The 895,421-nt window shown below is 38.7% G+C and overlaps 400 protein-coding genes, 6 non-coding genes and 1 pseudogene across 407 annotated transcripts, besides 2 other annotated features; 194 read left to right on the top strand and 213 right to left on the bottom strand. All coding sequences in view use genetic code 12, as the record gives it.

The window, feature by feature from the left end:
* Nucleotides 1-7,074: 7,074 nt before the first annotated feature.
* On the bottom strand, nt 7,075-8,856 carry MNN23 (Mnn23p; the record flags this gene model as incomplete). Its single annotated transcript, XM_036811310.1, has 1 exon — nt 7,075-8,856. The coding sequence occupies one exon, from the start codon at nt 8,854-8,856 to the stop codon at nt 7,075-7,077; it is 1,782 nt and encodes a 593-aa protein (XP_036667761.1).
* Nucleotides 8,857-9,093: 237 nt separating this feature from the next.
* Nucleotides 9,094-9,465, top strand: CPAR2_404010 (U2-type spliceosomal complex subunit; the record flags this gene model as incomplete). Its single annotated transcript, XM_036811309.1, has 1 exon — nt 9,094-9,465. One exon carries the CDS (start codon nt 9,094-9,096, stop codon nt 9,463-9,465), a length of 372 nt encoding a protein of 123 aa, XP_036667760.1.
* Nucleotides 9,466-9,987: 522 nt separating this feature from the next.
* CPAR2_404000 (uncharacterized protein) lies at nt 9,988-10,842 on the top strand (the record flags this gene model as incomplete). Its single annotated transcript, XM_036811308.1, has 1 exon — nt 9,988-10,842. The coding sequence occupies one exon, from the start codon at nt 9,988-9,990 to the stop codon at nt 10,840-10,842; it is 855 nt and encodes a 284-aa protein (XP_036667759.1).
* Nucleotides 10,843-11,263: 421 nt separating this feature from the next.
* On the bottom strand, nt 11,264-13,153 carry CPAR2_403990 (uncharacterized protein; the record flags this gene model as incomplete). The annotated part of the gene is made up of 1 exon (XM_036811307.1): nt 11,264-13,153. One exon carries the CDS (start codon nt 13,151-13,153, stop codon nt 11,264-11,266), a length of 1,890 nt encoding a protein of 629 aa, XP_036667758.1.
* Nucleotides 13,154-13,547: 394 nt separating this feature from the next.
* Nucleotides 13,548-13,998, bottom strand: NTF2 (Ran GTPase-binding protein; the record flags this gene model as incomplete). Its single annotated transcript, XM_036811306.1, has 2 exons — nt 13,548-13,915; nt 13,992-13,998. 2 exons carry the CDS (start codon nt 13,996-13,998, stop codon nt 13,548-13,550), a joined length of 375 nt encoding a protein of 124 aa, XP_036667757.1.
* Nucleotides 13,999-14,386: 388 nt separating this feature from the next.
* CPAR2_403970 (transcription factor TFIIE subunit) lies at nt 14,387-15,229 on the bottom strand (the record flags this gene model as incomplete). The annotated part of the gene is made up of 1 exon (XM_036811305.1): nt 14,387-15,229. One exon carries the CDS (start codon nt 15,227-15,229, stop codon nt 14,387-14,389), a length of 843 nt encoding a protein of 280 aa, XP_036667756.1.
* Nucleotides 15,230-15,811: 582 nt separating this feature from the next.
* On the bottom strand, nt 15,812-18,340 carry CPAR2_403960 (uncharacterized protein; the record flags this gene model as incomplete). The annotated part of the gene is made up of 1 exon (XM_036811304.1): nt 15,812-18,340. The coding sequence occupies one exon, from the start codon at nt 18,338-18,340 to the stop codon at nt 15,812-15,814; it is 2,529 nt and encodes an 842-aa protein (XP_036667755.1).
* Nucleotides 18,341-20,197: 1,857 nt separating this feature from the next.
* Nucleotides 20,198-21,514, bottom strand: CPAR2_403950 (uncharacterized protein; the record flags this gene model as incomplete). The annotated part of the gene is made up of 1 exon (XM_036811303.1): nt 20,198-21,514. The coding sequence occupies one exon, from the start codon at nt 21,512-21,514 to the stop codon at nt 20,198-20,200; it is 1,317 nt and encodes a 438-aa protein (XP_036667754.1).
* A 1,028-nt stretch (nt 21,515-22,542) lies between these two features.
* Nucleotides 22,543-23,148, bottom strand: CPAR2_403940 (uncharacterized protein; the record flags this gene model as incomplete). Its single annotated transcript, XM_036811302.1, has 1 exon — nt 22,543-23,148. The coding sequence occupies one exon, from the start codon at nt 23,146-23,148 to the stop codon at nt 22,543-22,545; it is 606 nt and encodes a 201-aa protein (XP_036667753.1).
* Nucleotides 23,149-23,203: 55 nt separating this feature from the next.
* On the top strand, nt 23,204-23,872 carry CPAR2_403930 (GNAT family N-acetyltransferase; the record flags this gene model as incomplete). The annotated part of the gene is made up of 1 exon (XM_036811301.1): nt 23,204-23,872. One exon carries the CDS (start codon nt 23,204-23,206, stop codon nt 23,870-23,872), a length of 669 nt encoding a protein of 222 aa, XP_036667752.1.
* Nucleotides 23,873-24,807: 935 nt separating this feature from the next.
* HRQ2 (Hrq2p) lies at nt 24,808-26,097 on the top strand (the record flags this gene model as incomplete). Its single annotated transcript, XM_036811299.1, has 1 exon — nt 24,808-26,097. The coding sequence occupies one exon, from the start codon at nt 24,808-24,810 to the stop codon at nt 26,095-26,097; it is 1,290 nt and encodes a 429-aa protein (XP_036667751.1).
* An 80-nt stretch (nt 26,098-26,177) lies between these two features.
* CPAR2_403910 (uncharacterized protein) lies at nt 26,178-28,589 on the bottom strand (the record flags this gene model as incomplete). Its single annotated transcript, XM_036811298.1, has 1 exon — nt 26,178-28,589. One exon carries the CDS (start codon nt 28,587-28,589, stop codon nt 26,178-26,180), a length of 2,412 nt encoding a protein of 803 aa, XP_036667750.1.
* A 2,435-nt stretch (nt 28,590-31,024) lies between these two features.
* PTP2 (tyrosine protein phosphatase) lies at nt 31,025-33,628 on the top strand (the record flags this gene model as incomplete). Its single annotated transcript, XM_036811297.1, has 1 exon — nt 31,025-33,628. The coding sequence occupies one exon, from the start codon at nt 31,025-31,027 to the stop codon at nt 33,626-33,628; it is 2,604 nt and encodes an 867-aa protein (XP_036667749.1).
* A 1,891-nt stretch (nt 33,629-35,519) lies between these two features.
* CPAR2_403890 (uncharacterized protein) lies at nt 35,520-37,094 on the top strand (the record flags this gene model as incomplete). The annotated part of the gene is made up of 1 exon (XM_036811296.1): nt 35,520-37,094. One exon carries the CDS (start codon nt 35,520-35,522, stop codon nt 37,092-37,094), a length of 1,575 nt encoding a protein of 524 aa, XP_036667748.1.
* Nucleotides 37,095-37,335: 241 nt separating this feature from the next.
* On the bottom strand, nt 37,336-37,698 carry CPAR2_403880 (uncharacterized protein; the record flags this gene model as incomplete). Its single annotated transcript, XM_036811295.1, has 1 exon — nt 37,336-37,698. One exon carries the CDS (start codon nt 37,696-37,698, stop codon nt 37,336-37,338), a length of 363 nt encoding a protein of 120 aa, XP_036667747.1.
* A 398-nt stretch (nt 37,699-38,096) lies between these two features.
* On the bottom strand, nt 38,097-38,396 carry CPAR2_403870 (uncharacterized protein; the record flags this gene model as incomplete). The annotated part of the gene is made up of 1 exon (XM_036811294.1): nt 38,097-38,396. The coding sequence occupies one exon, from the start codon at nt 38,394-38,396 to the stop codon at nt 38,097-38,099; it is 300 nt and encodes a 99-aa protein (XP_036667746.1).
* An 823-nt stretch (nt 38,397-39,219) lies between these two features.
* Nucleotides 39,220-39,639, top strand: CPAR2_403860 (uncharacterized protein; the record flags this gene model as incomplete). Its single annotated transcript, XM_036811293.1, has 1 exon — nt 39,220-39,639. One exon carries the CDS (start codon nt 39,220-39,222, stop codon nt 39,637-39,639), a length of 420 nt encoding a protein of 139 aa, XP_036667745.1.
* Nucleotides 39,640-40,033: 394 nt separating this feature from the next.
* Nucleotides 40,034-42,262, top strand: CPAR2_403850 (uncharacterized protein; the record flags this gene model as incomplete). The annotated part of the gene is made up of 1 exon (XM_036811292.1): nt 40,034-42,262. The coding sequence occupies one exon, from the start codon at nt 40,034-40,036 to the stop codon at nt 42,260-42,262; it is 2,229 nt and encodes a 742-aa protein (XP_036667744.1).
* Nucleotides 42,263-42,983: 721 nt separating this feature from the next.
* Nucleotides 42,984-43,077, top strand: a tRNA (tRNA-Ser).
* Nucleotides 43,078-43,191: 114 nt separating this feature from the next.
* CPAR2_403840 (aminophospholipid-translocating P4-type ATPase) lies at nt 43,192-48,453 on the bottom strand (the record flags this gene model as incomplete). Its single annotated transcript, XM_036811291.1, has 1 exon — nt 43,192-48,453. The coding sequence occupies one exon, from the start codon at nt 48,451-48,453 to the stop codon at nt 43,192-43,194; it is 5,262 nt and encodes a 1,753-aa protein (XP_036667743.1).
* A 718-nt stretch (nt 48,454-49,171) lies between these two features.
* Nucleotides 49,172-50,140, bottom strand: RBT7 (Rbt7p; the record flags this gene model as incomplete). Its single annotated transcript, XM_036811290.1, has 1 exon — nt 49,172-50,140. The coding sequence occupies one exon, from the start codon at nt 50,138-50,140 to the stop codon at nt 49,172-49,174; it is 969 nt and encodes a 322-aa protein (XP_036667742.1).
* An 882-nt stretch (nt 50,141-51,022) lies between these two features.
* Nucleotides 51,023-52,744, bottom strand: CPAR2_403820 (uncharacterized protein; the record flags this gene model as incomplete). Its single annotated transcript, XM_036811288.1, has 1 exon — nt 51,023-52,744. One exon carries the CDS (start codon nt 52,742-52,744, stop codon nt 51,023-51,025), a length of 1,722 nt encoding a protein of 573 aa, XP_036667741.1.
* A 1,988-nt stretch (nt 52,745-54,732) lies between these two features.
* Nucleotides 54,733-58,851, top strand: CPAR2_403810 (tRNA (guanosine(18)-2'-O)-methyltransferase; the record flags this gene model as incomplete). The annotated part of the gene is made up of 1 exon (XM_036811287.1): nt 54,733-58,851. The coding sequence occupies one exon, from the start codon at nt 54,733-54,735 to the stop codon at nt 58,849-58,851; it is 4,119 nt and encodes a 1,372-aa protein (XP_036667740.1).
* A 57-nt stretch (nt 58,852-58,908) lies between these two features.
* Nucleotides 58,909-59,811, bottom strand: RRP42 (exosome non-catalytic core subunit; the record flags this gene model as incomplete). The annotated part of the gene is made up of 1 exon (XM_036811286.1): nt 58,909-59,811. The coding sequence occupies one exon, from the start codon at nt 59,809-59,811 to the stop codon at nt 58,909-58,911; it is 903 nt and encodes a 300-aa protein (XP_036667739.1).
* Nucleotides 59,812-60,389: 578 nt separating this feature from the next.
* Nucleotides 60,390-61,778, top strand: CPAR2_403790 (FG-nucleoporin; the record flags this gene model as incomplete). The annotated part of the gene is made up of 1 exon (XM_036811285.1): nt 60,390-61,778. One exon carries the CDS (start codon nt 60,390-60,392, stop codon nt 61,776-61,778), a length of 1,389 nt encoding a protein of 462 aa, XP_036667738.1.
* A 73-nt stretch (nt 61,779-61,851) lies between these two features.
* On the bottom strand, nt 61,852-63,351 carry CPAR2_403780 (uncharacterized protein; the record flags this gene model as incomplete). The annotated part of the gene is made up of 1 exon (XM_036811284.1): nt 61,852-63,351. The coding sequence occupies one exon, from the start codon at nt 63,349-63,351 to the stop codon at nt 61,852-61,854; it is 1,500 nt and encodes a 499-aa protein (XP_036667737.1).
* A 178-nt stretch (nt 63,352-63,529) lies between these two features.
* On the top strand, nt 63,530-64,498 carry CPAR2_403770 (uncharacterized protein; the record flags this gene model as incomplete). Its single annotated transcript, XM_036811283.1, has 1 exon — nt 63,530-64,498. One exon carries the CDS (start codon nt 63,530-63,532, stop codon nt 64,496-64,498), a length of 969 nt encoding a protein of 322 aa, XP_036667736.1.
* A 216-nt stretch (nt 64,499-64,714) lies between these two features.
* Nucleotides 64,715-66,952, top strand: NUP84 (Nup84p; the record flags this gene model as incomplete). The annotated part of the gene is made up of 1 exon (XM_036811282.1): nt 64,715-66,952. The coding sequence occupies one exon, from the start codon at nt 64,715-64,717 to the stop codon at nt 66,950-66,952; it is 2,238 nt and encodes a 745-aa protein (XP_036667735.1).
* A 23-nt stretch (nt 66,953-66,975) lies between these two features.
* RPN6 (proteasome regulatory particle lid subunit) lies at nt 66,976-68,256 on the bottom strand (the record flags this gene model as incomplete). Its single annotated transcript, XM_036811281.1, has 1 exon — nt 66,976-68,256. One exon carries the CDS (start codon nt 68,254-68,256, stop codon nt 66,976-66,978), a length of 1,281 nt encoding a protein of 426 aa, XP_036667734.1.
* A 233-nt stretch (nt 68,257-68,489) lies between these two features.
* CPAR2_403740 (putative RNA methyltransferase) lies at nt 68,490-69,830 on the top strand (the record flags this gene model as incomplete). The annotated part of the gene is made up of 1 exon (XM_036811280.1): nt 68,490-69,830. One exon carries the CDS (start codon nt 68,490-68,492, stop codon nt 69,828-69,830), a length of 1,341 nt encoding a protein of 446 aa, XP_036667733.1.
* A 99-nt stretch (nt 69,831-69,929) lies between these two features.
* Nucleotides 69,930-70,334, bottom strand: CPAR2_403730 (uncharacterized protein; the record flags this gene model as incomplete). Its single annotated transcript, XM_036811279.1, has 1 exon — nt 69,930-70,334. One exon carries the CDS (start codon nt 70,332-70,334, stop codon nt 69,930-69,932), a length of 405 nt encoding a protein of 134 aa, XP_036667732.1.
* A 126-nt stretch (nt 70,335-70,460) lies between these two features.
* Nucleotides 70,461-71,648, top strand: CPAR2_403720 (uncharacterized protein; the record flags this gene model as incomplete). Its single annotated transcript, XM_036811277.1, has 1 exon — nt 70,461-71,648. The coding sequence occupies one exon, from the start codon at nt 70,461-70,463 to the stop codon at nt 71,646-71,648; it is 1,188 nt and encodes a 395-aa protein (XP_036667731.1).
* Nucleotides 71,649-73,690: 2,042 nt separating this feature from the next.
* Nucleotides 73,691-75,415, top strand: CPAR2_403710 (uncharacterized protein; the record flags this gene model as incomplete). The annotated part of the gene is made up of 1 exon (XM_036811276.1): nt 73,691-75,415. One exon carries the CDS (start codon nt 73,691-73,693, stop codon nt 75,413-75,415), a length of 1,725 nt encoding a protein of 574 aa, XP_036667730.1.
* A 128-nt stretch (nt 75,416-75,543) lies between these two features.
* On the bottom strand, nt 75,544-76,854 carry CPAR2_403700 (tRNA (guanine) methyltransferase; the record flags this gene model as incomplete). Its single annotated transcript, XM_036811275.1, has 1 exon — nt 75,544-76,854. One exon carries the CDS (start codon nt 76,852-76,854, stop codon nt 75,544-75,546), a length of 1,311 nt encoding a protein of 436 aa, XP_036667729.1.
* Nucleotides 76,855-77,000: 146 nt separating this feature from the next.
* On the top strand, nt 77,001-78,047 carry CPAR2_403690 (exosome non-catalytic core subunit; the record flags this gene model as incomplete). The annotated part of the gene is made up of 1 exon (XM_036811274.1): nt 77,001-78,047. One exon carries the CDS (start codon nt 77,001-77,003, stop codon nt 78,045-78,047), a length of 1,047 nt encoding a protein of 348 aa, XP_036667728.1.
* Nucleotides 78,048-78,207: 160 nt separating this feature from the next.
* Nucleotides 78,208-78,945, bottom strand: CPAR2_403680 (p24 family protein; the record flags this gene model as incomplete). Its single annotated transcript, XM_036811273.1, has 1 exon — nt 78,208-78,945. The coding sequence occupies one exon, from the start codon at nt 78,943-78,945 to the stop codon at nt 78,208-78,210; it is 738 nt and encodes a 245-aa protein (XP_036667727.1).
* Nucleotides 78,946-79,973: 1,028 nt separating this feature from the next.
* Nucleotides 79,974-81,695, bottom strand: CPAR2_403670 (uncharacterized protein; the record flags this gene model as incomplete). Its single annotated transcript, XM_036811272.1, has 1 exon — nt 79,974-81,695. The coding sequence occupies one exon, from the start codon at nt 81,693-81,695 to the stop codon at nt 79,974-79,976; it is 1,722 nt and encodes a 573-aa protein (XP_036667726.1).
* Nucleotides 81,696-83,110: 1,415 nt separating this feature from the next.
* CPAR2_403660 (uncharacterized protein) lies at nt 83,111-84,145 on the top strand (the record flags this gene model as incomplete). Its single annotated transcript, XM_036811271.1, has 1 exon — nt 83,111-84,145. One exon carries the CDS (start codon nt 83,111-83,113, stop codon nt 84,143-84,145), a length of 1,035 nt encoding a protein of 344 aa, XP_036667725.1.
* Nucleotides 84,146-84,538: 393 nt separating this feature from the next.
* Nucleotides 84,539-85,972, top strand: CPAR2_403650 (uncharacterized protein; the record flags this gene model as incomplete). Its single annotated transcript, XM_036811270.1, has 1 exon — nt 84,539-85,972. The coding sequence occupies one exon, from the start codon at nt 84,539-84,541 to the stop codon at nt 85,970-85,972; it is 1,434 nt and encodes a 477-aa protein (XP_036667724.1).
* Nucleotides 85,973-86,000: 28 nt separating this feature from the next.
* Nucleotides 86,001-87,767, bottom strand: CPAR2_403640 (uncharacterized protein; the record flags this gene model as incomplete). Its single annotated transcript, XM_036811269.1, has 1 exon — nt 86,001-87,767. One exon carries the CDS (start codon nt 87,765-87,767, stop codon nt 86,001-86,003), a length of 1,767 nt encoding a protein of 588 aa, XP_036667723.1.
* Nucleotides 87,768-88,473: 706 nt separating this feature from the next.
* CPAR2_403630 (uncharacterized protein) lies at nt 88,474-88,899 on the top strand (the record flags this gene model as incomplete). The annotated part of the gene is made up of 1 exon (XM_036811268.1): nt 88,474-88,899. One exon carries the CDS (start codon nt 88,474-88,476, stop codon nt 88,897-88,899), a length of 426 nt encoding a protein of 141 aa, XP_036667722.1.
* A 53-nt stretch (nt 88,900-88,952) lies between these two features.
* Nucleotides 88,953-90,884, top strand: CPAR2_403620 (uncharacterized protein; the record flags this gene model as incomplete). Its single annotated transcript, XM_036811266.1, has 1 exon — nt 88,953-90,884. One exon carries the CDS (start codon nt 88,953-88,955, stop codon nt 90,882-90,884), a length of 1,932 nt encoding a protein of 643 aa, XP_036667721.1.
* Nucleotides 90,875-93,427, bottom strand: SPO75 (Spo75p; the record flags this gene model as incomplete). The annotated part of the gene is made up of 1 exon (XM_036811265.1): nt 90,875-93,427. The coding sequence occupies one exon, from the start codon at nt 93,425-93,427 to the stop codon at nt 90,875-90,877; it is 2,553 nt and encodes an 850-aa protein (XP_036667720.1).
* A 156-nt stretch (nt 93,428-93,583) lies between these two features.
* CPAR2_t_cp_Asp(GUC)_79 lies at nt 93,584-93,655 on the top strand. The gene has a single exon. It is a non-coding gene; the product is annotated as a tRNA-Asp (tRNA).
* Nucleotides 93,656-94,554: 899 nt separating this feature from the next.
* On the top strand, nt 94,555-94,625 carry CPAR2_t_cp_Gly(GCC)_80. Its single transcript has one exon. It is a non-coding gene; the product is annotated as a tRNA-Gly (tRNA).
* Nucleotides 94,626-99,626: 5,001 nt separating this feature from the next.
* CDR3 (Cdr3p) lies at nt 99,627-104,189 on the top strand (the record flags this gene model as incomplete). The annotated part of the gene is made up of 1 exon (XM_036811264.1): nt 99,627-104,189. One exon carries the CDS (start codon nt 99,627-99,629, stop codon nt 104,187-104,189), a length of 4,563 nt encoding a protein of 1,520 aa, XP_036667719.1.
* Nucleotides 104,190-104,407: 218 nt separating this feature from the next.
* CPAR2_403590 (glycosyltransferase family 15 protein) lies at nt 104,408-105,844 on the bottom strand (the record flags this gene model as incomplete). The annotated part of the gene is made up of 1 exon (XM_036811263.1): nt 104,408-105,844. One exon carries the CDS (start codon nt 105,842-105,844, stop codon nt 104,408-104,410), a length of 1,437 nt encoding a protein of 478 aa, XP_036667718.1.
* A 1,229-nt stretch (nt 105,845-107,073) lies between these two features.
* Nucleotides 107,074-107,164, top strand: a tRNA (tRNA-Gln).
* A 642-nt stretch (nt 107,165-107,806) lies between these two features.
* Nucleotides 107,807-109,168, top strand: CPAR2_403580 (uncharacterized protein; the record flags this gene model as incomplete). Its single annotated transcript, XM_036811262.1, has 1 exon — nt 107,807-109,168. The coding sequence occupies one exon, from the start codon at nt 107,807-107,809 to the stop codon at nt 109,166-109,168; it is 1,362 nt and encodes a 453-aa protein (XP_036667717.1).
* A 703-nt stretch (nt 109,169-109,871) lies between these two features.
* On the top strand, nt 109,872-112,424 carry OSH3 (oxysterol-binding protein related protein; the record flags this gene model as incomplete). Its single annotated transcript, XM_036811261.1, has 1 exon — nt 109,872-112,424. One exon carries the CDS (start codon nt 109,872-109,874, stop codon nt 112,422-112,424), a length of 2,553 nt encoding a protein of 850 aa, XP_036667716.1.
* Nucleotides 112,425-112,967: 543 nt separating this feature from the next.
* Nucleotides 112,968-113,936, top strand: CPAR2_403560 (uncharacterized protein; the record flags this gene model as incomplete). Its single annotated transcript, XM_036811260.1, has 1 exon — nt 112,968-113,936. One exon carries the CDS (start codon nt 112,968-112,970, stop codon nt 113,934-113,936), a length of 969 nt encoding a protein of 322 aa, XP_036667715.1.
* A 77-nt stretch (nt 113,937-114,013) lies between these two features.
* On the bottom strand, nt 114,014-115,690 carry ECM38 (Ecm38p; the record flags this gene model as incomplete). Its single annotated transcript, XM_036811259.1, has 1 exon — nt 114,014-115,690. One exon carries the CDS (start codon nt 115,688-115,690, stop codon nt 114,014-114,016), a length of 1,677 nt encoding a protein of 558 aa, XP_036667714.1.
* A 768-nt stretch (nt 115,691-116,458) lies between these two features.
* Nucleotides 116,459-119,443, top strand: RAD2 (ssDNA endodeoxyribonuclease; the record flags this gene model as incomplete). Its single annotated transcript, XM_036811258.1, has 1 exon — nt 116,459-119,443. One exon carries the CDS (start codon nt 116,459-116,461, stop codon nt 119,441-119,443), a length of 2,985 nt encoding a protein of 994 aa, XP_036667713.1.
* Nucleotides 119,444-119,601: 158 nt separating this feature from the next.
* Nucleotides 119,602-121,905, top strand: CPAR2_403530 (uncharacterized protein; the record flags this gene model as incomplete). Its single annotated transcript, XM_036811257.1, has 1 exon — nt 119,602-121,905. One exon carries the CDS (start codon nt 119,602-119,604, stop codon nt 121,903-121,905), a length of 2,304 nt encoding a protein of 767 aa, XP_036667712.1.
* Nucleotides 121,906-123,604: 1,699 nt separating this feature from the next.
* Nucleotides 123,605-127,309, top strand: CPAR2_403520 (uncharacterized protein; the record flags this gene model as incomplete). Its single annotated transcript, XM_036811255.1, has 1 exon — nt 123,605-127,309. One exon carries the CDS (start codon nt 123,605-123,607, stop codon nt 127,307-127,309), a length of 3,705 nt encoding a protein of 1,234 aa, XP_036667711.1.
* Nucleotides 127,310-131,478: 4,169 nt separating this feature from the next.
* Nucleotides 131,479-133,917, top strand: CPAR2_403510 (uncharacterized protein; the record flags this gene model as incomplete). Its single annotated transcript, XM_036811254.1, has 1 exon — nt 131,479-133,917. One exon carries the CDS (start codon nt 131,479-131,481, stop codon nt 133,915-133,917), a length of 2,439 nt encoding a protein of 812 aa, XP_036667710.1.
* Nucleotides 133,918-134,436: 519 nt separating this feature from the next.
* CPAR2_403500 (uncharacterized protein) lies at nt 134,437-136,206 on the top strand (the record flags this gene model as incomplete). The annotated part of the gene is made up of 1 exon (XM_036811253.1): nt 134,437-136,206. The coding sequence occupies one exon, from the start codon at nt 134,437-134,439 to the stop codon at nt 136,204-136,206; it is 1,770 nt and encodes a 589-aa protein (XP_036667709.1).
* Nucleotides 136,207-136,376: 170 nt separating this feature from the next.
* Nucleotides 136,377-138,311, top strand: JAB1 (COP9 signalosome catalytic subunit; the record flags this gene model as incomplete). Its single annotated transcript, XM_036811252.1, has 1 exon — nt 136,377-138,311. One exon carries the CDS (start codon nt 136,377-136,379, stop codon nt 138,309-138,311), a length of 1,935 nt encoding a protein of 644 aa, XP_036667708.1.
* A 457-nt stretch (nt 138,312-138,768) lies between these two features.
* On the top strand, nt 138,769-141,162 carry DOT4 (ubiquitin-specific protease; the record flags this gene model as incomplete). The annotated part of the gene is made up of 1 exon (XM_036811251.1): nt 138,769-141,162. One exon carries the CDS (start codon nt 138,769-138,771, stop codon nt 141,160-141,162), a length of 2,394 nt encoding a protein of 797 aa, XP_036667707.1.
* Nucleotides 141,163-142,988: 1,826 nt separating this feature from the next.
* On the top strand, nt 142,989-143,345 carry MOH1 (Moh1p; the record flags this gene model as incomplete). Its single annotated transcript, XM_036811250.1, has 1 exon — nt 142,989-143,345. The coding sequence occupies one exon, from the start codon at nt 142,989-142,991 to the stop codon at nt 143,343-143,345; it is 357 nt and encodes a 118-aa protein (XP_036667706.1).
* Nucleotides 143,346-143,542: 197 nt separating this feature from the next.
* Nucleotides 143,543-144,466, bottom strand: CPAR2_403460 (mitochondrial 54S ribosomal protein uL22m; the record flags this gene model as incomplete). Its single annotated transcript, XM_036811249.1, has 1 exon — nt 143,543-144,466. The coding sequence occupies one exon, from the start codon at nt 144,464-144,466 to the stop codon at nt 143,543-143,545; it is 924 nt and encodes a 307-aa protein (XP_036667705.1).
* A 339-nt stretch (nt 144,467-144,805) lies between these two features.
* On the bottom strand, nt 144,806-145,324 carry CPAR2_403450 (uncharacterized protein; the record flags this gene model as incomplete). The annotated part of the gene is made up of 2 exons (XM_036811248.1): nt 144,806-144,997; nt 145,271-145,324. The coding sequence occupies 2 exons, from the start codon at nt 145,322-145,324 to the stop codon at nt 144,806-144,808; spliced, it is 246 nt and encodes an 81-aa protein (XP_036667704.1).
* A 200-nt stretch (nt 145,325-145,524) lies between these two features.
* Nucleotides 145,525-146,229, bottom strand: CSH3 (Csh3p; the record flags this gene model as incomplete). Its single annotated transcript, XM_036811247.1, has 1 exon — nt 145,525-146,229. The coding sequence occupies one exon, from the start codon at nt 146,227-146,229 to the stop codon at nt 145,525-145,527; it is 705 nt and encodes a 234-aa protein (XP_036667703.1).
* Nucleotides 146,230-146,411: 182 nt separating this feature from the next.
* On the top strand, nt 146,412-147,491 carry DAO2 (Dao2p; the record flags this gene model as incomplete). The annotated part of the gene is made up of 1 exon (XM_036811246.1): nt 146,412-147,491. The coding sequence occupies one exon, from the start codon at nt 146,412-146,414 to the stop codon at nt 147,489-147,491; it is 1,080 nt and encodes a 359-aa protein (XP_036667702.1).
* On the bottom strand, nt 147,481-148,989 carry CPAR2_403420 (S10 family peptidase; the record flags this gene model as incomplete). The annotated part of the gene is made up of 1 exon (XM_036811244.1): nt 147,481-148,989. The coding sequence occupies one exon, from the start codon at nt 148,987-148,989 to the stop codon at nt 147,481-147,483; it is 1,509 nt and encodes a 502-aa protein (XP_036667701.1).
* Nucleotides 148,990-149,254: 265 nt separating this feature from the next.
* CPAR2_403410 (S10 family peptidase) lies at nt 149,255-150,637 on the bottom strand (the record flags this gene model as incomplete). Its single annotated transcript, XM_036811243.1, has 1 exon — nt 149,255-150,637. One exon carries the CDS (start codon nt 150,635-150,637, stop codon nt 149,255-149,257), a length of 1,383 nt encoding a protein of 460 aa, XP_036667700.1.
* A 412-nt stretch (nt 150,638-151,049) lies between these two features.
* Nucleotides 151,050-151,940, bottom strand: RPF1 (rRNA-binding ribosome biosynthesis protein; the record flags this gene model as incomplete). Its single annotated transcript, XM_036811242.1, has 1 exon — nt 151,050-151,940. One exon carries the CDS (start codon nt 151,938-151,940, stop codon nt 151,050-151,052), a length of 891 nt encoding a protein of 296 aa, XP_036667699.1.
* A 174-nt stretch (nt 151,941-152,114) lies between these two features.
* CPAR2_403390 (hydroxyacyl-thioester dehydratase) lies at nt 152,115-153,002 on the top strand (the record flags this gene model as incomplete). The annotated part of the gene is made up of 1 exon (XM_036811241.1): nt 152,115-153,002. The coding sequence occupies one exon, from the start codon at nt 152,115-152,117 to the stop codon at nt 153,000-153,002; it is 888 nt and encodes a 295-aa protein (XP_036667698.1).
* Nucleotides 153,003-153,027: 25 nt separating this feature from the next.
* Nucleotides 153,028-154,398, bottom strand: CPAR2_403380 (uncharacterized protein; the record flags this gene model as incomplete). Its single annotated transcript, XM_036811240.1, has 1 exon — nt 153,028-154,398. The coding sequence occupies one exon, from the start codon at nt 154,396-154,398 to the stop codon at nt 153,028-153,030; it is 1,371 nt and encodes a 456-aa protein (XP_036667697.1).
* Nucleotides 154,399-154,930: 532 nt separating this feature from the next.
* Nucleotides 154,931-157,105, bottom strand: VTC4 (Vtc4p; the record flags this gene model as incomplete). Its single annotated transcript, XM_036811239.1, has 1 exon — nt 154,931-157,105. One exon carries the CDS (start codon nt 157,103-157,105, stop codon nt 154,931-154,933), a length of 2,175 nt encoding a protein of 724 aa, XP_036667696.1.
* A 768-nt stretch (nt 157,106-157,873) lies between these two features.
* On the bottom strand, nt 157,874-158,347 carry CPAR2_403360 (uncharacterized protein; the record flags this gene model as incomplete). Its single annotated transcript, XM_036811238.1, has 1 exon — nt 157,874-158,347. One exon carries the CDS (start codon nt 158,345-158,347, stop codon nt 157,874-157,876), a length of 474 nt encoding a protein of 157 aa, XP_036667695.1.
* A 1,542-nt stretch (nt 158,348-159,889) lies between these two features.
* Nucleotides 159,890-163,624, top strand: MSN5 (karyopherin; the record flags this gene model as incomplete). The annotated part of the gene is made up of 1 exon (XM_036811237.1): nt 159,890-163,624. One exon carries the CDS (start codon nt 159,890-159,892, stop codon nt 163,622-163,624), a length of 3,735 nt encoding a protein of 1,244 aa, XP_036667694.1.
* Nucleotides 163,625-163,793: 169 nt separating this feature from the next.
* CPAR2_403340 (uncharacterized protein) lies at nt 163,794-164,756 on the bottom strand (the record flags this gene model as incomplete). The annotated part of the gene is made up of 1 exon (XM_036811236.1): nt 163,794-164,756. The coding sequence occupies one exon, from the start codon at nt 164,754-164,756 to the stop codon at nt 163,794-163,796; it is 963 nt and encodes a 320-aa protein (XP_036667693.1).
* Nucleotides 164,757-164,895: 139 nt separating this feature from the next.
* On the bottom strand, nt 164,896-167,307 carry CPAR2_403330 (uncharacterized protein; the record flags this gene model as incomplete). The annotated part of the gene is made up of 1 exon (XM_036811235.1): nt 164,896-167,307. The coding sequence occupies one exon, from the start codon at nt 167,305-167,307 to the stop codon at nt 164,896-164,898; it is 2,412 nt and encodes an 803-aa protein (XP_036667692.1).
* A 306-nt stretch (nt 167,308-167,613) lies between these two features.
* On the bottom strand, nt 167,614-169,805 carry CPAR2_403320 (uncharacterized protein; the record flags this gene model as incomplete). The annotated part of the gene is made up of 2 exons (XM_036811233.1): nt 167,614-167,794; nt 167,875-169,805. The coding sequence occupies 2 exons, from the start codon at nt 169,803-169,805 to the stop codon at nt 167,614-167,616; spliced, it is 2,112 nt and encodes a 703-aa protein (XP_036667691.1).
* Nucleotides 169,806-170,045: 240 nt separating this feature from the next.
* On the bottom strand, nt 170,046-171,713 carry CPAR2_403310 (putative hydrolase; the record flags this gene model as incomplete). The annotated part of the gene is made up of 1 exon (XM_036811232.1): nt 170,046-171,713. The coding sequence occupies one exon, from the start codon at nt 171,711-171,713 to the stop codon at nt 170,046-170,048; it is 1,668 nt and encodes a 555-aa protein (XP_036667690.1).
* A 326-nt stretch (nt 171,714-172,039) lies between these two features.
* TIM13 (protein translocase subunit) lies at nt 172,040-172,351 on the top strand (the record flags this gene model as incomplete). The annotated part of the gene is made up of 1 exon (XM_036811231.1): nt 172,040-172,351. The coding sequence occupies one exon, from the start codon at nt 172,040-172,042 to the stop codon at nt 172,349-172,351; it is 312 nt and encodes a 103-aa protein (XP_036667689.1).
* A 216-nt stretch (nt 172,352-172,567) lies between these two features.
* Nucleotides 172,568-173,302, top strand: CPAR2_403290 (proteasome core particle subunit beta 6; the record flags this gene model as incomplete). Its single annotated transcript, XM_036811230.1, has 1 exon — nt 172,568-173,302. One exon carries the CDS (start codon nt 172,568-172,570, stop codon nt 173,300-173,302), a length of 735 nt encoding a protein of 244 aa, XP_036667688.1.
* An 81-nt stretch (nt 173,303-173,383) lies between these two features.
* Nucleotides 173,384-174,022, bottom strand: CPAR2_403280 (uncharacterized protein; the record flags this gene model as incomplete). The annotated part of the gene is made up of 1 exon (XM_036811229.1): nt 173,384-174,022. The coding sequence occupies one exon, from the start codon at nt 174,020-174,022 to the stop codon at nt 173,384-173,386; it is 639 nt and encodes a 212-aa protein (XP_036667687.1).
* Nucleotides 174,023-174,229: 207 nt separating this feature from the next.
* On the bottom strand, nt 174,230-175,144 carry CPAR2_403270 (uncharacterized protein; the record flags this gene model as incomplete). The annotated part of the gene is made up of 1 exon (XM_036811228.1): nt 174,230-175,144. The coding sequence occupies one exon, from the start codon at nt 175,142-175,144 to the stop codon at nt 174,230-174,232; it is 915 nt and encodes a 304-aa protein (XP_036667686.1).
* Nucleotides 175,145-175,672: 528 nt separating this feature from the next.
* Nucleotides 175,673-176,986, top strand: PGA38 (Pga38p; the record flags this gene model as incomplete). The annotated part of the gene is made up of 1 exon (XM_036811227.1): nt 175,673-176,986. One exon carries the CDS (start codon nt 175,673-175,675, stop codon nt 176,984-176,986), a length of 1,314 nt encoding a protein of 437 aa, XP_036667685.1.
* Nucleotides 176,987-177,067: 81 nt separating this feature from the next.
* On the bottom strand, nt 177,068-181,072 carry CPAR2_403250 (cleavage/polyadenylation factor CFT1; the record flags this gene model as incomplete). Its single annotated transcript, XM_036811226.1, has 1 exon — nt 177,068-181,072. The coding sequence occupies one exon, from the start codon at nt 181,070-181,072 to the stop codon at nt 177,068-177,070; it is 4,005 nt and encodes a 1,334-aa protein (XP_036667684.1).
* Nucleotides 181,073-181,178: 106 nt separating this feature from the next.
* CPAR2_403240 (mannose-ethanolamine phosphotransferase) lies at nt 181,179-181,928 on the top strand (the record flags this gene model as incomplete). Its single annotated transcript, XM_036811225.1, has 1 exon — nt 181,179-181,928. The coding sequence occupies one exon, from the start codon at nt 181,179-181,181 to the stop codon at nt 181,926-181,928; it is 750 nt and encodes a 249-aa protein (XP_036667683.1).
* Nucleotides 181,929-184,469: 2,541 nt separating this feature from the next.
* CPAR2_403220 (sodium:solute symporter family protein) lies at nt 184,470-186,638 on the bottom strand (the record flags this gene model as incomplete). The annotated part of the gene is made up of 1 exon (XM_036811224.1): nt 184,470-186,638. One exon carries the CDS (start codon nt 186,636-186,638, stop codon nt 184,470-184,472), a length of 2,169 nt encoding a protein of 722 aa, XP_036667682.1.
* Nucleotides 186,639-188,502: 1,864 nt separating this feature from the next.
* AHP1 (thioredoxin peroxidase) lies at nt 188,503-189,027 on the top strand (the record flags this gene model as incomplete). The annotated part of the gene is made up of 1 exon (XM_036811222.1): nt 188,503-189,027. One exon carries the CDS (start codon nt 188,503-188,505, stop codon nt 189,025-189,027), a length of 525 nt encoding a protein of 174 aa, XP_036667681.1.
* Nucleotides 189,028-189,231: 204 nt separating this feature from the next.
* CPAR2_403200 (uncharacterized protein) lies at nt 189,232-191,085 on the top strand (the record flags this gene model as incomplete). The annotated part of the gene is made up of 1 exon (XM_036811221.1): nt 189,232-191,085. One exon carries the CDS (start codon nt 189,232-189,234, stop codon nt 191,083-191,085), a length of 1,854 nt encoding a protein of 617 aa, XP_036667680.1.
* Nucleotides 191,086-191,387: 302 nt separating this feature from the next.
* CPAR2_403190 (uncharacterized protein) lies at nt 191,388-193,571 on the bottom strand (the record flags this gene model as incomplete). Its single annotated transcript, XM_036811220.1, has 1 exon — nt 191,388-193,571. The coding sequence occupies one exon, from the start codon at nt 193,569-193,571 to the stop codon at nt 191,388-191,390; it is 2,184 nt and encodes a 727-aa protein (XP_036667679.1).
* A 1,539-nt stretch (nt 193,572-195,110) lies between these two features.
* On the bottom strand, nt 195,111-195,884 carry PGA62 (Pga62p; the record flags this gene model as incomplete). Its single annotated transcript, XM_036811219.1, has 1 exon — nt 195,111-195,884. One exon carries the CDS (start codon nt 195,882-195,884, stop codon nt 195,111-195,113), a length of 774 nt encoding a protein of 257 aa, XP_036667678.1.
* A 3,312-nt stretch (nt 195,885-199,196) lies between these two features.
* VPH1 (H(+)-transporting V0 sector ATPase subunit a) lies at nt 199,197-201,662 on the bottom strand (the record flags this gene model as incomplete). The annotated part of the gene is made up of 1 exon (XM_036811218.1): nt 199,197-201,662. One exon carries the CDS (start codon nt 201,660-201,662, stop codon nt 199,197-199,199), a length of 2,466 nt encoding a protein of 821 aa, XP_036667677.1.
* Nucleotides 201,663-201,979: 317 nt separating this feature from the next.
* Nucleotides 201,980-202,519, bottom strand: CPAR2_403160 (uncharacterized protein; the record flags this gene model as incomplete). Its single annotated transcript, XM_036811217.1, has 1 exon — nt 201,980-202,519. The coding sequence occupies one exon, from the start codon at nt 202,517-202,519 to the stop codon at nt 201,980-201,982; it is 540 nt and encodes a 179-aa protein (XP_036667676.1).
* A 1,546-nt stretch (nt 202,520-204,065) lies between these two features.
* CPAR2_403150 (uncharacterized protein) lies at nt 204,066-204,761 on the top strand (the record flags this gene model as incomplete). The annotated part of the gene is made up of 1 exon (XM_036811216.1): nt 204,066-204,761. The coding sequence occupies one exon, from the start codon at nt 204,066-204,068 to the stop codon at nt 204,759-204,761; it is 696 nt and encodes a 231-aa protein (XP_036667675.1).
* A 267-nt stretch (nt 204,762-205,028) lies between these two features.
* Nucleotides 205,029-209,009, top strand: CPAR2_403140 (Elongator subunit; the record flags this gene model as incomplete). Its single annotated transcript, XM_036811215.1, has 1 exon — nt 205,029-209,009. One exon carries the CDS (start codon nt 205,029-205,031, stop codon nt 209,007-209,009), a length of 3,981 nt encoding a protein of 1,326 aa, XP_036667674.1.
* Nucleotides 209,010-209,029: 20 nt separating this feature from the next.
* Nucleotides 209,030-209,719, bottom strand: RAD59 (Rad59p; the record flags this gene model as incomplete). The annotated part of the gene is made up of 1 exon (XM_036811214.1): nt 209,030-209,719. The coding sequence occupies one exon, from the start codon at nt 209,717-209,719 to the stop codon at nt 209,030-209,032; it is 690 nt and encodes a 229-aa protein (XP_036667673.1).
* Nucleotides 209,720-209,987: 268 nt separating this feature from the next.
* USO1 (Uso1p) lies at nt 209,988-214,625 on the top strand (the record flags this gene model as incomplete). Its single annotated transcript, XM_036811213.1, has 1 exon — nt 209,988-214,625. One exon carries the CDS (start codon nt 209,988-209,990, stop codon nt 214,623-214,625), a length of 4,638 nt encoding a protein of 1,545 aa, XP_036667672.1.
* Nucleotides 214,626-214,904: 279 nt separating this feature from the next.
* Nucleotides 214,905-217,184, top strand: ABZ1 (4-amino-4-deoxychorismate synthase; the record flags this gene model as incomplete). The annotated part of the gene is made up of 1 exon (XM_036811210.1): nt 214,905-217,184. One exon carries the CDS (start codon nt 214,905-214,907, stop codon nt 217,182-217,184), a length of 2,280 nt encoding a protein of 759 aa, XP_036667671.1.
* A 207-nt stretch (nt 217,185-217,391) lies between these two features.
* On the top strand, nt 217,392-219,830 carry CPAR2_403100 (uncharacterized protein; the record flags this gene model as incomplete). The annotated part of the gene is made up of 1 exon (XM_036811209.1): nt 217,392-219,830. One exon carries the CDS (start codon nt 217,392-217,394, stop codon nt 219,828-219,830), a length of 2,439 nt encoding a protein of 812 aa, XP_036667670.1.
* A 110-nt stretch (nt 219,831-219,940) lies between these two features.
* CPAR2_403090 (uncharacterized protein) lies at nt 219,941-221,212 on the bottom strand (the record flags this gene model as incomplete). The annotated part of the gene is made up of 1 exon (XM_036811208.1): nt 219,941-221,212. One exon carries the CDS (start codon nt 221,210-221,212, stop codon nt 219,941-219,943), a length of 1,272 nt encoding a protein of 423 aa, XP_036667669.1.
* A 2,108-nt stretch (nt 221,213-223,320) lies between these two features.
* Nucleotides 223,321-225,570, top strand: CSR1 (Csr1p; the record flags this gene model as incomplete). The annotated part of the gene is made up of 1 exon (XM_036811207.1): nt 223,321-225,570. One exon carries the CDS (start codon nt 223,321-223,323, stop codon nt 225,568-225,570), a length of 2,250 nt encoding a protein of 749 aa, XP_036667668.1.
* A 234-nt stretch (nt 225,571-225,804) lies between these two features.
* IMG2 (mitochondrial 54S ribosomal protein mL49) lies at nt 225,805-226,173 on the top strand (the record flags this gene model as incomplete). Its single annotated transcript, XM_036811206.1, has 1 exon — nt 225,805-226,173. One exon carries the CDS (start codon nt 225,805-225,807, stop codon nt 226,171-226,173), a length of 369 nt encoding a protein of 122 aa, XP_036667667.1.
* A 124-nt stretch (nt 226,174-226,297) lies between these two features.
* Nucleotides 226,298-230,635, bottom strand: SSK2 (mitogen-activated protein kinase kinase kinase; the record flags this gene model as incomplete). The annotated part of the gene is made up of 1 exon (XM_036811205.1): nt 226,298-230,635. One exon carries the CDS (start codon nt 230,633-230,635, stop codon nt 226,298-226,300), a length of 4,338 nt encoding a protein of 1,445 aa, XP_036667666.1.
* Nucleotides 230,636-230,894: 259 nt separating this feature from the next.
* On the top strand, nt 230,895-231,119 carry CPAR2_403050 (ubiquitin-like protein; the record flags this gene model as incomplete). The annotated part of the gene is made up of 1 exon (XM_036811204.1): nt 230,895-231,119. The coding sequence occupies one exon, from the start codon at nt 230,895-230,897 to the stop codon at nt 231,117-231,119; it is 225 nt and encodes a 74-aa protein (XP_036667665.1).
* Nucleotides 231,120-231,244: 125 nt separating this feature from the next.
* Nucleotides 231,245-232,387, bottom strand: PPG1 (putative serine/threonine-protein kinase; the record flags this gene model as incomplete). Its single annotated transcript, XM_036811203.1, has 1 exon — nt 231,245-232,387. One exon carries the CDS (start codon nt 232,385-232,387, stop codon nt 231,245-231,247), a length of 1,143 nt encoding a protein of 380 aa, XP_036667664.1.
* Nucleotides 232,388-232,591: 204 nt separating this feature from the next.
* ARG8 (acetylornithine transaminase) lies at nt 232,592-233,959 on the bottom strand (the record flags this gene model as incomplete). The annotated part of the gene is made up of 1 exon (XM_036811202.1): nt 232,592-233,959. The coding sequence occupies one exon, from the start codon at nt 233,957-233,959 to the stop codon at nt 232,592-232,594; it is 1,368 nt and encodes a 455-aa protein (XP_036667663.1).
* Nucleotides 233,960-234,158: 199 nt separating this feature from the next.
* Nucleotides 234,159-236,093, bottom strand: CPAR2_403020 (Zn(2+) transporter; the record flags this gene model as incomplete). The annotated part of the gene is made up of 1 exon (XM_036811201.1): nt 234,159-236,093. The coding sequence occupies one exon, from the start codon at nt 236,091-236,093 to the stop codon at nt 234,159-234,161; it is 1,935 nt and encodes a 644-aa protein (XP_036667662.1).
* A 137-nt stretch (nt 236,094-236,230) lies between these two features.
* SRB8 (Srb8p) lies at nt 236,231-241,093 on the bottom strand (the record flags this gene model as incomplete). Its single annotated transcript, XM_036811199.1, has 1 exon — nt 236,231-241,093. The coding sequence occupies one exon, from the start codon at nt 241,091-241,093 to the stop codon at nt 236,231-236,233; it is 4,863 nt and encodes a 1,620-aa protein (XP_036667661.1).
* Nucleotides 241,094-242,196: 1,103 nt separating this feature from the next.
* On the top strand, nt 242,197-243,669 carry CPAR2_403000 (uncharacterized protein; the record flags this gene model as incomplete). The annotated part of the gene is made up of 1 exon (XM_036811198.1): nt 242,197-243,669. One exon carries the CDS (start codon nt 242,197-242,199, stop codon nt 243,667-243,669), a length of 1,473 nt encoding a protein of 490 aa, XP_036667660.1.
* Nucleotides 243,670-243,830: 161 nt separating this feature from the next.
* Nucleotides 243,831-247,697, bottom strand: MYO5 (myosin 5; the record flags this gene model as incomplete). Its single annotated transcript, XM_036811197.1, has 1 exon — nt 243,831-247,697. The coding sequence occupies one exon, from the start codon at nt 247,695-247,697 to the stop codon at nt 243,831-243,833; it is 3,867 nt and encodes a 1,288-aa protein (XP_036667659.1).
* Nucleotides 247,698-247,994: 297 nt separating this feature from the next.
* Nucleotides 247,995-249,536, bottom strand: CPAR2_402980 (uncharacterized protein; the record flags this gene model as incomplete). The annotated part of the gene is made up of 1 exon (XM_036811196.1): nt 247,995-249,536. One exon carries the CDS (start codon nt 249,534-249,536, stop codon nt 247,995-247,997), a length of 1,542 nt encoding a protein of 513 aa, XP_036667658.1.
* A 93-nt stretch (nt 249,537-249,629) lies between these two features.
* On the bottom strand, nt 249,630-250,817 carry CPAR2_402970 (uncharacterized protein; the record flags this gene model as incomplete). Its single annotated transcript, XM_036811195.1, has 1 exon — nt 249,630-250,817. The coding sequence occupies one exon, from the start codon at nt 250,815-250,817 to the stop codon at nt 249,630-249,632; it is 1,188 nt and encodes a 395-aa protein (XP_036667657.1).
* A 159-nt stretch (nt 250,818-250,976) lies between these two features.
* CPAR2_402960 (uncharacterized protein) lies at nt 250,977-252,629 on the bottom strand (the record flags this gene model as incomplete). Its single annotated transcript, XM_036811194.1, has 1 exon — nt 250,977-252,629. The coding sequence occupies one exon, from the start codon at nt 252,627-252,629 to the stop codon at nt 250,977-250,979; it is 1,653 nt and encodes a 550-aa protein (XP_036667656.1).
* A 302-nt stretch (nt 252,630-252,931) lies between these two features.
* PDB1 (pyruvate dehydrogenase (acetyl-transferring) subunit E1 beta) lies at nt 252,932-254,098 on the bottom strand (the record flags this gene model as incomplete). Its single annotated transcript, XM_036811193.1, has 1 exon — nt 252,932-254,098. The coding sequence occupies one exon, from the start codon at nt 254,096-254,098 to the stop codon at nt 252,932-252,934; it is 1,167 nt and encodes a 388-aa protein (XP_036667655.1).
* Nucleotides 254,099-254,696: 598 nt separating this feature from the next.
* CPAR2_402940 (uncharacterized protein) lies at nt 254,697-256,316 on the bottom strand (the record flags this gene model as incomplete). Its single annotated transcript, XM_036811192.1, has 1 exon — nt 254,697-256,316. One exon carries the CDS (start codon nt 256,314-256,316, stop codon nt 254,697-254,699), a length of 1,620 nt encoding a protein of 539 aa, XP_036667654.1.
* Nucleotides 256,317-257,259: 943 nt separating this feature from the next.
* Nucleotides 257,260-260,100, bottom strand: AXL2 (Axl2p; the record flags this gene model as incomplete). The annotated part of the gene is made up of 1 exon (XM_036811191.1): nt 257,260-260,100. The coding sequence occupies one exon, from the start codon at nt 260,098-260,100 to the stop codon at nt 257,260-257,262; it is 2,841 nt and encodes a 946-aa protein (XP_036667653.1).
* A 1,235-nt stretch (nt 260,101-261,335) lies between these two features.
* Nucleotides 261,336-262,295, bottom strand: CPAR2_402920 (CFEM domain-containing protein; the record flags this gene model as incomplete). The annotated part of the gene is made up of 1 exon (XM_036811190.1): nt 261,336-262,295. The coding sequence occupies one exon, from the start codon at nt 262,293-262,295 to the stop codon at nt 261,336-261,338; it is 960 nt and encodes a 319-aa protein (XP_036667652.1).
* A 908-nt stretch (nt 262,296-263,203) lies between these two features.
* On the bottom strand, nt 263,204-263,902 carry CPAR2_402910 (CFEM domain-containing protein; the record flags this gene model as incomplete). The annotated part of the gene is made up of 1 exon (XM_036811188.1): nt 263,204-263,902. The coding sequence occupies one exon, from the start codon at nt 263,900-263,902 to the stop codon at nt 263,204-263,206; it is 699 nt and encodes a 232-aa protein (XP_036667651.1).
* A 2,597-nt stretch (nt 263,903-266,499) lies between these two features.
* CPAR2_402900 (CFEM domain-containing protein) lies at nt 266,500-267,210 on the bottom strand (the record flags this gene model as incomplete). The annotated part of the gene is made up of 1 exon (XM_036811187.1): nt 266,500-267,210. One exon carries the CDS (start codon nt 267,208-267,210, stop codon nt 266,500-266,502), a length of 711 nt encoding a protein of 236 aa, XP_036667650.1.
* A 739-nt stretch (nt 267,211-267,949) lies between these two features.
* Nucleotides 267,950-268,606, bottom strand: CPAR2_402890 (CFEM domain-containing protein; the record flags this gene model as incomplete). The annotated part of the gene is made up of 1 exon (XM_036811186.1): nt 267,950-268,606. The coding sequence occupies one exon, from the start codon at nt 268,604-268,606 to the stop codon at nt 267,950-267,952; it is 657 nt and encodes a 218-aa protein (XP_036667649.1).
* A 1,636-nt stretch (nt 268,607-270,242) lies between these two features.
* Nucleotides 270,243-272,240, top strand: FRP1 (Frp1p; the record flags this gene model as incomplete). Its single annotated transcript, XM_036811185.1, has 1 exon — nt 270,243-272,240. One exon carries the CDS (start codon nt 270,243-270,245, stop codon nt 272,238-272,240), a length of 1,998 nt encoding a protein of 665 aa, XP_036667648.1.
* A 149-nt stretch (nt 272,241-272,389) lies between these two features.
* Nucleotides 272,390-273,898, bottom strand: MEP2 (ammonium permease; the record flags this gene model as incomplete). Its single annotated transcript, XM_036811184.1, has 1 exon — nt 272,390-273,898. One exon carries the CDS (start codon nt 273,896-273,898, stop codon nt 272,390-272,392), a length of 1,509 nt encoding a protein of 502 aa, XP_036667647.1.
* A 1,975-nt stretch (nt 273,899-275,873) lies between these two features.
* On the top strand, nt 275,874-278,843 carry CPAR2_402860 (uncharacterized protein; the record flags this gene model as incomplete). Its single annotated transcript, XM_036811183.1, has 1 exon — nt 275,874-278,843. The coding sequence occupies one exon, from the start codon at nt 275,874-275,876 to the stop codon at nt 278,841-278,843; it is 2,970 nt and encodes a 989-aa protein (XP_036667646.1).
* A 153-nt stretch (nt 278,844-278,996) lies between these two features.
* CPAR2_402850 (uncharacterized protein) lies at nt 278,997-279,578 on the bottom strand (the record flags this gene model as incomplete). Its single annotated transcript, XM_036811182.1, has 1 exon — nt 278,997-279,578. The coding sequence occupies one exon, from the start codon at nt 279,576-279,578 to the stop codon at nt 278,997-278,999; it is 582 nt and encodes a 193-aa protein (XP_036667645.1).
* Nucleotides 279,579-280,554: 976 nt separating this feature from the next.
* MNR2 (putative Mg(2+) transporter) lies at nt 280,555-283,482 on the bottom strand (the record flags this gene model as incomplete). Its single annotated transcript, XM_036811181.1, has 1 exon — nt 280,555-283,482. One exon carries the CDS (start codon nt 283,480-283,482, stop codon nt 280,555-280,557), a length of 2,928 nt encoding a protein of 975 aa, XP_036667644.1.
* A 1,093-nt stretch (nt 283,483-284,575) lies between these two features.
* Nucleotides 284,576-285,157, bottom strand: CPAR2_402830 (chromatin-binding transcription coactivator; the record flags this gene model as incomplete). Its single annotated transcript, XM_036811180.1, has 1 exon — nt 284,576-285,157. The coding sequence occupies one exon, from the start codon at nt 285,155-285,157 to the stop codon at nt 284,576-284,578; it is 582 nt and encodes a 193-aa protein (XP_036667643.1).
* Nucleotides 285,158-285,305: 148 nt separating this feature from the next.
* Nucleotides 285,306-286,301, bottom strand: CPAR2_402820 (D-arabinose 1-dehydrogenase (NAD(P)(+)); the record flags this gene model as incomplete). Its single annotated transcript, XM_036811179.1, has 1 exon — nt 285,306-286,301. One exon carries the CDS (start codon nt 286,299-286,301, stop codon nt 285,306-285,308), a length of 996 nt encoding a protein of 331 aa, XP_036667642.1.
* Nucleotides 286,302-286,509: 208 nt separating this feature from the next.
* Nucleotides 286,510-288,786, bottom strand: HOF1 (formin-binding protein; the record flags this gene model as incomplete). Its single annotated transcript, XM_036811177.1, has 1 exon — nt 286,510-288,786. The coding sequence occupies one exon, from the start codon at nt 288,784-288,786 to the stop codon at nt 286,510-286,512; it is 2,277 nt and encodes a 758-aa protein (XP_036667641.1).
* Nucleotides 288,787-289,580: 794 nt separating this feature from the next.
* Nucleotides 289,581-290,963, top strand: RCH1 (Rch1p; the record flags this gene model as incomplete). Its single annotated transcript, XM_036811176.1, has 1 exon — nt 289,581-290,963. The coding sequence occupies one exon, from the start codon at nt 289,581-289,583 to the stop codon at nt 290,961-290,963; it is 1,383 nt and encodes a 460-aa protein (XP_036667640.1).
* An 80-nt stretch (nt 290,964-291,043) lies between these two features.
* Nucleotides 291,044-292,555, bottom strand: PEP7 (Pep7p; the record flags this gene model as incomplete). The annotated part of the gene is made up of 1 exon (XM_036811175.1): nt 291,044-292,555. One exon carries the CDS (start codon nt 292,553-292,555, stop codon nt 291,044-291,046), a length of 1,512 nt encoding a protein of 503 aa, XP_036667639.1.
* A 145-nt stretch (nt 292,556-292,700) lies between these two features.
* Nucleotides 292,701-293,894, bottom strand: PTC7 (type 2C protein phosphatase; the record flags this gene model as incomplete). The annotated part of the gene is made up of 1 exon (XM_036811174.1): nt 292,701-293,894. One exon carries the CDS (start codon nt 293,892-293,894, stop codon nt 292,701-292,703), a length of 1,194 nt encoding a protein of 397 aa, XP_036667638.1.
* An 842-nt stretch (nt 293,895-294,736) lies between these two features.
* On the top strand, nt 294,737-295,021 carry CPAR2_402770 (F1F0 ATP synthase subunit e; the record flags this gene model as incomplete). Its single annotated transcript, XM_036811173.1, has 1 exon — nt 294,737-295,021. One exon carries the CDS (start codon nt 294,737-294,739, stop codon nt 295,019-295,021), a length of 285 nt encoding a protein of 94 aa, XP_036667637.1.
* A 293-nt stretch (nt 295,022-295,314) lies between these two features.
* Nucleotides 295,315-296,353, top strand: CPAR2_402760 (ubiquitin-protein ligase peroxin 10; the record flags this gene model as incomplete). Its single annotated transcript, XM_036811172.1, has 2 exons — nt 295,315-295,360; nt 295,422-296,353. The coding sequence occupies 2 exons, from the start codon at nt 295,315-295,317 to the stop codon at nt 296,351-296,353; spliced, it is 978 nt and encodes a 325-aa protein (XP_036667636.1).
* A 154-nt stretch (nt 296,354-296,507) lies between these two features.
* Nucleotides 296,508-297,530, top strand: MNN10 (alpha-1,6-mannosyltransferase; the record flags this gene model as incomplete). Its single annotated transcript, XM_036811171.1, has 1 exon — nt 296,508-297,530. One exon carries the CDS (start codon nt 296,508-296,510, stop codon nt 297,528-297,530), a length of 1,023 nt encoding a protein of 340 aa, XP_036667635.1.
* A 256-nt stretch (nt 297,531-297,786) lies between these two features.
* Nucleotides 297,787-301,857, top strand: SWI1 (Swi1p; the record flags this gene model as incomplete). The annotated part of the gene is made up of 1 exon (XM_036811170.1): nt 297,787-301,857. The coding sequence occupies one exon, from the start codon at nt 297,787-297,789 to the stop codon at nt 301,855-301,857; it is 4,071 nt and encodes a 1,356-aa protein (XP_036667634.1).
* A 996-nt stretch (nt 301,858-302,853) lies between these two features.
* On the top strand, nt 302,854-304,248 carry CPAR2_402730 (uncharacterized protein; the record flags this gene model as incomplete). The annotated part of the gene is made up of 1 exon (XM_036811169.1): nt 302,854-304,248. The coding sequence occupies one exon, from the start codon at nt 302,854-302,856 to the stop codon at nt 304,246-304,248; it is 1,395 nt and encodes a 464-aa protein (XP_036667633.1).
* Nucleotides 304,249-304,327: 79 nt separating this feature from the next.
* Nucleotides 304,328-306,874, bottom strand: HIS4 (trifunctional histidinol dehydrogenase/phosphoribosyl-AMP cyclohydrolase/phosphoribosyl-ATP diphosphatase; the record flags this gene model as incomplete). Its single annotated transcript, XM_036811168.1, has 1 exon — nt 304,328-306,874. The coding sequence occupies one exon, from the start codon at nt 306,872-306,874 to the stop codon at nt 304,328-304,330; it is 2,547 nt and encodes an 848-aa protein (XP_036667632.1).
* Nucleotides 306,875-307,085: 211 nt separating this feature from the next.
* PEX5 (Pex5p) lies at nt 307,086-308,921 on the bottom strand (the record flags this gene model as incomplete). Its single annotated transcript, XM_036811166.1, has 1 exon — nt 307,086-308,921. One exon carries the CDS (start codon nt 308,919-308,921, stop codon nt 307,086-307,088), a length of 1,836 nt encoding a protein of 611 aa, XP_036667631.1.
* Nucleotides 308,922-312,358: 3,437 nt separating this feature from the next.
* On the bottom strand, nt 312,359-313,654 carry CAR2 (ornithine-oxo-acid transaminase; the record flags this gene model as incomplete). The annotated part of the gene is made up of 1 exon (XM_036811165.1): nt 312,359-313,654. One exon carries the CDS (start codon nt 313,652-313,654, stop codon nt 312,359-312,361), a length of 1,296 nt encoding a protein of 431 aa, XP_036667630.1.
* A 648-nt stretch (nt 313,655-314,302) lies between these two features.
* Nucleotides 314,303-314,773, top strand: CPAR2_402690 (uncharacterized protein; the record flags this gene model as incomplete). Its single annotated transcript, XM_036811164.1, has 1 exon — nt 314,303-314,773. One exon carries the CDS (start codon nt 314,303-314,305, stop codon nt 314,771-314,773), a length of 471 nt encoding a protein of 156 aa, XP_036667629.1.
* Nucleotides 314,774-317,140: 2,367 nt separating this feature from the next.
* Nucleotides 317,141-318,385, bottom strand: CPAR2_402670 (cleavage polyadenylation factor subunit; the record flags this gene model as incomplete). Its single annotated transcript, XM_036811163.1, has 1 exon — nt 317,141-318,385. The coding sequence occupies one exon, from the start codon at nt 318,383-318,385 to the stop codon at nt 317,141-317,143; it is 1,245 nt and encodes a 414-aa protein (XP_036667628.1).
* A 152-nt stretch (nt 318,386-318,537) lies between these two features.
* On the top strand, nt 318,538-321,819 carry CPAR2_402660 (uncharacterized protein; the record flags this gene model as incomplete). The annotated part of the gene is made up of 1 exon (XM_036811162.1): nt 318,538-321,819. One exon carries the CDS (start codon nt 318,538-318,540, stop codon nt 321,817-321,819), a length of 3,282 nt encoding a protein of 1,093 aa, XP_036667627.1.
* Nucleotides 321,820-321,912: 93 nt separating this feature from the next.
* Nucleotides 321,913-323,031, bottom strand: CPAR2_402650 (uncharacterized protein; the record flags this gene model as incomplete). The annotated part of the gene is made up of 1 exon (XM_036811161.1): nt 321,913-323,031. One exon carries the CDS (start codon nt 323,029-323,031, stop codon nt 321,913-321,915), a length of 1,119 nt encoding a protein of 372 aa, XP_036667626.1.
* A 424-nt stretch (nt 323,032-323,455) lies between these two features.
* On the bottom strand, nt 323,456-323,980 carry CPAR2_402640 (peroxiredoxin family protein; the record flags this gene model as incomplete). The annotated part of the gene is made up of 1 exon (XM_036811160.1): nt 323,456-323,980. The coding sequence occupies one exon, from the start codon at nt 323,978-323,980 to the stop codon at nt 323,456-323,458; it is 525 nt and encodes a 174-aa protein (XP_036667625.1).
* A 674-nt stretch (nt 323,981-324,654) lies between these two features.
* TOA2 (transcription initiation factor IIA subunit gamma) lies at nt 324,655-325,044 on the top strand (the record flags this gene model as incomplete). Its single annotated transcript, XM_036811159.1, has 1 exon — nt 324,655-325,044. The coding sequence occupies one exon, from the start codon at nt 324,655-324,657 to the stop codon at nt 325,042-325,044; it is 390 nt and encodes a 129-aa protein (XP_036667624.1).
* A 158-nt stretch (nt 325,045-325,202) lies between these two features.
* HRT2 (putative methyltransferase) lies at nt 325,203-326,585 on the bottom strand (the record flags this gene model as incomplete). Its single annotated transcript, XM_036811158.1, has 1 exon — nt 325,203-326,585. The coding sequence occupies one exon, from the start codon at nt 326,583-326,585 to the stop codon at nt 325,203-325,205; it is 1,383 nt and encodes a 460-aa protein (XP_036667623.1).
* Nucleotides 326,586-328,058: 1,473 nt separating this feature from the next.
* Nucleotides 328,059-328,340, bottom strand: NHP6A (high-mobility group nucleosome-binding protein; the record flags this gene model as incomplete). The annotated part of the gene is made up of 1 exon (XM_036811157.1): nt 328,059-328,340. One exon carries the CDS (start codon nt 328,338-328,340, stop codon nt 328,059-328,061), a length of 282 nt encoding a protein of 93 aa, XP_036667622.1.
* Nucleotides 328,341-330,430: 2,090 nt separating this feature from the next.
* Nucleotides 330,431-330,934, bottom strand: CPAR2_402600 (ribonuclease P/MRP protein subunit; the record flags this gene model as incomplete). The annotated part of the gene is made up of 1 exon (XM_036811155.1): nt 330,431-330,934. One exon carries the CDS (start codon nt 330,932-330,934, stop codon nt 330,431-330,433), a length of 504 nt encoding a protein of 167 aa, XP_036667621.1.
* A 171-nt stretch (nt 330,935-331,105) lies between these two features.
* CPAR2_402590 (uncharacterized protein) lies at nt 331,106-331,636 on the top strand (the record flags this gene model as incomplete). The annotated part of the gene is made up of 1 exon (XM_036811154.1): nt 331,106-331,636. The coding sequence occupies one exon, from the start codon at nt 331,106-331,108 to the stop codon at nt 331,634-331,636; it is 531 nt and encodes a 176-aa protein (XP_036667620.1).
* Nucleotides 331,637-332,054: 418 nt separating this feature from the next.
* On the top strand, nt 332,055-333,986 carry CPAR2_402580 (uncharacterized protein; the record flags this gene model as incomplete). The annotated part of the gene is made up of 1 exon (XM_036811153.1): nt 332,055-333,986. The coding sequence occupies one exon, from the start codon at nt 332,055-332,057 to the stop codon at nt 333,984-333,986; it is 1,932 nt and encodes a 643-aa protein (XP_036667619.1).
* Nucleotides 333,987-334,100: 114 nt separating this feature from the next.
* Nucleotides 334,101-335,057, top strand: CPAR2_402570 (uncharacterized protein; the record flags this gene model as incomplete). Its single annotated transcript, XM_036811152.1, has 1 exon — nt 334,101-335,057. One exon carries the CDS (start codon nt 334,101-334,103, stop codon nt 335,055-335,057), a length of 957 nt encoding a protein of 318 aa, XP_036667618.1.
* Nucleotides 335,058-335,235: 178 nt separating this feature from the next.
* CPAR2_402560 (ubiquitin-ubiquitin ligase) lies at nt 335,236-338,115 on the top strand (the record flags this gene model as incomplete). The annotated part of the gene is made up of 1 exon (XM_036811151.1): nt 335,236-338,115. One exon carries the CDS (start codon nt 335,236-335,238, stop codon nt 338,113-338,115), a length of 2,880 nt encoding a protein of 959 aa, XP_036667617.1.
* Nucleotides 338,116-338,224: 109 nt separating this feature from the next.
* Nucleotides 338,225-338,851, bottom strand: RLP24 (ATPase-activating ribosome biosynthesis protein; the record flags this gene model as incomplete). The annotated part of the gene is made up of 1 exon (XM_036811150.1): nt 338,225-338,851. One exon carries the CDS (start codon nt 338,849-338,851, stop codon nt 338,225-338,227), a length of 627 nt encoding a protein of 208 aa, XP_036667616.1.
* A 346-nt stretch (nt 338,852-339,197) lies between these two features.
* On the top strand, nt 339,198-339,677 carry PAM18 (Pam18p; the record flags this gene model as incomplete). The annotated part of the gene is made up of 1 exon (XM_036811149.1): nt 339,198-339,677. One exon carries the CDS (start codon nt 339,198-339,200, stop codon nt 339,675-339,677), a length of 480 nt encoding a protein of 159 aa, XP_036667615.1.
* A 514-nt stretch (nt 339,678-340,191) lies between these two features.
* CPAR2_402530 (uncharacterized protein) lies at nt 340,192-342,189 on the top strand (the record flags this gene model as incomplete). The annotated part of the gene is made up of 1 exon (XM_036811148.1): nt 340,192-342,189. The coding sequence occupies one exon, from the start codon at nt 340,192-340,194 to the stop codon at nt 342,187-342,189; it is 1,998 nt and encodes a 665-aa protein (XP_036667614.1).
* Nucleotides 342,190-342,404: 215 nt separating this feature from the next.
* On the bottom strand, nt 342,405-342,857 carry CPAR2_402520 (phosphatase; the record flags this gene model as incomplete). Its single annotated transcript, XM_036811147.1, has 1 exon — nt 342,405-342,857. One exon carries the CDS (start codon nt 342,855-342,857, stop codon nt 342,405-342,407), a length of 453 nt encoding a protein of 150 aa, XP_036667613.1.
* A 477-nt stretch (nt 342,858-343,334) lies between these two features.
* Nucleotides 343,335-344,837, top strand: PCT1 (choline-phosphate cytidylyltransferase; the record flags this gene model as incomplete). Its single annotated transcript, XM_036811146.1, has 1 exon — nt 343,335-344,837. The coding sequence occupies one exon, from the start codon at nt 343,335-343,337 to the stop codon at nt 344,835-344,837; it is 1,503 nt and encodes a 500-aa protein (XP_036667612.1).
* Nucleotides 344,838-345,025: 188 nt separating this feature from the next.
* On the top strand, nt 345,026-346,315 carry CPAR2_402500 (ERMES complex subunit; the record flags this gene model as incomplete). Its single annotated transcript, XM_036811144.1, has 1 exon — nt 345,026-346,315. The coding sequence occupies one exon, from the start codon at nt 345,026-345,028 to the stop codon at nt 346,313-346,315; it is 1,290 nt and encodes a 429-aa protein (XP_036667611.1).
* A 72-nt stretch (nt 346,316-346,387) lies between these two features.
* On the bottom strand, nt 346,388-350,311 carry CPAR2_402490 (uncharacterized protein; the record flags this gene model as incomplete). Its single annotated transcript, XM_036811143.1, has 1 exon — nt 346,388-350,311. The coding sequence occupies one exon, from the start codon at nt 350,309-350,311 to the stop codon at nt 346,388-346,390; it is 3,924 nt and encodes a 1,307-aa protein (XP_036667610.1).
* A 1,365-nt stretch (nt 350,312-351,676) lies between these two features.
* NMD5 (Nmd5p) lies at nt 351,677-354,841 on the top strand (the record flags this gene model as incomplete). Its single annotated transcript, XM_036811142.1, has 1 exon — nt 351,677-354,841. The coding sequence occupies one exon, from the start codon at nt 351,677-351,679 to the stop codon at nt 354,839-354,841; it is 3,165 nt and encodes a 1,054-aa protein (XP_036667609.1).
* An 869-nt stretch (nt 354,842-355,710) lies between these two features.
* On the top strand, nt 355,711-356,934 carry CPAR2_402470 (uncharacterized protein; the record flags this gene model as incomplete). Its single annotated transcript, XM_036811141.1, has 1 exon — nt 355,711-356,934. One exon carries the CDS (start codon nt 355,711-355,713, stop codon nt 356,932-356,934), a length of 1,224 nt encoding a protein of 407 aa, XP_036667608.1.
* A 120-nt stretch (nt 356,935-357,054) lies between these two features.
* Nucleotides 357,055-359,034, bottom strand: CPAR2_402460 (uncharacterized protein; the record flags this gene model as incomplete). Its single annotated transcript, XM_036811140.1, has 1 exon — nt 357,055-359,034. The coding sequence occupies one exon, from the start codon at nt 359,032-359,034 to the stop codon at nt 357,055-357,057; it is 1,980 nt and encodes a 659-aa protein (XP_036667607.1).
* Nucleotides 359,035-359,721: 687 nt separating this feature from the next.
* Nucleotides 359,722-360,231, top strand: SPC2 (signal peptidase complex subunit; the record flags this gene model as incomplete). The annotated part of the gene is made up of 1 exon (XM_036811139.1): nt 359,722-360,231. One exon carries the CDS (start codon nt 359,722-359,724, stop codon nt 360,229-360,231), a length of 510 nt encoding a protein of 169 aa, XP_036667606.1.
* Nucleotides 360,232-360,326: 95 nt separating this feature from the next.
* On the bottom strand, nt 360,327-361,489 carry CPAR2_402440 (uncharacterized protein; the record flags this gene model as incomplete). The annotated part of the gene is made up of 2 exons (XM_036811138.1): nt 360,327-361,254; nt 361,386-361,489. 2 exons carry the CDS (start codon nt 361,487-361,489, stop codon nt 360,327-360,329), a joined length of 1,032 nt encoding a protein of 343 aa, XP_036667605.1.
* Nucleotides 361,490-361,692: 203 nt separating this feature from the next.
* CPAR2_402430 (uncharacterized protein) lies at nt 361,693-363,318 on the bottom strand (the record flags this gene model as incomplete). Its single annotated transcript, XM_036811137.1, has 1 exon — nt 361,693-363,318. The coding sequence occupies one exon, from the start codon at nt 363,316-363,318 to the stop codon at nt 361,693-361,695; it is 1,626 nt and encodes a 541-aa protein (XP_036667604.1).
* A 163-nt stretch (nt 363,319-363,481) lies between these two features.
* MUC1 (Muc1p) lies at nt 363,482-366,394 on the bottom strand (the record flags this gene model as incomplete). The annotated part of the gene is made up of 1 exon (XM_036811136.1): nt 363,482-366,394. One exon carries the CDS (start codon nt 366,392-366,394, stop codon nt 363,482-363,484), a length of 2,913 nt encoding a protein of 970 aa, XP_036667603.1.
* Nucleotides 366,395-366,483: 89 nt separating this feature from the next.
* On the bottom strand, nt 366,484-367,872 carry CPAR2_402410 (nucleoside transmembrane transporter; the record flags this gene model as incomplete). The annotated part of the gene is made up of 1 exon (XM_036811135.1): nt 366,484-367,872. The coding sequence occupies one exon, from the start codon at nt 367,870-367,872 to the stop codon at nt 366,484-366,486; it is 1,389 nt and encodes a 462-aa protein (XP_036667602.1).
* Nucleotides 367,873-368,177: 305 nt separating this feature from the next.
* Nucleotides 368,178-370,331, bottom strand: TOK1 (Tok1p; the record flags this gene model as incomplete). The annotated part of the gene is made up of 1 exon (XM_036811133.1): nt 368,178-370,331. The coding sequence occupies one exon, from the start codon at nt 370,329-370,331 to the stop codon at nt 368,178-368,180; it is 2,154 nt and encodes a 717-aa protein (XP_036667601.1).
* A 501-nt stretch (nt 370,332-370,832) lies between these two features.
* Nucleotides 370,833-371,579, bottom strand: CPAR2_402390 (mitochondrial 37S ribosomal protein uS17m; the record flags this gene model as incomplete). Its single annotated transcript, XM_036811132.1, has 1 exon — nt 370,833-371,579. One exon carries the CDS (start codon nt 371,577-371,579, stop codon nt 370,833-370,835), a length of 747 nt encoding a protein of 248 aa, XP_036667600.1.
* A 209-nt stretch (nt 371,580-371,788) lies between these two features.
* On the bottom strand, nt 371,789-372,973 carry HIS5 (histidinol-phosphate transaminase; the record flags this gene model as incomplete). Its single annotated transcript, XM_036811131.1, has 1 exon — nt 371,789-372,973. One exon carries the CDS (start codon nt 372,971-372,973, stop codon nt 371,789-371,791), a length of 1,185 nt encoding a protein of 394 aa, XP_036667599.1.
* A 197-nt stretch (nt 372,974-373,170) lies between these two features.
* On the bottom strand, nt 373,171-373,914 carry CPAR2_402370 (uncharacterized protein; the record flags this gene model as incomplete). Its single annotated transcript, XM_036811130.1, has 1 exon — nt 373,171-373,914. One exon carries the CDS (start codon nt 373,912-373,914, stop codon nt 373,171-373,173), a length of 744 nt encoding a protein of 247 aa, XP_036667598.1.
* A 713-nt stretch (nt 373,915-374,627) lies between these two features.
* SEC72 (Sec63 complex subunit) lies at nt 374,628-375,230 on the top strand (the record flags this gene model as incomplete). The annotated part of the gene is made up of 1 exon (XM_036811129.1): nt 374,628-375,230. One exon carries the CDS (start codon nt 374,628-374,630, stop codon nt 375,228-375,230), a length of 603 nt encoding a protein of 200 aa, XP_036667597.1.
* Nucleotides 375,231-375,585: 355 nt separating this feature from the next.
* CPAR2_402350 (translocase) lies at nt 375,586-378,879 on the top strand (the record flags this gene model as incomplete). The annotated part of the gene is made up of 1 exon (XM_036811128.1): nt 375,586-378,879. One exon carries the CDS (start codon nt 375,586-375,588, stop codon nt 378,877-378,879), a length of 3,294 nt encoding a protein of 1,097 aa, XP_036667596.1.
* A 152-nt stretch (nt 378,880-379,031) lies between these two features.
* Nucleotides 379,032-380,231, bottom strand: CPAR2_402340 (Golgi transport complex subunit; the record flags this gene model as incomplete). The annotated part of the gene is made up of 1 exon (XM_036811127.1): nt 379,032-380,231. One exon carries the CDS (start codon nt 380,229-380,231, stop codon nt 379,032-379,034), a length of 1,200 nt encoding a protein of 399 aa, XP_036667595.1.
* Nucleotides 380,232-380,446: 215 nt separating this feature from the next.
* Nucleotides 380,447-381,493, top strand: CPAR2_402330 (H(+)-transporting V0 sector ATPase subunit d; the record flags this gene model as incomplete). Its single annotated transcript, XM_036811126.1, has 1 exon — nt 380,447-381,493. One exon carries the CDS (start codon nt 380,447-380,449, stop codon nt 381,491-381,493), a length of 1,047 nt encoding a protein of 348 aa, XP_036667594.1.
* Nucleotides 381,494-381,513: 20 nt separating this feature from the next.
* CPAR2_402320 (uncharacterized protein) lies at nt 381,514-382,788 on the bottom strand (the record flags this gene model as incomplete). The annotated part of the gene is made up of 1 exon (XM_036811125.1): nt 381,514-382,788. One exon carries the CDS (start codon nt 382,786-382,788, stop codon nt 381,514-381,516), a length of 1,275 nt encoding a protein of 424 aa, XP_036667593.1.
* Nucleotides 382,789-384,455: 1,667 nt separating this feature from the next.
* CNH1 (Cnh1p) lies at nt 384,456-387,413 on the top strand (the record flags this gene model as incomplete). Its single annotated transcript, XM_036811124.1, has 1 exon — nt 384,456-387,413. One exon carries the CDS (start codon nt 384,456-384,458, stop codon nt 387,411-387,413), a length of 2,958 nt encoding a protein of 985 aa, XP_036667592.1.
* Nucleotides 387,414-387,609: 196 nt separating this feature from the next.
* Nucleotides 387,610-388,629, top strand: CPAR2_402300 (uncharacterized protein; the record flags this gene model as incomplete). Its single annotated transcript, XM_036811122.1, has 1 exon — nt 387,610-388,629. The coding sequence occupies one exon, from the start codon at nt 387,610-387,612 to the stop codon at nt 388,627-388,629; it is 1,020 nt and encodes a 339-aa protein (XP_036667591.1).
* A 218-nt stretch (nt 388,630-388,847) lies between these two features.
* CPAR2_402290 (gamma-glutamylcyclotransferase) lies at nt 388,848-389,597 on the top strand (the record flags this gene model as incomplete). Its single annotated transcript, XM_036811121.1, has 1 exon — nt 388,848-389,597. The coding sequence occupies one exon, from the start codon at nt 388,848-388,850 to the stop codon at nt 389,595-389,597; it is 750 nt and encodes a 249-aa protein (XP_036667590.1).
* A 101-nt stretch (nt 389,598-389,698) lies between these two features.
* Nucleotides 389,699-392,182, bottom strand: CPAR2_402280 (putative zinc metalloprotease; the record flags this gene model as incomplete). Its single annotated transcript, XM_036811120.1, has 1 exon — nt 389,699-392,182. The coding sequence occupies one exon, from the start codon at nt 392,180-392,182 to the stop codon at nt 389,699-389,701; it is 2,484 nt and encodes an 827-aa protein (XP_036667589.1).
* Nucleotides 392,183-392,648: 466 nt separating this feature from the next.
* On the bottom strand, nt 392,649-393,914 carry CPAR2_402270 (uncharacterized protein; the record flags this gene model as incomplete). The annotated part of the gene is made up of 1 exon (XM_036811119.1): nt 392,649-393,914. The coding sequence occupies one exon, from the start codon at nt 393,912-393,914 to the stop codon at nt 392,649-392,651; it is 1,266 nt and encodes a 421-aa protein (XP_036667588.1).
* An 818-nt stretch (nt 393,915-394,732) lies between these two features.
* Nucleotides 394,733-396,176, top strand: PHR3 (1,3-beta-glucanosyltransferase; the record flags this gene model as incomplete). Its single annotated transcript, XM_036811118.1, has 2 exons — nt 394,733-394,775; nt 394,879-396,176. 2 exons carry the CDS (start codon nt 394,733-394,735, stop codon nt 396,174-396,176), a joined length of 1,341 nt encoding a protein of 446 aa, XP_036667587.1.
* Nucleotides 396,177-396,295: 119 nt separating this feature from the next.
* Nucleotides 396,296-397,645, bottom strand: CPAR2_402250 (uncharacterized protein; the record flags this gene model as incomplete). Its single annotated transcript, XM_036811117.1, has 1 exon — nt 396,296-397,645. One exon carries the CDS (start codon nt 397,643-397,645, stop codon nt 396,296-396,298), a length of 1,350 nt encoding a protein of 449 aa, XP_036667586.1.
* Nucleotides 397,646-398,046: 401 nt separating this feature from the next.
* On the bottom strand, nt 398,047-398,775 carry EXM2 (Exm2p; the record flags this gene model as incomplete). The annotated part of the gene is made up of 1 exon (XM_036811116.1): nt 398,047-398,775. One exon carries the CDS (start codon nt 398,773-398,775, stop codon nt 398,047-398,049), a length of 729 nt encoding a protein of 242 aa, XP_036667585.1.
* Nucleotides 398,776-398,920: 145 nt separating this feature from the next.
* On the bottom strand, nt 398,921-400,377 carry STE24 (zinc metalloprotease; the record flags this gene model as incomplete). The annotated part of the gene is made up of 2 exons (XM_036811115.1): nt 398,921-400,300; nt 400,360-400,377. The coding sequence occupies 2 exons, from the start codon at nt 400,375-400,377 to the stop codon at nt 398,921-398,923; spliced, it is 1,398 nt and encodes a 465-aa protein (XP_036667584.1).
* Nucleotides 400,378-400,613: 236 nt separating this feature from the next.
* ATP2 (F1F0 ATP synthase subunit beta) lies at nt 400,614-402,560 on the bottom strand (the record flags this gene model as incomplete). Its single annotated transcript, XM_036811114.1, has 2 exons — nt 400,614-402,009; nt 402,451-402,560. The coding sequence occupies 2 exons, from the start codon at nt 402,558-402,560 to the stop codon at nt 400,614-400,616; spliced, it is 1,506 nt and encodes a 501-aa protein (XP_036667583.1).
* Nucleotides 402,561-403,018: 458 nt separating this feature from the next.
* CPAR2_402210 (histone demethylase) lies at nt 403,019-405,352 on the bottom strand (the record flags this gene model as incomplete). The annotated part of the gene is made up of 1 exon (XM_036811113.1): nt 403,019-405,352. One exon carries the CDS (start codon nt 405,350-405,352, stop codon nt 403,019-403,021), a length of 2,334 nt encoding a protein of 777 aa, XP_036667582.1.
* A 675-nt stretch (nt 405,353-406,027) lies between these two features.
* On the top strand, nt 406,028-406,846 carry PRO3 (pyrroline-5-carboxylate reductase; the record flags this gene model as incomplete). Its single annotated transcript, XM_036811111.1, has 1 exon — nt 406,028-406,846. The coding sequence occupies one exon, from the start codon at nt 406,028-406,030 to the stop codon at nt 406,844-406,846; it is 819 nt and encodes a 272-aa protein (XP_036667581.1).
* A 52-nt stretch (nt 406,847-406,898) lies between these two features.
* Nucleotides 406,899-407,297, bottom strand: CPAR2_402190 (uncharacterized protein; the record flags this gene model as incomplete). The annotated part of the gene is made up of 1 exon (XM_036811110.1): nt 406,899-407,297. The coding sequence occupies one exon, from the start codon at nt 407,295-407,297 to the stop codon at nt 406,899-406,901; it is 399 nt and encodes a 132-aa protein (XP_036667580.1).
* A 244-nt stretch (nt 407,298-407,541) lies between these two features.
* On the top strand, nt 407,542-409,131 carry SUB2 (ATP-dependent RNA helicase; the record flags this gene model as incomplete). Its single annotated transcript, XM_036811109.1, has 2 exons — nt 407,542-407,767; nt 408,053-409,131. 2 exons carry the CDS (start codon nt 407,542-407,544, stop codon nt 409,129-409,131), a joined length of 1,305 nt encoding a protein of 434 aa, XP_036667579.1.
* A 54-nt stretch (nt 409,132-409,185) lies between these two features.
* Nucleotides 409,186-410,220, bottom strand: CPAR2_402170 (uncharacterized protein; the record flags this gene model as incomplete). The annotated part of the gene is made up of 1 exon (XM_036811108.1): nt 409,186-410,220. One exon carries the CDS (start codon nt 410,218-410,220, stop codon nt 409,186-409,188), a length of 1,035 nt encoding a protein of 344 aa, XP_036667578.1.
* Nucleotides 410,221-410,963: 743 nt separating this feature from the next.
* On the top strand, nt 410,964-412,286 carry MET15 (bifunctional cysteine synthase/O-acetylhomoserine aminocarboxypropyltransferase; the record flags this gene model as incomplete). Its single annotated transcript, XM_036811107.1, has 1 exon — nt 410,964-412,286. The coding sequence occupies one exon, from the start codon at nt 410,964-410,966 to the stop codon at nt 412,284-412,286; it is 1,323 nt and encodes a 440-aa protein (XP_036667577.1).
* A 32-nt stretch (nt 412,287-412,318) lies between these two features.
* Nucleotides 412,319-413,254, bottom strand: CPAR2_402150 (uncharacterized protein; the record flags this gene model as incomplete). Its single annotated transcript, XM_036811106.1, has 1 exon — nt 412,319-413,254. The coding sequence occupies one exon, from the start codon at nt 413,252-413,254 to the stop codon at nt 412,319-412,321; it is 936 nt and encodes a 311-aa protein (XP_036667576.1).
* Nucleotides 413,255-413,355: 101 nt separating this feature from the next.
* OPT7 (Opt7p) lies at nt 413,356-415,635 on the bottom strand (the record flags this gene model as incomplete). Its single annotated transcript, XM_036811105.1, has 1 exon — nt 413,356-415,635. One exon carries the CDS (start codon nt 415,633-415,635, stop codon nt 413,356-413,358), a length of 2,280 nt encoding a protein of 759 aa, XP_036667575.1.
* Nucleotides 415,636-416,419: 784 nt separating this feature from the next.
* On the bottom strand, nt 416,420-417,406 carry CPAR2_402130 (uncharacterized protein; the record flags this gene model as incomplete). The annotated part of the gene is made up of 1 exon (XM_036811104.1): nt 416,420-417,406. One exon carries the CDS (start codon nt 417,404-417,406, stop codon nt 416,420-416,422), a length of 987 nt encoding a protein of 328 aa, XP_036667574.1.
* Nucleotides 417,407-417,617: 211 nt separating this feature from the next.
* On the bottom strand, nt 417,618-420,314 carry CPAR2_402120 (uncharacterized protein; the record flags this gene model as incomplete). The annotated part of the gene is made up of 1 exon (XM_036811103.1): nt 417,618-420,314. One exon carries the CDS (start codon nt 420,312-420,314, stop codon nt 417,618-417,620), a length of 2,697 nt encoding a protein of 898 aa, XP_036667573.1.
* A 3,141-nt stretch (nt 420,315-423,455) lies between these two features.
* SOH1 (Soh1p) lies at nt 423,456-424,091 on the bottom strand (the record flags this gene model as incomplete). Its single annotated transcript, XM_036811102.1, has 1 exon — nt 423,456-424,091. One exon carries the CDS (start codon nt 424,089-424,091, stop codon nt 423,456-423,458), a length of 636 nt encoding a protein of 211 aa, XP_036667572.1.
* A 191-nt stretch (nt 424,092-424,282) lies between these two features.
* DUO1 (Duo1p) lies at nt 424,283-424,915 on the top strand (the record flags this gene model as incomplete). The annotated part of the gene is made up of 1 exon (XM_036811099.1): nt 424,283-424,915. The coding sequence occupies one exon, from the start codon at nt 424,283-424,285 to the stop codon at nt 424,913-424,915; it is 633 nt and encodes a 210-aa protein (XP_036667571.1).
* Nucleotides 424,916-425,075: 160 nt separating this feature from the next.
* PYC2 (pyruvate carboxylase 2) lies at nt 425,076-428,615 on the bottom strand (the record flags this gene model as incomplete). The annotated part of the gene is made up of 1 exon (XM_036811098.1): nt 425,076-428,615. One exon carries the CDS (start codon nt 428,613-428,615, stop codon nt 425,076-425,078), a length of 3,540 nt encoding a protein of 1,179 aa, XP_036667570.1.
* Nucleotides 428,616-430,810: 2,195 nt separating this feature from the next.
* CPAR2_402080 (uncharacterized protein) lies at nt 430,811-431,056 on the top strand (the record flags this gene model as incomplete). The annotated part of the gene is made up of 1 exon (XM_036811097.1): nt 430,811-431,056. The coding sequence occupies one exon, from the start codon at nt 430,811-430,813 to the stop codon at nt 431,054-431,056; it is 246 nt and encodes an 81-aa protein (XP_036667569.1).
* A 1,397-nt stretch (nt 431,057-432,453) lies between these two features.
* MET4 (Met4p) lies at nt 432,454-434,004 on the top strand (the record flags this gene model as incomplete). The annotated part of the gene is made up of 1 exon (XM_036811096.1): nt 432,454-434,004. One exon carries the CDS (start codon nt 432,454-432,456, stop codon nt 434,002-434,004), a length of 1,551 nt encoding a protein of 516 aa, XP_036667568.1.
* Nucleotides 434,005-436,848: 2,844 nt separating this feature from the next.
* Nucleotides 436,849-439,782, top strand: CPAR2_402060 (uncharacterized protein; the record flags this gene model as incomplete). Its single annotated transcript, XM_036811095.1, has 1 exon — nt 436,849-439,782. The coding sequence occupies one exon, from the start codon at nt 436,849-436,851 to the stop codon at nt 439,780-439,782; it is 2,934 nt and encodes a 977-aa protein (XP_036667567.1).
* A 2,281-nt stretch (nt 439,783-442,063) lies between these two features.
* On the top strand, nt 442,064-443,629 carry CPAR2_402050 (uncharacterized protein; the record flags this gene model as incomplete). Its single annotated transcript, XM_036811094.1, has 1 exon — nt 442,064-443,629. The coding sequence occupies one exon, from the start codon at nt 442,064-442,066 to the stop codon at nt 443,627-443,629; it is 1,566 nt and encodes a 521-aa protein (XP_036667566.1).
* A 1,537-nt stretch (nt 443,630-445,166) lies between these two features.
* CPAR2_402040 (uncharacterized protein) lies at nt 445,167-446,714 on the top strand (the record flags this gene model as incomplete). Its single annotated transcript, XM_036811093.1, has 1 exon — nt 445,167-446,714. The coding sequence occupies one exon, from the start codon at nt 445,167-445,169 to the stop codon at nt 446,712-446,714; it is 1,548 nt and encodes a 515-aa protein (XP_036667565.1).
* A 255-nt stretch (nt 446,715-446,969) lies between these two features.
* CPAR2_402030 (uncharacterized protein) lies at nt 446,970-447,506 on the top strand (the record flags this gene model as incomplete). The annotated part of the gene is made up of 1 exon (XM_036811092.1): nt 446,970-447,506. The coding sequence occupies one exon, from the start codon at nt 446,970-446,972 to the stop codon at nt 447,504-447,506; it is 537 nt and encodes a 178-aa protein (XP_036667564.1).
* Nucleotides 447,507-449,849: 2,343 nt separating this feature from the next.
* CPAR2_402020 (uncharacterized protein) lies at nt 449,850-450,566 on the top strand (the record flags this gene model as incomplete). The annotated part of the gene is made up of 1 exon (XM_036811091.1): nt 449,850-450,566. One exon carries the CDS (start codon nt 449,850-449,852, stop codon nt 450,564-450,566), a length of 717 nt encoding a protein of 238 aa, XP_036667563.1.
* A 248-nt stretch (nt 450,567-450,814) lies between these two features.
* On the bottom strand, nt 450,815-451,636 carry CPAR2_402010 (uncharacterized protein; the record flags this gene model as incomplete). The annotated part of the gene is made up of 1 exon (XM_036811090.1): nt 450,815-451,636. One exon carries the CDS (start codon nt 451,634-451,636, stop codon nt 450,815-450,817), a length of 822 nt encoding a protein of 273 aa, XP_036667562.1.
* Nucleotides 451,637-453,737: 2,101 nt separating this feature from the next.
* On the bottom strand, nt 453,738-454,595 carry CPAR2_402000 (uncharacterized protein; the record flags this gene model as incomplete). The annotated part of the gene is made up of 1 exon (XM_036811088.1): nt 453,738-454,595. One exon carries the CDS (start codon nt 454,593-454,595, stop codon nt 453,738-453,740), a length of 858 nt encoding a protein of 285 aa, XP_036667561.1.
* A 3,094-nt stretch (nt 454,596-457,689) lies between these two features.
* Nucleotides 457,690-458,838, bottom strand: CPAR2_401990 (uncharacterized protein; the record flags this gene model as incomplete). The annotated part of the gene is made up of 1 exon (XM_036811087.1): nt 457,690-458,838. The coding sequence occupies one exon, from the start codon at nt 458,836-458,838 to the stop codon at nt 457,690-457,692; it is 1,149 nt and encodes a 382-aa protein (XP_036667560.1).
* A 467-nt stretch (nt 458,839-459,305) lies between these two features.
* On the bottom strand, nt 459,306-460,997 carry CPAR2_401980 (calnexin; the record flags this gene model as incomplete). Its single annotated transcript, XM_036811086.1, has 1 exon — nt 459,306-460,997. The coding sequence occupies one exon, from the start codon at nt 460,995-460,997 to the stop codon at nt 459,306-459,308; it is 1,692 nt and encodes a 563-aa protein (XP_036667559.1).
* Nucleotides 460,998-461,266: 269 nt separating this feature from the next.
* On the top strand, nt 461,267-463,140 carry CPAR2_401970 (Zn(II)2Cys6 transcription factor; the record flags this gene model as incomplete). Its single annotated transcript, XM_036811085.1, has 2 exons — nt 461,267-461,316; nt 461,379-463,140. The coding sequence occupies 2 exons, from the start codon at nt 461,267-461,269 to the stop codon at nt 463,138-463,140; spliced, it is 1,812 nt and encodes a 603-aa protein (XP_036667558.1).
* A 205-nt stretch (nt 463,141-463,345) lies between these two features.
* On the top strand, nt 463,346-464,315 carry EFB1 (translation elongation factor 1 subunit beta; the record flags this gene model as incomplete). Its single annotated transcript, XM_036811084.1, has 2 exons — nt 463,346-463,428; nt 463,748-464,315. 2 exons carry the CDS (start codon nt 463,346-463,348, stop codon nt 464,313-464,315), a joined length of 651 nt encoding a protein of 216 aa, XP_036667557.1.
* A 111-nt stretch (nt 464,316-464,426) lies between these two features.
* On the bottom strand, nt 464,427-465,185 carry CPAR2_401950 (protein-lysine N-methyltransferase; the record flags this gene model as incomplete). The annotated part of the gene is made up of 1 exon (XM_036811083.1): nt 464,427-465,185. The coding sequence occupies one exon, from the start codon at nt 465,183-465,185 to the stop codon at nt 464,427-464,429; it is 759 nt and encodes a 252-aa protein (XP_036667556.1).
* Nucleotides 465,186-465,446: 261 nt separating this feature from the next.
* Nucleotides 465,447-469,340, top strand: CPAR2_401940 (transcription factor TFIIIC subunit; the record flags this gene model as incomplete). The annotated part of the gene is made up of 1 exon (XM_036811082.1): nt 465,447-469,340. One exon carries the CDS (start codon nt 465,447-465,449, stop codon nt 469,338-469,340), a length of 3,894 nt encoding a protein of 1,297 aa, XP_036667555.1.
* Nucleotides 469,341-469,692: 352 nt separating this feature from the next.
* Nucleotides 469,693-472,596, top strand: AGO1 (Ago1p; the record flags this gene model as incomplete). The annotated part of the gene is made up of 1 exon (XM_036811081.1): nt 469,693-472,596. One exon carries the CDS (start codon nt 469,693-469,695, stop codon nt 472,594-472,596), a length of 2,904 nt encoding a protein of 967 aa, XP_036667554.1.
* Nucleotides 472,597-472,737: 141 nt separating this feature from the next.
* On the bottom strand, nt 472,738-474,081 carry CPAR2_401920 (uncharacterized protein; the record flags this gene model as incomplete). Its single annotated transcript, XM_036811080.1, has 1 exon — nt 472,738-474,081. One exon carries the CDS (start codon nt 474,079-474,081, stop codon nt 472,738-472,740), a length of 1,344 nt encoding a protein of 447 aa, XP_036667553.1.
* Nucleotides 474,082-474,301: 220 nt separating this feature from the next.
* On the top strand, nt 474,302-476,365 carry CPAR2_401910 (apyrase; the record flags this gene model as incomplete). The annotated part of the gene is made up of 1 exon (XM_036811079.1): nt 474,302-476,365. The coding sequence occupies one exon, from the start codon at nt 474,302-474,304 to the stop codon at nt 476,363-476,365; it is 2,064 nt and encodes a 687-aa protein (XP_036667552.1).
* A 173-nt stretch (nt 476,366-476,538) lies between these two features.
* On the top strand, nt 476,539-477,189 carry CPAR2_401900 (uncharacterized protein; the record flags this gene model as incomplete). Its single annotated transcript, XM_036811077.1, has 1 exon — nt 476,539-477,189. One exon carries the CDS (start codon nt 476,539-476,541, stop codon nt 477,187-477,189), a length of 651 nt encoding a protein of 216 aa, XP_036667551.1.
* A 258-nt stretch (nt 477,190-477,447) lies between these two features.
* CPAR2_401890 (RNA-binding GTPase) lies at nt 477,448-479,010 on the top strand (the record flags this gene model as incomplete). Its single annotated transcript, XM_036811076.1, has 1 exon — nt 477,448-479,010. The coding sequence occupies one exon, from the start codon at nt 477,448-477,450 to the stop codon at nt 479,008-479,010; it is 1,563 nt and encodes a 520-aa protein (XP_036667550.1).
* A 28-nt stretch (nt 479,011-479,038) lies between these two features.
* Nucleotides 479,039-479,245, bottom strand: CPAR2_401885 (uncharacterized protein; the record flags this gene model as incomplete). Its single annotated transcript, XM_036811075.1, has 1 exon — nt 479,039-479,245. One exon carries the CDS (start codon nt 479,243-479,245, stop codon nt 479,039-479,041), a length of 207 nt encoding a protein of 68 aa, XP_036667549.1.
* A 130-nt stretch (nt 479,246-479,375) lies between these two features.
* On the top strand, nt 479,376-482,522 carry MPH1 (3'-5' DNA helicase; the record flags this gene model as incomplete). The annotated part of the gene is made up of 1 exon (XM_036811074.1): nt 479,376-482,522. One exon carries the CDS (start codon nt 479,376-479,378, stop codon nt 482,520-482,522), a length of 3,147 nt encoding a protein of 1,048 aa, XP_036667548.1.
* A 1,137-nt stretch (nt 482,523-483,659) lies between these two features.
* CPAR2_401870 (translation machinery-associated protein 20) lies at nt 483,660-484,256 on the top strand (the record flags this gene model as incomplete). The annotated part of the gene is made up of 1 exon (XM_036811073.1): nt 483,660-484,256. One exon carries the CDS (start codon nt 483,660-483,662, stop codon nt 484,254-484,256), a length of 597 nt encoding a protein of 198 aa, XP_036667547.1.
* Nucleotides 484,257-484,362: 106 nt separating this feature from the next.
* Nucleotides 484,363-486,024, bottom strand: CPAR2_401860 (uncharacterized protein; the record flags this gene model as incomplete). The annotated part of the gene is made up of 1 exon (XM_036811072.1): nt 484,363-486,024. The coding sequence occupies one exon, from the start codon at nt 486,022-486,024 to the stop codon at nt 484,363-484,365; it is 1,662 nt and encodes a 553-aa protein (XP_036667546.1).
* Nucleotides 486,025-486,132: 108 nt separating this feature from the next.
* CPAR2_401850 (uncharacterized protein) lies at nt 486,133-488,102 on the bottom strand (the record flags this gene model as incomplete). The annotated part of the gene is made up of 2 exons (XM_036811071.1): nt 486,133-487,429; nt 487,498-488,102. 2 exons carry the CDS (start codon nt 488,100-488,102, stop codon nt 486,133-486,135), a joined length of 1,902 nt encoding a protein of 633 aa, XP_036667545.1.
* A 3,266-nt stretch (nt 488,103-491,368) lies between these two features.
* CPAR2_401840 (helix-turn-helix domain-containing protein) lies at nt 491,369-491,989 on the top strand (the record flags this gene model as incomplete). The annotated part of the gene is made up of 1 exon (XM_036811070.1): nt 491,369-491,989. The coding sequence occupies one exon, from the start codon at nt 491,369-491,371 to the stop codon at nt 491,987-491,989; it is 621 nt and encodes a 206-aa protein (XP_036667544.1).
* A 1,857-nt stretch (nt 491,990-493,846) lies between these two features.
* Nucleotides 493,847-498,343, top strand: CPAR2_401830 (serine/threonine protein kinase; the record flags this gene model as incomplete). Its single annotated transcript, XM_036811069.1, has 1 exon — nt 493,847-498,343. The coding sequence occupies one exon, from the start codon at nt 493,847-493,849 to the stop codon at nt 498,341-498,343; it is 4,497 nt and encodes a 1,498-aa protein (XP_036667543.1).
* Nucleotides 498,344-498,623: 280 nt separating this feature from the next.
* On the top strand, nt 498,624-499,607 carry FGR10 (Fgr10p; the record flags this gene model as incomplete). Its single annotated transcript, XM_036811068.1, has 1 exon — nt 498,624-499,607. The coding sequence occupies one exon, from the start codon at nt 498,624-498,626 to the stop codon at nt 499,605-499,607; it is 984 nt and encodes a 327-aa protein (XP_036667542.1).
* A 142-nt stretch (nt 499,608-499,749) lies between these two features.
* RPL24A (60S ribosomal protein eL24) lies at nt 499,750-500,217 on the bottom strand (the record flags this gene model as incomplete). Its single annotated transcript, XM_036811066.1, has 1 exon — nt 499,750-500,217. One exon carries the CDS (start codon nt 500,215-500,217, stop codon nt 499,750-499,752), a length of 468 nt encoding a protein of 155 aa, XP_036667541.1.
* A 629-nt stretch (nt 500,218-500,846) lies between these two features.
* On the top strand, nt 500,847-501,339 carry RPL30 (60S ribosomal protein eL30; the record flags this gene model as incomplete). Its single annotated transcript, XM_036811065.1, has 2 exons — nt 500,847-500,849; nt 501,022-501,339. 2 exons carry the CDS (start codon nt 500,847-500,849, stop codon nt 501,337-501,339), a joined length of 321 nt encoding a protein of 106 aa, XP_036667540.1.
* A 109-nt stretch (nt 501,340-501,448) lies between these two features.
* SPC34 (Spc34p) lies at nt 501,449-502,135 on the bottom strand (the record flags this gene model as incomplete). The annotated part of the gene is made up of 1 exon (XM_036811064.1): nt 501,449-502,135. One exon carries the CDS (start codon nt 502,133-502,135, stop codon nt 501,449-501,451), a length of 687 nt encoding a protein of 228 aa, XP_036667539.1.
* Nucleotides 502,136-502,323: 188 nt separating this feature from the next.
* CPAR2_401780 (chromatin DNA-binding HSP70/DnaK family ATPase) lies at nt 502,324-503,445 on the top strand (the record flags this gene model as incomplete). Its single annotated transcript, XM_036811063.1, has 1 exon — nt 502,324-503,445. One exon carries the CDS (start codon nt 502,324-502,326, stop codon nt 503,443-503,445), a length of 1,122 nt encoding a protein of 373 aa, XP_036667538.1.
* A 138-nt stretch (nt 503,446-503,583) lies between these two features.
* CPAR2_401770 (U2-type spliceosomal complex subunit) lies at nt 503,584-504,423 on the bottom strand (the record flags this gene model as incomplete). The annotated part of the gene is made up of 1 exon (XM_036811062.1): nt 503,584-504,423. One exon carries the CDS (start codon nt 504,421-504,423, stop codon nt 503,584-503,586), a length of 840 nt encoding a protein of 279 aa, XP_036667537.1.
* A 306-nt stretch (nt 504,424-504,729) lies between these two features.
* Nucleotides 504,730-505,029, bottom strand: CPAR2_401760 (uncharacterized protein; the record flags this gene model as incomplete). Its single annotated transcript, XM_036811061.1, has 1 exon — nt 504,730-505,029. The coding sequence occupies one exon, from the start codon at nt 505,027-505,029 to the stop codon at nt 504,730-504,732; it is 300 nt and encodes a 99-aa protein (XP_036667536.1).
* Nucleotides 505,030-505,594: 565 nt separating this feature from the next.
* Nucleotides 505,595-507,724, bottom strand: CPAR2_401750 (uncharacterized protein; the record flags this gene model as incomplete). The annotated part of the gene is made up of 1 exon (XM_036811060.1): nt 505,595-507,724. The coding sequence occupies one exon, from the start codon at nt 507,722-507,724 to the stop codon at nt 505,595-505,597; it is 2,130 nt and encodes a 709-aa protein (XP_036667535.1).
* A 1,039-nt stretch (nt 507,725-508,763) lies between these two features.
* Nucleotides 508,764-510,899, bottom strand: FRE10 (Fre10p; the record flags this gene model as incomplete). The annotated part of the gene is made up of 1 exon (XM_036811059.1): nt 508,764-510,899. One exon carries the CDS (start codon nt 510,897-510,899, stop codon nt 508,764-508,766), a length of 2,136 nt encoding a protein of 711 aa, XP_036667534.1.
* Nucleotides 510,900-513,916: 3,017 nt separating this feature from the next.
* Nucleotides 513,917-514,693, bottom strand: COX11 (Cox11p; the record flags this gene model as incomplete). Its single annotated transcript, XM_036811058.1, has 1 exon — nt 513,917-514,693. The coding sequence occupies one exon, from the start codon at nt 514,691-514,693 to the stop codon at nt 513,917-513,919; it is 777 nt and encodes a 258-aa protein (XP_036667533.1).
* A 224-nt stretch (nt 514,694-514,917) lies between these two features.
* Nucleotides 514,918-515,259, top strand: CPAR2_401720 (uncharacterized protein; the record flags this gene model as incomplete). Its single annotated transcript, XM_036811057.1, has 1 exon — nt 514,918-515,259. One exon carries the CDS (start codon nt 514,918-514,920, stop codon nt 515,257-515,259), a length of 342 nt encoding a protein of 113 aa, XP_036667532.1.
* A 10-nt stretch (nt 515,260-515,269) lies between these two features.
* SEC15 (Rab GTPase-binding exocyst subunit) lies at nt 515,270-518,053 on the bottom strand (the record flags this gene model as incomplete). Its single annotated transcript, XM_036811055.1, has 1 exon — nt 515,270-518,053. The coding sequence occupies one exon, from the start codon at nt 518,051-518,053 to the stop codon at nt 515,270-515,272; it is 2,784 nt and encodes a 927-aa protein (XP_036667531.1).
* A 302-nt stretch (nt 518,054-518,355) lies between these two features.
* CPAR2_401700 (uncharacterized protein) lies at nt 518,356-519,189 on the top strand (the record flags this gene model as incomplete). Its single annotated transcript, XM_036811054.1, has 1 exon — nt 518,356-519,189. The coding sequence occupies one exon, from the start codon at nt 518,356-518,358 to the stop codon at nt 519,187-519,189; it is 834 nt and encodes a 277-aa protein (XP_036667530.1).
* A 9-nt stretch (nt 519,190-519,198) lies between these two features.
* On the bottom strand, nt 519,199-519,840 carry CPAR2_401690 (ureidoglycolate hydrolase; the record flags this gene model as incomplete). Its single annotated transcript, XM_036811053.1, has 1 exon — nt 519,199-519,840. The coding sequence occupies one exon, from the start codon at nt 519,838-519,840 to the stop codon at nt 519,199-519,201; it is 642 nt and encodes a 213-aa protein (XP_036667529.1).
* A 310-nt stretch (nt 519,841-520,150) lies between these two features.
* FZO1 (mitofusin) lies at nt 520,151-522,781 on the top strand (the record flags this gene model as incomplete). Its single annotated transcript, XM_036811052.1, has 1 exon — nt 520,151-522,781. The coding sequence occupies one exon, from the start codon at nt 520,151-520,153 to the stop codon at nt 522,779-522,781; it is 2,631 nt and encodes an 876-aa protein (XP_036667528.1).
* A 357-nt stretch (nt 522,782-523,138) lies between these two features.
* Nucleotides 523,139-523,993, top strand: CPAR2_401670 (transcription initiation factor IIA large subunit; the record flags this gene model as incomplete). Its single annotated transcript, XM_036811051.1, has 1 exon — nt 523,139-523,993. One exon carries the CDS (start codon nt 523,139-523,141, stop codon nt 523,991-523,993), a length of 855 nt encoding a protein of 284 aa, XP_036667527.1.
* Nucleotides 523,994-524,110: 117 nt separating this feature from the next.
* Nucleotides 524,111-527,470, bottom strand: BEM3 (Bem3p; the record flags this gene model as incomplete). The annotated part of the gene is made up of 1 exon (XM_036811050.1): nt 524,111-527,470. The coding sequence occupies one exon, from the start codon at nt 527,468-527,470 to the stop codon at nt 524,111-524,113; it is 3,360 nt and encodes a 1,119-aa protein (XP_036667526.1).
* A 667-nt stretch (nt 527,471-528,137) lies between these two features.
* On the bottom strand, nt 528,138-530,315 carry HOS3 (histone deacetylase; the record flags this gene model as incomplete). Its single annotated transcript, XM_036811049.1, has 1 exon — nt 528,138-530,315. One exon carries the CDS (start codon nt 530,313-530,315, stop codon nt 528,138-528,140), a length of 2,178 nt encoding a protein of 725 aa, XP_036667525.1.
* Nucleotides 530,316-530,787: 472 nt separating this feature from the next.
* Nucleotides 530,788-532,029, bottom strand: LAB5 (putative lipoate synthase; the record flags this gene model as incomplete). The annotated part of the gene is made up of 1 exon (XM_036811048.1): nt 530,788-532,029. The coding sequence occupies one exon, from the start codon at nt 532,027-532,029 to the stop codon at nt 530,788-530,790; it is 1,242 nt and encodes a 413-aa protein (XP_036667524.1).
* A 317-nt stretch (nt 532,030-532,346) lies between these two features.
* IDI1 (isopentenyl-diphosphate delta-isomerase) lies at nt 532,347-533,231 on the bottom strand (the record flags this gene model as incomplete). The annotated part of the gene is made up of 1 exon (XM_036811047.1): nt 532,347-533,231. The coding sequence occupies one exon, from the start codon at nt 533,229-533,231 to the stop codon at nt 532,347-532,349; it is 885 nt and encodes a 294-aa protein (XP_036667523.1).
* Nucleotides 533,232-534,074: 843 nt separating this feature from the next.
* BFR1 (Bfr1p) lies at nt 534,075-535,460 on the top strand (the record flags this gene model as incomplete). Its single annotated transcript, XM_036811046.1, has 1 exon — nt 534,075-535,460. One exon carries the CDS (start codon nt 534,075-534,077, stop codon nt 535,458-535,460), a length of 1,386 nt encoding a protein of 461 aa, XP_036667522.1.
* A 245-nt stretch (nt 535,461-535,705) lies between these two features.
* On the top strand, nt 535,706-536,917 carry CPAR2_401610 (putative methyltransferase; the record flags this gene model as incomplete). The annotated part of the gene is made up of 1 exon (XM_036811044.1): nt 535,706-536,917. One exon carries the CDS (start codon nt 535,706-535,708, stop codon nt 536,915-536,917), a length of 1,212 nt encoding a protein of 403 aa, XP_036667521.1.
* A 1,482-nt stretch (nt 536,918-538,399) lies between these two features.
* Nucleotides 538,400-539,459, top strand: BGL2 (glucan 1,3-beta-glucosidase; the record flags this gene model as incomplete). The annotated part of the gene is made up of 2 exons (XM_036811043.1): nt 538,400-538,462; nt 538,596-539,459. 2 exons carry the CDS (start codon nt 538,400-538,402, stop codon nt 539,457-539,459), a joined length of 927 nt encoding a protein of 308 aa, XP_036667520.1.
* A 271-nt stretch (nt 539,460-539,730) lies between these two features.
* On the top strand, nt 539,731-540,426 carry CPAR2_401590 (uncharacterized protein; the record flags this gene model as incomplete). The annotated part of the gene is made up of 1 exon (XM_036811042.1): nt 539,731-540,426. The coding sequence occupies one exon, from the start codon at nt 539,731-539,733 to the stop codon at nt 540,424-540,426; it is 696 nt and encodes a 231-aa protein (XP_036667519.1).
* Nucleotides 540,427-541,633: 1,207 nt separating this feature from the next.
* Nucleotides 541,634-543,031, top strand: CPAR2_401580 (uncharacterized protein; the record flags this gene model as incomplete). The annotated part of the gene is made up of 1 exon (XM_036811041.1): nt 541,634-543,031. One exon carries the CDS (start codon nt 541,634-541,636, stop codon nt 543,029-543,031), a length of 1,398 nt encoding a protein of 465 aa, XP_036667518.1.
* A 128-nt stretch (nt 543,032-543,159) lies between these two features.
* On the bottom strand, nt 543,160-545,904 carry CPAR2_401570 (uncharacterized protein; the record flags this gene model as incomplete). Its single annotated transcript, XM_036811040.1, has 1 exon — nt 543,160-545,904. One exon carries the CDS (start codon nt 545,902-545,904, stop codon nt 543,160-543,162), a length of 2,745 nt encoding a protein of 914 aa, XP_036667517.1.
* A 710-nt stretch (nt 545,905-546,614) lies between these two features.
* Nucleotides 546,615-547,745, bottom strand: PGA54 (Pga54p; the record flags this gene model as incomplete). The annotated part of the gene is made up of 1 exon (XM_036811039.1): nt 546,615-547,745. The coding sequence occupies one exon, from the start codon at nt 547,743-547,745 to the stop codon at nt 546,615-546,617; it is 1,131 nt and encodes a 376-aa protein (XP_036667516.1).
* Nucleotides 547,746-552,148: 4,403 nt separating this feature from the next.
* Nucleotides 552,149-553,891, top strand: CPAR2_401550 (M20 family metallopeptidase; the record flags this gene model as incomplete). The annotated part of the gene is made up of 1 exon (XM_036811038.1): nt 552,149-553,891. One exon carries the CDS (start codon nt 552,149-552,151, stop codon nt 553,889-553,891), a length of 1,743 nt encoding a protein of 580 aa, XP_036667515.1.
* Nucleotides 553,892-554,419: 528 nt separating this feature from the next.
* On the top strand, nt 554,420-556,165 carry CPAR2_401540 (Gly-Xaa carboxypeptidase; the record flags this gene model as incomplete). The annotated part of the gene is made up of 1 exon (XM_036811037.1): nt 554,420-556,165. One exon carries the CDS (start codon nt 554,420-554,422, stop codon nt 556,163-556,165), a length of 1,746 nt encoding a protein of 581 aa, XP_036667514.1.
* Nucleotides 556,166-556,335: 170 nt separating this feature from the next.
* On the bottom strand, nt 556,336-556,554 carry CPAR2_401530 (DNA-directed RNA polymerase core subunit; the record flags this gene model as incomplete). The annotated part of the gene is made up of 1 exon (XM_036811036.1): nt 556,336-556,554. The coding sequence occupies one exon, from the start codon at nt 556,552-556,554 to the stop codon at nt 556,336-556,338; it is 219 nt and encodes a 72-aa protein (XP_036667513.1).
* A 410-nt stretch (nt 556,555-556,964) lies between these two features.
* NAN1 (Nan1p) lies at nt 556,965-559,511 on the top strand (the record flags this gene model as incomplete). Its single annotated transcript, XM_036811035.1, has 1 exon — nt 556,965-559,511. The coding sequence occupies one exon, from the start codon at nt 556,965-556,967 to the stop codon at nt 559,509-559,511; it is 2,547 nt and encodes an 848-aa protein (XP_036667512.1).
* Nucleotides 559,512-559,561: 50 nt separating this feature from the next.
* CPAR2_401510 (dynamin-related GTPase) lies at nt 559,562-562,252 on the bottom strand (the record flags this gene model as incomplete). The annotated part of the gene is made up of 1 exon (XM_036811033.1): nt 559,562-562,252. One exon carries the CDS (start codon nt 562,250-562,252, stop codon nt 559,562-559,564), a length of 2,691 nt encoding a protein of 896 aa, XP_036667511.1.
* Nucleotides 562,253-562,511: 259 nt separating this feature from the next.
* Nucleotides 562,512-562,584, bottom strand: CPAR2_t_cp_Thr(UGU)_67. Its single transcript has one exon. It is a non-coding gene; the product is annotated as a tRNA-Thr (tRNA).
* Nucleotides 562,585-566,106: 3,522 nt separating this feature from the next.
* On the top strand, nt 566,107-567,138 carry CPAR2_401500 (uncharacterized protein; the record flags this gene model as incomplete). Its single annotated transcript, XM_036811032.1, has 1 exon — nt 566,107-567,138. One exon carries the CDS (start codon nt 566,107-566,109, stop codon nt 567,136-567,138), a length of 1,032 nt encoding a protein of 343 aa, XP_036667510.1.
* A 276-nt stretch (nt 567,139-567,414) lies between these two features.
* Nucleotides 567,415-568,128, bottom strand: CPAR2_401490 (glutathione S-transferase family protein; the record flags this gene model as incomplete). The annotated part of the gene is made up of 1 exon (XM_036811031.1): nt 567,415-568,128. The coding sequence occupies one exon, from the start codon at nt 568,126-568,128 to the stop codon at nt 567,415-567,417; it is 714 nt and encodes a 237-aa protein (XP_036667509.1).
* Nucleotides 568,129-569,887: 1,759 nt separating this feature from the next.
* CPAR2_401480 (Zn(II)2Cys6 transcription factor) lies at nt 569,888-573,007 on the top strand (the record flags this gene model as incomplete). The annotated part of the gene is made up of 1 exon (XM_036811030.1): nt 569,888-573,007. One exon carries the CDS (start codon nt 569,888-569,890, stop codon nt 573,005-573,007), a length of 3,120 nt encoding a protein of 1,039 aa, XP_036667508.1.
* A 122-nt stretch (nt 573,008-573,129) lies between these two features.
* Nucleotides 573,130-577,218, bottom strand: ADR1 (DNA-binding transcription factor; the record flags this gene model as incomplete). The annotated part of the gene is made up of 1 exon (XM_036811029.1): nt 573,130-577,218. One exon carries the CDS (start codon nt 577,216-577,218, stop codon nt 573,130-573,132), a length of 4,089 nt encoding a protein of 1,362 aa, XP_036667507.1.
* A 4,589-nt stretch (nt 577,219-581,807) lies between these two features.
* On the top strand, nt 581,808-582,521 carry CPAR2_401460 (glutathione S-transferase family protein; the record flags this gene model as incomplete). The annotated part of the gene is made up of 1 exon (XM_036811028.1): nt 581,808-582,521. One exon carries the CDS (start codon nt 581,808-581,810, stop codon nt 582,519-582,521), a length of 714 nt encoding a protein of 237 aa, XP_036667506.1.
* A 118-nt stretch (nt 582,522-582,639) lies between these two features.
* On the bottom strand, nt 582,640-584,565 carry HGT17 (Hgt17p; the record flags this gene model as incomplete). The annotated part of the gene is made up of 1 exon (XM_036811027.1): nt 582,640-584,565. One exon carries the CDS (start codon nt 584,563-584,565, stop codon nt 582,640-582,642), a length of 1,926 nt encoding a protein of 641 aa, XP_036667505.1.
* A 2,618-nt stretch (nt 584,566-587,183) lies between these two features.
* Nucleotides 587,184-592,916, bottom strand: MLP1 (Mlp1p; the record flags this gene model as incomplete). Its single annotated transcript, XM_036811026.1, has 1 exon — nt 587,184-592,916. The coding sequence occupies one exon, from the start codon at nt 592,914-592,916 to the stop codon at nt 587,184-587,186; it is 5,733 nt and encodes a 1,910-aa protein (XP_036667504.1).
* A 591-nt stretch (nt 592,917-593,507) lies between these two features.
* On the top strand, nt 593,508-593,666 carry RPL40B (Rpl40bp; the record flags this gene model as incomplete). The annotated part of the gene is made up of 1 exon (XM_036811025.1): nt 593,508-593,666. The coding sequence occupies one exon, from the start codon at nt 593,508-593,510 to the stop codon at nt 593,664-593,666; it is 159 nt and encodes a 52-aa protein (XP_036667503.1).
* Nucleotides 593,667-594,206: 540 nt separating this feature from the next.
* ARH2 (NADPH-adrenodoxin reductase) lies at nt 594,207-595,697 on the top strand (the record flags this gene model as incomplete). Its single annotated transcript, XM_036811024.1, has 1 exon — nt 594,207-595,697. The coding sequence occupies one exon, from the start codon at nt 594,207-594,209 to the stop codon at nt 595,695-595,697; it is 1,491 nt and encodes a 496-aa protein (XP_036667502.1).
* A 5-nt stretch (nt 595,698-595,702) lies between these two features.
* Nucleotides 595,703-596,725, bottom strand: CPAR2_401410 (putative lipase; the record flags this gene model as incomplete). Its single annotated transcript, XM_036811022.1, has 1 exon — nt 595,703-596,725. The coding sequence occupies one exon, from the start codon at nt 596,723-596,725 to the stop codon at nt 595,703-595,705; it is 1,023 nt and encodes a 340-aa protein (XP_036667501.1).
* Nucleotides 596,726-596,836: 111 nt separating this feature from the next.
* CPAR2_401400 (uncharacterized protein) lies at nt 596,837-597,520 on the bottom strand (the record flags this gene model as incomplete). The annotated part of the gene is made up of 1 exon (XM_036811021.1): nt 596,837-597,520. The coding sequence occupies one exon, from the start codon at nt 597,518-597,520 to the stop codon at nt 596,837-596,839; it is 684 nt and encodes a 227-aa protein (XP_036667500.1).
* A 170-nt stretch (nt 597,521-597,690) lies between these two features.
* On the bottom strand, nt 597,691-597,948 carry CPAR2_401390 (uncharacterized protein; the record flags this gene model as incomplete). The annotated part of the gene is made up of 1 exon (XM_036811020.1): nt 597,691-597,948. One exon carries the CDS (start codon nt 597,946-597,948, stop codon nt 597,691-597,693), a length of 258 nt encoding a protein of 85 aa, XP_036667499.1.
* A 254-nt stretch (nt 597,949-598,202) lies between these two features.
* On the top strand, nt 598,203-599,660 carry ASK1 (Ask1p; the record flags this gene model as incomplete). The annotated part of the gene is made up of 1 exon (XM_036811019.1): nt 598,203-599,660. One exon carries the CDS (start codon nt 598,203-598,205, stop codon nt 599,658-599,660), a length of 1,458 nt encoding a protein of 485 aa, XP_036667498.1.
* A 488-nt stretch (nt 599,661-600,148) lies between these two features.
* On the top strand, nt 600,149-600,382 carry CRD2 (Crd2p; the record flags this gene model as incomplete). Its single annotated transcript, XM_036811018.1, has 1 exon — nt 600,149-600,382. The coding sequence occupies one exon, from the start codon at nt 600,149-600,151 to the stop codon at nt 600,380-600,382; it is 234 nt and encodes a 77-aa protein (XP_036667497.1).
* Nucleotides 600,383-600,848: 466 nt separating this feature from the next.
* CPAR2_t_cp_Asp(GUC)_82 lies at nt 600,849-600,920 on the top strand. The gene has a single exon. It is a non-coding gene; the product is annotated as a tRNA-Asp (tRNA).
* Nucleotides 600,921-603,582: 2,662 nt separating this feature from the next.
* On the top strand, nt 603,583-604,869 carry AGP2 (Agp2p; the record flags this gene model as incomplete). Its single annotated transcript, XM_036811017.1, has 1 exon — nt 603,583-604,869. The coding sequence occupies one exon, from the start codon at nt 603,583-603,585 to the stop codon at nt 604,867-604,869; it is 1,287 nt and encodes a 428-aa protein (XP_036667496.1).
* A 106-nt stretch (nt 604,870-604,975) lies between these two features.
* DAG7 (Dag7p) lies at nt 604,976-605,644 on the bottom strand (the record flags this gene model as incomplete). The annotated part of the gene is made up of 1 exon (XM_036811016.1): nt 604,976-605,644. One exon carries the CDS (start codon nt 605,642-605,644, stop codon nt 604,976-604,978), a length of 669 nt encoding a protein of 222 aa, XP_036667495.1.
* A 1,532-nt stretch (nt 605,645-607,176) lies between these two features.
* On the bottom strand, nt 607,177-611,331 carry CPAR2_401340 (uncharacterized protein; the record flags this gene model as incomplete). Its single annotated transcript, XM_036811015.1, has 1 exon — nt 607,177-611,331. The coding sequence occupies one exon, from the start codon at nt 611,329-611,331 to the stop codon at nt 607,177-607,179; it is 4,155 nt and encodes a 1,384-aa protein (XP_036667494.1).
* A 1,500-nt stretch (nt 611,332-612,831) lies between these two features.
* CPAR2_401330 (uncharacterized protein) lies at nt 612,832-613,068 on the top strand (the record flags this gene model as incomplete). Its single annotated transcript, XM_036811014.1, has 1 exon — nt 612,832-613,068. The coding sequence occupies one exon, from the start codon at nt 612,832-612,834 to the stop codon at nt 613,066-613,068; it is 237 nt and encodes a 78-aa protein (XP_036667493.1).
* Nucleotides 613,069-613,217: 149 nt separating this feature from the next.
* Nucleotides 613,218-617,345, bottom strand: RGA2 (Rga2p; the record flags this gene model as incomplete). The annotated part of the gene is made up of 1 exon (XM_036811013.1): nt 613,218-617,345. The coding sequence occupies one exon, from the start codon at nt 617,343-617,345 to the stop codon at nt 613,218-613,220; it is 4,128 nt and encodes a 1,375-aa protein (XP_036667492.1).
* Nucleotides 617,346-618,917: 1,572 nt separating this feature from the next.
* HSX11 (Hsx11p) lies at nt 618,918-620,594 on the bottom strand (the record flags this gene model as incomplete). The annotated part of the gene is made up of 1 exon (XM_036811011.1): nt 618,918-620,594. The coding sequence occupies one exon, from the start codon at nt 620,592-620,594 to the stop codon at nt 618,918-618,920; it is 1,677 nt and encodes a 558-aa protein (XP_036667491.1).
* A 1,405-nt stretch (nt 620,595-621,999) lies between these two features.
* On the top strand, nt 622,000-623,910 carry CAT2 (carnitine O-acetyltransferase; the record flags this gene model as incomplete). The annotated part of the gene is made up of 1 exon (XM_036811010.1): nt 622,000-623,910. The coding sequence occupies one exon, from the start codon at nt 622,000-622,002 to the stop codon at nt 623,908-623,910; it is 1,911 nt and encodes a 636-aa protein (XP_036667490.1).
* A 2,689-nt stretch (nt 623,911-626,599) lies between these two features.
* On the top strand, nt 626,600-630,073 carry RFX2 (Rfx2p; the record flags this gene model as incomplete). Its single annotated transcript, XM_036811009.1, has 1 exon — nt 626,600-630,073. The coding sequence occupies one exon, from the start codon at nt 626,600-626,602 to the stop codon at nt 630,071-630,073; it is 3,474 nt and encodes a 1,157-aa protein (XP_036667489.1).
* Nucleotides 630,074-630,287: 214 nt separating this feature from the next.
* Nucleotides 630,288-631,262, top strand: CPAR2_401280 (ribose phosphate diphosphokinase subunit; the record flags this gene model as incomplete). Its single annotated transcript, XM_036811008.1, has 1 exon — nt 630,288-631,262. One exon carries the CDS (start codon nt 630,288-630,290, stop codon nt 631,260-631,262), a length of 975 nt encoding a protein of 324 aa, XP_036667488.1.
* A 47-nt stretch (nt 631,263-631,309) lies between these two features.
* CPAR2_401270 (autophagy protein) lies at nt 631,310-634,774 on the bottom strand (the record flags this gene model as incomplete). The annotated part of the gene is made up of 1 exon (XM_036811007.1): nt 631,310-634,774. The coding sequence occupies one exon, from the start codon at nt 634,772-634,774 to the stop codon at nt 631,310-631,312; it is 3,465 nt and encodes a 1,154-aa protein (XP_036667487.1).
* A 714-nt stretch (nt 634,775-635,488) lies between these two features.
* CPAR2_401260 (DNA damage-responsive RNA polymerase-degradation factor) lies at nt 635,489-637,582 on the bottom strand (the record flags this gene model as incomplete). Its single annotated transcript, XM_036811006.1, has 1 exon — nt 635,489-637,582. One exon carries the CDS (start codon nt 637,580-637,582, stop codon nt 635,489-635,491), a length of 2,094 nt encoding a protein of 697 aa, XP_036667486.1.
* A 411-nt stretch (nt 637,583-637,993) lies between these two features.
* Nucleotides 637,994-640,099, bottom strand: CPAR2_401250 (putative tubulin tyrosine ligase; the record flags this gene model as incomplete). Its single annotated transcript, XM_036811005.1, has 1 exon — nt 637,994-640,099. The coding sequence occupies one exon, from the start codon at nt 640,097-640,099 to the stop codon at nt 637,994-637,996; it is 2,106 nt and encodes a 701-aa protein (XP_036667485.1).
* A 159-nt stretch (nt 640,100-640,258) lies between these two features.
* TIM12 (Tim12p) lies at nt 640,259-640,582 on the top strand (the record flags this gene model as incomplete). Its single annotated transcript, XM_036811004.1, has 1 exon — nt 640,259-640,582. The coding sequence occupies one exon, from the start codon at nt 640,259-640,261 to the stop codon at nt 640,580-640,582; it is 324 nt and encodes a 107-aa protein (XP_036667484.1).
* A 90-nt stretch (nt 640,583-640,672) lies between these two features.
* Nucleotides 640,673-641,752, bottom strand: FBA1 (fructose-bisphosphate aldolase; the record flags this gene model as incomplete). The annotated part of the gene is made up of 1 exon (XM_036811003.1): nt 640,673-641,752. One exon carries the CDS (start codon nt 641,750-641,752, stop codon nt 640,673-640,675), a length of 1,080 nt encoding a protein of 359 aa, XP_036667483.1.
* A 1,150-nt stretch (nt 641,753-642,902) lies between these two features.
* Nucleotides 642,903-643,436, top strand: CPAR2_401220 (peptide alpha-N-acetyltransferase; the record flags this gene model as incomplete). Its single annotated transcript, XM_036811002.1, has 1 exon — nt 642,903-643,436. The coding sequence occupies one exon, from the start codon at nt 642,903-642,905 to the stop codon at nt 643,434-643,436; it is 534 nt and encodes a 177-aa protein (XP_036667482.1).
* Nucleotides 643,437-643,810: 374 nt separating this feature from the next.
* POL30 (proliferating cell nuclear antigen) lies at nt 643,811-644,590 on the top strand (the record flags this gene model as incomplete). Its single annotated transcript, XM_036811000.1, has 1 exon — nt 643,811-644,590. One exon carries the CDS (start codon nt 643,811-643,813, stop codon nt 644,588-644,590), a length of 780 nt encoding a protein of 259 aa, XP_036667481.1.
* Nucleotides 644,591-644,689: 99 nt separating this feature from the next.
* CPAR2_401200 (uncharacterized protein) lies at nt 644,690-645,682 on the bottom strand (the record flags this gene model as incomplete). Its single annotated transcript, XM_036810999.1, has 1 exon — nt 644,690-645,682. One exon carries the CDS (start codon nt 645,680-645,682, stop codon nt 644,690-644,692), a length of 993 nt encoding a protein of 330 aa, XP_036667480.1.
* A 345-nt stretch (nt 645,683-646,027) lies between these two features.
* CPAR2_401190 (uncharacterized protein) lies at nt 646,028-646,636 on the bottom strand (the record flags this gene model as incomplete). The annotated part of the gene is made up of 1 exon (XM_036810998.1): nt 646,028-646,636. One exon carries the CDS (start codon nt 646,634-646,636, stop codon nt 646,028-646,030), a length of 609 nt encoding a protein of 202 aa, XP_036667479.1.
* Nucleotides 646,637-651,355: 4,719 nt separating this feature from the next.
* ZCF21 (Zcf21p) lies at nt 651,356-653,650 on the top strand (the record flags this gene model as incomplete). Its single annotated transcript, XM_036810997.1, has 1 exon — nt 651,356-653,650. One exon carries the CDS (start codon nt 651,356-651,358, stop codon nt 653,648-653,650), a length of 2,295 nt encoding a protein of 764 aa, XP_036667478.1.
* A 394-nt stretch (nt 653,651-654,044) lies between these two features.
* On the bottom strand, nt 654,045-654,740 carry CPAR2_401170 (uncharacterized protein; the record flags this gene model as incomplete). Its single annotated transcript, XM_036810996.1, has 1 exon — nt 654,045-654,740. The coding sequence occupies one exon, from the start codon at nt 654,738-654,740 to the stop codon at nt 654,045-654,047; it is 696 nt and encodes a 231-aa protein (XP_036667477.1).
* Nucleotides 654,741-654,943: 203 nt separating this feature from the next.
* On the bottom strand, nt 654,944-658,138 carry CPAR2_401160 (uncharacterized protein; the record flags this gene model as incomplete). The annotated part of the gene is made up of 1 exon (XM_036810995.1): nt 654,944-658,138. One exon carries the CDS (start codon nt 658,136-658,138, stop codon nt 654,944-654,946), a length of 3,195 nt encoding a protein of 1,064 aa, XP_036667476.1.
* Nucleotides 658,139-659,484: 1,346 nt separating this feature from the next.
* Nucleotides 659,485-661,737, bottom strand: MLH1 (mismatch repair ATPase; the record flags this gene model as incomplete). Its single annotated transcript, XM_036810994.1, has 1 exon — nt 659,485-661,737. One exon carries the CDS (start codon nt 661,735-661,737, stop codon nt 659,485-659,487), a length of 2,253 nt encoding a protein of 750 aa, XP_036667475.1.
* Nucleotides 661,738-662,007: 270 nt separating this feature from the next.
* Nucleotides 662,008-663,159, top strand: CPAR2_401140 (Smc5-Smc6 complex subunit; the record flags this gene model as incomplete). The annotated part of the gene is made up of 1 exon (XM_036810993.1): nt 662,008-663,159. The coding sequence occupies one exon, from the start codon at nt 662,008-662,010 to the stop codon at nt 663,157-663,159; it is 1,152 nt and encodes a 383-aa protein (XP_036667474.1).
* Nucleotides 663,160-663,191: 32 nt separating this feature from the next.
* Nucleotides 663,192-664,508, bottom strand: CPAR2_401130 (putative N(6)-L-threonylcarbamoyladenine synthase; the record flags this gene model as incomplete). The annotated part of the gene is made up of 1 exon (XM_036810992.1): nt 663,192-664,508. One exon carries the CDS (start codon nt 664,506-664,508, stop codon nt 663,192-663,194), a length of 1,317 nt encoding a protein of 438 aa, XP_036667473.1.
* A 618-nt stretch (nt 664,509-665,126) lies between these two features.
* Nucleotides 665,127-666,212, top strand: CPAR2_401120 (uncharacterized protein; the record flags this gene model as incomplete). The annotated part of the gene is made up of 1 exon (XM_036810991.1): nt 665,127-666,212. The coding sequence occupies one exon, from the start codon at nt 665,127-665,129 to the stop codon at nt 666,210-666,212; it is 1,086 nt and encodes a 361-aa protein (XP_036667472.1).
* A 171-nt stretch (nt 666,213-666,383) lies between these two features.
* On the top strand, nt 666,384-667,379 carry SPS20 (Sps20p; the record flags this gene model as incomplete). Its single annotated transcript, XM_036810988.1, has 1 exon — nt 666,384-667,379. One exon carries the CDS (start codon nt 666,384-666,386, stop codon nt 667,377-667,379), a length of 996 nt encoding a protein of 331 aa, XP_036667471.1.
* Nucleotides 667,380-667,540: 161 nt separating this feature from the next.
* On the top strand, nt 667,541-669,892 carry CPAR2_401100 (uncharacterized protein; the record flags this gene model as incomplete). Its single annotated transcript, XM_036810987.1, has 1 exon — nt 667,541-669,892. The coding sequence occupies one exon, from the start codon at nt 667,541-667,543 to the stop codon at nt 669,890-669,892; it is 2,352 nt and encodes a 783-aa protein (XP_036667470.1).
* Nucleotides 669,893-670,013: 121 nt separating this feature from the next.
* CPAR2_401090 (bifunctional triglyceride lipase/lysophosphatidylethanolamine acyltransferase) lies at nt 670,014-671,798 on the top strand (the record flags this gene model as incomplete). The annotated part of the gene is made up of 1 exon (XM_036810986.1): nt 670,014-671,798. The coding sequence occupies one exon, from the start codon at nt 670,014-670,016 to the stop codon at nt 671,796-671,798; it is 1,785 nt and encodes a 594-aa protein (XP_036667469.1).
* Nucleotides 671,795-672,583, bottom strand: CPAR2_401080 (Elongator subunit; the record flags this gene model as incomplete). Its single annotated transcript, XM_036810985.1, has 1 exon — nt 671,795-672,583. One exon carries the CDS (start codon nt 672,581-672,583, stop codon nt 671,795-671,797), a length of 789 nt encoding a protein of 262 aa, XP_036667468.1.
* A 217-nt stretch (nt 672,584-672,800) lies between these two features.
* CPAR2_401070 (ubiquitin-ubiquitin ligase) lies at nt 672,801-675,251 on the top strand (the record flags this gene model as incomplete). The annotated part of the gene is made up of 1 exon (XM_036810984.1): nt 672,801-675,251. The coding sequence occupies one exon, from the start codon at nt 672,801-672,803 to the stop codon at nt 675,249-675,251; it is 2,451 nt and encodes an 816-aa protein (XP_036667467.1).
* Nucleotides 675,252-675,415: 164 nt separating this feature from the next.
* CPA1 (carbamoyl-phosphate synthase (glutamine-hydrolyzing)) lies at nt 675,416-676,672 on the top strand (the record flags this gene model as incomplete). Its single annotated transcript, XM_036810983.1, has 1 exon — nt 675,416-676,672. One exon carries the CDS (start codon nt 675,416-675,418, stop codon nt 676,670-676,672), a length of 1,257 nt encoding a protein of 418 aa, XP_036667466.1.
* Nucleotides 676,673-676,726: 54 nt separating this feature from the next.
* Nucleotides 676,727-678,385, bottom strand: PWP1 (rRNA-processing protein; the record flags this gene model as incomplete). Its single annotated transcript, XM_036810982.1, has 1 exon — nt 676,727-678,385. The coding sequence occupies one exon, from the start codon at nt 678,383-678,385 to the stop codon at nt 676,727-676,729; it is 1,659 nt and encodes a 552-aa protein (XP_036667465.1).
* A 173-nt stretch (nt 678,386-678,558) lies between these two features.
* Nucleotides 678,559-679,857, bottom strand: NMT1 (glycylpeptide N-tetradecanoyltransferase; the record flags this gene model as incomplete). Its single annotated transcript, XM_036810981.1, has 1 exon — nt 678,559-679,857. One exon carries the CDS (start codon nt 679,855-679,857, stop codon nt 678,559-678,561), a length of 1,299 nt encoding a protein of 432 aa, XP_036667464.1.
* A 253-nt stretch (nt 679,858-680,110) lies between these two features.
* On the top strand, nt 680,111-681,031 carry CPAR2_401030 (uncharacterized protein; the record flags this gene model as incomplete). Its single annotated transcript, XM_036810980.1, has 1 exon — nt 680,111-681,031. One exon carries the CDS (start codon nt 680,111-680,113, stop codon nt 681,029-681,031), a length of 921 nt encoding a protein of 306 aa, XP_036667463.1.
* Nucleotides 681,032-681,263: 232 nt separating this feature from the next.
* Nucleotides 681,264-682,370, top strand: CPAR2_401020 (SCF ubiquitin ligase complex subunit; the record flags this gene model as incomplete). Its single annotated transcript, XM_036810979.1, has 1 exon — nt 681,264-682,370. One exon carries the CDS (start codon nt 681,264-681,266, stop codon nt 682,368-682,370), a length of 1,107 nt encoding a protein of 368 aa, XP_036667462.1.
* A 157-nt stretch (nt 682,371-682,527) lies between these two features.
* Nucleotides 682,528-684,894, top strand: NIP1 (translation initiation factor eIF3 subunit c; the record flags this gene model as incomplete). The annotated part of the gene is made up of 1 exon (XM_036810977.1): nt 682,528-684,894. One exon carries the CDS (start codon nt 682,528-682,530, stop codon nt 684,892-684,894), a length of 2,367 nt encoding a protein of 788 aa, XP_036667461.1.
* A 162-nt stretch (nt 684,895-685,056) lies between these two features.
* Nucleotides 685,057-686,145, top strand: CPAR2_401000 (uncharacterized protein; the record flags this gene model as incomplete). Its single annotated transcript, XM_036810976.1, has 1 exon — nt 685,057-686,145. One exon carries the CDS (start codon nt 685,057-685,059, stop codon nt 686,143-686,145), a length of 1,089 nt encoding a protein of 362 aa, XP_036667460.1.
* A 21-nt stretch (nt 686,146-686,166) lies between these two features.
* CPAR2_400990 (oxidoreductase) lies at nt 686,167-686,970 on the bottom strand (the record flags this gene model as incomplete). The annotated part of the gene is made up of 1 exon (XM_036810975.1): nt 686,167-686,970. One exon carries the CDS (start codon nt 686,968-686,970, stop codon nt 686,167-686,169), a length of 804 nt encoding a protein of 267 aa, XP_036667459.1.
* A 293-nt stretch (nt 686,971-687,263) lies between these two features.
* Nucleotides 687,264-687,782, bottom strand: RPL20B (60S ribosomal protein eL20; the record flags this gene model as incomplete). The annotated part of the gene is made up of 1 exon (XM_036810974.1): nt 687,264-687,782. The coding sequence occupies one exon, from the start codon at nt 687,780-687,782 to the stop codon at nt 687,264-687,266; it is 519 nt and encodes a 172-aa protein (XP_036667458.1).
* A 539-nt stretch (nt 687,783-688,321) lies between these two features.
* ERG251 (Erg251p) lies at nt 688,322-689,227 on the bottom strand (the record flags this gene model as incomplete). The annotated part of the gene is made up of 1 exon (XM_036810973.1): nt 688,322-689,227. One exon carries the CDS (start codon nt 689,225-689,227, stop codon nt 688,322-688,324), a length of 906 nt encoding a protein of 301 aa, XP_036667457.1.
* Nucleotides 689,228-689,715: 488 nt separating this feature from the next.
* Nucleotides 689,716-690,378, bottom strand: CPAR2_400960 (uncharacterized protein; the record flags this gene model as incomplete). Its single annotated transcript, XM_036810972.1, has 1 exon — nt 689,716-690,378. The coding sequence occupies one exon, from the start codon at nt 690,376-690,378 to the stop codon at nt 689,716-689,718; it is 663 nt and encodes a 220-aa protein (XP_036667456.1).
* Nucleotides 690,379-690,531: 153 nt separating this feature from the next.
* Nucleotides 690,532-694,521, bottom strand: CPAR2_400950 (uncharacterized protein; the record flags this gene model as incomplete). Its single annotated transcript, XM_036810971.1, has 1 exon — nt 690,532-694,521. One exon carries the CDS (start codon nt 694,519-694,521, stop codon nt 690,532-690,534), a length of 3,990 nt encoding a protein of 1,329 aa, XP_036667455.1.
* Nucleotides 694,522-694,879: 358 nt separating this feature from the next.
* On the bottom strand, nt 694,880-696,586 carry BEM1 (phosphatidylinositol-3-phosphate-binding protein; the record flags this gene model as incomplete). Its single annotated transcript, XM_036810970.1, has 1 exon — nt 694,880-696,586. The coding sequence occupies one exon, from the start codon at nt 696,584-696,586 to the stop codon at nt 694,880-694,882; it is 1,707 nt and encodes a 568-aa protein (XP_036667454.1).
* A 1,205-nt stretch (nt 696,587-697,791) lies between these two features.
* On the bottom strand, nt 697,792-698,860 carry HAP3 (Hap3p; the record flags this gene model as incomplete). The annotated part of the gene is made up of 3 exons (XM_036810969.1): nt 697,792-698,391; nt 698,445-698,683; nt 698,764-698,860. The coding sequence occupies 3 exons, from the start codon at nt 698,858-698,860 to the stop codon at nt 697,792-697,794; spliced, it is 936 nt and encodes a 311-aa protein (XP_036667453.1).
* A 266-nt stretch (nt 698,861-699,126) lies between these two features.
* ZCF27 (Zcf27p) lies at nt 699,127-702,627 on the bottom strand (the record flags this gene model as incomplete). The annotated part of the gene is made up of 1 exon (XM_036810968.1): nt 699,127-702,627. One exon carries the CDS (start codon nt 702,625-702,627, stop codon nt 699,127-699,129), a length of 3,501 nt encoding a protein of 1,166 aa, XP_036667452.1.
* A 1,005-nt stretch (nt 702,628-703,632) lies between these two features.
* Nucleotides 703,633-704,523, bottom strand: ILV6 (acetolactate synthase regulatory subunit; the record flags this gene model as incomplete). Its single annotated transcript, XM_036810966.1, has 1 exon — nt 703,633-704,523. The coding sequence occupies one exon, from the start codon at nt 704,521-704,523 to the stop codon at nt 703,633-703,635; it is 891 nt and encodes a 296-aa protein (XP_036667451.1).
* A 662-nt stretch (nt 704,524-705,185) lies between these two features.
* PGA53 (Pga53p) lies at nt 705,186-705,563 on the bottom strand (the record flags this gene model as incomplete). Its single annotated transcript, XM_036810965.1, has 1 exon — nt 705,186-705,563. The coding sequence occupies one exon, from the start codon at nt 705,561-705,563 to the stop codon at nt 705,186-705,188; it is 378 nt and encodes a 125-aa protein (XP_036667450.1).
* A 1,087-nt stretch (nt 705,564-706,650) lies between these two features.
* CPAR2_400890 (uncharacterized protein) lies at nt 706,651-707,751 on the bottom strand (the record flags this gene model as incomplete). The annotated part of the gene is made up of 1 exon (XM_036810964.1): nt 706,651-707,751. One exon carries the CDS (start codon nt 707,749-707,751, stop codon nt 706,651-706,653), a length of 1,101 nt encoding a protein of 366 aa, XP_036667449.1.
* A 671-nt stretch (nt 707,752-708,422) lies between these two features.
* CPAR2_400880 (uncharacterized protein) lies at nt 708,423-709,535 on the bottom strand (the record flags this gene model as incomplete). The annotated part of the gene is made up of 1 exon (XM_036810963.1): nt 708,423-709,535. One exon carries the CDS (start codon nt 709,533-709,535, stop codon nt 708,423-708,425), a length of 1,113 nt encoding a protein of 370 aa, XP_036667448.1.
* A 298-nt stretch (nt 709,536-709,833) lies between these two features.
* Nucleotides 709,834-711,105, bottom strand: CPAR2_400870 (uncharacterized protein; the record flags this gene model as incomplete). Its single annotated transcript, XM_036810962.1, has 1 exon — nt 709,834-711,105. The coding sequence occupies one exon, from the start codon at nt 711,103-711,105 to the stop codon at nt 709,834-709,836; it is 1,272 nt and encodes a 423-aa protein (XP_036667447.1).
* Nucleotides 711,106-712,979: 1,874 nt separating this feature from the next.
* CRH11 (transglycosylase) lies at nt 712,980-714,452 on the top strand (the record flags this gene model as incomplete). The annotated part of the gene is made up of 1 exon (XM_036810961.1): nt 712,980-714,452. The coding sequence occupies one exon, from the start codon at nt 712,980-712,982 to the stop codon at nt 714,450-714,452; it is 1,473 nt and encodes a 490-aa protein (XP_036667446.1).
* A 618-nt stretch (nt 714,453-715,070) lies between these two features.
* CPAR2_t_cp_Asn(GUU)_83 lies at nt 715,071-715,144 on the top strand. The gene has a single exon. It is a non-coding gene; the product is annotated as a tRNA-Asn (tRNA).
* A 144-nt stretch (nt 715,145-715,288) lies between these two features.
* On the bottom strand, nt 715,289-717,163 carry ABP1 (Abp1p; the record flags this gene model as incomplete). The annotated part of the gene is made up of 1 exon (XM_036810960.1): nt 715,289-717,163. One exon carries the CDS (start codon nt 717,161-717,163, stop codon nt 715,289-715,291), a length of 1,875 nt encoding a protein of 624 aa, XP_036667445.1.
* A 374-nt stretch (nt 717,164-717,537) lies between these two features.
* Nucleotides 717,538-717,861, bottom strand: CPAR2_400840 (uncharacterized protein; the record flags this gene model as incomplete). The annotated part of the gene is made up of 1 exon (XM_036810959.1): nt 717,538-717,861. The coding sequence occupies one exon, from the start codon at nt 717,859-717,861 to the stop codon at nt 717,538-717,540; it is 324 nt and encodes a 107-aa protein (XP_036667444.1).
* Nucleotides 717,862-718,069: 208 nt separating this feature from the next.
* Nucleotides 718,070-723,586, top strand: CPAR2_400830 (putative ubiquitin-protein ligase; the record flags this gene model as incomplete). The annotated part of the gene is made up of 1 exon (XM_036810958.1): nt 718,070-723,586. The coding sequence occupies one exon, from the start codon at nt 718,070-718,072 to the stop codon at nt 723,584-723,586; it is 5,517 nt and encodes a 1,838-aa protein (XP_036667443.1).
* Nucleotides 723,587-723,599: 13 nt separating this feature from the next.
* UBR1 (E3 ubiquitin-protein ligase) lies at nt 723,600-728,843 on the bottom strand (the record flags this gene model as incomplete). Its single annotated transcript, XM_036810957.1, has 1 exon — nt 723,600-728,843. The coding sequence occupies one exon, from the start codon at nt 728,841-728,843 to the stop codon at nt 723,600-723,602; it is 5,244 nt and encodes a 1,747-aa protein (XP_036667442.1).
* A 409-nt stretch (nt 728,844-729,252) lies between these two features.
* On the top strand, nt 729,253-730,497 carry TYS1 (tyrosine--tRNA ligase; the record flags this gene model as incomplete). Its single annotated transcript, XM_036810955.1, has 1 exon — nt 729,253-730,497. One exon carries the CDS (start codon nt 729,253-729,255, stop codon nt 730,495-730,497), a length of 1,245 nt encoding a protein of 414 aa, XP_036667441.1.
* Nucleotides 730,498-730,994: 497 nt separating this feature from the next.
* On the top strand, nt 730,995-731,351 carry QCR9 (ubiquinol--cytochrome-c reductase subunit 9; the record flags this gene model as incomplete). Its single annotated transcript, XM_036810954.1, has 2 exons — nt 730,995-731,006; nt 731,157-731,351. 2 exons carry the CDS (start codon nt 730,995-730,997, stop codon nt 731,349-731,351), a joined length of 207 nt encoding a protein of 68 aa, XP_036667440.1.
* A 589-nt stretch (nt 731,352-731,940) lies between these two features.
* CPAR2_400790 (uncharacterized protein) lies at nt 731,941-733,707 on the bottom strand (the record flags this gene model as incomplete). The annotated part of the gene is made up of 1 exon (XM_036810953.1): nt 731,941-733,707. One exon carries the CDS (start codon nt 733,705-733,707, stop codon nt 731,941-731,943), a length of 1,767 nt encoding a protein of 588 aa, XP_036667439.1.
* A 1,813-nt stretch (nt 733,708-735,520) lies between these two features.
* On the top strand, nt 735,521-737,275 carry CPAR2_400770 (alpha-glucosidase; the record flags this gene model as incomplete). The annotated part of the gene is made up of 1 exon (XM_036810952.1): nt 735,521-737,275. One exon carries the CDS (start codon nt 735,521-735,523, stop codon nt 737,273-737,275), a length of 1,755 nt encoding a protein of 584 aa, XP_036667438.1.
* A 253-nt stretch (nt 737,276-737,528) lies between these two features.
* CPAR2_400760 (guanine nucleotide exchange factor) lies at nt 737,529-738,281 on the top strand (the record flags this gene model as incomplete). Its single annotated transcript, XM_036810951.1, has 1 exon — nt 737,529-738,281. The coding sequence occupies one exon, from the start codon at nt 737,529-737,531 to the stop codon at nt 738,279-738,281; it is 753 nt and encodes a 250-aa protein (XP_036667437.1).
* Nucleotides 738,282-738,505: 224 nt separating this feature from the next.
* Nucleotides 738,506-739,792, top strand: ZUO1 (zuotin; the record flags this gene model as incomplete). The annotated part of the gene is made up of 1 exon (XM_036810950.1): nt 738,506-739,792. The coding sequence occupies one exon, from the start codon at nt 738,506-738,508 to the stop codon at nt 739,790-739,792; it is 1,287 nt and encodes a 428-aa protein (XP_036667436.1).
* Nucleotides 739,793-739,877: 85 nt separating this feature from the next.
* On the bottom strand, nt 739,878-740,525 carry CPAR2_400740 (uncharacterized protein; the record flags this gene model as incomplete). Its single annotated transcript, XM_036810949.1, has 1 exon — nt 739,878-740,525. One exon carries the CDS (start codon nt 740,523-740,525, stop codon nt 739,878-739,880), a length of 648 nt encoding a protein of 215 aa, XP_036667435.1.
* Nucleotides 740,526-740,949: 424 nt separating this feature from the next.
* Nucleotides 740,950-741,507, top strand: ARL1 (Arf family GTPase; the record flags this gene model as incomplete). The annotated part of the gene is made up of 1 exon (XM_036810948.1): nt 740,950-741,507. The coding sequence occupies one exon, from the start codon at nt 740,950-740,952 to the stop codon at nt 741,505-741,507; it is 558 nt and encodes a 185-aa protein (XP_036667434.1).
* Nucleotides 741,508-741,574: 67 nt separating this feature from the next.
* Nucleotides 741,575-742,897, bottom strand: TYR1 (prephenate dehydrogenase (NADP(+)); the record flags this gene model as incomplete). The annotated part of the gene is made up of 1 exon (XM_036810947.1): nt 741,575-742,897. The coding sequence occupies one exon, from the start codon at nt 742,895-742,897 to the stop codon at nt 741,575-741,577; it is 1,323 nt and encodes a 440-aa protein (XP_036667433.1).
* A 107-nt stretch (nt 742,898-743,004) lies between these two features.
* Nucleotides 743,005-744,270, top strand: ERG8 (phosphomevalonate kinase; the record flags this gene model as incomplete). The annotated part of the gene is made up of 1 exon (XM_036810946.1): nt 743,005-744,270. One exon carries the CDS (start codon nt 743,005-743,007, stop codon nt 744,268-744,270), a length of 1,266 nt encoding a protein of 421 aa, XP_036667432.1.
* Nucleotides 744,271-744,685: 415 nt separating this feature from the next.
* On the top strand, nt 744,686-745,774 carry HGH1 (Hgh1p; the record flags this gene model as incomplete). The annotated part of the gene is made up of 1 exon (XM_036810944.1): nt 744,686-745,774. One exon carries the CDS (start codon nt 744,686-744,688, stop codon nt 745,772-745,774), a length of 1,089 nt encoding a protein of 362 aa, XP_036667431.1.
* A 39-nt stretch (nt 745,775-745,813) lies between these two features.
* TFG1 (transcription factor IIF subunit) lies at nt 745,814-747,631 on the bottom strand (the record flags this gene model as incomplete). The annotated part of the gene is made up of 1 exon (XM_036810943.1): nt 745,814-747,631. One exon carries the CDS (start codon nt 747,629-747,631, stop codon nt 745,814-745,816), a length of 1,818 nt encoding a protein of 605 aa, XP_036667430.1.
* A 549-nt stretch (nt 747,632-748,180) lies between these two features.
* On the top strand, nt 748,181-749,560 carry PHO114 (Pho114p; the record flags this gene model as incomplete). Its single annotated transcript, XM_036810942.1, has 1 exon — nt 748,181-749,560. One exon carries the CDS (start codon nt 748,181-748,183, stop codon nt 749,558-749,560), a length of 1,380 nt encoding a protein of 459 aa, XP_036667429.1.
* Nucleotides 749,561-749,656: 96 nt separating this feature from the next.
* On the bottom strand, nt 749,657-750,175 carry CPAR2_400670 (uncharacterized protein; the record flags this gene model as incomplete). Its single annotated transcript, XM_036810941.1, has 1 exon — nt 749,657-750,175. One exon carries the CDS (start codon nt 750,173-750,175, stop codon nt 749,657-749,659), a length of 519 nt encoding a protein of 172 aa, XP_036667428.1.
* A 109-nt stretch (nt 750,176-750,284) lies between these two features.
* CPAR2_400660 (glycosylphosphatidylinositol-alpha 1,4 mannosyltransferase I) lies at nt 750,285-751,478 on the top strand (the record flags this gene model as incomplete). Its single annotated transcript, XM_036810940.1, has 1 exon — nt 750,285-751,478. One exon carries the CDS (start codon nt 750,285-750,287, stop codon nt 751,476-751,478), a length of 1,194 nt encoding a protein of 397 aa, XP_036667427.1.
* Nucleotides 751,479-751,639: 161 nt separating this feature from the next.
* Nucleotides 751,640-752,365, top strand: CPAR2_400650 (exosome non-catalytic core subunit; the record flags this gene model as incomplete). The annotated part of the gene is made up of 1 exon (XM_036810939.1): nt 751,640-752,365. One exon carries the CDS (start codon nt 751,640-751,642, stop codon nt 752,363-752,365), a length of 726 nt encoding a protein of 241 aa, XP_036667426.1.
* Nucleotides 752,366-752,390: 25 nt separating this feature from the next.
* On the bottom strand, nt 752,391-754,163 carry CPAR2_400640 (uncharacterized protein; the record flags this gene model as incomplete). The annotated part of the gene is made up of 1 exon (XM_036810938.1): nt 752,391-754,163. One exon carries the CDS (start codon nt 754,161-754,163, stop codon nt 752,391-752,393), a length of 1,773 nt encoding a protein of 590 aa, XP_036667425.1.
* A 206-nt stretch (nt 754,164-754,369) lies between these two features.
* Nucleotides 754,370-755,122, bottom strand: CPAR2_400630 (uncharacterized protein; the record flags this gene model as incomplete). Its single annotated transcript, XM_036810937.1, has 1 exon — nt 754,370-755,122. The coding sequence occupies one exon, from the start codon at nt 755,120-755,122 to the stop codon at nt 754,370-754,372; it is 753 nt and encodes a 250-aa protein (XP_036667424.1).
* A 1,086-nt stretch (nt 755,123-756,208) lies between these two features.
* Nucleotides 756,209-757,168, top strand: ERV29 (Erv29p; the record flags this gene model as incomplete). The annotated part of the gene is made up of 1 exon (XM_036810936.1): nt 756,209-757,168. The coding sequence occupies one exon, from the start codon at nt 756,209-756,211 to the stop codon at nt 757,166-757,168; it is 960 nt and encodes a 319-aa protein (XP_036667423.1).
* Nucleotides 757,169-757,367: 199 nt separating this feature from the next.
* On the top strand, nt 757,368-758,192 carry CYT2 (cytochrome c1 heme lyase; the record flags this gene model as incomplete). The annotated part of the gene is made up of 1 exon (XM_036810935.1): nt 757,368-758,192. One exon carries the CDS (start codon nt 757,368-757,370, stop codon nt 758,190-758,192), a length of 825 nt encoding a protein of 274 aa, XP_036667422.1.
* Nucleotides 758,193-758,302: 110 nt separating this feature from the next.
* On the bottom strand, nt 758,303-758,578 carry TIM10 (protein transporter; the record flags this gene model as incomplete). The annotated part of the gene is made up of 1 exon (XM_036810933.1): nt 758,303-758,578. One exon carries the CDS (start codon nt 758,576-758,578, stop codon nt 758,303-758,305), a length of 276 nt encoding a protein of 91 aa, XP_036667421.1.
* A 2,571-nt stretch (nt 758,579-761,149) lies between these two features.
* On the bottom strand, nt 761,150-764,716 carry CPAR2_400590 (uncharacterized protein; the record flags this gene model as incomplete). Its single annotated transcript, XM_036810932.1, has 1 exon — nt 761,150-764,716. The coding sequence occupies one exon, from the start codon at nt 764,714-764,716 to the stop codon at nt 761,150-761,152; it is 3,567 nt and encodes a 1,188-aa protein (XP_036667420.1).
* Nucleotides 764,717-765,453: 737 nt separating this feature from the next.
* Nucleotides 765,454-767,232, top strand: CPAR2_400580 (uncharacterized protein; the record flags this gene model as incomplete). The annotated part of the gene is made up of 1 exon (XM_036810931.1): nt 765,454-767,232. One exon carries the CDS (start codon nt 765,454-765,456, stop codon nt 767,230-767,232), a length of 1,779 nt encoding a protein of 592 aa, XP_036667419.1.
* A 1,409-nt stretch (nt 767,233-768,641) lies between these two features.
* Nucleotides 768,642-770,084, top strand: CPAR2_400570 (Nem1-Spo7 phosphatase catalytic subunit; the record flags this gene model as incomplete). The annotated part of the gene is made up of 1 exon (XM_036810930.1): nt 768,642-770,084. The coding sequence occupies one exon, from the start codon at nt 768,642-768,644 to the stop codon at nt 770,082-770,084; it is 1,443 nt and encodes a 480-aa protein (XP_036667418.1).
* Nucleotides 770,085-770,212: 128 nt separating this feature from the next.
* CPAR2_400560 (uncharacterized protein) lies at nt 770,213-770,929 on the bottom strand (the record flags this gene model as incomplete). The annotated part of the gene is made up of 1 exon (XM_036810929.1): nt 770,213-770,929. The coding sequence occupies one exon, from the start codon at nt 770,927-770,929 to the stop codon at nt 770,213-770,215; it is 717 nt and encodes a 238-aa protein (XP_036667417.1).
* Nucleotides 770,930-771,552: 623 nt separating this feature from the next.
* On the top strand, nt 771,553-772,221 carry CPAR2_400550 (clathrin light chain; the record flags this gene model as incomplete). The annotated part of the gene is made up of 1 exon (XM_036810928.1): nt 771,553-772,221. The coding sequence occupies one exon, from the start codon at nt 771,553-771,555 to the stop codon at nt 772,219-772,221; it is 669 nt and encodes a 222-aa protein (XP_036667416.1).
* Nucleotides 772,222-772,302: 81 nt separating this feature from the next.
* On the bottom strand, nt 772,303-773,820 carry CPAR2_400540 (uncharacterized protein; the record flags this gene model as incomplete). The annotated part of the gene is made up of 1 exon (XM_036810927.1): nt 772,303-773,820. One exon carries the CDS (start codon nt 773,818-773,820, stop codon nt 772,303-772,305), a length of 1,518 nt encoding a protein of 505 aa, XP_036667415.1.
* Nucleotides 773,821-774,354: 534 nt separating this feature from the next.
* CPAR2_400530 (uncharacterized protein) lies at nt 774,355-775,581 on the top strand (the record flags this gene model as incomplete). The annotated part of the gene is made up of 1 exon (XM_036810926.1): nt 774,355-775,581. The coding sequence occupies one exon, from the start codon at nt 774,355-774,357 to the stop codon at nt 775,579-775,581; it is 1,227 nt and encodes a 408-aa protein (XP_036667414.1).
* A 32-nt stretch (nt 775,582-775,613) lies between these two features.
* On the bottom strand, nt 775,614-776,492 carry CPAR2_400520 (F-actin-capping protein subunit beta; the record flags this gene model as incomplete). The annotated part of the gene is made up of 1 exon (XM_036810925.1): nt 775,614-776,492. One exon carries the CDS (start codon nt 776,490-776,492, stop codon nt 775,614-775,616), a length of 879 nt encoding a protein of 292 aa, XP_036667413.1.
* A 360-nt stretch (nt 776,493-776,852) lies between these two features.
* On the bottom strand, nt 776,853-778,622 carry PHO89 (Pho89p; the record flags this gene model as incomplete). Its single annotated transcript, XM_036810924.1, has 1 exon — nt 776,853-778,622. The coding sequence occupies one exon, from the start codon at nt 778,620-778,622 to the stop codon at nt 776,853-776,855; it is 1,770 nt and encodes a 589-aa protein (XP_036667412.1).
* A 3,943-nt stretch (nt 778,623-782,565) lies between these two features.
* CPAR2_400500 (uncharacterized protein) lies at nt 782,566-783,420 on the top strand (the record flags this gene model as incomplete). The annotated part of the gene is made up of 1 exon (XM_036810922.1): nt 782,566-783,420. The coding sequence occupies one exon, from the start codon at nt 782,566-782,568 to the stop codon at nt 783,418-783,420; it is 855 nt and encodes a 284-aa protein (XP_036667411.1).
* A 141-nt stretch (nt 783,421-783,561) lies between these two features.
* DPM3 (Dpm3p) lies at nt 783,562-783,840 on the bottom strand (the record flags this gene model as incomplete). The annotated part of the gene is made up of 1 exon (XM_036810921.1): nt 783,562-783,840. One exon carries the CDS (start codon nt 783,838-783,840, stop codon nt 783,562-783,564), a length of 279 nt encoding a protein of 92 aa, XP_036667410.1.
* A 166-nt stretch (nt 783,841-784,006) lies between these two features.
* On the bottom strand, nt 784,007-785,764 carry CPAR2_400480 (transcription factor TFIIIC subunit; the record flags this gene model as incomplete). Its single annotated transcript, XM_036810920.1, has 1 exon — nt 784,007-785,764. One exon carries the CDS (start codon nt 785,762-785,764, stop codon nt 784,007-784,009), a length of 1,758 nt encoding a protein of 585 aa, XP_036667409.1.
* A 943-nt stretch (nt 785,765-786,707) lies between these two features.
* On the top strand, nt 786,708-787,706 carry MDH1-1 (malate dehydrogenase; the record flags this gene model as incomplete). Its single annotated transcript, XM_036810919.1, has 1 exon — nt 786,708-787,706. The coding sequence occupies one exon, from the start codon at nt 786,708-786,710 to the stop codon at nt 787,704-787,706; it is 999 nt and encodes a 332-aa protein (XP_036667408.1).
* Nucleotides 787,707-787,860: 154 nt separating this feature from the next.
* On the bottom strand, nt 787,861-788,859 carry CPAR2_400460 (L-serine/L-threonine ammonia-lyase; the record flags this gene model as incomplete). The annotated part of the gene is made up of 1 exon (XM_036810918.1): nt 787,861-788,859. The coding sequence occupies one exon, from the start codon at nt 788,857-788,859 to the stop codon at nt 787,861-787,863; it is 999 nt and encodes a 332-aa protein (XP_036667407.1).
* A 165-nt stretch (nt 788,860-789,024) lies between these two features.
* Nucleotides 789,025-790,251, bottom strand: CPAR2_400450 (uncharacterized protein; the record flags this gene model as incomplete). Its single annotated transcript, XM_036810917.1, has 1 exon — nt 789,025-790,251. One exon carries the CDS (start codon nt 790,249-790,251, stop codon nt 789,025-789,027), a length of 1,227 nt encoding a protein of 408 aa, XP_036667406.1.
* A 534-nt stretch (nt 790,252-790,785) lies between these two features.
* On the top strand, nt 790,786-792,303 carry CPAR2_400440 (uncharacterized protein; the record flags this gene model as incomplete). Its single annotated transcript, XM_036810916.1, has 1 exon — nt 790,786-792,303. One exon carries the CDS (start codon nt 790,786-790,788, stop codon nt 792,301-792,303), a length of 1,518 nt encoding a protein of 505 aa, XP_036667405.1.
* An 81-nt stretch (nt 792,304-792,384) lies between these two features.
* Nucleotides 792,385-793,053, bottom strand: CPAR2_400430 (clathrin light chain; the record flags this gene model as incomplete). The annotated part of the gene is made up of 1 exon (XM_036810915.1): nt 792,385-793,053. One exon carries the CDS (start codon nt 793,051-793,053, stop codon nt 792,385-792,387), a length of 669 nt encoding a protein of 222 aa, XP_036667404.1.
* Nucleotides 793,054-793,676: 623 nt separating this feature from the next.
* Nucleotides 793,677-794,393, top strand: CPAR2_400420 (uncharacterized protein; the record flags this gene model as incomplete). The annotated part of the gene is made up of 1 exon (XM_036810914.1): nt 793,677-794,393. One exon carries the CDS (start codon nt 793,677-793,679, stop codon nt 794,391-794,393), a length of 717 nt encoding a protein of 238 aa, XP_036667403.1.
* A 3,376-nt stretch (nt 794,394-797,769) lies between these two features.
* On the top strand, nt 797,770-800,025 carry CAS5 (Cas5p; the record flags this gene model as incomplete). Its single annotated transcript, XM_036810913.1, has 1 exon — nt 797,770-800,025. One exon carries the CDS (start codon nt 797,770-797,772, stop codon nt 800,023-800,025), a length of 2,256 nt encoding a protein of 751 aa, XP_036667402.1.
* A 225-nt stretch (nt 800,026-800,250) lies between these two features.
* On the bottom strand, nt 800,251-801,459 carry AAT22 (Aat22p; the record flags this gene model as incomplete). Its single annotated transcript, XM_036810911.1, has 1 exon — nt 800,251-801,459. The coding sequence occupies one exon, from the start codon at nt 801,457-801,459 to the stop codon at nt 800,251-800,253; it is 1,209 nt and encodes a 402-aa protein (XP_036667401.1).
* Nucleotides 801,460-801,857: 398 nt separating this feature from the next.
* On the bottom strand, nt 801,858-803,483 carry CPAR2_400390 (uncharacterized protein; the record flags this gene model as incomplete). Its single annotated transcript, XM_036810910.1, has 1 exon — nt 801,858-803,483. The coding sequence occupies one exon, from the start codon at nt 803,481-803,483 to the stop codon at nt 801,858-801,860; it is 1,626 nt and encodes a 541-aa protein (XP_036667400.1).
* A 126-nt stretch (nt 803,484-803,609) lies between these two features.
* On the bottom strand, nt 803,610-805,988 carry CPAR2_400380 (Elongator subunit; the record flags this gene model as incomplete). Its single annotated transcript, XM_036810909.1, has 1 exon — nt 803,610-805,988. The coding sequence occupies one exon, from the start codon at nt 805,986-805,988 to the stop codon at nt 803,610-803,612; it is 2,379 nt and encodes a 792-aa protein (XP_036667399.1).
* A 299-nt stretch (nt 805,989-806,287) lies between these two features.
* CPAR2_400370 lies at nt 806,288-806,722 on the top strand (annotated as a pseudogene; the record flags this gene model as incomplete). Its single annotated transcript has 1 exon — nt 806,288-806,722. A coding segment is annotated over one exon (435 nt).
* Nucleotides 806,723-806,788: 66 nt separating this feature from the next.
* CPAR2_400360 (uncharacterized protein) lies at nt 806,789-807,202 on the top strand (the record flags this gene model as incomplete). The annotated part of the gene is made up of 1 exon (XM_036810908.1): nt 806,789-807,202. One exon carries the CDS (start codon nt 806,789-806,791, stop codon nt 807,200-807,202), a length of 414 nt encoding a protein of 137 aa, XP_036667398.1.
* A 327-nt stretch (nt 807,203-807,529) lies between these two features.
* On the top strand, nt 807,530-808,299 carry MED20 (Med20p; the record flags this gene model as incomplete). The annotated part of the gene is made up of 2 exons (XM_036810907.1): nt 807,530-807,540; nt 807,603-808,299. 2 exons carry the CDS (start codon nt 807,530-807,532, stop codon nt 808,297-808,299), a joined length of 708 nt encoding a protein of 235 aa, XP_036667397.1.
* Nucleotides 808,300-808,562: 263 nt separating this feature from the next.
* HCA4 (RNA-dependent ATPase) lies at nt 808,563-810,839 on the top strand (the record flags this gene model as incomplete). The annotated part of the gene is made up of 1 exon (XM_036810906.1): nt 808,563-810,839. The coding sequence occupies one exon, from the start codon at nt 808,563-808,565 to the stop codon at nt 810,837-810,839; it is 2,277 nt and encodes a 758-aa protein (XP_036667396.1).
* Nucleotides 810,836-813,258, bottom strand: CPAR2_400330 (MutS family protein; the record flags this gene model as incomplete). Its single annotated transcript, XM_036810905.1, has 2 exons — nt 810,836-812,782; nt 813,163-813,258. 2 exons carry the CDS (start codon nt 813,256-813,258, stop codon nt 810,836-810,838), a joined length of 2,043 nt encoding a protein of 680 aa, XP_036667395.1.
* Nucleotides 813,259-813,371: 113 nt separating this feature from the next.
* On the bottom strand, nt 813,372-814,592 carry RPC53 (DNA-directed RNA polymerase III subunit; the record flags this gene model as incomplete). Its single annotated transcript, XM_036810904.1, has 1 exon — nt 813,372-814,592. The coding sequence occupies one exon, from the start codon at nt 814,590-814,592 to the stop codon at nt 813,372-813,374; it is 1,221 nt and encodes a 406-aa protein (XP_036667394.1).
* Nucleotides 814,593-814,710: 118 nt separating this feature from the next.
* SAS10 (rRNA-processing protein) lies at nt 814,711-816,339 on the top strand (the record flags this gene model as incomplete). The annotated part of the gene is made up of 1 exon (XM_036810903.1): nt 814,711-816,339. One exon carries the CDS (start codon nt 814,711-814,713, stop codon nt 816,337-816,339), a length of 1,629 nt encoding a protein of 542 aa, XP_036667393.1.
* Nucleotides 816,340-816,349: 10 nt separating this feature from the next.
* Nucleotides 816,350-817,951, bottom strand: CPAR2_400300 (chaperonin-containing T-complex subunit; the record flags this gene model as incomplete). The annotated part of the gene is made up of 1 exon (XM_036810902.1): nt 816,350-817,951. One exon carries the CDS (start codon nt 817,949-817,951, stop codon nt 816,350-816,352), a length of 1,602 nt encoding a protein of 533 aa, XP_036667392.1.
* Nucleotides 817,952-818,060: 109 nt separating this feature from the next.
* On the top strand, nt 818,061-819,086 carry CPAR2_400290 (cell proliferation protein; the record flags this gene model as incomplete). The annotated part of the gene is made up of 1 exon (XM_036810900.1): nt 818,061-819,086. The coding sequence occupies one exon, from the start codon at nt 818,061-818,063 to the stop codon at nt 819,084-819,086; it is 1,026 nt and encodes a 341-aa protein (XP_036667391.1).
* Nucleotides 819,087-819,400: 314 nt separating this feature from the next.
* Nucleotides 819,401-820,369, top strand: CGR1 (Cgr1p; the record flags this gene model as incomplete). Its single annotated transcript, XM_036810899.1, has 1 exon — nt 819,401-820,369. The coding sequence occupies one exon, from the start codon at nt 819,401-819,403 to the stop codon at nt 820,367-820,369; it is 969 nt and encodes a 322-aa protein (XP_036667390.1).
* Nucleotides 820,370-820,384: 15 nt separating this feature from the next.
* Nucleotides 820,385-820,798, bottom strand: HIT1 (Hit1p; the record flags this gene model as incomplete). The annotated part of the gene is made up of 1 exon (XM_036810898.1): nt 820,385-820,798. One exon carries the CDS (start codon nt 820,796-820,798, stop codon nt 820,385-820,387), a length of 414 nt encoding a protein of 137 aa, XP_036667389.1.
* A 66-nt stretch (nt 820,799-820,864) lies between these two features.
* On the bottom strand, nt 820,865-821,803 carry CPAR2_400260 (uncharacterized protein; the record flags this gene model as incomplete). Its single annotated transcript, XM_036810897.1, has 1 exon — nt 820,865-821,803. One exon carries the CDS (start codon nt 821,801-821,803, stop codon nt 820,865-820,867), a length of 939 nt encoding a protein of 312 aa, XP_036667388.1.
* A 973-nt stretch (nt 821,804-822,776) lies between these two features.
* On the bottom strand, nt 822,777-823,562 carry CPAR2_400250 (uncharacterized protein; the record flags this gene model as incomplete). Its single annotated transcript, XM_036810896.1, has 1 exon — nt 822,777-823,562. The coding sequence occupies one exon, from the start codon at nt 823,560-823,562 to the stop codon at nt 822,777-822,779; it is 786 nt and encodes a 261-aa protein (XP_036667387.1).
* Nucleotides 823,563-828,497: 4,935 nt separating this feature from the next.
* Nucleotides 828,498-829,550, top strand: CPAR2_400240 (uncharacterized protein; the record flags this gene model as incomplete). The annotated part of the gene is made up of 1 exon (XM_036810895.1): nt 828,498-829,550. The coding sequence occupies one exon, from the start codon at nt 828,498-828,500 to the stop codon at nt 829,548-829,550; it is 1,053 nt and encodes a 350-aa protein (XP_036667386.1).
* A 499-nt stretch (nt 829,551-830,049) lies between these two features.
* CPAR2_400230 (uncharacterized protein) lies at nt 830,050-831,423 on the top strand (the record flags this gene model as incomplete). Its single annotated transcript, XM_036810894.1, has 1 exon — nt 830,050-831,423. The coding sequence occupies one exon, from the start codon at nt 830,050-830,052 to the stop codon at nt 831,421-831,423; it is 1,374 nt and encodes a 457-aa protein (XP_036667385.1).
* A 129-nt stretch (nt 831,424-831,552) lies between these two features.
* On the top strand, nt 831,553-832,965 carry CPAR2_400220 (beclin 1; the record flags this gene model as incomplete). The annotated part of the gene is made up of 1 exon (XM_036810893.1): nt 831,553-832,965. One exon carries the CDS (start codon nt 831,553-831,555, stop codon nt 832,963-832,965), a length of 1,413 nt encoding a protein of 470 aa, XP_036667384.1.
* Nucleotides 832,966-833,270: 305 nt separating this feature from the next.
* Nucleotides 833,271-834,467, top strand: UME7 (DNA-binding transcriptional regulator; the record flags this gene model as incomplete). Its single annotated transcript, XM_036810892.1, has 1 exon — nt 833,271-834,467. The coding sequence occupies one exon, from the start codon at nt 833,271-833,273 to the stop codon at nt 834,465-834,467; it is 1,197 nt and encodes a 398-aa protein (XP_036667383.1).
* A 185-nt stretch (nt 834,468-834,652) lies between these two features.
* EMP70 (Emp70p) lies at nt 834,653-836,548 on the top strand (the record flags this gene model as incomplete). The annotated part of the gene is made up of 1 exon (XM_036810891.1): nt 834,653-836,548. One exon carries the CDS (start codon nt 834,653-834,655, stop codon nt 836,546-836,548), a length of 1,896 nt encoding a protein of 631 aa, XP_036667382.1.
* Nucleotides 836,549-836,627: 79 nt separating this feature from the next.
* RGT1 (Rgt1p) lies at nt 836,628-839,171 on the bottom strand (the record flags this gene model as incomplete). The annotated part of the gene is made up of 1 exon (XM_036810889.1): nt 836,628-839,171. The coding sequence occupies one exon, from the start codon at nt 839,169-839,171 to the stop codon at nt 836,628-836,630; it is 2,544 nt and encodes an 847-aa protein (XP_036667381.1).
* A 660-nt stretch (nt 839,172-839,831) lies between these two features.
* On the bottom strand, nt 839,832-842,186 carry ARG83 (Arg83p; the record flags this gene model as incomplete). The annotated part of the gene is made up of 1 exon (XM_036810888.1): nt 839,832-842,186. The coding sequence occupies one exon, from the start codon at nt 842,184-842,186 to the stop codon at nt 839,832-839,834; it is 2,355 nt and encodes a 784-aa protein (XP_036667380.1).
* Nucleotides 842,187-842,301: 115 nt separating this feature from the next.
* CPAR2_400170 (uncharacterized protein) lies at nt 842,302-843,585 on the top strand (the record flags this gene model as incomplete). The annotated part of the gene is made up of 1 exon (XM_036810887.1): nt 842,302-843,585. One exon carries the CDS (start codon nt 842,302-842,304, stop codon nt 843,583-843,585), a length of 1,284 nt encoding a protein of 427 aa, XP_036667379.1.
* Nucleotides 843,586-843,644: 59 nt separating this feature from the next.
* Nucleotides 843,645-845,033, bottom strand: CPAR2_400160 (uncharacterized protein; the record flags this gene model as incomplete). Its single annotated transcript, XM_036810886.1, has 1 exon — nt 843,645-845,033. One exon carries the CDS (start codon nt 845,031-845,033, stop codon nt 843,645-843,647), a length of 1,389 nt encoding a protein of 462 aa, XP_036667378.1.
* Nucleotides 845,034-846,495: 1,462 nt separating this feature from the next.
* Nucleotides 846,496-847,668, top strand: SEN2 (tRNA splicing endonuclease subunit; the record flags this gene model as incomplete). Its single annotated transcript, XM_036810885.1, has 1 exon — nt 846,496-847,668. One exon carries the CDS (start codon nt 846,496-846,498, stop codon nt 847,666-847,668), a length of 1,173 nt encoding a protein of 390 aa, XP_036667377.1.
* Nucleotides 847,669-848,306: 638 nt separating this feature from the next.
* Nucleotides 848,307-848,981, top strand: HFL2 (negative cofactor 2 transcription regulator complex subunit; the record flags this gene model as incomplete). Its single annotated transcript, XM_036810884.1, has 1 exon — nt 848,307-848,981. One exon carries the CDS (start codon nt 848,307-848,309, stop codon nt 848,979-848,981), a length of 675 nt encoding a protein of 224 aa, XP_036667376.1.
* Nucleotides 848,982-849,738: 757 nt separating this feature from the next.
* On the top strand, nt 849,739-851,994 carry CPAR2_400130 (putative phosphotransferase; the record flags this gene model as incomplete). The annotated part of the gene is made up of 1 exon (XM_036810883.1): nt 849,739-851,994. The coding sequence occupies one exon, from the start codon at nt 849,739-849,741 to the stop codon at nt 851,992-851,994; it is 2,256 nt and encodes a 751-aa protein (XP_036667375.1).
* Nucleotides 851,995-854,244: 2,250 nt separating this feature from the next.
* On the top strand, nt 854,245-856,776 carry SUL2 (sulfate permease; the record flags this gene model as incomplete). Its single annotated transcript, XM_036810882.1, has 1 exon — nt 854,245-856,776. One exon carries the CDS (start codon nt 854,245-854,247, stop codon nt 856,774-856,776), a length of 2,532 nt encoding a protein of 843 aa, XP_036667374.1.
* Nucleotides 856,777-857,087: 311 nt separating this feature from the next.
* Nucleotides 857,088-858,566, top strand: CPAR2_400110 (uncharacterized protein; the record flags this gene model as incomplete). The annotated part of the gene is made up of 1 exon (XM_036810881.1): nt 857,088-858,566. One exon carries the CDS (start codon nt 857,088-857,090, stop codon nt 858,564-858,566), a length of 1,479 nt encoding a protein of 492 aa, XP_036667373.1.
* An 858-nt stretch (nt 858,567-859,424) lies between these two features.
* Nucleotides 859,425-861,002, top strand: CPAR2_400100 (uncharacterized protein; the record flags this gene model as incomplete). Its single annotated transcript, XM_036810880.1, has 1 exon — nt 859,425-861,002. The coding sequence occupies one exon, from the start codon at nt 859,425-859,427 to the stop codon at nt 861,000-861,002; it is 1,578 nt and encodes a 525-aa protein (XP_036667372.1).
* A 137-nt stretch (nt 861,003-861,139) lies between these two features.
* CPAR2_400095 (uncharacterized protein) lies at nt 861,140-861,439 on the bottom strand (the record flags this gene model as incomplete). Its single annotated transcript, XM_036810877.1, has 1 exon — nt 861,140-861,439. One exon carries the CDS (start codon nt 861,437-861,439, stop codon nt 861,140-861,142), a length of 300 nt encoding a protein of 99 aa, XP_036667371.1.
* A 205-nt stretch (nt 861,440-861,644) lies between these two features.
* CPAR2_400090 (uncharacterized protein) lies at nt 861,645-862,745 on the top strand (the record flags this gene model as incomplete). The annotated part of the gene is made up of 1 exon (XM_036810876.1): nt 861,645-862,745. The coding sequence occupies one exon, from the start codon at nt 861,645-861,647 to the stop codon at nt 862,743-862,745; it is 1,101 nt and encodes a 366-aa protein (XP_036667370.1).
* A 103-nt stretch (nt 862,746-862,848) lies between these two features.
* CPAR2_400080 (uncharacterized protein) lies at nt 862,849-864,471 on the top strand (the record flags this gene model as incomplete). Its single annotated transcript, XM_036810875.1, has 1 exon — nt 862,849-864,471. One exon carries the CDS (start codon nt 862,849-862,851, stop codon nt 864,469-864,471), a length of 1,623 nt encoding a protein of 540 aa, XP_036667369.1.
* Nucleotides 864,472-864,510: 39 nt separating this feature from the next.
* On the bottom strand, nt 864,511-865,257 carry GRX3 (monothiol glutaredoxin; the record flags this gene model as incomplete). The annotated part of the gene is made up of 1 exon (XM_036810874.1): nt 864,511-865,257. The coding sequence occupies one exon, from the start codon at nt 865,255-865,257 to the stop codon at nt 864,511-864,513; it is 747 nt and encodes a 248-aa protein (XP_036667368.1).
* Nucleotides 865,258-866,021: 764 nt separating this feature from the next.
* On the top strand, nt 866,022-868,922 carry RAT1 (ssRNA exonuclease; the record flags this gene model as incomplete). The annotated part of the gene is made up of 1 exon (XM_036810873.1): nt 866,022-868,922. One exon carries the CDS (start codon nt 866,022-866,024, stop codon nt 868,920-868,922), a length of 2,901 nt encoding a protein of 966 aa, XP_036667367.1.
* Nucleotides 868,923-868,949: 27 nt separating this feature from the next.
* On the bottom strand, nt 868,950-870,101 carry CPAR2_400050 (uncharacterized protein; the record flags this gene model as incomplete). Its single annotated transcript, XM_036810872.1, has 1 exon — nt 868,950-870,101. One exon carries the CDS (start codon nt 870,099-870,101, stop codon nt 868,950-868,952), a length of 1,152 nt encoding a protein of 383 aa, XP_036667366.1.
* Nucleotides 870,102-870,763: 662 nt separating this feature from the next.
* Nucleotides 870,764-885,304, top strand: MDN1 (AAA family ATPase midasin; the record flags this gene model as incomplete). Its single annotated transcript, XM_036810871.1, has 1 exon — nt 870,764-885,304. The coding sequence occupies one exon, from the start codon at nt 870,764-870,766 to the stop codon at nt 885,302-885,304; it is 14,541 nt and encodes a 4,846-aa protein (XP_036667365.1).
* A 115-nt stretch (nt 885,305-885,419) lies between these two features.
* On the bottom strand, nt 885,420-886,496 carry PTC8 (Ptc8p; the record flags this gene model as incomplete). The annotated part of the gene is made up of 1 exon (XM_036810870.1): nt 885,420-886,496. The coding sequence occupies one exon, from the start codon at nt 886,494-886,496 to the stop codon at nt 885,420-885,422; it is 1,077 nt and encodes a 358-aa protein (XP_036667364.1).
* Nucleotides 886,497-887,555: 1,059 nt separating this feature from the next.
* ARO1 (Aro1p) lies at nt 887,556-892,229 on the bottom strand (the record flags this gene model as incomplete). The annotated part of the gene is made up of 1 exon (XM_036810869.1): nt 887,556-892,229. One exon carries the CDS (start codon nt 892,227-892,229, stop codon nt 887,556-887,558), a length of 4,674 nt encoding a protein of 1,557 aa, XP_036667363.1.
* A 78-nt stretch (nt 892,230-892,307) lies between these two features.
* On the bottom strand, nt 892,308-893,873 carry CPAR2_400010 (tRNA adenylyltransferase; the record flags this gene model as incomplete). Its single annotated transcript, XM_036810868.1, has 1 exon — nt 892,308-893,873. One exon carries the CDS (start codon nt 893,871-893,873, stop codon nt 892,308-892,310), a length of 1,566 nt encoding a protein of 521 aa, XP_036667362.1.
* Nucleotides 893,874-894,004: 131 nt separating this feature from the next.
* CPAR2_t_cp_Gly(UCC)_66 lies at nt 894,005-894,075 on the bottom strand. Its single transcript has one exon. It is a non-coding gene; the product is annotated as a tRNA-Gly (tRNA).
* Between the last annotated feature and the right edge of the window lie 1,346 nt (nt 894,076-895,421).

Below are 895,421 nucleotides of genomic sequence, written 5' to 3'. Positions count from 1 at the left end.
CTATAACTTTGCTTAGAACAGCTTGAGACGGCGCTGGAAACGCCCATAGTAACTATGAGCCACGTTGATAGCAGCCACAAGTAGGGAAAGGGCCCTGGATGTCTGTAGCATAAGTTGTGCTCTGAAATGAAACGTATAGCTGCAAAAAAGATATTTCGATCAGGTGCAATATTTTTTGGTGAGAGTGGTTTGTATAGTGCACCACTTTTAGGGGGAAGAAAGAATGTGTGTGCACTTTGTTTTTGTGCATAACAAATTCCCACACAAGATTGCAGTAATTGAACACAACCTCCTCTTCAAAGGATAACTTGGGAATGTGCTATCTTCCAATATAGGACTTCACAATCATTATATAAACTACTGTAATCACTAGAGGATGGTGAATACTACGTCTGATGCCATTCAAGGTTAAGTTTCGAGACACGGGTTCAGTAACACTGATTTGTGTCAGTTTTAGACACCAAGTAGTGATCCATCATTCAATTGAGTCTCTAGATAGTAATTAACCAGTCAAGCTGGAGTATCATCAAACGAATGAAGAGGATGGAGGTTACAGTTGACAAAAATCAATGACAATGGTGGCTACATTAGTCGCAGAACGACGTGTAACAGAGGTACACCAATTGATTGTGCAGTCAGTATTCAGTGTATGAGTCTGGTTTGATTATGCAAGTCTTATCAACAAAGACTACAAGAGGCACATCGGAATTCATTCGACACGTTGATCGAGATACGATACAAGAAGGTGTTAATTGCAACCATACACCACCGTTATCTAAATCAGGGATAACGCAACCTAGCAAAGCTAGCAAAGCTGCCTACATACCGAACCTTCTTCAATAAGTCTTGCTATTGTTCGAGTAGTGAGAGTTGTGGTTGCTCTAGTGCCATCGATTGAAACGAAATCGAACCTTAACAATTTGTGAAGTTGTTGAAGTTGCAAGAGGCGGCTATTCAGACATGATGGATACTGATACTGATATCTTGGCCTACATCCAAAGTACACATTGCCCAATTTTGAAATGAACCGAGCGCGTCCTTGGACTAGAATGAGCGGTGTGTGTGTGGAATACACTCTCTCGAATGGTTGACATTATTGACACAATAGAGATGATGGACTACATGCGAGCTCACTCAGGGAGCAGGTGATTGCTAGCCCTGATACTGGGTGTCTTGTACCAGAACAAACACAGTTTCTGGAATCCACGATTGGAGGCTGGCACGTCCATCGGATTGGCTAAAGCATGATTCCACGACACTCAACTTGAAGGACTAATCTTGTCCTGAACTTGCTGCAAGGGTCGCTGGATATGGTCGCAGCCAAACTTCTGTCAATGCAAGATCCTGGCAATAAGATAGCATATTTTAGTCAGATTAGTGGATGAAGGAAACCATATGAGACCCAATCATGAGCATTGTGGTGATTGCCATCCAGTTGGACCCCCAACCCTGTCTATTCATGGAGCAGCCCAAAAGCATTGAAGAGTCATGCAGTCACATTCAGTGAATGGCGTTATAAAGAAGAGAGGGAGATCATCTCATTGGAACAGAAGCAGACCAATCGTGGAATGTTTTTCAACAAGGAAACTGGCGAGCCCAATATGTTTAAGGATGCTATGTGATACACACCTGTCGCTTGTTGATGAAGAACAATAATTGATCAGAAACCTGAGGTAAGCGAATGTGAGGTGCTGTTTGGGAATATCCTCGACTGGTAATGACTTTACAACTACAATATGGGACATGTTATGTCAGGTCAGTTGTGCATCAATGATTTTTGCACACAAACCAATCTGTAGAACTCAATGTGAGGGCAATCAAAAGACTCGCGCAACCCAGATAAAGTTAAGAGGCACTCTAAAGCCTATTGGAAGCAGACAACCATGGAAAGAACGAAACTAGCGTAGGCAAAGTGGCTGCACGTGGATGCAAGAGAAGAGTAATAGCCAACGACGATCGAACTATTTGCGCACCCCGGTTCCAAGAGAATCGTAGCTAATGGCGCCCCTGCAAAATAAGCATCGATCTATACGAAGGAGCCTACACTAACATACGAAACAGAAAACTCGCTCCCACATTAAAAACAAAGTAACCATTTGATCTGGTTACATAATTAATATACAAGTTGCTCACTCCAGGGACTTCAGACGTTTAATTTCAAAACTAATTCGCCTCTGAAACATCTCTATATCCTATATATTGTACGGGCACTGCTAACGGATCCTCAGCACCGCAAGCACACACACACCAGTATAAGCTGCGTTCAACTAGCAATATAAATTGCCTCCTTGCACCATTAAAAGTTGCACCCGTACCGCGATCCAAACGCCCTTACCGCACCTTTACCGCTAAAAGAACGCACCCCCACATCAACTATTCTGCCCGCGTACACAAATGATCTTGCATCATCTAACCAAACCTGCACCCTTGCATCATCAGAGTTGTATCCACACCAAGGATATATACATTCTCATGTCCATTTTTCACCATAACAACATAGATTTGCGTATCAATAACGTAAATGTTGCTGCATTCAAATATCGACTAACAAACCGGGCTAAATACTTCTGGCCCATAGAACCGTAGCTCAAAACAACGTGCTGTGGCCTAGAGGAAAGGGCCAAGGGCGGAATTCTCAGGATTCGAACCGATTTCGCTTCAATTTGAGTCAGTTCAGTAGTAAAAGATTTCGGTTCAAAGACATACAATTGGACTTGCAGCATGAAAAAATTCGTAGTACTAAAGCGTAACGAATAGTGTTTCCTTGAAAAATTAACAATTCTTATGTGGCATGGCAAACCGAAATATTAGAGGTAGTAAAGGATTAAAATTGTAGCATTTAAGACGACCGATTCCAAAGAGCAGCTCCTTTAGTAGCTCTGTAAAGTCAAGTGCTTTACATTGTTCGAAATTTGTGGGAGTATTGCGTTGAAGACTCGGCCGTAGTCATTCAGTGGGTCCAGAAGTGCCCTAGCTAATGATTTTCTTTAGTATCAGGTCCCTATAAGAGGGCATCCGAGTACGCTAAGTACGCTAATGAATACGCTCTTGATAGACTTACAAGAGATATGGACACCAGTTCATATTGTTCTCCTCCACCGGGAAGAAAGGAATATCTGCGGATAAAGATACTCGCAACTTGCGGACTTGTGCTATACAATGAAAGTAAGAAAACTAAATCCCTCGATAATAATTCAACGAAATAAACATGGTTGGCTTTAATGGAATAAAACCGCCCGTTTGTTCATATTTGAAAATTTATATACCAATATTTGATCAAATCACATTCAAGCACTATTGTTGAACTGGTTTGTTGGCAAGCAACAATATGGCGGTTGGATTGAAAAGTTTGGACATTGACCTCAATGCCAAAACCCAACTTCAGGACGGATAAGTTTCAGTGATCGAACACAAACTTTCCAAAATGATTGTCACAAAAAATGGAATCGCAGACAGTATTATTACGTTCATATTTCTCTTTCTACAGATAAGTAACCAAGGGTTTTCTGGTGTTTGCAAAACAGCAGAAGAAGCATCTGGTACTGACTTCTGTGAAAACTCAATATTCAACATTTGCCGCTTTAGTGTATCTTAAAGTTCACACGTCGAGTTTTTCAAATAACATGTTCAGCTGCTTTAGATATAATACCAACTTTGCGTTTTCGTGAACGTGTGAAAAGCAAAACTAATCACACCCTTTTTCTTGGATATTTCGTTACAAATCGTAGCGATCAAGTGCAAGCGCATAGCTAGCTCTCTTTTGTCTGTTTCAGATAAACTGCTTGAAAATGTTGCATCTTAATTATCGTTACTTGCTGCAAAGATTCGGCATGTTCTGAAAATGGTTTTTGATGAGCTTGTAAAATGATTCTTTGGTTTTCAAAAAAAGTTGTCTTCTTGAATTGTTAGAAGTCCAATTCTACGGCACGGACTCGAAATCTTGTGTTATCGGCCAGCACTCTATTGATGCCAGATATACTCTGAATTTGCAGCTCCAGGCCCCGAGATTCTTCTCGCAACACTGAATAGTTAGTCCTCTGAAACGTTCTTGCGAGTTTTTTGACTAGGTAGCTTGATGCTTTGTCCTATTGTTTGGTTGCACCCGCAGTAGATACATGCATCCGTTTGGCATTGATGAGAAGGTGCTAAACTGTTGTGTGGATCCAACCTGACGTTGATGCGTGGTTGTATATTTGTTGCCGTAAGCGTACATAAGTGTTGGCGTATGGGTGCAAGAAAATTGGTTTGCGGATGCGAAAAGACCCCAATTGTTTGCGGTAGGGATGCAAAACACTTTGTAAAATAATTAGGGGTAGGGTGTTACTTGTATTGGTGCACGGTCACAATTCCTACTGGTAAATAGATGCACTCTGTGCGATGTTGAGTAAAAACAAAAGTACTATAAGAAGTTGCAGAGCTGTTACAAACGAAACAAAGTTGAGTTTTAGTGAAACGGCACGTGAGTATCATCAAGTTGATGAACCGTTAAAGTTGCAGGCGTTTTTCATTCATCGAGTTGTTAGTTTTGACCAACAGTAGTGTCATCAAGCATTAGAGGGACCTCTTTGCTCGGCATGTGTTCTACAATTCTAGCAAATGATTGGAGGGGTTCTTATATTCACCCACCTTTTCTCCGAGTTGGGCTCTATGTTTTGGGCAGCGAGCCGTGTTCCCCATTTCTGAAAGTCTCATAGTGCTAATAAACATTGAATTCAGCCTTCTCTGACAGTGCTAACAAATTATTGCGTCAGCGTTATCAATTGATCACACACTCTGTATTGAATGCTTGTTATTGAGGTGATCACCCCTCATTCAAGCTTATAGCGTTGTCCACTTTGAAGGAGTACTATGCGCTACAATTGTATTGGCATGTCTTCAGCCTCCCGGTATGTGTTGCGTTTATCAAGCATCGACTACAAAGCACTAGCACACCAGCTTGCTCGAAAATGAATTTTCATACCAAGCAATTCGAGTCCACGGAGTCAATAACACCAGCAGTCCTTGACATAGCAGTTTTGACAGACCCTTTCAGCCAACGGTCGAGTCGAGCATTCATCTTTGACTATGATACTTGTTCACTGAACGAAGACAATACAGCGGCTCCTCTATACTTAGGTTTTCGCCAATGAAGATGTAACAGCTGTATGATTCTCCCCTAATTGAATTGGTATTTTGGAACTCAGCAAACCCTTGATCCACATCCATATGCAGCAACATGTATGTGGTAATGGATCTGTCTGGGCTGAATATTTGCGCATTCTTTCTCCAGGAGGTTTGTAAAATAAATACGTCTTCTTTTATTGTAACACCCCTTTGATGTCGTTCAGGATTTAGTCTCAACTCGCAATTTTCATTGCGTTGACATTGGGAAAGTTTTGATTTTATTTGTGGCGATCGGAGTAGAATAGACTGACGAAGAGCCGCCGAGACACACTTAAGTGAGGACTCCCCAGAAGGCATTCCGCTGTGCCACCTTTGTTAGCGGTGTTGGACTTCTTCAACTCAAATCAAGATTTCAATGGTGCACCGTTGCAACCTACCCCTCCAAGTTCTTCCCAATCAATGAGCTAATGGCACTCCAATATATCCTTTGCATCACTCTCGGAAAGGTCTCGTGTACCCGACATCTTAGTACACCCGACATCTTTGTACGCATTGTAACTGAGTACGCTGATGTATCTCTGTTATACGTCACTTTGCCACTAATGTAGCTACCGTAGCCATTGATCCTTGTCTGTTACGAAATCTATCCTCTTCATTCATTTCATGATACTCCAGCTTGATTGATTGATTGCTATCTAGAGACTCAATTGGATGATAGATCACTACTTGGTGTCTAAAACTGACACAAATCAGTGTTACTGAACCCGTGTCTCCAAACTTAACCTTGAATGGCATCAGACGTAGTATTCACTATCCTCTAGTGATTACAGTAATTTCTATTATGATTGTGATGTCCCGTATTGGAAGATAGCACATTCAAAGTTACCCTTTGAAGAGGAGGTTGTGTTTAATTATTGCAATCTTGTGTGGGAACTTGTTTATGCACAAAAACAAAGTGCACACACATTCTTTCTTCCCCTAAAAGTGATGCACTATACAAACCACTCTCACCAAAAAAATTGCACCTAATCGAAACCTGATCGAAACATCTTTTGTGCAGCTATACGTTTCACTTCCAAGCACAGGTTATGCTACAGCTTAAGCTACAGACATCTAGGGTCCCTTTCTTACTTGTGACTGTTATCAGCGAAGTTCAGAGTTACTATAGGTGTCTCCACCACCTGTGTAGATTGTTCTGGGCAAAGCTATAGTGCATTTTAGTGCGCATTACCGAAGTCTCATAAAATCGGAATTTTGACAGGAAAGCGGAAAGTGACCACAGTTCAGCACTAGTGCAGTAGAATTACTGCTCCTGGATATCTACTGCTCCTGCACCCTTTAAATCCAAAAAGAAAACGAAAATTTTTCGATGCCCCAGGACGGCAAAGCACCGTCAAAAATTTTTAGGTGTACGGAGTTAATTTGTAGTTAATATAGTGTAGACACGTGCGTTAACATCGAGAACCTAGATTCAAGCTCGAACTGAAGTGTGGGAGCTTCCCAAATCAGGCGGAAGCTGAATCTGGTAGTTTGGATACCATATGATGTGTTAATGGAGTCCTAACAAAGTTGGTGCCGCAAAGTCTTTTCTGGGTCTTGCGCTTAAATGTTTGGTGCTCGTGCACAATATATGCGGTGCTTAGAAGCACCGCTGAAGAGACCGTTCGGGGAGTCTGTATGGGATCCTCTCAGCATATTCGTAATTTTTGATTGGACGAGCAACTTTCCGTGTGAACTTTCCGTGTGAACGTCGTCTTATAGTTGTACCACTCATTATATTTCGCCATGAATGTTTAGTGACACTCTGAATTGAGTTGTTCCAATTCGCCAAACTTTACTACATTTATAGCTCTACTGTACAAAATTTTCAATAGTAGAACCTCACTAATTTTATTTGAAGCTATACACCTACATATTCAATAGGTCAAGCTTACTGAATTCTCCTCCATCACACTTCAAAAGAGGTTTCGTCTATACATGAGGCAGTAACCATTTAACTTGATTATTGACGAAATCACACAATTCACTTGGGTTCACATCTTTGAAGTGTTCGAATTTTAACTTTTTGATACAAAGTGCATCTTGAATATGAAGCCACTGCTCGTATTCGAAATCGGTCTCGACAGATTTTTCCTTTGGCGAGCTCAAAACTGTTTTGTCATACTTCATACCATTGTAAAGCCTGTATTTCAATCTTTTCTCCACGGAATCGTAAATGTCATCTCGTTGCATGTAGAGCACTGGATCTAATTTGGGGTGATTGCAATGAATTGCAAATATTGGTATATTATTGTAACTGTCAAACTCCTTTTTCGTTAGAGCATCCAAATGTTTGATTTGATCAGGAACGCTGGTGCTTTGACCACTTTTGGCAAAAGTATTGACCACTAGCTCGTTGAACAAATCATAGTCATTCAAGGGATTTTTTTGAGCCATTGCTACTCCATTAAACTTGTTATTGTTGTCAAAATATCCTGGAGATAAAATAAAAGATTTAACCAGGTAATGGGGTTCATTGCACACGATGGCCGCTGTCACAAAAGTGTCCTTGTCACCTTCTCCCTGTTCACCCAATGAGAACAATTTGTAAAATATATCGGGACCATAAATGTTATAGTACAAGGACAACAAAATTGTCTTCCCATGTGTGGCCTTATTGATAACGAGCTGGCCAGATTCAGTTGACAAGTCCGGAACAGCACCTTCTAAATCATGGTAAGGTACGGCATCTTGTGGCCCAACAGCAAGTGCTCCTTTCAGATTCACCGGCTCAAATAGTGGGAACCGATCGTATCTAGCTCTTTTATTTTCGTTTACTTTTAATCCTGCAATATCGTAGTACTTTGGGTATATAGTTCTTTTCCAGTAGTCGGGCCAAGTTATCATACCAAATTTTTTGTAAAGGGGACTGTCGAAAACAAGATCAGGATTAGACACAATGATGTTATCAGAATCGAGCAAAAGTATATGTTGGAAAGATGATATAGCCAAAGCAATTGATTTGAATTGGTACGCGTATAGACTTCTGCCATTCAAAGCCGACTCTCCAATAGTATCGGGCACAATTACGCATCTAGCTCCAAGTTCTGGTAACAAATTATCGCAAAAATCCCGTTCTTTCGTGTAATCCAGTTTCTTTGGCATTATGACTTCAACAGGTAACTTCGTTCCGGTCTCTCGTAAAGCAATAATGGCCAAGTACGTAAGCCAGGAAAACTTTGCACCACCAATAAACACCACTCCCGTTGTTCCCTTGTTGTATGTGGTATCTGCAATATCGCTTGGTAATTGCAGCACAACTCGAGTGTGCCTTTTCTTGAGCTCTGAAACAACCTCATCCAGCATTGTTGCACGTGAGAGCAAAGCTTCTTTAGTCTTTGGCCCGTCTAAATGCTTAGACTTATCCGTGTATTCTATGAGTTTACCGAATTTGTCTTCGAGATTCATTTTGTTCTCATCAAAGATGGTGAAAATCTGTTTCCAAAACTTGTGAGCATTGCTTAACGATGTCTTTGTTGTATGTTGACCATCGGCGTTTTCGGTTCCAAGATCTGCCTCTGGCTTCGTGGGTGGCTGTAGATCATTAATTGATTGCTTCAGAGAGGCTATTGAAAAGGACTCATCTTCATTTGCAATCCAATTATAGTTTCTTAGTGATTCAAGTAAAGAATACGACACAAATCCGAGGATGAATAAGATGATCAACACCTTTACTCTGTGTCTTGATATTTTTTGTAAGATCTTGCTTCTCATTGTGTCCGCAAAGTTGAAAAGATCACTGACACGTCTCTCTTTCCCTCTCAGGTGTGTTTTTGTTCAAGAGATCTCTTTATTTTTTATTTTTTTTCTTAATTTTTTTTCTTTCCTGCTTTTAAGAGCTTTTATCATTTGTGTACTACTGAGTTTTTTTGTTTTTTTTAGTCCAGAAACGAAAGCATATGTAAAAAGGTTTGAAAGACGTTATGTTATGAGACGACACGTGATTCAAAAATGAGTTCAAACAAAGGTTCAGGTCGCTCAGGTCATATTGAGAAAAATGTGATCGGGAAAAGAGGTTCAAGCCAATTTTATGCCACAAGACAGCAACAAAAACAAGATGAATTAGTGAAGGAGAGACTAAGACGACGTGAAGACTCTATGAGGAATGCCAGATCAAGTATAGCCAAACACGATGAGTTGAGGAAAGTGCTGGTGGCCTGCGCTGAACTAGAAGAGGAGCTAGAGTCGAAAGGAACGAGTGAAGACGAAATTAAACGAGCGGTCATGGCACTCAGGACCAAGCTTACAAATGAAAAAGAAGATGAGCATGATGATAGGCAAAACAAAGTTTACAGCTATCAACCAAGATTTGCGTCCAAGTAGTATTAGGCTGAGGTCGATGAGTAGTGTCAATAGTCTGATTAAAAATAAATGAATCCATTTCATTTCTTCCTTTCTCTTGTAACCCACCTCGGACCACTGAGTTGTGCATGACGTCAGCTTTTACAAATGAGATGTAAGCATAGCCTCTTGTAATTAACAAGAAGAAGAAAGAGAAGGAACCGTTAAAAATCCTTGTCTCCAACAAAGTGTGTAGCTGCTTATATTGTCGTTAACCTTTTCAAAGCAGCCTTGAAAAAAAAAAAAAATTACTCTGTCCTATACCCGGGAGTGTTGTGATAAATGTAGGAAAATGCCACAGTAATCACCGTACGTCCGGTACAGACACGCGACCATTTTATATTTCAATAACATAACACCGGGTGTATTAAAGTTGATTTGGAAAACATATTGCAAAGGAATCCGGAACACAAACAATTTTAACTTTTGTTTTTTTTTTTTTTTAGTGGGAGGATTATGATGCTTTCGATGATCATCTCAAAACAACGACTTATTCAAACAACTATGGCAACAACATTCGCCTTAGGTTCCGATGCTTATGGCAAAGCTCGTACGTCAGTAAATGCCCTCATAAGTCACCAAAGATCTGAAGGCCGACCAACTGCAGCAATTTATCTTACAATCAATGTTAATATCAAGTTGGCCAAATCTAAAGACTACAGACCTCGAGTAATTCCCCTTTCACACAAGCTCGATAAGATATCTAACAAAACCGTCTTATTCATTTCAAAAGATCCAGCAAGCCACTATAGAGATATATTGACAGCTAAAGACTCTCCTACTGAAGACGCATTTAAGGAAATTATATCTTTGAAGAAACTCAAACTGAAGTCGAAATCACCAAAGACGTTGATAAAATTGTACAAGGAGAACGATATAATAGTAGCGGACAATAGGGTCCACAAATTTCTACCAGATGTGTTGGGAACCACTTTCTACGCAAGGAAAAAGAAAGTTCCCTTTATGCTTCAAATGGCAAAGCCTGACCCATCGGCCAAACTAAGAAGAACTCAACAAAATAAACTCAAAGATGATAGATGTGATGCGGAATATGTTTATAAACAGCTCAAGTCTATTGTGGGAAATACTTCATTTGTGCCCACGATCAACGTTGGTGATGTGATCTCACTCAAGATTGGGTATGCAAATTGGGTCGTCGACGATTTGATTGAAAACATCAATGATATTGTGAAGTACCTAACAAATGAAGAAAATAGAGCCGCTATTGGGGCAGCAATAAATTTGGAAAACTTGGTGAGTGTGAATGTCCGAGGAGAGGGTAGTATAAGTCTACCCGTCTCGGAGAGATCTAAGGAAACAGGTCAGAAAGAAGATGACGACAGTGATTTTGATTTTTGAAAAAGCCAGGAGGAAAACTGAGTAATCGCATACTTCTATAGCATATATAGTTAATGTAACTAGAGTTTATAGGAATTTGACACATTTCTTTGTTTTGTATATGGGTCCTAGTTCAGAGCCTCGCACCGATTTGTACGATGATATGAATAGACTAGGTCAACGCGTAGTGCGCTAAATTAATCAGGGCGTGATATAAGTTTATTTTCTTTTATATTTCCGTTAAGTGTTCAATATAGAAATGCAAGAGTAGATGACGCAATTTTCTTCTACACTCAACAGGTTTTATAAGTACCAACAGTTGTATTAGACAAGTTAAACTAAAGGTATTTAGAAAATGGATGGGCATACCCAAGCGTATCAGACAGGAAGTCTAGTCAAAGTGTTGTCGAGAAAGCTTTTCTGACCTTGAAACATTTCCTTCTCAAGTATCATTGTCTAAGGCATCATCTTTCAAATTCAAATCAACCACTGTGTTTGGAGTTTCAAGCAGCGGAGAGCTCCTTTCTTCTCGTTTCAACTTGATATCGGTGACTTCAGAATCCAGCAACTCATCAACAACTGGTATATTGGAATCCACTGTTGTTGCCTCCTCAGATTCATGAATCGATTCGATGTCAATATCATCTGAAGCAATCTTTGCGTCCGTAGAGATTTTTCCATCATCCTTTTCACTCTCCTCCCCCTTCTCCTCCTCCTCCTCCTCCTCCTCCTCCTCATGATTGCTCTTGGTAAACGCAAATGACCATAATTTCCCCTTTTCTAAAACTCTATTACTCTCTGAAACAACATTTGCTTTGGCAACGGCTTGAGGTAATCTCTTACCCTTGGGACCACGAACCCTCCTTGTTGGTTTTGCATCGCTACGTGACTCGTCTCTTGGTGCCTCTTTTGGCTCTCTTGACATAGGACGAAGTGCCGGGTTAAACATGCCTGGAAGTGGAATACCACTAGATTCAAACATTTTTCGATGGACAGGCGTGTGTTTAGGAGTGCCATCACCTTCATTTGTTGGTCCCGCCTCAGGAGATTTAGATGATGATGATCCCTGATTGGAAGCAGAGTTGAATAGTTGCTGTTGAAAGGCTTCGATTTTACTCGACAACTTCTTGGGCTTTGGTGGTGGGGCTTTCGGTGGTACTTTGGAGTCTGTCAGTTTCTTAGTTGGCCTGGTTGGAATCTTTGGAATTGAGGGTTTACCTTGTAACTGTTCAGCGTTAGTTTCAACAGTGGCTTTCCTTGACGAGGTTTCCTCCTTATCTTGATCAGCACTTTCCACATTAGACTGGGTTTTGGAAATCTCATTGCTTGACACATTTTGTGGTTCTTTTTCGGCCACATCTAAAGATGGTTCTTTAGCCGCTTTTGCATCCTCATCGTTGATTGAAGATGAGCGCCGTGGGACTGATTTACGAACTGGTCGAGCTGGTATCACCGGAATGTGGGTCTTTTCTGTTACAAGCTTATTTTCGGAACCTTGTTCGTTTTCCTCAATGGGATCCACATGTGGTTCTTCTTCTTTATTCATTGGCAACTTTTCTTGTTCCACCCTTTCAGCATGGTCGTCTTCATCCCCTTTTGATGCGTATATAGTTTCATCTCCGCTTTCAGTGGCAACAGCTTGCTCTTCTTTTGATCCGTCATCAGCATCCTTTTCCCGTGAATGGTCGGTTGACATTCTTGGCAACCCTTCTTCCAGAACATCCTGCGTCAAGGCAGCAACGTGATCAGAATGGTTCGATGCCTCATCACTAGAGTCATGACTTTCTTGTAAAACGGTCTCCATATCATCATTAAAGCTAGAAGTGTCCTCATCCATTCCGTTTTCTTCATCTATATCTTCCTTAAAGGAAGCCTTAGTATTTGAATTACCTGGTGTCTTATCCCCATCCGTGGTATCCTGGTCATTCGTTTGATAATTCATCTGAGAATCTTCCACTTCCGAAGCATGTGGTGGCCTTTCAATGGAATTCGAATCATGCAAGCTACTGCTCGTTCCCAGCACGTCGTTAGATTGCGGAGGTGGTACTGCGTGTTCTTCAGCTCCAGTAGCACTATACGCGTCCAAAAGTTCCAATTCTGGTTCCTCACTCTTTCCCTTGTCATCATCTTTCAAAGACGGGGTTGACGCATTACCGTCTTGCTCCGAACTCTTGCCGGAAGAATTGGAAACTAGTGACGTGGAGGACTTGGCACGGTTCTTTGATTTAGGTCGTGGAGGAATGACGGGAATGCTTTGTGAACTAGCGCTTGACGATGTCTTGTGGCTCTCATCCGATGTAGCACTCTCTTGTACAAGATTGCTTTCACTCATAGCTATTTGCCTGTGAGTACTCACGCAATTACTCAGTGTTCAAAATATAGTTGGAATTCGCACTATTTTGAATTTTGTTTTGCCTGAAACCGGCGAATCAATCAACGAGGAGGAAACGAGAGAATATAGAGCAAACCCACTTTTTCGAAACTAGCAGTTGTAGAGAGAGGGGTGGAGGTAGGGGGAACACCCAATATAGCCACTGGTATCAAAAGAATCATTTTCCAATCGTACAAACTTGACAGCTTTTACACAATTTTGAATCGTAACCACAAGACGTGTATTCCGTATCACACTACACATGAAGCCGACACCAACTAATCTCTTATAGTGACACCTGGACACGCCTAATTAGATTCCAGCTCTACCCATTGCTTCAAACTGTGTATAAAATCTAGGAGTAGTTCAATCTAAAGATATCGTTAAACACATAATACGATCCTCCATCAGGAATCAAATGGAAAACCTGTGAATAACGTTGCGCATTTTGTTCTTCATCAATTAAAAGCTCACCAGTGACCATGACTAAAATGTCACCATTAGGAGATGCAGGCTGAGCATCCAAAGTTGAAACTCTGTGGGAAACTTTTTGAAATGGCAATGAGGACAACTTCTCAACGATATCTCTAGCACCTTGTAATTGGGAGGTTTCAAAAGTCAACATGGATTCTGGTCTGTACAAGTTTCCCAATTGAGTTCTATCACTATCGAATTGGTTGTAGTAGAAATTGCAAAATTCGGTTGCTACTGCATTGAAATCGGCTATATGGGTGAAAGGTTAGTATAATGGATCAATCATTATCAGGAATTTTTTCTGAGCAAAGGAGAAATGACATACTAGACATTTTGTGATTCACTTGATATAGAAAGGTTTTAACGTGGATGGCTTTCAAACGTATTGCTGGCACCATTCAAAGAAAAATGAAAAAAACTTTGAAATCAGAAATTCATTCAAGAAACTATTTTAGCATTATGCACACGACCAGATCAGATGAAAAGATGAGGCTAATGACAAGCCATGGTAATAGTATTCAAGAAGAAATCTAGTGGCTGATGAATGCTATAAAATGTGATCGTGATTACAACTGCGCCATTATATACTCCCTCTATATAAGATTCCGTACTCAAGTTCCCAACAACAACAACAACAACAACAACAACAACAACAACAACAACAACAACAAGCTAGATGGTTTCCGTGCCGTCCCCCTTTCCCCCTCGGGTTATTCCCACCTATACCAATTGACTATAATCCTTCAAGATTCCCTTCATATGTGTATTGGTAATCTTTCCCCTACGAGCTTTCTTTTGCTTCTTTTCCTGTTGTTGTGGGATCTTGTTGACCAAACTTGGATCGGCTCCAGTTGGTTTCAATCCTTGATCAATCAATGACTGGTACAAAACATCAGGTTCAGGCAATTTGACATCAACCCACATCTTTTTGAATTCGTCACTGATAGCTCCTACTTTACCACCCGCATTGGCCCAAACGAGTCGTGGTGCATTTTCCTTCTTGTTCCTTAAAACAAGAATCTTATCCTCTGCTTCCAAGTCATCTATAGCTCTAATACACCCAGCCCATCCATCCTTCAACTCTTTCACAGATATACCTTTGAATGTTGTTTGTTTCCTTAAGAATTCCAACAAATCATCAGCAGTCTTTATATTGTGTAACGAGACATACTCCAAAGTTCTATTATTCTCATCATACTTGACTCTATCAATCTCCTTTAGTAAAGGTAGTAGAGTGTGCTCAACATCAAAAGATAGAGTTTGTTGAAGTTTGCCGATACTGACTGGTTGATCTTGCTCCTTGATGTATTCAACAGCCAAGTGTAATTGTGTAGATAAATGAGATCCACTAATACCGGCTCGCTCTGGTTTATGTCTCTTGTATACTTCAATGGCCGGATCTGTTGGATTAGGCCGTTTCGACGAGGTGTTTGATGAATTGGATGAAGTTGTAGGCAATGGTGAGGTAGGTTTCGAAATGACAGCTTTTCGAGCAACAGCTACCGAAGGTCCACTCTTAAGTTTATTCTTGAATGCTGATAGTTGTGCAGATAGATCGGACATGATTTTATACAATAAACTGAAAAGATAAATCCAATGAGCCGATAAAGAAAAGGAAAGGAAAAGGATAAAAGCCTTAGTATGAGATTATATTTTTCTTTTGGTTGATATCGAGGGTAGTGTATAACTGATCAAATGTAGATGGAGCACTTTTTTGTGTAACCCATTAAGTCTTATAAAAAATTTTCAGTTCAAGATTGACATTCCCCTTTGCTTCTTCTTCTTCTTCTTCTTCTTTCTTATACAACGGGTTTTTCAAATCGTTCGTTTCAATCGCCTACATCAGTCATTAGCGTTAACATTTAGAGCTCAATGCAGATTGGACGGATGTATTTGATCTATCTAGATCAATCCAATTTCTCCTCTAGGGGGGAAAACCCAGCTTTAAAACCATTGCGATTGGAGGTCGCCGCTAGTGAAAAACTAGGTCAGGCTGATCCATGAAATCGTGATGACCTGAAGTCTGGGACATTTTGCATTTTGTTCAGTAGAGTAAAAGAAGTTTTCCCTCTTTCATAAAAAAACATTCATATTTAAAACAGCTACGAGGTGGAAATATATATATATATATATATATATATGCGATTAAGCCAAGTAATTTTCACCAATCCTGCCTCTTCTTAACCTTTCTCTTCTTAGGAACTCCTCGTGTGGTGACAACAACTCATTACGAATGATTTTGTCGGCTAATTTACACCCTTCACTGGTATTCAAATCTATTCGTTTGGCCCACAATAAATTCTTGTACATTCCCGAGTTGGAAAGATCGATAACCAAGTCCTGCTTGTATGCCGCTGGATTGTGTTCATCATCAAACGACTCCAGCTCAGAGTCAAAATCCAGGTCACTTTCGTCACCAAAAGTGGTGTCAGCACCATAGTAGCCATATGCAACCAAATCAACAGATCTTTTCACGAGCAACTTTTTCAAAAACTTTTCAATCAAGTCACGATTCAACCAAATCATGGATGAAAGATTGATATAGCGTAGGTTGCCAGCAACATCTTCTTCTTCAATCGGGCATGGAATTTGCTGGATTCTGTTATAAGAGCTAACCTGTTTTCCATGAATCCTGGTGATGGCTAGCAAAACTTCCCTCTCATCAATCTTTCTTAAATACGCATTGTTAATAGACTTCAAATTCAAATCTGATAGATAAACCTTCCGGTCTCCCTTCTTAACATAAGATATATCAGCCAATGTTGGTGGAAGTGGTGGTAACAAGCTATTGTATTTACGGATAGGCTTGGAAAAAGTTGTCACCGAGTAAATAGACGATGCTGTTGATGTGTTTGTTTGACTTGATTTGAACAAATTTCTGGAAAATTTATTGTCTGGATAATGGTGACTGTGTAGGAATGGACCACCCACGGAGGAAAATGACGCGTCATCAGACTCATCATTCTTTATAAGATTATCAATCTTATGAATCAAATCCTTTGGGTAATTGCTCATCAAATCAAAAGTTTGAAATTTGCACATTGATGATCTCAGAACTTCGTAATCAGTGGATAAAGACAATCCGCCCATATTCAAACTACAGACATTAGGGCACAAATTGATCAAATGCAACACATACCCAATGGGGACATCTTTTGACGTTGAGTAATTGAGTAAGAATTTATTGATCAATGGATGAGGATTCGATAATGATGAATGGCTACCACTATTACGATTATTCAAATTCAAAGTCTCCAATTTTGGTGCTTTTCTTGTATTAATAGTGCCACTAAAAGATCTGCTTCTTTTCCTAGTTTTGAAATACTTGAAGGGCTTGGTGAATCGTTTGGCAGACGATGATGACTTTTGAGAAGAGCTTGACTTGTTTGATGTCGTCAGAAATTGGGAGTTGGAGGCAATTTTGGTCAAATGACCACTGGGGTAAGGATGAACAGTGTATAGTGGATTGCTCTTGAACTTCCAGTCACGCCAACCGGCCAAGGCCTTCTTTTTGAAAAGTTGCGACAAATCTCGGTCTCGGATATTAACTGCTGTATTTTCACCTTCCTCATTATTTGGATCTGCCACCTCTTCCTCTTGGTCATCATTCTCTTCTGCATCTTCATCGTATCCCGGTTTAATGCATGATAAGTCAATTGTTTTCACATATTGCCCCACGCTTGAATTCAACCGAAGATACGACACAAATTGAGCAAACCGATAAGTTGAAGTGAAAGTCAAGTTTTCATAAAAGTATGGTTTGGCCATGAGATAGAACAATTTGCAGGTGTGGAGACAATTGGCATAATCAGATTTGCAATCAACAAGGTAAAAAATGTAGTCTAATATCTCTTCGGGCATTTGTTTGATGTTGGTGATCGATGGTTGAGATTTCTTTTTGATAGCAGAAGATATAATGGTACTTGATCTTGAAACATTGACAGTGTTGGTGTTGCTATTGCCAGTGGTATTGGTAGTGGTGTCAGTAGTGTTATTGCCGGACGACTGAGCTTGATTGGAAAGCAAGTTGCTATTGCTCAATCTTAATGAAATACTACGACCAACGTCATTAAGTAGCGACTTGTACTTCATTTTAAAAGTAGTTGGTGTGGAAGCATCTTTGTTGTTCCGATGAGTTACACCACGATGATTTGAAGTGATTGATGTGGTTGAAGACGATGTGGAAGATGCCGATGGTGGTGGAAAATATTGGAAACCTGAATTGCTAGTCAACGCAACTGCATTTTCTATAGATACTTCCGATGGTGGGTCATTGTCGTTAGCACCTGCATCAGACAGTAGCAAGTTTGAAGAGGGGGTGCTTGAACTTGAAGGAGGTGCTGTTGCATTTTGTGCAATTGTTGTTGTTGGTGATGATGATGATGTTGTTGTTGTTGTTGTCGTCGTCGTTGCGCTATTGGCAGCTCTACCCCTATTCGGTGCTCTAGTGGTATAATTCCCACTAGTTGATCGTGATTGCCATCTTTGTTGATGGTAGGTGAAAATTGGGGTTGATCTACCTCCACTTCTGAAAAACGATTGTAAAAAATTTAAATCACTTTGAGACAAGGGAATTAGTGTATGAGTGCGATAGTCATACCTGGCATTTGGATTAAGTAAGGACCTATACGGAGGTAGATGATTGTGAAAATCAATTGCTTCAGTTTCAAGCATACACCTGTTGTTGTTGTTGTTGTTGTTGTTGTATCTCTCCTTTTAAATCAATGAAAAAAAAAAATAGCAAATTGAAAGTTAACCAAAATAAGTGATAATAGGGGATAAGTGGGTAGGTGGGTGGGATTGAATGGTGAATACTAACAAGCAGAAGAAGAAAAAAAAAAAAAAGGGGAAGTGGGGGGGTGGGGGAAATTAGCTGAGTGTAAGTATATATATGTACAACAATACAGTCAATATGAGGTGGTATGAGTAGTGGGGGAGTATATGTGAATACGATGTGGAACAAGGAGGTGTGTGTTGGTGTGTGTGTTAGTGTGTGTGTGTAATTTAGCGTGGTAAATGTTGTTTGTTATTATATCGTGTGCGATGATAATGGATAAGGATCACAGTAGATATATATATATACTATATACTATATACCACTTACTATATACTACTTACTATATACTACTATGTGTGTCTATGTGTGTCTATGTGTGTGGCTTAGTAGTTTTATAGTGATATTATTGTGTAATCTATGTTGTATGTTGTATGTGTTATAGTTTTGTATACTTGCTGTCTTATTTTCTTTAGTGTCTCACTATTATTATTATTATTAGTATTATCAACACCTTTTTTTATTTATTTATATTTGTATCTTCTTACCCATCCCCTATTTTTGTTGATTTAATAGATATGTCATATGAAGTAAAAAGCTATTTACACATACATATATGTATATGTATATGTATATATATATATGTATGTGTATGTGTGTATGTGTGTATGTGTATGTATAAAGAGAGAGGGTATCTATTATAATCTAGTCTAATATATACATCATGCATGTAATTAATCAATTTTCTATTTTGAACTGCCCAATTAGGAAACACATGCGAATATTTTTGTTTCTAATTTCGCTTTTTCCGTTTCTACTCCAAAAAAGTATATGACACTATTCAGAAAACATAGGATTTACATTTATCCACTCTTTGGAGATACCATTTTGAGCTTACTATTTCTATAAAACTATAATCGACTTCTGTTTCTCACTTGCTCTTTGCTTGTCTCAAACTACTACCCCATTCTTCTGTGTTCTTTTTTGTCTTTGTCTTCTTTTTTGCTTGAAACTCTTGCCAATATATATATATATGTTGATATATACTTTCGCCTGCCTTCTTCCCCCCTATAGATCAAAGTATATGTAGCACACAAGACACAAATATGGAATTACAAGTATTCTACACCCGAACTCTACATTCCACCACCACTACTTCTGTCTTTACTAAACTAGACTATTTTCCCCACCCACTCTCTCGAAAAGAACAACGCTAATCACACTTAGGGAACTTAAACAACAATAACAACAACAACAACAACAACAAAAGAAAAAAATTTAAAGTTTTTAAATAAACAAAGAACAATATAAAAATACAAGTTAGGGTAAAAAAGTGGGGCTTTTAAAGTGAAATGTGGCGGATGAGGGGGGAAGGGGAGGGGGGAGGGGGAGGGGAAAAAGAGGATGGAAGAAGTGAAACAAACAACAACCCAAAATACACGAATGATTGGAAATTTCGGGTTTTAGTTTCAAACTTCCATTCTGGAAGACAATAATAATAATAATAATAATAATAATAATGATAATTTGTTAAAGAAGATGTAAAGAGGGATTTGTAGTGATGCGTTGGGTTTATCTTGAAGGTTTACGTCCGAAAAAGTTTTGCACAGGAGCCATTCCCACTACCGTCTGTCAAACACAGAGTGTACCAACTCAAGACGCAAACTACGAGAAGATTAGCCACAGTGTTTGACCTTGACTTTTTGTCCTTTGATAAAATCCGCACTTCTTTAAAGTATGTTATCAATATTTGCAGTCTATACATCTTCCACTAGAAGCAACCCATTGGGGTAAATTAAATCAATGTTTTGAATCTCTTCATCTCTTTTCAACGACAAGTCTATTCGAGGAGGTAGTGGCGACGCTAGCTTAAACTTGTACTCCATATGGAATTGTTCAAACTTGTTTGTTGCTTCCAGCTCACCTAAATTGGAAGTCAGATCAGACAAGTTTTCTCTAACAAGTTCAACAAATGTGAATATATCTTCAACTTTGAAATGTTTTGGGAAATAAGCAGTTAGTCTTGATGAGTCGGGGAATTTCAACACAACCCTTGCATAATTTTTCGTCTCTTCTTTTGGGGGTGGGTGAGTCACATTTTTGTACAACGGTGCCTTGTATTTCAAATATTCCATTGCCAATTGCTTCTTTTTCTTTTCATTCTTTTTCATCATATCTTGTTGCATCGATGCCATATAATTATATTCTTGTTGTTTGCGCAAAACTTCAGTCATGTATTTATCCTGCAATTCTAGTCGTATCAATTTCAACTCAGGTTCATATTTGGCAATCTTCTTCACAAACTTGTCGCGTATGACTGAATTGGCATCTTCCAACGGATTGATTTTTCCACCTTGAAGTTTGGCAATTAGTGAAATCTTGGCTGGCTCCTTTCTTGGTCCCTCTGGGGTCATTTTCGTAATTCTGGTTAGACACAATACCCCCAAAAAGGGGAATTTTGTTACGTTCAAACTGTTTGCTAGTTGATACGCTTCAGGGTTCTTCAAATCACCGCCCCATATAATGATATCTTGGTCGAATAGCCGTATAAACTCCCGATTCATTATAATGTCATTGAAAATGAATGATGCGCTTTCATTTTGAGGGTTGGTCAAGTACACGAAAAGTATCTTCCCTCGTTGTGTGGCCATGTACAATGCCTGTGTATAGCTTCCTTGGAAAAATGGTGGTAGTTGATTCAAGTTTTGAGTAATCAGTGGTTGAATATTGTCCTCCAAATCTCTAACAAACTTGTTTACTTTGTCGATAGGATCAATCGTTTCATTAGGCAATGGTGATGTGTTCAAGTCTTTGAAATAGACAAAGTTGATCATGGTGGAAAGTAATCGAAATATTAGCAAAAGTAAAATGATCAATGGTTTAGCAATGATAACACTGATGAACGTTGACACTTTTTTCATTGATTCACGAAAAGTGGCTCCTGGCGTAGTAGGTGTCTGGTCTTGCTCGTATGCGCCAGGCATCGCATTGCTGACACTTGAAGGGTCGTTTGAGTTTGTTCTCTGGTACCCTTGCAGTCTAAATGTAGATTGGAACCAGTTGCCGAGTGCCATAATGAATATACAATGAAGTCTCTTTTCTTTCAAATTGACAGAACGCACTCTCTTGTGTAGGACAATCCTTGGTTGGAACTCTGAAGTAAGATGTGTGTTTGTTAAATGTGGTGAAATTGTGCTCCACTACAGCACTTTGTATACAGTGTATTCTCTCTCGCACTTTAATTTTCTACTCAATCATTTATACAGCTCCTCATTGATAGGCACACTTTGTTGTTTCTTATGGCACTCCCCATTAGCTGTCACAAGGGCAGACCAACCGAGCCCCCACATCGTTAAACTACAGAGTTCGCAATCTCATTTAGAGGGTAGAGGACACAACGGTAGTCTATAGCTTACCGATTATGTGATGAACATCTACACACGATTTAATTACTGCTACATCCATGTACATCCATGTTTATGAAGAGGCAAAACGTGCTATGGATGCCATTGACTATGGTGCTCGCCAGTTGCACCAGTAATCTGGCAAAGATATTACTGATACAGCTGGAGTCAATGGAGAATCATTGCAAGGTTATAATCCTAAGTCAGACTTTTCTTCAACGATAAAATGGTTCAGCCTGCTAGCTATTCAACACTTTTATCACATCCTAATCCCAGCGTTAACTTTCGGGTCCAATTTAATTTGATTATTGCACTTCACAGTTCTCATTAATCTGTCTCTTAGCATTCAATGGCTCCACTGCTCTTCCATCGGAATGGAAATGCCGTAAGGTGTGGTCTGAGATAAAGAGTGAAATACCTCCATTTGGGTTTGCTTTTCATGCCGCATGTTTTGACAGTGATTGCAGCAAGACCAAAATGTGCAGAGCACTCCTGGAATAGACTGGGTCAGTCAAGTTGGTCCCCAAAAGCACGCCACCACATCGCGATGCAGGTTAAAGCTTTGTATACGGTTTATCCAACAGTTCGTTAGCTTCTCTCACCACCAGTGTAGAATCATCCAATTAGCTCCTTTGCAATGTGGAAGTCCAATACGTTGTCTCCACGCACATGCCCACAAACAAACTCTTGCAGGCGTATCAGCTTCCACCGTTTAAATCCAAAGTGCCTATCAATTCCATTAGTTCCATCTCCTCTTCCCATGCTCTAGCCTCCGCTTCCTCCAATTCCAAACTGCTCCTCTTATTTTCATTCATTATTTCCCATTCGTCATCGATTAATCGATTTATGTCTTCATTATCCATGAACTCACGTGCTTGTTCATCGTACTCTCGTTCCACATCCTCTTTGTATTGCTTGTCGGTGACCTTTTCCCGTTGCAACAGTAGCTTTTCATACCGGTGTTGACTCCTTACTTGGCGTATCTTGTTGTGTTTGTTTCTGGAGTTTATGACAGAGCCCCTTTGCGATAGCTCCTTATCGGTGATATGATGAAACTTTAGACTCTGGGTTTTATGGCGTGTTGGTGATGACGTTGGTGATGATGAAAGTGGGTTGAGTCTGGCTTTATTTCGACTCTTTTGTGTTTCACCCACTTGTTCAATAATACTGGACAAAGGTGATGAGAAGAGTTCCATCAGAGTATTTGTATCGTCGTCATTGTTCGGGTTCATTGTAACACCCTGTACTTCGTGATCAGATAAGGTGTGGCTGGGCAATTGCTTCTTAATGTGTAGGATTTTCATTGCGCGTCGCGTTAAAAAAGATTCACGAAAGATTTTCAGAACAGCTTTATAATACATGGAAGTAAGCTTTGAGATAAATGGGAAAGCTTTCAATGAGTATTCCGAGCAAGATGACAAGTTGAATGAGACAATTGCTGCTGATGTGATACTGAACTTCATGCAAGGTGCATTCGAACTTCCGAGATGTGATGCAACCATCTTGCAAAGCAAAAGTTTACCAAAATCTTTATTGAAAACGGCTGTTGACATTATTGATGAAACGATAGGTGAGCTCTATGCTGAACATAATGGCAGTAATTGGAAAAGAGAAAAGATCAAAGAGCTAAGCGAACCCGGATTGACATATGTTTTTTTAACACACTTGAAATCAAGCAAGACAGTGGCATTCATATGTTTCAAGTTATGTCTCGATACTGAAAATGAATTAGTACTTTATTTGTACGAAATACATGTGACTAGAGGATTTCAGGGCCAGGGAATCGGACAATACTTGATAAACCAATTCCACAAACTCTTCACCGACTTGGTACATTCATCTAATAGACTTTACAACCAGCTATCAGGGACAGCATTGACAGTATTCTCAGACAACAGGAGAGCATTGTCTTGGTATGAGACTATGGGGTACCAGTTAACAGAAGATTCTCCAGTTGACAAAGTATTGAGAAGCGGAAAAGTGATTAAACCAGATTATTATCTACTAAAACGTAGAACAGCTTCCTAAATGTAATCTCGTCTGTGCTTCTGTGCCAATATGACTTGGAACAAGTTGTTGATCCAAGTCGAAGAGTTGAATTAGTCCAAGTGTATATACTAACAATCGTCTAACTCGTCAAATTTTCTGTACTCTCCGGTTGCATTTGACATCCTTAACCACTCACAGAGCGTGCTAGACATCTCCTTTCCCTCCTTTCACAAAAGTGTCCTTTCTAATTTACTCTCATGCCATGCACAATCTTTGTGTAATATGCAAAGTTAACTCCTCTAAGGAATGTGCTTTCTGATTACGCTCCTCTTCTATAAAAATGTACTCTCTCAATCGACGTAAATCTCATATACTCTATTACAAGGGGCGCTTGCTTCGTGTGGTCTCTTTTCTTTCACGATTTTTCAATTGTGTGGGTCGAGCTGGTTCTCGAGAGGAAATGCAGTCGCGGAAAGTTGTACTCACCTCGTCGGGCCGATAAGATGCAATCTTTCGTTCAACGCGGCTTTTCCCAAGCGGTAGCGGAGGATCTGTTTTTGGGAAAATCGAGGGAAATTCTTAGCACAATTGGAGTAAAATAATAAATCACACACAAAAAGCAAAGAGCTGAACAGAAAAAAGTAGGAAAAAGATAACGAAATAGGAGACTTGAGCGGGATTTACATCCCGAAGTAGTATATAAAAATTCACCGAGTATTTTTCTTTTTCACCTACCAAGAAATCGGAGTTCAAAAGCATTGTTTTGCATTGCTTCGTAGTACATCAACACAAATACAGATTTATATATATATATATATTTATATCAGATCATAAACCTCCAGCCCGCTGAGTTATATTATTCTTTTTGACACGTCCCCTCGTTCCAGAAAACTGCTATTTATTTATAAACCTCAATTCTACAATTATTGAAAATTTAGAGAGGATACACTTAAACAAACAAGTCAACGAATTGAATGGACGCATCACCAATTGACGAGTTATCATCAAACAAGTTTAGCATTCCAATATTGGATTGTGATGTCGCATTGGACTCACCTTCATTTTGGTTACCAGTAGTGACCATAATCACCGTCTTGTATATACTCATTACTAAGAAATTCTCCACCAAATCCAAATTCCAAAACAATGATGATAACATTATCACCACCACCAGTGGTTCATCAATTTCTCGCGGCAAATCGAAATTTTATGACTCATTTGACCCAAACTACAAAATCCACCCCGTTGAACCAACATTCAAATGGGATTCAGTCGATGCATTGAAATCGTACCCTTTTAAAAATGCCGCTTATAAATTAACAATGTCAATTGCATCATTACAGCCACAGGATTGGTTACTAATTGAACCAACTTATTTGAATCGATTAGAAAATAAATGGAAGATTTTAAACAATTGTCACCCGGATTACCCCAAAGATAAAGACACTAGAAAATCGACATTGTTTATGACTGATGAAGCATACGATGCTGTTGTTGAATTCTACGAAATGGTTGTCAACTACATGTGTAATAAGTACCCAATGTATTTTCAACGTGATGAGCCACTGGGGAACTTTAACAATTTAATCACGAATAGGTCGTATCCTCTAAAAGGTTCAGGCATTAGTGGTATTCAATTACAAGAATACCTTGCTGAGAATATCGAAGAAGATTTTATTATTTTACAACTCGATCCAAAACAAGCTCAACTCAATCCCGAAGACCCCACCCTGAATGAGTACTTTTTCAAAGCGGGTATTTTTGCATTTGCAGCCGGGTTCAACCCCTTGGATCGGTTTAATAAACCATTGACGTTTATTCACGAACGTATACCAGGCTACACGACAAAATTGCGTCCATCAATGAATAAATTTTTCAATCGAATTCAACCGCATCAATTTGTAACTAGGTCCAATTGGTCACTACAAACACATCACAGGTTTTACGTTGATGATAGCAACAAGGGCCACAATTTGCCAGCTGATTATATTCAACAACCATTGGCGTTTGAGGAGTTGGATTTTGAAAATCAAGTTCATTATCGTAGTGAACGCCAAGTATTGACGAAATTGCCCCAATCAAAGGCAATTGTATTCACCATTAGAACTTATTTGTTACCGTTGGCTAAAGTGAAGTCGGATGGAGTTGAAGTTAGAGAACGTTTGATTGGTGCTATAAAGGGTTTACCTGAAGATATTTCAAGATACAAAAGAGCTGAAGAGTGGGGGCCACCAATTATAAAGTATTTAGAAGCGAAAGATTAAACAAAAGGGCTGTTTACGTATATATCGTTATAGTCATATTTAAAAGTAGATTCATCAACCAAATCCAATGTCCCCAATAATCAATACTTTACTATTTCTTCCTTAACATCTTGCCAAATTTCAATATTCTTTTTCGCCCATCCAATCAATACTTGATTATAATATAGTAAAATCTCATAAATCATTTTCAATTGATGAATTTGAAACTGCTTCAAATTCTTGTCAACTTCATCATATATAAATGACAAATCAGCAAGCATGATATCCTGACACTTTTCCAACACCGATATCTTGTCAGTCAATTCGTGAATCTTTGTACGTCTAGTTTGTTGAGGGTTTTGGTCAATTATTTCACTCACATATCGACTTAATTTCTTAAATTTAAAACTTGGTAGTTTGAATAATCCACTGGATATAGCAGCATCAGCAGCTGAATTACTTGCATTGTTCGACTCTTGAGTTAATGAAGTTCCATTAGGGGCGGATTTGTGAGTTTTAGAATTGGCTGTTGCATCATTTTTTAAATCAAACTTTGACTCAACATTATTGTTGTTACTATGTTGATGTCTAATCGAATGTTCAACCATGCCTGCCTCCAGTTCAATCTTCAACAATTGATTCAACTCTTTCCTCTTGTGCTTGATATCATCATCCAACATTTGCTTTTGCGTTAGCTTGCGAGTCTGATATTTGGTCACATAGTGTAATATTTGTGTATATTGTACTGCCTCTCCCAATGGTTCCGAAAATTGTGTTTCTAATTCACCAACCAATGAGTTTATTGCAATGTACGAACGATCAAAACATTGGCCAATCCTATCAAACATAAAGTTCAACTCATCATCATTGTCATTAGACTTGTAAGCACCAACTTTAGAATCACCTACAGGGGTAGTAACTGTTGCAGAAGTACCGCCGGCGCCGGCGCCGACGCCGCCACCATAACCACTGCCACTGCCACTGCCACTACCACTACCACTACCACTACCACTACCACCACCACTACCATTACCGCCACCTCCTGCGCCATCGCCACTTTGTCGTCTCTCCGTTTCTTCTTCTTCACTTTGCAGCAGCATCAGCAGAAACGTTTCCGAAAACATCAAGGAAAACGAATTAAACATACTACCCAATTCGGCATAATCATTTGAAAGACCCATAAAGTTTGTGGTAATTCTCTTGTTCACTTCATCCAATCCAGAAGTGTCAACAATATATTCACTTTGTTTCTTCTTTTGTAAAGCTTCAGTGGTGGAAGATGCCGTATCTAGTGTTGGGTTTATTCCAGTTGCTTCTGCAGCAATAGCGTTAGCACTATTACTAATACTGTTGCCAATCAATTTGTTTGTCTTTTTGGTTATTCGCTTACCGTTATCCTTGAAAAAGCTCATTGTACTTTTACTTGATGATGGATTTGGTAGATTGGCATAAATTGCATCAGTTTTCAACCCATTTTCTGGGTTCAGTAAATATATTGATTTTGGTAATTGACTATGGATCAAGGCGATTTCATCTGACCAATTGGCATTGGGATCAAGAAACTTGTGGAAAAATTCAAGTTGTCGAATTTGTTTTATTTCAAGACAATTATTGAGGAAATTGGAAAGTAATCGTTTGCGATGTTCAATCAATTTGTTCTTGGCCAAGTGGGTGGAGTTGATGTATGCATATGATGATGAAGGACTTGTTAAGTTATTTGTTGTTGATACAGTGGTGTGGTTATTGTTGACATTTACCTTGGTAGGAGTGGCACTCGAAGGAGCACTTGAAACTACACCACCATTACCCATTGATCTTTCTTGCGTAGTGGATCCAGTTATCCCATTATTTGATCCAAATCCTATACTTCCCTGTCCAACAAATCCATTAAATAATGAAAAATCAAAATAGTTTTTGGGAGGTATGGGTGGTATAATAACCAAGGGGAAAATTTTTGTCAAAACATCACGTAAGCTTTCAAAATCACTGTATCTCCTTCTTGTTAAAACTTCATCGTTACGATTATCCACGTTTACAAGTTTGATGGTGTAGACAATGTATTTTTTCAGGGAATTGGTCATACCTTCATTTGAATTGCCGGCTTCAGTGATTTGTATCTTTACACTAACCTTGGGTTTGAGCAATTTAGTGACTCTGCTTTCAAAATTCATATTGACAGTATTGAATGATTCAGAGTTATTGTTTAATCTATCCAGTTTGGATGATTTGTATAGTAGCATTGACTCATCCACGTCGTCCAGAGGACTGGCCCCTTCGTTCTGTGTTTGTTCCTTGTGGCTATTGTTCAAATGCAAGTGACTAAAGCTGCTTAGTCCTTGATGATGCAGAAATGGATTGTTGTCTTCGTCTCCTTCAAATGATGTTTGTGATTGATTCGTTTGATCGTGTGACAAATTGCTGTCTTCGACATTGGTAGTTTCAGGCTTAGCATTGTCTGGTGAAGATGCTGTTGGTTGATCGTGTGATTGTGATGGTTTTGGGGACTGTGACATGATTGTCTAGATACCCCTTCGTTATCAGTTTTAAACACGCACCCACAAACAAACAAACAAATAAATAAACAATTAAACTCCACGCAATCAGGAAAAAAAAAAAAAAAGGGGGGGGATGTTGACAAAAATACGTGTATGTGTGTATAACCTGGTACCCCCTTTGCTAGCGAAGGAATGACACACATAAAAATTAAAAAAGGGAGAAAACAAAAAAAAGTATAAAAATACTTCTCTTTATGTGCAGGAAATTCTTAACTGATAAGCAATCAATGGGACGGACTTATACACCCGAACACGTGATTGTATATACACACCAGTGATCTTTTGTGGGGGGGTGGGAGGTAACATTGATGTAGCTGAGAACACCACTTTGGAACATAGAAGAATAAGATAAGATTGTACAAATCAAAGTACGAGTTTGCTGAGAAGAAAACAATCTCAACCTCCTTTAGACCAAAGAGAAGAAAAAAAAATAAAAAAAATAAAAAAAAACAATTTCGTAGAAACTATTCCTCCGTTGATGAAAAAAGTCGAATATACACCTCGGCTAAAATTATACAAGGAATGGTGTTGGTGTTGGTGTTGGTGTTGCCGATGAGATGAAAAAGGGCGGCTTGTAATATTGCAAATGCAACAAAACCAAGTAGTAAGTTGAGTTTGTTCTATATTTAGAAACTTTGTCTCATTTATTAAAGCCTTGTTATATTTGGATGTGTATGATGTTTTGCATAATGCATGGATATATATATATTTCTGTAGGTGGGTATGGTAGTGAAAGGGAGTTAAAGAACAAGTTTAGGAGTTAAAAAAAAAAAAAAAAAAAAAAAGGAGTAGAAGGGTGTGCAGGGGGTGTGGGAATGTATGGGAGTGTATTTGTTCTTCATCATGTGATAACCTTTTTGTTGAAGGAGTGAAAGATACGAGTGATTGAATGAGGATATTCTTTTGATGATGTCTAAAGTGACAGAGTTATGTCAAAATGTAAAGCATGTGGGTGTTTTTTGTGTAATCAATCTTAATCTATTGGGTATCTTTCTGATGCTTAAGTATAGAGGATACACTTCGTGGGGGGGGAGGGGGCGTGAAGTTTATCTATCTATAATATACACCAATGTGTGTGTGTAACCTAGAGATAGAGTAAATGTAAAGTTGGTCTGGTAGTCATAATGTGACAATAGATTTGTGTTTTATTTGAATCTAGAACATCTAAAGTGTGTTTGTGTGTTTGTACTTTTGTTAGTTTTTGTGTAATCAAACGACGTCATTTTTATGGTTTTTGATGAATTACTTTTGTATTTCTTCTATTGTTTACACACACACACCCCTCCCCCTCCCCCCATACATACATACATACATACATACATACATACATACATACATTAGATATTATGTAAAAGCTTATTTAACTTGGGACAAACCAAAAAGGCTAAAAGTTTATACAAGGGAGAGAGTAAAGTAAAGAGAGGGGAAGAATACATAGCATCATACTAGTCATTAACAACACACAACAATTACCGGGTAATTCAGAATCAGGATGAGGGGGGGGGAATGCACGTATATATACAATAAAGCTGGTGACGTAAGTGCATATATATATATATATATATATATATATATATTTATTTACATGATATATAGATTGAGTGTATACAATTTTTATCGTACGTGTCCATATTTGTTTCCTTTTTTTTTTTTTCAATTGTATTAGAATTGTACTATTTGAATTTTGTTCTAGACTTACAGAAAGAAACAACAACAAAAAAAAAACTAGATCTAAGTAATTTCTTATTATTATTAAAATAATTTTAGACACAGCATCGTATAGTAATTTTTATTGTAAACTAATTATAAAAATTACAACTTGGTTATTGGTTATTGGTTATTGGGTATTGGTTATTTGCCATTGGCCATTGGCTATTGGTGTTAACATAACTTAACTTGTTACTGACTACTTTGTATCTATAGCAGCATGTGACATTTGGTTGAAATTTCTAAGGAGAGTGTGTTGTACGTGTAAAAGGGTGTCAACCATCAATTATGTCATGCATTTTGTTTTTCTTTTTTCTTTTTTCTTTTTTCTTTTTTCTTTTTTTTCTAAAACAAACAAACGACAGTTTTGTTGTTGTGTATTAAGTAGTGACAACAGTACTGTACACAATATATGATACATAATATATATATATAATACATAATATGTAACACACACACACAACACACACACACAACACACACACACAACACACACATTGACATTGACATACTATAAACTGTTTTTTATTTTATTTTATTTTATTTTGTTATTCTTTCAGGAAGCAAAAACATACTTTTTATCTGCCATTTTGCCAATTTGCCAATTTGCCAATCTATTTCTTTCATCATCATCATCATCATCAAAAGCACTTTGCCAACACACATTACAACGTAACTATTCCAAGATGGCAACAACAGCTCCAGCAGTATCTAGTCCGAATGGATTAGACCACACTACATCACATACAAGTAACACTGGAAATTGCAACAGTGGATCGACTGGTTGTGGAATAACGTCTCAATCACCTTCGGCACTTGCTTCAACAACATCAACATCAGCAGCACCAGCAGCACCAGCAGCACCAGCAGCACCAGCAGCACCAGCATCATCATCATCATCATCATCATCAACAACACCAACACCAACAACACCAAACACCAAATATCATCAACAGCAACAGCAACTGCAACAGCAACAACCAACTCACGGTGTACAACAACAGCTACTGCAACTGCAACTGCAACAACCACCACTTCACCTAGAATCTACACCAAGATCTTCTCATTCGAATACTCCCCCATCTTTACCATCAATACCTTCTGCATCACAGTCACAGCAACAACCACAACTGAACAATTCTAACCCAAACACGCCACGCCATTTGCATATACACCCACACCAATCTCAATCACTTCCGTTACATTACAACCAATACACTCCTAATAATAATAATAATAACAACAACAACAACAACAACAATAGCAGTTCCAAAATTGGCAATTTTTTACTGCCAAATAGTCCACACCATTCATTTTCCAGAAATGGATTCAACAGTACATCAAACACCACCACCACCACCAGTACAAGCACCATTTCAACTCCTAGATCAGGCTCACTACTGGGCCCATCTACTCCTTCATTCAAATTGAATTCACCTTCGCCAACTACATCCACGTTTGCCACTAGTTTCCCGTCGACAATATCTCAACAATCAGCTGCAAGTTTACATCCTCAAGATTACGATTTTATCTTTGATGTACGTCCATTTAATTTGTATTCAAAGAGCAGAATAGCCAAGTCCACTAATCTATGTCTACCTACAACATTATTAAAACGTAATTCAATGAGCTTGGCTGACTTGATCAATATGGTTGATTTATCTAACGAATTAAAGAATACTTTTATAACTCATTTACAAAAGGAGAACCCCGATGAGTTCAAGCTTTCTATTTTGGTTTATGATCAATGTTCATCAAATGAGGCAATCACTTTCCCCTTGTATCAAACGATTTCCAAATTTGAAAAATATCATGATAGATTCAACATTTATTATCTCAATGGGGGATTTTCAGGTGCATTGATTCAAAATAATGGAGTTATTGAAACTTGTCCACTCAATGGCAGCAGTAGCAATGGTGGTGGTACTAATGATTCCAATTTTAATGGGCATCGTAAAACTAAAAGTTTATCAGGATTCACTTTGCCATCAGCCACTAATTTCAAGACAAAATTTGTACAATCTATAAAAAAAAATAATGATTACGATGTAAAGAAAGGTGGTGATTCCAACAAGGAGTTTTTCAGTGATTTGCCCAATAACGGGAATGGATCAACTGTGGAACCACCGGCAAACACTGCCACTGCGACTGCGACTGATCCTTCATACAAGTATAAATTAAGAGATATTCCTTCTGACTTGACACTTCCCAAATGGTTACAATTTATGAATCAAGACTCAAATGACGCAAAATTGCAATATATGATTACCAAATTCAACAAGATTGAAGAAATTGAAAAGAGTCGATTGAATAAAATGGCTTCAAATTTTAAATCACCATACACTGCCAATATTCAGGGCCAAGATAAGATTTTCTCACCCTGTTGTCCTGATTGTTCAACCATTGATTTCCAATTACCTCAGGGTATTGAGTTTGGGTACAAGAATAGATTTAACAATGTATGGCCATATGAACATTCACGAGTCAAATTGGGACAAGCTAAGAAGGAGACAGCGGAGAGAAAAGGTGAGAAGAAGGAGAAGGAGGAGGAGGAGAAAGAGGTTATGAAGACAGAGAAGGAGCAAGGAAGACCAGATGATGTGGATGCACAAGCAAATATTCACAGTTATGTTCAATCCCTTCACCACCACCACCATCGTCACCACCCAAGCCTTCACTACCAACAAGATGACTATTTTAATGGAAATTATATCAACACCAGCACATTAATATGCAATGATACCACATACATTGCAACTCAAAATCCATTATCATCAACAATTGATGATTTCTGGTCAACTATTCAACAAGAGGATATACAAATCATAATCAATTTAGAGACAAAACCAATTGAATATTTCAACCACCCCAAAATCAAATCAATTGAAGTTATCGATACGCCATATCCTGATTTCAAGTTGCGATTAATCAATAACCACATTTATCACTTCCATTACTTGAAATGGCCAGATTTCGGAATCCCACAGTCGTTCAAATCCATTTTGGAAATGATCCAATACAAGAATCAACTAGTTAAAGAGAGGCATTTGAATAACAACTTGTTGGTCCATTGTACTGCTGGTTGTGGAAGAACTGGGGTGTATATAACAATCGATTCATTGATTCAAGCTTGGAAAAACCTGAAACAAAGAGTCATGGATCTGGATATTGATTTGGTTTATAAATTGGTTCAACATCAACGGAGACAACGGGTGGGGATGGTGCAAAATTTAGATCAATTTATCATAATTTATGAGATCTTTATTGAATATTTAATTCATAATAAGTAAGTAGAGTTAGAGATACAAAAAAAAAAAAGAATAGATAGAGCATTATAGTTGATTTAGAGATCTATGTATATTCCGTATTGGGGGGTACGTTTCTTCTTCTTTGGTTAAGCTTTTCGATGGATATGATTTAGTTGTTGAAGAGAATCACAGAAGGAGAAGTTTGATCAATACGATTTTTGCGTCTTAGTGGGATTCCATTTCGGTTAAGGGGTATCTGAGGAGTATGTTGATGATATGATTTCGCGGGGTTGAGGTAGGGTTGGGTAAAGTGGATAGGACCCCGACTTCTGGACAAACAAAAGTAAAAAAAAATAAAAAAAAAACCTTAATTTAAGTCATGAAATATATCTATTTACTACCGATCCGAAGAACTCTTGTGTTAAACACCGTAATAAAAGTCTTGGAAGTTGGCTTTTTTTTTTGTATGAGACATGATAGCTGAACCTTGTTTTCGGTGCAGCGGGGCGGGATGGAAGGTTTCGTAGACCGAATTAGGTAAGAAATCACGGTCTCTCTAAGTATTATCTAATTATCTAACTGTTGCATTCAGTTTTTTGTAGCTCTCTCTCTCTTCCCTCGGTAATTATTGTTCAGCCGCATTCATGAAGCAAGAGCCCAAATATCTCTGGAGAGAACTATTTGTGAATGAAAAGGATCCCAAGAAACCGGTGAGTCGACACGTACAGGAGAGAGCTGTTTGCGCAATCTTTAGTAAAAGCATCTCCACTGAAATAGTTCGAACAAGCCCCTCGATTACGCGATACAGAATCAGCTTCAAGCTACAAAGTTGCAAAAGAAAAGTTTTGCGAGGCCTGCTATCTGTACAGTTTTGTGTCAGCTGGGAGCCCAGAGTCAAATTAAAATCAAAAAAAAACCTTTATCAAAACCGTTGGAATTAACGAGGACAGTTTCAAAATCAGCTGATTTTCCCTACTGTTGAGTGCCAGTAGATATAATAGCAGTTTTCGATTTTGCGACGTTTGGTTTATCACACCACAACTAGCAAGAACTGTTTATAATAAGCGTGGTGGGAAAGGGAAGAGAAAAGAAAAAAAAAAATTAAAACAAAATAAAATAAAAAAAATCTCACACTCAAGTTTATTTTCTTGATTTTGTTCAACAAACCAGATTAGCGAAGTTGTAATTGAACGATACAACATCCACCAACAGCCCAGCTTTCTTTTTCATAATTATTTTTTTTTTTCAGTCGGTCATGGAGGTTTGATATTCTTTTTGTGCTGGTTACAGTTGTTATTTGAGGGGGAATGACTACTGCAGAGATGAGCATTGCCAGTTTAATCGAACAGAAAGCAGCTCGTGATGTAACAATCTGCACTATTCTGTGGCCAACATTGATTAAGGATTTACGGAGATTTTCTTTAGTTTGTTTTGTTTTTCACAATAAAGAGAGTGTCAGTTGGCAACGGTACAAAGCTACCTGGGGGACATAACTTGATGTTTTAAAATAACCATCGCAAACAACAATGACTCCGACGATGCAAATGAAGTTGCATCAACATTTTAGCGGGATTAAAAAACAACCCACAGATAAAGCTGATGCAAAGAGAGAAAGAGAGAGAGAGAGAGAGAAAAGAGGGGGAGGGGGGGGGGGGATGAATGAAAATAAAAGGAAAATTTCTTGGAATTGCACGGCGTGGCCGAAATGGTTGCAAGCAAAGCGTTTAGATTCGCTGATTAACCCCACGTAATTTTTCAAAATAACAAGATAAACATAATGTAAAATAGTGAATCATTCGCTCAAAAAGTGGGGGGGGGGGAAATATACAGGGTGGTGTTTTGTTATTTGACATCCGATAGAGACTATTTATATGTCTGCAATCTGCTCATGTAATTGCATAACTCTTTTCAATTTATCATCGAAACATCAACAATGTCATCATCACCAGACAACGCAAAACAAGAGACTGCTCACGTCTCAGAATGTTCATCGGATCAAGAACTGCACTCAGAGAATGATATCTTTAATGAGAAACCCGAGTTGACCCTTCCTGTTATCAAACACTATTTCGCAACAAGACTCACTACTCTATTTGATTTGCCTGTCTATCACTCAGAACACAGATGGTATGAGCTTCTTAATCCTGTCCCAGGTTTGAAAGAGATGACTTTGAGAGATTGGAACTATTACGGATTGGGATGGTTTGGTTGGGTTTTGGATGCTATGGATTTCTTTTGTGTTTCCGTTGCGTTGCCTGAAATTGCCCTCACTTTGAACTCAAGTGTTGCTGATATTACTTGGGGTGTTACTTTGGTTTTGATGCTTAGAGCTGTTGGTGCTATTTTGTTTGGTATTGCTTCTGACAAGTTTGGTAGAAAGAAATGTTATATTGCCATTTGTATTATGTTCACATTTGTTGAAACTGGTACTGGGTTTGTGCAAACATATCAACAATTCCTTGGAGTTCGTGCTATTTTCGGAATATTGATGGGTAGTATGTTGCCCGTGTGTATGGTGACTGCAATGGAAAGTCAGCCATTACGTGCAAGAAGTATTTTGTCAGGATTGTTTTCACCAGGTTATTGTGTTGGATACATTATGGCATTGGTTTGGTACAAGGTCTTTGCCCCAACTTATAAGGTGGGAGAAGGATGGAGAAGTTTGTTTTGGTTCAGTGGTGGTTTGAGTGTTCTTTTGATTGTATGGAGATTGTTGGTTCCAGAGTCATATGAATTTTTGGAAATGCAGGAAAAGAAGAGAAAGATTAAACAACAAAACAAAAAGACTGGTCTTCAAAAATACTTCAACACAACTATTGTTACAACTTTAAAAACTGAATGGTTGTTGTTCAGTTACCTTTGTATTGCTTATGCTGGTTGGAATTTCATGGCTCATGGAACGCAGGATTTGTACGTTACAATGTTGTCAAATCAATTTGGTGTCAGTATCAGTCAGAGAACTATGATTGTAGCCATATCCAATTTTGGTGGGCTTGTTGGTGGTGCATGTGTTGGAAATATTTCCGAAATTTTTGGAAGAAGATTATCAGCCATTATTGCAACAATTTGCTGTGGAGCTTTTGTTTATCCGTCTTTCTACAACGCTGACAAAAACTGGGGCGCTTATGTTGTGTTGATTGGATTCACAATGGCTTCTTGGGGTGTGTCATCAGCTTACGCTTTGGAGTTGGTAAACAAAGCACACAGAACTTTGTTGATTGGATTGGCATACCAAATTGGTAATTTGATCAGTGCCGGTAGTGCTACTATTCAAGCCCAGCTTGGTGAGAAATACCCCATTCCAGGTGCTGCTCCTGGTGTTTTCGATTATGGAAAAGTCATGTGTATTTTCTGTGGAGCCGTCTTTGCAGTAATGGTTGTCATTTTGGCGTTGGGACCAGAGAAGTTTCATAGAAATTTGAAAATGGTTGCAGCTGATTATGGTGCAGACCCAGATATTGAAGAAGACTTGGATTTGGACAAGCCAGATAATGAAAGGAGAAAGTAAAATGTGTTATATGATAGATTTTAGAATAATTTCAATACAACATGTCCAAGTACCGATTTATTTGAGCTAAGATGTATTATCTATTCGATAAAAAACCTTTGTAATATATAGATCACTAGTAAGCTATTGAAGCAAACCACATTGTGGTCACGTTTTTGGATCTACGTGTATCGTAAAGTCTGGCTGTTTTTCATTTAATATCACTTTGTTAAATTCAAATCGAGCTCCGCTACTTAAGATCCTATATATAAGCAAAAAATGTATCTGCTATGTGATAAATTTCAGACAACCAAGTTGGTACCACGACCTTGCCACCACCCGAATCACTTCTTGTGCTCAACACAGTTGCTGTATCATTACCACTTGAACTTGATATTACAGCGGACGTGCTTTTTGGTTCTTGCCATCTTGTTCTCGAAGCAGGTGGTTCGCCACCAATAAATGTCTTTGCAATGTTCTCTCCAGCCATATCAGCCGGTTGATAGATCTTCTCTTGTAGTGAATTGAAAGCTGCAGCCTGTCCAAAAAAGGGAGCAACAATGGCAAAGGAGGTGGTGGATGCGATAAGCAAAGCAATGAAGTTGATTAGTGTGAATTGCCTCATGAGTATTCAAAGTTGAGTTGGTTTGGTCTTTTTGCAAAAGTTCATTGTGGAAAACATCAAGTCAATTTATATATAAACACGTGGCTTGCCATGGGGGAAACCTATGGTGGCAAAAAGTTTTGATTGTTAGCCGTGTGACACAACCTTCGGTGTTTGTTATTGTTTACTTTTAAAATCATGACTAACTTTCCTAACTCCGTGTAAACATGGGTGCGAAAACATTTAGGCCCTGCTGCATCGAAACGTTTCCTTTGAAAAATACGAACGGAATTTTCGTCTGAATTAGGAAATGGGCACGGCGTATGGTATTTTAATACTCTCTGCTTAATACAGTAGTTCCAAAAACTTCATCTACGAGATTCTCTTCTGTCAATAGGTATACTCTTTATTCAAAGAAACTATAAGATTAGAAAAATTATCCAATAATCAAGTACGAACACATTATTAGATGGTGCAACTCCTTTGGAGGTGGAAGAAGACAATGGCTCAATCAGTGTGGTTGAACTATGCACGGTGTTGGCAGTAGTTGAGCTCGAATTTTTGCTCAATGGAGTCACATTTGAGTATGGATCGAATCTTGATGATTCAGCGGCAGGCTCAATCGGGTAACCTCCTTCCTTTCCTTCGTTCAAGACCAATTGGTGGGAAACTTCAACCAACAAACTTAAAGTCGCAAATGATAAAGTAATAAATCTCATTTCGATAGTGTTGAGAGAGCTAGTAAAACATATAGAATGATACATTGCAAAGTGTTATATACGCACCATATTCGATAGCTAGATTGTTTCTTCGTGAAGTTTTTACCGTAAGTCATACCAAATTGGTCTTCATTATCCCAAATCGGGATTTGCGATTGTACTATAGTCCTGTTTTTGAATTATAGGGACAGTAGTCACGACACGGCTTTAGCATGCTACAATCTCAGACGCGGAATTATAGTCCCAAAAACGGAAAGACTGAAAGAAAAAAAATAAAAAAGTAGGACTTCACACCGATGAAAACACCGACGTCCTCTAGCCAAACTATGCTGAACTTCGTAACCATTACGTGGGAACTTTAAAATGATTCTGCTGTTCTCACATCGGTATTTCATAGCGGAAATTGAAAGATAATGAACGGTGTTTGGCAATCAAAACGATTCCATTAAACGCGTTTTCAAGTTGTACTGCATAATAAGGAACTTCTAGCAAACACTAACTCCTAAAAGCAGCTTCAATTTCTCAAAATGAGCTCCCGGTCAGGTTTCTTGGTGCTCTGTGGTTATTGGTAATCCTCTTTGCAATATATTGTCGTTTTCGAATGACTCGTAGTTGCAACTCGCTCTTGTAACTTCATTCTAATGTGAAATCTCCTCCCCCCTTTCAAGAAACTAAACAAGACAAAGAAAGGCAAAAGAAAAAAATAATTTTCTTTCGCAATTTTGACATCGTTTCTGACGTAACAATTTCTTTTGATTCACCTTGAACCCTTACCTGGACCTGCGCTTGAGTACAGCTTTACCCCATAACTTATACTACTGAGATGTCAGAATCAATTTCTTTAAACGAGATGTCAGGATCACCCCAGCCACAAGATATCCCAGAGCAACAACCTAAATATCAGCCACATAACAATACTATTACAACCGAACCCAAAGCCACGGATGAAAAGGATCCATTCAAACTACAGCTGGAGTGGCCATCAGGTACAGTGAATCCAGAAAACTTGAATCGTCAAAAAACCAATGCATCATCGTCGTCGTCAACCTCGTCCTCCAGTTCTGGGTCGGATTTCTCGGGGCATAGTGGTTATCAGCGAGAGCACAATGAGTGTACTGAATTTTGTATCGAACTCTTCACATGTTTTGGGGTGGTTGACTGTTGCCCTAAAAACGGAGAAGGATGTGTCACATCGGTTGCCACTTGGCTAGGAAATCTTGTATTTTCTTGTTGCAAATGCTAAATTATGGATACGTATTTGAGACTCCGTGAAATGTTGTGTTGGAGGTAAGACTCTTTGTGGAGCTTGCTGTGTGGTGGTTTATAGACTTGGGTAAATACATTTCTTTCACTTTCAAAACATGTTGTTGTAGGCTTGAACTGAATTCCATTGACGGTAGAGCGGATGTGGACGACGAACGATTGTGGTATAGTAATTCGATATCAATTGTGACTGTGCTGATGCAAAGATCTTGCCTCCATATCTGGTGGCTAGTATGACAATATGGATGGTGTATTGAATGTGTTGCAAAGAAGAAAAAAGTAAGGAGTGGTAGGAAAAAATTGAGATTGAGTGTCTAACAAATCTTGCAACCACTCTTCACTTTCAACATTAAAGGTCGCAGAAACTATATCTAATGCAGGACAAGAAGGGCATCTCATCCAAAAGGTCAGTCACCGCACCTAACATACCGAAGAGGAACCGTACCCCATGTCAGAACGAGGAAGGTGCACCCAATTTGGTCAAAGTTAATCCTTATAAAATTGCACGAGCAACCTCCTTCAATGTTTTCATGGAGTATGGGGCACCTGCTGATAGCGATGGTCAAGATGTGGATCCAGTGGCTGAACAACCACCAATTGATGATGCACCAAAAGCTTCCTTGTCCAATATTCAAGAAAAAATAAAGGAACCACACAAGGGAGATTTGGTGGATAAAATCTACAAAGCTCCTATCAGTGAAGTACAAACCCACAGAAATATGACCTTTTTTCAAGGAGCGACCTCGGCTAAAAGTTTCTTGGCAGATCCCGTGAAGCAAAAGTCCAGACTGAAAGATAATGATTTCATTGCACCAAAAGGATTCGAAAAGGAAGACGAGAGTTTGGCTTCAAATCAATTGCTAACTACGGAAGTGGCGTTATCACCCAAAGCTTCTGGAAACACAAATCCGGAGATAAGCAACGACGTCCATCTGTTGTTACCAAGGAAGAGCAAAACTCTGCCCGTGAAAATAGGTGCAGAGCCCAAATTGGAAAAAAGGAAAATGGCATTAAATCAGGGGGCTCTCAACCTTGATATTGATAAGTCAAGTGGATCTTTGAATACAAACTTTATCGACAACACTGGCTCTGATTTTGTACCCAACTTCCATATTGACGAAAAAGAAAGGAATCAGGAAAGGCGTGATGCCACTGTTATTTATACCAAAAAGCCTGATATGGAGCATAAAGAGGAGCAATCCCACTGTCAGGGGATGATTGGAGATCACTCAAGTGTCAATTCTCCAGTGTCAGATAGTACTAATAGAACTCGCACTGGTGTGAAATCGAAATATGGCAGTGATTTGATGAGTTTCAACCTTTCGGGGCAAAACAACATTGAAAGTGAAGAGCCATTGAGCAAGAGAGTGTCCGGTTCAATGGACTATGATGGGGAGAAACCAACCAACGTAAAGAGTGACAATCCACCAACTTCTGTGAGTAGAAAATCCAAAGACCACTCACCCTCTCACCGGAAGGTGGCAACAATTACTTCATTATCTGTATTTGGTGGTGTCATTTTAGCGGGACTCCTAATTGCTATCTTCATTTTATCGCGTGGTACTCGCGATTCTGTCAACTCTTATTTCCGTAATGGTCGAAATATACCTCATTTGAGAGAGTTGGTCAGCAGTTATTTGCTGCAAGAGGAATCTTTTGGAGCATTGACCAACTCAGTTGATGGGTTAAGCTACGATACTAAAAACGACAATGAGGTAACCGATTTAATGAAAGGAGTCTCGAATGTTATGTTTCATGGGATTGCTTACTCACCGAACAAAGCAATGGAGCCACAATGTCAATTTAGTAAACGGGACGCCATGCTTGATTTGGCAAAGATATCAACGATCACGACACGTATAAGAACATATGGTATGCAATGTGACCAAGCTGAGTTGATACTAGAGGCGATCGATCACATGAACCTAAACATGACAGTGGCAATGGGGGTGTGGATTGGTAAGAACGATACCCTAAACAAGCAACAAATGGACATGATGAAAAAAGTTGTTGCAAAGCATCTGGATCCTGCCAGAGTGGTAAATTCTATATTCATTGGAAACGAGGTGCTATTCAGAGGAGACAAAACAAAAAAGGAGTTGATTGAGTACATTCAGGATGCCAAAAGGTTCCTACAAGTTATGAAAATTGACGATATTCCTGTAGGTACATCAGAGGTGGGATCTTTGATTGACCTGGAGTTGTTGAGAAATTGTGACGTTGTTGGAGCAAATATACAACCCTTTTTCGGGGGTGTTTCTGTTGAAGATGCTACTCATTGGATGTTACGCTTTCTTGATCTTCAGATTTTGCCTCATAATGAAAATATAGGTACCCCTATTGTTATCACAGAAATTGGGTGGCCAAGTGGAGGCGGTCGTTATCGCTACGCACAAGCTGGAATGTCGAGTTTAAAGATATTTCTCAGTACTTTTTTATGCACAATGAGGGAATTACCAATCGAGTACTACTTTTTTGAGGCATACGATGAGCCATGGAAGGAGATTTTTTGGACTGGCAATCAAAAATGGGAGACACAGTGGGGGATATTCAATGCTGACCGACTGAATAAATTTGCTCTTCAAAACATAGGTTGTATTTGAATCGGAGAAAGTTTTTTATATAGTGAATGATTTTCTCCTATTGTGTTGAGAGACAGCTTCAGTTGCATGTAATTTATTATACTTCTCAACTAACTCTTTCTAGGGTGGTAAGAATTGAAGTAGATTTCAATTGTCGTTTAGGGGACGTGTACAAGTGCACAATTCTCTCATTTGGGTGCAAAATTTTAGTCTCTCTCCTCGGTACAAACACAAACCGCACACGCATAATTTACAAAGTATCAAACCACCTAAGATTATCAAGGTTATCAACCATTTTCCAAAAGATGTTGATAAAATCCCTCATAAGAGGATTTTCAAATTTCCTTACACCACATTTACAAGATAGTAAAGCTTTTGACAGAATCTTAATCATTCGCGTTTGGTCTAAAAGAGTCATATATATATACTGAAGATTATTACTTCATATTTTTTTCTTTAAGATAAATCTTCTCGAGAACCATGTTATTTTTTTTTTTTCAAATTGCTTGCAAAATCTTGGCAATGTTGAGACCAGACTGTTCGAAAGTTCAAGAAGTCAGCTTTGTCATTGTGAGTCCTTTGGATTTAGGCTTCTACAACATGATTGTGTTTTTGGATAATAATTTACGACAGCTATTAGACGTTTTCTTTGACAAGAACAATGGCACAAAGGTAAAATAGTTTGAGTTAGAGACTTTTACTGGAGCAAACATGCTTAACAAAAGAGCTCTCTAGCTCAGTTGGCAACTTGTCCGAGTGGTTAAGGAGAAAGACTTGAATAATTTCAAGGTATCTTTTGGGCTCTGCCCGCGTAGGTTCGAGTCCTGCAGTTGTCGATATTTTTTTCTTTTTGTTTTCTGTGATTTTCTAGTTACCAACACGTTCATACAGTTTACTCCAATCACAGAAAAGTCTACATATACTTAAAATCATAAGGGCGTTTATTGTTTTTAATCCTGCTGTCTACCTTCTTCCTCATCACGCAAATTTTTCAACCGATTGTCAATGATTGCATTAACATCTTCATCCAGATCCATCAGAGACTTCCTCTTCTTGATTCTAAGAGCCTTGGGAAGTGACCAACTTCTTTCCTTTCGAGTTTTGACCTTTACTCTCTTCCCACTGGGTAAAATCTCATAACCATCAGCATCAACAACATCGTGTGGTTGTAGGTCATTGGCATAGACACCAACACCATCGCCACTAGCAGGAAGTTCGTGATCCATTGGATTGGTACCTGCTCTCTTCCTATTGAGTGCAGACTGGCTGTAAATTTCATCTTCTTCATTATCTGCTAATTCAATGTTTTTGTCTGGTTTCAAATCAATATGGATGCCAATTTTGCTCAAAAGTTTGAAAATATGGGTCTTTGTAGTTGATGGATCACGAGGAAACATCCAGCCCTGAAATAACTCCTTGTATGCAGACTGTTCAAACAATTTTCTCCATTTCATATCTTTCTCGTATACTTGGAAGATTTGGTCATCACTTGGACTAAACATAAACTTAAACACTTTGATCAAAATGTCAAAGAATAAAGGCACAGTCACCAAAAGTAGTAATGCTGCCCACCAACTTTGATCCAAACCCCAAGTCGTTAGTCCATAGGACACAAAGAATATGGTGGATTCTTTCAGTCGGTAAAGAAACATAATCAATACATTCCACACAGCCAACCCACCGACTGAAATTATAAATGACGCAAATGCAAGCCATTGTCTATTTTGCATTTCCATCAAGGTACACTTGGCATTGATAATGATTACCAAGACTGAAAATACCAAGGATCCCAAAGCAAATGTAGTGTTATCTCTCAACCCAGTGAAACCCCAAATGTACAATGCCAAAAACTCGACCCCGACACTCTGAAGTGTTGCCAAAATCATCCAAGAAAGAAATACTCGAAGATTGAATGCTTGATACAAGCGTCCTTTGGAATAAAGCTCGGGTACAGCAATCAAAGTAGCTGGTTTCAAGTCTTTATCAAACATTCCAATACAAAGAACTGGCAACGAAGTGAACAAGGTATTGAACATGGACAACGACCAACTCTCGTACATGGATGATCCTGAGAACAAAGTGTTTCTTTGATAAATGCATTGAGTCAAGTAGAATAAAAGCTCTTTGTAAAATGTGCACAACACAAACTTGGATGTCCTCACATAATTGTAGCGCCCATTCACCAACAAAAGTTTAAGCAAGAAGCGGAATTGCGCAATTGCATAGTCTGCAGATCTTGCTGCTTGTAAACCTTCTCTTCCAGTAATTCCAACACCAATGTCTGCGCTTTGAATCATTGCAATGTCATTTGCACCATCTCCTATAGCCAAAGTCACTGCCCTTTTCCTCAATGATCGAACAGAGCTAACCATGTTTGCCTTTTGACTTGGCGAGGCTCTGCAACACACAGTCGAATCGACCTCAACACAAAGCTCAAAGAATCGAGACAGCAATCGAGTGTCGTTTTCAATTTCCGTCAAAGTTCCACCATCTATGACAAGGACACTATGAGCAATTTTCCCACCTTGTATATCTTTCAAAAATGATGTGATTTTATCCGCAACTGCTTGTTTTCCCTCATCAATAGACAATATGGTTACAGAGGAGTAATCCTTTATAAGTCGACATGAATAACCAATGTTGATTGCGGTTTCTCTCTTGTCTCCTGTAAGCATCCACATTTTTATCCCAGCTCTACGGAGTTTGACTATCGCCTCACTAACTCCATCCTGAAGTTTATCTTCGATGGCAGTTGCGCCCAACAATTCAAGGTTCATCTCAATTTTACCTCCTACGTCTTCAACCAATTGAGCACGATCTTTCAACGAGGTTTTAGCATCAGCATATTCAGTGTGCCACTCGTTAAACTCCCTTTCGGTCAACCACTTGAACGAATAAAGCAACGTACGCAACCCCTCAATTGAAAACTCCTCGATATGCTCCAAAGTTTTCTCAATTACAAATTCGTCATTGAGCACAAGTTTATCGCTTGGGATTGATTGTAAGTGGAATCCTCCTGTATTCGTTTGTTGTTCGTTGGGGGAGACATCTTCATCTTCCAAACTATACTTTTTAGCTTGTTGTAGATGCAACGACTTCCTAGCCTGGTTGGCAATACTTGCTAGTTCCTCTTCCTCTTCCTCATCTAGCCCCATCAATGCATTGTCAATAGTATTCATCCGTGGTTCACCCAAATTTAAGCTTTGTCTTAAGGAAAACCCAGATTTTCTTGACTCCAAATCTTGTGAAAACCTCGATTGCAACACCACATCTGCTTCCTGCATTTTACGCTCTGTCGATTGTATAGATATATCCCTAGCCTTCTCTTGTGCAAGTTTTGAGTTCCTCAAGTGCTCTAAAATAACATTATCGGCCCCTTTACAAATAAGGGCAAGCCTGCCATCAGGAAACTTCACAACTACTGACATCCTCTTTCGAGCAGATGAAAACTCAATCACATCCAAAACTTGATACTCTTCTACCACTGGATCATTATCAAAACCTTCAGGGTAAGTCCTAATTTTTAATTTGTCGGATTGACGATCAAATATAACGTATCCCAAATCTCTCGCTGCTTGGACCAACGCAATTTCATCCGGAGATGTAGATTGATAAGTAATTGATGCATCATCGTCTATATCAGATATTTCCTCCAACGAAGAGCACGAGTCACTGATTTTGAATTTCTTTTGCGCTTGCTTGATTGGGGAACAAGTATTGCACAATGCAAGTGACAATAGAAAAAATTTAGCCCTGCGTGAAAATAGTGTTTGTGGATACGTTTGCAAATGTCTAATTAATTGCAATGTGTTTAAGGTATCTTGAACTTTATGCGGCTGCGCTGTGGAAACCCATGTTTTCGCACTTAAGCCTGACTGCCTTATATCGATACTTTCGCGCACAATTGAAGTGGTGCTAAATCTGTTGTTTGCGTTGTTGGCACCAGCACAATTTTGGCCTTGCTGGCTTGGCAGTTTGGGAATATGCATGCTTTGTCTTTGCACCAAACTGACCACATCTTGGTCACCTGGATTCTCCCGCTCACTGACCATAAGGTCTAAATCATGTAACCAACTCACACCACAAACACTAAGCTTTCTGAATATCATTTTGTTATCAGTGAGAGTACCTGTTTTGTCACTAAAGATGTATGACACTTGTCCCAATTCTTCCAAAATGGTGGCAGTCTTGGCATCAGCTGGAGTATTCGTTTTTGGGTCGTACATATCAATATCAAATTGCAAAAAACACAATTGCATCACCTTGATAATCTCCATGGTAACATAAAGCGATAATGGGATCAACGTATTGTACATAATGATAAATCCCATCAATGTGGCGGCCACACCAGCATCTTCTTCGTAAAGATACCAAGCCTTGCTTTTGTTTTGATTATACTTGAGACGTTGTGCCATTGTTGAGAATGCAGACAACATCACCACAACCAAAACCATGAAAATGACGATATAGTTGATGTTCTTTTGCAACTTTGGCGCTTTGGTCCTTGGGTTTTTTATATTGTTCATTCTAATTTTTGTCTCTTCTCCAGTGAATACAACAATTCCTAGAACTGATTCTGTGTTTCTCAATATACTTCCACGATAAACAACATTTTCAGGACCCAAGGGATACACTTGTTCATTCATGTAAAATGACGCCTCAAAGTTGTATAAATCAATGTTGGGATCTTCAGTAGTGATCAATGTGTATAGATTTTTCAACCCAGGAGCAGTCCGGGCTCTTTTGGATATTTCCGGATGTGGGAATTTCGACTTCATATTCGTTTCACCATCCAACGCCATAGTTTCAACAAAAGCTTCTTGTAAATCGTCTCCGCTTGTTGCAATCAATATTACATCAGCTGGAAACCACTCGTTTTCGCTAATTTTAACAATATCTCCAACTTTGACATTTTTCCACTTTGTAGACATTTCTTTCAAATTGTACCTTCGCATGGCGTCAGCATTGGTAAACAGTAAGTTTTCAGAAGAAGAGAGCGAATCTTCCAAATCAGATAGGGAAGAGTTTGCTGACAAACTAGGCAAGCCAGCAGCTGAATTAGAGACACGTCCTGGGACCACTGATATTGTTTCAGTCAAAATGGTGTTGATGGAATGGGTATCGAAATTGCTCAACTCTTCGTCTTCTCTAATCACAGTAGTGAGCTTACTATTTTCCTCCTTGTCATGACCATGTCTCTTCCAATCGTCAAACCCTTCTCTTGCCATTGAAATGGACATGAAAATACACAATGGTATAATCGTGGTATATTGTCCCGTAGTTGACCAACCAGGGATCATTTGCATTATAGCAACCACCATGAAATAACAGTTTGCAATTTTGGAAAATTGTGCTCGTAACTGTTTTGGGAGAAAAGAATAAACAGTGTACTTTGACGAGGTGATGAGATTGTTGATATAAGGATCATTAGTCCTTTCATCGATGTATGATTTTGATTTGGGGCAGTAATATTCATCTTGGTAGTAATCATTAACCCCATTTGGATTCACGGAAAGGGGAATTATTCTTCCACATTCTGTTGATTGCGAAACTTTAACACCCAAAAGTTTATTCTTTAATTTGTTTAGTCGTCTCCAAAACCTATTTTGTGAAGTATTGTGCAACCGCTGTCGCTTTGACAAAAACGATGATGAACTGATACTTGATCGTTTGCTATCTATGGTCAAGTGGGTGGTTGATTTAGTTAAATGAGATTCCAACACATTATAAGGCTCGTATTTATTGGCAAAGGAAGATGATGACTCATATACTGGTAATGGGTCTGGTGATTCATCTACATTAATTTGAGGCGGTGCTGTATGTAGACGAGTTGATATTGGTTGAAGTTCAATGTTGTCTAATGGTTTGGTTGCAGTAGTTGTTTGATCAATATTGTCTGGTAATGATTTCTCTTGATGCAAGTTGAACGCCTTGTTGAACAACTGTGATCTCAAAGACAAGCCACGTTTTCGTCTAGTGTGTGATGGATTAGGCACAGAAAGAGTGTTGTTGTTGTTGTTGTTGTTGTTGTTGTTGTTGTTGCCGCTGTTGTCAACAGAGTTAGCTTCTTGAACGGAAGCGTGGGTTGCCACATTATCCATGTCATCTTTCGGTTGCTGTGGTGAGTTAGGTTGTGATGAAGGCATATAACTGTCATTAGTGTTTTCCCCTCCATCATTGTGTTCCTTAGAGCTTGAGCTTTCCTCAATCATTTGTGATGAAAATCAAAATTTGTGAACACGTTCAAGAACAACAACAGTAGGGATTAAGAAAAAGACATGTAATAAAAGTAAATGCGACAATGATAGCGAGCGTGCACAAGGTTTCTCTTGTATCGTAGTATCAGGTGATAGATGGTGGTATTGTTGATTAAAAAAAATGATATTTGTGTGTTTTTGGTTGATTATATGTTATGGTGTACAATTTTTTTTTTTTTAATTATTTAAGGAGAAAAATGAGATCCTTTTTTTGTTTAGAAAACAATACAATAGTAATACACCATCAATGTATTATGTTTGTAGAATACAAGGCACAACAACAGAGCAAAAGTATTTACAAAAGAAGATCTATCACTTCTTGAAGTGCACACTTCAGTCCTCAAAACTTAAATGAAATAAAAGGCCCAAGTTGTGGTTGTAGTAGTTGTCTAAGCCACTCATCTTTTTTAACCTTTTAACCTTTTTTTTTTGTGGCTAGAAAAGAGATAAGGGGAATCACGTGGCAACCAATCAAAGGATTGCAAAGCCATCCATCACACAGCTGTGCTCCTTGTAAGGAAATATATACAGTAAGAGGGTCTGTATACGTTGTAAACTACTTTTTATTCTGCAACTTTTGTATAAACAGCTATACAACTAAACAAAGTGTTATACCATCTTAAACGAAAGAACTAAACTAAAACAAAAAGACTTTTTTCGATTTTCACCAAGACTACTTGGGAAGGTACCAAACATCTTCCTTACAGGTACTATTTGCCAAGGAATCAATTGGTTTATATGTTCCTGTCAAGACGCTTCCTTGCAAATTATGATAATACCAAATTTCACTGATGGACTCATTCAAGCAACCAACATAGACAGATGCACCATGTGCCTTTTGCAAAGCAGCTTCAATATCACCCAACTTGTATTGCCTTGTCACAGTTGGATATATTCCCGCACTTGCTAAGAACTGGAAAGTGTCAAGTTGTGACCATATCTCAACTGTCTTTTCAAAAAAATTGACTGCATTTTCGAACTCTTGATAGTCACCAACAAAACAAGATGGCAGTAATGTGTTCATACAAGTACCATGTTTGTTATACTCGTGTTCCCACAATGCTATACTAGCCTGATCTTCAACGTTTGACTTGAGAGTATTGATCCAATATTTTTGCATTATTTTCAACAACTCTGGTTTGTCAAACTTTTCACCAATGAGATAAGTAAGATTGTCCTTGGCATTGTCAACTTCCCAATCAGGTTGACAGTACTGATTGTACGATCCATTACAAAGATCATTCCATAACCCATGAATGGTGAAGGTTGACTTGATGTCGTCATCAAATGTTTCAATCTTGCTTCTGATCTCAGCATCAAGCACTTCTTGAGTTGAACCGTTGACTGCAACATCCAACAAAGTGGTGTTGAAATCCCAAAATTGGGTTTGTAACAATATACCATAATCCTCGAAGCAACATTGGCTGTCAGATGAAATGACCGAAGTGTTGTGACAAGACCAGGAATCAGGAGTGTTTTCAATAAAGCTGGAACAATCCTGAACTGGGTAGTTATTACCATCAGATGAAGAGTCACCAGAAATTCTTTGACCGTGGAAGAATTTACCAAAGTACGGTGCCGAGTAAGGTGTAGCAGCAACAACTTGTAACCCAAAAGCTAAAGCAATTGGAACAGCCAACATTGCGGTGGAGATATATTTTGATGATGTAAAGCTAGATGGAGTTGAAAGTCATGGTGAAGAAAATTCATGGTGAATTTCATGCTCTTCTTATACCTCAATTTTTTTGATGCCGTTCTAACAAATTACAGACCGGAAAGGTAATTACGACAATAACAATGAAAGCTTTATTGTTCTTTGGAACAATACGATTTGCCACATGGGCCTTGATTAATTTGAAATTGAAATTGCATTTACATCAAAATTGAGTTTCAAATTTATGACACAATAATTTGGGGCCAATCAATTTAAGGACGAATATTTTCATTTCATTCAGATGACTACAGTCTTGTTTGTCAAGAGCGATTTACCTAAAATTTTTCCTTGGGTGAAGTAACCAAGCATTGTCTACGATGTTGAAGAGCACGTCCTTCTGCAATAAATTCTATTAATCTACAATGAACTTCACTTGAAACTAATTTTGGTCTGTAGATTTGCAGTTGACCACGTGCGCATGTGCACTATAAATATGCGACAAACCTTGATTTTATTTCATCATGTGACAATATTTGTGAATTCAGACTCATTGCGACCCATATAAGTGAGAATTAAGAGTTCCTACTTGAAGAACTTTTTGTTATGACACTAAGCATATGAAGCATGGGCAGCTGAAGTTGCGCTTGAAGTCTCGGTGAAATTTCCTCACTCGGCCATTTCCGATCTGTTTTACATAGAGTACAAAAAAGTGTAACTCTGATGGCCCCGCATCTGCATCTGGAAGTAAAAGCGGAGTTTACCACATTAAACTTGATGTATATAAACGATTGCCATACGCATTTGAGCTATCACATCAATGTCACATCACCCTATTTAAAAAATACAATACATATACCCTCCAATTTCTCTTTAGGCTAACCAGAACCAAAATCTTTGTAAGAAATTCTTTGGAACACGAGGCTCATAATTTTGTTCCTCTTCTTCAACCAAGTCCAAGTTCGTTACCAAGTCAATTTCTTCAATAGGAACCAACCATCTCTTGGTTCCATTCTTCCAATAATCATAAATACGATGGGCAGCGTATAACCCGATAACAATGGGTAAAGTAACATAAGCAGCAACAAAATCAGCACCATTGAAATCAAAAAACACGGCATATCCATTGGTGATTGTGATTATAGACATCATAAAGATGACGTAGTAGGCACCATAAGGTAACAATTTCGATTTGTATGGAACTCTACCACTAAGACCATGGAAAGCAATGGCTTTCCTCCAACGGAGATAAGTGAACCCTAAAGCTAACCAAGCCAAGAATCCAGAAATGGTGGAAATGTTTGTAAGCCAGTTAAAGACATTTGCTGAGGAGGAGGAAACATTCAAGTATGCCAAAAATCCAAAAATTGATGAGATGGCAACAGCATAGTAGGGAACACCAAATCTGTTAACAGTTGTGAATATTTTTGGTGCTTTACCTCTTTGAGCCATGGAAAAGATTGCTCTTGATGCCGAGTACAAGAACGAGTTACCAGCTGATGCGGCTGATGTTAAAATAACAGCATTAATAACATGGTTAAGCCCCTTTATACCAGCATTTTTTATGGCAACAGTGAATGCACTGCCGGATGCATCAGAAGCACCACCAAACAATTGCTTATCGTTGGAGCTAACGATGACACTTATACTCAAAGTACCCAAAGCATAGAAAAAGATTAAACGCCAAATAAAACGACGAGATGCTTTAGCACCATTGTATCTTGGAGCAACAGTTTCTCCCATGGTGGTAGATACTAATTCTGGTGATGTAATGTATGAGAAACCTGACTTGATGATAGCAGTCCACAAACCTAAGAATCTTCCTGTAGAGCCTCCAGTAAGATGCTCTTTGAATGGTGAATGTTTCCAGTACCTGAACCCCAATCTGTCATGGTTCGGTCCTCCACCAAAGAACAACACAATACTCAAGATAATCAACCCCACCAAGGCAATAATTTTTATCGAAGCAAACCAAAACTCAGCTTCACCAAAGAATTTAACCGAGGTCATATTCATAATTATGATTAATGCCAACAAGATGGTAATCCACACCGCTGTACTCACGGATTTGGTCCAATATTCAATAACAACTGCAGCTGCAGTGACTTCAGCCCCCACCAATACACTAAAAGCATACCAGTAGTTCCAACCAAATGCAAATCCAAAAGATGGAGATAAACAATCGTTAATGAATGCCAACGGACCATTTCCTGGTACCGGTAAAAAAATTGTCATTTCGGCCAACATTTGCATGACAAAGTAAACCACCGAGGACATGATAACATAAGAAAGAAAAAGTGAAGCTGGTCCACAAGTGACTAAAGCTGTACTTGATCCAACAAATAATCCAGTACCAATAGCACCACCAATAGCAATCAATTGTGCATGCCTTGATTTTAAACCTCTTTCTAGTGTTTCTGGTTGAAATGTATGGGCACTTGCTTCGGAATTTGTACGTGATAAAACTTTACCGGTTTTTTCATCAACTTCAACAATTTGCGAATTGGATATGGCTATATTTAATGATGCTGACGATCCACGATAGATCTGTTTCCGGGTAACGCCAATTTTTTCCAAATTATCCTTGAGACCCATTATTAATTACTGTGTCGATGTTTGGAATTGGAGTATTATCAGTGAAGGACAATGTGGAAGGGAAATGTTAGTGCATTATATATGACAAAGAATTTGATTGTGAAATGGTTTCTGTTTCCGTTACTAGTCAGCTAATAGATAAAACAAGAGTAACAAAGATGTTTATGTGGTATCTGTAATACAAAACATCTCGTTTTGTCCCCTTCCTCCTCCTCTCCCTCTCTTTATTGAACAAAAAGAAAACATGTAATAGAGACACAAAATTGGTTATCAATAATTGAAAAAATTGTGTAGATATATGTTATCTATCTCTCTTTAAAATTCCAAAACTTATCGAATACTTTACCAGAGTGATAATAAAAGCGACCTTCAGGAAGAGTCATCAAACATAAACACGCCTCAGTGGTTGATCCGATGACTGAAGAGGAAAACTAATCCGGGTGTAAACAAGCGAGTTGAAAATACTTGATATTTTAAGCAGAGATACAGATACTGCTCGAGCTTTCTTTTTTACTCCCCACATTTGAGCACTACTGGAACGGATATGTAAAGTAAGGTAAAGGCATCTTGTGCTATGTTATGAAGAGGATCACTTCCAATGTTACAATGATCATATTCAAATTGAAAAAAGAAACAACACTAACCAAACGTTTTTTTTTTTTAGTAGCTATCTCAACTATTTCTATTTCACTATGTAGACAATGATCTTAAGAAACCTTAAACGCCTCTGAATGGCAAGCTCTTCAAAGGTATTAGTGAACCTGAGATGAGTTTAATGCTTATTTAAAGATGTTAAGCAGCAGTGTATATATCTACCTATCCAGGTATAGCCCTTAACAAGAGGCTTTGGCTTTAGCATATCACAGTTCAACATAAGCTTCCACGAAAGAAATTAAAGTATAAAGTTTTCCCTATATTAAATGAAGTGTACGGCGTTTTTAGCAAAAAACTCCGAAAAATTGTCAATTGCTACACAAAAGTAGAAGTATTAGAGAAATTACGCCCCACTTACCGAATGAAGTAATACAAAAATTGAAAACGTATCATAATCTCGCTATAACAAACTCCAATTTCTTTTCTTTTCTTTTCTGTTTTCTTTTTTTTTTTTTTTTTTTTTCTCTAAAAGAGAGAAAGATCGCTTAACTTTACTTTAAACACTAGGGTGGTAATTAAAGCGAATTGATTGAGACCTCCTTTATTAAGGGGAGGAAAGGAAAAAAGAAGCGGGGGTTGCTCACAACTCAAAGATGATCTACAGATCCACTAGTTCTTTCATTTTGAAATCTCGTATTTATTGCACTATCGTAAACATCGTGACCTTTGTTCCCTCTTGCATTATTTGCAGTTTGCGAAATGCTAAAACGCCGTTCATGCAATCACAATGGCGAAATCGTCGTCATTTACTTACACATAAGGGAACCGCACACACCAGCAATCGTCCCTCCCCCACAATTTGGGATACATTTGAGTTAAGCAGTGGCTGGAACTATTTTGTTTATTGCGTCATTGAGTCCAGCTTAGGGTAGTTCTTTCAAAATTACATTTTTTTATTCATCAACACCGTCGTGTAGCGCAATTTACAATCATTAAAATTTATCAAATCTCATCCTGTTAGATTTGCTGCATCTGTTCTGTGATCCTACATCGAGGGCCACATTCGCTTTAAGTAAAAGGGTTTCGATAAAGACATAATGATGTCCAGCACAAAGCAGCTGCGAATGTTTTAACAGCAATCTTAACTCACCAACAAAGCAATTCTCAGAGAATTCGTTTTTAGTGACAATGTGGTGAATCATCACCTTGTATTCAAACAAACTTATGTCTAGATCATTCGGTAGCGCAGGATTTTCCTTCGATGCGCATCACGTTTTATTTTATTTTTTTCTTATTCTCTAATAGAGAGTCTTGATTTTTACAACCAACTTTTTAGCAACAACATTCGCTATATAACCTAGTATCAACGGATACTAATTCCTCTACTATAAGTCATGAGTTCTGCATCTTTGATCAGCAAATACATTGGTCAAGATAAACAATTGGAAATTATCGACAATCTTTCTACGAACTTAACTAACAATGACGACGATGTGGATATTTTGGTGGAACTCTTGCACGAAGTGGAGATTAACGACAAGAGTCTTGCAGTTCTATCAGAGTACTGTCACCAACATTTACTTGATAGAGAATACATTGACTCCATGTCCAAGTTAATCAATGCATTGCCCAAATTGGAGGATCAAATACTTGATCAAGCTACGCATTTTACTCAACTATACATCCACAAACACAAATCTGATTTTGGATTGACTTATTATCAGTCTTTCAACTTAAAGGGTGATATAAAAGAGGACCGTGATATTTCCGAAGTGGACTTAAATGTTTTATTTGCTTTATTGAGCAAGATATTTCAAAAACAAACTCATGAATCAATTCTCCTCATAGATCATTTACTTTTGTTATTGTTGGGAATTGATGAGAAACCGGTATCAAATGAGGCACTGAATTTGTTGAGATGGCGAATCAAGTTGTTGCTGAATGATCCAAATCAGTTTGACTTGATTTGGAAAGTCATACTCACATTAGAGTCGTCAGAGTCATCATACCAGCAATCATCAGCACTCACGCTTTGGTTGAGGTATCTCAATAGTAGCAATGACTTACAGAACAATACCGATTACCAAAGTTTCTTGCAAACAAACAAGTACTGGGCTGTTCTTCAATCGGGCTTAACAAGTACTATTCATGAACATAGGAAATTTTCTGCATCCATTCTACAGTTGTCAATCAAATCCATCAATAGTGATTTCAACAATGATTTTATCAAATGGGAAAAGAGTCAAACTGGGGCTTATTTGAATGAATGGGCAAGATACGTCACTCTTTATGAAATTTTGGCGATTGACACATCACTCCATCAAGCTGAAGCAGGATTCATCGACATTACCGGATTGATATCCCCCAATTCGTTGATCAAACCATCATGGGGCTGGTGTTTATTATCAACTGGGTTTACTGCAACCATTGACTCAGTTAGAAAGCTCATCATTAGATTGTTATTGTCGATACCTTTGCAAAATTTGTACCTCATCAAAGACGCATTACCTATCTTGGAGAAATCTTTTTTGACTAACTTGATGGTTGCCGCTAATATGAATGTGAAGGTAATTAACGGGAAAGTCCAGTGCCCTTTTGCTTACCAATTGAAAGATTTGATCACCAACATGGTGAAAAACTTGAAGGACGAAAGAGATATGCAAGCTGTTGCTGCATCTATCTTACGTGTTTGTGCCGATTTCAAACACAACTTTTCTCCTACAAGAATTTTGATAATGAATGGATTGGTCGAAGGGTTGCGAGAGAAGAAAGTCTTGCAATACGGGGTTCATGATTTGCCATTATTGGAACTCTTTGAAATAAAATCAGAGGGTGCATTACTCGAAACATATAGTCAAACATTAAATTTGCGTTTGTTGCTTAATTTCAAGCCAGACTTGCACAAATTTCTACAATTATTGAACAAGTTCATTAAATTCAATGGATTTACATTGTTGCGTGAAAACTTGAGTCTTTTTGAGAATTACATTGCGGATGATGAGGGATTGGAGGAGTTTCTTGAACGTAGTGACACTGTTGATTTGAAAGTGTCATTACTCAATATCTCAAGTCAGACATTTTATTTGTCAAAAACAGAACCGTTGTTATTGGCCAAGTTGTTAGAATCCGGCTTTAGAAAAGCTACACTAAAGTCGATTGCTGAGGAGCTACAGGAATTGGTAAATCTGGACGATATTGCTGTTGTGGAGTGCCTCTCTAATGCCGACTATACAGAGTTTGATTTTGCAATACCACCACACGACAAGATCCTTCAATTGTGGTCTCAAATTGAGAAAGACTTGCAATCAAAAGATTTAACAACCCTAAGCAATGTTTACTTCAAGATGAAACTTTTTAATAACGTCTTTTTAAATTCCAATTTTCAATTTGAAGATCCAAAGGTTCTAGTTAATCTCAAGAATAACTTGCTAACAAATACCGATGAAATGACTAAAATGGATAAATTTTTTTACAAGATCAAGGACAGGATTGATGGAGAATACTACACTACATTACAAACCAGCTTTCAAAAAAATTCCACATTTTTCCCAGCTGCTTTCAACACGTTTGATTCTAGCTCTTCCAGTTATAGCGGAAACTATGCCATGGTAAAGTTGATTCAACACCATCTTGAAACATCATCAGAGGTGCACCAAGATATTGAAATTGTTGGTTTCCTTTCTCAATTATGGTTCGGAGTAGTTGAATCGGGTAGATTGCATCTAAGCCAAAGGGATTTGCAGCTTTCCATAATAAAAACATTATTGCATCCACAAATCATTTACCATCACGAATCTGCATCACAGTTGAGGTTATTGTGCTTATCAGTATTGGAACATTCGAGGACAAGACGTAGTTTATTACCAGCACTCACTCAAGCTTTAGTAAATGCTCAGCTATCCAACCAAGAGCAATTTGAAAAACTAGAATGGTTGCCCGAAGTTTTGGTCAGTGGGTTCTTGGTTTATCAAGCAAAGACGTCGTATTTCAAGGTGGTTGAGGTTTTGGCGGATATATACGACAAGCAGGTGTCATTAAATACGCCATCCAACATCTACCAAGACGCATATGGACCGGAAGAAGTGAGTTCAAGGGTTAACCTCATGGCCATATTCAATTCGATTCAATCCACTGATTTTGCGCAAAGTATCTACAATTACATTGTTAAAAATGAAGATAAGTATTCCCTTTTCAATCCACTTCGTACTACTGATAGTTTTGAGGAATGGAATCGTTTACAACTTTACACGATTTTGAACTCACTTGTTGACAAGATTGAGATTGATTTTGATCTTGTTCTTCAGCGTATATCAACCGAGCCAAGTCCATTAGTGAGAATGTATATTGAATGGATTCTTGCGTACAATTTGCTTCATAATGAAGAATGGACGAAGAGAATTTTTGATGAGTTGACAACCAACATGAGTAATTTGAAACCAGCAGTTGCAACATCTTATTTACGAATTTTGTTTCTCATGATTTGCAAATTTGATTCAACTAAAGAAGGTGAAGTCTTGACGAAATTTATCAACATTGTTGTCCCAGGAGCAACTTCACTGAAGAAATTGATTCGTCATTTTTCACTATCTTTAGTCCTTTCCATTCAAAATGAAATCTCCAAGAAAGATTTACCAATAGATGCTAACGTCAAGAGCATAATTGCCAATTTGCACCACTCAGCCACAACTTCAGACTCATTTGGTCAATTCAGGAGTGGTGATGCATTGCTTTGGGATATTGTCAATGACTTGACTTTGGTGGCATTGGCTGGAGGAATTGTACTACGTTTAACCGACCGAGATGATATTGATTTCATAACTGAAGCACAATTTAAGGAGAATTTATCACAATCACAAATTGCTCATTTGAGGCATCCAGTTGGCCATGACGAGAAGGATATTTGGACTGCACAACAACTCATGAAAAAGAAACCAATAATTTCCCCTATCGAGTCCGTAACTCAATCACAGCCCTTACAAACAAAAAGTGGTGCATGGAATGCAATAATGGATGTGGATAACAACACCAGTGTTAGCAAGGAGCTCATGCGGAGTGATCTAATTGTGGTTGCATCGCTTGTCGATAAACCTCCAAATTTGGGTGGTATTTGCCGATTAAGTGATGTATTGGGAGCTGGATTATTAACAATTCATGACATGTCAATAAGCAAGCATCCACAATTCAAAAACGTTGCAGTTACTGCTGATCAATGGATGCCAATGATTGAAGTTATACCAGAAAATATTAGAGACTATTTATTAGAGAAAAAGAAGGAAGGGTATACTTTGATTGGGCTCGAACAAACTGATCAGTCAGTGGAGTTAAACAATGATTTGAAGTTTCCTCAAAAGTCATTGATCTTGTTAGGTAGAGAAAGAGAAGGTATACCAGGGGATTTATTAGCCGAACTTGATTTTTGTGTGGAGATCAAACAAGTTGGTATTGTTAGATCAATGAATATTCAAACAGCAACAGCAATAATTGTTCATGCGTATTCCTCGCAACACTGTTAAAGGTGAGGAAAGAGCGTAAATACGTTTATTTTTATCCAAATAGAACATAGAACTTTATTAGAATATAGTCACTTCACCCTGATCACTCTCTTGCTGAACCAATGTATCCAAAGCTTTGATGATGGCTGGACAATATTGATTACATAAGGTAACACATTGTATCAATACCGATTTATTCAATCCTTTAAAATTGGAGTTGTTTGAATTTATAGCAAAATTTCCATTGGTTATAGGAGTAATGACTTTGTTATTGTAAAAACTGACAACAACACCATTTTCCAAAACTTGTTCTTCTTCAACTGATGGATCAAAAATCAAATTTTTACCAACGACACCAATAGCAATAAAAATGGGTGGTTTGAACACACTTCCTATACCCTTATCCATCATTATTTCTTCAATTGTCCTTGAATTATCCCAATCATCGGAAAATGTAGGATATTCAGCCACTTGTAAATCATTGGGGTCACTAACTAATAATGGCAATCTTGTAGTTTTCAAAGCCAAATAAGTTGCCAAACTTATTAAACTTAATGGACTAGACAGGTGACTAATAATTACGCAATCGATGAACAATTTGAATGCATACCGTGATGTTAACTGTAAAACCAAATGAGGGAAATTCTGATATAATAAGTTGATCAATTGAAATTTCAAATTGGATATGTAGTTGGAATCGTCTCGATATCCAGAGATGTCAACATCAACATCAATTAGATTGGATAAAGAGTCACAGTTGGATACATCTGGGTCGATAGGTACCACTTTGGCCTTGATGCTAATTATACATTCACTTCCTTCCAGTAACCTAATTCTTGATGATCCATTGGATCCAGGTAAAAACGATGTTGTTGCTTCTAGAGGTCTGTATTGGTGAACTGAACGAGAGTCTGGTCTTATTACTGAAGACAGACTTAATGAATCGTATAGATATTGTTTTTCAGCAGGAGATAGTAGCATGATGATGAAGGGTGTGTAGTAGTAGGTGTGTTTAGGCGTCTCTTCTCATTTGCGGCTTTCTATCCTTTTTTTTTTGTTCCTCTTTCAGTTCCATCGCATTGGAAATTTTTCATGTCGGTAATTGCTGCGAAAAAAGGAGTACGAATGTTTGTAGCATCATACCTGTCATACTACTTTGTCACTATTTGCCATTTAATGTAAAAGAAGATGAAGACATATTGTGGTTCTGTAGTATGCAATAATACACTTGAGCCATTGATAACAAGTAAAGAAATATAGGGAGGCAGGCATCTCTTTCTTCTGAGGATACAAGAGGGTCACTGAACTGTATCGAAAGTCAAAGGTAGAGATCAATCGAACCTAATTTCACCAACACAACCAAAGACTTACTACTTAAGGGAAACATTTGGTGGTAACAACTAAACCGTGAAATATGGCTGACAACATCGCTACCAAATTGCACTTTTCTTTTTTTTTTTCTTTGCTCTTTGTAAAAACAACATCGAGAGAAAGTAGAGATACTACTGCTCTAGTCTCAACCTAACGAAACCCAAGATACCGTCAACTCTATTTATCTTATGTCAACCCTTTTCAATCGTCAACCACAGACTCAATTTCTTTACCCTGGAAATGGGAGTCAGTTATCCTATCAGCAACAGCAGCATCAGCAGCAGCAACCACAACCACAACCACAACAACCACCACAACAACAACCACCACAACAACAACAGCTTCAACAACAACAGCTTCAACAACAATCGTCCAACCAACCTCAGCTTTTTCAACAACAACAACAAGAACAACCCGCGTGGCTACAGTCTCAACACAATCACAAAAAGAGAATTATTCCTAACCACTTAGTACCTCACAAAAAGCTGAATTTCCAAATAAGCGCACCAGGTACCTCCAAAAACAAAAGCAATAATGAATCCCAATCATCAATGCTAGTATCCAACGACCAATTCAATGTAGTTTCGTTTGGAAACAACAGAAGAAACACTATAACAAATGGTAATATGCTAGACAGGGCAAACACAAGCTTAAGTGCGTTATTCGAATCAGTTGGAGGAGATTTAAGTCGATTCGACGATTCTATGAATGAAAGTTTTAAAAACGATGATGGTGTGGTTGAAAGTTTGGATGCGCCTACAGATGCGCCACCTTTAAAGTCTGTTTATGACTTGGATGAGGATACATTTGGGGTAAATAAACCCACTAAAAAACAGTCAGATCTCATCAGTAAAGATCCAAAAGAGTTTAACAACTTGTTCAAACGTTTTGAAGCAAGAGATGGTAAAGCTGAGAGGGAAAAAAGGGAAGACAAGACAAAGAGTGTAGTTGATGTGTCTGAAAATGCAATTATTGTGTTTGGATACCCAGAAAATACTTCAGTACAAATCATTCAATATTTCAAACAATTTGGTACGATTCTTGAAAATTTCACCGATCTTTCTTCAGGAAATGAAGCGTGGAACCTATTGAGCAATCTTGAGAAGAAGAAGAAAAATGTCAGTATCTATACCGGCACCAACTGGATAAAAATTACCTACGACAATCATAATTCAGCATTGAATGCATTACAAGAGAATGGTTGTATATTCAATGGCAACTTGCTTGGTGTTGTCCCATATCACAAAAGTGTCATTGACAAATTGGAGAAGAAGAAGGTGTTTGTGAATGAAGATATTGGAAACGGTAACTTATCAATGCCATTAAAATCAGTATTTGAGCAGGAAAAGAAATCAAGTGGGATTGAGAATCAAGTAATCACCCCTCCATCTTCATCTTCTCCATCAGGAGCAAACAAATCAACTTATGTGAACTCACTAAACCCTAAAGAAGAATCTCATTATTTTGTATCCTCAAAAGATAAGAAAGATGAGAGTAAAAACGACGAGCAAAAGAAACCAAAATTGAGTGTATTAAAGACTTTATCAAACTATATATTTGGATTTCATGATTTATAGACAAGTTAATAGATTGCAATATATCTTAAGAGCCACTGACTGGACTGTGCTTTTTGCATTTTTTTTTTTGACCTCACCTCCAGCCTTGTCTCCTACTAGAATCAGCAGGTCGAGAAGGAGATGGACTGCGATAGAATACGGAGCTTCTATTTGGTGATGGCGATCGATGAAATGAAGGCGAGCTATGTAAACTTGAATGACCAATACTGTCTCTTCTCGGATGACTTAAATCGGGTTTGCCAGGTGATAGTCTTTGTGGACTCAATCGATGATTTAATGTACTTCTGTTGGGACTTGGCGACCTATTGTAACTGGCGTTGTTAGAGTATCGTGAGGGACTAGGACTTTGCATGCGACCGAAAGATGAGTGTTGTTGTCCTTGAAAAAGTGTCGAAGAAGCATATTCAGGAACCCTTCGAAAAGCAAATGGTGGAAGCGCCTGCATCTCTGTGTGATCGTAAATACTCGATTGACGACTGGACAATCGACTTATTGGCCGGCTATGGGATTTGCTTCCGTGTCTGTAAAATTCCTCTTGATACGTTATAGGTTTTGCCTGCTTTTCATCACCCTCCACAAATTCTTTCACCTCCTTTCCCTTTGAATCATGCGTCGTAAACACTTTCAGTTTTGTGAATGTATATGGTTGGTGATTCACTAATACTGACGAGTATAATGGTCCCAATGTAGCATCCACCATTGCATCCTTTTTCAATATATTTGTCTTCGGCTTGACAAACTTGTTATTAAACTCACTAAATGTCTCTTGGTAAATAATCTGTTTGTCTTGAATTAACCCTAAGAAGCAATCGATCAACTTGTAATTGGAAACTGAAACGACAAGTATCAATCCGATGATACTCAATGATGAAAATTGTAAGGTGAAATTGCCGATAATAAAGCTATTAATTGGGTTCAAACCAACGTACAAGTACAATGAAAACTTGGAAGGTTGCCATACTCGTAATTGCCAAGATTCACCATCCTCTATCGCGTTTGTATCATCCACTGTATCCTCTTCTTCATTCTCATTCTCAGGGTCTTTTGAGAAGAGCTCAACAATATAGTATAACAACAAGTACAAATATGATTCTCGATTAGCAGGATGGACAGTCGATTTATATTTTGGTTTCGTCTTGTGATATAAAAGTTGATAATCTTTCTTGCTAGTGAATATCAAAAACATATTCAATAAGGATACAAATACAATGATGCTTTGAAAAACATTGAATATCCACATTATGGTGTTTGTAGTTGAGGTACTAATCTCATAGTCATGCAATTGTCGTCCAGAATTAATTAATGACTTCGTATTTTCATATTGGTAGTAGTTTGAATCGAATAGTATATTTTTTGATCGTTTGTTTATTGAGTTGTAATACGACAATATTGATTGTATAACAAATGACAATGAACATATACCAATACCAGTGGGTAATCCGATTGACACTGCATATTCATCCCAATCAATTGATAATCGCAATTCATTTAAATATAAATAAAAGTCAAATGGGAAGGACTGCAACTTGGATATTAGAGACTGTCTTCGAATCAATCTTTTTGTTGATGACATCTGCGGCGGTGACCCTTCTGCGAAGCCAGTTTGTATTGTATGTTGTAGGAAGATGTTATGATGATGAAAATGTGTTTTTGTTTTTAAACTCCACAAAATGTGAAAACAAAACGAAAACGCGGTTTAAGCCTTTTCCACAAACACAGTGCCTGCATAGTTTAGGCTTCAACAAATAACCATGACTGATGATAATTATTTGAACACACAACAACAAAAGAATATGAAACTACATGCCAATATAGAGAAGCTTATGAGGGAGAACAATGTTGAAGATTTGGCATTTTTGAGTCCTTTGAATGAAGATAATAAGCCACAACAAACTCTCCCTCCAAGTCTTACCAGGCACAAGAATGAATTTCAATCAAAGTTGGAGTCGATAAACAAGGTCAAACTACCGAGTAAAGTAGAATTAAAGCTGAAGAGATTGAACGCAGATTCTAATCGATTGAACTCTCTGTTACCAAAGGAGGCCAGTCCGAGAAAACAGTTGGTCATTGAAGAAGAGAATAAAAAGCTAAAGATGGAGGTTGACAATTTAAACAGGATGATTGATTCATTGAAAAAATCCATTACAGCAAAGGATCAAGAGAGAAAAGAATTGAGTGAAGAGTTCAAGGATAAAGAGAGACGAATGTTTAAAGATCACGATTCCAACTTAGCTAGATTGAAGAGGGAGTACGATCACAGGATTCAAAACCTACAGCTCAAGATTGACGAGAAGAGTGAAAAAGAAGTCCAGCTATCGCATAGATTGGATCGTATTAAAGAAGAAAGTTTAGTTAAGGACTCAATTATCCAAAAGTTGAACGAAGAGGTTGTGAAAAAGGAAAACGACTACAAGAAATTGATGGATAACGGAAGGTATACAAAGGAAAGTCTCGGAGAAGATTCACGAGGCAGAAAATTTGATGACGACGAAGAGGAGTTGTACCAAGAGCAAAATGATGAAAGCTGTGATCAAGATACATATTTGGATGTGAAGGCAAGATTAGAAGCGAAGCACAAACGCAATGAAGCTATTGTCAATCACGTTTTGATCAAGAATGAAAGTGACGGATTGGACGATGACGCAAACTCCATATCTGGTAAAGCACGATCCACACGATTCTCTCCTATGGAAACAATGCCAGGTTCTGAAAGTTTGTAACATGTGTGTGGGAAGGATCCATAGCTCCTTGTTTGTGATGGACCCACGTTTGTTAAGTCAGGGTGTATAGAGAATCATTCATATTACATGTAGAGTATTATCACAAATAATGGAAATTGCAATGCAGTAGAGCGAAGAAGACAAAAAAAAAAGCACACACACACACCAACACAATACCAAAAGTACACATCACTTCAGCTCTAATTGCCTCACACGATGGCTCCTCGATCACAAGATCCGATGCTTTCAGACGGCTCAGTCAGTATTTACGGGCAATTTGCGAAAGTTTTGGAGCATCAACTACCTAAATTGAGGTCCCATGAGGACAATTCATTCGACGATTCAATTCTTCAAGATCGTGTACACCAACTTTTTGAGATTGTCCAACAGTTTAGCGCTATAGCATCAGAAAAGGCATTTAAAGTAAAAGAAGAGGAAGTGTACAATGGAGTTTCCTCACCCGAAGAGTTCGAGAATTGGGAGCTTGAAATGAAGTTATGGAGATTAGTGGAAAAGTTGTACATCACACGTTTGATTCCTAATGAGCTGGAGCAAGAGCAAAAGCTTGAAGAGTTGACAAGCATATTGCGTTGGTTACAAGACAACACTCCAGATGTATTGATCCCTGATAGCGAGGATAATTTGAATCCTCGAAACAAGTGGTCATACACTAGGATCGCTGTTAGCACTGCACAGTATAAACCATTAGTTGGAAAAGATATCGATCTTGATTTAGTAGAAAACCTTGATGTTGATGCACTATTGAGAACTGATCAAAGAATTGAGCCAGCTGATGAAGAGAAGGACGCAGAGATTTTTGAGGTTATTTACAAGTTTGTTCTTTTAGGACATATTAAAAGTGCAATAGATTATGCTAAAGATACTGGTAATTTTGCAATGGCACTCATTCTTACAGGAGGGTTGGATGACAGTGATGACATGAGCGATACCTTACAGCAGAGTAAGATGGTTAAGTCAACTTGGATCAAACTTGTTTACAAGTTGTCTCAGAACCCACGATTAAGTCAATTCGAGAGGTTGATCTACACGTACTTGAGTGGAGGCGATATTAGTGGCAATTTGGAAATTGCATCGGCCTCTTATGATGAGTACATGAATGTTTTGATTAATCAGCTCCTCGTGTATCAATATTTAAAAAATGAGAAGCACAAATCAGTTGATAATATTCACATACCGCCTCCACAAGCAAAATCTACAAAGGATGTCTTGACAATTGTATCCTCAGCCGCTGGAACGAATGCACAAAAGGAGAGCACACACCTTATCAGAAACATATCAGCCTCTGTGATGATCAATGAAGTTGAATCATTGATCAAAAATGTGAACAAAAACACCGATAACAATGTCCTTAGGATTTTGACACACTTGGGAATATTTCTTGCATTAGTGAAGCCATACCAAAACCCAAAAGATTTAGGCAATGCAATCACCGAATATGTGTCAAGATTGTTTGATTCGAACCAAGCCGACTTGGCGCCCCTATATTTGTCACTTATTCCTGATGAAGAAGACGCCAAAAAGGCATACTACTCGATACTTACTGCCATCACTGATAAAGAAGAACGCGCTAGACAGCTACATGTTGCCAAAAAAGTTGCTTCCCTACACGTTGATGACGATACTGTGATTGTAGCAGATGATGCTCCGAAGGAAAAACTTGAAAACGTGTTGAAAAGTATTGTTGAACGGGAGATTGAGGAGACAGCACCTTATTACAAGCAAAGCAATGGTGCAATTGTGATTTTCGATGAAGACCTAGATGATTCGATCAGCAAAGAAGATTCGAGACTATGCAATGCAGTCGATTTGTTCTATGAGAATCGCATGTTCGAGGATGCTATAGAATCAACCATTACTATCATAAGGCGATTTCTCATGATGGGTAAATTGGCAAGTTTGAAAAGATTCTCCAAAGACAAAAATTTCAAAAATCTTGTTTCGGATTACAACGTTCAGAAAATGGGTGCAGAAAATGATGAAATCAGTGAAGATACAAAGCTTGAGTTGATACATTATGAAAATTTTGTTGAAGGGTTGAGATTGTTGAGTCAGTGGAGAAGTTTCCATGCTGGCCTGAGCACTTATGATGGATCAACAGTGGAGGCGTCACTCAATAAAACCACTAAGCTCATGACAAACTTGGTTTCGAGTTGGCTTAAAGATTTCCTGGATCCCATGTTGATGGAGTTTAGAACTTTATACGTGCCTTACTTGATTATTGAGTTGATCACAATCTATGAAAACGCTAGAATGAAGGATTGGAAGTATATTAGGTTGGCTTTCAACTTGATTGAGGAAGTTGCTAACGATGGTGTCAATGATTATCTAAAATGCTTTGAAACTAGTGGGAGGTTGCAAGAGTTTTTGGCCAAAGTAGGTCAATTGTCGGCTATTGCCACAGAGCAAGGAAAGCAGGGTTTATACTGTTTATAGGACTACGATTAAGTTATACTAATCTAATTTAATGCAGTTGCCTTCTCATACAACAAGTCCACGACACCCGACAAGTTTTTCACCAAATCTAACGACGCTTCATATGCTCCATCTTTCTTTGGCTCGTCGTAAATAATAAGCCATCCATTACCTTGATCCAAAACTCCATAGAAAACCTTATCCAAAATCATTTGACTCAACTTACCTTCAACTTGCTTGACATTTAATCCAATCACTTTGGCAATATGCTCCAACTCAACACACTCGTATGACTCTATAATTTTCAACAAGTTGACTTGTAACAATTGGTCATACAAAGAATTGAAATGGTTCTTGATAATGTCGTCAGATTTCAATTCTGTTGAGTATTGAATCAAACTGTTTTCAAATTCTTTTAATGATCTGTTGGAGTACGCCACGGCAATTGACTTCATTGCGTCTATGTCCTTTGATTGATATTGAGCCATGTTTTTGTTCTTTAATATGTTATTGACATCGTCAATCAAATTCAACATAATTTTTGACAACAACATATACTTTAAAACCTTAACGGCTGTTTTGGAGTTTTCATCCAGTTGTTGAGAATTGAACCCTTCAAAACTTTCATAGAAATAGGAAAATGCAGTTTTGTAATCCTTGTCTTCCATGTTTAGTATCCCGCTTTGACAATCTAATTCTGCTTGTAACAAAGTCGGGCAGTAAATCGAGTTTGCTGACGTTCTGGCACTGGTTAATGCGGCTTTAGACTTTGCAATATTTCGCAATGCATGGTAGATTTTGCTTTCTAACAATTGGACTTCAACCAACGAGGACTTGTCATCCAACTTTTTGTACTCTCTCAACAACTCATTTATATACTTTAATGCCTCATGGTATTGATGTTTTTGATACAAAAGGTCACTAAGCTTCAATTGCAAACTTTGCCTTAAAAATGATAGTTTCGATTCCATTGCCCAATCAATTGATTGTCTTGTGGCTTCGATCTGAACATCCAATGCATCCGTCAAGTTGTCGAAGTACTCGATCAAAGTCCTAACAATCTTTGCTGTCTTTGACTTGGCGAAATTGCCTAATAACTGCCTGGAGTCTGTTATCACTTGCAATAGTTTTTGAGGTTGATCCAAAGTTCTGTAAATCTTTCCCAATTCTAATATGGCATTCTCTTGAAGTTGCAACACTTTGGCAGACGTGGAAGTTTCTTGTTTTGAATCCTCTAGAATCTTTTTATACTTGGTTTCAGCCACATCAAACTGCTTTTTGTTAACAGCCTCTCTTGCTTCCTCTAGTAATGCTTTATCTGACATCTTGAGTGAATGTTATGCGTGCTTCTGAGATATTGGGTGTGCGTGGTGTTAGCGTGTAGTAGTGGTGTCTTTGTTTTTTCAATTTGCCATCAATTGTTTGAAGTTTTCCACCAAATGAAAAGTTGAAAAGAAAAAATACAATCTACTGTACATACGCCAAATACACACGACCTTTGAAAAATCACCAGAGAGTGAAACTAAGACAAAGAAGCAAAGAGGTCAAATTGGTGAACATGTACACGGTAATCTCCAGGTTTGTCACGTCGTCGCAGAAGCTGCCGCTACTACGCTGCAGTGTGCTCAAGCCTTCAACACTTTTACTGTTTCGTTCATACTCGTCTGATCCATTCCGTGTCAAACAATCTCAACCAAAGAAAGATGCAAAGCCCACTTCCAAGTTTGGCAAATTGGTCAAGTACGTGCAATCCGAGTATTTTCAGGATAAGACTATGCCGAAGATCTATCTCAGTGCTATAATTGTGGCATTCATTCCATTGTATTTTTACATGCGGGATCGTTATTACGAAGACAAACAACTCAAAATCATACGTGAAAAATACGCCAACGATCCCAAGTCCTTAAGTGAGTATGAATACTTAGCTTTAAAGTCGTTAAGCCAGACTGATAAGTTAAGACCATTGGAGCAGAAAAAGTACAAGATCTACCAGCTCATGCGGAAAGAATTTAGACGCAAGAACTTCTTGTCAGGGGAGATGTTTAACCCTAGTCCCGAAGAGTTAGACGACTGGTATCTGAAACAAGCAAGGTTCAGTAGCAAGAAGAAGAAAGCACCTATTTTGCAAGATGTGCTGGAAGAATACAAGGTAAACTCTGACAATTCGTCCATTGCAGCACCTGAAGATACCACCGACTTTTATGACGCCAAGGCAAAAGAATATGACGATGCTGTGAAGTGGGAAGAGCGTGGAATCTTTATGGGTATAAGAAGAAGATGGTTGATGTCGCATGTCAAAGGCGACGTATTGGAAGTTTCTTGTGGAACTGGTAGAAACATCCCATATTTATCTTCGTATATTGAAAAAGTCAGGTCAATTACGTTTCTCGATTCATCAAAGAACATGGTTGAAGTGACAAAGGAAAAATTCGAAAAAGCTTTCCCCAACTTTAAAAAGGTTGCGTTTACACAAGGGAAGGCTGAGGACTTATTGAAAATGGCACCTGACGATAATTCTTTGAAATACGACACCGTTGTAGAGGCTTTTGGTTTGTGCTGCCACGAGGATCCAGTGCAAGTGTTACGAAACATGGCAAAATTGCTTAAACCAGGAGGAAGGATAATTTTGCTTGAACATGGAAGATCAAAATGGGATTTCATCAATAATCATTTAGATTTCAGATCTGAAAAGAGAATGAAGAAATGGAAATGTAGATGGAATTTGGATATCGGCGAGCTAGTTGATGAGGCTAATCTAGACATTACTTTGGAGAAAAGAGCACATTTGAGCACAACTTGGATGTTGGTGTTGAAACGACCAGAAGACCCCATCACTTTGGATGAGAAGCCATTCTTGGATAAGTTGTTTGGAAGAGAATCCAAATCATTTAGAAAGTGATTTTGTATATACGACTTGTAGATAGATGCATCATGGTACAAAATACCTCTATCGTGAAGCATGTGGATGACAGCGTTGTTGTTGAATTGCCTCTGCCCATCAAAGCATTATTCCTCCTTCCTTTTCATCTTCGACAATCTTTGGTTCTGCCTTTTGAGTACTTTTGTCGGTGTTATTTATCTCATCAAGCAATTTTTGCTCCTCCTTCGACTTATCTTCACTACTCATCAACCCTCTCTCTACTAACTCCAGATTAATGCTTTCCACTCGACTGATTTGCTCAAGCAAACTCATCTTGTTTTCTTCGATTGTCTCTGCATATAGTTTGCCATCCTCAGGTGATGTTGCTTCAGCATTTAGCTCGTCAAACAATTCATTGTTTGTCTCAACCAATTTGAGAATGAAATGCCGTTGTTGCTCCTTCTTGGACTCCAATTCAAATTGCAGAACATCTTTAATGGCCTTGCGAAACTGTTCAAGAGTTAAAGTGGGAGGCTCTGACATGATCAATTGTACATGATTGTAGAGACAAAACTTTACAATGTTGGAAGACGTGCAACAATTTTTTGCGACATGAAAATCTTTGGTATCCCATAATGCATCTTGAAACGAGCCGAGTATAACTCCACTATGATCCGACTTATACGAGGGCACCTACTGAGAACTAGACTATACACCACTGCGAATGGAACTGCAGAGACGGTGCTTCCTCAGCTTCACCCGTTGCTAATTCAACGGGCAGCATTTTTGCAGAATGAACATAAAGAATTGGCCAAGAAGTTGGATTCGTACGACCCAGAGCTTCAAATTCAATTTGATAGAATCACCCAAATCATGGACAAATACGAGAAATTCACTTCCCTCAGTGGTGAAATTGCAGAGCTTTTGAAGATAAGAGATCACGAGTTGGTTGAGGAGGCGAAGGCAGAAATGCAATCCTTAGTGCCGCAGTTGCAAGAGTTGTGCAATGAATTGAAGAATAAATTGTTGCCACCAGTAAAGTATGCGGAATGTAAAACAATGATAGAGCTAAGACCTGGAGTTGGTGGTAACGAGGCTAGCTTATTTACAGAAGATTTACTACAAATGTATGTCAATTTCGCCATATTCAAGAATTGGAAGTACAAGATTATATCGACAGGGAAGACCTCAAGCGGCTTTATCAATGAAGCCATCTTGTGTATAGATGAGCCGGGATCATATGACATTCTACGTCACGAAAGTGGTGTACATAGAGTACAAAGAGTACCAGAGACCGAGGCCAAAGGAAGAATCCATACCTCAACAGCAGCTGTGGTTATTCTCCCTAAATTATCTGATGGGAATGAGCAAAGTTTACGTAATGATGAACTCCAATTCAAACCAGGTGAAGTGAGAATTGATACAATGAGAGCTAGTGGAAAAGGTGGTCAGCATGTCAACACCACTGATTCTGCAGTGCGATTGGTTCACATTCCAACAGGCATAATCGTCACCCAACAAGATGAACGATCGCAACCACAGAACAAGGCAAAAGCGTTTGCTATATTGCGTAGTCGTTTGGCAGAACGTGATCGTATAGAAGAGTTGGAAAAGCAAAAGAATCTTCGAACTTCGCAAGTTAAAACTACCGATAGGAGCGACAAGATACGGACTTATAATTATCCACAGAATAGAATCACCGATCACAGATGTGGCTACAGCTTACACGATATTGAGGGATGTATGAAGGGAGAGAAGTTGCAGGATATTATAGATAAGGTGAAGGAAGTGGAGTATAAGGAAAGAATGGACGAAATGGTGAGTTCTCAGTCGAATGGCGATGCAAGTGAGGGGTGAGGATAGATGAGAGTCGCTATGTAAATGAGATGCGGCTGATTCTGTGTAAATAGAGATAAATAATGTAATTGCATAATTTTTGCAAGTATTGACTCTGATCTGGACTCTGATCTGGACTCTGATCTGGACTCTGATCTGGACTCTGATCTGGACTCTGATCTGGACTCTGATTTGGACTCTGATTTGGACTCAATTTTGTTTCAAAATGTCATCTTTTGAAATAATTCCGTTTTCAGATTGTGTAGATTGATCACATCGCGAGCTTACACCAAGTCGAAATTATCAAACATTTTTAATATCAAGGGGGGGAATCTTTGTGGTGGTACTAATTTCTTTCTGTAAAGCGATTGGCCCTATCACAACCTCGGATTACTCAACATAAACTTTCAACAAAAAGTTCTAGTATTAAACTTTGCAAACTAGTTTTGCCATGCGGCGATTCATCAATTATATTTTCTGAAAATAGCACAGCTTATTATAATTTCAATTGAAAAGGGTTGTCCCTCAACCACCAAGCCTTCTATTTGATGATCATGAAGAGGACAGTCAAGGGGAAGGCAAAAAGCTCAAGTTGACCACAGGGCTCTTCTACGAGCTAAGGTTATGATGGCCATATGAAATGAATTCAAGAACGATTTGAGAAAAATTCAACTCTTGTATGGATGTTTGGTAGGGCATGGTATGCAGTGAAAAATTCCTCTGGGAATGGGGAATATGTGAAGCTTCGGGCCAAGGTTTCACCATGAAAAAATGTTATTCGAAATTCAAGGAATGAAATGCCAAGAAGTGAAGTATAAGTTTCCAATCTTGTTTACTTTCTATTCACTGAGCTCAAACTTTATCAAAGTTTGAGAGTAAACGGGGAGATTATATTTCCGATTCCAGAAAAATAGAAGGATATTATCTATACAGTGGTTTCAGTTATAATTGCTCCTCATATAGAGATCAATTAGAGGATAGTTAAATTTTGTGGGGGAGCATTCTCAAAATGTAAGATTGGAGCTATTGAATCTGCATTGGGCTTCCACACAGTTGGTTTTTACCGCGAAGCTTGAGGTGTGGGTCGATTTCTGTCAGAAAGCATTGTATTTCCCTTGTTTGGCAGATCTTAACTACTGTGGAAAAGAAATCGAAGTTTACTGGAATGCTAAGCGTGGTGCTGACAAATTTCTGCGTAGTCCCGTGATAGCGACACCTTTATGGATGTTTTAAGAGGGGTCTTTCTACAAAAAAAAGAGCACGGCGATGATCATTTTACGCTGGGCTTTTGCGCAAAAGCTGATTATTACGTCATATATGATTTGACGAAAGCTAATTAAAGGATCGACACTTTTTAAAAAATCTCGTCACTTGTCGTATATCATGAGGCTTATTGAACAATTTAGCCACTTTCGGGAATACATTGTGGTCCTGCACTTCAATTTCCTTCAACATTAAACTTAGATTCGTTGATTACGACAAAAAATGCAACTACGAGTGACTATACTAAGATAAAGTTATGAGGGGTTATTGCAGTCCTTTATCTTGCGTTTCATGCAAACAAGTGTTACCAGCCGAAAGACTCGCTTACCATTACTCTGCCAAACCATATCAGGCGGATGCACATTTGAAAAGCTTATTGAATCTCTTCAAAACATGCCCTTGTTGGGATCATACCCGTTGAACAATTGTATCGATACGGACTTATTTTTTCAATTGTAATTGAAAATTCAAAGAAAAGCGGTTAGCAAAGGAGGCTCTATGTTCCAGACCATTGATTCATCAATGCTGCACGAAATACGAGATGCAGATAGTAGACTGTATGTTGCAATCAGCATTATCGTTCCCTTATTTCACTTATACTGGTTGGTGAAAGAAAAGTTTATAAATGCACGAATAAACTTTTCTCGGGAATGGAAACTATTAACGAGTAGCTTTCAGGGCTAAGGGATGAGGGTGTGGCCCTAAACACAGTGGCGGTATAAAATTGTGTCGATTTACTCACTTGAAATGCTTCTCCGTTTCGTTTTGAAATATTTCATGTTCCACATTTGATAGCTATTATGAGTCACAACGATAACGAAAAAAGTGTTGGAATAAACCGCAAGCAGACAGACTATAGCTCAAGCGGATCAGACAATTTAATAGCCACGGATTCAAAATGTGTCGAGATTGATAATGAAGGCAAGGGGTTTTCCCCTTCAAACTCTGAATCTGGGGATAGCGTCCACACTTTAAGGCCAGAGACATTAGAACGAGGCTTAAAATCAAGACATGCACAATTGATTGCTATAGGTGGTGCTATTGGCACAGGTTTATTTGTTGGTTCAGGTGCTGTGTTGGTCGCTTGTGGACCAGCTTCACTTTTTATCTCGTACTTGCTTATGTCTTCAGTGGTTTATTTCGTCATGCAAATGTTAGCCGAGATGACCATTCTATTGCCTTTACCAGGAAATGGTCCATTGGCTTTCATTAATGATTTCTTGTCCCCATCATTTGGTTTTGCTTTAGGATGGAATTATTGGTATGCTTTTAGTATATTGGTGGGGGCTGAAGTCACTGCAGCTGCTGTGGTTGTTGAATACTGGACAAAATCAGTCAACACGGCGATTTGGATAACAGTCTTATTGGCTATCATAATAATGATGAATATGACATCTGTGCGATTCTTTGGTGAGTCCGAATTTTGGTTTGCGTCAATCAAGTTGATTGCATTAACTTGTTTGATTATTACGAGTATTGTGTTGTTCTTTGGTGGTGGTCCCAATCATGACAGACTAGGTTTCAGGTACTGGAAACAGTCAGCGTTCAATGAACATCTTACTGGAGGCTCTACAGGAAGATTCTTAGGTTTGTGGACAGCCATAATTAAGTCGGGATTTTCATACATTACATCACCAGAAGTTGTTTCAACCACCATGGGAGAAACTATTGCCCCACGTGTCAACGGAGCCAAGGCCGCAAGACGTTTCATTTGGCGGTTAATATTCTTCTATGCTTTGGGGTCATTGAGTATCAGCGTTATTGTCAGTTCGAGAGATCCACATTTATTTGGAGGTGCAGAAGACACTTCAGGTAGTCCTTTCACTATTGCAATGCAAAATGCAGGAATCACAGGGTTAAATCATGTTATCAATGCAGTCATTTTGACATCTGCTGAGTCTGCAGGTAACTCCTTTTTGTATGCAGCATCCAGAGCATTGTTTTCCATGGCCCAACGGGGCAATGCACCAAAGATTTTCGCTAAAGTGAATAGATTTGGTATCCCTGTGTACAGTGTTGCTGTGTCGTCTATGTTTGGGCTCTTATCATATTTAAACGTCTCATCTGCCTCAGCAACAGTTTTTGCTTGGCTTTCAAACATTTCCACCATCTCTGGTTTCATTGCTTGGGTGACAATTGGAGCTGCTTATCTTAGATGGAGAAAAGCGGTTGAATATCATGGAATTCTCGATAGAGTTCCTTACAAATCACATTTTCAACCGTATGGAGCTTACTATGCTATTGGTATGTTGTCGATCATTACACTTACAAATGGATATGCGGTGTTTTTTGACTTTAATGGGGCAGATTTTGTGGCTGCGTATATCACATTACCATTTGTGGCAGTTTTGTATTTTGGGCACAGGGCATATGATTACTACAAAAATGGTCACACGAAGTGGTTGGTTGAGATTAAGGATATCGATTTGTTGACGAACTTGGACTCAGTTGAAGACGATGAGCAACACTATGAAATCCGTGTGCCAAAAAATATTATTCAAAAATTTTGGTACTGGTTGGCTTAATTGTATTATGGTTTCTGTATATGGTATGTGTATTGGAAGTTTTATGCGATTTAACCCTTTGCATGTAAAGATTGTAGTGATGTTGAGAAAAATGCTTCGCTTTGTTGTCTATTTGCAAATTACTCTATCTACTTTCTAAAAGCCACTTCCTCGGGTAATTCAAAAGAAACGCAAAACATTGGCTTCGTTGGACTCACCATTCGTACTTGATGAAACTCCATCTTTGTTATATCCAAGTCATAATCAATCAACTTGCAAATCTTATTCCATAGTCTTCTACTTAACTCTTTCAATGTCGGGTCTTCGCCACTTTCAAATTTCTCAAAGCAGTGAACGTGAATCCATGGTAGTTTAAACCCGGGCTCATTGCGAATTTGTGGGAATTTCGAATAGAGGCCAACATAAGCATCAAGAAAAGTCAAAGCTGAGTCAGGTAAGTTCATGACAAAATGGTGGTAAAATTTGGGCACGGGTATATCCTCAGTGGTAATCAATTTATTATTTTTGGACCTTTTCACAGTCGTGTTTTTCAATGGACCCTTATTTGCCAAGTTTTCTAGCAATTCTGCTGCCCTTTCAATAAACTCACGTCCATCCAAGTTCCATGGTTTGACAAACGTGTCAACTTTGTTCAACGCTATGTTTTCTCGAAGGTATTTATAACTCTCTGGGTTTAAATCATTAGCGAGAACAATTGTTTCCTTTCTACCACTAGGCAATGCAAATGGACCTACACCGGCCATGACATCACCAACAACCTCGTGTTTTCCGAACTTATTGACTAGTCTTTCGTGCTCAGTACTAAGACGCGAGTTCCAATACACCTTACTAAAATCAAACTTGAAACGACACCCACTTTCATTTTGCTCTACCACAAAATTATCCTCTCCAGCAAGAAGCTCCAACGGGAATGTTCTAAATTTATTGGCAATTGTGTCCTTTTTATCAACAACTGTTTTTATTGATGGGTTCTTGTCCATAATGACTTGACCTATTAGTTTACCATATGGTTTGAACTCATCCCTCAAATTCAAATGGGCAAGATGTCCCGCTTGACTGTACCCGCTTGGAATCTCCTCAACTAAATGTTCGGGCAAAATTGCTTGCAAAATCTCTTCGCTCTTCCAAAATGAATAATCGAGCTCGAGGAGGTAAGGTCTTAAATCAAGATTAAACTCTTTTACTTTCTCTTGTGTCTTTTCCGCTAAGTCCAGTACTTTCTCCACCCCCTCTCTCAATAACACTGCTTTCGAATCATCGAAATCGACGATATGCTTGATATTGCGCACATAAAAGATATCAGGTTGACAAGCTTTAACAAATTGTCCTAAATATTTTGGTTGGGGAAAATAAGCTGCTTGAAGCGGTATCGTTTTACGGAAAAACGAACGATCCAATTCCTTCATTTCCCGATTGACCGGGGGTTTATACGAGGACATGACTAATGATTGTCTTTGTGATTTCGATAGATGAGATAGTAGCTTCAAGTTCATTTGAAATGGAAAGTTGGAGCATCAAATAAAAAAGAAAAATTCCTGCGCAAATCTACTACCAACATCTCATCGTAAAGAAGCATTAAAACAAGATGGACACTACAGGCATCATAAGCATAACCAAACCAATTCCACGTGTTGAGTATGAGGATGAAGGGTCTGATGACGACATAGAAGTGGATGAGGCATCACAACAAGATCCAAGACACCAAGAGGTTCGAGCAAATGCTATAGTCACCCCAGGAGAATTGATCACAAGTGACCCAGTTTGGATGAAGGGCCATGGTACATACTTTATTAATGACAAAACTTATTCCTCAGTTGTAGGTAACATATCACGAGTCAATCGTCTTTTGAGTGTCAACGCAATTCGTGGGAAGTATGTACCAGAAACTGGTGATCATGTCGTTGGACGTATAACAGAAGTGGCTAATAAGAGATGGAAAGTGGACATTGGAACCAAGCAGGATGCCATATTAATGTTGGGAAGTGTCAATCTACCAGGGGGTATCTTGCGTCGTAAATCAGAGAGTGATGAGTTGCAAATGCGATCTTTTTTAAAAGAGGGAGACTTGCTAAATTGTGAGGTGCAAACGATATTCAACAACGGTATTGCATCCTTGCATACGAGATCACTCAAGTATGGGAAGTTGAGAAATGGCATATTCCTAAAGATCCCAAGCTCCTTAGTTGTAAAGTCAAAAAATCATAGTTATGATTTACCAGGAAACGTTTCGGTGATATTGGGAGTAAATGGCTACATATGGCTATACAAGACTAAAGCAAAATTGGCTCCATCAACCGTGAATTCTAATGGATTAAAAGTGCAGCTGGGGACTAAAGATTACACGCCAGGACAAGGTTCCATTTCTATTACAAGATTAGAGGAAGAAAGTTCGTGGGAAATATACAGTGACAAGAATGAAGAAATTAACCAACTGACGAGGAATAACATTGCTAGATATTGCAATGTGATTAAAGCTTTGGCGTTTGGTGAGTTGGGTATAACTGAACAAAGAATTATAATGGGGTATGAAGCAAGTTTGGCGTACGCAAATGTTGGCAGTTTGATTGATAGAGAGTCTATGGAACAATTGTGTAGAGAGGTGTTGACAAGTGAGGAAATGAGAGGTCAATAGAGGGAAAGTGTAGCTTTAGTTCATTGATGGGATAAATGCGGGTTTCAATTTATTGTCTATAGATGAATTGAATGATTTGAAAATTAATGCAAATTACGGAAAATGTACAAATGTATGCTTTTGGGGAAGACTGTGTGTGTATGTGTGTGTGTAATAGGTATCACTTGACGACCCTTCTAAGGTAAAGTATGTAGTACAATAGCTGTATTGCACCGCACACACCTATCGTGGCACACAACACAATACTAATAAACGTATATCCACTAAAGATTTCTTCATTAGTGTCTCTCAATTTGAATTCATGGTTTAGAAGCTCCTTTAAAACATCATCGGAGTTGTGCAACTTTGCAACGATGTTGTCAAGATCAAGGGCAACCATATTCATCTTGTTATCAAATTCACCCTCATTAAGGTCTTTGTCAAGGTAAGCAAAGAATTGCTTGTACACTTGGTAATCAGTAGTCTTAATGTCATCCTTTATATTAACATTGATTTCAAATTCATATGTTCGCGGTTTGAAACTCCATGACAAATCATTGAACGTATTGTAAAAGCAAATATGTACAAGTTTGGATGGAGGCAAATCGCGATCTTTCAACTCTAATGGAATGTCACCTTCATCAGTGACGCCCTGTGGATTGATTATAAGTTCAATAGGGCTAGCAAACCTCTCCAAGTTTGGTTGGTCTCGCAATTTGTTGCCTACACTATCCAAAATCAACAAATTCAAATCTTGTGACTGCAACTTTTCAATTGACTTTATCGTGAGGAATAGCACGTCGTTAGCACCTAGTTCGTATGAAAGACATTGTTGAAGATTGTCCAAAGAAGGTCGTTGGTTATTTTTCAGCGGTGGTACTAGCAAACCTATTGCGTGTGAAAATGGTAGTAGAAGCATCAATAGGATACAAATTCGTAGGCACCTAAGTGTCCTGTACATTGTTGGTATACGTTATAAACGAGTGACTTTTATTCAAAAGAATATATGTTTCGAGAGTCTAGACCACTTAGATAGCTCGCTGGGAAAGTGGCGGTGTTCTCTTGTGATAGTGTAATTTTGGTGGCGTGTATTGTGTGTTTGTTTGGTATTGCTAGCTATCCAGTCAAAAACACTACGTCAGTTTTTCTCTGTATACTCTGTAGACGACGATTATTGAATGGTTTAGTTCAAATACCGTGAAATTCTGAATCTCTCTCTCAATACGAAGTTTTTTTTTTTTTTTTTTTCAACGCCAAAAATAATAAAATTTAATTTTACATGACTCTCCTGCATATAAGCACTTCTCGAAGTCTCTTATGGGATAAAGGGTGCAGATACAACGAGTTCGTATTCCAGTTGACTGGTATCTCAAAGACTTATGAATTATTAGTGTTACGGAAGCTATGAGATGTGGCAGTAGTAGTGGATATGGGCTCAAGAATCAGACGGAAGCGTATTCAATGGCCATCTCTAGGAGTATGGACGTGTTTTTGAAGAACATTATTGTAAATGAAACAAAGGCTACATGAAAACAAGTTTAATATGCCAAGAAAACTTCTTTACAACATTCTCGTGATACTGTGGCTCCGACATGCGTACGTGATAACCTGTATTGTGTGGTGTTTTGCGCACTTTGCTTCCATCTTAGTGTCTACTGAGTACACCATTGCAAAATATTTTAATCAATGACGCGTCAAAACATTTTGTTTTTATGTCACAAGACTACTAACCATATTCAGAGGTTTCAGAACAATAAACACATTGACATTGGGTCTACACCAAATTTGGTAAAGTTAACAGCGTAGAATGTGTATGTCTAAATTAACTTCCATTTTGATGACACACTGACGGGTTCACCCTCATAAAGAAGCAGAAGCGCAAGGTCAAGCTCACTGTGATTGTGTCTACACACAATTACCCATAAAGAGCCTGCCCCTCCTCATTCTTTAGGCTAACCAGAACCAAAATCTTTGTAAGAAGTTCTTGGGCACTCGCGGTTCATAGCTTTGCTCTTCTTCTTCAATCAAATCCAAGTTGGTTATCAAATCAATATTCTCAATTGGAATCAACCAAAGCTTGTTCTTTTTGTAGAACCGTTCATAGAACCAGTGTCCGAAATACAATACAACCACTATAGGAAGGGTTATATAAGCAGCAACAAAATCAGCACCATTGAAATCAAAAAACACGGCATATCCATTGGTGATTGTAATTATTGACATCATAAATATAACGTAGTATGCACCATAAGGTTCCAAGTACGATCTATATGGAACACGATCTGAAAGACCATGGAACTTGATTGCTTTTCTCCATCGGAGATAAGCAAACCCAATTGCTAGCCATCCAATAAATCCTGAAATTGTTGAAATATTTGAGAGCCAGCTAAAGACATTGGCTGAAGCAGATGACACATTCAAGTATGACAAAAATCCAAACAATGAAGAAGCAGCAACACTGTAAATTGGTATACCAAAGCGATTAACTCTAGCAAAGAACCGAGGAGCATTGCCAACTTGACCCATGGAAAACAATGCTCTGGATGCCGAGTACAAGAATGAGTTGCCTGCCGATTCGGCTGAAATCAAAATGGCTACATTTATAACATGATTTAGCCCCTTTATACCAGCATTTTGAATGGCTATTGTGAATGGACTTCCCGATGAATCCGAAGCACCACCAAACAACTTTTTATCATTTGAACTAACAATAACACCAATGCTTAATGACCCTAAAACGTAAAAAAATATCAAACGGTATATGAATCGACGAGCGGCCTTGGCGCCATTTGCTCTGGGTGCTACAGTTTCTCCCATTGTGGTTGAAACAACTTCTGGTGATGTAATATATGAAAACCCCGACTTGATTATGGCTGTCCACAAACTTAGAAACCTACCCGTTGACCCACCGGTTAGATGCTCTTTGAATGGTGAATGTTTCCAGTACCTGAACCCCAATCTGTCATGGTTTGGTCCTCCACCAAAGAACAACACAATACTCAAAATAATCAACCCAAGCAACGCAATCAATTTCAAAGACGCAAACCAAAACTCAGCTTCACCAAAGAACTTGACCGATGTCATATTCATGAAAATAATTAGTGCTAATAAGATGGTGATCCACACGGCCGTGCTTACTGACTTTGTCCAGTATTCAACAACCACAGCAGCTGCAGTGACTTCAGCCCCCACCAACACACTAAAAGCATACCAATAATTCCATCCTAAAGCAAAACCAAATGATGGGGACAAGAAATCATTAATGAAAGCCAATGGACCATTTCCTGGCAATGGCAAGAAAATCGTCATTTCCGCCAACATTTGCAAAACGAAGTAAACTACTGTTGACATTATCACATAGGAAAGGAAAAGTGAAGCTGGTCCGCAAGTGACCAACACAGCACCTGAACCAACAAACAACCCGGTACCAACAGCACCACCTATGGCAATTAATTGCGCATGTCTTGATTTTAAGCCTCTCTCTAGAGTTGCTGGTTTGGCATGTGACTCACCATTATCAGAAGATATCTCATCCACTACCTGACCTGATTTTTCATCAACTTCCACTATTCTTGATGTGCTGATAACCAAGCCTAGGGATGAGATTGGCTCACGTAAAATCTTTCTCCGTGTGATATTGATACCGCCTAGGCTGTCTTTGAGTCCCATAATGTTATTCGGAGATCAACCAAATAAGCGTAATTAAGTGGAGCAATTGGTTTGATATATATAGAGCAAGACCGACGATCTATGACGCATATTGCTTCTTATGCTGTGTTCTTGACCAATTTGCTGATTGCACGTGTGCATGAGCTGCTTAGCACTTAGTTAGCTGAAGATCGTTCTCTTTGGAATTTCAAATTGCCGCTTGATTGTACAACTTTACCCGATCGAACCTTACAACAGCTCATGAGAGAAAACATTCAAAGCATTCGACGTTTGCCAAATTTCTCGGCACATGCTTGCCTTCTAGGTAATGACAGTTGGTACCTGGCGAAACAATGCATACACCACTATGTTTGTAGAAAACATCAAAATGGTTCCATACACCTAGATTGCAATTAATGTAAGCCCTTCCCCGCAAGAAAAATTCACGTCTCCGCATTATCAATATCCTCAATGTGCTTTCTGAGTCAGAGCCTCGAATGATTCATTAGTTTTGCCGTAACTATTTAGATCGTGCAGCAAGCAAGCATACTCTGAAGGGTGGGGTCAAAGAAGTCGATTCTTTAACATTTCATATACGCTTCTTGGTCTCTCAATAGTAAAACACCTGATTTTGAAGTGTAATTGACTTGAATTGCAAAGAAGGACCGATTTCCCACAAGAACTTCAAGGCAGTTTTATTTTCAAGGTGTTGTACTATATTATTCCCAGCCTTTGTGTTATATTTGGTCGATTTCGGACTTTCATGAAAGCCATTTTTTACATGGCTCAACTTAGTAGAGAACTGGGGCTTCGCTTTACCCTCCATCGCTTATCCTAACCTTCTACGTCGTTCCTTCGGTGCCTTTGAATTTCAGAGACTAATCTTTTAGCTCGTTCAGTGGTCTAATTTTCGCGCTCTAAAGAGTGTTTACTTTCCCAAAAGGGAAATAAAAGCGGATTTTGAAATTAGATATGAGAAGCTTTTTCCGAAGTAAAACACAACGGTTTTTCAGCTCGCTATCTTTCACTGAGGAAATAAACAGATTCACTCCACTTCCTTGTTTTCTCTTTAGACTTAAGTAAGATTAGCGTGTAGTAATGCAGAGTGCGGTCACAAGTTGAATAAATTGTTTCCCTTGAGTAGTACTTATTATTATAAACCCCAGGAGCGCATCGCACAAAATATGAGTACAGAAAAACGCAAAAAAATAATAACTTATCACCGAGAACTAGGCCCAGGAGGCTGGATGCATTTTTCAACTTGATGCTGATTCTATTATCGTATGATTTCGACCTGAAACTTCGATGCAACCTTGGAAGCAGCGCTGAATCAATCTTGTGCTCATCTAATTGGTTTGATTTTTTTATGCCAACTAAAAAAGGTGGCACAAAAGCCGACATAGTCAAAAGTGAAAGTCTAAATTGAAAATTTTAACATGTCTTCCTGTCTTCCAAACCGTAGTCTTCTCCTGATCGAGAAAATGGCTGGGAATCCTTTAACCACGGTTGATATATCTAAACCAGATAAAGTTACAGTAGCTAAGGAGTTGTTAGATGCTTTGGTATCCCAGGGTTTTGTTTTCATAGACGGTCATGACTTTCAAGCTGATGAAGTTAACAAAATATTCGACTTGTCCAAAGAATTTTTCAAATTGCCCTTAGAGTACAAGCAAAAATTCCCTTTTGATAGCTCTAATTCTGGGTATATTCAATTCAATAGAGAAAACCTTGACCCGTCGCAAAAGAAAGATTTCAAAGAAGGGTTAAACTTTAGTGGTATTGATTTTACATCAGGAGAGCCTTCTGGGCCAGTTCCAGAATGGTTCATTGAGGATACTTCACGTCACGAGTTTGTGAAGAAGACGATCTTGAAGTTGAATCAATTGGCACTCGATCTACTCGTCGTCTTAGCTAGAGCTCTTGACATCCAAGATAATGATGAGTGTCCAGGTATCGAATGGTTCACCTCTAGATACAAGCCTACTTCCAAGTCAGGTTCAACTCTTCGGTTTTTGCACTATCCAGCCCAAAACTCCGATGATGAGCTGAGTGAGGTTCGTGCTGGTGCACATACCGATTATGGCTCCATGACGCTTTTATTTCAAAAAGAGCACCAAGAAGGACTTGAGATTTACAGTCCACTTAGCAAGAAATGGGAAAAGGTGCCTTTTATTACTAGTAGCAAACCCGGTATGGCACCTCCAATAATTGTAAACATTGGCGATTTGTTGAGTTATTGGACGGCTGGATTGTTGAAAAGCACAATTCACAGAGTTAGATTCAGCAATGCTCAAGCAGAAGATAGATACTCAATTGTTTTCTTCAGTCATCCAAGTGATGAAACATTGTTAGAACCCGTGCCTAGTGAATTGTTGAGGGATCGCACTGGTAGAGGAGTAGCCAAAGACACTGAGTACATCACTGCTTTACAACACTTACAAAAGAAGATAGCGAATACTTATGGCTATTGAGTTGAATGTGTAGTGGTTTACTTATTTGAATAGAAGAGTTTCGACACCTTTTTATGTTTGCATAATGCAAAAAATGTGTGAACCTATGAAGGTTTGGTTTGATGCGATGAAGAAAACTTTAAAGAGTATAATATGCTCTTCGTCCCTAATGTGGAAATTCATGTTTTTTGTTATAGAACTTTCAGTCTTTTTGGTCATTTGCGTCGTAGGAAGTAATATAACTTTTCAACCTAATCAGATCCAATTAGAGCTACAAAATCGGCCCATATAATTTTTTTTCGCGATTTTGTGTATTCTGCTTATCTGTGTGTTACAGATAAGAGAATGGGCATTTCAAGTCAACATTACTCTTCACTCCCACTAGTTCACCTTAGAGGAACGCTACATTTCATTATGACCATCTCACTACCACAAACTCCAAACATGTTGTTGCCACAAAAAACATCAGATCCAGAACAAGTGGTTGATCTCATAACGGAAGAAGAAAAACGAAAATATAGAGCCGGTATAATTTTGTTGATAATATCAATCGGAGCATGGATTGTTGGATTGGAGTTGGTTAATGGTGTTCTAAAAAGTAACGAATACAGAAAACCAATCTTCTTTGCTGTTATCACGGGCTCTTGCTTCTCGTTGAATCTAGTGTACGATGTGTTCAAGTTATTCAAAGGCAAACTGTCAAAAGTGCATGAGCTTGAGCCATTGTTGAATACAGACAAATGTAACGACCATGAAAACACGACCCTATCGCTGAAAGAGGTACTTCTCATTTCCATTCAAATTGCCACGATCTACTTATTTTACAATATCTTTGCGATGGAGGCATTAAGATTTACCTCGGCATCGAACCAAACTGTCATTGGTTCCTTGACGTCTATGTTCACCTTACTCATTGGAGTTATCATTGGAACAGAAAGGTTTTCAAACATAAAGGTCATATGTGTTGTTGTAAGCTGCTGTGGTGTATTCTTGGTCAATTTGAGTTCAGTGGGTGATTCCAACGGTGATCACAAGTACACACCAAAAAACCCAAAGCTTGGAAACGTATTGGCTTTAGGTGGAGCTTTGTTTTATGCGTTCTACTTGTTGATAACGAAGTTTAAATGTGGTGGCTCCAAGACAACGAACGAAAGAAGGTTATTTGGTTTCGTGGGGGTGATCATCCTTGTGATGGGGGCTCCAATATTGTACATTGTGGACGCACTTGGGTGGGAAAAGTTTGAGTTTCCACCCAACAACACCATATTGGTAATAGTTGTTGCTAACGGTATCCTCACGGTTGTATCAGACTATACGTCAATTTTGGCTATGTTGTTGACAAGCCCATTGGTTGTATCCTTGACGCTAACGAGCTCCATACCAATTACAATTCTAATTGACTGTGTTGTGTTGATGTACTCAAATGAACCTATCAATACTAGCTCTGTCTACTTCTTGGGGATATCGTGTATTTTCGTTGCAGTACTTCTCATAAATGTCAATGTTGCTTCTGAAAATACATTGATTGAAGAGGTGATTGAGAACAATTTAGCGTCGGCTATTCAAAATGACGAGCTCATGTCTCCAATTTTATCCCCACTTCTTGGTGGCTCCGTATCTCATCAGCATGTGAAATCACCATTACAAATGATATTCAGCCCTGAGATGACAGATTACGATTATACTATTCCAACAGTAGTAACAGCATTCAATCTAAATGCGAATGACGAAAGTCCACCTACTAGGAATTTGAACCATCATCCATCATTCTACACCTCGGAAACAAATGCACCAACTCTACTCGTATCTGGGGGTAAAAATCACAACTACGATATTCACCTTGAATAAATTGAGCAATGTCTATTCATATATGTATTCAATCTCTATTAAGGCTTGTGTGTAATTTGTGTTCTCTCATAAACAATGATGAGATAACACCAATGATGAGAACAATCAATGCAAAGTAATATGCTCCTCTACAACCTTCATCGTAAGAAGATCTGATTGCTTCCCTAACGTACTTTGGTGCCTCGTGAACATAGTTGGTATCGTCCAAAGCTCTTGCAATAATCTTTTTAGCTTCTTCTAGATCCTTTACTAAATCCCAAATTTTCTTTCTCAAGCTCAGTCCAAGCACCGTTTGAAAAATGGCTGAAGCTGCTGAAACACCCAAGGTGGACCCTGTTGACCTAAATGTGTATTGGATCGAAGTTGTGCAAGCTTGATACTTCATTGGAGTTGCCGCGATCAAAGCAAGAAGTGTAATTGTCAAAATGCAGGAGTACCCCATACCTTGTGGAAGCATCATCAAAAACTGTTGCCAAGTCGGGGTATGCGTATCAAGACGAGTGACCCTGTATGCACCATAAATGGCTAAAATTCCAGCGGCAACTGCTAAGTTGTAATAACGTCCGGTACGTTTCATGTACAACCCAGCACCAACTGAACCCATTGAAATACCAATAAAATTGGGCACCAAACGTAAACCATTTTCGCTTGCTGTTAAGTAAAGGACGGACGTATAGTATACTGGAACATAAAACATAATCGCAAAAATCCCCATTGTGTAAAACCAATTGGTTAAAGACGAAGCCAACACAGTTCTATTTCCAAGCAACTCGATTGGAATAATCGGCTCCTCACTGACATATGCCTCCACATACAAAAAGGCGAGTATCAAGGCAAAACTTGCTACCGATAACGAGATAAACAAATTGGACGTGAATGCAATGTCTCTTCCTCCCATTGATGTTGCCGTTAAAAACAACATCAATGCACTAATCAAGCAAAAACTTCCCAAAAAATCAACTCTTTTCAATTTTTGCTTAATATCTTGTCCATGGGCACCTAAACCTGGTGAGCCAGCAGGAAGATTTAAATTCCAATAGATGGCAATGCCAACAATAGCAGCGAGTGGTACTTGCAAGATGAATACATATTTCCACCCCAATGTGTCAGCCACAATACCCCCAACGAATCCACCAGATGCCGCTCCTAACCCATAGCATATGTTTGCCAACCCTTGGTATAATCCGCGATCTCTCAATGGGATGAGATCCGACATGGTTATCGTACCCACTGCAGTGAGACCTGAACCACCCCATCCAGTTATGAACCTACCAATTACCAACCACCACAATGAATCAGTGACGCAGATTGTGCATCCAATACCAAACATAAGTGAGCATCCAATCAAAATAAATCTACGTCCAAAGATATCCGACAATTTTCCAAAAATTGGCTGGAATGCGGACGATGATAGTAAGTATGAGGTTGCAATCCAAGATATATTTTTCACTGCTTTCAATTCAGACGCGATGACGGCAAGTAATGTTGTTACCACTGTAGCATCCAACGCCGCTAAAAACGAAGCCATAAATAAACTTGAAACCACTGTGATCAATTGCTTCTTCGGTAAAGCGTAACCACCATTAGGCTCGTCAATTTCATATGATTCAGGAGTTTCACTTTCAGTAGCCCCATAGCTATGAGATTTCAAAACAGAATTGTTGAACAAACTCCCATCCTCTGCAGCTAATTCGGACGCAATAATACCAGCGGAATCTGCAGAAGCGTCGTGAATTATATTGGGATAAAGATGGTGGTTGTGTTGTCCGTTTCTAGTATTTGCTTCAGTCGACATTATCGTACATCAAATGAGGGAGAGAGGGAGAGGAAGGGAGAGGAAGTAAAAGGAGTGACAAGCAAAAACTGAAAAATTTTTGACAAAAAGTTGGAGTGTGGCTTTTCTCTTTGGTTATCTCTCTCTATATTGCGCGATTAATTTGAAGAAAATTTAAACATTTTTTGTTGTATGATGTGCGGAATTGAATTTACCTATTTAAAAGCGGGGCGATAGGGAATAACAGTTTTGTATTGTCTCTCTGATTTTCCGCGAATGAGAGATATCAACAAGTGATTGAATTATCAATTCCAAATGGGGTTAAGCGCTGAGTATCACAAAGAGCGTGAATAAAAAGGAAGATAATAGAATGCCGTAATAATGACGCCAAACGTATGAAGCTCTATTCTCGGTCCGAAATTGGTTTTCAAATCTAGTATAAATTCTATAGAAGACGTCAAAAATATTTAAAGTTTGTGGAGCGGGGGTGACTATTTAGTAGTTGGTGATTCGTCAGTAAGGACACATTCAACTTCAATGCTGCGTTGTAGAACTGTTCCATGCTTGCTTTTCGTCAAAGAAAGCTTTGGCCACATCTTATAATACTTTCCGTATGTCAGTTTGTACAACAATAGTGGTGGTTGATGTAAATTAATTTTTTCAATTGCGTGTATCTCCTAAAACGCGTACCACCACACTTTTTTCTTACTTACAATAAGGCACCAGAATGTCGCTCATAACATGCTCAAGTGGCAGCATCCCTAAGGTAGAAGCATCATTGCTTCCGATGCATCTTCAATATAGTGGTCCAGCAAGTACAGCAAACTATTTCACCCCTTCGAAAACAATTGAAAAACAAAACGATGGTTCTGAGGTAAAAACTGCCTACTTTAGAGGTTGCAGGTTGGTTGCAAAAGAGGTTGATTTGAAAGGGAGTAATGTGGAAGGGTTTATAATAAACAAGAATGAAGTTTTGCAGAGAGAGGTCAATGAGGAGGACGGCACTGAGCAGATCAAGTCTGTCAAAAACTACGCTGCGACTGCATCATTTGACAAGTTGGCATTGTATGGGCATGACTCGGAGATTGAGCTGACCAACCAGTGGTCCCTTATTCCTGAGTATATAGAGATAAGCAATATAATACATAATTGATTTTTTTTTTTTATATATCTTGTTTCTCGCAACTTCTCTCAGTAAAAAGAGCAATGAATGAACTTTTTATAAGCGATGGTGAGAGTGATAAAGAACCTCCATTGAAAAAGGCAAAGGCGATTGAGAGTGGTGTTAAGTCAGATGTGGATTCTGTTTCCGATTCTGATTTTGATTCTGACTTCGAAGATATACCATTGCAACCACTAACTCAGGCATTGCCTACTCAAGATGCAGCAAGTGAATTCAACATTGCAATACAATCAGTAGATGACGAACAGAGGAGAAGACTAAACCAGCAGATTGAAGACAAGCAACGAAGAACCAGTTTGCACTACCTAAGCATTATTGCTTATACATTGCATGCATGGCAGAGAAACAAACTCCTTTCAGATAGAAAAGTCTTGAAGGCGCTAAAGAAACTATTGCCCGAACTGTTTATTAAACAATACAAAAAGTTTAAAAAGAATCCCACTGATGAGCAGTTAGTCTATATCATTAAGTACTTGACGAAATGGATTAGAAAGAACTTTAAGCATGATTCAAACGGGCTTCGAGTGCTTGGATACTTGCCAAAGAAAATCAAGCTGCAAGGAGACTACTTTGCCAGCAATGCAAAGCAGATATCCACTGTGAAAGACTTTTTACTGACAATACGGAGGTTCCAACATAACAGAGACGTGGGGGCGCAAGTATTCACTGCGTTGCTTCGTAGTTTGGGTTTGGAGGCAAGACAAGTCTTTTCATTGCCGGTTTTGAGTACCAAAAAGCCGACAAAGTTGCAACCAAAGTTGAACAAAAAAACTCTTGACATAAACAAGGATAATGATCTATTATATCCATATTTTTGGACAGAATTGGTTAATCCTATAAATGCGTCGGAAATATTTGTCATTGAAACACAATGTTTTCTTGAAGAGGAGAAGCAATTGACGAGGTTGAAAAGGCACCTGTCCAGCGTCAAGAAATCCTACACGAATGTGTATTACCCAGTGCAAAATCAGTTGTGTCAAATGTCAATGCATTATGTGCTAAGCTTCACCAATTCTAATCTCGTTTTTGATGTCAGTTCAAGGTACATGAGTGATGTTTCATATAGATGGTTCAACAGGCTTGATTTGAGGACTGAAGCGGGTAGAGCTGCTTTATTGCTTAGCTCGGTTATTCGAATTTTGAATTTAGGCAAACAGTATAACGCTGAAGACAATGCGGAATTGGACAGTCTAAGGACTATTGCCATGCACAACTACACCATCCCCAAGACACTTTCAGCAATGAAGAGAAGCCCTAATTTTACAACTAAGTCTACGTTGAGATACAATGAGATTATCGGTCCCGGCCCTCATGCGCCGCCAATTGCAAAAGTAGTCAATGGTGAAAAACGTCACGTGTATTTCAAAAACTGTCTCATTGTTGGAAAATCTGAACAGCAATGGAAATTCTGTGGGAGATCAATACGGCCAGAGGAGATTGATAGACCCATAAAGACAATTAAAGCTAATCCTAGAACTATCCATCGAAAAAGAATATTCAACTTGAATGGCTTGAATGATCCCGAGTTGAATAAGGTACCATTGTATTCGTTCTCCCAGACATGCTCCTACATAAAGCCCAGTGTTGTGAATAATGTCTTGCCGAGAAACAAGTATGGAAATATCGAAATTTTCAGGCCCAATATGGTTCCTGATGGCTGTGTATGGCTCAAGATGCAAGATATTGAGGTTGCGCTTGTCAACCGTCAAATACAATGTGTTCCTGTGGTTGTCGGGTTTGTTTTCAAGAGCGGTTCAGCTTATCCTGTCAAAAATGGAGTAATTGTGTTGACGCAGGATGAAGTTGCTGCGAAAAAGATTTGGCTTACTTATAAGATAAAAGAGCAGCAAAGAGCTGAAAAAGATAAACTAATACGTTCCTTGTATGTATGGAGATTAATTTTAAACAAGCTTAGAGTCAAACAGAACTTGAACCAAAGGTATGGTCACTTGTAATCCGGTGGTGCATCGGTAATGACAACTTTGAGACTGAAAAGTTTACCCAATGATGCGTATGCACCTTCGGTTTGCCCTACTAGTGTCGCCATTTTTGCTTGTATTTGCGCAAGTTGCAATTGACTAAACCCATTGGGGTCTCGTGGTAGCCATATTTTGGGAGGTTCATATTTAAAAGCAGGGTGCAAGAACAATGTATCATGATTTACTTCAACTTTTGTGCTCGTGGCTGACGTTTCACATTTCTTATCATCCTTGTATATTTTATCTGATAATATGGGCAAGTTGGAAAAATATGGGACATAACGGTTATAAATCAATGAGTTTGCAAAAATTGTGAAAAACAATACCCAAGTCATTACAAACCCTTGGTACTTCATGGGACAATACCCTCGTGAATCTTTCAGGACAAAAAGCACTCCAATTAGGCAACATTCAAGACAATAAATTCCAACATACAAGTGTAACAATGCGCTGGGGTAAAGTCTCCCCATAGTTTCTGATCGGTTTATGTGACTAAATACATATTTTAAAGCATACTTGTAGTACAATATTGACAAGTTGAGGAAAAAAATGATGAATATCGAAATGAGGGGGGATATGATTGAATATGAGATGCCAATGCTTGCATAAATTGAATATACTGCAAATGTGGTGCCCCATTTGATTTCAGGAAGGGTAGTGATTCTATTAAATTTTTGTCGTGGTGTCAAATCTACCACTTTATACCAAGTGTTGGTCAAAAGAAGCTGTTTTATTCTGAGAAAACTATTACCACAGAGGGCAAAAGCACGGAGGCAAATGTATTGGAAAAAAAACGTTGCCGATTTGGGCAAGTTCGTTGCCAACAAGACCGGTATTGAAGTAGGTTGGTCAATGATTTGTCGGCAAATAACGGTAACACTGGACAGAATGGTCACGACAAGAAATTGCTGAACAAACAAGAATGCGAAATACCAACGTTGCAAATCCATTTCAACTTCGCTTCCTGTTGCTTTCCCCTTGAAGTATGATAAAAAGCGGAATAATGTCATGACAGTTTCGGTTAATATGGTGAGTAATATTGACGGGAGAAACCCAGAAATTGTTTCCCGTGCTTCTTCTGGTAATTGATAGATCCAGTTGAGAAACGGCATAAGTTTGGTGAGTAACGGTATTTGTGAAACCAATCCAATTAATGACACAGGAACCACATATAAGACTACAACAGTGACAAGGATCAATGTGACCAAGTATTTTTCAAACTTGCAAGCAATACCGTCAGTACGTGATATGTTTCCCCATATGACATCGTCAGGATGAACTTCGATCAATGTTCTGTCCAAACATCCTTGACTTTGTGACAAAAGTGTTTGATGAGCAATGCATGCTCCCTTTTGATCTTCAAACTCAATAAACACCTTGTTGTGTTTTGTCAAGCCGTTGCTTAATAGCTTTTGATTTTCGTCATCAATTATAACTTGACATTTTGTCAATGTTTCCAATGACCATGTCAACATAGATACCCGATTTTGTAAAGCGAAAATCCTTATCCAGCCAGGAAGCTTCAACTTGATATGACGGTCAATTAGTGGGATTCTAATCAACTTGCAATAGATTGGCGGGTAGAATTTGATGTCTGTTTGCAGCAAGAACTTGTCAGCATCAGTATTCAGTTTAAGCCAAGTTTTACGATAATACTTTGTCAATGTCAATATTTGCGTCATTTCCAAATACATTAATGCATCGCGTGCTTTCCCCACTTGATTTCCAATTGTTTCGAAATCGTATACGTGCCAGATGTTCCTAATTCCACCAGGAACCAGCTGAAACAAGTCTTTGAGTACAGCTTCATCTTGCAAATAATCAGGGACATTGAAAATTAGCAAGGTTCTTGCCATGATTGAATTTTTGTGTGATTCAGACAACAAATAGGATTGTCGAATTGTGACAAAACTTTGAAATTCGTAAATGATCATCCAATGGAACAACCCTATAGTGATTAGCCCCATTACAAAATGAGCATTCAATCTGGTGACATTTGATTTTGAGATATTTGAGAGACTCAATTTGTCCAATCCAGATGCAGTATATTTTGTATCACCACTAGTGAAGTTGATGGGGATCAAGATAATCATATTCAATGAGCCAATAAAAAGGAAAAATAAGGACAAGACGGAAATAAACCTGATGAAGAAATAGGCATCCAATCCCAATGATAAATATGTGTTTATACTACTTTTCAATGTTGGTACAACCCATTTCAAAAATCCTCTTGGTAACACTTCCATTCTTTCATTAATAGGAACGCAAAAACATCGTGGTTGGTAGAGGGAGTTAAACACTGATCGTAATAGACAAAATAGCGTTAGCTGAATGGTGCAGAAGCATATAGATGTAAATAACGTCTTCATAAACACTGAGAAATCAATACCGGATGTTGAATGAGCTGATCCTGTTTGAGTTGTATTGAGAAAATTGGCAAATTGCTTGGAGTTGAAAAACTCCATATATGTTTGAGTTAGTGTCTTGTAATCATTCTGCTGGATATCTATCGACAGCATTCCTTGTGTGGTGTTGTGTTTTATGTTATGTGTTTTCCGTGATATTCTTTGCAACCACAGGTAAAAAGTATGCGCGAAATCACGTGCGCAAGCATTTTTCTAAGAGGTGGTTATTTTCATTTGTAAAGTTGACATGCTCCACACGCTCATTCTTTATCCCAGATAGTTTAGTGGCTAGAATTACCGTTTGTCGCATGGTAGACCAGGGTTCAATTCCCTATCTGGGAGCAGTGCTTAGTCTTTTTTTTGGAGCCTTTGTGGTGGTGTGATCGAGGGGAAGAATTGGATGAATGCTTACGATACTTCTAGAGGCACATGTAGAGGCAACAATTAAATCATAAGCATAGACAGTGAGCTGATATCTAAGGTTGTAAGGGTATTATTAATACCACAAATAGGATAAAATTGTTGTGTAAAAAAACAAACAATAAGTTTGAAGTTGGTGAAAAAATTTTATATACTCGAAGCAAGTGGTAGCGGTTCATCAAAGAATAGGGTAAACAAGAAAAGGAGGAGGCTGGGAATAAGAACAAACAACAATTGATGCCCATGTGGCAGCCCATGAGTTACAAACAATGAGCTATTGAGAGATTGAAGCTTGGAACATTTATTTTTGGGGAGGGGGTTCGCAAAAGTTGTCTTTAATCTGTCACTAATGGACAGGTGATGAGTGATACTCGGTAGGAACGTGCATATGAGTTGAGATGAGCAATTTGTATGGCCTACTGCAATAGTTGAAGTGGACGTGGGTCACCGGTAACAAGCGAATATCCATGGGAGAGCTTTCATTGGCATATGTGGGTCACTAAATGTTCTGTGTTGGCAATGATTCATGACAAATATACTCAAAAAATGCATCTCTATTCCACGCTGGAATTTACTGTGCCCTCTTAGTCGTCAGGCAGAAAGGGGTGTTGAAGTCGTGCTATAGTCAACACGAACTAGCAATCATTCACCACTGGGGACTGCAAATCAATTGTCTGTAAGTTAATTTGGGTCCTGGTCTCTGACTTACGCATGTTCAATGGTCCACATCATAGCAAACAAGCTATAAAGTTAAGGGAGTCGTTTTAAAGTGGCTTTATGCACAGTGTGGATTGCGTAAAAAGGGGCTTTTCAACAAAAAGGCGCAAATGGTTTAGTGGTAAAATCCAACGTTGCCATCGTTGGGCCCCCGGTTCGATTCCGGGTTTGCGCAATTATTTTTTTGAACTTTTTCTTATCATCTTCATTTTCTTCTTTTTGTCCATTGGGTGGGACGTTAGATATGTGCATTGAGCTAGTCTACTGCTTTGATAACAATAATGCCTAAGAGTTACGCAATTTAACAAGTGTTTTCTCTTTTTTTTTTTGGGTCTTAAAATTTTGTGCCAATATGGATGCAAAAAAAATAATGTAAACTTCAAATCGTTAAGGACACCATTGTCAGCAGATCTCTTTCACTTTGACCCAGAAGTTGCCCAGTGTTACATCGGCTACGCTTGAAACTAAAAGCAAATAGGGTTTTAATATTGTCGTTGCCAGAGTTGCAAAAGCCATTGAAGAGTACTTTTTTTACTCTTGTTTCTCTTTTCAAGAGATGTAGAGGAGTGGAGTGCATACGCATATGCGGTTAGATGGTGGTGTAAGTGTATGGGACGTATGTTTTGTGTGCAAATTGGTACACAAATGGTGTGCATATACAGCACACAATGCATCTATTTTCCAGAGGGGAGAATGGAAAGGTGGGGCAAAGAAATTTCATGAGAAAGATTTCACGAGTCAGTAGGGGTTGCATTTTTTGGTTTTCCATCCCTTGTCGGTGCAAGCAGACATCAAATGGAGTGCTCAATTGCAGGAAACTATTCAAGCAGCATTTAGCATAGATCAATTAATGAATTGCTTGTTTTAACTTCAATTACGAAACGACGCATCCACCAGTAGAGGCTCGTTGTACAAATCCGACGTTGGTTTAGCCCCTTTAAAGACGATGCAGATTCACGAGATGCTAGTACATCGTTTTGCAGAGATGAACACGAGAAGCCCCCCCACTTTTACCCTCCTATTACCTATACTTCATTGAGATTTTGTGCTCTGCAAATATAACTCATTCGTGTTTGATCTACGCCTTCTTTATCCTGCATTGACACGGCTGTGTCTCGAGTGAAGAGAGGGGGGGGGGGGACATATTCCGGACGTGGTGTATCCATATTTAGTGGTTTGTGCTACCAAAACTGATTGGAGCCTTTTTCATCAGTGATCGAAAAATACAATAGTGAATTTGGCTCGTAACACAAATTGTAGATCTTTTGATAACTCTAAATTAGGATAATTCTCTTGTGACTAGATAATAATTAGGATTGTCGGTCCAAAATATCATTTGCATTTTGTACTACAGTATGTTGATGGTCGATCATACATAGAGTGATTAAGTATAGTGATTTAGTTTAATGCGATGCAATAGAGTACGATTAACTTATAGTTCAAAATTTTTTCAACCAATTTATTTCCTAATTAGGCACAAATGTCCTAATTAGGAAATCATAAGGAACAAAACCTTAGAATGAAGAAAATAGAAGAGAATGGTTAGAAAGGAGAAGTTGATTGGCAGAATATAGTGTAATGGGAACATATGCTCTCTCAGCTTGATTGAGGATTGAATGATCAAGAGAAGTATCATAACCTTCATGAACTAATGACTCTTAATCAAAGCTTTTCTAGTTTAAGTAATTGATAAACCAAACAATGTTGTTTTACTAGCAAGGTGGTACATAACCGTTGCTATACCCCACAATTTTGATACTTTGTAGCGCAATCCCAATGATAATGAAAGTAGACGAAAAGAGAGTATTTAGATACACAGCCACCATACCACAGTGTACAAGTTTACACAAATGATGATGTAACTCGATTAAACAATGTCTTGCACCCCCTCTTCTTTCCCCCCCCCTGAGAATTTTACCTCTTGGTTACTCTATAACAATGTTCGGACAATAGAGGGCAAAACAATCAACCGGATTGTTTGTTTAATGGAAAGGGAGTAAACATTCTATTGAAAAGTGATGTAATTACCTCAAACGTACGACTGACGACATTTCCCATGGGGGGATGTTCTTTTATTGAAGACGGAGATCCTTTCGTCGGGTGTTTTTCGTTATTACCGACTCCCGAAGTTTTTTTTTTTTTTTCCTCACGGCATTGCCCCTCTTCCCCCGCGCAGAAAACAAAACAGAAAAAAAAAAAAGCAAAAAAAAAGAAAACAGAAAACCTTAATTTTTTTAAAAATCGTTTAAAGTTGTCCCACTATGAGTTTATCCCCGACTATCTCCAATGTTTACCAGCGAGGGAAAAGACGATTAAGGTTTTGACCTTCTTGCTTGACTTTCAATTCATAACCATTTGAAAGAAAGAAAATGAGGAAAGAAATCTTCCCCGCTAAAAATAGAACGGAGGTCACTGATGGATCAGAAATAAAAAAAAAAAAAAGTCATGAAATATTTTCAATTTCTTCTTTTCTTTCTGATAGATGAAATTTCTATTTCGAAAAAGATTTGCGAAATTGAGGGGCAAATCGGAAGGTTGAAAAGAGTTTATATTGAGAGTTGGGCGTATTAATTTCTGGAGAATAAGAGATGGAAAGGGGAAGAAGAGAGTTTATCCCATGTTGCAAAATCACAATGGACTTCTACGTATTGAGTATTGAGTGGGGGAGAGGAGGGCTGTGAAGAGACGTCGTCGGATGGCGAGGGACAAATTTTATTGTATCCTATTTTTGTTTGATACACAAAAATACAATCATCAAAAAAAACGTTTGACTTCCAAAATAAAAAAAAATTAATGCAATAGATTTTGTGTATTGAAATTTCATACAAACGATTCCAGACAAGACTCGACCTGACTTGACACGACATTAGAGATTGCAAAAGATGCTTTTTATAGTCATTACGGGGACGTAATGTTCCTTTTTAATGGAGCCGTAGCAATAAGCCTCTTTAATCAAGCCGTAGCAATAAGCCTCTTAAATCAAGCACCTCAGCGTGCTACTTACCAGACTGATGGAGGCTTATGTGTTTCTATTTTTTTGTAGCGTATTTGACAGATTTTAAGCCTTTCTATATGTATGTATGTAGCATGTTCAATCTGTAAGACAAAGGATTATAAACAGTTGAAAATGGCTTACACGGTAATTTTTATTTCTTGGCAATGGCTTATGAGCTTTCCGAGGGTCTATTATCACCATCATCAAAGTCAAAGCCTTCCAATAGACACATGTTGCGTAGTCACGAAGAAAAAGGAAGTTCAACAGAATGGGAAAGGTGTTTAACGAAAGAGGAAGAATGGTTTGAAGTATTTTGCAAAGTTTAATTGCGAGTACGAAGCTAGGATGGAAAAGCCACGTTTTTGAGAAAAGAGTGGTTAGTAGTGAACAGGTGATTGGTACCAACGCAAGTGGTATCCATTTTTCACTGAATTTTTGTGACTAGGGATGGACTTGAACTTGATCATGCTACGTAAATAGATCAAAGTATGTTGTAAAAGACCAGGTATGGGAAGTGGAATGATTTCATGAGAGTTAGTAGATCTCTCAAGTGCAGCCTGAAAAGGGTGAAACCAAAGTTTTTTGTCCTAGTGTAATTGGTTTCGATTAAAGTTTGATTCAGTAATTAGATAACAACGTCTTGAAAATATACCATTATCGAATGAGCTAACGCACTATTTGTCGTATAAAACACTTTACACATTTTTGTACCATATATATATATATATAAATATATATATTTTATATTTATTTATTATGTAATAATGTACCCTGTCCTAAACTCAATATTATTAACTTGTAAACACAAACAAAAAATCCTGTATATGAGCACAGTGTGTGAATGAGGAAGTGGGGGTGAAAACTAAAAAATAAACTACAATTGCCTTGTCTTTCTATTTTTTTTAAGTTTGTGATGTAATGTGTTTTGTGTTTTGTGTTTTGTGTATATATTACATATATACATATATATATACATATATATACAAATATAATGAAATTACTTAATTAAGTAATAAATCCATGTAGCATATAAACTATAAACATTAAAGAACATACATATAACCATAGTATACTGTATATGAATACTGACCAACCGAAAAGATATGATATGATTATAATTATTAAAAAGTAAGGATGTTTTGTTGTATGTTGGTATGTGAGTGTGTGAGTGTGCGTGTCTAGAAGTAGGCTTTTGCTTTACACATAGTTTTACGAGAAATAAGATATTAAGCCATTCCTTCTCTGTATATGAAGATGTGTATGTAATAAAAGATGGGCTTCATGTGTTGTATTTGTGTCTTATTTATTATTTTTAAGACACTTGGAAATAAAACGACACACAAAAAAAAAGGGAAAAGGTGAATTAAAAATATATTCTTTTGATTTTCTTTTTGATTTTGAGTTGATTTTTTTCTGTTCAAACCCATAAGGAAATAATAATAACAATAACAATAACAATAGTACTATACATATGTACTATATACATATGCATATTGTGTTATTTACCTTACATAGTAATCTTTATAGTAGTAGTAGTAATAACAACAATTGATCATCGTCATTATCATTTGTATATACATAAATATATATATATAAGAAAAGTAGTTCACTTTAATATGAGTGACCCAAAATCAACATACAAACCATATATATATATCTTCAACAGACACATTTGATCATTATCACATACGACACCCACCCTACTTCACCATCTTCATCTCAATACGTCAGAAGAACAGTTGTATATCTACGCAATAGAAAGCCATAGACACAGTATCACGATTCTATTGCTATATCTTCTTTTTTTTTTTTTTTTTTGACAGAGACAGGTGCATACAAATAACTAACACCATTTGCCACTGATTTCATACTATATCAACTAAACTGTCAAACAAACGCTCATCTACCTCACCATACCTCAGTTAGGGTTCATTCGTTCCTTTTTTTCTTTCTATTTTAACCCCCAATCAGATCTGACGATTTTAGTTTGGCATATCATTAAATATAGTATCCCCATATTATTATCATAATACCACTGTGCTCGCCACTCCGCTCAGAAATAACTTTGCAACCAAAATCGCACCATTTTCAAAAATAACAGACAATATATATATATATATATATATACAGATTACCACGACAGACTAATTCATTCCGCTTCACCAAGAATATTGCTACATTATGCCACAACAAACTAGTCAGCCGTACCATGGCTACTACACTGGAAAGAAACCAGAAGGACAACCTTATTATGGATACTATTCTGGTTTCAACAAATCTGCATCTGCACAAATTCATCATTTAGCTAAAACTATAACAACCCAACAACAGTCATTCTTTGATGAAAGCTTTAGACAACCACACAATGCCACCACTACAGCAACAACTCCTCATGGGGTAAACCCCTTTCTAGACAAGACTGACCCAACTTTGGATCCAAATTCTCCTAGTTTTAGTTCCAAAAGATATGTCCAAAATATGTGGAGATTGTATCAAAGTGATTCTGATTACTACAAACCAGGAAAATTGGGTGTTGCTTATAAAAATTTACGTGTTTATGGCGATGCTGTCAATTCAGATTATCAAACTACTGTATCTAATGGATTTATCAAGTATGCCAAAAATGTCATTAACAAATTTACCAACAAAAAGGAAGAACACACTTTTGACATTTTGAAACCAATGGAGGGCTTAATCAAGCCAGGAGAAGTTACAGTTGTACTAGGAAGACCTGGTGCGGGTTGTACAACATTCCTCAAGACTATTGCTTGTCATACTGATGGATTTAATGTTGCCGATGGATCCATTATTTCATATGATGGAATCACTCCCGAAGAAATTAATCAAAATCTCCGAGGTGAAGTGGTTTATTGTGCTGAAACCGAAACTCATTTCCCTTACTTGACTGTTGGTCAAACTTTGGAATTTGCCGCATTAATGAAGACGCCAAGAAATAGACCATTGGATGTCTCTCGTGAACAATATGCAAAACATCTTGTTGATGTGGTTATGGCAACTTATGGGTTGTCGCATACAAAGAATACTAAAATTGGAAATGATTTCGTACGAGGGGTTTCTGGAGGTGAACGTAAAAGAGTTTCCATTGCTGAAGTTTCATTGGTGCAGGCATCAATTCAGTGCTGGGACAATTCTACTCGTGGGTTGGATGCAGCCACTGCTCTTGAATTTATAAGTTCATTAAAGACATCTGCCTCCATTTTAAATGATACCCCATTAATTGCCATTTATCAATGTTCTCAAGATGCATATGATTTATTTGATAAAGTCATTGTCATGTATGAAGGTTATCAAATCTTTTTCGGATCAAGTCAACGTGCAGCAGCATATTTCCAAAAGATGGGATTTGTTTGTGAAGAAAGACAAACGACGCCTGATTTTCTTACTTCTATTACCAACCCAGCTGAACGTATAGTGAAGCCAGGATTTGAAAAGATTGTTCCTCGCACACCAAAGGAGTTTTACCGTTATTGGAGAAGATCCCCTGAAAGACAAGCTTTATTAGAGGAGATTGATGAATACTTAGACAATTGCGAGAATTATGATCAAAAACAAGAGATTTTCGAAGCCATGCAAGCCAAAAAATCCAAAAACACAAACAAAAAATCACCATATACTGTGTCTTTACCTATGCAAGTGCGATACATTATAAAGCGGAATTTTGATCGAATGAAGGGTGCTCCAAGTTTCCCAATTTTGACAATATTTGGTAATGTTGCCATGAGTTTGATATTGGCGTCGGTTTTCTACAATTTGCAACCTAATACTGAATCGTTTTATTATCGTACTGCTGTAATGTACTATGCCTTGTTGTTTAATTCGTACTCATCAGTTTTGGAAATTTATACCGTTTATGAGACGAGGCCCATTGTTCAAAAACATCGTGAATATGCATTGTATCCACCATTGGCAGATGCAATAGGCTCAATATTGGCTGATTTCCCGTTGAAGGTTATTAGTAGTTGCTGTTTTAATTTGGCGCTTTATTTTATGGTTCATTTCAAACGTGAACCTGGTGCATTTTTCTTTTACTTGTTGATCAATTTCCTTGCCACCTTGATGATGTCTCATTTGTTTAGAACAATTGGTGCTTTTACAAAGACATTGGCTGAGGCAATGACACCATCATCGTTGTTGTTGTACGCCATGAGTACTTTCACTGGGTTTGCCATTCCTGTGACTTATATGCTTGGTTGGTGCAAATGGATCCACTATATTAACCCATTGTCATATGCGTATGAAGCACTTATTGCTAATGAATTCCATGGTCGTACATTTGAATGTTCACGATTTGTGCCGCTGGGATTTGGATACCCACAAAGTGGAAATTCTGTTGTTTGTGCAACACTCGCCGCACTCCCCGGTTCCAATTTCGTTGATGGTGATTTGTACATTAAAACCGCATTCACATATGAATGGAAGCACGCTTGGAGAAACTTTGGTATATTGTTGGCATTTGTAATTTTTTTGTTTTTTACCACATTGTTTTTCGTCCAATACAGTCAAGCAGCTAAATCAAAAGGAGAGATTTTGGTTTTCAAAAGAAGACATGCCAAGAATATGAAGGCGTATGAAGAGGACGAAGAAGCTTATATGGATGACCAAAAGGCATTGGAATTTAGTGGGTCTACTGAATTGAGCTACGAAACCGACTCGTATGAATATGTTGATCGTAAATTGTTGCAAACTTCAAATGTTTTCCATTGGCGTGATTTAACCTACAAGTTGCATATCAAAGGTGAAGAAAGAACTATTTTGAACGGAGTTGACGGATGGGTCAAGCCCGGTGAAGTGACTGCATTGATGGGAGCATCAGGTGCTGGTAAAACCACCTTATTGAATGCCTTGAGTGAACGTTTGACTGTTGGTGTCATTACCTCTGGTTCTCGTATGGTTAACGGATGTCAATTGGACAATGCATTTCAAAGATCCATTGGTTACGTTCAACAACAGGATTTACATTTGGAAACATCTACCGTACGTGAAGCATTGAGATTCAGTGCCTACTTGAGGCAATCGCGTAAAGTGTCCAAAGCAGAAAAGAATGAGTATGTCGAGAAGATTATCGAATTGATGGAAATGGAACCGTATGCTGAAGCCGTTGTTGGTGTTCAAGGTGAAGGGTTAAACGTTGAACAAAGGAAACGTTTAACCATTGCCGTTGAGCTAGTTGCTAGACCCAAGTTGTTGTTGTTTTTGGATGAGCCTACATCAGGGTTGGATTCACAAACTGCTTGGTCAATTTGTAAATTGATTAGAAAATTGGCCAACCATGGTCAAGCCATTTTGTGTACAATCCATCAACCATCATCGATCTTGTTGGAAGAATTTGATCGCTTATTGTTTCTTCGCAGTGGTGGTGAAACTGTTTACTTTGGAGAATTTGGTTACCAATGTGAAACCTTGATCAATTACTTTGAGCGCCATGGTGCTCCCAAGTGTCCTGCTGATGCAAACCCTGCTGAATGGATGTTGCATGTAATTGGTGCTGCTCCTGGATCCAATGCCAATAAGGATTACTATCAAGTGTGGAAGAATTCACCTGAGTATCGTGCTGTTCAAGAAGAATTAAATGAATTGGAACAAATGGGTACTGGTGTAGTTGGATATGGAAGTGCACCCAGTGGTACTACTACTCCATCAACCAAGAAATTGTGGAGTGATGAAAAAGAAGCAAAGAGGACATATGCAGCTCCACTTTGGACCCAGTACTTTTATGTCTTGAAGAGATTGTTTCAACAATATTGGCGTACACCATCGTATATTTACTCCAAATTTGCCATGGCTATCTTGTGTTCAATGTTTAATGGTTTCACTTTTTTCAAGTCGAAAAACTCGATGCAAGGTTTGCAGAATCAAATGTTGTCAATTTTCATGTTGTTTGTTGTTATGACAACGTTGGCGCAACAATACGTCCCCATGTTTGTTATGCAACGTGATTTGTACGAAGCAAGAGAGCATCCATCACGCACATTTTCCTGGTTTGCATTTATTGCTGCTCAGATCACTTCAGAAATTCCCTATCAAGTCGCCGCAGCTGCAATCTCATACTTTGTGTGGTACTACCCTGTTGGTATGTATCGTAATGCTGGTGATGCAGTTGAACAACGTGGAGCTTTGATGTGGATTGCCATGACGTTGATGTTTGTCTACAGTTCCACATTGGCTCAATTGTGTATTTCATTCAATCAATTGGCCGACAATGCAGCAAATATCATTTCGTTCCTAATTACTGTTAGCATGACATTTTGTGGTGTTATTGCCACCAAGGATTTCATGCCTCGTTTTTGGATCTTCCTTTATCGTTGCAATCCATTCACGTATCTTATATCAGCAATGTTGTCCATCGGAGTTGGAAATTCACGAATTAGATGTTCTTCACGTGAGTATTTACATTTCCCACCAGAACAACCGGGTGTACAAAAATGTAAGGACTATATGGGAGCTTATATTTCCATTGCTGGTGGTTATTTGACCAATCCAGAAGCCACTGATAGTTGTGAATTTTGCCCCATGGATAAGACAAATCAGTATTTGTCAAGCATTGATATTTCAATCCACAATTTTGGTCGTGATGTGGGGATTTTTATTGCTTTTATTGCATTCAATATGGTTGCTACTGTGTTTTTATACTGGTTGGTTAGAGTGCCCAAGGGAAATCGGGAAAAGAATAATAGTTGGTTCTCGAAATTTGCCATTTACAATGGATACAATGATCAAGCATGAAAACAAAATCAATAATACATTAACGATTGGATTTATAATCTCGTTCGTATATATATGTAATTTATACCCCCTTTTTAGAGGTCAATTTGTAGTGGAAAGCTCTACGTCAAATATGACTACGATTTCTGCGAATTGCTTTGATATACACGTAAAAGAAAGCAAACCTTCAAAACGCTATAAACTCTGGTACCTTCTCAATCGTTCTTCTTCAACTCTCTTTAACCAGTAAACTTCTCCCAATTCTTTTGTCTCTTGTAATTGTTCACCTTATAATACTTTGTCGTACAAGAATAACCCCTCCAAGTGAAATCATCATTTGGATTACAATCACAATTTCTATCGGATCTAACTTGTGGATCAACAGGACAATTATTGAATGGAACATGAAAATATCCTATATCTTCAAAAAAATGAATCTTTTCTCTAGGTAAAAACAATGCTGCGGCAATTGAGTGTACTGGTGCATCACCCCATCGTTCATAAAAAAACCCACCGGCTTTGTCCAAATATTCAAAATATTGCTTGTATGCTTCACTTCTCCAGAAATCCAAACTGGCGATTTCAAAGTTAGACCAGAAATGACAGCCATTGTAGGTCTGGCCGCCATCGTCACTCAACCAATCCATCATATTGTTTTGGGCCAAGTATTTTGGGTTCTTGTCAATAAATTCCTTGGTGGTTTTCCATAATGTGGGGATGGTTTCCTTATATTCGGGTAATGAAATGGTAAAACTATATTGTTTATCATTATCCTTCATCCATTTAAAAACATCATAATCAATATCACAAAATAACTTTACATCAGGATCAACACGCCAGTAGTATTCATAATCTTTCAAGATATCTTGTCTCCAAAAGAAACCCGACTCAAAACGACACATGTGTCTATAAGATTCAGAATGACCATAAATAATTTTCCGATCTTTCATATCTTCTCTAACCAATGCCGCTTTCTCCTGATCGATCCATTCCGGGTAAGACCAATGTTCAGCAGGGATCAAACCAAATTTAGCTTCACCACTAACGGCTTTGGAAATGGTGGTTTTAAACTCTTCACTGAATTCAACTTCATTGAGAAAAACCCAATCGTAATGGAACTTGTTATTGAATCGTTGTTCAATGATTTTAATTGATTCCAAAAATCCATTCAAGTCTTGATTACGTGCCAACCCAACAAATGCAGCCTTGACTTTATCATTGGATGAGTAAGTGGCTGGGTCAATGTTTTTTTGCGGGATGTATTGGGGTGTTTTCTTATCACTGCCAAGGAATGCTTTGGCCAAGGGACCCATATTCTTGGGTGTGTATGGCAAGTTCGCAATTTCACCTGATGATTGAGTTCCTGCATTTGCTGCACCGGCTGCTTCTCCTTGAGCCGGTGGTGGTTTCTGTTCAGGAGGTTGTTGAGCTGCCGGTTTTTGAAGCTGCTGTTGCTGTTGTTGAGTCGGAGGAATCGCCGCTTGTGGTTGCTGTTGTTGCTGTTGTTGCTGCTGCTGTTGTTGAATTTGAGAAGCACCACCAGCATGCTGTTTGAATTGTTGAACTTGTGGTGGTTCATATGAAGAACCTTTTGTAAGAAGGTACCCACATCCAATTAAGACCAAGGCAAACACCACAAACCTGATCAATCTAGCATTCGACCGTGTTATCACCATCTTTTAAAGTTGCAATAGTGTCTCTTTGTTGGAAAACACGCGTTGAGTTTCACTTTGAACTTTTTGTTGAAAATTTAAAAATAGAGGGAAAAAAAAAAAATTTTGTTGTCAAAAAGAAATCACAGGCGATCGCGTACTAAAGATGTAAGACACTGCCTCTAGGCGCTACCTTTATGCAAGACGTTTGATTGTGCAGCCTATCAAAGGAGGTGTTGTTAATTATCTTCAAGTACATGGTGGCAGTGTCTATATGTGAAACAGTTAGAGCTCCCCACTACCAAGGAGGACAAGACATCACTTCAAGATGTGTTATTTTTGGGGTGGAACAGAGGAACAACAGATGTAAATAAATACCGCCACCAAAGAAAGCATTCATTTGTCGTAATTTGACTCGGAAACTATGGGTTGGGTCAAGGTCTACTTGGAAATATGGCTTGATTATTTAAGCGAAAAATATTAGTCGTATCCATTACGCATTTGGTCCTGCTATGAATACTTATTTTTGGTTTTTGCAACCAACTCAACTTGAGGACAGGTTACATAAATAACTTTTCTCTTCATAACAAACTCTAACACACCACAGACCCAGATTCCAGAATGAGCTACCAAAGTAGTTTACATGAAATAGACTCGAAATTGAGAGTTGAATTTACTCTAGACGAATCCCCAAGAACTGTAAGCTTGATTACTCAGTGAGATTAAAGCAAAGTGTGCTCAACTCAATTTGATGCGCTTTTTGTGATGCTTGATAGGGTCTCATCTTGTTTGAAAATACTACTGCCACCACTATTACACCTTTCTCACCCACTCAATCTCTTAATCAACTTGATTGTCGATTCCTCTTTTCACTACAATGATGATGTTTGAAAAGGTCCCTCGCTTATTGCTCCCACTGCCTTCTGATCTACTGACTATTGATACCAAAAGCTATCAAATCCCAACACAAAGCCAAAGGAAACCGTTCGAAAATTGAGGAGCACATTGTAACGAATGTAATGTCATTTTCGGCAAGAGTCATATGACTATATTCAGGACGCTATGTATTAGGTTAACGATTTCAAGTCATGTTTTATACCCAAGTGAGTGAGTGTAAGGTGACAAATAATTATCTAAAGAAAGTGATGATGCTATTGTTAGCGCAGTGGAAGCTTTTAGGTTGTGTTTTATTAATAAAACAATTAGATTATTTGGGTATACAACAAGTCAAAAATCACCTAATGTGGTGCAGTGGTCCTATAGTGTAGCTTGGTTATCACTTTCGGTTTTGATTAAAATATTTCAAATTTCCGAACAACATCAGTTCGAATCTGGTTAGGACCTTTAATTTTTTGTTTTTTGCGTCGTTTCAGAGCTATATTTTTAAAGATTGTTGATACCATAAAGTGGTGACTATGAAGCGATCAGAATCTATGATCCAGAGTGTCATCACCCACTAATATGTCTAAACTAATCTCTGCCTCTCCAACGGCTGACTTGATCACAAATTAGTCGGAAAACAGGTTTGTCTAGATTTTGTTGCGAAAAAAGAACAAAAAATTACAAACCGAATTTGACTAGAATCATATACAATGCATTCCAGTTTTACCAATCAAAAAGGTCGCGCAGAGCACTTCACTATCTACGACAGTTTTGACAACGTCTTCATCCGCTTGGTCCTTTTTGTGGCAGTAATCCATGTCATTTTCTGAAAGCGATTACTAATGCATTGCTGAGTTGTAAGCTACAAAACATCATTTCATACATTAAAGCAACTCTTACACAGCAGTAGCCGCTTTTATAACCTATTCTATTCTTCCTCTCCCCTACTGGCCTACCCGTTTCACACCTGTTTTGTAACTCTTATTAGAAATGAAGTTTTGTTCTGGAACATATTATTTTTCCCACGGTTGATAAAGAAGAAGACGAAAAAATAATTAGTGTGACGTTATCATCCCCACTTTCTGTCCTTTTATCACCAAACCAATGGAAGAGCTAGACAACTTAGAGACTAGGTACAACGATACAATCACAATCAAAGACTACCCGACATCATTCAACCTACTAGATAACGATTCGTCCCCCGATATACGAAATTTACGATACAAGACAAACACTGACCATTTGAATTGTCCAATTTGCCAACAACCCTTTATAACTCCACTAACAACGATATGCGGACACACGTTTTGCAAAGAGTGTATATTGGAGTTTGTGAAATCACTTAAAAACGGGTCTAACAGTTCCAGAGGTGGTCATTGTCCCCTAGATAGGACTCCGATTGACCCAGCCAACATCAATGACTTATTCCCCACACCATTGATTGTGACCAATCTTGTTGATGATTTGAAAGTGTACTGTTTAAACAGTGAACGCGGTTGTGACTGGTCGGGGAGTAGGTGGGAAGTTGATCATCACGTTACGGAAGTTTGCCTTTACACGGGAGTGAAATGTGGCGGGAAACGTGATAACAACAAGGAATGTGAGTTGATTGTTGAGAGAAGGTTTATGAAAGATGTTGAAACGAATGAATGCGTGCATAAGCTATTCAAGTGTGAGTTTTGTGATACAGAATTGACAAAGATCGACGAAGAGGAGCATCTTGAACATGAATGTTTGTACAATTACAAAATGTGTGAGTTATGTGGCAACGACTCAATCTCACAAAAGAACATGACCAAACATCAAGAGAATTGTATAAAAATGGGCAAAGTCAAGTGTCCAGCACATGAAATTGGATGCAGATGGGTCGGTTCAAATGAGACTTCTTTGGAAATACATCTTCAAAATGGAAACTGCCAATTGAATCAGTTCTTGCCCTTTTACAATGCCATGAATGACAGGATGACTACTTTGGAACTGGAAAATCTGTTTCTTCAGCGACAATTGAACAAGATATTGGATTCAATCATTCAAGGAAAAATCACAAACTTGGGATACAATGAAGGATTAGAGGAGATCAACAAGTACTCTGGTGAAGAAGATCAAGATAAATTGATCTACCTCAATTTCGAATTGGATCGTCTCAAGTTTGAAATAAATGAGAAATTGATTCCATTTATAAATAGGTCAAAGATTAGTGATCAAGAAAACATGATCAAGAATCTAGTTAATGACAATTTCATGATGCGGGAAGATATGAATTTACAAAGAATGATGATCAATAGTTTGAGAAAGCAGCTACAGTTTATGCTCTTCTCCAGGAATAGGGGTGTTGGAGGAGTTGGAGGAGTAGGAGGAATAGGAAGCACTATGCCTAATACAATGCATGGTGATGATTTCGGTTCTGATATGTATGAACTTGAGTCTAGAAACAGTTCTGAAGAAAGATTCAATTTGAAATTGTAAAATGATTGATAAAAACAGGATATAGGAATACAAATAAATTAAGAGATTTTGTTAACAATATTGATGGTCCGACGGAATTAAAAAAAAATGAGCACTGTGGGTAGCGTGTGTGTAGTAGCATGTGAACAATCTATTATTTTTTTCGCTCGTGATAATTTTTAACTACGGACTGCTGATTAGCACGAGGTTGATCTGCAGCATATTCTACCTATAAGTAACTAGTCCTGAGCATATCGATCCATTGAACCTTTTCGAATGATCTTCAGTTTGAGAAAGACGTCATCTTGAAGATCTTCTCTCTCCCCACACCAATGCTATCTTTGTCTTTTACCCCATTGTGCATTAAATCCGACGCTCAACAAATAAATTTGGTTCTCCTATTGGAGAAGTTTTTTGTGATTGAGTGGAATATGTATTCCAATTTAGGTTAAAAGCTTTCATTACTTTTATATATAAAACCATCAAATATCTCTTACAATCTCATTCTGTTTTGATGATTGCTAGGTACTAAAAGTACAACGGTAACCACACTTTATAGCTCGCCAACATTTTCAACTTTTTCGATTCCTGCATAACACTAAAACCAACGAAAGAGCACAGACTTCGCTGACTTCACGTTTCTCAGCATCAGCATTAGATAGTACCAGAGTCAATATCTATCACCCACCACCCACCACTCCACTAGCTCCTTCTCAGCCACAAAATGCCAGCATCTTCAGAATCGGCAATGGAGACTTTGGAGATCCACTCCAAAGATTTCTTAATCAAGTGGATCAATGCACCACAAGACTCCACCATTGATTGGCAAGTGAAACCTTTGAAAAAATCCATCAATTTTGCATTTTATCAAAAAAGAGATGACACTACTTCATCTCAGTCGTCGCTTGATGCATCGGATAGGAGCGCTGCTTTGAGTGAATTAGCTCCACCTCCACCACCACAACAACTGAGAACAAGAACCGGGTCAACTGCATCTGTCAACCAATTTAAGAAATCAAATGATGTTTACAAGTCTAAATCAAGAACATCCACATTGTCATCAATCGGACAATCTGACCTATCTTTGATCAAAAACTACAACAAATTGATTGCTAATGAATTGGTACACGGAAAGTTTCACACTGCAACTGGGGGCATGTTTGCTTTTGTATTTGACAATTCTTTTTCCAAAACGATTGCCAAATCAGTTGAGTTTTCTGCCAACGTTATAGCCACTGACATATCACAAGAGGAAAAGATTGAGCACAACGACCAGCAAGTGTTTGACAATAATGCAGACAATTCTCTTGCTGGGGAAGTTTTACAAAGTATCATGTTGAAAAAACGGAGAAAGAAGTTGCAAGGATTTGTTAAGCGTTATTTTGTGTTGAATTTGAAAAGAGGCTCCTTATCTTATTTCAAAGTGGATGATACCAAATTAAGAGGTCAAATGCCGGTAAAAGAGGCAATTATTTCGGCAAATCCATCCAATAGACAGTTCATTATCGATTCAGGAATGGAAGTTTGGCATTTGAAGGCAATCAATCAAGCTGATTTCAATGCATGGGTGAACGCCTTCAATGCAATCAAGAGGCAAGAGAGTCCAAACGCAGCTGCCTCTAAATCACCATCGCCTTTCAGATCATCTACAGAATTGAACAATATTTTACACAAGCTAGACCAGTTGAGACTTGAAAACCCATCACCATTGGTGGGAGAGATTCACCAGGATATTTTGAACTTAATCAACAAACGAGGTGGAGACCTAGATGGTCAAAGTACCCACGACATGCAGTCAATTTACACGTCAGAATACCATGATGCAGAGGAGGAATTTGACAATGATGGAGTCAACTTTCTCGACAATGAAGGATATGCACCACAACAAGAAGATGAAGAGATGGAGGTTGAAGAAAATTCATCCGAGGAGGATGAAGATGAAGAAGAAGATGACGAGCAATTTACTGACAGAAGACCACCTCAACAATCTGAAGCAGCAGGTGCAGCAGCCTTTGATGACCAAACTCAATTTGACACTGAACAGAAACAAGAATTGCCACAACCAACAGTGGCTGGTGATGATGGTTTATACCCGTTGCCTCATGACGCAGTTTCCCGTGATTTTGACATACCGATTTGCAAGCACTCACCACCTTCATTGCTTAGTTTTGTTCGAAAGAATGTTGGTAAAGATTTGTCGACAATTGCCATGCCTGTAACCTACAACGAGCCCACAACCGTACTTCAAAAATTTGCCGAAATGCTCGAATATCCGCAAATTGTATCTAATGCAGTTGAATCCGATTTCCAAGGCGATAACGGTGAAAAGATTTTGAGAATTGCCGCATTTGCATTGAGCTCTCTTTCCTCACAAAGAGCCAAAGAAAGAAATAAACGGAAACCGTTCACCCCATTATTGGGTGAGACTTATGAATTGGTACGAGAAGATCTCGGTTTCCGATTGATTTCGGAAAAAGTCAGTCATAGGCCTCCTGTTTTTGCCTTTCATGTCGACACTGAAAATTGGACAATGGATTTCGCCTTGTCGCCATCGCAAAAATTTTGGGGTAAACAATCTGAAGTCACAACCAAAGGTATGGTTGTATTAACTGATAAGTTGAGCGGTGAAGAGTTTACTTGGACCCAACCCACAACAATGATTAAGAACATTATTGCTGGAGAAACTTATGCCGAGCCAAACGGATCAATCACAATCAAGTCATCAAAGGGGTATAAAGCTGTTGCTGAGTTTGCAAAGGGTGGAATGTGGAGCGGTAGATCAGAAGGGGTCGAAATCAAGGTGTTTGACAAATCAAAGAAGGAATTGCCATACACTGTCTCTGGTAATTGGACGGAAAAATTCATTCTCAAGACCAAATCAACTGAAAAAAGCATCTGGCACGCTGGCGAATTATTGCCTAATTATCAGAAAAAATATGGATTTACTACATTTGCTGGTACGTTGAACAAAATAACCGAAATGGAGCAGGGATTCATCCCACCAACTGATTCAAGATTCAGACCTGACTTGCAAGCGTATGAACAAGGTGATGCTGATCGGGCCGAAGAGTTGAAGAATAAACTTGAACAAGATCAGCGTGTGAGAAGAAAAGAAATGGAAGAAAGTGGTACTGAACATGTACCTCAGTTTTTCCAATTTGTTGGTGGAAGCAATGAACCTGTTGATGAAGGTAAGTGGGAATTCATCACTGGTGAGAATAGTTATTGGAATAGAAGAAAAAATCAAGATTGGCAAGGGTTGGTCAAATTGTGGTGAGCTTTTTTGTGGCATAGTTAGAGATTTTAGATATAACAGAAGTACTTAGATTTTGAAAAATAAAAAATCATTTCAACTGTCTATATGTGTACGATTCAAGTCATATATCTCTCTCGATAAAGCAACCAGAGGGTGCACAGATAGAGGGTGATTGGACAATGGACAAACGCTTACGACTCAGTCCTATTCGACTATTTAATAGTTGTGTACTTGCAAACCAGTCCCATAATTGAATTCACTTCTCGGTATACATATCAGTTGTAATTGCGCCAATGTTAAATCCGACGGTGAGGCTGACTATTTTGTTTTGTACAGTTATGTTTTATATACAGGACAATACAAAAAGAACAATACGAATGGTTTTGAGGTTTTTTTTTTTTAGATCATCTTCAAGGGATATGCTGACATACACGAGGCACAGTCAATACAAGATCATTCCTCTTTCTTTTTATCCTTGTACCACGTAACTGATATAAAAGACAACTAATCACCCCATCAATTGTTCAATCAATCAATCGGTCAACCTGTCACTAACCTCACACCATGGGTAAACCAGAAGCTCCACCTGAATATACACATAGACCAAACAATGAACTAAGCTACGATCAGCCCCCGCCGCTAGTAGGAGATGAACCTGTGTATTTTGAAAGCGCTGCTCCTCGAGGCTGGTCAGTCACCATAAATAACCGGTTTTGGACAGATGGTTTTAGAATTTTCGTTAGTAAAGATTCAGCAGAGAAATTTAAAGCTTTTAAGAATAATCCCAATGAACATATCAAGGATTTACAACGTCAAGGAATTGGAATACCTTTGTTTAAAGCCATTGATCCTTTAAACCCAGTGACGACAAAATTTTTGACGTTCAGGAGGTATGTCCCCAATCAAATCGGGAGATTCGATATCGACAAAGATTTTTACATTTACTGTCAAGTGAAGAAGAAGTACCATATAGGATACAATAGTTATGTTTTTGACTTCACACCTGATCCTAACTCTCCCAAGGCCAATTTTCAAATTGTCATGTTTGCTCATTCAACATTACCAATTTGCGATTATGTATACAAAGGTGAAGTGCATCGATGGATTGACGAAAGTTTCCGAAGGAAATTTAGGGCATATTTTCAGGTGAAATATGGATTCAAACATTCTGTTCTACGACCAGGACAACCTTCATTGGTTGACAGTTGGGATGGACGCACCGACAAGTTGGATAAAAATAAACCAAATCCGTATTTGAAGTCTCTCTTCAAGATGAAACTAAGTCCAAAGGCAAGATTACCGAAACCCGAATACTATGGTGAACGTTGCACAGCTATCTTGGGTGAAGCCGAAACTTATTTCAAATTGGGATATGGCGAGGTAAGAATAGATGATTTGTATAATCCTGATCCTAATGTTGACTATGAAAGCGTGCTTTCGATGCACGACGATGCATTGGTACTTGTTTGTGTAGCCACTGTGCTAAAGAGACAAAAGGATATCGAAGAGGATGCACGAAAAAGGTCACAATAGTCGAGAATCTAGTACTTCATTTGAAGTTTTAGAATAAAGTATGCTAGATATTATAACGTTTTATGGTTTCACGATTTTTACACAAATGGAACTACGGCTCCATCTCCTCTCATATCACTGCCACCAGCATATATCAATTGTCCATCTTTTGATTCGCTCTTGATGATCTGTCCTCTACCAACTGTTTGTCGAGAGTATCCACTCAATACATCAAGAGTGTGTCCCAAACTTCGCAACTGGTTTATGACATCCTCTCCAACGCCTTCTTCAATCTTGACAACGGTGATTGGTGTTCTAACTGGACCATCGGCCCCTCTTCCTCTATCCTTCAAATGATCATGGTCAGAGTCCAAGGAAAATCTCGGGGAGTCGAGCAGCTGTTGAGGTGTCATTCCAAATACAATCATGTTTAAAACGTGTTGTACGTGACAAACTGGTTGAGCAAAACCTCCCATATTACCAAATGCAGCATACAATGAGTCGTCACTGTTTGTAATCATACCGGGTATAATTGTATGGTATGGTCTTTTCCCACCTTCCAAACAGTTAGACAATCCGGGAGTCAAGTTAAAGTTACAACCTCTGTTTTGCAAACAAAATCCAAACTTTTCAACCAAAATACCCGAGCCAAACCCTTCATAAACAGAATTGATAAATGAGCACGCATCTCCATTAGAATCAGTGACTGAGAAATAAACAGTGTCTGATTTGTATTTTGGATCAGGTACACCATGGGTCATGGTTTCACCATCAATTATTCTTGATGGATCAAACAATTTTGCTCTTGTTTTCAAATATTCATGATGCAATAAATCCTTTATTGGAATATCTTTAAACGTTGGATCAGTAACGTATTCATCAGAATCGTGGAATCCCAATTTACAAGCTTCAATCAATACGTGTAAGTACTCAGCTGAGTTATGCTTCAACTCATACAAGTTAATCTTTCCTTCATTGTGTAATTCCTGAATCAAGCCAAGGGCTAATAAAGCAACCAATCCGTGACCATTTGGTGGTATCTCCCACACCGAATGGTCTTGAAAACTCAACTTGATTGGCTCCACAATTGTTGAAGTGTGGCTCTTCAAATCATCCAATGTGAGCTTGTGGCTTCTCTTTGATGTGGTTTCAACAATTGCCTCAGCAATAGGCCCTTCATAAAATGCCTTTTCACCCCCTTCGGCAATCAATTCAAGACATCTAGCAAATGGCAAGTTCTTGACAAACTCTCCCTCGTTGGGTCCTCTTCCACCTTCAAGGACAAATGGGTTCTCAGCCACATTCTGATTCTGGCTCTTTAATTTAGGGACTGAATTTCTCCAACTAAGAGCTGCAAGCTCGGATACAGGGAATCCATCCCGGGCCAAAGTAATTGCCGGTTGCAAAATATCCTTAAATGTAACTTTTCCAGAACCCCATCTACTGTAGGCTTGATACCAGCCGCTGATTGCACCAGGAACTGTCACGGAAAACACTGAAGTGTAAGGGATTCTTGACATTGGTTTCCCATGATTATGCTCATCCCATACATCTTGTGGGGTAACATTTTTGGCTGCTCTACCACAACCATTCAATCCAAACACTTTACCCTTGCTATGAAACAATGCAAATGAGTCGCCGCCGATACCAGTTGATCCTGGTTCTGTAACACACAATGCAGCAGAAACCGCAATTGCAGCATCAACACAATTCCCACCCATACCGAGTATCTTTAAACCTGCCGAGTTTGCCAATGGTTGCGTCGATGCAACCATCCCCTTATGGGAATACACTGTTGATCTCCTTGAAGGAAATTTCATAAACTCTTTAGACATCGATGACAATTTGATTGATCAATTGACGATGGTGCTCAAAACAGAAGTGAGTCCATTTGGGGCCACTTTTATACTTTGTTGGCCAGCCCAAGATTTTTTTTTCAAGTGGAGCCTTTCCTTTCCCGTTCCCAATTGGGAAATAAACGCAGATGGGACAGATCCATTTTTCGGATCTTATGTTTTATTGTTTTGTATGGGCGAAAAAAGTATATGTCTCGATCCGAGGTCACTTTTTTTGTAATTTCGGAAATGTGGGGGAGAGACAAGTACGGCGTTACACTTCGTACATGATGATTCACTAACAACCGAATGTCGATTCTCTGTGGTAATGGATGGGATCACGAAGAGACGTAATCTTATTTGTCAAAACTTGATGGGGAGATTTGCAAATGCTCAGTTTTTTCGTTACTTTAATTGTCGTTAAAGATGTAATCGTTGCATCTAACGAAGGTACTCGGCAAAAATACAGTTTCTTGATGCGTTGATGGTCCCTAATTGAGTGGCTTATAGTGTAAGTTAGAGCATTGTGAAGGTCAGAGGCCCGAGGTTAGCAACAGTCACCATCAACATCATCATCGGATAAAGACTTGAAGTCGTCAACAAAAATTGTCGCCTTTTTTTGTGACACTTTTTCAAAAGTTTATTTCAATCATTGCGCAACACTTTTCACCAAGAACACACTCACGCATCAGCAGCACCAATACCAATATGGGTGTTCAATCATTATGGGACATAGTGGGACCTCTGGCGAGACCTGTAAGATTAGAAGCCTTATCACGGAAGAAGTTAGCGGTTGACGCGTCGATATGGATATATCAATTCTTAAAAGCAGTACGTGACAAGGAAGGCAATGCTTTGCCACAATCTCATATTGTCGGTTTTTTCAGACGAATATGTAAACTACTATATTTTGGAATCCAACCGATATTCGTATTTGATGGAGGTGTGCCTGTTTTAAAGAGACAAACTATAAATGAGAGAAAGAATCGAAGACAGCAAAACTCCGAATCAACTCGCCAAGCTGCTCAAAAATTGTTAGCAATCCAACTACAACGACAAGCAGAAGAATCGGTTGGTAAACGACAAGGTGAGAAAGCTCCAGCAGCAGCTATTGACGATGACGATGTGATATATTTCGACGATCTACCGATGAACAAGGTGGTAGTGGAGGACGAAAAACCACCAAAGCAACCTAAATCCATCAAGTTCAGAAAAGTTGATGAATATCATCTTCCAGATTTGAATGAGTTTAGGGTGTCCAGATATGATCAGAGGATTATGCCCGATGACGATATTAACGACAAAGCATGGGATGATTTTGATCATGTGGATGGAATTAACATAAATGAAGTTGACCCCAAATCCAAAGAATTCGCCAATTTGCCCATCGCCACGCAGTATATGATATTGAATCACCTACGGCTAAAGTCCAGGTTGAGAATGGGCTATAGGAAGGAGCAGTTGCAAGAGTTGTTCCCCAATCTGATGGACTTTTCCAAATTTCAGATCCAACAAGTTCAAAAGCGAAATTTTTATACACAGAAGCTTATGAATGTGACTGGAATGAATGACGAGGATACTATCGACAGAAGAGTTGCCGGTGAGAGGAATAAGAAGTACGCCTTGGTTAAAAACGAAGATGGCTGGACGTTGTCCCTTGATGGAGGCGGAACATCAGCGGAGAACCCAATACAATTGGATAAGGATGGACCTGAGCCCATAGATCAACGCCTCAACAACAAAGATAATGACCAGAGCGATGATAGTGATCTGGACTTTGAAGATGTAATGTTGATGGAAGAGAAAGAAATAGAAGAAGATAGAATGACACAGGAGGCGTTGATCAAATCAATTTATGAACAGTATGAGAAACCAGAACCAAAAAGCTCTATTGAGGATCATAAAGCTGACTCTTATGAGGAGCAACTAAAGAAGGAAGTCGAAGAAAGCAAACAAGACTATTTCAATTTGAAGGAGAGGGAGGCAAAAGAAGTGGTAAAGCAGCATACGAATGAAAACGGTTTCGACTTGCAGTCTTCCGTGTTGTTTTCAGACACGACGAATGCTGCGAAACCCTTTTTGAGCGTACCACAAAACAAGCGACAAAAGGTATCCACTTCAAACAACGATTTGCAGAGCTCCCTCTTGTTCGACTCGCAGAACCACATGACCGGCAAGATTAATTTAAAAGCAGACAACAATGACAACCATCCTATGGGTAATGAAGTGGAAAAGGATGAGGGCCTCACTGTAAATACCGAATCCATAAAAGCTTCATTGAAGGCGGATGACAAGAGACTGAGGCTTGACGAATCGCTCCTCAGTGATGATAGCGACTTTCCAGAGGAAGCAGAGGAAGAAAATGTAGTGTCGTTGAAAAGGTTAGACTCTTTCACCGAGGGACAAAGAAGATTGCCCGACTGGTTCCAAAACGAAGTCACTAAAACATTAAACCCACATAATGAAAAGTTTGTTCCCAGTACAGGTTTTGAAAACGAAAACCATGATGAAGATGAGGAGGCAGGTTTGATTCCTTGGTACGAAGCGAAAGAGATTTTTGAAAAGAACGAAGAGAGTGATTCAAACGGTGAGGTCATAGAGATTTCTTCAAATCACGAAAATTATGTTACACTTGAAAGCAAAATCGAGAAAGAGGAGCCCAGCCGCGAACAAGAGCAAAGACGACCAGCTGTAATAGACTATAATTTTGAAGAAGAAGATGAAGATATATTGGTACAGCAATTGCAAAACGAAGAAGTAGATCATGAAAACTTAAAGAGCCAAATCAAGATGACACACGCTATACCAATTTCATCAAGGGACACGAGAATCACCGAAGAACAATTATTACAAGAAAAGCTTCATAAAGCCAAGAGGGACTCTGACGAGGTGACGGAAAACATGATTGGTGATGTGCAAGAGTTGTTAAAGAGGTTTGGAATCCCATACATTACTGCCCCTATGGAAGCAGAAGCACAATGCGCTGAACTTTACAAAATAGGGTTGGTTGATGGCATCATTACCGATGATAGTGATTGTTTCCTTTTTGGTGGTGACAGAATATACAAAAACATGTTTAGCCAGAAACAATTTGTGGAGTGTTATTTGAAAAACGATATTGAAGATAAGATTGGGTTGAGTCGAGAAAATCTAATTGAGTTGGCGATTTTGTTGGGGAGTGATTACACGGAAGGGATTAAAGGGATTGGTCCTGTTTTAGCCGTGGAAATACTCGCCGAATTTGGCAGCCTTCAAGGATTTAAAAAGTGGTTTGATGAGAAAACAAAAACCACCAAGTTGGATCAAGGGGTACTAACACCATTACAGAAAAATCTCACCAATCGTATAAAAAATGGAAAGCTATTTCTTCCAGACAATTTCCCAGACAAAGTAATTTTCGAAGCATATCAACATCCTGAAGTAGATTCCGATAAAAGTGAGTTTAAATGGGGGATACCGAACTTGGATCAGATTAGGTCTTTCTTAATGTTCAATGTCAACTGGTCCCAAGAAAGGGTTGACGAGGTGATGGTGCCATTGATTAGAGATTTGAACAAGAAGAGAGCCGAAGGTACACAATCAACTATTGGTGAATTCTTTTCCCAAGAGTACGTACAGACACGAAAGGAATTGAATACGGGGAAGAGATTAAAAGCGGCCGCAAGTAAGTTGAGTAAAAGAAAAAAGAAGTAATAGATGTATTGGTTCCTTTAGTATCCTCGATTTTTTACACCTCTCGTAGGTATTATTATTGTATGGTAGCATTTCCCAAGTGTGCTGAAATTTTGCAAAAACAAAATGTAAAAAGATCTGCCGACCAACATCTTACCTACCACATTAATCGTGCTTAAATGAATGATTCATTGTCAAAGATTACTTCTATGATAGAGTCGGCAAAGGACTTGTCGATTGAAGCGGCAATGTCGGCATCGGCTCGCCTTATCGATTCGACGAATGCCCCACGTCCACAAGAAATCTCTTCACTACTCAACTCAAGATCGAATAGAGATATTCTGAATGGTATGAAATGCGTCATTGGATTAATTGCCAAAGGAGAAGATGGATTGCCATACTTTGCTGACGTAGTGAAGAACGTCACTAATGACAATGCCAAGGTCAAACAATTGGTGTTCATTTACTTGACCAAGTATGCGGATGCGCAAGCAGATACTGCATTGCTTGCAATCAACTCGATACAAAAATCGCTTAATGATAAAACTCCGTCAAACAGAGCTAATGCGATAAGATCGTTAGCGGGAATTAAAATTAGTTCTATTGTGCCAATACTTGCATTGAGCTTAAAACGAACTGCGACAGATCCATCTCCACAAGTTCGGGCTGCTAGTGCTATGGCCATAGGGAAAGTTTATGCAATATCTGGCAAATCAAAAAAGCAGATGTATGAAATTTTGGGAACATTGTTGGCCGATAGTGATGTCATTGTTGTGTCAGCTGCTATCAAGTCGTATTTCAAAATTTTTCCAAATATACGCGGCGAAACGAAGAATTGGAAATTTATTCATGGGAACTTTAGGAGGATCTGTTCATTGTTGTCGAAGTTTGACGAATGGGCCCAAGTTTATGCCATTGATATTTTGACGTTGTATTGCCGAAAATTCATTGCAAAACCATCCGAGAACAAAATTGACCCAGACTTGAGCTTGCTTGTACAATCGTTAGAGCCTTTGATATCTTCGGTTTCAGATATGGTTATCCTCACTGTCGTGAGAGGCATTTACCTTTTAGCACCTTGGCACTTGACCAATATGGATATAATTCTTACTCGCATATCGACATCCACTAATGACACAACAACTAGAGTGTACTCATTGCAAACAATTGAGTACGTTTGTCAAGACTTAGCACATATCTTTGCACACAGATTCCGACTGTTTTACGTATCTCCTGATGACCCTCCCGGGATAGCGATTTTAAAACTCAACATTCTTGGCTCCATCTCGAACGACACAAATTTCAAGTATATTTTTGAAGAGCTCAAATACTATGCGTTGCATTCAAAGAGCAGAATAGTGAAAAGGGGATCAATAAAAGCCATGGCAAAATGTTCACAGATTTCACCAGAGTGGAGCGAAAGAATTTTACAATGGTGTTTGACGAATATCAAGGTCTTGGGGGGTGAGTCTCTTTCGGAAATCTTAACCGTTGTTCGCTTTATAATCCAGCAAAAGTGTGCTGCATCTGGCGACAAAGAAAAGCATGAAATTATGAATGTACTTCACAAATTGGCTTTCTATTTGATTGATGACGGACAAAATTTGGAAAATAATGCGAAGGCGTCTATTATATGGACAATTGGAGAGTATACAGGTCTTGCTGAAAACTCCATTGGACCTGATGCGTTGAGGATGTCCTTGAAATCATTTGCCACGCAAGCAGCATGTGTTAGATATCAATTATTGGTATTGGCATGTAAAATAGTTGTCTATAATATGAACAGATTACTAAGCGAGCATGGTGACTCTAATGAGGACAAGCAAACGGTGAACTTAAAATTACAAGAAACAATCGAATTCAGAATGTTCCAATATGTTTTACATTTGGCCAAGTATGATCCTTCGTACGATACGAGGGATCGAGCTAGAATGTTTAGTGTATTGTTGAATTCAGGTATTGACAGGGCACCATTGGCGTCCTTGATTCTACAAGTTCCCAAACCAACTCCATTGGTCAATGATAGGGCCATTGGCTTTGATGAAGAATTCAAAGCTTTGAAGTTGTATTTCCAGGTTACTGAATGGTCAACAGACATTTCTCAGTTACCCTCATCTTCTATCAGAAAGGAAGCTCCAATACAGTACAATAAATTGTCGAACGCATCGAGTGTTTTTTCTGAGCGATCAAAGTCGCCAAGTCCTGTTAACACACAGTCATTCTCCTCCAACCAGTTCAGCAAAGGCGGTGTGAGTCAATCGGAGCAAATAGCAAAGACATATCAGCTACAAAGCTTGGATGAATTTTTTGGAAGTGATGAAGAATCGAGTGAAGAGGAAGAAGAAGTGAGCGAAGCGGAGGAGGAGGATTTTGATGGTGATGATGATGATGATGATGATGATGATGATGATAATGAAGGCGATGCATGCGAAAGTGATGAAAGTGAAGAGGAGTCAAGCGAGAATGATTCAATTCAGTCATAAGAGTCTGACAACGACAGTTTGAGTTGAGATGACCACAGAGATTACTGTGGAATTTGAAAACACGCATTGCCCTTTAATGGCCAATCAATATTTTCGAATGTCTGGAGAAGTTGTAAATAGCATTTACAAGAAGACTAAACTGGCTTGCCTTTTTTTCTTTTGTATTACATTCTTTGATAAGGGGACGCCTCATCTTCCTTAGATTTCACTATTCAAGCTTAATTGTGCAAAATTCGTAAATAGATCCTTTTGTGGAAATGAAAGTTGAGGCAACTATAGGAGAGATTCCCCTTGATACAATACTCTTTCGTATTGTCCTTCCATGAAGACAGCCACTATATGATTCCCCGCGACGATTTAAGGGGCAAGAGGTAGGGATTTAGATGAAATTGAAAACAACAATGTTGCAGTTCCAGCAAGTGCGGATGCAAATTAGTTAGTACACAATCGGGCTTACAAGTTACATGCTCCCCGCATTAATTGTAGCACAAAAACATGTTATCTACGAGTGGTCTCAGAAATAAATACGAAAGCAGGACAGGACACAAAACTTATCATCTATTGTTGCAGCTCATCAAAAGTAGGGGGATTTGTTACCATCTTGTGAAATAAAACGTATCTCTCCCGAAAACAACACCGCATCCATCCCGAGCCTTCTTGATTTCATCGATTGCTGGTCAACAAGGACTACTTTTCGCCTCTTCAACTTTATGTAGAACGTAGACTAAGGCTGTTAGGCTCACACTCGGAAGTTGGGACCAGTTTAATGTATCTGATATAGCAAAGGAGATGATAGTTCAATGCGTTCTTAACAAACGTACAATACTCTTTTAAAATCCTTGTAATTTTTCTGATATTTGTATTCCCACCTCGTTAATTCTTGCAACTCTTCAGTTCAAATGAGGCGTTAAATCATTGCTTTTGGGATTGTACTATCAAGAGCAATGGCTAATGATGCCACTGCCCTCCCAGAATGCTTAAGACTCGACAAGAAGAACGAGAAACCTGGTACCAACGTCTCCAAACAAAAGCGCTTTACACAGAACACAGCACATTGGGCGGATTGAACCAATTTCTTTTCCCATCCATGGTTATCCTTTTCTTTGTTAACGTTGCTTTTACAAAATTTTAGATAAGGACCCTTTTTCGTAAATTTTGGATGATGAAATTTTTCTTACAGCTTAAGCCGTTACGCAACAATACCAAGAAAAAGTAGAAAAAAGTTTAATCCCTTGAGCCAAATTCACCAAACAATTCCAATCTGACTTTACTACCAAACAACTATGATACAAACGTATCTACACTACCACAAGTTACAAGGACTGGTTTTAGTAAACGTTCTGAAAAGGGGTCACTGTTTTCAAATAGTCTTTTCTAGATTCGCCTCGAGTTAAAATGACTACTACGCCGGAGCAGGGGCTACGGCTTATTGAGGGTATCCTTGCGGACACATGTTGACCTTGATTACGATGAATTTTATATACTGCATGACTTCAATCTACAACAGGCTACTTTAGCCTGGTTACAGGATCAGCATCGTTCCCCTGATAATTTATCATGGCACAGACGGGGTGGGAAGCAACATCGAGGTGAATATGATGCTTGTATTACAACCTCATGAGGATATTTAAAACACTTAGAATCTCAGCATAAGTTATACCATGGAGTGATATCATATATCAATTGCTCGCCATTAACTATGAGGCTACACATTTTTCAGTTATTGGCATTCATTGTTTCAATATGTTCCGCGGACGTGTTCTTTCCCGGTTCGTTCAAGGACAACACTTTACCATTGTTGCCCCCCGTATGCACCGAGGACAAGCTATATTGCGAAACGACGTACAACCCCACATACTTTATGACCACTTTCAATGCAGCATTTGTTGTATCCGAGTCGAAGAGAAATATTGACAGTTCATTCAGCATTGTAATCAACTACCAAGCTGATAAGTATGACCAATTGTACAACAATTTTTTACAGAACATCGGCCAAATTCACCTCACAGGCACTGGAACAGCTGATCCCATTCTTTATAGTTATGGAATACCGAATACAATCACGAATCCATTCCGTTGGTCAGCAAGGATCCAAGTTACCACACAAGTGAAGAATGGGAAATGTTGCACCAGAGATGGAATGAGACTTTGGTACACTTTCCGGCCATATGGAACTGGGTATGCTGCTTTATATCAAGTTTTTGGCACACAGCAGATTTATTACACCACAAATGCTTGGAATGGAGCAGTTCAGCAGTATGACCCAATGACTCTTTTCAATCAGCAATTGTTGTTTCAAAAGAGGGAGGAAGAGAAATGTGATGCAAATGAGTTAGCACACTTGAATAAAAGAGACTACCTGTCACAAGTTAGCTTATTGAATAGTTGCACAACTAAACATTATGGTATTAAGCAATTCTGTTGGGATTGTGGTTGTCCACCACCGCCACCGCCACCAAGTTCACCACCACCACCAAGCTCACCACCACCAAGTTCACCACCACCACCACCAAGCTCACCACCGCCAAGTTCGGAACCACCTAGCTCGGAACCACCTAGCTCGGAACCACCTAGTTCGGAACCACCTAGCTCGGAACCACCAAGTTCAGAACCACCTAGTTCTTCAGAGCCACCTAGTTCTTCAGAACCACCAAGTTCAGAGCCACCAAGTTCAGAACCACCTAGCTCGGAACCACCTTCATCATCGGAACCACCTAGTTCGGAACCACCAAGTTCAGAGCCACCTAGCTCAGAGCCACCTAGTTCTTCAGAGCCACCTAGCTCAGAGCCACCAAGTTCGGAACCACCTTCATCATCGGAACCACCAAGTTCAGAGCCACCTAGCTCAGAGCCACCTAGCTCAGAGCCACCTAGTTCTTCAGAGCCACCCAGCTCGGAGCCACCTAGTTCCAACCCACCCAGCTCGGAGCCACCTAGTTCCAACCCACCCAGCTCGGAGCCACCTAGTTCCAACCCACCCAGCTCAGAGCCACCGAGCTCAGAGCCACCTTCATCATCGGAACCACCTAGTTCTTCAGAGCCACCCAGCTCGGAGCCACCTAGTTCCAACCCACCCAGCTTGAACCCTAGTTCCAACCCACCAAGTTCCAACCCACCGAGCTCGAACCCTAGTTCCAACCCACCAAGTTCCAACCCACCGAGCTCGAACCCTAGTTCCAACCCACCAAGTTCCAATCCACCGAGCTCGAACCCTAGTTCCAACCCGCCAAGTTCCAATCCACCGAGCTCGAACCCTAGTTCCAACCCACCAAGTTCCAATCCACCGAGCTCGAACCCTAGTTCCAACCCACCGAGCTCGAACCCTAGTTCCAACCCACCAAGTTCCAATCCACCGAGCTCGAACCCTAGTTCCAACCCACCGAGCTCGAACCCTAGTTCCAACCCACCAAGTTCCAACCCACCGAGTTCCAATTTTCCCAGTTCCGGAGGTAGTTCGGGGCCTCTATCTTCCACAACGTCACCTAGTTCAATTGTGCAATCAAGCTCTGTGAATCTTAGTTCGTCATTGTCTGAAACTACATCCAAATCCTCCATCGCATCGTTGGAATCCACCGAATCTTCTGGCCAAGAATCATCGAATGTTATTTCCACCACAATTGTAACAATCACTACTTGCTTACATGGAAGTTGTTCTACTAATACAGAGACTACTGGCTTGACGGTTATAACTGAAGGTACTACTACGTACACTACTTATTGCCCATTAACAGAAGCAACAGCTACCTCTACCGCGGGTGGAGGTCGTGGGAGCGGATCAGGTAATGGATCAGGTAATGGATCAGGTAATGGATCAGGTAATGGATCAGGTAATGGATCAGGTAATGGATCAGGTAACGGATCAGGTAATGGATCAGGTAACGGATCAGGTAATGGATCAGGTAATGGCAATGGGCAACCTTCTGTTACAACGATTACAATTACAACTTGCTCGAATGGTGGATGCTCCACAATATTGGAAACCACGGGAGTGACAGTGATCACAAGAGGAACAAATGTGTACACAACTTATTGTCCTCTAACAAGTCAAACACTGGATTCGTCCCCAACTAAGGGACCGATTAACGGATCAGGAAGTGGATCAGGAAGTGGACCAGGAAGTGGACCAGGAAGTGGATCAGGAAGTGGATCAGGAAGTGGATCAGGAAGTGGATCAGGAAGTGGATCAGGAAGTGGATCACAATCATCTTCCCTAACAATCGTTACCGTTACTACTTGCTTGAATGGGGACTGTTCTATTGTTGTTGAAACTACTGGAGTCACGGTTGTGACTGAGGGAACAACTACTTACACTACATATTGCCCATTACCGGCGGAAATGACACTTTCATCTACGTCAATTGGGCCAAGTTCCGAATCTGGTAATGGCAATAAACCAGGAAATGAGGGAGCGGGTCCAGCAAATCAAGGTTTGCATCCAGCAAGTGGAGAACAAGGATCGGGTTCAGGAAGTCCAGAAGGACAAGGACTGAGTCCAGGAAGTCCAGGAAGTCCAGAAGGACAAGGGTCGGGTTCAGGAAGTCCAGAAGGACAAGGACTGAGTCCAGGAAGTCCAGAAGGACAAGGACTGAGTCCAGGAAGTCCAGAAGGACAAGGACTGAGTCCAGGAAGTCCAGAAGGACAAGGACTGAGTCCAGGAAGTCCAGAAGGACAAGGACTGAGTCCAGGAAGTCCAGAAGGACAAGGACTGAGTCCAGGAAGTCCAGAAGGACAAGGACTGAGTCCAGGAAGTCCAGAAGGACAAGGACTGAGTCCAGGAAGTCCAGAAGGACAAGGACTGAGTCCAGGAAGTCCAGAAGGACAAGGACTGAGTCCAGGAAGTCCAGAAGGACAAGGACTGAGTCCAGGAAGTCCAGAAGGACAAGGACTGAGTCCAGGAAGTCCAGAAGGACAAGGACTGAGTCCAGGAAGTCCAGAAGGACAAGGACTGAGTCCAGAAGGACAAGGAGGACAAGGACTGAGTCCAGGAAGTCCAGAAGGACAAGGACTGAGTCCAGGAAGTCCAGAAGGACAAGGACTGAGTCCAGGAAGTCCAGAAGGACAAGGACTGAGTCCAGAAGGACAAGGAGGACAAGGACTGAGTCCAGGAAGTCCAGAAGGACAAGGATCGGGTTCAGGAAGTCCAGAAGGACAAGGACTGAGTCCAGGAAGTCAGATGTCAATTGTTCAAGAGTCGAGTCAAGGTTCAATTGTGGTGTCACCTACAGTACTACATTCAGTTGAGGGTCTCATCCCATCTTTAGAAACTGTCTCGATTATGCAATCAAGTGAGTCATCACTGTCAGAATCAAATCCGGCTGAGATTTCAGCCTTTGCTGCCGTCGGTGCTACCATAGGCTATTCCATCGGAGCTATCTCTTTGGCGTTTGCCGTTATTTTACTCTAGTGTTTCGATCAAGACAACAACGGTATTTATGTTTTTTCGGTTTTCAAATGCTTTCAGATATTACATTAGTTTCGGTATTCGGATGATTCAAATTTCCCGTTTCATAAATTGTTTATGGTTTTTAAATTCATATATTCGTGCTTCATTATCCGTCTGAGTTATTTTGCTTTTTATCAATCCTATATTACTTCTGTTTATGTGATCTCTTATTGTAGCTACTGGAAGTGAGGTGGTTAGTAAACTGTGTAACTTTTCTCGTGAGCAGTCGCAGTAGAGGAAATAATTTTACTAGAAAGCCAAAAGGAAAGCAGGAGTCTCCATGTTATGAACACAACATTGCTCCAGCTTCTAACAAGCCTAATATTTGCAACAAACGCCCACAATCAAAGCCCCTAAAACGCGAAAAGTTTCAAACGAGGCTAGCTTGGAACTTTGAGTCATCATGCATCTTGAAAATAGATAACAAGTTTCGCTGGCACATGAAATGGAAGAGAGAACACAATCATAACCATCTTTCGCAACTTTCGCGTTGCGTGTAGGAAGGGATCGACCAAACCATGCAATAATACTCACACTAAGCCTCGTGCCGATAAACGTAGTATCCTTTGGTTTAGCAACAATCCAAATAATATCGAGAGGAATTCATAACCTTCTCACCCATCATCTGATTCTCCCTCAACCCCAGTATAGGAATTTTTCATGGTTATATATAGCTTGATCACGCTTTGAAAAAGCGAAAACGCGAGAATTGACCAAGAAGATGGTGCCATTGTGGTCACATGGGTTAGATACCCACTACTTTTCATAAATTGTCAATGTTTGGCAGTTACGAGCACTGACGAGAATGCGTGTGCGCGCGCGGAAATTAGCGGTGTTTATGCATGGCGAGAGATTTCTTCATAACCATTCTCAAGAAGAGAAAAATTACCAAACTAGGAAGAGGAGGCAAACTTAGGATGTGAAAATGATGGAGTCTATTTTAGGAACTGGTTTGTTACATAGATGGTTAGGAGAAGGAAAGGGAGCTTCAAAATGCCTTCACTTGAAGAAATTCCAGAGAGTTGTAAAATATTATACAGCAACTGTTTTCGAATTTTCAGCTACAAAACCGAACCTTCGAGAACCCAATTTTAGAGTGCGTTGTGAGAGTATATGTTTTTATTTTCGGTTTTTTCAACTGCAAGGAAGGGTTTTCAATTTAGGGTATGGTGGAACTTTCAAATCGCCGCTCTTTGAAGTTCTCTTGGGCTTTGTATGATATTTGAAAATATAAAAAAAAACGTTTTTTGTTTAAAAAAAATCTTCTTACCGCATTCGTCTAATTTTTTTTAAATTTGGCTAAAGGCGGAAAAAAGCTTCTACAGATCACATTTTTGTGTAAAATTACCCTGCGTTAGGTATGTTTATGGGGGGAAATTCTCAACAGAAGTTTAAAATTTGTTTCACATGACAATGTTCTTTGTTCAAGAATGGTGGAGTTGTTCCCTATTTTGAAGAGAGCTTATATTGGTAATGAATACGACAGAATTGGTGAACTTACAATATACAATAGGCATGATGTTTTTTTGAAATGCCTCCTGAATGTTATCCATGGGTTGTGAATAGCTCTTTTTTCTCCAGCCACTCCACTGGCACGTTTTCTCGTTAATGAATTTGTATGATAGGACTACCCTCTGCCATTAGTGAAGAGAGACCCTGCATAGGAAGATTCCTCGGTTCAATTTCAATGTTTTTAGGTACAGGATTAATACCATAACATAAACTAAATTGAAGCGCACAAGCGGTTAATATTTACCCTGCTGCATCGGGCTTAAGGGCAACAGTTAGGACAGGGTGCGCGAACCTGAAATTCGTCAAAAATAGGCGAGCAACAACATACTTACACAAAAATGACGGGGGTGTTGACGCGAGAATCTATTGAGAAAAATATAGGAAGGGAAAGGAAATGAAAGTTGCTAGAAATTTCAGAAGAGTTCAGTTTCGATTGAGAATGTGCACGCCTAAGAGCTTGGTGTCCTCCAAGGAATTTATGTATTGCTATTTGTTGTGAGTAATGCCATTCGAATTACGTACTTGGTGTCGTATTTTTTTCTGTCAAGCTTTGTCTTTTTTTTTTTTCTGTTCGCGCGACAATGCTGAACCCTTTCTCGAAAAGAAAATGGTTATGAGCATATATCAACTTCTCTTAGTCATTGCATTAACCCTCTAGCCACAACCCTTAACTGTCTACTACTCACGACAAACTGCATTTGCTTGTTTACGCGTTTGAAATGTATGCAAGAAGGAAAAACCGCGCACGTTAACTTCTTTGTTCCCCATCGTTCGACCGAGGCTTACAGAGCGAGGGATGAAGAAAGCCATTGAGAAGATTCCAATAGGTTATACCAGATGCAAGAAACTGCCTTGAGTTAGTAAGCTTCTAATACCTGTAGAGTGTATTAAAATTGGCTCTGTTTGTATATTATTATGGTCGGAGGTTTTCTTGGGGAGAACCGTTTTGTGTGGTGGAAATTTGTTATCACAAGCAAAATTCAACTTCTCGTCTAAAAATTGAAAATAGAAAAAAAAACGTTTCTTTATTTCGGTTAATACTTTCCGAAACACAAACAACTTCTGAAAGAACACAAGTAAACAAATATACACACTAGCCCAAAATAAAGAAAAAGACCAACCATTACCTATTGTTCATCCATTTGCTCTTTCTGAAAACAATTAGACGAGAGAAACAAGGTTAAAAGAGGAGTAGAACAAGTTTACAATAAAACTACAAGCCGCCTTTTATCAACACCTCTTTGTAGGGCGCGTTTTTGCAACAAGTTTGCACCTTGCGACGATGAGATGATGATATGCACTACAGAGTAAAGTAGGGTTTAATCCTTAATCTTTTAGGCCAAGGTGAAAACTCAAATTTGATTAGCTCGCGTATATGTGCACGTCTAATTTTCTTCGCAAACCCTCAGTGGGATATCAAACATGCATACATGGGATGTTTAACAACTCTTTTCGGAATGATGATCTCACCAATTTCAGGGCAATCACCACCACCTTGTTTCATAAGGAAATGATACACAGTATGAGGTTTTCACTATACAATTTCGTCTTCTATTAGTTATAGAAGCAACGTTCAATTTTGTGTCACTGCTCACACTCTTCAGAACGAAAAAAAAAAAAAAAAAATAAAATTACATTCAAAATTTCAACAAATAAGTATCATAGTCTAAATTCCCCCCTCCCACTACTAGAATTTTCACCAATTGAGTTATTCAATTGCTCCATAAACAAAACAACAAACAGAAAACAATTACAAATCAGTATCGCGAACAAAAACAAACAAACAAACAAACAAAACAAGCCAACGAGCATAAACAAAAGGCAAAACACAATATTAAAGACGATACACAATACTCGGCACACACACAAAGAGACCCTGCATTAGTGGAGCCGAAAGTTTTTAAGACCATGCGTTAAATCCTACAGCTCGTGCAGCACCCATTAGATTTTCCTCTGATGGATATCTATGGTTCTGCGTAAGGGCTGCCACACGTAGCTCCAATCTGCACCGACTGACATACTCAAAGGTTGTCAGCGATGGAGCCTCTCTCAACAAACTAGTCCAACAAAACAATAACACTGGAATAAGCTCGAACCAGATCACTGGCTTCTTGAATATGCCCTAGAAACAGCAACCATTGAGACGATATTTTATTCTTTTAACTTTCGTCGGAATGTCAAACGTCCATGGAGGATGTGTAACCTTTCCTATTTTGAAAATTGCCTATTTGGTATCCTAAAGGGCCTATTCCAGAGATGTGGAAATTCTGGAATCGATCATGCCATTCATTTGAATTTGTGTTTGTTTACTTGAAGACGCTCGATGGGTTATATTTATTAAACTCAAAGAAATTCAGAACTTTTAACAATATTAACCGCAATTTACGAAGGTGAAAAACGCCCTTTTTTGGATTTCATGGCACTTTATTGTTTCTTCGTTGTAGGGTTATTGTATCTATTACCTCGAATTATGAACATTTATTATCAAAAAGGCGGCACTGCTATCGTATTCACACTCAGCCGATGAAGAATATATAAAGGGATGAAGAATTCACCAATTTTTTTCAAATTAGAATAGTTTCTCAATATCATCAAAAAGGCAGATTTCCAAACTACCAATGAAGTTATCCACAGCCAGCTTAGTGTCACTCGCTGCCCTCGTGGGCTCTTCCGAAGCCACATGGGCTTTATTCGAAGATTTGTTCAAAGATTGTGCTCCAAAACACGTGAAGCCAATCTGTAAAATTAAGGACATCTTTTGTGATACCGATGACTCAAACGAATCATCAGTTAGTGCCCGTGATGGTGGATCTGTCAACTTCAAAGCCGCTTTCGTTGTTTCTGGTGCTGAGAGAAATGATGATGGTACTTACAACGTTGTTGCTAATTACGAAGCTGATCAATCTGATCAATTGCATCAGTACTTTGGTGGAGACATTGACCTGTTGTCACTTACTGGTACCGGTTGTGATGATGTTCATCTTTATGGAAAAAGTGCTTCCGATTCCGTTGAAAACGCTTTCAAATGGTCTACTAAATTCCAATGTAAACCAAAAATCAAGAATGGGAAATGTTGTCTTCCAGATGGGTTCTCAGTCGGTTATGATTTCTCAGAATCTGGATCATCTTGGGATGCTTTGAAGTCAGTCTTTGGCCTGAAATCATGTCTGTATGGCATAAATACCCAATGGAGCTTTGTTAAATCTTTTGATCCATATGCTTTGCTCAATAAGGAATTGTCATTGTTTAAGAGAGATGAAGTTGTTGAAGGTGTTGACGGTTCCACTACCTTTGACAAGAGAACTTTAGGATTCTTGCTCGATTTGTTAGGGAAATGTACCACTAAGAAGAAAATTATTAAGCAGTTCTGTTGGGATTGTGAGTGTCCATCTACATCTAGTAGCTCAACTGTGCCACCAAGCACTTCGTCGACTCCACCAACTGAATCATCAACTCCACCAACTGAGTCCTCAACTCCACCAACTGAATCATCAACTCCACCAACTGAGTCCTCAACTCCGCCAACTGAATCATCAACTCCACCAACCGAGTCCTCAACTCCACCAACTGAGTCCTCAACTCCACCAACTGAATCATCAACTCCACCAACCGAGTCCTCAACTCCACCAACTGAATCATCAACTCCACCAACTGAGTCCTCAACTCCACCAACTGAATCATCAACTCCACCAACCGAGTCCTCAACTCCACCAACTGAGTCCTCAACTCCACCAACTGAGTCCTCAACTCCACCAACTGAATCATCAACTCCACCAACCGAGTCCTCAACTCCACCAACTGAGTCCTCAACTCCACCAACTGAGTCCTCAACTCCACCAACTGAATCATCAACCACACCAACTGAATCTTCTGGTAAGCCATCTGAATCATCAACCACACCAACTGAATCTTCTGGTAAGCCATCTGAATCATCAACCACACCAACTGAATCTTCTGTTAAGCCATCTGAATCATCAACCACACCAACTGAATCTTCTGGTAAGCCATCTGAATCATCAACCACACCAACTGAATCTTCTGTTAAGCCATCAGAATCTTCAGGCAAAACAACTACTGAATCATCAACTGAATCTTCTGGTAAGCCATCTGAATCATCAACTGAATCTTCTGGTAAGCCATCTGAATCATCAACTCCTTCGGGACCAACAGATACTGTCACCACACACTCAACAACTGTTGTCACAATCACTTCTTGTTCTGAAGACAAATGTGAGACTTCAACTGCCACCACTGGAGTCACTGTTATCACCGAAGGTACTACAATCTATACCACCTACTGTCCATTGACTGAAGAAGAAACCACTTCAACTGTACCAACTTCAAAGCAGACGCCAATTCCAGAAACTACCTCAACTACTGCAGAAACCACTGTGCCAACTAAAGGTGGTGAATCAGAAACCGAAAATGTTCCAAGTACTTTGACTACTACTACTGCTGCTCCTTCTTCGTCTGCACCAACTGGTGAAGGTGAAGCTTCGAAATCAGAAGGTGAGTCACAAACCACTGCTGCTCCTCCAGCTAGTGAAGGTGAAGCTCCAAAATCAGAAGGTGAATCCCAAACTACTGTTGCTCCAACCGGTGAAGCTCCAAAATCTGAAGGTGAATCTCAAACTACTGCTGCTCCAACCGGTGAAGCTCCAAAGTCTGAAGGTGAATCTCAAACTACTGCTGCTCCAACCGGTGAAGCTCCAAAGTCTGAAGGTGAATCTCAAACTATTGCTGCTCCTTCTTCAGCAGCACCAGAAGGTGAAGCTCCAAAGCCTGAAGGTGAATCTCAAACTACTGCTGCTCCAACCGGTGAAGCTCCAAAGTCTGAAGGTGAATCTCAAACTACTGCTGCTCCAACCGGTGAAGCTCCAAAGTCTGAAGGTGAATCTCAAACTGTTGCTGCTGAATCATCATCTGTCCCAGAAGTTTCCCAAGTTCCTTCCGAAAGTGCCAATGAAACTACTGCTGCTGTATCAACATATGAAGGTGCTGGTGCTAGAAACTCGGTAGGATTACTTTTGGTGGGTGCTGCTGCCTTGTTGCTTTAAGCATGACTATACACTGACCTTGTTACTTTTCCCCTTTTACAAATGATACCCTTTTCGAACAAAAAAGAATACCACCATCTAGACGATGGAGTTGCTACTTAGTCAACTACATTTTATCTTAAAATAATCTTACTTCTTCGGTTAATAGCTTAGTTACATTTTCGGTTAATAGCTTGAATTTACATTCGGTTTAATTTCTTGGTTTTTGTTGTTTGGTTTAAAATACTGCTATAATCAGTCACTTTGGTTTCTTTATTCTTATCATGAGTTGGTCCAATCTTCTATGATGAACTTGTACTATCAATCTTCTATTGGTGAGAAATTTCTCTGCAATCAAATTTTCTAAATTATTTGCAACCAAATTCGTTCTCACAAATTGTTTAGTACATCGACACCAAATTGAAGCCATCCTTTAGTCAAAGCTTCTTTGAAATACATTTAAAAAGGTGAAGTGGGTCTGTTGAACCTCTACTATCAATTGAATTGCTTAATATTCAACTAGAAAGCAACAGCCACTAAATGAGTTTTGAATGCTCAAACCCCTCAATCGAATCTAGAGAGTCAACAACAACTGATAGAGTAGAATCAATCCCGGTTTTAGAAGATAGCTTATCCCTTAAAGAAAACAGAAACTCGATGTACTCAGCAAAATGGGGTAGCAAGTCGGGCTCATCATCAACAACAGCATCTTCTTCTTCGTCATCTTCATCATCACCAGTAAGTGTTAAATCCAACTCCAAGGTTAGAAAAGTGACTGTTTCGGCTAAGCCATTGGAAACTCAAAGAAGCTTTATCAGGGGACGTCCTTCTGCATGCGTGTTTGTGGCCAGCTTACGATCCAATATGTTGGATGATGAGCTATGTGTTTCAGTTAATAATCATTTCAAACAATGGGGTCAATTATCTACAGTCAAGGTCTTGAGAGATACCAGTAACCGTCCATATGCATTTGTTCAGTATTTGAATGAGAAGGATTCCAAACTTGCAATACAAAAGGGCCACAATTCAATTTTAGATGGCCGCAGTATTAGATGCGAAGCTGCAAAAGTGAATAGAACAATATTCATTACTTCACCGCTCAGTTTGTCAGTTGTTGCTGTTGAAACTAAGTTATCAAAGTTTGGGGAGATTGAAGAATTGATACCAAGTAATACAGCAGGCCAATGCTATAAAGATGCACCAAATCTTCGTGGCTACAAAAACTGGTATTGCAAATATGTTTATCGCGATGACGCAATAAAAGCTTATGCTAATCTTACCGAAGAAGGTGCTTATGAAGTAGAATGGGCACAAAACGTCGATAAGTCAAAGACGGTTAGCTTCAAAGAAGATACTGGGCTTAGCACAAAAGTTGTCAACAAACCTAGGTTCGACAAGTTTTCCATTTTTATTGGCCAATTAAGTGCCAAAATTACCGAGGCTGAACTTAGAGAAAGATTTCAACGACATGGCGCAATTACAAGCCTTCACCTTATCAAGAAACGAGAGAATGTTTTCGCATTCATCACTTTCAAAGATGAATCAAGTGCTGCTAGCTCTGTGGAAGTAGAGAATCATGCAATGCTTAGTGGTAAAACCATGCATGTTCAGTATAGGGAGGTGCAAAGTTCATGGAGAGATCCACGTGGCGCTCGTGTTCCGCTTGCACCACCTCCACTCCATGTGGGTAAAAGAGAGTCTAATCAACCTCGGGAAAATTTCTACGCTTCTTCCTCGAAACCCAAATTCAATGGCCGTGCTTCAAATGTTCACAATAGGGGGCAAACTAATTCCAAAATTGCAAGAGCTAGGAGTTGGAAGAATAATGAGGAACCACCGGTGAAAACTTCGTTTCGTCCATGGCAAGCATCCCAATTAGAGTTGAAGAGCGATAAAGGTGGAAATGTTGGGGAGCCCGCAACGCAGATGACACAGAGGACCGAGGTTCCCGCAAAAAAATTGGAGAAGAAAGAAGACTTGGAAAACACTGTTCCCAACAAGCCCAAAGAGAACATGTCCGTTCCAAACTATCCTGCACCTCCGAATTCCGCCTTCCCCTTATTTTATTATGTCCCCGCCGAAAATGTCAGCTATACACCTGGTGCCCTGCAAAATTCTTATTATAATGTTTACCCACCATATTATCACCTGGTACGTCCTCATTCACAATTTGAAAGAGGCACTATTAATGGTAGTGATGGCAGTTCCAGCGACTTTGCCCCTACTGTTCATCGTCCTCCTTCCTATGGAATGCCCAATTTTATCTATTACCCCAGTGAAGGGGATATCAAGGATAAACGGGTTCAGTAAGGTTGCAAGATGTGATTAATTGGCTATATAGAGGTTGTAGTGAGAGATGTATTCTATCTACTTTTTTTGTGATTTGCACTTGCCGCAAAGGACTTTTGGGAAAAAATCAAAAATACATAAAAAAAAGGAACAACTCCCTTTTGCTCAACATCGTATACCACTTCTCCATCATGAGTGTTTTCTCTGAATTGGCAGAGTGTTTGGAGTGTGACTTACTGAAAGAGTCGAAACCGACAATTTCTGAATCACAAAAAGAGTTATCGAGGAGAGTCGCCACTCCACAATCGTCAGCTCCACGAGGTGAAGGGCACAACAGCAGCAGTAGCCATGATAAGCTCGTCACCAGTCAAATTTTTGATTTAACAGCCATTGATCCTAAGATCAGTCAACTGAAACCATGGAAAACTGATGCGAAGTACTTTAATAAATGCATGATCGGCTCCTTGGCGTTGATGAAGATGACAACGCATGCTCAAAGTGGAGGTTCAATTGAAATTATGGGTATGTTGGTTGGCAAAATTGTCAATCGAACCATTGTTGTGATGGACACTTATCGATTACCAGTTGAAGGAACCGAAACTCGTGTGAATGCCCAAGGTGAAGCTTATGAGTATATGGTGCAATACTTAGAATTGAATCAAAAGATTAGCAGTGATAATAAACGAAGACAAGAAAACATTGTGGGGTGGTATCATTCGCATCCTGGTTATGGATGTTGGTTGAGTGGGATTGATGTGAGTACACAGGAGTTGAATCAAAATTTCCAGGATCCGTATTTGGCCATTGTTGTTGATCCTGTAAAAACTTTGAAACTGGGGAAAGTTGATATTGGAGCATTTAGAACGTTACCTGCTGGGGTTACTGAGGGAGGAGGAGGAGGAGGTAATGGTGGTACCAATGATGGTGCAACGAAGAGGGCCGCTTTACTGAATTTGCCGAAATCGAAACGACAAGAGTTTGGCAGTCATTCCGGTCGATATTACTCCTTAGATGTGGAAATCTTTGAGAATGAATATGATGGGGAGATGTTGAGGTTGATGAGGAAGAAGCAGGATTCGCTTGATTATGAAGGATGGATGAAGAAGTTGTCGGTTGACAAGACGGATTCAGTCAAGGCAGTTTATGAAGATGCTGGTCTTTCATCATTGCTGTATTTGGATAACTTTGAATTTGTGGAGGATAAAGAAACTAGTCAATTGAGAGAGATTATCAAGAAATTGGAGAGTTTGAAATTTGCACCGGGAGAGAATTCAACAAGTTTACTATTGAAGAAGATTATTGGTGCAAGCAACTCCGAGGTTGCAGCTCCTCGATCAAGAGGTGTTTCGAGAAGAAGACAAGTAGAATTTGAGGAAGAAGATGTGTTTGATGAAAGTGATTTGGAAAGAGTTGATACAGGAGAAGATAAATTAGAAGGAGAAACCGAGGAGGGCGAAGATTGGGATGACGATGAGGATGACGAATCAGGTAATGAGCATGACATTGGCGAGCAAGGTGTGAGTGAAGCAATACAAGAGAAGGAGAAAAGAGCAAAAGCGAAAACTACCGCCACCAAGAAGATTTGCGATGACGCCAGTTTGGAGCAATCTTCTTCCTCCTCAACACCACCATCATCATCTGCTGTTGCTGTAAATACACTGCCTTCTCGAATCAAAAGATCCATACGCAAGCAACTTCGTTCAAGAAAGGATGATTTGAGTGATTTGTTGTACGACCCAGCTTTGGCTGAAGGATCTCCTCACAAGCTGAAACGTAAACAAAGGTCACTTGTTCGACATCCTCACTCTGATGACTATCTTCGACAAATTGAGTTTTTAGAATTGCAAAGAAGACAACAGCGATGGGCATGCGAGAGGGCACCAGGAGGAGGGGGAGGCGTTGTTGGTGTCGTTGGTGTAGGTGGTGTTAGTGCTGTAGGTGGTGGCGGTTATGGAGGTCCTGAATATGCCAGATATTCTATGTCGACATCAATGACCATGAACATGCGAGAAAAGAATAAATTGGTTATTGAAGCATCGAGGGCAGTGGCGGCCAAGAATATTTGTGATTTGATAACTATGGAAGCTGAAGAGAAGATTAAGAATGGGGGTCGCTCTAATGAGTAAATGTGTAGTATGGGTAATTTGTAATGATTTGTCGAGGGCTCTTTTCTTTGTTTGTTGAAACGCGTAATAAAAGAAGCACCATCTCTTTTTCTTTGTGCTAACTTTTCACGTAGTAAAAGGTACAGGCGCAGAGAAGAAGAATGAGAAGCAGAAAAAAAGAAAAAAAAAAAAAAAAAAAGATTCATTTTCCATCACAAGAGAAGAACATACCAAACAAAATCATCATTCCAATACAACAGCAACCAGTCAAATTGACGATAAGAAAACATCTACACACAGTAATAACACATTCTGTATATCAACACGCACCAGCGGAATTATACTGTAACTGTACCCATCATTCATCGCATATTAAAAGTACCTCATTTCTTTCATTTTGGTGTGCGTGTGTGTTAACTTTAGTTTTACATTTTTTTTTTTTGCAATTTTTGGTTTAGGCTAGTAATATCAACTTCATATGTCAAACCAAAGAACAACTACTTCCACCACTATCACCACCGCCACAACAACATCACCTTTATCGAAAAGTAAATCTAGTACTCAATCCACTAATCCCGTATTGAGCAGGTACTTGACCACACCGATCACATTCACTCCAGCAAAACATCAAGAGAATTACTCATCAACATCACAACACTTACCTGCTTCGTACATAATCTTGTCTAAAAATACCGCGAGAGCCAGTGATAGTAAAGAAATGAAGCAAAATGGCAGTATCAATGGTTCTGCAGTATTACAAAGTGCCAGAAACAGTGGGAAAGGTGTAAATAGTGGAGTCAAGAGACCTAAATCATTAGCTGAGGCGGTTGCATCATATAGTGGGAACAAATATGATGGACCAAGGGAGAGGAAAAGAAAGAGGAAATTGGCAGAGATGGAGAATAGAGAGAAGGAGAAGGAGGAGAAGCGGATGGAGAGGTTGAAGGTTGAAACTGATGACAGTGATGATGAAGGACAAGAATATGGAGTGGATGAGGTGGAGTATGACGATGGGGACCTCTATCCCTCCGACCAACCGCAAGTCAAGAAATCAAAGGGATTGTGGGGATCACTCAAATCACTTTTTGGTGGTGTTTCCAATGGTGAGGAAGAAGAAGATGTTGGTGAGGTGTTTGTTGAAGGAGAGGGAGAAGTAGAACAGGAAAGGGAGAGCAACTCGAAAAAGTTTAATTTTTTGCAAAGAGAAGGAGGCTATGAAGAAGGTGGATCGCCGTTATCATCATCATCATCAGCTGATGAGATTTATGATGAAAATTCTCCATTCACTGGATTCAGCGAGCCAGAAAAGAGCGAAACTGGAGAGGAAGAAGAAGGAGAAGAGGGGGAGGAGGAAGAAGAGGAAGATCCGGACTTTGAAGATGTTGAAGTGACTGAAGTCGGTGATAGCACTGACGAGAGTGATGAGGAGGGAGATGTAAGTTATAACGAGAATGAGATTGAAGCAAGTCATTCTTCTACCGAGAGCACACCATCATTGGAGAGCGATGCAGGCGATGGTGAGTATGTGGATGAAGATAAAGATGTGGACAAATTGAGACACGATTTGAAAATTGATCAACTTGTTAATGGGCAAGGGAGAGTGCATACAATTACAAGGCGAGTTGAAAAGAGAGAGGAGAAGCCAAAAGAGCTAGTCAATGGTCAAGATGGTGTGAATTTCGTCAAGTCTAGTTCAACTCCACCTACATCACCAGAAGATAGTGACGAACAAAAGAGTAGTAAATTTCAAAACCAATACTATGCATTTAATGAATTACCATCTGATTGTGGATCCAATGGATCAACAAGAATTTACAAAAACTGGCGTGAGTTAACCAATGCCAAACCACCAGTGGGATTATTAAACCATGGAGTTACATGTTATATGAATTCAGCCATACAAACATTGATTCATATTCCTGCTTTCCAACATTATCTAAATGATATCAATCAAGGTAAAGTTGCCAATTTGAAACCGCGATCAATCAGTCACATATTGGCTGATCTATCTAGGAGAATGTGGAATCCAAACAAACCCACCGCCAAATATATCAATCCCAAACGAATAATTCAACGATTAGATGATATCAATTGTATGATGAGTGAGTGGCAACAAGAGGATAGTCATGAGTACTATATGAGTTTAATGTCCCGATTACAAGAGGATAGTGTACCAAAAGGACATAAATTGAATGAATCGATAATTTATGATATTTTTGGGGGATTACTACATCAAAGGATTGATTGTCAACAATGTCACAATATTTCTTCTACAAGACAAGAGTTTTATGATTTATCGTTGGGATTAAACAAGAAGAAGTATCAAAATAGTTGTCGATTTACAATTGAAAAATCAATTAATGAATTTTTCAGTAATGAAGTTATTCGAAAAAATGATCAAGATTCCAAACTGGGGTATTTTTGTGATAAATGCCAGGCTTTCACCCAAGCCAACAAGATTTCATCCATTTTAACGGCACCGGAAACATTGACTATTCATTTAAAAAGATTTAAATTTGATGGGAACTCACTGAGTAAAGTGAAGCAGGGAATAAGTTACTCAAAATACCTTGATTTGACTAAATACATGGATAGGGAAACAACTGAACATAGTAGTGGTTGTGGTGATGATGGTACTACTCCAGTTAAATATCAATTGATTGCTGTGATTGTTCATGAAGGTAGATCAATCTCAAGTGGTCATTACATTTGTCATGTGTTACAACCTGACGGAGTGAGTTGGAGTACTTATGATGACGAATATATCAATCGTATTGATGAGAGAAAGGCATTACTGGATGCAAATGCCTATGTGTTGGTGTATACGAAGCTAACTCCGAAAGAAAAAAAAAAAAAACAAGGGATAGAATAGAGTAGGATAGAGGGTGAAGATGAGAGGTAGGGTAATAATAGATATAAAAAGACTACATTAATTGTAGAAAAGAATGTATTGCCTTCTAGGGGTAAAATAAAAGCTCTATGACTTAGATTGTTGGATTCAAGAGTCGTTTCCAATAGCAATTTAACATTTTGTGTATATTTCTGTCTCTTTTGTAGATAAGATAAGAAGATTATTTTTACTGTCTGAGATTGTAATGAAATGTATTGTATTGTATTTGTGTCTGACATTCTTTGATGTCGTACTATTGCACATTGCGACACTTGAGCTAGGCAAATCACACCGTATTAGTATCATGCTATAAACCCTCGGAGTTGATTACCAAAATGGAAAGTGTCGGAGTATGACGGAATATTAACAGAACATATAAATTACAATTGAGACACACACTTACTCACATTACGTTTACGTGACCCTTAGGTTCAATCAATGCACACAAAGTTTTAAAAACGGAGGAGAAAAGTTTTAGGTTGGGAGGGAATAGAAACCCAACCGGTTTTCCGTCATGGTAGATATTCTACTAGTGTTGGTGCTTAGGAATATGCGTGAGTGTGAGTTAGTGTGAGTTAGTGTGAGTTAGTGTGAGTCAGTGTGAGTGTGAGTGAGTGCGTGGCGACTATATATCCAAGCCTTTAGACCGAAGACCGAGAAGAATCTTTGATCAAGAGCAAATAGGAGTATGTGACCATATATATATATATGAATAGGGTTTTTGATTGTGTAAGTTCTTATGTGTGTCTGTGTCTGAGCTTGTCTGTCTGTGCGTGATTTTTAATTTTTAGTGTATTTAAAGAATTATACAACGTTGTATGATATTCTTTTTCTAAAGAACAGTGGAGTAGTAAGTAATAGTAGCAGTAGTGGTACAAACAGACAGACAGACAAACAAGACAGACAAACAGACAAACAAGACAGACAAACAGACAAACAAGACAGACAAACAGACAAACAGACAGACATTCTGTTTACCTCTTCATTCATGAATATTATTAGGTTACAAATGTAGCTCTTCATTCTTTTTGCTTGTTTGTGTTTATTTCATCTCTAACCTCATTTAATTAATGGCGTCATTCTCAATACAAAACTTGAATAATATGGGGAGGAAGGGGGGAAGGGGGAGAGAACAGCACAAATCAAATACCATAGACGAAAGATAACAAGAAATAAGAAGAAGAGGAGGAGGAGGAGGAGGAGGAATTAGTATTTTCTATCTACAACTGATATAGATTATATTAGGTTACAACAACAACTAATACAGCAGTAGTACTACAGTTTGATGAGTCTATACCCTTTTGATTCTGTTGTAGTAATAGGTTGGGCATTCTTTGTGTCTGCATTACACTTACACTATTTTTATTAGGGTTACAATAAATATACTACAGTAGAGTATACTACAGTATAGTATAGTACAAGTCATACATACACTACACTCTGTTTTATAATTTTAAGGAAATATACAAATACTCTTCCATAAAAAACCACACTTTTTCCTTCCTTTTTTTACATATTATCACCACCACTACTCAGCTTTACTCAAGACAATATTAGTATTCAAATATAGTTGGAAGACTTTGGCTAGGAGGTAGAGAGCAGTTACTACCACACTGGCACACAACAGCAAAACACTCTCAGTGGTTTGCTCTTTATCATCATCATCCACTTCTGCCCACACCCACACCCACACATACACATACTCCCCCAACACACACAGAAAGCAACTCGTACCTTCTCGCTTCCACCCCCTACCCCTTCCACCCCTACCCACTGGTTACGTTATTATTTTCAGTTCTACACACGCGATGGGATTAAAGTATACCAACTACTTTGACAATTCCCAATACACTTGCCCCGATACCCACATTTTTACCTGTAAAGGATGCTCAAGTCACCTTTGTCTTTCCAATTTGGTGTTGTCTGATAATTTTAATGGTTCCAGTGGTCCGGCATTGTTGGTTGAACAGTTGATTAATGTTGACATTAGTCCCATAACTGAAGATACATCAATGCGCACTGGGTTGTACAAGATTAACAAGGTTAAATGCCAACAATGTAAAAAGACTGTTGGCTGGAGATATAAGAAGAGTTATAGTTATAGTGAAAGCTACAAGGAAGGCAAGTTTGTTATTGAAAAGAGTTATATAAATATGTCTAAATGAAGAAACATAATAGGAAAAAGGGGCTCTTTATGTAGGGAACCATTAGGTTTACTCTTTTGCAACATTTATCTAATCGCATTACTGATCTCTTCTCCGCTACACAACCCGGTCTACATCCTCCATAGAACATTCCCACAATTAAGCTATTCCAAAAGTGTGCTTTATATTTAATCTATTTACAATACTTTTCATTCACTTCACCACTTGTACCATGGTCTCACTTTAATATTCAATGGTTCATTATTCAAATACATTTTTGGTTTACTCTTTGCCTCAGCTTGTTGCTTTTCCCACGCCAATCGTTGTTTAGTTTGACCTGTTTTCAAAACACATTTCAAATGAATATACCGATGATGGATAACACCATGTCTTCCTCTTCCTTTAATATCCAATCTTTTCCTCCATTCACCATCACTACCTGTCCATAACCGGGCAATATACATTGAATCTTCATCATACCCCAATTCTTGCAGTGTAGCCAAACCTCTCTTTAGCAACTTTTCCAATTCAGTAGCCATCTTTTTTGGGTTGAAATGTAATTGATTAATGGCAGTTTTTAAATCGTACCCACGTACAAAACGATTCACCACCGTTGCTTTTTTCATTGATGATTTTATCCGATATGACGAAAGATAGATCGATGGTTCAAGAATTTCAATTTCTTGGGGAGTTAAATGAAACTTGTACGATTTGCCCTCATGAGTAACAATTTGATCATTTTTGAAAAATCCGTGATCAGATACTGATTGATTAAATAATTGAATTTTTAAAGGATGAACTAAATCTTCCAATTTAGGCTGTTGTTTGTGCTTCTTTTGTTGTGATTGTTGTTGTTGTTTATAATACTCAATCAATTGTTCATCGTTTTGGGGAGTTATTGAGCTGATATCAACCTCACCATCTTCGTTTCTAGCTATTTCACTAGCTGTTTTTTTACCTGCATCTTGTTCCTTTGCCTTGTCCATCTCTTCAATAGGATTAGTGGTTAATTTACCAAATGGAGATGATGAAGAACTGTTGAAACGAAGTTGGGCCACGCTGAGTAATGATACAGTGGCTCTTGTTCGGGGTATGCTTAGCCTCAAGAGAGGTGTCCTCGTTAGTACTGACCACCTGTTCATTGTGCAGAAAGGGACTGATACAAGGTTCAGGTCTAGGATTCTGAAAATTTTTATGCAAACAATTTTTTTTTTTTTCATTTCATTGGATTTTGTCGTTGATGGTTGAAAGAAGACAATTTATTGTGACCACATAGCTTAAATAGAACGTACTTTTTAAAGAGTAAGAGCATATGATATGTGACTACGATTATTCTCCTCCATTTAACAATAACCACAGACTTTTATATAAATAAACATGAAGATATACCTGATCACTTAATCAAAAAGTACAAAGTTCACCCATTCATCCTGTCTTTACAACACCATCTTACTTCCCCTCTCTCCAAAACCTACTTCAGGTTAATCATCATACCCCTTTAAACCTGATTCTCTAGGCCTATTAGGTAATGGATAAACCATAGGAATAGGTTCGTGATCAGAATATAAATACTTCCTTCTCAATGGCGTAGCTAATAATAGCACCGGAGCAGCAGCACCTAATGAAACAGCTAGGAAAAGTGCTGGGTTAACGTGTGCATGATATCTGAGCCACTAAAAAGTTGATGAAGTTAGTATTGTTCAGAACGTGTGGAGGGAAGTCGCTGTGAAGGGGAGGGGGGATGCTCTTGACTGATGCAAACGTCAACAGAACACGACTGAATTGTTGCATGTTAGGTCTCATTGATCCTAAATTGACTCACGAAGTTTCGACTTTGCTGGATCTAACCGACCAAAGTTGATACTTGCATATCTTTTCCAGGTCCCATCACACTATTCTCTCTCTTTCTCCCCACGCATTGGCAATATCAATCACTTATCACATACTCTTACTGGTTGTTTAAAATATACTGGTTTATCACCCCAGACTTTTTCTGACATTCTTGTGTTGTAAAGGAAAAGGCTTCTTGTTGATCTAAATAGAGTGATTAGAATGCGTAATGAAATTTTTGGTGGGCCCCATTGGTTGGCTCAAAATAATTAGAAATGTGGTGGCATCGCACGACCCTGTAAAAATGCATACATTGTACAATTCATATACGAATAACTACACTACACACAATCAAAAGTACTTCTCACCCCTAAGATTTCCTCTTCTTTACAGTATTTGATTTCTTCTTCTTTCCCTTAGTGTCAATTGCAGTTCTATCACTTTCGGCAATAATCTCAACATTAGCATCATCACTTCCACCCTCATTAGTGGAAGCAATAATGTCCTCCTCCTGCTTGGCTTGACGTTCAGCAGCCAACGCAGCTTCCCTAGCTTCAGTCTCATAAAACTCCTTTTTCAATTCTTCATCATACCATTGAGCATAATATAAACCACCTTGCAATACCAAAACACCAACAAGAACTAAAATAATCATAACTTGAGAAGCAGCAATTACATTAATCCCAGTCTTGGAATCAACTTCACCCCATTCACCAGTGATGGCAGCATTAATCCCAGTTCGTAAATTGGTCAAGTAAATGACAATAGCAATCATAAATAATGCTAATGATCCATATTCGAAATATTTTGCCTCTTCGTCTGGCTTATAAAGCTTGATGAAATGACCGACAAGACCAATAAACCCCACGGCATGCAAAACATAATGGACGTACATTGGTGCTTGGGCCCATGTTTGGTAATGAACTAATGATTTGGCAAATGCATTGGGGTCAGTGGCACGCCATAATGTGTTCAAGTCATAGGGCCAGTTGGCATAGATTGCTCCGAGACCAAATGAGGTGGATGCAATGATTAAAACGGTACCAATTGGCACAATATCTTTATATTTCATCATCTTTCAAGGGATAGATTGAGTTGTACCTCTTGATCAATAGTCTCTTCACTCTTCTCTGCGCCTTTTTTTTTTTTCCTGTCTTTGTTTCGCCGCATCATATTTATTCAGGAGAGAATCATTGTGCGGTTTAGATCACCCGATTTATTTTGCAACAACTCAACTCCTTTTCACCACAGTAACAAATGCCATTACAGATTGTAGTCGTTGGAGCAGGAATCCTAGGTCTCACAACTGCTCTCACATTGAGTGAAAAAGTGACGGATGAGCACGAGATTTACGTTGTTGCTGAATATGGACCCCACGATCCAAAGTTGAACACAACAATGTCAAATTCCCATGAGTACACATCGCCTTGGGCCGGTGCGCATTTTCGTCCATTCCCCAGTGCCAATGATCAAGATAAGAAAGAAATGAAAATGACGAGAGACACATTGCAGTATTTTGCCGAAGTGGCTGCAAGAGATCCCGAAAGCTCGATTCGATTTGTTGATGGATTGGAGTATTTGCAAGACGCCAATGATTTGTACAAGAAAGTGGGGTACGGATATAGTGATGGAATGAATAATTTCACCAGAAATAATGATTTAGAAGGATTTGTTGGATTCAAGTACGATACATGGGTCGTCAACACAATTGTATATTTGGGGTATATCTACCGCAAGTTGCTATTCCAACAAAATGTCAAGTTTATTCACAAGAAATTGGACAACTTAAAACAGGTTATTGGGATGTTTAAATCTCCAATTATTATCAACTGCACAGGCACTGGACTACAATACGATGGTGGTTATGACCCACAATGCTACCCCATTCGAGGTCAAACTTTACTCATTAAGCCACCGAGGTCATTCAAGTTGGACAAGACAGTAACTCACCAATTGCGAGATGGATCATGGATCTTTATCATTCCAAGACCATTGCATGGAGGGGTTATACTTGGAGGAACCAAACAAAAAAACGACTCATACACTGGCGTTCGAGAAGAGGATACAAGACATTTGATTCAATTGGGCAATAAGTATTTCCCTGATTTGAAAAAGACTAATGTTATCACTGGAGAATCGTATTTCGATGTTGAAAGGGTCAATGTTGGATTGAGGCCAGCAAGAGTGGGTGGATTGAATACATCAATTGAATATCATGAGGGTCACCCAGTAATTAACAACTATGGTGCTGGTGGAATGGGTTACGAATTGAGTTATGGAGCTAGTTTACAAGTATATCAAAACTTGGTTTCTGTATTAAACAAGTCTAAACTATAATATGTTTGTCAAGTTTGAACGCATAATCACCTTGGATCCAACGATTAACCATATCTAATGCATTTTGTGGCTGGTCTAATGGAACCATATGACCGGAATCAAACACTCTCAAGTATGTAAAATGTTTATAATTCTTAACTTCACCAGCTTTGTGTCCTTCCCTTGTAATCCAAGGTTCAAACTTAGTAGCATTGAATCGTTTATGATCAGAATATGGTAATTTATTAACCCATGCCAAGTTTCCCAACCAGTCACAAACCAAATCCTTATCACCAGCATATATCAACACCGGAACGTTCTTTTCCAACAATTCAGCAATATATTGTTGATATGGCATATTATGGTCAGTTAAAAACGAGACTCCCACTTCATTATTACAAGCAGTGAAATTCTTATCCACACCCAATCCTTGTTGAACTTTTGGTTCGTTGAAGTAGTCGGTGATGTAATTGAGTTGTGGATAGCATAATGGATTAGAGGAATCACACGTTTGTCTTGAATCATATGGGTTCAAATCACCACTATCGGGTTTATTGGGGGTGGCCAAGATTGAAATAAAGCAAGTGACGGGATTGGGATACTGATAACAAAGCAAACCAAATGGTACGAACCGTTGGTAATACGTATCATATGACTCACATTCTTCATCAGTATAAATCTTGCCAATACCTCCGGCACCACATCCCATATTAGCAACTTGTCCAGCTTGTACAACTGCATCTGTTATACCGTTTCCAATAAGCACCGATTTCAACGGCAAGCCAGCTTCAACAACGCTTGACGCAAACTTGGGAATATAATGACCGGCATAAGACTCTCCAGCAATATGAAAATCCAAATGAGCATATTGAGGGTATTTTTCCCGGAAAAGGGCCACAAAATTGGTGAAATCCACAGCAGCTTGTTCGGTAGTGAATGGAATGTCACCACCAGTACTGAATCCAACTTGAGCCGGTTGGTCCAAAAACACAATAGACGCATTTGAATTCCATGAGTAGGGGTTGAATTCTGGTACCACTGTGGCATTGATCAATGATGGTCCCAATTCCATAGCAAGTCCAATATTTGACGAACAGCCAGGTCCACCCAGCAACCATAAAATCAAAGGATCTTTTGCGGGGTCATTTCTACTTTCAAAAAACCAATAAAAGAACTTTTTACCTGCTTCCTCAATTGTGAAATACCCTGAATATTGCTTGACTGCATCAAACCCCAACAATTCTGGAGTCGAAGCACCGGACGTCAAGTCGTAAGTTAAATCAGTCCTTGGTGGAGCAAAATTCAACTTGTATTGAGAATACATGGATAAGAGCTTATCTTTGCCAAATTTTGCTACATTTTTAGCCCACTCCTGCTGCAAGGCATTGGTTTGTTGAAATGTCCAACTATCAATGTTAACATCACCAAAGGGGAATGAGTCTTTAGCATTGGGGATTTCGAATGGGACTTGTGCTGCTGATGCAATAGCAAGCAGCGCCGCCAAGTAAGTGAGCTTCATTATTTTGAGTGGTAGTTTTACTGGCGTTGTTTGGTTGATACTTGGTACGAAAGAAAGTAACCACACCTTTATTCGTTTCGGCTTATTTGCGCTTCCTAAATCCGAAAAACGGCGGAGAAAAGATTGGGAACGTTTTTCCCACTTAATGGTACGGCGCGAAAAAAATATGTTTAAAGCCGCCAGTGCAAAGGGAATGTAATAAACGAAGGCGAAGTAACTTGAGCCTTTCTATACAAAAAGAAACACGAAATAAGCTATGACACATTTACACAGAGCCTTTGTTAAACCCATAATCACCTCGGGTCCAACGGTTGACCAAATCCAACGCATTTTGTGGTTGGTCAAAGGGCACCATATGGCCAGCATCATACACTCTCACGAATGTCAATTTGTCAAAGTTCTTTACCTCTCCAGCTACAATACCCTTGTTGCTTGTCACCCAAGGACGCAATTGTTGCTTTTCAAATTGTTTATAGTTTAACTTGTTGCAAACATCTAACAAACCAACCCATCCACAAACATAGTCCTTGTCACCAGCGTAGATGAGAACTGGGATATCTTGCTCTAACAAGTCTTGAAGAAATTGCTGAGATGGGCGCATATTGTCTCCATAAACTTCAAATGGCCATGTAACTGAATCTTTGCACATCTCAAACTCTATCTCCAAGGGTACTCCTAGCGTCCTTTTCACTTCATCAAGATTCAAATATTGATCTATCGGTTGAGACTCAAGGTAGCAATCAGAAGTATTGGCAACGCATTCCTTTCTGATGTCATAAGGGTTAAGCCCAAGCTCGTTGAATGGAGCACCCACTTCATTGCCCAATTTTCTAGCGTAAACACACGAAAAGAGTTCCCCATATTTGTAACACACTTCATCAAACCGTTTAAATTCTTGATACTTGTCCAACATCCCTTGGCATACCAGTTCATTCAAAAGCCTCTCGTGTCCACCACCTCCACATGCCATGGGCCTGTAAGCACCAATTTGTGTTAAGGGATCAATAATCCCATTTCCAATAAGCACAGAACTGACATTGAATGTAATGGTGAGTTGATTTTTCTTGAACTGGTGCATCAAGTTGGGAATGTAATGGCCAGAGTACGACTCACCAGCAATATGGAATGGAACTTTTCTAAACTGAGGGAACCGATCAAAAAAGAATTCAATAAAGATGTAAATCGGTTGAGTTGCTGTATCGGTATTGAGAGCGGGCAAACCACCATATGAATACCCCGTGTAGCCAGGCTGATCTAGAAAGATTATGGACGCGTTGGAATTCCACGACCATGGGTTGCGTACCGGTTCTAACTTTGCGTTTATTGAACTTGGACCTAATTCAAAAAATAATCCATAACTTGAAGAGCAGCCGGGTCCACCGGTAAGCCAAAGAATTAATGGGTCTGTAGCTGGATTGTTTCTGCTCTCAAAGAACCAATAAAACAAGCTTTGTTGTGTCAAATCACATTTGAAGTATCCTGCGTATTGACCTACTGATGGCGATTCTAATCCCAAGGAAGCAATCGATCTAGTGAAAAGAGTATAAGATGGATATTGCTTGACAGTGTGTGCTGTATTCGTGTCAAACGCGGTCTGGGATGACACTACAAGAGCAGCAAATGCAGTGAGGAGTATAGTGAATCTCATGATGGTGCTTTTGTCGACAAAGTTTGTGCCGCGCAATTTTGAGAAGTGACGCAAAAAGTCATTGCACTCAATACTTGTCCAACGAAATAGCCCGAAAGCAAACGACTAAAATTACTATGTGAAAGCAATAGAAAAGAAGTATAACTCACATTTCAATCAAGACTACAAGATAGAGAAGGAAGTGCACCGACGCTTTATGTTATTGAATGTATCAAATTAGATCTAGATTTACAAAATGTGTGCTATGCAAAAGGTTGAATAAATGTACAGATACGACACAAAGCTGAGAAGTGAATAAGCTATCAAACATTAATGTCCCTCTCAACATTTCCCGTGGTAGTTGCGCTATCTTGGATAATGGATGCCTCTAATCCAAGACGTGTCACCTCACAACTTTGAACATAGTAACACTCTATAAATAAAACTTTCTCTTGTCTCTCTCCATATCAGGTCTAAATTCCCACACAACATCACCCTTGACACCCTTTTGCATCCTTCTCAACTTAAGGGTAAACTGTGGTCCCAACTCCTGTAGTCCTACTTTTTCTTCATTCCTAAACACGTATCGATGTCTTCTCAAGAATATGTAGTCACGTTGGTTATGCAATGTTATAACTTGCCTTCCTTGTAATTCGGGTTTATGGGGAAAAACAGATTGAAATAAACGGCCAACAGTTTTACCCAATCGAGTGTTGAAATTGTTAAGTACTAATTCTGGTATATGATCCGTGGCCACACCATGACCTTTTATTCTCTTGCCGTCAATTATTGAACTTATAGAGAAATAAAATGTCGGTCCTTCGGGTAAGTTGACCAATGTTAATCCCGTAACTTTTTTTTTGTCTTCATTTATAATTGCCAACAATGTGTATTCTCTATTGGAGCAAAACTTGGCCATATCTTGAATATTAAAGTCTTTTTTACGTTTGACAAATGTGGTATTGGGGAGGAAATCCATCAACATGTCAGCAAACTCATAAGCTGGTTTCTTGGCACCAATATTTGTCGTGAGAAGGATTTTGGGATCCTTGGATAAATTGGTGAAATATTCACTAAACTCATCTTCATCGCCTTCAATTTTTGCCAGGAGAGTTTCATCGTAAACTCGTTTGGAATCGATTGTAGCAGGAATATTTTCGGCAATTCTTTGTTCTCGTAACTCAGGATTATTACGTTCTTCATCGGCTCGTTCTGCTCGTAATTTATGGCGGTCTTTGACTTTTTGTCTCTTGATGTCGGCATATACTTGCTGTCTTCTTTGTTTGTTTTTTATCCGTTTCAAGGCTTCACTGGTGCTACTCATGATGGAAGGGGGTACACAAGGCAGTTTGATTCATAAATTAGAGAGATGAGATGCAGAAAAATCATCACCGCCAATCGCACAAAGATTTCCCATGTGAGTGATTGGTAGCGTAGGATAAAGTTTTCTGATCAAATCTCCGAAGCACACACATTCATTTAGTTGTTACAATTAGCAATGATCACGAGGGAGTGTATAGCACAATGGGGTCGTCTCATCAAGCCCAAAACCTTTGTCATAAAGGACACTTACTCCATTGGTCCTATTACCAACTTGACCAACTTACTTGAAGGTATTTTCAAAATCACACAACCACTGGATCAATCGGCAACGGAGAACTCAACAGCACAAAAGAGCTGGTTTCGAGGGTTTCATTTCATTTTCAACTGTCAAACGAATCAGCATTTGGGAAGTGATGGATACGATAACTACCAAGCACCGGTGATTGATAATCATCAACTATACATGAGACGATTATGGGCCAAAGGAGCCATTCAATTTGTTCAACCACCAGAATTGAATACTGCTATGAAATGCACTGAGCAGGTCAAAACGGTTAAACCATTCAATGAAGATGTTTTTGTTGATATTGAGCGTAAATACACTACTTCAGAAGGACGTGAGCTACTAGTTGAGAATAGGACATTGCTGTATACAAACAGATTATATGCGCCAAACAATTTTCCCAAATTGACTCATCATGAACCGCTAGTCACATTCAAACTATCACCCATTGACTTGATGAAGTATAGCATGCTCACTTATAACCTACATCGTATCCATTTTGACGCTAGATACGCCCATTCAATTGAAAATTTGCCTACATTGCTCGTTCATGGTCCATTTCAAGTGACATTGATATTGTATTACTTTAGTCTACAACATCCCGATCTTGTTGCTCATTACTTCAAGTATCGCACGTTTGAACCGTTTTTTGTCAATGAAGAAGCTGCAATACTGATTATCGCCAAAGGTGCAAATGAATTTGAATTGACATTGTTTCATCCTGTGGACAAAACTGTATATCTACAAGGTACCGTAAAATGCAAAAAGCCTGAAACATAGGCGTGGTGGTTGTGTTGATTCTCATTTATACATCTAGTGTAGCTCTTACTTTACCAATACAATAATCAAGATACTCCTTCTTGTACCCTTCATGATTCAATTGCACATCACCCAGCAATTCACTAATAATCTCTTCGTTACCACCAACAATCACCATTCCATAAGGCATACTCGATAAATCGGGCATAGGTTCAACCAAGGTTGCATCAAATATCAAACTGGTTATATTATTGGCAACTTGACGTCCCATGTACATTGCCCATCCAGCAGATTTAATAATGGGGAAATTTACCAAATCACCAACAACAAAGAAATTTTCCTGTGTGAGATGAGTGTTTGGGTTAGTCAACTGTAAATAGTCATTGGTGTTAACTTGTCCATTGACGATATAATCTTGGAGTTGTGGTGATAAAAATAATGTATTATTGTGCTTGGAACAACAATGGAAATTCAAGTCCGATTCAATAACTTTTTGTGACGTTGTGAGTAAATTGTTGTTATCGTCCAATACTTTTTCAATTCGGGTGTTTAGATATATATTGACCCCTGATCGTTCAATTGAATCTTGCACCATTGTTTTGAACTCCAAACTTAATGGTTCAGGTGGGAAATGTTCATGAGGATGGATTAAATTGACTGTCTTATCAGGGTATGCTGTTTTGATATCTCCGGCAATTTCAGTGCCCACTGCACCAGCACCAATAATGGAGATGATGTTTGCTTGTTCAATCTGACTCTTGGCTCGTCCAACTTCATCCAAAAATTGTTGTTGGGTGTTTGCCAATGGTGTAGTTGGCCAATTACGGTCTCTTCCACTTGCCATAATCACATAATCAAATTCAATCTTGCCTGTTTCAGTAGTTGAGTTGTTCAACGTATATTCCGCTGATTGTAAATCCAATGACGTTATACGTCCATGAATGAAATTCAATTGCAATTGATTTTCATAAGCATCACCTGCTTGTGTAAACCATGATGAATCGTAATGCTGTTTACTAACATCATCAGATATGATACTATTGAATCTGATATGGTCCAATTTGTTGAATGGAATATATTGTGTTTGAGCAAACTGGGTACTAACAATAGATCGCGATATACCCAAAATATTTAATAGTCCGTCTTTAGGCTCTACCAAAGTTATGCTAATTTTGTTACCGTCTTTGGGGATACGCGATGACAAATTGATTTGTAAAGCACGCAAGGCTGCGATTCCTGCGTATGCACCACCAACAATCAAGATATTTGTCGATATGGGTATTGGAGTATGGCTGCGTTGAGGTAAATTTGTCATTGGTGATGATAATTTCGAATACAGCTTTGCTGCTGTGTGAGCTATATTTTTGACCGCCGAGCTGATAGTTGGCATTTCTGGTTTATTCTCTTGTTCAGTCATGATCAATGGGATCTTACAAAAGTCGTGATACTTGGTGGTTCTTAAATACTTTGAAAAGTAGCGAAAATTTTTTTTTATCTATTTCATCAATTTTATCAGATCTCAACCAAAAAGAGAAGAGAGAAAAAAATGAAAAAAAAAAATAAAATCGCTATTGCGGTATGGGCGCCGAGAAACACCAAATCATTGACGAAAACGGATTGCGGTCCGATTTTCACTGGCTTGTATGCAGTACGTACCCATACAGTCATCCCAATGGGGTAGCATTTGCGATCGTGGAGAAAGAGATTCACCATCCCCCTTACAAAATATCGGTAAAACGCAAAGAGAAATAATGTCAATGCCGAAAAGAAACAAGGCATCACGATACACCCATAAACCGATATCTCCATATTGGTGGTTCTTGTACCTTTTTTTCGGTACCGAATCGAAAATATACAACTGTTCTTTTAGTACACAGACACACAGACATACAGACACACACACTCTCTCTCTCTTTCTCACTATACTATGTTCATCCCCCCCCCCTTTTTTACTCTGTAAACTTAAACACAAACGAAATGAATGTTGCCAAAAACAAGAATAAACAAATCATGTTGGGTCCAAACTTGTCACCATACTGAACTGGTTTCTTTTCTCTAATCATCAACACACGCCAAATATATCTATAAGTAGCGTATCCCAACGTAAACAACGCCGTGATGAAAAAACCAATACTGGCAGTCAATGCGCTATTGGTTCCATAGTTCAACAATGCAGTCGCTGTGAATCCCATCAACATACCAATACTTATCCAACTAAGAAATGTACGTTCATTAGCGAAATACACCTTAGGTTCAATTCTAACTGGCACGCAAATTGTCTTTCCTGGCGGTAACTTGTCCTTAAACGTGGCATTTAAATCGTAATTTGTCCCTGGTTTGACGGTAAATGTACGATCATCGTTGAAATAGTACAAGAATTTACCATAAAGGCGATAAAGAAAGTTCTTGACTGGCGAGTTGGTACGACGGGAGGTATAATTATTGGGCAACAAAAGTGGCGTTTGTTCATCCAAATCTTCTTCCAATGGATTAACATCGTTTGAAAAATGTACCCCTGTATACGAAGAGCCAGTCAACTCTTCTTCATCTAAATCGTTACCACTGGTGCTTGAGCCTAATCTTTGTTGTTGTGATTGACCTTGGTGACGTTGAATACCATATTCTTGCACAATTTTTGGTTTCCTAATATCAACATCCATTTGAGTATACCAAAATGGTAAAAGATCAACCATTTCAGTCAATAAGGTGGCCCCACCATGGATGAATTTAGAAAATTTAGGGACAGCTTCAACCAAATGAGAATTGACCAAATCTCTAACCCAAGCTGGTGGTTCTTGGCCCATTTGTGTTTGTAATTTCACTTCCAAAACTGCATATTGAAATCTACAAACATCCTTTTCGGGCAATTGTGGGAATGGGTAATCAACCCCAATATCCATTCTTCTCCAATTGCCATGGGTACGGTCATACCCATCAAAATCATCTTCTCTAACCATTGTCAACTCAGTATCCAAGGAAATTCTAACTCTGGCATCGCCTGGTAATTGAAATGCCGTTCTATTGTAAAAAGATCTCATCACGGGACGCATCTTGTCCTTGAGAACCCTATATTGAACTTCTTGAGCCAATCGTTCCAAATTTTCAATTTCTTGAGGACTTTTTTTACCTTCCTTTCTCATCTTGTCAAAGATTTCACTAGCTTTCAATTCACCTGACAAGTAAGCATTCACCTTCTTTTCCTTCAATGCGAATCTTGCTTTAACTGATTTTTCACCAGTCCAATCTTCTCTATGAGTTTTCCTTTCAACAAAAATTTGATCTGACTTCATGCCACCATACCATCTCAATCTTATAGCTTCTGCACCCTCATCTTTCCTCAATCTGCCATAGTATAGATCCATATCTTCATTATCAAAATAAATGGAAGTGATTGCTGAATCTTCTGGTTCAAATTCTTTATCAGCATTGAACACCAACACAGGTAAATGTTTCAAAATAATCAATTTCAATTCAGTAATGTTATCAGGATGGACCCAATATTTTGTTGTTTGACGAACAAAATTTTGTTGAGAACCACCGGCAGAAGAATCCCCCTTGATTGGGTTACCTCTAGTTCTAACCAAGTCATACAATTTTGACAATTTAACAATCAAATTATCATAATTATCCTTGTAAAATGGTTTGGAGTTTAATCTAGCTTGGAAAACTGGTTTCAAGTGGTAGCCAGTAGTTTTGTCATGTTTTTTAATAATCTTTTGGAACCCAGTATAATTTAATCGAGAAAACTTGGCCAAATCATGAACATCGGCAATAATGTCAGACAATTCCTCTTCTAAATCCTCAAAATCTTGTTCTTGCGGTGGCGATGTAACCAATGGATCATTATTTTGATAACGATGTAAAGTGGTGACTACTTCATGAACATATTTCTCTGCTTCTTTGATTCTTCTATTGACCTCGGTGTTTTTAACCTTGGTGAAGGAATATACTTTATCCAACTCTGTTTCCAACTGGTTAAGAAAATCCTCTTCCAATTCATTATTCCAATGGTAATCGTTATCCTTTAACCCTTTTTTCAACTGGTGTTTTAAGTCATCATAAGAAATGTAATAAAAGGAGTAATTTTTGATCAATGCCTTTCTTAAATGTTCACCAAACTTCATCTTGAACTAGATTGAGTGGGAGGTGGTGTGGTGCGCAAATATTGATACAGTGGAAGGTTGTCCAATCTTGAAGACAAGTTGTGAAAAATGCACTCTGGTTTGAAATATCGTTTAGAAGAAGCTAAGAAATGGGAAGAATTGAGAATCGATGAATTGAAATTGGATGAGTACAAGTTTCGACTAATATTATCATCAATGATGGATGGTTAATATTATTAATAATATTGTTATTATTATTGTGTTTCAATTAACGCTACCATATTAACTAATTTCAATTTTAATATTAAGATTCTTAAAAAAATACACTAATCATCTTGGACCAATTAAGATATCAAGCCGAGAAGCGATACCGAAACCTCGTACTGGCTCTGCTTTTTTGATATGTTGGCTCATTGACTTCACCGCCATTAGTCTTGTCTTAAAGGGTCATGGGTCAAACATAGAGATGATGTTTGTAGCAATTTGTTTTTGTTTTTTTTTAAGGCAGGGGGGGAGGAGGAGGGAGGGCACGTGGGCGTGTCTAATTTTGAAATCGATTGTCGTATTTTATAATTTTGTGTCATTGTTACATATTTAACAAAAAAAAAAAAAGCTACACAAAAAAAAAAAAAATAAAAAAAAAAAAAAGAAAGAACAACGTTGCAGCACGTGCGCTCTCAAGAGCCGTACGATTAGGGACTGCTACTCTAACAAAACAGTTTATCTTGATATCTTTACCAAAAGCCATTACCAATTAATTTCCTCTCAATCACAATCTTGTCAACTTGGCTAACATTCGTGTGCCAACTTCTCAACTTCATCTTTCAATGCCTCATTAAATTCAATAAACGAGTCTTGTGTTCTTCTAAACACACCAAACAACTGTAGTATATACACTAATAAGCCACCAAACAGTTCCAGTTGAATAAATAAAGTACGAGTTCCTCCTTCCAATGATTCAATAGCGAACTTGTGTATACCATAAAAGATCCAATCAGAAACCAAAGCACCTTTCCAAACTAGGCTCAGATCTGTCTTGTTGAGTATTGTTGGATATATGGTACTGGTGTGGTTCATTCCCTTTAATTTTAAGTCGATTTGTAACTCATCACCTTCATTCAATTGTGGGTCAGACGTGTTTGTATATTTGTGGAAACTCACCATAAATGGGTTCCAACTGGGGTACGATTGGTAGTCAAAGAACTTTTGTTTAACTAGCTCTGGTGGTGCTTGAATGATTATGTTTGTCTGTACTGATGGCATAGTTGGGACACCAACTGGAAGGAGCTTGTGATGCTTTCCCTTTCTTAGTTTAGGTTATTCTATTCTTAGTTTGAGGCATTTTGTTTTTTGTTGTTTTTTTTTTTTTGTGAGAATCGGAGTTACTGAAACGAGATTTTATATCGGAGTTATAACAAAGACAAACTAAAAGAAAGAAAAGCCACATGATTGCCTCAAACAGATCTACCCCCGTCTTATGCGATATCGATTACAATGCTCAAAGACAGTTAACTTCCTAGTCTTTATTCAACTAAACGATGGTGATATAGCGAGAAAGTTGAAAATTGAATAGAGTACAACATTTTGAGTAAACTTTTGAGCAAATATCTAACCAGATACGTTTGAAGTTAGTTAATGATAATAACAGATATGTTTGTAAGAACAACACATACCTAGGAGTACAATGATGGTTTTATTATGGGTTGGACATGAAGCTCAAGAAAAGTCTATTATTTTGACAAAATTCTGTGTATGGGGGTGGAATAAAGCGGTGTCGACCTAAAGTGTATAATGTAGCCCTCTGAGTTATATATATAGTAATATAAATAGTAATTTATACATATATCAATATTAGTATTAAATATCATAATATTTAGTGCGATTTATCGACCATTGACCATTGACCAATTAACCTAGACCCTTCCTCTTCCTCGCTGTTCCATCTTTCATCAAGCAGTTGAGATTTTGCTTTACTCCTTCTTGTGTTATATGCTGTGTGTTATATGCTGTGTGCTATATGTTGTGTGCTATATGTTTTGTTGTGTACTATACTATACTATTCTATACTATACTATACTATATTGTACTATACTGTACTGTACTGTACAATACTGTGTTATATACAGGATGTGTAATGTATGTACCAAAAGTTTTTTTTTTTTGCGTGATTAAAATTTTCTCTCTCTCTCTCACTCTCTCTCACTCTCTCTCACACACACTCTCTCTCTCGCTGGACTGAGCGAGAAAAAGACAAAAACTAAACACACACACGCACACACACACACACCTAACACACTAACACACACATAGAGAGAGAGAGAGAGAGAGAGAGAGAGAAAAAGAAAACAGAAGATCCAACAGAGGGAGGGAGAGAACACAGACATATTGATATATACAACATTAACACTCTATTTTTTGACAACATTGTTTGCCTCGACATAGAACATCCAAGGTCAAACTGAGTATCTCACTACACATCAATCCTCAATATACTGTTTGACTCAATTGGTATTTAAAAGTTTTGTATTGACCTCACCAGAAGGCTAGGCTTATCTTAACAGTTCAGTCAGTTTTTCAATTTTTCATTCAGACACACACAACACACACACAACACACACATCTACAACACACACACACACACACACATTGGCTTCGCTTTTTTGAAAACATAGCAAGTGTTCAACAACATCAGCAGTTTACTACTACTACTACTACTACTACTACTACTACTACTACTACTACTACTACTACTACTACTACCATCATCATCATCACTGTAATACAACTTTTACACTCCTAATGACAATGGATACTAATGGAGTTCAACAAATTGTGTCTGCATTGGAAGTTGTATACAATCCAAAATCAACAAACGATGAAAGGAGACAAGCGCAATCTTTCCTAGAAACAATCAAATCCAACGATGAATCACCATTTTGGGGGTATCAACTAGCTCTTCCTGAAAACAATGGATCAAATTACATAGTTCGATACTTTGGACTTACGTTGTTGCAAGTATCCATAAGATATAAATTCCACACATTTGATTCAACTAAAATATCAGCATTAAAAAATTGGGTCATTGAATTGGCAAACAAGATACTTGATAACGATCCCCATTATGTAAAGGAGAAGATTGCTTTTCTTTGGGTTGCATTGGCAAAGAGAATATGGGGTAGCTATTTGATAAAATCTAGGGATCAGCTGAGCAAAGAGGATGATGAACTTGATGAAGATGCGAAAGATGCAGGTGCTGACAAACCGGCGGTAACGCCACAAGAAGCTGAAGATGGGTGGGTATCGATGGACTCCAACTTGTGGACCCTTTGGAATAATAACATCACTTGTCGTGAATTGTCATTAACCATCATAAGAACCCTTTTTGAAGATATCTATCTTCTTGATGATGCAATTGCTTCCAAAAATAGTGTTGTACTAAATCAATTGTCGGTACTAATAACAACTCCAGACAAGGTGCTTGAAACTATTTATGAAAAAAATTCAAAATTTACTATATGCAAAGCTTCAACTGAAGGGTGGTTTGTTACTTGGTCACGATTCTTACTTGAAGTTGTTGCCAATAACGAATACCACAATGAAATATACCAAAAGTATGTCACAAAGATTCTTTCTACATTCAAAACATGTTTACATTGGATTCATCCTAGAGTGTTGAGAGAAGAAAATACATTGAATACATTGATAAACTTGTTGACCATACCTGATGTCAAGATCAAGACATTGGCAGTTGATTGTTTACATATTATATTCACCCGAACATATGCTCAAGATGAAGAATTTGACTTTTTCATTGGATCCATATTCACTACTGAAGGTATCAACAAGTTGGACGAATTTTATCAATCGTTGCAATTAGACCCTGATGATATTGATGAACAAGTTTATGCATTGTTGAAAAAAACAGTTGAAATGATTGTGTCTCTAAGCGAATACTTAAATATTTCATCCAAGCACAAAGTCGATTGGGAAAAGAGTGATGTTGATGGATACCTAAGATTAGTATTAAAGACTACTGACCATCCTAGTCTAATCATTAGTGGTTTGTCATTGCAAATGTGGGTGACCATATTACGTTTTGACGAGCTTAGTGCTAAGCGTCAGATTGTTGACATTATGATGCAGTTGTTGGATATTGCTGCAAATAGAACAATCAATTTCCTTTGGGATGATGAACACGTTTCAAAGAAATTTTTCGATATTGATTTTGATTCAACTCCCGATGCAACAAGCTTTCTTCAAAACTATCGCAAGTTTAATGAAGATATCATTAGAATAACCGTTTGCAAAAAACCCGAAGAGGGACTTGTTTGGCTTGAAAATAGATTGGAGGATTTTTTCAGCTCCGAATTGGGTAGTCAATGTATCAATAATTACAACTTGGGTGAAAAATCAAAAACATTCAACTATGGATCATCACAATTTAGCATTATTGAGAATAGTATTAGAGGTATATCTCGATGGAGAATATGGTACAATGGAGAGGATTACACGGCAATAGATGATCGATTGAATAAACTTGTGATTCAGTTGGGTGAAAGGCTATTAGCGATGAATTTAGCATCGCCATTGATTATTAGAAAGCAAGTGCAAACTTTGGTTCAATTTGCTCCGTTGTTAAAGGGAGTCGATAGCCCATTGATGTTTCAAATTCTTGAAAAAATACTCACCACTGCCACATTTCCATATCCACCCAATATCACTGATGAAGATAAGGAATTAATTCGTGATTTGCGTGCAAGTTGTGGTACTGAATTGAATAGATTAGCATATATCATGCCCGAAGCGTTGAAAAACATCTTTAATGATTTGGAGAGTGTTGTGGCAAACATTTTGTCTTCAGATAAAGTTAGTGCCCATGAAAATGTCGCATTCAAGTCATTTCTATTGGTTATTGCTTCACGATCATCAATTGATGACAAGGATGATTTATTCGCCAAAATTGTCGATCCTGATTTGGCCGCTTGGTCAGCACCAGAAACTGAAAAGGGGTTGATGGATTTGCATTGGTTTATGGAAAGAATTGGTATTGTTGAAATTGCATCTTATTTCCAAAAGAGGGGTATTACAACTTCAACTAATCTACTAGAAGCCAGAATGGATGATGAAGGTAAAGAGTTGAAGCAAAAATTAAAAGATCATTGGAGTTCAATTTTCCCCATACGAGCAACGAGAATTTTCATCCAGTATAGTATTGAAAAATTGAGTCATGAACTGCCTGAGTATTTAAACTTGCTTAAATTATGGAAACCACGCGTACAACCAATTGTACCGCATATCCTACAATTGTTGACGCAAATTCAAGCGTATCATAACCCTGCAAACTGGGTAGACTTACCTGCTGAAGTCCAAAGTTTTGTCAAGTATAGTTGCACTGAACGATTTTGGCAACAGGGCGTTTCAATCCAATCAAAGGAGACATTTATAGAGGAGAATGTCAAAGCTGCATTGACATTGAGAGATTTTGCTGATTCAGTGGGTCATTTGATTAGATACACTAGAGAATATGCATTCCTAACCGTTGGGTCATTGGCACAATTGGAAGATACACTTTATGAAATACCCCAGATTGCGACAATGATTTGGAAGGCGGTTGCTGGTGACACTGTAGGAATCACATTACATTCTTGGAAACACATGATTAATAGTTGTCTTCGAGTCGTTATTAAATTTTGTCCAGTCAAATTTGTTGAAGTGTTTATGAGTGAATTGTTACCCAAGGCATTGGGTGATATTGATGCATTACTCGTTAGCAAATGGGATAAAGTATACAGTGACGGATTACAATTACAAGGGAATGAGGATGACGAGACATTGTCAGAGGAAATGATGGAAGAACATATGTTGAGACAATTGACAGCCACGGTGGTGAGAATGTTGATGGATATTGTGGGACAATACAATTCCAAAGCTTTAACCGATACACAATTTGCTGCTCGAAAATTGGTGATTGAGAATAAGCAAGTCTTGGCACCATTTTTAACAATTTGTTGTCATATAATTGCATTCAAGGACACCAAATGTTCATTCAATACCATCTTGGTTATTAGAAACATTCTTAGTGACATCACTTCGAGAGACGATGAAGTTGACAAATTTCTTTGTGAGAATCTTATAAAATCATTGGTGCATGTTTTGCTTGATGACTATTTTATAGAAACTCACAGCGAAGCCGCATTAGTTCTCACTACATTGTACTGTCAATTACGATCCAAGAATGACTATGCTGCTCGAGTATTGATGCAAAAGTTACCAAATATCAAACCGCACCACATTTCCAATTTTGAGAATTTATTGGTTAGTTCAAAATCGCTTAGACATCAACGAAGTGCACTTTTGGAATTGATCAAGATATCTAAAGATAATGGATCATATGGAGAAGAAGAAGATGACATGACAAAGAGGAAAAAAGAATTGGATCAAGTTGCTAAACGAAAGAAAATCGGTGCTGATGAAGTTGATGTGATGAATAATCCCTATACTGAGAATGGGGCATTGGGCAACTTATTCGGGGAGGAGTGAAAATCTTTCTTTCTCCCTCCCCCCACCCCCCATTCCCACCCTCAAAATGGAAAGCAAAAACTTTAGAGAGTAGAATATGTTTATCTATTTATATATAAGTTTCAAGTGTATAAGTGTATGTGTATTTTTAAAAAAAATGTTTCTTTTAGGAAAACCTCATTGTACCTCATTAATTCTGCTTGAATAGCTTGGTGATCTCTTCACTGCTAAACATTTTATTATTAGCCACCATTTGTTGATTTTCAATCAAGATCTCAGCGGGACCAGTAACTTTAAAATAAATTGGGTTTCTTCTAATCAACCGACCATTGATTTTAACATACACCCAATGCCACATTTTACTAAACTGTCTCTTTATAGGTTCCCAATAGGAACCAATAGGGTCCAATACACGTCTTGGATTCAACTGATTCCAAAACCCACTTATGCTAGCTTGTGCTTGCTTGATTGGGTTCACTATCCAACGGGGCCAATCGAAATGGGGGAGATCCAATTTATGCAATTCATAAGTACCTGGAGTCAACACCTGTGGTTTCAAATGGGGCATGGCACCGGTGTTGATTGCGATTAGAGCATTGGGGTTAATTAATATTTCATTGTTTGGTTCAATTTGTAAATTGAAAATTGTCGAACTTGCATCATCAAGCACAATGTGTCCTTTGCCTGATATCTTTACCGAATTGTAATCACCACTTGCAGAAAATGATGACAGTTTGCCACTAAACTCCACATCCGATCCCGTCCACCCTATTATTCGCCTACTATCAAACACCGTCCATTGTTTTGCAGCATCCAACACGCGATAATGGCTTTGTTCATGAATGAGCAAGTTTGACGCTTCAGTCGCCTTCAATTGTTGGTAGGGTACTCCGTAAAGTAACGCAGTCTCTTTTTCAATAGTATTTAGTTCGACATTTGCTGCCAAGATTGAGCTTTGGGAGATGTAGATGGATGATGATTGGGGGAGGGTGATTGAAAGTATGGTTGATGGGTGACCAATGGCGTGGAAATGTGGACGAGCTGCGAATGGACCTGCACCTGTGACTTGTGGGGGGTCAAGTGAAATGGACGGGGGTACAGTGTAATTTCTTATGAGGAACCTGCTTGAGGTGACGATGGGAAGTCTTTTCATGGGTGGAATTCACAAGAGATACAGTTATAGAGGAGAAGTCTTGTGATTTTCGGATTTAAGAGAAGATTAAACAAAAAACAAAAAACAAAAAAAAAAGAATAACTTTTATTCACAATTACATTTACTATACATTATCCACTCAAGGCAATGAGAATTGATTGACAAATTCATCAGCATCATTGATACCCTTCAACAAAGAATCATCACACAACGATTTATCAACGGCATTAACAACTTTAATAAACCCAACAAATGTTTTCCACCAAGCTACAGCATCTTTCAAATCAGTCTTCATTTGATCAGCAGTGGTTGAATTAACGCCATAAACATTGATATTGTACGATGGATTTGCAACCTGGAATATGTGGTCAGCAATGTAATTAGTTGCAAATGTAGCGGCTTCATTTGTAGTAGTTGATGCAGTCTTTTGATGCTTCAATGCCACTTCAAAATAAATCTCAGCTACAATTCCCATCAATGTATTATTTACATTTTTGAAAAATGGCAATTGATTAATCAATTGCAACCATTGGTCTTTATTTTCATAGGCCAGTTTGATATTGTTTTGTTCTTGTCTAACCACCAAATCAGTCAAGACACATTCAATTGTATGTAGTAATGTTGTATTGATGAATTCGACATGCGATCTGAAATTTAACAAGTTTCTCGAAACTGGACCTTGGTAGTTGATGGGAGATGAATTGAACTTCTTTAATGACATTACCCTTGAAATGAGATTGATTGTAGTGACTTCACTTGCGTTTAATTCATAAGTTGAATTCACAACTTTATATTGGTTTGCCACCCCAGGAAACTCCTTGTTAACCTCATTGAGTTTCAAAGTTTGTGATTTCAAAAGTAACAAAATAATTACAAGATGTTCCAATTCCTCTTTCTTGATTTTCGCCGTCTCACGAGTGAAAATTTCAAGTATTTGACCAATTGAACTCAATTGACTCTTTTCATCAACAATTCCATACAAAAATAATGTTCTTAAAACCACAGTTGATACCAAATCACCCTTAAACTTGAGCTCTTCCTTCATATTGTACTCACCAGTCAATGATTGTGCAAAGAATGTCCTCAAATCAAATGTCTCGAGCTTTTTGTTAATAAACAAGTGGCCAATACGCTTACTAACAGTAGGCATCATTCTACTATTCAACTCGATCTCATCTCTAAACCAAAACTTAACCTTGATCTTCTTAACTTGGTAGTATCTTGCCAACAATTGAGTTATCAAATTATATTGCTGATCAAGGTTATCAAGATAAAATTTCGAAGTGAGTAATTTTTTAAAACTAGCACTGTTCCCTAACTCCAAAGGTGGCCGAACAACAAATTGACCACCCGTGACTGAGTTTAACAATTTAAGAGGCATCAATCCAATCGATTGGTAAAAATAAAACTCTGGGGGCAATCTTTGTGATATAATGTCATGCAAGTTGGCCGGTATTTTAGCAACTATCTTTGTAGTCGAGGGAGTAGTTGGCTTGTTGTTGTTGTTGTTACTTTCGTTTGGAGTTCCCGCAGATGACGTTGACGCGGAGGCAAGATCATCCTCAATGATGAAATCGGCATCTCGTTCCAAATTGAATTTGGCCATTTCAACATTGTACAATTCTGTATAACCTTGTTTATTAATGATTGGCACATACTTGATTGCCGTTTGTCCCTTCATGTACAAATCAGTTAATTTTGGATCATTGAGACTCAAGATATACCCGTACAAGTTTGAGTTATTGCCACTAAATTGCATATACTGATACACAATATCCAATCCAATTTTGAAATTGTTCAATTGTGGATAATTGGGCACTGGTTTAGGGGTTGGTGGGAAAATGGGGAATGTATTAGGTTGGAATGTACACCCAACCATCAAACTCAAATCTTGAAATTGACGCTCATTTAATCCAAATTCTTGCAACATTCTAAACTTGTCAACAAATCTAAATTCTCTAGTTGGGAACTCCATTGCCAAGATAAACTTGTCAATCTTGGTGAGTAATAAATCAGTAGATCCATATATTGCATCAACAAGATTTTCTTGATACAAGTAGGATAATTGAAACGAAGCATTATAAGGGGTAACCAAGTAATCAATCCCCAATTCAATAAAAATTTTGATCAAATCATTAATCATGGGCTCCAAGGGTAAATTTTCTGAATACAATCGGAAATTTTCATACAGGTACTGCGTATGCGCTGGGGAGTTTAACTTATTCCAAATGTAATCCACATGTTGTTCCTGCGGTGACAATTCATTCTGTCTATAAGTGACAATTTGTGATTGAATAGGTAATCCCGAAATGACAAACAAGGGCTTAATGTTGAATTCTTGAAAAACTTGTAAATCAGTGTAGATGTAATCTGCTAATGAGCTGGGCACTCCTCCAATTGCTGCTAGAAATTGTTCCTTCTTGAAAGTGTAGATACGACTGAGATAGTATTCGGCATCGATACCAAGTACAGAATTGGACAATATATCGAGGGAGCTGGTATAAGTCAACTTTCTTTCAAAGAGAAAGGATTCGAGTGATTTGATTGGCATTGAGTGAGTAAGTGACTTGCGCGAGAGGGATTGAAGTCAAATAGTGGCAAAAAAAGTAACGAGCAGGTAAATGATTAGCTTGTTGAATGCGATTCTTGGTAAACTAGATCCGGTCTGTCAGTCAAAAGTATCGTCTGTCGCAAACTCGTGTGCACAACACGTAGACTCTTTTCGAGATCATTTTTGTCTTCTGCCAAAAATTCCAACAACAGAGCTACCATTCAAGTTATAAAACCCTACAACTCTAAAACTCTAAGATCCTATATACTTTCTATATCTAAATCTCTATACCCACCCAACAAGATTTTACACATTTGGACTCAACATATCCGCCTTCACCAAACTGTGTATATCCTGGATGGAAGCGTTGATGAATTGTCTCACTTCCAAAGCCAACCAAATCTTCATCATACTCAAACTATTTTCATCCCTCAAAATCTCCCTTCCTTCCTTCAGTACTCCAAGTTTTCTCAAAACAGGCAATGAGCTAAAAAAGTAAAACAAATAAGTTAGTAAAAGATGTCCATTTCTTCAGTGGGAAACCCAAATAAAAGAGCGTATACGAACCTTTGGAAAAGATCCAATTTCGGATCCAATTGTCTTCCAATCCCTTCCAACAACAAAATTGCCACAACCACCGACACGAAATCACCTTCCATACGAACATGATGATTACGAACCATACTCAATACTTGATCGAGCAAATCACCAATACTAACTGTACCGAGTGTGAATGTACGCAGTTTCATCCTATCAACCAACTTCTCCACTTTTAATGCAAATATCTCCTTATTGATTGCTGTTTCGGGAGTCCTTGATCGCTCAATCATCAATTCACCAGCTTTGTAACCGTCAAACTCAGAAAGAGCTTTAAACAAGTCAATAAAGTTGACTCTATCGGTATGGTTCAATTCAGTAACCAAACCGACATCCAAAAAGCAAATCTCGGCATGATATCCATGCTCATAAAGCAGAGCCAACTTTTCACACCACGCAGTTTGATTGTTACCCAATTTCATCAACTCTTCGGTGATCTTGTTTGTTTCTTGTTCATTCGAAGTCTTGACAATCTTGTACTCCTTTTCATGTTTAAAATGCTCATTTTTATAAAACCTAACCATCATGTTTCCCGGATGTAAATCAGCATGAACAAAATTATCTAAAATCAACATTTTCAAAAATGCATCCAATCCTTTATCACTAATTTCCTTGGACAAATTCTTGCCAAAATTGTCAGTCAATGATAATAATTTGCTCAAAGGGATGGCATAAATGTACTCTTCCACCAACACATCTCTAGTGGTGAAACTTAAATATGGTTTGGGGAAATGGATATCCAATCTGCTTTTGAAATTTTCTCTAAATTTGGCCAAATTTAATGCTTCAATTCTCAAATCCAATTGTAACCTCATCAAAATTGAAAATTGCTCAACTTCATCAGGTAACGACAACCATTCCATTGTTGGTATAATGTTGATAAAGTCAGCAAAAAACTTCATAATTTTCAAATCTCGATTGATATTGATTTCCACTTTGGGATGTAACACTTTAATTGCCACGCGTTCATTTGAATCCAAGTTTTCAGTAACAATCAAATTTTCAAAAAATTGTGGTTCATGGGCCTTGTCTTTGTGTTTGAGTCTTTGTTGAATCTCAGCTTCTTGCTTGGCTGCTTGATTCAATGCCTTTTTCGAAAGTTTTGCGATATATACTTGAGCAATGGCACCAACACCAACTGGCTTTTCATCAAATTCATCAAAAATTTGGTTAAATGGCAACCCGCCAAAACTCTTTTCAAGAATCTTTTTTGTTTGATGGAAACTATGGGCCTTTGCGTGACTGTGCAATGTTGCTAATTCATCACACATTTCTTGTGGGAAGATATCAGTTCTACTGGCTGCCCATTGACCCAATTTGATAAATGATGCACCAGCTTGCTCAGCAGACCAACGGAGATAGCGATACCAAAGCGTGGCACCAGTTCGAACTAAAACACCATCCGCATTTCGATGTTTCCTTCCAAACCAGCATATAGGGCTAGACAATAACACCGGCAAAAACAAACAAGATAATTCTATAAATCGGGAAAATGTAACAATTGGATCAATGAGGTAATCCTGTAAGAAGAACATTGTTTTGTATAAAGTTCTCACAAGTATCGACGGATGTTGGGTTTTGCTTTTTCTATATGCGTCGTATTGGTCGTATTCTTCCTTTTGCGATGCTTGATATAATCCACTTTCATACGTATCAGCTGTGCTTATCGGTGTTAATTCATGAATTGAGGTGTCCATAGCATGCACATCATTATGAACTTGCGAATTGTAGCCAAGTGATAGAAGCGAGACACCCGCACCTAACCCGATGAAAACCTTGGTGCCATATCTTGTAGGTGGAGTACGAACCGTTTGGTGAAGTTGTCGCCTTAGTGGAATTTGTCTTATGACCGATTTAAAAGCGGTGATCCTCGCCTGATGTTTCAAAATCTCAAAAATCATCATGTGCTTCTTTTTCGTATCATACACGAGGAATTGCAATTGATCAGAGGTGGTGTCTTGTAAACAGTGGATAGATATAGATCTTTGTTTTTGTTGTTGCTAAAGGTTTTGATTGATTGCTGCTTTATTTTTGTCGGGTGAAATTCTCGCACAAAATCCGAGGAAGAATAAGGAAGAGACGTCCAACTTACTATTGGCAGGGTTGAGATGTAAACTCTTCTATTAATTACAAATATCAATCTAAGTCTTCAAAGATTTGGCTCCCCTTTCCTCCTGCAAGTGATTCCTCAATATCGAAACCCAAACTCCAATGGTGGCTGCTCCTTTAGGGTTGGTTTTAGGACCTCTCCGACTAACAATGCCATCATGAGAATTCCAAACATCAAGAAACACCGGTATTTTGATCCAATTCAACTCATTCAAAGAGTCCATGATGTATCTCTTTTCTTCATCCAACTTTAATTCCGACTCCTTTGTGAACAAAGAAATTTTCGAGTTGTCTTGAAGGCGCAGCGATTGCGTCTGCATAATTTCATCATTGGCTTTAAAGTTAATTTCAACCAGTTTAACTGATGTCCGGCTATCGGGATAGATCGATTGCAAGCTAGTGTCCTTTTCAACTCCATTGGTTATAGTTTCGTTGCTATCCTCCCCGTCTTCTGAATCTTCATTGTTTGCATCACCTTCTGGAATCACTGACCCTGAGCTCTTGCTTCTATGTAAAAAGTGTTCTTCTGCATAAAGCATTCCTTCCATTGCATTTTCAGTAATGTGTGAAGTATCGCCTTTAAAGCTTTCATGCTGAGCAACTTGCTTACGCTTTTCACGTTGTTTTTGACTAGCTTCCGCATCTTGAGGATCCATAGGTTTATCTTTGTACACGTAATTTATAACTCTTGACCAATGCTCCTTGATATTAGGAAGTCTATGAATCCTCACTTTGACAAAACTGTATACAGACACCATTGTGCTTGTTGTCAATATAAACGGGATCCACAAGGGCACAATCAACATGACTAAAGCAACAATCACCAACACACGTGCATATTTATTCTTTCGAACAAATGGTGTCTCCTCTTGTAAATTGCCAGGAAACAATTTGGAATCATCATGAGCCAATTTATGTGACCTTGCCAAGTCAACAATTTTGGGTCTAACTAGTTTACCAGCAATTTTCGTCTCTGGGAGGTTCTTCAAGTACTTTATTTTCACCAAGTCAAATTCATCAAATGGAGAATACAGGGTTATAAAGGATGTGAAAAATGCCACCGTTCTATCATTTCGAACATTTGCCAACAACGTATGTTTTTGAAATTTAGCCAATCCTTGATAAAATTTTTGCTTGTGATCAGCCATCTTGACCAAGATTTTCTCATTATCAGCTAAAAAGAGCTGACCACCTGATTTACCAAACAAAAAGGGACCAACTATATTGGCAACATTATCAAATATATTGTCCCGGAAAAATTCAACTCCCATATGCGGTGTAGCGAATGTGGAAAAGAATACTGGTTCAACTTGTTCAAAAAACTCCAACTCATTCAAAAGTCCAATGACATAACGTGCCAATAATCCACCCAATGAGTATCCAATAAAACTAATTTTGGTAACTGTTAAACCATTCTTTTCACGTAATGATTCAATTTCGTAAAAGATTTCTGTAATGATTTTTCGTGAATTGAGATCTAAGCCATCGTATGTTTTCCAAAATCTAAAACTTGCTGGTTTAAGTGTGGTTATTTCATCAGTTGTAGTGCTAGGTAATGATTCTTTTATATATCGTTCAATGGTGCGCATGTGATTTGGACTGCCCCATAAGCCATGAATTAAAACAAACAAATGAGTTGATTTCCCATCTTTGTGAGGTTTGGAAGTAGTTGTTGATACAGGTGTAGCTTCAGATGACATTTGTTAATGAAATGAATCTAAGTTGGGATGGTATTTAGGATCGGATAAATTGCAACCCTTACTTTAGGGTTTACCCAGTTTATTATTTTTGACCAATATTTCATTAGTTGTTATGTTTGTATTGTTATTTTAAAAATAGCAAAAAAAAGATAAGAGACGTGGTTCACGTGACTTACTTCCTCGGGTATAAAACATCAGCGCACCAAAGGAAAAGGCAATTGAAAAGAGAGAGAGAGAAACAAATTTTTCAAAAGTAAACGCTGAGATAACACATCGCATAATCAACCACCCCTAGACACAAACTAAAGTTCACATTTTATCATATCATGCCATTTTGGAGCTCTGCACCATCACTGGCTCCTGCTAAAGCCACAGCTGCTCAACCTGTTATTTCGTCGGATAGCCAAAAGATTAAACAAGATATACAAAACCAAATCAGTCAGGAATTGGCAATTGCCAATGCCACTGAGTTGGTAAGAACGATAACGGAAAACTGTTTTGACAAATGTGTTGATACTCCACAAGCTCTGTTTGATAGTGTACAAGAGACTTGTATTGCTCAATGTAGGGAAAAGTACATGAGATCTTGGAATACCATCTCGAGGGCGTATATTGCTAGGATTCAAAATCAGTCGTGAAAGCTCAATAGATAACGATCCTCTATAATGAGCAAGATGTAAATAGACAATTTATGAAACTAGGTGCTTTGGTTGTGTCTTTACGTAAGTAGGCTTCGCTTTAATCATGTACAAGGTAGCGCACCGCTCCATTAACGACTTTTTTTGTAGTGGCAAACGATTTCAAAACTTCACAGAACCCAGTATCATTGTATTACATCTCAACTATATTGTACAATGTCAGCACAAACCACAGTTGCATCTGAATACTCGGCAGAGATTCATTCTGTTCCAATTGAACACAGATTCAACCCATATTCAGACAATGGAGGAACGGTATTGGGAATTGCTGGTGAAGATTTTGCTGTTTTAGCAGGTGATACTAGACAGGTTGAAGGATATTCCATACAATCAAGATACGAACCCAAGATTCACAATGTTGGAGATAACATATTAATGACCGCCAATGGGTTTGCTGCTGACGGAGTTGCCTTGCTTGATAAATTTAAACAAGCGTTTACATGGTACAAGTTTGATAATGGTAATAGAAAATTGGAAATAAGTAGTGCCGCTAGGTACATTCAACATCTTTTGTACGGGAAAAGGTTTTTCCCATACTACGTGAGTACATTGATTGCTGGATTGGATGAAGAAGGTAAAGGAGCAGTGTATTCATATGATCCAGTTGGAAGTTATGAAAGAGAACAATGTAGAGCCGGAGGTGCTGCTGCTAGTTTAATTATGCCGTTTTTGGATAATCAAGTCAATTTTAAAAATCAATTTGTACCAGGTACCGATGGAAAGGAAAAGAAACCATTGAAATACTTGTCATTGGAGGAAGTTATACAATTAGTACGAGATGCATTCAACTCTGCTGGTGAAAGACACATTTATGTTGGTGATGGATTGGAAATTTTGATTGTAACGAAGGATGGTGTCAGAACCGAATACTTCCCATTGAAGAGGGATTAAAAGCAGGAGTCACATAGAGCCTTTTTACTATGTATTCACATTTCAAAAAGAAAAATATACACCCCTTCCTCTTCTCCCTTTCTATACAGGCAATTCAAATTTCTTTCCCTTCATGACTTTGGTGTAGTAAATGTAAAAGAAATCTGAATAAACTGCCGTTTGTAAAATACCAGCAAGCACAGAAATATAATCAAAATGACCCTCAGCAAAATATCTATAAATCCAATTTGGTATATATAAAGCACGATAAATTCCCAATGCGAAAATATAATGAGTAGTGATGTTCTCCGCTTCTCCAGTTCTTTGCAATATAAACAATTGAGGTAAAATGGCAACTGCTTCCAACCATAAACTAAAACTCCAAATCACTTCACCAAAAGTATACTTGTGAGTGAATATCAAACTTGCCAAGGCTGCACCACCAATTAAATACCGAATGGGAAAAGTATCAACATGGTTTTGTATACTCTTTTGGTACTTGTAAACCATAACATACACCGTGTATATGGAACTGGCAATAAACACAATTTTGAACAATGTGTTATAAAAAGAATAGTATTTAGTGAATAAATCAAGGTATCTAGTGACAAAAACAATGACATATAACACTTGTGTCTTTAAGGAAAGACCATTGATTGACCGGTTTGATTCAATGGCGTATAATAGTATGAATCGACTTGCAAGATGTGAAAGATCTCCAAAGAATCTAAAGATGTTCATGGTTGGATGTGGTGCGATGATGATCAGATAAGTTCACTACCGGTTGAATGCTGTTGGCTTTATTCTATTCTGTTTTTGGCTTTTTTTTTCAACACGTCAATTTCAAAAACGAAAAGAAAGAGTGCAGTCCTATATGCAGGAATAAAACGTGAATAACCATTAGAGAAGCAAAAGGAATAAAAGACGTCCAACATACTCAGTGTTTTGTCACAATTCTATATGCTCTATATCATCATCAGATTCATATCCATCATCTAATGGATTGTCATTAGTGATTTGATCTTGATTCACTGGCTCTATAGACCGCCACATGAAACCATCCGCATCTATTGATTCAATAAATGCCACTATCTTGTCACCATCAAACTTTTCATTTGTTTGATATGCTAACTGCTCTGTATTGAGAGATTTGAATTTACCGTTTCTGATGTAGACCATACTTGGGAAATGACTAACGCCAAATTGGGGCAACAATTCCGAACTGTTTGAATCATCGCCGTGGTAAACGTAAAAATCAATGTCTTTATGCAGATGTGCAATTCTTTGAATGTAATGAGCAGGAAAATGACAGTCTTTCCAATCAACCAAATGACTCATCAAGAAAATCACCACTTTATCTTTATCTCCTCCTTCCAATAAATCCTGCAAATCATTAACGTATTTCACTTTAGATTGGAAATTGTCGTAGTTGGGTTTAACCGTAGTCTTTAAGTCAATGTAATCAATCAATGAGTGCAAATCCCGCCCCCCTTCATATTCCAACATCTGTTTTGATGGATAATGTAGTAATTTCAAAGTGGGATAGTGTTGTATTGTGAAAAGTTTGCCTAGTTTCTTATTGACTCTAGCATTTGTTTTCAAGATCTGGAACTTGGTGGTTTCACTATCACTATTGTACAAGGTACATAAATTCTCAAACACTGGATTGAAAAGTTGGCAATATTTGCATGAATCGGAATAAAAGTAAATCAAAGAATAGGTGGCTCTTTCCAACGTGGGTTGTATTTCAGAATCATCAAATTCCTTCATGTATGTTGATGGGTCACATTGTGAATAGACTTTTGTAGTGCATGTGAACAACCACAATAGTAGTAGTAGTGGTGTTGCTGGAAAATACTTCATCTTGTAATCTCGATATGCTTTGTAATATCTGACCAGCTGTAACCAAATTTGAGAACAATACCCGCCTCGTAAAACGTCAATCTTCTAAAGCCGAGACAAGTGGATGCTGCAATGGAAGCTTCGTTTCAGTAAGACAACTAAAATTAGGCGTTGAGATGAATGAAGGAAACGATGATAAATGAGCCTCACGTGATTCCCGATTCGGATCAACCAGCCAGAACAAAAATAATGACCAAGACAGGTTTTGTGTCACTACGCTTTGGAACTACCAGCCATCTTTCCATTTTTCCTGTTTTTACACTGCATCATGTATCCAACAGCTACCCCAATGTACATGAGTAACCCAATTAGGCATAACCAGCCAGGGTAGCCACTTAGATAATATGCCAATTCAAAATTGGCTTGTTCAGTTGCTTATCCTGACGATTATTATAAATAGTTGGCATTGTCTTTGAAGTACTACAAAAGGATTGACCCATATTCTCACCAACCAAACAATTTTACACCAAACTCACTACGAGAAAACAAATGAGAGGTGCGTTTACAATAAGTGCATTTGTTGCTGCTGCTACTGCTGCTGCCTCTGATGCTATAACTATAAGATCAACAACTATTTCATCAACTTGTTCGTCATCATCAACTTCATCAGACGTGCCTGTCTTACCTTCTTCAGCACTTTCGGGAGGTTATTATGGAAATAGCTCAATCCCAGTGACAAGTGCTTCTGAAACTACCAGCAAGACCAAAAAGATATCATACCAATACGAAACCGCATATGCTACCAATGCCGTTGATATCACACGTACAGTTTGCGATTCAAATGGACAATGTTATGTCACTACTGATGTAGGAAAATTGACGACATACACTACCACTATTGATGGTATCTTGACGGTTATAACTACTGGTGTCCCTGTTGAGCCAACTGAAGCTAGTGCGACAGAACAGTCAACTCCTGAAACTTCATCATTCTACCAATCTAATGCTGGCAAAGGAGCTACTGAAACACACTCTGAGGCTAGAGAAACTTCCACCACCGAATCTCCTCAAAGTATATCCAAAGAGACAACAGCTCCAAAGGAATCGAAAGTATCTGAAGAATCAACCACATCAAAGGAGTCGACTACTTCAATTGCCTCTTCAAACGGAAGTGATGAAGCTAAAAGCTTAGCCACCACCACCACTGCAGCCCCACTTCAACCTCAAACACAATACTTGACCACCTTGGTCACCATAACTTCTTGCTCTGAAAACAAATGTTCAGAAGTTCCAAAGACTACTGGTGTGAAAATTATTAGTGAATTGGACACGGTATACACCACCTATTGTCCATTGACAGAAGTTTCTGAGCCATCAACAACAACTACCGCATCACATTCTGAAGCACCACATTCTGAAGCACCACATTCTGAAGTACCACATTCTGAAGCACCACATTCTGAAGCACCACATTCTGAAGCACCACATTCTGAAGCACCACATTCTGAAGTACCACATTCTGAAGTACCACATTCTGAAGCACCAAAATCATCAACTGAGATACCTCAAGAATCAACCGAAGCACCAGCCACATCCACTGAAGTTGCCAAACCAGAAACCAGCGCCACTTCAACCAAATCCAAATCACAAGCAACTGTTAATGTAATTACAGACAATATTGTTACCGAGACCCCAAGTGTGGAACAACAACAAGCAACGTCCCAAGAGACTGTTGCTAACGAGTCCACCTCAACCACAAGCGAATCGCCTAGTATAAATACTTATGAAGGTGCCGCTATGTCGGTATCTGGTGCTACGGGATTCATCACAGTAGCTATCTCAGTATTGATGTTGATGATATAGTAAAAGTTAGAGTGTATAATACAATTGTAATAATAAAGATATTTCTAATGGATGTTAACTCCTTATTTAAGTGGTCTGTATTCAAAAATCCTCCAACGAATACTCAAGCTCAATCAAATCTTTCCATATGTCATGAGCCAGACCTTTGATGTTTATCTTTGTAGCAATATTCCGTTGTCTATCAAGATTTAATTTAGCAAACTCCCGAATCAAATTATAGTCTAAAATAGGCTTAGCATTGGTATCACTATCTCTAATCTGTATAGCACCACCAAATCGATTCAACCTTGGATTCAATCCACAATGATGAAACTCCTTATCGGAAATTTGTTGCTGAACAATATACATTCGTCTATAAGTTGATTCATTGACAGGGAATACGTTGAAAAATGCACCGTCTATGGTTGACCCAATTGTCTGATAATCGCCCGCTTCATCTTTGGGTACCGACCGCAAACAAGTCGTTTGCGAATTAGTTTCAAATGACGCCTTGTTGACCAAGATTGTACCATTAATTGATTTGGGATCATCAGGGTCAAATTGTATCAAATGTAAGCCATTATTTATATCTGCCACCAAAATGAAAATTTCCTCATCCTTGACGATGAAATCAGCACATTCAACATGTAGATGTTGTCGATCCTTACCAAGCATAACCATTCTGAATGGGTCAGCTTCAAATCCAACAAGCCAAATGCTTTTCAAAGCATCACCCAAGAGAAAAATATTCCCAAAGCTCTTTGCCTCTGAAACATAAACCGGTGTGTCTAAAAAGGCAACAGGAACAACACCATCATCCTCCAAATCCCTAACAATCACTTTTTGACCTTGACCAACTAAGAATCTTCCACTTAGATCACAAATACTAGTCACTGCTCCTTTTGTATCTTCCTGGAAAATCTCCTTGAACTTGTGGTTAGTTTCTGGTTTACCAGGTTCTGGAATAATATCAATAATGTCATAGATTTTGAATGATCCATTGGCCGCAAGATCTTCCATTCTCAATTTGCTTGTTCCAATAACAATGTATTCTCGCTTGGTCTTAAACTTTTTTAGCGATGACCCGACGTCAAGAACCATCGATTTTATTGACATACCAACTTCATTATCCAGTAACTCTACTGTATCAATGACTTTCCAATTATAAGGAGATACCAATTTGATAGACCCTTTGAATGAGGTCGCAGGAGGTTTATCTTTGAGAGCACCAGCAATTGGCTTACCTTCTTCATCAACGCAGTCGTACGGAATTTCTTTGAAAGTAGATATAACCACAGTGTCTGATTGTTCATGATAGGCGACAGATTTGATCAGTTCGCCTATATGTACCTTTCTAATCGGCAAATTAAACTCATAACTATAGTCCCATGACAACTCGCATATACGAGCATTTTGATTATTGTCGAGAAATATAAGTCCATTCTTGATTTTAGAATCAGAAAATGCCGATACAGATACTGCTGGTATTTTGGAAAATTGGTATATCCGAGGAATGGAATGACAAGACTTGATTATGAGAAACGGAATTACACCCGTGACGAAAATTGTCGTGTAACCATTTAAATTTGGAAAATACACCAATCTTCTTTCAACCATTGTTCCTAAATTGAATGCATTTTCAGGTGCACCTGTGATTTTCAAATCTTTTTCCTTCTTGAAAAAATAGTTTTCACCATCATAAAATAACTTGTACATCCACACTTCACCACCAATCGTCAATATTGTGAGATACTCCTCCTTGTGGTACTTGTCTCCCAATTCGTTCAAAATCACCTGCTTGATGAATGGATCTGGTGGTGATTGCTCTATATCAAAGAAATTTAACAGCAAAATATCACTAAATTTGCCAACAGTATCCAATTGGAAACATTTCTCATTGTGATGTCTGTTAAATGCCACAATTCTGTTGTCACCAGTGACCAAAACAAAAATCTTTTGCTTTGTAGTTTTGGGTGGTTCCACATTGATTGGTGTTGCAGGTTGGATCGAGCTGTGACGCCTCTTTCTTGAGTTTGTCAAAAGATCTATATTTTTCAGCACTGCATTCAACAAATGCGAGCTTGTGATGTATCCTGTGGTGATAATGGTGTCCTCTAAAAGTTTCGGAATCTTCACTTTTGAGTAAGATTCATTGTACGTATTGATGGAGAATATCATGACGTCACCACTGGCGAGAAAAATCATCAACAATTCGTCACGCAAAGTGCTACTCAATATCTCATCCTCCTTGATCTCTTCAGTAAGTGATAACTTTTTCTTGAACTTGGTGTCGAATAGAATGATTTGTTTTGGAGTAATTTGAAGGATGTATTTCCCATTGTTCAACTCATGAACATTTATAGTCAACTCATTGTTGACAAAATCTTTGGACTTCATCCTTTTGTACGATCTTTCGATTTGAAAAATCTCTGACTTTTCATTCTTGTCATCAGACGTAATGAGATATTTTTGATTCAAATTCCACATACGGTTGACTTGGGAGAATGTTAAGGAAGATGATATTTGTGGTTGAATAGTGGGTACAATAACATTGAGAGCTGATTGATCATTGCTTCCAGAGTTACTGATGATTGACACTTCATTGTAGTTTGGATTTGGTAAATTCGATTTAAATTTTTCTTTCGAGCACAATCCTAAGGTGAAGGATGAGACGGGACCATTGTTGATAAGCAGATCATGCAATTTAAATTCAATGTGAGACTTTCTCATAACCTTTTGCTCTTCCCCTTCTTCATCTTCATTGTAAAGATCTTCCTCATCTGAATCTTCCTCCTTTTTGTCGAGTACCTGCTTTTCAACAACTTTTGCCGAGCTCGAATACTTTATCTCTACCAACGGGCTATCACCATTCATGTTGGCAAAGAATAGCAAATTGTTATCCAATGTCGCAACCTCTCCTGAATATGTCAACTTTATTGCATCGTACGCCTTCTGTTCTACTGCTTCAAGATGGATTCGCTTGATGGACTTCCCATCAAGTTCAAAGTTTAAAAAGTAAAATTCACCAGTGGCTAGTATAAGCAAAACTCGATGATCTTCGGGAATGGGTACAATTGAACAATCTTCCAATTTTAAATTCAATTCACTTTCATCTTGATAGCTTTTCACTGAGGCCGTTATCAATGATGTGAAAGCATTGACCGCGATTCGCTTTGCAATACCTCCATTATCCACATGAATTATTTCATTACATCCAAGCAAGAGACATCCGTTTAGTGGTTTAGATAACGGAATGATTCTATCTATGTCGTAAGGTAAATTGTCAATGGTGAATACCGGCAAGGTTGATTTCGATTGAATGTCTAAAGTCATCACTTGAAATTGAACGTTATCTTTATTTTTGATCAAGTTTCCTGCCCATGAGTTCGACTTTGATGACAATATAGCAATTGTAGTCTCTTGATAGTGGTGAAGAAATTGCAAATCAAGAACAGAGTCAACAGAAGATTCAAGAGTGCCTGCATCTATGATGAAGCTCGAGTCGTAGAATGGTTGGTTATCGTTAGAAGCACCGTTCAGCTTATCGACTCCAGCTACATTTTCGGCCACACCTTTTTCGTCGTCAGTGTCGTCGTCATCATCATCATCATCATCATCATCATCGTGATCATTGACACCCTCAAACGGCAAAAAACACAAAAGGTTCTTATATCGAAGACATGATACCGAACTGTAAGTTGGTTCCACTATCAAGTCTGAGATTGCCAACTTCTCGAATGTTGAATGTTGAATGCAGTTCTCATAATAATGCAACGAAACAGTTGATATACTATGCAATTGATGGTTCCATTTGATTATTGAAAATTTTGCATACTTTGTAGAAACAATAATATAGTCTAGCTGAGGATTCTCAGATGTACGTAACGGTTTCAATCCTGTTACAGTTCCTTGAAGTTTAAACTGCTCAACGAGTTTCAATTGATACTGAGGTTTTGTAGGTGTCGACAGTTTCAAAAGTATAGTTTCAAATATTTGTAATAAAGAGCTCTTTGCCACCACCAAGTGTTTTTTAGTAGGGGATATGAAGTTGCACCCAATACAGCAACCGATTCGGGAGGGGTCTAGAAACTCCTGGTACGCATCCATTCCAATTGAACGATATGGAACTCTTTGGTTGAATTGGATTGCACTAAATTTTTTTTCTTTACTCCAACAAAAAAACATCTCTCGGTAACCACAAACCATCGACAAGATGAAAAGAGTGGGACAACAAAGTCAAAAAACGAGACCCACAACTGTTAAGAAAACGGTATCATTTATTCAAGATGCATCAGGGGAACCAGTAAGTGGTGGTGATCTCAAACAAACATCAGCAAAGATGGTGTCTCAGGTACCCCAATTGAAGAGTAATCTTGTGGCCCTTCCGCTTCACAATTTACTAATACTAAGTGGATTGTTTCATTATGGAATAACAGAGAATGTGGAATCTGTTATGCTCAAAGGATTTATCACGAGTTTACCAATTCAAGTGGCGTACATGTACATATTAGCAAAGAATACATCTCGAAAGTCGAAACTGACAAACATTCCACTATTAGTAACTTCTAGTATGCTAGTTAGTTTGATATTGGCTGTTCCATTGTATGCAGCTGTAGTCTTGTTGGGGGCTCCTGTCTACAATTACACTTTCAAGACAGCTTGCTTGGCATTGCACTTATCACAATTGGTTTTCAATCCGTTGCTAGTCCTATACTCATTAGATTTTAAACAGTTCAAATTACTATTTCATCAAGACCGTTTGTACTTTACCATCTTTGGGCATCCTATTTTATCACAAATTTTGTTGACACTAGGTGGATGTTGGTTGGGGGTGATACCTATACCGTTGGATTGGGATCGACCATGGCAGCAATGGCCAATTACATTGTTGGTGGGTGCGTATATTGGGGGTATATTGGGAAGCGTGCTATCATTGTTGGTCAACGCATGGTTCAGAAAGTAGACAGTGCTTGATGTATTGGAACTTGCGAAGAGAAGAATTTGCATGGCTATTGAAATTAATGCTACACACTGGAAAGTAAGTATTTAGAAAATGCAATGAATCAATCGAATATACTATCGGCAACGCTTTTTCAAGCTTAGACACTTGTTGTAGAGTCAAGTTTCGAGGCTTTGATTATTGAAGTAGCAAATGATATTGGGAAACAACATTTACGTTACCATCGACTTTATCATATTCTAGAACGATATCATCATGCTCAACACTTGGATATGCATCCCTGGCAATAACTCCCAAAAGCAAATCTGGAGTTAACAAGAAACTAATATCAGTTCTGTCTGCTGGCAATGAAATCAATATTTAGGTGATAACATTTCGTTGGTACTCGAACTTTAGGGTCCAGTTATTGAGTTCGACCTACTTTAATTACACTGAGTAAATAACATTTGGCAAAATTATATCAAAATCAGGTTTGACAAAAGTTCCCGCTATGGGCACCTTTTCTTGATCTTTAACCACGCCCTCCCCCCCCCCTTTTTTCCAAAAGTGATGAATAAGAATTCCACATTCCATACCTCAGTAAATATCAGAATTCGCACTTTGTTTTCGGAGAAGTTCATAAATGAGAATTTGGAAAATTTCCGAATCTCGTCCCAAAGAAAATTGCAAAAATGTATTTGCCGAATCAGTCGAAGAATTTTGGTGACTAACAACATAGCGCCCATAATTTAGCGCGAGTATTTTGAACTTGTTAGTGTTTGACTTGGTCGTAGACCCTTAAATCCATTATTGTGATGAGGGCAAATTCTATCACATTAGAAACGTCATGAACGAAAAGGTCATCATCGCCCAATTCTTGTCAAACCCTGTTAAATAGTTTTTTCACGTGCTTCTTTATGGTCCTTGCCAACCGCCTTGATATTTCTTGGGTGAACATATCACGATCGACATTGAGAAATTGCGAACCCATCCTCACAAATTCGGTGAACAGCTTAATTTCATCCTGTAGCAAATGCTCAAAAGTTATTCTGTATGCCAAATGGTGTTTTATTGCTTTGGTTGATACTGGTTTTTTAATATTCCTTTTGGTTTATCTTCTTTTGAAATCGTCACACAGTTGGCGCAAATTCATGTTAATTCCTGTGATACCTAAATTCTGCTTCTTTTTGACATTGAGAGTCGAATAGTGACCGAACTTGATAATATGGGTAAATGTAAAGCTGGCGGTAAAGTTTTGCTTTCGCAATTGCAGCGAAATTAGAATGCAAAGGAGCCAAATCCAACACGTCATGTTGATTAGGCTGGTTGAGGATAAATCTTGGCATATTAGCAGGCAAGTTGCAAAAATTGAGCATTCATGGCTGGAAAATAAGAGCTCTTTATCAACAAAAGCTCTTGCGAAGACCAAGCAATTTCATCTTTCGTAACTTTAACGACGAATGAAAGTTGAGATTGGCTTCCTTCAGCAGTGAATAGTCACGCGCCAATTCAAAAACAACAACATGCAAATTTTCGACATGCTCAAAAACGTTGACAAAGTCTTCAATTCGAAGATGAAGATTCGTGATTCCGAAGTCTTCAATCAATGCATGATTGTAGGGGCTTCTATGCGGGTAAAGAAATGCTTTTAATCTTTAGGTTTTCAAATACAACAGAAATCGGTCGAGAAACTTAAAACAAAACTCACACCAACAATGCTGAACAATTTCCCATATTTTGATATATTGAAAATGTCTAGCTTCGAATTGTGCAATTTTTTCATCCTTGTGCATTCTCGAAAGGTAATTTTCGAGAGTGTTGGTTGAAATAATGGTGTACTTGTTACTTTTTAGGTTATTGATTGTTTTAGGGTACTGAAATGTGAGCAAGATGTTGTCGGTTGCGCACAAAAGTGTTTCTTTGAACCGGGGTGATCGGTATACGAATATGTTACTGTATAATTTTTACTTTGTTATTGTGCACAAGCAAGAATGTAATGGCGCTAGGGGCAACATTGATATTGATTAAACTGGTTGAAAATGTCCTCCAACGCATGAGAAGGCAAATTAACTAGGGGCACTATCAGAAATGGATGATGAACCCATGAACCATTCTGATCTATATAAAGAGTCACGGACAATTATGCTTGAAGGATTTGAAAAAAAGCGAACCTCCTAGTTTCCCTATTCATACACCCGGGGCAGAAACATTGATAAGATAAGAAAAACATAAAAGTGGTGGAGCTAAGTAAATTCTTCATTTCGACAGGAAATAGGCTAGTTGTATGGTAGACCGTGTTAAGCAACACTGTCTTTGTTGAGCGGAGAAGACGGTTTTGGTTGCAAAATTCCAACCCACTGGTTTTTTTGTGTGATTTTTGGTTTGATTGATGCAACAAATTTCGCAAAGGTCAGCCACTGTTCCGATCAAGCGTGTTTCACTGTTCAGCATAATTTCTTAGAATACTGTAGACGTGTACACTAGAAACGATGTCGCAATAAAGAGATATAGCAAGACAAACGTTTACAATACATAACGCAATGTTCTCCATATGGTTCATAAACTTCATTTCTTTTCGTCAGATAATTGATAATCTATACGTGAGTCGTTGGCAACTGATGATTCAAACACCTCCGGAGCCCCAGCACTATTTTCTTGAGACAACTGAGCAATAATCTGGGATTGCACCGCATGCAAATCCTCGGGGTGAGAATCCTGCCATTCATACAACTTGTGAGATTGACCAGTGCAATCCCAGTAAATTCCTCTCGCCATGTGAAATAGTGTTGCTCTGCCCTCCCAAATTGGATAAATGCCAACTTGGAATACTGTGTAAAACGTCCAAATAAAGAATACGCAAACCCATCCAGTAAAAAACTTTTTGGAGAAAATGTACTTGCTTCCATACAATGGCATTGGGAAAAGAATTACCAAACAAATGGTAACAACCACACACACAATGGCGGTAGTTTTGAATGCCTTGTGTAATTGCATTTGATCTTGGGAATACTTTGCACGCCTGCTCTCGGCCAAGTTGCTAGCAATAACAGATATATCGGACATGACGGGATTTAACTTTTCGTTATCACGATGTCTTTTACCTGTGGCTTCCATCAACTCCTCAGTTTCATCCACCTTTGTAATTCTTGTTTCCAACAACTTCCAGTCAAAATTTTGAGGTTTGAAAATGAAGGTGAATAACGGAATTGTAATCAATGGGAAGAGCAAGGATACAACATTACCAGTCAACATGGCATCATCTTGAAACAAGTTATCGTACGTAATGCTTCCAAATTTAGTCTTGCAAACTACTAACCAAGACATGATTGCCAAACTCATTGCAATTGGGGGTGAAAATGTAATAGCTTGCCAGTTTTGCTTTGATGACAATATAGTCATCACAGAACCCATTACTGCTCCTCCAGAAAGAATACCCATTAATTCATACAAGAAACCCAAAGATACGTTACCATAGTAAAGTCCAATTGAAATTGCCGCCATAAAGTAAGCAAATACACCACAACTGATATGGGAGATGAATATCAATTTTTTACCTGTCGCAGTAGGATGGATATAGGTTCGGTATATGTCATATGTGACAATGGTTGAAACAGAAATCAATTCAGATGACATAGCACTGGTACAAGCCATGTAGGTTACAATCAAACTCAAAACAGCACCACTTTTACCCAATAAAGCTGAAGCAGTATTTGGCAACACCAAACCAGCAGCAACCTCTTCAGGAGTCATGGGTCTTTTTAATGGCCATTGTTCTGTACGCTCAAGAGCCAATCCGGCCAATCCCATGGTCAATGAACAAAATGCTGGTATTGGAAGCCATGCCAATGATCCCAAAATATATCCCTTGTAAGCCGACGCAGGGTTAGCTGCAAAAGCTTTATTATAGTATCCATTATCTAAAAACACATTTCCAAAAGCACTCGCAATTGTTATGACGAAAAAGATTCCACCTGATCGTGAATGAATTGTCAAATACGAACCTTCATGATTACCTTCCACTGGATATAGCTCTCCTGCTCTGGTAACCAAGTCCCAAACTACTCCTGGTGATCCCAACACCGGGCTTGTCGCCCACGTGACGAACCCAAAGACAAGAATAATAATAAGCAAGACAACGGTATGAGCATAGTCTGTCAAAATAGTAGCTTTGATACCACCAAATACTGAGTAAACAGTTGGCGAGAGACCAATCAATAAACACGAGGCCACTGGATGCATTCCAGTCAAGTCACGAACAGTAGCTGCACCACCAGTGATTAACATGATTGTGACCATGAAATTAGTTGCTAGACCCCAAATGATATAAACAGTGTGTGCAGGTGCACCATATCTTGCTCTGATAATCTCCATATATGTTCTAGCCAGAGGAGCCCTTTCTTTAGCCTTGATTGCCAATGTAGCGAATAATGTAATCTGAGCAGTGGCACCAAACGCGTATCCACACGAGCCAAAAACCCCATTCTTGTACACCTGTGTGCTTGATGTTAGCAAAGTAGCAGCCCAAGTCCATGATGAAACTACAGCGGCACTGATTAACCCCGACTTAACAGATCTCCCAGCAGTTGCAAACTCTTCCGCAGTGATGATTTCTTTATTATATCGTTTAAGTAAATAAGTGGTGAGCATCATTCCCACGGCAAACACACCACCCAAACCAACAAGGACGGCATATCCGGCACTTTGTGGCAATGGAATAAAATCAGTATCAGCCATGGCTAGTGGAAAAAAATTGAACACCAAATGGCGCTAGGGTGGTTATAATGTAAACTTCACACAGGTTGATGGTTCTGAACGCCTTTCAGGTGAATGGAGAGGAACCACAAGAGTTTATATTTGGACTCATCTCTTCAAAAATCACTTATGTACTTTGAATACCGCAGAATTCAAGAACGATGGGTCTCCACATTTGAAATAACTGTCTCTCTATTTGACATTGGAGAGTGGAACTGGGGTTCCGAATCATCGTGGCCCGCATGCCTCCTTAATCACCAACAGATACGAGATAGTACATCAAAATGTAACATAACGGTTATTCTCTAGTCATATTTGTGGTGGTTCAGAATAATAGCTTAGTCGAGAACAATAAAGTTTGCAAGCTTAAACAAAGAAAAAGAGAAAGCTTAAAAACATGGAGTTTTGAAACGAATCAAATAACCTTCGGAGATGCAGATAACATATATAATCTGAATACGGCTATACGCAAAAGGCGATCAGTTTTAGTGTCACTGGATAAGGCAAGTGGATTTTACGGAAAGCGTCGCTCTTTTTAGTTCAATCTTTTGTGGGGCTGGTGCATAAAATTATGATTAGCTATTTAGATACCAAATAAGGTTCTTGAACTCAAAATGGTGAAGCTCAGAGTTGGTTACATTCAGGCGCTCGAGAATCATTAATGCGATACCGAGTAAGATCATCGGCCAGTGGGTAAATGTTGCCAAATTCGGTACAATTGCTTATAGATAGATTGGATATGGGTGGTGAAATGAAACTCAAAAGGAATCTTCAAAGTACATTAATTGTATGCGGGGGATGCCATATACCGAAACTTTCACCACCAAGCGCAAGTCCAACAGGTTCCCTTTCGAGACGTGAAGCAACTTTCTATGCCCAGAGAATATTGTGACAAAGAGGATCAAAAGCTCAAGGTGGTGATAAACTATATTGTTTCTGCTGCCCTGGGTATATTATAATACGGAATATTTTGTACTTGGTTAATCTTCTTTCCGACTGGATTACGGATGCGAGGTGAAAAGGAAAAGGAGAAAGAGAAATGGGTGGTCTAGGTCTTAGACAAGACTGTTATTCATCCATTACGTTAAACAAGGCATAGTCTAAGAATCATGATACAAATTGTAGTTGCCGGCTGATTCTGATAATGAGTAATGGGGGTGCGTTATTGTATATCTAATAGAGTTGTTTGCATTCAAAGAATCAGGTGTGATAGACAGTAATTAAAACTGATATCTGCAGCTACGGTAGTAAATGAACTTGCTTTCATGGGTTACTAAATAAGCTTGAATAATAGAGAACGACAAACATACCCTTGTCGTGAAAGCTTCGCCATATTTGACCTGGTATCGTTCTAGATCACGTGCCTATATACCACCGAAGTCACGTGAAACGGAAAAGTAGTTAAACAATGATTACATCCGAATTATCAAAATCAGTACCTTATATCCTGAACAATTCGATGTAGATGCTTATAGCAAGTTCTAGTGCATTCACCTGCTGACTAAATTACTATGCTCTGTGTAACTAGTAAGATTATGTAACTAGACATGTCTTTACTCAAGAAGTGTATGATGTAATCGGGGAAAGCAATTTACGCAGGACCTGTTTTTGTGTAAATTTGCATTTTCATTACAAATACCAAAGGAGAGAGGCTAGAATCACATAAGGAGACTTACAAAGCAATTGTAACTATAAGAAAATCTGGACTCACCAACTTCCATTTGATTTCTTCAAGATATAAATACCCATTCACCTCCTCTGTTGTCATTGGTTTTCAATTGACATTTCTTTTTCATTCTTAATTCATATAAACCTACACATACACACAAATACTGTATAATCAACTATGGCTGGCCAAAAATTCCCTACTGATGTTAAACCAAAATACGTCCCATACGACAACGAACACTCGGATGTTTTGAAAGCTGGAGCTCCAAAACCACTTGACTTGGCAGAGGAGTTCAAAGATGGGACTGTTGTCATCACTGCTATCCCTGGAGCTTTCACCCCAACATGTTCCCTCAAACACATTCCTGATTACATTAAAAACGCCGATAAATTGAAGAGTAAGGGGGTCAAGAGAGTTATTGTATTATCCGTCAATGATCCATTTGTGTTGTCTGCATTTGGTAAAGCAGTTGGTTACAAGAATGAAGATAACTATGTTGTGTTCGCCACTGACCCGGAAGGTAAGATATCCAGCCAATTGGGTGAAGACTATGTCTTGGATTTGAGCAATGCTGGTTTGGGCAAGAGATTACAAAGATATGCTGTTATCGTCAAGGATGGTGAAGTCGTTTACTTGGCCAACGAAGACGATGGTGATTTCACTGATATTTCCAGTGTTGATACTTTGCTTAAAAAGTTGTAGATGTGCTGATAGGTAGATAGTTGAGTAATAAAATTAAAGCATAAATGTCGATTGGTATATTTTAGATAGGCTATGAAGATCCAGTAAATTGCTCTTCATCTGAATTTAAAAAAAAAAAAAAAATTATACTTTTCGCGTTCCACAAAGCGCAAATTCCACATCCTTGTTTACACTTTGTCATAAGATCTTTGCAATCAACAACCAATGTCATCCTCGTTCTCTAGATTGCCAAGATATATTGGTGACACCGATGACGAACATTCCATACACTTGAAACATATGATTGGGAAATCCAATCCACTAAGATCACCTAGAAAAGCAATTAACCTTGGTAGGTATCAAAATTCGGACAGCACGACAGAAACTGATGAACAACTACATCGTCGGGATGGAATTACAAGGCCTCAAGTTGAAGAAGAAATATCAATGACATTGAATGGCGTGCAAGAGGATGTTGACGAAAAGGAGTTGAATGAATCATATTTAAAGTTCATCAACAATCAATACGACAATGATTACGTTGAGGAGGACGACGATGACTATGTGTTAAGCGATGACGAGACATATAATGAGACTTCAGATGATGAAGAAAGTGAGGAGTGGAAATATCTGGACTACAAACGAGGGCTTTCTAATGGAACAAGTCATATACATGTGATTGAATCACCAAGGTTGAAAAAGTCAATTGATTATAAAGAACAACAAGATACGAGCAGTCTAGATAAAGAGATTTCATCTATACGTAAATCTACAACAATGCGCTCGAAGACCTGTCTTGGGTTTACAATCGCATATGTGACAGTTTTATTCGTGATTTTGATTATGATGCTAAATAATAAACCACTGGCTGTAGCTGGCCCCGAAGTGGATGTTGCTGCAATAAACACAAGGGTAGATCATCTTGACCTATCCTTGCTGCAACTTCAACGCCAAACAGAATCCACATTGGACCGCATAAATTCAAATATTGAAGATTTGATCAAGTCTCTGCCAACTGCAGATACTGAAAAATTGATATATCTAAAGCATGGACAAGTGCAATTATCTCCTCAGTTTCATCAGTTTTTGAATCTGTTTCTTGATTCGTACAGTCAATCCTACATTAATGATAAGCTAAAGGCAATTAAACAAGAAAAGAAGCTAGACAATGTTGACGAATTAAAGGAATACGTTGATCAAACCATTTCACAATCAATTGACTCAGTCGCTCAAAAAGTAGAGGCAAATGTCGATAAGATCCTCGATGGATTAAATATTGTAAACGATACAATCACAACAGATCCGAGACAAAAGAGTCGTTCTACTAGTGACAAAGTTTGGATCAATTCCATGCTTGATTTTGTTTCAAAAGGATCAAAACTTGTCAATTATGCTGACTATAATCAAGGCTCACGTATACTTGGATTTTTAACATCAGATTTGGATAAACACAACTTGTTGCAAAAGATGTGGTATGGATGGATCATATTTGCCAAGGGGCTTCAAGATCATAACAATGCAATCCATGTACTTTTAGAGGACGACATTTCATGGCAAGGTGGCTACGAAATCGGGATACGTCTAAGTACATCAGTAATTCCCACCGATATCTTGATTCAATTGGAAAATGATGATGCAAAAAGTCCAGTGCACGTCTCCATTGGTTTCAAGCCATACACAAGATCCGGGTTTGATAAATTAAAGTTTCCTAAAGTTGAAGATTCCGTTGGTCATAATACGAAAGCCTGTAAATTCAAATACATTAAATCAAGTCAAATACAACCGGGTATCAATCATATCAAGTTGCCCGTCCGATTTGTCAACTACCAAATTCATGGAAAGGATATCTATTTCAAGTTTTCTCGAAATGTGAGAATAGGTAATATCAAGGTGTATGGAATAAGTGATATAAATGCTGTACAATTACAAAACAAGTTTAAATTGTTGGTTGATGAATTTAATGTTGAAGATAGTGTGGGTGTGACCGAGTCAGAGCAAGTGAGTGAAAGTAAAGATGCAAGTGGTGCTGATAGAGAGGAGATGAAAGTATATGATATAAATGATGATATATATTTGTAGAGTTAGTTGAATCGATACATGTAACAATATGTTTCAAACACAAAATCAAGCAATATTTAAGCAAGATCCTTGACCAAGATTATAACCGAAATTGTTTATTCTCAAGTAAAATATATAAAATAATGTAACCGAATGTATCCCAAATGAACAATATATATAATCAATTGCAAAAACAATTGTTCTAGCTCAAACCTTCTCCACCACTAAAAGCATAAAGTGAAGACCGAAGAGCATCCAAGCAGAATTGAAAATCAAGCAAAATAAAACCCTTTTTTTAATTTTATCTTTTTTTTTTAATAACACTAGACCAATAAAGCACCTATGGCTAAAGCTCCAGCAACGAATGATAATTCATTATATGAACCGGCGTTTGCTACTGTTGCAACTTCCTGGTTCACATCTCTAGCTTCAACAGCATCTGATTCGGAAATTGGCAAAATTGTAAAAATTCCAGATTCACTAGAAGGCGTTTCAAACGTGTCCCAAGTAGTAGTGTCATCAGATGGATATGGAGTCAAGGTAATACCCGTTGGAATACCGGTGAGGTCAGTTGAGTCTGTAGGATGTTCATCTGTAAGGTGTGTCGATGGAATCTTTGTATCAGAGGATGGAACTTCTGGATCAGATGATGGGTCAGGGAGGGAAACACTAGGGATTTCCGGTGGATCAAGAGTGATTGTAGTCTCATCTGGTGGGAGTGGAATTGTCTCGGTTGGACTCCAAACTGTGGGATCATTTGGTGGAACAAGAGTAATTGTTGTTTCCGGCAAGGGACAATAAGTGGTGTAAGTAGTATCATATTCAGTAACAGTTGTAACACCTGTAGTGATTTCAACAGGAGTACATTCGTAGTCTGAACAAGAAGTGATGGTTATTGTGGTTGTTTGGATCTCAGTTTCAGTCGTCTCTTCCGGTGGTTGTGATGGAACTGATGAAGGCGGTGGTGGAGGAGGATGCTCAGTTGTGGTGGTGGTCGTTATTGGACACCACGTGGTGTAGGTTGTCCAATCGTCGGTAACTGTGGTTATACCAGTGGTAACTTCAGCAGTGGTACATTCGCCATAATCACACCATGTCACAGTGACAACGGTGGTTTCCGGAATTGTTATTGTGTCCGTGGTAGGTAATGGACACCAAGTGGTGTATGTCGTTTCAATTTCCGTAATTGTAGTTACACCAGTGGTAACAGGGACTGTTGTACATACGTCGTTCTCACATTTTGTCACAGTAACGATTGTTGTTTCTGGTATAGTCACTGTTTCAGTTGGCAATGGACACCAAGTGACATAAGTTGTTTCAACCTCTGTGATTGTAGTGACACCAGTAGTGACTGGCTTGGTGGTACATTGGTCGTACTCACACTCAGTTATTGTCACAATTGTGGTCTCTGGAATAGTAACAGTTTCTGTGGGAATTGGGCACCATGTCGTGTATGTAGTTTCAGTTTCAGTGACGGTGGTCACACCCGTTGTCACCGGCTTAGTAGTACATCCATGGTGGTCACATTCAGTGATAGTGATACAGGTTGTTTCAATTGTGGTTGAAGGAACCGTAATTGTCTCTGTTTCAATAGGGCACCAAGTGGTATATGTAGTATCAGTTTTTGTGATTGTTGTGACACCAGTAGTGATGGTAGTTGGATGGCACTTGTCTTGGTGACAAGTAGTAGTTGTTATTTCTGTGGTTGTGACAGTAGTGGTTGATTCATCTGGTGGGGGGGAGTGTGAATGTGAAGGCCACGAGTGTGATGGCCATGAGTGTGATGGCCATGAGTGTGATGGCCACGAGTGTGATGGCCATGAGTGTGATGGCCACGAGTGTGATGGCCATGAGTGTGATGGCCACGAGTGTGATGGCCATGAGTGTGATGGCCACGAGTGTGAAGGCCATGAGTGAGAGGGCCACGAGTGAGAGGGCCATGAGTGAGTTGGATGAGAATCATCAGTTGTTGGGCTATCTGTAGGTGGCTCTGAACCAGGTGGAGCAACTGAATCACTGAAGGAAACCGTTGGGATAGATGCAGTCAATGTTGGTAACGAAAATGTTGGAGATGAACTAAAAGAAATCGACGTTGGCGATGGTAAAGAAATTGGTGGAACAGAATCGCTTGAAATGGGTGACGGTAATGAAATTGGTGGAACAGAATCACTTGAAATGGGTGACGGTAATGAGATTGGTGGAACAGAATCACTTGAAATGGGTGAAGGTAATGAGATTGGTGGAACAGAATCGCTTGAAATGGGTGATGGCAATGAGACTGGTGGAATTGTGTCAGTTGAAATTGGTGAAGGAAACGAAACTGGTGGTACAGTGTCACTTGAGATAGGTGATGGCAATGAAACTGGTGGTACTGAACTAGTTGTTGTTCCTGGGGGTAAATCAACTGAAAGGGATGGAGCACCAGACGTTGTATCACGGCGTCTAATGGCAAAAGTGGAACCAATCACGATCCAAGTGGAAAAAGCGAGAATATTTGATAACTGCATTGCTTTGAATAGGAATTACTGGGAACGTTATTGAAGTAGGGGGAAACTTTGGATCCATTTCAACATCATGATTAGTGAACTTCTAAAGGTATTTATATTGATTCTCAAATTGTATGACCTTCGGATTCTTGACCATTTACACCCATATGCAAAACCCTGAAGCTTAGTGCCACAATCAATAAACCCCGACTCCATAAAACACTAGATTATAGTGACCACGCGGCCATGGCAAGGGAAGGAAGGGTAGTGTTAGTGTTGTTGTAAGCAACTATAGCAACGTAAAAACAGATGATCACAACACTGGCCAAGAAACCCAAGCCTCAAACGTATTCCTATATCCACCTAAACTCCATTAAAGAGGAACAAAAGAAAAGAAAAGAAAAAAAATGGCGATCTGTTTATTGTTGACGTATTTCTAATTTTAAAAATAGTCCTCATTTCTTCCTTTGTTTGTTTGTTTACCCAACAGAGATAAATTTACAAATACAAAATCTATATATGATCTGCGTTTTTTATCAAAACGCGGAGAAAAAAACACCATAACAACGTATATACCATTACCGAGTACTTTGTGCAGGCTCTAGAACCCTTAACTAAATATAGCCTTACCCAAAACTAAAACAAACACGAATTGATGATCCGTTAAATCCATTTGTTCCGCTTCTCCCTCAACTCAAACGATGTTCCGAAATAAACTAAACAACAACAATAGACAATGCAGGGAGCATTGAAAAGAATCTAGAACGTTTTCAGTTGCAAAACCAATGCTATGTCAGAACACTAAGTTTCAAGATGAACCTCATTGATAGCGTTGGAAGAAGCGTGGCGCCGGATTCGATCCAGTTGCATCAAACGGAAAAATAAAGGGTTCTAAAACAATATCACACAAAGTCTAAGTCACAAAATAATTTGACCAAAAAAGGTTAAAATCCCTTTCCTCTTGCACCCTACACAAAAATGGAAGGAAGTATCGAGCAACGTGGTAGACATAGTTTATGGAAATTCCTTGAAAGTTTCCTTTCTATAACCTACATTTGCATCATACAAGTTTCAAAACCGATACATCTTTCTCAAACCCACAAATACTACAAAAACTACTTCTTCAAACTGTAAAACCGAAAAATAGAAAACTTTTTGTTGTAAAATTAATTAACAGAAACTTATACAGAAAATACTATATATGCACTATAAAAAAAAGGGTAAGTTATTATTGTCCAGTGTGTTAAAACCAAAAGAATCACTAATTATAAAATAGTTAGAAGCTCTAAATCTTTTCTGAAACGTAGACAAACACAGCTTTACTCTTTCCTCAATCGTAGCATGATTAAATTCCTCAGTAAAGAGTTGTCATACGAATTCACTCAGACCTAGCAACCTCTTTAAATCACTCTCCAGTTGTAGAAAGCTTTAAATTGTCCAATTATACCGAAATAAATAAAAAAAGAAGCACATGTTGTAGCAATTTAAATGAAAATGCTCAATGCAATTGTGTAAATAAGGATAAAAAAATAGTAGTGTAGACCCTCTAATCTAATCAACTTAGATCAAAGCAGCACCCAAAGCCAATAATCCTACAACGACTGGAACAGACTTGGCGGCACCGGCAGCTTCAGAAATTTCTGAAACAGTTGGAGCTGGTGATTCTTCAGCTGGGGTGGTTGATTGTCCGGCAACGGTGGTTTGAGTGGTTGGTTGTTCACCGGTTGGTTGAGCAGTTGGTTGTTCGGTGGTTGGTTGTTCAGTTGGCTTTTCACCAGTTGGTTGTTCAGTTGGCTTTTCACCAGTTGGTTGTTCAGTTGGCTTTTCACCAGTTGGTTGTTCAGTTGGCTTTTCACCAGTTGGTTGTTCAGTTGGCTTTTCACCGGTTGGTTGCTCAGTTGGCTTTTCACCAGTTGGTTTTTCTGGCAATGGGCAGTAAGTAGTGTAAGTAGTTTCAACATCTGTAACAGTGGTTACACCAGTAGTGACTGGCACTTCAGTACACTTGTCCTCTTCACATGAAGTAATAGTAACGACAGTGGTTGAGATTTCGGTTTCAGTTTCAGTTGGCTTTTCACCAGTTGGGTGTTCGGTTGGCTTTTCGGTGGTTGGCAATGGGCACCAGGTTGTGTAAGTGGTCTCAACTTCAGTGACAGTGGTGACACCAGTAGTAACTGGAACTTCAGTACATTTGTCTTCTTCACATGAAGTGATGGTGATGACAGTGGTTGAAATTTCAGTTTCAGTTGAAGTTGGTGGTGCGGTGGAATTGGAGTAGCCAGCCAAAGCGGTACCAGCAGCAGCAGATAAAACAGCGAGTTTGGAGTATTGCATTGTTAATTTAATTAGTAAGTGGTCTAAGCGAATGTAGAAGATTAGTTTTGATATAGAGAAGAAAGGGAAGAAAAGTAATGAAGATTTTGCAAAAGTTGTGGAAAGATACTAACCTATTTATAATCTTTGTTTGAGTCCGTCACTCCTCCATGTGAAATTAAGAAAAAACTGATACTTGCAGATTTTTGTTGTTTTTTCTTTTTGCAATCCGAAAGGACTAAAATTAACCCAAAATAGAGGTTCATTTCAGATTTTGTAATACTTTTTTTAAAGGCTAAGAACAATGCTGGTTAATGTAAGTTACTCATACAATTTTAGTTGCGGTACGATTTTGTGCTCTGGATGCTTTTAGTTATTGTTTACTAAACAAAGAGAGGGAAAGCATGTTTTGAGCACCTCTTGATGGATATATTATGGGAGTGGACAACGCATTTTTCCTAGTCATTGAAGTCAGGCTCAAGTTCTACAATGTGGGTCGTGGGATGCTAATGCTTGTAGGGCAATGATTTCAAGAAAAAGAAATGAGAATACCAAATAGTATCCCATCTATTAATAGCATCACAACTCAGTGATTAATTCCATTGCAGCCTGTTCAGATTTTGTGTAGGTTGCTGCAACTTTTCTTAAAGGGAATACTATCACCTTGCACAAGAAGTACAAACTAAAAGTAAATAAACAAACAAATAAACAAAAGAAACAAAAGAAACAAATCGTAGTACTAAATATAGAACAGTATCAAATCTCAGATTAATGCCTTTAGTTTCTGTATAGTTTGAAATACTCATGCACAACTAAAAGTTCTATTCTGAGAGGATGTGATGCAGCGTGTTAGCTCAGCCGTAGGTACGCCATCGCTCCGCTAGCCACTAATGCCCCTCGTGCCAATACCTGAGGAGACACGAAACTGAATCCAGAGAGAATTGCTGTATTTACCACAATGTAAACCAAAGCTCAGCTTTATGCACCGGCGCGTATATAGAGTAGTGCAATTGCAAGAATTTTTGATCATATGTTATGTTACGTTACCACTTTCCCTTTTTCTCTATGTGCAGTATCCTCCAGGATAAAGTCCTTTTTCTATCGCGTACATCCTTTTTCCCTCCCCCTCCCCTTCCCCCCCACGGTCACTGCCAGTGCAGCTTCGCCGCATGACTTGATAGTCATTATGCAGTAAAACATTGCAAGGAAAGCAGAGAGTGAGAAAGTAGTATTAAATCTCACCAAGTCCAGTGGCTGACGTTTCCGAGGGCGGCGAGTACCCGCTTTGGTTACTTTATCTGTTCACCACCTTCCGTTCATGGTTTATAGGCGTCTTCACAATGGTAGATTACGAATCGATTGCTATTCTTATTGTAGTTTTCCGGGAGAACTATATGGCAACATTAGACTTTCATTCTATCATCATTAGATGAAGAGATATAATAGAACAAAACATTTTTTTTGTCACTATGTACACTACCCGGATTTAATAAAAGGGGAGGGGGGAGTGAGAATTTAAATTGGACACAAAGCTGCAAAAAGAGAAGGTAGTGTCGCATATACCAATTTCATCATCGGAGTAGGGAGAGACGTACGTTTCTTAAGATCTGAGTCAACAAAAAGATCAGCAAGCATTGCAAGCTTCCAAACATACTTCACCCTTTGGTAAATACTGGCTCTCGTGAGCAGATGGTGAGTGAGCCTCTTCTTCGCCTACCAATGGCTTAAGTTCTACGCCCGCTTTTTTCGATTGACCCTGGGGAAAGAGAGATTTTGTGGTGACAAAGCCTCTGCAACATGATCGAAGGCAACAAAACAAAGATTTTGTGTTTTTGCGTTGCTACAGTGACAACGAAAGGGAGACTAGATACAGGTCGCTTTTGTGTGATTACTGAGCAACTTTGGCCACTGCTGATAATCCGGCAATAGTTGATTTAGGGGAGCCTCTCTTTGTTAAGTAGTCTCATCTAAGAAGCTGTTTGTGTATGTGTGTGTGTGAAAACATGTTCACAATAGTATGAGCTATTCCCCTATTTGGATTTCCAAAACAATTCGTCCCTAAATTGTGCTCCTATTGGATAAGAAAAAGAAAATACCGAAGTTACTCGAAAACGTCTGTACGATTTCCATATCCGTCCACACGATTTCCTAATTGGTAAGAAGTATGAGATGGGGGTTGTTTACGTCGACAAACATACATTCCTTACAAGGATTAAAAACTAAAAAAATTGGATTGCTGCAAGAATCTCAAAGATTTGCATTTTTAAGCACCCATGCATAAAGCCCACGTTGCTTAACTATAATGACTTTCCAGCAAATTCCAAGAAATTCCACGCCAGATTTTGCCAATCGCCATCTTTTGACAATAAATTCTGATCAAGGTCAATGTATGAAGTAAACTCTTTATCGTTTTCGTATGTGCTTACTAAGCCTACCTGTATCAGTCGGAATTATCATACACCCCTCATGGGGTGCAAAATTATACACTCAGTGGTTAATTTCGCGCTACTCCTGAAGCTAGAATGATATACGTTAAAACTCTCAACACAACACCCATAAATGTTTCACTTCCTTCTACCCCTGCCGTGAAGCCGAAATACAAATTACAAGTCGCTAAATTATAGGAGGTTTGACTGTACCTTCTGGATGTAGGAAGTTCATGTTCCCTATTTGCTGGTTTGTGACCTTTACAGCCAAGAAATACTTCCATTCTATTGTTCTCATTAGATTTCGCTACGTTCCGCTGAGAAGAAAGCATAATCATATTCCAATTTTTACCCAACAAATCAACCCACTCACTACTTTACAACCAAAAATAAAGGGTAGTGCAAGGGTGGCGCAAATCTTTTGTAGTTTATCAAACGTTTGCTGCAACTATGTAATAGTTTGTATATTCATTTTTGTGTAATTGTAACCAAATGCCAAGCGAAATTCCGACCCGACAATAGCAGATATTATCGCCAAGTCAAAAGTCATACAAGTCAAAAGTCAGGAGCTTGATTCTTTGCTTACTGAAACGGAAAGAATCATGTCATGTATTTCGTCATAAATTCCATTACCATGTTGTGAAAGATAGTTACCTTTTTTGGAACCTGACTTGTTTTTCTTTTATGTTGGCAAAACAGGCGAAGGGTCTGCGCTTTCGCAAATGGGTAAAGAGCAGACCAAATATATTTGGAAAAAACAGTTAAGGGGGCAGATCGGTTGCACGTGAGACAGATCTCAAAACTGTCAGACTTACCTCAGTATCTCTACACACCACTACAATGACAATACCCCCATACGGAAACCAAAGGTTTATTCGATGTGTTCGAAAACTATGTATAAGCTTCGTTAAAACACACTGTCCAACAAACCTTTGAAACTGAAAGGTTCATAAGGCATACCACCACCTTCAAAGTATTTAGACATACTTTCAACCCAATGCAATCTCAACGAATGCAACATGGCTGAAGTACCTTCCATGACAACCAAGATACACACGGTCAATGTAAACCACATGGCAAACAAGAATACAACGGCAACCACACCAAACACTCCAGTTGGACCAAATGCTTTGCTAATGGTCATGGACCACAACACTGTAGATAATTGTGCATGAGCCAAGGATAACGCCCACAATCTCAAGTAGGAAGCAGTATGTGACACACAGTTAAGACAGAATTCAATAGTGTGAATCACTTGATGAATCATTATATCCCCAAATGAATGCTCTTCATGGTCTTCACCATCTCCTTCTTCATCGTCGTTTTCATTGTTGTTGTATGTAGAACCATTTGAACCGCCAACTTCCTCATCATCATTGGGCAAGGCCGAGTATTGCGCGTGTTGCTTCGCTTCTTTATCCAATTGTCTCTTTAACCACAATGGTTTCACGAAAAGTAACCAAGGTACACAAATCAATGCAATAACAACCAACCAAATTTGAATTGTGGCTTGTCCTGGGTAAAAAGGTTCCTCGACGTTTCCTGGTGATAAAAACATCGAAATCAACATGTTCAAGATCCCCGGTGGTTGATACTTTGATTCTGCCCAATTAACTGTCCATTTGTATACAATTACCAACGATAAATATCCAAAGATTCCCTGCATGAACAACAATCCGGGGATAAAGTTACCAACAATGTCAACGATTGAATCAAAGTAAATGTAGTTGGCAATTGAGAAAAAGTATGAGTAAGTCATATGAGCATATCCCATCAATATCGACAACTTCATCTTGTACGAGTTAGAAAACAACAACGCATTCTCTGTACCATGCCATGCCGGATCCATACCAAAGATGTAGGTCCCCACTTCCTTGGCAATCAACGTATCGCCAACTTTAAAATGTTCAGGCCATTCCCAGCCACTCTTGAAGAAATCCATTGATCTTGAAAACACGTCATTGTAGATGAATCCAGTGTACATGGAGAAAATACCCATAAGTAACAAAATGTAACGACCAGTGTATGCCATATCAAAAATTTCATCCTTTTTAACGCCACTCAATTTCTTTTCATTCAACACTAAAAATGCCGCCGCTAAAAACATAATGAACCCATGTCCCAAATCACCAAACATAATAGCAAACATGAATGGGAATGTAATAATCGTAGGTAATCCTGGGTTAATTTCCTTGTATCGAGGAGTGCCATATGCGTCACAAATGGCTTGGAATGCATAGGTGAACTTGTTTGTACGCACATACGTCGGTGGTGTTCTATTTGTGCTCAAAACATTGACAATCGTAGGAATAGATTGTGTTTGGTCAAATTCCTTCACCACTTGGGTAAGTTCAGGTATCGAATCCGTCGGTGTCCATCCTTCACCAAGAAGCAATTTCCTAGCCCCGTCGTAGTCACATCGATTCATGGTCTTGTACACTTGCTTTTCTCTAGCAATAATCTCCCACCATTTACCGAGATCTTGACTAATGGCAATGAGTTCAGAGGTTAATGCATTTTCGGATTCGCTTAAAACAGTACCTAGGTCTTCAAGCTTTGATTTCACTTCAGACAATTGCTTGGATCTTGCTTCTTCACTTTTGTCAACATCATAAACTTCAGCATCCAACGACTCGCAAACTTTCACAATTCTATCGTGGACGAGTGATCCATAGGAGAAAATGATAAACGTATTCTTGGCCACATAGGCATTGTGCTTGACATCGTAAATCTCTTCTTGCAACTCTTCACTGTGGTAATACAAATTACCTCTCAAGATCCTCCACAAAATTTGTTGCAAGATCCCAACTTTGTCACGATTAATAACACCAGAGATGAATTGTGATGCTGATGCTGTAGCGGACGACAACAATAAACGCAGCTCGTCAAATTCTGGAAGTAAGGAACGTTCAATTGCACTACCATGTCCACCAAGCTGGTAATGAAAAAACTTGTCCACTGCCAATATAGTAAACTTGAACTGCTTCAAGTAATTTTGATTCTTGTACAATGTCTCAACAGAATCTCTTAATTGAACAACCCGATCCTCTAACAACTGACCGCTTTCGACTAAATCGTCTATATCTGATTGTTGCGGTATAACAAATTCATAAGGGTACAACTTGATTGGGATATCTCTGTAATCCAACTCTTGTTTGAATAATCGATACTGTCTCTCGGTATTGTCCAACTTCCTCAACTCATTGACAAACGATCGTTGAAATTCATTCACTTTCGAATTCAAATCTCTAAATTGGATGATATCCAATTGACCAATCTTGTAGATGGTTTCTCTAGCGACTTCAGTTGGAACATAGATCTGAACAAGCGACATGTCCGCTGAACGGAACACGGCTTCCTCCTTGTCTGACATTTTTCCTAAAGATAGATGCGTAAGAAGATGTTGCAGCGAATGATGGATTAAAGCCTAATCTTGAATGTGATTTCGTGAAGAGGCCCCAAACCAACATTCGTTTGCTCTCATTTCGCGCTGAAAACTTAATGTTTTTATGCAATTTCTAATTGACTCGTTAAAACAATTGGGCATTACACACGACCTGGAATATGCTCTACTATAGGGAGGTAACCTAAGACGCCGGCTAATGACTACATGAGAGATGCAATCTCAGGTTCTGTAGCTTCTCTATCAAACTAGTTAACAAAATATATCATTCTATAACATGCTATAAATTACTCCTTTCCAAGCTCTTCTTCAAGTTCCTTTTTGTTCACTTTGTGAGGTGGCAATTTTACAATGTTAGGATCGGCTTCCTCAGCTTCTTCGATAAGTGATTCCTTGGTGTCTTTGAATCCATGTTCAGCATTCCATTTAGTTACTTTCTCTTCCTCTGCTTTCAACTTGTCATCATTATAAGTTTCCTGTTCTATTTCATCGGCTTCTGGGTTTGGACTAGTCTCCTGTTTCAATTCAGTTCCGTCAACTTTGTGAGCTGGCAATTTGACTATATTTGGATCTGCATCTTCTGCTTCTTGAAGCAAGGATTCCTTTGGGTCTTTAAAGCCATGTTCAATATTCCACTCACTAACTTCTCTCTCTTCCTCTTGAAATTTTTCATCAACAGCTGGTGATTGTTCTTCTTGCTCACCAGCAAAGGCTTCTTCGGGATCCTTCTTCGATTCTGCTTTATTGACCTTATGAGGAGGGAGTTGGGCAATTGAAGGATCAACTTCTTCAGCTTCTTCGATTAAGGACTCTTCGTGTTTGCTCATTGTTGGTTAAATGATTGGTTGAGTTTGAAATCAGTTCTACCAACACAATTGTAGACTTTAGTCGCGATATTTATAGCAAGAAACAAAACTATCGATATTCTATTGGGTTCCAGAAAGATGAATGGACTGATATGCGCAATTTGTTGCACAAAATCGGTTAGTTCTGCGGCTATTTCGGAGATTCCTAGGTGTGAAGATTTGCGCGGAGATTTTAGGACCAGTACGTAAGACTAGTCCAAATAGAAGGGTGTCGACACCACGTGGGGCATTATATTGAAGTGGTAGTAGTATAAAGTCTCTTGTGGTGGCCTCCGCTTCTAAAAATGTTATGGATTTTTGATGTAGATTGAAAATCTCTCAAGTCAGTATTGTTGTGTATGCGGAAGCGCGTTGTCTAAAGGTGGACTTCATGCGACTCATAAATATACATCATGCGAGTCCAAACGACTGTGGCTCCGATAACGTGACTACCCACAGGCTCTGGGTGTTTATAAATTTAATTCAAGTTTTCATTTTGATTCTCAGGCCCACGTAAAAGACGTAGCCCTAGTCGTGTTCGTAGAGTAAAATGATTTCCTAGCTTGAATCAAACATACAGCATCCGCCTTAAAAGATTTTTGGATGTAGGTTTTCGATCACTTACAAACTATTCTGCAACGCATTGCAAAAGTGTAGAGAAATTGCTGAAATGAATTTTGCTTTAAATTTCTCATTTGATATTGCTTTTCTTATCTAGACCTGATTGGTGCAGATCCACGATTTATTTGTAGTAGCTTCCAGTGAGTTTTTTACGAAACTTTTGCGCCAAAAAAATAATCACCGTAAAATCGATGGCCGGAGTTAGTCAGGATAATACATTTTCAACATTCAACACTATTCACTTCATTAACAATGCTGGACCAATTGTAGTGACAACATATGACGTTATCGCACATATAAGATCCCTTTCGTTTCGTTTCTTGCACAAAGCGCACTGGTAAAAGAGCGAGTTTGGTAGCGCCAAGGATGTTGTTTACAGTTTGGAAACAATAGAGGAACTTCAACTTCAATGATGTCATGAGGTCGTGTGTCGTGTAAATCAACGGAGGATACCCAACGATTATGCATAATACCTTGCCAAATAAGCACCTTACTGAAAAAAGTAGTGACTTTCATTCTGTCATCAGCGCATCTTTATTATCTTTAGAAGTGTAATTGATGATATGATGAATGTAAAGTGAATTAAAATAGTTATAATAATATGACACAGTCATCCACTGTTATTCCGCATCTCCTCTTATTTCCTTCTTGTTTTAATTTTGCAATCAAAAAATATATTTCTTACGCAAAAACCAGAGAAAAATAGACCCATTTATTTTTACATTAGTAATAAGAAGAAGAAGTATCTTACGTATCACACTCAAAACAAAACACATATATGTGAATAATGGAGTCAAAATAAAAGCCTGTGCTGGATCGTCTTCTTTCATTTTTAAATGCATCACATTTTCTCTTCCCCAACTCATTCGCCTGATACCAATTAGTTACTTTTCTTCACTCATTAACCATGTTTTCCAACTTCAAGACAGCATTTACATCAACTCCCAAACCAGAAAGAGCACCCCGAGGTACCCAGATCAGAGGAGACTACAAACGACTAATTCCTTGCGTTCAAAATGACATAAATGTAACCACTGCTCAGCTCGCTCAGTTTGAGAATAAGTCATTACTACGAAAAATTATCAACTTGATGAAAAAGAATCATAAAGAACAAATCGAACATCTAAAGAAAGAATGTGGTGGAACACCCAAATACGACGCCAGACTATTCGACTTACTTAAAACACAACTATTTGAATTGGGAAACTTATTGGACATTTTCAAAAACAATTTTATCCACTCACTCTATGATAATCATTTACTCGACTACAAATTGCAAAAGCTAGAGTCAAGTTCTGCTTCAAAGCTTAGTTCAGTATCTTCGGGGTCTTCCGTCTCATTACTTTCAATGAATGAAGTCGATGGTGATGCGATTGATGACGCACCAGACTATTTATTAGATCCGATATCTTTTGAGATTTTGACTGACCCGGTAGTCACGCCAAGTGGGATCACTTATGAAAAGGAGGAAATATTGAATCATATAAACAACAAAGGCAAGTACGATCCTATCAGTAAACAACCATTGAGCAAGGATCAGTTGTATCCGAACTTGATTATAAAGGACACGGTTGAAGCATATAAAATAGAGCACAGTAAATAGAATATTTTGCATCTTACAATACTACAAAGTTACAAACCTTAAGAACTCTTACGTTCCCCTGATGACGATAGGCTGAATAGTTTTTCCGATCGGTCTTTTTAATCTTGCAGTCAGTGGTCCTGCATGCAATCGGCGTAATTCTTTTTTTTTTTTTTTCTTTTTCTTTTCGGCAGATGAGATGAAGGAAATTGGATCAACTTAAAGTGGTACTTAAAATCACAACAGGAATCAATATACATTCACATTGAATCGATATAGCTACCCAAAATGAGGAACTTGGTTGTGCTAAATAGAGGACACATTAGTCCTGAATCGCAAACGTACCCAGATTTGCATATTATAGACAGCGTTTACGACACAGTGTCCGATGCAATAACATTTGTACTATCCTCAGAGGAAAGTCAAATCATTGAAGTACAACAATTTCACAAGAATGGGAGCGTGTCGGTACTAGCAAGCTTCCCAGTTAATGCGCAATTGTTAAATACTGTACATTTTGTCGACTCAGCACAATTGGTGTTTGTCTTCAGCAATGGTGACATCATCACCGCAAGTTACGATCCTCAACAAACAAACGACTATGACCACACTATCATTGAAATAGTTGGTACCATTGATGTTGGATTGAAAGCTGCACAATGGTCCCACGATGAGGAAACGTTGGCCATGGTGACCAACGAAAACAAATTGCTCTTGCTTTCAAGAGTGTTTGAGCCAATTTCAGAAAAATTATTGGATTCCAATGACGTTAAAATCTCCGACTCCAAACATGTTTCAGTTGGGTGGGGAAAGAAAGAAACACAGTTCAAAGGTAAAGGCTTCAAAGCATTAGAAAGAGAAAAGGAAGCTTTAAAACATGCTGGATTGGATGAAAACGCAACCCAGTTGCGTGATCCAACAGTGAATGAAGTCGAAAGAGGTACAATTTCGGACTTTGATGATGATACTGTGAGGATTAGTTGGAGAGGCGACTCCGAATATTTTGCAGTAAACACCAGAGAGCCAGTCTTGGTTGAAGACACTAGCGAGATGTATGATCGAAGGGTTATAAGAGTGTTCAATAGGGAAGGTGAACTCGATAGTGTCAATGAAGCAGTTGACGGATTGGAACAAAATCTTAGTTGGAAACCGCAGGGTGCGTTGATCGCGTCAACCCAGAGGCACATTGATGATGAAGATGGAGAAGAGGTGCTCGACTTGGTTTTTTACGAAAGAAATGGGCTTAGACATGGGCAATTCAATCTCCGAGTTGATCCTCGTGAAGAAGTTGTACAGAATATTACTTGGAGTTCTGATAGTGAAATATTATTAATTCAATACAAGGATAGAGTACAGCTTTGGACCACCAAGAACTACCATTGGTATATGAAGCAGGAGCTTTTTGCCGCTAACATTTTATTCACAAAATTCCACCCTGAAAAACCATCAAACTTTATGATTGGAATGATAAGTGGCTTACAAATAGTTGATCTCACTTACAAGATAGTTACGGGCCCCACGTGGTTCGGCAATGATTTGGGTATGACTTTGGTTACGGATGGCTCAACAGCTAAAGTAACTCCCTTGTCGGTTGCCAATGTCCCACCACCAATGAGTTTGCGTGAGTTGGACGTTCCGGAAAACATTAATGACCTTGCAGTTAGTAGATCGAATGAAAAATATGCAGCTTTGTGCAGCAACAATTACATCTATCTCAGTGAGTTGAGTATTGCTGAAATGAGACAAGGAAAACACCCGAAAGTGTTGAGTAAAATTGCTGCAGATGTCTACATCAACGAATCCAATGAAGTAGCAAAACAAATTGCTTTCATTAGGGATGATTTTGTCGCGGTTGCAATTGACGCACCAACATATTCGCGTGTGGTATTGATGGAAGTGGATGATATAAAGAACCCCAAGCTCAATGATTCAGTCGATGTCACGCCCAAATTAGTGTTGATGAAATCGAGAGCAGACTTCAACGCTGTGATTATCGAAACTGTTGATAGCAGACTCATACAATTTGATTCCACACAAGACCTCAAAGAAATTTGCAAGCTCCCACAATTGTGTCGTGAATTTGAAGTAAATTATAAAGAAGAAAGTGATGAGTTCGAGTGTTTTGGCTTATCACGAAATGGGAAACTATTCCGTAATGAAACTCCAATCGTCAGTGGTGTTACCTCATTATTGATAACTGAATCACATTTGCTATTCACAACAGTTCTTTCCAAATTGTGTTTTGTTCATTTGAACTCTACTCATGAAAATTACGAGGTATTTCAAAACTTATCAAACGAGAATATAGTTGATGAAAGAGTAAGGCAGATTGAAAGGGGATCATTTTTAGTCAATGCAATGCCTACCAAATACTCAGTTGTTTTGGAAGCTCCAAGAGGGAACCTTGAAACTATATGCCCAAGAATTATGGTGCTTTCAGCCATTCGTAAATTCATCACAGCAAAAGATTTTTACAATGCATTTCTAGCGTGTCGTACGCATAGGATTGATTTGGATATATTGCACGATTATGACCCTCCTTTGTTCTTCAACAATGTTGAACTTTTCATTAATCAAATTCAAAAAGTTGAGTATTTGGATCTTTTCGTGTCTTGTTTGCATGAAGAAGATGTGACCAAGAGCAAGTATAGAGAAACATTAATTGATGCTGGTATTAAGGAGTCAGAAATCAAGCAAAATGGAGAAACTTTGCAACCAGCTTTCCGCAAAAAATTTGCCAGCAAAAAGGAGGAAGTATTTAAAAATTTCCATGAATCAAAGGTCAATAGAATCTGCGAGGCTGTTTTGTCAGTCTTGCTCAAGCCAGAGTACTTTGTTAATTATATGCAAACCGTGTTGACAGCTTACGCGTGTGAAAAGCCACCCAACTTGACTGAGGCATTGAAGTTGATTGGTAGTTTGGGAGATGAACAACAAAAGGAAACAGCAATCACACATTTGTGCTTTTTGCAGGATGTCAATAAGCTTTATGATACGTGTTTGGGTTTGTATGACGTCAAATTGACGTTATTGATTGCACAACAATCCCAAATGGATCCAAAGGAATATTTGCCATTTTTGCAAAACTTACATGTGCAACCGGAGTTGCGTAGAAAATTTTTGATTGATGATCATTTAAAGCATTATGATTTAGCACTACATTGGCTACACGAACTGGGAGAAAGTGCTTTTGCAGAATTTGATGATTATGTTGTGAAGCACGACTTGTATAAACTTGGGTTGAAAATTTACGAGTACAACAAAGAAAGAAGCAATAATATTATGAATTTATTCGCTGAATATTTGCAAAAAGCCATTAACTTTAGCGAGGCTGGTTTGGCATTCGAATATTTGGGAAAATTGGAACAAGCGTTGGAGAATTACATTTTGGCCAAAAAGTGGAAATCAGCCTTGTCAATCGTCGAAAAGCCCGAGTTCAAAGGCAAATTCGAAACAACTGCCAACAACCTCGTAAATACGTTGACAGCTGACCACAAGTACAGCGACGCTGCCGAAATTGAATACCATTTCTTGGGAAATGTCGCGGAAGCAATCAAGTTATATTGCAAACAATATTGGTTTGATCAGGCAATCCTCGTTGCCGAAAAGGAGTCACAACCCGATCTCATTGAATCTGTTGTTGACGTTCAGATCAATGAAGGTTTCGGTACCATTGCAGAATTGTTAGCAGATTGTAAAGGGCAAATGAACTCACAATTGAGACGATTAAGGGAGTTGCGTACCAAAAAGGAAGAAGACCCCTACTCCTTTTACGGCACTCCTGACGACTTAGACACACCAGATAACGTTTCCGTTGCTGCTTCTGAAACATCCACAGCACCTTCATTCTTCACTCGTTATACAGGTAAAACGGCCGGAACTGCAAAGACTGGAGCGTCACGTAGAACCTCCAAAAATAAGAAGCGTGAAGAACGTAAAAAGGCCAAAGGAAGGAAAGGAACCATTTACGAAGAAGAATATTTGATACGATCAGTCGGTCGTTTGTTGGAAAGATTGGATCAAACGCAACCTGACGCACTCAAGTTGATTGATGGATTAATAAGACGTCAAATGAAGGAGAAAGCGTATCAGATCCAAAAGAATTGGTGTGAGTTGATTGATTTCATTTCAGAAAATATTGATGAGATTCACAGCATGAGTGAAAAGGATCGTGAGAGAATTGATGATAATGGGGAAGTCTACTTGATGGAAGAAATTCCGAAACCTAAAGTTAACAAGTTCCCCAAATTCAGCATATTAGATTACTAGATATCAGTTGGATGTGCACATCAATTGATGCCGAATTCTTCGCTAATTTTCTTCAGCTCATAGCGAAAGTACAAATCACGTAGACTAATAATTGCATTCTTCATTCCATCAGTTATAGCCTCTTTCTTGCACTTGGAATAGCACACATACTTATGAGGAACATTGGTAGCAGTACCCTCACCTATGCCTCTAGTCCAAGTTCCATCTTGTAAGGTCAAGCGAATCACGCAAATACACTTCGCCGTGTATCGTGTACCATTATCCTCACTGGAGGCATCTGACTCCACTCGCGAAGTCTCAGAAGTTGAAACAGAAGTGTTAGATGTGTTTCCTACTGTTCCACCATTCTTAGAGTCGCCTGTACCTTGGTGCTTGGCCACATTCATTTCCAGTATAGCGCATTCCTCAATCAAAGTTGACCATCCGTTGAAACCGAATACTTCATTCGCCAACGCGTATAGCGTATGACCAGCAAAATTGTTAAAATTCCAATTCAACCCACCAATATTCTTTGAGTCTCTAGAATATTGTAACTGCTCAAGTTTGATTTGCAACGAGCTAATTTTCTTCAACGCCGAGTCTCTATAATCTTCGCCTGACTCTTCCGTTACTTGGTCTTCCAAATCACCTATTCTTGGGAAGTAGCTGACTGTTGATGGCAAATTACGCGTCTCTTCATCTATATCGTACTTTGAATTGTCAAACGGCATATATACATTTCCATATAGAATGAGGGTCGCGGTGGGGAATCCTCAGTGTTATGATAAAGTTGTAGATCTTTTGGAAGAATAACGTGTCTCGTTTCGTAATGTAATTTTACTTTTTTTTTTTTCATCACCAACTATAAAGCTCTCCCCTCTGATATACATCAACAAAAACTGCATGGAATACATAAACAACATTCTAGGGAGTCAATCACAGACTCAACTCGTGGAGGAAGCAATCCCTACACTATGCAACCGGTTACAACATGCAACAATGATCTCAGATCGAAGATCCGCTGTTTTAGGGTTGAAAAGCTTCAGTAGACAATACCGAGAAACTGTTGTTGAGTACGGGTTGAAGCCATTGATATCGACGCTAAAGAAGGATTATGACAATGCTAATATAGTGAAGTCTATTTTAGAAACGTTCCTCATTTTGTTTATTCGAGGCGGCACCAACGAAGATTTAACTCGAGGATGGATATCACAACAACTGAGGTTGCAAAACGGAAAGTATCCATCACCATTGTTAATGGAAGACGTGACTTTGGATCAGATGTCATTGTGGATTGCTGATGCCCTTTTACAGGACGAAGAAGCATTGAAACTATTGGTTGGTGAGTTGGCTGAGACTGACTACCATTTGAGACTATACACCATACAGCTTTTGGAATCATTAGTGGCCAGTCGAGGGTCGAGAATAAAGGAGGCGTTGTTGAATATACCGACTGCAATATCAGTCATTTGCAATTTGCTAGCAGATATACACGAACCAGTGCGCAATGAAGCCATCTTGTTGTTGATGGCAGTAGTTAACAACAATTTCAATATTCAAAAATTAGTTGCATTTGAAAATACTTTCGAAACTTTGTTCAATATTATCGATGAGGAAGGAGGGATCCGCGGCTCGATCCTTGTTCAAGATTGTTTAACTTTGATTACGAATCTTTTGCAATTTAATGCATCGAATCAAAAATTCTTTTTGGAAACTCAGTGTGTTCCGAGACTAGCGAGGCTATTGGGAGAACCTGTTGATGAAACAGAAGAACTGAACAACGTTGATGAGAAAGGTGTCCCTATTACTCCGTCTTCTATCGTGTGGACCGAACAAAGATTACAGAACATGGTGATTGCATTGGAAATATGCCGATTATTGGTTTCAGATGATAATGAATTGGTTGTTCAGAATCAGGATAACTTGTACCAAAATGGTATTCACTACATTCTCTTGAAGTTAGTGTTCTCCCCCCTAACTGAAACGCAAATTCGTTCAGTTGCATTGTTAGCCACTGCTGATGCCATCAGTGGGAACCTGACAATACAATTTGAAATTTCGAAAATCGATGTTCCTTATGTTGATCCTTCTTTGCCGTCACACCTTCAAGCATATGATAAACCTATTCTGGTACCATTAGGCTGGCTCAATTGGTGCTTATCTCTCAATTCAGTGCATTTGTTTGATATCCGCCTCGGTGCTGCATATTGTTTACAGGCATATTTCAAGCACAACCAAGAGTCAAAAATGGCATTCTTGAATGATCAAATATCAGCATATTCTAATGAAGATTTCTATCGCAATTTGAAGGAAGATTTACCACAATTGAATGGCAGTACTGTTGCCACACCGTTTGGAGACGTTTTCAAAGTGTTGATGGATTACGACTCCGAGTTGAAATTGAACCCGTACAAGGTATGGTTTGCAGCAGTCATCTTGATGTATGCATTTGAAGACGAGCCAGAAAACAAGGATATTGCCAGGGCATTGAAAACAGGAGACGCCGACGCAGGAGAAGAGGTTATGACTTCTGTGCAAGCAATTTCAGGCTTGCTTATTACAACGCTAAACCATATGGATCAAAGAATTGCTATAGGGTATTTGATGCTTCTCACTATTTGGCTTTACGAAGATTTCAACGCAGTGAATGATTTTTTGAAAGATGAATCGATTGTGAAATCGTTATTGAACTCATTATCTCATAACTCGTCTGGTGAGAGTCTGCTCGTCCATGGTATGACCGCTATCTTGCTTGGTGTGCTATATGAATTTTCCTCCAAAGAGTCACCTGTCTCAAGAAAGGATCTACATGCGTTACTAGTTAAGAGTTTAGGGAAGGATAATTACTCATTAAAAGTGAAACAATTGCTTGCCGACCCAGTGTTTAAATTCTTCGATGAGACGCTGAATTTCACTTCAATACAAGATGAGAGTGGCTTACCTGATGTTTATTTCGACTCAATCTATGTCAACTTGGTGAAGGAAAATTCATTTCGAATAAAGAGAGCTTTGTTTCATGATCCTGAGGGTGAGCCAAGACGGAGAATCTCTTACGAAGATATCGAGGAACTTGATTTAAGAATATCCGAACTTAAGAAGGAAATGCATGAAGAGAAGCAGAAAAATTTAGAGAATGAGTCAACAATGAGATCGAAAATAAAAGAATTGGAGACATTGAAAGATGTTTTGCAACATCGATTGACAACTAGTGAAACAGAACTTGATAAATTAAAAGAGGAGCACAAGGCAGCAGAGGAAAGTATTGCAGTTTCCCTGAGAGACCTTAAGGAAGTTACAGAACTCAAAATCAAACATGAAACCTCATCTGCGAAGTTTGAGAAAGAATTGGATACGCATATAAAGAAATTAGAGACACTCGAAACGGAAAAGAAGCAATTAGAATCTCAATTGAATCAAGCGGAGCTGACTAAGGTAAAACTTGAAGCTGGTGTCAACACGATGACAAAAGATCTCTTTCAACTAAAGAAACAGAATAGCGAAGCTGAGGCGAAGATTAAGAAACTTGAAAAAGATTTAAAGAATATGCAAAACGAGTCTGATAAGGCAAAACGTGCCAATGAGAACCAAATCAACAAGCTCAGCGAGGATATTAACAATATAAAACAGCGACTTGTTAATGAACAGAATGAACTCAGAAAGACAACTAACACCATAGAATCTTTAAACAAAAACCTCAATTTGAAGGAATCAGAGGTGCTAAAAGCTAAACAGGAGATTATTAGCTTGAACTCTAATGTGGAAGAGCTTTCTCGTGAAAAAGGTCAACTAGCTAACTCCCTTGACGAAAAGCAATTGGAGATTAAAGGCTTGCTATCAAGAATTGATGAACTCAACACAGAGCAAGTTACTTTGAAAACTGAAGTTGAAAAGTTGACGAACAAACTTCAGACAGCTCGCGAGAAGTTGATTCAACTAGAATCTGACAGTGATGAAAAAGTTCGCAAACTAGAGAATCTCTTGGAGGAGTATTCGTCTCAGGTGAACAAATTGCAAGATGAGTTAAATAGTCTTAAGGAGAAGGCAGCTAGAGTTCCCGAATTGGAAAAAAGGAACAAAGATTTAGAGGATGAACTTTCGAGTCTTAAAATGGATTTAGATGCCAAAGAGAAGACGTTGACCGAACTTGACAAGATTAAGGAAGCAAACCGCAAGCTATCCAAAGAGAGTGAGGACGCCAAACTTGAACATGAACGAGTTCATGCTGAATTGTTGGAAAAACTAAAGGCTTGCACCGAAGAGATAGAGGCTGGAAAATTGAAACTCATTGCTGGTGAAAATGCAGGTGCCCATGTTAAAAAGCTTTCTTCTGAGATTGAAACTTTGAAGGCCAAGTTGAAGGACCTTGAAGCGGATTTGTCTAAAAAGTCGTCAGAACTTGAAACTGGAAATGCTGCCCAGGAGAAAAATTTAGAGCTTGAGAAGGATCTTGAAAAGCTTCGAAAGGAGCTAAGGGATTTGAAGGAAAATAAATCTGAGTGCGATGAATTAAGCAAAGAAATTGAGAGTCTCAAAGGTCAAGTTGAGAAGGGAAAAGCATTGGAAGTAAAGAATAATGATCTTAAAGACAAGATAGAAGTGCTCACTCGGGATCTTGAGTTGAACCAATCGAAAGCAGAGCAAGACTCTCATCTAAAAGATGTGCTAAAAAAACTTGAAAAAGAACTTGATGAAAAGCTGAAGAGACTTTCTCACGAGAATGATTTGAAGAAGGAGAATGAACGTCTCAAGGAGGACCTCAATCAAAGTCGAAAGCATACAGAAAGTAGTCTGGCGCTACAAAGTGAGAACAAGGACCTCAAAATAGAACTCGAAAGAATCAGAAGGGAACACAAGGAATTACTTGAGGTACAAAAGAAAAATGAGTCCCTTCAAGAGGAGCTCAATGGATTTAAGAAACAGGCTTCAGAGACCGAAAGACTCAAGAAGCAAGTTGAGAAGCTCAACGCAGAATTAGATGATGTAAAGAAGCACAAGGGTGAGGTTAACAAGTTGCAAAAGGAGAATTCGAAACTCTCATTGGAAGTTGAAGAGAGCAGAAAACAAAGCATTGTCATTTCTGACCTTGAGAAACGAAAAGACGCACTTCAAACTGAGCTCAAGGAGGCCAAAGAAGGTCAAAAGAATGTACAAAGTTTTCAGAGTAAAATTAAAGATCTCCAGGTCAAGCTTGCGGAGAATGAACAGCAAGTTCGTGATTGTGCCATTGTGAAAACCGAATTAGAAACTCTTAAACAGGAAAAAGAGACTCATTTGTTGGAATTGGATGAGTTGAAGAAGCAATACCACGACTTGAAACAACTGGTAAAATTGGACAAGGAAAAGTTCAAGGAATCCACTGAACAGGCAAAAAAAGCCGATCAAATGAGAAACAAGTCCGAGGATGAAGTAAAAAAAATCGAAGAGAAGTTGAAGAATCTTCAAAATAAGTATGCCTCATATGTGCCGAAATCTGACTTAGATGATTTAATGCTATTGATGTCCGACTTGGATGATAAGAACAAGGCGTACAAGTCACGTTTGAAGGAATTGGGTGAAGCTGTTGCCAGTGATGGATCCAGTGACGACGATGATGATGGGGATGACGATGATGATGATGACGATGATGATGATGAATAGTAGATTGTAAATATCACATTTATACTCTTTTTTTACAACAGCGGAATCAACAATAGCCAACAATTGGTCTTGGCGTATATGCACTATGGTTTAAACCCTAATTTGCCACAAAAGCGCTAGTTCTAGGCACTTTCAAAAATATGTCGCGGATCACTTTTCCCAATTTCGTACTAAAATTTTCTAAAAAACCCATCTCTATAAACCTTCTATCCATTGAAAAGTTGACGCATTGAAAAATAGGTTTGTTTTGCATTCTTACGATTCACTTTCCCTTTTTCAATGATTCTACTCATAGACTCATATGACTCATTTACAAATAACTTAGCACATTTGATCAAATACACGACAAAACAAGAGGTTGTTATTATTCACAATGATGCATTTCAACCACAGGAATACGAGTCCTTTTACACTCAAATCAAGCAATATTTTCTGTATATAGTAATTGGACCTGGTCCTGGTCACCCGGCCAATGCAGAAGATGTTGGAATAATCAGTTGGTTACTACACAGAATTGTCGAGGATGAAATTAGTATCCCCATTTTGGGTATATGTTTGGGGTTCCAAAGTATTTGTCATGAATTTGGAAATAAAGTGGACAGATTGGACCACGTCAAACACGGACAAATTTATGATATGTACCCGATTGGGGAATCCGAGTTATTTTCTGGAGTAAGCAAGTTTCCTAGTGTGAGATATCACTCGTTATTTGTGGATATGACGACACTAAATGAAGAAATTAAGCCTTTGGGTTACTGCTTAGAGCACGGCGAGGCAGGAATGAATGATGTCAGAATATTGATGGCGATGAAGCATAGAATACACCCTTTCTATGGTGTGCAATACCACCCAGAATCCATTTGCTCTGAAGGTGGGAAGCAGTTGATTGTCAATTTTTCCAAAATTGCGGATGAGGTTAATACACAGTACAGAAAAGAGTTGAACAATTCACGAATGAGTGGCTTTAAGGGGCTCAACGATCATGAAATACATGAGGTTAGTCTAGTTAATAAATGCACCCCCATCAATCAATTCGATAGTATTAGTTTTGAGAAGATTGATTTGGCAAAGAAAATAACTGCTGTTGATGTTTGTGACTATTTTTATCAAAAGGATGGTGAGCCCAATTTTGTCTTGATGAATTCTGCATCTGTCCCTGGTGAATGGTCAATAATTGGATTCCCAATTCCTGGAGAAAGTGATATCATTACGCACTCAATTGATAACATGAATGAAATCAAGTTATCAAAATATAAATCTGACAGGAGGGAAATTGTCAAGGTTGACGGACAAGATGGTGCATGGAAATACGTTGCGAATGCAATGCACAAACACTACGTTCCTAGGAATGAAATCAAACTGAAAATACGAAACTACCATCTGAGAGAAGTTCCATTCTTTGCTGGATATATGGGTCTAATTTCTTATGAGGAAGGACAACATTTGGTATTCGATAAGTTCAAACCAATTTGTGATGGAACTCCAGATGTTAAACTTGTATATATTCAAAGGTCTGTGATTTTTGACCACATAACTAAGGAGTGGTTTATTATATCGGTAAATGATGTGTCAAATTGGGCGGCTACGATGGCCGCCGAGTTGAAAAACGTTACACCCATAAACATCAATAGTATTCCTACAAGTGTCAAGCATTTAGCTTTAGATGAGGACATAGGACTTATCCAAATGGAATTACCATCGCAAGAAATTTACGAAAAACAATTTGCGAAGTGTCAGGAGTTTTTGCATTCGGGACACTCCTACGAATTGTGTTTGACAACCCAACTGAAAATACATCTCCCCTCGTATGTCAATGCATGGGATATATACAAGGTGCTCACGCTTCGCAAAAACCCGTCTCCATTTTCTTGCTTTATGGACTTTGACGATTGTTGCTTGCTTTCATCCTCTCCAGAGAGGTTTCTTTCGTGGAAAGATAGTGGCGATGACAAGGTTGTGGAGCTAAGACCAATTAAGGGAACCGTGAGAAATACCTCTGACGTTGATATTACCAAAGCCACTGAAATTCTCAAAACACCCAAAGAAATGGGAGAGAATTTGATGATTGTGGATTTGATAAGACATGATTTATACCGGTTCACTGACGAGGTCAATGTGTCACAATTGATGGCAGTAGAGGAATACAAAACTGTATACCAATTGGTCAGTGTCATACAAGGTAACCTTGACAAAGGTAGAGGGTTTCATGGTATTGACATCCTACATCGATCCCTACCTCCTGGGTCGATGACTGGTGCACCAAAAAAGAGATCTGTTCAGTTGTTGCAAGATATTGAAAGTATGCAAACAGCATCCTTCAGTGGTGGTAGAAGAGGTATTTACAGTGGTGTTGTGGGATACTGGTCAATAACTGATGATTCTGATTGGAGTGTCATAATCAGATCTGTCTTTCATTACAAGCGCGATTACGAAAATACAAACATTACAAATCTTTGGCGAATAGGTGCTGGAGGTGCTATTACAGTATTAAGTGAAGCAGATGCAGAATGGGAGGAAATGAATTTGAAGTTGACCAGTGCGTTGCTGGCTTTTAAATGAGTAGACCTTTGTATATAGATCTTTGATTTGCAAATCCTGCACATAATTCGTTTGCAATTTTTTTGACTTTTTTTTTTCTCTTTCGTCGAAGTGAATAAAAGACGTAAAGAAAGAAAAGTCTTACATTGAAAAGCTTCGAGTGAAATACCAATTTGCGTACATCATCAATCAAACATTTGATCGTACTAAGGGCACTGTGTATCAACTATGTCATTTTTTGGATTTGATCCGACAAAGCCTCCGCAGAGTGGGAGAGGCGAAGAAGTGTATGATTTTGAAAACACGTACGATGGGTTGGGAGAAATAGAAGAAGATGATGCATTGAACACTGAAACTTTTGGAACAAATGTTGCAGAAATAAGAAAAGATTTTGATTTTGGCAATGAGAGCTCAGGTAATAAATCAGCGCCAGCTCCGACACAAAAGAGAAGCTATGCTCAAGCCGCTCAAGCTGCACCCGTTAATGATGATGAGTTCATGCAAGAACTATGGGGTACATCAAATGCTCCAACCAAGGCAGAGAATGACTTTCAAAACCAGGGATCTTCCGCTTCTCAACCAGAGAAGAAGATATTGTCATTGGAAGAAATTGAAGCTCAATTGACTGCCATTGATCAATCCCAGCCTCAACAACCAAGACCGCCACATCAGGGCTTCATGCAGCAACCGGGACTGTTTCCGCCTCATGGTTATGGCATTCCAGGTATGATGCCTCCACCAGATCAATTTAACGGTTATATGTTCGGTGGGTATATGCCACCTCAATATGGTTTTCCTGGAGGGGCACCGCCTCAACAGTTGCCACCATTACAAGGACTTCCACCACATATACAGCAACAGTACCAGCAACAACAACAACAGCAGCAGCAACAACAACAACAACAACAACAACAACAACAGCAACAGCTTCCTCAAGGTTTGCAAAATCAACCCCAGCCTGCAGTTAGTGTGAATGTACAGGAACAACCACAAGCGCAAGCAGCTACAAGGGATGTTGCTTCACAACAAGCTCATCAAAAGCCTCAGAAGGTAGACTTATCTCAGTTTCCTGTACTAGGTAAGGAAGCGTTGCAACAGCACCACCACCATGCTCATCAACAGCAAACTTCTTTGCATCAGCAACAGCAACAACAGTATCAGCAACAGCAGCAATCTGAAATGAAACATCAAAGACAATACAACCAACAGGCAACCCATCAGCAATTGCAGGATTTTACTCCAGAGCAGCAAGCTAAAGCGGCAAAGAGACTAGAAAAGGTGTCGAGAATTATGAAATATTCTGGTATCATGAACCCAAGGGATAAGGATTTTGTTACGAGATTCCAATTATCTCATATAGTCACTGAAGACCCGTACAATGAGGATTTTTACGCCCAAGTCTACAAGGTTATCCATCCTAAAATTGTCAATGGTGCTCCTCAGCCAGCTGTTGGACAACAAAATAACTCAATTGCTCAAGCCTATTTGGATCACAGTGGACACAGATTGGGCGGACGTTACAAGAGGGCAGATGTTGCATTACAAAGAATGCAGCAGCAGGTGCAGAAAGCTGTTCACGTTGCAAAGGGAAGACCAAAGTTTAATCAGTATGCAAAAGAAGGTGCTTTGGGTAAGATTTCATTTGCTAGTGGAAAGAAGCCAAGACAACAATTGGAAATCATTAGTAAAGCAGCTGAGAGAGAAAAAAATGAGGGTGCAATTGATGATTCTAAGAAAGAAGATATAAAGAGATACTCACGTAAGGACATTTTTGCAATCTTGGAAAACATCATTTCAGAATTGATGAATGTGGAAAGCGAGTCTAGAGTTTCATCAAGTGTTGATACAACGAAATTGTGGGAATCCATGAAAGTTTTAGAACAAGCATCCAGCTCAGGTGATGATGAAGCTGAAGTGAATCCATTTATTCAATGTTTGAATTACAACAAGATGTTGAAAGTCTTGGTTCGTCTTTTTAAATTTTTGAATCGTGAGCAAATATTGACCATCACCACTTTGATCATGTCTAATTTGGAAAACTTATCGGTTATCAAGAATGGATCTTATACAACATATCCAGATAAGAAAGTGCCCGAAAGAATTTTGAAACTTGTTGATGCTTGCTCAATGACATTTTCCAAAATTTTAATCAATGCCGTGCTGGAATTCAAGTTTAATGAAATCATTGGATTGTTGGTGATTTTAATTGAGCACAACAATGTATCATTTGTGTCCACCACCAAGATTGGTCTCACAATTCTCACCACCTTGTTGTCGCGGGCAGAGTTGATCATTGGCGAGGGCCAAATATCAGCTACTGATTTGTCAGAATGGACATCATGTTATGATGAGTTATTCACTGCGTTAGAGTCAAGAATTGCTGCCATTTTCCCACCTCATCCAGTTGATGTTGATGATGGATCATCTAAAGAAAACTACATTTGGCAGTTTTTGGCCACATTGTCCTTGGGTGGTAAATTGAGTCATCAAAGAATTATAGTTGATGAGGTTAGAGATGAAATTTTCGGGGTCATGAATAGGGCCAAGGCTATTGACAATCAAGATTTGGCCAATTTATACAAAAAGCAAAACTTGTTGAACAATTTGAATATGTTCCTTGTTGTTATGGGATTAGTTGCTGATGAAAATGACATCAAGGAAATTTAAAGTTAAAAAGACATTTTGATTACAAAAGTATACGTAGTTCGATGTGTATCAAAATTACTAAACGAAATAAAGATGTAAGTGTACAAAGGACGAATTGAGCAGCAAAACTTCTAGTCGTAGTCTTTGTTGACACTATTAGTTGATGAGCCGACAGTTGATGCACCCGAGACTTTTCTTTCGTCATAATACAAACTCATAATTGACTCTTCAGTTGAGAGCATAGAACCGGCATCATCATTACCTTGGTCATCTTTGAATGTTACTTTTGGGCTTTTCCTGGTCACATTCTTTATGACGGATTTATTCCATTTGAAGGCAGGTAATAGTTCTCCCTCATTGTATTCTAATTGAGATAATTTGTTACGCAACATTGTATTTTCAGTACGTTGTTGCTTCAATTGCAGTTGCAAGTGCTTCATTGCCCTTTGTTGTTGCTTCATCTCATACTTGTGCTTTTCTTGTAGTAGCATGATTTCCAATTGGTATAAATCGGCATTCTTGGAGTCCCTTTGGTTCTCTACAAGTCCAGCTTGTAGGGGTTGTGGGGGTGATGCCGCATCCAATGTTTGTGGAAGTGGTTGTGGTTGCAGTTGTGGTGTCTGCAGCTTTCTCTGTGGCTTAGTTGGCGAATCAAAGTTGTCTTGAACAAAATGTAGACTGCTATGTTTAGATTTTCTGTGTGTTCTCTTGTAAATCTGAATGTTTGTTTCAGTTAAAGAAACAGTATCGAATGGATCCTTGGATGGTGAATTCTGACAAGAAGTGGAGGTACTAAATACACCATCAAAAGTCAAATCATCAGCGTCAGTGTCAGTAGAATAGTTATTGAAACACGCGTCCTCTTTTTCCTCGTCAGCTTGTGGTTCTATGTCACAGCCATCTTGGTGATCCCCCAAGCTAAGACTCTCTAAAATACCACAAGCGGAATCAAGACGAATGGAGTTTTGAATATAAACTGGTTTTCTCGGAGTATACATTTCAACAATCGATTCGTTTTCAAAATCAATTATAGTGGACAATACTTTAGCTCTTTGTTCGGAATGCGTTCGTAAACTTTGTTGCTGTGGTGGTTGTGATGTTTCAGGGGTTGCAATCATTTGTCGAATTGGTGTCATGAGGTCTTTGTTTTGAAACTCGTCATCTTTGGGAGTTAAGACAGTAAATGGCTCTGGCCAAGGTGCATATTGTTTGTTCAATTCGAGGGCTAAATCTAGCTTCGGTGGTCGAGTAAGTTGATGCTCGGTCTGTTCAAGAGATTTCTTGGATTGCGAAGGTGTGGATGTCAACTTCTGTAGTAGGTCTCTAGCGCTTCGCGATTTCTTTAGGGATGTAATTGGCTCTCTAGTTACCAATGTGTCTTTGCTTTTCCTCCTGAATAACATTTTTCAGTTGTGGGCGGGCTTCTCTGGAGGTGCAGTGATGAGGGAAAAAGATGGTTTCACTTAGATGTGTATCGGTGATTAAACTGTGGAATTGATAGTGTCGATATGATCCGACAAAAAAAACGAGTACTGTTTCCCTTTCCAGAAATGTTTGAGTATATAAATGTACAAATTGCGGCAAAGTTGAAAAGCAACCAAGGAACGAACAAGGGCTTTATGCCTTCGTACTTTTGATACACTCTTTGTAAAAACTCTTTTGATCTCTTTATTGTGTGTATTTTTGTGTATTCATTTTCCTCTGTCCTTTTTTGCATTTATTCTTTCCCAATTGGGCAATGGCATTAAACTTTATTATTTGACTTTAAGCAATCATACATTTAAAATACCCATTTTAGTACATTACTAAACCCATTTCTTACAAAGCACAAAATCAAGTCCATTTATTGTAACATGTAATTTGTTGAGCTCTTCTATTGTTGTGATGATGATCAACTCATAACTCATAACTCTTGTGGCTGATACGGACAGGAGTGTGTGTGTGTGAGACGCACATAAGCCCTTGAGGGTAAGATGTTGCTCTTCGTTTTACGAATATTTCCTATAAGCTAATCAAGGTGAGCTGGTAGGCACAGATTATAGTTTCGCACGCTCCCTGGAATACGAAGCTTATAAGCATTCTTCTGCGTTACGAGATAGTAAACTAAGAACGCGGAATCAATTACACAAATCACCACAAAGTCGTAAAACTAAATTGAAACAATAGAAAGATTCAAAACAAAGACAATGATAGAATAACCTAGTGAAACCCTCGAAAATGAGGAACTAAGAACATTTCTTCACCTATTAGCGCCACGATGAATTAAGAAAAAAAAAAAGTGCAGCAAAGTGTAAACAACGCAGCAACGCAGCAACGCGGGTTAAACTATACCAGCCTGAAGAGGCTTTGTCTCTAACACATATAATTTTGCAAATCCTTTTCGGGATCCGGCGGTGCCATACGTTTGCTCAATGATCATCATCTCACTTGTCTGTACTTTGTGAAACTATTTGCATCATATCCGCCTTATTAATGCTAGCTTGAGGCAACTCGGACTCGTTGCTACCTACTACATCTCGTGATGCTGATTTACACTGATAAAGTAATCCGATCATTTTTCCAATCACAAGCGATAGTTTCAAACTTTTTGAGGGTTCTCAATGGTACGTCGAGGGGGGAATGTTTGTATGGGCGTGTAATGAGGAATTATTTTTGATTTTGTGTGTTTGTTTACAATTTGTCTCGATTTTGATATCTTTCACCACAGATGACAATGTCAAACAAATAGATAAAGCGGGGGGAATGGAGGAGCATTGCCCTCTCTATTTCCCGTTGCCTCGTATAGAGTACTTGTTTTACGAATGTTGATTTGATATTAAAGAAAAGCGTAGAATTAGCAAGTACTTATTCATAAGAAAGTTGAACCGTATATAGATCAGCGTTCAAAAGCATCAACGCCAAGTCTATCATTTGTCTATTTACTGAAAAGATCTCTCCATAACATCGATCGTGCTTGAATAAATCTGATTACTTTATCAAAATACTAGTTTGCATTATTTATGTGCCAATTTTTAGACTTGAGGAAGTCCATTGCAAAGAAACATGGAGAGATTTGTTGCTTAATCATTGTAAATTAGAACATTTCGTATTTGTCAAAAGACTTGCAAACTTGTAATATGGCTATCACATTAGTACAACAAGTACTACGATATCGATATATTTTTGTAATGGTTTTGTATGTGTCGTGGATATAAAAAATGACAAAGACCTTGTTCGCAACAAATGTCACGTGCACATCACTCATCAATGGAAAAGAGATGCTTCTCCCCTCTCTTTGAAGATGAGAGTGTCGTAACCACCAAGGTGATTGCAAACTTTTGTTTTTATCTGACTGAATTAATACTCAAATACATTATTATAACAAAATCATTAATCAATAGGCTAGAACACATTATTACAAGAGAAACCAAGGTACCCCTTTTTTTTTCAGGAAGATCGTTTGGAAATTTTATCACACAGTCTTTTGACAAACTGTTCCCACGACGAACACCTAATTAAGTTGGTTTATGATATGACGACACCCTCGCCGCAATTGAATAGTTGGAAAAATGCATCCAGTGAACCACTGCTGGTAAAAGCTGTGGGCTCAATAACTAACACATTGCCAACAAGCCTACCAGAATTGAGCATGCTGCTGGTTCCTCATACAACTATTTCGCCCTCGACACTGGATAATAGGATAATGGAAATGTTGGAAAGCGGGCAAAGATCAGAATCACCAATACTCACACACGGTTATGTTCATGGTCATATACACAAACACAAGAATCATACTCATATACATGGCCATATACACAATCATGACCACGACCATCACTTCAGGGAAGCACAAAATTCTGTAACACCCAACTTTGCATCATCAACAGTACTGAACAGCATGGTCCCATCTCTTCTGGACAGCTTTTGTCCCGAATTTAATGATGTGGCTACTTGTAAAGATGTATTTTGTGATGACTTAGACGACTGCTTTTATTTCAACTGTGATGACAGCAAGTTCATCAATAATGGGGGTTGTTGTGAGGAGCTAAGTGTAGATGACACAACCTGCTGCACTGACAATAACTGCATACCTCCCATGAAAACTCAAAATCGTTGTGGAGATGCTAGCTGCGTGCCTATTCTCAAGAGTCAAAAAAGCTACGAAACGCCATGTTGTGAGCAACTTCACAAAGGAGAATCACCAAAAGGTAGTCGCGTAGTATGTTGCGAGGATCCAAAGTGCAGCGAATACAAGTTTTGTCATCTGACGCCAAATGAAGGCAGAGATTGTCACCGGTCAAGTTGTCATCATTCACAAGGTACACTTCCAGAATCAGAAAAGAATAATCTTTGTGATCTACAGATCTCTAAACGTCCACTTTTTGAAGATTTGATTAGCAATGTTCATCAGAATTTGACTGCACAAGAGGATCTCATCAATCAATTACAAGCAAAACCTCCAACTAAAAAGGCAAAAAGGAGTCCACTGAGCGATTTTGAGATTCATTTTCCTCATGAGTGTCACCCTGAAGATGCTAATGAGTCAAGCAAGCATCATCACATTCATCAGTCTTGTTTTCACACGACAATTCCAAATGATCCTAATGAATCCAACTCAGTATACAATGACGAGAAACTCATGTCTGATTTTGACTTCATTATTAAATTCAACAATTTTCACGATATGATGTCAAAAAAGGCCACACTCACGGAACCATCGAAACCAGATGATGCAACTTCGATTTTGCAGTATCCATGTCAATGGGAGCATTGTATCAAAAAATTAAATAATGATAATTTTATGAATCATATAGTTGGTGATCATATCAAACAAGAACATGATTTGGAAAAAGCTACCTCATACCAATGTGAGTGGAACAATTGTAATTACACTGATGAAAATCTCGATGCATTGCTCCAACATTTGGAATCGCATAAACAATCTAGTGACAATGAGCCAGCAATCACAATCAACTCCCCCAACGTATTAACCCCAATGTCTACCGCCAGTGTCAACATGAATGAGAAATCACCATCCGCTACCAAGTCACCCACGACTATCAAACGAGAGCTAAACATTACTTCCATGTCAATCCGTCCCAAAGAAAAGAAAAAGAGAAAAGGTTCTACTACATTAACATGTTGTGCACAAGGACCTGAATTCAAATGTCAATGGGAAGTTGGAGTAGATAAAAATGGCAAACCTATTCCATGTAATGCCACCCACGAATCTCAATGTGACTTACAACACCATATAATCAATACTCACATTGGTTCAGGCAAGTCGAAATATAGTTGCAATTGGATAGGATGTGAGAGACATAATGGTAAAATTTTCAATCAGCGGCAAAAGCTTTACCGTCATATACACGTACACACCAACTACAAACCTTGTAAATGCTCAATATGCGGTGCTTCGTTTGCGGTCCAGTCGATGCTTGACCAGCATTTACGAGTGCACTCTGGTGAAAAACCATTCCAATGTTCGACCTGTGGCAAAAGATTTGCCACTAGTAGCTCATTATCGATACATAATCGGGTGCATACCGGTGAGAAACCTCTCAAGTGTAAGTGGCCCGGTTGCAACAAGAGTTTTAGTGAAAGTTCAAATTTAACCAAACATATGAAAATTCACGAAAGAGAATTTGCTTGTGAGATATGTGGAAGCTCTTTTCTTAAAAAAGTTGACCTTGACCAACATCTTAAGTCACATGAACAAAAGGAAGAGAATATTGATGTAAATGTAGGTGTTCTGAGAAGCAGGGTAGAAGCTGTTAAGTAAGGTAGCATAGAGACATTTCTTTTATAGTTTATGTACGAGGGCCAGACTTGCAATCTTCACGTTCAAATGTGAGTAGGAGGTGTACCTCTGCAACTTTACTGTATGATTTGCAGCTTTTCTGATGGCAGGTCGTGCAGAACCCAAAAATCTCTAACAAAATTTTTTTTTTTTTTTCATTTTTCACTGAAATGCTTTGCAATATATCCACCAAGGATCCTCTTAAAGCTGACACCAATGAGACCAACATCTACCCTTTTATCACTCCGTGTTAAGCTTCCCAAACCAGAACTCACCCGCTACACATTTCAAGACTTGAGTTCAATATCGTATTGCGATTTACCCAATAACGGATTTGGTAAAAAGAACTACTACATTGCTAAAACCAAATTCCATCATTGGCCGGTATACAAGAAAGTCCAAAATACAAGAATAACTACCGAGATCAAACGTGTTCAAGGCGATTTACACCAATTGAAACAAGACTTGCTACAAATTTATCCTCAATTTGAGATTAGTATGAATCAAAGTGCAGGAATTGTGAACATAAAAGGAGATGTAACTGAGGAAGTTACAAAGCTTTTTGAGAAAGAAATAGGTGTATAATGAAGCTACGGATACAACTGTAAATAGCGTTTAGTAATGAATAATGAATGATAAAGCAAGTGCACATCATATATATGTGTGTGATGAATTCTCTACATTCTTTCTCAACAACACATATACCCACTCACTGACTTGCGCCAGAGTTTCCATTCTCAGACGAAGGTGTGCTATATTCTGACCCACTGCCACCAAATGCAATCTGTCTAATTGAAACCATCCATGGATCATTCAACAACTCAGCAGCGCTGGGTCTTTTCGCAGGGTCATGGACAAGGCATCGTGATATAAACCGTCTTCCTTCTTCACTCAATTGATCTGGTGATGGTAATGGTGGTTTGTGACCAGCGGCAATATGATACATTATAGCCCATTCATTGTCTAGATTTGCCCATGGTCTACGCCCGGTTGCCATTTCCAACACACAGCATCCTAGTGACCAGATATCAACAACGCCACTACGATCGGTGGAGGAGCCTGTAATCACTTCAGGCGACATGTACATCGGGGTACCAGTCATGGAATTTAAACTCTGATTGTCAGTACCTGTAACTGGACGAATTGATTTTGTAGAGACTCTTGTTCTGCCACTGTTTGCGATAACTTTAGCGGCACCAAAATCAACAAACTTGATAACTCCGTTGTGATCGAGTAAAATGTTTTCTGGCTTGATATCTCTATGGACAACTCCCGACTGGTGCAAGTATGCTACACCTTCCAACATTTGCAAGGTATAAACTTGAATAACCATTTCGTCCTCAATACGACCATGGGTTAAAAGACCAGCAAGTGAACCACCTTCGCAAAATTCCATGAAAATGTAAACTTTATCACGATGCACTTCCACTCCAAAATACTGCACCACATTTGGATGATTCAACATTTCCAATACCGTCATTTCTTCTTTGATTTGCGGAACGATGCTCTTAATGGACTGACTATCGTGAAATCTAATCTCCTTCACCGCCATTACACCCCCGGTATCCAAATTAACTGCCGCAAAAACTTGACCAAAAGTACCTCCCCCGATGTATTTTCCTTTTTGCCATCTAATAGAAACACTGGAGAATGAAGATGCCAACAATGTGACAAACTGATACTCCAGGTCACTCTTGTCGATCACCTTACCCACCGACTGGTATTCATTCAGAAGTTCAGATCTATACTGTTCAATCTCGGCAATTTGTTGCATCACTTCTTCATGGTACATTTCGTACGCGTAATCATCATTTTGCGAATTGGCAATATTCTGTCTCTGCGAAGTCCACTTCAAAAGCTTGTTTTTCTCAGCTTCACTGGATCTTGCTCCCATAATATCGAAATGTGAAATGAGCAAGGACATACATCTCGCAACTTTAACCTTCAATTTACTGAATTGTTCGTCATTTAAAAACAATATGTTGAACCCGCGGGTCATATCCATCGCAAATTCCAATGCCAAAACACACCACCTAAACGTTTTCCTATCAGTGGGGACACAATCATCACAAATGAAACTAACCCAGTCAATTGCCAATTGTATCAATTTCATAATGACTGCAGACTTTCGAGACAAGTCCAAATTTCTAGCTGCGTTTTTTCCATAATCACGAGCGAAAACAAAGTAGTTGTTGACAACAGTTTGATAATCACCGGTGGTATTCAATTGTCTAAACTTGTTCAGGACAGTCTTTACTGAGTCCAAAACCGATAAACTCATACGGAAAAATGCCTTGTTTGTTTTCGTCAACTCATAATGAACTTTTGCAAGGGAGCATCGCTGTTCAATCGGTTTTATACCACCACCCACAACCAAAACGTCACTAACAAGATCCAAAAACCTGTCTCGAACCAAATGTAATTCAAAGTAGGGAATTTTAGAAATGAGTGCCAACTGACCATTTTTAAGTTCTGTTGTGGGGACAGACTCAACACTGACATTGAATACGGTACCTTCCCAAACTATTGGTTTCATCGGACAAAGAGCCAAAACATACCCAAGTTTCAGGGGATCTTCAACTTTCTCGTTTGTTATGTTCCACGAACTTTGAAGTAAATTCAGTAGCTCCGTAAAATTGGACTTCTTTGTACTAGGATCCAAGCCAACATATGACCCATTGATTATTTTCATTATCTCCAGCTCATTGCCCGCTAGATCCGAGCTCGCGAAAAAGTATGTTCCCTGCGACTCTATAGTGTTGGTATACACCAAGAAGTGATCTGTTGCCCGCAACACATCGAGCAATATTTTTGTATTATTTTGATGAGGTTGATCAGGTAGTTCAAATACCAATGAGTTTGTGAATGATCTGGAAATATCCCCAGTAAATCTCGCCAACTTACGACGTATTTGCCCGAAGTTACTCAAAGTCGAGCTATACCATCGGATTAAATCCTGTGAGGATTCCGTATGAGGAGGCGACCTTATGGAATGGTTAAAATATGCTAATAGGCGATGATTCAATCGCAGGGTCAACAACGCAATCTCTTCAGAGACAACAACACCGCCTCCATCAATGTAGTTTCCTAACGATTGTAAGAAAAGCCATACTTCTTCCAACTCTTCCGGCTCCTTAAAAGTTCTAAAACTGTTTTGTGATCTTGAGCTATCCAACAATTTCTTGTTAAACAACACTAAGAAATAACGGATGCATCTGAGAATAACTGCATCGAAATCGGTGACTTCACCATCGAATAAATCACTTAAAAGCCAAATTTTATGTGGGTCTGGTTCTTTATACTGTTGGACACCCAGCTTTACCTCTAATGCAATTGTAATATAGGATTGAAAGTCATCCAACATTTGGTCAATCATCATTAACGTTGGGTTTTGTAACTTCATCGCGTAACCCAATCTGACATTTATAATCTCTTTGATCAACTTCATGGGAATAATACAAATTTGAATCAAATCGTGAAGATAATCAGGAAGCTTCATTATCTCAAACATGTTCCCCAAACGAATATAAGTATCCTTGGACTTTATCATCCATGGTGATAATGGTTTAAATATACGCTTTTTGAATATGGTATGCACGTCTTTTTCTTTCATCAATCTCTCTGCTAGTGACTTGTTATCTTCGTCGAAAATCTCCTTAACAATCTTGCTATTCGACAAGGAAGAGCTTCTGCTGGGAACTTCGACGGGTGATTTTGTAATATCTAATTCGTCATTACCGATCCATACTCTTAAGGATTGCGTCTCCCTTTTAATAGCATCAGTTATAGATAGCCAAGCGGTTAAGGCGTCAATTCTATTTTGAAACTCTTCACTACGACATGCCGGCTTGTCATTGCGCATCTCTTCCAAAGTCCTCCAAAGGCCGCACGCCTCATCATACCGGTCCAAAATGGTCTCGACTTGTTCTCTGATAGGGTTCCTTGTGGAGCCATCGTAGTTCACCTCAAACTGCATGATATCTTCAATCAACTGCTCAACCAATGTTCGCCTATATGCCACAATCTTTCTCTGATCATCCTCAGTTCTATTAAAAATTTTGGCTCTGATTCCGAACCATATATTCTCTTTGAATGTAGAATGTACATAGCTCTCAAGTGGATTGTCTGGATTATTTGTATTTATGATCTTTGTCTTTTCTGACCGCACAACATCACCTGTCAATACAGACGTCAACATCGACTGCCAGTCTAGCCTTTCAACCACGGCAGGATCATCAGTAGTATCCGTCCTGAGGTTTGAAATTTTTTGAAGATTGAGGCTGGAGTTTTTCATCAATGACACGGCCATACTATAATCAATTTGGTACTTATCATCGTCAATTGCCGCCAACAATGTCGCATTGTCCCCATTGTTTGATGCAGAGTCATATCCCTCGTCGTCATCTTCATCATCCATCGAGTCCTTGCTTTCATCATCAGCTCCTGTAATACCTTTGGTATAATAATCATCGGCAAATTGATTTTTTAGCTTTCGCAAATACGTCTTTTCTTGTGCTAAGTACTGTGACGACATAGGCTGCAGTTGTGTTTTGGTTAATGAACTTGACCTTGTTCTCACTACTGAGGTACTAGGGGACCTGCTAACAGCAGCCGGACTATGAGCGGTTATAGCATGAGGCGTTTTGGTATTATTAGGAGACGTGGTACTTGGAAAATGTACCTTGTTACCCGAGTTAGCCACTGACCTTGTTGCTGCCTGGTTATACCCAGAGCTTAATGACCTTTTAACGTGCAGCTCCTTAGTTATAGTAGGCATACTTCCGTTCACTGTTTGCGAACGAATCAACGATGGTGGTCTTTTGATAGGTTGCGTTGTCGCTGACGACGCTTTGCTATTGAGCTGTGATTTACCATTGACGGCATCTTGATGATCTGCATACGCCTTATCAATTCCAAGATCCCCAAGGTTTATCAGTTGGGCGTCTAGATGTTGGGATTGAGATTCAACTTGGTGATGGTGAACAGTGTCGAGTGCGTGGTGTTGAGACTCTTCACTTGACAGATCGGGTATGTTGCTGTCCGACATAGTTTTGCCAATGGAGTATTCCTGGGAATCTGTGAGAGTCCTAGTTGGTAATGTGTTACTAAAAACAGTGAGTAAATTAGTGAAACCTTTTTGGTACCCTTTTCTTGAAGAACTCTGTCAAGTTTCAAGTTCTAATCTTTTTTTTTTTTTCTTTGCTTCCAATTTTACTGTTCGTATTTCAATGAAAGCATAATTCAACCAAACTCATATCTCAACGAATTCTGTCTTTGTATTTTGAGATTTTATTACCCCCAGCTCTATGATGATTGAAATCCAAGCAAATGACAGACTCGGTAAAAAAATAAGGGTCAAGTGTTTACCAACAGATACCATTGGCGACTTGAAAAAAGTACTTGGAGCACAGATCGGAACTCCATATGAAAAGATAATTTTGAGGAAAGGACATCAAATATACAAAGATCATATTACATTAGATGATTACGAAGTTCATGATGGGTTTAATTTTGAATTGTACTATGGGTAAAACCATTCTAGGCTCATTACACTATTAATTTCAATTCTATATATAATACAAATTAGTCGTTGAATAAAACATAAATGATAGGCAAGGTCCCATAGTTGACGTATACCAGTAGCTTGAAACTAGCTTTATAAAAAATAATCAACGTGTTGCCGTTTGGGACGTTTTTGAAAGTATGCAGCGAAAAAGTCAGTGTCGGCATTTTCTCTATCCGACAAATTGATCCCATTCACGCCTCTTCCATTTAAGGTATCTTCATCATTCTCAGTCGATGCCTCAAAAACATTAAAGAATTGTCCTGGCAATACACCTTGTTTGGCTTGTATAGTGGATTTAAATGAAGGGTGCTTTGTTGAATTACTGACATCAACTGTTTCTTTATCATCAGTGATTTTGGTCCCATAATTTGTATGTAGGATCTCCAATACACTTGCTTTGTTACCACATCGGTAACAATAATTTGGTGCAGACCACACCGTCAAACATTTTCCTTTCCAGTAGCTAGTATACCCCTCGTTGCACAACTGGTGTGCCCTAATCATTTGGGACAACTGATTATCGTTGCAAAACTTGTCCATTATATCGCTTCCAAAGAGGTAGCCAGCGCCTCTCGGACTCAATTTGAAGTCGGTAATCTCAACATCGGGATCGGACCAAACCAAATCAGCCATTATACCATCATGGGGAATCTCGCGAAATCTATCTATCGCTCTAATTTGGTCCAACTGTTGACAGCTCGGCGATAAACCCCCATGACACGCAAATATTGTCCCATCAATTGTAGCCCCTAGTGGCAAATAGTCAAACAAGTCAGTGATGTATGACCACACGTCGGCAGATCCATTATACTTGTTTAGTACCTCGGTGTAAAAGCCATAATTTGTAGTTATTGTTCTAGACTCATGATTACCTCTTATTAGGCTTACTCTGTTGGGGTATCGAAGTGTCAACACCAATAGTAATGAAATAGTCTCTACCGAATAGTATCCACGATCGACATAATCTCCCAAGAAAAGATAATTAGTGTTGGGAGGTGACCCACTGATTTTGAAAATTTCCAACATATCATGATACTGACCATGTATGTCCCCAACAACAGAAATGGGAGATTGTAGTGATAAAATATTGGGGGCAGCCAATAGCTGTGTTTTGAGCATATGACATAGTTGTTGAATGGTTTCAGATGGCAAGATCTTTGGTGGTTTGTGATCTAATAGTTGCTCTAGACAAAAGTCTAGATCGGAGACGAGTATTTTGAAAGGTATCGTCATATATCATTCAGGTGCAGGAGATGTATAGCCTGTGTGTGTGTGTGTGTGTGTGTATCTCCTCGCGGTATGGAAAACTTTTGATAAAGTTTGATAAAATTAATTTATTATTTTGGGTTTTTTATATACAGGAAACCACATGGGGACCCCATCCAACATAGTCGTATCTTTCATATTCACATCAGGTTCGGGAAATTACTTAAATTTTTACTGCTCTATACAATGTTCTAAAATAGCAAGACCATCGTCTATAGCTTCATCTGGTATGTTGAGTGCGGGGACAAACCTGATGGTATTCATTCCAGCAGTAATTATCAACAAACCATTTTCTCTACACTTTTCTACAATCTTATTGATATCAATATTTTCAGCAAACTGTAATCCCAACAATAACCCCTTTCCTTTAACTTTTAGCACTTTGTCTGGATTGGTCTCGGCAATCTGATTCAACTTCGCGACAAACTTTGCCGACTTTTCATTGATATTGACCAAAAATGGCTCCTTTGTGATCTCATCTACAACGAATGATCCGATTCGAGCTCCAAGTGGATTTCCTCCATAAGTTGTTCCATGATCCCCAACAGAAAGAACATTTTCAACCTTTTCTGTAATCATAGTGGCACCAATGGGGAATCCGTTCCCTAAAGCTTTTGCCATGGTCACGATATCTGGATGCGTTTCATTAGGTAAATACGAATGAGCCCATAACTTACCTGATCTACCCAATCCACATTGAATCTCGTCATAAATTAGTAAAACGTCATGATCATTACACAATTTTCTCAATTCGACCAAGAAAGTTTCATCCATTGAGTTAACCCCTCCTTCTCCTTGTATTGGTTCGATAATAACACCACAGGTTTTCTCCGATGACATTGAGTTTTTAACACTTTCGATATTATTTGGTTCTGCAACATGTATTCCTGGTATCAAAGGCACAAAAGGCGATTGATATTTGGGATTGGGAGTTACTGACAAAGCACCCATTGATCTACCATGAAATGAATTAGCAAAGGTGATAAACTCAGTTTTAGAATCTCCACCTTTCACCTTACCATACTTCCTAGCAAACTTCAAGGCTGCTTCATTGGCTTCGGTTCCAGAGTTACACAAAAATACCCTTGAAGCGTCGTTCAATCCGTTATGTTCCTTTGTCTTGTGAATTAATTTACTTGCCAACTCACCTGCGGGTAAGTTATAATATAAATTGGAGCAGTGTATAAGCTTTTCCGATTGGTCCTTCAATATCTCTGTGATGCCTTCGTTTGAATGGCCTAGACAAGTCACTGCGATTCCAGCAGTAAAATCGATATACTTTCGGTTCTCCAAGTCATAAATATAAGAGCCTTTACCATGCGTTAGAACTAGATTTGGCCGAGCATAGGTAGTTACCGTGTACGGCTTAGAAACCTTGTTTATGAATTGGCCAGTGTGTGACTCTTCACTTGCGTCGGAAACTTCATGAAATGTTGGCTTTGTCTTTTTTGTTGTTGAATACTTGTAAGCTGTAGATCTCAACCCCGTTTGACGTGCAATCTTTGCGAATGATCTATTTGAAGCAAAAAATCTCAACATATCGATATACTAAGATATAGATGTAGAAGAAAGCTCTGTTGAATTTCTAGCTTTTGTTGAAAAAAAAGATTATTGAAGAAAAATGTTAACTTTATAAAAAAAGAGATTGTGCTTCATCGCGCTTAGTGAGTCAGAACTCATTACCGTATTGGTAAAAAAGTACAAGCTCCTATATTTTGTGCTTCATATACAAGCTTTGTCAAAATCTATTAATATCAATGGTGACTTCCAATGTGTTTACTCTCCCACAGTCTTCCAATAACTGCATTTCGTTACGAATGATCCTATTAACTTCAAACCTCATTCTAACTTCTTCGTCAGAATCAGCCCCCTTCATGTTGATCGAAACCCCAATGACATACAATTGGTAGTTGAATTTTGTAATGAATAACTTGTCTATTGAAAACCCTTCTTTGAAACAGTCCAATGATAGCACGCCTTGCTTTATTTTAGACTTTAACACAGTATATTCGTAGTTTGAGTGCGGAAATGAACAAAGCAAAATTCCTCCCAACAACTTGACTAGAATCCACCCATTGTAAAACAACAAACAAGCTACTAGAATTGTAGCACATTTATTGATGTCATAAGCCAATTCCTTAACAAACGTCTCTGGAATCAATGGAAGAACGATAAGAAATGACGCATAAGTTACAGTGATCATATGCGTAGGGTAATTTCTCCAAGTCTCCAAAATTCTCAAAAATCTCTGGCGCAATGTGAAGGCTGGTGCATGGACAAAGATCGTGGTATCATGGTTCTTTGTATGCGTACTTTCCCCACTGGTCATCATTTCATTGATTCGATCATAGGCAAGAATGAAATGAGAAGACACCAATGACACTGCTAACGATATTATCAACACCATTTCATAAGGCAACAAATTTGTGGATGCATTTCCATGCCCATCATGAACTCGATGAGACAAGTGTTCGTGATCCAGGTGGTCATCATCAGACATCAACGACAAGATGAATTCTTCAAAGAAATGGCTGAACAAGTCAAAACTGAGCATCAAGAGGGAGGCACTCAATGCAAACCCAACTAACACCTCAATACGCTCCAACCCAAAGGGGTACGCTATTGAAGAGCTATTCCAAACTTCGAAATTGGACATAATATCAACCAATACAATAAACAAGGACCCTAATGAATCATAAAATACTAAATGAGCTAATGTTGCAAGCGATCCAAAGCCATATCTAAACCCAATGACGAAAATGACTATTGATAAACTAAAGTGACCCAAAGCCCACACGAGCTTCGACTTTTGTTGCTTTGTTACAGAGGAAAGTGCTTCTTTATAGTTTGGGACTGGATACAGATCGGGAATTGCTTTCAACTGCTGTTCATTGGCACTCATTGGAGGTGGTTCTTGAAATAAGTTCATTGACACTGAAGAGTGTTTGTATTTGTGACCTTTTCTATGGGCTGGTTTCACTTGCAATGATTGACTTGGTCCATTGTTGCTTAGCATAACCTCCTGAGGTTGAAAATTGAAAGGGTTCAGTTTCTTGGGTGAGGTGGATCTTCTTACCGGTGATTTCGACCTGTAATGTCTATTGTTTCTAACAGGAGAAGTTGACCTCGTTGGTGAAGGCGGGTGAGTGTTTAGCGTATAATTTGATTGAGATTGGAAACCTCGATCCTGAAAGCTAGGACTATAGTTTGAATTCAAACCGAAGGAAAAAGAGTCTCTTGATCTTGGTGAGTTCTCAAAAGGGAGCAAGTTCCCATCCTCTGAAATAGAGTTTCCCGAGTCCAAAAGAAATGCTGATAGCGGTCTTGATTTAGATTGTTGTTGGCTGGGATAAGATAGTCTTGGTGATTTGCTTAACGACGAATTGGAATACCGTCTTGGCGACGGACTCATTTGAGTATTGCCAAATTGAAACGTATGGTCTTGCGGACTATCATTTATCGAGTCAGTTGAAAAGTTTGCACTAGCCAAAAAGCTCAAATCCTTTGCTTTGTCCTGATGGTTATCTTGTCGCACACCATCGTTCGTTTGCGTTTCTATACTCAGTTCTGACTGGTTTGATTCAATTATCGTGGGAATTTCTTGAGGATGTGCGTATATATCCTCCTCTGAGGCTACACTATATACTTCTTCGACTTCATGTTTGCGACTCATTTTCCTGGAAAGTGGTGTCATAGAAAGGCTGTGGGTTTGGCTTTTTTCAAAACAAAATCTACGCGACAACCCTGTCAACTTTATGAAACTCACGTTCTTTAATTATTACACAAAAGACTATAGCCAAGTGTTTTCTACTATGGTGGGTTTTCCCTTGCAACGTACCCATCAAACAACAGCAAATTGACACACCCATCATTTAGAGAGTGACTAGTATCCTCTAGCAATTCGTAAGTTCTGATTCTGAAAGGATGAACACAAGTCCTGGAATGACTGCCCTCTCGTCTGTTATTCTTTTCGTTACTCAATATGTTTCCCATAAATGAAGGAATGTTCAAAGAATCAGTTTTGGGAACTTCAAGCTTAAAGTTGCTACCATTAATATAGTTTGCATCTCCACCGAATGCCAATTCATCACTACTAAGCATTATTGCACATTTGACTAAACTGTCGTCGAGTGTATTTTTGAAAGGGTTCTCGTCATCGAATTGAGGAATGGCGAACAAGTGTTGCACTTGTGAGGTAGTGGCTATCAGCTCTATCACATTTGCTTCCTTATGCCTTGCTTCCTCGGGGCTTGGCTGCTGTTCCTGCAAGCCATTCGAAATCGGCAACATCTCCCCAGCCAATGTCGTAATTTCATCGTTCACAGAAGTTTTCATAACCAACAAAAGATCATGGAAGAGTACTCTCAACTTCAGGTTCTGACGCTCTAAATACTTTGAATCCACAATCAGAATTAGCCGTTTGACCATATTTTCTGCAAGCTCATCGCCAAGATTCTTGGCAATGAAAGCACATAGAGTCAGCATGTGTATGATCAAAAGCTTTAAAATTATTGACAACAAAGTGTCTAACGAGTCGTGTCGCTCTTCGATAATAATTCTGTTAATCGTAGTATTCACCCTGCTGAGAAATTCTGTAAATTTAGTGATAAATGGGTTTGGCGATGATACAGCATTGACTGTGCTGGACAAAAAGGTATCGAGAAACCCAACGGCAATGGAGTTTATAGCGGCGCCATTCATAGTCAAAGTGACTGTTGTGGTGTCATCAAGTGGTTGAGTGAATACTTTGTTTTCTAGAATTTCCAAGATAATCAACTTGTGTTGCCACGGAACCCAACAAAATAAACTTCCGAAAAGCAAATTTTTAGACGAGCCTTCTGACCTCGTCCGGTTCAAATAAGTTTCAATGAAAACTTCCCACCTTGCTGTAGCGGATGATTTGTCTTCGACATTCAAGGAGAAGGACAAAATTGATAATAAAGCTTGGTAAAATGGTTTATTGAATTCGTTTATCTCATCGATGCTTTGCTCAAACTTGGAAAGACTTCCAACGTAGTCCTCTTTCGATTTGTTTAAACAAAGGTTCAACAAGTCGAAGCAATCATCTCGGCTCGTGTTCACAAGGAGTTCACTCAAGATGTGACGCCCTTCGGTAACGAGACTGTGACTCAAAAAGTGCTTGACTTCTTCTTTATTGTCAAGAAGACAGCTGTGCAAGTTTCTAGCAGTTAAACCCTGCAAAATTAAACAAGTGTACTGTTTCTTGTTCTTTTCTTTGAAAAAGTAAACGCTGATTCGATAAAGCTGATATTTAGCAGCACTTAGAGCCATGTTGTTTGGAAAATCCGGCTCCAACAACATCTGCAATAGTAGCAGTTGTAATTGCTCCTTGCCATTATTGGTCAACAATGATACAACTCCTTTGAGTGAAATAATATCGTATATAACCAATTTCTTGATCATTAAAATTTTCAAATTTGTTTGACATGCTGAATGTAAAACATCACTCACAGCGGAGCTAATAGTCTTCTCAACTACATCGACAGCAATGCCAGCAGCAAAATGTCTCCAAAGTCTTACAATTGCGGTCTCTTCAGACTCCGAAATGCAATCAACTTTCAGATACCAATAGCTCAAGTGATTGTCGATGTTGGTATTTCCTGCTATCGCTTTCAACCCGTTTACTTCAGACTCGCTTTTCAAAAGTACACTATTCAGCACCCTCAATGCCGCTAAATCGTTTTTGAAATCATCAGAACTATAATTGTCTGTAAGTTTTGGTGTATGATCTAGTGCCAAATCAACAGACTGTATTTGCATTGGTGTTTCCAAGTTATCTTTTCTATAAGTTGGAATACCAAAATTTTCTGGATCAGAAACTGCATCTCCCCATTTTCTTTTCCTAGAAGAGGTTCCGTCTTTTTCAGTAATTGAGTCGACAAAGCTCCAGACTTGATGGAAATTGTAAGCAACAGATTCTCGTTGACTCAAATCTTTGTAATTCTGCATGATTAACCGAAATATGTTTGCAATGGTAGATTTATTCGATGTATCAACGAATTGCTTCAAAAGTTTGAAATGCCTCATGATTAGCTTGGATATAAAATAAAGCCCATCTAGGTATAAAATGGCCATTCGGCTTTCATTCCTGAGAATAGTCGGAACAATAATTTTGAAAAATACCGGCAAATTGTCGGAAATAGAATAAAATTTGTATAAATCAGCTAAAATGTCTTGTGTAAATACAACTAGTTTTGGTGAATTAACAAGCCTTGTTTTAAACTCGTCCGTAAACCAGTTGACAAGCAAGAACTTCAATCCAATCTGAATAGAGCTCCATTGTTTTTCAAAGTGATCAGACGGGATAATCCCTTTATTTGTAAACAACGTTTCCAAAATTTCTGATTGAAGTTGTTTTTTCATTTTTTCGAAAGTGCCTTTGAAATCTAAACCTTCGGTATTCCATTTACGCAAGATACTATCACATTGCTTGTTGTTCAATACAGGTAAGTTCGTCAAGCATTGAAGATGATTTTGGGTGCTTTCATTGGGGCCCTTTTGAGACTTGCTGTCGTCTGTTGTCGTGTAAAAAACTCCAGAAGCAATTAATTTTCTCAAATAAGAGCCAATTGTGATCAATTTTAACTGGTAGAGCTCATTAATCATTATATAGAGCTTGCGATTATCAACCAATTCTGAGTCGGATTCTAATGATGCAAATATGCATTCCAAAATCTCGTTTTCGAACTCCATCTTGACTGATTTTTCAGCTTGAGAAAACACTGATTTTCTCAAAAAATTGCATACAATTGATAAATTCTCATTTTGAAAAGCACTATGCCGCCAAGGGGACACACTCCAAAAGAAGATTGTATGTAAATTCTGTTTCCACTTGTCATTACTTTGATTACCCATTTGGGGTAGGATTTTTTGAGCAAGCTTTTCATTGAATCTGAGATGGTCCAATTGCTCTAAGATATTGGGCGATTTGCTGGACGATTGTTGCCCACAGTACTTTCTATCGTCCCGGAAATTCTTAGCATCCCCGTTAATGGATTTGCCAGCTACTTGTGATTCACTTGAAAAGTTCATATCAGTCTCCACTTGGTTCGAGTTGATTATCAAACTCTCGTTTCTGTAATTGATTAACTCGAGTTGGTCAGCCAATTTTTTCAGCTCGTTCAGTTGAACATTTCCCATCTCCTGCGATACTATAGATACTAATGCATCACCGGTTAGTACCCAATTACCGGGTATAACAAAATTGTTTGTGTTGCGTTTGAAAAGGTAAATCACCAAATCATGCAATGACCTTGTCAAATTGTTTCGCAAATGCTCTGGTAGAAACCATTTCGGATATCGCGAAAGCTTGGTCGTATAAAAGTAGTTAAGCAACAACAGCTCGCTCAACTCTTTTGCCAAATAGTCACAACCAATGATGTCATTCCAGAATGTCTTTACCCACACCAATGCAGCAAAACGCTGCCCATAGTCAATGGTAAATCCTAAATCTTCCTGAATTGAAACATCGTAGTCTTCCGTGTCTTCCATTTGTCGAATACTCAACAAGTGACTAACTGTATCTGAGTCAATGGGAAATCCATCTCCGAGTGGTTTTAAGATCAACGAAAGAAAATATTGCTTGTCCAATAAAGTTTCGGCATACAAGGACAGAATAAATTCTCGAAGATAACCCAATTTTTTAATGTAGTATTCTTTAGCTACAGCACCATCAATATGCCCTATATCCTGTGACATTTTCTCCATATAGCCAACAATCTGTTGAGTCCATTCTTGTAACCAGTGCAATTCAAACTTCTCCGGCAGATTGGAATCCAAAATCTTAGATTGATGCTTTCGCCTTAATGTCAAGAGCTCGCTGAACAAAACACATTTTGTAAACCACAAAGCTCTATTTATTGGAGTAGCCCTAGTGCATAATGCATCAATGAGAAGCTTGCTTCGAATACCATGTGGAATCTTTTCTCCAATTTTCTTTAAAGGTATGTTTGGGTTGCTTAGATCATTGAGCCAACTTTCTCGTTTGGTTGCAGTGAGGGTGACCTTTTGAGGTATCTTGAAATGGCCAGCATTGTGTCGTATTTTGTTTATATTCTCATTTCTGGATGTATAGGCATTAGCGAGATATCGAGACAACTCACTGACGACGTTTAAACAGTTTTCATTTGACTGAAATAACGTCGCCAGGACTAAGTTTCTGCCGGAATAGTATTCGTTGCCAACTTGAGGAGCCTCAAAGTATCCTTTACTTAAATACGTACGATCGTCGGACTCATTCGACTTCACCTCCTCTTTTCGAACTTGAGTATGGTCCTTCCATGGTATAAAGTCAGGGTATGTAAGTTCATTGGCTTCAGCCATTACTTCCTCGGTTTGTTTCATGGGTGGAATATCGTCTTTTGACAAATCTTCAAAAGCGTATACTGGTAAGCCTGGCCGATCCATCACATATTTCATAGCCACCAACTCATCCTTGACTGATGACTTTGTGAGCAGTGACTTCTTATGTGACGATAGTAGCTTATTCCTGCTTTTGATTTTACTCGCCATTGTTGTTTGAAGTCCTTGGTGAGAAAGTGATCTCGTGGAAACTGTCCTTGGATCAACTTCGAGCCATTCAAAAAATTGCGTGCAGGAATTGTCACCACTTGTTTGATATTGTACCACGCACGCCACGGAGTGAAGACACATACTTATGGAATCTTCCTAGTCCTTCCTAGTTAGCTTAGAGACAATAAATAGGACGGCGACCTTTACTGCCAAGTGTTTGCTGTTAAAACTTTCGGTCAAAACATATAGATTGAAATCAAGCTCTTTCTAACACCTCAATTGTGCCGTGACCAAAATAAAAATAGAGTCACCAAGTACAACAACGTAGCCAATGTATTAAATGAGAGAACTATTGAAGAATTTGCCTACTTTCAATCAATCAGTTTACTCGGTACATCCACCTCTGTCGAGATTACAAAATTTAAAGGACTTTTACTAATTATAACAAAATTGATGTCAGAATCAACTTTAAAACTGCAACATTTTACCCTACCTCAAAGTGTGCCATCCACCAGGCGTTAGAAATAGAAATGGGGTGATCCATGCCTTTAGTTTGACCTGAATAGACTCTTCGGTAAATGTTAGTGCCATCTGGTACTAGTCAACAAGTTAAACGTGATGCAGCACTGCTGACCTTATGAAATTTACGAGCTCCAATGAGTTGAGGTGGCAGTTGCGCCTACATGGGGATATTCCTTTTTGAGGTTACAAATCACTCCCGTTTCAAAATCACTCTGTATGCTACGGTCGTTCCTACATAGCACATCCTCCTGAGGGGATTATAAACGCTATCAATTGCCAAAATTTCTTGTAAGATTTCTGCTAGTTACAAAGCCAAATGTTGGAAACAAATCCTTTCCACATCTCAAGCAGTTCTTAAATCTTTATTCCCTCTCTCACTTTCTGAATTTTCCTTGAACTGAAGAGATTCACGTAGGCATGATAAATCCCCCCTCCCCTATCCAAATTAAACCAAATAAACTCTTCAAACACTGAATCGATGTCCCGGGCAAAAATGTAGACTTCAAGTATTTCATAGTATCCGGTGAAAACCTTTCGTTGATTTTATTTTCTTGACAATGAAAATATTTGCTTCATGTACGACGATGCAAGATAAATCTTCTCCCATATGAACTTAAATCTCTTTAAAAATAACCTCTGCCGTATTTAATTAAATACTCTGATATCTTTTCATCTCCTTAGACCCAATCGAAGTTCTACCACCATTTCTGAAAAACAGCAAAATGTCGTTGAATGAAAATACTGATATGATAATCACAAAATCCAAGTGTGAGTGTGTAGATAACGAAGAGGAAAAAGATGCATCATCCAATTTCGACACGGAGTCTGTAGTCAAAACAGAACGAAATCAAGTCTTTGAGATAAAAAAAGATGGCCCCAACTTTCGTGGAGTTGGCACGTATGGTGCAGCAATTTTAATTGCGAAATCGCAATTGGGATTAGGAGTACTTGGTTTGCCCAGTACTTTCAACTCCTTGGGTTTCCTACCAGGTGCCCTTTCACTAGTTTGCTTATGTTTGTTGAGCACATACACCGGCCTTGTCATTGGGAAATTTCGAAACAAGCATCCTCATATCTATTGCATTGATGACGCTGCTTACATGTTATTTGGTCCTATTGCACGTGAGATTATGGGTTGGGGTTTCTGGCTCTTTTACACGCTTTGCTATGGTTCAGCATTGCTCACGATCTCCATCGCTTTTAATTCATTAACAGGGCATCCCATGTGCACTGTTATTTGGGTGGTTATCGGTGCAATAGTATCCTTTATTCTTGGTGCTTCAATCAGAACAATGAGGGTATTATCGTTTATGGGATACTTTGCCATGTCAAGTATTCTTCTCGCAGTGTGGACCGTAGCAATAGCATGTCTTACTCAAAAAGTTCCTGCAGCAGCACCTCTTGAACAGCCAACAAATAAATTAATAAGAGTTGCAGCCACGGGAGTTCGTTTTAGTACAATAGCATCTGCTATTGCAATTCAGTTCTTTTCATTATGTGGAACAGCATCCTTCTTCTCAATACAAGCAGAAATGAGGGATCCAAGGCAATATGGTAAATCACTTCTCATGGGACAAGCATTGGTGATGTTCAATTACATCGTTCTTGCCATTATGATTTATGCCAAAGTTGGTCAATACGTAGCATCTCCTGCACTAGGCTCTGCTGGTGACCTATTCAAAAAGATTGCTTATGGTATAGCACTCCCTGGTTTGTTCTGGTCTTCATTCTTCACTGCCCACCTTGCAGCAAAATACTCCCTCATCCGAATCTTGAGAGGTACCAAACATTTACAAAGCAACACCAAAATTCATTGGATTACCTGGCTCGGGATGATTACCATTGTCAGCGCTGTTGGGTTTGTAATCGCTGGGGCAATTCCATTTTTCAACAATTTGGTAGCTTTAACTGGTGCACTAGTCGGCACGTCTTTCACGCTTTTCATCCCTGCTTGTTTAACATTGTATGAAATAGGGCATCACAAACATCACGAGCGTGATCTGACTCTCACATGGATTAAACACTCATGGAGTGAATTACATAATCACAAATTCACTGCCACCTTGTCAATATTCTGCATCGCAGTAGCGATCTTTATTTGCGTTGGTGGTCTCTATGGTGCCATATCCTCCACAGTCGAAGCTTACGCGAATGGAACCGTTGATCGCGCATTTTCTTGTGCCAACAATGCTTAAAGACATTGATACTCGCCGATACCAATCCAAAGAAAACACTATACGAAACAAATAGAAAGAGGGGGGGGCGCGGGTGAGGAGAGTTTGTCCTCTCTCTACACTACGAAACATTCAAATCTATCATTTGATTATGTCACAAAATATACAAATACCCTATAGACTCACCAGTCATCATCGTCATCCTCTTCTACATCACTGTCATCTCTTGTTGCACCTTGTCTCTTCCTCAATGCATCAGCAAGAGAGCCCGCTAAACTCGTCTCTTCAGTCTTTTTCGCCTTCAAAGCATCAGCTAATCCATTTCCCAAACTTCCACTCAGCGCAGTTGTAGCTTGGGTGGTGTTTGTATTGGAGCTGGCAGTACTCACAGGATTCGAAGGAGCAGACGAGTTCGAGTAAATGTTGTTTGCATTTGGAGAACATTCTTGTAAATAGTCAATTGGTGACCATCCTTCCTGTGATTCATCCATAGTCTTGACTAAGCCCCATTTTCCATTGACCTGGGTGACGTAGTAGATAGTGTCCTTGGTCAATGCGACCGAACCAGGCACAGAACCGTCGTAATCAAACATGGCTTTGTAAGTAGGGAATTTTGGTTTTGATAAAGCCGGTGGTGGTGGCGGTGGTGGCACCGATTGAGAAGCTGTCTTTTTAGGTGGTGGTGATGTTGCCTTTTTTGTTGGTGGAGGAGGAGCAACCTTTTTTGCAGGTCTAGCTGGAGCAGGAGCTTTCCTTGGAGACGTGGGCTGAGCAGGTTGTGGTCTGTTATTTTGCTGTTTCTGACCTAAAGCAGCTTGCGCAGCTGCAACCTGTAAAGAAGGGCCGTCGTGTGATTGGTTCCTTGAATGAGTTGGGGCAGCAGGAGGTATTGAATGGACAGGGCGAGATGCTGGTTGATGTGGTGTAGGAGCTTGATAGCGCGATTGTGCTTGCTCTGGTTGAGAATATGATGGTTGTGCTGGTCTGGTAGTTGCTGCTGCTGGCCTGGACGAATAACTTGAAGTGCCATTTCTGGTGCCTCTGTTATAGTATTGACTGTAATCGACCTTCCCGGAAGTACCTCTTGGTCGTTTTGGGTTCTTGCTATTTGCTGGAAGACCTTGATTGACAGTAATAGTTCCAGACTTATAAACATCACTTCTTGGAGAAATTTGAGGTCCAGAACCAACTACAGACTTGACTGTATGGTACTTTCCTGGTTTCTTTTGGTACTGTATCGTGGGTCCAATTATAATTGACAATCCGGGATTTAATTTTTTCAAGTGGGTAATAAACTCTGTTTTGAGATCCAAGTTAATAAAGATATCGGGAACCATGGTTGTAGGTGTGTGCAAGCACACGGCAACCCAATTATCTTGATTTGTCGATAACCCAACACTCTTGATGGAATTGATTGGAATGACAAATTCCTTTTGCAATTGCAACCTTTTCTCCACCAATGCCTCCGCCACAACATATAAGCTTGTCTTGCTCAATATGAAAATACGAGGTAACCTCTTTGAAGACCTTCCGAATTTTGACAACAAAATTTCACCCTTGCCGGAAAATACAACATGATCCTTGATACCTGCTTGATTAACAACAAACCTTCCGTATCCACTTTTGTCGTTACATCCCAAGTAATCTCCCATAAACGCACGTGATCCGAGCATTGATAATCTTCTTCTCTCTTTTCTTCCTTGTAATAAACTATTACCATAGTCTCGTAACTGCTCATATTGGTTTCCATGTGTTTTCATTCGCCAAGCATTTTGAATAATCTTAGCTGCATCTTCTTTACGCTTAACGTATCTTCTCCAAGCTCTTTGGATACGGGCGGCCATATTATGCCAGTACTTGTCCCTCATATCTTCCAAAGCAAACAACGTCTCCGGTGTTTTGATGAATACTTTGGTTGTACCTAACTGATACTCCGTTTGAGGAATATGGCATGCACGTAAAATCTCTTTGACAGCCGTAAGGTCATCACCTTGCCAGATATAATCTCCAGCGTAGCCTGTGGCGGGCGATAACAAGTAAAACCTCTGCACAAATCTTTGGAAAGTGGAACGATATGCAAATCCGGCTCTTCTGATACGAACATTCTCCTTGAGACCCAAGTATTTAATTTGATGCAACACTTGTTGGTTGTCGTAATCACGTGGTTTTTTGGTTTGGTTCGGTTTAATAGTTCTAATGTATGATGGTGTACATTGTGACAAAGTGTCAACCAAAGCATTTGCACTAGTTTTGATTTTGTCAGAGGCAGTTGGTGGCCTCTTTTTTGTATCAATTAAGGCATTTAGTAACTCTGGTGGAAACAACGTTTGATTAACAAATGGATTGGAAGATGTCCCCAACAACTCCAAAAGGTCACGCAATATTCCATCTTTATTTTTATCAGTCATCCCCGCAACATCGTATGTCACATCACCAGCATAATGTTTGATGATAAACTTGCCTCGTCTGTCCTCGAAATGGCGATTGTTTGCGCCAACCATACTTAATCTTTGAGCAAACACCTGATCGGCTGCATCAGAATCTGCGTGTGCCGTTTTAATTGAATCATTCAAAGCTGCAAACAACCCTGGTTGTGGTCTTGTTGCTTCAATCAAATCACAAACAACCTTGTTGTTGAAATAGTCAATAGGAGTCCACTTGATTTGTTCTTGAACATACTCATCTTGCTCTGCTTTCAATGTCAACTGAATGAAAATTTGCTGCAATTTCTCATTCACATAATTGATACAAACTTGTTCAAACGAATTATGCTCAAAAATCTCAAACCCATAGATATCAAGAATACCAATCGATTTGTTTGACTGATTTTGTTTTCCACCCAACGATAAATTTACTCTTTCGACAATCCAATCAAACAAGTTGTTGTAAATACCTTTCGCCAATGCGTCACGTACTGCAGTTGCTTGTACAATGTTTAATGGGACGTGATAAGTTGAACCTCTCTTCATACCATGTGATGTCTCTATAGTTCTCTCAATGATGGCTTTCTTTAAAATATCAGGATTGGCATCCAAAAGATAGGCAACAAAATTGGTTACACTGTCGTCACGTATTGCTGCATTGCCGCTTTCATCCTCTATGAACGAAATGTTACCAATCCATAATATCAGGGCCAACATTCTAAATATATTGTCTTGCTCGTCTTGACTCAAACCAATGACATTCATCGCATTCAACGTATCTTTAAAGTCCTTTCCATCATCAATACCGTCTACGGTAATACATTTGGCAGCGGAAGTGTAGACATAGGTCTCCGGTCCTTGTATGCCAAACTGTTGTTGGTACTGTGGGGGACAATGTTTGGTAAATTGATAGAAAATGTGGAAATTCCTCTCATTAGAGATCTGAGATACAACTCTCTGCTTTTCCAAAAGATAGTTTGTAATATGTGCTGCTACTGGTTGATAACTTCCTTCGCTGAATTTGATCTCGAGGTACTTACCGTGTCTACTGGAGTTGTTATTTCTCAAAGTTTTAGCACATCCAAACGATTCTAAAAGTGGATTTGTAGCCAAAACCATATCCTTAATTTTGGTAATCTCGGCATTTCCAGTATCAACAGAGACATTGGCAATGTACTGCATGATCTGCTTCGCAGCTTCTGTTTTACCTGCTCCCGATTCTCCTGAAATAATGACACATTGATTTTCCCCATACGATTTCAAATGGTAATACATAGACTCAGCAATGGCAAAAACATGTGGTGGAACCTCCAATCTGTTTCTCCCCTTGTACTTGTTCAATGTTTCCAGGGTATAAATTCCAAGATCACGGAATGGATTGACGGAAATCAACACGTGCCCAATATAAGTGTATATAGTATCATTCATAAATCTCTTGTGTAAGTTATCATTTATAGCTTCATCAGTAATCTTTGACAAAAGTGTCAAATCAGACACTCCTACTTCTTTCTTTTTGGTGACGTCGAACTCTGCTTTCTTGATTCCTCCTCCACTCAGTCCATTTGATTTAGCTGGTGCCTGCTGTTGTTTAGCCTTTGAACGGCCACCCCTTTTCACGATCGCCATGATTGCAACTTGTGTAGTATGGACTTTATGATGTAATTGATTGCTACAAAAAAAAAATGACAAAAAAATAACGCTCAAGTGAAAAGGTTCGGAAGTTGTTGATTTTTTGGCTTTTCCTCAAACACAAAAACTCTTTTTTTTGCGTTGATTCTCTGCGCTACTGCCGAGATAAAAGAAAACAGTGATGACCTGACCTCTCTTTGTTCACTAAAACCGATTACCAGGCCATGAGAAACAATGCAAACACGATTCTCTATTGAAATATAAGCTTACGCAAAAAGCTATACACTTTCATCCTTAGTGTGACCACAATCTAACCATTTTGTCTTTTCCACCCGATGCAACTCGTTTACCATCCAAACTCCAATCAACAGCGTACACTTCGTCGGCATGTCCAGGAAGATCAACACTCAATTTCTTGGTCCTGATATCCCAAACTTTTAGAGTTGTATCTTTGGAACAGCTCACCAATAACCTATTATCCGCAGACCATGCGGTTTGATACACTGGTGCAACATGGCCGCGCAATGTGGTAACAAACGTACCTCTAATACCATCCCATAATTTTATTGAATTGTCAAAAGAGCTGGAAACAACATATCTTCCGTCAGGTGAGAAGCTGACATGGTTGACTAGTTTTTGATGTCCCGTCATTCTGCATATTGGTTTCGATGACTTAAGTGGTTCCCAAAAATACATTGTGAAATCATCACTTGCAGTGACTAATCTCTCACTTATTACACCATTCAATTTGGCAACTTTCTCGTATTGTTCCTTAGCTCTTTTTCTTAATTCTTCGGGTGAGTATTTAGAAGACTTGGTTGTTGAGTGGTCGTATCCCCCTTTTCTCAAAACATAATCTGTCGATAATGATAGGTGATTGACCCAATGAGCATGACTCTTTAACGTTTGAATGCATTTACCACCAGCGGCAACATCCCAAGCTTTTATGGTCTTATCATGTGAAGCACTATACACAATATTAGACCCGGACCACTTGACACATGATACTGAATTTGTATGTCCACTCATTGTAAGTTCACAAGTTCGTGAAGTGGTGTTCCATATTTTAACTGATCCATCTTTAGAACTTGATGCCAAACGAGGTTGTGCATCGGGAGCAACAAGATGTAAAGGTTCCCAGCTCAAGGAGCTGACCCACTTGGAATGACCAGTCAATGGTTTCCCAATGGCTTTACCGGTGCTTGCTTCCCATAGCCTTATTGTGTTATCCATCGATCCCGTAGCAATCGTGGTACCATCTGGCGAGTATGCAACACAAAGCACCCAATTAGAATGTCCCAGAAGGGTATGCATTGGAGTTGACGTATTGCAATCCCATATCCGTGCTGTTGAATCTCCTGCACCTGTGCACATGCGTCCCGAATCATTTGGAGCAAAAGTACAGCACAAAATAGTTGATCCATGACCTGCTATAGCAGCATTTGATCTCGTCACTGGTTTGACCTTAAAAACGGCTCTTGGGGTGTACACCAAAGTAAGAAAATCCTCAGTTGTTTTTATACCAGGCTTCAACACTGATTCGTACAAGTTGTTTCTAATATCAATCAATTTGTTTCCATCGTCTTCATGTAGTAACGAGAATGTATACGGCACAGGATCATCACTCTCACCTCTTAAGTTATTGAGTAGCTCCTCCAACTGCTTTTCTGTAATGCCACCAGGAACTCGTATTGATCCCCCAGTTGATTCTCCAGTATCGGATGCTTGAAATTTGATCAACACATTAGGTACATCGTCAGGTACGAGATTTACTTCTCTTATTTGTTGAGCTTCTCTTTTCTGCTTTTTTGATGGTGGCGGTATAACTGTAGCCATTTTGAGTTGATGTTAATAATGCAAAATGGTATAGTCTATCGGTGTAGATATACTTTTCTTGTGCATTTTTTTTTTTGGAAGATGAGATGCTCTTCAACCAGATGCAATATCATTCTTTGAGCTGGTAGCGCTGGCGCATGAAATTGCAATCTCTTCCTCTGACTCTTCAATTATCTCACTGGCTATAGCTTCAGTATCATTAGAGCTGCTAGTATTCCCTAGGTCATTACTGGTAACGTGAATTACAGATGCATCGATGTTCGGCGACGATGTGATAACTGGACAACTTTCAATTACGGTTTCAGATAAGTCTCGAACTTTATACTCGCCAGTGAATTCATCTTCTTGATCATAGTAAAATTCGTCGTCAATATCAAAATAAATAGGACTAAAGCTTTCTGATTTTGCTTCTACTTTCACCACGTTGATCAACTTAAGCATTGCTTGATTAATCGTAATTTGACGTGTATTATCAATAGGGTAATTTCTGAAAAAATGTGGTGTCTTATGATACCAATCGAGATAGAACAAAAACTTTGTGGTACATGATTTGTGAGCTACACTTGGTGACAATACGACTCTTCCCTTTTCGCGATAGGATAATTGCGATGCATCAGTATTGTTCGGTATTTTGTATGGACGATACTTTGTTTCGAGATAACCTAGCAAATACACTGATGCATTTGAGCTAGTGCAAATGTTGTTTAGATTTCGGAATAGTAAATTGACATGGCTTTCATATTTGGACACGGGACTCACCTTGAGGAGGTCCGACGAAGTGGGTATTTTGGAAATAGAATCCTTAACACCTTTGAGCTTGTTATTGATCAAAGTGGCATTGTTCTCGACATGATTTTTGAGGATGGTTTCTTCGTAAGACATGGATAACTCAAGCTTGTATAGCTCTAGTAGACTGTGAAACTCATTTATAACAATTAATGAGTTTCTATCAAAGTTTGCTTTTGATATCACTGAGTACAATTTGGCAAAAGTATCACAAGTATAATGCCTGATATTGGACTTGAACTCGAGTTTGAAATGTGGGTGGCTTTTGAGTAGATGGAATGGGAACTTGTTGAGTGTATCAATTAAAACAACTTGCTTGCCGTGGGCTAAATTTGATATGATCAAGGAGGTGATCACAATGTACATGCCATGGCAGCTGGGCGACGACTGTAAGTCAAAAACCCGACCTCTTACAACTAATGAGTTGAGCTGAATGTCATCCAACGTTGGAATCGAAGTTGTAAGCACGTCTTGTGGTGTTTGCAGTCGTTCCATATCTTCTGTCAAAATGAAGAAGTGGGATCTTGTTTCTTTGTTGACTGACGCGTTTTCATAGTGCTGCAAAAAAGAAAACACAAGAGATCTACACCAAAGGCAACATACTGTTCTAAAATGCTATAGTCTGTACTATATAGGCATATACACAGTTCATTATTACTCCTTCTTCACCCTCCATGCACTATTGGGCAAGCTTTGTAAATAAGTTGCCTTCTTTTTGACCCAGAGTAAAATAACAATACCCAATGTGATACACAATGCGTTTGTATAAAGATATCCATCCCGAATCATAACCAATTCACCTTTGGCATGTTTGCATTGCTCCCTCTCTTCTTCTGACTTAATCATGATATGTCGACCTGGCCCTAAATTACATTTGGCCAAGGTGATCTTGTCAATCATGAAATAAATGAAAATTCGTGGCCAGGTGCCACCATAATTGGATAGTGTATTTAGCGTTGTCATATAAGTACCACCAATGGCAGGATCGGCAATCTTGGTATGGAAAGCACAAAGGGAAACAAATTGAATCGTTGACATAAATGATCCAAGTAGATGTTGTAATATAATCATCAAAAAATACGTCATTGACACCTGACCATTCAGGGGGAAAAAGTACACAATCAATTGTGCTAATGATGCAGCAACTAACCTCCCAATAAACCCCCATAGCCATGGTCTTAAAGGTGCCTTACCAGTTGACCACCTTCCTGCATAATACCCAAAAATCATTTCAAATGGGAAATCAATAAGCACAGTAATTGATAAATCCTCCTTTGAAAGACCCTTTTCTAGCAACTTCAAATTTGTTCCTGCTTCATTTGCTTGAAAACCTAGTTTTGCCAACAACAATATGACAACAAATGTTTGCACATTGGGTAGTTTAAGCACCTCGTACATTGACTCAAACACTTGACGTAATTGATGCCATTTATTTGTATTGTGAACCCCCTTTTCCCTCGCCATTCGATCTTTATTTATATCCACCAAATGCGGTGGATCTTCAGGAACTAGCAATATGAGCCCGGTGATGATCAAATACATCCATCCCCAAAAAGTCAAATACTGACCTAATGTAAACAATCCTTGACTTTGCGGTATTTTCCGTAAATACCTATTGGCAAAGTCGGGTGAGCTCAATGCTAAAAAGATGGTGAAACTTGAAAAATATCCACAATTTATCCCAATTGTCTGTGCTGTTGACGCATATGATAAACTCTCTGGCGATAAACAAGTTAGCGCCCATCCATCAACAGCAATATCTTGAGTAGCACAGCATAACACCAAGATAAAGAAATAAAAAGTTATTGTGTTTAAATGTTGTTTTGGTGAATCAACTAATGAATCAATAATATGTCCCAAGTACATTAAAATGAATGCTGAAATCGTTTGAATCGGTACAATCCACGATTTTCTTCTACCAAATTTCCTCGAATACATTGAATCAACAAAAGGTGACCATAACAATTTCAAAGAGTATGGATACGCTGCTAATGAAAAAATCCCCACTTCGGAATAAGTCAATTTACTCTTCAAAATAAACGGTATTGATCCAAAAGCTAGTCCAACTGGAACACCTTGTAGCAAGTATAACAAGACGAGTATCGCAAAAGCTTTCCTATCACGAGGAGCCAATGATTGTGATTGTTGTGGAGCTTTCTTTGATGTCGCTAGTGGTTTCAATTTGAGATCTTGGTTGGTTACTGGTAATAATCCATCATTCTCTTCGTCAAATGCAGCATGGCGGTAGTTGAGGGTATTATCTAGGGAGCCATCAATTTCCAAGGGATAGCTCAGTTTTGTAGACATGTTAAAGCAGTGATATCATAAATGATTAACTGGCGGAATGGATTCAAATGAAACGTTACGTTGGACGTTTTGTCATGGAGAAAAAAAGAGAAAAATGGTTCAAGATAGTGCCTGAAATTTTCAAAGGAGCGAATCCAGCCACATTGAATGCCACACAAAGTCCCCCCACCCACCTCTTAGTTTCAAATACTCTACAATACAATCTTGCCACGTCAACGTTCACCATTACAGTCTTGACCCCTAAATTATACACATTTTAGATTGTTACCGTGTAATATGTACTATTTTCTTTTCTTTTGCCTTTACAAGCCCAAGACTTTTCTTGAAGCTCTCAAGATAGTTTCTGTATCTGGGAATGCAAAATCTTCCAATTCCTTGGCATATGGAGTTGGAACTTCACAACCAGTGACTCTTTCAACTGGAGCATCCAAGTAATCAAAACCTTCACTTTCCATGATTTGAGCACAAATTTCTGATCCAACACCAAAAGCAGGGAACCCATTTTCAACAGTGACCAAATGGTTAGTCTTTTTCAATGATTCGATAATAGTTGGAACATCCAATGGTTTGATTGATCTCAAGTTAATGACTTCGGCATTGATATCATAATCCTCTTTTAACTTTTCGGCAGCTTCCAAAGCAAACTTAACTGCTCTCGAATGACCAACAATGGTGATGTCGGTACCTTCTTTTTCAACCTTGGCTTTACCAATTGGCAATACAAAGTCTGAAGAGAGTACTTCTTCACTGACTGGGAATGATTCACCATATGCAATTTCATTTTCCAAAAACACAACTGGGTTTGGATCTCTAATTGAAGCCTTGATCAAACCTTTGTAATCTTCAGCAGAATATGGTGACAAGACTTTCAAACCTGGAATGGAACCATACCAAGCAGCGTAATCTTGTGAATGTTGAGCAGCAACACCGGCAGCAGCACCATTTGGACCTCTAAATGTAATGTTACAAGGTTGAATACCACCACTCATGTAATAGGTCTTGGCGGCAGAGTTGATAATTTGATCAATGGCTTGCATGGCGAAATTGAAGGTCATAAATTCCAAAACTGGCTTTAATCCATGGAATGCGGCACCAACCGCCAACCCGGTGAATCCCATTTCAGTGATTGGAGTATCAATGACTCTTCTTTCACCGAATCTATCTAACAAACCTTTACTCACTTTGTAAGCACCGTTATATTGACCAACCTCTTCTCCCATTAAGAACACATCATCATCACGGTCCAATTCTTCTGCTAAACCAGAGTTTAAGGCGTCCCTCACTGTCATTTCTTGCTGGCCAGATTTGGAGTTGTTGCAACGAGCTGAAGTGAGTATGTTTGAAGTGTTGTTGAATTGCATTCTCATTGCTTGCGCTTGACCCAATTTGTGAATTGGTGTTTTGTTGTATTTGACAGCTTGTGCTGCTAATTGAGCAGTCTTTGCGACTGATGATGTTATTGGAGCCATCTCTTTAGTGAAGGGTTTTATTTGGAATAGGTAATTGGGTTCAAAGATTGGAGAGATATCAAGTAAAACTTATTCAATATTGGTTTTCGTTTTTATTTGAAGAGAAGATTTCGGAGAAAAAATTCTGGTTGTTGTGTCTGTCTAATAAGCAAAGACACACAAAAGAAAAATGCAACAAGAGATATTTACTGGCCAATTGATCTCATCTTCTGCAACTTCGATTGAGCTATCTTCACTTTCGAAAAGGGACGCTAACCTTCCTACATCAACACTGGTACAAGCTATTCACCATGTTTATGTCCCATCGTTTTCAAAACTAACAACAAGAGTGTAAAACGAAAAGCAATAACTATGGGCGTCATTTGTCCGGAGTGTTTTTATATACAGTCCCGAACTATTTTGTACCCGATGAGAGAAAAATGGAGATTAAAGTCCGAGATCTGAATTCAAATCTAAACTGCCCACCACCCACTACGCTAATGACCTGTTACCAAGAAGCCTCTGCTCAGCAGAGCTCTTGCTCTGTTATGAGATATAAATAATCGATTATGTATATTGATTCGCATGTACTATTAAAAAATTCCCTCTACTCTATAGCTTAGGTTTCGTGCTTTGGCAAGGTCTCTACATACTGAGCAGTATCATAAGCTCTCCTTCTACCAGCAATATAGGTCATCATTTCCGAGTAAGTCTGTGGTACAACTGAGCAGAACCCACCATCAGATTCCAACTCACCACCAATCTTTTGACTTTCTCTTGGAACGAAAAATGAGTAAATAAACGTTCCTGCTTCCTTCTTTTTATTCGAATTCAAATGTTGAATAAATGTATCAACTTGAACTTGGACAATTGTTCCTGGTTCCGATAAGAATGCATCAGGATTAGAACTAATTTTATTCATTGGTGGTAATTGGAACGTAAATGGTGCATTTTCTTGCGCAATCTCTTTAGTTTCATTTGAATCGTGTAAATGTTCAGTATATGACACTGATGAGTACATTGTCAAAACTGACCCCACTGGCACGGGACTCTTGAAATTTGTCGAATCCAAACTGACAAATCTGGGGCCTGCTAATGAAAAACTAGCTGCTGTACAATAAGCCAATTCAAATGACTGACGCAACAAGTAACCGCCAAAAATCATGTATGAATGGCGATTACGGTATTGTGGTTGCATAAATAAAGTTGATGTTTGTCTTGTATCCTTCATGAATGATAATGCATTGGCAGAATTGACTTTATCGACATTTTCACTCGATTGTGTAGCTCTCCACATGTTATAAATGACTTTTGATTCTTCGGCAGTTGGTTCAATAATGTGCATTTTTTTAGCTTCCAACTTCTTTTTGGCATTGTGACTTTCTGCTCGTCTATAATCAACCCAATCTTGTTCAGTTATGGGTAACAATCGATTAATGGGGAATGATTTATGCGTGATTGGATTACGCGCAACAAATGTGAAATTGGCGGTTAAAAACACATTGGAATCAGGCAAGGTATCAATCTTGATATCTTCCTCCTTAATATCAGTTTCAAATGCATAACCCTTGACTGTGATTTCCATACTTGATCTCCCTGTCCAAGTAACGGACCCAGCCAATACAAAATTGAACTTGCTAATTTCATCAACTTTTTTAACCATATAAATACGATCAACACTAGCGGTGACATTCACTGGTTCAGCAGGGGAACAATGCCTATAAGCAATTCTTCCAGCCAATGCATCTAAATCTTGAAACAATTGACCAGCACGCAACCTACCAAATGCATTAATGTAGGCATCACATAACCATTGATCATCTTTGAATGGTAAAAGCAAGTACGAAAAGGAATCAGCTCTAGTCTTTTCACCGACTTTTGCAGTCACGGGGTTATTATAGACAAATGAGTCAATACGTTTACCTTCTGCTTGTAATTTCTCCTTCTCCCTCAATGCTTCAAGCCAAGTAGCCTTTTTGGGGTTAATTTGCTTATCTCTCAATTCAGCCAAGATCGTAGCAGCAGCGTCAGCAGCCTCAGAAGGTTCTTGTGATCCAGCTTCAGCATCACTTGCTTGCTTGGGTTTGTGAAATTTCGCATCATTGGCCTTACTACTGCCAGGAACAGTAGTTGCTTGTGAGTTGTATCTAAAATGTAGATGATGAGTTGGAACTGAGAGGGATGACACAGTTGGTGCGTGTTTGATAAAATGTTGAGGGATGCGTACAGATCTGATCATGATTCAATGGCTATGTTGTGGTGTGATGAAAAAAAAGAAAAGTATATTCCTGCAGTAGGATGTAGGCTGGGATTTATATTGTAATCTGCTACAGTCTGCCGGATGTTTGATGATATTCTCTTATGCGTTGTAGCCGAAGGGTAGTGTAAATTGGCTCAAAATCGAACAAACGGTTTACAATTCTATATTTTTGTTTTACGAGCTGACCCGGATGTGTCAGGAAACACGCTTTTTCACTTACTTCGAACCCCGAGAAAAAAAGGAGGGGTAGAAGGTTCTACTGTGAAATACTATATCAACCAACAAAAAAAAAAAATGAATGCAACATCCAACAAACTTACGCTCATCTTGTCCAAAACTGTTGACCGTTGTAGTCGAGACCCCGGGGGATACGCGTCCAAATAACTTGCTTAAATCAAGACAGTCTCAAGATACAAACTCGCATGGAGGTCTTCCGGTATTGTTGAACGTTTCCTCCCCCTCTTCCACCAGTCTTCCTCGCTTATCTTTACCCAACAAAAAGAGAAGGATTTAGCATTTGGTTGTAAAAAAGAGAAAAGGAAAAACTTCAACATATTTTAACAAGAAACACAGCCTCATCTTCAAGCACCAATACTGGCCCCCTCTTTCTTCGATTTCGCAACTACAGAGTAGCGACGTGTTTGTTATTTGCTTTTCATATAAGATTATCGTATTAACAAGGACACTTTAATAAAAAGGACTAATTTACATACTATCAAATTTGAACTGAAAAAAACATAGGAATGCATATTGGGTATAGTAATATTACAGCAACAACAAAAAACAAACAAATTCAAACTAAAAACTCCATAGGAAAAATCAATCAAAAACTTAACGCTCCCACCAAAAACAAAATCAATCAAAGAACCAACCTAACGCGGTATCAAACAACACATTTCTTTCCTCTTTTTTTTTTTATCATCTAATCACTATCATCGTGATGCAAAGTGGCAGATTCTTCACGATGAGTATAGTCGGGCTCATAAGAAGAATCCCTTAAACTTGCCTTTCGAGTAAAATCAACTAAAGTAGCAGCTCCATTCTCACGACCGTCACTTCCAGCACCGGCACCAGTTCTACTACCACGACCTCCTCCACTGAGCAACGAGCCAGAACTTGTTCTCGAGCACAAGTTTTTCACTGGTGATAAGCTGTCAGCAGGACGTAGTTTGCCATCGTAAATGAACTTTTCCGATGAGAGTGAATCAAGAGTGAGTACCGAATGATGAGGGTTTTGAGTCATGTTGTTGTTCGAAGTTGTTGGAAGCAAGTGTCTTTGACGAATAGGTGATGATGAAGGTGATGATGCCGATAAATGATTATTGCTGTAATTAGTATTGTTGTTCATTTGTTTATCATGAAGAAGAAAATTGTCTGATTGTGGTGATTCCAAATCGGGATTGCTGAACTCAAACAAAAATGTAGGTGATTGGTTTTGAGGTAATGGCGGTTGTGGTGATGGTGAAGGTGATGATACTGCTGCCTCATCAGATCCCGATGATGCTTGATCAAATTTGTGCAACAAGTTGCTAATTGATCCAGTAGTATCTTCTCTATTTGACAAATCGCGAGAATTCTCTTCAGGTACGATATCCAACTGCGATGAAGAATGAGGTAATCGGTTCGGCATTCGTTCGGGTGATGATGTAGGCGCCAATGTGTTATACTCCACAATGTTTCCATCCGAATCTAAGCGATGAATATTTTGTGAGGAAGTATCACGTTGGAGTAATGCATTCAAAGAATTGTTGCTCATAAACGCATTATTTGCCGATGAAAGCTCTGAATCACGTTGAGTATAGTCGTCAACTAATCGTACCGAAAACAATTGCTCAGTGTTTACTGTTGACAACGAAGCATCACTATTTCTGGTTAGGTTTGCTGGTGTGACAACTGCTTTGTCATCGGAATCGGTATTTGCTCGCCAACTCTTCAGTATTGGTTGTTCATGGGTGTCGTAAAAAGACTCATTAGTGTCAACATGGGTCAAAGATGACGATGACGAGTTGGCTGAAATACCCTCTAATTTCATTAAATTGACTTGTGATTCATTCTTTGGATCAATTGGGAAAGTAGAAGCTCCGGTAGCAGTGGCTGCTGCTGCGACACCACCTGCAACACCACCTGCTGCAGCTGCACCCTTGATACCACCACCAGTACCACCACCTGGAACTTGTGTTGTATTTGAGGAAACGGTTCCCTTTTCATCATCTGATTCTTGCTTGCTTTTTCTTCTCTTGTAACAACAGCAAAAGATGATTAATGCAGCTACTAAAAGGACAAACACTGGGATACCTACACCAAGTCCAATAGCCAAATCTCGGTTCTTGTGTGAGTTGTGTGATGATGCTCCAGATGTAGATGTGGCATTACTTGCGTCATTAGTGGCTGAAGCCGTTGCAGGTGCTGTACCTGACGATGAAGACGAGGTGGCTGTTGAACTTGAGCTTGATGAGCTAGAGGTGACATGTTTATTAACTCCCTTGATGTTGAAACTTTTTTCTTCATCTTCAGAGTCTAATTGCCCTTTGATTGTGACCTTTTGCTTATCAAAATTTTTGGGCGTCATTCCATTTAAGGTCTTGTTGTTTTCGTGGTATGAAATCCAATCTGCATCACCATAATCGACATTGATTTCTGTCTCATTGACATTTGTAAATATCGAATTCATGATTTGATACAGAAACCATTCACCTTTGGTTGCATTAACATCATCCAATGAATCAATGGTAAATATAGATCCAATGGCGGCAAAGGAGTATGGCAAGTCCACCGTATTTCCATAAGTATCCCTCACTGTGATCGAGAAATTATCAAACGTTGAAGTGTTGGGAAAAATTCCAGTAATGGTGTAATCTTCATCATTAAATGATAAGTATCCCGGCAAATTCTCAGCATCAACTTCGGAAATGTTTTCCTTGGAGATTGATTCACCATCGAGATAAACGCGTGACATTACAGGCACCAATTCATCGACATCTTGTCCAAAAGTCCCATTAATCTTGATTGTACTATTCAAGTCAGTTTCTAGTTGATGTCCACCAACAACAATTTTGAAAATACTGGAAGCGCCAGCATAGCCATAGTAATCACTAGCAATAAAACTGAAACCATATTCAAATGATGGTGCATTCTCAGAAGTGACATGTGGAACCGTACCGGAAAATGTCAATTCCTCACCGTCAAATGATATCCAATTGGGCAATGAACTGCGATCGGCTGATCTTCCATAGTAGGCAATGATTGAACGCTCACTCGATGAAAATTCTTTAAATGTATCTTTGCTGAATTTCAAGTTGATCTTATCGCCTGGCTTGACAACTAAACCATCATTTCCATTGGTATGACCATATTGGGCCAATTGTTGAAATACACTAGTGTCTGAGTTTACATGTATACCTGTATCATTAGATACAATCATGGTGTAGTTGTTGGATAAAGTGGACTGATCACTTTGATCAGTACCAACAATTGTGATATCAAATTCCCCAACATCTGACTCACTAGGTATTCCAGTAAACGTTCTTGAGTCAGAGTCAAATGATAGCCAGTCAGGTAAATTTGAAACTTCATAAGTGATGTCTCCATAGTTGTTTGATTTATAAGTTGTATTGGCCATAGTGAAGCTATACTCCCGATCAACTCTTCCTACATTTGGAAGTTGTTCATTAAATGGGAATCCCATATAAATGGATGCTGATACATGGTGTATAACCAGTAGAAGTAATAGTAGTAGTAGTCTTAGTAGTGTAAATTGTAGCATTGTTGTGACTTTACTTCTTTGACTGTTTTCATGTGGCGTAGACTATTGAACAAATGAGTTAACTTTTGGTTCTGGTGACTGAGTGTAACGGAAAGGAGCGACTGTGATGCAGTATTGCAGATTGAGGGAAGAGTGTCCGTGGGGTTAAAAAAGGTATCTGTGTGGTAAGGTGAAAGAAGATGGGTGGTGATGATGAAATTGGCTGTTCTTTTTTTTCCTTTTTCCACTTAATTTTTCCTGAATGAATGAATGAATAAGAGTTGGTTTTAGTTTGATGTTACTTTGTGATATGTTAATTTTCCCAATAGAGTGTAATTTGAATACTAATGGTGTTGTGTTTGGATATTAATTTGAATTTGGCGTACCTAAGGTATTTTTTTATTCTTGGTTGATTGTAATCTCTTAACCCCTTTTTGTTGTTGTCGTTGTTGTTGTTGTTTATTGTTTTACTTGATTTTTCGCGTTTTTGTTTGAAAATGAAACGTGTTTTTTTTTTTTTTTTTATTTTAACATCCAAACATACATACTAAAATAGTTATTAATGCAAAAGGGGTTGTTTATGTTTTTGTTTTTGTTTTTTTTTTGATGAAACTGATGCGACACAAACCAATTGTGAGATCTCGAATTTAACCGTATTGGGGATATATGCATACACAGACCCATCTCATTCATGCTTTAGATAATACATTACAGCGAAAGGCGTTATACACTCCCTTGTTGCATAAATGAGCAGCAAGTATATAATACGCGTGTATACTAACAGTATTGCACCAAGCTCATATTCTTCACATCGTTTTACCTCCTTTAGGAGAAAAACTTGAATGTCGTGAGAATTTTGTTGTTGCAAAAAAAAAATACAGAATAAAAAACGACAACTTGACTAGCAATACACAATTTACGAGATACACCACAAAAACACATCCAACACATTCTAAACCCATACACTTCTATCAACCTCTCTTTTATAAAAGGGCCTGGAATGCATTCATCGTCAAAAGATCCCCAGGGTCTCCATTTTCAAGTTTATAGAACTGTTTCATGTTTGCACTTCCATTGACATTTCTTTTGCTGAGACATTGTACTTCATTTTACAAATGAAAAGACTCAAATACGAAACTTGACGAAAAGGACGATATTGACATTATTTAGTGGATTATATAGTATAAAGCAAGTTTTTTTTTAACCGAAACTTACCAACTAAGGAACCAAATTAAAGGGGTATAACAAAAATTGCTCTAAATCAAAGCAGCTAAAGCAGCAATAATACCTCCCATAGCAACACCTTGAGCAACTGCTCCATTTTCCAACTGGGCTTCAATTGAAGCGGCTTCTGCATCTGCATCAATGCTGTTGTCACCAGCATCAATTGATGTAGAATACTTTTCTTCACTTGTTTTCTCACTCTCTGTTCCTTGCTCATCTTCTTCTTCCGTTGGAGCATTTGTGGTTTTACCTTCTTCTTTTGCGGTAGCTGACTCCTTAGCGCCATCGGTCTCCTCCTCTTTTGCGCCAACTTCCTCTTCACTGTCTTCTTCACTGCCTTCTTCACTGCCTTCTTCACCGCCTTTTTCACCACCTTCTTCTTCACCGACTTGTTCCTCGCCAGCTTCCTCTTCACTTTCACTTTCACTTTCACTTTCACCTTCAACTTCCCCTTCTCCTTCTCCTTCTCCTTCTCCCTCTTCGCCACCTTGAGTCTCCTCTTCAGGTGCACTGGTTTCAGTCGGTTGGCCAACACCAGCATCAACTGACGAACCTTCTTGGGCATTTGTAGTAGCAGCGACACCCTCCTCTTCAGCAGTAGAAGTAGGTGTAGTTTCCGCTTCAACAACTACAGCAGCAGCAGCAGCCAAAGCTTGTGCAACAGAATCTGGAATAAACCAATAAGGATCCCAAACACCAGCACTTGAACAAATTGAAGTTGCCAAATACTCAACACTACCAATTGCTTCGCCTTGACAATTATCAGCTACGCATTGACCAATAGCACCACCAAATTGTGGCATGACACATAAACAACCAGTATCCCAATATGGACATGGAGTAGAGCCGGTGCTTTCAAACATACAAGCTTTGGCACATTCTGGTAATTGATCATAGATTCTGTCAGCAAATCCATTGATTGATGCTGTTCTTGGAACACTTGGGAAAGTGGCATAGGGATTTTCAGCCTCGGCAGTAGTAATAGCGTCCATTTTGTTTGTGGTATGTATTCAAAGTTTCAACTAAAAGCGATTGACTGTGTGAATTTGAATGAAGAAATTATAGTCGTTGGAATACAGTTTGGAATGAAAAGAAGGGCAAAGTTTTCTCTATTTATTCTCTTTATTGCAAAACCTCATCCGAATAGGGGGATTGTCTTTCCTTATTGAAGATTGTTTACATATACCTCCTTCTAAGAATTTCTTGATAGTACAATTATAATATTCTGAAATGGTCTTGGATCTTTTGATTTCGTCTAGTCAGTCGTTTGCCCTCACCCAATTGCCAAATCCAATTTGAAGCGTTTTCTTTGGTCTGTGGTGATAAAATAATAATAATTTGGAGACTGATTGATTCCCGAATTCACGGACCTCTGTACAAAGTTACGGATGCGCTTTCATTGGCCATTGCGGTTCATGTACATTGATGCAAATTTTAATTCAGTTAGAACACGGATCTGCTCTCCAGCACGTTTGTGTATTCAAGATCTTATCAGATTCATCAATGCAATCCAATGTAGTTGGAGGTAAGTAGTTGCCGAGAAAAATAATAAGTTATTTTTCCAGATTTTAATGTATTAAAAAATATACAACCAAAATCAATGTGAGTGGGTTGACCGAATGTCAAGTCAAGGTTAAATGTGTTGCTGAATGGAAAATAAAGAGCCTGCTCCACGCATTACTCAGTATCAACCTCTTCATATATGTCAGTTGACTGAATTTTTTGAACCCCACGATGGAGAAGAACAACCAGTTTCAATATCTACGGCTTCTCTTGGAGTACACATTAGCGATAAACCATTTTTATTAAGGGAGCAATAGTAAGTAAAATTAAACATCTATTTAGAAGTAAAAACAAAAAAGCAGAGACTCCCAAACAACTCTAAAAGTCTTTAAAAGACTTAGATTAAAGCAGCCAAAGCAGCAATGACACCACCCATGGCAACACCTGGGATGACACCACCGTTGACGGTAGAAACAGTAGCTTCACCTTCACCTTCACCTTCACCCTCTGCTGGGGCGGATGATGAAGATTGTTCTTCAGCACTTGATGGCTTTTCTTCTTGAGAAGATTCAGCAGGAGCAGAAGATTCAGCAGGAGCCGATGATGATTCAGCTGGAGCAGAAGTTTCAGCTGGAGCTGATGATGATTCTTCAGCAGCAGAAGTTTCTTGAGCAGTGGTTTCTGGAGCAGAAGTTTCAGCTGGAGCTGATGAAGATTGTTCTTCTTCAGTTGAAGCTGGGGTAGTTTCAGCAGCTTCGGCGGCAGCAGCAGTACTCAAAGCAGTGGTAACTGAAGCTGGTGGCATCCAGTATGGTTCCCAAACACCAGCGGAAGAACAAAGGGAAGTGGCCAATGACTCGAATTGGACAACATTTTGACCTTGACAGTTTTCAGCAACACAGTTACCAATGGCACCAGCAAATTGTGGCATGATACACAAACATCCGGTATCCCAGTATGGACATGGGGTTGAACCAGTGGATTCCTTCAAACATTCTTGAGCACATTGTGGGACAAGATCATAGATTCTGTCAGCGAAACCATTGATTGAAGCAGTCTTTGCGACACTTGGGTAAGTAGACCAGTTGTTATCCATTTTTTGTAGTAGTTAATTAGCGAGTGAAATGTAATAAAATATTATCTTTCAAGTGATGAAGAAGAAAGAGAAATAAATTTGGTTTGAGGAAGGGGGAATTGTCTTGCGTATTTATACATTTTTTGGCGTAAAGTTTAAAATACCCCAAAACCACCCGATTGAGTGTTTAGATTGAGCACAAAATATTAAGTTTAGACTTCATGTAAACAAAGAGAGCCATATGCCTGTGCATCAATTTCGTGTAGTAGTGGTTCTGGACTCTTGAAGCCAAGGATTAAGATAATATCCGAAGCTGGAAATTGTGTGCTTTACATCAGCAGATTGAACCGCAAATTTGTGTAACAGAACCGGGTCTTTTTTCTTTTTATTTTTCTACCTGGTTTTCCTAGTTTTACTATGTTGGTTTCCCCCGTTATACAATAAGAAATTAACAAGGTAGGGTGGTTAAAATCTATTTATGGAATTCAACACTAAATTAGGAAATTGAATGTACAAAATAGGCAAGTCAAAACAAGAAAGCAATGGAGTCGTCGGCCCTGTCTTTAAAAAAAAAGCTTTGATGAGCGGGCAAACGTACTGAAAGCTTGGCATTGCTCGGATCAGATAAACTAGAACCGAAGAAGTAAAAAAACACAAACGCCATTTGGGGGGTGAGAGGAAATGTGTGACAAGAAATTTCCTCTGTAGATCGAAGGCTCCTTCAAACTTTGTTATACGTTGCTGCTGCTCCCGAAAATGCAACAAAAGTAAAAGGCAAACACCAAGGTGATTGGGTAAATGAAAAAAGAGAGTGAGGGTTAGCCATGGGGTGGTAAGAGCCCAGAATGTCACTAAAGCAAAACGAGAATAATGTGATCAACAATTGACACTAAGATAGACTATACAATTAGTTCCGATATGTCCCCCCATTGAACACAAACACAACAAAGAATTAAAGTTTTTTTTTGTGTAGAAAAACTGTTCTAGAATAGCACAAAAAAATCCTATAGAAAGTTTGAATACAAACGATTCAGCAAAATGCTGATGAAGAGGGATGAAAACCTTCCTCGGTAAAGACCAACACACTTGCACTGTCTAGATGGATTGGGATTAGACTTGTTGTGGGGTAGAAAAAGTTGGTTAAACGTGATTTTTAAATGACGCATTCTCTCACCAATCAATGTAGTCCATTCGCTTGCACTTTCTACTCCATCATTACGCTCACAGAAACACCAAAATAAAACTAAAAACAAAGTACTGTGATATTGGTGCAACGCAATTCCATTCTTTTTTGTCCTTTTTTTTTTTTTTTGCTTACTTATTGTGTGCTCATATTTTTGCAGCTGCGACAAAAAAAACCTTTGGGCGGCAATCTGCGGCAACTTTGCGACTTGGCAGAATTCAAGAAGCAAAAAAAATAAAAGGGTTGTTTTGTGTTTTTTAGACTATATTTTCTTGGTGGTAGATTGGGAATTTTTTCTTTTAGTTCAACCAATGAGAAGAGCTGAACTAAAACTTTTAAAGGTGATTCTATAATCGAGAGCATATTGGTGAAACTGTAAAAACTAGAACTCTTCTTTTAAGTCAGTTTGCGTTTTTAGATAAACAGCCCTCGTCGTCAAAATTGTCAATAGGCGCTGATCCTTGTACCTATATTCAGTTTTACAGCTGAAATGTACGAGGCTGGCTATTATGTTGGAGTACCATTTTATCTATTCAATCTCTTTGTTTTTCAAGGACAATAGAAGAATGCCGTAAAAGTTATTGTTTCTTTTTAGTAAGTGGTTAATAATTATTTTTTGGTATTCGCCTTTGTTCCAATCCCACTCTCGGCTTTATCGTAAAATGAACAGAAGAAAAAGTATTGTAGTGTTTGTGTATTTTTAATTTTGTGTTCTGTTGATCAAATAGATAAAATGAGAGACAAAGCAAACTAAACAGGAAGTGCAACCAAAGATGAATTGGAAACCCAGAACATTTTGTTAATACAATGACCAAGCAAAACGTATGAATCATTGTACGACTGGGAACGTTTACCTCTCCGCGTGTCTTTGTTAACATTTGTTTGCTCGCCAAGAGCGGTTCTGAATTTTAAAGGTAAGCAGCGCTTCTATTTTGTAAAGTTTGGTCTGCATCAAATTGGGTTTTGTTTACAAAGCATACAAAACAGGCACGAAAAGTGTTTGTCAGTTTCCTGGTGTCAAGTACAGTGGACTAAACCTAGACCTAAAGGGTACCTTTCTTTTTAATGGAACCACTCCTGTATTTTATGAGAGATCCGAATCGGTCGCTTAATAAACGCGTGTAAAACCCACGAGTAGAATGAAAGCAACTTTTCTTTTGAGTTTGTAACTGATCACATTCTATCCGTGACAACTCCGATAATGGCCTGACAAGAATCAGTTAACGCGTGATGTCACCAGTCAGATGAAGAAAATTCGCCACAAAATGTATCGCCATGGAGCGACAAATCCGAGGAATCTAACAACCCTCGAGAATGCTCTGCTTTGAGTACCCTACTACTAACAAAAATTGATTATACAGTTAAGCAGTGACGAGTTGACTGATTCACGTACATTTAAATATACGAAACTACAACGTAGTTGCTATAAGTTTTTTTACATGAGGAAGCTGACCAAAACCCCGAAAATGACACTTCCCAAACTACCAGCTTGTAAAACAGCAAGGTTTGAAGTGGATCCAGTGGAAGTTGTGCTACTTTCATTGGCAGTCGAGCTTGCTTCCGTGCTAGAAGCCGACTCTGCTGATTCACTGGTAGCTGAAGTCTCTTCATCAGAATCAGTAGCTGATGCACTACTGCTATCACTAGTCTCTGAAACACTCTCGCTGTTATCAGTTTCCGAAACAACATTGGTGTCGGAACTTCCTGGAGCAGTAACCCATTGCATTGCCGTCTTTCCTGAAATGGTAGTAACTTCTTTGGCTCCTGAAGCAGCAGAAGACATCATATCAGAAATTGATGCTGGCATCATCCAGGTGTTGGCACCAACAGTTGAACACAATGAAGTAGCCAAAAATCTAGCACTTTGGACATCTTCACCTTTACAGTTCTTAGCAATACATTGACCGACCAATCCTGCCCATTGTGGCATGACACAGAAACAACCGGTATCCCAATATGGACATGGGGTATTCTTGGTGCTAAATTTGACACACTCTTTAGCACAATCGGGTAACAAATCAACGATTGGATCAGCAAATCCATTGATTGAGGCAGTTTTGGGGATCTTTGGGTAAGTAGCGTAGTTATCGGCGGCTTGTACAAATGATACTAAGGCAGCAACGAGTAAAGTGTAGATGTATAACATGATGGATTGAATGAAGTGGCTTTGGAAAGGTGAAGGCTCAAAGATGGATTGAAATTAAAAAAAGCCTTTATTCGAGATTAATATTTTGTCAAGAAAAGTACATCTTCTTATATATGAATTGTATTACTTTAGAAACCGTACACTTTTTGTGTTTTACTGATTCTATTGTATGTTTTACCGAAGCTTTCTTTGATTAAGTAATATGAGTTTAGACTAAGTTTTAATTTTTATATTTTTTGTATTTTTTTCTTGTATTTTAGTTTCATTGAATTAGCGCATTAAATCCGACCTATGGAATATACTCTCTACAGCTAGAAGGAGCACATAGAAGCAATATGATCAACAGGAGTGTTTCCTGATCACGTCATTTGAGTTAGAGGAATAGTGAATTAACTTCTCTCCCCTATAGCTGGCTGAATGCACTACGCAAAAAGTGTGTGGTGTGCCTACCGTAGTTATACAACACTGACTTTCAGTCATCAACTTTTACTACTAAACCTTAGTTGTTTGAAGGTTAAAGCTTTTCTTTTGAAAATATTACTAAACCACTACAAAGTATGTATGATATTTTTGTGTAAAAGTAGGATTACATCAAACCTGTACAAACCATATTCCTCCCTTTGGCGTTTGATTTATTTCTCTTTGTACGTCAATGCATGATACTTACAATTGACTTATTGGGTCTCTTTCTTTCCCGGTGATAATGCTTACAGGCAATTAGAAATTTATACGAGTTATACTATACAAGGAAACTAGCCAATAGACAAATGATGGCGCCTCCTAACCCACTGGCTCCTAAAACTGCCATGTTTGATGTAGACTCTGTAAAACTAGCTGCCGAAGAGGCAACTGAAGAGACAATGCTTGATGAATTATTATTAGTATTATTCACAGAAGACTCAAAACCAGATTCAGCAACCCCACTAGACTCGGTGATAATATTTGTATCTGAACTTCCCGATGCTACAACCCATGACCTGGCTGTCTTGTCAGATATAGTAGTAATCTCTGCTGCTCCCTCTGCTGCAGTTGACAACATTGTGGAAATAGACGCAGGCATCCACCAGGTATTAGCTCCCACGGTTGAGCACAATGAAGTTGTCCAGTACCTAGCGCTTTGAACATCGGAACCAGTACAATTTTTGGCAATACATTGTCCAACTAAACCTGACCATTGTGGCATAACACAAAGACAACCAGTATCCCAGTTTGGACAAGGCGTGTTGCCAGTACTATACTTAACACACTCTTTAGCACAATCGGGTAAAACATCAATAATTGGGTCAGCAAACCCATTGTAAGAAGCCGTTTTTGGAACTTGCGGGTAAGTTGCGTAGTTGTCACCTTTCACAAGGGATGATATTGAAACAACAAGTATGATAAATTTAAAAAACATGACTGCGGGTGTGGTGTTGATCAGAATTGGTGAATATCAAAGTTGCAAAAAAAATTAATGCAAAAATCTTTTTAATGAGCTTGTTCCTACGCAGAAAATTGGTTCAAGCGACATGTATTTATCTGGGACCCGTCCACGTCTATAGAGGCAAGGGCTTTGAGGACAAGCCTTCTTCATTACACCTCAAAAAGTGATGGCTTCCAAAGAAATGAGTTGGTGGGTGGCTTACAGTCTTGAATGCTTGGTGGTAGAGTTTGGCTGCAATTGGCCGGATCGACGACGATGCGGTCCCAATATAATCAAAAAAATAATAAGCACAATGCGCAAAAAGCTTTGTCAACTGTTCACAGACAAAGAATGGCATGACATTGCACTTCAACTTTCGGGTAAACTTTCAAACAGTGCAATTGTTTGATCTCTTTGTGTTATTTTGATCAAATTGATAAAAGTTCTGTCGGTCCTGTATATAAAAAACAACATTGCAGTTTTGTGCAATCCCGACTCCTCTACAATATAGTATAATAAGCTATGCATATAGAGTTACAAAAAAGGCTATTTTGTAACTTTTGGTTTAATATTCAAAAGAACACTTGGCACATCTCAAAACGTATTCATGTATGAACGATATTTCCGCCAATCAAGTGAGTTCACCACTTATACACAATCCCTCGCGCCTTTTCCACTCCAGCTGCAAGAACTAAATTACTTCAACAATGGTGTAACATTTCTGCCAAATGCTTTTTTGACGCCTAATGGGGAAAGCTCCTTACTACAGTTGAGTTTCTTCTCAATCACAAATACAACATTTTATCCTCACTTTTCTCAGAACAATGAGATCCTCTCTTAACTTATCAACTACCGATATCTACCATTGAGCGTCACTGCAGATGGGCCAAATTTTCAGACCCTCGGTGAATCTTGTAAATAAAAGATAGCATTACTAATGAAAGAAGTGCCACCGCTGACCTGACCTAGCCCGCGCATTTACCGATCTTTTAGATTATGTGCGTTATTTTACCACAATAAGCCTTCTTTCGTCAAGAAAATTCAGGAATCACCTCTCTTTTATTTTTTACTTTTTATTACTGTTTTTAGTCATTACATAAGACTTTGCTGGGGAGTTCTTGGAAGGGGGTAAAGTTTTAGATTTACAGATTGCACGAGAGAGATTGGCTAGATTGAGAACAAATTGTTTTGGACAGGGCCAACTGTAGGCCAGGAAAAAAAATTTGTTCCAGTTTAACCTTAATCTAATCAATCAGTTACTACCAAAGGGAAATAAAAGGATCCAGTAGGAAACCTCACATCCTTCTCCATAAGGTCATTTGTATTTTTAGCCTCTTCTTTTTTTTATTGTTCATTTTTTTTGAAAAAAATTTCGCAATTTGTTTTGTTACTCATTTTTCCTTTTTGAAAGAGTTTAAATAAATATGATATAATCTTTCCATTATTTTTTGTAGATTGTTATGGAGATGTGAAGAGGGCTGAATAGACTAGTTGCCTAACTGCCATACGCTATTCATACCATCGACTAAAGGATCAACAAAGGCTCTTAATTTTGATATTTGCTATATTGTAATCACAGAAGCATTAAGAAAACATATATATCTTCAATCAATACTAGCCATATATCACCATGGCAGTCCCATTTGATCAGCAATTCTTTGTTGAAAGAGAAAGAAACGACAAATACGAATGGCTTATATTTATTCTCACACTCATCATACTAGGCATACATGGACTACTATTCCATTGGATTCCTCGCTATTTCCGGTTGAAAAGACAAAGTGCTGGACTTACACACCACAAATACTTTGCGTTTGTCAAACAGTGGGAGAGCTTCACATCTTGTAAACACTTCACATTATTCAAACATCGATTCTACTATCAACCAAGTTTAGTCTTGTTTTGTGTTGTTTTTGTGGGCGTCAATGTTGGTCTATGCTTTGCCGAAATTAGGGATCTTGATTATCAAGGTTTCTTGTACGCCATTTCCAAGAGGATATCCCGTATTGGTATTGGTAACTTGCCCATCTTGTTGTTTTCAGTCATGAAGCATGATGTACTTACCCAACTCTCAGGATTCCAATTTGATAGGTTGGAGTTTTTACATAAATGGTTAAGTAGATGGATGTGGGCCATGATTACGGTACACTTGTCATTAGCTTGTTACTACTGGTTAACCAACAATTTCTTGATTATGATTATTATTCCACCACAAATATTTGGATTCATGGCATATGGAAGTTTGTTTTTGTTGACTTGGACAAGTATGAAGTTTATTCGTCAATGGTGTTATGAGTTCTGGTTGGTTCAACATAGAGTGTTTGCATTCATTATGTTGTTTATGTCATTTATTCACAATAGTGGTAACCGTGCCGCAGTCTTGGTTTCCGTCCATGGATTGGTCATTGATCGTGTCTTAAGTAAAGTCTTGGCTCATATTCATAAACACTATTCACCAACCAAATGCAGAAGTACATTTAGAATTTTGGATTCGGGAACAGTTGAAGTGACTGTACCGGTTAGAGAAGAAGGATATGTTGCTAATAAATGGTATAATAAAGTCCTTGGATATAAAGATTGGAAAGCAGGTCAACACGTGTATTTGAATGTACCCAAAATCAAATGGCTTGAGTATCATCCATTTACCATTGCCAGTTTGGCTTCATCAAATGAAATGAAGTTGTTGATCAGAGTGCAAAAGGGATTCACTAGGAAGTTAATGAGACATTTGGCAGATATTGATCATGACGAACATGAAGATGATTTGGTTAGCATCAAAACCATGTTCCATGGCCCATATGGTGCAGTTCACCAACCATTCATATCATTTGATCACTGTGTATTCTTTGGTGCTGGTTCAGGTGCTGCATTCACATTCCCCGTTTGTTTGGATCTTCTTCAACAAATTCAAGCCAAGGATGAAATGCAAGACTTTTTATTCCGTCCAGTTGCACCAAAAATTAGATTTGTTTGGGCAATAAAGCATTTGAAAAACATTATTTGGTTTAAACACATTTTCGATCAATTGACAATATACTCTGCTAGTAACAAGTTGATTATTGATATTTATGTTACTCAAGAAAATGGTGCTGGTCAAAGTGGTGGTGGTAGTAGCGGAAGCAGTTGCAACTCCATTGAAGAATGTCAAATTGAAAGCGAACCAAAGTTAGAGCAATCATCAACGAGCGATGCAGGATCATTTGAATTAACTTCAATTGGACTGAATCTGAAGTTGCTAAACAAAAATCAAATCTATGGTGAAGACAACAAGAATCAATACGTTGACAAGGACCAAACGGTTATAACTACATCCACTACATTAACAAATGCAGGAGAAAGTTCACACAGTCAAAACAAACGAAAATCAGATACGGTTGAAGTCGAATATGACCTTACGACCAAGAGTTCAATATACAACGTCTACTATGGACGTCCTGATATTGGAGCCATAATACAATCACATACGCATGAACTTTCACATCAAATGACAAACAGTAGTTCATACAAGTCGTTGGCGGTTGCTTCTTGTGGTCCACCATACTTCACCAACTTGATCAAAGAACAGTGTCAAGTGGCTAGACGGAAAAACGGATCTCCAGATGTTTATTGTTATACGGAATCGTTTTAATAGAAAGGCATTTAGGAAATGGGTATATATGTTTGGGAATCTGGGTATTGTAGATACGTAGTTCTATAATAGCACAAGTAATGCGTTGAAGTCTTGTTAATCCAGCTTATTACATTTTCTTTCTTATCATTACACACCTATTTAATCCATTACTTTTTTGATTCACCACTTTGTGAATTATCAGTATCATCTTGCACTTGTGCAACACCATCAATTTGTTCGGGAGTTTGAACACCTGGTTCATTCTGTTGAGCTGTTGTTGCCGTCCTCAACTTATCTCTAATGGCATCGGTTGATCTAATTGGCTCCAATACGTATGGACTGTTTTCTGGATCTTGATCATCATCGTAGTAAGCATATTCACCAATCTGAGCCAAATCAGTACCTAACATCTCTTCGTCTTCGTGTAATCTGATTCTTAAAAATGGCACTCTGTCCATCGCCAACAACAAGATTGACGTAACAACAAATGACCATGCAGCAACTGAAACTGACCCTGCCAATTGATATCCCAATTGCTTCCAATGATGGTTCATCCAGCCGCCATCAATCTCAGTACCATCAATCATGGCCACGTAATCAGCAGCAAACAACCCAGTCATGAAATTTCCAACAAAGCCACCTACTCCATGCAATGCCCAAACATCCATACCATCATCAATTCCCAAGTATTGTTTTAAATCAACAGCAAAGTTGCAAATAATACCAGGGACAATACCAAAAATGATTGATGTGTAAACTGGTACGTAACCAGCAGCAGGGGTAATACCAACCAAACCAGCAATAGCACCGGTACACAATCCAACAGTCGACCATTTACCACCAGTTCTGAAATAATCAACAAACATCCAAGTCAAGCCACCACAAGCAGCAGCAATGTTTGTATTAACACAGGCATACCATGATCTCATCTTGGCATTACCAGTAGAGCCACCATTAAAACCAAACCATCCAAACCAAAGGAAAACAGTTCCCAACACAATTGAAGAAACCGAATGTGGTTTATATTTGGGAACTTTTCCTTGAGTCAATGGATCATGCCTCTTACCCAACCAAAGCGAATAAGCCAATGCAGCGAACCCAGAATTTTCATGAACTGGCCCACCACCAGCAAAATCCAAGGCACCCAAATTGAATAACCATCCATTACCACCCCATGTCCAGTACGCAATAGGTGCATAAACCACAGTTAACCAAATAAACAAAAACACCATCATCGGTCCCAACCTAGCTCTTTCACAACCAGCACCCACCATCAAAATCGCAGTAACAGCAGCAAACATACCTTGATATAAACAAAACAAAATATCAGGCACAGTGGTAACAACACCTGGCGCACCCAAGACATTTCTTAAGCAAAAATTTTGCAATGTTCCCAAAAATTCGGATCCATTGTGAGCAAAGACTAATGAGTATCCCCAAAAAAACCATTGGAAAGCAGTGACACAAGCTGCCATCAATGCAGCCCACATTAATGAAAGAGCATGTTTTTTTCTCGATAAACCTGAATATAGTAAGCCAACACCAGGTATCATAATCCAAACAAGTACTGACGCAGTACCAATCCATGCCATATCGGCAGAATCGAATTGAGTATTTAAATCGACTTTGAAGACATCTCCTCCAGTTCCTTCACCTGTAAGTCCCGAGTCTGCCATTGTGTTTTAGAAAATACTTTGTTTGAAGGAAGTTTTCTAGCTAATATCATTACAGAAGAGACAAAGAAAGGAAATTTGCATGATATTTATATTCAGCCTATCCTGTACCGTCAATTTACGGGTGATAGAGATAAGAAACGACAAAAAACGATAAAGAAAAAACAATTTCTTCTATTGTCTTTGAAAATTATAAGCCGTATTACAGATTAGTCAAAGATGTGCGTGAATCACATGAAAAATAGCCCACTCCCCAACTTTACTCACTTCATTGTTTCCATTTTTTTCCTTGGCATTGGCGTGATTCTACGTGGGTATTCAAAGAGAGGATAGATTGCTATCCTTATCTGCAATAAGAGTGTTCAATGGTGTGATCCAAACATACACCTAACCACTGTTGCAAAAAAAGAAAAAAATGCTACCACATGAGATCAACTAATTGTCTTTTTTTTTCTTGACTAAAATTCCACAAGATCGTCCAATCAAATTGCACGATTAGAAGAAACTTAATTAAAAAAGAAAAAAACATCTTTAAAGATAAGCAATATGCAGGACAACTTTTTTTCAGTTTTTGCAACTCTCATATGAAAGAAACCCAATTACGAGTATACGAATCTAGATTTTGATGTATCGTAAATGCAATGGGCCAAAGGGACAAGAAACATTCTCTTGAAAAATCATGACTGTGATTAGTGGTGATGCACGATCAATGACAAGTAAACGATGCCAATCCTGGGCAAGCTTGGAGTCAGACGAATCGCAACAGCACCCACCGCAAATAGAATGAGTCCCTCGGATTGATTCGAAAAAAATAGTCTATGTCAGTGCCACGATCTAATTTGTCTTGTGTTATGCAGATGTGCATATGGTTATTTCCAACTTTATTGCACGTATTCATTATCTTTAGCTGCATTTTATGCATCGGTTGAAACAGAATTACCCTTCAGACATTTGCAAAGCCTCGTGTATAGATCATTGTAGAAACATGCAAGTGGTCAAAAATGAAAATGGATGGCGTTAATACAACAATGTGATAGGAATTCCTCATTGTCCTTTCGAAAAATGCTCGTCTATCAGTTACCATTGTGCAATTCTCTTCTTTCTCCTACAACCCGGGGAGAAGATCTTGACAATAACAGTTCCTCTGTTGTAGTTCCGTTTACTTGTGACGGTGTTATCGCCGGATATAAACGGGAAACTGCATTATTAACTGGAATCTCCTCATTTTGTAAGTAAATTACATGCATAAGTACCTAGAATTACCTTGTGTGAAGGAGACTATCAACACCATTGCAAGGGAAATTAACAAAATGATGTCTGTGGATCATGAAGGTACCGGAACCGGCCACTATAAAACATATCCGGATTTGAATATCTGAAAGTTAACGTGCACGTGATTTACTCTATTTATCATCAATGACGATACATCGTGAACATGTAATAACTATATAATTACAGAGTCCTCTGCTATGATTTTGTTCAGATAACCCCTGTTTAAGAGGCTGTAAGGGGGATGGCGGAATGTTTATTCAACACTTTACAAGTTTGGGAGCGGTGATCGATAGAAAGGTTAGCTACACTGTGATCAAGACATCCGCCCTTCATCCAAATGAGCTAGCTCAGCTCCATTAGCCTTAGTGCCATGATATTCGGTATTGCTACTCCATTGGAGGAAGTTTTCCCAGGTTATCCGGTAAATATAAGTATGACTTTTAGAACCGAAAAAAAAAAATTAGACCCGTGGCGTGCTAAAAAAAACAATTGATTTGTGCACGACCTTGGTGAACCATCCAACCACGAAAACAAAATGAACTTATTTTCATCAACAATACTGAGTGGGGAGGGAGAATCCATTAAAGATAGATTAATCGCCACATTACGTAAAGTCTCCACTGGTTGTTATTCATCAATAGCACATTGAGATTCCTTTTTTTTCTAGATCCTTCATTTGATTAACCTACAATCTAAATATCTCAAGATGGAGGAGGATTCTTACAACTTCGCAACCACTATATTAACATCAAAATCACCCGAACAAGCTGCTGCAATTTTACCTAGCATTATAACTGGATCCACTGGATTAAACAAGGATTTGTCGTCATGGTTCAACAACTACAATTCAGCAATTGGTGCCCATAATGCCAACTTGAGACAATTACTTGAAGAGGCTAAAAAGATTGCTGGTCGAAGCAGCGTTGGATTCAACAATTTCCCTCGCAATTGGAACTGCTTGGTGAACGCAGTACAAATGGAGTTAAAAGACAATGAAATCTTGCAAGAGAACTTGAAACAAGATGTAATTATTCCATTGAAGAACTTGGTTGAAAATGATGTCCGTATTTCGGAGTTAACCATTAATGGACAAGAATTGACTGAACTTAGTCAACATTTGACTAAAGAAGGCGAGTATCAGTGGAACTTTAAAGCCCCTCAAGCATTTCAAAACTTGGAAGCATTTAAAAAGATTGAAATTCAATTAATGTTTAATGTCATTTTGAATTACTTCCAGCTCAACAATGCGAGATTAAATAAGGAAGTGAAGAATAACGAAAATTCAACAAATTACTTGTTGGGAAGTTTCAAGTTGGACAACGAAATGAAAAGTCAATTGGACTATATGCAGAATACACAATTTCAATTGCCTCAACAAATTGCTAATCAGAATCGCTCAGGGACTACTGGATCGAATTCAGCTGCTGGATCAAGCACAACTCCGGCAAAGGAAAGAAGAAGAAGCTCATTTGGTCGTCTTGATAAACATGCAGGTGCCCATGATGAAACTTCGCCCAAAAAGTCATCCAAATTGAAATCGAGGGTTGGATCTATTTTTGGCAGAAAAAAGAAGAAGGATCAGCATCATACACAACTTGAATCTACTATTGCTGAAGATGCATCCATTTCCACTGATGCATCAACCTCACGATCAGCACCATTGTCGAGGAACAACACCTCAAGATCTTTCCTTGGTAGAGAGCAAAGATATGAGTCGCCTGCCACAGATCAACGCCGTCCATCCCATGCTAGTCAAACTCTTTATCAACATGAGCAACAACTGCAAACTCCATTCCCTCCTTTGACGCCAAACAAGCCGTCACTGAATCAGCAACCTCAAGTAGCTCAGCAACCACAGCAACCTCAACAACAATTGCAATCTCAACAACAACCGCCGCAGCCTCAACAACAACCGCAACCTCAACAACAACCGCAACCTCAACAACAACCGCAACCTCAACAACAACCGCAACCTCAACAACCTCAACAGCAACAGGCATTTGGATCCGGAATCGCCCCCCAACAATTTCCTTCCCGACAACAACAACAACGGTCAAGCTTCTCCACGCAGCCTCTTGCAGCCCCAAGACAAGGCTCCTTTGCATCGCTGCAACAACTTGGTAGTTACAAGGATGCAGCATTACCAGCCACTCCAACAAAGGACAGAGCTCCCACTGGGCCCTTTAACCAACAAACCGATTCTCCAAATGTTGTTAAATATGGCACTGACGAGGATGATGATGATGATGACAGTGAGGACAACGTGAATGCAGGTAGAAGATCCTCATTACTTGAAAGGCATCATTTAGACAGCACTGAACAAGGCGAAAAAGGTGCTGGTGCTTTTACTACCCCACAACAACTGCAACCTTCTCATGTTGCTGGTGGATTACTTGACCCCAATGCGAGAGCAAGACAAAACAGTGATGGCAAGTATTCTTTCGAAGCTGGTGATGATAACAAGCCAATTTTGGCGTCTCCAAGAAGTGAGCAGAATGGATTTAGTGATGGTGACAGGATTTCTGAAAGTATTGCATCAGCGCGGGGAGACAGAGGTGTTGAAAACAGAGATTTTGATGCAATTTCTTCTAGAGATGATGAATCTTCGAGATTTGTCGGGGAGTTTGGTGGTGGCGCAACAGCAACCTCACCAACAGCTGACAATTTTGTTCCACATGGATATGCTTCATCCAACACTACTTCTTCATTTAGTGGATTTGGAGGTGCTGCTCCACCAAAACCCCCACCATCAAGAAAAGTGGTGCATCATGACACAGCAGGTTCGGTGAGAGATTCTCACATGTTTCATAATTTGCCAGCTGCAACCACAAATAGTTCTATACGAGATTCATTTGTTCAACCACCAAGACCTTCATCAACAAGTTCACATGTGAATAATCCGTTTGCGGCGTTAAAGAGACAAGACACTGGTACATTGTTGAATAACGATTTCAAGCATTTCAATTTATCAGATGCCACTATTGGATTGAACACGTCAATTGCTGAAATTGTCAATGCAACTTTCAAAGATGGACAATTGAAGTCATCGCAAGTTATTGGCGAAGTTGCTTTTAACTATAATGGACATCCAAATGAGGAGTCAATTGTTGTTAGTATTCCCCACGATTATGATAGATTGATTGTCAACAAGACGTTTATTGAAGAATTGGGCGATCATGATTATAAGCTTGATCCTGCTTTGATCAGTTCAAAGACATTGGGTGGATTAAAGTACTTGGCCAACGACAATCACGTGCCTTTACTCGTTCAACAGATTTGGAAATTTGAGCCTCATCAATCAAGTTTGATGATTAGTATCAGGTCAAACGTAAACGAGACTCTTGAGATTGAAAATTTGATTGTTTCAGCCGCTTTGAATACCGATGTTGTAGCCACTTCAGCATCATCTAAACCACAAGGTGCATTCAATAAAGATAAGAACAGAATTACTTGGAGATATAATCATCCAGTCGTGTTGAAGCCTCATGGTGAAGAGAAATTGATTGCTAGGTTTATGACCAAAGGACAAGGGTCTGAACATGAACTGGGCGTGCAATTAAAGTTTACTATTGGTAACCCAACAGCTGTCAAGTACTGTTCAATTTATAACACTCAAGGGGAAGAGATTCCTTCATTTAGAAACCTTGTCAGTGGACATTATGCTAGTCATTTTTGAATAGTTATGGAGAGTATCGCTTCCTATTCATATCGTCGTCAAGAGACAGGTTCATCTTTCATAGCCTTTTAATTGTATAATATATGTATAAGTTTTTCCTTTTTTTTTGGTTTTATTTCATTAAAAACCACTACATAGTAATATCACAAAGCTTTAATCACCTTTGGATCTTTCTTCACCTTTGTTCAACCCGTCATAAGCAGTTTGTAATCCATTCAATTGTTTCTTTAAAGCATTGATATCCTTCTGTTTCAATTCAATCAAATGTTTCACTTTGACAATTTCCTCACTATCATCACTCTTACCTGTTTTCGATCCATCATCTCTCTCAGCAATCAATTCCCTATACAATTTCTCCTTCAATACCAATTTCTTGACAATAGAAGCGACAGTATAAATACCCATCAACAAATACAAAATTGCTCCCGACAAGTACAAGTTCCGTTGACTATAAAATTTGCTTGCCAATTTATCGTAATTGACAAACCCTTGCAACACATCGTTCTCTTGCACTCTACGATATTTCTCCAATCGTTGAATACAATCATAAAATTGTAATGACATCAAAGTGATGCTAAACATGAGGAAAATTCGAAAATTTTGAGCAGTGGTAATTTTGGTGTACAAGGTTACAATTTGAGATCGAACCATTAGTGGGAGTGGGAGTACGAAAAGTAGCAATGTAATCATTTGGAAAATCATGGTACCAAATACCAACAGCATTTGAAGACTCATTGTGGGTAACGCAAGTTGATGTTATATCGATTGGCTTTTTTCAAAAGTAAATTGAGTTAAATCAAAGTGTATCAATTTTAGAAACTTAGTGTTAGTTATAAGCGTGAACAAACTTGCTTATCTTTCGTCAATTGAATATTTATGGGTTGCTTGTACTGTATTGCTTTGCTGTTTTTGAATCCAATACTTTTTTTTTTTTTTCAAATAAATTGCCACTGCGCGAGGGTTATCCCCGTTGCAAAATATGAAATTTCAAAAGAGTGGCTGAGTTAGGTAAATTTGAGAAAGAAGGACGCAAATGTGTTTGGGAGACTAATAAGTACTTTCGCAGAGCCCGATATATTAGGGCAACTACGCCCTTCAACCTTTGTGTTTTATGAAGTAATTTATGACTTGAATGGGGGAGGAAGTGAACGAACTGTCAGACTATCTAAGACAGGCAAACGTCATCTAAGTCATGAAGACGGAATCATTGAAGAGCTTGGTGGGTTGATCAACATCCAATTATGGCTTAGTACTGACTCCACCTTAGAATTTGAGGATAGATAGAAAAGTAAGTCATCCTCCTTGGTATAAATGTTGGTTCTGGGTTTGACGTGGGGCATTTCACAACCGGATTGGCATTCACAGTCCATTAATGAATAGTGCAACTAATAATTTGAATATGCGAGACATTCAACGTCCCAAAAAATGGAGCCATATCAGAAGTATGAGTCCTTCAAAAAATCAACGTCAGCATGTCATCTATGATAGAACTGTTAGGATCGGGTAATAATGTACCAAACAAAACGCTATGTACCCTTGATCATCTGTTTTGTTGGAAAAAATTTGGTGGTGGTTAACTTACGCACATGAATCGATATTTTGTTGCACTACAATATATACATTTACGAAACTGCGTTATAGATCAAGTTCTTTGATACATGTATACTGCTATTCTCTATTCTCCCACCTAATTGTATTTCTCCACTGCTCTCTATAACCCAGTAACTCTTTTGGCATAGTTATAAGCGACAACACTAAACAACACCATGCCTCCAATTATACACCAAAACCAAGCCAATCCGTCATAATCTTGTCCAGGAACAAGACAGTTCATACCCCAAAGGCCAGTAACCACATTAATAGGAAGTACAATCGTACCCAATATCGTCACCTTACCCAAAATGTCATTAGTGTCATTGTTGACTTTTGTCATATCGATATTAATCTGAGCAAGATAATTGGAATGGAAACGAGCAAGCAATTTCTCATAGTGGTTCAACGCTCCTATCATGGTGACAATATGGTCCTGAATGTCACCCAAATACATGGCAATTTCCAGTTGATGACGATCAATTGAGCTATTGTCGAGGTCATTGAACCTTTTGCTGAACCCCTTGATGACATCAGCTTTTGAGCTTAGGAGACGAAGGACTGACATGACACGTTTACGGCATTCTCCAATACGACGCAACATATCACCTTTACGTCTCCAACCTAGAATACGTGATGATCCGGTATCGGAAGTAGATGAAGAAGATGAGCTTGATTTGGATTTTGTTTTAGTGTTGGAAGACCGTAAGAATCCAGTATTGTTGGCATCAACGGTAGACTTGGATCGTTTGCGCCAAACAAATACATTTTCATGTGGTTCTTGTAATAATTTGTGATGACGACGAGAATGACTGCGTTGGTGTTCATGTGTTGAAACTTCATCTTCAGAGTCAGAATCGTCAGAATCTTCATGCTCACCCGAATGCATACGCAATATGGCATCTTCGATTGAATTGACTTCAGTTTCAATAGTTTCAATCATGGGAGCAAATGAATCGGTTATGTCATCAATCAATGCATAACAAATCCAATCTGAAGACACGGTCAAGTAATCCTTCAACATCCTGGCTCTTCTTCTCACATTTATAGGATGGGGAGTAGCTGAGAAATGGAATGTGATGACAGCGTGTTTGAACACAATGATGTACATGTTCAAAGGCAGCAATTCACCTTCTCTAACTTTCTTGTTGCGTGATCTAACCGAGGTGGATATGGGTTTTTCATGAATTGAAGGTGGTTTCTTTTTCTTCTTCAAGAAGGATCCAAACAAACGAGTCATTTTTGAAACCAATCCATTCTTTTGATGCTGACCATACAAGCTTGAGCCATCGGAGCTATTCTCATACATTTCTTGCAACTTGTTGTATCTCTTTTCTTGTTCCTTGGCTTTTTGTTTACGGCGTTCATAAACCACATCAAAGGAGGTGAAACATATAAAGTAATAGTTTTTAAACAACTCAACTTTTTCTCTAGCTTCACCAAGGAATATATCCTCCGTAGTCAAAGGATGAATACCAAAAGTTCTTGAAATCACCTTCATTTCTTCTTCGGTTGGGTCTAAAATGTCAAGCCAATAAGGTTCTACACTCGTTGAATCGCCACTGGAAGCAGGGATTGGACTCTCATTGCCCAATCTTGTCGATTTAGTTGTAGGTTGCAAGTTATTGTTACTTGAGGATAAGGAATCCTGTTGCTTGTGAGTAGCATGTTGAGTTGAAGTAGACTCACTCACTGGTGTTTTTTCCCATGGTCTAAAAAGCTCAACTAATCTATCATGAATAGAGACTTCCGGATCATCACTTAGCAATCCACATATTGTTGGTGCGTGTATAGTTTCAGGTAAATCTTCTCTAAAGTATGTGAATCGACACAATTCTCCCTTCTTTTGTCCACGCAATGTTCTTTGGGTTTGCGACAGCATCTGTCTCTTGTTCAAAATGGTTGGGATCTGGTCCTTTGATTTCTCCCACGGTTGTGTCGGTGTTGGTCGAATTCTAAAAGAATCATTGAGTGAGTCCAATGATTCAATCTCATTAACTTTGTAGTTGTCCACAAGTGGTGTGTTCTCATCAACTGCTGCCTCGTCTAGTGCCTCTTCAGGTAAAGCTACTGGTGGTTGTGGTCTAGGTGGAGAGTATTTATTAATCTGTGAAGATCTCCTTTTACCATCATGAACCACATCTTTCCCAAAATTTACTGATTGAATAACTTGATCAATCTCTCGCTCGTGATCTTTTTCCTTTTCCATTTCTTCCAACTCTTCAACAACGTATTCTTCCATAACTTGTAAATTGGGCCATTCGTCTCTCTTTTCGTCCTCTCGGTCATAATCGTAATAACACACGTCGTCCAACGAAGTAGAATCACTTGAGTGATCTGATGATGGATTGGATTCACCGAACTCCATCGAATTCACTGAAAATGCGTCATCACCATCCACGTTGTAGTCGATATTGGCGTAATGACCAGGTGAGCCTGGGCTTAAATTGGCGTCGTCCCTTCCAAAGGGGTTATTCCAAGACTGAGACCTTGCAAGTTGTCTTTGTTCGTGGGCAAACTGATCCATATCAACAGCAATGGCAGTTGGTGATTGAGCCTCTTGCTCTTCATCTATAGCTCCACCACCACCACCTGATGATGACGAGCTTCTCAATAACAGCTGCAAGTTTCTATTGGTTAGTGGTAAAGTAGGTGCAGTTGAGTAATGGGTAGGTCCTCTGGGGGTAAATCGGTTGCTGTCACTGTTGCTATTGCTGTTGGCGTTGTTGTTATCATCGTTGCCATTACCACTTCTCTTGCCCGTGGTGCTGCTTCTCTTGAAAACGTTTCCATTTGTTGATCTGCGTCTAGACCTTGCAGGTGAAGAGTGTAAATGAGCCAAATCGTTGTGTACTCTGTGGTCAATATAAGAACCAGAGTTTATTAATCTTTCTAATGAACTGGTACTTTTGTTTTTATTGCGGTCTCCAGTGTTGTGGTTGGTAGTTCCTCTATGTTTTGCTGAAGCTGTGTGATCATTTAAGCCCAGTTCAGTTCTAATGGAAGGTGTATCACCAACCTCTATCATTGAACGATCTGGTGTATCCATATTCAATATTTTATTAGTTGTGCTATTAGTACTGAGTAGTAGTGATATTATTGTTTGCGTGTATTAGACATGCACTTCAAAGGTAAATAACACTGTCTTGATTTTCAGCAAGTAGTCATAATCTGTCTTTCAAGAACAGTATGTATAAGATAAAAAATTTTTGCAGAATATGTGTATTTACTCTGTTGTGAAATGTTTTCTTGATATTCCTCACTCTTTTATGGTCCCTTTAGTATTTTATTTTTTTGTGTTATCTATCAAATACAGTGAAAAGTTTAAAAATTTTCATCACCAATAGCAATCAAAAAGAGGAGGAGTATTACAAAAGACATGTCATGTTGAGATTAACAACTACTCAATAAAGATGCCTATTAGTGAAAACATCAACATCTACTATACTAATTATACAACTGTCCCTTGCTAGTACTTGTATCGTATTTTCCCGAGATCTTTGCTTCTCTCAAATTAACAAGGATCTATGTGTACCATTGCTGTATTATTACCCTTTTACTGCTTTAATGTTCTCTCTGTGTTCTTAAGGTCACACGATGCTTAATTTTGGCACAAATAAAGCTCCATCGCCTTTTAAACACTTGTACGTTCTGAAATTCTCCTTTCAATTTGGCTCTAAGCGACAAAAGCGAAAAAAAAAAATCTCCTCATTACAAAAGAAGGAGCTTTGATTACTATCCCACAACACAATATCTCTCCAGTCGACTCTACAAAAACCATTTATGGCATTTTAGCTCTTTTCTAAAACGCGACTTTGCCTTAAAGTGACACGAGCGAGTACTCGGAATAATCCATCCTCGACGTGTTGTATTACTTTTGCTTGTCCTTGAAGAAGAGCGGCGCAATTGTTCTTTCTTTGTGGCAAATGCTGAAAATTTTGTGACTTGGTCACGTGTAGAAGGCTTACGTCATCGAGGAATATGAAGCCTCTTTTCGAGTCATAGCAGAGGCATAAAGGATGCTAAAGGAATAGACTCGTCCTATCTACATTGACTCAATAACATTGAATCTGTTCAAGTACTACTTATTTGCCAACGTATATCTATACACCACCTAGAAAAAAATACGACAGATACGAATATTAATCATCTGCCTCACTGACTTCTTCTTCTTCTTCTTCACGATCATCCTTTTTTTCGCCTTCATCATCACCCGCAACGAAATCACCATCAGCATTATCATTGTCATCGACTTCGACTGCGATCGCGACTGAATCACCCGCGTCTTTCTCTTCACCACTAATTGCGGCTACTCTACGTTGTTCCAATTTCTCTTTCCCCTTCTCGTCAGCATCATTGCCCTTCTCCTTCCTTACGTCCTTCTTCTCCTTTTTCACTGGTTCGGACTCCTCTCTACCACTCTTTTCGATTTTAGCCTTTTTCGACGCGGCTCCTCCATTCAACCCATCCAAAGCATGTTGAATCCTATTATGAGCATCAATCAACTTGTAATACGTGTCTTCAGTCAATGATATCCCCTTTTTACCAGGTTTCTGATCGCCATTTGCATCAGTATAGAACTCTCTAATGTCAACTAGATTAACATTGTTGAATTTACGCACAGTAACTCGCTTTTTGGCGTCTAGGTTTATGATTGTTTCTGGCGGGTTATCTTGTTGTTGCGTGGACTTGGCTGAGCCGCCATATGATCTCTTGTATGCCATTAGTTGTGTTTTTTGGTAGGGAAGAAAAAGAGGTGGCTATAACGCGTTTCGCGGATCACTGCAAAAAAATTGAAATATTACCAAAAGAATGATACCTCTTTTACTCTTATAATGGCATATTACTCTATTAAATTGCGTCACTTCAATCCTACAGGTGACCGCTTGGCCACGATTCATTGAAATGGTCACCCAAGTCAGATTGGAACTGCTTAATCAATTGCGTATCAGTATCACTCAACCCACCATTCCTTTTCAACAACTCAAATGCATCAATAGCAACATTCAATTCATGTAAGTTTGAAACCCCTAAAACAACACTTGATCTACGCTTGATCATCCACTCATAAATGGAATACTTTGTAGCCAATTCTGCCAATTCAACTCTATGTTGTAATTGCAATTGCTGTGCCAATTCATCAACCCGTTGTTTCAATGCTGTTGATGCTGGATGAAATGAGTGCGTTGGTTGTGATCGTAATAAAGACATTGACAAGATCAGTCCGTTCATGATTTTATTGACTCCAGCATCAGTTTGCAATTTGGGGGCAATGTCAAAAAGGCTATTATTCTGAATACATCCATGACAATACGACATGACTGCATCCAAGGGCGCCCCATTATTGACTTGTTTCCATTTAACAGCAACTGCATAAAGAAATTGGATTGGGTATCCAGAAACTCCGATGTTCTTAACAATACCTTCATTCTTCAAACTTTGCAACTCATGCAATGCCTCAATCACTTCATCAATAGTAACAAATTCAATATCATGCATATATACTAAATCCAAATAGGTAGCTTGCAATCGTGTCAATGATCTCATTACCGATGCACGTACCAGTTTACGTGAATAATCAAATTCATCAAGTTTGATACGACCAGCTTTGGTACATATATAGTATGATTCACGAGGTACGTTCAATTTTGATAAAGCTTGACCCAATATCTCTTCTGAAGGGCCATAGTATGGTGATGTGTCAATGGCATTGTAACCTAACTTGAATGCATGTTGTAAGATATCCTCCACTGGAAGAGATTCCGGGTTGGAGTGGTATTGATAGTTGAATACTGCTCCACCGATTATAAATGGAGGTAGCCCATCTAGTGAATGAGAATGAGTAGGTGAGGGTAAAGGAGAGCTCATGAAGGGGCTCGTGGGAGTGTACGTCAATTGAGTGGTAAGCGCAGGTCTATTCTCCGAAAGCGAATTCTCACCGTTTTTCACTTTCTTTGGTACAACGCTTTTGTGCACAATTCTCTCACTGCAAAGTTGCAACAAGGTGGAAATCTACATTATTGGACGCTTATAATACAATATAATTACAAAACACGTATACACGTTACCATCGCCATCAATGTTCAATGATATAGTTACCTGGGACCAACCCAATCTTCCCATTATATTCATCACAATTTGGACCCAATTCACAAACATACCAACTATCTTCTTGTTTATGAATGATGTACATTTGCCATCCCTTGCGGAAATACAACTCGCCATCTTCTTGTGGCTTGAAAGAATATCTTGCTGTTGCTTTACTTACGTATGTCTTGTGATTAACAGGAGTGATTTTAGGCTGTAGCATAAATGGAGTATGTGGTTTGGTGTTGGTTTTGGGAGATTTGGGCAAACCACGGTACTTATATTGGTCGTAAGCTGATGATGACGATGATGATTGTTGTTGTTGCGGTTGTTGTGGTGGTGGATGAGTTTGATACTTTGGTTTTTCAACAACATCAATCATTGACTTTGGACGTGAAAAATTTATCGAATCGTATCGTTGAGCAACTTCATCATGATCATCAATATAGTCTGATTTGGGCCTTGGCTTAACTGGACTTGAACCATTACTTCTAACTGACCTTCTAAATTGATTAACATCTCCATCTCCGCCTGAGTTTAAATCTTCTAGAGCCTTGGCAATGAAGTCAATTGAAAAATCTTTCATTATTGGCACTTTGCCCTGCAGTTTTGGTGCTTCATTCAATTGTGGATGATGATGACGCTTATTAAATTCATTAGTGGCTCTTCGTGTAATTTGTTCCTGCATCTCTTGTAATTGTTTCTCTTTTCTCCTTGGTGATGCCCAGTTTCGTTCAGAACTATAGTTTGATGATCCTTGACTATTGGCCAAAGGGTCATTTTTAACTGAAAACAAGTCATTTTCTGGGTTGGAGCTAATTGTTGAATGTGTCTTGTGAGATAACAAATCCACTGGTGGTTTCCTCAGAGGTGTTTGATGTTGCTGGTGTTGTTGTTGTTGCTGGTGTTTGTATGGTGATAAATTAGATGGAGATGTATTTGTCGTCGTTGGTGGGGCAAGTGACTTATGGGGTGAGTTGTTGAATAAGTTAGCTTTTGATGTCGGTGTCATTTCAACATGTCCATTAGATATCGGTGGAAGGTCCTTGGCAGGAGTCGTGGTGAATAATTTTGCCCTCGGGGTTGGTGTCATATTGTGATGACCATTGGATATTGGAGGTAGTTCTTTGGAATTATCATTGTATAGCTTACTTTTCGGAGTTGGCGTCATTTCATGGGGGTGAGCTGTCCGAGTATCCTTAACAGGCGAGTACTGTGGTGTAGACGATTCACGACCATAGTACTGATCAGCATGAGACGATGGTATGGTCCCCGCAGTCTTGTTTGACGAAGACGAGTAAGTGGAATACGTTCGCGATAGTATTTCATTGTGATCAGGATTATGTAAGTTCAGTATTTTGTAGCCAATGGTGGGCTCGTCACATCCAGTCATGTAATCAACAAATGGTGGATCATCATACACTCTGTTGCCTGTACCATAATTATTACTAAATTCTTGTATATCCGTTTGTGGCTGCACCAAAGCAAATGTTGATCTTGCCAAATCCACCGACTGATCTAGGTCAACACACAAGGTAGCTATGTTATTACAATATGTGAAACAATTGATTTTCATAACCTGGATTCGTTCAATCTCTAATTTGTAAAAATCGTTTATGGAGATTGTCCAATCCTTTTGGTAAATGTCATTGATATCTTTGTAGACTTGTATGGAGTATTGATAATGTTTAACTGTTTGATTTATTGAGGATGTCAATTTATGGTACTTGCTCTCATTCTTTTCCAATTCTTTGCCCCAAGTTGTTTGGAGCGACAACTTGAGAGACTTGTAGGCTCTGCACTCTTCTTGATACTTGTCTTTATAGTGATGCAAGTCTTTCAATGCTGAAGCTCGCCTTAGTATTACTTTGTTCATGTGATGTTTCAACTTGTCCACTTTCTTGACATACAAGCTGTGAAATTTTTCCAACTTGTCCAAATTGGATTCCATTAAAGACTTTATGAATTTGGTATTACAATCAATCATAAACTGATTTTCGATATGCAACTTGTCGAGTGATTTTTTCATTGAGCCTGTTTCATGGGTACCCAATGGGAATTTTGACGATAGTTTTTCCAATCGTCTAGTGTAATCTCTTTCAATATTGACTTTTTCATGGTAAAATTGTATGAGTTCATCAAGGGTTGATAACGCATCTTTTATTCTTGTTGTTATTATGTCAAAGCTTGCCTCCGGGGAAGACCCCCAAAAGTTGTTGACAAAATCTGGGTAATCAGGGGGGGTGGTTGTGTCTTGTAACCTCATTAAGGAAGCAAAACTATTGTATGAGCTTCAGTAGGTGTTGCCTTTGGATCAGCTAAATGTCTTGAAGTACAAACTGATAAAGTGTTCAATTACGTTTAAAGACCAAATCAACTTTCATCACTCTCATGTGTTTGGTTTCGTACTTTATTGTACATATATAATGCAATATAATCGCTTTTGTTTATAATTCTTCCAAATTAGGAAAGTGTCATTTCACCAGAAAAGTGTCGTAAACATATATTTATAGACATCTATTTTTATGACACTTCACGTGATGCACTAAAATCGGATAATGCCGTGTGTGATGTTTTTTTTTTGTTAATTGCGCTTGAGCTAGAAGAAACGAAAAAAAAATGAATCACCGGTCCGATATGAATCATATCAAATGAAGGCTTCTAAGCCAACTTTTGCTACTGAACAACATAGAAGTGCACATTGGAGGTTACTACAACTTATCGTGATCCATGTGTACTTATCCGATACTCTAAGAAATATCTTTTTACGTGGTGTAACTTACCATCAACGAGCCGAATATATCCATACTCTTCTGCCCCAGATTAAAAACAATTTGATTAACCGAGCTTAACTTTTTTTTGATGTTCTTGTCTTTTTTCTTCAATGCAATATCCCATCTATAAAACTGATTGAAAAATACTTAAACTACCTCAAATATTCTATTGACATCCTATCTTTTGTATACCATATCACACCTTTGAATAGTACCATCACGATCACAAACATAACTTCTCCTCCCCTATTTGTGTTATAGTATTATCCACGTTTTTTTTTCCACTATGACATCAGAAATACTACAAAGGATAAAACAGCATAAAGCATACATATGGCTGAAAAAAGTATTTGATTTTCTACTAGGTCAGTGGTTCTTTATACTTCTAGGCGTATTTGTTGCCCTCGCCCACTCATATCCTGAATTTGCCAAGGAAGGTGGTACTGTGAAAGGAGAGTATTCCATCGGGTATGGAGCAGTTGCTGTTATTTTCCTCATTAGTGGATTATCCATGTCAACAAAACAACTTATTGTTAATGCTATGAATTGGCGAGCTCATTTCACCGTGTTATCGATGTCTTTTTTAATAACTAGTGCCATTATTTATGGATTAGTTTGCGCCATCAAAGCATCACATGACGGACAAATTGATGATTGGCTACTTGTTGGGTTAATTGTTACTCATGCGTGTCCAACTACTGTTTCATCGAATGTTGTCATGACAAAACAAGCTGATGGCAATGATATTCTAACTTTGTGTGAAGTGTTTATTGGTAATATCTTGGGAGCCTTCATAACTCCAGCATTGATTCAAATGTACTTGACAGGTTCGTGGGATTTTGGTAATCCAAGTCATCAAACTGAAGGAACCAGCTCAGTAGGGGACCTTTACAGAAATACAATGAAACAATTGGGATTGAGTGTATTTGTCCCCTTGTTTGTGGGACAAGTTGTACAAAATGTGTTCCCCAAGCAAACAAAATGGGCATTGACCACTTTTAAATTGAGTAAAGTTGGATCATTTATGTTGTTGTTGATTATGTTTCATTCATTTTCCACTGCGTTTGCACAACATGCCTTCACTAGTGTCTCCCATGCATCAATTATATTTTTGGTGTTTTTCAATATTGGCATATACTTGTTTTTTACCGTTATTGCATTTGTTTATTCACGACCTTTTTTCGTGAAACGTTGGTTATGGGAGTTTCCCAATGAAAATTCATCAAGAGCTTATCGTTGGACATATAAAGTGTTTAATCCATTTTACTACAATAAAAGGGATACTGTGGCAGTAATGTTGTGTGGTCCGGCAAAGACTGCCGCATTGGGCGTTTCATTAGTATCGTCACAATATGGAGCTCATAACCCCAAATTGGGAATCTTGTTGGTACCATTGGTCTTGTATCAAGCAGAACAAGTTATGACGGCGAATTTTCTCGTGACATTGATGAAGAAATGGATTCATTATGATGATGATAAAAAGAAAGCGTCTGATAAAGAGAGTGAATTGAGTCATCGAGATACCGATGAAGAAGATAGGGAAGAAGTTGAACAAGAACGTAGATTAGAGCAAGAAGATGATGAAAGGGAGGGACTTGAACATGCTATTAGTCGACACAATGACGAAGACACGGTTTCTTATTCTACCGATTCGAATGTAAAGAGGTAACATAGAATTTTTTGATAGATTTGAATACAAAATATAAAGTCGTGATTTTGCATAAGTACTTACTGCTTCTCAATACCCTTTTAAAACCCAAATTCGCCCAACTCCTCTTCCAATTGGTTTATCGTGTCGGATATCTCCTCTTTGTTGATAATCAATGCATCCAACTCATCGAATTTTCGATCTTTGGTAAACTGTTGAATTTGGTTCTCAACCAAGAATTTTTGTTCATTCAAAACCATCAACTGTTCTCTCAATTCACGAATTTGTTTCTTGGTTAATCGGGGAGCCACTGCTGTCTCTTCCTTTTTTGGTTTCAATTGTTGTGGTTTGTTCTTATCACTAATGGCTTTAAACTCCACCAAATTATCGTGAAGAAAAGTACCCATCCCTTGATAAATGTTCAACAAGATCCTGTTATACTGAAGATACTCCTCACGTACTAACAACGTCTCATTTTCCTTGTAAAAGAACTTTTTCTTGAAATAGAGAATCAGATTCTCCAAATCCTTTAAACTCATAGTCAACTTGTGGCCTGTTTTAGCCTCATCTTCTGTACTTGTTCCTTGTTCGAACGCAGGCATGATTTTCTCAACATACTGTTTTTGGGCAAGCATACCTTCATATAGGGCAAAAATCTCTTCATAGTGGAAGTCATTAGAGTCATATTCTCGTTTCCAGTCATGTAATAGTGAGTTTTTACAATTGACACAACATCTGAATCGTAGATCATCATCACGAAGATCAAACTCGTCTCTAAATTTAGCTGAGTAGTTTAAGTTGGGTAGCTTCTCAACAAAAACTGATAATGGAACAAACATGGAACAGTTACGTCGTACGCCGTTGGAATCGTCGCACACGATTTCCCCACAAAGACGACAATGATGTTTTCTAATGAGAAAGTTAAACTTGGTGAAGCAAATGGTACAATTGGTCACATTATTATCCATGGCCCAATTGGCTCCAGTGATGCTCTTTTCATCATCATCAACCATTTGAAACAACGACAAAATCGACCTCTTTTCAACACTTTTCTTTTCCACCATCAAATTAGCCAACTTGATGAAATTACGCTGCACTTTGGTCCGATGCAATTTGTTCAAATCCAATTGCTCTTGTCGTTTGTTGACAAACTCCATTGTTCGATCTCGGAAGTTCACTTCAGTCACTCTACCTCCTTCAAAACACGTTTCACAACATCGACACCAAATTCCATCTTTTGAAGACTCATACTGTGGTAACCTTTCATCCCCAACAGGGTTTCTTAGTTTGACACGATAATGAGTATGATCATTGCAAAATAAATCTCCACATTTGCGACAATTGACAATGCCATTCTTAACGTTCAATCTCTTGCCACATAACTTGCAAGTTAGTTGTGATTGCAGTTGTGACTGTTTCCAATGTGAGCGAGTAATACCATTTCTACTAGGCGATCCAGGGCTGGTATCTCTTTTCGTAATGTCACCTATACTGAAACCCTTGTCTGATACAGAAATCTTGTTTATTTTTTTGGTTGGTGTGACAGGATTACTCTTTGACGGCAGTTTGGTCCTATCGCCCAAGGGCAGTTTGGGGTCTGATTGCCTGAACATGAGGTTGACATATGTTTGATTGAAATTTGGTCTACAATTATGAAGTGCCTTTCAAGAAGACATTCTTAAGACGAGAGATTTGTGTCAAATATTTTTATTTAGTGACGCAGTTTTCATTGCCATGACATCGGCTTTTTTCCAAAATCTATACAACTTTTACAAGCACAACGGTTATATCATCTTCTTTACCGCCCAGGTACTTTTGACCAGTCAATCTAGACAACTCTTGAGCAAAAGCGCTGGGGAAATTGGCATCCTTACTAACTTTAACCACTTCACTGACAAACTTCTTTGCAACCTCATCCAATCTAGCATTCTGCTTGTCTTCCAAATGGTCCTTCAAAAAGATTTCAATATCTTTAGGTACAACATTATCGGTAACTCCATCAGTAGCAAACATGACAACATCTCCCTTTTGCAAATTCCATGTGTATTCATCGGCCAATTTAGGTTCATCAATAATGTATCTCCTTCCCTCCATGGCTGCTTTTTTCAATATATGTTGAGGGATCTTGGCCAATTGAAATGGTGTATTGAAATTATGGGTTTGGAAATTTGTCTCCTTGACAAGCTTGTACTCTCTGAACAATCCACACCATGAATCGCCTAGATTTGCAACATGCAATTTTAAATCGGGAGTAAACACTCCCAAGCATGCAGTAGTACCACCAATCTCTACCTTTTCAGACTCCAAAACTTCTTTAAATGCATTGTCCAAAAGTGACTTTGGAGTCGTTGTTGCATCCCCAGTATTCTCAAACCCTTTCCTCATACTTGAACATAGTTCCCTAGATATGGCAGACGAGTCATAACCTGCTTCAGACCATCCTCCAACTCCGTCTGCTACTCCAACTGCAATCGATCCGTCCTGAACTTGTGCAGAAACAAACAAATTATCTTCACCAGTTGGCGAGTCCAAAGCCGGACTTGACTTGGACTTTTTGAACATATTTGAGCTTGGTTTTCTATCTTTGGGTTGGTATGCTACGGCAACATTGTAGTTGGAAAATGTAGTTAACGCACTATCGTAATTTAGCGAAGCGGTACTAGTTGTGGCTGGTGGTGTTGACGTTGAGTGCGCATTTGATGTGGTTGATGATGAGGAAGTTGAATATGATTTGCTGCTACTATGCGAGTTCCATGAAGACCCACTGTTGCCGCTGCTGCTGCTGCTACTTGATGAGAAGCTTGTGAATGAAAACGATCGTGTTGATTGGATGGTTGATGATTTTAGTATACTACGACCAATTGGCAAAGAGCTTTTCGATATCAATGAAACCAACATGGCTAAAATAGCTAATATGAAACAATACTTGAAGACTCTAGTTGGCAATATCATGTACTCATAGGTTTGTAAACAAAACCTATAATGTTGTGATTGGCTCCAAAATGAATTCTCTTTTGCTTTTTGGAGCGAAAGAAAAATGAGTGTAGTAGTATGATCGGATATATAAAATTTTATACTGTGCACGTGATAGATTTGAAGCATGATAGTACATTTTTGCAACCACGAGGATTATGGAGCTCTCGCAAACAAGCTTCAAAGTAATCTCATTTGAACGTAGACGTGTAAGCTGTCTCGATGTATCGAGCTGAAATAGATTGTAAATTTGTGGACGATCGAAAACAAAGTTACTACAACTGTACAGATAAAACATCTTGAAAACCACAAATTGTAACAGATTTCTTGCAAAAATTATTACACTTCCACCAGTTGTCATATTCCTTCAGAAATGGCACGATACAGTTAAGTACTGCTCGAAGATTACAGGAAAAATACAACAATCTACAAGGAACCTCTATGCACTGATGTAGGGCTGCATTCGTTGATATTTGATTCCCTCAACAATGGAAAATAAAATACACCTGAGTTACAGTTTAAACTATTCTGTAATGAAGCAGTACAAATCACGCAAAAGGATTTGAAGTAGACACACTAGAAATCAAGGATACAGGGTAAGACAACAGCAGTTTACCCACGGTGGATACATTGACTATTTCACCGCAAAAATCAATAACATCACGTGATCTCTCAATGGACCAATGATATTACATACACACTACAAAAAGAAGGTAGCGCAAAAGTACCCCGAGTCGACCCAAAATGAAAAAGAAGAAAAACTTTTTCAGTTGCAAAGAGAGATATATACAACGACTATTTTCCACAGTTCAACATTAACCATGTCTACTACATTCAATGTGTTGAGATACTCCGCTTTGGGAGCTGGTCTTTTCTACGGTGCTTACCACAGATACTCATTGGAATCATCGTTTGCCAAACAACAAGCTGCTAAACAATGGAAACACGAAGAAAAATTAATTGCTCAAGCCAAAGCTGAATATCAAAAATTGACCAACCCACAAGTAGTAAAACCAGCCACTTCTGCCCCAGGATCGATCAATTGGGAGGATCCAAACTTGGATTTGGGTCAAGCTTTGGAATCATTGATTGCAACTTTGGATTAGATATGATAAGAAGTTATAGAGAATAATGAGGGTGCGAGAAGAGCCTTTGGTTTTTGGGGCTTGGCTTGATAGAGAGAGAGAGAGATTGAACTATCCTGTGTATACTAGTTAAAACAGTTTAATGGAAAAATAAGCATATATTTTGGTAAACGCCTTGTAAAGTGTGTGTATGGTGATCTTGTCTCATTAACAATTTGGATGTGGAGAAAAAAGTTTGACAAAGCGAGTAAACTTTTTGCCTCTTTCAACCACGGTCTAAATATATGATACAACAACAACAAGGGTAGAAAGCCATGAGTAATAGTAGACAGTTACCCTTTGCTGATGCAGCTACCATAGGTATGTATATGATGAGAGAGAGAGAGTGCAAAACTATTGTTGATATACTAACGCAGAGCAGTTAGGGCACATCAAAAGGATGCCTATTTTGAGTCTTCATATAGAAGTCAACTTCAAGATTTGATCCAAATGATCAAGGGTCAAAGGTTTATTAATGCCCATCCAGAAGAGATCACAGTATTTGCCAAAGCCATTTACTTGGCACTCACGACACTAATTGGAGCTAGAACATTAGGTGAGGAATATGTGGATTTGATATATGTGAATCGATCAGGAAAGAAGTTGCCCCGATTTCTACCGAGACTAGGTTTCATAGTGGCATACGCATTGATTCCATACATTGTCAACAAAACAATCAAGTATGTTCAATTAAAGAAGGAAAAGAATCTCGAAGACGGTAAAAAGGCAGACTCGTGGTTAATGAAATTTTTATCGAGCTATACTGATGTCTTGGACACATTATTGAATCTCCATATTGCCATTTTTTATTTCAAAGGTGAATTTTATTCATTATCAAAGAGACTATTTGGTCTTCGTTATGCATTTGGCCATCACAAAGAGCCAGAAAAGATGCAACGTGGCAATTATTCGCTTCTTGGTGCTTTAATGGTTATACAAATTGCTGTCAAATCGCTCATAAATTTGAAAGAGTACAGTGATGAGTATATCAACAAGGAGGATACCAGCAAAGAGAAATCAGTCGCGACTGATGAAAGTGACGCAAAAATCACTAGTATCACCCAGTTGAGTCAATTGAGTAACAACTTTGATTCCAAGTATTTGATCGATTTAAATGATGAATCGCAATTGCCATACTTACAAAATGAATCACGAAATTGTATGTTGTGCTTATCGCCTATGGTAACTCCATCGGCTGCAAATTGTGGTCATTTGTATTGTTGGGATTGCATAGTTGACTGGATAAGGGAGAATCCGGAATGTCCGTTATGTAGACAACAGTGTTTAGAACAACACTTGTTACCTTTGAAGTAGTTGAGATATAGATATGTTTGTACTCATCACTTCATGAATAACTTTGAATGCTTTTGTTTAAAGCACGTCGAAGAGACGAAAAAATAAAAAGAAAAAAAACTAAAATTGAGTAAACAACTTAAAGGCTGATCCAACTTGAACGGAGTGACAGATAATGAGTGGGAGTTACTCATTGCCATACTCGAATCACGCTGATGAGTCGCATCAGTATTCGAAAACATTCAAACCAAATCAGAAAACTTCATTACAAGAGTCAATACTCCAGCAAATTACAAAACATAAACGCATTGTTCTTTTAGTTATTACATTCATATGTCTATCCTTGTTTACAAATGTCCCATATTTACCCCACTTGAAACCTTCATCGCCAAAGGTTGTGATCATATTGGCAGCCAATGAAGGTGGCGGTGTGCTCAAATGGAAGTCACCACAAGAATGGTCTATTGAGAGATCATCAATAGCGAATAAAAAGTATTATGCCAAAAAACACGGATATGGGTTAACAATAAAAGACATGACTATAAAGAAGAGATATTCACATGAGTGGAGAGAAAGTTGGGAGAAAGTGGATCTTTTAAAACAAACAATGAGACAATTTCCTCAAACAGAATGGTTTTGGTGGTTGGATCTACATACCTATATCATGGAACCACAAATTTCATTAGAGCAACATTTTTTGAACAACTTGGAAAATGCCACTTATAGATCATTACAAACATTTAATCCATTGGGATTACCTACGGACATTCCTTACGTTGATTACTCACAACCAATAGATATGATTGTGACTCAAGATTGTGGTGGATTCAACTTGGGTTCATTTTTGCTTCGTCGTTCACAATGGTCAGAGATGTTGTTAGACATTTGGTGGGATCCAGCAATGTATGAGCAAATGCATATGCAATGGGAACATAAAGAACAAGATGCTCTAGAGACATTGTATTCAACTCAACCGTGGATAAGAGAAAGAACCGCGTTTTTACCCTTAAGAAAAATTAATGCATTTCCTCCGGGTGCTTGTGCCGATAAGGCGGACGACCCACAATATTTCTTTAAGGAGCATGATTTTGTTGTTAACATGGCTGGTTGTGAATGGGGACGTGATTGCTGGGGAGAAATGGAACATTATAAGGCATTATCGAAGAAGCTACATAAGAAATGGTGGAAATTCTGGTAGCATATATGATTAGGTGAGTGGATACATAGAGTAAGTGCAAATGGGACAGAGTGAGTAGTTTTTTATCATCATTGTATGACTTGTGATAGAATGTACAGTTGGTAATTGCAGTTGGGTAGCGTTGAACCTGGTGAAAAAAAAAAAACGTAAAAAAATATGACAAACCGAAAAAAACTACTTGTGCAAAGGTGTAAACACAAGAGGTTTTTACTCTGCCTTTAAAGTCATTACTTCCCCCCACTATAATTACCTCACCATGGCTGACCCAAATTGGCTCAGTGATCCAAGCTTTATGGATAATTTGGGTGATGATTTTTTGAATTCCATTTTTGATCAAAATCAGGGTCAAACATCTAGCCTGAGTCAACAACCACAACCAGCAGCATCACTGTCAGCACGACAACCACCACAACAACCACCACCACAACCGCAGCAAGCACAACTGTTTCAACAAGCACAACCACCACAATCTCAGCAAGTGCAACTGCTTCAACAGCAAGCACAACTGCTTCAACAGCAAGCACAGCTGTTTCAACAGCAAGCACAACTGCCTCAATCCATGCAGTTCCCACCATCAGCTCTGCAACCCCAGCTGCAGTCGAATACTCCACAAATGCGTACAGGAAGTATTCAGCAGCAAACACTTCCTCAACAGTTTTCTGGCCAGCAACAGATTCCACCGCAGGTGCAAGGCTCTCAGGATCTAAGTGCAATGTATATGCGTCAACCTTCGCAACAAATCAATGCCAATAAACAGGAGATGCTTTTGAAAATGAAACAGCAGATTCATAGACAGAAAATGCAAGCACAAGCACAAGCACAGGCACAAGCACAGGCACAAGCACAAGCACAGAACCAAACTCCAAGCCAAAATCAACAATTTCAACCTCAACTACAATCTGACTTATCGAGACATGTATCCCCTCATGGCTCTCAAGTGCCAACACCAGGACCCAATCAAGTAACTCCTACAATGAGTAATATGGGCAACGCTGCCAATGTGCAAGCTTTCCAACAACATTCACAACAGCCAACGCCGCACATACCTCAACAGAATGTACCACCACAAGCACAACAATTCCCCACGGCACAAAATCAAGCTTTCCAACAACAACCGACACCTCTTCAACAGCAGGCGATACCGCCTCAGCAACAGCAAATTCCACAACAACAACAACAACAACAACAACAACAACAACAACAACAACAACAGCAGCAGCAGCAGCGACAACGCATGCAGCAAAAGGCTTCGATAAGTACCCAAATCAGCGCGGAAACATTTCAAGCACTTTTGTTTGATTTCATGAATCGTCGTGGAACGCCCATAAAGCAGCCCATAATAATCAACAACAAACGAGTAAGCTTATTTATGTTCTTCTTGTTGTGTTCAAAATTGGGTGGTCATCAGCAATTGAAGAGATTCATCAATATCGATTTTCAACAACAACAACGTAATCCGTGGGCATTAATTGGAATGAAGATGGGACTCTATGCTGGAGCAAATTTGCAAGAGCCAGGGGTTAAGGAAAACTTAGACCGAGAAGTTTGTACATGTTATACAAATAACATTTTACCATATGAAGAGTACTATTCTACCCCAGCTGGTCAAAGAGATCTCCTGCAAAGAAAGGCACAATTTCAGAGTCAAATTATTCAAAAGTATCAGCAACAAATACAACAACAACAGCAACAGTTTAATCATCAGCTGCCACAGCTCCAGCAACAGTTCCCACAAGGTTTCTCACCTAATGTTGGTGGTGGTGGTGCTACGCCAATGATGGGAGCAAGCAACCAACAAAGTCCAAAGGTGAGTAATGCCCCTACTCCTCAACAACGGAAAATGTCGAGGGCTAGTAATTTGTCCAACCACAATTCTCCACAAGTGGGCAATTCACCTTATGTTCAGAATCAACAATTTAGACAACAACAACAACAACAACAACAACAACAGCAGCCACCATCGCAACCGCAATCACAAGGTCAGCAAACACCGCTGCAATTCACTTCACAACATAATACACCTCAAGTGCGGTCGCAACCAACCCCACAATTTCCTCAACAACAGGTCCCTCCGCAATTTCAACAACAGCAACAGCAGCAATTTCCTCAACAATTTTCACCACCACCACAACAAACTCAGGGTACGCCGCAGATGCCGCATCAGCTTTCAATGCAGCAGCAACAACAACAACAACAACAGCAACAACAACAGCAACAACAACAACGTCAACAACAGCAACAAAGACAGAAACAGCTTCAACAACAGCGTCAACAAGAGCAAAGGCAACAACAGCTCCAGCTTCAGCAGCAGCAACAACAACAACAACAGCAACCAGTACCACTTGTAGGGGGACAACAACTGTTTGAGCAAAAGTCGAGGCAGCCTCTGTTTCAGCAACAACAGCAACAGCCTCAGCCTCAGCCGCAACTTTCAAGTAGACAGCCTTCACAAGCTGGTACTACACCTCATATCAAGAAGGAAGTCACTAAAGAGGAGGCAAACGTTTTACGAAACTATGTTCCTTTTAAAAGAATTCTTGATACTCATGGGAACCATCATATGAAAGAGCTTTCAATGCTATCGGGTGAAATCGAGGCGACTAAACCAATATATTTGTTTGCTCCGGAGTTGGGTACTATCAACCTACAAGCGTTGTGTATGGCTATCAAGAGTGATCAAGGAATCCAGAGTTCTGAGGTTGTGAATGCATTGAATACCTTGCTAGTGACCACCTCCGACTCCAATTATACATTTTCAATCAACGATTGTATTGAGTTATTGGATTCGTTGTGCAAGTTAGGGGCAGAAGTTTTGCACAAGGTGATTCACGGAAAACCTTCGGAAAAAGATGTGGTTGAAGAGGATGTTACCAAATTGAATCCTCATACTACAATTGATGACATTTTCAGCAAGTATGTTAGTGGCAAGGGTGAAGATATCCTGTACGTTGTAAATTCATTAACTGGCGAATTGATTTGTGAAGATGAAGAAGATGAGGACCAGATCAATAATTTGTTTGACTTGGTCAATGAAGATGAGACTGGTACGCCGCAATCATTGTCTCCACCACCACCTTCCTTGCAAGTGGATGGCGAGCCACGGGAGTTTTACATTGATGATTATTCAACAGCTTTACAAAATTTCAAACTGGAGAATAGAAACCATTTTAGTAAATTGCAAACGAAAAGTGCAACTAATGATCAGGTGTTTTTGATCGACGAGTTGATTACGATTACAATGATTTTGAGGAACATTTCGTTTTCAGAGTTCAATAAGGAGGTGTTGGCGAATAATGGATTATTCAAGGACTTGTTGTTTTCAATAGTCAAGAATATTGCCATGCATAGAGACAAGTTTATGTTTAGCAGGAAAAGGTTGTGTTTACTCAAGGATTGTCTTTTGATGTTGGATAATATTGCCTACTTTGTACATTTACGATCCCTAGAGGAAGCTTTTCTTTCATTTGTTTTGATTACCAGTTTTGGACCCGAGATCAAAGAAGTGTGGACAATTCCAAGATGCAATCTTGATACTCATTCCTATTTTTCATTTGCAATTGATGCATTTACCAAATTATTGGTTCGAGAGCCTTTTAATAGATCTTTATTACAAGCGGTATTGACGGGAAGTTTAAATTTGGGAATGACTACAAGCTACGTCAATAGTTTTGTTGTTTCACAACACGATCAAGAGCATACTAGAAAATTGATTAATTTGTATTTGGGTGAAAGCGCCAAAGACTTGAAAAATGGTGTGTTGTTAACAAGAGCGTTTCAACTGTTGATGAGCATTGTCCCTTATGATGCCAACAGTTTTGAATTTTCAAAATTTGTATTTCTTCGAGCACCAACGATTTCGCAAATGTTTTTTGGAGCAAAATTGATTATTGATATGGCACCTATTAATGACTTGCATACATTTTCAGACAAGATTTCATTATATTGGATTTTGTATAATCGAGAATTGATTTTAGGGAATTTTGTTCGAATTGTTGTTGCATTGGCTTCAGAAACTGGCAAATTCCCCAAAGAATCACCCGAACATACAATTTTATCATCATGTTTGACTAAAGCGTTGATTGTGGTCAATTCGTTAGTGGAGAATGCCGTGGTGGCCAAGAACATTGAGTATTCGGGTGAGACTGATTACAAGAATGCTGATTTGATGAATCAATTGACTGATTGTTATGCATTTCCGAGAATCATACCTGATATTAATTTGACTTTGGATACGTTCCTAGCACCAACAATTGATAACGATTTAGGTAAAGAAATTGTGAGGTTGTTGAGGTATTTGAAAGATTTAAAAGCCTGCGAGGGAATATAAGGAGAGAGGAGTTTGAAGTGTGAGAGAAAAGGTTTTGTTGATCTTTGAAGTTTTTGTAGATTATTTGTATTAATTTAGATAATGTAATTGTAATATCGACTATGATGTCGTAGAGAATAAAGCTTTGCAGTGGTGCGGTTGATGAAAATTGAGGAATCTCGTCTCCAAATATGTAAGCGCAATTACGCAACTGAATCTTACTAATTAATACAGTTCCATTGGGCAATCTTTTGACAAAGGAGTGTGGAGAAGAAGTATTGCAATATATGTGGTTAGATAACGATTGACAATCTTTTGGAGTGCATTGGGGTACACATCAAAACCTTTTATCTCGTTTCTGTCTTTTTGTTAGTGAATTGCGCAGTTGCGTCTTTTCCAGTATAAGGGGGAAAAGATAAGCAAGTCAAAGAATTTAATCCAACAAACGAAGTTGCAAATAGACTAGAACATTTTGATAGGGAATAATGGGGAAGAGGGGGGGATAGAATTGATTAGGAATAGGAGCTATTTGCCGAGAGAGCTTTTTGTTGCACCTTTCTATGGGGTATGTCTTTCCCAACATTTGTACCGTATGATTATGTAATAAGAAGTACTTCATTTTCGGAGTTTCCCACATAGATCTGGCCGTATTGGCTTATTCCATAAGTATCTCGCCTCTTTCGCGATTGAGTCATCAATCCATTGTTGAAGGTGTATAGTGCTTTCTTTTCCAGAGACAAAGCAAAGAGGAGAAGGGATGGTTGAACGTATCTTTGTGAAACTTTAAAGTTGCAAAAGATAGAATAGTTCTGATTGTGTTTTACAGATATGCACATTTTAATTATACTTTGCAAGATTTATGCAATGTTTTACCATTTGAGGAATCCCTATCCAGGAGCACCTATCTGTCCTAAATCTAATGGTATCTCCACTTTTCTGCAGATTTCTCTATCTATAAATATCATCTCGAGTAACCCATCCAACTTGAAACAATCTTAACTCACATCAAATACAACCATGACACCTGCTCAAGTAGCTTTGAGGCTAGACAATACTATACCTCAACTATCTCCAGAGGCAACAGTAACAACACCAACAGAAACCAAAATTGATACGCCACCATTATTAGCTGGTAAACATACTTTACCTGCAAGTTGGTGGTTTAACGAAAACATTTTCAACTTGGAGAAGCGGGCCATTTTCCACAACTCATGGTTATTTTGCACTCATAAATCAAGATTTACCAAACTGGGAGACTATTACTCATTTCAAGTTGCCGGTATTAAATTCTTTATCATTAAATCAAGAGATGGCGACTTGAATGCGTTCCACAATGTTTGCCGTCATCGTGCGTTCCCCGTGGTGCAAAAACAATCAGGCACAAGCGCAGTCTTGACTTGCAAATATCACGGCTGGAGTTACAATTCCAATGGGAAATTATCCAACGCACCACAATTTGACAATGTTGAAGGGTTTGAAAAGAGTGAAAATTCCTTGTATGCAATCCCAATCCATGTTACTCCACAAGGTTTGGTTTTTGTTAATTTCAACCAAGATGCAGTCAAGTTTGATGATTGGTTTGGTGGATTGACTATTGAATTGAATGAGTTTGATTTCGACGATTATGAGTATCATATGAGTTATGAATTACATGGTGATTTCAATTGGAAGACGTTGATGGATGGGTACCAGGAATGTTATCACTGTCCCGTTGCACATCCAGGATTGAATTCGGCATTCAAGATGGAGACTTATAAGGTAGTTCCCAAGAATAGATACTGCCGCCATTATGCCACCTTGATTAGAGAAGAGCCAAAGGCGGAGAAAAAGGAGCGAGTACATGAAGGCTCGTCTTGGTTTGGGTTTGGTAAAAAGAAATCACAAGAGGATACTGTTACCACTGCCGAACCAGAAAAGACAACCACTGGTAACAAGGGTGGTGAGTTTGATGGATTATGGGTGTACTTGTTTCCCAACAATGGCGTCAATTGTTACTCTCCTGCATGGTACTCTATTCGAGTTTTGCCATTAAGTGCCACCAAAACAACATTGCAATATGACATTTACACCAAAAAGGGAATTGATGAAGCCACAAAAGCAGAATTTGTTGACTTTTTGCAACAAGTTGAAATTGAAGACTTTAACTTGTGTCAATTGACCCAACAGAATTTGAATGAGGGCATATATAGTTCAGGATATTTGCATCCACAAAAGGAGAATGGAGTATTGTATTATCAAACTTTGGTGCGTGATGCTATAAAGAACCATCTTGACTTGGAGAAGGCCAATGGTGGGAAGCACATTGATCCTGCTGCTATTCCTGGACCGGAAAAGAATAAAGAACTCGAAGAATTGGAAGGGATTTGTCAGTCGCTTGATTGTGGGAGCCAAGATGTTGGGTTGAATTGGTGAATACATTTACTAATAAATTATGCCTTTTGATTAATCTACATATGAAATAGTTGTTTACTAAAAAATGATGACTTGTTCCTCAAAGTAGACCCAACTTTTCCATTCTCACTTCAACAGCTCTACGATGCGCTTCCAACCCTTCAACAGCAGCCAATGTCATTACTGCTTTACCAATACTTTTCAATCCTTGTTCAGTTACATCTTGAGAAGTAATGAATTTTTGAAACGTTGCAGTGTTGACTCCGGAATATTGTCTGGCGTATCCATAAGTTGGCAAAGTATGATTTGTACCACTTGAATAATCACCACATGATTCAGGTGACAACGCCCCCACAAATACCGACCCTGCATTTTCAATAGAATCAGGCACATATGAGGCTGCATTGTTGATTTGTAAAATCAAATGTTCTGGTGCATACTGATTGGATAATTCAAATGCATCTTGATATGACTTTGTGAGCAAAATGTATGAATGAGCTAAACATTTACCAACAATTTCTTTTCTTGGTAATGCCAAAGCTTGTTTCGTGACTGCTTGTTGAAACTCCTTCAATTTAGTCGTTGATAAACCAACTCCAATCAAGATGACTTGAGAATCAACACCGTGTTCGGCTTGCGACAATAAATCACTAGCTACAAAATCAGCATCTGCATCTTCATCAGCAATAACAAGCACTTCGCTTGGTCCTGCAGGCATATCAATTGAACACAACGCTTGTGTGTCATTTTGTACATACATCTTGGCGGCAGTGACAAACTGATTACCAGGGCCCAAAATTTTGTCACATTTGATTACTGATTCGGTACCGTACGCCAACGCCGTTATTGCTTGTGCACCACCAGCCATAACAATACATGACGCGCCCAACTTGTGAGCAACATATACAACTTCAGGTGTCAATTGACCAGTGCTTCTTGAAGGTGGTGAGGCAATGACGATATTCTTACAGCCAGCCACTTTTGCTGGCACACCCAACATCATAGCTGTTGAGGGCAAAACGGCAGTTCCACCAGGTACATAGAGCCCGACATTTTCAATTGGCTTGGCAAATCGTGAACAATAAACACCCGGTGCTGTTTCAACAGTCATTACTTTCTCCTTGGGTAATTGAGCAGCATGGAACTTTTCAATATTGGTCATTGACAAATCGATTGCATCCTTCATTTCCAGCGAGATGTTCATGAGCGATTCTGGGAACGGAGCTGAAAGAACCGGCGTGTCTAATGTAACACCATCGAATTTGGCAGTCAATTCCAATAATGCCTTGTCTCCATTGGTTTTAACATTTTCAATAATTGGTAGTACTAATTTCATAATTTCAGATGTCTTTTGTGCTGGTCTTGTCATGGCTTTGGTAATAGCAGGAGATGTTAAATCACTAGCATCAATGACTTCCAATTGGAAATCGGCATCTTGTGATGCATTTTGTGTTGGCGCATTTGGGGGGCTATTGTCCTGTTTCTTTTCCAAATATGCTGGTTTAGCATCTCCTTTGCGTCTTGTCACTTTAAACGACTTGACATCAAGGTTCTTTTCAACATCACTCAATTTAACTCCGTTCTTGGTACACCAACACATGACAAAGTATAATAAATCAGCCGCTTCCCAAGCAACTTCATTCTTGTTGCCCTTGGCATCAATCAATTCATCCAATTCTTCCTTCAACTTCGCAACAAGCAAGGACTCATCATTAAACAATCTCTTGGTGTATGATCCTTCGGGAGCATTTTCAAATCGATCTTGTAAAGTTGCATCCAATTTTGATAATCCGTGGCCACTCGATTGCAAATCGTCACCAAAACAAGTATACTTGCTGGTTTTGTGGCAAAATCCATATCCTTTACGATTTTCCACCACAAATTTAACAACATCAGAATCACAATCTTTTGAAACTTGGAGAAGTTTTTGAGTAGCGCCACTGGTTTTACCTTTGTACCACAATTCATGAGTTCTTTTCCTTGATTGGTATACTCCAACTTTTTCATCAATAGCGGCAAAAATTGATTCTTTGGAAGAGTACACAATTCCTAATGCAGTATATTGTGGAGCTGGAGAAGTGATTAATGTAGTGAATAATCCATCTTGTCTATCAGTAACTAAAGTATTGACAAACGTGAACGAAATTGAAATTTTGCCATTTTCTTGTTTCTTTGTGGTTAGATTTTCTGATGGTAAAATGACAGTATATCCTAATTTGGCCAATTGGTCAACTTCATCTTGCGATGCATCACTTTTAGTCATATCATAATACACATCTCTATTTTCATCATTGTTGTATTTTGCTAAATCATTCAATTTTTCACAAACAATTAGTGACAGATTAGATTGTAATACAGGACTAGCAAATCTTTCATCCGGTAATCCAGCGTTGACAACAGACTCGTACTGTGTTTCATCAGACAAGAATATCTTTTCAACTCCCAAGTTCAACAATTCTGTAATTTGATCCACAGAAACATTCTTTTCAACTTGAACAAATATTGACAATTGTGATTGAAATTGTTGTATCCAATGCTTACTCAAATTGAGTGAGTCATATGGAAACAAAACATGGCCCGCGATGCTCAAGTCGTCCAACTTTGGATCCTCCGGAGATGAGAGTAGTGGTAATATAGGGAATGTCATTGGTGGTAGGAGTTTTATCTCTCCAGACTTTTTTTGCAATGCATTTTTTTTTTCAAAAGGTCCAGAAATGACTAATCACCAAAATTGGTAGCATTGAAGGGGTCCATTTTGAATTTATCAAAACCCAAAGAAGATCTCTACACAGCTTTCTCTTTCTTTCCCAATTCTCATTATCATTACTATATATATAAATGCTAATAGCACGGTGCTATTAAAAGTTGAATTCACCTCTGAACTGATTCAAATCCATATTAGGTTTCACCAACTCGACCAAATCTCTTCTTTCCATCGATATAAATGCCCTCTTTAATGTTTCAGTCAATGCAGTAGATTGATTATGATTCAATGAGGATGAGCCAGAATCGACACCTTCAACTTGATGCATAGACAATCCAGACAAAAGATGTTCAGCAGCTTCCTTGTAACAACCAATATTTATACAAGAAACGCCCAAGTTATATCTTGCTCGTACAAATGTGGGTTTCAATTGCAAGGCTTTGAAATATGCATCAACAGCTTCTTCTGATCTATTGGAGTTGGCCAAGGATGCGCCCAATCTATTCCACAAGATTGGATCATCAGGTCTGATTGTTAGTGCAGCTTTAAAACAATCAATTGTCTTGTCGAAATCTTCATTGGCATAAAATAATACCCCCAATCCCATTTGCACATCGGAATCCATACTAGCCCCATCAGGTGATAATTGTGCTGCTTTCAAAAATAAATCAGTGACTCTTTTGTTCAATGAGAAACGATCTTCATCAGTTAGTTCAGGATTTTCTCTTCTTGCTTGCTCAGCTACTTGAGGATACTTTGTGGAAATCCATCTTTCCAATGTAGCAAAAGCAGCATTGTCATACCCTTCGTTAATGTACGAAATTGCCAAATTCATTAAAGCTTCCGAATTTTCTGGGTGCAATTCAAGACATTTTTCCAATGCAGTTATACCAGCAATCTCCTTTTCATTTTGAGTTTGTACTTCACCCAATTTCAACCACGCATCAACATGATTTTGATCTTTCTGGATGGCAGCTTCAAATGCCAATGCCGCTTCAGACAATTTAGCTCCATTTTCCATCAATTGGATACCAATTTGGTATGGATCTTGATCAGCTGGTAAGTCAAAGAATTGATTATTTTTAGCATCTTCAAACTTGTAATCACCAAAATGAGCCCTCGTGGTAGCGTATTTGGCAAAATCTCTTTCCCAAAGATTCATATCTGGAGGATAAGTTTCACCTTGAGTACTTTTGAAATCTTCATATTGTCGTTCAATGAAATCGTTTTCAAATGATTCCGAGTTGAGACTATCCCACACTTCTTGGAACGTGGCCTGGTATTTGTCATCAATGACTATATCGTCTTTATCATCAGCAACTTTAGCTTCCTCTTTAGCTTGTTCTGAAAGCTCTTCAATTTTTTTAAACTGATCGTCCCAATCAACTTGTTGTTCAGTGTCCTGCTTCTGTTCTTGATTTTGTCTCTGCATTTGAGGCTGTTGTTGTTGCTGATAAGTAGACATTCCCATGCTGCTACCCATCATCGGACGATACGACATCATTGGTGCACCACCATACCTTGAAAATGGTTGGTTATGCTGTTGATTTTGATGTTGTTGCAATGTTTGTGGTTGTTGTGGAGCAGTTTGAAACTCATTGGCCCACTGGGTATTAACAGGAGCAGCATTTTTAATCATTGGCGAAGCAACTTGTGGCACTGGTGAGTTAGACTGTTGTTTAAAATCCTGTGACCAGTTATTTGGCTGTTGTTGCTGAGGAGATGGATGCATAGTGTTTAACTCATGTCTCATTTGTTGATATTGAAATGACGATCCTTGAGGTGCCGCATTATTCATGAACTGATCCAAATTTTGTCTATCTCTAGCATTAATCAAGTTGTCTCTTTTGAAACCTTGGTTTTGGATGACTCCACCAAGTGGTTGAGAAGCTTGTTGTTGTAAAGACCTATCTTGTTGGGTATGTTTGTTTAATTGTGAAACAACGTTGTTGTTAACAGCACATTCTGATCCTCCACCGACGAATGACATTGTAAGTAACTTAGGGTTAGGCTAATGTAGTAGAAAACTGAATGCTATCTTTTGTTATCCTTATGGAAAAGGGTGGTATGGTTCTTGATTAAATGAATTAGTAATAGTACCCACAGAGATCACAACTTGAATGATTTTTAGAGAATTTTTTTTGCCCTCTCACCCTCTACCCCACCATTGAAAAAAAAAAGGAGTCATGGGTTATATGCAGTACTGAAACTTCCTCGGTTCATAAAAGTTCACATGCTAAATGAATCAAAAAACACATACAATAGTCTACAAAGTTAGTGTGGTATCAGCAAGGATGCAGTTTTTCCAAGGGGGACTACAGGCCAGCCAGCAGTCTAGTCGTTTTGTGGTTCATTGAAGAATGAGATGAGTTGTTTTTACCGTGAAGAACCGAACTTGCAAAAGTGGAAAATTAAATTCCGACGCGGAATTTTCCATTGTCAGTTGATTATTTTTTCTCCTTCATGTAACTCCGCTCTGTGTCGCATAATCGCATTGTCGCAACGACTGTCCTCATAAAAAAAGCGACATTACGGTTGATGATTCTTTGAGGCTACGTTGTGTGTAACTTGGGAAAGGTGCAAAGAATTACAAAACAAGTACAATGAAAGTCAACTTTGCCGTATAACTGTTGAAATATCTGTATGGAAGCACATTACCAGCTCTATTACTACGTCGGCTAATAGAATGTATCTAAATTCATATCGAGAGGTATAGTGCTGTACTGTACACCTACAAAAACTTGCCGTGAAATATAGTGACCAAGAAGGTGCTCTATCGTGTGGTTTAAGCCACAATGTTATGTAGCCCCATTTCAAACAAGTATATCGAACGAAATCACGACAACGAGGCTTATGGAGAAAAAATTGTAATTTCTTGAGATCTAATTGATAACAATAGATCTAGTTACATATACAGAACTGGTAATAATTGAAATTGCACATCACAATACCAAATACCCCCTTCTTTTTAAGGAGACCATTATTCAATGAAACGTATTGTCGTACGGCATTACATCATGACGTTGTATGGTTACATCCAAGCAATGGGAACTTTTCATGACAATGGAAACTCACCACCACATGTGATGACAGGGCCAATTCTACGTAATTGTTTGAATTGGTCAACTTCCTCATGTATAGAATCGATGTAGAGTGCAAAGACTTGAAATACATCAAAGCATTTTTCTATACTACATTTCAACATGTTGACCAATTTTCAAACTGGTGTCACTAAATTCTTAGTCGTTCTTTTCTGCGTCACCACCGTAGTTTCACAACAACACTCTAAGATCGATTATGACGGTATCACCAATTTTGATTGTTGAAACTTGGCAATAGGTGGAGATGGTAACAAAGATCCTGATGTTTGAGCAAATGAAAAAGACAAATGTTCGCATTCATCTCACACAACCATAGGATGAAGAATGATCAAGGAAATGACATTGATTTAAATGATGATTAGATTAACAATGTCAACCAATAGACATTTAAGGAAACATTGATCAGACTGTTATTGGTGGGTTTAGAGTACCAGGAAGAAAAGATGGTGGTGGTAGTAGTAGTGGTGGTGGTGGCGGTTGTGGAAAAAAAGGTTGTAATAAACGTGGTGGTGGATATGGCGCTAGTGACACAACCGGCGAGGATGCTACTATTACAAAAAGAGATAAGGACTTTGACATTCTGAGCAGCGACTTGGAGGAAGGCATTGTGTTCAGTCTCCTTTTAGGTTGGTTTTAAATGTCGTAGTTGGTTTTTAGTTGAAAAAAAGTCCGATTTTTCTAGAATTTCGTCCAGTGAGATATTGTACTATCTTGTCTTTATACAACACCTCTTGGAGACTCACCGAGCTGCTCACCTCATTTTCCCAATTTTTTTTCCTACAGAGTTGAGTGTAAACAAAGATGCATAAATACACTAATGTACTCTTTTAGTTTGAATTAAACTTTTTCAGTTTTGAATGTTGCAAAAGTTGCGAAACACAAACAAAAATGGGTGAAAAAGAGAATGAAAATTTTTTTTTTTTTTTTCTTTTTTTCATTTCCAATTACATTTCCAGTTAATCTTCAAAATTGCTTTAATGCAATCAAGTCGTGACTAAATGGTATGTTGATAGCATCCGAGCAGTTATTGCTCTTTCAAACATTCTCCTCCAAGTTTCGTCTACAAAAATATGATGTCTTTTAATTCTTACATATCATGAGGGGGTACTGCCTCCGATGATATACAAAAACTAAAAACGATTTGCATGTCAGTCTGATTTTTATAGCACAATTTGCGGAGAATATTGAGTATTGTTTGGAGTATTATTTGAAAAGTTTACTAACAGTTTTGATTAGATTTGGAGAGTATTGAGGTAACGTAGTTCTGGAGTTAAGTTGGTTTCGAAAGACCATCGTGACTAGTGCAAATGCCATGTCTTTAGTAATTTTTAGTATTGTTGAAACACTGATTGTTAAGCGTTGGGAATACTCGAGGAACCATCATCTGAAGCAGATTACAATGGGTCCCGTCTCTTTTTGATGAGATGAATTTCAAGCAAGGTCTTTGGGCCTACAGCTCACGTTCTCGAAAGAGAAGGTGTATTTTACTTCTCAAGTTAGGAAAAGTTTGTTTAGGCAAACGTTGGTGTTGTTCAACTTCTTTTCTCTCTGTGTTTCCTCTACGAAAGCAAAATTTCATTAATGACCGGTTTATACCTGTTGGTAGAAACCCCTGTTTGGTAACCCATTCATCTATTAAAACCGTGAAGACACACGCACAGCTTCAACTCTTAAACCATTGACAATTAATATGGTATATATACCTTTACTATGTTGCTCTTTCTTTACGACGATTTTTTTGGCACTAATTGGACTCACCAATAATATGCTAATCACATTGGAACATTTGAGTCAAATAAGCTTACAGTGTATTCACCTTAACTGGTATTGAGTGTATTATTGACATTCATTATGACAGGAAGAGTCGTGTCTAACTTACAAAGAAAAGTTGGCTACAATTATTTGAGATGCTCTCTCTCTCTCTCAGTTTAGAAAATTTTCTTTTCTTGTATGTTTCTTCCTTTTCACATCGACAGTCAGTAATAATACCAAAGAGTATGTCATATCACATTCTAACCAACTAGCTTTCTTCTTTGGAGCTATAGCAACATTGGCTTGTTGTTTATGATGACAACAAGTTAAACCTAGCTCATCCGGAGCATTGAAACAATGTTTTCATGCGGTGTAGAAAAACATACCCTATCCAACCATAATTATCTGAATGATGACAAGCCAATATAAAAAGCCAAAGGGAATAACACTTGAATTCAATCCAATATACTAACTTTCGATTCAAGCTTTTTTAGAATTTTATAGACTTTTAATACAGTTTTGAAGTTTTGACTTTTTTTTTTTTTTCATTATCTTGCACCTACTTACTCTCCCTCTACTTGCTCAATTCTTGCAATGCTTTTCTTATGGAGTCAACACCCTTTAACAAATCCTCTTCACTTATAACCAATGGTGGCGCTAATCTAATGATATTGTCATGGGTTGGTTTAGCCAATACTCCATGATCCTTCATCAACAAACATAAATCCCAAGCTGTTTTACCATTAGTCTTGGATTCATCAATGACTATAGCTGATAACAATCCTTTACCTCTTACTTCGCTAATGATACCATTACTTTCTTGTTGAAGTTTTGTCAATTCTGATTTCAACAAGTCTCCCAATTTTTGTGATCTCTCCACTAGATTCTCATCTTTAACCACTTGTAAAGCAGCAATTGCTACTCTACAAGCCAATGGGTTACCACCATATGTAGATCCATGAGATCCTGGTTCCAAAGTCAACATAATTTCCTTTGATGATAATACTGCTGATACTGGTACTACACCACCAGAAATTGCCTTTCCCAACAAGATAATATCAGGTTTAACCCCCTCAGAATGTTCATAGCACAACATTTTACCAGTTCTGGCAATACCGGTTTGAATCTCATCACAAATCAACAACACATTATATTTTTTACACAATTGTTGAACACGTGGTAAATAATCAGCTGGTGGTACAACAATTCCCGCTTCACCTTGAATTGGTTCCAATAATATGGCAGCTATCTTGTCACCAGCATTAGCAAATGCTTTTTCAACGTCTTCAATTACACCAAATCTCAACAATGTTCCCTTTGGTTCACCAGGAATTTGGGGACCAACATTGGGTAAAGCAGGACCGAAATTAGTAGTTGCATCTGGATCAGTAGACATGGAAATAACTCCCAATGTTCGACCATGGAAATTGTTTGTCGCTGACAAGATTATAGCTTCATTTTCAGGAATACCCTTTTTAACATATCCCCATCTCCTAGCCAATTTCAATCCAGTTTCCACAGCTTCAGCACCAGTATTCATTGGCAACACCATTTCATAATTAAAATATTCAGTAACGTATTTGGCATAAACACCAAATACGTCAGATGAAAATGCTCTTGAACATAAAGTCAATTTCGATGCTTGATCAACTAAAGCTTCCACGATTTTAGGATGGCAATGACCTTGATTTACTGCAGAATAAGCAGAAAGGAAATCCAAGTATTCATTTCCCTCTGGGTCCCAAACATGAGCACCAGATGCTTTAGAAAAGACTACTGGTAATGGATGGTAATTGTGAGCTGAATATTGAGATTCATAGTCTTGTGTTTGTTTTGATGAAATTTTGAAGTCTGGAGTGGAGGAAGACATTGCTTGTGAATTGCTTGTGAATTGGTTGTGGATTGCTTTTTACCTAAAAAAGATTGAAGCTTGTTCTTGTTAGTGGTGAGAATAGAAGGTGGGGGGGTATTTATACAAAGAAATTTATCCCGCGCAAGGCAATCGGTTGATTTGATTGATGATCAAAGAGAGTGTAATGTTACTCCGTATGATACTTTTTTTTTGTGATATTTGGCGCCTGTATTCTTGAACACCGGTAATGGTAATTGATGCCGAGGACAACTTTGAAGTAGAGAGACTATAGGATTCCGCTTAGAGTATGCAACAGCGAGTTAGTAGACGGGTACACTACCCCAATCTACATATTTTCTATTTATTCCCAATTAGGAAACTCATACAGAGGAAGTAAAAAAAAATCTTTTTTTTTTTTTGTTCTTTTCCAAAGGGGGGGGAGCGAGAGAGAGAGAGAGAAACGAAGTTCAAAAAAAAACCACCGAATCACAGATACGAACGGACAGACAGACAAACAGACAGACAGATAGACAGACAGACAGACAACCAGTCAGTCAGACACAATATACCACCATCAGGTTAACAAGTTTTAAACTACGTCGTCATTACATCATAACATTCGTCATTAGTCAAATCGATATTACAACTTACAACACTGCCGTTTTAATGAGTGCGTTCAAGAGACAAGCATTACACGAGTCCAACGGTAGCGGCACCACTGCCTCCTCCACCGACAGTGCTATTGGTACTACTAAACCATACGCGGCGGACTCTCCCCTCCCATCAGTAGCAATGAGAATTAGAAAAGCAGTAAGTGAAGGATACAATCAAGGACAAGCTAGTAATTTCCTGGGCAACTATCAACGCGTTCCCTTGCCAACTACTTTAAATAACCAACCACCAAGTTTATCATCATCGGAATCAACTAGAACTGTATCGAATTTGGAAGAATGGGATAGTTATTACAAGATTAATAATGCACCTATTCAGACTATTGATGAGTACGACAATAGCAGTAGTAGTTTCAATAACCCGTTGAAGAGGAAATTTGATGGTGGTAATGGCAACATTGCAGAACTGGAAATTGCTCAGTTTCAAGCTAGGTACGGTGAATTGAAGTTTAATGAGAAGTTTTGAAAAAGTGAAAAAGAGGAGCTATGCTTTGGGGAATGCTGCTTTATTCTTATGAACAAGTAAGCTGCTTCAATAGATGTATTTAGTTCTACTGTAGCTGATCCATTCATGACCATGTTTAATGAGTAGGTGAAGCCTTATTTATATGTTTGCTTCGTTTGATTTGTTTGATTTGTAATTATAAGTTGATATCGAATCCAAATTTTGTAGACTGAAGGAGTGTTTGAGAGACGGAGGGATGTTGGGGCTTGTTTAAAAAACTTTTACTGAGAAAAAAGTGACAGTAGCAAGAGAGCTTTATAAAAGCACAAACCAATGTGTGCGGTTAAGTTGGAGTTATGAAAGGATATTGATAACATCCGTTATTCATTAGACTGAGGTGTGGTTTATGTAAAAAGTAGAGAAGACATCCTTGACATTACAACATCACATCCAATTTCCCAAATTCCTTTGCTCTATTAATCCCTTCTTTTGTCTAATCAGGAACCACGGCCGGTCAAGGCCGAAATTGTCATCAATATTCAAGGATTAACATGTCCTTGAATAACAACAGAAGACCGTCGTGAAAAGTTGTGGTATAATCATCATCAACGACAAAAAGAAGAATGTCTTAGAAACAAAGTATGAATAAAAGGGACATGTCTTTCTCCATCACTCAATATCAAAACACTAGGTAAATCATGGCTTCTTAGCATTTTAGGACAAACTTCTATAATCATTGAGTAATGGGGTGATTAATTGGAAGTTGATGCTCATAATGCTCATAATTATAGACAATCCATGGACATGCACAATAATCAGACATAGTTGAAAAGACTTTCTTCAAGATATAAATCAGACATATGCTTGTCTACTTTGTCTTTTGAATTTGATTCATCCTTTTAAAGTACAGTCACTGTCCACGGCTTCAAACCCCTCACTCCCTCCCCGCCAAAAAAACTAACCAATGATTATAACAAAGTTCAGCTAAGATGCCATGTTAATGTCTTGATTTTTTTTTCCATATGCCATATGCCATAATCAACAAACAACCATATAACCAAAGCTAGTTTCAAAAAAGTTAGTCAAAATTTGAATTCCGTCATTTCAAGTGTCTCATTTTTTTTTTTTCATTTGGAATCAGAAATGCATGAATGGTAATTAATAAAAATAGTTGTCATCAACGGGAAACCCGAGATTCTGACTCGTCATCTAGATAAAGATCATCACTTCAACAAAAAAGAAAAAATAAAGCACAGATGTTCTCACACATACTCTTGACAGGACATATACATGTTGATATCGACAATGTATGATCTAAACTGATAAAATTGTTAGTAAAAGTGCACAAGTAAAACTATCTTTTCTTCGCTTTCCCTCAATATATCATTTAAATCAGTAACGATGGGTTTCTGAGGCCCACCATAAAAATGCGTTGTCACTCATTCCATAAATCAGTGCCCAGTGCAATAATTCCTCATCTTGAAAGTAAAAACAAAGGAGATTAGTCACATACTGTTTTCTATATTCAAAACGGTTAGTATAAAAGCTCGGTCATTGGACATCCCTCTTTCTTCCATTATAAGCAATTGTTTGCGTCTCTCTTTTTATCAATCAGTTAGCGTAAAGGTGCAAAAACTTTATCAATCATAAGATATCAGCCAGTAATTCCAGCTTTTGTTTTCGTTAAATCATCATATATTTCAAGGACAACAATGCTCATATGTCATGGATAAAGGCGAGACAAATAAAATCGTGAAATCTCTTGTAGCACATACAAATTTAAATTCTGAATCAATTGTTAGTAATTGCAAATCCACAATATTTTTCCTTCTCCTTCCTATTTGCCAGTTCTTGTAATTGAGATTATCAGTAAACTTGAATAACGTTGTGATCATTCCAAATTATATCTTTAGTCACATACTCTAGTTTGAATTTTTTTGATTATTTTTGGTCATCCTATAAATCCCAAAAACAAGAGTAGCTAAACATCACGAAGAAAGTAGTCAAAGGACAGTGTTGCACTGCCAATGATGAAACATACTTGTTGTTGTTGATTGCAATTGGATATATTACATTGATATTTATCTATGTATAAACTCCAAAAGAAGAATTAGAAGAAGTGTAAAAGGTGAAAAATTTTTCCAATGCCTTTTGAAGAGGAAGAGGAAGAGAAAGGAAGAGAAAGAGGTCGTGTTGAAAAGTCAAATTGCATTTGGTAGCACAAACTGGTATAAATCATAGGATCTATTCATATACCATCAACTACAAGATAATTCCTTCGTATGAGGCTGTTATCAAGCACAGGGTAAATTTTTTCTGTTGAGATACAAAAGTATAGCCATAATCATTAACAGCTTCACATTACGGGCTACACGTATAATTTTGCAACTATAATACTTTTTGTTTCTTTATTCCATTTTCATCAGCCACCTCTTCCAACGATCGTTTACTTGGATCCGTCATACCAATTTCACCTTCTTTTGATTCAACAAACTCTTGCAATTCCTTCTCCAATGTTTCTGCATGAATCAACGAATCAATGTATACATCATCTTTACCACAATTGGGACAATGAAAATCGTTTTCAATCAAGACATTTTCAATCTCATCTTGATTATGATATACATTGGACAATTTTTGCGCTTTGGTTAAATCAGGACAACACGGAGTAGTATATATTGGCGCTTTGAGTACTTTCTTGTTTGTTGACAATGCATCAAGAAATTGTGGCTTGTTATACTTTTCAACAAGACCGAGTAATCGAGACTCATACTCCTGTTTTGACTTCATGGCTGCATTTTGCAACTTTGTTTGATAATTCATCCAAGTTTTAGAATCAGCCATAGCAATGGCATACTCACCTTCATCAGTAATTAATATAGCATTCCCATCATTATCAATAACATCACCATTTTCATTGGTAGTGAATGACCCAGAATTCTTTTCAACCTCTTCTTTTGATATCGTTTTCAAATATGACTTCGGTATACCTGTAGTTCTCATGATTTTTTTTCCTTCGAAATTAGGATCATTATTAGTAGGACAGTTCTTTATCCAATGATCCTTCTTACCACATCGGTAACAGATGTATCCGGGTGGTGGCATATCTTCCTTATTGGTAGCAGACGTTGTCGCTGTTGGTTTGTAGTAAACCATCTTGTGCTGTGCCAATTCATCTTGGGTTTGCGCCCATACATTTGATTGATTTTCAAACATCAATTTGATCTTGTCCTCTTCAGACGCATCCTCGCCTAGTTGGGGTAATGTCGATGGCATAGTGTGATTGGCAATGGACGATGCATTGGCATTAGTGGTGTTGATGACTTTTCGATTCAATCGTGGTTTCCCACTAACATATCTTGATGCATTATTGAACTTGCCCATCTTGGATGTTGCTGGTGATCGCTTAGCTAAAACATAGCTTGAACGTGGTATAACATCGTTATCCAACTCATATTCCAAATCTGGTTGCTCTGAATGGTATAATCTTAAATTGAAATCCTGACCAGTACCTAAATGGTTTTGACTAATGATATCTCGTTTTAAATCAAACACGCTAATTGCAGTACCATCAAAGTGTATTACACTCTTGTTCTTCTGATGTAGGAACTTGTAATAAATGACTGAAGACATCTCCTCTGGTGAAAACCGTTGTTTGGAGTCAAATCTCAATTGAGTAATAATTTTTCTCTCTTTCTTTTTGAAAAATATAAAGAAACATCATCAACTGGTAAAATCATCAAAAGAACATCACTACTGGTGAGCATCCCCCCCCCCCCCCAAATATGAATGTGTCCTATTCATTGTCTAACGTGGTTGGGTATTCCAATCAACTACCTACTCTAGATGTGAAATTACCATTGAAATATGCAGAGGTACCCTTCACCACAGACAACCACGATGATGAATTTCTTTCCAAACTTGCTGCAACTGGACAATTCCTCAAATTCGAATCCACATCGCTTATCCCACTAGTATCATGCTCAATATTGAATGATTTATCAACTATTATGCTCACCCCCATTGAGCGTAAAGCAAACAGTTTGGGATTGAAACTTCAGAATATCAAAATCAACTTACCTCATACAGTCTTGTCTACCAATTGTTTTGATGTAAACCACGATAATGACAACATATACATCAACTTGATTGATTCCAGTTACTTGTTCATATCTTTAAAGATACCAACAGAGATGTTTGTGTCCGGCAAAACATTGTCGTTGTTTGACTTTGAAGAATGGGGACATATATCTGTCCCATACTCATTTGAAATGAGATCAAATCCATATTTTGTAAAATCCATCGATGAATTGAATATGCTCGTGTCATTGAAGGATGGTGGCTTTCTCCATTTTCAAAAACAAACTGCTTTGTCAGATGTTGATATTTACACTTTTAACGAACCAGTTTCGTTTCTTGGTGGGTTATTCAGTGCCAAAAGGGGAAAATTAGACATGAATGGAGTTTCAGCAAACACTGTGCTTGATTTGGTTAGATTTGATGATCATTTGATTACCCTAACCGCAAGTAGACATTTGAAAATGTGGAGCTTGTCCAAACATCAATACATTTCATCTACACCATTGTACGAAAATCTGGAAGAGGAAACTTGGTTGAACACAGTACCATCAAAATACATGCAGTTGCTTAATGTTGATGGGGACTGGTACATCACGCTGCACAGCTCAACAAACAGCGCCACCGAAAATAATCAATTTGCATTTCAAACTTGGCAAGTTCATCAACTGTCATTGATCAAAGTTCCCAAATTCGAGTTTGAACCAAAAGTGCCCAACATTTTGTTATCATCATCGGATATATTCTACCACGAATCAACTTTCCAAAATAAGACATGGATTATTCAAGATTTTGAAACTCAGCACACAGGTGGCCAATTGAAAATTCACATTTTGTGGAAATCTAATACATCATCTATTCTTGTCACCTACACTATCGATGTCGATAATGGAGCAATAATATCAATTGAGTCATCCCTGCCAACAGAGCACAATGAAGAAGAAGAAATTGCCGTTCTTTTTGACTCGGAATATTACCGTCGCAAGATTTTTGATTCCGGTGAATTCAACAACTTGATCGTTGCTACTTCCATATCATGTTTACGCCGCCATTTCGAATCGCAACAAGAGCACATTGATGGGGATTTACGTACATCGGCGAAAGAATTGATAGAGTTTCATTCTACTGCTGATTCTGCTAAACATAATTGGTTCAAACTTTACTCCTTATGCCAGGATTTCAGCAAGAAAAGTCAAGAGGCATTGGCATTGATATCTTTTAATGAAAAATTGATCACAATACAAACAAATGGATACGGACTATATGGATCGTCGCATTATTTTGAATCCTTGTCTCATAAGAACCTTCAAAGCCCTGAAGGTAAATTGATGCAATTATTCAACAAGTTCCGTATCACTTTGTCCCCAAATACATATCACAAGTTGAGCGAGTCTATTGTATCTCGTCAACGTCAATTTGATGATGCCACTGCAGTTGATGAGTTTTTCCAAATGCATCTTGCTGAGAAATTACCACCATTGGAGATCCAATCAGTATTGTCTGATTTGGCAAGTATACCCAATGCATTACAAATTATTGAATCGTTGGTTGCTGATACAGAATATCAATTGATTGAGGTGGTTGATCAAGTGGGTGATTTGGGTCAGTTTTTCAAATTGTCAACCTTTGCCGCATTCAAGGACATAATGCAACAACATACTATACTTTTGACAGATTTGTTGATTTTACTCTTTGTTTGTGAGGTTAATGATGAAATTTTGAACTTGCTTAATCAAGTTATGCGTGGATTGCAACAGTATGACCTCACTGAGTTAATATTTGAGACCTGTTTTGAGTCTGGCTCTGGTAAATCTCCACTTGAGTCTCGCGGGTTGGCAAATACTGATTATTCATTGTTTTGGTCTGCTATAGTCAACGAAGATACCACTTTGAAACAACTTATTGATAACTTGCGAGTCAGTGAGGCATATGATTATTTCCACAATGACGTATTAACCAAGAGGGATTTTATTGTCAACTCCGTCATTGAGTTGATCAATCATCAACAAGGACCATACTTGAACAAGTTTTTTGTAACCCAATTGAATCAAAACGACGTTAATGAATTGTTTCTTGTTGGCATAATCCATTTGATCAATCATGATGCATCTCTCTTTTTTGACACATTTGTTCAGTTTGAAAAATTTGAGAACCTTGATGTTGCCAATTTGAAATTATTGAAACAAGATGAAAACTTGCGTCATTTTTTGAGTTGTTTCTACACTTTGCCCACACGAGGTGAATATTACCATGGATTGTCCGAATTGGCCATGTCACAAGTTGCACTGGGGAAATTAGGCGATGTGACAAGAACACAATTGACTGAAGTGGCTTTGAAATTTGATAAATTGGCAATTGCAAACGCTAAAGACGAACCATCAAAGGTTGAATCGTTGTATTTGAATGTGTTTGATTTAGCATTATCGATATCAGATTATGATTCTGTTGGACAAGCATTGCAACATGTAACTTCCACCACCCAAATAAAGACTTTGCTAACTCGCTTTATCGAGAAATTGATTTCGGAACTGAAGATCAAATTGATCTTCCCACCAAATGACAGCAAAGTCTACCGAGCCCATTTCAAGTTGATTGATTCGATCTTGCTTCAACTAGCTAATTCAACGCCATTATTACCCTCATTGAAAATATATCAGATTTTATCATCGTGGAGATTATTTGGCTGTTGCATGACAAAGCAGCAGCTAGGTGATCAACGTGGCTCCTGTGAGGCATTGTATCTGTACATTCAACGCTATAAAAATGAAATCACCACCATCGATAAGGCAAGTAAATTCCAAGTCTTGCAAATGTATTTACTCATTTTAAATGAGTTGAAATCATTTGATGAAGTTGATGATCAATGGTTTTTCAATAGATTGGCGGAACTGGAGTCTTCAACTTCACAGATTGTGACTGCCAATAGAATCCAAATTGAGTATTTGGAATGGATGAAGAATTTAGAAACAGATTTATCTACAATAGAGTAAGAAGCCCTTGTTGAGATATATGTATATGTATTACAATTGTATAAGCTTTCATAATAGATTACATTGCGTTTAAAGTTGTGCCCATTTTTCTTCTTATCCAATATTTGCCTTCATGTTACCGGCACCTTTGGGATTTTCATCTTTCCAATCGTCCCACCGCCTCTTTTCCAACTGTGCTTCATCATCTTCATCACTTTCGTAATCAGATTCTTTATTTACATCTTTAACTTCTTCCTTCATCATTTTCCCATTAGCTAATTCATAATCCAAATATTCCTCAACCGTCATTGAGGGTAATACTTGGCCAGTTCCAAAAACACGATTACGCAATTGCGATTTGGTTGTTATAGTAAATGGTTGAAGGACTTTACCTTGTTTAGAAATCAAGTCAGAAATTTGTTTAGTTGGACGTGGCTCAATTTTCGTGGTGAATCCAGTCACATCTGGTGTCAGATCTGTCAGATCGGTGGGGTAATTGGCTATTCTGCCATCGTTTTTATCTGCATGGGCATTGTGCGAGTCTATCGTTCCTGGAGGAGGTCTATTTGAAAGTACTTCTGACTCCATTGTTATTAATCCAATTGAATCAAATGCTTTTAAAATGTGAAATTTCAATTGATCAATATAAATTGCCTTTAATGTTTCATCTTCAAACCTTTCATTCAAATCATGCTTCAAGTCGGTCAATACCGCCAACTGATGATGCAATTGCTGCTCCTTTTTGTAATTATCAATCTTTTCTTGTCTTTTCACTTGTGGTGACATGATGATCTCCTCACCTTTATCAATAAGTTTCAACCTTTGTGCTTGATCATGATCCAAAATGCCATAATTCTGTAAATTGGTTAAAAATTCAATAGCATACAGTTTGGCTATCTTTAAATAATCCAGCTTGAAATCGAGGGATATTTTGCCCTGCTTTAGTTGAAGTTTAGAATACAACTGAGCCAAATAAAACCATAGGTTCAAGTAAGGAATATATGACGTTGTGAGTTCCAGTAGTCGTTCATTATCACTAAATAATGCAAGAGACTGGACAATCTGTAAAATTAATTCAAATTCAGTAATGAGATCTTGTAGACGTTGCTGATACTCAAGCGAATCTTGCCGAGCTGTGGCGGTACTATTGTTGTCCAAATCTTCATATCTTCCTCGCGCAAGTTGAAACCTTTCGGAAACAGTCAACTGGTTTGGATCTTTAGTGTCACTCATTTGCTGACGAGGAAAGATGAGGAGGATGGTGCTATTGCGTGTATATGTATATGTGGTGCCGTTGTAGTTAAATACTGTACTGAGTGGGGGGGGGGCTATCACTGTAATTATAAATTTTCAAAAGGAGCTTTCCATGATCGTCTTTTCTAAACAGAAAAATTAAGGTCGTGTGTACAATTACAATAATGACGTAAATTCTCGACTGATTTTGCAACTAAGCCTTTACTACTTTATCACAATGCCACAACGATACATTGCTCCGACCGTTGGTGGTACCAGCTGAGAAATGCCAGTTTTGCGGAATTATTTTACAGTATCAGTTTGCCCATCAGAGTGTTAAAAAATGAGATCCGTTTACTACTGCCACAACTACTCTAAATGACAACCGTGCTTATATCGATATCCTTATTAACCTGATAGCTCTTTACAACTTATCAAGTAATGTTTCAGCACTTGACTTTTCAGTAAAATCACCACCATCTTCATTAGCCAAGTAAAAAATCTCACCATCTTTTACAATAGCAGCATACCTTTGTAATCTCTTACCCAAACCAGCACTACTCAAATCTAAGACATAGTCTTCACCCAATTGACTTGAAATTTGACCCTCTGGATCAGTGGCAAACACAACAAAGTTTTCTTCATTTTTGTAGCCAACTGCCTTACCAAAAGCCGACATCACGAACGGGTCATTCACGGCTAAGACAATCACTCTCTTGACTCCCTTTTTCTTTAATTTGTCAACATTTTTAATGTATTCAGGGATATGTTTGAGGGAACAAGTTGGGGTGAAAGCACCGGGAATTGCTGTAATAACGACAGTTCCGTCTTTCAATTCCGCTGCCAAATCAAGTGGTTTTGGGTCACCAGCTTTCAAAATTTCCGAGTGTTGATTATCATAGGGGACGTATTTTGCCTTAACATCAGTGGGGAATTGTTGGCCTGCCATGTTAAAATGTTGGAGCTTGTGCTTGCTAAAGGGAAAAACAGAGAAAAAGTGTGTAATACAATTTTAAAGAAGAAGGGAAGGACAAAGCTTTATTTATACTTATCGGAGTTCAAACCTCCACAAACCGTAAAACAATAAGAGTTATAAAAATATTCAAGGAGGAGAAGGTGTTGAATGATTGTGAGTGGTTGTGGTGTTTTTTTTCGGCGTCAAAATTAAGAAGTTTAGTTCGGACATGAATAAGATTTTGTGTCACGCTTTACTTAATCACCGCAAACCTTTCACCCTCTTCTAAAGAATGAACAATCTGATTTGTCCACGTGTGTGGCTCAACAATACAAAAATTGTGGAGGTATGTTTGGTTTTCGAATCGTTGTCTTGGGTAATGTATTTTACTTAGCTAGTTATAATTGTCGATACACTTGGCATTTTTGAAGATGAATCGATGTTGGAATTCAGTTGTCCTCCATCTACCCATTTCAGCGTCGTGTCGTGTCGTGTCGTGTCTATAAATTTTACGACAACGAAGAAAGCAAAGAAAAAAAATGACAGAAGCCTTACGCCACACACACACACACACACCCCGCTCAATACTCATCATCAACAACATCATCACCATCTTTCAATAAGTCAAATCCACCACCCAAGCTGCTCAGAACATACAATCTAAAAAGATGAGCACACCAGCATACTACGAGCTATATAGAAGATCAACCATAGGAGTAACCCTAGCCGATGCTCTTGACACATTAATCTCGGATGAGAAGATTCAACCACAATTGGCTAATCGAATCTTGAACAATTTCGATCGAATAATTGCTGAGAATTTGAAGAATGAACTGAATATAGCTAAGCTGAAGTTGACATTCAAGGGGGATTTGGATACTTATCGATTTTGTGATGATGTGTGGACGTTTATTATCAAGAATGTGTTGGTCAAGATGACGGATTTGAGTGGGTCTGCTTCCGGCTCTAGTGGCGGTGGCAGTGATGGGGATTTGGAACTTCACGTTGATAAGTTCAAAATTGTTGCTTGTAATGCGAGAAAAGCTGGTGAGCCATAGATGAAAGAGAGAGAGTGTGTGAATGTATCAAGGCAAATTGCATAGACTTTGGTTGGAGTTACGCGCATTTGGATGTATTGAATGAAGTGTGTACACAAATGAAACGACTTTCACTTTAAATTGTGTAAACAAAATTGCTCTATTGAAGCTCTATAACTCTACTTGTTGAATGAGATAACTGCCCATTTACCTGAACTTGACCAAAACTCACCAACTTCATTACCAGCGTCTTTGTACACCTTGATCAACTTTTCATTGACCCCATCAGGTAACCCAACAACAACGTCAGCTTTACAAGTACGCAACGACAAAATTGGTAACCCACTAGTTGCCAACTGTTGAATTGCCGTTTTGAAAGAAGTGGTCTTGGGCCATTGTAAATCACCAGTCAATTTCCTATAGTTTAAATCACCTTTGAATACGATCAATTGCGATTGAGACAAGTCACTGTACAAGTCTTTAAACTGAGGAATTGACCAGTAGTTGTAATCCAATGTCCAAAATGGATGGTGTTGAATAACGAGTTTATTGGCATTATGATATGACTCAATCTTGGATGCAACAAGATTGATTGCTTGTGAGTCCTTTTCATGAATTTCGGTAAAAAAATTTGCATCTTTCAACTGATCAATCAAGTCATGGAAATCCTTAGGCATGGTATCACTAACAAACCAGGGGATTTCTTTACAATGTAAATGCACTTTTTGAGTTAATCCCAGATCCAAGAGGAATAAACTAAGCATCAAATCAGCAAACAATTCAAATCCGGAATTGTCCAACACGATATCAATTCGTGAAACCCCATTTGGCTCATTCAACCCAGATTCTTGCCAAGCGGTTGATAAGTCATTGACAAGAATCTTTTCTTCATTCTTTTTGCGTACTTCTGCCCCTTGCACTGATTTGATGTCTTCTAAAGTAACATTACCCGCCAATAATGATAAATCGGTGGCATTCCCCCAAAGTGAAATATCGATAAATTCAGTGAAAAGCAATTGCAATGCTTCATTATCAGCTTTGCCCTTGTCCAATTCTTTACTCAATAGTTGATACCTTTTACACAATTCCAATACCCCCAATTCCGATTGTTTAAATGTCTTTGTTTTCAATCTGGCAAAAATATCATACGTGTGCCAAAATGGATCTTGACTCAATATAAAAAAATTGTGGATATATTGGTATAAATAACATTCCAAATACAACCATGGACCGGTTTTCCAAGTTACTTTTCTGACTTGGTTTAAAGAATCAAGAGATGTATTGAAATGTTGTAACCATTGGTTATGATTAATCTCTTCCTCAGTAAAAGGACGTACAGTTGCGTCATTTTTGAAATCATTCAATACTTGTTTCAATTGATCAACAATGATTGTTCCTGATGTAGTTAGTTGCTCTTTGTCGTTATTGCCATCGTCGATTGTTTGTTGAACATCGTCAATTCCTTGTTCAAGAATTGTTGGCCAACGCTTGTGCACAGTGGGATAAGCAAATGACTTTTTGTCGTCGTTATAATAAGGTGGAGGTAATGATTGAGAGGTCATGATGTGGTTTGAGGACCTATTCGACTGATGCTAGAAAGAAGAAGAAGAAGAAGAAGAAGAAGAAGGAGTTGTTGTTGTTGGGGGAAACGATGAAAATTCATTGTTGGCTTTCCCAGGGCGAGAAACTGACGTAATTTTGCAGCAGCACACGTTGACAACTTGTAACACCCACCAACCAGTAATGAAACGTAATGCAGTTGACTCTGAGAGACAGGCTGGTCAATTGATATGCAAAAGAAAGGGCGAGACTCTTGCGTGGGGCAATAAGGCGCGTAGTGGGGTTGGGGCAAGAGGACTACATCAACAGCCTCATAACGGTAAAGAATATCTCTTCAGACTCTACATGTAAAGGTAAACATATTGCTTGACTCTGTCTTGAAGAGATTTGTGATTTGTAATGGGGTGCATGATAGATTCTGAGCAACTCAATTATAGCGGCTCCACCAATGCCAAACTCAAACCTCTGCATGACACACAAAGCTTAGCCACCTTTCAATGACCAAAACTCAACAAAATACACAACTTAAACTACAATGACAATGCAATTACAAAACAAAAAAAATTATAACATTTGATAAAACATTAATACAAAGTAAATTTGACAAAAGCTGTAAAAACTGTCAGAAAACTAAAATAATAAAAAGATAGTAACAATAGTAATAATATAAAAAGTAGAAGATGAAAAAGCTCAGATAAAAAAAATGGGAAGCAGTATTAGCAACAACAGTATGATTTAAAAACAAAAAAAAAAAACAATTGAGTAAGAAAAAAACAAGACAAATCAGCAACAACAACAGATGGATGATATATGAATGGTGGGTAGATCTCAAGATTGTGGATGAAAAGTAGGTCTGCAACAAAAACAATGATAGGACAAAAAAACAAAACAATTAAGGATAAGGTTGGTGAAGGCTACCAGAAGTAGTAGTGGTAGTAGTGGTAGTAGCAGTAGCATATATCATCAACACCCCCTAGTGATTAACAACGTGTAGATACACCAAGCTCTAAAACAGTGGCAACAGCAGTTAGCAACAGCAACAGATCAACAAAGCAACATCTACTGCATCCAGTACTCTTTTTGAAATGAGTAATCATAATATTCATTTGGATTTTGTTGTTGTTGTTGTTGTTGCCCAGGTTGTGGTTGTTGACCAGCTGGGTTTGGGCTTTGTTGTTGAGCATATTGATTAGGGTTTTGTTGATATTGTGCACCACCAGCAATTGGTTGTTGTTGTTGTTGTTGTCCTGGTTGTTGTTGATGTTGAGGTGGAATAGATGCGGGGTTTTGGTATTGGTATTGGTAAGGGTACTGATACTGCGGTGGCACCGGTTGGAATGGTTGACCTTGAGGTTGGAATTGAGGTGGCAATTGTTGAGGTACTGGTTGTGGTTGGGGAACAGGTTGTGGAATTGATTGGTGTTGTTGGTGTTGTTGATGTTGTTGTAATTTTTGATTTTGTGTCTTATTTTTTTCTAATTGGAGTTTTTTTTTGCATACTCGGCTTTTTCTTTTTCATACCTCTTTTTATCAGCTTCAGCCTTGTTTTCGTATGGAACCTTGTCTTCAGCGCTTAAGGCCTTCCATTTGTCACCAAGAGCTTTACCAACTTGTCCGAATGAAATACCTGGGTTTTCAGCTCTAACAATATCTCTGTTTTCGTTAGCAAAAAACATATAAGCAGATAAGGATCTCTTTGGAGCATCTGGATCCTTCTTCTTTCTGGAAACTTTTCTCTTTTCACCTGGAGCTGACATTATTAAAAAAACCTATTGAAGTGAAAACTAGTTAGTATAATGAAAACCTCTTAAGAAAAAAAAAAAAAGAAAACAAAAAAGGTGAAGGGAAAAAGAAAGTGACAGTAAGAAAAGTACTCCAACTTTATAAAGTAGAGCGATACCTTGCTTTAAAGTCACAACAAACAAACCAAAACCAAAACCACAACAAACAACAACAACAACAAACTGAATTTGAAATTTGTAAACAACGCGAAATCTGGCCAAAAATTGTTTTTTTTTTATTTTTTTTTTTAAAAAAATAGAATAAAAAAACAGAAAAAAAAATGCGCGTATTTGTGTGCTTGTAATGTATTGATGTTTGGATCAATCTCCCGCTGTGCGAAAAGTGGTAGTGTAACCTGTACCAATAACAAAAGTAGCAAAAGTGGTAGTGTAATTTGTACCAAAAAAAGAATAGCACCTCCAAAATTTGTAGGTCAATTTCAAAATTCCCAACTTTTTTTTTTTTTTTTTTTTTTTTTGGGAGTGGTCGACAAAATTCTGAGAAATTCCGTCCCCCCCCCACCCAGTGGCAAAATTACAACAACACTCTCAAACGGAGTCCAATTGACCTCTGAATCTCTCTCAATTGAATCGTGTAGAGAATTCGTCTCTATCAATTGTCTCTGATTCTGATTTTTTTTTTGCAACCATCTTCATCCTAACGACAGTACTAAAGTGGTGCTGGTATTTGGTGTTGTAAAAACCATCAACGTGGGGAGGTGGCAGGTCTTTTGCTTTCATTTTCTTCAATTGACCATGTTGTCACACTTTTGTAGTTCTGGGTTGTTGTTGTTGTTGTTGTTGTTCAATGGATGAATGTTATCTCTTGATACGAGGTAACTCACTTTTTTTTTTGTTTGTGTCCTCTATGTGTGTGTGTATACATACTTAGTACTTAGTGTATATTTAATATGTATGGGATATACTATGGTAGTAGTAAAAAAACACAGTGGTAGGTAAAAAATTTGTATGAGAAAAATAGGTTTGGTACAATTTTTTATATATATAAGAGAAAATAGTAGAGAGTAAGTAAAAATATAGTATGATGATGATAATAATAATAATAACGATGTATTAGTAAGTAGTGTACTCGTGTACAAAATATATATATATATACATATATATATATATATGTATATGTATATGTTGTTATTAACAATATAATAATTTCATTGTGTAGTAGTGTACTATTTACCAAAATATCAACATATTACCATATTCAGTATATACCACATATACACGCACACATTAACACAACTAACACTGACACTACGCACTACACTCTACACACTACACACTAACATACACTAACACACACACAAGCACATATGCACACGCACCAAAAAAAAAAAAAAATTAAGAGGACAAGAGAGGGGAAAAGAGTTGGCACACCAGACACATACCCAATACTCATATACACATATACTCATATACACACAAACACACAAACACACAAACACACGGACACACGATTATCCTTCACCTACAAAGTGCAATGTGATATCTCGTTAGGAGCTGGTCATTACTTATGGTGAACTTTATACAATTGGTGACATCTCTATATGTTTCTAGAAACTTTTAGTTTGAACCGTATACAATAAATCGTAACTAGCGTGTGATAATTTTTTTTTTTTTTTTTGCAACAAAACCAGCACATAAAACACATAAAACCCAACCAGCCACACTGATTCCATAGAAGAAGCTGGAATAGAAAAATACTTCTTACAACTTTTCGCACATCTCACACCTCTAACATACAACGAGATGTCTATTAACACAGAAGCAAAAAGGATATTAAACAAGACATTTGCCACTTGTCTTTGAGAGTCATAAGTCACGTGATTTGCACGTGAATATGTAATTTTGCAATTCTAAAGCTTAGCTCCAAGGCTACTCAGTTCATTGACACAACGCATTGTCAAAAAATGTGCAATGCTTAAAAGGTTGACTTGCTCTCCACGACCTTCTAAAAGTGTTGTCTCATTTTCCTCGACTCGAATTTGAATCTCTTCTTTGGCTCTGAAATTCCACCATAACCACTCAAGGAAGGGACCACCTCCTTTGATTTATTCTCTTTGCAACCACACTCTTGCTTCGACTGAACTAACCATACGCTTTTTGTACTCAGTCTCATAATCCGTTAAACTATTTCTCTCATCATCATCATCTTCTTCTTCTTCTTCTATCCCCATTCTTAGATCTTCATTATCAATTCCTGCTGGTGCCAACACTTTTTTTTCAAATTCATCCAACACTTGTACACTCCCAGTTATGATATCCACTTTGTAACCTAGCTGTTGAAAATGCATTGCTAATTTTAATGTCTTTTCAATAGTTTTACCCATCCCTTTGACAGTTATATATTTAACTCTCTTGTATTGATCATTTTGAAATTTACGTTGTGTTCCTTGCAGTTTGGTAAATTTTGCCAATTGTTTATTGATTCGTTTGACAGCGGATATGAATGGTGTTGATGATTTAACGTGAAATGTTGAATTGAATTGGGTTTCGGTTAGAGGTTTTGTTTGTGGACTGTGTTTGATATGTTTTCCATTTATTCGCTTTACCATGGCGCTGTTAGAGGGAGAGAATGTGGATGTAAGTGTTCAAGAATGTATTCGATAATAGCGTTGGAGTGTGGTGGTGATGAGGAGAGTTGGGGGGGGGGGGGGGGTCTAAAAAATCTTCTCGTCCACTGCTTGATTGGGAAGTATGCGGCTGCCAGGAAAACGCGTAAACTCATGTTTTCTAAAAACCAAAACAATCAGCACATTCCATTGCCATTGTCATTGCCAACAACTACTGGTAACGTCACTATCCATTATCACTGCACTGTACCAATGAGTCGAAAAAGACAACTCGAAGAAGATTCTCGACCTCTTGCTTCCCCTTCCTCATCACCAAACTATCATTTCACCCCCCTTTCATCTCAATTTAACTCATCACCATCAAAATCACCCTGTTATTCCCATGGCAGTACACTGCCGCCATCACTGTCCTCATCGCAGCTGTACCCTACTGCAATGTCCTCACCAATTGCTAAACGAGTACAATTGAGCAGAATTCATTCCGAAGTACACCAAAAGACGATACGAATGATGATGGATGCACTGATGCAACTACAGCGACAAGAACAACAACAGCAGCATCAAATCCAAAATAGCAAAGACTCATTTCTTGATGAAGTGATGGAAAACGGTATCAATGGTGACGATGGAACCGACAATTTGAATGAAAAGAAGTGCACATATTTCCAACATCCATTCTGGTAAAATCTGTGATATAGAGCATTCTGCAATATGAGATAGGCTTCCCAAGCAATGAGATGAATTATCTAGTTCTAAAATATAAAGATGTATGGTTGCTGCCACTTTGAGTGGCATTAAGAATGTTTAGAAAATGAAGGGTTTCTGGTGTCATGAAGCACATTTCTTAATACAGAAGAAGCGTGATAATCACGTGTGCGAGCAGATACATATAGTCTCCGAATAAGACAACTACCGTGTAACAATTAAATGCTCCACTACTTTATATGTCCAACTTATCACTTCTAGCAAATATTTCCGTCACTGGATGTAAAAATTTACCTTTTGTGCATCTGCACAGCCGTAGTTCTTCGCCAACCATTTGAAAATTTCAAGTTTTATATTTCACAACTAGCTGAGACGCGAGTTCTGCCGCCACCTTACAATGCTCAGTGTCATCACGAGAAGCATACGACCTCGCGTGTATAGGCTTCCACCCGCACTCTACCTCCAGCGGCAATTTCGTACTACTCACCCGGTAAAGATTCACCAAATACTTGAACAATTTGTCGATGAACTTAAAGATGACAATGAGAACGACAATAAAAGAAAACAAAGTAACAACAGCAACAACGACAAGGAGTCCGCTTTTGACCGATTCAAATCTTTCATCACCAAATGCCTCGAAACTATCGGGATAACCATTTCATCAGTTGGGGTCTTGGGATTGGCTGGATTCTTGTACCATCGATTTTATAATGATCATGTATTATCGAAAATGAATCAAGCTTTCGAAAAAGGTGACCCTTCTGCTCAGATAAAGATGCACACAAGAACACACGATGATAGTAATGACCATTTCATTAATGCTCATTGGGTTGAACGACCACAACAGAAATTACTTGACGAAATCGTTGCCGGCAAGATCATTGGTCGTTATTTTCTCATTATTGGGGAAAAGGGCACTGGTAAAACGTCATTGATTATGGAAGCAATGAAGAAAGTTGATGGGTACAATGTAACCATCTTTGATGCACATGCGGATCCAGAGATTTTCCGTATTCGATTGGGGAAAGCATTGAATTTTACCTTTAATGAAGATTACATTGGTTCATTATTTTCAATAAGAGGACCAAGAGACACTACAGCTCTTTTAGATATTGAGCGAGCGTTTGGTAAATTAGAAGAATTGGCGATTCAACGAGTAGGCAAGATTAGACGACCATTAATCATGATTATCAATAATGCTCATTTGATAAAGGAGAATGAAGAAGGGGTTAAATTGTTGGAATTGTTGCAGCAAAAAGCCGAATCTCTTAGTGGCCTGGGGTTGCTCACAATGATATTCAATAGTGACGATTATTGGGTTTATGAAAAATTAAAACAATTGGGCACCCGGTTGGAGCTAATCAATGTACGTGATTTTAATCGATATGAGACTGTTAATGCACTTAAATTCATTCGTCACCGGTATTTTCCACTGGACAAAGTCTTGAAAGATGACATGTGTAATGCAGTGTACGATTTAATCGGTGGCCGACCACAACATATCACTCAAGTGGCTCGTCATAATGACATTATAAAAGCATGTCATGAGATTATTGATCGTGAGAAAACGTGGTTTCTCAATCAATGTGGATTGCTAGGCCTGGATATGGATGATGATGTAATGGAAAGTGGGAAATTTTCCAGCAGTGCCATGCTACTTATGAGAGAATTTGTCGAAATGGACCGCAGTAGGATGAATACATTGATTACAAGTGAGAAATCTCGAGATTTCACCGAACACCACCTACCGGAATTACCACTTTGGCGAGCGCGCCAAATTATGACACGTGCTGACTACATTCAACGATACGATAATTTAAACATCTTTACAATCGACTCAGAGTCTCGAGTTAGGGCAGACTCCGTACCCATGATGAGAGCATTTCACGAAATTGCATCTCAGCCGCATTTCGATGAATTATTAGCCGACACTATGGATCGAGTTGGTGATATTGAATCGTTGGGAAGAACGAGGGAAATTGTATTGAAAGATTTGAGTTTGGGTAGTAGGTATATTTTGCAACGAAATAATGGTGATGAAGTGTGCATGACTATGATCAAATCCCCCAAAGAGGCCGATTTACACGGAGACTTTGACGAGTTCAATGAAGAAGCAGAGCACAAAACTAGTGTTGAAATGGGCAATATGGAAGATCACGATGGAGAACATGTTGATGAAGATGACTTGTATTTGGAAGAAATTAATCGCAAAGATTCACGGAAATGGTGGAAAAAGAGGATGCAAAAATTTGATCAATTGTATTTGCCTGAAAAGTATCGACATGGTCATGAAGATGACTTGGATTTGAATCGAGTTGATGAGAAATGAGAGAGTTACTTTGTATGTAGAATCACAGTGTATTGAGTAAAATGCAAATGAATGTCATGAAAATGAAACGAAAAATCCCCATTGCGTCTGATCAATAAATCAACGGCCAAACGAATGACTAGAAAGACAAACCCACTATATATATCAACGAAAGATGCTTTACAACATATCATTCACAGATATGACAATTTTCTATTCGATTGTGATGGAGTCGTATGGTTGGGCGAAACATTAATCCCTGGAGCTGCTGACTTCATTCAATTACTAGTTGACAACAATAAAAAGTTTGCATTCGTTACGAATAACTCTTCCAATTCACGTAATACGTATTTACGAAAATTTGCCAAATTAGGTATTCCCAACATCACGAAAGATATGCTATACCCTACTTGTTACTCGGCGGCATTGGAAGTACGAGATCAGTTGAAGATTCCAATAGGGTCCAAAATATGGATTTTGGGAGACCATGGGATCGAAGAGGAGTTGCAAGAGATGGGGTATGTCACATTAGGGTGTAACGATCCCAAATTGAATTATTTGGACATAGATAGCTCTATTTTGGAAGTTGACCCAGAAGTTAAGGCCATAGTCGTTGGATCCACCAAGGAGTTCAATTACATGAGAATTTCTCTGACTTTACAATACTTGCTACACAACAACAAGAGTATTCCTTTTGTTGGATGCAACATTGATCGTACTTATCCCGGACCCCATGGGTTGATTTTGCCTGCTGGTGGTAGTGTGGTTAATTACATGGCATATACAGCTGATCGAGATTTTATCAATGTAGGTAAACCAAGTACTCAATTCTTGAACATAATACTAGAAGATAAACAGTTTGATAGAGGCAGAACTTTGATGATTGGGGATACTTTATACACCGATATCAAGTTTGGTAATGATGGAAATTTGGGTGAAGGACGTGGTAGTTTATTGGTGCTTTCTGGTGGTACTAAGTCAAATGATTTACAAAACTTGATTGATAGCGCAAGTGGCAGTGGTCAAGAGGATTTAGTACCGCTGTATTTCGTTGAATCTATAGGTCATTTAGCTCAGTTGATGAAATCATAGAATTAGAAATAGAGTGGAGTTTAGGTAAAACCTGGTAGTGCGCGCGTAGTTTCTTCCGGGCCTACCTCCCTACCCTACCTTTTAGTACAAAATCAGATCTTTCTATTTGCCATCATTTGATTCCTCGCAACAGTGTGCACCACAGCTACGTCTACATCATCATTATTTTCCGTAACTGATGTTCAATTTCACTGGAGAGACCAAAAGACGCAATGTCAATTTGGGTGAAAAGAAACGAACAGGATTAGGATTCGGCACCAATGCATTCTTGGAACAGTCACGAAAGGATAGAGAAGAACGAGAACAACAACGACTTCGAGAGAGATCGGCGATCACGTTACAGAATTCAATCAGAAGTTACTCGAAATTGAAGCATGAAGTTGAGAAATTATGTCAAGATTGGCTTGATGAAGATATAAAGGAGGATGGGGATAACTTCTGGACCTTTGTGTCTCAGTTTGCAATATTAGTACGATGGTTTACCCAAAAAGGAGAGAAGGGACAGAGCACATTAACAACAGTGGTATCGAAGCTACTACAACAGCTAGAAGAAACACAGTTAGAGCCCCTGAGCGAAAACGAAGCTGCCTTGTTCTACCTTGGTCAATTTCTATCCGGTCGACTTTCACTTCAAAAGATACAGAGAGAACTCAAATGGAAGATGTTTCAAGTCATCAAGGTATTGTTTGAAAAGTATCACTTTGCATCTGCGCTCTTGTTGTCAGAATTATGCCCCTACATACAATCGGAACGACAAGAACCAGAGACAACCACTGCCGCTGTCAATCTTGCATACGGGGTAGCCGATGCACTACTCAATAAAAACCGCTTTGCATTTGAGCCTTTTCTCCTTCAAATTCTTGCACTTGACATTTATTCGGGACCAAATCCATACTATTTGAATGTATTGCGAGAGTTCACCATCAAGAAGCAGCACCAGATGGATCTGTATCTAAAAGGAAATGAATCAGTTAAGGATAGGCTTTTATACATGGTGGTGAATTTCTTGCAAATCCATGGAGACGGCGAGTTTGCGATTCAAGATTTACGATTGATTCATAGTTTGTTAAAGTACAACCAAGCCATGGTTTTGGATAACTACCCTGACGACAGTGAATCGCAAGACATGAGAGATAAAGGTATGAGTGCAATTGTATTACCACCAGCTAAAATGAAAATATTGAAACAAATGTATACTCCCAATTTCCTTCAAAACGTGCTTAAATTTGTACAAGAGAATCACACGGTGTCATTTGAGATACTTTCGAAGCTCATTGCGTTGCAACCCTCATGGAAACAACTTGTCTTGACTCAGATATGTGTTGAGCCAAGGCAAATATTGAAAACTTGTGCCCATTTTCTTAAACGCGCCGAAGTACTTTCAGGAGCTTCGTTTGAAGGATACGAAGAGGCATTTCGTTCGGGTGATTTTTTTGACAGCTTGTTGTTTTTTGAAGAGGTTTATTCTTACTGGCTTATAATTTCAAATGATACTGAATTATTTGCACAAACGGGGATAAATGAGGAGATTGTGGCTGGTTTTTGCAATTTTTTGAAACCATTATGCAGTTGTTTTGCAATGAAGCCCGATTTGGGTACCAAATACCTTCGTCAAAAGACTTTTTCCTTAGTTGATCAATTGTATTTGAAGAATCTACGATTAAAATTTCTCCCTCCTGATTTCTGGCTAACTACTCAGCGCAGTTATAATTTTGACAAGTTACTCAGCTATGTGGTTGAGGATTACATGGGAGATCTCAACGATGAAAATGTTGACAATAGAGAAAGGGAAGCATTTTTACAGAGTATGCCTAATGCGTACCGAGAGATGCTCACATTGTTGAAACATGTCCCTTACTTTATCCCGTTCAATGACCGAGTCAAGATATTTCAAGAGTTGATTGAAATTGATAGACAAAATAGCTCACCGTATTGGGGTTTTATGGAACCGAGGGTCAAAGCCGAAATTAGACGTCAAAATTTATTACAAGATGCATTTGAGGCATTCAGCAAAATGGGAAATCTGTTCAAGAATCGAATCCAAGTGGAGTTTTTCAATGAGTATGGACCGGAAGCAGGGATAGATGGGGGTGGAATCACCAAGGAATTTTTGACCAGTGTTGTTAAAGAAGGGTTTGATCCAGTTCAGGGGTTATTCAAAGAAACTCGTGATAATCAAATTTACCCAAATGAAGAGATATGCCTCAAGATGAAGCTTGGACACGACGTTTATGACGCAAGAGGCAAATTAGAATACATTCAATTTATGGGAATGTGTGTGGGCAAATGCTTGTACGAGAATGTCTTGATTGATGTGTCATTTGCGCCTTTTTTCATCAACAAATGGTGTATGGATGGATTCAAGAACACCATCAATGATTTGAGTTATTTTGATGCCGAATTGTTTAAAAACTTGATTAAGCTAAGCCACATGACTGACGTGGAGCTACGCAATTTGGATTTGAGTTTTGCCGTTGATGAAAAAGTAGACGGCGCAACTCATAGTTTTGAATTGATACCCGATGGGAAATCCATTTCTGTAGCAAAGCCAAATATTCAATTTTATCTTCACAAATTTGCCGATTTCAAATTAAACCAATCATTATTGCCACAATCGAAAGCTTTCCTATCGGGGCTATTTTCAATCATACCACGTAAATGGTTTATGATGTTTGATTATTATGAATTGCAAATGTTGATATCTGGTGGTAAGAAGGATGTTGATGTGACTGACTGGCAAAATAACGTTGAATATGGAGGATATTTACCTCAGGATATAAGCGTACGGTATTTTTGGGAGATTGTTTATGAAATGACACCAGAAGAGAAATCGAAATTGATCAAATTTGTCACTTCAGTTAGTCGAGCTCCCTTGCTTGGATTTGCTGTGTTGAATCCTAAATTCGGTATTCGTAATTCTGGAAGAGATGTGACCAGATTGCCTACAGCTTCAACGTGTGTCAATTTGTTAAAACTACCTGATTATCAGAATAAAGAAATTATGAGGGAGAAGTTGCTTTATGCTATAAATACTGAGTCTGGATTCGATTTATCATAAAGTGGGGACAGAATAGGACAAGACGAATGGATGATGCACTTGATACCGATATACACATTATAGAAGTAAACTTGAAACAAAATTTCAAAGTGGTATAATACCACTGTTATTATCTTCTTGTCTTTCTCTTGTTCTTCAACAATACTTTCTGTTTAACCTTTTCAGTTTCTTCTTCACCTTCACCTTCACTTTCACTTTCACTTTCCATTTCTTCATCTTCGCTAACCATCTCTTCATCCTCCTCAACATCTTCTTCTTCTTCTTCCTCTTCCATTGCGTTCTCTTTAGATGCCCGTTTCTCAGCCTTTCTTCTTAATTCAACTTCTCTCAATCTCAACAATTCTGGATTCTCTTCCACTAATTTCTTATCAGAAGCAAAATCTCTTTCCTTATTGTCCTTCATTCTATTCTTATAGAATGCACGTTCTCTCTTTTGTCTAATCTCTTCTATTCTACTCATACCTTTCAATGTAGTAGCCACAAGATCTCTGTTATATCTAACTGGAACGTTTCTTCTGGCAGCAAAAGTTAAAGTAGAATCAACCACCAATTCCTTACCAGCAGCCTTTCTGAAAGCTTTGGTCCATCTCAATTTACGTGGATTACGACGTTGTTTGAAAGCTTTGTGACATTTGGAACGACAGAATCTGAATTCTTTGGCATCGTTACGCACAAATGTTATTCCATGAAGTGGGTATACTGGTGATGAGCAAAAATGACACTGATAAACTCTCATTGTTCAAATATATATATGTGTAGTGTTTTCTTGGGTTATATTTTGTATATGTAATTAGCAGTGAGTTAGTAGATGAACGTCACCTGTCGAATAGTCTATTACTTCCAATGATAAGGATTGTAAATACAGTTTCTTTAATGATGAGATGAGCTCAATATGCAAAAAAAAAAAAATAATTTGGCTGTGATGATAATTTTGTCTCGGCGTTTGTGTTCATAGAAAGATTTTTGAAAGATAAATTTTCATCTACCCGCCACCAACAACTACTAAAGTAGATCAGACCAAAACAAGAACGGTTAAGCTTTTCCTATTTACACATTAACATATTATACTGCATACTTTTATAATGGCACCTTTACAAGCACCTATACTTCCAATACCTGGTGAGACTGATCACCAACAACAACATCAAGTACAACAACAACCGTACTACACAGGTCAACTTCAAAAGAAACAAGCTACAGAAGGGTCGGTAGAATGGTACTTTGACCAAGGTGTCAACTGGATGGGTGATCATCCTTGGATAACAGGATTCGGTGCATTAACAGTTGCCTATTTTGCTGCTGGATTAGTCAAGTCAAACAAGCCAGGTATCAATGGTAAGGCATTCCATCGAGGCGGGTTCGGTACCAAAATGACACCGAAGGAAGCATTGTTAATTTTGAACTTGAAAGAAACTAATTTAAGTAAATTGAAATTGAAGGAACAACATAGAAGATTAATGATGGCAAATCACCCCGATAAAGGTGGATCGTCGTATTTGGCTACTAAAGTTAATGAAGCCAAAGAGTGCTTGGAGAAGAGAGGTGGAATGAAAGCGAAATAATGTAGGTGTGGAAAAGGGGTGTGTGGGATTTTAGAATTGATGATAGATTACCAAAACGTACAACAACGACTAATGATATACATAAATATATATACCCTGTGAATAGCTACAAACAATAAAGGAAGTACCCCTATAGAACCATGGGGAAAAGTTATCCCTAATTCCATCTCGTTGGTGTACACCTAGTCTCTGTTGTGTATCTCAACTCAGCCAATAACGCCGAGATTTCCACAAAGCGCCGACTTCAATGACGAAAAATTAAAAATAGAAGAACAAGAGAACAAAAAATTGTTCAACACCCAGTTGCACGTACAACCCAGAGAGCATACAAATAACATTATTGAAAATAAGCCAGATCTCAACAATTGCGATTGATCTACACCTTGATATCCACATATAATCTCAATCTCATATAACGAGCCACTCAAACAATTCATTCACACAACTAACCATTGCATCAACGGCTTAAGCGCAATTTTAATCATAGCCGAGCCTCTTATATTATACACTCCAGATGACCACTTATGAGAAGATTGTCAAGGGGGCGACCAAGGTTAAAGTGGCTGCCCCAAAGCCTAAGTATATTGAGCCGATATTGATGGCTACTTCAATGGACCACTCAATTATATCTGCTGACAATTTCAATACGATTATGAGGACGTTACAACAGAGACTACGTGATAGTTCATGGTCAGTGGTCTACAAATCGTTGATTGTTATTCATCTTATGATTAGAGAAGGAGACAAAGATGTCGCATTGAGATATTTGGCTAACCAGGGCCATTCAATGTTGAATTTGTCTCTGAGTAATATTGCTAGCAACAATAGTGGTAATTACAATGCTGATGTTCGATTAATCATGAAGTATTCCAAGTACTTACATACCAGAGTCAAACAATTTGATGCCACAGGAATTGATTATGTACGAGATGAACGTTCGAATAATAGCACTACGCAAGAAGGTGGGAGATTACGATCATTGTCCACCGAAAAGGGGTTATTGAGAGAAACTGAAAGTGTTCAGAAGCAAATTGATTCATTACTCAAGAATAGTTTTATGGAAAATGATATAAACAACGACATAGTTTTGACTGCTTTTAGATTATTGGTGAATGATTTATTGGCATTATTTCAGGAACTCAATGAAGGCGTGATCAACATTTTGGAGCATTACTTTGAAATGTCGAAATATGATGCTGAAAGATCATTAAAAGTTTACAAGAAATTTGTTGACCAGACAAAATACGTTATCGATTATTTACGAGTGGCCAAGCATCTTGAATATGCTACTAAGTTACATGTGCCTACTATCAAACATGCACCAACGGCGTTAACTAGCTCATTGGAGGAGTACTTGGATGATCCAAATTTTGAAGCTAATCGACGTCAATATTTAGCAGAAAAGGGAAATAAGCAGAATGCCGATAGTCCGAAGAAACCAATTTTTGGTAACAGAGATGAAACGAAGACAACCCCTCAGCAGACTCAACAACAACAACAACAACAACAACAACAACAAAAAGAGCTTTCCCAGCAACAGCTTCCACAACAGACTTTGAGTAACGGTGGTGCCAGTGGGGTTGATAGACATGCTTCCTTGGTGGTTCAACAAACTTATAACCCATGGAATAATATTGCTATACCAGTTTATGCTCAAGCATACACACAACAATCTCAAGTTGATCCATATCAACTTCAACAACAGCAGCAACAAGAACAAGCTCAACAGCAGCAGCAAGCACAATTACAGGCTCAACAGCAACAACAAGCACAACAATTACAGGCTCAGCAGCAACAACAAGCACAATTACAGATTCAACAGCAACAACAAGCACAATTACAGGCTCAACAGCAGCAAGAACAAGCGCAACAGCAAGCGCAACAACAACAGTTGCAACAACAACAACAACAATTGCAACAACAGCAACAACACACCTTTGGTCACCAATCCAGATTATCGTTACCTCCAATTATTCAAGGACAACCCTATCAGTCACCAATGCATACTTCATATACGGGTACTGGATTCGGGGGATACGGTAGTCAAACGACATTACAGCCTCAACTAACGAATCCTATGCAACAACCATTGCAACCCCAAAGTACCAATCCATTCTTGCAGCAACAGCAACAACCACAATATACCTCAACGCAGTTTCAACAACAAACACCTTTGCCATTACAACATCAAAATACAAACCCATTTTTGCAAAAAGCCCAGCAAGTGCAAACTGCTCCAGCTATGCAGCAACATCAACAGCCCCAATTTACTCTGCAGTTTACTCAACCACAGATGCAATTACAGTCTCAATCGAGTCCAGGATTGCAACGGTCAAACACAAATCCATTTGCACGAATTGTCACTGGTCAACAAAATACACAACCTCAAGGAGGTTCTTTTTTCGGGCAACAGCAGCCGCAGCAACAACAATCTATCCCACCATTGCAACATCAATCTACAAATCCATTTGCTCGTCGTACTTTTGACCCAAATGTTGACAGCTTAATCTAGAGGTGATATCTACAAGATGAAAGGATTTTTGAGAGCTAAGGAAATGAGCTTGCTGAAAGATTTTATAGAACTATACCTGTATACTTTATAAAACACATATATATTGATAAACGGGTATCGCGATGAGCGATTTCGTCTCTCTGTAGAATTGGCTGGACTCATCACTTTGAATACACATGGCTCACCGGCACCAAGTTCAATGCAAAAACAACATCTTATAGTCCCATTTCCCATAATTCAGCATTATAATCTTCAGTAACACTAGAATCTTTACCATACTCTCCTTGCCATCTATTAAATCCACCTTTCAAAACGTACACATGAACATCATTTTCCAAATACAGCTTCACTTTTGAATCAACAATATCATCAATTGATCGTAAAAATTTCAAAGTTGCTGAAGGACCTCTTGATTGCGATAACATACAATGGAATACAACGTCATGTATTTTGTTGTTGTAAATTCTGTTATAAATTTCTGGTAATGAAGTATAGAAATCACCAGCTGGAAAATGCCAACTGCCCTTGATATGCCCTCCTACGTAATCAGATTCTCGAACGTCTATTATTGCTAAGGAGCCATGAGGTGAGGCACTTTTTGTTAGCCAAGAATGTAGCGTAGGTGGTTTTATAAATTTCAAGTCTGAAATCGAATGTATACGTGACATTTGGTTGTTTAGACTGAGTTAGTTAAATGCCGTATGTATGTGAATGCTCTGGTTTTTAGAATGATGATGTAATTTGTTCAGTTATGACCGGAGTTATTTTTCGGATCCCATGGCCGAGTGAAAGAGAAAGAGAACAAACTAGGTCCCAGTAACTCATGGAAGGCGAAGTAGTTTAGGTCGGGGAAAAGAAAAACCAGAGCTAGAGAATTAAAACTACTTCGCCCGAAAGAGGTGTGACCCCGGGTCCATTGTCATGAAAGTGAAAAACGAAATAATTACTCAATGTATAAATGACTTTGCGTTTTAATAATGTTTGCTGTTGTGTTGGGTTGTTTAGTTTTTCCATTCTAAACGCTCATAAAAATATCCTTCCTCCTGAAAAATTGTAATTCTTGTACATTTTTAGTGCACCTAATCAGTTGATCTTCTTTTCATTAAAGATTTAGTTTATTGCAATTGGTTCATTGCTCATTCATAATGGTTAGATTAACTAGAAAACGAGCCATTGAAAATGAGTTGAATGGTTCTCCACTAACCAAGACTCTCTCAATGGAATCAATATCATCATTATTTAAACGCAAAAGAAAGAGAGGTGAAGACGATACTGACACAACTAAATCAACTTCAGATAGTGAGAATGCTACTGATGTGGAAGACGAGAGCAACGAAGATACTTTGAGTAATCCTCCTCATCACAAACGAAGAAAGATTAAAACAAAGGAAGAAGAGGAATTCGAGGCACGTGAAAGGGAATTAGACGAGCAACTTCCATCTGAACTTCGGAAATATAGACCAAGAGGTTATGGCTTCAATCTACCACCAGAAGGTAGACCAATCAGAGTATATGCTGACGGTGTGTTTGACTTATTTCATTTAGGTCATATGAAGCAATTGGAGCAGGCCAAAAAGGCATTTGATAATGTTGAGTTAGTGTGCGGAATTCCGTCTGATGTCGAAACCCATAAACGTAAAGGTCTCACGGTGTTAACAGATAAACAACGATGTGAAACGTTGAAGCAGTGTAAATGGGTTGACGAAGTCATCCCCAATGCCCCATGGTGTGTAACCCCTCAGTTTTTAAAAGAGCACAAGATTGATTATGTTGCCCATGATGATTTACCATATGCTAGTACTGATAGTGATGACATTTACAAGCCCATCAAGGAGGCGGGAATGTTTTTAACTACGCAGAGAACTGAAGGTATTTCAACTTCAGACATTATAACGAAAATTATTCGTGATTATGATAAATACTTGATGAGAAATTTTGCTAGAGGTGCCACTAGAGAAGACTTGAACGTCAGTTGGCTCAAGAAAAACGAGCTTGAGTTTAAGAAGCATATCAATGATTTTAGAACCTACTGGATGAGAAACAAGACAAACATCAACAATGTTAGCAGAGATTTGTATTTTGAAATTAGAGAATTTATGCGTGGTCGTAAGTTCAATGTGAAGCAGTATTTGGAAACGCACCAAAATGGAGCAAAGCAGAGGAGACTTAAAAATGGTTCTTTTGATAGTAGAACATTAACAACCGATGAAGAAGAAGACTCACCAACAAAAGGGAGTCCCTTGTCTGATTTTGCGTCAAAATACATTGGAAATGCCAACAAGGAGTTAAACAAAACGGGAAAAGCATTTTTCTCTTGGATACAGGGGGACAATGATGAGGAGGATGATGATGTTTTTGATGAGGATGCTGATGAGATTGAAGAGGAGGAGATCAAACCGATTGTGGTTAAGCCCGTGAGGAGAGCTAGACGCAGAAGCAGTAGTACTGGTAGCTCTGCTAGCGTGACCAGTACTCCTGTGAAACCAAAGTCAAGTACAGCAAAGGCCCCACTGACTACCCCCAAGAAGGCAGTATCAGCAACTCCAAAGCCTGAGGTAAGTTCCAAATCGAAATCTTCAAGTACCCCAAAAACTGCGCTGGCTACACCAAAGAAGAAAGCTTCAAAAGGGAAATCTTCATCTGAATGAGGCAGACTTGCTCTTTCATGTACTTATGTATATCTTTTGCATATTTTAATAGTTGTAAATTTTCACTAGTGTTGTATTATAAAAAAGAGTTTGGGAAATCAATTATCTTCGATTTACACAGTTGATGAAAAAAAAATTATAAGGTGAGGGATATCACGAGATTGACCAGATTCACGTACGAACCAAGGATGCCTTCAAGCCTTTCAACAGTAGAACTACCGGCTTCGCGACTGGAAATATCCAAAGAGGACACCCAAATACAACTTTTGCAACAATTACAGGAACAATTGAAAGCACAACAAGAGATTTTGAGCCATCAGCATGAAGCTTACATCCTAGAACAATCAAAGCATCAATACCAGCATGCACAACCGGAAAGCCTACACAATCTACCACTTCATCAGCAAACCACTCATTGGAGTTTCACACAGGGTTTGATTGTTGGTCAATTGAGTGTCATATTTATTGTCGTTATATTTATCAAGTTTTTCGTATTTGCTGATTCATCGACCACACCATCGAAAACCATTATTCGAGATGCATCTGGTGTAATTGTCAAACGAGATAAGAAACAGGCCAACAACAAACGTAATTCTTACCTCAACCCGGAAGAAGCTGATGCATCAGCTGAAGATGAACGATTATTGAGTAATCGAGCTAAAGTCTCAGCCATTTTGGAAAAAACATACTATGACGTTCACAATCACGCTCCCGAATCACTCGATTGGTTCAATGTTCTTATAGCTCAAACCATATCACATTTCAGAACTGAGGCTTTATTAGCTGATAATATATACCATTCATTGAAAGATTTTCTCGACCAGAGTGCATTACCAGATTTTATGGACAAGATTAGCTTGACTGAAATCGATATTGGCGACGATTTTCCAATTTTTTCAAATTGTCGTATAAAACAAAGCAACGAAGATACGGGGAGATTAGAAGCCAAAATTGATGTTGATTTGTCCGACACATTGACTTTGGGCATTGAGACTAGATTGCTATTGAATCATCCACGACCATTAACTGCAGTTTTACCAGTGGCGTTAACTGTGTCTTTGGTGAGGTTTTCCGGATGTTTGACTGTTTCATTAATCAATACAAACGATCAGGAGTTTGTTGATCTGAAGTACATCAACAACAACAACACCAGCAGCAACAACAAGCCTGAACTGAATGGCTCTCAACAACATCAAAGAAATAACGATAGTGACAATGACAACGGTAATGGAACAGCTTTGATGTTTTCATTCTCCCCTGATTATCGATTAGAATTTGTCGTTAAATCGTTAATTGGCTCAAGAGCCAAATTACAAGATGTACCCAAAATTTCCACTCTAGTTGAAAATAGATTGCGCACTTGGTTTATTGAACGATGCGTTGAACCTAGGTTTCAAGTTGTTCGCTTGCCTTCAATGTGGCCCAGAACCAAAAATACAAGAGAACCAATAAAGGTGAAGGAAGGTGATGAAATGTAATTAAACACATTATATTCTATAAACATGTATGTAAGTGTATAAAGTATTCTACCAATGACAAATTATGCGTAACTAAATGACCATTAGGAGTAGTGCAACAACGCTAGGAACCAAGTGGTTAGACCCGTCGACATACTGGTTGAGCACCGGTGGCAGTGGATCAGTATAAGATGCTGAAGTTGAAGTTGAACTAATCATTGATGTGTTAAACGTTTGAGCAACTGCTGCTGGCGGAAACGATGACAATGACGATGATGATAATGATAATGATGAAGTCGATGAAGATGATGATGACATGGATAATGCTGATGATAAGGATGATGGTGATGGCATTGATATTGTTTCAGTAGCGTCGTAGACCAGTTCGTATTCAGCAGTTTGGGAGCTTTCAATTGACTCACCAGATTGACTTGATTTATCGGTTGATTGAGTTTGCTCAGTAGATGAAATTAAAGTACTAACGATTTGAATAGTCATCGTTGTACCAGATGATGTACTGGTTGGAATAGTTTCATCACGTATAATCGTTGACAATGAAATCGTTGAAGTGTTTGTAAGATCAGTTTCACTAAACTCTGTGTTGCTAGTTGTAACATCATCAGTCTCATTAGCCACAGCCAACTCTTGGTTCGTAGATGCTGAAGAATGGGTTAAGTTGTCTGTACTCCATGAATCAACAGTTGCGCTGGATGTAGGCTCATCAGTTGATTGGGAAATTGATGGTTCCTCGATAAAACTCAAGCTAGTCTCAGTAACTGCAGTTGCATATGACTTCTTAATACCCGCACTTGTTTCAGCAACCATTACATTAGATACCAATGATCTTGCAACACTTGATGAGGAAATTGTAGACAGCAGCAACATGCTCGATTCTTGGCTGGTTGTATATGATACCGTGGTAGCTGGTGAAGATGAAACATACGTTGCTATTGTGTTTTTGGTGGCAGATGTCAAACTCTCCAAACTATTGCTTGATCCGAGTGAAACGTCCTCTTCAGTGTTTGTAGCCAAAGGAACCACGGATGATGAATCAGTTGTTACAAATGACTGCTGTTCTAAAGTTACACTGGAGTAGGAATTCTTCTCTGATGAGAAATGGGATGTTTCCACAACAAAGTTAATTGTACTTGAATTCAAGTAAGTTGAGTATGAGGATGCAACTGATGACGTTTCAATGGACAATGAAGTTGTTTGACTTCCAGATGCAATATCTGTTGAATCATTTTTTGAATTTGCATACAACGTGGTTGAACTTTCAATATTCGTTGACAAATTTGATATTTCAATGGTCTCGATGAAGGGCGTAATGGCAGCCACAGTTGTATATGTAGTACTTTTGACGGGATTGGTGTATGTGTGAATGGGTGATGATTCATCGATACGTTCGCTTGATGATACTTCAGCTGATTCGCTTGACGATGTTTCAACGGCTTTGCTTGATGTGGTTTCATTGGTTTCGCTTAAAAACGCTTCAACGGATTCGCTTGATGTAGTCTCGACAGATTCGCCTAATGTAGCTTCAGCTGAGGGTGCACTCAAGTTGAAATTTGAGGTCGACTCATATACTTCAGATAAGTTGGAAATAACCGTGGTTGAATCGGTAGGCACATAGGTGACATCGCTAGTTTCGCCCAGGTTAATTATCGAATATGAAGTACTGTTTTCCAAGCTTGTAGTCAATACCGTATTTGATTCAGTTGTACTTGATCCCGATAAGGAATGCAGCCCAACAGCAATTGACTCCATTGATGATTCAAAATTGGAAAGACTTGCGGTCTCTTCTAATGGGTATAATACTTCATCTGTTGATTCTGTTTCCGATATAATGTGAATCGATTCTTGTAGCAACTCTGGGCTGGATAATGTAGACGAGAATTCCAAAGTAAATTCGACCGACGCTTCAGAATTGCTTGAAACTGTTTCAGAGGTGGTATATGCACTTGCGGTTGTAGTCTCTAAAGTGTTACCAGCCAGCTGTGAGGGCACGAGCGAAAATTCAACAACAAGCTCGCTTTCCGTCAGGGAGATTTCTGAAGCAGAAGTTTCCAATGAAAAGGATTCGGTGATTGCAACGGCTGCTATTGATGTACTCAGGTTTGAACCCAATACATAAGTTTCAATTAAGGTTTCAAACAAGGACTCTACCGAGGATTCACTGACCCACACGTTGTCACTTGTTTCCTGCGATTCAAATACCGACTCACTGTAAGATTGGAAAAGTTGCTCTGTAAGCGAGACCAAGGATGATTCCTCCTCTGTGTCAGATGTGTATGACGAGCCAGCATTGGAGTGTGTGCTGTGGTTAGTACCGCTCTCTGTACTGAAGTCGCTCGTGAGCTCATATAGTATTTCAGTTTGCGCCTCCGATAAGGGTTCAAATGTTGATTCAGATGCTGTTGCAGTTGTAGATTCAAGCGCTGCTTCAGTTGTAGGTTTGAATGCCACCTCAGTAGTTGCTACTTCAGATGATGGCTCAGATGATGGCTCAGATGATGATTCGGCTGATGATTCGGCTGTCCACTCTGATGCTACTTCAGTTGATGACTCAGATGATGACTCAGTTGATGATTCGGCTGTTGATTCGGCTGTCCACTCTGATGCTACTTCAGATGATGGCTCAGATGATGGCTCAGATGATGATTCGGCTGATGATTCGGCTGTCCACTCTGATGCTACTTCAGATGATGGCTCAGATGATGGCTCAGATGATGATTCGGCTGATGATTCGGCTGTCCACTCTGATGCTACTTCAGATGATGGCTCAGATGATGGCTCAGATGATGACTCGGTTGTAGATTCGGTAGGTAATGAAACAGAAGGTGCTTCTGCTGATAGCTCAAGGGACTCAGAGCCGTATTGTTCCAACGTTTCGGATTCACTGGCTATTCCAGATTCTAACGAAAAAGGTGTTTCAACAGAAGGTTCCATAATTGAGGTGGTAACCAAATTCACTGCCGACTCCGCTGAAATCTCGACAATAGTTTCCGCCATTGATACTGATTCGGAGGTTTCAGTTGCCAATGACAAAGATGAAGTTGTAGATTTGGCCAGGAAACAGTAAGGAATTTTCCAGCAAAAGTTTGAAACACCGCGTCTCTTAGTGTAGTCAAGACCCCCGAAATCAGCTTGATTGCCAGCAACTCCAGCTTCTGCATGTGTTTCCAAGATACCGGGATTTACAAAATATTGGAAAACAGAATGAATATCATCGGATTGTGAGGTCAGTGGTGTTACTGTTTGGTAGGTAAACCCGAAATCATCTGGCAAACAAAAATAACTACCATGCAATGAGGGAGTCACAAAAATAGTTGCTTGCATATCGAATGGATCGGCATACGCATACTCTGCGTCCAATCCATACAATCGCAATGAGGTCGCATAGCCATTGTTTGAAAACCCCAAATCAACAACAATTCCCCAGGATCCATACATTGCAGTTAATTTTTTGGAATCAGACACTGACTTGATGCGGAATGTAACTTTCCAGAGGGAATCCGTTTCCGGCACCACACTCAGTACATCTAACTCCATATCTGGAGATTGCATTCCGCTAGACTCTCCTTCAGTTTGGTCACGAAAATTCCAGCCAAAAAGCCAGCCAGGTTCGTTGTTTGTGGTTGTTGTTGTTGGGAGTGGTGCCTGTACGGTGCTGGTAGTTTTTGATATCTCCACAGTCGAAGATTGTGAAACGGTAACGGCAAATGATGAGGTAGTACCAATTTCTGAGGACGCCGTGCTAATCGCAACTGTGTCTTTAAGGTTTCCATTTCCAACAACGACTGGTACACTTGGGAACTCTATGATCTCATAAGGTACATTTTGAAACAAGCAGCTGACTTGTTGTTCATTTGCATCCTCAATTGCGAATATAATGCCCTCTGTAAAATCATAATAATTTTCTTGATTATTTGAGGAGGAGCTGAGTAAGGTCGCAGTCACGTGAACACAAAGTGAAATATAAATGACAATTAAAATTGAAGAATAGTGACTAATCATAGTATAGTGAGTTAGGAGCGATGATGAGTATCGTAAGTAGTTGTTAAATTACTGGAAAGCTTTCTTGTACGTGGTTGAAAGCCTGGCTTTATATATACTGCACATTCGTTTGTGATTAACGACATGCTAAACTAGCTTTGAGAGTTCGTTATGGGGTTTCATCCGGAATAGCTCCGAAAGCGTAATAGTTCTACCAAGAATAATTATTATCGGAAGATAAGATGGTGTTGGGATCGTAGAATTGTTATTAATTCCCCGGTTCAATGGCTACAGAAACACATTTTTATTTTTTTGCAACTTCAGGAAACCAAGAAAATATAACATTTGCAAAATAACGCCTTTTAATACCGAAGTGTATTATTTGAGGAGAAATAATTTTCGGGGAATAGAGTATACAGTAACGAGCTCAATGAGGACTCAAAATGAAAGAGATCTTTTCATTTAGGCCGACCTCATCACATTATTCACTATTGAGTACATGAACACCCTGGCTTCACTAAAAGTGCTATAATGTAGTCGGGGCTAAACAATCATCAATGAAGCTCAATTTGTTGTTTCATCTTTTAACATTTTTATTTGTTTGATTTTCAAATAAACTAACTTTCCCCCCCAAAAGTTAGCAGCGATGGCTTGTTGACCTTGCATTAGTTTCTCTCTGTTTTGTCCCCTTAAGGCCCTATCACTTTCCGAACCCTTCCGCAGAGATGAGGTTGCTCAGTGCTGTAATGTAAATAACTACAAGGGTCACTTTATCTATTATTATCTTGCCGTTGCTCATCGGAATAGTTTTGCTTGAATATCTAAAGTCTAATGTTGCAAAAATAAGCTTTTGTGGCGAGCCAACATGTACAATGTTGTAATATTCCCATTAGTGAAGTCAAGCATAATAAAGAGCAAAAGCGGATGGTTAATGGAGAATGCAATGTGAATTTTCGGGAAGTCTATTCTTTAAAGCAATGCCTTTTAGATTTGAGAGCTATTTCCTTGCCAAGGGGGATGGCACAACTCCGAGCTGAGCAGAACCATGGAGTTGTCTAATCTTTATATTTCATGAAATGATATTCTTTGAGAAAGATGATTCGCTTGATGAGTTACACTCTTGTCACTTATTTAGCAATCTAGTATAGATAACGCACCCCCAATCATTGGCCCAACAACTCACTTCAAAAAAGTACAAACCAGACCCTTACCTTTGACTGGACTCGAGGATAAATAGGGGGGAAAACAACACAATCTCATCACATGGGTCACATGACTTTTAGAAGAAAAAAAAAATAAAACAGATAAAAATTTTGTTAAAATTTTTCGATTACACAAGCTGATAAAAAACAGTCAACAGACCCTCTCCAAGGTATAATGACTACAATGATCAATTCAAGTTTGATTCTCGAATGCTTTGCTGGCACATTACTCACTGATGTTCAGGCGAGAAATAATGCAGAGGGAAAGCTTCGAGAGTTGTCTACACAGCCTGGATTTCTCGGGTGTTGTTTGGATATACTAGCTCAATCGGATACACCAGTTCACATTAAAAAAGCTGCAGCTGTGTATTTCAAAAACATAGTCATCAAGTTTTGGAAGATAAAAGATGAATCAAATAAATTTCGCATAGATAACGACGAGAGACCTGTGATAAAGGATCGCTTAATACCAGTGATTCTTGTTTGTGATTACCATACTAGACAACAATTGATCCCAGTTTTGAGATTATTGATATCGTTGGAGTTTGATAATTGGGACCTGCTATTACAACAAACAGGAGAACTATTGACACAACTGCTGAGCTCAGAAGACCATTTATATACGGCAATATTGTGTTTTATGGAAATAGCCAGAAAGTTCAAATGGACTGATAATCAAGTGAAACAAGCAAAGATGTACACCCTCATTGATCAGGTATTTCCTTATTTGTTGACAGTGGGAGATTCGATGGTAAAGAGTGTTGCAGATGGAGAAGAGATTACCGAACTCAAGGCAGAGATTTTGAAAATGGTTCTCAAATCGTACAAGTTTGTTACGTACTACGATTTTCCTGAACCATTACGCACCAGAGACCAAGTTTTCGCGTGGGGCGAGTTCCACGCTTCAGTAATCAGCATGAATCCTCCAAGCTATGTAACCAACTCAAATTTGACTGAACAAGAGAAATCTTTTTTACAGATATCCAAGTGTTACAAGTGGGCCATTGCAAACATTTTGCGATTATTCATACGATATGCATCTTCAAACAACTTAACCAGGAAGGTGTCTTACAAAGAATTTCATGAGTTATTCATCAGTGAGTTTATCCCTCACTTTATACGACAGTTTTTAACAATGATTGAGGAGTACTGCCAAGGGAAGCGGTGGTTAGGTGTGACTGCTCTTTATCAAATCCTCGAGTTTTTGAGCCACTGTATTATTGAACAACCTACCTGGACATTGATAAAACCGTACTTTGAAACATTAATCACACATTTAGTATACCCGGTCATTGTGCCATCAGACCAAACTTTGGAAATTTACGAAGAAGACCCTCAAGAATATATCAACTTGTGTTTTGATATAACAGGGGATTATGATAATGCCGAGTCTGCAGCACTAGGATTTATCGCTACTGCCTTGCACAAGCGCAGAAAAACATGCTTGAAACCAATCATTAATTTAATACAAACTGAATTGACCCAATTGCAACAACAATCTCCTGAGGAAACCTTGGATGCGGCAAGAAAGAAGGAAGGATTATTGAGGATTTTGGGAAACATTTCAGGTTATTTGCCCAAGGATGAATCCATTGAACCGATGTTATCGTCATTGGTTATCCCCAATTTAAATTCAAAGCATGATTTTCTCAAAGCAAGAGCGATTGAAGTGTGCTCGCAATTTTCAGATGTCACATTCACCAACCCTCAAACTTTGTCGTCCTTGGTTCATGGTATTTTGCAAAACTTTAATGCCCCTGACGTATCATTGCCAGTTCAATTCAATAGTGCATTAGCAATACAAGCATTTATACCCGTTGAGGAATTTAAGCAGATGTTATCAACAATTGTATTGCCCACGATGTCGAAACTTTTGGAAATGTCAAATGAAATCGATAATGATGCTATTTCAGTAGTGATGCAAGAATGTGTTGAAAATTTTTCTGAACAGTTGCAACCATTTGGAGTTGATTTGATGACCAAGTTGGTATCCCAGTTTATGCGACTTGCGGTTGAGATCAACGATGCATCGCAAGTCGAAGTCGATGATTTGGATACCAACTACGACGATCAAGGAGACAAATCTATGGCGGCTGTCGGATTTATCAATACCATGATTACTGTCCTCTTGTCATTTGAAAACTCTCAAGAGATTTGTGTCAAGTTGGAGGAAATATTTTCTCCAGTTATTGTGTTTGTGTTTTCAAATCAAATGGATGAATTTTATGCTGAGGTTGGTGAATTGATGGATAACTCAATATTTTTGTTGAGATCAATTACACCTCGCATGTGGACCAATTTTGATTTGTTATACAAGAGCTTTGAAAATGGCACAGCTTTGTTGTACGTGGAGGAATTAATGCCCTGTTTGCAAAATTTTTTAATTTTTGGTAAACAAGAGTTGAAAAGGAATGAAACGTTGTCCCAGGCAATGTTTTCTATATGGTGTTTGATCATATCTGATGGATCTGAGCTAAGTGTTGCCGACTTGAATCTTGCTTTCGAGTTTGCTCAAACTTTCGTGTTGAGTTTGGAGGAAAAAGCATTCGCATTCAACTCCAAGTTTGTTTGCTTTGATCTCGAGAATTTTGATAAATTGGCGAATAGGAAGTTGACTAGTGCTTTTGCCGTCAATTCATTCAATGTTATTGTTGCATCGATGATATACAACTGTCAAGGAGTTATCATGTTGCTTCAACAATCGAACCAATTTGTCGAGTTCTTCAGCAAGTGGTTTGAAATGATCCCTCAACTATCAAGGGTTTTTGATTTGAAGTTGACATTATTGGGATTGATGAGTTTGTCCAAAGTTGACTCTTTACCACAGGAGATTGTCGAGCAAATTTCCCACAAGTATGTTGCAGTGTTGAAAGCATTATCAACTGCCATACCTGAATTGGACAAGAAGAGAAAAGACATTGATGGATTGAATGATAATCAAGGATTCCCTTCATCGACTAGTTTCGGCAATGATGGCGACGATGAATGGGAAGAAGACCTAGATGACATCGAAGCCAATGAGGCAGGTCACGAAGATCATCATGACACGAAACATGTTGGTGTTGGTGATGGCGAAGAAGATTTGGATGAAGACGCGATCCGTAGATACACTGAATTTCTTGAGGCAGAGAATGCAGAATTGGCCCACCTGGGATTTTTTGATTCCAGTAATGAGGATATATTTGAAGATCCTTTAGCAACAACGCCGTTGGATGAAGTTAACGTATTTGAAATTTTCAATGTGTATTTACATGACCTTCAACAAAATGATGCCAATCATTTTCAGAAATTATTTGGCAACTTGAGCGAAGAAGATCAAAAGTTGATTGTTGACTTGATTAACATGTGAAAGGGATATGATCATAATTGGATTATCTCAATTTCTTTGTGAAAGAGTAAACTAGATCAGTTCAATATATTTACGTACTTGACGTAGACGTAAATAGAATTTTGAGTAGAATAAATTATTTTATAGAGCATTGATTTCATAAACTCCAAAAATAGAACAGAGTATAGTCTTAAGTGGCTCATATAGCACGGCTATATCTTGACGTAATTGGTCCCTCAGATACAATCAATGCGAGGAGGAAAACGCAGCTTCCTAATTGCACGCATAAGGTGCACACGTGTATTGAAGGAAATAACACAAAAAATAAGGCTCATAACTGAGGTTTCAATTTTTTGAATCAAACGAAAACCGACACACCTTGCTTTGAGGTAAATTCAAAGCTGCCACCAAAAAGTAGTATCTCGTCCAAGATAAACAGAGCATAGACATGGTAAGGTTTGCGAAGGGAATGGGGTTTAGAGATGTGTGCGGATCCCTCATATAAAACTGTGTAAATTTAGACGCCATAACCTCATGTTTTGTGTAACCAACCCACGAGGGTAATGAACAAAACTTAAAACTCAAAACTTTCCATAAAATTAGAAAACAATTCGTATTTAGCCGCCCATGCCACTAAAACAATATACGCACGTTTTCAATATTCTTTGATTTGCACCCGTTACTATATGAAAGCTCACACAAAGATGAAACTAAAATGGAAAGAGAGGGAAAACGTGCACCACAATGGAAAGGGGTATAAATAGAAACACGCATGCCCACATTGAGTAGAATAGAAAGAGAAGGTGACTTTTCACTTTCATGAGCGCATCAGTTCCAGCATACCTTTAACATCAAAGCATACATCTTCGAACAACACACACGAGCGAGCCATGAGACTAATTGCTTCCAAGCTAATATTTCAATGTATCATTACTACCACGTTTTCACTTAATATTCTTCTCACATCAATTGATGACTGGACTTCAAAAGATGTACGATTTCTACAATCACATCTACAACAACATGGTCATAATGTTGTCTTGATTGCTCCTTTATACCAACAGAACATGAATTTGCCGCTTCCTAGTAAATTTACACCTGGTATAAAAGATATTAAAGATGGTGGTGAATATGGACATTTGTTGCCAGTACACCAAAAGTACTATACAAAATTGAGCAATGACAATCAAAAACGAGCAAAGCAAGTAGTGTTTGAGGATGACGTCTTGAAAGAAGAAGTAGCCAAAGAGGAAGCAGATCTCGTGCTCAACAATCAATACGGACAGGATCCAAGTAATCACAATGCATGGTATATTAACTGTGATGCAGTGAATGCCTTGAATATTGCCATGAATTTACTCATTCCAAAGCACTACCCAGAATTTGATATAGATTTGGTCATTATTGGACCCAATGAAGGACTTCACCATCAACAAGTCATCACATCTATGATAAATCAAGTGAATGCCGAGAAAGTTGATGCCATTGCTGTCTCGACTCAAGACTACCATCAAGTTTACTATCAAGACGAAAAGTATTTCAGAACAGCTTTTGGCGATGTTGATTTCCAATTGTCGAATCTGAATGTATATACTAAAAATGTCAAGATGATTGACAGGCACGTGGTTTCATTAGTGAATAAATTTACTCAGCTTGGTTCTAGTAACAATGCTAAACTTGATGGATCTGTTTCCACAATTGGATTACATTTCCAGTTCCCCAGTATGAATTTCCGTCATGCATTTTGTCAAACTAGTCCCACTACAGACTTGGATTACCAGGTGATGATTCTGGATAAGAAATCTCCAAAAATACACGAGTCTGAAGTTGATATTCCTGTAATTGATTTCGAAATGGAACTCAACGGGCAAATTGTTGAAGTCATTGAAGATGTGGAAAGTTCAAGGGATCACGCAAGCTTTAAATTTAAGAACGATGATGTAGACAAGGTTCTCAGCAGAAATAAGAAACAACGTGACGCAACAGGAAATCATCATATTGTTCTTGATGAAACGCTGAAAAGCATTGATTATGTATTGCTGAATTGTAATGTTGCTGTTACCACAATTGGTTTCATTGATTCCAATAAGTTGAAGAAACTACTTTTGAATTGAAGAAAGCTGATTTATACCTTGTACCTTTACTTCCTTTATACCGTTTTACCTAAATACTATTTATAATCTTTTATAGATTAAGCTGTTTTCTTTAATTTCATTGAATAGAATACAGCTTTTTCACGATGACATCAAGATCAACTTTTTCTTCTTCTTCTTCTGCTTGCCTTTGCCAATACCACTACTACTTGTTGCTTCGCTTCTGCCATTATTCTCGTTATTCTCTTCGCGAGCTTTTCGAATCAATTCGTCGGCATCCCAATCATCCCACTCATCTTCAATAGCAACTTCAGGGAAATTGTTAATAACGTTTTGTGACTTTTTGATTTTTGTGCCCCAAACAGTGGTAGTATATGTACCATCTTCCTCATTGACTACAGCATCCTCGTTTTCACCGTCATTGTTGGCATCATTTTCACTTTCAGTTGATAGTGGGTTATCCGACAAAGGTGGCATAACACCTCCATTAACAGATAAACCTGCAAGTCGATTACCAAGATCAAAACTTGAAAATGACCCTCCACCATTTGCTAGATCCTCACTTGTTAATCCGTTCTCTTCCATATAAAACTGTCTCAATCTGAATTCCTCTTCCGACTCAGCACGTCTTCGATTTCTCTCCTCTCTAAGGAACCTCTTGTTTGAATTCTTTGATCGTTTGAGTAAATCATTTTTGTACGCCTCCCAGATTGGTTGTGAAACATACTCATTATGATTCCAATCACATTCAAGGAATCCAATCTGTGAGCCGATGGGCAAATGACTGAGGTACTTGTATTTAGTCATTGATGTCTCCTGAGTCAACTCTTCATAACGAATGTTTTCAATTTTGGCAACGATACTAGTAGGCAAGCTCTCATAGTTGGAATAGGTCGATTTCAAAATCTTCATATCTAATGGCGAAAGTACATATGTACATCCGGCATTGAATCCGGTTTCATAGTAATAGAACGTTTGATGTGATGGAGGTGAAGATGACGCATTATCATGTTGATGACTATGCTTATGCTCCTTGTCTAAAGTGGCAGCCAACTTAGACGTCCAATCAGCCACTTCTTGGTCTATGTGAGACAAAGCTTGCTGAACTAAAGCCAGATCATCACCATACAATTCTTTCTCTTCTTCGTAGTTGGCCACAATTTGAGCCTTTTCTATCTCGTACAACGATGTCATGTAATTAAAATCACCTTTGAAAATTCTCAGGTACGACGCCAACTCTGTCTGATTGATATCAGGGAAATCAGTCACATGGTTCGACACAGCGATTGCTTTCGGCAAAGACAAAATCTTGTGCAGATCTCTCATCATCAAGGTTAAGACAGCCTCCTCACGAACTTTAGGCACTTCGATTTGCTCATAGATATTCTGAAGAATCACCGGCTTCAACTCCTGCTTGCGAATAACGGAAAAACACAAGGGGCATTCGCGATATTTTTCCACAATTGCTGCAGATTCTCGTTTCTTAGCCTTCGGAACTTCTTGCTCCAACAAGGACAAGACACATTTCAAACAAAGAATATGACCACACGAGACTATCATACGAGGGGCAACTATATCATCAGTTAGACAAATTGGGCAGCTAGCTTTTGGAGCAATGATTGATATGATGTTGGCCACATCAACTGGAACATTTGGATCCAACTGTTGAACTTTGTAATCCAGCCTTGAATCAACCACAAATTTAAAATTGACATTAATGTACTTCATACCTGATAATTGTACCTTAATGGGATGATTTTTCTTGTTGCCGCTGGACCTCCGCCTGGCACGATCCCGTTGATGATTCATAGCATATTCTTCGGTATCACGGTACGATTGAAAATCTAACAAATGATTGATGGAGATTTGATTCTTGCGGCTATTTCCATTCACTTTTCGACCTTGGGTCAATTGTGATTCCAATGGAGTTAATTCATTATCGTTTCTGTGGTCATACTTTCTGAATTTGTTACGATTGTTTTGTACTCGTTTGCCGTTAGTCCTCTTGTTGAAGCCGAGTGATTGCTGTTGTTGTTGAGGGGTCGGAGTTCTGGAACCAGATCCAGTAAATTTGTTCTTAGTATCGGTCATTTGATTATCAGATGGAGGTAAGCTTGTCATCAGCGGACAAACTTATGCATGCTGGGTGGGTGAAGTATATAGTCTACCACCGAATCAAGTGTTTGTTTGGAAGCAAAAGTGGATAAAAGTTTGCTTATCACACCTTTTCTCTATATGCAACCGGTATAGCAAAAATGCAGTCGTCAAAGTAGCTAAAAAATTTTCTGTCAACTATGCTGTAGATGTGTGTCTTTCAAACGGATGTGCTCGTATCCCCTATATGTTTTTCTCACAAATGGGAATTGTGTGAGAAAACAAGGAGAATAAACTGGTGTAAAGAAAAGAAGAGCAAAGTAGGGCAAAATGCCGATGGGTAGTTTGTTGTTTGTTGTTGGCTGCTGATGATTGAGAAGAGAGCTACCAGTTAGTACACGTGATACAGTAACACGTGCTTATACACATACTTTTTACAAAGTTCATCATAAAGTGCTTACAATTTACACCAATGTATTATGTACGCTATTACTTACTCATTGGCAATAAACCCGATTGTATGCGTTATACGTACACACTATTTATTCTTTCTTTACCAAAAGTGTGGAACACCAAAGTAGAGAGTTACACGTGTACTATTGTGCTTGTATAGTCAGAGAGAAAAAAAATATGTACCATTACAAGACCCACTACTTCACTTGAATATCTTTTCAGTCAGAGACTGTTCCAACATCACCCGTTTCCGCTTTCAGCATGTCTCAACTAAAGAAAACGAATCTTAATTCAGTCAAAGATTTACAAAAGACGACTGACGAAAACTTGAACTCAGTATTACAACAATTGGGGTATGAGGAATCATTCGCTATAACTGATCTCAAACTAGGACTTGGTTTATCAACAGTTGTTGTTGCTGGTTTATTGTTTCTTGCTGATAAAAAATACAAATTCAAACAAATCTACTCTATAACGGTGGCAGCTTGTGTTATTTACGGATTTCTTAATGTAATTTTATTCTTGATCAATTTGAAATACAAGAATGTCAAATACATTGGTGTGGACTCCAAGGGAAATAAAATAACAATTGCCTCAGATATCAAAAAATACGAACCTAATTACAATGTCACCATTACCTTCAAAGACACGGTTGTCACTGGATCAATACCGTTTAATAAGTTTTTCGATGTTATTGGATACTTTAATAGAGACGAATTCACCACATTACTCAGTGATGAAATATCCAGAGCGGGAAAGAAGAATGAATAAACTCCTTAGCTTTAGTCTATCATATACATATATATATATATATATAGCTAACGAATGTCCTAACTTTCTCAACGTCCATGGTCTTTTTCTATCCCTTAAATAATGTCCTTGACCTTGTCATCAATTTCACTCACCCATCTACAGAAATCTTGTACAAACAACGGAGCAGTTCTTATTCCTGGAAGGAAATTAGCATACATTGGTGCTGCCAAACAGCCCATGTAACCTCTATCAACTTTTTTGGTGATTGTTTGAGCTAATTCAACGTGATCAACAACTGGTGCGATAAACTGCTTTGTAGGTTTTACATCTTTAAACAATTCAGTATTCATTTGTCCAGTTGTCACCAACAACAATCTTATCTTGGGGAACTGTTTCAATTCCTGTTGTAACGATTCATGCAACATGATTTGTGATGCTTTTGTTGCTGAGTAAATTGATAAATTCTTTGGTGCAAATGTCCCTAATATGGAAGATACGGTAACAATTGACAATTTACCATTTCCATTGTAGGACAAGTGATTAGAAAGTACTTTTTGCAAAATATAAACTTGCAGGATGGTGTTGATATTAAACATTGCCTTGACTTTTTCGAAATTCAAATTTACCAAAGAGCGATGGTCTCTGACTCCAGCATTGTTGACAAGAACACTAATGTACTGCCTCTTTTCATTCAAATCATGAATCAATCTATTCAACTTATCCCTGAGTTCACACTCATCTCCTAAATCACAAGCAATATAATGAAGTTTTGTTTCCTCGGCTAATTTCAATGGAACTGGATTTTGATCAAGTACATACACCATGACATCTCGCATCAACAACGACTTCACAATCTCCAAACCTAGTCCACTCGAGCCGCCAGTAATCAAAGCAATATCATTTGGTCCCAAACTTTTCCATTGTGTCTTTGGTGGATAGTTGTAACCTTCAATGAAAAGCAATATGAAACTGACAATCACCAAAATAATGAATATGGCCAAAAGAATATAGGGTAGCGGAGTCCACCAAAGCGAGAAAAAACTATCCATGGTTGTTAGTACATGTGGTTTTCTCCTGGAGTTGTGTGTACGTGTGTACGTGTGTGTGTGTGTGTGTGTGTGTGTGTGTGTGTGTGCTGTCTTTAGCGTTGTTAGTTTAGTGTTATAACATACGATATGAAGAAAAGAATGAATGTGAAAACTTCGATAATGAGAAGAATTATTTCTGCCCAATTACGACCTTCATTTGGTTGATTGTTGAACATTGCAAAACACATAATTTTGAATAACGACTATGATGTGATGTAGCAAGATATGATATAGCAATTAGAGTTGTTTGAGCAGAAAGGAGATGTAAGTGACTTGAAGGAAAAGAACGGGCAATGTAAGCTTTTATTTTTTGCAATCATTACAAGATATATACAAACATACCAAAATACACACATAGACCACATCATCACATTCTAGACCAAACTTCACCCTACTTGCTTTGTTGTTTTTGCGTATCAAAATCATATCCTCGAGCAATACCCAATCTTCCTTCAGTTACCAAAGCACCTTCCTCTTCGACGTCTGATCCATCGTCGTTTGCATAATCACTTCCTAAACCAGTCCATTGCCTATTCTGCAAATGCATTGCTGAAGTGCTGACGGTATTGCGGATGGCGACGCTGTTAGAAAACCTTTCCACCAACCTCTTTTCATTATTAGCTTTGGTCTCTTGTTCGCCCTCGTTTTTTATACTCAAGTGATTGATTTGTCGAAGAGGTCGGGACATACTCACATAGGTACCAGTAACTGGATCAAACTCAGGCTCCTCATCAGAACTGGCCTCATCCTTATCATCACCATCATCCTCCCTGGGCGCATCTTCTTCATCGTGTTTGTAATCTTCAATGACGCTCTTGTAATCAGTGATCCATTTCCCAGTCCATGTCAACTCATCACTTAGACCAAGCAATAGCTCATACGGAGTGACAATGGGTTTGAAAAATTCATTCACTTGATCAATGATGATACCTTGATGATCGCACCCCAACACACACCAAAGATCAATACTTTCGAAATTAGCCAATTTGGCAACGTTTGGTTTGCCGACAACAAATATGTAATGCTTCTTGCCAGCTTTCTTGATTTTGTCCTTTATCGTGTTGATTAATTGCTTTGTATTTGATAATGATAGCGTATTGACAAGAATACCTATAGTACCTGCACTTCGAGCAACATGAACGAATTTGTATCGCCTCATCAAGTTGGGATATGGACCTTGTGAAATGGTACTTGTGTCGGGTTCATATGTTGTGACGGATGCAAAATTTGTCGTTAATTGTAATAATCTTGGAGCTTCGGGAACTGTAACATGAAATAATTCGCATTCTGATATATTCTCCACAGGGAACGTCCGGTTAAATTTGGAAACCTTGTTATCATACGTGGGTAGGTATCCAATTATCTCTGATTTCCAACTTGGTACAATCAAATCAGCAACAATCACATCTTTGTACCCTGACAACTTGTCCTTCAACTGATATAGAATATAGGTGAATGGGGCATTAGCCATCAAGACAACCTTGTCCCCAGTACTGTACCTGTTTTTGAATTGTCTTGCCATCTCATCAACATCAACTTCGGGCTTGCCCAAGACATATTTTGAGTTCAATTTGGCCACTTCGTTTAAACATGCATCTCCAAAGTGAATCACTAAGTCACTGTGCACGTGTTCAGCAGCTATTTCATCAACACAGCAAGCAGAGTACGAGGTGTCAGCAAGGATCCAAAGCTTTTGCTTTGGGTTGGATGCATCGATTTCGAGCTTTTCTTGCAAGTAATGGACGATAGTAGCAGAATCACATATTAGTTCATCGGGAAACTGTAGTGTAATACGTTTATACCTAGGCTCATCGCCATCAATTTCTGACAACTTTTCAGCAAGTATATCTAATGAATAATAATCTCGTATTTTATTAAGTACCTCATTTTGGTCTTGCGGACTTTTCAAATGGAGATGCCTTCGCTCTTTGTGCGTTGATTGAACCTTGTCATATGAGAATGTCGACTCATCTTGATATGTTGAAAGGGCCGGTGCCACAGGTTCTTCTGAGTGCATATGCGGGGAAGGGGGGAGACGTTACAGTGGATTATCAAGCGATGATGACTTAACCTCGTGAGATGATGATTGCAAAAGCAGAAAAAAAGAAAAAATTCCGAAAAGCCCAGATACCATCTATTGAATTATTCAAATGTACCTAAATTTGATTTAAACTACCCTTCTATAAACTACCAGCCCATTCAGCAGGCATTGGTCTATATACATACACTTCACCAGCAGTCAAATTCTTTAAAATATATTCTCCATCCATCACTCTTCTAATATTATTCACATTCTGTTCAACAACCCTCAACTTTGTTCCATCATTTTCAACAACAACACTAGTATGATCAGGAGCTCCGACTGTTTGTGTAGTACCTGTAACTGAATTGAAGAAGGTACACGATTTGAATTGTAAAATATCACCACGCCTAATTTCATCCAATTGCGGCAAACCATTAATAAATTCAACCCCAGCACCTGAATTTTTAATTTGCAAAATTGGATATCCGTGAATATAGTATTGTGATACAAAGGCATGTTTTCCGCATCCCTTTTCGAGAGCAAATTTGGCCAAATCCCAACACTCTCCACTACCAACTTGTTGACCTTTATGGTGCTCACTCCATGATGCTACATATTCTCCAAATCGTTCATGGTTGGCCACAAGATCATGCTTGGGTGGTATAGTTGATATAGGAGAAGGAACAAATCGATGAATGGTTACTGCAACAGATGCAACATCACTCGCATTCCACACAAATTTGTAAGAAACGATGGACATGTCTTTCAAACGAGCGGTAATGATTCTATTCCAGACCTGTGACCCTCCAGATGTAGAGTACAGATAACTCGTTTGGTAATTGAGACCTTTTAAAGATTTGGGAAGATTGAGGCCATTTGTATTTGCATACCATTGTGTTTCCAATTCCAAATCCAAACTTGGCGGTCCTTGCTTCTCCGCCGTAGGGGTGGGCGCGGCAGCTCTTTTATAGTTCCGAGGTTTAGGTGCAGGAGGAGGTGTAGGAGACCTGGCATGGCCAGCAAAAGAGTTCAATACGGCTGCTGTGCTGCCTGAGTGGGGAGCAGATGGCATAGTCACTGGTTTGGGCTTTACTTCTGGCTTTGGTTTCACTTCTGGCTTTGGTTTCACCTCTGGTTTGGGCTTAACATGTGGTGGACTCACTTTCTTTGCCGGTTTAGGCTTGAAAGTTGGTGGTTCTGTCATTATCTCTTCTTGTTCCGAATTCGATTTGGTAACATTCATTTTTCTGAACATGTTTTCTAATTCACTTTGCACCCCTTGGTTGGAGGAATCAGAAGCTTTGAAGCCCAGATTTTCAGCTGACAAACTCTTTGGCTTTTTAACAGGATTTGGTGGTGGTTTCTTCTTGTGTATAGCTTCTTCAGCTTCACCAACGGAGGTAGTGATTGAAGTTGCCGAGCTTGTTCCTTGAGGCGGTCTCTGCGGCATTGGAGGAGCTTCCTCCACTGAACTTGTTACCGAGGTAGTAGACGGCATCTTATGCAGCGGTCTTACGGGCATAGATGGAGCGTCCTCATCCAAATCATTTTCCTCTTGCTCAACACTCTCAATATCGTTCACTCTCAGTGGTGACCCGTGACTCTTCTTTCTATTGTCTTCCAGTTTATGGCGAGGAATTTGAGGTGGTGGTGGGAATGCATTCAAGTCAAATGTTTTCTTGGTGGAAGTATCACTTGCAACACTGTTTGCGCTACTTCGACTAGGTAATGGAGGTGGCTGTAGGCCGGTAGCGCCAGCATCAGAAGAAGCTCGAGAAGGGGTTGGTGGTGCCAATCCTCCTTGATACAGTGATGTACTTCGTTTTGGTGATGGCTTCGAATATGATCCCCTTTTGTGTGAAGACCCTGTTATATCCGGAGATTGTACTTTTCTGGTAGGAGGAGGCGCGAATGAAGTAGGGTCGGGTAACGGTCTTTTTGGTTTTTGCGCTTGTGCCAGGTTGGCGTCTTGTTGGTTAGCTGGGGGAACCAAATCATGGCCGATTGGTTGTTGGGTTTGCGGATTATAACTTGAGACTGGTTGTGATGTAACTGCTATTGCAGAGGCTCGACTAGGCAAGCTGGGTGGTGGCACTTGAGCCTGTTCCGGAGCCACTTGAGTCGCGGATGCTTGCGCTTGCAGTCCAAGAGTCGCAGAAGTTTGTCCGTATTGCTGAATTTGGTTATACTGGTCGTAAGCAGGGGGTGGCGCCTCCCCATACTCTTGCGTTTGTATCACTTGATGTTGTTCCTGAGCTCCCGTCACAGGTTGTTGGTAGGCAGGTTGCGAAGGCAACGCATATGCTTGTTGAGGTTGTTGTTGGGGATTTGAAACACTCTGATTGTTGGCTTGTGCGAATGGTGTTGGCTGTCCCTGCTGTGTAGTCAATGCATTCTGGCTATACGACTGAGCTGCAGGGATAGATTGAGCCGGTCGGGGAGGAGGTGGTGGTTGATTAGCTTGTTGGACAGGCTGAGCTGGTGGTTGCTCTACAGGTTGAGAAGTCTGCGAATACTGTGGTGGACCCTGATATTCAGCCTGCTGAGTAGGTTGCTGATACTGCTGAGTAGGTTGCTGATACTGCTGAGTAGGTTGCTGATACTGCTGAGTAGGTTGCTGATACTGCTGAGTAGGTTGCTGATACTGCTGAGGTTGCTGATACTGCTGAGGTTGCTGATACTGCTGAGGTTGCTGATACTGCTGAGGTTGCTGAGCACCCGATTGTGAAGTTGTTTGAGCGCTTTGTGGAGTGGTATATTTCCTCTCGGATGGACTATAAGCACCAACGTTTCTCCTTGGTGGCGGCTGATACGATTGAAGTGTTTCCTTGCTCGGTAATGGTTTGAAGGTATACGGCTCATGAACACTTTCAGTGTTGTTGGTGGTGGATGTTGATGATTTTGTTGACTTTCCATCACCATCACTAGCTGGCTCAACGTATTCTTTTCCTTGTCTTTTAGCTTCATTCTTTTTATAAGTTTTGTACCCTGCTTTCCCCAAGGCTTTGGATCCTCGTCCAATCCCCTTAACGGTGGCAAGTCCAACTGCTTTGAATTCACTACTCGACATTCTGTGTGGCTGGTTGCGTCAGCAAAAGAAATGATGATTTACAGCCTCGTTGTATATTTTTTTCGGTGTACGTAATTGACTTTGTTCTCTTATCCCACCATCAATACAATCAAATAACTAAAAACGCTACCAACAGCTAAACCAACACTTAGGAACACAGTAGTAAATCCACCAGCAGCTTCTTTCTCATCGTCTGAGTCACATAGTTTACCAACGATCATAAACGCAGAAGTACATAGTTGTCCATTGGAAATCCCAAATAATGTTTGTAATAAAATGTACCAGAAATCAGATTTGATGAAAGGTTGAGATATTCCTGGGTGAATGTTGCAAGTCATGAAAAGTGGGATAAATGCCAATCTCGCTAGCGAGTATATAAACATTGTCCTTGGTGTAGTTATCAACATGTGCAATTTAGGATACCCGCACATTAATCTTCCCATTAAATCGCCCAAGTTCCACATTAAGTACACAAATGGAATATAAATCTGTTTGCTGAATAGCCTGTATTCCAGATTCGTATTTGTGGACTCGACAACAGAGGCAAAGACAGGAAACACTAAAGTGATACCAAATGTGAAAAATATGGTCATCACAACAAGGTTCAATTTGCTCCATAATTGTGAAAATGGGATAAACAGCTTTTGTGAGGGTACATCTTCAACCACGTCAATGTCTGGTTCCTGTTGCAATGCTGTTCCTTCTCCCATTTCCATCAAATCGTTCAATTTTTGATAAGCCGATTGAGGTTTATGATGTTCAATCAAGTACAACAATCCAATTGAAATTACGCAAATTAAGCTGGCAGTAATGTAGTAAACAAATACACCGAAGTCCTTGTCAACTTTCTCTTCCTTGGATGATTTCTCTCCCACCAACAAGATGGATACGATCAATGCACAAGACGGTAAAACACCCGCCACGGCTTGCCCCACCATTACAGCATTAGCGTATATTTCTCCCATTACATTGACAATTGCCATAGTACCATTTTGGGCCAAGCACGTAGCAGTAGCTGACGTCAACACCATAACCATAATCAATATAAAAAATAATGTATCATTCATATCGAGAAATAATTGAACAACACATGTTATCGCCATAAACGTAAAGATAACTATAGTCATGTTGAAACCGACATGCACTCTCCTTTTGTAGTCAGCACCAGTTTGTTTCTGAGAAAGATAATAGTTGTATAAAGTTGATGTGATGGTTGACACAGACATCATCGTCGAGCTGTAAACTTTTGACAATTTTGGCGATCCAATGAATCGGAGTCCATAGTATGCTGATGCCGAAAGAAAGCAGTTCCATGGCCATAAAATGGCGATTCCAATAACGACAAATGTAAAGTACTTTAATTGCGATAACTTTAATTTAAACACCCCATCAATTTTCAAAACTACTGGCTCGTGGTGCTCTGTCTGTTCTATAGGGGCATGAATATCATCATCACTATCAGATCGTCTGTAGTTCATTGCGAAGTTGATTGGCTAGACGGTAATGCTCTAATGCATCTACTGGTGCGTTGCAAGATACGAGATTTACTTATCATCAAAACATGTCATCAAGACGCGGTTAAAAAAAAAAAAGAAAATTCGAAAACGAGTGATAACAGTAAACTGCACCACAAAAGTGAAGCCAGAGTAGTAGCTTTAAAAAAGCAAATTATAGTCACAAGATCTCAAGATTCTCAACATTAAACAGCAGTATACACCTCGAGAAGAAAAAAAAAAAAACAAACTGGAACTGAAGTCCACGCAGTTTCATGCATTCCACTCTTTTACTTTTCAAACTGCACTTTCCTGTCAGATGCGGCAGGTGGTTCAATCTCTACTCCTTCATCCTGATTGTTCATCATTTTTAAATCATCAATTTCCTCGTCAATCAATCGAGCAACGGTTTCTTCAATTTTATTGTACACTTTCAATACCATGAAATTGGGCTCTTTTAACGGTAGTCGAAGTGGACTGTAATCACCCAACCAAAACCCATCGTATTTACTCGTTTCCTCAACTTCTTTCGGCGTTTCATCGAGTTCTAAAATTTCGAAAAATTCGTGCCATTGCTTGAGAGAGTATTTCTTCATGGGATTGGTCACACAGTCTGAAATCAAAGGTTTAAGTTTCTCCAAATATTTCAAAACTTCCAAATGTCTTCGTGCTCGATTGGAGATCTTGCGTTGTACTTTACGCAATTTAAATGATTGAGTTGTTTCTTGAGTTTTCATCAGAGCATTAGCCGCACCAGTAGTGGATTCACTGCCGTCTAAATCCAGAATTTCATGTTCTATCTCATCTTCGACTTTCCAACTGTTGGCCTCAGCATCATCACCATACTCACGTAGTGTCAAATCAAGATCATTTCGCAACTCCTCGGCCAATATTGTCGAGTTGACAGTGACGTCATCACCGCATTCTTCTTTGATTTCTCTCTTGATTGCCTTCTTTTCCTCGTATGCGTTATCAGGCAGAAACATCCATTTACTAAACCATTCACTCAATTGATTTGAAGTGTCATATAACTCATCTCCAACATTGGACACCAAGATCGTCATCAATGGTACTGCGGATATTGCCCATGAAATAAAGAAAACGCGTCCAAGACTTGTCTTGGGAGCATAATCACCATACCCAATGGTCAATAAACAAAGGAAACAAAAATAAATTGAGTGGAAATAGGACCATCCTTCTATAAAGTGGAAAATCATGCCACCAAGTAGCCAAAACCCAAGAAACACCAACACGGTCATTAATAATCCAATATTGGTCCGTACGGTTTTAACTTGATTACGAATGCGTCTTATTTTATGGAATGCCTCCTCTGGAGTAATTGCTTTATTCATAGTCATGAGTTTGTCAACGTATCTTCTTCGTTGAATTTCAGTATCGTTCCAGAATACCGCTGGAGCAGCGGATGAGAGAATAACCGATCGTAAAGTGGCAACAATCAAACCCATGATGAGTACACCAACCAAAGAAAAGATAAGCACCACCACTTTTGCACCCGATGTTTTGGGGATTATATCTCCCAATCCAATAGTCAAAATAGATACCGTGCAATAATATAATGCTGACCCATAAGAAATCTCTTTAATCAAATGGGTCAAGGCAACAGCACCTGCAACACTCCAAGCACTAAACATGATGGTGTAAACCATTAAGGTTCTTTGCTTCTGGTCCAAGTTAAAAGTAGGAGGGTACTTATTTAACCTGTACCCAGCGAAATTGATCAATAAAATCAGCATACATAAGAAATAGTAAGCGGCAGTGAAGCAAGCAAAATAAAATCCTTCAGAACGTTGAATATTGATGAAATCATCCAATGCTTGATAATTGGTAATCAAAATCCCGGCAACAAGAAACATACATGCACAAAACCATGAAAAAATAGAAATACATTGAGTTATCAAATACTTGACAGATCGGGAGAAATTCATCAATAAGGAAATGTTTCCAACCAATCCCAAAGCTAATGATAATGCATTCAACACAACTACTTTGTGTGGGTCGGGGTGGTAATACCCTGTCTTGACATCAACTCGCCAGTGTTCAATTAAAGCGATAATAGAAATCATATTGGACAAAGGACCAAGACAGGCGGCAATAAGGGGGAAATATGACGAAATCAAAAACCACATTACGAAATGAGGCTCTCCAGGTCGCACGTACAAATTAAGTATTGATTCTAAAGGTATATCTAATGAATGCTTTATTGCAATTGGTGTCACTTTCCTTCTGGGTTCAGCGAAGCTGTCTTCATTCGGTCGTGGTGTTTGATACCGGTTAATCAATATAGGCGATAGTATATCTTGATAACGTTGAATACTTTCAATGGCACGTTTGTCATTTAAAGGTTGTGGTCGTAGTGATGAGGATGCTCTTTTGAATGCATCCTTGAAGCTGGATGTACTACTGGACTTTGACCCGTCAAACATGGATAGCGGAAGAAAGTGTGTATGATTAAGCTATATCTGAGTAACAGTGTCTAATTGTAACATACTCTTAAGTGTTGCCTGTTGCTTGTGTGTACGTATTGTGTGTTTGTGTGGTGGTACTCAATGACGTTGTGGTAAGGTTTACTTTGAGATTTGAAAGGAGTCCCTGACCAAGTTTAGTAAATCCACGACAGCCCTAATAGTGTAGACGACAAGTTCGACACGGTATAAAAGAGACTTGGACGTGTAATCAAGTGTTTGCTTTTGAAAGATGTGTTTTAGTTGGTGTTTTTTTTTTTGGTAGGACGTATATACGAGAGATGCCATGATTAACTCCGGTTATATCCATAAAGCAAAAAGAGAAACAAACTTGTGACAAAAACCCAGTTCACGACGGCCACGGAACGTTAATAGAGCTTCAAAGAGCTACACCTTACACCTTACCCAATAAAGCACCACCTGATCTATTCAATAGCTTTAAACTATGTACAAAAACACCCATTATATTGCAAATGGCAATTCATTTTTCTCATGCATAAAGTACTTTCTCAACACATTCTTTTGAACACTCCTTTGTATCTCATCAATTGGTCTATTTTGAAATTTATCACTCAAAATCTTCACTTTCAACTCGGAATACTTTGAATCATTCATAACTTTGTCCAAAATATCATTCATATGATACACTCTCTTTTCAATTTCAGAAGTATATACAGGCTCATTCAACTCTAGATCAATTATGGGGTCCGTTGATGGCCATGATTTGATATTATATTTAGCCTTTATGGAATTGACTTCATTGATTAGGTTTTGATAATTGGCTTCAGTTTCTTCATCGCCACTGGTGATTTGATAACTTAACTGATCCAACCTTTTAAGATCCTCAAGTTGAGTAACTATACTCTTGAATTTTTCTTTATTTTCGATAAACTTTTTGGCTTCTAATTCATCTTCTTGTTTGATTCTTTGTTTGGCTAGATCCTCATATTGAGCAAATTGTTGACCCTTATTGATTTTGATTTCAGCAATGGCAAATGCTTTACGTTTGGATATTTTAGGGATGGCTTCAATACGAACAACATCACCTTCTTTACTAATGTTTCCTTCGTCATGAACTAAAAAATCTTTTCTTCGAATCACCTCCTTGTCTATTCTTCTATCGTACACTTTCCCCTGCACCCTGACTTTTACGGTCTTGTTCATTCGGCCTTGGGATACGACTAGCCCCACAAAGTTCTGTCTAGCCATAGTATGGAAATCGTACTGTTTTGTGGTGGTGGTTTTTGTATTGATGATATTTTAATGACAAGTTTTAACAAAGTGAAAAATTTATTTTTTGGTGCTGTTGCACACGACTTGAAGAAGCACAATCCAATACATTTTGCAATCATATGTGAATACACAATACACATAGTAAATGTTTAGTATACTTCAGTATTCTATATACCCACCTTCTATTAACTATTTATTTCATTCAACACCTTCTCAAATTTCAAGAGTAGCTCCTTATTTTCTTCTTCAGTTCCTATAGAAATTCGAAGAGCTCCTTTACAATTCAATTCAGTACCACGAAATCTCACCACTACGGCATTATCAATAGCCAAAGTATTGTACAATTTCAACGCCACTTCGTTCGACGGTTCACCATCCTTGTTCAATATCTCCAACAATATGAAATTAGCATCAAGACCGCCAATGTTTCTTCCAACATGTTTCAAATCAAGCAAACTCTTCAACAATCGTTGTCTTTGCCTGATGATACTGTCAACATACTTGTGCATAACGGCCAACCCAGTAGGAGATGTAGCTTTTAATGCAATATCTGAAGTAAGCGAAGAAATATTGTACGGGTACTTTATCGAGTTCAAAATCTTTGACAATTCAGTGTTGCAAAATGTAATTCCCAATCTAATACCAGCTAATCCAAATGATTTGCTCAATGTTTGCAACACAACCAAATTGGGGAATTGATTGACTAAAGTAGATACAGACTCACTGAATTTACCATTCGATGCAGTGAAATCAATATACGCTTCATCAACCACCACCAATCCGTTCCATGACTCAATGGTCCTTTTCAACAACCCGACAATCTCATCAACATTGATAAGTTTCCCCGTTGGATTGCCTGGTGACGTCAAGTAGATGAGTTTGATATTTGCATCAGACTCCAATTTGGCAACTATTCCTTCAACATCAATTTGAAAATCAGGAATAGTCAATGGTACTTTGACAGTTTCAACATCATTCACAATAGCACAAATAGCGTACATGCCATAAGTAGGAGGACATGTTAATAATTTCTCTTTGCCAGGAGCACAACAGCACCTCAACAACATATCAATACTTTCGTCAGACCCTACACCAAGACAAAGATTTTGTGGAGTTAATTGTGATGTGCTGTGTTTATTTGGTGATGCATTTCGAAAATCAACAATCTGTTGTTTCAATTCCAATTGATGTGGGTCGGGGTATCTATTAAGCTCTAATGACTCTTCGGCAGTAGTTATTTCTGAAAGTGCAGGACCGTGGGTATTTTCATTTGCATCCAACAAAATACCTGTTTTGAAGTCATCTCTAGCACAGCGATAAGGTTCTAATGTGAGAATATTTGGGCGTACCACATCCTTAAGATCAAACATGTCGAAGTGGTCTCTACTCAGTAAAATAGTGGGCTAGATTGGAATGTAATAAAATCGGACAAGTGAAAGCGGCTAATTCAGTATGAGTCAAATCTGATAATTTTCACTGTTTTCATTTTTTGAGGAAAGAAATTAGAGTGCAATTGGTAGCATTTTGGAGTCATAACCATTAGTGTCTCCTATAAATTACATCTACCTTAAATTACTATAGTTTCATCCGTTATTTGTGAATTGTCATAGGAAACTGGCCTTCTTACAGCTGTGGTAAAAAAGCTGTCGTTGTAGAAAATATCGAAACCAAAATTCTGTGGCTCGTGATTCGTGGTGGATATCTCTTGATTTTTTACATAAGCTTGGTCTTTGAAAGAGTCAATGGTCTTCATAGGTTCATCGACAGGCGGGGAGAAGATATCAATAAGTTTTGCCTCGGTAGCTTTATCAACTGGATCTCTCAAATGGATTTGCTTCTCATTGGTGGTGTAAAACATGGATGTATGATGATGATGTCTTGAAAAACATCTTTTCCAGGATGAAGCTGACGGATCATTGTTAGCAGAAGCAACATTGATTCCCGTTATGGTGTTGTACTTTCTTGTTTTGAGATTGGTGGATTTAGATATTTTTGATTGAAACTTGTGGAGGAACTTTGTAAACCTTGAAAATTTCGATGGTAATGTATGATTCTCAGGTTTATTTTCAACAGTTTTCTGCAAGGGGTAGAATGAAGAAGGCCCGGGTTCATTAATTCGTGCTTTGACATTATTCAAACGGCTGTCCTTGGTTTCTTGACACTTTTTGATATCAGCATAACTTTGTAAACTCTCAAGTGAATTAATTGAAAATGTTGTCTCATTGATTTCAGACTTTGTTGAGCCAAAAACTGGATAGGAGTAGAACCTGTTGTTATTCCTTTCAATAGCATGTGAAGATGGTGAGTTCATTATTGTTGAATTATGGGTGGCTTTCCCCTAGGTAATAACAGAAGAAAGCAAATAGGGTTGGAAGTAGAGGGAAACTAAAAATGATTGCAAAAAAAAAGGGAAAACTTGGAACAGTTTTTGATATGAATTAAAAAGCACCATTACTACTGATGATCGCTGCACCTACAATTCTATGACAACCCATTCATTGGGTGACACTGACGCCTAAAGGTTATTACATCCATCTGGTTTATTATATTATGCAGATCGTAATCCTGTTCTGGTATTTCTCAAAATGCAAAGACCCAAACGTCTAGTTGTTTTATTGATAAGAATCAATAAAGCTTTTAAAGTCCTTTTCGGCGTAATTAAAATCCGTAATGCTGCTAATATTGTGTTATAGAACGCCCTGTTAGATCGATTCAGAAGATTTCGGGGACCACTGATATTTTTATTTCACCGAGTATTTCTTCTCAACACAGGAAAGCAACAGTACAGTAGATCAAATTACCATAAAAGCAATCACACTGCTTTTTCTCTACTGTTCAGGTACTCAATAGTAGCATATAGTGTAGAATGATTCGTTTTTTGCAACTAGTGATTATGTGAATTTATAGGTGGGTCGTGTACAAAAGGTGAGAAATTGAAACGGTTTTTTTCTTTTTTCAATCAACAGACAAGGTGTTCATAGATCAAGCACTTAATCATACACTTAACATAGTTCATTAATAGCAATGGAGGGTGTTTCATATGACTCCAAGAGTAAGAAACTAGCACTCGACCCCGAAGTAGCTTCCACGATACCTGCATTGAAGTTGGAGATAGATCAACTTAATGTTATAACGCAAGAACTAATAAATCAGGGTAGTGATGTGCCACCAGTTCCCACTCCGGAGAATTTCAATAAGGACTTATCCAAGATGGTCAAGAAATTGTATGATGGTGGTGTTCAGGCATTTAAGATGGGTAAATTTGAAGATAGTGTACGTCAATTTTCAATTGGTATCGAAATGATTCAAAGAAGACCTAAATTAGAAAGCTTTGCTGGTACAATACAAGAGTTATCAAAATTTCTCATGAGTAGATGCGATGCTTATTTGAAAACTAAGCAGTACTTACAAGCTTACAACGATGTTGATTTACTTTTGAATATGCAAATGAATGCTCCTGACAATTTCTTGAGAAGAGGAGTTGCTAATTTCTTTTTGGGTAATTATGAACTAGCTAGAGCTGACTATCAACGAGGATTGGCATTTGATGAGAATCATCCTAGGTTGCAGCACGAGTTGACTATTTGTTTGGATAAAATATTGGAGGAGAATGGTGATTACTTGTAAAAGCGTGTATGGCTTGCTTGAAGAAATAGAAATTACGGATAATAGATGAGAGGTTCTGGTGAGCAATGTAAGAAACCTTGTAGGGTGGTGTTGAATACCCTCTGTTCATATTTTTAGACAATGAATTGGTCTATCGTTCCTTACATAACGCGTTGATTGATGAAAAACAAAACAAAAATGCAAAAAGAGGCATCCGATTAAAGGGCAGTTCAAAAGATTACGCTACTCCATCATTTCGATCGCAGATACATAAGTATATACATCCAACATTTATTTGCAATCAGTATACTGATTCAACCACTAGGGGAATCAGATACAAGTTTTATGCCATCTACAGCTGCTCAAGGTTTATAAAATGGAGTATTTATCAACCAATCCAGCAAAAAGACAGAGACTTGATTCGCTCAAGTCTACTAGTTATACACACCCCAAGTTGGAGTTATCGAACGGATCCGGCTCAAATTTGTTGCTACAGAATGGTCACGACAGTACTGCAAATAACGATGCCCACAAACTCGAATTTATAGAGATATCATCAGACGATGATGAAGAGTTATTTGTTGTTTCTGAAAAAGATTCCTCCATCAAACCTAATCAAAATTTTAAGCTGAAGGATAATATAAACTTTGATGGCGACGACAGTGATGATGAAATCATTATTCTATCGGAGAAGAGAGTGGCGAGTGATACTCCTCAACCTAGAAATGGAGCTGTGGCGACCCACGACAATCGCGATCATAGTATCAAAATGGATCCGGGTGTTAAACCAGGTGGACCGGAACCCATAATACAACACAATAACCAAGGTAATGCTGCCAACAACTCTTTCCACAACAATCAACAATCAACCACTACTAATCCACATCGCCAACTTCAACCGGTGTCAAGCAACTCCGACAATCATCAACAGGTTCCTTCGCTTTTTCAGTCACCTATGGGTGCATTCAGTTCACAACAACATACTCAAATGACCCCGGCCAACATCCACAACAATCAACCCCCTACTTCAATTCCCCCATATACTGGATATATGAGAATGCCTGGCTCATTCAATCAACCAGCACCCGTACCACATGTAACTGATGATCTAGTACAAGTCACTCGCGACGACTTGAAACAAAGAGAAACTGAGAAATTAAAAGAGTTTGGTAAATTGGAACAAATCAAAAGGACAATAACAGGGCAAATCCAACGTCATCAACAAGAATTTGAAGTGTCGAATCTGAGAATGTTGAATATGAAGTCACAGTTAAGTCAAGCCAGTAGAATGGGGAATCACAGTCTCGTGGAACGAGTGAGATTGGCGATGACGAAGATCCAACGGGCAATGAACACTGCGCGTAATAATATAAACGCCTTTCAACGTTCCCTCGAACCTGTTGAGGGAAGTTTGCAAACGGTAAGACAAAGTTTGGCGGAAATCACCAACAAATTGCGAACTGCGAGTCATCAAGTAAATGCCGCTTTTAACCCTTACGAAGCCGAGATTTTCAGAGATTCGCGAACTCAGGGAACTGTTTCGGGTGGACCCGATGTTGATGTTCAAACTTTACTTGACAACATTGTGTCTGAAGAAAAATTGGAAGAAGGGTTGGAGCCCACGCCTCCAGAAATGACAATCAAGCTAATGAAGCATCAAAGTATGGGATTGGCATGGTTAAAGCGTATGGAAGAGTCCAAAACTAAAGGTGGCATTTTAGCTGACGATATGGGGTTGGGAAAAACGGTGCAAGCCTTGGCTCTCATACTCGCAAACAAGTCACCGAATGCTGATAGGAAAACGACGTTGATTGTAGCTCCAGTTTCATTACTTCGACAATGGGCCGCTGAAGCCGAGTCCAAAATACAACCTTCGTGCAGTTTAAAAGTGGGGATTTATCATGGGGAAAATCGGAAAATGATGTCTACATTCTTGGCATTAAAGAAATACGACGTTGTCTTGGTATCGTATGGACTCATTGCTTCTGAATGGAAGAAGCATTATGGTAAAGAGCTTTTGGAGCATACTGACGAAGGCAGAGGATTTTTACCAAAACACGGCACTGGTGGAACTAGTTATGATTCACCATTTTTCTCTTCAAATGCATTATTTCATCGTGTCATTTTGGATGAGGCACAAAATATAAAGAACAAATTTGCAATTGCATCAAAAGCAGTCATGTATTTGAAAGCGGAGTATAGACTTTGCTTGACTGGTACCCCAATGCAAAACAAGATTGAAGAATTGTACCCCATTATTCGTTTTTTGAAACTTCGGCCATATTATATTGAAGACAAGTTTAGAGCACTTGTGATTCCATTGAAATCTAAATCTGATGAATTTGATGATGTTGACCGATCGCACTCAATGAGGAAATTGCGAGCCATGTTGAGTTCAGTATTGCTTAGAAGGACAAAGACTTCCAAGATTGATGGAGAGCCGATATTGAACTTGCCTGAAAAACATGTCGTTTCCGATTATGTTGAATTGGAAGGTGATGAGATGAAGTATTACAAGGGTGTTGAGTTGGGTATTCAACAAGAAGCAGAGGAAATGTTCAAGCTGAAAGATAACGGGTGCGTGTTTACTCTTTTATTGAGGTTGCGACAAGCTTGTTGTCATCAATACCTTGTTGAAATTGGGCATATCAAAGCGGATCACAAGGAACAACTCGAAGAAGTTAACTTGAAACTTGATTGGAGAAAACAATTACGAAACATACAATCTTTGAATGAAGATACAATTGCCCGAATCAAAGAAATTGCGGCATCTTCATCGAGTAGCGAATTTACATGTTCGTTTTGTTATGATGTGGAAGAGTTAAACAACTTTGCGGTATTGGGAGATTGTGGACATTTGGTTTGTTTAGCTTGTCTCGATACATTTTTTGATGAACGTGCTGTTGAAGCTAGTGAGTCAATGGGTCGTGTTGCTACATGTATCGATTGTAATGCCACCGTGAAGCATACCAATACTTTTGAATACACCATGTTTGAAAGACTACACATTGGGCATGAAAGTTTACCCAATATTGAAGAGTTTTACAGAGGTCGTCAAAAAAATCATAATTTGTCAAATGTTGCAATAATTCGGGAATTAACCACTAGAGACCAAGGGTTTGAACCATCTGCCAAGATTGAAAAGGCAATTGAGCTAATAAGAGAGATTCGGGAATCGACTCCGGGGCAAAAAATCATTATTTTTTCGCAATTTGTAACATTGTTTGATTTAATGAAGTTGGTTTTAGATTATCAAAAAATTCCATTTTTACGATACGATGGATCAATGTCAATTGAGAATAAAAACACCGTCATCAAGCAATTTTATCAAAATCAAGCTGATGTCTTGCTCATTTCATTACGTTCCGGAAACGTTGGGTTAACTTTAACTTGTGCCAATCATGTCATATTAATGGATCCATTTTGGAATCCATTTGTTGAAGATCAAGCTATGGATCGAGCTCATCGTATTGGACAAGAACGTGAAGTGCATGTGCATCGGATCCTTGTGGCCAATACGGTTGAGAGTCGTATTATTGAATTGCAGGAAGAAAAGAGGCGATTGATTGGCGATGCATTGAATGAATCTGAATTGAAGTCGATTTCGAGGTTGGGAAGAAGAGAACTCGGATTCTTGTTTGGTTTGAATGGGTTGACTGAGAGAGGGTGAGTTAAAAGAGAATGAGAAAGAGCAGAAGGGTGAAGTTGGTTTTGTTTTTGTCTTTTTTTTTTTTTTGGTTCTTGGTTTTTGATGTTTATTTTTTATAGATTTCTATATATATTTTTGCAATTAAATTGTGCTCTGGTCATCTCTGGTCATCATTATTTATATTTTTTGATTTTGCTCAGGTTACGTATCCAATCCAGTTCCAGGATCAAATCATGTTTATAACATAGTTCTGATAATAAAATTGGCTCAAACTCAAATTGATACGTTGATAATGATTTGCACAAGTAAATCAATTGCAAAATCAACCCATCGATAGAGTTTCGCAATTCCAAATCTGATTCAATTGAATTGGTGGGTGTGGAAACAGCAGTAGTAGCAGTAGTAGTTTTACTGATGAATGGCATGCATGTAACAAACTCGTGACACAAATTAGTAGCTAGTGCCGTTACAAACTGATTAAGCAACAACTTATCAACTTCATTCTTGAATATGGTATAATATACATGAATCGATGAGTAAATATGTTCACGATAAACTTCAACAAATCGTTTCATATAAGTGAGTTTATTAAACTTGAGAATTGGTTGTAAACTAGCAACTTCATTAACGATAAATTTAAACCTTGAATTCAAATAGATTCGATGTAAAGATGCATCATCAATTGTTTCCAATTTACTCAAAATTTGGAAAATCTTGAGAATGTGATTTTGTTTTAAATTGGTATTGAGTAATTTCAATAACCCCTTCAACATAACTTGTAATTCAATTTCAATTTGTTCAGATGTGGTTTTGAATATTTGTAATTTGGGGAATCGAATGATTAGTGATTTGATAAAGATGGAAATTTCCAAACTTTCTTGATAATTGCCTTGCAAGATACAAAGTCGGCATAAAGTGGGGAGCTCTAATATGTCCAATACAGTGTCGATATTGGACAAGATTGAATCTTGAAACAACTTGTTTGGAGTTGAAGGATGGTACTTGGACTCATCGATGGTGATGCTCTTCTTCAATGCCGATACCGTCTTTTGATAATCATTGGTTAAATTAGCATTGATTTCATTTAAATCGTGATTTACATCAATGATTAAATCCTTATGGGAGTCAGTTAATGAACTTAGCTGTTTGTTGATTTGATGTTGCTGTAGATCCAATTCAGCTATTTCTTGAGTAACGGTTTTTGAATTGGTGGCTGTTGTGGTAAATTGTTCAGTTGATAATAATTCATCATTGATTAGTAAATCCTCGAGATACTTTTGTGAGGATTGGTAAAGTTTAGGGTCTGTGGTTAGTGCATTGCGGCTAGTTTCGTCTAGGTCATCTTTTAGCGAATCTAGTAGTATCAGTGACATCTGGGTTGTACAACCGTTGTGCTTTGATAGTTTCTTCTCAGGATGGGGGGGGGAATTGACGTGGTGGGTGTTGTTGATTTTTCCATATTTTGATTAAAAGTGCACGACAAATTTGGTGAGCACAATCATCAACAGCAATATTTACGAAATTGACTCCCCAACTACGATAATTCTTTCAAGTCAATCATTGATAAAGCTACACATCAGTCACAGATATGGAAGGTATATTCTTCAACATTGACTATGGCTATGTTGAAGCCGTTGTTAGAGGCTACAGAAGTGGTCTTCTCACTGCCAACCAATATGTCAATTTAACTCAATGTGACAATTTAGAGGACCTCAAACTACAACTATCATCAACTGATTATGGCAATTTTTTGGCCAATTACTCAGGTCCATTAACCACCTCAGTAATTCAGGAGAATTTAAACAAAAAGATTTATCAACAATATCAATACATTAGAAGTCAATCTAGTGGGAAATTGACAAGATTTATGGAATATATTCAGTATGCGTACATGATTGATAATGTTATATTGATGATTACTGGTACATTACACGAAAGGGATAAATCCGATATTTTGAAAAAATGTAACCCCTTGGGATGGTTTGATACGTTGCCTACATTGAGTATCGCTACTGATATTGAAAGCTTGTATTCTACAGTATTGATTGATACTCCCTTGGCGCCATTTTTCAAAAACTGTGTCTCGGCTGATGATTTGGATGATTTAAACATTGAAATCATTCGAAACAAATTGTACAAGAATTATTTAGAAGCATTCATGAGTTTTGTGCAACGTGAATTTGATGGACCTGATAAAGAAATCATGACGAGATTGTTGACTTTGGAAGCTGACAAACGAGTGATTAATATTGCATTAAACTCGATAAACAATTCGCAACTTTCTATTGAGGATAAATTGAGTTTGTTTCCACAATTGGGTCAATTGTATCCTACTTATCACATTGAACTAGCTCAAACTGATGATTATGAGCAATTGAAATTGATTGTGGAAAATATTGGTGATTTTAAGGAGCTTTTCAGTGAAAGTGCCGATGGTAATAGAAGTATTGGTGATGGATTTTATTTGTTGGAGTTGCAATATTGTCGAAATGCATTTACACAACAATTCACTTTAAGTACAGTGTATGCTTGGTTGAAATCAAAGGAGCAAGAAGTGAGGAATATTACTTGGATTGCTGAATGTATTGCTCAGAATCAAAAGAGTAGAATTGAAAATTATATTGCCGTATATTGAAAGTATAGCTTTCCTTTTTGTTATAAAAATAGTGGCACATTTGTTGTTTTTGTTTTTCTCTTGGGTGCGGTTTGTTGACGACTTTTCTTGGTTCCATTGGTTGTTTTAGTAGATATTGGATCGCCAGTACGTTTAAATGAGTTGATTAATGGTTCATGAGCGAGTCTAGGAATATTTGTTAAGGGCATTTCATGGTATTGTTGTTCTTGCTGGTGTGGTTGCGTATACCTCATTGTTGTGTGCTCAATTTCATCTTGTAAAATCCAATCAATCAAATGTTGATCATGATCCAATTCAGTCATATTTATCGTCAATAATGTTCCTGGATACCCACTTTGTTGATAATTTTTACAAATCAATTGTATTGAAAAACACCCATCAGCATCCTTGATAAATTTGCATTTAGAGCTTAATCGTACCGCTTTGAAAATTTTGTAAAAGTCGCTAAATTTAAATTGCGATATAATGTGTTGATACGATTTATTTATCGGCAACTTTTCCATTATTGATTTTTCATTAGGGAATATTAGTTTTGACATTCCAATAGATCCACTACTGATGAAATTTAGCACTTCATCAGCACAATATATAAATAATATTTCCGTATCAATTTGATACAAGTCTTGTAATAAATTTGTCAATACATCACTCTTGAGCATAATTTCCAAAATGACATTTTCATAATTGATTCTGGAGTTGCCAAGTTGTTCATTTTCAATCAATTCATCTTGGTCAATATAAAACGTGTAAAATTCCAATTGTTCTGAAATTAGGGTGTCATCAAACTCAATCACCAAAGGGTGTCCATCCCCCTGGTAAATAATAGTACATGATATCAATTTTTCCGACTTCATGGTGTTTAGCACTGATGTGAAACAATTGGCAATTAAGTTGATATCAATGCCTAGCCGTAGCTCCAACTCCTCCTCTGCATCAACATCACCATCAGCATGACCACCATTAGCTTTCGGTTCACATGTTAGTTCATATTGGTTAAATAATGCTGGGTCAATAGTTACATGAACATTGATTGTATAGTTGTAAGTTGAATATATGGTGATACCACTAGATCGTATAGTAACAATAGCTTGACTGTTGATGGCAATTAAACTTTGAAACACGTCTGAAAGATGAGCAATTTGATTTGTTGAAGCTGTGAAATGCACCTCTGGTTTAGGTTTCCAAGCGTTTGCTCGACGTGGCGATAGACTGTTTTCAGTATATTGTGACGGAATATAAACATCATCATCATCATCATCTCCATTGTCCTGGGATGAGTCGACGAAGAGAGACATTTGTGAGGATAACGTGCTGTATATGTATCTAGAGTATAGAATCGGTGTCTAATCACAGTTACCAAAAGAGTAACAAATCTGAGCTACCATGTGATTTATCAAATAAATTCATATTCTAGTTGAACGAAGAATAGAACGGTTGAAGGATGTAAATATATATACCAGTAGGAGCATCTCCACTGCTTACAGCTCTTGGAGAAAAAACCACGAAGTATGATGTTTCCAAGTTGTAAAATTATATTTTTGTCTCTTAGATATACTATAATAATATCTTTTTTATAGAATACCTTGCAAAAAAAAAAAAAAGAAAAATTTAGAGACAACTTCAGTGAGTACTGTAAAATGACACCATCAATCTAAAGGTCTTTGTAGTATGCGAGAATCAACTCTCTTATAGATTGAAAATATTTGTAAACTGTGTAACCAATTTTAGTTGCAATAAATAGAATAGCATTCTAATATATATTAGGGATAAGATCACGTGACATCATTTAGAGAAAGTGCTACCATCTATGTTCACTACAATTGCCAAGCATTTTCAGTAACAAGAACAATAGGTTGTTTTGAGTAAGACAATATGATGGGTTTTAAGAAGCATTCTCATTGGTTCAATCATTGAAACTGTATTAGAAGACAATGCTCTCAACACAGTTATTCAAGCGGCGTTTGATCAAACCAGTAGAAGGGAATGAGCTACAATTACTACAATATTAAACTAGACTAGTTGTTGTTATTGTATTCTCTTTTTTCTTGTTTTCTTGTTTTCCTGTTTTCCTGTTTTCTTGTTTTCTTGTGTTTTTGACAGTCTTTTGATAGAAATTAAAAAGCAGTAGCAGTACTTGTCATAGTAGTCAGTAATAGTAGTAGTAGTAGTAGTCAATGCCAAGAGTGGGTGTAGGTGACACACACATAGAAATAGACAAGGGCTCACAACACAACACAACAAAACAAAGAGAATTTTCTTGTCAACCACCCCATCATTTCCGCCATTAGTAGTTAGTAGTAGTAGCAAGTAAATAAATAATTAAGTAATATTTTATCTACGTATATAAGAGATCGGCTATCCTCTCCCCTTGCATATGTGAAGTACGGCTGATTGTTGTGTGTGTGTGTGTGCGTGTGTGTGGGAGGGGGAGCGTATAGCTTTTGGTCTTCTAGAAGAAGCCTAGCAAATCTGCTTCTATCGATCTATCTTACTCATCTCTTATCATGCGTGCAAGAAATGTAGCAGCCAACTGAGAAAAATATCAACCACAACAAAAACCAAAAAAAAAAAAACCAAAAAAAGCCAAAGAACCATACAATAACAACAGTAGATTCACATAGCATAGCTTAGCATAGCATAGCTTAGTTTAGCATAGCATAACAAAAAAACATCAACCTTGAAAAAAGATTAGATTAATATCCACTGAGCTTACACACAGACACACAGACACACAGACACAGGGAGATAGGGAGATAGAGAGATATTTCCTTCACTTTTAATTTATTGCATCTATCTCATATTATTATTATTATTATTATTATTATTCCTTTCCTTTCCTCCTTTCTTCCGTCTTGAATGATAAGAAAATAACAACAACCATCGTAAATCATCACACACACACACACACACACACACACACACACACACACACTATAGTTGCAAATAATAATAGTACTACACTATGGTATGGAGTCAACTAGAAGTTACCAGACCTCATATAGCGTATGCTTGTGTTGGTATATTTAGTACCTTATTCTCACTAGTATCATTGTTTGTCAAGGAACGTTTGTACATTGGTGAAGCAACTGTTGCCACTATTGCTGGTCTTATATTGGGCCCACATTGTCTAAATTGGTTTGCACCAACTACTTGGGGAAACTCAGATTTGATTACTTTGGAAATATGTCGAATAGTCTTGTGTATCCAAATTGTTGCTGTTTCTGTTGAATTGCCGAGGAAATACATGAAGAAACATTGGTTGTCAGTTGCCATTCTCCTACTACCAGTTATGACTATTGGTTGGTTAGTTGTTGGTCTTTTCATATGGGCATTGATTCCTCATTTCACTTTTAATGATGGATTATTGGTTAGTGCGTGTGTCACTGCAACCGATCCAGTGTTGGCTGCTGCCGTTGTTGGTAAAGGTAAGTTTGCTGAAAGAGTACCGGGCCATTTGCGTAACTTGTTATCAGCAGAATCTGGTTGTAATGATGGAATGGCTTTCCCGTTTATTTATCTTTCATTAAACTTGATTATACATTCAGGTAAAGGTGGAGAAATTGTCAAAGATTGGATCCTATTGACCATATTGTGGGAATGTATATTTGGATGTGTTTTGGGAATTGTTATTGGCTATGTTTTAAGAAAACTTGTTGAATTTGCTGAAACTAAAAACTTGATTGATCGTGAATCATTTTTAGCAATTTTTGTATTTATTGCTTTCAATTCAGCAGGTATTGGATCCATGTTGGGTGTCGATGATTTATTGGTTTCCTTTGCTGCTGGTACAACTTTTGGTTGGAATGGGGCATTTGCTAAAAAGACTGAAGAATCACATGTTTCCACTGTAATTGATTTACTTTTAAACTTGTCATTTTTTGTTTATTTTGGTGCTATTATCCCATGGCCCATGTTTAATGATGGATCTATTGGATTGGATGTTTGGAGATTGATTGTTTTGGCATTTGTGATTATTTTCTTGAGAAGATTGCCAGCAGTTGTGTGTTTGAAACCATTTACACCTGATATCAAGACGTGGAGAGAAGCATTCTTTTGTGGCCATTTTGGTCCTATTGGTGTCGGTGCCATTTTTGCCAGTATATTGGCTAGATCTGATCTCGAAGGACATTTTACTGAAGAAGAAACACCCTTGCATGAAGTGCCAGGTAAAGGATTTCCTCACGATCAGTTGCTTGTAGCAATTTGGCCCTTGGTTTGTTTTATTGTCATCACATCCATCATTGTTCATGGATCTTCGGTGGCGGTTTTGACATTGGGTAAAAGATTGAATAGAATGGCAATCACCATGTCGTTTACCGCAACCAATGGTGAAACCAGTACTGGTGGTGGTGGTGGATCAAACTGGATGCAAAGATTACAAAAGCTCGACAGAGCAAACACTTCGTTTTCATTGCATAGGGTTGATACAATGGCACCAGATGAAAAGGAAGAACAACCAGATGAACAAGAACAAACTCAATTGCCAGAAACCAGTGGTGTCAAGGTACGTCCAGCAGGTGGCGCTAAAAGGAGGAAAAAGAAGAGAAGAAGTCAAAAGCCAGGTCTTATACAGAAAACCTTGTCAAGGGTTACTAGTGGTGATGATGAGAAAACACACCAACCAAGACACAGACCACACCAAGAGGTTCTACAATTGGGTGGTGGTTCACAACAACAGCAACAGCAGCAAAATTCTCCAACAAAGAGCACTATATCTACTTCGTCAGAACCTGAAGTAACTGCAGAAGTTAAAAATTCATCATCATCAACCGAAGGCGAACACTTGCTAGATCCTAATGAAAAGACGTCGGGTAAACTGCAATATGGTCAACGTAGTAGACCAGAAGTACCGGTGCCAACATCAGCATATCAAGAAGGTGATAACATCATCATTGAAGATCAATTTGGCGAGATTATGGATAATCTTACATTGGGAAAACGAGGAGAAGCAGTTGAAAAGAGGAGGAAATCGCAAAGCAGTAATGCACCAGTTTCGTCCCCTGGTGTTGCTTCTGTAGCAGCAGCAGCAGCAGCTGACGATGCTCAACATGAAGGAGATGACGAAGGAGCAGAAGGAGATGACGAAAGTATACACTCAATGGGATCTCTCGAAAGACAGCTTTCCCAATACTCAAATGGATCCACCATCAAGAGTGGACCATCAGATTCAGATACCACACAGGACACCACTGGAGGTAAAAAATCGCCATTGCATAAACGGATATCACGTTCAGCTTCTCGTCGTTCGTACTATAGAAAAGATGATCCCCATAGGAGGAAGGTGTATGCACATCGTATTGATAATATTATAACCATTGAAAATGAGGATGGTGATATCATAAGAAGGTACAAGGTTAACCGTCATGTTTCAAATCCACCAAACCCAACACCAAATAGATCTAGATCATCGACATTGGTTGGTAAGATGAAGTCACTTGTGGGAATGAAACCAAACACCACTGCCACTGCCACCGCCACCACCACAACCAATACATCTCACACAGGTGCTTCAACAAACCAAACTCCAACCAATCCCGATGAAGTATCACAAGTACACGTCACTGATTTAGAAAAGGGTACTCATCACAATATTCTCATACCAGAAGCTGTACGTGATCCTCATCCTGATAGTGCCAAATTGGACAAGATTGAAGATAAAATTGCCACCATTTTGGAAACTAAGCATCAAACTGGCCATCATTCAGCCATTAGAAAAGCATCCCCACCACCACCACCACCTAATCGTTTGGGTGACGATGCTGTTGATGAATACGATGATGAAGATAGCACCGCTGATGAAGAAGAAGAAGAAGATGAGGATGAGTCCGATGATGAGGAAACAGAGGTTGAAAAACAAAGAAGGCTACAGGCTTTGGGCAAGTTGCCAAATAGGAACCGTGATCAAAATGACGAGGAATAGGGATAATAGCGAATGGGGCATTTTCGAGAGTAGTAGTTTTAATATTTGTGTATCTGAGTGTATATACCATTGCATAATTTTTTGTATACTTGAAACCCGAGGTAAGTAGAGGTGAGTAGAAAAGAGAAAAAAAAAAATATGTGGGGGAAGCTATTGACCATCAACCCCCATTTGTTCATTCAACTTTGCATCAACCATGCCACCAGTTCCAAGCAATTCATTGACAAGCTCCTCTATTGCTACCACCCCGTTTAACTCAAACAAGCTTGTGGAAAACAACTACAAACTAGCACTAAAGCAATTTATCAATAAGAATTTCATTGGCTCATTCAAGCTAATTCATGATGTCTACTACACTTCATTCAACGAGTACAAACAAGGGACAATTTCCGAAGACTTGTTGATCAAAATCATCAATTTGTACCTTGTTGTCGTTGGAGTATGTTTGAAAAACCGCCATCTCGATCAAGCACTGGCCAATGCCGCCAGAAACTCATTTACTAGTAATGAAATTATCAACCAAATCAAGTCTATATGGCTTGAATTGGATATCCCCTTGGAGATCAAGTACAATATGCAACTCGTGTACATTTCCAACCCAAAAGACTTGATCAACGATGAAGATTCCTATTTGCGCAACTTGAAGAAATGGTACATAAACATTGACACCAATGATAAATTTGGATCGAAATTGCTTGACTTGGTCAAATTTGAAATCCTACCTCACTTCAACCAATACGATGAAAGTGAAAGATTAATTGGTGACGATGAATCCGAGTTGGCAAAATTGCACAAGATCAAAAATGAAAAGGACGAGTATTTGAAAAAAGTGAAACAAGATCAAATTCAAGCCGAGAAAGTAGCCAAGGAAGCTCAAGAGAAACAAGAAGCTGAAGCTAGGCAAAAGCGCAAAGAACTGAATTTGAAATATAGTTCCATTAAGGAGATTGTCAACAATTACAAGCAGGAAGATAGTAGAGCGGCAGCATCGGTAAAAGATTTGAATCGTCGTCATCAACAATCACAATCGCAAAACTTGCAGGAGAAATTGGCTTATGTTTTGAGAATCACAAAGAATTACCTTGCTCGAAACTCATTGGTGTTGGTTGTGTTGATTGTTTTGATTTTGGGGTCAAGTCGATACTTGAGAAATGCAAATGTTAGAGAAAAGATTGTCGATACGGTTAAGATGGCGTTTAAGTTCACTTACGTATAAAAAGGATGACCAATGAGTGGATAACTATAGTTTGTAAGAATGTACGCTTATTTCAATGTATAGCGTAATGTGTACTTTATCTTCATATCGGCGTACAAATTTATAACGCCGATGACAATGATAATGATGTGGATTCCTTAGATATATATATATATTTTTTTTTTTTTTTTTTCACAACCACAATTTACATCCACCTAAAACAACAACGAACCTTCACAATGACAAAGTCACAGCCTGAGAAAGGGATGTGGGTAATAGGATACGGCTCACTAATATTCAAACCACCCCCACATGTCTCACACCGAATCACAGGTTATATCCAAGGTTACATTCGTCGTTTTTGGCAAAGTTCAATCGACCACCGAGGAACACCATCGTCGCCAGGACGAGTAGTGACACTCATATCATTGGATGAGTTACGAAATGATCGGTTTTTCCATAATGATTTACACACTTATGAGGTTCATAATGGGGACAATGACACTGCTGATACTGGTGCTGATGTTGATGTGGATCATCATCTGATTGATCAATTACAACCCCAAGATTTAAAAGTTTACGGATGTGCTTATTATATCGCTCCGCAACATGTTGATGAAGTAAAGCAGTATTTGGATATTCGTGAACAAAATGGCTACGAGTTGAAATCCGTCAAATTTTACATCAAAGAAGTACAAGCAGAACAGGATAACGTCGTTGATTTGATATCAAGTACCCATATACCTGCATCAGATCTACATTGGGATGAGTTTGGCGCATACATTGAAAGTCTGATATATATAGGTGGATTAGATTTGAAGAGTTTTATTGGACCGGAACTGATTCATGATACGGCCAAGATTATCAAAACTAATGTGGGCCCTAGTGGTAAAAACAGTGAATACTTGATCAAATTGACTCATGCTGTTCGTGAGTTGAATTGTCGAGATTATTACTTAGAGGACCTTCTCAAGCTAATAGAAGAATAAAAGAGAACTGAACTAAAAGTTTTCCAAAAAAATACATTTCTCTCTCTCTCTCTCTCTCTCTCTCTCTCTCTCTATGCATTCTGAACTATGTAGTCCTATTATCATCCAAGAGTTAAGAAATCTTCAGCTGCTTGAGCAATCATTTGCGCCAACCGATCAATTTGATCTTGAGCTCCACTAAAATTATGATCAATAATCTCAGACCGTATATTGGGAAACGTATTCCATTCAAATCCATCATCACCAGATTCCTCCGGTGCCGAAAAGGGAACACCAAATAATGCGTTGACGTACCCCGATCTCTTGGGCTGTGGATCACGCCCAATAAACTCTTCATTGAATTTAACCATATTGTCATTCCATGCCCATCGTTCCATTGCCAAAATTGGCGGCTCCGCACCTCCACTTGCGGTAATCACCGATTTCCAATCATTATGCCAGCCAGTATATTTGAGACTAACTCGTTTCAATGAATCCACCGCCTGCTCTAAATTTTTATAATGCAATACCGGCTTCACATTCATATCTTTGAACACAGAGCTAGCAAATCGTTTTAAATAATGCATCGACTCTTGCAACAGCTTGGATAAATCAAGGAAATTGTATGGTATAAACGGACTTTCAGAAAAGTCAATAATCACTCTCGATAAAAGTTCAACCAATTGTACATGTTTGGACATTGATTTGTCAATATCCCAATTTTCAAAATTCTCAAATGTATCATAACAAGATCCCTTGGGGTATACCTTGCCTTTAAATTTCACTTCCATGGAGGGGATATTAACCAAATTGATGAATGGCACATAATTTTTTTCCTCCAAGAAATCATTCCCAATTGATCTTTTCCGCTTTGAATAGAGTTTGAGTAAAGTCTCGCCACCTTCATCAACTTTCACTTTATCTAAAGCACGTTTTAGGCTTTCTTGCAAAAACGGATGCGCTTTAATTTGAAGTTCATCACCACTTACCAAATCGCTCATATCAATGTACAAATACCCTTCTTTTCTCAATGCCTCTTTTCTATTTTCAATCCATTCTGTAGCACCAGCCAAATTGTACTCAGTAGCATCGAATGACACAAAGTATATCGATCTTGAAGGAACCCATTGATATTTTCTTTGCAATGAAGTAAGGATCTTGACGAGTTCGAGAAACCCAACTGTTCCCGTATTGCTTCCCATTGTTCCATAACATGCAGAATCTCGTACCGAACCAACAATTATCCCCTTTTCGGCCTGTTCTCTACCTTCAATTGAGCCAACAACATTCCAAAATGGATGTACGGGACGATTGGTGTTGGAGATCTTCAATTGCAACACTGGTGATGAGCCATCACCACTAATGAAATCATCAAAAGTGTACCCATTTTGCAATTTCTTCATCAATGTTTCTCCATCTCTCCATGAGATCGGTATTGTTGGCACTCTAGGCGTGGTCTCCGACTTGTCCCATGAAAGTCTAGTAACAAACCCCCCTTCTGATGACCAGCCAGGAGTGAGAATATCGCCAGATGACATTCTTGTCAACCCGACATTTTCTCTTTGTATAACATCGTCAACTTCAGTATCATCAGCTAGTTTAAACTTTGATGTAATGAAGACAACTGCTTTTGCTCCATGTTTTTCAGCAAAATGAACTTTATTCCCCTCCGGTACGTTGCCCCCATATTTCATTAGTAATATTTTACCTTTTGTGTCTATCCCCTTCTCTTCTAGCTGTTTGAGATCTTCGGACCGGCCGTAATTCACATAAACGTACTCACCTTCAACAACATCGATTGTGTTCAATGCATTTGGATTGTATGCGAGAAATTGCATCTCTTTGCTGTGTTTTTCATTCAATTTGGCCTCAAATGAACCATCAGCTAGTTTAAGAAAGGTGCCATCAACATTTGGGTAATTCGTAAACGATTGAAACTCATTGAGGTAAACATTATGTAGTCCATTGTTCTTCATATACGTCTCAATATACCTTGCAAATGCCAAGTCACCTTTGGAGCCCGTGATATGTGGCATTGATGAGAAATATTCAAGGTTTTCCTTCATTGATTTGGGGTCGATAAATTGCCGGGCGGAATCAGCTAGCTTGTCCACATCATAAAATTTGCCTCTTGCAAAAGCCCCTACATTAGCCCCAGTGATTGAAGTGTTTGAAGTATACTTGGTTATTCCAAATATCAATAGCATCATTATGAAAACGTACAAAAGTCTCTTAACCACTAAAGGATTACCGACTTTTAAAATCAGTCTCTCATACTGCATGTGTAAAAACTTGTATCCTTCATATATCGGATCGATCATCCTGCTAACGGGACTTATTAGACGTGTGTTGACATTATTAGCGAATTTTTTAGAAAATGCTTGAGCTCGATCAAATAACCCGCTGGGCTCGTCTAGCGGCGCATCCTCAATTTCAAATTGTTCTATTGGTACTGATGTAGAAGACGACTCGTGAGGGTAGTCATATTCATTACTCTCATATCTTTGTCCATTGCTAGATTCAACATATTCTGGTGGATTCAAGGGAAGATTATCGTTGTGTAAGGCTTCATCAGTGGCGAGTCGTTGGTATTCATATTGACGCATAATTAGGGTTAAACTTGTCTTGTTTTGACAAGGATAGTTGTTTGATTAGTGAAAGGGAGTGTAATAAAAAAAGATCAAAAGGAACGAGTAATAAGTTGTATACCAGTCTGACAAGATGAGTTAGTTTATTCTCTTTGGGTAGATGATGATGATGGTTTCTTCTTTTTCAAAAATATTCTTCGTGTGACTTTCGGGTATCTCACTCTGTCGTAAGACCGAGAAAAAAAAAAATCAACAGCTAGTCATATGCAGTACAGATAAAAATAGCACTCTACTTGCAGTCTAAGCCTTCAACACCAATATGATTCAGTAAGAAGAGGAAGGTAAACAAAGTTGATGAAACCACTAGTTTTGCCGTTTTTATATAATGGATTATTACTATACATCAGCTCATACAAAATCAATATAAACCTAAATCACACTTGTATTCATATTCTAAACTTTCTTCCCTCCTTTTCCTTTTGTTTTACAACTTTGCTGAATAATTCTTTCCATCAACAACACTATAAACTTCAGATTCGAATTTGGCAATATATGGAACAACATATTCATCCATGTATGGCAAGACTTGTACGGCAAAAAACCCTCCAATATTATTTTTAAAATCGATCCAATATGCCAAATTGGCTAATCCACCCCAATACAATGTTCCTTTGGGTCTTCCACTTGGTAAATTGTTTGAATTGTATGCATTACCAGAAAGTGTCCATCCATCTTGCTTCTTATCTGGTGCATCATCATCAATGAAATTTTGAGCTAATCCGATAAATTCCAATTCAACATCTTCAGGTAAATGGTTCTGTATTGCATACTCTACTGTTTTTTGAGACAAGATTCTGGTGTTGCCATCAGGACTGTATCCGTAGTTCAACCAAACTCGAATAAATTTCAAATAATCACCAACAGATCCAAAACAGCCTTGACCTCCTAAATCCAAATTAGGGTCTAATGGCATACCAAACTTTTCCTGTAATTTCAAAGTTCCGTCTTGTTTTCTATAATGGACTCTATTCATGTTATCGTAATTCATTTTATGGAATGTGCATGATTTCATACCGACTGGGTCAAACACCTCCTTTCTCAAAAACTCACCTAATTTCTGTCCACTAATCTTTTCAATAACAAAACCCAACCAGTCAATACTGTGACCGTACATCCATTGACTTCCTGGCTCGAAAACTAAAGGTGTTTTTTTCAAGAAAAACTCCAAGGTTGGGTTCGAAGCATCCAATTTGGGGTTTGCTTTAGTGATTAACGCAAAATAATCAGGATGAATAAAACCATATGAAAATCCAGCAGTGTGTATCATCAAATGTCTTGCCGTTACTTGAGTCTTTGGTGGTTGTAAAGGTCTCTTCAACTCACCCGTTTTTTTATCAACAATTCCTGGTTCAAGTACCCCCACAGTTGATATTTCAGGAAAATACTTGGACACTGGCGCATCCAAATCCAACTGGCCTCTTTCGTATAAGATCAAAGCTGCCATTACTGTCATTGACTTGGTACATGAAAACAAGGCATATACATGATCATTAGTTGATGGTTCGTTGGTGTTGAGATTTGTGACTCCTTTGGTGTTGAGGTATACAGTTTTGTCCTTCTGGGTTACTCCGATAGTACATGCTGGTGCCACAAGAGGTGGCTCCCCATCTTTCTTGTAAGTAGTTATTTCAGTAAGTAACCCATCAAGGGGTCCTTTCAATTTGTTAAGATCACTGTTGGAAAAAGCCATATCCCTCCTATGTGTGTAGTATAGCAAACTAAGCGAGTGATGTGATATAAGGATGGATCTTTAATTATATAAATATATGTAGCTATACGTTTTTGTGGGTTAACCGGAATTATATGTGTTCTCTGTTGTTGGATATAGAATTTAGAGTATCCGGAGTTAAATAAATCATATGCACCCCTCGACGATTTTCTTCCCCCACATTTGGTTCTGTTTTAGCGGGTTTAATAATATATTCTGTTAACCAGTGTTGTTAGAATGATTGCGCTACCAGTAGGTTCTGTCAATGTAACCGGAATGAGTCTTGGACCCTTACGCAAACTCATGTATTCCGAAGTAATAGTGTTTTTAATTCACTTGGGTCTCTTGTATTACACTTCTTTTCAGTTAGATGAGTAAAGGTATTTTTTTTGTGTACATTGCCACTCTTTCTTCGTTTTTTTTTTGCAACTTTATCTTCATATCAAAATAACCCACAAGCTTCCCCCAACTTTATTCAACCACATTTGAGAGCAAAGACCATTACTTTCTCTCCACCGTATCATCAAAATGAAGCAGATATCACCATTAAAGCTCATCACATCACTTCTAGGCAGTTTACATCTCGCTTGGGCTAATGTACATCCAATTACAATACATGGACACTACTTTGTCAATAGTGTCACCAAAGAGCCAGTACGTGTCAAAAAACAAACTGTAGAGGCGATTAGTGGAGTATATACTAACAAGCTATTTTAGTTCTATATAAAGGGAATAGACTACCAACCAGGAGGATCATCGGCAGTTTCAAGTGTCAAGGATCCATTATCAGATCCAATCCAATGTGCAAGGGATATCATATTATTCCAAGAATTAGGCATCAACGTATGTACCTTCTAACAGACAGTGCCCAATGCCCAATACCATATGATGATACTAACCTCTAACCCCTTTTCATAGACAATCCGTATATACTCAGTTAATCCAGATTTGGATCATGACAAATGTATGACAATGTTGGCATCAGCAGGAATATATTTGGTTCTAGACGTCAACTCCCCCTTGAGCAACCATCATTTGAATCGTTACGAACCTTGGACTAGTTACAATTTGTTTTATTTTGAAAATGTATTCAAAATAGTTCAGCAATTTTCTTTCTACAACAACACTTTGGGATTCCTTGCCGGGAATGAAGTTATAAATGACCCCATATCAGCATCAGTGTCAGCACCGTATATCAAAGCAATCATTAGGGATATTAAACATTATGTTAGCATCAATTCACCTCGACCTATACCAGTTGGATATTCAGCAGCTGATGATTTGAATTATCGAATCCCCTTGGCTAAATACCTTGAATGTGCTGATAACAATTTGATGGAAAGCGTCGATTTTTATGGTGTCAATTCGTACCAATGGTGTGGTGATCAAACTTTTTACAGTAGTGGATACAACATCTTGGTTAATGATTACAAGGGCTATAGCAAGCCGGTGTTTTTCTCCGAGTATGGTTGTAATGAAGTGTTACCGAGAAACTTTGACGAAGTTCCTATATTGTATACAAATGACATGATTGATGTCTTCAATGGTGGATTAGTTTATGAATTCACCCAAGAGGCAAACAACTATGGCTTGGTGGAGATTTTACCCAATGGCGATGTCAAGTTGTTGCGAGATTTCTTGCAGTTAAAACATAAGTTTGAGTCAATACCAGAGTTGGATTATAATTTCATTGTTGAAGCAATGAAAGAAAATGCAAAGGAGATTCAAATGCGAATTAAGCAATCTCAATCAACAGTACCAAAATGTGAAGTACTGTACCAAAATTTGGACATATCAAGGGGAGTTCCTGATACAATTGTTGATATTATGATTGACACTGGTGTTAATGTTGAACGAGGTAAATTTGTGCATTTGAACAAGAGTGAAATGCAGACAAAAAACATCTTTTACCAACCAAATGGCGAGGTGTTCAATACAGTCTATGAAATTGATGTTGTGGTTGATTTTGAGATTGATGATGAAAATAGCAATGACAAGCAACGGCTGCACAAAAGTGGTACGTATAATCCGCAAGATGTGAATGATGATCCACCCAATGGAAAGGAAAAAGAATCGCTACAATCAATTGACCCTAATCCAGAGACTCATAAAGAGTCCCCCCTGAGCGAACCAGACCAAGACGACACAAATGAACACGATGAAGAAAAACCAAATGTCATTGTTGAGACTTTCCACAAGGTTACAGATTCAGTCAAAAATTTCTGGGCTAGCATATTCACTTGAAAAAAGGTACGTGGCACCATTTCTCAAAAGCATAGTCGAATAGGTATTAACCATAGCTCACAGGGTCTCAACGGATCAGAGTTGCGTTGCTGCAAATCGTCCCATTTTGTTTCATTGCTTTAGTTGTATTTTGAAATAGTGTATAGATCAACCGAATCATGCAGTTCAATTTTCAATCTGTTGTCTTGCAATCCCAATGGCTTCAAAAAAATCTCCCACTCTTGAGGTGTCAAAGTCTCAATCAACTTATCCAGTTGTTGCTTTTTGAATCCACATTTCTTGCAAGTATTTACTTTCACTGGCGTCTTTTTCAATACAAGCACCAAGTTAGACATAAATGAAACATACTTCATAAAAGTATCAAAGTTATTAGTTGGCGGTTCAATCCATGAGTCAACATCTTCGTGTAAATCGTCGTGCTTGAGGTAATTAAACAAGTCAAAATTCTTCAACACAAGGGTTTTTAAGTTTGCAAAATTGCCTTCACCTGAGCATAAAAGTCGAAAAAATGGATTAAACTTTGTGAAATTAAACTCCCCGTTGATATAAAATACACTGGATTGAAGATCGAGAATCAACGTGTTTAGCTTGTTGTTTAATTTGACCAAATCAATCAATGAAAGTTGCATTGAGCTCGTGAGACCTTGTAGTTCCAACACAGATACATCTTTAAACAAAGGACTTGGTGATTTCACCTTTTTGATGGAATACGAACATGATTGAAAAATGACTTTTTCAACTTTAATGTCAACATTTATTGGCTGATCAATAATGAAATCAATCAAATGCAACTCCTTGATTGTATCAAAATATTCACAAAATAGTGACAAGTGAATGTCTTTTAACGGGATCGACCACCCTGATTGTGGTCTAAGAACCAACGCGTCCAAGCTCCTTTTCCTCTTGGTCACCTTCCGTTTAAACAAACTAGTGGATGTTTTCTGCTTTACCTCCAATGGGAAAGCAAATTCCGGTGCAATCTCAGTAAATTGCAAGGACTTTAATCCATAAGCATGGGTGAATAAATTGCCCAAGGTTGAAATAAACTCAGTGTAGCTCAACGTGTCCATCGTTCGAGTGTTTGACTCTACTGCATAACTTCCAGCAATATTGATACTCTGATTCGATGATTTTTTAACCTGTGGATTGATAAATGTGGCACTTTCGAGATAATTGATCTTGTTGCTCACTTCTCCCGTTAAATGTTGATTGGCAAACTTGAAAAATTCAAGCGATGTCTTGAATTCAACTTTTCGGTAGATAAAGTATTTGCAAATGATGTGGTAAAAAGATTGACAGACTCGAGCCACTGGTAACAAGGACTGTCCATCGTTGTATATCGATCGAAATATTCGTAGTTGAATCTCCAACGGTAATGAGTGTAAATGTAATAGTGGATAATTGCTTGGCTCTTTTCTTTTAGGAAATCTATTGTTCAGCTTGCGGCCTATTAGCTGGTACTTTTTCATTGTGCTGAGTCTATTTCGAGGTGATTCAATGTCTCAAAGAGCATGAATAATCTCGATGAAAGGAAAAGTGAAAGTGAGCTTGGGGAGGAAAAGGAAATATGTATTCAAAATTTCGGCAAGGCTTTAGACGATCTAAATTATCACAAAATCTTTATCGCTGGCGGGTGAAATCCCGGTGCGAATTGGTGATCACTTGGGCTTCCCCCAAAAATTCCTCCTCACCTGGTTTGAGAGTTTCAGTTTCAAATTTCATCTCACAGAGATTACCACGTCACGCATATGACCAAGTATGAGTAAGCACAACAAGGTAGATCTAATACGAGCTGAATGTAGAATATGCGGCTTAGTAACTAATAAAGAATTACAGCGCTTGTATGTTCCACTATACACATTCCACTATTCTATTTCTGCTTACTTTTCATCTCCTCATAAGCTCGTCTCAATTGAACGTACCCCAAATGAATCTTACCGACGAAATGATCAGCCAACCGCCTGTCATTATCCAATCGTGACAAATAAGCACCACATCCATCACACACCTGCAATTTTTGCTGTGACGTTTGACCAACATTTTCAATAACGTTACGTGCTTGCTTACTGGCAAGCTCCCTTTCCTTGGATTTCTGATTCAATTGTATTGACAAGTCAATGATTTTCAAAGTTTGATCCTCATCTTGGCTTTGATTCAACTTGATTAGATAATTCAACTCTTGAATCATTAACCCAATTTCTATATCCAACTCATCCAAGTCTCTAGTAACCTGGGCAATTTTCTCTTTTTCCTCTGGTGTATGCTCCAACCGTTTCTGTGCCACTGATATGGTTCTATCAAGATCTCGTATATATCTTTGTAAAATATTGAAATATTCAGCCTCCATATCAGGAAATCTTTGGCCGAGTTTCCTAGTCTTATATTCGTATTCTAATTTGTGTTTTTGAAGATGTAGGTTGGGACATTTTCCCAAGTCAGATTTGGTGCCTACAAATAGGTCATGTGGACAAATACCAACGACAAATGCTTTACACACTTGTGGTGATGTCATATCAGGATCACGATAATGTCGTACCGACAGCAGTTGCGAATGTCTTCCCATTAGCTGTTCTATCTGTCTTCGTTGTTCTTCTGCCATTGCGTAGATACTGGCGTAGATGTTGAAGCTGTTGTGCAAAAAGGCCTTTCTACTCTAAGATGTTTTTATTTTTTCAATTGTGTTGCAATACATTTCTCTTATACCACAGTGGGAAAACTATCAACAAGAGGAGGATTTACACAGTCTAATCTTGTTTTTCGGGCTTTTCTTCAACCACACCAACTTCTTCAAATCCCTCAGGTTTGAGATCGCCTGTTCCAATCTTTGTTTTGGACACATATCCCAATGCAGTCAATCTTTCAGGTAAAATTGGGTGTGAATAATGAAATGACGAGTACAACCAATCAGCATTCATACTTGACAAGTTCTTGTTAGATAACTTGATCAATGATCTACTCAATTCCTCAGAATACCCACAATCATATGCATACTTGTCAGCATCATATTCATGCTTTCTTGAAACCAAATTCTGAACAAAAGTCAACACACACTCTAAAGGTTGCAAGATATCACCAAAAAGCATAAGACCAATTAAAATAGGTTGCTGGTTGTAAAAACCAAACGAGGTGTACAACGATTTGTTGTTTACAAATGCCGAAAACAAGGAAAATATTATGAAAAAGTGAGCCTGTTGCATAGCAATCATTTTAGGAATGTGATTCAATCTCCAATGACCAATTTCATGAGCCAACACGGCAACAGTCTCATCAGTGGTATTGTGCTCGATCAAAGTGTCAAACAAGACGATTTGCTTACTCCATGGTAAACCAGTGAAATATGCATTGGAATGAGACGAACGTTTTGATCCATCAATAACTTGCAACTTTTGTAATGGGAACTTTTGTGAAGAGGCCAAAGCTTCGATAGCTGTTTTCAACTCGCCATCTTCCAAAGGAGTAAACTTGTTGAATAATGGCATAATCAAAGTTGGAACAATTGTCATTGCAACCAAGTTTACAAACAAAAAGAATCCCATCAAGTAGAAAATGAATGAATTACCAAAATGATCAATAATTTTCAAAACACCGGCAATGACTGGAGATCCCAAAACAAGAGTAAGACCAATTCCCTTCAATTTGTCAGAAATCCACAATCCAATTGTTTGCTTGTTAAAACCGTATTTTTCTTCCAACACAAAGTTACTATAGTAACTCAATGGCAAGCCAACAATGGTACTAATCACCAGGAAACTAAATACAAAAATGATTGATTGAGTAATTGAGCCACCCATAAATTTGGGCAAAAGGAAACCAATCGCATTCATTATTGATCCACTCTTATTCCAAAGTCTAGGTAAAAAATCAAAGCGTAAGATGGCCAAGTTTTGCAACAAACCAAATGTGGATGAAAAAATGGAAAATTTTGCCTTTGAACGGGAATATTTCTGGGACTTATCAAACGTTGCTTGGTCCACTTCAGCCTTGATGGACGCTGGTGGTGATTTGTTCTTTAAAACTTTGTATTGTCTATAATCAAGATAAGTTTCAAATACATATTGACCTATTGTGAATCCAGCAATGATCAATTTCCAATTGATTTTGGGGTTGTCCAAAAATGACAACGACTTGGTAAGGATGTTAGTAGACGATCCATGTGAAAAATGTAAGAGGGTCTATAACATACATCGACAATCGAAACCATAATTAAGGAGTTTTATGGTCAGAATGTGTTGTCAGATTGATTTTTTTCTCACATCCAACTTTTCGCACAAACAATAATAGAGTGGTGCCGTACACTTCCCACGCCTTTCTTCTATAATTCTTTCAAACATTTTATTCCACTCTCTTCTTCAACCAAAACAAAGTCTAAAAACCTTAGTAGATACGAATATGTATATATATACGAGTTATATTTTTTTTTTATACCTACCGATGCACTTATTTAGCTTCAGCAGCCATCTTTTCAGCCTTGGCGACAGCGTCTTCGATACCACCAACCATATAGAAAGCATTTTCTGGCAAGTTATCGTACTTACCTTCCAAGACTTCCTTGAATGACTTGACAGTTTCAGACAATCTAACCAATTTACCTGGAATACCAGTGAAAACTTCAGCGACAGCAAATGGTTGAGACAAGAATCTTTGAATCTTACGAGCTCTTTCGACAGTCAATTTATCTTGTTCGGACAATTCATCCATACCCAAGATAGCAATGATATCTTGCAAGGACTTGTAAGCTTGTAAAGTTTGTTGAACACCAGTGGCAACGTCGTAATGTTCTTGACCAACAACGGCAGCATCCAACAATCTGGATTTGGAATCCAATGGATCGACAGCTGGGTAAATACCCAACTCCGAAATACCTCTAGACAACACAGTGGTGGCATCCAAGTGAGCGAAAGTGGTAGCTGGAGCAGGATCGGTTAAATCATCAGCTGGCACGTAAACGGCTTGGACTGAAGTAACTGAACCCTTTTTGGTAGTGGTAATACGTTCTTGCAAAAGACCCATATCGGTGGCCAAGGTTGGTTGATAACCGACAGCGGATGGAATACGACCCAACAAAGCAGACACTTCTGAACCAGCTTGGGTGAATCTGAAAATGTTGTCAATAAACAACAAGACATCTTGACCTTCTTCATCTCTAAAGTATTCAGCAATGGTCAAACCAGTCAAAGCAACTCTAGCTCTAGCTCCAGGTGGTTCGTTCATTTGACCGAAAACCAAAGCGACCTTGGAGTCACCTTCCAAGTTGATAACACCAGTTTCCTTCATTTCACGGTACAAATCGTTACCTTCTCTGGTTCTTTCACCAACACCAGTGAAAACCGAGAAACCACCATGTGCCTTGGCAATGTTGTTGATCAATTCTTGGATAAACACGGTTTTACCGACACCGGCACCACCGAACAAACCAATCTTACCACCTCTAGCGTATGGAGCCAACAAGTCGACAACCTTAATACCGGTTTCCAAAACTTCAGCAGCAGTGGATTGTTCAATGAATGAAGGTGGTTCAGCGTGGATTGGGTTTCTCTTCTTACATTCAATTGGACCTCTTTCATCAATTGGGTCACCAGTAACATTGATGATTCTACCCAAAGTACCTCTACCAACTGGGACAGAAATTGGGGCACCAGTGTCAGTGACAGAAGTACCTCTAACTAAACCTTCAGTACCATCCATAGCAATTGCTCTGACGGTGTTTTCACCCAAATGTTGGGCAACTTCCAAGACCAAGTCTTGTTTACCGTTTTTCAAGGTCAAAGCGTTCAAAATAGCTGGCAAGTTTCCTTCTTCGAATTGTACATCAACGACGGCACCAATGACAGCTCTAGAATAAAATATGTTAGTATTGATGATCAAATGTATCAACAAATCAAATCTGTTATTGTTGTTGTTGTTGTTGATAGGGTGGAAATTTTTCAAAGGACGTGCACCACCGCCCAAAAAAATTTCCGCAAAACATTGTCCAATGAGGCAACGAATCAGAAAAGATTTCGACAATGGCAATTCCAATGTAGTGCACACGTTACGAGCTAGTGGTGAAATGGTGCAATGAAGTGCCCATTGACAATTGGCATTAGTACTGTCAATTCCACCATCTCCCAACACACACACGTCTTGAACATGATCTTGACATAAAAGTGCACACCGTTTGGCCAACGACCTAAACAGTCAAGACCTGTTGTATATGTCACACACCATACTCAATTGATCCCGTTGTCTCGCGTATAATTGATTCGATGATTATTAAATGAATTTGAAAACATACCTGACTTTACCATCAGCAGCTTTGGCAGCGGTGGCCAAAGATCTGGTGGATGATCTGGCTGCTTGCACAGCAGTACGTGAAGTAGCATTAAATAATCTTGGCAACACCATCGTTATAGTTTTAAAACAACTTTGGCTATTTGATGGTTAATGCTGTATTCAAATATATGTTACTAAAGAGTGAAAAAGTGGAAGAAAGAAGAGACAAAAAATGTTGAATGCTTTAAACTTCGTTCGTTGATAATTTTTTTTTTTTTTTCGGTGCACTACACGCACTACCCTGAGAGCACACACATACATACAACAACAACTTTCAATTATTATTGGGCAGTTGGCACAAAGTACGCTACCATTATTAAGACACCAATGAAAAAAAAAAATGAGACAAAGACGCACCCGAGAAATTGACCAATAAGAGTGTTAGGTTCACACCTGGGAGTTATTTTTTATAACCGGGGGGAGACGCAGCTACCAATTGTACTGGATTTCTCTTTTTTGCAGCAGTACTTACTCAACAACAAAGGCTAAAGAATAAATCGTTTATTGAATTATACAACTTACGAAAATTACTACGACCTCACTTTTGCCTTTGCTTCATCAATAATCTGTCTTAACCGCTGTGGATAACTTTGATATATTAGTTTTGTGCCACTTGGAATTTCGTCCAAGTCCAAAGTGCATTTCAAACATAGTCTATTCAATTCTGGACCCTTCTTGCTCTTATGCTTGGTTTTTCCCATTCTTTTAACTTTTTTAGTTGGTTCTGCTGTGATTTCCTTCTTTTGATACTGTTGCTCCTCTAATGACAATAATCTCTTTGATTTGCGTCTTTTGGAACTGGATTCATCTTCGGGCTCACATGATCGTTTCTTTGCTTGTAAAATCAATTGGTCAAACTCATCCATTTCACATGAAGGCTCTGAAAGTGCTTGTAGTTGTTGCGAACTGTTTGACTCGGAAATGATGCTTGCATCCGCCTCTGAAGCATCCTTGACAACTACTTCCTGTGGAGAGATTTCAGGGGTTGGAAGCTGATGATTGTGCACTTCTAACTTCCCTTGCTTAATTTTGTCTCCATCAGGCTTACCTCCATACTCATCAACAGTATCACACACTTCACAATATTGATATCCCAAATGCGTTTTGCAATTGAAGCATAGATCCTCTTCTTCATCTTCAACTTCACCCTTTTGCTCAAGATCAAATTGACGTTTCTTGTACGCCTTTGGTCTATACTCTATCTTCACATGCGTAAGCTTTGCATCACTTAAAAAAGTCTCCTGTTGATTTAGAAATCTCTCAAGTACATCGATGCTTCTTTCAGCCAACTCCAGGTTCCCACTCTTTGGATGATGATTGAAATCTTTCAAAATGTTCTCCACTAGTTCATAGTAGTTGAAGACATCTTCCTTCTTGATTGGTCTATAATCAATTATTGATCGTTCTCCAAACTCCAACCAATCGTCCATTGCAAAATTGACAGCTTCATTGAAATTGAACCCACTATTGAAACCGGCATGGTAAACTTTGGGGTAGGTTATTACAAACTCCCTAGGTCCTTGGTCAGCGTAGACACATGGAATACCATTCCGTACCAATTCAGCTGGATTTATCAATGAAACCAACTGATGTAGTAAATCAGGTTGCTTTTTAAACAAATCCGGGGCAGATTGTCTCATCAATTGTTCAAATCGATTTGCATGCAATGAGGGTATCCCATACCACTTTTTCGTGGCACCAAAGTGACAGTAGTTGGCAGATAATGTATAATGATCCTCAACGTGCCAACAGAAAGTGGAAAGAAGAGAACCAATGTAAATCCAAGGCACAGTCATACCCGAAATCGACGTATTAATATAGTTTAGTAGTGAGCCTTTGGCAAATGGCAATTTAGTGAGATTATAAGGATGGTTGATGTAAAACCGATTTTCAGCATTTGCTAGATCAAGTCCCGGAGTGTTGATCATGGGGAACCCACTTATCTCCCCCGGTTTCAAGTTATGTATGTCGGCACCATACATTACCTCCAAATCGGACTTTTCAATATCCACAAATGACCAAAATTTCTCTTCTAGCTCATCCAAAGTTGGCTTCTTGCCATTGCAATAATCTTGCGCAAACTTTTCATCAAACTCTTTGCACATTTGATAAAACTCGGGTATACTATACTTGATTTCCGGGTGTTCTTCAAATCCATAGTCTCCAGTTCCAATAAGGCATTTGTCGCAATACCAATTTGTTGCGGGGATTTGAGTCAAAGGTGGACTTAGACATTTCATGTGGAATGCATGGTCACAGTTGTCACAAAGTAGAGTCTCTTGTGGGCTATCATTGTCACCACATATCAAACAGTTTTCAGACTCACTATCTGAGTCACTGTCGGGAAAATCAGTAAATGTGTTGCATTTTAAAAAATTTGCATAGTACTTGATGGTTGCATTGTATTCCATCTCGATAGCCCGTGATTTCAAATCAACTCCAAAAGATTGGTTAACTTCTTGCCATTTGGATTTATCCATTTCCTGGAAACCTCCCAATTTTTCCACCAAAACATATAAATCGTAATAGTATACTTTATGCCCATCAACCTTGAAACTTAGCTTTAATAACCGTTTTCTTCTCATATTCAAAAACCTATTGATGCTCTCTCTAAAGAATTTTCTTGACCTTGTTGTAATTCCCAAGTCACTAATGACTTGCTGTCTCACGTGAAACTTGAAAGAGTGGGAAATTTGAAAACTAGGTTTCCAACTCTCTGGAGGAACTATCTTGACAATACCATACTTTCTACCCAATTCCGATATGGGCCCACTAGATAAATACCCAATGGGATCCATAAACTCAGTCTCAGTGGGACGCAAAACCGGGCACGGAGTCAACAAGTTTTTATCAAATTTTGACATATTGAATCAAATAAATCTTCACAAAATGGGTATCAGTGAAATTGCACAGTCTAAGCGACCATAAATCTGCAGCTAACAAAGTAACGTGTGGTACAAAAAATTGTATGCTCTGAAAACACACCACTCGTTCTAATCAGTGTCTGATTTTTGCAACGTTTCTCTGGAAATATCTTTTCCTTCTCTCTGTTTTTTTTTGCTCACTATTGATTTTTAATTTTTTTTTTTTCAAACTTTCCTTGCTTTTGTTAAAAGCACAAGGGGCGAGGGAGGGGAGGATTTGATGATGAGTGAGATTAAAAAAGGTTTTTAGTTAGCGAGTTGTAGCTACGAAGCCTCGTTTGATTAGCAAGACTTCTGCCTAAGACTATGGCTCCAACTTGCTTGTGTTTTGCAATTGTAGTGTTATCGCTAGAAGAATCGACTGATTATTTTGTCTTTTTGTACGTAGAGTCCCCAAAACAGAAAGATCAAGCGAAAGGCGACGAGAGCGGGATATCAAAAAAAAAAGAGGAAAGGCTTTCTTTGTGTAATTCTTCACATATCCCACCGCCCGCTCCTGCTATGTGTCGAAATTTTTCAGCTTTTCAATGATGAGAGTAAAGGAAGTTCCTTTCTCTACGACAACGAACTTTCAACTACAAACTCTTTACTGATACACAACCTCAAGCCTCCACCATGAAAGACTATACAATTACTGTTTTAGGATGTGGTGTTATGGGTTCTGCCATCACCTCGGCAATCTTGAAATCAAAGTTTGAACCTTACCCCAAGAAAATGTTTCTCTGTACTGCAGAACCAGAAACATTAGCAAAGCAATTTGGTGATGAGCCAATTGTTCAATTATCATCCTGCGTCGAAGATAATCGCAAGGCTGTAAAGGAGGCTGACGTCATCATTTTGGGACTCAAGCCTTTTATGTACGAGGAGGTGTATGAGCAAGTCAAAGATTCACTCACTGGTGACCAGCTTATAATTTCATTGATGGCCGGTGTCACTATAAAGGAATTGTCCATCTTTTCCAAATACGTAGCCAAGGTAATGACAAACACTCCAGCCAGGTATGGATGTGGAACTGCTGCTATTTCGTTTGCTCCAGCGGTAACAAAAGAACAGCAAGACCTTGTCAATAAATTGATTGAGCCTATTGGATTGACCGTTACTATCCCGGAGAAGAATATGGATATTGCTACTTCGTTGATTGGGTCCGGTCCAGCATTTTGCTTATTAATGATGGAATCAATGATTGATGGAGCAGTGAGAATGGGTATGTCATATGATGTGGCAAGACTTTCTGCTGCCAAAGTGATGGAAGGAACAGCAAAGATGTTGATTGAGACTGGAGATCACCCGGCTGCATTAAAGAGTAAAGTGTGTACTCCAGGAGGAACAACCATTGGTGGGCTATTGAAGATGGAGGATGGTGCATTGAGAAGCACCATTGCGAGAGGTATCGAAGAAGCTGCAAACATTTCAGCATCTTTTGCAAAAAAGTAAAAGAGTAGGTGGTAGTGCACAATGTTTTGTTACATCTATATACAATTTACTCTCATTTGAGATCTTTATTTTGGAACATGTAAGCACCAGTTAAAGTTGCCAACTCCTCTTGGGTCAATCCAGTTTCTTTCGAGTCTAGGAAATTTTTCAACTTGGCACCATGCTCCCTTACTTCCTTATCAGCCAATAATTTCATCATTTGTGAAATGGATGGTTTCCCCGTGGATAAGAGACCCTTTTTACTTAATAACTCTTTGAACTCAACCGTCAATTGCATCAACTCAGGGTTTTCTGACATTATTTTCTTCACTTTGTTGAATGCTTGCTCTTGTTGCTCAGGTGAGGGAGCTTTGTCGAAAAAGAACTTTGGAGTGGTGTAGGTAAATGCCCTCCTATTAACGTTGCTCACTACATGAGAATGTGGTCTAATTCTGATGCCTGCTCTAAACATTTTGTTGTCCCTTGTGTGTGATATATCTGTTCAAAGTATGTTCAACAGTATGAAATTGCCACACTTGGAATCAAACACAGTGCGATGGGTGTGTGTTCCATATTCTGGACCTACTTGCACGACCTTGTGAAAAATTTCAACAACAACGACAAAACCCAGCACCAGAATTGACACGCATTTTTAAAAACAGTTGTTTGATATCAACTTTATCACTAACTCACACACCTCAATACATCTCATAAACATGTCTCACGAAGGTCAAGAAGAATTGTTAGACTATTCTGACTCTGAAGAAATTGCAGTTCCAACTACTACCCAAGCTGGTGGCGAAGGCGAAGCCACCAATGACAAAGAAGCTGATAAAAAAGGTTCTTATGTTGGTATTCACGCCACTGGTTTCAGAGACTTTTTATTGAAGCCAGAGTTGTTGAGAGCTATTGGAGATTGTGGTTTTGAACACCCGTCAGAAGGTTTGTAATTGAGAATTTATTATAAGTTTTGAAGCGACAAATATTTCTTTTGATGTTGACTTCGGTTGAGGAAAAACATTCATGCATATGTTTGATCATTGAAGCGGATTAAATTGTCTCCGTCGACATGGTGATTGCTTAATGCAATCTTTTTACTTGGAACAGCATACGTCTGTTGTTCGCCCTAGGTTATGTCATTAACCTGGATTGGCCCTTGGTCCATCTCAAGAAATTTATGTCCTTCAATTACTTCCCCAGAACAATCAACTAACATTAAAATTCAAGTTCAACAAGTTTGTATTCCTCAATCCATTTTGGGTACCGATGTCTTGTGCCAAGCTAAATCCGGTTTAGGTAAGACTGCAGTTTTTGTTTTGTCAACTTTGCAACAATTGGACCCAGTTCCAGGTGAAATTTCTACCTTGGTCATTTGTCACACAAGAGAATTGGCCTATCAAATCAAGAATGAGTATGCAAGATTCTCCAAATACATGCCAGATGTCAAGACTGAAGTATTTTACGGAGGTACACCAATCAAGAGAGATATTGAAAAATTGAAAAACAAGGATACTTGTCCACACATTGTTGTTGCCACTCCAGGTAGATTGCACGCTTTGGTCCAAGACAAGGCTATCAGATTGAATAATGTCAAGTCATTCGTCATTGATGAGTGTGACAAGGTCTTGGAAGCCATTGATATGAGAAGAGATGTTCAAGATATCTTCCGTGCTACACCACATCAAAAACAAGTTATGATGTTTTCAGCCACCTTGTCTCAAGATATCCGTCCAGTGTGTAAAAAATTTATGCAAAATCCATTGGAGATTTATGTTGATGATGAAGCCAAATTGACATTGCATGGTTTGCAACAATACTACATCAAGTTAGAAGAAAAGGAGAAAAACAGAAAATTGTCAGATTTGTTGGATTCATTGGAATTCAACCAAGTTATTATTTTTGTCAAGTCCACTCAAAGAGCTAACGAATTGAATAAATTGTTGTGTGCATGCAATTTCCCTTCAATTGCAGTTCATTCTGGTATCCCACAAGAGGAAAGAATTGAAAGATACAGATCATTTAAGGAGTTCAACAAGAGAATCTGTGTTTCAACCGATGTTTTCGGTAGAGGTATTGATATTGAAAGAATCAATTTGGCAATCAACTACGATTTGCCAAATGAAGCCGATCAGTATTTGCACAGAGTTGGTAGAGCTGGTAGGTTCGGTACCAAAGGTTTGGGTATCTCATTTGTTTCTTCAAAAGAGGATGAAGAAGTTTTGGAAAAGATCCAAAGTAGATTTGATGTCAAGATTACTGAATTCCCAGAAGAAGGTGTTGATCCATCAACCTACATGAACACATAAATCATATGTACCTTTCTGTATTGCCTTTTGTATTACATTTTTAAAATTTGAAGTTTAAAAGTTTAAATTTTTCATTACTCTCCCACTGAAGGCATCTCTACATATGTGATCAATTTTCATGTATACGTATTGTAGATCTTCTTTTGGAATCAAAAACCATTCGACATGTACATTGTAATTATTTTGTAACGGCACTTTGTCTTTTTCCTTGTTCTTTATCAATGCTTCATCGGCAATACACCCACTGCAATACACATCACCCCTACCATATTTCTTTCTTAATAGTTGATGGATCGTAGTTTCAACAACACCCACATTCTCTTTACAATAGAATCCATCCTTTTTAAATTGCGTCAATTTCATCCACTTATCATCATCATCATCATATTTGCTCACACACAAGAATTTTTGCCACCAATGTAAATGAGGTTCAACAAGATGTTTATTTTGTGGACCAAGATTAACAAGTTTATGTTTGCATTTGTTTTCCCATTGTTTGATACGAACGTTTGGTGATTGAGTAGTCATGCCAATCTTGACCAATATATAAGGTGACCTTCGACTTTTGAATTTGATCCACTTGTCTTTCTTTCTGGGCGATGTGTTTGGGATATTTTTAACTTTGAAAGTCCAGCCTTTTGGTGGGTCAAGGAAATTTTGCATCGTGTAGATATAGATGTAACCCTCACCTACGGCTTTATCAAAGTAGGTCTTACTATCAGCAAAAGTGTCATAATTAATGGTTTGTGGACGGTTTGGTTGAGGTGTATGCCCTTTGGGTGCCGTAGGCGTTCTGGTCTTTATGTGCTTGTGTCTGTTTGATCTTGGGGTTTCGAATTGACCAGGGATGGTGAACAGGTCACGGGTGAAGTTGGATTCACCCGCTCTTTTTGGTGGCCTAGTTTCCTTCACCGTCTTCCTGCCGCTTGGTTCCAACGCTTGTTGTATTTTATGGTTATCGTGTTTTGATAATGTGCTGGCTTGAGATATATGATACGAACAAAATCCATGATCAACCTTGACAGTTCGTTTACAACGCTCTCCCTTTTGAGTGGTACCACTACACTGATACACTTGTTTTCCGGGCATGGGGATGTGGTAGTGAGTGGCGACAGTGGCAAATTATAATTTTGCAATTGTGATTTATAGAAAACCTCTTGTACTGTTTACTGTATATTCTTTTGTTACTGAAAATGCCTAATTGGGACAGCTCGTACAACAATAGATGACGTTACACAAAACTGAGATAACGGTCCGAGATGAAGTCAGAACACATTCTTGCACTGTTCTTTGATATCGAATGTTGCAAACCATTCAAGCACTTGATATAGATTGGGTTAAGAGGATTGCCAAGACAACTTGGGGAGAGTAATTCATAATGTATCACTAAAATCCAAGAGAAACTTCTTTTAGATGGTTATCAGTTGAATCATCTACCTCGACTAATCCAATCTCGACATAGAATTCCCTTGTCGAAAAATAACTCTTTCTTTTATCACATACGCTTTAAAGCTTAATGGCAATAACTTTTCTATTTTCATTGAATCTAGTTTGGTGATCATTATTATCAACCGGTACTGTTTTTCAGTCTTGTCACGTGCAATGAGACCAACTACTAAAATCTCTTCATCTTTTTTGTGTACGATTCTTTTTTACACATTGAACCACAGTTTTTTTACACAACAAATTAACCCATTCAGATACATACTGGTATATATATATATATATATATATATAATAACCCACCGAAATTACCCAATTGTAAAAAGAACCAAAAACACTTTTTTATACCTAACAAGTTACACTCGACAAACACACACTCCTTTCCCCCCATGCCATCTCATTTTGATACACTTCAATTACACGCTGGTCAACCAGTTGATCAACCATACAATGCTAGAGCACCACCAATCTATGCCACCAGTTCATACGTTTTCAACGATTCCAAACATGGTGCTCAATTGTTCGGATTGGAAACTCCTGGTTACATCTACTCGAGAATTATGAACCCCACAAACGATGTTTTCGAACAAAGAATTGCTGCTCTTGAAGGAGGTATTGGTGCATTGGCCACTTCATCAGGACAAGCTGCTCAATTGTTGGCTATTGCTGGTTTGGCTCATTCTGGTGACAATATTGTCAGTACATCATACTTGTATGGAGGTACTTACAACCAATTCAAAGTTGCATTCAAGAGATTTGGCATTGAAACAAGATTTGTCAATGGTGATAAAGTTGATGATTTTGCTAAATTGATTGACGACAAGACCAAAGCCGTTTACTTGGAAAGTATCGGGAACCCAAAATACAATGTTCCTGATTTTGAAAAGATTGTTAAATTGGCTCATGACAAGGGTATTCCTGTTGTTGTTGACAATACTTTTGGTGCTGGTGGGTTTTTGGTGAATCCAATTAAGCACGGTGCTGATATTGTTGTTCATTCAGCTACCAAGTGGATAGGTGGACATGGTACAACCATTGCCGGTGTTGTTGTCGACTCGGGTAAATTCCCGTGGACAAAGTATCCTCAAAAATTCCCACAATTTTCCCAACCTTCTGAGGGTTACCATGGATTGATTTTAAATGATGCTTTGAAAGAAGGTGCATATATTGGACACTTGAGAATCGAATTGTTGCGTGATTTGGGTCCAGCTTTAAATCCTTTTGGGTCATTCTTGCTTTTACAAGGTTTAGAGACGTTGAGTTTAAGAGTTGAAAGACAAAGTGAGAATGCATTGAAATTAGCTAAATGGTTGGAACTGAACCCACATGTTGATTCAGTATCCTATGTTGGTTTGCCATCTCATGAATCTCACGAATTGGCTAAAAAGTACTTTAACAATAATGCTAAATTCTTTGGAGGTGCCTTATCATTCACCGTGAAGGAAATTGAATCCAACTCATCAGATCCATTCCAAGAAGCTTCACCAAGAGTTGTTGACAATTTGAAAATCGCTTCCAACTTGGCAAATGTTGGAGATTCCAAGACATTGGTAATTGCACCATATTTTACTACTCATCAACAGTTGGACGAAGAGGAGAAAAAGGCATCTGGTGTATCCAAAGGGTTGATCAGGGTATCCATTGGTACAGAGTTTATAGACGATATCATTGATGATTTCGACCAAGCTTTTAAGAAGGTGTATGGTAATTAAATAGTTGGATAAAGTAATATATATGAAGTAAGCTATCTTCTTTTGTAGCAACATTGACACACGAGAGCTATACCACATGCAACAATAAGGATATTCACCGTAATCCAATTTTCCTTTTGAATCACAACTGTACCCATTTCGTACTGTTTCACCAACAATCCAATATGAGTCCATGTGACATAGGTGAAAACATATACCAAGTTTAAACAAATACCACAAGTTGTCAATGTTCCTAAGCGTACACGACGAAGGAAACTTGACAGTATCCCCAAAAATGCATACAAGATCAAGTCAAGCACACTAATGACAAATAATAATGTAGGTAAACATATCCCAGCAATAGCAAGCCACTTGACTAGTTTTCCATACGCATTGTAAAGTTGAAGTACACAGGGAAATGTTGTTGTTGCTCTGTATGAACATGCTTGATTGATGGCATTGTAATACAATTTTACGAATTGGTTTTCAATTTCATCATCACTGGAAGTTATGCTACGTAGTTGGAACCCAACATCCTGTAGTAAACACACAATCAAATTTAGCCCATCACTGTAGTAACATCCCACTTTTTTCCCCATTTGGTCCTGTCGACAATATCCAAATGGATTCAATTGGTATGCGTTTCCGTTATACAATGTGTCCAATTGTTGTAAGATGGAATCACTGGTGGTGGTGGTGGATAGATTGACAACGGAGCTTAAATCATTGGACAAGTAAGTGGCAAACTTGAGTGATTGTTGAATCAACTCTAAAGTGTTTTTGGCAAATTCAGAATCAGCTTTAATCTTGATCTCAATCATGTTTGGTCCATTTGGATGTAGCGGAGTACATGAAGTAAAAAGTAGTAACACCACCAATGCCAAACATGCATCGAAAAATGTTCCGCAGATTCTCCAAAGCAATCCCAATGAACGGTCTCTCTTGTAACGTGTGTACTCTAGCTTACTTTGATAATCTCCTTCGTGCATTTTGTTTCTTTTTTGATAATGCGAAGAGGAGGAACAGAATTTGGTTGCAAAAATCAAAACAAGTGATAAATCAACACTATTAAATCCAATTACCTATGTATCTAAGATGACGCTTTGGCTAACGCAAAGCACCTTTCGACACTTTGTTCGTTATTGCCCCACCAATTGGGCATTGTTATCGTTTTTCCTGATGCAAATATAATGAAAATCAACAAAATGGCCAAGTTGTAACCTGTGTCAATGGCGGCTGCCAACAAGTAATTGTACTTTTTCCACAAATTATGCTTGTACCTGTATGCATAAAACATTGTAATAGTACCACCAACAAATTGCGAAAATGGCCCCGTAGAAATGTTTCCGTAAAATGATGACATTGTGGAAAAAAACACCGTGGTGTTCCACAAATTGAACTTTAGCTTTGATTTGGGAAACAATTTGTAGAGTGCATAGATAGCCACAGGTGCCAATGCACCAACTAAGAACCCATAAGGTAGTACTTGGTAATTCTTGAATAACCTAGTAGGACCGAGAACAACGTACTGAATAGCATTGGTGTTGTATGATACAATTTGTTGACCAGTCCATTGATGAAGTGTATCAACCTTGGTTCCATTTAGAAAATCCTTCTTTGACGACAAAACCCATCTCAATGCTGCATAATTGATAGGAACACCAATCAATTCACCAAATATTTGTGAGAAAAACACTGCTTTTGGCGGCAAGTGCATATAATGTCCAATTTTTTGATCTTGCAAAATGTATTGGGCTCGGTACCATGCATCTCCAGCAATAGCACCATAAACAGTTGCTCCAGCAGGATGTCTCAGACTTTTGCTTTGAATCATATACCCGTACAACAACTCATTGAAAGTACCAATGGCAAGTTGAAAATTGGATAATGCGTACAACCAAGCAAGCGGGGTAACGATAATCAGACCGAAAGCCAATCCAACAATCAAACACCACCAGGGCATAAATAAACTGTTTGTGGCGAGAATCACCAATAATGTGACAAAAGAAGCGACGAATAAGACGACGTACCAATACAAGGGAACTTCCTTGTAAGCACTTTGAAGTTTATTCAACCGATCAGTGTATTGTAAACTCAATGACCCCTTTTCCCTTCTACAAGCAACCAATTTTTTAAATGATGTAGATAAGCTCTTGTAGCCAAATACAACGACCCATGTGAATCCAGAAACATAAGCAGCGTAATCGAAAAACATGTTCCATGCCCTTTGAGCACCCAAGTGCACATGACCCAATTCTTCATACCTAGTGACATTTAATTGCAAATCAGGAGTCAATAATTCTGTCGTGGGATATTTTGTTCCATTGGCCAAAAATAAACTATTTGACATTAATCCAAACTTGTAATTTGACAAGCTACCCCATTTCACCAGAGGAATCAAGATCCAAGCACTAAGGATGAATGCGAGAAACTGAATCACTTGCACCCAATAAGGATACAACATAATTGATGAAGTGATATTAGACCAATCTAGGGTAATATTCATGAATCCCATCCCACCTAAACCGGATCCAATGAAATTTGCTGTATAATTCTCTGGTGCCACCCAGCACAAAAATGCCAACGATGAAGTCATGGGCCAAATATATTCAGGAAAGAAATGCCAAATACAAACCCCAATCAATACAAAGAAGAAAACCCTCATTTGTTTGGACCCTTGTTTGGAATCACTGTCAGATTTGCTTTGTGTTTGGAACAAGGTTGTTTGCACCAATGCCTGTGGCCATATGAATTGTGGATCATAAAGTAGGAAATTCCTAGCAATGGCAGCATAAGAGTAACCAACATAAACAATTGTCCACATGAAAAAAATTGCCACTGCTGCATTGACAGTCTCTCCATAATAGATCTCAGCCAATGCCAAACAATTGATGCCCTGAGACCCAGTGGCTCCCGAACTTGCAGTTATGGTAATCATGGCAGTTTCTTTAATGGACCATGGTCCTGGGTTCAAACCAAACCGAAATCGACCAAAACCAACTTTTTTATCAGGTAACACTTTAGCTAGCCATTTCCCAACCCAATGACTAGCAAGTTGAACAAAAAAGATGGAGTACGCTGCTGATGTCGTTCTAAATGAATTCATGGTGTCTATGAATGCACCAGGGACAATGAATATAATCGACAATATAAAGTATCTGAATGTCAATACTGGTATGGTCGGATCATCCTCCAATGGCACAATCTCACGAACAACTTTGGGTAGTTCAGCCACATCCGGCTCTAGTAATGACTCCCTGCTGGTTGCTGATTCAACATCAATTTCTGACGATGAATTTTTAGCTTGGTCGTAGGTATGATCTACCTCCGATACTTTTTGTGTGATTTCAAGATCCAGATCTTTACTCATGATTATACTTTCCTTGGCGAAAAGTACCAACCATCTGATCACCTTAGCAAATGAGTGTGGACAAATTCCATTTATATAGCATCAACTAGGGATGATTAAATGATTTGTAATCTCCGTACTATACAAATTGAAACCCCTAATTTTACCACTCCCAGGTCCTAAACGCCGTTTTTTGCGTGATGGATTGCTTCCTCATCTCACGTGAATCACCCTTTTCAAGAAACAATAGAGTGATTTCCCAAACCACAATCATTATCAAAATTGGGTCTCGTAATTAAATGTGTCTAAGAGATACTTTGTGTTCGAATTGACATCTAACAGAAATTGGTGCCATTCGTAACAATAATATGTCACAAAAATAATATATGGTATAGCCACAGTTTTCCATAAACGCAAAATGCCTTGTATTGTTAGCCATATATGCCAAACAATAGTGAGGAAGGGCACGGTTACGCTTTATGCGCAGACTGAATTCATGGAGCCACAGTCGCTGATTCCGCTAAATCGGTCGCTTTCGCATCCTATGCTTCTACTGTTCGCTTCAATAGGTCTGCTCGAGCTTGCCTTGACTCGGGAGACCAATTGCCGGGATGAGCTTCACGGCTTAACACTCGTTGAAGAGTCATATCACCTGATTATGAAGCTGAGCATCGTCTACTCATCTTGTATCCCCATCTGGCCCACCCTCCTCCCTTTTCAAACTCGGAATCAATTAGTATCATTAATCTTTCTATGTAAATAAACAATTACCGCTTCTTTTTTGCATATGCCATCACTCTCCAGTTTACTTGATCCATCTCGGCAACACATAAACCACAATGACTCCAAAATATCCAAACACCAAACCAGACAACTTTTCGACAATAGAATGGAAATACACATTTGTCATCAACAACATGAACCACCATAATGCAACTAACCCCACCAACAGCAACTGAACTATACCATACACCAATTGCCATATGTGAGATTCCAAATACCTCCTATCACGTAAACTTTGTTTGATTGAGTAAAGAGCACCTCTCACATCGGTCCAGTTAAACCATGCAGCAGTTTCGAAATACAAATAAATCGACGAATGAATCATTAAAAATACATGCCCACTAGGATCGTATCCGCCCAACCACGATCCTTTGAATTTCCGACAATGGTACGATGATACATCTTTGCTTTTCCAAACCAACGTTTCTAAATCTTGTAAAAACAGTTGCCCCAACGCATGGTTGGCTATAGTCAGTGGTGGAGTTGTTTGTGTTGTTGGGTGTGGCTCCAAGACACATACACCACCTGTAAGGACAAAGATCTTATCCATTATTGGTAACCCGAAACACCATTGGGTGAATAAGATCCACCAGAATGTAGCTATTGCGTATCTCACTACTGCTTTGATTAAAAACTCAATTTTCTGTTGCTGTTGAATCGACGTGGTATCGTTCTTGTTGCTGTATAACTTAGGCATGACAATGACAGCGTAAAACACAATGATGATCAAAGTTGTCCATCCCCAACCACGCTTCACAAACACCGTATTGAAAAAATTATGCTTATTATTGTAGTAGTTGTAAACTTCCTCCTGTGGCGAAGTATAATGAATTAATCGCGAAAGTAAGAAGTTGAATATGAATGATGATAAGAATATAAATTCATTTAAAGTGAGGTGGAAACGTTGGCGGAGTATGTGGCGTAATTGATTTATTTTGATGGTTACTTGTTGTTCATGTTTATCATATATGGACGCTGATGGAACCAGTGAAGAGGCCAGCGCTGACATGATCCTTTGATAAAACAGTTTAGATCGGATTAACTTTGTTTGGTGAAATTTTCATCTCCATTTGCCACGCATTCATTTAAAAAAGCAAAAAAAAAGAATGAGTTTTAGCCGAGGAAAGGTAGCGCTTGTGCCAACCTTTTGCAACCGATGAATAGAGAATCTCCATTACTATATTTCAGATTTCTTCTCTATCACAATTATAAATTCCAATCTATACATCTACTTTACTAGCAGCAAACTTGATAATAGGACCCATAAATTTACTCTTTGGATAAATCGATCCCATCAAAGGCACAACACTACATCCAATAGCTACTTTAGCATCTTCAGTAGTGGGGCCAAAATCAATAAATGATACATTTTCGCGTAATCCCATCTTGATAACTTCTTGCATCATGACAAAATATGCCTTGTATTTCTTGCTAATTTCATGGTTTAAACCTTGTATATCTGAAGTCATGGTTTCACCCAACCGGAAAATAACACACGAGGCAATAATTTCATCATCAACTTTAAGGAAAAGTAATGATCGATATTTCTTTTCGTTCGAGTAGTTGCCCAAATTGTAAATAAATTCCCAGTCAGGGTGGAGCAATTGTGATGATTGTCCATTCAGTTGACGATTATTGGCAATGTGGTTATTCATGACAATAATTTCCTGACAATTTTCAAAATTGAAAGTGTTTGACTCAATAACTTGTCCCTTGGCTTGTTTGAATGCATTATCTTGATTTCTGTACTTAATCGCTTTGAAATATTCAGTACTGGTTTGATTGTGGAATGGACGCAAGTCAATGATATGACTACTAGGTAAATTAATTTTAACCCAACCAGAATAATCAACACCAGCTTCGAATGTAGCATCCTTATAGATAGGATCCAATAATACAGTACATTTTTCGTTGGTCTTGTTCCATTCTGAGATGGCATAAAGTACACTGGCACTTCTAGCAATGGGCTTCTTCGTGGATGAACAATAAAAAGTAGATCTCTTAAATGGCCAATGGAATCCCAATAAACCAAACTTAATACACAAGATGGGGAATCTTGAATTCTTACCGAACCACTTGTTCATCTTTTTACCAATCCAACCAGGGATACGTTCACTCAAATCAAACTCTTCAACAATTGTCAACAATACAAGTGCTTGAGTATTCATCAACTCTTGGTAAAATTCTTCCGTATTGTTTTCCAATGCTTGTAATTCCAATGCTGCCTTGTCCTTCTTATTCTTTTTAGCCAATTTTTTCAATTGATTTTTACTCAATGGTTTGAATTGCTCTTCCAAATCGTGAATTGAATCATCACTGCTAAAAAGCGTGGGAGCATTCATGAACAATAATGAGTCTTGATCTAATTCATCAAATGCTCGATACATTTTCCTCTTGTCACCCTTTTCATCAGTCATGTGGGTTAATTTAGTCGAGTCAGTGTCTCGAGTCTTGTTTTGGAATAGTCCGATATTGTGACTTTTTTCATTTTGCTTTTCATTCGATGTTGATTGGCGTTGAGAGTGTGGAGTTTGTTGTTGCTCCTGTTGTTGTAATGTCTTTTCACTCTTGTTGAAAACACGCAACACTTTACACTTCATACCTGGTAAATCAGCATGCACATAGTTTTCCATAAGCGAGATAACGTAATCACCCGAAATACCAGCATTGTATTTTTTATTCAAGTCAATCAACTTACTCCATCCGTGTTTTTGGTGTGGTGTTAATCCACATAAGTCATACTCTTCAACTTCATAGTGAGTAGTCATGGTCCTTAACCTAAAATATCTAGTGCATAAAAATTCCAAAATCATAAGTCCCAACCCACATCCAAACAAAATGGGTACACTAACTGGAACTTCATTAAGATTTTCCATTGGCTTGTAATCAAACTTGACACTGGCAATTGCAGTACATGCAATGTACAATAACCCAAGGAAACAAATCAACAAGTCATATGCAAAAATCAACCTTCCAATTAAAGGACTCAATCTATTCTTGTCATTAACCAACAATGTTATTGTCTCCCCCATTATACTCTGACCAATGACAAATGCACTACTAAGAATAAACAAATTGTGCATTCTTTTGGCAAACCGATCGTATGAAACATTGATCAAGTCAATATTGATTTGAATAATGGAAATGCTAATCAATATTTGAATAAAATTGATGCATGCAAATAGCAAGTAAACTGATGAAATGCTAGTAGACCACCAAATACCCAACAATGCACAATTGAATAATAAGCTAAACAAACTGATAACCAAATAGGCAATTCTTTGACTACTAGTTAAATGTAAATTCTGAACAACAGTTTGATTGAGATCCAATGGATTTGATATTTTGCCCAGTGATAATCGTACAACATTTAAAATGCACATAACAAGAAGGAAAAGCCAAACTGCCTTTTTCAAAATCTTGTCAATAAACCAATACAAATTCTTGGACCAACGACGATTGAGTTTGATGATGTTTGGATGTTGTTCATAAACAACAATAACAAAAATGAATGCATCACAACACAAGCATGAGATGGGGATGAAATTGGCCAAATGATACCCCTTTGTGAGTTTGGTGTATAGTATAATGTCTGTCAAGTTTAATATGAAGGAATATAGTACAATAGCTAAAGGATGTACAACCCACCGTAGTTTGGGCTTCGAAAGGTTCATGCGTAGCCTTTTGCTAGTGGTAGTAGTCGTATTGTGGTCAATTGAAGTGGGTTCGTTATGGTTGTCATCGTTATTAGCGTCATTGCTGTCCTCCTTGTTCTCCTTCTTGTTGTTATTCTCTTTCTTATTGTTGTTTTCCTTCTTGTTCTTGCTATTACCTTCATTCTTTGCGGGAGCAGGTGTAACAATGGTAGCTTCTTCATCTTCAGCCGTTTGTGGTAGCTTCATCTTCTTTTGAGCCATTTTTTCAACTGTAGACTGGTAGCTGTCAAAAAAAAATGGGTGATAGTGGGTAGAGTGAGTTGTTGTAGTTAGTTTGTGGTTGGTTTGTAAAGGTCAATCAGTAAAGTATGTTACTATAGTTTCATCCACTGCTGGGGTTCAAAAGAAATGTAAGATGTATATTTAAGACTTCGTTAGTTCTTTAGGTTGTCTTTCTTTATAGTTGCTGTAAAATTCAAGGCCAAGGGTGCAACCAAAAAAAAAAAAAAGAAAAGAAATTTAATAATGATGGATGATGTAACCCCCCTTTTGTAACAAGTGACAGTAAAATTTATCCGAGGAATATTATATAATGTTTAATATTGTATATGTGTGTGAGTAGATCTATATGTCGAGATCTGGTAAGTAGGAGTAATGAAGTATGGTAATGCTGTCGTATAATAGTATACCCCAAAAAGAAAGAAAGTAGTATTCAGTACTAAAGACAAGTCTTGAGGGAATGAGTTTACTTTTATACAAAACTACAGTAAGAGGTACGAAAAGAGTTAGAGATCGATCGTTTATTGTTCTAAAAAAAAAAACTGATCAAAGGGGGTTTCACAGTACGTGTTGTAGCAGTTAGTAGTAACAGTAGTAGTTGTGTTTAATGTATAATGTGTTATTAATGTATGACCTTTAGCTCATTACTAATATACACAAATAGGAGAATGACAGTGTATGTTGTATACGTTTCTGTGTAAGTAGTAGTATATACCACAAAACAGTAAAACTGTAAAAAGCACACGACTAATATACAACCCACATACATAGCCACTCATACTCATACCCATACTCTCATAACCATAATACCCACTCACTTTCTATAGTACCTTTCTTTGTTGTTAAGCTAGTAGCATTATATAGTAAAGAATTATGCTACAGTTGTAGATGAAAATACAAAACAGAAGGTATAAAGAAACATCCGCAATCGGGTTTGTTTTTTTCCTCCACATGAACCTATAAATAAACCATGAAAACAAGAGCCTCTCCCTCTTCAGCCTCAAAACGATTTATCTTACCCTGCTCATAGTGGGATATTTTGACGATGAAGGCGCAGTGTTTACTTTACTTTGTAGCATTTCGAGCAACAAAGCAAGCGTTACTCTAAGTCTTGAACTCCTTGCATGCGATCGTTTACGCAGACGTTTTCGAGTCGTATTCACTACAAACATGGCGCGTTTTTGGTGGTACGATTCACTCCCGACCACACACAATAGGTGAGCTGCAATTCTTACCTAGAGCAACGGCAGGTCCGGGAAAAATCCACTTCATGTTTGCTTTACATATCACCCAAACTTTGATTCTGAAAACAGCAACTGGATTACTCTTTCTTTGAACTGAAGCAATTCTTTTTGTTTACGTTAACTGCAGTTGCACTCACTGTGCTGGTTGAAACCCACCTTTTTCTTGTTTACATAATCTGCTAAATATACACTATTTTAATCCCACCCCCTGTGAACTAAGCACATTGCGTTATTCGTAACTCCTTACGATATGAAAAGACAGCTGCATAACCATAATTTTTCCTCATGCAAGATCGGGTGGAAGAAGGTACTTCTGTGTATATGTATTACAGGTTCAGAGTTTATATCCGACTTTGCCTCTAAAAGTTTAAAAATAGCGCAGAAGCACAAAATCATCATGATGCAACATGAACAAAGAAGAAAAAATTTTAATGTATGTTACACGAGTTTTTACACACTTATGAACCGATTAACAATTTGCTTTTAAACACTGAAGTACACGCGCTTGATACAATAACCAGAAACAATAAGCTTATTTCGAAATCACGTTAGAAAGCTGTTTAGCATCCAGTACAATTATTTGTGTTACTTCGAAAAAGAAAACTCAACCAAAAAAAAGGTTACAGCCAGCATCGTATTCTCGTGTTATTATCGTACCTCTGGGTATGTCGGTTACTTACTACTACATAAAGAATGACACAAGAGAGGTTCTTTCAATTTGAGAAACTCCGCGGGTTTACATTACGATCTCCAATCCCGCAACCTGGTTGAATAGAAACAGCCAGAACAAAAGCAAAAGTACCATCAGATTTACAACAATCTTACTCAGCCAAGCCTTCCAAAAACACATCAGATTTTTGACACAACGCCTTAAACTTTCCTATTCTCCTACTAGAGATCTCATGTTAAAAATAAACTTGCGTTATTTTTAGAATGATATTAGTAAGAAAGTGATTCGGAATTAAAGCCGCCAAAGAAAAAAATAAAAAAAGAAAAAATCCGAAAACAATAGCGGATAACTTTTTCAAATTCGGACTTAATATTGACTCTCCGTTTTCAACTTTGTAGCGTTTAGTAACGGATACAGTGTTGATGTGATTACTACTATACGGCCCCAACTATAATTAAGAATGCCCTTCTTACACTTGTGAGCATATTTTTGAAGCTAAGTCATTGTCGTCTAAATTCCAAACACCGAAAAAACTAGCTCGGTCTTAAAAAAAAAAAAAGAATATGAAGTATTTCACGATATTTGATGCAAGAGAATGTGAGTAGACATACTTACAAAAGCCAATTGCATTTATAGGTAGTTTTGCTGGTGCAGGGACAAATTAAACCTCTCTCAAGGCTTGAGCCAATAATGAGGTATCGACATCTGTTGGTACCAATTTGCACTCATTTCCAACTGTCATTCTCTTGTAGCCCAATTTACGGTTAGCTTGCATTACTCAGGTAATTGTATTAATCAATAGTAAAGAAATGCCAGTGTATACATACTGCGCCATTGGGGTGTAACTAGCAGTCGTGTATAGCCAATGTCCGAATCACCATTTTTCATCCTCGTCATCTTTCTGGTTAGTCTTTGCTTTTTAAGATATACAAATATGTCTTTTTACTTCATTCCTCTCTATTCAACCATTGACAATTGAAAGCCTATCATCCTGCATTACTTAATGAACCTAAAATGTTTTGTTTACCGCTCTGGTATGATCACCCCCAATGAATGCAAGCTGAAGCTGACCTACCACAAAAAGTGTCCATGGTTAAGCACGTTGAGCTTTAAAACTAACAAGCTCTAATCATCAAACATTCCCGGCCCCTAACGCCAACATGTCCTGCCCACTTTTATGGATAGCTCATCAAGCCCCAAACTACAAATCTAATCGTTGATCTTGATATCTCCGTCTCCATCTTTCACATCTGCATCACCATTTTGCTCCGTATCCTCTTTCTCCTCTTGAATAGTCTCAACAGTTCCCTCGGACGCATTTCGCTTGCTGTTTCCCCCAGCCTCATTCACTTCATTCAGTTGTTTATTTACAATAGCACCCTCGACGTCATTCCCGCTATTAGCAGCGCTCTTCTCCTTCTCTTGCTCTTCACCCACTTCACCACCATCTCCATTCTCTTGCCATCGTTTCACCATATCATTCATCAACACATTCATGATTTCAGGATTGGCTATATCTCGTCTAAATTGTTCCAGTTGTAACAATGACAAGATGTGTAAACAATTAGGGTAAACCAAGTATCGCAGATACTGGGGGTCTTTCCAGTACTGCAAGTATTTTAAGTAATTAACAAAACACGGATCTTGGAGGTAATTGTTTTGAGCAAGGTAGCTCAAGTAAGGGATGTTGCTTAACGATTGAACAAATTCAAGTTCAATTTCCCATCGCGTCGGAAGTGAATTGATCAAATTAGTGTATTCTTGCTGTTCTTTCGAAGGCAGTCGACCGTCATGAGCGGATGGCAGTTGGGCTTGTTGTTGGTTAGTTATTGCCATTTCAGCCATTTTATTATTGATTGTGTTTTGTCAGGTTTTGATAAAGCTTTGGTTGATTCTTTAGCTTTTCCAGTTTGTCGTAAATTGAAAGTTTTCTGCACGCGCACGACTCTGTACTACAATCTACCACAAAACCAAAATCAAAACAACGCGAAAGAAGTTATACAATCATTACCCAAATCGCCAGTGAGACAGTACCCATGTCAAACAATACGCCCAAGCCAAGCACATCTTCTACCCAGCAGCAATTACTGCAGCTACACCGCGCCACCAATCAAAACCAATTTCGCCAGACCAATGATCCGCTCACACCACGAGAATCAGCCCTCACGAAAGAACTCAAACAGCTACGATCAATAAACTCCAAACTCACATCAGTTGTTGCAGCAATTGATTCAGTGAAAACAAACATGGTTGAATTCAATAATGGAACCACCAATGCGTTGATCATGATGAACAAATGGAGTGATATCATTTCGCAAGCAAGTTTTACTCATGAGATGTTAAACAATACCGACTGGCATCCACAAGATGATGATGAAAATGATGACGACGAAGAGGATGACGACAGAAGAGATGACGGGTTTGAAAGTCAAGATACATTGAGTTTTCAGGCACTGGATAAGAATGACGATGCTGAGCTCGAGTTGTTGCAACGCAAATTGATGAATTATGAACTGGAAAACATGGTATTGAAGAAAAGATTGGAGAAGGAAGTTATGGCCAAACAGGAGAAGCGGAGTACGGCTGAAGAGCAAGCTAATAAGAGAAGGCGCGAGTTGGGATTACCTGGAGGTACCACTCCGAATGCAAAACGAAGACCGATGCGATAAACAAAATGAATGGAAGGAATCTCCGCCATTCGTTGATCGAAGATCGCAAATAAAATAGTCTCTATACCTTTTACGTTTCTACTCTTTCACTCACGTTATCTATATTGCATTACTAATCACGATAAATAATTACACTCCGCCACTCCTTTCGTCTTCTTCTCTAGGCTTTCAAGATACTTGTAATCAAATCATTAGCATCGACGGAATCACCTTCTCTCACCAATAAATCATCCACAACACCACTAACCGGAGCACTAATAACCATCTCCATCTTCATAGCAGACAAGACGGCAATGGGATCACCCTTCTTGACTTCTTGATGCTTGTGGGTTCTAACTTCAATAACAACACCAGCCATTGGCGCACCAACATCATTAGGAGCAGATGCTTTAGGTCTAGTTTTGGTCTCCACTGACACCGTATTATCTTCAACTGAAACCGATCTCATTTCACCATTCAATTCGAAAAACACTTCACGAGTACCAGTCTTTTCGGAAATTTCACCCACGGCCAACAATTTAATAATCAAAGTTTTACCCTTTTCAATATCAACGACAATTTCTTCACCAATATTTGCTGGCTTGAGGAAAAACCTCGTTGGCAATACACTTAAATCGCCGTATTTTTCAACTTGTTTCCTAAAAGCTTCAAAAACTTTTGGATACATTACATATGAAGCAACGTCCGTTTCATCAATTTGGGAACCGTACCTTGAAGTCAATTCTTTTCTAATGGCGGCAAAATCAACTGGTTTCAAGTACAATCCGGGACGCTTGTCCAATTTTTGACGCTTGTTGCCCAAGATGTTTGTACGCAAAGGTTCAGGGAACCCACCATAGGGTTTGCCCATGAGTCCTTCCATGAAATCGAGAACCGAGTCTGGGAAATCCAATTCAGAAGCAAGACGATTGACATCTTCTTCAGTTAATGAGTTGCTCACCATAAACTGCGCTAAATCTCCCACTACTTTTGATGTTGGCGTGACCTTAACTAAATCGCCAAGAATCTTATTGGCAATTTTGTAAGTTTCTTTGGTTTGTAACCACTTTTCACCCAATCCCAATTGTTGAGCTTGGAATAATAAATTGGTCAATTGGCCACCAGGAATTTCGTGTGAGTAAACCTCTGGATCTGGCCCTTTCAAATCAGCTTCAAAACAGGAATAGAGCAATCTCATTTGGGCCCAGTAAGTATCCAACTCCCTAACCAATGATTCAGATAATCCGGTATTAATAGATCCCTCAAATGATGCCAAGATGGCACTGATTGATGGTTGTGATGTTAATCCTGACATTGAGTTTGAGGCTGCATCAACAACATCAGCACCTGCTTTAGCACATTCCGTCATTGAAGCAACACCTGTACCAGCGGAGTCATGTGTGTGTACATGGATTGGCAATTCAGGGTAACGCTTTCTGATTTCTCCCACCAAGAGTCTTGCTGCTGCTGGTTTCAAAGTACCAGCCATATCTTTAATACCCAAGAAATGAGTACCCATCTTGACAATTTCGTCAACGACTGACAAATAATACTCCAAATTGTATTTCTTCCCAGGTTTCAACATGTCACCAGAGTAACATACAGTAGCCTCAACTACACCACCAGCTTTCTTAACTGCATCAATACCCACCTTCAATTGCTCCAAGTCATTCAATGCATCAAAAACTCTAAAGATATCAACTCCATTTTCTTTAGCCTCTTTTACAAATTGGTCAATTGCGTTATCTGGTAATGAGGAGTAAGCAACACCATTAGCACCCCTCAACAACATTTGGAATGGGATATTTGGCACCAAAGCTCTCAATTTTCTTAATCTATCCCATGGATCCTCATAAAGGAATCTCATACAAACGTCAAAAGTAGCACCACCCCAGCATTCGAGTGAGAAAGCTCCATTTAAAGCGAAAGCTGTTGTTGGTGCAATATTTAACAAGTCAATAGTTCTTACTCTAGTAGCCAACAACGATTGATGAGCATCTCTCCAAGTTGTATCAGTAAGCAAAGTTCCATTGAACTCTCTAACCTTTTTGGCAAATGCATCAGGTCCTTCTTCCAACAAAACTTGTCTCCATCCACGTGGTGGTGGGGTATGGCCAACTTCAATTGGAATTCCGGTTTTTGGATCATGCAATACCGGAATCAATGCTTCGTCGGTCAATTTAGGATAGCCAATTTGCCCCTTGATTGATGATCCGTTGACATAAAGATCAGCCAAATACGACAACAATTTAGTGGCTCTATTTTGTGAGCTAACCATTTGAAACAATGATGGTGTATCATCAATAAAAGTTGTCCAGCAATCACCCTTGATAAAAGTGTCATTAGTTAAAAGTGCCAAAAGGAATGGGATGTTTGTTTTGACTCCTCTAATTCTAAATTCAATCAAAGCACGCAACATTTTTCTACGAGCAATTTCAAATGTAGAACCAGAACATGAACATTTGACCAACATGGAATCATAATGAGGGGAAATGACTGAACCGGCAAATCCATTACCACCATCTAATCTGACACCATTACCACCAGCTGATTTATACACCTCGATTTTACCAGTATCAGGCTGAAAATTTTTGGCTGGATCTTCTGTGGTTATTCTACATTGAATCGCAAAGCCTCTAGTGGTGATTTTGTCTTGCAATAATCCCAATTGTTGTAATGAGGCACCAGCAGCTATTTGGATCTGAGCGGCAACGATATCAACCCCAGTGATTTCTTCGGTGATGGTGTGTTCAACTTGAATTCTGGGATTAATTTCAATAAAATAATGCCTGTTTTGCTCATCAACCAAAAACTCAGCAGTACCGGCGTTTCTGTAGTTGGCGCTCTTGGCCAAAGTGACTGCATCGGTCAAAATGGCATCTCTAACTTCTTTAGGCAAGTTTTTAGCAGGAGCAATTTCAACAACTTTTTGATGTCTTCTTTGCACTGAACAATCTCTTTCAAACAAGTGTATGACATTACCGTAGTTATCAGCCAACAACTGAACTTCAATATGTTTTGGCTTGTCTAAAAACCTCTCAATAAAACAGGTGCCATTGCCAAATGCAGTCTTTGCCTCAGAGGTGGCTCTTTTGAAAGCATCTTCAATATCATCACCTTCACGAACCACCCTCATACCTCTTCCACCACCACCAAATGCCGCCTTTATTATAACAGGGTAACCATATTTTTCAACAAACTTCTTTGCATCAGTAACATCATCAATTGGACCAGGTGTACCTGGAACAACGGGAACATCGTTTTCAATTGCCAATGTTCTGGCACTAACTTTGTCACCAACGGCATCAATTGTTTTGTAACTTGGACCTACCCACAAGATTCCATTTTCTTCAACTTTTCTAGCAAACTCACTATTTTCAGAAAGAAATCCGTATCCTGGGTGAATCATGTTAACATTGTGTTGTTTGGCAATGTCGATAATCTCATCAATTTGTAAATAAGCTCCAACAGGAGAGTATTGTCCCTTTTTACCAATAACATACGATTCATCTGCTTTCAATCTATGCATTGATAACCTATCCTCGTGTGAGTAAATAGCAACGGTTTGCATTGACAATTCGTGAGCAGTTCTAAAGATTCTAATGGGGATTTCACCTCTATTGGCGACCAAGATTTTATTCATTGGTCCCAACACTGACGAGGCTCTTCTCATTTGATTGATTTTACCATCCTGCGTAGCAGTTGGTTGAAGGGTTGTCATAGCTAATCGGTAATTACTTGTCGAAATGTGATGAGCAATTGAAAATTGATAATTGAATTAGAATTGATGAAATTTGATGATGATTTTATAACTTAACTTTTTCTTTTTTGGAGAGATAGCCAGAAATTAAAATTACAAAAGGAAAACAATTACGATATAATAATCCTGCATATAAGATGGTGATGTAACTGATTCAACAGTTGCAATAATTCCGCTGGATTAATACAAAAACCTATTGTTTTTTTTTTATATAGTCTTGTGGATACATCTTGGAGCATGAAGACTACTGTCATAATCTTCTGTAAAGGCGACTTTGCTCCAGTGTGTTTTCGTCCACAAAGTTGACAGCAAAATACTCCGAAGTGTAACAAAAAGGAACAAACAATAGCGGTGCTTGATCAAGAAAAAAAACAATTGACAATAGTTTCGGCCCATATATGTGAGAAAGGGCGACAAATATCCAGAATATTCATTGATGTAGGTACAAAATTGAAGAAATGGGCCATGAGTCATGTAGCACAATGGTAATGTCCATGCGCATATGATTGGAGGATAAAGTAGAGCATATTTTTGTAGTATCAATTAACCGAGGCATAATTTACAACCTGGCTTATTAACGAAACGGGATTTTTTTTCGAAAGTGTAGATGGCGGGGCATGGCAAAGAATGGGAGGGATCTTCACCTTGAATTCCAATTCCTAACGTATTTAGGGCTTGCAGATGCACGGAAGAGTGGAACGCTAAGCGCGATTTCGCTCGTTGTGGGTGTGAAAGATCACAGTATGGCTTTGAGTTTCTTTGTTCTGCGACGACGTGGCCGTGAATAACCGAAGTGGTTTCCCCTATTACACCGACTCTGTCTTCCCCACTTTCATAGGACATTTGGTTAGAGTCAAAATGCCACCTCTGTTGATGGTGAACTTTAACTTTATTGTGCGCGAAAAGCACATTTTCGGACATTAAAATCCGAAAAGAAGAAGAAAAGGCGAAATTTTTTTTCTTTTCACTTTGTTGAACGGAGTTCAATGCCCGAAAGAAAAATGAAGAAGTTTGAATTGTACAATGGTATATCAATGGTGACAGACTGTATGTGTAGGAACAGTTGACCTTTTGAAGTGTTTCGAGCTTGCCACAGTGATTGAAGTCAACACTTTAGCTATTACGATTAGGAATGCCTCATTTTTGAGATTATTTGCAATCAAATAAGATGAAAAAAGCAGGGTTGGCAATTAACGAGTACAACTTAAATGGGCGATCGTCTGGTCTGATTTCTTAAATTGCTTTCACTCTATAGTAGATAGCAACGAGGCTCCAACCCTAAGCGCCTGGTTTCCAAAGTCCCAACTAGGCTGTGTGTATTTGAGACATGGCTTAATGAAGATAGAAGAGAAGAGAAGAGAAGAAAGAAAAGAATATTCTTGATACGCTACCAAAGTAGTTTCTGATTGGTTGATGATAACAATGTTTAGTGAGTGTTTGTGCTTGTGTAATTTTGTTTAGAACAATAAGTGAAAGAGAGAGCAAAAATAATAACACAAGCAAGTTTAAAATTTTCCAATTTCGTTCCTTGTTCTTTTCCATTTGTCCTTATATTTTAGTGTGTAGATCAATGGATACTCTGAGTGGTGGTGGTGATTACCTATTGTTTTAAAAAAAACGTTTATAGTGGTGGTGGTCTTCACTGCCACCATATTAACACATTTGATAGGTACATCATTGACCCATGTTATTTAACCAACTGCATAAAAAAAAAAACTACCCCTCCTTTTTTTTTCTTGCGATTAGTCATCACTGTGAAATACCACGGGCATAAGCAGGAGATGAAAAGGGACATTGAAATTGTGGAGAAGAAGAAAAAGGATTGCATATGCAAACTGATTAGCAAAACAGGTGATGCTGATGTCGATGCAATTGAATTGTAAGCGTGACTTTCTTCATTAAAAAATCGGGTTGGTTTAGTATAATCTCTATATTGAAGTATTTTTATGGTATGATTTACAGTTGGCTTTGTGATGCAGAAGTTGCATTTTGTGTAATAGAAGAGAATTAAAGAATTAAAAAATTTCATCACTCTAATCCGAGGGCTTTATTATTTTCATCTTTTCCCCAATTATATATAAAGGATATCAAAGAACCCCTTTCTTTCTTTCCACTCATTTGAATCTACATCTATATTTACATCTATATTCACAATAATGATTTTCAGAAGAGCATTTTCACAAGTCTCAAGAGGAGCTTTCGCCAAAACCTCATCCACCAGATCTACCATGAAACAAATTCCCAATGTTGGAACCAAAACTACTGAAAAAGTTGCACAACAACAACAACCAGAAAAAACCGGTTCGTTTAGATCTTTCGCTGAGTACAGGCTTAGGGTGAGCAACCAATCTCCATTGGCAGTCAGATCCAAAGATTTTAATGCTAACTTGAGACTTCACTAAGGAAAAGGCTTTTAGGTTTCTACGAATTTGTTACGATACCCCTACCTTGTTTGTTCAGTTCTTTATTGGAACTTAGACTAGTTCCATCTGTTTATTTAACTTGTTTCTTTTTTTGATTTTGCTTTTTTTTTTTCAGTTTATAGGTTTCTATATAGTTGAGATTCAATTAATGTCGATGTGATTTACGAGTTATTAGGAATTGGTGTAGGAGTTGATATTTTTGTTTTCGTGGTTCGTGTTTTGACGTAAATTTGTTGTACATAGTTTCTGTTGCGCATATCATAAAGACATGTTTACATGTCGAGGAGAATGTCACTCCCAAAACACACTGCCTCGTTGACGGTATAGTACTTCAAGCAATGAAAGTGGCCACTGTAGTTCTAAAGTAGTTTTAAAGTCAGTGTTAAATACACGTGGTGCAGATTTACGAGGGTTCGGAAATTTACCCTAATCGGGAAACAACCGAGACGGAGAAAGATGAATGATATGCGCTGAAAATATTCAGTATCAACACTTAGTGCACCACTAAGAGGCATCACCGTAGAGAGAGACGAGTTGCCTTTGTCGGCATACAGAGAACAGCCGGTGCTCGTTTGAGTTACTCGTTCATTCCTCCCCTTCTTCTCCCCTTGAGTTAATGTTTTTTTTTTTCGCTTTGCATCGTTTTTAAGAAATGTGTGGCGCGCAATTACAATGCAAGGGAGTGGATACCGCTTTGGGAGTGAACGAGTGCATCAAAAGTAGATTATCTATAGCATCGCCACTTTAACTGATTGCACAGACAGCGTCAACCAACAGTATTTGACACAAGATTTCTCTTATTTGCCATACAAATGATGTGAAATGGATCTGATTCAATGGTTTTCTAATATTTTTTATTTTTTCCAGCAACAACTATTCTTCTTATTTAGCAATTTTTACTAGTAATCACGTGCAATTACCTGCTTTTTGCTTTCTTTATTTTATATATAACACAATGCACACACAAACATTATAACGTTTTTCAATTTTATCAAATTTGCAGTCAAAAACAGAGAGAACAAAAACTGTCTCTCAATATCAAAGAAAAAACTGTGGATTACCAAAACTGCTTTTAATTAACCAAACAAACAAAACAAAATAGATCAAAAAGGTTCACAAGCTATTGTTTCAAAGATTGGTGCTGAAAAATTTAACCGTTGCTCTTGGTATAAAAGTACTGGAGGATCTTCTGTTGCTATTAACACCACCACTGTTTTTTTTTCCACAGTTGTTGTATAGCAAAGCATAAAGTCTTGGTTTCAGTGCTTACGTAAATGTACTGAGAAACAAAAAAAGTCACTGTGAAAGCCACACATACATCATACATAGATACACCCTGAAGAAATTTCAATAACATAGCCACAATAGACACACATATGAGTGAGGAACTTACGTCGTCGGCGTTGCTAGAGCAACTCGTGTATATTGACAACTACATCAACGGGACACAACCAAATACCGATAGCTCAACTGCTACGCCAAATATTGATGTTGATGGACAACTAAGTCTAGATTTGGCTGCATTTGCTGATGATTCATTTATATTCCCTGATGAAGACAAGCCAAAGCCATTGTACGATCACGAAGATGATGGGGAAGACGATGGCGAAGAAGAAGATGTCGATGAGATTGGCCAAGCTGAAGGTGTCCGACGCAGAATAGGTGACAAGAAACGCAACAAGGATGCAAATTTTGCTAGTTCGGGAAACAATGATGGATTGAATGGATGGAATATACACGAGTTTAACAGCTCCAATTTGGTGCCTACTATCAAACAAGAACCCGAAGTAGGGAGCTCGCATCTGTATTTCAGAAATCTTAATGGTGAGGATGACGATGGCCATGAGGATAGGTTGAACGAGTTCAATTTGTTGCTGAGCCATGCCAACAATGGTGATACAGGTCTACCTCATGGATTGATGGATGCTTTCCACAACAGTAGCAATAAAAACATCACAAACGGCAAAAACAATGATGTACATGGTCATGATTTGGATACTCAACATCAGCATCATCATCATCGCCATGTGCAACCACACAAGTTGTTAAGTTTGAATGAATTGCCCAAGTTCCCGGTGCCACCTGGCGCAAAAAATTCATTGGTTAGTGCTGGCTTATCACTGAATCAAATTGATTTGTTGAGTGCATTGATTGCCCAGCATCAGACTAACTTGGGTAAAACGATTTCACAACAACAACACCGAGGATCGGCAGGGGAACCCAATGATGATGGTGATTTGGGCGTAGAAACAATAAATAGTTTTATGGTGAAACAGCAACAACAACAACAACAACAACAACAACAGGCACCAGTATCATCAACATCAACGTCATCGAACTTGCCATTAAACATGGCTCCAATTACTCCAAACGCAGCAGCATCACTATCACCAGCAGATGTTCCAACACGCCAACTAAACGCTTCATTTCAACTTCCCTCACAAGGGAACCCACATGCATCCTTATCATCATCAACAGCAACAGCAGCAGCAGCACAAACCAATTCAGGTTTACAACTACTAACAAGATCACGTAATCCAAGCGTCACATCGTTCATTGATCCTAGCTTACAACAACAACAATCGCAACTGCAACGAAATGGATCAGTGAGTGGAGCATACGTAGCAGCTGCACCATCATCAGTAACTACAGCCAGTTCCAATATGAGTCTGCCTGACGCAGCAGAACTCGACAAGAAACGTCGCAACACTGCCGCTAGTGCACGATTCAGAATCAAAAAGAAGATGAAGGAACAACAAATGGAAAACAAGATTTCCTCATTACAAGACATGATATCATCATTGGAGAATAAATTGAGTCATTTGGAAATGGAGAATAAATTGTTGCGTAATTTGATTATTGAAAAGGGCAGTCAAAAGAGTGATGATGAGTTGAAGTTGTTGAAGGAGAAGGCCAAACAAAGGTAGTATAATTACCAGTGATGATGAAGGGAGCTAGTGTTGTATCGAAAAGTGCAGAAAAAATTTATCATACTATATTAGTGTAGGAATACGAATAACGAAGCTCTTTTTCTTTTTCTATCTAGTGAAAGTGAAAGAGATTATGTGGTTCAGCTGCTGAGAGGGGTAGATCTAACGGGTCTTGTATATGCTTGAAAATGAAGGGGGGGGGGTGTTATTAAAAAAGGTTGAAAATGTTTGCAGTCTGAGCAGATTATAAATAAGCACGGGTGTTGGTACCAGGTACAATCGATTGTGAATTGCATTTATCTTTAACACAAAGTAGGCACGTTTGAATAATGTGTCTACGGCGATGAGCTCTGAGTACATAGTGTTGTTTGTGTGTGTGTGTGTGTGTGTGTGTGTGTGTGTGTGTGTGTGTGTGTGTGTATCAGTTACCCTTTAGTTTACAAAAGTTTACTTATTTAGCCTTGTCTATTTTTTAGTGAATAAACACACAATGCAACTAAAGGCGACTTTAAAACGCACAAATTAGGCTTCTTTCAGAATTTTAAGGTGTTGTGCATTAAAATTATAACTTTTTTTTTTAAAAAAAAGAATGTCGTAACTAAGAATGCGTGGTTAGATAAAGAATATCTATTATTTTTTACCTGCGGCATAGTAAATATGGATTGAAAAAAAAATGCCCATGGATCTAGCATCCCCCAGCCTTTAATGGCGGTATAGGATTGGAAACCACTATTCAATAGAGGTAAGGTCTTACTTCTTGGATTCAGTGGCAAAGAAGAATGTCTTGGTCTTCTTTTCCGTCGTTGTTGTTTTTTATTGTTTTTTATTGGTTTTTTTTACATTTTTTTTGTTTATTTTTTTTTTCTTGTTCGCCAAAATGTGCTGAATAACACAGAATGAGATTGAAAAGACATTCCATGATAAATAGTAAAGGAATTAACAGGGGTTCTAACAAGAAAAACCTTTGGACTTAAATAGTTTGTGACTGTAAATTATACTTGTATAGACCCCTAGTAGAATACTTTCTATTACGGTTTTCCATCGAATTTCAATAACTATTACAATGAGTTTGGATTATATACTTTTTGTGTTTAAAACAAAATGTCGTTCACTTCTTTTTAAAAACACAAAAGCAAACAAGAGAGTGGTGAGTGGACAGAAGATAGTTTGAACCTTTGGGATCTACAAAGACTAATGAGATATACACTTACACTCTTTAGCTAACACCAGACTATACGTGGAGAGCTACAAGGCACACACTTAGGCGGTAAAAAACCTACGGTTTACATGCCATTAAGCAGCTAACAAATTAGCAGTAAGTAGTGCCATTACAACAAAGTGTAAATGATGACGAGATTCGTTTAGTAGGACTATGAGTACAAGTGTGCTAGGCATGAAGACCATGGCAACATCGCATGAAATGCGTAAACATCTTGAAGAAAATTTTCGTGTGTATTCTTATTGCAAAGGTTTTATGTTGTCGCTGTCATCGTCTGCAGCACAGAGTATTGACATTAAGCAATCAAAATCAAACAGACAAGTGCTTACAGTACAAGGCTCTACAACTGTTGTCACTTGTGGGCTTCAATTTCTCAAACACACCTTGGCAAAAATAACTCCTCATGGATAAAAAATTTTCACAATTGCAACCCGACAAGCTGAAATTGGATACTGATACTCTCATTCAAGCATCGCGTCTTTAGTTCTGGTCTGGTCCCCTGTGTCTATTATAAATCCCTAGCCAAAGCCTGTATTCTGTTCTTGTTTTTAAAGACCATGGAATTCCTTTTCGATTAATTTTTTATTTCCGACGAGAATAAAAGCACAAAAACAAAAGAACAAAATGAATGTCCTTTTTTTTTCCTTCTCTTTGGTTTTTTTTCTTTTATTTATTATTTTTATTGCCCGCTGCACGACTTGTATGCGACTTACTTGAGAACCCCCCCTCGCTCCATGACCCCCTGTTCCAACTTGCACCTCTTTTTCTAAAACCCTCAACTACGCCACCACAGTATCACACGAAGGACATAACTTAGACATCTATCATTTTTTAATAATGATAAAGTTATTCTAGTAACCCCTATCCTCTCTTTGTTTTTTCTAAATGACACATATAACTTCTCTTTTGTGTGTTGTCCCCTTTTGTTGTGACTTTTTTTTTTTAATTTTTTTTTTTTTTATTTAAAATCTAATTCGTGCGCATAGTTAAAAGGCGATTGGGTTGGAACAGGGGAGGTTTTGTTGGTACGGCACCCTCTCTACTTGCTAAGCAAAACGGTCATCACCATCTTTCTAAGATCTCAGAGGTACCTTTTCAGCCATATGGATTAGCCGCAGTTTACCTACCTCATTGTTAGGCCTGTTTTTTGTTTTAATTTTATTCTCTGCATATGTGATGAACAAAGTGGAATCTCCTTCACTCTTACGAGTTGTATTTAGTGTATACTTCTTCTTGCTATAGCTTTGCGACAACAAAGCTCGAAAGTTTAACCAACACGTCAACAATCGAGACAACGTTGTTCATAACACATCATACTCCTCTAACTTATTCTTAATATAAAGATTACACTTAAACCTAAAAAGATATCAGTTGAATAAAAGATATTAAAATACAAAACTAAAATTAAAAAAAAAAAAAAAAGGGAAGGAGAGCGACAAAACATGAAACAAACAGAGCAGAAAAAAATCAAAACATCAACAACAATTAACCCCCTCCATTTATCTACCTCGTTCAATCGCATCAAAGTATACTGAAACTTATTGCACCCAACTATAATATAAACCAAACTACATCACCACGAATATTACACAACCGCCAATAGTTTCATTCAGACACCAACAATGGTTTCAACTAGGAGATCTGGTGGAGCGGTGGAAAATATTGAACTAAGTTTCAATGGTAAAGATTTGAAAAAAGTCATACCCATAGCAGAGCAAAGAAGACTTCAAGAAGAGGAGGAAGGCAGTCCGACAGATGGACTGCTGCTGGGAAGCGAGAAGTCAGATGACGAAGAGTCAGAAGTGGAGTCAGATAGTGACAGTGAAGTCGATGACGAAGATGTCGATGACGACGAAGCGGTTAAACGAAAGACACGTACCACAAGAAGAAGAGCTACGAATGCTCCTACTAAAGCTAAACCAACCACTCGTGGGGCAAGCGTAGCAAAGCGCAAAGCCGCGAAAACCACAGTTTCAAAAGTCAAAGCAAGTACCAAGGTCGCTTCATCAAAAAAGACAAAGGCAAAGGCAAAGGCAACCACTAAGGCAACTCGTACTACTACCAAGACTAATGCAACATCTAAAAAGGATATTGAGCCATCTGCTAAGAAAGCCATTGGAACAACTAAGAAGGAGGGCACTCCAGGTCCAAAGAAACAAGAAAGAGGCAGCTCCGACGAAAGTATACCACTTCTTGCTAAGAAGGAAACAAGAGGCAGACCTAGAAAGTATCCCCTTGGACCCAATGGAAGATCAATTGTACCTCCTCCTCTACTCAAAGACGGCGAAGTCAAGAAAAAACGTGGACGTCCACGGAAACTGCTAGCGGTAGAGAAGAGGAAGTTGGAAGGCACTGAAGACACGGTCTTGTATACAACAAAGAAATTCAAATCTGGTGATAACATTCACGAGGTTGATTCTGTCTCACCGGAAAGTGCCGAGTCTGAATCCGGGGCACCACGACAAAGAATTCCTTCGATGCAAGGAGCCTCGATCCAACCAATATCTGCTGTGGTACCACCACACCACACCAACACGTCACCAAACATCCATAAACACAATATCAATCATTTATTGTCTAGTGATTTGCCACCTGCGCAGGGGTATTCTCAATCCGGTTATGGATCAAGAACGCCAACCATTCCATCTTCGGCACCATATCCACAACAAGGGGCGCCACCACCAAGACCACTACAACCATCCTCATCGTCGTACAGCAGTGGATATAGCCCCCAATATCAACCATATCCTCATCAGCCACCACCATATCTCCAACAACTGCCACCGTACCCTTATCAACAATACTCACAGTCGTTGCACCCTCCATATCCGTTGGGCAATGGCCCAGTAATGCTGAATCAACCACCACCTCAAATTCAGGGACAATCGTTTAACCAACAAGCACCACCACCACCACCGCCACCACCACAACAACAACGTTTACCACCAAGTCGACTGCAACCATTACCACCAGGACCACCATCCCAAGAACCACGTGGTCGTATCCCAATCACTTCAATTATATCTCAAAAAATTGACACAAAGGACCTTCCGTCATTATTGTATGATGCAGATACTACTCGGGACGACGGGGATGAAGACGGCGAAGGGTTAGATTATGAGGAAGGTCACGATGACAACGATTCCAAGCACACTAAACGTAGGTACCATGTCGATCGTGAAAACATTAAAATCAACAAGAGAATCATGTCTCAAGACACTGAAGAAGTGATCAAAATGTTTAAGAAATTTGACGATGAAGTATTGAGTAACCCTGAAGCCAGAAAACGATTGTTAATGTTGGGATTCGAAACGAGAAAGAGGTACATCACCACTTTCAAACACTATATTCGGTTTTGTTGTAGGAAAAAGATTGACAATTTTTTCGTCACTGGTGAATTAATGAAGGAATTTTATGAAGAACAATTTGCCTTGAGTTCATCGAGTAAACCTGTTATTCGGTTAAGAAAAATGGATCCAGCCTTCTCCAAGCTACAAGAAATTAATTATTTGGTGTACAATTTGCCTAGCAAAGAAATCCCTAATCGTCATGTTGCTTTGGAATACCTAGTGTATAAAGAATTGGGTAAAGAGCCCGGTGATGACCTTACTTTGGATTATGAAATAGGTGGGTACGGAGGCATTTTAATGAAGGGTAGACGTAAAAAAAGACTTCGCAAAAGGGATCAGCAAGATGATTATACTATTGCCATTTATGCGCCGGATAGAGGAAGAAGACCAAATCATGGTACTGATATTGGCAACCAAACTCTTTTGGTCCATCCATCATTGCCTCCATTACCTTCCATAGTTCGGGAAAATCAAGAGCAATTGCAAAGACAGCGAGAATGGGATCAACAAAGCCAACGGTTACAAGAACTGCATCAACAAGGCTCATATCAACGGCATAGTCCTAGCCTTGCTTCAACTCAACCCGTAGAGCCACCGCATGCTTCTTCCGACTCTACATCACCATCAATACCCCTTTACCCCAAGAAAATCACCAAGAAGAACATCGATGAAATTAGACGTTCATTTGCTCAGTTATGCACCGACATCAATACCTCATTACAAAAGGCAGTTGAAGTAGAACCGGCATTTGTTTCTGAATTGAGTGCTAAAGTCAATGCCCTGCTCGATAAATTTGACTTGGAATTGAATGGACCACGCCCACCACGACCACCACCGCCACAAACTACATCATCTGGTGTGCCCATTTACGATTTGAAACCAAACACATACACTGTTTATGAGATTCTTGATGAATGGCACAATGGCACGCCACAGGCCCCAAGTATTGCTCAAAGGTTGGATCAATATGGCGAAGAGTGGATTCGTGATGAGTTTGAGTACAATACGTTTGTTGAACGTCGTAGCGTTGTTGAATTTGTTGAACGATTGAGCAAAGAGACTAAAGTTGATATTTGGGTTATTGCTAATGATTGTGATCGGTATATTCGTGACAAATCAATCTTGGATGAATTCATCAGTGAAATTGAATTGGATGTGGAGGACTTGTTCAAAAGGATTTTGAGGTATAGACAAAGGAGGGGATAAAGTGCAGTGGCGATATGTTTCTGTTGTTATTTTACTTTGTACTGAAAATTGTAATTTTATATTGTGTATAATGTTTGTATTATACTTGTTAATGCTTTTTAAGTTTTTATGGTTACACTTTGAAGTGGAGCGGTTAATTCCAAAAACAGGAGTTCTGATGAACCGTTCTGGTGAATATCAGTAGCTTGCTCAGGCTGAAATCTTTGGCTTCTTCAATTGAAACAGTGATGCCATTGTGTAATGTTATCAAAGAGGTGTTTAATTTTTGTGTACAGTGAATCTCCTCGCAAGTTTTGAGATACAAAAGTGGCCCCTCATGGAGTATTACAATTGAAGATTGAAATGGTGTTCCATTCTACATCTGCTTTTTTTTCTTAAGCCGTCCTTTGGTTTCTAATGCGAAGGACTGTGTAAATTTTGGCACCTGATTCAAATTGCTGAGTGTTATACTTCGTGCAAGGGGTAAATTTTTTTGACAAAGTCTAGTACGTATAATGCTACGGTGACTTTTCTTAATCCTCTGGGAGGTAAGTAATAAACTTTCTACCCCGCAACTCAAAATTAATCTGCGTCGGAAGTAGACTATACCATTGGAAATTGTTGATGAGTACCATACTTGTACTTGTGAACTCAAATGAGTAGCATGTGGGTTCTTAATGCAATAGCGTCGCCATTTTCGCAAATCGAATTTAACCTTTCCGTGAATTCCCGCGTATTATAGGTTCAAGAAAATATCGCTCGAGTTAGTATTTTTGGAAATGGTTGTGAGACGGCTGATACTGGTTTCGGACAAACTATATCAATGTACATTCTAGATTTTATCGGTGTATTTGAGGGGAAGATATAGTTTGTTTACTGAGTGGCCAGGGACAATCAACTTATTTGCAGTCAACAATTAGGGTAGAGTTTGATATCGCTTAAGCTCGACCTTCACTCTACTTTGCAGATTGTTGTCACACCTTCAAACATCTCATTTCGTATTCAACAACGCTCAACTTCAGAACTATAACAAGATTGTTCTTCTTGCGGAGAGTATAGGATACTTCAATAGCCAAGCAAACCGGGTGTCAAGTTTGTCAAACAGATGTGTAAACAGTTGCGAAGTTTAATTATCGTACAAAGGCTAACAAAATTTCTCGCCAAAATTGATACCAAATTAGACAATTGATCAATCTTACAACCCAGCTTATTTAGTCAATGATGATTTTGGTAAGCTTAAACTGGGGTATTAAACTTTCCTTGGAGAAGCGGGGAAAGTGGTAATGAAAGATTATTGGAAATAGCATCAACCAACTAAAACGTAATTGGGATGGCCATCAGTGAGCTAATGGTGGCCCGCTGAAACCAATATCAACAATTTTTCATTGTATATTGAAGGGTCAATGGTTGTAATACAATCGTACGACAACTAATAGTGTCAAGATAATAAGAATAGAAATATTGTCTGATGGTGAGAGTTTTTTCCACCCCGGTGACCGTAATATTTCTTTCATACCCAAGTGCAAGGGCATATCCACTCTTGCAATTTTCGGAGTTTTCTAATATTATCTTTAATGCAGATTATTTTGCCTTCCTGCAAGGGCAAAATTGAGTTTTTAGATGCAAGGCATTTCGAAGTGACAAGAAAAAAATAGGTTGAAACTTTAAAACTACTTCTCTTGAATGAATATCACACATCATTATTATTATTACAAAGAAGGGAAGATATATACACTAAAGGACGAAAATGGACCCGAGAAGGCTGGTAATGCTAACGAGATGAATTGGTTTATGGGCAGTTAACTGGGTGGTGCTTATGGATCAAGGTCGTTCAACGATAATCTGATACCTTATCGCAACTGAAACTGTCACATTTGTTGCTTGATGAGTGAAGTTTCCTAATCGGACTACTGCCATAAGTGGGAGAAATAAAATAAAAATGGCACCAGTGAAGGTTTCATGTATTATAAATGTGGCCGCCTTCAACATTAAGGTTACCAAAAGCCCTACGGCAAGAAATATGCTCACCTGACTAATGTCTTTGATACCAATTTGCCGAATATTATGACTCCCCATCACCTTCCCCACTTTCATCATTAAAACTTTATTGACAATTGGGACTCCAATCAAACATGTTACCAAGAAAAACCCATTCACAATTGATGGTACCCTCATGTCTGCTCCTCGAGTTGTGCAACATAAAAAAAAACCTCAATGAAAATTGCAATGTATATAAAGGAAGCTACATTTGTCTTTGGATAAAGAAAATCGAACCAAATTATACCCACCAAGTTAGTTGAGCATGACACAATCTATCCATTCAGTTGCTTCTGAAATTGTTTACGAGCACAACAAACACATTGTTCACCCACCTACGTTCACTTGTTGTGCCATTAAAAAGTACTTTAGAACTAGGTTCAGCTCTTTATGGGTTGGAAAAGCCGAGTTGAGTCAGTATTCATGGTGCGAAATTCTTAACCCATTTCAAGCATTGACTGAGTTGAACTTGCATCATTGGAATTTTTTTTTGTTGGGTTTTTGGGGCTGGACATGGGATGCGTTTGATTTTTTTGTCACTAGTCTTAATGTCACCAACATTGCTACTGATTTGAATGTGTCAACCAAGGATGTTACATGGGGTATTACGTTGGTGTTGATGTTTCGTACCGTTGGTGCAGTGATTTTTGGGTCTATTGGAGATACATTTGGTAGGAAATGGCCATACATTATCAATATGCTTTTGCTTATGGCAATTCAAGTTGGAACTGGGTTTGTCACCACTTATCAACAATTTCTTGGTGTCAGGGCATTATTTGGTATTGCTATGGGAGGTATTTATGGAAATTGTGCAGCAGAGGCCCTTAGTGATGCTCCAAAAAGAGCAAGGGGTGTCTTGTCGGGAATCTTCCAAGAAGGTTACGCTTTTGGATATTTGCTAGCAGTGTGCTTCCAAAGAGCTTTTGATAATACCACACGAACTTGGCAAAATATGTTTTTCTTTTCGGCTGGTGTACCAGTAATCTTTATCATTTGGAGGTTCATCAATCCAGAGACAGACAACTATCAACGCCAGAAAGCAAGATTTGAACAGGGAGCTATTCAAAAGCATTCAAAAGTTGCTGAATTTACAAGTGAAGCGAAAAGAGCCATGAAAGCTTACTGGTTGATTATCATCTACATGGTGTTTATGATGTCTGGGTTCAACTTTTCTTCTCATGGTTCTCAAGATTTGTACCCAACAATGTTGATCGAGGAATACAACTTTGGACATGATAGGTCTACCGTGGTTAATGTTTGTGCCAACTTGGGTGCTATTGTTGGTGGTATCATCATCTCCCACGCTTCTACGTTTATTGGAAGACGTGCTGCAATCTTGATTGGTAATGTCACCGCAGCAGCTTTTATTTATCCCTGGGCATTCAAACCAATGTGGATTACCGCCTTTTTTATGCAATTCGGTATTCAAGGCTCATGGTCGGTTGTTCCCATCCATTTGAACGAGTTGGCTCCGCCTCAATTCAAATCTGTTGTTGTTGGTACCTCTTACCAATTGGGTAACTTAGTTAGTTCTGCTAGTGCAACCATTGAAGCCACAATGAATGAGACGTTGCATGATTATGGTAAAACTATGGCCATTTTTTTGGGTGCCATTTTGGCTTATTTGATGCCCGTCGTGTTTTTCGGTCCGGAGAATAGAGGTGCTGATTTGGGCGTCGAAAGAGATGATGAGATGAGTATCTACGATGTTGAAGGCATGGATGATGAAAAGAAGGATTCTACATCGAATGTGGAACTTGAATATTCGGAACAAGCACAGTACAAGGACGATAAAGACAAAAAAGAGACAAAGGAAACGACAGAAGTTTAGACTAGTCGAAATGAGATGTGACCAAATTATTGATATATGTGAAACTCTTTAGGTGTAAAAATATGAGTTATGGAGTTTTTGTAAACTGTCTGCGGGGTTTTTACTTTGTTGTATCTCTCTCAGCAGCATTCTCTGGTCGTACCAAACATGTGGACGACCATGTAAGAACCTAACCTGTGCGATGGAACAACACCAACAACTCTTGTAAAGTGATATTTCAATACAACACATCAGCTGATAAGCACACCTGTGGTTCTCTATTACGTCAGTTGTGTCCGAGGAGTTGTTCGAGTCTTGCACTATGTAATAATTATAATTGTGGGGAAGGGTGGGGTGGGGTGAGGCTTTAAATTACTTCACGCAATTGCTAAAAGAAAATTTTTTTCCTTCCCTCCTACGGCGTTTTGTGTTTGTTAACTACAACGACTAATTTATTTCTACATCGTAAATCAATTCAGGGTGAGCATTCTGATGAAATAGGGGCTAAGCAAACACTTACTGGGGTATAACAACTGTTCTTGTGATGACCGCTTGTACTTGCTCTCTTCGAGTGGTTGTCGTACTCCTTGTCCGAATATGAGAAGCATCTGCATAAATTTGACTGATAAATATAGCACAAAATTAGTCCGCGGCTAAAATTGATTGTCTGAGTTTATGACAAAGTTCCTTTTCTTCAATCGCGCGATAAAGGTGTTTGGAAAAGAGACTATCTGTCAAAAGTGTCAAAGATATATTATCACTGGAAGGAAAAAGACTCGGGACTCTTTTATTCCGCTGTTTTAAAAGACTATGTTGACTGCCAAGGCGTCTTCAACTCAACGCATTTAAACCAAGAACAGGCTTTAACATTCAATGTACGTTTCATGCAAGTTACACTTTCCTTCCTAAAAAAAAAAATGCCGCAGTTTTATGAACTGAAGAGCAACTGTACTGAACAGTGCGCTAATTGCGACATATCTGTAAAACAAATGTTCGTGGAAGAAGTTTCTGTGTAATTCTCCAATTAGTCTATTTCAAACGTTTTCTATAGTAATGTGGTTTACCTATATCCACGCTTAAACATATAACCTATTCATAACTTGTATGCATCTTGTTGCCTGTTTTTCTTCAACCCCACCATTTTAGTCGCTACAAATTGTTCTTGTTAGCAAGACACACGACTCTCTCGTCAAAACAATAACAAAAACACCACCCCGTGGTTATTACTAATCTTATTGTTTATCCAATCTTATTGTTCTGTTATCCCCCAACAAAATCAAATGAGCTTTTGTACGTTATCTACTATTACTCCGACAATTAGCTCCGTTAATGCCAAACTGTCGCCTGCAAATATTGACTGATATATAATGTGAACTTTCCCATCCATCAAAATTTAAAACTTTATTTTAGGTTTGCCAAGACCTGAAAGCACATCTTACGATTTTCACTATTGATTTAGTTCCCCTTATTTGAGAGCTCCTTCATTTTAAACTGTCAACAAAACAGGTACAAGATTGCCAAGACAAAATTAATTTAGCCGCTCAAGACTTTAAAAAATATGACAGAATCAATACACTCCGTAGTGTCAGAAACCGTCCATGATCATAACAAACATATCATACGTCCACCCAAGTTCACTAGCAGAGCCATCAAGAATTATCTCAAAACAAGATTCACTTCGTTATGGGTTGGGTGGGATGAGTTGAGAAAGTATAGTTGGTATGAATTTCTTAATCCCTTCCAGCCATTAGTTGAAATGAATCTTCACCAATGGAACTTTTTCTTTATAGGATTTTGGGCGTGGACTTGGGATGCTTTCGATTATTTTATCACGAGTTTGAATGTCTCGAATATTGCTAAAGATTTAGACGTCAAGACAAAAGATGTTACATGGGGTATTACATTGGTGTTGATGTTGAGAACAGTTGGTGCTTTGATTTTTGGTGCCATCGGTGACAGTTTTGGAAGAAAATGGCCTTATATTATCAACTTGGTTTTGCTAATGGCTCTCCAGATTGGCTGCGGTTTTGTTCAAACGTTTAAACAATTTCTTGCAGTGAGGGCATTGTTTGGTATTGCCATGGGTGGTATATTCGGTATCTGTGCTGCTGATGCTCTTGAGGATGCACCTAAAAAGGCTAGAGGTGTCTTGTCTGGTATCTTTCAGGAAGGTTATGCATTCGGGTACTTGTTAGCAGTGTGCTTCCAAAGGGCATTCGATGAAACTTCTGACACTTGGAGAAATATGTTTTACTTTTCAGCTGGTGTTCCAGTGATTTTTATTGCATGGAGATTGATTAACCCAGAGACCAATACCTACCAACGTCAACAAGAGCGTATGAAAAAGGAAGCCGCTACAAAGCAGTCAAAACATGCACAGCTTGTTGAATTCGGCAGTCAAGCAAAGAAAGCATTGAAAACTTATTGGCTAATTATTATATACTTGGTGTTGATGATGGCCGGTTTCAACTTCTCTTCTCACGGGTCACAAGATTTGTACCCAACAATGTTGACTGAAACGTATCATTTTGGCCATGACAAATCCACGGTTGTCAATGTCTGTGCCAATTTAGGAGCTATTGCAGGAGGTATCGTTATTGCACATCTTTCCACTTTTATTGGAAGACGTACTGCTATTCTTATTGGAAATGTTTTTGCTGGTGCATTTATTTATCCATGGGCATTCAAGCCAATGTGGGTGACAGCGTTCTTTATGCAATTCGGTATTCAAGGATCTTGGGGAGTTGTTCCTATCCACTTGTCGGAATTGTCTCCACCTCAATTTAAAACTTTTGTCACTGGTGTTGCATATCAATTGGGTAACTTGGTTAGTTCTGCAAGCTCTACCATAGAGGCAACCATTAATGATACCTTACATGACTATGGGAAAACAATGGCTATCTTTATTGGTGCCGTTATAGCCTATTTGATGGCGATCGTCTTGATTGGACCTGAGAATAGAGGCGCAGACTTGAGTATTGCCAGGGATGATGAAATGAGTGTATACAATCTTGACGACGAGGATGACAAAGATGATGCTGTCTCCAAGATCGATGATAAGGAAGGTGTGTTCTGTGAGAAGCCGATTGTTGATCACAAGGAGTGATATGCACTCTTGTGTTAACACCTTGTTTGCTTTTAGAGTTGTTTACACCGTAAATCCTGGTACGGTAAATGTTCGTATTGCGTAAATACATTTTCAATATGATTTGTCATTACGATCGTAGTTTAACTTATTCGGTGTTGTCCAATGCGGAAATATCTGCGGCTGGTAAATTTTTACTTTTCCCAACCGCAACATATCGAAATTCCTCCCCTTGATTCCACTTTCGAGTATGATCCTGTCTTTGCAACCTATAAAATGACCTCCATTTTGTCGTCAATTGTCGGAATAATAATTTCTCTTTTGATCATTAATGGGATACAATTTCTGTTGTGGCTATCACAGAAATCGAAGCAAAACCAACAAAAACCTGGTAATAGGATATCAGAAACAGTTAACCACAATCAAAGATCAACAGTAAGATCCTCGCGACCACGACATGAAGCTGCCGAAAACTTTTGCACTGCCGATCAATCTAACTCCCAGAATGAGACTTTTGCTGACTTTCGAGCCCGGTTGCTTTCTGCCCGAGATGTCACTGGGCCACAATCTGAAGTATCAGTTGGCTCCTTTACGCAAAAGAAAGATGGAAAGCAACTCAGGATGAAATTCAGAGAAGTAAAGGAAAGAGCTAAAAATAGGATCCAAACGGTGACTGACAAGTATTCTACGAAGGTCCGAAAGGCAGGAAGACGAAGCCTGTCTGTCAGTACAAACTCAACCGTGGAAGATGATTCTTCGAAGACACCACACTATGATGATGACGATCCACCACCACCGTATTCATTGCATTGATTTGAGCTTTCTTTTGGATACCCTTGATCTTAAAGAGTGATGGACTAAACTTTTAGACAACCTACACTACAGTTAGTTAGTTGTTTCGAATTGACGGCCTTAGATGCAGCATGTGGACTTCCCATGTCGCTGATATTCCTGTGCCAACAATTGTATTTTCATTTATATGAAAGATGCAGCAAAAAATAAAGAGGAAACTCCAGAGATTCCCCCTTGACAAAATAGCTTCTACTCACAACAAGAACTACAATAGTCTAAGGAGATATGACAAAAAGGGATATGGCTGGCTTAGTTAAAACCATTGTGGTCTTTTTGTTTCTTTCAATATATAGCTGCTGCCTTAAGATACGCAGCATAGAAACCTCCACGAATGGGACGAGTGCAGAGGTTATGGCGCAACCAAATAGTGTCATTGAAATAGCCTCAGAAACAGGTAATACTAATGGAACTGTAGTAAGCAGATCTACTGAGACAGCTGTGGTGTCCCAGAATATTTTGAGGACCAAGTAACCCAATGCTGTATAACCTTTGCGTCCTCCTGTTGCCGTTATCCAGCATCCAGAAGCATGCTTAGGGAGAGGTGATGATTATCTATCGCTAAGTTACTACGAATTAATAAGAGAATCAAGCAGCCTGTTTCTTAGGCTGCAACAATAGCCTTTTTTGAAGATTATATATCGGGAAGCTGAATGTGATATATAACGAAGACCAAATATTGTTGCATGTGAACGATGAAAATGTCGTTAATAGATTGATACTATACTTACACCTCAATTCACTTATCAAACTTTTATCGTGCTTTTGAATCAACATTAAGCTCACTCTGAATTTAGGAGTGTGTACAGAATCTCTAGGTGTCGTATATTTGAGCGTGGTGAGTTTAAGTGTGTATTGCAACACTATTAACCTAACGAAATTAATGTTATTAAATGCACTCATGAACCCTTAAATATTTGATTCAAATGTAATTGGGGAAAAATCTACTTCTGTACGTCGTGCTAATTTTTTTTGCGACACTTTTCCATTTGAACAAGCCAAACTTTCTCCCATTGTTACAACAATAGTAAATATTGAAGGCGTTGTGATTACCAACGTAACTGCTTGTAAAAATCTATTAGAGACTCTCAACTTATCAAAAAGCTTTTGTACCACTTGTCATAACCTCAACTGTTTATTGCAGGAAAATAGGAAGACGAAATTTCCGTGCAGGAGTTGGATCTTCGAAGTCAGCGATCATTAGAGCATAGGGGAAGCATTTTCCTTGCTGAACATTGGTGTTCTTTCTTTTCAATCATCGTTTAAAAAGCTCACAACATTGATGGTGATTTCTTAGCCCGATCATACTTTGATAGATTCGACAACAACGCACCTTCTGTGAGCAACTGCAAAGAGATCGACTGTTTGGTGAGCAGAGGCTTGCTGTATTTTAGCAAATCGAGGAGGTAATACGCCAACGAAGAGACTATGACGAAACGAGAGGGGAGGTGGAGCAAAAGCTACAAACATCTGGGGAAGAGTATAGGGATTTCAATTCGTCTTTGTTTTCTACGTATGGGCTTGCAAACACTTCAAGACAAAGAAGCAGTATAAATCGAAGAGTCGAGCGGAATACGATGCGCTATGATCTTCGTTCCCTAAACGCAATGCTTGAATTAGAAACAAGCTTGTTAATAAGCGAGTTGAATAATGTCTCAACACCAACGGCGTCGTTATCACGATGGGTGTCACTTGGATCTGGATCTGCTGACTATGGTTTGTTCGGTATTTTCAACGACTGGTTGACTATTTTGGTCCCAAGGGGTGCAGACCGGAATGTAGAGTATCTACCACAACACACTTCGACGCCAGAAGACCATGGAAGCTTTCATTTTTTACCAAATTTGCCTCCTAATTACTATAGCTTGATTTAAGGTCTCCAATGTATCAAACGGGGTGTAGTATCACTAGTTGCTACGACTTGTGAGAAAGGACGGTTTTAACTCTTTGTGTTTATCGTACCCGTGTACGGCTATGTTCTGATTGGCTGTGCCATTAATTGCTAAAATGGATATTTTCTCACTGGCATTTACATTAATTCGTTACTGTGACCTCTTTCTTGGCTTTAATCTGCGAGGCAAAGCAACGCTTTCCTTGATTAGATTGATGCGGTGCATATTTTGTGTTAAGGGGCGAACATCTAAATTGAGAACCTACTTTCCTAAATTACGCCCTGGTAAAGCTTTCGAATGCATGAAACTAGGAATTGTGTTTAGTTTATATATATATATGTGTGTAACACCGCCCTTTTCTTACCAAAATTCCCAGTATTACTCTATACCAAAAGTTTAAAGTGAAAACGTTCAAATGGAGTTTTTGTTTCTTGCAGCTGGTGTAGGTATTGCTATAGCAACTCATGAGAACAGGTACTTAAGAGCTCATACTACAAACGATGAATATAGCAATCTGAACAGAAATTTCAGCTTGTCTCGCAGGTGTAATTATTGTCTTGGTTCTTATTGTCATTGTTCACCAATTGCAAGCAGTCTGTCATCGGCGCCAACAATGAGACCTTCATATCCCCGACAACTGAATAGAACGGCCAGTGCATTCAAATCTACTAGAACCGTAACCAAGAAGTCACCGAAAAGTGTTCCAAAACCAAAAATTGTCTCTGAAAAAGTACCAAAAGTTGTTCCTTGTTCAAATGTGAAAACAAAAGCTGCCTCAGCAGGACCTTCCGGTAATACAACCAAAACAGACAAATCGACAAAAAAATTAACTTTACCAAGAAGGCTGATTTCATTGTCAAGATTTTTTAAAAGAAACAGAAATACGGATGTTGTTGCGCAACCAGGGAAGCTGAAACACTACTCGGTCACTTTAAGCGGTAGTCAGATTAATGAGAAAGCAATTTTAAAACGGAAAGTATCACCAACAAGAAAATCGGAAGAGGTCCCCTTGTGTCCACCTACTTTTCACGAGAGTATGGTGCAACTGAATGGGAATGGTGAAGTAGAGACGTTACCAGAATACTCAACGGAACCTCCTCCGATATACAGATGTCAAACCCAAGATGACTAAGTGTATTGCAACAGTTCTATTTGATATATGCCCTAAGTAGATAAGCCCTGTTTGACAACCAACTCTTCAACCACCTCTAGTGAGATTTCTTTTTCTCGAGTTAAATGCTAGTCCTCAGAAAGAAACAAGCACTATACAAAGCAGAGCACAACTTTCCCAAAAAAACTAACAGAAAAGAAAAGTTAGAAAACGTATCCAACAAAAATCAATTCGTATGCAAATTAAAAACGAAAGAAAGCAAAGGTTGTCTAGAAGACTAAACCACCAGCAGCAAAGGCAATGGCAGCCAAGCCAGCGCCACCAATAGCAGCGGCAGAAGCTTCGTATGAGCTTACTTCTGGCTCTTGTGTGCCAGCAGAAGCTGCAACACTGGTAGATTCGGCAGTTTCAGTTGGTGCTTTTGACTTGACGTTTTCAACAGTAACTTCACCAGCTTCAGAAACGGTAACCTTGGTTTCTTCACAAACAGTTTCACACACGGTCAAAGTCAAGGTGGTTGGTTCTGGACAGTAAGTGGTAAACACAGTAACGGTCTTGTTTGCGTATGAAACATCAGTGGACTCTGGAGCTTCTTCAGTTGAGCTTGGCTTTTCTTCTTCTTCAACATCGCCAAACTTAGCACTAACGGTTAATGGGATTGAGCCTTCACCACCAGCTTTGACAACAGCAAAGACAGATTCAGAGTATCTGTATGGGTCGTTGATGTTCTTGGCAGCAGCAAGAGCATCTGAGCCTGGGAAGGTTACTGAACCATCCTCAGCAATGTCAACTGGCAATGGTTGTTCAGCAACAGTCAATGACAAAACATCGCCAGTGAAAGCAAGGTATTGTTTAGCTGGTGGTTGTGAGTTCAATTCAATGTAAACAACTCTGGCTTCATCATTGTATTGTAAATTTTGAGCATCAGAACCCAAGAAGAAGTAGTTGATACCAGCACCTTCGTGAGTTGAGCTCAAACCTTGTCCGTCAATTTCCTTGTTGTCCGAGGAAGCAAATAATTGGACTGGTCTAACAGCAGCCAAGGCACCTGATGATAAAGTCAAAAGTGAAACAGGAATAAAAAATCTCATTGTAAAATGTGGTAGTAAATCAAGCGAGTGGTGTATATCAAGTTAATTATAAAAGAAGATGCGAAGAGAAGAAAACAGGAATATGAACTGCAAATGGAATAGAAAACTAGAGGGGTATTTATAATGAGGGCCTTATGACATAGCTGACATTGTCACACGCTTTTTATAATAAGAGCTCTTGCATACATCAACAGAGGAATCAACAAAACAAAGTCAACCATCAAGGTAACATGTCTTCGTGCTTGCACGGCAACATCTATCTGCAACTCATCAAACTCTAAAAATAGGAAAACATCGAGCGTAGAACAAACAAACAAACAAACAAAAAAACAAACTAACTAACTAACTAACAGACAAACCAACAGATACACAAAGTAACAAACAAATAGACAATAAATCAAACAAATAAAACAAACAAACAACCGAAGTGACCAATCATTCATGCAACAACAACAGCAACAAAACAAGTTTAAAGTGTTACAAAATTATTTTCGGCTGCATCACTTGGTCGAGGGTAAAATTGTAAAATCAAAGCCGAGGTGAATACGAATAAATGCATAAGAGTGATAATAGACAGAGGCTTTCATAGTAGCATATGCTTGGGAGCGAGAATAAATGAAAGCTTTGGCACCAGAATGACAGGTTAAGCCTCAAATGACGTGCCAAGTCTCGTTGGTTTTGTAGTTTCCCCCCTGATTCGATATTCGATCTTGCAGTTATTGTTCCGAGTATTGTTTGTGTTCTTTCACGACAACTTTGTCGCTCTTTTGTTCCTTTTTAGTTAGGTTTGTGATATTAATTGTTTGCTAAATTTAGAATCAATGTAAACATAATTAGAATAACACTGTCACAAAAAAGTTAGGTACCCTGAACGGTAATAAAAGTGTCCGTTTAAGGAAATAATGTATGGAGAAAAAGAAAAGAAGGTAGATAAGAATGTTTCTCACGAGTGATGTTGTGATACCTCTCAGACATTGCGCTTTTTATCTTTGCGTCGAGAGATGCTCGGTTCCCCTCTCTTGTGTTGTGTGATTGCAATTTCTGCATTCTTCTGGAGACACCCGAAATCAATGACCTCATACAAATCCACGTCTTTAATTATTACACAAGGCAAGCATATGGGTGAGGAAGCAGTTTCGGGAGTGTTACTGTATCTTTGAAACCCCTCACACTTTTGGGCCTTGTTCCGCTTCAGTATTTTACAGTTGGCACATTTAACGATTATATACAGTTACATAATGACATAAAGACGTAGTGTCCTACTATCGAAAAAAAACTTAGGGAATAGGAAGAACATTGAAAAATGGATACCAAGACTCCCATAGTAATGAGTTGTGACGATATCTCATCGTCGACATATTAAAGCTATCAGTAAGCTACACTTGTCGAGAGGGTTGCATAAAATATTGAGCTATGTAACTTGCTATCTTTCACAAATTACCGTTTGCTAGCTCAAAATTTGTTTCCAAATTAGGACAAAAAAATTCTGCATTTACAATGACAATTCGTAGAAAAGTGTACAGGTCATAAAGAGAACAAAACTGTATTCAGGGTAATTTCGAAATCATGGAAATTCGGTATCTAATTCAAGATATTTAAACATGGGAAAATTGTGTATTCAGCCCACTTCTAAACACTTCGATTAGCTCAAAGCGAGCAACCTCTTCAGATATATATTTCTCTATCAAAAGATATACTCATTTTCTGTCGATAACTTGTGAACACCAAGCTATGAGAGAAGTGAACGTACCGAGAAACACCCACTATAAACAAAAAATATGAAGTTATTGGTCTAAGCAAAAAAAGCTTAACTTGACAACAACTTGTACAGAACGACTCTGATGCAATTCATTTTATTACAGAATAAGGACTAAAATTAGACTATTTTGAAAGCTAATATAAAAAAGCACAGCTATTGATGATACTGTGATGCACGAAATGGTCTGTCCTTGAATGGGAACAAACAGTATAGGAAGCAGAAAAGAACTGCCTTATACTAAAACAAACTTAAAATAAACAGAAAGTATGGAAAACATGTCCAACAAAAATCAAATGTGTATTCAAATTAAAAAAAAAATGGGATAAGCCAATGGTTGGTTGATTAGAAGACTAAACCAGCAGCGGCAAAAGCGATGGCAGCCAAACCAGCACCACCGACAGCAGCGGCAGAACCTTCGTAGGAAGTAACTTCTGGCTCTTTAGTAACAGCTGGGGCAGCAACACTTTGGGACTCTTCCACAGTTGGGGCTTCAGTGGTTTCAGCTGGGGCTTCAGTAGTTTCAACAGGAGCTTCTGACTTGACATTTTCAACAGTAACTTCACCAGCTTCAGAAACGGTAACCTTGGTTTCTTCACAAACAGTTTCACACACGGTCAAAGTCAAGGTGGTTGGTTCTGGACAGTAAGTGGTAAACACAGTAACGGTCTTGTTTGCGTATGAAACATCAGTGGACTCTGGAGCTTCTTCAGTTGAGCTTGGCTTTTCTTCTTCTTCAACATCGCCAAACTTAGCACTAACGGTTAATGGGATTGAGCCTTCACCACCAGCTTTGACAACAGCAAAGACAGATTCAGAGTATCTGTATGGGTCGTTGATGTTCTTGGCAGCAGCAAGAGCATCTGAGCCTGGGAAGGTTACTGAACCATCCTCAGCAATGTCAACTGGCAATGGTTGTTCAGCAACAGTCAATGACAAAACATCGCCAGTGAAAGCAAGGTATTGTTTAGCTGGTGGTTGTGAGTTCAATTCAATGTAAACAACTCTGGCTTCATCATTGTATTGTAAAGTTTGACCAGCACCCAAGAAGAAGTAGTTGATACCAGCACCTTCGTGAGTTGAGTACAAACCTTTTCCGTTAACTTCTTCGTTGTCTGAAGTAGCAAAGAATTGGACTGGTCTAATGGCAGCCAAGGCACCTGATGATAAAGTCAAAAGTGAAGCAGGAATAAAAAATCTCATTGTAAAATGTAGTAGTAAATCAAGCGAGTGGTAAGTTTCTAGTTGATAATAGAAAGTTGAAGTAAAGAAAGAAAAAAAAAAGAAAGAGAACAGAAGTTGCAAAAGCTATGGGAAATGTAGAGTGGTATTTATAATGAAAAGTAAGGTAGAACCTGTATAAATATGTGTCACACGTTTTTTTAGAATGCAAATTCTTGCATACCGTGACAATGGAATGAACAAAATAATATCAGCTACGAAAACTGCATATTCTTGTCCCAATATGGCAAACCCACTATTTGTCATTCATCAAGTCCTTAAAATAGCAAAGCATCAAAAGCAAAACAAAACAAACAAACAAACAAACAAACAAACTTAACTAGTATAGACCAAGTATAAAATTAGCGAAGAAAGTCTTGGTACGGTATCTCAATTGGGGTTAAAATAATAAAATACATGCCAAGAGAAATACGAGCATATGCATAGTCTCGTTTTTTTTTTTTTTTTTTTTTTAGTTCGCTCTTTTTGGCGTTGTGGTACCTAGTTCAAGCCCCCGATTGTCATTTTGATAGACACATTTCAAAATATGATGCATGACCACTTAAAAAGCTGTATAATGACGAATCTCATGACTTTCGCTCGGTCCCCACAAGACAAAATACATGGGGGAATAAAGCAAGTCAAGTATTACATTCATTTCAGACAATACACGAAACCATAAAGTTGCCTTCTCTCGTTCAGTCAAATATTATACTTTCAGTTATGTTACCATGTAGTGTATGTTTACTTTAGCCAAGCATCGTCAGAAATCAAACCCAAATTCTACACAGCCCCCATCCCCCTCCCCAATTATTTTATAATCCAGGTGAATAGAGAGGCGGTGTAGCAGGTCTTACAGGAACATCCAAGACGCGAGTTGTTTTGGTGAAGTCATAATAATAATAATCTTGTGAATGTGACTGTATTTGTTCAGAAAAGCAAGTAAGTAATAGTTCTCAAACCATTTTACACTTTTTCTATTACATTTTTTTTTCTTGGCTCTATGTTAGTCACCAGCGAATTAGACTTATTGAAAGAAAGAACAGATGGTTATGCGGTAGACAGAAAAATTTGGTAATAATGGTTGAGGTAAAACTAACCTGTCCAAGTTCGTATGTGTCTACCCCGGTTTGACAAAAATGGAGATCATCTGCACCATGTGTTAAATACTACTGTACGATAAATTAGGAGCAAGGGAAAAAAAAAAAAGGAGGTAGAAATGTCTACAATAATGTGCACATATTTGGCAATTTAATCTTTACATCAGACCACTTTGCGTATGGCCAATGACCAGCAATCAAATTTTATCCGTAATCACATATATGTTCGCTTTTCCTCACATACAAGCACACGCATAATGACGTCCTTGATGTCATGTTTCTCTGTAAAAAGGGGCGAATAGGGTGGGCACATCCTAACCATCACACCAAACAAATACAATGTACAAAATATCACATTACAGTCGTGAAGGCAAACTGTCAATTGTAAAGTTTTGATTTTGTTTTACCTTATTCGTGCATTTTCGTAGTAGGATACTTCATTACCATTTATGGTATTATGCTTTGTATTTGTTTACATTGTTTCTAAGTTTAGCAAAAGCCAATGCAGAAAATTTAAAAAGAACATATTAGCGAATTAGTTGGCATTGTGCATTGTAGTGAATTATTGTATCAATTTCAAGCCATGACAATTACGAATCGATAAAGCAATAGAATAGAGGCATTTCACAAACACATGGGTTTTTTATTGTCTACAAAACTACATATGGGTATCCTCATAGCAGCAAGCTCCTCCATCGCTTTTAGCCGAGAAAGAATTCTTGATATATTTAGTGATGTCCCATATTATGGTTTTTAACAACAAAGCCAGCTTTGTTTACATGCTCTACATTTTGTGCACATTAAGATACAACAATTGTACACTACTCAAAACGACTTCATTCTACATTCAAATTGCGTAAACCTTTTCTCTCTTTTACCCCCAAAGTTTTTTATTGCCCCCTTTTTTTGGATTTTTTTTTTTTCCTTTGGTCGTTTGCGGTTTTGTTACACGTTTGTTTCCAAACTAAAGCCGCTTGATTGTGAATGAAATCCCGTCGGACAATAAGTTGGATTGGGTAACTGAATGTCTCAGCTTTCTCGAAGGTAGCCTTCAACGCTTGAATTGGGCCTGATTGTTACGTCTTTAATGACCTACATATTTCACGATCGCTGATCATGTCGTAAAAATGGTAGAGCTTTTGTTTCATCCCAAAAGTTGATTCTGACCACGGACTGATACAATTCTTGTGTCCGGATGTAGCGCTTCGCCCCCCCCATATACCCAAATCGTTCAGCGCAAAAAAGATTTGTGTTGCAGCTGGCTATAGGAATAAAGGTCCCGTGAGAAGTAGATGAAAGTGACTCGTACTAGAAATGAGAAGATAATTATGATATTCCAATTATTAAAGTTAGAGTTTACAATTTTATTTTCGTGTTTGCAAGACAGTCTGTACACGGCCGTGTTTTCTGTGTCAACTGCGCATACCTGGCCTGTGAGTGAGCCAAGTAGGTGCTGTTACCAAATAAAAAAAAGCTTCTCGTGCTTTGCTTTTCCTGCACTTGTTTCATTAGGGTTTCACTATGTATTGATTTTGTGCCTGCTTCATAATAAAATAAAACACGGTATTTGATGATAAACAAATATTATACAGACAATACACGCTCGGCTAGCAAAGCTGAGCTTGGGTGTAATTCAATGCTGGTTATGTCAAACAAAATTCGTGGATATGCTGATATGAGGGAACAGTGCTTAGCGCGTGCTTGATGTTTATATTTTAGCCTCGTGTCCTGGTTGGTATGTACTTTTTTTTAGATTTTTACAATCAACTGCACCACCAACTCTTGAACAAGCTTCTTCAAAAAGGTCTAGGTCTATTGAAGCATACGCGGATAGAGGGATGCGCTTCTACGGAGAAATGATATCAGCGCTACAAATGTACTCGTAACACTCCTCTATCCGCAGAGAGCTTCAATCTACTACCAACCTTTTTGCAAATTGTAATCCAAAACGTCTTTTTATTCAAAACAATTTAAATCTAAAACAATCTTGTTCGTTCAATTTCGTAAGTAGCAACTACTGGTCGATGGTCAGAAAAGTGGAACCCTTTCAAAAAGTTGCTCAAGATACCGAACTGTTTCAAGATAATAGAATAATACTCATGGTGATCTAATTTGTAGTAATTGTTCATTGTCAAAGCTTCTTTGGCTGCTTCATCTTCATTGTAAGGGGCATCTTTGATCACATGTTGTTTGGTAAAATAAGGGGACCAAATGTAATCGATAATCGAGTAAGGTTCATTAGTCACGTCAAAGCCAGTAAATGTAGTCTCGTGTCCATAGGAAAAACGCTTGTCAATCAAAATTCTACTATCTTTAAATCCAGCAGCAGTCAAGATTCCATAAGGTTCATCTCTTGGTTCAGTATTGAAATCGCCACAAAGGAAGGATGGATACCCATTATAATTCTTCATTTTATCAACAATTAACTGCGACGACCGGCGTCTGGCAATGTGTCCTCGATGATCATAATGCGTATTGAAAACGTTAAACTTGATCAATGGGTTAAGCTTACTTTGGAAAGTCACCATGGTAACTATCCTTTCCAAAGCCGCATCCCACCCTTTACTTGGTCTATCTGGAGTTGGACTTAACCAGAATGTTGTGTTTTCCAATACAAAAAAGTCCCTGTGTTTAAAAAGAATAGGAGCAAACTCACCTGCTTCAACGCCATCGGTTCTCCCAACACCATAATACGTCCATTCATCATCATCATTGGCATTCAATCCATTCAAAATATCGTGTAATTGGTTGACGAGTACCTCTTGTAAACAAATCACATTGGCGTGTCCAATAGCAGTATTGAACTCCATGGAGTTGATGCTTTGAACTCGACGCTTAGTCCATAATTTTTCATGCGGGTCACGATAATTGATATTGTCATATCTAATGTTGTTTGTGTATAATCTCAACGTTAACGACGGACCGAGCAACGACGTTGATGCAACTTTCGTTTCAAATTGAAAGAATCTGTACATGAAAAAGCAAATGAATAGCGTAGGTATAATAAAGTAGCTGAACTTTTTAACTGGTCTTGTTTTGAAAAAGCTTTTCGATTTGAGGTTAGGGTTGGGCTCCACGTGGGGATTACCGGTGGTTCCGGTCAATGGTGTTGTTTCGTCAGCCATTTGTAGAAACTGTTTCAAGTACTAAGTGGGTGAGGATAATAGTGCAAATGCAGAAACTAGCACATTCGATAAAGGTGTTGAATTTCGGAACTTTCACCTCAATTAAACAAAGCCTACATTATAAATGATAGAGAAGAATGTTTATAATGCAACAGCCACAGCAAGAGAGAATCGAAAAAAAAAAAAAAGTCGGGGAGAAATTTGGGCTCTGAACACGACCTTTAAATGGAATTGACGTCATTTGATGAAGATTCTCAATCGTGAACTTTTTTAAGACAGTAGAGGTGGTTAGAGGTAATAAGTATGCTGTTCATCACTGCGGTGTAGTTATTGAATATATCTAACATAGAACTACGGCTTTAAGCCGCCATTGATTCTTTTGAGGTTACGTTTTTGCTGCAGAATGATGCAAAAAAGAAGTCACATCCAAAGTAATATTTGAGCTATTTAAAAGCATTTACAATACATCATCGTTGTCTCAAAGCCAGACCGCTATCTCTTTCGGTTTCCGCCACTGCATTTGAGTTAATCACTACAATATCATCTCCATCATCCGACCTTGTTTTAGCCTCCTCCACATTGATATCTACAGTTTGGCTAGATAAAACAAATACCAAAACACTGGCCACACCACCGACAACCAGTATCACAAACAACACGAGAAAGCAATAGATCACAGTCCTAATAGGGTATCTCACCACAGTACTAACTGGATTAAGCAAAAGCTCAAAAATAAAATCTGAAAAGTCCAAGTATTCCTTTCTCGTCAACAACTTGATGAAGATGGCAAATTGACGCAAGGTGGACATGGAATCATCATTCAAAATGTCATCAAAATTTGGAGGTGGAGCTACGGGCTCATTTGGTGCTTTTTGTGGATTGTTCACCTTGTGTTCATACTCCAACTTTTGCTTAACCACAAATGTTTTATTGCCAACTAGTTCAGCTTCAGGAATGGAGTTTCCTACATAGATGTTATCGAATAAAACTTCACCATCCATGTTCCATAATTCAAACCCAAGACCACCAACTGGCTTATCCAATTTGTATGGGTTCTCCAGTTCATAATAGTCCGGGTTGACAATTTCTCGTGGATGCCAAACACCTTGAAAGTTTGGGTTTTCAATCTCTGGCGCAAACCATGGACCTTTGTAATCAAGATTAGCAATCATTGGCGGGGTCCATTTACCACAACCCGTTTCACATTTGGGGTTGACAATCATTGGTGGTTGCCAATTTTGTGGTGCATCATCAGGCTTCACAGCATTTGGGTCGGGGATATAACGAGGTGCAGATTCATCCCACTCGTCTGGCATTACTGCATCAGGGTCAGGTATAACGGGGTGCGCATGCAATTTCTCATAATCCTCAGGTGGTTCCACATTTGGATCAGGAATGTGTTTGCGATCATCCCAGTCGTCTGGTTTTCGGTCGTTTGGATCTTCAACAATTTTTGGAGGGTTCATTGTTGGTGAAAATAGATCCAAGTCGGTAACGAGGTTCCCCAGTTCCACAACTTTGCCATTGATGCGAACCTCTAAATCACTATTTGGTCTGATAATCAATGTATATAAATTGCTCAAGTCGTTAATTCTGGCCAATGGTGGAGAGCGTAGTTGTTTCTCTTCAACTTCGCCATTAGGTAATTGCTTTCGCAAGATCACGTAAACTTTGTTTTCACTACCACATTTGTCAGGGCCAAACATTATCAGATAGGGGGTTTCCGAGTTTAGAAATTGATAGTTGGTTGACTCATCAAGAAGTTTGATATAAGCTCCACCACAATCCAACCCCTTTTGCAATTTCACCTCGTATTGAATTACCAAATCTTTGTCGATGTTGTTGATGGGATGTGGTAGTTTGTAGGCGATTGAATAATGTGATGCCCTTGACTTCATAACCAATCCCAAATCATTTTCAAATCCTGGATAGAGGCGCGGCTGCTCAATCGCCCATTCCCCTTTATACTGAACAATTTCATCCCTCCCTTCGTCATACTTTTTTGCCCTAGATACCTTCCATGGTGATTCTGCAAGCGATGGATAGTCAAATTGTTCAAAAATGGACTCTAAACTCAATTGCGACCTGTCAAAAGGACGATACTCATGTGCAGTAACTGAGCATAACAAAAGACTGACAACAGCACCAATGTGTCTCATACGCTTCGTAGTTGCTCTTCTTTAGGGTCAGCTCAAGATCTAACAAATAAGTAGTGAGCAGCTAGGGTCGAGATTAAAAGTCGTGCGGACAATTACAATTTGCGGGTTTAAACTTTTTAAGTGCGGGTGGCTCTTTTTCCGTAATTGGGGTTAGTTGTATCTTATTATTTTCAGACACTGATAATAATATGAGGGCCTTCGTGATGGGGACCAAAACGAGGGTGAAAAACTAAAACTACAGCTAACCCCAGGATAGTAGTTACAAGTGTATGGGAAAGATTACAAGAGTGAGAACGGGCTGTTGGACCTGCAAAAAACGGTATGTCAGAATATGCAAAGCTTCCATGTGTTTAGCCGCCTTACTAACTCTCATTTTACAAGGCACAGAAAATGCGATGAAGCTAAACCAATCTGCAACAACTGCAAAAAGACAGGTCGCAAATGCGAAGGGTATGGGCTACGACTTTCATTTGACTTCTTTCAACAAGGAGGGGTCAAGAAAAAGAAGAAGAATGCATTGGATCAAGTGGAGAATGAGGAGTCAAAACAAAGTGGGGTGAAGTTCGAGAATGAAGGGTCCTCGTCACTGCCTATGAACGATCCCGCGTACACCACACTGTCTCTGCATGTTCTTGAACGAGGGACCACGCCAGATCAAACCCCATTGACGCCAATGATCACAACTACGTCGTCTAGTACGAACTTGAATCATTTTAGTAGTGCCCTATTTGAAGACCTCCAGTCACTATTGTCCACCTCGAATGAGAATACAAATATGAACATGCCATTACCAGATAATCAAATCTCACCGCCTTTGAATGACTTTGCCAATTTTGATTTTCAAATCATCGATTTCATAGACAAGTCACAAATATTTGATGCAAACCATAAGTTATTGTTGAACAATGTTGACTCTCGTGGGGATACTGGTAATTCCTTGGCAGCACCGCCTGACCCTACTACATTATTTGCCATGAGCCACCAAGAGGAAAATATGATGTTGAAACATTTTTTCAAAAAATTGTTACCCTTGTTGGATGGGCACCCCAAATCTCCTTGGCCAGATTTAGCATTACAATATTGCGATTTTGACACAGCAAGAAGCTGCTTCATATCATTGGCATGTATCCATATGTATGAAAGTAGAGCAGGTGGTACTGAATTATATCAAAAGGGCGTTGCTCATATCAACAACACTATGGACCATTTGATTCACTATATTCGGGAGAATTCGAGCAAGATGAACAAAGAGCAGGAAGTAAATGACGCTTCTGTTGATGTAAACAAAAAGCATATGAGCTACTTTGTCATCCTAGTTCTCATGAATGTGCACTTGTTATTTGCTGTTCTTGAAAAGGGCAAGAGCTCAATAGCGAGAGAGTTTTTCAAAATATTTGCCACCATATGCAAAGATCCTGTATTTTATAACCAGATATTGAAAACAAGCGACAAGAGGCGGTCTTTGGCAGTTGTGTTAAGCTGGTACGACACAATTGGAGCGATTGTCACCCCCGACTGTCGTGAACCATATTGTTTGCCTCAATGGTATGGCCGAGCTATTGACGGCATATCCACATCAAAGATGATGGGCTGTCCTGGTGAGATTTTTGTCGCCATAGGTGAAGTTGCTCGTTTGAGAAATAAAAAGTATAATGGGTTGTTGGAAGATGAAGATAGGACTAATGTGTATCAGCGGATACGATACTCTTTGGTCAGTTACCGAGACTATGTTCTTGCGTACGATAAGGATAGTACAGAATCATTTGCCAATCGGTTAAAGTGCGCCTTATGTTGGTCTCTAGCAGTTTGGATTACTTTGAACAAAGTCGTTGAACCAGAGTACTATATGGACACAAACCTGAAATTGGCCGCCGAGTTTATTCACACTTACGACCAGATGGATTCAAAGTCATCATTGGTGACCCAAATGGTGTGGCCAGTTTATGCTGTTGGTTGTGAATGCAAAAATGATTGGGAAAGATCTTGCTTAACACGATTTATGGATAATCTATATGAAAATACAAAAATGGGAACAACTGCGTCGTTAAAAGAGATTGTCTTGAACGTATGGGAAAGAAACATAACGCAAGAAGAGTATCTAATTGAGTGGTTGGGTAGAGGAGTAGATTATTTACCGTTGTAGTAGTAATTACACTCATTTGTTATGACAGCATGTTTGTGCGTGTAAATTGAAGTGCCAACGTGGTAGCAATGAGAAGAAGAAAAATTTTTCAATTGTATAGAGAGGGAGGGCTCAGAAAATTTTCTTCTCTTCAGTCATCACTTGAAAAACAGTTCCTTTTCGGTTCAAAGTCAATTCAATTCTATTCACACATCACAACGTCAATATGTCATACACTGATTTCAAAACCCTTGAAACTATCAAATCATTGAATGATTTCTTGAAAGACAAGTCATACGTTGACAACGGGTATGTGCCAATTGCTTGTTTAGAATTTTTTTTTTTAGATCCCTTTCCAACATTGAGCGTTCCATTGCTCAATTTGGGTCCTCCAATCAATCAATTAGGCTTGTATTCCCAAACCTGAAACTTTGTTTCGAATTACTATGATGATCATAATCTTTGGTCCGTGTTTATGAGGTGGCCTCAAGACCCACCGCATGAGTGACAAAGAAGATTTAAATCTTTTATCTGACAGTTTTTATTTACCATGTGTGGAATATTAAGAGACTATAATGGAGAGGAATTTTTTTTGCTTAAACAACGTATACTAACTTTTTTGCTTTAGTGCTGAAGCCACCCAAGCTGATGTCTCTGTTTACAAGGCTTTCCAAAAAGAATACCCACACTTTACCAGATGGTTCAACCATATTGCTTCATTTACTGAAGAATTTGACTCATTGCCAGCTGGTAAAGCCCCAGCTGCTTCCTCTTCATCAGCTGGCGCTGCTGCTGCTGAAGAAGATGATGATGATGTGGATTTGTTTGGTTCAGATGATGATGAAGTTGATGAAGAAGCTGAAAAATTGAAACAACAAAGATTGGCTGAATACGCCGCCAAGAAGGCCGCTAAAGGTCCAAAACCAGCTGCTAAGTCCATTGTCACTTTGGATGTTAAGCCATGGGATGATGAAACCGATTTGGACGAATTGTTGACCAACGTCAAAAACATTCAAATGGATGGTTTGACTTGGGGTGCTCACCAATGGATTCCAGTTGGTTTCGGTATCAAGAAATTGCAAATTAACTTGGTTGTTGAAGATGCTTTGGTTTCATTAGATGACTTGCAAGCTGCCGTTGAAGAAGATGAGGACCACGTTCAATCTACTGATATTGCTGCTATGCAAAAATTGTAAGTATCTCAAATAGACAAATTTAGGATTACTTTTATTTTTGGTAATATTCTAATGACTAGGTAACGTTTACAATATCAAATGTAAGCTCTCTAACTGTTTCTAAATTTCTATTTAATCTTCATTCGTAAATTTCCAGTGACTGCATTCGAAAGTGGCATAACACCTGAATTCATTGCTCAACCCATTCTTGTGCTCTGGGTAAAAGTTGGTGATTTTGGTGCCAGGGTAATGGTTGGTGACAACGTCGTGCATCCTTTCACCAGTTGAGGAAATCAACTTGAACTTTATATCTCCAGACTCTGTTCTCCCCAGTCGTTCGTTTTCCTTTACTAACAAATTTTTTGCTGCTTGTGCACTTTTTGTTTGACAATTGGCTTCTAAAAATGGTGGATCAATGAGAAGTCGATGACATTTGTGTCTCAAAAGATCTGGAATATCATTGGGCTTGTTGTAGTCGTACAGGAAAAAACGGTCACTTCCTGCCAAAACTTTGAATCTAGAATCATACTCCAACAAATAAATATGCTTTGTGGGTATTTCGTCTTTGGGAAATTGTTTTATTGCAGCATATACAGATGGAGCAGAAGCAACAACAATTACAGTATCTTCATCAGCTCCCTCTAATAAAGCCTTGCCTAGCGTCCTCGCAGTATCGTCCGCATACCAAAACTGCGATAACTGCCAGTCCTCTTTGAAATCATCAATTTTCACCTCAACCGGTTTTGCTTGCTGTTCATCGAATTTATTTTCCGAGGCTTTGTATAATGATTCAAATTTTTCAATACGCTGTTTTTCCTCCTGTTGAAATTCTTGTAAGGCAGCTAAGGCGTGTGCCGACAAAGTTATTGGCTCGTCATCAAACTCAGTCATCCTTTTCGATTCCACGAAGCTCGTTGTCAATAAAGTTGCAAAAAATGTAAAAGTTAATGAATGCAACTGAATGCACCCAACAGCAGAGAGAGAAACAGAAGAAAAAAACAAAAAACTTTAAAAGTGAGAGCTAGCTTAGGTCAGGAGTTACGTAATTCAAAAGGTATTGTAAACAAAAGACAGAGACATAGTAGTTCTTCAATCATCGTGGCATCAACTACAAGGGAATCCAGTCATATTAATCAAGCAGTTTAAACAGATATGCTGTTTCCTTATACCCCATACGAGACAGTTGCATTCGTAGCAGAAAAGTTGTCCTTTTCAGGGTTCCGGGGATTGCTCTTATCTGAGCTATGGCAGGTGATTCAACAAGAGTTCAAGCAAACAGAAGAGTTGGATAAGTTTCAAAAAGATATTATCTGGAAGTGGTTATTCTTTGATTATAGAGATGAGAATGAAAATGCAGAGGTTAAATTCTATGTGACGTACGATAAAGAACCCATTACAATTGAGTCAAATTATCAATCATTCATTTCGAAACAAAAGAGATCGCAGGAATTGAGGGTTCTCCCCACCGAAGAGACCCAATGCTACTACTTGACAGGAGTGTCGAATAACAAAAAATTTATCCTCACACTTGGTGCCTTCCCATACCAATTGCTACAAGAGATAGCTAGACATGGAGCGAAAGGAACTTGGGCTAGTGACTTACCCCTGACTACAGGGCAAGACAAGCGGTCGATGACCGGGAGATTAAACAAGCTCGAAGAAGCGGGCTTAATAGTTAAGGAGCACAGGTTCTATGAGGAAAAGAGAATACATAGCACGTGGGCGGTTCATTACAAGTTTGGCGATACCTCAAAAGTTAAAAAAGGTGATGACGAAGAGAATGGATTTGATCATACCCCAGTAAGGATGAGAAAGTTCATCATGAATGCATTGAAGCAAGCTCAAAATAACATAAGAACATTCCGTGATATGAAAGTGGAGTTGAAAATGAATAGAAATTCACAAGCTGCTAGGTTGTTTGGTTCAGTGATTGAAAACTTGTGCGAAAATGGATACATTGAGAGAATTGATGTTCAGGATCAAACTCATCCATCCAGAAAACTTTATGCATTAAGGTTTGTAAAAGACTTGCCAAGTCTGAGTTTGGAAGATGGGTACGATACTTGGGATTTGAGTTTAAGAACAGGACAAGATCCCGAAACTCGATTCGAAGAACATGAAGAAGATTGCGACGATGACGATTATTTTATTGCTACTTTTAACGATATCTTTCCACTCACTGCTCAGGTATACGAAGCGATCAAAAACTCAGGAAGTGATGGAATTATAGCGAAACAGATTGTGACATCGATCCTGGGCGATGTAAAGCATCGTCAAATCACAAGGCTATTAGAAAACAATACTGACTATTTATACAAGGATGGAGGGTTAGAGCCACTATTGAGTTACTGTCCCGAGCATAGCAATACTGCAATTGTAAAACAAAGCGAATCTGATGGGAGATTGAAATACTATCGATATTACACCATTGACAATTTCAAGGCAAAATTGACAAAGGCGCATAAAAAGAAGAGGCCAGAGAGGAAACTACTAAGCACATCCCTCGCTAGTTTGGAAAAGCAGCATTATGTAAAGATTGAAAAGACGCCAAGCGGACCTTTGCTTTCTGTACCTGACTTTATCCATGGCAAGAAAGTATCACATGAGGAGGCATCGCTGTATCATATAAAGGCCCCGATGGAAACTAGACTGGAAGGCGAGGGTGCAAAAAAACGTAAAGTTGAAGGAACTGACAAAATTGATCTAACAGCACCAAGGAAGCGGAGACTACGTCAAAGAGGAAAACTTAAGTCGCTCGATACTCCGGACGTGGACTCGTACGATAAAGAGGATGCACCAATGGAAGTTGAAGAGGATCAGGATTTCATTCTTGGAGATACAAATGACGCTGATGCAAAAGACGTGGAGGTTGAGAAGCCAGTTGCCAAGGTGAAGCTTGAAAATGCCCCTAAAGATGATGAGACATTGCTTGATGATAGTGGCAAAAAGGGTGTCCTGAAGTTTTCAAGACAAAGTCTAGCCCCAGCTTCAGAATCTTCAAACCGACTGTACACCCCCCAAATTAATCAAAGACCGAAGAATACACGATTTAGAAAGGAGGAGCAAAAATCAAAGATTGACGATGCAGATGTGAAGGGTGCTTATAGACGAGATCAGTTTGTTCAGTTGATAATCGAATTGGGAGGAGCAACTTTCACCAGTGCAAAGCTTGGCAGAATGCTTGATGAAAAAATTCAACTGGAGAAACCCACAGATATCAAAACTATTGCTCGTGATTTGAACAAACTTGCTACTACGGGTGTGATAGAAGTACAAGTGATCCCAGTGGTTCAAAGTGGAAGGGAAATAAATCGTAGGTTGATTATTTTGAATGACCCAAAGCATCGACCCCTGGATGAATTTGTCGAGCAAATCAAGTCAAAAAGCAAAGAGCCCATCAAAAACACATCAGAAAGGGGTCCAATTCCGCGTCGACTTGTTGAAACTGACTACACCCTTATTAATTCTAGAGAGGCTTTGAAGAGAAGAACGACCCGGTTAACATCCTTGCATAGTAAAGACAAGACAAAGATGAGTCGCCGTCGACCTGCACCAAAGGTCAAACTGGAGTTTGATAGCATTTTGGACTTTAGTGCCAACGTCAATGCAGCTGAAGCATTTAGTGGAAAGTTTGAAGACCAATTGGGTACATTTGAACTAGACAAATCCGTTCTACAAACAAGAGGCATTAAAAAGAGGAGTTCTCGAGACAAAAGAGAGCAGAAACTCAATCGTCAACGTAAAGGACACAGAATCCAAACTCAATTTGACACGAGTGATACTACCACACTTTTCCGAGCAATTTGCATATGCAAAGCGTTTAACAAATCGTTTATTGATTACGACTTAGTGGCATCGATGTTCAAGGACTGTGATGCAAGATCGTTGAAGAGAACGTGGGTGCATGTTAGAAAACAAGTGGGTGGTCTTGATGCAGTGAATAAAGGTGTGGAAGAGTTTGAACGAGTGGTGATGAAAGGTGTAGAAGAACTGTATGTCGTAGTTGAAGATTTGGAGAACATTGACCTTCCATTTTACCTTAATCTATGGGCGGGCTTTGACACCTCCAAGATTGAAATCACCGACAAATTTCCTTTATACTCCACGTTGGTTGAAAACATGGCAAATTATAGCAAGAAGATTACTGCTGAAACACACAGTGAACTATTTGAACAGATTGATTCTGACTCAATGAAACAGAAAGAGGAAGCACTTGCTAATGCTCCTTTTTTTTACAATGTTCCACAGGATTTGGTATCAGACCCATTGGAACCTGTGAAAACTGCGATGAAAGGAGTGTATAGATCTTCGAATACGAAGAAAACAAAGCAAATCAAAGAGATCTTGTCTCGATTCAAACCAGAGGATATTGAGGCAGCCTTTGCCGCCATGGAAGACGAGAAAGAGATTGTTCGCGTTGATGAAGACACGAACCAATACAAATTAACTGAAAAGGTGTATACAGGCCTCACCTCAAAGCTTTCTATTTCCTTTTTTAAGCAAGCAGATTTATTTGGGGAAAATGTCAAAGAAGCAACGAATTCACAACGAGGAATACTTTTATCTCAAGGTATCGAGGATGGGGATATGGCTGAGTTATTGAACTTGATATCCCTAAACGGAATTTCGCTTGGCCATATTGATAAAAATTATACTTTTGAGGGATATGAGTCAAGGTCGATGGACAAAGATGCCTTGACTTGCGAATTGATTGTTTTCAAAGGACCCAATAACGTTCCGATTAATCAGGGTATTTCAAAAGTCCGCGTTCCAGTTGGCAAACCATGTTCCTACATATGGGTCGATGTTGAAGGTCAAATTGATGTGAAACTTTGGACTCATATTATCATTTCATTGTTGTATGTAATCCACTATCGACCCGGTATACAGGCTCTGTTGTTGTACGAGAAATTTTGCAATTTGTTGAGCAGACGTGAATTTGAGGTTGTGATAAGATGGCTTATCGATTCAAAGTGCATCGAAATAGGAGACTATTCTGGAATCTGGTCCAACCAAAACTGGTTGTCACTTTTTGGTTACGATTAAAATACACAGCTTATTCTGGTTAGCGAAGGTCTTTACTAATACTATTCGTAGAGATATTGTGATTCCATATGTACCGATTAGGATCACTTAGCACAACATCACTCTGCTTCTTGTGCTTAACAAAGTGTCAAGTAGATATCTGTAAAAGTACACGACTTTTAGGCATTTGGTAGCAAGCCACCTTTATCATTCCAAAATACGAACCCCCTCAATCGCACCCCCTGAATTCTTTTAGCACACTCTTTTATTGATTCACAATTATTTTTCTAAAATAGGTCTGTCGGACACGTCACCACTGTTCAGAGTGGCTCTAGTGTTTGCTCCAAATCTCCAAAAAACAATTGAGTTATATATGAGTGGTGGACGAGAAAGAGGTAGGGGTTGTGCAGGAGGTCGCGGCAGAGGCGGCGCAGCTCAGAGGATAACTCGGGATGAGAGAGGTAACAGGGGTCGTAGATGTGGTAGAGGTAGTAGTGGAGGTCGAGGCAGGGCTGGAGGACATAGTTTGTACAAGATTAGTGATGTTAAGGTTGACTTTCAGGATGTGGCTTCGAATGAAAGTGCATTAAACGCGATACAGAGTTACAAGAAGAAATTTGCTACTGAGATTGGCAATGATTCCTACAAGATTCAATTGAGACATGATTATGGAAACCTTGGAGTAAGAACAGACGTTGGGACGAACTATTTCAAGTACCAAGTGGCAGGTTTGAAGTTGTACATGTACTTTGTAGAGATCCAAGAGGAAAAAGAGGGTAAAGGTACTAAAGAAGGCAAGCCAAAAAGCAAGGGTCCAACACTTAAAATTAAAGATGCCGTAGACAACTACTTATTCAACCTCGAACCATTCAAGAGCAAGAGGTCTGATATTTATTATCGCGATTTCAGCTCGATGTATTCCAAAGTGCCCTTACCGGTGGAGGATGTTGTTGTTTACCCATTTGCAGAAAAGTCGGTTTCAATCAAAGTTCAGTATGTCAAAAAGCTCAAGTTTGACGACATGATCAAGTATTCAACAATGCAGACATATACGAAAACTTTTCAGGAAGTGACTGAGTATACTAATGCCTTGATTGCAGTGATTGGGTCAAAAGTTTTGGAGAACAAGAGCGTTGTCAGCTTGGGATCAAACAAGTTTTTCTTTTTTGACAAGAGTATACCAATAGAAGACTTTCAACAAGGATTAATTATCACTTTGGGAACATTTGTTTCGGTGAGGTGCTCATTCAACAACATCAAGCTCAACTTAAATCCCACTCCAGCAATATTTTACAAAGCATTCAAGCCTGATGGTCAACCAATGAATGTAATTGACTTGGTAAAGGATTACCTAAGCACAAGTCAAACGCCAACAGAGTCAGATTTCAAGAAAGTTCAATTCTTTTTGAAAGGGGTCAAAATTCAAAGAAACTATCTCAAGAGGGGTTCTGCAAAAGCTGTACAAGGGTTGAATTTCAAAGATAATGCGAACACCCACAAGTTCGAGGACTCCAATGGAAAGGTGGTAACTGTGGATAGCTATTTTGCAGATAGGTGGGGGGTCAAATTGAAGTATCCCACTCTACCTTTACTTAAAATTGGCCCATTTGCCTATTTACCTATGGAGGTCGCGTTCATCATTCCTCATCAGCAATACAAAGGGGATGTCTGGGATACCCGAACCATCATTAGATTGACTGCAATGAGACCGATGGATAAGGCCAAGTTTATTACTCAGCAAAAAACCTCAACTTTTGGTGACATTGATTTCGGTAAGATTGACACAAACTTCACCAAAATTCCCTCTAGAGTCTTGCCAGCACCAGTGATCGAGTACAAGAACAAAAAAATTAATTATAAAGAGGAAGCGTTTAATGGATGGACGGAAAAAACAAAGGGTAATTGGAATCTTAAAAGTGCTCAGTTTGTTGAAACCCCCAATACTAAGAGCATCTACACTTTTGGCGTTGTGATTTTAGAGAATCAATATTCAGAAAGGAAAAAGGATGATTTAGGGGAGGCTTGCTCCATCTTTTTTAGAGAGTTGAATAGGCTAGGCATTAAGAATGCTGGCGATAGGTTCAAAAAGTATTCTGTTGCCTTGGAATCATCAAATGTAAGAGATGAACAGTTGCTTGAAGGAACGCTTACTGATATTTTGCAAACTGCTAAATTGACAAACAAATGTGATTATGTTATTATTGTATTGCCAAATAAAGATACAAAGTACTACCGTGCCGTGAAGAGAGCGGCAGACTTGAAAGTTGGTTTGAACAATAGTTGTGTCATTTTAGACACATTCACTAAGAAGAAATTTGACAAGTTTGACATGGCTTTGTTTGCACAGTTGGCAATGAAGATCAATTTGAAATTGGGTGGGTCTAACCATCGTTTATCTGTGGCCAGCAGTGCTGGTTTATTTGACAATAGAAAGGTTCCCGTTTTTATTCTTGGAGCAGATGTGACTCATCCCACGGGCCAGCAAAATGAAGACTCGGTCTCTATTGCTTCTGTCGTTGGTAGTGAAGATGGTATTTTCAACAAATTTCCGGGTTCAATACGAGTTCAGGCTGGTGGTCGTGAAGTAATTGCTGATGTGAAATCGATGGTGTTTGAAAGATTGGAGAATTTCCATAAGAAGGTCAAAGCATTTCCTTCCAAAGTTTTATTCTACCGTGATGGCGTGTCTGAAAGTCAGTACTATACCATATTGAAAGAGGAATTGCCCAAGATAAAGGCAGCTTTTGTAGAGTATGGAATACAGAATAATATGCCCAACTACACCCCCAAGATCACATTTATGATTGTTGTTAAAAGACATCACACTAGATTCATTCCTCTTGAACAGAATGTTGTTGACTCTCTGACAAAGAGAAAGACAGCTGTCACGTCTAATGATAATGTGATTCCCGGAACCATTGTTGATCGTGATATTACTTCTATTTCATTCTTTGATTTTTACATTCAATCACAACAAGCGTTACAAGGAACCGGTATTCCAGCGCACTATTACGTGTTACACGATGAAAACAGCTACACCTCAGACGACATTCAAAGAATAACGTACAATCTTTGTCATACCTTTGGAAGAGCTACCAAAAGTGTAAAGGTAGTACTCGCGGCTTATTATGCGGATCTTTTGTGTAAACGTGCAAGACACTATGTTGGATCAGCAACAAAAGAGATGACCACCGGACCGGGACTTCTTGATGACTTCAAAAAAAGGTTAGGCAATAACGTCGCGGTAGGAGTTAGGAACACCATGTTTTATATTTAGTTCAGTTGTGTCTGAATTTATGCTAATTTTGTTATAGTATATCTTCTATTTAATGTTTAAAATATTACAAAACGAATATCAAAACTATATAAAAGATTTACAATAACCTTGATTATGTATAACTTTGTTGGTGTCACAATCTCAGTAGTATTCACCACGGCCTGAATAGTCTTGCTCAAATTTGCTTTTTGTATGGTTTGGAGAATAAGCTTCGACATGAGACACTGGTATCTTGGAGCCTATTGGCCACTTTGCATCACTATTGATTGCAGACCAATGAACAATTTCATCAAAATGCAAGGTATTATTCTCCAGTGAGATTTTCAAATTCAATTTGATAAGCTGGTCAAAAAGGTACGACAAATCATTCAACACAATTCCACTTTTCCCGTTAAAGGCTGATTTGTTTATGTCCAAGGTCGATATCGAGTTCAAGTTCAGTAGTATATTCTCTTGCTTTCTTTGCGACACTCTATCTCTAAAATGTTTCAAAGTGACTTTTTTATTCAAGAAGGATGAAGTCGGTAGATCCTTTTTGCTCTGTAGGGACAACAAGCTGAATTGAATCAACCCAAGGGCATTGCCATACCTATGATCGTGATAGCTTTGTACAGCCAAATAAAATCCGGCGTATGCACTAACATACCTTCTGACAACCTGTAGATATGTATCCCAATCCGTATAATCAAGGTTTATTACCCCTGAGTCTGTTTTTATGCTATTTTTCACGGAAATATTGAGTTCCTCGAGAATACGTTGAACCATGTCGAGCTCATTCATGCAATATATTGCAACTTTAGCCAAAGTCATGCTATTTCCCGCACTGGTGTTTTCTTGTTGATTGAATGTATATCTGCTTATCCATAAAAATTTGGACAAGACGGACATTTGCATTGATATGTCTGTTAACTTTAAAATGAACGAATAAATGGTTGGATTAATGAATAGCACATCCTCCTTAGATTGTATCAAATTCCTTCCCATTTGCCCTGCTAATAACATCATCGACACCGATTTCTTATATAAACTCATGATCTGTTTCCAATTCTCATTGTAATCTTCTGGCTTTGCAGGTAGGTCCAACTCCAAATTAATAGTCTCATTGGATAGCTCTGATGCCACTCTATTGTAGATCAAAGCCGCGGATATTAAAGTCATCGATAACTCATTACCCAATGACCATTTATCAACGACAGCTTTCTTTGATTTTACTTTAAATATTTTCAGTTTGATGTCGCCTTTGCTGACATTAGACCATGGAATATTAGTGCTAACAAACGTGCTGCGTAAATCTGTGGTGTCAGATAGATCAATAATTGCATCAAGGTATTGCTCAAGATTCACCACATACCGAATTGATTCATTATAATTGGATAGACTTGGTCTTTGCAAGGCCGAGCGCAACGTTAATACATTTTGAGGTATTGCTGAAGTGGGGTCGGTCAATTGCACGGGAGTGGGCGGCGTGTTTGGAAGAACTATCATGTTCAATCCCTATTACGTTAACGGAAAGGATATTAGTTGCTTGATTCTGGAAGGTAATGTATAACTCAATAAGTCCCTTCTTTCTATGTGGAGTGTTTCATTGTAATTTGGCATTTTCACACCACGCCGCGAAATCATTGTCGTCCACAAGGCAAGCCAGCCCTAACAATAAATTCAGAGCCAAGTTAATACAAAGCTGTACACAACACTCATTGGCACCATGCTGAACAATGTCGAGGATGAAAATTATGGTATTGTGATTGACTCAGGATCATCTGGATCTAGAGTTCAAATTTATAAATGGGCTAACCCAAAGACGCAGTCAAAGTCGAAAGATCCAATGGTGCTTCAATCACCTCCCAAAATTTCACTACGTAAAGATTGGACGAAAAAGATAACACCAGGGATATCCACTTACAAATCTAAGAGCCAAATTAAACAAATATGGCCTAAGCATTATTCAGAGTTGATGAAATTTGCCGAGGGCATCATACCAAATGAAAAGCACTCCGAGACTCCAGTATTTGTTCTAAGTACTGCAGGGATGAGATTATTGCCAAAGAAGACCAGAAAGAACATTCTAGCAGAGACATGCTCAGGCATTCAGAAAAATACAAATTTCTACGTACCTGATTGTGAAAACTTTGTCCAAACCATCGATGGTTCTACGGAGGGCATTTATGGATGGTTGGGATTGAACTACTTGATGGGTCAGTTTAATCATTACGACCCCAAACTGGACTTTCATGAATCCATCGGCTTTATGGATATGGGCGGAGCTTCTACGCAAATTGCTTTCGTTCCATCTTCTAAGGATCAAATTGAAAAGCACAACAACGATCTTTCCAAGGTGACGCTACGAAACATCAATGGTCAAACTCAGAAGTGGAGTGTTTTTGTTGAAACGTGGCTTGGATTTGGTGCAAACGAAGCAAGGAGAAGATTTATTGAACTGATGATCAACTTATCGATGGTTAATGAGAAACAAAATAACAACATTAATGATCCTTGCTTGCCAAAAGGTGCCACTTTAGACTACAGTCTAAATGGTAAATCATACAAGATATCTGGTGTGGGAAACTACGAGATGTGCATCAAATCGATCTACCCATTGTTGATGAAATCCATACCTTGTGAAGATGATCCTTGTTTGTTTAATGGAATACATGGGCCCAAAATGGATTTCGAAAGGGACAAATTTATTGGAATATCAGAATATTGGTATACAGCCAATGACATTTTCCATAGCGGTGGTGAATACGATTACAAAGCGTTCAATATCAAAGTAAAGGAGTTTTGTGAAAACAATTGGGATACAATATTGCTGAATGCAGCTAAAGGGGAGTATTCAAATCTCGACCCGGATAAATTTTTGAAAGATGCATGTTTCAAAGCAAGCTGGGTCATGAACGTGCTTCATGAAGGATTTGAACTTCCTCGTATTGGTTTTGAAACCAGTTCGGATGATCAAAACAACAAGCAAACAGATGACGTCACAGGAAAACACGTACCATTCAAATCAGCAGACTCTGTAGGCGGAGAAGAGCTATCGTGGACATTGGGAAAGATGTTGTTGTTTGCTTCCTCTCAAATAGAACCGTCCAATCAAAAAGGCAGTTTGGAAATTGGCATTTACCCGAGTGAAATATCGGGGAAGCAATTTGTTCCCGGTGGAGCCCTTGGCAAAGACCATATTTCGGATTATGACAGCGATGACGAAAATGATTCCCCATTGGGCATGGCATTTTACTCACTTGTTGTATTTTGTCTCCTTGGGTATATATTGTACACTTTTACCCCAACTCACTTTTTGAACTGGAAAGGAAAAATACGGAGGTTCAGAGTTCCAGTACTAGCTAGGAAGAGTCTTACGCATATCGCCTCCAAGATCCCTGGGTTCGACAGTTTAATTAACAAATTTGCACTATACGATCGTATCGATCAAAATATTTCCTTAGAGGAAGGCGTTGGGCCCAATGTTGTCAATTCGCCACCTTCGTTACAAGAAACTGATCCCACTTCTGGGGCGTCTGTTCTACGCACCAGACTGGCTATTGGCTTAGATGGAGAATTTGATCATTCATCGATCCAGAAGTACAGTTCTAAGGGCCCCCTTTCCCACACAAACAAGTATAATCCAAAGATAAATGATTTTTTGAGTAGACCATTTGTTGTTCCAAAAAAGAGCTCATTCTATCAATCTTCAGAGAGAAATAGCAGAGAGTCGTTATCAAGGAGCTTGAGTAATTTATCTTCCCATAGATCTAAACCATCCATAGACTAAATAGAGCAAAGATTAGTGAGCTTCGTATTCTAGAGAAAAATTGGTGTAATATTTTTACTCCAATTCCTATTTTTTTTTTTTGGTATTCTTGCATTCGGTTTCTTTTGCCACAAGAATACCAGAGTCTTTGTCCTTTTGAACTTCTTTGCTGTTGGTCTTAGTAATACCTTGAAATGAAAGCGATCGTCATATCATTGTTGTGTGCTTTGTCCGGAGTCTCTCTATCTGCCATTGTGCCTTTCAGAGACTCGGTTGAGGTTGTATTCACTCCTGATGACATCAAAAAAGGAACCGACTACGTCTTGTGGAAGGTGCCAACAGTTAAGAACAATTTTAAAACCACGGTGAAGCAGAAATTGCTAAATAGGTTATTGTCGAAAGATCTTCAAGAGTTGAAATTAAATTCTCCCTTCCCTGAGGATGGCTTGCCTGAATTCAAGGATCAAAGACAATCTGTGGGAGCAACCAAGGAGATACATGCGCCGTCAAACATTCCATTGCAAAACATACAACTAGAAGTGCTGAAACCCAAAGGATTAGTGAATTCAGTTTTGAAAGGACCTTCAACCACCGAGAAAACTCTTGGGAAAGTTAGATATGTTGATGAGGATAAAGGCGTTTCTCAACAAGCGGTGGGAAGTATTGTTGACCCTGAAACAAAGGATGCTACTATTCAGAAGATGCAGAAGGATCTAGATGAACATGTGGGATATCTGAAACCAAAAAACATCAAGAATCGAAAACACAATTTTGACACTGGGATGAAGTATCGATCAGAAGAAGGTGAAGAGGAAGCGGAAGTGGATACCGACTGTGCCCCTTAAATAAGATATTGGAAGCTCTCAGGGGCACAATTGATCACGTAGGTGGATCACGAATTGGTTTTATACAGCTTCATTATCCATCATTTAATTTTCTTATTATTGCAAAAATTGCTTCTCTTCAATTTGTCTTTGTGTCATTCATTCTGTGTATTTTCTTTTCCTACAAAAACAATTTTCTTTAGGGCATCTCTTCATCTATCTTTCATTTCATCAAACTACTTTTACCACTACATCGTAAGTGACTTCACAACAACAACAATGAGAGTCAAGAAGCCGACATCGAAGAGGGTGACCACTCGTATGAGAGAGGGTATAAAGAAAAAAGCAGCTGCTAAAAGGAGAAAGGACAAAAAAATAGCCAAGAAGGATGTCACATGGAAATCAAGACACAGAAAAGACCCAGGGATCCCTGCTAGTTTCCCCTACAAGGATCAAATTATATCTGAATTAGAGGATTCCAGACGGTTGGAAAGAGAACGAAGAGAAGAACTCAAATTGCAAAAGCAAAAGGAGAGAGAAGAGGCGTTAGCCAGAGGTGAGGAGGTTGGTGATGACGAAATGGAGGATGAGGAATTGGAAGACGAAGATGACGGAGCAAATGGGTTGGCAGCTTTACTAGAGTCTGCTCAATCTGCTGCAAAAGAGTACAACGGTGAAGCGGATAACGATGACAATGACATGATTGACTCTGATGAGGATGTGGAGATCGAGTTGAGTGAAGTTGAAGATGATGAAGAGGATGTGGCAGGTTTGGAAAAGTCTCGTAAATCGTACGACAAGATATTCAAGACTGTTGTCGAAGCATCAGATGTAGTTCTATATGTCCTTGATGCCAGGGATCCTGAATCCACTAGATCAAAGAGGGTTGAACAGGCGGTTTTGCAAAATCCAGGAAAGAGGCTTATTTTGCTTTTGAATAAAGTGGATTTGGTACCAACTGAAGCATTGAACCAATGGCTTGACTTTTTGAACTCGTCGTTTCCAACTTTGCCTATCAAGGCTAGTCCCGGTGCTACAAATGCTACGTCTTTCAACAAGAAACTAACTGGCGCTATCACAGCAGACTCATTGATGAAAGCGTTGAAAAGCTATGCCAATAAGTCGAATTTAAAAAGATCAATTATCGTCGGTGTTATTGGTTACCCTAATGTTGGTAAGTCCTCGATTATCAATGCCCTCACAAAGAGACACAACAACAACTCCAAAGCTTGTCCGGTAGGAAATCAAGCGGGTGTAACAACATCAATGAGAGAAGTCAAGATTGATAATAAGTTGAAAATTTTAGACTCTCCTGGGATCGTTTTCCCTGACGAAATAATAAACACCAAAAAGCAATCCAAACAACACCAGATGGCCAAATTGGCATTGTTATCGGCAATTCCACCTAAGCTGATTACTGACCCAGTTGTTGCTGTAAAATTGCTTTTGAAGAAATTTTCACAAAATCCTGAAATGGCAGAAGGATTGAAGAAGTATTATGATTTACCACCATTACCATCCAACGATTTGGAGGAATTTGTCAAACATTTTTTGATCCACATTGCTCGAACAAAGGGGAGATTGGGTAGAGGAGGTGTGCCTAACTTGGACTCGGCAGCCATGGCTGTTCTCAATGATTGGAGAGATGGTAGGATAATTGGATGGACTTTACCTAAAGCATCAAAACAAGCTGCAGCTGAGGCTGAAGTGAATTTAGAGGGACCAAAGAGTGCATTACGTGGGGAAAAAGAGCCACCAAAGATTGAACAAACCACAGTTGTTACATCATGGGCAAAGGAATTCGATTTAGATGGATTATTGGGAAACTTTGGTTCTGAGTAAGGTGTGTATTTGTATGTACTTGATGCATCTAACTTTTGTATAACTTTGTCTTTATATCCTGGTTGAGCTTAGGTACCGTGTTCAAGTTGGACAATATGCTTAGATTTTGAACAACAAGTTCGTTGTGGTTGCGTAATAAATCAGTGACTGGTTTTTGTAAGTTTTCGATACTCTTGTTTAGTACGGAATATGGATCATGAGGCGTGCTTGTCTCTTGGGGCTCTTCTGTCGGCATCATCATTCAAGGCATCCATCAAGAAGCAAAAGTGCCCAAAAATGAATTCGTGTCGCGCATCTCAAACAATCAACTCATACGCGTTTCAACTAAATTTGTTTACACCAATACCAAGAATATCTAATTCGAGATGGAAATTGAAGATATTGACGACGACTGGGAGTTCTCAGATGATGACAACGATCCCGTAATTCAAGATGCCATAAATGGAGGACAATTGGTGGGAAAGCAGCCCAAAATAAGATTGCAACGACTGCAGCGACTGCAACGATTGCAACCACAGAATAAATCAGTTTGCACTAAGCCATTAGGACAGCCCGCCAAACCAGGAGGTGGAGAAGACACGTCCACTTCCAAAACCTCAACCACTAAACGAAAGGTGCAACACGTATTGTCCACGGTTGCACCAAAAATTATCATCCCTACTCACCATGAAATGGATTTTGGAAATTTACAAACCTACATCTATCCCACGAACTTTGAAGTTCGTGATTATCAGTACAATATTGTTCGAAAAGCGTTTTATGACAATTTGCTAGTGGCGTTGCCCACGGGATTGGGTAAAACGTTCATTGCTTCTACAGTTATGTTAAACTTTCTACGATGGTTCCCCAGTTCCAAGATTATATTTATGGCTCCAACAAAGCCTTTAGTGGCGCAACAAATCAAGGCTTGCTGCTCCATTACAGGTATATCAAGCTCTAAAGTGGCCATTTTGTTGGAAAAGACGAAAAAGAATAGGGAGGAGATTTGGAATTCTCGTCAAGTGTTTTTCACTACGCCTCAAGTAGTCGAAAACGATTTGGCATCTGGCGTAGTGAACCCAAAATCAATTGTGCTATTGGTTATTGATGAAGCGCATAGGGCTAGGGGAAACTATTCTTATAATAATGTGGTCAATTTTCTTCGAAGGTTTAACGATTCGTTTAGAACTTTGGCATTGACTGCTACACCGGCTGCAGATGTGGACGGTGTTCAAGATGTTATCGATAACTTAAAGATCTCCAAGGTTGAAGTGAGAACGGAGCAGAGCATAGACATAATCAAGTACATGAAGAGGAAAAAGATTTGTCGGCGAACCTTGGATACGTCAATGGAAATTCGGAATTGTGTTGCGTTGTTGTCGAAAGCAATTGCTCCAATATTGAAAACGGCTAATGAAAAAGGTTTAATTGATGAAACTGAACCAACACGAATCAATGCTTTCAAATGCATGGAAGCGTCAAGAAGACTAATCGCGAATCATTCAATCCCTGAAGGTCTCAAATGGGCCAATTATTTTATTTTGCAGCTACTAGGAACAGTGGGGCAATGCTATCGAAGGTTGAACATATATGGGGTTAATTCATTTTACAGTTATTTCATGAACAAGTATCAAGAGTTTGATACGAAATGGAATAAGAAAAAGTCGAAGAACAAGTTGAATGCTGATTTTTATTACAGTGAGCCGATTAAGGAGTTGATAGAGAGCCAAGAGAATGCAATTTCGAGTCAAGCGTTTAGCCATCCCAAAATAGAAGCATTGATGGAAGAACTTGAGGATTTCTTTCAAGAGAAGTGTGATGATGACAGTTCTCGGGTGATTATTTTCACTGAATTTCGTGAGTCGGCGTTGGAAATTGTTAAAAGCATTGAAAAAGAAGGCAAGCAATTCAAGCCACACATTTTCATAGGACAGGCAAAAGAGAAGGAAAAATTTGACGTTGAAAATTTTGGGCAAAAGAAGGGTGCTAAGAAGAAATCAAAAAAGGATGTTAATGACGAGAGAGATTCTTTGCGTACAAGCTCTGAGAATGCACAGATTAGTGGAATGAACCAAAAATTACAAAAGGAAATTATCAAAAAATTTAAGAATGGAGAATACAATATTCTTGTGGCCACTTCGATTGGGGAAGAAGGTTTGGACATTGGTGAGGTTGATTTGATTGTTTGTTATGACTCCACTTCATCTCCGATTAAAAATATCCAACGTATGGGTAGAACAGGTCGTAAACGTGATGGCAAAGTTCTTTTGTTGTTTTCAAGTAATGAGGAGTCTAAATTTGACAAAGCTATGGCTGGTTATGAGTATATTCAGGATCACATTATGAAGGGTGATTTAATAACATTGTGCCCTCAAAATAGAATAATACCCGAACAATATACTCCTCAAGTTGTTGAGACATTTATTGAAATTCCACAGGAGAATTTAGAGATCAAGCAGGAAGATGACGAGGACGAAATCATCAAAATTGCAACACAGTATATGTTGGGGGATACACCGAAAAAGAAGAACAACCCCCGGAAGAAGCAACAAAAACATCAAAAGAAGTTCTTCATGCCTGATAATGTTGAAACTGGGTTCAAGAATGTTTCGGAGATGCTTAAGGAAACGAGCAACAAGACGAGTGTTTCCACCACAGCTCCTCGTCGTCGTGTCAAGACTGCATTAGATTTTCTCGAGTCTAGTGATGATGATGACTTGGAGATAACTATGATAAAAACGCCAGAGAAGGACCATTCAACAGTCAATAGCGAACAGAACCTTGAGAATAACCACATAGAGCTCACCGATGATGACAAAGAGATTACCTTGGAACGAAGCTTAGAAACTGACGATAACCCGACCACGATTGAGAGTAATGTTGTCACTTCGAATGATGTGTCAAAGTCCAAACATGACGACCAGATTCATCATACGCCTTCAACAAGCTTCAATTCCGAGACCGACGGTGCTTTCAAACTGTTGAGTAGAGAACCTCATACGGTTGAGGGTATTGATATTCTTGATGATTCATTTGCGTTTAGTGATGACAATGAAGATAACGATGATGGTAAAACTGTCGAAGTCCCAGCGGACTGTCCAAAGGTGGCCATAAACAATCTGGGCCAAACTGACTCTCAAACTAACAAAGAATCTCAAAGGTCACTTGGAATCAAGAAACAATTATATGTATTGAATACTGAGCATTTGCCAAAGAAGAGAATATTAATACGTGATGACGAATTGAGCTCGTTTGATGATATTAATAACACCAACACATCAACGCAAAAGAAAAGATCATTGGGTATAAAGAGACCAAGAGTGATAAACGCGACAAAAGCCACTAGCGTAGCACCAGTGAAACCAGGTGAATCAGATGAGCAGAATCAATCGCTCACCGGGATAATGAACAAAGAGAGTTCCAAAGTCGTGGAGGAGAACCCTAGAAGTCTTCCTGATAGTGAAGAGCACGATCTCTTGGATGATGATTTAGACGATGTAATTGCTCACTACACGGGTATAATCAATAAGTGAGAGTATAATTTGGTATAGTTACATTATCTTTATATACAGGACGTCTGCAAGACAAATGAAACTAGAATTTAATTTTGAGTGAGTAAGAGAAAAAAAAATTCTTCCTTTTCACTTTTCTTCTTCTTCTTCTTCTTCTTTTTCCTTTCCTCATCTTTATGCAGGGGCATTACGTGTTTCAGTGAGGATTCAGTCCGAGATCATGTTTTTGCTGGTTGAAAACTTATAAACCTGACAACTTCTCATTTGATTGATGGTTTATTGCATCGAACATTTGAGAGAATTTTTGGAAACCTTCTTGTTTTATTTTTTTTTTTTCAAACATGTGTTTTTGGAAAAAGTTTGTTTTTGGAATTGGATGCAATTGTCTATTTTTCCATAAGAGAATTTAGTGGCGGAGAATGTGTTGATGATGATGGCAGCGTCGCTGTTGTTTTCTCATTTCAGACTTTAGTTTTAGGCTTTGTCAAGCAGTGATGGTTTTGAAAAGAAAAAAAAAAACAGTTCATCATTGCCAAAATCTAATGCTTTTAATCTACTGGAGATTACAACAGATGACTTGTGCATCGCTAGTGGTGTCTGATCCAGATGGACAGAGGCTACGCTCAAAATGACACTTTTTCTATTTTCCCCAGCCTTGTGCCTCGCTCGGTTTGATTTCGTTATTGCAAAACAAAAGCACGAGCTTAGCAAACCTTGAGCTGGATTCTCCCGTACGGTTGTACTTTGATTACCACTTTTGGTAATTCGGTACTTTATGACGTGCGGTGAGTAAATGGGCAAGATTGAATTTAACCCAAGATTTCTTTTGAGTGCGATGAACACCAAGGTTTCTGTTCCAAGAGCTGGATGGTGGCATTGTAATTATAAATCTTGACATTTCCAACTCTTTTCAAAAAACCAAACACTTGTAGGGTTTTTGATTGTAGAGCCAACTGTTGATTTGTACTCTTTGCTTTGTGAAGTAGATGAATTTTTTTTTTTTTTTTTTTGATTGCGAACTTCGGAAAGCAGCATCAAAAATTTTCAAGAGCTACACATACACATGCACACACAACAGGACAACTTCTAGCCCAACAAGAATAGTATTTAACCCCCCCCCCCCACACACACACACACACACACTTTCCCATTTCAATCATGTTCAAGAAATTTAGTAAAGATGATATTCATTCCCGTTCAAATATCAAGTCATCAGTTCAACGAGGCTTGAAAACAAATTTTGTCAATGCATACCCAGATTTAGAAAATGCCATTGATAATATCATCCCCAAGAAATCTCAAGTTATATTAATAAAATGTGAAGATAAGATTCAATTGTACTCAGTTGACAATACAAATAACCCTGCAAAAGATGGAGGCAATGGATCTGACTCTGATGACGATAATAATGAAATTGTCTTGATTCAACATTTTACTGACCTTATACCCACATTGAAAACTGTGCATAAATACCCTGAGCTATTTCCTAGGGTCCAAGTAGATCGCGGAGCTATCAAGTTTGTCATGAGTGGTGCTAACATCATGTGTCCTGGATTGACTTCAAAGGGCGGGAAATTACCTGAAGAGGATTTACCAGTCGATACTATAGTCACTGTTTATGCTGAAGGAAAGGAGAATGCTTTGGCTATTGGTAAATTAGCCATGAGTGTTGATGATATCAAGAAAAAGAATAAAGGGATTGGTATTGAGTTGTTGCATTATTTGGGTGATGGCTTATGGAATCATAAAGAGTAAAGGCAAAAAAACAGGATATGAGAAAACAGGGATACAAATGGTGGGGCTTTTGCATTAACACCCAGGTTCCAGCACGTTGATTGCAGACTTTATTTCTAGTCTAAAATTATTGCTGATGCACATCTATATAAATATATTGATACTCATCCAAGGCAAAATCATTTAAACAACTGGACCAATTATCAAACTCATACTTGATGGCGAAATTTGTATCTTGATTTATATAGTAGTAGATTTGGAAGTCAAGTATTGATAAATTTGATAAAAATAATCGCGAGATTAAGCCTTTGAATTTTAAAATTGAAGTTGTTTTGAGAAACTTGTGGGTGGATAATGATGTATAATCTGTAGGAGTGTTGATGGATTGAGTCGCCGTATCCATTGTTGTTTTCAGTTCACTGTTTCCCATGTGTTGCTTCTTCACTTGACGAACCATCAACTGTAGATTTATCCATCGTTTGGGCTGACTTAAACTTGGCAGCACTTGAAGTTCTTTGTCCAGTTTACCATACTTTTTCAACAAGTCCTCCCATCGAGTACGATTATGCATTTCATACTGACCCAGTTGGACCTTGGATATGAAATACAATTCACCATTCATAATCTCTGAGGGCGTCAACTTTGATCCATTCAATACAGCTAGCTTGTTGGGATGGTTATTTTCCCCATGAACATCACTATTATTACATTCAAATCGTCCAATCAATTGGCATGTCATGTCATCGATGGACAAATCATTCAATATCGGATTATGATTGATGCGTAAATTGGTTAATTGGGTGAATGATTCAGATAGGTTATCTATATCCAACCAAGTTTTGAGCTGGTTATATCTAATATCGAGGGAGGTGATGTCGTTTGTTGCTACTCTTTTCTCAATAGAATTGATTCGACAATGTGACAAATTCAAGGTTGTAATGTATAAAGGTAGTTTAATTGGGACACATTGAAGGTTATTGTATGATAAATCCAAAGTCGCTAATCTGTAATCACCGACATCTAAGCAGTTTACATCATTATTCGTGTACTGATTCCCCGATATGATCAATTCTAACAAATTGGGGAATTGTGACACTATGGTATTGATTTTAGATATTGGAATCAAAGTTGATGCCATCTTCAAAACTTGTAAATTATAATGAATAAAATGATCTTTTTGCTCATGGTTATCCACATCGAGTGGAAAACGATTCCCATTGATATTCAATACTTTCAAATTTGGTAAACGAGCGACAATTTGCCAGATGTCATCCATGTTGTTGAATAAATTACAACTTAGATCTAAATTGGTCAAATTGGCCAATCCGGCGAATACATTCTCAACATCATCAACTTCAGTACCGCGAGCCATGCAATATATAAAACAATGGTCCAAGCTCAATGACGTCAAATTACGTAATTGGGACTGATACTCATTCAATTGTTGCCACCCCAATTCTTCAACAACTTTCCCACCGAATTTGATCCCCTTGGCTTCATACCCAATGGCATCGAGGTACTGTTCCCTGATTACCCGAATGAATGATTTTCGATCATGGTTTATGTTCTTATTTGTCGATTTCACGAAGCTTACTGAGTTTTCCACGATAGGGGTGAAATATTGTACACCATCCAATACTCCATTGTTTTTACCACGGTTAGCATCATCCCATTCTAACCCAAATGCCACTACCTGAGACCCCCATTGAGGAAGATGACCGATATATTTGATCGTTGCGACATAGTTGTCAATTGTTGATACACGGTCATAGAGTTGATACTGGGTCATAAAAGGGATGTGCTACTAAATTGTCTCGATTTGTTTTGAATAATTTCGGTGATTCGCATTTTTTTTGCGTTCTATTGAAGTAGGGAAAACTAAATAGGCTGCGAAAATTCACTTTTTCCGTAAATATTGTTTGATAGCATCGGGCACCGTTCCTTTAAACTTGATGTATTCTTTCTCCCAATACCCAATCATATCAAACAGCTTAGTAGACTTTTTGTTAGTGGCAGCTTCATGTAATTTTGCGGCACTAGCAGCAGCGGTAGCAACACCAGTGGTTGTTGTACTTGCAATGACTGAATCACCATTATCAGCCTCCAAAAACTGTTTAATTCTAAGCTTCAACTTGGTGTTTGTTTTGATTTCTTGCCAATCACAAACCAAGCCTGGAATATAAACATAATTGTAATCTGATTTCAAGCAAAAGTAGTTGCGAACTTGATAAAAGAATACCAAGGCGGAGAAATGGACAATATCTTCCTTTGCTTCAACACTAAAATCCTTATTCAAGTCGAGTAAGAAGTTGAGAATATTATCATAGTACAGTGTCACATATAAATCATCATCTCGTGCATATGCCGCGGCTGATGTGTAAAATTTCAACAGCGATTGGTCATACTTGGGATCCAATGTGGTTTTCAATATACCTCTTCGTCTATGTCTAGATAAGCTAGCCTGCTCCAAGATGTACAATTTCTGATAAATCTTAGCCAAAGTGTGGAATTTAAAAGTAGAAACAAATGGGAGTTTGGAAATCTTATGAGCAAGCAACTCTAATTCTTTTCTATGTTGATGTGGCTCATTTGATTGACAAATGTATTTGAGAATTAAAACGTGATTGTTATACTCAAAGTTGGCATCTTCTGCTTCAAGGAAAAGTTCATGAGCTTCCTTGTACTCATGACGCAACATGGCAATGAAGCCTCTAATGATCTTTATCAATTGAAAAGTGAAAACAGTTCCATTATTCAGGGAGCTAGCATTTGGCTTAGCTGCTATTTCACCATCTGCATTTGGTGTAGTTGGTGCACTCGAAGAAAGTGGGGTTAATCCGCCTAAGAAGAAAGCAGAAACGGTTCTAGTCTTGTGTGGTTTATTAGCATTTGCTTGAATCTGAACAAAGTCGAAATATTGGTTCAAAATGGGTTCTAATTTCAACATACCATAGTAAGCAATACTAGGTCCTAAAACTAAAATAGCCTCAACCAACAATTTCAATGGGTTTTGCTTGTTGACCAATGGTTTCCTTTCCTTATCCCATGTTTGCAACAACTTTTCCGCTTGATTAATTTTACCAATGATGATTTGACACTTGCCAGTAAATGAATCTTTGGGAAATACTTTATGCAATGCTATCAAATCCATTACTTGATCATCAAATGATTTGTTTTTCCCCTTAACTGGTTGCCTGAATTATGGTGTTAGTACAAAATAAATTAGCCCCAAATCATCAAGATTTAATTGTTTCTCACTTACTTGATGGACTTGGCTTGTTCCAATTTGAGCAACAATTCCTTTTCCAATTGGATTATTTCAAACTTCATTTCGTCAAATTGTTTTGTACCCAAAATGCTCGCTCTTGAAATGTCCAATATCTCACCAAGACATCCCATTGCTGAATCTTTATCGTTCAAATCAGCATAAGTGAAAGCTAGAACCTTGATGAACTCCTTCTTATCAGCTTCATTGGGTGCTAAGCATATGGCAACTCCAATTTCTCTGAATGCACTGGATAATCTACCAAAATGGACCATAGTACAACCAATGATTAGATGGAAAATGGGAGGAACAATATTTAATTGTGATATTTGAGGGAGTAAGAACATGATTTCAATAAAGTTTCCATCATTGTAGTATCTTCTCAATTGTGAGTACAACATACTGGTTGTGTCATCTTTTTTCTTATTGGTGTTGATGTAATGATCATCATCATCATCATCATCTTGTGATGGTGATAAGATATCATCAGCATCGTCAATAACTCCTCTTCTTCCTCCATTTACTAGCTTTCGGTGAAGGTTTGCAACTATACCATCAGCTCTCTCTTCTAAGTTAATATATACTGGTGGATGTTGATCCATAAAGTGATAATGATAGTTGAGGATGTTTAGGAGCTTAATGGTACGAAAAGTGCTGCAAAAAAAAGACAAGAAAATAAGACTCTACATTTAAAACTGTTGATGATTTGGGCTTCACAACCAAAACAACAAAAGATCAAGAAACGTGAGATATGGGATAGTTGATGAGTTGCTGTCAACCAATAAGTTTATACATATATATGTAGAATTCAGAAGGAAGCAAAGACTCAAAAGAAGATGGTTTCAACAGAGGTATATCTTTAGTTAGAAATGATATATCCTTGACTTAGGCTGAGCAGTTGAAATGAAAAAAAAAAAAAAGAGATTGTGTCACAGTCTTTTAGTTTTGTTTCATAAACGTCGTGATCTTGAGTTATTAGTAGCACTGAGTGGAATGGAGCTAGTGTTTTTGCCTCCTTATTCGCCAGAACTAAACGCAATTGAAGAATTCTAGCCAGTGTGTTAAGCGGTCAAACTTATGTAGAAAAGAACAGTTAAGTCCAAAGGTAAGAGAATCGACAGCAAAGATAACCTTAGAAAGCTATCAAAGATTTTGTAGACATGCCCATGACCATATGCAACACTGTGCAGAACTGACATCTTTCTAGAGTGCAAATCCTTGTTCTAAAACTAATAATTAGGAAGGGGACGACATTTAATTTGAGAAAATGTTAGTAAAACCTTTGAGAAATGAAAGTAGGAAATGACTAAGCTCAAACAAAAAAAAAATTCCGATTTGATGTGATTCCATACTCTTAAATTTATTGCCCTAATTCAACAGGATCGGGTTCTTCAATCTGATTAGAGGTGCGGAAATTACTTTGGGTGAGTAGGTGGTGTAAAAAATATGATGCACTGGTTTGAAAAATTATGTCGTTCTGGTATGAATAAATACGTCGTGTTGGTTTGAATAATAAATGTCGCTTTGGTATGAACAATTATGTCGCACTAGTATGAAATAAAAATAAAAAGACTGTATAAAATGAATATGATTAACCTTATTAACCTTGTTGGTAGTATTGTCTCGGTGCTTATCGTTAGCTCTACAAGAAGAAAGAACATACAGGGAAAGAAAACTTTCCCCATCATCCATCGGCAGCACTAGCTAGAAATACAGTCCATTCTGTCTCAGGTGTCATGCCCTAAATATAGTAATGATAATAAATAGCACATATGCGAACAGTAACTAAAATATGTAGTTTTTGCATTTTTCCCTTTCACTTTGTACCAGCCCATGTATCTTGTTATGATCTTTGAATTCTGGCTTTTCTTACTTTACAAGCTACACGGTATCTTTTAATGTTTAATGTATACTTTTATAGTGGACCGTATATATACTACGTGCCACATGGTGCTCTATGCTAGTTATCTTCCTCATCTTTGAAAGCTTTTAGACATTTGTGGCTCAAAGGTTTTACTATTAGTAATTCTCAAATTACTAATTTCTAAATCGTGCCATTTTTCGATGTTTGCTGTAGTTGATTTGTAAGAATACATGTATTATTAGTGAAGGAGCTTTTAATTCCATATCTGTACATAAATGTACTCCTTTATGTTACCAGTCATTTTTCCTTAACAATATAGGACTTAGAATCGCCACGTGTTATTATATTTGGACCCTCAAGGTGTTAACTTCTCACATGATATTTTTAGCTGCTACTATATTAACCATTAAATCAAATACTCACAGTATCTACACATCCCCATTGTATATAGGCCTTTCTCCTTTTTTTTTTTTGTGATTCTTTAACCTTTGTAAGCAATATATTTTGTAAGACTATCATAAGAATAATTGAACACAAAACTCACATGGCAGTCATAACCAATATAGAAAGAACTTTAGAGCTAAAACTTTGACACAGGTGTAGCCAATACAACGACACCAAACTTTATAAATAGATTTAAAGAATCATCTATCTGGGGATTTGTAACAGGTTTAAGTCTCTACAATTAACTTATTTTGTATAAAATATTGTTCAGTTTCTTTTAAATAGGATTTATTACCTCCCATTACTTTCCACATTTTTTATTTTTACCTTCACAAAGAAAAACCCTTTTAATTATTCACCCAATAACCAACAATAATAACGATAATGATTCCAAGCTTCACCAAAATCTTCGCTGCCATTGCCTTAGTGACAATGATAGTCTTGTTCCTCATCCTTCCTAATGTGTATGCATTCCGCAAGCCGAATATCTTCAAGTTTATAGCTATAGCACTTTATGATTTTATAGTCATTGCCTCATTCACCAACAGTCAGTTTGCTCAAGGCTAGGGGCTTACATGTTTTCGGCATAGAGAGAGCGAGACAATCATGATCAATTATTGGTTTATTATACCTTAGACATTACCATTATTAATCTATATTTAAATTAACAAATAAAAGAAAGGGGAGCTTCAAATTGTGTTAAGCTTAATTAATTGGTGGTAGTTCTTTTCTTCCCATTTTGTCAATCGTACAGTTTGTGTGTAGTTTTTATATTGAAGAGTTGAAGAATTGATTGTTAGTTGCTTGGCACTAAAAGTGAAATAACTGTAGAGTCATAAGGAAAGTGGTCTAGTAAGATGGTGTCTTGAATTCTAGTCGTCTCTGCACGGCTCAGTTCAGTCTATGACAAACTTACATTCTTACCTATTAAGTTGCAGCTAAAGCCGGTCAGTATTGGGTCTTTGCCGAGTCCTGACTTGAGATTTTTTTAGTCAAGGTGAGTAATCAAAGTACAATTCAAAAAGAAATCGTATTTTATACCGAGACAGAGTGAGCACCTCCTATTTTCAAGAGTTTTGCAGCCACACTGAGACTGTTGTCACCAAAATATCATTGTTTCCCATCGACGAGTACAAAGTATATATATAATGCGTGATTGCACTTTTACTTTGTGTTCATCCATGACCTCAAAAGGAAAATACGAAACGAAAGGCTAAGTCACTCCTGAAGACTAGATAGATTGACTCACGCAGAACTTCTTTAGGTTTCGATGGACTTATTTTTTCGGAGAATGCTGTCCTTGCACTTAAGTACCTCCGTAAAACCAACTTTTTGAGTCACTTGTGATCTCGTCCAATAAATGACGTTTATAGTCTTTTTATTTTTGTTTCACCAGCGCAACATTTATTATTCAAATCAATGCGACACACTTTTTTTTCATACTAAGGCGACATAATTATTCAAGCCAACACGACATATTTATTCATACTAGAACGACATAATTTTTCATACCAATGAGACATAAATTGCTCAAACTAGGGCGTCATAATTTTGTTTTATATGATTTTGTTTCGGGTAGGAAAGGAAAATCATAATATAAAATTAAAGGGGGTAATAAATTTCAAGCTGGAGTTACACACCGACAGATATGTGGATCGGCTTGGTAATTGCTTTTCCTTGGACACAGGCCAGATGGCTTTGGAAAGTGAGATAGCCCCATTGGAATCGTGTATTAGTTACAGTGACTACAATGAAACGTTCTATCTAAATGAGAGTGAAGTTGATAACCTGCAATCTGAAATGGAATGTAATAGTGTAGATGTAGATGTGAACATCAGTTCTGAACAAGAAGAAACTTGTAAACGTGAAAGGGGTCCATACAGATACTACTCCGAGGTACAGAAGCAAACATTCTGGCAATTAGTTATCGAAGAAGGAGATTCTGCATATAAGGCTGCACAAGCACTCAATATCAGTTTACAAACAGCTTCTACTTGGAAAAGAAACTGGAATCAGCGAGTCATCTGTGAACTCAATGGTATTTACGAAGAACCTAAAAAGCGTGGCGTGCTTATAGAGACCAAGTATTTGGTACTTGACAATGCAGCCATCCATAAACGTCGTGATCTTGAGTTATTAGTAGCACTGAGTGGAATGGAGCTAGTGTTTTTGCCTCCTTAGTCACCAAGACTAAACGTAATTGAAGAGTTTTAGTCCGTGTATAAGGCTAAACTTAAGCAGAAGCAGTCAAACTTATTTAGAAAAGAACAATTAACTCCAATGGTAAGAGAAGCAATAGCAAAGATAACCTTAGAAAGCTATCAATGTTTCTGTAGATATGCTAATGATTTTATACCATACTGTTTAGAGAAGAGATCTTTTTAAACTATGGACCCCTATCCTTAAATCAATGAATAGAAAGGAAACAGCTTTTAGCTTGGGAAAAAGACTGCAAATACTCTGAGAGAGGACAGTAGAAAATGACTAACCTCATACAAAGAAACTTCTGGATTGATATTATCCCACACTTTTAAACTGGTTTCCCTAATTTGACAGGATCGGGTACATCAACCGGGTTAGAGATACAGAAATTCTTTTGGGTAATTATGTGGTTTGAAAAATTATGTCGCACTACTATGAAATAAAAATAAGGACTGTATTATACTACGGTTGTGTTATAAAAGTTCTAATTAGTACACATGGTTGACTTGTAACTAAGTTTTGCAAACAAAAATACAGTGCATTAAATCCAAAAAAAAAAAAACCACAAAGAGAATGTAAAAAGGAGTGAAGAAATTACTATCCTAATTCTCTATAGATTATGAATAATATCATTTCAACATCTGTTGTGTATAATATTGAATTATCGCACACGACTAGTATTATTTTGCATAGAAAGAAGAAAATGAGGGGAAGAAGAGAGTAGTAACATAGTAACATTTATTATTATGTTGTGTAGAATATATGCATTACATCATCATCGTTGTCATCATCAACATCAACATCAACATCAACTATAGTAAATAGCCGAGCCCCACTTTTGAAATCATATTCTCTTATTTATTATTTTTGTTATGACTACACTTCAGCAAAGGAGTAGAGTACAATTTGTTTCTATTAATGCTTTTCGTTTACAAGTAGAATGCTATTATTATACTATTTATATATTCTATTGATATATATATATATATGTTTGTTGAGGGAGGGTTCTAAGCGAAATAAAAGGGGGTAAAGAGAGTAGTATCAATACCAATTTCTACCCCACCCCTTCCTCGATAATTTGTTTGATTTTTTTTTAGGTGAGTTGATAGCAAAATAAGAGAAGGAGAAAGAGAAAGATAGAGATAGAGGCAGTGTGTTAGTGTGTGTGTTGGTGTGTTGGTGTGTTGGTGTGATTGATCATTCTTTCTTTACATTTATTTGTTACTTGGTACACTACCCTATTTTTGTGCTATATTTTACTCCACTAATTGTTGGGTGTACTTGGTTTTACCTTAAACTTCTAAAGAGAAGGAAATGAATATTGATAATCGTACACCCTGCTACATTAATTACTACTTTTGGGGTGTAGCTTATAAACACCCCACCCCATGTTCAATGTCAGAATCGCTACTAATAAAATTTGTCCTTTGTTTTTGTTGCTGCTTAATCTTTTTTTTTTTTCTGTAGTTGTCTGTTCTATTGTGTTCTGTTCTGGTCCCTCCGTTCCTCCCTATCTCCCTGTCTCTCTGTCTCGCTGTCTCCCTGAATCTCTGTTTCTCTCGGGCGAGAACAGTTCTTTAATTTCGTATTCTTTTTTTATTTTTTATTTTTTATTTTTTTTTTTTTCTTCAAGCACTACGCAATCTACTGACTAAAAATATAGAAAAAAAAAACATCAACACGCAATTTTTAGCAAAAGAAGCAAATAAACCTATAGATCATTAAAGGGTATTACCACTTATAGGTAACTGGCTACTACCACCATTCACAATAGTTGAATACTACATTTTCCACGTTGATTGAGACAATTTGCTTCCATTTCATTTTGACTTTTTGATGTCGCATTCGTCTCCTTCACCGATATTAGTCTCAACTGCAACACAGCAACCACTACAATCAAAGGCACCGTCACAGTCACAGTCACAGCATCTGTATCTTCACCTGCACCTGCATCAACAACAACTTCATCCTCCTCGTTTAGATCACAATTTCAGTCTACAAAGTGAGTCTACTTCCCAAAAACAACAACCACATCTGCAGCAATCAATCACTCCATCCACTCCTCACAGTCAAATGTCGAAGTTGGATCCCCCATTACTAGCAACAAAAACTACACCTTCGACATCTAGCAACACCTTATTTGCAGGAGACGCTTATCTTCAGCGAAAACTTGAATCAAAATCACCCACATTTGGTCTCAAACCACTGGAAATTTCTGGAAAAAGCACACCTCGAGATAATCTAATCCATCATAACTTACCAAGACAAGCCCAAACCGAACAATCATCACAACAATGTTCACCATTCTCTACTCCCAAACGATTATCATTTGATCACATGAGTCAGAATAATGGCCACTCAAACTTGCATTATGGAAACCATCAGTCTGGACACATTGACAGGGATCCCATTTCACCTCGTCAGCTATCATCCACGGACAATGACGCAATGAATAAATTACATGCCAAATTGGAGCACACGAGGGATAAAAACAACAGCATCACTACCACTACCACTACCGCCTCTCATCCAATATTCAGACTTCGATCTCCTCAACCACCTCCGCAATCACCATTAGCACACACACAACTTTTATCACCTCTGCATTCACAGCTATATTTAAACACCAATTCGAGACCTTCAACGCCGTCTGGGTATGATTCACCAGTCAAAGAAACTAAACGTGTATTACTAGAATATGACCCTATAACAAGAAGAAAAGTGTTGAACACTTATGAGATTTTAAAAGAAATTGGAAGAGGTGAACATGGAAAAGTCAAGTTAGCCAAGGATCTAATCAATAATGAATTAGTTGCCATTAAGATTGTCAATAGAAAATCGAAAAAGGAACGACCTTCATTGAGGATACGAAATAGCAATAATGGCAAGACAAGTAGCATCAGTGAACACGAATTAAAAATTAAAAGAGAGATTGCCATTATGAAAAAATGTCGACATAAGCATATCGTCTCATTGAAGGAAGTTTTGGATGATATAAGCTCCTTCAAGATTTATCTCGTGTTGGAGTTTATGGAAAAGGGTGAAATCAAATGGAAGAAGCTTCAACAAGATATAATTCATGGAAAAAATCAACTGGAAAATGACTGCAGTGATCTGGAGATACCTTGTTGTGGACGACAAAGTGGAGGCGCACCTCGCCAACCACATCATCGGTTTTCCACTGAAGAAGATTTACTTTCCAACGAATTCAGTCCCAATTTGACATTTAGACAATCAAGAAAGATTTTTAGAGACGTTTTATTAGGATTGGAGTATCTTCATTTGCAAGGGATTGTACATCGAGATATCAAACCAGCAAACTTGTTGGTATCATCGGACAACACAGTTAAGATTAGTGATTTTGGTGTTTCAATTGCTTCCTCCTTGATTGAGGAAGATCAAGGGATCTTGGTTAATGAGTTGGATTTAGCGAAAACTGCCGGAACACCAGCATTTTTTGCTCCTGAATTATGCCAACTCGATGGGGAGGAGGATGATGACAATGATGGCGATGGCAGCAACAGCAGCGATGGCGATACCACCGATGCATCATCCACTAAAAAATCACCCAGGATTGACTACAAGATTGACATTTGGGCGCTAGGTGTAACATTGTATTGTTTATTATTTGGAAAAGTCCCATTCAATGCTGATTCCGAGTTTGAGCTTTTCAATGTGATTGTTAATCAGCCATTACAATTCCCACCTGATATTGAATCTTTCAATTCTCCAGGATGGGTTACTGAAGAAGAATTTGAACTTGCCAAAGATTTGTTGTCGAAGCTTTTAAAGAAAAAGAGTTTCGAAAGGATTACAATACAAGAGATTAAAGAGCATCCGTTTACACTCATGGACCTCGACAATAATCTTGAAGCATTGCATGAATTGTTTAATTTGAATTCGTCAACGGCAAACAGTCCCTTGGACTTTAACTTGAGCGATCAAGATATTGTGACTAATGATGAGATTGAAAACGCTATAATTGGTTGTGGAACTAGAATCAAACGAAGTTTGGTTAAAGCAATCAAAGCCGGTGGCATTAAGGATTCCGAGTTGAAGAGTAAATTTCAAGCTTTGCAAATGGAACATTCCAAGAGTGAATCCAGCGATGAATCTTCAAGTGGGTATTCAACATTCAATTCAAGCTATAAATTGAGCTCATTGCCGCACAATACCCACTCTGTAATCTTGTCTGAACAGCCAATGGTTATTTCATCACCATTGCAATTGAATGGCGAAGATGCACGACCAACAAAGACGAGATCGAGAACTGATTCATTCACACATAATCCTCATGTGCCGTCGCATTTATCACAACAGGTTTCTAGCAATTCAAGCTCGCCAGTTTCGGTACAAACACCAGTTGCAATTTCTGGATCTAATGGAAGTCATAGAGATGGTTCAAAGAGCTTGCTTCATGAACGTCTAGACTCACAAAGTGGTACTCCCAGTAGACGTGGAAGCTTTGCCCGTAAAAGTTTCATCCACGACATTATTGAATCACACAGTGGAGCATCCAGCAGAAGAGGTAGTGCTGCTGCCATTCCAATTGTTGAAGCGCCACAAATTGAAACGAAGCGGAATGTTGGTGGTAATTTATATTTGAAAAATCAATCCATTGTCGATACATTCAAAGGTATACAAGAGCAAGACGATAAACGGAGACGATCAAGTTTGTTTTCCAATAATATTGGGACATCAAACAAGAATTCGATATCACAAGATGTGCACTCCAATCAATCATCGCTTGGACAACTGGTGTACACCAACCAATCATCGTCACCACAACTCCCACAACTACCCCCACAACAACAACAACAACAACAACAACAACAACAACAACAACAACAACAACAACAACAACAACAACAACAACAACAACAACAACAACAACAACAACAACAACAACAACAAAAGGAGACGTCTTCTGCGCTTGTTACTCCAATCCCAGTACCCGCAGTAAAACCAAATTTTGAATTTTTCCGCAATACCGGTTTGAAGCTGGATGATTTGTCAGACACTGATCCGACCCAAGGAGCCAGACGTGAACTGCAGTTGTTTAAATTCATTGATAAAACAACAGACAATCTGGTTGAAGGTGACCCTATTGGATCATCATTTATGTCATTACCATTGACCGGCAGTTTTGCGTCCTTGGATAGTATCAATGATGAAGTGTTGCATTTGAAGTATAAACCAGTAACCATTACCGATCCAAATGAGGAGCGTCCTATTACTTCGTTGAGGAAGAGATCAAGTTTTTCCGATTCAAACTTGCTCAAGAATGTTACGAATCCTACAGCTGATTTGAATAACAAATTCGAGTCATTCAACTTGGAAGACCTGATGAATGTTGGTAAACAAAGTAGGGGTGCGAAGCGATTGAGTGATGATGATGGAGTTGCACCCGGAGCTAAACCAGTGATTTCATTGACAAGACAATCAAGTAGTGAGTCGTATTCTTCGTATTCTTCTTCCTCCAGTGGCTGTTCCAACAATGATTCTGCCGCTGAAGAAGATGAAGAAGATGATGATGATGAAGAGGAGGATGAAGAGGACTCCAATGAGGACTCCGATGAGGATTCCGATGAGGAAAACCTAACACTCGCATTCCACTCTAAAGTGACACCAACAAGAAGACCTCCATTTTTATCAATTGGTCAACGTTCTAAATCGCATGATTCAAGGTTACCTTATATCGTTTCACGAGGTGAATCTGTAGGTGATACCACCGACGCTGTCATATTTAATAGTGACTCACACGATTTTGAAGATGTGCCTATGGATTTGATTGATTCCACCACCCCAGATAATGCATCTAGGTCCACTGTACAATCTATTCAGTTCAAGCAAGGGCCACCATCATCACAAGAGCACAGCAGCACCGGCTCATCATCAAAGCATCTCGATCCATCAACAATACCATCAATACCGTCACCACAACGGTCGTCTCAACTGCAGCTACTGCAATCGCCACGACGCCCACAACTGTCGGCTGCCAAGAGCAACGACGACAAGAAGGCCCAATTCTTGGCTCAAATAACTGCATCACAACAGAAACAACCACCATCAACACCTCAAGCCATACTTCGTGAAAACATTTTCCATCATCAATTCAATAATCATTACAACAAGGCACCAGTATATTCAAACTTTCCCAATTCGAACCATTTAGGCAACAACCCTCAACAAATTGTGGAATCATCCGCAAAAAAGTATAAGCAAAACCGCCCCAATTATTATCGCTCCAATTCTGTTGCCGTGGGGATTTTGCAACATACACTGGATGAAATGTTGGAGGATATGATTGAACAAAGAAAGGAGAAGGCGTGAAGGAGTGAGAATCGAACTTTTGCGTTTGTATAAAGTTGGTGTTGGTTTATAGAAAAAGTAAAAAAAAAAAGGTGAAGAAAGCCGTAGAGATACACCTTTACACGTTGGTTTGGTACTTAGCTCTGACTCGTCTGTACCTATTGAGGAATATGGGATAGCAACATGTGTGTCTAGTAGCTTTGCCAAAAAAAAAAGAAAGCTAGGAATGGTAGCGGTTATAGGATTATACTCTTGATCATTTCTCTCTCCTTCAATGAAGTAGTTGTCATCGTATGTGTGTATGCAAATCGAATTAGACCAAGTCGTCGTACTCCACATAGGTGCCGGAAACCATAAGCAGAAGAATAACAATGAATACGTAAAATTGATGAAGCAGGCTTTGAAAAAGAGCAACGTCATTGAAGTCAATGACATTTTAGAACACTCATCATTGACCAATACTGGATATGGGTCAAGTTTGAATGTATTGGGCGAAGTGGAGATAGACGCTAGCTATATCAAAAGCAATGGTGAGACGGGCGCTTTATCTGGCTTACAAGTTGATTCACCGACAAAAGAGATGTTTCGAATTTTCAACAAGATTGATGATTTGTATAATAGAGAAGCTAATCTATCACGACCATTGAGTTTGCATTGTGCAAGCTTGAGCAGATTTATGAATATTCCCGTCAATGAACACCTTGTATCCCCCAAATCTAAAAAGATTTATGATATGTATAAAGATACTGTATTTCGATTTCCCCATCAAGAAATTGAAGTAAATGACACAATTGGATCGCTTGTAATTGACACTAATTCAAACCAAACTGTACTTGCCACTACATCCGGAGGTCATTTTTTCAAACTTTCAGGAAGAATAGGTTGTGCCGGGATCATTGGGGCTGGAATCTATTATGAACAAGTGGGGGATTTGGAAATTAGTTGTATGTGTTCTGGGAACGGAGAGCAAATTGTTCAAAATTCGTTAGCTCAGTTGATTGTCAAAAACATCAGTCGTATGGATGATGAAGGAGAGTATGGGGTACAGTTGCAAAAGCTTATTTTTGCAAAAGCACGAAATATGTATTGTGGTTTCATTGTTGTATTAAAGAGAGCAAGTAGAGGAGGAGGAGGAGAAGGAGAAGGAGGAGGAATTCAACTACTTTACGGCCACACAACTGAGACTTTCTACTTTGGTACTAGAGTTAACAATGCAACACGAGTTGTGTTGAGTTGTGCTGAAAAGGACGGTAAATTCACCTTTGGTGAATATAAACTCAAATAGAAAAAAAACAACGACGCCGTTGAATTCATTGTATATATCCATGTTCTTTTAAAATACACACATTATTAAAACACCTCTTCTCCCCGTGTTTCGACATTCTCATTATTTACTTTCAAGTTCATTTTGGTAAACATCAACTCACTTAACGGGAAGTAGCCTTGACTTTTTGGAATGAACCTTTAGCACTTTGCTTAGAGACGACTGGGTTACCAGCAGCAGCGGCTTTAGCCTTTTCAGCTTTTCTGGCAGCCTTGGCAGCCTTCTTAGCTTCCTTGTCCTTGGCCAATTTAGAGTCTCTAGCAGCTTTTCTTTCAGATGGCTTTTGGCTTCTTCTTTCCTTAATCAATTCCAATGAAGCACCAACAATGGCTCTTTGGTGCTTGACAGTCTTTCTGGTTCTCTTTTTTGAGGTTTCTTCAGAAATACCCTTCTTGTGGTGTCTTCTGTACAAAACAGTCCATGAAATTCTTCTTGGGTTCTTTCTTTGGTGGAAAAGGGAGGCAGATTTTGATGATTGGAATCTGAAAACTTTGGAGTCACCTCTGACAAACAAAGTACCTCTACCTGGGTAAATTTTAGAACCTGAAAAGGAATCAACTTCGATCTTCATTTTTCTAAGAAATCGTTAGTATTTGATGTTGAAAAATGGAGCACAATTACCTAGGTCCAAAGGAAGTAGAAACACAACCGGGTGTGGGGTTGAGGGAAGATGAGGTTGTCTAGTGTATTCTCCGACCCTTATCTCGTGCAAACAGCAATCACCTTGTAAATCTATTCGACAACTTGGCACATCGTGTCATGGGTACGTTTCTCCTCCATGGGCGTGAGGCGCAACCGTAGAGACCTATGTTTCCTCTCTTTATTAATCCCAAATATTGTGTCTCCCGTACTGAAGCTCTCTTCACATACCTATTGCGTTGTTAATTGGTCAAAGGAAGGTAAACTTGATAACCGATTGTAAATTTCAAACCTTCTGTAGATTTTTTCGTTGTGTGTGTGTGTGTGTGTGTGTGTGTGCTACCAAAGAAAAAAAAATTATACATCCAATTAGGGCTACGACCACAACAACTTTTTTCAGCACGTGAGAGAAAACGCAAAAAAGAAATGAAAGTGATTCGCCTCCTCATGCGAGAGATAAATTTTCATCATCCTAATTCTATTCATTAGCTTGGCTCTTCTTTCACCACATCAAGACCGGAGTGTAACCCTTTGATAACTACAGATAATTAAAACACAGCGATGGTCAGTATACTTTAAAAAATAACTATATCAACATGATGACTTTGAAGCCGTGACGCTTCCGCCTTGTTTAGGGCATTGCATTTCAATGTATGTCAAAGGTTGTTTCAAAAGTCGACGTTCGATGTTTAAATGATTTACAAGAACTTACAGTACTAACAAGATACCCTTGCAGGCACCAAAATCAGCTAAGAACCAAGAAAACATCAACGCCAAATTGGCTTTGTCCATGAAATCAGGTAAATATACCTTGGGCTACAAATCAGTTGTCAAATCATTGAGAACCGGTAAAGCCAAGTTGGTCATCATTGCTGCTAACACCCCAGTTTTGAGAAAATCCGAATTGGAATACTACGCTATGTTGTCAAAGACCCCAGTTTACTACTTTCAAGGTGGTAACAATGAATTGGGTACCGTTTGTGGTAAATTGTTCAGAGTTGGTACTTTGTCAATTTTGGACGCCGGTGATTCAGATATTCTTACCTCAGTTTAAGATAATGATTTAGGATGATTATACGATTTACATAATTGTCAATGTATTATTATTATTATGTTGGGGATAGACATGTATACACTGTAGGGACGCATGCTTGGGGTATACATCAAACCCTCTTATCCAAGATAGCTTGCAATTGTCGAATTCTATTTTCTTCTTTCTCTATTTCAGCATCGACGTCAATCAACTCGCCACTGCTTGCAACATGATCAGTGGGAACTTTAAACTCTTTCCATAAGGTTTGCTTGGTTTGGGTCAATTCCGTCTCCATATTTGCAATCTCATCATTTACATTGACAAACTCTTGTCTCAATTGCTCTAGTTTGCCTCTGATTGTATCGTAATCTTCAATCAAACTTGGATATTTATCCACAACAACGGTGAAATCTTCAATTGCTTGGTGCAAGTCATCACTTTCCTGAAACTTAAGGTCGATTTTAGCAGGAAACGGATCAGGTCGGTATAATGTAGGTAGTCTAACTATTGGCTGTTCATAATCAACATTTTCCGACTCATTCATCATAATAAAAGAGGGATCATCGAAATCGTATTCATGGTACATTGACTTTCCATCAACTCTTTCTACCCTCGGGTCGTCTAGAGTGGATTGATTTCCAGTTGCATTGGTAATCTTGTATAATCGTCGCTCATCAGCTGTAGGATCACGTAATAAAGTTTGTATTGGTGGTGGATTGACTATGGAATTAGTAAACATGCCTGGCGTTTCAAACACATATGATTCCACTGATTGTGCGGCCCTATCTATCCGGTCTAACTCATTTGAAAGAGACATTGCTGAAGCGTGTGGGACACCGTGGGTGTGAGCTTTACTCTTGGAGGTGTATTGTTTTGTTTATATTTTATTTTGTGCAGCGCCGCACTAATGACCTACTTTGGGATCCCATCGAAGAAGGTTTTGAACTTTTCATACAACTCATTTCCCTCTTCACCACTAATACTAGTAGACACTAACATACACACATGACAGTTGATCTAGATCAATACCTCAAGCCAGGCAAGGATCACTACATAGCTTTGGGCCTTGAAGGATCAGCAAATAAGCTAGGTGTCGGAGTAATCAAGCATTCAAAGGGTCAATTGTCTCCTTCTAATCGAGCTGAAGTATTATCAAACATCAGAGACACTTATATAACGCCTCCTGGGGAAGGATTTCTTCCACGGGACACAGCAAGACATCATCGTAATTGGGTAGTTCGAGTAATAAAGAAAGCTTTAGCCACGGCAAAGATCAAGGGGTCAGATATTGATGTTATTTGTTTTACTCAAGGTCCAGGAATGGGAGCACCATTACAGAGTGTGGTGATAGCAGCAAGAACATTGGCGCAGTTATGGGATTTGCCGTTAGTAGGTGTCAATCACTGTGTTGGTCATATCGAGATGGGACGTGAAATCACTGGCGCAAACAATCCAGTGGTGTTGTATGTAAGTGGTGGGAATACTCAAGTCATTGCTTACTCCAAACAACGATATAGGATATTTGGTGAAACTTTGGATATTGCCATTGGTAACTGTCTTGACCGATTTGCGAGAACATTGAAAATCCCGAATGAGCCTGCGCCCGGATATAACATAGAACAAATGGCCAAAAAGGGGAAACATTTGGTTAACTTGCCTTATACTGTGAAAGGAATGGACTTGTCCATGTCTGGAATTTTGGCCTATATCGATGGCGTAGCCAAGGACCTATTCAGTCAAAAGCAAAGCAAGACCCTTGTTGATGAAGAAACTGGGGAACCAATCACTGCTGAAGATTTGTGTTTCTCTTTACAAGAGATCCTATTTAGCATGTTGGTGGAAATAACTGAACGCGCATTAGCCCATGTCGATAGCAATCAAGTACTAATCGTTGGTGGTGTTGGGTCCAACGAGCGATTGCAAGAGATGATGAAGTTGATGATTGAAGATCGTAAAAATGGACAGATTTTTGCTACTGATGAACGATTTTGTATTGACAATGGTATCATGATAGCGCATGCTGGATTGTTGCAGTATCGAACAGGGCAAACAAATGAGCTTATGGATACGGTGTGCACACAAAGATTTAGGACAGACGAAGTGTTTGTGAAATGGAGAGATGATTGATTAATAGATAAAGAATAGAGGCTTTCCAATGTAGACAACATCTACATCGATCCACGATTTGAGACAATGACCCGTTTCGATTCGTATAATTTGTGATCGTATATTGAATTAACAATTTTCGAAAAAACAAATAGGAAATTAAAATGACTCCTTTTTGTCAGATACGGATTGAACATACTGATTAAGAATAGCATTGACTACTGGGTTGTTCGTCCATTGATCCCCTCCTAGACCAAATTCCTTGTTGCATGATCGTAGCAAACTTGCCAACTTTCGAACTCTGGTACCATCCCATTTCTGTGCTCGTGAATAATCGTACCCGGTTGCCGCATCTAGCGCATCTGGGTCTTCATATTGTATTCTTGCATAAGCATAGTGATCATCAGATTCGAGCAATTCAACGTTCTTGATTTTACCAAATATGCTCATGATTTCCATGATTGTGCTCTCGTCAATATCCACATCGGGTCTTTGTTTGTACTTCAACCGGGCAGTAAACTGTGGACTTGTACTGAAATCGGGTATTTCCAATAGTGGTAGATCATAGATACTTGTAGTGACCCTTGGTGTCTCCTCTAATGTTCGTTCTTCAAGTGTTCTGCGTTGTTTAACTCCATCTTCACGAAGTTTCTCAATCTTAGCCAAAGTTGGCGGCAGTTGCCGTTCCTTCTCCTTTAGTTTCCTTTGCAAGTCCCCGACAGGAGCAGGCTTTTTTTTTCTTGGTTTCGATGAGTTTTTAGTATAAGCACAGATCAAATCATCATATTGCTTTCGTAATGGAGGATCGGAAAGGATCTCATATGCTGTCCTAATCAAATTGAAATCTAGTCCATTGGTCTTGGGCTTATCGGGATGACACCTCAAGGCTAAATAATGATAAGCTCGTCGTATTTCTTCAATAGTTGCATTGCGATGGACCTTGAGGACTCTGAACAAATCAATATTCCTCTCTACCATTAGCCGTACCGATTCAACCATTGTGGGTAATGTGTTGTGTTGTAGATGTTGCGTTGAAAGTATAAGTAGTAAAATACCACAGTTGGAGATTTTGATTCTCTCCTGCGACCTCAAGCTATCACAATCAACGCACTTGGACGCCGAAAACAGAAATTGCTACGACTATGATATAAGTCTAACGATATTCATTTCTTTCTTTTCAGTAAGTTTTGATATTATACAAACTACCCTAGTAATATAAACAAACGCATCAAAGGTAGTTGCGTTGTCTCTTTGTGCAACGAAGTTTGACATTGCCGTTCGTCTCTCCTATAGTCCCACATCGCCTTAAGCTTTTACAGTCCTCAAACCATGGTTGGATCTGAAGATAGCATCTCCTTCAGCATATCCTCTTCCCAATCCGAATCCGATCCCTAACCATACAGGGAATTGTCTTCTTTTAAAAAATAATATTGATGCTAATACTCCACCGCCAAAACCTAAACCTGTTTTGATTAAAGCATTGGATAATACTACATCCCACTTGTCATTAAGTAAGTTTTGTGACGAGGTTGGTATGATTTGGGAAGCTGGAGTGGATGAGGTTGGGGCAGAAGTTGATGATGCTGATGCAGTTGTGCTTGACATGATTTATATATGTGATTATTTTGTTCGTCTATTAAAAGAAAACGTTATTAGGTTCTCTCAATTGTATGTTTATGCTATAGTTCAGTTGCCGTGATGTTCGAATTGGTTCCTTTGCACGTATTATTTTGCTTTTGCTATGGTTTATCGTCAATGCTATTTTTTTTTTTCACCTTTTCGGGTTGAGTGAATTTTTTTTTTCTTTTTCTCGTGCGATTTGGTTGGTCAATCAATGCTAATTTGTCTAAGTAAAGAACGCAACAGAAGGTAGAGGAATGTTTGCTACATTCTTTAGCGAGCAGATGTAAAGGTTCTTGCAATTGTCCGCCTCTATTCAGTGATAAAAAACTTAAGTGAATAAATAATGTAATGGTACCAGTTTTCTCTCTTGCCACTATATTACTTTCAGCACAGAAAATATTTGGGTGCAAATTGGTACCAATACTAATCAAAGTGAAATAAAACTCGTAAAACCCGCCATAAGGGTGTCAGTAAGAGGATATTTACGTCTTTATTCATTGCTCTAATCACAAAGATATCTAATACTGTCTACATCTCTATTTACCCTTCAAAAATTACTATTCATCATCCTCCTGACATCACTTTTCCTATTACTTGGTAACAAATCATTCTCTGGTCCGTTCAAATCGCTATGTCCAAATTGAGCATGCAATTGGTTTGTATTAGGTAACGACCCAGCGGGTTTAAACTTACGCGATTTGGTAATTTCAGTAACTGGATTCAACATTACTACCGATGATCTAGAAACTTGGGTTGCTGAGGGGATAGATGTGTTCGAATTTGCTTTTGCATTGGTTTGATATATTGGGTGTTGTTGTTGTTGTTGTTGTTGTTGTGGTTGTTGCTGTTGAGGGAAGTAGTTCACCCCTTGTTTGCGGTTGTAGTTGGGCTGGCTGGTGAACGATGATTGAGATTGTATGCTGGGCGAATTTATGGGAGAAGTCCAAACATTATCGTTTTCAATAGGAACAAATGGTTGTTTGCCTTCTGGTGGTGACGTGACGGTTTGGTTCTTAGCACGAGGTCTGAAATCAGTAAATGTTTGTATTGTCGATTTACGAAGATCAGATGGGTTACGCAACTGTTGCAAGGGGGGCAAAGGACGAGGTGGGACTTGCTGCTGCTGTTGTTGTCGAAGCTGCTGTTGCTGTCTTTGGTAATAGTAGTACTGTTGTTGTTGGAATTGTTGATACAATTGTGGGTCAACAGGGGTTCCATACTGTTGTTGATACTGTTGATTAAAGTGGTTGTAATACATTTGTTGTTGTTGTTGTTGATATTGATATGCCTCTTCTGGATCCACATACACTGAAGATGTATTACTATACCTCTTCGCATAATCTGCATCAACTCTCAAATCCTCATTGATTTGTTCCCCTTGAATAGGTTCAACCTCGCTCGCTTCACCTTCACCTTGCTCAGGATGTCTCTTTACAGCTTCTCCATCTTTGTCAAAATAAACCTTGTATACAGATTTCATGCGTTTGATTTCCTCTTGTTGCATTGGCGTGAGCTTCTCTAATTCCTCATCATCATCACCATCTTCATCTTCAGCATCACTGTCATTTTTCAACAAATTGAATGCTGAAATTCTAGGTGACTTGTTGATTTTACCCGATTTCTTGTGAATTGGATTTGTATTGGATTCAGCTGACGAGGAGGACACGGCATCATCTTCATTTGAAGCATCTTTGTTTACACCCTTTTTCAAGTTTTGCATTGGGATTGTTTCCAAAGTACTATCCTTTGTTTCATGTGGATGGCGGTCATCGTTGAAAGGTGACATCTCAGTTGAATCATGGTGTTCAGTGTCGTCCCCTTCATCAACAACTATTTGCGGAATTGCGTTATTGACTGCCATTTCTGACTCATTCTCATAAGTTATACCAAAATTATTGTCCTGTGGAGATATGACTCCACTATCATCAGACGCAGATCCACCAGATTCATCCAAAATACTCGACACCTCATGTGATGCTTCATGGAGGACGGGATTGGATTCATTAGGGATATTTGTATACTGCTTACCATCAATTTTCTTCAGTGGACTGATTTGAGAACTTGGCTTTCTTGAATGGGTGTTCGAGCTCATCTTCAAAGCGGCATCAATATGCATTGAATTGGCTCTAGTTTGGATATTAGGCGTATGATATCCTTGCAGATCACCCAAGTTTCTAGCATAGTCATCCAAGGAAAGTTTCGACCCGGTTTGGTGCTGATAAGGTAAAACAAAACTATCTAGATAGGGATCTTGTGATTTTCTTGCCATATGCTGAGTGTACCGTCTATCGCCGCCAAAATTGCTTTGTCTATTTATTTGCTCCATAGGGTATCTGATTGAGTTTCTATTGTGGAATGGATCTTCATGTTTCATTTCAGGATAATCAGGCAAAGCAGTAGCTTCACCAGTTTCGTAAAAATCTGGGTCACGTTCCAAATCCTCCTTTTTATCTTTACGATAGTTTCTGTAAAGAAAATAACCCAAGACACAAAGAATGGCGACAACAGGTAAAACGATGGACAAGGCAATTGTGAGACTATCATTACTCACTGGTTTCTCACATTCCGAGGAGTTAGAATGCTTTTTGCAATAGTCGGAACTGGTTTCACTATCGTCATCTGATGTCTTGGATGCTCGTTCGTACAAGTAAATTGTTGGGGTAGTGATTGAATACATTATGGAGTGGAATGCACGGAGGTACAAATATATGCAAATGGAATAGCTCTAGCTTTTGAAACGAGTGACTGGAATTTGTTGAAACGGACCACCAATGAGGTTGATGCTAGATCCTTTTACTGTAGGTTTAAATAAAATGCAAATTGATAAAAATGGACAAGACTTTTTTTTTATTTGGAAGATCTCCTCGTAAATGTTATATTCACCTCAATTCGTGTAAACCTTGTTCTATTTTTAATGCTAAAGTTTGAACAGAACACACTCTCTTCCGTGAATTCACACTTGTTTAGCAGCAAATGGAAGAAAAAGAAACTCAACAGATCAAAAGAATGTTATGAAACAGACCAACCAAAATCAATTGTATTTTTTCTTTTAAGAGGTGGCTTTCTAAAAGTGGATAAATTGCATAAAAAATTTTCTATTTGAGTCTGATGTTGGCAGACGCCCAATTGATGTTTACCTAAGCAGCTCTTTTTTTGTTTACCTTTTTGTTCTTTTAATTTTTTTCATACTAGACGCGTATTGAAATTACACAAGAGATAACAAGAATGAAATGTTGATGCTCGATGATGTATAAAGGGGTATATATCAAAGGAAGAGAACATTGTTGCGGGAACGTTATGGAACTGCTGGCCGCTAAATCCAAGCCATGCAAATTCAACGGTTTTCCCTTGAAGGTGTAGGTATCTTTTCTGATCCTTTCGACGCTTGACACTAACATCTGAGTTCTTCGCTTTGTTTCGGTATCTGATCTATCACAATGGAATGTATTATTTACCTTTTTCGATCCGTCCAATCTAGCTTCTATTGTTGACAGTGCTTTATTCTGTTTATTTTTTTTTTTTTGGTTTTCTTTTCTGCTCTGGCGTCAAAACCCGCCTTAGGTCATCGGCACTATTTTATACCCGACGGACAGACAGCTTCTTCCCTAGCTCTACAGGTAACAACTGATATATTAAATATGCCATGTAAAGACAAACTCTATAAATAATTAAAAACCAAAGGACCAATAATATTATACAAAACGATATCCCGTCCTTTACCAACCTTGGATTTGTTCAAACAATTCAATTCTATACTGTGAATCATTCAAGTGATCAGCAACCGATTTCCTAACGTCATCAACCATTGACCCATGAGCGCATGAAGCAATAGCTAATGGTGTGACAGTTTCCTTGATCTCTTCCCCAACAAGGGCATAAAAATCAGGTCTATACTCTCTGAATTCAACGTGATTCAATTGCTTTCTAATTTTAACAATATAATCTTCCTTTTCATATGAATCAGACTTCTTTTCTTGTTCTTCTTCCTGCTCCAATTCATCATCGGTTAATTCAGTGGCAATCGGTTCAGTTAAGCCGACATGGGGTTGAGTGACATATACAATTGGAGTGATTGATGGCAAATCTTTGAGTTTTTGTAATTCTTGGTAAAACCATTCCAATGAACGATAATGACGAATGACCCAATAAAACTTGATTGATCTTGCTTCACCAAATCTTTTGGCAATAGAAGTGGCTTCGTAATAAAGACCAGGAATACCATTACCACCAGCAATGAAAACACTTGATTCAAATCTGTTGATAGCAACCGGGTTACCATATGGACCTTCTACTGAAACCTTGATTGAAGCAGTTTGACTTGGTTGTTTGGCCAAGTATTGATACAATCCATGCGTCATACCCCCTTTAACTTTCAAATAGAAAGTAATGGTCCTATTTTCAGCAACGGAGTCAACAATAGTGAATGGATGTGATTGCCAGAAACAGGTTGGTCTCATGAAGTGAATAAATGCATGACAACCAGGAAAAGGGATCCACCAAGCTGGTCTAGAAACGGTAACTTTAACGGTTTCATTTGCAATCAATTGCACTTGAGCTGTACGTAAACCAAACGAAGCTAATCTTGCAAGACGAACAACATGGTCAAATACCCAAACCGCAACTGTGGCAATCATAAAGTAATGGAAATGTTGTGGTCTGGCATGAATCCATAACCCAGCAATGGCAAATACTGCCATCAAGATATGAATTAAGACAAACAACTCATAATTGTGTCTTCTGAAATACATCAATGATTGAAAACACATAATACCCATGGCAACAATAGCAACAGTACCCCAACGAACATAAGGCTCTTCAAATCTTGTTTCGTATTTGCCCAACTTTTTACCGTTATAAGTCATACCAACAGCGTGAGCAATGGACATGAAAAACACAATTCTTGAGATCCACTTGTGAATGTAGACAAACCTAGCATATGGCCATCCACTAATCCATTGCATGAAGTTGTTTCTACCGGCAAACAAAACCAATGGAGGCATCAACCACATGACAATTTGTCCTGTTCTATCAGCAACTTTTCTTCCCAATTCATTTGACTTATCTGGCCAGATATAGTTTGGAACAACGTGGACATAGTTGGTACAACACATGATCAAAGCCATAGCAAACCATCCAAAGACAATAATCGATTCCAATCTAGTTGGGAACATAACAACCAAGTACTTGAGCACAACTTTATGATGGACATGTGTTTTGCTAAACAATGCGGGTAAAGTAAAGTATTTACGGAATGCGTTAACAATTCCACCCTTGAATGACTTGATGAATGATGGGAAAAGGAAATAACACAAGTTGATGGCACCAGCAATAAACAAAACACCAAACCAGTAACACATCAAGGCAATTCCAAACCATTGAGCATAGTTGTAATTGTACCATCTAGTAGCAACAGCATCATAAGCTTTATCAACTTTCTTCTGGGTCAACAAAACTGGCTTGTAATACAATGTCGATTTGTTGAACCCTTCCTCAGCAGTGGTATTAACGAAACCAAAATCAGTGGCATTTTGTAAAGCAGCAAAATATTGATCTTCCGTCAAATTCTTCTTTTTACAACTTTTTAAAAACAATTTACGTGAGTTCTTGTTCTTGTAGTTCATCATATATTCAATACACTCAGCCATGGTACCCAATGCTGGCTGATTACCAATATCACAATATCCATTCTTCACATCCTCACCAAAAAATGTAGCAGTTTTTCCAATGACACCAGTACATGCTTGAACAGGGAAATCATCCGCGTGATATATCTGGTAGCCGTCCTTACCAGCGTATACTGATGCAAGGCACAATGAAATTAGGGTGTAAATTGATTTATTAAGGGACACCATATTTATTGTGATGTTATCTTTTCTTCTCTCGCTTCAGCTGCAAAATAAAAAGTAGACTAAGAAGGAAGAAGTTGTTTTGACAATAAGTAGGATTAACAAAAAGAAGAAAATTGCAAGCGAGACATTGTTGGGTATATATATATATATATGTATGTATTATCAATTGCATCTACCCTTTCAAGTTTTGGGTACAGTTTGCGATGGGTAAGTTCAAAAACGGAACAAACCATATTTGCATTGTCTTCTCAAAAGTAAGCCGCTTGTCTTTGTGCTGCTTTAAAAACAATGCATTTGACATTTTCTGTTTGTGTAAGCTTTATTTTTAGACAAAAGAAAGCTTTACCTGCATACAACATAACAATACAGAGACACAGTTGTAAAAGAGATATTGTTTCTTCTTCACAATAATTGATTGGTGTATAGCGAGAACCATCTGTTTGTGGTAGAGATGCATTACAAAATTGAACAATATCACTGGCTGGCTTCTTCATTGACGTAAGAGTCGTTAAGTGTATGGGTTTGTATCACTTCTCCGGGTTGTTCTAGATTGAGTTTTCGAGTCGATCAAATAGATTAGATTTTTAACAAAACAAGTGTCGTCTACAAACGCTTAAAAAGGTACAAAACGACACTCTTTCTCAAGTAACCTTCTAATGCTTCACTATCTTTTTTCAACAATTCCCTCGTGGGTCAGTAACAACTCCGAATTAATGTGCTCGTGGTAAAATTGCAAGTTGTGCAGGTGGAAGAAGATAAGGAATAATTGGCAAAACCAACCACCTACGGTAATAGCAAAATCATTGGTTTTTCTTGGCTTGGAAAACGTTGGGATGGGATCCACAATTTTGTTGGAGCAACATTGACACAAAAATTATTCAATCGTATACACAATTCAATGTAACTTATTAGGTTATTTCTACAACACTCCCTATTGGGTACGACTTGATTGCTTAGGTTCGTTTCTCTTTCTCTCTAGGTGCAGTTCGACGTGGCTTTTGTAAAAGTTTTCGTGGTCTGCGCTGGATTGCCCATGAAAATTTTTTTCCCAAAACAAAGGCTTATTTTTATCTGATCAATCAATCAATACGTTTACAAAGAAGAACCAAAATTTTTATTAATTAAATGTCTATTGTTTGAATATCATAACCATTAATATGTACTCAATCACACAATAGAATAACCTATCCTATTGTGTCACCTGTGTTTTTAACTGAATTGAGTAAACATACGACTCCTTATTGGCTACAGCCACTTGTAAGTGTTGTATTTAAGCAAATACTTTTTCAAAATTGTGTCGCTATGTGTAACTAGCCAACGGGCATAAATTTTCATCCGTCAAACATAATACAATAAAGAAGTTTCGGTGAGATATTCAGCTTTCAAATATAATTTCAAGTATCGTAAGCAAATACTATTATGAACTTGTTCACTATTGCACATTATCTTTTCTACCCCGTGGTTGATGTAAATCCCCCTGAATGTGATTGAGAGCTGTCAAATTTAAACCTCTTGACCTGATAATGTTGAATATTTTCTTGGTATTTGTGAATGCAAATGTATCACACTTAAAAAGCTTAATCACACTATCCAATCAACATTAAGTACAACGAAACACTCTTGTACGGCATCAAATTGGAATTAAACAGAAAAAAAAGGTACACAAAGTATTCTGTTTTGTGTAATACCACTACATACTTTTGACTTTTAATCAATTCCATCAAAGAAAAGGAAAAGCTTGACGTCCAATTTAACACAAAAGTGATTGCACTAGACAAAACACATTTGGTTTCATTACTACCGATGTGCTTTGGGCTCACCGTTTGACCCTTGTCAAGGAGTATCGTAACCAGTTAGTTTGCACATTATTAATTGATTAGTAAAAATGGGTCTATTGTTTTTATTGTGATTGTACAGTGTACATGGCCCTATAAAAGAATTGGAAAACCATTTCTGCAAAGTACAAAAATAGAGGGATTACATTAGCATTAAGTTTTGACGTGTAGGGATTTGTAATCAAGATAATGCGTATTCCCTGTAAAGTAAGGGTTATTTTCAAGAAAGAGTTGGCGAAAGTCGCCACGGTTCCAGCAGCGTCGTAGGAATAGGCGCGAAATACGGAATACAGAAACTAACAAGTTTTATTGGTTACGCAGATTTCACCTAGAAGACAAAATTGCGCAGCTTGCTTCTGCGAGCAACTGCTGTGTAATGTTATCTGAGATGTCTACAAACTCAGAAAAAACAATTTGGGGCTCCAGGGTACACTTTTTGGATGGATATTTCTTCCAAAGTCTCTATTAAAAGCTTGGTGCTAAGGGTCACATTTTGTGACTGATGTACAACCAAAACCTCTTGATGTTTTTTTGATCGAATATGACAACATTTCTGGCACGTCACAAACATAAAAATTCTTTGTCGATTTTCGGACTCCTTCGCATTCTATGCTTATTCGAGGGTGCTGATAATATACTTTTCCATGTGCAAGTCGCTAGGTTCTTGCCTTCTTTCTCATGAAATTGTACTCGCTATTTGAGCTCATTCATTTCTTCGTTAGCAGGAAGCTTTTGCCCCTTACATAATTTCCTTTTCTTCATTCCTCTAACTTCATGCAATGTAGAAGAGGTTAGTTTCGATTGTACCAGCACCTAATGCTATAATCACAATTTGGCGTGCAGCACGTGCTTCCATTTGCACCAGCAACAAACGCTACCTAATTCCTTGATTCCTTGTAAGGCACGTTCTATACATCCAAACAGATTAGTTTGTTCATTGGGTTAACCTTTACCTTTAGGCTGCGACTCAAGTAAAGCTTACAAAGGTAATCGTATGATGGCTGACTTTGCTTTTTGTGCAATAGCGCACATAGTTACATGTTTTACTGTAGATCTGGTAAGTGCTTTGTATCGATTGTGAATATTGTAGAAATAATATTTTTCTCTCTTTGTTCGATCGTATTTACACGTTATCAAATTCTATTTACATGAATCGTACTCCTTTACAGGTTTCCCCTTCCTTCATCACTGCACCATCTCTGCTTTTAATTCCAATTTTCCAGATGGCACTGCAGATAATTCACCATCAGAATAGGCTGCTTTGAAAAATGAGTAATGCAAAACAATATCGTCTATACTTCTCATGTTTGGATCTTTGGCAAAGTCAGGATCAATGAAAAAGAAAACAGGCATGTCAACTTCTTCACCGGCACTCAATCTCTGCTCTTCAAAACAAAAACATTGAATTTTGTTGAAATAAGCAGCAGCATTTTCAGGTATAATGGAATATGTAGCCATTCCAATAATATCCTCCTTACTCATATTTTTCGCACGGTAAAAAGCCAATGCTGTCTCACCAGGAACAACATAAACTTCTCTTTGTAAAGGTGTGAATTTCCATGGTAAAACACCAGAAGACTGACAAGTAAACTGCACACGAATACGTTTGTTAGTGTCAACTGGAACTAATTTGTCAGGGGTGAATCGTGTACTATCAGTAATTGGGATACCTCCCCATCCTGTACGTTGACAAATAGCACGATAAACAGGAACAGCACAGAATGCCAATGCAAGGAAAACAATGCCTAGGGAGGTAGTGTAGTACGTTGCGGTTCTGTTCTTGTATCGTTGACGCTCTTCTCTTTCCTTTGTGAGTTTATCAAGACGAGCTTTTTCTGCTTCAAGTTTAGCTTCATTTTGCGCTTGACTCAGTTCATTGAGTTGTTTGCTGATAGTTGATTGTTGAAACTGGCGTGCCAAATAAGGTGCAAAAAGCGGTTGACGAGGTGCCACCCTCAACATTTGTATACTCCTCAAACTCGCAGTACGTAGTCTTATAATTCCAATCATTGTGATGGCATACGTCAAAAAGAAGTGACTTTCTATTGTCTTTTTTGGTGAGTATGTCAGAAAAAAAAAACAGGCTACTCTCAGATGAAACTAAACGAGGAGGGTTTGAAAAAGAAAAAAAAAAAAACCAGAAAGAGCGACCATTACAATCGATGATCTAGAACTACACACCAACAATGATATCACGATCACCTATACGATACTCACGTATAATTTCTCACTTTAGACCAATCTCCTCAAGAAATTATTCAACCATCATACCCGACACCTCAGTACAACCTTCAAAGCCAAAGCTATCGCAATTCAGTCATGCTATTTTCAATACCCTCACAATTTCCTTAACCACATATCTACTTTTGCATACCTTGTGGACCAATCTAGAGTTTAACGAAGTAGAGGCTGATCTAGTGGCAAAATCTAATGATTTGGAATCTCAAATACAAACTATAGTTACAGAGTTGAAACAACAAGAATTAAATAAGAAGCAAAGTTGGCTTGGAAAGTTGAAATTTTGGTAATCGTTTCAAATCACTCGCCGTTTTGATCATTTTGCCCATTTTGTTTGAACCTGCCTGCAAATTGTGCAAGTCTTGAACCCGTGATTGACCCAGTTGTTGATGCCAAACCAGGTGACAGTCTTGCTCCAGAGTCTGCTCTCGGTGATGGTGACGGCGAAGCAGGTCTCGAATTGGGATTGGACCTGAGATTCAACCCTGGTGTGCTGTCTTCATCATTGTATTTGTTTCCCATAAGGTTGGAAAAATTCCGACTGGATATTGAATGGGAAATTGAGTTTGTAGTGTTTGAGCGTTGAGGTGATCTATGGATGCTTGAATTGCGTGCCAATAAGGCATCTTCCCTACCTTGCATTTTGCTGATTAATTGGACACCCTTTTCAAACTTTATCGAACTAAAGTTTCTTGTCCTGTATGTATTATTGGTCAAGTACTCTTCATAGTTGTCCAACTTCAACAAATCAACACTCTGTCGTAATTCCGAAAATGTAGAATCTATGGAAACATTACCTTGCGATGCATCTGCCGCCTCTTCAGCGTCACCTAATCTTTGCATTGATTTTTCAAGATACTTGATATCCAAGTCAAAGTTGTCAATAAACACTGAATTATACTTGGGTGCATCGTGGAGGATACCTAAAAAGTACTGTGAAACAAAATCATACGCTCTAAACAAACCCAAAGTACGCAATTGAGGTGATAAGTTTTCGAAAATGGATGTAAATAAATTCTCCAAAAACATTGCGAAATCCTTGACAGAAAAATTGGCCTCCGAATTGCGCTCCAGAACTGGTGGTGTAAAATCTTCGTATTCTACCAAATCCAACAACTCTTGCAACTTTGTGTCCACCATTTGATAAAGCGTTTCTTCGGAAAATTTCTTCAACTTGGTGAATGTTTCCACTGCCTTTAACGTGAATGTGCCGTTGTTGTCGATGTTGTGGATCCCCATGCCCGTCTCTTGCCTTAATGTGACATTGAGAAGCTTACCAATTTCCATCAACCCTATTATGTAGTGCTCCAAATTGACAAAACTTTGAGCAGTGACCTCTTTGTTGGTGGAGTTTTTACGTATAAAATCTTCAATTTCCCACGCTATTCCAAATCCCTTCTTCTCGCCCAAAAACTGTTCAAAAATATCATTGACAATGACGTTAATTATTTCGTTGATTTCGTAGTTGTAATAGACTTCAATAAACTTTAACGTTTTAAGAATTAGTTTGTGCAAAATCTTACAAAAAGTTGCATAGTCTTCACTGAATGGAAACTTGACGGGGAACTTGTTTCTAACACGTTCAGGGGCAAACGGTGCATCCTTAAAGTAAAACAAGGTTTTCATAACGTCTCTATATCTCCTTTCATCCACTTGCAATGATGTGTACAACTCCTTTTGCATGGCCCCAATGTACTGCTTTCTAAAGTCTTGCACAATTAATGGAGCGAAGTAGTCCTTAAAGATAATCATCAACACCTCGTAAAGATCACCAATGTAATACTCGTTTGAATCCATGATTTGCATAAAGTCACCAATAACTTGTTTGAATCCGTGTAGCTCCCGAAGGTCATAGAAATCGTTTCTCTTGAGATTAAACAATAAAACTGGCTTCAATTTTGATACGTACGATATCCACAAATCATCTGCTTGATTGTTCGTTCTTAACTGAAATTTTGTAATCAAATTCAACTGCTTGTCCATGACAAAAAACGCTGCAATCTTTTTCAAGTACTCGTCTAGTTCATTGTTGCTAAAGATAATCTCTTTCTTGTTCGCGGAAGCTGAGGTAAGCGGATAAATGATGCGGCTGTATTTTTTCATCCACTCTTTGTAGTAAACATCCCTAAGAGTATCCAATTCATGAAGAGTCAGATACACCAAGATTGCATCATAAACATTATTTAACGGTATCTTTAACGACTCATCAAAAAATATATCGTAATTCAATGTGGGATCCCGCAAACTCAACTCAACAGGTGAGTTCAATTTATAAGGTCGGTACATTTCGTGTTTATTTTGTTGTTCTCTCCAAATATCTTGCAATTCAGCAAGATTTTCATACAAAGCTTCACCCACTGCGCGCAACTTCCTCTCCAAATTGATGGACAACCATTTAGTCAAGTTTTCAAACGAATCATCTTCAATCATTTTCGTTAAGTGTGGAGTCGACGCAACTATTTTCTTTGCAAAACTAAACTCATCTACTTTCTGTATATGAACGTTTGTCATTTCATCTATCAACTTTAACGCCAGAAAGTACTTTGTTTGCTTTATCAAGTCTAAAATCCTATTCATCAATTCCAACACCTGTATGCATTCTGTTAACACCACATGAGTCTCATTTATTCGATTGCACACTTCTTTGTACTTTATGTAATTCTTCTTTCTTGTCATTAACTCAAAGGCGGATTTGTTCAAGCCTTGGTGCACAGTGAGAAACTGGTTATTCAATTCGTCAGCACTTCGGTGGATGCTTGCTATCGTTTCCATGCATTGATTAATTTCATCCATAGACTCAATAGAGACTTGGTTCAACTCTTCGTCTTTCTGGTGAACAATATCATTCAACTTGGTTATTAGCTCATTCAACCCATTCAGTTTGACTGCGTTTTTAATAATCGGTGCAAGGCTATCTAGGTAGTCGTCAGAGTTCAACGAAGTTTGAAATATTTCTTCGTCTCGAAGCAACAAGTTCTCCAATTGGATACTGTCGACTGCCAGCTTTTTGTCCTTGGCCGCTACGGCTGTTTTTGCTTCGCTGTGGCCGTTGGATATTGGTACGCTGCTTCTTGATGGAGCCATTTCACTTATCGCGGTGGGAACCTTGTTGTAATTGCTGATCGTTGGATCGGGTGTTTAGGTGTGCTCTCTTTTTTTTTTTTCTTTTTTTATCCGACACTAACGATCTTTCCAGATCTTGACAAACACGCTGCTTTAATGACAAGGTGATCCAGAGTCAAAGGAGTTTGATACCAAGAACCAACTATAACACTTGACTAGACTACAGATTTGTAGCTCGACCTGAACGCTATAGTCTAAAACTGCATATTGCTGTGTACACAGTGTTTTTCTGAATTTCGGTATTTACACTGACCCTTCATCAAATGTTACCTAACCATGTACTTATAATAGGTCCCCCAAACAGCGGAAAGTTGCGAATTGCTGATCTTTTTTTGGAGAATGATGTAAAAACGACAAGGTCAGAGATCGACGAAGACTCACATAGTGGGATTATTCAAGTGACCTCATTATCAACAAAATATTACACAGTTTCGTTGAAGCTTATGATTGATGAATATCCGTCGAGTCGACACAAGCTGTCTGAGGATGAAGATTCCATAAAGGAGTTAATTGAATGGAAGAATGAATTCTTCACTCACGAAGCTGACGAGTTGAGGGAGGCAATAGATGGTATTATCTTTACCTTTAATATGAATACGGGAGAGTCGAATTTTCTCTCAAACTTGTTGACGCAAGTGGATGATATTCGAGCTAGACTAGAAGAAGATGGAAACTGGAATGGTTTTTTGGCTATTATCGGAACTGTCCCGACCGGGGAAGGAGTGGAGTTATTTAAAATGGATCAAATAGAAGATGAGGTATTAACTCGTGGACTTGAATTTATCAACTTTGAAAAAAGTGGTACCAATGAATATCGAGAGCTCGTGGGGAAAGATAGATTGAAGGAGTTGTTAGAAACTCACGATTGGTCCAACATGGAATTGATCAGAGATGATGAGAATAAATATCAAAATAGTAAAATCAGGAAGTTTCTGGAAATGCAAACCAGCTTGTTGAATGAGTCTGATCGCAATATAGATTTAGAGCAAATGTTTTCAAAGATAAATTTGGCAAGAGAAAATGCCAGCAACTTACCTCAAGCTGAAAGAGAAAAGTATGCAAAAGAAATGGTTGACGAATTTATGGAGTTCATATAGAAAAATAAATCAAAGTTTTGGTGTACTTAATGTATACTCGATGTTGTAGCCTGGTTCAAAGTAGCATTCCTGACAGTCTTCGTCAGCCACTCCATTTTCATGTATTAAAACAGCAAAATCCAAGTGTGGAATTGTCTCATCAATTACAACCATAGGAGCATGCCATATACCAGCTCCATACGTGATAGATTGATTTCCCTTGCATAAAAATGCTTTAATTTGAGAAGGGTCGGGTAACTTTTCTGAAGTTGACCCATCAGTTTTGGCAACAATAACCAAATACGATAATTTATTTTTGTCTTGTCCCATAGGTACAAATGTCTGTGTGCTAAATGGGTGTCTCTCCAATACCTTTGATAAGTACACAGCTTTTGAACCACCATGCTTTATCAAGTGCTTTGGAGCAGTGCATCTGAAAATGTTCCAATTGGCGGACTCCTTGCCACCGCTGGGCGAGTTTCGAAAATTGTTGACTATGGGGGCCACCTTATGTAACTTTATTGCTGTACCGTAATTTGCTTCTGATTTCTCAGCCTTCTGTAGTTGATGATCTGCACTAATGACACCACCATACGGTGCAAATGCTTCAGGCGTCAATGGAGAAGCAACGATATGGCTCTTTCCATCCACTTTAAAAGTCTTTAAAGCCATGCCTGAAGGAAGAGATGTGATGGTTGTTGGGGGTAATATTCTACATCCTTTGATTTCATTTTAATCAATTCACGGTAATATCCGAAGTTTGACGAAAAGCCCAACAATCACGTGGATGGTCTTTAATATCCGTGATCACAAAGAAAGAAAAAAAAAATTGTATAACGAGAGAGAGAGATCATTCCATAATTTGACATTTCATTTCCCTTTCGAATATTGCCTTCATTGACCGAACTCTTTAAGACACAATATTCTTAACCAAGTGCATAGCTACTACACACTTGTGTTGCATTAACCTCCGATACACACCATGTCAGGATTCCCTAATCTTCAGCCCAAGCAGTCGAAGCACCAATCCCACGAAGGTAATGATGACGGAGAGACTCTTATAGATGGGTCTTCAAGTAAACCTTCGCACTTGGTGTATGTACCTGGCGAAAGTCAGTTATCCCATGATGGAACAACGTTGTTTGATGGAGTAGAAGGAAGTAGTTCGCTGGGCTTTGGACAAGGTACGCCTTTTCTGAATCAACAGCATATCAATGCTTCTTTGCAACAGCTTAAATACAACGACAACAAACTATCATTGGATCGTTCTATCAACCAAACTATAGAACTAATTGAAGAAATCATCAAAGAGAATAAAGAGCGTCCAGTTTTCTATCCAACTGAAATTGAAGATGGGTCAAAGATTTTGTTGAACAGTGCAAAGGCACATTTAGGTTTAGTGAGACAAAACTCAAGCATTAAGCAATTATCAAAGCAAAAGATCAAAGAGGATGATATTAGTAAAGATTTACCAGAATTTAAAATTTTGAAAATCAATATTCGTGGTGGCCATGGTGACGACAATTTAGTATCCAACTTGGACAAAAAATCGATAGCAGCATTATTGGAAAAGAAATTACACGGCCAAACCAAGTACTTGCTCAATTTGAAAGAGAGGGTTGACGACACTTCATCAAAGGTGTTTGTCACTGGTGATTTAAATGCGGGAAAATCAACTTTTTGTAATGCCCTTTTAAGAAGAAAGCTTTTACCGGAGGATCAACAACCATGTACTTCTGTTTTTTGTGAAGTTATTGATGCTCAGAAGGAGAATGACGATGTCGAGGAAGTGCACGCAATTCCGATAGAAAAGGAGTACAAGAAAAGTGACGAATCTACGTATGAAGTGTACCCACTAGGGGAGTTGGAAAACTTGGTGTACGATTGTGACAAGTACAAGTTGTTGAAGGTTTATGTTCTCGACAATCGGTCGTTCCAAGAGAGTTTGCTTCGGAACGGTGTTATTGACGTCAAACTCATCGATGCGCCAGGATTGAACATGGACTCTTATCAAACAACACAAGTATTTTCACGCCAAGAGGAGATTGATTTAGTGGTTTTCGTTGTTAGTGCAGAGAACCACTTTACCTTATCTGCAAAGGAGTTCATTGCAGCAGCCGCTAATGAAAAGAGGTATGTTTTCATTGTTGTCAATAGGTTCGATAATATCAAAGACAAGGAAAAGTGCAAGAAAAGGATCTTGGATCAAATCAAGAATCTTTCACCTGACACATACAAGAACGCAAAGGAATTCATTCATTTTGTCAGCTCCTCAGAAATAACTGCGGATGGTGGTGATGGCGGTGACGGTGATGATGGTGGTGATGGTGGTGACGACGACGACAATGACAACAATAACAATCCTGACCATCCCGATTTTGATCTTCTTGAAGCATCGTTACGAAAATTTCTTTTGGAAAAACGATCCATTTCAAAGCTACTTCCGGCAAAGAGTTATCTTCTTAACTTGTTACATGATCTACAAACGTTGAGCAAGATTAATGAGAAAATGTACAATGATGAAAGAAATGAAAAGTTACTGGAGCTCAATAGCCTGGTTGCTCCTAAAGTTGATGAGATCATTTCCAAGTCCCATAAAATCGCCGATACTATCAGTTCAGTAATTGAAGCTGCATGCACTCAAGTGTACAATGATACCACCAAAGAAATGGTTTCAATTATTGATAACTTGGGTGACAGACCAGTCGTACAATACGAGGGATTGCAATATCTCTTTGAGTATGCAAAGGAATCACAATTGGCATTAATGGATGGCATTTACGATTCAGTGTTGAAGAGCGAGGAAATGGCAAAACAACTTACTGCCGCAAAAGTTGACGAAATTACAAAGTATGGTAAAAACACTTTGGGCGAGGAGTTTCTCAATGACAAGAAGTTTAATTCTCAGTTGATGTTTTCCAGAGTCAAAGACGACATTGGCAAAAATATTGAAGATACTATTGAAGTGTCTGATTTCTTTGATCCGTCTGTTGATTCATTTTTAGTGTTTGTTGGACTCCCAGAAAGTTATGTAAACGCAACAAAGCATCAAATTTCATACTTCAATCCAGTTTCTGTCATCACAGCAATTCCGTCAAATGCAGTTGCGTTGAAAGAACAACTACCCACTCAATTGACGTTGCACACTTTGTATTCATCGGGTAAACTTTTGACCACTGGTGCGTTGATCAATCGGTTGTATCACTTTAGCAATTATGTATCGCCCAGCACCATTAGAAGGGTTGCTGTTCCGGTACTTATTGGTATTTCCGGAATTGCAATTTATTATCTTATTAGCGATATTCCAAATGCTTTACCAAGAAAGCAAGCTAAAAAGATCAAAAAGAAAATTCAAGAGATGAATTATGTTCACAACAATTCATTGCGTATTTCCAGTGAATGTCGGCAAGTTTTGAATTATCCAGCAAGACAAGTCATGAACAATTTCCAAACCAGCATTGACAAGAACTTGTCTCAGAAGAAAAAGTTGGAGACGTATATTAAGGACGCTGAAATTAGTTCAGGGTTTTTCAAACAATTGTTGCTGAAAGTCAATGATCAGCAAAGAATTTTGAAAGAGATTGATTTGGAGAGTCTCAACTTTGTTGATTGAATAGTTATGTAGCTCTTGTATATATATAAAAATGAATGTCATTGCATGTAGGGAAATCACTACGACTTATACTGTCATCATATTCAAGAGTTTTGTCAAAATTGCACGACCTATAAATTGAATAAAGTTGAAACAGAGCGAAAGAAAAGTTCACCACATTCATAATCGGGTTTATCATACTGTGAACTGGTCTTGCAATCAATCGGTTTTCATTGTAAATTTCAACCATTTTGAGCTTTGTTCACTCCTATAAAGAGATCCCTTCACCGCAGCAAAGCATCACTCATCCATATTCATCATATTATATCCCCTCCAAGAGCAATTAGTTTGCCCTCGCACGTATAGTTCAGCCACACCATGTCGAATACAGAAGCTAGCAAGTTGTACGAAACCATAATAGAAGATGTGATATCCGATTCGCGTCAGGATTTCGAAAACATGGGTATTGACGAAGCTACACTACAAGAGTTACGCAAGATATGGTGCGAAAAGTTGTCTCAATCCAAAGTTGGGAAGTTTTCATGGGATGAGAATGACGATTATGGTGAGGATGAACCGGCTTTACTAATAGGTAACAGCAATGGTGATGATGCCGCTACATCGGTATCCGTCAAGGAAGAACCAATGTTAACTTCTTCCCAACTTGACACCAAAAATCAAGAAGGCGATGACGTTAATGCTCAAAATGGTGACATTGCCGGTAATGACCCTGCTTCTGACGTATTAAGCTATAATAACGATTTAGGGATACAACTACCACCGATATCGGTCAAGAATGAACAGAATGATAATGGCTTATCACTCCCGCCTTTACCCCAAACAGATGGTACTTTTGAAATGACACTACATGTGAATAATCCCAAACAAATCCTAAAACAACTACAAAAGAAGCCAAAGTCAAAAAAACCAAGTCTGAAACTCCGCCAGGTTGATGGAACCTTAGATGATGACGACGATGATGATGAAGATGAGGATGAGGATGGAGATATCTTTAATGACTCGGACGATATAAATTCGGATTTAGACGATGATTTGGAAAGCGACAAGTCCGACGACGAAGATGGTGATCAAGAAGGGCAAATTATGTTGTGTTTGTATGACAAAGTACAAAGAATCAAGAATAAATGGAAATCGAATTTGAAAGAAGGTATTGCTAACATTGATGGTAAAGATTACGTTTTTCATAAAGCCACCGGAGAATGCGAATGGTAGTAGTTTGAATGTGGTACATAAAACAACAATTTTCGTACATCGTATATAATTCGTAAACTAAAGAATCACCATTTTTGAATGGAATTACTTTTCGAGCAGCTTGGCTAAATGCGTTTATCAAAAGTTTGGGATGTGCAAATCTAATACCTCTCTGTTCGAATCCAGGATTGGTTTACCATTTTCAAATATGCACTCGAAATCAATCAATATGGTGCTCAATACCTCAAGACTGATGTTCAACGTTGGTACAAACACGATACACACGTTTCGCAAATTCATCCGATTGATCTGATTTTGGGAGATGATTTGCCTAAGGAACTTGAATATGATGTAAGACAAATCATAGTTAATCCGGTCTATATTGTTTGAATCGTTAAGAAAATCGCGAAAAATGAGTGCAATTTGTGATGGTTGTAATGATTGTGCGTTGTTGAGCATAATGTGATTTAAATGATTATAAGTGGATGCACCAAGTATGGGATTTGGCAACTCTCGCAAATACGTCTTGAACAAGCCTGAAACTGTGTTTATGTCAGGTTTCAATGGGGTTTGAAATAAATCCAAATCATACTGCGTGTTGAAAATCTCTTTTAATTGTCGGATGGTTGATGCTGATCCACTTAATCGGAATATTCCTTCTTCAAAAACCGCACCAGTCTTATTCAAATAGTCCAAACAGCGGTAGCATATACTGGGGATTTCGCGACCCATGTACTCATGACATGATAATTCAAACGCCTCCTCTATATCACGGCCAAAGATGGACTTGGTGACATCATTGCCAATATTCAAATCGTCAAGATACTGTTGCATAGAGTTATTTGAGTTTTGGTTAGGCATAGGAGGTTGCGAAGGTGAGTAATAACTATTAGATGTATAGTTGGTTTGTCTCGGTGGTCCGTACTGCGAATAAGACACTGATTGTAGATGATTCTCTGACTCGTATGGTTGCCGCAGTTGCAGTTGCTCTGACCCTTGTGCTTGTGCTTGCTGTTGATCTTCATTTGATGAGTCCTTGCTCCGGAATGAAAAATAATTACGAAGCTTCGATTTCTTAGCTTGGTCCTCACTAGAAGCAGATGCAACGGTGGTATTGCTTTGGTCAGCTCCGGAGAAACGATTACCATAAGCAGACTCGCTACTTTGACTGTAACTATCATACAGGAATTTCTTGTCAAGGTCGGTTGCAGTATCCTGACTCACATATGTGTTACGAGGCGACGATTCATTTGATTCCAGCGCTGGCTCGGTGAACTCAATCAAAGCTGTCACCCAGTCATCTCTTTCCTCGTCAGTCTCAGCACAGAAAAAGTGTTTACTTGTTGTTGCATGTATTTTGGACGCCTTTGCTGATTCCATGATCAAAAATGCATGTCGGTATCCCTTATCTTCTGCAACCGAATCTGTAGCTTGTCGTCCTATTTGTGCATTACGTAAGGGAATTGACTCCTGAAGTGGTCCACCGGGGAATGGATAAATCTCAAGATAATGATTTTCAATCTGACACCACCTTATTTTCCAGCTGTTACCTAAACCCTTGTACCTACGCACCAAAAAGCCTTCTTTTCTCGATCCACTCTTGAAGTCATCGAGTGGATTTACAAAATCCAAAGACAAAAAAGTGCAAATCTTGTATAGAACCAAACGTGGGATATGTGGCATCACAAATATGGAGTTAAAATATTTTTGCAAAATCGACCTTCGGTGTTCAATTTTGCTTGGTGTGGTGGATATGAAACTCGACTTGTCAGGTAAATTCGCGAGGCCAAAGTACTCCACAATAGGTCTTATTTCTTGATCGAATGCAATCAATTGAGCATGAGTCTTGCGAATCCGCCACATCTCCTTATTTGTTTCCCTATCATTTATTGTCATTGTAATTTTGGGCTCTTCTGTCTTCTTTGTTGAGTTTTGCTGAGTCAAAGACGTTACATGAATGGTGCTAACAACCTTGATAAATATCGTATGGAACTCTTCAGGTTTGATGAACAAAGCTGATTCGTCCATCTCCATTTTAGGCGTATGCAAAACGCTAAAGCTGGACCCGGGTGTTTGTGGACTTGAAAGATGTACATTGTGCGAGGAAGAAGTCGGTGTCTGATAAGTGGGTCTTGAATAATTTGGATTCTGCGACGCATCGTATGGAGCTGCTAGTTCTTGACTCAGTACAGTATTCGATGACGAAAGAAACAAATCTGGTCTTGACGGTAGATCATCATCTTCAATCCTCAATTTTGCGGATGAGAACGACTCCGTTTTGCTTTCATTGTCCAAATCAGGAGTTAAGGGACTATCTTTGCCTGCAAAAGTGGGCACGCCGTTATTGGGAGGTGTGTTGAACAAGGAAATATTACCATGAGAATCATTCTTATCGTTGAGTGACTGCTTCAAAGGAACAGATGGAGGCACTAATTCGGAATTATTTTTGGGGTTCGATATCACACGCTGTGATCCCGGAGGTTTGATTCTTGATGACTTATACGTGGACGCAACGCTGCTTGTACTCCTTCTTGCCTTGTTATTTTGCACGTATAGTTGAGATGACGCCGCATTGGTGACGCCAGTGCCTGACTTGACAGAATCACTTTGCTTCATTTGATGACTAACCATTGCGATGTCGTTATCGAGTTGTGCAATGTCAGTGCCATGTCCAGTTGAGCCAGGTACAGACGTGTTAACTGATGGATCACTTGATTGTATGCTTTTAGAATCGTCTTGGAAATTTGCCTCTGTATCCTGTACTTCTGTATCATGTACCTGCTTTACATCCTCCGCTGACACAGTTGAAGTTGCATCTGAAGCCAAGGATTTGCTGGTAGATGATAAGTCTTTTGATGATCCAAATGTGTCATGTGTAGGTGAGTTTGCACTATCCTCTAACTGCTTACCAATATCATTTTTGATGTGTCTTCTCCTAGATGACCTCATGGGAACTTCATATGGTGAACTTGATTGTGGTTCATCCGATGCGATATTGACATCAACCAATTTATCTTCACTTCTCAGTCCAATCTGCAAATTGTTCAAATTGTCTGCATGTTTGGATACTAGTGTGTCGTTGATGTTGGTTGTTGATGTTTGGCGAGACGTATCGATGCTATCTGGAACAGATGATACATCTGTCGGTTTTTGTATCCTAAAAAGCCCCGACCCCTTATTCTTGATAGCTGCGTCCTCTTTTTCTAAAGTTCCATTTGATTTGATTGTGTCAGCCACTTGTAGGGAGATATCGCGAGTTTTCAATTGCAGTTGTAATTCAGCAATCGTCTTTTCTTGTGACTCAATCACGCTTTTCAACTCCTTGTTTTCAAATATCAATCGTCCGATGAATTCCTCATCGGATATATTGGATCGATCAAAACGTGGATCTGACGGCGGAAATTCTGGATGCGTGATATGATTTCGTTTTGATGGGGCAGGCTGGCGTGTCTTGTTATTTTCCAAAGGTGGAATATAAGGGCTGTTTAGCGCCTGCATTGTTTATCAATGGATGCCGGTCCTATTTATTGTTTTATCTGTCTTGAGGAGCTGTATGGCGTTATCAACCTTTGAGGAGTAAAGTGTCTTGTACGTAGCGCTTTCACTTTTTGTATAGTGGTGTTGATGGTGTATTATATTTCTGAACAATAGAAAGTAATAGCCAATCTTGTGTACAGGAAGACTGAAAATAAAACTACGTGAGGTACAAACAAACGCAAAAGGATACATAACCATATATGGTTATATTACTTAAGATCAAATCAATACTAGTCACAAAAGACTCAACATGGACACCACCGATGAATTCAACTCATAAATTAAAATTGTGTGTCTCTTTGGAGTTAGTTTGTTACCACTTTGGGTAATGAATCTTTTCGTTGTTTCTTTTCCCAAATATTTAGCCCCTCATGCAGCATCGTATTTTCATGTGCCATGAGCATCCCATTCAGTTGGATCAAGGTGGTGTTTAAACTCAACATACATGATCAATCAACAGATCACTACCCATTCTACAAAGTGAGAATTGTATTCACTTTCTTGATTGCATACAAGCTATAAGGTTTCTGAGACAAGGTTTATTGGTAGCGCGCGCTTTTTACCCCAGCCAGCCGCGTGTGGTATTTTACACCCAAGCAATATATTAACTTACTCTACTTTTACTATATCAGCTTGTCTTGTAATAAGATCGAGTATGTCTAGTAGGTTTCTTAAAATCATCACGATCGTCAACTTTTTTCAGTTTTGGAGTGTCAATGACCCCCACCCCACCATCTAAAAGGTCCTTCACCATCCGATTTATGGGCTTCCCGTTGATGGTGTTTTTGTCTTTGGATTGGTCTCGATAAATGTGATTTGCCGGTAAAATTGCATTGGGCATCATGGAACGTCCTAATTTGATAACTTCATTCGCCCAGATGGTGATTTCACTTTTTGGGTTTTTATAAGGAGTCCAATTTTTCTTGCATCCTTTGACCAATTCCTTGACTACTTGCTCTGATCCCCATGTATGATTCCACAAAAGATCATCATCGTTGTTTAGTCCAATAAGATGGGAAAATATCCCGGTTGTTAACGCACCATCGCTGTAACCACCTTCAAGAAATGAAATCACTTTGCCCTCGGTTTGGATTTTCGCCAATTTTACTACATCTTTGGTGAATGTAGCATAAAATGAAGTTGGCACATTTATGCCGTGTCGCTGCATTTGTGAATCTTCATACTCAGATGCATCAAATCCAGCAGATATTATAATTAAAGGTTTGTATGGAGGCGGTGGTGTAGGTTTCTTTGGCTTTTGATTTGGATAAAGATGAGGTTTCTGTAAATACTTATTGTATTTGTTCAACTGGGTCATATACTCTTCGCATTCTTGATCATGTTGCTTCTTGGCGTTGTTTAAGAACTGATTTGCACGGTTCAAAATTGCCACATACTTGGTTTGATAATGTTTATAAAACTCATCCTCAGTATTCCAATTCTGTAAATGAACATTCCAAATATTCAAGTCATGATCCATTATACAAGTTGATGCATTTTTGATGTTTTCTTTTGTCGCAAACCCCAATTCAGTGGGGTACGACTTGATGTCGTGAAGTGAAAAATATCCCACCTTGGGGAATGTGGCGAACCTTTTGCCGTATTCGTTGCGTGGATTCAACAAAGGGTCATCGATTTCATCTTCGGCTTGTTGACCATAATCTCCAGTGAATCCTGCTCTCTCCCAACATATATCTTGAGAGCCATCTCCGTGATGCAAATCTATATCCAATATAGCGCAATGAGTTACACCATAAGTCTCAAACGCATACTCTATCCCAATTTGTACATTGTTCAATAAACAGAACCCACTAGGTAAACAAGCGTGACTATGATGTCCAGGTGGTCGGATCACCACAAATGCCAAGTCATGATTGCTTCTACCTGAAGAGCCAATACTTGCTTTAGGCGAGCTTGATGGGTTCTTGAACAAACTGTCTACAGCAGTCTCAATGGTGCCAATAACTCCTTCTATTGCATTAATAGTTTTTGGCGTAAGATAAATGTCACCAGTATTCCAATCCTCTGGAACCTCGATTTCATCATTATTCAACTTTTCATGACTTTCCAAACATAATTCAAATAACTTCTTGGGCCAATTTCTACCATGAATCTTTCGTACATGCGATGCAAAAATAGAGCTTCTTTTGGTGGAATTGATAAGTTTATAGTAAAAAGGGTACATTGTAATTGCCGAGGCGACACCAACGCAACTTGCAAGTAAACGTTGTGGCCGTTCGAAAATTGTTGACAAGTATGATTTGGTTACCCATTTTCTACCAAATGCATGTTCCGGACTATATGGGGATAAAATAACTAATGTCTTTTCCGAATTGTGTTGAAAGCGGGGCGACTCTTTATTTATGTGAGGGTTTGATGCAATGAAATCACTAAAAGTGTGATGATATTTAATTAATTTTTCATCAATGAGTACACTAGGTTTCAAGATTTCATGGAATTTAGGATCGAGTTTTTGTTGAACATAGTATTCTTCTAGTCCCGGTGAGCCAATCTTTTTGAATGCAGTCTTTGTTGGGAGTAAGCTATACCTTCTATTGGTTTTGAATTTAGGTATTTGCTCTTCAAGTTGTTCATTCTCTTCCAACTCTTCAATATCAACCATACTCGTTGTATCTCGAGTATAGTTTAATGTTGAGTTAGGCAAGACAGTATGGTCGATGGATATGTCATTATCTTCATATTCGGTGGTGCTAGGTTTGATGGTTAAAGTAGTTTCAAATGCCTCGATCAATGAATCCTCACTATCATTTCCATGATGTGTGGTGGTCTTATCTCGTCCTGACATGGAGAACTGAGATTGGTTTGTTGTTTCTCCTACTTTTAAGCCTCCGAGCGGTGGGAATGCGAGTGATTTAGCTTCAGCTTGCAAAAGAATGAAACACAGAGTTTGCTGTTTGATTCTAAAAGAATGATTCGATCTGAACTTCTGTTACACAAACTCAATGTGGAGGAACATCCGTGACGTATTCGAAAAAAAAAACAACAAAGGTTGAGCGTGTAGAAAGTAGGAGTCTATAAGACTTGGCTGAGTCGGGCACATTCTATTCATTAAGGATAAGTGCTCTCCAATCTTCCTGCTGGCCTATCTCGTTACTGTTGCTGTACACACACCATCGACGAATATGTCTATGAGAAATTTCAAAATTTTACGACACTAGGGATCAAAATACAATTCGCGTTTTATTGTGCAACCTATTTTTTGCAAGCAACTCCTTTTAAAAAAAAAAAATGAAATTATAAATATCCCCCCTACTTCTCTAAGATCTCCGAAAGATGCTTGGTTTAACTTCCTGTAACATCCTTGGTGCTTCACCCACATTGTGTCTTCTCTTTTTCAACACGTTTTCAATAAACGCCTCACCAGCCTTGTATGAAGATCTAACCAAAGGTCCACTGGCAACGTAAAGGAAACCCATATCTAATGCCACATCTCTCCAGTAGTCGAATTTCTCTGGTGTCACATATTCAACAACCTTCATGTGCCTCTTTGTAGGTCTCATATATTGACCAAATGTAACTACATCACAGCCAACTCCACGTAAATCCTTCAATGTAGCCATAATCTGTTCATCAGTTTCACCAAATCCCAACATCAATGATGTCTTTGTGATTAATGATGGTTTGGTCTCTTTTGCTGTTCTCAACACGGCCAATGATTGCTGATATGTTGCCCTTCTATCTCTGATATGTGGCGTTAAAGTTTCGACAGTCTCCATGTTGTGAGCATACACATCTAATCCTGACCCGGCCAATACTTTAACCATTTCTAAATCACCTCTGAAATCACCACCAAGAACTTCAACAAGAATCTGTGGGGCTTTCAACTTGATCTTCTCAACAGTCTCCTTCAAATGATGAGCACCACCATCAACCAAATCATCTCTATCCACAGTGGTCAATACAACATATCCCAATCCCCATCGACTGATAGCTTCTGCAGTATTTTCAGGCTCCATTGGATCGGGTTTTCCAGGTGCTCGACTAGTCTTGACCGAGCAGAACCTGCATCCTCTAGTACACGTATCTCCTAGTAACATAATTGTTGCTGTAGCTTCTGATTTCTTACCACCCCAGCATTCACCTATATTGGGACACTTGGCTTCTTCACAAACAGTTGACAATTTTAGTTCTCTAACGTCCTTCTTCACATTATGGAAGGATTTACCCTTGGGGATGGGCACCTTCAACCAACTTGGTAATTTTGCATCGGGATCTTTTCTTGCCAATTCCAATGGATCTTCAAGCATATCTTTTGCTTTGCCACTAACAAAATCATCAAATGACGGACCTGTGTTTAATTTGTCAGTAAAAAAAGTACGCTTTTTTCGTGGTTTTTTCACTGTTGTGGTTGTTTCTGTGGTGGTGATTGTGGTGGGAGTAATTGTGGTTGTGGTTGTCGAGGTTGTTGCAACCGATGGAGTAGCATCTGTGGCAAGTAATCTGACTGTCTGGGTTTTAAGTAGTGATTTCGATGCTTTGGGAATATTTCTTGATATCATATTTGGCGCGGGAAGTTAACGAAACTACTTTCAGGTCTGGTCGATTACAGTTGTGGCACTCTCGGAGTACTGTGAATCCTCCGGTCTGGTCGCATGATTTTGAAAACATTCTCTGAGAAATTTTTGGGCAGACGTTTAGATGCAGGAAAGGGGAGTCAAAATTCGGCAAGGAGCTCGAAGATGACTCTGTTTACACACATCACATTGTACCGATGCATATGTTATATCTATATTCAGTAACTACTACACTACACGAGCCTTCAAACATGATTAATAGCAAACTAAAAGAACGTTTGGATGAAATGCTTCAAGCTATCCTATAGTAAACGGTGGATTTCGTCATCCTTGAATTGTGACAAGTTGTCCAAATTAGACCACCACTTGAACAAGAATGTCTTGCAAATCAATTTAAACCAAGGAGTAAATACCAATTTATTATCTTCAAACATTTGATTCAACTCCTCAGCACTGACGTACTTGTAATCCTTGACTTCATTGTAATTAGCATTCAATGTTATATCATTCTTGGTCTTCAAGATCAATATGTAGTCAATTTCATGTTCACCCCATGGACTTCGTTCATCGCCACTTGGGGCCTTGTAATGAATTCTTGTTAAATAAGTGAAATTTTCAATAGGCACATCTTGTAAAGGAATTCCCAATTCGTGATCCAATTTCCTTTGTGCGGCCACTTTGGCACCTTCAACGGCAGTGGCCAAATGATTGACATCGTCGGAGGTGGAACTAATTCCTAATTCGCTAGGCACGCATAATGGATGTGAACAACAAGTGTTTGTCCACATGGCAGGGAAAGTGATTTTTTCATCCGCACGTTGTTGCAACAAAAGTTTACCATCTTCATTGAACAAAAACACAGAAAATGCACGGTGCAACAATCCTTGACAAATGTTGTCCATTATGTGGCATAACTTTTTGGTTCCAGCACCAAGTGGTTTATCATTATAATCCAAAACAATACATAATTCTTCCATAAGTCTAATTTGTTCTTCGTCGTGGCCATCAAACAAGTTTGAATCTTGACTAGCAGTGTTTGAAGAATCAGATCCTGCTGATCTTGGGATACCTGAAATCTTTTTCAATGGAGTGATGTCAGGCCATTTTTGTAAAATTTGCTCGGGTGAAAGACTGGCAACCAATTTGGCGTAATCTGAGGATGACATGGTATTAGCTTGGTAATGCATTAAAGTGTAAAGCAAGTAGTAGTAAGGGTAAATAAAGGAATATGTAACTAAATGAGTGAGTATCTATTGTTCCGCCAGACGAATGTCACGATACAAAAAATGGTATTTAGATGAGCTGGAAGTTTAATCTATCTGGGTTATGCTGAAAAACATTTCTGTTCAATAAAAGGAAACAAAGGAAAAGAAATTGTAAAAGTTAGGGATGGTAGCATCAAACATCTCCCTCGTTTAGCTACGTTCTATCTAAACGAGATGCGGCTTGAAAGTAAAAAGCAGGACCAAAGTAAATTTGGCCAAAAAGAACCCCTATCAGGCACTTGTTTCCATTGCTGCATCACTAGAAACTCAAAGTGTCTCCGTTTCAGTAAACTAGGATACGTTTACTACCTATTTTTCCAAATTTACCATCAACTAGAAACAATCAACTTTGGTGAACAATCTACTCCTCTCAATGTGCACACTTAACACAGATGGTGTAGCCACTCCAGCAAATTAGTCCACTGATTATCGTGCACTAAAGAATCATTACATTTGGGCAGTTGGTAATGGGTGTATTTTTAAGGCAAGTCCAATTGCAAATCAAGAGCCCAAAAACCCTGTGAGCCGCATCTTGATCTCGTGTTGATGTGTCAATAACTGAGTGTCTTATATGCAGTACTTGATATTGAGTTTTTATTTTTTTTTTTATTTTTTTTTTTTTCTCTTCCAAAATTTTTCAACAATCGGGCTTTATTTTCCACGTAAGAATATTTGAATCAATAGAAGCATCTCAAATAAACATTAGTGATATTTCTGGTTGACTCACTTCATCCCCGCAACTTTTGGCTTTTACGAAAAACAAACATGTCCGCTGACTCTTCTGCCACTACCGCCTCTTCTGCCACTTCAAAGGCAACTTCATCAAGTCAAAGAAAATTCATCAAGCGTCCTGATGACAAAGCTATGAAGGAAGAAGTTGAAGCTTTGAAAAAGGAGATCAAGAAGTTGGATTTAACTAATAATGAATTGAATGCCCAAATCCAGAAGTTGCAGATTGATCAAAAAGTTATGGATGAGAGAAACAAATTGCAAGCTGAATTGAAATCTTTGATCTCTAAACAATCATCAGCTAAGAATGAAAGAAACAACATCAACGATCAAATTAAGTCAATTGATGCTCAAATGAAGAAGAAGATTGCTGAAATTCAACAACAGACTTCCAAGAACAACTTTAAGAATGTAGCTGAGATTGACGCCAGAATTGACTCTTTGGATAAAGCTATTGACGCTGGGAACTTGAAATTGGCTGATGAGAGAAGATACGTTAAGGAAATGAGTGCATTACGTAAGTTACGTAAAGATTTTGGCTCAATTGAAAAGACTCAAGCTTCAATTGATCAAGATAAGGAGAAGATTGCCGAATTGAAGAAGAAATTATCCGGTACTCACAACAAGGAAGTTCAAGCTCAATTTGAAGCCATTCAGAAACAATTGGATGAAATTAATGAATCCAATAAATCAATCATTTCCAAGAGGAACAAGATTTATGATCAAAGATCAGAAATCAAGAAGCAAAAAGATGCCAAATATGATGAGATTAGAAAATTGAGAAGTGATTTCGATGCTAAATTTGAAAATTTCAAGAAACAAATGGAGGAAGAAAGACAAAAGAGAGACGAGGAATACAAGGCTCAACAAGCTGAAAGAAAACAAGCTAAATTGAAACAAAGAGCTGAACAAGAATTGGCTGATGCTTCGATTCCTGCATTCACTGAAGAAATCAATTCAATCCACAACTTGTTGTCTTATTTCGATCCATCTTATGTCAAACCAGCCACCAACAAGAATGCATCAACTACTGGATCTAATGGAGCTTCAATTCCATCAACAACCAAGAACCAAGCTAGAGTTATTGAATTCCCTGAAGATTTAGTTGTTGTTAAAAAGGAGCAGGATGATTTCTTCACCGGAACCAAGAAAAAGGGTAAAGGTGGTAAAAAGCAAGGCGGTAAAAAGAATTTCACAGTTGCTCCAGAAATTGTTGTTGCGTTGAGTGACTTGACTATTCCATTCCCATTGAAAGAAGATGACGTTCCTGAAACCATCAAAACTTTGAAAGAGACTTTGGAGGCCTTGCAACAGAAGCAAGAAGAGCAAACAAAGATTAACATTGAGAGAGCTAAAGCCAAGATTGCCAAATTCAAGGAAGAAGATTTTGAAGGTGATGAAGATGATGATGATGATGAGTAAAAAGGGTAGTGAAGAGTGAAAAAAGATAGACTCTGTAGATTAGAGAGTTTTCGAACAGAATGTAAAGTAGTCATTGTAAAATGGTGATATATAATAGCATACATATCTTTAATCAGTACAACGATTAAATGCTGCAAATCATTTCGATTTTTGGCAAAGTGGTAGCATGCGCGAGAAGATGAGCATTGAATAAAAAATCAATCCTTTCCATAAATGTTTCCATCAAAAGTAGAGCGGGTACTGAAATGGCGAAAAGGAAAGCCGAGAGTGCCACATCGGAAGCAAAGTCTACTAAGAAACCAACAAGACAACAAACTGCTCCATCAATTTCGATATGTGTCCCATCCAGTGTCATATCCTCCAAAAATGCATACAATTTACAACAAAAAACCATGATTGCGTATCAAATCGCCAAAGCCAGTTTGATTTATGATGTTGCCGAAATCATTGTGTTGACGGAACTGACAACTAAACAAGAGGGAAAGGGGGGACAGAGTGAAGAGGAAAAGAAAGATATTAGTTCGAGTATTGGGAAGAAAGTTGTATTTGATGACAATGGTGAAAATGATATTGGCTCATCAGCACCGGTTGAAAACCCAACTGATACTGAGCTTGACGAAAACACAGATGAGAGAGTTAATGATGATAAAGATGACGCCTTGTTATTGGCTAGTCTATTACAATTTTTCATCACTCCTCCCTATCTAATCAAAACAATGTTTCTGCCACGATTGAATCCCAAATTTGGTCAAGTTTTACCTAAATTCAAGTATGCTTTCAAGTTACCCAAAATCCCCAGTTTACCGTTTATGCAGAATAACAATGTCCATGAACATTTCAAAGAAGGAATCATCATACCTCGAGAAACTCCCAAGATCAAATCAAAAACCGATAAACAAAAACTAGTTCCTTCTCCACACAAGGTCACCGTTAGCAAATATGTAAATATTGGTGAATCTGAGGCAATGAAGTTGGATATTGCTAGAGAAGTCCCGGTGTATTCGAGAGTCACGATTGATGTACGAAACAAGACTATTGTCAGTGCCAAGCAAGCATATGGCATCAATGGGCATAAGCTGTCATTTGGATATCATGTACGAATGGTGAATGACAATCAGTTTAATAAAGTATTCACTAATTCCCCATTGAGTGATGGGTATAGTCAAACGATTTTTGTCAACTGTGATGATTACTTTGATAAATGGAGTAAATTAGTGGATGAAAGTGTACCGTTGTTTGAAAAGAAGGGTGACGCTAATGGGAACAATGATAACTTATTGATTATTTTGGGAAACTATGGCACGATTCAACGCAATTTCCAATCTGATGAAGCCAAGAGTTCAATTTTCGAAGGGTTGGATAACGTACTGAAATTGTTTGATTGTAGATTAGATATCCCGAAAGGGTGTAGAATTGAAGATGCAACTTTGATTGCGTTGACAAAGCTATTACAATGAGTTGGGGAGGGGGGGAGATCGTTTGATAGAATTCAATATACAACAATCTCTAACACGAGGTGAGTTGTAAAAACTAGGTGTTACTTAAGAGAATGTCTTTTTTACAGTTGATCGAAGACGTGGTTTGGGCAACTTTAGCCTTTCTAGTTCGTTTGAAATGTGTAATTAATTTGTATAACTGATTACAACTTTGTAGACGACAATGAAAAAGAATTGTATCTCCGACTCACTTTGAACTTTGTTTCGAGAGAAGTGATTCCCCTTGAAAAATAAGCACAATATGGCAGTGCCAATTTTGCATCTTGAGAACTGCAAAATCTCAAAATTTCCTATGAGCTGGTTTGTGTAATTCAAAGATTGTATTCTGGCTGAGACAGGTGTAACAGGTCAGTGTTGACCTGTGGTTGCGAAAAAAGAAAACGTAGCACAAAAAGTGGTCGTGGTGTAGGTTTTGTTGTGCTTACCTGAAGAACTGGATTCTATGAACCAAAAGTTACCAGACTAGTAATTAACCTAATTACAATACTCCAAACTACCTTCAAGAGCAAATGTATCTTACTAACTTACATTCTGAATCACTTTTGAAGATATACGTTATCAATGATTGTATCGCGAAAGTACCCACAAATGCAGGCATCGCCGTGATAAATAAAATGCTTCCATCTGGATATATCTATGACTTTAATTTGCATGCTAGGGGAAATTTAAGGGCTAATTTCCCACCACTTCGCTCCCATATATGTCAATCCAGGAATGAAACCTGCTAAACGCATGTACAAAAAGCATATAATCGTTAAACTTGTAAACCTCAGGAGTGCAGTTGAAGAGCACCGATTGATAGTTATAAAGAAGTGTCATAATGATGCCCGTTACAAACCCAGATCTTTGGAGAAGACCCCCAAGGAGTCCCCTCACTCACTCACTCGCTCACTTAGTATATATATGTATAGTAAGTGACAGTTATGAAGTAAATCTAGAACTATTGGGCTGTGTGTCTAAAAATAGAATTGCATCCACACATACATACTTAACTAGAAGTAGTGTCATTAGCAAAATGTACATCGGCTGTTGTTTTTTTTTTCTTTTTGTTGTTGTTTATTTTTTTTTCCATCCATTCTGTCCGACAATTGTCCTAAATAGGTAATTATCCTGTATATAAACCAAATACACAAGACATGGTAGTGTACAGTTGTACAATTCACAAACAAAATCTTAATACAATTTGGGAAGAGAAAGAGTGTGTGTGTGTGTGTGTGTGAAAGACAGAAAAAAAAAAATCTTGAGATTCCTATTGAAAGAAACCCGCAGTCAGTCAGTCAATCGAAAAGCAAATCAACAACAAAATCTTGCAACTCAATTATTCAATAGAAACCATACACATCCCTTCTTTCTTTTCGTACGAACAGAATTTTAACTGATACCCATTCCCCCCCCCCCACCTACCACCCCTTCTCACATTTACATCACACTCGTTACTTTAATATGCAATTCAAGTTATTATCAGCTTTAGTAGCAGGGCTTGCTACTGCCAACGCAATTGGAGACGTATGTTATATACACATATCATTGGTCCACAACAATAGTCCAAGCCCACAGCATGTAAACTCATGCCTTGGGTAACAGACGACCCTTTATCCAACCAAACAACAACATGTACTAACTCCCCCTTTTTTTTTAGCTTGCATTCAACTTGGGTGTCAAGGACAACAACGGAAACTGTAAAACTGTTGACGAATTCAAGTCCGACTTGGAAGTAATCAAGGGATCATCATCCATCATCAAAACCTATGCTGTATCCGACTGTAACACTTTACAAAACTTGGGTCCAGCAGCTGAAGCTGAAGGTTTCCAAATCATGTTGGGTATCTGGCCAAATGATGATGCACATTTCGAAGAAGAAAAACAAGCATTGCAACAATACTTGACTCAAATTTCAACCTCCACCATCAAAATTTTCCTTGTTGGTTCAGAAGCTCTTTATAGGGAAGACTTGACTGCTGATCAATTGTCTGAAAAAATCAATGAAATCAAGGATCTTGTCAAGAACATCAAAGACAAGGATGGAAACTCATACTCGGGTATCCCAGTTGGTACTGTTGACTCTTGGAATGTCTTGGTTGATGGTGGATCTAAACCAGCAATTGAAACTGCTGATGTTGTTTACGCCAATGCTTTTTCATACTGGCAAGGACAAACCAACCAAAATGCTTCATACTCCTTCTTTGATGACATCATGCAAGCCTTACAAACCATCCAAACCGTTAAAGGATCAACTGATATTGAATTCTGGGTTGGTGAAACTGGATGGCCAACTGATGGATCAAACTTTGAAAGCTCTCAACCAGGTGTTGAAAATGCCAAAAACTTTTGGCAAAATGCCATTTGTGCCATGAGGGGCTGGGGTGTCAATGTTGCTGTATTTGAAGCTATTGATGAAGCTTGGAAACCAGACACTTCTGGTATTTCAGATGTTGAAAAGCATTGGGGTGTTTGGGATGCCAACTACAAATTGAAATACAACATCAACTGTGATTTCGATTAAACTGGGGCATGAAAGAAAAAGTCGGCCACTGGTTTTACTTTACTGGTGAGTTTTCATTCGTCGTTGCTAAGTTATATATAGCTATATAGGTATTTAGAGATTGTTTTTTTTATCAAAAATAAAAAAAGAAAAGTGAAAGTCTAATGAAAAAGGTTGCAAAAGGTTTTGTTATTCTTTCCTAAGATGTGGAATCGATTGTAGTTGCTTGTAAAGGCCAAGATTTTGTAAACCAAGATTCATCTTCCATGGTTACTGTGTTGATTCTTCCACCATGATTCAACCTATCCTCTTGCTTGTTACAATCTTGACTACAGTGCAGACAAAATCTTCCTTATTTCACCCACCTAATATCCAAGGCACATGGCAAACTCAAAGTCAATCAGTCATCACGGGCTCCCAATTCTTTAAACCGGAAATTGAATACCTAATTGAGCCTAATCAACCAGGAATTGCATACGCATTTGACTTGACTACAATGACTTATGAAACTGCTCAATACCTCGTTTTTGCAAATGCTCAAAATCATTCTTGTGCTTCTGCTCAATTATTTTGGCATCATGGGAGATTAAAGATCAAACAACATAAAGTGCAGGTCTCAAATAAGAAGAAGCAGAAGCAGAAGCAACGTAAAAGTAGAGACGAGGACAAGAGTCGCGGTGATGATGGAGAGGAAGAGGCTCAATTTACAATTTTCCTTGAATCTATACCCGATGACTCCCGCCAATTGGTTAGTGATCCATGTTTGGATGAAGGAACACTGACGTATCAACGATACAAGGGCAATGTAAAGGAAGTATGGAGTGGTGTTTACAAGTATGATGCGTATGTCGGAAAGTGGTGTTTGATCTTGTATGATGAGTTTGGTGACACTGGACGCAAAATTTGGATGTGGTTGAAATCGAGAGATGTTGAAATGTTGCCTAGAGGAAGAGTTACCAGGAAAAAGAAGGTTTATGTTGATGCATAAATAAGAAGTGCTGTTGTGGTTGTAGATTTGGTATCTTTTTGGGTGCAAAAATTGAGGGAGCTCCAACAAGCAGGAAATTGAATTGACAGAGTTCGTATAGGCACATACGTATCTCATTAAAGCGCATCAAGGGTACAAGAGCCCAAAATCTGTTTCGACTAGTTTTGCAATCGTAATCCAAATAATCCTAAATGTCTCTCTTAATACACATGACCAAGGCGCAAAGCTAACCCGGGCACGTGGTTCGGAAATACCTCGAATACGTTATATTCCTCTTTGCAAGGATTTAGTGGCAAGTCCTCCTCTTGAGATACGGTTATCGGGGGAGGCGGTATCCAAACAACTTTGATATCTAAATATTGTGTCGTTAATTTATCAATTTTAGATAAGATGACAAGGGGTAAACAGCTTTGTGTTAATTTTTTAAGCAGGTAAAATCTGGGTTTTTCTTGAACAAATTGGGTAAAAATTGGAGAGACCCCATAGGATACTATTGAAAAAGCTTATTGCTCAAATGAGAGATAAGTTCACGTTATGTTGCTATCACTGGAAGATAGCACCATTTGGAGCATACTCTCCACATCTTCGAAAATGACACTGTTCGTATATGTATATATATATCACTTAATTCATCGGATTCAATACACAATTTGAACATCTACCTTATGCACCCAAAAAAGACCCCAACTGAGCCTCAAAATGACCAGTTCATTGAAAAAGAAAGATTCATATCACCAACAAGCTCAACGAGCTAGTGTCGACCATGGTGAAATCATTAATCACATTCTCTCCAATCGAATAGTTCAACAACCTACAAATGTTAGAAACTTGGATTCACTAGCCATGGCTACTGGCGCAGCAACAAATGAAAAAGAGGCTGCCAAATTGTTGCAAGAAGCTCAAGCTAATTTGGAATTTTCAACTGATACTGGATACGCCCCGGAATTGAGAAGAAATTTCAGTTTAATTTCATTGTTGGGAATTGGATTTGGTATAACCAATTCATGGTTTGGTATCAGTGGTATGTAAAAGGAAAGACAAAACTACACCATTCTCTTGTGGCTTTGCGAATCCATGTTGTTGTTACTAACCTTGGCTTATTAATAGGTTCATTGATTGTATGTTGAAAAACAAATCTACACTTTATATGAGGATTTTTGTTACTAACCGTGGTGTTCTCTAGGCGGGCATCAGTTCAGGTGGGCCAATGATGATCATATACGGCATCATCATAGTTGCCGTAGCAGCCATGTGTATAGCAGTGACCTTGAGCGAAATGTCCTCGGCTTACCCTAATGCTTCAGGTCAAATATATTGGACAATGAAGTTGGCTCCACGCAAGTATTCTCGTTTGATGGCATACACCACTGGGATCTTATCGTGGTTAGGATCAGTTTTCACTTCAGCTAGTGTCACCATGACTATTGCCACTGCGATTCCGGGGATGTATGTCTTGTTTCATCCAGAAACAACAATAAAACTGTGGCACGTTTTCATTGTGTATGAGGCTGTGAATGTGCTCTTGTTATTCTTTAACATTTACGAGCGCCCATTACCTGCATTGAGTACGGGAACGTTGTATACTTCATTGGCATCATTTGCAATTATAATCATCACCGTGTTGTCGATGCACAAGGGAGATTTTGCTAGTGCTGAGTTTGTTTTTGTTGAATTCAACAATGGTACTGGATGGAGTTCAGCCGGTATAGCATTCATAGTGGGGCTCATTAACCCCAATTGGAGTTTTTCATGTCTCGATGCCGCGACTCACATTGCTGAGGAGTCGTTGAACCCAGCAGTGCAAGTTCCACAAGCTATAATCGGCACCGTTATCGTTGGATTCATCACGGCTTTTACTTATTGTATAGCCATCTTTTTTTGCATTAGGAATTTGGACGATATCTTGGCATCAAACACTGGTGTTCCCATCATGGATATCTTTTATCAAGCTACCGAATCCAAAGCTGCTGCGTTGGGATTGGAAATTTTAATTTTACTTACTGCATTTGGCTGCAACATTGGTTGTCACACATGGTCAGCGAGAATCTGTTGGAGTTTTGCTAGAGATAATGGATTACCGTTGTCGAAATATTGGGCCAAAGTCAATACGAAGACTGGTACCGTTGTTAATGCCCATATCATGTCGTGTTTTTGGGTGGGTGTTATTGGATGTATCTATTTAGGTTCATCAACTGCATTCAATTCAATCCTTGTTTCATGCGTTACGTCTCTTTTGTTATCATACATGATCCCGACATTGTGTCTAATTTTCCAAAGAAATGAAATTAAACACGGTCCATTTTGGTTAAACAAGTATGGTATTGGGTTAATCAGTAATTTGGTTCTTGTGGGCTGGGCCATCTTTGCCACTGTTTTTTACAACTTCCCATCAGTTATGCCTGTTACTAGTGGTAATATGAATTATTCATCAGCAGTGTTTGGTGTTGTGTTTGTTATTTGTTTCTTTGATTGGATGATTAGAGGTAGGAAAGAGTATATTGATATTGAGGAAAGAGAACAACACAAGGAGGATTTGGCTCATCAATTATCAAATCAAGTTTCAAATATCGAGGTGATGATGTCGCATCAGTATGAAAAGTCATGAGGCTTCTTCTTTCCTATACTGGTTCATTTTATTTATTCAATGATGTATAGCTTATTAAAGGTTATGTTTCCGTGTTTTGACGCATTGCCATGAATTCTAAATTCATCTATAGAGCCTGTCCTCTCCATTTACGATTCACTTCGTTCCGCTTTTTCACCCAATAATTCATTATACTTTTGACGCAAAATTTCCAAATTCTTCAGCAAAAAATCGCCATCTCGATTCAATTTCTTAATCGTCAAATCTCGATTCTTCAATTCTTGTTCATAATACATTTTGAATTCATTCATCTTTGTTGTGTGTTTTTGTGCATATTCATGGTGCAAGTACTTGACTAATTTATCCTCTTGTAGTTTGAGATCGCGTTGTTGATCAATTTTCAATGATTCTAGATCTTGATGTAATTGAGTTACTTGTGATTCCTTGTTGGTGAGATCTTGTTTGAGGGCGGTTATGGCATTAAGTAACTTGTCAATCTCAGTCTTGTAAGTGAATATATCGGATGCTTGCTTTGTAATTGTTTGCGAGTGGGAATCGCATTGTGATTTCAAATCTGTTATGGTGGATTTGAGTTGTTGAATTTCATTTTGTGAGCTGCTGTGTTTGGTGGTGAGGTTATAAATTTCACTTTCTTTATCGGAAATCTCAGTTTCATATTTATTCTTAAGATCAATTAGTTCTGATTCAATTCGGTTTTTGTCAGCTTCGACATTTTGAAGAAGGGCCAATTTCGATTCAAGATGGTGTGTTTCTGACTTTAGATTGTCAAAATCAGTTGTTTGAGATTCCAATTGTAACTCGAGAGATTCAATTTGTTCCGTCTTGACCTCAATCTTTCGTGATAAATCAGTAACCAGCTCCTTATTCCGAGCTTCGCTGTTTAGAAGATGACGCACCTCTGTAGAGAGCTCTAAAGTCTCCTTTTCGTGTTTTGCTTTTAATTGGCCAATTTCATTCTCATAGTTTTCTCTAGTTGTTGAAATCAAATGGTCCAATTCCTTCATCAACTCCTGGTTTTCATCATTTGTAGCAAGTAAGTTTGATTTCTCCTTTTGTAAGTCCTCGTTTCTGGACTTTAATAATTCAATTTGAGATTTGAGTTCACTATTAGCTACTTTCATTTCATTATCGGACAGCTCTAATAGCTTGATATTCTCCTCCAAATGGTCAATTCTTGTTTCGTATTCACGCTCCATGTTAGCCAATTTATCCAAGAGTTCTTGTTTCTCATTAACAAGTCGTGACTTGACAGTTTCAAAATCATCTACTTTCAAAGTGAATTCAATATGCTCTTTTTGCATCTGACTGTGTTCATCTTGAAGCTTGGAGAGTTTGTTTTCCAAAACATCGTTCTTTTCTGTCAATACGCGATTGGATTCTTCCATCTCATTGACGGTGATTTTGTAATCAATCAATTTACGTTTGAAATTCAAATTTGATGATTCCAAAATCTTGTTGCGCTTGTTCAAAGACGCCACATTATGCTCTAGCTGTCTCAATTGTAAGTCATTAAGTTCTTGTGTATGATTTAATTTGTGTTCAATCTCTTGTTGTTTGGCCAACTCCTCGTGCAATTGGTTTATTCGCAAATCTCGCTCTTTAATCTCTTCATTCAACTGGATCACTTTTCTTTCATTGTCAGATTGCAACTTCTCGATGTATGCGAGAGAAAAAGAAGATCTTGAATTTGGCGAATCAAGAAAATTCATTGTGGGCTCGTCCTCCAACTCATTTCCATCTTGAAACTCATCTTGAAACTCATTGACAGCTTCAATGTCGTGTCTCAATGGACTCAAAATTGTGTCTTCTTGGTCATTACCAACTGTGCTTGGTTTGATGTGATGAGGGTGGGGCCTTTGTGGTTGTGGTTCAGTCATTCTATCTGGAGTTTTTGTTGAAAATCTGTCCAGTTTCAGTTCACTCATTAATTTAGTCAATTGGTTGTGGGTTAAAGTTTGACTCGGTTCGCGTGAAAAGTTGTCTCCCAATACCTCAAGATCACTGTCGCTGGAGTTGTCATTGCCATGATCTGCCTCCGCTGCTGCTGCTGCTGCTGCTGCTTCACGTAGATTCTTGTCATTCGGTAAGTCATTGCCACCACTTCCAAAGTCCCTTTCAGTATCAATGACATCCCTCCTACCAAATTCAATATTTTCGACTGTTCCAGGGGTCCTTTTCGAGTCTCTATTTTCCAATAATATGGCATCTTCATCTTCGTGTTCTACCACGTTCCTCTTCTTCTTCTCATCATCACTTATCGCATCTAGTTCAACTGTAGTACGGTGCACATGGAGAGTATTTCTTTTTATAGGCGAGCTCAACTCGTCTGGCTCCGACATACTCGACCTATCAATTGACCGATTCAATCTCTGTTCGCGCTCTTCATTCAATAATTTCATGTACAGTTCAACTTCTTGAGCTGACTGTTGAATCTTGTTCAAGTTGGCTGACTTGCGTTTCTTATGTAATGGTGATGTTGTCGAAGCATTGGGTTGTAGTTTATTCAATGTTGATGAAGGTTTGAGATTAAGCTTTCGACGATCAGAAGATGAAAAAGACCGTTTCGCTGGGCCAATGGTAGAACGACGTTGTGCCGAATTGATGTTTAAAAAAGTGGTTTTGTTGGGTTTTTCAGTATAGGGTGGCTTCGAACTAAACTGGTGCGATAATTGTGAGACACTTGTCTTTGCAATTGGAGGTGTGCCGTGTAATGAAACTCGACTGGGTGCTAACTGTGGCTGTGCTGGTTGTGCAGGTGGTGCAGGTGGTGGTGGCTTCATGGGTGATCTTGTTGGAAGCTTGACTGGTGAGAGTGAGTCATCAATGAATACGGGTGTGTTAGATGGTCTGAATGGAGATGAACTTGCAGACATCGTGTCTTTGAAACAATTGTGTGGTACCTCTCTCTGGTGTGATGACTGTCAAGTTATAGACTTGCTCGAGGACGTGATGAGTGGGTACTAAGAGAATTTCTGGGGGGTGTGTTCTTGTAGGGAAAAGAAAAAAAAAAAAGCCAGTTCTGATGTAAGTACTGTATATAAGAATGTATCCTCGCTTTTTAACCGCGTCACTTTGTGTAAACTATGAGCAGGTCGCGTATGGACCATAGAAAACGCACACACAAGGAGGCACAATACATCCAACTACATTAAAGGGCCAATTGTCGATCCCTAGCCACACGTCTAGCGAAGATCCTACACGCGTCTACTAGAAGGTGAAACATGCAATGGGAAGTAATGCTCCCGCAAGACGTGACAAAGTAGGGTAATGCCATATTCTGGATTCATATCGGTCTTTATCTGTGGTTCCACTTCCATAAACAATCTAACTACTCAAAAATCTACAATAATGTGATATAGGGTTTAAAAATGTATATCAGTAGCACAGGTATCCAAAAAGTATAAAAATGTATGTATAAACAATAAACTAAAAAAATTGAGTAGAGCCTGGCTAAGAAACAACAGCGGCAACATAAACCAGACAACATCTCTAAGTTCTACCTGCTTTCATTGATAGAAAGGGTGACTGCGGTTCAAAACGAACCAAAACCTTATGCACTTCTCTCTGATGATGATAATAACATTTACCAAGCACTAGTCAATGGGACAGTGGAGTTGGCATAAGCAGATGATCCATATGATGGAGCAATAGAGCCAGTAGATGAGGTGGTGGCATTGTTGTAGAGACTCGAAGAAGAAGTGAAAGTGTGTAATTGAGTTTGAGTAACTTCAACAAATGAAGTGATGGTGGTGGTGGTGTCACTATTTGTGAATTCAGCTTGAATTGGGTAAGAAGTGACATAAACTTGAGTTGAAACGGTGATGGTGGTGTCGTCTTCTTCTCCTTCAGTGGTGGCTGCTTCAGTAGTGGCTGGAGTAGCGGTAACAGTGACAGTAACAGTTGAAGCAACACAAGCTTCTTTGTTGTCACCACTAGCAAGAGCTGATTCAGCTGCAACAGTTTGTTTTGATTCACCAGTTTCAGCTGCGACTGCCTCAGTTGTTTCACTAAGTTGAGTAGAAAGCTGAGTAGAACCATTTCCATCAGTCACGGTGACGAGGGAAGTAATGGTTGAAGTGGTTGTATCACTTGAGCCTTCTGCGTTGGCATCTTTGTCCTTGTTGGAATTGGCAACAGTTGTAACTGCAGTGTTTACAGCTGAAGTGATGGTTGAACTATCAGATGTCAAAGTAACGTATTGAATAATTGTTGAAGTGATGTTCTCATCGTCATCTTCTTCTTTGGTAGATGACTTTGGATAAGCGGTGGTCAAGGTGTTTGTAGCTGATGTTTGAGTAGTTGAAGCATCAGAAACAGTAACGTATTCGATAATAGTTGAGGTGATCCACTCATCTTCATCTTCAGAAGATGAACTTGCTTCTGAGGCAGATGACTTTGGATAAGTGGTGGTCAAGGTGTTTGCAGCTGATGTTTGAGTAGTTGAAGCATCAGAAATAGTAACGTACTCAATGATGGTTGAGGTAATCCATTCATCTTCATCAGTTGATGATGGTGACTCGGCAACTGATTGGTCAGTTGGAAGGATACTGGCAGAATACCCGTGGTCTCCTTCAGCTGAAGATGAAGCTAACTCCTCAGATGAAGAAACTGGAGCAGTGACGTTTTCATATCTCTTGAACAAATGGTATGGTGGAGCGGCGGCTTGGGCCATTGAAGTTGCAATAGCCAAGGCGATTAAAGGTTTGAATTGCATTTCGATAGAAAAGTGGATGTAGACTCGGGTTGGAAACTTGTGACTGTTGGACTTTGTAAGGTGGTGTGTATAACTTGGACTTTAGCTTTCAAAGGGAAAAATTTAATATAAACTAAAATACTAGGAAAGGAATGAATGTCAATAGTTGGTAGTATATTAAATTAGTTTCCTCAAGGAGAAAGACGAAACGGTTGTTGTATCTCTAAGTTCTTTTGATGATATATCGTGAAAAGAAAGGAAAAATATTGGGAAAAATGAAAACTTTTTAAAGGCGACAGCTTAAAAAGTCCAAGTGTTTGAAGCAATAAGGTGTTAACGAGAGTACATTACATACCAAGACGTAACGTAACCCAAGTAACACAATGAAGGGCGTCTAAATTTAAAAGTTATTGTTGCAGAAGGAACGACACAAAAAGAGGGTTTTTAAAATGTCTATGCGCGTGGCATTTTTATTGTGAAAAAGTCACTTTTGTGGCATTTCAAGAGTTTTTTGCAGTCAGACAAAGCAGAACACAGCGTTGATTTCCCTTGGTGTTTCTAGGCATTTTAATAACTGTGTAATATTTTTTGACATATTAACAATGCATTTACCGTACTCCTTTGAAATAATCAGTGGTATTGCGTACAACAATAACATAATTAAGGGGGGCTTATTTAATAATACTATTGTTTCAAGAAAATATGATCCAGTAACATCGGCAGGTCAAATGAGCACATCGGACACGTGAACAATATATTCCCCTCTCTTTTCCTCATGACATCATTCTAGGGTTGCTGTGTATGAAGGTACGAAAGAGGAGGAAACCCACTACAGTATACACTTTCACTGAGTTGTTAGATCGTGTAGATGTGAATTTCTTCCGAGGCTTGTTGATGTGACTTCATCTTGTTCCATAGCAAGCAACTGACTTGTCATCATATATTCGTGTGACTTGTGTAGTTCAAAGTATAGTTTTCGTTTTATCTTAAAGTGGGCTTATATGTTTGTTTGTTTTTTTGTTGGCTTTTATTTGTTTTCAATTTTCGCGTCTTCGTCTATTAATAAAAAAGGTGTCTTAATTATTGATGTGTGGATGCTTTTTGTACTGTATATAGCTATTGAATATAATACCCGCGTTTTGTGTTACTGTTGTCATTTCTCATATTATACTCATAACCCCCTTGGATATATAATTCATAATACGTCAAAGCTAATAATGATTCTTGCTCTTGACCCAAGTTCAATTGAGTTACTATTGTTGCAATATCCACCATAATAGTTTCACGTGACTACGTGGAGTGGAAGATACTTTAACTTTCAACTCGATCCACTTTTTTTTAGTTTATACATACTACGTCTACGCATAAATATTAGATGCAGATACTACTAAATATCCATTTGGTCTTGAGCATAGTACTAGGCATCAATGGCGTGATTCGCAAGCTCAAATTGATTCGCCGTGCAAAATCTTATCTCGATGAGACGCTAATGAAGAGATTTTGGTCGTTGAAGACTTCTTTAGTAGCCAAGCCTTGTGGGCTCGATTCTCGCTAGGTTAACATAGGTTCGCATACAGAGAACAATGAGGCGTAGGACTATCTAGTATATAACTCAAAGATACACGCTGTTGCATTTAGTGTCCCCCTTGACAGATATTAACAAATGGTGCATTCAGTCACTCCTTTTGTCTCTTTGTACAATTCAATTTGTTTCGTGTTGCTATCCAAATTCATCTTACAGTTAGATGATACTGTGTAACCCATAATCGCTTTGGCTTATTTTCATTTCTTGTTTTTCATTAAATTCCAATAAATTACTGCCTCTTTTAGTCTTCCAGAATAATCCACACAAGCGAAAGTGTGAGCTGCATCTGTCTGCCCTCGAAGGCGTTTCTTTACTGAACTCTACAGGTATAATCTCATTTCTTGATCCTTGAAAAATAGCCTTGGAATGTCTTGTCTATGTGGCCGGGTACTTTTGTCATAACTTTCACTAGACTTGAACGATCTGCTATTGACTCGTGCAGTTTGGTGAATAAATGATCAAGCACTTAATTTGAATATTGTTTTCTATCGACACTTAGCCATTGGTTGTGTCATAAAGCGACGAAGTCTTCCTCGTGTAATATGTGTTTAGAGGCGACATTTGTATGTAAGAAATGGCATGGAGCATCCATTGATGGTGACCTCAAGATCTAGATGCCGAAACTGGTCAATTGTGGTTTTAAGTCTACTCGAGTCAACCGTCAATTTTCTTGTGAAACGGTTGTGTAGTTTCGAGACTTTTCACAAAAATATGTTCAGAATCTTTGTTGTCCCTCAAGATACAACCCTGCTCTTCGGTCATTCTCTCTTCATGTTACATGGGGCAACTTATCAGCTACTGAAACAAGCACAATTCTTATCGATGTTGTTTTTTTTTTCATATCAAACCTAAATTCTTGCATGTTGCGTTTGAAAGGGGAATGTTTGACCTTCATTTCTAAAGAAAAATTCACACAACTATGATGACAGAGGATAGACAAATGCAAAGTCTGCGAGGCGTTACTTAGGCCAATGTAGATCTTAAAAGATCAGCATTGTGTATGACTTGGATTCTAATTACCGACTCCGATAGTGATGTCTTATAGCATCGCCCACTCTTTGTATCCATCTTTTGGCTTTACTTTACAAGAAGTGGTACTACACAAAAAAGTAAGGCAACCCTATTTTAAAACCGACATACCGCTCTTTTACGTGTGCAGATAGAACTCAACCATCTGATGGATTTGCTTTGAACACAGGCAACCTACACTCAAGGTAAATGGTGGGACATACTCGTGATTATTTTTCAAGCGGTAAGGGCTGTACTTCGATTTATAAGATAAAATAAGCTTAAATTCAAACTAACTAAGCAAACTATATAAGATGTACTGATTCGGAGATTTATATAGCACTCTAACTCGCAAATTCATTTTCACTTCTAACGCATCTCCTTAAACTCCATACGTGTAACATCCTCTTCACCTTCCATCTTCGATTAAACAGCGTTTGGTAGCGTTTGACGAAGGTGTTACACAAGCAGCTTCGTTGTCCTCAAACCACGAGCTAATCAACCATCTTCATTAACTTGTTTGTCCTCCCTGTACTTTTCACATATATATGATTAAAATTGAAAAGGGGTCACTAGATTTGCAGATTTCCTTTTATGTTGTTCTTGTGGTTGTGAAACCCAAATCATCAATCATTTTAAAGAGAGAGTCTCATTTTCTTGTTTTTTAGGTTTTTTTTTGCAGGACTTTTCGTACCATTAAGCTCCTAAACCTCCACCAGTATTTATTAACTCAGAAGAGAGAGCGGATGGCCTAGTTGCTAACCTACACCAACAGCTAGTCAATGCTGACGATATCTTATCACCATCACAAGATGATAATGATGATGATAATTACATCAATACTAATAAAAAAAAATGACACAACCAGAATGTTGTACTCACTATTGAGAGAATACTACAATGAAGGAAACATCGTCGAAATCATGTAACGTCAATAGCTTTTCTTAATCTAGATGACTCAATTTTACTTTCAATATTACTTTCGCATAATACTGGTAACGTTCAGGTATCTGTAGAGAACACCACCAAATTGCTACAACGTTAATGTCACATGTTACAATAATGTACATTGCTAGAACACGTTACAAGTCAAAGAAACCCCTCTTTTTTACGATTACCTCTTTAGTTTAATTCATGGTTTTCAAAGTTTATCTACGGGCAAATTTAAAACTCCACATTAAATTCAATCCCACCCTAGGAGTATTGAAATCCACTTTGTGAGTTAATACCCCCAAATCCCATGAGGTGCTTGCCTTGAAATTTTGTTTCCCCCGATTTGTGCACCTTCGTGGAAGCTCAAAAACTCTTAGTTTAATGAAGTGACGTGTGCCTTGACTGAATTCAAGGAACGAATTAGCGCCTCCAAGCCTAAAGTCTCAATTTAAGTAACTTACCAGTTACTAGAAGAGGTTCACCTAATGCTCATTTAGGAGTCAATATTAGAACTCTATACATTACATGATTGAAAAGATCGGCATCGTACGTTCTTTTGTTCTCCCCTTTTTTTTCGCAACCGATATTGACTCTTATCACAAAAACGTAAGCGGGATTATAATTTCCCGCTTTGGAGTATGCAATCTCCGAAGTCATGCGGCTCCAAGAGGAACCGAGTCAAAAAAAAAAAAAAATATCAATCGCTTACTACTCCAATTGGTGATGTGAATAGACAAACTTTTTTGAACCGCCAACAATCCTAAAGCCACAAAAAATTGAAAAACTATCGACGAAAGGTATCGAGCCACATTTCTCTTCTTTGCTATATAAACTTTTGTACTCGTTCAAATTCCAATTAACATTTTTCCACATCATTGAAATCACAGTATAGCTCAACATGATTGGATTACCATTGGACGGTGAAGCCACGACAAAGAGAAGAAAGTACACGATCATTGGAGGATTGACTTTCATCGTTTTACTAGTTGTTTTCTTTTCAACAAACTTGTTCAACTATTTCAAGATTGCAATCACGCCAATTCCTGATGGAAACTCCAACACCTGCCCCTTGCAAGATTTGATTGCCCCTCCCTCATTCCACAAGGACAACTCTTCTGTGTTGAATATCTTGCATGATTCAAAGTACAGAAAACAATCAATTGAGAGATTATCTGGAGCTATTCAGATTGACACTCAAATTTTTGACAATCAACCTGATGTTGATGATGCACCTGAAGTGTGGTCAAAATTCAAAAAGTTCCACAAGTACTTGCAACATACCTTCCACTTGGTATACGAAAACTTGGAGGTGACTACAGTCAACACCTATGGGTTGGTTTATACTTGGAAAGGGGCAAACAAAAACCTCAAACCAATCTTGTTAGCTGCTCACCAAGACACTGTACCAATTCAACGAGATACATTGGATAAATGGACTTACCCACCATTGGAAGGTCACTATGATGGAGAATACATTTACGGCAGAGGAGCTTTTGATTGCAAAAATGTCTTGATTGCTATTTTGGAATCGTTGGAGCTTCTACTCAAACAAGGTTATAATCCAAATAGAACCATTATTGCTGCCTTTGGATTCGATGAGGAGGCATCAGGTCATCACGGTGCCGCTAAGATAAGCAAATACTTGGAGGCAAAATGGGGCAAGAATTCAGTCTATGCTTTGATTGATGAAGGACCTGGCTTGGTCACAAATCCAATAACTGACACCATAATCGCTTTACCAGCCACTGGTGAAAAAGGGTACATTGACATTTACGCTGAATTGACAACATCTGGTGGTCACTCGTCAATGCCACCTGACCACACTTCGATCGGTATTATGTCTCAATTGAGTTGTCTCCTTGAAGAAGAGCCTTATGAGCCAATATTGACTGAAACGAACCCCATACTCAAATCCCTTCAATGTCTTGCTGTACATGATCCTAAAATGAAGATGCCCAGGCTATTCAAAAAGGTTATTTTGAGATCAGCGTTTGACAAGTTTGCAAACTCGAAGTTGGTGGCTAAAATTGGTGAAAATAGGTATTTCAAATATTTGGTGAAAACATCACAAGCATTGGATATCGTTAAAGGAGGTGAAAAGGTTAATGCGTTGCCTGAGGATACTAAACTAGGTGTAAATCACCGTATTGATGTTGAGTCTAATGTAGCATTCGTCAAACAGCATTTTACCGAACGTGTAGTTGAGATTGCCAAGAAGCACAATTTGAGAGTTACTGCATTTGGGAAGATTGCTTACGAGCCTGAGGGAGCTATAAATATTGGTGAGTTCAAAATCACTTGTGACGCTCCATTGGAATCTGCTCCACTCACCCCAACGGACGACAAAGTTTGGTCGTATTTGTCTGGTGTTACAAGACATGTGTTTGAGGATATAGTGTTTACCAATTTGACATATAGGATTGTAACCGCACCAGCACTCATGACCCCAAATACTGATACGAGATACTATTGGAATTTGACAAAACACATTTTCAGGTATTCACCATTTTATATTGCCAACATACTTGAAAGTGGAATACATTCAGTGGACGAGAAATTACAGTTTGATGCGCATTTGCAATTACATGCTTGGTTCTATGAATACTTGCAAGCTATCGATACCACAAAGGCTGAGAATTAAACAAGAAACATATAAGACACAGAACAAAATGCTTGATTGTAGAAGTATTCTCTCTCTAGCGCATCGTGTGTTGCGATAGAATAAACTACCAATTCTGACCGTGAGCTATAAATTTACGATACTCATCACCTTTCCTGCTCAAGGGGTGTTTACTAGACGAATTTTTCGTCTGTTTTACGGTCAGTTCCTCCGACAGTTTCCAACTGAGTAAAACATCATTTGAGTATCAGATTGAGATAAAATGTGCTTTTTAACATTTGAACGTTATCTGACCGAAAAGGTTTTCAAATCTATTTCAAACTGTACAAGTGCGCACAAAAACGGAATTATGATTCCAAGCATGTGAACAGAAGGCGCATTGGTTGTTTCCATACAGCAAATTAACCATCTTTGTGTGACTTCAAAGTGAAACGACAATTTAACTCCGGTTCTTCACTCGACGTAAAGCTTAAATTTTCTGCTTTAAATAAAGAATGACTGATTAGGTTCACACTTTCACCATTAAGCGTTCCTTAATACTAATACATCATGATTGGATTACCATTGGACGGTGAAGCCACGACAAAGAGAAGAAAGTACACGATCATTGGAGGATTGACTTTCATCGTTTTACTAGTTGTTTTCTTTTCAACAAACTTGTTCAACTATTTCAAGATTGCAATCACGCCAATTCCTGATGGAAACTCCAACATCTGCCCCTTGCAAGATTTGATTGCCCCTCCCTCATTCCACAAGGACAACTCTTCTGTGTTGAATATCTTGCATGATTCAAAGTACAGAAAACAATCAATTGAGAGATTATCTGGAGCTATTCAGATTGACACTCAAATTTTTGACAATCAACCTGATGTTGATGATGCACCTGAAGTGTGGTCAAAATTCAAAAAGTTCCACAAGTACTTGCAACATACCTTCCCCTTGGTATACGAAAACTTGGAGGTGACTACAGTCAACACCTATGGGTTGGTTTATACTTGGAAAGGGGCAAACAAAAATCTCAAACCAATCTTGTTAGCTGCTCACCAAGATACAGTCCCAGTTCAAAAGGATTCTTTGGATCAGTGGACTTATCCTCCATTCGAAGGACATTACGATGGAGAGTACATCTACGGTAGAGGTGCTTTTGATTGCAAGAACATATTGATTGCTATTTTGGAAACATTGGAGCTTCTACTCAAACAAGGTCACAATCCAAGTAGAACCATTATTGCGGCATTCGGATTTGACGAAGAAGGTGTAGGTTCAAATGGGGCACTTTACATTGCCAAATATTTAGAAAAAATATGGGGCAAGAATTCAATTTACGCTATAATTGATGAAGGCACCGGTTTGAGTACTGATGCATTCACTGACACTATTATTGCTACTCCAGTAACAGCCGAAAAGGGTCGCCTGGATATCTATGTCGAATTATTGACACCAGGAGGTCACTCATCCATCCCACCTGATCATACATCAATCGGAATCATGTCTGAATTAGGTTACATCATTGAAAAAGATCCATTCAAACCCGAATTAACCGATAAAAACCCAACACTCAAATATTTTCAATGTCTTGCTCTACATGACCCTAAAAAGAAAATTCCAAAAACGTTCAAAAAGGTCATCTTGAGAGCCGGGTTCGATAAATTTGCAAACTCTAAGTTGGTTGCCAAGATTACGCAGAACTTGTGGTTTAGATACTTACTCTCTACATCGCAGGCGTTGGATATTATTAAAGGCGGGGAGAAAGTTAACGCGTTGCCTGAAGACACCAAATTAGGTGTGAATCACCGAATCTCGGTCGATTCTAATGTGGCTTATGTCAAACATCACTTCACTGAACGTGTAGTTGAAGTTGCCAAAAGACATGACTTGAAGGTAACTGCATTTGGTTTAACAGTGTATCAACCTCCAAAAGGTACCCCATATTCTGGTGAGTTCAAAATCACTGGTGATGCTGGTTTAGAGACGGCACCAGTGACACCAACTGATGACACAGTTTGGTCGTATTTGTCTGGTGTTACAAGACACGTGTTTGAGGATTTAGTGTTTACCAACTTGACATATCCAATCGTGGCCGCGCCATCTCTTATGACGCCAAACACTGATACGAGATACTATTGGAATTTGACAAAACACATTTTCAGATATTCGCCATTTTATACTGCCAACCTTTTGGAAAATGGAATACATTCAGTGGACGAGAAATTACAGTTTGATGCGCATTTGCAATTACATGCTTGGTTCTATGAATACTTGCAAGCTATCGATACTGCCAAAGCGGGCAACTAGGGGAATAGAGAGCACATAGAATACAGGTAGAGCTTTACAATCACGAATCTTCGTAATGTAATAATATTTTATCTATAAGAATACATGGAGTTATAGTAGCCTACAACGTTCTCTCTGGCCACAACCCAGATTCTGCGTGGTAAGCCAAATATGTTTCACTCCCTCGTTCCCTAATTAATTTCCTTCTTTTCCAAAGGATTGTATCTCAAAAACTTTTCAATCAAATCGACATGTGTTAGAACCATTCTTCTGCAACAATACCTCTTTAAGCCCAATTTAGTTAGAGCTTCACCTTCAGGCATGGATTCATCTTGTAGCAACTCTAAATAAGTTTCCCACTTGTCGCCTACTACTTTACCGCAGGAGAAACAACGTATTGGAATAATCATGATGAAAATGTGAAGGCTGTCGGGGGTTGTTTTTGTTTGTTCTTATAAATGGGACAAAAGATTCAAAGGAGGTTGATTGAAGACTTTTTGGAGGCTGTGTATCGTGTGACGGAAAATTCTCTTCAGACAAAGAAGTAGCAAGTCTTCGCTATGAAATGTAGAAATCAAGTATACAAAAGTGGAGAATGATAGTGTAATGATAACGTGATAATAGTTTAGTGATGATGGTGAATTTTCTCTTTTTTTTTTGTCGATGTCTGGTGAGAACTTCTTTCATTCTTTTTGTGTTTCACTTTGAAGTCTCATTTCCTCATCTCATTCAGCTAAAAAAATTTCAAAATCTCAGTGCAAAAGAGTTCTGCAAACACATACACATACACACGCTCTCTTACTCGTTCACCATCCACAGGATGCCTTCCACTAGCATAGATGAATGGTCACTTTCCATGTTAACAGGTGGAGTACCGACATATTTCCCGTATTCACAAACTACAGCATCAGTATTCTCTCTCGATGGAAGATACTTGATCACTACCTTAACTCATCAGATTCGAGTATATTTTATATCCACTAGGCAATGCATTAAAACGATAGACCTTGATTTGAACGATTTGGCTGATATCAAGTTGGACGTAACGAATCCAAACCATGTAATTCTTTTCACAAGTTTTGGTGAAATCATTACTGTTAATTTCAAGGACAAATTGAGCGAGCCAGTAGTGGCCAGGACTTCAATACAACAGCAATTGGGTAACTTGCTTTTGTTGTCGGTGGTTTGCGTGAAACATAACAAGTTCGTTGTCATTACGGGGAAAAGGGACAAGAAGAAGGGATTTAGTCCACATACGAGATTCATTAATTCAATCGATCGAACATCGGAGGTGGTATCAGTCATTGGCGATGTTCCCAATGTGTTATTGTATGCCGTGTCCCTAGATTACAGAAAGTTGGCATTTGTCATGCAAGACCACAAGGTATTGTTGTTGGATTTAGCCACCTACTACGCCAATAGTGAAGAAGATCCACAGGTGACGACGACATCAGTTCAAAATTTGGAGTCTTTGATTATGAAAGAGGTGATACCTTTCCAGTATAGATCACCGATTACTTCTCTAGCAGTATCGAATGACTCATTAATTGCCTTGGGAACAAATGCGGGGGTGATTCAAATATTGTATGGTGGCTTAGTAAACAATGACAAGTCGCAACAACGTGTGTTCAAATGGCACATTGATCAAGTGAATGCGTTGCAGTTTTCGCATGATAACAATTACCTTCTTTCTGGTGGTGCTGAAAAAGTATTGGTATTTTGGCAGTTGGAGACCGAAAAGAAACAATTTCTACCAAGATTGAATGGAGTTATTGACAAGATAAACATTGATAATAGCAAGAACGACTATATTGAATTGCTATTGAAAACGGGTGTCAACAATTACGAAATCTTGGTGTTGTCCTTGGTGGATCTTGTGTCAAGATTATCGGTAAATACAATAAGACCCAAGTTCACCAACAACCTAAAAACCACTTTATCTCGAACCAGGAAAAGGCTTGTTAAAGAAGGTTTGGATCAGTTCAACAAACTCAAATTGAGATACGACTATAGTTGTCAATTTGAAATTCACCCAAAGACAAAAAACTTGTATTTCCCCAATGATTCATCAATTCAGTCATTTGATTTGGTCAAGAATGAACAAAGTTTTATTCAACATGCAGCACCAGTTTTACCCACGGGTAAAGTACGTTCAGAAACTAAATTGCTCGATCCACAAATCTCACTACTTCAATTCACTCAAGATGGTGAATGGATGTGTACTTACGATGAAGTTGCCAGTGCGGAAATCGATTGTCTTTTGTCTACAGATGATAAGCAATATGCATTAAAGTTTTGGAAATTCGTTGAAAACAAAGATAAGGAGAAGGATAAAGATCGTGATAATCGAAATGGATATTGGGAATTAACGACAAAGGTTATTGATCCTCATGGGAAATCAACACCAGTAATGTCAATGATTCCAGCACCTGGCTCCTACTTCAATGGGGTAGCATTTTTAACTGTTGATAACAAAGGTGGACTTCGTGTATGGAGACCATCGTACCCTAAGGAAGCCTACAAGGTGGCCAATCCAGGTAATAAATCACAACAGATTACTTGGACTTTGAGGAAGCAGAGGCCATCTTCAAATACAACATCCGACGCAGTAGCTTTAGCATGGTCAGATGATAGTTCCATCATATTTCTATCCCATGAATGTTCAATTACTTGTTTTGATAGTAGGACATTTGACCCATTGGAGTTTCAGCTACCTGTATTAACTGAGTCAAAGATCAGGACCATTAAATATTTGAACAATTACCTTGTTGTTTTATCAAAGACGAGATTTTTTGTTTACGATTTAATCAAGGGTCAATTGACAAATCTAGTCACCAGAGTGTCTACAACCAGTGGAGGTAAAAACATGATGACCATCGACCCATCAAGGAACCTAATTTGTTTAGCAATCAATTCGTACACCAATTACGAATCTGATTTGGAGAATTTACAAATCGGGTCTAAATTGTACATTTTCAAACCAGATCAATTGAAACCAGTATCGGTGCAAAATCACTCCCTGGGTATTGCTGCAGTGAGAAATGACAGTAATGGATTCTTGTTTATTGATTTAGAAACACGTGTTGGATCAATGAACTCTGCGTTGTTGGAGATGGAGTCAATTGAAGTGACTGGGTTGGCCAATGAGATTAATCAAATGTTGATCACGGCTCAAGCAAATGTTGATTTATTAGATGATGGTACCACAGCACCAGTGAAATTCCAATCCAATGGACAAACTGAAAATATTGATGAGGATGATGGATCTAAAGTCATTGACTTGCATACATTCCAACCTATTTTCCAAAACCTTGATGGAATTCAAATAGAAACCATATTTGATCGTATATCGAACATTCTCAAGTAATATACATTCACCGTTACTTCTCATCTTTCTATTTACAAAAGCCCTATATCCTACCACTTAAATATTGACTTCAGTTCCTCTTCTTTATCTTTCAGTTGACCACGTTGGATCGCCAAAACACTTTCGATTTTGCTCAATGCATTCTCCAATAAATCTTTACGTTCTTGTAATTCAATATGTTTCTTGACTTTGGAATCTTCTTTGGCAAATCGTTCAATTTCATCCTTAGATAAATTGGTGAAAAATTTAACATCCAATTCGCGGGGGAAATTGTAATAAAAGTCGCTCAATAGTTCAACATTAAGAAACAAAATCGCCGTGGTGGATATCTTTGTTGCCACTGCATCCAAAAATACTTCAGGACATTGATACTTGTTTTCCTTTGATTTGCATTTTTTGGAATTCTTGATAAACAGGTACCTCATTTTAAGTAATGACAATCGATCTTTCAAAAAAATGGCATCTTTACCACGTTGAATCAAGGTTGGTGAGAATCCCAATGTCTCATTTGATGTGAGGTCAATGTCGTTTGATTTGGATTGTTTCAATTTTTCCAAATATGTGACAACTTGTTGCAATTTACGTCCACCGACATGATGCTTCAAGTCATTGTAAACTTCATCACATTGTCTCATTTCTTCTTTGAGTAAAGCGACAGCATTGGCTTTTGATGCGTCCCACTCACGATCTTCAATTTCAACTTCATACTTGTATGGCTTGATACAGTTCTCTACTTGATCAGCAGTGGAGTAGTACTTGGCACTCAAAACGGTTTTAGCGGCATCTTTAACTGCTTGTTTTGCCATCGGATGGTTTTTCAATTGCGTATTGTCAACGAGATTGTCCACTTCAGTTAAAAGTGCATTAGTTATCAAGTTTGTTGACATTCTACCAACACCCAATTTCGTCAATGAACCAGAGGCTAGATCAAGTTTCCTGTGCCAATAGATATCATCATCATGAATAGCCTGAGTTAGTTCCTTCAAGTTTGGCTCCACTATGGTGGAACTATTCAATTCAAATTGTTTGTTCCAATACCTTTCCGCTAACAAATCCAATACTTTTTGATCCAAAGCATTTTTTAGAATAGCTTTTAATTCATTACGAGAAAAATGGTGACTCAAGTCCTTGGTGCCCAATTTTAACATGTCAATATTGTTTGCCAAATACATTTCTGGTGTTAATGGGCGATCGTTGAATTCAACTTTGAACTGATACGATGTCTCTTCCAACTCTTGTTGAATGGCCAAATGCGTTGGTCTTAATGACGCTGCCATGGTTTTCTCCAACACCTTCATTAGTTTCTTTTTCAAGTTTCTCGTACCAACAGTAGTTCCATAAAAGTCTTCCTTGTGTTCTTTGAAATAATTGTGTTCAAAATTCTGCTGCGCTACGAATGCCTGATAACCAGTGACTTTGTTTCTGGAAAATAAACTTGCATTTCCTTTAGCTTGTGGAGCTTTTGTAATAACGCCCACGTACCCCAATCTCAACGGGTATTTGCGGTTAGTTAAAATCAGGTGTGCTTCCTTAGGACTAACTAAATCCAACTTTGTAATCACACCGATTGTTCTTTCCCCTCTAGGGTCTGCCAATCTTGATGCTCTAAGAGCAGCTGAGTTGGCCAAATCAACGTCCGCTGCAGAAATCGCTAAAATAACATTTGGGGGCTCCAAGTATTTGAAACAAAGCTCTCTAATCTTTTTCTTAAGCTCAGTAGGTTGGTCAGCAGCTTCCACTTGGATATACCCTGGTAAGTCAACCAATGACAAATCTGGCACTTTCGGTGATCTTATAGTCACTTGAATGGGGTCGTTTGAAATACATTCACTTTCCGGCACAGCCATGTTTAAATCATACAAGATCTTTTGCAACTGTGTAAAATCTGTCAAATTGTTGATTTTCAAAGCAGGCAATTCAGCGACATTTGAAGCTGACTCTGGTGTGTTTACCAATGTCAATTCAATAGGTCTTCTGGTAACCATGTTGGACCCCTTTGGCAAAAATTCCTGCCCAACAATACTTTCCAAAACGGACGATTTACCACTCGATTGTGAGCCAATAACTACAATCGAGGGTAGCTTGATCCCGTCATGATCTATACTTGCCAACAAGTTTCTTATTTCAATCATTTGACGAGTGAGGTTTAACATATTGTCGTCGGTTTCGTCAGGTCCTTCAAATTCTTCATCATCTTCTTCAATGAGAGTCTCCATGTCGTCATCATCTTCCTCCGCTGCGGTATCATCTTCGTCGTCACTGGTGAGACCAACGGCTGCAGCAGTTGCCCCAATTGCTGTGGCAGAGTTATCTCCACCTCCACTGCCACTGCCACCACCACTGCCACCACCATTACCACCACCACTTCCATTAACACTGTCCGCACCACTCATGCTCTTAAAAAATTCTCCCGTCTTGTCAAACACTCCATCAGTAAAATCCTTGAACCGACTTAATTGATCTTGGGTGTAAGAGCTTGCTTGTTCAACTTTATATGCAATGTATGTTCCACCTGCAGCTAGTCCACCTCCTAAATATGCAGGTAATCTCGTAGCCTTGGCCAAGACTTTGATGAAGCCAATGTTTCTGGTGGGAATTAATATGCCATTGTTGTGGTGATGACGATGAGGATAGGATACAAACTTGGATGTGTTTCTCAGTGCTGGTCTTATGAGAAGTGCCCGCTTGTTTGTGATGCAGCGCTGGTTTGATATTAGTCGTCTGTTGAGTATTGGTATCATCCTAAATCTATATGGTTTCCTGTTGTTAAAATCGAACCTTGCTTTTGTAAGTTTTTTTGTTTTTGATTTGTTCTTTTCTTTTTTGTCCCGCTTTTGTCACCAGATTTGAGCAGTGGCAAAAAAAAATTGAATCGGGAAAGTGACAAACGAGAGAAAAAGTTGTGAAATAAAGAACAGACGAGCAGAGGTAGGAAAGAGATATAGCATGGTGGGTAACTTTGTATATCTCTTATATCACTGTGACGAAAAAAAAAACAATTGCTCCCTACCAGAGTCGAACTAGTGACCTTTGCATTACAAGTGCAACGCTCTACCAACTGAGCTAAAAGAGCGTGTAGTTCGCAAATATTATAGCCAGTTTTACGATCGGCAAAACAAACAGTCACGTGTAAAAATCTCTAATGGCTGATAACTAAGCAAAAAGGGATTAATTCTACTTGAAATACAGTACTTTACTCGCATATGTATGTAAATATATGCACTTTTCAAACGTTTGTAGGTAGAAGTGTGGAGGTTTTCACAAATCGATTGAATATTTGTTGTAAAACTGTTGCAAAATTTAAAAATCAAGAAACTAAATGGAATTAAATATCCTGCACAATTACTAAAGATTGAAAAAGTAGACGATGTAATGGTTGACAGCAACGTCTTTGGTATCACCAGAGGATTTACCAGGTCTTGGAAAATGGTGTGCATTATTGCATTTATTTTTGGGTCTTGCTATGGACTTTTTTCAAAGGTATCTATCATATAACCGCGTATGATGTAAATACAATTGGAAGAGCCAAAGGTTGTTGTGAATATGCCGATCAAAAGAAAACGATAACTGTAACTTACAATCAAAGAAAGACGTCCTTTTCGTGTCAAGACCAGGGGTGCTTTTGATTGTATTTTTTTACAGTTGGGACAACAAAGAGTAATCGATTACAGACTCTCCTGATCAAAATTCAAAAACTTTGATCAGGATTTATTGGGCGAGCACGAAGTGTATTGTGTACACCTCAGCACAATCACGTTCGGGAAGTCGATGCTCGTACGTTACACTAATGTCTGGTAGAATGCGTCTTCCTTCTAGATACACCTTCTCTTCTTAGATATAACTTTGTAAGTTTTGATGATGGAACACAGGGTCATAGTGTCTCACATTATCTTTGAATGCGTTCATTGTTATGTTGGCGCAGCTAGCCATACATTGTTGAGTAAAGTACGTATTCCAACTTTGATTGATGAAAAGAAACTACAAATGCATTTATTAATTAGTTATTTGTATTGATAATGACGTACTGTAGACTCTGAAAATTATTCTTTTAGTTAATTCTCTTATCAAATGCCTTGTGGAGATCCTTCTTTTTTTATGTTTCTTAGTTGGTGGGATTTCTGTAAGAGTATTCCGTTGCTATTATGTGATATAAAAGGTCAGTTCACACAAGTGTAGCACTTTTGTTCATCAATCTATTCTATATTAAAGTAGTTTGCGTGGTGGATTGTGATTACATTGGTTGTTTATGCATTTTAATTCTTTTTGTTCAAAGGTAACAATCATTTTTACCTATTAGGTAAAACTAGGCAACAGAAGGAGGGTAAAAAAGAAATGATTGATTATATCTTTACAGTTGGACGAATTTGATACCCAGCCAAAAGTCTTTTCTTTCTATTTTTATCGAAAGAGGAGGTTTATTTGCGTAAAGATGCAACCGTAGCTTTCAACTGAGGGGCATTAGCTTGGCATTTGTTGTGTTCGAAGTATTGTTCGGTTGGTCTTTCCTTTGGCTTTTTCTTTAGAGACTTCGTGATAATTGTGTAAGTGTCAGTTGAAGAAGGTACGTATGAAAGTGATACTATGTAATAATATACATTTTTATTACGTTTATCATGATTTAAATTCTGGGGAACAAGTGTGGTTGTATTGAGATCTCTGTTTTTCGTTTGCAATGTATATCCCTTCCCCTTTGTCCATTGCAACTCTTTTTTCCTGGTGCTTGTTGATGCATGCATTTGTTGTTGTGAATGAAGCGCAAACTTTAACAAAAGCGCAATAAATACCGCATTCGGTAAGTCTATGCCAAGCAAAAATAAAGCATTTTTAGTTGTTGTTGAAGTTCTGTGTTACATTGGAAAAGTATTTAAACTACAATCTTCAAGACAGATGCAAATTGCTTAGACAAAAAAAGAGATCTCTCGTATTTTGTCAAGTACTGTGGCTCGTAACCATAGAATGATAATGACATGTATGTGTATAGGGCACGAGTTATTTACAACGGGGTGATTACTCTGGGAATCACATTACGTGGGTGCTCCTCTTGATATGATGGATGCAGGCCCTCCTTAAAGGATGGATCGAGGAAAAACTTACAGCTGATTGCACACTTCCATGGTTCGGGTGTTTTGGGAAAAAGGAAAGTTTCGGGAAAATGGAGGAACATAAAAGAAAAAGGAAAATTTCAATTTGCGACACGAACAAAATGGAACAAAGTGTGCAAACTCTTGAATGAGCAGTGAAATGTCGTTGTAACATCAAACTTGCTTTCTCTCGCCTGGCGTGGAAGCAAAAGTAATAGATAAGTGGCGGTAAGCAAACACTTGCTAGATGGAGTTTAGTGGTTGCATTTTTTTTCTAAACTTTTGCGTGTGCATAGAATTGCTATCATGCAACCACGCAACTATAAGAACGAAATATCGGGGAAGTAGATTATTAGACACATTTACGAGTAAGATCTTTGGTTGTGAGGGTGTATCTATCGCTATTACCAGTTTGCCTCGGCATTGTAGACTTCACAAAGGACAATAAAAGGTAAGGTGAGCAAAAAAAAAAAAGTTGTAAATCAAACGTTTGGAGGGGATAATAGTGGGGTAAAGTTCAATTTTATTCAAAAGGATCTGCCCCACTTCCACGCAACCGGAATGAAACCGAAATTTTTTCTTACATCTTGTGAAAGTCTAGCTCATTTCTGAGTGGAACAGATGCATGAGATGTAGATGTCGTTCAATAGTTACATGATTGTTGCAACCACGCTTGTTGTTGTTTCCTTGTCCAAATTTCGATGCAATGTAATGTTACACAAATAAGCTGCGAACAAGACAAGTGAAGTATTGTATTTTCATCACGAACTAAGCTAAATACGTATTGAGGATAGAGGTGACAATAAAGAGCCAGGGAGAAGAGAGACAGCAGCAAAAAGGTGACGCAAGCGTAGATACATATGTCCTGTGTCTATTGTTGGCTATTGTTTATGCGTTTCAGGAGCAAAGCGTGTATCACAACAACTATGAATATTATGCGGCTTAGTTGTAACAAAACAATAGACGCAAAAAAAGAAGAAATATTCTCGGAAACTAAATGATATAGACAATAGACTCTCAACAACAATACCCTAAATGTTGTTGTATTAATCTCCAAGCATATCCGAGGACAAGACATATATAAAAAAAAAGGTGTCATTCAAGTCTAGTATGAAACTTTATTTCTTGCTATGGTTTTAAGGTTTATGGGGATGGAAGATGGGAGAGGATTTATGTTAAGTTATAGTTTCGGATGTTTCTTCCCTTTATTCCCGATGGATGATTCATTTTGTTTGCTGCAGAACAAAGAAAGAAGAAAATTTCTTTTTTTTTGTTTATTTATTTTGTGATGATTTTATATTTTAACCGCTGGATTTTATCACAATCGCACAACTTACACTGTATTATATATATATATCGAGCAAGTTTCTATCACAATCTACAACTTTAACACTGATGGTGATATGTTTTGAGATTAATCAAGAGTATACCTTTCAAAAAATCACTACTTTTTCATGCCCTTTTCTGAATTCTCAAAGTGCTGATCTACACTAGTCATTACTCACACATAAACTATGCCACAACTACAACCAGATTATTACACCACAGATGTGGCACCACCAACACTTGCAATCACCAAAAGCAATACCAGCAACACTAGTAATATCAACAGCAAGACATATCTTAAATACAAGGCCAAGCTTGCCAGGCTTGCTAAGTTGACCAAGTTCAAAAAGAGTGCTATTGTCAAAATACATATCATAAACAAACCATCATCATCATCATCAAACACAAAGTTCGAACCTTCTACAAGAAGCAGATCAAGTAGCACTAGTACCATTTTTGTTGATGATGCGTCATCCAAGAGTGAAGGTGAGGATAAGTGTTGTTGCTGTTGTTTAGAAAAGGTACCTAACTATACTGTCACTACTACTGAATGTTCACCACGGATATCATTGGATGAGTTGCAGGATTCATTAGTGGAAGAAAACAAAGGAGATGATGATGATCTTGAAGAAAAGAACATACGTTTGTTTAATGCTGATGAAAAGAGCGTTGATGATATATCTATTGTTCCTTCTTCTCCACCACCTCAATATAAAAGCGTAGCGTTGGCGGCTTCACCAAGTAATGAAATGGAAATGGAAACGGAAACGGAAATGGCAGTGAGCCCCACTGAGGCGCAAATCCAACCTCGTTCACACACACCATCCATCACTGAACACCGCCCTACTACTTCGTCTTCCACCACATCCACCACCATCAGCACCACCATCAGCACCACCAACACTCCCATCAACCCAACACAAATCAAGTTCAAATCTCAACTAAACCAATACCTCGCCTCCATTGAAACTGAAGATCTTACATACTTTTCTGAACCATACACAAGTCTCAAACAGTATAATAAATCAACAATGCAACAATACAGTCGATATAAACTCATCAATGACAAAAGGCATCATTGTATCAATTACTATTGGCTTTATTTGGATATACGAACAAATAATCAGCTAATTGATTCAATGTATGTGAGTTGGTATAGTTGGATGAGTGGATTGATCACTTTCATGATTATTTATGCATTGTTTGTTTGCTTGTGTTGAAGGAGAGAGAAGGAGGAAGAGGGAGAGAGAGGGAGGAAGAGGAAGGAAGAAGGAGGGAGAGTTTTCATTGGCTTTCTTGTGTTGATCTACTGGTTAGATTATATTTATAGAGTTGATTATGCATATTTGTGTATATTTGTTAGATCATTGTTAATTGCATTTAGAGAAGGATTGACAGAGTTTCCAATGCTATACAGTAAAATCAGTTGTAAGCTAACTGACCAGTAATTCCTTTATAAAGCTACCGATAGACATCCAAAGTGAAAAGAATCTCTATCAAGCAATGTTTTCAAGAAATTCTTCAATCCATTTGGCTGGCACTGCTTGGAGACCCTTCCTCACTTGAGGTAATTTCAACAATGAATCATGCCATTTACTCAATAATGGCCATTGATGAATATCGATATCCAATCCCTTTAAAGCAACTGCCCATCCAAACAAGGCAAAGTCAGCAACAGTATAACGATCACCAACTAAATACTTTCCTTCATTAGCTTTGTTTCTTGACAATATGTCTTCGTAAACACCATAAATCCTCTTGACATCGGTAGTGTACCTATTAATAGCATATGGTACTTTTTCTTTCGCATACAAGATAAAGTGGTTTGCCTGACCTTGGATGGGTCCATTTTCACTAACTTGGAAAATCAAGTACTCCAAAGTCTTGTAGTATTCAGCAGTGCCATAAGGGTAACTAAACTTGTGTTGTTTATCATAAGTGTCTGCAAGATATTGCAATATAGCACCTGTTTGACTTAAAACCAATGGTCCACTACCACTACTGCCACCATTATCAGACTTGAAGTTGGGATCTTCAATGGTGGGGATACGTCCATTGGGGTTCAATTTGACAAACCAATCAGACTTGGATTCATTCTTACCAATGTCTATGGGAATAGCATCGTATTTGAGACCAAGAAATTCCAAAAAGATGGAAACTTTGAATCCGTTAGGGGTTCCGCATGTGTATAACTTGATTGGCAATGACATTATTTTACAAAGACGTTGAAGGTCAATTGGTGTATGGCGTTGTGTGTGTGTGTGTTAGTGTGTGTGGTAATGGGATTGCTCTTATAATGATGGTTTAAAGGAAGTTTATCAATGCTTTGCTTCTTACTAATCAAAAATATTGATTGAATTGCTGTGGCATTAGTGTTTCCATTTTAGGCAAGTCCGATCACCGAACCCATAAAGACACATACGTATTACGCTACCATTAAAGTGTCAAACTAAAGTTGAGTCAGCTTTGACGAAAGCAAGAGTTTAGTGTCTCGGAGCCGGTTTGTTTTTGAGTTTTAAAAGTTGGTGCTTCGCGAATAGTTGGAATGCTAATTTGCTTAGAGTCCAACACAGCTCAGCCAGTTTTACTGTGCAAAAAATTGCAATGTTTTCTTTCACAAGTGAGATCCCTTGCCCATTATCTTGAACAGATTGAAGGTTATACGCAGGGAGAAGACATGCAGATAAAACTTTCCCTTTCGTTGCAACATTACATTTTTCTCTCATCTTACATCATCATCGCCCCACGTACCTCCTATTCATTTGCAGTAGAGATGATTATGCAAGTTTTTGAGACAGTGATTTTTCTTTTTGTATCCCGGAGTTTAGATATATAATATCACTCTCGGAGTTAAACCCCTTTTTCGAAAGAAGGATAGTTTGACTAACCATCCACAAGTGGATAAACACCTAGCATTAGGGCAGCCTGAACCTAAAAACTCTATCGGGAATCACTCAACTGTAAGTGCCCCTTACTTCTAGATGCATTTTGAAAGAGAAGATACCTCCAGAGGGGGAAGTGAGAAGAGAAGTACTATTGGTGTTTTGTTTAGCGGAAGAATCCCAATTCAGAAAAAAAAAAAAAAGAATGAGACAAGAAAGACACAATATCAAAAGGTATTGCCTTTTGTGAAGGTAGAAGTTGTAGTATGTATGAGGTTAATCAAGGCGAAGCTCTCTCTATTGTTTTGTAAAGTGTGTGTATAGTAGAGTCAACCCGGTCTTACCATTTGTGGACTTTGTTTGTTCTTTTATTGTTTTTGCTTTGCATTGATTTCGTGTTTTCTATTTAGACAATTTCCCAACAATTTACGGTGTGCTTTTCTCTTGTGTGCGGTATGTATGTCAAATTTTTTCTGGGGGTGGAGATGTGTGTGTGTGTGTGTGTGTGTGTGTGTGTGTGTGTGTGTTTGTGGAAACCTCATTCTGCAGAGAAAGAGAGACAGCAAGAGAGACAGCAAGAGAGACATTTAAAGTATGCGAGGAGCAGAGGGCTGTACTGGGTTATATATTGTTTTGTTGGTATACCGTACTTTCTTCTCCCGTTTGTAGTGACCTTAAAGATGTCACTTGTGTATGTGTGTGCGTGTGTGTTTGTTAAATTTAGAATTTTCGTCTTCTTCTTTAAGTATGAGTTTTTGTCCCTTCTTTTTTTACGTAATTACATACTTTTAATTTTTCAACAACAATTTCATTTCCAGGAGGTTACTTTCTATAAAGTTTTATAGTTCTTTTAGAGACTTGGATATAGTAACTACAAAGTAACACCCATCGCAGGATTAACCAAAACACCATTCTTTTCACCTTTACCACCTGGATGTCAACTAACTGAATACCCCCACCATTAAGCAAACTTCTGTTTTTTCTTGTGCGCCGCAGAAAAGCTAGAACCGATATTTTGGACCCCACCTTCAACATCGTTTTCCCTACACGCAGTAACTAACAACTAGCAATCACAATCACCACCACCATGGATCCGTCAGATAGCATCGATACAGATAAACGAACAAAAGTGTCACGTGCATGTGATTATTGCAAAAAAAGGAAATTCAAATGTAGTGGTAGAGCACCTTGCGACTTGTGCCTGAAAAAGAAGATGGAGTGTACATTCAGTATTGTTGATAGAAGAACCATACGGAGGAAAAACAAAAAAAGAAGAACCAAAGCTGAAAAGGATAGTTCCTTGAATGCAGGAACATACCAACCAGTCACGACTACATCTTCAACTTCCCACGCAAAAGAGTTTGTTCATAAAGTTGTCAAGAATGATCAAGTTGATCGGAAATCACTAAACATGTTAAACAAGCTGTCGCAACTACCTATACATTTCCAACCATTGACAATGTTCCCAGTTACTGGAAAGTCTGATGAAAGCGACGGATCATTTGAGAAAAAATCGGAGTTGGAAGAAGGGGAACTGATTGAAGAAGACGATGACGAGTCGGGGGTTTCTAGCAGTGTTGAAGAGAGTGATGGTGAAGGAGTAGTCAAGGACAATACTGAAACAAATGCAACTGAATCAACAAAGAAACCACAAAGTACATCAAACTCCCATTCGCAACCCCATTCTCATTCACACTCGCACTCACACTCACACTCACATTCACATTCAAAAACTCACAACACACACAAAACACATAGTTGGGCAGAAGAGGCCGAGCTGCATCGTGTGCTTTTTGATGCGGAAGGCAATTTGAAATATGTTGGTGAATCAGCTCCATTATCCTTTCTCTTTGAATGCAGAAGCATTTTTGCCAAAACTATTGGTAAGTCAGAATTCACCGAAGAACCTGATTCGTTGGAAATATTTGACGATACCGATGAAGTTCAAGAAGTTGTGCAAATGGCATTACCGAGTCGTGAAAATTTGAAAAGGATATTGCGGTTGTTTTTGATAAATGTCAACGAAGCTTGTTACTTGTTTGATATTAAACATTTTGAAAAAACCGTCATTACCCCTATATACAACAACTATGGTGATTGTTCAGTTGACCAAATTTCTTTAATGAATTTAATGATTGGTGTGGGGCTCTTGTATGCAGAAATAATTGGTGATCCAATCTGTCAAAATATGGAGTCTCCACAAATGAAGTCATCGGCTTATTTCGAATTTGGAATCCATTTGGCTAAAAAGTATATGAATGTGGGTAAACTATGGATATCTGAGGCCATGGCACTTGCATTTTTCTACTATTCATCAACGCATCAACGAAGCACTGCATGGTTGATACTAGGTATAGCAGTGAGGAATGCTCAAGGATTGGGTCTTCATCGAAAATTCATCAATGAGTCATTTACTGACAAAGGGTATGTCAGACATAGAAGGAAATTGTACAAAAGTTTGTACGTATTGGATCGTATCACATCGGTAACTTTGGGACGTCCCTTACTTATTGATGATTATGACTGGGATGATTTTGATACTACTGATATTTACGAATTGGATGCCAATGGTGAGCCTATTGAGAATTACAACTTGAAAGCATTGATTGAGACTACCAAAGTGGCAAAACTCATTGGTAAAATCATCCGCCAATTTTACATTGATGGCGTTGTCAATACTATCAAGGCAGAGAAGTTGGCGGTTGAATTGAAGCAATGGGCATCAAATTTGCCGGAAGAGTTGCAAATGGATAAAGCAGTGAATGATGATGGTGATCAAAATCCCAATGGAGAATTTGATGATCGCAAGATTTCACTATTATTGATTCACTTGTCACACTTGTACACGGTTATCCTTCTATCACGACCTTTTTTCATGTACATCAATTTCAAACTGAATAAAAGTAAAATATTCCAAAAACCCAAGGGGAGACAAGAAATTGCCATTTGCAACTTTTGTCGAGCAGCAATCAAAGCTTCGAGTTTGATTATTCAGTTGATGGAATGCTATATCAACTATACCAGATTTCTACCGGAAAGATGCGAGTCAAATGCATTGATTTCATCCGTATTGATGGCATCGTTAATCACGGGCATGACTGCATTATTCTTGGAGACTTACGACTATAAAGACGAAAAGATTACTATTCAAACCATGATGATTCATTTAAATTCTGCTAAGAGAGTGCTTCAATTTTATTCCAAGACTAATATCATGGCAACTAGGTATTATGTAATCATAAATCAAATGCAAAATACTTTGATGGAAAATTTCAACCTAGATGTGAATGGAATTAAAAGGAAGTCAAGTAAACAAAAGAAACTAAAGAAGGAAGCAAAGGAAGCAAAGGAAACAACTCAGTTACTCACACCATCGAATGGGAACAAGTCTCAACAAATGCACCAGTCACTACTGTACAATTTGCCAAACAACCAGTTTGCCCACCCCAGCCAACCAATGCAACAACAACATCTGCAAAATCTGCAAAATCTGTACAACCTACAACAACAGCAACAACAGCAACCACGACAATCAAATATTAATCACATATCACCCAGTCTGTCCTATGACTCAGGAAGAACGCCAACCTCATCATCAGCAACCACCGAAGAACATTTCCTACCACACGATATATTCAATAAAGATTACGACAATTTTATGGAAAATTTCGGGTCCTTGTTGTTGCCCATCGCGACAATGGGTCTGAATTTGACGTCAACTCAAGGTGTGGATGGATCAAGATTGCCAGTGAATGACTATGGCGGTGGTGGCGTGGGAGGTGGCTATGCTGCTTATGGACAGGGATCAGGGTCGGGGTCGTCGTCGTATGAGTCGGCAAATTTGGATGATACGGGGTCCAATTTGTACAGCCAACAATTTAGTCTACAAGAAAGGCCATCACAACCACAGAAGCTTCGACAACAACCCCAGCAGCAACAGCAGCAACAGCAACAACAGCAACAACAACATCATCATCAACAACAACAGCAGTCACCTGTTTTCATGCAGCAGCCACAGACACAACCTGGGCAAGCTATGGGAGGTGGTGGATCCAATTCTGGCAATGCCACGGCCAACCAGCCTAGTGGATCATTTCCTGGTATAGCGAGCGGACCTAACAGAACACCAAATGATGATCTGTTGGACGAATTCATGTACACGCTGGGCTTGAATGATTTCTTATACGATTCAAGAACACTTGGTTAAAAAATAACAAAATAGATATACAAGTTTTACAGGAGACTTTACTTAAATAAATACACTGTGTTTTATAGTTTTTGAAATAAAATACATACTTTAGACCGTATTTGCTTCTTATCCACCCTCTTTTAATCTACCAATTTATCTTTATTCTCAACCACATATCGTTTCATCATCAGCAAGTTGACCGCCAATTTCTTCAAAATGGAGACGCGCAATTGCGACTCGTATAAATAACTCATCATCAATTCACCAACATCAAGAATGTGCAATGTTGTTTCTATACTTGGCTCTAAAGTGTCATTTGCAACAGCAACAGTAGCCGCAGCAGGGTTTCCACTCGTCAAGTAGGATAACGTCGACCAACCATGTTCCAATTTCACTTGAGGACTGGTATGTGCAGAAGAACCACCACCACCACCCGGTTGCAAAGGCGATGTTGTTGATGAAGGATTAGCAATGCCCGCATTACTACCACCACCACCACCAAACTCATCTCCTCCAGGGTGCTTATAACCATGTTGGTTCAATTCTGCTGCAATTTGATCAACCACCGATACCATCAGTTGCAATTTAGTTGTGAGCGGTTTCAATGATTCACAATGTGTTTCATCACCGAGTAGTCCCTGTTTGCAAAGTAACGATTTACGTCTAATCAAATATATTGAAAACAAAACCATGGTATTGAATGCATGAAACAACATTTGTGCATGAACGAGATCCTTTGTCGGTTCAAATTGCGATGAGAATTGAATCTTGACTGTGTTTTGAGATGCACTATGTCCATGATTGTTATTGGTGTTCTCATGATGAAGAAAACTGTGATCATCAATAAATGAATTCGACGTGTTATCCAAGTACCCAAAATCAGTACTGAATGGATCTTGTCCAAGAATTTCCGAACTATGCTTTGCGCCAGTTTGTGGTTGTTGATGTAAATTAGATCCGCCAATTTCAATAGTACCAAACGAAAGCAACTTGATCAATTCAATACAACAATCAGCAACGCGTAAATAGTCATCATCGACATTTTCATCACCTTTACTAGGGAAACTGGTAAACGCAAAATCAAAGTTGTTTACTAAATCTTGGAAAGTCTTGAACCACAATTGATCTTTGATGAATTTCATATTCAACGCCGTGACAATCTTGGTATAGTTACTCAACAACAAGTAATCAATCTTTTCGTAATCTCTTTGCAACTTGTGTTTGTCACCATCCATGGGGAAATGCACACTGATTTCATCCAAGACTTTAAAGGCATCAATTTTGGCCATTTCCTTATATTGCTTGATTTCGTATATTCCATGCACCAACGAAGTGAATCCACATTTACCCAATTGATCAAGACTAAATGCAATTGAACGATCAAGCTCTTCATTTGCAGGGACGCTAGGACTAGCCGATTTGGATATCCGAAGCAACAACTCTTTAAATTGAATAGTACTTGTTCGCGAATACATATTCAAAGTTTCACCATTCATTGAACAACTTTCTTGGAAATCTTGATAACTTTTAAAACTCCACAAATATTCATCATTTCTATTAGGGACAACCAATTCACCCAAATCATTTGCCGATAAAGTCAATGGCACATTATACAACATGGAAAGGAAATTCGTCAATCGATATATAATGTAAACAATTCGAGATTGTGATTGCAAATTAATCAAATTCTTAAACTTTAACTCATCACTTAAAGTATTGGAAAATAACGAAACCTCCTCAGCTTGCTTTTTACTTGATTCAACCAACTTGTCATAAATCATCCTGTCCTCACCATGTATAGAAAATAGAATAGCTTCGTTGGTTTTGATTGATGTTTTGACAAGCGAGTTTAACGCATTCAATTGTCTCATAACAATAAATACATTGTTTGGATTGTCAGAAAATAATCCATAAATGACCGACAACGTAAGCGATTGTATAAGCCAAAGTGGATTCTTCGTACTACCTCCTCCATCATTGGCTTTGGTCTGTGGTGGGTTTTTCCTACTCTCCAAATAAATGTGAATGGCTCTTCTTGAAGCTTCATACAAATGTTCGGATTCACTTTTGCAGTTGGCTAATAACGCACCAATTGTAGCAGCTAACAAAGGTAAACAAACTCTAGCACTTTCATTTGATTCGTCTTCATCAGAAGCCATACTCATAATCTCATACTCATTCAATTTTGACACATGTATGAATGAAAAATGAGCCAAAAATTCCCCAACAAACCGATAAAGAAATGATTCCAATTTTTCATTTGAGGGTATAACTGGAGTAGAAATCCCACTGATGGGATACTTGTTCAAAGCACGACTGATTAGCTGGCGCATATGATTGGTGAACATTTTGTTTCTTGAAAAATTGCTCAATCTCATCTTGGGCATCTGCTCAAAGAGTTCCCTTTGAGGCGTTGTTGCATTTTCCAAATTTAGCAATGTATGTTGATCAATTGTGTTTTCAAAAACGGGATTCACTACATTCAGCTGAGAGCTATTGGCTTTAGGTGGCGATTTCAAATTAGCTGGAGAGCTAGCGTCAACGCCAGAAGAGCTAGCGGAAAACTGGTCGCCATAAAAGGAGTATCCACCAGGCATGAATTTAGCTCCAACATCAATTTCGTGAGTCAATTCATCAATATCATTAAGGAAATTCCATTCAGGATTGACGGCTTCATCGGTTCTACCAGGTACACGATCCTCATCGGGTTCTTGAAGTATAGGAGTCAATACTCGAATATGCGAGGTAGGATCCATATGCAATGCTTGATCCAAAACATCATCAGGTATATCGTAAAAGGAGTATCCTGAACCATCCAAGTACTTGTCGAGTTGTCCAGTGTGGTGAAATGTTTGCAGTTGAGCCTGTGGTTGAGCTTGTGAAGGTGGTGGAGGTTGTTGTTGAGGCTGTTGAGGCTGTTGTTGTTGTTGTTGTTGTTGTTGTTGTGGTAGCGGTGGTGGCTGCTGCTGCTGTTGTAATTGGTGCTGGTGCTGGTGTTGTAGTTGGTGTTGATGATGCGCATTTACGCCATTCTGAATCTCTTGACTTGTCAATGTAACTGTTGGCATCATATATCCTCCATCAAATTGCGAATTTGTACTATTGACACTATCAGTTCTTGTTTGCCCCATTGCCGTAAAAGTTGAAGGGTGGGAAAATGACCCATGATGACTAACATTGACTGGTGGCGTTGGGTACCCATTAATACCAGACGTTATGGAGCTTGTACGTTGCATCTTGACAATATTGGAAGTATCAGATAATCCGGGTATATGAGCAAGATTATCTAGCCAATTCATTTCATCTGCTGAACTTGATGGCAAAAATTGAGGTGTTGAAAATTCAACATTGTCACTTTGTGGATATACATCACTAAACTCGGGTATATTGACAGCATAGTTTGCACCCGACTGTGCTGAAAAGGAAGTTCCTCTTCTCGCTCTTGTTGGAGTTATGGCGATCCCCGTAGAACCAGTCAAATCAGGTGTATGCCTATTGTGCTCAAGTGCTTGTCTTTTCAAATTAGCTGGATTGGAGCTCTTTCTAGTAGCGTTGGCTGATGAAGATGTAGACGACGCAGGAGTCACTGTGGCACCCGTCGGGAGTGATGGTTGCTGTGCAAACGCACTGCTATTACGTTTTGCCTTCAGTACTTTTGCTTTAGTCGTGTTGGCTTTCGAGTCAAACAAGTTCAAGTTAAACTCTACTGGTTCAGCTTTTATCTTTGTTGTATCTTGAGCTACTGGACTGGCCTCATCTTCACCTTCATCTTCTTTCAGCCTTATGGACTTACGCCTAAGTCTAGTGATTGCATCAGTACAACCAGCATGTAGCTTCTGTGCATGACGTAGTAACAAGTCTCTCCGACTAAATTTTCTTTGACATACTCCACAACTAAATGGTTTTTCCTTTGTATGAGATCTCTCATGTCGCCTCAAATGCTCCAATCTCGCAAATGCACGTGTACAGATTTGACAAACGAATAATCGTGGTTTACCTGAAGGAGTTGTACCATATGCTGTTAGTTCCATTGGAATGTTTTTCGTTTTTTTGGTTTTAGTATGTTTGCTGTTGTCGTCGGTTTCCTTTTCAATGGGAGTAGACTCAGCACTAAGTGGAGTTGGAGTTGGAGTTGGAGTAGGCTCTTCTTCCAGCCTCCCATCATCAGGAATGTGATTCAAAGATGAGTGTGATGTTTCACTCCTAAGTCCAATACTAGTGGTATTCATGTATCCTGTTGTATTAAAAGTAGAAAGCATGCAAAAGAGTCTTTGAATGAATTTGTGCTGTATGACGGTGTCTCGATTTTTTTTTTTCTTGTTTGTTTTTTCTCTCTTTGTTTGGATATATATCGAACAATGCAAGTAAAATTAGCTTGCCGAGTGAATTAAGGGAAAAGGTGGTAACTAGTATGGGTATCAGTTAGTGGCTTGCCTTCTGGGAACCATGTACCAGTAGTAGAAACGAGTTTTGAAAGTTTTCTTGTGGTGGTGCTAAGTTTGTAATGGAAAAAACGCGGATATTGCGTTGAGTGTGAGTGACCGAGAATGACGGGGATTATACTTTTTTCTCTTTCTCTATTTGTTTTATTTTTGTCTGTTGGTTTTGGGGTTGTTGTTGAAAAAAAAAAGAACCCAACGAAACCTGGATGAGCAATTCTTTTGAAAAAGAGGAAACACAACAGTAAAGATAAGTAGTTTGAAATACAATTGGTTTAACGAGTTGTGTATAACCTTAATTCTGTATGGATTTTGTTTGTTTGCTATATGTGATCTTGTTTGAAAGTAATTTAATACCCTTTCTCTATAGTAGTAGATATATACTAAAGAGTTATTTTCTATTGACTTTCTTATTTAGCTTGTTATTATATGGATGATATTTCTCTGGGGTAAAAAAGTAGAGTTGTGTGTGTGTGTGTGTGTGTGTGTGTGTGTGTGGTGTCCTTTTTTGAAGGCTAAACGACAAAGATTTATTGGAAAACAAATAAACAATCAGACAGACAGACAAGAAAACAATACAAAGGTCGTGTCTATTGGTAAAATGTCAATTGTTAACTATGTAGTGCATGCACCAAATTCACTTTTTTTTTTTGTCCGGGGCTTGTTAAAGACAGACATAAGATCCGTATTCTGTATATAAGACACTTTTTTTGTCTGACAAAAAATATAGACAAAGAAGTAGAATGGAGAACAATGTCAAAATTATATCTTTGAAAATCTGAAATGTGGGGTTGTTCAATAGTACACTACCTCTAGTAGTTAAGTCTTATTATTAATCCCTTTGTTTTATTGGCTCTGTTTGTATGTGTTATGAAACTTCGTGGGGTATTTTCATTGTGACTTGAATCTACAAAAGACTCAGAACATTCCAATGCTGACATTAATGCTACAACTTCAATGGAAATACAACATGTGTTACGTATATACACTGGGTTTATGGGCCAATCTGAATCTTTGTTAACCGTATCTCTTTTCAACAAAAGATTACTTTGTGTTATTCGGACTTGGCCGCGTAAATCAATTGAAAGATAATAAATCCGAGTCATTCTTTACAGACTTATCCATGGGGTAGGTAGCATTGGTTAGTGCATTAGTGGTTGTATAACCATACAAACAATCATGTAGCCACCATTGGTAGCAAAGGAGGAGGGTGTGGGGTCCCCAGCGCCTCTTGCAGATACTACACGTGGGTCCCTTTCGCAGGCAATGAAGATCTGGCCAAGACTAGACGCGTAGTTCACGCTCGCTGAAAAGTTCAAGTTGTTAGCTGTTTTCTAGTGAACGTTTTATCAAATCTGTTCGAAAAAACTCCGAGCAATGCCGAGAATTTTCTAAAGGGTGATGCATAAAATGTCTGATTAATTCTGCAAAAACTGTCAGGATAAAAAGTTAGCATAGAGAGAGACGGTAATTTCAACCTATCAAGCATCAATCTTCTTTAGTTCTTTATAGAAACGTCTTTTAGGCTGTCTAACTTTGTAGCAAGATTATCACAACAAATTTTAAAGCATATGCCACGGGGGAACAAGTATAGAGAGGACACCACCTCTACTCCTACACATTGTACTGAAATCAAATGAATAAACAGCTTTCGAAACTAGCACTTTGCAGTGTGTCTTGATACCTTTTCTTTGCTTACACATCCTTGGAGTAGTTGAGTGTTATTACACTTACGTAACTTATGCACTGATAAAGATCAAGGTAACTCATTTCATTTCCGAATAATGAAAGTAAGAGCTTGCGAATTATATTCTGTCCACTTTGTAAAGTAAACGATGCTCTTTCATCGCATTACTACTCTTTAGAGAGTCAACTTAATACGCCCTCGAGTTGTCAATATGCAAAACTCAATGTGGCACACACAGTTTCGGGCTTTCCGTAACGAGTCAAAAATAGAGTAACCAAAGGCTTCAATATACGTTTTTATTTTACATGATATACTAAAGATATACATTGTTGTAACGACGTAAACAATCAATATGCAGATCATCCCACAGTTTTAGCGACGCAAACATCAGTTGGCGGTATCAACGACATCAAGGTTTTTGCGCAAATAAGCTAGCAATGGTTCGGCAGTTTTGGTGCGTTTTAAGTGTATTGATCAGCAACTCTTCAACTCATGATCAATACATTTCCAAATCAAACCAGACACATTCTCCAAATGTAATGGTGTCCCATTACAATTCAATTGATAATGATGATTACTTTTGGAAAAAGTCAACCTGTCGAAACTCACTGCATAAACTTGATCCATGATATCAACTTTCTCCACCTGGATAATACAGATGGAGTCAATGATTGATAAAACCTGATATTTTCACGAACCGCAAGAGAACTCAGCACTATTAAAGCAAGTTTGCGAAAACAAACAAAAAAGATCAAAAATCTAAAAAAAGGAATCCAAAAATCTGAACAATTTGCAACCCTATTTATACTTTGGCATGTCTGTGGTAAACACCCTTTCCCCTCATTTCAATCAAAGCAATAAAACTAGGCATCACCACTTTTCTTTTCCAAAATAATGATTTTACAAAAACGAGTTGATCTTTTTGTATATACGTAACTTCGTCTTTTAAATTATTCGCAAAAACTTGTTCACTAATCTAGGAAGCAAATGAAAACACAAAGATCTGAACAAGGACGTATATTCTACACACACACATTGAAGCGGTGTTCCGGTGATCGTCATATTGTATTTGATTTGGTGAATACACGATATAGATGATTGAAACCATGCTGGTGTCACACATCAATATCACACGTTTTCTTTCTTAAGAAAAAAAAAGCGATCTGGTTTTTGCGACACTTGTTGCACATAACATACCCCCCCCCCTCTCCACCACTTTGAGGTACTTTCTCTCGTTTACCACACAAATGTTGGTATGTGATGTATACACCATGAGATCAACAAATACCAACTCACCACACTAGAATCAAGATATCAAGAAGTATTGGTTGAGCAAAATCTTGCAGGCAGCAATAAAATGCCGGTTATACTATGGAGTCATATCAAATAAAATTCTACAAGAAATACATACAAAAGTCAAACATAGATGCAGAACAAGTAATCACCCGTTTTGAAGAATTCATCGAAGACTTCCAATGGGTCTTTATAGAAAAAAGTGATGCATATAAAGTACAACCGACACAAAAATGTTGTTGGACTTTGACGTTTTGTAAATGTATTGGTCCAGGAAAATAATCATCTCACTCTTTTCTGACCAACATACTCCAAAAGCACAATAGACGCTGTACGGTACGGCAAACAATGATCCATCCGTTACTGTAGTTGAAAGAAAGCTATTATATATATAAAAAAAAACAGAGGTAAGGGAATTTTGCAACACTATTTATACCCCAGACTTTTTTCTTTGAGAAGATAAATGCGTGACAGGGGAAACGGTGTGAGAAATAAAAATCAAAAAGGGAGAAGGGAGAGCTTGAGTGGTGATGTCTTGTAAATCTCTTTTGATACACGCACAAAGTAACAACTTATATTTAGTTTTTGGTTATTTTGATTCTTTGTTGGAATGTTAAGAAAGCGAAGGTTGTTTGAAGAATTGAGTTACCACGAACGATATTGCTGTCGTATCTTTATTTGAAAGACTTACCTTTCGTGTTGGTTGCGACGCAGAAAGCGCACACTCTCTGTTTTTGCTGGATTTTGTTGTGAATTGATTTTGTTGATATCCTGTTTATTGTTAAAAAGTCGCATTTGGCTGATTTTCATTTGCAACTTTTTCAGTCAGAAGTGAATAATATAAATAGGACTCAATTCTTCCTAGAATTGAGTTATTTAACTCTATAAAAGTAATAATGAGGAAAAAATGTTTTGTGTTTAATAACATTAACTTAAGCCTTTTGCCTAGCAATTGGCGTTGAGTTAATTCCCACCAATATCACTGCATTTACGACATATTGATAATAGCAAGACGCAACCTCAATTGAGTACACTTTGTATTTTGATAGCAGATGTCTATGCTTTGCAAATTATTTTATTTATAACGCTCTTGGTGTATTTGCGGTTAGTCGTATTTTGTCCGTTTGCTGCTGTTTGGTAAATGGGGTATAAATCGACAATCGTGTATTTAACTCAAACGAGTTTACTGCATGACATTGGTGCAAGTACTCAATCGGTTAAGGCCGCGCAAGATAAGGAGAGGGAGTGTACATGGCTCATTTTGTTTTTTTTCTGCGCCACAGTTTTCGCAATCGCCCAAAGGAGGAGAAATAAAATAATTACTCAGCAAATAACAGACTCAGCTGAGGTTTGATCTTTCTCTACAATCACCTTCAATTGTTAACCATACTACTCCATCATGTCACAGCCAATTAAGCTATACACATGGGGAACCCCTAACGGATTCAAAGTTTCCATCTTTTTGGAATTTCTTGGTCTCAAATACGATGCTATTCCAGTAGACATCGGTAAGAATGAACCCAAGTCTGATTGGTTTGTCAAATTGAACCCCAATGGACGTATCCCCACCATTGAAGATCCCAACTTCAAGTCTGATAATGGTGGCAGTAGTGGTAGTGGACCATTGGTTTTAAGTCAAACAGGTGCTATATTGCAATATCTTGCAGACACTTATGATAAACAACACAAGTTTAGTTACCCTTATGGCACTGCTGAATACTACAAGACTTTGGAGTACTTGATTTTCCAAGTTAGTGAAAATGGACCCATCCAAGGTCAGGCTAACCACTTTATCTTGTATGCGAAAGAAAAAGTACCATATGCTATTAATAGGTACACTACCGATGTCAAGAGGATTTATGGTGTTTACGAAGACATATTGTCAAGAAACAAAGCTAATGACGGAAAGTATTTAGTCGGTGATCGTTATACTGTTGCTGACTTTGCCTTGTTTGGATGGGCAGTTCGTTTGAAAGCTTTGGATATCGATATTCATCAATGGCCATTATTGGGTAAATGGCATGATGCTTTGGAATCCTTGCCAGAAGTTCAAAGAGGTATTAGAGCAGTGCCACCAAAGTGGCTAAACGATGATGATACAGCGAAAGCGTAGACACGTATTATTAGTCCGATAGCATTCTACAACCAGCCAAGTAAACTCTTCTATCTCCATCTTTGTAAAAACGCGTGTACTAAATCTCATATATAAATCAAGAACTAAACATTTGTCACTAAATCTTCTTTTCGTCATCGTCATCATCGTCATCATCGTGCTGTCTTCTAGAGCCACCACCACCATTCGAAGCTTTACCCTCATCATGTTTCATCAAATCTTCAACCAATTCAACGCTGGGCTTATTCTTTTCCAAATCGAAGTGAATATGGTCGAATCCAGTATTACCTCTGCTATTTGTGTACTTGACTTTATGAATCTGTGAATGATCAGGAACCAACTTGTTACAACGTCTCAAATCATACCATGGTAACGTAAACACTTCTTCGATAGATTCTAAACTTCTACCTTTCAATTCAGGAAGGAAGAATGCCCAAACTAATGAGATGCACAAAACACCAACGAAAAAGTAGAAAGCTCCGTATGAATTCATAGCAATCATCATCTTGGGTAATGCCTTGGAGTTACCATATTGATTAGCAAAATGTAAAATCATAACCAATGATTGAGCAAAAGATCTAATACCAAGAGGGAAAATCTCACCACCAATCAAATATTGTATAGAGTTGAACCCAACTGTCCAAAATGTACCACTCAAAAAGATTGCTGCCAAAGCACCTTGACTTGCCCTCTTTGCTGATCCAGTAATTACAACTCCCTTTTCAGCAGCTTCAGGAACCACTGTCAAAAAGATGGCATAGTATAACAAACACATCATTTGACCACAAATACCAATATAAATGGCTCTTTTCCTACCCAAGATATCAATAATGAAAAATGCTGAAAGGTAAGCTGACACAAACTTCACAACACCCAAGACGGCCGACATTTTCAAAGTACCAATACCAGTCACACCAATCAAGGAAAACAATTCCGAGGCATAAATTGTCACAGCATTGGCACCACTCCACTGACCCAACACTTGAGTTGCACCAGCAATAAAGACAAATCTGTAAGCAATACTCTTTACGGTAACAATTTGTTTAAACATTGACCACAATGATTGATTCTTGGTGGCCTCCTTTTCTGCCATTACTTGTTCATTGATATCACTAATTTCTGCAATAATGTATGGATGATCATTTGGCAAATGCCTCAATTTACTCAATTTGTCAATAGCCTCTTGAGATTTGCCATGCTTCAACAACCAACGAGGACTTTCAACACACCAGAAAAATGAACTGATAAAGATCAAACCAGCCATGATAATTTTGGTGGATAATGTGACTCTCCATTGCTTGTCATTGGGTGAACCATCACTGGTTTCACTAGGGATATGCAATGCTGATCCATAATTGGCAAAATAACTCAACATGATACCCAAATACACGGCACCAGCAAAGATACAATTGGCCATACCACGAATAGGACTGGGGGCAACTTCTGACATGTACACAGGACCAATAGATGTAGTTTGTCCAATAGCCAACCCTTCAATCAAACGACCAGCGTATAATTGACCAACAGAATTTGATGAAATTTCAATAATAACCCCAACAACCCAAAGAATACAAACCAACTGCAAAGCTCTAATTCTTCCCAAGAAATCAACTGATTTCATGGCAATGATGGCACCACCAATAGATCCCAATTGCACCATTGATGTGATATTTGACTTCAAATTGGCAAGCTCATTCTCCGACTTGGATTCATCACTAAGACCAAACCGTTGTTTAAATGCAGGAAGAGCAATATTTCCCGAAATATTACCTTCATCTAAACCCCTACCAGCACCAAACATACCAAACACAAAGATACTCAAGTATAAAGTTTTGTTGAAAATCTGTGGTGGGTGATCAGTGGTATCAACAGAAAATCTAAATCTTGACCAGAAAGATTTCTTGTTGTCATCTTCGTGACTTGGATATGGTTCTGCTGTGATTACATCTTGAGATTTCTCACTTTGCACATCATTGGCTTTATTTGATTCAACTTGTGTAACTGCAGCATCAGATTTTTCATATTTCTTCGAAAGTGGGAACATCATAATCTCGCTTGTAGATCCTTCTTTAATAATAATATACGTCAAACTTTGAATTTGTCTTGGCTAAAGTTGATGCTTTATTTTTTTTCTTAGGTGGGAATCCCTGCAGTCAAATAAAAGATAAATATGTCAAAGGGTCGAAAGGAGATACTGCTCTACTTATATATATATATTTCAAATCAAGGAAGGAGTAGAAAGTTAGATAGCACATTGTGTTGCAGGTGTAGGAAGCGTTATTGGGGGCTTGCAGTGTAATGTATGCATCGGCCCGTTCTATTACTTTTGTTTCTTTTTTCTTTTGTGTACAATAGTGCAAAGCCTTACTATGGATGTCTATTGTTAATCTTCCCCACTTACACTCCCCGGAGGTATTCGTGAACAACAAAAGCAAAGTCTCTTAGTGCAATATTACTATCAGAAAACTTTTGCATGAAAAGCGCTTTTTTTCTTAATATGTGGAAATGATATATTTTTTTTTTTTGTTGAGTTCCATTCTGGTTTAAAGTTTTCTGCAACCACGGCTAAATGATGCATTTGTACAAAAATAGGTTAATTAGGTTAACTAACTTTATATGCATGGGAGAAAGGTGGGGAAAAGAAAAAGGTATTCTTGGAAAGGAAATTTAACGCAATTGAAGACGTGAAAAACTAAGCACTAGCTAGAGCCAAGACCTCGGAGCTTTCAATGAATGTAAATGCTTGGCTAGCCAAACCTCACGGGGTTGTTGAAACTATATTTAGAAACGACAACGATATTTGATGTACAGTTGTTTGCTCATCGTTTCCAATGTGTAGTCAGAGGCAATACCCATGTTTACAGGGGAGTCTATTTAGTGTTAATGGCCTGGTAGTCACTTCTTGACTTCTTTTTTTTTTTTATTACTAATTCGACTTCTCAACTCGTAATCTTCACCTTTGACGTGTGTTTTCGTTTTACGCCGTGTTTCTCGGAGTTTCTTTGCATTTAGTTTTCACCCATGTCACACAAAACCGCATTTGTTTTGGCTTTCGTGAAAGAAACAAAAAAAAAAAAGCAAACGGGAAAACAATAGAACACGAAAAGGATTTGAGCAACAAGTGCAGCAAGACTTTTGCATTGTTATGTTAGCGTCGTGTTTCATAAGGTGGTATGCTTCCAACGTCAAGTAACAAGAGCCAGTTGCCCAAATGATGTCAACTTCGCCACTGTTGACTCAATGAGCACACGTGGGTCTATCTTTGCAAAGTCTTGTTAGTGCCACTTGGTTATGTAAACTTCCCCTCCATAACTGTCATTGTATTTTTTCGCATATTCAAAAAGGTGGGGTTGAGTGTGACTAAAAACTTATTTGCTATTTGTTTACTGTATTTATTGTCTATTATTTATTGTTTGTTGTGGTTATTGTTGTATTGTTACATTCTAAATTTCACTTGACTTTATTAACAATCATATGATGCAACACAAACTGAAACCTAAAAAAAACATCACGTAATGATTAAATATCAGACGACAATTGGGCAATGAGCAAAGCAATAAACTTTATCGTCTTACAACGTGTTTGAGAGGAGTTTTGAATTCATTTCGTAATAACTCAAAATTTTGCTAGTGTAACCCGCCTTGAAGGGAGGAAATCAAGTCTAAACTTTTTAGTCCCTTCATTTTTTTTTAGTTCTTCTTTAGAGAAAGAGGGGAGGAGAAGATAATCCCGGAGTTGTTCAACTAAGAAGAGGCCAACAAAAAATAAAAACGATGTAATCAAAACGTTTTCTTTGAAACCTCATTCTTTCAATCAACAGTAATCAAATCTGTGTTGGAGAAAAAGGGTGTGGGGGTAAAGCACATATACCCCTCCTCCTTTGCGTTATTTCTTTTTTTTTTTTTTCTTTTTGTTGTATGCAAATCGTTCCGATGTTCTATTTTACATTTATCAAACGTTGATATGCACCTACAACTAAATAGTAAGGATAAGGAATAATCCGGAGTACACGTGTGCAATGCACACCCTAACCTAATTAAATAAAAATCCACCTCCATGAAGAGTGATGATATTTTGTTTCACCTTTTCTCTCTCTCGTTCGTTTAGTTTTCCCCGCACGGAGCTAAGATCCTTGTAAACAATAGAGCCTCGAGAGAGATCGGAACAAAAAACCAACCGAGAGATTCAAAATGGGAGTGTTTATTGTTCAAAAGAATTCATATTGTACAGCTAGATAAAACAATATATCTTATCCTAATAAATTGGAGAACACAAAACTACTTAATTTCTTTCTAGAATTATTTTGTGTAATTATTGCTTAGTTCAAGTCTAAATTTAGTCGTGTAACTGTTGCCAAAAATAAATACCATATTGAGGGGAAAAGGTTTACAGCTGTTTAAGTGATTGCCCCTGTCATTCTCAAACATAACCATCAAAACACATCACTTGAATGCTGGTCAATTTTCCCCACCATTTTTTTGAGTTCAAGGTCCTTCTTAGCAACTTCTTTCCCACACTGCCCTACGAAGGCTAACCTGCTAATATTACTGTATACATATTATTAGAATGTACAAAACGAGTCTATATCATAAGGATTACCCAGTCGTGATATCGGAAACACTTCCCTCTGCCGTATCCCACCTCTCCTCCCCGTTTCTTTGTTTACCCTTGTCTAGTCTTTTTAACTTTTGGTCTTTCATCATGGAACGATCTTTTGCGCTCATTAATTGGAGAACCTCCTTGCTTCTCTTCTGACAATTTGGGGTTTCTTGGTTCAGTTCTTGCTATTTCAGGACGTTTTACAACCAATGCAGATTCAGAACCTGGAACAATGGGGGATGCAATTGAAAGTTTTTTAATGGCCGGTTTGGTTATGGGAGGCGTAATTGTTGTTGTCGTTGTTGTCGTTGTTTGTGGTTGTTGTTGTATACTAGGTGTCTGCTGTTGTACACTAGGTGTCTGCTTTTCTTGCTCTTCTTTGTTTGTAGCTTGAGCTTCTGTGGATTTTGGTTCTACCTTTTGCGTGGGTGGTTTAGATGCACCAGAGACATCATTTGATGTTGAAGCTTCCAATTTTGATTGCGCTTGTGGTTGCGCTTGTGGTTGCGCTTGTGGTTGCGCTTGTGGTTGCGCTTGTGATTGCACTTGTGGTTGTATCACAGTAGACACATCGTTTGGTTTGTGCAGTGGTAATTGTTTATTCGAAGCACCAGTAGTACCAACTGGTTGCGAAACATGGGTATTGGGTTGTGATGTGAATGAGGGTTCTGATGTCTGAGGTGTTGTGCTTCCTGCTCCAAAAGTACTTGTTTTCGTGAAACCAGAATGATTGGTTGATTGTTGCACTGGTGCTTGACCCAGTTGATATTGAGCGATTCGTTGCAGTTGTACACCTTGCACAGGTGCGGCTTGCGATGATTGACCAAAGGTAGAGTTTTTTTGAAAACCACCCACTCGTGGTTGAGTTGTTGGACGTGCCACTGGTTGAGTTGTTTCCTGGGCTGTTAATTGTGACGTAGGTTGAGATGATGGTTTCACTTTCGATTCAGCTTCATACTTTTCAACTTTTCTTGTCAACATCTTCATCTTAAACTCAAACTTCTTCTCAACCTCTTGTGTTGTCTTGGTCTTTTCTTGTTCAATTCTCTGTTGTACCTCATTCCTCGTCTTATCCAAAAGCTGTTGAAGTTCATTGTACTTGGTCAGTGAGACATTTGAATCACTACCACCAGTGGCTGAAGACTCGAGCGATTTGCGTAATTCCTCCTTCTCTTTGTTAAACTCAGTCTTTAATTTCGCCTCCAACGCAAACAATTTCTTGACCAACTCATTCTTTTCACGTATCAAACCACCATTCTCCTCTTTTAAAACATTGAGTTGCTTATTCAACTCTTCAACTTTCCGTTGAACTTTCAAATCTTGAGCACCGGAAGGAGAAACTTGTTTACTTTGTAAGGTGTCGATTTTATCCTTCAATTGTTTCAACTCCTTCTCCTTCGAATCGATGATTTCTTTTTCTCTAGTGGCGTGCTCTTGCTTCAATGTCTTGATTCTATCGTTAGCTTTGTTTTTCAATTTATCCATTTGCTCTTGCATTCTAATAATTTCAGGTGGCGGACCTTTGGGTTCCTCCGGTTTCTTTGCTAATGCATTTGTTGAAATGGCCTTGAGACGAGCATTTTCCTCTTCGAGTAAGCGTAATTTCTGCTGATCAATTCCAACTTGATTGTTTTGTGTCTGGGAGCTTTGTTTAACAGTATCTAACTCATTTTTCAATTTAGTAAAATCTGTTTTCAATTTTGCAAGCTCAGCATCCTTTCTTTTTATTTCATATGCAAGATCATTTGTATGTTCCTTCAAGTTATTAATTTGTTGCAACTGACTTGCAAGTTGATTCTGCTCTTTCTCGTTGCCACTCAAATTCAACGTGCCTATATTATCCTTCAATGAATGGAGAGTAGTAATTTCTCTTTCCATGCTCTCAATCTTGACCTTCAAGTTTGAATTTTCTTCCTCAACTGCTGATAACTTGGTATCACTACCCTCCTTTTCACGACGAAGATATTCAATAACCTGCTTAACGTTATTCGATTCACCATCTTCGCCATTTTCGGATGTTCCACCCAACTCCAAACGATCAAGTAAAAGCCTATTCTGATCTTCCAACTCTGCCCGCTTGGTCTTGGCAAGATTCCTTTCATTCTCCAAATCCAACCTGCTGACGCTTAGCTCACCCTCTAAATCTTTTAACTTTTTGTTAATTATTTCTTTTTCCTGCTTAAGCAGGGTTATGATATACTCGTTGTTTACCACTTTGTCTTTTATAGTTTTTATCTCTTCTGCCAATGATGTATTCTTTTCAGCCTCCATATCCAACTTACTCTGCAAAACAACCACTGTTTTCTTTTCATTTTCAAGTTTCCCATTTGCATCATCAAGTCTATCTTCATATATTCTTTCCAAACTGTCGAACTTTACAGCCTTACCTTCAACTTCTATAAATTTACGTTGCAATGCATTATAATCAGCGACAAACTTTTCCTTTTCTTTTTCCAATTCTTGTGCCTTGTCATCATTTGCTTTTTTCAATGTAGTAATCTCATCATCTGCATCTTTCCTCTCCTTGGCAAGCTCAGCGTATTTTGCCTCCCAAGAAGTCTTCTCTTCATGAAATGTTTTAACCTTGTCAGCTATAGCAGTTTCCTTATCATTTACCAACTTTGTCAACCCCACAAGCCTGTCTCCTGCGCTTTTCAAATCTTCTTGCAATTGTTTAACTTCTGGTTTACTGTATGCATTGAGTGTTGCATCCTTCAATCTGGCGTTCAACTCCACAATCCGTTTGTCCTTCTCCGATACCTCATTCTTCAAATGTAACAACTGTAAACTCAAATCATTGATTTGCTCCAACTTCGTGTTCTGAGCCTTGAATGTCTTTTCCGATTGGTTAGACAAAGTCTGAAGTCTTTCTTCACGTTCATTGAGCTTTCTCTGTAAATTCTGGGCTGCCTCGGTTGAATCATTAAGTTTTGCGGTAATCTCCTTGATTGAATCATCTCTTTCCCTCAACATTGCCTGCAAATTCACAACTAAATCATTCAATTTCATCTTGTCTTCTCTCAACGATGTGAGCTCGTTATTGAGCGATAATTGCATCCTATTGGCAAAGTCTTTCTCTTGTTGTAAAGTAGCCAATAATGTATTATTCTGCGCAAGATTTGCTTGTAATTCCCGAAGGTCTTGAGATTTTTGCCTTAATTGGTCTTCCAATTTTTGTGCCTGTTTACTCCAAAATGCCAACTCTGATTTGACTTGGCTCTTTTCAGCCACTGCCAAGTCAATCGATTTCTGAGTAGTTGACAATCTCACCTCTGTCAATTCGAGGGACTTGTTTGCAACAGAAAGTTGTGTTGCAAGTTCATTCTTGGTCTGTTTTACTTTCTCCAACTCCTCATTTGCCTTTTTCAATGTATCAGCTGACTCCTCTTTCATTTTCTTAATGACGGACTCATATTCCTCGATCTTTTTAGTTAGCTCTATATTTGGTACCGACTGGTTGACACCAACTACCCCGTCTGCCATTTTAGTGTTGAGTTTTCGAAGAGCATCTCTCTCACTTGTAACTGCGATAAGCTTAGCATTCGCACCTTCCAATTCGCTGTCCAAAGTCATTATAGCCTCTTGAGCCTCTTCTATGGCTTGTAAATTGTTGCTTTCCTCCTCTGAATTTTCCAACTTCCTTGTCAATTGTCTCACAGCTGTAAGCAAATCTTGATTCTTTTGTCGAAGCTCAATAATATTCTTGAATGTTAGCAATCTTTCTGATACCAACTTGTCAGAATCAGACTCAAATGATTCGTCAAAATTGCCCGTGCGGTCTAGGATCTTCTCAATCTTACTCCTCTCAATTAATGCAAGAGGTTCATCGTTGTTGTCTCTAATATGCGAATGTATGAGAAAATAGCAAATTTGCCTGCCCAAGTCCTTCACGACCTGCTTCAAAGAAATTATCTCATTCTCGTAATCAACGCCCGTTGATTTGAGCTTTTTACAATCTTTTTCAAGTGCCACATTGTCAGCACGAAGACGGTCTATTTTCACATTCAACTCTGATACCAAGGTTTCATAAAATTGGATTTGATCCTTATAATTTGCAATGGCAGGTTTTCTAGCATCGAGCTCAATGACAAAATTCTCCAATTCCTTTTCCAACTTTTCCCTTTGTATTCTCTCAACCGTAAGCTGTTTCTTCACATGGTTGTATTCGGCAAACAAATTGGGTAATGAAATTCTAGAAAGTTCCGAATCATCATTTGAGTCAAGAATTCGTTCCTTGTCACCAATTTGTGCATTTAGTGCCGATTCCATCCTTTCAAGCTTTTCTTCCAATTCATCAATCAATTTCTCTTGTGAGGATATTGTTGAGTTAAGAACATCTATATTTTCATCCGCTTTCCTTTTGAGCTCTTCGGAGTACGCTTCCAACTGTTCAATTCGTGTAGCACGTTGTTCGCTTTGAAGCTTAGTCAATTCCAACAAGTCCTGGTTTGCGTTGGATTCTTCTATAATTTTGGACTCAACAGACCTAAGTTTCGACTCAGTAGCAGACTTTTTGGCAGACTCAGTTTTCAATGATGCCTCAAGATCTGAAATTGTTTTCTCGTGTCTCTTGACTAACTGTTCGAGACTCTCTGACTTGACACTCAATCTATTAACTTTTGACTCAGATTGTGACTGCTCCGATTCGTACTTTTGCAACAAACTTGTATAATTCAGTTGTGCTGATTTTAATTGCTCATCATACCAGAGTTTTTGATCTTTCAAAAAATTAGCCTCGTTTGTAGCCTTTGTTAATTGCAAACTGATAGCAAACTTTTCATTTTCCGATCTATTGTACTCCATTGTGATCTGGTTTAACTTTTTACTTTGAGCTACGTTTGCAGATGATAACTCCTCAAGTTTTTCCATGTGTTTAATTTCTTGATAACTTTGTTTCTCATTCAATTCTCTCAATTCTAAAGCCTTTTCCGAGCTTAGTCTCTTGTACTCACTAACTTGCACGGACAATTGTTGATTCGAAAGTTCTAGCTCTTTGACCTTGACTTCTTGCTTTTTCAATTTTGAGGTTAATTGTGCATTTTCATCCCGTAATGTAAGCAACGAGTTATCAGCCTCGGAATACTTTTCTTGAAGCGAACTGATTGTGTTTCTTGAGTTTGTGAAAGTCTCTTCGAGCTTTGATTTGATTTGATTGTTTTGAGTCTGTAATTTTTCAAACTCATGTGCTTTCGCCACAAGTGCATTCAATATATGACGATTTTTTACTCCGTGAAGCGTATTTTCGTCAATTGATAGAAACTTACTCAACGCTGTTTTTGACTCCCCTTCAAGAATACCACCATCATGAGTGTGTGGCAAAATATCATTTCTTATTGGTGAACTTGCTACTTCTTGAGTCGAGTTGTAAAGCTCCGAATGCTCATTGTCTGGGGCCACATCAAACAACTTGGGAGTTGTAATGGTTTCTTGATCCTTAAGTGGGGGTAAAGATTTTGAAGGTGTTGTGTATTGCTGTTTGTCTGAGGCGGGCGGTTGTAGAAATGAAGTATGAGGATCCTCATGCATCAGTTCGTCCTCCACCCTTGATCCTTCATCATCATTTTTCGGTATTACTTTATTCTCATCAGTTTCCCGTCTTTCGGGTCTTTTAGATGACTGATCACCATCGTTGGAGGTTGATTGTTGAGATGTTTCGTTTCCTTGTGATTGACCAGAGGTTTCAATTGTTTCCTTATCGTGTGCGCCACTTGCGGAAAGTTTCTGAAGGTCGCCTTCGGTATCCGCCTCATGATCATTCTTTTTCTGCCTTTCAATTGATGGCTTGTCTTCACCCATACTCGGTAAATAGAGCAATTATGTCTATGGACTTTCAATGTCTTGCGATGTTCACAATGCTCGCAATTGTTTATTTTTCTGCCTACCTGGGAGATCAAGCCGCAGATTCAATTACCGTTTTGGATGTAGCTCAAAGACAAAGCGAAATCTCTCATGTATATATTTGACAAGTAGTGATTGTTGTATACGAGTAGTACCCAAAGACCCAACCCTGTATGATCTAAAGAGGTTTGCTGCCACCACTGAGAGGTAATTGTAGTGTTATTTTCCCACAAAACAACGAAATTTGTAAACTACACTCATTGGAATAGCTGGCTGACTGGCTGGCTAACTAACACACACACACTCTCTCTTGCTGGTGGGGCTATTATATAAAGTTGGACCCCTTTGAGACTATCGTCTAGTTCATTCTTGGGGTGCAACGTCATTGTGAAGTATTTGAGGGCTATAGCCCTCAATCTATATCAAGTTATAGTTCATCACGTGACAGTTTACTACGCAGGCAGACGAAGAGAAAAAAGAAAAAGAAAATATCAACCGCACGTACAAAATTTCCACCAATCTCTTAACTAACATCATCTACAACCAACCATGATTGAACCATCATTGAAAGCATTAGCTTCGAAATACAATTGTGAAAAATCAATCTGTCGTATCTGTTACGCTAGATTGCCACCAAGAGCAACCAACTGTCGTAAGAGAAAGTGTGGTCACTCCAACCAATTAAGACCAAAGAAGAAGTTGAAGTAATCTATTTGGATCTTCTTCCCGATATTGACAGAACATATGATGTTGTCATTTGCAGTATATTAGACGATAGAGGAATATACCATGTCTTTTGAAATATATCAGTTTATCAAACATGGAGTTATCAGAAGTCAGGGTTTCATTTTGTTTGGTATAACATATGATGGCAATATTCTTTTGAATGGAAAATGAAGGAAGGAAATAGAAGAGTGTCACGACAGTTTATATTTGTGTGTTTAATAAAAAATATTATACGAAGAACAACTATGGGAGGGAGGAACAACACTAGAAGGTGTTAGAGCCAACGAAAATTAGACCTTTACTGGTTATGATCTTTCCGCAACGTAGAAGATTATCACTTTTTTATGGGAATTAAGCAAGACATTTCGCTCTTATCTGTGAGTCGCAGTCTCTATTTTTCTCTCTACATGGTCTCGGCACCAATTTGACCGATCTATGCTCGTTCGGTATCGGATACATGGTCGATGCTTTGTTTCTCGTTCCGGACACCGAGTAGCTAGCATTTCATTTCTTTCCACAGCAATGACACTAACATTCTTTAAAGTGCGAGGTTTTGCTACCGCTACACGGCTATTCAAGCCTTTCAAAGTTGCTGTCATTGGCACCGGTCCTGGCGGATTTTACACGGCGCATCATTTACTCAATAAATCAAGCCCTGATAAACGGATTCACCTCGATTTTTTTGAGAAGCTTCCCACGCCGTTCGGCTTGAGTAGATATGGTGTTGCTCCCGATCACCCTGAAGTTAAAAATTGTGAAGAATTCATGACGGATATAATGGCTGACTTTCAGTCATCGGAAAGACATCGTGTCAGATTCATCGGTAATGTTGAGATAGGCAAGGATATTGAGTTGAAAGAGTTGGAGAAAAACTACAATGCAATTGTACTAGCATATGGGTGTACTTCAGCTGATAATAAGTTAAATGTTCCTGGTACGGATCAACCCGGGGTGATTTCAGCTCGACAGTTTGTCAATTGGTACAATGGCCACCCAGATTGCTATAGCTCAAAAAATCCATATACGCCACCTCCTTTGAATAAAATAGAAGATGTTACAATTATTGGAAATGGGAATGTGGCGTTAGATGTTGCTCGTATACTATTGGCTGACCCAATACAACACTGGCACGCGACAGATATTTCGGTGGAGGCGGAGGCCTTGTTGGAAAAGAGTACTGTCAAGAATGTCAATATCGTCGCCAGACGGGGCATACTAGAGTCCGCGTTCTCAAATAAAGAAATCAGGGAGTTGTTTGAATTGAAAGATGCCAAATTTGAGCCACTAGATGAAGGCTTATTGGACAGTGTTGCCACAAAGAAATTGGGTAGAGTGGAGAAACGTAGGGTGTCGCTACTTGAAAAATACAACAAACGTATAGGCTCGGAAGGCCTGTCTAAACGTAAGTGGACATTACGATACCTACTTTCGCCAGTTGAATTCTTATCCAGTGATGAAGGAATCAAAGCAACCAAGTTTGTCAAGAATGAACCTATTAATGACCCACTCCTTCCAGGAAGAGTGAAAGCTACTGATGAATCTGTGGAAATCAAGAATGAACTCGTCATTCTATCAATCGGGTACCAAGGGACCTCAATCAAAGGATTTGAAGAGGCTGGGGTTTGGTTTGAAGATAACAAATTACACAATAGAGGAGGTCGAGTACTTTCTCGAGAATCCAAAGGGGAAAATAAAGAAAACTTGACATACAAGACTGGATGGTACACTTCTGGCTGGATAAAGAACGGTCCTAAGGGAGTCATTGCTGTGACAATGATGGACTCATTTGACACTGCTGCTAATATTCTTGAGGACTTGACCAACGGCAATTACATCAAAGTTGATGAAGCTAAAGATATTACCGAATCCGACGTTTTCAAATCGCTTCAGGATGTTGTGTATTGGGATAATTGGGAGAAACTAAACAACTACGAACTAAGAAAAGGTAAAAAGTTGGACAAGAGCCGTTTCAAAGTATGTAATAAAAACGACATGATAGAGATTTGTAAATAGATGTATTAATGCTGGCAACTTGTAATCTTCCTAAAATAATGTGTATGCTCAAATTTCCCCAACTTGTTGGGCCAAAACGTAGACGGTTTGATGTTGAGATCTTTCAAACCTGTTGCTTTAACCTCATCATCTCTTTTTCCAAAGAATCCACTGTGGTCTAAGCCTCTTCTGTCAATATCCGACTCCTCGTGTGGCAAGTCTCTTTTATCTATAAAGTATTCATAGCCAGCGTGTGCTAACATGGGTGGCAAAGATGGTATGATATCATGTCTATGAACAACCCTAATGAATCCTCTGGAAAAATCATGGCTACTTTCAATTTCCTTAGCAACTTCTTCAGAGTCAAAAATCGTGTCAATGAAATCAGCAAATTCTTGGTTTCCCACCCTTGGACCTCCAAATGTAACAACCAATGGGTCATATCCCAACAACATAAACTCAATTCCACTCATCACCGTGAAAGCAGCGCCCAAGGAATGGCCTGCAATTAAAAATTGGTAATTGGGATATTGATTTTTCATCTTGATACCAGCACTGATAATTGCACCTGAATTGTCCTTTAAAAAATTGTAAAATCCACGATGCACCCTACAATTTTTGCATTCCATTTGGATATAGGGCTCGCCATCTTTAAAGTCTTTATCGTACACAATTGGCGTATACTTTATTGGGAAAAAGTTTAAATCTGTAAACCAGTCACGTCGTGAGGCGGATCCTCTAAAAACCAAAATTATGGCCTTTCGTCGATGATCCAAAGCATAGAACCCAGTTCCAACTTCATTCAATCTATTAAAATCAAAAATTCGTACAATCTCAACATCTTGTAATATTGAATTCTTGCATGCATTTAATGGACAGTGTGTATCCGGATCGCTCAAGACGCCCGTTGAGAGCCCCTTCGTCACGCAATACGCCACTGACGCTAAATTGGCAAACTGCACTAATTTGACATAATCCTTGGAATTGGAAGACTGCTCAAAGGAATGACATAGTGATATAAATAACGTTATGAAGAATAGCTTCATCATATGATACAAGTCAAAGGCATGCTTTTGTAAAAAAAGCAGCTTCGGGAAGAATGAAAAAAGAAATTATGAAGTTGGTCAGGAAAATGGTATTGGTTTTAGATGTTGAAAATGTTATGCACATCTCAGCTCTTGATGCAATTTATTGCACTTTACAGTACAAAAATATAACCCACAAAGGGGGCATCTTGAGTAGTTTGACTTGGTGCCACAAATACAACATAGTCTCACCTTTGGTCTTGATCTTTCCATAGTTCTAGTTTTGGAATCTTTTGAGTTACTTACGTCAAAAAACTGAAAGTTCGAAGAAAGGATTGTGTTGATCGATATTAGGTTTCTTTCTTCTTCATAGTACAGATTCAAATTTCTTCGAGCTGCCAATATCCTTTTCGTAGCTGCGGTATTTCCTTGTCTCGACTTTTGTGAGTTGTTTCTATTATCCCTAGTGGAGTGTATACTAGTGTATGCGAAATTTTTAGGCAACTCGAAACCTTTGGTAGATGATTCTTGATTCAACTCCACCAACCTCTTTTGTACTACCCTTTCTAATTGTATTTGTTGGGCTGATTTTGACGGACCGATGTTCTTACTATCGTTATTGGCTTGAGTTTGTGCATTGAATAATTGGTTTAAATTGTAATTGACTTTTGTTCTTCCTTTTTTATTTGGTGGCCCTTCACCCCCTTCATCGTTACGACGTCTTGGACCCATCAGCCTTGCTGTGTGATTTATAGACGAGCTGAAATATATCGTAGATGCATTTGCGCCACTGGATTTGGGGACTTCTTCAACCAACATTGTGTGTGATGGTAAAGAGCAAAGAGGTTAGTTATTTTTTTCCTTTTGCAAATGTTGAAGATTTCTACAGGAACTAATGCAAACAAAACTCTATATTGCTTCTACTTCACCTATGTACAAATTATCATCAACTTCGTAATCAAATGAGGGTTTGTCCATTCCTTAATATTTCATTTATCCAGCTCCTTTAAACTATCTTGAATTTCTTCGTGGCTAAATGGTTGGTCCTCTCTAGCCTTATCTAGCATTGGCTTTATACCTTGCTTGGCCAAGTTGGCATTGATACAAGTGATATAAGTGTCCCAAAACTCGGTACATTCATTTTCAATCGATTTGCCTTTCAAAAACTTTTCAGTGTACCACTTGTTAAAACAATCATCATAAGCATTCTTAGCAGGCGTGCATTCTGGAGCAAAAGAAACCGACATAATATTTCCCATAACCGAGAGTGCAAGAAGTGTAAATGTGAAGTATCGTGGTGCACAAGTGAGGAAAGTTGAGGATTTTGGAGCCAATTTCCGTTAATGAGATATTTAGTGGTAGCTCTTGGCCCAACCCATAGGGTCGTGCCAAACGCGACAATAAAGTAGATGCACTGTTTTTTTTTTTATCGCGAGTTCGGGGAAATGAAAACAACAAAACGGGACTAACCATTTTTCTTTTGTTTCTAAAGTCCCACACCATGAAGAGGCTATCCATAGCACCTCCTACGTCGAGGAGGAAATCTGGTGCTGCATCTCTGGAAGATCACAATGCAAGAAAAGTTTTGGAGCAATTGGATCAAGACACCACTTTGGTACTTCAAGATATAGACAAGAATATTTCACGCGCGAATGCAATCATAAATGACAAATTGAAGCCGGTGATTCAAGAGTATGGAGTTGAAAGCTGGAAAGTGTGGCACAATTCAGGGTTTTGGAAAAAGTTTTTTGAGCAATCAGCCAATGTGGTGTTGAATAGTTTTGAAACACCGATAAACGAAATACAATCAAGCTCCAATTTTTTAAGTGAGATGGAAGATGAAATTGTCGAGGAACAACCTAGAACACTTACTTCGTTGGATACCAAACGGCCTGATTTGAAACACGTTGTTGATGAAGACACCGCCACATGGTCTACTGAGCAACATAATCCTGGTCGACAAATCTCGGCATCTACACCGCAAAGAGGGCAACCACAAACGCAACTGCACAGATCAAGATTTGCAGCAGCGCCGAAAATGGAAAAATTGCCAGAAAATGTTCATTTGGAACCTCCAAACTCTTATGGCACTAGACTATCACCAACAAGGCGTCATCTGAAAGCATCGCCAATGCGAGTCCAAACAATACGTCAATCACTCGATGCTTTACACAGGATTTCCATATCACCTCGCAAGCAAAGAACTCCGATCACATCCAGAAATACAGCAATTCAAAACTTACTCAACTCGTCCCCCACATTTCCTGAACCACCCGTGTTGCAATCTGAAATAGGTAGTGAAGTATCGAGACTCCCCAGTCAACAAACTCCCGGTCGCAGTTCAGATCATGAAGGGCATTTGCAAAAGTTCCCAAACACTCCAAAATATTCCTCCTCCCGGTATAGTAACTCATCTGCCAATACGCCATTAGCCGTGAGAGATGACGAAGATGAAAATGATCTACAGCCACCAAGATTAGAAAGTGATGCAAATCAACCAAGTTCTGGACCACCATTGGAAAGTGATTCAAGTGAGGACCCGTTGCCTGCATTGAACACAATTGAATTGAAAAGTGGAAGAAAAAGGTCACAAACTCCACCAGCACAAGGATCAAGTAAAAGAAGGTCCATTGAAAGGAGGTCAAGTGATCGTCGTGAGACCCTTGAAGAGGATAACGTCTTTCTAGATAAATCACTGAGACGACGCAAACGAAATTCGAACGCCAATGCAGCGCATAATGATGACAACAGCGATTATTCACGATCGATTTCCCAAATTTATGCTGAAGGAATTTCAAGCGTGAGAGATGATGGATCCAAGGAGGACACTGAAGTCAAAGAAGTGTTGGTTGATGCAACCATTGATACAACCCATGGTGGAACGAAGGAAGTCACGGAAACATTGACTGGTGATTTGGGTCCATTTAAGGAGCGTTGGAAGAAGCTTTCTAACCTTTGATATATAGAGGGGTAGTGGGGATATAGTTCTGGTAAATGTATTATAATTGATGTTGTTAGTGGCTAATACGTGCTACACCATGCAACAAGCACAGCCTTTGATATAGTTACTTAAATGATGCAAATCATAAACAATGCTTGTCTGATACAAAGTGCAGAGACCTTCTATGCCAAGAACTAGGGGGACATCTTTGTTCCCTAATATGAAAATTCCCTTGAAAACCTCAAAATTGATAAGACAAAAGATAAGATGATTACTTTTGTTTAGGAGTGATGACAAATTATTCGATTTTGATTGGTCAGCTGCGGCACACAAAATGTGTGTCGCGCATCATGCGGTTTGGAACCATGCAAAAATGACTGCAAAAAAATGGAAAAAAAAACCCAAATTGTAGATTATAAATAAACCAAGGAATCCATCTGAAGGACCAACATTTGCTAATACTTTTTCCTTTCCGTTCATACAACTACAAAGACTTTTACATTATAATGACTTCTTGCACAGCTTCTCATTGCGTATGCGCTCAAAAGGCAACCTGTTCTTGTGGTGCACATCCAGCAAACCATTGTGTTTGTGAAAAAGCTGCTCAAGAGAATGTAACGCCGTCAGCATCAGATGCATGCCCATGTGGTAAGCGTGAAAAGGATTCATGTACATGTGGTGCCGATGCTCATTGTCATGGAGAAAGAGAAGGTGAAATTGATTTTACAAACTTGAAATAGGTATACATAATGGATTGAGATAGGTTTATAATATTTAATAAAGGTTAATTATGGATTACATTTTTTATTTGTAAGTTGTCATAATTTAATTGTAAAATTTAAAGATGAGATGGGGAAACAGGAAAGTGGTTGATATTGTTGATTCAGTATTTTATGAGAATACTCTAGCTCTTCCATGTTGCCGATTTTTTCCAACTCCCCACTTATCCTACCTAGAGAAGCCGTGTATCTAATCTGAAGCGTTATCTTTGGTGACAATATATATAGTTATTGTTCAAAATTGCGTGAGCAAGTCCAAAACTTTTTCCTTCCTCGACGGCTTTTCGTGTATAAAGTCTTTATGCGTTTTTATTCAACTCTAAATGATATTGGACCAATTTTGTTTGTTGGAGTTATGGTATTTCTACATCGAAAAGTGTATTATGTGCCCTTTTGGAAAGCCTCAAGGATTTTTTGAAGAAAATTGTCCCAGATAGTTTAGTGGCTAGAATTACCGTTTGTCGCATGGTAGACCAGGGTTCAATTCCCTGTCTGGGAGCATTCCTTTTTTTTTTGCTTCTGCTCCGTTTATTGAAGTGTTGCATCCTTTGTCCTTTGGTGATTCTGGAAGGGCGATATGAATAGGTCAATTTCAAGGGATTGTATAGACTCCATTTCCGACTGTCGAATTAGATTACTCAAAAATTTAAGGTTTCAACTCAACAGACAAAGTTTTTAAAAATGGTTTAGGTGTGGTACCCCTGACTGAAGGCTCATATCATTTAGATCTTACGCGACTTAACATACTTATCACTTTCTCATAACCATTGTTCTACTCCTTCGTGATCTCTATTGTATGAATGCTGGAATCGCAGTTTCGAATTGGCAATTCGGTAATTCCCGCACGCTTGAGTTCTCTCTTATTAATTACAAATATTACTTAAACCCGGTGGGTCATTGTGTAACTCTTGTGAGTTCATAAAGAACTAGATGTAAAATTTTTCTCAACTTTAATGTCGTGTGAGAAGATTCTAAAGGTCGTGTCGCTTGACGAATAGAGGCATTTCTATTGCAAAAAATTCTCATCGGTAGCAACTATAACCCATTATGCATATAGGTAGTGTAAATCATATCAATTTATGCAAACGAGCTGCAAGAAACTGATGGCCATTTAGTTTAGAATGGTTTAGTCAAGAGCTAAGTTGCCGTATGTAGAATAGTCATGCGGTATTTAATGGTCGAAAAGTAGTGTAAGTGTGCTCAAATCAATACTTAGACCAACTCATTCTAAATAGCCTATACTATGGTCCACTATGTTACGAGTAGTAACCAAACAAGACTGATCAAGAAAATCTTTTTACAATGAGTAAATTCGACTTATAAAATGTCAAAAAAGTTAAAAAAAAATAAGCTTAGTCTTGATAGAAGAAAACCTCAACATTATGGGTCTTGATCAACTCGTTTCGATCTCCACATTCCAAATAAGTATAATTTGACCAAAAATGGTATAACACCCCACTTTTCTCTTGTGTTGATCATAGTTGACATCCCGTGACCAATGTTCTCGGACATAAACGACAATACAAAACTCGCAATTTCGTTTCTTTTGAGCCAATGAACGGAATTTTGTTTGAAATGTGTCACAATCGCGCACTTTGCATAAAAACACAATAAAATCAAAATTTCTTTTTCTCCTAATTGCTCTACTAAGTGCAATACCCAAAACATATGATGGAGAAAACAGCTATAGGATGAAGCACTGTTGGTGCGTAAGCAATAGCTAAGATTAGTGAGCTGTTGGTGGAGGGGATCATGCGGTTCCATATGTAAGTTTAGGCATATGTGCGTATAGAGTTTTTATGCAGTCTAAAGCCCACTTAAAAAAGTGTAAGGAAGTTACGTCATAACGAAACTAGATACGAGATTCGTAACTTTGGCACCAAAGCGCAAGATGTTATACACACCCAAGGGCACAGTAGTTCAGTTACCATTGTAGGCTCTCTCATAGCTATTACCATCTAATTCTGTCTTTCGTCATAAAGACTCCAAGCTTCTTCAAAGAGAAAGTCTCTGATTTCTTTTCTAATGCTTTGGATTTTTTGTGCAACCGCGGATTCCTTATTGTCAAAAAGCATAGATTGGTTTTGCACAGCGGCAAAACTGCAGCATTTGGAAAAACGCCTAAAACAAAGACAAAGGGAATCGGTCTACGGATCATTTTACTCTTATTGTATAAAGGAGACTTTACGGATGACCCAATCAACCCAAAACACAATGTGGATTTATCAGCGGTTGTTGGTTTACACGATAATGTGAGCAAGTGTCACTGCGAGACAAAAAGAAACAAAAGCTGCATCTGTCATAGCTACGTCGGGAATGCCGTCAGTTTCTTCTCATGTACGGGGAAAAGCCTTAATAAATAAACTGCTGCAGTGCTATTTGTAATGCAATTTTGCATTCTTTATTTTTGTTTTTTATTTTTATTTCAATTTTTGCATTTAAAAATTTTCATAACAATAAACAATCTATAGTTGTAAATCTATCGAAGAACCCAAAATCAGATAAATAAAGGTCTGTGTTCCCACAGAAAGCGAGAAGATACTTTTTACGGACTTTTAGCTTTTGGTCTGAATTTCTCTTTATTTATATTTAACAATTGTACATTCTCCTACCATCATCATTTTGAGATCACTCTCCATTTCACAAGCTACACCATTCCTTCCCAATTTCCTGTTCTTTACATATAGAGACATTTCTCCAAACCCACACATGATTACCATTACTCATGTGGTTTAAGAAAAACGACAAACAAAGTGTCGAAAAGGACACAAACTCCCTCAATGAGAAAGCACTCAACAAGAGATCCAATGAAGAACAAGAATTGTTCACTGATACATCTAGTTACAACACCGATAAAGCTTCGAGCGTAGATGGTCCTGGTTCTACAAAAAGAACATTGTACAATAGACATTTGCAACTTATAGCCATTGGTGGTTCAATTGGTACTGGGTTATTTGTCACCATTGGTACCACCGGTTTAGTCAATGGAGGGCCATTGGGGCTCTTGATGTCGTACTGCATATCAACATTGTTGGTTCTTTTGTTGACAACCGCCACGGGAGAAATGGTGCTGTACATGCCAGTAGACTCGCCGTTCTTAAATATGGCAGGTAGGGTCATTGATCCTGCTTTTGAAGCTGCTGCCTCTTAATTTTTGGTTGATGCAGGCACTTTATATCCCCACCGAAATCACTGCCGTTAATACCATTATTCATTTTTGGCGTGATGACTATTCACCTGCAATTACATTTGTTATTCAAATTGTCATATACGCTGTCATCAACATGTATGCGGTAAGAGTATTTGGTGAATGTGAATTTTGGTTTTCATTGGCAAAGTTGATTCTTTGCATAGGGTTGCTATTTTTCACATTGATCACCATGTGTGGTGGTAATCCCAAACATGATGCATTTGGGTTTAGAAACTGGCATGTGGCTGGTGGCCCCATTGGAATGAAGTATGCTACGGGGAGCTTGGGTAGATTTCAAGGGTTCTTGGCTTCGCTTCGATTATCAAGTTCTTTCACTTGTGTTGGAAGTGAATACGTTAGTATGACTGCTGGTGAATGTGTCAACCCTAGAGTCAATATGGCGATTGCTTTTAGAACTGTTTTGTATCGTTTGGTGTTTTTCTACGTTGGGGGAGCATTATCAGTTTCAATCTTGATTGCCTACAATGACCCCAGATATGTTGAATTAACGTCAGCAAGTGCCAATGGTGCTTCTTCACCATACGTTGTTGCCATGCAAAATATGGGAGTTCAAGTGCTATCGCACATTGTCAATGCAGTCATTGTCACAGCAGCGTTTTCCGCTGGTTGTTCATACACTTATACATCATCTCGATGTTTATACAATTTGGCGAAAAAGGGGTTTGTTCCTAAATTTTTCAGAATTTGTACCAAAAAGGGTATTCCTATTTATTGTGTTCTCCTTTCATGTTGTTTTGCATTATTGTCATTATTACAATTGGGTAGATCTGGAAGTGTTGCATTAAATTATATGTTCAATTTGGTCACTGGTGCTCAAATTCTCAATTATGGATTCATGGGTATAACATATATTGGGTTTTATCATGCCGTTAAAGCACAAGGCATTGATCGAAGAAAATTCACTTATAGATCATGGTTCCAACCATATTCCATTTATTTCGCTACATTCATTTATTGGTGCATTATTGGATGTTTAGGATACCAAGTGTTTTTACCAGGTATGTGGAAAGTTGACGATTTCCTATTCAGTTATGTTATGATTTTTGTTTCATTGGCTGTGTTTATTGCATGGAAACTTTTCAAAAGGACCAAATTTATCAAACCAAGAGATGCCGATTTGACAACTGGTCTTGATGAGATTGAGGCTCATGAAGCTGAATTTTATGCACAAATGGAGGAAAGTAGTCAAGATGAAAAGAAGAGCAGGTGGAAGAGTTATTTGAACTGGGTGTTTTAGACTTTTTGTAACATTATTATCTTGTAGGTATTAGACATCGTTAAAGGACTACATATATAGTGAAGAGCACGTTTTTTCTATATCAATTCACAAAATTGTATACAAACTACAACCATTCCCAAGTGATATCGATTTTACCCAAACTCTTATCAGCCAACTGAGTGAATGCTGAAGGGGAGAAATCCAAATCGTTATAAGCACAACCTTCACATCTATCAACCACTTTGACATCAACAGACTTGCCTTGATAATGAGCTCTGATTTTTCTACCACATAATGGATTATGGTTGGGGTTGTTGTCAACATCGTGTTCATCATACAACTCATGCGAGATGGCAATAATGTAATCGGAATCCTGACTAGTAACTCCACATGCACCCATTCCGGTGCTGTAGTAAGTACCTTCTCCTGATTGAACTGAGCCAGATGGTTCAGATGAAGAAACGGCCAGTGATTGTGATTGTAAAGGTGAAGATGATGATGGAGATTCAGCAATGGTGTTACTATCTGATGGAAGGATGTTTTGGGAAGTCAGTGTCGTTGGTGGGGCAACATCTGAAATTGAAGTTGTTGAAAGTGCAGCTTCGTCTGTATTTGCACCAGCACCAGCATCGGCTGTTTCAGTAGTGGCTAAAGTAGGCGTATGTGTGACACCACTTTGGTCAACAATGACGGTGGTGTAAGCAGTAACAAAGACAGTGTGAACACCTGGTGCTGGAGCTCCATTAATAAATGTAAATAAACTGGCGAGGGCCGCAAGGTATGTAATTCTCATTTTTTCAGTATATTGTTGTTTTTAATGGTATCTAATTAAAATGATTGTACAAGTGGGAACTTGAAAGGAGCGTGTGAATTTTGGTAATGAAAGGAGTGGATGTTGCAAACAGGACAACTAGAATGGAGTTTGATGACAAAGGTTTGAATAAAAGGAGTGAATACCTTGAAATAAGTGACGATAAAGTTTTGGAATAAAAGAGTAAAGGATTGTGAACTTTTTTAAAAAAAAAAGGAAAATGTAACGTCTTTATATATTCTACATTGAAAGGAGATACAACAGTTTGGTTCTTTTTTGCATATTGGCCCATCTTTCAGTCTTTTCGTTTCATATTTCACTGGTGCAACAAAGAAAATAAAACTGCAAAAGAAAAATAATAAAAAATAAAAACAATAATACTAAAAAGGTACGCTAAAGAACACAATAACGAAAAAATTAAACCATTTCTATTGCATCACCCCTTCCTTTGAGTAAAGAAAACAAACAAATATATCACACTACTCTAGTCCTCCAAAAACTGACACATACCACTTCTTACTCAACCTACAACCCACCCATGTCTTCTCGACCGATAATACCAAGGAGACGGGGTGCCCAACTGTAAAAGAGGTTTGTGAAAATATGATGCAACAAGCTATTTTCCAAAGTTAGCTAACGTAGATAAATTATATATTTTGCCTCCCGCAAAAAACGTACAATGTTTTTCCATGTACCACCCCCTTATTATGCTACATCTTTCAAGACAAAGCCATCTTTAGACAATAAATATAGATGCCAATAAATGAGCTAACTATGTGATATACATTTTCTCGTTTTTACCTTTTTTTTCTGTTTTTTTACTTTTCTTGGTGATTATGACCAGCACATTTTAATTTTTTATTTTTTTTTTTTTTTTTTTTATTTTGACTCGCGTCTTGTTTTTGTGCAACTAACGTCTCATTATTAAACTCAATTGAGAGTATTGGACCTATAATCGGAACGAGTAAATATATTATCATTGGGGAAACATTCAACCAGCCATTTTTTCATATGAAGATGCCAACACTACGTCATTACTATAGATAACATTGGGTCCCTTACGTCACTAGGTGGGGCTATTTTTGTGACGAGATTTGTTTTGGATCTCCTTCCATAGTGGTGTGTGGGGGCGGGACTACGATTACTGTGAAAAATAGTTTACTACAATTTGTGATTGCGTGTCGCATAGGTAAGGCTTTCTGCTTTGGGACTTTCACTTCCCGTACTAATGAGTTTTTTCGTTTCACTATGTATGAACTGTAAAATCTCTTTGAGCTGGAGCTATTTTAGGTTGTACACGTTGACTTTTTTTTTCCTCTTTGGGAAAGTCTGGAAACCATCTTTTGCATCAGCACATGACAACCAATGGATCTAAAAATAGTTGATACAGGGTCCAAATCCACCAAACAGAAGAAAAAAGAATCTGCCACTCTCGATTTTGTATATATTGTAACTGTAATTATATGCATTGTTTCTCCCCCTTCATCCATCCACTTCTTTCCATTTCTCTCGTTTTAATCTATACATCTATCTGCAAATACCGTTTCCAATTGACTAAACAACCATTTACTCTGAAACGAAGTCAATCCAATTGTCTTTGCCCGTAATCGCATGTTACGATCATCAGTAATCAAGATACAATACTTGAATGACTTGGCCATGCGTGAATTCAAAATTGGTGAATCCTTTTTGAGATAGGCCAATGATGAAGATGATGTTGGGTTGTAGTGGTGCGGGTGGTGGTGGCTATTAGGATTATTGTGCCCATATGGTGCGTGATGATGACCTTCCTCTAGACGTGAGTAATGATCGTAGTGTCCGTGGGGTAACTGTTGTTGTTGCTGTTGCTGCTGTTGTTGTGATTGATGCTGATTTGAGCCTGTATAGTACTGATACGATTCATCATTGTGGTGCACCGGCGAGGAACGTGTATACGGTGACAACCTCATATTGAGTCCCTTCATTAACCGTTTGCCCATTTCATCGTGTTCATTGACTGCATGTAAGATCGTTTCATCAACATTAGATCTCCAATTGGAATTATTCTCAAATTCAATGGTTTCATTAATATCAGAAGCAACAGTACCATCAAATCTCAAGGGGACAACTTCTCTAGTAAGATAAAGTTCACGAATGATAATGACTGATCTAGTGGCTGCATCAGCAATAGTAGCCTCGGCTGATTTTCTCAATGCTCGCAACTCTTGAAACACAATTAATGGAATTGTAATTTTCAAAACCCCATTACGTACACATTTGAAAATTCGTCCACAATGCTTAAGCCAAATATTGGTGTCCAATGTGATATAAGTGATATTACTATCAATCTTGTCGCCGAAATTTCCTTCAATGTCATCATTGTTTAAAGTGCCCAATGTCAATGGATCAGCTGGTGTACCAATAAATGCATCATTGTAAAGCATATCATTGCCACCTTGAGCGCCAACACCTCCCCCACCTCCTCCGCCCGAATGATTAAAACTATAATTTGCAGAGAGCCCCGGATAATGTTTTTCCAAATCGTTTCCATCATCATAACGAATATCGTCGTCTTCATCCCCAATTATGTCATCTTCATGGTCACGCTCTGCACCATCATCGTCATCATCATCATCTTCCTCCTCCTCTTCCTCTTCCTCTTCCTCATCATCATCAATGATGTCATCTTCAAGTTCCAAATTTTCATCCTCATACAAATGACTGTCCAATCCACCAAACCACAATTCATCCTTTTGTAAAGGCGTGAGATTAGTATTGATTTCATTAGTCAAATTCTCCAGTGATATTGGTTGAACGAAATTATTCGTTGTGAACCGATCATCATTTATGAACTGTTCAGCAAATGGATCAGTTGTTGGCTTGTTGTACGCACCTTCATCAAACTTGAAATCAGCACTTGTCCTCACCAATCCAAAATCATATTCATCAGCCAATGTTCTAGCCAACAAAATGATACGAACAATTCGTTCATCATTGTCATTCTCCATTTGATTTCTCGATTTTTGATCAAATGAATCATTGGGCATGTTCAACACTGGGAACGTACCACTAATGGGTAAATCAAACAAGTTATTATTCTTGACTCCTGCTTCCTCAACATCGACATAATCACCCTTTTCACAAATGAAATCAAACCATAAAGTACCCCAACATTTCCAAACTTCAGGAAGAAACTCATTTTCACAAAACCAAGCAATATATGGAACTTGTAAGTATTGCGTATATAATGAACACAACTTGGGGTTGTTTTTAACAAATGTCAATAACGAGTTCAAGTAATTGATAAAAGATTCCCACGGAAACAAGTTTTTAAATAACCAATCAAACATGGGTTTGGATACAGGGTATTTCTTGACTCCCTCCCCGACACAAATGAGGAAATATAACCAAACAATAACATGACCAGTAGATGCCTGCTTTGGACCCACCAAGTAATGATTCAATATTCTCATTGACAACTCCAATACAGATTTATTGATAAACTCCAAACTGTAAAACCAATCATAGTTGTGCAAATGGGCCGCAACTACAGATTGACCGTCAACTCCGCCAGCATTACCACCAGCAGCAGCAGCAGCACCGCTACCCGTGCCGCCAGCCATTGAACCAACGCCACCAACGCCATTACCGGCACTGGGATTACTACTGTTACCAGCATTAGATGAAATGACATCTTCCGTTTGTGATGCACTTCTTGATTTCCTTTTCCTATCCTTCTTGTCCTTTCTCTCCTTTAATGCTTCTGGCAATTCAAAGAGTTTGGCAAATGGGTTCTTGGCATCACCAAATCCAATTAAATGATTGATATTAGAAATGGCAAATAATGAACCTTTATTGAACCAGAAATTCATCTTTTCCAATGTATTTGTTGCTGATGGCGCTTGGACTGAATGTGGTGGTAATTGAGTAGGTATTTGCAGTGGATGTTGCGGCGGCAACTTTTGATAATACAGTTGTCCCAGTGAATCATTCATTGTCATTCCTCCTGAACTGTAAATCTCTCGAGTAAAGAAATTGTATCCATTGGAATCAGAACCAAATGTTAATCCATACCGAGTGACTAAATCTATTCCGTATTGTAATTGCGAGTCATGAATATTTTCCACTGAGGTACCACCACCTTCACTGTTTCTACCATTGTATATGCTGAGTAAGACCTTGTGAATTTTGATAAAGTCAATTATGGGGAGTTCTAATAATGAAAGAATATTTCGTTGAGTACAAATGTTCTCAACAACTAATCTTAAATAGTGTTGTGTGGGTACAAATGGATCACGACAAGTGACTGACTTGCTGATGTTAACCAATGCATCCAAATTGTCTTGTTGCACAGTACACATGTGATAATGAATTTTACCATGTCCATAAAGGGTCTTCATTGAAACAGAATACCAATACTCGGCACTGATTTTCCAATCAATGAATTTAGATGAATACAATGCTATTGCCATTCGAGATAAATCTCCCAATTTCTCTGCCCACCAACCTTCCATCTCCAAAATGGGGTCAGTCAAGTTTGAAATGATATTAAAACAATGGGAGATAAAGCAAGCGCATATTTCATGGTCTTGAAAAATACCCATTATGTTTTTCAAAACTTCCAAGAATCCAACAATGCCATAAACCCACATCCTTCTAGGAATCTTGTATAGTTCGACAATGTTTTTACCTGTTTTGAATTGGGTTTGATTTGATGAAGGTTTTAATGATGTTACCAAGAAATCATAGTAATTATCTAATAATGTCATATTATGATGGTAAACTGTCCAAAGATCATTCAGTAGTTCTGATGTTCTTGTTGGATTGAAATTTAGCGACGAGTTAGAGTTTAATGAGCTCGATAGGTTTTGATTCACTAGTTGGTTACCGTAAAGCATGCTTGGGTTTGACGTAGCTGTAAGTTGGTTAATTTTGATGGTGATTTCTATGCAATTCTTTTGTACAACTTCCTCGTAATTGACAATGTTTTTATAAGTTTCTTTCAACTTTGTTGCCAATTGTTGTTCCTCATCCGACATGGCTCTTTGCTGCTGTGACAGTTGCTGCAGCTGCTGAAGTTGCAGTTGCTGTTGACGTCTTGGCGATTGCTGTTGCTGCTTTTGCTCAGAGTAGATAGTCTGATCAATAGGTTGTTGTTGTTGTTGATTAGGTTGTGCCAACTTCAGCCTTAGGGAGTGTGGTCGTGTGTTGTTTGAATCAACATCATGAGCAACCAGATCCAAAATAGGGTTATTACTATCAGACAGGTCGGAATGATTTTGATTGTGCTGGAGTAAAACAGTGTTTTGATGACTTACTTTTGGGCTGGATGGTATTTCATAAGATGATGGTGTTGGTGTTCTCATGTGATTGAAAGCAGCTTTGCGCATATTAGTAGTTCGAATGTTGCCACTATTTGAATTGTAACGCAAGTGTTGTTGTGGTGTGCCTGGTGCTACTGGTGCTGCTGTTGCTCCTGGTGTTAATATTGCCGATGACTGTGGTGGAAGTTGATTATTAATGTGTCCATGTAGGTTGTTGTTGTTGTTATTGTTGTTGTTGCTGTTGTTACCATTTGACAGGATAAATTGATACTGATGATGATCTGGTTGTAAGCCTTGCATAGCTAGTTGTGGTGGTGGTGGTGGTGGTATATTTTGCTGACTTCTTTTATTCAAATCATGAGCCATTGGCTTTGATTATCCAAATAATGACTGATACTTTGATAAGAAGAGAATGAGAGCGGTTAGTTAGTTAGTTGATTGATTTGTCTCCTCCTCTTTAAAAACTGTAAATGTAACAACAGTATATACTATATTTTTCTCTTTTTTTTTGTTGCGTTATAAATTTTTGTCGACAAAAAGGAGCGAGAATATATATCGAAAATTAAATTAAATTAAATTGATGTTGATGTCGTTGTCGTTGTTGATGTTGTTGTTGTTGTTGTTGTTGTTGATGATGATGTTGTTGTAGTTGTTTTTGGCGTGGGCGTGGGTGTGGGTGTGTGATGTCAATTTATCGTTATCCTACTCTTATTCTTTCTATGTACATAGTTAACAATATTTGTAGGGAAGATACAACCAAAAGGAACCAAAAACAACAACAACTACTACTACTACTACTACTACTACTACTACTCCAATAGAAGCTTAGTAGTACTTACTATCAGTTGATTATGGGTGTATCTAATGCATTTCTGCGTGTTTGGTAACGAAACGCTATCTCATATGTGTATATATATATATATGCAACGAAAAAAAAAAAAAATGCCGTTTGGTTCTGATAGAGTCGATATCATAAGCACAGCAACAGAAGGACATAATTCTTGCATTGTATAGATTTACAAAGAGTAATTGAACTGTTGTAAGCAATTGGACTAGAAAATCAAACGTAGAGAAATGGCAAACTATTCATTTTACCAAAGAGAGAGAGAGAGAGAAAGGAAGATAGCAACTCCAAACCACCAAGCTTTTATCCAGCGATTGATTTCTACTTTTGGCTCAGAAGTGCGTACCAAATGCAGGTTGAGGTCAGAGTGGGGTTAGAGTCAAGGAAAGTTTGAACCTGTTTGGAATAAATGATACCGCAATTTTCACTCTTTCCAAATCACCTATGGAAAAGTTAACCCCCCCCCTTGTAATCAGAGGTAGTCAAATCAATTGGACTGCAATTATATAGCTTATAGCCCCCCATCTCTAGGAAATTGAAAGGCAATCTATATATTAGAGACGCAAGTTTATTCATGTCATGCCACTTTTGCACCTGCCTTAGCCACAACAGCACAAGAATTGAACCCTCAACACAACAGTGACGTATCACCCACAGTGCCACTCATGCAACAACAATGCACATGATGAAATCCATGATCTTTGTTCATTGTCACAAAACAATGCTTTACGTCACTCAAATATCGGAGACATGTGACATTGATTTTGCGTCATTAAACAACCCATATTTTCCATCTCTCTCTCACTTTCTTCATTCTTGTTGCTTCTTTAAATTCTTCAACCTTCGTACACATTCTTCCCTTCCTCCCCACATTAAAGATATCGTCACCACTGTCGTCATTGAATTAAAGGTAACTTGGGACGCAGACTACATCAATCTAATCAAAAATCTGCCTAGAAAAAGTACCCGTTTAGTGCTTTACATCAAATTCATTGAGAACCAAAGAATAGCCATAGTTAAAAATGGCAAGGCTTTCAGGACTACAAAAGGAAGTACTACATCTATATCGCCAATGTCTTCGATGCGTATACACCAAACCTAAACCCACTCAACCACATTGGAGAAACTATGTACGAGAAGAATTTGCCAAGTATCATCATTTACCAAAGAAGCAGTTTAGTACGATTGAACATTTACTTCGAGTAGGACATCGAAGGTTTGAAATGTTTCTGAATCCACAAATTAAAGATATACATTGATAGAAGAGATAAGGGCTGCTCATTCATTTTATATATTTTTTAAACTTGCATCCGTACATAGAGGGATCACATCACATAGAGAAAAGTAAATACAAAACCTAATCTTTTTTGTCCATTGAAAACCCTACCCCTTCCTTTTTTTCTCGTTTCTAAAATTGTCTAAACACTTTATTAAACTCAGTCAATAACAACTCAGTCATGTCATTTCGACTACCCATATCAGCCATTTCTCGCTCGCCAGTCTCATCTCTAGCTAAAGTTGGCGCAAACACCACACTAAGATTTTTAACCCCCATTCGATTTATTTCTTGTAATGCGGCAACTTTATGTAAATGTTGACATAGTATATGCAATACTGATCTATTAGCCACTGGTAATTTTTGCACTAATGCACTCAATGCATCGATTCTAGCTTCCTTGTTCTGTTGTGACTGCTGTTGCTGCTGCAAATGGGCAATCCGAATAAATTCATCATAATGTGATATAGGTATAACTGGATCAGGTAATTTACGCAAATACCGCTTCAAAGCCGAAGTAACTGCATGTATATCACCACATTCCAATAGATCATTCAATTTCAGCAACTGCTTATCATCAGGATCTTGTCCCAAATTGCTAAAGGCATTTTCAATAGCAACGATGGCAGAATTACCGCCTGATATACGATAGATTCCTTCAACTTCCAATCCTCGTTTCTCAACTTCAATCAAACATCGAGTAACAATCAATGGGATGGGAGTTTTCTCGTACTCGGCCCGTTGTTGTAACGTGGAGTTGAATAATGAAACTAAGGATGAACTTGCTGACTTAGATTTCGTCAATTGTAACCCACTTGAATTGGAACCATTGTAATCACTGTTTAAGAAGGAGTCTAGGATATTTGTTGATGTGGATCGACTGAATTTACTACTGGTACCCAAGCCATTGTTGTTGCCGTTGCCGCTGCCGTTGCCATTGCCATTGCCATTGCTATTATTGTTGTTTCCTGATCCCGGTACTCGTAATTGTGCTGAGCCACTATGTGGCATTGAAGGTGCAGATATATTGCTATTGCCACTGCCACTGTCATTTTTGGTGGAGACAACTTGCGCAGCACCAGTCTTTGCTCTTCGCCAAAATTTCAACCTCGTTGCTTTATGCGTTTGTTCATCTTCAGCAACATTCGATTGTGGTGCAGATGGCGGCTGATGTTGCTGTTGCAGTTGTTGCAGTTGTTGCAGTTGTAATGGTTGTTGACGTTGGCGCGCAAGATGCTGCTCGTTATATCCCACGCCTTTACCATCCCTACCCACTGTTGAAGCAGTTGTACTAAAACTAGTTGACATGTCATCACCCAAAGCCTCCGAGTCACTACTTCCAAACCTATGCAAAGTAGACAAAGACGCTTGTTGATTATGTCTCATTTGACGATCCTGCTTTTGCGTAATCTTGAGATGTTCATGCTGTTCAACCAACTCTTTATTCTGTTGTGTCAACTGAACTTTCCTCTCTTCCAAATCCCTCACTTCATTAACCAAATTATCATACTTTATAGTTTCATCAGTTAAATTCAGTTGAATGGATCTCAATTGATCACCAAGTTTTGCTTTGTCCATCTTCAATCGCTTAATATCTAAATCCAAATTCAATTTTTCAGCTGATAGTTTCTGCACTTCATTTTTAATGGCTTTAATGTCAAATGGATCGCCATCGAAAAACATGGTTGAATCAGAAGTCAGTCTTGCATGGGTTTGACTGTATGGCACCTTGAATTTATCGAGTCCACTGGTGTTGCTCTTGTTGTCAGCTTGATTTGGTGATACAAAGTAATGCGAGTGTATAGAATTGATACCAGCAAGGGTACTACTTGCAATTGATCCATCGGATATATGTCTAGTATGAGATGATTGGCCCTTGACGATATCTTCCCTTGGTGATGACTTGAAAAATCCAAATTTCGATTGACTGTTTCCACCAGATACAGAACGTTTGTGCTTCAAATTACGAATAATGGATGTCGTGCGAGATACTTTTTGTGGTTGCAGCGGCAGCTCGCCGCCACCGCCAAGTGTTGCTGCTGGTGTTTGTTCCTGATCATTTTCCTCTTCCAAGTTTGTAACTGCTGGAGTCACGTTGCCAATAATTCGCGGCGACTGGTTGATTGAAAATGGAGCTGGCATGTACTCACTTCTCGATGGTTTATTCGAATACTCTTCTTTTGATCTCTGTGGTGTCAGATGCACAGAATGACCACCGCGCTGTTCTTGTTCTTGTTCCTGCTGCTGACGTAACTGTCTCATATACTCTCTTTGCTCAGCTTCTTGATCCATGGCCATCTTGTTTGAATCATCACTATAGGTAACCCCTTCTAAACCCAATCCATATGCAACAGATTCGTCAAATTTCAATGCTTGCAAACGTTCCCTATTTCGCGTAGGCGTATTAGGAACAGGAACTTTAGGAGGTGGCGAGGACAACGATGCACCAATGGGCCCTGTGCCACCATTTCCAGTTCCTGCTCCAGATGTTGCTCGGTGTCTCAGTTGTTGTGGGGTGGCATATGCCAGACCCAGGTTCACTGTAATGTCACTATCAACAGGTACTGCATCTGTTTGTATTTCGTCATTCATTTCCACTACTCTTGCCTGTCTGTTTGCTTTCGCATAAGGAGAAGGACATTGCGATTTCGAGTATTGATCTTGTTCAATAGTCAAGCTTTGCGCTTTCAATCTGTTATCATTACTCGAACTTCTACTGAGCAACGTACCAGGAGAATCAATCAATGGAGAGCCCATAGTAGCACTATGAAATTCATGATCATGAAACTGTCCTGGTGACAAAATCAACAAGTTCTTGTTCTTGACATCGCCAGCAACTTCTTGAGGTACAGTTTGCGGAGTAAGGTGTTTTGTCGGATCTCCATTTCTACTGGATGACGGCTTCAAATCAGCCGGTGCATCTAACTGATTGTTGCTTGAATATTTGCGCTGTTTTGATCTTGCTGGAGGGTTGTCGGAGATGGCATCCAGAAAATCCAAGTAAACAGAATTGTCGGCATTCGTCAATTGTGAATCTTTTGAAGTAGTAGCATTAACAGGCGAGTTATGACTAGACCGTGAATCGAGCTGACCTTTGAAGTTTGTCGCTTTGGTTCTCAATGAAGTGCCCTTGGTTTGTTTACTACCAGGCTCCTCATTTGTATCAGAATCTGAGCTATTTTGCACCTCTTCAATAGAAAAATCATTTTCCGGCAGAAGCACTGCGGGACTAGGATTTCCATTATTCCTCTTTCCTGGTCTATCGCGTATCACTTCTTGACTATGAGACCTCTCGGAAACGTGAGAATGACTTGACGAGCCCCGTGACAGAATTTGCTCCTGCGATGGTTGGTTGCTATAACCATTGGAAGTTCGATTATCCTGCCTATTGGGGGAATTTGAACTGGCGTAAGATTCCTGCACAGGCGCCTTTGGCAAAGACTTGTATTTGCTTGAGTTCATCGACAGCTGCGAATTGTTATCTCCTTGTTTATAAAGACTGGTGGTGGATTTGCTTTTGTTTTGCTCACTATTATAGGTATTGGTCATGTACGCTTGAATCAAGCTGTTTCTGGAGCTATTAGCTGATGCTCTTCTATAATCGTCGAGGGTCCTTGTATCGGCTCCTCCTCCTCCTCCGACTAACAGAGACTGGCTCTGTTTCTCTTGCAATGTTGCCAACTGTCTCTTTTTAGCATCGTACCGCTTCTTTTTCGCCATAAGCTTTTCATGGCAATCCATACAAAACAATCCTTTTGAAGTCCTTGCATACCTCAAATCCTCAATCTTTCGTTTACACGAACGGCATTTGAAGCAACTGGAACAATAAGCCTGATCGCCAGTTAATATTGCCAAGTCATCAATTTTTCTTCCACATTGCTTACAATTGTATGAACAGTTGGAACAAATCAAGTTTCCATTCCCCAAAACTAGAAAATTTGAATTACAACCTAGCGACGTGCCACATTTGGAACATTTAAAACAATCAATATGCCATCTGTCCTCACCTAGCTCGTATGCATGGCCCTCGATTATTAGCAAGTTGCATTTCTTGCAAACTTCGCGTTGATTATAACCGGGACTGTGCTGATAATTCTGGGATGTACCCTGCGGTTGGTCCAAAGAGATTACATTGTCAGTTGATCTTGGTGTCGTGTAAGTGCTTTGAGTTGTGTTTGAGTTTGAGTTGGTCGATGGAGAGGTATAACTACCGTTTGGGTGGTGTGTGCTGATTCTCTGGCTGGTGTCTACCTCCGTCATAATCAAAACTCGGTTTGTGGGAGTGCAAACTAAAGTGTTGTGTTGATGTTTGTAACGGATGAAACGGATGGCTTGTTTCTATGTAGCCTATGATGTGGTAATATATCAGTAAATGAATCTTTTTGAGTATCGAAAATTTTGTTGGGGTAGACGATATAGTTGTGATTAGTATTATTCTTTGATCAGAGACGATGAAAATGAAAATGAAAATGAAAATGAAAAATAACGTGTGAGTGCGTTGTGTTGCGTGCTGCGTGTGTGAGTGCGTGTGAATGGGCACTAAATAATTTTTCTCTATTGTGTGGGTTGTGTGTTCTTACGAGACTTAAACTTTAACTTGGTGAAAAGGTTCCTGGCATGTGAAAAAAATAATGAAACCGGACTAATGAAGAGGTTGGTATTTGAACTAATCAGGCAGTGCTATCTTGATCGTAAAATTGGTGCATCCAACATGAGGGAAAGGATATGTTATACTTCGAACTGACCATTCTGTTTGTGCTATTTATAGATTTAAAAAAGAACAAAGAAATCACACACACACACACACACCGATAACATTCACTCTTTAAACAAAACCAAAAGATAAAAAGGGGAAACATTCATTCAGAGATCCACCAAGATGGCCACCACACGCACTGTCCCCAAAAGAGTGTTGACGAACTCACAAGGCAGTGATTGTGAAAATTGCTGATCTCAGTAGCACATAGCAATGAAACGCAAAGTTTAGATTGAGCACATGGTATATTTGCTTGCCTCCCCCCCTCGGTAGTAAAAATTTTGTATACGAGATTGATTGCATAAAGGGATCCCCCTTTTTTTTTAAGGCTTGAAAGTGATGGTCTCTAGAGGTCCACATCACCAATTACGAGACGCGCCAGTACAGTGCCACATTTTCTAGAAAACAGACGCCCACTGATGAGCTATTTACCATAATTTTCTAGAAATATCAAACAGTCCAAAGTACAATCAAAGCGCGTTCTGAACTCTATATGAACGACAGCTAAATCTTTCTGCTTTTTTTCCTAATCGGGGTAATCATACATTTTCAAACACTAAATTCTTGACGAATGAAAAAATAATATTCCAAAAAAAAAAAAAAGTGCATCCCTTGTGTAAAATCAGGGGGGAGAAGGAGGGGGAGGGGGAAAAGAGCAGATTGGAATACTCTTTCGTTTGACAAGATTAGGTTAAATCTGCATAAAGAGTGCCTGATTGTCACACATTAGCATTTCCTCGAAAAGTCTTTGCAAATCTCGACTTTTATTACTCAAAAGGAGAACAATTAGGAGTGAGAGATTCTTCAATGAAACCCGATACTTACACAAAAGTAAAAAGAATTACAAAATGCTCTTTCCTGATCTGGATCTTTACCAATGTTCTATATTATTGTACATGGCAAGAAGTAATAAAAGACTCTTTTCCCACTCGAAAATTACTATCAAACAGCCTTTGCCTTGTTCAAGCTTTATATACAGAGAATAACTTTCGGATCTATCTATATCCCACAACAAACTAGGGCCAAAAAAAAAAACCAAACCCCCTTACTTGTCTCCCACATAACATTACCAATTTTTACAACTCTTCTGCAGTCAAATCTTTCTTAATCTTAAAAGGCTTCCCTCTCCAATCTATTTCATGGCCAAACATGGCGGAAAACCAAATTGGCAATGCCAAAAGTTCCCGTAAGAGCCAAACTTGTAACCACTCACCAGCGTCTCTTAATGAATGCACAACATGTATATTGTCCATCCATCGTGGTAAATACGTCATATTGGCTGATGCAGTTGATTTCGCATGATTTATAAGCACATTGTATTGAACGAAATCAGACAAGCACCAAGCTGTCATGTGAATTAAAAACCACTTGATTGAAAACCATTGATGGAAAAACAATGTCGATACAGCAAATGTTCCATAAATTCCACACACGATTGATTCGGTTGTCGGTTCAATAAACGTAGCCAATGACACCATATACTTTCTCACTCGCAACCATCTCACACGACGCTGGATATAATCTTGTACGGTATTGTCATGTCGACTCAATGGCTGAACAACAACGTCACCCGTTAGCCCAGTACGCCCATTGCAGTTTTCCCACAAGGCAATTCCAATCATGTTGTCTTCCCCAATGTACCGAGCAAAGAATTTGATGGCATGCCCTAAACCTAAAGAAGTATAGTATTGCGCATCAGATTTCACTTTGGTGTCACTGAAAAAGGGAGAGTTTTTATAAGGGATGAGCTTGACTGCTTGGTCCAAGTCGGACTTGCGATACATATTGGATTTACCATTGACGCAGGGGGCAATTGACAAGTTGTTTAAAGCAACATAGAATTTAGAATGCGAGGAGTGGAGAAACATTTCATCCAATTTTGCTCCAAGTAGCTTCCTGGATTCATGGTTTTGGTAACAATGGTTTAATTGTTGATCTATGTTTAGTTGTGAGTTGGCCAAAGCTTTTCTATTGGTCAAGTTTGAGCTTTGTGAAGTGATTGAAGCATAATCAGAATCATCTTCCGAATTGGTTGGAGTCACCCTTCCCTCTAAATCGGGAATACTAGCATCACCATCTGAGTCAATACACATTGCCAACGGTACATGGTGTACCAATTTAACAGGACGTTTGCTTCCTAATTTTCTTCCATTATTCAAATTCATATTCATTGTAAACACCGAATTTCGTAAGATATTTGAACTAGCCCATACATTACTATCCATTACCCATAGTATATCATACTTTGCCTTCAAGAACCCCTTGGCTAGGTTGTTGACTTTTGGATTAGGACCGTAATGTTCACTGCTACTGTTTGTCTCGGGATCAAAATTGTCACTCACAAGTATCTCAGCATCAATGGTGGGGTATTTGTTGATCAATTTCTTGATCATTGGAATACTAGGATCATGTGGATCATCAATGCAAAACAATATTTGCATTTTATCCAGTGGGTAATTTTGGACAAATGAAGATTCAAGACATGAACTAAGCTCAGGATCAATTCCTTTTATTGGCCGAATTATGGTGACTCCTTCGTATGTCAAGTTGGCATCATTGTTTTCAACTTCTTCCCCAATTTCTTTCTTGTATTTACGTTGCCTTTTCGATTTGGTAATAGCACTGGTGGACGACGATGATAGTAAAGTTCGGTGTCTAAACTTTAGTAGAATTTCGATGAATCCAATGTTTGCCACGGTGGATATGATGATATACCAAATGAAAAAGAATATCGCCGCACCATATCTTATCATAGAAACCTCCTCACTCATGGAACTGGCAAGGAAAGAACGACCAATGCGTTAGGCTGGTGGAAGGTGATAGATCTATTCACTACGGTGTCCTATACTGCCTCTTTTTTTTGATGAATTATGGACTTGGCTACACGTCTTTTGATGAAATTTTTTTTTTTCCTTCTCTCATCGGCCGAGACTTTTAATGCCGATGCATTGTTAAGCCGACAAGCGTTTCAAGCCAAACTACGTCATAAGATCAAAAGAACGAGTGAAAGATGTCGTTTAATGTAAACATTGAGGATTGAGTTTTGTAGAAGGGAGAGACAGGAAGATACGAGTTTTCAAATTATCTTTAACTCCGTTCACTGCAGCTCTACTTAAGTTCAAAACCGCTTTGTGTGTATGTGTGTTTTAAAGTTTGATGTCCGAGGTTAACAACTTCTTAGATTGCATTTCTCGTAAATGATATCTGGAGTACTTCATTTGGTTTCATTCATTATGGCGTTATGCGCTTAAGAAACCTTGATGGTGTTGCCAATTCCCACATGACTATACATTTACGGAATTTCCAAAAAGAAGGCGTGGGATAAGAACCGAGGGTTTGAAGGATCTACCAACTAGACAATCACGATATTGGTTGTGTGACGCAGTAATGGCTCATCCATCCCCTGTTACAATTATTTTGTTTTTAATTTTGCATGAGATTGTTGCAAAATAACAAAAATCGCCACTGCTCATAATTAGCAAAGCTGTCCATAAATACTATTTTGGAAGAGATAGTCCATGAAGCTGCAAAACGAACCATCCTTTCTTAGGTCTAGTATAGCGAAGTTAGCGTACTTACTATACATACGAGCCATTGCAATCTGACACTGTTTAGGTCCCGCGGCTCTATTGAAACAAAACGGTTGTGTGTGTTTGTGAATATTTTGTGATCACTAGTAGTGTATTTCTACCTCGGTAAAAATAAGCAAAAGTCGTGTATTGTGTATCAAAAGTTGGTGTTTCCAATATAAACATCCATACTGCAATACATAACAATCAATTTACGAAAAAAAAAATTATGATATCAACTTTACTTACTAACTGAATTTTTTTTTTTTTTTTTTGGCTTAAGAACCACCCCACAAAAGCAGAACCCCCAACAATTACACAAACAAAGATTCTTTTCCGGCGTTAGAAAATAAGTATTGTATGTATATATTTCCAAACCAATTAAAATCAAAGGTTATAAAAGAATCCACATTTTTCTTTCCCCATTGACTAAATTTTCATTCCTTTTACTTTCTTCATTCATAGATTGTACATATATATATATATATATAAACCCTATACACTTGCACACTTCAAGAATAATCTAACCTTTAACCATCACAAGTTAGATTTCAAGGAATTTTTGAAGAAGTGTCTTTCTATTACTACTATGTTCAAATCAAGTCTAACAAAACAACAATTATTATCATTAAATAAAACTACAGCTTCAAGAAACTTATTCAAGATGCCAATTTTAGCCACCAAAAAACCATTTTCATCAAGTTCAGCAAAAGGTGAGACTTATAAATTACAATCACAATTGCCTAAATTACCAGTTCCTGAATTACAAGAAACTGCTGCTAAATACATCAGATCTATTGAACCATTTTTGAATCAACAACAATTACAGGATTCCAAAGCCAAGGTCGAGGAATTTATCAGACCAGGTGGTGTTGGTGAACAATTACAACAAAGATTGAACTCCTTTGCCAAGGACAAGGATAACTGGTTGGCTGAATTCTGGGATGACTATGCGTATTTGTCATATAGAGACCCTGTTGTTCCATTTGTGTCATACTTTTTTTCCCATAAAGACGTCAAGAATGTTGTTGGACAAGATCAATTATTGAAGGCAACCTTGATTGCTTATTATACTATCGAGTTTGCTGAAAAAGTTCAAAATGAAACTTTACAACCAGAAGTCATCAAGGGAAATCCATTCTGTATGAATGCATTCAAATACATGTTTAACAATTCAAGAGTTCCAGCTGAAGGATCTGATGTTACTCAACATTACGATGCAAATGCCAATAGATTCTTTGTTGTTGTTTATAAAAACAATTTTTATAAAGTTCCAACTCATAACGAACAAGGACAAAGATTGTCCAAAGGTGAAATTTACAGCTACTTGCAACAAGTCAAGAATGACCCAACTCCAAAGGGTTTACCAGTTGGTGCTTTAACTTCATTGAACAGAGACGAGTGGTTGAGTGCTTACAATAACCTTTTGAAATCACCAATCAATGAAGCTTCTTTAACTGACATTTTTGCTTCGGCATTTGTGTTGTGCTTGGATTCAAACAATCCAATTACTATTGAAGAAAAATCGAAAAACTGCTGGCACGGAGATGGACAAAATAGATGGTTTGATAAACCATTGGAATTTTTCGTTAGTGCCAATGGTAACTCTGGTTTCCTTGGTGAACATTCAAGAATGGATGCTACACCCACTGTGCAAATGAACAATACGGTTTTGAAACAAATTGCTGAAACCAACCCTGATGAATTGATTGCTGAAATTGCCACTGTAACTCCTAAAGTTGGTAGAGCTGAAATTATACCATTTGATTTAAACCCAACATCGAGACAAAATATAGTGTCTGCAGTTGCGAAATTTGATGCCACTATTGCTGCTCATGATGAAGAGATTTTCCAACATTATGGATATGGTAAGAACTTGATTAAAAAATTCAAGACGTCTCCCGATGCTTATGTACAAATGTTGATGCAATTGGCCTACTACAAATTGACTGGTAAAGTTAGACCAACTTATGAATCAGCCGCCACTAGAAAATTCTTAAAGGGAAGAACTGAAACTGGTAGAACTGTTTCCAATGAATCCAAAAAATTTGTTGAAACTTGGACTGATCCAAAAGCTTCCATTGAAGAAAAAGTTGCCACATTCCAAGCCGCTACTAAACAACATGTCGCTTACTTGTCATCAGCAGCTGATGGTAAGGGAGTTGATCGTCATTTGTTTGGTTTGAAACAAATGTTGAAACCAGGTGAAGAAGTGCCAGAAATTTTCACTGATCCAATCTTTACTTATTCACAAAGTTGGTACATTTCATCATCACAAGTTCCTTCTGAATTCTTTCAATCTTGGGGTTGGTCACAAGTTATTGATGATGGTTTCGGATTGGCTTATTTGATCAATAATGACTGGATCCACGTGCACATTTCATGCAAGTATGGAAATGGGTTGAGCTCGGCTCAATTGAAATGGTTCCTTGTTGACAGTGCCAATGAAATGCAAGATGTTTTGGTTAAGGGATTATTGGGAGACAAAGCTAAGTTGTAAGCAAAGGGTGGTATCGATTCTAGAGAAAAAAGTATACACCAAGTATGTAAAGTTTCAGATTATACATATGACAAAGAGAGAGTTTTGCAAAGTGTAGTGTAGTATAGCGTAAAATAGAGCTGTGAAGTGAAACACTGTAGACCCAATTAGCTATTCTTATTGTGGCTCACACTCGAGTAACTGACAATCTTTTTAACACCTTTCTCGCTGATGTTCACTTAAAAAAAGTCCATATGGTACTACATCACGTCAAATATACGAATCGATGCGACACCGATGCGTTCGGATGAAATGAAGCGACCAGTAGCGAAATCAGATAGATGCGATGCGATGACAAAAGAACAATAGGGTCACATTTTAGTCTCGTACAATACGAAAATTGTAAATCCTTTCACTCGAACATTCCTCATCACTACATTCTCTGGAACTTCGAAAACACAAAAGTCAAACGTTCTACTTGAAAACGGTTGGATTGTTTCAAATGATTTAGTTAGTTACAATTGCTGCTTGGTTCATTTTTTAGGGGAAAAAGGAGAAAGGAGAATGTGCATGGACTAAAGAATAGATGGGTATGATGCGTCTTTCTTTGTATTGTAATGGAATGTGGCATTCGAAGTGATACAAAAATATGCTTTGTGTTTGTGTCTTTGTTTACAATTAAGTTGTTTTGGGTATAATTTGGAATTTTTTCGTACCTTATTGTGTATGGCCATGTCAAAATAAAACACAATTATCAATGAATGGGAGTCTATTGTTTATGGACCTACTGTTATACGTAATACAACTACACAAGCATTCTTGTTGGCACATTTTTGGCTGCGGGAATGTAAACTTTCTAGATATTGATGGGTTCTAGACCTTCTACAAAACTTACCCTTTTTGGAATAGGGCTTTCCATACTGACAATCTAGCCCATGGTTGAACTGTACGTATTTGTTACATTTTATATATGTTTCTCGTTGCTTTGTTGTCGATGGTTATAAGTTACATCATCTTTGATCCTCGGTAAAATGTCCAGTACGATTAGGAGATTTACACTTTTGCGAAGATAAGAGGCACAAGGCGTTTACCCAATAAGAAAAGAATACAATTGGAACGAACTGTATTGTTCGAGTTGTCAAGGTCAGCTCTATTGTTGTGTGTACTACAATCATAAGCTAGAATTATCATGTGCGTGTGTAATACAGGTATCAGTGAGAGCTATCAGTTTGCAAAATATTGCGCTTGCCCCCTCTTAGTGCAATTTTTTTGATCTTAGTACACTTTTAAAAGCGAGATCTAGAAAGAGATCAAAGATACCCTCGGGCCAGATTCATTGAGCTTCGTGATAGCCCCAAATGGGTCCCTTGTGGTGGTGCTTGATCTCAAGGGTTACTGCAGAGATATAATCTAAGATCCTCGAACTTCCGTCACACAATTGTTATAATTGCAACGTATATGCACGTACTATGACTTACCTCACTAAATGTTCTTGTTGTTGTCCTGACAACAGCTAAGCTTTAGTTTGTACCATGAAGGAAATGCTCTAAATGATTACATGTAACAATCAACGCTTGCACCAGAGAACAGTTTGCTCTCTACATCCATTCTTCATTGAAACATGAAACTTTTTGCAACCTATTCTATTGATACACTAAACTACAGAGCTCATCATAGTGAATTTCAAGTAGCATTAGTACTATTTCTTACATGCTGTACCCCCGAAACTGTAAGTTTTGCTTCTTTTGGGTTAATAAAAAGAAACCAATATTACACAAAGCTAAGCGAATGTTAAGGTTTTTCTTTTGTTTACCTTTTTTTCCTCGGTTTGTGTAACTTGCAATCTGTTGATCTATTTAGGAACCCTCTTTGTTTTCTTTTATAAAGATAGAGTGAATGAGTTTTCCAAGGGACATGAAAAGGTATATTTGTATATATACATACATGCGTTGCTAGCCATATCACAGTCCCTGTGAGCAAATCAACATAAATACACTGCTGACCAATCGCACTCCTAACAAACTTGCAACTTAAACTGAAGCGTGACCACAAACGCGGAACAAGATCAATATAGGTAGTGGATATACGTAACACCGTATAGGGAGTCTCGAAAAGAAGTTTATACCATAAGCACAACACAGAGACATATATTCTTGCAAAGGGAAGGATAACTGAAAGGAAAGAGTAGTACTGGTTCCAGAAGAAAGCTCACGAAAACCTTTGAATTGCGTGAATCTTACAAGATTATACATCACTGTTGGACATCACCCAAATCATAAAACACCACCACCGATACATACACTACAGATCATACAAGCTACGGAGTTATTTTTTACTCAAAAAAAAAAGAAACTAAAGCCTACTGCTGCATACATCGAAAACCAAACGATTCGCAATAATATCGAGATACCAAATAAAATCTTTCGATTTTGAATCACATCGAAAGACCAAAGTTAACTAATTGCATTGTTCCAGTTGTTTAAGTCAATACTGTGTTGAGAGTTTAGCCCTGTTGCAGATATACACTGGCTGTCTCCTTATTATTTTTTGAACCCGAGTTATTCCTCTTCATTACCTGATCTATCACATTTTGCTGAAGCATAGGTCCACCTCAAACGGTCAAAAAAGCAATCATTAATACCACCCATTATTTCATCCTTCATACGACCATAAATACTATTATAACTTTTATGTCACTGGAAACCAAGTTATGCCACCGAACCGACCACCTCATAAACGGCAGAAATCGTCTATACTGAACTTAGGTGGAATTCACTTTGTTGAGGATAAGCAAGAACTACAACAACCTCTTCCTTCGTTTAATATTCCGGGACAACAGCCATTACCTCAACCTCAAACTACCTCAGCCTCGTCTTATGCCAATCTAGATCCGTCATCTTTCGCTTCGCAACAAGTTAATGCTCTAGCAAGCGCAAACAGGTATGAAGAACAAGATATGTATAATTATGCTTATGCACAACCACCACCTTTTTCAAACATCACGTATCGTCAAGGACCACTACTTCAGCGCTCTCAGTATGAATATAATCAAGAGTCTCAAACACATACACAAAGAGAAGGACAATCACATCCTCGAAGAATCACTTCCACTGGTTCTGACAGATATCAAGAATATCCCACAACGTCTCTGACAGCACCACCAACGTCTGCTGCATCCACAAACTTCAATTATCAGCATGCAGGTGCATACGAAGGTACACAAAACCAGTCATTATATCAGCATCAACAACATCATCAACGGCAGCAGCAGTACCAGCAGCAGCACCAACAACAACAACAACAGCCAATACCACATCGTGCACAACAAGGCTATTACACCGATCCAAACTTTCAACGACCACACCAACGGAGCTCCTCATATGTTCCCGCTCCCGTCACCAACCCACCAGTTGGTGGCAATCTTGCATTCAATCCAGCATTTCCTCAACTTTCTCCTGTATACCCCACATTTGATTTCAATTATTCTAACCCTCAACAGGCATTATTCACTGAATCATCCACTAGTGGAAATAGACAGTTTTCTCATCAGCAGGCACTGCTTTCAGGTGGATCACTTCAGCCTTCCATACACGCGTCTTCCATTGCATCTGGTCCACCATCAATACCAGCGTCAGTAGTAACAACAGCCCCAACTCCAATACCTGCACCAGCACCAGCAACAGCAAGAACACAACCATCCAATTCAAGGCATCAAAAAAACAATTTGTCCATTTCTTCACATTTGACTTCAATCACATTAGGCGGTGCTGGAGGTAACGCACAAGAAAACGTATACACTAGTCAACATCCCCGAAGATTTCATCGTGATAATGATTCACTACTCAATGAAGTTTTACATGAGTTGTTTTCCGTTGATGGAAACAATATGGCTTCATATTTGCATTCATTGCTTTGCAAAATCAATACACGGTTTCCTTTGGACGATTTTTACAACTTACTTTATAACAATGATCGCCAAATTCCACTCAGTGCTGCTAATTTCAACTACAACCTAAAGATTGATAGGACTCCTATTGCTATGCATTCTCATGATTCAGCTGCCATTATAATCAATCAAGTGTTGGATGCTTTTCGAAATCCAGCAGTTTTGCTCGAGATTTTTCCTAATCTAGATGAAGAAGAAGATGGTGGCCAAAATAGGCTAATGTCTATCAATTATCACGAGTTGCTTCGTACTTTTCTTGCCATCAAAATCTTGAATGATATGATGATTCAAATACCACTGAACACGACTGAAGATCCACTGAATTATAGTATACCCCGTTTGTCAATATTCAAGACTTATTTCATAATTTGTCAAAAATTGATAACAAGATACCCTAGTTCATCAAACACAGCAAATGAGCAACAAAAGCTAATTCTTGGGCAATCCAAGTTGGGAAAGTTGATCAAGATGGTGTATCCCGACATACCAATAAAGAGGCTAGGAAGTAGAGGTGAATCACGATACCACTACCTTGGAGTTGTTTGGAATGAGCATATTATCGATTACAATATCAAGCAATTGTGCGAACAGCATGATTTGACAAAATTGAATGAAATGTTTAGTGAGGGTAACCCGGAGCAGCAGGGATTGTTATTTCCTCAAGGAATTCCAACTGATGTGCAGTTACATCTTGAAGCAATTCCAACAGGAGTGGCACCAAAGAAGAGAGGGAGGAAGCGTAGTCGCTCAAGCGGGAAAGAAAAGCCCATTGTTAGCGGAAGAGGAGGTGAAATTTGCACACCAGAAGCTGTAACTTCACCCCGAATGTCCTTCATTACAAAGAATTTGATGTACCCAACTGAGGCTAATTTCACCGTTCTTGATATTGATGTTGGTCCACCGAATTGGTTTTCAAAGTTATTAGACAAAGCTTATGCAAAAGCCGTTGTGATTGATCGAAACTTGATCACATTAGTATTGTTAACTAATTCCAACTTACTCGAAGGATCAAGCTTGTTCAACAATTTGCTAGAGTCCGTGTTTGAGCCAGTTATGGCCCATGCTCAAACTATCAAGAACCTAGACTTGATACTATACACAATCATCATACTAGAAATTTTGCCATATCTACTACTATTTAAACCATCCGCGGATATCAATTTAGTGACTAATTTACGACTAAATCTTTTGTACTTGGTTAACAATTTCCCAAGTGAATTGAGTAAGTTGAGTAGCAAAATATCGCTGGTCTTTCCCTCGAATAACGTTGCCAAGTTTTTGCATTTAATTAAAAAGTTGATAGATTTAAATGATTTGTTGATTACGTTCATCAAGTTGCTAAACAAGAGGGAGCTCAATTCAATGATGGCTAGTGAAATTCAACAATTTCTCGATGTTAAACCAGCGGGTATCAGATTACAAGAAGGGGAGGATTTTTTGTCAAACATAATGCGAAGTAGTGGTGGCACTGGCGATGGCGCAGGCGGTGGTGATAGTGGTGGTGGCATTAGAATCGACGATGCAAACTTTAATTTCAGAACTGATATTCTATTAAACGACTTGATCCATACTTTGTCAGGTTTTCGGTATGATCCAAATGCTGTCACTGATTTGAAAAGATCGAGTTCTATCGATGAAGAAGTTGCCGTACTAGACGAATTTTTCAGAACTGATCTTAAAAGGTTCTTGGCCGGAGAAGATGAGCCTATATCTTCGGGATCGTCCTCATTGTTGGAACATACACAGAGATTGGGAGCAGATATAGAGAGCATGACTTCATCAATGCGGCCGGGGTTGCCATCATTACACAGTGTAACCCCAATCAATCCACCAATTGGGCAACCTACAGCAGCAAGCTCACTACCAACTATATCGAACACCGTATTGACAACCCAAGAAATGACAAAATTAAAATCATTACTCGCATTAATTGACACGAAGTTGTTATCAAACCATTTCAAATTGAAGTATCCCATTCAGTTATATAACAACCTAATCACTTTCATTTTGAATGACATCTTGAAACGAATCTTTATCAAGCAACAGCAGCAACAGCTACGAAGAAGTCAGATGGAGCCTACTGAGGAAGGAAGCAATGCGCAACCTGCTACCGCCAGAGTTAACTTGAACCTTAATTCAGGTGAGAGTAGTTTTGGTAGTTGGTGGGTATTCAACTCATTTGTTCTGGAATATTTGAGTTTATTGGGAGAAATTGTGGGGTTGCAGGATTTAATATAAAATAGAGGTCCTTTAGAACATACTTATATAGAAATTTCAACTAATAGCACATGTCCTTGCATTCAAATGTGCTTCCAGCATTTGTGGTTCACATGGTAGCGTTTTATTTAATTTTGTGCAAGAGATGGGCACAAAGCATCCCACGAATTCAAACGGTTTAGCGTTGCACTCTAGTGACACACCACAGCAACTGACTGCACTCCCTTATTCGCCAATGCATACATATCAGCAAAACTCCATAAAGCTCATTGCAGGAAACTCGCACATTCAGTTATGTGAAAAAGTAGCAGCCAAGTTAAGCATTGACATTGCCCGTGTGGGTGCATTTCAATACACAAATACTGAAACAGCTGTTGCTATTGGTGAATCCGTTCGTGACGAAGATGTCTACATTTTGCAAACTGGGTGTGGTGAAACCGAAATCAATGATTTTGTAATGGAGTTGTTATTCATGATCAATGCATGCCGTGTTGCTAGTGCCAGACGAATCACTGCTGTTATTCCAAGCTTTCCCTATGCTCGACAAGATAAAAAAGATAAATCGAGGGCTCCGATAACCGCCAAATTGATTGCTAATTTGTTACAAACTGCCGGTTGTAATCACGTCATTACTATGGATTTGCATGCGAGTCAAATACAAGGGTTCTTTAGCATACCAGTTGACAACTTGTACGCTGAACCTAGTGTGTTGCGCTACATCAGAGAAAAATACAACAAAAATGATATAATCATGGTTAGTCCTGATGCTGGTGGGGCAAAACGAGTGGCTAGTTTAGCTGACAAATTGGATATCCAATTTGCTTTGATTCATAAAGAGCGTCAAAAAGCCAACGAAATCTCAAGAATGGTTTTAGTTGGTGATGTCACTGATAAAATATGTATTCTTGTTGACGACATCGCAGATACTTGTGGAACACTATGCAAAGCAGCTGATGTTTTGTTGGAGAATAATGCCCAAAAAGTTGTTTGTATGGTTACTCATGCAATACTTTCAAAAAATGCCATTGAAAAGTTGAACAATTCGAAAATTGATAAGTTGGTTTGTACAAACTCGTTGCCTATACAAGAAAAATTGGACAAATGCTCCAAGATGGAGACGTTGGATATCAGTGCTACATTGGCAGAAGCTATCAGAAGACTACATAATGGAGAAAGCGTTAGTTACTTGTTTAACCATGTACCGGAATAGTAAACTATTTTTCATAGACAATAAAAAATGACTATTGGAGTAGCTTCTCATTTATCTTCAACCACTTGCACCATGTACCATGTAACTCCTGCGCTTAACTGGAATGGATTATGTTCCGACGAGTTTGCACGTTCCGGCAGAACTTTATTTTCCTTAATCAGTCGCACTCTTCCTATAAGCCATTCCTTACCGTTCAAGTTCAAGTTCAGTGTTTCCAAGAAATAATGCGGTGCACCAACATTGAATGCCGCCCATGGTTGAGTACTCTCGTTTTGATTTCTCAAGACATTGTCCACCTTTGTTGGAAGAAACAACAACAAATCATCTTCCTGAAACGAATTGATCGATATCTTGTGCTTGCTTCGCGAAACAAATCTCCGTATTTCTTGATCTTTCAACTTATTATCTTTTGTTAGACGTTTAGCAAACCCTTCAACATCTTTGAATCGCTTCGATATAGCATTGAGGAAAAATCTAGTACTATTGGAATTCTCATTCGCTAATTGAATATTTTCTTTGAAGCTGATGATGCTGAGGAATGCATCAAAGTGGGATTTCTCACCACCAAACACGTTGTTGAATTGAGTTATAAGCTTTTTCGATTCTTCGTTGTACTTGTCGACGTTTGCAATTTCATTGTCATCAGAAGAGCTATCGGGTGGTAGATATGGAGATAAAGAAATCTCTTCCGACCATTTCAATGAAGTTTCAAAATCCTCGATAACTTTTGAAGTTGGCATGTCTGCGACAGATATCAACGACACATCATCCTCTAAATTCGCAGTACTCTTTTTCGACTTCAATCCTTTCACTCGTTTAATTTTAAAAACGCCATCCTCCTTGATCAACAAAAGCCCCATTGTTTCCAAAATACTGCACATTTCAATAAATATCTCAAAAATTCTTTCCGATGTCAACTTGAGCTTAGTGAAAAGAGTGCAGATCACCGTATTTAGTTCAATAATGAGCTGATCGTGCCTTTGCTGTTTGACTTGTGTCAATTCCATTAAATTTTCGTAATCCTCAGTAACTTCATCCAACTTCAGTTTCGTTTTTGTAAGCTCTGCCTTGCTTGTGGTCCTCTCTTGTGCAAATTCAGATTCTTTTGATGACATGTTTGATAGCAAATCATTCTTCATTCGATTGGCATCGTTAAGTTCACTACGCAAGATTGTAATAGTTTCGCCAAGACTAGCCATTTCTTGTTCGTGGTTAGCTTGTTCCTGCTCCAATTTTGTGATTCTGCTGTTCAATTGATCAACTGTATGATCTTTTGTTTGCAATTTCTTTTCCAAATTCTCAAACTCTTTTGCATCCCATTTATTCTCCAACTTGTAGAGTCTGAACTCTTCATCACGCAGAGTCAACCTACTTTTGAGACTTTCAACCTCCTTGGCATGGTTCGACTTTAGTGTTTCCATTTCCTGTCGCAATTGCGATATCGATTCATCTTTGGTACCTTGCTCCCTCCTCAATTGCTCAATTTCTGTTGTAAGTTCTGCATTCACTCGTTTCAACTTGATATTATCAAGATGTTTATCCACTACCGATGTATCCAACACTTGAGATTGATTGGAAGTTATGCTTTCTTTTGATGGTGTTCGTTTCTGTAGAAGCTTTGTAGGATCGGACTTCACAACTGGCGCAGACAATGGCTGCTTGGAGTCCAATATCATACTCATCCTATTGTCAGAGTAGTTCCCGTTGCGGAATACTGGCCAATTGGTAATATTCTTGTACTGTTGTTGATGAAGCAAACTTTCTAGTTTCTTGATTCTCGACTTTAATCCATTTACAACATTCAAATCATAATTAGAAAGTTCATTCTGTTCTTTACTAGACAGATTTCCCAATTTGTCACTTGTTATGTCTGTAACTGATCCTAAAGAAGATATGAGCTTAGTGATCCTCTTCATATTATTTGTTGATTGCTTCATATCTCGCATATTCTTGCGTAGCAATTCAGGAAAGTTTTTATTGCTATGCGACGTCTCCAACAATGATATATAATTTAGGATATCATCTCTGTCTATTTCCACATTGCGTAGAATTGTGAAATTTTGTATTTTGTCTTGGTTTCCCACTAGGGTTATATCAACGTTTGGTAAGATACCTACAAAGTTGTCATCCTTGATGTAGTTAAGAAAAGACCCGAATTTTTTGTTCCACATTTCTCTGAATGCCCTTTCATGTTGTCCAATGGATGTGACTTGTTCACTAAAGTTGTTAACAATACCCTTGGAGTAGAAATCATACCATTCAAACTGTCGCCTCTTTTCGATTATGGCAAAACCAAACAACAACGGCAAATCAATAGTTAAAGACAACAAATCCTCGCATTTTTTCACATCTTGGATTGTCTTGTGATTGATTGTGTTGGTTTCATCTGCGCCTTCATCTTCTGTCAACAATTTCAAGTCTGTTTTAAGATTGACAGCTTTCATTTGCAAATTGGCAATAAGGGAATAGACTCTCGGCCCATCTTTAATCAATTTCTCTTTAAACAGTTTTAACTTTGAATAGTATGCATACAATTCATCAGTAGTGCTTTTGAGTTCTACTGAGGTGCGAGTACGGTGCTGGTTGTACAACTGATCAAAATGAGCTTCCTGCACATTTGAAAAATCGGAAGAAACGCATTGAGCTTTGGACCGAATAGTTTTTATCAATTCATTCAAATTTGTATTTTTAAATCGTTCGATTGAGTCAGTTCTTGCATGCTCAATAAGCTCATCCACTTTTGCTCTCTCGTTCTTCATAGCCTTGGCCGCATCGCTCAACTCACTGAATTTCTGAGTAATCAATGGGAGCTTGTTTGCTACATATGTTGCAGCTGAGCTCAAAGAATGGTGATCAAGGAAGTCAACCAATTTGAATTTTTCGTCTTTGATTTTGATAATAGGGAGATGCTGTAGGGTTTTGTAACTCTCCAACCAGGATTTATGCAAAGTTTTGAAGCTAATTAAATTAATGTAATTGTTATGGTGGTTGAAACCCTTTTCAATCTCTGTCGTGAAACTCGTTGCGAATTGAAATAATGCCGTCAAGGATGCGAAAATGGTGTTGATTTGTTGAATTAGCATCAGACATCGATTCTCTAGAACATTGCCATACTGGGCTATTTCCCTCGCCCATGCTTGATAAGCTTTGATTCGATTTGAGACATCTCTCGAATATGTTTTTCGAGTGTCAACGAAAGGCAGTTGCTGTGGTGGACTGAGATCATCTCTCGGAGAATGTGATATATACGAATTGAGCAACTTTCGATCAATTTCGGAAAGAAACAATCGTTTGTCATACAAAAACACTTCGGAAATGTCATTGATTAAGTTGTAATTGATTTTGATTCCAAAAGAACTCAACAAGAATATATCATTAACGTTGTCCATGGAGAATGACTGCAGTAGGTAATATTTGAAGTCCGCTAGCGTTGGAAATCGAATAGGTTTGGGGATCTTGACAAATGATCCCTCATGCGCATTGTATACTGTCAAATAAGAAATAGTGGACATAAGGGCTATTCCTCTGACGATATGGTTGCTGAATTAAGGATGGAGATTGCAAATGTGGCGTGTGGTTTAAATGACAGCCTCTCGAATGAAATTTCACTTTGTGGACTATTTTGCCTTCTCGTGTGTTCACAAATTATCTGAAACAGTTACCCCCTGATGCTATGCCTGTTGCTCTTTTTTTGGACATAAAAGTTAAACTCAGGTTATTCGAAACACGAGGAATGGTTTGTGAGTACGGAAATACAAAGTGAACTTATCGAATGATACATTAACCGATCGGGTGCGATTTCCTAAACGCTATATAAACTCTACGAAAATAGTGAGATGACCATTAGATACACGGCATACTCGGTTGCAATACAAACACACACATTTTTGCAGAGTATTCATAGAGGATGCAACATACTGTCTAGCAAGGTGTCGTGACATCCAACCTATCTAAGTTAATACTTTCTTTCCATTAGGGTGGCCATCTATGTCACGTGAAAAAAGCTATCTCACACGAAAATTCAACTTAGCGCAAGAACTCACGTCACAACATTCTATTTGATTTGCTCTCCTCGATTGCAGGCACGAGTGCAGCTGTTACGGTACAGATTCGTCACAAGAGAAAATCTAAACACTATCTACTATCAATCGATAGTCTTATTTATTCACATGTTCACATGTACTGTAATCAAAATGTCCTCTCGTATTTATACGTAGCAGTATCATTTAATACCATCCACGGTATTGGGTCGAGTCTTGATATCCGTATTGGGGATATTGTTGATAACCGCCATATTGTGGCATCACAGGTTGTTGAGCATTTGGCTGGGGTTGAGATTGCCCTTGAGAGTGCTGTGAGTTTGGTTGCGACCCTTCAGTCTCCGAAGCAGGTGGCTGACCTTGACCTTGTTGGCCCGGTTGTTGTGGTTGAGGTGGGTACGAATAGCCAGGGTACCTGTTTCCATATTGGTTAGGATTGTAGTATTGTTGTTGACCAAAACCATTGTTAGTAACAGAGCCTTGACCGCTTCCCGGGATATTTGCCTGTTGGGCACTTTGTTGTGTGGCTTGAGTTGGTTGGCCACCAATAGATCCCAACCCGTTTGATCCTAACGCACCGGCAGCATTAAAGTATGGGTTATTGTAGTAATAGTTGTAGTACGGGTAACCAAATGGAGTGGGGATTTGTTGCTGCTGTTGTTGTTGTTGTTGTTGAGACAAGCCAGCGCCTGATTGTTGCGGCAAGCCAGCTTGAGTGGTGCCCGGACTTTGTGTAGCATCAATTGATCCACCATTCACAGCTTGTTGAGCGTATTGAGCATATCCACTTGCTGCCGCAGGGGTAGCAACATTGTGGCTAGCGGCTGGAGATGCAACACCGCCAAAAGCTTGCTGAGTGTAAGCACTATAATCATAGCCAGGGTATCCAGCAAATTGAGAGCCTGGTTGAGCTGCTTGTTGTGGGTACTGTTGTTGTTGGAATTGATTGTAATAATCGTATTGAGCTTGTTGTGTTGGGAAGGTTTGTCCTGGTTGTTGAGCTTGTTTGCCGAATTGAGCTGGTTGTTGTGGTTGTGGTTGTGGTTGTTGTTGTTGTTGCTGGTATCCACCTTGTTGCAACCTGTCTTGGGATTGTTGATCATAGGATCCGTAACGTTGTGGTTCTTCTGCTTGTTGTTGTTGCTGCTGCTGTTGTTGCTGTTGTTGTTGCTGTTGTTGTCCTTGTTGATGAGATGGTTGAGCTTGTTCTTGAGCTTGCTCTTGTGGCTGAGTTTGGGTTTCTTGGTTATCTTCAGCTTCTAATGATAAAGAGCCGAACGAAATACCAACTGAATTAACTTGTTGTGATGTAGGCAAAACAACTTGTGGACCTTGTGGAGCAGGTGATTCTTGGTAAACTGCTGGAGCAATTGGTTCTTGCGAGCTCTCACTTTGTTGGTATTGCTCATTTTCCGAAATAGCAGCGGCTGGTGGTTGACTGGTAGTTTCCGTTGATTCTTTAATTGATTCATGTTGAGTGGCTTGTTGAGTGGCTTGTTGAGTGGCTTGTTGCGTTTCAGCTGGTGGTTTTTGAATCTTGGTTGGTTTTGGTTTTGGTTTGGTCTTTGGAGTTATCGCTGACGCCCAGGAACCTTGGTTCAATGAGGGAATGCTTGCTTCCTTTAACGCTGGCTTAGATTTCTCCACAGGAGCTTTTTCTGGTGGAGCATCCTTTTCATGCGGAGCAGCCTCTTCCTCTACTGCTGATGGTACAGCTTCTTCAGTCGGAGCTTCCACATCGTCCACTTTTTCTTCTTCATGTTGTTTTGATGCTTGTTCTTGTTGTTGCTTAGGTGCCTTTGGTTTATCAGTGCCTAATGCTGCTGCCCATGAGCCAGATGGTTCTCCTGTAGATTCCGATTTGGAGGATTGTGTGGCACTAGCGGTTGATTTGTCGCTCGATCTGGATGGTTTCTTGGATGCTGATTGTTGTTTCTTTAAAGGTTTTGTTGCTGATTTTGATCTACCCGAGAATTTCTTGTCGCTTGCCGAGGCATGGTTCGTACCGTGTGTGTTATTTACATTATTTGCTGCCTCTTCCTTTGGCTCCTTCTTTTTCAACTTGTCCTTTTTACTTGGTTCCCATCTCGAGACCTTATTGTTGACAATCAAATCAATTACAATTTCAAGAGCATGATCATTTTCGTCAAGTAAGCCACTTAATTCATCGGCTTCCCAATCAGGAAACATTTCGACCAAGCTGGTCAATTCCGAAGATGTGCTATTGTTACTGTTGAACCTTTTCAGTTGATTCTTGAAAGTCTTTCGATTCGTCGACATTTGGAGTTTATATGTGTGATTATGTGTTGAAACTTTGTTTTTCTTCTAAAGCAACGTCGTCTCTTTAATCTGTCACGTCTGATTCTCTTACACTGATTGATCAATGAATAAAGCAGTCAAGTTTGATAGATGCAAGCACTTGTTGGTTTATAGTTGTAATGGTATGCCTTTTGCTAAAATTTTTTTTTCTTTCTTTCTTTTTTTTTTTTTTTTTTTTTTTTTCAAATCATGAAATTTTCCGAATGTCGAACGACCATTGCTGCAGAGAAGAAATCATTTTGAATAATCGCCACAGAATTGCTTGCGCTAAAGTTTTAGTGCACTAACTGTCATCGAGTTATGTTGTGCATATGCTTACGAGGCCCTATCTTTTTGTTGATCTCTATACATGATTATACACACTGCATAGCCTTAGAAGACTTGTTTCAAGTTACCATCCACTGCAGGCTTCTCCGACTTTGTAAGCAAAGGATCGACGATATCACCTGCAACTAGCTTGAATAGCTTGTAAATGAGATCCTTCAAATCATCTCCAGTTTGTTTAAAGTCAGGATATGAATTTGCTTCTAGTAAAAAGACATTGCAATCTTCATCAACCAAAAAATCCACACCAAATATTTCAATTGCATTGTCTAATGGTTGAAAGTTTAACTTGTCTACGGTGGTAGCTGCCTTGAATAGTTCACCCGTTATTTCACATAACTCGTCAAATATTTTGTCTTTGTCACTTTGGGAAATCCCTTTCAACTTCCAAAATGGAACAACCAAAGGGTCTTCGTCTTCTTGTAAGCAAGTATTTGTCAAGTGTCCATTCAAAACAATCTGTCCTTTGGTATTAGTAGTTGGTTGTTTATATGTTTCCCCAGCAAACAATGCCAAGATATTCTTGTATACAAAGACTTTTAAATTTCCTTGACAAACTACGTAGGTTCTCAAGTGAAACTTTTTGTTACCGTACGCCAGAAGCAATAATGGATTGGCAATATATTCTTGTACAATGAAATGTCTCAAATGAGACAATATTAAGCCATTGCCCTGTTTTTTTTTGTGGTCTCCATCTCCCTCTTCATCCCCAATATCTTCATCATCATCATTATCAAATGCATCGAAAATGGCTTGCAATTGGTCCACTGTTTTGAAGATACTTATACCTTGACCTTTATCACTCATACTTGGCTTTACAATCCATGCTTTATCGCCCATTTCTATAGCATCTCTTAGTTCGTAGGCCTCATCGAGTGAGTCGTCTAGAAACTCAGCATAGTCAAGTTCAAGTTGGTAGTTTTCAGGAACTGCCCTCTTTAAAATTGAATCTGGATGTTTAACGACATATTGATGTACAGTATTGGCAAGGTAGTGCTTTCGTATCAAAGCTTTTCGATAAATGTAGGAAGGGATAAAGTAGTTTTTGTCATGGATTAAATCAAGATTTATATCTTCATACTCACCATAATGGAACATTGGAGACTCACTTGGTACCAGATTGGGATCGGACGTGACATTATAACCGAGGGCCTTGAATGCTTGCACTAAAGGCTCATACACGTAAACGTCTTTCGGTACAGTAATCAACAATGTTTTTCTGGGAGATGACGAATCCACTTTTTCGTTGAGATTGATTTCCCCTGTTAAGGTTGACAACTGCTCAAATGCTGCTTTCAAAGGTGTCACACTAATCCCTTCTTTCAACAAAACTCTACTATCGGTATGATTGTGGTCGATGAGTCCATCTTTATAGACACGTTTGAAGTCAGGAGTCCAGTCAAACTGGATCTGTCCTTTGTCGTTTAAAGCGTCTCGTGGAGTGTATATAGAGCCCCATTGATTTTGTAATATTGGCGCATATTCAATCCTTGTATGGCCAAGTCTAAGTGAATCAACTAATGGAATATTGATTGAGAACAAATCTATTTCAGGGTGATGCTTTAGCTCCAAGTACAACTTTTCAATCAATTTGACTGAAATCTTGGCAGCTTCCTTTAATGTATTGAAATCGTGGTCCATGCTGTTAAATGCATAACTCAATGCTATAGCTTTTATACCATGTGTAACCGCCTCCATCGCGGCTCCAACGGTTCCACTAGCAAGAATATAAAGATTACTCGAATTCTTTCCGAAATTCGGTCCACTTACAACCAAGTCAATTGGTTTGTTTTTGGAATGCCTGTATAAGTGGTGGATACCTATATCTGCACATGCCGCTGGTGTGCTATTTATAAGGCACCACTCTTGGTATTCTTTGTTGTCCGCGTATTTGTTGACTGGTTGGTCAAATGGACCCTCAAATTTGTTGATATCGGGATTGGGTTCCCCTGTAGAGTATTTAGTGTATACGTATGTCGCAACCAATGGCTTACCAGCAAAATGTGCTTTTCCTATCCATGACCGCTGTTGATCCGGAATAACGATTGAGAGATCCCAATCGGTGTTTTGTCTGATTTCATCAACCAAGTATTTCATATATGGACAAGACCCATCATTAATGGGCCCGTCATCATTTGTTAAAAGCACATGCATGGGGGATGTAATGATGGAACAGGACGATTTTGATTTCTTTTCTGGATAAAGTCTTTCAAAAAAAAAAAGTTGAAAGTTGAAAAAACAGAACTGCTTGTAGCAAAAAATTTCATCACCTAACTAGCAAGCACACATAGCAAGAGCAAAGTTGTTAAAAACATGTCGGTCTTTCTTGGCTCCTCATCACAGTACTCACATGCCACTGTTGATCCAGAAAAGATTAAATTAGCAGAGATACAATTTCAAGCTTCAGCTCATACATTTAACAAACTATTACGAAGATGTGAAGCAAAATGCCTCGTTCATGAATATGGAGAGGGGGAGTTAGCCAAAGGCGAATCAGAATGTATTGACAGATGTGTTTCAAAGTATGTGAAAGCTAATCTCGTTGTGGGACAACATTTCCAAAATCAAAGACTAGATCCATTCAACAATATGCCTGAATACAAAAAGATAAAGAGCATACTAAATGGACGAGTGTAAACCATGTATATAGAAACAAATGTACTACATAAATATCTTATTACAGTTTATTTATAAGACTATACTTTAAATATAAAATGTCAAAAGAATTTACAATTGATCCTTAGTGTGGAAAATTTCCAAAGCCTCAGTGACTCTCTTGGCCATGGTCTTTTCACCTTCTCTAACCCATACTCTTGGGTCAAAGTATTTCTTGTTTGGTTTGTCTTCACCTTCTGGGTTACCAACTGGGGTTTTCAAGTAATCTTGCTTCTTCAAGATGTAATCCCTGATACCTTCTAAGTATGCATACTGACAATCGGTATCCAAGTTGACCTTGACAACACCATTCTTGATAGCAGTATCAAATTCTTGTTGAGAAGAACCAGAACCACCGTGGAAGACCAAGTACAATGGATGTCTGTTGTCAGTACCAATTTGCTTCTTGGCGTATTCTTGATGTTCACCCAAGATTTCTGGCTTCAATTGAACATTACCTGGCTTGTAAACACCGTGGACGTTACCGAAAGCAGCGGCAATGGAAAAGTTTGGTGAAATTTTGGATAATGATTCATAAACCTTGAAAACAGTTTCTGGTAAAGTGTACAATGATTCCTTTTGAACGTGTTCATTGTTGACACCATCCTCTTCACCACCAGTGATACCAATTTCCATTTCTAACCATTGACCCATTTTGGCCATCTTTTCAAAATACTCGGCACAAGTACCAATGTTTTCTTCATCAGCTTCTTCAGAAAGATCCAACATATGGGATGAGAACAATGGAGTACCGTGTTCAGCAAAAAACTCTTCATCAGCCTTCAACATACCATCAAACCATGGCAACAATTTCTTGGCACAGTGATCAGTGTGCAAGACAACTGGAATACCATAAATTGGAGCAATAGCTCTGATGTAGTGAGCAGCGGCAATTGAACCAGCAATGGAAGCTTCTTGGTTTTTATTGTCAACACCTTTACCAGCAAAGTAAGCAGCACCACCTTGAGAAGTTTGCAAAATGATTGGAGCTTTGTTGTCTCTAGCAGCTTCTAAAGCAGCAACAACAGTTGATGATGAGGTAACATTGATGGCTGGAATAGCAAATCCTTTTTCTTGTGCATAGTCGAACAAGTCTTTGACATCTTTACCGTAAATAACACCGGATTTCTTTAATACTGCTGGAGGAGCCATCGTTTATGTATAATTGTGGAAGTTTAGTTAGTTTTTGTAAATACAATTGAATCAATTGGATAGAAAAAAAAATCGTAGTAACGGGGGATTAGGACACTTTTTACTTTTTCTGCCAAAGAGTGGGTGAAAATTAGCCTGCTTTTATATACATCAGTACATAAGAGCTACACAAAGACAACACACACACACACACACACACACACAGAAAAAAAAAGAATCACACGTTGATTTCAAAACTTGTCGGACAACATCAGAACCTACAAAGACGGAGAAGACATCTACGACAAAATTTGGGAATTTGACATCACAGTGGTTGATCTCAGAGGCTGTAAGAGAGGTATTACACTTGGGTATACCACTGGCTATTCACACCCGTGTGCCATTGCTCAACCTAGATTGGACTACACCATTTATAATTGCTCCTCTTTTCGAATGAGAGAAATCTCCAGACACACACATAGGGTACACACGACACTGGGTAGTGTAATCTTGGCAAAAAAAATAATCAGTACTATGGACGCACTTTTGGGTTGTTCGCTGTCTTCCGTTCTCTTTTTGCTTTGTGATTCTCATTGCACAATAAAGAAAAAGAAAAAATGGGTTTCAATGCCCCGTAGTAAATGACATCAGATACTTGGTAACACTATATGAAGGACCTGTCTTAAGTAAAGAATGTATGACGTAACCACACAGAGACACCTGTCTTTCATAGAGTTGATGTGTGTCTCTCTCGTAGACTATAGAGTATAGAGACGGCTAGCACCGAATTAGGGGGAAGGCTAGAAGAGGTTTGAATGTCGTAATATGCACCCGAAGATCGCCGGGATTTTGCGACCCAATGCTCCGTTTACCCATCTTTTTTAGAGCATCCTGCATATAAGCAAGGCCCTGTTAATTACTGTCGGAGTTCAATGTGCAATACCGAGTTTTGACAGGTGATGGATAGCACTCCAAACGATGCCAGCTGTCAATTATTGTCGAAGTTGCAAAGTGATTGGCATTACTTAGCCATTTAGCCATTGTGAAATCTGTTGCATCTTTATGCCCCACTTAATAGAACCTCTAGAATCTCTTCACCAAGTGAAACAAAAAATTGAAGAAAAAATAAAAAAAAAACAACTCCTAGTATCAGAGGCAGACTGCGAAGCACATGGCTGACCCACTAACTACTATTGACGGGTTCCCGTATTACCAATTCGATATCAAAAATCAAGATGAATTCAAACGTGTTTCCGAATTGATTTCAACTCACCTATCTGAGCCGTACTCAATCTACGTCTATTGGTATTTTTTGAATAACTGGCCCCAGTACTGTTTCATAGTCAAGCATGAAGATCATATAATAGGTGTCATTATTTCGAAGCTAGAACCGCATAGAGGAGTACGGTTGAGAGGGTACATTGGTATGTTGGTGATTGACCCCAGTTACAGGAAAAGAGGTATCGCTAGTAACTTGGTGAAGTTAACCATTAACAAAATGATTGATGACAATGTCGATGAAATAATGTTGGAAACCGAAGTGATCAACAATGGTGCATTGAATTTGTATGAAAGTTTGGGATTCCTTCGAACGAAAAGGTTGTATCGTTATTACTTGAATACACATGACGCATTCAGGTTGATACTACCGTTGAGTGACAAGTCACATACAAGGATTGCATTCCTACCGCTTGTTCAGCAGTGATTTGGAGGGGTTTGTTGAGTGGGATCGTTGATGCTTAAACCAAGGAGCTAATAGACAATGTAACAAGTAAATAGATTAATGTTGGAGTTCATAGTTGTATACATATAACTCTAACGCGCGTGATGTAGTGCTTCTTCATCTGACACGTCTTCAGTGCCACGTCGTCGAATTAGATTCACCCTCTGGTCACTCTTTGATAACTTCGTGACGCGCCTTTAGTGAAATTTTCTATACAGTGGAATATCCGACGCGTCAGCGAAAATATGATTCTTTTCCAGAAAAGAAAAAAAATTCTCAATTGATTATCCTTCCTAGTTGTTATTGCTTTCTTCAATTACACCTATACTCAATTACAACTAGCTATAATCGAAACCATGTTGGAAGGAAAATTTGATGAATCAACTTTGTTAAAGAAGATTGTTGACTCAATCAAAGATTGTGTCAAGTTGTGTAATTTCAACTGTACTGAACATGGAATAACTGTTCAAGCCGTTGATGACTCGCGTGTCTTGTTGGTATCATTATTAGTTGGACAAACTGCATTCAGTGAATACAGATGTGACAGAGATGTCACATTGGGTATAGATTTGGAAAGTTTCAGCAAAATCATCAAGTGTGGTCAAAATGAAGATTACTTGACTTTGTTGGCTGAAGATAGTCCTGATAGTGTAATGACTATATTTGAAGATAAAAAGAGGGAAAGAGTTAGTGAATATAGCTTGAAGTTAATGAATATTGATTCGGAATTTTTGAAAATTGATGATATGGAATATGACACTGTTATCAATATGCCAAGTTCAGAATTTGCCAAGATTGTTAGAGACTTGAAAAATTTAAGTGAATCTTTAAACATTATTGTTACCAAAGATTCAGTCAAGTTTACTAGTGAAGGTGAAACCGGTACAGGAAGTGTTGTATTAAAACCATATACTGATATGGATAGACCCGAAGAAAGTGTTAGTGTTCATTTGGATAATCCAGTTGATTTGACTTTTGGTTTGAAATATCTTAATGATATTATTAAGGCTGCTAGTTTGTCTAGTTCTATTACTATTAAATTAGCTGACAAGACTCCTGCTTTGTTTGAGTTTAAATTGGATGTTGGTGGATACTTGAGATTCTACTTGGCACCAAAATTCGATGAAGATGAATAAGCTACTTGATAGATAATTTTAATGTACAAACTAATCAATTAGAGTAGTAGGAGCAGTCCATGAGTCAGATAACTCCACTTGGCTAACATAGTCAATACCTCAAGAGCTTTTCTTATCGTGCATTTCTTGCCCCCATTTATAAAGATCACTCTTTAACCTATCTGCACGCACTAATCCATTTCTCAACTGCGTTAGATTTTCAATATACTCATGTTGTCTCTGTATACTCACCTGTAAGTAATTGATGAGCTCTTCCTTGACACCGGATTCATCTTTAGTTTCTAATTGCTCTTGAAATGCTTCAAATCGTTTGACAGCAGTGGGTAATGCGAAAAATGGATCAGCTTGCTCCTCTTCTTCGCTTCTGAAGTTGTCAACAACCGCTTTAGATGCATCGGCAATTGATTTTTCCTTCTTCTTTGTAATCGCCTTCTTCTTGTCTTCATCCAAACCATGATCATAATCTCTAAGACCAATGTTTTCCTCAAGCAAATAAAACCAATCTTCTCCATTCAAGACTTGAAGCAACTTGTTTAACCAATTGAGGTTATTTTGTTCAAATTCAATCACTTCAATCAATTCCATTGCCAATTTATTCAACGTTTGCAGTTGGTAGGTTTTCGAAATTGCTGGGTGAGTAACGAGTTCCAGGGGATGATTGATTGGTGATAATAGTTCAATTATCCGCGACTGTTTTAACGGATGGATCTCTTCTTCGTCTTCATCTGACCATTCTACATCATTTTCATACTCATCTCCCTCCTTGGCATCGCCATCATTGTAAAACTCATTCCATTTGCGTTTGTTTCTGATGTTACCACGCTCGATTGAATCATTGGTTAGCACGGTATATTTTTCACCATTGTACTCTACTGATTTAGCATTGAGGCTGTCAAGTGAGGGATTTTGGAAATGTAATTTGAGACCACGATTGTATGTGGGAAGAGTATCGTTGGCTTCTGTTGTTGATGATGATGAGGTTGTTGTTGATGTTATTTTCGTTGATGGGTTGGCAAGACTCGACTCAAGCTTATTTCTTGTGGCAAGGGCATCTTTGAATCGTGATATTACTTCTAAGGACTTGCTATCCATTGTTGATGGGTGGGTACTAGCTGAAAATAACTAAGGTAATTTCGTTGGGATGTCAGTCAGTGCAAGGTTCAAATTTTTATTTTTGTGTTGAAGTTATGAGTACCGAGTAGCTTGCGCAAAATGAGAAGGTAAAAGACGTGAAAGACACACGTTAGAGCAAAAAGAATAAATGAAATGAGATGAACTAGGGATAAGGAAATACAAATGATCAATTCGTCAAGTGATCTGCTAAATGTAATCTGCTCTAAATACAAAACATGTGGAAAGCAAGGACTCTTTTCCAGTCATGGGCACTGGTTAAATCAGTGGTTCACTAAAAGGATATACATGTGAGTTACTATCCTCTCAATTTACGGTTGGGTTGGCTTCCTCTAGTTTACCCTCATTTATTCGACTCAAACACCTTTGTTTAATATCATACAAATCAACCACACTCCTCTCATGTTTTTTACCCAAACGTTTGCGTCTACTAGTCAATTGTAATTCCTGTTTCATGGCATCACCAACCTCGTCTAATTCAACATCAAATAACTCGGCCCCTAAATTACACAACTCAAGACATTTGTTCCAGTCGCGTAAATAATACGCTTTTTCACAAGCATGTAGGAGTTTTGCACTATCGACTTTGCTCTGTATAGGATTGAGTTTATCCACGTCTTCGAAAAGCCATGTCTCGGTATTGATTTGTGGACCAGACGATCTCCAAAGGGAGAGTTGGTGTGCATACTCTTCGGCAGTTTGTGGCTTCCTTTGTTTCGTTTGTGGCCTGGGTTGTGGTTGTTGTGTGTTGGATTCATCCACGTGAATTCCGTGGTTTTGCTCTGGTTTTGGCGATGAGGGTGAGAGTGGAGATGCAAGTGTTGAAGACTGCGGGTGGTGCTGCGACGGCAGAGTTGGTGGTGAGGTTTCTGTAACTACTTTGGATGAGATTGGACTCTTCGGTACTTGGTTCATGGTGTAGAGTCGTATGTGTGTGATTTGCTGAACTAGGTTGACTCTTTTTGCGAAGTTGATGATCTGGTCCATAGGATAACAATCGTTGCAGGGAGACAAAAGAAAATTGTGAGAAGCATCAAAAAGTTTTGAAATGAAATTTTCTCGCAACCTCGGTTGCAAATTATTAGGACTCTGCTACCCCCCATCGAAGTTGTATTTGATGGGTGGTGTCACCTTATCCATTCGCAGATTGAAGCAATTGCTTATGCTTTCATAGAGTTAAGTGTACCTATTAGAACTAAAGATTAGCACGCGATTCTTTTTTCGCAACAGATTTGATCAGGTAGTATCCTATAGTAAGACCAAGAACAACTCTTCTGATCCAGCACCATACCTCACTGCGTTCACTTTCTTCATTTAGTTTCCTCCTCCAGGTAACTGTTCTTCGTGAAATAAGACAATTCCATTGGGTATACAACTGGAAAAGTGGCGTGTAATAAAATAGTCTGCTTATAGTAGTATGCACTTTCTCAAGGTCAAACCAAATGAACTGAAGGGTGCAAAGAATCCACAACTTTTCAAAGCACTACTCTAATTAGAACAACTTGGGCATTTTCAAAAGGATAAAAACTATAGTTGAGAATGAAGTGGTGGGATTGTTATAACGCAAGCCATTTTGCTCAGCATGACTCAAATCAAAGATGTTAGCCAACCATTGAGTTGGGAAACCAGCTGGAAAAGCAGATGGTAAATCGTCAATATTATCGTCATTATCATCATCAATTGGAACCTTAACTGGTGGTTATTATTTGTCTGGAAAAAAGTCAATCGGATTTCGGTTAGTTTTAATGCTTTCTGAGATTCACACTCTATCAAATATTGTTTACATTTAAGAAATTGTGATATAGCCATGGTGAAAATTATACCATTTAGTTGGACCAACACTGAACGAATGCTATCAGGAGATGGAGGACTTGGGGTAATGTTTGGACGATTGTGAATTGTTAGTATCGTATTCATTTCACTATGCAATTCCCCTCTCCCATGATGTTGATGATAAAGGTAAAGTATCATTAGATCCATCGAACATCCGCGAGTTCCCGTTTTCCCTCTTCTTCCTCCTTTTCTTTTTCATTTCCGAGTCCTGTTCACACCAATAAGGTAAAAGATCCACACAAAATTGGGTCAATGAATAAGTCTCATCATCATTTTCTTATGGCAGTTGTCTATTCCAAACATACAAATGTTCGTAAATAACAATATACTCAAACACAAGATTCTTGACACAATCAAAATAAAAAATAATAAACTGTTTACAACCATCTCTAGATTGAATAATTCTTTTGTTCTCTCCATAATGGAAGTTTGAAAATATAGGTTTAGCAAATTTTGCACCCATTTCTTGTGCTTGTTTCCATATCCTGACCTGCACCCAGGTGTACCATCAAAGAACCAAATTAACCTTCCAGAAGTGGTTTCGATCGCTAATTTTGAGTTATCACGTGTGACTACTTTGCCAAGTCTACTTTGGGCGACATTTTAATACGGTTGTCGTTGTGGTAACAAATTGAGACATTTGAATATGGTTGCCTTTGGGAGTAAGACCAATGATGATGAAAGAGGGATAATGATTTCGCAAATGAATTCAAAGAGTAGATTACGTAACTCCATTTTTTTTTATATACTGAGTGAAAAAAGACAGCCAGTCAGACAGTTGTGAGAGTTGGAATTTGTTTTATAAAGGATGCAAGTCCTTTTGCATTGAAATGTATTTTCAGTATTTCTTCTTGCACTAGTGGTTTCCTTATTCAAAAACTTTAGCGGGATTTAACACCATTTGTTGGGGGAGGGTAGAATAGAAGGGGAATCTTTGTGGCTGCATAGATGGATCACCACAGCTATGAGATATACAATATGAAAGAGTTTGCAATACTTCTTCAAAGGTATTTGACTTAAAGCGCTAATTCATGATAGAACATTCAAAGCTGGTTCTTTAGTTTCTTTTTTGCACCCGAACTCCCATGGCTAAACAAACCTCAACTTTTTTTAGCTCTAATAAGGTTCCCAATTACCAACCAATGTGACGTTCAGTGAGTTTTGATGGATGCATCATGCGTTCATTTGTGTCGCGCAGAAAAAGATTAAAGTTGAATGGATCGTGCAGATATGAGAGATGAGAAATACGACATTGACTGGCATATACGATGCGAAAATGATCATTAACCGAGTTAACAAAAGAGGTTACACCTTGATGCATGAATTTTTTTCAATGTTATGTCATGTCTGTTGAACATGAGGAACAAAGTTCCTCTGTTTCTTTATGCTTTGGTAACAACTTCTGAGATTTGGTTTGTTACTCAAAACTTTGAAAGTGGCTTCTTTTTCAAGAAGAAGATGCTGAAAAACACAAGTGAAATCATATCGAGAGTGCTTCCACAATGTATGTTTTAAGATCAATTCTAGATAAAAGGGTCTCTCTTCAGCACCTTGCTAAGTTATTACAACAGCCCCGAAAGAGAGTCATTTCCGAGTCAAGAATAAGTAAATCGATTTTTCCGTCGGATTTCCCAATTAGGCAGAGTAAACAATTTAACCGAAGATGCATTGCTTGCTATTATTGCATTGCAACATGGTTACAGTTACACAGAAGTCGTTAAGCTTTGTATTGCACAAAGACCACTCTCTGTTATCGTTTTTTTTTTTTTCTTACGCACACATACTAAATTTGATATATGTGTAAACTGCATTAATAAAATTATAGCGACATAATGTCAAACACCGAGCGAAGACAAGGAGGGATTTACCCCCAAGCTCTGGAAAAGAAAACTTGTGAAGTGCACTTTTTTGGAGGAGAACTCAGTCTAAAATTGTCTTTATAATTAACTCCGCATATCCGCAGTCCATTTTTTCCAGACAATGATGTTGAGACATTTGTGTAACATGTGGCTATGCAAACTTCTCGTATTCTCCCCGGACTGTACACAGTTGAATCAGCCATGCAAAGAATGATTCTATTTTTTTTTTTTTCGTACTTTTCGTCACCCCCTGTGCGTATAACTCCGACGAGAGGGCGGATTTGTTGTTCTCACGGTGATACCACTGAACTCATGTCCTGTGTTTCCTTAACGACTACATTACTGACTTCTGTATGGAGGGATACCCCTCGGGATAGAGAGTATAAGAAATATAAGAGTTGGAAAAACATGAATATTAGTAAAGGATTTGTAATATTCTATTGTTCTCCTCCTCTCTGTTCTCTCGTCTTTTTCAGGGGGAACGCGAATCAAAAGGGGAGAGAAAAAAAAGCAAATGAACAATAGGAAAGAAAGATGAATTGTTTGTGCATCTGTACACTACTTGCGATTCTCGATTACCTACGGATTTAGTCTTTTTTGTTTTCAATTTATCCTCATTTGGCGCTTGTGTGTGTTTCGGAAACCAAATAAAATAGGCGGCAATTTCACAACATTGCTACAGATTCCAGCCGACATCCACGTCACCTTAGACAATAGCATCAACGTTGTCTTTCCATTTCCGAGTAAACGTAGTCTATTGTTTTCGAAAGCTCTTTGCAGGTAATTAACGGATAATCGGGTATCTAAGAGAAGATCCGACGTATTATCTTCTTTTTCAAGTTATACGAACCGTATATTACGTGATAGCATCAAAAAAACTACGAAACCGTGTATGTACAATGCAAAGCAATACTAAAACAAAAAAAAAAAAGCCTTGTGCAATTTTTTTTTCTTTTGTTGGTCGATTGCTCAATGTTCTTTTTTTTTTTTCGGGTCGCTATTTGCATTAAAGCCTCGGCGAGCAGCGACCTAAATTATTGAATTGTAAGCTAAGCTAGCACTTGAAAATAGCCGGACTAGTCAGTTGCATTTGCTTTCTTCCGCTGAAGTAGAGCTTTAATATATTTCCCCGTTAAGAAGGAAATATGGTTTGGTTGGATGGGCGGGTGCAGGAAGTTCTTTTCTCTTTTGTGGCGCTTGTGTTATTTTTTCTTCTTTCGCTGTTTGATGTTTTTAATTTCCGTCTTGTGGCTTTTTCGTATAAATATTTAATTCCATTGTTATTGTGTCGCCCACCAAATTTGGGTTTTATTAAGAAAAAAATGAAATTAGTTGGGCAAGTGGTCAAAGAACAATTCTAATCGTAAATTTTTATTTTATGTTCCTGAAATGGGTGGAAAATAAAGGACTAATGAAAAAGAGTACGTCATATGCAGCTGTGTAATATAGCTAACCACTGATACATTTCCTGACTCTTTGTAGTACCTCTGGCTGATTCTACCGCTGGCGACAGAAAAACTAATCGAAACGGTAACTGCTTTCGTAATGAGCGCCGAGTACTTTATGCACTACGTCATTCATCTCGTTGGATACAAAAAGCCAAAAATAAAAAAAAAAATTAAAATAAAGTACTAAATAGCTTCATTTTTGTGCTCTAATTTTTTTTGTCTTAGAATTGGAAATGTCATACGAAATTTTTTTGAAATTAGAGATACATTTATTTTGAAATTGTTCATACATCTTCAAATTTCATCACAATCTCAACATCATCAAGGTAACATTCTTTATCTAGCTGCTCATAATTGATCTCACTCCTTGTATCCAGATAATCAATACGTCACTTGTCACTAAGACCAAGACCAGCACCAACTTCGCTTTGCATTTATCATTCCAACCTTAGAGATCATTACTGTATATTCAACGCATCAGCTAACTAGTCACAATGGATGTTTATCAAAAAGCATTAAGGAATCCTGATTCACCCAATAAGTCCAATTCCCATTCGAGGACTCCACTGATTGACAGCGGGAGAAAAGTATCATTTATTCCCGGAGTACCTAGTATTAACCAGATACGACAAGAACCCCGACTACTGCAACCTATGCAACCATTACCAGCTCTCGTAGAACTGCAACCACATCGTACAACTTTTGCACCAGGATTTCCTCCTCAGCAACAAGCTTTCCCTGTTCCAACATATACACAACAGCAGCAGCAACAACCGCAGCAACTTCAAGTACCGAATCACGGAAGTACGCAACTGATGACAAATAATTCAGTTACAAATATTCAACAGAGCCAGTCGCCGGTATTGGTAAACACCCCTGAGCTGCGACAACAACAACAACAACAACAAGCTCAACTTCAGCACGATTTATCATCCAAGAGAAAGAGAAACTCACGTCGAAAGCATCGAAACTCGCATCTTGGCTGTGGAACATGTAAAAGGAGAAGAATCAAATGTGATGAAACTTTACCGTCGTGTCTTAATTGTATGAAGGGAAAGTTACATTGTGCATATTTAAATCTTGACAATCATGCAAGAAATGCTTTGAGATTGGCTCAATATAATCAATCAATGAGACAGGATCGGTTGGATGGAAGTAAAGCTGGGGATGAACAACTTGAAGAACAACAACAACAAAAATTTCATCAAATTCAACAACTTCAGCAACAGCAACATCAACAGCAGCAGCAGCAACAACAGGTACTGGGTGGCGCTTCACTTCTTCAACAACAAACTCCAAATGGTCCTGTTCTCGCAACAGTGGGAAATGCACCACCACCGCCACATCAAGCTACAATGGTGACCAATTGTGGCACTCCATTTATTCCTACTCAACAGCCTTTGGATCAGGGAGCTGCATTGCCTCCTACGGCTGTCATGCAATCACCATATGGTCCAATATCGTTAGTTCCAGTGTTGACCAACACTGGTGCTGTTGTATACGCTCCAACGTCAGCATTACCTAGCGCAGCTCCACCAGTAGTTGCGGGGGCCTCAGGATCGCCAATGACGACTGTTTCTCAGCAACCAACACCAGCTGCCTCCCAAGTGTCTATATTGACGAATCCTCCACCACCACAACAACAACAACTATTAACTCAACCATCTCTTCCATTGCCACAGCAACAACAACAACAACAACAACAACAGCAACAACAACAGACTCCAGGTTCAATGCGAGGAAGAGCAACCTCGATTTTGTCGACATCTTCCACAATGGGACCAGACTCAACCACACAGTCAACATCATCAGTGTCGCCAACTCAACGACAACGACAACAGAATCAACGATTACCATCATTGACTCCCATCACTTCAACAGCTGCAAATGCGGCAACATTGGCATCGCAGAATATACACATCAAGACGCAGCTGCAACCGCAACTGCAACCACAGCAAGATCAACAATCATTGAATACTGAAGTCAAATTACCGCCGATCCCACTTGCACCTATTTCTGTTCCTAGTATAAATGTATCCAAATCAGATGCATCGTCTGTTTCACCTTCACTCAAATCAGATTCCGATTCCATACAAGCACTGCAATCAGCACCTGTCTTGTCCCCAATTTCAATGAATAGTGGTGAACCGAAAGTATTGCCAAGCCTCCCTAGTATTTCTCAGATGACAAAGCAACCCACATTAAATGCAACTATCCCTATATCGAATTTGCAACAACAACTAGAGAAAGAAAACAACGAGGCTGAAAATGAAGAGCAACAACGCCGGGATGAACGAGTTCGTGTTTACTCGCGGTCTGAACCACATACATCATCATTATCGAGATCTAGATCTCGTTCACCGACAAGATCTACCAAATCTAGATCAGTTAGTCCACAATTAATCGCAAATAATGTCATCGCCGCTAATGCTGTTCCTACAGCCACTACTACCACTACTGCATTATCAGAAAATACCGCAACCGATGTAGCGAATTCTTCTTTAAAGTCAATTCCCAAACCAGGGTCAGTGTCCAATTTTGGCTCATTGAGCATCAATGAAGAAAAGGGGAAGGAAGTGAAGAAGACAAAGGAGAAAGTAATGGAGCAAGCTAAGAATGGTGATTTAAAATTGAGGTTGCCATTAACGGGAGTCGAGGTGTCCGCTGCTGGTGCTGGTGCTGGTGCTGGTGCTTCTGGTGCTTCTGGTGCTTCTGGTGCTTCTGGTGCAACCAGAAATGGATCACAGGAGGAAGAGGAGAAGGTATCCATATCAAAATTGATTACCTGATGATCATGGGAGAGAGAGGGGAGTAGATTTATTGATTGAAAGCGGGTAGGGTACTATTTATTTGGATGTACATATTGGGGACTTGTTGAAGTATGTACGTTTTTCAAAAAGTTTAATGAAAGGTAATGAAATGATGATTTTAGACGCGCATTGCGGAAACGAAAAGGGCGCCACTATTGTGGTATTTATAGGCAAGAATCTACTTTCGACGATTTTGATACTTTAATGGCACTTGATACATGACTGATTCAGTTTCGAGTAACATTTGTTAGACCATGTAGTTGAACAGGAAAGAACTCTAGCAATTGTTTATCATTTTGCAAATGGGGCTTAATTACTTACAGAGTCTATCTCATCACCATTTTGTCCCATTCTAATCATCTATACATATGTACTATTTGGCACCTTTGTTAGCTCCTCCAGCACCCCCTCCAGCACCTCCCGATCCTCCTCCCCCTCCAGCAGCAGCAGCAGCAGCCTTCTTCAATATCTTCTTATCATCAACTTGTACAACTTTAACATCCTCCAACCCTTGTTCCTTCAACAATCCTTCAATATACAACTTGGCCTCGTCACTAACATCACCCTGCACCAAAATCTCATCCAACTTCTCCGCATTCTTGGTGACACTAGCACCAGTGGCGAATTTCGACGCAAATGTCTTGGCTAATTTTTTAGAGTCAATATTAAACACTTCTAAACCGGAAATACTAATGATGTGTTTCCTCTTGTTTCTCTCAATTCGCTTAATGGTGATTTTCGAGCTAAGTTTTTTGGCCAATTCCTTTTGTTGCTTCAATTCTTCACGATGTTGTTTCTTAGCTAAATCTTGTTGGATCTTGTTGTTTTGGTCAATGGAGAGAGATGATGCAGCAGCTGCTAGGGTGGAGACTGGTGTGTCACCTGTGGCTGAATCGGAAGCTTGTGAGGACGGTGAAGCGATGTTGGGGTAAAGTTTGGTGTAGAGGTCTGGGTGGTTGGATTGAAGCCACTGTTGGCATTTGGCTAATGATATGCCAAACTCACAGAATTCCGGTGGGTAGGAACATACGCCGCAGTATGTGATCTTTTTTGGTTCTATTTCTGACATCGGGTCGGGTAGTAGCTTGATTTATTGATGGTGCTTACTTCAACTCGTCATCATTTTAAAATTTTCAAACCTCTTTTTTTTTTTTTTTTTTGTTTCCCGTAATCGCAAAACACCCATCTTTACAAACGCAAAACATCAAGCTCTCAATTATAGCATTAAATAATTAAATCTGATTGACTATATAACTGTTTTTAAATCCCACTTTACATACTTGAATTACAAACTTCAAAACTCCTAACTGGTCTAGTATCCTCCAACTCGACACATTTCCATAAACTTCTCGTCAACAAAATCTTGTCATCAATTACTTCATAAATTTTGCCCAAGTAAAACCACACTTCAACATTATTTGCACCAACAGGCCAACTCAAGGAGAATTCCTCCAACATGTTTTTTAATCTTATAATTGCCGCATCCATATCTCTAGTCGAAATAAATAAACTCTTTGTTGATACATCATCAATGAGAAACAACTTGGCCAATCCCAATACAGCGTATCCAAATTCAATCTTGTTGTATTTATCAGTACGCTCCAAAATCTCCAATGTACGTTCGTACTCTTGCAATGAAAGAAATTTCTTGGTTTTCGAATTCAACTGACCAGTGGCGATAAATGTCTTGATATTTGGTTCATAAATGGATTCAGCTTCACCAATACATTGTTCACATTCATCATACAAGTCATTCTTTAAGAACACGCGTGCTGTATAAAGCCACAATTCCTGAAGTAACTTGCGTTCAAGAACATTGTCCTTGGGTGTTGTTGCATGAGTTGGCGCAACTGGATTACGCTTTACAGGAGCTGGTGAAGCAACACCACCAGCAACCGCAGCATTTGAACTTTGAATGACACCAGTACGTGATGGTGATGGCGATACTGATTTCTCCAGTATGGTATTCTTCAGATCATTGCCATTTCTGAAAAAATCCGGCTTCTTGATACGTGACCCAGGTCCTGATCCACTAGTCTTTAACGAAGACTGAGAAACAACCGAGTCTCGTCTATTCACTGACTCACCTCTTGAGTTGGGCTTTGGAAGATGCATTGGTAATTTCGAAAGTCGTTTCAATCGATCAACAGTATGAGTTCGTTTCACATTGGATCCATTGGATTCATTAACCAAAGAAACACTCTTTGTCGCTACTGGGTTGGTCTTTGCCAGTGTCTCATGTGCCACTGAATAAGCTGCATTTGTTGGAGAGCTAGCACGTGGTTGTGGTAAAGGTGCTGGAGTATTTGATCCAACATTTTGTAACTCAACTGGATCGATAAAACTGGGTCGATGTGACCATTTTACATGGGCACCAAAGTTTCGTGAAGATGAAAGGGCAGTGGACCCATTAAGTGCCGTGTTGAACGACACTTCGAAAAGTTCATGGTACAAAAGAAACACTTCTGAGATATAATTCATCATGTATTGTGGTCCATGTATGGATTCCAAAACTGCCAATTGTGTCAATTTCAATTGCATAATTTCATACTTGGCATCAGTGGGCAACTTGATATCTCTCTCCTTGTGTTTCATAATGTATAACCCGGAAATGTTTAATGCCTTGTTGATGAACTTTTCTGGTTCTCGAATTTCCAATTTCGGTGGTACATATCCACTGTCCACTTGTTGATCAATTCCATTCATATTACCATTGGCTTTGCTAACGTCATTTAATAAATTATCGGGGAGAATGTTATCATTGAAACTTGCTGGTTTATTCACATCATCGTCGTTGTTGTTGAATGATGTGATCAATAAAACCAAAAGATTCCAAGTTTTGAATGATTCAGGGTACCGCTTCAAAATGAATTTACACAATTTCAACGACGGTTTCAACTGACCAGTGTTTGCCAATGCCAATGCATAGTGGAACAAATAAACAACATTACCAGTTGAATTAATAATCAATGAATTTTTATAGTTTTTCAACACTTGTGATACATGTTCGTCAAGAATTTTTTGATTACTTGATTCACACAACGACATGTAGTAATGATAGTACCCGATTGAGTGCCATGCCTTGGCAATTAATTCCATAAATTGTGAATGATCCGATTGCAACACATTTAAATTGTATTTGCGATACAAAAATGAAAGCGGGTTTCGATCACCAGCATGATTTACATCATCATAAGTCAAATCAATCAATTCCGCCAATTTGCTCATATAATTTTGCAATTGTTCAATATATTTATGCAAGTATTGCAAAACAATGGGTTCATCAGTGAATTTAAACTTTTCATGGTGCTTGAATGATTTTAATGGATTGAAGTGAATGATGCAAGTACTGTAGGTATCGATAATGGCCAATATATCTTCCACATGACCATTTTTCAACTCTTGATCTTTTTCCAAATAGTCAATGTATGTATTAAAAGCAGCCAATGCTTCATCATACTCATTCAAATCAATCAAGGTGTAAATAAAATTAGAAATGACAACTCGGCTTTGGTACGTCTTTTTCATTGCATCCACCAAAAATTGTTTGGACAAATCAGGTCTTAAAATTGCCAAATTAAACGGTACATAACTCAATGACTCATACAAATTGTTAGTGAAGTCATTTACTTGTGTATTTTCATCACTGGCATCAGGAAATTGAACTCTCAGATGAATACATTCATTAATATCAACCACCAAAAATTCAGTATACTCTTGTTTAAAATTTCGATTGATAAGTCGACTACTTTCTGGACGCAAAAGAAAATTGGCAAAAGCAATAATTGCCAATTTATTTTTGTAAAATGGTAATTTGGTCAATTGGTTGACAAATGATAGCTGGATTGTACGATTTTTGGTTAATGCCACGGCGAGGTTACCGAGTAATAAATCGAACCAGTGGTTGGCAACCACGTGTGACTTAGCAAATGGTTTGTTGTAGTAGTTCAAGTAATCGGTCCAGATTGATAATCCATTTGAGTTACACAATCCAAGCAAGGCATAGTATCTTACTGTCAAATACTGGATAAATTCAAATACACTGGTGGATACATTGAGATTCTTGCTCACTTGAAATGACACTTTGATTGAGGTGAGTAGCCGGTTCATTTCGTGTATGTTTTCGTCAAGATACAACAAGTGGGCCATCAACACAGTATAATACAAGTTACTTTCATAAGTTCTAGTGGTTTTATGGTAGTTTGAGCCCACTGACGTTGCATAATTAATCAATTGCGATAATTTTTCCTTCGGTGAATAAGAAGATCCATTAGCAATATTATTGCTTACTGGTGAGAGTTCTTCTCCACGAAATTCATTTTGTATCAACAACTTCAATTGGTAGTCAATAAATATCAACTGTTGAACAAAATCTTGACTATCCTGAAATTTCAATACATTCTTGGGATAACAACCAAAGTTGATGGTCTTGATGTATTTTTCATTCTCTGAATTTTCAATAAGCATCTTGATGAGAGGTGAAATGTGTTGCCATGCAACAGATGGTTATGGGGGTAGTTGTGATGTGTAATCTGTAATCTGTAACAATTGTCGACGAGATATTTCCCTTGTAAAAAGTTTTCAGCAGTAATCTAATGCGAGGATCTGATTGTTGATAGTAGTTGTCTTGAAAGCTCCTGGTGGGAATACGTGTAAAATTGAGGTGGTGTATTTGGTTTGCAACACGTTTTTCAAAGCAATTTAAAAAAGTAACCAGCCGTGGTGAGTATGTGGCTTGTGTGGGTTGAAGGGTGTGAAGTAATGATGATGATGATGATGATGATGGTGGTTGTGTCTGTGCAGTATGGTCCTTTGTAAAGGGAGTATGCTATAGACTGTGACGTAGAAAAGAAGAAGTAAAACTTGGGTTTTAATAATTTTCAATTGAGGGTGTGTATATTTTTTTTCTTTGTTGTTCTTGTTGTTCTTGTTGTTGTTCTTGTTGTTGTTGTTGTCTCTGTTTCTCTGTCTCAGTGTTTTGTTGATCAAAGAAGTTTTTGTGGGTTAATTATTTGAACTAATTTGGTAGCGATGCATATGATAATAATTTTATTACTCAATTGGGTAGTTAAACTTGCAAACGTATATATAGATTAAAGAGCACATCACATACTTATGTAAGTATATATGTATGTATGTATGTCTAAAGATAAGGGATCTACTGACTAACTAAAGCAGTGAAGAGAAGGTGGAGAAATGAGAAGGGCGCATGTAAACGTGTGTTCTAATTTTTTTTTTCAACAAAACTATACACCAATCCCCCCTCACTTTCATTCAAGACATGCAATACTCACGTGTGAATGATTATCTCATAACCTATATAACAATGGAATCTCTCGGGACCAACACTAAACAGGTTAGCCATTCTCTAGCCGTGATCCACTGGACCAATTTTGTTACTCCCTTCGGGTAAGGCTGAAGTTTAATCTTTGCATGTTTGTTTCAATATTGATGCAGACATTCTCGTAAGATTATTACCCCTGCAGAGACATTCACGATCAAACAGTTACACCGAATCAGACAACGCATCACCAACCTTCCCCGCACATCAACACTTAGGACCGCTCTCGCTTAACCTTATCCCGAATTGCTCTTATTACCCAAACCGCGGTTGACACTCCCTCGGTAGTGTCACAAAAATGCTTAAAATCCCCCTTTAACAAAGCGCTGACTCGCCCCACTTCAAGCTTAATTCCGACTATCTCCGCCAAAATAATAACCAAAAGATCTAACCCTAGTCAACTTTTGTGTCATACGTACAACCCATATACAATCCATATATATATATATATATATGCATACACCTCCAACAATCAACATCTTTCAAATACTTTATATAAACCAGGTAAATCAGCAATTTGAATCACATCTCTAGCTAAATTCTTTGTTGCGAGAAATTGCTTCTTTATTTCAGGGAATAATACATTCTCCAACTCATGTTCTAACGATTCACGTTTTGACCCCACATCATCATCAATACCACCACCTTCTTGTTGTTCTTCTTGGTCACAACCATCGTCAAGTGGTTCCGGAACATACAATAATGCAATTTGTCTCAATATTCCATGTAAACATTGTTTTTCATTGTCATAATTGATTCTCGTCCCTAATCGATATATAAAATAAGCAAGTTTTCTAAAGTCAGGTTGAATGTTTGGCATAATCATTGGTATTGTAATAAGATTCCCATCGTTGTCAATTTTGATCTGAAAGTACTCATTAAACATTTCTCTCATCTTTACTATTTTAACAATAACTTCATTCATGGGAACTAACTCATCATCATTTTCATCTTGTTGAAGTTCGTACAATGGTTCCAATATCAGTTGTAACGCAATTGGTTCATCGAATTGTATTTCACCATAATTGCAAAACTCATGTAATGCAACTTGATAAAAAAACTCTAACAACACAGCAGCATAATCACACAAGTATAATTTGACATCGTATTGAAAACAACATAGCCTTTTGAGTGGGTCGATTATCCCCACAAATACAGCTTGACTAAATACATTGGTTAATGGTTTATCAATAAACTCTGACAATTCACTTTTTAATTTACTAATGGATTCAAGATTCACTTCCACTTGCATCCGAGTTGGGTTGATGCTGGATGTAGGTACATCGGGTTGATCAATAACAGTGACATCAGCCACCAATGAATCTTCATTATTATCATCATCATCGAGCCCTCCAGTTTGGTGTTGTGGTGGTTGCTGTTGCTGCAGCTGGACGCCATCTTCAATCAATTCATCATCAATGCTATTCAATATTTGACTAGTTGGATACTCCACTTGCAAAAATGGATTGATCTTGGATTGTCTGGCATCAATCCTAACCAACTTGTTTTCCTGTCGGTATTTTTTCAATGGCTGTTGACTCTTAAGTTCATCCAACCTCTCTTCATCCAATTCAAATCCACGTTTCGAAACTATACTTTGAGTTGAGAATTTGCGTGAAGTATCGAAATTTGCCAAAGTACCATGAACTTTCCCCACTATTACATCAATAATCTCTTCTTCATTGAGAAATCTCACTTCACGTTTAGTTGGATGTATATTGACATCTAGTGACTCTGGTTTGATTTCCAAACTAATGTAAAAAAATGGATAGTTGCCTCTAGGTAGAAAATATTGGAAAACCGAATTTATTGCTCGTTTCAAAGGGTCGCACGAGACTAGTCGATGATTGATAAATATTATTGGCTGAATCTTCTTTTTGTTGTTATAATTGGCATTGGTGATGGCACCTGTAACTTTGAGCAAACCAAGTTCCTCGATTTTGTCATCAACACTTGCATCGTCGTTGCTGGGCGAGCTGGAACCAACAGTAATATCCATCAATTCGTTGGCTACAGCTGATCCATACACCGTACGTATTCTCTCCTTCAACGCCATATTAGCCCTCGTATTCAATTGATGTAATGGATCACCATATTTCTTACAGCTAAAACCAACATGTTGCGTATGTATTGCATATCTCCCCACAATATCCAAAATCCTGGCAAACTCATCACTCTTTGATCTCAATCCCTTGAAACGTGATGGCAAGTTATAAAATAAATCTTCAACCGTAATTTGTGTCCCATCTCGACCGGCAATGGGCTTGGGGTCAACTGACTTGCCCAGTGACGACTTGAAACTTGACGTGCATAGTTTCCCGTCCAAATAAAACGCCTTATAAGCCAATTTTGAGTCTCTTGTCTTTGTCGTTACTGATAAACGCGATATATGCGATATACTACTCAATGCCTCACCACGGAATCCATAAGTGGCAATCAGTTCCAAATCCTCAAATTTGGTAAGTTTTGAGGTAGCAAATCTCTCACATAAAAGAGGCAAGTCATCTTTATTGATCCCTTCACCATTATCGGTAATTTGTAGTAGTTTGAGTCCGCCTTCTTTAACAACTATTTCAATGTTGGTTGCTTTGGCATCGATTGAGTTTTCCAACATTTCCTTGAGTGCGTTGGCTGGCTGAATTATAATTTCACCAGCCGCTATTTTGTTAATCACTGACTCATCTAATTTCTTGATTTTCTTTGACTGTGACTGTGACTGTGACATCTTCGGTTGGTGGTGATGTGGTCCTCTTTCACTTTCTTTGGTCTGTGGTATCTACTTTTGCGACACGACAATCCATCCACGCGCAGGCTCATATATATTTGAAAGTCGAAAAGTCGCGTCGTGCATTATCCAACTTTTTCTATCCACATCTGTCTAAATCAACAACGAGATATACTTGTACTGCACTGATACCAGATACCTGAGATACGCCTTTAGTAGCTATTATCAACCGCATAAATATCCTCGATACCCTTACACATTAAGCCAATAATGTCCAGTGTTCGAACAGAGACCTCACAGGTGAGGAAACCAAAACTCACGAAACAAGAGCATCTCGATGCATACAACAAGTTGCGTCAACGCATGAGAAACCAACTCAAGCTCGCAGCTAAAGGCGAAGGTTCCGCATTATCATTGAGCAATATACAAGAGCTTAAAAGATTATACCATGCTTTGGAGACGGGGAAAGTGCGAGACACAAAGATTCATCTTGAAGATTCAGAAGTGTTTAAAGAAGCTTCTGATTTTGCTGCTTTAAATGCTCGTAATTTGAAATTTGGCGATGGAGGGATATCGTTGGATGAAGGAGATGTTTTAAGGAGGTTACGGAAATATGCCGCTACCGATAGCTCTATTCTTAGTGACATTGTCAAGGAGGATGAAAATGGTGGTGACGAATACTATGGTAGGAGAGATGATGGCGACGACGATGATGAGCCCATCACTGACGAATATACATTCAATAAATTCAACTGGTTGAAATTGGGGGTCTTGTATCATCAAGTTAGTAAAAAACCCATCCTGATTGATTTTCTCAATGGACCTTTGGCTAATGAAAAGAAGAGAGCAACGACGAGGACGAGAAATGTTGATGATACTAAAGGAGGTCGTTCTACAACTGCTCGACACGTTGAAGCTGGTGATATAGCGCAAGATGAAGAGAAAAACACGGCGTACATGGTGAGACTAGTTTACGACAAGTATCTCAAAAAGGAAAGCGATGAAGAAATCAACTTTTTTAAATTCTTTATCAACCCGTTATCGTTCTCCCAATCTGTGGAGAACTTATTCTACACTAGTTTCTTGATTAAAGATGGAAGATTGAAATTGTACGCCAACAATCTGGGAGTACCGTGTATTTCACGCGTTAGTCAAAAGGAGCTTGAACAAATTAAGTTGGACAGTTCAAGCATACTATCGTCACATCATATTGCAACATTCAATTACGACGTGTGGCAGTACTTTATCCAAGAGTTGAATTTAAAGGAGGCATTTTTGGGTCATCGAGAAGGATTAGAGGATCAAATCCCACCTGAAGACTTGTTGGAAGACTTTGATGAGCCAGAAATGAGATTACATAATAATGAAGCTGACACTACAGGCAGTAGTACTACTACCACTACTCCAAGTTTTGATGAATAGATATATACAGGTGGTTTTTGTTCTGTTCTATTTTAGTATTTACAAATTCTATTAATCTCATCCTCAGTTACCTCAACCCAAGAATCAACAGAAGTTAATTCATTCAATGGCCACTTCCTTAATGGCGTAAAACTCAAATCAGTTTTTAAATGCATTTTTTCAAATATTTCCATCCCTGTTAATCCAATCATGATGGCATTATCGGTGCACAATGCCAAATCAGGGAAATGAAATTGCAACGGATCATCTCCAATTTCATCAAATTTCAAATTGGTGAATAATTTTTCACGAAGTCGTTTATTTGCAGCCACTCCTCCGGCACATACGAAATCCTTGACACCAGTGAATTTTCCGTCAGCTTGTCGATTTCGTATTCCATGTTTCTTGAATGATAAATTTATCCGCTCGATAATGTGATCAAATATATATTCTTGCGTCTTGTATGCAATCATTCGTTTCGTCTTTGCGTCAAACTCACTTGAGCCTGACTCCGCAACGTAGAATTTCTTCTTGTACTCTTGTATATTACTTAAGAATTGGGCAAATGCAAATTGTAATTTACCTTCGTTGAGTTTGCCATTTTTAGGTGTTTGAAACGGCAAGTTTAGTCGAAAATTGTACTTGTTGCTGATCCTGGTGTCGACATTCAAAGCTTCAAATTCATCCTTCTCAACTTGCGGGATATTGTTTATAAACATTTCTAATTCCCTGCCCAACATGTTTCCATACATGCCCAATTCTCGTGCACATTTATCTAATGAATCGCCCACGGCAATATCACTCACATTTATAATTATCTCATGTTCAGATACCGATTTCAGCAACACAAGTAAAGTATGTCCTCCACTACATAGTAAACTCAAAAACGGAAACTGAGGTGGTTGCTCCTGTGGTGATGTTTGCAGTTGAGGGAGAAAAGAAGTTAACAAATGACCCAACATGTGGTGCACGCCAATTAATGGTACACCCCAAGCAACACTTAATCCCTTTGCAAACTCAGTCGAGCTACTTAGAGACCCCGCCATCCCTGGACCTCGGGTAACACAAATGAGATCAGGTGGTGAAGTGGCTGATACACCATTTTTGAGACAAAATTCACGACACATGTTGCCTATAGTAGCCATATGGTACGTGTATGCTGCAGTAGGCATTATGCCACCAACATCAGCCGAATGAAGTGTCTTTTTCGCGTGGTCTATAATCGTTGGTGTTTCATTTGGTTTGGTACGTTCAAGAAGGGCAATACATGAGTCGTCACAAGAGGATTCCAATGCGAGAACACGATATAATCGAGCATGGCTAAAGAAGGGTAGTCGTTTTGTAAAACTCGTATAGATGGTCCTTATCATAGCATCTTTTTTTTTTTGGTGTGAATTAGGGATGAATGTAGTGTGGTTTTAAAAAAATTGACATATCTCGGAAAAATCGATGTGATGGGGTTCCAAAATGTTGCGATGATACGGTCTTAAATAAAAGTGTAGAGATAATCATGACTAAAGCCAGTATGTGAAAATTCATCCCATTTCAGTGGTGACTACAACCGGTTCGACATTGTCGTTGCTTACATTACGTTACTTCCCACTAACCTATCCAATCGTGTGACTCGGGATCTTTAAACACTCTCATTGGAGACAGAAAATTTCTCTTTTTTTTTTCGTATTTTTTTTTTACCACCATCAACTTTCATTTTGCAGCGTCAAAAGTAAACACTATTACTGATTGCGTTTGGAAGTCCGAATATCGGGGTTGCACGGCACGAAGGTCACTACATCTTATCCATTGTAAGGGAATTACGATTCACGCATTGCAGGTTGAAGCGGCTCCACAATCAACTCAAGCACTAGAAAACCACCACATTTGATATACCTAGCCACACCAAAACTTGCCAAATTCCATTCTCATAACGCATATACATGTTCAACTGGTTTCTTCTGTAACAATCAAACTTCCACAACTCACTGCATGATATGTCACAACTATTCACATCTTCAACAATTCCGCTAAGTTTTGAGCCGCATGACGGACATAACGCATATAGTCATCGGAAACCACCGCCGACAGGCACTGACTCGCTTGATGAAGTAGAAGGGGCACCACTTTGGCAGTATATGCTTGCAGGTGGATTAGGAGGAGTGGTTGGTGATAGTGCTATGCATTCATTAGACACGGTTAAGACTCGCCAACAAGGGTTTCCATACAACAAGAAATACAAGAATATGATACCTGCTTACAGAACGATACTAAAAGAAGAAGGGTTTTTTCGAGGACTATATGGTGGATACACCCCTGCAGCATTGGGGTCGTTTCCTTCTACAGCAGCATTTTTTGGTACTTATGAATTTTCCAAACGCAAATTGATTGACGATTTTGGTGTTAATGAAACGCTATCTTACTTCACGGCTGGTGTATTGGGTGATTTGGCATCGAGTGTATTTTATGTTCCTTCAGAAGTGCTAAAGACTAGGTTGCAACTACAAGGTAAATATAATAATCCTTATACACGCGAGTGTGGGTACAATTACCGCGGGCTATGGAATGCTATAATTAGCATATATCATAAGGAGGGGTTACGAACATTCTTTTTTGGGTATAAGGAAACCCTATTTAGAGATTTACCATTCAGTGCATTACAATTGACATTTTATGAAAGGTTTCGTCAATTGGCTATTTATTATAATCATGGATCCACAGACTTACCCGTTCCAGTTGAATTGTTCACTGGTGCTGCAGCGGGTGGGTTCGCGGGAGTGCTTACTACTCCATTGGATGTGATAAAAACCCGAATCCAAACAGCCACTAATTTATCAGATCTAAACGATTCGATTACGCTAAGGAATACAAATAACCCAATTGTGAAACTTTTCAACAAAAATGCAACGTTAAGAGCATTGGTGTCGATCTACAGACACGAGGGTATTTTCGGTGCATTTAGTGGAGTGGGTCCACGATTTATATGGACAGGTATACAGAGTTCAATAATGCTATTATTGTATCAAGTGTCATTGAAACAATTGGATACGATATTTGGTGATGAGAAGAAGCTAGAAGCTTGAAGTTGTAAATAGACGAGTAATAGACTTAATCTTGCGAGATATGGATGTAGTTGTAGATGGTATACATCACGTGAAACGATCGAGGAGGGGCCAGAAGAGTTGCTTCCATAATCAGCTTGTGATAATTTCACAAACGCCAACAACCCGCGGCCCGCAAAATAATTCAAAGGAATGTTGTGGAGCCTTTTTTGTGTCACTCCTCCCCACGATACGTTTAAAAACCAACAACTGAAATATCTTTTACAATTCTGCCAAATAGAAACACCTTTTCTTTCTGTCTTTACCTTCACAATCATGCCAAACACATTATCTGATTCATACCTCAAAACTTCAGTCTGGAAGCCTGATTTGTTCAAAGGAAAAGTTGCTTTTGTTACCGGTGGTGCCGGTACCATTTGCAGAGTTCAAACAGAAGCTCTTGTTTTACTTGGTGCTGATGCTGTGATCTTGGGTAGAAATGCCCAAAAGACAGAAGATGCAGCCAAGGAAATTGCTCAATTGAGACCTGGTGCCAAGGTTCTCGGATTGGGTAATATCGATGTTCGTAAAATCGACACTCTTAAGGAGGCTGTTGACAAGACTGTTAAGGAGTTGGGAAGAATTGACTATGTTATCGCTGGTGCTGCTGGTAACTTTATTGCCGATTTCAACCACATGTCGTCCAATGCTTTCAAATCTGTTATAGATATTGACCTTTTGGGATCATACAATACAGTTAAGACTACCTTTGACCAATTGAGAAAAAATAAAGGATCCGTTATCTTTGTTAGTGCCACTTTACACTACACTGGTCTTCCATTTCAAGCTCATGTTAGTGCTGCCAAAGCTGGGGTAGATGCTTTGATGAATGCCTTGGCTGTTGAATTGGGTCCTCTTGGTATCCGTCTCAACTGTATTGCACCGGGAATGATTGAAAACACCGAAGGTCTTTCCAGACTTAAACCTCCAACACAAGTTCCAATCGAGAAGAGAGTTCCTATTGGACGTATAGGTACAACTACTGATATTGCTGATTCTACAGTGTACTTGTTTTCAGACGCTGCAACCTATGTTACCGGTACTATCTCAGTTGTTGATGGTGGATTGTGGCAAGTAGGAGGAATGTTGGGAGAATTGTATCCATCAGTTGTCCAGATCCAAAATGAGGACCCTCAGGGCAAGTTGTAGAGATGTAACGTTGTGTATATGTATTTTGTAACATGTGTCAAGATAAAAACGCGAAACTCCGCCATAAAAACATTCCTCTTTTAAGAATCACTCTTTTTTTCTTTTTTTTCATACCCACATAAACTTCAGAATCCTATTCAATAAAGCACGTTGACACTACAATGAGTGATAATGTTGCAAGACAAAAATCAGCTAGGTGGGTAACCGAAGTGCCCAATTACGGAGATTGGGGCGATGAGGATTACGATGTTTATGACGACAATAGCTCCACAGAGAATGTACCAGTTACCAACTCACAATCAAATCAAGGAGGGTGGAATCAGCGCGATGTGGTGCACGAAGAGGAAGCCATAGTAGACGAGCATACACACGTACGCTCTGATAATCTTGATGAAAAAGTAAACCGGGGAGAAAATGCACAGACTAAAGCCAGTAGTCCGTTGGTTTTATCTATTGATAAGCTCGAAAATACAGCAGATACAGATAGCAGTGATGAGGAGGAGAGGGCGGAAGACCAAGATGTTTACAAGCCAACTGTACATGGAGACAGTACCAAAAATGAAGAAAGAGTGAATGCTTTACCACGTAGAGCTAGTACATATGAAGAAGTAGTACCTGGGGCATTCAGAGACGATGCAAAGATACATAATGCACTGGTTGCTGCCACAAATTCAAATGAAGATCATCATGAAAATGTGCATACACTGAGAAATGCACATTACCAACTGGAGAAGAGCGAGTTTGTTGTACCACCAACGCCTACGTTCAGTGAGTTTTCTGGCCATTCAAACTATCCAGAGACATTTTCTGAAGCAAGTTTCCAATCAGATTCTTCAATTCAAAGGGAACCGGTGAGTTTATCAGTCAAGGATTCAACGTGGGCCAACACGAGTGATGCAGTTTTGGAAGAATCAAATGATTACAATATCAAAGAGCAAGAGCTGGAGCAAGAGCTTGAGTCGGAGAAGTTGGTTCTTTCGATAGACAAAAAAGAGAATGACAATGATGATGATGACAACGATGATGATGATAGTACTGATGATGATTGGGGGTACCACGGTAACGACACTTCCGATGATGATGATGAAGAAGCAGAAAAAGATAATGAACATTTGAATGTTGGGGCTGAACATGATATCGACTCATATATCAATGAATTGAGCGGAAACGCTTCGATTGACAATGATGGTGATTCTGTAACAGCGCCAAAAGTTGATACCACTCTTGTCGACTCCCACACTTTTGATACTGTAAGCCATGACGAAGTTGAGAGCCCCATAGCTCCATTATCCATAGCTCAACAACACAATACCTACGTGAATGAAATAGCGAGTCGAAGACTGTCAGTGAGGAAAGCACCTGCTCGAATGGAATCCGGTGACTACTCGAATATTTTAAGCGGATACGGTGATGAAGAAGAGTCCCATGTGGATTCTCAAGCTGGACATGATCGCAAGGAGAGTGTTGAACTAGTGCCACCAAATGCAGATGTACGTTCAGTACTTTCCAGTGGGTCCTTATCAACAGGAAAACTTTCATTGGAGTCAAAGACTTTTCAGAAACCTGAACTCAATGAGGATGATGATTCGAATTCACGAAGAGTGTCACAAGCTACGTTGAGTTTCGGCAACTGGGTACCAAATACAGACAATTATCGGAACAAATTCATCAACGACAATGATAATGAGTCAACTATAAACTTCGACTCCGACGTCGCGTCAAAGTACAATAAATTTACAAAAGTACGGAATCCATCAGGACTTTCAGATGTCGTTTCCAATGCCAGTTCTTTATCCGTTCCAGAAACGATAGACGCTGTAATGCCTAGCATCCAAGAAGACACAGACGACGAGCTCCAACAAGACCTGTTTGCTGAGACCAAATCAAACGACAAATTGGAACCTTTCATGACACAAGATTCACTTTTCGAAGCCAAACCTTACCAAAAGCCAGTTTTTGGTGAGGAACGATTAACACCAGCAGCTTCGAAAGAAAATTTACCGCAAAAGTACTCTAGTTTGCTCCCAATGCAAGAGAGGAAAGCATCAGATAGCTCCGACGAGGTTGGTACACAATCGAGAACAGTATCTTCGAATAGCAATTCAACAACTGTTGTGACATCGGCACCCACTACATCAACAACATCAGATTTTAAATCAAGTCCTTATCCAGTTTCTAATTGGAAGACTATAGTCACAATCTCGCAACCAGTCGATAGAATAGCTGCATTTAAAAAAGCATTAGAGGATGAGGCGGCGTACGAGACAGGCTTGCAATATTGGCTAAATTACACATTAAAGCAAAGTCCAGATATTGGTAATAATATCCATATTGGTCGTATAGCATCTCAAGCTTACCAAAATGCCGCTCACAATGATTTAAGAAGACATGGATCGTTAAGAAGTAAAGTAAATGTGATGAAAGACAAGGTTGAGGGCACGGGCTCAACAGCGTCTAATTTTGGTAAGAAACTATTTAGTCGTAGTAGGAAGTTTATTTCTGGTGATAAGTAAAACGATTTATCATTATTTATATGCGACTCTTCCAAAACGCTTGTGATATTTTCGTGTCGATGTTTTGAAAAAAAAGAACACCCCATATTTTTGGTCATTATTTCACATTACAGTGTAAACAATGATAAAGTATTTGATTGACAATACTGTCTTACCACCCGTGGCATTTATCTTAAACAATACCCCCAGTGTCATATGCGCCATTATTGAATTTTTTCTTGACATTTGTTTCTTCTGGGTTAAGCATTTATATCACATTTACAACCGAAGAGACCCGTTAAAAGAGCATATAAAACAACTACAAAATGCATCAAACTATAATGAGTGGAGACTGACGGCTTTCGAGATTGACCGGCTCACAAATATGGACTTATGGAGACAGAATTTCATCAGTAAACATTACGATTATGTGTTGATTGACGAAAGAATTAAATCGTTGGCTGAAGCTAGAGAAAACAATGATTCGCAAAAGATCATGTCCTTACTCAGATCAGGTCTTATTAGAAATTTTGGTGGTATTGCTCAAAAGCGACTATATTTGAAATCGTATATGGGCACCAAGTTTAAGATTGAGGAGTACATAAATGAAATCCTTCATTGCTTGGAATTCTTAAATAAAAGCTTGAGTAGTTCCAATGGGAATGAATACGTGATGAATAGTAAGCAGCTTAAGCTAGACTTTTTCCACGATACACGACAAAGTTTTGGATCCACGGCGTTGTTATTGCAAGGTGGATCTTTATTCGGATTATGTCACTTGGGCGTTGTTAAAGCGTTGTATTTCAAACGACTTTTACCTAGGGTAATTGGCGGTAGTGCAGTAGGTGCTGCAGTAGCTTCATTAGTGTGCACGTCCACCGATGACGAATTAATTCCCATCTTGGTCAATATTGAGGAAATGATGAAAAACATTGATATTCTTAATCATGAGATTGATGAGAGATTTGGAAATGTTATCGAAAATGTGGTTCGCAAGGGCTATAGTCAAGATATTTTGCTTTTTCTCAAGTTTGTCAGAGACACCATAGGTGACTTGACGTTTGAAGAGGCATACATCAAAACTGGGAAGATCTTGAATATTGTGATTCATCATACAAATAGAAGCGTCCCTTCTTTACTTAACTACATAACAGCTCCAAATGTTATCATCTGGACAGCAATTTACGCGTCAATTGGAACCGGTGTCTTGTCTGACGATATTGCTCTCTACGTCAAAGATTACAATAACGAAATTGTTTTGCAAACACCAGATTTGGATGTCAAGTTCTTGAAACCGCAAGAGGTGACTTATCACACATCCTATTTCAAAAATAATGTCACTACAGACATTTCTCAGCATCATTCACCATTCACAAAATTGACCGAGTTGTTTAATGTAAATCATTTCGTCATCAGTTTGGCAAAACCATATCTCGCACCTTTGATCAGCAATGACTTGAAACATTATCATGCATCATATGGCAAAGTCAGATACGACAAAAAGAAAAGAACTTATGACGGTAGTGAGATGAGCAAGAGAGACATTGAGAAGTTTGCTAAAGATAGTGGCTTTAATTTCAAAAAGAAGTTGAAAACAATCATTGGTATGGAGATTTTGCATCGTATAATTGTCCTTAACAAATTAGGCTTATTGACTGAGGTTATGAAGCGTTTATTTATCGACGAAAAACCAACTGCCATGCAATATGCCGCATCCATCAGAGAAGTCACCATCGTTCCTGAAGTCAGGTACTTGGTAAAGGATCTTGGCAGAGTCTTTGATATTCATCGTACAAAGGAGAATATACCATATTGGATTTTAGTTGGTGAACGTTCAGTGTGGCCCCTCTTCCCATTGTTGTGGACTAGGTGTGCTATTGAGTTTGCATTAGATGATCTATATAACTTGCATAGGAAGCGCAGCTAGCGGTAAAATATTTTGACGTTGGCATCCTTAGTAATGTTGTAAACATAACTCTTTTCTTCCACTATTAGATCATCATAGGGTATGGCGCCCTTGGAGACTATGATGCTCCCTGTGATGTCTTTTGCCCTTCCTGTTGCAAGTGGTTCTAAAGTGATGTTCAAATTGGATCTAAAGAGCAACTTTGTAATAAAGTCTGTGATTTTGAATGTCGGGTTGTGTATGTCACTAACACTGTAGTCCACGAGCTGCTGATCTTTCGATACAACTACAAATAGCTGGCTGGCTTTCTTGTTTAGCTTGAGCAACGTGAACAATAAATCGTTACTGGCGACACCTGTTGAGAAAAGGAGAACCTCTGGGGCTTCGACAATGACAACGGATCCTGCATCTATTTCAACGTTGAATAGTTCATGCACATCCTTCAATGCATCGTTGGGGTCCTTTATTTTCTCGGTAAACAAGGCCGAAAAGCAATCAACAAACTTGAAATTAGTGTCATCTAAGGTGACGCCTTGTTTCCGGATAGTTTTAACATAATATCTTTCCGTGTGAAGAAAACTAAACAATACTACCTTGCCTGATTTTGTTCGCTTTTTCAACTCTTGATTAACCAAAGAAGCCGTTCCAAAAATCGCATTCTCTACTATTGAGTTGATCAACCAGCTGGGATTGGTGCCTTGTGTATGAGTGATGGTGGATAGATACGAATTTTTCGATGATAGTATGGAATCTGGTATCAATGTGTGATTCTTGAAGAAGATCAAATCTTGACTAGGAACAGACATTGTAAGTAAATACAACTAGTTGGTCAATGCACCTATTACTTCAATATTAAAAATCCTTGTTAGCAACCAGTGATGAGCTGATATCAAGCAAAGCCTAGTTCTTGTAGAATCTCTCAAATCGAAATTTCTCTCATCACAGATCACATTTTGTGTCAATATTTCAACAAGAGTTGTACTCAGCACGAAGCACTCTTCACCACACGACAAATACTACTTAATGACCATAGAAACATCGAATCTGACAGAATCTGACTCACCACCTTCTTATGATGCTTCGGAATGTAATTCCAACACCAGACAAGAAAGTATAGCCAACGGCAGTAAGCGCAAGAATGTGCCGTACCAACCATCGGCAGAACAACAGCGTCAAATCGATCTTCTATCTGGCACTGAATCCTCCTCGAAGCCACGATCACCGCTAACAACAGTAAATAGTGCAACACGTACTGAATACTTTGATCTACTACCATCGTTTGAAATGTTTCAAAGTATCTTGAAGAGAGATGATCGCCAATTTCAGGAAGATTTGTCAAGATCTCCTCCATGCTACGGTGACACTTTAAACAGTGTACCAAGTAATAGTGCCTCTTCAGCCCTGTTGCCACATCCATCGATTGATCAAAATCTACACAGTTCGGTCCCGGAATATAGAATAGAACAGGAGTTGGAAAGACAACGGGAGCAGGAGCATGCAACTTTTCATGAAGTGAGTTCTAGACCCACCCTAAGTCCTATTGCTTCTTCCCCAGGACTACACAACCAAAACATGGCTGTCACAGAAGAAACATACGGCGCATCACCTTTGGATAACATAGATAGATTGAACAAAACCACCAATTCTGCCATCGACATTCAAATATATGTCACGAAAACAGTTCCACAACCAAATACAAAAAGTGACTTGGAGTCTCGGTTGAAAGAGTACACGAGTGGGGATCATGTCAATGGGTATATTATTGTATCCAATACATCGTCATCACCGATTGAATTCGGTCTTTTCACAGTTTCACTTGAAGGGACGGTCAAATCCACCGAAAGAAATGCAAACACGTTTGATTTCAATCACAGGTATAGCCGAATTTTGATGAAGAAGTTTCTTAAAATGTATGATTTGAGTGCCAGTTACGGATACACTTATGTCCCTAATAGTGCCGGTATTGAATACGAGCCATTTACATGGGACAAGGTGGATGGTTGCTCAATTGGCTTACCTGATAATAGAATCTTACGACCGAAGACCAAGTACAAAAAGTTTTTCACTTTCAAGTTTCCACATAGTTTGTTGGATAATGTTTGTGTAAACTCTGTTCTACCGCATTTACTACCACCTCCTTCGATGGGGGTGGACAAAACGTGCTTTTACAATAGAGGTGAAAGTATTGTTTTGAATAAGGCATTGGGATATGGTACATTAAACATGAGGGGAACCCCGTTGTTGACCAAGGACTTTTGCTTTGATGATATGAGTGTGTCCTATACAATTGAAGCCAAGATTATCGACAAAGTGAATTCAAAAGAAGCTGTTTCTCATCAAGATATAAACAGTGCCAAAAATGAATATGTCATTTCCAAAAGTGCACAATACTTTCTTCGTTTCATTCCCGATTTGAAAGAGCAAGTTGCATACTGCAAGCTCCATAGTGTAGGAAATTACCCAGACATTGGTCTCGGTGGTAAGTTTCTTGATCAATTGAAGTACAATACTACGTGGAATTCAATTCTGGAGCTAAATGATCAAGTTGAGAAGGAGATCGAACAGAAATTAAACAATGAAGAACTTTCACCACTTGAGATGAAATTGAAGAATTTGAAGCTTCATGAGGATTCAAAGGTTATCCAAAACGACACATTCGTAACAACCAACCGACCAGTTGACATTTACGGCAAAAAGAAGAAAATGATTCTATCATCTTTAATCAAGCTAGGGCAACTGACAATGTCAATAAATTTTCCTGACAGAGTTATTCCGTATGGATCTCCCAGGTTATTAATGAAATACAATAGTGGAGAAGACAATTCATTACAGCCAGTCACCAGTAATATGGAAGACCTTTACAATCGAAGGGTTGAGGATGTGCTTGATACTCTAGAGGCCGACTTGTGTTTTGAAAGTGATAGTAATGTGAGACCACCTCCCATAAAAGTGAGCACAAATATTGTGGCCTGGTCGTACAATACAGAGTACCCGCTTCCATTCGAGATGGGCTATGATTTTTTTTATAAAAGTCACGAGAGTGTACTGAATGATTCGGTTGAAACAACTCAAAACAATTTACACCTTGTCAAAAGTCAAGTGAGCAACTACATCAGCTTTTTGAAGTCAAACTCCCTTATTATCAGCAAAGAGTCATTTATGTACTTGAAGTCGGTACAAAAATTGGGTATCAAAAAAGACACTATCAAGGATTACTTTCAATCCAACGTTGAAGAACCCGATTGGCAAATCAGTCAAATTAGTGACAGAAGATTCAGGTGGACAAAACGATTGAAAATCTCCTTAGTGATTGAAAACAAACATAACGTGACGTTGCTACCGACATTTCAAAACTGTTTAATCGGTAGATTGTACTGTCTACAAGTGGCTGTGAAGTACAAGGGAACAAATAGTGAACAAAATGAGTTTGCGCACAATGTCGTTAGTTTAGATGTACCCGTGTTGGTGGGATGAGAAAGCCAATAATTTGGTAGCGTGGTAATGACTCAATTTGGTAATTTCACAACCTTTTAAGCGCGCTAATCACCTTTTCCATCAAAAAATTTTTCTTTCCAATTTTCTTTGCCCTTCTCCTTTTCCTTTCCCTTTTCTTACTTCTTCCTTTATCACAACATCAAATGCTTCAATTTAAGAGGTTTCTCGCCACCGCTGGCAAGGCATTTACAAACAACAAGTCACAATTAGATAGAGCCACACTCACGATAAAAAATGGGCCAGTATTTAGTGGATACTCATTCGGTGCAAATCGAAATGTGAGTGGTGAGGCGGTCTTTACCACATCCTTGGTTGGTTATCCCGAGAGCATGACTGATCCATCTTACAAGGGCCAAATTTTGTGCTTCACTCAACCTCTAATTGGCAACTATGGTGTACCTTCTTCAACTATAAAAGATGACTTCAACTTGTTAAAGTACATGGAGAGCCCAAAAATTCAATGTATCGGTATCGTCGTTGGTGATGTTGCTTTGGAATATAGCCACTGGACTGCGGTTGAGAGCTTACAACAATGGTGTAAAAGGAACGGTGTTGCTGCTATTACAGGTGTTGACACAAGACAATTAGTTTCATACTTGAGAGATAAAGGGTCCAGCTTGGGCAAGATCACCATTGGTGAGGAATATGATGCAGATGAGGATGCTGCTTTTGAAGATCCAGGTGCAATCAATTTAGTGCAAAAAGTCTCAACAAAACAGCCATTCCATGTAGAGTGTCCAAAGGAGTACTCCAAGAATTTGCATATAGCAGTTTTGGATTGTGGTGCAAAGGAGAATATATTGCGTTGCTTGGTTGAGAGAGGTGCTTCATTGACTGTGTTTCCATACGACTATCCAATCGACAAAATTGCCAACAAGTTTGATGGTGTTTTCATCTCTAATGGTCCAGGTGATCCAACCCATTGTTCTGCTACTGTTGATAATTTGAGGAAGATTATGGAGACATACCCAGAATTGCCAATATTCGGAATCTGCTTGGGACATCAATTACTTGCTTTGGCAAGTGGTGCCAAAACCATTAAATTGAAATACGGTAATAGAGCTCATAATATCCCTACCTTGGATCTAATCACAGGGAAATGTCACATCACCTCACAAAATCACGGGTATGCAGTCGACACGTCCACCTTGGCCGATGGCTGGAAGGAATTGTTCATCAACTTGAATGACAACTCAAACGAGGGTTTAATTCACACCACTAAACCAATATTTTCAACCCAATTTCATCCAGAGGCCAAAGGCGGTCCACAAGATACTGCTTATCTTTTTGACAAGTTTTTTGAAAACATAGCCAAACACAAGAAAAGCTTGCCCAGCGTTGAGGGAAGCTTGTTGGTTGACATTTTGCCAAAAGAACGAGTTGAGCAGCTTACGATATAAGATTCATTTTTGATCTAGACGTATATTCAATAAAAGATAGAATTGTAGTGTTACTTATTCCTCGTCGATTTCCTCGTCAACCTCTTCGCCTTCAAATTCACCTGCCTCGCCTTCATCTTCAGATTCTGAATCATCTTTAGAGCCATCAACTTCTAGTATTGTATCACTACCATCAATCTGATATTTTCTAGCAATTCTGGATGCACGTCCAGCAGCTTTTGCCTCCTCCCTAGCTTTATTCTGCAACTCTTTTAATTCATCTTTAAATCCGTTTTTGACTGACCTGTTTGAAAATGTATCCCACATCTTCAAACCACCGGTAACACCACCAACAACCAAGTTTCCCGCCACTTCTATATCGTTTGCATATGATGTGGTTAACACATTACCAAGACCAAAGTCTCTTGACAAGATCATTGAAGGTCCGCCCAGGTCAGGTGCTCTCCATAACTTGACGGACTTTTCCCCCATTGCACTTGTCACTAACATTCCAGGTATAAAATTGTTAATATCCAATGATGAGATACCAGCGTCATGTGCATGCAATGTCCATAATGGTTTCGAAGCTTTAATATCAAAACAATAGACATTTCCTTGACCAGTGCCGGCATAAAATACCTCCGAGTTGGAGCTCCATCTCACATTCTCCACTTCTTCGCCAGAACCAACAGAATAGTATTTGGAAAGGTTATCACTGAGTCGTACATCTGATACGGCAACTTTAGAGTCGTATCCACCCGTTAATAAAATTGATGCTTCTGTTGGGTTCCATTGTGACGAAGAGACCGTTTTGCCGTGATGAATTTGGTTCATAGACTTTACGGCAATTCCTGTATTTAGATCCCAAAGCTTTACTGTGGCATCAGCGGATGTAGAACCCAATACAGATCTGTGTATTTTGTTATGGGTCAATGATAAAACGGCATCAGTGTGATGAGTTGTTACGTGTCCAGACTTTTTCAGCTTCTTCTTCTTTTTGGCAGACATTTCACCTAGTATGACATCAGGAAACGCTTTGTCAACATAGTCTAAATTCCACAACTCAATTTGGGGATCAAAGGTACCAACAGCAGCAAAATTCCCAATATTTGAATCAGTCACTTGCAGTTGCCCAGGTTTATAATTTATCCATTCGACACATAAAGGAAATGCAGGTAACATTATATCATGATGCACGTACAATGTTGAATCTCTCACAAGGCCCTTGGCCACGTCCGCATCTATTTTATCCTCCTCTTCCTCTTCTGCTCCAACTGGCGCACCAGCACCATCATCATATATATAAATGTCTAACCACGAAATATCATCCTCGGTTCTTGTCGCCAAGACCAAATTATCAGTAGGGTATATTTGGTTTTCTTTTTTCTCCTCCTGCTCATCAACCTCTGTCGGTAATGACAAGTAAACATCTTCAGACTCTTCTGATTGATCAATTTTGGCACTCGACAATCCGGGGAACATGGCCACTTTTTCCCCACCGTTCTCTTCGTTGTCATCGTCATCATAATGCTCTAAATCGTACTCTTTTAAATCATCATCAATATCAATTTGATCAGTGAGAGTCTTTTTTGCACCTTCTAAATCCTCTTTGGCATCATTGATTTCAAGTTGAGCCATAGCATTAATCCTTTCCATCTCCTCATCATCCAATTCGTATTTCTCGGGAAATTCGGAGGCATAGCCTCTAGGCACCCATGTGCTAGATGAGATCATTGTTGAAAAGAGAATGCGATGAGGTTTGAAAGAGAATGAGATGAGGTTTGAAAGAGAATAATTTTTGTCCTGAAATATAACCCAATGTGGTAGCGATGGATTAAGTTAGAAGTTTTTGCAACTTCTCCTATATACATCTACTTCGCCAATGACCTTAAAAACGTAATTTTATTCTACAAAAGAATCACCCCTATACCACTCGTTTGGTTCTCTTCAACCTGTTTTGTCTCCTTATCAATTCCACCATTCAAAGGGAAAGTTCTATAATTGAACAAGTAGTAATTCAAAAACCCATCGCCACTACCAAATTTACAAGGTTTCAAGAAAAAGGTATTGTCTTGACAGGTGAGACAGTTGAAGACGTCTGCATCAAACAGTTTGGCGGTGATCAACGCATCATTCATCAAATCTGTCAACTTGGTCTTATAGTTTTCTTTGGCATCAGTGGCATAGTAGTACAAGTAGGCGACCCCCAATTCATCATGGAGCTTATTTTCCAAAACAGTGAATGGAAGAAGGTAATACGAAACAAAGTCGGTTATCTTTCCTTCCTTTTCCACCACATACGCCTTGATGACACTCTCTTGACCCAACATCCAGTGCTTGAACTCCTCTTCGGTAAACTCTTGCACAATGTCAAATCTTTTCTGATACTCATTCAACAAGTTCAAAGTGCTTGGCACATCAGCCTCAGTCATTTTCCTCAACCCGGGTAACTGGGTAGTGTTGGGTAACGCGTATTGGGCTATCATATTGGCTTTCGTTTTATCAGCCGGTAAATGACTGAATCCAACATCATACAATTTGGGCCAGTTGAGAGGACGATGCTGGTAGCGGCAAGTGGCAAGAGGCGTAGGTAAAATAGCGCCACCAGTGTACAAAGCTTGCCAAATGTTTTCTTTATTCACTCTCCTAGTTATCTCTTTGATCAATATGGGGGCAAGTCTCTTATTTCTCAACTTCTTGTGTATACACAAAAAGTTTATCTCAACACCATCCATTGTCTTGTTTGATTTGTTCAACTTGATTGTGACGGGGGTAGCGGCGATGAATGCAATCAACCTGTTGCTGGACTTTACTCTAACACCGGCATACCACTCCTTTTTCCAACCTGGAGGTTTCAATGCCCACTTGAAAAAGTCGCGAGTATACTTGAATCTGAATGTGGCATCTGTATCTTCGACGTAATTTTCGTATAACAAATCATAAAGTTCATTGATTTGTTTGTCGTCGTCGATATCGACAGTGCTCCATCCAAATTCAGGAAGCAATGGAAATGGCTTGTCAGGAACATCGGCTGGAGTTTTAGGAGCATCAATTGGACCTTCCTCTTTAATAGCTTCATCTAATTTTGGGACTGGTTGACTATTCCAGAAAAGATGATCCTTCATCTTTTTCTCCTGAGAGGGTGATAATGTCTCGCCTAAAGCGAGCATATTAAGAAGGTCCTGGATCGATTTCTTTTCAGACATTGATGGATCTGGAGTTTCGACAATAGTATTCTTTGAACCAGTGGTATAGAAATCAGACTGTGAAAAAGAAAAGAAAAAAATTATGTCGGCATAAAAAAGTCATAGAGAAATTCCCTCTCACTCAAATACAGATCAACGTTATGAACGCAACGCAATTGTATAAGCATACATAACCAACTCCGTTTGAGGTGCAAAATAAAACTCAGCGATCTGCAGCAAGCCACACATCAGCTCAAGTATCTGTTCATTCAGGATGGTTCAATCAAATAAATGGGATAAGAAGGCGAAATATCAGTATATGAAAAAGCATGGCATGTTGCCTGCGCCTTCACAAGCAAATGTTTCAACTCCCAAATGGACTAGCAAGAAGAATAACGAGAAGAAACCAACAATTCAACTAGTTGACTCGGATGACGAGTGGGACTCAGATGTAGATGAAGCATTGATAAGCCATTTTTATCCGGAATTGGACAACAGCGAAGAGTTGACGCTACAGCAAAAAATTAAGTTGAAGCAGCAAATTTTAAATGACTTGAAAGAGAAGGAGGAAGTAGGAGAAACACTCGAGGGACAATCTGAGGAACAAGGTGAAGGAGAATTCAACCTTGGTGAGCTTATTGGTAGTATCGATAGGAGGCCGAAGAAAAAGATATTAAAGGCGCGCTTTTCTGAAAACTTACTCGAAGAGTACGGTTTGGAGGGTTATTCGACAAGTGACAAAGAGTATAACGTCGCTGAACGAAAAAGGGGATTTGGTGATCTTAAAGACAACTTTACTATAGGTCAGGACAACGGCACTACATCTGTACGAAAGCTAACGGAAGAGGAAATCGCCATAGAAAATGAACGAAGGAAGAAAATCGAGCAACAAAACTTTTACAATGAAGTGAAAAAGAAATTTGGAGATAAAACCAGTCAGCAAAAGGTTATGGATGTTGACAATTTCACGGGGAATGATCAACAGTTGCGAACGTTGAATGAGAAAATAGGAAAGGAGAAGATGCAAGACACGTTGGATGATGACCTTGATGAGCTCCTCCAATTGAAACTTTCTGGGCCGGATGACGAAGTTCCTCAAAAGTCTGTTGTCCATTCCAAGACAGTGCCGAAGAGTGTGCCACCTAAACTGAATGTTGTCAAAGATGTAAGTTTTCTAGATGAATTATTAAAATAGAATCTCGATTGTGGGTGTTACAATTTGGCATGATTGTAATCGTAGCACTTCAAAGAAGCGCTTTCCTTTTAGCACTGCTCTGAAGTGCTATTCTCTTACCATTTTCTTCAAACGCAGTAGTTGCACATGTAATTCGAAGAAAAATGTATCATATATGTGCGTGGGTTTGCAACAAAAATAGTTCCACAGTTTTCACTACTTCGCATAAAAGACCACTACCTCCTCAAATGCAATGCCAAGTACTGACGACGAAGCCATATTGTTATTTGAAAAAGCAACATACTTAGAGGAACAGGGTCGTATGAGCGACGCTGTAAATATATACAGAAAAGCTTTCAAGTTGAATAGCAACATTGACCTCATATATCGATCAACATACTCAAACAAACACATCTCAAAAGAAAAGGGAAAGAATGCTCTAATTAGAGTAGATGAGAGAAAAGTTTCCAGCATTAACGTGGATGAACTTATAAACAGTTTTAGCAATGTTCATTTGGAAACCCCACTGGAACATCCGGATGATGCCCCCTCGATTCTTCTTCACTTGCCACGGGATATATGGTGTCATATCTTTGAGATTTTGATTTTAACAACTCCCGAGTCATGGTTCAACATGTCCATAACATGCAAAAAGATGGCGCATATAGGTTTCGGAAATAGCACCTACCAGTACCTATGCAATTTAATCTACCCTAAACAAGTATATGAGGAAAATGAGGCATACAGATCAAGACTAGTACCCCGTGGGGAACTCCCCATACCGCTGGACCAATTACTCATTTTACCGCATTACAAAAGTTGGAAGAACATGCTTCATGAGCGTAGCTTTATCAAGTATGGTGGTTGCTACATAAGCATTGTGAATTATTATAGTGAAGGTGGCAAGGACGAAAATTCATTGTCGTGGACTAACCCTGTAAGAACCATCACGTACTATAGGTATCTACGATTTTATCCAAACGGTACTGTGGCAAAGATGTTGTCAGTGCTTCCACCAGATCGTGTTGTTCCTTGGTTTCTGACGGAACGACATTTCATACCAGACGCGGAACAAAATGAAGCCACCAGAATTTACCAAGGGGTATTCACCATCAACTCTTCTGGTGAAGTTCATGTCCGAATAGATAACGGGTCAACAAGCTATTTAACATTTCATTACTACTTTGTGATTAAATCTCTAGGTCAATTCAAGCATGGAAAATTGAATTGGACCAAATACTATGCTGTAAGGAAAGCAACAAGTCCTGATGATGACAGAGTTGGTGAGATCATGGAATACTCCATCAGAAATGAGAAACCTTTCAAATTTCTGCGAGTAAAGAGTTATAGCTTAGAATAGAACTCAATAGACACTTCTTTCAATTATTTTTTGCAATTCACGTTGTTTCGCACGACCTTTTGTTTAATGAGAAAAATTTTTTGATCGCTTTTTTTTTTCATTTTTCATCAAAGCTGGCCCTTACTAGAGCAAAACCTTTTATTTACTTTCAAGAGATATGTCAAGGTTCTTTGTGTCGGGATACAGTTCAGAATCATCTTCTGAGGAAGAAGATTTGGTGAGCAGCTCTGAGGAAGAGTTGTTGTCTTCCTCTGCTGAACAATCCGAGGATGACTTTTTTGATGATGGGGATGAAAGTAGTTCAGACGACGAGGGTGGACGTCCTACAGGACCAGCTTACTTTTTAAAGAAATCGTTTTTAAAAGGTGACGAATCAGAATCCGAAAGTGATGATGAAGGAAAGAAAGTGGTGAAAAGTGCCAAGGACAAATTATTAGATGACATGAAATCGTCAATTGAAATCATTAATGTAAACAAGAGAAGTAACAATTGGATTATTGTTTTGAACGAGTTTGAAAAATTAGGTAGGCTTTTGAACAGATCCAATCAACAGAGGTTCGGAACTCCCAAGTTTTACATTAAATTGTTGTCAAGCTTGGATGATTCGATTACAGAGACTGCAAACAATGAAAGGGATGACAAAACTATGAAAGCTGATGAAGCAAGAGCGTTCAATACTTTGAGACAAAGAGTTAAGAAGCAAATCAAGGAATTTCAAGTATATTTTGACTTATACAAGGATGTTCCAGAAAACTTTGATAACGAGGATGAGCCTTTAGATATGGCCAATAGAGTTGAGGAAAAACAGGATGAAGGTAAACAGTTGAGTCCAGTTTTCCAAACTTTGAAACAAATTAGTGAAAGCAGAGGTAAAAAGAATGTTGACAGAATCGAGCAAATCTCAAACTTGGAGAACTTGATTAGTGACAACTTGAGCACGTTTGAGCTTATCTCGATTTACCAAATGTTGTTGTCAATAAGATTTGATGCGTCATCAACTCAATTTATGCCGGTTCAAGACTGGCAAAAAAATTGTGAAGATATAAATAAGTTGTTGGATATTTTGTTTGCTTCAAAGGAGTATCAAGTCAGCGAAACCGGTCAAACAACTGATGAGGTCGATATAGAGCCCACCCCTGTCGATGGAGTTAAAGTTATTTTTGGCTCCATTACATCATTGATTGATAGATTGGATGATGAATTTATCAAATCGTTGCAAAATACTGATCCCCACTCTTTGGATTACATTGAGAGATTGAAGGATGAGGGTAGAATTTACAACTTGATTGTTAGAGGACAGTCTTATATTGAATCTATAAACCCTTCACTTGATAGTGAGCAATTGGCCAGAATTGTTTTGAGAAGGTTGGAGCACATATACTACAAGCCAACTCAATTAATTCAAGGAAATGAAGTGGAGACAAAGATTGGCAAGGGTGAAGCAAATGAAATTATCGATTCATTGAGCGAGTACTTGCAAAAGAGCTCCAATAAACTCTATGCACAACTTGCGATGCTTTACTCCATCTATTACTATGCTGTCAATAACAACTACGAAAAGGCCAAGGATCTCTTCTTTGCATCTCAGCTTTACAAAAGCATAAACTCTGCTGAATCATCATTACAAGTTCAATATAATAGAGCTTTAGTCCAGTTGGGATTGAGTGCTTTCAGAGTTGGAGCCATTGAAGAATCGCACAAAATTTTGACCGAAATCATCAACTCACAAAGATCAAAGGAGTTGCTTGGGCAAGGCTTTAGCACTAAGTTTCCTAGTCAAGCCACTACTGCTGAAAAACAAAAGTTATTGCCTTTCCATCAACATATCAATTTAGAGTTGTTGGAGTGCGTTTACATGACATGCTCATTATTGATTGAAATACCTGCTTTGGCAGCTGCTTCAACCACAAAGGACAAACGTAAGAATTCATCAATCAAGTCTTTTAAAAGCAAGCTTGAGTTCCACGACAGACAATTTTTTACTGGACCTCCAGAGAGCATCAAAGACCACATTGTGCACGCTTCCATTGCATTACAAAAGGGTAATTGGTCAAAAGCTTATGATTTATTGGCTTCCATAAAAATTTGGAGATTATTCCCCGATACCGAGAATTTGTTGGCTATGATAAAGAACCAGCTTCAAATTGAAGGCTTGAGAACTTATATCTTCACTTATAAGTCAGTGTACAGCAAGTTGTCGGTTGCCAAATTGAGTACCATTTTTGCCTTGCCAGAAGAGAAAATCACTGAGATTGTGACCAACATGGGTGAGCAAGTAGAAAAAGGATTTATCAACTTTTCAACTGTGGCAAATAGATCCAAGTTGCAAGAATTGGCTATATTGATGAATGAAAAGATACAGTTGCTTACAGATAAGAATGAAAAGACGTCGGCTAGTGGTTACATTAAGAAGCAGCAGCCTCAGCAAACGACTCAACAACAAACGCAAACTCAACCAGAGGAAAACAGGTTCAGAATTGCTAATGTCAATGTAAACAATGACGAGTTTCAAGTTACTGCATAAGGTGTATAGAAAGTAGTGTAATACTATAAAATTACTTTTTTTCACTCTTCCTTTTATCTTGATATAGGTTGCAAAAAAAAAGAGATGAGTTGAAAAAGAAAAATGAGAAGTTGGATTTTGAAAATTTTGAAAGTTTTACTGTGTACATTATACCACACACCAATGACTGTTATGCCACCAAAGAAACTAAAGGTCGCATCTTTATGTGAACTATGCCACTCGAGAAAGGCGGTTATGAAAAGACCAAAAAACCTAATGAAGCTTTGTAAAGAGTGTTTCTACAATGTTTTTGAAACTGAGATACACAATACAATCACATCAAATCAGTTATTTCATCCAGGTGAAAAAGTGGCAATAGGAGCCTCGGGTGGTAAGGACTCAACTGTTTTGGCGTCTATTCTCAAAACGTTGAATGAGCGATACAGCTATGGCTTAACACTTGTGCTCCTCTCGATCGATGAAGGGATAAAGGGTTATCGAGATGACTCCTTGGCAACAGTGAAGCGTAATCAGCAACAATATGAAATGGAGTTGGAGATCATATCGTATAAAGACTTGTACAACTGGACTATGGATGAAGTAGTGGGGTGTGCTGGTATTAGATCCTCGTGTACGTATTGCGGAGTACTTCGTCGTCAAGCGTTGGATCGAGGTGCAGCAAAATTAGGAATAAATCATGTTGTTACTGGTCACAATGCTGATGATATGGCAGAAACAGTTTTGATGAACTTGTTGAGAGGAGACGCCAACCGTTTGGAAGGAAGTACGAGGATTATGACACAGTCGGCTGATTCGCCAATAAAGAGATCAAAGCCATTCAAGTATACATACCAGAAGGAGATTGTTTTGTATGCACATTATAAAAAGTTGGACTATTTTTCAACCGAATGTTCGTATGCCCCAGAAGCATTCAGAGGAACTGCAAGAGAGCTTTTAAAAGGATTGGAGAGTATACGGCCTTCTTGTATTATGGATATCATATACAGTGGTGAGCATCTAGTTTTATCTAAAAAGAAAAAGAAGCAGACTGTCAAGTATAAAAACAAAAAGGCAGAGGAGATTGAGGTAAATCCAGATGGGTCAGTGTCAACTAATCGTTGCATTAGATGTGGATACTTGTCGTCAAATGAGATTTGCAAAGCATGTACTTTGCTTCAAGGGTTGGAGATGAGCCGACCTAAGTTGGCTGTTGATAGTGAAGCAGATGGTGCTGCCAAGTTGACAAAAACATTAGAGGGACTAAGTTTTTAGCATAGCTATAGTTATCAAACGCTAGTTATTTCTATAAATGTGGAAAGGAGATGCTTGACCATTTGGAAACACCAACGTTTCCGCAACAACCAAATTTTCTCTTCTGGTCAATGTAAACACAATAACTTCAGCAATGTCTTCAGCAGTGAGCGGCTCTGTTCCCTTGTAAACACTATCAGCTTTTGAATCGTCGCCTCTGAAACGAACATTTGAAAATTCAGTCTTGACTGCCCCTGGGCTAATCAAGATACTTCTAATCTTGGTTGAGATTAATTCCTTACGAAGCGCATCCATAAAGAAACGAACACTTGCTTTACAAGCGTTGTAAATGGACCCTCCTTCGTAGGCAACCAATCCAGCAATACTACCAATAGACACAATGCTTCCTGAGTCCTTCTTTTTCATGATTGGCAAGACAGCTTGTGTTAATGTAATAAGCCCCAAGACATTGGTTTGAAACATGGTGACTACATCGTTCAAGGCAACTTCACCAACAGGCTCTTTACCCAAGGCCAATCCAGCATTGTTGACCAATATGTCAATATCCGCAAATTCTTGAGGCAAATCAGAAATGAATGGTGCAATGGTTTCCAATTTGGAGATATCCAAAGATTTTGCCAATACTTTGATGCCAGGATACTCTTTTTCCAATTTCAGTTTTAATGCTTCCAACTTTTCAACTCTTCTAGCAGTTATAATCAATTTGATATTTGGGGTAACTTCAGCCAACTCAAAACAAGCAGCTTCACCAATACCCAGGGAGCACCCTGTAATAAGAATTGACTTGTTTGCTAACCTTTCTGCAGCTTTCTTTCCGTAACTCATATTTGTAGTAATGTCGATTGCTGTACTACAAAAGAAAGGTTTGAATGTTGTCGAGTTCCGCAATTTAGAAGAACTCCACGCGCTTAAACGGAAAACAAGATAACCAAATGTTGTGGATCCCACTATATCCATGAGCTAGGGCGCCCACAAACTACAGCTTACTACACCACAGTATTACGTATACAATGCGATTACGTATATTCTTCTTATATACATAAAAGTTTCAAATTAATACAAATCTTAATTTGCACCCGCCCCTGATTTTATTTTACACATATCATTTTCCTAATAACTTAGTAAAAAGTTGATGGCCTGTTGCTGTAGAACAAAGCCTTGGTCTTTTGAACTCTGTGTGGCAATGGGAATTTCAAGTCTTTGGTCAAGAATTGTTTAACGTATTGTCTCTTGACATCGTCAGCTTTTTGCAATTCGACAACCTTCAAAATGTGAATACTTCTAAATCTGGCTCTGTGTCTAGCAGCCAAATCTTGGTACATGGTTTCAACGGCACCGACTCTGGTGACATCTCTGTATTCCTTGTACATGTTGTGGATACCGGATCTTGATTCGTATCTGATCCAAACACCAAAAGTCTTGACCTTGGTTGGCTTGGCTTCGTTGATGACGTTAACTGAAACGATTTCACCAGAGGCTTTCTTGACCTTGTGCAATTTTTGTAAAAAGTACCAGTATCTTGACTTAGCAACAACGGTGTTTGGTGCAAAGATTCTCATACGGAACAACTTTGGTTCTGGAGCGGAGTCGGTTGGCAAACGACGACCGATAACTTGATATTCGTTTAATCTTGACATTCTGAGAAAATTTTGTTAGTATTCGGATGTCTTGAGAGGAATGTAGATGAAGGAATGTTGAGGGGAAATAAAAATGACCCTTTATCTTCACGACTGAATCTCTCATTAAAACGTTTCAACCGTGTGATGGCTTGACCATATACTTTCTCATTTCCACAATACTGTCTTCCCCCAATTCTAGTTTCATTCACACATACTTTCGTTATCGTTGAATATACCTTTGTTCAATGTATTCAAACTGAAATTTTTTTTTTCTTCAGTCTCTCTCTTCTTCAAAGTGAAAAGGAAAATGGTTTGTAGTACAAAATTGTAAAGTAGATTTTTTTAGGTCATTTGGTAGCGTATAATTCTCTTCCGACTTTAGGATAATCTTTGATGGGGCTGCAGCCCTAATAAATGAATCAGAGACTAAATGTGCGAACTGATTTTCAATTTGCACCCACCCAGTTGTACAGGTGGATGTCCAGTCACAAAGACCTTCCTTTTACATCATATCTGTACTTGACATTGTTTATGGTTTATAACCTATTTACCTCCATCTACATATTCTTCTTATAAAGAGCCTCTGATTTTCTGTTTGCTCTTGCTTCACGTCTTTGCTTTGCCAATTGTCCACATTCAGTACTGAAGAAGCGATCCCAAAATGTAAATGAACTGGCATAGTTTCCAATAAAGTAGTGATGATGTTGATCATGATGTTCTGCGCCAGCCCAAAGTGGGAAGAATTTATTCAAGCTCCATGGGAAATCGTAACCGGAGTGTGAATCCACTGCTTGAAACAAACGCAAAACAATCCAACACGTTATCGTAAATAAATGGATGGGTGGCAAACTATTTGTTTTTGTTGCAGTGTAAGCGTAGAGAATTGGGAACCCAACTGTTCCAACTCCCAATGCTGCCACTTCAGCTGGGTGCGCGTATTCGGCTGCAAAGCCAAATGGTGCGGCATACTTGTGGTGAATCTTGTGAATGTTTTTGTAGAACCATCCATAGTGGAATAATCTGTGGAACGTATAATGCCAAAGGTCTTCACAAATAAAGAAAAACACAATTTGACAAGCCTGGATTTTCCAGGATGGGAATGGCACACCATAAACAATATTTAGTTGGGCGCACAAAGGATGGAATAACCAGATAGGTAATGCTTCCACTAAGAAATGTGATTTGAGAACTGCCTTGAAACATTCCCATTGTTGTTGATTCGTGGGTATGCTATCAGGTTGAATCTTGTACTTTCTAAAGTAAGGAATTTGATCAATAATGAACCATGGCAAGCATCTTCCAAAGTACATAATCTCATGAACCAAAAAGAATAGAAGTCCAGTAGCGAGAATATCATTTCCGATGTAAATATACCAGTCTGCCCATAATCTTTCCACTACATTCAGACCCACTTGCCCTTGCAAAAGACTCGTTGTTGAGTTTGTTGAGTGCAATATATCCATAACTTCTATAGTGTTGTTACTTGCTCAAGAAATATTAGTCCCAGGCTATCCATTCTCCATATTCATTGTATTTTATAGTTTGTTGTATTTCCTCGTATAATATCTGAATGGAAAAAGATCGTATGATTTGAAAGCTGCAAAAAAAAAAAAAAAGAAAAATTTCGGTTTTGAAACGCGCGTCAAAACGACAGAGATTGAAAGTAAAAGCTAAACGACGAAAAGATGAAAAGAAATATCATGCGCCACAAAGTGTAAATGAAGAAAGGGATATGCGTCTATACGAAGCGAATTGGAGTAAAGAAGCTTTTCCGATGTGTTGTATGACGATAAGCTAAGCATTACAATTCGTTGTCAAAATGTGCGCGTATAGATGAGCAGTAATGTCTACTATAAACTTAAAGTGCAAAACTTGGTTGCCATCTTTCATGAATACTACACAAATTGTTTTCAAAACGACACAAAAATGGATTCTTCTTTCTGTCCTCCCCCTACAACTTACTCTCAAACACTTGAACCAATTCATCTTCACTAGAACCACTGGAGACGGAACTGTCCACTATTCCGTCAATTGTCACCGTGGGTGTGACATGAACACCAACAGTCCTTTGATATCTTGTGAAGTATTTGACATCAGCAGTTGCTCCATTGCCGTCGTTTGTTGGTTCACCACCTCCTTCCTTAATCTTAAGCTCAGACAATAATTTCTCTTTATTCACATGCAAATCAAGCTTCTTAGAGACAACGTCATATATCTGCTCGTAGATCTCATTCCGGTTCAACTTTATATTAGCATTGTCATAAAATTGCTGTTGATTTTCAAATACAACTTTGTTAAAATTCCAAAACGATTCATGTTCATCACCTCTTGGGTTTTCACGCAACAACTTGGCATAAGCTAACGCAAACTCTCCCAATAGAATAGAATTTGGATGCCATGGTTGAAGTGCATTGACAAAGACAAATTGAAACCCATCTGGATGTTTCTTTTGTAAGTAGGGGATAACTGTGTTGAATAACTTGAGATACAATTTTGCACTAAATGGGCAAGTATAATCGAGATACAAATTGACAATGTGAGGAGCCCTTTTGGCCATTGACAAAGTATTGAGACCTAGGTAGTAATGAGTTAATGAGTACTTGGGGGAAATCATTTTTGTTGGTGTAGAATGAAATAGGGGAGGTTGTTTTCTGCGAAGAACAAATGTCCTTTTCATCCTGTGCAAACGCCACACTTTTTTTTTCTCATGAAATCGCAGTTATGTCGTTACATATAAATATTACAGAATGTAAAAGATACACTTTGATCAAACACCATTAGCTTTAAGCTTCTTTCTCTGGTTTTTCCTTTTCCTACTCTCATTAGCCTTGTTATTGCTCTTTTTCTTCTTTCTTGGATTCTCTAGTTCCAAGAGATGCGAATATTGCAGATTGTTCACCTTTTTCTTGCTAAGATCATCCAACATTTGTTTGGCAATGTCCAATTCCACCTTTGTAATGACATCCAGTGCCCCCTGGATGCTATGAGATTCCCTGACACTTTCGCTCTGCTTGCTACAGCTTTCTGCCACCGCAGTGGGATTATCCTTGAAAGCAATTTTCCCTGATTCTACATCTGCACTTTTGGGTCGCTTCCTTTTGATCTTCTTCTGACGTTGTGTTGCAATATCCTCTATCGAGCTAGCAATAGCAGACATATCAAAGCTATCATCTGCCACATCCCCTGCATCACCATCAGATGCATTGATCTTTGACGATGGCTTTACATAAGCGCCAAATACACCAATGCGTTTTTCAGGTGGCGAATGGACCAGCTGGCTCGAAGTGTGACGATTGGACACGCTGCTATACTTTTCTGTTGAGGGATTGGATGAATACACTTGTGATACTGTTCTTTCTACTTCAACCATATTCGCATCGCCTGCATTGTTCTTATCGTTTGGGTCAAAAGAAAGTGAGGGTTCATTTCCAACATTACAATGTTCCACCACAGACTCCTCAATTTCGACGACAGTCGTGTTTGATGTAGTTGACTGTGGTACTATGTTGATGTTATTGGCACTATCTTCAGCCTGTTGTGTCTGAGCTGCCTCTAATTTGTGGGATGAATTGGATTCTGACACCACATCTTGCAGTTTTGTTCCTGACCGCTCCGGTACAGTTGCAAAAGCCTCTTCATTTTGGGACACTTGTTGTTCATTATTTGATGCGTATGGGGATTCGTCATCTTGCTGCTCCAATTGAGCAAGTTCAATTTGAAAAGGTTTGTTCGAGATGGCTGTTCCAGCATACTGCTTGTTTTCTGCGTGAACACCTTGAAAAGGTCCAGGTGAGCTAGCAACAGCAACGTGCTGCTCCTGAGAAGTTTTTAATGCGCTTGCTGCATCAGCTTGTTGGGCAGTTTGCGTTCCATCCCGATGAAGATCTTTCAAACGCAACCTTCTGGCTCTCCTTTCCGCTACTTGTTCTCTCAACTTCTGACGCATGTATGCCCTTGAGAGAACCTTCTTCTCGTCATCAGAGCTAAATTCATCTTCAGTTGAGGAGTTCAGCAACCTTAGCATATTTCCTACTCTTGCTACCCGTTTTCGCCTCATCAGATCATGGCTGCCCTCTGAATGAGTAAAAACGCGAGACTTGATGTCAACATCTACTCCGTAAGATCGCAAATTTATAGGATTAATGGTACTGATTGCTGGCAATTCAAGCTTTGTGTGATTGGTTTCTTCACTATCCTCAATGACGTGCTGGGATGGAGGCAGCATGCTCGTCTTGTTTACTTCCTGTATGTTTTGATTTTCCATGCTCGAATTTTCGCCACATTTATCCTCCTTGTTATCCTCCTTGTTATCCTCCTTGTTATCCTCCTTGCTATCCTCCTTGCTATCCTCCTTGCTATCCTCCTTGTTATCCTCCTTGTTATCCTCCTTGTTATCCTCCTTGTTATCCTCCTTGCTATCCTCCTTGCTATCCTCCTTGCTATCCTCCTTGTTATCCTCCTTGTTATCCTCCTTGTCTTTTTCTTCCAGTAAACCAATCAGTCTACGAAATAGCTTTTCGTCATATTGTAGTCCATAGCTGCTTGTAGATTGTTTATTTCTCTCGCTCCATCGACGTGGTGAGCCATCCAATTTTGAAGTTTCACCAATATCAGCAACTATTGTATTAGAAAATATCTTTTGTGGTGTTTCAAGGACAAAGAAGCTTTTCAAGCGATCACTATCATTTGGTGAGTCATGGCCACCTCCAAGTCTTGTTGGATTAGGTTGCCCTCTGGCATTGCTGATATTTACTCGAGTTTCTGCATCGGCTGGGTGCGTTTTTAAAAGTGAGTCAACAAAATTGTTGCATTCATTGTTAGATGCCATTGACGCCTCTACGAGAGTGTTTGTGTTATTTTCACCAACGCCCGAGCTTGATATTGCCATCGAAGGCTCCACCACACTCATTACGTCATGTTTCACTTTTTCTGTGTTCTGCGTGGATTCTTTCTCTCTTGCTGATATGTGGCAAGTGTTTTCTTTCTGTTGTTGCTCCGTTGTCAAAAGAGCAATTTGGTTTTGTTTATCTGATACTACCAGTTGCGACCCATTGTCGATGGAGTGCTTTTTCGGTGACAACAGGCTAGTAGCATCTACAATAAACCCTTCATGTGGCTCGGTATCCGCAGTCTCCGCGACATTTAGGTCCGAGTCTGTTATCTTATCTAAACCTTCAGCATCACTTTTATTCGACTGTTCATGCTTGGCTAATTTTGTAGGCGATCGCATCTTATCAACTGTATTGAGAAAGGTATTTTGTGGGGAAGTAGGTTCTTGGCTCTCGACTCTCATAGCTTGATTCAAGCTAAGTTCATTTGAAGCTATACCCCCATACTCTTTGTCTACTTTCCCACAAGAGTTCATCACTTGTTGTTTGTTGCCTCTCAAAACTTCGTGTGGGGATCCCAAAGAGGCAGACCCGCTCTCATTCGAAAGTGACCTAGATTCAGCTTCGGTTGACTCTGCCCCCTTCTCCTTTGTGTGTCGTCTTGCTTCTTTCTTTGCTGCTTTACGAGCCTTGTTTAGTCTCTTGATTTTCTGTGCTATGGTTTCCTTTTGTTTAAATTTTGATTTAGCTGGGGGCTCAACACTCTTGGCCATTTTGAGGGAACTCTCGTCATCCAGATCAAAAATTGATAAATCGATCGCGCCAGGTATAATACTGACCTTTTTTTGACGCTTTGGCGAAATCTTTTTATGCTTTCCTTTACTGGTTACTTTTTTGTGCCTATGTGGCTGGCTCGACTTCGTGTCTTTGGAACCATGGAACATGGTTTTGGCATGAGAAGCATTCTCCTCCATGGGTTCATTCTCTACCAAGGGAATCACTTTCAGCTCTTTAACCAAGGAAGCCGACACATTTTGATATTCTTTATTCAAAATGGATTGTGACTCTGCTGCTTTGTGATGTTTGCGTTGTCTAGGTGAATCCTCTTGGCGTATTTTGGACAAGTGTGGCGACTCCTGAGGTGCCAAATCAGGTCGGTGGTCTTCCCCTTGGTTCATTTCCTTGTTGAGAGGAAAGTTTGCTGACTGTTGTTGGATAGCAAATTTTTGTTCAAGAAACTTTTCATACTCCAGAGGGAACTGTAACAAGCCATCTGATACAATTTTCAGTGGTATTTGCTCGTCCTTGTAGTCACTTGTTATGTCCCTTCTATGCTCGTGAATATTTGTCTGAGTCGTCTCTAGTGGTTTATGCGACAGACCCTGGTCCCTTGCATCAGTTAGCGCATCCTGTAGCTTTTCAGTGACCGTTTTGCTATGTAGCAGATCTCCAGTATTGGATAAGCTGACAGTGCTTGGGCATGTTTGTGATGATGACAGATATCGATGTGGGCTTCGTCCATCGTCCAATGGTTTCAAGGGAGTATCGATTGTCATCCTGGATGAGCTGGACTCGTCATTTGTGTAAGCATCCAGAACCTCTTTGTTTGCAGATTTGACCAATGGCCTGTTATTCACCTTCTTCGCTGGCTCTGACATAGAAGCCTTTTTTGGAGACATATGTAGCCTTCGTTTCCTCAAAATATCAATCGTTGTAGGAGTCCTGAGGATTCTTGGTGATCCCTTCCCATGCGAGCGTTTTGAACTCCTACTCGGAGTTTTTGAACCATCTAGATTGACTACCTCTAAATCCCTTAAGGATATTGGATTATCGATGGGACGTCCAAAATCTGAATTTCGAAGTTTTGGTTTTGCTGTATCTTCATCCTTTCGTGAAAACACCTTATACACTGAATCAAGGAGACCCATAATGGTTTATCAATTCCATATGATTGATGTTGATATTGGATTTAATGTTGAATGCTTTCACTTTAAACGATGCTTACGTTTTCAGAGACACAAAAATGTAATTTTGTTTTTTAATTCTTTCATGCTGCGTGTTTTTGTGGGATAGACGCATTTGGCATTGACCAATACATCTGGATGATGTAGCTTGTTGCTTTCTCTAGAATTGGTGAAATCATTTATAAATACATACAGCGTTTAATCTATTTAAATTTGAGCGTGCTAACATAGAAATGTGTCTAAGAAAGTGTAAGTTGAAGAGTAAATGGCGATTAAGCCAACAATGTGAAAGGTTCCCCCATTCGTGTTTTGGAACCTCTCCTCAAGTCAACAATATAATCAATTTGCATTTCTCATAGAGCACTTCATGGAATTTTTCATCGTCATTAACCTCAAATTCCTCCAACTTCGAGCCATGTACATTGAAATCGACATCGTGTAACCCATACTCTTTCACAAAGTCTTCATAATCATTCTTCAAAAACAATCTAATCGAATCTATTGTTTTAGGTTCGGTGAAGCCATGCTGCTGTAGATCATCCAATTCTAGTCTATTGTATAACTTGGTTTTCAAGTCTTGGAGTCGTAAATTTGATGGTAATAATAATGCAAAAATATCATCTTCATAATAAAATTTAACCTTGACTTTTTGTTGCTGCTTATCAGTTTCGAGAAGCAAGTTCCCACTCGAAGATTCTCTCGACCTATAAGATTCATTTGAATGCTCTGATGCTCGAGGGTGTATTCCAAAGTTTGAATATTGTGACATTCTATCCTGATGCGAATTCGACTTTTGGCTTATTGGTTTGGAGCCACGACGGTTTGGTGCATCAACTTCGCGATCAAATCCGTTATTCAATACCTCGAATAAGCGCAATACTTCTTCCGATCGAGATATGTGTGGTGGCAATGCAATCAAGTTGGACAAATAAAAGTCCAACTTCTCGCGTCTCAATTTTGAAATAGAATCATTTACATTGATCAATGGTCCCGGTATCGATGGAATGGTTCTTTTCGAATTTTCAATTTTGCCCGCTTCGTATGGGAATAATTCTAGTAACCGTACTTGTAAATCGTAAAAGTCTTGGTAGTAACGATAAAGGTGCCTTATTTTGCCATTTGAGAGTTTTGCTGTTATCAAATACTGATATCTTCCATGGTCTAGCTGATATGAGTCAACGCTAGCATCAACAATCGAAATAGAAACCAATGATGACCTGTTGGAAGTGGAGGTCTGTCCATCAAAGAATTGTGATGTTGATGATTGTGGAGGAGCTTTTGTACTTGAGATATGACCGAGTGGGATTGTTGATGCTTGGTATTTCGCCGTCTGATCTTTCCACTGCTCTACTGTGGGTATTTTGAATCCATTTATAAGCTCAACAACATGATCTCGGTTTGATGTATCAACTGTTGGATCGGATGCGAGTGGGTTCAACAAGTCAATAATTTTGACATAAGACACTGGAACTAAACCTGGTCCCCCAAGTCTGTTGATGGGTTTAGCTATAAACCACTCGTAGTCGTGATGTGCGCAAATGATCAAATTTTCCCCGGGAGAAACATCAAGTTCATCATCCCTTTCAGCTTTGAATTCGTACAAAGTAACTGCATACAATGTTTGGTTCAGATTCAGTGAACGAGAACCACCACGCAGATTCGAGCTTTGATTCGAGCTCTGATTCGATACTGTTGATGGCCGCGATCTATCAAATACCTCGAAATAACTTATAGGCACCATTCCCTTGGCATTGGTCATTGGATTGGTTGCTTCATACCATCCATTTTCCTCAGCCTCTCTGTGTCTTGCATCATCTGATACATTCAATACATGAAAGAATTCACCAGTGTTGAATCTCAATTCCCCAGGACCTTGTGGCTCATAGTCGTACAATGCCTTGATAACTTTCTTGGGCGACTGAAGTGCGCTTTCTGTGTCGAGTGTTCGCGAAGAAACTCTAGAAATTGTCCTTTTGGGTGAGCCAGAAGAGCTCGACAGTCTTTTGCTTTTCCTAAACGACTTGATCATGGGGCGGGGGAGGGTGCGATAGTTGACTCGTAGATGCAATAGGGTAACCTCGAAAGGGGTGCAGCAGCTCTTTAAAATTTGTCACTGAATTTGAAATTGAGATTGAAAAAAGAACGAAATAAAAAAGAAAAAAAAAAGGTGCTAATTTTAGTATCGAGTGGGCAATTGAAGCTAAGTCTTTGAGAAAATAATATTGTAGATGTGGATACTGCTTAGCTACTGTGATTGCAATGTGTATAGTTGTGAATAAAGTATTCCAGCAGAAAAGTTTGTCGTTCCGTCTATTCCCCCCTATTGTTGTGAAAAGTAAAGCTGGGATTTATCTCTTATATTCTATTTTAATAAAAGAGTCGAAGAGATTGTTATTATTTTTTCAGACTCATCACATGATGAGGTCTATCATTGTAAAAGAAAAGATCGTGACATAAGGGAAGTCTGATCTTCATAAGGGAGATGCTCCAAATGCGTATTGTGCTAAATGTTACGATACTGTCCTCAACAATAATTTCCGCTGGTCTTCAGGCACCATGCCAGTTGAACGTACGCTCTTAACTGTCCCAGAAGGGTTAAAAAAAAAAAGAATCATTGAAAAAGCCACTCCAGTCGTGTAATTTGTGTCAACTGAATTTGTCCCAAATAGGAAATGCGTTCTCTAAAACGACTAAAAATCTCTTTACACTGGCGTGGTTATTGCACAAGATCTCTAATACATGAAATATGACAGAGCCAGATTCACATACTAATCAAAATTGCCTCCTATTTAAGATTTTGTACTCGTATGACGTGTCCACAATCGCAGTTTCACTAAACTACTATTTCAAATCAATCAGCATTCTTAAGGACTTCACTGATGTTGGAATCTCCACCAAGTAGATAAAACTACGGTTAACCAGATTGTGTGTTTGCCTATACTATGGAGGGGTACAAGAGCCCCAGTATAATCAAGTTGTATTGCACGTGTCATGTTATACTAATAACCAATTGTTGCAACCAAAGGCTACCATCTTTCGTAAAAATACGTTACACAGTTTTAGTGTGATGTCACCAAGTACGTATGTCAATCACTAGCAGCGTGGTTACTTGAATTCTATGTTCTGAGAATCTTTTGATCCAAAGATAATTTACCTACCATTGAGATCGTTTTCGAAATCGGTTGTGGCCACGTTCATCTCTTCCTCTTCCCACATTTCATACCTCCAGTCACGTTAACCCTGATTGTTACCCTGTCCGGTTCTTGAATACCGAGGAGAACTCCGTAAAACTATCCCAACTCCTTGCCCTTGCTGATTAAGCTGCATTTGTACATCACTCATATCATTCAAATCATAAGCTTGTTCTTGGGGCGTGTATATCTGTTGAGGCTGATGCTGGGGGAGTTGATGAAACTGTTCCCGTTGTTGTTGAAGTTGCGGCTGATGTGGCTGTGGCTGTTGTTGTTGCTGTTGATACGGTCTATTCAAAATCGCTTGTTCTTGTTGCAAATTCGGCTGACTCATGTATGTGAAATTCTCTGTTGCTGTATTGTCTTGGTCTCTAAAAAAGTCATCTCCAATAGGATAAGTCGATGTACCAACAGAGGTGCCAGTCGTTGGATCTGGATACGCTGGGCTATTTTCATTCAAATCGGTTTCTTGGAAATAATCTACAGGTGGATTAAGTAATGTCTCTTCATTGTTAAAGTCATCATCGCCGTCGTCGTAATCATCCTCCGTTTCCAACTCCTCCGTCTCGTGTTTTTTAATTTTCTTCTTTCTCTTGTAAACTTTCCTCCTTGGTGGTTTTATCAATGCTTGTTCTTGTTCGTACTGCTCATAATTAGTACTCGATCTATCATCAAACAAATGTTCTCAATACATACCTGTCGATACTTGGCGAGATAAATCTTAAGGGTTTCGGAATAGTTTTCAAACCCTAATGTGTACATTGCCCATAAAACATCTTCCCCATTGAGCGTCTTGCGCTTTTCTAACTTACATCTGTCGGCTGCTTGGCTTGTAATGAAGGAAATAAATTCACTGACACATTCTTGTACGCACTCTTTTGATTCTTTTGATAGTTTGGCCCTTTCAGGTAGAGCCTTCTTCATGACTCTTCCAACTAATAGGTGTTAGTGATCGGAATGCAAACAGGGTTTTTGGAGTAATCTTATTCTCTTCTCAATAAAAAATAAAACATACCATTTGCAATCGGTAGGAACCGATCTTGTTCCTTGATTTCGTAGTCGCTATTGTTCCAGTCCTTATCTATCGGGCTTTCGGTAGACTGACTTGTCATTGCTAACGAATTGCACAGTTGTTTCCGTTATCTAGGTTTTTACCTGTGGTTGCTATGATTTTTCAAAAAAGAATTACTTGAACGAAATTTTGCACCAAAAATATTTAGCGAGATCGGAGTAGAAAATTGAAACAAATGCGTAATTGCCCATTTTCTTTTTTTCTATTGTTATGTGGTAGAACCAAAAAAAATAATTAAAGTTATCTAAAAAATCAGTACAACATCAGTACAATATATTTTAGCTCTACGTGTATTTCACAAACATTTCACAATTCGTCCAACATTCTCGTCATAAGCTCTTGATATATAGCACAATCGCTCATTTCTTCTTTCCAGTACTCAAACACAATCTTCAGATGTTCTAAATTAGCAACTATACTCTCTTCACTAATCACATTTGAGATCATTTGCACAATATCATCAAAGGACTTGGCTGGTGCCTCGGTAGAGCTACCTCCTTCATTATTGTCTCGCATTGACTGCAACATCAATGTCTGTATTTCCTTGCTTGAACTAGCTGCGAGTAAAACTTGTTGAATCTTTCTAAACATGAGGTATTGCATAACACTTCCAATAAACAAGTTACGTATGTAGAACCAACTTCCTGGATGTCTATGACATGCCAAACGTGGAATGTTTAGTTTCGGAATTGAAATTAGATTCTGGAAGAAGATGCGTAAAATCTTGGATCTGGCAGCGGCCATATCTTTAATTCTAAAATTGGCTTCATCATCTGTACCAGTTTGTGTGGGGTCATCTGTGCTACATCTAGTGTACTCAATCAAACTGGAAAAGTCTTCGTCCGGATATTGTTTTTGATAAAATAGTGGAGCATTATTCAAATTGAAAAAATCCAAATCAATTTCAAAAGCACTTGAAAAGTCATTTGAATCAGCCATTGTATTGGAAGCTGTCGAAGAGACTGGAGTTTCAAAACCAAGATTACTCTCAAGTAAAGCCGGCTCGGAAACCACTGCGTTGTTAATCACAGAAGACGCAGCAGTAACCAATTCCAATAGAGGGATCTTGTCCTCCAATATCAAATACACCAATGGACGAAACAAAAGCAACTTGGATGCCAATACTCTGGTTTTGATATACATTATTGATTCTGATTGTGCACGAAGCAACAAGTCGTCATCAATTAAAAAATCATCCAAATTATCAAACATATCTGTATATAATTCAACAGATTCGTCACGTGGGGGCATACTTTTGTCTTTGGACCCATTGGCCTGTTTCCGATCATACTTTTTCTTGATACGTTTGTAAACAAAGTCAACATCAATTTCTTGTAATACAAAATATCTGATTTCTGGTGTTAATGAATTGAGGATTCCATTATACTGATTCAAGTATTTGACAAAATCTGTCCATACAGTCTCAGCTGCAAACTTTTCCAGGTCCCAAGTATGATGCAACGTAGATTCCAACGAGTAGAAATCATCGAGCATCTTGTTCTCAACTTTCCTCACTGCGATTTCAGTCAAGAAATAATACCAAGTGTATTGATCATCGTATTTTTCAGTTAATCGTAGAGCAGATCCACTATACTTACCCTTTGCATCATTATTTAATGGCTCAGGGACCTTGGGGAACAAAGTCGGTGGTGAAAACCGATGTATTCCTGAAAGAGAAACAAATGGTGATAATTCGATATTCAATTCACATTCAAGTTTTAAACAAGTCCAGAAGACTCGATCAAGTACATCCTTTTTTTCATTGTCATTGTCGGTGGCATTGTACTTTGTCTTTTGTAAGTAGTACATAATGTTCCTGCTAGCAATGACAATAAATTTATGAGCAAACAATGGATTGTTATTTTGCAAATGCAACTGACTCACTAGCAAATAATATTGAGTCGATCGAATAGTGTTTTCCTTCATAATAAATGGAAACATTTGAAGAAGGAATTGTGAGTATGTAAGCAATTTGTATGCAATATTAGCCCTATTTGAAGTGAGTGTGGTTGAGATACCATCAAAACATTTTTCACCACTTAGGCAGCCAATGGCAGTTGATGCTGCTTCATCCATGGAGTTTTTAAATGTGGTTAAATTGTCTAGATGCACGGGTATGGCTGAAACGCCAAGGGCGGAAATGACCAAAATCAACGGAATAAACTCAACTAAAAGTTTGAGTTTGTCAATTTCCCAATCATTCAACTCCATCTTCAGATCATTGTAAACTTGAACAATCAGTTGTGGTAACGCTTCCTTTTCAAACAATTCAAGTAGCTTCGGTATTGAAAAGTTTTGCATTTTGGAGTACAAGAACTGATACAATTCCAATACAGTAAAGAATTCACAAACATTCAAAATGGGTAACTTTGTGTGCATATTGACAAAGAATGAGTTTATAACGCTAGTGAAATTTGCCATTAGCAATTGTTCAACAATTCTGAAATCATCGGTTTTCTCTTTTAATGAACTAGGGCTTTCTGCTTTTGCGTGAAGGACAAAATTGTTTCGATCGTACAGATTGAGAAGCTTCTTTTTAATAGTCTCCACTTCATCTTGTGTCACATGTAAATTTTGTTTAAATATGTTCCAATTGATGACTGATGTCACAGACATGTCCCATATGCAGTCATCATATTGGCAATCTTTGCCTATCTTATGACTGTCGCTGTGTGGAACTTTGTGGTCGCTTGTACTGGCTGCAACTTTTTCAGTGTCATTGTTGTAACCGCACACGGATGCACTAGCTTTGATCTGATTTAAATCCTTTAAAATGACATCCAATTTTGTCAAAATGTTCAATGAAGCCGGATCATAGCTCGAGTAATCATTGAGTTGATCATCAGTACTGTATTGGCAATTTCGATTTCCATTACGAATGCATGATCCACATTGTGGACGTACATTATCACATTTTGTCTTTTTTAATCGACATGTATCACACGCCGTTACTGCTCTTTTCCTTGGATATGTGACTGAAGTCCTGGACAACGATTTTGCCGATTGCAATCTCTTTTTGAAGGGACGTTCTTCTACGGGGGGCTTTTCGGGTGTTGTGCTGCGGCGCTTCAGTTTTGTTGAGCTTTGTGAAGGGGAAGAAGAGTCTGTTGGTGCTGGAGGTGGTGGTGCTGCTGCTACTGCTGGTGCTGATGCGGTAAAAGTTTGCCTATCTTCGAGCTCTGTTTTAACAACTGGCAGTTGGGATTGAGATTGGTTCTGTGGAGCAGAATTGGCTTCTCCTTGAAAGCGAACTGATCTATAGCTGTTAACAGGAGGTCCAAAATTTTGCGGAGGTGGTTGTTGCGGTGGCAGCGATTGGTACTGGTAATGAATTGTTGGTGGTTGAGTTGGTGCATATTGGGGAAAAGGAGGTATTTGTTGATAGGCGGGTGGAAAATATTGCTGTACCCCCGGTGCTTGTGGTGGTTGCATTGGCTGCTGTACTTGTTGGTCATTTCGTGGGTTGGGTTGATACTGTAGAGGCAACTGCTGCGGCTGCTGCGGCTGCTGCGGCTGCTGATGTTGCGTTTGTTGATGTTGTTGCTGTATTGGTTGTTGATACTGCTGACTCGAATACATCGGTGGTTCAGGCAAGAGCTGTGCTTGATAATACCCAGGAGCATACTGTTGCGTATAATACTGTCCTGTTTGTTGTTGCAAATGCTGCTGTTGGGGTGCTAGCGGTAGAGGTGAAGGCGGTGATTGCTGTTGTTGTTGCCGTTGTTGTTGTTGTTGTTGTTGTTGTTGTTGTTGTTGTTGTTGTGCAGCACGTGAAATTTCTGCTTGTTGTGACTCTTGATGCAGCATTGTACAGTGAAGTAGTCTTTTCCTCGGGTGATTAGAGTATATTGTGAATGTAATATCTGCGAATCAGGTTGGTATCTTCATAACACCCAACACTATACTTGGGCATCAAGGATCTCGAAAATCAAGCCTCTAAACGAAGTGATTATTAGAAGTTTTTTACGTAAATTTTACTGAAAACGTATGTGTGAGTGAAAGTTTGTGGATATGCATTTGTGTTATACTTTACCACAGGCGGGTAATGTTTTTTGTTGAGTGATTTCATATTTATTTTGGACTTAATCTTGCATGTGTGTGCATGATATACACTTGGCTACTCGCTCTTTAACTCGCTAACTGTCCAAACTACTATTTGGTTACCGTTACGAGTCAACATTCTATGCGGTGGTCCAAAGAGAATATTTTCTTCTCTCTCGATGAAGTTACACAAAACATGTTAATACGATATGCATGAGCTATTTAATTATTTTTTCAAAACAACGGCGGGAGTTTATACGCAAGGAGTTAGAGGTGACGATGGGACTCATATAATAATGCATGGGTTGTAGGTCTGTCTTTACGTTGTACGTTGTGTGCGAGTCAACTGTTAACCTCATGTATACAAATACGTTAAACCACAAGGTCGGCCCTCTTTTTTTGTGATTTACAAATATGCATATTGCATCCATTGATAGAGGAAACAAAGAGAATTGATTTAAGCTTTAGACAACTTGCATTTGGAGACTGTGGACCAAAATTTATTGAAAATAGGGATCCACATCCACAAGCAGTATAGTTTGTTATTCCCGACCGTGAAACTTAGGCGAAAAAATTGTAAGCAGTTTCGCCTAGATAAAAGAAAATAAATGCTTCCGGTCGACGCTTTTTACATATGCATGTAATATAGAGATGCGGATGTGGGAGCGAGAGAGGCTCTCACTTCTACAACAATGTATTCACTATTCGCTAATCATTGTTCATTTATACAAGGAGTCTCCCACTATTCGATGTCTATGAATATATCTCCCCTTAACCTGGTGGCAATTGAGAAGCATCAACAATATCAGAAGCATCCACTGGTAATTCCTCTTCCTCACCACTGTTCAAAGGAGTTCTAGGCAATGCAATCATACCAGATCTAGCCAATTCCAAAATACCAAATGGTTGCAACAAAGTAACAAATGCTGAAACTCTACTTGGCTTAGCACTCAACTCAACAACGACATTTCTGTCACTTATATCAACAACTCTACCACCAAATTGTTTAGTGATTGTAGTAATATGATCTAAATGCATATGTTTCTGTCTCAATGCTTCGCTAGGTGCCAAATTTGACGGATGGAATGCAGATTCAGTGGCTGATAAATCGGGGATGGAAGATGCATCATCAATGTGCAATTGATGAGTAGCAATCAATTCTTGGAAATATTCTGGTCCCAATAAAGAGACTCTAGCCAAGAGCAATTCACGTTTGATAATTTCAGCATTTGTATAATCCAACACAGCATATACTGGTACCAAATCTTCAATTTGTCTTCTCGCTTGTTCAACAACACCATCCTGCCCTTTCAACACAATAGTCATACGTGATAAATCTTTGACTTCAGTATTACAAACAACTAATGAATCAATATTGAATCCTCTAGCTGCCAAAGTACCTGAAACCCCTGATAAGACACCTGGTTCATTTTGAACCAAACAGTTGAGAACGTGTTGCTTTGGTGGTGCTTTGGAAGCTATTGGTGTCTCATAAAGAATTGATGATACAGCAGTATTAGCGGACCAATTGGGGGTATCTATTGTTGGTAATGGTGGTCGTTTTTGATTACGATGTAATGTTTTGTAAGCCAATGCTGAGGTGGAGCTTGATGACTTAGCTCTGATAGATTGTCTGAGGAGACTGGATGATCTTTTAAACATCTTTGGGAGATGAAAATTGGAGTAGGTAGAGGGGGGTGGAATGAGTGGTTTCAAAAGTTTTGCTTTGGTGAAAAAAAATTGAAGATCTTCATACAATCAATTTTTTTTTTTTTTTCTCTATTGAGTTTGGGGTTGGGTGAGTCACTATGCATAGAACCAAAAGTGAGTCGTTGAGTGGGGCGGTATCAGACGACTAGGTCGAGAAAGAGAGGGAGAGAGAGAAAAAAGCATTTGCCTGGGCTAGACAGGTGTGGCCCCCAAGGGAGGGGATAGAAAGAGAGGAATTTCTTTACCGCTCGTACGGAAACTGCTACCAGTTGGTTTTTTCAAATAAAAACCGGCGCCTGATCCGGCGTCTCCTGCTTTGCATTTGGATTAACGTTTTGAGGCTGTTTGCAACCACGTCTCCATCGTTGTTCTATACACATGTACTCGATTAGAGGAAATAACAGTATGCGCCGAGTCAGAGATAACAACGTGAAGTGCTAGTCTCGTTAACTTAAACAGCAACACGTTCCGCAAAATAAAGGAGGCGGGTCAAATAATCTTGCCGAACTGAACGTGTGCATTATCTGACTGACATGAAACAGTGTGCGTAAACTTGATGTATATTGTCAACTAAATAATAATTAAAAGAAAGCGGTACTTTTTGGTGGCACCTCTTACAACAATAATCCCAAAGCAACCAACAATGGACCACCTACACTAGCAGCAACAGCATCGGCACCAGCAGTCTTGGTGATTGAGTGAGTTGAAGTCTTGTGTTTGGTAGAAGTGGATGAATGCTTCTTTGATGAGTGAGAAGTAGTTGTAGTGGTAACAGAAGTGACATGAGATGAAGTGGTAGTAGTGACTTTAGTTGATGATTTGGTCTTTTTAGCAACTTCAGCTTGGTCATCTTCGTCTTTCAAATTGACAATTGCTGGGTAACCATATTCAGTATCTTGAATAACCACTTCGTGGTCGTTGATTAATCTGACTTGGTCCAAGTTTAATGCTAAAGCAACTGAAGCGAGAGTGAAAACAGCAGTGAATTTCATTGTGTGTGATGTCTGATAGTCCGATAAAAGATGTGTGTATGCAAAAAATAAAAAAAAGGGGGAAGATGAAAGAGTATTTATATATGATGAGGATGAAATTGATATATTATTATTTGCAATTTACGCATTAACAATACATTTGAATGAATGCATCGTGTATAAATTTTGATTTTTTTCTAATTTAGACGCCCACTGACTGACTTGAATTCTTTCCCCCTTCGTTAAGTTGCTATTGTTGCACATACTGTATACTAAATACCATAATAAAAGTTTTTGTGTAACAACAATTAATAAAAATTAGGTAGTGCACCATGTGATTAATTTTACAATAATAAATTGGTGTGTGCACATTGTTCAATAAGAGAAACGAAAAAGCTTGAAAGTTTCTCATAACCCATCATCAAATGGAGTAGGTGATGTTCTCTCAAACCAGCTCTCTCTCGCTCTTTCTCTTTGTGTAAATGAGTCAAGACCAAAAAATGACTCGTGTAAAGATGGCTTTGAGTAAACTTTTTTCTCGTAAATATTCTTCCATGGATGCATCATTTGCATTCAGTACGATTGACCTCAAACGGATGACAAGTGTTGCGCTTTTCAGTTGATGTTCGTCCCTTGAAGCTAGAAGGAACCCTCGAAGTTGGTTCTTCTCAAAAGCAATGGCTTCAGGTACGCTTCAATCTTAGCCTCGCCGTCTGAAAATTGGTGCAAAATATTGAAGAATGCCGCACATGACCTATCGTAGCACAAAGGGAAGAATATCAACCACCTCATTTTCCCAACATCCATCCTGCATCTCTTCCCAAAAGAAAGCTTATTCAACCTACAGCCTCGTCACACGACAACAAGAAATCAAAAGAATTACAAAGAGTGAAGTTAAAGTTTTACGCTTTACGAATGTAAGTGAATATTAATGTCAATTATAAAACAGTCCTCCATCACTTATTTTAGCTGTCACTTAAAGAGCCCATGATATTTTATCTTAGATCTACAATGTCAAAAAGGTTACAAACGTAACCCTCTCTCTACCAAAAAAAAAAAAAATTTGCAACTCAATTAAATACAAACTCGATCTACACCAAGCTTCTCATCACAAACGTGTACCTTGTTCTCTTTCTTCAGCTTCTTCTTGTTTGGTTGGTTTTTCAACCTCCAACAAAATCTTACCTTGAGCCCTACCACTGTTCAACTTATCAACCGCTTCATGTAAATCATTGAATGGGTAAACTGAATCTATAAAAATCTTAACTTGTCCATTTTGAACCAAATCCCTAGCTGAATCAATCCAGCCTCCATTGTAATCCAAAAATCCAAAACTGTAATCATACCCAAGGAATCCCCAAGCGGCCCATTTCTTTTTCAATAATGAACTTGTGTATGCAAAGAATGAACTTCCTGGGTTGGTTGTATGATAAGCACCGCCTTTTTTCAAAATAGTGTGAATTTCAGGAAACAATTCCTTACCACCAACAGTATCTAATATGTGATCAAATGGACCCGATTCTTTAACACTTTCCAATACTTGTTGTAAAATGTTTGGGTTCTTTCTATAATCAATTTGTGAAGTTGCTCCCAATTCACTAATCAAATCAGCAGTCTTTCCTGAGTTTGTAGTGATAATTTCTTTAGCTCCTTTCAATCTGCACAATTGAACAGCATATCTACCAACTGATGTACCAGCCCCCAAAATCAAAATCTTTTCATCCTTGATCTTTAAGCCTCTTGATATTTGCATAGCAGTTCCCAAAACTAAGGGGAATGAGGCGGCTTTAGCAAGATCAATATTGGTGGCTTTGGTAGCAATTGGCGACTTTTTAGGGTCTAGCAACAAATATTCAGCGCATGATCCTCTATCAAGCATTGGTGCTTGGATACCTTGCACTAAATCACCGACTTTAACTTTGGTGGCGGTATTGTTACCAACAGAAACAACTTTACCAGAAAAATCTTTACCAAAACCTTGTTTGGAATTTATAAAACGAAGAAAGGCTGGTTTGGCCTTGTATAGCTTGTAATCAACTGGGTTTAACGATGCATAATTGATCTTAATCAAGATCTTACCTTCGGGGGCAATGTACTCGCCGTTGACTGATTTGGATAAATTAACGGTTTCTTGGATTAGCTCAATGGGGTGGTTACCATTCTTGTAAGCCCACGCTTTATATTCAAGTACTGGAGTTCTGAAAGCCATGATTTAGTGTTGATGTATAGTGTGGTTGTAAAGTAATAGATGTTGAAGTAGGAACTGGAAAATGTATTCTATACGTATATATATATAGACATATATATCGCAGTAGATCTAAAAAAGAATGTAATCATCTATTGTTCTTCTCATCCCGGAGATAAATAGCACACAACCTAAATTGTTCCTTAAGAACGGCTAACGGGATGGAAACAAAAAAGAATCATAGCTTGATCGACTAGAAAATTCTTCTTTTTCCGTGAGCGCAATCTTAAACTCTTTCTTCTCTAGTGGCAACTAAAACTAAATAGATGCCTACTTTATGATTGCTCCTTCATGGATCCTCCTACCAATAAGATGAGTAGTAATGTGAATCCACTACTGCAGATCATGAAAGTAGCTGTCATACCACTTTTGCTCTATTGTCGAATGGGTCAATATCGTGCCATTTCTCATAACAATGCCAACGCAATTGAAACCTCTCGTAATTTCACTTGTCGGATAAATTTTCTCCTACCCGACATTTGTTTTTTTGCCTCTTTACCCGTTGCATATAAAGTGCGTCAAAGCCACAGCCAGCATCTACATGGCATGGAAAAGCCAGTGGCCGAGATGACATGAGATATGACATGTCTGAATTGATTACTAATCTATACCCACTAAGAACCTCGTTTTTTACTTTAATTGAATGGATTTTGAGGAGCTTCTTCATGAGGTTTGGCAACTTCTAAAACAATCTTACCTTGAGCTCCACCGCTCTCCAACTTATCAATAGCTTCATGTAATTCATTAAACGGGTATACCGAATCAACAAAAATTTGCAATTTCCCGGCTTGAATCAAGTCCCTAGCTAAATTAATCCATCCTTTATTGCCTCTATTTGAACTGAGCAACCCCAATGTATAATGGTACTTGATTAATCCTAGTGCCGATCCAACCATTCTTAGTCTTGCTTTGGTGGTTCCTATCATTGCCTTTATAGCACCTTCTGGGCTATCACCAACTATACTGTAGTATCTTCCACCCCTTTTGATAATGGAATCTATTTCGGGGAACAATTGATTACCACCCCAACAATCGAGAATATAATCAAATTGTCCCGATTGCTTTACACTTTCCAACACGGGATACAAGAAATTGGGATGTTTACGATAATCAATTTGCGAAGTAGCACCCAACTCTCTGATTAAATCACTAGTCTTGGCGGAGTTTGTAGTAACAATCTCCCTAGCACCACCAATTTTGGCCAATTGAACATTGTATCTACCAACAGAAGTGCCTGCTCCTAATACCAATACTTTGCTCTCCTTAAATTTCATATCATGAGTCATTTGCATAGCAGTTCCCAAAACCAAGGGAAACGAAGCCGCTTCAATCAAATCGATGTTTGTGGGGACAGTGGTGATTGGTGACCAAACTGGATTGACCAACAAGTACTGAGCACATGACCCACCACCATAGATAGGCCAGTTTAAACCTTGAACCAAATCGCCCACTTTGACATCAGTTTGAGCATTTGCACCTATTGATATTACTCGACCAGAAAAATCTTTACCAAAACCCTTGTGAGGGTTATAGAAAGATAAGATCCATGGTGTCTTTTGGTAAACTTTGTAATCGACTGGGTTTAAAGAAGCGTAATTGATCTTGACTAAGATCTTACCTTTGGGAGCAACGTAGTCTCCGTGGGGACCCTCAACTAAACCAATAGTTTCGTTGACAAGTTCAATTGGGCTGCTTCCACTTCTATATGTGTATGCTTTATAAGTGACTTTTGGTGTTCTCAATGACATTGTTGAATGAGAGAGTAATGGTGTTTCCTAGAAAGAATGGATCTTGTAACTAACGAAAGAAAGCAAGAAATTTCGTCACTTTATAAAGCATTAAATCTGAAGCTTTAATGCAAGTTGTGTTAAAATCCGCTTTTTGTGGGTGGTGCGGTGATAAACGGCTAGTAAATGTACCCGGAACGGCTACCATCACAACTCAAAACACCTAACTTCATGTGATACTATCACAAAGGCTTATACGCTGCACACAAGAGAAAATCCTTACCCAAATCAGTGAATACCAATGTGTTTCACGCAGAATTTATTCGTCTTCGCCTTGTATATACGGAGGAGGTAAACTATTTAATGTTATTCGTTCGTCATTTGAGTCCACTTCTGCGTAAGCATCATACGTAAACTGTCCGTCATCATCATCATAATCAGCATCAACATCATCATCATACACTACCCCTTCTGTGCGACCTTTTCCACCGCCACCTTCACGTTTGTTCTTGCTAACAGTGGCCCAAAAATCAGGTGGGAAATCATTTGATCGATCTTCTTCTTCTTCATCAATTTCCGAACGTTCCAACAATATATCAGCATTGAATTTATTGTAAGCTGGAGGTGCTGGCCCTGTACCTTCCAATGGCGCATACCCCCAATTCTTGACGTTTCCTTCAATAAACACAAACCCCCGTTGTCCTAAATTGACATGAATTGAACATATATTGTTGGCTCCAATTATGGGGAAAATCTGACCTCCACGAGGAAGTTTGAAATTCTTAATGTGGCCACCCAACTTTGATTCACTTACTTTTTTACCGTTACGGGTGAAGAAAATCGTGCCTGACCGGGTTCTATAGCCAACTCCAACTACATCTCCTTTCACCAATTTGGGGAATGGTGGCTCTGATGTGAAATGAAATGGTTGATTGTGCCTTCTGTATCCATTTGAGTCATATGATACCGAGTGAGGGTGACGACCAGGTAGTCTAAACCATGGATACGGTTTGATACCAAGACCAATGGAGATCAATGTATCGTTTCCATTGTCTCCTTCTTCATTGGATGTTTCAGTCTCTGGTAATGAATATATCTTGGCTTCAAAATAATACACTTCATTCTTCATTGGTATTGGCAAATTAGTCTCACATGAACATTCGAAATTTTTGAAAAAATTCAATTCAGTCTTGTTTACAATCAACAAATCATTATTAGTCAACATTTGATCTTTAACAAATTCAAATGCATTTATACCCTTTTCTTGAATAGACAAGTTTTGACTTAAAGTTAAATCACCAATATAATAAAGGTTTGTTTCAAGAAATTCTCTCGATTGAAAAAACAACTCTTGTTCATCACTGTTTAGTTCAAGATAAGCTTGATTTTCCTCCTCTCTTCGTAAATCATCCTCAGTGGCTCTATTTGATCGATGAACCAAGTAAAAAATTAAAATGGAGATGGAAATGATGCCCAATACTGACAGTAGTGTGATTATGACTACGAGTAATGCTGTGCTGAGTTTGCCATTGTTGCCGTGTGTATGGTTGTAAGGCGGTATTATCTCTGGTTGGTCAAGTACAATGTACATTATTGTGCGATGGGGTGGGGAGTGGGGGGCGAAGGGGTGTATCGTCTATTTCGTAATGAAAGGAAGCTGAGGTTGCCAGTTTCTTTTATTTCAAGGTGCTAGTGGATATATCTGTTGCTTGCGATAATAATAACTCTCTGTTCCTATTGGATTCGATTAAACAAGTTCGTGGTTATGGGTATCTAAACTGATAACAAATGTAAATTATGTAACTGGATGATTCTCTCTCTCTTTTTCTCTCTCTCTCTCTCTCTCCATTTTTGATGTCATTAATTTAAAATTTCTTTTTTGATTCTTTGGAGCTACCATCTCTTGCATTGTTTTTCAATTTTTACAGCCGATAAAGAATCAAATTACGATAAAACCTCATCTTTACATATATGGAAGATTCCGCTGTGGGACAGCAACCTGTACTTGTCACAAAGATTGTGTATTACACAGGATTTTTCAATTAATACTTTGATAACGGTGCCACTTAATTGGTTGAAAAAATGTTTTGAGAACTAGGAACAAACTTATTTTGAGAAGTGTTTTGAATCAAATATTGTATTCTTTAATGTGATCTTCAGAGACAGAGATTCGTACATCCTAACAAATAAAAGTTCATTCATAGATGGATATGCGCAATGTCTGATGAAGTGATATCAAAGCACGTGTTAGCACCGTAAACCTGCTCGATTCATTTTAAGCTTGGACTTCTCCCATTTCGTAAGTATCCTGTTGCCACTGACAGTGTATGGCCTTGCTTGTCAATGTCACATTGTGGGTTGGAAAACGAGTAAGACGAAGGGCATCTTTTTCTTGTTCTCCTCTTCAAATGTAGGTACATTCCCTGACCCACCCTCTTCTTCCGTACCTACACATATCGCAATCCTTCATCGATTGGTTCACCCATGTAGAACTAACTCCAAGTTGCTGGTCATTCCTTGCACCGTACCTTATTTTCTCTATACAATTGTTACAGAATAGAATGATAAATTGGGACTCGGTAAAGAAAGAAAAAAGAAGGATCAGATGATTTCAGGAGAGGAAAGGTGGAAGCAGCTGGTTGAGATCACTAATCTGATTCGTATAGTCTGATTTTGTAACCTTGTGATATAAGTGAATGGAGAGGTAAGGGCTCTTCAATTAATTGTCCTGATTCGGTTAACACAGCCAGCGCAATTTGCAGACAAAAAAAAATTATTGTGCCACAAAAGTGACGATGATACTTACATTAATCATTCTCATACAAAGTAATGACCCCATGTGCTTTAGTGGACTATGGTTACAATTGCAGGGAAGGTCAAAACCTTGGCTAATATTACACGGAAAAGAAACTAGGATCTCTATGAATTTATCATCTAAGCCCCCATGTTTTACTACGATTGTGTGTCGTTTATTGTACGAAAGGAGCAAAAATCAAATTTGTGAATTTTTTGGTATTGGCGTTTGTTTATCATTTATGAAAGGGAGAGAGACGAGGCAAAGTAAAAGATGAGTTTAATCTGATTGTGTTACATGATCTATTAAAAACACACAAAAAGTCGATGCCATAGAAAACACAACGACTGATTATTCTTTACCGCCCCCCCCCCCTTTCTGGCCAGTTTATTTCTTGGGTGCTTTCTCTCTTGTGTATGCAAGTTGGTTTCTATTTTTAAACTGTATGTAAACAATTTTTTCATTTAATTTAACTCTATGCAGTTAAAATCTTTTAATACTATCGGTCCATAATTCGTGTAATATTATACAAGAAATAAGATGCTACTGATGTCATGTGCTCAATTTCTGTCATTCTATATAAATAGAGTGTCAAAGGATCATCTACTGAATTGTTTTCAGGTTGTGCTTTCTTTTCAACACTATTCAAAAAACACACTCGCTATTACAATATGCTAATATCACGCGCATTTTCACTCGCTTCAATACTCATTACCACTGTTTCAGCTGCCACGAGCACTGCCTCATGCAATCCCATCAAATCACTGTCATGTTCACCAAACCCAGCATTGGGGGGATCCATGCAAGAAAATTTCCAAAATGGTTTAGGATCGTACTTTACCAACTCTGGTAATCAAGGTGATGTTAAAACTGGCGATGAAGGTTTGTCGCTTACAGTCAACAAAAGATTTGATAACCCATCAATACACTCCGACTTCTATTTAATGTTTGGTTATGTCGAAGTTGAATTGAAAGCTGGTGAAGGTAAAGGAATTGTTTCCTCCTTTTTTTTGCAAAGTGACGACTTGGATGAAATTGATATTGAATTATTTGGTGGTGATGAATATGAATGGCAATCAAACTATTTCGTTCAAGGAAATACATCTACTTATGATCGTGGTGGATATCACTCCATCAACCCAAGCCCATTAACAAACTATCACAAGTACGCCATTAACTGGACCAAAGATTCTTTGGATTGGATAGTTGATGGATCTGTAATCAGATCATTACATATCACCAATTCTCAAGGTTATCCACAATCGCCAATGAGAATTTATGCTGGAATTTGGGCTGGTGGTGATCCTTCGAATGAAGAAGGAACAATCTTGTGGGCTGGTGGTGAAACTGATTATAGCCAAGCACCATTCACTATGCACATTAAATCCATTACTGCTATTGATTATTCAACTGGTAGTGAATATTCATATTCTGATCAAAGTGGATATTGGCAATCAATAGATGCTAAAGACGGTGAAGTTAATGGTAGATATAGTGATGCCCAAAGCGATGTTAACAAAGCTGTCAATGGTGACAGTATAGAAAACAGTGGATCAAGTGATTCACCAAGTACCACTCAAAGCTCAAGTGAATCATCAAGCACCACTGAAAGCTCAAGTGAATCATCAAGCACCACTGAAAGCTCAAGTGAATCATCAAGCACCACTGAAAGCTCAAGTGAATCATCAAGCACCACTGAAAGCTCAAGTGAATCATCAAGCACCACTGAAAGCTCAAGTGAATCATCAAGCACCACTGAAAGCTCAAGTGAATCATCAAGTACCACTGAAAACTCAAGCTCATTCAGTGAATCTACTCAAGAATCCCAGTCGTCATCTGAACCAAATAGCTCAGCCTCATCAGCAGAAACAACCGAAACATCGGAGTCCACCCAAACAACCAGAGGCGGTGCCAACAAGGTAGAAACTGATGCTTCTTCTTTTTCTTCATCTGTTGCCACTACATCCGCTGAAACTGACTCAAGCGAACAAGAAACAACAACCTCGTCATCATCGTCATCAGATGAGACGCACTCGGTCTCTTCCTCGTCTGAAAACTCAGCTTGTAGGTTTACTTCACCTAGGTCAATGCAATTTGTCACGGTTTTGGTTTCGTTTGTTTCATTTGGATTTGTGCTTGTATAAATACGTTTATATATAATTAGCTTAATTTGAGGTTCAGGCTTATTTGAAACTACTATGTCGTGGACTCTTTCCTCGATTGAGACACGGTGTTGTGAACATTTTCATTCAGTAGACTTTTGGATTATATTTATTTTCCTAATTTTCCTACAAATTTGATCAAATTTGTTGAGACTTGTTCTTTTTTTTTTTCGCAACCAAATTCGATGAAAAAGGTTGAAGAGGAGCTTATTTACTAATTTTCAATTAGTAATGCACTACCGCGAAGGCAAAACAGTCCTCACTGTTCTATTGTAAAACCAAGGAAAGTGATGCCCTCGAGAAAAGAATATAAGGGCTCGAAAGGGTTCCAGTAATGGAGAATACGTGGCATTTGTTTATTGGACCTATTAAAAGTGGAGTATCTCTTCAAAGTGCTTTAAAATTTCACTACAGTAGAGCAAAAATACGGTTGGGTATAGCTTGTAGATATGCGAAACACACAGCAGCTGTTTTAGCTCGTTTGAAACAGATTGTTCAATAAACGTTTCAAGGTCATGTAATAAAAATAAAAGCTATATATTAAACATAGTTAATTTTTTTAAACAGAAATTAGTGCGATGGCGTAGTGGTTTCGTTTCTGACTGGGTGGCCAAGCTGGTTAAGGCGTGCGACTGTTAATCGCAAGATCGAGAGTTCAATCCTCTCCCTGGTCGTTATTTTTTCCTCACTTTTTTCTTTCTCTCTTTTGCGAATGAATTATTAACTATGTGACAGCCTACGTTATCTTTCAGTGCTTTTACAAAGTCGATTTTTAATTTACTCTACTTATGCCATCATCTTTCACAAAATGATCTCATCTACTTATTCAAAGTGACGTAATTGGCTGGGAAAAGACCAACTTCACCAGTCTTTGAATGCTTTCCAGACCACCAGTCTTCATCCACAAAGTCAATCTCGATAATGAGATCACCTTCCTCAAAACCTATCTCATTATCCTCATCCTTTTCGTAATCGTATTCTGCTGTAGCAGTCACAGATCCTGCATGTTGTGAGTTTGGATCTGCGCCAGTAGCAGGCTGTTCTTCCTCTTCCGCCTCTTCTTCATCTTCGACCTCTGGGCTAGGTTGTCTTGGGGGTGGTGGAGGCAAATTTCTTGCTGGCAAAGTAGCTGGTTTCTCATCATCATCTTCTTCATCCTCGTCATCATCATCGAAACCTTTAGATGCTGGAGGTAAGTTTCTTCCAGGCAAGACAGGTGGTTTGGGCTCATTTTGGTGGGAGCCACGAGATGGCAAAGAAGGGGTGAATCCAGCAGGCTGCTTATCGTCGTTTCCCTCCTCCTCTTCATCGTCATCATCTTCATATTGAGCATTACGAGATGGTAAACTTGGTGCGGGAATGTTTCTAGCTGGTAACTTGGCGGGTTTTTCATCCTCGTCGTCTTCTTCATCATCGTCTTCCTCAATGTGAGCAGCTGAAAAGTTTTGTCTTGCTGGCGGAGGAGGCAAGTTCCTTGCAGGTGAGGATGCAGGTTTTTCATCTTCCTCATCCCCCTCATCAGCATCATCAATGTTAGCCTTCTTTTCAAATTTGCTGGCCAATTCCGAGGCATGACTCTGAAAAGACTCCTTTTGATGATCTTCATCTCCTGCCTCAGGTTCATCTTCAGCCGCCACAGTCTTGTATTTACCTCTCTTTTCGGCCCATATTTGTGCTGGTGTTTTACCATTCTCGGCTCCAAAATTTCTTGCAAAGCCCCCAACAACTTTATCGCTTCTATCATTCTTGGTTGCCCCAAAAGTTGGCTTTGCTCCGAATGAAGGTGCTCCAGATGGGGTGGCATTTGCTTTATATCTATCAGCGACTGAATGTCCAACTTTTGGTTTTGGAAGTGAAGTCAATCTACCATCACCTTGTTCGTAAGCTTTCATACGTTCACTCAATGGTTTTGGAGATCCTTCCTCATCCTGTTTGTCCTGAGAGGCATTAAATTTGGACTTCGGAGTTGAGCTAACAGTGTCAGATTTTTGTTTTCTCAATTCTTCAATATTGACCTTAGTTGGCTTGTATGTTGAAGGCACATCCTCCAATGGTTTTTCATCAAAGTCACGTTCTTCGACATCTTGGGCATCTCCCCACCCATCGTCATCGGATTTAGGCTTAAACTTGTGACCGGAAGATACAGCAGAAATTGGTTTCCCAGTGGATTTTGGAACGAATGAGGGTTTGCTGGATGATGAAACTGGCTTTGAGACAATGGGCTTGGAGACGTTGTTTGCTGGTTTTTTGGCGGTTCCGTCTGACACAGTTGAATATCTTGCACCAGCAGCAGCACAGACTCGGTTCAAAAAGTCATCAGCATCCAAATCGTCTTGGTCTCTGGCGGTGATTTGAATGTGATAACCATTGAATATTTTTGAAATCTCTGCAAAATTGTTTGCAAACGACATTCTCAATTTCGTAGGTGCATTATCAGGACACCATCCTACCAAAATATTCTTAAACACATCAGAGCCGGGAACAGTAACTCTGACTAAACCGAATTGAACCTGGCCATCGGTAAAGTTTTCAATGAATTCGTCTAATGACCCATTACCAGTCTCTGCAACGTCCAATGTTGCATTTTTGTCAACGGAATAAACAACATAAGAGACATTGGGGTCTCCTTTGACAACTTTGAGGTATGGATCTTGAATCCTTTTCGAGTTTGTTGAAGTGTCTATCTTTTCCATCTTATCTGTGCAGTCGTAGGAAGCTAGATTGTGTGGTGAGCGATATTAAATGCAGAAAATCGGGCGAAGTTTGCTGAAATTTCAAACGTCAAACTTGTTCGGTCACTGATTTCAGCAATGTCGCTACCACGTGCTATCACAAAGTCCGTGCATTTTACCACTAAAGGTGTAGGAGAATTGGATGGATGGTTTACTACATTTTGAACCTTGTTAGGAACAGATAATTCTTTAGCTTACTACTCGTATGAGGTTTATTTAAGAAACAGACCCAATTGCCTACCCAAGAAGCTGACAATCAGAACAGGAATACTAGTGACCATATTGTTGACAACTATAACAACGGCAACATGTGTTCGCAACCCCATAACCTAATCTCACGAGCTCGATTTAACCAATGCGTACACTAAACACCACATCATGATGTACCCTGGAATGTTTCCTGCTATTCCCAGAATGAGTACCTCTTGAAATGGGTTCTGGAAAAACTTGTGAATGTTTCCTTGTCCGCATAGTATATAGAAAGCTGCATTCGTCAACGTTAGACCACCGAGGAAGAACAAAAACCCATTCAAAGACTCAAGTGTGGTGATTCCAGCTACAACACCTAATACTAATGATGCCACATCTTGTATGTACTGTAGTTTCTGTTTATTTGTATTGATATTCAATTGGCTGTAAAACTTTTTCGATTCCGTCATTGGTGTAAGTAGTTATTTGAGGTCGAACTATGGTGGGTGTTGTTTGGGTAGTTGGTGATACTGTTGTGTGGGAATTGTTGATAGTGTTTGCCTATGTTCAATTTTTTCTCTTTCATCATTTCCTTTTCTTTTTCTTGATTGACAGATCCAGTGTTTTGATAGTGGCGAAATTACATAAACAACCGATTACCCAGAAGCTGACCCACTCATGGATGATCAATTGAGACAGTTTTTATTCCTGCTTCCATGGCAATACAACTTTCACTACAGTAACAACGTCAGCAAGGAAATCAGAAAACTTTTATTCTTATCAGCTACAAGTAATGGGAAATACCTTGATCGAATATTTACAAAGCTATCAAACCCGATAGGACAGCTTGAAAAAGATCTAGATTGGAAATTATCCGAATATGTGAAATTACTCGTTGCAGCAAAACACGGACCCGAGGTGCAAGAACATTTCGCTTCCCATCCTAATCGACCATGCTCGAGAGTCTTCAGACGTGGAGAACCGATTATACGATGCCTAACCTGTGCTTACGACCAATCCTGTGCTCTATGCTCATACTGTTACCAACCATCGGAGCACGAGGGGCATGCCATAGTTACTCAGATCTGCGTCCGTGAAAATGGCGGAGTATGTGATTGCGGAGACCCAGAGGCTTGGAAAGCGTCGAGTAAGTGTGTTTATGCAACAAGTGATCTTGAAGATTTTAAAGATTCACTACCGATGGATTTTCAAAAAGCTCTAGAGATCACATTTGGGGTCGTTTTAGACTTTCTCATCGATGTGTCGATCAACTGTGATATGCACTTTACTCCTCCACTGGAAGTGAATTCAATCACCGTGCAACAAAATTTTGAGTCTAGTACACTAGATCCTCACAAATATGGGATGTGCTCTGATCACTTTTCCGATAAGAGTAATGATAAATTTCACCTTCAGTTGTACAACGACCAGGTGAGACATTTCAGAGATGCCGTACAACGGGTTCGTTTATCAAGTCAGAAATCTCAAGAGTTTGCCAATATGGTAACGGAGCGGGTGCACAGTTTCGGGAAAGCAGAGGTGATAGCATCGAAGGATATTAGCGCTCTCTTGGAGAGTCAGAAAGTATTGAGTGCTACTGGACTAGCATCGTCTATTCGAAGCGAGAGAGAAATTTTCCGAGAAGCAATGTGCCATGAGATGATTGTCTGGCTCAGCGAAGTCGCCGAGTGTGAATTTTTCAGACTTAGCCTTACAGCTGAGAACATACTCGCGCGTGCATTTTGTGAAAAGTGGCGGCCAGGGTTGCTAAGTAAACCAAAACAAAAGCAAGGTGGAAATCACAGAGCTGGCGTTTTGGGGGAAGGTTTTCAAATTCCGAAATTATGCAGTGAAAAGCATTGCACTCTTTGGCTCAAAGATGACACCGAATATATAACAAAGGTCTGCAACTCTTGTGGAAGGGATGTCACAGCTTCTACGGACGCTGTTGGATCACGATTTCAATACATGATGTTTTTGAACCTACGACTATGGAAAGCAGCACGTGAGTTGTTGCATGTAATGTATTCGACGTCTTTGGTCACCAATCTCAAGTATAGACGCATCATGTCGAGCCAATACATGGAAATATACACGGGTGCTACTGATCAATTTCTATCACTAGATAGAGAGCCCGATTATAACATCATGTTCAGTCTTTCAATGCAACTTTTTGCAAGTCCGCGCAATTCTGAAGCGATTATCAAAGAAGGTGGTTTCATCTCAATACTTTCTGCACTATTTGTGTTTTTGACATCGGAACAGATACTGGAAGAGACACTCGAAAACAGACAGAGCTATGAGATTTCCATCAGAAGTTTACGCAACAGACGATGGGGCCAGCTTTTTCTTGATATTGGATTCATTGTTGGGAGAGGCAAAGACTTTTATGATGTTTCCAATGAAGATATTGCATGTGCAGTTTGTGATCTAATGGTTCTTTTCCAAGGCAGGCCAGTGATCAAGAGAGAAAAGAATAATCACGTTGAGTATGAAAACCCCGATTACACGACATTTTTCAACTCGGTGCTGGTTATTTACAAGTTTGGAGAGTTAAGTGCCCTGACACTTAACAGCTCGTCTAATAACGAGAACACCAGATGCGAGAGAGCATTGAGTGCAATCGAATATACCATTGCGTATTTGATTACGTTGGAGTTTCACAAACTAGGAGGTATAACTTATGAAAATACTGATATAAAGGCTCTTACTCAAAGGAAAACCATTATGGAGCCAATAACTAGGAAGTTTTTGCCAGCTTCAAACATGGACGACGATAATGTTAGCTTTCTTCATCCCTTGCACTCATACATCTGCTCATTAGTTGAACGTGGCCAGTTTCAAAATTGGGATGGTCTACTTGAAAGGTTTGCAAAAGTTGGATCGAAAATGGGTTTACCAGAGTCCTTCTCGATTGAATCCTTGATTTTTGACTACCCTATAAAAACCCTAGTGCTTGTATCGCAAATAAAATGTGGCTACTGGGTTCGAAATGGGTTCACAGTGAAGTCACAGCTACACATGTACAAGAACACTGGGTTACGTGAGTACGGGTATATGAAGGACTTATTCATGATCCAAATATTTAGCAATATGTGCTCTCCTGATCTAGTCGCATACATGATTTTTGACCGGTGGTCGCTTCAAGGGGCTTTTTTGGCGAATGATTCACCCTATGATGCACAAACATTGCCCTTTATTCTAGAGGAGTGTGCTACTTTTTTTATACACTTGATGACAGAAAATTCAGCATTGAAGGGACTTTCAGAATCCGAGTTAAATAAACTTAGAATCAAGAGGGAGATAGTTCACCACTTGTGCTTCAAACCATTGAGTTACAAAACATTATGCTCATGTATATCCGAAAAGCTGGTACTTGATAAACGTTTTGAGATAATCTTGAATGAAATGACAAACTATACCAAACCAATGGGAAGCAACGATTCTGGAGTTTTTGAGCTCAAGGAAGAGTATCTAGATGAAGTAGATCCATACTACTTCAACTACACAACAAATATGAGAGATGACGCCTTGAAATTTGTTAAAGAAAGGATACACAAGAAGTCGGGTAAACCGATGGATAGCGTCGTCATAGAACCCCATTGCAACGTTGATGATGTTTTGGATATTTATACATGTTGCGGAAATGTGTCTAGATCTGTTCATTTTACCACTTTTTCGCTCAAGGTCTTAGATTTCGTTTTAAAAAAAGAGTTTGACAAGGTTGAGAGTTTAACGGAAACAGTTTTACACTTGATACACATTTGGTCATTGGAGAGTGCAATTGATACGAGTCAGCGCGTGCCGTCTTCTACTCAATTTGTTTCAGTTCCTGCTGGTACTCCTGAGTCCATTTGCGTACTATTAAGTCGATTCCTTTTGGATGAAAAGTACAGATCAGTCCATGCAAAGATACGAGCGATATTAAATCAGCTATACCGAAAATATTCAAATCTTGAGAGTACTGTCAACAATCAATTGGAGGTATGTGAATCCGGCGCAATTGCAACCAATGCACAACATGATATTATAGAAGAAGACGTGATGGCAAAAAAGAAAAAGCTCGCCAAGTTGAGACAGCAGAAATTGCTAAACAAATTCAAGAAACAACAATCCAAGTTTTTAGAGCAGAATCAGGATAGTGCAAGGGAGTGCAGTGACACTGAAATGGACGAAGAACAATCAAATACTTCTTTGTGCTTACAAGACGACCACTGTATCTTGTGTCGAAATACGAACGGCGACCTAGGACCGTTTGGTATCATTGCCCACATTGGAAAGTCATCCACATTTAGAAATGTTCCATTCGAGAGCGAATTTTGGTTTTTGAAAGCGTTTTCAGATTCAGCTAATTTGAACGGCAATATCGTCACACACAACGAAACGCACTCTGACACTTGGAAAAGATTTATGTTGAACGTGAAGAATAGCAATCCCTTTGGACCAGGTTTTGACATTAGTGACTGTGTGGAAAGTAAGTTAACAGCTCTGAGCTGTGGCCATGGAATGCATTTCAAATGTTATCTAGACCATCTTGACAGTAACAGAGCAAGGCAGAGTCAGGTTACTAGAAACACACCAGAGAACCCTCAACTGAAGGAAATTCTTTGTCCATTGTGTAAAGCAGTCAACAACGTATTTATTCCTATATTTGGCACGAATGAAAAGAAAAGTATGGACGATATATCAACCATAAACGGCACGCAGCACAAGCATCACAATCCAATCGATGAAGAGCAGATTGCACAATTAATTGAGTCACAATTCTTGAACTTTACGGTGCCATGTCTGCCAGAGGGTCGCACCTGGTTAACTTGGTTGAAAAGGAATTATGACGATGCCAATATGTCATGGAGAGGCATTTTAAACTCAATCAACCCAATCACTTTCCCCAAGTCTTTTGATACGGCGTTGCCAATGATTTTATGCAATACCATAAAGTCGTCAGAAATTGCCTTACGTGGTGTTGAATCAAAAGGCAGGCCAGTGTTTAAGCAGATACCAAGCAAATCACTCGCTGTAATGAAAGCCCTACATGAGTTGCGCTCGTTGATGCAATTAGAGGAAGTAGAGTCTGAATTCAAACTCACTGAAAATGCTTTGGCAAAAACATTGGCAAGTATTTTATCCTTATCGCCAAGTGGAATCAACGAAACCATCGTGGAAGCAGACTTTATGGACTTATTGGTTGAAGTATACCCATTACCGATATTGAACCTCAATTTTAATATTGTCTTGAGGGTGACATTTGTTGGTCATGTTATACAATGTTTGAATGTGTTGGTAGAAGAGTTAAAGGTCGTTATTCTTACCAATACATGGCAATTTAGTATTCATGACGTTCCTAGGCTCATGGAAGTAAGTTCACTGGCATTGGAGGGGGTGGTAAAATGTTTTGATATTTTGGGGGGAGAAGCCATTACCGCTCGAGGTGGTGCCATTGCGCAAGTATTATACACTATGTTGGTGAAGTCCGTGACACCATTTTTGCGCAGGGCTGCCATATACGCCTCCTTGCAGTGTTCAGAAACAGAAAATTCAGAACCTAATCGCAAATTAACCTTAGAAGCAGATGATTTATGCACTTTCATGCGTATACCTACAATCTCACAAATACTCCAAATTTTGACTGATCCAAGCTCATGGGAAGGAAAGTTGTTGCAAAACTTTGCTTCTACCCACCAACTGGAGGTTAAAAGAGCGATATCTCACCATAAATTGGAGTATCCTGGAATCTTTAGATTGATTGATTTGCCTGAGAGACTTGATAATTTTTTCACTCAATACTATTACCTGGAGAAGTTTGGTAAGCCGTATCAACTGATAGAGGATCCTGCAATTTGTTTGTTCTGTGGTACCGTTGTTGATTTACAGAAACAAGCAGCGGGAACTGGTGAGGGCCAGTGTACAACACATTATTCAAGAGAATGCTCCAGTGAGGACGGCATGTTTCTACTTCCGAAGGACAGGGTTATGCTATTACTAAACAAATTTAAAGGCTCGTTCCACAGCGCCCCCTATTTGGACGATCAAGGGGAATTGGCTGATGAAAACAAAAAGAGCAAAACTTTGCATTTGATGGAACCGCGGTATGATGATTTTATTAGAAATATTTGGTTGGAACACAATGTTGCGAACTATATTGCCAGAAATTTAGAGAGCGTTTTGGACCCAGGTGGGTGGGAAACTTTATAGTATTATATACAATTTATGTAAACATAAACTCGTCGTCCTCATCATCATCATCCGGACCAGCTTCCCAAAATGCTCCATCGTCGTCATCGATGTCCATAGCACCTGCGCCAACACCAGGAAGAATACCAAAGTTTGGCATCATCATATTCGGAGCGCTTCCAAACAACGGTCTTGAAACGTAGCTATATAGGCCCTGATTAAGCCAAAGCCTGTTCAATTCCTTTAACTTGTTTTCATTCATTAAAGCTTTACCTTTGGTTCTTGTTCCCTTTGGTTCACCATGCTTTGTGACATAAGGACCGGGAATTTCTAGCACAAGTGAATTCTCGCCAACAAGGATGCAGATTCGTAAAAGGTTTCTCTCCGGGTCAAAAAGGATTCCAAATTTGGAACAACTTTGCATATGAATGTGTTGTTGGCCCTTGCTTATCCATTGACCACAAAACATACAGATACATTTGCGCAAAACATTCATCTCTGACAACTTTAACAATCCATCCTGATAATCCTTCGGCAAGGTACATAAATGAACTTGTTCCGGTGAGTCAAGTGCAAGCAATCGATCAGTATAATTACCCAGCGGCATATTGCGAAACATTTCGTATTCTCTATGCTCAAGCGTTTGAGGATCCCGTATGCGAGTAAAAAATTCAGCGAGTGAAGGAATCTGCAACACCCTGGTCAACGGGGCTATGTCAAACACATTTGGCTGAGTCTTAATATCCTCTGCCATTTTTGTATATATCTCACCATCGAAAGCATATGTACCGTCACACTCGCTTAGTAAAATGTATTGCAATATAACCACTTGCCTCAAGTATACACCCAAGACTTGTTGTACCAAATCAAACATATGACGCATGTAGCTTTCCAAGCTGGAAGGCAAACCTGAAGCCAACCACAATTGGGTAAATTCTTCAAATCCAGATGCTTCATAACCACGGTTTTCCTTTGGTGTCACAAAAGCTTCAGCCTCCTCCCAATCCATACTAAGACGAGCCATCAATTTGCTGATAATTTTTGACACCTCTTTTCTTGCTAGTGTGGCTAAAGATTGCTCTGAAGTGAAAAATTGAGCTAATGTTTCAACAAAGCCCCCGGCTAGCCAATCTGCATCACCATACTCTAGATTATTACGCAAATATCCCCGTTCATTCTCCCATGTCTTCCTCTCCAATGGATCACAAAGATCAGCAATCACGACTTGAGCTTGAGCCAACGCCTTGAACAAATTCTTGCTGCTTTGAGGGATCTGTCTTAAAAAATCAGAATAGCCAGATATACCATTCAACCTAGTTCCAATTTCACTCATTTGAATGGTATTACTCATACCCACAAGCCAATGATCAAAATTATTCACATACCTGCTTTTCAGCTCAAGGAAATGACTATAGCGAATTCCATGGTTATCGGGAACAAAAACATCGCGCAAAATGTCCATCTTACTGCGACCCAGTTCGGGAACAGTGTTGTCAAAGATTATTTTTCGCAAGGCTTGGACGTCAGATGGTTCATGGGCAACAAAGGGCATAAATGCATCATGATAAGTGCGACACAAGGGACATGGATAATACTTTGTATGACCTACCCCTCGCTTAAAACATTCGTAATGAAGACCATGACCACAGGATGAAAATACGGGCTTTTGAAAGTGCGACCATTTTGAGTAAATATTATAACCTTTCCCAAACCGAAACTTATTAGAATAGGCATACAAGTCTTCAGACCAAACTTTCGATGAATCGTATTCAAACAAATTATCAATGGCCCAGAATAAAGGTGCTTCCGTAGCAATGAGAAAAGTCCCAAATGCCTGACCTGCTTTCTCCTTTTCTCCACAAATGACGCAAACTTTGGCATCAGCTACCCCTTCTTGTTCCATTTGTTGGTCATGCTCTTGATTCAATTTTTCATTGTTTTTCAAAAACTTTTCTTGCCTTTTTGAAAACTTTTTCATGATCTTCTTTTTCCTCTCCTCGGAGATCCTCTTGTCCTTTTCTGCTTTCGTTTCGAACAATTGCGTTTTACGCTTTTTAAAAGATTGAACGTAGTCCTCTCCAAAACAGCTAACCAAGTTTTCAAGAATCCTTTGGTCTTTCACGAGAAGTTGTTCGACAAGATAATCGGCTTTGTGTATCACGGGCTTGGACATGTTAGATTCGACAATAGTCAACAATAAATCGCAAATGGGGATATCAACAAGCAGCTCGGCCAAGTAGTCCTTTCCATGAATACGTTCATCATCCAGTATAATTGCATGTATCAAGTGCAACAATTGCGGAAGGTAGGACTCGTTACCAGAGTCTATGGCCACCCTTAAAAGTTTGTGTATGACCTTGACAAAAAATTTGGTTTTTAAAAATGCACCTATTTCATTATCCACGAAAGAATAACCAGAAAGTGAAATAGATGGAGCCAAAATAACTTCGTCTTCCTTGACATTCTGGGTTTTGGATAACTTCTTTATCAACACATCGTACAAAACTTGAAACTTTGACGGATCTAAAAATAGTCCCATTGGATCTAATTGTTTGTACTCAGAATCCTTGAGCCTGTATAATCCTGTACCAAGCAAAGACGAGGGTGGTTGGTAATCCGCAATTTCGTACAAGATCTCGTCAAAAACTGGCAAATCGCAGATGTCTGAGTCCACTTTTGTTTTCAATTTGGTATAATTTCTGGCTTTCTCACACAAGTAATAGGCCAAAAATTTCCTTGTCTCTTTGAGCTCAGCCTCTTTAAAGGACAAACGGCTAAACATGGATCTGTCGGTGAGCAATTTGTAAACAAATCCAACAAATCTTTCCACTATTGAAAAGAATCGCTCCTCATATATTGTGTCAGTATACTCAACACGGTTTGAAAACCAGTCACTCAATTCCCATCTCGCCAAAAAATGCGATACCATCTCTTCGGGATTACCCATCAACAACGCAATTTGCTGTAAATGTACATCTCGTGCAAATGTAAAGTCCGACATAATTGGTCCGAAATACATACTTGCTTGACGTGACGCTGATATGCCGTTTCTGATCCAAAATCCAATTTTGATTTGAGACCCTAAAACAATACTTCTCAAAGATGCATCTGACAACACAATGATGGCTCTTGATTGATCCTCCAACATCGGGTACAACACACTGTACCCATTAAATTGAATTAGATACGACAAGAAACTTGTTAATGGGTGAACAAATGCATGCGAATGCATACTAACCTTTATGTTATCGAGTCCATATTCAACCCGGTACATCTCTTCACCGGCAAGGAAATTTGCAAGCTTTTCAATCGCCCAATCCAAATTTGGATGACCTACTTGACTAGCTGCTATATCTCTCAACGACGAGAGAATAGGCATGGAAATTGCTGGGTGTAGCCTGAATGTAATCAGTTCTTGTTGTACATGCTCCCCACGCTTTCTGGTCATTGGCAAATAATCATGAAAAAGTTTCAAAAACAGTACAAGAAACACGAAGTTTTTAGGACGCAAATACGTTTGCAAAGCTTCTTGTCCCAAGCTTGGCGAAGAGAAATGGCCCCAATCATGTATACCCCTGAGAAGAGCTCTTTTCAACCTCCTGTCAGCTTGAGAGTCAGTATCCGAGTCGACAAATATACAATGGCCAATATCTTCGTCCCAAACTGAGCAGCTTTCTTCAATAATTCTCGTGAGCCCGCTGATGATATAGTTTGCATAAGACATTTCTAAAAGTTTCTTCACAGTAACAGGACAAGTATAAAGCTGAGATGATATTTCAGTAATGAGATTCAAGTGGTCTTCTCTGTCCAGGTATGCACATATTGCTAGTAGCATGGGGTATATTTCCGTGAATTGCTTTGCAAAGTTCCCCTTGAGGTCAAGATTGGCTACAAGTAGCGGCAACAAAATAGACACCAACTTTTTCCGAACAAGTTTGGGGAATCTTATTTGAAAGATTAGAAGAATCTGAAATCTCGAGAATGGAAGCTCCAATTCAGGTTCTGCAAGAAGAAACATTAACCGTTCACGTAGGTCCAAATTGCTGATGGGCGTCCTGACTTGATTTGAATTGAATCTGGTTACAAATTTATCCTCAACAGGAATACCGTTCTTGAAACATTCATCCATGGTACCATGCGTGAGCCCACGCAAAAATTCTTCGGGAAATACTTTTGCGAATTTGTAATCGTTACCCAAGAGAAGATGTGCCAACACGTCCTGACTTTTGAGTTTGAATTGTTCATCATAAGAGTCCAAAATGTCATCTAGCCATAAAATAATCGCCCTCACGATAAGTTCTCTGAAAAGATCTCTTGTTGATGTTATTGTTGCAACTAAACCACCTCTTTCGACAAGTTCCTTGGATTTCATCAACGCCTCGTAAGTAGAAGCACCTTTCAAAACACAATAGCCTTCTTTGTCAATTTTTGTTGCAATTTGGGTTGCTTTGTTGTCGTTGCATGAAAGACCTAATCGTATGGCATGTATTGCTTGTCCCAAATCATGAAACTCATCATTCCACAAAATTAAATTCCAATAATTGGAATTCACATCACCCGCCCCACCATATTTCCCGCTAGGTAAAGAAAAATAATTTGATAATGATCTCGGATTGAAATTGAGTAACCCTTTATTCATATGCTCGTGAATGATGGGCAACGTACAAACATTCGAGTTGGTAACGTCTAATACATAATCGAGACACAATTTAATTGTTTGATATAAATAATCATAACTGGGAGTATTTGCCGGAGCTTCCCTTGAAAAGGTGTTAGCTGCCTTTTTTGCAGAACATTTGCAATGCAACGTACTGACAAATGCTTCTGGGTCTCCACAATCACAAACACCACCCGAAGTCCCAGAAGATGTGTAAACCAGGACTGAATGACCCAAGTGGTCTTGCTCATTAAAGCAATATGAACACAATACGCACGTGTCATCAAAACCACACTCTTCACATCTATAAACCAGATCGCCAGCCTTGAATAGCCGAGCACAAGGCTTGTCTATTGCGTGAGAATACTCTTTAGATTCCGGTTTTTGAAGAGATGGGAGCTTGTCTAAGGCTTCCAAAGTAAAATCGGAACCCTCAAGTTTGTCGCGATCTGTTTCTTCAATGCGGGAAAGATCGGGGAACAAGCACAGTAGATATTGGCCATTGTTTGTCGAGATAAAGTATAGCGCCTTGTACACGTATTCTTTAACTCGCGAACTGTTTTGAAAACCCAAGGCTGATGGCAACTCCACTAAAAATCGTTTAAGTTTATCCTCATCCATTGTGTTTAAGTAAATTGTGATATAAAATCTGTGAGGGAAAAACGTAGTAGGTTAAGTTCTGTGGTAATTGGTTACAACCGCCTGATTTTGTAGTGAAGGTGTATGATTGTTTGTGGTGGTGGGAAAGCAAAAGAATAATCGGATAGGTTAAGAAGAAGAATCAAAGGAACGAAAAATGATCTGCAGACACAAACAAACAAACAGAGAGAGAGAGAGAGAGAGACAAAAATTAGTAACCATAAACAGTCACGTGAAGAGTCACGTGAAAGAAGTCACGTGAAAGGAAACAAAGGCAGAGAGAGAGAGACAAAGAAAAAATTTCAAATCAATTTTTTTTTTTTTTTCAACTTTCAAATTACGTGTAAGAGTCATATCATTATTACTTGATTCCCAAACCAAAGAAATTAACATGTCCAGCATTACAGACCCAGAGGCTCAATATGAATTGATCTCCAGAGATTTACAAGAAGTCTTGAATGCCCAAATTATTAAAAACATTTTGGAGAATGAAAAAAGAGCAGTAAAGATTTACTGGGGTACAGCTCCCACTGGTAAACCACATTGTGGCTACTTTGTTCCTATGGTGAAACTAGCCCACTTCTTGAAAGCTGGATGTGAAGTTAAAGTCTTGTTGGCGGATTTGCATGCATTCTTGGATAACATGAAGGCGCCATTGGAGGTTGTTCAATATCGTGCCAAATATTACGAATGTGTTATTAAAGCCATTTTGAGATCAATCAATGTCCCAATTGAGAAATTGATCTTCGTTGTTGGATCATCATACCAAAAAGATGGCTCTTATATTATGGACCTTTTCAAATTATCCAACGTCGTGTCGCAAAATGATGCTAAAAGAGCTGGAGCTGATGTTGTAAAACAAGTTGCCAATCCATTGTTATCGGGGTTGATCTACCCTTTGATGCAAGCTATTGATGAAGAACATTTGGATGTGGATGCACAGTTTGGTGGTGTTGATCAAAGAAAGATTTTTGTTTTGGCGGAAGAAAACTTGCCAAGCATAGGTTACAAAAAGAGAGCACATTTGATGAACCCCATGGTGCCTGGTTTGGGACAAGGTGGTAAGATGAGTGCGTCAGATCCAAACTCCAAAATAGATATTTTGGAGGAACCAAAAGTGGTCAAGAAAAAGGTAAACAGTGCTTATTGTGCACCAGGAGAAACTAAAGATAACGGACTCATAGCATTTGTTGAATATGTCATACAACCCATCCATGAATTGAAAACTGGTGTGACTGGATCCTTTGATCTCACCATCGATAGACCTGAAAAATATGGAGGACCCATGCACTATGACTCAGTTGATCAGTTAAAGAAGGATTACGCAGAAGGGAAATTGTCGCCTCCAGATTTGAAGATTGGTGTCGCCGATAGAATTAATGAGTTGCTTGCACCAATTAGAGAAGAATTTGAAAAGAGTGAAGAATTCCAATTGGCCCAAAAGAATGGGTACCCAGTTGAACAACCAAAACAAGAAAAGAAGGTTAAGAAACCAAAGAATAAAGGCACAAAATACCCTGGAGGAGGAAGTCAACCAACTGAAAATGCCGATGCCAAGTCAGAAGCTAATGCTGCAGCAACCGCTGGGAGGGTTGAAGAAGTTGTAAAGAAGTTAGATGAAGCTAATATAGAGTAAAAAGTATAGAAGCAAACGTTGGTTGTCGTTGAGCTCTGTTATGATTAATTTAGATACGAACCTATAGCTGGAGCTTCTTGTCTGTATATTGTAAAATAACGTTACTCAAATATAACTAGAAATATATATATGATACGTGTTTGAAATTAAAATCCAAATATGCTTAGTTTAATGAAATATAATAAAGACCGAGGTGGGATATTCAGCAGTTTATATACTGTTGAAATGAGCAGCCCTGCTGAATTATTGGTTAAATGTTTGTTTTATGAGTTGAACTGAGGGAACACATACGAAATACTGAAAGTCGTGTAATAACATGGAGCTGATTTGGTAGCGAGATAACATTTTTTGTTTGTAACCAATCAATTGATGTAAGAAAATTATTACTCTCGCTGTCTCTCAAGAAGAGAAAAAAAAAATTGGAACAACCGTCAAAGTTGGTTCAAGATTCGAAGCTTTCACGTTACTGAACAAGGAGTATTCACAAACAATCACAAATGTCAATTTTTGTATGTAATTAAAATCGAACAGAATGGCCTAACAGAAATTGTTGTGTAGTGAACACTCAGGAAATTTCCCGGGGGGGGGGGGGGGGGGCTGCGAAGATAGCTGGCCATCATCTTTTGACAAGAAAGTGTGTACTAACATTACCAATCTAGACTGGACTCGGTCGTATATTTGAAAGAAACTCGATATATGTTGGTACAATCTTATTCGGAGCTTTCGCTTTCGAGGGATTTTTCGACAGTGCTATAAACAGATGGTGGGATGCTCATAATTATGCTAAATTATGGTCCACTGTGAAACCTAAATTTATTGAAATGGACGAGGAAGAGGAAGATGATGACGAATAGAGGTAATTGTTAATGGGTGGATTGTTGCTGCATAGATCATCTGAGGGGTGGTATATGTTATATACTGAACAGGCCATATGTAGCAAGGAATAAACGACATATCAATCAATTATTAATTATATCTTTAACCATCCATACTTTTAATAACACATTAAGAACAAGAGTTCATTGCATATTATATTACTATATCGTATTTGTATACTATTCTTAGCACTTGATTTCGATGGCTTTACTTTTCTCACCTTTTTGCGTGGCCGATAGTTTGATATCACCGATTAACATGCGCACCTTACTGTACTCGATTGCACCAAGAATCAAATGGTAGCAAAAAACAAGGACTGCTCATCAAGTCTCAAGTTCAGAGACATGTTGATCGCACATGAAGTTGCTAGTGTATTATCTACAACACTCAGTAGCAAGGTTTGACACTGAATATGACTCTAGAAAATGGACGGTTATGCGTGTCATGAACTACTTGACGAAGCTCAACTGAATAAAAAACGGAGATTACGTAATCGAAATAATTATTATTCAAATATAAAGTGTACAAAGAATTAAAGACCAAATGAGTGTTTGTTTTATTGTTGCTTTACAATGATTCATCATCAGCATACTCACGATGTTCTCGTTCATTGACAATGTTTTTGATTCCATGTTCACCCAACTTTTCCATCATTTCACCAGCGTCGAAAGTCTTGGGAATGGTGTACTTGAATTTCCTGGCTGGAATTTTTTGCTCAAATAACTTGTCCAATTCAGCAAATGTTCTTCCTTTGGTTTCTGGCAACTCAAACCATGCCCATGTTGCAGCACAGATAGCAAAACCAGCCCAGAAGAAACCGGTCTTGGCACCCCAGCCCCATGCTGATGGATTCAACATGTAATTAGTAAGAACGTTGACAACAATTCCGGATATATTGTAAACCATCCTTGACAACATCACTGTCTTTTGTCTCAACTTTGCTGAAGGCATTTCTGGAATAATACAGTAACACATGGGCCCAACGGAGGAATCATAGACAAAAGTGTACACCAACAACATAGATCCAGCACCCCAACCAGCACCAGCAGATGAAGCGCAGCCCAATCCACCAGTGATTAGAAGAAGCACAATCATCACACACATACCGCCAAAGTATATTGAAAACCTCCCAAGCTTTTGTGATAAGGTCCAAGAGGCAATGGTACCAATGATCCCCAAACAATATTGAATGATTGAAAAAGTGAATGCATTTGAAGTTGCTAAGCCAGCTTGCTCATAAAAGTATGTCGAGTAACCCATCAAAGTAGCCCCTGTGATATTTTGAAAAAGCCAAGTGAGTGCAGCAATTCTTGTTCTTCTAAGATTAGGTCCGGTGAAACAATCTTTAAATGTTGATCCTTCTCCAACAGCGTCTTCTTCCTTCACAATCAACTGTATTTTAGTCACCATGCTCTCCACAACCACATTCTTGTCGGGCAAGTAAGAATTGGCTGTCAACAATCTGTACAATGAGTGCTTAGCTTCTTGAATTCTTCCCTTTCGGACAAGGAAGTAAGGGGATTCTGGTGCAAGGTAAACCCCTATCAAAATAGGAATCGGCCAAACCCATTGGATACCATAAGCAATACGGTAAGAGTATTTATCAGTCATGGTGGAGATTCCTTTAATTACACCAGCAGAAATCAATTGACCAAAAACCCAACATAAGTTGACATAAGTCGTCAAGTACACTCGCAAACTAGCAGGGGCAATCTCCGAGGCATAAGTGACTGTGATTGTTTGATACGAACCCCAATTGATACCCAATAAGACATATGAAACAAGCAAAACTTCACGTGTAGGAGCAAAAAATTGAATAAAGATCAAACCAACACACATTATCAAAGCGGGCATCAATGTCTTTCTATAACCAATCCTATCAGCAAACACACTGGCCAACCACAAACCAATCAACTGACCACACATGTAACTGTTTGACAAACCTGTTTGCCATTTTGCAGGAATTTGGTATTCACCAAGATCTGGGTAATAATCACCAAATTGTCTTTTGAAACCATCAAAAGCGTAGAAACTTGCCAATAAACACGTGTCATAGCCCTCCATGATTAAAGCAGTGGATAAGATAACCGACCACGCCATAGCTTTTGGAAAAGTCTTTATACCTTCTTTCAAGGTCATTTGCTTTTCTTTTTGGTCGTCGGCACGAGCATCTTCCGACATCTCCAAAAACTTGGAGATGTAATCATCGACATTGGGATTTGTTTCAGCACCAACAAAACTATCTTTTTTTTCGATATCGCTTGAAATCAGGACATCATCAATGTGCTTGCCTTCCGCCTTTGAGTCGTTTATATGAGACAATGATTCACTCATTTTGTTATTCGAAACTTTTGTTGATTTGCAACTAGCTAAACTTTGTCATTCAAGTTGATGAAAAACCTTGCCCTATTTATACACTTTTTGACACACAATTGAATCTTGTTGCAAACTCAAGCCCAAGTCAAGCAAGATTACTTTTCAAGCTTCCTGCTTACCACTCCAAATGCAGCGAAGCTAAAAATGAATGATCCGTAATAACCAACAAGAGCACAAATTCAAAATTTATGGCGGGGAATATTGTCCGAGAATGTTTGCGAATTTTGCGAGAAATCCTATAAGGAAGACAATATACCTCAATGATGTTGATGGAGATGAAAGTGAGCCTTTTTTTTATTTTTTGTTGGCATGGATAATCTGCAAAGCCTTGCCTCCACTCCACAACATTGATTGGCTAAAATACATATACGTTCGCAATTTTTCTTTGGAGATGCAAGGTGGGTTAAAATGCAGAAGAATTTATTATCATGTACCAATGGAAACGTATGACGGGACGAGCTCTATGAAAAGGGAACACGCAACACTATGCTATCTTTATGCATTAGAAACATGACCAATGGTTTTGAAATGCTCGGGGAATTAAGAGGCTGCGATTAAGCAAAGTTTCTTTCCATTGTAGTCGATACAATAAACATTAGAGCGAAGAACTAAAAAAAACAAAGAGAATAAAGAAATTCACCCCACACTGACTTTCGCGACTTCGAGATTTCTATTGTGTTCACGCAATAACAATGTATGTGAGGTCTCATGTCAGTGAATAATCACATTGTTTGGGAATGCTCGTATGGTGGGAATCATTACATGAGTGTAGTTATGGGAGCTTAAGTCATGCGATTCACAAATGTTGACATGCTGTTTGTTTATTGCTTCTTAAATGCCAAGCCCCTCCAGTAGAGATCTTCATAAATCATGCGTACACCGATGCAATCCGAAATATTAGTGAGCTCCCCTGTAAAGAATGTTGTGCGTAACATTCAACTTTTGAAGTAGTGATACCAAGTGTTATCCATCAGCACTGTGTTCTACTACATATCTAAGTAAAAAAGTTGGTTGTCTTCAAATATTTCTCCTTGAGGCGGAAAAACTTCGAGTATTCTCAAATGTACATCAACTTAAACACTCTGAAGGTTTCGATATATCAGAGTAAGGGGGACCTGCCAAGGCAATCGATTTCTCCGCAAAGCTGGAAGCCTTTTGCTCGGAAAAACTTTTTGAACACGTTGTTGTTGTCAGTGTAATCAACTACACTTATTAGAATGGATGCGGGGGAGCGCGGGGTAAACAAATGTACATGGGAATCCGATAGCATACGTTTGATGATTGGTCAACAACTTATTTAAGCACTACGTGTTATTTACGAATATTTCCAGGACGCCCCCCAACTTTTAAAAAATGCAAGCAGGCTTAACCCCAAAGTTTAAACTCTGGCGTCTAAACCTATATAAAATAGTTGCAAAAATTACACAATATTGAAAATAAATGTCTCTTGGCTTTTACCAGAGAATAATTAATCCGAGCATTTGCGCGACATTAGTCCGAGCATTGGCTCGAGAATTGTCAAAGATACTCGTGAAAATTCTCGGACCTTTTTTTTTTTTTTTCTTTGGCGCCCCGCAAATCAAAAGTACATCCACTAAAAGGCAAATGACAAACTCAACAAAATTTTAGGGGAACTTATAGTATAGTTGTATTTTCTCTCGAAGAATCGACTTAGGTTATAAAAAAGGCACACCATTCAAAGGAAGGCATCACTCTAGCAACCTTTTTTCTTTTCTTTTTCATCCAATACTACTACAACTATTAATCAACCATGACTATTGACTACACTTGGTGGAAAGACGCTACAATTTACCAAATTTACCCAGCTACGTTTGCGAATGGGTTGAAAGAAAAGTATACTGGTGATGACAAGACATTCGATGGCGCTTGTGGTGACATTCCCGGTATCATTTCCAAATTGGACTACTTGAAGGATTTTGTTGATATCATTTGGCTCAGTCCTCAATATGATTCACCACAAGATGACATGGGCTACGATATTAGTGATTATCAGAACATCTATCATAGATACGGTACCTTGGAAGATATGCAAAAATTGATTGACGGTTGTCACGAACGTGGTATGAAAATCATTGCTGACTTGGTTATCAATCACACTTCATCAGAACACAAGTGGTTCAAAGAATCCAGATCATCCTTGGACAACCCAAAAAGAGACTGGTACATTTGGAAAAAGCCAAGGTACGATGAGAAGGGAAATAGATTACCACCAAACAACTGGTTGTCGTACTTTTCTGGATCTGCCTGGGAATATGATGAAGCCACTGATGAGTACTTTTTAAGGTTATTTGCCAGTACTCAACCAGATTTGAACTGGGAAAATGAAGAAACCAGGAATGCCATTTACGACACTGCTTTGAAGTTCTGGTTTGATCGTGGAATTGATGGATTCAGGATTGACACTGCTGGTATGTACTCCAAAGACCAAAGATTCCTTGATGCACCCATCGTTTACAAGGACCAGTATTATCAACCGCATGCTATGTACACCAACAATGGACCAAGAATTCACGAGTTCCACAAGGAAATGTTCAACAAGGTTACTTCCAAATATGATGCCATGACTGTGGGTGAGGTGGGCCACTGCTCTAGAGAAGAAGCTTTAAAATACGTCAGTGCATCTGAAAAAGAAATGAATATGATGTTTTTGTTTGATGTTGTCGATGTTGGATCAGACAAAGGGGATAGGTTTAGGTACGAAGGTTTTGACTTGAAAGATTTCAAACAAGCTGTTCAAAACCAATGTGATTTTACAGATGGAACAGATGCTTGGTCCACTGTTTTTATCGAAAACCACGATCAACCAAGAAGTATTACTAGATTTGGTGATAAAAAGTATCTAACCAAGAGTGGTAAATTGTTGTCACTTTTACAAACAACTTTAAGTGGTACATTGTTCATCTACCAGGGACAAGAAATCGGTATGACCAATTTGCCAAGAGAGTGGCCAATTGAAGACTACAAGGACATCAATACTATCAACTACTACAATACCTTCAAAGAGAAATATGGCTCAGACTCCGACTTTGCAGAAAAGGAAAAGAAACTTATGGATGTTATCAACTTGTTGGCTAGAGACAATGCTAGATCACCAATGCAATGGGATGACTCTAAATACGCAGGCTTTTCAGAGTATGAACCATGGACCAGAGTCAACACCAACTTCAAAGAGATCAATGTTGCCCAACAACTCAAAGATCCAAACTCATTGTTGAACTTTTGGAAGAAATCATTGAAATTAAGAAAAGAGTACAAAGATTTGTTGATTTATGGATCGTTCAAGATTTTGGATTTCGATAATGAACAAGTGTTTACTTACACAAAGAGCTTGCCTAATTCTGACTATCCAAAAGCTTATGTCGTGCTTAACTTTTCCAAGGAATCAGCCAAATTCAGTAAATTGATTGATGGAGACTTCAAGTTAATCAATGCTAACGTGGATAAATCAGAACTTGTTGAAGAAAGCTTGAGTCCATATGAGGGCCGTGTTTACATTGTTGATTAAACGAGTTTTCTAATCTTATAGCTATCTTAGAGTATAGATTGTCTTTTGAATAAACGCCAGTGGCAAAGCCATGTCAAAAGGTGGTCTTTGATAGGTGATTGTAAAAGCTAGTCCCTATGCACTTGATTTTGAAAAGCTGGTTTTGTGTAGTGACTTGGTAGCATCAAGTATCACTTCATATCTTTGATGGATTTTTCCAAGCAAAAACTTCTCTTCACAAGCAGCCTACAACACTATTCTACTATAATCAAATATGGCTGTTATCAATCAACCAAATAGTCAGATTAAACTTACCAATGTTTCACTCGTGAGAATGAAGAAGGGAAAAAAGAGGTTTGAAATTGCGTGTTACCAGAATAAAGTTCAGGATTGGAGGCTGAAGGTTGAAAAAGATCTCGATGAAGTCCTTCAGATTCCACAAGTCTTTATTAACGTTTCAAAAGGACAAGTTGCGAACAACGATGATCTACAAGCCGCTTTCAATACCACAAACCAAGATGCTATTATTCAAGAAATCCTAAATAAAGGTGAAATACAATTGAATGAAAAGGAACGGAATGCCAACTTGCAACAAAAACAAAATGAATTCTTGACAATTATATCAACAAAGTGTATAAACCCTAGATCGAAAAAGAGATATCCACCGTCAATGATCGAAAAGGCTTTGAACGAATTGAAATTCCACCTCAATCCGACAAAGACGACAAAGACACAAGCATTGGATGCAATCAAACTCTTGGTTGAAAAGCAAATAATACCAATTGCCAGGGCCCAAATGAAAATTAGAATATTGTTGACTAAAAAAGGGTATCAAAAAACATATGAAGAGGAAATTAAACCCAAGATTGATCATTTAGATGAACTTGAAAATAATGGCAAGCAATACGAAATCGTGGGTATTATTGACCCCATCAATTACAAGGCGCTTGTGGATTTGCTAGAAGGTAAAGACTTGAAGAACGAGGGATCTATAGAAGTTTTAGATATGTCGGCTACAAGGGACTAAATAAAGTGAAATACGGGCTTTTTACTGTGAGTCTATTTGTGTTTTAGATAGTCAACAACATTAAGCTTATACCAGCTGCTTGATAATCTATACCTCTAGCGCCTTTCTATTCTCTCCTGAACGGTAGCGTCAACATAACTTGTTGATGAGAAGAAGCAAAAAAAAAAATGAAAAAAAAAATTAAGATCGAAATATCTCATCCATACCAAGTTATTCGACTCGCAATGTCTATCGTATTACCAGCAGGAAGTGTTGACGGATTTAAGGCCGTTGGAAAATATTCAGCTCCAAATCGTCGTCCAATTGAACCAGTTGGTCGTTACTTTTTAGCTCATGCCTCAAGAACTCTTAGGGGCCACACTTGGTCTGAATTTGAAAAATTGGAAGCCGAGCGTAATGTCAAGGAAATCGAAACTAATGAGGATGAAGATTTGGGAGATGAAGAACAAAGTGAAGAGTTGTTGGAACACGATCCAAGAGAATGGAAAACTGCCGATTTATATGCTGTTTTGGGATTATCACACTTGAGATATAAAGCTAATGAAGACCAAATAAGAAGAGCACATAGAAAGCAAGTATTGAAACATCACCCGGACAAGAAATCTGCAAGTGGTGGATTAGAACATGATTCTTTCTTCAAGATTATTCAAAAGGCATTTGAGGTCATGTTGGATCCAACGAAGAGAAAGCAGTATGATTCTATTGACACCGAAAAGGATCCAAAGCCACCATCACCAAAGAGCAAATATGATTTCTTCGAAGTTTGGGGACCAATATTTGAAAGTGAAAGTAGATTTTCAACAAAGCAGCCAGTTCCACAATTGGGCGGTTTAGATGCCACCAAGGAAGAAGTTGACGCCTTTTATAACTTTTGGGGTAAATTTGACTCATGGAAGACATTTGAATTCAAGGATGAAGATGTTCCAGATGACACTGCTAACCGTGATCACAAACGTTATATTGAACGTAAAAATATTGCCTCAAGAAAGAAGTTCAAGCAAGAAGATAACAAGAGGTTGATTGATTTGGTAGAAAGAGCTCACAATGAAGATCCAAGAATTAAGTTGTTCAAAGAACAAGCTAAGAAAGAGAAGGCTGCAAAGAAGTTGGATAAAGAGGCTGGTTCACGTAAGGCAGCCGAGGAAGCTGCAGCTAAGAAAGCCGCTGAAGAAGCTGCTGCCCAGAAAGCAGCCGAAGAAGCTGCTTCCGCTAAAGCTAACTCAAAGAAGGCTAAAGAAGCAGCCAAAGCTGCCAAGAAGAAAAACAAGAGAAATGTTAGAGCTTCGGTTAAAGATGCGGACTACTTTGGCGATGCTAGCAAGTCTGCAGACATTGATGCAGATGTTGAATTGCTTCTTGAGAAATTTACTGATGTTCAATTGGGTGAAGTTGCATCGAAATTGAAAGACGCCGATGCTTCTAGCGTTAAAGCCACTTTTATTGAGACAGCTAAGGAGTTGGGCAATGGTGGTTCTTTAGATGCTAGCCACTTGAAATACTTTACTGCTTGAGTGTAGTATTTACGTTAACAACATTTATTTAAAGCTCAGCTATGTGAGTATTTTATAGAATGAGAAATCAAGAACTCTGAGTTTATCAATCTTCATCTGGTATATCTATTTTATGCTTCAAAGGAAGTGCTTTCATATGATAGTGCTCTTTCCTCTTTTCCTCAAACCTCTTGTGTCTTTCTTCAGCAGTCAAAGGTTTTTCTTCCTTCTCATCATTGTTCGCTTCATCGTTTGCTTGCGATTCATCCTTGACCACTTGACCACCATGAAGTGAGGAGCTGATATCATGTGGCAATTTGTCATACTCTCCTTCACCCAACTCAAATTCAGGGATCTCATCCTCGACCGATTTTGAGTTCGCACCACTTTCATCATCATCGTCATCTTTGTAATACTCTCCTTCTGGATTGAACCCTCCTTCGTATGGCGTTTTTGGTTCATCAATCTTCATGGTTGCGCTCTTTTCTTGCTCATTTTTGTAAATGTTCAATTCATCCCATTTTAAGTGCTCCGGTAATTGATCGTCTTCATCAATTCCTTGTTCCTTCTTCTTTTGGGCTATTTTGGCTCGTATCTCCTCTCCCTTGGAAGAGTCATCACGCAATTGCGCATTCAACTGAGTATTCTTTATAACCTCTTGCCTATCTAATTTATCTGGTAATGGGGGAGAATGAACACTGTCTTCACTTACTGATTTATTCCTTAATATTCCTCTGGGTTGGTGATCGGACATTGTATGAGTGTCTACTTATTTCGTGTGGGTGTCTACTTATGTCGTGTTGCTGGTATTTATTGTGTTGAATGACTTTCAGTGGTTCAAAATCTCAAGTATCCCACAAAAAGCAAGAGTGAGAGAAGTCTAGAAAAAGGTCGCTTGCGTCACGTGCCATATTTGCCTTTCGCTGTTTTTGTTTTTTTTTTTTCTATGTGCTGTGCTGTGTCAATTATGCAAAAAATGTCAATGAAATATTCGGTTTAGATCCGATTTGTGGTTGTTGAACTGAACGTCAAGTCTAAAAGACACTCCACCTACTCATCACAAAGGAACTCCTGCCATATTAAAAGCACTATTACATCAGAACAGATCTGGCTTTTCACCGTCAACTGGCAAATCAGCAACATCAAAAAATTTATAACTAATTACAAATCAACGCAAAATGGGTCAAGCATTTAGCTTTGCCAATATATTTGGCAAATTATGGGGTATGAATAAAGAGGTTAGAATTCTTATATTGGGTCTAGATGGTGCAGGGAAAACAACAATATTGTATCGATTGCAAATGGGAGAAGTGGTCACAACAAAACCAACAATAGGGTTCAATGTCGAGACCTTGAAATATAAAAACATCACATTAAATATTTGGGATCTAGGAGGACAAACGTCTATAAGGCCTTATTGGAGATGTTATTACAGCAATACATCAGCTATCATTTTCGTGGTAGACTCCACTGATAAGGACCGTATCGACACAGCTTGTAAGGAATTGCATACGATGTTGAAAGAAGAGGAGTTACAAGATAGCGCATTATTGGTGTTTGCAAATAAACAGGATCAGCCCGGGGCTATGTCTGCCGCTGAAGTATCCAATGCATTGAGTCTAACTGATTTGAAAGATAGGAGTTGGAGTATTGTTGCATCGAGTGCTATAAAGGGAGAAGGTTTGAACGAGGGATTAGATTGGTTGATGGATGTAATCAAGGATGAACAGTTGTGAAAGGGGTATATCTATACAAATTGTAAATAATTAAAAAAAAAAAAAAACAAAGATGAACTAGTGTGGATTAGTTCTGATCCTCCCTTTGTTTAACTCTTTCCAAGATGGTTTTGATCATCTCGTTACCGATTGCGTTAGCCTCTTGAAACATGGGTTGGAAAAATGCCTGGGTTTTTTCAAACTCATCCTTGTAGAGGGAAAAATTTCCAAACTTGATTATTTTGGCCCATGTTTCGGCAGCAAGGGTGAAATGCAAATCATCTTGTCTAAACGATGTATTGGTGGCAGCAACCTCTATACTTTCCTCTAGAAGCCCCGGTGTACAGAACACGTATTCTGTCACACCAAGGAATATCCTGAACAACGGAGTTGAACAAATTATGTGGTCGTATGGCACAATTCCCAAGTTGTACCAACTATCAGCAATTGCCAACAAAGAAAGATGGGAATTAGGTTGTTTCCCCTCGGGTGGTGTCTTATTCAAGGAGAATTTTTCCAAGATATTGTCGTCCAATAAAAGATCGTGATTGGTGATGTGCTTGAATACAAACTGCTTCACTTTTTGCAATCGATCATTCAACTCAGTTTTTTTACCCTGTATCATCAACGTAAATAGCTCAGTGGTGGATTTTGAGTATTGCAAAACTTGATCATGAGCTGATGGGTTTGTGATGGCTAAACCGGCATAAACGTGCCACTTGTTTGCAAAAATTCGAAGTGAGATGTTGATTTTGGCATTTTCAAGACCACCAATCCATTTGGGTGTTTCCCAAGGATATTGATTACAAGATTTCCAAGCAACACCCATGGACAAAAAGGCAGCATGTGTCACTGCTTGAGTATCTGCAGTAATTCGATCGTGCTCCTTAGCTGTTAACGTAACCACTTTTGATTTAAGACAGGAAACTAGACTCTTTACAAAATGCAAAGCAGCTTCATCGGTTCTGTGTGGGATCATCACCAATGGTTGACCAGTGGTATCCACTTTGGGACCATGTAGTGAATGTAAGGAGATAATGCTGTTGTCTGATGGCAAGTGTCTCTCAAATGCAGCTATTTCGGGTGATTTGCAAGATGTTTGACCACCAACTATAGCTCCATATTTGGTTGAGGGTCCATATAAGGAGACAATTTTGTCAATATTCTCAGCCTCTACACTGTATATTATATAATCAGCTTCTCGTGATACGAAATGGCCATTCTTTTTAACAGTAAACTTCTCATCTTTGTATGTTTGACTCAAGTAGTCATATTGTTCTTCACGATCACAACCAATTACTTTCCAACCAGCTTCACTGAATCTCCTGGCATAAAGAAGACCCATATCCCCAAGACCTATTATTCCAATTGTCTTTGACTTTTGCAACATTGCCTCTTCATGTTCCGACATTGCGTGTTGAAGTGATACTGGATTGTGTGTGTTCGTCGAAGTAGATCGCGAAAAATTTCCCTGCCCATACAAAGTTTCCACTGAAAGCCACCTTCTTCAAACCATCAATGTCAAAAGCATTCAGCGCTCCGGGTAAGGCACTTTTAGCTGGAGGATACTTAGTATTAGACCCCAATTATGGTGCATACGTGACAGCTTTGTCATCTCGTATGCATGCGGTTATTGAATCAAGTGAGAATGTAACTGAGGATTATTCCACCTTGCATGTGTTATCACCCCAATTCAAAGAAGGAGACTGGAAGTATAGAGTGAAGGGCCAAGAAATTGAAGAGGTTAACGGGAAAAACAATCAATTCTTAGAAGCTACGTTGAAGACTGTCCTAGCCTATACGGAACCATCGAACAAGTTCCATTCACGAGTGACTATATTTTCGGACTCAGGATACCATTCACAGAATAATACGACAAAAAAGGTATCAGGAAATGGCAAGAGATTGTTCTTATTCCACGAGTTGCCGATCACGGATGTCCCTAAAACAGGATTGGGATCGTCTGCAGGATTGGTTTCTGTCGTCACAGCTGCGTTGATGTCGTACTTTGAACCTGGTAGCGAGATGGCTACAGATCGTTTACACAATTTGGCACAGATCGCTCATTGCTTAGCGCAAAAAAAGATTGGATCTGGTTTTGATGTAGCAGCTGCAGTATATGGATCTATCAAATACCGTCGTTTCCAACCAAGTGTAGTGAACGACGTTCTTGCTGTTTTGGACACTGATACAATTCATTTTCCTCGAGCGGTGAAATCGGTTGTGAAGAAAGAATGGGAATTTGAGCACGTCAAATGTTCATTACCTCCAGGGGTACGATTGCTTATGGGAGATATAGAAGGCGGCTCTGAAACTCCCAAAATGGTGGCAAAAGTTTTACAGTGGAGAAAAGATAATCCTATCGAAAGTAAGCAAATATACGATCACTTGAATAAAGCCAACAATGACTTTATTGACGCATTGGAGAGACTCAACAAAGTTCAGAACGAGGACGCTTTATCCAGTCTATCTAAAGCGCTTGGTGAAATAAGACATGGTTTGAAACAGATGACAGAGAAAGCCAAAGTGCCGATCGAGCCACCAGTACAAACACAATTGTTGGATCGTATTGATCAATTGGATGGTTGTTTAGGTGGAGTTGTACCAGGTGCAGGAGGGTTTGATGCGATAGCTGTTGTTGTGCTCGCATCGAAAATTGACGCCATAAAACAGGCCACGGCAGACGCGCCTGAAGTCTACAACAATGTGCATTGGGTAGATCTACATGAAGAAGCAGATGGATTAAAATTGGAGAATGTGGAGGATTATGTAGGGCTTGTATGAAGAGAGATCTATTTGAGTGGGTTTTGAAGTGTCAGCTAGCGTGTTATATAATGTAAGCAAATTGCGACGTACAGTGTAGTGAAACGCACCTCCTTGTGGTGGGACAATGGTTAAGTTGCTAGCAAGATCTGATTGTTCAAATTTTTAAGAAATTTTGCAACCATTTGTTTACTAATGCATTAGAAACCTTCCTCGATGATAACATAGCATATTGTATTAAACGAGCTTTACATTTATTGGAATTTTTCCATATTTATCCTCTATTGTTAGTTTGCCACGTTCACACTTTAGATGTATCTTTAACAAACTCAGTCATAAGTGTACTAAATCGATGATATCATCACAAAATTGATTGTGAAAAAAAAAAATCAAACCTTGAACAGCGCAGCTCATCCCTTCTCTTTGCAACTTTGTCATGCCCACAGAACTTGAAGAATTGGTTGGGTTTCTACACTCACCGCAACCTGCTGTTGTTCAAATAGCATTGGATAACCTTGTTGGGTTCTCTACCGGTGCTCATCAACAAGTGTTTGCTTATGACAATCATGAAGCAATAAAAGATCTTAAAAAATTGAGTCAATCCAATAGTAAAACTTTGGTGAGACAATCTGTCACCATTCTTGCTAATTTATGCGATGACATAACTATGAGAAACTTAATTGTTGAAGATTTGGACTATTTGAAATTTTTAGTGTTCAAGATTGTCACTCTTGAAAACTCCAATGCTGACATCATGTGCATACTTTTGAATAATTTGGCCAAAAATGACGCCATAAACAAAGTATTTGAGTTTGAAGTTGAGTTAAATGATGCTCAAAAGCAAGCATTTAGTTCATCAAAGGCTATTGATTGTTTAATGGATTGTTTTGTCAAGGGGAATGATTACAAGTTGAATACACATGCAAATTTTGATTACCTTGCGTACTTTTTTGCTGACTTGTCGAGGTATCAGCAAGGACGTTCGTATTTCATTACTGAACAAGCCTATGATAATGTCGTGCCCATTTCGAAATTGCTTGTCTTTACTGAAAAATATGACGATAAAATTAGAAGAGAAGGTGTCGCATTCACCATCAAGAATGCGTTATTTGATACCAATGCCCACATGAGGTTATTAACCGATTCAAAAATTAACATACTACCGTTCTTACTTTTACCGTTGGCCGGCCCTGAAGAGATTGATGAAGAAGAAGTTTTCGACTTGCCTGATGAATTGCAATTGTTACCTCCAGATAAGACGAGGGAACCATTAACAAGTATTCAGTGTACTCATTTAGAATCTTTGCTTTTATTGTGCACAACTAAACCAGCTAGGGAATATTTCAGGGAGAAGCGAGTATACTCCATTATAAGAGAGTTGGATAAAGCAAGTCAAGACGAAAATGTGAGGGACTTGTGTAACAGGATTGTCCAATTGTTACAAAGAGATGAAGCTCCCGAATCAGCTGAAATCGAAGCAATGGAAAGTGACGAAGATGATGACAAAATAGTGGAGATTGTGTAGTAGTGATTATAGATTTAAATCTAAAAACAAAAAAGGAAATCAGGATTTGAGCACCAATTTACCATCAACCAACTTCAAATTCTGCTTTACGATAGCGATTATCCTCTGTTTGTTATCTGGATGTGCACTAACTCTGCTCTTTAAACCACCCAAAAGTTCCCTTGTTGTCAATGGATGGTCTTTGACAATCTTTAAAACATCGTCAACAGTGACTAACAAATTGTTTGGGCCTGCATCACGTAGGTCAGACAATGCACTCGTGTCAACCGGTGAGCCTGGAACAGACGAGGCCGCTGGTGATGGTTCCTTTTTCACTGTCACTGGTGACAGATTCTCCTCCAACCTTATTTTCTTTCTAGGAGATGACGGTTCTGGTGTGGAGCGTTTGGGGACATTTGGGTTCCACTCTCCTCGAGGTAAAGTCGAAAGAAATTCCTTTGGGGCTTTTAAAACAACGTACCCATCTGATATCAAAGACACCACAAACGATCTCACGTTTGATCTTTGTGCATCTTTTTTAAGAGTGTCTTCTGTTGGCTCCTCTTTAACTTTAACCCTTGATTCATCGTCGCTTTCTTCCTCACTTTCCAAATCCGATTTGGATAAATAAGGCAACATTCCTTGTTCGTCGTCCCCGTCGCTGTCGTAAATTCCTCCCTCCCTTTTGTTCAAAACTTTTCTCAATTTTTTCCCTTCTTTATCCACTTTTCTTGATTTTTCAGTTTCAAACAAATCATCTAGATCATAATCCTCATCGTCTTCATTTTCAGCATTGAATGCTGAAGCCTTCAACATGTCCTTTTTTATTTTCTTTTCCGACATTTTATTCTCCTCTTCATCTCCATCCATAATAGGAGCTTCTTCGTCGTCGGCAAACTCCTCCTCAAAATCCAAATCGTCATGATCAGAATCTCTTTCCTCAACTGATCGCGAATCGCCTCCCATTACCGTCCTCATACGTCTGTTCTGCGCACCTCCATTGCTGATGACTCTACCATTTGCTGAAGGCGAGTTGTTTCGAAATCTTTGATCAGGTGAACCTTCCGCAATCGAGTCATTCTCCATATGTTTCATCAACCATCTGGGAACACTTGAGTTTCTTTCCATCTTGGCCTCAGCTTCCTCAAGTGTTAACGTGGCATATCTGTTTCTAGGAGTAAACCTATAAACTTTTTCTGCAGGTATCATTTTGAAGCCATCCTTGTCAAAAACAAACAATACGTGTTGCAGTTCCGTCGACCCAGCCTCATAATTTCCGACGTAAACATTTTTCCCCGTGTAATCTTCAATTACCCAAGGATAATGCTCTTCGTATCGTAATTTCCTCTTTGCTTCGTCCATTAGATTGATCTGCTTAGTCTTTCGTTTGAATAGTTTCTTCTTGTTCTTTCGAGCGCCACCATCAGGAGCCACTTGTGACAAATCAGCCTGGCTCTTGTTGTTAAACTTGGTATCTTCTGTGGTGGTATTTGGGGCTGCACCCTGAGCCGAGCTCGATGCTTCTAAATCCCCCTCAGCTTCACGTTGAAGTCTTTCTTTATCGGCTTCCTCCTTCTCCTTTCTTCGTTGATCTAACTCCTGACGAGTAAGGTGAAATTGCATATTTCTGGGATCCTTCCGATGAAGTCTCACAGGTTTTTCAAAATCCTTCACAATGTCCACATCTTGTTTGGTGGCAAATTTCATTAAGTGGATTCTAACATCCTCGATTTCTTCGGGACCGCATGACTTTAAAGGTATCGTTTGCCATTCCTCCGATTTTGATGGCGACGGAGATCCGTTCTTGGTTAATGTGTTGTTTGTGTTCTCATTCTTAACAGTTACTTCTTTCTTGACTTGAGAATCTGGTTGGCTCATTAACAAAGTTGATGGGTGTTGTTCAAGTAATAGTCCATGGGAGGAATCCAATGTGTTAACATTTTTCTTCTCTGTTCTTGATTTTTTCTCCTTCGCATTGCACTACGAACACATTGATGAAGGTAAGTACTGTTTGTAACAATCTCTCTCGAAATGAAGCACACACGCGGGTGCTGCAAAAGTAACCCCTTCATCTTTAGAAAATATCCTGGGTGCACTGGAGGGCTCTCAATTTTTGTACATAGCATAGTTGACGATTGACAAGTAGTTGACGACTGAATGCCTTCACCTTTTCATCACTCAAGGCAAAAGTAAATGGTTACGAGCCTAATCACATAGGAATTTGTCTTCCACAATCGTGTCAAATTTCATAGTACATGGTTACACCTGCTGAGTTGTTGTTTCTTCCGCCCCACGTGTGGGTTGAAACCTTTTGCAATTATTTTTTCCCATACCATTGTGATTGAACTGATATAAAAAGTAGAGCAAATTCCCAACCATGATGAGAGGAGTTTGTGATGTATATAGCAGCATAACGAGCTAAAAGCAATGGTTTCCTTTTCAAAGGTTTTGCATTCGAACTTTTTGCTTGTGAGTCAATCTATATTTCAAGATGTCGCAACTCCTCAACAAGCTGCTACAGATCAATATTCAGTTATCAATTTCCTCGGCGGATCAGCGCCTTACAAACAAGGATCCAGGTACGGAATTAGTACTGACAATCCGGATAAGTGCACAGTAGAACATGTCCAAATGATCTCACGACATGGAGAGAGATTTCCTTCAAAAAGTGATGGAGCTTATTTCGACACTGTGATGGATGCTTTCAAAAGTTACGATAAGGAGTTCAGAGGCGACTTGTCGTTTTTAAATAATTATGAGTATTTCGTGACAAATAAAGAGTATTACGAGAAGGAAACGAGTCCAACGAATTCTGAGGGCACATTTGCTGGTACAACAACTGCACTTCGACATGGGGCATATTTTAGACAACGGTATCAAGGTTTGTTTGATGGCGGCAATTTCACTGTGTTTACTACCAATTCTGGAAGATGTTATCAAACTGCAAACTATTTTGCCCGAGGATTCTTGGGTGATGAATGCTCGGAAGATCATGTGGAGTATGTCGTCATTGACGAGGACCCAAAAATGGGTGCCAATTCATTGACACCACGGTACGCGTGCAAGAATTTAGACGATATCAATAACGACGAAATAGTTGATCAATTTGACAAGAGCTATCTACAAGACATATTGCACAGATGGCAACAGCAAAATCCAGGGTTGAATTTGACTACTGCCCAAGTATCTTCCTTATTCTTGTGGTGTGCTTTTGAAATCAATGTGAGAGGATCGTCACCATTCTGTTCCCTATTCACTAACGAGGAGTTTATAAAGAGTGGCTACAGAAATGACTTGACAAATTATTACTCCATCGGACAAGGTAACAATTTGAGCACAACAGTTGGTTCTCCCATGGTAGTAGCCTCATTAAGGCTACTTCTTGATGAGGCAGCCGCAAACAAAATATGGGTTATGTTCACTCATGACACAGATATGGAGTTTTACTTATCATCGATGGGGTTAATCAACCCGGAAAAGAATTTACCCGTTGATCATGTCCCATTCCCTAATCCATACAATGCAGCACAGATGTTTCCTCAAGGGGGTAGAACTTATTTGGAAAAATTGAAATGTGACGACAAAATGTACGTTCGGTTCATTATGAATGATGCAGTTGTACCTTTCCCCAACTGCAACAATGGAGTTGACTTTTCCTGCCCTTTGGATCAATTTGTCGATATTGTGAAGTCAAGACTAGATGGTGTAGACTATTCAAAACAATGTGGTAATTCAGGTCCATCGAATTTGACATTCTTTTGGGATTACAAGGAGGTGCAGTATGATGCTCCATTGATCGATCAGTAGAGTTAAATCACTAGATTGATTAAAGACAATAGATAAGCATTACACACAAGACAATACATTTTAAAGACGTTCTAATAGGAGTATTATATATCCTCATTAGGTATCAGTTTCCTCTTTGTTTACCTCCCATGGCTTTTTTCTTTGAGCTGCCCTCGGTTCTGATCCTTGATCGGTTAGAACCACTGAGGGGATTTCTTTTATCCCAGGCACGGGTTTACCCGACATTATCAATTCCACCAAATTCTGGTAATTGGATGAATAAGGCGGATCTTCAGTACCGAGGGCATCGTCTACTTGGCCATCATCCTTGTGATTATCTAATTCATCAATTTTAGCACTCTTTTCATACTTATCACCATTGTGTATCTTCCATTCTTCAAAATCGTCCAAGTTTAGTATGTGACCAGTCTTTTGACAAAAGAAAAACAGCTTGGCTTGATTTGTTAATTGTGTCTTATCAAGATAAGGGATTGATATTTGCAGCGGATCTTGTTCTTTGATATTTGAAAGATAAGATTCTAAGATCTCTTTTAGTCCTTCTTGAAAGTCTTTATCTGAATCCCAGTCATAGTTTAAGTATTCCTTGTAGACTTCCTCTTGTGTGTTCAACGACATATCTGATGTTTTAGTGGATTCATTGTAAAACGCATCAACCAAACTCCGCAAAAAAAATGTGATTTCAGAAATTTTTCAAAATGCACTTTCTCCATTAAGTCAACGGCAAATGGTTACTTTATCTGGAATAATTGCGTTGGCAATTGTACTCCGAATAGGATTCTTCTTATTTGGATTGTATCAAGATGAGCATATGCCAGTAAAATATACCGACATTGACTACTTGGTGTTTTCTGATGCCTCACGTTATGTTTTCCAAGGACAATCGCCATATCTTCGAGAAACTTACCGGTATACACCGTTACTAGCAATGATGCTCACACCAAACAATTGGGGGCCCGCTTGGTGTAGCTTTGGGAAGGTATTGTTCATGATGGGTGATTTAGTGACTGGAGTTTTGATTGCGAAATTGTTAGCCAAGGATAAAACTTTATCAAAGTCCAAGTGGCTCATTTTGTCATCACTATGGCTTTTAAACCCCATGGTTATTACAATAAGTACACGTGGATCTTCGGAGAGTATCTTGACGGTTCTAATTATGCTTTCGTTGTACTACTTGATTGAATATGGAAACATTTTAGCATCGGCATTTTGGCTCGGGTTGGCAATTCATTTCAAGATATATCCGATAATCTACTTACCAAGCATTTTGTTCTACTTGACAAATAGCTCACAACCGATTGTTAATTACCCCGTGATCAAATTGGTTAATGTCCGGAATATCAAGTATGCTACCTATACTATTGCTACATTGTTGTTGTTCAATGGATTGATGTACTTGCTATATGGACAAGAGTTTCTTGATCATTCGTACTTATACCACATTGTAAGAATTGATCATAGACACAATTTTTCAGTCTATAATATGGTATTATACTACAAATCAGCATTGACTACCGCCTCATCTAGTACCGATATCGAGACGTTAGCATTTATTCCACAACTTTTGCTATCAGGCGTCATAATCCCCTTGATATTCGCCAAGAAGGATTTGCTTTCATGCTTATTTATACAGACATTCACATTTGTCACGTTCAACAAGGTCATTACATCGCAGTATTTTATTTGGTTTTTGATCTTTCTTCCTCATTTCTTATCCAAGTCGAATCTACTTCATACTAGACGCTTCCATGGGATATTTGTGTTGACGCTTTGGATTGTTTCGCAAGGGTGTTGGCTTTACAATGCTTATCGCTTGGAGTTTTTGGGAGAGAATACACTTGATTATGCATTGTTCAACTCATCATTATTCTTCTTTTTGAGTAACTGTATATGCATTGGTGAGTTTATTAAAAGTTTATAGAGTACGAGAGAAAGATACATTAGGAGTAATTTGGTAGAGCGCAAAAAAAAACGTACATCGTAGAATTTTTTAGAAATCCGAATCATCAGCAGATAAAGTCCTCTATATCAACAGGTACACCCCCCCACCCCCCTCCAATTCGTCCTACAATTATGTCACGTATGGAATTATACTCTCCTGAAGGTCTTAGAATAGATGGAAGAAGATGGAATGAGCTACGCCGATTCGAATGTCGTGTCAATACCCATCCAAACTCATCAGATGGCTCATCGTATGTCGAACAAGGAAACACAAAAGTTATATGTACAGTCCAAGGTCCTACTGAGCCCATAAGCAGAGCTCAAATGAATCAAGACAAGGCGAATTTAGAGGTTAATTTAACCATTGCCAATTTTTCGACATTTGAGAGAAAGAAGCGATCGAAATCTGAAAAACGAATGGTTGAATTGAGAACCACCCTTGAACGAACGTTTGAACAACTGGTTTTGTTACATTTATATCCAAGAACAAACATAACGATAAATGTCCAAGTATTGAGTCAAGATGGGGGCATGCTTGCGGCAATCACCAATGCGATAACGTTGGCAATAATCGACGCTGGTATTGCCATGTATGATTATGTGAGTAGTGTCAGTTGTGGATTAATTGATCAATCACCATTACTAGATTTGAATAATTTGGAAGAATCTGATGTCAGTGCCATAACTGTTGGGGTGATTGGTAAAGGTGAAAAATTGGCATTGTTGTTGTTGGAAGATAAGATGCCATTGGATAGTTTAGAAAAAGTGTTGAGTATTGGAATTGCTGGGAGTCATAGGATAAAAGATTTGATGGACATGGAAGTAAGGAAACATGGCAATGCAAGAGCATCCAAATTGGTAAAGTAAAAAATTAGATAAGTGAATACATATTTTAAAATTTTGCATCATCAGCTTTATCTATGACTTGTAAGTAGTAGTAATAGAAGGCAATGATATGGAAATGTCCTTCAAATACTAACCGCTCATCAACTGAATGAATACCACTTTTGCTATTAGGCAAACCAGGCTGGTATCGATAGATGTTTCTACTCAAGTCCCAATATGATTTAGTATCGGTGTTTCCCGTAGATAAGAATGGTGCCACGACGAATGTATCATTCAGCTTGGGGAACACCAAGTCTTCATACAAGTATCGTAATGCACCACCAAACAAATTCCAACTTTCGCCATTAATAGGAGACACAGGTGCTGGTTCCAATGGCTCAACTAGTGAGTAATTAAAATATCCTTGATTTGTTGGTTTAATCACTTGTTCCCCATTCAAGATGAGACCAAGGTTGAATTTTTGGGCAATGGCTTTAATATGGAATTGATACTTGTCAATGACATCCTGTACTGATTCTTCAACTGAGATTCTTGAGTTGACCAACATCGATACATGTTCAGGCAACGCATTTGACTTGACTCCACCTTCAACAACATCGATAGCTTGGGAAGTGGTGATCAAATATTTTGTATCCAAGTTTGCATCCAAGTATTCGACAACTTTCTTGTTTGCATTGGCATCAACTTGAGCTTTCAAGATATTGCGTCTTATATCTGGGTTCAAAGTGGGGCTATGTTCAGCTAAACAAAAGAGCTCACCCATTATTGGATTAACTTGAGTGAGTAGGGGCAGAAATGCATCGTTTTCAATCTCAGTAATCAATTGAGCCATGATTCCAATTGATGTGTGTTTTGGAGGTACGCTTGAATGACCACCAGGTGTATACAATTCAATCACAGAGTCCAAGTATCCTTTTTCACCAGTTGCTGGTAAGATCAATTTCAATCCTTCAACCTCTTCAAATGATTCGTTCCCCTCATCAATGATTTGCAAGATGGAATCGGGCCCATACCGAGCTAGGAGATGCTTGGCAATCTCAGCCGCTCCAGTTCCTGCGCTTTCTTCATCGTAACCAAATGCCAAAATAATTGTTCTTTTTGGGTGAAACTCCTTGTTCTGTAATAGTAACTCAATGGTAGAGAGGAGTCCGATTAGCAAGTTTTTACAATCAGACACACCTCTTCCATAAAGATATTTCCCATCGTATCCACCTTTAAACGGAGGATAAGTCCATTGATCAACAGTGGCTTTTTGAACAGGCACAACATCTTGATGAGCAGCCAATATAATGGGTTTCTTATCGTCATGCTTTCCTTTCCAAGTGTACACCAATCCCAAATGATTAATCTTCTCAACTTGTAAATGTTTATGCACCAAGGGGTACGTTTTTTCCAAGTACTTGTGAAACTTGAGAAATGGTTTCCATCTGGGTTCCAATTTGAGCAATTCTTTCAAGGTAGTTGTTGAATTTGGAGTCAACATGTCATCATACACTTCAGTAGGGACTTGAATTGCTCCTAGTAACCGATCACGTTCTTGTTTGTGGAATTTATCTTCATGGAGAATATTTTTGAGTGTTTTGGGGTTGTTGATATCTTCAATGGGATTGATTTTGGGAACAAGGGGACAAAGACCATCAGGATTATCTGGTTGCCCACCTAGGGTGAACCAATAATTGAAGAATGTAGGTGATAAGTAGGTGCTAAGGATGCAAAGTGAACAGAATGTGACAATACCCCAAGTGCGGAGTAATCGTTTCCACTCGCTTGTTTCGGAAGCTACTCTTCTGTGGATTGGCAATTGTGACTTTTCATTCATTTCAGAACTACTTTGGTTTGAGATATAGTTGTGGATCTGAATGGAGCGTGAAATTTTGGTTTCGACGCGCAATTTAAATAAATTCCGCAAGACAGTGTGATAGGCACGAGAAGTAGATTATCTAATATAGTCTAAAAGCGTATTTAGTTTTAAAGTATCTCTAAATCTAATGTCAATGGTGACTAATACACCAACATCGCATCTCTCTACAATGCTCCTTTGCCTTGTCTTGAATTAATCAACCCAACACTCCAGAAAAAGTACAATTGATCATTCAATGCCTTTTCTTTAGCATATTTCACCAATGGATCCGAAATATCACCTTTGACAGCAAATCCATGGCTAGTGTTTGAAAACAAAGTAAGTTCGTATCTAACGCCATCCAATTTAGCCAATTCATCTTCAGTTTGTCTCCTTAAATCAGTAGTGAAGATAGGATCAGTTTCAGCAGCCGAGATAATAAGTGGCTTTTTAATGGCTTTCACTTCGTCGATGGTGACGAATGAAGGGTGGGCAATTGCACCAGCATCCAATGGTCTTGATTGAGTCAAGTTTCTAATCACGTATTTGGCACCGAAACAGTATCCAATAGCACCAAGAAAATTTGGTTTAAGTTCACTCTTGACTTTATCCAAAAAGCCATTGACAATTGGTTCCGTGATTTCCAAAGTATGATTCTTTTTCCAGGCTTGAAGGTCACCGTTTGGTTTAACAGGATCTCCTTTCAAAATATCTGGAATCAAGACTTTGTAACCATTTTTGGCAATTGTATCAGCAATAAGCAACACATTGTTGAAATGGTTACCATAGACATCAGTTAAAATGACAATAATTTTGTCATTTGACTCTTCACCAACCGTATAAGTATCAATTCCAAAGAGTTCCTTGAATGTTCCAATTGGTTTACCTTCGTGGAAGTTGGCTTCAGTACAACATTGACCTGGTGGATTGGATGCCATTGTTTGTATGTAATTCTGATTAATGCAATGAGGGAAGATAAATGGTGGATCTGATTGGTAAAATTGGAAAAGAAAACTATGGGAAATGCCAATTGAATTTATATATATATATATATGTAAGCGGGAGAAGATCGAAAGAAGGCGATGAAGCGGAAAGTGGATATTGTGATTACAAGACACGACCACACATTATGGCTTTAACTCGGTTTTATTTTTAACTCCGAGTTCGTTACTCGAATTGGGAAAAATAAAGTCCGATGCTACGTAGAAGTCATAAGCAAGACAGTTCACAGAAGTGAAGAAATCGTATTGTACCTTACGTGGGTTTTGGTAATCCAAAGAACGGGTTAGTTGTCAGAAATTTAACTTTAAATGATGATATGATGTCATCTACTAAAAGGTTGTATTTAAAAGGAGCTTGTCGTGAGACTGTTTGTGGTGACAACAAATTAGGGCATATGGTAGCACAAATAGTCAGCTATCATGTGACATAAATTATAATCCGCACATTTCCTATTTAGGAAATAAATTGGTTATGAATTTTGACACATCAAAAAACAAGTTGATGATGATTATGATGGATAGAAAATGGCTTATGGGAGGAAGAGCCGTTAGAGATGCTAAAATTGTGCAACCACTTCACATATAAAAGTATGAGTTTTATGGCTTAAGTGTGTTTAGACCAATGCTCTCCATTCTGTCTCTCCTTCTACAAAGAGAATGTATTATTACACTACTACATCTATATCATTCAGTTAATAACAGGATGTTGTTGTAGTAGATTGGGTGTTGTATTGTGTTGTGTTGTGTTGTGTTGTGTGATGTGTGTTTGTGTGTTCTATTGCGTGTCCTTTTCAATTTATTTTTTTTTTTCAGAAAATCCACCAAAACCTATTTAGTACACACAACACACATTAAGTGAGTGAGAGAGATCAAAATTTATTACAGGCGTTAATTTTTCAACTAGCTGGGAGTCACCGAATTTCAAGAACCCATTGGCATCTACTTCCATTGAATATCTCATTGCTATTCACATTCCACCAGCTCCCTTACAGATTGTGTAAATAAGGCTCTTTTTCTACAACTATGTCGTACCGTGGTCCAAATCAGTTTCAAAATCAATTCAATACTCCACAACAGAACCCACATCAACCACCCCAAAACTTTGGTATTCCCCCAAGACAACCACATACTATTGGTCCCATAACCAATTCTAAATCGCTTGTGGAAAAATTTGAACACTATAGCAAGAAAATCGAAGATTTGATTGATGATAAATTTAAACCATTGAAGCCATATGTACCAGCAATTGGAAGGGCATTTTTAGTGGCTACTTTTTATGAGGATACCATGAGAATCTTTTCCCAATGGAATGAACAAGTTTATTATTTGCACAACTATAGACACTATTGGAGATGGTTTACAGTGGTATTTTTGGTGCAAAATATGATTGTTATGACCATTGCTTCAACATTGTTGATTGCTAGAAAAAAAATCAATATTGCCACTATTGCTTTAATCTGTGTCGTAATTGCTCAAGGTATCGTATATGGTTTGTTGTTTGATTCTCAATTTATCTTGAGAAACTTATCTGTTGTTGGTGGATTAGTTTTGGCTTTTTCCGATACAATTGTTAGAGATAAACGTTCATTGAACATGCCAGGTTTACCGATGTTGAATAATCACGACAACAAGAAATACTTTTTATTAGCAGGAAGACTTTTGTTGGTTCTTTTGTTTTTGGGATTTGTATTTTCATCGGAATGGGCATTAGGTAGAGTATTGATTATTATTGTTGGTATTGCTTCTTGTGCATCCATTATTGTTGGATACAAGACGAAATTTGCTGCTGCTGTCATGTTATCCTTGTTGTTTGTTTACAATGTAGTAACAAACCAATTTTGGCACTATGGAAGTCGTGATGCTAGAAGAGATTTCTTGAGATATGAATTCTTCCAAGTCTTGTCCATTGTTGGTGGATTATTGTTGGTTGTTAATGCTGGTGCTGGTGAGTTTTCCATTGACGAAAAGAAAAAGATCTACTAAAGAGAAGGAATTGAAAGCATATAGTGGAATGTAGATTAAAAAAGAAAAAGGTATACGAATCTTGTATGCATTGGGGTTTTCCCATCCACTGTAGAGTCTGCAAAACGATTCTGACTAAGCCATTGGAGAGAAAAAAATCATTGGCTGAATCAAAATAATGCCCACCATACTACACTCACCAGTGAAAGCTACACGCAACATGTCTGACAACACTGAGCAGCCTAAATGTCCAGTAGATCATTCTACAAGACAGTCCTGGCTTTCAAAGCTAACTACAGGCGCTGGTGGACCCAAGAAGGATTCCGAGCATACCCAAACAAACCCAATCTCATCTCAATCAACCACACAAGAGCCACAAGTATGTCCTGTCAACCATGATAGTCGGTCAACATGGCTAAATAAAGTATCAGTTAGCGTTAACACTCCAGATACAGCAGTTGAGATACCAAACCAGTCGCCAAGCACCACAACCACTTGCGATTCATCAACTATTTCAAACACATTACAAGACACAACCACATCCAACATCAGCTTACCCACTGAGCGAGAAATCAGTTCCATCCCCCGTACTTCATCTAATCAAAACTGGATCTACCCTAGTCAAAAGCAATTTTTCGAAGCCATGCAACGCAAAAATTGGAACCCCGATTCACAAGATATGAAAGTCATTGTTCCTATCCACAATTTGGTTAATGAACGAGCTTGGAAACATATCACCATGTGGGAAGGCTCTCATTACCAAGAAGCTATCAAACAATGTGGTGGTATTACCCTCACTTCATTCAAGGGCGATTCCAAAAAATTGACGCCAAGAGCATGGATAAAACTGTACATATGGCGCCAGCCACCGCCCTTTGATAGACATGATTGGACTATTAATCGATGCGGTAAAGAGATCGAATATGTTATTGATTTTTATAATGGTGATGATAACTCAGGACAAGTTTGGCTTGATGTTAGACCCAAATTGAATAGTATTGAAGGTGTCAAATTACGATTAGCTAAAGCATTTGGATTCAACTAAAAGATAAGCTGTTTTTTTTATACTCTAAATAAAAAGGATTATATACTACCTGTAAATATATACATAAAATGGAATGAAACAGAAAGTAGTCACACTAGAGCTTCCTCCATCTATCTTCTGCCCATAAATTGTCCACTTTGACCCAACTTTTGCATATTTTCACCAACTTGTACATTGGTTTCAAAATATTTGGCAACACATCTATCAAGACACAATGATTCTTGTTTGGTGATGTCACTTTCATTGTATGATTTATTTATACATTTGGCATGACATTGTGACACAAGGGCATTAAACATGCCGGTAACCATGTCTAATTCGGCTTCTGCGGCTTGTAATTTGGCCTGAGATGAGATTTGAGGGGCTGATCCACCGATTCCAAACATTGTATCTTAGAGACTCTTTAGTTTTGTAATAGAAGAGTTTGATTGTGAAGGGCAATATATCTTTCGAATTTTTTTTCTCTCTTCTTTGGATAATTTTTTTTTTTTTTTTCATTTGCTGCAATTTTTTGTTCTACATTTTGTCGTGCATGATATGCAAAAAGGATACACCTGTATGTGGATCAGAGAGGATAGGTACACACAAACTACATTCCGTAATCAATTGCATCCGAGTAAGGAACAATTGCAGCACATTTTAGTTGTGTCCTCTGAATGTATCCCTAATTCAGAAACCCTTCCCCTTCCCCGTTGAAACTTCAGAACAACACTAGCCTACCATTCACGCGACATAACCAAGGAAGATCTGGAAGATCGAATTTGTATATAGCACCCTCTCCCACTATCCACTTTGAACCCTCCAAAAGCCAAAGTAGTGGAAGTTTGAATCTTTTATAATCTAGCCCCACCGAGTCTTCCATTATAGACACACACCATTTTCGTTTCGCTTTTCTCTTGTCGTGTTTATTATAGCACAGCTTAAAGATTATGACTCGCAAGCGGCATGTTCTACTTGTACACCAAATCCCCTAGCGGACTTGGAAAACATTCAAATGCCCAACTTTTATTTTGAGATGCTCAAGAAAATACATGCAAAATAACAATTGTGGAACTGGTGTGAATTGGGCATCGGGACAATAATAGTGTAGGGCAAAATAGCCAACATGGAAAAGTTTAAATGAATCCAGAAGCCATTCAACAGGAAAACTCCTTGGATAATTTGCCCTTGATTCGTCAAATTCAAAGAAAAGTTTGTAGCCCCCATAGGTATATCAAATATATCGACCTCGTTCTCTCAATGTGACCAAATATTTCCTCGTACTGGGGTACAGTAACACATATCTTGACTATTTTCAATTACAAGAACACAGCAACACGCATTTTGTATAATGCATTTGTAACTTCCAAACCACGATTAAATAACACATCTGTGAAGCGTGCCATCAATTGCAGGTTGTCATCAAACATCATTGGGTATTCAATCACTTTCCGAACACAGTTAGAATAACCTTTGACTATAAAAAAAATGTGCACAAACATGTATAATAATAATGGCTCCCACCAAACCTTCCCAATATACACAAAGCAGCATTGATGTTGTAGTGCTCCAAAATCAAGCCCTCCACATCGGTATAGTCGTATATAACATTAGTCTTGTAATGTCTGGCGTCAATGCCGCGACCAAAAGATACAGAAAACTTGCCACAGAATTTAGCGTCAAATTGTCTCTTCCAATTCTAGGATTGTCGGTGATCTCCATGGTCAATGACAAACATCTTTTTGAACGCAGTCAATGTTACCACTTCACTGTTGTGATGACTAATTTTACTAAACCACATTCTGCCATAATTTTAGACAGTTCCCTCAGTAAAAGAAAATTAAGCAAAGGTATAATTGTTTCATTAAGTATTTCCAACAAGCAGTCTCTTATTTGGAGAGCTTCTACTAAAAGCTCGAGTGGTAAATCAGAAAGTGGCATCATGAGCAACAAGTAATGTCAGCACGTTTATCACAGATAAGTTGCGACAACCTATCTGTTTGCTTTTCTTACACTTCACCATGTAGGAAAGCTGTATGTGAAAACATGCATTTCGAAGTACATTTCTGGACAAAACAGACACACAGTGCGCGCTTTTTAGTATGGGTCGAAAACCCAAGTTCCCCAAAAAGTTTCCCACCAGTGAAGGGGAACGCTACACTCATTCAAAAGTCCCGGGGATTAACAAACTAAAGTCTTATGTTAGAGAACTTTTACTGCCTTGAATTATTATTTTTTGTGCAATTGACATTTTCGTATATTTGCAGTTTCCAAATATTTTGCAGTCAAGTTATTTGTTTGGAATAGTGGTTTTGTGACATATTCGTTTCGCTAAGGAAATCCGGAATAAGCTAAACAGAAATCGATCGCTACATTGCATTCTCAAACAAGAGAGACCTCATTGAAACACTGATCATCATGGCTATCCAATCTTTTATCCCGGAATACGCTATTCTCAATAAAGGCTTCCGCAATTGGCCAACTGGCTAGTAGATTGGTGTTGCCATGCACGTCGTTTTGATTCCAAATTTGGCCTATGTTATTTAAAGAGCAAAAGCATCCCAAGACAGGTTGGACAAATTGAAAGACTCGGACAGAGGGACCTCCACTAGCGACTCTCACTATGATACCTTCAGTGATACCAAAACTCCTGCCTATAACGACGACAATGTGATTAAATACAAACAAAATTGGATCAAGTCTATTATTCACCTCAAGCTGTAGACTTTGCCAACACTTTGAATTTTCAGTTTTGGTATAGTGTTCAGCTTGGCTCGTTGATGGGTGCCAGCTAGAACTTAGCCATCCTTCATCGTACCTTTTTTTAATAGCAACAAAGCTTTCTATTGTACTAAAAACACATACTCTATATTCTCATGAAGGGTTTCAACTCCTCTCACGTCATACAAGATTTTGTACACCCCACCATCTGACTAGAAAATCGTAAACAATAATGAATCAAGTTACAGCTTGCCTTCTTAGAGCCCCGCAAAAGTCAATTGGATAATTCCACCCCACAACATCTCATCGGTAGGTATCTTTTGTCTCAACTTGATCAAATCGTCCTTCTTTTCCGGGGCAATAATCACCAACCCTTGAGCCAACGTCAATGTCTTACCCATCATTGTTGTAGACCCAGCCAAGTGTGATATTCTTGCATTAACCAATTCCGGGTGCTCCATTATTCTGTCAACATAAGAGTCACTAATGGCATGATTTATGTCGTAATAGTATCGCATAAATCGCCACGTTTGCGTCTGAATATTCAATACGGCTATTCTCATTGTGTTTGTATTATTCGTCATTAACGGCAATCGACTCAATCTTGATACATCAAACTTATCTGATTTATATGGAATTTCATCAAAGAAACGTAAATGGTCTGACTTCACGCCGCCTAGGAAGAACAAGTAGTCACGCTCTTCGTTTTGGTAATACACACAAGTATGGTGACAACAACGTAATTCAGCTTCTTTCAATTCAGGACTGGCCACCATGTTTTCCTTAGTGTATAATGACCCATCATCATCAGCACCAGGCTCAAGGGGAATATTGAAATAATCATATGCATAAGTAGTAAACTTCTCCCACCTGCACGTATCGAACACAAATCGATAAAAATCAGCAAAGAACTGATTCCCCTCGGCACATCCACCTTGTACGATAAATGATCGTTTGTTGAAATATGCTTGCACTTCGGAAGGTTCCTCATAGCTGCTTGCAGCAAGACTGGGTGCAGTGCCAGTTCCGGGTCCACTTGGAATGCCACCACTTCCAGCGCCAGCAGCACCGACACCGCCGGCACCACTACTGCCAATATGGAATGACCCTGAACTGCCGCCAATACTTATATCAGGTGATCCACTTCTCCTAATCATTTCTGCTTGCACTTGGGTAAACGTCATCGGGTCATGTTTACCCACATCCAAAGCACACCCTTCGTCCAAACCTCTCAGATAATCAATCATATAAGAGGCAAAGTACCCTCTTGGACTAGGCCAACTCTCATCCTCGTCAAGTAAAATATCACAAGTGACAGGATTACTGCCCACTTTTGACACTAACGCATCGGGCAAGAACGTAAAATTTGAAATTGATAATGGTTCTTCTTTTGCCGTCAAATCAATCTTCAACAAGTCATTGCTAGCTTTGAAATGTTGAATTCCGTTATCATCAGTCTTCTCATCAAGATAGAATCCACCAAAGACAAATACATTCACATTGGATAATATGTTGCTATCATTGAATAAAGGATTCGACGATCGTGTCCTAGTTTCAAAACATTCATCATCATCAGTTGATTCATTACCACTGCATCCATCCACCTCATCGTCATCTTCGACAATAGCCCCTTCATCATTCGCACCACCACTACTACCACCACGATGTCGGCGCCCAGAGCGAGACTTAGCTGCCTGTTCCAGTGAGTACGATCGAACAAATTCCAACACTTCTCTTTCATTTCTCTTTGGTGATTGTCTACCATCATCAGGCGGAGTAGAATGCCCACTTTTAGAACCGGTATCGCTACTTCGTCTTCCATGTTTATTTTGAAGTTGAAGGATTGGAGTTATTGGTCGATTTGAAACCGTTGGAGATACAATTGACGGATGAGGAGTTAACGTAGTTGGTGGTGATACAATGGAAGATGTTGTGGTGTTCAATGGGTTCAATGAAGTTATAGTTGTCGAATTAGATGGTAGTTCACCACCAGTGGCTGAATCTAAAGACGTTGAGCCAGCCATTGAAGTTGCAGATGGAGCAGATGCAGGATTCAAATGTGACGAAGTTCCAGTCGCATTCAACACTGGAGATACTGCCCTACTACTTGCACCAGACCGATTGTTTGTTGAGTTTGACCGGTGTTCGCGAACTTTTTGAGAATATGTGTTTTTTAAATTGGTTCGGTGGAATTTACTCTTTATTTTATCCATCTTTGATGAACTCGGAGAAGAAGTTGATGCTGATGAAGTCCGAGTGACAGCATCACTCAAAGACGAGTCGATGGAATGAGTAGTGACTATTCGTTGTAGACTTGGTGGTTGTTTCGACCGTAACATTTGTGATTCATCAAATTTGGTTTCTCGTTGCGGCAGTTGTCGATGATGTTGATCTCGGTCACAATCATCTTCATCACGTTTCGAATCTTGATGGTTTTTATCAAAGGTTGCCTTTCGCGTGTTGCTTCTTGTTACTGAAGCACTTGCTGATTGATCACTGGGACTTGACTTATGAGACGCATCAGAAAAAGCTGGTGGCAGTGACTGTCTTTGGTTCTCAAAAGGTCTACTAAACTCACCCCCAACACTAATTTTTTCTCCATGATCACTAGGGGGTTGATAAATATTAGAGCATATCCCCATTCCTATTCTACCGAGAGTGGTGCTTGCCTTGTTTGACTCAAGTCGAATTTTAATAAACTTCAAATTTGTCGAATCGAGAACGTATGCATCTTCATTCATGACGATTTTCTTATTTATAATCCACCGACCAATTTCGGGATGATATTTGACAGACAAATTCTGGATTTGAAATCCTCCATAGAAAAAGTAATGCTTGCTGGTGATTTGAGTTGATTGCATGGAAAGCAAATGACCAGGAAAGTGTTTAAGATTTGTTGTATTGACAAAAGTAACAGTTCCTCTAATGGCATTATAAGCAATAAAATGAGGGTTTGGATGCAAGAAGGGTGTTGTCAACATTTTGGAGTCAACGAATGGCGGCACTTTGTATGGGAAATGAACAGAAACTTTGTTGATGTCTACGTCCAGGGGGAGACCAACATGATGGAAGTTCGATGATTTTGTGCTAGTTAATCCACCAAATACATAAGTCAGATCACCAACAACAAATGAATTTTGGTAACAAAGTCTCGGTACATCTGACATTAATCGGAGTTGCTTTTTGTCAAGTCTTAATGGGCTGGGAATATTGTACGAGATTTTGGGAATGGTGATGTAACCAGAGTAAGCATTGATTTTTTCATCTTGACTCAGGATAAACTTTTCTCGTTTCTCCTTATGGTGTTCGGTTTCTTCGTCCGACGTATGGGAAGTCGATGCGCTTGAATCTTTTCTTCCATATGCTGAGTGTTCAATCTCATTCAAATGGCAAATTGGGTTGAATATGTATTGTACGTCGCCATGATCATTTTCCAATTCGATCTTTGTCGATTTTTCACTGGCTAAACCGTATCGAAGCAAACTGTATGGCACTGAATATCCATTAATCCATCCGTTGGTTTCATTACTCTCAGCTAGAAATTGTTCATCTTTCACTGTCGTGTCCAGCTTGTTATTAAGTCGTGGTAGACTTGTAGTTGACTCGAGGTCATTCAAGTCAATTGTAAATTGTTGTGTTGCATCATGCGGCTGGTAATTACCTGGAGTCTGGGTTGACGTATTAGGTGAAACGGGTATCGATTGTATCACATCCAGAAATTCTGGTCTTGTGAATGATTCCAAAGATGAGGTGCTATGTCTGGGTCGCTGAGTCATAGTTATGTGAGGACCTGAAAGGTTTAGTTTCTTCGGTGGAGATTTCATTTTCGTTCTCCGTTTTTTTTTTCTTTGCTCCTCCACACATTGATGTATGTAATTGATGATGAAAAGAGTTTTGCCACAGGGCAGTGGTTGAAGCTATATCATTTAAGAGGAAAGCGATGAAGTGATATTACTGCTGTTGTAGTTTTTGCTTAAAAGTGTTGGAGCATTAGCAAGAGCTTTAGCATATACGATAAAGCTCGGTCACGTGAGAAATGGAATTTGCAAATTTGCTTTTGGGTACCAACCCCTTATTCAGTAGGGTTCACACTACTAGCTACATAATGTCGTTGTCAAGATGTTGGAAGTACATTTAGAGTCCACTTATTCTAGCTGTCTGCACTTTGTGGGTATCATTTCGATGAGCAAGAGCAATCGAGAGAGTCAGGGCAGTACACTGTGTCTTTTTGGTTGTTTCAGCAGATGGGAAGGGGTGACTTAGGGGATAATTAATCTGAGCGATAGTTTCATCTAACAAAGATATAAATTGTTCCATAGCTTGCTAGTTGATTAGTGGTACCGTTTGGTTGGAGTGGTAGCTCCCGATTGAGTTTTATCTCCGAGGTACGCATTCTCTCTCCCTCCTTCACACAAAAGAATTAGTAACATCTCAAGAAAATAACTCTTTTTGACAGATCACCTTTAATCAAGAACGATACTAAAATTTACAACCCAACTGAGGAAGAAAGCTGTACAGTTATAGAGTTTACCGGATGTCTACGGAAAGTCATAGAAACATAATGGATGATGACAAGGTCGACGGTTTCACTTATGATCTTGAACAAATAGGACGCTTATCATTTCTTGAGAATATCACCTTACCCAGCCTACCGGGCTTACCTAATTTACCGAATCTACCTAATCTTCCAAACCTTTCAAATCTACCCAACTTATCGAGTCTACCCAACCTTCCGAATCTTGACAAATTCGATACTGGCTATTCAGATGTTATTGATTCCTTGACTGCCCTCATACATCAAGCTGTTACCTTACCTGACGACACTAGTGATGTGGAGGAGAATGAGGAGATGGACGATGTGGCTAATGCAGCGTCGGAAAGTAAAGTTGGTTTAGATGTCACGATGCTAAGTGAAATGATTAGTAGAGGACAAACCAACATAGCCAATTTGATTAAACAAATAATTCTGCGCAAAGAAGAAGAGGTTGAAGGGCAAAGCTCAAATGAGGTTATTGATGATACATTCTCAACGCGTGACGCTGAATTAGAGCGTCTTGGCGAGGAGAAAATACGGCGATTGACGGAGTTAGATACAATTGAGGACTTCAAGAAACAAGAGATTCTTCGAGCTAGAATCAAGTCTATTCAGGGATTGGATATCAGTCAAGAGTCGAAAAATAAATTGATGACGAAATTGATGATGGGAAATTATTATAGATTCATCAGTGCGCAACTCAAGGAGGAGCAACAGAAATTATCTCCGTTTGGTCTTCAAAAACTGGTGCTTGATGATGACTCGAAATATTTCAGTGATGGAACAGAGAGAACTATTGAGGGAATCCAAAGTATTGATAATCATATAAATGATGGTGATGAAGAGGAAGAGCGGGATGAATTTACTGATGAGGATGAAGTGGTTATCACCGAAAAAGACCTAATGCCAACATTTTTTGATGCAGCAAAGGAAATTCTAGGTTGCCGGCATTACCAACGGAACTGTAAATTGGAATGCCCTACTTGTCATGAGTGGTTTGGGTGCCCCTTTTGTCACGATGAAGCGATTAAAGATCACAAGATGATTCGTAATAAGGTGAAACACATCTTGTGTATGCATTGTCAAACACCGCAAGTACCCGATAATAATTACTGCATCAATTGTGAACAGGAATTGGCCAATTATTTCTGTAACAAATGTATTCTTTATGACAACGACGTCAACAAAGATATTTATCATTGTGACAAGTGTGGCATATGCCGTTTAGGTCTTGGTTTGGATAGGGACTATTTTCATTGTGATGTATGCAATATTTGTCTTTCAATTGATTTAAAGGACAAACACAAGTGTGTTTCCAATACCACCCATTGCAACTGTGCCATCTGTCACGAATATCTTTTCACCTCGGTCGAGAAAGTGGTGTTTATGAAATGTGGCCATTCTATCCATCAACATTGTTTCAAGGAGTTGACAAAACACTCGTATAAATGTCCATTATGTAAAAAAACAATCATCAATGTTGATCAACAATTTCGTATTTTGGATCAAGAGATTAGTCAAAGTCCAATGCCTTCACCATATAATGAATGGAGATGTATCATAAGTTGCAATGATTGCAAGGGGAAATCCAATGTCGCTTATCATGTGCTTGGCTTGAAGTGCAAATACTGCAAGAGTTTCAATACTAATCAACTACAGTTGAGGAAACCGGGTGAAGAAGTGGTGGAGATACTGCCAGACAACAATGGTGGTGAGCACGAGCATATTGTTGACTTTGATGCAAACATAATGAGGTTAGTTCAGACTAATCTAGAAAGTAATTTTGGAATTGATTTACAACAGTAAGTGGGGAGGGAAGGGGGAGGGGGGATAATGTAATAGAATAAATACGGTTAATGACGTGTTCGATGTAGATAGTATATGTTGTGTGACATTGTTGCGCAATAAGGTAGGTAAGTCGTGTGTTGGGATCGGACTTGAATTCCGTCTATGTCCGATCCGACCCGATTCTTATTTCACTATTTTTGGCAACAATCTATTCTTCTTTGTCACATGCCTAAAAACGCTGTTGCTGACATATGCACCAGAATCAAACTTTTGAATATTTCTAGAAAGGGACTTGCATATGTTTTTAGCACAATATGTAGTGTAAAAATAGTTATCCAAATGCAAGTCATGTTTTCTCTAATTTCGGGTCAATCGCAAAACTTTTCTGTTGAGTTCAGTTCCCCAAAAAAATAAGACTCAGTTTTTACTTTTTCGCAGTCAACCAACAGAAAACACACAAATAAAATTAAAGTTGGGAGCGGCCAACATAATAATCATAAACCCCAACGACTGTGATTGACTGCGACAAAGTAAGACAACTCTTGTATTTGTTGAAACTGATGGAAGAACCAAAGCTTCTTGGATGGAGGCAGTGTATGGAGCAGGCTATGAAACAGCCCATATGCAGAAAATTCAACAATAGTACACTATCTCCGTCGTTTAGAGCTCGTTCTTGGTACGACGGGTAAAAATATGCCAAAGATGGGGTTGTTTTGTATTAAACTTTTGAAGACTCTGAGAACAAATATTGTATCAGCGCTTGACTTTGTTAAGATAGAAATGTTCATGTGAATAGTCGTACCATCGATAACTTTTCCCTCTACAAACTTACTAGGTGTGCTGATCAACGCGAAGATCATCTTCTATAATCCACAACAATGACATAGTCCTCATCATTCTCTATTCTCCCAAATTGTTGAACGTCAATGTTTGTGTAACTTTTAAAGTGCTGTGCGTGGGTGGTGGGTGGGTGGGTAAATAGCAAAAAAAAAAAAAAAGAATGTAACCAACGGATATATCTCCCCAAAATAGAAAAAGAGAAGGAATTCTCTTGTCAACAGGAACCTTTTGCATCTTCATTTCACGTAAGTCAGCTTCTGTTGGCCACACTATAGGGATATAAGGCTTTACTCACCACGAAAGACCCATTAGCATTTTACCTCATACTTTTTGCATCTAACAAGGGCACCTGATTTGTCACTAGCCACGTGTAGTTGAAGATCAGTCAACAATCATAGATATTGTTAAAGAATAACATCACCACACACACCTTTCGCATCATCAAGCATATATATACGCATTCACACGGCGCCAAAGGAGCAGAAGAACCAGACGTACTTAGACTTTGGAAACCACCTATGATTATTGAAAACGTATAAAAGATATAAATCACTAAAGAAAGAATATATCTCTACAGATCGCGAGACATGAACTCCATCAAGTTAATTGTCAATTCATTTGACAATATACTACCCGGAAAGGGTTATGATATTCCTCCCGTTGGTGATGACGAGCGACTGGGGAAGGAAGAGAGAGAAGAACAAGATTTGATGACAACCGAGAACGACATTATTGAGTTGAAAACTTCAAAGACGATTAGAGGGCCATGTACGCTTCCTTCTACTAAAGAAGAAACCCTTTTGGAGGATTTGGATGAAGAAATGGAGGACAATGACGGATTGGAAGATGTAGAGGAAGAAGAGGAGGAGGAGGAGCTCGACGAACTCGATGGCAACGAGGAATTTAATCTTACAATAGAGTCGGAAAAACCAGTTCAGGAGTCACCATCAACGACCCCTAAACACTCGCTGATTGTCATTTTCTTTCTTCAAATTGGTAAAGTGTTATATTTTTTCCCCAGCTACCTCATTGTCAAGCCGTTGTCAATCTTGATCAACCTCATTATCTTCCCATTTGTCTTGATCAAGTCATCATTGGGATTTGGTCCCAAAAAGTCAAAGTGCAAACAACCATATGGAGACAAGGTCGATCTGTTTGAAAGCAATGATGATGATTCAATTGTCACACGGGCACCTCCGACACCACGACCCGCCAAGTCTAAAGCCAAATTAACACAATTAGAGTCTGATGCTGATGAGTATGATGACGCAAAGGCAGAAAAAATCAAACAAGATAACCTACTAGCGAACGAAGTTAAGTCGCCTTCGTCGTTTTCCAAATATATGATTCCCCCACCACAACGTCTATACCCCTTATCGAGGAATCCACAGCGCAAACGAAAGAAAAAAGTACTCATACTAGACCTAGATGAAACTTTAATTCATTCACTTTCTAGAGGTGGTCCAAGAACTTTTAATCCTGCATCCAAATCCAAAATGATTGAAATCAAGTTAAACAACGTATCGTCGCTATATTATGTTCATAAACGACCTTATTGTGATTACTTTCTTACCCAAATTAGTCAATGGTTTGAATTGCAAATATTCACTGCCAGTGTCAAAGAATACGCCGATCCAATAATTGATTGGCTAGAGGAGGAGATCATTGATTCTTTGAAGAAAAAAGGCAAACAGCACAAGATTCAATCAAGTTCAGACTATATCAAGCCTCACATTTTCACCAAGAGGTATTATCGTTCAGATTGTACTTATCGACCCGGTGTAGGGTACATCAAGGACTTGTCAAGGTATCTACGTGACGATGAATTGAAGAATGTCATGATTTTGGATAATTCTCCCATAAGTTATGCTATGCATGAAGATAATGCTATTGGAATTGAAGGATGGATTAATGACTCTAATGATAGGGATTTATTGAACTTGTTGCCATTATTGAAGAGTTTAAGTTTGTGCATTGATGTTCGGTTCATTTTGGGATTGAAAAATGGAGAAAAGTTGTTTGAAATGTGATAGCTATAGAGAGTGTATATTTTGAACAAAAATTGTTTCCTTTTGATTGATGTTTTCTCTCCAAAGAAGAGGCTTCTTTTCAGAATTACCAAAATTTCAGATCTAATTTCAATACTCTATCCACCTATTTAATTATTAACCGATTCAAGAGCAACAATGGCATCTCTAACAGTTGCAAAGGCGGATTGAGGATTGACACCAGTAACAATTTTGCCATCAACGACAGAAAAGGAATCCCATGGTCCCTTTGGAGCAACATAAGTGGCACCTTCCTTTTTGGCAATGTCCTCAATTGTTAACAAATGTTCCTTTTTGATAACATCAGTCAAACCTAATTCTTCCTCACCTTTATCAGTGAAGCCGGTGATCTTTTTACCTTTGATGAATGGCTGTTTAGTTTCTGGGTTTTCGAGATTGTTGAAAATGGCAGGTCCATGACAAACAGCAGCAACAACGCCGCCATTCAAATACGTATTGATCAATATCTTTTGCAAGTTTTTGGCTTTAGGGTAATCATACAATGTAGCATGACCGGCACTGGCAAAGAACAAGTGAAACTTTTCGTCAACTACATCCGATGCCTTTTTAATGTTTTTCAAAGCAGTGTTGAATGCAGAGTCTTTGTTTTCGTAAACCTCTTTCACTTTTCCCAGCAATGCTTCCTCTGTCAATGAATGAGGGTCATATTCGTATTCACCAGTTTCTGAGGCAATTGTAATTTCAAACCCCTTTTGTGCTAGTTCCAAAAAAGGCTCAATTGCTTCAGAAGCGAATACACCAGTGTGGTCACCATTTGGGTAGAATGGACCGTGATATGAAGATACTGCAAGTAATGCTTTAACCATAGTGGAGCAGGAGTAATGTGATTGTTGATGAGGAAATGAATGGGTTGCCTTGTCAGTTGTTTGCTGCATTCAAGGGGAGGGGGGGGGGGTATTTATATTGCTGCGAAAAAAAAAATAAATAAAAAAGCGGATTAATTGTCTTTTTAAGTTGCTTTGCGGAAAACATGGGGCGTCTAAATTTAAAACTTTTTGGGTATGAAGTCATAGCACTTGGAAACTAGTGAGCGAATACCTTATACGTCTTACTTTACACAGTTGCTTTCAATGGTATACTAAGGGCAGCGCTCAGACTAAAGTTGTTTGTGTCACGCCATTGCGGTGGCAACTGCGTTAGTTGTCAAACCTGTGTTGTTGGTAAAAGCTTGTAAATTGCACAGACATAAGCACTGTGTATCGTTAGCTTTAAGAAAGTACTGAGGTGGCCGCTGAACAGCCACAGCCGTGCTCTCTGTTGTTGCCACCTATGACGCAAGACATTGGTGGTGATACTTATATGTCGCATACGCAAATCGTACGACATAGCTTCCCGACATTACTCCGAAAATTATCAACGAGATTTCCTAAAAGTTGTCAACTACACAACACTTAGACAATCCACCAACTAGCACAGTTATTCCTAGAACATGTCCAACAAATTCCCTGAGATTGATGTTCCTCAATCCAATGGTGATGATCTAGACCACTCGGATTTCCTCTCTCGTGAAAAAGAGTTACTCGGAGATGAATTCAAAACGGACCAAGACAAAGTATTGGAAGAGGACAGTGATGATGAATTCAACGAGTTCAAAGAGCAATTCCCAGAAGTTGAAGGAAGCGAAAGTGTGCAACAAGAGTTCAAATCTACCGAGGAAGTTGACGATGAAGATGCAGATGTTGCCCTTGCTGATTATGGAGCAACAGAAACAGTCAAAGATTTATCACAGTCCACCTCCATAAAGGAATGGAAACAACGCAGGGACTTGGAGATTGAAGAGAGGGAAAAAGTCAATGAGCAAAAGAAGAAGGACATTTTATCGAAAGCACAACAAACAATTGATGATTTTTATGAAAACTACAATCTGAAAAAGGAGAAGCATATTGCTGAGGTTGAGAAGGAGCAAGAAGCATTCTTGAAAAAAAGAGACGAGTTTTTGAAGCATGGAACTTTGTGGGATAGAGTGAACGAGTTGATTGATGCCGTTGGAGTACCCACTGTGGACTCAGAGGGTAATGACAAGACAAGGTATAGAAACTTTTTAAAGAATTTAAAAGGCAAGGAAAAGGTACCGGGCGCAGGTGGATATCAAGAATAAGTCTTTGAGATGGTATATAGCCATAGACTGTTGTGTATTACAGCAATAGAGAAAAGAGATTGTAGTATAGTGTCATATTGTTTATTGTGATACAAAATTGGCCACTTTAATGGAATAATCTTTAGAAATCCGTTCCGACTCTATTGTTCTATGTCCATTGATGAAATCGTTCAAGTTCATCATTTTAAAAAACCCAAAACACATTAACACAGTCTCTAGTTTATTCCACAATGATAGGTGCAATTTCGAAAACAAGGGATGGTATGTCTTGAGAATCCTCCATTTAGATAACACAACAAGCTTAAACAAGTACATGTTCAATTCGTTGTAAAATTGTTTCGAAAATAATCTGGCAGAAGGAACTTCATCTATGTCTTCCTCGTAGATGACGTTGTCCCCTGTAACCTTGAATTCGGCCTCTACTCGTTTATTGTATCCCCAATCGGGAATCATCTGCATGTAGTTCAACTGTATAGCTACCAATCCAGCAACGAACCCAATCACCTTGGTATACGTCTTAAACACCAGTTTTTGGTTAGACACGTAGAGTCGATGCAACTCAGGGTACCTGCTAGACCCAAGGAGGGTAAACATTGGCGATGACACAGCAATTAGCAATATGGATACAAGATTGGGTGTGTAGATCAAGTTGGTGATTGAGTTTGATTTATGATACACATATGCTGCATAATTTTGGAGTACTGAGGCCTCGCTATCGGGGCTCCCATATCCATACTTGATTGCATAGAACCTGTCTAGCACACGATCCTTGAATGAATACCCAGCGACTACTGCAGCAATGACCACATTATGAAGTACGTAGTTTGTGGCTAGGTTCTTCCAATTGATGCGACTATAGTTTCGACCAAGTGAGAAATTGATCCAGATTGGGTTGAGTATGTACCGTTTCAAAAATGGTGACAAGTACATCATGTTTAGCTTGTATTTTGTTGGCGTGAGGTAATTGCTTAATATCTGGGCGTATAATGTGGGAAAGAGTATGAACTCCTTGTTTCGATACAATTTCATCAATGGCGAGTATATACTTGTCGACTTGTATGTGGATAGCTTGAAAGGTTTGGATAAACTGTCGGACACGAGAATTTGCGATTTGGAAGGAGGATTGAGCTCTCCGTGGTATGCACTAAGCAACGTTACAAGGATGTAATCTTTGGGAAATGAACGCATATCAACAGTGGCAAAGTATAGGAATGCACATGTGATGAAATTCGCAATCTTTGTGACTTCATTTGGTGGATCTTTAGCGGTGTTTAATCGTAGCATCGGTAAGCTCTCTTGATAGTACGATAAGAGTTGTCGAATTGGCTTATTCAAGGCTAGGAAATTGGCCCATTGTATGGGGTTTTGTAGTTTGACAATGTGTAATATTATCACCCACTTCACCCAGCTGTGTAGCGATGAATTACCAAGTATTCTGCGGTATATTGGGTCAACTGGTTGTGGTGCTTGTGAACGTGGTTCTTCCTCTTGTTTTGGTTGCCTTTGCTTCTGCTTTGTCTCCACTTGCTCCAAGTAGTTGTATATACTACTGGACATTAGCTCATTGAGAGCTCTCGTGGATGGGCTTGGTACAATCATGGCCAATTCGTAACCGATGTGTACGTTGTAGAATGTGGAGCTCTATTTGTTGTGGCTTTCCAAATCAAAAAGTTTCTTATCAGATGACTATTTTAAGCGCGAAGCTGGGGTATGTGCCATGCGACATTGAGGAGCTTTAGCGCTTTGTGTGTTGAGAAGTAATGTGGGAGTTGAGAGTAAACAGCTTCACTTGTTTGAAGAGGGCTATCAGATGCAAGAAAGTAGTAAGCTATGTTGTAGAGAAATACTCCTCCGCCATGAACATCCTCGGTTGAGGGTTAATACGAGTTCTCGGGCCGGTTTCGATCTAGACACTCGACTCCTCGCCCCGGAAGAATCGAGAGAAAAGAAAAAAAAATCTCCTGTAAAAATAATCCCTTTTGGGAAATGCCAAAAGTTATAGATAAACATACATACCACGGTCAAACTTTGCACAGTACAAGAGCACCCACGGCTGAGTAAACACGAAAGTGGGCTAGACTTACACATTGAGACTTTACGGTATCCATTATTGACGCCATTGGGAAAGTCAGAATGACTGTTGAGACATACAACGAGGATGGATACAACACTAAAGCTGGACCACAACAGAGAACACCATCCCCTACTAACAGAGCTGGAAAGCACAACCTGAGGTCAAATAATCCAAATATGCCTTTGCAATTCAAAGTGCGGCAGTTTTCCGCGTCACCAAATAACATCAGTGATGATGAACAGAGATCAAACACACCAAATGGAAAAGTAACCCCTAGATCGAAAGGATTAAATGTGTTTGCAGTATCTCCACTAGGAGCAAGGAATTTACTGCAGAATCAGTATAATGGAAGCCTCACCCCACAGTTGCAACCAGGTAGAAGATCCTCGGTGCTATCCAACAACACCACTTTGCCATTACTATCCGAATCAGACGATGAGACACCTTCTACAACATCACAAGACAAGAAATCACCTATCTCAAGCTGCGACTTGGAACTACCGCTGGACGAACGGCTTCTACGCATGAGCATTGACGAACAATTGCGAATACTAGCTCTTAAGGAGATGGCGATTGTGCAGATAAAGGACCAGATACAAAGCCTAAACAAGAAACTACACACACAAGAAGGCGAATTGCACAAGCTTCGAGAAGTTGTTCAGAAATCATTGTACCAGGAGATTAGTGGTGCTGCAAGCAACACAAGGACGAACAGACAAAGAACGAATTCCAACCCTCGAGATCAAGCTATTGAAACTATCCGGGCTAAAAGGCGATCATCATCGGGTGCGCTCCAGCAAGAACCAAACAATGAGGAAAGTGGCAAGCCGTCTAAGCTATGGAGCGGACTAACAAAACCATTAAACATGTTGCAACAATTTGATACAATGATTCAAAATGAGTTTGAAAAATCGTTGGTTTTGGATAAGGAAAAGCAGCAGCAGACAGAACAAAAGCGGCAGCAACAACAACATCTACAACGTCAAAGGCCGAGGGATCACACACGAGTCTCACACCAGCTGCGCAGTTCAGAGGATTCAATTGCGAGCACTGTATCAATTTCTTCACCGTTGCAATCACGAGCACCGCAATCACTATCAGAGTATAGAGGTGGTCAAGATCGACAGTCGGACGATATGATTCAAAGTGTTTCAGCTTCGATTTGGTCATTCGTCAACGAGGTTAAACAGAATGTGTTGTCCTCGTTGAGCGAAGAGGACTTGACTGTGAGCAACGATTTTGATGTGGATGATCAAAGTATTGATTTTTCCATGTATAAACGATGAATCTATACAAAGTGAACAAGCTAACAAATCCCTTATAAACTTTGTAAACCTTTGATTATATCCTTCTGGTTATCGTTAATGCTCTTGTCACCACCTCCATTGATAGATCTTAAATCTTTCAACATGATATCCTTTAATTTGTCAAAATAGACTTCTTGTAAAAGATTTCTAATATTGTACTCTGCTTTTTCAATCAATGTACCAATGTTGATCAAATGACTAGTTTCCAAATTCACCCCATTGTTAATATCTGCTGTTATTGAAGATTCCAATTGCCTAGTTAAATTTCCACTTAAACTTAACCCATTTTCGGACTTGTGTTGTAAATCTAAAATCACCGAGGTTGTCAACTTGTACGTCGATGTTGATTTGGTGTCTGGTATGACCTCCAACACGTGGATTGAGTCCCATTTACCTGATTGGTCACTGGTTTCCTTTTTGAACAAGACAACTCCAGCAAAACCGTTGGATAAGTCTTCTTCCTCGTCTTCATCTTCGGCTGTGTCCCAAAAGTAAACACTTGATATCCCAGCGCCTTCATAGTACAAATCTCTGTATATATCAAAAGCATCATTCGCTTTGATTTCCAATTGTCGTAAGATTGACGAAGGATATGGTGGTGGTTGATCGTAATCATCTTCAGGTTGTGGGTAATACTTGTTTGACCAGGGAGATCTATAGCTGTCACCATCTCTGTTATAGTCACAGCATAAGTATTCTTTCCCTGAGTCCTTGCATTGAGCTACAGAAAGTGGCACGTCAACTGCCGACAACAATTCTTCCACCAATTCTGTGTCGGCATTTTTGGATGCAGTAATTAGGGAGCATATACTAGTGAGGTTCTTTTCAATTGAATGAGGATCCAATCTTCTAAGAAGGTCTAACGAAGCATCAAATTTATCTTCTGACATCGTTGGTTGTAGTGCTGGAGGTAAATTTTGTTTCTCAGGGGATGAAATGTTCGGCAAAAGTTAGGCTCTCTCTCACTGACTGGACAAAACGATTCTTGATCTCACGTGGTAGCGTTAATCCAGATGCCAATCGTCTACTCGACCACTTGACTAACGAATCTCTATAATCCACAATACATTAAACACGTTTTCTATAAAGTAATAATCTCCAAAATATGCACTGTAGGTGTAATATATAAAATTAATATAATGTAAACTAATAAAAATAGATAAAAGTTAGAAATAAAGCTAATAATTCAAAACGAATGTGTATATGTATCAACAAGTCCCTTTTTTTTTTTTGGTGCAAAGTTGGGTGATCTAACCCATGGTGTATGTGATACCCTTGGATGGGGCGTACAAGATGATACCATTTAGTAAACCCGCAATCAAACCAGCCATTGGCAAAGTAAAGATCCACCCAAGATAACACCAAGCAACCATTCTCCAGTTGACAGTTTTCCATTCCTTGTTACATAAACCAACAAAGACAGTTGCACCAACAGCTGATTGAGTGGTGGAAACAGGAATGGCCAATTGAGTAGCCATAACAGTGGTAACAGCAGCACCCAACTCAATAGAGAAACCTCTTGCAGGAGATTGCAAAATCAACTTGTTACCCAAATTGGCCATGATTCTGTAACCGTAAGTCCATAAACCAATGACCAAAGCCCCAGCGGCGTAACACAAGACCCAAACTGGAACTTCAGCTTTTGAAGCAGTGGTGTTAGTTGTCCATACCAAGTAGACAGTAGCCAATGGACCAGTAGCATTTGCAATATCGTTGGCACCATGGGTAAAAGACATAGTACAAGCGGTGATGGCTTGTAACAATGAGTACATAAATTCAATCTTGTTATCGTAGTATTTGGAAGCAGTGTGCATTTTAGCCAAGTTACCTGCCAACATATCTTTGGAACCGGCTTGGTTGGTGATAATATCTTGTCTAACACCGTGGGTCAAAACCAAAAGGATGCAAAATGGCCAATTCTTTGGCGACTCTTTGGCCAAGGCCCAGTATTTAGAGAAACCTCTTGGGAATTTGTGTTTCTTTTCTTGTGGCTTGGTGGTAGGGACGTGCTTATCTTGAACGTTGATTGATTGGACTTTCTCAATATCCTCTTGACTGATTTCATCATGAGAGTCGGACTTACCATCTACGGATTCAGATTCAACTCTTCCATTGTCATCAATCAAGTTTCCGGCTTCGTCATATCTTCTACCTCTGTAGTAATCTTCAGTCAATTTGTGTCCTTCTGGCATTGGTGGAATATTGTCAGTTGATTTGAACCAATAAATTGGACCTCTGAAAATATCATACCATTTCAATGTCCAATCTTCGTGTACCAATTTTCTTCTGTAGAATGGGAATGCAAACAACATATATACTGCGAATGCAACAGCGGCTGTCCCAAAAATGGCACCGCAAATTGTTCTTGTTCCTAAATCTGATAAACCCAACTTGGGAGAACCTTTCCAAACAATCAACATAGTCAAGATGGCGAAAGCAGCAAATACCAAGCATGGAACCAACATCATAGCATTTCTTAATGAAGTTCTTGGGTTCTTTACTTCCAAAACACCAAACTTGGAAATCAAAAAAATAATGGAGGCGAAACAACCGGCAATAGCTGGAGCGATAAACCAAGAAGCAATAATTTGTGAAACACCATTCCAACCCCAGTGAATATTTTGTCCACCTTTGGCAGCAATTGCTGCACCAATAACGGCACCAACTATGGAGTGGGTAGTAGAACATGGCATACCAATTGATGTGGCTAAGGTTAACCAAGTTGAAGAGCCAACTAAAGCAGTAGCCATTGTCAACATCAAAACTGCTGGTTCTTCACTAAAGACGTCAATATCAACAATCTTATTTCTAATGGTATCAGAAACTCTTGAACCAACCAATACAGCACCAAGGAATTCCATGATGGCAGCTAGAATCATAGCTTGCCAGTATTTCAAGGATCTCGAGGAGACCGAAGTGGAGAAGGAATTAGCGACATCATTGGCACCAATATTCCAAGCATCCAAGAATGCAAAAATCATCGCAATAGCGAAGATGTAATCAAACTGATGTAAAGCCATTATGAGAGTGGTAGTAGCAGTATATAGTGAATGTTACTATCAGTTAGTGTTGAAGATGCTTTCTTGATGTAGTTCTTGAGATCTGAAAAGAGAGATGAATTTTTCAGAAAAGGAGCAATGGGTAGGATATTTATACAAAAAATGGGTCAGTAGAAGGGATAGATGAAAGATTTATTTCATTTATTTTGTCGTGAGCTTAAAAGACTGCAAAATGCCATTGTAAACTATAAAGAACTTAAAAAAAAAACTAATATAAAATAAATTATAAAATAGGTAAAAGAAAGCATAAGATTGTTAACTGCAACACGAGTTATTTCAAATGTCGAGCTTTTTGTGAATCCTCTGCTCTTTTGTCTCATATCGATTATTTTCTTCTGATGTTTCAATTGTTCCGTTAATACAAACGATTCGGTTGATTCACGAGATCTTTACAACCCTCACTTCATAGGCGGTGACCATTAGCGTATACCACCCCCATCCTGTGTAGGAAAAAGTGACATTGCCTCCTTGGCTCTTACTCCACAATTGACTACTACCATGTAGACGCACGTTTCATTTAGCTGTATCATCATTCTTCTCCTCGTGGTGTGGTTCTAAGCGTTAAAGGCTGCGAAAATAAAAATTTCAAAACAATAGAATGCCAAGATTGCAAAAGCCGTTCCAAGAAAAAATAAAACAGAAAACAAAAAGCAAAAAAATAAAAATGAAATTGATAAATATTATGGTCAAGAAAAATATATTCTCACTGGTGAAAGTTGTGCCATTCAGTTCTTAACTATATGGGAATAATGAACAATGAAGTAGTTAAGAAAAAAAGAAGAAAAAAGGCAGTATAAAGTGTAATAATTAATTGGTTTCTTTTAGTTCTGGTAATTGGAAAACGTGGGCCCCTGATTTGTATGTGTATGAACTTATCAACACTTTGAAGCACATGTCAAAAAACACATTCAAAGAGCACGGGTCGGGTCTAAAATGGAAGGTCTACCGTTACCAAAAGTGGTGCTGAACTACTCCTCGGCGTGCACATTTGCAGCTTGTCAACACCTCTTGTAAATTATGTGTAGGATTTTCGCCTTAGTCAATGGACGAGCTAAAATGTAACCTGATCAAAACTACTATTGTCTATTTGTTCATAACCGAAGATTCTCTCCTTATTGTTCTTCAGTCAAGCTCTAGTTTCAGACGAGAAAAACACCTTAGGCAGTCAGTTGTCGTGCATAATGTGCGACTTTTCAAAATCTAATTTTATCAATTGCTGAGAATAGGGATGCAAATCCGACACTCTTAGATCCAAGGGGCCATTGTTTCCCACAAACGTGCTCAACATTACTACCTGATTGCCGTAAAACTGATCCCTTCCGGAAAGCCAATTGAATTATTTTGTGTTTGATCCAAAATTAAAATTATTACCAGTAATAAAGCATAAAAAATAAGCGGTCATCGTGGATTCGCGGAACCGTAATGGCAACAATTGGAACAAATCACCTTATCGTAGTAGGTCAACGTGGGACCACATTCGACAATAGACCGCAGGGACTAAACAGGGGACAAGAATTGTTGAAATGAAACTTTTTGAATGACTCCTGGTCGGCAAAAATGATTCCCACATGATTTCACATCAATGAAGAAAAAAAAATAATGTCCAAGAAATTGAGGAGATAGACTTTGGCTATTGATGAAAATTTTGGCTAACATCCCTTTTATTTCTGTTCTTTACTTTTTCATAATGAAACAAGGCGTTAATGAATAATCTTTCTTGTTGTATCTGTGGGTCAAAGGCGACTAGGGTTATGATCCCATTGTCCGTATTCAGTAATAGACATTGTGGAGGAGGGGTACAAGATATTGGTACATTTGGATTTTTTTTTTTTATCTGTGGGGGCTTTAGTAAATGAAGATGAAAAAAAAAACAAAAAAGTTCAGACAAGGGCCCACGTGGGTGCAAATCGATCTCTATTTATATTATTGATTGGAGCAACATCACACAAAAAATAATTTCTTGCATGCAGGAAGGAAAGAAATTTACATTTTGTGTTTTTCTTTGCATTTTTTTTTTTTAGCATGTTGCGCTTTGACGTTTGTGAAACTTCAAGCTGCAAACATACATTGGTCTAGGTCATTCACAATGGGTGTTTTTTACCCATATACGAGACTAAGTTTAACGTCTATGGTAGAGGCAGGTGTGGCTTGGTTAGAATTGTTCTCTCGTATATGCATTGCACATATTACAATGACGTTTCCTATTGTAGAATAGAAATGAATTGGTTGCCTCAAACTGCGAACCTTTGCGCGAAAAAGTCCATCGTAGATGCAATAAAGCCTATATGTCGTTCATTTCTTTTGCTTCTCGACACTTCGGGTGCAAAACATGGCCACAAGCATAGCCTAGCATAGGTGATATTATGAACATCTGATCAACCACCAGGTGTTTCTTGTAGCTGTAAGCTTCAAACGCACTGCAACACACTGCCACGCACTTGTTGAAATACTAGTTTTCCTGTGGTGGTATAACCGATTTGTGGGTTATAATATGAAACGGATTCTTTTGCCGAGTTATAATACCAGGTTTTGTTATTTGGTTCTCGTGTATTCAGTGGGATCTTTCCCCGTCAAAAAAATTGATGGAATTCTTGTTTTGCGTCTTTGTCTCATGAACATCTCTCTAGCATAGAAAGAGAAGCTCACCTGGCACAGATTGAGAAAACGTACACATCTATGGTAATGCAACTCATAGGCAACAAAACGTAAGAAGCCGCTAGTTATAGAGACCGCGCTATGCTATCATATGTCTTCCTATACTTACTCGTTACTAGTGAATGGAATGAGGGTATAAACAAACAAGATTGCCGAAACATGAACGCACTATATATTTCCTATCAGCAGAGTCGTAAATTTTTTTTTTAGTCTTTCTCTGGTTTTCCGACATTCGGCATCCTGAAAGGAGACGAGATTGATTAAAGTTTCCATAAGTCAAATTGGTTCCATTGTTTTTGCCTTAAATCCATCGAATAGCTTAAGTTCAACGTATCTGGTCTTGTCAAATAATGTTGATTATTATTATTTTATCTTGAAAGCAGATGAAAAAATCACGTCTCAGAAGATTGTTTTGTGAAAGTTTCAAACTTAAATCTGCCATACAAAGTAGTAGGAGATGAGTAGTGTTGAAAAGAAAAATAAAAATCCATATGGAGGCGGGATGTTCTGAAAGATCAATATAACTCTGGTTGTGTATAACATTCTTGGGCATCGAGTAAAGTGTGGAGGAATGCTCGAACAAACAAGTTCTCAGCTGTGTGAATAATCAAATGTGAAATCCCGAATACGTGCCTCTGAATTTTTGCAACAAAATAAATGGAAAGCTTTGCTTGTGTGACATTGATTCAAAAAAAGATATACCCACGAATTTTGGCAATCATAAGCTTGGAATCGTTCCCGTCCTCATCTTCTTACAACTATAACTATACAGGCAGTGTACTCAAGCTGTATTAAACAGCAGCATTTTTTAAAGTTTTTGGCATTTGGACCAAGTATGTATTTGTGATTACGGACCTGCAGTTACCCGCGCAATCAAACTACACGTGAGCGAACGGCATAGAGGCACTCGAGAAATACCCCACGACTTCTTTTTGTCATCCTCTACTCTTTCAATTCTTTCTCATTCAGGGAACTATACCAAAGCACGGTCTTTGTAGCTCCAGTCATCAACAAATGAATCTCTGGTTATTACTAATTATGCGCACTTCGTGAATTCACCATTACCTTTTCTTTTTTTTTTTTTCCGGCGCTTTGATCAATTATGTCATGGTTTGGGGATCTAGAAGCAAACAAAGAAAAAAAAGAAAAGAAAAAGATTCTTCAGTAGAAAACATCTAACTGATATATCACATTAAACGATCATCGACTCAAGCTGCTGCATCGACCACTTTCACATGCTTCAACAATGATGCACCTACCTCGTCCAAATACAATACAATGTGCTCGTCATTTAGCCACGGCAACGAGACGAAGACCTACCCCAATTCGAGAAATTTCAAAAGAAGAGACTAAAAAATATTCATTTTACGATTTGGTGTTACGTACCCCCTCACATCCACGACATCCCATCGAGGCGCTGTTGATGAAAGATAGTGAACTCAAGGAATTGAAAAAGCACACAAAAGTTCGATTCGAAGGTAATTATTCGCTTGATCCAAATATTAGTCCCGAGGAACGTATAGCCAAGGTTTTTGGCGGTAGGATCAAAGGTGAAGATCGCCAAGCATCAAGTAGAATTGAACGTGGTGAACCAAAAGTGATTGCAGGAATAACGGTGCCTTCACGTCCACCTGAGCCAGATAATTGTTGTATGAGTGGATGCATCAATTGTGTTTGGGAATTGTTTCAAGAAGATTTAAAAGACTGGAATGAGAAACGCGAAATGGCGGCAAAGAAGTTAGTAGCTAATGGTGGAAGATGGCCTGAGAATTTCAATCCACCTTTAAAGGCATTGAAGAGGGAAAATTATCCTCCAAGTTTGGCCGATTTGCCCGATTCTGAATTAACTCCTGAAAGAGTTGAAGGTACTGTTCAGGATGAAACTTGGGGAGATGTTCCAGTGACAATTCGAGTGTTTACCGAAGTGGAAAAGAAAATCAAAGCAAGACGTAAACAAAGAATGGCAGAGATGGAAAAACATTCCAGGGGGGACGTTGCTGATGTATCACACCATAAAGAACAAAGCGGTGCCAATGACGAACATAGACAGGAATCGTCACTACAAAGCAATACTCATCAAAAGCATTTGCAACATGCACAATAATTTTGCAAATGATCTATTTATTTTTCAACTAGTGTTGTATAAAGCTAGAAGGTAACTTAGACACATTTTTGATACGTAGGGCTAGTCTTCTCCAGTAGTAACTGATCCGATTCGTCTGTGGTTTCTCATTGATCCTCCTCCTCAATCAATATCAATTCCTTTTGATTTGTAAAAAGCTTTAGCTTCTTCAATTTGTAATTTCAACTCCTCGTATTTATCCTTCTTATCTTTGAACGTGACAATTCCCCAACCTAATGTCGCTAAGGCATAAGCACCAAATGTAACTAGTCCCCACCATGGTAAGAATGGCAATATTTCATCGTGGAATTTGACAGGTGAAGGAATGACACCTGTGTATAAAGCAAAATAAATTGCAGATAAAAAGAATAGCGTAAGGCCTGTCTCTGTTGCTTTAGTCATTTCTGTATTGATTTGATAAATTTGACTGTGGTCAACGTGTTGTTTGGTTTTTGGTTTTCCCCTTCGCTATTTAATTTTTTTTTTTTTGCGTTGTTCTTTTCTGGTGTTGACTGGATTGAGCTATTGAGTTGGCATGTAACAATCATATATCGGCAACTACACACAACTATTCATTATTTAAATCGTCCTGTCGTATAAAACCAACTAAATGACGCAATGATTCAGCTGTTTCTGGATTCATGTTACGTACACGAGTAAAAATGTCGTCAATATCAACAGCAACATCAATGTCCATAGCATCGGGATCTTCATTTGGATCAGTTTCTGCTGTGTTGCCTTGTTCGCTTTGATCCACGCTCTTTGGTAAAATATCTGTTTCTTTTTGATTCTCCTCCTCCACCACCTCCTCTTCTCCTCTCAACTCTTCTACTACCTCTTCTTGTTCATCGCCATCGTCAAAATCATATATACCCATCTTTGTGTCCTCCTCATCGTCTTTTATATCCTCGACACATGTCTCTTCTCTTGCGAAATCAGCGTTTGACATTTTGTAAATCTTACTTTGATCGATTGGCTCCTCCTTCACCAATTGTTGCAACTTATACCTCATTATGCGTCTAATCAAGTTCATTGTCGTTTTATTAATCCAACCATCCAGTGTATCTAAACTGTCTCGTACAAAATCTTTGCCCATGCTCTTCAGATGATTTTCAATTATCGAAGTGATGTCCAAATCCAAGATATCACCAATTTGGTACGTCACTGCCGATGGTAAATTGACACCGTCAAACAACAAGTTTTGTGATATTTCTATAGGAAACGGAGCATGTTCCAATGTCTTTGGTACAACTTTCTTTGATGAATCTTGTGAAGAGTTACGGACCCCGAGAACTCGGAAATACTCATTTTGATATCTCCAGAAACTCGGGTCTGTACGTGGATCAACTCCAATTTTGATATTGCAAAATCGCCAAGGACCCGATTTATATATGTACGAAACGTATGGCAAAGCAAATTTTAAACTTTTATTAAGCTCGTCAGGAATAATGTCATACAATTGACGCCTAATCCATATGGGTTTGATGGTGAACATTTCCTTACACCATTCAATGCATTTGACAAGCAAATATTCTGGGCTATTGACTGAAAGTTTTTGATCAAGTAATTTGTTTAGATTTGCCGTTAGTTTTGGCGGGGGTTGAGTTGGCGGATCGGTTGAGATATCGATAAGAATAGTATGTAGTTTGAATGGAGTCTTTTTGGAAATTATTTTCATCTCTCCGCTTTTCTCATCCTTAACAGCCGACGTAATGGGATTTTTCTGATAACGATAATCATAGGGGTACTTGATTGGTGAAAAGACCGGCGGAGGTGGTAAATGATGATCCTTGTTTTCAAAATACTCATTATTCATATCCATGTATCCATGAAAATTGTTATGGTTTTCGACATATTGCTTTAGTGATTCGTAGTTTGTTGCATTGAGTACATTTTTTGTAATATCTTGCACATCAAGGTTGTTTTTAGTAATTACCTGAAAATCACTCATTGCCCTAAATCTGAATGTTTTATCAATGATAGCAATTGGTTGTATCTTTGGTGCTGATTTATCATCATTGCTCATTTGAATCAATTCACGAACCAGTGCTCCTTGATTCTGTTTCGCCACTTTCTTTGGTATCGATACTTTGATCAAAACACGTTCATTCGTAGATGTAGTAGCTTGAACTGGATGGTGGAATGGGTCCTTCCTAAAACGAAGTTCAAGTGGCACATCGGAGTTTTTAATAGCATCCGATATCTTGTCCCGGCCTCCAAGTGCATTAATCACCTTGGCTTTGTTCTTGATGTTTAACGGTAGTTCAACCGCAGCAACATGGGGTATATCCATGGAGTATGATTCAGCAAGCGTGCTTTCCCCCATGGCTGTAAAAACTGTGATGTTGATGGAGCAATGGCTTTACCTAAATCCTTTGTTTATAATTTATTTTTTTTCTTCTGTAGTTGCAAATTGAAATCGAAACTCTAGTGAACAAAGTTTTGGTGGACAAAGAAGAGCGGATGAGACGAGCTGCTACGCATTAGTGAAAGATTCATCAAAAAAGCAGTTTCTAATGGAGATCTCCCCGCGTGTACTGATGGTGAATGGCGTGGTACAAGAGTGTTCACTACATTTACGAACATGCAGCCGACTGAGGTACCGCTTACAATTGACATTAGCGTCGATCGTGACGAGCGTCAGCTGCTCAAAGCACCGAACTTGTACTCCAAATTATACTCGTAAAGCCGAGGAGTCCTTTCACAGTAAATATTATGGACATCCTCCTAATATTGTCTTGAGATATTTATTCGCGACACTATTAAACGACATTTGAAAAATATAAAAATAATATTGTGATTCGCCTTTTGGATACAAACCGGCTAAAAGGATAGGATTTATCACTCAAGCGTTCGGTTATAAAAAAAGTCACGTGTAGTAACACACGGGTATCCAAATGATTATCACAACCGGTGAACAAGAAAACAGTTGCCAGGAACCTTCGGATGACTATCAAACTTACTGCATTTAATGATCATTGGGCTTTCAACTAAGTTCTCTGGGTGAGGACTTTTATAAATAAGCAATATACACCGTTGTTCATTCTTCAACTCTTATTGGTCAGTTGGGTAAGAAGTTGAACACAAAAACCGAAACCCATGACAAATTAAATCTGGAGAAAAATTATCACATCCACAACGCAATACAACTTCTCAGTGAACAAAATTTTCCAATTGCAAATCTAATTCCATTTATATAAACGCTCTTCTTTTTCCTCTTTTAACCAATTGAGCTATCGATTTACAATATATTCACACTCAAATCAATTATGTTTTCAAAAGCTGCTACTAGATCCTTCTCATCATCTGCTTCCAATGCCTACAAGGTTGCCGTTTTAGGTGCTGGGGGTGGTATTGGTCAACCATTGTCATTATTGTTGAAATTAAACCACAAAGTTACTGACTTGGCATTGTATGATATCAAAGGTGCTCCAGGTGTTGCTGCTGATGTATCTCACGTTCCTACCAACTCTACTGTCAAAGGTTACAACCCAGATCAAATCAAGGAAGCTTTGACTGGTGCTGATGTCATTGTTATCCCAGCTGGTGTTCCAAGAAAACCAGGTATGACCAGAGACGATTTATTTAACACCAATGCCTCAATTGTTAGAGACTTGGCCAAAGCTGCCGCTGAACACGCTCCAAATGCTGCATTGGCCATCATTTCCAACCCAGTCAACTCAACTGTTCCAATTGTTGCTGAAGTTTTCAAAAAGAAGGGAGTCTACAACCCAAAGAAATTGTTTGGTGTCACCACCTTGGATATCTTGAGAGCTGCTAGATTTGTTTCCGAAATCGCCGGAACAAACCCGGTTAATGAACACGTTCCAGTTGTTGGTGGTCACTCTGGTGTTACCATTGTCCCATTGTTGTCACAAACTACTCACAAGGACTTGCCAGCTGACACCAGAGATGCTTTGGTCCATAGAATTCAATTTGGTGGTGATGAAGTTGTCAAGGCTAAGGATGGTGCTGGTTCAGCTACTTTGTCCATGGCTCAGGCTGGTGCTAGATTTGCTGGTTCGATCTTGAACGGTTTGGACGGAGAAAAGGATGTCATTGAATGTACTTTTGTTGATTCACCATTGTTTAAGGATGAAGGTGTCGATTTCTTCTCATCAAAGGTTACTTTGGGTGTTGAAGGTGTTAAACAAGTCCACGGTTTGGGTAACATTTCTGACTATGAAGAGGACTTGGTCAAGACCGCTAAAGAAACTTTGATCAAGAACATCAAGAAGGGTGTTGACTTTGTTGACCAAAACCCATAAATGGAACCAGGTTTATAGTTTCTAAGTTATGTGTATAAAATTGTACGCTTATAAAGTAGCATAGATTGTGTTAGTGTAGATTAGTGACAGCTTTCCATTTCGAGTTTTAAAAAGCATACATACATATATGGTCTACGTATAATCTATATCGTAATCAAGGTTCTCCTCCAGTAGAAACCAATTTTCTGTACCGCTCAATGATCTTTTCATTTACTCCTGCTCCACCACAAACGACGATGATAATAATATCATCCGGTTTCAAGTCACCAAATTTCTGTAACAAAGCTTGCTTTTTAAAAACGGTGGCCACACTGGCACCACACGCAGGCTCTACCAAGTAATTGAACTTTTCGAAAAGATCAATCGATCCTTGCACCGCATCCAAATCATCAATAAGTCCAAGATGTGTTGGGTGTGATTTGTAGTTTTCAAATGACTTTGCCGAAAGGTATGGTGAACCCAATGAGGAAGCGATTGTCTTTACTGTTTTCAAATGAGTTATTTTGTCGGCTTCAACCGTCTCATGAAACGTTGGTGCTTGTGCTGTTTCCATTGCTAGTACTGGGATCCCGTATGATCTAGCGCCTTCGACAATTCCGTTATAAAGACCACCACCACCAACTGAACACACTATGCCTTTTACTTTATCGAAATTGGGTAATTGTTGTTCCTCTAAAATTTCGTTCACAATTTGCGCGTGGCCCTTCCAAACCACTGGATCATCGAAAGGATGACAATATACCGCATATTCATCGTCTTTGATTCTTTTAATGACAACTTCTCGCAAGTACGTGTCGGCTTCTCCCCAATGAGCACCGTGAAGAATAGCATTAGCCCCCAAACCTTTCAACTTGTCAACAACTTCAGGTTTTGTGACTTCGGGAAGCACTACTGTGCATTCTACTTTATAATATTTTGCTGCATACGCAGCTGCCAACCCTGCATTGCCACCTGATGACGAAAATACAATAATTTTATTTTTGCCGAGTTCTTCAGCCTCTTGAATTCTTGTTGCCACTAGGTTTCCGATACCCCGTAGCTTGAAACTACCTGATGGTTGTTCCAACTCATTTTTGAAAAATATGCGACACGGTGGATTGTTCAATTGATTTGTTGCTTCAACGAACGACGTTTTGACAGAGGGTAAGTTCATCAGACGTGGGGGGAAATGACTGACAAGTTAGATCTATCAAAACTGCGCTACCTTTTATATCGCCTCGAAAAGTAGAATTTATGAGACAGAGTCAGGTTCAGGACAGGTTCAGAGTAAGTTAAGAAAAAATGGTAAGTTAAAAGCTATTGGTCACTCTGTATAGATTCATCGTTTATACATGGAAAAATCAATACTTTGATCATCCACATCAAAATCGTTGCTCACAGTCAAGTCCTCTTCGCTCAACGAGGACAACACATTCTGTTTAACCTCGTTGACGAATGACCAAATCGAAGCTGAAACACTTTGAATCATATCGTCCGACTGTCGATCTTGACCACCTCTATACTCTGATAGTGATTGCGGTGCTCGTGATTGCAACGGTGAAGAAATTGATACAGTGCTCGCAATTGAATCCTCTGAACTGCGCAGCTGGTGTGAGACTCGTGTGTGATCCCTCGGCCTTTGACGTTGTAGATGTTGTTGTTGCTGCCGCTTTTGTTCTGTCTGCTGCTGCTTTTCCTTATCCAAAACCAACGATTTTTCAAACTCATTTTGAATCATTGTATCAAATTGTTGCAACATGTTTAATGGTTTTGTTAGTCCGCTCCATAGCTTAGACGGCTTGCCACTTTCCTCATTGTTTGGTTCTTGCTGGAGCGCACCCGATGATGATCGCCTTTTAGCCCGGATAGTTTCAATAGCTTGATCTCGAGGGTTGGAATTCGTTCTTTGTCTGTTCGTCCTTGTGTTGCTTGCAGCACCACTAATCTCCTGGTACAATGATTTCTGAACAACTTCTCGAAGCTTGTGCAATTCGCCTTCTTGTGTGTGTAGTTTCTTGTTTAGGCTTTGTATCTGGTCCTTTATCTGCACAATCGCCATCTCCTTAAGAGCTAGTATTCGCAATTGTTCGTCAATGCTCATGCGTAGAAGCCGTTCGTCCAGCGGTAGTTCCAAGTCGCAGCTTGAGATAGGTGATTTCTTGTCTTGTGATGTTGTAGAAGGTGTCTCATCGTCTGATTCGGATAGTAATGGCAAAGTGGTGTTGTTGGATAGCACCGAGGATCTTCTACCTGGTTGCAACTGTGGGGTGAGGCTTCCATTATACTGATTCTGCAGTAAATTCCTTGCTCCTAGTGGAGATACTGCAAACACATTTAATCCTTTCGATCTAGGGGTTACTTTTCCATTTGGTGTGTTTGATCTCTGTTCATCATCACTGATGTTATTTGGTGACGCGGAAAACTGCCGCACTTTGAATTGCAAAGGCATATTTGGATTATTTGACCTCAGGTTGTGCTTTCCAGCTCTGTTAGTAGGGGATGGTGTTCTCTGTTGTGGTCCAGCTTTAGTGTTGTATCCATCCTCGTTGTATGTCTCAACAGTCATTCTGACTTTCCCAATGGCGTCAATAATGGATACCGTAAAGTCTCAATGTGTAAGTCTAGCCCACTTTCGTGTTTACTCAGCCGTGGGTGCTCTTGTACTGTGCAAAGTTTGACCGTGGTATGTATGTTTATCTATAACTTTTGGCATTTCCCAAAAGGGATTATTTTTATAGGAGATTTTTTTTTCTTTTCTCTCGATTCTTCCGGGGCGAGGAGTCGAGTGTCTAGATCGAAACCGGCCCGAGAACTCGTATTAACCCTCAACCGAGGATGTTCATGGCGGAGGAGTATTTCTCTACAACATAGCTTACTACTTTCTTGCATCTGATAGCCCTCTTCAAACAAGTGAAGCTGTTTACTCTCAACTCCCACATTACTTCTCAACACACAAAGCGCTAAAGCTCCTCAATGTCGCATGGCACATACCCCAGCTTCGCGCTTAAAATAGTCATCTGATAAGAAACTTTTTGATTTGGAAAGCCACAACAAATAGAGCTCCACATTCTACAACGTACACATCGGTTACGAATTGGCCATGATTGTACCAAGCCCATCCACGAGAGCTCTCAATGAGCTAATGTCCAGTAGTATATACAACTACTTGGAGCAAGTGGAGACAAAGCAGAAGCAAAGGCAACCAAAACAAGAGGAAGAACCACGTTCACAAGCACCACAACCAGTTGACCCAATATACCGCAGAATACTTGGTAATTCATCGCTACACAGCTGGGTGAAGTGGGTGATAATATTACACATTGTCAAACTACAAAACCCCATACAATGGGCCAATTTCCTAGCCTTGAATAAGCCAATTCGACAACTCTTATCGTACTATCAAGAGAGCTTACCGATGCTACGATTAAACACCGCTAAAGATCCACCAAATGAAGTCACAAAGATTGCGAATTTCATCACATGTGCATTCCTATACTTTGCCACTGTTGATATGCGTTCATTTCCCAAAGATTACATCCTTGTAACGTTGCTTAGTGCATACCACGGAGAGCTCAATCCTCCTTCCAAATCGCAAATTCTCGTGTCCGACAGTTTATCCAAACCTTTCAAGCTATCCACATACAAGTCGACAAGTATATACTCGCCATTGATGAAATTGTATCGAAACAAGGAGTTCATACTCTTTCCCACATTATACGCCCAGATATTAAGCAATTACCTCACGCCAACAAAATACAAGCTAAACATGATGTACTTGTCACCATTTTTGAAACGGTACATACTCAACCCAATCTGGATCAATTTCTCACTTGGTCGAAACTATAGTCGCATCAATTGGAAGAACCTAGCCACAAACTACGTACTTCATAATGTGGTCATTGCTGCAGTAGTCGCTGGGTATTCATTCAAGGATCGTGTGCTAGACAGGTTCTATGCAATCAAGTATGGATATGGGAGCCCCGATAGCGAGGCCTCAGTACTCCAAAATTATGCAGCATATGTGTATCATAAATCAAACTCAATCACCAACTTGATCTACACACCCAATCTTGTATCCATATTGCTAATTGCTGTGTCATCGCCAATGTTTACCCTCCTTGGGTCTAGCAGGTACCCTGAGTTGCATCGACTCTACGTGTCTAACCAAAAACTGGTGTTTAAGACGTATACCAAGGTGATTGGGTTCGTTGCTGGATTGGTAGCTATACAGTTGAACTACATGCAGATGATTCCCGATTGGGGATACAATAAACGAGTAGAGGCCGAATTCAAGGTTACAGGGGACAACGTCATCTACGAGGAAGACATAGATGAAGTTCCTTCTGCCAGATTATTTTCGAAACAATTTTACAACGAATTGAACATGTACTTGTTTAAGCTTGTTGTGTTATCTAAATGGAGGATTCTCAAGACATACCATCCCTTGTTTTCGAAATTGCACCTATCATTGTGGAATAAACTAGAGACTGTGTTAATGTGTTTTGGGTTTTTTAAAATGATGAACTTGAACGATTTCATCAATGGACATAGAACAATAGAGTCGGAACGGATTTCTAAAGATTATTCCATTAAAGTGGCCAATTTTGTATCACAATAAACAATATGACACTATACTACAATCTCTTTTCTCTATTGCTGTAATACACAACAGTCTATGGCTATATACCATCTCAAAGACTTATTCTTGATATCCACCTGCGCCCGGTACCTTTTCCTTGCCTTTTAAATTCTTTAAAAAGTTTCTATACCTTGTCTTGTCATTACCCTCTGAGTCCACAGTGGGTACTCCAACGGCATCAATCAACTCGTTCACTCTATCCCACAAAGTTCCATGCTTCAAAAACTCGTCTCTTTTTTTCAAGAATGCTTCTTGCTCCTTCTCAACCTCAGCAATATGCTTCTCCTTTTTCAGATTGTAGTTTTCATAAAAATCATCAATTGTTTGTTGTGCTTTCGATAAAATGTCCTTCTTCTTTTGCTCATTGACTTTTTCCCTCTCTTCAATCTCCAAGTCCCTGCGTTGTTTCCATTCCTTTATGGAGGTGGACTGTGATAAATCTTTGACTGTTTCTGTTGCTCCATAATCAGCAAGGGCAACATCTGCATCTTCATCGTCAACTTCCTCGGTAGATTTGAACTCTTGTTGCACACTTTCGCTTCCTTCAACTTCTGGGAATTGCTCTTTGAACTCGTTGAATTCATCATCACTGTCCTCTTCCAATACTTTGTCTTGGTCCGTTTTGAATTCATCTCCGAGTAACTCTTTTTCACGAGAGAGGAAATCCGAGTGGTCTAGATCATCACCATTGGATTGAGGAACATCAATCTCAGGGAATTTGTTGGACATGTTCTAGGAATAACTGTGCTAGTTGGTGGATTGTCTAAGTGTTGTGTAGTTGACAACTTTTAGGAAATCTCGTTGATAATTTTCGGAGTAATGTCGGGAAGCTATGTCGTACGATTTGCGTATGCGACATATAAGTATCACCACCAATGTCTTGCGTCATAGGTGGCAACAACAGAGAGCACGGCTGTGGCTGTTCAGCGGCCACCTCAGTACTTTCTTAAAGCTAACGATACACAGTGCTTATGTCTGTGCAATTTACAAGCTTTTACCAACAACACAGGTTTGACAACTAACGCAGTTGCCACCGCAATGGCGTGACACAAACAACTTTAGTCTGAGCGCTGCCCTTAGTATACCATTGAAAGCAACTGTGTAAAGTAAGACGTATAAGGTATTCGCTCACTAGTTTCCAAGTGCTATGACTTCATACCCAAAAAGTTTTAAATTTAGACGCCCCATGTTTTCCGCAAAGCAACTTAAAAAGACAATTAATCCGCTTTTTTATTTATTTTTTTTTTCGCAGCAATATAAATACCCCCCCCCCCTCCCCTTGAATGCAGCAAACAACTGACAAGGCAACCCATTCATTTCCTCATCAACAATCACATTACTCCTGCTCCACTATGGTTAAAGCATTACTTGCAGTATCTTCATATCACGGTCCATTCTACCCAAATGGTGACCACACTGGTGTATTCGCTTCTGAAGCAATTGAGCCTTTTTTGGAACTAGCACAAAAGGGGTTTGAAATTACAATTGCCTCAGAAACTGGTGAATACGAATATGACCCTCATTCATTGACAGAGGAAGCATTGCTGGGAAAAGTGAAAGAGGTTTACGAAAACAAAGACTCTGCATTCAACACTGCTTTGAAAAACATTAAAAAGGCATCGGATGTAGTTGACGAAAAGTTTCACTTGTTCTTTGCCAGTGCCGGTCATGCTACATTGTATGATTACCCTAAAGCCAAAAACTTGCAAAAGATATTGATCAATACGTATTTGAATGGCGGCGTTGTTGCTGCTGTTTGTCATGGACCTGCCATTTTCAACAATCTCGAAAACCCAGAAACTAAACAGCCATTCATCAAAGGTAAAAAGATCACCGGCTTCACTGATAAAGGTGAGGAAGAATTAGGTTTGACTGATGTTATCAAAAAGGAACATTTGTTAACAATTGAGGACATTGCCAAAAAGGAAGGTGCCACTTATGTTGCTCCAAAGGGACCATGGGATTCCTTTTCTGTCGTTGATGGCAAAATTGTTACTGGTGTCAATCCTCAATCCGCCTTTGCAACTGTTAGAGATGCCATTGTTGCTCTTGAATCGGTTAATAATTAAATAGGTGGATAGAGTATTGAGATAGACTAGGTTTGTTTGATTTTGAAAGGTTGTCATTGGTTCTCTCTTTTAGTAAATGCGGTCGATTTCAAAGTGATGGCGAAATTACAATTCTTGGTTGGCACCTAAATTGGAGTGGCTAATACAGCACATTCTAGCTTTCATTATAGTTCTTGTGACAGTAGGCTAGCTCTCATGGTGAAGAGAATTGGAGTACAACCTTTACAAGGTCTCAAGAGGAACTGGGTAGTTGGTGATTCAATGCAGAACAGAATTCGAATAGAGATGCTTTCAGTAACAAGATACAAAATCACAAAACGGTACTGTAAACATGTCGTCAGATTATTCGAATCTAACACTTTACTGGGATCAAAAGATTACAGCCAAAGGAGCGCTTGGGAGAAAAGGAATCACACCTCCTGAGTTGCTCTCTGTCTGGAATATTTCTGGAAACGTGCTAGTTATTTAATTAACTGCCTTAACAACCTAAATGCGCTCTACCTGGTATTGCAGAGCCAAATCTTGTTGTACATCGCCTCATGATCTTCGAACTTTTCGAGCTCTTGAAATACAAGAGCGGCGTCAATCAGTTCATAGTCTGCGTTCCACAACCGGATTTAAATTTTACGAACATGTCGTCGCACATGCAAACACAAAAAAGTGATACGTTTTGCAATTGATGGGATAATCTCGTAGGGCCGAAGAAAAGTCCGGTATTATAATCACGGTGTGGAGGGACTACGATACCCCGTAAACTGTATCTGCTATTTCAAAGATAGCTGTTGCTAAAAATAAACATAGAGGCAATGCGTGTAGGCGAGTAAAAGGCTACACAAAACAAACAATTTTCATCTAGTTCCGGCGGCTATCTAAATTTTCTGCAAACGTGCTCCTTAATTCTAAATTTAGCAGCATCCACGTAAAAGAAACACTAGATTGCTTGTAATAAATTTGTAAGAGCTTTGAATGATCACATTAGTTTCTTTACCAAGCGAAAATATAGAGGCGGTCTAGAATAGGGCGGAGAATGCCTGTTACAACGTGATACCTTCTCAAATTTTAGTCGAGTGTAAATCAAGAATACAAGCCCGTTTATCCTAGAGTCATGAAATGAAACTCGGTTCAAGAGCCAAGGCTTTGATCAATTAGAAAGTGAGATAAAAGCAGCCGATATAAGCGTTAGTAGCTTATATCTCGTATGACAGGATGAAAGGCCTCGTCACATTCATTCAGCCGGAGTTAACCCTTTGGCAACGTAGGTCATTAAAATTGCTTCAGCTGAATTATTAGATCTAACTTCTTGCTCATATGTAAAATGCACATGAGCATTTACTCGATTTTATCGCTGTATCAAAAATTACACAAAGCTGAACTGAAAATTGTTCATCTCGATTACAAAATCAAATCCTATTGTGCCGAGAAGGCTTAGGGTTAGATTCACAACCTACACCATGTGCCTTGTAAACTGATCAATTGGGCGCAAGACAATCTACATCGAGAACATGGTGCCTTGGCCATAACTGGAGGCCACTGTAGCTTCATTACTTGAAGGGGACAGCAAAAATGACAAAAAAAATAAAACGAAAACTATTGACAGCGAAAGCAACATATGCCTTGAGACACATATCCGGCACGGGCCGTCTTTGTGGTGGATCATACTCTCCGCTGATGGCTGAGTACCCCTGTTAATTTTCTTTTCTTGTTTTTTTTTTTTTCACAATTGCTGCACCAAGTTGCTGTGAGCTCAAGTCAAATTATCTTTTGAAAGCGCGGGGGAAGGGAGTTCATTCAGGTGAAGTTAAGCTGACGAACGTGGACATCGTAATTGCTCAGATCAAAAAGCAACTGTAACTTAAAAGAATGCTAACAAACTGACGAGCTTTTCTCATCATGCCGGAGTCAAACCTAGTCGACATACGCGGGCGACAAATCCACTTCCTCGCACCCCTATTTAGCGTGAATTACGATGACGGTTAATTCAAGTGAAGGTTTGAGCTTGATTGCATACACTACTTTTATTTGATAAAGGTCATGACGCGTCTTGAAATACTCTTTTTTTTTTTTTTAATATTTTTTTTTGGCGTCACTCGGCTATAAAAAGAATTTTTTTTCACGTGTGGGACTTAGTTGGGGTTTAATAATTAGCCACTTCTACACGGAGGTAATACGGGGACATTCTTTAGCTCCACGTTCTGTCTTACTTTCTACAACAGACCCACCCCTCCCCGGCTCTGTTTGCTACTTCTCTGCGTTTAAAACATTTGTCCCATTGTGTGCTTCCTTTATGGGTGTGATTTGCTTGTGATTTGTTTTCCGCTTTCTTAATGAAAATTTTTCTGTCTCATTCCAGTCATTCTTTGTGTGCCAAATCTGCGTACTCAATTCGAGCTCTAACTACGGTTCTAAAAGGCAAAAGGTAGTGGAAACGGCAAACGGAGAGAGGATCAATGATTTACCTTGTCGTGGAATGAGCTGGCCAACTCTACGGGATGTAGTCTTTGATGAGCGCATATTGGCAACTAAAAGTAAGGCATTTCCCAGCGTTGTTCTTTGGAGTCTATATATATTTTGCAACTTGCCCTAAACACTAAAGCGTTTGTTATATTATACACTCAGAAAAATCCAAACAAGTGTTGTGAGTAAGTAAGTGATTGACTGAGTAAAAATCAGGCGTCTAAACAAGAGCTGAAAAAAAAAAAAAAATTAATTTCTAAGCCTGCGTGAAGAGAGAGTTTCCGGCGTTAAGTCAACTCTCGATGACTCTTGCCACCCAATTAACCACATGCTAGTTGATAACGTAGTTGTATGATCTGCTCTTTCCCATGTACCAACAGCCAACTCCGATTCGCTGTCTTTTGGACTTTCCCTAACCTTTATAATAAAGTTGTACATTTTGGATTTATTTTATTTTCAGTTTGAATTTTATTTTACTTTAATATATGTATATTTTTTTTTTTATTATTCTGTTCAACTTCTTCTAAATATATAATCATTCTTTCCCATCATAGAGAAAAAAAGGACCAGCAAAACTATACATAGTAGCGTTGACCACTCCCCTTCAAAAAAAACAACATCCACACATTCGCTTTTGTACATAAGTACCCACTTAAACCCATATCGAGAGAATCACGCTCTTCGCTCTTCCAATTTTTATCAGTTTACTTCTTTAATTTTTTGGGTCGAGATTTTGTTCATGAACTTCAACCACAAGCTACGCTTTCAGAACCACAGCCCAGTATAAAATACCTTTAGCAACACAATATATACTGAATCATCAGATCAACCAAACGCCTAGCGATACAACCCCTATACAAAGAAAAACTTTCTGTTCAAGCTCGCTTTACGTTAAGCACATATATCGCAGGATATAAAAATAATGGAAAATTACTTGCTAAGTTCACCCACCCAATTGGCACAACCGTTTGATGATTCGACTATTTCAATCGATTTGTACGATCAAACAACTCAACAATTCCCCCAAAACCATTTATTATCGCTAAGTCTACAACAAAACCAGTCTGCACAAAGTGGTAACCAATTGCAGCAGCAACAGCAAGCGCTATCGCAGCAAACCCAAATGCAATTACAGCAACCACATCAAGTTAGTCAATCTCAGCCAGAGGATCAGCACCAACTACAAAAGTCGCTACAGTCCAAACAGCAACAACATCAACAACATCTGCAGCAACAGCAACAGCAACAGCAACTATCACAGGGTCTAGATTTCCATTCCAAGTCTGAGTACGTAGACGATGGCTCCATGTTTGACGATGAGGTTGTGCCGATTTCGACAAATTTACCGGAGAACAAGTTTTACATCACAGATGACTCGGGTTTGGGTATCAACATAGTAGACGCCGATAATCTTAGCTTCAATCATTCAAGAAATGTGTCATTGGACGAAGCTGCTGGTGGCCGTAATCAAGGTTTCCAGCATTACCATAACAATTCCGTTGTGTCGGTTAATCAGGACCCACCAAGTCAAAATTCGGCATTGCCTGAGTCCATCTCATCAAACACTATTTATTCATTGGATTCAATTCCTTCATTTGAGTCCCCCTTGCATCAGCAGTTGCCACAGCAAATTGCTTATCAACAATTCTCCACCCAGCAACCTTATTTTCAGCAACAACAACAACAACAGCAACAGCAACAACAACAACAACAACAACAACAACAACAACAGCAACAGCAACAACAACAGCAGCAACAACAGTTTTATCAACAACAACAACATGTCCAACAATTTCAACACCAACAGCATTTCACTTCTACTCCTCGAAGGGCAGGAAGAAACAAGTCCATGTCGGTATCCTCTTACACCACGCCCTTGAGAAACTGCGCACAATCATTTTCACCAGTGAATTTGGCAGCTACTGCATTCAACAAGGTCACCAAGACCCCGGCAAATAAAATTAAGGGCCATTCACGATCCCGATCGAGAGTATCCTTGGATGCTACTGCAGCGGTGCTTGCTTCCAAGACAAATTCGGCATCGTCGTACAACTCAGCCTTGAACCCGTTCTATACACCGTCACAAGGGATGAACTCATTGGATGATGAGGAAAATTATAGTGGGAATAACTTGTCGGCTACTCCATTGCTAACTCCCGGCTCGCAGAAACTAAAGTCTTCTCAATCAACTTTTTTCAGTCCTTTCAAGAGTGAAGTTTTCGATAATCAGCACTTGGAAGATCAGGAGAATGATGCATTGAAGCAATTAAAAAAGGCTAAATCGTATTCGAGTTTGATGAAGAAAAACAAGAAGGACCATGATCTATTGACTCAAATGAGTAAACGCCCCCAACCAAAGAGCAGCTCAAGTTCGACATTGCTATTGCCCAATGCCATGCTTCCGATGCCAAAGTCAAAAATTGGGCAAACACAATATGAGCAAGATCAAGATGACATGGAAGACGACCAAGCTCCTAAAATTGATTTGTTGCTGGCTGAGTTTGATAATAATTCTGGGTCTTATCCGCAGTTGGATAAAAACATTACTCAAAACTTGAATCAATCAGTATCACCTTACAACCAACATAAGAGGCTTAGCCCTCAAGGTGGACATCCTTCGGCATCGATCAACTTGAGCAAGAATTTGGCAGAAGAGTCCGATCAAGAGGGACATAGCCAACATGCAAGTAGTCATGTGTCCTCATCGTCTACTCCAGCTTTGCTACCACCCATGGCTGCATTTCCAGTAAACGATTCTCAAAAGAAGAAATTTGATGATGCAACCACAAAGCCGGTCACAAGGAGATCCACAAGATCAAAAGCCAAATCACAGACCAATCAAGAGGACAATCCTAAGGAATCAAACAGTTCTTTTGAGAGCATTGTTGAGGAAGATGGAACCGTAACTATACCAATTCCCGAAGATCTCAACATTACACGACCAAAAGTTCGTAACAATAGGTCAGAAAAAAATGACAAAGTTGATCCCAGGAAAAAACACAAGTGTCCCATTTGCAACCTGAGGTTCCAGCGACCAGAACATGTCAAGCGTCATCTCAAGTCACATTCTTCGGAAAAACCATTTCAATGTGAAGAGCCAAATTGCGGTAAATGTTTTAATAGAAAAGATAATTTGAAGGCACATTTGAAAAAGATACATGGCAAAACCAATGTTTAAACGAACGGGGAAGGAAAATCACAAGAGTATTACCAGGACTGAAATGGGAAGACGAGTTTTTCAGTTTTGATTGCACATTATTTTTATTGTTTTTTTTTATCAACTTTTATAGGGCAGAGATAGGATGTTATAGCTATACAAGGTTAGTTCATGGTTTATCAAAGAAAAAAACTTGATTTATATTCAGAACTATTTATCGCAATCGCCATTTGTAGGTTCCACTTCTTATGTGTTTCTAACCACATCATCAATAGCTAAACAGAAATAATCTATATTCTTATTATTCAACCCAGCAACATTGACTCTACCCATGGTTGTTGAGTAAACATTGTGTTTCTCAATCAATTGTTCGTTTTGCTCTTTTGTTAAACCTGAGTACCAGAATAATCCATTCTGTTCAACGACATTTCGCCAATCACCAGGGGTCTTCAATTGAGTCAATTTCTCTAAAATGCGTTGACGCGAATGTTTCAATCTCATAGTCGATTCATACAACTCATTCAACCACTGGTTCCTCAACTTGTCGTTATTGAGTATAATAGCGACCAACCTAGCACCAAAAGCTGGTGCAAATGAACACTCATGACGGAAGAGAGCAACTAAGTTGCTTTGAACATTGGGTACAAAGTCCTTGTCCTGAACCACAACATGAACTGCTCCACAACGCTCAGAGTATAAACCCATGTTTTTGGAAAATGATTGACAAACAATAAATTCCAAGTTCAAACTGTAAAGGTAACGAATTGGCCAAGCATCTTGATCGGGGGTCCCCGAACTAAATCCTTGACATGCAGTATCCAACAAGGGTAATAACTGACGCTTTTGCATGATGGAGCCAATTTGTTCCCATTGTTTGCGAGTAAAATCAGCTCCAGTTGGATTGTGACAACAGGTTTGAAAGAGAAAAACTGATTTGCTAGGAGCTGAGTTTAAAGCACTCAAAACACAGTCGAAATCAACCAGCCTAGCTTCTTCATTATAGTGCTTGTAGGTGGTTACCTTTCCGCCAATGTGTTCAATCATGGGTTGATAGTTTTGCCACGTGGGTGTCCCTATGTAATAGTTGGTATAGCCTGCTTCGCGGTACAACAACATTGCAATATGCAACGACCCAGTCCCCGAGATTGCTTGAATGGAAGCCAATTTATCCTGCTTAACAATTTCATCACCGAAAACAAGCTTTTGTGCGCCAGCAACAAAATCGGTAATGCCGGCCATATTGGTGTAATTATGTCCTGGATCATTGTCGTGCAAGATCTGTTTGGCTTGGGTTATACTCGGAAACTCGTAACATGCACCTGCTTCATCCTTGTATACACCAATCGAAACATCGATTTTTTGTGGATTGGTATCCTTGTGGTATTGTTGCATGGTTTTGATTATTGGGTCAGGCTCTTCCCTCACCAAGTTGGAGAATACGGTTTGCACTGTCATTCTTCAAAAAATAAGTCGTTGTCTTTACCGAACTTGAAAAAGACATAATGGCCTGGCTGAATCTACCTGCATTAAATACTCTTTGGTTTGAAAGGTTATGAGACTGGAAAACTTTTTCTACTATGACCTCGGGGCTGACGAATGGGGAAGTGTGTGAGGCGCAACATAGTTTGACACAAAATGCGCGCTGTAAAGAAAATAAGTTTTGGCTTTTTTCCCTTCGAATGCCGTGAGTACACAAAAATACCAGAGTCAGCTTGAGCGTCTGGTACCGAGTCATTTCGCTTGGGAATTCCTTCTGGGGAGGTAAGAACACAAATATATGCCACAAATGCCGTTAACGGCTCCACAACACCCACAGTTCTGTTACATTCAAGCAACATGTGCCACATATTGACCTACCCCACAATGAGAATAACATTGCAAATTCGCCGAAGCTCGCTATAATCGGTTGAAGGAGTTCGATTCGATCTCAATTCAAGTACCTTGGTGGTTGTGGCTGCCATGAACTTCAAGTTATTTTGAAAAGCTTTTGTTTGCCACGAATTTACATCCCCCTCTGATGCTGAGGACATTTTACTTTCATGCAATTGTTGTAATACACCTTGAAGATAGGGAAGATAAGCTTTGTCAAGTATAGACAGGTCTAAAATAAGTTTACCGGAGGCAATATGCTGGTTCAAAATAGATATAGTTTTGATTTGTTCAAGGACATCGTGTTGGTCCACAAGCTCTACAATTGACTTCATCAACAGTGATAACACATCATGCGCTTCTTCTGTGTCGAAATTGAGCTTTTGCAATAGAATATACTTTACCCGCGTTTGATCTGGAAAACTGCCATCAAATTGATTTATTTGTCTGATGAATACTGTCAGTACCTCTTCAGTGGTTGACATGAGTAACTTTCTCAAAAATTTATAGTACAACGCTGCAATCTCACGATAATACTGAGCGTTATCACTCACAACCTGATTGAGCGAAATAACCTTCTCTAAATGCAGTTTCACAATTTCATTTGCAATTTTGGCATCCATCAAATTCGTCCACATATGGATGGCTTGGATTTGGATGACATCAGATATTTTAAACTTTCGGAAAAATGTATTAATCAATCTATCAATACCAAAATCGGCATCAACTATGCCAAAAGTCAGATCTCTGGTGGCGTCATTTTCGATGCAGTTTCCAATAACAATGCAGCAAACTGCAAAGATGTAAGGGTTAGCGGTCGTCAATTGATCAATCGGTACATCAGTCGGTTTGTTGGTGAAAAGCAAAGTAGATGCAACCAACATTTTCCTTGCTAATGGTACATCTTTCACGTGAGATAAGCGTCTGAGCATCTCGTTGAATGCATTTTTATCAGGTCCAGAATAGGAAACAATCTCAACCAACTTTTCTATTGCTTCTGTATCATCACTTTCTTGAAAGTAATGAGCAAACTTCGTTTTCAAAGCCTCTATTAACGAATTATCACTATCGTCAAAGGCGTCAGCATTTGCTTTGATCAATTCATATGTAATGTCAAACGCGTCATCATTGCCTTCAACTAAGTCCTGGTAAACCAGGTTATGAATACCTTCCCTATGCAAGAATCTCATGTAGTTACCAACTTTCAAAGACTCTACTATAAATTGACCAACAAATGTGAATATCAACCATTGCAATGAGACGTCGCGCTTGTCGAGGAAAGACTTTGTTAGTCTCCAAAAATGGTGTATCTCAGGAGAATCAGTAGTAAAGAAATCGCGATTCTTATCGGTGCGAGCAACTAAGTTGACAAGAACTTGATAGATTCCGACCAATACTTCAGAGGCCTCGGTATTTTCATGCAAATTAGTTTTGATGGCTTTATTGAAGCTGTCTATAATGGCTGGTAGGTTTCTTGTTACAACTTCAGACTCTCTGTCGTCATCATTCCTCAATTGAATCTTTAATCTCTCAAGAATTGGTACCGTAACACTACCATCTTTCACTTCCTCAATTTCGAGCTCTGTAATTTTGTCGTTTGATCCTTCCATGTTGGTTTTGGATGTGACGTTTTGTAATACATACAGAGTTTTTACAAATTTTTAGAAATAAAAAATTGAGTCACGTGAAGTACACATCGCTAAAATTATAAGTGTACAACTTCACAACACTATATATCATCCAAATATGCTATCTTCTATAGAATATACCCTGACCGAGGTATCCTTACTACCCACTCCCAAAAGCAACTTATTTTCTGTGATTTGAGTACTGAAACTCACCTTCTCTATTCTATCAGCCGGAGTTATCGTTTCATCAAACGACACAGCCTCTTTGAATCCAGTACTGTCCGTACGATAAACGCATACTTTCCCACTTTCAAACCCTAATGCAATGATACTCAGATTAAGTGATTGCTTGCCTTTAAATATTGTGACTGATGTGATAGCTTCACCCAATTTCAAAGCATTCACGAGCGATACTTTACCCTCTTGAATATCCCACAATTTCATCTGCTTATCACGAGACACTGTGACAAAGGAAGTGGCATTTGGCAACCACGAACAATCCCAAATGATTCTTGAATGTGGTTTTGCATTAAGCTCAACTAGGTTGAATTCTGCTTTTTCTTCATCTATAAGCTTCCACAAGGAGAATTGTCTATCTCTTGATACTGCCAACAAATATCTGCTGTCCGGAGAAAATTTGAGACTTGAAATGGTCAAGTTATGACCCGCAAGCACTTGCTTTGATTGCTGATAATCGTTGTCCACCATGAATACTCTTATCACAGCATGCTTCGCATTGTTTGATTTACAAGATGTGGCAATAAGCTTCCCATTAGGTGAGGTGGAGCAGCAAGTCACCTCGTACCCATGACCATAAAGCTTTTCGATTTCTGTGGCAAGACTGTTTCTTTGCAAGTACGATTCAGTTGGAGGTGCTTGTATTTGGTCTTGCGCTTTAAGCACAATGTCCTCAGCCAGGTCGTCATTCTTTGTTTCTTCCTCTACTTGCGCATCAGCTTTATTTGACAACCCCAATACTGGTAAAGTGGCAAACTCTGGAAGTTTTTCATTGTCATCGCTGATTTCAATTCCCCCTAAAGCCTTTAAATGCTGTCTTATTGACTCAGTGAGTTCAAATACTCGTAAAATCTTCTCATCCCCTCCAGAGACGAACTTGGTCTTTGTTATGTTGTCACAACAAATCATATCGTATCCATGTATCTGTGGTCGGGCTATTTCATGCCAAGTAGTGACGGAGTTTCTCTTCCAAGGTGCGTAAAGTCTCGTTGTTTGATCAAGTGAAGTAGCCATAAAGTATTCACCCCCAATGGACCACCTCAAATCCGTAATTGCACCAACAGCGCCCGTAACTCCTATAGTCTCCTCAAAATATTTGGTGTTATCAGGTGCTGATTTGTATGCCCTTATTGCACCAGTTTTGCCTGTTGCAAGAACATACTCTTCATTTGTAATGTCGTCAATAAACCACAAACATGACCAAAACCCGCCAGAGGCACCTGTGGCGGTTGATGCTCCTTTGATAGACATTTCCCCCAATCGACTTGTACACACCCATATTCCTGACTCAGTATCCATCTCCCAAATCATTAGTGCTGTGTCGGCAGTGGATGTCAACAACTGCAATTTGGACTCACTATTTTCCGAATTGTATTTACACGAAGGATGCCATTGAATACCAGTGATCCAATCATCATGTCCCATTATCAATGCTTCAAAACTGAATGCTGCTCTTTTACCGCCACCAAAGTCAAATTTGTATTGCTTGTTGGAGAGCAATGTCAATTTCGAAGGATCTTCGTCAGTGTTGTCAATAGCGTCATTCAACTTCAACCTCCATAGCCTTACATATCTATCCTGTGACCCACTTGCTAAAATGTAATCCTTGTGCTTTGATTTGGTGACAAACTGCAAAGTCTTGACCCAATCCTCGTGACCAGTTAATTCGGCACTTTTGTCGACACTTGAAACAGGGCCATTTGAAAAGTGAAGCGTATAGATGTGAATATTGTTGGTGGTTCCTCCTATGGCTAGAATGTAACTTCCATCATCGTCAATTTGTTGAATCGCCAAAGACAATGGATAAAAGTTGTGTTTGACTTCAAACTTGTGACCCAATTCGAACCCGTCACCGTTATTAACCCATATGATTATCTTTTTGTCAGCTCCACCTGTAACAAAGATATGCTCATTAACTTCGGCAATGCAGGTCACCGAATGTTCATGACCACTGAGCGATTGATGGTGAGTATAAACATCGTTACTTTTCTTCCATACATTTACAACATGATCTTCTCCAATAGATACCAAGAATTCGCTATTAGGTAAGAATTTTACTCCAGTTACCTCCTTTGTATGTTTTTTCAAAGTATAGTAAACTCCATGATGCGTTTTGTCCAAAGGTTTCCAAAGAGCGACTGTATTGCTTGCACCAAAGGCAATTAGTTTATGATGCTGATTGTAGTCGGAAACATAGTTCTGTTTGTTTACTCCTATGAAGACGGCCTCTTGAGTTACAGGTAGTGACATACTGTACAGTACGAATAGCTGCTTCTTTGGGCGTCTGGTTCATACGTTTCTCAAATTTTTATTTTTGCAATGAGGTTTTCGGGATGCTTTTTTTTTTTTGTTCATGCCACAAACAGAGACATCGTAACTCTCGTCTGCTCTTCTTTTTTTTGTTAAGCCATCAAATATGTTAACAACGACAACATTCTCTATGTGTGTATTCTCCTTTGCTTCCTTTTTCTCCTTTCCGTTTAGATTGTCAGCGCTTAAAAATATTAAAAGAAGAAGGAAAGAAAATCTTTTACAAGCGGAAAAACGCTCAACAGAACTTCACTTTCGACACAGATGAGAGCAGGTTGAATGAGCGCGAGGTGGCAGTAAAGACAGAGTTATGAAAGTTGAATTCCACAAAGAATGACGCACACGTGGAACTAGAACTGGATTCGGTGAGAATTAAAGTCAAAAGACTGCAATTGGAGGAGCTCGCCATCTACGAGCCGCGAATAAAACCATTCCGGCAACGCAAGGGATCTCGACGACAAAGAAACGTTGGTTGCAAAAGCCGCATACGTGACAAACCGAAAAGGACCAAAAAGATGCGAGTAGTTTCAACCGGGACTACTCAGTCGTCTAATGGAGATCAACCTTTCAATTACATGCTATTTGTTTCACTTGTAATTGCAGTTGTGTTCATGGCGTTGGCACTACAGTACCCCATTTGCCATTTGTATCGTTGCCATTGCGTGTGTAAATAACCAACACATTTGTAAAAATTATTTTTGTAATTTCATCTCCTCATCTCATCTCCTCTTCCCATCTCCATGCTCTGTCAGATATGTAGCCAGAATGACGGCAAGTACAAGTGTCCCACTTGTAAGAAACCATACTGTTCACTAGCATGCTACAAGTCAGAGAACCACAAACATGAAGAAATAAAACCCAGCAACAAAACGCCACAGGTGATGCCCTCACCAGACACAACTGAACCAATGACTAAATTCGACAAGTTACTTCAAGATGATCAAATTGAATACCTACTAAAACAACCAGCTTTACAGTTCCACCTCTTATCCATCATTACTATCCTACAAGATGGCTTCATCAACAACCTCAACCAAGAACAAAAACTAGAAGTCATGAATTTGAAATTGAATGATTTGCGAAAAGGCGGAGTCGAGCAAAACGAACTAGTAGAAGAGTTTGTACAAAGAGTATTGGAACTAGATGAAGCCTGAACCCGTTGTGTTTCACTATACATTTCCACCCCAGATGTTCTTTTTTTGACCCCTTTGCCCCACTTTCAATTTGAACAAGAATCCACCAAGATCACCAAACATATCGTCTGCATCAATTTTAGCATCAAAATCATCAAGTTTCAAATGGCCAGTAGTTACATATAAATCATCATCATCGGGACCGCCCATGGTTACACAAGTACTTTTTTTTTTCATTGATGATGACACAAATTTAAAGAATGGGTTTTTCTACATTTTCTCGTTGATCAACACATCCTAACCAACACAACGTCTCCAACAAACTATCGACAGTGAATTCCCCCCCAAATGGTGTCAGCGTATGTATTTTGATAATTTGGATGCAACGATGCTACTTTAGTTATCCTACTAACTTCTTCAGTGTCATACTAGTTCGCAATGCGACTCCAGATACAATAATACAATTCCAAGATCAACTCGCCAACGACCTACCCATGAAAAAAGGTAAGTGGAATTTTGCATTTCGGATTTTCAAAAACAATCAGTATGCAATTCCGAATGAAGTTGCTCATCAGGAATCCCTGAGCACCGAGTCCAAGTTCATGTACACGCTATCACCTTCATATTTACCTGGGAGTACACTTACCCTAATAAACGGAAGGTCTGTAGGTGTATTCAGTAGCACGATACGAGAAGAGGCAACGGAACTCGGTTTGCAAACAGAATGTATTCCAGATACCCATTTAGATTTGGGTGCAACGACCGGGCTTAACGATCCATTCGATATTCTTGCTAACCAGAAGTTGCAAAGTTTATGGACCCAGAAGCAAATGATCAAGGGAGACGGCGGCCAAATTTACGAATTAGAGAATGGTAACTTGTGTATCAGGACGTCCAACGTTTTCTTACACGGTAGCTTTAAAGGGTTGCTCATACAAGTTGAAATAAGCGACAGAAGTTTTGGTTTGAAGAATATCACTGCACCCGAACTCATACTGAGTATTTTGAAAAAGTATGGAATAAATGAAGGCAAAGTATGTACTGATGTTTTGGATGCACGTTCGCGGGATAAATATGGTGATTTATGCTGGCAATATTCGCGAATCCTTGACTTTTAAGGTGTATGCGTATGTGCGTGCGTGCGTGTGTGTGTGTGTGTGTGTGTGTGTGTGTGTGTGTGCGTGTGTGTATCTGATGTCATTGGAAACAATGACCAGGACGCACCGCCTATGTAAGTAGGTTAACGTAGTGAATGTAATGAGCTTGGTGGTTGGCGATGAGATGGTGAAATTTTAGTACACAAAGAGAGTATCAAAATAAGAAAAAAAATTAGAGTTATTCTCCTACACCTGTAAATCACCCAGCGTGAAGAGACCTGAACATGAAGAAGAGCCATGCCAAAGCGGGTTTAAAGGCCCACAAACGTGAAGGGAGAAAAGAAAGACGTCAAAAGGAAGAAGAAGAACTCAAGCAACTCAAAGAAAGAATTGAAAACTACAATCCCAATATAGATGAAGATGCGATGCAACAATTTAGTGACCTTCCAATTACTCAGAATACACTACGAGGTCTTAAGGAATCCTCCTTTATTTCATTGACAGATATTCAGAAAAAGACTATTCCAATAGCTTTGAAAGGGCATGATTTGATGGGAACTGCTAGAACAGGATCAGGTAAAACACTAGCCTTTTTGATTCCTGTAATTGAAATTTTGATAAAAAATGACATTACTGAGTATGACGGATTAGCAGCTTTGATAGTATCACCAACGAGAGAACTTGCGGTTCAGATTTTTGAAGTATTGGCCAAGATTGGGAAATACAATTCATTCTCCGCTGGTTTGGTTACCGGTGGAAAAGATGTACAATACGAGAAGGAAAGAATATCCCGGATGAACATATTGGTAGGCACACCTGGACGGATATCACAGCATTTAAATGAAGCTGTGGGGATGGAAACATCTAACTTGCAGGTGTTGGTCTTAGATGAGGCTGATAGATGCCTTGATATGGGATTCAAAAAGCAAATTGACAACATTGTAAAACATTTGCCACCAACACGACAAACGTTGTTATTCTCAGCCACTACTACCGATAGTGTTCAAGATTTGGCCAGATTGTCGTTGACAAATCCAAAAAGAATAGGTACTTCTTCTGATAAAGATGTTTCAACCATCCCTGAATCATTAGATCAATACTATGTCAGAGTACCCTTGGATGAAAAATTGGATGTCTTGTGGTCATTTATCAAATCACATTTGAAAAGTAAGATTTTGGTGTTTTTCTCGTCGTCAAAGCAGGTGCAATACACCTACGAAACATTTCGTACCCTTCAACCAGGTATTTCCCTTTTGAAGCTTTATGGACGTAATAAGCAAACATCACGTTTGGAAACAACCATGAAATTTGCTCAAGCTCAGCATGTATGCCTTTTTGCCACTGATATCGTTGCAAGAGGATTGGATTTTCCTGCAATAGACTGGGTTATTCAAGTTGATTGTCCCGAAGATGTTGCAACATACGTACATCGTGTAGGAAGGTCGGCAAGATTTGGGAGACAAGGTAAATCTTTGCTAATGCTTACCCCAAGTGAAGAAGACGCATTTTTGCAAAGACTCAAGATTCATAACATCGAACCGAAATTGATGAATATCAAACAAAAAAGCAAAAAGTCAATTAGACCACAATTACAGTCTTTGTGTTTTAAGGATCCAGTGATGAAGAATTTAGGGCAAAGGGCATTTATTGCTTATTTCAAATCGGTGTATATTCAAAAGGACAAGGAAGTTTTCGATGTGGAGTCGTTGCCTGCTGAAGCTTATGCGGCTTCATTAGGTCTTCCTGGGGCGCCCAAGATCAAAATTAAAGGAGGCTCTGCAAGTAAGGAGAAGAAGAACGAGTCGAGAATGTTACTCGCTTTGTCGAAAAGTGACGCTGATGGTGAGATCAAGGAGAAACCGTCCAAGATCAAAACCAAGTACGATCGGATGTTTGAGAGAAAAAATCAAACCATCTTGTCAGACCATTACTTGAACTTAACCAACAGCAAGGTAAATGGAAAGATGGAGAACGACGATGACGATGAAGATTTCATGACTGTAAAGAGACAAAATCATGAGCTAAAGGATGAAGAATTGCCCGATTTACTGTTACCAGCGTCTAAACGACTGGAGAGAAAGGCGCTTTCTAGAAAGGCGTCACTAGCTAACAAGGGCAATCCGACCAAGTTGAAGTTTGATGATGACGGTGTTGCGCATCCAATATATGAATTGGAAGGAGAAGAAGACTTCATCAAAGCAGGAGATGCCAAGAAACAGAAGGAGGATTTCCTTACAAAGGAGCAGAAGTTGATGAAGGTAACAGATGCTGCCGATAAAGAAGTCGAAAGACAAAAACGTCAAGAGAAAAAGAGGAAAAGAAAGGAAGCAGAAAGAAGATTGAGGGAAGAGGGAGAGTATTATTCAGAAAGGGAGGAAGATGTTCCAGACTTGGAGCGCGATATGGAATTTGGTGACAAGAAGACATCAGGCAGAGATAACACTTGGTTCAAAGATGAGCCAGAAATCAAGAAACAAAAGAAGGATGACTTTATTGAAATTGATGAGCCAGAGACTTTGGAGGACCTTGAATCTTTAGCAGCCAAGTTGATAAGCAATTAAAAAATAGCATCAAATTCTGAAAGATCAAACGTAACTAGAACTGAGTCGCTGAAATCTAATGCCAAAAACTTCATAACAACATCTCTAGCTATCGAATAGTTTTGCTCTTCATGTGCTGTTAATAACGTCATTTCATTGACCAAATCTTTTCCCGCATCGAGCTTACGTGCGATCTCTTCTGCTCGTGCAATGATAGATGATGGGATCCTACATACCTTGGCACAATGAATGCCATGGCTGTTGTCGCACACTCCTGCGACAATTCTGTATAAATAGGTGATATCGGCGGCTTTTGCTTCTCCATCAGTCAATACAACTTGTGTACACAAGAACTTGACCCTCTCTGAACGCACTCTATCAACAATCAAATTACCTCTGAAAAGCTCCAAGAAATGTGTCGATAGTATGCAACGTGGGCAATCACTTCGTGAAGCAAAATAAGTCAAAGTGCCCCCTAAGAGCGCTGGTGAGTCAATGGAATCACTACCCTTCCCAAATTCATCAATGATAACCAATGACCTTTCTGTTTCAAGATTGATACACTTTGAAAGCTGATTTATATCTATTGCAAACGTACTTTGGCGTTTTTCTAAAGATTCTCTGGACAGAATTCTTGTTAGCAATTTATCAACTATACCAATGACCGCAGATGACGCAGGAATTGCACAACCAATTTGTGCAAGCACAACATTCAATGCAACTTGACTCAAGAAGATTGATTTTCCAGAAAAATTGGCGCCTGTTAATACAATCATTCGTTCTTTTTCTTCATAAATAGCATCATTGGGAACAACCACTTTCAGAAGTGACTCTAACAACACATGTCTGCCATCTTTTATCTGTAGCTCCAACCCATTAGTTAATGTGGGATAGTTGAAGTTAGGTGATGCTGACGCTTCAGCAAGGGAACACAAGCAATCTAACTCCACAAGACCGTCAATAACTTTGAGTATCTTAGCTTCATAGGTTAACACTTCTTCCTGTAACCCTTGAATAATCTCAATTTCTCTATCATTGATGAGAGTGTGAATATCTCCATACTTTTCATCCAACTCTTGCACTTTGTCGCACTTATAATAAGCATTCGAGGGTGTCGCAAACACTTGATCCCATTCTAATGCCGCCCCCAGTGCATGGTCTGCGATATCAACGGAGATTAAAAATCCCAATTGTGGTATATAAACAGTGTTGAAGCTCTGGTTATGACTAGACATCAACGCTTGTGTGCATGCTTGCAAAATCGACTCCAAGTCGTTGTAAATTACCCTCAATCCGTCAATCTCTTCATCGACTCCACCCAAAACCCTGACCTTCCCCTCCTCCGCTGACGATTGTAACTCAATTATCAGAAGTATGGTTTCGGAGAGTTTTTGAAACTCGAAAACATCATCCTCTAATAAAGTTGTGAATTTGTGATCGACTGAGGTCTCTATGCTCAACGATCCAAAGTATAATCTCAAAAGCTTTGCAATTTGAACCGAGTTTGATAAAAACACAAGTAAGGACTTCCAGCTATTCCAAAGCAACTCATTTGTCCTAAGTCGTCTGATTTTGCGAAACGGATTCTTTAATTGGCTTAATAATTTGAAAATCTGCTTTCGATTGTCTTTGAAAGACTCCAGTGAAAAGCATTGAACAATAATCTGCCGCTGTTTGATCAAATCCAATTTGGCCAACGGCTTTCTCACCCAATCACGAAGAAGCAAGTATCCTTCTCTAGTAACGGTATGATTCAAAAAGTCAAGTAAACTTTTGATTGAATTTTTTGGAATATTCTTTTTAGTTTGGGGATCAGGAACTATTTGAAGAGCATACAACAGGTCAGTGTCCACAAACATGAGATTTTTAAAGTTGCAAACTTCGATCGAATCGACCATCTCAGCCAAACATAGGTAATCAATGTAATCGGCAATTCCAAGATATATCGCATTCAATGTGCCCATCTATGAACTTTGTTAGTACTAGATTCGACCAACAACGTGAACATTTCTCTACTTACACTTGTTTTGAAAAAAGGTGATTTCAATGCCGCATTCACAAAAATCTTTGATTCAACGGAACCATTGTATTTTTCAAATGATTGAGCCAAGTTCTGGTGGTCAAATTTTGTATAATCAGATACAATCTTAACTATTACTACCAAATTCCAATCACCCTCCGAGCTTCTTAAGTAAGCAATCATGTTTTCTGAGCATCTCGAAGAGACAAATACAATATCTGGCTCCAAGTCATCAATGATGGCTTCCACGTACGTGTTCGGGTAAGACACCTCAATATCCTCATACACAAATAAGTTTCGACTTTCCGTATCCAAACAAGACACTCCCAATGTTGATCGATGGTGGTCCAATGATAAGATCTTTTTCTGGTTCACTTGAAATGAAGTTTCTTCAGTGACGGAGTCTAGGTCTTCATCCATAGCTGGTTATAGAATTAAGTGTTGGAGTGGTGGGAATATTTTTACAACCAAAAAAAGTAAGCCGCAAAATATCATTTGTCACGTGCATTGAAATTGTTTACACACACACCTTGTTATTTAATGCATGGCGTTGCTATAATCTTTTCAGTCACAGCACCCAAACGAATAAGCTTACCAAATATGTCTTTACCTTCATCGTCTACCATTTCGACGTCTTCCTCCCCCGGTTGATTTCTGCTAGCATCTAATATGGTCAATTCTTGTAAAAAATCCGTAGGTACCCCTTTTGTCACATTCAACTTGATTCCATTCCCAAGGTCGATAGTAATTTTTCCTGACTGATGGATGTTGATTTTCCCAATCTCGCCTCGTAATGTTGATGTGTTTGTTCCGAGCAGTGATTTTGTAGTTGCATCTTGCGATTGCTCAATCGTACCGAGTTCCTGCTTTACCAAGCTCTCTTCACGCGCATATTTGGGTAGATGTTGTGGCAACTGAAAGAGAACATAATGATCATCTTCTTTTTCACGTGCTGATAGATTTTTGAAACTTCCAGCTAGGATATCCAAGACTTCCTCATTATCGGTGATTAGCTTACTGGCTTCATCTGTAGCAATCAGATCATTCTGGGTGATCTTGCTTTCGAGTATAGCTTTATTTTCCTTAATCAGTTCAATCTTATCTGCGATGGCTTCACTTTTAACTGTAGCTTCCCGACTTTCAGTTAAGGATATCACTGCAGGTGAGCTTTCCATTGAATCTGTGGGTTCAACCTTAACCGGATAGAAAGGCTCATCTTTCACTGCGTTTCCTCGTTTAATACCATCATCTCTGAAAGGTCTGAATGGGAACAACTCCGTGGCATCATCTTCGAAATTATACTCTTCCGTCATATTTATCTTGGTAGGATCGTCTTCACCATCAGAGTCCACCCCTGGAGTTGACGACCTGCTATCTTTCTTTTTCAAATTATTAATGAAATCGGGAGTTGCCAGGCTTTCACCATTGGTACTGTAGACCAAGTCTGCTGTTAGTCCGAGTTTGGTCCCGCTCAGATTACCAATGGATACAGAGCCAGCAGATAAGGGGCCAGACGTCACTATGTGCGTACCAGCATAATTGTTGCGGCCACCCCGACCTCGACCTCTAGCACTTCCTCCACGCCCCCTTGTTAATGCGTTTCGTTGAGGTTCTTGTTTAACTTGTGGTGCAACTTTGGCTCTCTCCTCCTTTGATTTTCTTTGCACCACCTTGGGTTTGAACTTGAGACCGGGCTTTGGCACCGGTGAGCTAGAAGGTTTTTTCGAATTCAATGATTCCAAGCGGTTCGACATGTTGTGATGGATATATGTTGATGGTTGAAGAGGTGAATGGCAGTGAAAATGAGAAAAAAAAAAAAAGGTTGGAAATGATTTGAGATGAGCATTGAGTTGCAATTTTAGTATATCAACAATGGCAAGGCAAGCAAAGGATACCGAGAATGAGTTCGACTTTGACGAAGTCGATGCATTTAATGCAAACAGATCAAAAATATTACTAGATCAAGCCGGAGAGTATGGTCAAGAAAGAGTGAGTGAAGATGAAGACTCACAAGAGGAAGTTTGGGCATCCGGTGATGAGGACGCTGATGAAGAGGATGAGGACGAGAACGAAGACATTGATGAAGACGTTGAAGATGAGGTTGATGAGGAAAAGGGATGGGGTGGTAGACAAAACTACTATGGTGGTGATGATGCTAGTGATGACGAGGACTCCAAGCGAATGACAGAGGAAGCATTAAGACAACAAAAAAAGCATCTTCAAGATTTGGAAATGGATGATTATGTTGATGATGAAATACTAGAGGATTGGCAAAAGAAAGCGGACACTTTCGACACCAAGGATAGCAACATTTCCCAAGTCGTGCTTGATACATCAACTAGCCTCGATTCCCTTGATGATACTGAAAGGTTAAAGTTGCTCAAACAATCTTTTCCCGAATTTATACCGTTGATGAGAGAGTTGGAAGAGTTGCAACCGAAACTTCGTGATTTGAATCTGATGGACCAAAATGTATGCACTACAATAAAAGTTAGCGCTTTATCGGGGTATTTGGCATCGATCACATCGTACATGGCTATATTTGTCGACAACCTTCGCAGTGGTCAAGGGTTTCTATCTATGAAAGACCACCCCGTCATGGAATCGATATTGAGCTCCAGAGAAGTGTGGAGGCAAGCAAATGAACTTCCACTTGAAATCAAAGAGGTGGCTGAAGAGGAAGAGGTGACAAATGAGGTTAGCTCAAGCGAAATTGATGAGGAGGACTTTGTTGATGCCAAAGAGGATCAAGACGACAGTCAAATTCTGCAGGATGAAGAGGAGGAAGAAACTTTTGATAATGGTCATAATATCAACATTCATCAGCAGAGAGTTATAAGGCGAGCACCTCCGTCAACTGGGGATGACTTCACTGAAGCTGATATTGATGACTTGGATTTGGAAGACAAGACTCGTCGTAAAAAGACTTTGAGGTTCTACACCGCCAAAATTGACAAAGCAGCAGCACAGAGAGAAAGGTATATCTCTGGTGATATGGATGTACCATATAAAGAGAGGTTATACGAGAGGCAACAAAAGTTGATTGAAGAAGCAAGAAAGAGAGGACTTGAGAAGAAGGATGATGACGATGAAGCAAACGACTTTTATGCAGGAAACGACAATGTCGGTGATGAGGATGATAGTGGTTATTATGAAGCCCTCAAACATGATAAAAAGTTGAAATTGAAAAATAGGAAACTAGCTCATGCTGCTGCAATCAAGGCAAGTAAAGAAGGCAAATTGGCGGAATTACAAGAAGAGATTGGACAAGATGGTAAAAGAGCTATCAATTACCAAATCCTCAAGAATAAAGGTCTCACTCCTCATCGTAAAAAGGAATACAGAAACTCAAGAGTTAAAAAGAGAAAGCAGTACGAGACTGCCAAGAAGAAACTCAAATCGGTTAGACAAGTGTATGATAGTGAAAAGAGTAAAGGCCCATACGAAGGTGAAAAGACGGGTATCAAGAAGGGATTATCAAGATCAGTTAAACTTGTATAGCATATATGTATCAACGACTGAATTGAATATCGTCAATTCGCAAAATAGATTTCACGCATTCTGAAGCCAATACGATGGCACTTGTACTGACCAAAACTGGCTGCAATACGTGCTCATCAAATGTGTTTGAAGCACCTGATCTTCTTACCGAGATTCCTGCATTCTTTTCCCCATTTTCATGTCTGTTCCTTAAATCGGTAACAACATTTATTGGATTCAATCCAGCATTTTCGGCCAACGTAGTTGGTATCACCTCTAACGCAAGAGCAAACTCTTGATAAACAAATTGTTCAACACCAAACAATTTGTTTGACTCCTTCATCAATTGTCTTGAAACTTCAATTTCTGGCGCACCACCTCCAGCGATCAAGGCTTTCTCCTTAACCAAGCATCTCACAACGCACAATGCATCGTGTAACGATCTTTCTGTTTCATCAACAACTAAATTGTTTGCACCTCGCACAACAATGGAAACAGTAGGCTGGGTGTTTTTTGAAGTGATTCCAGTTATCTGAACAATTTTTGAACTAGAACTTTCAATTTCCTCAACCAAATCGGCAGAGCCTAACCTATCTTCAGTGAAATTGTCAACATCAGCAATTGGTTTGCATCCGACAGCTTTGGATAAGAATTCAACCTCATCTCTTTCGATATCTTTGATCACCATAATGTTCAACTTTGATAAAAAGTGCAAGGCCAAGTCATTAACGGCATCCCTCAAAATAGACTTTTGTATCAACAATACGTTACATTTGGCCTTTTTTATCTTTTTACAAATGTTCAACAAGTATGCTCTTTCCTCTTTCAAGATTTTATCCATTTGTCTGTAATCATTGACAACAACATTGTTTTCCATATCTGGTTTTGGTGGTGACAATTGAAACTGAATCAATCCTATTTTGGCTTTTTCTATCCTAGTAGGTCCTCCGGCACTTTTTACAACATTTTGGGTTAAAACAACCCCATTGATCAACTCGGTGTCATCGATCGTACCACCCAACTTCTTTACCAAACGGATATCATTCAAGTCGACATTGTCCTGTTCTTTGTTAATCACCTTCAAGACAGAGTCCACTGCCAACGGAGCCAACAACAGTGAGTGTTGCGAAACAATCTTCGAGCTCAATGATGTGGAAGCTGCTTTAATCAACAATTCTTTATCGTCCAACTTGATTTTTGATGCCATGTCCAAAAGTATTTCAACACTACGTTGGGCAGCTCTTTGGAAAGACTCAGCAATCAATGTGGGATGTATGCCTTTATTTAATAGCCTCTCTGCAGCTCCTAGTAAAGCCCCCGTTAAAATGGCAACGGTTGTTGTTCCATCACCGGCCTCAACATCTTGTGCATGACTTACATCAACAAGCATTTTGGCAGCTGGGTGTAACACTGCCATGTGCTTCAAGATAGTTGCACCATCATTGGAAATGATAATTTCACCCTTATTTGTTCTGATCATCTTGTCCATTCCCTTTGGGCCCAATGAGGTTCTAATTGCATCAGATACAGCTCTAGCTGCAAGGATATTAGCTCGACGAACTTCTTGAGGCTTTTCCTTATCTTTGAAGGTAGCATTGGATGGTGCTTGCTGTGGTCTAGCTACCGAAGTCATTGGTTTGATGGATGGATTGAAAGAGTAGTGGTTTGCAGGATTTTCTTGTTTCAATTTTTTTTTCTCTCTTCCGTTCCAATTGATTCCATCGCGTAGGCTACACATTGCAATGGAGGAACATCATACAACATTTGAAAAATCGGGTGTCACGGTGGACGAGATTCTCCAATGCTCATTTTCCAACTGGTGTGGCCTGTTCAAGGAGCATTTGTACCCATACAGAGTGATTAATCCACTTCCACCAAACTTTATCGACTATTTGCTTAGTGATGGTATAAAATTGGCAGCAAGGAACGTGCAGCTAGAACTGACAAGTGATAATGAGTATAGCGACTGGGAAGAGGACGAAGTGGGTGAGTCTGAGCCAGAGCCACAGCCTTTGCTTCTGAAGTTTACAGACTTGCACCATCAAATCAACAATTTTGTAGAGGAGTTAGGTGGCAAGGTTATCCCCAAGTTAAACTGGTCATCTCCAAAAGATGCTAGCTGGTTGATACCGGGGAACACCATTCGCTGTATTGAAGCTGATGACATATACCTATTATTAAAGTCATCTGACCACATAATCGATGACTTGTTGTATCCTTTTCTGGAGGTTGATAACGCAAGTAACGTTAAGGTATCATACGAATTGGTTTTGAAGAGATGGGAGGATATAAATCCTGCCTTGGAGTTTAGGGTGTTTGTGAAGGATGGTAGAATTTTGGGTATATCGCAACGTGATTTGAATCACTATGAGTTTTTAAAGGATCTAGAGCCAGAACTCAATGAGAGAATTAACAAGTTTGTTTATGATGAAGCGATTCCAAAGTTGAATATGAGTAAATTTATCCTTGATGTGTATATACCGCGACCTTTTGATAAGGTGTACGTTATAGATGTGAATCCATTTCTGCGAAAGTCTGATTCATTATTGTTCACATGGAATGAGTTATTGACGCAAACCCCAAAGGATGACAAGGACCACCAATTCAGGTTGATAAATGAGACAAATCTTGGAGCTTTCGCTAGGAAACAGTACAGTGAAAGTCAAGTGCCAATCGATGTTGTTGGTGCGGCAAACGATACAGAGGCATTGATTAATTTGGCTAGAGAATGGGACAAGTTGCAAGCGAAGGAGGTAGATGAGAGCTAATTTAAGAAGGTTGAGATCGATCTGATGATTCTGGGCAGTAATAATGAAAGCACTAGAACACGAGGAGACAATCTTCGAGAATGCTAGTATATTTAATTCATGACGTAATTCAGATTTTACTAGGGACCCCACATATACCATAGTTAATGACATTCAACTTGTAAGCTCTTTTCATAGGTGTTTGTAATCATATCCATGTACAACCCAGTCGTGTATAAGAACCAACTTTTTGGCAAACTCCGAGGGTTTAAAAGTGCGAGCGCAATTGTGATTGACAACCACCCTGTAAACAACTTTAATAACAACTCCCACCAATGACATTGATTGCTACTGAGAGAAATATATTTCCGCAAAGCTATCGTGGCCGCTTGACTGAGGGTGTTACGTATGACTATCGCAACAATAATTTGTTATGGATTGATATCATTCAAGGTGAGGTACATCGTCTCCTGTTGGATGATCTTAACCAGCACCAAGTTTTGAAATGGTCTGACTCAAAAGAGTCAATTGGATTCATTGCTCTCACAAAGAAGGAAGATGTAGTGTTGGTGGCTGCCAAATCAGGTTTAGCATTGGGTGATTTCAACAAGGGTACATTAACGTACTTTTTCAAGTATCCATTCACAGAGTTGGAAAAGATTAGATTGAGATCAAATGATGGAATTATAGATCCTTGGGGTAACCTTTGGATTGGGGTAATGACAGATTTTCCAATCAGTGCCAAGGAAGGTGTGCAACCAGAAGGGAAATTGTTTCGAATTACTTCTGATTTAGAAATTGACGTCATGTTGGAAAACACCAAAATCTCCAATGGTATGGCTTTTAATGATGATGGGAATGAAGTATACTGGACTGATTCTTTAAACTTTACTATCTACAAATTCAACTACGATCATAAAACAAATAAATTGACCAACAAGACGGCATTTATTGAAACTAAAAAAGTATACCCTGATGAAAATGATCCTGAACCTGATGGGTTGGTTCGTACAGTTAATGGGGACATTTACTCTGCTGTTTTTTCAACATCCACCATTTTACATGTCAATGACAAGGGACAAATGTTGGAAAAGATTAAAATCCCAGCTAAAAGATGTACTTGTGTAACCATGGGCGGTCCCGATGATGATGATTTATATGTAACTACTGGCCATTTGAAACTTGATGATTTTGATGCTAAAATTGATGCAGACGATATGTTTGGTGATCTTGGTGGATTCTTGTTCAAATTGAAAGTGGGGCAAAGGGGTCAAAAAAAGAACATCTGGGGTGGAAATGTATAGTGAAACACAACGGGTTCAGGCTTCATCTAGTTCCAATACTCTTTGTACAAACTCTTCTACTAGTTCGTTTTGCTCGACTCCGCCTTTTCGCAAATCATTCAATTTCAAATTCATGACTTCTAGTTTTTGTTCTTGGTTGAGGTTGTTGATGAAGCCATCTTGTAGGATAGTAATGATGGATAAGAGGTGGAACTGTAAAGCTGGTTGTTTTAGTAGGTATTCAATTTGATCATCTTGAAGTAACTTGTCGAATTTAGTCATTGGTTCAGTTGTGTCTGGTGAGGGCATCACCTGTGGCGTTTTGTTGCTGGGTTTTATTTCTTCATGTTTGTGGTTCTCTGACTTGTAGCATGCTAGTGAACAGTATGGTTTCTTACAAGTGGGACACTTGTACTTGCCGTCATTCTGGCTACATATCTGACAGAGCATGGAGATGGGAAGAGGAGATGAGATGAGGAGATGAAATTACAAAAATAATTTTTACAAATGTATTGGTTATTTACACACGCAATGGCAACGATACAAATGGCAAATGGGGTACTGTAGTGCCAACGCCATGAACACAACTGCAATTACAAGTGAAACAAATAGCATGTAATTGAAAGGTTGATCTCCATTAGACGACTGAGTAGTCCCGGTTGAAACTACTCGCATCTTTTTGGTCCTTTTCGGTTTGTCACGTATGCGGCTTTTGCAACCAACGTTTCTTTGTCGTCGAGATCCCTTGCGTTGCCGGAATGGTTTTATTCGCGGCTCGTAGATGGAGAGCTCCTCCAATTGCAGTCTTTTGACTTTAATTCTCACCGAATCCAGTTCTAGTTCCACGTGTGAGTCATTCTTTGTGGAATTCGACTTGCATAACTCCGTCTTTACTACCACCTCGCGCTCATTCAACCTGCTCTCATCTGTGTCGAAAGTGAAGTTCTGTTGAGCGTTTGTCCACTTATCTTTGGACTCTAGCTTGTGGGGAATCCCGACTTTGACAAACAGTTTGTTCTTGAGATTGTCCCTGTTCGACGAGTGCTGACTGTTGTGCACTCCGTGTGTTTGAAGCAATTCGAAATACTTTATTCGCTCATGTATTTTTGGTGGTTGCGCAATAGGTAATCGAGGTGCATTGGTAACAGAATTGGTGTCATGAAGAGCGTGGATTTTTTGATGCTCCATCTGTGATGACATTAGTGTGTAATTTTTCTCCTTTGATCTATTGTCGATGGCATCCCTCTCAATTTGGATGACTCTTGTCTGTAGTGATTCAATAGTTGTTTGCAACGTAGACACCTTTGTCACTAGTTGAGCTGTCACCTCCTCATAACATTTATCTTGCGAATTGTTGATCTCATCTAAAACGTGATTCACCTCATCTGTACGTGGCGATAAGTTTGGTGTTGCCAACTGCAGTCTGAATGGAATTGACAATACATTTTTGTCCATTAGATTATGGGAAAGCAATTAATTGAGCATTTCTGCAACGCGTAAAATGGACAAACTTGGACACAGGATTGAAATATCTACGAAAGCAATAATGTTCAACACAATTACTAAACTTGTTTACCCTTTATTAAACTAATTACTCGTTTGGACTTCCACATGTGTACCAATTACATTGACGACATCATTGCCTTTACAAAGTAGTATGCTCTAGTCTGCACTCATACACACCATATTCAGGTACATCTCTCTCTCGAAAACAACTGGCGCACACATACACATCATTGAGGATGTGATGCATGGAACTGTTTTAGGTATTTGGCAAACTTACTCACGCAAAGGGCTTCCCCCCATCAGAGTTTTTCATCTTCCGTAAAAGATATACTTGAATGAAGGCATTGTTGAGCTGATTCTCGCGAAGACGTCACCGTTTGAGGTGAGTACATCTCAAAACACCCATACACATAGCTTTTCCATGGAAAAAGAAAAAGTGATGAAAAATATTGGGGTACGTTTTGAGTTGGATCATGTTCATAAGTTTTGTTGGCCATTATAAACAGATGGAGTTGCTGCGAAGTGAGCTCATTGAGACGGAGCCATACGTGAATAGAGATATCATATGCTCACCATGCTTTTCCTTTCTGATGTAAAATTAAGCAAAAATTCAAAACTAACTAAACATATATGGGATGTCCTGATTTGTATTCTTGTATAGTATTCTAGCCTGCGCAGCCACTGCTTACTTCTAACGCGTCCTTCTTACTACGCCTTCAAATTCCCTCACCCGTAATACACCTTTCCATATTGGGATAAACTATACTTGGTAGCGTTTATCTAAGACGAGACAGGGCAAATATCGTCACGTGCAATAAGAGTGATCAGCTTTTAACATTTTCAAAGACTTTTCTACTTAAATTATTGCGATTATTTACAACGTTATCTATATAAAGTAACCTAATAGAAAAAGCCCATTGTTTTAATAATATAGTTGTGTTGGTGCATATGCGTTCATCAAGTTGTAAACCGGCTTCTGTTGAAAGTAGTAACCCGGTTGTTGAGGTTGTAGTTGCGAATAATTCATTGATATGTTGTCGTAGTAACTATCGTAACTCCAAGGTGGTGATGGTGGTGGGGTGTATGACTGCGTCTTGATTGGTGGTGGTGTGTTTTGGTTGTTGTTGTTGTAGTAGTAGTTGTAATCATCGATTGCCAACGATTTAAATGTGGACAAGGTTAAATAATCAATTCCACCGATTTTTTCAAAAAGAGACCAAAAATAGCCATCACTGCTCATTCCAATAAATGACAATTTGAAATCAAGTGAACTTAGAAAATATGACTCCATTGTATTTAGTAGTTTAACGTCAACGTAATCTTTGCAAGTATTATTGATAATGATGGACCATGTTTTCAAAGTGTATGATTGATCGTCATATGATTTATTTGAAAGTATGAGTGATGTTATAATCAAGTGGAGATGCAACGGGTCTATACTGTCTTCACCTTGCTCCAATTTCGTCACTAGCATATTATTTTGATGGTAGTGTTTGTACAAGTAATATAGTGAAATAACCAAATTGGTGGGCGCTAGCTGTGAATTAGCAATTAGATTTCTAATAAAGTTGGAGTATTTAGCGTCATATTGGTGATACATCCTCGCCAACTGAGATGGAGCCATTGAGTGTGTTGATGGTGATGTTGATATTATGATCCAAGCGAGTTTGATGTAACCTTCGGTGTAGGAGTCTGAGTTCTTCAACATTTTGTTATACGTGTTGGTGGAATAAAAGATTGAATAAGTTGGGGAGAAAAGATAGCTTGATGGAATATGTTATGTATAATATATAACTTACTTCTTTTGCCAAAAACGAATTTGCAGTCTTCTGTCTTGCCCAAAATTTAAGGAAACTTTTTGTGTAAGGTTTATGATTTTTTTAGTATCTGTTGCATAAAAATTAATTTCTACTTTTTATTGATGCACACAAGGAAGAAGGTTTTGTAGTGTGTTTTTGTTTCATTGGAACTGGCAGTTAGCTAGACTTTTTGTAAAGTAGCTGGCCCAAATAGGGGGGAGAAAGAGAGAGAAGGAGAGAGAAGGAGAGAGAAGGAGAGAGAGAGAGAAGGAGAGAGAAGGAGAGAGAGAGAGAGAGGGAATCGACAGCCTATCAATAGGCGCCACTGGTCACTATAGACCTATAAAGATGGAACAAAACTGATTACTGTGCAGTAACAAGGTGCTGGAGTACAAAGATAATAATCCCATCATCATCAACATACAAGAAAAAAGCAAGAAAGAAAGAAAATCACTAATTATGAGTGAATCAAAAGCTTATTATTATTATTATTATTATTATTATTATTATTATTATTATTATACTCGTGAAACACTTTGAAGAGTTGAGAAAAGACAATAGAAGGCAATAACAGAAATGAGTTAAAAAAAAGGAGAGACAGAATGAAAGAGTATCAAATGCAACACAAAAGGCAAGGGGGAAAGAACAATAGTGTAGTATGCAAGACAATAAAACTTTACACGATGCAGTTGCAGTTGTAGTAGCAGTAAATACACAGTCTAAAACAAGAGTGTCTACTTTTTCTTCTTTCTACTTTACATTGCACCCACAATTGCCTCAGTAAGACATAATCTAATTTAAGAACCGCTAGAGTGGTTTAAAGGGAGTAGGCGGTAGTGCTGAACTACGAGACAGGTGTGAGTGGCGAGACGCCAAACACTATTGGTGATAACTCTTCCCACCCGTTTCTTTTTTCTAGTTGCCTTCCCTACAATCGTGTGTATATGTATTCCTTTCTACACCCTTTTTCTCCATCGACTCTATTTTAACTATTTTTGTGGTATACAAAAAGTAATGTTTCTATTGTCATCAAGTACGATTTATTAAAATTGAATAAAAATTTTTCTTTTTCTTTTTATTTTATATTTTTAAGCGCTGACAATCTAAACGGAAAGGAGAAAAAGGAAGCAAAGGAGAATACACACATAGAGAATGTCGTCGTTGTTAACATATTTGATGGCTTAACAAAAAAAAGAAGAGCAGACGAGAGTTACTTGGTTAAATTGCTGATTAGCCTCTACTCCACTTTTAAAAGGCAAAAAACCCAGTGTTTTAATTTTTGTTGGGTGAATGAGACACTGAGCTATATATTAGTGGGCATTGGAGCGAGGGAGTTTGAAGTAATTATCAAACTTTGCTGTCCTTCGAATTACCCAAAAGTAAATTGAAAATCTCTGGAAAGATTCATTCCATCCTTAAGCTTTTTTTTTTTGTTGTCGTTACATTTCCTCCTGTTTCATCATCATCACTTATTGTTGTTGTGTAAGTATTTATTTTTGTATGTTGCATTTTGTGTGTTATTATTATTATTGAAACTTAATCGTCAATGACGCAAAATAAATTACCAGGACACACTTACAGACTCACACATACATACATATATTGTTGAGGGCAATTTTGTGTGTAAATTGGCTAAAAGGTTAGACGACTAAGCAGACAGACACTTGTAAAAATAAAAAGAGTACTTGTATAGGAGTGCAGGTATTGGTCAAAGTAGAAGTTGGTATGGGAGTAGGACGAGGTGGTGTAGTGTAGTTGTATGGCTGTCTACACACTCCAGTGGAGAGTTGTGTCGGGACCGCTATCCGATATAAAAAAGTTTACATGGATAATTCACAATTTCATAGCAAACATGTATGATCAATAGAAATCAGAGAATGTGTAATGAATACAATATGTGACTATTGATTTGCGACACTAAAATATCATAACCTTCTTTTGGTGTGTATGTATTCCGGAAATTAACTTTTCTCTCTCTCCTTATTTTACTGCTCATTTTCCAGCGGGTGTAAAAAAAATACATAGCCAAATAGAACAGGATAAAGAATAGTTTTTTCAACTTTACCGAACCATTTTTGTTTTGAGATTCTAAAATTTTTGTGTTGAACAAAAGAGGTCATCAAAGTTTCACTTTTAGTAGTGTTGTTGGAAACAAAATGTGTTACGTGTCGATAACAGAAGAGAGGGGGTGATATCTAGGGAAGTCCTATGACTAAGGTGGGTGCTGCGGGTAACCTGTGCCTTGTCCTGCGAAGGAAATTTTCACAACGCGTGACAGTCGTTTCCTGTTTCATTACGCCCTCTTTTGGGAGGGCAATACACATCTTGAATTGGGGCCAAGGATTGGGCAATTATCATAAAGAGGTGGGTGGTTTACTTTTGTTATCAATAAAATTTTTATTGTTTTGTGCTGGGGTAGTGCGAAAATGGCTAAGAAACCAAAAAATTACAGTCATGAGATTTACAGTTTGTTGTTTATACACACATACGCATTTTGTTTGTGTAACTTCGGATACAAGTAACAAAAAAAACAGTCGCTAACGATGGATTGAAGTAGTGTATACAATTTAATACGTGGAAATCGGGAGCTTTGCGGTGCAACTAAGACCTGATGAAGCGATTACGTAATAGCTAGAGTCAATGATACAATTGTCATTTAAGTTTCACCTATCTGTCGAAGACATTTGCAATTGTGTTTGCCTATTTTCTTTTCTTTTTCGCAGTAGATACAAATTGGGCCAGAACTTTTCAAAATTTACACAAACGTGGAAATGTACAAAAAAAAAGAAAAATCAATATGCGCCCCATGGCAATGCGTTGATAGTTTTTTGTGAAAGTTTCTATTTGCGGAAAGAAAGCTCAACCGGGTCTACTCTTTTTTTTTTTTTCTGTTTCAAGTGAGGAGGCACAACCAACAGACTAGCAATGTCCTACACACAGTGCACTATTCAGATCATTACCGTTGCTGAACAGTACCGCGAATGCCACTGCGGATGACGAAAGTTGGAGCTATGTATTGTGATTCTTTTGCTTTCCGTATACTACCAAAACTTTAATGGAGAACGCTCCCGCAAACAATAATAAAATCGTCCGACTGTGCCCGTCCTGAGTGATACGAAAATCTAGGCATGAGGTATGTGTGGTCTGCGAAAGTTAATTTATTTTTCTTTCCTTCTCTCTAGTCTTTGGTAGGCGAGGTAGCCCAATTTCTGTAATCTCATCGCCTCCATTTTTTGGTGCGTGACGTATAACTTTCTGGGCAAGTCACACTACCACCGGTTCCTTTATGCAGAACCATGTACGAGTAAAACTGATTCGTGTCACAAACATTCCTTGATACAAAAGCTGTCTCTATTGTCGTAGCACGACAATGTGAGTAAAATCTTTTGTACTAATGCTAATGCAACAGTGACGGCACCAAAGTTTTAATTGGCCGAAAATTGGTGTAAAACCTCTTGTGCCTCTTGTGCAGGGGTTATTCTTGAGTCGTGCGTGTGACGCTGGCACTAAAACTCGCATGTAGTTTACGTTTGAGGGAATTACTCAATAAGCACTAAAGAAAAGGAAGACTAGACTCTAAAAGGCGTTGCTACACTACTAGTGGGAGCCCGCACCATATCTGTTACAAGAGAGTACTCCGTTTTCTCTTTGTCATGAATACTTCAATGTCGTGTTTACTCATATTTCCAGACATTATTTTGCCTCGGATTTGCAACCTTTTTTTCGAAAATATGTGTTTCGCCATGAGTTGCGAAGCATTTTACGTTGACTCAGGCAGGAGAAGTTACAAGATCTACCTTGGGATAACTTATGGATTCGGAGTTTAACCACCAGCAACAATGTAGTTAGTTTTTCTTTTTGCAACTCTTCATAACCTTTTACAAAATTTTTGCACCAAACTTCACTAAAAAAATGGGTTTACCACATGTTTGGTTACATTTTACACACTGCAAAGTTATTCTTTAAAATACGCTCTTGTTGTCAATCGATTAACGCTAACAGCTACGCTGGCTATACTCCATACGAAAAGCAATAGACACAACTTTTGACTTGCCTTATTACGTGTCTCAAGAATACAATGAACTCAATTGGATAATATAAGCCACAGATGCTCCCGTTTCCATACATTCAGCCTCCTCAGGTTCTAAATAATGAAAACAAACACGATTTTCAAAAATCTGATTCAGTTGCACAAATTACACGGAATTCTCGCTCTTGCTAAATTTTTTTTTTATTGCCGAAACGCGGATGAAAATAAGTCCGCGCGTTTCAGTTTCATAATGGCTGGCTGTGTTTTCTATCTGAGCCTTGCTCTAATGTCAAAGAAAGTATGATCGACATAACGATATGCACCATGTAAGATAGCACTATGTTAATCATGATTCTGGCTGGATACACCTGCATTCTCAACATCAACCCGGTTAACCCTTAAACACTCGCGTGATCTCTCCCGACTTTTGATTGCTTTTACTTTTTTTTTGCGCATTTGCACTGCCACAAACAAAGTGACAAACGGTACTCTGAAGAAGGAAACGTTGAGGTGGACTGCGCTGGTAGATTAGCTTGAAAGTGGTCAGGTGGCCTTGTAATGCACTCCCAAATATGTAAAAGCCTCGAAAAGTTGTGATGTACCCTATTGTTTAATTAACAACCTCGTTCCAATTGCTGTCATTTGCTCTTCTCGCTCTTTTGTTCTAGATTTTGTGTCAAAAATGCAATGGAAAAGTTTAAAATACATCAAAAAAGTCGAAAACCCGTAAAGAGAATACCCTACTCTAGACCCCCCCCCCCCCTCTATACTAGACCCCTACACTAGACCCCCTACGATACACACCTGCACACCCATGTCGGAGATCAAAACGAAGAGACCGAGAGTCAGATTCCAAGTGATACACTACTACCTAATCCCAATCGTAGCATTGATTGTTTGGTGGGGCATGTTGATTGCGATGCTCATATGTTGGGGAGTACAAGGACATCCCATTTACTCATTCATGAACGGAGAATACCAGAGTCCAGTATACTTGTCTGATATTGGGGCCACCAACTTACAACCACTTTTCATTAGTTGTGCCGGGTTCCAAGCCATATTCTTTGTCGGTACATTAATAGCGGGGATGTTTTTAAGAAAAACCAACCGAATTCAACCATACATTAGCTATCATCAACCACGATTAGCAATTGCCAGTATCATATTAGCCATCATTGGGCAGTTGGGTATCTTGTTTGTCTCCATATTCAACACAAAAAATTTCCATTCTGTCCATCTCACCATGGTTGGTATATTCATCGCATTTATATTCTTTTCTTGCTGTTGTGATTTTGGTGTTAGTTTTATATTTGGAACTCGTCCAAGCTTGCTCGATCCTGTTCATGAAACGGTAATTTTCGGCAATGGTAGGTTATCCAATTTGTATTTCCTAAGTTTTGTTTCAAAAATTGTGTGGTTGGTAGTGGCAATTGTGTTCGCGGCATGTTTCGGTTATTACATGAAGCATGGCGATGACTCCTTATCGGCCAAGTTTGAATGGTGTATTTGTTTCTGGTATGGCTTCCTTTTGGTGTTGTGGTCAATTGATATGGTCCCCAGTGCAATTAGGAAATTTAGATCAAAACACCCAGAATTGTATCAAACAAACCAATACGATTATGAAAAGCAACTGGTGGGGGCAAATTGGGAAGACGATTTACACAATCATGCCAGGAATCAATCATCTATGATTGATGATCAACCGACATTTGTCAACTCTCCAATCATGCAAAATCAACAATTGGCACAGCAACAGTATCAACCAATGGCCCAAGGAAATGAAATACCTGCAAATGCTGCTTATAGTAGACAGGAAGGAGTAGGATACACTTCAGCACCACAACAGGCTTACACGGTTGCAAGATGAACTAAGAAGATTAGATGATTGTTTTCTACACAATGTTTTTATAGTTTGTTTTATCGAGTTTAATCATAGATATCATGTCGTAGAGATTGTTGTACCACTTTCGAGATCATGTCAAGCAACTGCGCATACAGCATCGCCGACGTTATGCTAAATTTCTTGGCTCTTTCGTTTACCGAATCACCGCAGGCACATCCATCACTTGCTAAATCTGGTTCTAGACAAGATGATCTTAATTAGCCACTTTTACTTTGCAGAATCATCGCGGCATTTCAATCCCGCATTCACAGTACTGCTTATCTATGTGTTCACGTGATCCAAAGAAATATTCGACAAAATATCTTACCCCCGCAATTTATACCCGCGAGCATTGTGGTCCTCATTTTATCTAAAGGTTTGTGCCGCCTCCAGCTGATCTAAAAAGCGGAATTGGCCAGGGACTATAAAGAGGATGATAGATTTCCAACTTTGGTGGTCACTGGGTGGTTAACCCCACAACTAAATGTCAAGAAGCCCACCACGACAAGAGAAAGGGATTACTGAACGAGATGATTTTGATACGGCAGCAACACCAGTCATATCAAACGAGTCTATAAAATCGACAATCAATGGGCTTCATCTACTTGATGATCCAGCAAATTTCCCATCCGGATTTCATATAAAGGCGGTGATGACAGTAATTGGCTCATTCTTGGGTCTAACTGGGGCCCTTGGATTTGTCAATGCGGCGGGGGTGATTCAATCGTATGTGACAGAGAATACCCTCAAAGATGAAGCACAAACTGCCATTAGCTGGATATTTTCCCTATACAGTTTCTTTGCATTTGGGGCGTTACTAGTATCGGGACCAGTGTTTGACAAATATGGGTGCAAGATCCCCATTATGGGTGGCGGAATTGCCATGTTTTTGGGACTACTTGCCACCAGTTTTTGCCATCATGTTTGGCATTTCATTTTGGCCTATGGGTTTCTTGCAGGGATAGGTGCTGCGTTCACATTCGGTCCATTTATTGGTGTCATCAGCCACTGGTATTGCACAAAGAGAGCAATCGCATTGGGGATTTCATATAGCGGAGGGGGTGTGGGAGGGGTGATTTTCCCCTTAATTTTTAGATCGCTTTTCCCTAAAATTGGGTTTGGATGGTCAATTCGTGTAGGGGCATTTTTATCATTGTTTCTTTTAGTTGTTGGCTGGGTAATGGTTACCGATAGAAAAGAAGAGTTTAGTGAAGTTGGTGATGGAGGTGTATTTAAAGAGGTGTTCAACTCCATCGACTTCAAGATCGTTTACAAAAACCCATTATTTGGAATAATCGTTGCTTGCTTACTTTTCAATGGATTGGCCTTTTTAATCTCAATTGTCGAACTCCCGCTTTATGCGAGCAATCGAGGATACCAAGATAGTGACACTTATTTATTGGTGGTTGTTTTCAATTCGTTTAGTATCCCAGGACGTATTATCCCTAGTGTTGTTGCTGACAAGTGGCTCGGTCGTTTTAATGTCTTTTGTTTAATCAATTGCTTCTCGTTGGTTGTGTTTTGCATAATTTGGGTTCCTTTTGGACATTACTTAACTGCGTTGTATGTATTTGCTGGTTGTTTTGGCTTTTCCAGTGGTTCGGTGCTTAGCCTCTCGGCAAGTTTGGTGGCTTCTATAGTCAAGACTGCTGATGTTGGTAAAGGTTTGGGCACTGCATATTTCGTATTGTCATTTGGTGACCTAGTTGGGTTGCCTATTGGTAGTGCAATTGCCACTGGCTCTCATGCCAGTTTTGATCATTTGGTTTATTTTTTAACTTGCTGTGCATTTGTTGGTGCTTGTGTGAGCTTTATTGCAAGATACATGTATGGAGGATTTAATTTAAAAAGAGTGTGAATGGTCAGGGTAGGACTTGTAGTAGAACTGTTTTTCTCTTATCGCAGCCGGAAGCGAAACGACTCAATCGAGAAAGAATTTGGAGTTACCAACTTTTTTTCTCTTTTTCCTCTTTGATCACCGTGCACTATGGGCAACGACCAATACATCTGCGGTGATTGTGAAACTCCGGTTAAACTCGATGACAGTTTGAAACGGCTCAACCGGTCTCAACTCAATTCACTAATCAATGCAAAGCAGAATAAGAATGACCAATTGAATGATTTGAACCCAGAGGATTACATATCCGCCGAAAAGATGGAACTTTATAATCGGCTTCCGAAACAAGACAAGCCAATTCATTACAAGAGTTATCTTGACAGCGAAGATGAAGATAGCGAAGACGAGACGAATTTTCATTTGTCAGACTCTAGTGATATAAACTCGTATCTAGTGATTGAGGAGGAAGAGGTCGAGCAGCACAATGACCACGCTGATGAAGAAGAGTTTGAGCTTAGACTCTCCAGTCGTATCAAGGTGTTGGGAAACATATTTAACATTTTATCAAACACCCAGGATATTGAGCACCCTCTCAGTGAGGATTGCGCCAACTTGCTACTCGAAAACTATCAACTTAAATTTGACCAATCGCAAAAGGAAAAAGATCAATATTTGTCATTTCTCAAGAAGTTAAAGATGCAAGATCAAAAGTTGAACTTGTACGAAAATGGTGAGCTCAAGGGGCATCTAGAAGATGACATTGAACCACTGTTGAATGAATTTCGAAGTTTGATTAAACTTGAACATGAGCGACTCAGCGAGTTGAAATCCCTCGAGGCTACACGAAGTGATTTGGAAACCCAGTTGCGAAAGAATAAAGAAGAATTATCATCAATAAACAACAATCAAATTAACGACATTCTCAAACTTCGAAACGAACTTCAACTTGATCTTGGCGATAGGCAAACTAAACTAGATCAGCTCAAAGCGTCATACAATATTCATTTGAACCATATTGATAACCTCCGTAACTCCAACATCTACAAGTTGATGTTTGATATTAAAATTGATGACAAGTATGGCAAAATAAATGGGTTTCGCATAGGCTACAAAATTGTGTTGCCTGAAGTGAATGCCGCTTTGGGACAAATTGTCCTATTACTCACATTGATAACGAAACGCCTTGATCTTCGGTTAAAGAATTACAAATTGGTTCCCATGGGGTCGCAATCACATATAGTCAAGTTTACTGATTCTGAAGATGGCACACGACATAAGAAGATCCTCAACCTATACTCATCAGATGAATTCACATTGGGGAGGTTGTTCAATTTCAACAAAATGGACGTTGCAATGATTGCTTTATTGGAGGTTGTTGCATTAATAGAAATGCAACTAAAAAGAATTGACTCGGAGCTTGAATTGCCGTACAAGATTTACAAAGATACAATTGGTGGAAAGAGTATTCGCGTCACTGCCAACTCTGAATGGACCCAAAGTTGTAAAAATTTGTTAACTTGTTTGAATTGGGTTTTGACATTTATAAGCGCCAACACAAATTGACATGATATTAGTGCATCCGATGGCGTCACATATCTATCTTCCACGTGCTGACATCACTCTATCCCCCTTCCAATGATGACGCGATTATCAAAAAATGACGTAAACACTAAAAAAAAAGAGGCGTGCACCGTTGACCAAATTTGGTTGCAAAACTTTCATCATTTTGACAACCAAAAATGCTTCAAACCACCCCTTCCTCCATCTCTTGACTACAACCAATGATCAAGTCGAGGAGCTACTTGTTAGAGAGTCATGTTCGAGGCACCAGCCCCGCACGAAAGCATTATGAATCTGAGAATTCATCAATGGAGTTCGAGTCTGGATCGCTTGGCATTGACAACACACCAACCAGAATCAACTGTCCGCCATTGGATGAGTACAATCATTGCATTTTAAAAAACTCAAATGTCAGGATCATCAACGAGGAGATGATTCCGAGAATATTGCCAGAGGCAAAAACAGCTCAAGCTTTGACAACTCCAAACAATAATTTGATTTGCAGCTCTCCCCTTCTTTTGAGGTCCAACATAAAGAGAAGCCCACCCGTAGTATGTGCTTTGCCAGATGATCTTGCCAAGTCTAACGAAGTGTTTAAGCACATTTATGGCTCTGGTTCATTCACCGACAGTCCCATATTTCGAAACTCATGTATCAAATTAAGGATGAAACAGGAGTGTCATTATGGAGTTACTCCGTGTCCAGCAAATCGAGACCCAGGTAATATATCGCAAACAACAGGGAGAAAAAGCAATGTATCATCGGTAATGAGTATTGAACTGATTATGAATCCGGTTTCCCCAAAGAAGGACAAGAAGGAAGTTAGCGTTTCCCCCGGGCGTGGTGTATCAGAATTTCAATTGCTCGAAAAGAATTGTGTCCCAGAGAAAGTTGCTGGGAAAGAAAAGAGGCATAAAACAAAGCCGTATGATCAATACATTGTCACCATTAAATTACCTGGTAGAGTTGAGGCAGATATTGAGTCACAAAGTACAACTTTGAAAAAGTCTAGTCACGCCAGGAAATTGCCCCATGTTACGACATCAAAGGTGGTGGTTATTGATGCATCAAGAAAACGAGACCAAGCAAAGCAATTCCATCGGACAAAGAAAGATCCTGCTGGCGGGAGGAAGTCTTTTGAGAGAAAAAAAACTGATAAAAGGTCAGCCAAACGAGCTAGACACTACGTCTCTGACGAGGAATACAAACCCTCTGAGGAACCTACAACATCCAAGAAACGGGGAGAATATGGACGTGATGGGCTCAAAAGGAAGAGAAGAATCGTCGAAAGGTCCAAGAATGGTTGTTGGACATGCAGAATTCGTCATAAAGGATGCAATGAAGAACAACCAAAGTGTGGTCACTGCCAGCGATTAAATTTGCCGTGCGACTATTCCCTGATTCGCCCCAAGTATATGTCGGATCACAAGTTACATGCTGAAAAATTGATTGAGATTAGACATCTTACAGATAAGGTGAAGAAGCGCAAACCTCGTCAAGGGTAGTAGCTTTGCAGTAAGGTTGTTGCTAATCTAAAGTATGTATAGTTTGTTGTATTGTGTATTAATTTTTCATGGCTTAGTTAGTGAAAATATTTTCATCAGAGAGAACGTCAATAAAAAAAAAACAAAAAACATTGTACAACCTGTTCCTGAAATCATTGTCGAAGGATCATAAAACTTTTTCATCAATGCTAAATATTCTATTACTTGCGCTAGCGCTTTTCAGCTTGGGTAATGCGTTTTACTTGCCAGGTGTTGCGCCTACTGACTACAAAGAAGGGCAACTGATACCTTTGCTTGTGAATCATTTAACACCAGCGTTACATCATGGATCGTTAAGCAAAGGTTCCACTTCAACATATGTGTATTCCTATGACTACTACTATCCAAAATTCCATTTTTGTCAGCCAGAGGGAGGTCCTGTCAAACAACTGGAGTCATTGGGATCAATTATTTTCGGAGATCGTATTTTCAATTCCCCCTTTCAAATTGAAATGTTGAAGGAGGTTCAATGTAAAAAATTGTGTACTTCAACTTATCCCAAATCAGATTCCGTATTTGTCAACAGAAACATTAGAGCTGGATATAGTTACAATTGGCTTGTTGATGGATTACCAGTTGCGAGAATTATTGAAGACTTGAGAACTCATTCACAGTTTTATGGTACTGGATTCGATATTGGTGCTATTGATACTGACAACAAGGCAGTGTTGTTTAACCACTTTGACTTGATTATCAAGTATCATGAGAAGGGTGATGGCAAGAATTACCGAGTTGTGGGAATTACTGCTACGCCTCTGTCATTGGATAGATCTGCATTACCAGAGGACTCAGCGTCAGAAACGTTGTGCTCCACCGATTTGAAACCAGTTCATTTGGACAAGGAAGCAGATACACCAGTGTTGTTTACATACTCAGTCAAATTTGAAAAGAGTGATATAGCCTGGGCAACAAGATGGGATCAATACTTGCACGTGTACGACCCCAAGATCCAATGGTTCTCGTTGATCAATTTTTCATTAATTGTTTTAATTTTGGGTATTGTTATTGCTAATATTTTGATTAGAACTTTGAAAAACGATATTGTCAAGTACAATGAAGTCAATTTGGATGATGACATTACTGATGAGAGTGGATGGAAGTTAATACATGGTGATGTTTTTAGACCACCACCACAAAGACTCTTGTTGTCGGTGCTTGTTGGAAGTGGTGCCCAGATTTTCTTTATGGTATTTGTGACAATTTTTTTCGCATTATTTGGGTTATTATCACCATCAAACAGAGGAGCATTGTCGACTTTTTCATTCATACTTTACATTTTGAGTAGTTTTGTGTCGGCATATGTGTCTGGTTACTTGTACCATTTCCTTGGCGGCGAGAATTGGAAATTGAACTTGGTACTTACACCCGTGCTTGTGCCTGGTGTTTTGTTTGCCGTGTTTGTATTTCTCAATTTCTTTTTGATCTCAGTTGATTCTTCGGGTGCTATACCTGTGGGTACAATGGTTGCTATTGTTGTTATTTGGTTTGTTATTTCTATCCCCTTGTCAGTTGTGGGATCAATTCTTGCAGTAAAAAGACCGAAATTGGATGTGCCGGTGAGAACCAACTTGATCCCAAGACAAATTCCCCCACAACCATGGTATTTGAAATTGATTCCAGTCACACTCATTAGCGGTATCTTTCCCTTTGGTTCAATTGCAGTTGAGATGTACTTTATCTATTCATCTTTATGGTTTAACAAGATTTTTTACATGTTTGGATTTTTGTTCTTTTGTTTCCTTTTGATGATTATGACTACAAGTTTAATTACGGTTCTAATGGTGTATTACACTTTATGTTCAGAAAACTACAAATGGCAATGGAGATCCATATTTATTGGAGGTGGATGTGCCATTTATGTGTTTATCCATTCTATCTTTCTCACTGGTGGTGAAAAATTAGCTGGGTTGACTTCGTTTGTGTTGTATACGGGATACTCGGTTGTCATTTCCTTATTGGTGTTTCTTTGTTGTGCAAGTGTTGGATTCATCAGCAGCTTATTTTTTGTTAGAAAGATTTATGGTCAAATCAAGATTGATTAGTGTCTAGAAGAGAGTGTACAATTACAAAATAGGAAACAAAACAGTCATAAAGTTCGTGTATATTTTCATTTTCTTTTTCTCACCTCATTAGATCAGTTTTGATCATAGGGATTACATAGTTGATCCAGTCAGCATGGGGCTCTGTCTTTGCGGAGAAATCAAGTGGTGTTTCAGCAATCTTGCGTTTAATTTGTCGAACCGTTTGTTCATTGAGTTGCAAGTTCGTCAAGTTGAGGTTCAACAAATTGTACGAGATTGACAAGTTGCTATTGAGTTTGGCAGCATCATCAGAAGTGTTGTCGGCAATCATCTTGACTAACTTGATGGTGTGGAATAATTGATCTACAGACAAGTTCAAGCATGGGTTCAACACTTGTTTGTTGGACATTGTTGTTGTGCTGAGGTAGTTGGCAAAGTTTAGAATAGTTGTGGTTAATGCTTCCAAAGTTTGTAATAATTTCTCTGATTGATTATTGACAATTTGGTAAAGTTCATATTTTTGGTAAAGCAAGTTGGCAAAGTGGGTGAGAAACTCATCCTTGGTATCGACCTTGCTTGTATCTTTGATTGTTGAGGTGACGAGTTGACTTCGTAAATCAAATAGACCAGTAGAGAGGGTGTAAATCTGGTACACTATATCTTCCAAACTCGACCTGTTTCTGTTCACAAAGAGGGGCAAGTTTCCCTTGGCAACATTCTTTTGCACTCCCGCCTTCAAACTGGCAACGGTATCAACGATATCCAAGGTGAGATACAACTTGGCAAGCCACAAGTCAAATTGTTGTTCACTCGGTTTCTCATCAAACACACGGTCCACAGCATTCAAGTCATTTAAAAACGCAGCGGCAGAGGCAACTCCCAATGAGTAATGAGCTCCCTTTAACAATAAGCTGTAATTAAGAACAACCAACGTTTGGGCATACAAAAACGTCGAAATCTTGTTGACTCCAGATTGTTGATACAACTGTTGCAACTTGAAAAACATTGAAATTGTGGTGTATTCAGCAACGGTTTTGAAATTGACAAGGTCATTGATAGCTATGTGGAAACACTCAACAAGATTCTCGGTAGGTGCTTCCAGTCCTGCTACTTGTATCATTTGCACTAATTTCTCAGTATCCACTGGAATCACAGGATAAGCTGCTGCAAAGTGTTGATCATATACACTCAAGTCTGCTTTTAGCAAATCCATGGGAGAAGTTTGCATTTGGTTGAACCCTCCCGGGGGCGCTACTGGCGGGGGTGGCGGTGCAGCTTGCAATTGCAGTTGTGATCTTGCAAGTTCCTGAGCTGCAAAACCATTGTATGGAGTTCCAGCTTTTGACAAAGTCATTGGTGATATGGGAGCACCTTGTAAAATCATGGATTTATTGACTCTCCCGCTAAGACTCGATAACGATGTGACGGAGTTCCTAGGGGAAATCGATTGCGAATTGTTGCGCATAATTGGTGGGCGATGTGATGATGAGGATCTCACAGAGTAGAAATCCTCCGATTCGGAATCACTGAGAAACTCGCTATTGTTTGAGTGTCTAAGTAGTGGCAACTTTGTATTTGTTGTTGATGTCGACGATATCGAGTCTATTGAGGACCTTCTGCGACCAGGCCCACCCACACCACCACCTCCTCCGATACTTGACACACTACTAATGGAAGACCGATGAGGTCCCGAAGCTCGGGGCATTTCATAGGGCACTTTCCAAAATGGTCCTTGGATGGGTGGACTGTTGTTGTTGCTGTTGCTAGTGGTGTTGGTGGTGGTGTTGTTATTGTTATTGTTACTCAATTGTGCTTGAGTATTGGTAGAATTTGGTTGTACTGGAGGGCTTGATGGGTTTGACTCATTGAAGTTTGCTGATATTACTTTATGTATAGCTGGTGATGCGGCATTTTGGTTGTAGCCGATAATGGGAGGAAGTTTGATGTTGGACATTTGTTGGGAGTTTGGTCGTATTTGAGGGAAAGGTAAACTATTCTGAGGAAACTGTTGTTGTTGAGGCACTTGTTGTGGCTGTGGTTGTATCTGTGAAGACTTGTAGTCCATATTCGAATTGAAAGTAGTGATGGGTTGCGGCTGAGCTACGTTTCCATTCAGGTTGGCTCTAGAGTGGTACCCACTTGTTGCTTCTTCTTCCCGCTCCTCATACTCTTTCAGATACCCCTTAGATGGCCCCCTTTTCAATGGAGTTCTTGAAAACGTGCATTCATCGCCATTTTTTTGACAATTGTTACAAATTTGAGTCACTTTATTCAATGTTGTTGAATATTCAGCGTTACATTTTATCTTTTTCCTTCGACAAGCATCACACGCACGGGATATTTTAGATCTCTTGCGAGGAGGATCAGTGGAGGATCTTGAAGTAGTTGCATCTGGTGATGCAAAGTGCGCCAGCGGCTGTTGTGACTGTTGTTGTTTCGATGCCAAAAATGACTCCGCACGTGCCTGAGGCGCTTGTGTGTCTTTGTTGTGTTGATTGATAGAAGCATGGTCTTGAGCTTGTGTGGACGCCATCAGCGCCGGCCTTTCTTGTTCCTGAGCTGGTGGGTTTGAAGTCTTTGGCTGGCTATTTGGAAATATATCCTTAATGGAAGGAATTTGTTTGGTTGGAGGAGTCGAAGTCATGATCATCCTGTCATAAGCAACCTTCTGGAAAATAAAAGCTGGAATGAGTTATTGTAACTAGCACGTTATAGCTCTTAGACCAAACAATCACAGGTGTTAGTCTCCACAAGTTGGGAATAAGTAGAAAAATGGGGTGAAAAAAAAAAAAGAAGTGATGTTTAGAATGGAAAAATTGAATAGGGAAGAAAAAAAAAATAAAAAAGAATCGTCACTGTCAGTCTATGTTAATTATGTGTTTTTGCGTATTGTGTTTGTGTAAGCGTTTTTCGTGAAAAGTGGAAAAAACCGCCCGTTGAATATCGGAACAAAATAAGACACCAAGATAACAACAAGATTACGCAAGACAAAACTAAAGAGACTTTGGGGAAAAATTATTAGTCAATAGAGCTGGATGTATACAGCATATGTAAATACGTATATAGCCATATATACATAGATATAGGTATTTTTTGTGTGCTTGTAATTGTTCCGCAGTTCAATCCGATTTTTCTTTCATATTTTTTGTTTTTTACGAAATGGTGGGGGGGGGGGGGGTGATGTGGGGTGAGAGAATGGAGAGAGACAAAACAAAAAAAAAAAAAGTCATTGTCTCGACACAATTAATTTACGACACAGCTACACAGAAATCATCAAATACATCTAATCCATCTATTTGCTCCCTCAACCTAAGCTTAATGCTATATCCCACTCTCGAATCAAATTCATAAACCCTAGATTGGCTTCTTCTTCCTCGCCACTGGCCCTTCTCTTCCATATTTCATACAATATTTGTTTTGCTCGCCAGTAATTTGATTGCAGTTCAAATCCAGGACACGTTTGCCAGATTTCCTTTATACGTTCTTGAGTTGAATTATCTGTAGCCACTGATCCAGCCATTAGTAAATTCCAAAACATTGGCTTATAATTAAGACCCAACCGTCTTGCATCCTCCACAGCTTGACATAGATAGTCCAAGCATTTTTCAACGTTAGTTTGGTGTTGCAAAATGTGGAAATTCTTCTTCATCAATCTATTGTGGCATATGATTACTGCCTCATGGAAGGAGTAGACATGGCTGATGAGAAAACTATGGAATGTATTTTTGGGATCTAGATTCCAACTCAGTTGGTTTATATTCCATCGTAGTAGTTTATCCTCCACTTCTGCACAAATTCGAGGAAAATTCCTCGGAAAAACCTTTTTAACACTGAATATGTTTTTGTGATTGGCTAGGTGGATAGAGTCGTGAAATATATGTAGTAAATCTTTGGGTATCCCATGCATCAAGTAGATTAGTTCCGTGTCCAAGGTGGTGGTGAATCTTGTATTCATACGCGGAGCAAACTTCATGCGAGGAATAGAACTCTCGCTTGAGTCGCCAGTAACTTCGTATGCTGCACTGTATTGTCTATTGTTATTGAAATTGATGGTGAATGCGGTTGGCGCATAATCCAATTTTGCTGGTTCACGAGCTGAAAGCAAGTTCTCAATGCTAGGGGTGAATCTAGTATCTGTAGGACTCTCATCGTCTTCTTCATCATCTTCAGCACTATCGAGATCGTCAATCAAATTGTAATCCTCATTCAAATCTTTATACCTCAATTCATCCTCTTTTTCCATTTGGTAATTAAACAAGTTGATTGCTTGGGTACTTTCGTAGAAAAAATACTTGATTTTGAATGTATTGATGAGAAACTTGTTCATGGTACTATTTCGTGTTCTTGTTTCCAATTTATTCTTGATGACAAAATCTCCTATGGCATAAATCAAGTCCAAATTTTCAAATACACTAAACATGCAATCAAGCTCAATTTGCAAAAGCAAGGCAAGAAGTAGCATGGTATCGTAATCTTCAACTGCCTTGTCTCCTTTTTGCCGTTCAGCAATGACATCTGACTCATCCAAATGATAATTCAACAACTTTATTCCCAATTTACGCAACTCAATACTAATTTTCAAATGCTCATCAATTTTGTATTCATCATCCTCATTCTTCTCATGTAATGTTGTTCTTCCCGACACTTTGAATGCACTGAGTCCCAAACAAAGATAAATTATACACAATTTGATACTTTGCAACAATTGCTTGTCATCCAATTCATCCAATTCTTGTAAATCATTGACATCCCAAAAGGCAAAGTCCCAGCAGATAAACTGTCCCACAATTTGTTTGATATAAGGAATAACCAACACATGAAAATAGTTATCTTTCAACCCAATCCGGTTGACACTAAACAAGTCCGGAGTAAAATGATCCAAAAGATTGCGAAATAAAGGGTACAACGTCAATTCGTTCCCCTTTCTTGTGTATAGCTTGCTATTAACCATGGTTGCATTGGCAAACCATGCGTCATCCGAGTCAATGTTGGGGAAAAACTTGGGATACAATATATGCAACATATTTTGGTCATTAAACTTGTAATCAGGACCTTTGATTGCCAATATGGTAAGCTTGGCGAAGTTCAAAAGCTCATAATGGACATGGCTATTGTTGGTTTTGGAAAAAATCGAGTTTTTAGACATTGTTGTCGTCGTCACTCTTCGCCTTTTTGGGGGTGGTGGTGTTTGTTGAACTGGAGATGGTGAAGTGGGCGGTGATGCTAATGGCACCACCGAAGACACATTTTCTTGCTGTTTGCTTTCTATTCCACCATCACCATGTGACACATTTGCAAATCGAAAACACCTAAACGGTCCCATTTTTGCTTGTCCCGAGACTATCGCCGAATCGTCGACTTTCTCCAAAATCGAATTCAACTCGGCATAAGTCTCATAGAGCATGTCCTGGGGAAATACCATCAAGTCGACATTCCTCCTTTGCATATTATCTAGTTCATTATCCTCCTGTTTCAAGCTGGTCATGCTTTTATCCTTTGAAATGGTCACTGGGTCGCTCCACCTTAGTCGTATAGCATAGCCAAGGCACTCTCGTTTCAGTTTGGCACAACGCATGCATATTGGCTTTGTCAAGTCGCATTTAACCTTTCTTGATCGGCATGTCCAGCATCCGTCAAATGTTCGCTCTTTCCTGGCCATGGAAGAAACCAGATATATGTGGAGTAAAGAAATGGAGTAAAAAAAAAGAAAGGGTTTTCTGTTCGCGACATGAAAAAGTAGTCAACAACAACGCAACAAAAGCGAAGGTAACTAAATGAGTGTTTCTACATTGCCTGTACAGGCGCTTGAAGAGTATGACCGTTCGGTACCGATGGTATTACCTCACGATAAAGTGTATTCGATCCAAGTTGGGTACAAATTGTTTCGTCTAAGTGGACTATCATTATCATCAGATTCACCATCGTATTTCACCAAATTCTTTGGCGATAAAGACAATGAAGAGAAGGTATTGTTTTTTGATCGGAGTCCGCAAATATTTGAAAAGATATACAACCATTTACAGGGTTACTCCATAAATGTCACCAATGATTATGAATACATGCACGTTTGGAGCGATGCATTCTTTTTTGGGTTGAAAAAGTTGCAAAAATTGATGACAGAACAGGACATTTTCGCTAGTATTGGTGACCAGAGTTTCAAAATACCTAAAGTATTGTTGCAAAATGAAGGGAATTGTCCCAATTTTTTCACAATGAATTCAGAGAGGTTATATTTTGACAATGTTGCCGTGATTGAAAGAAACAATATGTTACGGCCACCACCGCAAAGACCACCTATTGTTGCTGGTCGCTCGCCAAAACTTTTTGCAGATTTATTGGAGTATCTTCGAGGAAACACATTGATTGTAAAGAATGAAGAGCATCGGCGCTTGTTGCAAAAAGAAGCTCGCTATTATCGTTTTCTTGAATTGGAGCAACGTATGGTAAACCACAAGGTTGTTAATGACTCCATTATCATTAATTTGATGGATTTGAGCAAAAAGGGAATGAAGAATGTTTCCCCCAGCGATAGGTTAACTGAATGTCCAATGAGATATTCACGACCATACGTTGATGAACCCGCTCGAGAGTTGATTTTCCAAATTGATCACCTTCAAGATGTACGACATGCAGAATTGTTTTTAAACAAGAGGACAGAAATACCCACTGTCAAATTCCAGGGGAAACTCTACACTAAAATCACGCAAGTTTTCAAAGACCTATTTGAAGGTTTAATTCAGGAGAATAATACAGTTACATTTTTAGTAGGATTGGCAAACCTGCGTACCACCATAAATGGGAAAGAGATGTCTCCAGGATGGGTTGAGGACTTGTTGCTGACTGTTGATAAAAAGCCGGCAGAGGAAGAATCGAAAGCAGAAGAGGAAGTGGAAGAGAATGCTCAAAAGAAGCGCAAGCTCAACCTCCAAGGATATGTAATCAAGTTTTACCTCAAGCGATCAATGTGGAAGTTAATGATGAGGGGCACTTTGGCACGTTTGGAAGCTGTCAATCTCGAAGGAGTCACCAGTCCAGTACAACGTATAGACTTTATATAGCAGAGAGAGAGAAAGCTACAACGATTCCAATACTCTATTATTTCTTTTCTATAAATTCTTTACATACGTTTTAGATTGACACCTCCGTACATATACCTGGAAACGAAGCTAACACAAGCCCCAACAAATGCGCAAGAAGTTAAAAAATAAACCAAATGATCAAAACTGGCTCGAGAGCCACTGGCAATTGCACTACCAATAGGCAATCCTATCAAATCACCAAATGACAACACAAAGAACGCAGTGCCCAAACCTTTACCAACATCAGCAGTCTTGACTATAGAAGCCACCAAACTTGCCGAGAGACTAAGCACCGAACCACTGGAAAAGCCAAAACAACCAGCAAATACATACAATGCGGTTAAATAATCACCAAATGGAACCCAAATGACGCAGAAAATCACCAATGAAAAGCAATTGATTATGCAAAATGTATTGAACCGACCGAGCCACTTGTCAGCAACAACACTAGGCAAGATCCGACCTGGGATACTAAACGAATTGAAAACAACCACCAACAAATACGCATCTCCATCATCAAAGCCTCTATTGGTGGCATAAAGAGGGAGTTCAACCATGGCAATCAAAAACGCTAGCCCATTGAAGAGCAAGCCGCTAACAATAACCCCAAACAATGGATTCTTGTAGACTATTTTAAAATCAATTGAATTTGCCACTTCTTTCAAGACCCCGCCATCACCAACTTCACTAAACTCTTCTTTTCTATCGGTAACCATAACCCAGCCAACAACTAAAAGAAACAATGATAAAAATGCCCCTACACGAATTGACCATCCGAACCCAATTTTAGGGAAAAGCGATCTAAAAAGTAAGGGGAATATAACTCCGCCGAGTCCACCACCACTATAGGCAATCCCCAATGCGATTGCTCTCTTTGTGCAATACCAGTGGCTGATGACACCAATGAATGGACCGAATGTGAACGCAGCACCCATCCCTGCAAGAAATCCATAGGCCAAAATGAAATGCCACACTCGATTACAAAATGATGACGCAAGAAGCCCCAAAAACATGACAATACCACCAACCATAATGGGGATTTTGCATCCAAACTTGTCAAACACTGGTCCTGATACTAGTAACCCACCAAATGCGAAAAAATTGTATAGGGAAAAGATCCAGCTAATGGCAGTTTGTGCTTCGTCTTTGAGGGTATTGTCCGTCACATACGATTGAATCACTCCCGCCGCATTGACAAATCCAAGGGCCCCAGTTAGACCTAAAAAGGATCCAATCACTGTCAATATTGCTCTTGTGTGAAATCCGGATGGAAAATTTGATGGGTCATCGAGTAAATGTAACCCGTTAAGTGTGGTTGATTTTGTGGATTCGTTGGATATGATTGGTGTTGGTATCGTGTCAAAATCTGGTTCATAATCTGGTTGAATCGCGGCGACTTTTTCTTCTTCCAGAATGTTTTTGGACATGATATATGTGTATGCGAATAAGTTGTGTAAGGATAAGTGATACTTATTTGTCTTCTGTGATACCCGAATTTTCAAACGGAGTCTGTCTATGGTGAATGCAAATTTTCTTGGACTTTTTGAAGTGATTGTATTTTGGGAGAAAGTCTTTCCAATGTCAATTTATAATTTTTTTCACCAAATGCGCTTTTCAGTAACACAAAACGCATCATGCTTAGACAGAGTTTGGGGAAAGAGGAGATAGTGTGACTATAAGGAACCTAAAATTGGGGAATACCAATGGCGGGGATTAAGGGTGAGATCCCTTCGTATACGTACTACTGTAGCATGTTAAGTTTAAAAACTGTGCTTCCCGTCGCCACATTATATTAGTATGGCTGGAGCGGAATTGAGATGCCGTGAGAAAAAGACTAATTTTCTGCAGGTGTGTGTGTATCCGCACTTTGTGTAAACTTGCAAGAAATAACCATACACACTTGTAATGCAGAAAAAGATGAAATTCAGGGTAAGTGGCTGGGCCATAGTTGATTAAAATGATTGGAATACGGGATAGAGATTGTACACCAGGGTTCTGTCTGTTGATGTGATGTGGGTTGACTACGTGGTATGACTTTCTCATGGAAAGTACACCATTGCGTCTTTCAGTTGACTTCAACGGGTTTTGTGTTATATTGTTTTAGTTCATTTCTACGGGCATCCGTCGGAAGAGCCGAAATAATTTTAAACTTTTTGTTGCATGTAACGTTGCATGGATAAAAACGTATAAGGAAGGTTCTAGACAAACACCTACTTTGCGCTCGAGTATTCTCTCTTCTCCACGGTATAAGTTTTCCCATAGCTGGATTCGATGAGATCAAATACAACAACGACAACAATCATGCTTGAAATCAGCTTATCTTGCAACATTGTAAGCCTTGTTGAGCTCCCATGGGGTGCTTTTTCATTGTCATATTGATTTGTGTAATACAATTATGAACCATCTTCATGGGCCATAGCCCCCAGAAGAAAAGCCGTGCCGAAATATGGGGCGCCATTCAAAAACTAGTCTGGTCGTGTATGCTTTGTCTGAAGCATATCACGCGAATCGGTATAGCACGGTATTGTCGCCTAGTTTTGTACCATTTCGCACGAACTAGACTCTTTGTTTTCCTGCGAAGACTGAGAGAAAAAATTTTCATACTCGCCTGCTAACTTTCTTTCTTTCTTTCTTTCTTTCTAACAAGATCAACAGTGATTATGGTAAACTAATAGAAGTGTATGTTACTTCAATGTATGCTCCTTTGTCAATGCTTTCTTTTTTTTCAAATGATGACAATTCAATTTCCTTTTGGTGTCTTTAAGATCGCAAGATCAGTGTGAGCACATGATTTCTCAAAAAATAGACTACAACGGTATCTGATTAGGAAAAGATAATGCATTGACTTAGTTGGTGTATCTCTTATTGTTACTAACTTTGTTTCAGTTGATGGGTAAAAAAAACTCGAGATTGTTGAATAGGATATATCAAAAACCATTGCCGATTGATGTGGCTGTACATTGTGCTGTTGTCTTAACTAATCCGATATCATGGTTGCGATATGTGTGGAATTTGCTCCATGTTAACTATTTGAGTAAAGTGGCTACTTACAAGATTAATGTCATTTACGAGAATGGCATTTTCAAAGTGGTTGATTCTGACTCTATGGTTAAGTTATGGAGGGAAGGATTTTTTGGCAAAGGTGTGTTGTCAAGGTCAGAACCAACATGGCATGCTAGAACAGTGACAAGACTCAATGTTGTAGTAGCTAATGATGATGATGACGATGGAAAGCCGAGTAATGGTAATGTCGCCATGGAAGATATCACAAAGAGTCGAAGACATGAAAGGATTGAGTTTAAAAGACAACGACAAAGATTGCAAGATTTGCAATTGAAGCAAAGGAAAGGTTCGATTAGCAATGACGAAGTTGTTGAAATGGCCAAATTGGATGAACAATTGGTTGAGTTTAGGAAAAAGGATTATATCAATGTTGAAGAAGAGACTGAAGTTGAACTAAGAAAAGAAGATGCTGATATTATTGGCAATGAAAACGGGCTTGTTATCCAATTGGAGTATATGCAACTACAAGCTGTAGAGGTGTTTTTCTTGCAATTTGCATTTAATAATATCAATATCAATAACTTGACTTTGAGGCAATTGTTTATGCAATGCTGTCAGCTACATTGTTCTACACCCACGATATTTGCCAATAACAGGTTCATCATCAATTATATTGTGTATCACTATTTTCGATCAAAAGGGTGGTGTGTAAGATCAGGCATCAAGTTTGGCACTGATTATTTATTGTATAAACGAGGTCCGCCATTTTCACATGCCGAATTTTGCGTGCTGGTTATGCAAGATGAAGATGATTATACAGCAGATGTGTCAGCATATGATTGGTTACAAATATGCGCTAAAGCTAGAGTCATTGGTAGTGTGAAGAAGAATTTTGTTCAAGTTTATGTTGAGGCTCCACTGCAAATCGAATTTGATGAGATATGGACATCCAGTGGTGATGAAGTAGATGAAGGGTTAATGTTTAAGCAATTGTTGAGCAAGTATAGAGTATCTGAAGTATTGTACAAGAGATGGAATCCTAGCCGGACTAGAGATTAAGCTCTAGAATGTATATCGGGAATGTTTATAACCGCGTTTTAAAAATAATGATAAATTTTCTATACTGTACTACTGCTCATCGCAGCACAAAAGTGTTTACACGCTATTAATTGTTTTGAAATTAATACACGACTTGGATAAAGAAGGACTATGATTGTGTTTTGAAAGACCAGGGGGGTAACGTCATAACAGTTATGTATGAAACATAATCAGTCAATAAGCAGAAGACGTACTATACTCAGCTGTCCATGAAGAGAATAACAAGAGATGAAGAGAAGGGAAACGGGGATGGGAATGTTGTTTTTATGTTTTTGTAATTTACAATTGTGCAATTATACACTACTTTTGAAACAAGTAGCAAAAAACTCTTTTTATTGACAAATAGAAATTCTCTCTTTTGTGAGTTTTCAAATGTAGAGAGGGCGATGCGAATATAAAAACAGCAATCAATTCCTTACAACAAATGAAAATTGCAACAACAACAACAAAATAATCACCACATCAACAGAAAAACATTTTGAACCACTTTACACGAACAAAACACAACTCTGTCGTAACACATAATCACACGACATTAATTTTACGACACTTAACACCCACACACACCCGCACATCTATACATATATACATATATAATTATGTCCAATCTACGCCATTTGATGAACTATGATGATGACAACAACACTGCTGCTAATAATAATGGACACAGTAACTACAATACTCGCAGAAGTTCCAGTAACGCATTCAGTATAAATAACCTAATCAATGGGCCAGTGCCATCTGCTAGCAACAGCAATAACAATGACAACAACAATGACAGTGCACTTCCGAAACTAGAATACAATTATGCAAGTCCACAACAAAGCGCGATATATGCCAGTGGTAGTAGTATAAGTAATCAAGTGCCAGAACATCACTCAACGGCATCAGAACAAGATGAAAATGATGATGATCAGGATGAGGAATATGTCGATGACGATGAAGAGAAGAAAGCCACGCCGACAAATCGCGTATCACAAGAGCAGATACTAGCCAGTTTCGAACGCATCAAGACCCATTTCCCTGCCGCCAGGATCAAGAAGATTATGCAAAGTGATGAAGAAATTGGTAAAGTTGCCCAAGCCACCCCCATAATTGTTGGAAGAGCATTGGAAATCTTTATGGCCAATTTGGTTGAAGTTTCTGTGTTGCAAGCTAAACAACAAGGTGTGAAACGAATCACTGCGTCTCATGTGAAGTCAGCTATTGAAAATACCGAACAGTTTGATTTTTTGGTTGAAGCGGTTGAAAAGTATCCTTCGTTGAAGAACTAAATAACAAAACAAAAAAAAAGAATGTAGAGTTGGGTTGTTTTTCAGTTCTTGATTCCCCTTGTATTAGAAATTTTAACAATGTAATTAGCCTCAAAATTGTACGAGCTGATGATGGAGAAACTTTTGGATACAGAGTGTAGATCTTTTTAAATTTCAATGCTTCGGCCTCGGAAAGTAATAAATAGTTTCATCTTTCATCCGGTGAAAGAAAAGAAAAGTGAATCAATTTCCATACATGCCGGGAGCCGCGGTGGTTACTGTATTGGGTAATTTTTTTGTAATTGACGGGAGGGGTGTTAAAGTTACACCCGTTACACAAAAAGGAATATATATGTATATATATTTATATATATACACCACACGAGAATCACATGTTTGAAGCAGCAAACCACTTGTCTTCAGCCATTGCAATTTGGGCAGGTATCTACAACCTTGCGCAAAAGAGGGATGTTGACTTGTCAAGCCTCTTTCGAAAGGTAGTGTGATGTAGGAGTGTCAATTGCATCATTCTCTTATGTTTGACTACTCTGTGCGCTTCCAATTACGTATGATCTTGAAGGAGTGTATTCCTGCATACAACCTATCCTATGTTACTCCGTAGTTTATTTTGTTCAATGTTGTGTTAATTCCGGAACCTCCATTTTTATTTAAATTGCTACGTACATAAATACTCCGAGTGTTTCCTTAAACCCAGCTTTTATTCAACAACTCAATTTGAGACTGTACCTTCATTCACTAGAGCTAACTACCTTTACAAATGGTACAATCAAAGTCAAACACTAGTCTTGCAAATAGAAGACAATCATCGTTTTTTTACAACTTGCCCCAAGCTGACCCCGATGTTTACTATGTCGGTGTTGATGTTGGTACTGGTTCTGCTAGAGCTTGTTTAATTGATACCAATGGTATCATTTTGGGATTGGCAGAAAAGCCAATTAGTAGACAAGAGTTGAAACCAAACTATATAACTCAAAACTCAACTGAGATTTGGAATGCCATTTGCTATTGTGTTAAGCGTTGTTTAGGTGAATCTGGCGTTGATCCCCATCATGTTTTTGGTATTGGGTTTGATGCTACTTGTTCATTGGTTGCTGTTTCGGAATCCAATGACACGCCCGAATCTGTTGGTCCTAATTTCGACGATAACGAGGAAAATATTATCTTGTGGATGGATCACCGAGCCGAAGATGAAACCAATGCCATCAATGCCACTGGTGACAAGTGTTTAAAATATGTTGGTGGGCAAATGTCAATTGAAATGGAGTTGCCCAAAATGAAGTGGTTAAAACATCATAAACCTGGCGGAATCAATGATTGCAAGTTTTATGATTTGGCTGATTATTTGGTTCACAAGGCCACTGGCACTGAAACTAGAAGTTTTTGTTCTGTTGTATGTAAACAAGGTTTTGTTCCCATTGGTGTTGATGGTTCAGAAACTGGTTGGTCAAAGGATTTCTTGTTGTCTGTGGATATGCCAGAATTGATTGAAGATAATTTTAGAAGATTGGGTGGTATTCCTGGTGTCAATGGGAAATACCTTACTGCTGGTAACATTGTTGGTAAATTGACCAATGAGTCGGCTGCAGAATTGGGCTTGTGTAGTGAATGTATTGTTGGTTCACCAGTTATCGATGCTTATGCTGGTTGGGTTGGTACTGTTGCTGCTAAAGCTGAAGTTCCTGCATTGCTTGAAGAGAAGTATGATGGAACCATTGGTGATGCATGTGGAAGATTGGCTGCTGTTGCTGGTACTTCTACTTGTCACATTGCCATGACCAAGGAGCCCTGTTTTGTCAAGGGAGTTTGGGGTCCATACAAGGATGTTATGGCTGAGGGTTATTGGTTGGCTGAAGGTGGTCAATCAATAACTGGTCAGTTGTTGGCTCATGTTTTAAGTGTTCATCCAGCAAACCAAGAGTTGTTGAAGGCGGCTGAACAATCAAATATATCCAAGTTTGATTATTTGAATTCATTATTGGAAAGAATGGTCAAGACTAGGGGCGAGAGATCAGTTGTTGCATTGGCCAAACACATTTTCTTTTATGGTGATTTCCATGGTAATAGGTCACCCATTGCTGATCCTAGAATGAGAGCCAGTTTGATTGGGCAATCATTGGATAATTCGGTTGAAGATTTGGCATTAAATTATTTTGGTGCTTGTGAGTTTATTGCTCAACAAACGAGGCAAATTGTGCAACATATGGAAGAGGCGGGACATGATATTAAGTGTATCTTTATGAGTGGAGGACAATGTCGTAATGGGTTATTGATGAGATTATTGGCTGATTGTACTGGTTTACCTATTGTTATTCCTAGATATATTGATGCAGCTGTGGTGTTTGGGTCAGCATTGTTGGGTGCTGTTGCTGCTGAGGAGGCAGTATTGGATCATCGTTGTAATGGACCACATTCCAAGAGAGCTAAGTTATTGGCGGAGAAGGGAGATACCCAACAAGGCCCCATTGAAGTTCCTGAATCGCCATTCACTGCTCCGTCAGCTACATCAACTAGCAACATTGCTGCTCTTGCTTACACACATTCGAGTTCAAACAATGTTGATTATTTCAACCAGCCAACACAGCAGCAACAGAGCCAACAGCAACAACACCATCGTCACAAGGCTGATGATCAAGAAGATTCAGATGATGAAAACACCTTGTCGTTTGGATCGAAGCAAGAAACGCAAAAGGGTATTTCACAAAAATTGGCCAGTTTGGGATTAAACAAGCCATTGTCATCAAGCAAGAAAGAAGAGGGAGGAAAAGGAGATGATGTTGATTGTGCTGCTCTTGCTTCAAATGATGCTGGTGCTTTATTGTGGAAGATTATGAAGAAGATGACTGGACCAGGGAGAGTTATCCAGCCACGTGCTGATGATAACCCCGATAGGAAATTGTTGAATGTGAAGTACAAGATCTTTTTGGAACAATGTTATGGACAACGTAAATTTAGAGATGATGTTGATGCTATAGAGAAGGAAAATTTGAAAAGTGTTGAACAAGGTGCCAAGTAGTGTTTGGTGTGGGATGGTGGAATTTAGAGGCGTATAGTTTGAATAGAATTAAAAAAAAAAAAAAAAAAAAGAGGGAACTTAGAGATGTGGTTCTGTAACTTGTAGATTAGTTGGTTATGAGTACTTTTCTGTCCTCTTGTCCCGCCTTGTATTGATACTAATAAAAGCTACATTGAGTAAGGGAGAGTATTGATTGTGGAGGAAGCGGAGGCGGAACTAAAAGAAAAGACGAGAAAAGGGTGCTTATAATTGGTGTGAATTTGATGCAAAAAAATAAAAAAAAAAATGCAAAAAAAAAAAAAAGAAATGGTTGTATACTGTGGAAACTACTACGCAATAAAAAGTAAGGTATGAGTATGTGGTGGTGTTGGTGTTGGTGTGTATTGGTGTGTATTGGTGTGTGTGTGTGTGTGGAAAGGACTTGGTCATATGCCTATAGATTACGAAGTCGTGTGCACTCAAGAAAAAGAAAGCAGCGATTCCGGCGTGCCGGGTGATAAAATCCAAGACAGACAGACAGACAGAGAGAGGGAGAGTGTGTGTGTGTGTTTGTTCAACTTAAATTAGTTGCTGTTTGAATTTATGTGGCGGTGATGATGAGAGAGATGTTCACAAAAGTGAAAAATTCAATTTTTCCGAAGCAAAACTTGAGTTTCGTGTTGTCGATTTGATCTCACTGAAGACGGCGTAAAATCTCAATTAGACTCTGCATGATAGTGGAAGAGAGATAGAATAATTGAAAAGATGGGGAGATAAAGATAAAGATGGAGCAAAAAGATATATGGAGAAATCCAGCTCTGTGTAACAACGGTCAAAATCTGGTTGATCTCAAGTGACAAATTTCCACATGATGTTATTGATTTGTGGTATATTCCTGTTTCTGATAGTGTTGTATAGTTGTTATACCTGCATATAAAAGAGCAGTAGTATATAGCAATAATCTTTGTTTTTTGAAATTGAAATTGAATGAATCAATCTATGATTGAATGATTGAATGATTGAATGATTGAATGAAATGATGTTTTAGTCAATTTAAAATATCCAATTGCACGTGACTAGTAGTGATCACACAAAAACACACAAAAAAAAGAAAGAAAAACAATTAACTTGTGTGTGTGTGTGTGTGTGTGCACTATATCGTGAGATTTGTAGATTACGTAATAGTGTGGATCTAAATTGCAGCCACACCTTTTGCAATTTTTTTTTTCTTCTTCTTCTTCTTCTTCTATTGTGTTTTTGCAATTTTGACAATTTGGAAAAAAGACAATTAAAATTACAAATCATGAAGAACTTCTTATACGAAGCAGAGCAGCAAGTAAATACTACTGTCAACTATAAGAAAATAAGAAAAAAAGAAAATTTTTCAAACTGCCAATTTAACATATTCATATTTCTACCACAGTTGACTAGGGTTTTTCTTGGAACGTCAAAGCATTCCATACCACGCTCATTCTAGTATAAAAAGAAGAGGTTTATAACTGGGGTCCAATATTTCAACAAGTTGGAAAAAACCAAAAACCAAAAAAACCCAAAAAAAAAAAAACGGAAAAATTACTGATTTGCATTGCATTCATAATATTACACATTCAAGGGAGTTTCCAAAGTATTAACAGAGAGATATCTATATCTTATAACACCTTCCAGTACCATCTGCATCAAGGGGTAATATTAATAATATACATATCGCATCAATTTAACATACATTGTGAAATTTGCCTATACTTTTGCCATTGTTGTTTGTGCTTGCTTGAGAGAAACCACACAGTTTTTTTTTTTTTCCTTTTTTTATTTTCATTTTCATTTATTTCTCAATTATTGAAGAAGAAAAGACACCACCACAGTTGGTTCTTAACAAAAGGCGGATAAAAAGACTACTACTATTGTGTTGTTTCCCGTAAATTGAACAAGAAGAAAGGTCATTTTTAAAAAAAAAACCGCCTTAGAATAGGAGCAGGAATAGACTCATAACGCAAGGCTAAAACTACAATCTTTATTGCATTCCTTTTCTTTTTAATTTTATTTTACGATTGAAATTTTCAATTTTAAACAAAAAGTTTGGCATTGTTTGAAAAGAGATTCTACTGGCATATATATATATAAATATATATACCATCATTGCCATTGCCATTGCCATTGCCATTGCCATTACTATTGCTATTGCTATTGCTATTGCCATTTCATTTTAGAAAAAAAAAAGTTTTATTTTGTTTTGCATCTTCAACTCCCCCACCCCTCAATAGCTAATCCAAAATGCCTGATTTAATTCATAGAGTCGAATCGGAACTCAAATCAGTGGTATCTGACACCGAAAGAGGAGTAAATACTCAACTTCCCACAGAATACCCCCATGTATATGAAGATCCTCACGTGGTGAATCAACCACACGATTTTGAAGCTGAAGAACAAGAGTATAATCACCATCATCCTCACTCGAGCTACTATGTACCGGCTTACCATGAAGAAGAAGTTGGTGTTAAAGACTGGTTTCAAAAAGTATTTGCTCATCCATTGACACTTGTTAAAAACTACTTGATTTCATTGTTCCCCATTCTACAATGGATCTTGCACTATAATGGTAGATGGCTATACGGGGACTTGGTTGCTGGTATCACTGTTGGTATTGTGTTGGTGCCTCAATCAATGTCTTATGCTCAATTGGCTGGATTGGAACCACAATATGGTTTATACTCTTCATTTGTTGGGGTGTTTATTTACTCCTTTTTCGCAACTTCAAAAGATGTTTCTATTGGTCCTGTTGCCGTTATGTCTCTACAAGTTTCCAAAGTTATTGCTCATGTTCAGGACAAGTATGGCGACAAGTATGCTCCTCATGAGATTTCTACATTCTTGGCATTGATTTGTGGTGGTATTGCCACTGGTATTGGTGTATTGAGATTGGGATTCATTTTGGAATTCATTTCTGTACCGGCAGTCATGGGATTCATGACTGGATCAGCATTCAATATCATCACTGGTCAAGTACCTGCATTGATGGGTTACAACAAATTGGTCAATACTAGAGATAGCACATATTTGGTTGTTGTAAACACATTGAAACATTTACCTGATTCAAAAATTGATGCTGCTTTTGGTTTGGTTTGTTTGTTTATCTTGTATGTTTGGAAATTTGGTACTGATTATGCTCAAAAAAGATGGCCCAGATACAAGATTTGGTTTTTTTACACTCAACAATTGAGAAATGCCGTGGTTATTGTTGTTTCCACTGCCATTTCTTGGGGCGTTGTTCACCCACAAAAAGTTGCCTTTGATGGACCTCTGCTGGAGTACAAGCCACCATTCAGCACTATTGGTGATGTTCCAAGAGGACTTAGACACGTTGGTGTTTTCCACCCTCCTGACGGTATTATTGATGCCATGGCTTCAGAAATCCCCGTATCAACTGTTATTTTGTTGTTGGAACATATTGCTATCTCGAAATCATTTGGTAGAATCAATGATTATAAAGTTATCCCAGATCAAGAGGTGATTGCCATTGGTGTCAATAACTTGATTGGTACATTCTTCAGTGCTTACCCTGCTACTGGTTCATTTTCAAGATCGGCTTTAAAAGCTAAATGTGGTGTCAGAACTCCCTTGGCGGGTATCTTCACCGGTGCTGTTGTCTTGTTGGCATTGTATGCATTGACTTCAGCTTTCTACTATATCCCCAAAGCCGTCTTGAGTGCAGTTATTATTCATGCTGTGTCTGATCTTATTGCCAATTACAAGATTACCGTGTCGTTTTGGAAAATTAGTCCTATTGATTGTGGAATCTTTTTGATTGCTGTTATCTTGACTGTTTTCGTCACCATTGAAGCTGGTATCTATTTCGCCATTGCGGCATCGGTTGTCGTATTGTTGTTTAGAATTGCTATTCCAAATGGATTGTTTTTGGGTAGAGTTCAGGTTGCTGAACTAGTTAATCCAATCATTGAAGAACAATATTTAAACGGCAACGGCGGTGATGAGGGTGAGGATGATGACGAATCAAACTCAAGCACTAGTGGCTCTTCTGATGTTGAAATTCACCAAGTGTTTTCCGGAGGTTCAAACTATAGATCAACTGATGATAAAATCAAGGACAAACCTGAAATCGTCGAGCAGCAGCGTAGAACCACCACTAGAGAATTGGCACAACAAAACCCAAGAATCAAGTTTCATACCCGGTGGGTGCCATTGAATCATAAAAACATAAATAGTGATATCCCAGTGACACCTCCACCGCCAGGTGTCATTGTTTTCAAACCAGTTGAATCATTTGCTTACCCCAATGCATCACGTCAAATTGACCGAGTTTCTGATGAAGCCAAACGACTCACAAGAAGAGCCAAACCATATAGTTATACCGATACCGGATCAAGACCATGGAATGACCCTGGTCCATTAAAGTGGAACTTGCCCTTTTTGAGGAAATACAATAAGCAAGAGAAGATTGAAGAAGATACGCGTCCAATCTTGCGTATAATCCATTTCGATTTCTCAACCGTGGCTCAAATTGACATGACTTCAGTACAGGCTCTAGTTGATTTGAGGAAAGCCATGAATGCATATGCTGATCGTGAAGTTGAATTCCATTTCTCAGGTATTTTGAGTCCGTGGATTAGAAGAGCATTGTTGAATGCTGGGTTCGGTACTTATGAGGATGGATTGACGTCAGCTAACAATTACGTCAATATTGCTACGGGTTATACTGATATGGAAAGTGGTATTGATGAGCAGTATGTTGCTGCTGTCGGTACCAATACGCCGTTTTTCCATTTGGATATTCCAAATTATGAGTAATGGAGGTTTTCGATTATTGATTTTTCAGTTCTTTTTATATTAGATTTTTAGATAGTATAGTTTTATTTACAAGAGTACAATGTACATTAGAGTTAAATCATAGAATTTGGTTGCAAACGTAGGTTGTTGTCGTTGTCGTTGTTGTTGTTGTTGTTGTTGTTGTTGTTGTGTTTGGAATTGTCGTTGGTATCCGATATTTGACGCGTCAAAGAGGAAAAATAAAAAATCGAAAATATTTTTGGAAACACGAAATTGCGAACCAAAACAGAACAGAACAAAACACACTGACACGTCTGAAGAGCCAGCTCGGTATGACTTCGTTAGAAACAACTCACATTGAAACTTCTGAGCAATTACTCCGTAAGAGCTTGAGGATTGACGAGGCAAGTCGCAAACGCAAGTTGGATGATGAATCTGCAGCAGCAGCAGCTACTAAGGATAATGATGAAAATGTGAATCGTGAGGCGCAACAGCTTGAAAAGCTAGCTAAAAAACAGAAATTGGAAAAAGAGAAGGAGGCGAAAAGGATCAAAATGGAGGAGGAAAAGAGTGCTAAGGCCAAACGTATTGAAGAAGAGAAGGAAGCCAAACGAAGGAAACTTGAACAAGAGAAACTAGAAAAGGAGAGACGGAAATTGGAGGAGAAATTAGAAAGAGAAAAGAAGAAGGAAATGGAGAAATTGGAACGGGAGAGAAAGAAACAAGCTGAACAAGTTGAAAAGGAACGAAAGAAACAAGCCGAACAAGCTGAAAAGGAACGAAAGAAACGTGAGGAGCAAGCTGAGAAAGAACGCAAAAGACAAGCTGAACAGGCGGAAAGAGAGCGTAAAAAACAAGCTGAATTGGCTGAAAAGGAACGTAAACGGGAAGAGAGGGAGAAGGAGAAGTTGGAAAAGAAGTTGAAACTTGAAGAGGAGAAACGGGCCAAAGAATTGGAAAAGCAAAGGATTGAAGAAGAAAAAAGGAAAGCAGAAGAGGCCAAGGAACGAAGTCAGATGAAAATTTCCAACTTCTTTCAAGTCCGTTCTCAACCAAAACAAGACAAAAACAGTGATGGTAAGGAGGAAACCGCCCACATGGAAAAGAGTGATTATGAACTTGAGTTTTTGCCATTCTTTGTCCAACGTAATGTCACTTTAAAAAAGTATAGCTATTGCACAGAAGCGACTAAATTGGAGTTAGATTCCATCATGTCTGGTAAACCCCAATCCTTTAAAGATAAAACTTGTGATACGTTTTTGAAATTTAAGAAACCATGTGATAGCCCACCACAACACTACATCACACCAGAGTCGATTTTAACTGCACTCAACCTACCCACCACGAGCGAGCAACAAGTGCTCGAAATGATTGCCCAACTCCCACCTATCAAGTACATATCATTTTACGAAAATTCCAAACCGCCCTATATTGGAACCTGGTGTTCACAAAAGCACCAAGATCAACAACTTGCCATCATTTCCGATCCGCTAGATACGCAACGCACGGGACTAGATTACGAGTACGATTCCGATTTGGAATGGAATAATAATGAAGAAAATGAAGGTGAAGATATTGATGATGATGATGAGGATGAAGAGGATGAGGATCTTCTGATGCTTGCTGATGGTGATGAAGAGGATGAGGATGATGATGATGGGTTTATTGAAAAGGATTGCCAATCTAGGCAAAGAAGTCTACATCAGATGGTTGTGGTTAATAAATGGAATAATGAGGAGAATAAGGAGTTTTTCAGTCACTATTCCACTCTGTACATTGTCGATTTGAGTAAGTTGAAGAGTTTTGTATAGGAAGGAAAAAATACGGTGTATAGGGCTTTGCTAAAGCAGGATACAATGTTGCAATTCTTGTTGAATGACCGTTTTGTCACTGCTTGGGAACACTGGAGTTGTCTAAAATTGTTGAAGATCCGCTAAATTGATACTCGCAGTATAGTTTGTTCCTTTGTCTATTCTCCGCAGAATGCACGGGGGCGGTTTTATTTTTAGGTTTAGACTTCCTTTTATAGAGTGTCCATATTATACATATTCCAGTGTGGCTAGTAAAGATGGGAGAGGGAAAAAAAAAAAAAAAAAAAAAAGAACGAATCTTATTATTTAACCGTGGCATGATAAGTCATTCGCTCTCGATTGATTAAACCTTAGCGAGTCGATTGTGAACATGAAGTGAGGGGATATATTGTTTTAATGATGTGTTAAGTCCGGGTCAAGTTGGATGCATCTGAGGTTTGTGAATGGACGTGCTTTTTGATAACGATGCAATGTGAGTAGTTGGAACCGTGCTTCAAGAGTCTTTCCCCAAGGATGAGAATTTTTGACGGAGGTTGAATTTGACGATGATTCAGCGCCGCCACTGGTCCTAATGTTAAAGCATATATCAAATATGAGGGGATGATAATGGTTATGAGGAAGCCATGGTTCGCGATTAAAGTTTTAAACTTTGAGATTCTGTACACCCCCGCATGGGGTTCAGCAACAGGGAATAATAACAAAGGGAATCTCGTTTCGGGGGCGGAGACAGTTCGGCGTGAGCTTCTCGATCTTTGCCTGAATCAGCTTTGTTTCAGAAGATATATATGCGATACATTCCATGCATCTTGATTCCGGTTTTGGAACGTCTCCAATCATCAGTTTCCCCCCCCCCCCCCAATGTCATCAGCTGCAGCTAACCAGAATTTTGAAACTGAGCACATCTCAGAGGACTACTCCTCCGATCAAGAACAAACTTCTGTGAATGATATTTTCAATGAAAAACCTATATTGACTCTTCCTGTCATCAAGCATTATTTGGCGACAAGATTTATAACTTTATTGGATTTACCAGTTTACCACCTGGACAAAAGATGGTACCAACTCATAAACCCTATTCCTGGGTTGAGGGAAATGACATTGAGAGAGTGGAACTATTATGGGTTGGGTTGGTTTGGTTGGGTGTTGGATGCCATGGATTTCTTTTGTGTTTCTGTTGCCTTGCCAGAAATCGCACTTAGTTTGAACTCGAGTGTGGCTGATATTACTTGGGGGTTGACGTTGGTTTTGATGCTTAGGGCTGTGGGAGCTCTTTTATTTGGGTTGCTTTCAGATCGGTTTGGAAGAAAGAAATGTTATATCGGACTTTGGATATTGTTTATATTTGTTGAGATTGGTACTGGGTTTGTTCAAACTTATCGACAATTCCTAGGAGTTCGTGCTGTGTTTGGTATCTTGATGGGAAGTATGTTACCTGTATGTATGGTTACTGCCATGGAGAGTTTGCCATTGCGGGCAAGAAGTATTTTGTCGGGTACATTTTCACCAGCTTATTGTGTGGGATACATTATGGCTGTGGTGTGGTACAAGGTTTTTGAACCAACTTACAAAGACGGTGAAGGATGGAGAAGCTTATTTTGGTTCAGTGGTGGTTTGAGTGTTCTCTTGATCGTTTGGAGGTTATTGGTTCCAGAATCATATGAGTTTTTGGAGATGCAAGAAAAGAAGAGGAGATTTAAGCAGCAGAACCAGAAAACCGGTTTACAAAAGTATTTCAATACTACCATTGTGCAAACTGTAAAGACGGAATGGTTATTGTTGACATATCTCTGTCTTGCATACGCTGGTTGGAATTTCATGGCCCATGGAACTCAAGATTTATACGTTACAATGTTGTCAAACCAATTTGGTGTTGATATCAGTAAGAGAACCATGATTGTTGCCTTGTCTAATTTTGGTGGACTTATTGGTGGCGCATGTGTGGGAAACATTTCCGAAGTTTTCGGAAGACGGTTGTCAGCCATTATTGCTACAATTGGATGTGGAGCGTTTGTTTACCCATCTTTTTTTGACGCCGACAAGAATTGGGGAGCTTATATTGTGTTGATTGCATTAATGATTGCTTCATGGGGTGTTTCATTTGCTTATGCTTTGGAATTGTTCAACAAGGCACATAGAACATTGTTGGTTGGATTGGCATACCAAATTGGTAATTTGATTAGTGCTGGAAGTGCTACTATTCAAGCTCGGCTTGGTGAAAAGTACCCAATTCCTGGTGCTGCTCCCGGTGTTTACGATTATGGGAAGGTCATGTGTATCTTTTGTGGCGCCGTTTTTGCATACATGGTTATTATCTTGATATTGGGTCCGGAAAAGTTTCACCGGAAGTTGCAGATTGATCGGACAGAACTTGGCGCGATATCAGAGCTTGAAGAAGGTATGGTATTAGACAAGTCTGACAAGGAGAGGAAAAAGTGAAACGTGAGAGCCCGTGTTTGTGCATTTTCTATATTTATTTATGTTTGATGATTAAGCAAAGCTTTTTAACATGCTGAAATGTAAAAAGTAACGAGTCTAACCAAATAAGGTGCTGCACGGTAGATGATTCTTCCCTCTTATATGTACTTTTTGTAATCCGCTTCCAATTTATCTTCAACCAACACCTTGTTTAGATACCTCAATAACTTTGTGCTTAGTCCAACATTGGCTAAAAACGAGCCCGGACCGTAGACCAAGTTGTTGAAAAAGTTACCATAAGGTTGATTTATCATTACTTTGGCACTCCAAATTAGATGATACCCTAATTCTAGGAAAATGACAACAGTAACGAATGTGAGAATCGATGCGCTGAATGCTCTTGATTTGGATATCCTCTCGTGGCTTAGCGGATCTTTTCTAGAAGATGATGATGACATTGTTGGGATTAAAGGTACTGGCTGATCTTCTTCAAGCGAATCGCCCTTTCCTCAAGTTTTTTTTTTTTTTTTTTTTTTTTTTTTTTTTTTTTTTTTTTTTTTTTCGTTCTTTCCACAAAACAGGCAAGAAAAGAATTAATTCCGTATCCGGTTGTTTTTAATTAACAATCACGCTTTATACATCGACAGAAGTAGCAACGAAACAATGCAGACGAGGTCACATAAAGAGTCACAACTATTAGATATCAAACCAGATCATTTTGACAATGGGGTTCCCGTTTTCAAACCAACGATGGAACAATTTAAAGATTTTTACAAATTCAATAAATCGATAAATAAATATGGCTTGGAGGCAGGGATCGTTCGTGTGATTCCTCCACAGGAATGGAAAGAATCAATCTCTCATTGCTATTCTGAGGAGAACTTGTCCAAAGTGGTTATCAAAAATCCAATTGTTCAGCAGATAAATAGTAATCATCATGGAGTTTTTCAAATTCAGAATATTGAGAGAGCCAGAAAGTATACGTTAGAGCAATGGAAAGAGTTGTCAAAGAAACAGGAACCTCCAAAGAGACGCAAGAGACTGCATGATGAAAACGAAAAAGATTCAAGCAGCAAATTGAATACTGCCGAGTTCAGTGATGATCATTGTCAAGAGTTGGAACGATCGTATTGGAAATCTTTAACCTATTCCGAGCCTATATATGGAGCTGATTCCGAAGGATCTTTGTTTTCAGATGATGACAATGTGTGGAACGTGGCAAAATTGCCAAATGTTTTGGACTTGATGGAGGAGCGACTTCCTGGCGTCAATAATGCGTATTTGTATGCTGGAGTTTGGAAAGCCACTTTTGCTTGGCACCTTGAAGACCAGGACTTGTACCTGATCAACTATATTCATTTTGGTGCTCCTAAACAGTGGTATCTGATTCCACAATCACAACATGAGAAATTTTTCAATGTAATGAAGGATTTGTTCACGGAGGAGTACAAGAATTGTCCCCAATTCCTACGTCACAAAACTTTCCATGCACTGCCACAATTTTTGGAAAAAAAGGGCATTACTGTGAATCACACCATACATCGAGAGGGTGAATTTATCTTGACATATCCTTATGGGTACCATGCAGGGTTCAACTATGGTTATAACCTCGCTGAGTCCGTCAATTTTGCACTTGACTCTTGGTTTGATATTGCTAAAAAGACTGATTGCTGCCATTGTATCCCTGACGCAGTCAATATCAATGTTGACCAGTTGTGGCAAAGGTACAACTCGCTAAAGAAGAATTCCTCAGTCTTTGTGTAACTATAAACAACAGTTGAAAAGCAGAAAAAAAAATTAAATTACTAGATCCACCACTAGTCATCAGATCAATCTTCATACGCAAGCAATCAAATCATTCTCTTTTATGCCACCCAAGAAAAGACTCAAATGTAAGGCCACTGAAACCTCATTTGAAGAAGTTGACTCATCGACAGATGATGAAGATCGGGACGTGTTTCTGGTTTCCCCCAGTCCTAAAAAGCCTCAACTACGGCACAACACGCCATGGATCATCAAGTACGCGCCACAAACTACCTCAGAGATTTGCATCAACCCCACCAAATTAAAGCAAGTGAAGGATGCATTGCATAGAATGAAGACACATCAACTGATGACCAAAGTGTTGGTCCTTGTAGGGCCATGCGGATCGAGCAAATCAACAACAATTAAATTGCTTGCTAAGGAAATAACCAATCTGGACGTGTTTAATGATAGTTTGATTGAGTATGATGAATCAGAAAACATTGGTCGTTTTTTACAAAGTTGCAAGTACAAGACACAGTCGGTAGTTTTGATTGAGGAGCTTCCTAATGTGTATCATGAGGACACATTGAGAGAATTTAGAGACGCTATTAGGCAATGGATTTTTGCTGGAATTGAATTACCGCCATTGGTGATTTGCATTAGCGAGTTTGAATATGAATCGGATAGAGCACAGGTTTCGTATGGACTAGAGAATAACATGACCGGGGATACGTTATTGAGTCGTGAATTGTTGAGTTATCCGGAAGTGGAGACGATCCGATTTAATCCGCTAGCAACGAGATTTTTAAAGAAGACGGTGTATTCAATTTTGAAAAACGAAGGTTTAACCAAGCTACTAAGTGATACAAAATTCGATGCATTCCTTCAAGAGCTATTCAAAGTGGGAGATATAAGATCAATCATTTTGAATTTGGAAATGTGGGTGAAATTTTACAAGTCTGGGGTTGATTACAACCGAGAGAACGCTATTGGAATTTTCCATGCAATTGGAAAAGTGATCTACTCAAGTAAAGATTTTGATGGGGATGTCGAAACAATCAATCTGAAGACTGTTTCTCAAGTGTTGGAAACGTTGCCGGAGAAGAATTTGAGTTTGTTGAATTTGGGGTTATTGGAAAACTATCATATATACCAAGATTCAAGTTTTGATTTGTCGATTGCAAAACATATAACCAATAATTTAAGTGTCAATGACTTATCTCCCTTTGGTGAAATTGGAGTGCGATCAACGCGTATTTATTTAAGTAAAGCTGGTCCCAAATCTTCAACTTCAAAATTGAAAATGAAGTTCCCACGTCATTTCAAGGTGTTGAAAGCAATGCGGAAAACCGCTACTCGATTGAATGAGTATCGTCGGTACATATCACCTTCAAGCTCAATTGAAAATTTGAATCTTATTGATGGGTATTACATGCCACTAATATATAATCGAAAATACAAAACGCGATATCGTTATAATCGACTTGGGGGTAAGCTAAATGAGATTTATGCCGATGATGATGCTCCTGTTATTGATGACGATTATTCATGCAACCACGACTATGACCAATTTCAGAATGACATTGATTTTGCTGTTAACCGGCAAGGTGATAATGGTGGGGATGATACTGAGAGTGATGCTTTAAGTGATGAGATTGAGGAGAGTCCATTTGAAGAGTCATCTGATGATGAGTTTGGATCAGATGCAGAGATAGACTTGTTGATTTCTCAAGGAAAATTATAATTATAATTGTAGCAAAAATTTACATTACCTATACATTCTCTAAGCGTTTAATGCATTTTCAAAGAACTGGTCGTCTTCCTCTAGATTCTCTTTAATGATATCCAATCCTCCTTGAAATTCTCCATTGATGTACAATTGTGGGAAAGTGGGCCAATCGCTAAATTTTTTCAACCCTTGTCTCACTGAATCATCTTTCAAGATATCGAAAAACCCAAATCTAACTTGATGTTCTCTTAATATTGCCACGAGTTGTCTTGAAAATCCACACTGAGGACTTGATGGCGATCCTTTCATGAACAACATAATTGGTGCCGCAGTGGTTAATTTGGTCAATCTTTCATTCAACGCTTCTTCTGTCTCCTCTGCTGGTTCATCTGCCGTTGGTTGTGTTCCGTTCAAGTTAGAGTTTGTTGCTTGTGTATTGGACACATTTGAAGATTGTGAATAGTCACTGGAACCTGAAAATTGATTCAATGCCGCAATGAATTCCTTTGGATCAGCACCGGATAACTCCTTCAATATGGTTTGTTTACGTATTAGGATAAAGTATGGCACTGCGCTAACATCAAACAACTCACTAATCTCTGACAAGTCGTCAGCGTTGATGGAAAGAAATAGTATTGATGGATCTTGAGCTTTGGAATCAGCCAATGTCTTGTACACTTGGTTCATGGTTTTGCATGGACCTGCCCACGGAGTGTGGAAGTATAGAGCGATTAATTTGGAATCATTGGATTTGGTTAGTTCTGTGAACTGTTGCTCACTTTCAACTTCTATAACACCCATTGTTTTATGGAGATATGCCGGTTTTGGTGATGGGATTCAGCAGAAGAGATTTTGTAAAATTGTGATGAAAATGTAAAAGGGAAAAAAATTATCAACGTCATGGGAAATTTCGTGCTTTACAAATCCTGTTACTCGATTTTCTAGGTGTTTACGTAGATTAGACCAGCCAACGCTTATAGTTTACACTCTACAGCTTAAAGACGCTAACACCATAAGTAGTACGTACCCCTTCTACTGTAGACTTGTGAAATTGTCGGATTCTTTTTGGCGCTAGTTGCCACAATATAATTTTAATGTGGCGTTTGCTACTATTATGCAGGATCCATCAATATGGAACTGCAAATTGAGCAGCACCAGATCCCTTCACACCGAACTCTCGGCATCCACTGGGTACTAAAGTTAATAATGGTAATAGACTGATTTCTATGGTGGATACGGGTAGTAGCAACTGTGAAATGGAACCCACAATGCTTTAGTGTATTGTAAACTTACCAAAGGCGCATGTCTACAACTAGCCTTCTCAGAAACCAAGCTTTCCAGCAGAGCACTCTTGAAACTTACATCATTCGTACTCATACCAAAAGTAGCATTCATCAACAGCATCTTATACTCCTGGCGTAGTTAGTGTCTTAATCTCATCACAAAATATGGGTAGCTCGCATCTTTTGAAAAAAAGGAAAATTGAGCATATACCCGACCACGAGAAACAGAAAACATTTATTTATCAGTTGATATCAAGCCCTTTGCAATAGTCAGTATCAACAATGGGAGTGCCAGCATTATTCAGATGGCTTTCCAAAAAATACCCCAAGATTATATCCCCAGTGATAGAGGAAGACGAGCATGAAATAGGAGGAGCAAAATATGAAGATCCTAATCCAAATGGAGAGATTGACAATTTGTATTTAGATATGAATGGTATTGTTCATCCATGTTCACACCCGGAGCATAAAAGACCTCCAGAAACTGAGGATGAGATGTTTTTGGATATTTTTACATACACAGATCGAGTGCTAATGATGGCACGTCCTAGAAAAGTTCTCATGATTGCAGTCGATGGAGTTGCACCAAGAGCTAAAATGAATCAACAGAGAGCAAGAAGGTTTAGATCTGCTCAGGATGCCAAATTCAAGCAAATGGCTATTGATAAGGAAATACGGGAGAAGGAAGCCCGTGGAGAGATGATCAACGATGCAATCAAGGGTAAAAAGCAATGGGATTCAAACGCTATTACTCCAGGAACTCCTTTCATGGATCGACTAGCCGAGGCTTTGAGGTATTGGGTTGCATATAAACTAAGCACCGATCCTGGGTGGGCCAATTTGCAAGTTATTATTAGTGATGCTACAGTACCCGGAGAAGGTGAGCATAAGTTGATGAGCTTTATTCGTTCGCAGCGATCTGACCCTCAATACAATCCAAACACCAAGCACTGCATATATGGTTTAGATGCAGATTTGATTTTCCTTGGTTTGGCCACTCATGAACCACATTTTAGGGTATTGAGAGAGGATGTTTTTGCCAATCAACAAAGACACATGACAGTATCCGACCATGTGGGGATGTCCAAGGATCAACTTTCATTGATTGAAGAAAGAGATAAAAAGAAGCCGTTCTTGTGGTTACATGTCAACGTTTTGAGAGAATACTTGGCGATTGAATTGTACAATCCACAAATTTCATTTCCCTTTGATTTGGAGAGGGCGATTGACGATTGGGTTTTTATTTGTTTTTTTGCTGGTAACGATTTCTTGCCTCATTTACCGAGTTTGGATGTGCGGGATAATGGTATTGATACTCTAGTCGGTTGTTGGAAAAAATGTCTTCCTCGGTTGCGTGATTACTTGACGTGTGATGGAAAGTTGAACTTGCAAAGTGTTGAGGTTCTTTTGGGTGATTTGGCTATCAAAGAAGATGAGATTTTCAGAAACAGATTTGCGATGGAAAAAAGAAGGGAAGATAACCGTAAAAGGCGGAAGGTTGCAGAGGAGCAAGATAAGGCATTGAAAAGTGTATACATGTCACAAGTCACCAAGGGAAAAGACAAAGCTCCTGTTGTTCCAGATAAGAATTTACCACTAATGGACACAAGTGGGAATGTAGTGGAAGGTCACGCACAATTGTCGAATAAGGATATTGTTCAAAACAGGGATACAATTGCACTCGCAGGTATGGCTAATAACGATGCGGCTGCTGCACTCAAGAAATTGATTGATTCAAAGAAACAACTTAATGAGATTACCCCAATAGAGAGTGAATCTAGTGCTGTGTCCACTCCTGCGTCAAATGGTGGTACTGACCTGGAAGAGCCTCAGCAAGTGAATTTCAAGAAAAGACAAGTTGATGTTGATATTTATGATGAACCTGTTGATGATATTCGATTACATGAACCAGGATATCAAAAACGTTATTACCAAGTTAAGTTTCATTGCAAAACCGATGAAGAGGTGGAACAGGTGAGACGTAATGTAGTCAAGAGCTATATTGAGGGAATATCATGGGTGGCATTGTACTATTATCAAGGGTGTCCATCTTGGACATGGTTCTATCCGTACCACTATGCTCCATTTGCATCTGATATGACCAACTTGGACGAATTGTTCCCTGATGGTATCAAGTTTGACTTGGGTGAGCCATTCAGACCATATGAGCAATTGATGTCAGTTCTTCCTGCTGCTTCGAGTCATGCTTTACCAGAAGTGTTTCACGCATTGATGAAAGATCCCGATAGTGAAATTATTGAGTTCTACCCAGAAGAGTTTGAAATTGATATGAATGGGAAGAAAATGAGCTGGCAGGGGATACCATTATTGCCATTCATAGATGAGAAGAGATTGCTAGATGCTGTTCAAGGAAAGTATGAAGAGTTGACTGAGTACGAAAAGGAAAGAAACACAAACAAACAGGCCGAGCTATTCATATCAAACGAAAATAAAAACTATAAAAAGTTTACTGAAGCTTTTTATAAAGATGAGTTGGACTCTATCAAGTTTCCATTTGCGAAAAGTAGCTTGTCGGGGTTGGCTATAAAGTTCCCACCATTTGATCCAAGTGGTACATTCAAGTTTCCCTTGAAGGAAGGCAATATGCCAAATATTGACAACAAAGACTATTTGCAGGTGGAGTATCACTTTCCAGAAAAGGCATGGGGAAAGTCCATGATTTTGAATGGATATATCCCCGCGGTACCGGCTTTATCCACGGCTGATCGAAACGAAGTTCTTTACCAACTTCTGTCAAATGATATGCGTGGTACGAATCGTGGATTCAATAACAACTTTCAAGCTAGTAATTACGTCAACAATGGACCTCAAGGAAAGGAGGTTTTCAAAATGTACTCTATGAGAAGAGGCGGCTATCGTTCCAGCTTGCAACACTTGAAAGATGGGAATAAGAATGATAGAGTACCAAATGGGGGTAGTGCCAATCCATACGGGGTACAAAACCGTTCCGGACACTCAGTTTATGGCCAAAATGTTTATGGCCAACCACAATTGTATAATAACGTTTATGGCAATATGCAAAGACAAACATATCCAAGCCAAGGTGCAGCTTACAATCAGTTTGCTCAAGCGTCGACATACCAACCACGGGGTGGAAACAATGGAGCTCATGGTGGGTACTATCCACCACCTGGTTCTGCTGGTAGAAATGGCTATAGATAATATCGTTGTATTATAATATCTAAAAAGTTAATGTAATATAAACAACTTCCACTTACCTAATGTATTGTCTTTTACCTGAATTGTGATACTGTTTTTTTCAGCATCAGTAAGGGCAATAATACTTCCATCTACGCAAAACCTTCTCTTGAGCAAGTCCTCTGAGTTCTTTAATTTCAATTGTACTCTGTCCTTCGGATTGATTTCGCGATAAATCACATCTGGGTTATTTATGTGGTTACCGCCATCGTATACTTGTTTCATGATGTCCATGATGTAGCTGTTATCGTTTGGCTTGGTGCGAAAAGCAATCAAGTATAAATTGTCATCAAAAATATCACCCTCGGGTGAAATATCAAAAGTTGGTTCAAATTTTTTAGAGGGAGTTAGCACCCAGTACGCAAAGGGACCACCAATAACTTCGTCATTGATTAAAAGGTCAGCTTCGTATTTTTGTTCTCTACTCAAATTATTCTGCGCAGCGATTTTAAATCTTTCGATTCCATACTTGCGTAATTCTGGGGTGTCACTGTCAGCAACTAAACTTGCATGAAACGCCCACGAGAAAACAACAATGAAATGTGTTGGGGAAACGACTTCCTCCTGAAATTCGTCTTGCACTAAATACCGAGTGCCACTGGGGACATCAGCTGTGTATAGATACAAAGGAGACACTGTTTCTGTTTGAAGCAACCGCACAATAGACGAAATCGGGTCTGTCAACCCCAAGGACAAAGCAAAACTATTTCCAGTTCCAACAGGGATAGGAATTATAGAAATAGAGCCTGAACCTGATGGATTTAATGCGTTTATAAATTCAGTAATTGACGTATCTCCACTGAGGAAGACGACTGTGGCGTCCACATCTTGAAAGTTTGAGGCAAACTCACTGATTGAACGAGCATTCTCCGTTTTGAAATGGCGATGCTTTATGCACAACGATTCAAACAAGGGCTTGATTATGCGAGTGTAGAGGTTTCTTTCATCAGATCTGCCAATGCCTGAATTAATTGAGTCAATGATGTACACACCTTTTTCTATCAAGCTTTTAGGGAGTGATTTGACGACTGTGGTGGTGGCATCCAGTTTATCTACTTGTGTTTCCTTGTAGGTATAAGAAGCGTCATCCTGGATCAATTCAATTACAAGCCGATTGGGCTCAAAGTAGATCTTATGTGACATTGCGCGATGTAGATGTGATGGTAGAAAAGGAGGAATAGTGTTGTGTTTTGCAGTATGTTTAGAAAAACTGTGGTTCTTATCTTTGCACTTTTGGTAGTGCGAATCTTTGGGGGCTCAGAAATTGTAAATCATTCCCCTTAGCGCATTGGTCTTTAAAACAGTGATCCGTTATTAATCAAAGATGAAGTTGTTGCAAAGTGCATCGACTTTTCTTTACTGCGATATATCTCAGATTCACCCGACTCTGCTTTGCTTCTTAAAACACAATTATTGAGATAAATTGCGGCGCGGTTTTCCCATCATGATTCTTCTGTAATAACCACAACAGGTCAAAAGAGTTCCCTAGTTTCAGACGAGATACTGAATTCTTTTAGTCGATAACAACAAGAGACAACTGACTGGGATGATAGTGCTGTTGGCATGCACTCCTTTGATGGAGAGATTCTCACAGCTTTTATTTTGGCGCTACCTCTTCAGCTCATCCTCATCGCAGAAGATCGAAAAACTTCATCCTTTTTCAGTCAAACAATAGTAAAGGCAGATTCGTCATATATACAACAGGACAGATTTAACCAAATTGTTATATATTCAAAAGGTCATTGGATAACGCAAGGTTTCTATATCCATCAACTCCAATCATTTATTTGTATTCGCATTTCGTGATGACGAGTGACAGTATTTATCTAAGTTTAGCCACCGTCCGGAATGCCAATAGAGTTTATCGCTCACTGTATCCAGAGAATCATCTTCCGGAAGAGCCATTATATTTCAATAATGAACTATCTGTCAATGAAAATCTAAATCATTTGTCATTAAACGTATTAAAGAATCCACCCTTTGCATACTATTGTTACAAGCCGATATTCTTAGAACTTGTTGCCCGATTGATTCAAAATACCTCCATTTTTGAAAAAGAATATACAAAAAGCTTTCAAAGCAATAATGTCCATGGGTGTATCGTCTTGTCAAAACTTTCATTATTACTTGACATTGCACCGGAAATATTGAACTTGTTTGAGCATTTTTTACAAAACTTCAACCCATGGTTAAAAATCGATGCCGCAGAAGCACTCGAAGTAGAGGCAATACTCCTAGCATACTATCGCACGATGCACTTCAATTCAGAAAGATTCCAACAGTACATCAATCCAGAAGTAATATACAAAATTCTCGAATCCAGTAGTCAATCCAAAGTTGCCAAATACTTGTGTGTCGAAATTCTCACCATTTATCTTCTGGCGTCAGAACTGTCAAGGAATGAAATGTTGGAGAAATACGCGAATGGAGATGAGCTCGTTTCCAAATATGGTTCGGGGTCACTCAATTATCGATTTCTTACCTTATCAGAAGCCAAAAGAATATCGAATTTCAAGAGCTTACCACATATGGAATTCCCACATGATATGTTACCAGACTCCATCTTTATTTCCCCAACAGAGTTGTCGTCAACGCTTTTAGTTTCAGTATGTGGAGTCTTGGTACCGAGATTAGCAAAAGGTGCTTCTTTTGAAACAAACCGAACTGATTTTGTTCCCACCAAAACATCTGTCCAAGCCCTTAGGACTTTGGCCGTTGACATCCAACTAAACCAGCCAGTGATGCTCGTGGGAGATTCTGGGTCGGGTAAAACCTTTCTAATCAACAAATTGGCTGCTGATTTGCATTGTTCTGACTCCATTGTCAAGATCCATTTGGGAGAACAAACCGACGCCAAGCTATTACTTGGTACCTACACCTCGGGTGAAAAACCAGGAACTTTCCAATGGAATACGGGTGTGTTGACCTCCGCAGTCCAGGAAGGAAAATGGGTATTAATTGAGGATATTGATCAAGCACCAACAGAAATTCTTTCTATATTGTTGACGTTGTTGGAAAAGAGAACGCTTAGTATACCATCTCGTGGTGAGGTGATCAAAGCCAAGAATGGGTTTCAATTGTTCTCAACTATAAGGCTGAAAGATAAGAATAGAGTGGTTCCAGATCTCATTGGGGCAAGATTTTGGAAAGTTGTCAACTTGGAAACCCCTTCTTCGGAAGAATTGAATACAATCCTATGCGCCAAATTTCCAATTCTTGCAAAGTTCATTGATCAAATTATGAACTGTTATTTCGAGGTTTTGCGGTTCTACAACCAAAAGGCTTTTGTTTCGCTAAACAAAGGAAGTTTACCAAGAATAATTTCTACCAAAGATTTGATTAAATTTTGCGCCAGAGTTAATAGATTGCTCATATTAGAGGGAGTTACACAACCCGATCAATCATTGGAGACATCTGTATATGACAACATCTTTGCAGAAGCCGTGTCTTGCTTTGGAAGTGCAATTGTTGAACCCCAAGCTTTGGAATTCTTGACCAAATTTATAGGGGAAAGTTTTGAAGTGCCACAACTGAGAATAAACCATTTTGTATCAAAACACACGCCATTGTTCCAAGCCGATACAAACGTTGTGAAAATAGGAAGGGCAACTTTGAAATCTGGTGGCAAAAAGTCGGACTCGTCATCCTTTGCCAGAACCAATCACGCCCTTCACTTAATGGAACAGATCGGTGTTGGATTAAGCATGACCGAGCCAATATTACTCGTGGGAGAAACTGGTACTGGTAAAACCACAATTGTCCAGCACGTTGCAAAACTCTTGGGCAAAAAATTAACTGTGATTAATGTTTCTCAACAAACAGAATCTGGTGATTTATTGGGTGGTTATAAGCCTGTAAATACCAAACTCATTGCCGTTGGTGTTCAAGAATATTTCGAGCCTTTGTTTTTGGCAACGTTTTCAGAAAAGAAAAATGAAAGGTTCAACAAAGTTTTGTTGCGGTGTTTCAATAGTGGGCAGTGGAGAAATGTGTTGAAATTGTGGACAGAAGCATATAAACTGGCTGTAGATGTGCTTTCTAAGAAGGAACCCCAAGAAGATATTGATGGTGCTCCAAGAAAAAAGAGAAAATTTAAGGCAGTGGATCCAGATTTTCTTTTGCAAAAATGGACTATCTTCAACCAGATGTTGAAGGATTTCGAAGTCACTGCATCGACAACTGATCATTCATTTGTGTTCAACTTTGTTGAAGGTTCTTTGGTGAAAGCAATCAAGAATGGCGACTGGCTCTTGCTTGATGAGATCAATTTGGCAAGCTCAGACACTTTGGAGAGTATTGCTGATTTATTGAACGATTCCTCGGAGCAGAGATCCATTTTATTGTCAGAAAGAGGTGATACGGATCCTATAAAAGTTCATCCTGATTTCAGACTTTTTGGGTGTATGAACCCTTCCACTGATGTCGGAAAAAGAGACCTTCCCGTAAGCATTAGGTCCAAGTTTACAGAAATTTATGTTCATTCTCCTGACAGAGACTACCAAGATCTTTTGAGGATTATCGACAAGTACATCGGGCGGTACTCAGTTGGAGATGATATAGTGATCAACGATATTGCAGAGCTATATTTGAAGGCGAAATCTTTGTCTGAGCAGAACAAGATTGTTGATGGTGCAAATCAAAGACCGCACTTTAGTATTCGTACGTTGACGAGAACTTTGGTTTATGTTACTGATATAGTTCCAATTTATGGTCTCAGAAGGTCCTTGTATGAAGGTTTCTGCATGACGTTTTTGACATTATTGGATGCTGATTCAGAAAACCTACTCAAACCAGAAATCGTTAATTACACAGTTGGGAAATTGAAGAATATGAATTCCGTCATGAGTCAAATTCCACCTCCGCCCCCTCATGATGCGGGGAGCTTTGTCCAATTCAAACACTACTGGATGAAACACGGTCCCAATGACGTTGTCCCTCAACCCAACTACATCATAACTCCATTTGTGGAAAAGAACTTAATGAACTTGGTAAGGGCTACCGCTGGTCGAAGATTTCCGGTGTTGATTCAAGGTCCTACATCCGCTGGTAAAACTTCAATGATTAATTACTTGGCAAACATAACCGGTCACAAATTTGTTCGTATCAACAACCACGAGCATACTGATCTTCAAGAGTATTTGGGTACTTATGTCAGTAACTCTAAAGGACAATTGGTTTTCCAGGAGGGTATCTTGGTCGAAGCTTTGCGCAGAGGTTATTGGATAGTTTTGGATGAGTTGAATCTCGCTCCAACTGATGTGTTGGAAGCTTTGAATAGATTGCTAGATGACAACCGTGAGTTATTTATTCCGGAAACCCAGGAGGTTGTAAAACCACATCCAGATTTTATGCTATTTGCTACGCAAAACCCACCAGGTTTGTATGGTGGTAGAAAAGTCCTTTCGCGTGCATTTCGTAATAGATTTTTGGAACTTCATTTTGACGACATTCCACAAGACGAATTGGAGATTATCTTGCAACAGAGGTGCCAGATTGCTCCAACCTATGCCAAAAGAATTGTCGACGTTTACAAGCAATTAACCGTACAACGTCAATCCACTAGATTGTTTGAGCAAAAAAACTCATTTGCAACGTTGAGGGATTTGTTTCGTTGGGCACAAAGGGAAGCTGTTGGGTACGAAGAGTTGGCCATAAATGGTTACATGCTTTTGGCAGAGCGGGTCCGTAAGCATGAGGAGAAGAAAGTTGTCAAAGAAGCCATAGAGAAAGTTATGAAAGTCAAATTGGACATGGAAGCTTATTATGATAACTTTGACCTCGAGAGTTTGACTGGTCAAGAAACAGGTGTCGTTTGGACCAGAGCCATGCGCCGTTTAGCGATATTGGTTCTCGCCTCGGTCAAGTATAATGAACCGTTGCTATTGGTTGGAGAGACTGGTTGCGGTAAGACCACCATCTGTCAAATAATTGCCAACTACTTCTCCAAGGAATTGATTGTGGTCAATGCCCACCAAAACACTGAAACTGGTGATTTACTAGGAAGTCAAAGGCCAGTCAGAAACAAGAGCAGTATACAGCACGATTTAAGAAGAAATCTTGTCAATTTTTTAACCGAGAGTGGCAACGAAGAAGGTTTGGCTAACTGGACGCTTGCAGAGTTGATACAAGCTTACAAGGAAAAGACAAGCAATTCCGAAGTTGAAAGTTCGGCAATCATCGAAGAGCAAATCAACTTGAATTCGATTTTGTTTGCATGGAATGATGGACCGTTGGTCACGGCGATGAAGACTGGTAATTATTTTCTTCTCGATGAAATTTCATTAGCTGACGATTCCGTATTGGAGAGGTTGAATTCAGTTCTTGAACCCGAACGAAGTTTATTGCTTGCTGAAAAAGGGTCACATGATGCTCACGTGATTGCTGCTAACGATTTCAAATTTTTTGCCACTATGAATCCTGGTGGTGATTACGGAAAGAAGGAGTTGTCACCTGCTTTGAGGAATAGATTCACTGAGCTTTGGGTGCCATCCATGGAGGATTTTCAAGATGTTTTCAAGATTGTGCAATCTAGGCTTCAAGTGAAAGAGCTTGCAAATGCAATTGTGAAATTTTCCGAGTGGTATGCCATGGAATTTGGAGGTGGAAGCACAGTGAGTGGTGTCATTTCCATTAGAGATATCTTGGCATGGGTTGACTTTATTAATACATCACACGGGTATTTGGGCGCCCCGGCCGCGTTATTGAACGGTGCGGCTATGGTATTCATTGATGCATTGGGAACCAACAACACCGCCTACTTGGCTGAAAATTCTGAAACTCTTGACATAATGAAGCAAAAGTGTGTTGAAGTGTTGTCAAAGTTTTTAAATGTTGAGCTTTCTGGGTTCATCACTCAGAAAATCGAAGTTACGGTGACTCAAGATTCGTTCAATGCAGGGTTGTTTCATATCCCCAGAGTGATCACCAATGAAAAGTTCCATTCCTTCAGTTTAGATGCACCAACTACAGCAACAAATGCCATGAAGGTTACCAGAGCTATGCAAGTTAATAAACCGATCTTGTTGGAAGGTAGTCCTGGAGTTGGTAAAACCAGTTTGATTACGGCAATGGCGAGTGCAACTGGAAACACCCTCATTCGTATCAATCTATCAGAGCAAACAGACTTGGTTGATTTGTTTGGGTCCGATGCACCTGCAGAAAATGGTAAAGCTGGAGAGTTTGCTTGGAGGGACGCGCCATTTTTACGTGCCATGCAACGAGGCGAATGGATTTTACTTGACGAAATGAACTTGGCCTCACAATCCGTTCTTGAAGGTTTAAACGCTTGTTTGGATCACAGAGGTGAAGCTTATATTCCAGAATTGGGCAAATCTTTTAAAAAGCATCCCGATTTCAAAATCTTCGCAGCACAAAATCCTCAGTATCAAGGTGGTGGCAGAAAGGGATTACCCAAGTCATTTGTGAATAGATTCAGCGTCGTTTATGTGGATACTTTGAAAGCTGAGGATCTCAATTTCATTTTACTGCATGTTTATCCACTGGTGGATTCCGCTCTGTCGTTAAAATTGATTGAGTTTATGTCTTCTATTGAAGATGAAGTGGTTGTGAAGAAACTATGGGGTCACTCTGGAAGTCCATGGGAGTTTAACCTACGTGACTCTTTGAGATGGTTGGGATTATATACGGCAAAGAATTTGCAAGTTGACACACAAATTGATGACTTTATTAATATGATTATTTGCCAAAGATTTAGAAATTTTGGAGACCGCACTCGGGCTGAACAGCTATTTGTAAGGTCATTTGGCTCATTTGCAAAGAGAGACAATTATTTCAATAAAGCTCCGTCTTTTATTCAAGCAGGCTCAGCTTTGGTGACAAGAAACAATTTGATGCAGTACAACAATGGTGATAATCTTTTGCCCTTGCAGTGCAATTTTGGTATCATGGAAACAGCATTGCGTTGTGTCACGTACAATATGCCGATGATATTGACTGGGCCCACTAGTTCCGGAAAGACGTGTTTGATCCGTTACTTGGCTAATATTTTAGGAGCCAAATTGGACGAATTTTCCATGAATAGTGATGTGGACTCTATGGATATTCTTGGTGGATATGAACAATCGGACTTGTCAAGAGCACTTCACAAATTTTTGAATCACCTTTATGTCGTTTTAAGTGAACTTGTGGTCTCAAAAGTAAGGTCAGATACTTTGGACATTTCCCAAGCTTTGAATGTTATTGATAGAATCTCGTCCGGTACTGTCACCACAGATAACTACAGCCACTTTCATAAACTCTTGCTTACCATTTCCGGGCTTTTCGAGTCAGATATTCTTTCCACTTCAGAATCATTGCTTTCGAAACTTTCACAACCAAGCTCATTAAAGTTTGAGTGGTTCGATGGTCTACTTGTGCAAGCGGTGGAGGAAGGACGATGGTTGGTGCTTGATAATGCCAATTTGTGCCCCCCATCCGTCTTGGATAGATTGAATTCATTATTAGAAACTAATGGGACATTGATCGTGAATGAATGTACCCTTGCAAATGGTGAGCCAAGAGTGATCAAGCCTCATCCTAACTTTAAACTATTCTTGACGGTGGATCCCAAGTATGGAGAACTTTCGAGAGCCATGAGAAATAGAGGTGTGGAAGTTTATATGGATGCGCTCGGAGCACGTGCCACTTTGTTTGATCGAAAGGTGTTAGGTATTGATGATATAGATGAGCTTCTGTCTGATAATCACGTGCCAACAGCCATTTATGGATACGACAGGTGTACAGAGATGGGCAATTTCAGCCTTGTCGAAGATACCCTACAAAATGGGGCATCGTATATTACCTCAATCTGGAGTATTATCCCTTTTTCCTCATTAGGTTTGCTTCAAAAATGGAAGGATTTTGTTTGCATATCACCTGAGTTTAGTGTAAACAGCAAGAAAGTTGCACAACTGGTACTTGACAACTTTGCACTTTTCCACCAGTTTGGGTTGGAAGGGGCCGCTTTTGACTTGTACGAATCTGCAAGCAAAATCGCAGGCGACATTTTGGGTGGAGAAATGGGTTTTGGTGTCCATCAAGCAATTCATCCATTGATCAACATTACATTAATATCATCGCTTGTCCCTGGTCATGCACTTCTTGCATCTAGTGAGTCGACGATGTTGTTTGAAGCAGTGAATGAGGTTAGAAAGATTGGTTCGCTGTTGAAAAGTGTTGAATTGGATGCCATGAACAAGAAGATAGGTGAGCTAACATATCTTGAAAGGTCGGCGGCAGTTTATCGTGGAAGAGACTTGAAATTCAAACCAAGACTTGGGGTGTATCAACTCCTTCAAGGATTGTTTGCTTTTGTCGTACAGGTTCTCTCAAGCGATCACTCTCATATGTTTTCCTTGAGCGTGTTCAATTCTGTTTTTGATTTGCTTGTTATATCCAAAGCCTTACTTGAAACATCTAAGGAACAAAATGAATCGAAAATCAGAGTTTATCAAGAACTACTTAAAAGATGGTGCGAAAGTAATTCCGATGTAGTGCATGCGGATGGTGGCGTCCTAGAATCCTCAATGGCTTTGCTTGATACTGGATTGGAGTTGTCATCTGGATTGTCAATGGATTTGATTTGGGAAAATTTTAGAGGAAAATACCCACTGTCTTTGAAAGGGTGGGAGTATTTGAAAACTGTTTACGGAGTTATGAATGATCTCGATTATGTGTCCAAAAGGCAGTCCATTAGTGCCTCCACTATTATACAAGATCTCGTCGTGGCTTTCTCGCAATTATACACTGCGATTGTCCTGAATGAGTACAAAGAGGATGATTTGAATTTGGTCTTGTCAAAAGTGTGCGCAACATTGAATGACCTTAAATCTAACGTCTCCCTTGATATACATCGTCAGAACAACTTTGAATTGGAATTCACCTACGTATGTGACTTTTCAGAAAGTATGGGTGATAACCAAAAATTGAAGGAATTGTACATGTTTTCAGAAAGGTCGTTGAAATCAATTGTGCTAGGTGAAAGTATATGTCCTTTTCCCTCCATACTTGAAGATTTGTGGAGCAAGAGCGAACCAGTTGAATCAAGAATTTCAGCATTGTTTTCAAGCAATTTGCTTGCCACTACATTAGGAAAGATAACTAATTTACACGCGACAGCAGCTAGTCACGTTGATGAAACAATACAAGATTTGAAGCTCCTAATCGGATCGTTGATTGAAACATCAAATCACTTATTGTCAGATCAGAGAGTTGTTTTTACCGGTAAATTGAGAGCGTGGTTGAAGCATACATGGTTGTCGCATGGGTTAATGTGGGGAGAAAATGAAGTCAAAGAACTTACCAAGTTGGATTCCAAGGTTGCACATGTGTTTAAGCAATTTTTAGTTCCAGTGTTTACCTTGCTCAAACTGAATTGCTTAACCGATTTGGGAAAAGCGTGGATCTTGTTTGCAGTTGGACTCATACAGTTGTATTTGCCTAATGTGCCGAAAGACCCAGCCATTAGAGAGTATGTCATTTCGAAGGTTTATTCAGCTCGCATGTCGCATCTCGCTGGTCTTCGAGATTCTTGGAAACATTCGAGAGAGGTTATGAGCGGAGATGAACCAATATATTTGGAGTCGACATTGAAGGATCTAACGGATTCAACTGAGCCTGAAACTCCAAAAGTGTACCGAGGAACAGATTCAATTGATGGTTTGATTGACGAATGGAATGCCATGTTGGATTCGAGTCTCAATTTCGAGACCATTTGCAAATTGTTGAGTGACATTGAGCAAGGCTCTCCCTCGGCAAAGGGGAAGTTAAACCTCCTTCAGAACAATCTTTCCAAGTTTGCACAACGAATAAAACTGAATTTTCTTGAATACTCCGACTTGAATGATATACTACTTGGGTACATATATGCGTTGCAATTTGGTTTCGAATTGGTTATGTTTGAGAATGAGAAACGCTTACAGGAGAAATTTTCTAAAGATTGGTTGATAAACACCGTTGAAATTTTGACGCCTACAAGAGTGGAATCTGAGTTTGCCAATGCACAGGAATTTACAAAGACGTTGACAGTGGATGATCCAAGGGCTGATGAAATTATGTCATTTTTCATGACTCTTGGCTTTGAAGAAGGAGAAATTCACGAAATCGATATTGTTGGAAAAGCCATCAAGATTTTGTATTATAGATGGTCACTTCGCAAGATGCGAGAGGATCAAATGGAAGCACAAAAGGAAAGCATGTTCAAATACAAAGATGAGGAGGATCATGTTGAGGATGACTTTCAAAAATTGTTTCCTGATTTTGATGAAGTGGTAGATTTGAAGGACACTGGTATGAGCAAAAATGAAGGTTTTGAGGAAATTCACCGTGATATTGCTGTTTCTTATATTAACAACTACGTGTATGGTGTGCAACTTGGAGCTGATGCTTTGCTGAAGAGAGGTTGCGCATTGTTTGATAAATTGACGACATCAAGTTTGAAAACAGAAACGAATAATTCGTCTTCTTTATCGACAATTATAAGTTCAGCCTATTCCGTTAGCGAAAATTTGTCTCAGGCAAACCAATGCTTCCACTTTTATAAAGATTGCAACCCAAGTGAAGTACGGAAGGCAGTAAAGATCATTGCAAGTGTACACTCGTTCACCAAAAAGATGCTTGAGCAATGGCCAGAACATGCTACTTTAAGAAACATTGCCTTTGCCACTACCGAGTTCATGGCATTCCCAATAGGTTTACCCTTGGGTAGATTTTTGCTGAAGTTGGAACAGATTTACACCTACATTGCAGAATGGCAAAAGTACTCATCAAGCCAAACTTCACTAGCAACTAAATACATGCAATTGACTGAATTGATGGTTTCATGGAGAAAGTTGGAGTTGTCAACTTGGAAGAGTTTGTTTGATCATGAAGAGGCATCGTGTGGTGAAAAGATTGGATTATGGTGGTTCCATCTACTTGAAGTTATTATGATTCCAATTTTGGACAATAGAGAGGATGAAGACCAAGTGGTGAATATTTTGTCAGCTTTAAATGTTTTCATGAGCAAAGTTTCCTACGGAGAATTCACTTTTAGGTTGAATTTATTGAAAGCATTCAAGAATCATGGATCACAAATACACAAGTCACATCCAATTGTCATGGCGTTGGACAATTTCATAAAATTCTACTCTCAATTCGAACCAATCATAGAGGAGGACATGACAGCAAAGAGAGCAAAATTGCAAAAAGATATTGATGAGGTTATTCTCTTGGCAAGTTGGAAGGATGTCAATATTGATGCTTTGAAGCAAAGTGCCAAAAAGTCTCACAATAGTCTATACAAGATTGTGCGGAAGTATCGTGATGTGTTGAGCACCCCAGTTCAACCAATAATAGAACAAGGCTTATCGCAGCCTATGAAAGACATTGAGAAATTGAAACTTCCGGTAATTGTACCATTCAACTTTGAAGGCAACTATGGCATGCTTTCCTCCATCACCACATGGAACCAAAGACCACTGAGATTGCAAGACATCTCCATAATCAAAAAGAACTTCAAAGTCTATTTGGATGGCGTTAAAAGTGAAGAATTGCCCCAGTTGTTGGATTTCGCTGAGGAAACGGCTCGCGCTGCTGATACACTTCGAAGTGAGACGCCAAGGGTGTTGAATGAGGGAAACAAGAAGTCGGTTGCAGCATTGAAGACGCAAAAGCTGAAGTTGCTTAGTGATACTATTCGTGAAGTTAGACAGTCTGGCTTGAAGACAAGTATGAGAGCGGATATACTTGCAACCCAGAAATCAGTGAACTTGATTATTGCAAACTCAAGTATCTTTGGTGGGTTTTTGGAAGGATGCGACAGCATTTATTTCAGAATCTTGGATTTGTTGCCCCGATTAAGAGCTGCTGTTGGCTCTCCGTGTGAGGATGTTGCGGTGGCAGACCTCGAAAAGGGATTATCAGCAGCTGAGAATTTAATACATTGGTTGATTGTTAAACGTTCACCACTTGCCAAATTCAATGATGAATATCAAATGTTGCAGGGGTATTCAGGTGATATGTTGACTTTAGCTAAGATGGATAATGAGAAACTAATCTCAACTGAATTCTACAAAAGTTCTGTCAAAAATGTTAGAATTAGGAGAAAGTGGTTGCCCAAATTGTTGGATTATGCCATCAGCACCTGTAATGCTATTGGCAAATTCACCTCCACCATTGCCACTAGCACTTTTGAAGAATTAAAGAGAGAATTGGAGACGTATCCGCCCTTTGAGTCAGAGTCATTGGTCTACAGTACGTCGAATGAAAAAACCTTGCAAGAGTATGATGAATTTGAACTTCGTTTGAGAAATGCGTTGGACGTATGGAAAAGAGAGAACTCAAATGTACAATTCGTTGCTGATATTGTCTTGAATTGGTTGAATGGAAATGTCACACTCTCTGAGATTGGCAGCGATACACCCGGTACATCATCAATCGAGGATTGTGAAGTGGAGTTTAGAAAATTGTCGTCAATGATCCTTGTTGCTGTTCAGAAGATTACCGAATGTTGCAAGACAGTGGTAGAAACTGACGAAAAGGGTTGGTTAGTTCAAGCGCAGGCGAAAGTGTCTGAATATATAAAACTCACGCATATCAAGGCGATTACGGCAAAATTAAAGAGATGCATTGAAATGTGTACCATGACCGTTGATCAATCTCCATTGATTGCTTCGTTGGCTGCATTCACCTTCCCATTGGTTGAAAACTATTTTCAATTGTGCTCAATTGTGTTTGATAAAGCTAGGACCAACTACAAAAACTTGTCCAAAGCTACATTCATTTTTTCAACATTACTTTACTCGTTAGCCACCAAGGGATTCTGTTCCCCAGAGTCGCCACAAGAACAAAAGGATGACAACAACTTGCATGATGGAACTGGGTTGGGTGATGGTGAAGGTGCTCAGAATAACAATGATGATGTCGAAGAAGATGATGATTTAACTGAAAATGCACAAAATCCCAACGATGAACAAAAGAATGATGAGGAGCAAGACGAGAAGGATGATGCGGTGGAGATGGAAGGCGATATGGCTGGTGAACTAGAGGATTTGTCTGATCAGGATAAAGATGATGAAGGTGAAGGTGATGATGAAGATGAAGAAGATCTTGATGAAGAAGTCGATGACTTGGATGAGTTAGATCCAAATAATGTTGATGAAAAAATGTGGGACGAGGAGGCCAAGGATGAGAAAGAGAAGGAATCGGATAAGATGCCAGAAAACTCAAGCAATGACAATGAAATGGAAGCAAGAGAGGATGATGAACAAGGAGAGGCTAAGGAGGACCAAAAGCCAAAAGATGATGGTGAGGCTAAAGAGGATGATGAAGGCGAACAGGAGGAGGATGAAGATGTCGGCGAACAGGAGGATAAAGTTGACAACCAAGAAGGTGATCAATTGGAGGATAACGTACCGGAATCGGAAGCATTGGAGCTCCCTGATGATATCAATATTGATGGTGATGATGACGAGGCTCAAGAAGAAAGTGAGGATGAATTGGAAGATGAGCGTGATGATGAGTTGAATGAAGATACACAAATCAAGGATGAAATGCAAGTTGAAGAGGATGTAAGCAAGGACGAAGTTGACGAAGAAAATGAAACTGCAGAGAACCCAGAGGATGATGAAGAAGACAACCAACGCTCTGAGAGCGAGGAGAACGAGAACGAGGTTGAAGAAGAAGCTGGTGCTGAACTTGAGGACAAGATTGATGAAGAAATGGAAGATCAAGAGCGCGACAAGAGTGAAGATAAAAATGAAAGTGGCAAAGAACCCAATGAAGACTCAAACGCGATAGACGGTGCTGATGGGTCGGCTGACATGGACAATGAAGAGGATGTGGATATGGATGCAGCAACAGAACAGCAAGCAGGCAAATCCGGAGATGGAGCAGAAAACGAACCCAACAATGATGAACAAGGTGAAACCCTTGCTGGGAACGACAATTCAGCAGCAGAAGAAAAGAATGAAATGACAATTGAAGATGAAGTACATGACAAAGCCAACGAGTCTCTTAAACAAATTGGTGATTCCTTAAAAGAATTTCATCGTCGAAGGCAAGACATTCTTGAAGCTGAAGAAGACAATGATGAGACGAATGAGCAATCTGCGAATCAAAACATGAATGAGTTTCAACACAATCCAGACACAAATGCTGATGACTTGCAGGCACTTGGAGCTGCCAACAAAGACCAAATTCACTCCATTGATGAGGATATGGCAATTGATGATGAAGAAAAGGAGGAAGCGCCTAGTAAAGAAGCTGAAGATGCAAACAATCCTGAAGCACCTGAGATGGATGACAATGAAGAAGTGGAAGAGGGTGGTGACGATAATGGTGCTGCTGCACAAATGGCGGTTGAAGATGCAGCAATCATTGATGAGAAGGATCAACTGATAAGCAAGCCAACTATGGAATTCGATGATGACGATGAAGAGGAAGAAGAAATTGAAGAAATGATTGAAAAATACGCCATTACTGATGATGAACCTCCATTGTCGTTAGAAGAGGCACGGAAGTTGTGGAAAGAGAGTGAATTGGCAACACAAGAGTTGGCTTCTGGCCTTTGTGAGCAATTGAGGTTGATTTTGGAACCCACCTTGAGTACCAAGTTACGTGGTGACTACAAGACTGGTAAAAGATTGAATATGAAACGAATTATTCCTTATATTGCATCTGATTTCAAAAAGGACAAGATTTGGTTGAGAAGAACCAAGCCTTCCAAGCGTGAGTATCAAATCATGATTGCTGTTGACGATTCCAAATCAATGACTGAAAGTAACTCATCAAAATTGGCACTCAACAGTATTGCTTTGGTATCCAAGGCATTGAGTCAGTTGGAAAGCGGTGGATTGTCCATTGTTCGATTCGGAGAAGATGTGAAAATTGTGCATCCATTTGATAAGCCATTTAATGCCAATAACGAAACTGGTGCCAGAATCTTCCAGTGGTTTGATTTTCAACAATCACGAACAGATATCAAGGCATTGTGTAATGAATCGTTGAAGATATTTGAGGATGAGAAGTTTGAAAACAAAGCTGATTTGTGGCAGTTGCAAATCATAATCAGTGATGGTGTTTGTGAAAGTCATGAGAATATTATGCGCATGGTGAGAAAGGCAAGAGATGAAAAGATTATGATGGTGTTTGTTGTTATTGATGGAATCAATCTGAAGGAATCAATTATGGATATGCAACAGGTGAGATACGAGACTGATGAAAATACTGGTGAATTGGTTTTGAAGGTGGACAAGTATCTTGATAGTTTCCCATTTGAGTTTTATGTCATTGTTAAGGATATCAATGAGTTACCAGAAATGCTATCAACTATTCTTCGTCAATACTTTACCGAGATATCTACAGTATAGAGTTGATAGAAATGTAATTAAAATGTGATTCTAGCAAAAATCCCCAAACCTAAATCATAAATCCTAAATCCTAAATCCTAAAAACCCAAATATTCAATCACGTTGATTCTTGTGCTCACTTTTGTTTATTGTTCTTGACAACTTTGGAAACAACTATCGACATGTCGTCAACTTTTCCTCCAATACTATGTGGCTTTCTTGATGAATCTTTATTCAATGTTTGATTAACTTTTTCATTGTATGGAGTGTAAGCATAGTCGTCAAATGCAACTTCCTTTGCCTTGATGAGTAACTTGTTGGCAATTGTCTTCACATTATTCTTTTTAGCATTGATAAACTCGTCCAAATAGTTTATAATTTCACTTTCGTATAAATTGTCAGTGATTCCATCCGAACACATGACAATGTAGTCACCTTCTTTCAATTTCACCAGATCAATCCATGCAAAATCGGAAGGCATTTTCGACATTGTATTTGTTCCAATTTGTGTAGGACAAAAGCCATCGCTTGTTTCCTCCTTGTTTGTAAGAAGTATTTTGCCATCTCTAATGATGAAAAGCTTGGAGTCACCAATACTAATCATCAACAACATGTCACCACTCAACATTCCCAAAACTAAGGTTGATGATCCGCTCAATTTTTGTAAATCCATCAAATGCGAAGTATGTAAAAACGAGTCATCCAAGATCTCTTCAATATCGCGACGCTTCAAGTGGTGGGGAGCGTGACTAATTTTGTACTCTGTCATTAAACGACTAAAAGTTTCCACAATGGATCGTGACCAAATACCTGAGTTTGCCAATTCTCCTGAACTCTCCCATCCGCTGACTCCATCGGCAATAGCAAGAACGGAAGGAGAGACAAGCATGGTATCATCTCCTGCTTTAATACTCAATGTGTCACTTGGCGAACCCTCTGGTCTTCTTCTCGGGAGAAGCGAGTTCAACTGGGTTGGATCAGTCAAATCACTAAGTGAATTTATTGATGGTACAATTGAGTCTGAATGAAACCCAAAAGATGCATAGCCAAAATCAAATTTGAACTTGTCCTGAGCTAGCTTTTTCATTTGTTCTCTTGTGATGAGTGGGTACTGGACATACGGTATTTCTTCATCAACCAGGTCTCTTTCTTCGCTTTCTTCTGAAATGTTAAATCCAAAGTAGTTTCTGACTCCATTAAAGTATGATGACATGAATCTCTTTGCAGTGGGGTGTATGAGACTACTTGGCTGGCGGAAACAACGTGAGTAATGACGCTGGCAGTGTGGTAGTGACGAAACCACCCTCAGTGGGGACAATGCTAATTTGTATAAGGTGTAAGATCGTGACATTAATGAATAATAAAATGTGTTGTTGTCGTGTCGAGTGACGTTCCTCTTTCAGGCTCCCTATGATTGGAGAAACAAACTATGCAAATGGGCAAAAAATAATGGGGGAACTAAAACAAGTGAAAGTTCAGGGATTAACTTCTTTCAATATATAGCAAAAGATATAGAACTGAACTTAATGTGATGAGGATAAATGGTGAATTTTTTTAAAAAAAGTTTGTTTCTTATTTTCTATATTGCCGCCGATGTCCGAGATGGCTTTTTGTGGTGTGTGCGTGTGTGTATGCGATGCGTGTGAGTGGGTGGATATCAGAGCAATAGTGGCAAAAGTACGGAAACAGAGTTGTTTAAGTGTAGTATCACCCTCTTCCTTACTTGCTGTGGAGCTAGTCGAGGAAGTCTAGTGGTGGTGGTGGTGGTGGTCTAATGGGGGGGGGGGGGGGTTCAGTTGTATTATAATAATGTTTGTTTGTTTGTTATACTCTTGATACAATTGAGGGGTAAAGCCAAACAAAAAGAAATTTTCTTCGCCTGTTGTACTCCGAAAGTGGGACACAAAAAAACATAGAGGATAAATCACGTGACCGCTAACAAAGAGTGCTAAAAAGTTGAACACAATTGCGGACAGGTTTAAAACCAAATTAAGCAATGAATACCAACCACTAAATCGTTGTAGACTCACTATATAGCATCTGCATGAGTTTCAAAGCTCATCTCACAGCAAAATTTGAAACTCCGATCGGTGTTTGTCTTTATGCAGATGAATTTCTTTTCGATTTTGCACCACGCGAGTTTTTCCGATGACATACAGAGAAAGAGACAGAGTCAATTCTTTTCTTCTCTCTTTTGTGTATCGACAGAAACGAATTATTCCGATGGATAAGCATCACAGGAGTGTATATACACTATAACCTATCTACGATTTCAATCTTCTGCAACTACTGCATCGTGTATAACATCATATGGTGGAGCAAATCCTGTATGGATTTTGAATTGCTCTTCACCTTGATTCACCAACATCTCAACCCCTTGTATAACTCTCCAGTTATACTTTTCCTCAGCCAACCTCATCACTGGAGTGACTCTTGGCTTGTAAGCGGCTTCTAATAGTAAGGGGGCTTCTTCATCTGCTGCTGCTGCTGCTGCTGTTGTTGGCTTGTTAGAATCTAAGATGAGTTCTAATCTCTGCAACAAGGTTTCATCTAATGGTGCAGATGATGGGACACATGAAACAGCTAATGATACTGGTTTACCACTAACTTGTTCTTCCTGCTCAACAACTTCAAGATTGTACTCCTTAGGGAAACTGCTAGCAACGTCATGCAATTTGCTGACAGTACGATTAAGTAGATAAATCTTTTCGCATCCCAATTTGTGCAACGCATAAATTGCAGCTCTTGAAGTACCACCTCCTCCAACAACCAATCCATTGACATTGTTGCCTCCAATGAATCCACTTTGCTTAAATGAGTTTGTAATTCCAACCCAATCAGTATTGTCACCAAGAAAACCGCCACCACCGTCAATGGGAACAATTGTGTTAATAGCACCAACCAACTTGGCTGCATCTGAAAGTTTGGTGACGTACTTCATCATATCCAACTTCAATGGCATGGTGATTGCCAACCCACCAAAATCCGATCTCAACATCAACTGTTTGTAAACGGTTTCTGCATCACTTGATTCAAATCTATCAAACTTGTATGGTAAGCTCAACGCTTTGTATCCGGCATTGTGCAATGCTGGTGATCTCGAATGTTCTATCGGTGACCCGACAACCCAAAATCTGTTTTCAATAAATCCTCCAATTTGGAAATAAGCTTCATTGATTTCCTTAAAGGTTAATTGCCCCACCCCTTGCGGTTTGTCAGTGATGAGGTCGTGCGTAACCGGGGTGAAAACAGTATTCAAAACCCGTGATAATTTACCTTTTGGTCCCATATTCAATCCAATCAAGGGCTTGGTTGTATTTTCACTTCTGAATTTTTCCAACAACAAATTGTCATTGAAATCAACAGCTTTACCAACCAACTTGACAATGTCAGCATTTATTGCCACACCTTGATCATATTTGGTTTTCCATTCAACATTGTCCCATTTCAATTGGCCAGTGAAGTCATGGTGGGATGCAATGACTTTTGTGTGGCTCCTCTTTGCCATCACTTCGTCAATAACGTCGTTTGGCGAAATTAATTGCAAATCAATAACATCAACACCAATCTTGATACCAAATAAGAGCAACGATTTGATACTATCAAGGTCTTCATCAGGAAACATACCACCTTGCGATTTGGTTCTGATAGTGTAGATGATTGGTAAATCCACCGTCTTTCTCAACAATCCAACTTGATCTGCAATGTAAGAAGCATCATACTTTGCCAACAAGTCCACCCTCAATTCAACAGCATTTGCTCCAACTGCGATGCCTGGTAAAATCTCCAATGCATCTCTCACATTAGGGTATGTCAATGTAACAAAAGCTGAACGTGTTTTGGGAATAACCATTTCTTCGAGGCCGGTGATTTTGGCAATGAATTTTAAAAACACTTTTTTCAAATTGGAAAACTCGGCATTAGTTGTACAATGTGGAGCATAAAAATGATAGTTTGAGCATTCGTGATACCATTTCTCTCTTCTCAACCATACATCCTTTACCTCCGAAGCAAAAGCTGGACGTGTAGCATCCGAATTCAAGAAAGTGACAGTTTCTTCCAAATCACGGTGCAAGTGCAAAACAATACCGTCATTGGCCATGTATTGCTTGAGTTGCTTTCTAGCGTCTTCACTTTCAACGAGACCGCCACCACTTGAAAGAACATATCCAGAAGAATACTTTTCAAAACATTTAGCAGCTAGTAATGATTCTTGCTCTCTGAAATAATCCCAACCTTTTTCTTTGATCAATGTTTTGATATCAATGCCAAGTTCCTCCTCAAGATGTTCATCCAAATCAAGGAATTTGAAACCCAAGAATTTGGCTAACCATTTGGATAAGGTGGTTTTACCTGCGGCTCTCATACCAATGACTACAACACTTTTGTCTCCATTGGTGATGCAAGTTGTTGCTCTAGCTGGTTCATAACCTTCAAGAGTGACACCAAATTTAGAGTGCAAAATATCCCACCATCCTGGCCATGTCTTCCCTGTCGTTGATCTCTCCAAAAGCAACACTGATTGCTTACACAATCCAGCTAGTAGTGAAAATGACATTGCAACTCTATGATCGTCATATGTGTGGACGCCTCTATTTTCCACACTCGGAGTTTTCAAATTGTTCGATGATACACCTTCAATTACAATACCATCCTCAATCTCATGCGCGTGTACTCCAAATTTTGCCAATTCATCAACCATGGCTTTAATTCTGTTGCACTCTTTAACTCTTTGGTTTGCAATACCTGTAATTGTAGTTGTCCCATTAGCTACCGCTGCAACAACAGACGCGGTCAAAAATGCATCAGTCATGGGCTCCATATCCACACTTTTCAATGCCTTCAACAGACCCTGTGGTGGTCCGGTGACAGTTGTGGTTGTCGCTGTTTGCTTTACATCACATCCCATTGGTTTTAAAACATCAACAGCAAATTTCGCATCACCTTGTAATGATGATGATCCAATGTTTGGAATTGTACAGGAAGAGCCTGTCAATGCAGCAAATGCCAATGGGTAAGTGGCTGATGATGCATCAGATTCAACAACGTATTCCGATGGATTCTTGTATGTAGCTTTGGGAATATGGTAAGTGTATGGTTCACTAGTTGATTTGATAACTTCAACCCCAAACTGTTTCATCATTTCGCATGTCATGTCAATGTACAACTGAGAGATTGGCTTTCCCCCGACAAGCGACAACGTTACTGGCTCCTCGGCATATGGTGCACACATGAGTATTGCCGATACATATTGAGATGATATAGTGGCGGCCAACTCTATCCTTCCACCCTTGAGACCTTTTCCAGCCGTAATTCTCAATGGCAATGAGCCAGTGTTTTTCAAGTACTCGATTTCCGATCCATTGGACAGCAAGGCGTCCACCAAAGGGCCGATTGGTCTCTCTTGCATCCTTGTGTTACCGGTCAAAACAACATGCAGATTGTCTGAGCTTTTAGCTAAGCATGCAACGGCCGTAAGAAATCTAGAGGCAGTACCAGCATTGCCCAAGTACAATTCTTTCTCACTGGCAAACAAGCTTCCACCGTTACCTTCAACAACAACGGTTTCGCCATTATCCGCAAATGAAATCGAAGCACCTCTTAGTACCGACAATGCATCCAACATGTGCTTTGTGTCGTCAGAATGTAACAAGTTTTTAATTTCAACAGTGCCTGTGCCTAAAGCAGCTAATATCAAAGCCCTATTGGAGATTGATTTTGATCCTGGTGGTGAAATAGTCACTGATTCGGGGAAATCCTTAAACGGATGCACCAAGACTTCATCAGTTAACACAAATCTCAAATCATCTTTTGAAATTTGATGCGCCCTGAGTTCGTAACACCTACCTATTCTCTCCAACAACACACACCTAATCTTACTACCGTCGTTTTTCTTATCAATCAACATTTTTTGTATCAACAGATCGATCAACAAGTTGTACTTTTTACCACCAACGATTTTAGAAAATCCCTTTTCGTCAACTGAAATTGGCAACTTATAAGCTGCAAGACATTTGGAAAGTCTCGCAACGGCAACTGGTGGTAGTATTCCCAAGTATCTTGATAATTCTGCCTCCTTGATCATTCCGATGGATACACATTCACCATGGAGTGCTTCAGGAGTGAGAATTGCCTCAATAGCGTGTCCAATGGTGTGACCAAAATTGAGCAAGTTTCTCAATCCGCCTTCTTTTTCATCAGCTGATACAACTGAAGCCTTGACTCTTACTGATTCCAATACGGTTTTAACTAGCTCCTTTTTAATGGTTTCCAAATTAGGTTTTTCAGAAGTCACCTCGGCAATAAACGTAGGAGCAAACTCCTCCAACCTTGTAAATTCTTCTTCGTTCCAAATTGCTGCTGTCTTGATCACTTCTGCCATACCGTTGATGAATTGTCTTGCAGGTAATGTTTGCAAGAATGAAACATCACAAAAGACATACTCTGGTTGATGGAATGCACCGATAAAGTTTTTCCCCAAAGGTGTATCGATGGCGGTCTTACCACCAACTGAGGAGTCGACCATTGCTAATAATGTAGTTGGTACTTGAACAACCCTAACTCCACGCATAAATGTTGCTGCGACAAATCCAATCATATCTCCAATGACTCCTCCACCAACTGCAAGAATCACAGTGTCTCTGGTGCACCCTTTATTCAAAAGAAAATCTTCCACTGCAGCCTTTGTTTCACGACTCTTGTTATTTTCTCCTGGTGGAACAAAATAGGTCAATAGCCTTGACTCTGGTCTTTTTTCCTTGAGTTCAGTCTCGAAATCTGACACCAATTTCTTGAATGTGGGAGTTTTGGCCATGTTGGTATCACTGACAATCACATATGTTGATGTGGCCAAGTTGGTAATTGTTTCACTAACAATGTGAGGCTGTATTTCATAGCCCACATGTATAGATTCTTTGCCCAAGATGGGCACCTTATTTACTGACATTGGTGGTGGTGAATAAAGCAAGTGACTCATATAGAGTATGAACAAAAAAAAAAATTGTTGGAAAAATTGTGTGAAAATTTATTCCACAGTGTTTGATTTTATAAACTCTATACATTCTTCTTTGGTACCCTGAGGATGATCCAATTGCCAGACAAGAACATTATCCATAGCAGGCTTCATCCATGGTCCTGGCTTTCTTTGTAGATACTTTACTAGTTGATTCCCATCTAAAAGTGGTTTCATAAGATGCACTTGTGAAAGGTCCAGCGAGTCAATGGTGGAGTACAATGACTCATATTTGTGAATGACACCTTGAATTGTTTTAACCTGATCACTGGTGCATTGAACGCTATGGTTGGGTACGGGAATCTCCACTGGAGTCTCAACTCGTATAGCATCCACGCATTCAAGATAACATTGAACAATCAAGTTTAGGTCTATATATTCAGGGAAACGTCTCAAGTAGATCCCCAAATCCGATCTTTTTACACTATCTGGGTTGCTGAAATACCTTTTTAGCGTTTTATTGCTCGTCATGGCAATTGCGGAAATCTTAGTGATGTCACTCTTTTTCGCCATTAATCCCAATCTCAAATATTGGTTGTATATGTCTTTTGATTTTGTTGTGACTATAGAGTATGGGTGTAGGATAACTGAAAGCCAAAAGTTGAACCTCATGTCACTGTCTACCACAAACTTTTTAAACACTGATTTGATCTTTGAGTTGAGAATGAGCTGTTCAAAGGTGAGATAGATTGTACTTGCAACATTGATTTGGTGGGGAATCTTACTCAAGGCCAATTCCAACTGGTAAACATCAAACTCTTTCTTGAGCTCTTCAACGAAAAATATACTTTTACTGAGATCGCAGTAGTTTATCAATTGCAATCCATAGCTCGGGTTATGACTTGTTAATATTTTCCTCAATTCTATCTCTATCCTCTCTTTGCTAATCTTTGTCAGAAGAGCCTGTTGGTTGTGTTTTTCCCTCATTGCATCTAAAGTCTCTGGTTCAATTGCAAAGTTAAACTTGCTTGCAAATCGTATTAATCTAAGAATACGCAATGGGTCATCCAAAAAAGTCTTTATTGGCGGTAGTGGTGTCCTTAATATACCGTTATCCAAATCATTCATCCCCCGTTCTGTAAAGTCTTCAATTTTTTCCTCATTGAGATTATAAAACAATGCATTCAATGTGGCATCACGTCTCAATGCATCCTGAAGTGGCGTGCCAAACTCAATTGTTGGCACTCTGCTATCATGTGCATACTCTTCTGATCTCAAATTGATAAAATCTAAATCAATTCCATACAACTTTGTGGTGCAGGTCTCCAAATGTTTTGACTTTTCCGGATTCATCTTTATTGTATGTACATGGTTAACTGAAAATTGTGGGTCCTTTGTCTTTAAATATTTCTGAAAATTGTGAACAAACTCTTCCCCAGAAAGGTGATTAACGGCAATGTCAATATCATGACTGTCATATCCAAGTAATTTGTCCCTAACCCATCCTCCTGTGATTCTCAAAGTCAATGGCTTGTCCTGATGAGATGCGTTGTAGTGGTTACAATAATCAACAAGCAAGTTACGAATCTTCAGCTCAGTTTCAGATAGGGAAATAACATTTGGGATTCCACGCCTCATTGAACTGTGAAGAAATTTATACCAGACTCTATTGATCATACAGTGATGTTATATTGCCAAAAAAAAAAAAAAAAACTTAGTCTCCCTCATCAGAAATCAAAGGAAACCGGGTGAGAAAATGCAAAAATAAATGAACGATGCGGGAATCGAACCCACGGCAATTGCTTGGAAGGCAATTATGTTACCACTACACCAATCGTCCTATTTTTTATGTTCCTTCTTGGCACGGCCTAACTACAGAACTTAAACGAGTTCTGACCCAACTAATGTGTTTGGATTGACAAGTCGTTGTCGCGGAAGGGCTCATAGGAATTAATTCTTACAGTGTTGTATTTGTTAGGGGGTGTTTATCATATGTGATCATGTATTTCTTGGTTAAAGCCAGACAAAGACTCGATGATATGTGTATTATCATTTATACTTGTGGGTATTGAATGATTGATCAATGGTAGCGTCGTAAGTACGGTCCGTAATTTGATTATTCCTTTCTCATCATTATCATGTTCTGATTCTCCTTTTTCTTTTTTCTTGTGGGAATGTCCAATTCTTTGTATATTGTTGCTGGCTGGTAACTCAATGTAACACGCCTTATTGCATGTAATTAATTTCCGAAATAGGTAATCCAATATAAAAACAAGCGAGGTCATAGATTTGAACGTTCAAAACATCATTAGCGGCTGAGTATCAATCTCGGTGACATTATAGGTAATTTTTGTTGCTGTAAGTACAGTCTTAAAGTGTTCAGTAACGTTTTTCAGATTTTTTTGAAGCAGAATAAAAGTTCTGAGCTTGCTATTTGCAAACAAGAAAAGGTTTTTTGGTTCAATAAGGTCACTAGAAGTCTCTGAATCTTTACTTGTGGCATATAGAGAATTGCTGTTAATGCCGGTGCTGAGTTTTCAATACCCGTGCTGCCTCGGTGAAAATTCGCACTGTATCGTACAGATGAATTCTATTTTTTTGTTGCAATTTTGCAGCAATTTCTCTGATGCGAGGTACCGGTTGGTTTGAGTGCCACAGAAGAGATTAAAGTCAAAGTGCAATACTATGCTGTAGTTTGGTACTAGTTAGCCTTGCCAATATTTGTGTCTGGATACATTAGAATTTGGTACCCGTCTCGAGAAGAGCGGTTACACACATATACTGAGGTCCGGATGTTGATTATACTGAGGTCCGGATGTTGATTATACTGAGGTCCGGATGTTGATTATACTGAGGTCCGGATGTTGATTATACTGAGGTCCGGATGTTGATTATACTGAGGTCCGGATGTTGATTATACTGAGGTCCGGATGTTGATTATACTGATGTCCGGATGTTGATTATACTGAGGTCCGGATGTTGATTATACTGAGGTCCGGATGTTGATTATACTGAGGTCCGGATGTTGATTATACTGAGGTCCGGATGTTGATTATACTGAGGTCCGGATGTTGATTATACTGAGGTCCGGATGTTGATTATACTGAGGTCCGGATGTTGATTATACCGAGGTCCGGATGTTGATTATACTGAGGTCCGGATGTTGATTGTTTTGCTAAAGTTTGG

This window comes from Candida parapsilosis, contig 006372 (genome assembly GCF_000182765.1).
Source record: "Candida parapsilosis strain CDC317 annotated contig 006372".
NCBI lineage: Eukaryota > Fungi > Ascomycota > Pichiomycetes > Serinales > Debaryomycetaceae > Lodderomyces > Lodderomyces parapsilosis.
The sequence above is the reverse complement of the archived record's forward strand: the minus strand, read 5'-3'. Positions and strand labels throughout refer to the sequence as shown.